This window comes from Lissotriton helveticus, chromosome 6 (assembly GCF_964261635.1).
Source record: "Lissotriton helveticus chromosome 6, aLisHel1.1, whole genome shotgun sequence".
Taxonomy (NCBI): Eukaryota; Metazoa; Chordata; class Amphibia; order Caudata; family Salamandridae; genus Lissotriton; species Lissotriton helveticus.
Window position 1 is genome coordinate 425,463,269 of NC_136067.1, and position 1,153,433 is coordinate 426,616,701.

The 1,153,433-nt window shown below is 48.9% G+C and overlaps 2 protein-coding genes and 1 pseudogene across 4 annotated transcripts; all 3 read right to left on the minus strand.

The window, feature by feature from the left end:
• Positions 1-12,938: 12,938 nt before the first annotated feature.
• Positions 12,939-103,225, minus strand: RPS7 (ribosomal protein S7). Its single transcript, XM_078647867.1, has 7 exons — positions 103,056-103,225; positions 99,709-99,790; positions 98,300-98,371; positions 96,854-96,997; positions 60,492-60,556; positions 59,280-59,430; positions 12,939-13,048 (listed from the first exon to the last, which is right to left on the minus strand). Exons 2-7 carry the CDS (start codon positions 99,781-99,783, stop codon positions 12,971-12,973), a joined length of 585 nt encoding a protein of 194 aa, XP_078503993.1. The 5' UTR covers positions 99,784-99,790; positions 103,056-103,225; the 3' UTR covers positions 12,939-12,970.
• A 288,745-nt stretch (positions 103,226-391,970) lies between these two features.
• Positions 391,971-967,250, minus strand: LOC144762635 (ribonuclease H1-like). 2 transcript variants are annotated; one of them, XM_078647869.1, is made up of 9 exons: positions 967,110-967,250; positions 965,145-965,225; positions 883,783-883,874; positions 864,220-864,321; positions 758,331-758,418; positions 610,039-610,093; positions 578,302-578,386; positions 451,708-451,832; positions 391,971-392,440 (listed from the first exon to the last, which is right to left on the minus strand). In XM_078647869.1, the coding sequence occupies exons 2-9, from the start codon at positions 965,195-965,197 to the stop codon at positions 392,348-392,350; spliced, it is 693 nt and encodes a 230-aa protein (XP_078503995.1). In that variant the 5' UTR covers positions 965,198-965,225; positions 967,110-967,250; the 3' UTR covers positions 391,971-392,347. The 2 variants fall into 2 exon arrangements, with proteins under 2 accessions (XP_078503995.1, XP_078503996.1); XM_078647870.1 differs by lacking the exon at positions 967,110-967,250 and adding an exon at positions 966,080-966,100.
• Positions 967,251-1,020,053: 52,803 nt separating this feature from the next.
• Positions 1,020,054-1,020,842, minus strand: LOC144762636 (prefoldin subunit 4 pseudogene; annotated as a pseudogene). The gene has a single exon (XR_013596116.1). The product of XR_013596116.1 is annotated as a prefoldin subunit 4 pseudogene (transcript).
• Between the last annotated feature and the right edge of the window lie 132,591 nt (positions 1,020,843-1,153,433).

The following is a 1,153,433-nucleotide window of genomic DNA, read 5'->3' on the forward strand; positions in this document are numbered from 1 at the left end:
TCTCTCCACCTTTCTCCCTGTGAAATCCATCCTCCTACTCCTTGGCTGGAGGTAGTCCTACATTTGTGGGAACATGTAGGCCAAATAAAGATCTACAGGGTACCCTAGAGAGGAGATGAACTCAAGCCAAGCACTGGTAACAAGCAAACTGCTCGAATGCACTACTGAATGTCCACATAGGTGTTGAAAGGGGAGCCTACAGTCATGTTCTGGAAAGAATGTGGTGATGGTCACTGTTGGCGTTGGGGGTGTTAAAGGCTTTCCCCTTGTTATGTTCTCCATGGTCCACCATGTCATCTCCTTCTGCACTGCGTGCGTCACAACCACTAGATCCTCCCAACTGCCTGTAGCTTGTGACCATTGCTCCTGTAGCCATTCTTGAATGGGTCTCATGTGGAGACGTACATTGGGTACCAGGTGGATGCATGATGCCATCATCCCCATGATCTTGCTCGCAGTCCTCACTGTCTGAGCGTGTCCCTTCCGGTAGAGGAGAGTTTCCTTCACCAGCGCCCTCGCCCTCTTCTCGCTGGCAAACACCTTGCCCTGTAAGGTGTTGATCTGTGCTCCCAGGAAGATCTTCACTTGTTCCGGCTCCATTGATGATTTCTTCCAATGGATGGAGAACCCCAGGCTTATGAGCGTGTTAGTCACTGTATGTGCGTGCTGCTTGCATTTCTGGTATGAATTTGCTTTCACCAGCCAGTCGTCCAGGTAAGGGTATACGTGTATTCCTTGCCTTCGTAGGTGCGCTGAGACTGCTGCGAGGCACTTTGTGAAGACCCTTGGCGCTGATTTTAGCCCGAAGGCTAGTGTCCTGAACTGGTAGTGGCTTTCTCCGATGGTGAACCTGAGCATATGCTTGTGCTTTCTGTTCATTGGGATGTGCAGGTAGGCGTCTTTGAGGTCTATTGTGACCATGAAGTCCCCGATCTGCAATTGCGGGAGCACCTCTTGCAGGGAGGTCATTTTGAATTTTTGCGTTCTTATGAATTTGCTCAGGAACCTTAGGTCCAGGATGGGTCTCATTGTCTCGTCTACCTTTGGCACCAGGAAGTACGTTGAGTATATTCCTGTGTTTCTTTCCTTGAAGGGTACCCGTTCTATGGCCTGCTTCCGCATGAGTTCCTTTGCCTCTTCCTGAAGACACTCTAGCTGTTTGCTTGCTAGTTGTTTTCTCTTTGGTTTTCTGCTTATTGGCCTCCCCTCCAACTCTATGCAGTAACCGAATTGGATGATGTTGAGGATCCATTTGTCTGATGTGATTTTTCTCCATTCCTGGAGGTAAAATCTTAACCTTCCTCCCACTGGTGTTATGTGGTCGTAGATGTCTAGCTTGTCTTGATCCCTCTGTACGTGCTGCCCCCTGGGATCTTTTCTGTGGGTGGGCGCACAGAGTTTTTTGAAGTCACTTAGAGGCGGGCTGCTGTCCCCCTCTTCTATTCTGGCCACGTCCATTTCCTCTCCCTCGAAAGGACTGGCCTCTTTGTTGGTATTGCCAGGACTGCTTCTGCTGACCCTGCGAGTCTGTCTGGTGCGTTTGTTGAAAAGCCTGTTGTGATGTACCTGGCTGGTTTCAACCTCTCCCGCCAGGCCTCCGTGACGGGGTGCCCCTTTTGTTGCCTCTGAACTGCAATGCTCCCATGGACCTTGCTGTTTCGTTATCCTTCAATTGGCTGAGCTTCTCATCAACTGTTCCGAAAAGCGTGTCGCCGTTGAACGGTGTGTTCAGAATGCTGTGTTGCACCTCTGCTTTGAAACCTGAGATCCTTAGCCATGCGTGTCTTCTTTCAGTGACACCCATCATCATGAGCCTGCTGGTGGTGTCTGCTCCATCCAGGGCTGTCTTAAGGCAAGAATTTGCCGCGTTCTTCCCTTCAACCAGTTTTTCGGCATTCTGCCTGGCATCCTGGGGCAGGTCCTTCACCAACTGCCCCAGCTCCTCCATGATCTGGTACATGTGTCTGTTTATCAGGGCGTTGGAGTTAGCCATGCGCCTGTGGGTCGCAGCATTCCGTTCGATCCTTTTGCCCACCAGATCCATCCTTTTGCTCTCCTTATCCGGTGGTGGTCCAGAGGTAGTGGGTACGTTAAACCTCTTCCTTGCTGTGGCCGTGATAATGGAGTCCGCGGAGACCATCCCCTGAATGTAGGGTGGGTCTTTTGAGGAATGTTTGTATTTCTTCTCAGTTCTGGGAGTTACTGCCTTGCATGTTGTGGGCTCCCTGAATGCTTCCTTCCCCTGGGCCAAGACGCTGTCGAGCATTGGCAGGTACTGGCTCTTTGTTTGTGTTGGGAGCAATGTCTCTAGAAGGAAGTCTGCTTTCTGCTTCTCTTCGTCGAGCTTGAGCTTGAGCGCCGCTGCGGCAGACCTTATCACCGAGTTGTAGGCCCCGATGTCGTCCGGCAGCGAGGGCCTCGAGGGATACGTGTCGACCGCCTCCTACGGGCTGTCGGTCTCGACAATCCAGGTAATCCACCTCCTGTAGGTCAGAGGGGGACGACTCTGCGTCCGTCCTGCTGTCCTCCTCCTCCCCATAGTTGTAACTGTCGTAGGGATTCTCGTACTCTTCCTGGTAGTCGACCACCTCGACGCCCGGGTCTTGTTCTTCGGTGACCTAGTCTTCCTCCTCGACCACCTCCACCACCGGTGGCTTGGTCTTGTGAGGGATCGTGAAAGCTTTCATCTTTGTGTCGAATTCTTTCTTCTGCTGCACGATGTTTTCCATTTCAGCTTCGAGGCGCCTTCTCTTTTTCTCCATCTCGGCCGCATGTTCCGCGTCGGATGGTTCGGCCGCTCTTTTTGGCGGTTGGCTCGGCGCCGTGCCTTTCGGTGCCGAAGTTGGACGTCTACGTCGAACAGGATTTTGGGTCTCTGGTCGGCAGTTTAGGGTCCTTGTCCCTCTGCGTCGATCGATCCTTTTCGGGTACGATTTTAGACGACTTCTGCTGTTCAACAGCTCTCGGCGCCGGGGACTCCTTCTCAGAGGATCCGCTGGGCCTGTGAGTGCTCGCGGACGCCTGGTGCTTCGGCGCTTTCGAGGCCTTGCCCTCGTTTTTTCGAGACTGTCTCTCGTGTTCTTGGGGGTCAGAGAGTCTCCTACCTTATCAGAAGTCTTCGTGTAATCGGTCTCTACAACCGTGTAGCTGTCTTCGGCGGCAGCGTTGTCCTCTTCCTCGGAAGACATCCCCAGATCGTAGAGGGGCGGAGTCGGGGCCTTCCCCTGCAGGGTGGCGTGCGCTACCCTCTGTCTCTCTCTCACACGAAGGGTCTTCGGGGTGAAGGCAGAGCAGGCGTTGCAGTCCTCGCTTTCGTGATTCACCGGTAGACAAAGGTTGCATACCGGGTGCTGGTGCTTCTGCGCGTACTTGTGGTGGCAGTTACGGCAGAACTTGAACGGCGTGTTGTCCATCATCGAGCGCTCAGGGCCTCCCTGGTCGCGTGTTCGTCGACGGTCGTAGAGGATCTCGATGAATTCGCCTTTTCCTTTGCTGACTCCTCGTCGATGAAGTCCCCTGGAGACTTCAGATGACTTTCCTTTGTGATTTCTGTATTTTCCTTTCTTCTTTCTCCAAAAATGTCTGGAGCCCACACGGGAACGATCCAGACCCGACCGCGGAAAAAAAGAATCTGAAGATGGCGCCCAAGAGTGGGAGCTTCCGCAGTAAGCATGCCGACGTCACCGGAAATGCACCCAAGGAGGTGCGACGCCGACGCCCACCTGGGCTACAAAAAAAAACACAAAGAAAAGACTACGAATCCGGACCCAACCACAAGACCGCGGAATAATGCACAGCATAGTGAATCCAGAATGATTCACGCTGCAAAAGCAGGGTCCTTTGAAGAATCTTTGTACTTCTCAGTGTCACAGCTTTGCATACTGCTGGCTCCAGAAAAGACTATTCCCTGGTCCAACACACTAGGGAGCATGGGCAGGAATTGGCTCCTGGTCTGTTGAGGCAGGAGAGTTCCCAGGAGGAAGCATGCCTTGGGCTTCTCCTCCATAAGTCTGTGCAGCCTTCTGCATGACCATATTGTAGATCCCTATGTCGTCTGGTGGCAAAGGCCTCGATGGGTAAGTATCTACACCCTCTTCCGGTGATTCTGCGTCTAGATCTTACATTCCACGTCTTGTGCCTCAGAGGAAGTAGAGTCTCGGTAGGATGCAGACCTTCGTTGCCTTCTCCCTCAAAGTAGCAGTCCTCTTCTCCCAGTTGCTAAACTGGTTCGGGCATTTGGCAGTTCCGCATCTTCGTCGTCCATTTCGACATCGACTTGCGGCATGATGGTGTATCCGCTCATCTTCTCGAAGTCCTTCTTCCGCTGTAGGATGCTTGCCATTTTGGCCTCCAGCCTCCTCCATCTCCATGGCATGTTCGGCGTAGAGGGTTGGAGCACTTCTCTTAGAGGACATCGGTCCTTCTTTCATAGGCACTGACGTGTCCCTCGAGGGCAACCTTCGAAGTTTGAGGGTCTTTGCTGTTTGGGAGTCCTTCTCGAAGGATCTGCTCGGCTGACTGTCCCTGGAGGCTGTTGCTTTCGTCGAATGTTTCATCGGCAGAACTCCCTTCGAGGACTTAGCTTCACTTCTAAGAGTGTCGCTCGAGGCTTTTGCTTCACTCTTTAGAGTGTCGCTTGGCTGTTTAGGGGTCGACGACTCCCTTACCTCCTTCAAAGTCTTATGTACCTAGACAACCGTGCAGTCTTCCTGTCCTTTGGCGAGGTTGTCCTCTACTCCCCTGTAGAGGCCCAAGTCACGGAGCAATGGAGGTGGCCTCTGCATGTTGTGGTTCGCCCTTCTCTGCCTCTCCCTTACTCTGAGGGTCTTGGGTGTAAACACTGAGCAAGCGTTGCAGTCCTCGCTTCTGTGGTCGAGCGGCAGGCAGAGGTTGCAGACTGGATGCTGGATCCTTCTGGGCGTACGTGGTGGCAATTGGTGCAAAACTTTAACAGTGTTTTGTTCATCCACGCGCTCAGGGAGCCCCCTGAGTGCGCACTCAGTCGAACGTCGAGGTTTCGTTCATTAAACTTCGACCTCATCGCTACGGGTCCCTGACCTCTAGTCCGGTGTAGTTTGAAAACGTGATTCTTCGTCAAATATCTTCTATTTTGCTTAAATTCCTCTTCCAAACTCTGGAACTCTTCAACAACGATCCAGACCCAACAGCGGAAAAAAGAATCTTAAGATGGCGACCAAATGTGGGAGCTTCCGCAGGAAGCGAGTCTACGTCACGTACGACACCAAATGGTGGGATGTAGACGCCCACCTGGGTCATGAGACAAAGAAAGACAATTCCGGACCCAACCGCCAGATGGCGGAATAATGCACAGCATAGTGAATCCAGAAAGATTCACGCTGCAAAACAGATCCTTCAAAAATGTCTGCATTGTATGTTTCTCCCATAGGATAACATACCCGCTGTCAAGGCTCAAACATCGAAATATGTTTTAGATTGGAATTTTTCTAATCCTCCAAAAATTGATAACTCAAAATACTCACCTGATTCCAATGATCCTGGTGTATAAAGTTAGAGATCAGTTGTATTTTTCCAAATTGGTCTCTAATTTCTTCACAAGTGTCTTTTGACTGTACAACAAATGCTCAACACTACCCTCCGATAAGCCAAACTGCTTGACCACACTACCACAAATAGAGCATTTGGGATTATTAATTCAAGCCCCGTAAACCAATAAAGGTAGTTTATTATTTTAATGTGTGCTTTACAGTGGGCCTACTACATGAAAAGCCAGCTTCCTCTAGCTCTGTAAAGCAACTGATCCAAGGAACCAACCCCATTATACATGGGAATGTAGTGCTGGAATGCCAACAGCGAAAAGGTGAGCAGATTCTTGTTCTACCCATAACCAGATGCCCTCCTTACCTGCACACAAAATGGCATTATACTGGTCAAAAAATTCCAGGGCTACAGCCTGCTTAATGGTACGACAAAGTTCAAGTTCAGGCATTTGTATAGCGCACTACTCACCCAGAGGGTCTCAAGGCGCTTGGGAAGGGGGTTATTTGTCGAATAGCCATGTTTTAAGTTCTTTTCTGAAGGCGATTTGGTTTTGAGTAAGGCGGAGGTGAGTGGGGAGTGAGTTCCAGGTCTTGGCAGCAAGGAATGAGAATGATCTGCCACCCATGGTGGATCTTCGGATGCGCGGGACAGCGGCGAGGGCTTGAATGGACGATCTTAGTTGGCGGGTGGGTTTGTAGAATGACAGTCGAGTGTTGAGGCATTCGGGTCCTAGATTGTAGAGGGCTTTGTGTGCGTGGGTGAGAAGGCGGAAAGTAATTCTTTTGTTGACGGGAAGCCAGTGAAGGTCTTTTAAGTGTCCTGAGATGTGATCTTGGCGAGGGACGTCTAATATGAGTCTCGCTGATGCGTTTTGGATGCGTTGGAGTTTTTTCTGTAATTTTGCTGTGATTCCGGCGTAGAGGGTGTTTCCATAGTCCAGTCTACTCGTGACCAGTGCGTGGGTGACAGTCTTTCTAGTCTCGAGGGGGATCCAGCGGAAGATCTTTTTGAGAATGCGAAGTACGTTGAAGCAGGAGGATGAGACTGCGTTGACTTGTCTGGACATCGAGAGAGAGGAGTCTAGGATGAAGCCAAGGTTACGTGCATGGTCTGTGGGTGCTGTGCCCAGAGCGGAAGGCCACCAAGAGTCGTCCCAGGCAGTGGGGGAAGATCCTAGGATGAGCACCTCTGTTTTGTCTGAGTTGAGCTTTAGGCGGCTATGATTCATCCATTCGGCTACATCTTTCATGCCTTCGTGAAGATTCGTTTTGGCGGTGTTGGAGTCTTTGGTGAGGGAAAGGATAAGCTGGGTGACGTCGGCATAAGAGATGATGTTAAGGTTGTGTTGGCGAGCGATAGAAGCGAGTGGACTCATGTAAACGTTGAAGAGGGTGGGACTGAGAGAAGATCCTTGTGGTACGCCACAGATGACTTCGGTGGCTTCAGAGTTGAAAGGGGGAAGTCGGACTCTTTGGGTTCTCCCAGCGAGGAATGAGGTGATCCAGTTCAAGGCTTTTCCTTGTATTCCAATGTTGCTGAGGCGTTGTATAAGGGTACTGTGGCAGACTGTCGAAAGCGGCGGAGAGGTCAAGTAGAATGAGGGCCACTGTTTCACCAGTAGATTTCGGATGTCGTCAGTAGCTGCAATTAGGGCAGTTTCGGTGCTGTGTTTGGCTCTAAATCCGGATTGGGATGGGTCTAGGGAGTTGTTGGATTCAAGGAAGGCGGCGAGCTGGCTGTTGACTGCTTTCTCGGTGACTTTGGCTGGGAATGGGAGGAGGGAGATGGGCCGGTAATTTTTAAGTTCAGAGGGGTCTGCTGTGGGTTTCTTCAGGAGGGCGCTGAGTTCGGCGTGTTTCCAGCTTTCTGGAAAGGTGGCTGAGTTGAATGAGCAGTTGATGACATCACGGAGATGGGGTGCGATGATGGGAGTCTGCTTTGTTGAAGATGTGGTGGGGGCAGGGATCAGTAGGCGATCCAGAGTGGATTGAGTTCATTAGGCGGATGGTTTCTTCAGTTGTGATTGGGTTCCAGGCGCTAAGGGTGTTAGATGGTGGGGTTGTATCTGAGGGGGGTGGGGAGGGATGAACGCTGTGAGTGTTCTTAAAGCTGTTGTGGATGTCGGCAATTTTGTTGTAGAAGGAGGATAACGCGTTGCAAAGGTCTTGGGAAGGAGTGAGGTCGTTGGATGCTGCAGTGGGGTTGGTGAATTCTTTAACGATGTTGAAGAGTTCCTTGCTGTTGTGGGAGTTGTAGTCGAGGCGATCCTTGAATGCTGATTTCTTGGCGGATCGGATCAGTTGGTGGTGTATTCGGGTGGATGCCTTAAGTGTGGCCATGTTGTCTATGGTCGGGATTTTTCTCCATGTTTTTTCCAAGGTGCGGCATAGCTTCTTGGATTTTTTAAGGTCATCGTTGAACCAGGGAGCCTTATTGTTGGTTGATTTGATCTGGTGTTTTTTCAGGGGTGCTAATTCGTCAGCACTGTGGGTGATCCATTGCTTGAGATTGGTGGCTGCTTGGCTTGGGTCCAATGAGAGGGTGGGAGGGTTTTGATTGAGTGATGAGAGGAGTTGGTCGGAGGTGATTTTATTCCAGTTTCTCTGAGGAACGGGTTGTGGGCGGTTGTGGTTTAGGGTGGATTTGTAGCTGAAGTTAACACAGCTGTGGTCAGTCCAGTGGATGGCTGTGGTATAATTGAAGGAGATGTGCTTGCTGGAGGTGAAGATAGGGTCGAGCGTGTGTCCGGCTGCGTGGGTGGGGGCGTCAACGAGTTGTTTGAGTCCGAGATTGGCCAAGTTGTCCAGAAGGGAGGTGGTGTTGCTGTCGTGTTTGTTTTCAAGGTGGTAGTTGAAGTCGCCTAAAAGAATGTAGTTATCGGAGGCGAGGGCATGTGGGCTGACGAAGTCCGTGATGACATCGTTGAATTGGGTGCGTGTGCCTGGGGGCCTGTAGATGAGGGTGCCTCTAAGTGTGGTCCTAGGGTCTGTGTGGATTTGAAAGTGGAGATGTTCTGCGGATGTAAGATTATCATCGGTGCTGGTCGTGACTTTGATGGTGTTCTTGTGGACGATGGCGATGCCTCCTCCTGTTTGGTTGATGCGATCTTTGCGGGTAATCTTGTATCCGTCCGGTATGGTTATGGCGATGTCGGGTGCTGATGTGTTCATCCATGTTTCTGTAAGGAAGGCGATGTCAGGTGAAGCAGTGTCGAGTTGGTCCCAGAGTTCCGTAGCGTGTCTGTGGACCGATCGGGTGTTGATTAGGATGCACTTCAGGTGGTTAGCGTCGGGGCGGTGTGTGGCGGAGGAGTTTTTGGTGATGGTCCTGGAGCAATTGAACTTGCAGGAGAGGCAGGTGAATGGACCATGGGTACGTCCTGGGGTGGCTAAGCAGCATTGTGGTGTGCGTCCGGCGTTGAGGGCGAGGAGGGACGCGGCATCATATGTGATTGTAGTGGACTGGGTACGGCGGGGGCCAGGGGGTCTGGCGCTGGGCGCGGTCCAGGCGCGGACGGGCGTAGACTGGCTTACCTTTGGCGCACCTTCGGCGCGACTGGGGCGCGTTCGCTGCGCGTGAACGCTGCGCGTAAGGTCATCTGTCATATGTGGATAGGGGGAGGGGCGAGGGAGGAGCAGCAGGGAGGCGGGGTGGAGAGTCGGGGAGGGAAGGCAGGACAACAACAATCTTCGCAAAATGGCAGTAAGCCAACAGCGATCTGGGTTGTGAATAGCAGGCACAGTTCAATTAATGCAGGCAGCAGCAATAGAGGAGCGTTGCAGCGCGTTAAGGGACACTAGCGCTATGCAAATTATATTAAAGCGCACGAGGGTGAAATACAAATAAATGTAGATAAATATATAAATAATGCTTCTTAGCTGCGGTGGTCTACAGGGAACATACTCCGTCTGGCGTGTAGTTAGGGAGCAGCGTGGAGAGGAGCGACCGCTTCTGAGGGTTCAGGACGGTCAGGATGTTACCTACCCAGTTCGCATCAGTTCTTGGCATGTAGAGCTGTAAATCCACGTGCTTTACATACTCCTGCCATCTAGTACTGGGTCCAGAGGTTTGCACTTTCTTTTTCTTCTAAGAAGTCTTTCCAGTCACAAGGTAGGAGACTCCTCCCTTCGGTGACTCCATTGTTAGATTGTTTTCTCGCAGAGGGGAAGAACGGAGTCAGAAAGATTAGAATAGAGATGTACATGTATATAAAGTAACTGCAAGAGGTAGTGGAACCCCAGTGGGTGCATGTGAATCTACAGCTCTACATGCCAAGAACAGATGCTTACGGGGCAAGTAACATTATCAGTTAGAGGCATGTGAGCTGTAGTTCATGCGCTTTGCATATACAGCAGTATTCTCCCAAAGCGGTGGCTAACCTGTAGATGTTGCAGTTGTTTGAAAGAGTGTCCCAAGTATTGCCTGGCCTACACTCGCTTGTTGTCTCGCCAACACATCTACACAATAGTGATTAGAGAATGTGTGTGGTGTAGACCATGTTGCAGCTTTCCAGATGTCAGCTATGGGGAGTTTTCCTATGAAAGCCATAGTAGCCCCTAGCTTGCCAGTGGAATGTGCTCTAGGGGATATAGGTAAAGTTCTCTTTGCTTATGCATAGCATGTCTGAATACATTTAACTATCCACAGAGCAATATCGTTTTTTTACGAAATGGTTCTTTCTATGTACTACAAAAATGCTCGTTTAACATCCAATGTGTGTAGAGCGAGTTCTGCCACTGATTTCGGTTGAGGAAAGAACACAGGCCACTCAACACATTGGTTGATGTGCAAGGCAGATCCCACCTTGGGGTTAGTGCGAAGGAACACTTTGTTTTGGTGGACTTGACAAAATGGTTCCTCTATGGTTAGTGCCTGAAGCTCACCCCCTCTCCTCAGTGATGTAATAGCGATGAGGAAAGCAACTTTTCAAGTGAGAAATTGCAGTTTACATTTGTGCAATGTCTCAAAGGGTGGAAGTCTTGGTGGAATAACTTTTGAGTCCTTTAATAAAAGCCTTGATAACGGTTACTCTGAAAAGGGACAGAGGCGGTCTATTTTGAAGGTATGCAGCCATTGCAGCGAGATTTAACCGTACGGATGTGTAAGCCAATCTTGACTGCTGTAAATTTAGTAAATAAATTATATATTTTAAATGGATTCATCTAGCGGGTTTATATGGTTGTTGTTACAATATCAAATAAACTGCTTCTATTTAGCTGCGTGGTAAGCTCCTGTAGTAGGCCTCCTGGACTCTAATGATAATCATAGTCTGGTGGAAAGTTCAGATAGCCAAACTGAGTTCAGGTGCCAGATCGCTAGGTTGAGATCTTTGGGATGTGGGTGTCATCTCACCATGGTTCTGTGTGAGGAGACTGGGTGTGAGATGTCGTTTTTGATGAGGAACTACCGAGAGCTCCAACAGGGTAGTGGAACAAGGACATACCCATGTGGGAGCAACTAAGAACAGTGAGAGGGAGGTTTGTTTGAGCTTCCGAACCACTAGTGGAATGAGTGGGAAAGGCAGAAAAGCTCAGGCAAATATCCCGGACCAGTTAATCCATAGTGAATTGCCTATGCACAATGGGTGTGGATACCTGGCGGCAAAGTTTGGGCATTTTGGTGTGTTTCGGACAGATCTATTTGTGGAAACTCCACATTTGAAAGAATGGGAAGAGAACTTGAGGGTGAAGTTCCCACTCGTGAATCTGTGGTCTCTGCCTGCTGAGAAGATCTGTGATCCGATTGTTTATTATAAGTGTCCTCAGCTTGTTGGTGTGAGTTTTAATGCCGGAATAGGTCCAGTTTTGGGATTGATGACGACAACTTTGTTTCGGGTCCGGGTTTGGAAGGTGGGATTTCGAAACGATGCTATTGGAGTAGGAGCTGTTTTGTCTTACGATGCCAATATCTTAGAAGCCGATGTTTGTCGCCAAAGCGTTCGAATCCAAAGATTATTTCGGAACATAGAGGATTGTCACCACAACGTGTTTTGGTATCGGTGGCGATTGTTTCTGCTCAGGGCCCAAACAGGGCTGACTTGAACCGGAAGGCTTTGATGTCTGTTGCAGGGCATTTGAAAATCTGTTATTGGTGCAGACCTTGGCCCGAAGGCAGAGGAGGGACCGGAGCCTTTTTCTTGGGCAGAGGTAAAGTTTGAGGCAGGGGAGCATCAGTACTCACAGTACGGTGACCCTGCGAAATGTCTTCATCCATTTCGGAGTCAGCCTCTGACACTGAAATGGTTTTTTTCCCTGGCTCCTTGCGCATCAAAGACATCTTCTCCAAATAGATCTGGAACAGAGCCACTGTGTTGCATTTTGTGATGTCAAGCCAGATGGTCGCGGAGTGTTGTCTTGGATCGGAAAGATTTGCATGCGACGCAGTTAGTGGTGCTCTGGGGTGAAGCACACTTCGTGCGAGACGGTGCGCGGGTACTTGGCGTGGCACAGAGGACAACATTTAAATGGAGTCCATTCCATCGACTGCAAAAGCGCTCTACGTGGCTAGGCCTGACATCCTTCCACAAGGTCCCGGGTAAGTGGATTGTGCACCGAGGGGAACCTGAGAAACTGTCAGAGCGCAGTAATTCACGTACAACCCCGATGGCGGAAAAAAGAAATCTAAATGGAGTCAAGGCCCATGTACATCATCACCGAAAGGTGGAGACACCTACCTCAGGACTGGAAAGACTTCTTCCAAGAAAAACAAAGTGCAGACATCCGGACCCAACACTAGATGGCAGGAGTATGCAAGGCATGTGATCTACAGCTCAAATGCCTCAGTTTTTTTTTAAAATAATGTCAGAAAGTTATAAGGTAAAAGCTTGTGAGATTCCTCTTCCAATGAAAGCACACTCAATTCACAATTAATTGGTGCATGTCCAATAGTGTTATCAGGCATTTTATCAAATACTTAACTTCGCATATTTACTATTCTCCTGCACATCAGCACACTTCAATCCTACAATCCTCCTCCATGATAGTTATCAAACCCTTTTCGGGTTTCCTTGTGCATAGCTGAATGTATTTTCTTATTTCTAAGATTATGGGTTATCCAGAATAATCACAAACATGACCAGATTTTGCTGCTTGGTCTTTTAAAGACGCCCCAGAAAATGAAATGTGAAAACATATTGAGCACCGCAAGGACTACAAAAATAGGCAGCTGGAATTGATAAGATGTAATCAGTTTTGAAGTAGGTAAGTATAAGAATGACAACCCTGCTTAAAAAATGCCCAACTTCCAGCAGCAAGTTTAGCAACCACACAGCAACCCATGGTTATAATCTAGCTCACTCCTTACCCAAGTGCGACGGAAACCCAAGACTTATTATTAAAGTACTTAATTTCCTTCAGGACTACAAATTAAAGACAAGTCAAAACATACGATTATACATATAAATTAAAAAAAGGCATATAGAAATTGATTTTTTTTTTATTTATGAATCATTTTACAACTGAAATTCTGGGAATTCAAATACAACATCTTTGCCAGTCAGCTTCTTATAGACGCCAGAAAAGGTTTCCACCTGCAAAGAAAGCAAGCATAATGAATACCATAAGCAAATGATCATTATAGCATTCAATAAATAAGCAAAGTGACACCATTTACAATAAGATAGAAGCTGCATGGTTTGCCTTCCCAGTGAACATCATAGACTAACATGAAGGCAACCTCACTAGCTCAAAGGCTATGACAAACTAGGTCAAACAGTCTAGCTATAAATTAGTGCACAACTCCACTGGGTCATCTCTTAAGTGCTACGCAAAAGCAACTTTAGAGAAAAGTTATTCTGTGCAGAGGGCTAATGTTGCAGTGCAAGACCAATCTAAATCCTCAACATAACTCAGATTTTAAACTCCACCAACATTAACCACAAAACGTTACTTGTTACAATTGAGTTTTTTTTTTTTTAACACAGGAAGCTGAGGGACTGGCATCTTCACAACTGACCCGCAGTGTGAAAGGGGGTCTTGGGACCTGCAGCAACCAGAGACGACATGTTTTATTGGGAAAGCGCTGTATTAAAAATTATTGAATAAGGCAGCATTTGTAAGCTAGTTGGTTAGGTCACGTCTAAACACTGGCATCACTAAATCACTGTTTCCATTGAATGCATAATTGTGCACAACTTGAATGTGACTATCAACCTTGCAGTTAGTAGCAACAGTTGAGCGGTGGGTTATGTAAAGAGTTGGGCAAAAAAAAAAAAAAAGTTTTCAAATAGAAAAGGAGTCATGTGCATGGGCTATCTTCCTTAATGGATTGTGGTTGGACACCAACTTATGGAGACGCTTAAATGGTAAAATAAAATCTCAGTTGTTACAGACCTAATATAATCTTAAAGTTGGCGGCGCTAGAGGGCGCACGAGCGAATGGCCGCACTTTAGTGAGGCTCTGGCTGCCTGGTCAGAACTATCCTGAACTTATTCTGTCCTGCAGATGCCCACCTGTAAATCTCAGCGAGTGAGTTGCTGTGCCCTGCAGATCCTGTCCAAGTTTGGAGGCGATCCGACGCCGGACACCGGACTTCGTCGTGTGGGAAGGCTGACCGGGGCGCGCTGCTGCGGAAAGGCGGCGCAATAGCCTGGAGGCGCGACTACGAGAGGCCGGGGCTCGCCACAAGGTAGACAGGCCCTGGACGCGGGGCGGCCCGTCTGGAGAGTGCGGAACCTGCTGATGTTCGGCGGACCTGCTGTGGCGGTGAGTCTTCCCCTTCCACTGGCCACTGCAAACAGCAGAGACACTGAGCGGTGACGCGAAGACTCGCTGGGACTACGCGAAGAGCGGAGGCCTGCCGCCTGCACCGGGAGGTGATTGAGCGGGGCCCCGGGCTTGTTGTGCTGCTTCCCGTTAGCGCCAACGCTCCATCCGAGGGCTCGCCGCTGCTGCTGGCGGTGGATTGAGAAGCGTCAGGAGTCTTCTGGGGGGCACTGTCTTGGGCCGGTCCCTTCACTGGTTGTCGCCCGCCGGCAGCACGGTTAACCTTCTCCCCTGAGCCTCTCCAGCATGGTTCTGAGAGCATACCTACGAGGCAGGGGGACTGCTCGAGCGCACTTTGAGCATACTACGGTCCACATCACCGGCAGACGATATACGACACCCACAGGCGTGTGGGTACTACGCGGTTGTGGAGGTGCCGAGTGTCTGGGGCCCACGGGAGTGCGCACTTATCATTCGCACTGCGGCGAGGCCACGGGCTGAGTGGGACCTCTGACCCCCTCATGAGTGAATGCAGGTAACCTCGATTGCTGGAGCGGAAGTCACTTTATATTGTGGTGCACTCTTGCGTGTTGCTGGACCGCTCCTCGCACAGAAGGGGCCGCCATTTGCGCAACCACTGTTCTGATAATACGGATGCAAAACAGATAGTCGGCGGGCAGTGAGGACCGCGCTAACCGTACCTTTCCGAGCGCCTCTAGCCCCTACAAGAGACGTACAATGGGGAAGAATGACAATAAACAGCCTAAACTCTTTTGAGCCCGCGGCCACTAGAAAACAGCTGCGAGACACGGCGGGCTCTGGTGGTGCCCGTGGACCGGCGGGCACTGAACCCCCCCTCCACGTCCATGACCCCTGAGATGCGCATGATGGAGGAGATGAGACAGGGCTTCGCCACAATAGTGGACAAAGTGGATCGGCTGTCCTCGAGGATGGACGGGGTCGCACAGAAACTGGAGGTCTATGAGGAACGCCTGACGAAGGCAGAGCGACGCATATCGGCCGCGGAGGATACGTCGACGTCCCACGATACCAGACTATCCAGAATGGACAACATACTGCGTGTGATAGCGGCGAAGAATGAGGAGTTAGAGGCGAGGAGTAGACGCAATAACATCCGCGTCATAGGAGTGCCGGAATCCACCAACACAGGACGTATGGAAGAATATGTCGAACGCATCCTCACGACTGCAGTGGGTAGGGAAGCCTTCTCCAGTCAATTTATTGTCGAAAGAGCACAACGTTCTCTAGGTCCACGGCCCGAACCGGGTAGACCGCAGCGGCCTATTATCGCTCGGTTACTCAACTACCGCGACGCGGCACTACGGGCGGCGCGGACGAACGAAAACCTGTCATGTGATGGTGTGAACTTCTCAGTATACCCGGACTTCACCCCTATGGTACAGGAACAGCGGAAGAAGTTCTTAGATGTGAAGAAAAAGCTTAGAGAAATGCAAGTGGACTATGCACTCCTGTACGCTGCGCGACTCAGAGTGACCCATCAGGCCAAACAATATTTTTTCACTAATCCGCAGCAGGTGGAGGACTTTATTAAAAACTCCGTGCTGCTAGAGGAGGCAGGCGAAACGAAGAGGATGGTGGTGTAGACTGAGAACCTTTGGAGAATGCCGGCGACTGACTGTGCCTCTCTGCTATACACTGATTGACCTCATATCATCGATCTGATACTTGATTTGTCCCCTTGAACTTGACCAAGCCCCTGATGGGCTACCTTGTAATGGGATTGAGTTGTAGGTCCAGTGCCACGCAAACGGGATGTGACTGAGTTGGTGAATTTCGTACTGTGGTCCGATAGTTGGGATATCGTTGGAGCGAACAGACTGATGGCACAACTGGTGGAGATGTGCGTTGCAGCTGATAAGGGGACACTCACTTGAATGCCCTGGAGTCTCCCCCACCTGGGGTGGCCGCCATGGAAGATGCTGGCATGTTGGACAGGTTCTAATCTGCAGGGGTAATGTATACCAGGCACCACCCCCCTATCTCTGACTGTTCTCGCATGGCACGAGCGGGGCGGGGCAGGAGGAGATTATCGGGGTGGATTGTTGCGTTCCTCTGATGCCCCCAGAAGGGGATTCCCCACACAGTTTTTTGATGGTTGTTGAACATGGGTTTCGGGGAGGGGGGTGGGGATGTGGTACTGTCAAGATTGGGTTGCTTCAGTGGGAGGGGGGGGGGACTGGGAGCGAGTGCGTTGGCTTGCTGCATACGGGGGGAGGGGGGAGGAAGTATGATTGTTGGGGATTGGGATGTAACTATAGGCACTGTTTTGGGAGATATCACTGACGTGCATACAGACGTTGAAGCTAGTGTGACTGACAGCGTTACGGAATGGGAGATGCGAATGTTTCATACGAAGAGAAGATCTGCACTTGGTACAGTACGACTGAGGGCTGCTAATTTGGACGTGATTCTTTATCATGAGCACGGTGGCTGCAATGGGTGATGATGCATTGGATAACATCTCAATTTTGTCCTGGAATGTACGAGGCCTTAATGATCCCAGGAAATGTAGAAATGTACTTACATACTTAGATAGACATCATGTGCAGATAGCGCTGCTCCAGGAAACTCACTTGGACCCGCGAAGGGACCCTAAATTTGCGTGTAGGTGGCCGCATGTGAGAGAATTCTCTTCATATTCCACGTATTCCAGAGGTACGACCATCTTGATTAACAAAGCACTGCCATTCCAAAAGTTGGGAGCGAGGGTGGACAAGGAGGGGAGGTATGTGCTTTTATGGGGCAGATGGGGCACGGATGTGGTCATGATTGTGAATTGTTATGCGCCCAATGTTGACACCTGATTTCTTCCTGACATTGTGGGGTCATGTACTGGAGGTTGAAGCCGCACACGTTGTCTGGGGGGGGAGGGAGACTTCAACCTATCGCTGATGCCTGTGGCGGATAGGTCAGAAGGGAGTGGCCAATACAACATCAAAGCTCGAGACACACTGCAAGGTATACTATCTGAGGCACGGCTCAGATAGCTGGAGGTTCACGCACCCAGTGGCTAGAGAGGGCACGCACTTCACGGCATACACACGTGCATGGGCGAGACTTGATTACTGCTTTATATCACGGGGTCTAGCCAATGGTGTCATTAAAGTTACCTCGGACCTACTCCGACCACTGCCCAGTCTTGGCTATAATTGTGATGCCTGGACTGCACAAATTGCGACCACCGTGGCGGCTATTCCCCTCTTCTCTTCTTGACCCTGTCTTTAAACATGAACTTGGTGAAGAGATAGAGGCTTTCTTCCCTAGAAATAAGGGGACAGTCGAAAGTGTAGAGACAATTTGGGAAACCTTCAAGGTGACTATCAGAGGTATCACGATTGCTAAGAGCTGCGGGATACTACGGGACTTAGTGCGCACGCTGACTAAACTTGAATCAGAACTTAAAGCCCTTGAGGCGGAGATGGTCCACAACCCTAGCCCTGAACTAGCGCAGGAATTCAGGTCTAAGCTTTCATCCTTTGAGGAAGAGGCTGCCAGGGAGGTGAAGTTCCGGGGCAAATACTGGACGGCTAGGAGATTCTGCGAGGGGGACCGACCGGGGAAGGTACTCGCTGCGCTCACGCGACACCAGCGCTATGCTACCCATATATTGGAAATCGCTGATGGCAAGGGTGGGACCTATCAGGACATGAAACGGATACAAGACACCTTCCTACAGCACTACAAACAATTGTACTCCACGCAGCAGGGAGGCGACGTGGAGTTGGGAGACTTCCTTGATGACATAGCGCTGTGTTGGCTTGGCGACAGTCACAGGGCCTTTCTTGGGTCTCCTTTTGAACTAGACGAGATTAGAGATGCTATCATGTCCCTTAGTAACGGCAAAGCTGCAGGGCTGGACGGCCTTCCAGCTGAATTTTACAAGTGCTACATTGACATCATGGCACCGGTACTGAGGGAAGTCTTTACAGAGTCGCTTGAGGTGGGGATACTACCGGGCTCAATGAGAGAGGTGGCGATTACCTCACTCCTGCAGCCAGGGAAAAATCCATTAGACACCGACTCTTATAGACCCCTTTCGCTTCTGAACTGTGACGCAAAAATTCTTGCCAAAGTGTTGGCGACTAGGCTGTCCCTCCTCATGACTACCCTGGTGCTACCGGATCAGTCTGGTTTTGTGCCAGGTCGAGCGACGTCGCATAACCTTCGCACGCTATTCTCCCTTATCCCCACCATCGCGCCTGAGCTGCCTGTTGCCGCTGTGTTTCTGGACGCCACTAAAGGGTTTGATTCTGTGGAATGGGGCTACCTCATGGCTATTTTGGATAGAATGGGTTTTCCTCAGATTTTAATCTCCTGGGTGAAGCTTCTTTACACTGCCCCGGTTGCCAGGGTCGTCATTAATGGTGTGCTTTCTGAACAAATGCCGATCACAAGAGGGACCAGGCAGGGCTGCCCCCTATCGCCCCTGCTTTTCGCCTTAGCAATCGAGCCACTGGCATGCAGGGTCCGGCAACTACATAAGGCCAGTGCCTTTAACTACCACCAACGGCAGATAGGGATTTCTCTATACGCGGACGACGTTACCCTGTACGTGCGGCACCCACAGCAGAACCTTAACCCAATCCTGAGGGAATTTATTGTTTTTGGAGGCATGTCCGGAGTGCACATTAACTGGAAGAAATCTCAATTCTTCCCCCTCACGGCCTCGGTTGACCATTTCCAATTGGACTACCCCCTGGAATGGTGCAGTTCGGAACTCAGGTACCTGGGCATTGAGATATCGCTCAATAAAGAGGATACTATTCGGCTGAACTATGGCGTGGCAATCTCGCAATTGACAGACAATATTACTCGCTGGTTGGCCCTGCCGCTTTCGATGGCAGGCAGAGCCTCACTGATCAAGATGATAATCCTCCCAAGGTTCCTGTACCTTTTTCAGAATATCCCCTACTACCCGGGCCCCTATTTCTTTAAGAGACTGCGGACTGAACTTCTTCGCTTATTTTGGGGAGGTAAACAACCACGGCTTAGCTGGGCGGTCTGGACACAACCGTACGAAAAGGGTGGGTTTGACGTGCCGGATTTTGCAGCGTACTATCTTAGTGCTCAGGCGCAATACGCCTACCACTGGGCCAGTCCCACTCCCTTTATGCCACAGACTGCGGTTGAAGAATGGATTGCGCATCCGCTTCCGCTTAACGGTATGCTGATGGGAGTGATTGGAGATATTGAGACGCCTGCCACCACAGTCACGTGTACTATCGATGCCTGGAGGAGAGTGACTACTATGCTCGACGCTCCCATGCTCTACTCACCTGCACTCCCCCTAACGTACCACTCGAGACTGTCATTGTTACTAGAAAATGGATTTCGATCTATGTGCAAGCGCATTCACATAAATACATGGGGTGATTTGTTCAAGGACGGGCTATTTCGTAAAAAAGATCAGATATTTCAGGCAGGCCCCCCGACCCCGATGGAGGTGTTTTACTATATTAGGCTTCGTCAGGGTATGCGTGACATACTCCCCAACTTTCCGGATGAACCAGGGGTGGTACTGCCCTTGCACGTACTACTGGTGTCAGATGGGAGGCACATGGTTTCTAAGTTATATAATAACATCCGAGCGCAGCGTCCGCCTGTACGGTCCAAAGCGAGAGACAATTGGAATTCCAAACTGGACGCTGAACTCACTGAAGAGCAATGGTACTATTGCTGCTCGGCCACGGCAAATGTCTCGTCCAGCTGTCGTCTGAAAATCATACACTACACATTTATTCAGAGATTCTATTACACGCCAGTCAGGAAATTGCGATTTCATCTCTCTGATGACAGGTGCGCGAGATGCCGCTCGGAGGGCGCGGGCTTACTTCATCTGGCCTGGGAGTGTGGCGTGATACAGGAGTATTGGACGCAGGTGCATGCGGCGCTCCAGGTTATGATTGCAGGCCCTCTTCCACTAGACCCGGTGCTGATGTTGGGGTATACCAAAGATATACCCAAAACGCACCGACGATTCGTAGATATTGCATTGCTCCTCGCTAAAAGGAGAGTAGCCTGCAGGTGGGGGAGGGGCAGGGCACCAAAATTCAAAGAATGGCTGGATGATCTTACATACTGCCAAGATCAACATGGCATCTATGCAGACTTAATGCCAGCACGTTGCAGGCCCAAAGATATTTGGTCCCCGCTGCAGCTCTACTGGCTGTCCCAGGTGGCTCACAGTGACACCTGCGCGGATGAGGGTCAGACGGCTGAGCAATGAGCAACTTACTGTCGTACGGCGCCCTGATACAACTATAACAGCCCTGGCTGGTGGGGACAGCCTCTCTCTGCTAGTGGAGTGGCGGGCTGCTCAACATTGAGAGTTAGAAGGCTGTGGGAAACCTGCAGTTTGGATACGGTTATCTGCGAGGCACGCGACACAGGCCCCCCCTGGTACACTTATGCGGTGGTCAAGTTGGGACTTTCCATGCACGCAGGGTTTAGGGACTAGGCACATGTAAGGGTACCCCCTAAGGGGGTGGGAACGAATAGTTTTCTTACCTGTCGGTGTAGTTTTGCAGCTTGAAGATCTTTCTGGATTCACTATGCTGTGCATTATTCCGCGGTCTTGTGGTTGGGTCCGGATTCGTAGTCTTTTCTTTGTTTTTTTTTTTTTTTTCTTTGCCCAGGTGGGCGTCGGCGTCACACCCCCTTTTGGGTGTATTTCCGGTGACGTCGGCATGCTTCCTGCGGAAGCTCCCACTCTTGGGCGCCATCTTCGGGTTCTTTTTTTCCGTGTTTCTTTCGTTTCCGAAGTAATGGCAATGTTCATCTTAGTTTGTATTTACCGCTTTGTACTTTCAAAGTCTATTCTTTAGTTAACCACCTCTTCTCTCTCCAGCCTCATCTTTCTGGCGGAGGTGGGTGGGTTCGCTAGTGAATCCAGAAAGATCTTCAAGCTGCAAAACTACACCGACAGGTAAGAAAACTATTCGTTTTGCAGCGTGAATCTTTCTGGATTCACTATGCTGTGCATAGATTTTGTAGCGGTTTCTCATCTCTGTGGCGGCTGGGTGGAAGATGAGCGTTGGGTGTTGAATATGTGCTGTAGCACCTTCTGTCCCACTTGAGCTTCCTTGTTAATTTGTATGTCCACACAGTAGTGCTTCGTGAACGTGTGCACCGAAGCCCATGTTGCCGCCAGGCATATGTCCTCTATGGGTGTGTTAGCCAGGAAGGCTATTGTAGCGCCCTTCTTCCTGGTGGAGTGGGCACGCGTCCCCTCAGCCAGTTCCTGTCCTGCCCGTTTGTGGCAGAGTTGGATTGTTTGTGCGATCCATCGTGCAATGGTCCTTTTGGTTACTGCTTTGCCCATGAAACTGTTTGCGAAGGACACAAAAAACTGTTTCGTTTTCCTGTGCCCCTTTGTCCTTTCAATGTAGTGCATGACTGCCCTTCTGGCGTCCAGGGTGTGCAGAGCTCTCTCTGCGCTGGTTGTGGGTTTTTGGAAAAAGCTCGGTATCTGTATCGACTGGTTCATGTGAAAATTGGATACTACCTTCGGCATGAAGTGTGGGTCAGTCCTCATCACAACTCTATCGTTGTGTATTTGTATGTATGGTTCTTGTAGCGTCAGCGCTTGAAGCTCGCTTACTCTGCGTAAGGACGTTATCGCAACCAGGAAGGCTGTTTTCATAGTTAGCATCTTTAGGGAGGCCTTGTGAAGTGGTTCAAAGGGCTCTTTCATGAGTTCCGTTAGGACTGTGTTCAAGTTCCATGCAGGTGGCGGCACCCGCTTGGGTGGTGCGATCCTTTTCGCTCCTTCTAGGAATCTCTTCACCACCTGTGATGTGAAGAAGCTCCTGCACGTTTCTTCCCTTGTGTAGGCTACTATCGCTGCCAAGTGAACTCTTAACGAGGATGAGCTAAGGTTCTTCTCCAGTAAGTGCGTCAGGTACCTTAGCACTGTGGAGTCCCTCTTCATCTTATTGTGGAGTCTTTCCTGTCTGCACCATATTGTGAATCTTTTCCATTTCGCAACGTAGCACTTTCGAGTGCTGGGCCTTCGTGCCTCCCGAAGTACCCTCAGGGTGCTTTCTGGTAGTCTCAAATGTGCGAACTCTATGTCCTCAGGAGCCACGCTACTAGGCTCATGCTCTCTGGCTCTGGATGCAGTACCTCTCCGTTCTGCATGGACAGTAGATCTTTCCTCCTGCTGAATCTGTGGGGTGCACACTGTGTCATCTCCATGATCTGCGAGTACCAGGTCTGTCTCGCCCACTGCGGTGCGACCAGTATCAGTGTCATGTTGCTCGCTCTGCACTTGCTCAGTACTCTGTGCATCAGTGGTATCGGGGGAAAGGCGTAGGCAAATGTCCTTGACCAATCTATCCATAGGGCATTCCCCAGTGTCCCCTCCTCGGGCTGCCTGGATGCGAAGTTTTGGCATTTTGCATTCTGGCGTGTGGCAAACAGGTCCACCGATGGTGTCCCCCACCTGTCGAACAGGTATCTTGTCTCCTGAGCATTGAGCTCCCACTCGTGGGATGCCGATGTCTGCCTGCTGAGCCAATCGGCTTGTATGTTGTCCTTCCCTGGTAGGTGTATGGCTAGCAGGTCTATCTTGAGAGGGATGGCCCATCTCCATATCTCCTGCGCCAGCGTTGAAAGCGGTGCGGACTGTGTGCCCCCCTGCTTGTTGATGTAGAACATCGCAGTGGTGTTGTCTGTTTGTATCAATACCTTGTGCTTGTACAGTCTTGTTTGAAAGGCCTTCAGTGCAAGGAAAATTGTCTTCAATTCTAAGTAATTGATGTGCTTTGTGGCATCCGTCGGTGTCCACAGTCCCCTCACCTTGAGCTCCTCCATGTGAGCGCCCCATCCCTTCAGGGATGCGTCTGTGGTGATGGTCACTGTTGGCGTTGGGGGCGTTAGAGGCTTTCCCCTTGCTATGTTCTCCATGGTCCACCATGTCATCTCCTTCTGCACTGCGTGCGTTACAACCACTAGATCCTCCCAACTGCCTGTAGCTTGTGACCATTGCTCCTGTAGCCATTCTTGAATGGGTCTCATGTGGAGTCGTACATTCGGTACCAGGTGGATGCATGATGCCATCATCCCCATGATCTTGCTCGCCGTCCTCACTGTCCGAGCTTGTCCCTTCCGGTAGAGGCGAGTTTCCTTCACCAGCGCCCTCGCCCTCTTCTCGCTGGGGAACACCTTGCCCTGTAAGGTGTTGATCTGTGCTCCCAGGAAGATCTTCACTTGTTCCGGCTCCATTGATGATTTCTTCCAATGGATGGAGAACCCCAGGTTTATGAGCGTGCTGGTCACTGTATGTGCGTGCAGCTTGCATTTCTGGTATGAGTTTGCTTTCACCAGCCAGTCGTCCAGGTAAGGGTATACATGTATCCCCTGCCTTCTTAGGTGCGCCGCGACTGCTGCGAGGCACTTTGTGAAAACTCTTGGTGCCGATTTTAGACCGAAGGCCAGTGTCGTGAACTGGTAGTGGCTTTCTCCCACGGTGAACCTGAGCATGTGCTTGTGCTTCCTGTTCATTGGGATGTGCAGGTATGCGTCTTTGAGGTCTATCGTGACCATGAAGTCCCCGGTCTGCAACTGTGGGAGCACCTCTTGCAGGGAGGTCATTTTGAATTTTTGCGTTCTTATGAATCGGTTCACGAACCGTAAATCGAGAATGGGCCTCATTGTCTCGTCTACTTTTGGTACCAGGAAGTATGTTGAGTATACTCCTGTGTTTCTTTCCTTGAATGGTACCCTTTCTATGGCCTGCTTCCGCAGGAGTTCTTTTGCTTCTTCCTGAAGGCACTGCAGCTGCTTGCTTGCTAGCGGCTTTCTTCTTGGTTTTCTGCTTGTTGGCCTCGCCTCCAACTCTATGCAGTATCCGAATTGGATAATGTTGAGGATCCATTTGTCTGATGTGATTCCTCTCCACTCCTGGAGGTGGAATCTTAATCTCCCTCCCACTGGTGTCCTGTGGTCGTGGGTGTCTAGTTTGTCTTGACCCATCTGTACGTGCTGCCCCCTGGGATCTTTTTTGTGGGTGGGCACACGGATTTTTTCGAAGTCACTTGGAGGTGGGCTGCTGGCCCCCTCTTCTATTTTGTCCTCGTCCATTTCTCCCTCGAAAGGACTGGCCTCTTTGTTGGTACTGCCAGGGCTGTTTCTGATGGCCCTGCTGACCCTGCGAGTCTGCCTGGTGCGTTTGCTGGAAAGCCTGGTGTGAAGTACCTGGCTGGTTTCCGCCTCTTCCGCCGGGCCTCCGTGACGGGGTGCCCCTCTTGTTCCCTCTGAACTGCAATGCTCCCATGGATCTTGCTGTTTCGTTATCCTTCTTAAGTTGGCTGAGTTGCTCATCAACTGTTTGTCCGAAAAGCGTACTGCCGTTGAACGGGGTGTTCAGGATGCTGTGTTGCACCTCCGGTTTGAAACCGGATATCCTGAGCCAGGCGTGTCTCCTTTCCGTGACGCCCATCATCATGAGCCTGCTGGCCGTGTCTGCCCCATCCAGAGCCGTCTTAAGGCAAGAATTTGCAGCATTCTTCCCCTCTTCAATTAGCTTTTCGGCTTTCTGCTTGGCATCCTGGGGCAAGTCCTTCACCAACTGTCCCAGTCCCTCCATGATTTGGTACATGTGTCTGTTCACCAGGGCGTTGGAATTAGCCATGCGCCAGTGGGTCGCGGCATTCCGTTCGATCCTTCTGCCCACCAGATCCATCCTTTTGCTCTCTTTATCCGGTGGCGGGCCCGAGGTAGTGGGTACGTTAGCCCTCCTCCTTGCTGTGGCCGTGATAATGGAGTCTGCGGAGACCGTGCCCTGAATGTAGGCCGGGTCCTTTGCGGCATGCTTGTACTTCTTCTCAGTTCTGGGAGTCACTGCCTTGCATGTTGCGGGCTCCCTGAAAGCTTCCTTCCCCTGAGCCAAGACGCTCTCGAGCATCGGGAGGAACTGGCTCCTCGTTTGTGTTGGGAGCAATGTTTCCAGAAGAAAGTCTGCTTTCTGCTTCTCTTCGTCGAGCTTGAGCTTGAAAGCTGCTGCGGCAGATTGTATCACCGCGTTGTAGGCCCCGATGTCGTCCGGCGGCGAGGGCCTCGAGGGGTAGGTGTCGACCACCTCCTCCGGGCTGTCGGTCTCGACATCGATGTAATCCACATCCTGAAGGTCATAGGGCGCCGACTGTGTCTGTCCTGCCCTCATCTTCCTCCCCATAGCCGTAGCTCTCGTGGGGATTCTCGTACTCCTCCTGGTCGTCGAACACCTCGACGTCCCGGTCTTGCTCGGTGACTTCGGCGACCTCCTCTTCTTCCTCCTCGACCGCCTCCAGCACTGGTGGCTTGGTCTTGTGAGGGATCGTGAAGGCCTTCATCCTAGCGTCGAAATCTTTTTTCCGCTGCATGAAGTTCTCCATCTCTGCCTCGAGGCGCCTTCTTTTCTTTTCCATCTCGGCCGCGTGTTCCGCGTCGGATGGTTCCGCCGGTCTCTTCGACGGATGGCTCGTCGCCGTGCCTCTCGGAGTCGAAGTTTTCGTCGTCGAACCGGATATCGGGTCTCTGGTCGTCGTCGACAGTTTCGGGTCTTTCTCCCTCGTCGATCGATCCTTTTCGGGGACGATTTTCGACGTCTTCTGCTGATCAGCAGCTCTCGGCGCCGGGGACTCCTTCTCTGAGGATCCGCTGGGCCTGGGAGTAGTCGCGGACGCCGCCTTTTTTGGCGTCGGCGCTTTCGGGGTCTTGCCCACGATTTTTCGAGACTCAGAGTCTCTCGGGTTCTTGGGGGCCGAAGAGTCTCCTACCTTGTCAGAAGTCTTCGTGTAATCGGTCTCTACGACCGTGTAGCAGTCGTCTTCGGCGGCAGCGTTGTCTTCTTCCTCGGAGGACATCCCCAGCTCGTAGAGCGACGGGGTCGGGGCCTTCCCCTGCAGGGTGGCGTGTGCTACCCTCTGCCTCTCTCTCACACGAAGGGTCTTCGGGGTGAAGGCGGAACAGGCGTTGCAGTCTCCGCTTTCGTGGTCCACCGGTAGGCAAAGGTTGCATACCGGGTGCTGGTCTTTCTGCGCGTACTTGTGGTGGCAGTTCCGGCAGAACTTGAACGGCGTGTTGTCCATCCTCGAGCGTCCAGGGGCTCTCTGGTCGCGTGTTCGTCGACGGTCGTCGAAGATCTGGATGGAAAACGCCTTATCTTTGCTTGTCTTTCGTCGGTGAAGTCCCCTGGAGTCTTCAGATGACTTCTCCTCGTCTTTTCTGTATTTTCTTTCTTCTTTCTCCAAAAATGTCTGGAGCCCAAACGGGAACGATCCAGACCCGACCGCGGAAAAAAAGAATCTGAAGATGGCGCCCAAGAGTGGGAGCTTCCGCAGGAAGCATGCCGACGTCACCGGAAATACACCCAAAAGGGGGTGTGACGCCGACGCCCACCTGGGCAAAGAAAAAAAACAAAAAAACAAAGAAAAGACTACGAATCCGGACCCAACCACAAGACCGCGGAATAATGCACAGCATAGTGAATCCAGAAAGATTCACGCTGCAAAACCATGCATCACCTCACGTCAAACACCAAATCAGTGCACCCACACTCCTTACGCTCATTGGGAAGAGGGGGGGGGGGGGGGGGGGGGGACACCATGGGTGCTGCGCGTAAGGTACACTGATACCAATAGGGCCACTGACTGACACCTGGTAGGGATTGTATCAGCAGCTTTCCACGTGTAGTCTGATACTCGTCCTCCCTAATGCATTGCTTGTACCTGGCTAGTTTGTTGCTGGATCGGTCTGCAAGAGTAGTGGATCTTCCCCGATACTTGCAATCCTCACTGTGATGTGCGTAATGCTCTGCTAACGATGAATCCACCCTACTGACTGTCGTTCATTAATGTACTGCTCAGATGTGATGAGGTGTTCTAGCCCATGTGACTGTACAATGCTCTATTGATGTACCGAAAGTGTAATGCTCTGTTTGGTTGGAAATGGTGCGACTGTCTTGTATCTCTGTTAACTGCAAAAAATAAAGGTTTCATAAAAATAAAAAAAAATAAAAAAATAATAATATAATCTTAAAGTTATAAGGAGTTACGTTTTCAAGATTAAGGCAAACGTGCATGTCGGTGTAGAGATAAATCAGAAATGCTTCTAGGCAAAGGTGATAAATAGAAAAGTGAAATGCAATTAAAAAAGGCAAGAAACTCAACAAAATGCATGAGGCCCTATTTTTTATCTAGATGTGCAAGACCGTGCTTTGCTTTCTTCAGATGAAAAATGTGTATCGATCATAGCCTTCACAGCATTCTACAATTCAATCAAAAATACTTTATTCAAATAAAAACAAAGTACAAATATAAATGAAATTTATAAACTAATTACCATGCTTTAGAAAAACATTGTAAAAATTCATATTATGACATGGTACCATTCATTTAAAAAAAAAATTCAGAACATGTTGAAAGGGTTTTTATTGTTTGAAGAAAGAAAAGGTGTAAGTCTACAAAATCTAAAGTTATGATCTTTCGGGTTAGGAAGAAGATAAACGCTGGCTTACTTTGCGTAAATACATTTTTTTTTTAGAGTATGAAAAGAAACACCACAAGGAAAAGCAGGTGAAGCACCACTCCCTAAACTGTTCCAATGGAAAGCAAAGCAGTCTACATATGCAACCTGTGCCAAACCTCAATAGTACACTCAGCTAGAGGTATGCAATAAAGGCTTGAGGCAGACAACTCGCAAAATAACATACTGCCTATTGGTACGCTTTATAGTTTCCCCACCTCTCCCAAGACACCAGTCTTCAAAATGGCATGCTTCAGCCAAGATGTGTCAAGTTTGGTCACAATATAAATATCAGTAATGAGCCTGCCTGATTGGGTGAAACAAAGTGTAACATAGGAAAGACATAAGACATTCATCCCCAGGTCACAGATTTCAATAATTACCTAATGGTTAAAAATTGCCTGGGGGTTGTTCCAAACACAACCAAAGCATTGGTGTGCCCGGGGAGGGTATTTTGTTTAAAGCATCAAAGGGCAATGTTTAATGGAATCTTCAGCATAAGTTAGCCGGAGTTCCTTATGGCAGACAAAATGCAGACAGCCAGGAGGTGGAGATAGGAATATAAAGCGAAAACAATGAGTTTCTGTTAGGGGCTATGGTAATGTAGCCCGTATTCATACTCCGGCACCGCAAGTTGCAGTGGGAAATATTCAGCTTACAAATAAATAATCCAGCGTATCAGGTTAAAAGGGGCACCGATAAGACTGAAAATGTACATTAGAAAGCTTCATTTGGTTGAAAATAAACAATAGAAGTACATTTGAAAAAAAGGTTAAAACATCTACAACATAAATAGCACTGCATACAAACCAACGTAACAGAGTACAATGCAATTACTGGTCAATAAAAATACTCAACAGTCCCCTATAATAACAGGGATGTATGGGCCATTAATACGATAAGCAAAGAAAGCATTGCACTAAAAGATACAAAAGATCAAATGGCAACCCATACGGAAAAATTATAAAGACAAGATTTATGAAAAAAGAAATCATTCACAGGCTATAACAATATTTTTGCCTGTACCGGAGGGCATATTTAAGAAAAGGGACAACACCTACACATACCACAGGTGTGAAAAGCACTTGCAGATATCAAAGTGCCAAGATATGAAGCAGACAAATACAATAAAACCTACATAAAAATGCAAAGTGTGCCTAGTGTTTGCAATGCGTGCTCATCTTAAGGGCAGAAGAGAATAGTTTTAGGGTAAAACGGGCAAATGAGTGGACTCAATCTGATGAAACCTAAATCTAGTCAGTAACACCCTATCTTGGCATTGTAAACACTCTCCAGATACAGTTCCATCCCTAGTGTGGTTTGAGTCATCAGGTACGATCTATTAGAGGCAACCTCAATTCGGACAGCTCTTTCCCCCACACCAGTGGTCTTCAAACTTCAATTGCTGCGCTCAGCACCCCCCCCCCCCACCCCCCTTATGAAAAAATTTAATTTATTGAGCCCCTCACTCAGAATTTCACAATTATTCTATTACGTTGCCAATGTTTAAATGCGACTTTACTTATTCAACTTAAACACAAGGCATATTTAAACATTGCAGTTAAGTTCTGCAATAGTTTTAAAAATGCTACCAAATGCACGACTGTCAAACTATGGTCAGGCAGGCCGCACCAACATGTAAAAGTATTCACAGATGTTGGTGATGGCCCATTACAGAGCTGCTTACTGCAGCTCATTTCATTCTTAAGACAATGACGTTATCAGCATAAAGCTTCTTTGGCCAGGTCCTGGCACCCACCCTGGGATCACTTGCTGACTCCCTGGGGCATGGAGGGGGGCCACACCAGTTTGTCCTATCCTGTGTTCTCTAAAGCTACATTTAACCCAACTTTTATTCCTTGTGGATAAATCAGCAAGCATAGAAAAAATATCAGTTCTTCTCAACTTGGCACAGTACACTTAATTCAGCCTTCCGTTTCATGAAGGGATCGTCCTAAGTCCCCCGGGTGTCAAATGAGAGTCCCAGGTATGAAAACTAATGAATTCATTCTATTGGAGTACTGCGAAGTTTTAGGGGCACACACACACACAATGGCAAATGTTTAACCAAGTTTGGAACCAGGCCTAGACCATTCATATAATGGATAGATATCTAAAAAAAATAACTGATGACGGTTAGCTGTTCTTTAAATTAGAATAGCATGATCTGCATATAAAAGGCCAGGGACATGCAGGCCATTAACTGTCTGCATGTCCATGCCCTTTCCTACTAGGGTACCATCGAGTGCAATGATATGAAAGAGAAATAAAATAGGCAACCGTACGCTATCCCTGCTGTATACCTTGACCCAGGCCAATACTCTCTGTATTCAACATTAGGTCAAATCTACTGGAGACTTTAAGGTCTAACAGGATAGTATGCAATAAAACATTTTTTAAAACAAATAAAGACACCATGCCACTGTCAATCCCTGTGGATTTGAACATATCCCATTATTTGAATCTAACCACGCTATCAAAAGTGCAGGCCAGATCAATTAAGGGTAAATACACTGACTAACTTTAGCTACTGTATATTTGCTAATTAGTAGATACAAATGGAGACCCTGTTCTTGTACACCTAGACCGGCTCTAAAGCAATGTTGGACAGTTAACTTGTTCATCAGTGACCCACGACATGATCCTATCAAGGATACCCTGACAATGATTCAATGATTAACTCAATAGGTAAATTTGCCTATATCAAAAAGGTAATGCCAAGTCCCCTTTTTTGAAAATGAGGACAATAATGGCCGAATGCCACGACTCCGGCAGGCCAGTCTTGCTGGAGAAATTATCATAATTTGAAAACATATGTGCACACTAATCCATCTACAGCTTGCATAAATCCATGGCTTTGTGCACAGGACTTTCATAAACTGCACCAGCCACTTCATCCAGAGAATTCAAAACCCAGAGGAAAGCACCCTTGTTTGAGATTACTTACAGACTACGTTGCGACGTGTGGTACACTTATCTAGAGTGATCCGCTCATGCCTCCGGACTCCTGCACATCAAATGTTGCCGGTTTCAAAATGTTTATTATCACTGACAAGTGTGCTGAAACAGGACGCTATTTCTGGTCTTGCTAGAGGTAACCGGGATGCTGCATATTTCCTCCCCAGGCATCTATTACCCTCTCCAAATGCCTCGCCAAACCTGGATTAGTCTGCAGGCTTATTGATTATTTTAGGCTCAACCCTCTTCGGTGCTCATGACAAGCCCAGTTCGCCATGAGTCACAATGGAGCTGGGCTCTTCATAACGGCTCTGCACCGCCCACGCGCAATTGATTTCCCCACCTGTGAGGGTGAATTAATCAGTAGGTGGGGTCGTGACGAGACCAGCTCTTCATGAGCACAGTTCCACAGTGACTCATGACGAGCTGACCCCTCCCCTCCCCCAAACACTGAGAGGGAATTACCCCAGCAGGGAAGGTGATAAGATTTAAGGGAAGGGTTAAGAGCTACCTGGGAACTGGATTAAAATCTAATGGCAGGTTTTCATTGGCTGGCAATACATCCGCTTAAGTTTAACGCTTAGAAGATAGATTTTTTCAGTGATATCCCACTAAACAGTTGGTAGGCCTTTTGGCCTGAAAAGGCTTCTCCCTTATGGCCTCTGGATGGTATTGTGAGGAACGAATAGTTTTCTTACCTGTCGGTGTAGTTTTGCAGCTTGAAGATCTTTCTGGATTCACTATGCTGTGCATTATTCCGCGGTCTTGTGGTTGGGTCCGGATTCGTAGTCTTTTCTTTGTTTTTTTTTTTTTTTTTTTTTTTCTTTGCCCAGGTGGGCGTCGGCGTCACACCCCCTTTGGGTGTATTTCCGGTGACGTCGGCATGCTTCCTGCGGAAGCTCCCACTCTTGGGCGCCATCTTCGGGTTCTTTTTTTCCGTGTTTCTTTCGTTTCCGAAGTAATGGCAATGTTCATCTTAGTTTGTATTTACCGCTTTGTACTTTCAAAGTCTATTCTTTAGTTAACCACCTCTTCTCTCTCCAGCCTCATCTTTCTGGCTGAGGTGGGTGGGTTCGCTAGTGAATCCAGAAAGATCTTCAAGCTGCAAAACTACACCGACAGGTAAGAAAACTATTCGTTTTGCAGCGTGAATCTTTCTGGATTCACTATGCTGTGCATAGATTTTGTAGCGGTTTCTCATCTCTGTGGCGGCTGGGTGGAAGATGAGCGTTGGGTGTTGAATATGTGCTGTAGCACCTTCTGTCCCACTTGAGCTTCCTTGTTCATTTGTATGTCCACACAGTAGTGCTTCGTGAACGTGTGCACCGAAGCCCATGTTGCCGCCAGGCATATGTCCTCTATGGGTGTGTTAGCCAGGAAGGCGATTGTAGCGCCCTTCTTCCTGGTGGAGTGGGCACGCGTCCCCTCAGCCAGTTCCTGTCCTGCCCGTTTGTGGCAGAGTTGGATTGTTTGTGCGATCCATCGTGCAATGGTCCTTTTGGTTACTGCTTTGCCCATGAAGCTGTTTGCGAAGGACACAAAAAACTGTTTCGTTTTCCTGTGCCCCTTTGTCCTTTCAATGTAGTGCATGACTGCCCTTCTGGCGTCCAGGGTGTGCAGAGCTCTCTCTGCGCTGGTTGTGGGTTTTTGGAAAAAACTCGGTATCTGTATCGACTGGTTCATGTGAAAATTGGATACCACCTTCGGCATGAAGTGTGGGTCAGTCCTCATCACAACTCTATCGTTGTGTATTTGTATGTATTGTTCTTGTAGCGTCAGCGCTTGAAGCTCGCTTACTCTGCGTAAGGACGTTATCGCAACCAGGAAGGCTGTTTTCATAGTTAGCATCTTTAGGGAGGCCTTGTGAAGTGGTTCAAAGGGCTCTTTCATGAGTTCCGTTAGGACTGTGTTCAAGTTCCATGCAGGTGGCGGCACCCGCTTGGGTGGTGCGATCCTTTTCGCTCCTTCTAGGAATCTCTTCACCACCTGTGATGTGAAGAAGCTCCTGCACGTTTCTCCCCTTGTGTAGGCTACTATCGCTGCCAAGTGAACTCTTAACGAGGATGAGCTAAGGTTCTTCTCCAGTAAGTGCGTCAGGTACCTTAGCACTGTGGAGTCCCTCTTCATCTTATTGTGGAGTCTTTCCTGTCTGCACCATATTGTGAATCTTTTCCATTTCGCAACGTAGCACTTTCGAGTGCTGGGCCTTCGTGCCTCCCGAAGTACCCTCAGGGTGCTTTCTGGTAGTCTCAAATGTGCGAACTCTATGTCCTCAGGAGCCACGCTACTAGGCTCATGCTCTCTGGCTCTGGATGCAGTACCTCTCCGTTCTGCATGGACAGTAGATCTTTCCTCCTGTTGAATCTGTGGGGTGCACACTGTGTCATCTCCATGATCTGCGAGTACCAGGTCTGCCTCGCCCACTGCGGTGCGACCAGTATCAGTGTCATGTTGCTCGCTCTGCATTTGCTCAGTACTCTGTGCATCAGTGGTATCGGGGGAAAGGCGTAGGCAAATGTCCTTGACCAATCTATCCATAGGGCATTCCCCAGTGTCCCCTCCTCGGGCTGCCTGGATGCGAAGTTTTGGCATTTTGCATTCTGGCGTGTGGCAAACAGGTCCACCGATGGTGTCCCCCACCTGTCGAACAGGTATCTGGTCTCCTGAGCATTGAGCTCCCACTCGTGGGATGCCGATGTCTGCCTGCTGAGCCAATCGGCTTGTATGTTGTCCTTCCCTGGTAGGTGTATGGCTAGCAGGTCTATCTTGAGAGGGATGGCCCATCTCCATATCTCCTGCGCCAGCGTTGAAAGCGGTGCGGACTGTGTGCCCCCCTGCTTGTTGATGTAGAACATGTAAATGTAAATGTAGTTGAGCTTATATAGCGCACAGCTACCCGCAAAGCAGGTGTCCCGGCGCTTGCTTAGGGAACCCTTCCTGATATTCCCCTGTGAGATAGCAGGGTATCCACAAGGTGAAAGTCAGGCATCCCGCCGCGAGGGGCCGTTGTGGAGATTAAGCAAGCTGTTGCCCAGAGTCGCAGAGTGTGAACCCGTGAGTCGAGGAGGCACCGGGGTGAGAATTATCGAGTCCGTGGAATTTTTAGCCCAAGACCCGCCGGGGCGGGGAATTGAACCCTGGTCCAGGACCGATCTCAGATTCCGGGTCTGCCGCCTCTAACCCCTGAGCCACACTTCTCCAGTCATCGCAGTGGTGTTGTCTGTTTGTATCAATACCTTGTGCTTGTACAGTCTTGTTTGAAAGGCCTTCAGTGCAAGGAAGATTGTCTTCAATTCTAAGTAATTGATGTGCTTTGTGGCATCCGTCGGTGTCCACAGTCCCCTCACCTTGAGCTCCTCCATGTGAGCGCCCCATCCCTTCAGGGATGCGTCTGTGGTGATGGTCACTGTTGGCGTTGGGGGCGTTAGAGGCTTTCCCCTTGCTATGTTCTCCATGGTCCACCATGTCATCTCCTTCTGCACTGCGTGCGTTACAACCACTAGATCCTCCCAACTGCCTGTAGCTTGTGACCATTGCTCCTGCAGCCATTCTTGAATGGGTCTCATGTGGAGTCGTACATTCGGTACCAGGTGGATGCATGATGCCATCATCCCCATGATCTTGCTCGCCGTCCTCACTGTCCGAGCTTGTCCCTTCCGGTAGAGGCGAGTTTCCTTCACCAGCGCCCTCGCCCTCTTCTCACTGGGGGACACCTTGCCCTGTAAGGTGTTGATCTGTGCTCCCAGGAAGATCTTCACTTGTTCCGGCTCCATTGATGATTTCTTCCAATGGATGGAGAACCCCAGGTTTATGAGCGTGCTGGTCACTGTATGTGCGTGCAGCTTGCATTTCTGGTATGAGTTTGCTTTCACCAGCCAGTCGTCCAGGTAAGGGTATACATGTATCCCCTGCCTTCTTAGGTGCGCCGCCACTGCTGCGAGGCACTTTGTGAAAACTCTTGGTGCCGATTTTAGACCGAAGGCCAGTGTCGTGAACTGGTAGTGGCTTTCTCCGACGGTGAACCTGAGCATGTGCTTGTGCTTCCTGTTCATTGGGATGTGCAGGTATGCGTCTTTGAGGTCTATAGTGACCATGAAGTCCCCGGTCTGCAACTGTGGGAGCACCTCTTGCAGGGAGGTCATTTTGAATTTTTGCGTTCTTATGAATCGGTTCACGAACCGTAAATCGAGAATGGGCCTCATTGTCTCGTCTACTTTTGGTACCAGGAAGTATATTGAGTATACTCCTGTGTTTCTTTCCTTGAAGGGTACCCTTTCTATGGCCTGCTTCCGCAGGAGTTCTTTTGCTTCTTCCTGAAGGCACTGCAGCTGCTTGCTTGCTAGCGGCTTTCTTCTTGGTTTTCTGCTTGTTGGCCTCGCCTCCAACTCTATGCAGTATCCGAATTGGATAATGTTGAGGATCCATTTGTCTGATGTGATTCCTCTCCACTCCTGGAGGTGGAATCTTAATCTCCCTCCCACTGGTGTCCTGTGGTCGTGGGTGTCTAGTTTGTCTTGACCCATCTGTACGTGCTGCCCCCTGGGATCTTTTTTGTGGGTGGGCACACGGATTTTTTCGAAGTCACTTGGAGGTGGGCTGCTGGCCCCCTCTTCTATTTTGTCCTCGTCCATTTCTCCCTCGAAAGGACTGGCCTCTTTGTTGGTACTGCCAGGGCTGTTTCTGATGGCCCTGCTGACCCTGCGAGTCTGCCTGGTGCGTTTGCTGGAAAGCCTGGTGTGAAGTACCTGGCTGGTTTCCGCCTCTTCCGCCGGGCCTCCGTGACGGGGTGCCCCTCTTGTTCCCTCTGAACTGCAATGCTCCCATGGATCTTGCTGTTTCGTTATCCTTCTTAAGTTGGCTGAGTTGCTCATCAACTGTTTGTCCGAAAAGCGTACTGCCGTTGAACGGGGTGTTCAGGATGCTGTGTTGCACCTCCGGTTTGAAACCGGATATCCTGAGCCAGGCGTGTCTCCTTTCCGTGACGCCCATCATCATGAGCCTGCTGGCCGTGTCTGCCCCATCCAGAGCCGTCTTTAGGCAAGAATTTGCAGCATTCTTCCCCTCTTCAATTAGCTTTTCGGCTTTCTGCTTGGCATCCTGGGGCAAGTCCTTCACCAACTGTCCCAGTCCCTCCATGATTTGGTACATGTGTCTGTTCACCAGGGCGTTGGAATTAGCCATGCGCCAGTGGGTCGCGGCATTCCGTTCGATCCTTCTGCCCACCAGATCCATCCTTTTGCTCTCCTTATCCGGTGGCGGGCCCGAGGTAGTGGGTACGTTAGCCCTCCTCCTTGCTGTGGCCGTGATAATGGAGTCTGCGGAGACCGTGCCCTGAATGTAGGCCGGGTCCTTTGCGGCATGCTTGTACTTCTTCTCAGTTCTGGGAGTCACTGCCTTGCATGTTGCGGGCTCCCTGAAAGCTTCCCTCCCCTGAGCCAAGACGCTCTCGAGCATCGGGAGGAACTGGCTCCTCGTTTGTGTTGGGAGCAATGTTTCCAGAAGAAAGTCTGCTTTCTGCTTCTCTTCGTCGAGCTTGAGCTTGAAAGCTGCTGCGGCAGATTGTATCACCGCGTTGTAGGCCCCGATGTCGTCCGGCGGCGAGGGCCTCGAGGGGTAGGTGTCGACCACCTCCTCCGGGCTGTCGGTCTCGACATCGATGTAATCCACATCCTGAAGGTCATAGGGCGCCGACTCTGTCTGTCCTGCCCTCATCTTCCTCCCCATAGCTGTAGCTCTCGTGGGGATTCTCGTACTCCTCCTGGTCGTCGAACACCTCGACGTCCCGGTCTTGCTCGGTGACTTCTGCGACCTCCTCTTCTTCCTCCTCGACCGCCTCCAGCACTGGTGGCTTGGTCTTGAGAGGGATCGTGAAGGCCTTCATCCTTGCGTCGAAATCTTTTTTCCGCTGCATGAAGTTCTCCATTTCTGCCTCGAGGCGCCTTCTTTTCTTTTCCATCTCGGCCGCGTGTTCCGCGTCGGATGGTTCCGCCGGTCTCTTCGACGGATGGCTCGTCGCCGTGCCTCTCGGAGTCGAAGTTTGACGTCGAACCGGATATCGGGTCTCTGGTCGTCGTCGACAGTTTCGGGTCTTTCTCCCTCGTCGATCGATCCTTTTCGGGGACGATTTTCGACGTCTTCTGCTGATCAGCAGCTCTCGGCGCCGGGGACTCCTTCTCTGAGGATCCGCTGGGCCTGGGAGTAGTCGCGGACGCCGCCTTTTTTGGCGTCGGCGCTTTCGGGGTCTTGCCCTCGATTTTTCGAGACTCAGAGTCTCTCGGGTTCTTGCGGGCCGAAGAGTCTCCTACCTTGTCAGAAGTCTTCGTGTAATCGGTCTCTACGACCGTGTAGCAGTCGTCTTCGGCGGCAGCGTTGTCTTCTTCCTCGGAGGACATCCCCAGCTCGTAGAGCGACGGGGTCGGGGCCTTCCCCTGCAGGGTGGCGTGTGCTACCCTCTGCCTCTCTCTCACACGAAGGGTCTTCGGGGTGAAGGCGGAACAGGCGTTGCAGTCTCCGCTCTCGTGGTCCACCGGTAGGCAAAGGTTGCATACCGGGTGCTGGTCTTTCTGCGCGTACTTGTGGTGGCAGTTCCGGCAGAACTTGAACGGCGTGTTGTCCATCCTCGAGCGTCCAGGGCCTCTCTGGTCGCGTGTTCGTCGAAGATCTGGATGGAAAACGCCTTATCTTTGCTTGTCTTTCGTCGGTGAAGTCCCCTGGAGTCTTCAGATGACTTCTCCTCGTCTTTTCTGTATTTTCTTTCTTCTTTCTCCAAAAATGTCTGGAGCCCAAACGGGAACGATCCAGACCCGACCGCGGAAAAAAAGAATCTGAAGATGGCGCCCAAGAGTGGGAGCTTCCGCAGGAAGCATGCCGACGTCACCGGAAATACACCCAAAGGGGGTGTGACGCCGACGCCCACCTGGGCAAAGAAAAAAAAAAAAAAAAACAAAGAAAAGACTACGAATCCGGACCCAACCACAAGACCGCGGAATAATGCACAGCATAGTGAATCCAGAAAGATTCACGCTGCAAAACTTGCGGGTAAAATTTGAGGTTAATCTGTCATTTAAGCAACAAATACAGTCAGTAAATGCTTCGGGGTTTTACGATAATAAAGTTTATACTCATTGTTTCCCTCTGCAAAGAAAACAGTCATGCAGGTGCTCAATATGTCAAAACTAGACTATAGTAAAACGCTTTACCTGGGCCAGTTGGAATATCTTGTACCAAGATTGTAGGTGGTGCAAAACATGGCAGCCCACCTCCTTTTGAAGATTCCTGTGAGAATAGAAGTCTCGCCACATAAATGAATTCTGCATTGGCTTCCGATTAGGAAAAGAATTGTGTTCAAATTGCTGGTGCTGACAAATGGGGCTCTTCACCAATAGGGGGCTGTGTACCTTAGAGCCAGGTTCAGCTTCCATTCTCCCACCCGAAACCTGAGATCTGCCAATAAACCATCTGCAGTAATTCCCAGGAGACTAGAACACGAGGTAGATCATTGGCCATTTTGGGGGCCACTGCTTGGAACAAACTCGATTAGATCTGGGGACGGTTTCTAATGGGTCAGCCTTAAAAAACGTTAGTTTTTAAAGGCTGAAAACTTGCCATTTTAATCAGGTTTGAACTAGTTACTATCCTCTGATCTTTGGCTACTGAGCCAGAGAGTGCATTACAAGCCTAATTTCATGATCACTTATGGTGTCGCCGGAGCAGAAAGGTGTCCACCCTACAGGATGAAACTAGGTTCTGATTAAAGCAGTCATAAGGCATACCCAGATTTACACAAAGCCTAAAGTGGACATCACTCAAGTTGGCAGCCCTCCATACTAGCCTTAGTACATCTCCACTCGGGTGAAGAGTCACACCCCCCTACTGCAATGTCCCTAGAGTGGTTCTCAAGGCATTCTAGGACGATGAAAAGTGGATCGAGGTAGCAGTAGCTACTTGGGAGAGTTCCGCCCCACCCACAAGAGGTTTAAGAAAATACCTGTGTGAAAAGGATCAATTATGGAGGTGCGCCCCTCAGTTGATGAAAATCGACAAACACCGGTAAAGTTCGTCCAAACAATTTAAGTACATAACCAACACTACATTCCCTAATGTCAGCAGGGACAGCCGAAGAGTCAGAATTAAATATATGCATTGCTTAACCTTCCACCTCGAACCCAAGCTTTGCATTTATGTAATTTCAAGGATGATATGCATGGCAGATTCTGAATAGCAAAGATTATGTTCAAAGTCACAAATAAAATCAAAAAAGTGATAAAGTTAGGATCATTACTGGAAAATGTGGTATAAAAATAAGGACACATTTTACTTTAGACCATTTGACTTGAAATGCCCGAATTAGCCAGTTATCGGAGGAAATGAGTAATACCTTACACTCAAGGGTGGTTTTAAACTAAACACCTAACTCAAGCATGCCCTTCCCCATCCCAGAAGATGAAGCATGGTAAAAAAAAAACCATAACAGAATATGTCCCTAGGGGCCCAGGTCTCCTGTAGAGTAACAGTCATGATGAGATAAACCCACCCAGTTCTTCACTGCAACTTTTAAAATCAAGCAGTTATGTTCCACCTCCGCAACTTTATCCTTTACTCAGGAAAGGATATGACCGAGTGGGGCCTTCGTATTGGTGCTGTGGTTTGCCTCCATAATTATATCATGGACAAGAGGCTTGGTTGGTTGACACGCTACCTATTACATTAGTTTGAGGTCCAATTTCAGCCTCGGGCAATGGGAGTGGCCCTTCATATTAATCATTGCTACACTCTCCAGAAAGGACAGAAAACAGTTGATAGTGAACACGGAATAGGAGACACGCTGCGATATCTCCGGAGCAGTTGTATCCCTCAGAACTCCAAATCTCTATAAAAGTAACCCAATGGCAATACCTTCACAGCACTTCGCCGGGCGAGGCAAGATAGTATGATCGTATCAATTCTCCTGCACCAAATGGGCTGGCAAAATTAAGGTACAATTTGCCCCTCATTCCTTTACAATGGCTACAAACCATTCCACTAGACAAGCAAACCATATACCAAAAAACAATCCAGTGGATAGTTTTGTTCATTAACTGTTCCGTACTCAGTCGCCAGGGGTTAGAGTCTAGAGACATGCATATCTGGCATATTTCGGTGGACAGCCAAAAGATGCAATTGGTGAAGAGGCCTGGCCTTCTCCAGTCACAATGGCGAATAGCTAGTAGGTGGAAAGCGCAGCAAGATGCTGGGGCTCCCTTCTTCCGCCCTCTAAGGTCCTAAAAAAATAAATTAAAGTCCTTGGATGTCAGATGAGGCAGCTTCCAGGAAGCAGTTTCCAGCCAAGAGGAGGAAAAATTAGAATGCAAAAACCCAGTGGAATCTAAATGAATTACCCTAACTAGGGAAAACTAGTCAATACTGACAGCTCAGAGTTTACATAAATTGGTCTTGAGTGCATCATTTAGGGGTCATAGTAGGTGATTGTGTAACTATCAATGTCTAGGATGTAATAAAACTGATCAAGTCCAATAATAGTTGCGCGGGGTTCTGGGCACGCGTGCCTAAAACACCAAATTAGCATAAATTAATGCTGGGACACATACCTTGCTGATCTGAGGTACATCATGCTCACACAAAATTTGGTAGTAACTAAAGTCATTAATGTAGAGGGTGAAGAAGATCGTTGCTAAGATGCAACCTTGTCGAACCCCTCTAGCTGAATGAGACTGTGCACTTGTAATTCGGAAATTTACCAAGACAGGGTTCAGCCCTTTGTCAAATGACACTGGACACAGCTTGGACCTGGTAACAAACTCAAGTGCTAGATAAGCCCATAAAGGCTGGGTACAGTGGGCAGAGGCTGATGACTGCATATTTGCTGTAAAGTTAGAGATTCAGACAATGCTCCACTGTACCACGTCGCTCCTCGAATCAATACTGAAACTCAATGTTATGGTCATTAGTACAAGACAGGGTCGAATGAAAATAACTGTCCCTAATATTTTGCTGCTGAGTCTATGAGAGAAATCTGCCAACAGTGGGGGTCTGAACAATTACCCTCCCTTAAAATAAATAAATGGCAACATGGGGAGGGGGGAGGGGGAAGGCGTAGGATGCCGGCATAGTATTATTGCCCTGAAGTCAATCAGAAGTTTGTCTGGTCAAGTAACGAATAGTTTTCTTACCTGTCGGTGTAGTTTTGCAGCTTGAAGATCTTTCTGGATTCACTATGCTGTGCATTATTCCACGGTCTTGTGGTTGGGTCCGGATTCGTAGTCTTTTCTTTGTTTTTTCTTTTTTCTTAACCCAAGTGGGCGTCGGCGTCACACCCCCTTGGGTGCATTTCCGGTGACGTCGGCATGCTTCCTGCGGAAGCTCCCACTCCTGGGCGCCATCTTCGGGTTCTTTTTTTCCGTGTTTCTTTCGTTTCCGAAGTAATGGCAATGTTCTATTTAGTTGGTATTTTACAGCTTTGTACTTTTAAAGTCCTTTCTTTAGTTAACCACCTCTTCTCTCCAGCCTCATCTTTCTGGCGGAGGTGGGTGGGTTCGCTAGTGAATCCAGAAAGATCTTCAAGCTGCAAAACTACACCTGTACTGCAACATTTGCTAGCGCATATATCTTTTGGTTGCTCGCTAATGTCACTTGCGATTCATGTGACTTACTGTTGCTGTTGTATTTTGCTCCAGTATACTGACAGCACCATACAGCTACCTGTATTCGGTACATTTAGGCAAACTGCACCCGTTTAACTTTCAATTCTTAACTTCCTGTAATGCACCGATGACTCAATTCACCGCCATCCCCTTCACCCCGGACTCCACTACCCTCACCCGCAACCACACCCCCTCCCCACGCACCAATCCTCAGAACTACACACATACCATTAACACTCCTCTCTCCCCTGACATCACAGCTCCCACCTACACTGCTCTCACCCACAACCCCACCCCTTCCCCTCCTACCAACTCTCAGACCTCCACACATACCATTAACACCCCTTTGTCCCCTGACACAACAGCTCTCACCCACTCTCCTCTCTCCCCTGACATCACCCTCAACACCACCCCTTCCCCTTCGACCAACCCTCGGACCTCCACACATACCATTAACACTCCTCTCTCCCCTGACATCACAGCTCCCACCCACACTCCTCTCTCCCCTGACAGCACCCTCAACTCTGCCTCTACCAACCCTCGGACCTCTACACACTCCATAAACACTCCTCACTCCCCTGACATCACAGCTCCCACCCACACTCCTCTCTCCCCTGACATCACAGCTCCCACCCACAACCTAGCTCAGCTCCGGAACGACACACACAACGACAATTCCCACCCTTTATCCCCTCCCATCCTCAGCCCCCACTATCCTCCGACTAAATACGCAGAACACACTTCCTCTCTCTACTTAACTCCCCCACCTCTCAACAGGTCCACCATCAATCCCACTTCCCCCCCCACTCAGTCCTCACTACCATTACTGCACCCCCACCACCACTAACTTACACCCAGCCTCCACCCTGCTCTCTCCGCCCTCCACCAACCCCCTCTCTACCTCATCCATACCGCCCTCGCCCAAACTCTCTCTCCTCCCTAACTCCGGCCCGTACATGGACACTGACACAATGGAGCCCTGCACGAACACCAGCCTACCCCCCCCTCCTGCTCGCTAATTCACGGGTCAGTCATGCACCTCTGATCCCCGCTCACACCGCCATCGCATACCCCACGCTGGACAAGATCATGGCCACCCTCATCCAGGTCAAAGAAGAACTGCACATCAAAGAACTTTTCTGCACAAACCCCATACAACTCTCACCCAACTCAACCCAACCCACCAAGTAGTTCAAGTGTACTAATTACACTTGAACCACTACTTCGGACTCTTAAAGAATATGCACAGACCTCACTCCCTGCTCGACCTCTTTGTTTATCTGTATTATCTGTATTTGTGATCTACATCGATTTGTGCTGTTAGCTTTACTGACTTAGCTGTTTGATTAGGATCTTGTACTCTCTCTATGTAAAGCGCTCTGATATCTGCAAAGATCTTGTTCGCGCTATATAAAACTTTCAAATAAATAAATAAATACACCGACAGGTAAGAAAATGAATATGCTACTTACCAGTATGCATCTGTTCTTGGCATGTAGGGCTGCTAACATTCATATCTTAGCATTAGATCGCCGCCTAGTGTTGGGCTCGGATGATTGCACATTGTTGTCCTGGAAGAGTCTTCGAAGTATCCTGAGATAGGTGGCTCCTCCCCTGGACTACAGTGCGCATGGGCATCGGCTCCATCCCCAGATTGTTTTTCGCCATTGTGGCAGAAGATGGAGTGAAAAGTGTAAAGGATGTCCATGCTAATGAATAAATACAATAGTATATCTGCAGCTGCGACAGGCACCGGGGAGGAGGGCGGGCGATATGAATGTTAGCAGCCCTACATGCCAAGAACAGATGCATACTGGTAAGTAGCATATTCAGTTCGAGGCATGTGGGCTGCTAAATTCATATCTTAGCATAGAATACATAGCAGTCCCTCCATCAGCGGCGGTTGCCCGTGCCAGCTGCAGAAACCTGAAAAAGTGTCTTGAGAACAGCCTGTCCTACAGCTGCTTGCTGCTTGGAATGCACATCAACACAGCAGTGTTTTGTGAAGGTATGTGGTGTGACCCACGTGGCTGCTCTGCAAATATCCTCTAAAGGAATGTTCCCTAGGAAAGCCATGGATGCCCCCAGTTTGCGTGTGGAGTGCGCTCTGGGGGGTATTGTTAAAGTGCGCTTGGCTTTTTGATAACATATCTGGATGCACTTAACAATCCACCTGGCTATCCCTGCTTTGGAAATTGGGTTGCCTTTGTGTTGTGGTGCGAAGGCAACAAAGAGTTGTTTTGTCTTTCTAAAGGGTTGTGTTCTGTCTATGTAGTACATCAACGCCCTCCGTACATCTAAGGTATGGAGCATTCTTTCCGCCACCGTTTGCGGGTTTTGAAAGAATGCTGGTAAGTCAATAGTTTGGTTTAGATGAAACTGTGACACCACCTTCGGAAGGAATTTGGGGTTAGTGCGTAGCACTACCCTATTTGGATGAATTTGAATGAATGGCTCTTGGATTGTGAGCGCCTGCAGCTCACTGACACGCCTCAGAGACGTAATAGCTATAAGGAAAGCTACTTTCCACGTAAGGAACTGGAGTTCACACAAGTGCAGTGGCTCAAATGGTGGTCCCATCAGTCTGGTGAGGACGACATTGAGGTTCCACACTGGAGCTGGCGGTGTCCTTGGGGGAATGACTCTTTTCAGACCTTCAAGGAAGGCTTTAATGGCGGGCACTCTGAAGACAGAGAGGTGCTGCCTGTTCTGAAGATAAGCCGCTATGGCGGATAGATGTATCCGAATGGAAGTGTACGCCAGATTGCACTTGTAAAGATGCAACAGATAGCAGATGATGTTGGGGATAGATGCATCAAGCGGGTTGATGTCATTGGCTGTACAGTAGATGACAAAACGCTTCCACTTTGCAGCATAGCATGCTCTAGTAGTTGGTTTCCTCGCCTCCTTGATGATGCTCATGCATTCTGGAGGCAGGTTAAGGTACCCAAACTCTAGGACCTCAGGAGCCAGATCGCCAGGTTGAGCTGTTGCGGATCTGGATGCTGAATTTCTCCATGGTTCTGCGTCAAAAGACTGGGCGTGAGACGCAGTCTTTGATGCGGCACCACTGAGAGTTCGAGGAACGTGGTGTACCATGCTTGGCGCGCCCACGTTGGAGCAACTAGGATGAGAGTCATCTCGTGCTGCCTTAGCTTTCTTGCGACCAGCGGTATTAGAGGGGCTGGCGGAAAAGCGTACGCAAATTTGCCCGACCAGTTCATCCATATCGCATTCCCCTGCGACTGTGGGTGAGGGAACCTGGCGGCAAAGTGTTGGCATTTTGCGTTCTCTTTTGTGGCAAACAGGTCTATCTCCGGATGACCCCACTGCTGGAAGTACGGGTGGAGGACAGATGGGTGTAACTCCCACTCGTGCATTTGATGGCTGTACCTGCTGAGCAGATCCGCCATCTGATTGTCCTTCCCTGGGAGGTGTTCTGCCATGAGGAAAATGTTCCTCTGAATGGCCCACTTCCACATGCTCTGAGCCAGATGAGACAGCTGTGGCGAGTGGGTGCCTCCCTGCTTTTGAATGTAGTACATCGCGGTCATGTTGTCCGTCCGGACTAGCACGACCTTGTTGCACAGATGTACAATGAAGGACTTGAGCGCCATGAAGATTGCCATCAGTTCCAGATAGTTGATGTGCATCTTCTGTTGCTGCGTTGACCATAGTCCCTGCGCTGTGTAAGTGAGCACATGAGCTCCCCATCCCTGGAGAGATGCGTCCGTTGTCAGGACAATCTGCGGCACAGGCTCTTGGAACAGTCGGCCCTTGCAAAGGTTGTGTGGAGTCCACCAATGCAGAGAGTCGTGTGCCCGACTGGTAACCAACACTAGGTCTGTCAATTGTCCACGAGCCTGTGTCCACTGATTCGCTAAGCACTCCTGGAGCGGGCGCATGTGTAGCCGTGCGTGAGGGACTATGAAGATGCAGGAGGCCATCATGCCTATCAACTGCATGAACACTCTCGCTGGAAGCGAGTGTTGTGGCCTGAACCTTTGGATCAGGGCCTGCATGCTGTCTATCCTGACTTGGTTTGGCTGAGCCATGGCCGTCAGGGTGTTGATCGTTGCACCTAGGAACTGCCGGACATGTGCCGGCTGAAGATGCGATTTTGGGTAGTTTAGGGAGAAACCCAGATCGTGAAGAAGGTGAATTGTAGTTGACATGTCCGCGGCGCACTGCTGCTCTGACTTGGCTTGTACGAGCCAGTCGTCTAGGTAGGGGTAGACATGGATGTTCTGCCTCCTGAGGTGCGCCGCTACTGTCGCCAGACACTTGGTGAACACCCTCGGGGCTGTTGTGACTCCGAAGGGTAGGACCTTGAACTGGTAGTGCCTGCCTTGAATAGTGAACCTGAGGTATTTCCTGTGTGACGGGTGTAGTGGAATGTGGAAATACGCATCCTTGAGATCTAAGGTTGCTAAGAAGTCTCCTTGGTTTAGCAAGGGAAGAATCTGTTGCAGTGTAAGCATGTGGAAATGTTCCGATAGTATGTACAGGTTGAGGGGGCGTAGATCTAGAATGGGTCTGAGAGATCCGTCCTTCTTTGGAATAAGGAAGTACAGGGAATATACCCCTGTGCCTTCCTCTCCCACCGGCACTTGCTCGATTGCTCCCTTTTGCAGCATCACCACTACCTCCTGCTGCAATAAGAGCAAGTGCTCTGCGGACATAGGCCTTTGCCTTGGCGGGATGTTGGGTGGAGTGGACTTCAATTCTAGGCAATAACCATACTGGACTAGTTGTCGCACCCACCTGTCTGTGGTGATGTTTTTCCAGACGGGCAGGAACTGCTGCAGTCTCCCCCCGACAGGTGTTAGGTGGTCGGGGGGCAGTGACAGAGAGTCACTGTTTGCTTGGAGTAGAGGAGCGGGGGTTGTTGTTTCCTCTGCCGCGACCTCTGTTGCTGTTATTCCTGTAACCTCCCTTGTTCTGTTTCGTGAACGAGGATTGTGCTCCACCTTTTGAGAACTGGGATTGTTGACCCATTTGTCCTCTGGTGACCCCACGTGCACCTGAGCGACGAAAATTGCTGCTACGAAACTGTCGAGACTGCAGGGCCCCCATGGATTTAGCAGTTTCCGTGTCCTTTTTTATTTTCTCTAGGGTGGTGTCAACATCTGGACCAAACAGACTATCAGGATTGACCGGTTGATTAAGAATTGTCTGAATATCCGGTTTAAAGCCTGAGATGCGTAGCCACGCCTGTCGTCTCAGCATAACGCTAGTGTTGACAGCCCTAGCAGCTGTATCTGCAGCGTCAAGCGCACACTTGATGGCTGCGTTTGAGATTAGCTTCCCTTCGGTAATGAGCAGTTGTGTAGCTTCTTGGAACTGTGGAGGCAGGTGTTGTACAACCTGTTCTAGGGTGTCGTAGTGTGCCCTATCGTAACGCGCCAAGAGCGCCTGTGTATTGGCGATGCGCCAAAAGTTTGATGCCTGTGCAGCTACTCTTTTGCCCCCTGCCTCTAGCACTTTGGATTCCTTATCCGGGGGAGGAGCTTCACCCGTTGTCTGGGAGTTGGCACGCTTCCTGGCATTGGCGACCACAAGAGAGTCCAGTGGCAATTGTCCCCGGATGTAGGCGGGGTCCGCAGGTGCAGGCCTGTACTTCTTTTCAATGCGAGGGTTGACCACTCTCGCTCTTGTAGGCTCCTTAAAAATGTCCCCAGCATGTTTGAGGACTCCTTTTAGCATAGGAAGTGTCTTTACTGTCCTTTCAGAGACTGAAAAGGTGTCGAAAAGGAAGTCTTCCTCAACCGGGTCGGCATGCATGTCCACATCATGATTGGCTGCCGCCCTTTCAAGTAGTGCATGAAAGCCTGCTGAGTCCTCAGTCGGGGATGCACGTGCATTAAAGAGCTGCGGGTCCTGCCCCACACCCTGGGTGTTCTGGTCACCAGTGTCATCGTATGAATCCGGTTGTGCATCAGGTTCATCGATAGGGAAATTGTACTGCTCGTCCTCATCATACCCCTCACCCGCAGAGTGTTCTGGGGAGGGAGTAGGGCTCCGTCTTGGAGGAGGCTGGATTGGCTCCGTGAGGCCTGAGGCGTCAAGGGGCACCCTCTTCTTTTTCAGTGGGATGACATAGGAGTCCACTGGCTCCGAAGTGATTTTCCTCTTATAGAGGGTCAGCTTGCCTGTGTCAGCGTCGATGAAATGCTCTGAATCGTCTTCTGATTCGAGTACCCGACGTGGAAGCGGGCCAGCCGGCGAAGAAACTTGTTTTGGAGCCGGTTTGGTTGAAAACGCTTTCGGCGCCTCCTTAGGTGGCAAAAGAAAGAGAAGTTTCCCAGAAGGCTTTGCTGGAGTGTCCTTTTGCGGCTGCGGCGATGGTATCGGAGCCGACGGGGCAAAGGCTTTCTCCCTGATTCTTTGCAGTGAGTCTGCGATGAGGGACGTCTCACTCACAGTGGGTTTCGTCGCTGACGAGGATGGTCTGATCGGTCCCTCGGATCCGACGTCCTTGTGGGCCTTGTGCGCTTTGGGCGCGGAACCAGTCTTCACCGCCTCCGATTCCTGAGTCCGGGGCGCAGACTTCTTGTGCGCAGCCTCCTTGGAGCCGACTTTGGCGGGCTTGGACGGCGTCGTAGCCGCTGACCCGTGCCGACCATCTTTCTTGGAGGACCCCTCCTCAGGCGTCGGTTTCGATTTTGCAGCATCGGAATCGACGGACTTCTTCGGCTTCTGCGGACCGGAGGTCGACGGAGCCGATGGGGTAGCGGGCACCGTCTTTTTCACCGGCACGGCAGCCATCTTAGGGACACTCGAGTCCTTAAGTTTCGGTTTCGTTTTCGGGTCGGCCATTTTAGGTGTCGTCGATCCCGATGGTTTCAGTTTCGTTTTCGAAACGGTCTGCTCAGCAAGTGAGTCCGTAGCCGGGCCCGAAGGCGGGGCTGTGGCTTGCGGCAACGGGTCTTGGGTAAGGCCGACAGGCGATCCCGTGTCCCGGTCGGTATCTTCGTAACCTTCGGGGCAGAGCTCGTCCCCCGAGCTGTCTGCCGCGGCCCCATAAATCTCATCGTCGTCTCCTACCTCTTCGACGTATTCAAGGCCTTGACCCGCAACTCAGTCGTCGTCTCCCGGATCCGCCTCGACCTCCGTCTCTGGTGGGGAGATTTGTAGATGGTGACCCTGGACCTCTTCGTCCTGGTCGCCGAAGATGTTCTCCGGATCCGGGGCCGCTTGCTTAGCTTCCAAGCGCACCGCGCGCCGAAGCTTGAGAGTTTTCTTTGAGCGGAACTGCGCACACAATTTGCACTTTCCGTCGTCGTGGTCAGGCGAAAGGCACTTGATACAGACGGGGTGTAGATCGATGTGTGGGTACTTGGACCCACAGAGCGGGCAGTACTTAAACGGGCTCCGCTCCATGTCCGAAAAGGCTTGCAGTCGTGTCGCGATGAGAAGGCCTCAAAGTTCAGAGAGCGAAGAAAACTCCGCTTATTCCGGCTCCAAGAGACGGAAGACTCGAGACCGTGCGCAGACAATACCGACGCAATGAAATCGAGGCCTTTTGGCCGCTAAAAGTTAGTTTTACTTGGTTCCGACAGTAAGACGTCGAGACCACATCCGAACCCAATGGCGGAAAAAAACAATCTGGGGATGGAGCCGATGCCCATGCGCACTGTAGTCCAGGGGAGGAGCCACCTATCTCAGGATACTTCGAAGACTCTTCCAGGACAACAATGTGCAATCATCCGAGCCCAACACTAGGCGGCGATCTAATGCTAAGATATGAATTTAGCAGCCCACATGCCTCGAACCTATTCGTTTTGCAGCGTGAATCTTTCTGGATTCACTATGCTGTGCATAGATTTTGTAGCGGTTTCTCATCTCTGTGGCGGCTGGGTGGAAGATGAGCGTTGGGTGTTGAATATGTGCTGTAGCACCTTCTGTCCAACTTGAGCTTCCTTGTTCATTTGTATGTCCACACAGTAGTGCTTCGTGAACGTGTGCACCGAAGCCCATGTTGCCGCCAGGCATATGTCCTCTATGGGTGTGTTAGCCAGGAAGGCTATTGTAGCGCCCTTCTTCCTGGTGGAGTGGGCACGTGTCCCCTCTGCCAGCTCTTGTCCTGCACGCTTGTGGCAGAGTTGAATTGTCTGTGCGATCCATCGTGCAATGGTCTTTTTGGTTACAGCTTTCCCCATGAAGCTGTTTGCGAATGACACAAAAAACTGCTTTGTTTTCCTGTGTCCCTTTGTCCTTTCAATGTAGTGCATGACTGCCCTTCTGGCGTCCAGGGTGTGCAGAGCTCGCTCTGCGCTGGTTGTTGGTTTTTGGAAAAAACTCGGTATCTGTATAGACTGGTTCATGTGAAATTTGGATACCACCTTCGGCATGAAGTGTGGTTCAGTCCTCATCACAACTCTATCTTTGTGTATTTGTATGTAGGGTTCTTGTAGCGTCAGCGCTTGAAGCTCGCTTACTCTGCGTAAGGACATTATTGCAACCAGGAAGGCTGTTTTCATAGTTAGCATCTTTAGGGAGGCCTTGTGAAGTGGTTCAAAGGGCTCTTTCATGAGTTCCGTTAGGACTGTGTTCAAGTTCCATGCAGGTGGCGGCACCCGCTTGGGTGGTGCGATCCTTTTCGCTCCTTCTAGGAATCTCTTCACCACCTGTGATGTGAAGAAGCTCCTGCACGATTCTCCCCTTGTGTAGGCGACTATCGCTACCAAGTGAACTCTTAAAGAGGATGAGCTTAGGTTCTTCTCCAGCAAGTGCGTCAGGTACCTTAGCACTGTGGAGTCCCTCTTCATCTTATTGTGGAGTCGTTCCTGTCTGCACCATATTGTGAATCTTTTCCATTTCGCAACATAGCACTTCGAGTGCTGGGCCTTTGTGCCTCCCGAAGTACCCTCAGGGTGCTTTCTGGTAGTCTCAAATGTGCGAACTCTATGTCCTCAGGAGCCACGCTACTAGTCTCATGCCCTCTGGCTCTGGATGTAGTACCTCTCCGTTCTGCATGGAGAGTAGGTCTTTCCTCCTGCTGAATCTGTGGGGTGGACACTGTCAGCTCCATGATCTGCGAGTACCAGGTCTGCCTCGCCCACTGTGGTGCGACCAGTATCAGTGTCATGTTGCTCGCTCTGCACTTGCTCAGCACTCTGTGCATCAGTGGTATCGGGGGAAAGGCGTAAGCAAATGTCCTTGACCAATCTATCCATAGGGCATTCCCCAGTGACCCCTCCTCGGGCTGCCTGGATGCGAAGTTTGGGCATTTTTCATTCTGGCGTGTGGCAAATAGGTCCACCAATGGCATTCCCCATCTGTCGAACAGGTACCTTGTCTCCTGAGCATTGAGCTCCCACTCGTGGGATGCCGATGTCTGCCTGCTGAGCCAATCGGCCTGTATGTTGTCCTTCCCTGGTAGGTGTATGGCTAGCAGGTCTATCCTGAGAGGGATGGCCCATCTCCATATCTGCTGCGCCAGCGTTGAAAGCGGGGCTGACTGTGTGCCCCCCTACTTGTTGATGTAGAACATCGCAGTGGTGTTGTCTGTTTGTAGCAACACCTTGTGTTTGTACAGTCTTGTTTGAAAGGCTTTCAGTGCAAGGAAGATTGTCTTCAGTTCTAGGTAATTGATGTGTTTTGCCGCATCTGTTGGCGTCCACAGTCCCCTCACCTTGAGCTCCTCCATGTGAGCGCCCCATCCCTTCAGGGATGCGTCTGTGGTGATGGTCACTGTTGGCGTTGGGGGCGTTAGAGGCTTTCCCCTTGTTATGTTCTCCATGGTCCACCATGCCATCTCCTTCTGCACTGCGTGCGTTACAACCACTAGATCCTCCCAACCGCCTGTAGCTTGTGACCATTGCTCCTGTAGCCATTCTTGAATGGGTCTCATGTGGAGTCGTACATTTGGTACCAGGTGGATGCATGATGCCATCATGCCCATGATCTTGCTCGCAGTCCTCACTGTCCGAGCTTGTCCCTTCCGGTAGAGGCGAGTTTCCTTCACCAGCGCCCTCGCCCTCTTCTCGCTGGGGAACACCTTGCCCTGTAAGGTGTTGATCTGTGCTCCCAGGAAGATCTTGACCTGTTCCGGTTCCATTGATTTCTTCCAATGGATGGAGAACCCCAGGCTTGTGAGCGTGCTTGTCACTGTATGTGCGTGCTGCTTGCATTTCTGGTATGAGTTTGCTTTCACCAGCCAGTCGTCCAGGTAAGGGTATACGTGTATTCCTTGCCTTCGTAGGTGCGCTGCGACTGCTGCGAGGCACTTTGTGAAAACTCTTGGTGCTGATTTTAGTCCGAAGGCCAGTGTCGTGAACTGGTAGTGGCTTTCTCCAATGGTGAACCTGAGCATGTGTTTGTGCTTTCTGTTCATTGGGATGTGCAGGTAGGCGTCTTTGAGGTCTATTGTGACCATGAAGTCCCCGGTCTGCAATTGTGGGAGCACCTCTTGCAGGGAGGTCATTTTGAATTTTTGCGTTCTTATGAATTTGTTCAGGAACCGTAAGTCCAGAATGGGTCTCATTGTCTCCTCTACCTTTGGTACCAGGAAGTACGTGGAGTATATTCCCGTGTTTCTTTCCTTGACGGGTACCCGTTCTATGGCCTGCTTCCGCAGGAGTTCCTTTGCCTCCTCCTGAAGACACTGCAGCTGCTTGCTTGCTAGTTTTTTTCTTTTTGGTTTTCTGCTTGTTGGCCTCCCCTCCAACTCTATGCAGTATCCGAATTGGATAATGTTGAGGATCCATTTGTCTGATGTGATTTCTCTCCACTCTCGGAGGTAAAATCTTAATCTTCCTCCCACTGGTGTCATGTGGTCGTAGGTGTCCAGTTTGTCTTGACCCCTCTGTACGTGCTGCCCCCTGGGATCTTTTTTGTGGGCGGGCACACGGAGTTTTTTGAAGTCACTTAGAGGTGGGCTGCTGTCCCCCTCTTCTATTTTGTCCCCGTCCATTTCTCCCTCGAAAGGACTGGCCTCTTTGTTGGTACTGCCAGGACTGCTTCTGCTGACCATGCTGAGCCTGCGAGTCTGCCTGGTGCGTTTGCTGGAAAGCCTGGTGTGATGTACCTGGCTGGTTTCCGCCTCTCCCGCCAGGCCTCCGTGACGGGGTGACCCTCTTGTTCCCTCTGAACTGCAATGCTCCCATGGATCTTGCTGTTTAGTTATCTTTTTTCAGTTGACTGAGCGTTTCATCAACTGTTGTTCCGAAAAGCGTGTTGCCGTTGAACGGTGTGTTCAGGATGCTGTGTTGCACCTCCGGTTTGAAACCTGAGATAGGCGTGCCTCCTTTCCGTGACGCCCATCATCATGAGCCTGCTGGCGGTGTCTGCCCCATCCAGGGCCGTCTTAATGCAAGAAGTCGCTGCGTTTTTTCCCTCTTCAACCAGTTTTTCGGCCTTCTGCCTGGCATCCTGGGGCAGGACCTTCACCAACTGCCCCAGCCCTTCCATGATCTGGTACATGTGCCTGTTTATCAGGGCGTTGGAATTAGCCATGCGCCAGTGGGTCGCGGCATTCCGTTCGATCCTTCTGCCCACCAGATCCATCCTTTTGCTCTCCTTATCCGGTGGCGGGCCCGAGGTAGTGGGTACGTTAGCCCTCCTCCTTGCTGTGGCCGTGATAATGGAGTCTGCGGAGACCGTGCCCTGAATGTAGGCCGGGTCCTTTGTGGAATGTTTGTACTTCTTCTCAGTTCTGGGAGTTACTGCCTTGCATGTTGCGGGCTCCCTGAATGCTTCCTTCCCCTGAGCCAAGACGCTTTCGAGCATTGGAAGGAACTGGCTCCTAGTTTGTGTTGGGAGCAATGTTTCTAGAAGGAAGTCTGCTTTCTGCTTCTCTTCGTCGAGCTTGAGCTTGAAAGCTGCTGCGGCAGATTGTATCACCGAGTTGTAGGCCCCGATGTCGTCGGCGGCGAGGGCCTCGAGGGGTAAGTGTCGACCACCTCCTCCGGGCTGTCTGTGTCGACATCTATGTAATCTACCTCCTGTAGGTCAGAGGGTGCCGACTGTGTCCGTCCTGCTTTCCTCTTCCTCCCCATAGTTGTAACTATCGTAGGGATTCTCGTACTCCTCCTGGTCGTCGATCACCTCGACGTCCTGGTCTTGTTCCTCGGCGACTTCGGCGATCTCATCCTCCTCCTCAACCGCCTCCACCACCGGTGGCTTGGTCTTGTGAGGGATCGTGAAGGCTTTCATCTTTGCGTCGAAATCTTTCTTCCGCTGCATGATGTTCTCCATTTCGGCCTCGAGGCGCCTTCTCTTCTTCTCCATCTCGGCCGCGTGTTCCGCGTCGGATGGGTTGGCCGTTCTTTTCGGCGGATGGCTCGTCGCCGTGCCCTTCGGTGTCGAAGTTTGACGTAGACGTCGAACCGGATTTTGGGTCTCTGGTAGTCGTCGTCAGTTTCGGGTCTTTCTCCCTCGGCGTCGATCGATCCTTTTCGGGGACGATTTTCAACGTTTTCTGCTGATCAGCAGCTCTCGGCGCCGGGGACTCCTTCTCAGAGGATCCGCTGGGCCTGGGAGTAGTCGCGGACGCCGCCTTTTTTGGCGTCGGCGCTTTCGGGGTCTTGCCCTCTATTTTTCTAGACTCAGAGTCTCTCGGGTTCTTGGGGGCCGACGAGTCTCCTACCTTGTCAGAAGTCTTCGTGTAATCGGTCTCTACGACCGTGTAGCTGTCGTCTTCGGCGGCAGCGTTGTCTTCTTCCTCGGAGGACATCCCCAGCTCGTAGAGGGACGGAGTCGGGGCCTTCCCCTGCAGGGTGGCGTGTGCTACCCTCTGCCTCTCTCTCACACGAAGGGTCTTCGGGGCGAAGGCGGAACAGGCGTTGCAGTCACCGCTTTTGTGGTTCACCGGTAGGCAAAGGTTGCATACCGGGTGCTGGTCCTTCTGCGCGTACTTGTGGTGGCAGTTACGGCAGAACTTGAACGGCGTGTTGTCCATCATCGAGCGTCCAGGGCCTCCCTGGTCGCGTGTTCGTCGACGGTCGTCGAGGACCTCTATGAAAAACGCCTTCTCCTTGCTGATTTTTCGTCGCTGAAGTCCCCTGGAGTCTTCAGATGACTTCTCGTCTTTTCTGTATTTTCTTTCTTCTTTCTCCCAAAAAGTCTGGAGCCCAAACGGGAACGATCCAGACCCGACCGCGGAAAAAAAGAATCTGAAGATGGCGCCCAGGAGTGGGAGCTTCCGCAGGAAGCATGCCGATGTCACCGGAAATGCACCCAAGGGGGTGTGACGCCGACGCCCACTTGGGCTAAGAAAAAAAAAACAAAGAAAAGACTACGAATCTGGACCCAACCACAAGACCGTGGAATAATGCACAGCATAGTGAATCCAGAAAGATTCACGCTGCAAAACTACACTATTCTATTCGTTACTCGTTAACTGCACTACTGCCGAAGCGCTACACTCCGCAGACATGTTAACTAAGTGGTGCCATTTCTCTACCTACTCCTCAGGCAGTTGACCATAAGCGAGAAGAATTTGGAGTTTTTCAATTTATTGGCCTCCAATATGGCTGTACGGTTGTTAGCACTAACGTTCTCTCTAATCAAAAGGGTATGTTAAAATAGGGCCCTAAACCTTAGTTCTGGCTTGGATGCTTAGTGGGTGTCTCAAATTTCGTACGTCAGAGAACACACTGAGTCGAACTGCAGGGGAGGGTGGGGGGGATTCATAGTGGGGTCACCAATATAATTATGCAAGGAACAGGCTACATGAGCAATTTTCTTGAAAGCTGTCATACCTCTATAAAAGAGATCTACCCAGAAATCTTGTGTGGTCACAGTAGAAGGCCAGCGTACGTTTAGGGCCAGATGGTGGGGTCTCTCCTCCTCCTTGGAAAAAGGTGGGCAAAGTGATAGTTTGTCCTATGTGAAATGGTGTAACCACTTTTGGAAGCAACAAAAACATCATCCTAAGCGTCACTTTGTGCTCAGAGAAGAAAGGGGGCTTAGAAGACGGAGCCTGAAAGTCACTCACCCTGCAGGGGAGGGGTTTAAAGTGCGGAGTCTTCTGACAGGGCTCGAAGGGAGCACACATAAGATATGTTAGAACAAGATTCAAGTCCCACTGGGGCATTATGAAAGGAGATGGAGGAAAGATTAATGCCTTTAAAGAATCTATTTACATTAGGGGACTTGAAGAAAGAGGACAGATCTGGCAGCCAAATGAAAGCAGAGACTGCTGCAAAGATAGCCTTTATGAGTGCCCAGAGCAGAGCCTGCTGGGCCAAAGAAATTATATACAAGAGAACCTCTGAAAGAGGGGCAGAAAGGGGATCCAGAGCCTTTGCTGTGCACCATGCCACAAACTTGATCCATCTACAAGCGTACACAGTTTTGGTAGAGGGAACCCTGGCTGCCAGGATGACATTACAGACTTCGGGTGGAAGGTCAAAAGATGCCAACTTTCGCCACTCAATCTCCACACAAGGAGGTGGAGGCTGGACAGGTTCAGGTGATGAACCGCCGCCTGTTGCTGCAACAGAATGAGGGAAGGAATGCTTTCAGTGCCAGGCGGATCATCTGGAGCTCCAACAGGTTGATATGGAGCCCGGACTCCGCCGGACACCTCTGATCTCTGCCTCTCCCAGATGGCTGCCCCCTTCCCAGAGTGCAGTTCCTTGCAAGATCTGATGTAGTCGGAAAGGTTCCCCCGGTGATGCACCCAGTGGAAATTTAGGTCCCACTGCAGAGCCCGCATGTGTCATCTGGCATGATCCACCAGCAGGATGCAGGAGGCCATGAGGCCCAGCAGCCTCCGGGTCATTCGCACCAAAATCCAGGACAGAGGCTGAAACAGTCTCATAGCCCAAATATCCCAGACTGGCTGCTCAAGAAGATGGGCCCAAAAATGCAAGGAGATTGTGAACTGTCCTGCCCGCTGGCTCCCAGACCTGCTAGATCGCTGGGTCCCACGTACACAGCCCCTCCGTAGCCACAAAAGGTGTGAAAAGCAGACTCGAGTGGTCGGGAACGAGCAGGGAGGCCCAAAGATCTGGCAGTAGCCCAATAATCTTCAAAGTGCTCCAGCACAGCCTTCTTTGTCGCCAGAAAGACAACGGCCATCTAAGGGCATGTCCAGCAAAGTTGACTGGACATCCCCCGAAAAGACTGATGTCTTCAACCAGACATAGAACCTAAGGGCTACCAACGTGGCAATCGTTCTGCCCAGTGAGTCTGTGGTATCCAGTCCTTATCAAATTGTGAATTTGGCTGTGTCTCTCCGAGGCAGGACCTGCGCAACCGTATCCCTGAAGGTGGGGGCATGTGGGCTCAAGAGGCATGCGATATTCACGCACCGAAGTGCCGAGGTAGAGAACATGTGCTTCACAAGGTGATCCAGCTTCTTGGACTCCCTATCTGGAGGAGCATAAGGGAATGCGCCCTTTGAAGGTGGTTTGGACCACCAAATTCTTGAGAGAAGGGTGTTAGGTGAGGAAAGCTGTGTTGCCTTGGGCTAGGCGGCAGACAATCGTCCTTTCCACAGGAGCCCCATAGCTGGGCTTGGACCAGCTGCCCAGGAGGACATCAGTAAGGGCTTTGTTGAAGGGGTTCAGAGGAGGCTGCTGCAGGCTCAAGCACCTCTGTCAGGTTAGTCCCGACTGCCACGGAACGTAGCTCACGGCCAAAGACCACGGCCGCCCTTCGCACCACCACAGCGTAAGATGCTCCCTCTTCCGTAGCCACTTTAGGGGGAGAAAGCATGCCAATGTCTGGAGAAGTGTCTAGACCACTGGCTTCACCCAGGTCCTCTCCTGCCCAGTTCTTCCAGTCGGTCTGTTAAAGGGTCCAGCGAACCCGCCTAGTCCTCATGAACACCTTCTGGGCGGTTGGGAACACCAGTGATAAACAGGGGAACAAAAGTACCCTCCGGCGTCGGCTCAGACATCGGTCCAGCTCCATCTCAGGGGGTAAGGCAGGGACGTAGTCACCGGGATCGGCACCAGGGGATGGTCCAGTGGGATAGACTGTCAATCCAAACCCAGGCCTGGGTCCGCAGTGGCCTTTCCAGGTCAGAGCTGTCAGTATTGAAGGCCCAGGGCCCCAAGCCGGCTCCACAGGGCCCGAACGCGCACCGGCAGAGTTGGGCTGCCCAAAAACAAGGTAGAGGGCCTCATAGAACTTGGGCAGGGGATGCTCTTTCTCCTGAAAACAGACCGCCTTAGAGCGGCGACGCTCCTAATCCTACATCACATCAGCCAACCGACGGTGAGAAGGCAAAGAGCGTAGGTGCTTCTTTGCCTTCTTCTTGGACTTACCCAAAAACCTCAAAGACTTGGGAGTGCAACGAGGTGCGAGGGCTCCATGAACATCAGAGTCCTTCCTCTCAAACAAGAACGGGAGCGACAGAGCAGACTGCTAGGCATCTAATAACTTTCGGGGTCGATCATGCTAAGACTTGAGATTTATGGCTCGGCAGTCAGAGCACCGATAAGTCAAACACATCAACTTGTGACAGGGGTTGCAAGGCTTGAACCCGGTCCTGCGTTGTGCCAGCCAAGATTATCTGGTTAAAATAAACACTATACTCCACTCTGTTATAAGATCAGGGAAGCCACACTAATTCACAGGGCTCCGTTAACAGAGTTCAAGAGAGCATCGGCTGCAAAAAAATTTTTTTAATTTGACAAAAGAATTTATTTACTTTAAAAGGGCCCTGGCTGATCCAAATTATCAATCAAGAGTGCCAGTGACCACATAACTATCGGGGGGAAAAAGTGATGGAATGCTGGAATTAACTTCAGCTACTGGAATAACTCTGGGGTGGGAGGGGGGTGCAACCTAGTCAAGAGAGAAGAATGGTTTGCATTTGGCTGGGCTCAAACTGAGGTGGCATGGTGGGCGAAACAGTTTGGGCCCTGAGCGATGGCCATAGAAGAGATTAATTCAAACAGTTCATTCATCACTGTTTTTGATGCCCTGTAACCAGTATGCTCAAACGTGGATCCCATGCTCACTATGATACTGGAACCAAGCTATACATGGGGGATGATCCCTAAAAAGGGTGAAACCTGTCCTGGGTTGTTTTCCAATTCAGAGAGGACCTGGCCTAGCAGTTAAGATTAGGCTGTTCCCATCGGAGCAGGGTCAAGACAGATTTGTATATGGCTGGGTCCAAACTGAGGTGGCATGGTGGACGAAAAAGGATAGATTGGGATTCGGCAATGAGCGACTGCCAGTGGCTGTGATCAATTCAAGAATTCCGTTCATAAACTTGTTTTTGGTGCTCACTTTGTCCACAAAATTGGTTTTTAAATATAGTGCTGCAGCTGAAACTACTAATTGGTTCCAGAATACTCAAACTTCGAAGCCTGTGCAAAGAATGCATTACATGAAAGAAGTGTTCAGTTCAGAAATAATTCTGTTTGAGTGCAGTCGGAAAAACTGTCATTAGCCAAACTACAGCCATTTTAAGCCAACACGGTTCAATGGAAGAGAAAAAATTAAGCATTACAAAGCAATTGGTCTCACATTTCCAAGTTTCATAAATGCGACACCAATTGCATTGCCAATACTTGTGCCCCTTTCCTTAGTCACTGCTCATTTAAGGTAAGGGGGGGCAGTAAAAAAAATGTGTTGCGAGAGGGCGTGTCTTGCCTGCAAAGAACCATTAAACAAATTAGTACTCAGAGGCTGCAATTAAAGCCTACTGAGCAGAGACCCCATGCATCCGCAGGACCAGAGCAGGCAGAAGAGCCTTCTCCTACGTCGCAGCAAAGTCCTGGAATGACACCTCCCCCTCCCCCCCTACTCTGCACACCTTCAGGAAGTGCTTTAAGCCCTGGAGCTGCACCCCACCCCTCCCAGCACCCTTGGGACCCCTCACGGTTTAATAGCGCGCTCTATAAATCCCCGATTGATCAACATTAAAAGGGCTATTCTGGCAATACATGCACATGAAGAAAAGCATTTAACATTAAGAACATACACATGGCTCAAACTTACCTTATGTTCAACATTGTTCTGCTGAGCTTTGTCCAAATGGACTTTAATTAGCCTGCTGCCGTCCAGTTTCACCCGGATTCTCTTGCCCACAATTTCACTTGGGAAGACCAGGTCTTCTAAAATGGCATCGTGCACTGCAGTTAAAGTACGACTGCAAGACAAGCATCAAAGTCAAACAACCAATCTTGTTGCATGAGGTGGAATGAGCAAAACTCCGGTATTCCGGGATAAACTGTACTTGGGCAACAACATGAGTGTTCATTAATCTAACGGAAGAGTGAATAGCCAATAGTCAACCTCTGGTTTACGTAACCACGGCCAAATCATGGCTCTAAATAGCAAGGCCAAAAAAAGGCACTTTGAGACACTCAAGTTGTACTGTGACCTTTTATGGTTTTGACTTCCCTAGTACTGGACATGTGGAATACAGAGTGCGCCGTCCTAGATGTCCTAAGAGCTAAAAACAGATGTACCAGGCCAGACACTGCATCACATCGGTTAAACACCAGGCCAGACACTGCATCACATCGGTTAAACACCAGGCCAGACAAGCCAAGGGTCTATCACTGTAGCTATCCTGTAACCAAGCTGCTCTTTTAAAGAACTACTGGTTCTTACAGGGCCTATGGGAAGGTCTGAAAGGAATGATGGCACTTAAGATAGGCGATGCATATTCCTTGTGGTTGGCAATAACATTTTTGTATCAAATTTAGCCTCAAATGACATGTGCACGAGGGCACTTTTGGGAGCCAATTTGAAAACCAATCTATACACTTTACACTGAGAAAGACAATTTATATACAAATACTAAACCCCGTTTGGCAGTACTCCAGTGTGCTATTTCAAAGTTCATTACTTCTCAATTACTGTTTAATTTAGAACTCTGCTCCGTTAATATTCTTAAAATTCTTAACAGCAATATTGTCGCCCTATATACAGAAATCAACTGTAGTTTATTATTAACAGAATTAGCTTTTATGGTAATGAAGTCAGATATAAAAAGCAGGACACTACTAGGTCCCAGTACACACAAGTTAACAAATCTAGGAAATCCACACCTCAAACATGCAAGAAGTGTAGAAAATTGGGTGTAATATCGTTAGACCTCATTTTAGTATACATCCTATTCTGTTGTAATAGGAAACCTAACGCATTTGATTTAACTATTAAGACGCTCCCATAATCTTCACAATTGAAACTGACACTGCTCACCTCCTGGGGCGCTTCTGCTTGTTCTTGGTGCGGCTTTTTCTTGTTGGTTTAGGCAGAATCCTTCTCTGTTGGGAAAGTCACAAGAGATGGAGGCTCAATCGATTTAAATGGAAGTAAAATATTTTACAATGTTTTAACTTTCGATGGAGTTTGACATTTAAACATTTCATGAATTTAACGGAATACTAAACACATTCAACTCCAACACTTATTTGCAAATGTGCAGCAGAAAGAAAACATTACTTGTATTAAAATGTAAAAGGAATTTTTAGTTGAGCATTTTCATCTCTGAAGCTCGAATAAGATACACAAAAGGATGCGACTGAGCTGGAAGACAAATAAAGTCAACGTCATATTACAAAACAAAAAGTTGTGGGATATTCCATTTGCATTCTTCCGAGTCCCACCTCTATAATGACCCGGACAACACGCTTCTCAATATCCCAACCGCTCAACCAGCATATCACCTGATCAGGCAATTAAACCAGCATTTGCAATGCAACAGGTCTCGCATTACTGAAAGTTTGAGCTATTGGCATTGCTAATAATGCAGCGCCAATAGCTTAAACTGTAGTAATCTGAGACCCTTTAGTTAGCAAAAGTTTTTAGGTTTCGCCAGCGCAGTGCACAAGCGCTGCTTAGGAGGGACCTCTTGGAATTGCTCCAGGCTTTAGTGTAAACTCGTGCATGTTTGGCACCGTTTCCTATTAGTACTCGTGCATGTATGGCGTTTACCTTGCGGGAGTGAGCAGCTGCGCCATCTGTTAATAATTATCGCGCCTGCCGCTGCTCGCTCCCGCAAGGTAAACGCTGTACTTCCGGCCGCACGCCACTGAAACCCCTTTGAGTGGTGCCCTCAGCGTCGCTTTAACTTTCGCGGCTGCAGGGCCACGCTGGTCTTTTAGCGCTTGTTTAAAGGATGCACTGACGCTGGAATGTTTGTTTCGCTTTAAAACATTATTTTGAATGCATGTGGTGGTATCGGTAGTTTTGTGTGGTGGTATCGGTAGTTTTGTAATGTCGTTGCAAGAGACTGGACATTTAGTTGTAAAAATGCTTCTCTAGGACAGTGGTATCTTGAGCGATGTGCACTCTTGGCACCATAGTATAGTGAAAGGAACGATCAGGTGTACACGAAATTGCTACTGCAATCAGTCGCTCGTCAGAGCATTTACGTATAATGCGATTTTCAAGAACACATTCAGATTTAAAAACTAGCTATATTTTTATTTCCAATATCTAGTGTAGTTGTTGCAGAGAAGCAGACTTACTTTTACCTATTTCTCTAAATACTTCTTAGTAACCAACCCTCTTCTACAAAGATAATGCGTCCAGTGTTTGGATGTCGGAACAGAACAGTCAGCTAACCGAGCAGAAGGACACCAAAGGGAAATTAATATTGCTTTGCCGAATGGCACTTCCAAAGTAATTGTGAAAATATCGCCTGTGCATATTATACCAACGTACTGCTCAGATTTTGTCATTAGGAGGGCGTCATCTCATTTGGACTCGTCATACTTTGTATAGCCAGATGCCTGCCAAATACTTTAATTGCCATGTGTGCAGATCTCTTCATTACCCTCTCCAAAATATTGTTCATCTACGTGGGCTCGCTGACAAAACTATTTGCCTTTGCCTTTTTGTGGGCTACTGGTTTGAAAGGCTTCAAGCAGCGGGGCAAACGTAACAAAACTTAATGAAGGAATGGAAGATGAGGCCTTCCGCAAACTGCTCAGTTAAGAAGACTGCCATAATTGGGTTGCAGTGAATCCCTCACAATCCTGATCCACGGTTCCTCTACACCTGCTGCCCAGTCAATAGCGCTGTCCCAGGAATTACGTGCTAAGATATTAATTCATTTTGTGCAAGAGAAATTATATCACATATGTATTGATCATATACTTGGTTTGTACACATCAAATACTCCAGACTTAAACCCTTTAACCTATACTACGAACATAAAGTTTCTTATTTTTTGAGAGGCAAGCTTCCTCCAATCCTTTTTGAAGTATATAGCTTGCTATCTGGACATATTCCACCTGAAGGCCTCCTACTAGTATGGCAAAAATTGCTTTAACCGCATGCGCGCTAGCAGGTGTTCCTGTGCGCTGAATTTTGAAAAACGCGCGGTTTGTGACAAAGCCAGCTCGTCATACGCGTAGCGCAGGTAACGCCCATGACGAGCTGGCTGTGTCATCCGCGTCGAATGGGTTAAATATAATGTCAGAACAGGAGACCCTTATCACCTGGAGCTTGATAAATGTATAATGTTTCCACATATTCCATCTTGTATATATCTACTGTAGGAAGGTAGATCCTGACTATGGTTGCCCCCAACTTTTTGCCTGGTGTTTTGCTGGTTTTCTGACTTAGTTGACCTGGGGCCCTGCTATTCAGGACCCCAGGCCCACTGCTCTCTCTGTAAAATGGATTCCATGTACCTTAGGTACATATCCAATTGGATACTGAGTCACCTTATCAGTCCCTGTACAGTGTACCTTAGGTACCCAGGGCATAGGTGTTCCCAGGGCCAACCAGGGGCTGCAGCATGTATTATGCCACCCCTGGCTGGCCATCCAAATCTGACACAACTGGCTGCTTGACAGCTGGGGCAAGGTGGTGTAATCACCCTTTGCTTTAGATATAGTATACCTATATCTAACCCTAAAAATGGACACACAGATCTCCTATCAGTCACTCCTATGGCAGGCCTTGACAATCCTGAAGGCAGAGTGCTTGGAATCGTGTGAGATAGTGCTCTGGCATGAGCTGAGCCTGTCTGCGGCTTTCGGGATCTATCCCTTAGCCGTTTCCATGATATCGCATACCATATACTCTTAAGTGCATTATAATCCTCGCGGTTATATGCCAACTCTGGTATCGCTTTATCAAAACATGTCGAGTAAGGTGTCATACGAATTGGAATACTAACCCCTCGCCAATTCTGGCGACGGGGTTAGCATTCCACCCTTCTAGAGGGACATGACATGTATGTAACCTGTAACCCCGGTTAAAGTCAAACAGAGCCTTAGCTCCACAAAATGGATGCTGCCACCGAGACACAAGTCTGCCCTCCTGCTGCTGGGAGTCCTCCCAGAGCAGGAGGCAAGGACAAAGGGTTTCCTGCCAGGGGCGGTGCCAGCACCGTCCCAGACAGGATTTTGTGTATCCTAGGTAGGCAGGGCTTCAGAGGAAGGTGACTGCAAGTGGCACCCCGGTGCTCACTGTGCATAGGCCGGCTGAAACCAGTTACAGGGGCACTCCAGCCCCTGGCCTGGGGAAAGCCCGCCAAAGGAGAGGGGTGTAACCACCCCCCTCCTAGTCCCACCCATAGGGCAGGACTTAGTCGAGTGCCAGCCCCTTTTTGCAGGATAAAGGTAGGAACTGGCCCCCTTCCAAATCAGATCATCTTTGAATCCTGAAACTACTTTCTTCAAGAAGGAACTCAAGACTCTTCCTAAGATTTCTCCCTTGTGACTAAGGAGTAGTCACCCTGCAGCAGCAGGCACCAACCAAGCATCGCGGTTTGTTGCCAGTCTCTCCTTCGGATCAAGACTGCTCCAGCACGACGAGAACCGGCTTCCCTGGCACCTCTGACCTCAACCTACATCATCAGCCCAGCTGTGATCCGTGGGTGTGACGAAACCTCGAGGGACCGGCCATCTTCAGAACTGCACGACGCTTGTCCAGCACGACGCCTGAGTGACCCTCGACTGAGTGCCTTGGGGTAAGAGAAGCCCCGACCCTGAGCAGCTCCAGCACCGAAGTTCAGCCCCCTGCATCCACGAGATCGGCGTGGGGCCCTTCTGCTTTTTGCTGCTCACCGCGTTGTCCAGGTCGCTTGCCCGTTGGCTAGTGGCCCCCTTACGACGCTCCACGACAACTAACACTGCTGGTCTGGTTGCTCCAGACTAGCCCGTGCTCCCCTCCAAAAGAGTAGCACCCTGGACCCTCCTGGTCCACTCAAGACGCCATTTTAGGTCCACCGCGTGGGCCTTGCATTTGCCAAGACTTGTTGCCCAATCCTGGGTCCAGCGACATCGACAGCAAGAACCTTCGTGGGACAGCTCGCACCTCCATCCTGGTCGCTGACAACACCTCCTGGTCCGAGAGACTGCAGAGCCCAGCAGCGCCCACTCACCTGACTGCGGTGACTTCGCCCGGTGCCATCCTGGTGCCCACTTAATCACTGGCTAGTGATTCAGAACTTGGTCCCCTCTGCTTTCAGGTCTTCTTCCCTGATCCACGCTTGGATCTCTTCAAACTTTTCTTCACTGGCCGCCTGCCAGCAACTTCTTCTTCAGGCTCCTGGTCCGTCAACGTGGGTTTCCGACGCAACTTGAACCCTATGCAGCCGCAGCCCCTGGGCTAGGTAAATCCAGCACTCCGGTGCCCCAGCATAGTCCAACACTCCCAAGTGTTCGGATCCACTCCCGTTTTCGTCCCAACTAGTCGGGTTCGCCCGAGAACAGTAACTTTGCAACTACTAGCCTCCATAGACTTTTTCCCGCCTTACGCGTGAGAGTTCCCACTCTGCACACGACGTCCACAGGCCTCCTGCATCTAATCCCAGTGTTTAGAATTGTAGGCCTAGCGATTCCTGAGTCTAGAAAAGTATTACTTACCTTCTAGCAAGTTCGCATTCCACTTACTGTGTATATGGTTTTTCGTGCCCCTAGGGCATTTGTGTAAATTGTGCGACTTAAAGTATTTTCGTAAGAGTTTTGTTGTGTGCTTAGCTCCCTGACTCAAAGAGTTCAGGGTAGACTTGTTATAAATAAATATACGTTTATTTTCATAACAACTTGTGTGGTGTCCTTTCACTTGGTGTTCAAGGGGTAATGTGATGGTAAAACAGCTGGCTTAACAAGCCCTCTAGAGTCTTAGCCTTAGACTGCTCGTATCCATGCTACTAGGATAGCTGGTCTGTACGGTTGACTTACAACCAATCAATAAGGGTTGTTTGGACTGATACATAGTGATCACTAGAATAGTGAGCACTGCATATCAGGCCAACTTCTCACATCTACTGTCCACTTCCCTGCTGAAAGTAGAAAACCATGGGGCTGACAAGAGACAGGATTGTTCAGGAACTGACGCGATCGCCATTCTTGTACGAACTGTAATAAATACTAAGCCAGATTTACCATTTGTTAAGAATACAGTTATCCCAATATTTTCAGAAGATTATCGCAAAAAGAAAGAAAGGGTTTGCCACTGTAGAAATGAAAAGCCTTTGTATGTGATATGCATGGAGTTTTAACTCAAACACATTTTATTTGGAAATCCCCTTGGTATAATGTAAAATATCACTTGCAGGGTGATTGTTCTTAACAGGGTACTAGCAAACGGTTTTGATTTTGGGAGCTGGAGTATGCCAAATGAGCCTCCAGCAAAGCTTGTTCTGGTGACACCGCTGATAAGCAGGTGAACTTGCTTCTGTGTGCACAGTCAAACGTTACTTGCAGCTCATCGTAACCAAACAAACTTATTTTGGCAAATATTTCTTTGATAGCAAAATGGTTATCAGTTTGTGAAAATGTATGTGTTTGAAATCAGATGTGTATAGTGAGGACAACCACCTTATCTTCAGAAAACTACTCAAGATTTGGCTCTTCCCCACATAAGCACCATACGGAAACAGAAATTTACAGCATATTCCTCTGTATACAAGCATTTGTTTTCACTATAAATACGTACCTATCTGTGTATTACTTTATAAAACATGTAAAATAATTATGTTAAGTGAAAAAATAAAAAAATAAATCTCTGGTCTACATGTACATACTTTCATTGTGCATCTATGTACTTGGATCTGTATGTGTAACTTTTCTCCTGAAAAAGCATACCCAATGCACTACCCTATTTCTCATCCTGTGCCTCTATCAATATATTTAATCTAAATATACTTACTTCCTTCATGTATCTATATACTTTCAATGTACTCATGGATCTATATATTTATCACTTTCTTCTAATTTCCAATGCACTAGCCCAGTGTTTCCCAAACTGGGGCTGCTTGCAAACTGCATGGTACCAGTTAGTAACTTATGTTTTTTTCCCAGTCATTCATTATCCTGATGCTGCTAAAAAATTATTTGGGTGGAAATACATTTTTTATGTTAAAGTCACTGCTAGCCACTGTGTTATGTTCTGAATCCTGAGTTTGTGCTTTTCCAGACCAAGCACTCTTTAAAAATACCTACCAGTATGAATGACATGTGAATACTACACCTTGTAGTCTCCTTTCCCTTATGTAACATTTTCTATACACTGATTTGCATGTATGATTCATTGTCTATGTGTGTGATGTAAAGTGCTGACATCCTACAATGGTATGAGAGATGCTGTAAAACAAATGAAATACATATGACAGAGGGGCTATTCCTTCAATATAAAATACTACGGGCCAGATGTACGACCCTTTTTTATTTGTGCAAACGGGTTCGCAAACCGTTTTGCGCATGCAAAAGTCTATTGGGCCATGTACATAGACTATTTCGCAAGTTGCAGTTTTTTATTGACTCGCTAAATAGGTTTTGCAACTTGCTATTTGGAAGAGGCATTCCCTTCCAAATAGCAAGTCTCAAAATCATGTACAAATGTTTTGCGACTGCAATTGCGGTCGCAAAACACTCAATTACCACCTACTTCAAGTAGATGGTAATGCATTCGCAAATGGGAAGGGGTACCCAGGGGACCAGTTCCCCCTTTGCAAATGCATGCAAAATTATTTTTTACGGGCAGGCAGTGGTCCCGGGGACCACTGCCTGCCCTTAGAAAATGATACAAAAAGGTTTCTTTTTTTTTTTTAAATGCATGGAAAATGGTCTGCATTTAAAAAAAAAAAATGCTTTCTTTAAAAGCAGTCCCAGACATGGTGGTCCGTTGAGCCTAGCAGGCCAACATCCCTGGGAGGGCTGGCATTCCCTATGGGCTCGCAAATGGCGAAAGGCTCATAATTATTAATGAGCCTCGCAATCTTAAACAGTGTTAAACACACTGTTACACATTTCATTTAACGACTTGGAATTTGCCACTCGCAATGTGTCACCAATGGCGTGGCGCTAAATGAAATGGTCTTACAGCTGGCCCCAAAATCCTTAGTACTGTGAGTATTTGTTGTGTGCACACCGTGTTTTTTTTCAAATTACTGTTTTAATATTTGAAATTTTAATCATACAACTTGCTTGGGGGTCCCCGGCTTCCAGCGGTGACTCAATGGGGGCCATCAGGAATCAAAAGTTTGGGAACCACTGCACTAGCCTATTTCTCAGACTATACTTCCCTCTATATTATCTTCTAGCCCAACCTTCTGACTCAACTTCTTTCTACTACTCCTTCCAATGTACTACCCTATCTCATCCTATACATCTATCAATGTATCCTCTACACCCACTCTTTTATCCCAAACCCCATACCACTACTATGATCGCCAAAATAACCATTTCTAGACTCTCTCCTGCTCTACCCCTCCTTGCATCATCTGACCTCTTTTTACTACACCGATCCCCTAAAACAAACCTTTCTAAACTCTGACTCCTCCCCTCCAAAACTCCTTTTTACTCACCCAAAAGCCTCTTCCTACTGCTAAGACCTCAAAAAAAAAATCCTTCACTTTTTATCCCTCCACTATCCTTTGCAATCAAAATTAACAGACTAACATGTTCACTTCTCAAATTCCATATTAAACTATACTAAAATACTGCCCAAATAACTGAACATATCTACTACTCAAATTTATTCATACATATACTATACTCATTTTCAACACTAATCCTTTATGGGTTCCGGAGTGGCATGTTACTCGCCAGAAATGCGCTTCAACACCCATCAGGGGTAACAAGTGCTATATGAATGCAAATCTTTCTTCCCCTTTTATCCCTCCGCTATCCTTCTCACTCCAAATAACAGACCAATATCCACCACTGAAATTACCTCATATTTCACCATATTAATTCACCACTAATCCTTTATAGGCTTCCTGAATAACGTGCGTCAACAAGCGATAAATACAAACCTTTGTCCTCCTCGATCTTTCTGCTATCATTCCAAAGCCAAATAACTGTCTAACCTATCCACCACTTAAAATGTACTTGCATGTTTCACTATACTAATTCAACACTAATCCTCTATGGGTCTCGGAGTAGCGTGCTACACGCCGAAAAAGCGCTTTGACACCTCGTCTGGGGTAGTAAGCGCTATATAAATGCAATTACAATACATACTCGTGATCATGCTAAGATATATATGCCCATGTTTTAATATACTGATACACCAATAATTTTGTACACTAGCAAGCAGAGAGACAGTGACACGCGTATTTACTAGTTAGCTCCACTCATCCACAGCATGTAAGAGCTCCAAGATGGCCGCCCGGTAGGAGCTCTCGTCCGGAGCTCCTAGTGCTCGGGATCCCTCGTTTGGATTTATCCCCGATAGCACTCTTCTTGCGAGAAAATTAAGTACGAGTAACTGGATTTTTAACCGAGTAACTGGATTGATCATAAAAGTAACTGGATTGGACAGCAATATCGATGAAAGACACCTACCTGTGACACCGGCGGCTGGGACCCCTGCGACTGTCACCGGAGCATCGGCAGAGCACGAGACAGCCGGGGAGAGCCACTGTGGATACTGCGGTGGCCGTGGAGGCTGGTGGCGGCTGGTGAGCGGGAGGCTGTGGGCGTCGGAGAGGCGCTGCTGTCTTGTGCCCAGACGCTGCCGTGGCTGCCTGCCGTGGCTGTTTGCTGTGGTCGCCGGTCACTGGCGGGCATAGGATCGGTCATCGGATCCGCTCCGGTTCCCCCTGTTGACGGTCTGGAGACTATCGGGACTGTCTGCCGGGGCGGCAATCACTGACGGGCACTGTGGAGGCGCTGTAGGCGAGGCGCTGTGGCTGTAGTCACTGCCGAGCAGTCTGTGGTGGTTGAGGAGGTGCCCCAGCACAGCAGTGCGGAGCGGGGCGACGGGGCCGATCCACCTGCGGAGAGAGCCGACGTGGAAGACGGCGAGCGCGGCGGAGGCTCTGGAGGATTGGTCCCTGCACTGGAGCACCGGGCCCCGGTCTGCACGGCTCACGACGGAGGTGCATCTGGCCTCTCTCGACTGCACACCGGGAGCTGTGGAGGTGAGGAGGTGAGGGGCAGCTGGCGTGAGAGCTGGGCGGGGGGGGGGGTCGGCTGAACCACACGAAGCCTGCACACAGAGAAGACCTAATAGCCGCCACCCCCCCCAGGAAATGCCCAGAAAATGCGTTGAACAATGGAAAAGAACTATGATAGCACTAACATCGGCTATTATTTACTAATAGAGTGCCCATCTCTACGTAACCCTCATCTGCACAAATCTACCTTTTGCATCTGACTTGAACAGCTTCAGTGCAGCTTGACAACCATGTTATTTGCACACATACTTTTAATTATTATTTCGAACATGCCGGCTTTGCATTCTTTGCCCTGAATCCTATGAAGTTAACTGCCTGCAAACTATCTTCGTGGCATGGCGGTCGATTCACTCTTCTCACTCTCCTTTACCTAAAATGGCTGGGGCCAGATACCGGAGCCATAAATCGCCTCCACTGCCCACCAGATGACCATGAAGCTACATACCAACGTGGTCACAGGTCATCAAAACAGAGATAAGTCTCCCTCCTCGCCTCCAAGCAGCATGGAAGCTAATCTCTCTCCTCCCCACCTAACACTGAAGGTGGACTAACTAGACCTGCCCCTGAGCAGAAAGAGAAACTATCTCTCTAAGGCACACCTACAATAGAGAAAGGACTACTACTATTGTCTTCCTCTATGCTATTCTGGCAGCCATCTTTGACGAGCCCTCCACTGGGGTGGCCATCTTAGACTAGTCATCCTACCAACTGCCCATACGTAAGTTTACTTGAGTTTACAGCCCTGCAATTTTACAAACTCACCCACTTACCCCCCCTCTCTATCTACGCTTCTTCCACTATGGAACGCATGGGCGAACACATACAAAATAAACTACCCACCCGAGCTCTCCATAAAAAACGCCAAACGCTACAAACACAACTTCATGAAGGCACACCCTGAAACTCAGTTCGTGGACACCTACTTCTCACAGATCAATGGAGCCACAAGCACCGATATCTTCTACACTCTGCGTAGAGCACAGTGCAGGAAAGCGCTCCTCTCCATTCTCACTAGCTCCACCTCTAGTAAATCGGCTCATGGTCTAACACGTCATCCCAAGTCTTCCCAGGCAAAGCCACCATCACCATCTACAACAACGGGACCATACTATTCCAAGCTACTGATAGGAACCTCGACCGACTCGACATTCTGTTCCCTACCTTCCTAGAACACATCACCAAACGGCGGACCTCCTCTCCGAACAAATCAAGCTACACAACACCCTCCAACTCCACAACACCCTCCAACTCCAATCCCCAATCTAACTTGCCTTACGCATCTCTACAGCGGATTGACACACACCTCTCCTATCCCCCCAGTGCTATAGTTAGTCACACACCCGATCTAACCCCCCCTCATCCCTCTTCTACTGGCGTAGATCGCTGCCCCCATACATCCTCCATACCCCCACTCTCCCTCCCCCCCACCTCTCACAAGTCTCGCTGAAACCACCACCGCCCGGAGTTTATCTCCCCCCCCCTCCCCGCGGTAGATCTATCTCCCCACCCTATCTCCCCCCACCCCCACTCTCACTCCCCACCCTCCCATCTAGACCCACAGAACATACCACCTCCCTTACATTAACATCCCCCCCTCTCTTCCCCCCCATTCTCAGCCCCCACCACCTCCCTGCCGCCCCCATTGCCTTCAGCCTTCACTCACTCCTCAACTCACCGGCGCCGCTTCCCGCCGACGTATCTACCTATGCCTCCTACCCTCCCCCTACCTCACCCACACCCCTTGCCCACAAATCCTCTCACACACCGAATACCATCCCACACACTATTACCGCAGAGCCCCCCAATAACGCTAGCATATCCCCCCCCCCCCCCCCTCGGTACCCAGCTCGCTTTCCAATTCACTACTCAACCATTCGCCACCAACACCATCCCCAATCCACCTCTGGACATGATTTTACCCACCCTCATACAAGTCAAAGAAGATCTCCTACAAGTCAAAGAAGATCTCCACACTATCAAAGTACTTCTCTATACACACCCCAGACAACACCCCACCACTACCCTACAAACGCCCCACCCTCCTCACCGACCCTCGCATCCAACTCTCCCCGCGCTGGCCCACTATCCCCGCTCGCAATGACACTCACCGCCCCCGTCGCGCCCTCAACTCTGTCGGACCGCGACCTGTGCTCCCTCCTTCGTTCTTTTGGCCCTGGTCCTGTAAAACACACAACGATCACACACCTCCCCATACCCACAATTCTCTCAAATCCCCTTAGGCCCCCAACTCTAAGCAACAGAGGCTCCGTCCCCAACAATCTCAGAAATGTCCCCCTCTCTAGAAGGCTCGACCACCCTTCTCACTCCCAGACTTAAATGCATCCTACTCAACTGCAGATCGGCTCAGAGACACTCCTCCGACATCGCGGATCTCGTCACAACAATGGATCTGGACCTAGCCATTCTGACTGAAACGTGGCTAACTGAAGCTTCTACACCGATATTGGACATACTAGTCCCCCCCAACTATCACATCATTAGACTTGACAGGCCTGGCAAGACGGGCGGGGGAATTGCGGCATCTTTAGGAGCAACCTCTCCGTTTCTAAAGCCACCTCCCCCTCCCTCACTTCCTGTGAACTCTTCTGCCTCGATATCTCCAGCGAGGGCAAACAAGTATGTGCTCTACATCTCAACTATCACCTTCCTGGGGACAACCTCACCTTCACCCAACAACTCATGGACACGATCACATCCAATGCCGGTCGGCAGATCACTCAAATCTACCTGGGCGACTTTAATCTCCACTGGAACGATCAGAAAGATGCAGTGGTGAATAGTCTCAAAACTTTCCTTAATGCGCTTGACCTCACCCAAATATGCAACAGCCCAACACACGACAAAGGCTCGATACTTGATCTCATTATCGCCAAAGAGGACTCTACCCAACTGGAGGCGATCCAACCCTGTGACTGGTCAGACCACCACATTATCACCTTCTTTATCAACGAAAAAGTTAAACCTAACCCGGCTCAACCTACCAAATCCAAGATCTGGAAAAGGGACATGAAGAATCTTAACCCCCAATTCCCTGCCTCCCCACACATGCAGTCTCCTCCTTCCCCCTTCGGGCGCTTCGGATGTTCAATCACTGACCGATCACTACCTCGACTCTATGAACTCAATAATCAACGTGGCTGCCCCATTGCAACTGAAGAGAATCTCCACCAAGAGCTCAAACCCTTGGTACGACGGTAGACTCAATGAAGACAGGCGTGCTTTGCGAATGGCAGAACGCACCTGGAGATCTGACCCCTCATCACTGCATCTCAAAACGCTTAAGATCAAGAGAAACGCCTACTTTAGGAAAATCAAGCGCGCAAAATCTGACTTCTTAAGCCTCCAACTGGATCAAGCAAAAAACAGGCCAAAAAAACTGTTCGAACTAATCAAAACTCAAAACAAGACAACCCATACAATCGAACAGCACAACAAGCGACACCCCACATTGTGAAGACTTCTCTGCTTTCTTTAAGCTAAAGACCGACAACATAAGGAGTGACCTCATCAATGATGTAAGCCGATACCCTAGTCTCACCAGAATGTCTGATACTCAACCTAAAAATAACGCATCATGGACGTCCTTCGACACCTACTCTGAAGAAGCAATCAATCAAGACATTTATAGAGCGCACTACTCACCCGTAGGGTCTCAAGGCGCTAGGTGGGGGGGGTGCCGTTACTGCTCGAACAGCCAGGTCTTGAGCTTCTTCCTGAAGGAGAGGTGGTCTTGGGTCAGGCGCAGGTCGGGAGGGAGGGAGTTCCAGGTCTTGGCGGCCAGGTAGGAGAAGGACCTTCCTCCTGTTGTCGCTCTCTGGATGCGGGGATACACAAACTGCTCGGCACCTTGAAGCCCTCTAATCACCTCATAGACCCCCTACCTGCTAATGCTGTAAAAGACTTCATCATCCCCCTGCTCCTCCCACTTTGGACCAAAATCATCAACAGCTCCCTTCAACAAGGTCTCATCCCGGACACCCTCAAGGTGGGGCAAGTCACGCCTATACTCAAGAAACCTACAGCTGACCCGTCTGACCTAAACAATTACCGCCCTATCACCAATATCCCCACCCTGGCCAAACTGCTGGAAAAATGTGTACAACTCCAACTAACAAAACACATTGACCAGTTTGACCTCCTCAACCCTCATCAATCAGGCTTCCGAGCGAAACATAGCCGTTTCCGTGCTATGACGCACATAATTGATGACGCCCTCCAAATCTTTGATCACAATGATTCCTGCCTCCTCATCCTGCTTGATCTCTCCTCAGCACTTGACACGGTCAAACACGAGAACCTACTGGAGTTGCTAAACACCAGAATGGGTTTATCCGGGACTGTTCTCAAATGGTTTACTTCCTTCCTACATAACCGGTCTCAGAAGTTCAAGATCAACAATGTGCTGTCTTCACCTGTGACAGTAGATCTAGGCGTCCCACAAGGATCTTCCCTTTCCCCCACACTGTTCAACCTCGTCATGGAACCTCTCGCTACCTTACTCCAAGCATCCAATGTACAATTCCATATGTACGCCGATGACACTCAACTTTACCTAAAGCTACAATCACCGGAAGATATCAAACTTCTTAACTACACTCTTAGAAACACTCAATCGTGGTTGGCCGACAACCACCTTAAACTAAATGCTCTGAAAACTGAGTTCCTTCTGATCTCACCTCCTGCGAAAATTACAACCACCCAAATTTCGCTCAATCACCTAACAGCACTCAATGTCCAACCCACCATCGTGGATTCTGCGAAATCCTTAGGCATCACACTCGACGCCAAGCTCAACATGCAACAGCACGTTAGCAAAGCAACGAAAGGAGCTAATTTCCAAATCAACACATTGAGAAATCTTAAACCCTTCTTACCAGCCAAGGACTTCCAAACTGCTGTACAAGCCCTAGTCATCCCCCGCATAGACTATGGAATTGTACCCCTCAGCGGACTCCCTTTATCAACAACCGCACCCCTTAGAGCCTCCCTGAACGCTGCCGCGAGACTCAATACTGGCTCAAGAAAACACTCGCATATATCCCCAGACTTAAAATCTCTGAAATGGCTACCTTTTGAAGCCAGAATACAGCTGAAAATTGCCGTTATGACACACTCAGCCGTACATCACAAGGCACCCAACTACCTCACTCAAAAGTTCTCTCAGGAGGTGCGAGATCCAACAGAAGTACAAAAAGTCTACTCCTGAAACCACGTAGATTCCGGAAGGAAAAAACATACAAACGCTCCTTCTCAGGAATGGCACCCAGGATCTGGAATGCACTCCCTCCTGAAACCAGGCTTATCTCCTCCACTGCACTCTTCAAGAAAGAGGTGAAAACCATCCTTATGGCTAAGTTCACCTGAACTTTAGTGTTGTTGGATCAGAGACCTTGCACCGCCTTTTATTATTGGCTACCTGATTGTATATTGGCATTATATTCTCACTTGATTGCATATTGGCACTATATTCTTACTTGATTGTGTTCCTACTATACTACTCACTTACTACCGACCACTTTATTCCATACATTAGTCTGTTGAATCACCCTCTTGATGCCCCTAACACTTGTTCCCTCTAATTCTAAGAAAATGATATAAGCCATCCATACAGCAAAAGTTTACCTGAACCCTACTGTAGTTGGATCAAGGACTTTGCGCCATTTTATATTACTGGTTACCTGATTGTTTATTGGTTTTTTATCTGTACGTGACTGCTGACCTATTATTCTATTGTCTATCACACTGTATCCAATAGTTTGTTTAGTCACATCCCTGTTGCCCCTACCCCTGTCTCTGTGAAGTGCTCTGATATCTTTAAAGATCTTGTTCGCGCTATATAAAACTTTGAATACATTTTTTTTTTTTTAAATGTACTAGTGGTAGCCTTTGAAAGCTATAAAGGGCACTGTTCGGTATGTTTATACAGTATTTTGTACCAAACAGTGCACACACTCTAGGGTGGAACTTTTCTGGCCGGCAGCCTTCTGGCTTGTCCTCGGGCAAGCAGAGTTCCCCCGGGCATGCATGACGGTGGAATTGCTGGTGTTCAAGCAGTGCTGCCCGCCTCTGGGGCCGGAGCCTTCCCGAGCTCCAGTCTCTGCAATTTTAATCCTACACGATATGTGGCCAGTCTCTTCCCACGTCTTTCCTTAACTCTCTGCTGTGCGAGGTAGAATTGGGGGAGCTACCTGCAGCTCTAAACTTCCATTTGTGGGCTACTCACGTCCCAAGCCATGTGGACCCAACCTGCTCAGAGCACGACCAGAGCAGCAGGCGAGGACTTTAAGGCAGGCCGCAGCAGTGGGGACTGTTGGTCCCCAGTCAAGGGGCGCCACACGGGCTGGTGCTGATCTCCATAAGCCCCGGATGCCTGTCTAACTTGAAGCGGATGCTGCTCACAGCCTGTGAGTAACAGCGAGAGGCTGGGGACAACGTTACGCACTGCTGTGGGGGTAAGAGTTGGGGGGCCCTGCTGCCGAGATCTGAGCTCGCCACAGATCCCTGGGGCTGGAGTGAGCCCTCAGCCCCGACAACCGTTTAACAATTGCACCTTGTGAGCCCCCCACAGTGCGGTCTGAAAGTGAGGCCTGTGGTGGTGCCAGAGCCTGAAGTGCCACGGAAGGCCTGGTTTTTAACGGCCCGCTGCCTCGACTTTCTTTGGGACCAACGAGGAGAGGGGCAGCTGGGTTTTGAAACTGCTCCCTTCTCCCTAAAGTGCAGAAGCCACAGCACGCTTCCCCTCAGTGGGACACATACATGCTCCAACACTGCACAAGAACCAGAGGAGGGGAGCCCCTGGGACACAGCGGAGGGCCTTAGTCCCTACCTTTGGTCACTTCCTGTGAATAGAGGGGCCATATATGAAGAGGGTGGCCCCGACAGTTGGTGATAAGTCTGCAGCATACAAACATTGACTGGCATAGTAGGAAGGGACTGCATGCTCCCAGATCATGCGCGCGGTCACTCGAGTCTGCTCCTGTAACAGCCATGGCTCCCAATGGAGGCTCCATGGGTCGGTGACTCCTGACGCCTATCGGGCTGCTGATCATACTTTTCATTATGAGGTGAGGAGCTGAGGTCCAGCAGTGCACCTGTCCAGTGTGCGAGTCTGTTGAGCTTGCATACGGTATGCACCCGATTTAGGGGAGAACTTACTGTAGGCGTCAGCAACGATATGATCCTGGAAAATAATAACGACTTCATGGTACTCCTTGTTAAATAAATTCCTTTATTGGAAGGACATCCGTGTACATGGTAAGTTAGCAAATTAATAATTTAAACCGCCTCCGTGTATATATATATATATATCCTCCCCACGCCAACATTCAAACTCCCACCCCCCCCACCCCCACGAGCAAAGCTTGTTCCTATCCATGAGTGCAACATATGGAAATAGACATGAGCAAGAATGCATTGTTGCTCATGCCTACTTTTTAACAGATACTGCACACAAATGTAAACATGTTGGGAGATGCACTCGCGAAGGGGCGAGATGCCACACCTCCAACATAAAAAAATACACTAGAGCATACTTAATAAAATATGATCCCCTAAAAATATAATCCTGTAACTTTATAGGTGGGACCCAACTTCTGGGAGTGTCCTGACATCGTTACTCACACTGAACCATAATATCTCACTCGTTACTCCACGTCTTGGAAAACATTGCCGCCCCCCACCCGCCAGTCTAAACACGCCTGCTCTTTAAACAAAGGCACTGTTAAAATTCCAAACTCCACCACTATCTATCCTCACAGCATTTTTAAACACCTAAATAATTTTGACAGGATCGGACCATACATCATAACCCTTCCCGTCAACTCTTGCATGACCTGACCAAATCACCCACTTGCTAAAAGAGCACTTACTCCTCAACTTTAATTTTATATTCCTCCACTCTACACCATATCCCTTTGAAATCTAACTCAGTTGCTTCGCCAACGTTACTACATTTGTTCCATAGCCACAAAGTGACCACCCAGATACTGCGTCTCGTCCACTCAACCCAAAAGGACTCAAATTGGTTACTGAATTAGGTGAAGTCTTATAAATTAAGTATAAACTAACATTTCTCCAATTAAGTCCCCCTTTTACAGTCAATTGGATCGCCTCCCTGACTACAGTTTAATCTCTCAACCACTGGCTTTAGGATGGAAAATAGCTAATCTATGCGTCACACCATACCTTTCCCCAAAAACAAAATCATTATCCTGCTGGTAAACTGGGGACTATTCCCAGTTAAAAGCTCCTGATGAATACCTTCCCTACAAAAAACGTCATCAAAACATTCTACAACAACTTGGAAGTGACCTCATTCACCATCTTAGCCGCTGGCCATATGGAATAGTCCATTCCATGCCAAAAGCTTGGTGCCTGGGCAATACCGTAAATGGGCCGATAATCTCAAAAACCCAATTTACGCCAAGGGGCAATTCCTCTGTCTGAGGTTCAATACAAATAGTCCTGGCTGACATCACTAGAAGCGCACTTGTTGCACAACCTTACCTGATGCTCAACAAATATATCCCCACCAGAAACTCTCCCTGACCCACCTTCCAGTAGGATTATATCCAATTGACCCACATAGGCTATGTCCACAATAAGTCTCCCTAGACTGAACGGAGGAATAAACATATCCCCACACACATTTTTCCACCGGCAAACGATGCAAGATTGATTGGTTAACCTTCTTAAGTTCATCATCATTGTACATCTCCTCGGCCGAACTAGATTCTAGTAAAGTGGGTTGCTCAGCATGTATAAAGTTTACATCCTGTAGGGTGAAGGCAATCTCGCAGTCTTCCAGATCTACTCCACAATCATCCACACTATTAAGAATGGGCTAACAGGACATGAAATCAGCATGAACATTTTTTCCATGCACAAATTCTGACACTGAACGTTTTGCAGCCTAGATGCTAATCTTGCTAACCTTGCAAACATGGAACGTCCCCCGCTGGTGCCATCATGCGAATTAATGGTTTGTGGTCCGTTTTGATAATTAACTTGGTATCCCCAAATAGGTTCTTAAAATGTTCTGCACCGCACACGCATGCCAATAATTCTTTCAATTACAGAGTAATTTTGTTTTGCTTCTCTCAATGCTCTAGAAGCATAGGAGACTATCCATTCACCATTTCGATCTCTGCAGAAGTACAAACCCTAATCCACAATTGCTGGCATCTAGCATCACAACTACAAAAGGTTTCAAACAAGGTGCATGAACGATAAACTCCTGCAATGTTTGAAAAGCAATAGACCCATCTCCAGTCCAGTTGAACTGTGCATTTTTCTTAATGAATCATCTAAAATGTTCCACTGCAGCAGCAGCAACATTAGGAATTAATTTAGAGTAAAACTCTGTTAACCTTAAAAATGCCACTAATTGCTCCTTTGAACTGGGAATAGGAGCCTTAGTGATGTTCTCCACATGGTTTAGGCCTAATACCCGAACCACTAATAGAATGTCCTAAATACTACACTTCAGTTTGCTTGTACTTGCATTCATCAGGACTCAATGTAAGACCCATGTCAGCTAAGGCCATATGAAAGAACCAAAATAACCCTTCTGGAGTTTTAAATACTGTTAAATTCCTTGATTATCCACCTAAAACGACCCTGTGATATGCGGTCGCAAGGCAAGACATGACCATCTCGTGTAAATAAGGTAAGCGATGGCCATCCACCTATATGGCATAGTTGAGGCTACGCACGCAAGTAAATGCAAAGTATAAATTCTTCAGAAGGTGACCAATATGAAAATGGGAGAAACCCACGGTGAAGATTCCACTGGCTCAATGATTTTCGTCTAACAAAGATCATGCAAAACGTTCTACAGTTTACCCCATAAGCACTCCATGGCGAATGGGTACTGCACCCTCACAATTTAATGTGGTGCTTGAAACTGCTGTATTTTCCTAATGTACCGCTAAAAACCCTAGGAAACTGATTTTAGATCCAATACAGTGCCATTCACATGCGTTGTAACTTTAGCAGCTACAATATACACAGGAAGGAACGCTGTAGGATCAAATTTGATCACCATTTTGTTCTTGATGTGGCCAACCCAACAAGGCCTGGCCCGGTCTAGCAACGTAAATCCTTCCAAACGTCTGCTGCCCAGAAAATTCTATTCTGGCCAACAAAAAACAAATATATCAATTTTATGACCATAATATACTCCAGGTGTGACACAGAATGAGTTCCATATTAGCCCAGGTTTAAGAACATGTGAAATAAGCACAAGAATCTTCTTTAATCTTTATTTCGACCAATAAGATCATTAAAGATACACACATCACAATCAGAAATAAAAGCAAACATTAAGGCAAAACAATGATTTTTTTCTCTTTTTTAAAATCAGTTTTTGCAATATGGATCAAGTTATCTAAAATGAATTATCTAAAATTTAAAAACATAATTAAAAATCCACGTCCAGTTTGAGGAAGCGTGAACGTGCGTGCCACATTGCCATTAAGTACTTAGCCATTGCAAATACTATCTGTGGGGAGAGATCAGTTTTTAGAATTCTGTACGCAGGTAAGAAGTTTCTGAATCCCAGGTTTTTGAGGGGGATTAGCCAGTATTTCCTAATTTTTTGATAAGGCTCGCAGAAAAGTACTGCATGTAAATAATTTTCTTGGGGGTGCGTGCGAATGCCGGGCAGCGCTCCGTGGACGAGGGCGAAGACCATGAACTTGTAAATGACCTTAACGGTAGGGTACCTTGCCTCCACTGCAAAAAGAGTTTCCTAGCGAGCACTGGGCTCATACCATCCAAGACACTTTCAAAACAATAATAGTCTTTGTTTTGGATGAATAAGTTTGTCAGAGCCCACCCGCGTCTGATTCACGGCAGTAGTTAGCTTTAAGTTGTAGTAAGCCTTTGATAGTTCTTTTCGTGAAATCTTAATGCTTGCTTTTGCCAGATCAGTCCAAAGTTCTGGTAAACCAAGGGTCTCAAATGATCTTTTTATATAGGTTAGCCATGGAATAGAACTAGCGTTTGGTATATTTAAAAACTCCTGAAGCTCAGTCTTGTATTTAATAAGATCAATGCTGCTCCAGAGTCGTCGCCAGAAGGTTAATGGCTTGAGTCCTAATTCATCTGCAATTGGCCTGATGTCCAGATCGAGTCTCAAAGGAAGCAGCGGGGTACTTGCGGGGAGAGCTACCATCTGCCTGATAAATTTTTCTGTGGTCATCAGTTTTTGAGCAGTGGTGTGACCCCACAATTTGGCCCCGTATGTAACTGCCCCCCGGGCCTGTGCTTTATAGATTTGGATGATAGGACCCAGTGGGCGGTATATAGAGTTCTTGACCATCCTTGAAATTCCACCCACTAACTGCACAAGCTTCATGTTGGCTTTAGTCTTGTGTGTTTCCCAGGTCATTTTCTCGTTTAGAGTTACCCCCAGGTACTCAAACGTGGAGACCCTCTCTAAGCGGACTGAGCCGAGCAAGGGGTTGGGGCGTTTTGATGGCGTGGGGTTTAAGATCATATATTTTGTTTTTTGGGCATTGATCTCAAGACCCCTTTCCATACATAATTCGAGAAATCCATCCAGTGCCCTTTGGATTCCCATGGGTGATTTTGATAGCAGCAGGGTATCATCCGCAAACATGATGGCAGGTACCCTGCTGCCATCCAATTTAGGGGCATCAATGTCTGCAATCCTAGACAGGTGGCGATTACCCAGTTCACAAAGAGGCAGAACAGGGTCGGTGCGAGCACACAACCCTGTCTCACCCCTCTGTCAACGGGGAATTTGTCTGTAAGCTCCCCGTTCCTGCCGCACCTGACACGCGCAAAATTATTCTGGTGTAACTTAATCAAAATGGATAGGATTTCTACTGGGACACCCATGTCCGCCAGGACTCTCCATAGTTTTGGTCTTGGGACCAAGTCGAAGGCGGCTCGCAAGTCCACAAACAGTGTACAAGCTGCCACCCTCGATTAAAGCAGTCCTCCAATAAATAAGATTCAGGCGGAATATTTGGTCGGTTGTCGATATCCCCCTTCTAAAACCTGCCTGATACGGACTCAGAATAGCATATTCCTCCAGCCAGGTCTGGAGCCGATCTAATATAAGTCTCCCAAAAAGCTTCTGGGAGACGTCTATGAGGCTGATGGGCCTGTAATTGGCTGGGAGCAGATGCGAACCCTTCTTAAATATAGGAACAACCTCTGCACCCAGCCAAGTGCAAGGCACATCCATGCCCTTCAGAACTGCATTAAATAGTACCAATAGGTAGGGGGGCCCATATATCGGGCTCCTGTTTAAACAGATCACCTGGAAGACCATCCAAGCCTGGCGCTTTCCCCAATGGCAGGCCCGCAATTACTGCTCTGACCTCCTTTTCTGTAAAAAGGTCCCCCTCTAAGTAATTTGTGACAAATGGGGAAGAATAACATTTGGCCCCCTTTTCCTCTGTGTAGAGGGACTGGAAATGTTCCCGCCATATGCTTGGTGCAATATTTGGTTCTATTGCTGGTGCTAGGTCTTCGGATCCCGTGTGAACGACACGCCAGAACTTCCTGGAGTCCCTAGTGGCCAATGAACTAGAAAGTTCCTCCCATTTATTCTGGTCCCATTCCATCTTAGCACTATTGACCATTTTCTTGTATGCCCGTCTTCTAGACTGTATCTCTAGTCTACTTTTACCCTCTTTAACCCCTTCGATGCGGATGACAAAGCCAGCTCGTCATGCGCGTTACCTGCGCTACGCGGATGACGTGCTGGCTTTGTCACAAACGCGGTTTTTTATTTCAGCGCACAGCGGGAAAACCCGATAGCGCGCATGCGGTTAATAGAAAAGAGAAGGTCCCCCTTTGCCCTGCGACATGTTGCATTATACCATGTAGAACGCTGGTAACCAGCGCCTCTAGTATAAACCTTGGAAAAGAGATCTATTGCCAATGTCCTAACAAGTGCCTCGTGTAACAGGCACAATGTTTTATGGGTTTCCCCTGAACCTGGTTCCCCACGGAGGATACCGACTTTTTCTAGTGTTGGGATTATTCTCATGTAGAGGCTGGATAGTTTTTCCCTACTGGCTGCCAATTTTTCCCCACTTTACTCTCTTTGTTGTCCGAGAAGTGGGCGAGGATTTGCATTTACCGCCACCAGAGCATGGTCCCTACCCTCCATGTCAGGGGTAGCATAGTCCAATTCCAGGGCGTTGTGGTCACTATCTGTTCTGACCAGTACGCTAAAATCAATAATATGCTGCCACGAAGAAATTTGAACTAGGATGTAATCTATTGTTGACTCCTTGCCCGCTCTGTTACAGGTATATTTACTAGGATCAGATTTAGTATGCCATTACACGCCCTAAGTCCATGTTTGAGGGTTAGGGCGGTAATCTGTAGAGCTAGTGGGGTCCATGCTCTAGGAGAAGCTACCGTTGGGGGAACTAGCCATCCAGCATCCTCTTCTAATGAAGACCCATCCCGGAGGCCGGCAAGAGGCTCAAAGTGTGAGTTAAAATCCCCTCCCACCACAATTGGGATCCCCGTGGGTAATTCATTGAGGAAAGCTGAAAGTTCCTCAATGGTGATCGATTCTCGTGCTATGTTTACTGGTCTAGAGTAAACATTTATCAAGACGAGTCTACGGGAATTTGTCCAATCCAGTTGCACAGCTAGAATATCTTCTGTGGTCAGCGGGAGTCTCGTGGCCTGGCATCCCAAGTGAGTTGCCACCCATAATGCAAGGCCATCCGAAGGACGTCCCCTACCCCCCCATTTCGCCGGAGTGTAAAATGTAGCAAAACCCAGGGGAGAGTACTCATCCCTCGCCCAGGTTTCTTGGAAAAGGCATATTTCTTTAGCATCAATAAATGATATCCAGTCCAATTGGTCCCACTTATTTCCCAGGCCCGCCACATTCCAAGAAAGAAATTTCAGGAAGGGCGGCCTGTGGTTTGCAGATGGTACTGGAGAGGGAGCGTGGTCTTCTGAATTTGTGGTCGGCATTGTTGCTGTTATCCTAACTCCTCTTAATTCTCCTACTTCCCTGTGAGTATTACAGTTGTTAGTAGTGGTCCTATTTTGTTCTCTTTTATGGTTCATTTCTCCATTCTGCCTGGGCGCTGTCTTAATTGCATTTATATAGCTACAGGGTGTAGTAGTTCCTTCGAGACCCTCTCTATGGCAATGGTGGTACTCCTTGCCGCAAGACCTCACCTGTCAATCCACCATTTCTAGTTCGCTATATCTGTTAAATGTGGGAAAATATGTTGGATGGTGGACTCTAGGACGATATTCTCTTCTATTTCTTCCACCCCAGCCACCTCTCCTACCATGATACATTTCCCACCCCTCCTCTTCCAAGAATGGTGTGAAGATCGGTTGCTGTTGGATTCTGGGGTGGTTGAAGTTTGTACTCCCATTGTGGTCCCACCCTACCCCCCTCTCAGGGAGACTGCCCCAACTCTCCGCATCTCCCTCATAATTCAATGGAGGGTAGAAGAAAGAAAGGGGTAGTGACTTGATGTTACTCTCCTGGTCATCCGGGTGCCATCCACAGATATAGGCGGCAGTCCTCGGATCTCTAAAATTTATTAGAACACAATCCCCATGGATAGTTTTCTTTAAGCTGCCTACCCATGGCACCCTTCTAACAATTAGAACCTCACTAATTATGCCTTGGGGTAAAGGTCTGTGGATGGATAGCCAACTAACCACCTTGTTCTTCAGGGAAGCTATTGTTTCTCTGTAGGTGGTTTTCAACTCCGGGACCCCCGCTAAAATTACTGTATAGGGGCTGGCCTCCAGAGGTAAATACACAGCTCTAGGCTTTTTAGTATTCCTAGGTGCCTCCACTGTTGGAGATGTTAGTTTGTGTGAGTCATTAGGGGCATGTACATTGTCCTTGATACGGTTTGGGTTGGTCTGGAGGGGGGGGGGTGTGGGGGGAGCGGTGGTTGTTGGTTTGCGGGAGTATTAGGATCGTCTGCCTTGGCCTTAGGTAGACTTGTCGTATTTGGGGGGAGGGATGGGTTTGGCCTTTTGTACCACAGGGAGTGGCCTTTTATCATTTCCAGCATATGTTTGGGGATCTCTTTTGTTCCTTATCTCAGTGCCCCCTCTGCCACCCCCACTATCTACTTTTAGAGTGTCAGCTAGTTGGACGGTCGATTTTTCTATAGATACTAGCCTAGCTTCCATCTTAATTAACCTTGCTTCTAAGGGACTTAGTAGAGATCTAATAAGAGCCCCTATATCTCCCAGCGTAATATCACTAGAGGTATCAAGGGGGGTCGTATGTTGCCTCTACAAGCAGAACATCAGAAGATGTTATCTCTGTTGCGTCAGTAGGCCTGGTTTTTGAGATAGTTAAGGCAGGTCTATTAGGTTCCGGGATAGGATTTAGTTTAGGCGTTTTTGTCTTCCTTTTCCCTTTATTTTGGGTATCTGTTTTCCTTTTGGGAATAGCCCTTTCCCTTGCCCCCTGGATAGTGTTATTGGCTATACCTTTGTCAGTGATTACCTCTGGAACGAGGACTGTAGCAGTTAGTGGGGTGTAGTTGAATCAAGGGCAGATTTAACACACTCGTGTCCGCGTATTCACTGAGGTCCTTTACAATGCTAAATAAAGTCGAGTTTGATAAATCAGGGTTCGCAGGCGAATTGGCAACAGGTCTCATAATTAGGGTCGATGTGGTCAATTGGTGTGTGGTTGTCTCTGTTGGCAGGGGATTTGGCATGTGCCATGGGGCTTATGGAGGATCTCCTTGCCCAATCTAATTCTTGAGAGATGCGCCTTTTTAAGACCGTAATATCGTCAATCAATTGTGAACCGGCCTTAGCAAAATAGTTTTCTAGCGTACCTTTAGCAGCTCCTGCTGCCACCAAGTTGCTTTTGCTCCGGGTTTCCCTTGTGGTCATCCTGCAGCGGTGTTTAATCAAAGCTTTGGAAGAAGGATGGCCAGGAGCACAGTTAGGCCAGTGCAAAAGGGAGGTGGCCCGGTCCCGGTCTCTCCCGTCCTCGAACGGCCTCAAACGGCCCGCCCTTTGCCCGGGTTTTGCCCGTGCTCTGTCGGGCGTCGCAGAGAGTGTGGACTACTTTTGCAGCCCTCAAGGCGAGGGGGCGTGGCCGCTGCGGGAAGAGGCTGCAGGTGTGTCGAATGCCTCGCAGTCCCGCAGCGGTGCTGGTTCAATCGGCGGCATGCCCGTGAAGCGGGTGCCACGCTTAGCAGACTCAGTGTGGTGCCCCAGCAGCAGCGACAGCAAAACTGCAGATACTCCGTAAGTTTCAGGCAATGAGTGGCACCCGCGAAGCGAAAGGTTATGCTCGCGTCAGGCGAGGGGGCGTGGCAGCTGCGGGAAGAGGCTGCAGGTATGTCGAATGTTTCGCAGTCCTGCAGCGGTGCTGGTTCAATCGGCGGCACGCTAGTGAAGCGGGTGCCGCGCTTAGCAGACTGTGTGGTGCCTCAGCAGCAGTGACAGCAAAACTGCAGATACTCCGTAAGTCTCAGGCAATGAGTGGCGCCCGCGAAGCGAAAGGTTATGCTCTCGTCAGGCGAGGGGGCGTGGCCGCTGCGGGAAGAGGCTGCAGATGTGTCGAATGCCTCGCAGTCCCACAGCGGTGCTGGTTCAAATCGGCGGCACGCCCGTGAAGCGGGTGCCGCGCTTAGCAGACTGTGGTGCCTCAGCAGCAGTAATTAATCAAAAAAGAAACAGACACTTGTTACACCTCTTGACCATTGGTAAGAAAGTGGATTTTTTGGAGTAACCTCAAAAAACTCAATGCTGTTGTATTTGTGCGGTATATATGTTTCATCCGCCCCGCATTGATGTTTGCGGCAGTTATCATTGGGTACTCCAAAGTAGTGGTTTTGCCCGCCTCAACCCGAGGCACCTCTGGTCTTAAGTGCAGTGTCCAGAGAAGTGAAAGTAGGAAAGTGTGAAAACAAATTCTCAAAAAAAAAGGAAGAAAATTTAAAAGTCTGCCAAATCACCCTTCAAATTTTTTTAATATTGCCGTGATTTCCAAATCAGCTTTAAAATGGTAGGTACTACTAAGTAGATCGAGTTACTGGATCTAACAGTATTATATATACACAACGTCGACATGTTTCAGCTCTCTGGGCCCTAGGGGTCTATAGAGCTTTCGTCAGGACTCACAAACACAAAATTTCGTACTCACACCATTTGTGCAGTATTGTTAGGGTTGATTCCTGATAGTATATCAAGAAAAATAGCTCCTCCGTATTCTGCAATGGAATGGGGAAAATACATAGAGAAATACACACTTAATTTATACAAACTGTGTCGGGTTGATGTACACATGGAATAAAATTATTATATAATTTAAGAGACATTGTCGAAGGAGAAAAATCGGAAGGTTTGAGTAACTAACATTATAAGCATATTATGTGTCTAGCGGCAGGTTGTTCCCATATCGTATGTGCGTAGGGGATTGAAACAGTCGCCTGCATTATTTAATCACCAAGTTACGCGCTAGTTTACTAGGACACGCGCGTGTGGGGACTAGAGTCGAGATTGGAGTATTCGCGACCCTGTGTAGTTAAAGGGAGTTAAAAAGAGTAATCCTTAATCTCGGGATAGGGGCTTTCAATTGTGTGTTCGAGTTCCATATTAGAGTGAGTCAGTCAAGCGCGTTTGGAGCAATACAGTGGACGATTTTAATAGGGAGGCGTGCAATTGAGCATAAAAGTAAATCGTCCTACCTTTAACCGGAGGTTCCCTTTCTTTCCCTCTGAGTAATGCAGCTATTAAGCCCAGAGCTGTTTGGAAGAGCGATTACCTCATTAATTATCTCGCCGTCAAAGCGTCTTACCAGGGTTGTGTTTGCCGGGTTAATTCCTCCACCATTACCCGCGTGTGGTTAGAATTCCGCCTTGTGCTGGCTCTGCCCCCGGAAGTGTCTGCTCCAAGGTACGATGTTATTTAAAGGGGCAGTATCCTATGGCAAGTTAGTTGTGTTTTTTTGTTCAAAAAAACGTTATGCGTTGGCGAATGGGAAGGCAAGGAGCTGGTTGTTGAAATATTATGGCTCACATTCTGAAGTGACGTTAAGAAACGTATTACCTTCTGAGTTGAACAATCTTATGGAGTAAAGAGAAGGCTTATCTGTATTCACAACGAAACTTAGGTTAGTTTAGGCGGCGAGATCAAATGCGGTGCTTGTGCTCTTTATGAATATTTTAGTTTACAAACTGATGCCAAGGTATAAAATCATTCAGCCCCTGTTCACAAGTCTTGAGGCGGTCTACCCACCTCTGCTCTTTTTCGAATAATATTTTTTCACATCTAGATGTTTTGTCCATGAGCATTTCGATGACTGTCCAACGCAGTTCATCACAGGAGTGGCCTGCTTCAGTGAAATGGGAGCATAGTTTAGTCGTGTTCTTTTTTAATTTGATATTGCTCTTGTGTTCACCAATTCTAACTTTCACTTTGCGTGTGTGGAATTACAATTGGTGTGCTGGCGTTGTGTCCACGTTAATGTCTCTGAAAGTTGCAGCGATTTTGATACTGTTGTTGTTTTACAGGCAACACAGGAACCACAAGGGTAATGCCCGGTTACTGGTGTCATCGTTGCATCTCTTGTTGTATCATGTAGCAATTTTTTCTTCACTGGGCGAGTATGTACGAGGACATCCTTGATGTTTTTTGTTCTCCGGTTGGCAAATCTTGGTTTTGGCCAGTTGAAAGATCCAGTGTTCAGGATGTGCCAGTTCTTGTTGATCAGTTTCTTGATGTCATATGACAAATGACAAAATGCGGTTACACATGTCAAATCTGGTATTGGTGCCTTTGGAAAGGTTTGTAGGAGGCATTCCCTAGGTTGGTTGCCCGCTCTTTTTTTTTTACAGTATCTGATTGTCTTTTCCGTATAGTCCCTTTTTCTCAGTTTGTCACTCAGTTCAATTGCCTGGGATTGATAATCTTCATTCCTGCTACAATTTCTTTTCAGGCGCAAGAATTGGCTGTAAGGGAGATTGTCCCTGAGGGGCTTGGGGTGATGACTCTTGTACGATAAGAGGCTGTTTTTGGCCGTTGATTTTGTATAGGTCTTTGTGTGTAGCGCATTGTTTTTCACAAATATTGTTAGGTCCAGGAAATCAAGGTTACTGCTATTAGCAGTGTATGTGAACTTTAGCCAGGGGTCCAACTGATTCAACCAGTTTATGAATATTGTTAGATCAAGTGTGGTGTCCCAAATCATTAAAATATCGTCAATATATCTCTTCCAGTATAATATACTGGAAGAGAAGGTGTTGGATTCATTGGCGATATATTGATCTTCAAAATGACCTACGTATAATCCTGCCACCGATGGGGCAAAGGCACTGCCCATAGAAGTTCCATGGGTTTGCAGATAAAGATTGTCTTCATAAGCAAAGAAATTCTCTTTTAGTGCTAGTTTGCAGCATTCGAGAATGAAGTGTCTCGGTGTGTTATATTGCCACTCGCTCATATATAGGACGTCTTCCAGAACTTGGAGGGTATCATCCTGTGGGAGACTGGTAAATAGGGCCTCCACATCTAGGCCCACCAGAAGCATGTTATTAGGATCAAATGCCATATCTTGAATCTGAACCAAAAGGTCACGTGTGTCTTTTAAATACGATGGTGTTTGTTGGACTAATGGTTTCAGATATTCGTCCGCAAACTTGGAGAGCGGCTCCAATACTGAGCCGATACCTGAAATTATCGGGCGTCCGGGCGGTGGAGTATTTAAAAGACACACGTGACCTTTTGGTTCAGAATCCAACACCTTCTCTTCCAGTATATTATACTGGAAGAGATATGTTGACGATATTTTAATGATTTGGGACACCACACTTGATCTAACAATATTCATAAACTGGTTGAATCAGTTGGACCCCTGGCTAAAGTTCACATACACTGCTAATAGCAGTAACCTTGATTTCCTGGACTTAACAATATTTGTGAAAAACAATGCGCTACACACAAAGACCTATACAAAATCAACGGCCAAAAACAGCCTCTTATCGTACAAGAGTCATCACCCCAAGCCCCTCAGGGACAATCTCCCTTACAGCCAATTCTTGCGCCTGAAAAGAAATTGTAGCAGGAATGAAGATTATCAATCCCAGGCAATGGAACTGAGTGACAAACTGAGAAAAAGGGACTATATGGAAAAGACAATCAGATACTGTAAAAAAAAAAAAAAAAGAGCGGGCAACCAACCTAGGGAATGCCTCCTACAAACCTTTCCAAAGGCACCAATACCAGATTTGACCACGTGTAACCGCATTTTGTCATTTGTCATATGACATCAAGAAACTGATCAACAAGAACTGGCACATCCTGAACACTGGATCTTTCAACCGGTCAAAACCAAGATTTGCCAACCGGAGAACAAAAAACATCAAGGATGTCCTCGTACATACTCGCCCAGTGAAGAAAAAATTGCTACATGATACAACAAGAGATGCAACGATGACACCAGTAACCGGGCATTACCCTTGTGGTTCCTGTGTTGCCTGTAAAACAACAACAGTATCAAAATCGCTGCAACTTTCAGAGACATTAACGTGGACACAACGCCAGCACACCAATTGTAATTCCACACACGTCATCTACATGGTAAGCTGCCCCTGTGGAAAGAAATATATTGGGATGACGTGCCGCAAAGTGAAAGTTAGAATTGGTGAACACAAGAGCAATATCAAATTAAAAAAAGAACACGACTAAACTATGCTCCCATTTCACTGAAGCAGGCCACTCCTGTGATGAACTGCGTTGGACAGTCATCGAAATGCTCATGGACAAAACATCTAGATGTGAAAAAATATTATTCGAAAAAGAGCAGAGGTGGGTAGACCGCCTCAAGACTTGTGAACAGGGGCTGAATGATTTTATACCTTGGCATCAGTTTGTAAACTAAAATATTCATAAAGAGCACAAGCACCGCATTTGATCTCACCGCCTAAACTAACCTAAGTTTCGTTGTGAATACAGATAAGCCTTCTCTTTACTCCATAAGATTGTTCAACTCAGAAGGTAATAAGTTTCTTAACGTCCCTTCAGAATGTGAGCCATAATATTTCAACAACCAGCTCCTTGCCTTCCCATTCGCCAACGCATAAAGTTTTTTTGAACAAAAAAACACAACTAACTTGCCATAGGATACTGCCCCTTTAAATAACTTGGAGCAGACACTTCCGGGGGCAGAGCCAGCACAAGGCGGAATTCTAACCACACGCGGGTAATGGCGGAGGAATTTACCCGGCAAACACAACCCTGGTAAGACGATTTGACGGCGAGATAATGAGGTAATCGCTCTTCCAAACAGCTCTGGGCTTAATAGCTGCATTACTCCGAGGAAAGAAAGGGAACCTCCGGTTAAAGGTAGGACGATTTACTTTTATGCTCAATTGCACGCCTCCCTATTAAAATCGTCCACTGTATTGCTCCAAACGCGCTTGACTGACTCACTCTAATATGGAACTCGAACACACAATTGAAAGCCCCTATCCCGAGATTAAGGATTACTCTTTTTAACTCCCTTTAACTACACAGGGTCGCGAATACTCCAATCTCGACTCTAGTTCCAACACAGGGTCGCGAATACTCCAATCTCGACTCTAGTCCCCACACGCGCGTGTCCTAGTAAACTAGAGCGTAACTTGGTGATTAAATAATGCGACTGTTTCAATCCCCTACGCACATACGATATGGGAACAACCTGCCGCTAGACACATAATATGCTTATGTTAGTTACTCAAACCTTCCGATTTTTCTCCTTCGACAATGTCTCTTAAATTGAATAATAATTTTATTCCATGTGTACATCAACCCGACACAGTTTGTATAAATTAAGTGTGTATTTCTCTATGTATTTTCCCCATTCCATTGCAGAATACGGAGGAGCTATTTTTCTTGATATACTATCAGGAATCAACCCTAACAATACTGCACAAATGGTGTGAGTACGAAATTTTGTGTTTGTGAGTCCTGACGAAAGCTCTATAGACCCCTAGGGCCCAGAGAGCTGAAACATGTCGACGTTGTATATATAATACTGTTAGATCCAGAAACTCGATCTACTTAGTAGTACCTACCATTTTAAAGCTGATTTGGAAATCACGCCAATATTAAAAAAATTTGAAAGGTGATTTGCCAGACTTAAATTTTCTTCCTTTTTTTTGAGAATTTTTTTCACACTTTCCTACTTTCACTTCTCTGGACACTGCACTTAAGACCAGAGGTGCCTCGGGTTGAGGCGGGCAAAACCACTACTTTGGAGTACCCAATGATAACTGCCGCAAACATCAATGCGGGGCGGATGAAACATATATACCGCACAAATACAACAGCATTGAGTTTTTTGAGGTTACTCCAAAAAATCCACTTTCTTACCAATGGTCAAGAGGTGTAACAAGTGTGTTTCTTTTTTGATTAATTATAAGCTTACCCAGGGGAACGAAACAGATGTCCCAATCCCTTATCCCTCCTTTTTGATTAATTACTGCCTCAGCAGCAGTGACAGCAAAACTGCAGATACTCCGTAAGTCTCATGCAATGAGTGGCGCCCGCGAAGCGGGTGCCGCGAAAGGTTATGCTCTCGTCAGGCGAGGGGGCGTGGCCGCTGCGGGAAGAGGCTGGTGTGTCGAATGCCTCGCAGTCCCGCAGCGGTGCTGGTTCAATCAGCGACACGCCCGTGAAGTGCTACTGGATCCTGCCTATTGCCAGCATGGTAGGCCTACAGGTAACTCCACATGCTGCCATGGTTAAATAAGTGATCCAAAACCTGGCGCATGCAAACAAAATCAACTATACCCATCTGTAGCAGTCTACATCTCAGGTGGATGTAGGGGACCGGGGTCTTGCAGTTCATGCTGGTGAAGCTGAGGAATCTGCCTCATCCGTGGCAGTGATTGAAAGTTCCAAGGCAGAGGTGGTCAACTAGATTGATGCAGTTGCTATGGACACCAACCTGCTTCGCATGGACCTGCGAAAAGTGTTGGGCAGGGTGGCCACCTACAATAAGAGGCCCGCTGCCTGCATACTTCGATCTCTGACCTACAGAACGTCACAGCTTGCCTGGATGAACACATTGAAGATTCCAAGGGACGTGAGCGAAGAAATCTCCTGTGGGTTTTCTGGAGAAAGTAGAGGGACCAGCCACTAAATTATTTTTGGGGGGAGTGGATTACTACAGCCCTTCTACCAAAACAACCCCCCTAATTATTTTCACTTGAAACAGCCCACACAAGAGGAGGCCCCTCTGCCAAAACTATCCCCTGCCCCAGAGAGCTTAAATGACCTGCTTCTTTAAGTTTTGCGACCGAGAAGCCATATTTCAATATGTCAGTACAGGGGACTCTATTGTACATGGGGAATCCATCTCCATGTTCCCCGCTTACACCCAAAGAGTGCAAGAATAGAGAAAGGAGAGTAACTGTCAAAAAACGGAGGAGACACAAACTTGAAATACAGCCTACTTTTCCAGACAAAGCTCAGAGTCCAACATGGAGGTTTGTTTGGCCCTATTATTTCAGCTCCACAGACTAACAGCTGGCTGGATACCCTCCCACACACCTCAGGTCAGATCATAGACCATCGGATATAGCTTCTAAACACTCAGCGGCACTCTGCCCATCTTTGGAGGCTAAGGAGTCAGGAGTCAACCGTATGCAGCCAGAAAACATGGTGGTCAAATGTTGGTTCATTTTGTTCCATTATATCAATGGGAGGCTACAGGAAAGTGCTGGGCGACACCGAGAAGGAGCTTGGGTGCGCTATGCGCGCACCCTTTACATAGCATAAAGGTTTAGCATTTTGCCTTTTTAGGTCTCGCGACCTATCGATGCGCATCGAGCGGAGCGAGAATTCAAGTGGCCAAAATCCTCGTGAAACCACCAGCTTTTTGCTGGCGGTTTTCATGAAGTTCACGTGAACCACGTGATCAAACACGAACGCGCATCAGCCTCCCTCCTAATTGCATTTGCCGCAGAGCACATCAAAGGGCTTCGCCCAGCGTGCGCTCTGCGGCTTCTCCTCCCCTAATTATCCTCTCCCTCCCCAGCCAGCTTCCCCCAGGCCGTTCTGCAACGCTGACGAGACATGGAAATCCCAAGCTTATTATACATGGTACAACTCTGCCAGAACCCTTTCAGATACCAGAATTTACTAACCAAACCAGCGTCAAAAGATCCGAGGACTGATAAGGAAGTGAGATGGCATTAAATAATCTTTACAGGGTACTCTTCACAAGCAAATCTAACCCTATAACTGCACAGTTTTTTGTGAATGGTTAAATGTATTTTCCTCTCCTAAGCGCGTCTTCCGTGTATTGTTTTTTTTTATAATTGCAGACGCGCTGCATTCATCGAGTCCAAGCGTCTCATGGGCACTAACGTCTTCTACCATCATTTTGAGCTGTATAATACTGTTAAACACTTGTGCTTTTCCGGACATCTTAGTCGTCGTTTATTTCCCTACTTCTACCGTCAATTGAACTGTTGTTGTCCACTTTACCTCATGTTACTCTAATTCCCTCCTGTGACTTCCAGGGACGTGCCATTGTTTTTGTTTTATTATTTTATGACACTTAGTCTGGCGTTTTCAGTTGCCGTCCAAGTAGTAAATGACTGGGTTTTTTCTTCCCATCTTTATGCTTTTATTCATTGCAGTCATGCCCCCTCACATTTGTTGTTGTTGCCTGCAAAAATCCGGCTGCCGCCGGTAGCAGCTCACTGTACACACACACGGCGCATGTCACTTCCTCAGCCGCCGGCCCTTCAGCGCTTTTTTTTTTAACCAATTTATGTGAGAAATTGCACAATTGTTCTAACAAAGTCTGTGCCCCTCCCCTCCAGTCCGTGTGTGGAAGGCGTGCCCCACAGCAACTGTATGTCCAGGAAGGCTTCCCCAGGTCTACTTTACTGAGAGCGTTGCATAGAGTGCTGCGAAGTCCTGGTGTGGTGATGTGTGCTTTTTAGCTCCACCCGAAACTGCCTCATTTGGGTGGTGTTTGCCGCTTCTGTGAATTCTCATCGACAAATCACAGCTTTGCTGCAAAGAAAACAAGCATTGGCATTGCCAATAGGTCTCGCTTGTGGGACCTTATAAGTATTTAGTTTTGCAGCACAATATCCTTGTTGCACCAAGGATATTGTGCTGCAAAACGAAATACTTATAAGGTCCCACAAGCGAGACCTATTGGCTATGCCAATGCTTGTTTCTCATTAGGTTGCTTTCTAATTTGTTTGAAGAATTGGGGTAACTGTTTGCAGCTCTTGCTCACCTAAGGCCTGGCCGCTGTTTGTCCCACACTACAGGAATGCTGGTGATGTATGCATCTCGGCTGAAGGAGAGGGTCGGATTATCAAGACGAATAAATAACAGAACACACAACTAAAATTATGACTGTTGTCTAGTCTCCAGTGACTAAGCGATACTGGTGTCCGGAATCTCTTATTTGCCTCGGTATCTGTCGGAACACTTCCCAGTCCTTTTGATTTATGGACGAGCAAATTACAGGCCACCAATCCAGATTAGTTTTTCTGTACAGAGGCATTAAGCGATAGACTTGTTGAAGCTACAGTCGCAGACACTACCGTCAAGAGAACTGTAGTACCTGAGGAAGTAGGACTATGGATTTGGGAAGTGGTTAAGACTGTCCTCCTCGGGGGCTACCTTAAAACAACATTTGAGGTCCAGTGTCTGCATGATACAGACGTTCAGAGGAACAAGCAGGAATTGGGGGACACAGAAGAAGACAGTCTCAAAACATTCCAATAAACTGGCAGAACTCCTACAAAGCCCTCCTAGGCGATTGGCACAGACTAGAAAAACATATCTACACAGCTTATAGCCAACATCTCCCTGCTGAAGGAGGTAAGACTGGAGCGGGGCTGGTGTGTCTGGTAAAACAAGATGAATTTCAATCCGCAATCCTGACCCGGAACGATAATTTAGGGCACCCGGTGTGTGCACAACAGGCCATTAATGAGGTCTTCAACTACGATCTTACACCATCTGCGCTGAGCAGACACAGACTCAAACGTGTGGCATTGTGGACTACTTCCAGAAGGTCTTGCTTCCATGCCTTACCTCCAACATGTACAGCCTAGAGAGGTTTGTTACACAACAAGAAATGGTGGTTGAAATAAGGGGTATTAGGACAGCGAAAACACAGTAAAGAGACAGCCTACCTGCTGAGATTTACTGCATGTATGCGGAAACTCTGGCTGAAACTCCTGGAGGGGGTCCACTGGAAGAGCAGTCTCCCACCCTCATTATGTGAGGCCTTGATAGTATTGATTTTAAAAGAAAATCTTGCAAAGAAACGGAATGTGAATGCTTACATGCACATGTGTCAAGACGTTGCAGAATAATCTACATTTAAAATGTAGACCATTAATTTGTTTCTTGGTATTCGCTCACAAACATGGCAAAGGAACAAATGTAAAATAGAATGGCAGCTTAAAGGTTCGGCCAAGCATTTCACTAGCAGTCCCTCCGCTAAATAATTTAACAAAGCAAGGATACCAGTTAGACTAGTGTATCAAACTCTGCTACAATCAAACCTCTAGCATAACAAAAGTTGCCAGCATATTCAAACTTCCGATAAAAAGCTGATGTCTGCTAATATTCAGTAAACAAGGGGGACAATGAGGGCTTGATAAACGTCCACCGTACTTGCACTGGGTAGAACTAGAAGACAAAAGGGGTAAGGTGTTCCTGGGTGGCAAGTAGGCCACCTGGTGAGTACTCAGAGGTGGGGAATACCTCCTTTCCGAACGAGGACCCTCACACACCCAGCAAGCTAGGTGTCATGCTTCATCATATGGGTCTGCTCATCGCCGAGCCGGCTGTGAAATTATACACTCTTTGTCCTAATGGTAGGTCACCATGCAGCCCAAAAAAGTATAACTTGTGCCTGCAATACTACAACATGAAAAACAAACCTAATGGATTTTAAAAGGTCTGTTGTAGCAACAGTGAGTCATTTATCACTGGTTCCCAATCTGCATCCTTCTTCATATATGTAGTACACTCTACCTCTATCAAATTCCTTCTTCCCATCTTCATGAGTAAACTATTCACAGGTGCCAGAAAGAAGGGAGCTACATGCTTTACAAGAACCCACGCAGTACTGCACAGAAGTGAAACGATAGTGAAATATTAAAAAGATAGTTTTACCAAACAAATAATACCCATTTACCTGAGCAATGAAGACCACATGTTTGCCGCTGAATTTCTTTTCCAGCTCACGTACTAATCGCACTTGGATCTTCTGAAAAGATTTTAACTGCGGGACTGGAACAAAGATGATGATAGCTTTCTTACCCCCACCAACTTCAATTTCCTAAAAACAAAATTACAATCATTAGACACCCTTCAGTCCAATGATAGTTACCTTTGCATTAGTTGCAAAAAAACACAAACACTGTGCTGCAGGTAAAGATTATTTAGCTTGCATACCAATTTCCATAGCCTTGAACAGAAACTTTAAAGATAAGAGCCTTTGAAAAGAGGTTTGAAAATCCACCAACTTGCTCGCCTACCAGCAACAGGTTTCCATAGCCTTGAACAGAAACTTTAAAGATAAGAGCCTTTGAAAAGGTTTGAAAATCCACCAACTTGCTCGCCTACCAGCAACAGGGTCGCACATTTTGCGAGTTTTCAGGCTCACCAAGTCAAAACGTACACACCACAACACATTTGAATACGGATAACGGGCAGAAAGGTGGTGGGGACTGAGGTCTTTAAAGTAATTTTCAGTGGAGCAATCTTATGTTTGGCAAAACGGAGTAGACAATAGATTAACTACCACCACAAGATAAATTAACTACCATCTTTACAATGTCGTCACCAAATCAATATTAAATAAAAGCTTTAGATGCATGGTTCATACTAAAGATCTGCATTCATCGTCAAATGTTGTCCTACACAGAAGAATTTACAAGTACACTGAAAACCTGAGAATGAAATGTTATGCCATAAGTTAACATTCTAAAATAACCAGTTATGCCATTTACGTATAACGTACATTCAGAATGGTTTGTTTCCCAGTAACAGTCCGAGGACTTCAGTAAGTTGTAGGAATGAGCAGCTGAGCCAAACTATGTGAACAGGACTGTACACCACAGCACCAAGTGGTGTTATGCTCCCTTATGCCACCTGGCAAGAGCAACATCACTGAATACCACACACACTCTCAATCTGCTGCTAGTAGTGGACCATTTGATTGTATCCATCATAACACTGCTAATTTTTATGTCCTCAAACTTCTTTTTTGCACAAATGCCATTGTTACAGTTGTTGTGTATATATTTGCCTATTTTAACACATGTTACTGAAGTCCGCGAATGCAATTTGGAAGTTTATGTATCCACTGTTTTTACGTTTTGCTATTTTTAATAGTTTGTACTGTCGCTGATATCTTCTGCCCTGTACTTTTACGGATATTTTATATCTAAATAAAGTTATACTACACCCACAGCGAGCGACACAGAACATTTAAGATATTGCTCACTATAAAAGTGAAAGAATGGTCATACAAGTTTACACCCAAATTAAACCACTGTTTCAGCAGTAAAGTGGTAAATTGCCTACCTTAATACATGCATTAAAGAAATTTCAAGTTTTACAAATGAAATATAACTACCTTAGCTGCAGTGATGTTCAGCTCTCTCAACTGTGCCTTCAAATCAGAGTTCATCTCCAACTCCAGGAGAGCCTAGAGAAAAGTTAAGATGTAACAAACCATCATTCACAATGAAGGAATGAAAAGAGCATAAAAGTGGTTACATTTAATAGGCATTTTGAAACTCCACACCGTGTGTTGGGGGTGTGGACTGGTCGGATGGGATGGTTTCAAAGCATTAAGCCAATGATACTAAGCCAATGATACTCAGCCAATGATACTCAGCCAATGATACTCAGCCAATGATACTCAAAGTGAGGCCCTCCAGACCTTCACTGGTCCATTGATGAACAGCTGCTGTCTACTTGACAGAGCACGAACAGTCAGAAAATAAAGCCAGAATTTATTTTAAAGGATAACAAAGGTGTACTACTGCATGACTAACTTTAGAACACCATGTTTGGACACATTGCAACAAACGTGTAATAGGACATATCTCCAATGTTCACTGTAGTACATCAGATGAAATAAGAGCTCTGAAGTATTTTTTAAAGTGATATATAGTTAAAAAAACATGTAGAAACATTCATGCCTCCTCCAACAATGACAATAGTGAACTAAGACAAGTCAGTTGTCATGTGGACTCTACTGGGTGACCTGGGTTATTTCACTTTGACAAAATCATAGATCAAATCAAACAATGTTCTGTACATCGCACATCCTCATTTATTTCAAGGTACTCGTGTGCGATAATTAAAAAATATTAGGAGGGAAGTGAAATAAAACAATGTGCTAGGATTACACGACTTGGTCAAGCAGTGAAGCAGATCCAAGGCTTCGGGTTTCACACTGCAATTCTATTTCATTTCAATAATAATGTTACTTCCTTGTACACTGGACTCTCACACTATAATAATAGCAAGCAGAGAATGCCTACCCCATGGTGCAATTGCGATTAAGATACAGCATAACATTGTATTGTCCGATGACTCTAGAGACATGGGGCTCAATTTAGACAGCACATCACCCTGTAGACAAACACCCTGCAACGCCCCACTCCCACTCTGCTGGAATCAATGCAGTTCTTGAGCAAACCGCAGACCATACTTTTTGGCTTCTGGGAACATTTTGAGTACCCATGTCTAACCCAAACAAGAAGGTGCAGAAATAGACCATGGTAATTACAACATATGTAGCTAAATTATACACATAAAATCGCCCACTTTTAAGGCTTTTGTAAACTTGCTCTGGCAACTGAAATATGAATGGCAATATCACGAATGGTTAACCGTTCAGGACCACATGCCACAAAGGAAAAAGTTATTACCCAACGACCAAAATATCGTTTTTATGGTGGGCAACCTACCGAAGTTATTCAGCGTTAACAACATTAAACAAGTCCGTTTCAATACTGGAACCAATGATCTTACCTGGGAAATGCCAGACTCGAACTCATCTGGCTTTTCGCCATTTGGCTTCACGATCTTTGCACTTGAGCTGAACATGGCCTGTCTGGATTAGAATGATGGTCCCATTAGAAAATAGCAATATAAATACAAACTATGGTAAAATACTTATTTAAGCGAAACTGTAATAAAAACGCACTGGAAAAGTCTTCTTGGTTTGTGGCGATGTTGGATTCAGGGACCACAGTGGTTACACTTAAAGATGTGATTAACTAGGTCCTTAGGCTAACAGTCCACTATTTAACAACATGTTAGTTGATAACAAGGATTCTGGACTACAAAGCAGAAGTTACCACTTTTTTCTTAAAGCAAAAATGCAAGAAAAGGGCGGGAAAAGCATACTCTAGTTTTACACGCAATAAGCGTACATTAGCAGTAAAATGGCCATATTTGCTCTTAAAACTTAATAGTTTAGAGTAACTGCTCTTACCGGCCGTCCACATGTAAAAGATCATGCTTTAAGCATCGTTCAATTAAAACACACAAGACAAGTGTTACGTAGACCTCGACTTTACTGCTAGTATTAAGCTGACCAACACTGCATTTTCAATGCTTGCCTTACAGGGTAAACTGCAGCCCCCTCGTCCGTTGAGTCCATGATATGAATACCCAGAGTCAATACGGTAGAGTCAAAGCAAGTGTCAAAATTGGCAGCGGGGCGACCACTGAGAATGGAGGATTAATGGGTCAAATGATGCTTCCTGAAATGATGACACTGCCACTGACCATTCTAAATGATGCTTCCTGAAATGATGGCACTGCCACTGACCATTCTATTGTTTTGTACTATTTTCTTTTCTATAAGAATACATATCTTTAAAGCAGTAAGATAAATTAAACTACTAAACTTCCAACACATTGTTTGTAAACCTTGCTAAAGGATACTCACTCTGCATAACAGTATGCGAAAGTAAGGTGGAATATGTGGACATGGGGTCTCCAACTTTTCTGGAATGAACTACTTAGGTAAAATGAAAATCCTCCGGAGCTACTACTAATATCAGATATGTAATAGTAACCACATAAGATAAGCACAAGATTACCAGCTGTAAACACCTCAGGCATGGATGCTAGCAGTATTGCAATAAATGCTTATTTAATGTGGAATGCCTCTACATGTATAACACCGAAAGGCCATTACTGCACTGCTCCTAATAGTAATAAAAACTATCCCAAGCACCTTTTGATTCTCATAACTCATTTTTAAAATGTAACCATTTTTTCCACAAACATCAACTTACAAGTACTGAAAATACACACGTTTACCTCGAAATGCACACCTTTTAAATTAGGTGTATATATGTGAATTTAACAAAGCAAACAGAATAGCTACTTAAAAGTAACAGAGCTACCAGTAGCTCACAAGCTACCTCGATGTGGACAGACTTGAAAATAAATTGAGAAAAAACATGCCGACAGTACATCGTTTCCTCCTGTTTGTATCTCGAAACTCACTACTAAATTGACAGAATATACGAAGATCACGTTTCATCTCAAAGAGCGCTCCAAGAAGAGTGATAGAGGATGGGTGTAATATAGATAATTTGCATCATCTAAAAGGAGTAAATCTACGGGGGGGGGGGGGCATATTCAGCCTGACCTGCAAAATATAGAAAGCAGTTATTTGAGGAGGTTGGCCCTGAAGCATCTTGTAAAGGCAGGGCCCAGCCTTTATAAAATGGAAATTGGCTAGGCAGGGGCATAAGGAGTAGTGCCCCTTTTGCCAATGCATAATTAACCTTTTTGATTTCACTTAGTTTGCATATGCTTTGACAATATTAGAATACAGCTTCTACCAATTTTTAGATTGTTACGGCTTCGCTGTACAAGTGATCTAGTGACAGTAATCTTAAGGTGCGATACATCTTTTTGCCATGCGGTAGGGACGTTATCTGTATCGTCAACAGAGCAGAGTTGCCTGTTGTGTTCGGTGTATAGAAAGGGAACATGGGGGCCTGTTCATGTTCCAGCCTGAATTGGAAGCTGGATAGATCATACATTAATTGCCTCACAGTTGTGGCTTGTATTAGTTGAACAGTAATTGTACTTTGATAACTGAAGTCTGTTGAAATATGTGATTCATCGCACTTTTTAAAGAACATGCAGGATGGTCAACACATTAACGATGTAAGTACATCCTAACGCTGCTATTACTTTGGACATCTATAAACACAGTACCACAATGAAGTACTTCACAAACAACCCAATAAATGTAGGTCGAAAAACAATGTAGCAGTTAGGATACTACGATACCAAATAAAAGATAGCTTATCAATACGTATCTGCTCTGGAGAATGACAACTAGGGATTGGAGACTACAAGGAAATACAAACCTATAGCGAAAGTAGTACTCGCAGGATAATCCTAAACATAAGAAAAAACGCGTCATGTTTATTGACAAGAAATGTGCGGGAACGCAAGTTCTATTCGGGATAGGTAACGAAGGTTAAACTTACATTACCATCAAATAAACAGCCTACACCATGCTACTAGTGGCTTTTTAGACGGCATAAATTAAATTCAGAGACTTGCAAATCCGGTTTAAATTAACAACAAGCTCCCAAAACCCCACCCGTTGAGCAGAAAGCCATAACTGGCTCATGCAATCGCTTAACTTTACATTTTTGGTATAACGCGACATAACCACGAGATGAAAGGTCAGTATGTCCCGTTTCTGGTCAGACTGGTAGTCTTACTTTTCAAAGTGATTTCGCTCATCATAACACACCTACCATTAGCACTGTGCATAGTTCGAACAAAAAACAACATCAAGGCCATATGTTTTAGCTGGGCCACAGTCGGATATGACTGGCGTTTCTGTACAGCGAGAGTCCGCTACCACAACGGGATAAACTAGTCTCCAGCCAGCAAGGCTTCTTCAACTTGCCTCCGCTACAGCACGGGATACTTCGGAACAGCATGGACTAGAAAGTGCAGTCTGCAAAAGGACAGTACATCGGACTCCAAACAAATTTACAAAAGATACTAGAAAACCTGATGTTTCCAAGAAGGGACGCCCAGTTACCAGAGACAGCCAGTAGTGACACGAGACCTCTGGCCGCGCATACAACCCTCTGGGCGAGGCCCTTAATAAAAGTAATAAGGCAGTACGGACACCATTCCCCAATGGTGGCTCCCTATCACCGGATGCAGCAGCACAATCCATCGTCATCCTAAACCAGCAGCTCACAGTTTAGCATCAGCAAGCCCTCAAATGTCTGTCGCTACCTAAAAGTGAATTTCCCTGCTCCAAAATATAGAATAATAGAAAACAAGCAAAACGTTGTGGGGCATTAGTCGCTGGCACCCACCTCGTTCAGCGACGGCCTAGGAAGAGGGAGAAACCTCGCGAGAGCGTGCTTGATCTCGCTGTCGCGCTAAGGGTAAAGGGAAGAAGGAGGGGCCCGGGCCGGCTTCTAAACCGGAAGTCTTGGTTTTGCTGCAGAACTGGTATCGTGGCGTTTAACTGCGGCATGCGTTTAACATCGTAGAAGCAGCAGTGCTTTTATATGATAATAGTTTTCATGCTGGAAAAAACGAAGTGCCCCACACCGAATGGCTAGGTAATCGCGGATCCCATTGCAACATGGCTGCCACTATCCACGTCCACTGAAAGAGCAAGCGATTTGAGAGGTGATCGGCACCTTAGAAAATATTTCCCTCTTGGTAAAGAGCCGTTAAAATAATACTATTCATTACAATAGGCGGGCGTCTGTTGCTATTTTGCATTTAACTTTGGGTGTATATTGTGTACGAATTTAAGCTGGTTGCACTTTATTGGTATTTGATAATTACCAGATTTTGAGTTTCAAAAAGCGGGACAGGCCAGACATAAAAGCAGGACTAAAGCCTTTCTATGCCTGGTATGTCATGATTTTTGCGTAGCCGTGTGTGTACACCACACCCCTTCGCGTTTTCCAGGTGTGATGAGCATATAATCTTTTTATTTTTCGATTATAAAACAGAACTACAAGTGTAAGAATTTAAATGTAAAAGCTTGGACTGGAGCGGAAAAACAAGGAATGTATTTAAAATCAAGAAAAACTTTGGGACGCCGGGTAAGTCTTCCGAGAACCAGGAATGTCCAGGAAAATATGGGACATAGTCACAGTAGATTTGATGCATTATCATATAATGTAGAGAAAAACATGCAAATGTCCTATCCTTCCCACTGCTGCTTCCTTCCACCTGTTACTGGGAGATCAATTCTGTGTTAGGAGTCAGGACCTGAGTCTCCGACTTTTTTTCTATTTATTTTCCAAAGATATGATAGCAGCCAATCGGATAATTTTTTTTCCTGATAAACTACATTTCCAGAAATCTTTGACCAATGTTACATTACACAGTGCACCAATCACCATTCTGTTCAGCCATCAAATATGGCAAACACCTTCACCATTCTTTGTTGCTCAAAAGAGATAAGCGTTGTCATAATTATCTTCAAACGAAGCATTGACCCTGCTCCTCATGGGAAGAGGCCTTGCCACTTAGGGGGGTACATCAAACACATAAGCAACCTGCCACCAGTTTCGCCATGTTAAGCGCTCATCAGCAAGTAGCTTGGTTCCAGTGTCACAGTGTGCGAGGAACCCATGTCTGGCCATACCTATCTGATGAGCCCATATCAGGGTAAACCCAATCTTAAATTGCTTGTGTTCCAATTCAGTGAGTAAGTAAAGCTTCATTGTTTGGTTAGTTAAAACCATAAAAATTTCACAATAAAACAGTTATTAAAAGGATAAAAGAAGCACCAATGTTAGCCATCGCAAGGATAAGGTTATACAGAGAATGAGGAAGTCCTATAAACAATCAGTGTTTGAGTATCTGAAAATTCAGCTACTTGCCCAATCTTCTTTAAACAGTGAGTAAAACAAAGAAAGTGGAAAGTGCTGGTGATGATACCCCCATGGGGTGCTGGGGGTAAAAATGCACGGAACTAGGCCAGTGCAAGATGCACGTTGGGCATTTTAGAGACATGAAAAAGGTTGGCAAGGGGAACCACTTTACTTTTAGTGTGTTATGCTTTGCCAGAGAGACTCTTGCTGCCCCGTGTCCTACTTCTGGATCATGCCATGAAATAGTCTGTTAGTAGTTTTGAGCACATTTGGCAGGTGGGGAGATGCAGGGCAGGGTCGAAGTAGGTCTTAAAGCTTCTTATGTCAGTGTGGGAGAAGCACAGTGACAATGAATCCAGGCAGGGGTGGGGAATTCCTATCTCCCGACGCACGAGACATCTAGATTTCTTAGGAGGGCAAGAGGTTTTAATTTGCATTTTGTCCAAAGGACAAGAAGACAGTTTTATAGTAATACGATACACAGCTGTTCAACTCTGTAGGTCACAGTCAGTAAATAAGTTGCTCTGAGCAGTGAAAGGGTCAATGCAAAAGCTGGGGCCTGCACTTTAATTTACCCAGAGCAGAACAACAAAAGGATAAAGCAGAGCTCAAAGTTGGAGCCAGCTCGATAAGCTCCTGTGGCTTCCAGGCCCTCCCCTGGTCCTTTTATTTTCCTCAAGCATGAGACACACATCAAGCTTCTGCAGCTACTGTACACTAGCAGCAACGGCATGTAAGAGGCTGCTTTTTGTGCCTCTTGGCCCCTTGCTCTGACTTGAACTGTATGACCCCTGCCTTGTATTCTCTGCTCCACTCCTGGGCCTCATAGGGCTCCAATATCCCTGCTCATCTTCAACTCAATTTGATTTCCCTTCTCATGCACCCCCTCCTTGGCACTTTGCGTTATTTATTTATTTATTTATTTTTAACACTTATAAAGCGCGCTAATACCAACCGGTGTCCTGGCGCTGAAGTGGTAACTCCGTGAAGTTAAGAATCCCCGGCAAAAGGGTGAAAAGCCATGTTTTAAGGTGTTTTCTAAACGCTAACAGATTGGTGATTGATTTAAGGGACAAGGGGAGGGAGTTCCAAGCCTTTGCTGCTCCTTGGACAAAACTCCTGCCCCCCCAGCGTGCCTTCCTGATCCGAGCTGTTTTTACCAGTCCCATACTGGCAGACCTCAGCTGTCTCTCAGGTCTGTACCATTGGAATTGATCTTGAAGAGACACTGGGCCCAATCCGTGCAGTGCCTTAAAGACAATGCAGAGGGCTTTAAACATAATCCTCTTTCGCATTGGGAGCCAGTGCAATTTCTCCAGTTCCTTGGTAGCTGAGGCAAATTTAGGCAGACCTCCAATAAGGCGGGCTGCCGCGTTTTGAAGGACTTGCAGCTTGTTCAACACTCCCTGTTGGGCCTCTAGAAAAAGACTATTACAATAGTCGAGGCGCGACAGAACAAGTGCCGTCACTACCGTCTTTTTGCTTCCCTCCGGTAAAAAGGGGAGTACTTTCCTGATAGTTTTCAAGAGCCAAAATATGGACGAGGTCAACGCCATAACTTGGGGTTTGAAAGAGAGTTGGCTATCTATGATGACTCCCAGATTTTTTGCCTTCTGAGCTGGAGCCGGCGGGTCACCCATATCTATTGGCCACCATCTTGGACTCCAGAGATTTGAGTTGGACCCAAAGACGATCACCTCAGTCTTGGAGGAGTTTAGTTTTAGACAACTTTTTGCCATCCAAGAACTGACTGCAGACATACATTCCTGAAACCTGGCTGCCACCCCTAGCTCTTTCTCCGGATGCACCGAGACCACAATCTGGGTATCGTCTGCATACGAGGTTAATTCGAACCCGAAGGCTCTAATCACCGGAGCAAGAGAGGATACATAGATATTAAACAAAGTGGGGCTAAGGGAGGATCCCTGGGGGACCCCCACGGGGAGTTCGAAAGGTCTTGATTCGATGTCCCCCATAGCCACCACTTGTACCCGGTCTTTCAGGAAGGCCTTCAAGATGTTAAGTGCTCGCCCCTGGATCCCGCAGCCCTCCAGCCGGTCCACCAGCAAAGCATGGTGAACCGTGTCGAAGGCCGCCGTCAAATCCAAATCCGCGTTACACCCGGTGCCTGAACCTGCTAACCCCACCACTCCACCCTCCGCTGCACTCTGACATCCCTGACCCGCTCTCCTTGGCCTCTCATATCTTACTTCATCAAGGGCTTACATTAAAGCTCATTAGTTTCCCCATGGGCTTTCATGCAGGCCTAAGGCCACCCCCCAATTCTGTCCTTGCACTAGGCCTCTCATCTCACTTTGTGCCTGCACCAGGGGCATTGTGAACACACCGCTGTAGCAATTACAGCGGCTGTAGAGTTTTTGATGGGCCTCTTCAGTCTGCAGGTCCACAGACAAAGGCCCATAATGGACTTGAAAGGGTGGGTGGGAGCGTGAGTGAATGGGTGGATGAATAGATGCATGGATGACTAGTGAAAGAGTGGATGGATGCATGTATGAATAAGTGAAATGGTGGATGTACAGATGCATGGATGAATACATGCAAGAGTGGATGGTAGATGCATACATTAATGAGTGAAAGGGTGAATGGATAGATGCATGTATGAATAAGTGAACGGGTGGATATATAAATGCCTGGATGAATACTTGCAAGAGTGGATGATAGATGCATAAATTAATGAGTGAAAGGGTGAATGGATAGATGCATGGATGAATAAGTGAAAGGCTGGATGGATAGTTGGATGAATGAGTGGAGTGAACGGGTGGATGTTTAGATGCATGAATGAGTGAAAGGGTGGATGGATAGGTGCATGGATGAAAGAGTGGATGGATAGATGCATGTCTGAATAAGTGAAAGGGTGGATGTATAGATGCATGGATGAATACGTGCAAGAGTGGATGATAGATGCATACATTAATGAGTGAAAGGGTGAATGGATAGATGCATGGATGAATGAGTGAGGCTGGATGGATAGATGGATGAATGAGTGGAGTGAAAGGGTAGAATAATGAATGAGTGGATGGATGTAAGGATGGATGTTTGAAAGAATGGTAGGATAAGTGCAAGGGTGAATGAAGGGATGGGTGAGTGGATGGATAGGTTGAAAGTGGATTGATGAGTGAAAGGATGGGCGGCTTATTGAAAGGGTGGATTAATGGGTGAGAGAGTAGATGAATAGATGGCTGAGTGGGTGGGGATAGATGGCTGAGTGGGCGGGGATGGATGGGTGGGTGGGTGGCTGGGTGGAAGGGTTGAAGGATGGATGGGTGGACAGTTGAGTGTAAAGAAGGATGGAGGGATTAGTGAAAGGGTGGATGGATATATGAGCAATACGGAAGATGGACGGGTGAAAGGGTGGCTGGACGAACGAAAGCATAAATCGAGGAAGTGAAAAGGTAGGTGGATAGATGAGTGAAAAGGAGGATGGATGGATGAGTGAAAGGATAGATGAATAGGAGTGAAGATTAGGATGTGTGGAGTGAAAGGATGGATGGATGAGCAAAAGGATGGATGAATGAAAGGAAGGCGGGATAGATCAGTTGGATCGATAGGTTTGGAGATGGCAGGATAGGTTTGAATAGGGGCTTCGTGAACGCCCGACTTTAGCAGCTACAGTAGTGGTGGAGCTCTTGATGGGCCTCTTCTGAGGCGCGGGCGGAACATGACAGGCTGATTGACAGGTTGAAACATGTTAATTACAAGGCCCACTCAGCCCGCACACATCACACTGGGGACAAGCCTGGTAAGCTGTTGGTTTGGCTGATACAACGCGATGAGCGCACAACACCAGTGACGGCGATACAACCAGTTGCTGGCCCGAAGGTGTACACCCAGGCGAAAATACACGAGGCCTTTGTGGCGCACTACAGCGCGCTATATGTGTCCCGTCTTCTAACAACGCAACACACCATAAATGCGTATCTAGTCGACGTCGCACTGCCTGCCCTAACGGATGACCAACGGGACGACCTGGGGTCGCCGTTGGTAGCAGATGAGCTACGTGAGGCCATCTTTGCCCTCTCGAATGGCAAAGCCCCCGGCCCAGATGGGCTGCCGGCGGAATATTATAAAGCCTGCTCCGATATCCTGATCCCGGAGCTCCTCAAGGTGTACGCAGCGGCACTGGAAGACTCGACTTTACCCCAGTCGATGAATGAGGCGACACTGGTGTCCCTTCTTAAACCAGGTCGAGATGGCACACTCCTCGGCTCGTATAGACCTCTAGCGCTGCTGAACACAGATTATAAGATACTGGCGTCGACCCTAGCCTGACGCCTGGCAGGCCTGGTGCCCGCCTTAATACACTGTGACCAGAACGGCTTTGTGCCCACTAGATGCACCTCCCACAACATACGGAGGCTGTTCCGAGTGCAAACATACGCAGTACAGGATTGGCCAAGATCAGGTTGCCTAGTTCTGGACCTAGAGAAGGCATTCGATTCGGTCGAGTAGCCCTACCTGCTGGCAGTGTTGCGCAAGTTCGAGCTAGGGGATGACTATATTGAACTGGTCGGACTGCTGTACAGACACCCTGTGGTGCGAGTCCGCACGGGTAGGCTAATGTCCGACGCCATTAGGGTGCGACGTGGCACCAGACAAGGCTGCCCACTGTCCCCACTACTCTTTTCACTGGCAATAGAACCCCTCGCTGAGGTATTGCGCAACAAGGGTACGCATTGGGGCATCCCACTGGCAGACGGCGTACACATAGTCTCGCTATATGCGGACGACCTACTCTTGTATGTCAGGGACCTCACCCAATTACCACCGGAACTCTCGGAGATCTTCCGGTCCTTCGAGACCATGTCAGGCCTCAAGGTAAACTGGGCCAAATCAGGGGCGTATTCGTTCAATCCCGACATCCCAGACCCTGAAATTAGGATTAATGGCGAACGCTTGCCGTGGCACCATACCACGTTCAGGTATCTGGGAATATATATTTACAGAACACCCCCGGGCATCCTGGACGGCAACCTAACACGCGCCATAACGTCCATAAGGTCCCAGATTGCCTTTTGGAAGACTCTACCGCTCAATGTCCCGAGCAGAGTGACGTTGACGAAAATGATTGTTCTTCCCAGACTCCTATACTACTTCGCCAACATCCCGGTATACGTACAGGTCCGCACCTTCAAAGACTTAGCAGCCATGATCAGAGACCTGATATGGAACACTGGGAGACCCAGAGTGGCCCTGCAAAAACTGTATACGCCAGTCAGTGAGGGTGGCCTCGCAGTACCGAACCTAGAACTTTATTATCTAGCTGCGCAACTACAGTGGGTAACTGCCTGGCTTGCTGGAAACCACCTGGAAGACACGGCCACGGCAACAGATGTGCTGTCCTCCACACAGATACATACCTTATTCCACCCCCTGGCACACCCGAGGAGAACGTCACAACCACATGTAGATGTGGTGGTACGATGCTACGCCAGGAGCTTACGACTCATGAACCACACCAAACCATATGCCCCAGCACTCCCGCTCCTAGGCACCCCCAAGACCACCTCCGTTGTCACAGAAACGGCACTGGAACACTGGACACGCACAGGAGTGGACACCATGGCGGACTTGTACGCCGATGGTACCCTGATACCTTTTGTGACACTGGCTACTGACACGGGTCTCCCAGCGGGACAGTTCTTACAACACGCCTCCATAGTTATGGCATACACACAACGGTGGGGTAACATCACTGAGGAACTACCTACACATCAATTGATACAGAGCCTACATGTCATGGGGAACGGTACACATGTGGTGCATTGGCTGACTCGAGCACTATTGTCACGCAACACACTTTACAGCCGCTACGTGACAAATGGGCAATTGACAGGGGAAGGGACTGGACGGATAAGGAGTGGACGATGGTGCTAATGGGCCCCAGGAACATTCCCCGCAACGCACGCTTCAAACTGATCCAGTTCTATATACTGCATAGGGCGTACCTCTCACCTGACAAAATTAACCAGTACTTCCCGGGCGCCGCAGCTAGCTGCCCGAGATGTGCACTGGAGGGAGCAGACTTGCTACATATGCTGTGGCACTGCCCACAGATTCAGACATACTGGCGAACTGTGATACCGATACTAGAACGATGCACAGCCATGCCGATACCACACACATGGGAGGCATGCCTACTAGGCTTATACAAGCGGACCAAATTTAATAGAGTCCCCTCTCGTTTCTGGGACCTTGGCCTCCTCACGGCCAAAAGACTGATCACAAAACACTGGAAGCGAGCTACCCCACCCCTGACGGAACACTGGCGCACCTCCCTAGACAACTGGGCGAGAGCAGAAAGCACCACCCTCCATAATGAGGAAACGGCAGGACTAAGACAGTTCCCAATCGCGGCATTATGGGATGAGACGCTAAGCTCCTTTCATAGGGAATGCCAACTAGTACGGAACCCCTCAAATGATTCCCCCTCTGGGAGAGACCAGGAGGTACTGGGCGGAGCAGAGGATATATAAGCCAAAACCCTGGCAACACCGACAGGGAAATACACGACCACCCGGGCAATGCCATCGATACGCCTATTGCCGGCATCCCACACTGACTGCCATGGTGATGCCCCACCCAACACTCTCCACACGCCAAATACCTACCACAGCCGACCCATTGTCCTCCCCAACGCTGAACTCACGCCCATAGTCACTATTCAATAGCACCCGCACCCACGCGCCCCCACTGCATCGATGCACCCTCAACTCAACACGCACACCACATTTCCAAATCAGATGACCATAACCCCCCTTTCCTTTTCCCCTTTTTTTTCCTTCATTGTTTATCTTGTAATGTCATCTCCTTTGTTGCGCCAACAAGGTTGGAACATTTGTGATGAACCATTGTCATGATGTATGAAGCGGAGAACTACTGTATTGTGTGACGCGCCCCGCGAACATGACAGACATCTCTGAGATGTGGTAATATGTACGATGTAACATTCATGTTTTCGTTTCTCCTGTGAATTCAATAAAGGATATTTAAATTGATGGGCCTCTTCTGTCTGCAGCTCAGCAGACAAAGATTCCTCATTAATGTGAAAGGATGAATGGATGTGTGGGTGAAAGGATGAGTGAGTGAAAGTGTGGCTGGCTAGATGGATGGATGGATGGATGAATGAGTGATGGGGATGGTGGATAGGTTACAGGGTGTAAGGATACAGGGTGTAAGGATTAGAGAGCGAAAGGATGGATGAGTGTAAAGGATAAGTGGATGGATGAGTGGAAGGATGGATTGATGGATGGGTCAAAGGGTGGGTAGAAGGATGAGTGAAAGGGAGGGTGGATAGATGAGTGAAAGGGAGGGTGTATGGATGAGCAAAAGGATGGATGGATGGTTGAAATGGATAGGTTTGGAGATGGATGGGTAGGTTTGGAAATGGATGAGCGGATGGACTGACGGACGAACAGATTGGTGAAAGGCTAATGGATAAAAGAATGAATGGGTGCCAATGTAAAGGTGAAATGCTAGATATCAGTGGGTGAAAGGATGAATGGATAGATGCTTAGATGGAAGTGAGAAGAGAGCTATTCTGGCGAGGATTCCAATGACTTTTTTCGCTTACTTGGTGTCATAAGAACTTTGGATCAACGTGGTGGGTATTTTAATTTTCTGGTTACTCACTTGGCCTACACTATGCTCCTTTCTCTACCTTGGGATTATCAGGTAGGCGTGGTGCTGTATGCCAGCGCGTTCTTTTTAGACCGCTAGTATTTGGTCTCATAAAGGCCATATTGTCATTGAAATTCCTGGCACTGAACAAAACTACTTTGTGAAAGTGCAGAATGCTGTGACACACAATGAAGCCAGCTTACAGATAGGAAGAGATAGCATTTTAATAAAAACACAAGGTCTTGGTTAACTCAGATTTAATTAGGGGCTCAAATGTTAAAGTCACAAAAGTGCACCCATGATATATGTCTTTGTATTAATGCAGATTTACGTTTTTCATGAATTCACATGAATTTCCTTAAGTAGGCCAGGAAACCGTAGTCCTAGAAAATATTTGTGAATTGCATCTTAGCATGAGCAAATAGGAATATGCCCCAGCGGAAATCTGTTGACTGTTTACAAGTTCACTTTTTCTCCAACCACATTTTTCCCAGCCATGGAAGAAACTTTACTTCTGCCATTGTCAGGGGTAAATTGCCGACCTTTCTCAGAATGGGAAAAGATTAGAGAAGAGCTGGTGAAAAACTCCAAAATGCAAATCCTTCTACAGTAATAGCCTGACATAACCAGAGAGCCTATTATCAGAGCTCTTCTATAATAAAGAGATTGCAGCCATTATTTGACGGCGCACTACATGGCACCAAAGCGACAAGTGAATTTTGTTACAGGACATGTAGATTTATGAAGCTACTTGTCCCATGGACAAGTACATATTTCATAAAATTCCACACCCCTGATCCAGGCATGAGTGGATTTCCTTCTTTAGAAAAATTGGTTTAAGGAGAGATCTCCTTTGGGCAGCAAGCATGGGACAGCAGCACAGAAGGTGAAACCATGATTCTTTCTTATAATTGCACAATCTGCAGGCCCCCTGCTTTCCCAATGTGGCCCATTGGTTGAAGTCAGCCATTGGTAGGCCTGAATAGGATTTCTCTGTGGACCAGTCTGTTTATACCTTCTGAGAAGTATGGCTGTGACTTCCCCAGTAGGTAGGAATCATTCAGGGGGAATTAGATAGTTGAGGACTTTAAGGAGCAAGTTTCCAGCAGATGTGAGGTTAAGTTCAGCTGCCTGTTGATGTCCCTTTTTCAGGCTGTGTTAGGGATCACGCCTGAGTTTATCACAGTGCTTTCGATTTGTAAAGACTATAGCTTTTTAAACTTGTCTGTGCTAGGGATTCCCAGGACTCTCAAATGTCACTTTTAGGCATACTCAGAGCTTTTAGGACCCTTATATAAAATGTCAGGGTGTCAGCCTTGCAGTTTAGGGATTGTCTTGGAAGTTCCAATTCCAATCGTAGACCGGTCCTTCGTATGTATCTGGGAAGTTGAAGTACTCCCTTAAAGGCCGTACATTGCGCGTGATCTAGGCTTGGGGCACTGGGCTCTGGGAAGGCCTGTTGACTGTAGTGTAGTGCCATTATAAGAGAGGCTTTCATGACCTTTAGTATGGGTAATGCGGAGCAACTTTTAAAGTTCTTATTAGGACAGGTCGGCCAATGTATGATCGCTCCAGCTTTCTTTTTCAGGGCGGCTAGGTGGGCCATTTGTCTGGTAGCCTCGTTGAACCATACACCCAGGTAGTTGCATTTCATGGTTGTTTTAATAGTCCCAGCTCCCATACACCATGTTAAAAGTTTCTTTTTTCTGCAGTGGCCAAAGATCAGGACTTTGGTCTTGTCCTGACTGATCATAAGAAAGTTGGCTTCATTTGATTCCTGGAGCTTATTCAGGACTCGTTTGGATTCCAACTTTGGTGTGATCCATTATGACGATGTCGTCAGCATATTGTAAAATATGTAGCTTTGAGTGGCCGAGTTGTGGTGGTAGCATGCAGCTACAATCCAAGAATTTCCTCAGGTCAGCTGTGAATCGATTGAAAAGGAGGGGAGCCATGACGCATCCTTCCTTCAGGCTGTCATTGGTTGTGATTTTAGAGGGTACAGTGGTGGGTCCCATTCTCACTGACTCATTTATTTGAGTGCAGAAAGATGATGGCCCCAAGCAGCTGCCAGGGTCACCCCAATGCATTTAGTTTCCTCCAAAGAGAGTTGCAGGCTACCCTATTGAATGCAGCACTGTAATCAATGAAACAGCTGTAAAGAGGAGGCTGGCTTTTTTGGGCTGCATGATGACTGAGAATTGCAAGTGCTGTGATGTTATCGATTGTTGATGCTGCAGCTCGACACCCGGTTTGGAAGTAAGGGAAAATGTTGTTTTCTGCAACCCATTCCTCTAGCTGGGCATAGGCTTTTGCTTCTCGGTCCAGGAGGGCTATACGTCAGTAATTAGATGGAATTGTCAGGTCTCCTATTTTGAAGATTGGGCATAGGATGGAGCCCCTTCGTGAGTCAGGGATCTGTTCAGCAACTCAGGTTTAGTTGAAGAGTAGGGGGGGTTAACACCTTAGCCTACTCCTCCCTGCTGTATTTGAATATACTGGCTTGGAGGCCATTGGGGTATGGAGCTCTGTCGATTTTCATGGCTTTTATATATTTACAGACTTGGGGCTCCGTGACCAGAACTTGAGTTTCCCCTGGAATATAATCCACAGTCCTCCAGCCTGGAGCGTCAATAGGGCCTAGATGCAGACTGTTGTATAGGGCTTTGATGTGTCACACCCAGGATTCTCCTGGAACCAATTTCTCCCTGAGCAGTTGGGAGATCTGAGTTTGTTGCTGTACTTCCAAAAGTGAGCCAGGCTTTTCTCTTGCAACATTTGGTTTATTTTTAGCCATTTATTTAGCTCAGAGTTTTTCTTTGCTTCCCGGGTTAGTTTTTTGTATGTTTTGCATAGATTGGCAGTGTTCTTTGCATAGTTTGCTGTGGGATTTAGTTTGTGAGCACGTGTTGCACTCCTTAATGCTCTTTGTGCACTTATAACAGCCCTGTTATGCGGCTTTCGGGTCTGGTCATTCACCAGGGTCTTGGGGTGTTCATGGGAGGCACCAGATCCCACCATGTGGACCCATAACCTGTTTATTAGGTCATCTCACCTGTAGTAAGAGTCTCCCAGTGAGTTGTTGTTGGATTCTAAGATTTTGTCTTCCAGCTACTTGCCTACCGTGGAGGTTTCTGACGGTCGCCATTTGATTCTTTTGACTAGTTTGTGTGCTTCGAACTGCGAATAAAGACCCACTTCTGAGACATTGGCGGCCGTTGTGGCATTTAGGTCAAGTATTACAGTAAGGGAGTTTTGGTTGCTTTCAGGGCAGTCAGGGATCTCCAGTTTGACCAGTTGAGTGGCTAAAGGGGCTGACAGTAAAATGTAGTCTATGGTTAAGATCCCTTTGAATGTGGCAGGGAACTGAACGTGAGGGTCTTATGCCTGAGAGATTTGTTTGGTAGAAATTAGATTGTGGTTAGATAAAAGAGTATTCATTTTGTCCTGTTCTTTGGATTTATGTACAAAGTTGTAGGTGCTCCCCAGTCCCCTAATATTAAAATCTCCCACTAACAAGGTTTCATGGGTGACAAACTCCAAGAGGAGATTCTCCAAAACTGCTTGGAAGGTTATTGCGCTGAAAGCCTGGGGAACCCGGGAAAAGGCTGAGAAAGTGAACCACAGACCCCCCAGGGCGGCAGAATTACATCTCGCGTTTCCCGCTTTGCGGGAAACGCTCGCTGCAGGGGTCACTGGGTGGAGCAGCTAAGAGGCGGACTACACATCCCAGGAGGTATCGGGGCAAGGTAGACACGCCCCCAACGTCCAGCACAGGTGCTTAAAATCGGCATAAACTCCGCGCATCGCGGTGAAACTGCTTGGAAGGTTATTGCGCTGAAAGCCTGGGGAAACCGGGAAAAGGCTGAGAAAGTGAACCACAGACCCCCCAGAGCGGCAGAATTACATCTCGCGTTTCCTGCTTCGCGGGAAACGCTCGCTGCAGGGGTCACTGGGTGGAGCAGATAAGAGGCGGATAACACATCCCAGGAGGTATCGGGGCAAGGTAGACACGCCCCCAACGTCCAGCACATGTGCTTAAAATCGGCATCAACTCCGCGCATCGCGGAACGCACGCGGGACGAGCCGGGCGAAGCCCGGGCCAAGGGCGGGCCCGTTTAAGCCCGTTCAAGACCGAGCAAGGATGGGACGGGACGGGCCAGACTACTAACATCTCCAGTAAAGGCACATGGTTAGTGTCAAGTTAGACCATCATTTGTGTGGTTCATGTGGTTGGGAGGATTAGTAATTTTACAACAGAGAGTATGGCGACTCCACCAGAAGCAGCCCTTAATGGTAGAAAGTCTACAGGAGGCTCTCTATTGGGAACACTGGATAATTTCTTGATTAGGGTATCGTCAGCCCTTGCCAAGGATATAGAACTTACGGAAAAAAGACTATCCTTGGACACCCTGTTTGATAAGCGTTCATCTTTGGGGAATTTGGCAACAGCTAGATCACCGTTACTACGGCAGGAAGATACCCAGGGAACATCCCCTCCCTCGGGGGTGGTGGGGATTATTTCTTCTCCCCACCTAGATCTAACGGACGAGCTAAGTATGTCTTCATCTATGTCTTTACTCCCCCATCCTGGTGCTCGAAGAGTCCCCTCACCTAACATCAAAACCCGCTCAGCCTGTAATTTAAAATCAGGCCTGGCACAGATAGAGGGGGGGATGTTAACAAAAAGAAAACGTCCCGGTCCACCGATACAAGCTGAGGGAAGGAAAGCAAAGTGTCCAAAGAAGACTGCTCCAAAGGAGGTCGTAGTAGTAACGTCATCTGGGCCAACCATTTTGGAAAAAACTGGAGGGAACCATTAAAAATGTATGCAACCCAATATATGATCGGTTGGAATCTATTGAAAACAGACTGGTGTGTCTGGAACTCTCTTTATCAACAGTCCAGAAGCAGGTTGGAACACGGCGTAGTGTCCCAAACCCGCAACGAAAATCACCAATAGCTCAAAACCCACCGGATTCTTCCATTTCTGGGGTAACCAGTGTGGGGGCCAGAGTCTCTGAGGCAGTTAACATGGTGACTTCTTTGGCACCTCCGCCATCTACACTGCCAGACACTGGGAACATAGTGGGGACGGAGCAAGGGCCTCATGTTGCAGAGAATAGACCAGCAGTACCTTTGCCAAATCCATCTTTGGGGCCTGTAACAAGTACCTTGGGGCCTGTAACAAGATCTGTGGCTACCCTACCGACTATTGATCTCCAACCTGAATCAGAACCATATGTGGTAATACTAGTGGGAGTACCTCCAGTAGCCCAGGGCAACCAAGAAACCTATGGGGAGCTGAAAAATAAGTGTGTCTTTTGGCTCAACAAGTATCGCCCATTACCACCGAACATTCTTACGGAAATTCTGTTTGCAAGGAGAGTGAACTGGTTGGGAAGGAGCCCTAAGTCTTCTGAAGGGGACTGTGTCATTATTAACTTCAAAGACTGGAAAAGTGTAAACTACATTTGTAGCTGGCCACGATCTGATTGGTCCCCCCAGATACAAACTTTCCCCCTATCATATTTCTATGGCCCTAGGGTACCCATTGGAAGGAATGTTTTCAGATCAGAAGAGCAAACTAATGCATGCCCTTTGGGTAATATAAGGCTGTTTAATAGGTTTGAGGCTTTGTCGGGGTTGGGTGAGTGTGATTGACGCTATGTGCCCCAAAATCTTCCATTAAGTGTTGTGTCTCCAGGTATAGGTGGGGATGGGTGTGATAAGTGGGTAGCTGAAGTGACCGCCGTTGATTGCAGACGCATAGAGAAAGGTGCCTGCAGCTCAGTCATGACAGGCACTGGAAACATAGATGAGGCATTAGGAGTGGGAGCAATGTCTATGCAGAATGAGGAATTCCAAGCACCCGTGAGTTCTCCAGAATCAGGAAATTTAGCTTGCGGTCATGCTGGGGTGGTATGTCAAACATCGTTCATTTCATGGAATGTGGCGGGTTTAGGGACCAAACTTAACTCACCCGCCTGGATGGAATTCATCGATAAATTTGACATATGTCTGCTCCAGGAGACTTGGGCGATTGATCCTGTGTTTAAAGAGGGTTATTTAAATTTTTATGTCCCTGCAGTTAAAAGCCACCCAGGTCGCCCTATGGGGGGCTTAGGTATTTGGGTTAGGCAGAGTCTTAACTGCCATAGCCACTTACTCCCCGGGTCAAACTGCGATATTCTTACTGTAAGGCTTTCCTTCCCTCCGAATTTGAAAATAGACGTTTTTAATGTTTATGCTAGGGGTCTCCCAGGAGGCAAGAAATCCGAGGTGGTAGTAGCCCTGGATACAATGCTTCAGGCAATCCCTGGAAATGTACTGCCAATAATAGCAGGTGATTTTAATACCACTTTCGAGCCATTGGGCCCCGATGATATGCACCTAACAGATGAAGAGGATAGTAGATGGGGAGTTCCCAAGCTAGATACTAACACTATAAGAAAGTGGACCGAGGCTGCAATGCAATTGAAGGGCCTCTGTATGGGACATCAGTTGAGGGCAGCTAATGGCCGTACACCTTCGGATAGAATGGGCAAAGTAACGTTTGATAACGGTAATAGAGCAAGTCACATAGACTATCTACTTGTTCCTCTCAAGTTGTGGTACACCCTTTTTTTTTTAAAGGTTTTTATTGAAGAAAAAACAAGAGAATATACAGAAATCGGGTGCCATATTTCGAAAACGATACATCAATAGGTGAGCGAGGACACAATGCGTAGAAAACAATTTTACCGACGGATGCACTTGTGGCAACGATATGTACGTAAAGGAAAATAATTAACAGCAATCCGACAAAACAGTATTCCACAAAGCCCGCCCACCCATGACACAGGATATTAGGAGCCAAAGCAGACACCCGACCAATAGGAAAATCGACCCAGGATGATCAACCCATCTCTTGTGAAGGAAGAAAGAAAGAAGAAAAAAGGCCATAGAACTAAACTGATATAAAACAATAAACCCCTCCCCAATCCCCCCACCCTACACCTCTGCACTGGCTACGGCCCATCCCCACTAGCAGCGTGCCTGTCGCCCCGGAACTTGTACCTAAAAGAAGGAAAGAAGAAAACGGAGGAGGGAATATCGTACATGCCCCCCCCCCCCCGGTCTCCCTTGCCCCCCGCCAGCCGCAACCCACCCCATAAGTCTCCAGGATAAGAAAACGTAACAAATAAAATCCAACAGGGGGGAAGCGTGTAAAAGACCCACCCACCCTCCCGTGCAATTATGAGGTGCAGTCCCGTGTCAAATGAAGTCTTTTTCCAAACCCATACGGTCAAAGTCAACCCTGGCCGCAACGATCCTTCATGCGAGCCCTGTCCATTCGAACCGCCATCACAGAAAGGATATCCAGAAGTAGAAAAGTTTCAAAGTCCACACGAAAGGAGTGATACCAGAATAGATGTTTACACAGTCCAAAAGTCAAACAAAGTTCACTGCCCACCAGCAATAAGTCAGCAAAGCGTTCTTGATCACTCTGAGAGAAAAGGGGCGAGGTAGGAATTCGACATTCAGTGGAAAACTCACACTGGAGTTCAGGAATAGTCGCATCAATCTCGGGCGATATCCATATAGGGCAAAACACACATCCGATAGTTTCGGGCTCGCTCGCTGCCATCTGGGGGTAGCAAACAATTTCAAAGTCCGACTTCCGCACAGGGTCCTCGGTGGCAATCGGAGCTTCCTCCGCGGGTAAGGCATCTTGGTTCACCACCAACAAAGGGTCGGAGTCCGGTCTCCGGCAGATGTTATCGACCGTTACAACCATCCTCTGGACGGTGGCGGTGACTCGTATGTGGAGATCCCGAATGGCGGCCATTATAGTGTGCAGCGACTGCGTACTTTCAGCCCGCTCCATCGCCCCTCCGTGAGCGACCTGTGGTAAATAAATAAATAATACCCTATTTTTGAATGCATAAATGAATAACAGATAGCTCAATAAATAAGAGTCAAGATTCGAGGTAGTAGGAGTTTTGCAGGTTTAATACAGCATAAGGACAGGAACAGGACGACCTGCACGGGAATAGGATGGCAGCTGCCGGGGGCAGGATCGGGACAAGGGAAGAGATAACTTTTTTAATAACAGTACATGAGCATATATACATAGCGCAAACACATAGCATTACATTGCAATAGGCGTAGCAGTGGGTGGAGCAATAGGCGTGACGCGTAGCAGTCGCGAAAGATAAGGGTGAAAGTAGGTGTAACAGGGCGTATACATAGACATGTGATGTAAACGTAACAGAATATGTCATGAATGGGGCGGAAACCATGGAGGGGGCTACCTGAGGAGCCAGGACCTCTAACCTGATGGTGCGCGCAAACTGGCAATGACGTGTTACTAGGAAAAGCTGGGGGCTATGAACTCTGTGCTAGGAGCAGAGACTGAAGTCTGGAGAGTCAGGGCGACATGTACCTAAGCAGTATCTAGTATCTGATGTTTAGAGAACATGTTGATATAAACTAGAAGTCAGAAGGGGAAAGGCTAACAGACTCTAAGACTGGAGCATGCATTATTCTACATGTAGTGCGTGATGAAGAATATTAAATGATCATTAAATGCAGTATTTCTCTTACATGGAGACGTAAAAGCTAGACAATGACGGAAACTATTGATGCGATTCAGTAGCTTAGGAATGCAGAGAAGGAGGGCTGTACTGATAACTCGAATCATAACATACTCTTGGCAGACTCAGAGGCAGAGCCAGGCTGAACCGGGCACTGTGAGGCAGGAAGTAAGTGAAGGGTCGAGGATACAGGTGGGGGCTGTATCGCTCTTCAGCGAGGCTTCAGGGGACAGGAGCTGAATCTGGTGTCCAGGCCCTTTTGAGGCCTAGAAACGGAGATTTTACAATGGAATAACGTGCACACTGAGAAACGTGGCAACGTAGCTTTACATAGGCCTGATATTCGTAGTATTCACGAGACTGGAAACTGACATACTAAAGGTGGACACAACTATAATTGCGTCTTTAATCGAACATGGGGAATAACATATGCATATTAATCATGCACAGATAACATATGATGGAGGACGCGTAGGGACACAGAACATAGCAAATTTTACTTTTCCACATTCCCTCCTTGTCACTACGTTTCCATCAGGAAACATCAATATTCATGATACCATCTATCATTTCATACAGTATCATTTGCTCGTCTCGAATTTTCTTGGAACGGGATTTAGAACGGGGCTTGGGACTAGGAATACAAGAGGTAGCACAAATGCCGCATATCGCAGGGCCACATTGTATACAGAGGCAGCAGCTGAATATGATCGTTACTGCAATACCTAGAAAGGACAAGACTTTCCATCCCCAGGCGGAAATTATATTCCAGAACCAACCGGACCATGTCCAGGTGCCTGGATTTTGGTGTAACAGATGGGCAATTTTATGAAGTCTGGTTATAGCTGAATAAACAGACGGCGCGTTATTTGGAATGAAAATGCAGCAACTAGATCCGATGACTCTACAGGCCCCGCCCCTATCGGCCAATATGACGTCAAGGACGAGACGATTCTGGAGCACGACAATTCTCATAAAGGATTGTTCTTCGGTTAAATTACTTAGAGCAGAAGTAGTCTCAATTACTACTGCTTCAAGAGTTCTGGTTAACCTACGTATCAGTTTACTATTCACAACTGTACCTAAATAAGGAAAGACACCTTTATTGATATCTATATATTGTTCTAGAGTAGTTTCAGTATAATCGACAATCGGGAGGTTTCTCTTGTGTCTAGTATGTACTAGGTGGGAATTCCTATGGTAGTCGGGTGGGGCTAGAAAAACAGGTGGCAGTAGGAAGGCAATGTAACAGGTTCCCTCCCAATCGAGGGGCAGACGAACATATGCGGTCTGACCACAAATAAAATAAGAATGACGTGAAGCTTTGAAAATAGATTTCCCACTGTCACTATACTTGACAATAGTAGTACAATCACTATGTCCTACATGTACGGAACCATTATTTCGGACACATAATTCGCCTTTGACCGGTAGTACTGAAATTGCAGGTAAGTCTGGAGTAGTATCAGACTGAACATTCAGGACCATGAAATTCGAAGAATAATTACCTAAATTATACACTTCATTTTCTAGATCTAACCCGGTTCTGTGGGGGAGACCTTGCTTGTCTGGAAAACACGTACTGTTAAGAAAAGACATATCTGTTGAGGATGACGTTAACGTGGACCATGCTCCACACGAACCATTATGTGAAAACGGATAAGGAAAGAGTGGCAGAACTCCCTTCGGTGTCTGGAAAGGGGGGAGTCGACCACACACCCAACAATTAGTGGCATTGCTGGTCTGGTGTGAATAATGTAACATGCGGATGAAAGAATTATTTCGCATAGCGAGGCGGTAAGAGAGTTCATGAGGAGGCAGATCACTAAACGTGTGCTCTACTGTAACATTAGAAGACGTATTTACATGAGAAACTGGAAAATACAGGTAAAATGCATAACTGGTGCAGGAAATCATAATGCTGAGAAATAATATGAAACATAGAAAAACGATACATCGGATTGAGTTTTGACTAACTCTCTCACTATGGGGGTCTATTTTATACATGTCAGAAACAGTCTAACCGTTTCACCTAGGGGAGGACTTAGACAATCAAACTGGCTGACTTATTTTACTAGACCGGAGTTTCAACTTATACTCCTGTTGCGGAGTTTTCTCTAGCGGGGGGGGTGCAGTATCATTGTTCTTTGCGGGACAGTCCTTAAGAATAGTACTTTGGTAATCCTTCGAATCCTGGGAAATGTTCTTTGAGACGGGTTTCAGTCCATAAAACTTCTTTACGTGCGAAAGGTGCACCCAGCCTTTGCGTCCCTCCAACTTCACGGCTGTACGGGTGGCGAGGAGGACCTGTCGGGGCTCCTTCCAGCGAGGCTCTAGCGGACTTGAGCGGTCAAAATTACGAACCAAGACCATGGATCCTGGAACGATTTCATGCGGTGCCACCTCGGTATTGTCTGGAAATGCGGCGGCAACCTGTGAACGACAAGAGTTGAGGGCAGACATCAAGGAAGCTAGGTAATCTGTCAGCATATTACTTGAAACTTCGGTAATACTTCGGGGTCTGGGTGTACCCCACATGTTAGGGGGGCGGCCGAAAACAACCTCATACGGGGACAGACCTGATCTGGAATGTGCGACCATGCGCATATAGAACAAAGCGACTGGCAGAGCTACTAGCCAGTCCACACCTTTCTCTTTACATACTTTGGTGATGCGGATTTTCAGAGTCTGGTTATGTCTCTCTACGAGACCTGCTGCTTCAGGATGGCGTACACAATGGAACTTCCACTGGTACCCTAACAAAAGGGAAACATGCTTCATTAACTCTGAGGAGAATGGCTGGCCGTTATCAGAATATACGACCCTAGGGAGTCCATAACGGGGGAAGAACTCACGAACCAACTGCTTGGCAGTGGGCGCGGCTGTGTAATCTGGGACTGGATATGCTTCTGTCCACCTGGACAAAGCGCATACAACTACAAGGACATACTTGAAACCTCGACATCGCTCCATCTGAATATAATCCATCTGGAGGACTTCAAAAGGGTGGTCAGGAGGTTGGAATCCACCTTGTTCCACCGGGACACTTTTACCTGGATTAAACTGACAACATATCATACAGGTACGGACTTTCTGCTTGGCTGCAGCTCGTAAATGCTTGTTAAACCAAATGTTCTGGATACTGTCTAACATAGCTTTTTCTCCTAAATGTGCTTGACTATGTGCGGTATTGATAATGACTTGAACCATAGAGTCGGGGAGAAACCATGTGGTTTTACCCTTCGTCACCCATCCTTGATCTGTCTGGACCCCTCCTTGTTCGGACCATTTCTTGATTTCCTCGGGAGTAGCATGTAACTGGATATCTATGACATCTTGAGTAGGGTCCTTAACTGTCATACATGTAGTCGGATCTGGAGTGTGTGTCATGTTAACTGGAATGTCTGGAGTCTGTGCTGTAAGCTTGGCTGTGCGATCTGCTAGATCATTACCTTGGGAAATAGTGTCAGTAACTTTCGTGTGTGCCTTGCATTTCATGATAGCAATGGATGTCGGTAAATGTATTGCATCTAACAGAGCTTGAATAAGGAGACCATGCTGAATCTTGGTTCCATGAGAAGTCATGAAACCTCTCTCCTGCCAGAGCACTCCAAAGTCGTGTACGACTCCAAATGCGTAACGTGAATCGGTGTAAACATTAACTTTCAGGTTCTTGGCGTGTATACAGGCTTGAGTCAGAGCAACTAGCTCTGCTGCTTGAGCAGACAGGGTGTCAATACGGTGTGTTTCAATAACTTCAGTATCAGTAGTCACTGCATACGCGGCGACTAGTTCTCCTGTACTTGTTCTCATACATGAACCATCCACATAAAGTGTCAGGTCGGGATCTGGTAACGGAATATCTGTCAGATCTTGTCTTGGCTTTGTCGTAATATTAACTACTTCCACACAGTCGTGTGTGTCCGGACTTAAAGTAACAGATGGTAACAGTGTAGCAGGGTTCAGGATGTTGCAGCGTCTGATTTCTATGTGTGGCTGGAACAGTGTCAATTCATAACCTGTTAAACGTGCGATTGTCAAGTGCTGAGTCTGTGTTCGGTTTAAAAGAACTTCCACGGAGTGTGGAACTTGTACTGTCAGGGAGTGTCCTAATACTATGGAATCACTTTGTCTGATAGCTAGTGCTGTGGCTGCAACTGACTTGAGGCACGCAGGGAGAGCCTGGGCTACAGGATCTAATGTGCTCGAAAAATAAGCACATGGCTTGTATTGTCCTGCTTGATCTTGTGTGAGAACAGATAATGCTGTACCTTCACGTTCAGTGACGAAAAGTGTAAAAGGCTTACTGTAGTTCGGTGTAGCTAGAACTGGAGCTTGACATAGGGCTTTCTTTAACTCATTAAAACTGAGTGTATGTTCAGATGTCCAAGGGAGGACAGTCGATACGGCTGTCTCCTGTGTCGTTAACTGTATCAGTGGCTTGGCTAGAAATGCATACTGAGGAATCCATTGTCGGCAGTAAGAAGTGAGGCCGATAAAAGCACGTACCTCCTTCTGGGTCTTGGGCTGAGGAAGACTCGCTATTAACTGGATACGGTCAGGTGTCAACTGCCTACCCCTCTTGGACAGTAAGTGTCCTAAGTAGACCACTTGCTGGACACAGAATTGAAGCTTCGAAGGGGACACCTTGTGCCCCATCTCGGCTAGGAAATACAGAACTGTGAGGGATGCTCGCTCGCAAGCACGTTCAGAACGGGCTGTGACCAGTAGGTCATCGACATACTGGAGCAGGGCAGTGTCAGTTGGCATGTGAATGTTGTCTAGTTGTCTCTTAAGTGCTTGACTGTAAATACTAGGACTTTCTGTGAAACCTTGAGGAGCTCGTGTGAACATATAGCTCCTTCCATTTAAACAAAATCCGAAAAGGAACTGGCTGTCTGGATGAATGGGAACACTGAAAAATGCATTCTTGAGGTCTATGACTGTAAAAAATGAGGCTTCTGAATCAATGGCTGTCAATAGGGAAGAGATATCTGGGACAACTGGGTACTGGGGAATAATACATTTATTAAGCTCTCGTAGGTCAATCACTAATCGATATACTGGGGGTGCATTTGGATCAGTACGTTTCATGACTGGAATGATCGGAGAATTGCATACATTGGAGTCAGTTTCTACAACCACTCCTTGAGCGATGAGCTCGTCAATAATTTTGGATAAGGCTGCTACAGCCTCAGGTGGCAATCTATACTGTCTGATTCGTGGCAGGACTACACCTGGCTTGAGAGTCACACGATGGGGTGTGATTTGCATATAACCAACATCAGTTGGACCTTGCGCCCATAGATGCTGCGGAACATTGGACAATCTGGGATCAAAATCTCGTAATACATAGTGACCCTTAAAGTCACGCAGGAACAATCGTATTCCCTCTGGGGAACAGCATATAACTGCACCTAACTCTTTCAGTGTTTTAATACCTAATAGATTCTCTGGACATGACTTAGTAAGTAGCAGATCAGTAGTACGGGACAATGGACCTACTTCTAGAGTAACTGGCTTTGATATTTCATTTACAATGGGTTTTCCTGAAAATCCAAGGGAAACATTTCTTGAGCCTGAGAGCGGAGCCCCTGGAACTTCGGCGTGGCTAATTGTGGTCCTACTTGCCCCTGTATCAATCAAAAACTTTCTGTCTTTCCCTAATACTTGACTGTGAACATAGGGACCTTCTTGATCTACAGGTATCTCGATGAGAGGCAAGCCTACCTCCCTCTCTAGGCTGTTTCATGAATATGGCTGATACTCTGGATACTCAGACTGTGCATACTGGTACATCTGCTGTGTAACATGCTGTGTTGCAGCAATGGGCTGCGGTGCTGTAACTGTCTGTGGTGCATTCTGTGGCTGAGGAATCTGTAAAACTTGTTCTTGTCTAGGCGGACGTGGTCTTTCTTTAGTCTTACCAGTAGCTATGTTGTGTTTCAGAACTGCACACTCGTTTATAAAATGACCTGGCTGTTTACAATAATTGCAGTTCCCTTTAACGGGAGCTGCGGGATGACTGGCTTGATTCGGACCCCTCTTCTGACTGTCTTGAGGAACAGATTGTGCAACTAGTACTTTCATTTTCGTGTCTTTCATACGTTTTCTCTCGTGTTCTTGCTCTTCCCTGATTCTATTCTGGTGGTATTGGAGCATCTGTAACATCTGGGACGGGGTATTAGCTTGCCAGGTACTTTCGACTTTCAAAACTCGATTCTTAATTTGTGGACTTGAATTCTCGACTAATTTAGTAACAAAAAGGTGAGGGTATGACTCACTACTTGTCTTGAGGCCACTGTTGATGCTAAAACATTTCTCAAATCTAGAATAAAAATCACTAATGTCTTCGTCTTGCTTCTGTTTACAGGCTGAAATTGCATCCCAGTCTTCCTTTTTCGTTGTTAACAATCTGGGTAAAACTTGAATCAATAATTCAGGTAATTCTTTACATTTCGCTCCAAGACCGGTACCTGGTACTCGTGCCTTATCTTCAGCTTCTAGAACTGCCCAATCGATCTTTTTCTCTCCCACCTCCCATTCTTTTTCCTTGAGCTTTTCATACACCCCTGCGGGCAGCAGAACCTTTAACATTTTAATTATATCTGGATACGTGTATTCTCCCATACGGAGCATGTCTTTTAATTCTCGATGGAACCCTGCTGGATCTTTATCGTGACAGGGGATTAATTTTTTCATCTCTAAGAGTTCCATCTTTGTGATCGGGGTGTAAACAAACACTCGTTCTAGTTCGCCACCCGTTCCTCTAACTGGGTGGACTTCTCGTAACGGATTCTGTCTCTCCATGTAAAATGGTTTACTTTCTGGGGGTGAGACATGAACAAAATGCGGGTTCAAAAACGTTCTATATTTGTGACGCTGTTCTAGAATGACACTAATTAAATCGGTACCTAAACCTTTCCATCTATACTGGAGTAACTCGTTCAGGATATCATGTAACGGGCCTGGATCAGAGTGCTGACCCTCATACAATGTAATGAGGTGCTGAATCATATACATACCCGCCAGTCGTTGCTCGGCTGGGGGCATTTTCAGAAACATTTGTGCCACTATTTCGTCTGGAAAAGTGGTAGAATCAGTAGTCCATCGGACTGCTGATCGGGCTAGTTCTTGTTCATGCATAGTACTTAACTCACTGTAACCGATTCGTGATTTCAGAATGTGATCGGTGGCTTGAAACACTTGTTCTAGAGAACCTTGTTCTGGTGCTGGATGATGGAAAGTTGACTTGTGTTCTAGGCGTAAATGGCGATCTGGAAATCTAGATTTTCCTACATACGCTATTCTGGCGGAATTCTCGTCGTCTACCTCTTCAGTATCAGAGTTACTTTCTTTCTCGCTTACTTGTGCTGCTTTACGCTGTTCGTGTAACTTTATTATTTCTTTACGGATTTTCTTGTACATACTCTCCATAGCACCGACGGTCTTGTTCTTACCCTCGGCTATATTATCACTCCACCTTGTCAGGATTTTCATTTCGGCCGGATCTTTAGACGGGTAATCTTGTTCTCTTATTAGACAGTTAATCAGAAACTTTAATATCATGAGCTGGATCTCGGCTTTCCTTTGAGACATGGCCTCGCTAATGCTTTCTGGATCATCCCCTGTGCGGATGAAACGATATATTCTGTCTAGGTCTTCTTTCATATTCGGTAGGGTGACTAGATACTCGGCCACCTTTCTTACGCGGAATGAATATAAAACCATATTATCCTCGCCTGGGACTGGATCATAGCCGCATTCATTAAGGGCTTTTCTTATTTCTGCTACAGTCTGATGTCTGGGCGTACGCTGTGACGCTTGTGCATGTAATTCGGCTGACGTTAAACGCTTATGTGGCGGCGGGGTCTGAGGAGGACCTCCTCCTGCGGCCCCTAAACTAGAATCGTCGACTGATCCTCTTCGTACTAGTGTGGCAGGAAATTGAAATGCGGGCTGAACTGGTATGGCGGGCTGGACCGGGGGGACCGTAACAGGTACTGCAAGGGGTACCCCGGTGTCTGGAGGAACGGGAAGTGCCTGATTTACAGGGACTGGCGGAGCGCGAACAGGATTTGCATATTCTGGGACTGTGTCGTCCAAATAGGACGAAATGAAAATATCAGCTGCGGTCTGTTTGTGACGCAGCTTGGTCGGAACTAATGGTGGCGGAAAGTTACTGGATGCCTCCGGGGTCGCTTTTGGCAAACCCTCGGCAAGAAGAGGATACATACCCTTAATAAGAGCATGCCTCTGTCTGTCTGACTGTTCGGTTTTAACTCGTTCACCAATCTCGATTAATTCCCTTTCTTGGGCTCGTTCCAAGGATTCTCTACTTAATTCTGACTTTCTGATTTCTTTTTCGGTTCTTTTATGAGATTCTTTGCGCCATAACTCGATGGCATCTTTCTGTGACTGTCTGGCTTTCTTTTTCCATAATGCTTCTTCTACTCTCATGATGCACTCGGCATCCCATGTGCCTGACACAGGCCATCTATACTTTTCCTCTAACTGTTTGGTATACTCGACCCATAAATCTAGATACAATATGGCACTTATGCCATGCTTCTGATACATAAAATGACCTGGACTGTCCCTAGGCGGAACTGGGACTGCTGCTTCTAGCAGACCTTTTCTAGTTCTCAACTGACGCAGTTTTGAAAAGAGCGGCATGACTGAACTATAATCTGGACACAATACGATACACAATAAACACGATAACTACTTCACACTCATTCCACGACATCAAGATACATGAAGAACATTCCGAATAACAGTTCGAACAGAATACTACCTGGAATACGGAAAACAGAATACATGAATTTTCTCGAGAACAGAACTGACTAGAACAGAAACTAGATGCACTGCTGAAACAGTACGAAACTTACCGGTCTCATACAGAGACACGTCAGGACCCGTATCCACCGGAGTGGACACTTCGTTTGTGGGCTTGTGTACCACCAACCCACGGACCAGAGTCAATTAAATTGACCCTGTCTAGATACTACCCCAGTAATGGTACTCACCGGGCAGCAAGAACGGAAGGCCTCGGACTGGACTGGACTGCTACGACGACGGACGACGAACTTCGGACTTCAGTTACGGGTGGACCTCCGGATACCTCGGACCTTGGACTCTCGGCTTGGGCTCTGGTCGGGACTCGCCGCGTTCCTCCACCGTCTCGTCTGGATGCTGGACCGCCTCCTCCGTCTCCTCCGTGGGCCTGAGGGATGCTTGAAGCAGAAATATCTGCCGGTGCGCAGAAGAGTTCCGTCACGACTGCAGAGGGTCAGGGGGTCGGCGTGGCTTCACCGACGCGTGGGGAAAGGGCAAGTACCTGTTCGGGCGCCATTATGTGGTAAATAAATAAATAATACCCTATTTTTGAATGCATAAATGAATAACAGATAGCTCAATAAATAAGAGTCAAGATTCGAGGTAGTAGGAGTTTTGCAGGTTTAATACAGCATAAGGACAGGAACAGGACGACCTGCACGGGAATAGGATGGCAGCTGCCGGGGGCAGGATCGGGACAAGGGAAGAGATAACTTTTTTAATAACAGTACATGAGCATATATACATAGCGCAAACACATAGCATTACATTGCAATAGGCGTAGCAGTGGGTGGAGCAATAGGCGTGACGCGTAGCAGTCGCGAAAGATAAGGGTGAAAGTAGGTGTAACAGGGCGTATACATAGACATGTGATGTAAACGTAACAGAATATGTCATGAATGGGGCGGAAACCATGGAGGGGGCTACCTGAGGAGCCGGGACCTCTAACCTGATGGTGCGCGCAAACTGGCAATGACGTGTTACTAGGAAAAGCTGGGGGCTATGAACTCTGTGCTAGGAGCAGAGACTGAAGTCTGGAGAGTCAGGGCGACATGTACCTAAGCAGTATCTAGTATCTGATGTTTAGAGAACATGTTGATATAAACTAGAAGTCAGAAGGGGAAAGGCTAACAGACTCTAAGACTGGAGCATGCATTATTCTACATGTAGTGCGTGATGAAGAATATTAAATGATCATTAAATGCAGTATTTCTCTTACATGGAGACGTAAAAGCTAGACAATGACGGAAACTATTGATGCGATTCAGTAGCTTAGGAATGCAGAGAAGGAGGGCTGTACTGATAACTCGAATCATAACATACTCTTGGCAGACTCAGAGGCAGAGCCAGGCTGAACCGGGCACTGTGAGGCAGGAAGTAAGTGAAGGGTCGAGGATACAGGTGGGGGCTGTATCGCTCTTCAGCGAGGCTTCAGGGGACAGGAGCTGAATCTGGTGTCCAGGCCCTTTTGAGGCCTAGAAACGGAGATTTTACAATGGAATAACGTGCACACTGAGAAACGTGGCAACGTAGCTTTACATAGGCCTGATATTCGTAGTATTCACGAGACTGGAAACTGACATACTAAAGGTGGACACAACTATAATTGCGTCTTTAATCGAACATGGGGAATAACATATGCATATTAATCATGCACAGATAACATATGATGGAGGACGCGTAGGGACACAGAACATAGCAAATTTTACTTTTCCACAGACCGGGCGGGTATCTGAACCCCGGAGGTCAACTTCTCCGGGGCACCAGGCAAAGGCAATGCAGATGACAACTGCGGGCACTTCAAAAGCACGATTCCAGCACCGTCGCCGCCAGCGAGGAACCAAGCCCATCAACCCCGGGAGCTCAACGGGGTCTCCGGGCAGCAGACCCCCGACCAAAGCAGTCGATATGTCAAGCCACCGCAGTTGCGGGATAAAGCTGCCACCGGATCACCGTCCAAAACGGAAAAGAAAGACGCGACTTCGGGAGACCGGAACCACCCACGTCCCGCGGCCGATGTTGTTCAACTCCAACCCGGCTGGGTTAGAACTCGAGGCCCCGGCTTCAACTCCGGGTTAGGCCGAGAATGACGCACAGCGTATTTTCATCATTTGAGCAGCTAGAAATTCCGGGATTGCACCTTTAGAGTCAGGCGCACTGCAGCTGCACGGGAGTCCGGTGGGAAATCAGGATAGAGGTCAGGATTTATAGGCAACCGGCGGAGGTTGGCGGAGCCGGGAGCTTATGCGGCCATCTTGGTTGCTAACGTAGCTCCTCCTGGTACACCCTTCTTGATATGGAGGTAGTGGACCGCATCGAGAGTGACCACAATCCCATCTCTGCGGTGTTTAATTTGGGCTTAAAGATGGTGGATGAGGGGGGCGTGGCCAAGATGGCGGGCTGAGAGGACGCACTGTCCGTGAGCTCCTGTGATCCCGGGGCCCTTGCACCGTTAAACATCGCTGATCTCCCCCCGATCGAGCGGAGTTTGAAGCCAGGAGCAGAGGAGCACATAGCGGCACCGATCGGAGCTCAGTGCAGCCCAGCGGCTCCTGCGGCGAAGCGCCGGAGTGTACCCGGAGCGAGAGGCGGCAGGGAAGCCGGCCGCGAGCCGGAGGAACTGAGGCCGCCGCCTGCCGGAGCTGCCGAGGGCGGAATCGACGACGCAACGGTGGCCTGGAGGAGGAGGACGACCCCTCGCACGAGCCCCATGCGAGGTCCGGCGGCAGAAGCGGCGAGCGGAGCACGCGGCGCTCAAGCCTGAGTGAGTCGGGGGAGGAGCCAGCGAGGGGCCGCTACGCCAGACCGGGGGCCGGACAGGCCGTAGGGCCTGCGACTGCACACCATCCCCCGGCCCCCCTTCAGCAGCCCCACGCGGGGAGGGAGAACGAGTGAGCAACCTCCCGGGTGCGCCTGCACGTACCGCAGCAAATAGAGGTACGGCGGCTGGCCATCACCCTGGACCCGGTCCTTGGTAGTCGTCTACACGGAGCCTGGGTGCTACGCTACAGCGCGGCGTAGGGTCGCTACGCGAGCCCGTGGCCTCAACCGGATGTGTATTTACAACAAGGGGTAGTGAGGGACAGAGTCTCTGAATTAAGCAGAATACTCTCACCCAGTCAAGAGATCTGGGCTAGATCCAACACCGTTTTTTAGCTCATTGCACCATCCCAGTTTCAGAACCTGGCTGTATGCAAATTAGTCTGTCCCTGGCCCAGTGCATCATGGGAACAGGGCAGACCAGACTACAAAAGCCAATTCTTACACTGGGAAGGAAACAAGCTTCCGGGGACCGGTTTCTGGCATTACAGCCGTCTTCGGCCCGGCTTGCTTGAATCCTGATGGTGCAATGAGCAAGGGACTCATGTCTGAGTATACCCTTCCACGCTTAGGGTGGACAAAAATATTTACAACAAGGGGTGGTGAGGGACAGAGTCTCTGAATTAAGCAGAATACTCTCACCCAGTCAAGAGATCTGGGCTAGATCCAACACCGTTTTTTAGCTCATTGCACCATCCCAGTTTCAGAACCTGGCTGTATGCAAATTAGTCTGTCCCTGGCCCAGTGCATCATGGGAACAGGGCAGACCAGACTACAAAAGCCAATTCTTACACTGGGAAGGAAACAAGCTTCCGGGGACCGGTTTCTGGCATTACAGCCGTCTTCGGCCCGGCTTGCTTGAATCCTGATGGTGCAATGAGCAAGGGACTCATGTCTGAGTATACCCTTCCACGCTTAGGGTGGACAAAAATATTTACAACAAGGGGTGGTGAGGGACAGAGTCTCTGAATTAAACAGAATACTCTCACCCAGTCAAGAGATCTGGGCTAGATCCAACACCGTTTTTTAGCTCATTGCACCATCCCAGTTTCAGAACCTGGCTGTATGCAAATTAGTCTGTCCCTGGCCCAGTGCATCATGGGAACAGGGCAGACCAGACTACAAAAGCCAATTCTTACACTGGGAAGGAAACAAGCTTCCGGGGACCGGTTTCTGGCATTACAGCCGTCTTCGGCCCGGCTTGCTTGAATCCTGATGGTGCAATGAGCAAGGGACTCATGTCTGAGTATACCCTTCCACGCTTAGGGTGGACAAAAATATTTACAACAAGGGGTGGTGAGGGACAGAGTCTCTGAATTGGCTTTTGTAGTTTGGTCTGCCCTGTTCCCATGATGCACTGGGCCAGGGACAGACTAATTTGCATACAGCCAGGTTCTGAAACTGGGATGGTGCAATGAGCTAAAAAACGGTGTTGGATCTAGCCCAGATCTCTTGACTGGGTGAGAGTACTCTGCTTAATTCAGAGACTCTGTCCATCACCACCCCTTGTTGTAAATAATTTTCTCCACCCTAAGCGTGGAAGGGTATACTCAGATGTGAGTCCCTTGCTCATTGCACCATCAGGATTCAAGTAAGCCGGGCCGAAGACGCCTGAAATGGCAGAAACCGGTCCCCGGAAGCTTGTTTCCTTCCCAGTGTAAGAATTGGCTTTTGTAGTTTGGTCTGCCCTGTTCCCATGATGCACTGGGCCAGGGACAGACTAATTTGCATACAGCCAGGTTCTGAAACTGGGATGGTGCAATGAGCTAAAAAACGGTGTTGGATCTAGCCCTGATCTCTTGACTGGGTGAGAGTACTCTGCTTAATTCAGAGACTCTGTCCATCACCACCCCTTGTTGTCAACCGGATGTGGGCCTTTGGCTGCTTACACCCCTCCCGCGGCGCCGCTGCCCAGCTACTGGGGCGGGGGTTCCCCTGGTGACCCCTTCAAGACCACGGGACGCCCCTGGGCCCCACACCACAAGGCACAGCGATTGTTCAGGTCGACAGTGTAAGGATTGCAGGCTGGTTCCACAGGAGCGTCAGGAATCCGAAGAGTAGTCCGCAGCCTTCCCCTGCGGTCTTCCGACTCTATCAAGCACTAGAGTACGAGAGACACGCCAGGGGAAAACAGGGAAACAAAACAAGGAAAGAGGGGGGAAGACAATGTTGGCTGATGGCAATCTCCAGTAGTGAATATGGGGTGCTTCAATGAAGATAACAGGAAAACAGGTAGGCTGAAATGACAAGAGTAAACAAAACACTCTAGCTCTACTCCAATAAATGAAATATTAAGTATGCATGTACATAAACATATCACGTACCCCAGGTTCTTAATATGTCGCTGATTTAGCAGATGAAGGTGGAAATAAGGTACAGCGTCTGGAGCTATGATAAGGATGACACAGTTATTGGAATGAGTACTATAGGCTAGATGTTGTATGATTGATAGTGCTCTAATCAATCCTTCTTACTTCGACTATCTTGGAACTGCCTTTGAAGACCCCTTCAATACTGTCTGGTACACAAAGAACCTTCCATTCATCTCTTCTGCAGATGTCTTTATGAATTACCACCATCTATGAGAACCAAACGAAATCTATACAGTCTATTCACATGTATCAATAATAAGGCACAAAAAGATTGGTAGCGCATGAACGCTCTTACCGTGATTCCCTGTAGTGAGGAATAGAGGCACCCACCCTGATCCACGCAAGAGTGCCACGAAATACCAAGGACGGGGTTTCCAGAATAACTGAAAGTATAGTGGAAGATCTTGGAAACAGGGACCTTGCAGGTAAGGAGGGGACAGAACGGGGACAGGAAAAAGTAGGGAGAAACCTAACTGGCTAACTATGTAAAGAAGAAATGGGGAATACACTACACCGGACAGCGGAGCACAAACCCGGCCGTCAGGTGTAGAAAAAGAAATACTGGGAAAATAAAGGAAAAACTAGTCCCACCGGATGGCGGAGCAAAGCCCGGCCGCCGGGTGGAACTAAGTGTCAGTGTAATTCGAAGGAGTTCACAATGAATCTGTGAACACGTTCTCCACGGAGCTGTGCCCGGCCGGATGGCGGAGCAAAGCCCGGCCGCCGGGCGAGGCACAAGGAGAAGGGGAGAGGTGAGCTGAGAACACGTTCTCCACGGAGCTGTGCCCGGCCGGATGGCGGAGCAAAGGCCCGGCCGCCGGGTGAGGCACAGGAGAAAGGGAGAAGTGATAAGGCACACAGCAAAGTACGCCTGAGGCAGCAAGACGCTGCATAAACAAAAGCGTAAGCGAGCCCACAAACTAGTTGGTGCAGGGGGGCGCAAAACGCTTAACAGCGGACAACAGCAAAACTCAACCAGGAACAACAAGTCAGGAAACAGGAATAGGACGGAACCGGAAACAAGGGAAGCTTGACGCAGGAACGTGAAGCGTCGTTCCCTGTTTCCTGGTTCCTTACATACCGGGTTTCTTAAAGGGACAGCGTAGGGGAATCCCAAAGCATGACAGACAGCGACTTGGAAGGGGACCGGCCCGTGGCGCCACTCAACCCCGGACTGAGGGGCGCGACCCCGTCTCCAGCAGGTGTGACGCTACCGGAGTGTTGGTCTAGGGGAGCATTTGGTGGCCTGAACGTGCTTTGATCGGCCAGCTTCAGAGGTGTGGATCGCCTTGCCGCTGGCACCGCGCGGCCTCTCCTCTCGATCCGCGGCACTGTTGCTGCGGCCCACACTGGAAGTGGTCCGCGATCACTCCCCTCGGATCGGCACTCCTGGTGGCCTGGGAGCCCGAAGATTGGGGTGAGAATAGGTGGCGATACCCGTTGGAGTGCCGTGGAGCCCAGACCTTGCAGGACGTTTCGCCCCCTGGCACTGCAACACGTCGCACGGCTCTGTACGGGTGTCGGGCCACCTGACGCATCTCCCCGCTCTCACGATGTCCGGCAACAGGGGAGGCAAGAAAGGAGATCGCACCTTGCCGGAAATGCTGGGCAGGGGTGCCCCGAGACAGGATAGAAGTCAGCCCGCCCCAAGCCCCTCGAACAGCTCCCGAGGAGCGGAGGGAGGGGAGCCTCCGGTAACCGGGTCTTTCTTGGAGTCGCTGTTCAGCTCCCTCAGAGAGGACTTCCAAACGCTAAAGCAAGAGGTGGCCGGAGAGGTCCGGGAGGTAAGAAGAGAGGTCGACTCCCTTGGCGAACGAGTGACTACTGTGGAGGACGCCAGCCACTCCCGAGATGAGGAGATCGCGCACCTACAGCAGGAGGTCTTGCGACTCAGGGATCAGCAGCTTGACCTCCAAGCCCACGCTGAAGATCTTGAGAATAGGTCCAGGCGCAATAACATTCGAGTCCGGGGAGTCCCATCAAAAGAGGAAGGAGACGACGTCGCCGCCTACCTGAGAGACCTGTTTCGAGAAATACTGGGCGAACCTGGAGACTTCCCTGTTAGAATTGACAGGGCGCACAGGGTGGGCCTGCCGTGCCGGGCCTCGGCGCCACCCCCAGATATCTTGGCCTTCCTACCGGACTTCCCTTTGAAGGAACGTATTCTTCGTGAAGCACGGCGGCAGCAATCCCTGCGTTTCCGAGGTCATCAGGTGGCCCTTTTTCAGGACTTATCGGCTATCACACTGCAAAAACGCAAAGCGTTCAAATCGCCACGGATTTCCTGCGAGAACATGACACGCAGTACTCCTGGGGCCATCCTTTTCGGCTCATTTTTCGTTGGAACGGGACTTTGCACCAACTCCGGTCCCTCCAGGATACCTGCGGAGTGCTGGGAATCACCGCAACAGATGAAGACGCACCCACACCTCGCCGCCGGCGCGGCACTAGGGACGGCTGGCAGACGCTTCAGGGGCGGCGATCCCCACCTACGCCCCTGCGACCAGACTCGCCCACTATCCGGGCGGAAATGGATAGTGCAGTACGTAAGGTGACCAGGGACACGTCGTCTGGTTATATGGCCCTAACGGCCTGAGCATACTCCGGGGGGAGATCGACATGGCTTCATCATCATTGCAGGTTTGAGGGTTCCAGGGATGGGGGGCGGCGGAGGGGTGTGTTGTGGCTGGACGTCCACCTAAATAACTTTCCATGGACTTGTCCGCCAGGGACCAGACTGGGACAACAATGGTGTTCTCTAAACAGTTGGTTGCGAGGAAGGAAGGGGGGGGGGATGGATGGGGAGGTTTCGGGATCGGAGGGATGCGAAGAAGAGTTGGGGGTGGAGGGCGGGGGGAGGGAAGGGAGAGAAGGGGAAAGGTGCGGTTGGTTGTTTGCATGGGGATTTTCTTTGAGGGGCAGGGTCTGAGGGGTAGGGGGTGGGACGGGTTGGGCTGTTGGTGGGAAGTTCAAGGGGAGTTGGGGGGGAGGGACAAGGACCGTACTGTATTGTTGCTGCACTTTCTCTGACTGTACACTACTTCTACACACTACTTGCACTGGCACCGCCCCTCCTGGACCATGTCTTGCTGACTGAGCTATGCTCTTACCCGCATCGATGACAGCCCTTAAGGTCGTCACACTTAATGTGAAGGGGCTGAATAACCCTGTCAAAAGGAGGGCAGTGTTGTCCCTGCTAGAAAACACACAGGCTGATATCTGTCTCTTGCAGGAGACGCACCTTTTGGCCAGGGATTGCCAGAGGATGCGGTCCCCGAAATTTCCGACGCAGTTTTTCTCCTCCAACACCACCAAGATGGCAGGGGTGGCGAGCCTGGTGTCCAGAACGTTTAGAGGGGAGGTCATACATAAAGTGGCAGAACAGAAAGGGAGGCTCCTTGCTTACAGGGTTAAACAGGGGGGGTCTGGTGTTTACCATCGGCTCGATATATAGCCCCAACGAACATCAGGAGAGGTTCCTTCACTCGGCCTTGATGGATATCGCGACCACCCCAGATAGACACATGATCATAGGAGGAGACCTGAATATGGTCTTCAATTCGTCCGTGGATAGATCGGCGCAGCGATATCCTCAGACGGGAGAGATCTTGCAGTCGGGCAAGGCCCAACTGGACGACCTCGATCTGCGCGATCTCTGGCGCCACCTCCATCCTACCGCCCGGGACTACTCCTATTACTCGCACGCACATAAGACCTACGCGAGACTGGACCACCTTCTGGTCACAGGACCGGTCTGTGACCTAGCCATAGCTTCAGACATAGGGGTTCTCTCGCTGTCAGATCATGCCCCCGTTACGGGCAGTTTCCGGCTGCCACCGACGTCCCCCTCGCGTGGGATGTGGCGCCTTAGAGACACTCTTTTGCATAAGAAGGTGGTTATGAAACACATACAGGAGGCGATTCGCGATTACCAGATGCACAATGATAACGCCGATACCGCCCGGGCGACACAGTGGGCTGCGCTGAAGGCGGTGCTTCGAGGTGAATTCATTGCCATCTCCTCGGCGGAGAACAGGGCCCGGCAGCAAAAGAGGGACGAACTCACCAGTAAGGTGCGCGAGTTAGAACAAGTACATCAAAGAACCGGGGCTCCCAGAGTCTGGAAGCAACTTAAAGCCGCAAGAAAACTGTCAGCGCTAGACATGGACAGGGCGGAATACGCTGCGTTACGCCTGAAACATGCGTACTACACGGGCGGAGATAGATGCGGCCGACTCCTGGCGAACAAGCTTCGAGTAGCGTATCAAAAACACTTGGTGAAGGAGCTATCGATCTCCGCTGGGGTGACAGCCACAGAGGATAACCAGATAGCAGAGGGCTTCTGCCGGTTCTATGCCGAACTGTATACGGGTGAGCCCCCTTTGGCACAGGCGGAAGCAGAGTATCTAGACTCGGTTGACCTTCCTTCCCTCGCCCCGGAACAGGCGGAACATCTGGAACGAGACATTCGAATTGAGGAGGTGATCACAGCCATCTCCAGGCTCAAACACGGGAAAGCTCCGGGCCCCGACGGTTACACGTCCCTTTTTTATAAAACGTTCTGCCCTGAGTTAGCGCCTCTCCTTACGCGCCTCTTTAACTCATTCTCCGCGCCAGGAGCTATCCCCCCGGATCTACTCCAGGCAACGGTGTCGGTTATCCCCAAGCCGGGGAAGGATCGGACTCAGTGCGGCTCCTACAGGCCGATTTCCCTTCTGAACGTCGACCTTAAATTGTACACCGGGATCCTGGCGGCCCGCCTGGCACCTCATCTGCCGGGACTGATAGACCCGGACCAATCGGGGTTTATCCCCGGGAGGCAAACGGTGGACAATACTAAGAGAGTGGTTCATATTCTGGAGAAGGCCTCCCGAATCCCCGGGAAGAGGATGCTATTAGCAATCGACGCGGAGAAGGCCTTCGACCGGGTGCATTGGCCCTACTTGGAGAAAGTTCTGTCGAAGGTGGGCATAGGGGAAAAATTTCGCAACCTAGTATTCAACTGCTACAGATTTCCGTCTGCGGTGGTACGGGTGAACGGCTGTAGCTCTCAGAAGTTTGCGATAGAGCGGGGCACCAGACAGGGGTGCCCATTATCACCAATGCTCTTTGCTCTCTATATGGAGCCCTTTGCCCAAAGGATACGCCAAAATCCGAATGCGACTGGCATACGGATGGGGGGATATACGCACACCATTAGCCTATATGCAGACGACATTATACTAACGCTGGCTGACCCCAAAAGGGCACTCCCTGCTTGTATCACTGAGCTGGAGGAATTCGCCGCTGTAGCTGGCTTCAGGATGAATATGGGGAAATCTGCAGCCCTTGATGTTTCGCTGACTGCCGCCACGAGAACCGAATTGCAGGGCCTCTTCCCCATGCACTGGTCCAGGGACCTAGTGCCATACCTGGGCATACTATTGGCACCCTCCCTACCTACTATGGTGACCACCAACTACGCGGCCTTAGGTAAGAAAATCAAAGAGGAGTTAGCCCGATGGAACAAGGGAACACTGTCTTGGCTGGGCAGAATAGCCACAGTGAAGATGACACTTCTGCCGCAGGTGCTATATCTATTCCGAGCTCTGCCGCTCCAACCCCCGAAAGGCTGGATCCGACAGACGCAAGCGGACCTTACGCGCTTCGTCTGGCAGGGCCGCAAGCCCCGACTCAAGAGAGCCTTATCCACCCTAGCCCCTGAGGTGGGAGGACTGGGCATACCGGATCTTCATAAGTATTTCCAAGCGGCACAACTACGATATCTCGTGGAGTGGAGCAGGTGGGAGTCAGACAAGCACTGGCTTTTTCAGGACCAGGCAGTTGCGGGCCGGACCTTGCAGGAGGTGCCCTTCCTGCACAGGTCTCACCGTCCCCCCAATCTGTATGCGTCCTTCGTCACACGGGTTCCAATGAGAGTGTGGGACGCCACTAATGCTGCGCATGATCTCACTACCTTCCCCTCGCCGTTCACGCCACTGATTGGGAACCCAGACTTCCATCCCGGGACGGAGCCCGGAGCCTTCGCACACTGGCGAGCCGCTAGATGCAGTGCGCTGTTCCACGTATATGGCCCGGACGGAGTCATCTCGTTTCAAGATCTCAGGCGAGAATACCACCTACCCGAGACCGAAAGGATGCGGTATATGCAGGTGCGTCATTGGGTGCTTCAGCCGCAGGTGCGCGACTCGGCAGACAGAAAGCTCAAGCCTTATGAGAAGTGGCTCGTGACGCGCACCTCGGACTCGAAACTCATCTCGGACCTATATAAGCTTCTGCAGCCTTCCTCCTTTCATATTTATAACCCGGGACGGGAACGCTGGGAACGTGAATTGGGGAGGGCTCTAAGTCATACAGAATGGGACCACATTTCCTACCGGGCACGACATTCCGCGTATCACACCAGACTCACCGAAACGTTCACTAAGATATCCACATACTGGTATTATACACCGGAGAGACTGCACGAAATGAATCATAACATTGTGAACACTTGTTGGCGGGAATGTGGGCAGATAGGCACACTTACCCATGTTCTATGGGACTGCCCCCTACTGTGCCCATATTGGAAAGCGGTCTTGGACGAGATTGATTCACGCTTTGACATTGAACTGCCTCGCTTCCCAGCGTATATCCTGTTGGGCTTGCCCAACGGGCTGATGTACCTTTTAAAATCTCGCAGGGGTAGGCAGATAGCGATTGCACTGGGCTCTGCTGTTCAGAACATACTCATTCACTGGCGCACCACCACGCTCCCCTCTACTGCCGGTTGGTTGCACAGGTTGTGGCATGTACTGGGGATGGAGAAGTTGTCGCTTATGGTGGCAGGAGAGATGGAGAAGTTTCATGACCTGTGGCAGCCATTCCACTCCTTACTAGTAACAGAATTTAGAGAACTCACATGCCCCGGATATCTCCGATTGTTAAGATTAACGTCACCGGCGACTCCAACTGATCAATGAGTCTGGGATTGTGGTCGGAAGTGAGGGAAGGGCGAACTGAGAAAGGTGACAAGGGAGGGTGACTTTGGCACAGTACGGGGGGAGGGCAGGGGGGAACTGGAGGGAGGGAGATGGGGGGAGTTCGGAAGGGGGTTGTTTGTTTTTAAGGTGTTGTTGCCGTATACGCTCCCAGCGCCCTGCTCTGATGGACATCACAATAGCAGAGCCTTGCACGCTGGTTGCGCTCCTGTATAGCGATACCATGGCACTGACCCTTTGAGACAACTGTTTTCATTTGTTTGTATTGTCTTCAAATAAAATACTTTAAACCTAAAGATGGTGGATGAAACGTCTAGGGGTCCCATTAAGTCACCTAGTTCTAGCTAACGATGAGCCATGCCTAAAGTGGTGCCAGGTGGTAGAACATCAGGACATCATTACAGAAATTGAGGAGGGCTTGGAAGGTGTCCTGGCGACTATGGAGGTCGAATCTATTGATGGGCTCCCATATAGAGCTTTTATGGATGCCCATGATATTTACTTTACTAGTCTGAAAAGCTACTTCTGTAAGTCTCGTCAAGGGAAAAGTGTGCAAATTCGTAGAGCAGAGAGTTGGTATGATGGCTCCTGTCATAAAGCTAGGGGGGAGCTATCCAAAGCATTAAAAGCAAAGGACCCAAGTGAAGTAAAGGCGGCTAGAGCCAACTATAGGCACAAACAGTTTATTGCTAAAAAAGCACGGGAAGAGTATAGTTGGCAGGACCTTAAAGAAGCTTGTAAAGCTAAAAACAAAAAAGCTTTTTGGGACTTTTTTAAATGGGGTAGGGATGGACAACATGAGACACCCCAAAATAATGTAGCCCAAAGTGCATGGGTTGAGTACTTTAAACCACTATACGCCGCTAATGAAGTAGGTTGTACAGAGGGAACGCGGGTCCACGTTTTCTATAATGAAGTAGTATTCACAGTAGGAGATGTGGACAGAGCGTTAGATCTGGTGACCGCGGGCCGTGCACCTGGAATGGATTGTGTCCCCGCCGATTTGTTTTTATACAATAAGGGAAGATGGCGGGTGTATATCATGCATTTGGCAAATGCCATCGCCCAGGGGATGGAAGTCCCACTTTCATGGAAATGCGCGGAAATAGTTCCGGTATTTAAAAAAGGGGACAAGTCGTTAGCAGGCAATTACAGGCTCATCAGCCTGATCGACTCTGTCCAAAAAATCATGGGACGGCTGGTTTTGGGAAAAATCCAGACGTGGATGGATGATAATAACATCTTGAGTCGCCTCCAGGCTGGGTTTCGACCCAAGACCAGCACCATAGACCAGGTCTTTCGATTTATTATTTTATTTTGGCGCACTGTGGTTTTGGACAAAGGTACCCTTTATGCCGTCTTTTTAGATTTAAGGGCGGCTTTTTTTTTTTTCAGAACAAATTAAGGGCGGCTTTTGACTTGGTGCCCCGCAACAAATTGTGGCATGTGCTGGAGGAATTAGGGATGCCCCCTGAGCTGTTGTGTTTGGTCATCCGGTTACATGAGGGTACATTTGCTCGGGTACGGTGGGGGGGCCAGGGAGATGTTACGGAACCCTTCCCTGTTGGACGAGGGGTGAGGCAGGGCTGCGTCTTGGCGCCTGCCCTGTTCTCTCTCTTTGTGAACGGGGTAGTGAGTTTTCTCTCCCTGGTCCCGACTGATGCCCCTGTGATGTGTGGTGAGCGAGTCCCGATCCTCATGTTCGCGGACGACACCTTATTAATTTAAAAAAACCCCAGTGGCCTACAGCGTGCTCTTAAGCGCTTTGAGGACTTTTGCCTAGAACGGGGTTTGGAAATAAATATAGCCAAAACCAAGTATATGGTCCTTACTGACCGTAAATTTACTAGGTGTACCAAACCCTACAGAGGGAGGATATACATGAACAATTCCCCGCTCGAACAGGTTGAAGCTTTTACCTACCTGGGGGTCACCCTTCAGAAAGATCTGGGATGGATTAGCCAACTAGAACTAGCAGTCCTTAAGCATCGCCAGCAGGCAGGTATCCTTCTTAAAAGGTTTAAATCTTCTGAATCAAAACCCATTAGCCCACTGCTAGAAATATATGGGATGAAGGTACTTAGTTCGGCTCTTTACGGAGCTGAACTATGGGGTTTTGAAAAATTGGGGAGTCTGACACTAGCAGAAAATGAATTCCTAAGAAAAGCGACTAGCGTCCCGATAAGTACCCCGCTGTTACCTCTAATGTGGGACCTTGGGAAAAAATCTGTCCAAGATCTTGCTTTCCTACGCCCGCTCTTGTACTGGCGTAGGATATGGACCACAGAAGAGCTTCAGCATTATGCAGAGGGCCTAAAAGAAATAATAGCTAAAGATTCCTCCCAAAAAATACATTGGCTAAAGGCCATAAAGTCTCTGCTAATTAGCCTGGGGATGAGGGAACTTTGGGATGACCCGATAAATGCTGTTTTTCCCTCTAAAAAAGTTCTGAAGATAAAATATTGGGAGATGGTTACATTAAATGCAAGAACGAAGGGCCTCTCCCTGCACCTTACAGGTCGCTTCCTGGAATTCAAGGGATACCCTAAGCTGGAATCGTACTGGGATGCCATCGAAAAGCAGCTGGACCGTAAACTCTACTTTCAAACTAGAGTAGGCTCCCTTCCAACAAGGTCATTCACAGCTAACTGGATAGGCGAAAACCATCATGACAAATGCCCTAGGTGTAGAGAAGAACAAGAGACGATAAGTCACCTCCTTTTTTTCTGTCGCCTCTATGTGGCCCCTAGAGAGGTGTGGATTAAACCAATATGTAAATTAATCGGTATCCGCAGACATGAGGAGGCGCTTAGAATCTTGTGTACAGACCCCAATCCCCCAATTGCCATAGCAGTGGCAACATTTCTAAAATGGGCATGGATAATCCGGGCAAGAGCTCTATGAAATTAGATTGAGAATATTATTTAAACCTGTTTATTTGCACTGTAAACGCTGGGATGTTGCTGGGACATGAGCCTCGCAATATAGCATCTGACCCACACAACTGATGAGTTTTATACATTTTAAGGATGTGTTTTTAACTGTGTGATATTCGGCAATTGTCCCTTGGTGTTTAATTCCTTTTTAAATATATTTATTGTATAATCTTTTTAATGATATCTTTTAATCATTGGAAAATGTGATTTTATGTCTCACTTTTATGACTTAATTGTCGGATAAAGTTTATTTGAATTGATTCTCCAGGCTGTTGGGTAGGTTTTTGGTAGCAGGCAGTTTGGATATTTGGTTACGTTGTGGTAGCAGTTTCTTAGAAGAAGGGGAGTATCTTTCTTGCTACTTGATATGCCAGAAACTAGGGTTACGGTCTTGATCGTGCAAGAGTGTTTAATAAAAATAGATAGGCCCCGTGATGCTCGCTCAAAAAGATTGGTGCATTTTGCTGGTTTGAAAAGTTGTTGGAGCGATAACACATGGAGTAAGAGCTCATGTCTCCTGTAGGCAGAGAATATAATTTCTGTTCAAATAGGTAAGCATGGGTTTGCTTGTGAGTATTGACCTATGCCCCGCCATATTCCAGGAAGTGATTGTGAGTTTGGGCCTTAGCTTGGAGGTCCAAGCATGAAAACGGCCTTGGGGGTTCAAACTAGGAGAAGTTATCTGTTATCTGTAATCCCTCCCCCCATTAGAGTTGAAGTTGGTATTTGAGCATCTTACCTGTCGCTGGTTGTTAGCGCATACAACTCTGATGATATTTTCAGCTTTTGAGAGCCAGTCATGGGTGGCTCCCCATGTCCCCCTCAGCACACTCTTAGGAGGTCTTGCAGTCTCTTGCTGAAGCAGCACATGTGGATATTTCTGCGGATGAGATTCTAGGAACTTAATGCCCCACCCCATGAAAGTTCTTGCTTTGCCCATGATAGGGTCCTTTCGGCTCGCTCCTGACTATGTGGTAATGGTGGCCTCGGAGGTTCCTTTATCGTACATTTGGGAAAACTTTAAGGATGTTAAATCGGAGGAGACTAGCCCCTTCCTGGTTGGTATATGTTTGAATTGGCCTAGGAGATGGTCCCTGTTGATTATGTTGATCAAGAACTTGAGGGTATAGTGCAGAATCAAAGCCAGTTCAAGCAGTTCTGAGTGCGTTGATTGACCCAGTGGTAAGTTTAGGAGCGTCCGCAGCCCTAAGTTCCTGGGTGGCTGCCTTTAATGTCTCTTGTGCAGGTTTGGTTGTTTTTTTTTTAGGGATGATTTGTGTCATTAATGACTTCCTTGTGCTCGGTAATCTGTTTTTGGTTTTAAATTCAAGTTAAAGGTGGGGAAGGGCATTTCAGACACCTGTTCCTGGTCCACCTTGTTGGTGTTGCCTATCCCCGAGATCAAGGATCTTCTTTTTTCGAGGTGTTGCTTTTTAGACAGTTTTTTAAGTTTCTTTTTTTCCTTTCCGGAGGGAATTGGTTTTATTGGAGGGGGAGCTAAAATTGAAGGGTCCCTTTGTAGAACAGGTTTGTCTTCCTTGGTCAGGCTCGGGGAGGGTGAGACCACAGTGCTATGATTGTGGGTGGCTATCACTGCACCCTTTGCCTCCAGGGAAGGTGTTTCTGCTATGAGAACGGCGGAGTGCGGTAACAGGGTCAAGCCCCTTTTTTGGGGGAGGGGATGTTAGTACAGATGTAGCGCTGTTGTTTTCGGTTTGTGTAGGAAAGGACGTTTTCCACTGTAAGTTTTTTATTGGTTTTCCGGCGCAGCAGACATTGTTATTGACGCTGTCTCCGACAGAGCATAGTATTACGGGAAGAGATCTTAGTTTATTTAGCCAATACGGAGCATGGACATGTTTTGTTGGCTTCCGGTAGCCCAATGACTTTTTCCATGGAGGTTGGCCTGGAGCCCAGGCCTGCTAAGGTTGATGAAGCCATTGATTGAATTGGGTCTATCTGAAGTTACATCTTCTGCGATTGCAATAGGAGTTTCTTGCAGTGTAAGAGGCCAGTGCGACTGAGGAGGGGCACAGAGGACCAGGGGGAGGGATGCTTTCTGCAGAGTCCCAACGTTTGAGCCAATGAGGCTTCGATGTGGGCTTCCAGTGTGGCTTTGGACAGGTTGCCTAGCTCCTGGTCTGATATGCTTCTCCTCCTCTTTATGGGCGTTTGGGTGTGATTTGACTATTGTGTGTTGCTATCCAGTTGAGAGGTGTTGGGTGTCTCCTCAGGTGTTGGCAGAGAAATGGAGTCAATTACGCATGTGTGCGTCTGGACAGTTGTTGATGTTAGCATGTGTATGCTTTAGATGCTTGGCAAAGCTTTGATATCCCAGGACCCTCCTGAGCTAGGAGGTTAGTTGTGTCCCTTTGTATCTGGGTTTACAGATGCGCTGGTCTGGGTCAATGGTAGTTTGTCTGGGGAGGGATGGAACAGTTGGAGAGGCTCAGAGTTGCCCGAGGCCACGCGTTATTGATTTGAGTGAGAGCTACGCGTGTCGAATGATGGCCTGGCTGGAGGTCCGTTTATGGTGTTAATGGATTTATCAAGTGCTGGTGAGTTCAGTTGTGCCGGTGGGGGGTGGAAACAGACACTCCTGAGGTGGAGCCTTGCAAAAGTATTCACTGATGAGCACATGTGACGATTGGGCCCCTTGATCTCCTAGTGTGGTAGAAGGAAGGGCTATAGGTTCTAGCCCCTGAGGCGTGGTGGCTAGTAGATCTGAAGAGATGTCCGCTCAGAGAGTGGTTCCTTTCCTTTTTGGCATGACCCCTAGGGCTTTACATGTATCCTAGCGTGCTTGGAGTAGGTCGGTGTTAGATTTGGGGGTCTCTAGTTGGCAAAGGTAGGTAACATTGACGAAATAGGGACCCTTGCGTCTAGTCAGAGTAAGGGGGTACACTCATAAAACAGCCCCTGCTCACCCCTTGGTAGCTTGGCACGAGCAGACATGCTTATCTCAGAGGCAGCGTGTAAAGCATTTGTGAACACATACAGTAATCCAGTGACAACAGTACAGATGGACACCACACAAGTTGTAGTATAAAAATAAGTATTTTTATATAGACTTAACACAAGACCACAAACGACAAAAATCCAAAATACTGTACTTCAAAAATGGTAGAAATAGCTTAGTTCTCTTTAGATGTAAAATGCGATACTTTAAGTTCAATGTACCTTTGGATGCGTAACGCTATACAACGAAAGTGTTGCAGAGAAGGTGATGCGTCGGTTCCTTACACGCAAGAACAGTGATGCGTCAGGACCCTACAGCTGCGTAGGGGATGCAACGGTTCTTCTCCGCGTGGGGAGGTTTTGCGTTGGTTTCATACTGCGCTTCCGTGGCGATGCGACCAGCAGCGCCGTGATGCAATGAAGATCCGGTGCAATGAAACAAAATGCCATTGTCTTCTTGATGCGACAAAGATGCGTGCACGCCCAAACGGCCGTGCGGTGACTCAACGATTCTTCTGAGCCACGGCAGGCCCTGCGACACGCTTCTCCAGCGATGCAATGGCGTCTGCTGTGACGGCGACACTGCTCCGGTGATGCGATGGCAGCAGCAGTGGCACGCTTCTCCGGTGATGCGACAGCGTCTGCTGCGACGGCGACACTCTTATCTGGTGATGCGAAAAACAACGGCTGCAGCGGCGACACGCTTCTTCATCTTGAGTCTCGCTTCCAGCTCTCAGTGACACACAGTCTCTCCGAAGGCCGAGCTCAACAGCAAGCACTTCAATTCCCAGCAAGTAAGGTTGGTGAAGTCTGTTGTCCCTGGGACTTCAGCAGGAGGCAAGCTCTATCTCAACCCCTGGAGAGCCTTTACACGTTGATTTGAAAGTAGCACAAAGTTCTTCCTCCTTTCTTTGGCAGTCAGACAACCACTGCAGGCCAATCCCCCAAACATTACTCAGCTTACGGATAGGATAGTCTCCTCCTCAGTTTCTGTTTCCTCTCCTCAGCAAAGGTTCTTGTTTCCCAAAAGTGATCTAAAGTTCTGGGTCCCCATATTTATACTAGCAAATCCTTTGTCCTCTGAAGGCAGAGGGTCCTGTGCCTAGTCAAAACCAGTTCTGTGCAGTCCTGGAGAACTTTGTTGACAAGACTTATTCTTTCCTCTGACAGTGTGGGCCAGGAACATCAGAGGTGGAGCCAGCATTGTGGAAGGCAGGCACATCCCTATTCAGGTCCCAGATGCAACTCATCCCACCCATCTACATGCAGATAGCTCTATTCAGCCCTGTGCTGACTCACCCTGTCTCCTGGAATCCCCCAGCCCCTGTCACTCAAACAACAGACAAGGAATACACAACCTAGCAGAGGCAGGCATGGATAGTTAGGCAACAAAATACTCACTTTCTAAAAGTGGTATTTTCAAACACAGAATGTCAAAACCAACTTCACTAAAATATGTATTTTATCATTCTGAGTTAAGGCATACTAAACTCAAATTTTTACCTAGTTCCCTGAGTCAGTTAGGATTATAAGGTGTTATAATGAACTCTTGGCTATTAACTCAGGGTCTACTCTTTGTAAGGCAGCTTCTCTTAACTTAGGGGTAGAATTTACCGGTTGCCCGGACTGTAGTTATGTTATACCTGCCCCGCCACGCCTACAGTGCACATTGGGTGGCCAGCCCCAGGCCTGGCTGAAAATAATGCAGCTAAATGTGAGGTCGCTGGCTAAACACTATTTGGAAATTTATGAACTTATCACAGAGGAAGTTCCGGATTTGTTCTTTCTGTGTGAGACGTGGCTAAGTGAGGACATGGTAGCGGAACCTAATTTAGCGTTATCCTCTGGATATTCCATATGCACGATCAATAGGGAATCCAGAGGGGGAGGTATTACAGTTATCTTCAAAACTTGTTACTCATGTCTGTTCACTAAGGAACTTATTGAAGACTGCGAATGTGCCTGTTTTAGAATCTCCGTGAGTCCTCACTTAACACTTTCAGGACTCTTGGTATATCAGCTTCCGGGACCGGCCGCCAAGTTTAAAGGCGCCCTTCTGGAAACAGTTAGCTCACTTGTCGTGGGTCCGGCTAATTGTAGTATTTTGGGGGATTTTAATTTGCATTTTGATTTAATTCATGACAGTGAAATTTGCAGTTTACTTGCAGACCTGGTTGCTTTTCAACTGGACCAATTAGTATCTGGCTCTACGCATAGAGCGGGGCATTTATTAGACCCTATTTTTTCTAATATCCAGCTTTCTAAGGTGGAAACGTCTATACCTATGGGCTAGACTGACCATGCTTTGGTTGTAATGTCTGTCCCGCTCACTGAGCCTTGTAACTCAGATATCCTAAAGCCGGTCTTTAAACCCCCGTGGCGTAAGTTGAACCTAGAGGAGTTTCATGATTTCCTAGCTGTCAACCCTCTGGGACCGCTACATGATTCTGAGTCCGATTATGGCTCATTCTGTGACTGGATAAAACATGGTCTTGACTCCTTGATCCCTGCTAAATGGGTCAAGGGGCGATCTTCCACTACTAGTCCTTGGTACAATGATTCCTTTACTGTGTTAAGGAAAGCATGTAAAAAAGCTGAACGGGAGTGGAGAAGCGATTATGATTCTGAGAAAAAGCTATGCTATCTTGCTAAAATCAAGCAGTATCTTAAAGCTATTTGCAAAGCTTGTGCTGCATACTATGCTAGCGAAATTAAGTTGAGTCCTAACCCTGGAAAATGTATTTTTAAGATCCTTAAAGACCTTAGGTCTAGGAAAGCTACGGTGTCTGCTATATTGTCGGCACAGCAGTGTGCCGATTTAGCCGCCTTCTTTATGGAAAAGGTCCGGGCCATCTATCAATCTTTCCCTTTAGTCTCTACTCATCCCACCTCTCTGCCCCTGGGCACTGGGTCTCAGCCGACCCTGGCAGCCATTCCTTGTATGTCTCAGGAGGAGTTCACTCAGCTCTGTGGTAACATTAAAACTGGCTCCCCTGCTGACCCTCTGAGGCCTACGCAGTTCAGAGAGTCACTCCCTATCTTTCGGGTTCCCCTCTGTTATATAGTTAATTCCTCCTTTTCAACTGCTATTGTTCCTGTTCTGTGGAAACAGGCCTGGGTGTCTCCCATTCTTAAAAAACCTACTTTAGATTCTTCCAAACCGGAAAACTTCCGACCCATCTCTCTTCTTCCTTGGGTGGCAAAGGTTAAAAAAAACTACTTTGGATTCTTCCAAACCGGAAAACTTCCGACCCATCTCTCTTCTTCCTTGGGTGGCAAAGGTTGCAGTGGCACACGTCAATAATGTGCTTACTCAGTTCCTGAAATCCAATAACATCTTGGATACATCAAAGAATGGGTTTCGACCGGGCCACAACACAGAGACTGCTCTCCTGGCCACTATTGAGCACCTGCGGTCCATTCTTGATGCTGGTCAAAGTGCGGCACTTATTTTTTTAGACCTAAGTGCCGCCTTTGACACGGTCTCGCACGACATCTTGCTACAGCGGCTAGAGGAAGCCGCAGTGATCGGGTTGGCTCTGAAATGGTTTAGATCCTTTCTGACCGAAAGATCGCTCAGAGTGTCCGCGCCTCCGTTTCTCTCTCAGGTTCATTCCATTGACCATGGGCTACCCCAGGGCTCGGCCTTGAGCCCGTCATTGTTCAATCTCAAACTTAACGCCAACAAAACTGAGGTGTTGTTGGTCGGGAAAAATGCCAGTGTTGTTGGTCGGGAAAAATGCCAGTCTGTGGAGTTAGCAGTGGTGGCCAACTGCTTTGGGCGATATCCCCATGCCAAAGACTGTGGTCAAAAATCTTGGGGTGTGGATGGACTCATCTCTTAGCTTTCAGGATCATACCAGGAAAGTGGTGGTCACATGCTTTGGCCTCTTGCGGGGTCTTAAGCCCCTTTTGAAGTTTTTCGACCCCGCCACACGTCAGCTGGTTGTACAGGCGACTATACTATCTCACCTGGACTATGCCAGCTCGCTTCTACTTGGGGCAAACAAGGCTGAAATACTCCGGATGCAACATGACCAAAATGCCGCAGCCAGAGCCCTGGTAGGTCTCCCGCGATTCTGTTCTGCTGCTGGTACCATCCGGAGGCTGCATTGGCTTCCTATGGAGAAGCGTATTCAATTTAAGGCATTGTGCCTATCTTTCAAGATAGTGAAACTTGCTAGCCCCAACTTGTTGAATAACTTGCTTACTCCTTATGTTCCCTCCTGCAGGCTGCGCTCGGCAGGGCAGCAGCTGGTTGTTGTCCTGCGGGTCAAGCGCTGCCGTGCTGGAGGTCGGTCCTTCCGTTACCTGGCAGCTAGGTTGTGGAATTCTTTGCCTGAACTGATCCGCGGTACAGACTGTCTACTCGCCTTTAGGAAAGCTGTTAAAACTTTTCTTTCTCCTTTAGTTTAGTTCACGGTGTTATGGCAGCTAAAAACAATTTCATGTTGTTGTGTGTGTTATACTTCGTAGCTGGAAGTGCTGGGACGCCCCTTTGCTGAGGCAGCTGTGCGCTATATAAGATACAATAACATAACAGAACATAACATAATCAAACTGCCCATTCTGGTCTGTGGGGAACGGGTAGACTTGCAATAGTGAAAAAACTAAAATGGCTGTAATTCACTATTAGCACATACCACACACATTCACCAGGGCATGTCCTACCTTTTACCTACAATGCACTCTGTCCTTGGGCCTACCATAGGGGTGATTAATGTGCAGAATAGGGAAGGTTTAGGGACTGGCAAGTGGGTGCGCTTACCCAGTCAACATGGCAGTACCAGACTGCACACAGGCTCTGCAATGGCAGACCTGGGACACACTTTTACAGGCTGCTTCTGAGGGTTGCACAACCAGTGCTGTAAGCCCACCAGCAGCATTTCATTTACAAGCCCTGGGCACACTCAGTGCACTGTACTAAGGTCTGACAAGTAAACCAAACCAGCCAATCATGGCGTCACTAATCCATACATCAATTTACCACAGGGAGCACTTGCACCGTGGCACTGAATAGCAGTGGCACAATGCCCAAAGCATCTATAACCAGCAAAAACATGAGGCAACAACAAAAAAATGGAAGGGAAACCCACACCAACAGTGCCAGATCTAACACATGTCCCCTCCAGCTGAAATATGGGGACAACTACCCTACCTCCTGGGAGTTCTCATCACTAAGGTGGAAAAATCTGCACAGACCATCAGCATTGGCATGTTCTGTACCAGGGCGGTGTTCCACCGTGAAATCCATTCCCTGTAGGGAAATGGACCACCTCAACAGCTTTGGATTCTCACCTCTCATCTGCATCAACCATCTGAGGGTCCTGTGGTCTGTCTGAACCTGGAAGTGAGTCCCAAACAAGTATGGTCCCAACTCCTTCAGTGCCCAGTCCACAGCAAATGCCTCATGCTTAATTGCACTCCACCTCTGTTCCTGTGGAAGTAACCTCCTACTGATGAAGGCTACGGGTTTGTGTGACAAAACAGCCACCACACCATGCTCTGAAGCATCTGTGAATGATAAACTCTTTTGAGAAGTTGGGAGCCAGGAGCACGGGCGCCGTGCACATGGCTGTTTTCAGGGCCTCAAAAGCTTTCTGACAGGTGTCAGTCCAAATCACTTTCTTGGGCTGCTTCCTGGAAGTCAGCTCTGTCAAGGGGGCAACAATGCTGCCATACCCCTTGACAAACCTCCTGTAATACCCAGTGAGTCCTAAAAAGGCTCTCACGTCTGTCTGGGTCTTAGGGGGCTCCCACGCCAGGATGGTCCCAATCTTGGACTGCAGGGGCACCACCTGCCCGCTCCCTACCTGGTGTTCCATGCTCACCACAGAACCCTGGGTGATCGTGAGGCCTGATCTCTGCAGCGCCATCAACACTTCCCAGAGGTGGAGCAGATGTTCTTCCCAACTGGCGCTGAACACTGCAATGTAATCCAGGTAGGCGGCACTGAGCTCTTCCAGTCCAGCCAACATCTGATTGACCAACCTCTGAAAGGTGGCTGGGGCATTCTTCATCCCAAAGGGTATAACCCGGATCTGGTAGTGCCCATCTGGTGTGGAGAATGCTGGCCTCTCTCTTGCCCCATCAGTCAAGGCGATCTGCCAGTACCCAGATGTTAGATAAAACGTACTGAGGTACCGGGCAGCCCCTAACCAATCAATGAGCTTATCAGCTCTGGGGTGCGCGTCAGTCCACGTGACTGAAGTGAGCCCTCGGTAGTCCTCATAGAACCGGAGTTCTGGCGTGGCACCCGGCACGGCAGCCTTTGGGACCAAGACCACTGGGCTGGCCCAAGGACTGTTAGAGGACTCAGTCACCCCTAACGCAAGCATCTTGGAGACCTCCTCCTTGATGCAAGCTCTCACCCGGTCAGTCACCTTGTAAGTTTTGTGCTTCACAGGAGGGTTGTCTCCAGTGTCCACATCATCAATGTACCAATCTGTGACATTGGGAATCAGGGAAAACAAATCAGAAAACTGTCCCAGCAACTGGTGACAGTCATTCTGTTGCTCAGGAGTCAGGGTGGAAGAGAGGTTCACACCATCCACTGACCCATCTTGCTCTGTTGCAGACAGGAGGCCAGGAAGGGGCTCAGTCTCCTCTTCCATTCCAGCATCTGATGCTAAGAGCATGCCCACTTCGGACCTCTCCAAGTGCAGCTTCAGGCGGTTGACATGCACTTTCGCGCTCCATCACCTCAAATGGTCCGGTCCACTTATCATGGAGCGCAAAGGCTCCACTGGGGCCAGGACCCACGTTTTCTGACCAGGCTGGAGCCCCAGCAGAGTAGCATTCTGGGCGTACCACCGCTTGATCTCCTCCTGGCTGGCTTCCAGATTCGCCTCACCGTGTTGTCTGAAACGCTTAGTCTAGTTCCTGAAGGCCAGCATGTAGATCTATACTTCTTGTGAGATTGCTCTGAGCCTACTTTGACCAGACTAAGAGGTCCTCTCACTGGGTGACCATAGAGAAGCTCAAAGGGGCTGAACCCTAGAGAATTCTGTGGCACCTCACTGTATGCAAAGAGCAGGCATGGTAAGAGGATGTCTCACTTATGCCTCATAGGTTCCTCAAGACCCATAATCATGCCTTTTAGGGTCCGGTTGAATCTCTCAACCAACCCATTTCCTTGGGGTGGTAAGGAGCGGTGAACTTATACGTCACCCCACACTCCTGCCACAGGGACTTCATGTACTTGGAAATGAAGCTTGTACTTCGGTCAGACACCACCTCTCTAGGGAACCTCACACGGGAGAAAATTCCCATCCCACCACGGGGACCGTCACTGTCCTGAGAGCGATGGCTTCCGGGTACCGGGTGGCATGGTCCACCAAGACCAGGATAAACCTGTTGCCCATGGCTGTCTTGGGGTCCAGTGGCCCCACAATGTCAATACCCACCCGTTCAAAGGGGTTGCTGACCACAGGGAATGGCTGGAGAGGAGCCTTCTGCTTCCTCCCACTCTTTCCACTTGCCTAGCAAGTCTGACTGGTCCTGCAATGAGTTTCTGAACTCTTGTGCATTTGGGGCCAATAAAAGTGGGTGACAAGCCTCTCAAAAGTCTTGTCCTGCCCCAAATGTCCTGCTAAAGGCACATCATGAGCCAGCCCCAGTAGGAAGGCTCTGAAGCGCTGGGGTACCACCAGCACACGGGCTGACCCAGGCTCAGCCACCATAGGCTCAGTATACAGGAAATCATTCTCCCAGTAGATCCAATGTGATCCAGATTGATTACCAGCTGCCACAAACCCACAAGGGAATGGCAATTTTTCTGCTTCGCGGAGAACTCTTCCCTGGAAAGTCCTCCCTTCCTGCTGCCAATGGGTCATCTCAGGCAGGTCCCCCAGTTCAGCTACCTGTTCCCCTGGAGGCTCCAGACCATCCCCCTCAAGGTCTGCCTCCTCCTGGACCGTGGTAACTTCTGGGGCCGGTTTCCCGTGCCCCCTACCTCTTCTCTTTAAGGCTGGCACCTGGGCCTCCCTCTCAGGCTCCAGGTCCTCTTTTTTTTTTATTATAAATCTTTTTTATTAACATTCATCGACAAGAAAACAATTATCACAATAACACAAAATCTATGTATAAGCATGACAATCAGCGGCGAAGCATCTCAGCATTATACACAGCAGGAGCTGATCAAGGAGGTGAAAAAACACTTGGCACGGTGCACTGTGTTGGAGCGGAGATGTCTTCACTTTCTGGGTTATGTGGTCTCCTTATGTGGGATCGCAATTCAGGACTGGTGTGGGTCGCAAATGTCGTCCCCCTCGGGACACTGTCAACACAAGCACCTCCGGGTGAATTGGAACGTTTAATACAATTCTCATTACCGCATGTATCCCTTCTCAGTACCTTTGTATGAGTGCACACTCCCATATAATGTGCATGAAGGTGCCGGTTTGTCCGCGTCTTCTGCGACAGTAACCTGTTTCCGCTCTTCCTATCTGCACAAGCTGCGGGCCAGTCATATATATCCTATGCAGGATTTTCATCTGTACCAACCGTAATCGGGCGGGATAGCCACCACTCGAGGAGAGGATACCGCCTCCTGCCACCCCTCATCATCTATTTCTATGCCATCCGCTACCCATTTCTGTCGCAATAGCGAGAGGGGACCCTCCATATTATTGATCAGTTTATTATAGATCAAGGAGATCGTCTTATCAGGCACGTGGCTGTTTAGTATTCTGTCCTCCAAGGGGGATGATTCAGGGAGGGAAGAGCCCTTTGGGAGGAGGGAATGTAATGCATGGCTAACCTGTCTGTATCGGAAGATCTCAGTGTCAGACAGCTCGTGATGAGCCTGGAGAGTGGCAAATGGTTTCACTTCCCTCCTGGCCCATATATCTTTTATTTGTGAAATACCGATCATGTCTCACTTATCAAATCCTTTCGACGCCCAGAGGTTGCCCAATTGTGCAGAGTCCCACAAGGGAGTAGCCAATGTCAGTTTACGTGTCCAGCCTAGGGATTTAGTAGCAGCGTGCCATATACCAACTGAGTGACCGGTAGGGCCCGTCAGCCAAGAGCGGCAAGGTGCTGAATAAAGTGATCTGTTATAGTTCCCTTCCGGGAGGAGCCACCTATCCATACGATAGCCTAGATCATCAGGGCCACAGTACGTGCCATGATTGATAGCCGCCAGGTGCGCCGCCCAATAGTACTTTTTAATGTCTGGAAGACTAATGCCTCCACCATACCATTTTAGTGTGAGTTTACCCAGGGCTATACGTAGCGCACCATTCTATAGTAAGTCCCTCTGAAGGTGTTCAATTTCTTTAAAATATTTCAGAGGGACAGGGTCAAGCGAGTTCTGCAGGGCATAGAGGAAGCGGGGAAGCGAGATCATTTTAAAAAGAGCTGCCTTACCCAGAAGGGAGAGAGGAAGAGACTTCCAGCTAGCTATGTCCCTCTTCAGGCGGATCATAGGGGGAAGGAGATTGTTTTGCTATTGAAGCGTGGGATCTAATGAGATGAAAATACCCAAGTACTTGAATCCCAAGGTGCTGACCTGAATTGGACAATTACGGGGCAGGTCAGGTAGGCCTCCCTGTAGAGAGTACAAGTGGGATTTAGACCAGTTTATAGTAAACCCTGAATATCTGCAGAACATTGCCAATATGTCCAATACTGCTATTAGGGTTTTTTTGGGGGAGGTTAGATAAAGTAAGAAATCGTCTGCATAGAGCAAAATACGGTCCTCCCATTCATGTGACCAATGCATACCTCGGATAACTGGATCCCGCCGGATCCAAGCTGTCAGAGGTTCCAGTGCTAGAGCGAAAAGGAGGGGGGGAGAGCAGGCATCCCTGTCGGGTACCCCGGCTCAAAACAAACATATCTGACTTTTTATTGTTAACCACAACTTGCGCCAGTGGTGTCGAATATAGGAGGCGAACCCACTGAATAAATTCCTGGCCGAACCCCATTTTCCAGAGGACAGCCATGAGGTAGGGCCATTCGATGGTGTTGAACGCCATAGTGGCGTCCAAGGAGACAAGGATAGCTGGTTCCAGGATCGTGTCCACTCTACCCAGGACCCCGTGTACTCGGTGTAAATTCAATGCAGTATTTCAGTGCGGTATGAAACCAGATTGATCTGGGTGTACTAGGTCAGTGATGATTTTAATCAGTCAGTTGGCTAACACTTAAGCGAGTATTTTAGGTCCTGCATTAAGGAGGGAGATCTGCCTATATGAGGCACAATCCGTTTTGGGCTTGCCTTCCTTATGTATGGTGACGATAGTGGCAATGCGTTGATCTATTGGTAATTCGCCCACGTCCCGGCTCTCCTCAAACATGCCCTTAAGATAGAAGGATAATTTATCTGGGTTGAGTTTATACAATTCGATTGGTATTCTGTTGTGACCCAGGGCTGCGCAATTTCATCCGTTCACAAAGGGCTTATCCAATAATCGTTGGTCTGCCGGGGAGAGGGAGGGGAGCGCAATGTCTCTTAGCAAGTCAGCTGAGTCATCCTCGGTGTAGGGTGCCACCGAGGAGGATATCACTTCAAAGTGTCTAGCAAAATGGTCTGCTATTCCTTGGGGGTGAGAAAGGTACTGTTCACGAGTCTGTCAACGCTTTAGCTAGCCCGTACTGACGCGGTCGTCTGGAACTGTTAGACTTTATTGTTTCAGCATTGTGTTCGCTCCGAATGGAGCTACCGACTCGGAAGAACTGTGTTTTTCAGCTATTTCTGCAATTTTAAGGTTGTCTTGTAAAGTAACAATTTTTTTACAGTATTGTATGTTAGAAAATTAACCGGTTCGGTATCCATTTGTAGCGTTTTCGCTGTATTACTGTATGGGTGCACAAATACTTTACACACTGCTTCTGAGATAAGCCTGTCTGCTCGTGCCAAGCTACCAAGGGGGTGAGCAGGGGTTATTTTAGAAGTGTATCCCCCTTACCCTGACTAAGAAGAAGGGTCCTTACTTGGACAAAGGTACCTACCTCTGCCAATTAGAGACCCCCATTTCTAACATTAGTGGTCAGTGGTGAGGATCTGGACTTGCATTTGAGCCTTACATACAGTGATTGGTGTACACTACTAGCATAGTACAGATCATTACGCAACCACATACTATTGGTGAACTTTTCTTTTTGGATTGTTTACAACTTGAGAACTGCCAATTTTTTATATCATGACCAAGCCAGCATCCATTGCATCTATTAATATTGAATTTGAAGAGGAAAGGGTGGAAACCGACACTGTGGCTCAACAAAAAAGCCATCTGCAAGAAATGTAAAATCTCTGTGAAAGACCTCACCAGGAAGATTGAATACCAAAAGGCGCTGAGAGCCTGGTTGGAATCCATAAATGCCAGTGGGCAGGATGAGGAGCCTCTGGTAGAAGCAGAGAATTTGGATTTGCAGCAGGAGGGGCTGTTGAATCTGCAGAGGAGGGGTATCTTCCAGAGATGACAGCAGTGTGTCTTCAAGAGGACTGTCTACAGAGGAGTTGGAGGACAGAGAAAGAAATAGGTTGTATGAGAGGGAGCTTGTTAAGCTTAGGCTGGGGAAGGAGAGTGACATGGAGAGTAAGAAATTGGATTTAGAGAATCAGAGATTGGCCATGAAGGAAAAGAAGATGCTTTTAGAGCATGGGAGAGGTTTAAGGGAGCTGGACATAAAAGCCAAGAGTGTGCAGTCCAGTCCTAATAGTGGCAGCTTGTTGCCAGTACTTTGAGAATGGAGGGTGTACAGCCCCAAGTAGGTCATTAAGAACTTTGGAAAAAGTGAGGAAGTCAGACTGTGGTTAAAGGCCTATGAGGTAGCAATGAGGTCCCATAGAATCCCTGAGAGAGACTGGGGAGCAGGGTTGTGGAGCCGCTTTGTCACAGAAGGGAGGGACACTTTGCTGGCCTTACCAGGTGAGATTCAAATGTCTTATGCCCCCATGAAAGAAGCCTTAATCGGGAGGTATGGTTTGACCTCAGAGTTACACAGGCAGACGTTGAGGGCCTGTAAGAAGCTTGAGTCAAGCACTTGGGTGGAGTATGTGTCCTATTTCTGCAGAGCACTGGATGGTTGAGTGCAGGGTAGCCAGGTAAATGATTTTCAGGGGATCTATGATTTTGTTGCATGGGAGCACTTGTCAGGTAGTTGTTTTCCAGAGCTTCGCCAGCATCTGATTCATAGTAGGCTGACTGACCCCAGGAAGCTTGCTGTGGAGTCGGACCGCTGGGTCAGTACTAGGGTCCACAAAGGTTATGTGGGGGACTCCGCTGAAGGTGGGCAGGGTCCCCAGAAGAATAGTGGGGGGACACAGGTAAACAGACGGAGTTCCAAAAAGGGCCCCAAATGAATTCCGTAGGAATCCAAGGGAAAGGTTCCCAGCCCCCACTGAGAAGAAGCCATAGGTCCCGGGAGGTAGACCTGCCCAGAAGGCCCCCAGGCAAGTTATGCTTGTGGTCAGGTGGGCCACTTCATTGGGGATCTTAGGTGTCCCAAGAAAGCCACTACTGTACCCACAGGTGCTGCGCTCTGTGAGTTGGCTGGTGTAGCCTTGGGGGAGGACTCGGGTTCCCAGGAGGGTTGGGGGTAAGTAAAGATGACCCTGGTCTCTTTAGGAGACAGAGAGATGGTCCCACGGGCTCAACTGCCTGATAACACTAAAAAATACAGGCAGTAGGTGACCATCAATGGCCATAGTGTTGAAGTTCTGAGAGACACTGGAGCTGGTGTGACAGCTGTCAGTTGTCGGCTTGTGTCTGAAGAGCAGGTGGCCCCCCAACACATTCTACCCAGTAGTTGCAGCTGACAACTCAGAGTGCCTCTGCAAAGTGGCACAGGTTACCTTTCAGTTGGGGGGGTTCTCAGGTACCTAGGAATTAGCCAGCCATGCCTGTTGACTGTCTGCTAGGCAATGATTTGGAGAGTTCCCCTTGGAAGAAGGTGGAGCGTAAGTCTCTTTTGGAGATATTGGGTCTGCCTGAGTGGGCGTGTGTGACCACTCAGTCTATGGCAGCAGGTAAGGGCAATTAAGAGGACCTGGAGCCTGAAAGAGTGACCCAGGTGCCTGCCAGAACCAGAAGAGGCAGGGTGCACGGGAAACCGGCCCCCGAAGTTCCCACAGTCCAAGAGGAGGCAAACCTTGAGGGTGATGCCCTGGAGCCTACAGGGGAGTTGTGGAAGTAGATTATTAATAAGTCACTGGTACAGGGTCACCCTTTAGTCCACAGGTTCTTAACAAGTAAGGTGGAATCGACACTGGAGTAAAGTACCATAGATCATTTATTTAGCATTCATGAATGGGGGCCCATCCTACAAGCACCATAGAGATACTCTGGGAGAAGCACACTGAACGATGGGTTACATGGGTTTTTTATAGTAAAAGATCACAAACAAGGGACGTCCAGAGGTAAATAGAGCTTTGGGAAGAACACACAAATTAGGTAATGGCAAGAATCGACAGCCTCAGTCTCTTGTGCAATTGCCGCGTCCTAAGGCTGAACAACAAGATATGCTATCTGAGTAAACTATACTTGAGGATTAACCATTGTCTGAAAAACCTTGAGCAGACACCAGCTGTTCTTCTGCGTTGACTCTACATGTTTACACAGCCTACAATGCCCCAATCTAGATTCTTTACTCATATTTATACACAGTGGTGGCTGGTGAAGTTTAGAAGTAGTGAGGCGTAAAAAGCACTGTTCAACCCTATCACCTAATAAACAAGTGAAGCAACAACATTGTGTAAGCACTAGGACCAGGCAGCTACAGAGATAATTAAACACACATGTGCTGTGACACACATGCTCTGACACAAACACACAGGCTCTGACACATTTGCTGTGATGGACATACTCTCACACAAACACCCACACTCTGACAGGACACACATGCTCTGACAAAAGGATACACACATAGATGCTCTGAAACAAGGACACACACATGCTCTGTGTTACTGTGTCTCTGACACATAGACTCTCACACAATTCATCGATTTGTGTATTGTGATGATACTGTCCTTTGCTTTTATATTACTACTGATCGCCTACGGAAAACCTTACAATCTAGATTTTTGGGCTTATTTAGCCATTGGTGGGATGTAATTGTTTCCATCTGGGCAGCAGATGTAAGTACTTTGCAGCCTGGTGGCACAGAACCTGCTGTATTTAAAGATCTTTGCCGTCCATGCCAAAGATCACTGTAACATCAGAAGAGCTGCTGGCACAGTGGCCCCTCTAAAGGCACTGAAGCACTGCTGCATAGGCGCTAAGACCCCACGTTGAGAGCCTAAAAAAAGTAAATAAATAAATAAATGCTCCTGAGACAATGGGAGCATTCTCCCCATGCATGGGAGCCATTTATTTGTTTTTCTATTTGTGACAGGCATGCTTGTTGTGGTTGGTCAAAATAAGTGTAAAAAGGTTGTCAGAATTTCTGTGCTACATACAAAAGATGGTCTAATGTACTGTGACTGGTGGTCTTTTGCCAGCGGGACATCAGTTAAGGGTTTCCACCAGCAGAGTATGTGGGAGTTACACCCGGGAAACATGGCAGTTTGCTGGACACAAAACAGAGCCGGTGAACTTGGGGTTTGATGCACAGGGTACTCTGCCACATTTGTGGTTATCTTCCTTCCTTTTTTTTAATCGTATTTAGGATCTTTTATATCTCCCTCTTGCTACTTAAACAAGATACGCCCAAAGTATCCATACTTTCACCATCAGTTCTTCGACCTGTGTAGGCGCCCGCGTGACCCAATAGTTCAATATAAATATATCACCATGCATCAATATGCAGACAACAATACTGTCAGGCTTCCCCAAAGGGAATGAGGCAAATTCCACAAAAGCGAAGACGAAAGTCCCCCACACTTCCAAACAGCAATGACAAGAGTGAGTAAGTAAGTAAGTAATGTTTTATTTGTACATGATTAATTAAAATCTTTACAAAATTGTAAACCTCCGATAAAATCATTGTTAAAAGAAGCCATTTGGAAGGAGGAGCCAAGATGGCGATCGAGACGGTAGCGTAGGCTCCCGGCTCTACAACCCTCCGAGCCCCGCACGGATATCCTGCTCATAATCCTGAGACTGCGCTATGGGTTTATGCTTATGAATGCGACCTGATACCGATCGTGCGTTCCCGAGGTCTCTACCAGCCCCACAGCCGGAGAAACGTGATTCGGAGAGTTGCGGCCCTAGTGACCCTGGAACCGGGACCTCGAGTGAGCTACGTGGCCGGGCGCTGAATTAACAACAGCGGCCATCCTTACCTGGGTGGAGTCGGTCTGCCGGAGCATAGTGGCTTTTGGCCTGACTTTCGTTGTACACGCTCTCTGGACTAAATGACGTGATCGGGGAGAGTCCCTGCTGTGATGGACCGAAGGCAAGCCTGAAAACAGTCGGCATATCGAGGGTGGACTACTCCGAAACGGGCTGCATACCCGCCCGGTTTTTGCGGACCGCTCCCGAACTTCCCGTTGACGCTGAGTCGGAGCGGGGATGGGCACATTCAGAGACCGCTTTTTGGATGACGGCTCCTACTGTTACCGCGCATCGGATGGTGGTCCGACCAGATTGCAATCGCCCATGGCTGACTCTCATCCTCCCCTCACGGTGGGAACGTCCGACGGCCGCCTGGATGGGATGGAATGTGCCGTCCCGACTATCATGGTACAGCGAGGTGGGGAGTGTGCGATATCAAGCGGTGTGATGACACAGGAGACGGGAGCTACGCTACCATATGGTGATATTCTTGCCGCTCTGGGGGACTTTCGGTCTGCCTGGGAGCATGGCTCCCTAGTATTGGGGAGGAAGCTCGACGAGGTTGTGCTCACGTTGGAGACATCACGATTGGATGGGTCCCGGTTGGCCGCAGTCCTGCCCCACACTATTTCCGCTGGTGGTGTTGTGGCCGCTAATGTGTACGGAGGGGGGCTGGTGCTCCCGGACTCTGTCGTCGCCCGTGGACAGACTTCCGTGTGTTTGGACTATTCTGGCGGATCCCTTTCTGGGCAACAGACGGCGGCTTGGTCTATTGTACCGTCTCGGACTCCTCAGAAAGTGTTTAACCAACGGCTGGCTCATGCACCTGCCCCCTCCTTTCTCACCCTTGCTTCCCTGTTGTGGAGTACGAGTCCCGGGACTGTTAGTGGAAAGATGGCTGCGAGTTGTGACGGCTCTGTTGGTGGCAGGCGACGTCCATTTTGTCTTTGTCTGCTGAACTCCGGTCTTACTTGGACACTTTGCGCTTCTACCTCTGTTGCTGAGCGAATAAATGGCCAATTTGGACCAGGGAGACCTGTAAAGACAGGCCAGGGATAGTATGTCTTCCTAAATGATATTAATATGGCTGGTGGAGGTGAGGGTTGCGCGTTCTTCTGCTATACCTCTTAGTGCGATACGTGGAAGATTCCCCCCGGTTCTTATTGTATTGACTGACTCCAATTGTGCATTGTATTTGGGGGAGGAATCTGGTTCTGTTGCGGGGGGGGGGTGGCCGGGAGCCGATACAGATGGCCCTCCTTCAGTTTTATAAATGGTTCTTTCTCTTTCTTTCTTTCTTTCTTTCTTTTTCTTCTCTGTGACTATATTTCGGGTACTCTTTTTGTGGGTGACAGGCACGCTGCTAGGGGGGGGTAAGCCATAGCCTCTGCAGGGGTGCAGGGTGGGGGGTAGGGGAGGGTTCCCTTTTCTTCCTTTTTTTTTGTTTATTTGTCCTTCCTTAGTTTCTATGGGTCCTTTTTTTCCCCTCGCTCATCTTTCTTTGTTTTCTTTTTTCATTTCCTTTTCTTGGGTCAGGATGGAGGCTAGGTATTATGTCTCTGGTCATCTTTGTGCTTTAAGATATTGCTAACTTAGTCCGGGTGGTCTTGTGTTCATGGGGTGGGCGGTGACTGGTGCGAAATGTGATTAGAAATTCCTCCGTCCTGATATATGTAATGTAGCACCGGCGCTCTGCTGATACTTATTAGCTCTGTGGTCATTCCGAGTGTGCCTTGCCCACTCTGTGCTCCTGGGTTATTTGTATGCCAACTGATCCTTTTTATTCTATATTTGAAAATGGACCTTATCTGATCCTTCACCTCAGTGTTACGACTATTCGAAGTGTTCCTAGCGATATCAGCAGCTTGTTGAAATGGTGGTCTACTGCGGTGCCTTCTGATTGACTAATGTGCTAAAAATTGATTTCGAGGCCGGCCAAGTTGGTTGTAGGCCCGTACCTGTATTCATGGGATGCACAATAAAGGTCTTATAAAAAAAAAAAAAGCCATTTGTACTCGAACTTGACAAATTGGAATACATAAAATTACAGATTTGTTGGAAACAGTTCATGATTATCCTCAAGGGATTTGAAAGTTCAGCCGGCGTTGTTGAGTCTCTTCCTTGTTAAGTCGAAGAACTTCACGACTTGGCAGTTCAATTTGGTGTCACTGGTGGAAAAGCACAGTTTGACTGCCTGCCTACAAGTCCGAACGGCATGTAGATTGAAAAATGGACGTAGGAGGTTGTACCTCAAGTCCTTTAGGCTAGGACAGATACAGATCACATGGACAATGTCCTCCTTGCCAGTGTTGCACATGCGACACTGTTGTGAGGGATTGTTTCTCTCCCAAGGGGGAAGGTGTAGGAGTATGGGAATGACGCCGAGGCGTAGTTTTAAATTTTTGTCGTAACTTTTATTTTCATGCCGATGTTGAGGTATGCTTGTGACTGCATTTTTCCGTAATCACCCAGAGTTAGCCATCCATGCGCTCTATTTGCTAGGTCCTTCTTGTCTACAATCGCTGAAATGATACGTGCTGATTTTTTAGCTACTTTTTTAAAAGACAAGAGGTCTGATGATGTTTCCCAGATATCGGTCAAGCCTAGAACTTTGAGTGATTCATATAAGTAGGTTCTCAGCGGGGAGTTGCGATGCCGGTGTAGCTCTTCCCATACATTTGCACATAAAGATCCAGCCTCTGCGTTGCGAATCTTATGCCAGCTTGTTGCATACGCACTCCGCCTTTCTACAGTTTGTTTCAGGATGCCGAATTCTAATCGAATCTGAGCAGGGGAGATATATTTGGGAAGATTAAAAATAGCCCTGTATGAGTTAGCTATGAGTGTGTCCAGCAATGCCGCATCCTTACCGTGGTGTGATTCGCTCCCATAGGTAAGAGTCGGTTGTAGTTTGGCACGCAAAATTTCAAGGAGAGGTTTGAGTGTAAGGTCAGGTAGTTTGGCCTTTAGTGATTTTAGTCCCAAATAGGTCATTGTTGCCTTCCCTCGCAGGGAGTTGAGCTGCGCCCTAGAGGTATTATTTGAGTCAAGGATTACTCCCAGGTACTTGTATGTCGTGACCCGGTCGAGTTTTTCGCCATCCAAGTGCCAGCGGTGGTTCTTTTTTTTCCTATAGTTCACAGCCATAACCTTTGACTTATTGAAGTTTATTTGTAGTGCATTCTTAGCTGAAAAAATATGAGTTGTGTTCAAGAGGTGTTGAAGGCCCGTTGGGGTCCAACTTATCAGCAACAGGTCATCCGCATATAAGAGGTTGGAAAGGGTAATTTTCCCTAATTTCGGTGCATGGTTGGAACATTTATCGAGTTGCCCAGGTAGATCGGCTAGCAAGAGTTTGAATAAAATGGTCACGAGTAGGCACCCCTGTTTTAATCCTTTTGTTGTCCTAATGGGCTTTGAGAGGTGTGTTCCAGCCCCAAGTTTGATTTTAATCCAGGTGTTTGAGTGGAGCAGTATTAGGACGTCTAATAGGCATTTAGGTATTCCCCAATTGTCCAGTTTTAGTCAAAGTTTGTTGCGGTCCACGTGGTCAAATGTAGCAGTGTAGTCGATAAACGAGAAGAATAAGGATGACTTAGTTTCTTTTGCTGCTTCCATCAGCAATGATAATGCCATGAGATTAGTTGTGGTCCCTTGGCCTTTACAGAAACCCGTTTAGTTGATTGGGATGATGGAGTTTTCAGTTGCCCATGATGTTAACTCCTCCAAGATAAGGCCAGCAAAGTATTTTGCCTCCACGTCTAATAGGGCAATGAGCCGATAACTGTTTGGATGCCTCTTGTTGCCATGTTTATAAATCGGGCTGATGACTGACCCTTGCCAGGACTCGGGAAGGGTCTGGGTAAGCCTTATACTATTAAACACTGGTGCTAGAGATGCGCTCCAAAATTCAACGTCTGATTTGTAGAGCATAGGTGGTATGCCATTCGGCCCCGGAGCTCCGGTTGGTCTCCCCCTTGTTATTTGCCGTTGGATGTCAGATGGAAAAATTGTCTTTGGCCCCAACTCATGAACCTTCGCAGGGCTTTTTTCCGTTTTTGATTTGTCAGGATTTGATATGTTCGTAGCCTCGTGCTCCCCTGTTTCGAGGGGATTTGTGCCGATGTAATGGTTAGAGTTTCCTTCTGTTTTATGCCTTGTGACTTTTAAGCGGAGTTTATTTGTAACGTCCGCGTCTATGGTCCCATCGTTGTTAAAATGCATAAATAGGTATTTTGACCATACCTCCTCTGTTATGTGGGAATAATATGGTTTTGTATCCGATGCACTTACACCATCTTGCACTTTCTAGGTAAATTACATACCTACTGACAAGGAGGAATGAGAATACATATCCTTTAAAGTTGTCACTGCGTTTTTGTTTTCACTATGATTGTGATTTTCACAAGCAGTAGCAATAGTTTATAAGAACAGAGGCCCTGACGAAAGCCTAGGGAGGGTTCCCCTGTATGGCTGAAACATGTTGGCCCCTAAGCAGTTATTTGTTGATACTGTGATTTTGCGCTGTTCTGGTTTTTAAATGGAAAGGAACTCACAGCTATTAAAGTTCTCTTACTGTGATTTTTCTATTCTCTTTTAACTTCACTTTTTACACTTTCACCTTTGCACTGCTTATTGTTCCATTTGGTGATCCTACGCATGGTCACATGAGCGATTGTGGGCTTGACCCCTGTCCTACCAGGCTGTTCTGGAAGTAGTCTCGCTAATCTGGAGACACACCAGCTCAGTCCTGTGGATGACCAGATGAGAAAAATCAGACCACCAACAAGATTTTGATGGTAATCCTACTCTGGATTTTGGATCTCACCTACTTTTGCAGGTGGTTACATGCGTCGGATTGTCAAAACCTTATTCAAACACTTTCTGTAATTGAGTTATGCATTTGGTAAGCTCAATACAGCATATATTTTCTAGAGACATAGTTGTCTCTTATGAGACACCCAGGTTTTTGTGTATTTACAGATTGTATACTAGGGGAGAGTAACCTGGGTATGTCTATAATTTTTTTTTTCCCGGACCCTCCAAACCCCGTTCTAGTTTTTCATGTGGGAATTTTGGCCTGGGAGATCAGGATTCTGTATTCTTTTAACCATTTGCCAGAATCTGGAGCTGTTTTTCTGCTTCCCTTCGTAAACTAGCTTCACCCATAGGTCTTCATTACTTCGCTTCTGATTTCCCCATTTTGTCCGTTTCAGCTGTTTTTTAGCTTCCCGTAGGGCAGCTTGCTGGCTATAATTTGTTGGTTCCTTTCTCAACCATCTCAATGTTTGATTTATTAATCGTTTTTGTGTTTTCAGTTCTGGGCATGAGTGTTTCCCATGGGAGGATGTCTGCCGTTGACCTGAGTTGCTGGGGGCGTTTTTTCCATTTTCTCCCTGATCATTTTGATGAAGATATCCCAGACATCCGGCACCTTTGTTGTGTAGCTGGCAACTTTGGAGAAAAGAATTTTCGCCGCGGAACTAATGGAGTCAATGTTTCCGGCGTTGCGACGAAGCCGTTTTAAATTTGAGCTGGTATCTGTATCCAAGCCTATAAAGGGTTCAGTTTCCAGATGGGAAGTAGTTCTTATTTCGGCCTCTTGAGGCAGGTGGTCGCTGAGGTCGCTCAGCCCTATTCTGAAGGAATTCACCCAGCAAAACATGTTTATAGATGTGAACATGTAGTCAAGATAGGAAGATTGTTTGTTGGAGTGGAAGGTGGCAACTGGTGGTTCATCGTCAGCGTAGCGACCGTTCAGGGCCCTTAAATTAAGTTGTTCCAGATGCCGGAGTACGTTTTTTGAATGCTTCGTTGGATTCTTATTTTTTGTTTGGCCTTGTGACGGCACGCCCCATGCTGTATTCAAATCTTGGGTGAGGTCGCTTATTTGCTCTTTATTGATGAGAAGCATATTAAAGTCGCCAGCCAAGATGAATGAACCTTTCTTCCATTATTTTTTTCACCAGTTTGGCCAAATCTTCCGCACCTTTTTGTTTGTGTTTGGGATGAATGTATATGTTAATTATAATTACTTCCTGGAGCCGCTTCTTTAACCGGAGTGAGATCTTTGCCACCTGAATGACACTTGGGGAACGAATGTTGAGATCCATTGCCTCAATTTCACCTATTGTCGATATCGATGCGAAGAGCATCAGACCTCCTGATCTTCGTCCAAAGGTTGAGTTTTTATTTGCCGGAATACAGCAATACGTGAACCCTTGGAGCTCAAATTCTTTTTCCTCCCAAGTTTCTTGGAGCAGGATAAGGTCAAATGTAGTCAGATATTGTAAAAATTCAGGATCATTTCTTTTGCTGGCAAGACCGTTGATGTTCCAGGAGCAAATTCTAATATCCCTGTACCCCTCTGAGGAGTTGGTAAGTTCTTTACCTTTTTGTCAATTGTTGACAATTGTGCTGACGATTGTGCGTTGAATTGACTTCCTATTGTGAACAGGTTTTGGTGAAAGATAACTACTGTGCTTTTGATATTGCCCAGGTTTGGGATTTTTTATGTCACAAGGGCTCAGCCCGGGCGAGCAGCTTCTCGCTCCTTTTAATATTGAGATGGTACTTTTTTGTGCCAAGGATCTGGCAGGAGGAAGGAAAGGAGCCGGATAACGGGGTAGCTCTTCAAGTCTCAGCTCTATTCCCCATTGCTGAAACGTCGCTACTTCTTTCATGATTTTGCGTGCTGTCTCAAGTGAGTGCCAAGTTGCTTTTGTAATGTCTGGGCGATGGGGTTCGGTGTTTGACTGAAACTCTATTTCAAAGAGGTCAGAGGAGCTGATGTTTGATAAAATTGTTAGTGAATGCATGAGACTTAATATGTTTCCCCTATTCAGTATATCATCCCTACCACGGGATGTATATTCTGGAATAAAAAGGATTGATGTTGGACTATTCGAGTGCTGCGGTGTAATTGGGTCGGTGGTGGTCTCTTGTCACCCTGTTGAGTGGGTTGAGGAAAATTACTTGGGCCTGCCGTGTCTGGGGCGTTTGTCTGCTCACATTGATTGGTGGCTGCCCACAGATTCCGGGTGATACTAGTCGGTATGCGTGTCAGATGTTGGAAGGACTCCGTATTGATGGCCATGACGGTGTCCTCTCTTCTTATTATTGGAACAAGTTCAGATGGAGTTTTTACTTAAGTTTTTTTGGTGCAGATTTCTTTGTAGCGATACTTGTCGGTTTTGGACATCGCGGTGGGGACACTGGTGGTGTGCTTTCAGAGGCCTTATGGAGGGGAGATAATTCTTCGTTGGCTGGTGGAGTCCCGGTGTCAGTCGCTGCTAGAGGAGGAAAGTTAGAATATATTTCTATATTCTTTCTTGAGCCTATTAATTCCCGATTCCTTCCTTTCCTTTTGTTCTTTCTCCGGATCTTAGTGGGTACCTGAGTTGTTGTTAGGGGAGGTTCGGCTGTGGACGAAGTCGTGATAGTTAGCTCAGTTGCCAATGTTCTGGACGATAAGGTTTGGGTTGAGGATGCGATGATGTCTGACCTCTGCCCGACCGGCTGCTCGATCAGTAGGTCCGTCGGTGACACTGGAACGTCTGAAGGTAGGTCAGAGGTTTGCGGAGTTAGGGTTTGTAGAACTGTTGATTTTAAGTCGCTTATCAGGACCCCCAACAGGGCTGGTAAAGATGATAACTTATCTAAATTTGGGTCACAAGATAGTGGTTGTAGTGGAGTTGGTTGGGCCGCAAAAACGGCATCTTGACCCCTCCTTACGAGGCCGTTTAATTCCGAGATTTTCCAGTCGATTCCTGAGATAGAATCAGCAATCATCTGCAAAACGCAAAGCTGCAGGTCCATTTTTTGAGATTGGAATTCCAGGGCTGTAGCTGAATGTTGCAGTGTGTTTAAGATTGTAACCCATATGGATTCGGGGGCTGTTTTTCCTGGGTTGTAACTCCTCTCAAGTCTTGTCAAAGCATCAATGAGGGGATTCCGTTCCGATGGATGGCGGTTATAGGTAGCAACTAGTTCTTCTCACTCCTGTGCTGCTATAGAGGACATATCGTTGTCGTTGTCTAAAGAATTGTTTATGGGCCGTGAATCGTTGTACGGTAAAAAAGTGCAGCCCTGGGGAGCCCCTTGCACTGCTGACTTATTATTCGCTGTTTTTTGTTCAGTGATACTACTCAAGTTTAGCTGATGAGTCTTGGTTAGAGTTGGTGGGGTGTTTGGCAGTAGCGGTGGTTTGATGCCTCTTCCTTGCTCTTCGATTGCCGGTGATGGTTTTGCTCAAGCGTCTCTCATTACCTTTGTTGAGTTTGGGGAACTGCTGACTAGTTGGGGAGGAGGTAGATCTTCTCTTTCCTCCTCTTTGTGAAACAGGACCTTAATTTCCATTGTAGCGCCTTGTTTACCAAGGTGTGGGGGGCTATGCTTACTAGGGTGAGTCTCATCCTGGTGCACTGAATGTGGGTCGATTGCTATCTCTGGTGACTTGACCTTCTTTGGTAAGCTCCAGTCTTTTTTGGAAGTTTTGCTGGTAGACGCCACTTCCGGAGTATTGAAATTGGTGGATTCGTGTTCTACCGGGAAAATGAATGTTGCGGCTCTTCTTGGTTCAGGCGATGTTGGTATTGAGATGACAGCCGCTGCTTCAGTGGTGGATGAATGGAGGACTTCCGCTGGTCTAGGTGAGCCTACTTGGCTACTATTCATGTGGCTCCGATTAGGCTCATTTTTTAAAAGCGGAGATTGAAGACCTCTAATATTCCCTGTCTTTGAGAAGATACCTGTTCCAGGGTCTTTAAGGAAGGAGAATTTTGTATAAATCTTAGGTTGGTGTGAACATGTCCCTTTCTTTGCTGGCATTCCATCGATGGTTACAAGGTTGTCTGTGTCATGCCCCGACGTCCCACTCGCACTGTAACCTTAAGAGCAGGACACTATTTAAGACGTACACGACATCAGAACACCACTTTGCGTTCTTGCGTCTATCCCTTACTACTGTGGGTTCCGTCCCGACCTATTTTGCCTGACGTCCGTTTTCACGTTTGACGTTTGTACTTCCTGTTGGTTCCTGCCTCCTTCGTGAGGGTGTTTTCGTTTGGCTTCTCCCTTGTTGCCGAATATCCAGTTACACCGTCTCTGACGTCCTCTTTCCTGGCGTCCGTTATTTTATGGTGTGGTCCGTGTTGGTTCTAATTCTATTTTCCCCTGATTCCTTGTGCTCCGCCCGGCGGCCGGGATTTTCCCCGCCATCCGGCCGGGCACAGCTTGCCAATCCTTTCCTTCTCCAGGTGCTTCGCCCGGCGGCCGGGTCTATTCCCCGCCATCCGGCTGGGCATCGCTAAGTTCAGTAAGAGAGCATTGTGTCTATTCTCCCTATCTCCTGGTGCTTCGCCCGGCGGCCGGGTCTATTCCCCGCCATCCGGCTGGGCACCGCTAAGTTCAGTAAGAGAGCATTGTGTCCTTTCTCCCTATCTCCTGGTGCTTCGCCCGGCGGCCGGGTCTATTACCCGCCATCCGGCTGGGCACTGCCAATATACGAAGCATTTGGTTTCCCTACGGATGCTGACTCACATTGTGCATATCCCCACTTCATCTTCCCCCCCTGACGTTATATACTTCATTTATTGGGGCTCTTGCATGGACCAGAGTGTGGTGAGATTTCGAAGTCCCTCTGCAAAGAATCACCGTAACAGCGCTTTGCGCTGCCTTTTTTTAACCATATGATTGGGGGGTTACAAGAGTGGATGGCTAATTTTGATTATTGTATGACAGATAACCTGGTGCAGGATACATGGTAGAGGCTCACAAACAAGAATCCAGACTTACAGAAGAGTTGGAAGATCTTCCATTTCTCTCCAGAGAATAGCAGAGTGAGAATTACATATCATGTCCTTGTACCTACTAGTATAGAGTGGAATAGAGTTTTATTATCTTTTTTGTCTTGTTTTGTACAGAAAACGAACACCTCATTCTACCCTTCCACTATGTCTTAAGGTCCAGATGTTTAGTTGTGGCAGGTGATGGTCAATTGTGTATAATAGACATTGTATACATATATAGGAGTGATTATCAAGCATAGTCATATTATATTTCTTTCCTTACAGCCTGTCTTTTATCCAGCGTCCATCCTGAAGTCCACTGCCAAGATCTGTTTTCTTCCCCAAACCTTTCCTTGTTTTGTTTCCCTGTTTTCCCCTGGCGAGCCATTTGTTACTCTAGTGTTTGATAGAGTCGAAAGGCCGTAGGGGAAGGCTGAGGATTATTCTCCGCATTCCTGACGCTCCTGCGGAACCTGCTTGGAAATCATTACAGTCTGGGTCCATTGGTGGAGACTTTATTGCTGGTGGTAGTAAAGGCTTTGTAAATCTTTGTGACTGCTGTGGTAGCTTGAAGGCAGTAATTAGGAGAGAGGATGCAGCAGGGACCTTAACTTGGTCATTTTTTTTTATCGATTGAGTTGAGAGTGAATTTTGATTTGCTACTGAAGTTGATGTTTCCATTACTGCAAAGGTTGAACCATCTATGTTATTTATATTTTTATTGCATGCGTTTGAACCGATTTCCTGGGGGTTATTTGAGTTTGTAGGAGATATTGGCTCCGGTTTCCCCAGTTTCCTTTTCCGCGATCTCGATGTTGAGTTGGGTTTCGGTTGTTGCCTAATCGTACCAGATCTCATTGCTCTCTTTTTTTTGATAGCCTTGATGTGTTGTTGTATTTTATGGGCTAGTAGTTCAGCGAGGTAGACAAGTGGTGGGTTGTTCCTCTCCCCCTATATCCAATCTCTAATGGTGCCTGGTGGGATATGTTGCTGTAGCTCTAAGTTTTCCGCAAGGTGTTGGTTTTGGTGATTTACCGTTTTTGTTTAAAGTTCCAATTGGTGGCGATGATGATCTGATGGTTGGAGCCCAATAAGAACATAGCTGAGAAATGACTGGGTGGTTGAATGGCTGGGTGGGTGGAAGGCTAGCTGGCTAGCTGGCTGGCTGGTTGCTGTCTACAAAATACCAATATTTGCTGGGTGAAGTCGGTCTGTGGGGGTTAGGGCTTTGGGGTGCACAGGAAGGGCACGGGAAGGACACAAAAAGGGCGCAATGGTAAAGGAGACGGCAAGCGGAGCTCACAGGGAGAACCTCGGGTCAGCAAGACCTAGTCAGGCTGCCTCCCAGTCACCCCCCGGGCTCTTACTCAGCCGCCGCCTCTATCGGCAGCCACGCTCGCACACACCCTGTGTGTCCCTGTGTGTCCCTGTTTGTCCCTGTGTTGCCCTGTGACCCTGCTCCTCTCCCTCCAACCCTAGGTTCAAGTGCCCCAACCTCACCTCCAGGTGTGTAAGTGGAGAGGTCGCTCTGGACTCCGCCCGCGTCAGTTGCTCAGGTGCGTCTGGGGGTCCACTCAAGCCAAACGATAATGCGGCAATAGCCGGACAATGAGGAATGCAATATGCGCCACAGCTGTGGTTTTCTTGGGACAAGCCCCGGCTGCATGCACTCTCGATGTGGCGTCGGCGGGTGGTAACGGAGGTGGCAGGGGTGGCTGGGGTGGCTGAAGGGCGTCTGCAGCAGTCCCGGCGTTTCTCGCTGCTCGTTGCTCGTTGTAGCAGGACGGCACTGCTCGTGAACGCCAGTCGTGGCAGCCTCCACCAGTGCCCCGCCTTACACCACACTGCACCATACCGCGCTTCTCCCTGCGGCTGGCGGCTAGAGGCTCGTTTCTCGGTGGCCTCTGCAGGTGCAGACTCCCCCCTTGCTTGCGGCGGTGTTGGCGGAAACAATTGCGGCTGGGAAGAGGCGGGTCGTGGAAGCGGGTCGTGGAAACGGGGGCGAGAGAGACGCTCTCGCTAGCTCGCTTGCTGCCTGCTGCACCTCTGCTCTGCTCCTCGATTCGCTCCTCCTCTCTCGTCAGTCCGCTCCGAATTGGACCTCCGCTCCGCCTGGGTTCCTCCTGTTCCTTCCAAACAGCAATGACAAGAGTGGTATATAAACACACTCAATGTCGACTGCTCCCAAAAAGTGTGGGGGGAATAATTCCAAGGAGTGTACCAACTCTCCCCCAGCTGGATGATGGTAGCTGTCGTCTTGAGAATAGGAGAAAGCTGCAAAAAATATACAATGCGTCTAAAACTTCACTTCAAAACCTCCAAGCATAATAAACATGTGTTCAACATAAAGTTCCACTTACCCCCACGATAGTGAGCGTCTAGTCTTGAAGGGAGATACACCAAAAGTAATCCAAAGAAGTAATATGCCAGGGAAAGGAGTAAAACCCGGCAAGGAGCAATAGAAGTGAGGAACACACTCACAACCAGGGGGCTTCGTACATGCTTAGTACAAACAAATAACACAGGAAGAACATAAACTCGCCACAAAGGCAGAACCCCGTCTGACTCAAACTAAATACAGAGCAGAACGGGATTACCGGACACACTAATGGAAAACTCCGCCCCACTCATAAGCTGAAGACAGAGGGGAACGGAATACCAGGCACACAGATGGAGAACTCCGCCCCACTCATAAGCTAAAGACAGAATGGGACGGGATACACAACCACTTCCGACTCAAAACTTAAGACAGAGTGAAAGGGTTACACAAAACACGGACACAAAACACAGGGACAAATGAGCAGCTCAGGCCAACCCCTAAGCTAAAGACAGGGTGGTACGAGGCTCTCAAATGCCCAGAACTGTCACGGAATCACAAAGACAAAGGGGAAGCGCTGTCCGACTCGTTAAAACAGGAGACGGAGCGGAACAAGCACTTCCCCCGACAGATAACAATCAATGACTAAACTCACAAATACAATGACTCGGTGTCAGGTGGAGTAAATGGAGAAAAGAAACTTCCGCAAAGACGGAACCCGGAAAGGCAGAACAGCGTGGGCAAGAAGCTCCGCCCCGCGAGAGAGGGAGAGGGATCCGAGGGGTAATCGGAGGTGGTCAGCCGGGAAACAAAGGCTTAATCCACACACAAAGGGTCCAATTCGATATCAGGAACTTGAGCAGAACAGGGAATCAGGAAACAAGGCTCCGATAGCTTCTATGAAGCACGAAGAGCAAACGCTAGGAAATGGGGGCGTGGTCACGTCAGAGTCAGTAACGCAAGTGTGGAGTAACGTGAGAGACGCCCTTTTCACTTCCTTAGGGAGCGTCTCTAAATTCCACGACAAGGCACAAGGAACACCAGAAACTTTATTAGCGAATGTTTAAAAACACATAAATCGCTTGAAGCGGGAACACAATGTTGAATTCATGTTACCTAGGGTCTGTGAATTCGACCACCCCTAACAAATACACAGCTGTGTCTTGAAATCTCAAATCCTGCAGACAAACTAGACCTACAAATTTCCCATTAAAATTAAAAAATGTGACGTCCTGTTCTTAAAGTGAAACCTACAGACACTTAATTCCTCCTCCTTCACTCCAATGACTCGGGTCTTCCTGCTCAAGAATGCGTTAAACTCTCAAAGAACTTGATACTGTTCCCGCCTTGGTCCCATTGTAAAAAATGTTTGATTCTTTTTTATTTATATGAAAATAAATTTGCCTCTCCATATTTCCAGCTGCCTCCGTCCAACTCCTTCTCCTAAGGAGGATATAACCGTTCATTCTGCCCTCAGTCTTCACAACAGTTGTTCAAGCAAATATTCTTTCCTTCTTGGTTGGACAACCTGGACAAACCGAATCATCCACAGCACCTCTTAATCCTTGTGCACTCCAGCGGCACTACTTGTTGCAGGCACCACAAAATATGTTCATATCTCACCAATGCTAATGCACTTACAGAGGTTAAACTTGTTATAAACACTTCTAATTGGTAGGTATAATTGTGAAAGTCTTACACCTAGGCCAGCACCACTGGAATTAGGTGGCAAAAGAGGACCAAAGTGTGCAGCACGGGTTACTAAATTATGCAGACAATTCTGCTGAAGTCTTATTTCGATAAAAAACAAACCTCTTAGTGCTAGCTAAGCATCTGAATACAGCAATGCAGTTGCGGCCGGCATTATTGGTGGAAATGGGGTTGTCGCGCCCAGAGGGAATGAGGGGGGAGGCGGGAGGGGTTTAAGGCAAAGAAAAGATATCAAATAAAGTAAACTTACCGTCCCGGAGACTCCCGACTCCCGCCGTCCTGGTTTTGAATCCTGCAGTCATCGGCATCGTCATCAGGAAGGCTGCAGGCAGCCTCCCTCCCCTCCACCACAGCGTTTTTTAGATTGGTGAGGCCGCTGCCCCACCCACGTCATTTTCTCTCTGTATGCTGCGGCATAGCTTAATCAAAAAATGAGAGAATCTGATTTTACCTTTTAACGGTCCTTCCTTTTCAGCCTATGCTGAATCCATTTTAAAATTACATGTATTAATCTCTGATGTCAATATTCATAAGTTCGTAAATTTTAGTTTGCATCATCATTTCTCGATTTGATTCATGAACATTAATCGGGGGAGGTTTAATCTTATTACAAGTAGCTATACAAACTGTACATATCGTAGGGGCACATTGAATGCAACAACAGCAGGTGAGAAAGATGATTCCTATGGTAGCTATTCCCATTATTAATTCCCAGCTCCATGTAGAAATGATTCCCCAGAACCACTCAGACCAAGTCCATGTTCCTTGGTCTTGATGTATTTCCGCAGCTATTTTATGTAATTTAGAAATGGAGTCATAAACTGATGGGGCGCGGTCAGGGATGAACACACAACAGCTACTTCTGATAATGCGATAAGCTCCACCACGATCAGCTAATACTATGTCTATGACCATTCTGTATTGTAACGTTGCAATTCTCGTAATTTGAAGCTCTTCTGTAATATTTCCAAGAGCCATTGCTGTTTGATTGGTTACTGCTTCTACCACCCAGGTCAGACATCTAATCTTTCTACTATTTAGGGCTGCCCCAACAAAGAAAAAGAATCCCACATTAAAATCAACGTACTGCTGTAATGATGTATCAGTTTTATCTACTTCATCATTATCTTTTAAGTCTATTGAAAGAAATGTCAATAAACAGTCTCTGGTCTTTGTGATAAGATGCAGGTGCTAAGAATACAGGAGAAAGCAAAAAGAACACGTAACAAGTTCAAGACCAACCGACTGGTGGATGATAACCTTTGTTTCCACAAATGAAATAAGTGTTATGTGAAGATAGGAAACTACTATTGTTCGTTCCAGTGATATTCAATATTGTAGTACAGTCACTTTTTCCCACAGGAATACCGTCAATGCTGTCGGGCTCTGGTTACAGCGATAACAGGAGGTCCATTACCTTTGGATGTTCGAGTGTTAGGAAAAACATATCTTGAGGAGGAATTTCCTCTGCAGTGCTCCTCCATTTCCCATACAGTTCCTTTGGCCTGTGGGAGGCCTTCATCATCGGGGTAACAGACCTTGTTTAACTGGGCATTGAGTTTTCCAACATCAGCTAGAGTAATGTTATTGATTGCAGAGGCCCGCAAAAGTGCGAACCAGGCTCCACAAGAGCCATTATGTGAGAATGGCACTGGAATTAGAGGCGTTCCTCCCTTTTTCTGATGGTCTGGCATCATTCCACATACCCAGCAATTGGGAGTATTCGTAGCATTATGAGTATGATGTAGCATTTGGATGAAAGTATTATTGAGGTAGGACATTCGGTGCTTTCGTTCGTGGTAGGGAAGGGTGAAATAATAATGTTCCATGGGGACAGGTGTAGTAGAGGGCAATACGTTTTGAGCTGGAATCACTTTCTCCATTGTCCAAAAAACTGCTGCCAATATTATCAACAATATGATCAGAGTCACCATACACAGAGTCTTGTCATTACTTCGCAGCTTGGATCCCAATCTCTGCATTTTCTCCTTCTCTGTATTAATACAACCACAGGTCGGAGAGAGACCCAGGCACCACTGAAGACGTATCAGAACCCACTCTGAATCTAGGTCAGCCGATTCTGTGACCCTACTGTGTCACAGCCGAACCGTTCCACTAATTGAAACTGGTCCTCCAGTATCTCTATCTGCTTCTTCCCTTCCTTGGTTGTAAATCGTACCTTGTTGCTGAAGGCGTAGTTTGATCAGGAAACAAAGTGTCTTCGCTCAGAGGAGCAACACTTTTCTAAGTCTGTAAGATGTCTTTCAGATCATCTCTGCCTTCTGGCTGGAGAACAGTTGCTGGCATTTGCTTGCAGTGTGCAGCATTTATCCAATTGCGTCTGTTGGTGACACGGACAGCAGTTCAAGTTTCCAGCAAGACTTGCTCGACGTTTTTCCAACGAGGCTCCAGATTCTTAGAGTGTTGAAAGTTCTTCACCAACACAAACTTGCCTGGTTGGAGACCGTGAGCCAGACCCTCTGATTTGTCTGGTATAGCTTCATGCACCTACTGGTAAATCAAAGACAATTTTTCAGTCAAGTTTCTCAGATAATTATTCAAAATAGGGTACTGTATTTCTTTTATCATGTTTGGCCTTGGGGGTCCCCATACATTTATAGGCCTGCCGAAGACTATTTCATAGGGATAAAGTCCAATTTTACTATGTGGGATGGAACGAACAGATAACAATGCTAGGGGCAAAGCATCTGGCCAATTAAGGCCCGTGGTTGCCTGTATCTTTGTAGTTTCAACTTCAATGTAGCATTGTACCTTTCTACTAGGCCCGCTGCCTGGGGGTAATTAGCAGCATGACACTTTTGTTTCACCCTTAAACCCTTCATTAGGTACTCTATTATTTGGACAGTAAAGTGGGGGCCATTGTCACTCCATAGGACTCTACAAACCCAAAAAGGGGAAGAACTCCTTTAACAGAATTTTAGCTGTTGTCAAAGCTGTGTTGTCTTTGGTTGGATAAGCTTCCACCCACATACTAAAAGAACAAACCACTACTAATACATACTTTAAATTATTGCAGCGCTCTAACTTAATATAATCCATTTGAAGTGCTTTGAAGGGGGCCTGGGGTGGAGAAAATCCACAAGTAGGAGTTGATACTCCCTTCCCAGGATTGTGCTGTGGACATACCATGCAATGGTTAACCAAATGCTCAGCTGTTTTCCAAATGTGCTGATTATCCCAAACCTGTTCTAGTTAGGAGATAGTGTTTGTGGCACTGCCGTGAGCAGGTCCATGAGCCATAGTCACAAAAGGTAATAAGTAGGCATAGGGCAACTTCCATTTCAACATATCTTTTTACCTCCAACATCCCTCATCATCTAACTCTCCTTCCTTTTTTCCATTCTGCTTTTCTTGTTCTGTATCAAACTGCTGTATTTCTTTGATCTCTGTATACATATTTTCCCATCTCTCAGCTTGGGATCTTAATAAATACATCTTACTCATGTGTATACTCGCCACGTTTCTCGCAACTACATCTGCAAAGGCATTTCCTTGTCCCACTTTGTAATTCTCTTGTGGGCACCACATTTGATAATAGCTACACTCTTTGGCAATGTCAAGGCAGTAAGAAGACTATTTACCAATTCACCATGCTGTATTTTAGAACCATGGGATGTTAGGAATCCCCTTTCCTTCCAAAGCTTGCCAAAATTGTGTGCACACCAAATGCATACTGACTTTGTAAATTTTCACTGATAACCCTCCACTAAGTTCACAGGCCCTTAAAAGCGCAATAAGTTCAGCTGTAGGTAATTTCAAGAAGGAACCATCCATCCATAATTACCCCTCAGGATCTAACAAAGGTGTATCTTTAGGATCTATTCTTCCCTTAGTTTGTTCTTCTGTCAGAAAAATACAGGCGAGAGGTAGGGAAAAGGGAGTGAAACATTATGCCTTATTGAGACTCACTAACCCTTTGTTTTTTTAACCTACCAGGGGTACCACACACATAAATAACCCCCTAGTGGAAACACCTAGGTAATTTTATCCACCTCCGCACGCACCTCACCACCACTTCTCACTGGATCTTCCCCCACACACCCACACTCACCAAACAGCTTTTCTCTTTAAAAGATCTCCGTAAAAGAGACCCTTCGGGCACCCGTCGGGCATTGCAGCGCCGGCCCGATGAGGAGCAACAAAAAGCCCGATGATGAAGCATAACATCCTTCAGGGTGTGTGAGGGCAACTAAGAGGCAAGACTTGGCCCTCCCCTTCGGGATTGGATCCTTGATACTGGGGATGAACATCTGCCTCTCTCCCTTTTTCACCCCCGTTTCTCTACCTCTCCCCTATTCTAGTCTTTACCTCCTCTTTCAGATTGGGTGACATACCGCACCCTACACCAGGAACAGTGTCCCTTATGATCTAGCTAACATTTGTGGAGCACGGACACTGGACTATAACGAGCTCCCGGTCCCCCCTTCCTTTTGTTGACTTAGAACAATGTATAGTAGCATGGAAATAATTCAAAAGATCAAGTCCCATTAAATTATTAGGAGCACGTGGGGGAAGTAAAAAGGGGGCTGAAGCAACAAAATTTTCAACCTGCAAAGGCAGTTTTTGGGACACGAGTCTAGGAGTTGGTGTTCCATGATACCCTATCGATGTGATCACTTGCGTGTCACCCCTGTATCCACTAGAATTTCTGATCCTGCCCAAGTATTGTGGCTGTTACATAGGGTCCTGACTGGTCTACAGGTATCTCAACTGGTCCACCTTCTTCTACGCTGTCCTAGGCAAAATGCGTTCCCATATTTTCTTCTGATTCCCAATCCTCCATAGAATATTGATTATTCCGTTGATCAAGATGTTTCTGACCTATTTTTCTCTGGAGCTTGAGCTTGTTGTAGCTGCTGTCGGGGAACTGGAGTCCTCCGGCTACCATTCACTTGTCTCCTTCCTCTCCCACGAGCAGCTAAAACAGGACATTCGGAACGCCAATGTCCTTTCTCCTTACAATAAGCACATTGATCCGGCCCTAGTGGAGTTTGTCTACGTGGTGGCCCTACTGGATATACTTGCCTAAAATTCTGACCATAGGTTTGACCTCGACCTTGGAGTCCATAGGACTGGACCATCATTACCTTAGTTTTCAATACTTTTAGTTTTCCTTCTTTCCGTTCCTGCTCAGTGGTCACTTGATTCTGATAATACTGAGCCATATCTAATATAGCTTTCGGGATTACTGAAGCTCATGTACTCTCAGAATTCTTTAAGCAAACAGATATCTCAGGAAGTAAATTTCCTACAAATCTATCTATAAACAAATGCACACCCATAGGTGTAGAAGTGTCTTGTCCACTAAAATTGTGGAACACTTCCTCAAAGCGAGTAAAGAAATCAGGGACAGCCTCTCCCTGTTTTTGTTTACAAGCAGTGAGAAGTCCCCAAACTATTTTCCTTGCCAGTACCATAGTTTTTATGTAAGTAAGTATGTTACCAGGCAGATCCGGTATGAACTGACTAGGTTTCTGATCAGGTTTCCTATTCCTGTTGGCTGCTATGATGGCAGCCCAGTCTCTACCTAAATCAGCAGCATGATTCTGTTTCCAAGTAGGTCGCCACACATCCGGTGGCAGGATCATACCAAAAAACATATCAATATCAGCTAAGTTCATGACACAGGAATCAATGGCTGCCAGTACACCATCATAAAGTCCTCTAGGATGTTTCCGTATGTCTGGTAGGAAGGCTTTTAAAGTGAGTACATCCATCCTTTTCCAGGGCGTATATATCCAATTATACAAAAACGGGCTCTAGCATTGGGATCATTAGGATCATCATTATCTGCATTCCCTCTTCAAGGAATGAACTGTGCCACGGCTTCCCTCATTTGTCTTATTCAAGGAGAGTAAGAAAGTTCATTACGATCTCCAATTATTGCTTCTATAGCATTATTACCTCCACTTACAGGGAAGGCTCCCGTCTGACACTGTCGATTAATAGCTCTAACTTCATCGGGACCGTTCTCCCACTGAACTATAAGTTGATGAGAAAGTTTATTTATCAGACAAAGAAGTTCACCCTCTGAAAAATCCTGTGTCTGATCTATCATTTCTTCTACTTCCATTCCTAAATCACTTAACCACTTCAGTACTATCTACCTTATTGCGTCCTGACGAAACTGAGGTACAGTAGAAGGAAGAATTCGAGGGGTGGAGACAGATATCGGAAGTACGAGATCAGTCATTTCAGGTGCAGTGGCCTGGGATGTGGGTGCAGTGGCCTGAGATGGAGGGGTAAGGGATGTACAGGTACTGGTTGATAAGTAGGGAGCTGAACAACCGCTGGTAAAGGTGGTGGTGCCGGAGGTAGAGGGGGGACGACATTTGGCAGTCCAGGGGGAAGGGGTGTCAAAGGTACATAAGGGGGTGGGGGTCGTTTAATCAATAATCCATCATTGTCTGAATCCACATCTTCTTGGTGGATTTGTGCTGTTACAGTCGGTCTGACGGGGGGCGTGGCTAGCAGGCCATGTGAGCAGAAGGGCACTGCTTGAGCTCTGGTGCTGACGGGGGCTTAATCCTGATTTAAAATACCCTGGGGGGTCCCAGGGCGCCGAATTTTGCAAGCAGTGTGAAGCGGAGTACCCCTGGTACCCTCTACGCTGATCGGCTGTCGGGCAGCGTGCATATTGCTGCGATCCTTAGAGTGCGGCCTGCTGCCGCTATGCGTGGTATGGAGCCGGGACCCACAGTGGAGTAAGCGGCCGGGGACCTTGCTGCCGGCGCCGCCGGAAGTCATCGGCGGGCCGGCTCGGACGTCGCCGGGGACACCGGAGGTGAGAGGCGACCTACGCGGCGGAAGCGGGAGGCTACTTGCTGCCGTCCCGGTCCCAGGAGGTGAGCTGTGGGGGCCGGAGGGGCCGCCGGAGCCGCGGAGCGGGAAGAGGATAAGCCCGGATCCGGAGAGGGAGCCCGGTGGAGCTACTGCAGAACCAGGGGCGGGGGCGGTCTAAGGCTCACGGAAGGTTGGCTTGGGCTCGGACTGCCTCCCCCCTCCGTTGCCCGTGGTCGGGTCTCCCCCCCACCCCCTCCGCATACACCAACTTGCGGCTCATAGGCGGCCGGGGGGTGCAGGGGACTAGGTGCGAGAGACGGTGAATCCACTGCATGAAGACACCCCCCCCCGCTTCAAGTTATCGGCGGTAGTGGAGGGAGACTCTGTGCACCACGAGGACGGCCGGGGCTGGAGCCGACGCCCGACGGCAGCGGGCCACCTATAAATCGGGAGCCACGCGGTGAGAACTCGAAGAGTAGCCCTGAGAGACTGGTCTCCCCATCCCCCCCCAACAAAACACGCGAGCGACTAGGTGTTTTTCCCCCCCCTCCCCCCCCCCCCCACAGCCATATCTGCACCGGAACATCATGAGGAGGGGGTGGGAGGTGGACCGACCCCCCCAGTGAGACACACGTCGTGCGGGTACAGCGCTACAACCCGCGTGGGCTGCAACCCCCACGCAGGCCGGGCCGCCCACTCCTATATCTGGCCTACTATATTGGTAACAGCAGTTCTCCCTCCCGAGTGGCCTGGGCACGGTGGACTGTGATTGCTGCGCACCATGGTCCGAAAGGGGGTCAAATCTGTGGACAATCCGGTGGGACCGACTGCAGTTCGTACCATGCCACTAACTGAGGGAGAGGGCGCCTCGTCGACACCTGCGATACAACCTCAAACAGAGGGTCAACCCATGGATAAACTGGACATTATCCTACAGGAAATAAGAGACTCTAGGGTAATATTGGAACAGCAGATGGGTACCCTGACGACAAACCTATCCCTGCTCAAGGCGGATCACGGCAAGTTGGCGGACAAGGTCAAAGACCATGGACTGACGTTGGAGGAGATCAAGCCAACTATAACGGACCATACTGTCTCCATCCAACAGCTCCAACAACAGGTCGCCTCTCTCATGGATCGAGTCGAGGATGCAGAAGGCCGGAACCGCCGCAACAACATTCGTGTCATAGGCCTTCCGGAACAATGTGAGGGGGCTCAAGCGGCAGACTTTATGGAGCGCTGGTTCCGGGATCACGTTGCTGAAGAGGGGCTATCACCGCACTTTTGTGTGGGGAGGGCGCATAGGATCCCGACGGGCAGACCCAAATCTGGCTACCCCCCCAACCCCTCATAGTGCACATTATGAACTACCGAGATCGAGATGTCCTTTTACAGAGGGCGCGTGAGAAATCCCTTATCCAATACGAAAACCAGAAGATCTCCCTCTACCCAGACTACACCAATGCAGTCCAAAAACTACGCTCTTCATATCTGGTGGTGAAAAAGATATTGCGTAAGGCCAACATCAAGTATGCATTGCTCTTCCCGGCCCGCCTGAAGATCATACATGATACAGAAAAGGGGGTGGTGATGAACAGAGTGTCTGAATTAAGCAGACCACTCTTACCCAGTCCAAAGATCAGGGCTTGATCCATCACCGTTATTTATCTCACTGCCCCATCCCAGCTCAGAACCTGGCTATATGCAAATTAGTCTGTCCCTGGCCCAGTGCATCATGGGAACAGGGCAGACCAAACTACCAAGCCAATTCTTCACCAGAAAGGAGACAAGCTACCGGGGACCGGTTTCTGGCATTTCAGCCTCTTCGGCCCGGCTTGCTTGAATCCTGATGGAGCAGTGAGAAAGGGACTCATGTCTGAGTATACCCTGCCACACCTATAGTGGCCAAAAACGATACAGAAAAGGGGGTGGTGATGAACAGAGTGTCTGAATTAAGCAGACCACTCTTACCCAGTCCAAAGATCAGGGCTTGATCCATCACCGTTATTTATCTCACTGCCCCATCCCAGCTCAGAACCTGGCTATATGCAAATTAGTCTGTCCCTGGCCCAGTGCATCATGGGAACAGGGCAGACCAAACTACCAAGCCAATTCTTCACCAGAAAGGAGACAAGCTACCGGGGACCGGTTTCTGGCATTTCAGCCTCTTCGGCCCGGCTTGCTTGAATCCTGATGGAGCAGTGAGAAAGGGACTCATGTCTGAGTATACCCTGCCACACCTATAGTGGCCAAAAACTATACAGAAAAGGGGGTGGTGATGAACAGAGTGTCTGAATTAAGCAGACCACTCTTACCCAGTCCAAAGATCAGGGCTTGATCCATCACCGTTATTTATCTCACTGCCCCATCCCAGCTCAGAACCTGGCTATATGCAAATTAGTCTGTCCCTGGCCCAGTGCATCATGGGAACAGGGCAGACCAAACTACCAAGCCAATTCTTCACCAGAAAGGAGACAAGCTACCGGGGACCGGTTTCTGGCATATCAGCCTCTTCGGCCCGGCTTGCTTGAATCCTGATGGAGCAGTGAGAAAGGGACTCATGTCTGAGTATACCCTGCCACACCTATAGTGGCCAAAAACGATACAGAAAAGGGGGTGTTGATGAACAGAGTGTCTGAATTAAGCAGACCACTCTTACCCAGTCCAAAGATCAGGGCTTGATCCATCACCGTTATTTATCTCACTGCCCCATCCCAGCTCAGAACCTGGCTATATGCAAATTAGTCTGTCCCTGGCCCAGTGCATCATGGGAACAGGGCAGACCAAACTACCAAGCCAATTCTTCACCAGAAAGGAGACAAGCTACCGGGGACCGGTTTCTGGCATTTCAGCCTCTTCGGCCCGGCTTGCTTGAATCCTGATGGAGCAGTGAGAAAGGGACTCATGTCTGAGTATACCCTGCCACACCTATAGTGGCCAAAAACGATACAGAAAAGGGGGGTGGTGATGAACAGAGTGTCTGAATTAAGCAGACCACTCTTACTCAGTCCAAAGATCAGGGCTTGATCCATCACCGTTATTTATCTCACTGCCCCATCCCAGCTCAGAACCTGGCTATATGCAAATTAGTCTGTCCCTGGCCCAGTGCATCATGGGAACAGGGCAGACCAAACTACCAAGCCAATTCTTCACCAGAAAGGAGACAAGCTACCGGGGACCAGTTTCTGGCATTTCAGCCTCTTCGGCCCGGCTTGCTTGAATCCTGATGGAGCAGTGAGAAAGGGACTCATGTCTGAGTATACCCTGCCACACCTATAGTGGCCAAAAACGATACAGAAAAGGGGGTGGTGATGAACAGAGTGTCTGAATTAAGCAGACCACTCTTACCCAGTCCAAAGATCAGGCCTTGATCCATCACCGTTATTTATCTCACTGCCCCATCCCAGCTCAGACCCTGGCTATATGCAAATTAGTCTGTCCCTGGCCCAGTGCATCATGGGAACAGGGCAGACCAAACTACCAAGCCAATTCTTCACCAGAAAGGAGACAAGCTACCGGGGACCGGTTTCTGGCATTTCAGCCTCTTCGGCCCGGCTTGCTTGAATCCTGATGGAGCAGTGAGAAAGGGACTCATGTCTGAGTATACCCTGCCACACCTATAGTGGCCAAAAACGATACAGAAAAGGGGGTGGTGATGAACAGAGTGTCTGAATTAAGCAGACCACTCTTACCCAGTCCAAAGATCAGGGCTTGATCCATCACCGTTATTTATCTCACTGCCCCATCCCAGCTCAGAACCTGGCTATATGCAAATTAGTCTGTCCCTGGCCCAGTGCATCATGGGAACAGGGCAGACCAAACTACCAAGCCAATTCTTCACCAGAAAGGAGACAAGCTACCGGGGACCGGTTTCTGGCATTTCAGCCTCTTCGGCCCGGCTTGCTTGAATCCTGATGGAGCAGTGAGAAAGGGACTCATGTCTGAGTATACCCTGCCACACCTATAGTGGCCAAAAACGATACAGAAAAGGGGGTGGTGATGAACAGAGTGTCTGAATTAAGCAGACCACTCTTACCCAGTCCAAAGATCAGGGCTTGATCCATCACCGTTATTTATCTCACTGCCCCATCCCAGCTCAGAACCTGGCTATATGCAAATTAGTCTGTCCCTGGCCCAGTGCATCATGGGAACAGGGCAGACCAAACTACCAAGCCAATTCTTCACCAGAAAGGAGACAAGCTACCGGGGACCGGTTTCTGGCATTTCAGCCTCTTCGGCCCGGCTTGCTTGAATCCTGATGGAGCAGTGAGAAAGGGACTCATGTCTGAGTATACCCTGCCACACCTATAGTGGCCAAAAACTATACAGAAAAGGGGGTGGTGATGAACAGAGTGTCTGAATTAAGCAGACCACTCTTACCCAGTCCAAAGATCAGGGCTTGATCCATCACCGTTATTTATCTCACTGCCCCATCCCAGCTCAGAACCTGGCTATATGCAAATTAGTCTGTCCCTGGCCCAGTGCATCATGGGAACAGGGCAGACCAAACTACCAAGCCAATTCTTCACCAGAAAGGAGACAAGCTACCGGGGACCGGTTTCTGGCATATCAGCCTCTTCGGCCCGGCTTGCTTGAATCCTGATGGAGCAGTGAGAAAGGGACTCATGTCTGAGTATACCCTGCCACACCTATAGTGGCCAAAAACGATACAGAAAAGGGGGTGTTGATGAACAGAGTGTCTGAATTAAGCAGACCACTCTTACCCAGTCCAAAGATCAGGGCTTGATCCATCACCGTTATTTATCTCACTGCCCCATCCCAGCTCAGAACCTGGCTATATGCAAATTAGTCTGTCCCTGGCCCAGTGCATCATGGGAACAGGGCAGACCAAACTACCAAGCCAATTCTTCACCAGAAAGGAGACAAGCTACCGGGGACCGGTTTCTGGCATTTCAGCCTCTTCGGCCCGGCTTGCTTGAATCCTGATGGAGCAGTGAGAAAGGGACTCATGTCTGAGTATACCCTGCCACACCTATAGTGGCCAAAAACGATACAGAAAAGGGGGGTGGTGATGAACAGAGTGTCTGAATTAAGCAGACCACTCTTACCCAGTCCAAAGATCAGGGCTTGATCCATCACCGTTATTTATCTCACTGCCCCATCCCAGCTCAGAACCTGGCTATATGCAAATTAGTCTGTCCCTGGCCCAGTGCATCATGGGAACAGGGCAGACCAAACTACCAAGCCAATTCTTCACCAGAAAGGAGACAAGCTACCGGGGACCGGTTTCTGGCATTTCAGCCTCTTCGGCCCGGCTTGCTTGAATCCTGATGGAGCAGTGAGAAAGGGACTCATATCTGAGTATACCCTGCCACACCTATAGTGGCCAAAAACGATACAGAAAAGGGGGTGGTGATGAACAGAGTGTCTGAATTAAGCAGACCACTCTTACCCAGTCCAAAGATCAGGGCTTGATCCATCACCGTTATTTATCTCACTGCCCCATCCCAGCTCAGAACCTGGCTATATGCAAATTAGTCTGTCCCTGGCCCAGTGCATCATGGGAACAGGGCAGACCAAACTACCAAGCCAATTCTTCACCAGAAAGGAGACAAGCTACCGGGGACCAGTTTCTGGCATTTCAGCCTCTTCGGCCCGGCTTGCTTGAATCCTGATGGAGCAGTGAGAAAGGGACTCATGTCTGAGTATACCCTGCCACACCTATAGTGGCCAAAAACGATACAGAAAAGGGGGTGGTGATGAACAGAGTGTCTGAATTAAGCAGACCACTCTTACCCAGTCCAAAGATCAGGGCTTGATCCATCACCGTTATTTATCTCACTGCCCCATCCCAGCTCAGACCCTGGCTATATGCAAATTAGTCTGTCCCTGGCCCAGTGCATCATGGGAACAGGGCAGACCAAACTACCAAGCCAATTCTTCACCAGAAAGGAGACAAGCTACCGGGGACCGGTTTCTGGCATTTCAGCCTCTTCGGCCCGGCTTGCTTGAATCCTGATGGAGCAGTGAGAAAGGGACTCATGTCTGAGTATACCCTGCCACACCTATAGTGGCCAAAAACGATACAGAAAAGGGGGTGGTGATGAACAGAGTGTCTGAATTAAGCAGACCACTCTTACCCAGTCCAAAGATCAGGGCTTGATCCATCACCGTTATTTATCTCACTGCCCCATCCCAGCTCAGAACCTGGCTATATGCAAATTAGTCTGTCCCTGGCCCAGTGCATCATGGGAACAGGGCAGACCAAACTACCAAGCCAATTCTTCACCAGAAAGGAGACAAGCTACCGGGGACCGGTTTCTGGCATTTCAGCCTCTTCGGCCCGGCTTGCTTGAATCCTGATGGAGCAGTGAGAAAGGGACTCATGTCTGAGTATACCCTGCCACACCTATAGTGGCCAAAAACGATACAGAAAAGGGGGTGGTGATGAACAGAGTGTCTGAATTAAGCAGACCACTCTTACCCAGTCCAAAGATCAGGGCTTGATCCATCACCGTTATTTATCTCACTGCCCCATCCCAGCTCAGAACCTGGCTATATGCAAATTAGTCTGTCCCTGGCCCAGTGCATCATGGGAACAGGGCAGACCAAACTACCAAGCCAATTCTTCACCAGAAAGGAGACAAGCTACCGGGGACCGGTTTCAGGCATTTCAGCCTCTTCGGCCCGGCTTGCTTGAATCCTGATGGAGCAGTGAGAAAGGGACTCATGTCTGAGTATACCCTGCCACACCTATAGTGGCCAAAAACGATACAGAAAAGGGGGTGGTGATGAACAGAGTGTCTGAATTAAGCAGACCACTCTTACCCAGTCCAAAGATCAGGGCTTGATCCATCACCGTTATTTATCTCACTGCCCCATCCCAGCTCAGAACCTGGCTATATGCAAATTAGTCTGTCCCTGGCCCAGTGCATCATGGGAACAGGGCAGACCAAACTACCAAGCCAATTCTTCACCAGAAAGGAGACAAGCTACCGGGGACCGGTTTCTGGCATTTCAGCCTCTTCGGCCCGGCTTGCTTGAATCCTGATGGAGCAGTGAGAAAGGGACTCATGTCTGAGTATACCGTGCCACACCTATAGTGGCCAAAAACGATACAGAAAAGGGGGTGGTGATGAACAGAGTGTCTGAATTAAGCAGACCACTCTTACCCAGTCCAAAGATCAGGGCTTGATCCATCACCGTTATTTATCTCACTGCCCCATCCCAGCTCAGAACCTGGCTATATGCAAATTAGTCTGTCCCTGGCCCAGTGCATCATGGGAACAGGGCAGACCAAACTACCAAGCCAATTCTTCACCAGAAAGGAGACAAGCTACCGGGGACCGGTTTCTGGCATTTCAGCCTCTTCGGCCCGGCTTGCTTGAATCCTGATGGAGCAGTGAGAAAGGGACTCATGTCTGAGTATACCCTGCCACACCTATAGTGGCCAAAAACGATACAGAAAAGGGGGTGGTGATGAACAGAGTGTCTGAATTAAGCAGACCACTCTTACCCAGTCCAAAGATCAGGGCTTGATCCATCACCGTTATTTATCTCACTGCCCCATCCCAGCTAAGAACCTGGCTATATGCAAATTAGTCTGTCCCTGGCCCAGTGCATCATGGGAACAGGGCAGACCAAACTACCAAGCCAATTCTTCACCAGAAAGGAGACAAGCTACCGGGGACCGGTTTCTGGCATTTCAGCCTCTTCGGCCCGGCTTGCTTGAATCCTGATGGAGCAGTGAGAAAGGGACTCATGTCTGAGTATACCCTGCCACACCTATAGTGGCCAAAAACGATACAGAAAGGGGGTGGTGATGAACAGAGTGTCTGAATTAAGCAGACCACTCTTACCCAGTCCAAAGATCAGGGCTTGATCCATCACCGTTATTTATCTCACTGCCCCATCCCAGCTCAGAACCTGGCTATATGCAAATTAGTCTGTCCCTGGCCCAGTGCATCATGGGAACAGGGCAGACCAAACTACCAAGCCAATTCTTCACCAGAAAGGAGACAAGCTACCGGGGACCGGTTTCTGGCATTTCAGCCTCTTCGGCCCGGCTTGCTTGAATCCTGATGGAGCAGTGAGAAAGGGACTCATGTCTGAGTATACCCTGCCACACCTATAGTGGCCAAAAACGATACAGAAAAGGGGGTGGTGATGAACAGAGTGTCTGAATTAAGCAGACCACTCTTACCCAGTCCAAAGATCAGGGCTTGATCCATCACCGTTATTTATCTCACTGCCCCATCCCAGCTCAGAACCTGGCTATATGCAAATTAGTCTGTCCCTGGCCCAGTGCATCATGGGAACAGGGCAGACCAAACTACCAAGCCAATTCTTCACCAGAAAGGAGACAAGCTACCGGGGACCGGTTTCTGGCATTTCAGCCTCTTCGGCCCGGCTTGCTTGAATCCTGATGGAGCAGTGAGAAAGGGACTCATGTCTGAGTATACCCTGCCACACCTATAGTGGCCAAAAACTATACAGAAAAGGGGGTGGTGATGAACAGAGTGTCTGAATTAAGCAGACCACTCTTACCCAGTCCAAAGATCAGGGCTTGATCCATCACCGTTATTTATCTCACTGCCCCATCCCAGCTCAGAACCTGGCTATATGCAAATTAGTCTGTCCCTGGCCCAGTGCATCATGGGAACAGGGCAGACCAAACTACCAAGCCAATTCTTCACCAGAAAGGAGACAAGCTACCGGGGACCGGTTTCTGGCATATCAGCCTCTTCGGCCCGGCTTGCTTGAATCCTGATGGAGCAGTGAGAAAGGGACTCATGTCTGAGTATACCCTGCCACACCTATAGTGGCCAAAAACGATACAGAAAAGGGGGTGTTGATGAACAGAGTGTCTGAATTAAGCAGACCACTCTTACCCAGTCCAAAGATCAGGGCTTGATCCATCACCGTTATTTATCTCACTGCCCCATCCCAGCTCAGAACCTGGCTATATGCAAATTAGTCTGTCCCTGGCCCAGTGCATCATGGGAACAGGGCAGACCAAACTACCAAGCCAATTCTTCACCAGAAAGGAGACAAGCTACCGGGGACCGGTTTCTGGCATTTCAGCCTCTTCGGCCCGGCTTGCTTGAATCCTGATGGAGCAGTGAGAAAGGGACTCATGTCTGAGTATACCCTGCCACACCTATAGTGGCCAAAAACGATACAGAAAAGGGGGGTGGTGATGAACAGAGTGTCTGAATTAAGCAGACCACTCTTACTCAGTCCAAAGATCAGGGCTTGATCCATCACCGTTATTTATCTCACTGCCCCATCCCAGCTCAGAACCTGGCTATATGCAAATTAGTCTGTCCCTGGCCCAGTGCATCATGGGAACAGGGCAGACCAAACTACCAAGCCAATTCTTCACCAGAAAGGAGACAAGCTACCGGGGACCAGTTTCTGGCATTTCAGCCTCTTCGGCCCGGCTTGCTTGAATCCTGATGGAGCAGTGAGAAAGGGACTCATGTCTGAGTATACCCTGCCACACCTATAGTGGCCAAAAACGATACAGAAAAGGGGGTGGTGATGAACAGAGTGTCTGAATTAAGCAGACCACTCTTACCCAGTCCAAAGATCAGGCCTTGATCCATCACCGTTATTTATCTCACTGCCCCATCCCAGCTCAGACCCTGGCTATATGCAAATTAGTCTGTCCCTGGCCCAGTGCATCATGGGAACAGGGCAGACCAAACTACCAAGCCAATTCTTCACCAGAAAGGAGACAAGCTACCGGGGACCGGTTTCTGGCATTTCAGCCTCTTCGGCCCGGCTTGCTTGAATCCTGATGGAGCAGTGAGAAAGGGACTCATGTCTGAGTATACCCTGCCACACCTATAGTGGCCAAAAACGATACAGAAAAGGGGGTGGTGATGAACAGAGTGTCTGAATTAAGCAGACCACTCTTACCCAGTCCAAAGATCAGGGCTTGATCCATCACCGTTATTTATCTCACTGCCCCATCCCAGCTCAGAACCTGGCTATATGCAAATTAGTCTGTCCCTGGCCCAGTGCATCATGGGAACAGGGCAGACCAAACTACCAAGCCAATTCTTCACCAGAAAGGAGACAAGCTACCGGGGACCGGTTTCTGGCATTTCAGCCTCTTCGGCCCGGCTTGCTTGAATCCTGATGGAGCAGTGAGAAAGGGACTCATGTCTGAGTATACCCTGCCACACCTATAGTGGCCAAAAACGATACAGAAAAGGGGGTGGTGATGAACAGAGTGTCTGAATTAAGCAGACCACTCTTACCCAGTCCAAAGATCAGGGCTTGATCCATCACCGTTATTTATCTCACTGCCCCATCCCAGCTCAGAACCTGGCTATATGCAAATTAGTCTGTCCCTGGCCCAGTGCATCATGGGAACAGGGCAGACCAAACTACCAAGCCAATTCTTCACCAGAAAGGAGACAAGCTACCGGGGACCGGTTTCTGGCATTTCAGCCTCTTCGGCCCGGCTTGCTTGAATCCTGATGGAGCAGTGAGAAAGGGACTCATGTCTGAGTATACCCTGCCACACCTATAGTGGCCAAAAACTATACAGAAAAGGGGGTGGTGATGAACAGAGTGTCTGAATTAAGCAGACCACTCTTACCCAGTCCAAAGATCAGGGCTTGATCCATCACCGTTATTTATCTCACTGCCCCATCCCAGCTCAGAACCTGGCTATATGCAAATTAGTCTGTCCCTGGCCCAGTGCATCATGGGAACAGGGCAGACCAAACTACCAAGCCAATTCTTCACCAGAAAGGAGACAAGCTACCGGGGACCGGTTTCTGGCATATCAGCCTCTTCGGCCCGGCTTGCTTGAATCCTGATGGAGCAGTGAGAAAGGGACTCATGTCTGAGTATACCCTGCCACACCTATAGTGGCCAAAAACGATACAGAAAAGGGGGTGTTGATGAACAGAGTGTCTGAATTAAGCAGACCACTCTTACCCAGTCCAAAGATCAGGGCTTGATCCATCACCGTTATTTATCTCACTGCCCCATCCCAGCTCAGAACCTGGCTATATGCAAATTAGTCTGTCCCTGGCCCAGTGCATCATGGGAACAGGGCAGACCAAACTACCAAGCCAATTCTTCACCAGAAAGGAGACAAGCTACCGGGGACCGGTTTCTGGCATTTCAGCCTCTTCGGCCCGGCTTGCTTGAATCCTGATGGAGCAGTGAGAAAGGGACTCATGTCTGAGTATACCCTGCCACACCTATAGTGGCCAAAAACGATACAGAAAAGGGGGGTGGTGATGAACAGAGTGTCTGAATTAAGCAGACCACTCTTACCCAGTCCAAAGATCAGGGCTTGATCCATCACCGTTATTTATCTCACTGCCCCATCCCAGCTCAGAACCTGGCTATATGCAAATTAGTCTGTCCCTGGCCCAGTGCATCATGGGAACAGGGCAGACCAAACTACCAAGCCAATTCTTCACCAGAAAGGAGACAAGCTACCGGGGACCGGTTTCTGGCATTTCAGCCTCTTCGGCCCGGCTTGCTTGAATCCTGATGGAGCAGTGAGAAAGGGACTCATATCTGAGTATACCCTGCCACACCTATAGTGGCCAAAAACGATACAGAAAAGGGGGTGGTGATGAACAGAGTGTCTGAATTAAGCAGACCACTCTTACCCAGTCCAAAGATCAGGGCTTGATCCATCACCGTTATTTATCTCACTGCCCCATCCCAGCTCAGAACCTGGCTATATGCAAATTAGTCTGTCCCTGGCCCAGTGCATCATGGGAACAGGGCAGACCAAACTACCAAGCCAATTCTTCACCAGAAAGGAGACAAGCTACCGGGGACCAGTTTCTGGCATTTCAGCCTCTTCGGCCCGGCTTGCTTGAATCCTGATGGAGCAGTGAGAAAGGGACTCATGTCTGAGTATACCCTGCCACACCTATAGTGGCCAAAAACGATACAGAAAAGGGGGTGGTGATGAACAGAGTGTCTGAATTAAGCAGACCACTCTTACCCAGTCCAAAGATCAGGGCTTGATCCATCACCGTTATTTATCTCACTGCCCCATCCCAGCTCAGACCCTGGCTATATGCAAATTAGTCTGTCCCTGGCCCAGTGCATCATGGGAACAGGGCAGACCAAACTACCAAGCCAATTCTTCACCAGAAAGGAGACAAGCTACCGGGGACCGGTTTCTGGCATTTCAGCCTCTTCGGCCCGGCTTGCTTGAATCCTGATGGAGCAGTGAGAAAGGGACTCATGTCTGAGTATACCCTGCCACACCTATAGTGGCCAAAAACGATACAGAAAAGGGGGTGGTGATGAACAGAGTGTCTGAATTAAGCAGACCACTCTTACCCAGTCCAAAGATCAGGGCTTGATCCATCACCGTTATTTATCTCACTGCCCCATCCCAGCTCAGAACCTGGCTATATGCAAATTAGTCTGTCCCTGGCCCAGTGCATCATGGGAACAGGGCAGACCAAACTACCAAGCCAATTCTTCACCAGAAAGGAGACAAGCTACCGGGGACCGGTTTCTGGCATTTCAGCCTCTTCGGCCCGGCTTGCTTGAATCCTGATGGAGCAGTGAGAAAGGGACTCATGTCTGAGTATACCCTGCCACACCTATAGTGGCCAAAAACGATACAGAAAAGGGGGTGGTGATGAACAGAGTGTCTGAATTAAGCAGACCACTCTTACCCAGTCCAAAGATCAGGGCTTGATCCATCACCGTTATTTATCTCACTGCCCCATCCCAGCTCAGAACCTGGCTATATGCAAATTAGTCTGTCCCTGGCCCAGTGCATCATGGGAACAGGGCAGACCAAACTACCAAGCCAATTCTTCACCAGAAAGGAGACAAGCTACCGGGGACCGGTTTCAGGCATTTCAGCCTCTTCGGCCCGGCTTGCTTGAATCCTGATGGAGCAGTGAGAAAGGGACTCATGTCTGAGTATACCCTGCCACACCTATAGTGGCCAAAAACGATACAGAAAAGGGGGTGGTGATGAACAGAGTGTCTGAATTAAGCAGACCACTCTTACCCAGTCCAAAGATCAGGGCTTGATCCATCACCGTTATTTATCTCACTGCCCCATCCCAGCTCAGAACCTGGCTATATGCAAATTAGTCTGTCCCTGGCCCAGTGCATCATGGGAACAGGGCAGACCAAACTACCAAGCCAATTCTTCACCAGAAAGGAGACAAGCTACCGGGGACCGGTTTCTGGCATTTCAGCCTCTTCGGCCCGGCTTGCTTGAATCCTGATGGAGCAGTGAGAAAGGGACTCATGTCTGAGTATACCGTGCCACACCTATAGTGGCCAAAAACGATACAGAAAAGGGGGTGGTGATGAACAGAGTGTCTGAATTAAGCAGACCACTCTTACCCAGTCCAAAGATCAGGGCTTGATCCATCACCGTTATTTATCTCACTGCCCCATCCCAGCTCAGAACCTGGCTATATGCAAATTAGTCTGTCCCTGGCCCAGTGCATCATGGGAACAGGGCAGACCAAACTACCAAGCCAATTCTTCACCAGAAAGGAGACAAGCTACCGGGGACCGGTTTCTGGCATTTCAGCCTCTTCGGCCCGGCTTGCTTGAATCCTGATGGAGCAGTGAGAAAGGGACTCATGTCTGAGTATACCCTGCCACACCTATAGTGGCCAAAAACGATACAGAAAAGGGGGTGGTGATGAACAGAGTGTCTGAATTAAGCAGACCACTCTTACCCAGTCCAAAGATCAGGGCTTGATCCATCACCGTTATTTATCTCACTGCCCCATCCCAGCTAAGAACCTGGCTATATGCAAATTAGTCTGTCCCTGGCCCAGTGCATCATGGGAAACAGGGCAGACCAAACTACCAAGCCAATTCTTCACCAGAAAGGAGACAAGCTACCGGGACCGGTTTCTGGCATTTCAGCCTCTTCGGCCCGGCTTGCTTGAATCCTGATGGAGCAGTGAGAAAGGGACTCATGTCTGAGTATACCCTGCCACACCTATAGTGGCCAAAAACGATACAGAAAGGGGGTGGTGATGAACAGAGTGTCTGAATTAAGCAGACCACTCTTACCCAGTCCAAAGATCAGGGCTTGATCCATCACCGTTATTTATCTCACTGCCCCATCCCAGCTCAGAACCTGGCTATATGCAAATTAGTCTGTCCCTGGCCCAGTGCATCATGGGAACAGGGCAGACCAAACTACCAAGCCAATTCTTCACCAGAAAGGAGACAAGCTACCGGGGACCGGTTTCTGGCATTTCAGCCTCTTCGGCCCGGCTTGCTTGAATCCTGATGGAGCAGTGAGAAAGGGACTCATGTCTGAGTATACCCTGCCACACCTATAGTGGCCAAAAACGATACAGAAAAGGGGGTGGTGATGAACAGAGTGTCTGAATTAAGCAGACCACTCTTACCCAGTCCAAAGATCAGGGCTTGATCCATCACCGTTATTTATCTCACTGCCCCATCCCAGCTCAGAACCTGGCTATATGCAAATTAGTCTGTCCCTGGCCCAGTGCATCATGGGAACAGGGCAGACCAAACTACCAAGCCAATTCTTCACCAGAAAGGAGACAAGCTACCGGGGGACCGGTTTCTGGCATTTCAGCCTCTTCGGCCCGGCTTGCTTGAATCCTGATGGAGCAGTGAGAAAGGGACTCATGTCTGAGTATACCCTGCCACACCTATAGTGGCCAAAAACGATACAGAAAAGGGGGTGGTGATGAACAGAGTGTCTGAATTAAGCAGACCACTCTTACCCAGTCCAAAGATCAGGGCTTGATCCATCACCGTTATTTATCTTACTGCCCCATCCCAGCTCAGAACCTGGCTATATGCAAATTAGTCTGTCCCTGGCCCAGTGCATCATGGGAACAGGGCAGACCAAACTACCAAGCCAATTCTTCACCAGAAAGGAGACAAGCTACCGGGGACCGGTTTCTGGCATTTCAGCCTCTTCGGCCCGGCTTGCTTGAATCCTGATGGAGCAGTGAGAAAGGGACTCATGTCTGAGTATACCGTGCCACACCTATAGTGGCCAAAAACGATACAGAAAAGGGGGTGGTGATGAACAGAGTGTCTGAATTAAGCAGACCACTCTTACCCAGTCCAAAGATCAGGGCTTGATCCATCACCGTTATTTATCTCACTGCCCCATCCCAGCTCAGAACCTGGCTATATGCAAATTAGTCTGTCCCTGGCCCAGTGCATCATGGGAACAGGGCAGACCAAACTACCAAGCCAATTCTTCACCAGAAAGGAGACAAGCTACCGGGACCGGTTTCTGGCATTTCAGCCTCTTCGGCCCGGCTTGCTTGAATCCTGATGGAGCAGTGAGAAAGGGACTCATGTCTGAGTATACCCTGCCACACCTATAGTGGCCAAAAAACGATACAGAAAAGGGGGTGGTGATGAACAGAGTGTCTGAATTAAGCAGACCACTCTTACCCAGTCCAAAGATCAGGGCTTGATCCATCACCGTTATTTATCTCACTGCCCCATCCCAGCTAAGAACCTGGCTATATGCAAATTAGTCTGTCCCTGGCCCAGTGCATCATGGGAACAGGGCAGACCAAACTACCAAGCCAATTCTTCACCAGAAAGGAGACAAGCTACCGGGGACCGGTTTCTGGCATTTCAGCCTCTTCGGCCCGGCTTGCTTGAATCCTGATGGAGCAGTGAGAAAGGGACTCATGTCTGAGTATACCCTGCCACACCTATAGTGGCCAAAAACGATACAGAAAAGGGGGTGGTGATGAACAGAGTGTCTGAATTAAGCAGACCACTCTTACCCAGTCCAAAGATCAGGGCTTGATCCATCACCGTTATTTATCTCACTGCCCCATCCCAGCTCAGAACCTGGCTATATGCAAATTAGTCTGTCCCTGGCCCAGTGCATCATGGGAACAGGGCAGACCAAACTACCAAGCCAATTCTTCACCAGAAAGGAGACAAGCTACCGGGGACCGGTTTCTGGCATTTCAGCCTCTTCGGCCCGGCTTGCTTGAATCCTGATGGAGCAGTGAGAAAGGGACTCATGTCTGAGTATACCCTGCCACACCTATAGTGGCCAAAAACGATACAGAAAAGGGGGTGGTGATGAACAGAGTGTCTGAATTAAGCAGACCACTCTTACCCAGTCCAAAGATCAGGGCTTGATCCATCACCGTTATTTATCTCACTGCCCCATCCCAGCTCAGAACCTGGCTATATGCAAATTAGTCTGTCCCTGGCCCAGTGCATCATGGGAACAGGGCAGACCAAACTACCAAGCCAATTCTTCACCAGAAAGGAGACAAGCTACCGGGGACCGGTTTCTGGCATTTCAGCCTCTTCGGCCCGGCTTGCTTGAATCCTGATGGAGCAGTGAGAAAGGGACTCATGTCTGAGTATACCCTGCCACACCTATAGTGGCCAAAAACGATACAGAAAAGGGGGTGGTGATGAACAGAGTGTCTGAATTAAGCAGACCACTCTTACCCAGTCCAAAGATCAGGGCTTGATCCATCACCGTTATTTATCTCACTGCCCCATCCCAGCTCAGAACCTGGCTATATGCAAATTAGTCTGTCCCTGGCCCAGTGCATCATGGGAACAGGGCAGACCAAACTACCAAGCCAATTCTTCACCAGAAAGGAGACAAGCTACCGGGGACCGGTTTCTGGCATTTCAGCCTCTTCGGCCCGGCTTGCTTGAATCCTGATGGAGCAGTGAGAAAGGGACTCATGTCTGAGTATACCGTGCCACACCTATAGTGGCCAAAAACGATACAGAAAAGGGGGTGGTGATGAACAGAGTGTCTGAATTAAGCAGACCACTCTTACCCAGTCCAAAGATCAGGGCTTGATCCATCACCGTTATTTATCTCACTGCCCCATCCCAGCTCAGAACCTGGCTATATGCAAATTAGTCTGTCCCTGGCCCAGTGCATCATGGGAACAGGGCAGACCAAACTACCAAGCCAATTCTTCACCAGAAAGGAGACAAGCTACCGGGGACCGGTTTCTGGCATTTCAGCCTCTTCGGCCCGGCTTGCTTGAATCCTGATGGAGCAGTGAGAAAGGGACTCATGTCTGAGTATACCCTGCCACACCTATAGTGGCCAAAAACGATACAGAAAAGGGGGTGGTGATGAACAGAGTGTCTGAATTAAGCAGACCACTCTTACCCAGTCCAAAGATCAGGGCTTGATCCATCACCGTTATTTATCTCACTGCCCCATCCCAGCTAAGAACCTGGCTATATGCAAATTAGTCTGTCCCTGGCCCAGTGCATCATGGGAACAGGGCAGACCAAACTACCAAGCCAATTCTTCACCAGAAAGGAGACAAGCTACCGGGGACCGGTTTCTGGCATTTCAGCCTCTTCGGCCCGGCTTGCTTGAATCCTGATGGAGCAGTGAGAAAGGGACTCATGTCTGAGTATACCCTGCCACACCTATAGTGGCCAAAAACGATACAGAAAAGGGGGTGGTGATGAACAGAGTGTCTGAATTAAGCAGACCACTCTTACCCAGTCCAAAGATCAGGGCTTGATCCATCACCGTTATTTATCTCACTGCCCCATCCCAGCTCAGAACCTGGCTATATGCAAATTAGTCTGTCCCTGGCCCAGTGCATCATGGGAACAGGGCAGACCAAACTACCAAGCCAATTCTTCACCAGAAAGGAGACAAGCTACCGGGGACCGGTTTCTTGCATTTCAGCCTCTTCGGCCCGGCTTGCTTGAATCCTGATGGAGCAGTGAGAAAGGGACTCATGTCTGAGTATACCCTGCCACACCTATAGTGGCCAAAAACGATACAGAAAAGGGGGTGGTGATGAACAGAGTGTCTGAATTAAGCAGACCACTCTTACCCAGTCCAAAGATCAGGGCTTGATCCATCACCGTTATTTATCTCACTGCCCCATCCCAGCTCAGAACCTGGCTATATGCAAATTAGTCTGTCCCTGGCCCAGTGCATCATGGGAACAGGGCAGACCAAACTACCAAGCCAATTCTTCACCAGAAAGGAGACAAGCTACCGGGGACCGGTTTCTGGCATTTCAGCCTCTTCGGCCCGGCTTGCTTGAATCCTGATGGAGCAGTGAGAAAGGGACTCATGTCTGAGTATACCGTGCCACACCTATAGTGGCCAAAAACGATACAGAAAAGGGGGTGGTGATGAACAGAGTGTCTGAATTAAGCAGACCACTCTTACCCAGTCCAAAGATCAGGGCTTGATCCATCACCGTTATTTATCTCACTGCCCCATCCCAGCTCAGAACCTGGCTATATGCAAATTAGTCTGTCCCTGGCCCAGTGCATCATGGGAACAGGGCAGACCAAACTACCAAGCCAATTCTTCACCAGAAAGGAGACAAGCTACCGGGGACCGGTTTCTGGCATTTCAGCCTCTTCGGCCCGGCTTGCTTGAATCCTGATGGAGCAGTGAGAAAGGGACTCATGTCTGAGTATACCCTGCCACACCTATAGTGGCCAAAAACGATACAGAAAAGGGGGTGGTGATGAACAGAGTGTCTGAATTAAGCAGACCACTCTTACCCAGTCCAAAGATCAGGGCTTGATCCATCACCGTTATTTATCTCACTGCCCCATCCCAGCTCATAACCTGGCTATATGCAAATTAGTCTGTCCCTGGCCCAGTGCATCATGGGAACAGGGCAGACCAAACTACCAAGCCAATTCTTCACCAGAAAGGAGACAAGCTACCGGGGACCGGTTTCTGGCATTTCAGCCTCTTCGGCCCGGCTTGCTTGAATCCCGATGGAGCAGTGAGAAAGGGACTCATGTCTGAGTATACCCTGCCACACCTATAGTGGCCAAAAACGATACAGAAAAGGGGGTGGTGATGAACAGAGTGTCTGAATTAAGCAGACCACTCTTACCCAGTCCAAAGATCAGGGCTTGATCCATCACCGTTATTTATCTCACTGCCCCATCCCAGCTCAGAACCTGGCTATATGCAAATTAGTCTGTCCCTGGCCCAGTGCATCATGGGAACAGGGCAGACCAAACTACCAAGCCAATTCTTCACCAGAAAGGAGACAAGCTACCGGGTACCGGTTTCTGGCATTTCAGCCTCTTCGGCCCGGCTTGCTTGAATCCTGATGGAGCAGTGAGAAAGGGACTCATGTCTGAGTATACCCTGCCACACCTATAGTGGCCAAAAACGATACAGAAAAGGGGGTGGTGATGAACAGAGTGTCTGAATTAAGCAGACCACTCTTACCCAGTCCAAAGATCAGGGCTTGATCCATCACCGTTATTTATCTCACTGCCCCATCCCAGCTAAGAACCTGGCTATATGCAAATTAGTCTGTCCCTGGCCCAGTGCATCATGGGAACAGGGCAGACCAAACTACCAAGCAAATTCTTCGCCAGAAAGGAGACAAGCTACCGGGGACCGGTTTCTGGCATTTCAGCCTCTTCGGCCCGGCTTGCTTGAATCCTGATGGAGCAGTGAGAAAGGGACTCATGTCTGAGTATACCCTGCCACACCTATAGTGGCCAAAAACGATACAGAAAAGGGGGTGGTGATGAACAGAGTGTCTGAATTAAGCAGACCACTCTTACCCAGTCCAAAGATCAGGGCTTGATCCATCACCGTTATTTATCTCACTGCCCCATCCCAGCTCAGAACCTGGCTATATGCAAATTAGTCTGTCCCTGGCCCAGTGCATCATGGGAACAGGGCAGACCAAACTACCAAGCCAATTCTTCACCAGAAAGGAGACAAGCTACCGGGGACCGGTTTCTGGCATTTCAGCCTCTTCGGCCCGGCTTGCTTGAATCCTGATGGAGCAGTGAGAAAGGGACTCATGTCTGAGTATACCCTGCCACACCTATAGTGGCCAAAAACGATACAGAAAAGGGGGTGGTGATGAACAGAGTGTCTGAATTAAGCAGACCACTCTTACCCAGTCCAAAGATCAGGGCTTGATCCATCACCGTTATTTATCTCACTGCCCCATCCCAGCTCAGAACCTGGCTATATGCAAATTAGTCTGTCCCTGGCCCAGTGCATCATGGGAACAGGGCAGACCAAACTACCAAGCCAATTCTTCACCAGAAAGGAGACAAGCTACCGGGGACCGGTTTCTGGCATTTCAGCCTCTTCGGCCCGGCTTGCTTGAATCCTGATGGAGCAGTGAGAAAGGGACTCATGTCTGAGTATACCGTGCCACACCTATAGTGGCCAAAAACGATACAGAAAAGGGGGTGGTGATGAACAGAGTGTCTGAATTAAGCAGACCACTCTTACCCAGTCCAAAGATCAGGGCTTGATCCATCACCGTTATTTATCTCACTGCCCCATCCCAGCTCAGAACCTGGCTATATGCAAATTAGTCTGTCCCTGGCCCAGTGCATCATGGGAACAGGGCAGACCAAACTACCAAGCCAATTCTTCACCAGAAAGGAGACAAGCTACCGGGGACCGGTTTCTGGCATTTCAGCCTCTTCGGCCCGGCTTGCTTGAATCCTGATGGAGCAGTGAGAAAGGGACTCATGTCTGAGTATACCCTGCCACACCTATAGTGGCCAAAAACGATACAGAAAAGGGGGTGGTGATGAACAGAGTGTCTGAATTAAGCAGACCACTCTTACCCAGTCCAAAGATCAGGGCTTGATCCATCACCGTTATTTATCTCACTGCCCCATCCCAGCTCAGAACCTGGCTATATGCAAATTAGTCTGTCCCTGGCCCAGTGCATCATGGGAACAGGGCAGACCAAACTACCAAGCCAATTCTTCACCAGAAAGGAGACAAGCTACCGGGGACCGGTTTCTGGCATTTCAGCCTCTTCGGCCCGGCTTGCTTGAATCCTGATGGAGCAGTGAGAAAGGGACTCATGTCTGAGTATACCCTGCCACACCTATAGTGGCCAAAAACGATGCAGAAAAGGGGGTGGTGATGAACAGAGTGTCTGAATTAAGCAGACCACTCTTACCCAGTCCAAAGATCAGGGCTTGATCCATCACCGTTATTTATCTCACTGCCCCATCCCAGCTCAGAACCTGGCTATATGCAAATTAGTCTGTCCCTGGCCCAGTGCATCATGGGAACAGGGCAGACCAAACTACCAAGCCAATTCTTCACCAGAAAGGAGACAAGCTACCGGGGACCGGTTTCTGGCATTTCAGCCTCTTCGGCCCGGCTTGCTTGAATCCTGATGGAGCAGTGAGAAAGGGACTCATGTCTGAGTATACCCTGCCACACCTATAGTGGCCAAAAACGATACAGAAAAGGGGGTGGTGATGAACAGAGTGTCTGAATTAAGCAGACCACTCTTACCCAGTCCAAAGATCAGGGCTTGATCCATCACCGTTATTTATCTCACTGCCCCATCCCAGCTCAGAACTTGGCTATATGCAAATTAGTCTGTCCCTGGCCCAGTGCATCATGGGAACAGGGCAGACCAAACTACCAAGCCAATTCTTCACCAGAAAGGAGACAAGCTACCGGGGACCGGTTTCTGGCATTTCAGCCTCTTCGGCCCGGCTTGCTTGAATCCTGATGGAGCAGTGAGAAAGGGACTCATGTCTGAGTATACCCTGCCACACCTATAGTGGCCAAAAACGATACAGAAAAGGGGGTGGTGATGAACAGAGTGTCTGAATTAAGCAGACCACTCTTATCCAGTCCAAAGATCAGGGCTTGATCCATCACCGTTATTTATCTCACTGCCCCATCCCAGCTCAGAACCTGGCTATATGCAAATTAGTCTGTCCCTGGCCCAGTGCATCATGGGAACAGGGCAGACCAAACTACCAAGCCAATTCTTCACCAGAAAGGAGACAAGCTACCGGGGACCGGTTTCTGGCATTTCAGCCTCTTCGGCCCGGCTTGCTTGAATCCTGATGGAGCGGTGTTGGATCTAGCCCTGATCTTTTGACTGGGTGAGAGTACTCTGCTTAATTCAGAGACTCTGTCCATCACCACCCCTTGTTGTAAATAATTTTGTCCACCCTAAGCGTGGAAGGGTATACTCAGATGTGAGTCCCTTGCTCATTGCACCATCAGGATTCAAGCAAGCCGGGCCGAAGACGCCTGAAATGGCAGAAACCGGTCCCCGGAAGCTTGTTTCCTTCCCAGTGTAAGAATTGGCTTTTGTAGTCTGGTCTGCCCTGTTCCCATGATGCACTGGGCCAGGGACAGACTAATTTGCATACAGCCAGGTTCTGAAACTGGGATGGTGCAATGAGCTAAAAAACGGTGTTGGATCTAGCCCTGATCTTTTGACTGGGTGAGAGTACTCTGCTTAATTCAGAGACTCTGTCCATCACCACCCCTTGTTGTAAATAATTTTGTCCACCCTAAGCGTGGAAGGGTATACTCAGATGTGAGTCCCTTGCTCATTGCACCATCAGGATTCAAGCAAGCCGGGCCGAAGACGCCTGAAATGGCAGAAACCGGTCCCCGGAAGCTTGTTTCCTTCCCAGTGTAAGAATTGGCTTTTGTAGTCTGGTCTGCCCTGTTCCCATGATGCACTGGGCCAGGGACAGACTAATTTGCATACAGCCAGGTTCTGAAACTGGGATGGTGCAATGAGCTAAAAAACGGTGTTGGATCTAGCCCTGATCTTTTGACTGGGTGAGAGTACTCTGCTTAATTCAGAGACTCTGTCCATCACCACCCCTTGTTGTAAATAATTTTGTCCACCCTAAGCGTGGAAGGGTATACTCAGATGTGAGTCCCTTGCTCATTGCACCATCAGGATTCAAGCAAGCCGGGCCGAAGACGCCTGAAATGGCAGAAACCGGTCCCCGGAAGCTTGTTTCCTTCCCAGTGTAAGAATTGGCTTTTGTAGTCTGGTCTGCCCTGTTCCCATGATGCACTGGGCCAGGGACAGACTAATTTGCATACAGCCAGGTTCTGAAACTGGGATGGTGCAATGAGCTAAAAAACGGTGTTGGATCTAGCCCTGATCTTTTGACTGGGTGAGAGTACTCTGCTTAATTCAGAGACTCTGTCCATCACCACCCCTTGTTGTAAATAATTTTGTCCACCCTAAGCGTGGAAGGGTATACTCAGATGTGAGTCCCTTGCTCATTGCACCATCAGGATTCAAGCAAGCCGGGCCGAAGACGCCTGAAATGGCAGAAACCGGTCCCCGGAAGCTTGTTTCCTTCCCAGTGTAAGAATTGGCTTTTGTAGTCTGGTCTGCCCTGTTCCCATGATGCACTGGGCCAGGGACAGACTAATTTGCATACAGCCAGGTTCTGAAACTGGGATGGTGCAATGAGCTAAAAAACGGTGTTGGATCTAGCCCTGATCTTTTGACTGGGTGAGAGTACTCTGCTTAATTCAGAGACTCTGTCCATCACCACCCCTTGTTGTAAATAATTTTGTCCACCCTAAGCGTGGAAGGGTATACTCAGATGTGAGTCCCTTGCTCATTGCACCATCAGGATTCAAGCAAGCCGGGCCGAAGACGCCTGAAATGGCAGAAACCGGTCCCCGGAAGCTTGTTTCCTTCCCAGTGTAAGAATTGGCTTTTGTAGTCTGGTCTGCCCTGTTCCCATGATGCACTGGGCCAGGGACAGACTAATTTGCATACAGCCAGGTTCTGAAACTGGGATGGTGCAATGAGCTAAAAAACGGTGTTGGATCTAGCCCTGATCTTTTGACTGGGTGAGAGTACTCTGCTTAATTCAGAGACTCTGTCCATCACCACCCCTTGTTGTAAATAATTTTGTCCACCCTAAGCGTGGAAGGGTATACTCAGATGTGAGTCCCTTGCTCATTGCACCATCAGGATTCAAGCAAGCCGGGCCGAAGACGCCTGAAATGGCAGAAACCGGTCCCCGGAAGCTTGTTTCCTTCCCAGTGTAAGAATTGGCTTTTGTAGTCTGGTCTGCCCTGTTCCCATGATGCACTGGGCCAGGGACAGACTAATTTGCATACAGCCAGGTTCTGAAACTGGGATGGTGCAATGAGCTAAAAAACGGTGTTGGATCTAGCCCTGATCTTTTGACTGGGTGAGAGTACTCTGCTTAATTCAGAGACTCTGTCCATCACCACCCCTTGTTGTAAATAATTTTGTCCACCCTAAGCGTGGAAGGGTATACTCAGATGTGAGTCCCTTGCTCATTGCACCATCAGGATTCAAGCAAGCCGGGCCGAAGACGCCTGAAATGGCAGAAACCGGTCCCCGGAAGCTTGTTTCCTTCCCAGTGTAAGAATTGGCTTTTGTAGTCTGGTCTGCCCTGTTCCCATGATGCACTGGGCCAGGGACAGACTAATTTGCATACAGCCAGGTTCTGAAACTGGGATGGTGCAATGAGCTAAAAAACGGTGTTGGATCTAGCCCTGATCTTTTGACTGGGTGAGAGTACTCTGCTTAATTCAGAGACTCTGTCCATCACCACCCCTTGTTGTAAATAATTTTGTCCACCCTAAGCGTGGAAGGGTATACTCAGATGTGAGTCCCTTGCTCATTGCACCATCAGGATTCAAGCAAGCCGGGCCGAAGACGCCTGAAATGGCAGAAACCGGTCCCCGGAAGCTTGTTTCCTTCCCAGTGTAAGAATTGGCTTTTGTAGTCTGGTCTGCCCTGTTCCCATGATGCACTGGGCCAGGGACAGACTAATTTGCATACAGCCAGGTTCTGAAACTGGGATGGTGCAATGAGCTAAAAAACGGTGTTGGATCTAGCCCTGATCTTTTGACTGGGTGAGAGTACTCTGCTTAATTCAGAGACTCTGTCCATCACCACCCCTTGTTGTAAATAATTTTGTCCACCCTAAGCGTGGAAGGGTATACTCAGATGTGAGTCCCTTGCTCATTGCACCATCAGGATTCAAGCAAGCCGGGCCGAAGACGCCTGAAATGGCAGAAACCGGTCCCCGGAAGCTTGTTTCCTTCCCAGTGTAAGAATTGGCTTTTGTAGTCTGGTCTGCCCTGTTCCCATGATGCACTGGGCCAGGGACAGACTAATTTGCATACAGCCAGGTTCTGAAACTGGGATGGTGCAATGAGCTAAAAAACGGTGTTGGATCTAGCCCTGATCTTTTGACTGGGTGAGAGTACTCTGCTTAATTCAGAGACTCTGTCCATCACCACCCCTTGTTGTAAATAATTTTGTCCACCCTAAGCGTGGAAGGGTATACTCAGATGTGAGTCCCTTGCTCATTGCACCATCAGGATTCAAGCAAGCCGGGCCGAAGACGCCTGAAATGGCAGAAACCGGTCCCCGGAAGCTTGTTTCCTTCCCAGTGTAAGAATTGGCTTTTGTAGTCTGGTCTGCCCTGTTCCCATGATGCACTGGGCCAGGGACAGACTAATTTGCATACAGCCAGGTTCTGAAACTGGGATGGTGCAATGAGCTAAAAAACGGTGTTGGATCTAGCCCTGATCTTTTGACTGGGTGAGAGTACTCTGCTTAATTCAGAGACTCTGTCCATCACCACCCCTTGTTGTAAATAATTTTGTCCACCCTAAGCGTGGAAGGGTATACTCAGATGTGAGTCCCTTGCTCATTGCACCATCAGGATTCAAGCAAGCCGGGCCGAAGACGCCTGAAATGGCAGAAACCGGTCCCCGGAAGCTTGTTTCCTTCCCAGTGTAAGAATTGGCTTTTGTAGTCTGGTCTGCCCTGTTCCCATGATGCACTGGGCCAGGGACAGACTAATTTGCATACAGCCAGGTTCTGAAACTGGGATGGTGCAATGAGCTAAAAAACGGTGTTGGATCTAGCCCTGATCTTTTGACTGGGTGAGAGTACTCTGCTTAATTCAGAGACTCTGTCCATCACCACCCCTTGTTGTAAATAATTTTGTCCACCCTAAGCGTGGAAGGGTATACTCAGATGTGAGTCCCTTGCTCATTGCACCATCAGGATTCAAGCAAGCCGGGCCGAAGACGCCTGAAATGGCAGAAACCGGTCCCCGGAAGCTTGTTTCCTTCCCAGTGTAAGAATTGGCTTTTGTAGTCTGGTCTGCCCTGTTCCCATGATGCACTGGGCCAGGGACAGACTAATTTGCATACAGCCAGGTTCTGAAACTGGGATGGTGCAATGAGCTAAAAAACGGTGTTGGATCTAGCCCTGATCTTTTGACTGGGTGAGAGTACTCTGCTTAATTCAGAGACTCTGTCCATCACCACCCCTTGTTGTAAATAATTTTGTCCACCCTAAGCGTGGAAGGGTATACTCAGATGTGAGTCCCTTGCTCATTGCACCATCAGGATTCAAGCAAGCCGGGCCGAAGACGCCTGAAATGGCAGAAACCGGTCCCCGGAAGCTTGTTTCCTTCCCAGTGTAAGAATTGGCTTTTGTAGTCTGGTCTGCCCTGTTCCCATGATGCACTGGGCCAGGGACAGACTAATTTGCATACAGCCAGGTTCTGAAACTGGGATGGTGCAATGAGCTAAAAAACGGTGTTGGATCTAGCCCTGATCTTTTGACTGGGTGAGAGTACTCTGCTTAATTCAGAGACTCTGTCCATCACCACCCCTTGTTGTAAATAGTGAAGATCATACATGACAGGAAAACACACTTTTTGAGGGCCCTTCGGATGTCTCAGAATGGCTAGAGGTGATGGGCATAGACGGCAGTCGGAGGACCACACAGGAGACGGTTGTCGACGGAGCAGGTACCTCGCAAGCACGTGGCCCGACGGGATCTCCCAAATCGCGGCGAGGACTGCCGAGATACAGACCCTCACGAAAGCAGCAGAAAGAGACCCAGCAGGACGCGGTTGCCATGACGACTGCTTTCAGGGAGGACTCTCAGAAAATTACAATTGACTCGGAAGACAGCACAGTCCACTCAGACTCGGACCACAGTCTGCTGCTGTTCCCTACCCTGACTCCACGCGCAGCTGATGACGTGATGGACAACTGCGGGAGAGAGGACCAGACTGGAAGCGGCTGACCTACCTACAAACTGTATTGTATCTTGCTGTTTGATCTTTATTTTACTATGCTTTGAGATGCTGTTCCGTGGTGGGCGAAGGGTGGCGGACACTCTGCACTAGTACTCGGCTGCTGCACAGGATTGCTGGTTCTGGGTTTTCACACTTTGCCTGTTGCAGATGTACATTGGTAACGATGCCCCTACGGTCAGACTGCCGTTGAGCCAGTAGAGCCCACCAGGTGGGAAAGTTGACTGAAATGGTGCTGGGCCGACCCCCCGAAGGCGAATGCACTGGACCTCTAAACTGGTTTAACATTGGTTTATTGTTGTGCACAGCTATGTTCCATCGCTGCGCCGTTGCTGTTTATTTTTGTGTAGGGGATTGGGGAGGGAACGTCTCCTGGTGGTTAGGGCGAAGGGATCAGGTGAATCGGCCGGTATGGCCACTGTACATGTACCCAGACGACTATGGCTGAAGTAGCTGGTAATTACAATATCACAACCTGGAATGTACGGGGCCTGGGGGCAGTGCAGAAAAGGCATAGAATACACTCGTTCCTGCTCAGACACCACACACAAATTGCCTTCATTCAGGAGTCCCACCTCACCGACTCCGAAGTCATTAAGATGCGGAAGAAGTGGAGGGGCACTATTTTTTCAACAACTTACTCCACCTTCTCTAGGGGGGCGACAATCTGGGTCAGGCATGGCACGCCGTTTATAGCGCTGGAGAAGCGGGTGGATGACCAGGGCAGATACATCTTCGTGAAGGGCACATTAGTCGGTACACTGATAGTCCTGGGCTGTGTTTATGCACCGAACTTTGACCAGGAGAAATTCCTGGAGAGAGTGGGCCTGGCATTGGCGGACTGGGCGGACATCTCTTGGATCATGGGAGGGGATTGGAACATGGTCTTAGATGTAGAATTGGACAGGTCACATCCCCCCCCTACAGGTGGCGGGAGTTTCCAGGTTGACAGATCTGTTCCGAACATGGACAGCGGGTTGGTGTTAAAAGTTAGGCTGAAAACCGTCAACATTATCGGCGCCCTCTTGCTCTCCTTAAACCTTTTGTGCGCGTAAAACAGCCGCCATTTTTTGGACACCATGGCTTCCCTGCTCTCGCCGAGAGCCAGCGCGTCTCTCTCTCTCTCTCCTAACTTCGCTGGCAACCCCCCCCTGCTTGCACCTGCCTTGAGTCATAAACCCCTCTTCGGCGCTGCTCTGCCCCAGGCCCTCATCCTGTTCCCAGCGCGACACCTCCCTGCTTCCCCGTCATGACCTCCGGCCCTTTTTGATGCAAACCCCTTTTCCCCGTGTGCCCGTTTGTCTTCCCCGTTCCCAGGCCGACCCCTAGCTCTGCCGATACCAATCTCTTGCCCCTCCCCCTACAATAGGAAGCTTCCCTCCTCAAAGGACCCCCGAGATGATCAAAGCCCCCCCCATCCCACGAGATCCGATCGAAACCCGCACACTCCGTGAATCGGCGGAATACCCAGCTGCGCAATGATCATCACCTGTTGTGAACGGGGCGGGGACTTCCACTGTAGCCTTGCATGGGAACGGGCTGGGAAGGGAGGATTCTGAGGATGTCTTTCCGTACATCAAAGTATCAACGAGAATGTGTTACATGTAATAAAGAGATCAACTTGTGTATAAGAGGCCAGGCCTCCGGGATGCAGTTAGAGCACCTCAGAACGATACCTTCTGTCCGTTTTCGTTGTGTTCTCCTCCGGAGCGAATAAAAACCTTGTTTCCTGCCTTCCAGTCTCCAGCGCCTGCCTCTTCAATAGTTTAACTTCTTTGTGGGTTCAAGAGGCGACATCGCCGGGCAATAATTAAGGATCTTATATTCTGGTTGGTAGTGCCCCCCAGTTTGTATTTTTCTACAATTGGCGTCCCAAGCGTGGGGCCCATCAGCGACCCATGGATCCAGTGGGAGAGGTCCTGACGACAAAGTGAACGACTGCAACGATCGGGAACGCGTCTGTCCGATAGACCCTCGTCTGACAGCCGATCATCCGAACTTCACTGGTTCCGAACAGACCTCTCTCGAGTGATCTACGGTCCTGACTGGGAACCATCAGGAGTGCCGCGAGGATAACGAAGAAGAGAGGACGATCGGGCGCTGGATTCGGAAGTCAGGAAACTGTCCATGCGGTCCGGGTAAGGTCGTGTTACCACGACAAATTGCGAAAAAAAATTGCTTGATTGTTAAATACTAGTATTGCTCTTTTTGTTTATTTGGAGATTCACTGTCTGCAAACGGAGAAACAACAGGCTCTCTCTTTGCAAGCAGTGGAGGATAGGTAGGGCAGACAACCGTGCTTATTTTTCTCCCCCACTCAATAGTCACCTGAAACTGAGCTGTTGTTCACAAACTATTGTTTCCTGGAGATTCCCTGTCTGCAAACAGGGAAGAGACCACCCTTTTTGCAGATAGTGAAAAGGGTAGGTAACGCAGATCTTTGCGGACCTACTCATTCTCCCCATTGTTATTTATCGGTCTTTTGTTATCTTGATCTATGAGGGATTCACTGTCTGCAAACGGAGAAACAAAGGTCTCTCTCTTTGCAAGCAGTGGAGGATAGGTAGGGTAGCAGCCGTGCTTATTTTTTTCTCCCTCACCCTATAATTGCTTGAAACTGAACTGTTGTTCGCAAAATTATTGTTTCCTGGAGATTCCCTGTCTGCAAACAGGGAAGAGACCACCCTTTTTGCAGATAGTGAAAAAGGTAGGTAACGCAGATCTTTGCGGACCTACTCATTCTCCCCATTGTTATTTGTTGGTCTTTGGTTATTGTGATCCATGAGGTATTCACTGCCTGCAAACAACGTAGAATAGAAATATTCTGTCTAGTCTTTGCACCTAGTGATAAGATAGGCAGTGCTGACTTTTTAGTCCCTCGTTACGAGCCGTCATGTCTGTCTTCTCCCCACTGATTGGTAGCCTGTTTAGCCCGGACCGCTTATTAGAGATGGACCATCCAGCCCCACTGGAAGGCACCCCTAATAAGGACATGTTCATGAAGCATGGATTGACCGCTATTGCCTATAGTAAACTATGGCATAAATATACAAAACAGGGTCAAGAAAGTCAATGGCCCCTGATAGGATCCTTCGATGATGATAAAATAAAAACACTAGAAACTGCCCTAGGTAAAAACAAGACAACACCTACTATGCTTGATAGCTTCGGCATGTGGCGAAAAGAAACTGAACAGCGTAAAAAGAAAACTGAGAGTAGGTTGGAAAAAGAGCTGCAAAAAGCAGCCCACCTAGCTGCTCAGAAACTAAAAAGGGAGATAGAGGAAAGAGAGAAAGCTAAACAGAAACTAGAAAGGGAAACGCCAAGCCAGTGTCCGGTTAGAACCCCCTCCATGCTCTACCCTGATTTACCCTCGAAACGACAAGCCAATGAGGACCTGCTGTTAGGTCCCCCTATCATCTACATGCCCCCTCCATATGCCCCTTCTCAACCCTTGGCACAGCACGCGCCACCCCCAGGTACAAACGAAGGTACCGCCACAGCGTCGGCCCCAATGGCCTCTGTGCCAGCCGAACCCCTTGTATTAAAACCCGCACCAACGACAACGTTAGACGAGCATGAGACTCGAGGGGCTGGCCTTGCAAGAACAAACAGGCTAGACAAAGATGAGCGAGCGGGGATCGACAAAATAGCAAGGACACTGGTAGAAAGGAAGGATGATGAAGAGTACATCACGGATATGTTCAGCTCGTATACAGGGAGTCACAGGCGACATTTTACCGTACGACTGTGTTATCATGTCTTGAATGCATACGAGGACCGATATCGAGACAAAGGTCCCGAGAGCCTAAGGACTCTGTACCGGAAGGTCGATATCGGGGATGAGGGCGAGTGTGATGTGTCGGACCTCCTTACGCGTACGCTTGAGGTTTTCCGCCACCTCACTGAACGAAAGCCGGGAGCAAAATCCGCGGCCCCCGTAGTGACCGAACCACCAACCGAGCAATCTAACACCATGATGCCGATACGTGAGGCTGCCCCTTACTGGGTTCCTCCTCGGGGTACAGGGACTCACGATGATGCAAACAACCAAGATGCGAAGGGAAGGGTAGTATACAACTGGGTCTACCAGCCATGGGACCGGCAAGAGATACTGACATTCCGGAAATCTCTACCCGACCTACGTAAAAACCCCACTGCCTTCTATACTGAATTGGGTACAGCCCTGGGTTCAACTATCATGACCCTGGCTGACATCGACTTGTTCTTCGGGTTATGTCTACCAGCTGATGTGTGGAAGCAAATCCGGAAAGTCGACCACCTTGAGCTGTTCGGACATACCTGGTCACAACTCGATGACTTGGACAAACAACGGGGACCAGGACAAAAGCCGTTGAAATCCATTCTAGACCTCCCAGATAAAATTGTAGAGAAATTAAAAACCCTAATCCCAGAAAAGAAAGTGGACTGGTCGATAGTAACAGCCTGTCGCCAAAAACCCCAGGAGGATGTATCGGAATACTTCTCCCGGTTTGAAACGGTGTTCTCCGATTACAGCGGCCAGGACATGACCACTGCAACCGGACACCATCTGTTTGTCCAGAATTATGTTAAGGGCCTATCATTGGACATCTCCCAGAAACTACAGGCCAGCGAGAGTAGTTGGGCAGCCTCCAAACCTACAGCGATTCTCCAAATGGCCCAATATTATGAGCATCAGAAAAATGAAAACGATAGGGCGACAGAGAAAAAGAAGAAAGACTTAAAAGAGAGGGTGATGATTGCTAAACTGCAAGGGGTGACTATAGGACGAGACCAATACCGGGGAAACTACCAGACCAACGTCCCTAAGACTGCATTTCCCCAGGACCGCACTCTGACTCCCTACAGTGGACGCACAGACCTTAGAGATGACCAGTGCGCTTTCTGCAAAGGGACTGGCCATTGGAAATCCCAGTGCCCAGTTCTCCTGGAAATGATCAGGAACAGAGACCCCAGGGATGTAGCAAACGGACCGAGACCTAAGGGACCACAACGAGGGCCCCCAAATGACGCGACTAATGACAGATCAAGCAGACCGAATACGTTCGATCGACCCAGACAGAACCAATATCAACAATCTGACTATGACGACACTCACACCTTTGCATAGGACAGCCAAGGGCGAGGGAGGGATCCAGTCGAGCTCTATGTTGACCAGCAGGGCCCTTATGTCACTGCTAAGGTCCTGGGTACCAAGTCTCCATTTCTGGTAGACACTGGCGCAACACGTAGTGCGTTATCTAAACGACTGATTCCAAGGGCACCCTTGTCTGGCTCACTCATAACATCGACAGGTTTCGATGGAACGCCCTCCACCAACCCTTTGTCTGCCCCGATTCTCTTTGACGTAGAAAACAACACCACCGACACCACGTTCTTGCTTTCCTCCAATAGCCCTGACGCCATTATGGGACTTGACTTACTGAAACACTTCCGAGCGACGATTAGGTGTTCTCAAGATGGAGTTCGAGTGTTTCTTTACGACAACCCCGTTCTGCTTAAACATTGTTCCCCCCGACACATGTTTTTCATCACCGACGTCGACGCGTCCCTGCTTGACACCCTACCTCCGTATCTGTGGGCCAAAGCGGATTCGGACGTAGGGCGTATGTTAATTGACCCAGTGCACATTACTGTCCGACCAGACGCAACACTCCCAAAACTCCCACAATATCGGATATCGCCAGAGGGCGAGAAGGCATTGGTAATGATTATCCAGTCACTGATAGACGCAGGAGTGGTAGAGGAAGTGGTTAGCAACGTTTGCAACAGCCCTATCTTGCCCATTATCAAGAAGCAGGGAGAGCATGGTTGGTTTCTTTAAGCGCTGGGATGCCCTAGGGTAACCGTGCGCGGTACAAAATTCAATAATAATAATAATAATAAGAGGGAGATGAGAAAGCATACCGTTTCATCATCGACCTCCGAGAGATCAACAAAGTGGTGGTACCCCAGTACCCTGTGGTCTCAGACATCACCACCATCCTGACCTTGATTCCATCCACTGCCACCACCTTTTCCGTCATCGACCTCAAGAACGCATTCTTCTCCATCCCCATCCACCCAGACAGCCGATATCTCTTCGGCTTTACCCTAAAATCCCGCTCATATAGGTTTTGCCGAGCCCCTCAAGGCTACACGGAGAGCCCTAGCATCTACAGCCAGGCCCTCAAAAGGCAACTAGACCAAGTCCGGTTACCCGACGGGGTGGTGTTGGTACAATATGTCGATGACATCCTTTTGGCAGCCGACACCACCCCTCTAGCGGTTACCGCCACCATTCAACTCTTGCACTTCCTTGCGGAAAATGGCCACAAGGTCTCCAAGAAGAAGTTGCAATTCTGCCTACCCCAGGTCACTTACCTAGGCCACCTTCTGTCCAAAGATGGAAGGAAACTCACCCCTGATCGAATCCAGACCATTCTAGACACCCCTGTCCCTAAAACCCAGAAGCAGGTTCGCTCCCTATTAGGCCTCACCTCCTTCTGCCGACAATGGTTGCCAAACTTCAGCCTCGTTGTAAAATCACTGCTCTCTCTCCTAAACAAAGACGTCCCTTTCCCACTCCCTTGGACTCCTGAGTGTCAAACCTCCTTCACAGAACTACGAGATGCCCTTTGCTCAGCCCCTGTCCTGGGTACCCCTGATTACAGAAAGCCCTTCTCCCTTTACACTCACGAAAGGGAGGGGTGCGCTTTATCTGTCCTGACCCAGGCCATCGGTCCTAAGCAACGACCGTGCGCTTACTTCTCTGCCACTCTTGACCCTGTCGCCAGAGCCTTGCCTGCCTGCCTTCGAGCTGTAGCTGCTGCTGCAGTCTCTATCCGACAGAGTGAGGGGATTGTACTCTCGAATTCCCTCACGGTACTGGTACCCCATGCAGTCGACACCCTCCTGAACCAAACCAAGACGCAACATCTGACGAGTGCACGACTGACTGGATACGAACTAACCTTGCTTGCCCCCCATATCACCCTGAAAAGATGCACCACACTGAACCCAGCAACTCTGTTACCCTTGCCAGAGAACGACCCCAATGTGCACCCCGTACATGACTGCGTGACTCTTACGGACGAACAGACCAGGAGTAGGGTCGATCTCAGAGACACAGCTTTCCCTGACCCCGACGGGGAGTTGTGGGTGGACGGTTCTTGCATCAAACTCTCCGATGGTACCACTTCCGCTGCCTATGCAGTCACCACGGCTCGAACTGTAGTAGAAACAGCCCGCATCACCCAGCGATCTGCCCAGGCAGCGGAACTGATTGCTTTGACGAGAGCCTGCATCCTGGCAACAGGAACCACGGCGAACATTTACACCGACAGCCAGTATGCCTTCGGGGTGGTTCACCATTTTGGGCTCCTCTGGAGGGAGAGAGGATACTTGACCTCACACGGCACGCCCATTTTGCACGGGGATTTAGTCTCCGCCTTAATCGAAGCTGTCCTCCTCCCCAACAAACTTGCCGTTATCAAATGCCAGGCACACAAGAAGGTGACAGACATTATTGGACAGGGAAATGCACTAGCCGACATCACCGCCCGAACGACCGCTGAAAATAGAACGACAACACGTATGTACGTGACCAGGCCACAAGCAGAAAACTGGACTAACGCCAAGGACACAATTAGAGACATACAAATGGCTAGCACACAACACGAATTGACTGAATGGGCACGGGTGGGATTGAAAGACGATGAAGGCTGCTGGCGGACAAAAGACACGAACAGATGGTTGCTACCTGATTCATACTTGATTCCCATATTATCCATGGCACACTCCCCAGCCCACATAGGATCAGCCCCCATGATCAAACTTGTCTCCAGGGTTTGGCACAATGACAAGATCCCAGATTCCGCCAAACGCCTGGTCCAACAATGCTTAATATGCCTGCAACACAACCCCGGGAAGGGAACTGTAGTACCCCGGGGGGGATTTGGGGTCCCAAACCACCCATTTGAAGTCCTGCAGATGGACTACATCCAGCTAGACAGATGCCAAGGCCTGAAATATGTACTTGTCGTGGTGTGCGCATTTAGCAAATGGGTGGAAGCATATCCAACCCGTGACAACACCGCTATGGCCACTGCAAAGGTCCTGTTAAAGGAGTTTTTCCCCCGTTATGGCCTCTGTCGTGTTTTATGGAGTGATAATGGCCCCCACTTCGTAGCCAACGTTATCCAGCTCATCCTAAATGGGCTGGGTATCAAACAGAAATTCCACGCAGTCTTCCACCCTCAATCTGCTGGGCTTGTCGAACGACACAACGCCACACTAAAGCTTAAACTGGCCAAAATAGTGGCTACGACGGGCCTGAAATGGCCAGACGCCCTCCCATTGGCATTGCTATCGATGCGCTCTACCCCCACCCGACATCACTTAACCCCTTATGAAGTTGTCTTCGGTCGACCCATGAGCGTCTGGTCTGCCCCGAAACCAACGTCCATTCATGACGTTCCGGATGTCCTAATGTCTGATTATCTGTACAAATTGACTGAAACTTTGTCTGTCCTTCATCAGCAGGTGCAGCAGGCCATCCCCGATGCTTCCAGGGGTCCGGGTCACGCCATCCAGCCGGGGGACTTCGTGCTGATCCGAAACTTTCAGCGATCAAAGAGTTTGGAACCCCGGTGGACGGGCCCCTGGCAAGTGCTGATCACCACTCGGACCGCACTTCGAGTGGAGGGGAAGAAACACTGGCTGCACGCTCATCACTGCAAAAAGGTCTCTCCAGCCCTGGCCACGACAGACACCGTCAACACCCAAGAAGAGCTCCTGAACCTGGACCGACCATCGTTGAACTGCTACCCTGATACAGAGACACTTGAACTTTCAAAACATCCTGACCCCACTGTGCCATCTCGAGAAGGGTATTTCCTGCGTCGAAAGGAGGGAGCTTCGGCTAAGTAGGCCACGGACTAGGTTAAAGAATCTCAGAACGGTGACCCAAACTACCAAGGGTTACCTGGAGAGAAGCTAAAACTAAGTCTGTGGTCCTGCCCACTACCGAGCACCTTGAAGACGAAGATGATGGAAGCGCCAGATAAGAAGATGATGGAAGCGCCAAACAAGAAGCCGACTGAGACAACAGGAAATACCCACTACAGAAATCCGAGAACAGACAGACTCCATAGCTCAAAGACAATTGCACTCTTCATCGTAATCCTCCTCTGTTTTCTCCTCATGACTACGCTCTGGATTATGGAAGAACACGCACCTGCTCACGAAACATTCCTAACCACTGCTCAGCCTACCACCATGAAGGAACATTATCTAATTTCGCTCTCTCCTCAACTAAGAGAGAGGCGAAAGGAGTTTTGGAACAACTCTTTCGTGCAGCTACTTCACCAGCACAATCTTGCCACCAACGCCACCAACTGCTGGATCTGTGGGTTGCTACCCCATGCCACTGGACATTCAATACCATTCATCCCTTCACCCTTCTCCGTCCACGGCTCCTGCCTTGCCTGGCTGATCCTCCTGCAAGAGAGCTATACGGGAAATGCCACCTCCAGCAGAGCTGCAGCACATTCTTCTCATGGGGCCGGGCGAAACAAGACAAAGACACACTTCTGCCCGCTGACCCCCAGCGACTCAATCCAAATGGACATTCCGGCCAAAGAACGAATCGAAATGCAGGTGTTCAACAATCCAACCAGACCCACCTTCTCCTATCTGCGGAAACGAACGGCTGCCACTCTGACTGTAGCCCTGACGGTCATCAACGTCACAGGCCACATGTGTGTAGAAGGACTTGGGACACAGCTGGTGGGTCACAGCACTTGCCGCTTTACCAGAACTTTGGACTCCACGGATCCACCTTCCTTTGTGTCATCCCCAAACATGTATTTCATCTGTGGCACGAAGGCCTACACCTGGCTCCCCAAAGGCTGGGGGGGCACTTGCTACATCTCCTTCGTCCTTCCTCCAACTTATGTGGCCCCAGCGAATCACCACAGACAAAAACGAGCCAAAGACGTTGAGCAAGCCGACTCAACAGGGGCACAGTTCCTCGATGCTATGAAAGGACTCGTCCCCCTCTGGGGCCCGATGGCAAACAGCCGTGCCATCCGACATTTGACTCAGGCAGTCGAGACAACCATGAACATCACAGCGGGCATCTTTGCCAACAACACTGCCGAGCTCCAAGCGGTCCGTTTGGTGGCTCTTCAGAACCACCTCGTTCTAGATGTGGTTCTGGCGGACCGTGGAGGAGCATGCCGCATTATTGGGGCCAGCTGTTGTACATACATACCGGACAACTCACCCTCAGTGTACAAAGCCATCGAACATCTTCACAGACTCTCTTCGGAAGTTCACCAAGAGCAAGAAGAATGGTCGCTTGGTGGTTGGTTCTGGGACACCGTCAAAAACTGGGGCTGGAGACTGCTCACCATTATCCTGATTCCCGTAGTTGTAATATGTGGCCTATGCTTGGGAATTCAATGTTTGCCACCTATGTGTTCTTTATGTGCGAGTTGTATTTTTCCCAAAACTGTGGACATTGGAAGCGAACATATGAGGGCATTATATGATACCGAAGTTAGGAATTTGATGAAAATTGACATTGAGTAAGCAAGTTGGCTAGATATGTTGAAAAGGGAGGACTGTTAAAAGTTAGGCTGAAAACCGTCAACATTATCGGCGCCCTCTTGCTCTCCTTAAACCTTTTGTGCGCGTAAAACAGCCGCCATTTTTTGGACACCATGGCTTCCCTGCTCTCGCCGAGAGCCAGCGCGTCTCTCTCTCTCTCTCCTAACTTCGCTGGCAACCCCCCCCTGCTTGCACCTGCCTTGAGTCATAAACCCCTCTTCGGCGCTGCTCTGCCCCAGGCCCTCATCCTGTTCCCAGCGCGACACCTCCCTGCTTCCCCGTCATGACCTCCGGCCCTTTTTGATGCAAACCCCTTTTCCCCGTGTGCCCGTTTGTCTTCCCCGTTCCCAGGCCGACCCCTAGCTCTGCCGATACCAATCTCTTGCCCCTCCCCCTACAATAGGAAGCTTCCCTCCTCAAAGGACCCCCGAGATGATCAAAGCCCCCCCCCATCCCACGAGATCCGATCGAAACCCGCACACTCCGTGAATCGGCGGAATACCCAGCTGCGCAATGATCATCACCTGTTGTGAACGGGGCGGGGACTTCCACTGTAGCCTTGCATGGGAACGGGCTGGGAAGGGAGGATTCTGAGGATGTCTTTCCGTACATCAAAGTATCAACGAGAATGTGTTACATGTAATAAAGAGATCAACTTGTGTATAAGAGGCCAGGCCTCCGGGATGCAGTTAGAGCACCTCAGAACGATACCTTCTGTCCGTTTTCGTTGTGTTCTCCTCCGGAGCGAATAAAAACCTTGTTTCCTGCCTTCCAGTCTCCAGCGCCTGCCTCTTCAATAGTTTAACTTCTTTGTGGGTTCAAGAGGCGACATCGCCGGGCAATAATTAAGGATCTTATATTCTGGTTGGTAGTGCCCCCCAGTTTGTATTTTTCTACATTGGGACCTGAGTGACATATGGCGCGCAATTTACCCAGAGGCCAGGGAATACTCCCATTATTCACATATACACAGGTTACACACTAGAATAGATAGGTTCCTATGTTCCGACTCCGTGGTTGCGAAGGTGGAGACCCCCGAATATCTGGCCAAGACTTTCTCCGACCACCGGCCTTTAACATTCCGCCTTTTATGGGGTAGGGTTCTCACTCCAGTCCCCACCTGGCGCCTTGACCCACTTCTGCTGGAGGATGGCCCCTTCCGGACTTCTTTATCTGAAACACTGGTTAGCTATTTTACGGACAACTGGGACTCTGCTTCTACCAACTTGGTGGTGTGGGATGCCATGAAGGTGGTGATCCGTGGCGCAGCGATTGGACAGTTAGTCGGTGCCCGACAGGATATACACCAGAAACTTTGCGATATAGAGTCTAGATTACAGCTGCTGGAGAGGGAAGTGGGAATTGACCCTACAAAGAAGGCAGACTTACAGAGAGAAAACGTAGAACACGCAGATACACTAGAAACGCTTCATGTTATCGATCACAAGGAATACCTTCGTCGACAACATAGAGAGGCGTACCGATTGGGGGCACTATTAGCCAGTCTGGTGAGGGATTGCCCGGACACTCCGGTGGTAACCCAAATTCAAACTCGAGACGGTGCCCTGGTAGGCACACAGACTGACATCAACCAGGCATTCTGTGCTCATCTGACTGCGCTGTATGCACGACCTGCGCAGGAGGATGTAGGCCAAATGTCTGATTTCCTGGCTGACCTCCCTTTCCCGGCACTGACTACGGACGCTAAGAAAGACCTTGAGGGACCTATCACACAACACGAGATACACGCCGCTATTAAATCCCTTAACCGTAATAAAACCCCAGGCACGGATGGACTCCCTGTGGAGTTTTACACAACCTACTCCTACACCCTGGTACCTGTCTTGGAAAAGGTGTACCGGACGGCGTTGGAGGAAGGCCATCTACCTGACTCCACTATGCAGGCATTAGTGGTTTCATTGCCAAAGCCGGGTAGGGATCAACTTGACATGTCCAACTATAGGCCCCTATCGATGCTCTCCACTGAGTACAAAATCCTTAGCAAAGCGATAACCCAGAGGCTTCAGGCACACCTCCCTACCTTAATTCATAGAGACCAGTGCGGTTTCCTTCCGGGTAGAAGTACCTCCATAAACACGAGAAGACTGAATGCTATCATGGCGACAACCCCACAGACCCTCCCTAGAGCAGGATGTATAGCCTTGGACCTTAGGCAGGCATTCGATTCTTTGTCCTGGGCCTTTATGTTTTTGACCTTGCAAAGGTTTGGGCTACCGGACTCCATCTTGGCATGGATCCGACTGCTCTACACGGGACTCACGGCTCGAGCACGCACGGGCCGACACATATCAGCCACGTATACAGTGCACAGTGGCACCAGACAAGGATGCCCCCTGTCCCCAATTCTGTTTGTCCTTACTCTAGAACCCCTGGCCATAGCTCTGCGCACGAAAGAAGGTCAAAGAGGTATCCCGAGCAACGGCACGTACGACCTAATATCGATCTATGCAGATGATATTCTGTTATACCTACGAGACCTGGGGGCGGATCACACGGCCATCCATGACATATTCGAACAATTTGCAAGGGTCTCGGGCCTAACCATTAACTCGGAAAAATCTAATGGTTTTTACTTTCGGGACATCCCAAACCCAGACCCCATTCCCTTCGGGCCCCATCTTATTCCAGTAGCCCCAATTACGTTCAAATACCTGGGAATCCAGGTGTACAGGACACCTGAAGACCATATAGACGGAAACATCAAAAGGGCCATCACACGGCTCCGCAGCTCGGTGGGGTTCTGGACTACGTTGCCATTATCGGTGGTAGGCCGGATCGCAGTTCCCAAAATGGTGATGCTTCCCAGGTTACTATACTTCTTTGTCAATCTCCCTGTCAGCTTGCCCCAGTCCATTTTTGACACTCTTAATACACTGCTAGTTACTCTAATATGGGGAAATGGGAGGCGCCGGATAGGTCTCCGGAAACTGCAGCTGGGGTCTAGGGACGGAGGGCTAGGGGCACCGGATTTCAAAAGTTATTACCTGGCCAGTCAGCTCCAATGGCTCTCCTATTGGACGGCAGGGCGGAACCTGCACGAAATAGGCTACACACCTGACAGGCTGGACCGAGGTGAACTACGCACATTATTACTCCCGCGGAGCCGCATCCCTGCGGATGGTCACCCACTCATCCGTACGGGTTGGCATGCTGGCGGAAGGCCCTAGCGTACACAGCCCCAACAATAGCGTACGCGGATAATATCCCCTTATTGGGAATCCCGACGCCACAAGGTAGACTCACTGGTAGAACAATGCGCCCCTGGCGGGAAGCTGGGGTAACTGAGGTGGGTGATTATTTCGGAGACGACAATTTATTAGACCATGACGCCTTCCAGCAGGCTACCGGTGCCCCTCCACAATTGTATTTGCTTCACGCCACTATTACACATTTCATACGCACCAGATGGGCACCGCAGCAACTCTGACCTCCACAACATGAACTGGTACACCTACTGTATTACATGGGTACAGGGGGTCACCTGGTACGTTGGCTGTACACTGGCATCAGGGCACATGCCGCGATTCCACTCACGACACTGAAACATACTTGGGAGCGGGACACGGACAGGATATTGACAGAGAAGGAGTGGCAGGCAGCACTGGAACATCCTAGGAGGGTTTCACGAAACGTTAGATTCAGATTCATACAAGTGATGATATTGCACAGGGCATACCTCACCCCTAAAAGACTACACCTAATGTTCCTGGACGCCCCACATAGATGCCCGCGTTGCGGGGAGGATGACGCTGGGTTTCTCCATATGATCTGGAGTTGCACGAGACTTCGAGAATACTGGTCGGAAGTATGCAGGGTGCTCCATACGATCACAAACCTACCGGTACCGGTCGAAGCGCTGCTCTGTCTCCTAGGGCTGCGCAGGCGGCCCAAACCGCAGAAAGCCAGACTGAAATTATTAGACTTTGCCATGTTACTAGCAATACGGGCATTGACAATGAGATGGAAATCTCCAAGAGCACCGGGAATACACACATGGCAATCAGAGGTATTGAAATGGGACAGAGCAGTGGGAATGGCTCTCAGGAAGGAGGAAATGCGGGGTCACAGAAAATATCCCATATCCCAGGATTGGGAGGTCATGCTCATAGCGCTTGAAGATATGGATCTAGCCCCGGCACCAGGGCTTGGTTCTCAGGGTTAGAGGGTGGGAGTCAAAGACTGCAAGGGTGAGGCCTGATGACCCCCGCAACCCGTAAGACTGTTTCAGGGCACACCACTTATCATGTTACGTGACGGCCAGTATAACCTGAGCTCAGACGAGGAGAGTACACAAAACACCAGGAGACGGGGAGGGAGGGGAATGTTTGGGGAGGGGGAGGGAGGGGAAGGGAAGACGAGTTAATCTCTTGTTGAAGTCCCACGACACTACGGACTATGAATACAGCTATGTATATGTGATATGTTACTCACCATGATTGGCTTACCTGTATTGTAGACGGCTCTCCGTTTAGGAACCAACAAGAGGAAGTGGGCTGTTGTGGTTAGAGGGGTAAAATAGAAAATACTAGCTGATGTACCGTAGAGATTTTATACTGTCATTGTTTTGATAACGCAGCTCTAAATAAAGAGTTTAATTTTTTTCTTTTTTTTAAACAGACAGTCTGCCAGCATATTCCTTAGATATTAGTAATTTATGCTCTCGATCTAAACATTCCGTCTTCTCCTGAACTTCCTTAACTTTCAATTCCTTATACTTTTGATACTCTGTCTTCCTTTCTTGTTTCCTTTGTACCTTCTCCGCCTTGAGCTGCCGCTCCTTTACTTCCTTCCTCCACATACGCAAACTGTCAAACATAGCTGGCCTCATTTTCTTTAAAAATAATCGTCTCTAAATACTTGAGTTTGTAAGGGTCCATTGTCCCCTCTAATGACCATTGTAACCGAGGATTCCCTTTTGTATATTTGTTCCACAATGCATTATACATGATGGGACAACTACCGTATTTAATGTATATCTCAAAATTCAGCGTACCTTCTGGTGGCGCCGGCTGACTTGCTTCCCAAATGCTCTGCTTTTCGCAGAAGCAGCAACAAAACTTCCAAAGTGTGCTAAATTCAAGCATGTTATATAAGATATAAAAAACTTATAAACAGAGAGAAATGAAAAAATCTCACATTACCTGTAAGAAAAAATGTTAATCAATACCAAATTGCAAGTTCCAAAGAAGGTTCAAAACAAATTCCAAACAAAATTCCAAACAAATTCCAAACATATACCAAATAACCCAAAAAAACGGGTCAATACAAATCTACCTTATTCGTAGTCTTCAACTCCCACATGTCGATCCTCCCTGATCCTAAAAAATGACCATCCGAGAGCCCCAGTCAAGGCTAGCAGCCGCCAGGAAGATCAGAGTCGGAGAGCTGAAAAATCACAAGATATGTTATCTGAGTAAACTTTACTTGAGGATTAACCATTGTCTGAAAAACCTTGAGCAGACGCCAGCTGTTCTTTTGTGCTGACTCTGCATGTATACACAGCCTACAATGCCCCAATCTAGATTCTTTACTCATGTGTATACAGATGCAGTGTCAAGGGTAGAGCCGGGCTGGAAGCATGGCAGGGGACTGAAACATGGATGAGGCATAGCTTAATCAAAAACAAGAGAATCAGATTTTACATTTTAACAGAGCAAGTGGCCGAACTGGGGGACCTGCCAGAGCTGACCCATTGGCAGGAGGATGGGCCCTCCCTGGAAGGTATTCTGCCAGGAGCAGCAGAAATGCCCTTCTCTTGTTGGTTTGCGGCAGCAGGCTGCAAAGTAGGCAGCAGGTGATCAGTCTGGATCACATTTGATTTACTGGGAGAATGGTCTCCTGTATAGTGAGCTTAAGGTTGCTGAGCCTTGGTCAGCCCGTGTACTGGTGGTACCCCCGCGCTTCAAAGCCTTCCTACTGGTTCTGGCTCATGATATGCAGTTGACAGGGCATTTGGGGCAAGACAAGATCTTTGAAAGGTTTGTCACCCACATTTATTTTGCCCCAAATGTGTAAGAACTCTGACAACTTTTGCAGGTCATGCCAGACTTGCCAGGCAAGTGGTAAGAGTGAGAAGAAGTGCAAGGCTCCTCTCCAACCTTTCCCTGTAGTTAGCACCACCTTTGAGAGGGTGGGTGTTGACATTGTGGGGCCTCTGGATCCCAAGACAGCCATGGGCAACAGGTTCATCCTGGTCTTGGTGGGAGCACATTCCCTTCTCTTCTTTTTAAAAAGCACACTTCAGTCACATACCAGGGTGCAAATCCTACATGTAAAGCAGTATATTTACTGCATGTTGTTGCGTTTTAGATTACTGTGGATGCCATTCTACCTGTGAAGAACATCACATTCATGGAATTGACTTCCCCTGATGAAGGGTTTCCTTAGTAAACCCGAAATGCATTGGGATTTTTGAAAAAGAATATTATTAACATGGAGTCACATGTTCATGTACAATGTTATGTTTTCGCACGATTATACAAAAGTAGATCGTTCTGTTTAAACCCATGATAAGTGGTATGCAAATGATGCTTACAATTATTTGTATATGAGTTATTGTTGAAACACTGACTAAACCTGATAATTCTAAATGAATCTTGTTGCCTTTGAGCATTTGTCATTATTATTTAAGTTCATACATGAAAAGCTTATTTTGAGACATTAAGTCCTTGGCTGTGCACTCCCTCAACTGTGGGTGATCCCACAGTCCACTTTGTTGTTTAAAAGTATGGGAAATTAGGGTCCTTTTCCATAGAAAAAGGGAATAGCACACAATTCCTTCACATACCTTTTAAAGTACCCCAAACATTTTGTTTAAATTCATAACAAAAAACGCCTTAGCTCAGGTGTGCACCTGCACAACCCCTCATTGCATTCATATTTGACCCCCCAGAAGCAGGATTGCACCCAAATAGTCCAAGATGTCTTGGAAAGACATAGCAGACCTTACTACCAATCAAGCTACTACAAAAGCATATACTTCAGATGAAGCTGAATCAATATACTCACTCATCAAAGAAGCACGTGACTTTGGTACATCCACAGGAAACATTTCACAACAATTACGACAATTGGAATATCTACTGAAGAAAGAAATAAACCAGCGCCTCCATGCCACCACCCTGATAGAGTATCATAAGGTCAAAAGAATTCCAAGAGGCCTGCGAATTGCCTTAAAGCCAATGCTGTTTAAGTTCAATAAAGATTTCATATCTCGCTGGTACGCGATACTTAACAAGTGTTCGCCGGATTTAATATTACTCATCATTGAAGAAATTTCCACTATACTTGCAGATTTATCAAATGACATCAACAAACTAAAGGATGAGATCTCACAAAAAAATTGAATCTGAGGATTGGGATAAAGTATTGGAGAACATTAACATTAATCTGGATAAACACGCCAAAGAGGTCCATGAACGTAAGATTAGGAAGTTCCGCAGGGACACTATTGACTATAAATTAGACGAAGTCTACTCTTGGGCGGAAACTTATGCACAGAAACGTTTCTTTAAAAAACCAAATACTAATTCCTCCGAAGAGAGTCTGGTACCTGATCAGGATCTGACAACACAACGTCCCAAACCTACCTCAGCAACCTCACAAGGTATCTCACTAACAGAAGGGGAAACAGCCACATCAAGTAAGCAACCGCCTTTTTTAGCGGCAGGTCCGTTGACCAAAGTACCCCCAGACAAGGCACCAACACAACCAGAACTCGCACCCGAAGGGGAAAGAACAACAAAAAAGGTTCCAGAGACAGGCAGACCACTGAGAAACCTGAAAAAATAGAATCACTAGTGATGAACATATCATACAAGACATTAAATCAAGCAGAACTGAGAGTGTTAAACAAGGGTATATCCTTTGTTCCAACTTATTCTTCTAATGAACTAGAAACAGAAACATCATTATTCAAGTTCATGCGAAAACTACGTGTGAAATGGTTCTTCTCTACACTGCCAAACTCAGAAGAATCCAACAATGAAACCAGGAAATTTCGTCCTAAAAGTAAGTTCATGTCTCCGATCACCCACAAATCACTAGACACATTTGAATTATTGGTAGAGAAAGACCTTGAGGCGATCAAGTACACCAAACCAACAAATTCGAACTTGACAGACAAAGAACGGAAAACTTTGAGGCATTTACAACAAGATAGATCAATAACTTTCCAGCCGGCTGACAAGGGCGGCGCCCTAGTGGTCTTGGATAGAGCATTTTACAATGCAAGTGTGGATACACATGTATCCGATGCAGACACTTACTTGCTACTTGACAAAGATCCTACTGAGGAATTCATCACCTTGTTAACAAATATAGTCACGAAAGCAGTTGACGATGGTATTATAGATACTAACACTGGAAAATTCTTGGTCAACCAAACGCCAAAAGCTCCACACATATATATGCTCCCCAAGATGCATAAAGACAATTTGAAACCACCCTTCAGGCCCATAGTGGCCGGTTGCAACTCAATACATGAAGCTATTGGATATTTTGTGGATCATCATCTTCAGCCACTGGTACACACTTGGGAAACATATATAAGAGACACTACAGATTGTCTCTTAAAATTGGATGCAATTGGTGAATTGGTGAACAATGACACTCTATTGTGTACAATAGACGTCGTGGCTCTATACACCTCTATAGCACACAACGAAGGCCTAGAGGCAGTGGAGTGGAGATTGCTGGCCTCCACCATACCACCTGAACTAGCGATTTTTCTCTTGAAATTATTACATTTTTCCTTGTACCACAGTTATTTTGTTTGGCAGAAGAAATTTTATTTACAGAAGACGGGAACATCTATGGGCTTTCCCGGAGCCCCTTCATATGCTAACACCTTCATGGCTTATTTCGAACATCAATACATGCTCACCTATTCCACATGGCAAAACAATGCAGTGTCAATTTTCCGATATATTGATGACATCCTAGTCATATGGCAAGGCCAAAGACATCTACTAGAAGATTCGATTAAATTGTTGAACTCACATAACCCGAGGATACAGTTCACATATAATATTCAGGAAGAAAAAATACACTTTTTGGACATAGAAATCCGAAAGACTGCGGCAGGCCTAAGTACATCAGTGTACACAAAATCCACAGATGTAAATAGTGCACTTCATTTCAAAAGTGCACCTCCATTCTCATTGAAAAAACATTTACCAATTTCCCAGTTCACGCGCATAAAAAGGATCACTTCTGATGAACAATCATGCAAAAGTAACATCGAAGATCAAAAACGCAAATATCAAGCCAGAGGTTACCCATTGAAGATACTCAACCAAGCAGAGGAGACAACAGCGAAAAAATCAAGGAAGGACTTATTGCAAGCCTCCACTAGAACACCATCACAAAAAGAGGTATTTGTGTTGAAAAACTCTACTCAGGCATCCCTCATCAAAACAATAATCAAAAAACGTTGGGAAATCATTGAGAATGAACCTGATTTCAAAAATATTTTCACTGAACCTCCACTGTTTGCTCACCAGAGATCCAAAAATTTACGCGAAATGTTAAAACCTCAGGAAGAAAAATCTATGGAAGCATTCAAGGGAATGACGAAATGCCACAACTGCGGCCAATGCAGTAATGTGATTCAGGGTAACACTTTTATGCACCCGCAAACGGGTCAAAAGCTTAAACTGAAACACACATCCAACTGTAACACTGAACAAGTAATTTACGAGATTAAATGCCCTTGCGGCCTTGTATACGTCGGCAGAACTTGCAGGAAAATCAAGACACGCATTATAGAGCACAAGAGTCGAATCAGGAACAAAAACACCACCTCTCCATTGGCAGTACACTGGGACACGGCGGGTCACACTATACCTCAATTACGCTACACAATTCTTGAAAGCCTCAGAAAGAATCCCGGTATAGACATTAACACTGCTTTAGCTCGCAGAGAAACCCACTGAATAAAAACACTATGTACCCCCCGAATGGGCTTAACGATCATTATGAAATGTTATATTTTTTGTAATAATATCACAAGTGAAAAAGTCAGCTATTCTTTGAAACTGTACAGGATTTGCACTCGTTCCCCTCTCTCTTGGTTTTTACACCACTTCTTGGTTACTTTCATGATTTACTTTTTTACAGACACTCCATGCCTCTTTCACCTCTTTATATTCATTTTTTGACACTTCCTATTAACACTCCCTTATGACATCTCTCAATTTGCTAGAGGTTGGCATAATAGATATATTTGTTTACCCTTGTTTTACGTTGTCTGCTAAGCACATTCTACAACACATATTAACACTTTTCTTTTACCGCGTTAAACACGACCTCATTATCGGGCTTTATTTATCGTTCTACATCAACTTCCGTGGTATTAATACTGCTGCTGCCCCTTTAAAATCGCTTAGCATTCTGGGACATTTTGAACACAACGCGTCTTTGGCGTTTGTAAGCTCCGGTGAGAATTGCAACCTCACAACTCCACACTTCGGGTACGTTTGAGATACATTTTATTTTTGTTATTTACCTTTCTGCTTTACTTTACAAGCACCAGTTTACTAACGGTGCGTCACTGATTCTTTTATAGATTCCACGAAGCTTTCGTCCCAAGTATTGACGGACGAGAACTCCCTCTGGTTTCGGGTAAGCCTCCCGCGTTAACAGCTTGCCTTTAACTCCATTCTTGTTGTGAAACCCCCATTTAAATATCGGTTACGTTATTTCCTGCAGATTGTCATACTCCTTGAGCATCGAGCTTTATTTTAAAGATTGTCTTACACGGCAGCTCATAGGAAGTTTACAGGCAAGCCCTCTCTCATTTATTTACTTCCCTTACTTTGGGCTATGGTACTCTTGTCACCTACTTTATTTATGGAGAAGTGTGGCTCAGTGGTTAGAGGCGGCAGACCCGGAAGCTGAGATCAGCCGTGGACCAGGGTTCGTTTCCCCGCCTCGGCGGGTCTCGGGCTCAAAAATTCCACGGACTCGACAATTCTCGCTCTGGTGCCTACTCGACTCACGGGGTCACACTCTGCGACTCTGGGCAATAGCTTGCTTAATCTCCACTACGGCCCCTCGCGGCGGGATGCCTGGCTTTCACCTTGTGAATACCCTGCCGGGGTATCTCTCACAGGGGAATACCAGGACGGGTTCCCTAAGCAAGCGCCTTGAGACCCCTGGGTGAATCGTGCGCTATATAAATCGAAATACATTTACATTTACATTTACATTTACATTTCATGTTACACATTATTTTATAAGTGTTCCTCTACAATCTATCAAACCATACACTATTGGTTCTGTTGCTACTACGCACTTGAGCACATTCCCTTCTCTTCTTTTTAAAAAGCACACTTCAGTCACATACCAGGGTGCAAATCCTACATGTAAAGCAGTATATTTACTGCATGTTGTTGCATTTTAGATTACTGTGGATGCCATTCTACCTGTGAAGATCATCACATTCATGGAATTGACTTCCCCTGACGAAGGGTTTCCTTAGTAAACCCGAAATGCATTGGGATTTTTGAAAAAGAATATTATTAACATGGAGTCACATGTTCATGTAAAATGTTATGTTTTCGCACGATTACACAAAAGTAGATCGTTCTGTTTAAACCCATGATAAGTGGTATGCAAATGATGCTTACAATTATTTGTATATGAGTTATTGTTGAAACACTGACTAAACCTGATAATTCTAAATGAATCTTGTTGCCTTTGAGCATTTGTCATTATTATTTAAGTTCATACATGAAAAGCTTATTTTGAGACATTAAGTCCTTGGCTGTGCACTCCCTCAACTGTGGGTGATCCCACAGTCCACTTTGTTATTTAAAAGTATGGGAAAATAGGGTCCTTTTCCATAGAAAAAGGGAATAGCACGCAATTCCTTCACATACCTTTTAAAGTACCCCAAACATTTTGTTTAAATTCATAACAAAAAACGCCTTAGCTCAGATGTGCACCTGCACAACCCCTCATTGCACCCAGTACCCCGAAGCCATGCCTCTGCGGACTGTGACAGCCCCCGTGGTGAGTCAGGAGTTGATGGGGATTTTCTCCCATGTGGGATTCCCCAGAGAGGTGGTGTCTGACCGGGGTACCAACTTCATATCCAAGTATATGAAGTCCCTGCGGCAGGAGTGCGGTGTTACCTACAAGTTCACTACTCCTTCCCACCCCCAAGGTAATGGGCTGGTTGAAAGATTCAGCCTGACCCTGATGGGCATGATTATGGGCCTTGGTGCACTCATTAGGCGTAAGTAGGATGTCCTCTTGCCATGCCTGTTTGCTTACAGGGGGGTACTGCAGAAGTCCTTAAGGTTCAGTCCCTTTGAACTCCTGTATGGGCATCCTGTAAGAGGACCTCTGAGTCAGGTCAAAGAAGGCTAGGAGAAATCTCCCAGTAAACCTCCCCAGGATGTATATAGCTACATGCTGGCCTTCAGGAACCAGACTAAGCGCTTCAGGCAACTCGCTCAGAGGAATCTGGAAGCCAAAATATCCACAAAACTGAAGGGAGGAGAGGACAACTCCCTACTCCAGCCTCTCCGTTCAGTCACTGAATAACACACAAAGGAGTAGGAAAGGGGAGGGGTATATAAAAAAGTGTGTACTAAGGAAATAAAGGCACGTATCCAATGTGGAAAAAATGCCATCACTCACAGAATTGTGACATGCTTCATCATAGGGCGTGCTACAAACACCCCTGCACAGACCAACACCTGACGTGGAGAAACAGGGAAGGGAAGACAATACAAACACACAGTATTAGGAGCACCGGGAAAAAGTGCAGCCAGTGAAAATTAAAACTAGCTCAGATGTGTACCCACTGCCAAATTTATTCCGGGGCCATCTAGCTAGATTAAAACACGTGAAGGATGGAGGTGAAAGGAGAAAGTTAAGATTCCTTCACCCCTTCTTTACTGCCAAAGTGTTGACATGTTTCTGCCATTGGAGGTGTGCCCAAAAGAAAGGGTCACTCAGCATTCATGAGGACCCCTCAGGACCCAAAACAGGAGGACCCCTCTGATCCTACCTCCGCTATCTGTGGAGAATGCTTCCAGTCAAGCATAGATACCTTGAACAGTACACTAATCGTGTTCGAGTTTCACAGTTAATTTCTCTAGAACTGGTGAGGTGTGGGGGTGACTGCCTGTAGCCACACTTACATCAAGGTTGGTACACCACCTTCGAATTTTCCAGGTCCTCGCTGCATAGGTGGTGAATCTGCAAGCCAGCCAGGAAGAGATGAAACGGGGTATGATCAGAATCGCACTCTGATAGAGTTTCAGCATGGTCAGAAAGTGTGGATCATGGCCCCAGTGGAGCCTTGTGCACTCCAAGATAAATAGACTAGGCCATTTGAGGTTGTCGAGTGCAAGAGTAAAGTCACCTATCTGGTGGACTTGCAGTCTCCAAGGAACCATTTGCAGATCCTGCATGTGAACCGCCTTAAGCCTCACTTGGAGAGGTCCGAAGTGGGCATGCTCCTGGCAATGGATGCTGGAATGGAAGAGGAGACTGATGCTCTGCCTGACCTCCTTTCTGCTAAGGAACATGATGGGTCAGTGGATGGTGTAACCCTCTCCCCTGCCTTGACACCTGAACAGTAGAGTGACTGCAGCCAACTGTTGGGACAGTTTGCTGCTCTGTTCTCCCTGACCCCTGGTGTCACTCAGTGGCGTGTCTATGATGTGGACACTGGGGACAGTCCACCTGTGAAGCACAAAATTACAGAGTGAATGACAGGGTTAAAGCTTGCATCAAGGTGGAGTTCTCCATGATGTAAGCGCTAGGGTGTAATAGGGCCCTCAAACAGTCCTTGGGCCAGCCCAGTAGTCCTGGTCTCAAAGGCTTCAGCACCCGGTGCCATGCCAGAACTTCGGTTCTGTGTGGACTACCGAAGGCTCAATTCAGTCACCAGGACTGATGACCCCCCTATCCCGAGAGCTGATGAGCTCATAGATCGCCTGGGAGCTACTCAGTACCTCAGTACGTTTGACATTAACGTCTGGATAGCAGCAGATTGCCTTCATTGATGGGGCCAAGGAGAGGTCTGCATTTTCAACCCCAGAGAGGCACTACCAATTCCGGGTGAAGCCCTTTGGGTTGAAGAATGCCCCTGCCACCTTTCAGAGGTTGGTCAACCAGGTGTTGGCTGGAGTGAAGGATTCCAGTGCTGCCTGCCTGGATGACATTGCAGTGTTCAGTGCCACTTGGGAGGAACATCTGCACCACCTCTGGGAAGTGTTGACGGCTCTGCACTGTGTAGGCCTCACGATCAAGGTAAGCAAGTGGCAGATCGGGCAGGGTTCAGTGGTGTACTTAGGACACCAGGTAGGAAGCGGCCAGGTGGCGTCCCTACAACGTAAGATTGACACCATTCTGGCTTGGGAACCCTCCAAGATCCAGACAGAGGTGAGAGCCTTTATAGGTCTCACCGGATATTACTGGAGATTTGTCTAGGGGTATGGCATCATTGTTGCCCCCTTGACAGGGCTGACTTCCAGGAAGCAGCCCAGGAAGGTGGATTGGACTGTCATTTGCCAAAAGGCTTTTGATGCCCTGAAATCTGCCATGTGCACGCACCCGTGCTCAGGGCACCCACCTTTCCACAGGAATTTGTGGTGCTGACAGATGCTTCAGAGCATGGTGTGGAGGCTATGCTCCCACACCAAAATGAGGAGGGCCTAAACCAACCCGAACCCTTTCATTAGTAAGAGGTTACTTCCACGGGAAGGTGGAGTGTGATTGAGCGTGAGGCTTTTGCTGTGGTCTGGGCACTGAAGAAGCTGAAGCCTTACTTGTTTGGGACTCACTTCTGACTTCAGACCAACAACAGGCCTCTAACATGGTTGATTCAGATGAGGGGTGAGAACCCAAAGTTGTTGAGGTGGTCCATTTCCCTACAGGGGATGGACTTCACTGTGGAACACCGCCCTGGTACAGAACACACCAAAGCTGATGGTCTGTCCAGATTTTTCCACCTTGGTGATGAAAACTCCCAAGAGGGTGGGTAGGTCTTCCCACATTTTAGCTGGAGGGGACACAGGTTAGACCTGGCATCATTGGCGTGGGTTTCCCCTGTATTTTTGCCTTTGCCTCCTGTTATTTTACTGTGTGTTGGACTTCGCATTTGCTGGTCTAGATGCTTTGTACACTTTGCCGCTGCTGTTCAGTGCCAAAGTGCAAGTGCTCCCTGTAAAATGTTGTTATGGATTAGTGATTCCATAATTGGTATATTTGATTTACTAGTCAGTCCCTAGTACAGTGCACTTTGTGTGCCCGGGGCCTGTAAATCAAATGCTGCTAGTGGGCCTGCAGCACTGATTGTGCCACCCATATAAGCAGCCTGTAAACGTAACTCAGACCTGCCTCTGTAGTGTCTGTGCGCAGTTTGGTATTACCCTGTCGACTTGGCAAGTGCACCCACTCGCCAGGCGCTAACCATCCCTTTTCTTACATGTTAGTCACCCCTACGGTAGGCTCAAGGTACTCCTGTGGACAGGGTGCAGTGCATGTGAAAGGTAGGACATGCCCTGATGGGCGTGGCAAGTCCTGATAATGAAATACTGCCAATTTTGTTTTTCACTATTGTAAGGCTATCTGCCCATAGGGTAGAATGGGGAGTTTGCTTATAACATCTTATAAGCATAACTGCCCAAGGAAACAAGATAGGAAAATAAAGTTTGATATGCCTGAACTAAGAATGTTAAGATGCATCTTTTAGTGAGGGTGATTTTTACATTCTGGGTTTAAAAATACCACTTTTAGAAAGTAGGTATTTTCTGGCCTAACCATCCAGTGTGTCTCTGCTAGGTTGTGTATTGACTGTCTGGATTTGGAGTGACAGGGGCTGGGGTTGTGCATTCTGTTCACACTGCCACTTGAAGGGGTTAGGTGTGTCCTGCCTTTCAAGGGTGAGTCAGGGCTGGAATGAATAGACATGGGCTGCATTCAGAATAGGGTGGAAGAGATTTCCTTCATACCTGAATGGGCCTTGTTTGCCTTGGACAATGCGGTCTCCAATTCCTGCCAGGAAGCTGCACCAGAGAGGACAACTGGTTTTAGCTGGGCAAACAGGTTCTCTGCCACAGAGAACAAAGGATTTTGTATTATAAAAAGAGTGGCCCAGACTTTTCGATCACTTTTGGTCTTCAAGAGGAACCTCTGGCAAGGAGGAGAGCTGGAAGAAACTGGAGAAGGTGGCTTTGCTGCGTGCTGTCTGGGGTGGGGCGGCCTGCAGTAGCTGTTTCTCCCAAGGAGAGGAACTGTGTGTGTATCCTGCTTGAGAAAGTATCTCCAAGGGCTTGGAAGTGGAGCTTGCCCCCTGTTCAAGAGGTCTCAGGATCAGCAAAGACCTCACCATCCTTATGGGCACCGTCACTGGAACCGCTGTTTCAGTTGCCGCAGAAGAAAAGGGCAATGAAACTCTGTCACCGAGTACGCTGCAGGATTCCGTGTCCTGAAGGCCCCACAGAAGGCACTACGCACTTCGCACCGCATCCTTGGTCTCTCCGACTCCGTCTGGCTGATCATCACAAGTCGTTGCTTGCACCGCGTCCTGTGGGCACCGCACTCCACACCGCCTCGTCTCACCTTGCCTGGACGTCACCAACACTGTCGCTGCCAAACCCGAACATTGACTGGCTACATCGCCTGCACTGCAACCTGCCAGCACCGCATCGAGCACCGCCTCACCATGCACTGTAAGTCTTGGGCTCACTGGCGCCGTCTGGACAACCGTCACCGAGCCTGCACCGCATCGTGAGGGCACCACACTCTGCACAGCTCCCAACTGTTTGCAACGCAACTGCCACAGTTGCTCTAACAAGCTCGCACCAACGTGATGGCCACAACAAGAAAGGTACTGTTCACAAGTCTGTCAACCCTGTAGCTGGCCTGCACCCACGTGGTCGGCTGGAACTGTTAGACTGTTAGCATCATGGTAGCCCCGGACGCAGCTACCAACTCAGAAGAACTGTGTTTTTCAGCCTTTTCTGCAATATAAAGGTTATCTTGCAAATTAACTATTTTTTACAGTATTGTATGTTGGAATTTTGTCATACTTGGTTTTGTTTGGTTTAGATAAAGATTACTTATTTTTCTAAACTGGTGTGGTATCCATTTGTAGTGTTTTCACTGTATTACTGTATGGGTGCACAAATGCTGTTCACACTGCCTCTGAGATAAGCTTGTCTGCTCGTGCCAAACTACCAAGGGGGTGAGCAGGGGTTATTTTAGAAGTGTATCCCCTTACCCTGAAAAGGAAGAAGGGCCCCTACTTTGACACTGGCACCTACTTCTGCCAATTAGAGACCCCCATTTCTAACAAGGAGTGATTATACAACACCCCAAGCCACAGGAGCATGTCCAGATGAAGAGCTTGCTCTGGCAAGATTAGCCAGGAGAGCAGCTATAGAAGTGCATCTCCTAGATAAAGAGAAAGAGAGAAAAGAGTTGGGCCTAGCACTCATCTATGGTGGCAGCACAATCATATATAGGGAGAAAAGTTAGTCTTTTGACCCTAAAACCTCCAAAGGAATAGTTTATTGGTTTTGAGAGGGCATGCCTTTGCAGACAGGTCAACAGGAAGCTGTTGAGTGCTATCCTGTAGGAAATGTTCTCAGGAAAGTGCAGGGATAGGCTCCTAACACTCAATAAGAAAGATCCTGAATCCTATGATCTTATGAAGGGTACCCTGATTTAGTCCTTTGGCTTCACCACTGAAGAGTATAGAATCCGGTCAGGAAGGCTCTATAAACCCAGAGCTAGACCTGGGTAGATTTTGTTGACTACTCAGTGAAATCACTAGGAGGTTGGTTAGCTGGTAATAATTTGCATGTCTTTGAAGGGCTTTACAATATGATAATGAAAGCACATCTTTTTAGTATGTGTTACCAAGAGAAGTTACATCAAATCCTAGGAGACCTTTGTCCACTTTCTCCTCAAGAGTTAAGGAAGAAGGCAGACCACCGGGTCAAGACAAGGGTGACCAAAGCTATCACTGGTGAGGGAGACCAAAAGAAAGAGGCCATAAAGCCCCCCTTCCCCAAAGAAACAGGGGAACTTTAAAATAATGTCTTCTCCAAGCCCCCCAAAAACTGTTCAGGAAAGAGGACTCAGAGACTCTTCACAGCCAAAGGATGGGTACCAGGGCAAGAATTTGGATCACAAGAAGACTTGGTGCCATGACTGTAGAACCACAGTAAACCAAACTGGAGACTCTGGCTGTAAAACAAGAAAAATGCCTCAAGTCCACCTGCAGAAAATGCAGGTGCCAATCCCCATATGGGATCTCAGGAGATCACTGGCCATGTCAGGGAGCTCATTGAGGTGACTCTAGCAGGGGATGTGGATGTAGCCATCTTAACTGCGTGGCCCACTAACATGCAAAATACAGACAGCATCCTGTTACTAATGGGTTTAGGGTGAAGGCATTGAGAGACACTGGTGCTTGTGTCTCCATGGTGACTAAGAAACTGGTGGCCTCTGAACAGTATCTGCCTGGAAGGAACTATCCAGTCACCAATGCTGACAATGTGATAACAAAACATCCCATGGCAATGGTGTCCTTTGGCTGGGGAGCGGTTGCTGACCCAAAGGCCCTCATAATTCCACTTCCCTTTGAGAAGGTCGGGATTTACATTGCAGGTCCCCTTGACCCTCCTACCGCATCAGGATATATTCTGGTGGTAGTGGATCATGCTACCAGGTATCCTGAGGCTATTCCCCTTAGGACTACTACTGCCCCTGCAATAACTAGGGCCCTCATTGGTATCTTTACCAGGTCATCCTGTCAGTGGACCATTATGCCATGTGAAGGAAGTGTGGGACAAACCTCTTGTTGAGCCTAAGCAAGATATAGTGGACTATGTTCTTGACCTCCACTCCACGATGGCTGAAGACATGTAGAAAGCAAATAAAAACCTTGAAGCCAGCCAGGAGTTCCAGAAGCAGTAGTATGACTGAAAGGCTGCTATGGTCGAGTTTCAACCAGGGCAGAAGGTGTGGGGTTTGGAGCTGGCCTGGGCGTAGATTGCAGAGTTTTGCTATGCGGAACTCCGCCAATTGACAAGACAACTCAGTGAAGTTCCGCAAGGTGTGGAGTGCAGTGCGAACTGCTGTTCGCGTTGGTCTTCCTGGGCTCGGGTAGAAATTTTACCCGAGCTGCAGCTTGCGCTCGTGAACTTGCCGTATGCAGGCGCGAGTTCACCATCCAGGTCTAGTATGGAGCCTGTGGCTCCTAGGGCTCTCCAAGATGAGTGGAGCCTATCCTAGAAAGAAAAGGGAAGGTCACCTATCTGGTAGGCCTTGGCGCTTGCTGGACCACCCAGATGGTCATCCATGTAAACTGCCTTAAACCCTACTATGACAGGGCAGATGTGACCATGCTCATGTTTACAGATGAGGATCAGGGAGCCGAGAGTGAACCGCTCCCAGACCTCCTGTCCAACAATCTAAAAGATGGGTCAGTGGAAGGAGTGGTCTTGTCCAACACCCTTACTGCCCAACAGCAGACTGATTGCAGGCAAGCCCTAAATAAGTTTGCTAAGCTCTTCTCTTTGACCCTAGCCAGATTAGCTGCTGTACCCATTATGTCAACACTGGTGAAAGCCTACCTGTCAAGAACAAAATATACAGGCAGTATGATCATGTGAAAGAGAGCATCAAAGCTGAAGGAAGCACACTGCTTGAATTGGGAGTCATAGAGCCATCTGAGAGCCCCTGGGTCAGCCCAGTTGTTTTAGTTCCCATGCCTCATACCCAGGGTGGTAAAAAAAAAGAGAGGAGGTTCTATGTGGACAAAAGGGGCCTCAATGATGTGACTAAAACCGATACACACCCAATTCCAAGGGCAGATGAAATGATTCACAATGTGGGAGCAGCCAAGTGTCTGAGTACCTTTGATTTCACATCAGGCTACTGGCAGAAAGGTCTGACCGTGTTTTTAATTCCAGATGGGCATTAATAGTCTACTGTGTTTTCTTTTGGTGTAAAGAATGCACCTGCCGATTTTCCAAAGTTAGTGAACAAAGTCATTGCTGGATTGAAATCCTATAGTGCAGCTTATCTAGATGATATTACTGTCTTTAACTCCACCAAGCAAGATCACCTGATCCACCTTGGGAAAGTACTAGAGGCTCTGAGAAGTACAGGCATATCAAATCAAGCAGGTGCCAGATAGGGCAGGGAAAAGGTTGTATAATTGGGCCACCTTGTTGGTGGAGGCCATGTTCAACACTTACAACCCAAGATCCAGACCATTCTGGACTGGGTGGCTCCAACAACGAAGACTCAAATCAGAGCTTCCTTGACTTGACTTAGTCATCATCATCAAAAACGTTATTGCGGCTATTACAACCATAAAAGCACATTTGAATTTGCAATAGAATGTAATCCATAGCAGTAACAAAAAATACAATCTCGTTATAAGAACTTGTATATACAAGTATGGTGATAATTGGGCCACGATAATTAGGGAAGCAAGATTAAAACCTACTTTTAAAAATATAATTTAAAGATAAGAACATATAAAAACAATAATAAAAAAATCCGAAAACTTTTAGACGTCCATTGACAGTAAGCCCACCAGCTGGGGGGCACTCTATCTCTCACACAGAGGTAAAGACACAAATAATTAGGTGCCGTTCTTTAAAAGATACCTTCGTTTTAGCCACATAGCAAGTAGAAATTTCGAAATAGCAACAACATAGACTGGGTTTGTATCAGATTTAAGGATCCTAAAAAATTCACGATGGTTCCTAATGCCCAGATTTCTACATAGTTGAATAATCCATTTAGACCTAGACTGTTTATATGCGGGGCAGAAGAGCAATGCGTGAATCACTGTTTCCTCCTCCACCAGGCATCCAGGACAGAGACAATGGGAAGAGCTCGCCCACTTATTGGTTACTGTAAAGAGCGGGAGCGTCCCATATCTAAATTGCAGAAACAACTTCCTGGCTAAAAGAGGCTGTATTGAATCTAGCACCCGCTCAAATTGATAATGTGACTTAAAATCCAAGAACCCATACGTTAGACTCGTGGTTTTGACTGCCTGGATTAGACTAGTCAATTTGTAATCTTTCACTGATTTAGGTAAGTATTTTTGGGAAATAGCTACACATGATTCTTCGGGAGTAGACCATAGGTCCTCCCTGCCCATAACACGGAAAGAATTTCTTACAAAAGACAGCCAAGGTATACTACCCACAGCCCCCAGTAGTAGCATTGACTTAGTACTACAGGAGGTTTGTGAAGAATTATGGTACCTTTGTGACACCTCTCACAGAACTGACCTCCAAAAGAATGCCCAAAAAGGTGAACTGAACAGTGACATGTCAAAAGGTTTTTGACAGTCTGAATGAAGCTATGTGCTCTGCACCCTTTCTGAAAGTCCAGATTATGCCAAGCAAGTCACTGTGCAGACAAATGCCTCTGAACATGGGATAGGAGCGGTCCTATCCCAAATAAATGACGATGGTTGTAGTAGCCGGGTGGTTAACAAAAGACACATCAGCAAATGTTGCTTTGAAAGATTTATTTCCTCAGTAAATTCAAAGATAGAGGACCCACAGGTACCTTGCCAGTTGCTCAGGAGAAAGCCCAGAAGGTTCTACCCTTTCTCCTGGAAACCAGAGATAGCTTCTAGAATGGAACGTCATAACACAAAAAGGAGCATTAAAGTTACGCGACACAGCAACAATGATATACAATACAAGGAATAAGAGATAAGGTACAATACAGGTAATAAGAAACAAGGCCACTACAAAGATCAAGACCAGCCAGTGGCTTTCACCAGTAGAAGGCTACTGTAGTATATCACTTTAATATCTGTGCAAGTATATCACTTTAAGATCTGTTTAAGATCTGTGTATTGTGTGGAACCTTGAGTAAGTTCCAGAATTGTTTATATGTGTTTGTACATTCTTAGAGAGCTGTTATTCGAGAAGCTCTGTATCCTGACAGCTGTACAACTTATTCCTCTGTGCTGGGGGTTTAAATAAAGAACCTAATTACAAGGATTTACTGGTGTACTTTTCATTACTACACCGATTTGGCGACAAGGACCAGGAACCCCCGTTGCAAGCTTCAAAAGGAATCTAAACGAACTTTTTATTTTTAACAAAAGAAGAAAGAACGAATTTCTGGGAAAATTCAAAGAATTGAACAATACTCGGATGAAGATTACTCCTGACATCTTCCTATTAGTGAGTTTTCTTTTACTTGCCCTTTAAGACTGCTATTTGTTGCGAGATCACTTAGTTTGAAAGCTACTAAAATTAAGGAGCGTTCAGTCTCTCAGCAAATTTAAATGCGGATGACAAGTGTGTGCCAGCGGCGTTTATTTTAAGCAATTTCTTCGATCTCAAATGTTGCCAGCATTTTGTGAACACGCGGTGTACCTTTGAAATCTTGGGCGAGAACTGTCCTGAACACGAAGCGCGTGTTAACTGAACTGTAAGTAATTTCTTTGATCTCTAATGTTGCCAGCATTTTGTGAGCGCGCTGTGTACCTTTGAAATCTTGGCCGAGAACTGTCCTGAACACGAAGCGCGTGTTAGCTGAATTGTCCTGAACACGAAGCGCGTGTTAGCTGCCATCGTTGCTTCTTGTTGTCGTTCAAACAATCGGAGCGTGTATAAGAGCTCCTACGCATTGCTGCTTTTGATGGAGCGAGATTTAGAAATGTTTTTATTTCAACTCGTGAAGTCTCACTTCCATAATAAAAATTAAACAGGCTAACAATTTGTGCTGTGTATGTGTATTAATTCAACCTAGTTTAAAGTTACACTCACGAATATACACGAGGGTTACTAACATGTGTGCTCATAAATGTGCTCTATGTTGCATTCTCATGTACGTGGAGAATAATGAATTAATCTTGTCTATTGTTATGTCATAACTAATAGCAGCTGTTTTAATAATGGCATGTGCTTATTTTGCTTCCTTGTCTATGTGGTGTCACTTTACTCTTTACAGGTGCATTAAGAATCCAGTTGGATTAAAAGAAGAATGGTAGATATAAATGCTGCTTTATTTGTGCGCTTCAGCTAGGTAATTTAGACTGATGGGTTAATCATTAGCTATGGTGGGTGGCAACAGAACAAATTTTATTTCTCACATTAATTATTTTCTTGTGTTTGTTTATATAATAGTTCACAAAAAGTGGTTCTGGGCCTAGTGCATTCGTGTTTGCTAAAATTCTGCTCGGAGCAAAAGAAAGTTCATGACAGTGAAATTCCTACGGCTGAAACAATTTGTCGTGAAAGCGATGAGCTGACTGATCCATAGTCAAGCAAGGCCAAGGCCAGGAAACGGCAAAGGAACGTGAGACAATTTCATATCCGAGGAAGCAAATGACATTACTTCAGTTAAATGTTGCAATCTGGAGGAAGCCTCGTTGTTCGAAAACTAGAGACAATGGACTCTAAGAAAGTGACGGAACTGATGTTCTAAAAAGTGGAATGACATGATGGTGTCACTTGTCAACCAATGGGACTCCGATTTCAGCAGAAAAATTATACTTTTGCTTAGATTAGCTTAGTGCAGTAAGGTATAAAAACTCTTCCCCATGGAAGAGGAGCGCTGCTTCTTGCTGAGCTTTGAAGAGGGTGTCATGCAGATGAACTTTCCTTGGAACACGTAAGAGCCCTCAAAGACTTTATTCTTTTATTCTTAAAATAGTTAGTATAGTTAGGGACTTAGGTTTTGAAAAATGCTAAACTGATATTTTCCATTTTGCAATAATATTTTGAATTTTATAAAATTGTCATAACCATTTACAATGATTCTAATAAAAATGCTTTAATAAAGATTTCTAATACGATTTTCAAAATAAATAGCTAATAGAAATCTTACTTTGGAAAACAAGCTGGCCTTGTTATTTCATGAGTTTAGGTTACCATTAGCAAGATCTTATCGCCATAGTGGCTTAATTAGTTTATGGGGTTTTGTGAAATATGATAAATTCTTTTACCGCGGTTGTATATAAATGTATATTATTTGTGAATAGGTTAATTAAGTCACATGATTCAGTTGGTCAATATATGTCATTTAGTTTATGGGCCTTATGACTGATTTATAATTGATTGTGTATATAGTGAAGTTGGGTAGTGTAGTTTATGACATATTTCCTATAGGCCGCTGGATCACTTTCACCGGAAATTCAGCGGAGTGACATCAATGGTCACGCAAGGTGTCGGCCATATTTGATTTTTTTTTCTCTTTCTTTATTCAGCACGAACAAGAAGAAATCAGAGCAGCTAACCTGTGTTTTCTCAAGCTGATAATTAATCGTTTTTACACGCTAACAGGAATTGTAAGGAATTAACCTGTGCTTTCCCTGGATTGTAATTCATCGTTCTTATAAAGTAAGATTACGGATTTTTATTATTTTATGTTGTTTTAAAAATGAATGGAGAGTCAGGAACAGCATCTTCTGCACAAAGCAACATAACAGCTTCTACTGCACATAGTAACATGAGTATTACTTTGAGTGATCCAAAAGAATTTTTGGTCAATCCAGGTGAACCAATTATCAAATGGCTGGATTGGAAAGAATATTTCCTAAATTATATTGCCACTCTAGAAGATAACGGCAACATTATGTCTCCAGAAAGGAAAAAAAGGGGTTTAATGCACTGTTTAGGACCTGAAGGTCTCAGAGTGTATTTACAGATGCAGAAAATTGAAAGGAGTGGAGATTTTGATGTATTTAAATGTGCTAATGCAGATCTTGATGATCATTCTTCCCCAATTGTATGTGTGGCAGTTTCCAGACGCACTTTCTACAAGCGTAAACAAAATACAAATGAAACCATTGAGGATTATGTCTCTGAGTTGAAGAATTTAGCCATCAAATGCAAGTTTGGACCTCTACATGATGACATGATTAGGGACCAAGTGGTTATGTGCAATAAGAATAAAAATGTTCAAGACAAATTGTGGATAGAAGGAGATTCATGTCTTAAAGATATAATTACATTGGTTAAGAAAGCAGAACTTTCAGATAGATGTGCTAAAGCAGTTTCTATTTCAAATGATCCAGTGACTGTTAATAAGATCAGTGATACTAGGAGAGACAAGAATCCTAATGTTAGACAGTCAAAACAATATCACAATTGGAAACCACACCAAAATTCAAATTTCAAGAAAGAAGATAAATCTGCTCAATTCTTTGCTTGTTACAGATGTGGCAGTACATCACACACTGTTAGATTTGATAAAAGTCCTGCTTTGTCATCAAAATGTGCAGCCTGTGGCCTAATTGGTCATTTGACTAAACAGTGTAGAAGGAAATCTCAAAAGAAAACAAGAGTAACTTGTGTAACAAATAACGACTCTGACTTATCTGATGATTATGAGAGTTATCGTGATGAGGATTTGGATACTTCAAGCAACAGAGCTAGACATGTAGTTGTGAAAATTACATGTGATGATAATAACAAACCATTATGTACGGTTTCTTTTGGTGGTATAGATTTACACGTTGCAGCTGATTCCGGATCTCCGTTTACTATTATCCCCAAATCTATTTGGGATAAGAAATTTGTATGTGAAATCGGTCCACAATTACAACCTACTGATGTGATTCCTGAAAGTTACACTGGACAGAAAATTGTCATGTTAGGCTTTAGATCTTTAGTGTTTGAGTTCAAGGGTAGAAGGGCTGTATGCAAACTCTATGTAGCTGAGGATGGACCACCTGTTTTGGGCTGGAGGGATCAGCGTTCGCTTGATATAATCCTAAACCCTAATAGCCCTGAACAAGTGTTGATTATGTGTGAATCTGAAACCACAAAGAATTGTGTTTTGAAAGAATTTCCCGAGGTTTTCAATGGAGGTATCGGAAATCTCCAAGGTTTTTCACACAAGATCAGAGTCAAACCTAATGCTGTTTCAAAAATTCATAAGGTGTGTCACATACCTCTAATTGCACGTGATGAAGTAAAATTAGAAATTGATAAATTGTTAAGTGCTGGAATAATCGAACCTGTGGAAGCGTCCGATTGGATTTCTCCGATCGTGATCGCTAGACGTTCCAATGGTAAGATCCAAATGTGCATAGATTTAAGGTATTTTAATGATAACATTATAATTGATCCATTTCCTCTCCCCAGGATCGATGAGATGCTTACTCTAACCAGGGGAGCCAATTGGTTCTCAACCATCGATTTATCTTGTGCATATCATCAGATTTCCCTGCATCCCAAGAGTAAACATCTCACTGCATTTTGTACCCCTTTTGGAAGTTTCCAATTTTGCTGCATGCCTTTCGGACTTGTGTTTGCGGCTGCAGTTTTCCAGAGGCTTATGCATGAGTTATTTGGCAATATGCAAGGGGTTATATTCTTTCAAGATGACATCCTGGTCATGGGGTCAAACAAAAGTATATATGATGAGCGTTTGAGAAAAGTAATGTGTATTCTACAGAGTAAAGGTGTTACAGCAGAACCATCAAAATGTATATTTGCAGAAAGAAGTGTCACTTACCTTGGACACGAGGTTAGCTCATCAGGAATAAGACCCAAGTCTAGTTTGGTAAGTGCCATCCGAGATGCTCCTGCGCCAAAATCCAAAGAAGATCCAAGATCATTCTTAGGTCTTGCAGAATTCTATGTAAAATTTGTGGACACATTTTCTGAAAAGACTCATATCATGAGGTCTCTTTTGAAAAACAAAACACAGTTTAATTGATGTAATCTTTGTCAAAAATCCTTTGAGGAGATAAAAAAAAAACATTGCTCAAGCACCTAGTTTACAAAGTTTTGATCCTGGAGCTAGTACCGTTGTTACAACTGATGCCAGCAGCAACGGTTTAGGCAGTATCCTTACCCAATGTAATGATAACAATGAAGAAGTTATCATCGCATTTGTTTCACGTTCCCTTAGCCCTACTGAAGAACGTTATTCAGTTGTTGAAAGGGAAACACTTGCTGTAGTTTGGGCCTTAGAACACTTCAGGATTTTTTTGTGGGGAAGGAAATTCACTGTTCGGTGTGACCACAAACATTTGACTAAATTACTAACAACAGATGGTCTCACCAAAGCCACAGCCAGAATAGCTAGATTATCTATGAGACTACAAGATTTTACGTATGACATTCGCTATGTTCCTGGCACAAGAAATTTCACTGCTGATTTTTTAAGTCGTATGTCCCTGCCTTTGATTGAACTAGACAAAAATCAGTGGAATGACTTTTCTGTTGCACACATCTCTTTTGACATTGCTCAGAGTAGTTTTAGCAAGGAAGACTGGCTGGATGCAGAAAACTCTGACCACATTTTGTGTGTTGTGAAACAATTGGTTATTAAAGGTTGGAAGGGAATGGACAAAATAATTGTTAATGACGACTTAAGAGGATTCTGGGAAGTTCGAGATTAACTTAGTATCTCAGATATGCTAGTTGTACGTGGTAATAGGATTGTCCCACCTAAGGATCTGAGAGGAAAAATTATTGATCTATGTCATGAAGGACATTCAGGGATTACTCGCACTAAGCTTTGTGTAAAAGAACTGTATTGGTGGCCAAAAATGGATGTTGAAGTTGAAAGGTGTGTTCGGTCTTGTGTAAAGTGTGAGGTTTCTGACAAAACTTTTAAAACCTTTAATCCACCATTGGCATCACCTGATTGTCCAAAACTTCCTTGGGAAGTTGTGGCTATTGATCTTATGGGCCCAGTCATTTGGCATAATAGTATACAAAGGTACATTTTAGTTTTGATTGACACATTTTCAAGGTGGTTGGAAATCAGTGTAGTCAGTATTATCAACACCAAAACTGTGATTAATTTTTTGGATGAAATTTTCTTCAGGGAAGGTTTTCCCAAGTATACTTTGTCAGATAATGGAGTACAGTTCAAATCCCAGGAAATGAAAAATTATTTGCTATCTTCTGGAATACAACAAAGATTTACTGCTCTTTATCATCCTAGTGGAAATGGTATTGTGGAAAGGGCCAACCGTAGTATTAAAGGGGTGTTACAGTTGGCAAATAAGGGTAATCTATCATGGGATGTTGAGTTAAAAACATTACTTTGGGCTTATAGAAGTACTTTTCATGGTTCTACAAATCATAGCCCCTTTTCATTAATGAGAGGTAGAATTCCACATTCTAAGATCAATCCGGGTTGGATGGATAAAAGTGGTATGACTAATTGTGATTTAGCTAAAGTTAGAAAGAGCATTATGGATTCACAGACAAAGAATACAATTTATTATGATTCCAAACATGAAACTAAAGAGGCCAGTTTATGCAAAGGCCAATGGGTTCGAGTTAAGAGTGCCAGGAAGACCACAAAAGGTGAGAGTAGGTACAGTGAACCTAGAATGGTTATTAAGGTTATGAACAATACTGCCTTATTACAAAATGGTGAAGTATGGCATTTTAGTCGTCTTGCACCCGTATCTCATGGTGATGTTCGAAGTAATAAAGATGAAGAGATGTGCAAGAATGCTACATCTTGGTGGTGGGATATTACAGTGGATGAGTCTCAGGATAGTGATGTCTCCAGTAATAATTCACCCTCTGGTTTTGACATTCATGAAAGTGATTCTATATCTGGGAATAGTTCTCAGGTTAAGGAAGGTTTACAAGTGTCACCTGATGTACCTAACTTGGTGCCTAATGAATCTGTTGTCAAGACTTCAAGCGGAAGAATTGTTAAAAAACCTAAAGGTTTGGACTTGTTTGATTGTACTTAATATTTTTTGTTGTTGTTTTTTGTTGTTGTTTTTAAGAAGGGGGATTGTGTAGTATATCACTTTAAGATCTGTGCAATTATATCACTTTAAGATCTGTTTAAGATCTGTGTATTGTGTGGAACCTTGAGTAAGTCCCAGAATTTTTATATGTGTTTGTACATTCTTAGAGAGCTGTTATTAGAGAAGCTCTGTATCCTGACAGCTGTACAACTTATTCATCTGTGCTGGGGGTTTAAATAAAGAACCTAATTACAAGGATTTACTGGTGTACTTTTCATTACTACAGCTACTCCCCAGGGAACAGCTTTGGAGTGCCATTAAGAGGGAAGCATTTGCTGTGGCTGGTCCCTGAAGAAGCTAAGACCATACCTGTTTGGCTCTCACTTCCTTGTTCAAACAGACCGCAGCCTCTCTGATGATTAACGAAAATCAAAGGTGAAAATCCCAAACTGCTAAGGTGGTCCATATCCTACAAAGAATGGACTTTGAAGTGGAACACAGACCTGGGACTGCCCACGACAATGCAGATGACCTTTCCAGGTTATTCCACTTAGACGATGAAGACTCTCTAGAGGAAGGTTAGTCTCATCCTCTTTCATTTTTTTTTTTTGGGTGGGTCATGTAGGAAAATGCATCTTTTGGACATGGTAAGCCCCCACTTTTTGCTTGGAGCATGATGTCATTTTGACTGGAAGTGCACAGGGTCCCTGCCAACCAGGCCCCTTGTTCCAAAAGCTCTTTCCCTAAACTGTACCTTTTGTTTCCCAATTGGCGCAACTTTAATACCCCATTGTAAGTACCGAATCAATGGTACCCTTGGTACCGAGGGCATTGAAACTGAATAGGGACCCCCCCCCCCAGATTAGCAGCACAAATTTTACCACCCTAGGGTACTCCACCAAGGCCATGCACACTGCCATTGTAGACTGCATACCTTCGTGTAGACAAGACTGAACAGTGGACATGGCACATATCCCTGTGTGCTATGCCCATAGACACTGCAGGGGATATAGGTAAGACAACCCTCTGGCAGGCCTTTCAGCCCTAAGGCAGGGTGCACTATATCTCGCGTGAGAACATATCTGCAGAGGCAGATATGCCCCTGCAACATCCATGTCAGTTCTTGGATTTTGTAAGAACAGGGAAGCCATAGAGAGTACATGGGCAGGACGCTTGTCACTACTCGTTCCCCAGCTCCATGTTGGATTCACTGAATTCTGGGATGTTTGGTACCAAACATCACATCTTAATAAACCTGCACTGATTCCAGTGTCAGATTTATTAAGAATTGCACACAGAGAACCCCTTAGAGGGGTCCCTAGAAAACCTATCAACCCTTAGTATGGCCACCAACTGGTCTAAGCCAGCCTGTCACCACCAGACAGAGTTTGGCCCCCATGAGGCGAGGGCCAGGACTCTCAGAGGTCGATAACAAAGCCTTTCCTGGGCGGTGTGGTTCACCCCTTCCCCCTGGTCAGGAAGAGCCATCTGTGGCAGGATGCTTCAAAGGCCTTGCCACCTTTCAAACGCGACATCAGCACCTCCTGATAGAAGGATCAAGCCCTCCCTCCTGTATTATCCCCTTTTGGCGGTAAGACAAGCGGGAAAACACAGAAAAAATAGGAGGTGTGCCCCCAACTGCCAACTCCACCCCTCAGGCGTTGGCGGCGAGGTGAAGCACATTTTTCAGTGCTAAACATGTTGAAGATGGAGGAACTTCTCCAATCAGGGCTATTTCCCCCTCCCACTGTGGGTGGGCATAAAAGAGGGTGTAGACAACCCATGTAAGGGGCCCATGGCCACTACCTGTCAATCCATTGTAAAAGCCCCTACATTTTGCATTTAGGTGGCATCCCCAGACCCTAAACTGAGATTCCAAGGACAAAAAAAGATGACGACCGAAGAAACAATGTTGGACCGAGAACTGCAGACCTTGTGATGGACTTTGGGCGCAAACTCCTGCCTGCCACCATAGAACTTGACAATTGCCATCCTCCAGCTTGTCTCATCACTGTGTGGCCCCCACAAATCCCAGAGGATCATCAGCACTTCGCAAATCACCAAAGAATTCCCTAGAAATAGAGGCCCTATCTCCTGCAGTCGGAGGCACCTAAAACAGTCGGGTCCAGCATCGCCCAGCTCTCCAGTCTGGCCGACGTCTCCGACTGCCATCCTAATGTATGCCTGCTCTTGAGGGTGAGCCTGGCCTCTGCACCAAGTCTTGAGGCCACAGGAGCTGCAAGGCATCAATACCCAGGGTACAGGATCCCCTGTTGCAAAAACCTACAAAAAACAAGTCCAGGCAGACTCCAACTGTACAGCAAGCCAGTACCTAACTAAGGACTTCAGGACTCTGGAGACCCACCTCACCAGTGGCCCAGCAGCTCCAGAATCGTCACTCCAGGATTCTGTAGGTTCTTCCTTAGATTGCACGTTGTAGATGGTAATGCAGAGGCCCATCTACCTGGATAGAGTCCTCTTTTGCACTGCCTGCCTTTCTTGATCCCACTGAACTCCACCATTAGCTGATCTACACAGTAGTCCCCATTTTAGTCAATGTAGGAACTGAAAGCTGTCTTAACGTAAAGCTAATGGAGCCTCCCTCCTCTTCCGAGGGATGTAGCGGAGCAAAAAATGTTGGCAAAGGATTGACTGACTGATATGGAATGGTGCTATCACCTTTGGTAGGAAGGCAGCCAGTCTGCATTACCAATTTGTCCTTGAAGAGTGAAGAAAGGTTGGACAGTGAGCACCTGTTGTGCTGGTGATAAGAAAGACTATCCTCAGAGGTTATACTGAGCAAATGTACATAGGCTCAAGTTGCATGCACCTAAGAAATGTTAGGACTAAATTTAGGTGCCACTGAGTGATGATAAATGGTTTTGGAGGAAACCTATGCCTTCAACCCTTCGGGAAAACTCATCACACCTGGTCATTTAAATGCCTGGTATTGATGAACTTTGTGGATAGGTGTCTGGTGCAAGAATGACATCTACCACCTCAGGGTGTAAGTCAAAAAAATTTAACTATTGCCAGATTTAGCCGGGGCATGCCATATTGATCAAAGATGCCTTGTGCCACCTCAGTATGTAGACACCACTCGTGGTTCACTAGCTGATGTCTGCTCAGAACATCTGTTCTGGTGCTCTGGGACCCCGGTAAGTAGCTTCTCCTGAGACTTAGAGCCTCCTGGCATAAGTTCAGCACCTATCCTATCCACTCATCGTTTGTTCCATTACTACATGGCTGCTGTGTTGTCTATTAGAACCTGTACCAGCTTGGTGGCCAGTAGGAGGACTTGCAAGTTTAAAGGGATCCCCAGCAGTTCCAAAAGGTTGATATGGAGCTGGCTGTTTGCTGGAGACCAGATGCCAATGATCTCCACCTTCCCCAGATAACCCCCCCCCAAACCAGAAGTGACGTGTGTAGCCACTAAGAAGTCCGCATGGGGAAAGAAGACTGGCCTGCTGCAGGTCAGGTGGGAACTTGTCTGCTTCCATCTGAGGTCCTGAGCTATTTCTTACACGATATGGCTGGTGTCGGAGAGACATCCTCAGTGCTGGGCCCATCAGAAACTTAAGTTCCAGGGGTCCACATGTATCTACTGGCATACAACATGAGGTAATTGAAAAGGCCAGAAGGTCAAGAAACTTTAGAACCATCCTCACCGACACTCGGGACTGAACCCAAAATGTCAGATTAATATCCTGAATGTGTGGGACTCGCTACGTTGCTAGAAAAACCTTTAACGCCACTGTATCCAGGATTGCTGCTATGAAGGGAATCCTCTGCAGAAGGCTCAGGTGGGACTGCAGCTTGTTGAAGGAAAACCTAGGGAGCTCTAGGGCCTGGTCATTATCAAGAGATGATTTGTAACTGACTGCATTGAGCCCGCCTTTAACAGACCGTTATTGAGGTACAGAATTACATGTACCATATGTGTCCAAAGATAAGCCACAAACACGCCATCACTCTCATGAATAACTGAGGGGCAGAGACCAGGTCGAAACTCCATCGTGAAGTGCAGATGTCTGTGGGACTACAAGATGAAGTAAGTAATGAAAATACACATCATGCACGTCCAAGGACACCATGCTGGCCCCAGCATCCAGAGCAGAAAGCCAGAGTGAGCATTATGAATCTGTTTTTCATAAAGGTATTCAATGGTTGGTATACGCTTGATGCCTACTTTCTTCCAGCCATGAGCCAAAGACAGGGATAGTTTTAACTTGTACATTCGTATTGTTGAACAAGTTACTTACTTTCGGTAACGCATTATCTGGCAAAGACAATATCTAGCTGCAGATTCCTTACCTTTGAATTTCCCAGGCGTCAGACTGGATCCGGCAACTTTTGGGTGAGCAGTACCCTTGCAAGGCGACGCTTGTCTCCGTTTGGCTCCACGGGACATCGCAAGCATTGGGTGTAATGTCAAGGTCACCTATATAGGCACCACCCAGGTGCGCAGATGTTAGTTCCTTTTCAATTTTTTCCACGCTAGAAGCATAGAGCCATGATGTGAAATGATGTGTGAGTGTCACAACTATGGCCCTGGTTCGGAAACAACCCGAGCCGTACAAAAAAAATAGTCTGCAGAGCGGGCAGGCATGGGAGGGTCTGTAAAGAATCTGCAGCTAGATACTGTCTCTATCAGATAGTGCTTTACAGAAGGTAATTAACTTGTTCAGCTGATAGACTTCTAGCTGCAGATTTCTTAGCTTTAAATAGATACTCAAGCCATACCATCCTGGCAGTGGGCGGCAGACAGATTTTCTAAACTAAAAAGTCCTGCAGGACCAAACGGTCGTAATGTTCATCCCTGCAGATCTGACTGTCCAAGCAGTAATGCTTGGCAAACGTGTGCAAAGATGCCCATGGTGCTGCCTGGCAGATATCCAGGACTGGGACACCACAAGCCAACGCTGTGGTCTCAGCTTTTTCCCTGGTAGAATAGACATATATGCCCTCAGGAGGTTGTTCCTAGTCAGGGCCTAGCAGATTTGAAAGCAGATGACAACCTGCAATGTTTCTGCACTGCCTGACCTTTTTTAGTTCCCACATAACCCACAAAGAGTGGGTCGTCCACCTGGAACTCTTTTGTGCGGTCACGATAGAACAATGCTTTTTTTGGGTCCAGACGGTTGTAAGAAAGTGGCTCTGTATATACTGGACCAAAGTAAGGTACAGTGTGCACAGAGTCCACAGTCCTCAGACGTTTGGCAGAGGCTAAAGTTAGATATAACCTTACTCTCTAAAGTGGTAACTTGGTCGAACTGTAAGGCAGTATCAGAGGACAGTGTAAAGCATTTGTTGTACACAATCAGTCAGCAAATGGTCTCACACACTCAAGAACTGAACTCTAGGCCATGTGTTTGTATACAAATATATATTTGTTTTATTTTAGAACCAACAAGGTATCAAAATATACTTTCTCAGAATGGGTTACTTTAGTTAAATACTTTTCGAATAGACTTTTTGATTACAATAGTCACAGTTGTTGCAATGGGCAACACAATTTCAAACACAATGCAACATTGAGCTCAATGGGAATTTCTAGTTAAATGCAATTAGTTACTTTATAGATTACTTTTCTAACCACAGGACTGGATCCTAGATTCAGACCTGGGACATTCCTGTAAACAGTTAAGTAAAAGCGTTTTGGTTACAGTAATGATTTTTAAGGAATATTATTTTATTTTAAAAGTTGTCACTTAGAAACTTTATCACATAGAATCACCAATGTTATCCTATTGGAGGAAATTCACTTAGCAGGTAAGTAATGTTATCGTTACTTTTTCTTACTCAGTGTTGGATCCTGGATCCAGCACTAGTGTATCTCCTGCAAACAGTTTAAAGAATGCATTTAAGTCATACAGGCGATTTTTAAGGAATATTTGTAGTTTTTGAAAATCGACACTTAGAAACTTTTCTGGTCAAAACCAGTCAATGGATTCCTATGGAAGGAAATTCAAGTTACTCTTTTTTTTTTTGTGAAAAAACCTTTATTTAACAAAGTATGGAAATACAGATTCTCGCCTACAACCCCTCGGGCCGGCCAAGAAAACAGCACAAGGTATAGCATAATACACAGCTCATCAGCCGACAACCAGGGTCAATAACGCAGCACAGGGTCAAGTGAAATATAAATCCCCAAATATTTAAAGCCATCAATGCAGACCGGGATCGGACATATTCGGGGCAGAGAAAGTGGGTCGCTAGTGAGCGGGAAGATACAGGATTTAGACCAATTGATAACCAACCCGAAGTTGCGACCAAAAGAGCGCAATACGTCAATAAGAACTCCCAGCGATTTGCGGGGGGACGTCAAATATAACAGGATGTCATCAGCATAGAGAGAGACTCGGTCTTCGAAATCCGGGGACCAGCGTATACCTTTCAGAGAGGGTTCCCACCGAAGCCAGGCAGCCAGCGGTGCAAGCGCAAACAACAACGGCGACAAAGGACAACCCTGCCTCGTGCCACGCCCAAGAGCGAAGGGCGCCGAGGCTCTGCCATTAACCACCACCTGCGCGAGTGGCTGTTCATACAGGAGTTTAACCCAAGTGATGAATTTAGGGCCAAAACCGAACTTGGCGAGGGCGGCCCACAGATACGGCCACTCAACCATGTCAAAGGCCATCGAAGCATCGAGAGAAACCAAGATGGCCGGCTCACGAAGAGATCCCGCCCTCGCAACGACGCCATGTAAACGGCGAAGATTGAGAGCAGTATTACGCTGAGGGATAAAACCGGACTGATCCGGGTGAACCAGTCCGCTGATCACCGTGACCAGTCGATTTGCCAGTATTTTTGCCAATATCTTCGGTTCAGCGTTCAAAAGGGAGATCGGACGATACGATGAGCAACGCTCGCGGGGCTTACCATCCTTATGAATGACCACAATGGAAGCCAACCTCTGGTCCCTGGGAAGAGAACCAAGATCTCGCGAGGCCGCAAACATACGCAACAAATACGGCGCCATTTTGTCCGGACACAATTTATACAACTCAACCGGTATACCATTAGGGCCCGAAGCCTTCCCCGAGCGAAGGGAGCGAATGGCAAGCGCAACCTCATCGACGGAAAAATCAGCCTCCATTAACACCTCGTCCGACTCCGAGAGACTGGGCAACACAAGGTCACGAAGTAACAAGCACGAGTCCTCCTCCGGGAGGCCGGACACCGGGGCATATACGACCCGAAAATGCTGAGCAAACACCTCAACTATCTCCACCGGGTCCACGACTCGCACTCCATCATCTCTCTAAATCACAGGCACCACACGATTCAATCTGTCTCTCCTGTCCAGCCACGCAAGCAATTTCCCGGCCTTATCACCCACATCATAAAGTCGCCCTTGCCGCATGCGATGCATCGCCTCAGCAGCGGCAGTCACAAGTGCCCTGTATTCATTTTGCTTAAGAGCCAAAACATGCAGAATCTCAGGCGTCACTCCAGCCTCCAACCGCCCCTCAAGCATTGCAATCTCAGATTCCAAACGCACCACCTCCTCTTGGTTACGCCGCTTCTCATCGGCCACAAGGGACAAGGTCTGACCTCGGATCACCGTCTTGTAGGCCTCCCACAATGAAACCGGGGAGGAGACAGAACCCTCATTTTCTGCAAAGTAATAGTCCACACATTTGACCACCTCGGATCTGAGTCTAGGGTTCTGGAAGTGCCACGGATTGATGGGGGCGATACGGCCCCCAGTCCCCAAACAAATGTCTAAGTGAAACCATATCGGGGAGTGGTCCGAGATCCCCCTAGCCAAGTGTCTGATTTCACGCACCGAGGCCAACTGCACCATAGGCACGACAATATAATCAAGTCTCGAGAGACTTCCGTGAGCCCCCGAATGAAAGGTATACTGAAGTTGGCCAGGGTGCAGCTGCCTCCAACAATCAGCCAACCCAAAGGCATCAAGGAATTTCCCCAACCACAACTGCGATGCAGGGAGGAGCCGGGGGGGCCTACGATCACTCTCACTATTCGCCACTGAATTGAAATCACCACCCAGCACAAGCAGGCCCTCGGGCAGGCCCAGAATGACCTTGCCCAAGTCAGCGAACGTGGTAGACTGCAGCCCAGGCGGAACATAAATAGACAGTATGGAGATCAATTTCCCTTCCCATCTCCCGGTAACGCCAGCATAGCGGCCCCTATCATCTAACAGTGTGGTATCCACCTCCAAGGGAAGGGAATTCCTGACCAGGATACCAGCCCCCCTCGATCCCGAGGTGAAGCCGGAGTGCGCCACCAGACGATAGCCTCTCCTGTTCAAAGCGTGGCACGTGTTGCCCACCAAATGGGTCTCCTGAAGCAGGACCACATCCGGGGAGCACCTCTTCAAGTATTGCAGCACAATCCCACGTTTTATCCTGTCCCCAAGACCATTAACATTCCAGCTCAAAACCCTAAGCCCCCTACCCCCCATCCCTGAAGCAAACCGACTGCACTCCCCACCTCGAAACAGTCATGTAAAAGCAAGTGATAAACAGAGCACAGCCTCGAACCAAACAAGAAGAGAAAAGCCCCCCCCACCCCCAAGGAACCCAACAGTGTCGAACCCCCCACCCTGCACCCCTGCGGTAGACCCAAAAGCCACCCCAACTTGCAGTGTGCCTGTCGCCCCATTAAACTAACCTACAGAAAGAGAGAAAGAAATCCCCAAAGGAGGAAGACCCCTCAGACCTCCTCACACCCCCGGGCAGTCACGTAATACTCAAAACACAGTCCGGCAGCCCATGCGATGTAATCCGGCTCGCCAACGTAGACTCACTGCTCCTGGTCCTCCACTCCTCCCTCGGCCCCTCCCGAGTCTTCCGGACCATCGGTACGCTTCGGTAAAGTGTCCAACCAGTCACTCACCACCTCAGGGCGGTCGAAGAAAAAGGCACGTTCAGCATATTCGATCCTCAGGCGGGCCGGGAAAAGCGTGGCATACTTCAGTCCCAGATCCCTGAGGCGCCTCTTCACGCCCGTAAAGCCCACCCTCTGTTTCTGGACGGCTTGCGTGAAATCTGGATAGAAACTTATGGAGGCGTTCTCAAATTTAATGGGCCCAGTGGTTCGCGATGCCTGCAGGATAGCGTCCCTATCGCGGAAGTTAAATAGTCTAGCTATAATAGGCCGTGGAGCGGCACCCAGCTTCGGCTTGCCTCCCGGAACACGATGGGCCCTTTCGACCGCAAAAAATTTACTTAGGCCCTGCGCCGCCAGATGCTTCAACACAAGGTCCTCCACCAGGATATCAACAGGCATATCGGCAGAAGTCTCCGGGACACCAACGATGCGGACGTTGTTGCGCCTGGCCCGGCCCTCAAAATCCTCCAACCGATTGGCAAATAGGTCACAAGTGGTCCGGAGATCACGGACCGTAGTCTGGAGGTCCGAGACTTCCGTGGTCAGACTAGCGGTCTTAAGATCAAGAGATTTGACACGCTCGTTAGTTTTCCCAAGGTCCGCTCTGATAAGGGAAACATCAACCGCCACTGTGTCTATTTTAGCAGCCAGGGTTTCATACTGCTGGCCCATGCTGGATTGAATACTCGCAATGGCGCCCATCACGTCTTTCAGGGTAGGCTCCTCGCCATCAGGAGCACCGTCCCCAGCTTCCTCCAGGGCACCACTCGATCCACCCGGGGAGCAAGAGCAGGTTCAAGGATCAACAGACCGGTAGGGCTGGGGCCAAGTCAGTTGGTGTTGTCCTCTTGTGAGCAGCTGCACGCCAGGTCTTCTGGTTTCTTGATATTCTTGCTTGTTTTCAAATCGGGATCTGAGGAAGGAAGGTTCAGGGTGCCCACAAATACTAAATTTAGGGGCAGTACAGGTAGGATGAGGACAGGGACCAATGACTCCCTGTCCTGGCGTGAGTACGCCCCCTATCCTGCTCCTCTCCTGTGGGAGGGGGGCAGGAGCCTATCTCTGAATGGGCAGGGCTCCCCATCCTCAAGATGGTGAGAGCCCAGAGATGTGCTTCACCTCGCCTCCCCCACCTGAGGGGTGGGGTTGGCAGAGGCTGGCACACCCCGTTCCTTCCTTGGGGTTTCCCACCAGTCTGGAGGTCAGAACTGGTGGGGGCCAGTTGCCGAGTACAGCAAGTGGCCTGGAGAAGCTCACTAAGGTGGCATGCCTTTGAAGCTTCCCCTGCCCATCCTGGGGGAGGAGACCTAGCACCTCACCCAGGACGTGCATTGTTGCAGGCACAGGAGAGTGGATGACTCTCCACCTAGGGGTCCAGCAACATGTCTGCTGTGTGGCAGCCTAGGCAGCATCTCAAACAAGACGTGGATTGTAGGTTAGATTCAGGGGCAACTCTAAGTTACCCTCTGTAGTGCATGTGGCATTAAATCCCACACTGGCATCAGTGTGGGTTTAATGTGCTGAGAAGTTTGATATCAAACTTCTCAGTCTTCAGTGTAGCCATCGTGGTGCTGTGGAGTTCGTAATGACAACCTCCCAGCACCATATACTCTTAATGGCATCACTGTACTTACAGTGCCCAGGAATGGTCCTGGGTACTGTAGGGGCACAGGGCTCATGCACCTGTACCCACACCACTGGCATAGTGCACCCAGCTAGACGGGTGACTGATGTATGCCAGGACAGTGTGTGTGTGGGCATGGCACACAGGGATGTGTGCCATTTCGACTCTTTGTTTAGTTCTGCACCGGGGCACTCAGCCTGCAAATGCAGTGTGTGGGTGTCAGGGTACAGAGCCCCTAAGGGTGGCACAATAAGTGCTGCAGCCCTTAGGGGTCTTCTCTGGTCACAATGCCCTGGGTACCTAGGGTACCATTTACCAGGGGCTGACATGTGGCCAGAGATGCCAATTGGGTTTAGGCTTTAGTACAGTTTTTAGGGAAGGAACACAGGCCCTGAGTACCTGATTGACAGGGACCCAGGGCACACCAAGGAAAAGTGGATCAGTTATCAGGCAAAAAGTGTGGGGGGGGGAGGGGGTTAGTGCAACAGAAACCCACTTCCTTACAATGGCGGAGATGCTCCTCTTCCATAGAGTGATGTGGAGGAGCAAAAAAGGGGGGACAGCATGACCGATTGACCCAGATGGAATGGGGTCACCACTTTAGTAGGACTAAGACATAGGTGCGAAGCACCACCTTATCCAAAAATGTCATCAGGTAGGGAAGGTTTGCATGACAAAGCGTGCAATTCACTTACCCTCTGGGCAGATGTTATCACCACTAGAAGGCTGTCTTGATGGTAAGAAGCCGGAGGGAACATTTATGCAAAGGCTCAAAGGGAGCACCAGGCATTGATGGTTGAGTTTGTCTGTCCTGGCTTTAAGAGAACCTGCCCAGTGTTGACCCACCAGGGCTATGACCTGCTATTACAGCCATGTCCAGAGACGCAGGGCCTCTTGAAAAAGAGTCCAGAACCCCACCCCACCCCACCCTGCTTGTTGCAGTACCAGATGGTGGTGGTGTTGTATGTGAACACTTGCACTAACTTCCCCTTGACAGAGGGAAGAAAAGCTTTTAATGCCAGGTGAATTGCTCCAAGCTCCAGCAAAGTGATGTGGAGCCTTGCCTCTGCTAGAGACCAGTGTCCCCTGATCTCTACATCTCCCAGATGGCCACTCCATCCCAGGAGTGACACATCTGTCACTACTGTGAGATCAGGTTGGGGAAGGGAGAGGGGTCTGCCTCTGATCTAATCACCGTTCTTTAGCCACCACTGCAGATCCTTTGCAGTTCTCTCCAAGATCTGTACCATGTTGGAGAGATTACCTTGAAGCTGTGTCCACTGGAACTTCAGGTCCCACTGCGGAGCCCACAAACACCATCAGGCATCACTTATCAATAGGATACAGGAAGCCATGAGTCCCAGCAGCCTCAGAATCATTCTCACCAAAATCCAGGATAGAGGCTGAAACATCAGTATCATAGCTTGAATCGCTGCATAGAATGAACTCGCTGCTCTGGAGGATAAACTCAAAACTGCACTGTGTCCAGAACAACTCAGATGAAAGAGAGCATCTGAGAAGGTGTCAGGTGTGACTTCGGCATGTTTATAGAGAATCCCAGTGAATGCAGGAAGTCCACCGTTGTCTGGTGGTGGGAGACAACAGCCTGGGGCGAAGACGCCTTCAACAGCCTATCGTCGGGACAGGGGAAGACTGACACCCCTAACCTGCGCAGATGAGCATCACCATCACCTTGGTGAACACCCGAGGGGCGCTGGTAAGAACCAAATAGAAGCAGAGTGAATTTAAAGTGCTCATGGCCTACCTTGAACCGCAGGTAACGCCTGTGGGCAGGCCGGATGGGGATGTTAAAATATGCATACTAGTAGTCATACGCTACCAGCCAGTATTCTTGGTCTAGGGCAGGCAACACCTGAACCAAAATGAGCATCTTGAATTTCTCCTTTTTGAGGAAAAGATTGACGGCCCGAAGGTCCAAAACGGGACGCAAACCTTTGTTCTTTTTCGGTATCAGAAAATAGCGGGAGTAGCACCCACTGCCTATTTCTGAAATCGGAACCTTTTCTATAGCTCCCTTGGCTAGGAGAGCTGTAACTTCCTCTTAGAGTAATAGTAGATGATCCTCCGCCAGCCATTCTTGAGTTGGCGGTAAGGGAGGAGGAAATGAACCAAAGGGAAGAGAATAGCCAACCTGAATGATCTGCAAGAGCCATTTATCCGATGTTATGGACCATCAGAGGAGAATATGGAGTTGAATTCCTCCTTTGACTGGAGTAACATGGCCTTGCAGAACCAAACTAGGAATGCTAGGAGACTACAGGTGACGGGGGCTCGGTGGCAGACGACTTCTGGCGACCATTCCCATGAGGTAGGAATGAACCACATCCACGCACAACTTGGGGTGTCGACACAGGACGGTGGCTGGCATATGGCTGATGTGGTTGAAAAGTCCTTCCATTGCCACGAAAGAGGTGGAAACTAGACTGGCCACGAGGTGTAACCAAGAGGCCCAAGTATCTGGCTGTAGCACGATATTTCTTGAAGCACTCGAAAGCAGAGTCTGCTTTCTCACCAAGCAGACGAGTCCTGTCCATGAGGTTAGTGTGGAAATCACCCGAGAAGCCTGATGTTCTCTGCCAGGTGTGACGCCGTAAGGCCACCGTAGAAAAAAAAAGCCCACCCAGTGAGTACATCATATCTAAGATGGTGAACTTTGCTGCATTGTTTTCCATCTTTCACTGCCAGGGAGAGCATGGCCCGGGTCTCCTCCAGGACCTGTGGCAGCACTTACGCAACAGCTTCCCAAAGGGTGTGCGAGAAACAGCCCAATAAGCATGCAGAGTTCACTGAACGCAATGCCAGGCTGGTAGAAGAAAACATCAGCGATTGTCCTGTTCTTAGGAGTCCCTGTGCTAGTTGCCATGTTCGAATGAAGAAGCCCCATGCTGAAGCATCTCAGTCAAGAGGTTCGTCCTGACCTGCACCGAGGGCAATCCAGTGCAAGGACCTCTGCTGCCCTCCTCACCACCATTGCATTAGATGCCCCCTCCTCTGTAGCCACACTAGGTGGAGAGAGCATACCAGTATCTGGCTTCTACAAGATCCTATAGCAGTCCAATTGTTCACAAGGAACGTTTAGCTGTTGTTCCTAAGGGTCCATGGACCCCTCCCAACCCTCACCCATGCCTGAAACTTTCTCAAAATGTACAGGCAACAACGTAGAACCTCTGGGCTCGGCCGGCGTCACACATCAACTGACGTCGATCCGACTTCAAGTCATTGGGTATCAGAATGAGGCTGTGAGCAGTGCCAGAGGCATCGACTTCGGAACTGACACCGGGGAAGGTCACATTGGAATGACAGACGTCGACCCGGATCCAGAATCGGATCCATGAGACCCCACCAATACTGGGGCCAGGAACGTCGGCGTGGAACCTGGTGGGGCCTCCACTGACCCCCGCAGGGCCCGAAGGCTCACTGGAGGGACGGCCCACTCAAGTACGTGGCACATGGTTTCATAAAAGTGTTTAATTTTAGCGTGGTCTCTCTGGTTCCTGGAAATGGAGGGAGGTGTGGAGTCGAACCTGGCTCTGACTCCACAGAACCCTGAGGAAGTAGCTCGTATTTTCCTTTGCCGACAAAACACGTGTTGGCTAGAGACCAGAATTTTAAGAACAAATGAAAGAATAAAAGAAAAACAAGACATTTTAGATTAGGTTATTTCATGTCAGTACATAGATACGTTTCTGCATGATCATATTAGCGTGTGCTTGAGGATAACAGAATTGACATTTCTGTTGACTTTGGTCACATAATTGGGGAGTGGGTGATCTTCCTAATTCAGAGCACCGCAAAAGAACTAGTGATAACTAGATTTATGTGTATAGAGCTTTAGAGCACCACACACCTTCATGAAACCTCAACCACCACAGTTTCCTTAGTCTCTGTAGAAGCCCGTAGAACACATCCAGGCATGTCATCTGAGTGCCACACTGGTGCCTTTTGCTCATCTTAGACATTCTAGTATCCAACACACTTCTAATGACAAATTTTGCCGTACTGCAGCATTCTTGGATGACATGTGTTGAGAGAAGGGTGTAAGTCATCAGGAAGAACAGTCAACACCTGGGCCACAGAGCCCCAAAGCGTGTGGGAGTGGCAGACAAGTGTGAGAAAGTGGCTTTATATATACTGGACTAGAATGAAGTACAGTGTGTATAGAGTCCACCAACCCCAGAGGTATAACAGAGGTTAAAGTCAGAACTGACCTTACTCTCCAAAGTGGTAGCTTGGTCAAGCAGTAAGGCAGTACCAGAGGACAGTGTAAAGCATTTGTTGTACACACTCAGTCAGCAAAAGGTTTCACACACTCAAGGACTGAACTCCAGGCCAATTGTTTTTATATCCACAGATATAGGTGTTTTATTTTTAGAACCGTTGTAGTTTAATCAGAAAGGGCCACCTCACATTGGGTGGATGTGTATCCAGATGTCATTGGAATACAACATCTTTGTTAAAATACCCCTCACACACCAAAAGGGCCCTTGGTGTCATGCTTCATCATCGGGGTCTTCCCGTCCCGCTGCGGGGCGGGGCAGTGCTGCGACAAGCGGATACGCTGGAGCACCTTTAGATGGAGGTGCTATGTGTTTGGAGTGAGTGTCAGTGGGGTCAGGAGTGATATAAGTGTGAGTTAAAAAACACCTGGCCTAGTGGAAAAAAACAATTGTATTAAACACTGGCTGGTATTATTAAAAGAAAAGTGAAGCGGAGAGATGGAGCAGGTTAATGGGCTCTCTCTCCTAAGTGGGTCAACATGTTTCGAGGCGCGAGGCCTCTTCGTCAGGACCTAGGGGAGATCCCCCTGTCACTCACTAGTGTTTCTCCACAAAGGTAGAAAAAAGTGTATGTACAAAAAAGTGAACAAAAAAGGACTATGTGAGTAACTACAAATTAATAATTACAACACATATGCTACCACACTAATAATGTAGTATGCCTGCAAGGTAAGAACAATAGATTAAAAATGCGCCGATCCCAAGGTGCGCTTATCTCTAATTCACCTGTAATGAAAAATGAGAAACACACACAAACATACAAGGTAGGGGATCATGCATAAACTGTGAAGATTATTAAGGATTTCCTTCAGAAAACACACAGTCAGTCACACACAGAATAAGTAACACATGGTGGTTGGGAAAAACCAGGGATTAGAGGTATTCAAATGCATACTTATCAATGGGGGGGTCAATGCCTCATGAGCCAGCTTTTGACAGAAGGGTATGGTGGGGTCTCAACTACAGAGAGGGAGAAGAGGGAGTATAATGTAATTCAATCCCAACAGTTGTATATTACAGCTCCATAAGGTAAAGATTGTATACAGGCTTCATCTCAGTGGAGACGGCTATGCCGTACTTACTGTGCCCCTAGCACGCTTGTGCTTCCTCCTTCGTCCGCGGCTTCCGTGGATATGAGGGAGGCGGAGGGCGGCGTGTTTATATACTGGATAGTAATTGGTTAATTGATCAATTAGGCACTGCGAAAGCCCGCCGAAATTATAAGGGGCAGAAAGGTAACTACCGCGGGCGGCCATGTTAAAGTGTTAGGTGGTTCCTATAGAAGTGGTAAAGATCTTCCCTACTCAGATCGGGTACCCGGTTGATATCCGGTACAGTCACGCATCTTAATTCTGAGGAAGATCTTAGCTCACTGGTATCCCGGGCTGGGAGGGGAGTCGCTGGTAGCGCACAGTGCAGACCGCATTGTATCTGCGCATGTGCCGGAGCAACCGCACTCAGCGCATGCGCGTCGGTCGTTCGCTGATGCCGGCGCGCATGCGCACACTGACTCCAAGTTAGTGTCTCGTGTTTGCATGCGCGACCCAGGAGGAATAACCAGTGTTATCGGGTTAAACACATTATGGCTAGTGCAAGGCTAATACAGATGAAACTACTCCATATTGATATACTGTCTATACCAAGAATGTGTGAAAGAAAATACAATGTCCATTATGAGAGGACTAGAGGGGTTACAATTTACAGGTGCTGGGATACTCCAGAGAGAGTGTGTCAGTTGTTATGATATGTTTATGTATATAATCACATTAAAGTTCCTAAGGGGAACTTATACTGTAGTGCTTATATGCTTCAGTGGCCATTCTCTTAAAAGCTAAATTTCTTTTTTGGAGACAGAGGTGTCTGCAGTAGTATAACAACCAGCGAGCCCTAGGTATTCAGTTGAGCCCACGGGATGTCATCATTAAGGCCTGTGCGATGTGTCCCCAAACGGAACACCCAACGTTGTTCTTTTGATAGAAGGTCTCTATCATTGGGGAAAGCCTCAATGACAGTCCACTTAAGGTCATGGACACTGTGTCCTACTGTGGCAAAATGTGCAGACATTTTCGTAGTTGACCTGTTGCAGCGTACATTGCTGCGGTGTTCACCCATTCGAATTTTCACGGGTCTACTGGTCATACCTACATACTCCTTGTTGCACGGACACGTGATTAAGTACACCACATTACGACTGTTGCAATTTGTGAAGGCTCGCTGCTCCCATGTAGACTGGTTAGAGAAAGTGATACTCTTGCTCTTCTTTGTGTATTGGCAAGAGACACATGTCCCGCAAGGATGGTGTCCGTTGACCCCTGTGACTCTAGACGGTTCGATTACCCCCGTTGCTTTCGGTCTGGTATGGACCAAGAGGTCCTTTAGGTTCGTTCCCCTCCTATGTGCAAACATTGGTTTGGGAAAACCCAGTTGGCCACATGATAACACCCTCCAGTGTTTGTTCACGATCTTCGTGATCTGATTGGAGTTGGTGTTGTAGGTGGTTACGCAGATGGGGCATAGATCAGGTTCTTTCGCTTCTGTGTCATCCAAGAGGGCTTCCCTGTTGTTATTGCGTGCACGCTTGAGGCCTTTACGAACAATGTTCGCCGGGTACTGTCTGCCCAGGAGTTTGCACTCCAGGTCTGCTGCTTGTGTCTTAAAATCCTCTATGTTGCTACAGTTACGCCGTAAGCGGAGAAATTGTCCGTACGGAAGGTTCTCACGCAAGTGGCGCGGGTGGAAACTACTGTACAAAAGCAGACTGTTCTTGGCTGTGGGCTTGAAGTGAGTGCTAGTTGCAAGTTTGCCTCCTTTGGGGAAGATGTTCAGATCTAGAAACACCAGATTCTCATTGGAAGCAGTGTGAGTAAATTTAAGGAACTGATCTTGTTGGTTCAGCCAGTTCATGAAGCAGGTGACAGAGTCTAGGTCGCCCCTCCAGATGACAAAAATGTCATCTATGTACCTCTTCCATGTAAGTACATGATGCCTATGGGGGTTGCTCTGATCCAAAATTTTGGTGGATTCCAGGTGGTGTACGTAAAGACCTGCCAGACTGGGAGCACAGGTGCTCCCCATACTGGTTCCGTGTCTTTGGAGGTAGTAAGTGTCCTCATATTGAAAAAAGTTCTTTGTGAGGGACAAAGAGATGCATTCGAGGACCACTTGTCTGGGGGTGTGGTAATCCCATGGTGTGGAGAATAGTACTTCCTCTATTATCTCCAAGGTTTCTCTATGTGGAAGACTCGTATAGAGGCTTTCCACGTCAAGTCCCACAAGAAGATCGTGTTCTGCGTCAAAGGGAACATCCTTGATTACTTGGAGGACTGCCTTAGTATCCCTTTGGTAGGTATCAGTGCTCTGCACAATTGGACGGAGGAATGCGTCTGCAAACTTAGATAATGGTTCCAAGATCGAGTTTATGCCAGACACTATCGGACGCCCAGGTGGATAAGGGGCGTCCTTGTGAATCTTGGGTATAGTGTAAAAGTACGGTACTTTGGGTTTGTCTTGGATTAGAAACTCACTCTCTTTTCTAGTCAGCCAATCGTGAGCTCTGGCTTCCTCAATCATTATCAGGATCGAGATCCTCACTTCCTCAGTTGGATCTTCTCGTAGTACCTGGTAGTTACGCCCATCGTTCAACAGTTTCCTGCATTCCCTGTCATAGTTACTATAGGTCTGTACAACCGTCGCCCCACCCTTATCGGCTGGTTTGATCACTATAGTTTGGTTATTTGCAAGTTCCTGTAGTGCAACCTGTTCCTGTCTAGACGTGTTCCGAAAGGAGATCTTGTCACCGTTGGGTAACTTCTCAAGATCTTCCATTACTGCTTTTTCGAAAGTCAGGAGTTCAACAGGCATGGTGGAGTCTAATGGGGTAAAAGTTGACTTTTTCTTTAGTCCCGTGTCAGACTCTTCGGTACCTACGTTGGTAGAGTCCTGGAAAAAAGCCAGAAGTTTGAGTTTCCTCATGAACTCTTTCATCTCTTGGCAGATTTTAAATTTATCCATTTTGTTCGTGGGGACATAGCCGAGCCCTTTTGACAGAACCTTCTCTTGGTCTTCTGTTAGCTCTTGGTCCGACAGGTTCACTACTAGGTTCCCCGGCTGGTGGAGGCTGTTTGGCTCCGGGTTGATACACCTGGTACAGTCTCCGGTGGTTGGTTCCAATGAACCTGATTTCCTTTTCGATTTCTTCCCCTTCTGGGGCCTCGGCGCTGGCCTAAAAAAGACTGCTGCCCATAGTAGTTAAACTGGGGAGCCTGTGGGTCCCAAGGTTGGAAGGGATGACCCATGAAGGGTGGAGCCGGTGGGTATTGCATATAACCTGGGGGTGCTTGGTATGGTATCCATCCTCTTCCACCCCTTGGGAATTGTCCTCTGAACGAGGGTTTTCCTCTGTTTGCACCCTGATTGCTATTCCTACTCGAGTTAGAGCTATTCGAGCTAGTATCAGAAAGGTTGGTGTCTTGATCACTGCTTTGACTTCTTGACACATAGTCTTTCTTAATGTATGGGTAAATCCGCTCATGTGTGAACTCCTCTGTGTCTTTTTTATGTTTTTTACTTTTACTTTTTTTCAGAGTGAGTTCGAACTCGGTCATTTCTTGGTTTAGTTCCTCGAGTCGTTTTTTCAGGGCAGTAGGGGATAGGTAACTCTTGATTTTGACTTCCAGTTTCGAAATTTCGATTTTGAGTTCTTGGGTCAGCTTCGTCGCTGTCTTTACGATGAGGACCAACCAGTCTCTGGTGCATCTCCAGCTAATTAAGGACCAGTCTCGTTTAAATTCGAGGTCGTGGGTAAAGATGAAAGGTTAATTTTTAACTATTAGCCCTGATGGGGCTGTCTTTGACTTCAGATACTCCGACATAAATAAACCGTGGAGGGCCGTCTTGATCTGTGTCCTTCTAAGCACAGCCAATTCGTCCCAATCACTGTCGTTCGTGCATGGTTCGTGTTACTTAGCCCTTCAAAAGGGCGGAGCGTGGCTAGAATTCTATCGACTTCCTCATCGTCAAATGTGAGGCCTCCTGCGTCCTCCATGATGGATGGCTACTTAGAATGAGTGTGTGGTGACTATGTGTAGGTGTTTAGCTGTGATGTGCGTGAAAAAATATACATATATAAACACAAGGCAGCCTACTAGGGTGCTATGTGTAGGTCCAGAACTACTGGTGTCTCGGTCAACTCGAGAGAAAAAAAGACTCCCACAGCTGCACGCTGTCTAAAGACTAAGAAAATCAAAAAAGGGGAGTGAAGAGGTGGTGCCAGTGGGCACTGAGGTGGGCACGTCCTCCTCTTATCAGGGTTGTAGTTTAATCAGAAAGGGCCACCTCACATTGGGTGGATGTGTATCCAGATGTCATTGGAATACAACATCTTTGTTAAAATACCCCTCACACACCAAAAGGGCCCTTGGTGTCATGCTTCATCATCGGGGTCTTCCCGTCCCGCTGCGGGGCGGGGCAGTGCTGCGACAAGCGGATACGCTGGAGCACCTTTAGATGGAGGTGCTATGTGTTTGGAGTGAGTGTCAGTGGGGTCAGGAGTGATATAAGTGTGAGTTAAAAAACACCTGGCCTAGTGGAAAAAAACAATTTTATTAAACACTGGCTGGTATTATTAAAAGAAAAGTGAAGCGGAGAGACGGAGCAGGTTAATGGGCTCTCTCTCCTAAGTGGGTCAACATGTTTCGAGGCGCGAGGCCTCTTCGTCAGGACCTAGGGGAGATCCCCCTGTCACTCACTAGTGTTTCTCCACAAAGGTAGAAAAAAGTGTATGTACAAAAAAGTGAACAAAAAAGGACTATGTGAGTAACTACAAATTAATAATTACAACACATATGCTACCACACTAATAATGTAGTATGCCTGCAAGGTAAGTACAATAGATTAAAAATGCGCCGATCCCAAAGTGCGCTTATCTCTAATTCACCTGTAATGAAAAATGAGAAACACACACAAACATACAAGGTAGGGGATCCTGCATAAACTGTGAAGATTATTAAGGATTTCCTTCAGAAAACACACGGTCAGTCACACACAGAATAAGTAACACATGGTGGTTGGGAAAAACCAGGGATTAGAGGTATTCAAATGCAAACTGGAAGTCAAAATCAAGAGTTACCTATCCCCTACTGCCCTGAAAAAACGACTCGAGGAACTAAACCAAGAAATGACCGAGTTCGAACTCACTCTGAAAAAAAGTAAAAGTAAAAAACATAAAAAAGACACAGAGGAGTTCACACATGAGCGGATTTACCCATACATTAAGAAAGACTATGTGTCAAGAAGTCAAAGCAGTGATCAAGACACCAACCTTTCTGATACTAGCTCGAATAGCTCTAACTCGAGTAGGAATAGCAATCAGGGTGCAAACAGAGGAAAACCCTCGTTCAGAGGACAATTCCCAAGGGGTGGAAGAGGATGGATACCATACCAAGCACCCCCAGGTTATATGCAATACCCACCGGCTCCACCCTTCATGGGTCATCCCTTCCAACCTTGGGACCCACAGGCTCCCCAGTTTAACTACTATGGGCAGCAGCCTTTTTTAGGCCAGCGCCGAGGCCCCAGAAGGGGAAGAAATCGAAAAGGAAATCAGGTTCATTGGAACCAACCACCGGAGACTGTACCAGGTGTATCAACCCGGAGCCAAACAGCCTCCACCAGCCGGGGAACCTAGTAGTGAACCTGTCGGGCCAAGAGCTAACAGAAGACCAAGAGAAGGTTCTGTCAAAAGGGCTCGGCTATGTCCCCACGAACAAAATGGATAAATTTAAAATCTGCCAAGAGATGAAAGAGTTCATGAGGAAACTCAAACTTCGGGCTTTTTTCCAGGACTCTACCAACGTAGGTACCGAAGAGTCTGACATGGGACTAAAGAAAAAGTCAACTTTTACCCCGTTAGACTCCACCATGCCTGTTGAACTCCTGACTTTCGAAAAAGCAGTAATGGAAGATCTTGAGAAGTTACCCAACGGTGACAAGATCTCCTTTCGGAACACGTCTAGACAGGAACAGGTTGCACTACAGGAACTTGCAAATAACCAAACTATAGTGATCAAACCAGCCGATAAGGGTGGGGCGACGGTTGTACAGACCTATAGTAACTATGACAGGGAATGCAGGAAACTGTTGAACGATGGGCGTAACTACCAGGTACTACGAGAAGATCCAACTGAGGAAGTGAGGATCTCGATCCTGATAATGATTGAGGAAGCCAGAGCTCACGATTGGCTGACTAGAAAAGAGAGTGAGTTTCTAATCCAAGACAAACCCAAAGTACCGTACTTTTACACTATACCCAAGATTCACAAGGACGCCCCTTATCCACCTGGGCGTCCGATAGTGTCTGGCATAAACTCGATCTTGGAACCATTATCTAAGTTTGCAGACGCATTCCTCCGTCCAATTGTGCAGAGCACTGATACCTACCTAAGGGATACTAAGGCAGTCCTCCAAGTAATCAAGGATGTTCCCTTTGACCCAGAACACGATCTTCTTGTGGGACTTGACGTGGAAAGCCTCTATACGAGTCTTCCACATAGAGAAACCTTGGAGATAATAGAGGAAGTACTATTCTCCACACCATGGGATTACCACACCCCCAGACAAGTGGTCCTCGAATGCATCTCTTTGTCCCTCACAAAGAACTTTTTTCAATATGAGGACACTTACTACCTCCAAAGACACGGAACCAATATGGGGAGCACCTGTGCTCCCAGTCTGGCAGGTCTTTACGTACACCACCTGGAATCCACCAAAATTTTGGATCAGAGCAACCCCCATAGGCATCATGTACTTACATGGAAGAGGTACATAGATGACATTTTTGTCATCTGGAGGGGCGACCTAGACTCTGTCACCTGCTTCATGAACTGGCTGAACCAACAAGATCAGTTCCTTAAATTTACTCACACTGCTTCCAATGAGAATCTGGTGTTTCTAGATCTGAACATCTTCCCCAAAGGAGGCAAACTTGCAACTAGCACTCACTTCAAGCCCACAGCCAAGAACAGTCTGCTTTTGTACAGTAGTTTCCACCCGCGCCACTTGCGTGAGAACCTTCCGTACGGACAATTTCTCCGCTTACGGCGTAACTGTAGCAACATAGAGGATTTTAAGACACAAGCAGCATACCTGGAGTGCAAACTCCTGGGCAGACAGTACCCGGCGAACATTGTTCGTAAAGGCCTCAAGCGTGCACGCAATAACAACAGGGAAGCCCTCTTGGATGACACAGAAGCGAAAGAACCTGATCTACGCCCCATCTGCGTAACCACCTACAACACCAACTCCAATCAGATCACGAAGATCGTGAACAAACACTGGAGGGTGTTATCATGTGGCCAACTGGGTTTTCCCAAACCAATGTTTGCACATAGGAGGGGAACGAACCTAAAGGACCTCTTGGTCCATACCAGACCGAAAGCAACGGGGGTAATCGAACCGTCTAGAGTCACAGGGGTCAGTGGACACCATCCTTGCGGGACATGTGTCTCTTGCCAATACACAAAGAAGAGCAAGAGTATCACTTTCTCTAACCAGTCTACATGGGAGCAGCGAGCCTTCACAAATTGCAACAGTCGTAATGTGGTGTACTTAATCACGTGTCCGTGCAACAAGGAGTATGTAGGTATGACCAGTAGACCCGTGAAAATTCGAATGGGTGAACACCGCAGCAATGTACGCTGCAACAGGTCAACTACGAAAATGTCTGCACATTTTGCCACAGTAGGACACAGTGTCCATGACCTTAAGTGGACTGTCATTGAGGCTTTCCCCAATGATAGAGACCTTCTATCAAAAGAACAACGTTGGGTGTTCCGTTTGGGGACACATCGCACAGGCCTTAATGATGACATCCCGTGGGCTCAACTGAATACCTAGGGCTCGCTGGTTGTTATACTACTGCAGACACCTCTGTCTCCAAAAAAGAAATTTAGCTTTTAAGAGAATGGCCACTGAAGCATATAAGCACTACAGTATAAGTTCCCCTTAGGAACTTTAATGTGATTATATACATAAACATATCATAACAACTGACACACTCTCTCTGGAGTATCCCAGCACCTGTAAATTGTAACCCCTCTAGTCCTCTCATAATGGACATTGTATTTTCTTTCACACATTCTTGGTATAGACAGTATATCAATATGGAGTAGTTTCATCTGTATTAGCCTTGCACTAGCCATAATGTGTTTAACCCGATAACACTGGTTATTCCTCCTGGGTCGCGCATGCAAACACGAGACACTAACTTGGAGTCAGTGTGCGCATGCGCGCCGGCATCAGCGAACGCCCGACGCGCATGCGCTGAGTGCGGTTGCTCCGGCACATGCGCAGATACAATGCGGTCTGCACTGTGCGCTACCAGCGACTCCCCTTCCCAGCCCGGGATACCAGTGAGCTAAGATCTTCCTCAGAATTAAGATGCGTGACTGTACCGGATATCAACCGGGTACCCGATCTGAGTAGGGAAGATCTTTACCACTTCTATAGGAACCACCTAACACTTTAACATGGCCGCCCGCGGTAGTTACCTTTCTGCCCCTTATAATTTCGGCGGGCTTTCGCAGTGCCTAATTGATCAATTAACCAATTACTATCCAGTATATAAACACGCCGCCCTCCGCCTCCCTCATATCCACGGAAGCCGCGGACGAAGGAGGAAGCACAAGCGTGCTAGGGGCACAGTAAGTACGGCATAGCCGTCTCCACTGAGATGAAGCCTGTATACAATCTTTACCTTATGGAGCTGTAATATACAACTGTTGGGATTGAATTACATTATACTCCCTCTTCTCCCTCTCTGTAGTTGAGACCCCACCATACCCTTCTGTCAAAAGCTGGCTCATGAGGCATTGACCCCCCCATTGATAAGTATGCATTTGAATACCTCTAATCCCTGGTTTTTCCCAACCACCATGTGTTACTTATTCTGTGTGTGACTGACCGTGTGTTTTCTGAAGGAAATCCTTAATAATCTTCACAGTTTATGCATGATCCCCTACCTTGTATGTTTGTGTGTGTTTCTCATTTTTCATTACAGGTGAATTAGAGATAAGCGCACCTTGGGATCGGCGCATTTTTAATCTATTGTTCTTACCTTGCAGGCATACTACATTATTAGTGTGGTAGCATATGTGTTGTAATTATTAATTTGTAGTTACTCACATAGTCCTTTTTTGTTCACTTTTTTGTACATACACTTTTTTCTACCTTTGTGGAGAAACACTAGTGAGTGACAGGGGGATCTCCCCTAGGTCCTGACGAAGAGGCCTCGCGCCTCGAAACATGTTGACCCACTTAGGAGAGAGAGCCCATTAACCTGCTCCATCTCTCCGCTTCACTTTTCTTTTAATAATACCAGCCAGTGTTTAATAAAATTGTTTTTTTCCACTAGGCCAGGTGTTTTTTAACTCACACTTATATCACTCCTGACCCCACTGACACTCACTCCAAACACATAGCACCTCCATCTAAAGGTGCTCCAGCGTATCCGCTTGTCGCAGCACTGCCCCGCCCCGCAGCGGGACGGGAAGACCCCGATGATGAAGCATGACACCAAGGGCCCTTTTGGTGTGTGAGGGGTATTTTAACAAAGATGTTGTATTCCAATGACATCTGGATACACATCCACCCAATGTGAGGTGGCCCTTTCTGATTAAACTACAACCCTGATAAGAGGAGGACGTGCCCACCTCGGTGGCCACTGGCACCACCTCTTCACTCCCCCTTTTTGATTTTCTTAGTCTTTAGACAGCGTGCAGCTGTGGGAGTCTTTTTTTCTCTCGAGTTGACCGAGACACCAGTAGTTCTGGACCTACACATAGCACCCCAGTAGGCTGCCTTGTGTTTATATATGTATATTTTTTCACGCACATCACAGCTAAACACCTACACATAGTCACCACACACTCATTCTAAGTAGCCATCCATCATGGAGGACGCAGGAGGCCTCACATTTGACGATGAGGAAGTCGATAGAATTCTAGCCACGCTCCGCCCTTTTGAAGGGCTAAGTAACACCGAACCATGCACGAACGACAGTGATTGGGACGAATTGGCTGTGCTTAGAAGGACACAGATCAAGACGGCCCTCCACGGTTTATTTATGTCGGAGTATCTGAAGTCAAAGACAGCCCCATCAGGGCTAATAGTTAAAAATGAACCTTTCATCTTTACCCACGACCTCGAATTTAAACGAGACTGGTCCTTAATTAGCTGGAGATGCACCAGAGACTGGTTGGTCCTCATCGTAAAGACAGCGACGAAGCTGACCCAAGAACTCAAAATCGAAATTTCAAAACTGGAAGTCAAAATCAAGAGTTACCTATCCCCTACTGCCCTGAAAAAACGACTCGAGGAACTAAACCAAGAAATGACCGAGTTCGAACTCACTCTGAAAAAAAGTAAAAGTAAAAAACATAAAAAAGACACAGAGGAGTTCACACATGAGCGGATTTACCCATACATTAAGAAAGACTATGTGTCAAGAAGTCAAAGCAGTGATCAAGACACCAACCTTTCTGATACTAGCTCGAATAGCTCTAACTCGAGTAGGAATAGCAATCAGGGTGCAAACAGAGGAAAACCCTCGTTCAGAGGACAATTCCCAAGGGGTGGAAGAGGATGGATACCATACCAAGCACCCCCAGGTTATATGCAATACCCACCGGCTCCACCCTTCATGGGTCATCCCTTCCAACCTTGGGACCCACAGGCTCCCCAGTTTAACTACTATGGGCAGCAGCCTTTTTTAGGCCAGCGCCGAGGCCCCAGAAGGGGAAGAAATCGAAAAGGAAATCAGGTTCATTGGAACCAACCACCGGAGACTGTACCAGGTGTATCAACCCGGAGCCAAACAGCCTCCACCAGCCGGGGAACCTAGTAGTGAACCTGTCGGACCAAGAGCTAACAGAAGACCAAGAGAAGGTTCTGTCAAAAGGGCTCGGCTATGTCCCCACGAACAAAATGGATAAATTTAAAATCTGCCAAGAGATGAAAGAGTTCATGAGGAAACTCAAACTTCGGGCTTTTTTCCAGGACTCTACCAACGTAGGTACCGAAGAGTCTGACACGGGACTAAAGAAAAAGTCAACTTTTACCCCGTTAGACTCCACCATGCCTGTTGAACTCCTGACTTTCGAAAAAGCAGTAATGGAAGATCTTGAGAAGTTACCCAACGGTGACAAGATCTCCTTTCGGAACACGTCTAGACAGGAACAGGTTGCACTACAGGAACTTGCAAATAACCAAACTATAGTGATCAAACCAGCCGATAAGGGTGGGGCGACGGTTGTACAGACCTATAGTAACTATGACAGGGAATGCAGGAAACTGTTGAACGATGGGCGTAACTACCAGGTACTACGAGAAGATCCAACTGAGGAAGTGAGGATCTCGATCCTGATAATGATTGAGGAAGCCAGAGCTCACGATTGGCTGACTAGAAAAGAGAGTGAGTTTCTAATCCAAGACAAACCCAAAGTACCGTACTTTTACACTATACCCAAGATTCACAAGGACGCCCCTTATCCACATGGGCGTCCGATAGTGTCTGGCATAAACTCGATCTTGGAACCATTATCTAAGTTTGCAGACGCATTCCTCCGTCCAATTGTGCAGAGCACTGATACCTACCTAAGGGATACTAAGGCAGTCCTCCAAGTAATCAAGGATGTTCCCTTTGACCCAGAACACGATCTTCTTGTGGGACTTGACGTGGAAAGCCTCTATACGAGTCTTCCACATAGAGAAACCTTGGAGATAATAGAGGAAGTACTATTCTCCACACCATGGGATTACCACACCCCCAGACAAGTGGTCCTCGAATGCATCTCTTTGTCCCTCACAAAGAACTTTTTTCAATATGAGGACACTTACTACCTCCAAAGACACGGAACCAGTATGGGGAGCACCTGTGCTCCCAGTCTGGCAGGTCTTTACGTACACCACCTGGAATCCACCAAAATTTTGGATCAGAGCAACCCCCATAGGCATCATGTACTTACATGGAAGAGGTACATAGATGACATTTTTGTCATCTGGAGGGGCGACCTAGACTCTGTCACCTGCTTCATGAACTGGCTGAACCAACAAGATCAGTTCCTTAAATTTACTCACACTGCTTCCAATGAGAATCTGGTGTTTCTAGATCTGAACATCTTCCCCAAAGGAGGCAAACTTGCAACTAGCACTCACTTCAAGCCCACAGCCAAGAACAGTCTGCTTTTGTACAGTAGTTTCCACCCGCGCCACTTGCGTGAGAACCTTCCGTACGGACAATTTCTCCGCTTACGGCGTAACTGTAGCAACATAGAGGATTTTAAGACACAAGCAGCAGACCTGGAGTGCAAACTCCTGGGCAGACAGTACCCGGCGAACATTGTTCGTAAAGGCCTCAAGCGTGCACGCAATAACAACAGGGAAGCCCTCTTGGATGACACAGAAGCGAAAGAACCTGATCTACGCCCCATCTGCGTAACCACCTACAACACCAACTCCAATCAGATCACGAAGATCGTGAACAAACACTGGAGGGTGTTATCATGTGGCCAACTGGGTTTTCCCAAACCAATGTTTGCACATAGGAGGGGAACGAACCTAAAGGACCTCTTGGTCCATACCAGACCGAAAGCAACGGGGGTAATCGAACCGTCTAGAGTCACAGGGGTCAGTGGACACCATCCTTGCGGGACATGTGTCTCTTGCCAATACACAAAGAAGAGCAAGAGTATCACATTCTCTAACCAGTCTACATGGGAGCAGCGAGCCTTCACAAATTGCAACAGTCGTAATGTGGTGTACTTAATCACGTGTCCGTGCAACAAGGAGTATGTAGGTATGACCAGTAGACCCGTGAAAATTCGAATGGGTGAACACCGCAGCAATGTACGCTGCAACAGGTCAACTACGAAAATGTCTGCACATTTTGCCACAGTAGGACACAGTGTCCATGACCTTAAGTGGACTGTCATTGAGGCTTTCCCCAATGATAGAGACCTTCTATCAAAAGAACAACGTTGGGTGTTCCGTTTGGGGACACATCGCACAGGCCTTAATGATGACATCCCGTGGGCTCAACTGAATACCTAGGGCTCGCTGGTTGTTATACTACTGCAGACACCTCTGTCTCCAAAAAAGAAATTTAGCTTTTAAGAGAATGGCCACTGAAGCATATAAGCACTACAGTATAAGTTCCCCTTAGGAACTTTAATGTGATTATATACATAAACATATCATAACAACTGACACACTCTCTCTGGAGTATCCCAGCACCTGTAAATTGTAACCCCTCTAGTCCTCTCCTAATGGACATTGTATTTTCTTTCACACATTCTTGGTATAGACAGTATATCAATATGGAGTAGTTTCATCTGTATTAGCCTTGCACTAGCCATAATGTGTTTAACCCGATAACACTGGTTATTCCTCCTGGGTCGCGCATGCAAACACGAGACACTAACTTGGAGTCAGTGTGCGCATGCGCGCCGGCATCAGCGAACGCCCGACGCGCATGCGCTGAGTGCGGTTGCTCCGGCACATGCGCAGATACAATGCGGTCTGCACTGTGCGCTACCAGCGACTCCCCTTCCCAGCCCGGTATACCAGTGAGCTAAGATCTTCCTCAGAATTAAGATGCGTGACTGTACCGGATATCAACCGGGTACCCGATCTGAGTAGGGAAGATCTTTACCACTTCTATAGGAACCACCTAACACTTTAACATGGCCGCCCGCGGTAGTTACCTTTCTGCCCCTTATAATTTCGGCGGGCTTTCGCAGTGCCTAATTGATCAATTAACCAATTACTATCCAGTATATAAACACGCCGCCCTCCGCCTCCCTCATATCCACGGAAGCCGCGGACGAAGGAGGAAGCACAAGCGTGCTAGGGGCACAGTAAGTACGGCATAGCCGTCTCCACTGAGATGAAGCCTGTATACAATCTTTACCTTATGGAGCTGTAATATACAACTGTTGGGATTGAATTACATTATACTCCCTCTTCTCCCTCTCTGTAGTTGAGACCCCACCATACCCTTCTGTCAAAAGCTGGCTCATGAGGCATTGACCCCCCCATTGATAAGTATGCATTTGAATACCTCTAATCCCTGGTTTTTCCCAACCACCATGTGTTACTTATTCTGTGTGTGACTGACCGTGTGTTTTCTGAAGGAAATCCTTAATAATCTTCACAGTTTATGCATGATCCCCTACCTTGTATGTTTGTGTGTGTTTCTCATTTTTCATTACAGGTGAATTAGAGATAAGCGCACCTTGGGATCGGCGCATTTTTAATCTATTGTTCTTACCTTGCAGGCATACTACATTATTAGTGTGGTAGCATATGTGTTGTAATTATTAATTTGTAGTTACTCACATAGTCCTTTTTTGTTCACTTTTTTGTACATACACTTTTTTCTACCTTTGTGGAGAAACACTAGTGAGTGACAGGGGGATCTCCCCTAGGTCCTGACGAAGAGGCCTCGCGCCTCGAAACATGTTGACCCACTTAGGAGAGAGAGCCCATTAACCTGCTCCATCTCTCCGCTTCACTTTTCTTTTAATAATACCAGCCAGTGTTTAATAAAATTGTTTTTTTCCACTAGGCCAGGTGTTTTTTAACTCACACTTATATCACTCCTGACCCCACTGACACTCACTCCAAACACATAGCACCTCCATCTAAAGGTGCTCCAGCGTATCCGCTTGTCGCAGCACTGCCCCGCCCCGCAGCGGGACGGGAAGACCCCGATGATGAAGCATGACACCAAGGGCCCTTTTGGTGTGTGAGGGGTATTTTAACAAAGATGTTGTATTCCAATGACATCTGGATACACATCCACCCAATGTGAGGTGGCCCTTTCTGATTAAACTACAACCCTGATAAGAGGAGGACGTGCCCACCTCGGTGCCCACTGGCACCACCTCTTCACTCCCCCTTTTTGATTTTCTTTATTTTTAGAACCAACAGTTATAAAAATATACTTTTCTTGTTAGGAGTTCTCTCATGTAATTACTTTGCAAAGGAGCAATAAAGTTTGTGCACACAATTAATACAATATTGACAGTAAGCAACACAATCCTAAAACACACTATAGCATTGAGCTCAATGGGTTTTCCACATGTAAGTACAGTTGATTACTATATAAATTACTTTAGTAGTCCCAGGACTAGATCTTAGATTCAGTCCTGGGGTCTAAGCTGAAACCAGATTAGCAAAAACGTTTTAGTTACTGTAGTGAATTTTCATGAATATAAAGCTGTTTTAAAAGTTCACATTGATAAACTTTTCAATGGAAATCTGACAATGTTATTCAATGGGAGAAAATTCAGGTTGTAGGTAAAGTACGATCGAGTTACTTCTGTAATCCAGTACTGTTCTCCTAGGGCCAGCACTGGGGTCTTAACTCAAAACAGGTAGGTAATTGCGTTTCAGTATTTCGTGTGATTTTTAAAGAATATTTCAAGTTTTCAAAAGTAGACAAGAAATTTCATAGAAAAGCAGACAATGGGTTCCTATGGAGAAAATACAGATTACTAGTAACCCCACAAGGGATTACTTCTGCGGTTCAGTACTGGGCTGAAAGGTACAGTACTGGCTTCTCCCCTGATCACAGGTGAGTACTTCGGAATTCGGACTTTGGCTGATTTTATGTGAATATTTTTAGATTTCAAAACTTCACACTTAGAAAATTTTCGAGTCAAAATGAGTCAATGTTATCCAACGGCAGGTAAGTAAATTACCAGTTTCCAGGTGAGTAGTGAAGTTAAGGTTCTGGGCATAGACTCAGGGGTCCCCCAGGGTCAGGTAAGTACAGTTAGTTCACTCCCAGCGGCACGGGCCGGCAGGGTGCAGAGGTTAGTAGGCCCAATGATATCCAATGAGGGAAGGGGGGCCTTAGGTTGGCCACGCTGCTGTGGGAGGTGGGCTCCTGGTCACTTGCTCGGGGCAAGGGGGGGAAGTAGGATAGGATACAGGGGTCACAGCCAGCGGCACTTGGACAGCTGGGTGCAGGGTTCTTTTGAGCCGTCGGGCGCTCAATGTTATCCAATGGGAAAGGTCAAAAAGGAATAAAGGCTGCAGGCTCGGGGACGGAGATTCTCAAGGGGCGACCAGCACTTCGAGAGGTAAGTTGGGATCTTGGAGCACAGGTAGGTACCCTAAAGGGAGGCACAGGGGGCTGTAGGGCACCGGGTGCAGGGGTGTCTTTGGGTGTCGGAAAAGCTTAATCTCGGCTGGTCGCGGTTGGGGTGGCCCATGGTTCTGAATCTGCAGGCGTCGGCTGGTTCGCAGAGGAGGGTCTTCGGGCACTGGACTTCGGGTCCCAGTCGCCGGGGGACGTCCTCGTGGTCTTGATTCGGTTGAGCCCGGCCCAGGCTCGGCGGGTGCAGAGTGGGCTGGTCCGAAGCTTCCTGGTTGGCACTAGGTGGGTTGTTGCAGCAGAGTCTCTACTGATGGGAGTCCCAGTCTTCAAGAGGGTCAAGGCAGGCAGGTCCTCCGGGTGTCCCAAGGTTGCTGTCCGCAGGAGTCGCCGGGATTGAGCAGGAGCAGGTTCCAGGATCGACAGGCCGGTAGGACTGGGGCCAAGTCAGTTGTTGTTGGCCTGTTGTTAGCAGCTGCACAGCGGGTCTTCTTCTTCTTGATCTTCTTTCTTCTTTTCGTACTGGGATCTGAGGAAGGAAGGTTCAGGGAGCCCCTAAATACTGAATTTAGGGGCGTTACAGGTAGGGCAAGGACAGGGACCAATGGGTCCCTGCCCTGGGGTGAGTACACCCCCTAGCCTGCTCCTCTCCTGTGGGAGGGGGGCAGGAGCCTAGGTGTGATTGGGCAGGCCTCCCCATCTTCAAGATGGCCGGAGCCCGGGGTCGTGCTTCACCTCGTCTCCCCCACCTGAGGGATGGGGTTGGCACAGGCTGACACCCCCCCACCCTTCCCGACGTAGTTTTTCCTGCCAGTCTTCCTGCCAGAGTGGGGGGCAGGACTGGTGGGGGTTGGTTGCTGGGTACAGCAAATGGTCTGGAGAAGCTCACAGAGGCGGCATGCCTTTAAAGCTTCCCCCTGCCCATCCTGGGGGAGGAGACCTAGCACCTCGCCCAGGATGTGCATTGTTGCAGACCCAGGAGAGCGGGGGCTCCCCTACCCAGGGGTCCAGCAACATGTCTGTTGTGTGGCAGCCTCTGCAGCAACTCAGCCAGACGAGGATTGTAAGTTAGGTTTTATGGGGGGCATCTCTAAGATGCCCTCTGGTGCATTTTACATTAAAGCTCACACTGGCATCAGTGCGGGTTTAATGTGCTGGGAAGTTTGGTACCAAACTTGTCAGTCTTGAGTGTAGCCATTATGGTACTGTGGAGTTCGTAATAACAACCTCCCAGCACCATATACTCTTAATGGCATCACTGCACTTACAGGGCCCAGGAATGGCCCTGGGTACTGTAGGGGCACAGGGCTCATGCACCTGGACCCACACCACTGGCATAGGGCACCCAGCTAGAGGGGTGACTGATGTATGCCAAGGCAGTGGGTTTGTGGGCATGGAATACAGGGATGTGTCCCATGTTGACTCTTTGTTTAGTTCTGTATCTAGGCACTCGCCCTGCCAAAGGCAGTGTGTGGGTACCCAGGTACAGGGCCCCTAAGGGTGGCACAATAAGTGCTGCAGCCCTTAAGGGTCTTCTCTGGTCACCATGCCATGGTTACCTAGGGTACCATTTCTAGGGGCTGATAGGTGGCCAGAGATGCCAATTGGGTTTCGTTTCAACACAGTTTTTAGGGAAGGAACACATGCCCTGGGTACCTGGTTGGCAGGAGCCCAGGGCACACTCAGTCAAAGCACATCAGCAATTCAGAAAAAAGTGGGGGCATACCAAGGCAAGAAAGATGGCACTTTCTCACACAACCCCCCCCCCCCCCCCCCACACACAAAAGGTGATGAGACTAACCTTGCCCTAGGGAGTCTTCATTGTCTAAGTGGAAGAACCTGGAAAGTCCATCTGCATTGGCATGGGCAGTCCCTGGTTGGTGTTCCACTTCAAAGTCTATACCCTGTAGGGAGATGGACCATCTCAGTAGTTTTGGATTTTCCCCTTTCATCTGCATTAGCCATCTGAGAGGTCTGTGGTCAGTTTGAACCAGGAAGTGAGTCCCAAACAGGTAGGGCCTCAACTTCTTCAGGGACCAAACCACAGCAAAGGCCTCCCTCTGAATGGCACTCCAACGCTGCTCTCTGGGGAGTAGCCTCCTACTTATAAAAGCAACAGGTTAGTCTTGGCCTTCCTCATTGATCTGGGAGAAGACCGCTCCTATCCCCAGCTCTGAGGCATCAGTCTGCACTATGAACTGCTTGGAGTAGTCTGGTGCTTTTAGAATGGGTGCTAAGCACATTGGTTCTTTCAGGGTGTCAAAGGCCTTTTGGAAGCTAACAGTCCAGTTCACTTTCTTGGGTATTTTATTGGATGTGAGTTATGTGAGGAGAGTCACAATAGACCCATATCCCTTCACACACTTTCTGTAGAACCCAGTCAAGCCAAGGAATGCCCTGACTTGGGCCTGGGTGGTTGGAGCATCCCAGGCCAGGATGCTCTGGATCTTGGGCTGTAAGGGTTGGACCTGGCCTCCACCAACAAGGTGGCCCAAGTACACCACAGTGCCCTGCCCTATCTGGCATTTGGATGCCTTGATAGACAGTCCTGCAGATTGCAGGGCTTGTAGAACCTTCCCAAGGTGGATCAGGTTATCTTGCCAGGTGGAGCTAAAGACAGCAATATCATCAAGATAGGCTGCACTGAAGGATTCCAACCCAGTCAGGACTTGGTTCACCAACCTCTGGAAGGTGATAGGGGCATTCTTTAACCCAAAAGGTATCACAGTAAACTGATAGTGCCCATCTGGGGTGGAGAATGCTATTTTCTCTTTGGCTCTTGGGGCCATGCCAATTTGCTAGTACCCTGCAGTTAAGTCAAAGGTGCTTAGGAATTTGTCTGCCCCTAGTTTATCTATCAACTCATCTGCTCTTGGAATGGGGTGAGCATCTGTCTTGGTGACAGAGTTGAGCCCTCGATGGTCCACACAGAACCTCATTTCTCTCTTTCCACCCTGTCGATGAGATTTGAGGACTAGAACCACTGGGCTAGCCCAGGGGCTCTCAGAAGGTTCAATCACCCCTAGCTCCAGCATCTTGTTGACTTCAGATTTGATGCTTTCCTTGACTTGGTCCGATTGTCGATAGATTTTGTTTTTGACAGGGTTACTGTCACCAGTGTCCACATCATGGGTACACCAGCTAGTCAGACCAGGGGTCATGGAAAATATGCTAGCAAACTGCTGCAAGACTTGCTTACAGTCAGCCTGCTGTTGGGGAGTGAGGGTGTCTGAAAAGACTACTCCATCCACTGACCCATCTTTTGGTCTGGAAGAGAGGAGATCAGGGAGAGGTTCACTCTCTGCTTCCTGTTCCTCATCAGTCACCATCAGCATGGTGAGGTCAGCCCTGTCATTGTAGAGCTTGAGGTGGTTCACATGGATAACCCTTTTGGGTGTCCTGCTGGTGCCCAGGTCCACTAAGTAAGTGACCTCACTCTTTTTCTCCAGGATAGGGTAAGGGCCACTCCATCTGTCTTGGAGAGCCCTTGGTGCCACTGGCTCCAAAACCCACACCTGTTGCCCAGGTTAAAATTCAACCATGGCAGCTTTTTGGTCATACCAGTGCTTCTGCAGCTCCTGGCTGGCCTCAAGATTTTTGGATGCCTTATCCATGTACTCCGCCATTCTGGACCTTAGGCCAAGCACATAATCCACAATGTCTTGTTTGGGTTTTTGGAGGGGCTTCTCCCAACCCTCCTTGACAAGACAAAGTGGTCCCCTTACAGGATGACCAAACAGAAGTTCAAAGGGAGAAAACCTCACTCCCTTCTGTGGCACTTCCCTATAAGCGAATAGCAGGCATGGCAACAGGACATCCCATCTCTTTTTGAGTTTTTCAGGGAGCCCCATGATCATACCTTTCAATGTCTTGTTGAACCTTTCTACACGACCATTGGTTTGTGGGTGGTATGGGGAAGTAAACGTGTACTGCACCCCACACTCCTTCCACATGTGTTTCAGGTAAGCAAACATGAAGTTGGTACCTCTGTCTGAAATCACCTCCTTAGGAAACCCTACCCTGGTGAAGACACCTAGGAGGGCCTTGGCTACTTCAGGAGCTGTAGTAACCCTAAGGGCAATTGCTTCAGGGTACCTAGTAGCATGATCCACTACTACTAGAATGAATTTGTTCCCCGAGGCTGTGGGAGGCTCAAGTGGACCCACAATGTCCACACCTACCCTTTCAAAGGGTACCCCACCACTGGCAGTGGTATCAGGGGGGCCTTGGGCTTGCCACCTGTCTTGCCACTGGCCAGACAGGTAACACAGGAACTCACAAACTCCTTCGCTTTTTGGTTCATCTGGGGCCAGTAAAAGTGGCTAACCAGCCTTTCCCAAGTTTTGGTTTTCCCCAGGTGTCCAGCTAGGGGTATGTCATGAGCTAAAGTTAGGAGGAACTCCCTGTACTTCTGTGGCACTACCATTCTCCTGGTAGCTCCAGGGTTCGGGTTTCTTGCCTCAGCATACAGTAATCCCTTGTCCCAATAAGCTATGTGGGTACCACTGACATCTCCCTTTGTTTCTGCAGCTGCTTGCTGCCTCAGGCTTTCAAGAGTGGGGCCGTTTTGCTGACACTGGCACAGCTGTTCCCTAGTGGGTCCCCCTGGGCCCAGGAGTCCAGCCAGGCAAGGCTCAAGCTCCATAGGCTCAGTTCCCTCTAGGGTTTCCAAGTCCCCCCCCCTGAAAAGCTGGCTGTATAGAAGCTGGTTCCCCAGTCTCCTTGCTTTTTCTCTTGGTTGGTTGGGCCATACTTTCAGGCTCCAACCTCACTTGTTCACCCTTTCTTTTGCTCTGTGCTCTGGTTTGGACACACACCAGTCTATGGATACCCAGCATGGCTGCATGGGTTACTTGCTCAACCTCAGCCCAGGCTGAGGTTTCCAGGTCATTTCCAAGCAGACAGTCAGCTGGCAATTGTGGAGAGACCACTACCAGTTTCAGGCCAGTAACCTGGGTATACAACCTTTACAACGAAACTTTTACAACGACCTACCATTACAACGCAACTTTTACAACGCAAACTATTACAACGCATTGCTCTGGGGGGCGCTCTAGGATAGGGAATAGGTTAATTTACTATCCAATAACCTTCCCTACTATCCACGGGGACTGGAGTTGGAATAGTAAATTAAACTATTCACTATCCAGCACCCCAAAGCGCTATGCGTTGTAATGGTATGCGTGGTAAAAACCGCGTTGTAAAGGTAGGCGTTGTAAAAGTATGCGTTGTAACGTCATACATCCGTAACCTCACACCATCCTAATGTCAACATAGCTAGAGGGCGTTGGGTGTTAATGCTGTCAGCATTGGTGACTGGGTAAGTTTTCCCAACCAGGTATTGCTCTGGGGAAACCAGCTTTTCCCTTACCATAGTGATGCTTGCACTTGTATCCTTCAGGGCTTCTACTTTATTCCATTAATGGAGGGGTGTTGTAGATACTTGTTACAGTTGGGTGGCCAACCAGCTACATTGGCAGCCTCCATTTCCCCCAAGGAAACCAGACTAGCTTGAGTGTAGTCCCAGATTTGCTCTGGGCACTCCTCTGATCCCATCTGTAGATTTAATGTCCCTGGAGTAGCTTTAGTGGGTGCCTTAGGGGCTTTATTGTAGGGGCAGTTTTTGTCTACAGTTAAATGTCCCAACTTCTTACAGTTGTTACAATAGGCCTTGTTAGGATCAAAGTTTCTTCCCCTATAGGGCTGAGGCAAATAGGGAGTAGTTTGGGACCCACCCACCTGTACAGGTTTTTGGAGCCCTTTGGAAGACTCAGACTTGTTATCTCGGGGATTCTCACCACCTTTCCCCTGGGGAGGTTTTGTGACCACTTTCTTTTGGTCACCCCAGTGGCTGTCCTTGTCAACCTAGTCTTGACCCAATGGTCTGCCTTCTTTCCCAATTCTTGGGGAGAAATTAGACCTAGGTCTACGAAATGCTGATGCAACTTTTCATTTGTGCAATTACTCAAAATGTGTTCCTTCATAAACAAATTATAAAGTCCAGTAAAATCATGCACATTGTGTCCAGTTAACCAACCATCCAGTGTCTTTACTGAGTAGTCTACAAAATCTATCCAGGATTGGGTCTGGGTTTTGTGAGCCCCCCTGAACCTAATTCTATGTTCCTCAGTAGTGAGTCCAAATCCCTCAATCAGAGTTTTCTTCATGAGGTCATAGGACCCTGCATCTGGCCTAGAGAGGGTCAGAAGCCTGTCCCTGCAGTTACCAGAGAAGTGCCCCCCAGAGAGGTTTCTTTAGTTTTCTGATATTACAAGCCCTCTGAAAGGCTGTGAACCACTTGGTGATGTCATCACCTTCCTCAAATTTAGGGACAATCCCTTTGGGGATTTTAGGATCATAAGATTGCTCTCTATCCTTGCTATTGGTATTGCTGCCACCAGAGATGGGGGCTAAGCCCATCTCTTTTCTTTCTTTTTCTAGAGCCAGGAGTCTGGTCTCTAGGTCTAATATCTTGGCCAACTTTGCTAAGAAGTTGTCCTCTCCATTGGGGTTCTCCCCAATGTATTCTCTGGGGCCCAGTCCACCTGTGTGGTTCTCAGGCTCCCAAAGGCTAACTCTTGGAGTCAAGGGTACAGTGACCCCTTCTTCCCTAGGAATGATGAGGGGATCATTATCATCCTCCTCATCCACTACTTCTTCCTCTGGTTGGGTGTCACCCTGCTCAGACGGGTGGTCTTTTGTATATTCAGCCAGGAGCTCCTGGAGCCCTTGTTTGGTTGGATGCAGACCTACAGCTATTTTTTTTTAACTTTGCATAGGGCCCTCAATTCCTTGAAGTCCAATTGCAAGTAAGGTGTGAGGTAGAGTTCCTTCACTAGGTTTACATTATCTTCACTAACAGCTGGGTTCTTTTGAGACATTCTAACCTAACAGTTCTAACCCTCTACCCTAGCTTGTAGTGACTTTTATTTTTCAAAAATTCTAATGGGACTTAAGCAAGGCCCTACCAGACTTTTAGTATTTTTGGAAAATACCAATTTCAGAATTCTAAAGGCAATTTATGAGTTCTGTTGTGTGATCAGATGGTAACCAAGTAGTCCAACAAATGCAAGTTTGTATCCCACCGCTGCCACCAATGTGAGAAAGTGGCTCTATATATACTGGACTAGAATGAAGTACAGTGTGTATAGAGTCCACCAACCCCAGAGGTATAACGGAGGTTAAAGTCAGAGCTGACCTTACTCTCCAAAGTGGTAGCTTGGTCGAGCAGTAAGGCAGTACCAGAGGACAGTGTAAAGCATTTGTTGTACACACTCAGTCAGTAAAAGGTTTCACACACTCAAGGACCGAACTCCAGGCCAATTGTTTTTATATCCACAGATATAGGTGTTTTATTTTTAGAACCAACAGTTATAAAAATATACTTTTCTTGTTAGGAGTTCTCTCATGTAATTACTTTGCAAAGGAGCAATACAGTTTGTGCACACAATTAATACAGTATTGACAGTAAGCAACCCAATCCTAAATCACACTATACCATTGATCTCAATGAGTTTTCCACATGTAAGTACAGTTGATTACTATATTGATTACTTTAGTAGTCCCAGGACTAGATCTTAGATTCAGTCCTGGGGTCTAAGCTAAAACCAGGTTAGCAAAACGTTTTAGTTACTGTAGTAAATTTTCATTAATATAAAGTTGTTTTAAAAGTTCACACTTAGAAACTTTTCTATGGAAATCTGACAATGTTATTCAATTGGAGAAAATTCAGGTTGCAGGTAAAGTACGATCGCGTTACTTTTGTAATCCAGTACTGGTCCCCTAAGGCCAGCACTGGGGTCTTAACTCAAAACAGGTAGGTATTTGCGTTTCAGTATGCATGTGATTTTTAAAGAATATTTCAAGAAAAGCAGACAATGGGTTCCTATGGAGAAAATACAGATTACTAGTAACCCGAATAGGGAGTACTTTTGCGGTTCAGTACTGGGCTGAAAGGTACAGTACTGGATTCTCCCCTGATCTCCCTGCTTCCGTTCCCAGCCAAGGTCATCGAGAAGATCATCAACACCCAACTTACCCGATACCTGGAAGACAACAGCATCCTCAACCACTCCCAGTCAGGCTTCCGCAGGAACCACAGCACCGAGACCGCCCTCATCTCCGCCACCTTCGACACCGTCTGCCATCACACACTACGCACACGCCTTCACGACGCAGGGATCCGCGACAATGCCCTGGACTGGATCACCTCCTTCCTCTCCGACAGAACCCAAAGGATCCGCCTACCCCGTACCACTCTGGAATCACCAAGACCATCTGCGGTGTCCCACAGGATCTTCACTCAGCCCGACGCTTTTCAACGTCTACATGGCACCACTCGCACGCATCGCCAGACTACATGACCTCAACATAATCTCCTACGCCGACGACACGCAGATGATCCTCTCCCTCACCAAGGATCCCCTCACCGCCAAAGCCAACCTCCACGGTGGTATGAAGGCCGTCGCCGAGTCGATGCAAGAAAGCCGGCTCAAACTGAACACGGACAAGACAGAGATCCTCATCCTCGGGCCCAACCCCTCAGCATGGGACGACTCCTGGTGGCCTGCATCACTGGGCACCCCCCCGCACCCACCAACCACGCACGCAACCTTGGAGTCATCCTCGACCCGAAGCTCAGCATGACCAACCAAGTCAACGCAGTATCCTCCACCTGCTTCCACCTACTCCGCATGCTCCGCAAGATCTACAGATGGATCCCGACAGACATACGTAAAACCGTCACTCACGCCCTCATCAGCAGCAGACTCGACTACGGCAACGCCCTCTACGCCGGAGCCCCGTCCAATCTCATCAACAGACTTCAAAGAATCCAGAACGCCTCTGCACGCCTGATCCTCGACGTACCGCGCCGAGACCACATCTCCCCCCACCTGAGAATCCTGCACTGGCTTCCCGTAGACAAGAGAATCAGCTTCAAACTCCTGACCCACACACACAAGGCACTTCACAACACGGGCCCTGCCTACCTCAACGACCGACTCTCATTCTACGTACCCAACAGGAAACTCCGCTCCGCTGACCTGTCTCTGGACGCCATCCCACGCATCCACAGAACCACTTCCGGGGCAGGTCCTTCTCCCACCGCACCGCCAAAACCTGGAACTCCCTCCCCCTCCTCCTACGACAAACTGAAGACCCACTGACCTTCAGGAGACTACTCAAGACCTGACTCTTCGACCACTAGCAGCAGCCTCCCCCCCCCCCCAGCGCCTTGAGACCCTCGCGGGTATATAGTGCGCTTTACAAATTCTCTGATTGATTGATTACAGGTGAGTACTTCGGAATTTGGACTTTGGCTGATTTTATGTGAATATTTTTATATTTCAAAACTTCACACTTAAAAAAGTTTCGAGTCAAAATTAGTCAATGTTATCCAATGGCAGGTAAGTAAATTACCGGTTTCCAGGTGAGTACTTGGTTGGTGAAGTTAGGGTTCTGGGCATAGGCTCAGGGGTCCCCCAGGGTCAGGTAAGTACGGTTAGTTCAATCCCAGCGGCACGAGGGCGGCCGGGTGCAGAGGTAGGTAGGCCCAATGATATCCAATGAGGGAAGGGGGGCCTTTGGTTGGTGGCTGCTGGCTAGCAGGCCACGCGGCTGTGGGAGCTGGGCTCCTGGTCACTTGCTCAGGGCAAGGGGGGAAGTAGGATAGGACACAGGGGTCACAGCCAGCGGCACTCGGGCGGCAGGGTGCAGGGTGCTTTTGAGCCGTCGGGCGCTCAATGTTATCCAATGGGAAAGGTCAAAAAGGAATAAAGGATGCAGGCTCGGGAACGGAGACTATCCAGGGGCGACCAGCACTTCGAGGGGTAAGTTGGGATCTTGGAGCACAAATAGGTACCCCAAAGGGAGGCACAGGGAGCTGTAGGGCGCCGGGTGCAGGGGTGTCTTTGGGTGTCGGAAAAGATTACCCTCGGCTGGTCACGGGTGGGGTGGCCCCTGATTCTGCAGGCGTCGGCTGGTTCGTCGAGGAGGTTCTTTGGGCACTGGACTTCGGGTCCCAGTCACCGGGGGGACGTCCTCGTGGTCTTGGTTCGGTTGGGCCCGGCCCGGGCTCGGCGGGTGCAGAGTGGGCTGGTCCGGAGCTTCCAGGTTGGCACGAGGTGGGTTGTTGCAGCAGAGCCTCTGCTGATGGGAGTCCCAGTCTTCAAGAGGGTCAAGGCAGGCAGTTCCTCCGGGTGTCCCAAGGTTGCTGTACGCAGGAGTTGCCGGGATTGAGCAGGAGCAGGTTCCAGGATCGACAGGCCGGTAGGGCTGGGACCAAGTCAGTTGTTGTCATCCTGTTGTTAGCAGCTGCACGGCGGGTCTTCTTTTTGATCTTCTTTCTTCTTTTCGTATCGGGATCTGAGGAAGGAAGGTTCAGGGAGCCCCTAAATACTGAATTTAGGGGCGGTACAGGTAGGGCAAGGACAGGGACCAATGGGTCCCTGCCCTGGGGTGAGTACACCCCCTTGCCTGCTCCTCTCCTGTAGGAGGGGGCAGGAGCCTAGCTGTGATTGGGCAGGGCTCCCCATCTTCAAGATGGCCGGAGCCCAGGGTCGTGCTTCACCTCGTCTCCCCCACCTGAGGGGTGGGGTTGGCACAGGCTGGCACACACCCCTTCCTGAAGTAGTTTTTCCCACCAGAGTGGGGGGCTGGACTGGTGGGGGCTGGATGCAAGGTACAGCAAATGGTCTGGAGAAGCTCACAGAGGCGGCATGCCTTTGAAGCTTCCCCCTGCCCATCCTGGCGGAGGAGATCTAGCACCTCGCCCAGGATGTGCATTGTTGCAGGCCCAGGAGAGCGGGGGCTCCCCTACCCAGGGGTCCAGCAACATGTCTGTTGTGTGGCAGCCTCTGCAGCAACTCAGCCAGACGAGGATTGCAAGTTAGGTTTTATGGGGGGCATCTCTAAGATGGTCTCTGGTGCATTTTACATTAAAACTCACACTGGTATCAGTGCGGGTTTAATGTGCTGGGAAGTTTGGTACCAAACTTGTCAGTCTTCAGTGTAGCCATTATGATACTGTGGAGTTCGTAATGACAACCTCCCAGCACCATATACTCTTAATGGCATCACTGCACTTACAGGGCCCAGGAATGGCCCTGGGTACTGTAGGGGCACAGGGCTCATGCACCTAGACCCACACCACTGGCATAGGGCACCCAGCTAGAGAGGTGACTGATGTATGCCAGGGCAGTGGGTTTGTGGGCATGGCATACAGGGATGTGTACCATGTCGACTCTTTATTTAGTTCTGTACCTAGGCACTCACCCTGCCAAAGGCAGTGTGTGGGTACCCTGGTACAGGGCCCCTAAGGGTGGCACAATAAGTGCTGCAGCCCTTACGGGTCTTCTCTGGTCACCATGCCCTGGGTACCTAGGGTACCATTTCTAGGGGCTGATTGGTGGCCAGAGATGACAATTGGGTTTTGTTTCAACACAGTTTTTAGGGAAGGAACACAGGCCCTGGGTACCTGGTTGGCAGGAGCCCAGGGCACACTCAGTCAAAGCACATCAGCAATTCAGAAAAAAGTGGGGGCATATCAAGGCAAGAAAGATGGCACTTTCTCACAACAAGGAAGTAGCTACCATTGACCAAGCACAGGTGAATGCTAGCAGATGAGAACATGCTCTTGCCACAGGTTTTGATGGGCTTGGACTCACAATATAGTGGAGTGGCGGGGAAAGAGTTCAGGTTTATCTTGATGGTGGGTGTCTGGACCATCAGATTTTTGGGCATTGGGTGTTGTGTCAAGAAGGTTGGGTCACCCAGAGCAGGAGATAGTGTGGAGGTATTTGCTGGTTTACTGGAGGCCTGGAACATGGCTTTGTCAATCCGTTTGGGCCTCATTAAAAGGCAGAAGAGACTCAGTGTCTGCCCATGTTATAGGTTCTCTGTGCGAACATTTGTTTCCACCTGCATGGTGGATAGTTGGAGGTCAAGGACACCTAACACCCTCTGCATCACCACAGCGAAGGGGACACTTTCGTCAGTGGTAGTCCCAGGGGTTGAGATCAGACCAGTATCTGGAGAGGTGTCCATACCACTGGCGTCTTGTAGTTCCTTGTACCAGTTAGTCAGTATATTGAGGTACTAGGTCATCCCAATCATATTGGTTGTAGTGTGAATCCATCCCAAAAAGGCTATTGAGAACCTGAGCTCTCCTTTGAGGCTAAGATGAGATGTTGGAGTCCAATGGCTTGCCAAAAAGATGCTGCTTGGAGGATCTGGGGCACCGTCTTAGTCGAGGAGACTTTGGCTCAGAGTTAAAGAGCACAATCAGTTGTGCCTCTTCCTCCGATGGCGATGTACAGAGGGCCAGCCCAGGAAACGAAGTGTGCACCAAAGCAGGTGCAGAACTCGTAAGGGTGCAGAGGCTCCAGAGGGCACAAAGGGTGGACCCACCTGTTGTACTCTAATTGGAGATCTAGACTCTTCCTTGGTACCTGAAGGCATGTAGGATGGAGCCAACAGTGTGCCAGAGACACAGCATGGCCTCACAAAAATCCTCTATCTATTGCTCAGCGATTGTCTAAGGAGGAGATAGACTTCTGGAGTGAAACAAAGAGGCACATTTGAGAGAATCGAGAAGGGGCAGAGCCCTGCTTGGACTTCTTGTGCTTCTTTTTGGACTTTCCCAATGACTTTAAACGGGACAAAGATTTGCCTGGGGAACTGGAGCTTTCTCTCGACCTTCACTGGTCACGGTGTATGTCGATGTAAAGCTTTGCCTCATTGTCCCATATGGATTTGGGTTCATCTGGGTGCAGTCATCGTAGGCCTTGGAGTCGTGCGCTGACCTCAAGCAGAATACTGGATGGTGATCTGTCGGACATTTGCTTGCGACAGTCCCTACAAAGCTTAAACTCTGTAGTTTTAGGAGTTGACATTTTTTTTACACATTGGTTTATAAATTTGGAGGATGGTATTTTTCAGGCAGGAGGGATGGCTTTAGATCTGGTGGCGCAGAAAGAAAAGAATTGTCAGAGTGCATGGGTGGCGCTTATATGCGGCCCAGCATATCACTTCCAGGGTGGAGCAGCGTGATGCAACCTATTGGTGCACAGGAGTAGTGCTAAAAAAGTTTCCAGACTCAGTTGAATCCCGGGGGATATACCAAGTGAGGAATCTACTGTTAGAAGTATCCTTCAGAAGTCCGCACACAGAGGTGCCGCCTATATGCAGTTCCGCCTAATCACTTCCATGGCAATATGGAGTCAGAGAGGAGCCATATGGTGCCACCTGCTGGTACACGGGAATCACTGGTATGGAACCTGGGTATATTGTAGAGGTGAGGAATCTGCAGTTACGTACCCTTCAGAAAAGGGCACTAATGTCTGCTTCTTGAAGAAATTTGCCAGAGTGGATTGAGACTAGGTCCAATTACTCCTCCTCCCAGGGAGGTAAGACTTATTTGATCCAGTGCACTGGGTTCGCAACAACACACCCAGGATAGAATAGTTTAATCCACAATGCAAGGACTGCGGGTGACCCACATGAGCATAAAAATGTCAAGCTTAGCTTGAAGGAATGGTGCCATGGAATTTCTGGTACTGAAGAGAGTTTGCACCAAGGATGTTCCTCTGTTTCCAGGTGCTTGATATCTCTTCAGGGGTCGTTGAAGATAGTTTTGCTACCCAGTGTTTTCACCTTTCTGGTGTTCCCAGCACCACTGCTTAGATACGCCAAGATTTTTCACCCAGGAAGAAGGTGGTCTTTGGCTACAGCACCATACTACTAACTGACCTGCAGAAATGTGCTTTGGACCAGAAGTCAGAGAAAATAAAACCCATCTATTACAGGACTGGCTCACCATTACTCTGGACACAAACAACTTGCTTTGAAGGAACCTCATTCCATTGGTAGCATACAAAGCACAGACACGTAATAAGTGGATGTCCCCCGAACTATATGGGTCAGCTTCTGCAAGTATTTGCTGCAACACACATGGGTAAAAACACACGAGCATTGACACATACGCTGCCAGACCTGAATAATAATAGGAGAGGGGAAAAATGGCAAACAAAACACAAAGTACCAAAAATGTATAGGGTACCCTATATAGGACATTGTCAAGAGCATGAGATTGGTTTCAATCCACTTCAATTACTGGTAAAACTATTTTGACATCTACACAGACAAGAGTGTCATGGAGCATATGGCACATGCATACGCAGTTACAGTACCATCAATCAAGATTTGATTTTACTGCTTTTGAAGCAGTTTCCATTTATTTTCGTTCTGCCCTAGTATATTTTCGACCCCGTTTTAATTTTATGTGAAATGCTCCCTAATTAGGCTTATTTATTTATTTCAGATTTGTAATGCGCATGGCTGCAGCGACGAGGCGTCCCAGCGCGACCAGAAAACCAAGAACGGGAGCCAGAATGTGTAACACAGCGATTAGACCTGTGACTTACATTCATCAATTTCGCTGTCCTGGGTAAATGCTTGGAGTCCAATGGGAGTATTACAGTTGGCTGGTCCTTAGGATGCAGTAGAGTGAGTCGGTGCTGCTGGGAATGTAGTATTTGATATAAAACAGTGGAATAAAAGAAATCCCATGGGGTAACTTTTCTATGCGTCAAATATGGAAAAATCTCTAATTGACGACTTATGCTATATCACATTCACTACTTTCTCTCACCATTTTTTGTTTTAGTTTTTATCATGACATGTTGAGCTGTTTGTTCAGTTATTTTAAATTGAGGAATTTTAACTTTATTTAATGAAATAAATGTGGTATAATTTTCATTTTGTATAGTTGTCCTTGAGTTATGTATGGTGTAATCTGCCCTTCAATTATATATGGCACAAAAACTTACTTTAGGGTGAATGGTGAGAGAAAGTAGTGAATGTGATATAGCATAAGTCGTCAATTAGAGATTTTTTCCATATTTGACGCATAGAAAAGTTACCCCAAGGGATTTCTTTTATTCTACTGTTGAAGTGCCCTATTCCCATTGGGTGTATAAGGGGCTCCTATTTATCTTAAAGAGAGTATTTGATATAAAATACAGTTATATGTTGCCACATTCAGCCATTAGTAAGCGGTGTTGGGTTATGTCCCGAGGGTGCTCTTAACTAAGGTGGGTTAATCTTACTAAAGTGCCATACAAATAGATAATGCATAAAAAGCACTGATTAGTTCGTATTTAGAACATGTAATGTATAGTACATTAATATCTCAAGCATGGTGTGTAGCAGGTTACTGATCCACATGGTGCAGTGCCGAGTTAGTGTTTTTGTCCAATGTAACTGGTTACTGTACATAGGTTGCTACAGCTTTTTAGTGTCCCTATGTCGCAGCACAGTAGATTACTCTCCTCATGACGCAATACAGCAGGTTACGGTTGTTTGGGCTAGTTGTATATCCAATTGGACATGACATTAACAAAACAATTACTCCCACAATCGATTTAAGGTAAAAATTGCATACATCGCCTTTTTGTGTGGATATACTAAGCAGGCAAGAAGAAAAGCTCATCAGTCAAACCGAAAACTGATTTCTGCATTCAGCCCTGCTTTTCCGCCAAACATTAAGTGATTGCAGTTTCTAATCGAGAATTTGCCTGAAAGGTAGAACACTTTACCTGTGGATTTCCAGAAATTAGCCCTTCCAGATAACTGCACATTGGGAGATGGGAAAAACAAGATGTTGGCTGTCAGAAGATACAAAGTATAGAATATGCTCATAGAAAGAGCTTTATTGGTTAATTTTTAAACTCCTGTGCAATGTTAAGACTTCTTGAAATGTAGCAATGGTCTCAGTGCTCCGGAGTCACTTACCTTCAGTAACTGTTTTGCTGGTGGATACTCTACCTAAAGAATCTGCACAATTTTGATCCTTCCAGGCAACCAACTAGATCTGAAAATTCTTCCATAGTTCCTGTGTGCCATTAGATAGCACCATCAGCTGCAGCCTTGTCCACCCCAGACATGACAATGCTGAATCATATATAGGCGCCATCACCACACATTAAACTCGTTTTTCCTTTATTTCTTGCCCTCAGACACTGAGACAACAGAAGAATAGACTGATAGAGTTGGAGAATTTAGCTTGAAATAAAAGCCATCATTTAAGTGTTAGAAATTGGGGCCTCCAGTTGGCAGAGTTAGGACCCTTCTTCCTAGTCAGGGTAAGGGGTACACACTCCTAAAATAACCCCTGCTCACCCTCTTTGTAGCTTGGCACAAGCAGACAGGTTTATCTCAGAGGCAGTGTGCAAAGCATTTGTGACCACATATTAATACAGTGAACACACTACAAATGGACACACACCAGTTTAGAAAAATAAGTAATCTTTATCTAAACAAAACAAGACCAAAACGACAAAAATCCACAATACAACAATAAAAATGACTTTCAAATGGTAGCAATAGTTCAGTTCAAAGCAAATTGCAGATGCAACACTTTTCATACTTTACGCACACATACAAAAAGGGAAGGTGATGTGTCGGTTCCTTACACTCAGGGAAGGGGATACGTTGGTTCCTTGCTTTGGGGGAGGCGATGAGTCTGTTCCTTACTGCTGTGCAGGGGAGGTGATGCATTGGTTTCTTACTGTGTCCCCCAGCAATACAACAGACTTGGTGCCTCGATGTGATGATCTGGGATGTTGCGTAGGTTCTTGCAGCCGCACAGCAGGGCTTGCTTCAGAATTGGTGTAGTGATCTTGGACTTCAGAGACTGGTGCACTCGATGCAGCGACTTCTCAAGCCACGGGTAGGTGCTGCGTCTGTTTCGTCTGCAATGCATCAGGAACAGGCACGGATGCGTTGCGCTTCTTGTCGTTGCATTGCTATTCCAGCTCCCAACAGCCAGAACAAACTCCAGAGTCCAAGAACAGCTACAGGCACCTCTTGGCAGGTCAGAACTCCCAGCAAGGGAGTTCAGGGGCGCTGAAGGTGAAGTCTTTGTGTAAATGAGAATTTATGAGCAGGAGACAAGCTCTTCTTCAAGTCCTTTGAGATCTTCCTCAAGCAGGGGACAAAGCGAACAGCAAAGTTCTTTTCCCTTTCCTTAGCAGAAAGTAGCCACTGCAGGCTAACCCCAGACAGCAAACAGCACATGAGTTACATAAAAGATACAAACAGAAAAAAATTGCAAATGTTCATGTTGTAAAGTCACTCACGGAAGAGATACAAATGGATAAATTCTAAGAATCACATAGGAATGGTAGTGAGTGCAAGGGTCTACTATATATATATATACAAGTGGTTAGAGTTATCTCTATATACATATATATATATACAAATAGTGGATTTGCTCACGATTACATTTTACCAGCGATTAGGCTTGGATAAGTATATATATCACATATTTACAGAGTTAACGGGGAAATAAAAAATGAAAAAATAAAAAGGGGTAGAGAGCGGTAGGTCGGGGAGCGGAGTCGGAGACTTAGATTGGTGAGAGGAGAGAGGGGGACCTGAGGGGGAGAAAGAGAAAAGGCAGTCCAGCAAAAGAGAAATGTCTGAAGTTCGGCAAGATGGAATCCAATGGACCAAAGGAAAGGACAAGAATCCACAAAATGGCGGACCCGGGTCGTGGGCATTGATGGAAACCATCTCAAAATGGCAAGATGCACCCAGGTCAGGACCCAAAAACCATGAGAGCAGAGTTTCATTAAGTGGGGTCAGAGGGGGGACGCAGTCACAGCACCGAGGAGCACTCCGCCATCTTGTGCTCATGAGAGCAGACTTCCATTAAGTGGGGTCGGCGGGGGGACGCAGTCACAGCACCGAGGAGCACTCCGCCATCTTGTACTCAGCAAGCGTGCATCTGACTCGGAGAGTTTAAAGCCGTGGGGGGACAGGTCATCAGAGCCCCCACCGTCAATACCAGAACATCTGGGGTAACCAGGGTGATTAGCAGTGCCCCCGCTCACCGTCTACCATCCCGCGGTGCGTGACAGCAGACAGTGGAGACCCATGCATCCAGTGCTGCGCTCACCCCTCAAGAAGCACATCCCCAGCCGCCAACTCCGCTCCGATTTCCCGCACCGCGATTGGCTGGGCGAGGCTTGCTTAAGTGCTGGGGGTCTCCGAGAGCGCCCACGCTCACCGTGTGTAGTGTGGGGAGGTGCCGCCAGCCGCGGGCAGTGGATCAGCCTCAGCAGCAGTGATGGCAGGTGGCGTAGCTCCTCCTATGCCATCTGTGGTTCCTCTTCCTGCCAGGTGGCACTGGGGAGATGCTCACAAACCCTCTCATTTATCTCCGACCAAGTGTGTTACCTGTGTAGCCAGCTGGGGCAGGGAACTGCACGGCAGCGGTATCCACTTTGCCTTAAGTTTTGGGTTAAGATGTCTTACCTACAACTCATGCAGTGTCTATTGGCATGGCACACAGGGATGTGTGCCATGTTGACTTCAGTTTTGTCTGCACAAGGAGACACAAGCTGCAGAGGCAGTGTGTATGCGCTTGATGAGGGGGGTCTCTTAGAGTAGCGCAATTTTTGCTGCAGCCCTTAGGGACCCTCTTTAACCACAAGGCGCTTGGTACCAGGAGTACCTTTTACTTATATGTGAGCTAAAGGGGCGCCATTTGTGGAAACAAAGGGTACAGTTTTAGGGAAGGAGATCTGGCGCAGGGACCCAGTACACTTCCAGTTTAAACAACATTTTCCAGAAAAAAGCAGGAGCTAACCATGTCCAAAAAAAGGCACTTGGGGGGAGGAGCCTAACGCGCGCCCAAGATGGCCGCGTAGGTTAACAGCTCCGCCGGGACGGAATCCTCGCCCCCATATCCTGACCATCTTCTGGGACACGGTGTCGCTTCATGTTTAGCGGAGACTCCGCGCAACCCCCTGAAGTAACTCCGGCCCCGCTGTGAGGTCGGGGGCCGGAGCGGCGAACTTGATCGTCTAGTCCCCTCTGGACGGCGGAGAGCGGGCCTCGCGTTGGGGATGTGGCCGGCAGCGAGTTGAACAACAGCCATGGCCGCAGACCTGAAGTGCCGGCTGCAACGGATGATCGCGGGGTACGGCCCGGGAGTGGGCGGCCTTTGACTATATATCCAACGTTGGCCATTCCCCTCGTCCCGGCCGCGCTCCCCGCTGGGAACGCCGGGTGGGGCTGTGAGTGCCCTTTGAAGTGCCGAGTGTGGTTAATTTGGCTCCGTGCCTGGAGCGGTGGGCAAGGGGGTCCTGCAGTCGGCGGAGATCCCGCACATCCACCCCTGAAAGGCCTCCCGTCCCGCTGTGGTGTCAGGGACCGGAGTGAAGTGTGTGCCCACCCGAAGCACTGTGGAGTCCTGAGCCTGGGGCTCGAGTGGGGGGCGTGGCTGACAGAGACCTGAAGGAGGCTGTATCTGATTCTGGTAGGGCCGGCCAGATCTTAGTGGCGCTTAATCTGGACCTGCAGCGGATAAATGACCCGTGTATTTGGTGCTAGAGAAGCCCCCCCCCCTTCCGGTTGTGCCCACCGTTGCGGCTGTCGGGGTGCCCCAGTGAACGGGCGAGGTGCCACTGTTTTATCGAGACTGGGTGAGAGAGAGCCATTGCGTGTGTTAGGTGTGCTGCGGCCTCGGCCTTGGCTCCAGTTCCGCGACGGAGTTGAGAGCGGGAGTGGCAGACTGTGCGACGCAGCCCCCGGAGGAGAAAGTGGTGAGAGGCTTCTGGAGACGCTCCCGGCGGTCGAACGTACTGCGGCTGGGGACTATTCCTACCAGCCCGGAGGGCGAAGGCAACGCGGGGCACTCCTCTATTGAACGTGTGTGCACTCTACTGCCTAGGTGGCTGTGCGGAAGATCGGCGTCCTGCCCCGCTTTGAGCCCCTTCCCCCCTTTCCCTGGCAGCCGGTAAGATCAGGGGGTGGTTTTGTGTGGGCACTGTGGAGATCTGGACCCCTTGGCCTGTCGGTGTTGTTGACGACTGTCTCCTGGGGGCAGCTGGTGCAGGACGAGCGATGTGGCTTGGGAACGATCTAACGCCCTGAGGTTTGGGTGGACACTGAGACTGTGTGAGGTGGGTTGTTGTGTAAAGGAAGTGGCCGTACTTGGTAATCACTACGAGTGCGCCACTGACATTTTTCTTCCTGTTGAGTCCCGCCTGGTGCTCCGGGATGGCGTCTAAATCTGATTCCGAGAAATCCCAGTCTCGGTCCTCTAGGGGTGCACGATGTGTTCAGTCCAATAAATTGGACCGATACACGACATCCAGGGGATCCCTGCAGGACCTTAAGAAGTCGCAGGATTTGGGGAAGGAGCTGCCTAGCCCTCTGACTGAACCCACGCTTCTCGATGTCATGGCAGCGATCGACGGGGTGAAAACATCATTGGGACAAAAAATTGAGTTGCTTGATACAGTAACCATTGAAGTTAATCTTATTCGTGCAGATCACTATAAAACTAGCGAGAAGGTCAAATCCTTGGATATTGAAACGGCGAGCTTGACAGACGATGTGGCAGTGTTACAGCAGGAGGTACGGGAGCTCAAGAGGGCCAGGGAACTCACGTGCCGGAAGCTTGATGATTATGAAGGGAAGGCCCGAAGAAACAACCTCAGGATAGTTGGTCTTCCCGAGAAAGCTGAGGGCCCGGCCCCGGACTTATTCATTGAAGACTTAGTCCTTACACACCTTTAACCCAAAGGTCTGAGTAATTTCTTTACTGTTGAAAGGGCGCATAGAGTCCCGGGGGGTAGGCCGAGGCCTGGGGCTCCTCCGCGCCCGCTGATTGCGAATTTTTTTTACTTTAGGGATTGAGACGCTATCCTGCAGGCCTCCAGGTCTGGAGGCCCCCTGAAATTCGAGAACGCTAGCCTTTCCTTTCTCCCAGATTTCACGCAAGAGGTGCAAAGGCAGCGTCAGGGGTTCCTTTGGGATGAAGAGGAGGCTTAGAAAAAAGGGTTTGAAGTATGCCATGATGTTCCCGGCCAGACTGCGTATTGAGCTTAATAGGAAAACGTGTTTTTTTGATAATCCTGACATTGCCTCGGACTGGTTGGACGCACAGCCTGGGCCGGAGACCGGGGTGCCCGAAACTGTAGAGGTCCTAGATGGGGTAGAGCAGGAATAGAGGGTGCCGCTTCTGGAAATTAATGTTGGGGTGTTCGGCAAGCGCGCTACTCAGAATGTCATGAGCGTCGCTGTTAATGTGGGCTTTGGGGCTGTGGGGGAGTCCTTAGGAGCTGTCTTCCTCCTCATTTCTATCTTTAGTTAGTCGGTTATTTAGAGAGTGGGGCGACAGGCACACTGCTAGTTGGGGTCAGACGTAAGCCAGGAGCAGGGGTGCAGGGTGGGGGGAGGAGGGTTGGGAATGTTTTTTTCTTTTGCGTTGTGTTATTTGTTGAGGTGTGATTGTGGGGTTTTTTGTTTTTATATTGTTTGAGCTCCGGTGGTACCATTGTAGAGCTTTGCCTGTTTCAAGGGTCTGGCGACGCAAAATAGCCGAGGGTCGGGGGTGCGAGTCTTGAGCTGGAATGTGAATGGCTTGGGTGATAAGATGAAGAGGGGGATGGTCAGTCAACTTGTTAGGCGGCATTCCCCAGATGTGATTTTATTGCAGGAGACGCATCTAGTCGGGAACAGGTGCATGGCCCTCCATAAGGGAGGGTATAAATTGGTGGTGCATGCTGGATTTACTACCGGATCTAGAGGGGTCGGTATCCTGGTCAAAAACTCGTTCCCGCTGGTGGTTCAGGCCACATGGATTGACCAAAGGGGCAGGTATGCCAGTGTTTCCGGACAGGTTGGGGGCCGGACAATCACCTTTCTCTCTATTTATGTACCGCCTGATCTTCAGACCGAGACCTTTTGGGAGTTGAGTACTATATTTCTTACGTTGCCTCTCGGAGGTTTGGTCCTAGGGGGGGACTTTAACTCGGTGGTTGACGGGGAGGTTGATCGGAGTCCGCCCCGGGCACTTAGACACAGAAATGGCTCTCGGAATTCCTTGACACGCTGGGGCTGGTAGACAGCTGGCGGGTACGTAATCCTACATTGCCGTACTACACCCATGTCTCGGCTGCTCATGGCAGCCTGTCTAGGCTGGACTACTTGTTGCTTCCTGCGGTGATGGCGTCCATGATCCAGGACGTGAGCTTTCTTGGTCGGGGTATTTCCGACCACTCCCCGTTATGGCTTTTCCTCGCTCTTGACCTGCCGACTGTCGGTAGAGTGGCTGCCATCAGTGCCTGGCAGTTGAAGGACCCTGCTATAAAGAGGGAGATTCTCCGTATGTCGGACCGTTATTTTATGGAAAACACTGGGTCGGTTGACTCTGCGCAGTCCCTCTGGGAAGCGTACAAGACGGTCGCTAGAGGAGAAGTATTGCCCTTGGTGTCGAGGAAGAGGAGGGCAGGCCATGCAGAAGTGGCGCAGAAGTGGCGCAGAAGGAGGCGGAGGTTATCCATCTGGAAGGGGAGGTGGCTAGGTCACACTCACAGGCAGGGCTCCATTTGTTGCGTCTCCGGGAGGAGGAGTACAACAACCTGGTTAGGAATAGGGCTGTGGCTCAGCATAATGCCGTCCAGAGCCGTATCTATGAACACGGCAACAAAGCTGGCAAGCTGATCGCTTGGCTCGAACACTGAGAACGTGCGTCTAGATTAGTACCGGAACTGGAGGGACCACAGTTGCGTAGGATCACAGACTATTACTGGCAGGTTTATACGGCCTGTGGAGATTATACAGAAACGGATAACGCTGAGATGATTAAGGATATAGTCATGCCACGTCTCTCGGAGGAAGATAGTAGTTATCTTGAGTCCATAATATCGGACGATGAGATAGCCCAAGCGATAAGGCAGATACGATCGGGTAAAGCTATGGGCCCCAATGGGATCCCTATTGAACTGTATAAATTAAACGCTACCAAGCTTGCCCCTTACATCCGTGCCATGTTTGTGGAATGTAAAGAGAGGGGGGAACTCCCCTACGACCAGAGGGTGGCCAATATAGTGGTCATACACAAAGCAGGTAAGCCTCCGACACAATGTTCCTCCTATAGGCCCATATCGCTTCTTAATGCGGAACCTAAGATACTTGCGAAACTCTTGGCCACTAGGTTGATCAAAGTGATTACCACCCTGATCAATCCGGGTTTATGCCACACCGTAACACGGCGCTCAATTTGCGACGGCTACATGGAGTCCCAAGAGGCTCCTCCAAAATCCACAAGCCGACGGTGCTGGTGTCCCTTGATGCCAAAATGGCCTTTGATAGGGTGGAGTGGGGATATCTGTTTGCGGTCTTGCTGTATGCGAATCCCCTTGCTAGAGTGATAGTCAACAACTGTAAGTCCAGTGGCTTCTCGTTGGGAAGGTTAACCAGGCAGGGGTGCCCATTGTCTCCGCTGCTCTTCGCTCTCGCTATGGAGCCATTGGCGGCCTGGATTAGATGGGATAGATCAATACGGGTTTACGATGGACGCCTGAATGGGAAGACAAAATCTCCCTCTACGCGGACGACGTTTTGCTTTATCTCACGAGCCCTAGGGATTCCTTCTGTAACTTCCAGGATGTGCTTGCTGTTTATGGTAGATATTCTGGGTTTGCCATTAACTGGACGAAGACAGTACTCCTTGTGTTGGTGGGAGACCCACCGGCGATCCCCGCGACGTGCCCTATCCATATTGAGACGGTAGGGTTTAAATATCTTGGTATATTTATCACGCTAGATCCGAAATTGCGGTACGACAATAATCTGACCTTCCCACTGAGTGGGTGCAGGAAAGATGTGGTGCGCTGGAAGGCTCTTCCTCTCTCCCTGCTCAGGAGGGCGGTCCTTTTTAAGATGATGGCTTTGCCTCGGTTCTTGTACGCCTTGCAAAACTCAATGGACCCGGTGCCGGAGGCGTACTTCAGAGAGATAGAGGCTCTTCAGAGACGACTCCTCTGGAACAGTGGGGCCCGAATCGCTTTTAACAAACTGACCCTTCCGTGGTATGACGGCGGAATTGGACTTCCGGATCTGGGGAAGTACTATTGGGCCTCACAGCTGGCCACGGTGAACCACATTGTTTATGGACTCCCCGGAGACCCGGGATATGCCATGGATCGAGGTCAGGCCCCGGGTGGGATGTTTGACCGGGCCCTGTACGCCAGGCCCGGGAAGTTTCCATTGACGGGCCCGACCGCGCACGCGGTACGAGTGTGGCACACAGCTAATAGGTGTCTAGGGTGGGAGGGCAGACTGACACGCGCCACCCCCCACCGCCCTTTTAAACTTTGAAGGGTTGGGTAGCTTATGGAAGACTAAGGGATTTGACAGATGGGTTCTCATCGGGATCACCCGGATCAAAGATGTGTGGGGGAACGACTCGGTACTCACGTTTGACTCCCTTGCGAAGCAGTAAAGTTTGCACAACAACGAGTATTTTCGCTATCTGCAGGTTCGGCATACCCTTACCACGCATGTTCCCAAAGACGCGGGGCTTCCGGAGGCCTCTTCTCTTGAAGACCGTGTGTTGGATGGTCATATTCCTGAGAAGACCATTTCTTTGATATATAGGAAGTTAGTTAACAGCTCAGGGGACCCGATGGCACAGCTTAGGGCTCAGTGGAGTGTGGACGGGCTAGAGCTTGATGATGAGGACTGGACAGAGGCAGTGTCGTCCCCTAAGGTAGTTGCTGTCCAGATGCGGCTCTGGTTGGTCCAATTAAAGATACTGCATAGATCCTACATAACAGGGCCTTGTCTGGTGCCAATGGGGAGAGCTGAGAGTGGAGTCTGTAGGAGAGGTTGCAGCGAAGTCGGTACATGGAAGCATATCCTTTGGTATTGTGATGCGATCCAGTTGTATTGGACCAAAATCCACAAGGAGTTGAAGGGCGTTCTGGGTGAGGAGATGCGGCCGGAGGCCCGGAGATGTCTCCTGAATGTGTGGGAGCCGACCGACTTGGGTGCGTACCAGAAGCAGTGGGTGACTCTGGCCTATATGGTGGCCAAACGGAACATCGCACAACTTTGGGGGGCCAGTCAACCGCCCCGTATTGGTAAATGGGCGGACGATCTTGATTGGTGCATGTTTCGAGAGAAATTGGTGTATGTGGCTAGGAGCTGCCCGCAGAAGTGGAGGAAAGTTTGGGGAGCGTGGAATAGCCATCGTGGGGGGTACTGTGAGCCGCCCGTGACGGGATCAGGTCTAGGAGAACAGGACTCCCCATTGACCCCATTACCGGTTGTTGTTATTTGATCCTGTATTGTGTCAATTCGTATCCATGCTTTCAAACTGACTGCTCTCACCTGAGACTCAAGTTCTTTTTTGTATTGTCTTTGTTTTTCTTTTTGCTCAATAAAAAGAGTTTTAAAAAAAGGCACTTAACTACATGATCCTCTCCCTCCCCCAAACGAAAGAGGATGAGACTAACACTGCCCTAGAATTTCTTCTTTTAAGTGGAAGAACCTGGAAAGGCCATCTGCATTGGCATGAGCAGTTCCAGGTCTGTAATCCACTCAATTCAATTCAATTCAATTCATGAAGCTTTATTCGGTACATATAAAAATGACCATAAAAGCACAAAAAGAAAATACATACATGATATAACAAATATAGCAGAATTACAGACAAGGGAAACCAACAGAATATATAGCTTACAGAATAATTTAAAAACACATACTTTTCCTGGCCCTAATTGATTGAGTTAAAAACATGGCCGTAAAAAAATAGATATCGACATATTGTAGATTAAAAACTAATCTCATAGCCTGATTTACTGTACGTGTGCCATATTTTACAAACAATGGTTTTAAAAATGCAATACGAAAATTTATGTACAGTTTACAGATTAAAAGAAAGTGCAAAGTGCTCTGTTTGGATACGCCATCACACATGCATGGCCCCTGCGGATGTTTCTTAAGAGTAGGCAGGGCCACTAAGTGTAATCCACTCCAAAGTCCACTCCCTGTAGGGATATGGACCACCTTAAAAGTTTGGGATTTTCCCTTTTCATTTGCATTAGCCATCCAAGAGGCCTGTGGTCAGTTTGCACAAGGAAGTGAGAGACAAACAGGTATTGCCTCGACTTCTTCATGGACCAAACCACAGCAAAGGCTTCACTCTCAATTGCTCTCAAACGCTGTTCCCTGGTGAGTAGCCTTCTACTAATGAAAGCCACTGGTTGGTCTTGACTATGGTCATTTATTTGGGATAGGACCGCTCGTATCCCATGTTCAGAGGCTTCAGTCTGTACAAAGAATTGCTTGGCATAATCTGGACCTTTTTGAACAGGTGCAGAGCAAATTGCTTCCTTCAGAGTGTCAGAAGCCTTGACAGTTCACTGCCCAGTTCACATTTTCTGGGCATTCCTATGGAGGCTAGTTTTGTCAGGGGTGCCACAATGGTGCCATACTCCCTCACAAACCTCCTACAGTACCCAGTCAATCCAAGGAAGGCCATGACTTGAGTCTGGGTAGTTGGAGCCATCAAGTCCAGAATGGTCTGCATCTTGAGTTGTAATGGTTAAATCACGCCTCCACCAACAAGGTGACCCAAGTATAAAACCTTTCTCTGCTCTATCTGGCACTTGCCTGCCTTGTGAGGTATGTACTTCTCAGATTCTCTAGTACTTTCCCAAGGTGGATCAGGTGATCCTCGCAGGTGGAGCTAAAGACAGCAATATCATTGAGATATGGTGCACTAAAGGACTCCAATCCAGCAAGGATTTTGTTCACCAACCTTTGGAAAGTGGCAGGTGCCTTGTTCAAACCAAAGGGTATCACAGTGAACTGATAATGCCAATCTGGGTTTTTATAAATATAGATCTTTCTTTTGCTCCTGGAGTCAGACCTATCTGCCCAAACCCTGATGTGAGATCAAAGGTACTCAGACATTTGGCTGCTCCCAACCTGTCAATTAAGTAATCTGCCCTTGGAATTGGGTGTGCATCAGTTTTCGTCACAACATTAAGACTGCTATAGTCCACAAAAAACCTCATTTCTTTCTTACCACCCTGAGTATGGGGCTTGGAGACTAAGACAACTGGGCTGACCAGGGGCTCTCAGATGGCTCTATGACTCCCATTTCTAGCATCTTGCTTATTTCAGTTTTGATGCTCTCTTTCACTTGATCAGACTGCCTGTAGATTTTATTCTCGACAGGTAGGCTTACACCAGTGTCCACACCATGGGTACACCAGCTAGTCTGACCAGGGGTCAAAGAGAATAGCTCAGCAAACTGATTTAGGACTTGCCTGCAGTCTGCTGGTGAGTAGTGAGGGTGACCCATCTTTTGGATTGAGGGACCCCATAGGTGCTGTGGGAATCACAGACTTCACCTCCTTCCTGAACAGCAGCTTGCTGTCGCTGGCTTTCAAGAGTGGGACAGGTTTTCTGCCTCTGGCACACCTCTTCCCTAAAGGGTCCCCTTGGGCCCAAAAGATCAGCTTGGTAATGCTCCAGCTCTCTCTCTGGAGCAGACTCTTCTTCCTCACAGAGGAGAAGGGTCTGGGTGCCCAATTGGAAGCTGGCTACCTATTTCTTGCCAGAAACCTCTCCTCAGCCAAAGGATATCATTGCCATGGGATGGGTTTTTGTCACATTGTTGACTGGATAGGTCCTTCCAGGGAGATACTGTTTTGAGTACACCAGTTGCTCAGTCAACATGGTGATGCTGGCACCAGTCTCTCTCAAGGCTTCCATCCTAACCCCATTAATAACAACAGGATGCTGTCTTTTTTTTGCATGTTAGCCACCTTAGCGGTCTGGCCCACTAAGTCCACATTCCATACTAGTCACCTTAGTGAGCTCTCTGGCATGGTCAGTACTCTCCTGAGATCCGATCTGGAGATTGGTCACTGCATTCAGTGCAGGTGGAGTGGAGTCATTGTTCTTGTTTTTACAGCCAGAGTCTCCAGTTTAATGCCCTGTGGTCCTACAGTTGTGGAACCAAGCCTTCTTGGGATCACAGTTCTACCCAGGGTACCCACCCTTTGGCTGTGAAGTCTCTCTGTGCCCACCCTCCTAAACACGTGACTTGGAGGCCGGAAGAAGACTTTGTTTTTAGGGTTAACCTCTTTCCCTTGGGGGGCTTTTTGACTGCTTTCCTTTGTTCTCCCCCACCAGTGGAAGTCTTGGTCACCGACTGGTTTGCCTTCTTCCCCAACTCTTAAGGAGAAAGTGGGCCTAGGTCTACCAGGAATTGATGTAGCTTCTCTAGTTCACAATTACTTAAATTATGGTCCTTCATTATCAAACTATAAAGCCCTTCAAAGTCCTGCACATTATTAACTTCTAACCAACCTCCTAGTGATTTCATGGAGTAGTCTACAAAATCTACCAAGGCCTGGCTCTGGGTTTTTAGAGCCTCCCTGAATCTGATCCTATACTCCTTAGTGATTAATCTAAAGCCCTCATTTAGAGTATGCTTCATGAGGTTACAGTATTCAGCCTCTTTCTTTTTTTGAGTGTTAAGAGCCTATCCCTGCACCTTCATGAAAACATATCCCACAGGATAGCACTCCACAGTTTCCTGTCTGCTAAGACATGCCCTCTCAAAAGCAATGAACCACTTGGTGATATCACCCTCAAAGAATTTTAGGATAATCCCTTTAGGGTCAAAATAATCTACTCTCTCCATTTAGGATTGTGCTGCCACCAGAGTTAGGTCCTAGGCCCATCTATTTTCTCTCTTTCTATAGCCAGGAGTTGGGCTCCTAGAGCTGCTCTCCTGGCTAGTCTTTCCAGAACAAGCTCTTCGTCTGAAGGGGCTTCTCTGTCTTGGGCTATCCCATTGTCAGTGTTTTGATCTTCTGTAAGATCAGAGCCATCCTCTAGATGCTCTTTGTCATACTCTGCCAAATGCTCCAGGAGCTGTGCTTAGGTAGGGTTTGACCCAGTTTTAAGGCCATAGGTTTTAAACAGGCCCCTAAGCTGTTTCATGTTTAGAGACAGGTAAAGCGTGAGGTAGAGTTCCTCAACCTGTACCAGCTCTGAGTTACTACTTCCAGTACTCATTTTTACTTTAAGTTTAAAACCTTTTTGGAGAGGAAAAAAACCTAACACTGGTTTCCAAACTACAGTAAGGTTTGGACTTTTAAAACAGATTAATGAAAAGGGACCTAACCAGGGCCCTAACAATTATTTGAAAATGTAGATAGTCAATTTGCAAAAATACAATTTAACTACAGTCAATTTTCAGATGTATTCCTGTGGTCACGTATTGTAGAGTGGTCCAGCAAACGCAAAGTCGTGTACACCACTGGGCCACTAATGTAGGACGCTGGCTCTCTATATGCTACACCACACTGAGGTATAGTGTTCAGAGTCGAGTGGATCTCCAGAAGCTTTACAGAGGCTAAAGTAGATAAAACTCGTTTGTAGTAGTGTGGGCGAGCAGTTAGGCTTAATAGAGGGTAGTGTAAAGCATTTGTTGTACACAGTGGCAATAAATGAGACATCATTAATGAATACATCCCAGACCAATTTATAAAAATAATACCGGGTTATATTTATTTTGTAGAACCACAGAAGTTAGTCATAGGCAAATACATTTATAAGTAGAAATACTTTTTCAGTTTCAAAAATAGACACTTAGTTCAATTTTCAGAATTCGCAATGTTAACCTATGGGAGGAAGAAAACATTCAGCATACAGGGATAACATTGGCTTACAAGACCAGTCTTCATAAGTCAATATTGTGCAAGGTTCAGTTCAGCACCAACAGTGAACCACTAGCGGCACAGGGGCGTCTGGATGCAGGGTATAAGTTTGACGAGAAGCTCAGTACAAATAAATAGAGATGGGGCAATTGGACAGAGGCTGCTAACAGCTAAGTAGCAGAGGCTTGGGTGGCCAGTCTCCAGGGGGTTGAAGCAAGCAATGGACGAAGCAGCACCAACACTACACCACCAGAGGCACAGGGGCAGCTGGGTGCAGGGTGCCAACAGAGCGTTGGGTACCCAATGCAAGGTAATGGAGAACATTCAAATCGGACAAGGGCTGCTAAGCAGGTAAGTTGTGATGCTCGGGGGATGTAAGGACACCCTTGGTGGATGAGTCTTCTTTTGCTGCAGGATGGTTGAGGGTTGCAGACAAGCCGGTAGGATTGGGGCCAAGTCAGTTGGTCTCTCTAGTCTTCTCTGCTAGTGCGGCTCTGAAGTGTCAGGCTCTTCTTAGATTGTCAGGAACTGAAGTCCAGGGTCAGACCACCTAAATTCCAGATTTAGGAGGTGTTACAAGGGAGTGACAGGTAGTGGCCAATGGGCCCCTTACCTGGGGTGTCTACACGCTCTATTATGACCACCTCCTGTGGGAGGGGGGCATAGACCTAGCCCTGATTGGTTAAGTCCCACCATCTTCAAGATGGTGGGCACTGAAAAGTGTACTTCACCTTGCCTTCAGCGCAGAATTGTGAATTTGGCAGTGGGGGCAGACCTATTCTTTCTAAGTTTTCCCACTTGTCCTCCTACCAAAAAGGGGGTGAGGACAGGAAGAGGGCCTGCTTCCCTCTGACAGGAGAGGCTGGTGTTGCATTACAAAGGCAGAAAGGCCTTGAAGCTTCCCGTTACGGATCACTCTCCCTGACCGGGGCGGGGGTAACGGGTAACCACCCAGGAAAGGCATTGTTTTCGCCCTTTGAGTATGCAGGCACGCTCCCCATGAGGTAAGAACAGTCTGGTGGTTGTAGGCTGGCTCAGGCCAGTTGGTGGCCACACTAAGGATTGGTAGGTTTCAGGGGACACCTCTAAGGGGTCCTCTATGTGCACTTTGCAATATATATGACATTGGAATCAATGCAGGTTTATTAAGCTGAGATGTTTGGTACCAAACATCTCATATTTCAGTGAAGCCATCATGGAGCTGGGGAACTTGTAATGAGTGTCCAGCCCACGTACTTACAATGGCTTCCCTGGTCACTCACAATATCAAGGAATCAACAAGGATATTGCAGGGGCATATCTGTTCATGGCGATATGCTGTCACAGGAGATATAGTGCACCGTGCCTTAGGGCCAAGGCCTGCTAGAGAGGTGTCTTACCTATATCTCATGTAGTGCCTATGGGCATGGCACACAGGGATGTGTGCCATGTTGACTTTTTTGCAAGCACCATGACACGCAGACTGCAGTGGCAGTGTGCATGTGCTTTGTGAGGGGTCCCTTAAGGTGGCACAGTTTGTGCTGCAGCCCTTAAGGACCCTCTTTAACCACAAGGCTGTTGTTACCAGGGATACCGTTTACCTGGGACTGAATGTGTGAGCAAAAAAGTTGCCAATTGTGGATACAAAAGTTTGTTTTAGGGAATGAGATCTGGCACAGATATATCAATGAAAGAAAGGTAGCAGCACGACATGGAAGGTCATGAACATATATAGCTGAGCAATTAGCTACATAGTACAAATAAATAGAGAGAAAGAGAGGGGGGCCTCTGAAAAAAAACAAAAAAAAACAGCAAAGCATTAAGAAATTATGCTAGCTGATTGGAAGCCTGAAAAAGGCTGGTAAGAGCCTCAATCTAAAAGAAAGCAACAGGAAAGGGAAACTTGCAATAAAGAATACAAGGGTGAACTGGGCCTAAAACAAGCCATGGTGAGTAAAGGCCAACTATTGGAAGGCTGAGACTGTCAGAAAGGTGAAGGCTATCGGACAAAGCAGGAACCGATGAAAAAGTAAAAAAAGAAAACAGCAAAGCATTAAGAAATGATGCTAGCTGATTGGAAGCCTGAAAAAGGCTGGTAAGAGCCTCAACCTAAAAGAAAGCAACAGTAAAGGGAACCTTGCAATCAAGAATACAAGGGTGAACTTGGCCTAAAACAAGCCACGGTGAGTAAAGGCCAACTATTGGAAGACTGAGACTGTCGGAAAGGTGAAGGCTATCGGACAAAGCAGGAGCCGATGAAAAAGTAAAAAAAACAGTCCCATAGTGAAAAGAAGCTGCATAAACTTTAAAGTCCAACATTTTTAACCAACAATGAAAAAAAAACAATAGAAAGGAGAGGCAAGTGAGATAGAAATAATATATATTAGAGGACAGAAGTTCCACAAAAATCAACATTAATCAAAATGAAGGAAAGAGAAGGGCAATCACTTGTAAGCCCAGAGTGAAAGGAAAAACAAGTGCCAGCACAGAGTCATGTGCATTTGCCAAACGCAGTGTGTTCAAAGAACTGAAGATACTGCAGTAAAAAGAAGAGATCACCACAAAGTGGGAACACAGAAATCATCTAATGAAGAAAGGAACTCCAAATGTGACACTTGAGGCAATGACAAATTCCAGAGGACAAGCTATAATACACTGTATAGCTGTACCAAACAACAGTTTGTGAAAGAACACCAACCTAGCAGGAAAGGAAGCCTAAAGACAGAACCATTGGTTAGAAACAAGTGGTAAGAACCAAAAATCCATATGCAGATGGATCATGCCATTAACCTACAGAAGGCACATGGTGAGAAAGAGATGTAAACACGTTGATGCAATGCAAAATCAAAGCAGCAAGGATAAATAAGTCACCTATATCTAACAATAGTACTTAGGACCCAAAAGTCAGAACAAAGACGCAATCCTGGTTGTAAAAAGAAAGCTAGAGAATTTGAGACTCTTGCACAGCTACACATATAACTAATGTGGAATAGACCGCAAACAAAGAAGATCAGAGAGTATGTAAAGTGCACCCTGCTAAAGAAAGGTGAGAAAGGACGCTGAAAGAAAATGAAGACACCAGAGGAAAAAATGTTCCATCGGAATCACTGACAAGGCTCAGAACATGGATTGCCAAGTAGAGACCATACCAGACGTTCCACTGCTCCAGAGAACATTCCTTTAACATAAATAGTGCTCCCTGAGAGAATCAGGAGAGTATAACCTATGAACCTCTAGTGGAAAATCAACAAACTGTACCCAACCTTCCCCAAGGGGAAAACACGCCACAGGATCCCTTAAGGGATAGCAAATTAGTAAAAAGACTGGCAATATGCCTACCGCAATTGCCCATAAGAGCAAGAAACACAGGCAATCCAAGTTGTTCGGGAAAGAAATACCACCCAAAAAAAGATTTATTTTGGGCGAGGAGCTCATCAGCAGAGATCACCGAAAAACCCTATTGTATAGGTAGTAGACCCACGTATGATCACAAAGAAAGACAATCTGTTGTTAATAGTGTAAATACAAAGAAAAAGACCTGCAGAAGCAGGAACACCATTCCGGGTGACGTGCTATATAGAGCAGACAACAAAAGGGGCACTCCAGAAAGAGTAACAGAACGCAGATGTGACCCAGTGACACAACCTAGAATACCATGCTGAATGTGAACAACGCAGCTATAGAATAACAATGAAGGTTGAGAGAAGGGAAACAGAGCTAATGGTCTGCACTACCCCGACTGCGTCAAAACCAGCGCAAAGCAGCGTCGGCATGGGCACCAAATACATGGAGGACATCAAAAGGCATGTAAAATATAGTGGATTGGACTGCCTCCGAAAACCCAGTGGTACGAATTTAAACCAGCAACGCAACAGAAGAAGCTATGTCACAGCCAACCAAATCGGTGGTGTCCACCCCACACCGAATGATTAATTTTGCAGTCTGCTGCCCATCCAAAATCAACAGCCAGTTTAGCATCTGGGAGGGATGGCAACAGCTGTGCCAATGAATTTCATGAGGCATGAGAAAAACGTCTGAGAACAATAGCTGTGTTGGGAACGTAACGCAGCACTGGGGGAGAGCTAATATGCTTTCCACAAGGGAGATTATGTGGTCTGACGGCTAGAACTGCCGACTTTAGTGCTGGAAACCAAGGTTCGAGCCTTGGGGTCGCATCCACATCCTGTGATTCATTGCAAATCACTTAATCTTCCTGTGCCTACCAATAAAAAATATGAAAATGTAAAAAACATGAATGTGTCCTTGTGTAACGTAACCAGTGCACATGCAAAGCGCTCCAATAGCTTCAGGTCTTGTTTGCGCTATATAAATCTGCAACAAAAAAAAGAGGGTCCTATCTCCGGGAATCTCTATCAACCTGAGTATGAGGAAGATAAACCAAATCATGGGACGCTGTGGTGCTTCAGTTGGCAGAGTAGACGAGCATTAAAGCAGTCCACAGGAGCACCAATATCAGGTCTAGGTCACGCCCCCAGCAAATTATCATGCAGAATCTCACATACAGTACTAACAAACAAGGGCTGGCTCTAATCAGTAAGGCTGAGCCTATCACCTAAACAAAGGAAAATGCCAATACTGATAAGATTAATCGACACGCTTAGTGGCATCCACAGAAGAAAAGGAATTCAAAGGTGGGAATGGCTATTTAATAGCTATTTATTTGAATCAATTTTGAAATAGCAAACATGAAACTTAATACACAATAGAAAAGTTGCAGACGCAAAATCAGAGGATAAGATACAATAAAATTACTATAGCCACAAAACTCATACATATCACAGTCATACCACTCACTTTCACATCCAGACGTGCAAAAGAAAGATACAAAAGTGATTGCCCACTACAGGTGAAGCTAAGTAACCGTAGGGGAAATCAAGAAAGGTCTGCTCTAATTGCAACAGAGATTACACTGATGTTTTTCAGTTACTAACCACTGAATTGTTTTGGTCACAGTCAGGGTTATTCAAACGACACATTTTAAGTGGAGGTAATATACCAAATATTCGAGTGCGAAACAAGTAGGCACAAGAACACAGAAGAGCAGACCAAAGGAAGAAAGGCCTACGCGTTTCGAATCCCTCTAGCTCAAAGGGGGATTCTCCTCAGGGCCAGGATACATTCTGAAAAGTAGAAAAAGACAGAAACTCAATACATATTCTTTGTCTGAAATCCAAGGACACTGACAAGCACTACTACACCACCAAAATATATCGCTTACCCTCATTAGTAGGTGCAAGGCTGAAGACACCTGAAAAAGTGGAAAAATAAAAAACAGAATAGACAAATGGCAAGTGTCAGTAGGAGATGGGGTGTATAACTCATGTGAAGCAACAAGAGCAGACTGGTTTCAACACAATATCTGCTAAGACTAATGGGCATTGATTTACCTTGAAATAAATGCAGTGTAACCAGCTGCGGGAAGGTAGAGATCGAATCAGATACACGGAATCTGTGTGAAACATAATGGGAATTGGTATAAATGACCAGTCCTTGGTGTGGAGCAGGGAGACACGCACACTACAACTAGGGAGCGCTCTTACCCGTGGCTGGGAAGCACGTTCCACGAACAGGAGCTGGAAAGGCGCTGTGGGAAATTGCAGCGTGTGCGGCTGAAAACGTATTGTGCCCACTCTGTAATTAAAATATAGATCGCTGTTAGGCATCGATGGGGCAAAAGAGGAGTGGTGCCGCAATCCAGTCGCACCAAAATTGCGGAGCTTACCGGGGCTGGTAAAGTCTGCCGAGTAGAACTGGTGGCGGTCTAAGGGCGCTGATCCTTCGCGCATGCGTAGTCGTTGTAAATCAGTACGGCGAAAGGGAAGCTGTTTATAGGCCACAGAGCTGGGTCAGGAGGTATTTCAGGGCACGAATCCCTCGCGCATGCCTGGTGAAGGTGAGTTCGTCAGACGGGCCGCAGAATAGAGTCTGGAGGTGTCTCATAGGGAGGGAACGTTAATTTCAATACATTAAAATAGAAGCCAGAAAAATCTTCATGCATTATTGGGACCTATAGACGCTTTATAGAAAATGGAATGGAGATGATTGGTTAGGAGACTTCGAAAAACTCCCTGCACAGCACCTAGGGAATAATCTCAAAACTGACTCGAAAGTGGTTTAAAAAGTGTTGAGTGATAAGGGTCCGCATAAATAGAATGACTTATAGTTTATAGATTTCGGATAATTCATTGAGACCTGTAGTAGCCGTATCAAATTTTACAATAAGGAGTGCCTCTCTTTTGGATAATTTGGAATCCCAATCCCCACCACGTGGGTCTTTTTCGACCTTGGAGATGATAGTCCATTTTAAGTCGCTGATTTGGTGGTTAAGTCTTGTCCAATGGTTGACCAATGGTGCAGTTTCCACTTTATTTTTGATCCTTGATTTGTGTTGGGAGATTCTTTGACGCGCCTCTTGGTTGGCTTTGCCAATGTATAGGAGTCCACATGGACATGTGATTCCATACACCACAAATTTGGATTTACAGTTGCTGAAGGTTTCGTGTTTCCACGAAATGCCATTGTGTTGGAATAAAAACCCTTCCGTGGTGGTATCGCAACATAGGCATGTGCCACATTTGTGGTGCCCCACAATGGGGTTTAGGCCCATCATTTGTCGTAGTGTGGGTTGTTTTTCTTGCATGGTTGCAGCTCTCACCACATAATTAGCAATACTGTTTTCCTTTTTAAATGCAAAAAGTGGTGGCTGGTTCATGCTTTCATCCAGATTTTTTACCAGGTGCCAATTTTGTCCGATCTTTTTAAGTTTGTTTGCATTTGGACAATAAGTTGTTACACAAACTTGGCGCTTTAGCTGGGGTTTATTTCGTCGCTCAAGTAAGGTTTCCCATGGGGTCCATCTCGCCCGTTTCATACAATTTCTCACCAGTTTTCTTGGGTATCCATGGTCGCACAGTTTAGATACTAGATTGTTGGCATGGAATTTGTAGTCAGCATTAGATGTACAATTTCTACGTACACGCAAAAATTGCCCATAAGGGAGAATTTCTTTAAGGCTCCTCGGATGATTGCTTGAGAACAGGAGAGCTTTATTACGGTCCGTTGGCTTGACAAACAATGATGTAACTAAATTGCCGGCAGCGGGGAAGACTTCTACGTCCAGAAATGGTATCTTTTGAGTCAAATAGGCTAAGCTAAACTGTATGTCCAATGTTCTAGCATTTAGCCAAATGTGGAATAGTTTTAAGTTTTCTTCTCCACCTGTCCACACCATGAAGATGTCGTCTATAAAACGCAGCCACGTTCTGATGTACTTTCCGAATGGGTTGTTATTGTGGACATACGTATCCTCATACAACGACATAAACAATACTGCCAATTCCGGGGCGAATGGGCACCCCATTGCTACTCCTTTCACTTGGAAGTAAAAGTCTTTCCCAAAGCAGAAGTAGTTTTTCTTTAAAGCAAAAGAAGCCAAATCAACCAGAAATTGGGTGGGTACTTGCACAGGTCTGGGACGTGAATCAAGGAAATATGAAAGCACTGCCACTGCTTCATCCTGGGGTATTTGGGTGTAAAGGGATGTCACATCAAGTGTGACCAATATGTATTTCCCTTGATCAAATTCAATCTTATCCAGTTTATTAATGAAGTCTGTCGTGTCCTGAAGGAATGACGTGACTCTCTCCATAAATTGTTTTAGGAAGCAGTCCACGTATTTTGCAATAGGCTCCAGGAGGGAGTCACATCCTGCCACGATGGGCCTCCCTGGGGGCTTGGTCTGGTCTTTATGGACCTTGGGTAAGATGTAGAACATTGGGACCTTAGGATATTTATTTTTGTAAATACTCAAATTCCTTTGGTCCTAAGAAGCCTTGTTCGAATCCTTCCTTTATTACGGAGAATAACTGGTTTTGAATCTCCGTTGTTGGGTCCTTATTGATCTTACGGTAACAGGCTGGATCATTAAGCTGTCGCATGACTTCGTTGGTATAGTCGATGGTGTCCCACACCACAATTGATCCGCCTTTATCAGCTTGTTTGATAGTTACTGTAGAGTCATTACGCAGGGTTGTCAAGGCAGTAGTCTGTTCTTTCGTGATATTAAATTTGATATATTTCTTTTGTTTCTCCATCTCTGTGATGGCTGAAAGTACAGTTTTTTCGAAAGTTATAATCTCCTTTGGTAGCTTATAATTAGGAGGACAAAATGTAGATTTTTTGCATAGGCCCGTGACTTCGGGTGACTTAGAAGAAGGGTTTTCAGGAAAGAACACAGAAAGTCGTAACTTGCGGCAGAACTCTATAAATTCGGTTTTCATTTTAACAAAATCGGTCCGTTTTGAGGGAACAAATGACAATCCCTTTGAGAGGACGCTTTCCTCAGCATTGGTTAGAATCTTTTTAGATAGGTTGAAAATGGGTGAGACTTTTAGTTCTTGTAGTGTTGACGACGAGTCGTCATTTCCCATGGTTGGGCGTATCTTACTTTGGCTCTCGGCCTTGTTTGGCCTCTCCCTAAAAAAAAAAGAGTTCGATGTTTGTCCTTGTGGGTGTTGATTTTGGTTCCATTTACGGTTCCTATTAGGTCTAGTGTCACTGTTGTCACTCTCGCCACCAGAGGAGGACGATGTGTCGGAAAAAGTAATAAACTGGTTGCGGGATCTACCTCAGTTGTCCTGAAGGTACCGTCTAGAGTCTGTTTTGGTATAAAAATCCGTCTGAAGAAAGGGGTATACGTTTTCCAAAGAAAAGTTTTTTTTTATCCTTTTCAAACTGATTTGTCTTCTGTGTGATGGTATAATCTTTAAATTCTTGAATTTCCTTTTCCACTTTGTCTAATAGTGCCTTGGCATCTGCGATTGTAGGATTATTTTTTATTTCGGATTCTAGCTGGGCAATTTCTTCTAGCTCTTTTTTAGATATCCTGACTGCTGTTTCAATGGTAAGGACCATAAGGTCCCTACTACACTTTGTCTCAATACAGCTAAAGCCCTTTTTGAACAGGGGGTCTTCGGTAAAAATTACCGGAATGTTCTTTATCTGTAATCCTCCAGGGATAGTGCCTTCGCGCAGATGTTGCAGCAGAAAATGGCCATGGAGGTCTGTTCTGATTTGTTTCTTTTTTAACCGAAGAATCTTATCTGATTCATTCTGTGAAGTCGCGGATACACTGAGGGAAACAGACGTAAATAGTGGTGGAGCGCTCAAAAGGTCCTTGATGTGAATCTCACAAACAAGCATTTGCAATGCAATAGGTCTCGCATTAGAAAGTGTGAGCTATTGGTATTGTAAATGACAATTTTTTTTAATATGTGTTGGCTTTGAAAATATATAAATTAATAGCATTGTTATTCACAAAGCCAATAGCTTACACTTTCCTAATGCGAGTCCTATTGGCTATGGCAATGCTTATTGGTAGCAAGCAAGGACAGTGCTGTTGTGGTGCTGAGTGATGTGGTTGAGCCGAGTGATGTGGTGGTGTATTAGAGTGATGTGGTTGTGTCCCAGAGTAATGTGGTGGTGTCCCAGAGTGATGTGGTGGTGTCCCCGAGTGATGTGGTGGTGTTCCCGAGTGTTGTGGTGGTGTTCCCGAGTGTTGTGGTGGTGTTCCCGAGTGTTGTGGTGGTGTCCCCGAGTGATGTGGTGGTGTCCCCGAGTGATGTGGTGGTGTCCCCGAGTGATGTGGTGGTGTCCCCGAGTGATGTGGTGGTGCCCCCGAGTGATGTGGTGGTGTCCCGAGTGTTGTAGTGGTGTCCCCGAGTGTTGTGGTGGTGTTCCCGAGTGTTCCCGAGTGTTGTGGTGGTGTTCCCGAGTGTTGTGGTGGTGTTCCCGAGTGTTGTGGTGGTGTTCCCGAGTGTTGTGGTGGTGTTCCCGAGTGTTGTGGTGGTGTTCCCGAGTGATGTGGTGGTGTCCCTGAGCGATGTGGTGGTGCCCCGGAGTGATGTTGTGGTGCTCCCTAGTAATGTGGTGTATTAGAGTGATGTGGTTGTGTCCCAGAGTAATGTGGTGGTGTCCCAGAGTGATGTGGTGGTGTCCCCGAGTGATGTGGTGGTGTCCCCGAGTGATGTGGTGGTGTTCCCGAGTGTTGTGGTGGTGTTCCCGAGTGTTGTGGTGGTGTTCCCGAGTGTTGTGGTGGTGTTCCCGAGTGTTGTGGTGGTGTCCCCGAGTGATGTGGTGGTGTCCCCGAGTGATGTGGTGGTGTCCCCGAGTGATGTGGTGGTGTCCCCGAGTGATGTGGTGGTGCCCCCGAGTGATGTGGTGGTGCCCCCGAGTGATGTGGTGGTGTCCCGAGTGTTGTGGTGGTGTCCCCGAGTGTTGTGGTGGTGTTCCCGAGTGTTGTGGTGGTGTTCCCGAGTGTTGTGGTGGTGTTCCCGAGTGTTGTGGTGGTGTTCCCGAGTGATGTGGTGGTGTCCCTGAGCGATGTGGTGGTGCCCCTGAGTGATGTTGTGGTGCGATGGTTTGAAAATAGAGGCGCGAGCTCTCGCGAGAGTCTGAGAGTCCCGTCGGCCATCTTAGAATCAGGCGGCTGGGCCAATCAGAGGCGAGATCTGGGGAAGCGGCCATTTTGGAGTCAGGCGCGCGAGATTTCGATCGCGAAATCTCACGAGAAGAGCGGCGGGCATTGTAAAAAGAGGACATCGAAAGGAATCACATAGGAAACAACAGGGCTGGCATATTAAGGCCAGGCAGGGAGAAAATACGAAGAGAATAAAGAGGAAAGAAGACTAAGAAAGCCCAGAAGAGGCTAAATAAAGTCAAACTGAGAAAAAGAAATAAGAAATAAAAGGGACAAAAGATCCAAAAAGGAAGGAATAAACAAAAGAGAAAAGAAAACAAGAAAACAAAGAAACAAAGTAGAAATAAAACACTCAACACAAGGAAAGAAACATGACTGAGACCAAACAAAGCGCACAATATCGCAGACCACTACCATTTAGTGTATCGGAGCCACAAGTGGGAATAAGGTGGGAGAAGTGGATCATTAAGTTTGAAAGGTACATTGACGCCACTGACGTGGTAGAAGCTAAAAAACTAGGACTGTTCCTAAACGTGGTAGGAGATGAGGTAGATGACCTGTTAGTAACTCTACCAACAAGTGAGATAAAGACGTACAAAGGACTGATCAAGTGTCTAACAAACAAATTTGACCCTCAGAGAAATATTGATTTTGAAAGATACAGTTTTAACATCGCATTTCAACAACCCGACGAGTCACTAGATGATTTCGCAACAAGACTAAGAAAACTATTGACCCACTGTGAGTTCGAGAAATATGACAATGAGCAGGCCATCCGCCTAAGAATAATAGAAGGGTGTCGAGACACTGACTTCCGCACGAGAATATTAAAGGAGCCAACCACCCTAGAAAAGATTTTGGAACTGGCAAGAGCAGAAGCAAGAGCGATGGCTCATTCGAGACAAATGGACAGACGGGTTGAACAAGCCCACAGAATGACAGACAATAATAGATCGAGCCACTGGAAGAAAGGGTCAGATGAACAACTGACAAAGAAACAACAAGGCTCACAGTGCTAAAGATGTGGTTTGGAGTTTCCACACCGAGGTGCGTGCCCAGCATTTGGTCAGACATGCCGAAAGTGCAATAGAAGTAATCATTTTGCCACCATGTGCCACGGCATGCAGTTCAAAAATGAAAGAGATAGACCAGGGAGACTACGAATGGCGACAAATCGGCATGTGCGACACATGGAAATGACAACAAGGAGCTCCTCGCTAGAGTCCGAAGAAGAAGAAGCAGAAGAAAAAGTAGAACGCCTATACCTCATGTCCACGGATGAAGGGCACAGTGAAGAAAGCATCAGACTGGTAGGCAAGCAGTCAATACAGACTACAGAATCGGTGACCATCGATGTAGGGCCTCGCCAAGCAGAATTTGTACTAGACAGTGGCGCCACGTGCAACATCATGTGCGCCACAGAATATGAGAAAATGAAGAGAAAACCGCACCTACAACTCTCAAGAGTACAGGTATTCACCTGGGGTGCAAAGAGACCCGTAATGAATCTGGGAAAGTTCACGGATACCTTGACATATAAAGACAAAACAGTCACAGAGGCGGTTCATGTACTAAGAGGAGACATTCCAGCACCGTGCTTATTAAGCAATGTCACGGCGCAAATAATGGGTCTGCTAAAAATGACGTATCACATGTCTGCCAAAGGAAGCATCCTAAGAGAGTATCCGAAGTTAAAACAAGAAACAATCAGACAAATATTAAGACCAATCAAGAACAGTCTCAACTATAGTGACGACATCCTAGTGTTCGGCAAGTCAGATGAGGAACATGACAGAGCACTGAGAGAAGTATGTTCACAACTAGAAGAAGTTGGTCTAACAGTAAATGAAAAGAAATGTGAACTAGGAAGAGAAGAACTGGTGTTTTTCGGGCACATCTTCTCAAAAAAAAGTCACTAGATGATTTCGCAACAAGACTAAGAAAACTATTGACCCACTGTGAGTTCGAGAAATATGACAATGAGCAGGCCATTCGCCTAAGAATAATAGAAGGGTGTCGAGACACTGACTTGCGCACGAGAATATTAAAGGAGCCAACCACCCTAGAAAAGATTTTGGAACTGGCAAGAGCAGAAGCAAGAGCGATGGCTCATTCGAGACAAATGGACAGACGGGTTGAACAAGCCCACAGAATGACAGACAATAATAGATCGAGCCACTGGAAGAAAGGGTCAGGTGAACAACTGACAAAGAAACAACAAGGCTCACAGTGCTAAAGATGTGGTTTGGAGTTTCCACACCGAGGTGCGTGCCCAGCATTTGGTCAGACATGCCGAAAGTGCAATAGAAGTAATCATTTTGCCACCATGTGCCAAGGCATGCAGTTCAAAAATGAAAGAGATAGACCAGGGAGACTACGAATGACGACAAATCGGCATGTGCGACACATGGAAATGACAACAAGGAGCTCCTCGCTAGAGTCCGAAGAAGAAGAAGCAGAAGAAAAAGTAGAACGCCTATACCTCATGTCCACGGATGAAGGGCACAGTGAAGAAAGCATCAGACTGGTAGAAACGCCGGATCGCAGCAAGGTAGACACCTTAGAGAAGGCATAACAACTAAGAGACATAGCTGATAGAAACGCCGGATCGCAGCAAGGTAGACACCTTAGAGAAGGCAAAACAACTAAGAGACATAGCTGAAGTACGATCATTCCTCGGTCTTGCCAGCTATTGTGCCCGTTACATCAAGGACTTAGCGACAGTGAGTACACCACAGCGAGAGCTAACGAAGCAGGGACAAACGTTTGAATGGACAACAGAATGCAGCAAGGCGTTCGAAGAGATAAGGGCGTCAGTGACGGCAGTAGACCACCTGGCGTACTTCGACCCGAACTTATGCACTGAACTCACTGTGGATGCCAGCCCAGTGGGCCTGGGCGCGATACTGGCACAGCACAAGCATGGAAAGGACTTGCCACGACGGGTTGTGGCTTATGGGAGCAAAAGCTTGTCAGACGTTGAGAGAGCGTACTCTCAACCAGAAAAAGAGAGTCTGGCTGTGGTGTGGGCATGTGAGCATTACCACATGTTCATTTACGGGAAGCCTTTCACGATTGTAACAGACCACCAGGCATTAGTAACCATCTATGGCAACCCAAGCACCAAGATACCACAAAGGATAGAGCTGTGGGGAATAAGGTTGATGGACTACAACTTCAAAATAGTTCACAAACCTGGAAAAGAACAAAATCCCACTGACTACATGTCACGACACCCGCTGCCCCACAGAGAAGATGACACTACCATGGCAGAAGAATACCTAAACTTCATCCTCAAACAAAACACTCCGACGTCAATAACGATTGCCGAGCTGGAGCAAGAAACAAGAAGAGATCCCACCATGCAGGCCATCGGGAAAATAGTGCGACAACAGAGATGAGACATATCAATAATAACAGTCCCACGGAAGAAGGGGTAATAAAAGAAGAAATGCTGGCCTTCAAGAAAATAAATGAAGTACTGTCAGAAACGGAAAACGGCATTCTAATGAGAGGATCACGAATAGTCATACCATACAGGCTGAGGAAGAGAACAATTGAACTGGCCCATGAGTCTCATCGAGGTATTGTCGCTACAAAGAAAAGGCTGAGGGAAAAGGTGTGGTTCCCAGGACTGGATGGCATGGTGGAAGAAGGAGTAACACGCTGCCATGTCTGTCAAGTGACGGGACCGCCATCAAAACCAGCACCGCTACAAATGTCAGAACTGCCAAAAGCAGTATGGACAGAGCTAGCGGCAGATTCTTATAGACCATTGGAGACTGGAAATTGCCGGTTCATGGATTACCTGGGGATAAAGCATCGGAAAATAACACTGCTGTGGCCGCAGGCCAATGGGATGGCAGAACGATTTATGGGGACTATAAAGAAAGCCATCCAGAGAGCAAAACTGACACAAATATCGACTGGACAGGCACTGTGCCAGGTGCTGAGGGACTACAGAAACACCCCTCACAGCTCCACAGGTCGATGCCCAGCTGAGCTAGTACTGGGACGATCGAGCAAGACGAGACTGCCACAAATGGAAGCAAAGATTGGCGCAGATCGGAGCGACATTGCGGAAAGGGATCAAGAAGCCAAAGGGAAAATGAAAGAGTATGCGGATCAGCGGAGACACGCATCGGAATCGAAATTAAATGAAGGAAACCTGGTGGTGGTGAGACAGAGACAACAACGGAAATCCGACAGCCCATTCTCAAAAGATCCACTGATGGTGACAAAAGTGAAAGGATCGATGATAACGGCAGCTTCCGACCAACAAAGAATAACGAGAAACAGCTCTCACTTCAAGGAGCTAAAGAAGGAAGAAGAAGAATCAGCAACAACAGAGCTGCAATGGAAGGCGGAAGACAGAGAACTAGGAGTTGACGGAGACGAAAGACCAAGAAGAACATGCAGAAAACCACAAAGACTAATTGAAGAGATGCAGAGCGACAAGATCTCTCTCTCTCTCTAACTATCAGTAAGTACTGTCAATGAGGGGGCGACAATAACTAGTGGAAATGTACCATGGACATTTATTTGCCACAAAGGAGGAGATGTAGTGACTCGACAGATAGGGCGACCTGACAGGGCACTAGGACCCTGTGGGTCATGAGGGCAGTGACCAGGTCACTGGACACCACATCTGGTTAGGGACAGGAAGCGACGACAGAAGGACCAAGACAGGAAGCAGGACGGACATACCTGTGACCAGCAGCAACAGATAACAATAAAGAAGTATTGCCGACTAACCTGTGTCTCGTGATTGATGTATCTCCTGGCTACCAGTGTAAACACTACACGCACAAACACCTCCTCCAGTACCACCCCAAGGTAGCATCGGTGTCTAAATCCCAGACATTCACCTCCACAGGCACTGCCATGGCGTGCAGCTAGAGTAGTGGGGAGGCCTCATATCCCTTATTCGTCGTGGAGACGCAGTGACATGCTCCCAGCATTACCCCAGTTACATCATGTGTCACGTCTTATTGGCTCCAGGAACGCCTTATGCACCCCATCCTTTACCCTTAATAAATACTCCAATGCAGACAGGTGGGTGGAATGTTCTGCTCTCTAATAACACGATTAAAGAGGGAGCTTGTTGTGCCCCTGCGAGGCTCTGCGGACATATTCAGGTGCACTGTTTTCAAATCACACTGGGGTATTTACAAGCCCCTTGCGCCACTTTTGAGTCACTTTTCCCATGTTAAAAGTGACTCAAAAGTGGCACACGGGCCTTGTAAATCTGCCCCACTATGCGCGACACTTCTCCCCGTGCACACGTCCTCTCTACCGGCAAGCATGGCACTGGAATGAAGCAGAGGAATGAAGCAGGGGAAGGGAGCAGCCTTCAGGCGGCACCAAAAACTACTGAGGGCGAGCCGGGCGCTCTAGGACCAAAATGCTTGCGAACATTCCTGCGCCGACCCTGCAAGCTCACAAAGCATTACACACAAGGCAGATCTGTTGAATTATAACAGAAACTCTGCCTTGACCAAACTCCTGCGTTTTAACAGGGCGACTGCCAACGAACGACAATTCAAATGCTTGCCTCCCGGAAGAGTTCAGTGTCCCAACATAGCCAAGGAAGCAGGATTGCACTTGGGGGAATGCCCCGAGGAGAGTTAAAGAGACCCACTCACGTTCAGCAACAGGGGTCGCAGTAGTGCAACAAGCCTGTGAGGAGGCCTTGACGGGACTAAAGAGGCAGCTTCTGTGCTGACAGATCTGCACCGGCTGTGGAACTAACTACTCTGCCACGTCACCGAGATCAAAACGTAAAGTCAAAGGCACTGACGGTAACTACCCGTGAAATGACACGGTCGAGCACTGATCACACTAGTGCTCATAAGGCAGGCTCAAGCCATCTATAGCCTGATTCTTAAGAAAGGGAATGGATTTCGGTTAACAATTGACATTTTCTTGATGTTTGCAAATCACAAAGTGTTAATTTAGTATTAGACAATCACCACAATAAACAGCATTTGCAATGTAATCGGGTCCAATTGCATTGCAAATGCTTAAGTTTAAAACGGAGCGCAGCGCTGCTTCACGGACACCGCGCTCGTTTTTTTTATATATTTCTTAACTTCAACACTGAGCGCAGTTTCCTTGAAGTGGGCGCTGTGCTCAGTGCTGAAGTTAAGAAATATATCAATAAACCGAGCGCGGTGCCCGTGAAGGAGCGCCCGGCTCAGTTTCAAAGTAAAAAAATAAAGTCTCGCAGAGCGTTTCCCTTGTGGGAACGAGCAGGGGCACCATATGTTTGCAAGTTAATTACAAACATATGGTGTCAAGCTCGCTCCCGCAAGGGAATCGCCAAACGTGCACACGTTGCCATTGAAAGCAATGCAACACGTGCACGATTTTAGGGCGAAAAGCGAGTTGATTCCAAGAGGTCTTTATCCTATGCATTGCATGCGCACTGCGTAGGCTCGACCTAAAAAGGCACATTGTTATAGACAAAAAACGTCATAGTGGGCAAACAATGGCCAGAGGAACTGCTTCTCTGGATCCGCTTCATGAAGTACTTATATGGACTCCATCAACATCACATCCAGTGGACAACATCTCTAGAGTCGCACAATGCCCTCAACCGAAGCACAGAGGTTATGCTGAAAAGATTTCCAGATCCAGTCTGGTGCCTGGGGAGAGTTCTAAAATAAGGAATCTGCGGCTAGATGGCTATAAGATAGGAACGCTTCCACCTTCAACATTAGGATCACAGCTTGAATATCTCAGAATTGGTGCACAAGTGGAAAGGTTTTCATAACGACCCAATTCACCAAGAAGAAGGAACATCGCTACTAGAGTTGGAGAGATAACTTAGACTAATTGGTTGAGAACCCTCGGGTTGAAAAGCAGCAACTCTGTTAAGCATGTGATCAGACACTACTGGGGTTGGCACAGCATACTTAATATGTAGGACTCACCTGTCCGAAGTGATGGAGCACCAGTGGTCTAAAAACTAGGAAAAGTATCCTCTACCCTGGATGCATGGTAGCTCTCAGTACAACTAAAGAGGCTTTGTTGTATTGTATGGGAGGGAGGAGGATAAAGACCGCACGATTAAGACCGCTCTCCTTAGCTTTCTGCACCACATTTGTGACGATTGAATTGGTTTTGACGGCTGGAAGATTGCTAGAGTAGCCCAGGAACTTCAACTTCTCCAGAGCAAAAGGGGCCCTGTTGCCAAAATGTTGTGTCACCACAGGACACATGCGTTAGCATAGTCTGGACATAACCTTGGGTGTGTACCACAGGATTTTGGGGAAATCTGTGTGTGTGTGTGTGTGTGTGTGTGTGTGTGGGTGTGTGTGTGTGTGTATATATATATATATCTATATCTATCAGCTCCAAAAAACTCCCCCAAACAAGAAGGAAGTGGCCGCACTCTCGTGGTAAGTTTCAGCAATTTTAGCATTTTATTTGCACACAAACAGGACGCGTTTCGGCATACGTGCCTTAATCCACTGTGTCAACGTAAACAAGAGCTCCCGCCATTTTATACATTCAAATCTAAGTTTTTTTACTCGGAAGCCTGCAATTCATAAACATAAAAGGTGGACAGAATATTTGTCGTCACGGTGGGGGCCATTTTGGAATTTGTATATGTACATTATTTACATCAATACATATGTATGTACGATATAATTAAATCAAATCTCTCCAAGTACATTCTTAGATATTCTCGAAACAATAACGCAAACTCTAGGTCCTACGTACATTAGCATAATTGTATGCCCCAAAAAATTATTTTTATGTACATAGTAGTGACTGTTCATACCACTTTACTTATTAAGCAAAGGACATAATTGAGCCCTGGATGGGCAGCCTGTAAAGTTAAAGACATATAAATATATTTACTTCCAATCCTGGCGGTGGCGAACAGTCAGGCACAGACTCCGTGAAGTAATGGCACAAAGGTTTAAAGATCCAACAAAAAAAGCTAGACGCGTTCCACTATATATATATATGTATATATATATATATATATATATATATATATATATATATATATGCTGATTTTTCCATTTTCGGGACTTCATTCACTTCGGACAATATATATATATATATATATATATATATATATATATATATATATAAAAATCTGTGGTTTGCATAGCACAAGCAACCAAATCTTTTCAGTTCAGACTAGAGCTTAAGATTAGCTTAGTAGCATCTTAATCATCTTGTACAGTCTGTGGAAACAAAACCTGTAGGTTCTCTGGAAGAGCAGGAACCACCTGTTACACCCTCATCAAAAGACTATGGCAGTAGTGGGCTAGATGGATAGCATTAAAAGAGCATAATGCCAAAATAAAAAGACTTTTTGCCAGTGGCACCAGTTTGCTTTGACTCCCTGTCCAGTGGAGTGGAGGTATTCGGAATGAGTTTATACAAAGAAACCTGGACCATCAGGTTTTCTGGCAATAGGTTGCGTTGAGAATTTATAGTCCCCTGCAGCTGATCTTGACCTCCCAGCTGCTCTGGGAGGTCAAGTAATCTAATGACTAACCATTATGGAAGAGAAACGTTTGGCTTAAGCCTCCGGAATAGGGTCTACAAGGGCATCATTAAAATTGGAGTGGCTCAGGAGGTGGTCCTGGATGCATAATGTTTGACCAAACTGCCTTTTGTCTGGAATGTGGCAAATGTAAGCCTTCTACAGCCCTAAGTATAACTACAGCAAAGGAAACACTCGTCTATATGCAGGTCATGGGGTAATTCTGGAGCAAAATAAGACTAGGTGTTTGAACCACCATCATTTGTAGGTAAAGATCAGCAGAAGTGGAAAAGGAGTAATAATCCACATCTTCGTTCAGAATAGGTACAATCCATAAGCACACTAGCTGTTAGTACCATATTCAAAGCCAGTATTTTGTAACTTCTGCAGGAAAGGAAACCAATGTAAATGAAAGATCCAAATTTGGGGAACAGCCCATAACCCATTACCCTACTTAGACAGTGGGCATAGTGTCCCTCCTCCCATTACAGGGGAAGCACTCTCTCAAACTGCACCTAGAAGTAGGAGCCTCTCCAGGACCTGTAGATGTTCATTGGATTTAAATTGGGGACGAGGCAGCTTGGATTGCAGTGGCAGCTGAAGGGTATAGTACTAAAAGGACATGCATCTTTGGCGATCTGATTTCAGACATGGAAAATTATTTTCTAACCAATAGCCCACTGGAGCATAATACTGTGGGTCATCTGAGATTTTCTGAAAAGACAGCTGCTCCAAGGTTTAGTTACTAAGACTTCTTGGCCTCTGCGAATGCCACAGAGCAGGCTTGTTCTTCCCCTGAAGAAACTCTTCTTTGAATGCTTGCTCGTAGCTGAAGAGACAGTACAAAAGAGGGTGGTGATGGACAGAGCATCTGAATCAATCAAACACTCACACCCAGTCAAAAGATCTGGGTTTAATCCATCACCGTTCTTTAGCCCACTCTGCCACCCCAGTTCAGACATGGCTATATGCAAATCAGTCTGACCCTGTGCCTCATGGGAACAGTCGAGCCCGAACTGCCAAGCCATGTCTTCCCTGGACCGGAAACAAGCTTCCGAGGACCGGTTTCTGGCATTCCAGCCGTCTTCAGCCCGGCTTGCTTGAATCCAGTGGCAAAGTGAGCTGAAGAGACAGCACAGGGGCCGTTGGATCCTGAAAATCTTACTATGACCCTCCAGGTAGGAGTCTCAGGAGACTTTATGGCAGCAAGGTCAGACGAGTTTGACCTGGCCGCCATGGTGTCCACAATACCCAAGGGATTAACACTCAGGGGAGAATCTGGATGGCTTTGTCCCAAGTAGACCACTGGTTGAAATGGGCTTGCTCCTGAGAGTTCAGTGACTGCCAGGGTCTCCCGTATTCCTTGCTGCACCTCTGGCATTTGGGTGGCCTCCCAACAGGACTGGAGAGGTTGGTTGTTCACAGAAACCAGCTCAGTAGTGACACATTAAGAGAAAATGCCCCTTTTAGGGTGGTCACCACCATTTTCTCTTGTATAACTGGCTGATTCTAGATTGACATATGCAACTCTCCTGTACGGCCATAGTATTGGTGTAGAAACTACACCCAAGCCATGGAAAGTTAAACATAACCTGTTACACAAGTTACTACTCGTGTAACGATATATCTGTAAGAGACGTTAGTTAGTGATAGATTCCTTACCTTAGAATATCCCCAGGCGTCAGACTGGATCCGGAAAGTTTTGCTTAGCAGTACCCCTGCGTGTCAGTAGGTGGCGTCCTGCGGCTCCACGTCCATCACTGGCGTCGTCAGCGCTGAGATGACGTCACAGAGGGTACTTAGGCGCCACCCATGTGCGATGACATCAGTTCTATACACGACTTTACGCGCCGAAATGCAGGACCATGCAAGAAACTGACCATTGTTGCATAAAACTAGGGCCCTAAAAGGGGATAACCTTAACCCTAGTAATCAGTTCGCAGAACGGGGAGGAAGGGTGGAGCGGTAAGGAATCTATCACTAACTAATGTCTCTTACAGATATATCGTTACACAAGTAGTAACTTGTGCATCTAAAAGAGAAGTTAGTGATAGATTCCTTACCTTAGAATAGATAACCCAGCAATACCAACCCCGGTGGTGGGTCTGCAAACAAGATTACACCAGAAAGTCAGGAAGCACAGAACGGCCAAATAAGCCGTCTCTCCGGACCGGACTGTCAAGGCAGTAATGCTTCGTAAACGTGTGCAGCGAGGCCCATGTAGCTGCCTGACAAATATCCTGCAAGGGAACGCTGCGCCCCAAGGCAGTAGTGGCTGCCGTTGCCCTGGTTGAATGGGCACGCAGCCCCGGTTGAATGGGCACGCAGCCCCACAGGAGGCTCCTTCTTGGCCAAGGAGTAACATGCTTTGATGCACAGAATGACCCACCAGGAGATGGTCAGTTTGTGCACAGCCCGACCTTTTTTGGCACCCACGTAACCAACAAAAAGCAGATCATCCACCCGGAACTTCTGTGTACGCTGCAGGTAGAATGCAAGCACTCGTTTTGGGTCCAGATGGTGGAGCCTCTCCTCTTCCCTGGAAGGATGCGGAGGCGGAAAGTTGGGCAAAGTGATGGTCTGCCCGATGTGGAAGGGTGTGGAGCTCACTCACTTTTCTGACAGAGGTGATAACTATCAGGAAAGCCATTTTCAATGTGAGAAAACGTAAAGGACAGTTATGAAGAGGCTCGAAGGGAGGGCACATCAGACAAGTCAAGATTCAAGTCCCACTGAGGCATTATGAAGGGCACAGGTGGGCACATATGCGTAATGCCTTTAGGGAAACGGTTACAACCGGGGACTTAAAAAGAGAAGGCTGATCTGGAAGCCATAGAAAGGCGTAGATGGCCGAAAGATAATCTTTGATAGTGCCCAGAGCAGAGCCCTGCTGTGCCAAAGAGAGAAGAACAGAAGAACCTCAGAAAGAGGGGCAGAAAGGGGATCCACAGGCTTAGCTGTGTACCATGCCACAAATCTGTTCCACCTGCAGGCGTATACCGGTTTGGGGGAGGGACGCCTGGCTGCCACAATGACATCACAGACTTTGGGAGGAAGATCGAAAGGTGTCAACTGTCACCGCTCAATCTCCCAAGCATGGAGGTGGAGGCTGGACAGGTTCGGGTGGAGGACCGTCCCCTGCTGCGATAGAAGATCCTCCCGAAGAGGCAGACGGATCGGGGGATTGACGCTATACTGAGTAGCTTGGGATACCATACTCTTCGAGCCCAGTCCGGAGCCACAAGAATGACTTGGGCCAGGTCGCGCCTGATCTTCAGCACTCTGGGTAGAAGCGGTATAAGTGGAAAGGCTTACAATAGACCGCAGCTCCACTCGTGACGAAAAGAGTCTCCGAGCGAGTGCCGCCTTGGAAATTTCAACACAGAACTGATGACATTGCGCGTTCTCTTCGGTGGCAAATAGATCTAACCAAGGCTCTCCCCACTGCAGAAAGAGACCTCGCGCCACTTCCGAGTTCAGACGCCATTCGTGATCCACCATGCCTCTGATCTCTGCCTCTCCCAAGTGGCCTCCCCATCCCAGGAGGGACGCGTCCGTCACCACTGTGTGCTCCGGTTGGGGAAGGGAGAGGGATCTGCCACTGACCCAATCACGATTTGTGAACTACCATTGCAGCGCCCTCCGAGATCTGGACGGGATCGGACAGGTTGCCCTGATGCTGTGCCCACTGGAACTTCAGGTCCCACTGCAGAGCCCGCATATGCCATCTGGCATGAGTCACCAGCAGGATGCAGGATGCTATCAGGCCCAGAAGCGAGAGGGTCATCCTTGTGGAAAAGTAAATTTTGCCATGTTCTGTGTCCCTACGCCTCATCCATCATATGTTATGTGTGCATGACCAATATGCATATGTTATTCCCCATGTCCGATTAATGACGCAATTACAGTTGTGTCCACCTCTGGTATGTCATTTTCCAGTCCTCGTGAATACTACGAATATCAGGCCTATGTAAAGTTATGTTGCCACGTTTCTTAGTGTGCACGTTATTTCATTATAAAGTCCCCGTTTCTAGGCCTCAACAGGGCCCGGACCACAGATTCAGCTCCTGTCTCCTGAAAGCCTCGCTGAGGAGCGATACAGCCCCCACCTGTATCCTCGACCCTTCACTTACTTCCTGCCTCGCAGTGCCCGGTGCAGCTTGGCTCTGCCTCTGAGTCTGCCAAAAGTATGTTATAGTTCCAGCTATCAGTTCAGTCCTCCTCTCTGCATTCCTAAGCTACTGAACTGCATCAATAGTTTCCGTCATTGTCTAGCCTTCTCGTCTCCATGTTAGAGAAATACTGTATTTAATGGTCATTTAGTATTCTTCATCACGCACTACATGTAGAATAATGCATGGTCCAGTCTTAGAATCAAGTTAGCTTTTCCCCTCATGACTTCTAGTTTATATCAACATGTTCCCTAAACATTAGATACCAGATAGGGTTTAGGTACATGTCGCTCCGACCCTCCAGACTCTAGTCTCTGCTCCTAGCACAGAGTTCATAGCCCCCAGCTTCTCCTAGTAACACGTCATTGCCAGTTTTCGCGCACCATTAGGTTAGAGGTCCCGGCTCCTTAGGTAGCCCCCTCCAAGGTTTCCGCCCATTCATGACATATTCTGTTATGTTTGCATCACATGTCTATGTATACTCCCAGTTACACCTACTTTTACTGTTATCTCTCGCGACTGCTACGCGTCACGCCTTCTGCTCCACCCACTGCTACGCCTACTGCAATGTAATGCTATGTGTTCGCGCTATGTATATATGCCTGTGTTTTGTTATTGAATGTTAGCGCGCTCATCCCAGACCTAGCCCCAGCAGCTGCTGGGCCTCTTTTCCCCTGCTGGGCCCCAGTTGTCCTGCTGGGCCCTGTCACCTCTGTTCTATGCAGGTTGTCCTGATCCTGTCCTTATGCTGTAATAAACCTGCAGAAACTCCTACTACCTCGAATCTTGACTCTTATTTTATTGAGCTATCTGTTATTCATTCATTCATCCAAAAATAGATCCGGTATTATTTATTTATATACCACATAATGGCGCCCGAATAGGGACTTGCCCTTTCCCCACGCGTCGGTGAAGCCACGCCGACCCCCTGACCCTCTGCAGTCGTGACGGAACTCTTCTGCGCAGTGGCAGATATTTCTGCTCAAGTATCCCTCAGGCCCATGGAGGAGACGGAGGAGGCGGTCCAGCATCCGAACGAGACGGTGGAGGAACGCGGCGAGTCCCGACCAGAGCCCAAGCCGAGAGTCCAAGGTCCGAGGTATCCGGAGGCCCACCTGTAACTGAAGTCCGAAGTCCGAAGTTCGTCGTCCGTCGTCCAGTCCAGTCCGAGGCCTTCCGTTCCGTGCTGCCCGGTGAGTACCATTGCTGGGGTAGTATCTAGACAGGACCAATCTAAATTGACTCCTGGTCCGTGGGTTGGTGGTGCCCAGACTCACAAACGAAGTGTTCACCTAGGTGGATACGGGTCTTGATGTGTCCCTTTATGGGACCGGTATGTTCCGCACTGTTACAGCAGTGCATCCAGTAACTCTAGTCTGTTCCGTTCTCGAGAAAATCTGTTCTCTTTCTGTTCTCAGTATTCCAGGTAATATTCTGTTCGAACTGTTATTTATAATGTTCTTCATGTAATTTACTGTTGTGGTATGAGTGCGATGTGATTTCGTGTTTTTATTGTGTATTGTATTTTGTCCAGATTACAGTTCAGTCATGCCTATATTTTCCAAGTTACGTCAGTTAAAAACTAGAAAGGGTCTGTTAGAGGAAGCAGTTCCTGTCCCGCCTAGGGACAGTCCAGGTCACTTTATGTATCAGAAACATGGCATAAGCGCCATATTGTATCTAGATTTATGGGTAGAGTATACCAAACAGTTAGAAGAAAAGTATAGATGGCCCGTATCGGGTACATGGGATGCCGAATGTATCATGCGAGTAGAAGAAGCATTATGGAAAAAGAAAGCCAGACAGTCACAGAAAGATGCCATCGAGTTATGGCGCAAGGAAGCTCATAGAAGAACGGAAAAGGAAGTCAGAAAGTCAGAGTTAAGTAGAGAATCCCAGGAACGAGCCCAAGAAAGAGAATTAATCGAGATAGGTGAACAAGTCAAAGCAGAACAGTCAGACAGACAGAGGCATGCCCTTATTAAGGGTATGTATCCTCTCCTTGCCGAGGGCTTGCCAAAAGCGACCCCAGAGGCATCTAGTAATTTCCCGCCACCATTAATTCCGACCAAGCTACGTCACAAACCGACCGCAGCTGATATTTTTATTTCGTCCTATCTGGACGACACAGTCCCAGAATATGCAAATCCTGTTCGCGCTCCGCTAGTCCCTGTAAATCAGGCACTTCCCGCTCTTCCAGACACCGGAGTACCTGTTACGGTACCCCCGGTCCAGCCTACAGTTCCATTTCCCACTCTGCCAGGACGTAGAGCCTCAGTAGACGACTCCAGTCTAGGGGCCGCAGGAGGAGCTACTCCTCAAACCCCGCCGCCACACAAGCGTTTATCGGCACTCGAATTACATGCTCAAGCATCACAGCGTACTCCTAAAAGTAATAAGTCTGTTACAGAAATCAGGCAAGCCCTTAACGAATGTGTTTATGATCCAGTTCCAGGCGAATATACTATGGTTTTATATTCCTTACGTGTAAGGAGAGTGACCGAGTATCTAGTCACCTTGCCGAACATGAAAGAAGATCTAGACAGAATATATCGTTTCATCCGTACAGGGGATGATCCAGAAAGTATTGGCGAGATTATGTCTCAAAGGAAAGCCGAGATTCAGCTCATGATATTAAAGTTCCTGATCAATTGTCTAATAAGAGAACAAGATTACCCGTCTAAAGATCCCGCCGAAATGAGAATCCTGACAAGGTGGAGTGATAATATAGCCGAGGGTAAGCACAAGACCGTCAGTGCCATGGAGAGTATGTACAAGAAAATTCGTAAAGAAATAATAAGGTTACACGACCAGCGTAAAGCAGCACAAGTAAGCGAGAAAGAAAGTATCTCTGATCCTGAAGAGGAAGAGAACGAGAATCCCGCCAGAATAGCGTATGTAGGAAAATCCAGATTTCCAGATCGCCATTTACGTCTAGAACCCAAGTCTATTTTTCATCTAGCACCAGAACAAGGTTCTCTAGAACAAGTATTTCAAGCTACCGATCACATTCTGAAATCACGAGTCGGTTACAGTGAATTAAGTACCATGCATGAACAAGAACTAGCCCGATCAGCAGTCCGATGGATTACTGATTCTACCACTTTTCCAGACGAAATAGTGGCACAAATGTTTCTGAAACTGCCCCCAGCCGAGCAACGACTGGTGGGTATGTATATGATCCAGTACCTCATCACTCTGTATGAGGGTCAACACTCTGATCCAGGCCCGTTACATGATATCCTGAACGAGTTACTCCAGTATAGATGGAGAGGTCTAGGTACCGATTTAATTAGTGTCATTCTAGAACAGCGCCACAAATATAGAACGTTTCTGAACCCGCATTTTGTTCATGTCTCACCCCCAGAAAGTAAGCCATTCTACATAGACAGACAGAATCCGTTACGAGAAGTCCACCCAGTCCAAGGGGCGGGTGGCGTAATGCAACGAGTGTTTGTATACACTCCAATTTCAAAGATGGAACTTCTTGAAATGAAGAAATTAATTCCCTGTCATGACAAAGATCCAGCAGGGTTCCATAGAGAATTAAAAGACATGCTCCGTATGGGAGAATACACTTACCCAGATATCATTAAAATGTTAAAGGTCCTGTTACCCGCAGGGGTGTATGAAAAGTTAAAGGAAAAAGAATGGGAGGTGGGAGAGAAAAAGATCGATTGGGCAGCTCTAGAAGCTGAAGACAAGGCACGAGTACCAGGTACCGGTCTTGGAGATAAATGTAAAGAATTACCAGAATTACTGATTCAAGTTTTACCCAGATTATTGACAACTAGGAAAGAAGACTGGGATGCAATCTCAGCCTGTAAACAGAAACAAGATGAAGATATTAGTGATTTTTATTCTAGATTCGAAAAATGTTTCAGTATCAACAGTGGTCTCAAGACAAGTAGTGAGTCATACCCTCACCTTTTTGTTACTAAATTAGTCGAGAATTCAAGCCCACAAATTAAAAATCGAGTTTTGAAAGTCGAAAGCACCTGGCAAGCAAATACTCCGTCCCAGATGCTCCAGATGCTCCAGTACCACCAGAATAGAATCAGGGAAGAGCAAGAACACGAGAGAAAACGTATGAAAGACACGAAAATGAAAGTGCTAGTTGCACAATCTGTTCCTCAAGACAGTCAGAAGAGGGGTCCGAATCAAGCCAGTCATCCTGCAGCTCCCGTTAGAGGGAACTGCAATTATTGTAAACAGCCAGGTCATTTTATAAACGAGTGTGCAGTTCTGAAACATAATATAGCTACTGGTAAGACTAAAGAAAGACCACGTCCGCCTAGACAAGAACAAGTTTCACAGATTCCTCAGCCACAGAATGCACAACAGACAGTTACAGTACCGCAGCCTATTGCTGCAACACAGCACGTTACATCACAGATGTACCAGTATGCACAGTCTGAGTATCCAGAGTATCAGTCATATTCATGAAACAGCCTAGAGAGGGAGGTAGGCTTGCCTCTCATCGAGATACCTGTAGATCAAGAAGGTCCCTATGTTCACAGTCAAGTATTAGGGAAAGACAGAAAGTTTTTGATCGATACAGGGGCAAGTAGGACCACAATTAGTCATGCCGAAGTTCCAGGGGCTCCGCTCTCAGGCTCAAGAAATGTTTCCCTTGGATTTTCAGGAAAACCAATAGTTAATGAGATATCTAAGCCAGTCACTCTAGAAGTAGGTCCATTGTCCCGTACTACTGATCTGTTACTTACTAAGTCATGTCCAGAAAATCTGTTAGGCATTAAGACACTGAAAGAATTAGGTGCAGTTATTTGCTGTTCCCCAGAGGGAATACGTCTGTTCCTACGTGACTTTAAGGGTCACTATGTATTACGAGATTTTGATTCAAGATTGTCTAATGTTCCGCAGCATTTATGGGCGCAAGGTCCAACTGATGTAGGTTACATGCAAATCACACCCCATCGTGTGACTCTCAAGCCAGGTGTAGTGTTACCACGAATCAGGCAGTACAGATTGCCACCTGAGGCTGTAGCAGCCTTATCCAAAATTATTGACGAGCTCATGGCTCAAGGAGTAGTTGTAGAAACTGACTCCAATGTATGTAATTCTCCGATCATTCCAGTCATGAAACGTACTGATCCAAATGCACCCCCAGTATATCGATTAGTGATTGATTTACGAGAGCTTAATAAATGTATTATTCCTCAGTACCCAGTTGTCCCAGATATTTCTTCCCTGTTAACAGCCATTGATTCCGAAGCCATGTTTTTCACTGTCATAGACCTCAAGAATGCATTTTTTAGTGTTCCAATTCATCCAGACAGTCAGTTTCTTTTCGGATTCTGTTTAAATGGAAGGAGCTATATGTTTACACGCGCTCCTCAAGGTTTCACAGAAAGCCCTAGTATTTACAGTCAAGCACTCAAGAGACAACTAGACAACATTCACATGCCAACTGACACTGCCCTGCTCCAGTATGTTGATGATCTACTGATCACAGCCCGTTCTGAACGTGCTTGCGAGCGAGCATCACTTACAGTTCTGTATTTTCTAGCCGAGATGGGGCACAAGGTGTCACCTTCGAAGCTTCAATTCTGTGTCCAGCAAGTGGTATACTTAGGACACTTGCTGTCCAAGAGGGGTAGGCAGTTGACACCAGACCGTATCCAGTTAATAGCGAGTCTTCCCCAGCCCAGAACCCAGAAGGAGGTACGTGCCTTTATCGGCCTTACTTCTTATTGTAGACAATGGATTCCCCAGTATGCATTTCTAGCCAAGCCACTGATACAGTTAACGACACAGGAGGCAGCCGTATCGACTGTCCTCCATTGGACATCTGACCATACACTTAGTTTCAACGAGTTAAAGAAAGCCTTATGTCAAGCTCCAGTTCTAGCTACACCGAACTACAGTAAGCCTTTTACACTTTTCGTTACTGAACGCGAAGGTACAGCATTGTCTGTTCTCACGCAAGATCAAGCAGGACAATACAAGCCCTGTGCTTATTTTTCTAGCACATTAGATCCAGTCGCCCAGGCGTTGCCTGCGTGCCTCAAGTCAGTTGCAGCCACAGCACTAGCTATCAGACAAAGTGATTCTATAGTTTTAGGACACTCCCTGACAGTACAAGTCCCACATTCAGTGGAAGTTCTTTTAAACCGAACACAAACTCAGCACTTGACAATTGCACGTTTAACAGGTTATGAATTAACACTGTTCCAGCCACACATAGAAATCAGACGCTGCAACGTTCTGAATCCCGCTACACTGTTACCATCAGTTAATTCAAATCCAGACCCACATGATTGTGTGGAAGTAGTTAACATTACGACAAAGCCAAGACAAGACCTGACAGATATTCCGTTACCAGATCCTGACCTGACACTTTATGTGGATGGTTCATGTATGAGAACTAGTACAGGAGAACTAGTCGCCGCGTATGCAGTGACTACTGACACTGAAGTTATTGAAACACACCGTATTGATACTCTGTCCGCTCAAGCAGCAGAGCTAGTCGCTCTGACACAAGCCTGTATACACGCCAAGAACCTGAAAGTTAATGTTTACACAGATTCACGTTACGCATTCGGAGTTGTACACGACTTCGGAGTGCTCTGGCAGGAGAGAGGTTTCATGACTTCTCATGGAACCAAGATTCAGCATGGTCTCCTTATTCAAGCCCTGTTAGATGCCATACATTTACCGACATCTATTGCTATCATGAAATGCAAAGCACATACGAAAGTTACTGACCTTATTTCCCAGGGTAATGATCTAGCAGACCGCACAGCCAAGCTTACAGCACAGACTCCAGACATTCCAGTTAACATGACACATACTCCAGATCCGATTACATGCATGACAGTTAAGGACCCTACACAAGATGTCATAGATATACAGTTACATGCTACTCCCGATGAAATCAAGAAGTGGTCTGAACAAGGAGGGGTCCAGACAGATCAAGGATGGTTAACGAAGGGTAGAGCCACATGGTTTCTCCCCGACTCTATGGTTCAAGTCATTATCAATACCGCACATAGTCCAGCACATTTAGGAGAAAAAGCTATGTTAGACAGTATCCAGAACATTTGGTTCAACAAGCATTTACGAGCTGCAGCCAAGCAGAAAGTCCGTACCTGTATGATATGTTGTCAGTTTAATCCAGGTAAAAGTGTCCCGGTGGAACAAGGTGGTTTCCAGCCCCCTGACCACCCTTTTGAGGTCCTCCAGATGGATTATATTCAGATGGAGCGATGTCGAGGTTTCAAGTATGTCCTTGTAGTTGTATGCGCTTTGTCCAGGTGGACAGAAGCATATCCAGTCCCAGATTACACAGCCGCGACCACTGCCAAGCAGTTGGTTCGTGAATTTTTCCCTAGATATGGACTCCCTAGAGTCGTATATTCTGATAACGGTCAGCCATTCTCATCCGAACTCATGAAACACGTTTCCCTTTTGTTAGGGTACCAGTGGAAGTTTCATTGTGTACGCCATCCTGAAGCAGCCGGTCTCGTAGAGAGACATAATCAGACTCTGAAAATCCGTATTGCAAAAGTCTGTAAGGACAAAGGTGTGGACTGGTTAATAGCTCTGCCAGTCGCTTTATTTTATATGCGCATGGTCGCACATTCCAGATCAGGTCTGTCCCCGTACGAGGTCGTATTCGGCCGCCCCCCTAACATGTGGGGTACTCCTAGACCCCGAAGTATTACCGATGTTTCATGTAATATGCTGACAGATTACCTAGCTTCCTTGATGTCTGCCCTCAACTCATGTCGTTCACAGGTTGCCGCCGCATTTCCAGACAATACCGAGGTGGCACCGCATGAGGTCGTTCCAGGCTCCCTTGTGATGGTCCGAAATTTCGACAGATCAAGTCCGCTGGAACCACGTTGGAAGGAGCCACGTCAGGTCCTCTTGACCACCCGAACTGCCGTCAAGTTGGAAGGCAGAAAGGGGTGGGTCCACCTTTCTCATGTAAAACTTTTCAATGGATTGAAATCAGTCTCCAAAAACATTTCCAAGGATTTCCAGGATTCGAAAGATTGCCAAGACATTGTTTTAAAGGACTGTCCCGCACAAGACATTATTACAACCCCTCCCTTGTTAGAGAAAACTCCGCAACAGGAGTATAAGCTCAAATTAAGGTCTAGTAAAATAAGTCAGTCAGTTTGATTGTATAAGTCCTCCCCTAGGTGAAACGGTTAGACTGTTTCTGACATGTATAAAATAGACCCCCATAGTGAGAGAGTCAGTCGAAGTTCACTTCAATGTATCGTTTTTCTAAGTTTCATATTGTTTCTCAGCATAATGATTTCCTGCACCAGCTACGCACTTTTCCTGTGTTTTCCAGTTCCTCATGTAAATATGTCTGCTAATGCTACAGTAGAGCACACGTTTAGTGATCTGCCTCCTCACGAATATTCTTACCGCCTCGCTATGCGCAACAACACATTTATCCGTATGTTACATTACTCACACCAGACCAGCAATGCCACAAATTGCTGGGTGTGTGGTCGACTCCCCCCTTTCCAGACACCGAAGGGAGTTCTGCCACTTTTTCCTTATCCATTCTCACATAATGGTTCGTGTGGAGCATGGTCCACGTTAACGTCATCCTCAACAGATATGTCTTTTCTTAACGGTACATGTTTTCCAGACAAGCAAGGTCTTCCCCACAGAACAGGTTTAGATCTAGAAAACGAAGTATATAATTTAGGTAATTATTCGTCGAATTTCATGGTCCTGAATGTTCAGTCTGATACTACTCCAGACTTACCTGCTATTTCAGTACTACCTGTCAAAGGCGAATTATGTGTCCGTAGTTATGGTTCTGTACACATAGGTCATAGTGAATGTACTACTGTTATCAAGTATAGTGACAGTGGGAAATCTATTTTCAAAGCTTCACGTCATTCTTATTTTATTTGTGGTCAAACTGCATATGTCCGTCTGCCCCTCGATTGGGAGGGAACCTGTTACATTGCCTTCCTACTGCCACCTGTTTTTCTAGCCCCATCTGATTATCACAGAAACACACATCTAGTACACATTAGACATAGAAGGGAGTCCCCAATTGTCGATTATACTGAAACTACTCTAGAACAGTATACAGATTTCAATAAAGGTTTCTTCTTCTTTGTAGGACCTGTCCAGAATAGTAAACTGATCCGTAGGTTAACAAGAACCCTTGAAGCTGTAGTAAATGAGACTGCCTCTGCTCTAGGTAACCTAACCGAAGAACAATCTGCTATGAGATTTGTCGTTTTGCAAAATCGTCTCGTCCTTGACGTCATACTGGCCGATAGGGGCGGGGCCTGTAGAGTCATCGGATCTAGTTGCTGCATTTTCATTCCAAATAACGCGCCGTCCGTTTATTCAGCTATAACCAGACTCCATAAAATTGCCCATCTGTTACACCAAGATCCAGGCACCTGGACATGGTCCGGTTGGTTCTGGAATATAATTTCCGCATGGGGATGGAAAGTCCTGTCCTTTCTAGGTATTGCAGTAGCGATCATATTCAGCTGCTGCCTCTGTATACAATGTGGCCCTGCGATTTGCAGCATGTGTGCTACCTCTTGTATTCCTAGTCCCAAGCCCCGTTCTAAATCCCGTTCCCAGACAATTCGAGACGAGCAAATGGTACTGTATGAAATGATAGATGGTATCATGAAAATTGATGTTTCCTGATGGAAACGTAGTGACAAGGAGGGAATGTGGAAAAGTAAATTTTGCCATGTTCTGTGTCCCTACGCCTCATCCATCATATGTTATGTGTGCATGACCAATATGCATATGTTATTCCCCATGTCCGATTAATGACGCAATTACAGTTGTGTCCACCTCTGGTATGTCATTTTCCAGTCCTCGTGAATACTACGAATATCAGGCCTATGTAAAGTTATGTTGCCACGTTTCTTAGTGTGCACGTTATTTCATTATAAAGTCCCCGTTTCTAGGCCTCAACAGGGCCCGGACCACAGATTCAGCTCCTGTCTCCTGAAAGCCTCGCTGAGGAGCGATACAGCCCCCACCTGTATCCTCGACCCTTCACTTACTTCCTGCCTCGCAGTGCCCGGTGCAGCTTGGCTCTGCCTCTGAGTCTGCCAAAAGTATGTTATAGTTCCAGCTATCAGTTCAGTCCTCCTCTCTGCATTCCTAAGCTACTGAACTGCATCAATAGTTTCCGTCATTGTCTAGCCTTCTCGTCTCCATGTTAGAGAAATACTGTATTTAATGGTCATTTAGTATTCTTCATCACGCACTACATGTAGAATAATGCATGGTCCAGTCTTAGAATCAAGTTAGCTTTTCCCCTCATGACTTCTAGTTTATATCAACATGTTCCCTAAACATTAGATACCAGATAGGGTTTAGGTACATGTCGCTCCGACCCTCCAGACTCTAGTCTCTGCTCCTAGCACAGAGTTCATAGCCCCCAGCTTCTCCTAGTAACACGTCATTGCCAGTTTTCGCGCACCATTAGGTTAGAGGTCCCGGCTCCTTAGGTAGCCCCCTCCAAGGTTTCCGCCCATTCATGACATATTCTGTTATGTTTGCATCACATGTCTATGTATACTCCCAGTTACACCTACTTTTACTGTTATCTCTCGCGACTGCTACGCGTCACGCCTTCTGCTCCACCCACTGCTACGCCTACTGCAATGTAATGCTATGTGTTCGCGCTATGTATATATGCCTGTGTTTTGTTATTGAATGTTAGCGCGCTCATCCCAGACCTAGCCCCAGCAGCTGCTGGGCCTCTTTTCCCCTGCTGGGCCCCAGTTGTCCTGCTGGGCCCTGTCACCTCTGTTCTATGCAGGTTGTCCTGATCCTGTCCTTATGCTGTAATAAACCTGCAGAAACTCCTACTACCTCGAATCTTGACTCTTATTTTATTGAGCTATCTGTTATTCATTCATTCATCCAAAAATAGATCCGGTATTATTTATTTATATACCACATCCTGACTGAAACCCGGGATAGAGGCTGAAAGAGCAGAATCATAGCCTGAATATCCTGGACTCGCTGCTCGGGAGGATAAACCCGAAACAGCGTTGAATCCAGAACCGCTCCGATGAAGGGGAGCTTCTGAGAGGGGCTCAGGTGCGTCTTCAGCACATTGACGGAGAACCACAGCAAATGCAGGAGGTCGGCCGTAGTCTGGAGGTGGGTGACGACTGCCTGGGGCGAGCCCGCCTTCAACAGCCAGTCGTCTAGGTAGGGGAAGACTGACACCCCTGACCTGCGCAGATGAGCTGCGACCACCACCATCATGAACACCCGAGGGGCACTGGTAAGGCCGAAGGGGAGCACGGCAAACTGAAAATGCTCCCGGCCCACTGTGAGCCACAGGTAGCGCAGATGGGCCGGCAGGACAGGAATGAGCGTCCTGAAAGTCCAACGCTACCATCCAGTATCCAGGGCAGCCAGGACCTGAGCCAGAGTCAGCATCTTGAACTTCTCCTTCCGAAGGAAGCGATTAACGTCCCGGAGGTCGAAGATGGGGCGCAGGCCCCCCTTGTCCTTCTTGGGGACCAGAAAGTAGTGGGAACCACTCCCTACTTCCTGACCTGGAACGCACTCAATGGCCCCCTTGGCTGGAGGGGAGTTCAGATAGGGGAGCGAGTAACCCTGGCAGATTATCTGCAGCACCCACTTGTCCGATGTAATTTCGCGCCAGTGGTGGGGGTGGTGACGGACCCTGCCACCCACCGTAATGGGGTGCTCCCTGAAGCTCGGATTAGGAAAGCTTAGAGGCGGAAGCAGCGGGGTGGACTGACCCACGTGATGGTTACCAGACCCACCCCCTGCGGAATCCACGGCCGTGCTGAGGCTGGTTCTGCACAGGCTTGTTGGAGGAGAGTGCTTGGGTGCCCTTGCCCTGGCCACGAGAGGAACGAAACCCAGGCGTGGCAGGGTTCTTTGTGGAAAGACCCAAAGACTTGGTCGTGGCCCAAGAGTCTTTAAAGCGCTCCAGGGCATTGTCAGACTTCTCGCCAAAGAGGCGGAAGCCATCAAAGGGCATGTCCATGAGCGAGCCCTGGACATTGGGCAAGAACCCAGTTGACCGCAACCAGGCATGGCGCCGCAGTTCCAGTCGTGGAAATTGCCCTGCCCAACGAATCAGCGGTGTCCAAACCACACCTGATGGCAAACTTCACCGCATCCTTGCCTTGCGCAATCGCTTGGGAAAGAACAGCCTGGACCTCCTTATAACACTGGAGGCAAGACCTCTGCTACCGAATCCCACACTGCGTGGGAGTAACGGCCAAATAAGCAGGCGGTGTTAACCAACCGCAACGCCAAGCTGGCTGAGATCAACCTCTTGCCAAATTGGTCCAGCCTCTTAGAGTCCTTATCCGGCGGAGCCGTGGGAAAGGCACTCTGCGACGTCGAAGCCTGAATGACCTGGCTCTCAGGCGTGGGGTGAGTGGTCAAGAAGGCAGGATCACCAGGCGCCGGGCGATGATGCCTTGCTCCATTTTTATCCTCCGGTGCCCCCAAAGCTGGCTGCAACCAAGCACCCAAGAGGACTTTGGTGAGAGCCTCATTGAAAGGGAGCAGCGGCTCAGACGACAAAGACACCGTCTGGAGCACCTCCCTAAGAAGGTTGGTCTTTAGGGCCACCGTAGGGGGGTCGAGATGGAGAGCCTCCGCAGCACCACTGTGTAGGAAGTGCCCTCCTCCATAGTAGGTGGAGGAGAGGCAAACCCCGAGTCAGAAGACACAAGCTCGCCGCATCTTGAAGGTCGTCCACCCAATCCTACTCGGGAGTCACACTGCTGTGCAAGGGGGTCCTCAGAGCCATCCCAGTCCTCGTCCGGCTCTGGAGTAGAGGGAGCCGGCTGCGGCGACAGGGCCGCAGCGGGGGCAAGCAGCGTCAGGACCGGTGCCGAAAACTGCGCCAGCCGGGGCAGAGCCGGAGCCTTATCCCAATGCGGATCCTAGGTCAGAACGAAATGGTCCGAGAACCGGGGCAGGGGTGGGATAAACGGCACCCAGTGCGGCACCTGTGGTGGAGCCAGGGGCGGGTCCAGAGCCAGCGGCGCTGGATCCTGTGGCGCCTGGGCTGGTGCCGGTGGCGGTGCCGCCGGGCCAACAGGATCTAGACACGGGACCGCAGGCAGGAGCCCGAGGCCTAAAAAGGCTGTCCATGGGAGCAAGAAACTCTTGCATCTATTCGGGAGTCGCCGATGGACCCAGGTATAGCGGGTAGGCCACTGGACTCCCCAACTCCAGAGGAACCGCAGGGGCGGAGCTCCTGTCCCCTTCGTCTGCCTCTGGGGAGCGACGGGGGCGGCACGACCCACAAGACTTAAAGCCGGGCATCCCTACGTGCACCAGGAGAAAAGAGAAGGAGACAAAAGTCTCAAAAAGTAGTCAAAAAATGACTGCAGTACATGCTCAATCCGGATCGTCGCTTTCGTGGCAGAAAAAGAAAGAACTGATGTCAGCGTGCATGGGTGGCGCCTTAGTACCCTCCGTGATGTCATCTCGGCGCTGACACCAGTGACGGACTCGGAGAAGCAGGACGCCACCTACTGACGCGCAGGGGTACTGCAAAGCAAAACTTTCCAGATCCAGTCTGACGCCTGGGGATATTTTAAGGTAAGGAATCTATCACGAACGTGTCACTTTCAGATGACTGCAGCACTTCCACTTATTGCGCCATCTACTAGTGAGACAAGCCTAATAGGACTTCAAACAAACCATGTGTAGCCGGACAGCAGAAGTTTGAATCCTGCTGCACAGACCTGTGAAAATCACCTTACTGACATTTAGGAAAATGTTACTTTAAATATTAAAGAAGTCCCCCCTAAACACACCTTGCTACCTACAAGGTAGGGTGCATAATATTGAAGAGTTGAAAAGGTGTGACAATAAAAGTGGCATGTACCTCAAGTGACCAGGCCCAAAACTATTGTCGCGTTCAAATAGGAGAGGTCAAAGTATGGATTATAAACTGATCTACAACTTCTAATCTGTAACAGGGACAGACTTCATTGAAAGACGTATTGTTATATTGAATAAAATCCTGTCTGATAGTAACATTGGGTTATTATTAAGTGTTTTGAAAAGTAACTTTTAGAAAGTTACCTCTACTCTATCCTTAGCTGCTGGAGGCTAATTTGCATTAGCTCTCATGCATGTGGCCTGAACGAGGCATGAATGAAGTGTGAAAACTAATCCAAGAGAACGGACAGTGAGTTGGGAGGTGTTTTTGTCCCCCAGCGGAAAGACGAGTTGGGATAGGCCCAGAATATTAATTAACTTCACAGGGCATGCCCTGTAACAAGTAAATGTTAGGTGACACCAGGAAAAGGCCACACTTTGCCCCATAGTAAGACTGCCACCAAACCCAGTGGGAGAAAAGTTATCTCCACCACAGAGGAGGTACTCATTACCCTATCCACACTTCTGAGTAAGCAAAAAGGAAGACTTGGTCCCATCTAGGATTTTGAGGGCAAGAGGCACTGTGGGACTGTTTGTAGTAGGCAAACTGGAACTGCTGAAAAAGCGGGTAGGGTTGCCCAAACATACTTTTACCCCGTTGGTTAGGGAGTCATCAGGCATCCCCCTACCCACTAGCTGGTATGAGGCTTAAATATAGCACTCCAAGACAACCTCCTTAAAACACTCTGGACCTGTGGAAGAACAGAAGGACTGACCCTAGAGTTTGAGCCCTGAAGGGATAGACCTACTCCTACTTGCACCCAATACAAAGCAGCAGCCTCAACGGGTCAGCCTGCTGATGACCTCCATGGGTACAGGGACACAAGAGGCCCCTTTCCTCAAGTGTCCAGCTGACCAATAGCACTGATATAGACCCTGCTGTTGGCCTCTACCAGACACCCTGAAAGCCTCTAAGTGTCTTCCCTCGAGTTCCTGGGAACCTTACAAGTGTAGTCTTGTGGTTGTGTGTATTAACAGTTTTGAAACTTATGAAAATTCTTCCTTCAGAGCTTAAGGAGACCAGCTAGAAAAAGTCTCAGACAGGCTGTTCCATGTCAAATCAGATTGCAGCTTTGTCCCTCTCAGAGGTCCTTGCACCTCTGAAAAGAAAATTACTAAGCCCCATTCTACATTAGAGCTTAGAAAGTTTTCAGCTACAAATCTCCTAAGCTCCAGAGGGGCCAGTGTGCTTAAGATATCTGGCCTTCACATTCTTGTCACAGCTACACTGTCAGCAGCAGCAACTGTGGGGAGGATATTTCTTCTTAAAATATGACAAAGTTCCTTTCCAAACTGGCACTTAGTAACTTTTTCAAACTTTTTGACTTCCAGACTTCACAGGGATCAACCAACTTGATGTATCCAACTGGGCTCCATCGCAGTTGGCCTCAAATCACGCAAAGGTCCTGGTTTACCGTTGCCATGGACTATCATTGGCACTTTGCTAATTTTTTTCTCTTTAATAAGTAAGAAGTGGATGTTTAACCCCTTCAGCGCAGCGCACATTTTCGCACTGTGCTGAAGGTTCTATGAGCAGGCGGGGCTGTGACGGAGCGGTTCCGTCATAAGCACAGCCCAACAAGCGCTCATGACGGAACCGTTCCGTCATGAGCACCGAAGAAGTAAAAAAAAAAAAAGTCTGAGTTTTTCAAGTTAACAGACGTTTGCGCACCATCCAAGAAGGGATAGAGAAAGACATAAGCACATCACAAACATGCTAGGTAGATAATATCACTTTATCAATTAATCATCCCAGGTATGAATGAGGTTCAAGACCATAACAGTGTTGCTCTAGGAGCAGGTCTGTGCATCTCATGGGGTATCGGACAGAGCAGCACATACACAGGGGGGGCTTTACTCAAGTGGCTGGTTCCGTGGGCCGTAGGTAGGCTTGAAAGTGTAGCCAAATATCCTTAGGGCGCAAGAAGAGGGGTTGGATATGTACATAATCTTTGCCTACCCTCTCGCAAGGGCTCATGCTCCCAAGCCAGTCTGAGGCAGCAGGCAGATGGGCGCTTCCGTAGTGCTATCTCTCGGTTACCCAGTAGTAATGTCAAGGATACCAGGCGGCGGTTAGAGTGTGGCCTATTTTGAGTGTATCCCAGCAGTGCCATTTGGGAGATCTGATGTTATCTCCAGATCTGTCATGGCAGAGATGTTTTAACATCAATACAACAAGAACCCTGTCTCGTGGGCAAACTTTATAGTGTAGAATCCCAGGAAATACCTCCCATCTATTTCCCTTACTGCAATAAACCCATCAAACTTTATCTTTCTAGAATGTGGTTATATGCACTGTTCTTTGCCCTATATTTAATATAAAACCCTTTTTCCAAAAGACAGTCAACAAGAAACACGATCGTGATACATTATTCACTTGTTCACAATGTCAGTGAAACCAATTTGGTGTGGAAAACAAAATGACTCCTCACGGGCGAACCATCAACGGTTAACTGGCAGGTACTCACCAGATTCAGCCCCTTTTCTCTTCATAGGCAGTCATTTTAAGTCCCAGAAAAGAAAAAATGGAAAGGAAAGTGTCCAAACAAAGAAAGAACTTGAAGTGCAGAGGAATGGTCAAAAGTCATCATCCACTAGTGACATAAAGTGATGTTAAAATTGACAGACACACCCCTCTCACAACTTTATTCTTACATTTTCGGTGTAGACTGTCAAATTAAAAAAGATTGGGAGCTAACCTCGCATACCAATACCCTCTGCCAACATGTTTCTCTGCCTTGTAAATTGCGGCAAATTCTTCAGGGCCAGACTCTGTCACAGCACCAATGTTGGACACTCAGTTCTTTTTGACTGTCAAATGAAAAAGGGGGAGAGAACACACACGTTCAAAACGCACCTCTTAAAATCTATTGAATATTCAAATTAAAATGTCATGATCAAATTAATTACCCTCAATCAGCTTATGTGTCTCCTGCCAGCCGAAAAGGATGAGTAGTCTATCGGACTCCGGCAGTGAGTCCTAACTGTAGTCAGCTAATCTATCGATCCATCAATCTGAAACATCACCCACAGACAGGATTATGGGGGCGTATCATGATACTTTACATTTCAATTCTTTGTAGATAATTGCCAAACATATTGGTTCAAAAAATATATATCAGTAGACAAGAAATCAATGCGTCCCGCCAAGTGTTCTTGTGCTGCATTATTATTGTTCTGCAGTAAATGATACATTCTCCCAATGTAAGTAACCATTTTCATACACGGTCCAGCGCTCACTCGAAACCACATCATTCCTGGCATCCACCATAGCGCTGCTGACACATGTAAACAAATTTGTCGTATTTTACCTCACCAAAACGACTGGAAAACCCAACTGCCATAATCTAATTACTATGCTATAGGCTATTCATGTTAGAAAATCTCTCAGCTAACCGCCCTTTGTGACTACTATCAGTCGGAAACACCCTTCTCACCATACAGAGCCCGACGGCATGCCTCGTCTCTTCCTACAGCTTCCTGGTCTCACTCACGCGGTGTATAACCCTCCCTCTGGCGGACACGTGACTACGTGGTTCGCGTCAGAAACGTGTCGGCCATCTTGGATAGGGGAGTCTATCCAAACCTACCAAATCACCGGGGTATATGTATCCGAATATCACTCGTTTTTTAAAAAACGTCAAAAAATAACAATTCCTTCCTATATACGAATGTTGAGCAATGGTTCGTATTCAAAATCATTCAGTTAACGAACCGCCCTAATCACATCTCAGCCTATACCAGCTTATGAAGATGTTCAAAAACGTTAGAGAACGGGGCAGACTTTGTCATTTTTGTTTCCTTATTTTATTGAATGCAAGGAACCAGTATATCAATCAGTCATATATTCTCAAATACCTGCTATTAACTCCCATTATTTAGATGGTTGTTTTGGAGTAACGCTCTAACCAGTGTGTTTTGTCTGGCTGGAACCATGTAACTTGTTATTCACATCGGGTAGCCTACTCCCATTAGTGACCAGATGTTTTACAAATGTTAATTGTGTGCTCTATCATCATAGCTTATATTTATCCTTATTCATGAGCCGGTACAGATAGCGCGGCCCAATCAAGGAACACTCTTCATTTGTAGAAAAATATAACTAGAGCCCTAGTTATAACACATAAGTCCATCACATTAATCGCATAGCGTTCTCAGCCATCAATATCATTTGCAGCAGAGAAGGGGGAGCAATGGTACTCAGGATGGACTTTACCCTATTCCACTCAATGACCTCGTTCAGGCCGACCTGGTCAATCTTCTCTTGGTAAATCCATCTCGCCTCTTTAGACAGAAGTACCTTGTCCATATTTTGTATGTTACCCATGACCCTCTCAAGGACCACCCACGTGAACCACTATCACAGTACGCCGACTTTTTACTCCGCAAATCAGTCTTCAACCAACAATTATTCATTAAAGATACTACTGAAGTTCTTAACATCCTTGACAACATGAAGTTTGATCCTAATAATGAATTTTTTGTCACTATCGACATCGAATCGCTTTACACCTGTATTCCCCAGGGCGCGACGCTGGTGGCAGCAGCTCGCGCACTGGGTAACAAGAGTGGTTTTATGACGCTCCGCAGTGTCTTGTGTTGCAATGCGTCGAACTGGCACTTACCAGAAATTACTTCAGCTACAAAGAACAGCTGCACCTCCAAATGTCAGGGACATCTATGGGGGCCACTATGGCCCCCAGTCTGGCATGTATTTATGTTGGACAGTTCGAAGAGCACATAGTCTATTGTTCGACCAATCCCTTCCAGGAGAATTTACGTCTCTGGAAGAGGTATATAGACGCCGTGCTCTTCATTTGGACAGGAAGGGAAGAGCTTCTGTTGGACTTCCTCAAGTGGCTTAATGTGCAGGACCCTAGCTTGAAATTCACCTGGTCATATCGCCACAATACTGCGGTCTATTTGGATCTGGTGATTGAAGCTAGGGATGATGTCATCAGCACTCGGGTTCATCAAAAACCGACAGATAGGAATTCTCTTCTTTTATATGATTCCTATCACCCAAGGGCGCTGGGGGATAATCTCCCTGTGGGGCAGTTCCTTTGGTTTAGAAGGAATTGCTCCACCACTGAGACGTATGTGAATCAATCTCAGGATTTGGAGGTTAAGCTACAACAAATAAATTACCCTAACAAAGTAATTAAACATTCTAAGAAACGGGCTCTCAATACTCCAAGGAGTGTCCTGTTACAGAAGACCGAGAGGGAAAGAGACGAGTGTGTCCCTGTTGTTATGACCTTCGATCCGGTATCTACAAAGATCAGACAATCTATTAGAAAACACTGGTCCCTGTTATCCACCAAAGACTTCCAGATGCCACCCCCTAGATTTGCGTTTAGGAGATCGAACAATCTAAAGGATAAACTTGTGCACACACGTGAACCTGTGGTAGTACAGAGGAATGAAACGACGGTACCCAATGGACATTTCCCCTGTGATTTATGCTCTGTTTGCCCTTTGACTAAAAAAAACAGCAAGGTTACCTCAACTTCAGGAAAAGAGTGGTTCCTAAATCACTTTAGCAACTGCAACACCACTAATGTTGTGTACAGATTGCTTTGTGAATGTGGACTCCAATATATTGGATCAACATCGCGCAAAATTAAGACCATGGTGCAAGAACATCTAAGCACCATAGGGGCTGGTAAATTGTCTGCAAAGCTAGTCCAACATTGCTTTGTGGAGAAGCATAGTTTCACGTGGGTGGTCCTTGAGAGGGTCATGGGTAACACACAAAATATGGACAAGGTACTTCTGTCTAAAGAGGCGAGATGGATTTACCAAGAGAAGAGTGACCAGGTCGGCCTGAACGAGGTCATTGAGTGGAATAGGGTAAAGTGAGTCCATCCGGAGTACCATTGCTACCCCATTCTCTGCTGCAAATGATATTGATGGCTGAGAACGCTATGCGATTATTAATGTGATGGACTTATGCGTTATAACTAGAGCTCTAGTTATATTTTTCTACAAATGAAGTGTTCCTTGATTGGGCTGCGCTATCTGTACCGGCTCATGAATAAGGATAAATATAAGCTATGATAAAGAGCACACAATTAACATTTGTAAAACATCTGGTCACTAATGGGAGTAGGCTACCCGATGTGAATAACAAGTTACATGGTTCCAGCCAGAAAAAACACACTGGTTAGAGCGTTACTCCAAAACAGCCATCTAAATAATGGGGGTTAATAGCAGGTGTTTGAGAATATATGACTGATTGATATACTGGTTCCTTGTATTCAATAAAATAAGGAAACAAAAATGACAAAGTCTGCCCAGTTCTTTAACGTTTTTGAACATCTTCATAAGCTGGTATAGGCTGAGATGTGATGAGGGCGGTTCATTAACTGAATGATTTTGAATACGAACCATTGCGCAACATTCGCATATAGGAAGGAATTGTTATTTTTAGACGTTTTTTAAAAAAACGAGTGATATTCGGATACACATACCCCGGTAATTTGGTAGGTTTGGATAGACTCCCCTATCCAAGATGTCCGACACGTTTCTGACGCGATCCACGTAGTCATGTGTTGGCCAGAGGAAGGGTTATACACTACGAGAGTGAGACCAGGAAGCTGTAGGAAGAGACGAGGCATGCCGTCGGGCTCTGTACGGTGAGAAGGGTGTTTCCGACTGATAGTAGTCACAAAGGGCGGTTAGCTGAGAGATGTTCTGACATGAATAGCCTATAGCATAGTAATTAGATTCTGGCAGTTGGGTTTTCCAGTCGTTTTGGTGAGGTAACATACAACAAATTAGTTTACATGTGTCAGCAGTGCTATGGTGGATGCCAGGAATGATGTGGTTTCAAGTGAGCGCTGGACCGTGCATGAGAATGGTTACTTACATTGGGAGAATGTATCATTTACTGCAGAACAATCATAATGCAGCACAAGAACACTTAGCGGGACGCATTGATTTCTTGTCTACGGATATATATTTTTTTGAACCAATATGTTTGGCAATTATCTACAAAGAATTGTAATGTATAGTATCATGATACGCCCCGATAATCCTGTCTGTGGGTGATGTTTCAGATTGATAGATCGATCGATTAGCCGACTACAGTTAGGACTCACTGCAGGAGTCCGATAGAATACTCATCCTCTTCGGCTGGTAGGAGACACATAAGCTGATTGAGGGTAATTATTTTGATCATGACTTTTTTTTTTAAATATATTTTTATTAATTATAACACAAGAATAGAAATACAGATATCGGGCATCATTTGGTGGAACATATCATAATAGTGAACGGGAAGATCAATCTGAGGATACACAACAGTGATAGGAATCTGAAAAACATCGATACAAATTGGAACTGAAATAAAGCAATACGGTACAGATAGCCTTGGGCAAACATAATCGGATCCCGGCCGTCCAAAATACAGAATATGAGACTCCAACCCTAGACACCCAGATATGAGGATTAAATGATCAGGAGAACATGCCACATTTCTTGTGAAGAAGGGAAAAGGGAAACAGAAAGGTCATAGAACAAAATAAAGAAAAATAAAAAACCCCACCTCAACCCCCCACCCTGCACCCCTGCGGATGGCTACGACCTAACCCCACTAGCAGCGTGCCTGTCGCCCTCTAAACTAACCTCAGGGAAGGGAAAAGATGGAGGAGGAGAAGAATCGTAAAAAGCAAATACACCCCCGGTCTCCCGTACCCCCGGCAGAAGCCATCACCCCGAGATACAATCAAACCGACATAAAGCAAATTTACAAACCAATCAGGGGGGTATAGCAAGGCACCACCCAACTCCCTTCACGTTATAGGTACAATCCCGGCAGTAAGTCAAGCTATTTTATCGAACCCAAGCCCTCAAGATCAACCCTGGCCAGTACGGTACTTCATAAAAGTCTTTTCCAGTCGAACCACCATCTCAATCGTAAATGCAGGACGATCGTCAAAGTTCACTTCGGTGTTGCAGGAACGGCAAATGGAGAGAAAGTCACGAGTTCCACAAAACGAGCGAAGGAAAGTGTCCAGAGATGTCACGTCCGTCCAACAGACACTGAGGAATTTGTAACAGCACAGAAGACTGTCCATAGTTGAATGAGGCGGCAGCAGGATCGAGCAGGGAACGCTATCAACAAACACGGGTTCGCTGACTGTGAATTGAGAATCGGAAAAGCACAGTAAATCCAAGTTATGTCCGGGGACCTCGAACTCATATGTACCTTGCATCGCTGGTATCGCAGGTATCGCAGGTGGATGAGAACTTAATGGAGAATCAGAGACCGGTCCCAGGATACCGTCCACTTGCACGCTCAGTGTCCGGAATACGATGGTGAACTGTGAATGGAGCGCCTCAATGGCGGCCATGACGGCCTGCAGCGATGGCGTACCTTCCGTCCGCCCCATCTCCTCTCGCGAAGAGGCAGAGCTGGATTCGTACCCCGGAGGCCGGCTTCTCCGGGGCAACAGGCCACGCAAATCCAGCGATCACAGTAGGCGCTCCCCGTCTTGTAAGATCGACACCGTCGCCGATAGTGAGGGCCCCGGCCCGTCAACCCCGTGGGGTCAGCAGGGTCTCCGGGCGTCGGACCCCCAGACACGGCAGCCGGCGCGATCCGCTGTTGTGTTCACGGTGTAGACCGGTCACGATGCCACCATCTGAAAACCAACAGGTTACGAGACACTTGGGGGGACCGGGCTCAGTCCAGGTCCAGCGGCCGTTGTTGATCAACTCCAACCCGGATAGTCTGGAAATCGAGGCCCCGGCTTCCACACGATATTAGGCCGAGAATGGGAACACGGCGTGTCTTCGGAGTCCGATGAGATAAAAACCTCGGGATTACACCTTTAGAAGCAGAAATACTTCATGAACCCGGGAGTCTGGTGCGAATTCAGGATTAAGAGCAGGATATACGAGCTGCTGGCGGAGGTCGGCGGAGGTCGGCGGAGCCGGGAGCTTATGCGGCCATCTTGGTTGCTGGCGTAGCTCCTCCTCCTGATCATGACATTTTAATTTGAATATTCATTAGATTTTAAGAGGTGCGTTTTGAACGTGTGTGTTCTCTCCCCCTTTTTCATTTGACAGTCAAAAAGAACTGAGTGTCCAACATTGGTGCTGTGACAGTGTATAGCCCTGAAGAATTTGCCGCAATTTACAAAGCAGAGAAACATGTTGGCAGAAGGTATAGTTATGAGAGGTTAGCTCCCAACCTTTTATAATTTGACAGTCTACACCAAAAATTTAAGAATAAAGTTGTGAGAGGGGTGTGTCTGTCAATTTTAACATCACTTTATGTCACTAGTGGATGGTGACTTTTGACCATTCCGCTGCACTTCACGTTCTTTCTTTGGACACTTTCCTTTCCGTTTTTTCTTTTCTGGGACTTAAAATGACTGCCTATGATGAGAAAAGGGGCTGAATCTGGTGAGTACCTGCCAGTTACCCCGTTGGTGGTTCGCCCGTGAGGAGTCATTTTGTCCTCCCCACATTTTTCCACACCGAATTGGTTTCACTGACATTGTGAACAAGTGAATAATGTATCACGATCGGGTTTCTTTTGGAAAAAGGGTTTTTATCTTAAATATAGGGCAAAGAACAGTGCCTATAACCACATTCTAGAAAGATAAAGTTTGATGGATTTATTGCAGTAAGGGAAATAGATGGGAGGTATTTCCCGGGATTCTACACTATAACGTTTGCCCACGAGACAGGATTCTTGTTGTATTGATGCTTGTTGAGTGGAGGGCAACCCTATGTCTCTGGATTCCTTCTCAGCTCCTTTGTTGGATTAGAGATGTTTTAACCCCTTCAGTGCTCATGACGGAGCGGTTCCGACATGAGCGCCGGTTGGGCTGTGCTTATGATGGAACTGCTCCGACATGGCCCCGCCTGCTCAATAGAACCTTCAGCACAGCGCAAAAATTTGCGCCGCGCTGAAGGGGTTAACACTGCTAGTCAATATGCGTGTACAACAGGACCCACCCAGGTGCAATGGGCAAAGTCTGCTCGAGTGCCCCGGCGCACGTTACTTACCTTCGGTAACAATATATATCTGTAAGAAACTGTAGTTCGTGTTAGATTCCTTACCTTAGAATATCCCCAGGCGTCAGCCTGGATCCGGAAAGTTTTTTCATCAGCAATACCCTTGCGCGTCGCTAGGCGTAGTCTGAGGCTCCGCGTCCGTTGTCGTGATCGCCAGGATGACGTTGTCAGAGTACTTAGACGCCGCCCTCGCGCGCGGACGTCAGTTCTGTACACAGCACCAGGAACGCAGAGTCATGCAAGAAACCGACACTGGTGCCATGAAACTAGGGCCCTCAAAGGGAGATACCTTAACCCTAGATATCAGTTCGCAGAACGGGGAGGATGGGTGGGGCGGTAAGGAATCTAACACTAATGTTTCTCACAGATATATCGTTACCGAAGGTAAGTAACTTGTGCATCTGGAAAAAACAGGTTAGTGTTAGTTTCCTTACCTTAGAATAGATACCCCAGAAATACCAACAGCGGTGGTGGGTCTGCGAACCAAGATCACACCAGAAAGTCCTGGAGAACGGAACATCTGAAAAAGTCATCTCTCCAGACTTGGCTGTCCAGGCAATAGTGCTTAGCAAACGTGTGCAGCGAGGCCCACGTAGTTGCCTGACAGATGTCCTGCAAGGGGACTCCCAGACCAAGGGCAGTAGAAGCCACCGTAGCCCGAGTGGAATGGGCGCGCAGCCCCACAGGAGGCTCCTTTTTCGTCAAGGAGTAACAGACCTTGATGCACAAAATGACCCACCGAGAGATGGTCCGCATGTGCACCGCCCATCCCTTCTTAGTGCCCACGTAACCAACAAAGAGCTGGTCGTCCATCCGGAACTGGCGTGTGCAGTCTAGATAAAAGGAGAGCGCACGTTTTGGGTCCAGGCGGTGGAGCCTCTCTTCCTCTTTCGAGGGATGCGGAGGCGGAAATAAGGTGGGCAAGGTGAGGGACAGCCCGATATGAAAGGCTGTAACCACCTTGGGCAGGAAAGAAGGACGAGTCCTCAGAATAACCTTGTCCGGATGGGCAGAGAGGAAAGGAGGTATTTTGGCACCCACGTAACCAACAAAAAGCTGATCATCCACCCGGAACTTCTGTGTACGCTGCAGGTAGAATGCAAGCGCTCGTTTTGGGTCCAGATGGTGGAGCCTCTCCTCTTCCCTTGAAGGATGCGGAGGCGGAAAGTTGGGCAAAGTGATGGTCTGCCCGATGTGGAAGGGTGTGGAGCTCACTCACTTTTCTGGCAGAGGTGATAACTATCAGGAAAGGCATTTTCAAGGTGAGAAAACGTAAAGGACAGTTATGAAGAGGCTCGAAGGGAGGGCACATCAGACAAGTCAAGATTCAAGTCCCACTGAGGCATTATGAAGGGCACAGGTGGGCACATATGCGTAATGCCTTTAGGGAAACGGTTACAACCGGGGACATAAAAAGAGAAAGCTGATCTGGAAGCCGTAGAAAGGCGGAGATGGCCGAAAGATAATCTTTGATAGTGCCCAGAGCAGAGCCCTGCTGTGCCAAAGAGAGAAGAACAGAAGAACCTCAGAAAGAGGGGCAGAAAGGGGATCCACAGGCTTAGCTGTGTACCATGCCACAAATCTGTTCCACCTGCAGGCGTATACCGGTTTGGGGGAGGGACGCCTGGCTGCCACAATGACATCACAGACTTTGGGAGGAAGATCGAAAGGTGTCAACTGTCACCGCTCAATCTCCCAAGCATGGAGGTGGAGACTGGACAGGTTCTGGTGGAGGACCGTCCCCTGCTGCTGCAACAGAAGATCCTCCTGAAGAGGCAGACGAATCGGGGGATCGACTAACATGCCGGGTAGCTCGGTATACCAGTATCTTTGTGCCCAGTCCGGAGCCACAAGGATGACTGGGGCCCGGTCTTGCCTGATCTTCAGCACTCTGGGCAGAAGTGGTATAGGCCGGAAAGGCGTACAACAGACCGCAGCTCCACTCTCGCTCGGAGACGCTTTTCGTCACGTGCCGCCTTGGAAATTCCAACGCGCAGAACAGGGGACATTGCGCGTTCTCTTCGGTGGCGAATAGATCTAACCAAGGCTCTCCCCACTGCTGAAAGAGACCTTGCGCCACGTCAGAGTTCAGACGCCATTCGTGATCCATCATGCACCGGCGGCTGAGTTCGTCCTACCTGGGTTAAGGGAACCTGCCAGGTGTTGAACCACCAGGGTGATGCCCTGGTGTTCCAGCCATGTCCTGAGGCCCACAGCCTCCTGACAAAGGGTCCACGACCCCACCCTGCCCTGTTTGTTGCAGTACCACATGGCGGTGGTGTTGTCCGTGAACACCTGCACTATACTTCCCCGGGCAGAGGGAAGGAATGCCTTCAGTGCAGCTCCAGAAGGTTGATATGGAGTCGGGACTCCGCCGCAGACCAGAGGCCTCTGATCTCCGCCTCTCCCATGTGGCCCCCCATCCCAGGAGGGACGCATCCGTCACTACTATGTGCTCCAGTTGGGGAAGGGAGAGTGATCTGCTGCTGACCCAATCGCGGTCCGTGAGCCACCCCTGCAACTGTCTCGCAGTGTCCTCTGAGATCAGGACGTGGTCAGACAGGTTGACCCGATGCTGTGCCCACTGAAACTTCAGGTCCCACTGCAGAGTCCGCATCCGCCACCTGGCGTGATGCACCAGCAGGATGCAGGAGGCCATCAGCCCCAGGAGCCGCAGCGTCAACCAGACCGAGACTCGGGATAAGGGCTGAAAGATCAGAATCAGAGCCTGAATCTACTGAACACGCTGCTCAAGAGGATAAACCCGAAACTGCGCCGAGTCCAGAACTGCTCCGATGAAAAGCAGCTTCTGAGAGGGGCACAGGTGTGACTTTGGCACGCTGATGGAGAACCCCAGCGAGTGCAGAAAATCAGCCGTAGTCTGGAGGAGGTGGGGGGGGGGGGGGGGGAGACGACTGTCTGGGGCAAGCCCGCCTTCAACAACCAGTCGTCGAGATAGGGGAAGACAAACCCCTGATCTGCGCAGATGAGCTGCAACCACCGCCAACACTTTCGTGAACACCCGAGGGGCACTGGTGAGGCCGAAAGGGAGCACGGTAAATGAAAGTGCCCGTGGCCTACCGTGAACTGCAGGTAACGCCGGTGAGCCGGCAGGACGGGGATGTGGAAATATGCATCCTGCAAGTCCAACGCTACAATCCAGTCTCCAGGGTCTATGGCAGCCAGGACATGACCTAAAATCAGCATCTTGAAGATCCAAGTTAAGGCGTAGGCCTCCTTTGCCCTTCTTTGGTACCAGAAAGTAGTGGGAGTAGCAACCACATTTTACTTCTGGCCCAGGAATGCGCTCGATGGCCCCCTTGGCCAAGAGGGCTGTAACTTTCTCCTGCAGAAGTTGCAAGTGATCCCCCGACATGCGGTGGTACTGCGGTGGCATGACTGGAGGGGTCGCCTCGAAGGGGAGGGAGTAGCCTCTTAGGACGATTTGCAACACCAACCTGACCGAAGTGATGGTACGCCAGTGAAGGAGGGGATGGCGGACACTGCCCCCCCCACTGGCGTCGAATGGGCCTGAAAGCTCGGACTAGGAAGGCTTTGAGGAAGAAGCTGCGGGAGTGGATGTGGATTGACCTTGCTGTTGTCCCCCTGCACCGCCACGGCGGTTACGTCTGCAACCGCATTGCGGTTGGTTCTGCAGCCTGTGGCTGAACGAACTTGTGGGGGCGTCCCTTCCTTGGCCACGAAAGGGGCGAAAAGCACAAGTATGCTGGCGCTGGCCCGACAGGCCCAAGGACTTGGCCGTAGCCCTAAAGTCCTTTAAACGCTCAAGCGCACGGTCTGCTTTGTCGCCAAAAGGGCAACGGCCATCGAAGGGCATGTCTATTAGCATGGACTGGACATCCCCCGAAAAATTTGCAGACCGTAGCCAGGCGTGACGGTGGATCGCCAGTCGTGGAAATCGCTCTGCCCAGCGAGTCCATGGTATCAAGTCCACATTTGATTGAATAACATGCTGCATCCTGCCCCATAGCAAGTACTTGGGCGAGCCGTGCCTGGGCCCTAAGCAGTGTTGATAGACCGCAACCCCAAACTTAATGAAAACAGTTTCTTTCCAAACTGGTCAAACCTTTTGGATTCCCGATCCGGGGGAGTGGTCGGGAATGCGGTCTGGGACGTAGAGGCCTGGATCACCAGGCTCTAGGGAGTGGGGTGTACGGACAGAAAGTTAGGGTCGCCTGGAGCCTGGCATCGGCCCACGTTCCGATCCACAGGGGGCACTCTGGAGGGCTTGGACCAAGTGCCCATCAGAACGTCCATGAGGGCTTCATTGAATAACAGCAGAGGCTCCAAATAGCTTACTGGCGGCTGAAGCACCTCGGTGAGGAGGTTAGTCCTCACAGCCGCGGCAGGGAGCTCAAGAGCCAAGGCCTTGGCTGCCCTACGCAACACCACATCATAGGTAGCACCCTCCTCTGTATCTACGGAGGGAGGAGAGATGAATCCAGTGTCAGGCGATGTATCCAGACCACTGGCCACCCCCAGCTCATCTGCCCAGTCCTGACTTAACTGGCACTATTTTGCCAGAGGGCCCTCCTACCCTTCATCCGTGTCCTGATAAACAGGCAGAAATGACGGAGCCGGGTCATAGATGAACTGCTCGCCCACCGACACCGACACAGGAGACGGCGCCGAACTCGGACTGAAACTGGGGACGGCGTTGTCCGAAGACAGCGCCGGGAGCGACACCATCAGGGGTCGGCGCCAGCGGAGGAGTTGTGAGGTCAACTGGCGTGGACTGGGATCCAGGCCTGGATCCCCCGGGGCCCTGCGACATCGGGACCAAAGTCGATGACGGCGCAAAAGCCCCCGAGAGCACCGAGGCCAAAGCCGCCCGCTCGCCAGGGCCCCTAGTCGGGTCTGCGGGGCCCTGGCGAAGGCATCTCCTCCAACGTCGCATGCAGCCCAGGGACCGGAGGGAATGTCGCCTCTTCGACTTCTTTTTAGAGGGCCTCGACTTACCTTAGTGCAAGGACTTGTAGCCCGAAGAACGGTGTGGGCTCAGGCTCCGCAACCGGCCCCTAGACTTCCTCCTCGACCGGGACCTCGAGCGGCACCGAGCCGACTGCCGGATCTCGAGGAGTTTACGGGACTGCTCCCGCCTAGCTTTCGAGGTCAAGGCCCGGCAGTCGGGGCACGACTTGTCGTCGTGGCCCGACCAGTAGAGACACCGGTGGTGGGGGTCGGTCACAGACATCAGGCGGTGACAGGCGTCGCACAGCTTGAATCCAGGCATCCCTACCAGCACCAGGAGTCAATATCAAGTTGAAGAGAATAGCCAAAATAGCTTAAAAGTTAGTCAAAAAATGACTAGGGTACTAGCCCTTCCCGGATCTGCAATTGCTGGTGTGGAAAAAAGAACGGACGTCAGCGCATGAGGGCAGTGTCTAAGTACTCAGATGACATCATCCCGACGATCACGACAGACGCGGAGCCACAGAAGACTCCTACCGACACGCAAGTGTACTGCCGACTAAAAACTTTCCGGATCCAGTCAGACGCCTGGGGATATTCTAAGGTAAGGAATCTAACAATAACCTGTTTCTTTCAGATACTTCATGCAGCTATGTTGTCTGGTGTGGTCAAATGCTGCAATATCAGATGGTGATAGGTAGTAGCAGTGCAGAAATGTAAAATACAATATTTTGTGCTGCTGGCTGATTGATATACACAGAGTTTGTGTGCAACTGATGTCTACATTTTGTCTGATCATCACTCCCAGTTCCGTGGCTCAAGTCTCCTGCACCCATGCAGTAGTGTTGGCCTTCAGAGTGATACATGCTCGGTACAGTCTGGAAATCATGCGGTCTCCCCCCGTATCCACTATGGTCAGTAGTAAAGGTGAGAAGTTTTCAGGAGTAGGGTGCAGGAGAGGACAAGTGATCTCAGCGTGTTCTGAAGTCTCCTGAAGATAAATTGGTACATATACAATACCTCTCCAACCCAAGGGACCCTCCACAAAAGATGTGGTTGGATAATCTGGGAATTGGTCCCCCAAGGTGCGTAGATTATGCAGTTGTTGCATATGTTGCATTAGTTTCTCCCAAGTTAGCGGAAGCCATTGGTGATCATGCGCCGGGATAGCATTAGAATGGAGGGGGTCACCACCCAGCATACGTCGTAGACGTAGTCATGCCCATCACGTGGTAAACACTATCCTTAATGTCGAGTAGTATGCCCTTGGGTAGTATCTGGGAGTGAAGGAGCCCCTCTTACAGGGCACGCTCCGGGCATAGGCAAGTAATACGGGCATCCGGATGATACCTGCAATATGTGTAATGGCACCGAGCTGCAAGTAGTAGAAGTATAAATCCAGGACCCGAAGACCTATGCGCTCACAGAGAAGTGTTGTCTGACCTAACGCGGTTGAAAGTCCCTGCCCAGATCAGTCACAAAAAGGTCTCTGAGGTGTGCAAAAAAGGGTGGTGGCGTGGGAATGTTGGGCAAAAAGAATAATTGAAGGACAGAATGCAAAAAGAATAATTGAAGGACAGAATGCAGAACAATGTCATACATTCATCCCAGTACAGAGATCTGGGTCTAAAGCCATCGTTTTTTTGCTCACCTTGCCATTCCAGTTTGGACCCAGCCATATGCAAATCAGTCTTGACCCTGTGCCCAAGGGGAACAGTCCAGCCTGAACTGCCAGGCCAGGTCCTCCCTGGACTGGAAACAAGCATCCTACTGTTCCCATGGGGCACAGGGTCAAAATTGATTTGCTTATGGCTGGGTTCATACTGGAATTTTGTCCATCAACTGCTTTTTTGCATTTGTCACCCCGAGTGGGACGGGTATGCTCAGACACAAGTCCCGTGCTCTCCATGCCACTGGAATCAAGCTATCCTGGCTGAAAGCCCGAAACCGGTCCTAGGATGCTTGTTTCCAGTACAGGGAGAACCTGGCTTGGCAGTTCGGGCTGGACTGCTCCCATGGGGCACAGGGTCAAGACTGATTTGCATATGGCTGGGTTCAAACTGGAATGGTAAGGTGAGCAAAAAAAGATGGATTTAGGCCCAGATTTCTGTACTGGGGTGAATGTATGACATTGTTCTGCATTCTGTCCATCAACTGTTTTTTTGCGTGGGGATGTTGGGCAGCAGCTGACAGGAACCAGTAGTGTAACCATGACCAAACTAAATGCAGTGCTGAATAGAATTTGAGGCTGGGATAGAGGGATGGGGGGGGGGGGGGCAGCCATGCATCATGTAGTGTATATGTATCAGTGATGTAGCTAAATACTTCCCTAGCATTAGGATTATCAGATGGTTGCACACTCGTGGAATAAGTTCGCAGGCAGTCTGGCATGGTAAGATCACAGCCTATTATTAGATGATCCACCTCGAAACTGTCCAATCGGGAGGAAAATCTCTGAAAAAACTGGGCTCGTATTAGTTTTGAGCATAAATGTTCACTAACAAAATGCTTTTGTCCAGAGTGTTCCGTGCATGAGCAGATACCGGCCCTCAGGGTCCGAACAATGGGAATGGCAGAAAAATACTGTTCTATGGATTAAAATACAGGTGCCACAGGTACATGAATTTAGCACGAGACAGAGGTGCTCACCCCAACTCCTAGCGAATCCATGCTCAGCGCAAGGGGGAGATGTGTCTCCTGGAGGACAGCAATCAGGATGGAGGGCCTATTAAGGTATAACTGGACCTGGCTCTGTTCGACTGCTTTAGCCATATTGTGGAACAAGGGTATGCAGAGGCAACATGGGGTTGAAGCATAGATAACGTGGCAGTGTGAGCTGGTTTGTGAAAGCATGACGTGCAAAATCAATAAACATTCCAACTACAATGAAAGAAAACCCCAACAATTCACCACCTCCCAACCACACTAGGTTGAAGGATATCCAGTGAATCCCATTTAACAATTTAAGAAAAAGAAAAAAAAAACTCAAATTGTGAGAGCAGGTGAACACCATGAGGGCTTGACGATAAATCGGGCACCGGCGGTCCCATAAAGAACAGTTATAATGGTAACTGCTCTACGCCAGCTTACATAAGGTACAGTAACATTGGTGGAGGGCAGTATCACGAGCGACATCTGGCATGAGTTAAAACTGTTTCACCAGCACAAGTCCCCCAACATTAGATCAAACATCCTCATGTGGCTTTGTCTCAGGAGGTCTATGGTGGTCGTACATGCCCCATCGTGGCCAGGGGCCGGTCAGCTAGGCACAGGGAATACTGCATGGATAGTTTTACAGAAGGCCTCTGCATCCGTGGGGGTATTCACAATCTTGACACGCCCCTTGTGGTCCACTCTCAAGCGGGCCAGATAGAGCATAGCATAACATACGCCTAACTTACGGAGTGGGTTTTTTCACGTCGCTGTATTTCCACCTGGCTTCTTGTACTGTTGGAGTGCAGTCAAGGAACATGGATAAGTTTGAACCTTGATATCGTAACAAACCCTTCGCACAGGTAATCTGGAGTGCAGTGTGTCTCTGTAATTGTGGAGACAGGCTATAAGATATTGTGGCGGTGCACCCTCCCGGGGGACCTGTCATAGGGAACCATTTGTCCGCTCCACTGCGAAAGTGACTGAAAAGCTGATGCATTGCTCCACGGGCGCGATACAAACTCACTCAGATCCTGAGACCGGTTTCTGGCTAATCAGCAGTCATCAACCAGGCTAGCATGAATCCAGTGGCAAAGTGCTCACTTTGCCACTGGATGACGGCTTATTAGCCAGAAACCGGTCCCAGGATGCTCGTTTCCTCTCCAGGGAAGACATGGCTTGGCAGTTTAGGCTGGACTGTTTCCATGAAACACAGGGTCAGACTGATTTGCATATGGCCATGACTGAACTGGGGTGGCGGAGTGAGCTAAAGAATGATGAGGATTAAACCCAGATCAGTTGACTGGGGGTGAGTGCTTGCAATGTCCAACACTCCGTCCATCGTCCCCTTTGGTTTTGCCTCACAATGAATTTAGCCAGTGTCTGAAGTGGACTGAACTCTGCAGTGAAGAAAACAAAAGTGAGGGGTGAATTGCTTTAATCTCTGCCACTGGCAATTTGTGGCCACAACACAGTACTTGTTTTTGCCCACAGTGCCACCTCTGACAGGAACCACCCATATACAAATCAGTTTTGATTTAGTGGGAAGAGAAAACCTGAAGGACAATAATAGCAACGCACTGTAGAGGGAGGAGGGGAGGTACGGGGAGCTATTAGGAAGCAACACGGTATACAGAGAAGAGAAAAAAAAAAAAAAGGAGTGCAACCTATACTGGTTTGAATAAAGTGCCGTTTGTCCATCGGGGTTGGACTTAATAATAGTCCATCTTAAACTTTCTGGGTTTTGGTATCTTTCACTGCAAGGGCACGCAATTGTGTAGATACAATTTTTAGCGTTATAATTAATTTTTTGGCTAGACCTTGGCATCAGACGAGAGACCAATTCTAACACAAAAAAGGATTAGTTACTTACCTGTAATCCTAGTTCTCATCCAGGGGTATACTCATCTAAGTCATACTCTATGAATAATCCCCGCCCATGTGCGGGATCCTGAAGTATATAGAAAATACATATATATGCCTATATATGCATAAGTTAAAACATATATATGCAGCCTAAAACATTTCCACAATTGCCAAAATGCTGAAATTACATAGGTTTGTATAGTAGCACCTATACTCTCCCTACCCCTAAGGAAGAAAGAGAGCAGTAAACATTTGTCATACAACAATGCTTTATTGCCATAGAGAAACCTGTAATTGCAGGCATTTGCCAGTAGGCTGCAGTAGAGTATAAAGAAACAAAGAAAAACTGGCACCTTGCCTTTAAAGCATTACAGTAGGGGTACCGTGCCTTTAAGACCTGCAGGAGACCCCTTGCTCCCATGATGCACCACAGGTGGAAATTAGGTCCGTTCTTTTTGATGTGCATAAGCACCTGAGAAAATCCGCAATCATCCTACAATAACCTTCCAGCAATGCTCGTCCAGGGAGGTGGGTGGGTCACTTAGGACTTTGATGAGTATACCCCTGGATGAGAACTAGAATTACAGGGGAGTAACTAATCCTTCTCATGCAGGGGATACTCATCAATAGTCAATCTATGAATAGAGTAGCAAGCCCATACCCAAAGTCTCGGGGACGAGCAACCAAGTACACAGAAAAAACATGAATCAATATCACATTTAGAATGTAGTCATGCAAACAAATTCCTCAAAGAGGCCTGTCCCACTTGGGCATCGGCCTGTGCATCAGAATCTAGGCAGTAATGGCGGGTAAAGGTATGTACTGAGCGCCATGCAAACCTCAGATATCGGAATGTTGAAAAGGAGAGCTGTTGTAGAAGCTTTCCCTCTAGTGGAATGTACACGTGGTTTGCCCTGTAAAGCTTTGTTAGCCAATTGCAGGAGACGATCCATCTAGAGATAGACCTTTTTGAAGCTGACAGAGCGGTATTAGTTGTACCATAATTAACAAAGAGCCGGTCAGACTTCCTAAGTGGAAAAGTGCGAGCCAGGTAAAATGTCAAAACCCCCTGGAGATCTAGGGAGTGTTAAGATCTCTCCGGGGGAGTGGTTGGTTGAGGGAATAAAGTAGGCAGTGTGATGGTGGGATTGATGTGGAAATCCGAGACCACCTTGGGCAGGAAGCTTGGATGTGTTCTCAGCACCACACTATTGGCATGAAAAACTGTGTAAGGCTCCTTGCAACACAGAGCCTGAATCTCACTCACCCTGCGGACTGAGGTGATGGCTACCAGGAAAGCAGCTTTCCAGGTAGAGATGCAAAGATGCCTTATGAATAGGCTCGAAAGGAGCACCCATCAACTTGTTAAGTACGTTGTTAAGCTCCCAGGGAGGAGGGGGACCTCACTGGAGGAAACACTTTCTTAAGCCCCTCTAAGAAATCTTCGACCACAGGCATCAGGAAGAATGAGGTCTGGGATGGAGACTTCCTATCCGCTGTGATCGCCACTAAGTGAACTCTGATGGAGGGGTACTTCAGGTCTGACCTTGCCAAGTGTAATAAGTATGGAAGAATCACCTGCTCCTGACCTTGAATCGGATCAAAAGCATTTTCCATACACCAAATGTAAAACCTCTTCCACTTGAAAGCATAAGACTTTCTGGTGGAGGGCCTCTTCGCTTCTCTAAGAATGTTCATACAGTCAGCAGACAGGTCTAGGTGGCCATATTGAATGACCTCAGGAGCCATGCAGTCAATCGAAGGGAAGGGAGATTGGGATGAAACACTCTACCCTCGTCCTTGGTCAGTAAGTCTGGGTGGCAGGGCAGCCTCCGATGAGGTACCTCTGACAATTGGAGGAGATCTGGGTACCACTACTGGCGTGGCCACTCCGGCGCTATCAGGATCATCCTGGTGTTGGTCCTGTAGAACTTCTGTATCACCGCTGAGATCAGAGGGAGTGGAGGAAAAGCGTACAGCAATGTCGGAGACCAGCTGATCAAAAGTGCATTCCGCCGCAATCCCTGCTGGGAGAATCTGGACGTGAAGACTGGGCATTTCTCTCGTTTGCCGTGTCTGCGAACAGATCGATGTCTGGCCCTCCCCATTGCCGAAACACCTCCTAAGCGACGTCTTCGTTGAGCACCCAGTCGTGTGCTTCTACGAAGTCTCTGCTTAGACCCTCTGCCTGAACATTTAGGGTCCCTGGAAGGTGGACTGCAACGATGGAGATACCTCTCGTCAGAAGCCACTGCCAAATGGATTGATCTTCCAGAGACCGAACTCGTGACCTGGTGCCTCCTTGTTTGTTCAGAAAAAACAATGTTGTTGTGTTGGCTGTCTGAACTTGAATGTGGCGGACTGAAGAGACGGGTACAGGGACTTGAGCGCCAGATAGACTGCCCGTAACTCCAAGAAGTTGATATGATAGCTTCTGTCTCGGACCAGAGACCTTGTACCTGAAGCTGGTCAACATGAGCTCCCCAGCCTTGCATTGAGGCAATCGTGACCACTGTCTGCGTTGGAGGCGACTGATGAAACGGAACCCCTTGCAGTAGGTGAGAGCGTTTCAACCACCATCTGATGGTCTCCGGCAACTTGGTGGAGAGACGATCTTCCCAGTGACCTGACCTCTGAGACCATTGATCCTCGAGTGCCTGCTGCAGAAGCCGCATGTGAAGGCGTGCATTGGGCACAATGTAAATGCATGAGACCATCGATCCCAGGAGTGACAACACTTGTCAGGCTGTAGGACTTTGGGTGTCGAGAAGGGTGCGGCACTTCAGAAGCACTGATGACAACCTCTCCTCCGAAGGACACACGCTTGCCTCTGCGGAGTCCAGGGAGGCACCCAGATAGTGTATTCGTTGGGTGGGGTTGAGGACCGACTTTTTGTAGTTGACTTGTTATGTTATGTTATGTTAAGGTGAGCTTATAAAGCGCTCTGTCACCGTGGGTTTCCTGGCGCTGATCTAGTGCTGGGGGCGGGCAAGGAAGGGTTTAGCCAGATTGTGGGAAGAGCCAAGTTTTCCAAGATCTGCGGAATTGGAGAAGTGAATTAGAAAATTTAAGTGAGGATGGGAGAGAATTCCAGAATTTAGGGGCCAAATGTGTGAATCTCCGACCTCCGATTCTGCAAAACTTGAAAGAGGGGACCACCAGGAGGCGAAGATGAGAAGATCTGAGATTGCGTGAGGGTCAGTAGGGACTGATAAGAGATTTCAGGAAGGCAGGGCAAGGACCAGTTAGAGATTTAAAGGTAAGGCAGCCGATCTTAAAGGCTACCCTCGGAATGACAGGGAGCCAATGCAAGTTGGTAAGAAGAGGTTTAGCAGATTGCCATTTCGGGATCCTGAAGGCCAATCTCGCCGCTTGGTTCTGGACGATCTGTAATCTAGAGAGAAGGACCTTGGGCAGACCGTGATAGTGGGAATTCGAGAAATCCAAGCGGGAGAGGACAAGAGCCATGATGACTTGAATCAAAACTTCGGGCGTCAGTAGATAGGCCACCTTCCTGATCCTGCGTAGCTGAAACATGCAGGAAGAGACCACCGCCCCTATCTGGGGCTTAAGGGATAGCTCTGAGTCAATAATGACCCCGAGACTCTTCACCGAAGCCACAGGGGTGGGAGGAGGGCCCAATTCTGCCGGCCAAAAGTGCGGACCCCAGTGAGTGGAGCTCTTACCGGGGAGAAGGAGCTCCGTCTTCCCGGGGTTCAGTTTGAGTTGATTCTGGCTCATCCACTGAAGAATATGGGACATAACCGCCTGAAAGTTAGTGATAGCAGAAGAAGAATTGAGAGGGAAGATGAGTTGCAGGTCGTCAGTGTAGTTAAAGACGGTGACGTCCCACTGCCTCAGAGAAGAGAGAAGGGTTCGGAGATACAGATTAAAGAGAAGGGGGGATAAAGAGGAGCCCTGGGGGACCCCGCAATGTGAACATTCCTTGGGTGCCCTGAAGGTACCCAGGCTGACTGTCTGAGACCTCCCAGTCAAGAAGGATTCGACCCATGCCAATGCCAGGCCCTGTATGCCGGCCTGCTCGACACGATGGAGAAGGATGTCATGGTCCACCTTGTCGAACGCGGCCGACAGATCTAAAAGAACCAGGGCCTGGGGGGTACCCTTGTCAGCGCCGTCTCTCAGAGCATCCAGCACGGCCAAGATCACTACCTCCGTAGAGTGGCCGGGTCTGAAACCAGCCTGGTTGGCTTCGAGAAAGTTGGAGCTCTCGATGAACTGTGAGAGGCAGGCGGTGACATGGGCTTCCAGAATTTTGGAGAAATAAGGCAAAAGAGAAATAGGCCGGTAGTTCGCCAAAACTATGGGGTCAGCTCCTGGCTTCTTCAATAGAGGCACCAGAATGGCCTCCTTGAAGGAGCTGGGCACCGTGCCTGAAGAAAGAGAAGAATTCAACAAAGGGAGAATACAGTCAGGTAAGGAAAGGCAGATGTCCCGTAGTATAGATGGTGGACAGCAGTCGTTAGGTGAGCCAGATTTGCCACGAGCGGCCAGTCTGGCCAAGGATTCTAAATCAAGGGGAGGGAAAAGTGTGAAGGAGAGTGCATTGTGAGGGGGACAGACAGTGTCAGTGCCAAGAGAGGTGACCGGGATAGTATCCTTAATCATAACAATTTTATGTGAGAAAAAAAGTACTAAGAGCATTGCATGATTCCTGAGTGGGAGCCTGGCTCAGAAGTGTCCTAGAGTCAGAGGTGAATTCATTGAGGACTTTAAAAATCTCCTTCGACTTACAAGGGGCTGACAAGATTCTCTTGGAGACATATGCTGTTTTAGCCGCAGTGATAGCTTTTTTATATTTATTACGGGCGGCTACGTAGGTGTCTGTCTGTGGTACAGTAATCTCTCCTCCACTTACGCTCCAATTAGCGTAGCTCCAGATGTAGAGTTTTTAGTTGGGAGTCAAACCACTTGTGGGAGTTACTGTGCCGAGAGCGAGGAAACTTGGTTAAAGGGGCAAAGATGTCGCTAGCTGACGTGAGCCAGTGAGAGATGTTACCGTCTAGCTCATTAATGCAAGTATCATTGAGGAGGGGGGGGACGAGTCTGACAGATGGCAAAGCAAGTCATGAGAGTCAACAGCCCTCCACTTGCGAGCGGCACCGCCTTCTAGTTGTGGAGCCCTGGTATGACCAACGACTGAGATCACAGTCTCAATCAGGGAGTGGTCAGACCACACACAGGGGGTGATCAGCGGGCAAGAGAACTTGACCCCGTGAGTCCAGATGTGATCGAGAATGTGACCTCCACTGTGGGTGGGGGACTTGACAAGTTGTATAAGATTTAAACAAGACAGGGCTTCAAATAGCTCAGTGGCATGGGGCCCGGCGTCCTTGTGTTGGAACCAATAATTAAAATCGCCAAAAATGGCGACACGAGAGGAGGATGTAGTGAGATTGGCAAGCTGCTCAGTGAAGGAAGAGGGAAATAAAGGCATAGGGTGGGGGGGCGGTAGAGTATTATGAGAGTGACTGCACCCACCTCGGTTCCCAGGCTGAGAACCAAGTTGTCAACTTCAGGAAGGGTCATAGAGGTGGTGGCTATGATTTTTAAGTCCTTACGTATTACCGCTGCCACCCCACCGCCAGGGCGTCCCCCGGGGCGATTAGCATTCAGCATATAATAGTTTGGAGGTAAAGCCACCAAGATATCAGGGAGGGAATCGTCAGTGAGCCATGTTTCCGATAATAAGAGAATATCCGGGCTCTCAGCCATAAGTAAGAAAAAGATGTCAGTTTGATGTTTTATAAGAGAGCGGGTATTTAGATATAATATTCGGATATGGGACTCAGGAGAAGTTGGTAGGATATATGACGCATCCTGCCCTGAATGAAGGGGAGTATTCCCCGCGATTCCAAGTGCAGAAATACGAGCCCTAGTGGCAGGGGATAGGGAACATGGGGAGGATTGTAGGCTCTTGAGAGCAGACGGAGTATAAGAGATAACAGGAACAGCATCCCTGGCCCCTGGACACGTCCGGCCGCGGACGGGCGCAGACGGGCTGGACTTCGGCGCAAAGACGACGCACCCGCTGCGCCCCCTAGAAGGGGGGACCATTTTATAGGGCCGAGGGCGGGATGGGCCGAGCGCTGGTCTGCTCCCTCACCCAAGATGGAGGCACACTAGGTCACGACCCAGGCAGAGCCTATCTCGTCTGCAATGGGCGGGCCAGGAGGTGGGGCAGAGAAATCCCGCACTGGAGTGCAGCGCGACCAGGAAGGGTCCCAGCGCGCACTCAGAGCGAGGTGGGGGCAGGCAGAGTAAATGAATGAAGTGATATCAACTGATATCGACTAACAGCAGCTCCGGGACCTGCACAACAAAAAAGTTAAAAGCGAACAGAGCACAAATACAGGCAGGTAAGCGTAACAATGCTGCCGGCTGTGTGAAAGCGAAACAAGTTTTAAAAATAACGTGCCCCAAACCAACTAGCGCCTGACACCACCCACTAGCACCTGATCACCCGTGGAATGACCGACTCGGGTTTTTGTAGGGCCGAGGGCGGGAGGGGCCGAGCGCTGGTCTGCTCGCCTGCTTCCTCACCCAAGATGGAGGCACACTAGGTCACAACCCAGGCAGAGCCTATCTCGTCTGCAATGGGCGGGCCAGGAGGTGGGGCAGAGAAATCCCGCACTGGAGTGCAGCGCGACCAGGAAGGGTCCCAGCGCGCACTCAGAGCGAGGTGGGGGCAGGCAGAGTAAATGAATGAAGTGATATCAACTGATATCCCTAACAGCAGCTCCGGGACCTGCACAACAAAAAAGTTAAAAGCGAACACAGAGCACAAATACAGGCAGGTAAGCGTAACAATGCTGCCGGCTGTGTGAAAGCGAAACAAGTTTTAAAAATAACGTGCCCCAATCCAACTAGCGCCTGACACCACCCACTAGCACTTGCAACCCCAAGGAATGCATCAGGTTGAGGCAGTAGGAGAGATGACTCTGAAGTAGAACAGGTGTGGAGCTTTTCAGGAGCCAGTCGTCTAGATATGGGTAGACTAATATCTTCCGTCTGCGGAGAAAGGTAGCCACCACCACCATGCACCTGGAGAATGTCCGCGGGGCGGATTTGAGGCCGAACGGAAGCACTCTAAACTGATAGTGGTGACGGGCTATCTGGAACCTGAGTCATTTGCGATGCTTTACTGAGACAGGTATATGAAAGTAGGCGTCCTGTAGGTCGATGGCACACATCCAATCTCCTTGGTGAAGGTGCAGGAAGATCTTATGCAGGGCTAGCATACGAAATTTCTCCTTCCTGATAAACCTGTTCAGCAGGCGCAGGTCGAGGATAGGTCTTTACTCTTTGGCTACTCCTCACTTTTGGACTACGAAGAAGCGGGAATGTACCCCTTGATTTCTTTGTAGGAGAGGGACCTCCTCTATGTCCTTCGCCAGAAGGATAGATACTTCGTCCTTTAACAGCTGACTTTGAATATGCAGAAGGCATTTGAACTGGGGAGGCACTTGCAGAGGAAGAGACTTGAACCTCAGCAAGTAACCATGCTGCACAATATTCAGCACCCATTTGTCTCTTGTTATGGCTTCCCACTCTTCCAGGTGAAAAGCTATACTCCCTCCCACCCAAGTGGCGAACGGTTGCGGAGGAAGCAACAACTCAAGGCTTGGGAGGCTGCTTAGAGGTGGACTGCTGCTAGTTATTGCCTCTTCCTCTTCCAGGGCACCTTTGTTGGAACTGGGTTCTTTGCTGGTTCTGGGAGGACCATTGAGGGGTTTAAACCCTCTGTTGAAAAGAACATTTGTCACCCTGACGGAAACGTTTCTTGAACTCTTTGCACTTTTCCAGACCAACAGCCTTAAATGTGTCCATCTCTGCCTTCATTTTGTTCATCTCGTAGTCAGCGTGAGCTCCAAAGACGAGCCATTAAAAAGGGAGGTTCAGAATTTTCTTCTGGGCATCAGGCCTGTGAGGCGCAGCCAGACTGAGCGTCGTGAAGTCTCAATCGGAGTAGCCATTATCGGCGAGATCTGAAGCATCCGCTGCAGCACTTATCACCTGATTGGCTACTAGCCCCTTTCTTGCAGAATTTCCGTGAAATCCTGCCGGTCTTCTTTGGGAAGCTTCTCGGTGAATCGTGTCAGGGAGTCCCAAAAAGATCTGTCATATCTCCCGAGAAGGGCAGAGGCACTCGCAACCTTCATTGATGAGGCTGAAGTATTGCACATCTTCCTCCCATATGAGTCCATCTGTTTAATATCCTTCTCAGGACAGAGGATGATGTAGAAGCGGAGTAGGACTTCATGGCTGCAGCCACAATGACCGAGTCCGCTGGAGGGTCAGCCCTGAGAAACAAGGGGCCTTCTGCTGGAGCCTTGTATTTTTTGGCAATTCTGGATGGAACGGAACCCACTGTCGCAGGGGTGAGGAAGGTGGCCATAGTAGGTTCCAAAAATTCTGGCACCAGTGGTAGCAGTGGTCTAGGAGCTGTACGGTGATGCAAGGTATCAAAGATGACAGACGTGGGAACCACTGGGGTATGCAAAGTGAGGTTGAGTTTCTTTGCACCCCTACCCAGAACATCTGTGAAGGTCGAGATGTCATCTATGTACAACACCCGTGATGGAGGCGTTGAGAAGGTCGGGGAGTAGTCCCGGACTGAAGATATTGTAGAGGAAGACCATGTGGTTGATCGTGTGTGCCTCCTCTCATGGGGTCTGTCGTGATGACTGCTGTGACGACCCCTGGACCTAGACCGACGTGTAGAGGCCATCTTGGTCTCCTAGGGGGTGACTTCGAGGGTCCAGCCGGAGTGTTTTTCCGAGGAGTGGTCCTGGATGGCAAATACGTGCGCGAATAGAGTCTGGACTACTGCGGCCACTTGACCCAGCACCTTGCGGACGGCGAGGCGACAGACCGTGGACCCTCCACTCTGCAGGTTTGGAGGATACTTCTGGTGAGATCTCCACAATATGCAGTCCTGGAGACGATGACCTGTCTCCAGATGACGATCTGGACCCTGGAACAGACTGCTGCAGGGACTTCGTAATTCCTGTAACCTTTTCTCTCGACGTCGAATGCTTCGACAGCGATGAGGTCGAGTCACCATCGGCTTTGAATGGGGTCTTGATGGTGGTTTTGATGTCGATCACCTACGGCGATGAGGTGACGTCTACCTTCGGCGTCGATTTGGAGACCTCGACATTCATCTGCCATGACGTCGTGTCGACGTTGATCTTCTTGACGTCGAGTGGTGGGACCTAGACGACCCTCTCGGCGACGGCACGCCCACTGGTGGCGGGATGTTAGCGGTCGCGACTCTCGACGCTGACCCCCTCGAGGGCGGCGGAGAGTGTCTTGACGTTAACGGAAGCCTCGACGTCGACTTGGGTCTCTCAGCACCTACAGCCTTCGAGTCCGAAGTGTGGTGCCTTGACGTCGACTTACTTGCATGCGGCGGAGACTCTCGACGTCGAGATTGTTTTCCTGAAGAGTATCTGGGGCTCTTCGACAGCGACTTAGACGTCGAATCTCTTGTCCCCTTCCTCTTTCTAGGGTCAGGAGAGGTGGAATGTCGCCGCTTTTGACATAGTTTGCTGGAAGATGATGTCCTGGGGCCTCCATGGCCACCACCCTGACGACTCTTGTCCTTTTCCAGCAGTGCATGGAGTTTTATGCGTTCCCTGTCGCGCAGGGTCTACCTGGAGAACTTCTGACAATGGTGGCACTGGTCAGGATTGTGTGAGGATGGAAGACACCCAATGCCAGTGCCATCTTGTCACAGGAAGGACATTTCCTGAATAAGGCTGGCATTCTGACTGGAAAAAATTTATGGAAGTCCACAAAACCAGCAGCAAAAGTCTACAGAAAACATAGAATTTTCTGAAAAAAATCTCTTCAAATTCAGTTTTAGTCACAAAACTGAAGAGCTCAAGCTCCAGGATCCTCTTACAAAGAGCCGGAAAAAAGAACTGACCTAACTGCCACCTGTGGTGCATCATGGGAGCAAGGGTTCTCCTGCAGGTCTTAAAGGCACAATACCCCTACTCTAAAACCTTAAAGGCAAGGTGTCAGTTATACTCTACTGCAGCCTACTGGCAAATGCCTGCATTTACAAGTTTCTCTATGGCAATAAAGCATTGTTGCATGACAAATGTTTACTGCTCTTTCTTCCTTAGGGGTTGGGAGAGTATAGGTGCTACTATACAAACCTATGTAATTTCTGCATTTTGGCTAATGTGGAAATGTTTTAGCCTGTGTGTGTGTATATATATTATATATATATTTTCTATATGCTCCAGGATCCCGCACATGGGCAGGGATTATTCATAGATTATGACTTGATGAGTATCCCCTGGATGAGAACTATCTACACAATTACGCGCCCTTGTGGTGAAAGATATGTGGGTATGACCACCAGTTAAGATCAGTATTGGGGAGCACAAGAGCACAATACGATGCAGAAAAACCAACACCAAATTACTGAGCCATTTCTCTGCAAAAAACCTAACACAGCAAGTTTAAGATTGACTATTATTGAGTCCAACCATGATGGACAAACAGTACTTTATTCAGACAGGAACAACGCTGTGTCCATAGATTGAAGACCAACACAAAGGGGCTAAATGATGAAATACCGTGGGTGGAACTAATGCCTTAGGACCGATGGACATTCCTAGACCCATTCCCTGTAATCACTTACGCTAACCACTTTCTTGGCATGCTTTCTTCCAATAACATGAATTAGCCGGTGGAGCGACTCAGTTTCCTGCTGAGATCCACACCGCTCTTAGTTCAGAGGTATACTCCTCCTCTCCAGTTCTGTACTTGACTGACCCCACCACCATAGATATCAGCATTGAGACCCTCATAACATGGTCATCTCGGATATACGTCCTTGGTACGTTACACAAGATATGTTAATCCCTATGACCTGACTCCTTAGTCGATTTTTATCAGCTTTAGATCTCCAAAATCCCACAGCTGCACTCCCACATCACCTCCATCTAGATGAACAGCATGCCACCTCAAATATGTCAACCTAGTTCTCATCATCATCCTTGGGCTGAACTACAACTGGGCATGGAAATCATCCTAGAAGTTAATATATTTATAAAACAATGTTTTCACCTTTTTCTTCTGTTTTAACACCCGTTTAATCCAAGGTGTTTTTCTGACACTCCAGAACCAACGTTGCACTTCTGATCCAACTGTCCCAATACTATATTTAGAACCAGTCTTGTGTTTCTTTGAAAAATATTTTTATTGATCTCAGCATCAGTGCAATTTAAAAACCTTGTACAAAGTATTTTAACGTCATACACTTTTTCAGTACAGTCAAGCACACTCAACACTTCACGATCACATCTCGGCATTACAACCCCATTATGATCAGAGCCCCACTTGAGGTTTATTTTCTCTTGTCATTCCGCTTCAGTCTTCATCTTCTTGTTCGGGCGGTGGATCGCATATGTCACACCCCTGTATTTATTTTAGACCCCCAGATTTGACTCCACTTTTGGGGGCACCCCCGGTTGCTGAACACCGTTCTTACGGCTATCATGGCCGCATCCATGTCCCTACTCCATGCAGCAAGAGATGGCATCTCCACCGCTCCCCATTTCTGGGCAATGTTCCGTTTAGCGACCATGATCCCCAGTGTGGCCCAGCTTTGAGCAGGACGAGTTGGGTCATTAGGTTCCCATATATTTAATTAACACCTTCTGGGCTCTGGTACTAGTGATACTCCCTCGGATTGTGACATTGTCCTCATCACCTGTGTCCAGTATTCCATAATTTTAGGACATTCCCATATGGTGTGGAAAAAGGTACCCTCATCCAGGCAGCCGCACAGACAGAAAGGGTGCGTTGTTCTACCTATCCTGTCTAGGGCGTGTCTGGTGTAATATGAACGGTGTAGAATTCTAAGCTGCACTAGCCTACGTCGTGAGGGTATGCCCACCTCCCGCGGGGAAGCCAACTCTTCCTGCCATTCAGAGTCGTCTAAATCGCCTAAATCATGGGACCATTTGTCTCGAAGGGGCCCCGTTAGGTCCGGAAGGTTATTTACCAATTTACGATATGCGAGTGAAGTAGCCTTTTTTTGCATATATTCTGTCCGTAACTTATCTTCCATAGGTGATGCCTCTGGGACTTCAGTACCGGGCGGCAATGCTGTCATTAAGGCAAGTCTGATCTGTGTGTATCTAAACAGCTCCGTAGCCGCCAGCTCATATTGTTGTTCGAGACGCTCAAATGGAACTATTTCAACATTATACCACATGTCGCCCACCGTGGATATGCCCATATCATCCCAGTTGTCAAAGCCCTTACTGTTTCGAAGTCTACCCAGTTGTTTTATGTCCCACAATGGAGTGAGTTAGGTCAGAACTCCACGCCATCCCAGTTTGGCCTGGGCGGCATGCTAGATGTCCACAGTGTGTCTCAGAGGTCCAATCATTGCTGGGGTCAGTTTTCTGTCGTAGAGGGGAGAGAGCATATCTTTCGTACCTAATATTGCCCGGTCTGCCTTAAAATGCTGGATCTGACTGCAGAGCATGCAGCCACTGGTTAATTACCTTCAGTTGCGCCACCCAGTAGTAAAGTTGTATGTTTGGGAGTACTATTCCTCCATCATACCAGCCGCGCACTAACTTGGATACCACCTCACTACAAAAGCTACACCACTGCCGGCTCCTGTAAATAAACTGCACGGGCAAGCACTCCGTGCAGTCGCCTCAGGATGAGGGCCCTGTTCCTGCCTGGCATAAAACCAGACTGGTCTGGGTGTATTATTGCCGGTAAATGGGGCGTCAGCCTAGTCGCTAATAGTTTTGCGAGGATTTTAGCCTCTGCATTGATCAATGATATAGGGCGGTAGGAGGTGCACTTATCGGCCGGTTTCCCTGGTTTCGGTATAGCCACTATGGTGGCCATGCGTTGATCCAGTGGGAGTTCGCTCACTTTCAAGCTGTCAGTAAACATGTTTAGCAAGTGAGGTGCAATGACCCCTGCCGTCTTTTTGTAGAGTTAGATAGGTATACTGTTTGGCCCTACCGCTTTACCAGACTGCAGTGCTCCGATCGCCGCCTGTCGCTCTTCTATCGTGAGATCTGCCTCAAGCTCACGTGCTGCCTCAGGAGTGAGTCTGGGCATATCAATATCCTTCACATAGGTCAGCACCTCCTCTTGTGCCATTTCAGAGGCTGACGAATTGACTGTCTGAAAATGTCACGCTAATGTGTGCACTATTGTCCGTGGATCATATATTGCCTGTCCCTCCTCCGAAACTAAGATGCGCTATCCATCTGGTTCCCTTGTCCCTTCTGTCTAGCCATGCCAGCAATTTCCGAGCTTTATCACCGGTGTCAAATATCTTGTGTTGTGTGGCCTCCGTTTGGTCAATTCCGTAAGGTGCTCTCTATGTTGTCGCTGTGGGATGTTTCAGGAGTTGGGTCATTAGAGTGTTGGGTCTCCGCGTTGTGCAACTCTAGCTCCAGATTTTGCAGTTCTAACTGCTTCTCCCGCTTATGCGGTGTAATGGATGCGATGGCTTGTCCCGAGAACTGTTTTATACGCCTTCCATAGTATGGTCGGGGAGTCAACTGATGCGGCATTTTCTCGGAAGTAATGGCCTGTCGCCTGTGCGCCTGCCTTCCTAATCTTGGTGACTTGTAAATAGCTGGGCAATATTGGGTAGATACGCCGCCTTGTCTGGTGGTAGTGAGTGTATTTCAGGATTAGTGGGGAATGGTCAGAGATGTCTCTAGGTGTGATCTCTATACTGTCTACATTCTTAAGGCTGCCCGCCGACCCCAGGAAATAATCTATTCTTGTTAGGCTATTGTGTACCCCAGAGTGGTATGTGAATTGGTGCGCTGTTGGGTGGTGCCGCCACCATATATCCGTGAGCCCAAGTGCTTCCATAAAACTCCCAAGGTGTGACACTCCCAAGTTACCTGCTCGCACAGGATGTCTATCAATGGTCTTGTCCATAATGTGTTATAGTCCCCACCAATGAGTAGTTCACCCTCCGATAGGTCAAGTAATAACTCACCGAGATCTGGGAGTGCCACAGCATGTAGTGCAGGGGGGAGATATGGACAGAAACTATATTAAGGGGCCGCCCCGTCCCATTGAGTGATTATGGCCGCAAACCGCCCCAATCCATCAGTTTTGGCTTTGTGTATTATTAATGGGAATTGTTTCCTTACCAGTATACCTACCCCCCTGGACCCTGAAGAAAACTGAGTGTGCCCCCATCTTGTGGCGCCAATAAGGTGTGTCTCTGGCAGCAAAACTACCGCTGGGGAGCACCTCTTGATACAGTGCAGGACCAGACCCCGTTTTATTTTGTCTCCCAGGCCTCGCTCATTCCACGTAAGCAAGGAAAAAGGTGGCACCGGTGTCACGGGGCTGGTGTCAGATGCAAGATGTGCTGTATCGTTCACCGCTATGTCCGGTGGGGCTTGTAAAGTGTGTTACGGATTCGGGGGTGTAAGTAGTGTGCTTTATAGTGTGCGCTTGTAATGCATAACCAGGTGCTGTAACCAAAATTAAAACATATGCCTAGAAAAGAACAGTTGAACAATCCCAACCCTCCTGCCTGCCTCCCTGCCTTGCGGACTCCGAACTGCCCACCACCCCAACTCAGCAGAGTGCTTAGAACCCAATCCCCTAAACATTACTTGCGTGTATGGGAGCGTGAAGTCCGAGGAAGGGGGTGCTTATACCCTGCCCCAAAGTCCAGAGTTACTGAGAAGTCCATCTCTATTTCTCAGCCAAGGCGAGTCCAATTAAGCGCCTGTACATACTTTCTACACGTGGTGCATGATTGCCCATAAAGTCTCACTCTACGGCCTCCTCCTGCAGCTGTCCATCTTCTTCCACCCTTCGCTCACGGTCATCAGGGTCTTCCTCCATCCCGGGACGTCGACGCCATCTGTCTGGTGCCTTCTACCCGCCGCCATCCCTCGAGCCAATCATTGGCGTCCTCCGGTGTCTCAAAGAACCATGTCTTCCCATCCGCTACCACCCGGAGCTTTGCTGGAAATAAAGTGGAATAGGGCAGGTCACGGGCTCTCAACTTCTTGACCTCCAGGAAACTCATGCGACGTGCTGAGACCGCCACTGTGTAGTCCGGGAAGAAGGATACCACAGAGTTCTGCACACGTATGGGCGGCGTCACCCGGGCAGTTTGTAAAATGGCATGTCTATCATGGAAATTAAAGATGCAAGCGAGTACTGGTCTGGAGGAGGGGGCCCCAGGCTTGGGCCTACCCCCCGGCACCCTGTGTGCGCGTTCTACAGAGAAGAAAGTGGAAAGACCTCTAGGCTGCAGTCTAGTTTTTTTATTAGTTCCTCAACGTAGAGGTCCATGGCGGGGCCCCCTTCACTTTGCAGAATTCCCATAATTTTAACATTGTTGCGACGGGAGCGCCCTTCCTGGTCGTCCAGCTTTGCCGCCATACGTTTGTTTTCAGCCTCTAACTGCAATACTTTTTTGATTAACGTGATAGTGCCCTTTGTCAGGGATGTAGTCACTTGTTCCACTTCCGTGACTCTAGCGGACATTTTTTGGAAGTCTGCCCCGAGGAAGGTCACATCTACAGAGATGGATCCTACCGTAGACTGCACATTGTTGAGGGCGGACATGATATCTTCCAATGTCACCTTGGGCGTCCCTGCCTCCTCTGAGGCTTTATCCCTGGGTCCTTTGCGCTCTGGCAGTGGGGGGGAAGTCCTTGCTGTATGCAAATGTATCCAGTTTTCCCTGCTGGGTTGTGCGTGTCCCTCTTCCACTCATCTTCGGCTGGGCAGTCACTCCCTTCCTCCACTGCTTATCGCTGTGGGCCGTATGCTTTACAGGGGGGCTACCGGAGGTAGGTCCCTGGCTTGTCACTCAGCTGGGCGACCTACGATCCCTTCCCAGTCACACACAGCAGCTGTCTGGGGGCCGACCGCAGCCAACCCGCGCAAACCACACCTGCAGTCACTTATCCTTGGAAGAGACCACGCCTGTAGTTCAACGTGCGCGCTTATAAGACTCTATATATCTGCTCCACGAATCTTGTATCCGGGTTTATGTGCAGTATTGGGCATTACTTGTCCCTGTGGCCCACAGCTGAATTCCGATGCCCCGTACCTGTGTGCTTTGTATCGTCACTTGGCGCAGCCAGTCGGGGCCTAGGCGGGCCCCCCGTTCATATGAGTCCCAGCCCCGGCTAGGCCAGCCGGCGCAGCCCCCAATAGAGGCTCCCCAGGTGCCGCACCCGGGGCACCACGCGTGTTTCAAGGCCCAGTCTCTGATAGCTTCGATCGAGCCTGTACAGCGATGCTGGGTCAGTCCCTCACCTTCCTCTACCGGTGCACGTCGGACCGCAAGGCTGGCCGCCGGTCTCAGTCTGCTCTCCCCCAGGGGCCGCTCCGCCGTGCCAGCTCCGGGACAGGGAAGAATCGCGGGCGTCAGCATGCCCAGCAGGTGTCCTCACTTGACTTCACTATCACCGGCGCCCTCTCAGTAGCGGTTTCAGGCTGCGTACTCAGCGCTCGGACCGTTCATCAAAATGTAGTCCCCGGCTTAATAATAATAATGAAGTTTATATAGCGCAACAGCTACCTCTCACGGAGGTGTCCCGGCGCTTAGTGAGCAAGAGGGGGCAGTGTACCAAGTGAAGACCGAGGTAGTGACAAGAATAAAGTTAGTGATTAAAAAGCCACGTTTTTAACTGTTTCCTGAAACACAGCTCTGAACTCGCATTGCGAAGCTCGAGTGGTAGGGCATTCCACAATTTGGCTGTTCTGGCTGAGAACGTTCTCCCCCCAAGCCGAGCTCTTGACACATGGGACCAGGAGCAAATTTTGCGCATTTGAGCGCAGGGAGCGTGCCTGTTTGTAGCAGGGGAGTCTTACTTTAAGATAGTGTGGACATTTGCCCTGCAGGGCCCAGTAGGCAAGTGTCAGGGCCTTAAACTAAATTCTGCTTGCCACTGGTAGCCAGTGCAGAGCGCATAGGTGTGGCGAGATATGCTGTTTAAACGGAATGTGATTAATCAGCCATGCAGCCGCATTTTGCACCAATTGCAATCGCTGGATTGCGTATTTCGGGAAGACCAAGTAGAGGCCATTGGCATAGTCCAGCCTCGATGTTACTGTGGCTTAGACTACTAGTTTGCAGCAGTCTGCGGGTAGTAAGTCCAGGAACTTTTGTAAGTTTCTTAGTTTGTTTAGGCAGCCAGCCGCTACTTGTTGAACGTGGGCAGAGAAAGAGGTTGTCATCCCACCTCACCCCTAGATTTTTGGCACTAATGCTAGGGGAGGGGGAGGCCCCATTTCAGTTGGCTACCAAAGATCCGGTGAGGGCACAGGGCCTTTACCAAAAAAGATCACCTCCGTTTGCCCTGCATTTAATTTTAGCTTGTTCGTGTTCATCCAGATCGCAACATCACAGAGACAGCCCTTAAAATTGCTGAATGCAAAAACAACAATTGATGGACAGAATGCAGAACAATGTCATACACTCACCCCAGTACAGAGATCTGGGCCTAAATCCATCGTTTTTTTTGCACTCCACACCACCCCAGGTCAGACATGGCCATATGTAAATCAGCCTTGACCCTGTTCCTCAAGAGAACAGTCCAGCCCGAACTGCCAAGCCATGTCTTTCCTGGACCGGAATCAAGCATCCAAGGACCGGTTTCTGGCTATCAGCCTTCATCAGCCTGGATAGCTTGACTCCAGTGGTGTGGAGAGCATGGGACTCACGTCTGAGCATACCCATCCCACTCGGGGTGACCAATGCAAAAACAACAATTGATGGACAGAATGCAGAACAATGTCATACACTCACCCCAGTACAGAGATCTGGGCCTAAATCCATCGTTTTTTTGCACTCCACACCACCCCAGGTCAGACATGGCCATATGCAAATCAGCATTGACCCTGTGCCTCATGGGAACAGTCCAGCCCGAACTGCCAAGCCATGTCTTTCCTGGACCGGAATCAAGCACCCAAGGACCGTGTGAGTGTTTGATTGATTCAGATGCTCCGTCCATCACCACCCCCTTTTGTACCGCTTAAAATTGCTGAAGGCCTCCTTTGTCTGCTCTTCGTAAGGGAGTAACAACTGAGTATCGTTGGCGTATGAGATCACTTTGACGCCCCAGTTGGCAATTAAGGTGGAGAGGGGCCCGATACACATTAAACAGCAATGGGCTCAGGGCTGACCCCTGGGGGACACTGCACCACAGAGGTTTGGGTGAGGATGAAAAGGGGCAAAGGGCGACTTTTAGACCGGGCACTCAAAAAAGACTGGAGCCAGGCCAGCGCCTTCCCACCCAGGCCGATGTTTTCAAGTCTCTCAAGCAGCCTAGCATGATCGACCGTGTCGAATGCTGCAGATAGATCCAGGAGCACCAGCATTGCTGATGCCCCTGAATCTAGTGACCATCTGACCGACTCCGCTACCTCTATGAGGGCCGTCTCGGTGCTAAAGGCAGACCGAAAACCTGACTGAGTTTCATGTAGTACATTTTCCCCTTCAATGAAGTTGTTCAGTTGGAGTTGGACCAACTTCTTCAACATTTTCCCGGGTGCAGGGAGTAGCGAAATTGGCCTAAGATTGCTAAAATCCCCCAAGGCTCCGGAGAGTTTTTTTTCCTTTCAAGGGAAGCAACGTATCGTGCTCCCAGCAGTCGGGGAATACTCCGGTAGCAAGGGATGCATTCCAAACATGGGTGAGTGTGGTAACTAGGGACTGAGATAACATCTTCCAGAGTTTGTGGGGGCAGGGATCATCAGGGGCGCCTGATTTACACTTTTTAATCTCTGCTAGCGCCTCCTGATGCCAAATTGGAGAGAAACATAGGAACAATGGAGGAGGCGCAATGGCTAGAGTAGAATCTAACCTCTGTCGCAACCGGGGCAGAGGTGTCACCTTTTGGATTTTGTAAAAAAAAAAGTTAGAAATGTCTTCACACATAGCTGGAGTTGAAGACACTTCAGTCTCAATGGCTCTTGGCTTGAAGAAGGATTGGACTACCTTAAAATGTTCTTTGCCCGAGTGGTCAGCTTTCTGAATGCAGGACGCAATAAATACTCTTCTAGCCTTTTTTTTTTTATAGATTTATGTAGCATTTTCAAGGCCTTTCTATAGCACGCCTTATCTGCGTCACTGTATTTTAGTCTCCATTGGCGTTCTAATTCCTTGCACCTGCTTTTTTCAGCTTTAAGTGTTTCTGAGAACCACGGGGCCGAGGGCAACGGTCTGCGTGATAGCGACATTTTTGCAGGTGCGACGGCCTCTACTGCCGTGGCAATCCAAAGATGCATTGCCGTAGGATCCCGGTTTGGATCTGAGGTAAGTGCAGGCGGGTCTGACGCTAGAATGGGACCCAGGGTTTCAACTGAGATTTTTCCACTTCCTCTTCATGGTGGATCGTTTTCCTTTTGCCTGGCCTGGGTTGCTCATATTTATTTTAAAAGAGATCAGATAATGGTCTGACCAGACCAGGGGTTGGGGTGTCTCTACTATAGCATGAAAATTAGAGAAGACTAGATCTAGGGGTCCCCAACCGGTCGATCGCAAGCTACCGGTAGCTCGCGCTCCGATGCCCACTTTAGTACCCCATCACTGTCATTATGTCTTTTTTAGGCCTTTTTGGCCTCGTCTGTTCCTGGTGTTTCTTCCGGTATCACACTGCTGCTATTGGCTAATAAGTTAGCAGGGGCGGGGAGAAGTGGGGGATGTTGCAGCTCTACGGGGACCTGCAATGCACAATTTGTACATCGCTGTGGAATTGGGGCTGGTTGCGTGATTCCAGCAATCAAATGGAGCAATCAAATGGAGACTCACTCAGCCCTGCTGCGGCCTCCTTAATACCACGTGGGCTGTCACAGCATGAGCATCATGGAGCAGTAACCCCCCATGAATCAGAGGGGCGGTGCTTTACCTTTTATTTCTGGCAAGGCGCGCCTGCCCAACCCCCATGACCACGCAGGGTGACTGGACAATGTCTATATTAGCTTAAAATTGCCATTCCTGGTGCCAGCCACTGCTAGGCTTAAGTAGCACCTTTTAACTATGTAGAAGGCAGAGGAGGTCATGCTCTTTGGTGCCGGATGTACTATGCATCGGAAAATGTGTGTTTTATTTCTGGGGCCAGCCCACCCCAAGCACTAGCAGACAATGATTGCCACCAGTAAAAACAGGAGGAGCACTGACCTGAGACTTCCTGCGGGGGTTGGAGGGTGCATAGGGCACACTGTCACCCCAGATTGCATAGAGAGTGCCCTCTCCTGACAGGCCTGCATGTTGGAGGCTGGGGCACACACCCGTTGTTAAATCACACTGTTCCCAGCCGCGCTGAGCTGTATTTAAAAAGACTGCTGCTGCCGTTAAAAAGACTCCTTTGCAGCCACGGTAGAACAGCATTGCAGGCAGCATGCAGTCCTTGCACTCTGCTGAGCCCCAGGGTCAGTCAAGAGAGAAATCTGCATTTTTGCCTAGCATGACGCCAGCAGCAGAGCACCAGCAATGACTGAGGCCACAGAGCGACGAGGGATGCCTGCAGCCAGCAGTGTCCTTGACATGATGCCTCTCCACCTGCAGGAGCATGCCCCCTTCAGAGAGAGCGCCTCTGCCCCTGTTGTATGTGTGATGCCAGCAGATTAGCACCGCAACCACCAGCAGTAAGACCAACTTATTGTAAGTCTACTCTACATTAAATAATCATCTGGATGCACTTCGTGGAGAGCCAAATAAGTAAGTCATATGCTTAGTTTATAACTAGTCTTAAGTAGTTTAAAAAACCTTGGTGCAGCTTACATGTGTAATCGTTTTTTATTTATGCTTGGCCTGAGGTTGCTGTGCAGTATTGCATAGAGGGGCATCTGTATAAATTAAACAACAAGAGAGTAAAGTATTCGCGAGTTTCTCGGCCTTTAGTAGCGCACGTCGTTTTTTACTGCTCAGAAGTAGCTCTCACTACAGAAAAGGTTTGAGACCCCTGATCTAGGGTATGGCCTGCCCTATGTGTGGGGCCCGAGACAAGTTGTACTAAGTTTGCCACTGCTAGTAATTAACTAAATTGGGTTGCTTGAGGGCAGTTGGGGTCATCAACATGAAAATTAAAATCCCCAAGTGCCATGAAGTTCGTATGGGCTAACGAATTTTGTACAATATAATTGCAGAGGTCATAGGTGATATTTGCTGCACAGTCCGGAGGTCTGTAAATAAGCAGACCTGCTAACGATACCCTAGCATTTATCTGGAAACAAAAGTGTAGCTCTTCAATACCTGAAGGTCGAGGGAGCACGAGGCAATCAGTTCTCATGATTCTTTAAAAATAATAGCCACTCCGCATCCTCTTTTTTCTCCCTCCCTATTTGCAAAGCACATTTTAAAGCCAGGTGGTATGGCTAGGGTGATAGATGCCATGGTATCTGAGTTTAGCCAGGTTTCAGTTAGGAACATGGCATCCCAAGATGATTCCATCAGGGTCAGCCACCAGAGTAGGCCTTCCCCTGCAGCACGGCCTGCATGGTGTTCTAATCGGCGAAACAAGACCAGTCAGCCCATTCAGTTCCGCTCACTCTCTGCTTCCTGTAAGTGTCCTCTGGGTATAATTCCGACTGCGGATTAGTATTCTGATTATAGGGGAGACAGCCTCACCCTCGGAGCTCCGTTAGATTGCGGTCATCTTGCTCAGCAGCAAGCCACGCCCACTCTTGTGTTTCTTAGACAGTGATTGGCCGTTCCTCCACCTTCCAATATGGCCGCCTAGAAATTTCTCACCCTGCAACACAAGCAGGGCAGCTGTTACCATTCCACCGTGCTCCATGCCGTTACGTAATCCTAGTCCAGCCCCCACCACATCTCTTCCACCCAGTCCGATCCGGACGCTATAACACGGCACCCGGGGCTCCCTTGTTCACACAGAGGATTCTCAGACGGACGGGCAGGTACTGGGCACCAGAGGGGACGAGCGACTAAGTTTCCTTCCAGTCGACACTCTTCCTGGATCTGAGTAAAGGGTTTGTAACAAGGGTAGGGTGGGAATTCCAGTACCCAACAGTTATTTTCCCTCTTTTTGTCCCCCTACTACCCCTGCAGATAACTCTCCCTCAATGCCGCTGTGAGCGCCAACGCGGCCCTTCACTTCCAATTCGGGGGTAGGTCTTCCATTCTTACTGCAGGACAACAAAATACGTAGCGTTTCCAAAATCATGCACTACAACTAACAGCGTTTCTACCTTATTTGCGAGACACGTGACGTCGCTGTAGTAGACCGTCGCGAATCAAACACTCCCTTCACCAATTTGGTGCCTCTAAACACCGACCTAGCAGCGACCGACCTGCATGTGAATTGTGCATTTAATTTGTTTGTACAGCATTACAGTCCCCGCTATAACTCCATATCAGTAGAGCCTGATGCATAGCTTTTGTCCATCACCAACACTGCATTGTCCAAGCCGCAAGATAGTTGTATCAGTGGTGTTCATGTTTGTACCCCGGCGCATTTGACAACGCAGCAAACTGATATTGACAACCCCCTGTATGACTCACCACACAGGTAGCTGCGCACTTTACACAAGGTTGTTTGCTCATTGGCAATAAGTCTACGTTGGCCAGCATTATAATGTGGAACACATTGGAATTTTATATGTTTGTATGTCTTTTTTCATATCACTAGATTGGGAAAAGGAACTTGAAGTACACGTTCCTACTAGCGCTGAAATGCATCAACACCTGATTATAGGTATTACAGGGGTCCTTTTTTGCCCCATATCACTTTCTTTTCTATAAAAATTCATTTCACCCTGTTTTGTTACTGACTAAGCTCCCTCCGATCCCTTATGGACCTTTACGATGCGCGAAACATGTTGACTCCATTCGTTTTCATACACCCTCACAGATACTGAGAGCAACTACATTGGTTTCCAAGAGGAGCTCACATCCATTGCATTTTCAACTATCATCCGGACCCCCGAATAAAACTAGGTTCTAGGTACCGGCTGGTAATTTTAACTCACTTATTCACTTACTGTCCTAGGCCCACACACCTGCATGCACAACTGCAGCGTCTCTTCAAAAGATCACCATTAAAAAGCCCCCTCGCGGGGCACAGCACCGCCACGAAGAGCAACGCCCGATTAAGCATGATACTCGCACGGGTGAGGGCACTATATTCAAAAAGAGGAATTCCCCCTCAATGTAGAACATCCCAACTTTACGGAGACAGACCACTCTAACACTTTTGTGCAAACCAGGATAGGTTGCCACACTTTCTTTAGGAACAGCTACCCCATAGTTTATACCAAGGACAATAATAGACCAAATGATCAAGCAAGATGGCTGAAAGCTCCAATAAATATAACCTACATTTAATTTTAGTAGATGCAAAAGGTCTTGGATAATGGCAGGCCTAAAAACAAAACATTATCCAATCCACAAGCTAAAACGAAGTTATTTTTCTTACCCATGGCTTAGTGCCTTAATCTCAACCATTTACACTTCTAGATTCGACAAAACCTCATCCAGTTTTTTTTAGCACATGTCCTAATTAAATCTAGACAAGTCGAAATAACCCTAGAGCAGCTCATCAGGAATTAGTCTTAGAAATTGGATGTTGACACATGTATGGAGTAATTGTAGAGCGTAAATCTATCCGAAAGGATGCAGAGCACTGTACGTGGTCAATGATAAAGTCGCAGTCAATGAGTGACTGGAGGAGTAGCAAAGGTTTCAAGAGGGTGGGGTTGAAATGTCTTATTTCTTCAGGCTCTACTTGTGTGCTACAAGATACAGGACTCCATTAAGATGGGGTCTAGGAGGCAGAGGAGCAGGGCGCTGCCACTATCAAAGATAAGATGGAGTACAAGAGTTAACCTGCCTTTTGAGGCAAGAAGTTGCACATGCTGGACATTACCAGGGGGCACTTCCAGCTGTGCTTGCACCAGAACCAGTAATTATTGGAGAGTCCCAAGGAACAAGAGAGTTGCTGAGTTAATACCTGTGCACATGGGTTAGGGGTTGAAAGACTGGAATATCTTACAGAAAGGTCCAATGTTGGGCAGGGAAAAAAACAGACCGGCTTTGAAAATGACTCGACCCTGTCACCAAGTGAGGACATTTGGCAAAATAAGTCAAAGAGGTGGGTTGCGTATACCAATAACATAGGTTCCAACTTGGCAATGGTCTTTTTGAGTAAAGTGCACCATTCAGTTTTGATTAGGAAGATCTAGAGCAACAGAGTAAACACCATTTGTTTATTTAATTGCACAATAGAAAAACTCAATAAGGATGCACAGTACAAGTTTCATTTATAAGCTAAACAGTTAAAAACACTCTTAAAGCGATTAAGTACCACAATGCCATACTGTTTACAAATGTGTACACACTGGGGATTTGTTTGGCGATTACATTACAATATACAAAAAGATTTGTTTTTATAAAGGCTAATGTTTACATTGCATAGACCTTTTGAACATTCAAAACAATCGAAATTGTAAACCTACAAAAAGGGACAGTTTATTATGCAAACCACCTTATTGTGAAAACAATGGTTTGATCATCAAACTAAAACCCAACAATACAACTGACATGCTGCACGACATGTACTACATTAGTATTTCTTTATTGGTTTCCTAGCTCCTTCTCTTGCTAGTTCATCAGCTGCTTCATTTCCGTTGTAACCAGCATGTCCAGGAACATGTTTCTGTTAAAACAAAGCCAGACACCTTTGAAAAGACAGTTTGATAAGTTTTCAATGCTCAGATACTACAAAAATCAAATGCAGTAGCTGTGTTTATCTTGTAGGATATTGTGCAATTGTGTTCATAACACCTCACCCATTAACAGCATCTACATTATTAACATTTCATATTGTAGAGGTGAACAGGCTTCAGAAAAGCCCTTTATTAGTTCTAGCTATAGCCAGCTCCATTAGTCCGCTAAATCTCATATCAGCACAACACAATATAACACAGGGCTTTTGGGTCACACCCTTCAGTTACTGACTTGCACCGATTGAAGCTCGCAAAGAAACCACACTTTTTGTTTTAAATAAAGGGGGGTTGGGGATGCTGGGGTGGTCTGATCGAGCCCCACCCAAGTGAAAAAACTAATGTTTTAAAAATAGATGCCCGGTGGGATCGGGTCTCTACCAGATAAAGCGCTACGTAACTCCTTCATCTGATAGCGACATTTGGCCACAGACTCCTTACTTTAGAATCAAATACCATAGTATACCAGTCCTGGAGGAGGGTCTGCGAGCTGAGACCGCTAAATGCCACCAACTACAAGAAAATCGGTCTAGAATCAGAAAAAAAGACCGGGCCTCCATAATGTAGGTGAACAATAACATACTTTATAAGTTAACAACCTGTGGAGGAACCTCAGATAAGTAAAGTCACATGACACAAAAGAAGCATGGGAATAAAAGTATCCATGTTCGCATAACTGTGGAGAAGTCAACCAACAAGATGAACAGAAAACTTCTCGCATTCTCATTGAGATCTGAACCCATGCATGCTTACCACAGTAACAAATGACAGACATAGAAGGCATGGGAAGAAAGATACCAATGATAGTAGGGCAACTTGCCACACAACTATAAAATAAAGCTATCGTAGCACAGATTTGAACGCATGTTCGATACATGAGACACGTAACAGCAGGTGAAATCACGGGGGAAAACCTGTGTGCCATATAGAGTCCTAACCAAGGCAGACATGCACTGAAACAGCAAGAGAGGTGCATCATCCATGGGTAAGGAGAACAAAAGCTCTATAAACAATAAAAAAAAAAGACTACATACATTAAACATGTGTAATCTTAGGCACACGTTCAGCGCAAGGCTTATCTTGGCGCTGAATAACAGATGTTTAAAGATTCCCAACTGAATGGTACTCAAGTTATGAACCTCAAAATTAAGAAAGGCTGAGTCGCTGAGATATGAACCTGTGAACATAAAGTTAAACACAGGCCTCTACAGTAGATGCATAGTCCACTAAGCCACCAGACCAGACAATAGCAACTATAGGCATGATCACAGAGGACCAGCTAACCGCCTCCCTCGCCCAGAGTCCACCCGCGGACCCAACCAAGCCCGCAGCCTCAGACAATGGATCGACTGCGCAAACACCCTCGCCCCGCTCACGCAGCCCCCCCAACACCCATAACAGCATGAGAGCCAGCTGGTTCACTGGAGACCTCCAGGCCTCCAAGCGAACCTGCCGAAAACTAGAAAAAACTGGCCCCGCGAAGGAACTCCAGAAAAATACAAAGCCCACGGGAACGCCACCCGCCGACACCACAAACTCATCAGATCCGCCAAAAGGACCGCCTTCAGAGATCACATAGATAACGCACACAACAGCAAAGAACTCTTCAGCATCATGAAGGAACTCTCCAACCCCAGCTCCAACACCAACGACATCCCACCGTCACAAGACCGGTGCGACTCACTAGCCACCTTCTTCCAGCGCAAAATAGCCGACATCCATGATAGCTTCGATGCCGCCACCACCCCAGCAACCGCCGACGCTCCCACGACCGCCGCCTGCTCGCCTGGACCAACATCAACGACACCATCAAGATCATGAACACCGTCCACTCCGGATCCCCGGAAGACCCTTGCCCACACCTCATCTTTAACAAAACCAGCAGCACCATCGCACCCCACCTCCGGAAAACCATCAACATCTCTTGAGACAGCGACCTTCCCGGAGAGCTGGAAGCTGGCAGAGATAAACGCCCTACTAAAGAAACCCAAGGCGGACCCCAAGGACCTCCAGAACTTCCGACCCATCACACTGCTCCCGTTCCCGGCGAAGGCCATCAAAAAGGCCATCAACAAACCATTGACCCGCTTCCTCGAAGAGAACATCCCAGTCTGGGTTTCGCAGCAACCACAGCACCGAAACTGCCCTTATCGCCACCATTAACATCAGGATCCTGCTCGACAATGGAGAAACCGCGGCCCTCATCCTCCCGGACCTGTCAGGCGCTTTTGACATGATCTGTCGCTGCACACTAAGAGCACGCCTCTAACACCAGAATCCAAGAGAAGGCCCTGGACTGGACCACCACCTTCCTCACCGGGAGAACCCAAAGCCTCCGCCTCCCCCCCTTCCGCTCCAAAGCCACAGAGATCTGCGGCGTGCCCCAAGGCTCATCCCAACGTTGTTCAATGTCTACACGTCGCCAGATAGCATGACCTAAACATCGCCTATGCCGACACCCAGCTGATCCTCTCGCTCAACAAGGACCCCCATAATCGCCAAAACAAAACCTCCACGAAGGATTGAAGGCCGTCGCCGACTGGATGAGGAACAGCCGACTGAAGCTGAACTCTGACAAGACTGAGGCACTCCTCTTCGGTTCCTCCCCCTCTGCCTGAGACGACTCCTGGTGGCTGACTGCACTAGGAGCACCCACCACACCCACCAACGAGACCTAGTCGTCCTCTACTCCACACTCTCCATGACAAAGCAGGTCAACGCAGTCTCCTCCTCCTGCTTCTACACCTTTTGCATGCTTTGCAGGATCTTCAAGTGGATCCCCACCGAACCTAGGCCCTCAACAGCAGTAGACTGGACTACGACAACGTTCTCTACACAGGAGCCCCGGCCAAACTCCTGAAACGACTCCAACAAAAAGTAGACGCGGAGGCATATGCCTAGTCCCTTCATGGCCACCTGTAGGAATACCTTCAGTAATAAGAAAATTTACATCAGTAGAGGAAATTACCTTTGGAAAGAAGAAATCTTAGTAATAACACAAAGCATTATAACTCCTCCAAGTATTAAGTACCTTTCAATAGGAGAAGGAGTCGAGTCGACAGACACGTCTCCCTCAAGACAAATAATAGCATGACAATCCCAAGAGAAGAAACAATCATGACCATGGGACATGTGCAAACCAACCATGTCAACAGGAAGGGGTGAAAGACACATTCAAACAGCAATTGCTATAGGACAAACCTGAGGAGCGAAACAGTGTTTTAAGGCTCACAAGATGATTCTTCAAAGAAGTGTTTGTAGTCACCAGGTAGGGGACTCCTTACGGTGAAAGTGTGCATGGGCATCGACTCCATCCCCAGATAGTTTTTGCCATAAAGGGTGATGATGGATTTAGTAAAGTAAAGTCCACATTTGTAAAGCGCACAATCACCCGTAAGGGTCTCTAGGCGCTGGGGGCCGTCGGAAAGATTAAGCGAGCTATTGTCCAGAGTCACATGGTGCTGGGCTAACCTGCCGCCGGAGCCGGGGATCGAACCGTGGTCGCCAGATTCCAGCGTCAGTCGCCCTGGCCGCGGCGCCACACCTTCTAGTAAGAAGCGAAAGATGTCCATGTGTGTTGTATCTAAGTAAGATAATACTGCAGCAGATAACGGTTCCGGGGAGGCGAATGGGTGCATAGGAATCTACAGCTCTACATGCCAAGAACAGATGCATACTGGGTAAGTGGCATTTTCCATTCGAGGCATATGAGCTTTAGATCATATGTGTTAGCATAGACTATATAGCAATTATCTTCCCAGCGGTGGTTGATCTGTATCTGTTGCAGTAGTTTGAAAAAGTGTTCTTAAGACAGCCTGGCCCACACTAGCTTGTTGTTTTGCATGCACATCTACAAAGTAGTGTTTTGTTGTGACTGTGTGAGGTGTAAACCAAGTTGCAGCCTTACAGATGTCATCTAAGGGTATATTCCCCAAGAATGCCATAGAAGCCCCTAGTTTGCGTGTGGAATGCGTTCTAGGGGGAATAGTGAAAGTGCGTTTGACTTTAATGCTTCATATTTGTATGCATTTAACTATCCATTGTGCAATACCAGTTTGTGAAATTGGATTGCCTTTATGCGGTGGTGAAAAACCAACAATGAGTTGTTTGGTTTTCCTGAAATATTTAATTCTTTCAATGTAATAAAGTACTGCTCTTTTGACATCTAGTATGTCAAGAGCACATTCTGCCACGGAGTCTTGTTGTGGGAAAACACTGGTAGTTTAGACTGATTAAGGTGGAAGGCAGAGAACTTTCAGTAAAAATGTGGGATTGGTCCTAAGAACCACTTTGTTGTGATGAATTTAAAAAAATGGTTCTAGTATGGTTAGTGCCTGGAGCTCACCAACTCTTCTAAGAGATGTGATGGCTGTAAGGAAGGCTACCTTCCAAGAGAGGAACTGTAGTTCACATTTGTGCATAGGCTCAAACGGTGGGCCCATAAATCTTGTAAGGACAATATTAAGGTTCCAAACTGGAGAGGGTGGAACTCTAGGGGGAATGATTCTTTTGAGTCCTTCCATAAATGCTTTGATAGTGTGCTCTCTAAACAAAGACTAGTGTTGTCTATTTTGAAGAAAAGCAGCTACTGCAGCGAGAAATAATCGTATAGATGTGTATGCTAAGTTACAGCGTTGTAGGTCTAAGAGATAGCAAATTATGTTTTGAATGGAAGCATCTAATGGATTGATTTGTTTGTACAGTAAATGACAAATAGATTCCACTTTGCTACGTACCATGCCCTTGTGGTAGGACGTCTAGCTTCTTTAATGATGTTCATGCAGTATGGTGGGAGATCAAGGTAGCCAAACTATGATTTCAGGTGCCAGATCGCAAGGTTGAGTGGGATCTGCAGGTCTTATCTCTCCATGGTTCCGAGTAAGAACCTTGAGTGAGAAGTGTAGTTTTTGATGCGGAACTACAGATGGCTGCAAAATGGTTGTGAACTAAGTTTGTCGAGCACATGTGGGAGCAACTAGGATCATTGAGAGTGAATGCTGCTGAAGCTTCCGAACCACTAATGGAATGAGCGGGAGAGGCCCAAAAGCGTAAGCAAATGCCCCTGACCAGTTTATCCATAGCGCATTGCCTTTGGACAATGGGTGTGGATACCTGGACACCTGGAAGTTTAGGCATTTTGCGTTGTGGTGTGTGGCAAACAGATCTATTTGTGGGTAGCCCCACATTTGAAGGAATGGGAGAACTTGAGGATGTAATTCCCATTCGTGGATCTGTTGTCCTTGACGACAGAGCAGATCTGCAATCTGATGGACTACTCCTGGAAGGTGTTCGGCAAGAAGATACGTTTGAAGGTATAGCACATCTCCATATGCTTTGAGCTAGTCGCGAGAGCAGTAGGGAATGTGTCACTCCCGGTTTTTGTATATAGTACACTGCTGTCATGTCGTTATAGATTAGGACAGCTTTGCGTACTGGGTGGACTTGAAAGGCTTTTAATGCTAGAAAAAGTGGCAGTAGTTCTAGATGGCTTATGTGGAACTGTTTTTGTTGTAGAGTCCACATATCCTGACTGGTATAATTTTGAAGATGAGCTCCCCAGCCGGCGAGTGATGGTCTGCTGTTTGCCCTATTTGTGGAACCAGGTCGAGTGACGGGCCACCTTCTGGAAAGGTTTTGTGTGTTCCACCAGTGCAGAGAGCGATTGGTGCGGTCGTCTAACACATCTGTTAACAGGCCTTGAGCCTGGTTCCACCGACATGCTAAACATTCTTGCAGAGGACGCATTTGGAGTTTTGCATAAGGGACGATTATAATGCAAGAGGCCATCATACCGATTAACTGCATGAACAGTCGAGCTGGTAGTGAGTGTGGAGGTTGAAATTGTGATATTAGTGCCAGCATGTTGTGTATCCCGACTGGGTTGGGGTACGCTAGAGCTTTGGAAGAGTCTATTGTAGCTCCTAGACATATTTGTGTGTTGGACGGTTGGAGGTGGGACTTGATGAGGTTTACAGTGAATCTCGAAGAAATTAAAACATTGTGTGTGTGTTGAACAAAGCTGTGTTGTGATTAAGCCTTCATGAGCCAATCGTCCAAATAAGAAATCATGTGAGTTTGTTGTCTTCTTAAGTGAGCTGCAACTACTGCTAGACACTTGGTGAAAACTCTGGGTGCTGTGGTTATCCCGAACAGAAGGACTTTGAACTGGTAGTGTTGGCCGTTCACCACAAACCTGAGATATTTCTGTGAACGGGAATGTGGAAGCAGGCATCCTTTAAATCCAAAGTGGAAAGAAAGTCACCTTGCTAAAGCAATAGGAGCACCTGTTGGAGGGTGACCATGTGGAAACGAACTGATTGAATGTAGAGGTTGAGTTGTCTGAGGTCCAATATTGGCCTGAGAGCCGTCCTTTTTTGGAATCAGAAGAGAGTAAACCCCTATCCCCTGTTTTTATAACTGCGAGAAGGAGTAGTTTCCGTCCGGTAACTCCAGTTCTGTAGTAGGGGTATCTCTGTTAGTCATAATCTAGTGAATAGTCCCTCCCATGTGCGTGGACCCGGGCAATCAAAAATAATCTCTTAAATTGTCAAAAAATGCAGAACTGCAAAGACACAAGAGAGAATTTTAAGACAAATAATGCAGCCTATATTCACAGGCTACACTGTCCAGTACTTCAACTAGAAATTCCACCGAAAGAACCACACAAACAGCACTGCCTGCCCAGTTTCTTCCACAGAAAAACTTGCCTCTACCAGTAAAAGCCTCTGGAATGATAGAGAAGAAGGCATGGACAGACATGCCCCATAGGCTGCCATTATGTGGCTTAAATAGGATACTGTGCCTTTAAGAGAACTTTTCAGAACTTCCAGTATCCCAGAATGCACAGCAGGTCCCACTTACTTTCAGTTCTTTTTAAAGGCGTAACACGCCAGACCTGTAGCATTCCTTACATGAATATCTCTCTCCCCACCGGGGAGGAGGGCGGGCGCTTATGACTATAACAGATACCCCTACAACAGAACTGGAGTTACAGGACAAACTACTCCTTCTGTAGTAGGGGATCTCTGTGTATAGTCATAATCTAGTGAATAGAATGGCAAGCCCATCCCCACACCAAAGCGGCGGTGGAGAACGAGAAATAACACCACTATTGTGCGAACAAATTTCGCAGCGAAGCGTGCCCAACCTTAGCGTCTGCCCTGGCATCAGTGTCCAGACAGTAATGCTTAGCAAAGCGGTCTTGGCAGCTTTGCCCCTGGTGGAATGAGCCTTAGGTTTACCCCCTACGGTCTTATTCGCTTTTTGGTAACACAGCTGTATGCAGGACACAATCCATCTAGAGATGGACTGCTTAGAGGTCGCAAGACTCGTCCTGACGATCCATAATTGATAAACAATTGGTCTGACCTACGAATATCTTTGGTTTTATCCAGATAAAATTTCAACACCCTCCGAACATCCAGGGAATGTAAAGACCTTTAAGCTGGAGATGAAGGATTCTGAAAAAACATAGGCAAAGGTATTGTCTGGTTGACGTGAAAATCAGAAATAACCTTGGGAAGAAATTTAGGGTGAGTACGCATCACAACCTTAGCAGCATGAAATACATAAGGTTCTTGACAACACAACGCCTGAATTTCACTCACCCTGCGGGCCGATGTAATGGCCACGAGGAACGTCGCCTTCCAGGACAGGTGCTGCAACGAAGCCTTATGAATAGGTTCAAAAGGCTCCTTCATCAACCTGGACAGCACCACATTCAATTCCCATGAAGGCGAAGCAAGCCTGACAGGAGGGAATACTTTCTTCAAGCCTTCTAGAAAATCTTTGATCACAGGGATCTGGAAGAAGGAAGTCTGTGAAGGGCATTTCCTGTAGGCAGTCAGTGCAGCGAGATGAACCTTAATGGAATGAACATTAAGGCCAGACTGCGCCAAATGTAGAAGGTAAGGAAGGATGACAACTTCCTTGCACGTCGTCGTGTCAGTTCTTGGACTTGCACCAGATACAGAACCTCTTCCACTTGTAAGCATAGGAAGTCTGAGTGGAAGGTCGCTTAGACTCCTTCAGTATGTCCATGCAATCTTCAGGCAGACTCAAATGGCCATATTGCACTCTCTCAGGAGCCATGCAGCCAAACTCAAAGACGAGGTTGGGGTGCAACATCTGTCCCCTGAACTTCGTGAGAAAGTCCAGCCTGCACGGCAGTCGTATGTGAGGAAGGAGAGACCGGTGAAGCAGGTCCGTGAACCACCACTGTCTGGGCCATTCCGGGGCAATAAGCATCATCCGCGCCCTGGACCGGGCCAGCTTGAGGAGTACTGCCGGAATCAGGGGAATGGGTGGAAAAGCGTACAGAAAGCTGTTCGACCAGTTGATCCATAGCGCATTCCCCAGCGTCCCCCGCTGGTAGTACCTGGAGGCTAAGTCTCGGCATTTGCTGGTTTCGGCAGTGGCGAACAGATCTACGTCTGGAGTCCCCCACCTTGCGAAGACTTCTCCAAGTACTTCGTCGTTTAAGACCCATTTGTGGTTTTCCCTGGAGCAGTCTGCTCAGTGCGTCCGCCTGAACAGTCTGCACACCTGGCAGATGGGTAGCCGTTATCGTCAGTCCTCGGGCCAGAAGCCAACGCCAGATCGCCTGCGCCAGAGTGCGTGATCTCGAACCCCCCTGCTTGTTGAGGTAATACATCGTGGTCGTATTGTCCGTCTGTACTAGCAGAGAGCTGGTCTGAAAGAACGGATGAAAGGCCTTCAGCGCCAAATGAACAGCTCTGAGTTCCAGGAAATTGATGTGATACGTGGCCTCCATCGGGGACCACGTTCCTTGAATCTGTAAGTCTCCGGAGTGTGCTCCCCAACCTTGGAGAGAAGCATCCATCACAGCTGGTTAAGGCAGTGGCGAACAGATCTACGTCTGGAGTCCCCCACCTTGCGAAGACTTCTCCTAGTACTTAGTCGTTTAAGACCCATTTGTGGTTTTCCTGGAGCAGTCTGCTCAGTGCGTCCGCCTGAACAGTCTGCACACCTGGCAGATGGGTAGCCGTTATCGTCAGTCCTCGGGCCAGAAGCCAACGCCAGATCGCCTGCGCCTCCTGCGACAGAGTGCGTGATCTCGAACCCCCCTGCTTGTTGAGGTAATACATCGTGGTCGTATTGTCCGTCTGTACAAGCAGAGAGCTGGTCTGAAAGAACGGATGAAAGGCCTTCAGCGCCAAATGAACAGCTCGGAGTCCCAGGAAATTGATGTGATACGTGGCCTCCATCGGGGACCACGTTCCTTGAATCTGTAAGTCTCCGGAGTGTGCTCCCCAACCTTGGAGAGAAGCATCCATCACAACAGTCTGAGTGGGAATGTCCTTGTGGAAGGGGACCCCTCTGAGGAGATTCTCCGCTGAACACCACCACTTCAGAGACTGAAGTGCATGCAGAGACAGTCGTATCTTGTCCTCCCAAGATCCTTTCCTCTGATCCCACTGGTCCTCCAAGCACTCTTGCAATGGTCTCATGTGCAGACGTGCCTGTGGCGTTAGGAAGATACAAGAGGCCATCGATCCCAGTAGAGAAGACACCGTCCTCACTGTTGTAAATGGAGAGGTCAAAAGAGCCTGAGCCTTCCGAAGGAGTGATAATCGTCGCTCCTCCAAAGGAGACACGCTTGCTCACAGCATATTGATGGAGGTTCCCAAGTACTATATGCACTGGACCGGAGTCGGAACAGACTTGGACATGTTGATGTGCAACCCCAGCTTGTTCAAGAGAACGCACGTCTTCTGGAAGTGTGCTTGAGCTTCAGAGAAGGAGGCCTTGATCAACCAATCGTCCAGGTACGGGTAGACGAACACCTTGTTCTTTCTCAGGTGTGCTGCTACCACCGCCATGCACTTCGAAAATGTTCTCGGCGCAGACTTCAGTCCGAATGGCAGTACTGTGTATTGATGAACAAGTTACTTACCTTCGGTAACGATATATCTGTAAGAAACAGTAGTTAGTATTAGATTCCTTACCTTAGAATATCCCCAGGCGTCAGTCTGGATCCGGAAACTTTTGCGTAGCAGTACCCCTGCGCGTCGGTAGGCATCGTCTGCAGGCGTCCCCTGCGGCTCCGCGTCGTCGGCGTCGTGCGCCGTGATGACGTCGCTGGAGTATATAGACGCCGCCTCCGCGCGCTGACGTCAGTTCTTTGCACACAGCTTTTCCGCGCCAGAACACGCAGAGCCATGTGAGAACCAACACTGGTGCCATGTGAAACTAGGGCCCTGAAAGGGATGTCCTTAACCCTAGGTATCAGTTCGCAGAACGGGGAGGATGGGTGGGGCGGTAAGGAATCTAATACTAACTACTGTTTCTTACAGATATATTGTTACCGAAGGTAAGTAACTTGTTCATCTGAAAGAAACAGGTTAGTATTAGATTCCTTACCTTAGAATAGATACCCCAGCAATACCAACCCCGGTGGTGGGTCTGCAAACCAATACAACCTACACCAGAAAATCCTGGAGGACCGAACGGCCAAAGAAGCCATCCCTCCGGACTTGACTGTCCAGGCAGTAGTGCCTCGCAAAGGTGTGCAGCGAGGCCCACGTAGCTGCCTGGCAAATGTCCTGCAAAGGGACTCCCCGGCCCAGAGCAGTAGTAGCCGCCGTGGCCCGAGTGGAATGGGCTCTCAGCCCGACAGGAGGTTCCTTCCGAGCCAAAGAGTAGCACGCTTTGAAGCACAGGACGACCCACCGGGAGATGGTTCGTTTCTGTACCGCCCGTCCCTTCTTCTCACCCACGTAGCCAACAAACAGTTGGTCATCCACCCGGAACTGGCGTGTGCGATCCATGTAAAATGAAAGCGCACGTTTTGGGTCCAGACGATGGAACCGCTCCTCATCTTTTGAAGGATGCGGAGGCGGGAAGAAGGAGGGTAAGGTGATGGACTGCCCGATGTGAAAAGCAGAAACTACTTTGGGCAGGAAAGAAGGTCTAGTTCTCAGAACCACCTTGTCTGGATGAATGGACATGAAAGGAGGTTTGACAGAAAGAGCCTGGAGCTCACTCACTCTCCTGGCAGAGGTGATGGCAACCAGGAAGGCCGTCTTTAAAGTGAGGAGACGGAGAGGACAGGAATGAAGCGGCTCAAAGGGAGCGCACATCAAGAAAGTCAGAACCAGGTTCAAGTCCCACTGAGGCATCACGAACGGAACAGGTGGATACATGTGCGTGATGCCCTTCAAGAATCTCGTTACAATAGGGGACTCGAACAAAGATGGCTGATCAGGTAGCCTTAAGAAGGCGGAAAGGGCAGAAAGGTAGCCCTTGATAGTGCCCAGAGCAGAGCCCTGCTGGGCAAGAGAGAGAAGGAAGAGGAGAACCTCGGAGAGAGGGGCAGAAAGGGGATCCACAGCCTTTGCTGTGCACCATGCCACAAATCTGTTCCACCGGCAGGCGTATACCGACTTCGTGGAGGGACGCCTGGCTGCCAGAATCACATCACAGACTTCAGGAGGCAAGTCAAATGGCCTCAACTGTCGCCGCTCAATCTCCAAGCATGGAAGTGGAGACTGGACAGGTTCGGGTGGAGGACCGTCCCCTGCTGCTGCGACAGAAGGTCCTCCTGAAGGGGCAGGCGGATCGAGGGACCGACTGACATGCTGAGTAGCTCGGGATACCAGTACCTTCGAGCCCAGTCCGGAGCCACAAGGATAACTTGGGCCCGGTCGCGCCTGATCTTCTTCAGCACTCTGGGCAGAAGTGGTATAGGCGGAAAGGCGTACAACAGACCGCAACTCCACTCGCGCCGAAAGGCGTCGCCGAGCGAGTGCAGTCTTGGAAACTCCAACGCGCAGAACTGATGACATTGCGCGTTCTCTTCTGTGGCGAATAGATCTAACCAAGGCTCTCCCCAATGCAGAAAGAGACCTTTCGCCACGTCCGAGTTCAGACGCCATTCGTGATCCACCGAGCACCGACGGCTGAGTTCGTCCGCCCTGGCGTTCAGAGAACCTGCCAGGTGTTGAACCGTCAGAGTCACGCCCTGACGTTCCAGCCATTGCCAGAGGCGCAGAGCCTCCTGGCAAAGGGTCCACGACCCCACTCCGCCCTGCTTGTTGCAGTACCACATGGCGGTGGTGTTGTCCGTGAACACCTGCACTACACTCCCGTTGACAAAGGGGAGGAATGCCTTCAGTGCTAGGCGAATCGCCCGCAGCTCCAACATGTTGATATGGAGCCGGGACTCCGCCGGAGACCAGATGCCTCTGATCTCCGCCTCTCCCAAGTGGCCTCCCCAGCCCTGGAGGGACGCGTCCGTCACAACTACGTGCTCCGGTTGGGGAAGGGAGAGGGATCTGCCTCTGACCCAATCGCGGTCCGTAAGCCACCACTGCAACTGTCTCGCAGTGCCCTCCGAGATCAGGACATGGTCGGATAGGTTGCCTTGATGCTGGGCCCACTGAAACTTCAGGTCCCACTGCAGAGCCCGCATCCGCCACCGGGCGTGATGCACCAGAAGGATGCAGGAAGCCATCAGCCCCAGCAGCCGCAGCGTCAACCTGACCGAAACCCGGGATAACGGCTGAAAGATGGGAATCAAAGCCTGTAGATCCTGGACCCGCCGTTCCGGAGGATAAACCCGAAACTGCGCCGAGTCAAGAACCGCTCCGATGAAAAGGAGCTTTTGAGAGGGACACAGGTGTGATTTCGGCACATTGATGGAAAACCCCAGCTCGTGCAGGAGGTCTGCCGTCATCTGAAGGTGGTTGTGAGAAGTTGGCCTGATATATAATGTTCACTATTCTAGTGAGCACTTTGTATCAGTCCAAACAACCCTTATTGATGATTGGTTGTAAGTCAACCTTATAGACCAGCTATCCTAGTAGCATGGATACGAGCAGTCTAAGGCTAAGACTCTAGAGGGCGTGTTAAGCCAGCTGTTTTACCATCACATTACCCCTTGAACACCCAGTAAAAGGACACCACACAAGTTGTTATGAAAATAAACAGTGTATTTATTTATAACAAGACTACCCTGGCTCTTTATGAGACAGGGAGCTAAGCACACAACAAAACTCTTATAAAAATACTTAAGTTAGCACAGTATATACAAATGCCCGAGGGGCACGGGAAACCATATACTCAAAAAGTGGAATGCGAAACTACTAGCAGGTAAGTACAGTACTAATAGGCTTTGGAATCGCTAGGACTTGACTATAGAATCGTTAGATTACTTCTAGGAGGCCCAGGGGACTCGGGTGCAGAGTGTGCACTCTCACGCGGGATGCGGGACAAAGTCTATGATAGCTAGTAAAGTTAAAGTTAGTGTTCACGGGCGAACCCGACCTGGTAGGAAGAAAACAACAGTGGATCCTGACCCTTGGATAGTGAGGCTATGCTGGGGCACCGAAATGCCGAAGTTACCTAGCCATGGGGCTGCAGCTGCATATGTCTCAAAAGACGTCGGGAATCCTCGTAGACGAACCAGGAGCCTGGAAGAAAGATGCTGGCAGGCGACCAGTGAAGAGAGTTCGAAGTGATCCAAGCCTGGATCTCGAAGATGGATGACACCTGAAAGCAGAGGGGACCAAGTTCGTGACTACTAGCCAGTAATCAGGGGCACCAGGAGGGCACCGGAGGGTAGTCACCTCGACTAGGTGAGTGGGCGACGCTGTGCTCTGCAGATCTCACGGACCAGGAGGCGTTGTCGGTGACCAGGATGGAGGGGCGAGCTGTCCCACGATGGATGAAGCTGTCGGCGTCGAAGGACCCAGGATTGGGCAACAAAGCCTTGGCTAATTCAAGCCCACGCGGTGGACTCAAAATGGCGTCTTGAGTGGACCAGGAGGGTCCGGGGTGCTCCTCTTCTGGAAGGGAGCAAGAACCAGTCTGGAGCAACCAGACCAGCAGCAGTGATGTCGTCGGGCGTCGTTCAGAAGGCCACAAGCCAGCGGGCTAGTAGCCAAACAACGCGGTGAGCAGCAAAAAGCAGAAGGGCCCCACGCCGATCGTGGAGATGCTGGGGGGCTGATCTTCGGTGCTGGAGCTGTTCAGGGTCGGGGCTTCTCGGACCCCAAAGCACTCGCCAGTAGATTACCCGGCGGGCTTGCTGTGAAGAAGTCGTGCAGTCTTGGCAATAGTCGGTCCCTTGAGGTCTCGTCGCACTCACGGTTCTCAGCTTGGCTGTAGAGGTGAGTAGAGGTCGGAGGTGCCAGGGAAGCCGGGTCTTGTCGAGCTGGACAGTCGGATTCCGGAGGAAGGACTTGCAGCAGACCGCAGTGTTCTTAAGGTGGTGCCTGCGGATGCAGGGTGACTACTCCTTAGTCACAAGGGAGAATCTTGAAGAAGAAATCTTGATGTCCTTTCGTAGAAAGTCGTGTCTTGATTCCAAAGATGATCTAATTTGGAAGGGGGCCAGTTCCTACCTTTATCTGGGAAAAGGGGGCTGGCATGCGACTAAGTCCTGCCCTATGGGTGGGACCAGGAGGGGGGTGGTTACACCCCTCTCCTTTGGCGGGCTTTCCCCAGGCCAGGGGCTGGAGTGCCCCTGGAACTGGTTTCAGCCGGCCTATGCACAGTGAGCACCGGGGTGCCACTTGCAGTCACCTTCCTCTGTAGCCCTGCCTACCTGGAATACACAAAACCCTGTCTGGGACGGTGCTGGCACCGCCCCTGGCAGGAAACCCTTTGTCCTTGCCTCCTGCTATGGGAGGACTCCCAGCAGCAGGAGGGCAGACTTGTGTCTCGGTGGCAGCATCCATTTTGTGGATGCTAAGGCTCTGTCTGACTTTAACCGGGGTTACAGGTTACATACATGTCGTGTCCCTCTAGAAGGGTGGAATGCTAACCCCGTCGCCAGAATTGGCGAGGGGTTAGTATTCCAATTCGTATGACACCTTACTCGACATGTTTTGATAAAGCGATACCAGAGTTGGCATATAACCGCGAGGATTATAATGCACTTAAGAGTATATGGTATGCGATATCATGGAAACGGCTAAGGGATGGATCCCGAAAGCCGCAGACATGCTCAGCTCATGCCAGAGCACCATCCCACACGATTCCAAGCACTCTGCCTTCAGGATTGTTAAGGCCTGCCATAGGAGTGACTGATAGGAGATCTGTGTGTCCATTTTAGGGTTAGATATAGGTATACTATATCTAAAGCAAAGGGTGATTACACCACCTTGCCCCAGCTGTCGTGCAGCCAGTTGTGTCAGTTTAGTTAGTCAGCCCAGGGGTGGCACAATACATGCTTCAGCCCCTGGGAGACTTCTGGGTGCACCTCAGCCCTGGGTACAGGGACTTAGAGAGGGCCCAGTGCCAATTCAGTACCTGAGTACAATTTGGATAGAGAGAACAGCTAGGCTGTGGGTCTGATTAGCAGGCCCACAGCCAGGGAAAGTCGTAAACCAGTGCAGCAAAAAGCAAAAATCTGGGTGATCATAGGATTGCAGACCCTACTCTCCTACAGTGGTGGACGACTGTTTGGGGCGAGCCCGCCTTCAACAACCAGTCGTCGAGGTAGGGGAAGACTGAAACCCCTAACCGGCGCAGATGAGCTGCGACCACCGCCATCACTTTCGTGAACACCCGTGGGGCGCTGGTAAGGCCGAAAGGGAGCACGATAAACTGAAAGTGCTCGTGGCCTACCGTGAACCGCAGGTAACGCCGGTGGGCCGGCAGGACGGGGATGTGAAAATACGCATCCTGCAAGTCCAACGCCACCATCCAGTCTTGCGGGTCTAGAGCAGCCAAGACCTGAGCCAAAGTCAACATTTTGAACTTCTCCTTCCGGAGGAAGCCGTTGACGTTCCGTAGATCCAAGATAGGACGCAGGCCCCCCTTGTCCTTCTTGGGTACCAGAAAGTAGTGGGAATAGCAACCACACCCTACTTCTGGCCCAGGAACGCGCTCGATGGCCCCCTTGGCCAAGAGGGCCGTAACTTCCTCCTGCAGAAGTGTCAAGTGGTCCCCCGACACACGGTGGTTCTGCGGTGGCATGGCTGGAGGAGTGGTCTCGAAGGGGAGGGAGTAGCCCCTTCGGACGAGCTGCAGCACCCACCTGTCCGATGTGATAGTGCGCCAGCGGGAGTGGTGATGGCGAACCCTGCCACCCACTGGCGTCACATGGGCCTGAAAGCTCGGACTAGGAGGATTTGGAGGCTGCTGCGGGGGGAGGTGTGGTCTGACCTCGCCGCTGTCCCCGACCGCCTCCACGGCGGAATCCACGGCCGCCACCGCGTTGAGAAGTGGTCTGGGGTGCGTGGCTGGCAGCACGTGTGGGACCGCCCCTTCCTTGGCCACGAAAGGAGCGAAACGAACCCGTTTGCTGGCGCTGGGTCGAGAGACCCAAGGACTTGGCCGTGACCCTGGAGTCCTTGAAGCGCTCAAGCGCGTTGTCCGCTTTGTCGCCAAACAGGCGACTGCCATCGAACGGCATGTCCATCAAAGCATTTTGGACATCCGGTGAGAAGTTGGCGGATCTCAGCCAGGCGTGGCGACGAATCGCCACCGTCGTGGACATCGCTCTGCCCAGCGAGTCGGTCGTATCAAGACCACACCTGATGGAATACCTCGCCGCGTCCCGGCCTTCAACCATAGCCTGGCCGAGCTTGTCCCGTACCTCCTGCGGGCATTGCGGCAGACACTCTGCGACCGTATCCCACAGAGAGTGGGTGTAGCGGCCCAAGAGGCATGCGGTATTGCAAGACCGCAGTCTCGCACTCAGGGACGAGAAGACCTTCTTGCCAAACTGGTCGTACCTCTTTGATTCCCGGTCGGGAGGGGCCGACGGGAATGCGGATTGGGATGTTGAGGCCTGGATCACCAGACTCTCAGGGGTGGGATGGGTGGACAGGAACTTAGGGTCGTCCGAACACGGACGGTGGCGCCTGGCAACGTTCTCAACAGGCGAACCTGAAGCGGGCCTGGACCACTGCCCAAAAGAACGTCCGTCAAGGCTTCATTGAACGACAGCAGAGGCTCCTGTGGGCATGACTGCGGTTTGAAGACCTCGGTGAGGATGTTAGGCTTCACTTTTGCAACGGGGAGCTCAAGGCGCAAGAATAAGCAGCCCCAGCCTCCGACGCCACAGTGGGAGGCGAGACAAAACCAGGGTTAGGAGAGTCGTCCAGACCACTGGCATCACCCAAGTCACCTGTCCAGTCCACGTCGTACTGACACTCGCGTGACAGAGGGTCCTTAGACCCCTCCCAACCCTCTCCATAATCTTCATCACCATATTCGGATTCAACGATGTAGACCGGCTCCTCGGGGTCAATGGGCCCCATCGGCGCCGGACTCGGCGTCGGACGACGCCGGTCCGACTCCGCGTCCGGAGTCGGAGAGGGAATGGGGGTGGCGCCGGCCGGAGCCGGCGTCGGAGGCACGGCGCCACGCGGAGGCGGCGCCACGGGTTGCCCCGATGGAATTGGCGCCGGAGAGGCCGGTTGACCAGCCGGCGTCGACCCTGAAGGGCCCAGCGGCGCCGGGGCCGGAGCACCCGACTGTGTCAGGGCAGGAGCACCCGAACCGCTCGGGCCCCCGGACGGGACCACCGGGCCCGCAGGCGCCGTAGGCCCCGTCGGAGGAGACAGCGCCCTCATGGCCATGAGGAGTTCCTCAATCTCCTCGCGCGACGCGCCTTGCCCAGGGACCGACGGGTATGGAGCAGGCAGCGTCGGCGACCCAAACCCCCGGCCGCATCGCGCGAGCGTCGGGGGGAGTCGGGGGTGCGATGACGACGCCCCGACTTCTTGTGTCGCTTACCTGATGAACCGGAGGAATGGTGACGACTCCCGGAGCGCTCGTGGCGGCTCCTCGACCGTTCTCTCGACCTCCGGCCGGACCGGGACCGCTTCCGGCGCGGGGCCGACAGCCGGAACTCGAGCAGCTTGCGGGACCGCTCCCGTCTAGCCTTACCCGTCAAGGCCCGGCAGTCGACGCAGGACTCCACGTCGTGGTCGGCGCCCAGGCACCGGAGGCAGAGTCGATGGTGGTCGGTGACCGACATCAGGCGGTCGCACCCGTCACAATTTTTAAAACCGGGCATCCTACCGGCACCTAAAGAGTTAGAGTAATCAAAAAACTTTGGTCAAAGACCGGAGTACTGCTCTTCGGATCTGCGCTAACTGGCGCGGAAAAAAGAAGAACTGACGTCAGCGCGCGGAGGCGGCGTCTATATACTCCAGCGACGTCATCACGGCGCACGACGACGCGGAGCCGCAGGGGACGCCTGCAGACGACGCCTACCGACGTGCAGGGGTACTGCTACGCAAAAGTTTCCGGATCCAGACTGACGCCTAGGGATATTCTAAGGTAAGGAATCTAATACTAACCAGTTTCTTTCAGATAATGATTGGCGCAGACTTGGAATCGCAGGAACTTCCTGTGTTTGTGTGCAATGGGCACATGGAAGTACGCATCTTGTAGGTCTATAGCACAAAGCCAGTCTCCCCGTTGCAACTGAGGATAAATCTGACGCAAAGACAGCATGCAAAACTTTTCTCTGCGAATCCACTTGTTTGCCTGTCGCAAGTCCAGAAATGGCCTGAACTCGTTCTTGTCCTTCTTGCGAACCAGGAAGAACCGGGAGTACAGACCTCTTCCTCTTTTGAGACCGAGGTACGTCTTCTATCGCCCTTTTCCTTAACAGGATATCGGCCTCCGCTTGGAGCTCGCGCAGCTGAAACTGCGAGCTGACCGGTGGAATTGCTGGAGGCGGACTGGTGAAGCAAAGACTAACCATTGCAAACAATATTCAGCACCTACTTGCCTAGAGTAATTTTTCTCCACTCTCCCAGAAAAAATTGAACGCGTCCCCTCACTGGAGTTGGTAACGGATGTAGGGGAAGTAAGCGCCCAGGACCTAGACCTGGCCAGGCCTTTAGTCGCTGTTGCAGACTGTTGGCCGCCTCTGCCTCTCTGGCGCTTCTGGAACGGTCTTCGGAACTGCTGCTGCTGCGGTCCCGAAGCCTGGCCACGCCCTCTGCCCTGTCCACCGAACCGTCTCTGGAACGGGCGGTACGATTTCTTGTTATCCTTGGGCTTTTCCAGACCCACAGCCGTGAGCGTTCCGGCCTCCGCCTTCATGCGGGCCATTTCGTCATCCGCATGTTTCCCAAACAGGGTTTCGCCAGAGAATGGTAGATTGGCAACCCTTTGTTGTGCGTCAGGTTTTAGCGACCTGAGGCGGAGCCAGGCGTGTCTTCGCTGGTTAATCCCATGGCAGAAGCCATGCGCCGCCAGTATGGAAGAATCGGCTGCAGCACTAATTCGCCACCAACATCCCCTCATTCAACACCTCCTGGAAATCTTCTCTTGTCACGAGGCAGGTGTTCCACAAACTGCTGGAGGGATTCCCAGAGGGCTCGGTCATACCGTCCCAACAAGGCCGTGGCACTCGCAGCCTTCATGGAAGTCACCGACGTCCCACAAACCTTCCTCCCAGCCGAATCCAGCCATCTAGATTCCTTATCTGGTGGGACTGTGGATGACGGAGTGGTGGCATGCTGTTTACGAGCCGCCGTCACTATCACAGAGTCTGGAGGGGGTTCCACCCTTAGAAAAGCAGTCGGGAGCGCGGTATTTTTTCTGCAGTCTCGAGGGGGCTGCCTTAGTCACCGCCGGGGTGAGGTAAAGGTCCATGGCCGGCTCCTCCAGGCCCGGTACCAGTGATAATAATGGCCGAGACCGATGTTTCTGGTGAAGCGTCTCGAATATCACAGATGTCTTGGGTGTGGGCACAGTCAACGAGATGCCCAATTTTGCTGCACCTCTTAAAAGGACATCATGAAAGGGCACCAGATTGTCAACCGGTGACACCCTTGTCTCCGGTGACTCCGACAAAGTTGGAGAATAGTCCCCGAGGACATCGTCTGGGAACGAGACCTGCGGCGTCGTCTCGACTGTGTGGACGACCTGTTGCGCGATCATTCCCTCCACCTGGAGCGAGAGCGCGATCTCCCAGTTCGTGGACGCTCCGCAGGCCTCTGTGGAGGCGTCTTCCTTGGCCTATCCTGGGGTAGTGGTTTTGGAGTCCCCTTAGGCTGTGTAGGGAGCGGAGGCAGTGACACCGACCTTGGTGGAGGAACAGGAGGTATCTCCGACCGAGGAGCAGGCCCACGTGGCAGAAGCGGTGGTTGCCCCGAGGGAGGAAGTGGTGGAAGAGGAGGATTGATGGGAGGATCCTCTCTAGGTAAAGGAGGCGGGGGCGTCTTAGGCCGAGGTGGTGTATAAACCACCGAGTACACAGAGTCCGGTGACTTCTTTGGGGGAGGAGACTGCGAATCAGCCCCTCCAGTAGGTGATCGCCATCTCCGGCGTCCTAACCCTAAAATGGACACATATATTCCTATCAGTCACTCCTATGGCATGCCTTATCAATCCTGAAGGCAGAGTGCTTGGAATTATGTGAGATGGTGCTCTGGCATGAGCTGAGCCCGTTTGCAGCTTGCGGAACCAAGTCCTTATAGCTGTTCCATGATAACGCTATACCATATACTCTTATGTGCATTATAATCCTCGCGGTTAAATGCTAACTCTGGTATAACATTATCAAAACATGTCGAGTAAGGTGTCATACGATTTGGAATACTATCCCCTCGCCAATTCTGGCAACGGGTGTAGCATTCCACCCTTCCAGAGGGACACGACATGTATGTAACTGAGAACCCCGGTTAAAGTTAACTCGAGCCTTGGCATCACAAAATGGATGCTGCCACCACAGACACAAGTCTGATCTCCTGCTGCTGGGAGTCCTTCCAGCGAGGGCGGCTTGGACAAAGGGTTTCCTGCCTTGGGAGGTGCTAGCACCACTCCAGACAGGGTTTTGTGTATTGGGTAGGGTAGGCTTGAAAGGAATGAGACATGGCTGGGGCACACAAGGTGCCCTGTGCATACACTGGTTCAAACCAGTTGCTGGGGCACTCCAGCCCCAGCTCTGGCGGGAAACCGGACAAAGGATAGGGGGTGTAGCCACCCCACTTCCTGGTCCCACCCAGGGGAGGGACCTAGTCAGTAGTGCGGCCCCCTTTAGGAGAATAAAGGTAGGAGCTGGTCCCATTCCAGATTAGATTATCCTGAACTATTCAAGAAGAAGAAACTCTGGCCTTCGACGTTCTGCTCCACAGAAGACTGAAGAATCTCCCTTGTGGACAAGGAGTGTCCACCCTGCACAAGCAGGCACCACCAAGCGTTCAGCGGCTTACCTTTGTCTTCTTCCCTCGAGGATCCAGACTTCAGAGCCCGACGAGACCCGGATTCCAGACCTCTCCGACCTCAACTCACATCTGCAGCAAAGCTGAGACCCGTGGGTGCGACGAGACACGTGGGACCGGCCATCTTGGAAGAAACTGCACTTCGCTTCCAGCACGACTACAGAGGTAAACACGACCAAGTGCTTTGGGGACTGAGAAGCCCCAACCCCGAGCAGCCCCTGCACCGAAGCTCAGCCCTCCAGCATCCACGAGATCTGCGTGGGGCCCTTCTGCTTTGTTGCTGCTAGACGCGTTGTCTGGTCACTTGCCGGCTGGCTAGCGACCTCCCAGACGACGATCCTGTGAATTTCCACTGCTGATCTGGTTGCTCCAGATTGGCCCTTGCTCCCTTCCAAAAGAGGGGCACCCCGGACTCTCCTAGTCCACACCAGACGCTTTTCCTCCTCACCGCGTGGGTTGCCTTTGCCAAGGCCTGTTGACGCCGATTCCGGATCCAACACCGCCGACAGCGAGAGCCTGCGTGGGACAGCTCGTGCCTCCATCCTGGTCGTCGAAGACACCTCCTGGTCCACGTGGCTGCAGAGTCAAGCGTCCACTCTTCACCTGAACACGACGACATCTGGTTCCTTCCTGGTTCCACTCCAGTCACTGGCAAGTGACTGAACATTGTCCCCTCTGCTTTCAGGTCTCCTTCAACAATCCACCCTTGGATTGCACCGGACATCTTCCTCCTTTTCTTTCAGGCTCCATTGACTTCAACGCGAGAACCCGACGCACTTTGAACCCTATGCACCCGCGGCCCGTGGGTGAGGTAACAAGAGCATTTCGGTGCTCAAGGGTAGTTTAACTGTCCTAGTGTCCAGTTCCACAGTCGTTTTAGTCCTATCTAGTCAGGATTGTCCGTATTCACCTTTTGCTTAAACTGTACTGTCCATAGACGTTGTTACGCATCTCGCGTGTGAGTTCACACTCTGCACACGCGTTCCGTGGGCCTTCTATTACTTACCTGAAGTTAGTGTAGCGTGGTCCCGCCGATCCTAAAGCCTCTGGACAGCTCCATTCGAACTATTGACTTTCACATTCCACTTACTTAGTATATGGTTTGTCGTGCCCCTAGGGCACCATTGTGATTTCGTGCAACTTATCGTATTTTTCAGAAGAGATTGTCATGTGCTTAGCCCTCTGACCTCATAAAGAGTTCAGAGGGGTTATTAATAAATATACTGTTTATTTTCATAACAACCTGTGTGGTGTCCTTTCATCTGGTATTCAAGGGGTTATATTGTGGTAAAACAGCTGGCTTCACATGCCAAAAGAGTTTAGCCTAAGACGGCTTTGTCCATGCTACCATTAGGATAGCTGGTCTATAAGGTTGACTTACAATCAATCACCATAAGGGTAGTTTGGACTGATACAAGGTGATCACTAGAACTAGTGAGCATCATATATCAGGCCAACTTCTCACACTCATCACTCTGCACCCGGCCGCCTTAGTGCCGCTGAAGGTGCAACCGTGCATCACTGACCCTGGGGGACCCCGGAGTTTAACCCCAGAACCTCAAGTCCCACAGTCGTTTACTTACCTGTGATCCATTAACCTGTTTTCCTCCCATAAGATAACATTGACACTTTTTGTCCAAAAAGTTATGGAGTTTTGAAATCTAAAAATATTCCTTAAAAATCGCACAAATAACCAAAACATGTTAACTCGCCTGTTTGCAGGAAATGTCCCAGTGCTGAATCTAGGTATCCAGCATGGAGATAGAAAAGTTAAGTGAAAAGTAACTTACCTGCAATTTACTGTAAAAGCCAATTCATTTCAATGTACTGCATTTGCCAAGTGTTGCATACTACAGCTCCTCTGTAAATCAAACAAAGTACAATTTCTATTGCACTTTCAAACTGTTCTATATCCAGTAACGTATTACTGAAAAATATTTAATGCTTACCTGTGCTAGGCTTGCTTAGTTCTAAAAAATAAACAGTATATTTTTTTATACAAAAACAATTGGTCTAGAGTTCAGTTCTTGTGTGTGATGAAAGTGTGTACATCAAATGCTTAACACTGTCCTCTGATACTGCCTTACTGCTCGAGCACTCTACCACAATTAGAGAGTAAGGTTCTATCTAACTTTAACCTCTGCCTACCTCTGGGGACACTTTGGCTCTATTTATACAACAACAAAATTTGGTATAGAGTCCGTTTCCTACACTGTCCAGGCGCTCTGTTTAAGTATTGCAGCTTGTCACTGTGGCAGGTTTCCTTAACAATGGCTTCTTTACTAGGCCTTCAAATCTAAAACGTGAAATTGAGTCCCTCCCTCATCGGACATCTGGCCATGAGTAGGGACATGGTCAGGGTTGGTTGGCCTCTCTTCAACACTAACAATGGTCAATAGTCAAATGACAATCTTCCCTGTTTTTGGTAAGTTTTTCCCATATTTGCCTATATGGCTCGATCTACAACTGCAGATAATGTTGAGGATTTCCAATCCTAATGTACAACTTCAAGATGTGGGGCAATTTCATAGGGTCACTTTACTACACTGAGGTAATCATTTCTTATGCCATTCCATTCCACGTTCATTGTACATGTAGATGCCACGCATGGTCTTTAACCAGTTTGTGGCTTGGCATACTATTAGCATTCCAAGTGGGCCAATAGCCCCAGCCATCAAGCAAGGCCCAGCCAAGGGCTTCCAGAGGTCTCCAGTCTGTCTTCGGTAAAGCTCTGTCTGGTCGATACTCTAACCGCAGATGACTCACCTTGTGAATCCCATGTACTTGACTGGATCTGGATTTTTTTTTCCTTCAACGATTCCCTTGCACATCAGTAGGTGAAGTCGTGCGACTCCGCTTCAGGTCCATCGTACCCCGGAAGTAGCCTCACGGCACCAATATAATGGTGACCTTCATGTTAGCTCATTTCTTATCACGCTTTTTAACTCTGATCCTTCCATTTGTCACGTGACACTTTAGAAAAAATTGTCAGTTTAAAAAACCCCTTATATGTCTCGGGTTTCTGGGATCTACGCATGCCTAAATTGTGCAACTGCTTGGATGAACCCATAGGCCATTTGTGACAGCGAGACCAAGCTCTACATCACCAAGCACTGCAGGAAGGCTAGGATAACCTGGTCTAAGTGGAGCATGAAATCGCCTAGTCCCAAAGACAGCTCGAAGTTTCTCATCAACAGCACCAAGGATCATGTGTTGAACAATCAATCAGCTCTTTGTAGGTTTTTCTGGGGCGAAGAAAGGAAGGAAGTGTGTGAGAAAGTGGCTCTATATATACTGGACTTGAATGAAGTACAGTGTGTATAGAGTCCACCAACCCCAGAGGTATAACCGATGTTAAAGTCAGAACTGACCGTACTCTCCAAAGTGGTAGCTTGGTCGAGCAGTAAGGCAGTACCAGAGGACAGTGTAAAGCATTTGTTGTACACACTCGGTCAGCAAAAGGTTTCACACACAAGAACTGAACTCAAGGCCAATTGTTATATCCTCAGATATAGTTATTTTATTTTTAGACCCAACAGTTTGAATATGCTACTTACCAGTATGCATCTGTTCTTGGCATGTAGGGCTGCTGACATTCATATCTATAGCATAGATCGCCGCCTAGTGTTGGGGCCGGATAATTGCACATTGTTGTCCTGGAAGAGTCTTCGAAGTATCACGAGATAGGTGGCTCCTCCCCTGGACTACAGTGCGCATGGGCATCGACTCCATCCTCAGATTGTTTTTAGCCATTGTGGCGAAGATGGAGTGTAACAGTGTAAGCGATGGCCATGCTAAGAGTAAGTGTAAAATTCTGCAGCCGCTACAGGCGCCGGGGAGGAGGGCGGGCGATATGAATGTCAGCAGCCCTACATGCCAAGAACAGATGCATACTGGTAAGTAGCATATTCAGTTCGAGGCATGTGGGCTGCTGAATTCATATCTATAGCATAGAATACATAGAAGTCCCTCCATTAACGGCGGCCGCCTGTGCCAGCTGCAGACGCCTGAAAGAGTGTTTTAAGAACAGCCTGCCCTACAGCTGCTTGCTGCTCAGAGTGCACATCTACACAGTAGTGTTTAGTAAATGTGTGTGGTGTAGACCATGGGGCTGCTCTACAAATATCTTCCAAAGGAATATTACCAAGGAAAGCCATGGAGGCCCCCAACTTGCGGGTGGAGTGGGCTCTGGGGGGGACCGTTAAAGTGCGCTTAGCCTTGTGATAGCAAATCTGAATACACTTAACGATCCACCTGGCTATACCTGCTTTGGAAATGGGGTGGCCTTTGTGCTGGGCTGAAAAGGCAACAAAGAGTTGTTGTGTCTTCCTAAATTCTTTGGTCCTATCGATGTAGTACATCAAAGCTCGTTTGACATCAAGAGTGTGGAGCATTCTTTCGGCAACCGTCTCTGGGTTCTGAAAGAACGCGGGCAGCTCAAGGGTCTGATTGACATGGAACTGCGAAACCACTTTTGGAAGAAATTTAGGGTTAGTGCGGAGCACCGCCCTGTTGGAGTGAATTTGAATTAATGGCTCTTGTACAGTGAGCGCCTGTAGCTCACTAACACGTCGCAGAGACGTAATGGCAATAAGAAACGCCACTTTCCATGTTAAGAACTGAATCTCACATGAACGTAGAGGCTCAAAGGGTGGGCCCATCAACCTGGTGAGGACCACATTGAGGTTCTATACAGGAGCTGACGGGGTCCTGGGAGGGATGACCCGTTTCAGTCCTTCTAGGAAGGCTTTAATGGCAGGCACTCTGAAAACGGAGAGATGCTGCCTGTTTTGGAGATAAGCCGTTTTCAGGTAAGCGCTAGTGTAGGCGAGGCATCACTCGATACTCTGCTGCTGCTGCGCTTGCTGTATAAATTTATTCCCAACTACTGCAATTGACCCCGTGGACACTTATTGAATCGGAAACCTATCTTAAACTGTGCTACATGTTCGGCGCTTGAAGCGCGGTCTTGTGCGCTTTTATTTGCGTATTTTAAAGGGTAAGCTTTTTGAATGTGCCTATGACTAGTGGGGCTTGTTAGGACACACTCGCATTTAATTTGTGGAAGTTGCACCGCTGTTTGGCGGCTCGTTAGTTGGACTGGGGGTTAGGCGCCATCTTGGGAGGGGAAGTGCCGGAAAGGGACGCCATCTTTGTTGGCGGTATAGCTCTTGCTAAGTGTAGGAAGGTAGATCCCTGACTATGGTTGCCTTCAACTTTTTGCCTGGTGTTTTGCTGGTTTTCTGACTTAGTTGACCTGGGACCCTGCTATTCAGGGCCCCAGGCCTACTGCTCTCTCTGTAAAATGGATTCCATGTACCTTAGGTACATATCTAAATTGGATACTGAGTCACCTTATCAGTCCCTGTACAGAGTACCTTAGGTACCCAGGGCATAGGTGTACCCAGGGCCTACCAGGGGCTGCAGCATGTATTATGCCACCCCTGGCTGGCCATCCAAATCTGACACAACTGGCTGCTTGACAGCTGGGGCAAGGTGGTGTAATCACCCTTTGCTTTAGATATAGTATACCTATATCTAACCCTAAAATGGACACACAGATCTCCTATCAGTCACTCCTATGGCAGGCCTTAACAATCCTGAAGGCAGAGTGCTTGGAATCGTGTGAGATGGTGCTCTGGCATGAGCTGAGCCTGTCTGCGGCTTTCGGGATCCATCCCTTAGCCGTTTCCATGATATCGCATACCATATACTCTTAAGTGCATTATAATCCTCGCGGTTAAATGCCAACTCTGGTATCGCTTTATCAAAACATGTCGAGTAAGGTGTCATACGAATTGGAATACTAACCCCTCGCCAATTCTGGCGACGGGGTTAGCATTCCACCCTTCTAGAGGGACACGACATGCATGTAACCTATAACCCGGTTAAAAGTCAGACAGAGCCTTAGCATCCACAAAATGGATGCTGCCACCGAGACACAAGTCTGCCCTCCTGCTGCTGGGAGTCCTCCCAGAGCAGGAGATAAGGACAAAGGGTTTCCTGCCAGGGGCGGTGCCAGCACCGTCCCAGACAGGGTTTTGTGTATTGTAGGTAGGCAGGGCTTTAGAGGAAGGTGACTGCACGTGGCACCCCGGTGCTCACTGTGCATAGGCTGGCTGGAACCAGTTCCAGGGTCACTCCAGACCCTGTGCTGGGGAAAAGCCCGCCAAGGAAGTGGGTGTAACCACCCCCCTCCTAGTCCCACCCCTAGGGCAGGACTTAGTCGCGTGCCAGCCCCTTTTTACAGGATAAAGGTAGGAACTGGCCCCCTTCCAAATCAGATCATCTTTGAATCCTGAAACTACTTTCCACGAAAGGAACTCAAGACTTCTTCCTAAGATTTCTCCCTTGTGACTAAGGAGTAGTCACCCTGCATCCGCAGGCACCATCTTAAGAACACTGCGGTCTGCTGCAAGTCTCTCCTCCGGATCAAGACTGCCCAGCTCGACGAGAACCGGCTTCCCTGGCACCTCTGACCTCTACCTGCATCATCAGTCACGCTGAGATTCGTGGGTGTGACGAGACCTCGAGGGACCGGCCATCTTCAAGACTGCACGACTTCTTTCCAGCAAGCCCGCCGAGTAATTTCCTGGTGAGTGCTTTGGGGTCCGAGAAGCCCCGACCCTGAGCAGCTCCAGCACCGAAGTGCAGCCTCCCAGCATCTCCACGATCTGCGTGGGGCCCTTCTGCTTTTTGCTGCTCACCGCGTTGTTTGGCTACTAGCCCGCTGGCTTGTGGCCTTCTGAACGACGCCCGACGACATTTCTGCTGCTGGTCTGGTTGCTCCAGGCTGGCCCTTGCTCCCTTCCAAAAGAGGAGCACCCCGGACCCTCCTGGTCCACTCAAGACGCCATTTTGAGTCCACCGCGTGGGCTTGAATTAGCCAAGGCTTGTTGCCCAATCCTGGGTAACTTCGACGCCGACAGCTTCATCCATCGTGGGACAGCTCGCCTCTCCATCCTGGTCGCCGACAACGCCTCCTGGTCCGTGAGATCTGCAGAGCCAGCGTCGCCCACTCACCTAGTCGAGGTGACTTCGCCCGGTGCCATCCTGGTGCCCACTTAATCACTGGCTAGTGATTCAAGAACTGGGTCCCCTCTGCTTTCAGGTTTCTTCTTCCTCGATCCAGGCTTGGATCCAACAAACTTTCCTTCACTGGTCGCCTGCCAGCAACTTCCTTCTTCCAGGCTCCTGGTCCGGCAACGAGATCCCCGACGTCTTTTCAGACCTATGCAGCTGCAGCCCCTGGGCTAGGTAACTTCGGCACTTCGGTGTCCCAGCATAGCCTCACTATCCTAGGGTCAGGATCCACTGTCGTTTTCTTCCTACCAGGTCGGGTTCGCCCGTGAACACTAACTTTGCCTTTACTAGCTCCCATAGACTTTGTCCCGCATCCCGCGTGAGAGTGCACACTCTGCACCCGAGTCCCCTAGGCCTCCTAGAAGTAATCTAACGATTCTATAGTCAAGTCCTAGCGAGTCCAAAGCCTATTAGTACTGTACTTACCTGCTAGTAATTTCGCATTCCACTTTTAAAGTATATGGTTTTTCGTGCCCCTCGGGCATTTGTGTATAACGTGCTAACTTAAGTATTTTCGTAAGAGTTTTGTGGTGTGCCTAGCACCCTGTCCTCAAAGAGTACAGGGTTGTTGTGATTCTAATAAATACACTGTTTATTTTCATAACACTTGTGTGGTGTCCTTTCACTGGGTGTTCAAGGGGTAATGTGATGGTAAAACAGCTGGCTTAACACGCCCTCTAGAGTCTTAGCCTTAGACTGCTCGTATCCATGCTACTAGGATAGCTGGTCTATAAGGTTGACTTACAACCAATCATCAATAAGGGTTGTTTGGACTGATATATAGTGATCACTAGAATAGTGAACACTGCACATCAGGCCAACTTCTCACATTGGTGAGCAGCGGTTGGGATTTGAGCTTGCTGTTTTACCACACATGCCCTAAGAATATCTTGTGAAAGATCACATAAGTACTAAAGGTACATATAACTTAGCTTAGAATACTCTGAGTTCTACTGAACAAGCTGTTGTAGCTCCTAGGGCCTAGCACACCCTAAACTACAACTCTAGCAAGGGATCAGTAGGCAAACACAGTGTAGGTAAGTGCACCACTTACACCTCACTAGAAAAGCATGTCTACCCAGGGAGAATCTACTGAGACTCCCCTGGTCAGTGTTGACCCTCCACAGGTCACTTCAAGATATGCAGCTCTCAGTTTTCAGGAGATGAGACAAGTCTGTACCTCCAGGAAACTGAAGCAGGGGTCTAACCCCACCATTCCCTTTCTGATAGGTCTCTTAGAGACATATGATGCCAGAAAGATTTCTCAGTTACATGAGAATATGCCAGCCTTAGAGGGAACCTCTGGGGATCCAGACCTCCCCAACACTGCTACTGCAGTTGAGGAGGAGGATCAAGAGGAACTCTCTGGGGATGAGGTAGACAAAGGTCTTGAGGTAGTCAGAAGGCTAACCAGGGCCAACTTAGACTTACTTGGGCTAGGATCTGGGGGCCCCCCAGTACTAACCCGAAGTGGGCCTAACCTTGGAGTTAGGAGAGATAGATCTCTTTCTAGGGACTCCATTAGATCTCTGCACTCTAATGCCTCTTCTCAGGGGAGAAGGAACTCTCCCCAGAGGAGATTGACTTCCCCTCAGAGAAGAGAGCATGAAGCAAGGATGAGACAAGCTAGACTGAGGATTGAAAGGGAAGAACTTGCCCTGGCCAAAGAAAAGCTTGCATTTGCTAGAGAGCAGAAGATGAGTGGGTTAGCTCCCACTGGTGGCAGCAATCTCCCAAGAGAAAAAGAGAAGGGTTTAGATACTAAACACCTGACTAAGATAGTGCCCCCCTTTAAACAAGGGGATGACATCCAGAAATGGATGGCTGCTTTGGAGAGGGCCTGCACTGTGCAGTGCATTCCCCAGAGTCAGTGGGCAGCTATACTGTGGCTCTCCTTTGATGGTAAAGGTAGAGATAAGCTCCTCACTACAAGAGTGGAGGATGCTAATGATTACCAGGTCCTGAAAAATGCACTGGTTGATGGGTTTGGCTTAACCACTGAGCAGTACAGGCTGCTGTTCAGAGACACCCAGAAAACTCAGTCTCAGGACTGGTCTGACTTTGTTGATTGTGCCACTAAGGCTTTGGAAGGCTGGCTACTGGGTAGCAAGGTTACTGACTTCACAGGATTGTATAATCTTATTATGAGAGAGCAAGTCTTAAATAATTGTCAGAACCAGTTATTACACCAGCACCTGGTAGACTCTGATCTGACCTCTCCACAAGAATTGGGTAAGAGGGCAGACAAATGGGTCAGAACCAGGATTAGGCCCAAGAACCAAGGTGGTGACCAGAAAAAGGAATCAACCAAGCCTCAAGAGAAGGGTGGGAATAAATCTACAGATCAAACCACATCAGGGCCCCAAAAATCCTCTGAGGGGGGTGGGTCCCAGACTCCTTCCAACAACCAGAAGAAACCTTATTGTTATCCCTGTAAACAGGTGGGTCATTTAAAAACTGACAGCAGTTGCCCAAAGAATAACAATAAGGAAAACATACCCCCAAGTAACATTCCCAAACTTCCTGTTACTACTAGTAGTAATCCCCCAGGTGGTGGGAGTGCCCCCAAGAATTTGGGTGCATTTACTTTGGGAGTTCCTGGGGACTCTGGCCTAACCAGGTCCCCTGACTTAGATACTCTTGTCTGTGAGACTGGCATGGGGTTTGCCAACTTCACAACTTGTCCCAACACTTTGGGCAAGTACAGACAGGAGCCCCTCATCAATGGTATAAAAGTTGAGGCCTATAGAGATACAGGGGCTAGCATCACTATGGTGACTGAGAGCCTAGTCCCCTCAAGGCAACTTTTACCTGGTGCCACATACCAGGTGACCAATATTGATGGAGTACAGAGAGATCATCCCATGGCAGTGGTCAATCTCAGCTGGGGAGGTGTCACTGGCCACAAGAGAGTGGCAGTGTCACCAAACTTGCCTGTAGATTGCCTACTGGGGAATGATTTAGAGCTCTCAGCCTGGGCTGAAGTTGAGCAAGAAACCCATTCTAAAATGGTAAATACCCATGGTAAGGTTAGTGGGGCAGTGATAGCCACAGCCCCAGTCCAAGATGTCCTCCCTGAACAGGTCAGGAGGGTTGTGCCAGTCACAACCCAATCTCAGACAACTTCCTTCCCAGAACAGGTTGTCAAGGCTGTCATGGTAACAGCCCACACCCAAACTGAGCCCCCTCCTGAAAAGGTTGGGAGAGTTGTGATGGCCACAGCTCAAACTCAGACAGATGATAGTATTGTGAAGCCTGAAACTATGGATCACTCCACTCAGACAGAGAGCATTGAGGAGGAAGAGAAATCTCCCTCCCACCAGACTTTAGGAAAAGATCAGCCTCCTCAGGGAACTGATCTGACCCCTTGTGAAGAAACTGCCACAGAGGTAGTCAGGCCTAGCCTGGCAGAACCCCTGATGTCAGTGGACCCTTCCAAGATGGGACCCAGTCTGGAGCAGGTAACCTGCCCCTCTCTACCCTGCCTCAGTCAGCCCAGGGCTGTAGAGGTCAGGGAGGCCAGTGTTGGACCCCAAAGGGCCCCCTGTCCAAAAGAATTCCCCAATCAGCAGATTAAGGGCACTGAAGCTAGTAATCCTAGCCAAGTGAAAATAAAACACACTCCTGAGGGATCCCCCTTAAATTTAGTTAGGGACCTCCCACAGATGGACACTGTTGGGCACAGCCAAACCTGGGACCTGAGGGCCCCAAACCGGACCTGTCCCTCCAGTAAGCCAAACAGAGGGACCCAACCTCCAGCTGTAGGTAGCCAGAGGTTGACCCTGAGAGCCCAAAACAACTCAGTCTTGGAAAGAAAGGCCTCCATGGTGGAAAATGATTGGAGGAAGCTGAGCCCAAAATTAGTGGAGCCTCACTTCAGTACTCCATTTCAGCACCAGCCTTTTACTTTGCCAAAACACACCACAGGTAGAGATTCCCTATGGTGGAGACCCTCAGACACCCTTAGGGTGAGGGATTGCTTAGTGGACCATGAGATAGGGGGTAACCATGCCAGTGCTGGTACTTCCTTATATGGCCACTCAGGCAATATAGGCTTACCTGGCAAGGCTAGCCTTATCTCCTTTCGTTTGGGGGGGGGGGGGGGGGGGGGGGTTATGTAGGAAGGTAGATCCCTGACTATGGTTGCCCCCAACTTTTTGCCTGGTGTTTTGCTGGTTTTCTGACTTAGTTGACCTGGGACCCTGCTATTCAGGGCCCCAGGCCTACTGCTCTCTGTAAAATGGATTCCATGTACCTTAGGTACATATCTAAATTGGATACTGAGTCACCTTATCAGTCCCTGTACAGAGTACCTTAGGTACCCAGGGCATAGGTGTACCCAGGGCCTACCAGGGGCTGCAGCATGTATTATGCCACCCCTGGCTGGCCATCCAAATCTGACACAACTGGCTGCTTGACAGCTGGGGCAAGGTGGTGTAATCACCCTTTGCTTTAGATATAGTATACCTATATCTAACCCTAAAATGGACACACAGATCTCCTATCAGTCACTCCTATGGCAGGCCTTAACAATCCTGAAGGCAAGTGCTTGGAATCGTGTGAGATGGTGCTCTGGCATGAGCTGAGCCTGTCTGCGGCTTTCGGGATCCATCCCTTAGCCGTTTCCATGATATCGCATACCATATACTCTTAAGTGCATTATAATCCTCGCGGTTATATGCCAACTCTGGTATCGCTTTATCAAAACATGTCGAGTAAGGTGTCATACGAATTGGAATACTAACCCCTCGCCAATTCTGGCGACGGGGTTAGCATTCCACCCTTCTAGAGGGACACGACATGTATGTAACCCCTAACCCCGGTTAAAGTCAAACAGAGCCTCAGCTCCACAAAATGGATGCTGCCACCGAGACACAAGTCTGCCCTCCTGCTGCTGGGAGTCCTCCCAGAGCAGGAGATAAGGACAAAGGGTTTCCTGCCAGGGGCGGTGCCAGCACCGTCCCAGACAGGGTTTTGTGTATTGTAGGTAGGCAGGGCTTTAGAGGAAGGTGACTGCACGTGGCACCCCGGTGCTCACTGTGCATAGGCTGGCTGGAACCAGTTCCAGGGTCACTCCAGACCCTGTGCTGGGGAAAAGCCTGCCAAGGAAGTGGGTGTAACCACCCCCCTCCTAGTCCCACCCCTAGGGCAGGACTTAGTCGCGTGCCAGCCCCTTTTTACAGGATAAAGGTAGGAACTGGCCCCCTTCCAAATCAGATCATCTTTGAATCCTGAAACTACTTTCCACGAAAGGAACTCAAGACTTCTTCCTAAGATTTCTCCCTTGTGACTAAGGAGTAGTCACCCTGCATCCGCAGGCACCATCTTAAGAACACTGCGGTCTGCTGCAAGTCTCTCCTCCGGATCAAGATTGCCCAGCTCGACGAGAACCGGCTTCCCTGGCACCTCTGACCTCTACCTGCATCATCAGTCACGCTGAGATTCGTGGGTGTGACGAGACCTCGAGGGACCGGCCATCTTCAAGACTGCACGACTTCTTTCCAGCAAGCCCGCCGAGTAATTTCCTGGTGAGTGCTTTGGGGTCCGAGAAGCCCCGACCCTGAGCAGCTCCAGCACCGAAGTGCAGCCTCCCAGCATCTCCACGATCTGCGTGGGGCCCTTCTGCTTTTTGCTGCTCACCGCGTTGTTTGGCTACTAGCCCGCTGGCTTGTGGCCTTCTGAACGACGCCCGACGACATTTCTGCTGCTGGTCTGGTTGCTCCAGGCTGGCCCTTGCTCCCTTCCAAAAGAGGAGCACCCCGGACCCTCCTGGTCCACTCAAGACGCCATTTTGAGTCCACCGCGTGGGCTTGAATTAGCCAAGGCTTGTTGCCCAATCCTGGGTAACTTCGACGCCGACAGCTTCATCCATCGTGGGACAGCTCGCCTCTCCATCCTGGTCGCCGACAACGCCTCCTGGTCCGTGAGATCTGCAGAGCCAGCGTCGCCCACTCACCTAGTCGAGGTGACTTCGCCCGGTGCCATCCTGGTGCCCACTTAATCACTGGCTAGTGATTCAAGAACTTGGTCCCCTCTGCTTTCAGGTTTCTTCTTCCTCGATCCAGGCTTGGATCCAACGAACTTTCCTTCACTGGTCGCCTGCCAGCAACTTCCTTCTTCCAGGCTCCTGGTCCGGCAACGAGATCCCCGACGTCTTTTCAGACCTATGCAGCTGCAGCCCCTGGGCTAGGTAACTTCGGCACTTCGGTGTCCCAGCATAGCCTCACTATCCTAGGGTCAGGATCCACTGTCGTTTTCTTCCTACCAGGTCGGGTTCGCCCGTGAACACTAACTTTGCCTTTACTAGCTCCCATAGACTTTGTCCCGCATCCCGCGTGAGAGTGCACACTCTGCACCCGAGTCCCCTAGGCCTCCTAGAAGTAATCTAACGATTCTATAGTCAAGTCCTAGCGAGTCCAAAGCCTATTAGTACTGTACTTACCTGCTAGTAATTTCGCATTCCACTTTTAAAGTATATGGTTTTTCGTGCCCCTCGGGCATTTGTGTATAACGTGCTAACTTAAGTATTTTCGTAAGAGTTTTGTGGTGTGCCTAGCACCCTGTCCTCATAAAGAGTACAGGGTTGTTGTGATTCTAATAAATACACTGTTTATTTTCATAACACTTGTGTGGTGTCCTTTCACTGGGTGTTCAAGGGGTAATGTGATGGTAAAACAGCTGGCTTAACACGCCCTCTAGAGTCTTAGCCTTAGACTGCTCGTATCCATGCTACTAGGATAGCTGGTCTATAAGGTTGACTTACAACCAATCATCAATAAGGGTTGTTTGGACTGATATATAGTGATCACTAGAATAGTGAACACTGCACATCAGGCCAACTTCTCACACTAAGCCATAGCACGATTGGGTGCTACTTAAACGTCCCCCGATGACGCGCAGCGGGCGCGCCATAGGCGAGCCCATCTTTGCCCATCAGTGACCATCCGGGACCCGGGGCCAGAACCCCTGGTCCAATTATGTCTTACTCCAGAGGTGAATTATTGGAGCTTAACTGGGGTAAGTTTCAACCTGATCAGGGCTGTATACACTTGTTAGCTCAGGAGGGCTTGCTGACGTCCCCTAAGAGCACCACAGCGCGGCTGCGCCACGCCAATGCTCATGTTTTAAATTTTGGTCTCCTGAATACGCGTTCCCTGCAGGGACATAAGTTGGAGGTCTTCTCATTATTGGAAGACGGGGAGCTGGATGCCCTTGCACTTACTGAAACGTGGCTGGAGGATTGTTCAGTGCCGGATTTAGTGGCGGCCTTACCAGACAACTATCTGGCACTCCACTTCAATAGGGAGGGAGCCAAAAAAGGAGGGGGAGTAGCTCTTCTTTATCAGGCACGTCTCCGCGCCGAAAGGTTCTTATCAGAAACCTTGGGGGGCGCAGAGATTTTGGGAATAAAACTCAGACAGGGGGCGGCGTGTGTGGTGTTCTTGGTGGTATACCGCCCGCCCGGGGCCCTGCCGGATTTCCCTGTGTTGTTTACCAGACTGCTTCAGGATTTGCGGTCTAGATACGATAAAATGATTGTCGTCGGAGACTTCAATTATCATTGGGAGAAATACCCTAAAGAAGGCCAAGCACTACAAATTGAGGAGGCAATTTCCTCCCTGGACTTTACTCAGCAGGTGAATGGACCGACACATGAGAAGGGACATACGCTTGACTTAATCTGGACCACTATGCCAGTCCAGGGCGCCACAGAGATTCTGCCATGCGTTTGGTCTGATCACTCTTTAATAAGATGTAAAATTATTCTTAACGGCCATTCGCCCAAGTCGGGGGAAGGCTGGAAAATGGCCCAGAAATGGAGAAACCTTGATGGAGAGAAAATGATGTCTTTCCTGAAACAGTCTCCGCCGATAAAGGAGCAGGACGCCAACGTTGATGCCCTTTGTGGACATCTCCACCACAAATTGGGGAGAGCCATTGAGTTGGTGGCACCCCTTCGTAGGGTGAAGGTGGATAGGGGAGCTGGGGCCCCTTGGTATAATGACTCCCTACGTGACATGAAACGTGGGGTGGGGAGGAAAGAACGTGCATGGCGGAAGGAGTATGACGCTACTGCCAAGAAAGACTATATGTCTTTGACGACTTACAAATTAGCCATCCAAACCAGGAAGGCGGTCTTCTTTGAGGAAAGAATAGTTGCAGCTAGGAATCCACAGAAGGAAATCTTTCGGGTTTTGTCAGAGCTCAGGATAAACAAAGAGCAAAGTACTGAGTTCACCCAGCAGGATTGCCAGAGGTTCCAGGACTTCTTTGTGAGTAAGATCTCCGATCTTCTGGGAGAAATCGCTGCAACTATACCCCTCGACTGTCCTAGCCTACCTGATTACATTGTTCCGCCGGATTTCACTCCGCTAGCCGAGTTCCCCTCAATTGAAAAACAGGAATTAGCCATGATTATGGACCGAGTCAAATCCGGTTCATTGGTGGATCCATGCCCGCCTGAAGTATTCAAGCTGGCACTACCGGGCATTGAGGAAGAAGTCTTGCATCTACTGAACTCTTCTCTCCACACAGGACAGGTCCCTCTAGCATTTAAAGAGGCTCGCCTGATTCCTTTATTAAAAAAACCTGGTTCAGACACAAAGCGTCTAAAGAACTTTCGTCCCATCTCCCAGTTGCCTTTTTTGGCTAAGGTGACTGAGCAGCATGTGTTGGTATCGCTCTCAAAACATCTAGAGAGCAACAACCTGCTGGAGGTCAATCAGGCAGGGTTCCGTGCTAATCATAGCACGGAACTAGTTATGCTATCAATTCTGGATGATTTGAGGAGTCGGGCGGATATAAAAACACCTAGCGCCCTGGTACTACTAGATCTCTCCGCGGCCTTTGATACCGTGTGTCATGAACAACTTTTGTCGCGGTTGAGGTCTTTTGGTATCAGGGGCACAGCTTTGGCATGGCTTGCATCATTCCTGCAGGGTAGGACACAGAGTACAGCTGGGGGACCTGCTTTCCACCTCCGCGCCTATCACTTGCGGGGTCCCACAGGGCTCTGCTTTGTCACCCCTACTCTTCAACATCTATCTGCAGCCATTGATTGCACTCCTGAATAGGATGGATTGCCTAGTTTATAACTACGCTGACGACACCCAGATTATTATTCGGCTGGATGAAGGTCCAGGAGCGTCCACCAGGCTACAGGATATACTTAAAGCCACGGTTAATTGGATGTCTAAAAACTCTCGGGCAACCCCTGGAATGAGGAATTCTGGCCTGTAGAGCTGGGTGTGCCACCGAAACCAGCGGCGGCAGTTAAAAGTCCGGGTCTGTACATGGATGGAAAACTCTCCATGGAAAAACAAGTCACGACTGTAGTGGGTACCTGTATTGGCTTACTGCGGCAATTGAGAAAAATATCGGCACTGCTTTCTTTTTCCACCCTGAAACATGTGGTTTCAGCTATAATCTTGGCCAGGCTGGATTATGGAAACTCTCTGTATATAGGGCTACCCCAGCGGTTGCTGGATAAGCTACAGGGGGTTATGAACGATGCAGCCAGGCTGATTTACAAGAAACCCAGGATGACCCACTCGTCCCCTCTGATGCAGGAGCTTCATTGGCTCCCAATTCGGCAGAGAGTAGTATTTAAAGGACTGTGTATAGTACACAAGGCGCTGTACGGGAATGCACCAAAATATCTGAAGTCCCGACTATCCCTTTATACGCCGTGCAGGACTTTACGTTCATCAGATGCTACTCTCCTATCCCAATCCCGGTTTAAATTGGCCACGGTGGGGGGACGTGCTTTTTCTAAAACACTCCCAGCTCTGTGGAACAAATTGGCCCCAGAACTAAGGAAGGAACGCAATTTGTTAGCCTTCAGAAAAAACTTAAAAACTGTTTTGTTTAAGCAAGCATTTAACAGCCACTAGGTGCTTTGTTAAGATCAAGCAAAATGCCAAGCCCCACTATGCAACCTGGACAATCAGCGCTTAGAGACCCCGGTGGTTATAACGCGCTATACAAATTAAATAAATAAATAAATAAAGCCGCTATGGCGGATAAGTGTATCCGAATGGAAGCATATGCTAGATTGCATTTGTAAAGATGTAACAAATAACATGATGTTGTGAATAGATGCATCTAGCGGGTTGATGTTGTGTTCAGTACAGTAAATGACAAACCGCTTCCATTTCCCTGCATAGCAGGCCCTGGTGGTGGGCTTTCTTGCCTCCCGTATGATATCCATGCATTCAGGAGGCAAGTCAAGGTAGCCAAACTCTAAGACTTCAGGAGCCAGATCGCCAGGTTGAGCTTTTGCGGATCTGGATGCTGAATGTCGCCATGGCTCTGCGTCAAAAGCTTGGGTGTGAGGTGCAGCCTTTGATGCGGTACCACGGAGAGTTCCAGAAACGTGGTGTACCATGGTTGGCGTGCCCACGTTGGAGCAACTAGGATGAGTCATCGAGTGTTGCTTTAGCTTTCGTGCCACCGGCGGTATGAGAGGTGCTGGGGGAAAGCTTACACAAATCTGCCTGACCAGTTTATCCATATCGCATTGCCCTGCGACTGTGGGTGAGGGAACCTGGCGGCAAAGCTTTGGCATTTTGCGTTTTCCCTTGTGGCGAACAGGTCTATCTCCGGATGACCCCACTGCTGGAAGTACGGGCGGAGTACTGATGGATGTATCTACCACTCGTGCATCTGGTGGCTGTACCTGCTGAGCAGATCGGCCATCTGATTGTCCTTGCCCGGGAGGTGTTCCGCCATGAGGAAGATGTTCCTCTGAATGGCCCACTTCCACATGCTCTGAGCCAGATGAGACAACTGTGGAGAGTGTGTACCTCCCTGCTTTTGGATGTAGTACATGGCCGTCATGTTGTCCGTCCGGATCAACACGACCTTGTTGCACAGATGTACTTTGAACGCTTTCATCGCCATGAAGATTGCCATCAGTTCTAGGTAGTTGATGTGCATCTTCTTCTGCTGCGTCGTCCATAGACCCTGCACCGTGTAGTGGAGTAGATGAGCTCCCCATTCCTGGAGAGATGCGTCTGTCAGGATAATCTGTGGCACTGGCTCCTGGAACAGTCGGCCCTTGCAAAGGTTGTGTGGAGTCCACCAATGCAGAGAGTTGTATGCCCGACCGGTCACCAACACTAGGTCGTTCAACTGTCCTTGAGCCTGAGTCCACTGATGAGCCAAGCATTCTTGGAGCGGACGCATATGTAGCCTCGCGTGCGGGACTATGAAGATGCAGGAGGCCATTGTAAGAAGTTGGCCTGATATATGATGCTCACTAGTTCTAGTGATCACCTTGTATCAGTCCAAACTACCCTTATGGTGTTTGGTTGTAAAGTCAACCGTATAGACCAGCTATCCTAGTAGCGTGGACAAAAGCAGTCTTTAGGCTAATCTCTTTTGGCATGTGAAGCCAGCTGTTTTACCACAATATAACCCCTTGAATACCAAATGAAAGGACACCACACAGGTTGTTATGAAAATAAACAGTCTATTAACAACAACACCTCTGAGCTCTTTATGAGATCAGAGGGCTAAGCACATGACAATACTAAAAAGGAAATAAGAGTTCGCACAATATTTACACGTGTGCCTTAGGGGCACGACAAACCATATACTCAAAACAATGGAATGCGAGAAAAGAAAGTACTGTAAGGAGATCCAGAGGCTGGAGGATCGCTGGGACTACGCTACGAACTAGGTAAGTACGGAGCAGGGGGCCCACGGGACTCACGTGCAGAGTGGAAACTCTCACGCGGGATGCGTACCAACGTCTATGGATGCAACAGTTTACAAAGTTACGGATTCCGGACGAACCCGACTGGATGGAGGGAAAACAACATTGGACCTGGACACTAGGATAGTGCACACAGACTTCAGTACCTAGAAGCTTTAGTTACCTAACCCACAGGCTGCGGGTGCATAGGGCTGAAGTAGTGTCGGGTTTGCTGCGTTGATCCCGGTGATGCCTGAAACAAGAAGTTGCTGGCAGGCAGCCAGATGGAGGAGTCCGGTGGTTCCAAGGATGGAACTAGGAAGAAGGAAGTCCTGAAAGGGAAGGGGACAGAGTCTTGGTCCCTAGCCAGTGACTGTGCTGGAACCAGGAGCTGTCGCCGCGTTCAGGTGAAGGAAGGGTCGCTTTTCTCTGTAGCTGCGCGGACCAGGGGCTGTTCTTCACGAGCAGGCTGGAGGCACGAGCTGTCCCACGTAGTCTGCTGCTGTTGGCGGTGTCGGATCGTCGATCTGGACAACAGGCCTTGGCTAATGCAAGCCACGCGGTGGAACAAAGATGGCATCTGGTGCGGACCAGGAGGGTCCGGGGGTGCTGCTCTTTTACAAGGAAGCAAGGGCCAGTCTGGGGGACCAGACTAGCAGTGTCTAAATCTTCGGGTCGTCGTCTCAGAGGTCACTAGCCAGCCGGCAAGGGACCAGACAACAGCAAAAGCAGCAACCAAGCAAAAGGGCCCCACGCAGATCACGGGGATGCTGGGGGGCTGGTCTTTGGTGCAGGAGCTGCGTCGGTGTGGGGCTTCTCAGTCCCCAATGCACTCACTTGAGGAACCCTCGGGGGTCGTGCTGGAAGCGCTGTGCAGGTTTCTTCAAGATGGCCGTCTCCACGTTGCTCGTCGCACCCACGGGTCCCAGCTGTGCTGTGGATGTGGGTAGAGGTCAGAGAGGTCTGGAGGTCCGGGTCTTGTCGAGCTGAATCGTCGGATTCCGGGATGGAAGGACTTTACAGCAAACGGCACAGGAGCTTGATGGTGCCTGCGAAGCAGGATGGTCACTCCCTGACCATAGGGGAGATTCTTCAGTCTTCTGATGTTCAGGAGGGCGAAGGTCAAGAGTTTCTTCGTGGAAGTTGTCAAGTTTAATCTAATTTGGAATGGGACCAGCTCCTACCTTTATTCCACTAAAGGGGGCTGCACTACGACTAGGTCCCTCCCCTGGGTGGGATCAGGAAGGGGGTGGTTACACCCCCTATCCTTTGTCCAGTTTCCCGCCAGAGCTGGGGCTGGAGTGCCCCAGCAACTGGTTGGAACCGGTGTATGCACAGGGCACCTTGTGTGCCTCAGGCATGTCTCATTCCTTTCAGCCTGGGCCTACCTAATGCACAAAATCCTGTCTGTGGTGGTGCTAGCACCTCCCAAGGCAGGAAACCCTTTGTCCAGGCCCCCCTCGCTGGAAGGACTCCCAGCAGCAGGAGGTCAGACTTGTGTCTGTGGTGGCAGCATCCATTTTGTGATGCTGAGGCTCGAGTTAACTTTAACCGGGGTTCACAGTTACAATTATGTCGTGTCCCTCTAGAAGGGTGGAATGCTACCCCCGTCGCCAGAATTGGCGAGGGGGTAGTATTCCAAATCGTATGACACCTTACTCGACATGTTTTGATAATGTTATACCAGAGTTAGCATTTAACCACGAGGATTATAATGCACAAGAGTATATGGTATAGCGTTATCATGGAACAGCTATTGGGACTTGGTTACGCAAGCTGCAAACGGGCTCAGCTCATGCCAGAGCACCATTTCACATAATTCCAAGCACTCTGCCTTCAGGATTGATAAGGCCTGCCATAGGAGTGACTGATAGGAATATATGTGTCCATTTTAGGGTTAGATATAGGTATACTATATCTATAGCAAAGGGTGTTTACACCACCTTGCCCCAGCTGTCGTGCAGCCAGTTGTGTCAGATTTAGATGGCCAGCCAGGGGTGGCATAATACATGCTTCAGCCCCTGGTAGGCCCTGGGTACACCTATGCCCTGGATACCTAAGGTATACTGTACAGGGACTGATAAGGTGGCCCAGTACCAATTGGTAAATGCACCTAAGGTACATGGTGGTAATTTAGAGAGAGGACAGCTAGGCTGTGGGTCTGATTAGCAGGCCCACAGCCAGGGAAAGTCGTAAACCAGTGAAGCAAAAAGCAAAAAGCAAAAATCTGGGGTGGCCATGGGATTGCAGACCCCACTCTCCTACAGCCATCATGCCTATCAACTGCATGAACACTCTTGCTGGAAGCGAGTGTTGCGGTCTGAACTTTTGGATCAGTGACTGAATGTTGTCGATCCTCACTGAATTTGGCTGAGCCGTGGCTGCCAGAGTATCTATTGTCGCGCCCAGATACTGCCGCACATGGGCTGGCTGAAGGTGCGACTTCGGATAGTTCAGTGAGAAGCCCAGACCGTGAAGAAGGTGAATGGTGTGGGACATGTCGGCGGCGCACTGCTGGGCTGACTTTGCCTGAACCAGCCAGTCGTCCAGATAAGGGTAGACATGAACGTTCTGTCTCCTGAGGTGCGCAGCTACTGTCGCCAGACATTTCGTGAACACTCTGGGGGCTGTGGTCACACCGAAAGGAAGGACCTTGAATTGATAATGCGATTCTGAATGGTGAATCTGAGGTATTTTCTGTGTGATGGATGGAGAGGAATGTGAAAGTAAGCATCCTTGAGATCCAAGGTTGCGAGGAAGTCTCCCTGATTGAGTAACGGAAGAACCTGCTGCAGTGTTAGCATGTGGAAGTGTTCGGAGAAAATATACAGGTTTAGGGGTCTGAGGTCCAGAATGGGTCTGAGGGACCCGTCCCTCTTTGGGATCAAGAGTACAGGGAGTACACTCCTGTACCTTCTTCCTCCACTGGCACAAGCTCTATTGTGCCTTTTTGCAGCATGACAAGAACCTCCTGCTGCAATAAGTGCAAATGCTCTGCTGACATAGGACGGTGTCTTGGTGGTATGTTGGGAGGAGTGGATGTTAGCTCCAGACAATAGCCTAATTGGATAAGCTTCCTGACCCACCTGTCTGTGGTGCTGGATTTCCAGACTGGCAGGAACTGCTGGAGTCTCCCCCCCGACAGGTGTGGAATGGTCAGGGGCAGTGACAGGGCGTCACTGTTTGTTGGTGGCGGAGGAACGGGAGTTGTTGTTGCCCCTGCCTCTACCCTTGGTGCTGTTGCCGCGGTATCCTCCTCTACTCTGCTTGGTGTACGAGGATCGTGTCCCACCTTTATTGAACTGTGTCTGCTGTGACATGTGGCCTCTGTGAACACCTCGATTGCCTGAGCGACGAAAAGTGTTCCCTCGCAACTGTTGGGACTGTAGAGCTCCCATGGACTTGGCAGTCTCAGTATCTTTCTTTATTTTTTTCCAGGGTGGAATCCACCTCTGGACCAAATAACCTGTCAGGGTTCACCGGCTGGTTGAGGATGGTAGTCTGTATCTCTGGCTTGAACCCGGAGATTCGGAGCCAAGCCCGACGCCTCAACATTACGCTAGTGTTGATTGCCCGTGCTGCCGTGTCTGCAACGTCTAGTGCACACTTTATAGCAGCGTTGGAGATGAGCTTCCCTTCCTGTATAAGCATTTCAGCTCCCTCTTTAAACTGATCTGGTAGGTGTTGCAACAGGGTCTCTAGGGTGTCATAGTGTGCCCTGTCGTATCTGGCCAAGAGTGCCTGCGTGTTTGAGATACGCCAGATGTTGGCCGCCTGAGCTGCTACTCTCTTCCCTGATGCCTCCAGCACTTTTGATTCTTTGTCTGGGGGAGGAGCTTCACCCGTGGTTTGCGAGTTCGCCCTTTTGCGGGCATTAGAGACTACCAAGGAGTCCAACGGCAACTGGCCCTTGATGTAGGTAGGATCGCCAGGTGCCGGTCTAGATTTCTTTTCAATCCTAGGGTTGACAACCCTCGACCTTGTAGGTTCCATAAAAATGTCCGCAGCATGCTTAAGGACCCTTTCAGCATTGGAAGAGTCTTAATAGTCTTTTCAGCAGTGGAGAAAGTGTCAAAAAGGAAGTCAACCTCCACAGGGTCAGCATGCATCTCAACATCGTGGTTTTTAGCTGCCCTCTCAATTAAGGCATTAAATGCCGCAGAATCTTCAGTGGGAGACGTTTTGACGGTGTACACCTGAGGGTCATGGACGGTGTGCTGATCCCCTTGATCACCTGCCTCCACCCACGAGTCCTGTTGCTCATCAGGCTCTGTATTGGTAGGAAAGTTGTATTCTTCATCCTGCTCCCCTTCATCCTCTCCATCAGAATAAGTGGGTGAGGGTGTTGCACTTTTTTGAGTCTGTGGAACTATTGGTTCTACCAAGACTGGTGTTTCTGGTGCAGGTCTTTTGGGCTTCAGAGGAATTGTAAATGACTCCAAAGGCTGCGATGCTGTAATTTTCCTTTTGTAAAGCGTAAGCTTTCCGGTGTCAGCATCGATGAAATGCTCCGACTGCTCTTCTAGCAAGGGTGGTCGATGCTTCAAGCTCCCAGCCGGGTGCATCGGCTTCGACACCACAGAGTCCTTGGGCAACGAGCGTGGTGCGAAGGCCTTAGGCGGTAACGTGAATAGGATTGGTGTCGAATTGTTTTGCGTCGTCACAGCTTGCTTCGGGGCGGAAGATGTCTTCGGTTCCGATGCCGAAGCCTTGTCCTTAAGTCGCTTGAGGGAGTCCGAGACCTGCTTCGTAAAGGAAGCGGATGGTTTCGTGGACGCGACAGATGACCTCGGTCCACCCCCAGGGGAAGACCAGAGTGTTGATGACTTTGGTTCGTCCGATCGAGGCGTAGGAACAACCTTCTGCGGGGCGCTACGATCTCTATCCACGGCAGCAGCCGTCGACGGCTTCGGGGCGGTGGCCTTGAGTACCGGCGCTGGGATCCCAGACTTCGGCTCGGCGCCCTTGCCTGACGTCGTCTCGACGGGCCATTTGGCTTTTGGCTCTACGGCCTTGTCAGACTTCGGCTCGACAGCCTTTTTGGATTTCGGCTCGACTGCCTTGCTCGACCCTGAGTCTACGGCCTTTCTAGTGCTTGGCTCGACGGCCTCAACCACTTTTGTCACTTTGACCGGGTCGACACCTTTTTTAGGCTTCGACCCTTCTGAAGACGATGGCGCCGATGGGGGAGCAGACTTCTTCGGTTTCGATGGCGCCTCGACCATCTTTGTTTTTGTCGACACTGATGGTTTCAGTTTCGACAATGGCGGCTCCGCTGAAGTGTCCGTAGCCGGGCGGCGGGGCCGTGGATCTTGGTGTAAGGTCTTGGGTAAGGCCATGTGGCGATCCCTCGACCTGAGCCTTTGTAAGTGTTCGAACGGGGCATAGCCCTTCCTCTGGGCTATCTTCCATGGCCCCATAGGCCTCATCGTCGTCTCCTACCTCGTCGACGACTTCCTCTATGTCTTGGCCTTCGACATCCGCGTCGTAGTCGCATTCGATGTCCACCGTTGGAGGTGAAATCTGCATCTGAACCTCTTGTTCGTCTGCTTCTTCGTCGTCAAAGATGTCCACCGGTGCCGGGGCTGATCGCCGGGCCTCGAGGCGCGCCACGCGCCGAAGCCGAATCGTCTTCTTCGAACGAAACCTGGAACAGGCCATACAGCTGGCTTCGTCGTGGTCCGGCGACAGGCACTTGTTGCAAACTGGATGGACGTCAATGTGAGGATACTTCGATCCACACACGGGACATTTCTTGAACGGACTCCGTTCCATGCCGTCGAAAGACTTGCTGCGTCGACAGGGCCTCGATCACCAAGAAGTCATCAGACTCCCTGGATATCCGACTCGAACTGAGTTGGAAGTGAACCGGGACCGAACGCAAACAATACAGACGGTTCGAATAAAAGGCCTTTTGGCCTTGAAAAAGTTTATACCGATTCCGAACTGGCGAGAACGAAATTACATCCGAACCCAATGGCGGAAAAAAACAATCTGAGGATGGAGTCGATGCCCATGCGCACTGTAGTCCAGGGGAGGAGCCACCTATCTCGTGATACTTCGAAGACTCTTCCAGGACAACAATGTGCAATCATCCGGACCCAACACTAGGCGGTGATCTATGCTATAGATATGAATTCAGCAGCCCACATGCCTCGAACGGACTTAGGATTACATGAGTTACAAAAAAGATACAAACAGAAAAAATTGCAAATGTACAAGTTGTAAGGTCACACAAGGAAGAGATACGAACAGAAAAATTGCAAATGTACAAGTTGTAAAGTCACTCAAGGAAGAGATACAAATGGATAAACTCTAACACATAGGAATGTTAGGGAGTACAAAGGTCTACTAGATATACTAGTGGTTAGAGTTCTCTATATACATATATATATACACAGATTTCTCAGGATTACATTTTACCAGCGGTTAGGCTTGGACAAGTATATATCACATTTACAGAGAAATAAAATAAACAGGAAAAAAGGGGTAGAGAGCGGTATGTGGGGGAGAAGAGTTGGAGGTTGAGATTGGTGAGAAGAGGGAGGGGGACCTGAGGGGTAGAAAGATACGGCAGTCCAGCATAAGTGAAATGTCTGAAGGTCGGCAGGATGGAATCCAAGGGACCAAAGGAAAGCACAAGAATCAACAAGATGGCGTACCCTCTGGCTCCTAATCAAATCCTGCTAATATCCTGTTCCTCCTTGCTTCTTCATACCTGTGCCAATGATCGAAAGGCGTGAGTAAGCTGTGGTGTGCCTGGTGGGAAGTCCAGAGGTGCTTTCCTTGCCGAGACTGTTCTTGTGCAGCGGTCGGCGTGTGGTCTCCGAAGATGGCGGCCGGGGCGGACTGATCAAAGCTGAGGGCCGGAGCTGCGGAACCTTTCTCTGGCCGGGTGGTGGGTCCGGGTAGGCAGACGCCGATGCTCTATCCGCCTTTCGGGTAGCCTTCTCCATAGCCCCTCTGCTCGAAGCTCACTGCCCTCTTGACGAAGGGCACCATAGCCCCAGACCCTCTCCCTGAGCCGCGCCAGCTCCTCAGCTGCGAGGGCAGCAGGATTCGGGCTCATGGCGCCTCAGAAGCGATTCTCGCTGCTCCTTGCCCCTGGTATAGCAGGAGAGTGTCCGTGTGGTTTTGTTAATGCTGACCCCCGCAATACCCTGTGGGGTAGACACGGCCCAGAGCGAGGAGCGGCAGCAGTGTAAATATTTTGACTGACAGCATTACCACTTGCTCATTCAAATTACTTTTACAACCCAGCACTGGTCTCCTAGGGCCAGCACTGGGGGCTTAACTCAAAACAGGTAAGTAATTGAGTTTCAGTATTTCGTACGATTTTTAAGGAATATTTGCAGTTTTCAAAAGTAGACACTTAAAAATTTCATAGAAAAGCAGGCAATGGGTTCCTATGGAGAAAATACAGTTTACTAATAAACCCGCTAGGGATTACTTTTGAGGTTCAGTACTGGGCTGAAAGGTACAGTACTGGCTTCTCCCCTAATCACAGGTGAGTACTTTGGAGTTCGAACTTTGGCTGATTTTATAGGAATATTTTCACTTTTCAAAACTTCACACTTAGAAAATTTTCGAGTCAAAAATGGGTCAATGTTATCCAATGGCAGGTAAGTGAGTTACCGGTTTCCAGGTGAGTACTTGGTTGGTGAAGTTAAGGTTCTGGGTATAGACTCAGGGGTCCCCCAGGGTCAGGTGAGTACAGTTAGTTCAGTCCCAGCGGCACAGGGGCGGCCGGGTGCAGAGGTAGGTAGGCCCAATGATATCCAACGAGGGAAAGGGGGCCTTCGGTTGGTGGCTGCTGGCTAGCAGGCCACGTGGCTCCTGGTCACTTGCTCCGGGCAATGGGGGGGGGGGGGGAGAAGTAGGACAGTACAAAGGAGTCACTGTCAGCAGCACTCGGGCGGCTGGGTGCTTTTGAGCCACCGGGCACTCAATGTTATCCAATGAGGATCTTGAAGAGGGAACAAAGGCTGCAGGCTCAGGGACGGAGACTCTCCCGGGGCGACCAGCACTTCGAGAGGAAAGTTTGGATCTTGGAGCACAGGTAGGTACCCCAAAAGGAGGCACAGGGGGCTGTAGGGCGCCGGGGTGTCTTTGGGAGTCGGAAAAGCTTACCCTCGGCTGGTCGCAGTAGAGGTGGCCCCTGGTTCTGAGTCTGCAGGCGTCGGCTGGTTCGTCGAGGAGGGTCTTTGAGCGCTTGACTTCAGGTCCCAGTCGTCGGGGGGACGTCCTCGTGGTCTTGGTGCGGGTTGGCCCGGGATCATCTGGTGCAGAGTGGGCTGGTCCGGAGCTTCCTGGTGGGCACCAGGTGGGTTGTTGCAGCAGAGCCTCTGCTGATGGGATTCCCAATCTTAAAGAGGGTCAAGGCAGGCAGGTCCTCTGGGGGTCCCAAGGTTGCTGTCTGCGGGGGTCTCAGAGTTTAGGTAGGAGCAGGTTCCAGGATCAACAGGCCGGTAGGGCTGGGGCCAAGTCAGTTGTTGTCCTGTTAGCAGCTGCACGGCGGGTCTTCTTTATCTTTCTTTTTTTGGTATCGGGATCTGAGAAAGGAAGGTTCAGGGTGCCCCTAAATACTGAATTTAGGGTTGTTACAAATAGGGCAAGGGCAGGGACCAATGGGTCCCTGCCCTGGGGTGGGTATACCCCCTAGCCTGCTCCTCTCCTGTGGGAGGGGGGCAGGAGCTTAGCTATGATAGGGCAGGGCTTCCCATCTTCAAGATGGCCGGAGCCTGGGGTCGTGCTTCACCTCATCTCCCCCACCCGAGGGGTGAGGTTGGCACAGGCCGTCACCCCCCCCCTTCCGGACGTAGTTTTTCCCCGCCAGAGTGAGGGGCAGGACTGGTTGCTGAGTACAGCAAATGGTCTGGAGAAGCTAACAGAGGCCCCTGCCCATCCTGGGGGAGGAGACATAGCACTTCGCACAAGAAGTGCATTGTTGCAGGCCCAGGAGAGCGGGGGCTCTCCTACCCAGGTGTCCAGCAACATATCTGTTGTGTGGCAGCCTCTGCAGCCACTCAGCCTGACGTGGATTGTAGGTTATGGTTTCAGAGGGCATCTGCATTTTACATTAAATCCCACGCTGGCATCAGTGCGGGTTTAATGTGCTGAGAAGTTTGATACCAAACTTGTCAGTCTTCAGTGTAGCCATATGGTGCTGTGGAGTTCGTAAGGACAACCTCCCAGCACCATATACTCTTAATGGCATCACTGCACTTACAGTGCCCAGGACTAGCCCTGGGTACTGTAGGGGCACAGGGCTCATGCACCTGTGCCCTCACCTCTGGCATAGGGCACCCAGCTTGAGGGATGGCTGAAGTATGCCAGGGCAGTAAGTTCTGGGGGCATGGCACACAGGGATGTGTGCGATGTCAACTCTTTTTTTTAGTTCTGTACTTAAGCACTCAGCATGTAAAGGCAGTGTGTGGGTGCCAGGGTACAGGGCTCCTCAGGGGTCTTCCCTGGTCACTATGCCCTGGGTACCTAGGGTACCATTTACTAGGGCCTGACAGGTGGCCAGAGATGCCAATTGGGTCTTTTGTTTCAGCATAGTTTTAGGGAAGGAACACAGGCCCTGGGTACCTGGTCGGCAGGAACCCAGGGCACACCCAGTCAAAGCACATCAGCAGTTCAGAAAAAAGATGGCACTTTCTCACAATGTGTAATGCAGAATTAGACTGCCTCCAAATTGTTTGGCTAAAGATCTGCTATGGTCTGGCCAAGAAACAGCTTCGAAAGGCCTGCTACCTCATCACGCCAAAGCCAATAAACATGTTATTCAGCGCACAGATACCCTTGGGTGAACGCGCGCTTTACAAATACACATGTTGTTAAAGCTGTTGGCACTATGCTGGTGCATGGACTGCCTCTTTTGGACATCTGCGATGTGGATGTCAGTCCATGTGTTCACAAAGTAATACTGCCTGGATAATCGTGTCTGGTGAGGATACTTTGCCCATTTGATCCTGCAGGACTTTTGGATCCAAGCCATTCCAGAGACCCACAACCTTGGAGGTAGTGCTGTGGTATGCATTCACAGGGTGACATCTGAGGTTAGAAGTATCCTAAAGTTATCTGCCTTCCGGAACGCCTTTTCTGGCTGATACTCCAACCAAACTACTCAATTTGTGAATATCCCCAGGGGCCAGACTAGATCCAGAGATTTCCTCAGCAATTCCTTTCTCTAGCTGTAGGTGGTGTCATGCGGCTGCAGGGCTAGTCAGCCTTACCCCAGAAGTGATGTAGGGGCCACAATAGAACCACCACCTCCACACTTCTATGTGAGTTTATTTCTGGTATCGGTCTACCCCAGATGCAGGGCCCTTAAGAATCGAATTGCCCCAGTGCACCGATCTCCAATTTTGATTTTTTTCTATTAAACAGGAGCAGTCTACTCCACAGAATGGTGAGACGGCAGTACAGTGAGAAATCTGCAGTTAAGAATATTCATCGAAAAGAGCATTTCCAAAGGTAAGTAACTTATTGAATATTAAACTTCAAACTACCCCAAGCAGTTAATATAGTGTTGGTTAGTTTTTGTTGGAGGGACACTTCGCTGCCAGAATTATAATTACTACCTTGGGAAGAAGGTCAAAAGAAGTAAACTGTTGCAGCTTAATCTCCAAGCATGGAGGTGTAAGATGTATAGGTTAGGATGCAGGACCCTTCTGTGCTGCTGCGACAGGAGATCTACCGGAAGAGGCAGCTGGACCGGAGGACCAATTCTCATGTCCAGAGGTTCTGGATTCCACACCATCCTGGCCCATCCAGAGGCACTAGGATGAGCTGGACCCGGTTGATAGTCAGAACTCTGGACGGCAGAGAGGGAGGAGTAATGGGGTACAGAAGGCCAGAGCACTTTAGTCCAAAGAAAAGGCATTTAGAAGAGAGAAGTGCCTTGGGAACTCCAACGTGCAAAATCTTGGGTTCTGTGCGTTCAGCAGTGGCAAAATAATTAAGACAGTTTCCCCCCCCATCGTTAGAGTACGCCCTGTGCCACCTCGGAGTGTAGCAGCCATTTGTGATACTTTAGACCATGCCACCTGAGCTTGTCTGCCCTGATTATTACAGATCCTGCCAGGTATTGTGTGTGCCCAAGCAGATGCCCTGGCAACTTAGTCTGTTCCAGAGGCCTTAAGGATCTTGACACTGGACCCTCAAACCCACCTAAGCATTTGCAGTACTACACTGCAGTGGTATTTGTAAGACTCTGTACCTGTTACCCCTTAATAAACAAGAGGATGGCCTTTGGTGACAAACGAATCACCCGCAATTCCAACAGGTGGATGTGGAGGCCAGCTTCCACTGGAGACCATTGATGCATCCATCATGACCATTCGTTAGCGGTTGGGTAGGGAGAGGGGTCTTCCGCCGGTCCAACTACTGTCCAGCAACCACCACTTTCTAGTCTCCTTCGACACCGGGATGAAATCTTTAAGGTTCCCTTGGTGCTGACCCCAATGAGACTTAATATTCCGCTCCAGAGCCCTACTCCACTGACAGAATGCAGGAGGTCAAATAGCCTCAGACCTGCCCTCAGAGACCCAGGTCAAAGGCTGAACCACTGGGATCATAACCCAAATACCTTGGACTTCTTGAGGCAGAGGGAAGGCTCAAAAAAGCACTGGGTTCAGGATGGCTCTAATGACAGGAAGTCCCTGTGGCTTGGTCACGTAGATGGTAAATGCCAGAGATGTCAATGGGTTGGCCCTTATCTGAAGAGGGCTCATGACTGATGCGTACCCACCTTTGGAAAACAGTCGTCGAGGTATGGAAGACTGGTATTCTCACCCTCAAATGGGCATCGACAACCATCACTTGTGGGAATACCCAAGAGGTTCTGTTGAGGCCAAAGGGAAGCACGGAGAACTGATTGTGCGTGTGGCCTACTTGAAACTGCAATTACTGTTGGTAGGATTGCAGGACAAGGATGAGGAACAAGGCATCCTAAAAATCCAATGTCACCACCCAGTTGCCTGGTTCCAGGGCAGAGGCAACTTAGGCCAATGTGATATTGGATTTGCCCTTCTTGAGGAAGTAGTTCAGGAGGCAGAGGTTTAGAACAGGACAAAGTCCTCAGTTCTTTTTGAAACCAGAATGTAGCGGGATTAGCAGCAAATCCTGATTTCTGATGCTGGTGCACAAGTTACTACTTGTGTAACGATGTATCTGTAAGAGACATTAGTTAGTATTAGATTCCTTACCTTAGAATATCCCCAGGCGTCAGACTGGATCCGGAAATTTTTGCGTAGCAGTACCCTTGCGCGTCGGTAGGCGTCGTCTGCGGCTCCGCGTCCGTCGTCGGCGCCGTGATGACGTCGGAGTACTTAGACGCCGCCTCCGCGTGCTGACGTCAGTTCTTAGACACAGCTTTTCCGCGCCAGAAACACAGAGCCATGTTAAAAACCAACGCTGTTGCCATTGAAACTAGGGCCCTGAAAGGGGACAACCCTAACCCTAGATATTGGTTCGCAGAACGGGGAGGATGGGTGGGTCGGTAAGGAATCTAATACTAACTAATATCTCTTACAGATATATCGTTACACAAGTAGTAACTTGTGCATCTGAAAGAGACACGTTAGTATTAGTTTCCTTACCTTAGAATAGATACCCCAGCAATACCAACCCCGGTGGTGGGTCTGCGAACCAATAATCACACCAGAAAGTCCTGGAGGACGGAACGGCCAAAGAAGCCATCCCTCCGGACTTGGCTGTCCAGGCAGTAGTGTCTTGCAAACGTGTGCAGCGATGCCCACGTAGCTGCCTGACAGATGTCTTGTAAGGGCACACCCCCCCTCCCAGGGCAGTGGTAGTTGCCGTGGCTCGGGTAGAATGAGCCCGCAATCCAGCCGGGGGCTCCTTCCTAGCCAAGGAGTAGCATGCCTGGATACACAAGATGATCCATCGTGAGATGGTCCTCTTGTGCACCGCTTTCCCCTTCTTAGCGCCCACGTAACCAACAAAGAGTTGGTCATCCACCCGGAACTGGCGTGTGCGGTCCAGATAAAATGAGAGCGCACGTTTTGGGTCCAGACGGTGGAGCCGCTCTTCCTCTTTAGAGGGATGCGGTGGCGGGAAGAAGGTTGGCAAGGTGATAGACTGCCCGATGTGAAAGGCCGTGACAACCTTGGGCAGGAAAGAAGGTTTGGTACGAAGCACCACTTTGTCCGGATGGACAGAAAGGAAAGGTGGAGTACAAGAAAGAGCCTGGAGCTCACTCACTCTCCTGGCAGAGGTGATGGCAACCAGGAAAGCAGTTTTTAAAGTCAGAAGGCGAAGAGGACAGTTGTGAAGTGGCTCAAAGGGAGCGCACATCAGGAATGTTAAAACCAGGTTCAAGTCCCACTGAGGCATCACAAACGGAACAGGAGGAAACGGGTATGTGTGATGCCCTTAAGAAATCTTTTTACAATAGGGGACTTGAACAAAGAAGGCTGATCAGGTAGCCTGAGAAAGGCTGAAAGGGCAGAAAGGTAGCCCTTGATAGTGCCCAGAGCAGAGCCCTGCTGGGCAAGAGAGAGAAGGAAGAGAAGAACCTCAGAAAGAGGGGCAGAAAGAGGATCCACAGCCTTTGCTGCGCACCATGCCACAAATCTGTTCCACCTGCAGGCGTATACCGACTTTGTGGAGGGACGCCTGGCTGCCAGAATGATGTTACAGACTTCAGGAGGCAAGTCAAATGGCCTCAACTGCCGCCGCTCAATCTCCACGCATGGAGGTGGAGACTGGACAGGTTCGGGTGGAGGACCGTCCCCTGCTGCTGCGACAGAAGGTCCTCCTGAAGGGGCAGGCGGATCGAGGGACCGACTGTCATGCTGAGTAGCTCGGGATACCAGTACCTTCGAGCCCAGTCCGGAGCCACAAGAATAACTTGGGCCCGGTCGCGCCCGATCTTCTTCAGCACTCTGGGCAGAAGTGGTATAGGCGGAAAGGCGTACAACAGACCGCAACTCCACTCGCGACGAAAAGCGTCTCCCAGCGAGTGCCGCCTTGGAAATTCCAACGCGCAGAACTGATGACATTTCGCGTTCTCTTCGGTGGCGAATAGATCTAACCAAGGCTCTCCCCATCGCTGAAAGAGGCCTTGCGCCACGTCCGAGTTCAGACGCCATTCGTGATCCATCATGCACTGACGGCTGAGCTCGTCCGCCCTGGCGTTCAGAGAACCTGCCAGGTGTTGAGCCACCAGGGTCACGCCCTGGCGTTCCAGCCATTGGCATAGGCGAAGAGTCTCTTGACAAAGGATCCACGACCCCACCCCGCCTTGTTTGTTGCAGTACCACATGGCGGTGGTGTTGTCCGTGAACACCTGCACTACACTCCCCCGGACAGAGGGGAGGAATGCCTTCAGTGCCAGACGAATCGCCCTGAGCTCCAACCGGTTGATGTGGAGCCGGGTCTCCGCCGGAGACCAGAGGCCTCTGATCTCCGCCTCTCCCAAGTGGCCTCCCCAGCCCTGGAGGGACGCGTCCGTCACAACTACGTGCTCCGGTTGGGGAAGGGAGAGGGATCTGCCGCTGACCCAATCGCGGTCCGTAAGCCACCACTGCAGCTGTCTCGCAGTGCCCTCCGAGATCAGGACGTGGTTGGATAGGTTGCCTTGATGCTGGGCCCACTGAAACTTCAGGTCCCACTGCAGAGCCCGCATCCGCCACCTGGCGTGATGCACCAGTAGGATGCAGGAGGCCATCAGCCCCAGAAGCCGCAGCGTCAACCTGACCGAAACCCGGGATAACGGCTGAAAGATGGGAATCAGAGCCTGAATATCCCGGACCCGCTGTTCGGGCGGATAAACCCGAAACCGCGCCGAGTCCAGAACCGCTCAGATGAAGAGGAGCTTCTGAGAGGGACACAGGTGTGACTTCGGCACATTGATGGAGAACCCCAGCTGGTGCAGGAGGTCTGCCGTCGTCTGGAGGTGGCTGACGACTGTCTGGGGTGAGCCCGCCTTCAACAACCAGTCGTCGAGGTAGGGGAAGACTGAAACCCCTAACCTGCGCAGATGAGCTGCGACCACCGCCATCACCTTCGTCAACACCCGTGGGGCGCTGGTAAGGCCGAAGGGGAGCACGGTAAACTGAAAGTGCTCGTGGCCCACCATGAACCGCAGGTAGCGCCGGTGGGCAGGCAGGACGGGGATATGAAAGTAAGCGTCCTGCAAGTCCAACGCTACCATCCAGTCTCCTGGGTCCAGGGCAGCCAGGACCTGAGCCAGTGTCAGCATCTTGAACTTCTCCTTCCGGAGGAAGCCGTTGACGCTCCGTAGGTCCAAGATAGGGCGTAGGCCCCCTTTGCCCTTCTTGGGTACCAGAAAGTAGTGGGAGTAGCAACCACACCCTACTTCTGGTCCAGGAACGCGCTCGATGGCCCCCTTGGCCAAGAGGGCCGTAACTTCCTCCTGCAGAAGTCGCAAGTGATCCCTCGATACACGGTGGTTCTGCGGTGGCATGGCTGGAGGAGTCGCCTCGAAGGGGAGGGAGTAGCCCCTTCGGACGATTTGCAGCACCCACATGTCCGACGTGACAGTGCACCAGTGGAGGAGATGATGGCGAACCCTGCCTCCCACTGGCGTCACATGGGCCTGAAAGCACGGACTAGGAGGGTTTTGAGGCGGATGCTGCGGGGGAAGGTGTGGACTGACCTCGCCGCTGCCCCCGACCGCCTGGACGGCGGTTCCCACGGCCACCACCGCGTTGGGTATTGCCCTGCGGTGCGTGGCTGGCGGCACGTGTGGGCGCACCCCTTTCGTGGCCACGAAAGGAGTGATAGGCAGCCGATTGCTGGCGCTGGCCCGAGAGGCCTAAGGACTTGGCCGTAGCCCTGGAGTCCTTAAAACGCTCAAGTGCATGGTCTGCCTTGTCGCCAAAGAGGCGACGGCCATCGAAAGGCATGTCCATAAGCGTGTTCTGGACATCGGCCGAGAAGTTGGCGGACCTCAGCCAGGCGTGGCGTCTGACCGCCACCGTCGTTGCCATCGCTCTACCCAGCGAGTCAGTGGTATCCAGTCCACACCGGATGGAATACTTGGCTGCATCCCGGCCCTCCACAAGGGCTTGGCCGAGTTTGGCCCGTACCTCCAACGGACACTCTGGCAGCACTTACGCGACCTTATCCCACACAGAGTGGGTGTAACGTCCCAAGAGGCAGGCGGTGTTGGAAGACCGCAGGCCGAGGCTAAGGGATGAGAAGATCTTCTTCCCATACTGGTCATACTTCTTGGATTCCCGGTCCGGGGGGGGGCGGACGGGAATGCGGTCTGGGAATTGGAGGCCTGGATGACCAGGCTCTCGGGGGTAGGGTGGGAGGACAGGAAACATGGGTCGCCCGGGGCTGGGCGGTGGCGCCTGGCCACGTTCCTATCTACGGGCAAACCCGTAGCGGGCCTGGATCAAGTGCCCAGCAGAACGTCGGTCAAGGCCTCATTAAAGGGCAGCAGAGGCTCAGCCGAGCTTGACTGCGGTTTAAGGACCTCAGTGAGGAGGTTAGTCCTCACGGCCGCGACGGGGAGCTCAAGGCCCAAGGCCTTGGCAGCCCTCATCAGCACCACACTATAAGTTGCCCCCTCCTCCGATGCCACAGAAGGAGGGGAGACAAAACCAGTGTCTGGAGAGGTGTCCAGGCCACTGGCCTCCCCAAGGTCTCCTGCCCAGTCCTCATGAGACTGACACTCCCTGGTCAGAGGGTCCTCAGACCCCTCCCAGTCCTCTTCATCACCCATCTCCTGAAATTCAGGGTTCTCATCTAATGGGGCCTGTTCGTAGAGATGGAACTCTCCAACCGGCGTCTGGAGCGGCGCCCATCGGGGCCGTCCCGACGCCGGAACAGGAACGAAGGTGGAACCGGGGACGGCGCCGCCTGAGGCCGGCGCCGGAGTGACACCTGAGGCCGGCGCCGGACCGACACCTGAGGGTCCGACGCCGGAGTGACACCTGAGGGTCCGACGCCGGGGAGGTCGTCCGACCCGCCGGCGACGAACCAGATCCCGAAGGAGGACCAGCGGCATCCTGCGGCGCCGGGCCCGGCGGCGGAACAACTGGACCCCTCGGCGCCAGGCCCGAAGGCACCGGCGGCGTCGGGATAACGGGGACCTGCGGCGCCGGGCCCGAAGGCGTCGGCGGAGCCGAAGCACCCGAAGGCGTCGGGGCCGGAGCTGCCGACCCGCTAGGGCTCCTAGACGGGTCCGCTGGGCCCGAAGGCGCCGCGGAGCCCGTCGGAGGAGAGAGTTTCCTCCTGGCCATGAGGAAGCGCTCGATCTCCGGCGACGCGTTCAGCCCAGGGACCGGAGGGTGTGGAGCTGCACGCGGCGCCCGCGACTCCGACGGAGCCGTGTGGGCGGTGTCGGAGCAGGCCTTGTCGTCGTGGTCGACGCCCAAACACGACAAACACACGCGGTGAGGATCCGTGACCGACATCAGCCGGTCGCAATCGTCACAATGCTTGAAGCCGGGCATCCCTAAAGGCACCGTTTCGGAGTCGAGAGACTCGAAATAGCAATCAAAAAGGATCAAAAAGTTAGTCAAAAAGTGACTAGGGTTACTGCTTTTTCCAGATCTGCGCTTGCTGGCGCGGAAAAAAGAAGAACTGACGTCAGCACGCGGAGGCGGTGTCTAAGTACTCCGACGACGTCATCACTGCCATCACGACGGACGCGGAGCCGCAGACGACGCCTACCAACGCGCAAGGGTACTGCTACGCAAAAATTTCCGGATCCTGTCTGACGCCTGGGGATATTCTAAGGTAAGGAATCTAATACTAACGTGTCTCTTTCAGATACCCTATATATGGCTCCCTTCTACAAGAGTGTGAAAGTCTTGCTGGAAAATTGACAAGTGGCCCTCCAGTAGCCGTTGTGGTATAGGCAGTATTTCTAGAGGGGTTGGAAAGGAAGGGCAGGAAACAAACATATTGGACAGTTTGTAAAATCCATCTGTCTAATATTTTCCTTTGCCACTAGTAGATGTAAAAAATAAAAGTATCAGGCTTCCAATTGGACGAATGTGCAACACTAATTATAAGCTAAAGGGGTCTGACCGCCGTGGGGTAGTTGATTGCTTAGGTCATTAGCCCTGGAGGCCTGGACACTGGCAGCAGGGTCCCCAAAAAGTTTATGCAAACCCTTGCCATTAGAAGGAAAATAACCCAGCCAACTAACCATGCAGATCACATTCCAAACATACTAGACCAAAAATACTATGATGGAGTGAATTAAAAGTTGGCAGATTGCTAAGTGCTAAACAAGTACAAAATAATAACTGAAGAGAAGATCAGTTGCTGCACAAGGAAAAAACACGCTGGAAATGTTGACCAAAAAAACACTCAACTGTCCCACAGGCCAGGTGCAACTATCTGAAGACAGCAATATTTTCTGAACTCTACATTGCCAAAAAGGCCTTTGAGAGCCCCATAACTAAGAAATACCATGCTTAAAAGGTTCAAAGTATCTTGACGAGCCAAGATCGAATCTCATGAAGGTTCTACAAGCAGGTGAGACCAAACCTATCCTATCAGGGGTCATGAAGAACTTTAGAGAAACAAAGGAGATCTTTAAGATTTGCCTTCTTATTAAATGTAGACACCTAACTCTTCAACATGGTCCTGGTCACCAATGTAGCCTTAGTGATGATCACATTAACCCATCCTGATTCAGTCCTGTCAGTAGCCTTTGTAGGCCCGGGCCAAAAACGTCATGTGGGCCACCTCTCTGCTTTTCATTCAAGGAACTTTGGCGAATGCTGGTGGGAAAGTCTATGTTCAAGTACATTAAGATTCTGAACGATGAAAAAACAGCATACGATTCAAAGACAACTTTAAAGAGGACTAGAGGGTTGTGAGGAACGTTTAGTTATACCGCACATCTTAACATACATTAAAATAGAAATTCTGGTCAACTCAAGACAGGATTAACAGAGGAAGGTCCTTATCTGACGATTCTTTTTTTTTAAATGAGTTGATAATGCAAATGTTAAAGTGCATGGATACAGGTTACAGCTGACTGGATTTTAACTGCCAGGTGGCAACAGTGCAGCTACAGAATTTGGTGGGGGGCGCGTAGGGGGAGTGATGTTTATGTGTTCAGCAGTGGATAAAGTATTACTGTGCCATTTCGATTTGGTAATAATGTCAGCCTTCAAAACTGTAGAACTTTGTATCTTAATCAAAACATGTAAGTTCGGACTAAACCAATTGAGAACATTATATTAAAGCTGCACAAGTTCCTTCAAGTATAGTCCTAAAAGTAGCAAATACATACCCATGTAATATCCATGCCCTTTGACAATTGGTGAAGCCTTTGAAAGTCGTCTTTGTTTTTCACTGGTTCACCTGTAGTCAATGTCCAGTCGTTCTTCTGCCAGGTAGGAACCCATTTTGTAATTCCTGTGTTGTACATTTGACAGTTCAAAAGAAAGTTGTAACACTTTGTTAAAATAATCCATAATGTAATCCTTCAACCACTATTTAAACCATCAACATTTAAAGCAAAAACAAAGTTGCATTATTAGTGGCAGGCAATATACAAATCACCAGTGACTAGCATCCAATATTGCTAGCAAAAGTATGGAATTTAACCTCACTGCTCACCCTTCCTACCACCAAAGAACCAATAATCGTATTAGTGTTGCAAGACCGCAGAGAAAACTTTAGAAATAAGGACTCAAGTCCAGGAATGCGGTACATTATGATTTAGTTTTAATTTTTGAAATGAAGTTCAGCACTGAAATTTTGTATCAGATAGTAAATATTAATTAAAATACAGAAAGCCCTTCATTTTCGAATAACGAAGGTGATTCACTACTTTCCCCAGCTGCACTTACACCACCTTCCACGGCACGTGTTAGATTCTGATCCCATTCACTTTTTTGTTGGGAGGGGGGGGGGGGGGGGGGGGGGAAGCTGCAGTTATTGTGAATAGATCTAACAACTTCAAGCTGGAAAACTTTACGGCGGGATATTTTCTTAAGAGTACTTGGAAAGCTAGTGAAAAAGTTTAATTTGACAGCTCGTACCTCTTGAGCGCCTGCCTGCATTTTCATCAAGATAAAGTGAGTCATGGCGACAACAGTGCTTAAGCTATTTCGCTGCGCCCTGAAAGCATACCTTAGATGGAAGCCAGTTGAACAGAAAAGCCGATGTCAGCATTTCCTGTTGGGAGTACACATTGACTCTGCGGTGGCAGTCTACTGCCTTTTCTGTTGGTAAAAACAGTGCTATCCTCTAAATGTAAATGTGTGTATACTTGTAAAGCGCACTGCCGCCCCATCTCGGGGCATCCTGGCGCTGTATACCGCTGTGGAACCCATCCTGGCTTTCCCTGTGAGATGCCCCCTCCTGGGCACCCCCAAGGTGAAGCCAGGCATCCCAGCGCTGTTGGGGCCGTTGTGGAGATTAAGCAAGCTATTGCCCAGAGTTGCAGAGTGGGACCCTTGATTAGAGTAGGCACCGAGGCGAGAATTATCGAGTCACTTGCTACGAACGCTCATTAAGCACCCCCTTTTTTTTTTGTCATATTCAAAATATCAAACTGATGCTGTGTAAGTGTCTTACCCCCCCCACCCAGTGTTTTATATAGACCAAACTAGACCGGAGACATCGAGTATCAGAGCGCTTTACATGAGCACCAGTTTAGTTACAAATGGACATTTTTTGTGAGGCACGGGGAGATTAAGTGATTTGCCCAGAATCACAGGATGTTGAGCGTCGTTGCCGAGACTCAAACCCGGTTCCATAGCTTCGAGGTCGACCACTAGCCATAACGCTATATCCTTTCCCTGTTATCTCCAATAACTGAAGGCTGTTCAAATACCCCGAGACTGCAGGCCTTTTCCTCCATATTGCACGGATCTTTGGATAATACTGGTAATTACAGTTAGAGTGGGGGAGCCACCACATTAATATGGAGAGCAGAGTCAAGCCAAGGGACTGGCTTGGCTTATAGACCGCGGAAGAGCCCAGGACTGCAAATATTTGGTATGTAAATCGTGGAAAGAAGCACATATAGGATGGTCTCCTCGGGGCGTGGCTTGCACGCCGAGGTAAAATGGCGAACCCGCTGTGAGCTCAGATGTGGACTCAGATGTATTTTTTTTAGCCTTATATCCCGGTTTCCCAAGTGGTGAGAGACGGTCCTGTCTTGCGGAAGATGCAGTGATTCTGGATACCCCTTTTGGGTCAGTTTCCTGCCATCTCTGAGCCATTTTCAGTCCGTGGTAATTTTTTCCTCTCAGACGCGAGCAGCCGCCATTTTAGGTCGCTGCACTCTCGTCTTTCTGCGCTGCCAAGTTCTGCCGCTTTTTAGTGATAGTGGTTTCATAATGTCACCTCTCATTGACTTTTACTGTTGTGGCAGCGATGGTGGATTCAAATTTTCCCCTCACATTACTCCTTTGCATTAAACCCCTCTGAGAACTGTATAGCTTGCTCTTATGCAGTTCTCTTCATGTACTTGCCAATATACTGTGGAAATGGAGCAGTTTTCTTGTCAAACAGTGCTATCCATTATAAGAGGAGCGCCACTTGCGGTACATCTGCTATTCTTGCTCACTGGAGGTCCTTTTAACTCTTTGTCTCATACTGAACGAACTGTCATTAAGACCTTGTTCTTTTTGGATTTTCTACGGCATTTGTTGGGAATACTTCACTTTTACTCCAGGTTTTTGGTGATTTCCTTTGCAAATTACCTTGGCTAACTATCTGCACACTGATCGATCTTCCTTATCTGGTACAAAACCAAAAAGACAAAAACGATCCGCCTTCTCCTATTCATTGCTCTCAGAATCCTGTTTTGGACTCTATATTAGATTAAGTCCATGGTCTTGAACCCTTTATGTCCACTACAAATGAAAAACTGAAACAGATTGAGGAGAAATGGATTATTATGGAAGGTAAGGTACTGGAACAAAGATTCCGTCACTTGAACAGGAAATTCCTAAGTTAAAAATCCATACTGAGGACCTTGAAAATCGCAGTCGCAGAAATAATTTACGCCATTATGGACTTCCGGAAAATATTGAAGGTCCTGACATGGTATCATTTCTACAGAAATTCCTTCCAGAGCTCCTAGATCTTTAGGCTTCGACAAGTGCCCTCAACATACAAAGAGCACATCGTCTAGGATGTCTAAACCCTACCGCTACCAAACCACGTGGAACCAATGCTCTTTCTAGAATTCACCGAGCTGATGCACGTTTTGAAGGCTGTAAGACTTGAATGTCGTCTTATTTGGTCGGGCCATAATATCTTAAGATATTTCCAATGCAACAAACGCCCGTTGCAAAGAATTTGCTTTACGTCCTCAGATGAGACATCTCAACATCAGATATGGAATCCTCCATCCATTTCTCTGCAAAATTACACATGGTCGGTCACGTTCATTTGATGATCGGGAAAAATTATCTTCATAATCTTTCATCTCATGGAATGGATACTAATGAATATGCTACTTACCAGTATGCATCTGTTCTTGGCATGTAGGGCTGCTGACATTCATATCTATACCATAGATCGCCGCCTAGTGTTGGGTCCGGATGATTGCACATTGTTGTCCTGGAAGAGTCTTTGAAGTATCACGAGATAGGTGGCTCCTCCCCTGGACTACAGTGCGCAGGGGCATCGACTCCATCCCCAGATTGTTTTTAGCCATTGTGGCGAAGATGGAGTGTAAAAGTGTGAGCGATGACCATGCTAAGAATAAGTGTGAATTCTGCAGCCGCTACAAGCGCGGGGGAGGAGGGTGGGCGATATGAATGTCAGCAGCCCTACATGCCAAGAACAGATGCATACTGGTAAGTAGCATATTCCGTTCGAGGCATGTGGGCTGCTGAATTCATATCTATAGCATAGAATAAATAGCAGTCCCTCCATTAACGGCGCCCGCCTGTGCCAGCTGCAGACGTTTGAAAAAGTGTCTTAAGAACAGCCTGCCCCACAGCTGCTTGGAGTGCACATCTACACAGTAGTGTTTAGTAAATGTGTGTGGTGTAGACCATGTGGCTGCTCTACAAATATCTTCCAAAGGAATATTACCAAGGAAAGCCATGGAGGCCCCCCATTTGCGGATGGAGTGGGCTCTGGGGGGGGACCGTTAAAGTGCGCTTAGCCTTGTGATAGCAAATCTGAATACACTTAACGATCCACCTGGCTATACCTGCTTTGGAAATGGGGTTGCCTTTGTTCTGGGCTGAAAAGGCAACAAAGAGTTGTTGTGTCTTACTAAAATCTTTGTGTCTATCGATGCAGTACATCAAAGCTCGTTTGAAATCAAGAGTGTGGAGCATTCTTTCGGCTACTTTCTCTGGGTTTTGAAAGAACGCGGGCAGCTCAATGGTCTGATTGACATGGAACTGCGAAACCACTTTAGGAAGAAATTTAGGGTTAGTGCGCAGCACCACCCTGTTGGAGTGAATTTGAATGAATGGCTCTTGTACAGTGAGCGCCTGTAGGTCACTAACACGTCGCAGAGACGTAATGGCAATAAGAAACACCACTTTCCATGTTAAGAACTGAATCTCACATGAATGTAGAGGCTCAAAAGGTGGTCCCATCAACCTGGTGAGGACCACATTGAGGTTCCATACAGGAGTTGGCAGGGTCCTGGGAGGGATGACCCGTTTCAGTCCTTCTAGGAAGGCTTTAATGGCAGGTACTCTGAAAACGGAGAGAAGCTGCCTGTTTTGGAGATAAGCCGCTATGGCGGATAAGTGTATCCGAATGGAAGCATATGCTAGATTGCATTTGTAAAGATGTAACAAATAACAGATGATGTTGGGAGTGGATGCATCTAGCGGGTTGATGTTGTGTTCAGTACAGTAAATGACAAACCGCTTCCATTTCGTGGCATAGCAGGCTCTGGTGGTGGGCTTTCTTGCCTCCCGTATGTTATCCATGCATTCAGGAGGCAAGTCAAGGTAGCCAAACTAAGACTTCAGGAGCCAGATCGCCAGGTTGAGCTGTTGCGGATCTGGATGCTGAATGTCGCCACGGCTCTGCGTCAAAAGCTTGGGTGTGAGGTGCAGCCTTTGATGCGGTACCATGGAGAGTTCTAGAAACGTGGTGTACCATGGTTGGCGTGCCCACGTTGGAGCAACTAGGATGAGTCATCGAGTGTTGCTTTAGCTTTCGTGCCACCAGCGGTATGAGAGGTGCTGGGGGAAAAGCGTATGCAAATCTGCCTGACCAGTTCATCCATATCGCATTGCCCTGCGACTGTGGGTGAGGGAACCTGGCGGCACAGCTTTGGCATTTTGCGTTTTCCCTTGTGGCAAACAGGTCTATCTCTGGATGACCCCACTGCTGGAAGTACGGGTGGAGTACTGATGGATGTATCTCCCACTCGTGCATTTGGTGGCTGTACCTGCTGAGCAGATCCGCCATCTAATTGTCCTTGCCCGGGAGGTGTTCCGCCATGAGGAAGATGTTCCTCTGAATGGCCCACTTCCACATGCTCGGAGCCAGATGAGACAACTGTGGAGAGTGTGTTCCTCCCTGCTTTTGAATGTAGTACATGGCCGTCATGTTGTCCGTCCGGAACACGACTTTGTTGCACAGATGTACTTTGAATGCCTTCAATGCCATGAAGATTGCCATCAGTTCTAGGTAGTTGATATGCATCTTGTTTTGCTGCGTTGTCCATAGTCCCTGCACCGTGTAGTGGAGTACATGAGCTCCCCATCCCTGGAGAGATGCGTCCGTTGTCCGGATAATCTGTGGCACAGGCTCTTGGAACGGTCGGCCCTTGCACAGGTTGTGTGGATTCCACCAATGCAGAGAGCTGTATGCCCGACCGGTCACCAACACTAGGTCGTTCAACTGTCCTTGAGCCTGAGCCCACTGATGAGCCAAGCATTCCTGGAGCGGACGCATATGTAGCCTCGCGTGCGGGACTATGAAGAAGCAGGAGGCCATCATGCCTATCAACTGCATGAACACTCTTGCTGGAAGCGAGTGTTGCGGTCTGAACTTCTGGATCAGTGACTGAATGCTGTCGATCCTCAATGAATTTGGCTGAGCTGTGGCTGCCAGAGTATCGATCGTCGCACCCAGATATTGCCGCACATGGGCTGGCTGAAGGTGCGACTTGGGATAATTCAGTGAGAATCCCAGATCATGAAGAAGGTGAATGGTGTGGGACATGTTGGCGGCGCACTGCTGGGCCGACTTTGCTTGGACAAGCCAGTCGTCCAGATAAGGGTAAACGTGAACATTCTGCCTCCTGAGGTGCGCAGCTACTGTCGCCAGACATTTTGTGAACACCCTGGGCGCCGTGGTCACCCCGAAAGGTAGGACCTTGAACTGATAATGCCGACCCTGAATAGTGAACCTGAGGTATTTTCTGTGTGATGGATGCAGTGGAATGTGGAAATAGGCATCCTTGAGATCCAAGGTTGCGAGGAAGTCTCCCCAATTGAGTAATGGAAGAACCTGCTGCAGTGTGAGCATATGAAAGTGTTCTGATAGAATGTACCGATTCAGGGGTCTGAGGTCCAGTATGGGTCTGAGGGACCAGTCCTTCTTTGGGATTAATAGGTACAGGGAGTACACTCCCGTGCCTTCTTCCTCCACCGGCACAAGCTCGATTGCCCCTTTTTGCAGCATGACGAGTACCTCCTGCTGCAATAAGTGCAAATGCTCTGTGGTCATAGGACGGTGTTATGGTGGCATATTGGGTGGAGTGGATGTTAACTCCAGACAATAACCGAACAGGATACGTTTCCTGACCCACCTGTCTGTGGTGATGGATTTCCAGACCGGCAGGAACTGCTAGAGCCCGCCGACAGGTGTAGTATGGTCTGGGGCAGTGACAGGGCGTCACCTTTTGTTGGTGGTGGAGGAGCGGGAGTTTTTGTTTCCGCGACCTCTGCCCTTGGTGCTGTTGCCCCGATAGCCGCCTCTACTCTGCTTGGTGTAAGAGGACTGCGCCCCACCTTTATTGTATTACGTTTGCTGGGACATCTGGCCTCTGGAAACACCTCTATTGCTTGAGCGACAAAAAGTACTGCCCCGAAACTGCAGAGACTGGAGAGCCCCCATGGACTTTGCAGTCTCGGTATCCTTGTTTATCTTTTCTAAGGTGGTATCCACCTCAGGGCCAAATAACCTATCTGGGTTTACTGGCTGATTGAGGATGGTGGTTTGTATCTCCGGCTTGAAACCGGAGATTCTGAGCCAGGCCGGACGCCTCAACATCACACTGGTGTTAATGGCCCTGGCCGCGGTGTCCGCCACGTCCAGTGCACATTTAATAGAAGCGTTGGAGATAAGCTTCCCTTCCTGAATAAGCATCTCAGCTGCCTCTTTATACTGATCTGGAAGATGTTGTAACAGGGTCTCTAGTGTGTCATAGTGCGCCCTGTCATATCTGGCCAGGAGTGCCTGAGTGTTAGAAATAAGTCAGATATTGGCTGCTTGAGCCGCCACCCTCTTCCCTGATGCCTCCAGCACTTTAGATTGCTTGTCAGGGGGAGGAGCATCACCAGTGGTCTGCGAGTTCGCCCTCTTCCGGGCATTAGAAACGACCAGAGAGTCCAATGGCAACTGGCCCTTGATGTAGGTAGGGTCGCCAGGTGCCTGCTTATATTTCTTTTCAATCCTAGGGTTGATCACCCTGGCCCGTGTGGGTTCCTTAAAAAGGTCTGCAGCATGTTTTAGAACCCCTTTCAGCATGGGGAGAGTTTTGACAGTCTTTTCTGCTGTGGAAAATGTATGAAAGAGGAAGTCCACTTCGATAGGGTCAGCATGCAGCTGGACGTCGTGGTTTTTAGCCGCCCTCTCAATTAGAGCATTAAATGCAGCCGAATCCTCAGTAGGAGAGGTCCTGACATTGTACACCCGAGGGTCCTGGGCAGTTTGCTGATCCCCTGGGTCACCTGCAGTCTTGGTGATCCTCAGGATCAGTGTTGACAGGAAAGTTATACTCCTCGTCATCACCTTCTTCACCCTCCACATCTGAATAAGTGGGTGAGGGTGTAGCCACTCTTTGAGTCCGTGGAGCAAGAGGCTCCACTAGAACTGGGGATTCCCGCAGCAGGCTTCTTGCGCTTCAAAGGAATCGTGTAGGACTCCAAAGGCTGGGTTGCCGTGATCTTCCTCTTGTAGAGGGTAAGTTTCCCGGTGTCGGCGTCGATAAAGTGTTCGACTGCTCCTCCACCGAGGGTTGTCGATGCTTTAAGCTCTCAAGCGGCTGAGAAGGCTTCGACGCCGTAGACACTTGCACGGGCGCTTCGGTGACCGACCGTGGTGCGAAGGCCTTTGGTGCTACCTTCGGCGGCAACGTAAACAGTAGCGGCGTCGAAGATTTTGGCGTTGTGGCAGCTGGCTTCGTGGTGGAAGCATCTTTTGGAGCGGCCGCGGAAGCCTTGCTCCTGATGCGTTGTAGAGAGTCCGATACCTGCTTCGTAAAGGAAGCGGACGGTTTCGTCGACCCGACAGACTTCTTCGGTCCACCAGCGAGGGAAGACTCTAGCGTCGATACCTTGGTTTTATCCGGCCAAGGTACAGGATCAGCCCTTTTCGGCGCGCTGTGCCCACCTTCCGTGCCGACGGCCTTTGGCGCCGACGTTTTCGTGTCGGGGGTCTTGACTACTGGGTGTGGGGCCCCAGTCTTCGGCTCGACGCCCTTTGCCGATTTTGGCTCGACGCCCTTGACCGACTTTGGCTCGGCGCCCTTGACCGACTTTGGCTCGGCGCCCTTGGTCGACAGCCTGCTTCGGCTGCCCCTACGTATCGGAAGACGAGGAGGCGGCCGGAGTGACAGACTACTTCTGTTTCGACGGCGTCTCTATCACTTTCGTTTTCGTCGACACCGAAGGTTTCTGTTTCGTTTTGACCAACGTCGGCTCCGCAGAAGTGTCCGTAGCTGGGCCCGTAGGCGAGGCCGTGGATTTGGGTGGAAGGTCTTGGGTAAGGCCGCGTGGCGATCCCTTGACCTGAGCCTTTGTGATTGTTCGTTCGGGGCTTAGCTCTTCACATGAGCTATCTTCCGTGGCCCCCTAGGCCTCATTGTCGTCTCCTACCTCGTCGACGACTTCTTCTGCCTCGACCACCTCGACGTCTGCGTTGTATTCGTAGTCGTATTCGTAGTAGTCGATCTCCTCCGCCGGAGGGGAAATCTGCATATGAACTTCTTGTTCGTCTGCTTCTTCTCTGCCGAAGATGTCCACCAGTGCCGGGGCCGACTGCCGGGCCTCCTGGCGCACCACGCGCCGAAGTCGAATCGTCTTCTTCGATCGAAACCTGTAAAAAGCCATACAGTTGGCTTCATCGTGGTCCGGCGACAGGCACTTGTTGCACACCGGGTGGACGTCAATGTGGGGGTACTTAGATCCGCACACGGGACATTTCTTGAACGGACTCCGTTCCGTGATGTGTCGTCGAAAGTCTTGCTGCGTCGACTGGGCCTCGAGTTCCGAAGAGCCACGCGACTCCTCTGGATGTCCGACTCGGGAACTGAGCCGGAACAGAGCTGGGCACCGAACGCAAAACAATACCGACGGTATAGGTAAAGGCCTTCAGGCCTTAAGAAAAGTCTATATCGATTCCGAACTGGAGATGTCGAATATACATCCGAAGCCAATAGCGGTAAAAAACAATCTGGGGAAGGAGTCGATTCCCATGCGCACTGTAGTCCAGGGGAGGAGCCACCTATCTCGTGATACTTCGAAGACTCTTCCAGGACAACAATGTGCAATCATCCGGACCCAACACTAGGCGGCGATCTATGCTATAGATATGAATTCAGCAGCCCACATGCCTCTAACTATTTTACTTCTCTATATTTTAGGATTGTTACCTTAAATCCAACATACATGCTTCCTCAATCTGTTCTGATTTGTTTTTCCATATATTCATGAGGTTCTCTTTTTCTTCTCTGTACCCAATACTGTGGTCAGTGTCCTCTAGCGTCACTATGCTCCTCTTTCGATTTCCTTTCTCTTTACAGATCTGGTTGTTATTCCTTGATCTGTTTGCTCGCTTCTTCCTTCCGTTTCTTCTCTTTTTTTTATACTCTTATCGCTCGGTCTCACTTTATCTTGTTTTTTGGTAAATGTTTTACTTTCAATAACAAGTCTTCCTAGTCACGTATTGAACAATGTCTTCCCATTTTTTTTCTTTGTTGATTATGCAGTTTTGTGTTCCTGTTTCATCATGTATCCCCAATCCAACATCATGGTTAATGTGGTCTTGTGGAATGTTCGTGGTCTAGGTCATCCTGTCAAAAGGTATGGTCTCATTTAGCTAAACTTGACACCCAGGTTGCTTTTTTACAGGAAACCCATTGTAATGATGTAGAATCTCAAACTCAAACGCCAATGGGTCAATCAAATTGGTTTTTCTCCTGCTATTGATAGTCATGGTGGTGTTGCTATATTGTTTCATAAATCTACGAATGCCCAAATAGTGTCATCAGATTGTGATCCTTATGGTCGTTGGGTGATGGTTGAGGTTATCATCAACATAAGACAAATTACCTTCTTCAATATTTACAGGCCTGTAAAACCAGATCCTGAATTACGGCAATCTATAAAATTGAAACTATTATCTATATCTAATTCTAACATAGTAGTTGGTTGTTTTTTTTTTTTTTTTAAAAAGACCTTTATTTTGTTAGTTTCTGCACATTCGCACAGCTTTTGGCCTACAACCTCAGGGGCCGGCCGCCATCATATCTCACGTATTTTTCATGTTTAGACCTAACACAGCCCAGAAGCCGCCAACCCGGAGGTGCGGCGGCGTTACCGTACACTTATGCAGACGTGTCATTATCAGAGTACACAATCAAATAGGTCTAGTTTTATATATAAAAACTATTAACATGAACATGGAGTCATTACACATGGTTGATGATATTACAAGCAACGGGTGTGATAGTCCTAGTCCGGTTTAGGGTACCTTATGTCTATTGTATGCCCTCAGCTACACTACCGCTTGGCTTGTTGCTTCTGCAGTCATATACAGTAGAGGAGTCCCTCACCGCGTTCAACTGGTACGGAGTCACCGCCCCTCTGCCACCCATCCCTCTATCTGTACCAAGGCGCAAGCTAGGGTCTCCACCACCTCCTCCCCTCTCTACCACGTTAGTCTTCCTCCCCCTCTTCATCGGATGTCAACTGTTCTTCCTCATCTAATGGTTCACATATGTCCCCCCTGAATCTATTCCATGGGGTCCATATTTTGTTCCATTTACGTGGGCAGGCTCTAACAGTGTATACTGTCCTTTCTATTACCATGATCTTGTCCATATTCGTGCACCATTGTGTTAGCGTCGAAATAGTCGGCGCTCCCCATTTCTGTGCTATGTCGCGTTTGGCTATTACCATTCCTATCACTGCCCACTGCAGTCCGTGTCCGGAAAGGTCGTTAGGCCCCCATACGTTAAGTAAGCATTGTCGTGGGTCAGGAACCAAGGACAATTCTAGTGTTTGTGACAGTACGCATGACCTGCCTCCAGAATTCCTGAATGCGTGGGCAGTCCCATATAGTGTGAAAGAGTCCCTACTTCTCCGCATCCCCTCAGACAATATGGGTGTTGTATCTTGTGTATTGTGTGAAGCATCTTTCTCGAATAATACACCCTATGCAGGATTTTTAATTGCACGAGCCGGAATTTTGCTGATATTCCCACCTCTTTAGGTGAGGCTAGAGCCTCGTTCCATTCAGAGTCGTCTAATTCCCCTACATCTTCCTCCCATTTGGCTTTCAGTTTTAGGGTGGGATCTATCAAATTATTTAAGAATTTGCGATACGTAAGCGATGTCGCTCTTTCCTGCATAAAGTCCGTGAGGAGGCGGTCTTCCATGGGCGACGCCTCCGGGACTTTCGTGCCGCTAGGGATGGCCGACAGCAGGGCGTGCCGCACTTGTATGTAGCTGTATAGCTCTGTGGGCCTAAGCTCGTATTGTTGTTGCAGCTGATCAAAGGGGATCACCGTATCTTTGTCCCACAGGTCTCCCACTGTGGACAGACCTATGGTGTCCCATGATGTGAACCCTTTGCTACACCTCAGGGTACCTAGGGCCTTTGTGTCCCACAGAGGGGTGAGTCGTGTGAGTTTCCCCTTCCACCCCAGTTTCGCCTGTGCCCTGTGCCACAACGACACGGTAAGTTTCGTGGGCCCCACGAGTGAGCGTATCTTCCCTTGATCGTACAAAGGCGCCAGTAAAGTAGTGGTGCTTAGTTGTTCCCTGTCCGCCCTATAGGCTGGGTCCTCCTGGTGCACATGTAGCCACTGATTGATGGTGTAAGCCAGATACCTCAGAATGTACTTTTTTTCTCCTGTACACCATACTAGGTCTCACATTGATTATATTTTAATTTCCAAATTACCTTGTCTCCACTCATCTGAAATTGGTTCTATTTTTATTTCTGCCCATGCTCCAGTTTCTACTTCTATTGATCTATCACCACATGTAAACAAGGCCGCTGGCGTTTTAACAATCACCTTTTATCAGATCTCACTTATTTCAGAAGCGACTTCTTATTTATGAGTTTTTTGTACTGAACTCTTTAGACACCTCCTTACACAATAATTGAGATGCATTTAAAGCATCCTTTAGAGCCTTTACTATTGCTTACTCTTCAAAGAAAAAAAGCTAATGAATGCTAAATATAAAGAAACCCTAACACTAATCAAAACCAATTACTATTTATCCAAATACTAATCACTACAAGAGTTAATTAAAGCTAAATCCACCCTGAATAAAACAGCTACTGTGGATACTTGTAACATCCTCCTTAAGGTTAAATCGAAATATCACAGAGGTAAAAAAGAAAGCAGGTAAAATGCTAACGAATTATTTAAAAATCAAATCGAACGTAAAATGATCATCCCTATTCACGCAGTAACGAATACACTCCTCTCATCCTGATATTAGTACATTTCAATCATATTACAATGTTTTATACACAAAAACTACTAAACTTCTGAAGACTTTTTCCCAAGATTTTCCCAAACCTAAAGCTCTCCTGGATATCTACACACCACTTGAGATATTTCTCTTCAAGAATTACCAGACGCTCTCAAATCCTTGAAAAAATGGAAGGCTCCTGTCCCCGATGGCTTTTTAGTGAATTTTTAGCCTTCTCTTCTATTTTTGCCCCTAAATTGTTAGAACTTTTTTATTCTTTTATATTGAATTTTAAGGCCTGTGGCTCGTTTTTAGAAGCCCTTATTATTGTCATCCCTAAACCTGATAAAGATCCCTCATTTTGCAAAATATTTTGTCCTATATCACTAATCAATTTTGATTGTAAAATGTTTGCAAAGATCTTAGCTTCCCGTTTGGAGAAAGTTATTCCTTTTATAATAACCGAGATCAAGCTGGCTTCGTCAAAGGACGTCTAGCTTCTGATAATGCCAGAACGTTTTCCAATATTCTCTTAGTAAAAAATATCCCTCTTAGCCGGATTATCTATGGATGCAGAAAAAGCCTATCTAATTAATTGGGATTTCATGATATGCACCTTACAATGGTTTGGCTCAAAGTTTATTTCATATGACAAATTATAATATACAACTCAAAAAGCATGTGTTTTTGTTTATGGTCCCCCCCCCATATTTTTCTCTTTAAAGAGGTACACGTCAGGGTTGCCCCCTTTCCCAATTACTTTTCTTGACCTTTTCTCGAACGCATTGGAATGAATGAATGAAAATGGGACTTCTAAAGCGCACGTACACCTACGGTTTCTTGGCGCTGAAGAAGCATTAGAAGCAACGAATAGTTTCCAACCTGTCTGTAGTTTTGCAGCTTGAAGATCTTTCTGGATTCACTATGCTGTGCATTATTCCCGGTTGGGTCCGGAATCGTAGTCTTTTTTTCTTTTTTTTTCTTTCGTAGCCCAGGTGGGCGTGGACGTCCCACTTTTTGGTGTACTTCCTGTGACGTCGGCACGCTTCCTGCAGAAGCTCCCACCTTTGGGCTCCATCTTCGGATTCTTTTTTCTTGTTTTTGTGTTCTGTTTGTGAATCCTTTGGCAATGTTTTCCAGTTCTTCCTCAAAGTAAATGATTTTTTCGCTTTCTCTTTTAAGGTGTCTGGTTGTATATTGTCCTTGTATTTCCATCTTCTCCTGCCTCATCTTTCTGGTGGAGGTGGGTGGGTTCGCCAGTGAATCCAGAAAGGTCTTCAAGCTGCAAAACTATACCGACAGGTATGAAACTATTCGTTTTGCAGCATGAATCTTTCTGGTTTCACTATGCGGTGCATAGACTTTGTAGCGGTTTGTTAGGTTTGTGGCGGCTGGGTGGAAGATGAGCATTGGTTGTTGAATATATGTTGAAGCACCTTCGGTCCTACTTGTGCTTCCTTGTTTATTTGTATATCCACACATTAGTGCTTAGCGAACGTGTGCACTGAAGCCCATGTAGCTGCCAGGCATATGTCTTGAATGGGTGTATTAGCCAGGAAGGCTATTGTTGCTCCCTTCTTCCTGGTAGAGTGGGCTTGTGCCCCCTCTGCTAGTTCTTGGCCTGCCTGTTAGTGGCAGAATTGTATAGTTTGTGCGATCCATCGTTCTATGGGTCCCTTTGTTACTCCCTTCGTTACTGGTCTACCCAGGAAACTGCTTGCGAAGGACACAAAGAACTGCTTTGCTTTCCAGTGCTCTTTAGTTCTTTCCATGTAATGAATTACTGCTCTAGCGTCCAGAGTGTGCAGTGCCCTCTCTGAGCTTGTGGATGGTTTCTGAAAGAAGCTTGGTATTTGTATTGTCTGGTTCATGTGAAACCTAGACGCCACCTTTGGCATTAAGTGTGGGTCAGTTCTCATTACCACCCTATCATTGTGTATTTGAATGTAGGGTTCTTGCTGTGTCAGCACTTGCAGTTTGCTAACCCTGCGCAGCGAGGCGATTGCCACAAGAAAGGCTGTCTTCATTGTTAGCATTTGTAGTGAGGCCTTATGGATGGGTTCAAAGGGCTCTTTCATAAGTTCTGTTAGGACTAAATTAAGGTTCCATGCCAGTGGCGGCATCCTCTTAGGTGGTGCTATCCCTTTTTCCCCTTCCAGGAATCTCTTCACTACTTTTGATGTAAATAAGGTCTTTCCTGTCTCTTCTTGTGTAGGCTACTATCGCTGCTAGGTGTACTCTTAGCGAAGATGACATTAGTTTTGCTTTCAGCAGGTGTGTGAGATCTTAGCACCGTTGATTCCCTGGTCATGTTGTGTAGTTTTTTCTTGCGGCACCATTGTGTGAACCTCTTCCATTTTCAATGTAATAAAAAAGGACCCCCTGAAACTAGATAACGTTCCTAAGACAGGGCAACAGTATTTTAAATATAATTCCTTGGCAACAACTTCCCTGTCGGAAATCAGGTTAAGCACACACAATGGATGTACAGCCTCGGTGAACCGACAAAAAGAATATTTATAAACAGAATTGTAAAAATATACATTTATTTTGTATTAAAGAAATTTTGTTTAAAACAATCAATATTTCAAAAACATTTAAAGTAACATACAAAATGACATTACATCCAAGAATCCTTTAAAATCACAATAAATTTTAATGGAAAATAAAATCCAACAAGGGTTTTCTGGAAAATAAGTAAATCATATGACTCTACGCGCGTTTCGGCGTAACCACGCCTTCTTCAGGAGAACCACTTGATACTCTGAATATAAACAAAATATAAACATACAGGATATTGGTTCGTACAGTACATTGAGGCCAAATAATAAAACTTATAACTATGGTGCAAGGCGAAAGTCACGGGCCGTACCGTAACAGACTATATGGAACAGTTGAGGTGAAGGGAAAGAAAAAAAGGAAGATAAAGGTAAAGAACTGAAATCGAGACGAACAAGGTGAAATAGCTGTGATGAAACAAAGGTAAAATGTAAAGTTTGAAGATACCAAATGTGCAGACACTTCGAGGAAAGACCTAAATAGTGCACCAAATCCATGGTAGAATAGAGATAGTGTAATAGCATATAGCCCAATACCTAAGATGTAACAAAGATGATCCATCCTTACCGAGAACAATTATGTATGTCTTAAACCGCCGGATGATGTGCTAAACGGCATGTACTGACTGATAAAAGCGCCTATCAATGTAAACAGAAGATAACAGTCTCACAAATTGTAATGCACAAGTTCGGACTAATACGACTAGAGGAGTTAAGGCATACCTAATATCTAGAAGCAATCACATACATAGAAGGCCGTAATATAAAACTAACCCTCGTGCGCTGATTGATGCAGGCAACTGTCAATAAAAATAAAACAGAACAATGTCACTTAGTGTGTTATACACGAGCTCTGAATAAAGTAATAGAAGGCCAAAGGCATACCAGGTCAGTGTATATATGCAACCACCTCAAGGAGAAATGGCAGGACCAGAGACGTTGTAGACAAATAATCGCAGATAATCTAGAGAAAAAGTAATCATAATAATGACCTGGACCAAGCGAGCGATAAAAAAGGGTGAGGAAACGACAGCTGGAGCCCCAACTAACGAAAATAAAAATACCTGATATGCTTCAATGAGTACCCGAATATGGTACTATTCAGTACAATGCTGGAGAATTTGAAAACCAGGTTAAAAGAGCTAGTTGAGCCTGTCGATGGAGGGAAAGACCAGGGGAAGGTGTAAGTTAATTGTGCTCGGATATTCAAAAAGATGGAATATGACTAACTAGAAATTTGGAATACCTTTTTAAAAACGCTGACCATTAATCACAGATAAAAGGGACGAAAACAGGATATTGTATAGTCCACAGCAGCATCAGCCGCACCTATATGATAATCTATATGAAAAAAAACAAAAGGGGATTTTCATTAATTATACGTGACAACGAGAGTGACATGAAATATGTAACGTATATAGAGAAGGAAATCCCAATGACTACCCTATGAAGGCAAATGATAAAACAAGGGCCACTGCTCCGATAGTTAAACTAATGGGTGATCGCGCTCAAATTATTCGTGCCCGCTTACTTACTAGATGTATATTCAGAGCGTGCTCGCCTGAAAATAGCAGCAGACGGCAGGAACGAGAGGATGATAAAGCCGCGGCATATTCTAAATTGTGCGCCAAGTTGTAAAATGGTGTTGCGCACCTCGATGAAGTGAAATGAGCCGCCCGAGGGGGGAAGTGTATGCCGAGGAGGAAAGGAGAACCTAGAATGCTAACTTACTCCTGAGATTAATCTATGCAGAGGGAACCCAGCGAGACAAGGGCGACTAAACAATGTGCGCACCGATCACACAAATACGTGGCTCCCTAGCAAAAAAAGCCAAAACCAGCTACACAGCACAAAGAGAAATAAAAAAATAAAATAGATAAAAACATCTTACAGATGCAGACAAACCTACAAAATAGCAATAAGGTCCTGAAATTAAGACTAACTGAAAAGAACACAGAGAAAGAAACTAATGAAAGTATTAGATGCTGAAGACAATCCTATACTATTATCTAGTATTGTATTTGATGGCATTCTCCCAAGGGATCTCATTATTGAGTCCCTTGGTATGTGTTGCCAAAGTGAAAATCCCAAAAAGTTTTTTCCGGAAGTCTGCTATGCAAACGCTGTCATTGTCGCAATTTTCAATGATGAACCAACAAATATCATGGGGTTTGTGTTGACGATCTAAATAATGCCTGACTAAGGGGGCACTAATTCTGGAGGTGTGGATCGCTGAACGATATTCAGTTAACCTAGTGCAGAATGATCTCGCTGTCTCACCGACATTACCTAGGCCACAAAGGCAGACAAGGAGATTAATTACTTTTTGTTTTTTCAGTGGGAAAACTTACGGGGGCAGATCTTATACCCTTGATATGTAAAATTTGTGCCAACAGCGGCCATATCACAGGCCTTACAGGTGTTACATTTATATGTACCTGTGATAGGTGAGGTTCCGTCAATGGATTTTTGAACAAAGGTAGGACCCTCACTTAATCTAGAACGGATGTTATATTTTAAGTTGTCATTCCTTTGATGAGCAAAAATGCGTTTTGGTATCTTGTCATTTTCTTCGATTGCTATTCAAGATGTGCCAATTAGAGTGGATAATTTGGCGCACCATATTATTCATAGAAGAATGTCTAGTGATGCATGCAAGTTGATGCTTGATCTCGGACTTTGGGTTGGAGAAGCGAGTCACGGTCATAGAACCGTGCTCGTTTAAATGACACCCGAACCAATCTATGAGGGTAACTGAGTGAGGAACTTGGCTTTAAGAATGCCAGCTTGAAGATCAAAGTCTTGGATGCTGGAACAATTCCGTCGAAGACTGAGGAATTGGCTGAATGGAATGCCTTCCTTTTGAGCTCTCGGATATTAACTGTCGAAATGAAGTAGAGTGTTCCGAGCTGTTGGTTTAGCAAACAGATCAACTTCAAGGACTCCTTCCTTGTGTCTCGATGTTTTTTTCGGTGCCGGTAAGTTGGTGCCAGCACCATGCGAAGGCTTAATTGGCTTCTTAGCCGGGCCCGAAGGTGGGGCAGTAGAAGCAGAGTGTCAGTGTGCACCCGAGGGCGAGGGTGTGACCAGGGCCTTCTTTAGGGGTGTCGAGGAAGGGTCGGGGTTGACGGTCTTACTTAGGACCCGCTGCGCTGGAGTGATGTCCTCGACATCCGAATCTTCTTCCTGTTCGGAACCGCTGTCGACGTCCTGTTCTGGGACGTTGACAAAGATGTCGTCCGGAATGGAAGTTGAAGATCGAGCCATTGTTCTTCTCGCTCTTCGGTCCCGGATAGTCTTTTTGGAGCGGAAAGAGGCACAAGCTGAACAGTCCTTTGCCTCGTGCTCTGGAGAAAGGCAGAAGTTACACACCTCGTGAAGGTCGGTGTGGGGAAACTTCGACCCACATTGAGGAAACTTCTTGAATGGTGTCCTTTCCATGAGCTGGAGTCGAGGCCTAGTTAGGCCCGAAGGCCGTCGACTATGACCGGAATCGAAGTATTCGGCGTTGAAGAATAGTGTCGGGTGGAAAAGCGTTCAAAACTTATTTTCTGAAAGTTGGTGAGGATTGCTCGCCGAAGGAATTCGGTTTCAACACAAAGCGCTGGAAACACATCAGAGCCCGGAGGCAGAAAAAAACAATCTGGGGATGGAGCAGATGACCATGCGCAGTATCATCCAAAGGAGGAGTCACCTATCCCGTGACTTTCAAAGACTTTTGCAAACATCCGGGCCCAACACTAGGTGGCAATCTATGCATAGTGTGCAATCTGCAGCTCATATGCCTCGAACATACTGCTAGCAACTCTAAGTGGTTTATATGCAGTGTATTTTGCTTGACTGTCCAGAGCCCTTGGACTGTGTATTGAAGTAGGTAGGCTCTCCAACCTGTCCAACCTAGAAGGGACGCGACGCGTCTCGATGCAAGTAGAAATTACAACCTTTTTTGACCGTTTGGCAGCAACAGGTTACATTAGTACTTAACGAGATCTGACATGTTTGCTTTCAGATATGTTTTTCACATCGGCATCACATTCCAGACCACTACTGTGGCATGTAAGTGTTCGCTTAACACGTTTTTTTTATGAGAGAGAACACAAGGATAATAGTTTCACAAGCACACGGGAAATGGTTCTCACGTTGGGTTAAGAATTCATGATTTGTGTTACTGGTACCACGCACATTGTTCACGAGTGATTCACTGCTAAATAGAGCACCTATTCATTGATTTATAGCGATGCTCCTTGATGAAGGGCTCTATGCCCGAAATGCATAGGATCTAAAGCTTTATGCCACATGTCATGTGAATTAATGAAATGATAAAATAATTTTATGAACAAGAATTTACAATGATAAACAAGAAATTGAATAATAAAAATTCAAATTGACAATAAGTGAATCACATTTATGTATGGAGTCCTTGGATCAACACCAAGAACAAGAAGGTGTGCATAAGGGGATGTGACTAATGGCCCATTAGGAACACATGCACTATTCGTGAAGAGACGTCCAGGACAAGAGGCGTTCCCCTCATAGCACCCATAACTTTCAATGAACCACATAAAAAATTTTGAAACAAAAGGCTGTGCACCAGTCTCCAAATCACACTCAGTTTGTTACATATCTGTCCAGAAGACTAGTAGCACGCCAAACTATATGGAGATTAAAAGATAAGGCATCAACATGCAGTACGAAGAGATTGCCAAAAGCACAGCAGCGAAAGCGGATACTTTTGCATTTGGGGAAGAGGAGGCATCCAGAATATATTCATTGATTCAGGAAGAAATAGCACAATCTTCTACCAACCGAACCAAGGAGCAGAACCTTAAGCAATTGCTATACTTATCCAGAAGAGAGGTCAACCAGAAGCTTCATGCAAGCACACTCAGATATCACAGAGCACAGCGGATTCCCCGGGGACTACGAATTGCCTTGAAAACTTCCTTGTGTAAAAATTCCTAAAGATTACAGGATAGATGTACGCCATCCTCAATAAATGTTCTTTAGATCTGATACTACTAATTATTGAATAACTATCTAGTATTTTAGGAGAACTCACCTAAGAAAATGCTGACCTCTGAGGAAATCTCACAAATGCCTGCTGAGGAGTGGACGAAAACGCTGGAAGAGATCAATGACCTAATCATGAAACACACTAGAAATGAATGAGAGAAAGATCAGAAAGTTCAAGAGGGATACCCTCGATAACAATAAGAGGTATACACGTGGGCAGACGTGTATGCCCAACGGAGAAAAAATCGTCCTTACTCACAACAAACAGATACTTCGTCATCAGGAAGTGATACTTCCAATAGACCTCAAATGAGCAGGATACAGACGCAACGAAAACAGCAAGACACACAACAGAGCGAGGATCCATGTACCTCAGTTGAAACAACAACAGTCAATGTGCCTTTTTTAGAACAAGGCAACCAGCAAAAAGGCGACCCAGGAGGGGAAAGAGAAAAAGTTACCCAAACACAAGGAGCGCAGCAGGGAAATTGAAAGAGAAGAAAACAGTGAAAAACAATTAGTGATCAATATTTCAGATTACACACTATCACTCAATGAACTTACATTATTACAAAAAGGGACATCTTTTGTCCCTACCACACACACCAACACATTGGAATTGGAAATTAGTCTGTTCAAACTAATGAGGAAACTGAGATTGAGACATTTTTTTGAAAATATCGTACCCAAACAAGACACCCAAGATCATGATCAACTCATGGGATAAAGACAAAACGTTCGATCTTTTTGAGAATTTGGTCAAGCAGGACCTAACAAAAATGAAGTGTAACAAAAAGATCAGGAAAAATGTTACGGGAAAAGATATGGGCACGCTCAGAAAACTGGCCAACAATGATCAAATTATCTGCGTAAAAGCAGACAAAGGAGGTGGTTTGGTTATAATGAATTCTAGGATGTATGAAGCTAAAATGTTGGAACACATATCTGATTCAAACACTTATTTGAAATTAGACAGGAATCCGACAAATGAGTACATGAAGACTCTGGAGGAGATCATCCATAGGGCCTCTGAGAACGCCGTAATCAAGGAAAGAACTAAAAGCTTTATATGATACCAAAGGTACATAAAAACCTAAGAGACCCGCCACTAAGACCGATTGTTTCCACGCGAGGGAGTCTACATGAGCCCATTGGGCAATTTCTAGACAAATACATGCAACCAACAGGTAAGGAGATGACCACATACATCAAGGATACCACAGATTTTCTAGTAAAGCTTCAAACAGTGGGAATCAGACAAGAAGAGAAATTGTTACTATGTACAGCAGACGTTAAGTCCGTATACACATCAATTCCACACGCTTCAGGGATAGAGGCCATGGCTCAAACGATACTAGCCACAAATCTGAACCCACCCATGCAGACCTTCTTGATATAACAGACGGTATTCACTTTATACCAAAGCTATTTCAAATATAAAGAAAACTGGAACCAGAAACTCGTGGGGACCTCGATGGGTGATTGCGCTGCACCTGCGTACGCGAACAGTTTTATGAAGGCATATTAAGCAAACATTATCAGTAAACCCAATTGGCAAGCTGATACCAAGATAATAGTAAGACATAGATGACATTCATAATTTGGAAAAACACGAGAGAAATTAGAGGAAGAATTGTCACTACTGAATATGACAGATGAAAGAATTCAATTGACATGGGAAATATCTGAGAAGAGAATCACGTTCCTAGACGTAGAAGTCACGCTATCAGAAAATGGGCTAGAAACACATTTACAGAAAGAGCACGGATAAGAATACCCTGCATTACAGTAGTTTTCACCAGATTGCACTGAAACAGCACCTCCCTACATCACAGATAAGTAAAAAAGGATTAAGTCTAATCTATCTAAAGCCATACAAAATACTGTAAGAAATGGGAGAGATGTCAAGAGGATACCCCCAAGCTACCATTACCACGGCAAAGAAACGGGTGGATCAAATGAAGCGAACTGATTAAAGGAGCACAATAAAACTGACGACGCCAGGATGGTAGTAGTATCGAACTTTTCCACATCAAGCTCGAACTTAAAAAGAATTAAAAGGCACTGGCCTACTTTGAATCTAGAAGCAGACTTCAATTTTATATTTGATAGTCCACCACTTTTTGCTCACACCAGAGTGAAAAACTTAGGAGAGATACTCAAGTCAAAAACTGAAAAACCCACAGTATACAAAGGAACTAGACCATGTATGCATTGCGGGAATTGTAACAAGATTATCAAAGGTACGGTAATATCATCAGATCTCGAGCACAGGAGTTTTGGCATACCACAGTGGGTCACTAACACATAGAACACACACAGGTTTTTTCTTTTCTCTGCACAGTTTATATCCCCGTTCTTTTACCAGTTGGCAGATGCTGATGAGAACGAGAGTGTACAGGCGAGTACCAGCCTGTTATACCCTCCCCTGGGTGTTGCTCCCGTGAGGCTCTGCCAACTTCCCTCCCCCTTTTTTCCTCAGAGAAAGGTTTAGTGAGGTGTGGGGTTGGCACAGTGGGTACACGCACATCGCTTGTTATAGAGTTTTTATCCTTTTATTTGTAAAATAGGTAGAAGGCTGTACCACACCCTCTGTCTAACTGATCAACATATAAACAAGTAGGGGTCTTTGACCCCATAGTGTGTAAGGACAGGCCACTGGTTGTTTAAGACTGTAATATCAAACCCGATGAAGGGACAGGAGATTCAAACTGAAAGTTAACGCAACGTGTGATACGTCGAACGTAATTTATCTACTGAAATGCCCATGTGGCAAAGTCTACATTGGAAAGACTGAAAGAAAGATTAAGACCTGCATCAATGAACATAAGTCAAATATTCGGACGCCTAATCAGAAGTCTTCAGTGGCCAAACATTTCTCAGAAGAACATCACAACGTTTCTCAACTGAAGTTTTTGATATTGGAAACTTATCAAAAGAGAAGGAATGGATTTCAGTAAGGAATATGCTACTTACCAGTATGCATCTGTTCTTGGCATAGAGGGCTGCAGAGTGGTACATTTATGAATAGATCGTCATCTGGTGTTGGGCTCTGATGATTGCACTTGTTTTTCTCTTGGAGAAGTCTTTTGTCGTCACGAGATCGATGACTCCTCCTTTGGGTGCTAGTGCGCATGGGCATCGGCTCCATCCTTAGATTGTTTTGCCATAGTAGGGTTAGATGGAGTAGTGTAATAGAATACAGAAAGAGATGCCCATGTAAGTGTATCTAAATAAGATAATGTTGGGACAGACAGGTTTCCGGGGAGGCAGGGAGGGCATGTACCACTCTGCAGCCCTCTATGCCAAGAACAGATGCATACTGGTAAGTAGCATATTCCGTTCGAGGCATATGGGCTGCAGATGGTACATTTATAAATAGATTATACAGCAGTTACCTCCCTAGCAGTGGTCACCCGTGTCTGTCGCAACCGTTTGAAATAAAGTTTTTAATACAGCTTGGCCCACTTTGGCTTGTTGTGTAGCCTGCACATCAACAGTAGTGTTTTGTGAAGGTGTGTGGTGTAGACCAAGTTGCTGCTCTGCATATGTCATCTAGGGGATTGTTTCCTAAGAATGCCATAGATGCTCCTAGTTTACGTGTAGAATGAGCTCTAGGAGGAACAGTTAATGTTCTCTTTGCTTTTATGTAACATATTTGTATACATCTTACAATCCATCTGGCAATGCCAGCTTTAGAGATAAGATTGCCCTTATGTGTTGGGGAAAACGCTACAAATCGTTTAGTTTTCCTGAAATTTTGTATTCTTTCTATGTAGTACAATATTGCCCTTTTGACATCTAATGTATGTAGGGCCCTTTCTGCTACCGTCTGTGGTTTTGGGAAAAAGACTGGTAGTTCCACTGGTTGATTGATGTGAAATGCTGAAATTACTTTAGGCAAGAACTTTAGGTTTGTTCTAAGAACCACTTTATTCTGGCGTAACTGTAGGAATGGTTCTTGTATTGTCAATGCCTGTAATTCGCTTACTCTCCTGAGGGAGGTAATGGCTATAAGGAAGGCCACCTTCCATGTAAGGAATTGTATTTCACACCTATGCATAGGTTCAAAAAGTGGTCCCATTAGTCTGGTGAGTACTATGTTGAGGTTCCAGACCGGGGAAGGTGGTAATCTTGGTGGAATGACTCTTTAAGGCCTTCCATGAAGGCTTTGATTGCTGGCACTCTAAACAGGGATAGGTGTTGCCTGTTTTGTAGGTACGCTGCTATAGCTGCTAGATGTACTCTGATAGATGTGTAAGCAAGATTACATTGCTGTAAGTGTAATAAGTAGCAAATAATCTCTTTTGTTGATACGTCCAGAGGGTTGATGTTATTACTGGTACAGTATACAGCAAACCTTTTCCACTTTGCTGCATAGCATGCTCTGGTGGTGGGACGTCTTGCCTGCTTAATGATCTCCATACAGTTTGGAGGTAGATCTAAGTATCCAACTAAGATTTCAGGAGCCAGATCACTAGGTTCAGTTGCTTGGGATCTGGGTGCATTATTTCTCCATGGTTCTGTGTAGGGTGCATGGGTAGAATTCTTAGCTTTTGGTGTGGCACCTGTGAGAGTTGCAGGAGCGTGGTGAACCACGGCTGTCGTGCCCACGTGGGTGCTACTAGTATCATGGTCATTGAATGTTGTTGCAGCTTTCGAACCACTAATGGGATTAGTGGGAGAGGGGGAGAAGCATATGCAAATTTGTTGGACCAATTTATCCATAACGCATTGCCCTGCGACAGGTGGTGTGGGTACCTGGATGCGAAGCTTTGGCATTTTGCGTTCTGATGAGTGGCAAAGAGATCCATCTCTGGTTGTCCCCATCTTTAGAAGAATGGCTGCAGTATTTGGTGGTGCAGTTCCCATTCGTGTATTTGTTCTGACTGTCTGCTTAAGATGTCTGCTATCTGATTTTGAACTCCTGGTAGGTGTTCAGCTAATAGATAGATGTTTTGAGGAATGGCCAATCTCTAGATTTCCTGCACTAGTCTGGAAAGTTGGAGAGAGTGCGTCCCCCCGTTTTTGAATATAATACATTGCTGTCATGTTGTCTGTTCTGATCAGGACTGCTTTGTTGATAACGTGCATTTGAAAGGCTTTCAATGCTAGAAACACTGCTAGTAGTTCTAGATGATTGATGTGCAGTCTTTTTTCTTGCACACTTCATCTTCCTTGTACTGTATATTTCTCCATATGCGCTCCCCATCCAGCGAGCGATGCATCCACTGTTATTATCACCTGTGGAATTGGTTCTAGGAACGACCGTCCCTTGGCAATGTTTGTTGTGTTCCACCACTTCAGAGAGCGGTGTGTGCGGTCGTCTACCAACACCAGATCTGTAATCTGTCCTTGAGCCTGATTCCACTGTGTCCCTAAGCATTCTTGCAGCGGACGCATTTGTAGTTTGGCATATGGTATTAGCAGTATGCAGGATGACATCATCCCTAATAGCTGCATGAACACTCGCGCTGTTAGTGAGTGTTGTGGTTGAAATATTTGAATGACTAAGCATTGTTTGGATCCTGACTGGATTGGGGTATACTTTGACTTTTTCTGTGTCTATAGTAGCCCCTAGATATTGTTGAACCTTGCTTGGTTGCAGGTGGGACTTTGTGTAGTTCACCGTAAACCCTAGCTGGTGCAGCAGCTGAATTGTCTTTTGTGTGTTCTGAAGACATTCTTCTTGTGACTTGGCCTTTATTAGCCAGTCGTCCAAGTAAGGGAAGACATGTATTTGTTGTCTTAGGTGAGCTGCAACCACTGCTAGGCATTTTGTGAACACCCTTGGTGCCGTTGTGACCCCAAACGGAAGGACTTTGAACTGATAATGTTGTCCTTCTACCACAAACCTGAGGTATTTCCTGTGGGCTTTGTGAATAGGGATATGAAAGTAAGCGTCTTTTAGATCCAGTGTAGAAAGAAAGTCCCCTTTCTTCAGTAAAGGAAGTACTTGTTGGAGCGTGACCATGTGGAAATGTTCCGAATTTATGTATGCATTGAGACGTCGGAGGTCTAGTATTGCCTTAGAGACCCGTCTTTTTTGGGGATTAGGCAGTATAGGGAGTATACTCCTGTTCCTTGTTGGTGTTGTGGAACCTTCTCTATGGCATGCTTTTCTAGCAGGGATAGTACTTCTTGTTTTAAGAGTGTTAGGTGATCTTGTCTCATTGGACGCTGTTTGGGGGGGATGTTTGGTGGGGTAGCTGTGAGTTCCAGGCAATAACCATGTTGGATAATTTGTCTCACCCACCTGTCTGATGTGATGACAGGTAGGAACTGTGATAGGCGTCCCCCGACCGGTGTTATATGGTCTGGGGGGAGCTGTATGAAGTCACTGCTTTGGGGTTGGAGAGTTGCGGTTGTTGCTGTTTCCGCGACCTCTACCCTTGTTGCTGTTACCTCTGTAACTGCCTCTAGAATTACCTCTGGGTGATGTTGGTGTAAAAGATTGGTTGCTGGCTTGTACCTGTATTTTTGGATCCTCCTCTATAGGTGGACCTACGAAAGGAACCTCTTTGAGTTGGCTGTTGCAATGCTCCCATTGATTTAGCCGTTTCCGTATCTTTTTTCATCTTTTCTAAGGCCTCATCTGTCCCTGAGCCGAAAAGTGTTTTCTCATCAAAAGGTTGGTTCAATAATGATGTTTGTACCTCTTGTTTGAACCCTGAACCTCTGAGCCATGCATGTCTTCTTAGCATGATGCTTGTGTTCATGGATCTTGCTGCAGTGTCTGCTGCGTCTAGGGCGCACTTAATGGAAGTATTAGTTATTATCTTTCCCTCTTGTATGAGTTGATCTGCCTTCTTTTGATGTTCTTTAGGGAGATGCACGATGAGTTTTTCTAATTCATCATAATGAGCTCTGTCATACCGTGCAAGTAGCGCTTGTGTATTAGCTATGCGCCAGCTGTTTGCCGCTTGGGATGCTACTCTCTTGCCGGAGGCATCTATTAGCTTAGACTCTTTGTCAGGAGGCGGAGCTTCTCCTGTAGTTAAAGAGTTTGCTCTCTTACGAGCGTTTGTGACCACTAGTGAGTCCAGAGGAATTTGTCCCTTGATAAATATTGGGTCCTTTGGGGCTGCCTTATATTTATCAATTCTTGGGTTTAATACCCTAGCCCTCACCGGGTCTTTGAATATTTCTGATATGTGATTGAGGAGACCCTCAAGCATTGGTAGTGTTCCTGATGTTCTTTGTGCAGCAGGTAGTGTTTCTAACAAGAAATCCTCTATTTGAGGTTCTGCATGCAGTTCTACCTTGTGGTATTTTGCTGCCCCATTAATTAGTTGTGCAAAACCTGTGTTATCATCAGGTGGTGAAGGTTTTGAGGGATAAAGTTCAGGGTCGTCATTATCTGACCCTACATTATAATCTTCCCATGGGTCTGCATCCTCTGGGACAGTGTCTTCATCATCCCTAGGATGTTCCCCCTCTATGTCACTTTCTACATCTGTTATAGGTGTAGATGGGCGTGGTGTGAAAGGAATAGCTGGCAAAGTGTGAGGTAGAGAAGAAGAGGGTGTGTCTCTAGGCTGTGGAGAAAGGGGAGGAATTGTATTCGTCCCCGTTCTCTTCTTAGGAGGAGGAGTTGTCGTCCAACTGTTCATTCTTCCTCTTTTTAGGTAGTTCTGTCACTACCTTGCCAGTTTGTGGATCAATAAACAAAGTCTTTTCTGCGTCGGTACCGAAGTTTTTGGCTCCGAAAGGTGCTTTTTCTTTTGACTGTCCATTTGTGTTTTCGGCACCGAGAGTTTATTCGAATCCGGTATTTTCGGTGTCGAGGAGGTCTTCGACGTCGAAGCATGTTTCGGTTTCGACATAGAATGTTTGGACTTCGAGGTTTCCTTTGTATGGAGCTTCGGTGGCGATGTCGAGGTGGGCCGCTTCTCGGATCCAACATGGTGGGAGACCGAGTGTTTCGGTTTCGTTGCCGGGCCCGAAGGCGGGGCGTCGGAAACTTTTTTCGGTTGTCTGACCGGGCTCGAAGGCGGGGTCGACACCGTGCAGGGTCGGTTCTTTGGTAAAGGGACGTCGTCACTCACGGTTTGATGAACGTCGATTTCCTCGACGTCGGACTCGTCCGCTTCCGACCCCGCCTCGTCCTCTTCTTCGGGGTGCTGGTCCTCGAACAGCTCCGGGATTGCCTGTGACTGCATTCTCGATACCTCGTGTCTTCGGGCTCGACGGTTTCTAATCGTCGACTTGGAGGAGAATGCCGCGCAGGCTTCACAGTCCCTGGATTCATGTTCAGGGGATAAGCAGAGGTTGCACACCTCGTGTGGAAACTTAGCACCACACGTTGGACATTTTTTGAATGGAGTCCTTTCCATGGACTCCGGGCTGAACTACGTCGAGATGGGCCTCCTGGTCTCGTCGACGTAGCAGTTGGAAATCTTGTTGACGTCGAAGCGCGTCGAAATGGAAATGTACTCGCGCTCGATAACAATACCGTCGAATTGGAAAGGGAATACGCGCCGAAATATAACTTTTTTGTCGAAGTCGATCCGGAGCGCTTCGATCCTCATCCGAACCCGATGGCGGAAAAAAACAATCTAAGGATGGAGCCGATGCCCATGCGCACTAGCACCCAAAGGAGGAGTCATCGATCTCGTGACGACAAAATACTTCTCCAAGAGAAAAACAAGTGCAATCATCCGAGCCCAACACCAGATGGCGATCTATTCATAAATGTACCATCTGCAGCCCATATGCCTCGAACATACCTATTACAGAGAGAAAATACTTGGATTTACAGGATGAACTCAAGCAAACCTAACGGTCTCAATGATCGCATTGAATTCGCATGTTACCTGTAAACATACTGTGTAATGTATTTATCAGAACGTTGACATTCGCCAACTCCTTGGCTCGGGGGTTTATTATTGTGATGTTCAAACACTGATCGGTTAATTTACACTACAGCGACGTTTGTCACGATTCTCAATGAGCTACATGCAGATCACCCTGTGTTCTCCCACGCAGCCTTTCATTTTGTTATTTCATACTTCGTTCTTTCACTCATTGTTTCTCTCGCTCTGACGTTTTTTGTGATTGTGTTCTTTATACGTTTTTTCCACACATACTGTTTCATACACTATAGCCTACATACTACGGTATACGCATAGGAGTATGTTTTCTTTGTCTGCCCACTACACTTCACCTAGTGTAGTCTATCGTCGAGCTTTAGCTATCACGTGATTGGTCAGAAACGTCCAATCAGGACGGCTCACAGGTCCAACACACGGAAGTTTAAACATACGCGTTAGTACAGCTTCACGAACACCGGCAACTGACACGGAGGCTTAGAAGAAGGGACGCGATGCGTTTTGAAGAATTAAAACCTTTTTTGACCGTTTGGCAGCAACAGGTTACATTAGTACCTAACGAGATCTGACATGTTTGCTTTCAGATAGGTTTTTCACATCGGCATCGCATTCCAGACCACTACTGTGGCATGCAGCTGTTCGCTTAACACGTTTTTTTCGATGAGAGAGAACACAAGGGTAATAGTTTCACAAGCACACGGGAAATGGTTCTCACGTTGGGTTAAGAATTCATGATTTGTGTTACTGGTACCACGCACATTGTTCACGAGTGATTCACTGCTAAGTAGAGCACCTATTCGTTGATGACATTGCATAAACATACCGCAAAGTAAATGTATTATCTGTTTTGGATTTATAGCGATGCTTCCTGATGAAGGGCTCTATGCCCGAAATGCATAGGATCTAAAGCTAGATGCCACATGTCATGTGAATTAATGAAATGATAAAAGAATTTACAATGATGAAAACAAGAAATTGAATAATAAAAATTCGAATTTTCAACTTGACAAAAAGTGAATTACATTTATGTATGGAGTCCTCTGATAAACACCAAGAACAAGGTGTGCATAAAGGGATGTGACTAATGGCCCATTAGGAACACATGCACTCTTCGGAAACTGAAGTGCGCCCATAGACTTAGAAGTATCAGTATCTTTTTTCATCTTTTCTAAGATGGTATCTACTGCAGGGCCAAACAAAAAATCTTGGTTAACTGTCTGGTTGAGGATGGTTGATTGCACTTCATTCTTAAATTCGGAAATGCGTAGCCAGGAATGCCTGCATAGTAATGCGCTAGTGTTTATGGATCTGGCTGCTGTGTCAGCTGCGTCAAGTGCACATTTAATGGAAGCATTTGTGATGAATTTGCCTTCTTGTACAAGGTCGTCAGCTTTAGCTTTAAAAGGTTCTGGCAGGTGCTGTAGTAAACCCTCCAGCTGGTCATAATGTGCTCTATCGTATCGTGCTATAGAGCCTGTGTGTTTGCAATTCTCGAAGTATTTGCGGCTTGGGATGCCACTCTTTTGCCTGATGCTTCCAATATCGGACTCCTTTTCAGGAGGGGGAGCATGTCCTGTTTGTGAATTAGCTCGCTTTCGAGCGTTTGCTACAACTAATGTGTAAAGGCAATTGTGACTTAATAGAAGCAGGGTCTGTAGGGGCTGCTTTATACTTTCTTAATTCTGGGATTGAGGACGCGCTCTGGCTGGGTCTTTAAATATGTCTGGTGCGTGTTTTAGTACCCCTTTTAACATAGGAAGTGTACGTACACTTTTCTCTGAAGTTGGAAAAGTGTCACATTAAATCCTCCTCTATTGGGTCAGTGTGCATGTCTACATTATGATATTTAGCTGCCCTGTCCACTAGTTGGTTAAAGACAATGGTGTCGTCAGTAGGCGACGGCTTTGTAGGATATGTAGAGGTGTCAGGGATGGGTCGTGGCTCGTATGTAGGCAACTTGAGTGCAACGAGGAAAAGTCGGAGGTGCTCCATGTAGGAGAGTGGGGTCTGCAATCCCATGGCCACCCCAGATTTTAGCTTTTTGCTTCACTGATTTACGACTTTCCCTGGCTGTGGGCCTGCTAATCAGACCCACAGCCTAGCTGTTCTCTCTCTAAATTACAACCATGTACCTTAGGTGCATTTTACCAATTGGTACTGGGCCACCTTATCAGTCCCTATACAGCATACCTTAGGTATCCAGGGCATAGGTGTACCCAGGGCCTACCAGGGGCTGAAGCATGTATTATGCCACCACTGGCTGGCCACTCAAACAGACACAACTGGCTGCACGACAGCTGGGGCAAGGTGGTGTAAACACCCTTTGCTTTAGATATAGTATGCCTATATCTAACCCTAAAATGGACACATATATTCCTATCAGTCACTCCTATGGCAGGCCTTATCGATCCTGAAGGCAGAGTGCTTGGAATTCTGTGAGATGGTGCTCTGGCATGAGCTGAGCCCGTTTGCAGCTTGCGGAACCAAGTCCAAATAGCTGTTCCATGATAACGCTATACCATATACTCTTGTGCATTATAATCCTCGCGGTTAAATGCTAACTTTGGTATAGCTTTATCAAAACATGTCGAGTAAGGTGTCATACGAATTGGAATACTAACCCCTCGCCAATTCTGGCGACAGGGTTAGCATTCCACCCTTCTAGAGGGACACGACATGTATGTAACTGCGAACCCCGGTTAAAGTCAGACACAGCCTCAGCTCCACAAAATAGATGCTGCCACCGAGACACCAGTCTGCCCTCCTGCTGCTGGGAGTCCTTCCAGCAACGGAGGCCTGGACAAAGAGTTTCCTGTTAGGGGCGGTGCTAGCACCATCCCAGACAGGATTTTGTGTATCCCAGGTAGGCAGGGCTGAAAGGAAGGTGACTGCAAAGTGGCACACCGGTGCTCACTGTGCATAGGCCGGCTCAAACCAGTTCCTGGGGCACCCCAGCCCCTGAGCTGGGGAGAGACCGGACAAAGGAGAGGGGTGTAACCACCCCCCTCCTAGTCCCACCCATAGGGCAGGACCTAGTCGCGTGCCAGCCCCTTTTCTTAGTATAAAGATAGGAGCAGGCCCCCTTCCCAAACTAGATAATTCTGAATCTTGACTACTTTCCACGAAAGGACTCTTGACTTTCTCTGAAGACTCTCCCTTGTGGCTAAGGAGTAGCCACCCTGCACCAGCAGGCACCATCGAAGCTCTTGCGGTTTGCTGTAGTCCATCCTCCGGATCAAGACTGCCCAGCTCGACGAGACCCGGTCTTCCCGCCATCTCTGACCTCTACCTACATCATCCAGCCCCGCTGAGATTCGTGGGTGTGACGAGACCCGTGGGACAGGCCATCTTCAAGACCTGCACGACGCTTCACCAGCACGACCCCCGAGTGACCATCGAGTAAGTGCACTGGGGTTTGAGAAGCCCTAACCCTGAGCAGCTCCAGCACCGAAGTCCAGCCCCCCAGCCTCCACGAGATCTGCGTGGGGCCCTTCTGCTCTTTGCTGCTCATCCGGCTACTTGCCTGCTGGCTTGTGGCCCTCCTGACGACGATCCACGACACTTTCTTCGCTGATCTGGTTGCTCCAGACTGGCCCTTTCTCCCCTCCAACAGAGGAGTACCCTGGACCCTCCTGGTCCACTCCAGACGCCATCTTGAGTCCACCGCGTGGGCTTGCCTTTGCCAAGGCTTGTTGCTCCAATCCTGGTTTCAGCAGCACCGACAGCAGACACCCTCGTGGGACAGCTCGCCCCTCCATCCTGGTCGCCGACAACGCCTCCTGGTCCGAGAGACTGCAGAGCCAAGCGTCGCCTACCCACCTGGTCGAGGTGATTTCATCCGGTGCCAACCTGGTGCCCATCTGATCACTGGCTAGTGATCAAGAACAGAGTCCCCTCTGCTTTCAGGTCATCTTCAACTCCGATCCAGGCTTGGATCCCATCGAACTTAATCACTGGTCGCCTGCCAGCAACAACTTCTTTCAGGCTCCATAGACTTCAACGAGGATTCCCGACGTCACTTGAACTCTATGCAGCCGCGGCCCCTGGGCTAGGTAACTTGAGTACCTCGGTACTCCAGCACAGGTTCACTATCAAAGTGTCCAGATCCTTTGTTGTTTTCAGTCTACCTAGTCTGATTCGTCCGTTAACACTAACTTTACGAAAGCTAGCATCCATAGACTACTTCCCGCATCCCGCGTGAGAGTGCACACTCTGCACCCGATCTCCCTAGGCCTCCTGCTCGTAATCTGAAGGTTCAGTAGTGTATCCCTAGCGATCCTGAAGCCTCTGATTCTTGTTACTTACCTGCTAGTATTTCGCATTCCACTTTTGTAGTATATGGTTTTTCGTGCCCTTCGGGCATTTGTGTAAATTGTGCAACTTGAAGTATTTTCCAAAGAGTTTTGTATTGTGCTTAGCTCCCTGACTCATGAAGAGTTCAGGGTAGAACTGTTATTAATAAATATCCTATATTTTTATAACAACTTGTGTGGTGTCCTTGGGGTATATGTGATGTTAAACAGCTGGCTTAACACGCCCTCTAGAGTTTAGTCTGAAGACTGCTCGTGTCCATGCTACTAGGATAGCTGGTCTAAAAGGTTGACTTACAACCAATCATCAATAAGGGTTGTTTGGTATGATACAAAGTGATCACTAGAATAGTGAGCACTATATATCAGGCCAACTTCTCACATTGCTCCTCTTTGGAGCGTTTCCTGCTGGTTTTAGAGCCAGACTATGGCCTTCGGACTTTCCACCCTCAATCAGACATGGGCCTTGCATAAAACTTGGGGGTCTGGTTTGAGGAAAATTTGAATTTTGCGACGCATGTCAAAAGAAATACAGGGACTTGTTTTGACATACTTAAAACCCTACGAAAATTCCTCCCCCTTCTGCCAGCGGAGGCCAAAGAAACAGTAGTCCGGGCATTGATCCTTTCTTGGCTGGATTACTCCAACGCGCTTTTAGTTGGATGTCCAGGCTATCTGATAAAAAAACTACAGGTAGTACAAAACGCGGCTGCTCGGCTCCTATTGGGTCTTCCTTCCAGGCAGCGCGTGCGGGTCCATCTCTGCCACCTTCATTGGCTCCCAGTTGAGGCCCGTTTGAAATTTAAAATGCTGGCCATTGTCCAATGGGCCTTGTATGGATTGGGCCCACTATCTGCAGAAGCGCTTTGCTTTTTATACCCCTTCCAGGATTCTGCGGTCTTCAGACCAACTCCTTATCCAGAACCCGCGCTTTTTGCGCCAGAGGTTAGGTGGCTGCTCTTTCACCCGTAAAGCTGGACTAGCCTGTAATGAGCTTCCTCTTGCTCTTAGGAGGGTTTCTGATCCAGCTAACACTTTTCTTCTGAGCCCATCTTTTTTCTGGAGGCTCTTCCTGCTTAGCTGGTTGGAGGGGGTTTCAGGGTAGCAGCGCCGGGACACTGAGTAGCCGTGCGCTTTAGAAATGCAGTATAACATGTATCCTAAGGATCATTCTGGTCATCCCATGTGTTATCTTGTATATCCTGATCCTCAGGTTCTACAACATTATATTGAGGATCTTCCTCTATGTTTTCTGTCTCATCATAACGTGATGCAGGCGAGTAAGGCACAAAAGGCATGTCAGGAAAGAAAGGAGGAGGAGTGAAAGGCCTTAAAGGGGATGTTGCAAAGTCTTTCTTCTTTGGAGGAACAGGGGAAGAAGTATCAGTGTCCAAAGGTCTCTTCTTCCTTTGGTAAACTGTTACCCGTACTGTTTCCGGGTCAATATACAGTTTAGGCTGTTCGTCACTTACTGGATCAGGATGGAAAAGTTCTTGCTCAACTGTTCGTGGTTTTGGCGCCGATGTTTTTGGCTTAGTGGCGGTGAGTCTTTGGCTCAATAGCCTTTGTCTGTGGAGCTTTTTTCGGCTCGATTACCTTTTTCGGGTCGGCGACTGTCTTTGGTTCGACGTCTTGTTGGCTGTACTGCCTTTTGGTTCGGCGACTACCTTTTTCGGATCGACTGGCGAGTCGAATCGACTGCTTTCTTCGGGTCGACAGGATTTTTAGTGTGACCGGTTTTTTGTCGGTCAACACCCTTTTTCGGGTAGACTATTCTCTTTGTTTCGCCGCTCTTTTTTGTATCAACCAGTTTCTTCGGCTCGAGAACCTTCTTCGGTTCGGCGGCCTTTTTGGGAAATGTGCATCTCGTTACTGGGGTATCTGAAGGCTTGGGTTTGTTCTTCGGAGCCGAGCCGGAAGGCGGGGCCTCTGAAGGAGTTTGTCGATCTCGGCTAAGGCTTTTAGGCGATGCTTCGACCGGAGCCTTGTCTTGAGATGGAAGCGGGGTTGGGGGCGTGGCACTCACAGGTTGCCCCGGTGTGATCTGGTCATCGGAGTCCGACTGGTCTTCTACGGTGACAATTTCTAGGTCGGAGTCCGCCGCTTCTGGGAGGTCATGTTAGTCTTCGAAGATGTTCTCCAGTTCCGGTGCCTGCCGCTGCATCTCTTGTCTAGCGGCCCTTCGGTTCCGGATAGTTTTCTTCGATCGGAACTGAGCACAAGCTGGACAGTTTTCATCGTTGTGCTCGGGAGAGAGGCACTTGTTGCATACTGTATGTTTATCAGTATGTGGGAATTTGGAGTGACATTCTGGGTACCTTTTAAACGGGGTCCTTTCCATCGGCAGCAGGCCCACGTGGTGTCGAAAAGGCCCAACGGCTCATGTTGACCGCCGGATCGGGATGGAAAGTTTTATCGAGTCAAGGTGTACCGAATGAGAATACCGTCGAGGTAGAAGGCCTTTTGGCCGTAGAAAGTCGAAGTTTTGGTTCCGAAGTTGGAGTTGAGGAATAGCATCCTAACCCAATGGCAGAAAAAAACAATCTGAGGATGGAGAAGATGCCCATGCGCACTGTAGTCCAGGGGAGGAGTCACCTACCTTGTGATTCTTCGAAGACTCTTCCAGGACAGCAAGGTGCAAATATCCGGACCCAACACTAGGCGGAGATCTGTGCCAAGATATGAATTCAGCAGCCCACATGCCTCGAACATGCTACTTACCAGTATGCATCTGTTCTTGGCATGTAGAGCTGCAGTCTCTCACACTAAGCATTAGATCGCAACCTGGTGTTGGGCTCGGATGATTGCATGTTGTCGTCTTGGAAGAAGTCTTTGTAGTCACGAGATAGGTGACTCCTCCCTTGGACAATAGTGCGCATGGGCATAGACTCCATCCGTAGATTGTTTTTCACCATGACGGGAAATGATGGAGTTAGTAGAAATAAAGGGATGTCCATGTGTGTATATCTAAGTAAGCTAGAACTGGAACAGATACAGGTTTCGGGGAGGCGGGTGAGACTCTGCAGCTCTGCATGCCAAGAACAGATGCATACTGGTAAGTAGCATTTTCCGTTCGAGGCATATGAGCTGCAGATCTCACACTAAGCATCGATTATACAGCAGTGTCTCCCCTAGCGGTGGTCACCTGTATCTGTTGCAGTAGTTTGAAAGAGTTTTGAGAACAGCTTTGACTACAGCAGCTTGCTGCTTGGCTTGCACATCAACACAATAGTGTTTAGTGAAGCTATGTGTTGTAGACCATGTTGCTGCCTTACAGATCTCTTCTATGGGAATGTGTCCTAAGAAAGCCATGGAGACTCCTAGTTTGCGTGTGGAGTGCGCTTTAAGAGGAACCGTTAATGTACGTTTTGCTTTGTGATAGTGTGAGAAGTTGGCCTGATATGCAGTGCTCACTATTCTAGTGATCACTATGTATCAGTCCAAACAACCCTTATTGATGATTGGTTGTAAGTCAACCTTATAGACCAGCTATCCTAGTAGCATGGATACGAGCAGTCTAAGGCTAAGACTCTAGAGGGCGTGTTAAGCCAGCTGTTTTACCATCACATTACCCCTTGAACACCCAGTGAAAGGACACCACACAAGTTGTTATGAAAATAAACAGATATTTATTTATAACAAGACTACCCTGAACCCTTTATGAGACAGGGAGCTAAGCACACAACAAAACTCTTAAGAAAATACTTTAAGTCGCACAATTTACACAAATGCCCGAGGGGCACGAAAAACCATATACTACAAAAGTGGAATGCGAATTACTAGCAGGTAAGTAACGATTCTCAGAGGCTTTAGGAACGCTAGGCCTACAATACTGAACACTCAGGTTAGGAGCAGGAGGCCTAGGGACGCCACGTGCAGAGTGGGAACTCACGCGTAAGGCGGGAAAAAGTCTATGGAAGCTAGAATTCACAATGTTACTGTTCTCGGGCGAACCCGACTAGCTGGGACGAAAACGGGAGTGGATCCGAACACTTGGAGTGTTGGACTATGCTGGGGCACCGGAGTGCTGGATTTGCCTAGCCCAGGGGCTGCGGCTGCATAGGGTTCAAGTTGCGTCGGAAACCCACGTTGACGGACCAGGAGCCTGAAGAAGAAGTTGCTGGCAGGCGGCCAGTGAAGAAAAGTTCGAAGAGATCCAAGCCTGGATCAGGGAAGAAGAAGACCTGAAAGCAGAGGGGACCAAGTTCTGAATCACTAGCCAGTGATTAAGTGGGCGCCAGGATGGCACCGGGCGAAGTCACCGCAGTCAGGTGAGTGGGCGCTGCAGTCTCTCGGACCAGGAGGCGTTGTCGGCGACCAGGATGGAGGTGCGAGCTGTCCCACGAAGGTTCTTGCTGTCGACGTCGCTGGACCCAGGATTGGGCAACAAGCCTTGGTAAATGCAAGGCCCACGCGGTGGACCTAAAATGGCGATTTGAGTGGACCAGGAGGGTCCAGGGTGCTCCTCTGTTGGAGGGGAGCAAGGGCTAGTCTGGAGCAACCAGACCAGCAGTAGTTGTCGTCGTGGAGCGTCGTGAAGGGGCCACTAGCCAACGGGCAAGCGACCTGGACAACGCGGTGAGCAGCAAAGAGCAGAAGGGCCCCACGCAGATCTCGTGGATGCAGGGGGGCTGAACTTCGGTGCTGGAGCTGCTCAGGGTCAGGGCTTCTCTTACCCCAAGGCACTCAGTCGAGGGTCACTCAGGCGTCGTGCTGGACAAGCGTCGTGCAGTTCTGAAGATGGCCGGTCCCTCGAGGTCTCGTCATACCCACGGATCACAGCTGGGCTGATGATGTAGGTTGAGGTCAGAGGTGCCAGGGAAGCCGGTTCTCGTCGTGCTGGAGCAGTCTTGATCCGAAGGAGAGACTGGCAACAAACCGCGATGCTTGGTTGGTGCCTGCTGCTGCAGGGTGACTACTCCTTAGTCACAAGGGAGAAATCTTAGGAAGAGTCTTGAGTTCCTTCGAGAAGAAAGTAGTTTCAGGATTCAAAGATGATCTGATTTGGAAGGGGGCCAGTTCCTACCTTTATCCTGCAAAAAGGGGCTGGCACGCGACTAAGTCCTGCCCTATGGGTGGGACTAGGAGGGGGGTGGTTACACCCCTCTCCTTTGGCGGGCTTTCCCCAGGCCAGGGGCTGGAGTGCCCCTGGAACTGGTTTCAGCCGGCCTATGCACAGTGAGCACCGGGGTGCCACTTGCAGTCACCTTCCTCTGAAGCCCTGCCTACCTAGGATACACAAAATCCTGTCTGGGACGGTGCTGGAAACCCTTTGTCCTTGCCTCCTGCTCTGGGAGGACTCCCAGCAGCAGGAGGGCAGACTTGTGTCTCGGTGGCAGCATCCATTTTGTGGAGCTACGGCTCTGTTTGACTTTAACCGGGGTTACAGGTTAAATACATGTCGTGGCCCTCTAGAAGGGTGGAATGCTAACCCCGTCGCCAGAATTGGCGAGGGGTTAGTATTCCAATTCGTATGACACCTTACTCGACATGTTTTGATAAAGCGATACCAGAGTTGGCACATAACCGCGAGGATTATAATGCACTTAAGAGTATATGGTATGCGATATCATGGAAACGGCTAAGGGATGGATCCCGAAAGCCGCAGACAGGCTCAGCTCATGCCAGAGCACTATCTCACACGATTCCAAGCACTCTGCCTTCAGGATTGTTAAGGCCTGCCATAGGAGTGACTGATAGGAGATCTGTGTGTCCATTTTTAGGGTTAGATATAGGTATACTATATCTAAAGCAAAGGGTGATTACACCACCTTGCCCCAGCTGGCAAGCAGCCAGTTGTGTCAGTTTTGGATGGCCAGCCAGGGGTGGCATAATACATGCTGCAGCCCCTGGTAGGCCCTGGGTACCTAAGGTACACTGTACAGGGACTGATAAGGTGACTCAGTATCCAATTAGATATGTACCTAAGGTACATGGAATCCATTTTACAGAGAGAGCAGTAGGCCTGGGGTCCTGAATAGCAGGGCCCCAGGTCAACTAAGTCAGAAAACCAGCAAAACACCAGGCAAAAAGTTGGGGGCAACCATAGTCAGGGATCTACCTTCCTACAGATAGCATATTTGTATACATTTTACAATCCACCTTGCAATTCCAGCTTTAGAGATGGGGTTGCCTTTATGTGTTGGAGAGAAAGCTACAAACAGTTGCTTTGTTTTACGAAAGGATTTGGTTCTATCAATGTAATAGAGATGGGCTCATTTTACGTCTTGTGTGTAGAGCTCTTTCTGCTACAGAGTCTGGGTTTTGAAAAAACACTGGTAACCGATTGATTTAGATGAAAAGGAGTAATTACTTTAGGAAAAAATTTGGGATTAGACCTTAGAACCACCTTGTTACAGTGAAATTGTGAAAATGGATCTTGTATAGTGAAAGCTTGAATCTCACTAACTCTCCCAAGAGGTAATAGCAATAAGGAAAGCGGTTTTCCATGTGAAGAATTGCAGTTCGCACTTATGTAAAGGTTCAAAAGGGGGCCTCATGAGCCTGGTAAGAACAATGTTTAGGTTCCACACTGGAGAGGGTAGTAACCTAGGAGGAATGATTCGTTTTTATCCTTCCATAAAAGCTTTGATTGCAGGTACTGTAAATAGCGACAGATGTTGTCTATTTTGTAGATCTACTGCAATGGCTGCAAGATGTAAACGTATAGATGAATATGCTAGATTACATCTTTGTAAGTGAAGAAGGTAGCAGATGTTCTGGATGGAAGCATCCAGGGGATCAATTTGATTATTGGTGCAGTAAATGGCAAATCTTTTCCATTTGGCAGCATAGCAACTTCTAGTAGTAGGTCTTCTGGCTTCTTTAATGATATTCATACAGTCTGGTTGCAGGTTAAGTTAACCAAACTCTAAGACTTCAGGAGCCAAATTGCCAGATTCAGTTGACTTGGATCTGGATGTCTGATGTCTCCATGGTTCTGTGTTAGCATGGATGGTGTCAGACATTCTTTGGTGTGGAACTAGAGAGAGTACCAACAGTGTGGTGAACCACGGTTGACGTGCCCATGTGAGCTACCAGGAACATTTTGCGAGACTGTTGTCACAGCTTGCGTACCAATAGTGGTATTAGTGGGATTGGTGGAAAAGCGTACGCAAATTTGCCTGACCAGTTCATCCATATTGAATTGCCCTTGAACAGCGGGGATGGAAAGCTGGCGGCGAAGGTTGGGCATTTTGCGTTTGTGTGTGGCAAACAGATCTATGTCTGGATGACACCATTTGTGAGAGAATGGTAGAAGAACTTGCAGATGTAGTTCCCATTTGTCAACCTGTAGTGTCTGTCGACTTAAACAGATCTGCTATATTTTTTGTGAAATGGCCCATCTCCAAATCTTCTGTGCGAGCAGGGACAGCTGCAGGGACGGTTAAGTTACTTACCTGTAATCCTAGGTCTCTTCCAGGGGTATACTCAAAGTCATAAGCACTGAATAGTCCCGAAGACGTGCAGGATACCGGAGCAATAGCCAATAATATGCATATATCTACATATATACACAGATATATATATATATATATATATATATATATATATATATATGTTATGTTATGGTGTGCTTATAAAGCGCTCTGTCACCGTGGGTTTCCTGGCGCTAATCTGATACTGAGGGAGGCGGAGGAGATTTAACCGGTTTGAGGGAAGAGCCATGTTTTTAAGGATAGATATATATATATATATATATATATATATATATAAATAAAATATGTATATACATATGCAGCCTGAAAAACATCATATTAGGCTCTTAAACTGCCATTATTGAATGTCAAACTTACATTTGACCAAATAAAGACATATAAATCACCATATATGTAAAGAAGAAAACTGCCTAGAGTTTCTTTGAAACACACAACCTTTATTTTCAAAGGTAAAAACAGGCAGGATCATAGAGGCAGGCTTAGCCTAGACAGGCTGCATAGAAAACCATTGGAAAATTGGCGCCGGTGCCTTTAAGACCTCCAGGAACCCCCAGGCTCCCATCATGCACCACAGGTGACAGGTCAGTTCTTTTAAATGGCGTATCACAGCACGGGTAACAGGTACATATATAGGTCTGGGATTCGTCCAGGGAGGAGGGAGGGTTGCTTATGACTGATGAGGATACCCCTGGAAGAGAACTAGGATTACAGGTAAGTAACTTATCCTTTTCTTCCAGGGGATACTCATCAATAGTCATAAGCACTGAATAGATTAGCAAGCCCAAGCCCATCCCCATACCCTGCGGGCGAATACCAGCCTACCAAAACATTTTACCAACAGGCATTACCCAAACAAATTTCTCAGGGATGCTTTTTTAAAAAAAATGTTTATTTGCATTTTATTATAACTCAACATCACAATCATGTCATTACCAGTATACACTCCCAGATCCTCCACCCCCTTCCCAGTGTTGTACATTTCTGACAAAAGGCCTTACAAACCAACTCAACCTCCATAACATCGTTATATAAATATCTCTTAGCATCCTCCGCAATGTCTTCCCGGATGTGATCATGCAGTTGTGCAATTTAGCACTCAAACCACCTCCCTCATATCCCCCCCATCCAATCCATGATAGTGTCTCCATATGGACCAGACCCTACGGAATTTCTTCGGGCACCCCCTAGCCTTGTAAGTCACTCTCTCGGCAGCCATGTACAGGTCCAGCCCTCTCCTCCATTACTCTAATCCCAGAGGTTCCGGCGACCCACAGTGTTTTGCTATGTCTCTTTTGGCTACCACAAGCGCCAATACAAGGAAGGTTAGTAGGGGTCTCGCTAGGTCCACGTCATTAGTCATACCCAGTAAGGCCAGCCTGGGTTCCAGCTGGAGAGGGATCCCTATGACCTCACCTAGTTCCATAAAGATGTGGGTCCAGTAGGTATGGATCAAAGGGCATGTCCACATAAGGTGATAAAAGACTCCGTCCTCTAGTTTACATCTAAGGCATCTCTTGTCATCCGTTTTCCCCATCCTATGGAGTCGCACCCTGTCATAGTAGGTTCTGTGGAGTACATTAAATTGGATAAGGCGCAGTCTGGACTTAATTGCTACCTCCCTGGGATGCATTAATGCCATGTCCCAGTCTAAATCGTCCATATCTCCCACCTCGGTTTCCCATGTCGTCTAAGCTTCGTCAGATCGCCTAACGTGTTATTTGTTAAGGTTTTATATGTGAGTGAGACTGCCTTCCCCTGAAACTGTTCTTGTAGAAGTCGTCCCTCTAATAGTGCGTACTCCGGGAGCTCAGTTAAATTGATGTTTTGGGCACGCCAAGCATGCCGCAGTTGTGCGTATTTGAAAAACTGTCAGCGGTGTAAACCGAATTCCGTCTCCAGTGCCACAAAAGACTTCAGTTTACCCTTGGCAATCACGTCCCCTATGGAGGAGATGCCTATGTCATCCCACCTTTGGAAACCTTTCAGTTTGTTTAGTTCAGTTAACCACTTGCAGTGCCAAAGCGGCGTCTGCCGTGTAGGTTTCTTCTCCCATCCCGTGCGTTTTGTGGCTTTATTCCATGCGAGTAAGGTGATGACCGTTGCCGGGAGAAGCGGCTCCCGTCTAACGCCCCCGTAGAGATAGTATAGTAAGTTTCGTGATGACAATTTATGTCTCTCAAGGGCTTAAGTGGAATGATCTGCTGGAGCGTGCAACCAGTCATTGATTGGGGCGATGTGTTCCACCAAATAGTAGGCTTCCAGATTCGGAAGTGAGATCCCCCCGCTGTACTGGTGTCTCTGGAGAGTAGTCAGTGCCACTCTAGGTTGTTTACCCAACCAGAGGAAAGCCCTCAGATCCGCGTGTATCCGGGATAGCACCTTGTCTGGGAGTGGGTAGTACTCGTTCTGTATGGCATATAAATACTTAGGTAGGATAATCATCTTATATATTGCCGCTCGGCCTAGAAGTGTGAGTGGAACCTGCCTCCAGCGGTCCATATCCGTGATGGAGTTCAAGATAATTCGTTCTAGGTTTCGTTGGAACGACAGTTTTCGATCAAGGGTTATATAGACTCTGAGGTATTGGAAACCCTCCACTGTTGTCAGCAGTCTCCCTGGAAGTGTCGCCCAGTCGCCCTTCCCACTTGGATCATAAAGAATCGATTTGTCCCAGTTAATTCGATATCCCACGTGTCGACCATATTGCTCTAGTTCTTGGAACAGTATCGAAATAGTTGTCTCCGGATTTGTAATATACAACAGGATATAATCCGCGTACAGGGATATTTTCTCTTGTGCAGAGTCCATCTCAGCCCTTCTGAAACCTCAAATGTCTATATTTTGTCGGATCCTAGCAGCCAGTGCCTCAATAGTGAGTGCAAAGAGGAGGGGTGACAAAAGGCATCCCTGTCGGGTTCCCCTCTGGATTCGGAATTCCTGTGACAATCTCCCATTCACTTTTACTCTGGCCCTAGGTTCAGTGTACAGGAGCTGTACCCATTTGATACTTTGGGCCAAATCCGAACTTTTGCATGATTCCCTCGAGAAACGGCCAATAAACAGCATCGAAGGCCTTCTCAGCGTCTAGGGAAAGAAACCAATGTGATTCCTCCCTTCCCTGCACTTCCTGTAGCCAGTTGTGGGTACGTCTGAGATTCAGTCTGGTAAAAAACCAGTCTGATCCAAGTGTATAAGATCCGGTATCACGGCCCGTAGTCGTAGCGCCAGTATAGTCGCTAGGAGTTTCACCTCTGTTTAGGAGGGAAATGGGGAGATGTGATGCGCAATCCTCCCGTGGTTTCCCCTCCTTGTATATTGGGATTACAGACGCCGTGGCGAGGTCCGGGAGAAGTCTCCCGTTCTGAAAGGCCTCTTCGAAGAGTCCTTTCAAATGGCGATCCAGGAGGTCCGCTGTACGTTTGAAAAACTCAGCCGGGAAGCCATTCGGTCCCGGTGTTTCGCCTGGTCGCAATCTGGTCAGGGCGCCAGATATGTCATCTAAGGTAATGTCAGACTCCAATGCCTTAAGGGCCTCAGGAGACAGGGTGGGCAAGTCCGCTTGCTCCAAGTAGTGTAGGGCATCCTCACTTGTCCCCAGATCCCTAGCTGTGTAGAAGAGTTCATAGTGTGTGGCAAATTCCTCAGCAATTTGAGAGTCAGACCGAACAATTGTCCCCTCTGGGTCTCTAATATGATCTACCCACCTAGCTTCTTGTCACCTTCTTACTCAGCCACGCCAGCAGTTTGCCCGACTTGTCCCCCACGTCATATAGGCGATGGAGGGTGGCCAGGGCCGGAGTTTTAGCCTCTCCGGTCACTAGTTCCCTATAATGTTTTTGGTGATCAATTAGTCTTCTGAGAGTCTCAGTATTCCTTGAGGTCTGGTAGTCCCTTTACAGTCCTAGGATAGTAGCTTCCAATTCAACCACCTCCGACTGGAGTTTTCTCCTTTCCTCCGCCAGCCTGTTTCGTATCATGTCCCACATTACTGGTTTAAACGCCTCCCAGAAGGTCACCCTAAGTCGACCGTTTCCTCATTTTCCGCAATATATACTGCCACATCAGCTCTCAGGCCTCAGCACATTAGCATTCTGCAGGTCCCACGCTGCCAATCGCCATGAAGCCCCCTCATTACCCCGTTCCAATCCCAGTTTTGCCAGCAATGGGGAGTGGCCTGAAATCCCCCTAGCGTCGTACTCCGCGGTGTCATCTACTGTCAAGTATTGTCGAGACATAAAGACATAATCCAATCTAGAGAACACCTTATGCGAACCAGAGTAATAGGAGTAGGCCATCTGATTGGGGTGCAACCATCTTCAAACATCTGTGAGCCCTATGTTGGCAATCAGTTGGGACAGGTGGGTCTGGGTCCCCTCCCTGGGCGCGGTTCCCGACCGGTCCTGCTCAATGTCCATGACTTCATTGAAATCTCTCCCCAATATTTGGATGGTGACAGCAGTATCTAGGAGTATGTCAGCTACTCTCTTGAGTGTGTTCGCCTGCAGCTTCGGTGGAGCGTATACGGAGATGATCGTGTATAAGTCTATTCCACGTCCCCTTGACCTCCACATAGGTCCCCAGAGGGTCTATCCAAGAGCGGGTAATACAGAACGGGGTGGCCTTCTTTATAATGATAGCTACCCCTCTCGAGTCCGTAGTGTATCCTGCATGAGCCAATACTTTATGGCGACCCCTGGCTAAAAAGGCGCAGTTAGTCCCTTTGAGATGGGTTTCCTGCAGAAGAATTATATCTGGGTGCTGTCTTTTAATGTATGAGTTGACCAGCCCTCTCTTAATCTTATGACCAAGCCCATTTACATTCCAAGTCAGGACACTGAATCCCTTGTGGTCTCTACGTCGCGTTTCGTTCTCACCCGCCATTCAGAGGCACACAGCGATCGGCGTGGTCGGTGTCTGGTGTAGAAGTGTAGCGTGGAGCACTGAAGTGCGTGAATGCGTGTACATGATTGCCTCCCTCTCCCCCCCAACCAACTCACTCCCAACTGAACTTTGCAAAAACTACCAACCCTGCCCTCCCCCTCCCCACCCTCTCACCCCGTCCATCCCATTTGTACAACCAGTTACGTATAGGACTTTCGGGCGGTAAAGGTCTGTCGCCCTCCCTAGAAATAAACCCCCCAACTAGTCTATCTTTAAATCTATGGCTGTACTGCCAAGAGTTCTCCGTACCCAGATTAGCAGGCTAGTGATGAAATATGGCTCTCTATACAGTACGATCAGATAGGATAGACAATAACAAAGAAAAAGGGACGTGTCAACTTGTGTGTCTCTCCGCTCTAAGCCGCCTCTCAATCGTCCATGATTGTATGCCCTCATGAGTGTGAGTCTTGTACATCTCCAGTCGATGCCCCTATCTCCGGCATCGGTTCTTGTTCCATCTCATTGATGGCTATCACCAGGGGGTGCATGGACTGTTCCTCGTTGTCCTCGCCGCCAGAGGACTCCTCCGCGGGTTCTTCCTCTCCCTCAGATCTGTCCTTCCCAGCCAAGCAGTGAAATCGGGATCCTGATAGCTGTCCAGTGTCTGTAGAAGTAGTTATTTCTCCGCCTCGTTGTTGCGTTTTTGGCTGGGTGAGGTGTTGTGTTCCCTCGCTTTATGCCCCTCGCATTTCTCGTTCGCTGTGACTTCGGTTGTTCCCATTTTGCAGCTGGGGCCGGCAGCTGTGTGCCACTCCCACGTCCTCTAGTTTCAGGTTTCCGAAACAAGGGACGCTCTTCCAGCCACTGCCATGCCTCCTCTGGGCACATGAATAAGTTGGTTTTCCCATTGTATATGACCTTAAACTTCGCCGGGAACAGCAGCATGTATTGAATTTGAAGGTCTCTTAATTTTGCCTTCACCGAGTCGAAGGAGCGCCTCAGTTTCTGTACCTCTTGACTGTAGTCCGGGAAGATTATAGGGGTGTTGTCCAGCCTTATCTCCCCTAGTTTCCTGGCTTCTCATAGGATCAGGTCTCGGTCTGCAAAATTCAAGAAGCGAGCGATGACAAGCCTCGGCCTCGCGCACACCGGAGGCTTCACCAGGAGCGCCCTATGAGCACTCTCAAATACAAAGCACGGCGAGAAGTGTGTCGTCGGGAAGGTCTCTTGCAGCCAAGTCCGTAGGAAGCCCTCCATGTTGGTCCCTTCAATACCCTCTCTGAAGCCCACAAAGCGAAGGTTGTTGCGGCGAGCCCTGTTTTCCGCGTCGTCCACCTTCCATTGCAGTTGCTTGTGTGAATCTCGGAGTTCAGATACATCAGTCTGCAATGCCCGTATGGTGTCCTCGTGTCAGTCTGTTCTCTGCTGTGGTGACTCAGTCAGGTTGCGAAAATCCTGGCGCAGCAGGGTGACCTCCGAGCCCACCTCTGCTATTTTGGTTTCCAGGGCGCTCCGGGAAGCTTGTATATCTTCTCTGGATGCCTGTATGGCCCCATGTGTCGGAGCGGGTGCCTGCTGTTTCCGCCGTGGGGGGTTGGGTCGTCAGTGCGTACCTCTCCATGGTGCCCTGCTTCGGAGTTTTGAGGATCGGGTCTTTCTGCCCCATCGCGGCTTGCGATGAAAATCGGGCGTTCCTCTCAGGCCGTAGGTCCAACCCTTATCGTATAGCAGGTGGCTTGACAATGTCCTTCTGGCAGCTGTTACCGGCGGTGCCCGTCCTCCTGTTATCCGAGGGTTCGGCCCTCACTAATCGTGTCGCCGAGTATCACGGTCTCACCCGGATTTCCAACCCCTGCTTCGCTATATTATATCGACGTGGGCCGCTATCCCCCGCCACACCGTGGAACGTGGCCTTCACCCGTGCCTTCAGCGGCGCTTCTCGGGTGCACAATCAGAGCACCGCCACCTTGTCCAAAATGGTCCTATGCGGCCAGTACGGGAGTGCTGCCGGGCCACTGTGACCAGATACGTTGCAGCATACAGTCTAGAAGGTTACTAAAGTGCAGATTGAGCCTGTGTGGCATTGGGTAAGTCTGGACCATCTATTGGAGGCCCTTGCGGCTCTTAACGCCTGGCCGTGTATGGGAGATTGTCGCCCTTGTAGTCCAAGGGGCTGCGACAGGCATTAGCGAGCAGGGTCTCTTGAAGTGCGACCCAGTCGTATGTTCAAGTATGACGCTGATTGCGGGAGGGGAGCCGATGGATGTGCGCGGCCGTGGGTGCCGCGAACACTGCAGAGTCAGGATTATGTCGTCTTTACCAGTCCCGGCGCCGCACCTTCCTCAGATCTCAAACTCTCTACGGCAGCCTCGGGCATTACATTCAGAACCCCCGCACTCCTCATGCCCTGCAGGGGTAGCTTGCCAGCAGAGTGTGTACCACCCCTGCCTCCGCGGCCCGGATAGACTTCGCCTTCAGTCACGTACACCACGGGGCGGTGCTGGCCGGGGTCCTCAGCTTAGACCAAGGGTAGTTACCCTGCCGACTCCCCCCAGTGTTCTTTGCTGCATGGGGCCGAGTGATCAGTGCAGAGCGCCCTATGGCCGTAGTAGGGAGGTTAGTATGTGCAGGATGAAGCCGCCATTTTATGCCCCAAATTCCACGGCGTCCTTAATCTCTAACCACTGTCCAGCAGCATCTGGCCGATTCGTAGTGTATCCCTGCAGCCGCCCTCCACAGTCACCGGTAACTTGGCAGTAGGGGAGTTATTTTGTCTGCGCTCGCCGCCAGCAGATTTCCGGCCACTCTCCCTGTGTGTCCAGGAGCAATTCCCTCCGGGTCAGCGGACTCGTCCGGCCGACGTCAAAATTTTGTTCCCGGCTGCCGTATCTGCAGTAGGCCTCCGGAGGCGCCGCCCCAATGCCGATTGGAGGTTCGAGGCCAGTGGTAGGATTGTTGCCTCAGGGCTCGGAGGATCGCCCGTTCATAAATGACCCGGTTCAGTGCCTTGTTTGGTCAGGATCAACATGTGGAGTGTCCGGGCAGGGGCCCACAGGTCGCGGAGCTCTGCTAAGGTGCCGTCATCTTTCCCCGGCCGGTAGCCACGCCCCCCCCCCCCCCCCGCCGCCATACTAGTCTTCTCTCCGGAGCGGGCCGTCTGAGGGATATTAAAGTTGGTTAAAGCACCCTTCCAAGCCTCCCGGAGCGGAAAAGTCAGCATCTGCTGAGGGACTTGTCCTTCACACACCTGTAGATACTAAAGTTCGGGCCGGACGTCCCATTTATGACGGATCAGGATCGGCTGTTAGAGCAGGTGAAAGTCACGTCTCACCCGGCCATGCTGCTGGCCACGCCCCCATTTCTCAGGGATGCTTGACTAAACTGAGCATCCGCCTGTGTGTCAGAATCAAGGCAGTAATGGCGTGCCAAGGTATGAACCGAACGCCATGCGGCTGCCTTACAAATTTTATGAATTGGTACATTCCTAAGTATTGCTATTGTAGCAGTTTTGCCTCTTGTAGAATGTGCTCTCGGCTTGCCCGGGAGCAGCTTTTGTGCCAAGAAAATGCCCGACACTATCCATCTGGAAATGGATCTTTTAGAGGCAGGAAAACCTGTATTCAACGGACCATAATATACAAACAATTGGTCACTTTCGTACACTCTGTTTTATCAAGGTAGAATTTCAACACTCTTTTTACATCCAAAGAGTGCAGAGCTCTCTCAGCCGGAGTGTCCGGATTGGCAAAAAAAGTGGGAAGAGTGATTGACTGCTTAATGTGAAAATCCGAGACCACCTTAGGGCGGAACCTCGGGTGAGTACGTAACACCACTCTATTCGCATGAAAAACGAGATAAGGCTCTGTAGAGGATATGGCCTGTATCTCGCAGAAGTGATTGCCACGAGAAAAGCAGTCTTACACGATAGGTGTTGTAAGAAAGCCTTATGAATGGGCTCGAACGGGGGGGGGGAGGTTGGGGGGCATTAGTTTAGATAGGACCACATTTAGCTCCCAGGGAGGGCAAGGGCCCTAACAGGAGGAAAGACTTTGAGGCCCTCCAGGAAATCCTTAACTGGCATTTGAAAGAAAGAAGCCTGAGTGGAAGACTTTTTATATGCTGTTTTCGCTGCCAGGTGAACTTTTGTGGAGGAATACTGTAAACCTGATTTGGCCAAAGACAGTAAGTATGGCAACAGTACCTGTTCTTTACCTCGAATAGGGTCATGACCCTCCGCAGTACACCACATGAAAAAGCGCTTCCACTTAAAAGCATAAGACTTCCTTGTAGAAGTTCTCCTGGCCTCTTTTAAAATCTGCATGCAGTCCTGTGAGAGGCCTAAATGTTATGTTATGTTATACAAAGCTCTTCTATAGCGCACGGCTACTCGGAGTGTCCCGGCGCTTTGGCAAAGAGAAGAATAGGAAAATTACACAACATAGCATCCATCCGAGGCCGGCACAGAATTACTGAGAGAAGAGCCAGGTCTTCAGTTCCTTTCTAAAGGCTAGCAGATTGGTAGCTGTTCTCAGAGAGAAAGGAAGATCGTTCCAGCAGCGAGGTGCTAGGTACCGGAAGGAGCGACCTCCGGTACGGGCGCGCCTGATAAAGGGAACCACGGCCTTGGCCTCAAAAGTAGACCTAAGAGTCCTTCTGGGGACGTAGAAGGCAATCCGCTTCCCAAGATAGCTTGACCCATCCGGTAGAGCGCCTTGAAGGTCACAGTCAAGATCTTAAAGGTGACTCTCTTGGCGACCGGGAGCCAGTGAAGTTTCTCTAGGAGCTCCGAAGCTCGGGCCCTTCTTGGTAGTCCAGAAAGGTCGACATCAAACAGGAAGCCCAGATTTTTTGCTTTTAGCGAAACGGTGTCAGGTGGAGACATGTCCCGAGGCCACCATGTCTTCCAGCCGGGATCCGGTGGGCATCCAAAGAAGAGCAACTCCGACTTGTCTGAGTTACACTTCAAACTGTGCCTCTGAAACCAGTTGAACACTGCTTCCAGACATTCCCGGATCCGACCGCTGTCGAAATCCTCACCCTTGTTACACGAAAAAAGAAGCTGGGTGTCATCAGCATAGGATATGATCTGGGCACCATAAGATTCCGCCACCGCCGCAAGAGAGGCCATATAGATATTGAAAAGGGTGGGGCTCAGAATGGACCCCTGAGGAACCCCCACCTCCAGCGGCGGCATTTCGGCGGAAAACGGAGGTGCCCAGACCACTTGCCGGCGGTTGGTCAGAAAAGACTCAAACCATTTCCACACCGTCCCACGAAAACCAATCTCCCAGAGTCTTGAAAGGAGACCGGCATGGGGTACGGTGTCGAAAGCCGCCAAGTCCAACATGACCAAGATGGCTTTACCCCCTCCGTCCAAAGTTTCTCGAATGGCATCGGTAATCTCGAGAAGAGCTGTTTCCGTGCTGAAATTGGCACGGAAGCCCGACAGTCATGCAGTATATTATTACTCTCTATGAAGCTGGAGATAGAGAGGTGCACATGCTTCTTAATCACCTTGGCCAGAGAAGAGCGGAGGGAGATTGGTCTGTAATTCGCGTGTACAAGGGGATCTAAGGATGGTTTTTTTCAACAGCGGAAGAATCAGGGCATGCTTCCAGGCCATGGGGACCTCTCCATAGGTCAGGGAGGCATTGAGCAGTGGATTGAGCAGACTATTGACTGCCGATGCCACTCTCCCCAGACACTTGGCCGGGCAAGGATCGAGCGGCGAGCAAGATTGAAGCCGCGACAAAAGATCGAGCGAGGAGGCAAGGGAGATAGGAGGAAAAGCCATAAGCAAAGGGCCTTTCTCCTTCCTAAATGTCCGTATTGGATGAACTCAGGAGCCATGCTGCTAACTTCAGGGACGGCAAGTTGGGGTGGAACACCTTGCCGGCCACCCTGGTCAGCAGATCAGGATGACATGGCAGCCTCCTGTGTGGTACTTTGGATAGGTGAAGAAGGTCCGAATACCACCACTGGAGAGGTTAATCTGGAGCAACCAGGATCAGGTCTGTCTTGGCCTCGTACAGCTTCCTCATCACCAAGGGAATGAGTGGAATCGGTGGAAAAGCCTAGAGTAATATCTCTGACCAGTCTATCCACAGAGCATTCCCCTTGGACCCTGGTTGCGAGTACCTGGAGGCAAAGACGCGGCATTTTGCGTTTTCTGCGTCTGCAAAAAGATCTATGTCTGGTGTTCCCCAGTTGTGGAAGATTTCTTGTACCACTTCTTGCTTTAATACCCAGTCGTGTGCTTCTGCGGAGTGCCTGCTTAGGTCGTCCGCTTGTACATGGAGGACGCCGGGCAAGTGGACTTCAGATATTCTCATATCTCGTGCCAGAAGTCATTTCCTGTGCTTCCAGAGACAGGCGTCTGAATCTGGTTCCGCCCTGCTTGTTCAGGTAGTACATCGTTGTTGTGTTGTCCGTCTGAACAAGCGGAGAGGTCGAACTTATTGACAGGAAGAACGCTTTGAGAGCTAGATGTACAGCCCTGAGCTCCAGCATGTTCATGTGGTATAGTTGCTCTCTCGGACCACATTCCTTGGATCTGCAATGATCCCAAATGAGCTCCCCATCCCTGAAGGGATGCATCCGTCACCAGAGTCTGTTGAGGCCTGTCCTCTTGAAAAGGGACTCCCACGATGAGATGAATCCGTCGCATTCACCATCTGATGGAGAGTCGGACTGACGGAGGCATAGACATCCTGTCCTCCCAGCGATTGAAGAACTGGGACCACTGATCCTTCAGAGTCTGCTGCAGATGTCTCATGTGAAGCCTGGCGTTTGGAACGAGAAATATGCTTGAGGCCATTGTAGGAGAGTGGGGTCTGCAATCCTATGGTCACCCCAGATTTTTGCTTTTTGCTTCACTGGTTTACGACTTTCCCTGGCTGTGGGCCTGCTAATCAGACCCACAGCCTAGCTGTTCTCTCTCTCTAAATTGACAACCATGTACCTTAGGTGCATTTACCAATTGGTACTGGGCCACCTTATCAGTCCCTGTACAGTATACCTTAGGTATCCAGGGCATAGGTGTACCCAGGGGCTGAAGCATGTATTATGCCACCCCTGGCTGGCCATCCAAAACTGACAACTGGCTGCACGACAGCTGGGGCAAGGTGGTGTAATCACCCTTTGCTATAGATATCGTATACCTATATCTAACACTAAAATGGACACATATTCCTATCAGTCACTCCTATGGCAGGCCTTATCAATCCTGAAGGCAGAGTGCTTGGAATTATGTGAAATGGTGCTCTGGCATGAGCTGAGCCCGTTTGCAGCTTGCGGAACCAAGTCCTAATAGCTGTTCCATGATAACGCTATATCATATACTCTTAAGTGCATTATAATCCTCGCGGTTAAATGCTAACTCTGGTATAACATTATCAAAACATGTCGAGTAAGGTGTCATACGATTTGGAATACTACCCCCTCGCCAATTCTGGCGACGGGGGTAGCATTCCACCCTTCTAGAGGGACACGACATGTATGTAACTGTGAACCCCGGTTAAAGTTAACTCGAGCCTCAGCATCACAAAATGGATGCTGCCATCACAGACACAAGTCTGACCTCCTGCTGCTGGGAGTCCTTCCAGCGAGGAAGGCTTGGACAAAGGGTTTCCTGCCTTGGGAGGTGCTAGCACCACCCCAGACAGGATTTTGTGTATTGAGGTAGGGAGGCCTGAAAGGAATGAGACATGCCTGGGGCACACAAGGTGCCCTGTGCATACACCGGTTCAAACCAGTTGCTGGGGCATTCCAGCCCCAGCTCTGGCGGGAAACCGGACAAAGGATAGGGGGTGTAACCACCACCCTTCCTGGTCCCACCCAGGTGAGGGACCTAGTCAGTAGTGCAGCCCCCTTCAGGAGAATAAAGGTAGGAGCTGGTCCCATTCCAAATTAGATTATCCTGAACTATTCATGAAGAAGAAACTCTGGCCTTCGACGTTCTGCTCCACAGAAGACTGAAGAATCCACCCTGCAACTGCAGGCACCATCAAGCGTCCAGCGGCTTCACTTTGTCGTCTTCCCTCGAGGATCCAGACTTCAGAGCCCGACGAGACCCGGATTCCCAGACCTCTCCGACCTCAACCTGCATCTACAGCAAAGCTGAGACCCGTGGGTGCGACGAGACACGTGGGACCGGCCATCTTGAACGAACCTGCACTTCGCTTCCAGCACGACTCCCGAGGTGAACTCAACCAAGTGCTTTGGGGACTGAGAAGCCCCAACCCCGAGCAGCCCCTGCACCGAAGCTCAGCCCTCCAGCATCCACGAGATCTGCGTGGGGCCCTTCTGCTTTGTTGCTGCTCGATGCGTTGTCTGGTCACTTGCCGGCTGGCTAGTGACCTTCCAGACGACGAACCTGTGAATTTCCACTGCTGATCTGGTTGCTCCAGATTGGACCTTGCTCCCTTCAAAAAGAGGGGCACCCCGGACTCTCCAAGTCCGCACCAGATGTTTTCCTCTTCACCGCGTGGGTTGCCTTTGCCAAGGCCTGTTGCCTCCAATCCCGGATCCAACACCGCCGACAGCGAGAGCCTGCGTGGGACATCTCGTGCCTCCATCCTGGTCGTCGAAGACACCTCCTGGTCCACGTGGCTGCAGAGTCAAGCGTCCACTCTTCACCTGATCGCGACGACGACATCTGGTTCCTTCCTGGTTCCACTCCAGTCACTGGCTAGTGACTGAACACTGTCCCCTCTGCTTTCAGGTCTCCTTCAACAATCCACCCTTGGATTGCACCGGACATCTTCCTCCTGGTCGCCAGCAGCATCTTTTCTTTCAGGCTCCATTGACTTCAACACGAGAACCCGACGCACTTTGAACCCTATGCACCCGCAGCCCGTGGGTGAGGTAACGAGAGCATTTCGGTGGTCAAGGGTAGTTTAACTGTCCTAGTGTCCAGTTCCACAGTCGTTGTTGTTCTAACTAGTCAGGATTGTCCGTACTCACCTTTTCTTTGAACTGTACTGTCCATAGACGTTGTTACGCATCTCGCGTGTGAGTTCACACTCTGCACACGCGTTCCGTGGGCCTCCTATTACTTACCTGAAGATAGTGTAGCGTGGTCCCATCGATCCTACAGCCTCTGGACAGCTCCATTCCTTCTATTGACTCTCACATTCCACTTACTTAGTATATGGTTTGTCGTGCCCTAGGGCACCATTGTGATTTTGTGCAACTTATCGTATTTTTCGTAAGATTGTCATGTGCTTAGCCCTCTGACCTCAAAGAGTTCAGAGGTGTTGTTATTAATATATAGACTGTTTATTTTCATAACCTGTGTGGTGTCCTTTCATCTGGTATTCAAGGGGTTATATTGTGGTAAAACAGCTGGCTTCACATGCCAAAAGAGTTTAGCTTAAGACTGCTTTGTCCATGCTACCATTAGGATAGCTGGTCTATAAGGTTGACTTACAACCAATCACCAAAAGGGTTGTTTGGACTGATACAAGGTGATCACTAGAACTAGTGAGCATCATATATCAGGCCAATTTCTCACAGCCATGGACCCCAGTAGGGATGAAATCTATCGTAGGCTGAGGTGTCTTCAAGAGAGTTCGAAACTTGAGGAGAATGGATGATAGTCTCTCCTCCGAAGAATACGCTCTTGTCAAGAGTTGCGTCTCGATAGTGTATCCCGCCCCCCCACCGTAGTGGGAAACGGAGAAACGGGAAGCTAGCGCTCACTTCTGTTGCTTGGCAGCAGGTGTGGGCTGTCTTGAATGGCCACCTCTTCCTCTACCAGGAAAACGCTGGGAGAATTGAGACCTTACTTGGTTTTGTTGCGAGGACCATTGAGGGGTTTGAACCCTCTTTTTGTTTGGTCTTTGGTCGTAAGGACGGTACTGTTACCTGTAGTCCTTCCTCTTTTTTAAGACCCACAGCTTTAACCGTAATAAGCTTGGTTTTCATTCGAGACATCTAATCATTGGCATGAGATCCGAAGAGTGATGACCCTTTGAACGGAAGGTTAAGAATCCGATGCTGCACTTCAGGTTTAAGTCCTGTGAGCCTTAGCCAGGCTGAGCATCGAGCACAGATCCCATGCGAGTAGCCATGTGAAGCTAGATTGGACGCATCTGCCGCTGCACTGATCACTTGATTGGCTACTAGGCCATCTTAATGCAGGATTTCAAGAAAAAATTGTTTGTCCTCTTTAGGGAGCTTCTCTGTGAAGCGTGACAGTGAGTCCCATAATGAACCATCATATCGACCCAGCAGGGCCGAGGCACTGGCTACTTTCATGTAGGAAGCAGAGGTAGTCCCTACAGACTCCATAGCCTTACTGTCTTTATCAGGGGGCACAGATGATGCTGCCCCTGTCTGATTCTTTCGTGCCGCTGACACAATAACACAGTCCGGTGGAGGGTCAGCCCTTCAGGAAGAAGGGGTCATTATCAGGAGCCTTATATTTCTTTGAGATCCTAGATGGTACAGCTCCCACCGCTGCTGGAGTAAGAAACTTTAGCAACACAGGCTCCAGCAATCCAGGAACTAGAGGAAGCAAAGATCTCAAGGAGGACTTTTGGCGCAGGGTTTCAAATATCACCGATGTCTTGGTGGTAGAAACCGGCATTTCAATGTGGAGTTTAGCAGCCCCACGGCAGAGAACCTCATCAAATTAGAACATCGATGGGCGATATTGTGCTTGGAGGAGATGAGGAAAGAGTCGAGACTAGTCTGCCTTGGAATCAGACGACCCCGTGGAAGACCTATAGCTTCGCCTTCTGAAAGATGGGTGGCGCGATGATCTACTCCTAGGAGAGCATGATCTCCTCACCGATGGGGACCTTCTCGGCGGGGCCCGCTCGCATCTCCCCGAAGAATGCGCAGACCGTATCAAAGGTGACCTTGACGAAAACCGTGGTAGGTTAATTCTGCAGATCTTCCCCTCTGATATCTCCTAGCCATCTTGGCGAGATATTGGTTGGTCGGGCTGGAGACTGCTGGTGAGTGTTCTGGAGATACTTGTACGATCTGAAGCCCTGGAGAGGAAGAAGCACACCCTGAAGACACCACCGGGGCATCACAAGTCGAACGGTCCTTAGACGGTGCCCTATGTCTCTTCGCTGGAGAAGCAGATTTAGATCTCCGACGACTAACTCCGAAGTCAACCTCTTTAACGTCAACCTGGATCTCGACCTAGACCCAGAAGGCATTTTTCTTGATCACGACAGATCTTTTCGGCGTCTACGGCATGTGCTTCGACGTCGAGTGACTGGTTCTCTTCGACGTCGAGGCCCTAAGTGTTTGGCTCAACGTCGATGCCAGTGGACCTCCCGCCATCGACAGAGATGGACGTCGGTCCAGAGCCTCTCGGCGGCGAACTTCTCTTGCCGTCGTAAGCGAGCCAGACTTGGACCGCCTATGCGTGGATGGAGACCTCATCCTCGGTTTCTTCTCATGAGAGAAGGGCTTTCTGGAATGATGCTCTCCTCGCCCACTCACGGTTTCTCCTCTCTCATGAAGGGAATGCAGCTTTATCTTCTCCCTCTCTCTAAAGGTCCTCATGAAAAAACTTGCTGCAGTGGTAACATTGGTCTGGCTTGTGGGATGAAGGCAAACAAGCAATACACAGCCCGAATGAGGGTCTGACTTGGCCATCTTTTTTACTACAGGCCGGGCATTTATACTGGAACAAAATAGGCAAGTCAGAAAAATTGCTGAATTAGAGAGACTACGTCGATTGAAGTAATAAAAAGTACAATGCTACTTACCAGTATGCATCTGTTCTTGGCATGTAGAGCTGCAGAGTTGCACACTATGCATAGACGTGTAGGCTTTTGAAGGTGCAATAAATATCCGATGAGATGTTGAATAGACACGTCTAAAGGATCAATTTGGTTCTGGTAGTATATGACAAACCTTTTCCACTTAGCAGCGTAACATGCTCTAGTGGTGGGGTGTCTAGCTTCTTTGATACCGTTCATACATTTTGGGGGGGGGGGGAAGGTTAAGGTAACCAAACTATGACCTCAGGAGCCAGATCGCTAGGTTGAGCTGAGCTGGGTCCGGGTGTCTGAACTCTCAATGGTTCTCAGTTAATAGGCGTGGAGATGGGGTGTACCACGGTTGTCTGGCCCAAGTTGGAGCCATTAGGATGCGTGTTAGGGAATGTTGCTGTTGTTTGCGTACCACTAATGGAAGTAGTGGTTGAGGAGGAAAAGCGTACGCAAATAGTTTTGACCAGTTCATCCATATTGCATTGCCTTTGGACAATGGGTGTGGGTATCTGGCGGCAAAGTTTGGGCATTTTGCGTTTTCGTGGGTGGCAAAGAGGTCTATTTGAGGTTGTCCCCACATTTGAAAGAACGGATGAAGAACTTGTGGATGAAGTTCCCATTCGTGGATTTGCTGAGTTTGTCGACTTAGCAGTTCTGCCATAGTGTTTAGTACTCCTGGGACGTGTTGGGCTAATAGGAAGATCTTTAGTGGTATAGCCCATCTCCATATCTGTTGTGCTAACAGAGCTGCAGAGAGTGTGCCCCTCCTTGTTTGTTTATGTAGTACATAGCTCTCATACGGTCTGCGCGGACTAAGACAGCTATGCCTGACACTTGAGTTTGAAAAGCTTTTAGGGCTAGAAACACAGCTAGTAACTCTAGGTGGTTGATGTGGAGTAGCGAATATGCTACTTACCAGTATGCATCTGTTCTTGGCATGTAGGGCTGCTGACATTCACATCTATGCATAGATCGCCGCCTAGTGCTGGGTCCAGATGATTGCACATTGCTGTCCTGGAAGAGTCTTCGAAGTATCACGAGATAGGTGGCTCCTCCCCTGGACTGCAGTGCGCATGGGCATCCTCTCCATCCTCAGATTGTTTTTCGCCATTGTGGCAGAGATGGAGTGTAGTACAGTAAGTGATGACCATGCTAAGAGTAATTCTGAGTGCTGCAGCCACTACAGGCGCCGGGGAGGAGGGCGGGCGATGTGAATGTAGCATATTCGGTTCGAGGCATGTGGGCTGCTGAATTCACATCTATGCATAGAATATATAGCAGTCCCTCCATTAGCGGCGGATGCCCGTGCCAGCTGCAGCAGTCTGAAAAAGTGTTTTTAAAACAGCCTGGCCTACAGCTGCTTGCTGTTTGGAGTGCACATCTATGCAGTAGTGTTTAGTAAATGTGTGTACAGTAGACCATGTGGCTGCTTTACATATTTCTTTGAAGGGAATGTTCCCCAGGAAAGCCATGGATGCCCCTAACTTCCGTGTGGAGTGGGCCATTGGGGGAATCGTTAAAGTGCGCTTAGCCTTTTGATAGCAAATTTGGATGCACTTAACGATCCATCTGGCTATACCTGCTTTAGAAATGGGGTTGCCTTTGTGTTGCGGTGAAAAGGCAACAAACAGTTGTTTGGTTTTCTGAAGTCTTTTGTTCTATCAATGTAGTACATGAGAGCTCTTTTTACACCTAGTGTGTGGAGCATTCTTTCTGCCACTGAATCTGCGTTTTGGAAGAACACTGGTAGTTCTATTGTTTGATTCATATGGAACTGTGAAACCACCTTAGGCAGAAACTTAGGGTTAGTGCGTAGTACTACCCTGTTGGAGTGAATTTGTATGAAAGGCTCCTGGATAGTTAGTGCTTGAAGTTCACTAACGAGTCTTAGCGATGTGATAGCTATAAGGAAAGCTACTTTCCACGTTAAGAATTGTATCTCGCATGAGTGAAGAGGCTCAAAAGGTGGACCCATCAGTCTGGTAAGGACCAAATGTAGGTTCCATACAGGTGCTGGTGGGTGCCTGGGCGGAATAACTCGTTTCAGTCCTTCCAGAAAAGCTTTGATGGCAGGCACTCTGAAAAGCGAGAGATGCCGCCTATTTGAGATAAGCTGCCATTGCGGGTAAATGTATACGAACGGAAGCGTAGGCCAGATTGCATTTGTATGGATGTAATAGATAACAGATGATTTTTGAGTAGATGCATCTAGCGGATTAATGTCATTATTGGAACAATAAATGACAAACCGCTTCCATTTCGTGGCATAGCAGGCTCTGGTGGTGGGCTTTCTTGCCTCCCGTATGTTATCCATGCATTCAGGAGGCAAGTCAAGGTAGCCAAACTAAGACTTCAGGAGCCAGATCGCCAGGTTGAGCTGTTGCGGATCTGGATGCTGAATGTCGCCACGGCTCTGCGTCAACAGCTTGGGTGTGAGGTGCAGCCTTTGATGCGGTACCATGGAGAGTTCTAGAAACGTGGTGTACCATGGTTGGCGTGCCCACGTTGGAGCAACTGGGATGAGTCATCGAGTGTTGCTTTAGCTTTCGTGCCACCAGCGGTATGAGAGGTGCTGGGGGAAAAGCGTATGCAAATCTGCCTGACTAGTTCATCCATATCGCATTGCCCTGCGACTGTGGGTGAGGGAACCTGGCGGCACAGCTTTGGCATTTTGCGTTTTCCCTTGTGGCGAACAGGTCTATCTCTGGATGACCCCACTGCTGGAAGTACGGGTGGAGTACTGATGGATGTATCTCCCACTCGTGCATTTGGTGGCTGTGCCTGCTGAGCAGGTCCGCCATCTGATTGTCTTTGCCTGGGAGGTGTTCTGCCATGAGGAAGATGTTTCTCTGAAACCCAATTCCACATGCTCTGAGCCAGATGAGACAACTGTGGAGAGTGTGTACCTCCCTGCTTCTGTATGTAGTGCATGGCCGTCATGTTGTCCGTTCGGATCAACACCACTTTGTTGCACAAGTGTACCTTGAAAGCTTTCATTGCCATGAAGATTGCCATCAGTTCCAGAAGGTTGATGTGCATCTTCCTTTGCTGTACCGTCCATAGTCCCTGCACTGTGTAGTGGAGTACATGAGCTCCCCATCCCTGGAGAGATGCGTCCGTTGTCAGAATAATCTGTGGCACAGGCTCTTGGAACGGTCGGCCCTTGCAAAGGTTTTGTGGATTCCACCAATGCAGAGAGTTGTATGCACGACCGGTCACCAACACTAGGTCTTTCAACTGTCCATGAGCCTAGTTCCACTGACGTGCTAAGCACTCTTGAAGCGGACACATATGTAGTCTCGCGTGCGGGGCTATGAAGATGCTGGAGGCCATCATGCCTATCAACTGCACGAACACTCGTGCTGGAAGTGAGTGTTGGGGTCTGAATTTTTGTATCAGCAATTGAATGCTGTTGATTCTCACTGAATTCGGCTGTGCTTTGGCTGCCAGAGTGTCGATTGTAGCACCCAAGTACTGCCGTACGTGTGCGGGCTGAAGGTGTGACTTTGGATAATTCAATGAAAATCCTAGGCTGTGAAGTAGGTGAATGATGTGGGACATGTGGGTGGCACATTGCTGGGCCGACTTCGCTTGGACAAGCCAGTCGTCCAGGTAAGGGTAGACGTGGACATTTTGTCTCTGCAGGTGTGCAGCCACTGTCGCTAGGCATTTGGTAAACACCCTGGTGTGAGAAGTTGGCCTGATATATGATGCTCACTAGTTCTAGTGATCACCTTGTATCAGTCCAAACAACCCTTATTGGTTGGTTGTAAAGTCAACCGTATAGACCAGCTATCCTAGTAGCGTGGACAAAAGCAGTCTTTTAGGCTAATCTCTTTTGGCATGTGAAGCCAGCTGTTTTACCATAGTATAACCCCTTGAATACTAAATGAAAGGACACCACACAGGTTGTTATGAAAATAAACAGTCTATTTATTAATAACACCTCTGAACTCTTTATGAGATCAGAGGGCTAAGCACATGACAATACTAAAAAGGAAATACGAGTTCGCACAATATTTACACAAGTGCCTTAGGGGCACGACAAACCATATACTCAAAACAATGGAATGCGAGGAAAGAAAGTACTGTTAGAAGATCCAGAGGCTGGAGGATCGGTGGGACTATGCTACAAACTAGGTAAGTACGGAGCAGGAGGCCCACGGGACTCACGCGCAGAGTGGAAACTCTCACGCGGGATGCGTACCAACGTCTATGGATGCAACAGTTTATCAAGTTAAAGATTCCGGACGAACCCGGCTGGATGGAGGGAAAACAGTGGACCTGGACACTAGGATAGTGGACACAGACTTCAGGACCTAGAAGCTTTAGTTACCCAACCCACAGGCTGCGGGTGCATAGGGCTGAAGTATTGTCGGGTTTGCTGCGTTGATCCCGGTGATGCCTGAAACAAGAAGTTGCTGGCAGGCAGCCAGATGGAGGAGTCCGGTGGTTCCAAGGATGGAACTAGGAAGAAGGAAGTCCTGAAAAGGAAGGGGACAGAGTCTTGGTCACTAGCCAGTGACGGTGCTGGAGCCAGGAGGGAACCAGGAGCTGTCACCGCGTTCAGGTGAAGGAGGGGTCGCTTCTCTCTGTAGCTGCGAGGACCAGGAACTGTTCTTCACGACCAGGCTGGAGGCACGAGCTGTCCCACGTAGTCTGCTGCTGTTGGCGGTGTCGGATCGTCGATCTGGACGACAGGCCTTGGCTAATGCAAGTCACGCGGTGGAACAAAGATGGCGTCTGGTGCGGACCAGGAGGGTCCGGGGTGCTTCTCTTTTACAAGGAAGCAAGGGCCAGTCTGGGGGACCAGACTAGCAGAGTCGAATTCTTCGGGTCGTCGTCTGAGGGCACAAGCCAGCCGGCAAGTGACCAGACAACAGGACAAGCAGCAACCAGGCAAAAGGGCCCCACGCAGAGCACATGGATGCTGGGGGGCTGGTCTTTGGTGCAGGGGCTGCGTCGGTGTAAAGCTTCTCAAACCCTGATGCACTTACACGAGGGTCACTCGGGGGTCGTGCTGGAAGCGCTATGCAGGTTTCTTCAAGATGGCCGTCTCCACGTTGCTCGTCGCACCCACGGGTCTCAGCTGTGCTGTGGATGTGGGTAGAGGTCAGAGAGGTCTGGAGGTCCGGGTCTTGTCGAGCTGGGTCGTCGGGTTCCTGGAAGGAAGGACTTTGCAGCAAACCGCACAGAAGCTTGATGGTGCCTGCGAAGCAGGATGGTCACTCCCTGACCATAGGGGAGATTCTTCAGTCTTCTGATGATCAGGAGGTCGAAGGTCAAGAGTTCTTCGTGGAAGTTGTCAAGAGTAATCTAATCTGGAATGGGACCAGCTCCTACCTTTATCCGGCTAAAGGGGGCTGCACTATGACTAGGTCCCTCCCCTGGGTGGGACCAGGAAGGGGGGTGGTTACACCCCCTATCCTTTGTCCAGTTTCCCGCCAGAGCTGGGGCTGGAGTGCCCCAGCAACTGGTTGAAACCGGTGTATGCACAGGGCACCTTGTGTGCCCCAGGCATGTCTCATTCCTTTCAGCCTGGCCCTACCTAATACACAAAATCCTGTCTGGGGTGGTGCTAGCACCGCCCAAGGCAGGAAACCCTTTGTCCAAGCCACCCTCGCTGGAAGGACTCCCAGCAGCAGGAGGTCAGACTTGTGTCTGTGGTGGCAGCATCCATTTTGTGATGCTGAGGCTCGAGTTAACTTTAACCGGGGTTCACAATTCCATTCATGTCGTGTCCCTCTAGAAGGGTGGAATGCTACCCCCGTCGCCAGAATTGGCGAGGGGGTAGTATTCCAAATCGTATGACACCTTACTCGACATGTTTTGATAATGTTATACCAGAGTTAGCATTTAACCGCGAGGATTATAATGCACATGAGTATATGGTATAGCGTTATCATGGAACAGCTATTAGGACTTGGTTCTGCAAGCTGCAAACGTGCTCAGCTCATGCCAGAGCACCATCGCACATAATTCCAAGCACTCTGCCTTCAGGATTGACAACGCCTGCCATAGGAGTGACTGATAGGAATATATGTGTCCATTTTAGGGTTAGATATAGGAATACTATATCTAAAGCAAAGGGTGTTTACACCACCTTGCCCCAGCTGTCGTGCAGCCAGTTGTGTCAGATTTAGATGGCCAGCCAGGGGTGGCATAATACATGCTGCAGCCCCTGGTAGGCCCTGGGTACACCTATGCCCTGGATACCTAAGATACTGTACAGGGACTGATAAGGTGGCCCAGTACCAACTGGTAAATGCACCTAAGGTACATGGAGTCCATTTTAACAGAGCAGGAAGCCTGGGGTCCTGAATAGCAGGATCCCAGGCCAACTAAGTCAAAAACCAGCAAAACACCAGGCAAAAAGTTGGGGGTAACCATAGTCAGATATCCACCTTCCTACACCTGGGTGCTGTCGTGACTCCGAAGGGGAGAACTTTGAACTGATAATGTTGATTTTGAATGGTAAATCGGAGGTATTTTCTGTGCGACTGGTGTACCGGTATATGGAAATATGCATCCTTGAGATCTAGTGTTGCGAGGAAATCTCCCTGACTGAGCAACGGTAGGACCTGCTGTAATGTGAGCATATGGAAGTGTTCCGAAAGGATGTACATGTTTAGGGGCCTGAGGTCTAATGTGGGCTTGAGGGACCAGTCCTTTTTTGGGATTAAGAAGTACAGCGAGTACACCCCTGTAACTATTTGTTCCACAGGCACGAGCTCTATGGCTCCTTTTTGCAGCATGCTGACAACCTCCTGCCGCAATAATTGCATATGCTCTGCGGACATAGGACGGTGTTTTGGGGGTATGTTGGGTGGAGTGGATGTTAACTCAAGTCCATAACCGTGCTGGATAAGCTCTCTTACCCACCTGTCTGTGGTGATGGATTTCCAGACTGGCAGGAACCGGTGTTATGTGGTCAGCGACAAGACGTCACTGTTTGTTGGTGGCGGAGGATCGGGAGTTGTTGTTTCCACGACCTCTGCCTTTGGCGCTGTTTCCACGATAGCCACCCCTATTGTCTTTGCCGTAGGTGGTTTGCGTGGCCCCTTTATTGTATTGTGCCTGCTGGGACACCTGTCCTCTGGAAGCTCCTCTATTGTTGGAGCGACGAAAATAATCACCTCTGAACTGCTGGGACTGAAGAGCTCCCATAGACTTTGCAGTCTGTGTCCTTTTTGATTTTCTCCAAGGTGGTGTCCACTTCTGGGCCAAATAAGTGATCAGGGTTAACTGGTTGATTGAGAATGGTGGTTTGTATTTCAGACTTAAAACCAGAGATTCTCAGCCAGGCGTGCCTACGTAACATAACGCTGGTGTTAATTGCCCTGGCCGCAGTGTCAGCTGCGTCCAGAGCACACTTAATGGACGCATTGGAAATAAGTTTTCCTTCCTGAATTAGCATTTCAGCTGCCTCTTTGTACTCATCTGGCAAGTGTTGTAACAGGGTTTCAAGTGCATCATAGTGAGCCCTGTCATATCTGGCTAGGAGCGCCTGTGTTGGAGATTCGCCAGACATTAACCGCTTGAGCTGCCACCCTTTTCCCTGAGGCTTCGAGCACTTTTGAGTCCTTGTCAGGGGGAGGAGCATCACCTGTGGCTTGTGAATTTGCTCGTTTACGAGCATTGGAAACAACTATAGAGTCCAGTGGTAACTGTCCCTTGGTATATGTAGGGTCGCCAGGTGCAGGTTTGTATTTCTTCTCAATCCTGGGGTTTATTACTCTGGCCCTCGTGGTGTCCTTAAAGATGTCTCCAGCGTGTCTCAGGACACCTTTTAGCATAGGCAGAATTTTGACAGTTCTCTCAGAAGTGGAGAAGGTGTTAAACAAGAAATCCTCCTCAATAGGGTCAGCATGGAGTTGGACATCGTGATTTTTTGCTGCCTTTTCAATAAGTGCGTTGAACGCAGCTGTGTCCTCTGTTGGTGATGTTTTAACCGATTTTGGGGGTGGAGCGGCCTTCGGTTCGACAACCAGAGCTTTATCCTTTATATGCTGCAGCGAGTCCGACACTTGCTTCGAAAAAGAGGCGGATGGCTGTATTGACTCGACGGGATCTTTAGAGCCACGGTGTTTTGTGCGCTCGATGTCCTTGCCGACTTTCGGATTGTCGAGTCGACGCTTAGGATCAATAGCGTCCTGCGCTTTGGCTCCTTTAGCGGCATCAACGGTGTTCGGCGCCGACGTCTTTGGGTCGATGTCCACGACCTTTTTCTTCGGCGCCCCGGATTTCGGCTCAACCCTTTTGAGCGGCTTATCCGGCCCGAATGCACCCTGTGGCGGAAGCCTTCGATACAAGCAAAGTTACTTGCACTTTCGGTTTGGTTTCCAGTGCTTTTGGTTTTGTGGACACCGATGTTGGTTTCGATTTTGGTCGATCGACAGACGGCTCTTTAGAAATGTCCATAGCCGGGCCCTGAAGAGAGGCTGTAGAACTACTTGTTTGATCTTGGGTAAGGCCTTGAGGCGATCCCTCGACCTGAGCCTTGGAGTGTTTCGTCACAGGCCCCCGAACCAGCAGTCGGGCCTAGCTCTTGGCTCGAGCTATCGTCTACGGCCCCATAGTGCTCATCGTCGTCTCCTACCTAGTCGACGACTTAGATATCCGACCAATTCTTCATTTACTGCGTCATAGCTGGAGTCAACCTCCGACGCAGGATCCGACTGGTTCTCCTTAACTTCATGCTCGACCCCGTCGTCGTTTTCAGCGTCGAAGATGTTCATCGGGTCAGGTGTGTGCTGGGCCTCCTTTCGCGCCGAAGGCGAAGTGCTTTCTTGGACCGGAACAGAGAACAGGCCATACAGCTGGCCTCATCGTGATCCGGAGACAGGCACTTGTTTCACACCGGATGGACGTCAATATGAGGGTACTTGGCGTTGCAGACTGGACATCTTTTGAATGGGCTCCGTTCCATTTTGAACGTCGACAAGGCCTACGGCGCGGACGTTTGGCTCGAAATTGAGCTGGAATGAGTACTCGGCACCGATCGCAAGACAATACCGACGATACCTATAGGCCTTTAGGCCAAAAGAAAGTTTTCTATCGATTCCGAACTTGAGTAAGCAAATATACATCCAAACCCAATGGCGGAAAAAAACAATGAGGATGGAGAGGATGCCCATGCGCACTGTAGTCCAGGGGAGGAGCCACCTATCTCATGATACTTCGAAGACTCTTCCAGGACAACAATGTGCAATCATCCGGACCCAACACTAGGCGGCTGTGAGAAGTTGGCCTGATGTGCAGTGCTCACTATTCTAGTGATCACTATATATCAGTCCAAACAACCCTTATTGATGATTGGTTGTAAGTCAACCTTATAGACCAGCTATCCTAGTAGCATGGATACGAGCAGTCTAAGGCTAAGACTCTAGAGGGCGTGTTAAGCCAGCTGTTTTACCATCACATTACCCCTTGAACACCCAGTGAAAGGACACCACACAAGTGTTATGAAAATAAACAGTGTATTTATTAGAATCACAACAACCCTGTACTCTTTATGAGGACAGGGTGCTAAGCACACAACAAAACTCTTATGAAAATACTTAAGTTAGCACGTTATACACAAATGCCCGAGGGGCACGAAAAACCATATACTTTAAAAGTGGAATGCGAAATTACTAGCAGGTAAGTACAGTACTAATAGGCTTTGGACTCGCTAGGACTTGACTATAGAATCGTTAGATTACTTCTAGGAGGCCTAGGGGACTCGGGTGCAGAGTGTGCACTCTCACGCGGGATGCGGGACAAAGTCTATGGGAGCTAGTAAAGGCAAAGTTAGTGTTCACGGGCGAACCCGACCTGGTAGGAAGAAAACGACAGTGGATCCTGACCCTAGGATAGTGAGGCTATGCTGGGACACCGAAGTGCCAAAGTTATCTAGCCCAGGGGCTGCAGCTGCATAGGTCTGAAAAGACGTCGGGGATCTCGTTGCCGGACCAGGAGCCTGGAAGAAGGAAGTTGCTGGCAGGCGACCAGTGAAGGAAAGTTCGTTGGATCCAAGCCTGGATCGAGGAAGAAGAAACCTGAAAGCAGAGGGGACCAAGTTCTTGAATCACTAGCCAGTGATTAAGTGGGCACCAGGATGGCACCGGGCGAAGTCACCTCGACTAGGTGAGTGGGCGACGCTGGCTCTGCAGATCTCACGGACCAGGAGGTGTTGTCGGCGACCAGGATGGAGAGGCGAGCTGTCCCACGATGGATGAAGCTGTCGGCGTCGAAGTTACCCAGGATTGGGCAACAAGCCTTGGCTAATTCAAGCCCACGCGGTGGACTCAAAATGGCGTCGAGTGGACCAGGAGGGTCCGGGGTGCTCCTCTTTTGGAAGGGAGCAAGGGCCAGCCTGGAGCAACCAGACCAGCAGCAGAAATGTCGTCGGGCGTCGTTCAGAAGGCCACAAGCCAGCGGGCTAGTAGCCAAACAACGCGGTGAGCAGCAAAAAGCAGAAGGGCCCCACGCAGATCGTGGAGATGCTGGGAGGCTGCACTTCGGTGCTGGAGCTGCTCAGGGTCGGGGCTTCTCGAACCCCAAAGCACTCACCAGGAAATTACTCGGCGGGCTTGCTGGAAAGAAGTCTTGCAGTCTTGAAGATGGCCGGTCCCTCGAGGTCTCGTCACACCCACGAATCTCAGCGTGACTGATGATGCAGGTAGAGGTCAGAGGTGCCAGGGAAGCCGGTTCTCGTCGAGCTGGGCAGTCTTGATCCGGAGGAGAGACTTGCAGCAGACCGCAGTGTTCTTAAGATGGTGCCTGCGGATGCAGGGTGACTACTCCTTAGTCACAAGGGAGAAATCTTAGGAAGAAGTCTTGAGTTCCTTTCGTGGAAAGTAGTTTCAGGATTCAAAGATGATCTGATTTGGAAGGGGGCCAGTTCCTACCTTTATCCTGTAAAAAGGGGCTGGCACGCGACTAAGTCCTGCCCTTGGGGTGGGACTAGGAGGGGGGTGGTTACACCCACTTCCTTGGCGGGCTTTTCCCCAGCACAGGGTCTGGAGTGACCCTGGAACTGGTTCCAGCCAGCCTATGCACAGTGAGCACCGGGGTGCCACGTGCAGTCACCTTCCTCTAAAGCCCTGCCTACCTACAATACACAAAACCCTGTCTGGGACGGTGCTGGCACCGCCCCTGGCAGGAAACCCTTTGTCCTTATCTCCTGCTCTGGGAGGACTCCCAGCAGCAGGAGGGCAGACTTGTGTCTCGGTGGCAGCATCCATTTTGTGGAGCTGAGGCTCTGTTTGACTTTAACCGGGGTTAGGGGTTACATACATGTCATGTCCCTCTAGAAGGGTGGAATGCTAACCCCGTCGCCAGAATTGGCGAGGGGTTAGTATTCCAATTCGTATGACACCTTACTCGACATGTTTTGATAAAGCGATACCAGAGTTGGCATATAACCGCGAGGATTATAATGCACTTAAGAGTATATGGTATGCGATATCATGGAAACGGCTAAGGGATGGATCCCGAAAGCCGCAGACAGGCTCAGCTCATGCCAGAGCACCATCTCACACGATTCCAAGCACTCTGCCTTCAGGATTGTTAAGGCCTGCCATAGGAGTGACTGATAGGAGATCTGTGTGTCCATTTTAGGGTTAGATATAGGTATACTATATCTAAAGCAAAGGGTGAGTACACCACCTTGCCCCAGCTGTCGTGCAGCCAGTTGTGTCAGTTTAGTTAGTCAGCCCAGGGGTGGCATAATACATGCTTCAGCCCCTGGGAGACTTCTGGGTACACCTCAGCCCTGGGTACAGGGACTTGGAGAGGGCCCAGTGCCAATTCAGTACCTGAGTACAATTTGGATAGAGAGAACAGCTAGGCTGTGGGTCTGATTAGCAGGCCCACAGCCAGGGAAAGTCGTAAACCAGTGCAGCAAAAAGCAAAAATCTGGGTGATCATAGGATTGCAGACCCTACTCTCCTACAGCGGCGATCTATGCATAGATGTGAATTCAGCAGCCCACATGCCTCGAACCATACATCACAGTACCACTTTCTCCACCGGGGAGGAGGGCGGGCGCTTATGACTAACAGAGATACCCCTACTACAGAACTAGAGTTACAGGTAAGAAACTACTCCTACTCAAACCATTTTAAACTTAACCCCAAGAAAACTGAAATAGTCTCCCCCATAAACAGACTCCCCCATCCAAACCTGGATCCCTGACCTCAATGCACTGAACTGCTCACTCTTTGTCCAGCTCAGTTAAGTCACTTGGTATAAGCGTTGACAAAAATCTAACCCTCAACAAACATAAACTCTGTTACAGGAGTTCTCTTAACTCTTTGCCACCTGGAAGAAAAAAAAAAAAAAAATCAAACCCTTCATCCGACCTGAAGACTTCAAATGGGTCGTCCAATCCCTGGTGCTCTAAAAACTTGACTGATAACGCCATCCTTACTAGAACCCCCAAAGTCCACCTAGCCCCACTCAGATCTGTGTTCCACCTAGCAGCCAGGTTTATCACCGACTATAAATGTTTTGACCACATCTCCCCAGCCCTGAAGGGTCTCAACTGGCTTTCGGTTGAAGGTAGATCCTCCTACAAGACAGCATGCATCAAACAAAGCCCTACACCAGAATAGTTCACAAACTTAAACAAGCATTTACAATGCAATGGTCTCGGCATTGTTAAAGTTAGAGCTATTGGCATTGCTCATGATATTATTTTTCTAGAAGCAGCAAGACACTGTACAGGGCAAATTTTATTGCAGCAGGAGTCAATCACCAGAAGTTAGACACAGAGCAGTGGGGGCCAGAAACCGGCTAAGACTGGATTACAGAACCAGGGGATGATGGGGGGAGCATGTGTCACTGGGGACTGGACCGACACTAAACAGCACTCTTCGGGGTTTGTTAGGACATTTTTACATGATACTGATTCGCAATTTGGGGATGGATGTACCCCTGGTGCAAAGAGGCGCAAAGCATGAGGGCAAATGATTTACTATTAAATTGTCTGCGGGAGCAACTGCACCGCACACGCACCCGGGCTGCGTGGAGCAAACCCACGCATTTGGACAGGCACAATATATCCAGGATTACACATGTCTGTAAAGTGCTGCGGCCAAAGTATGTGGTTCAAGCTGTCCCATATACGATCTGTGCTCAGAGGCACACCATGGGGCTTATTTACAAGAGGCCTGTGCCGCCAGAGCATCACTTTTTTACGCTGTGGTGGCGCTGGCCTCTCAATCATTCCTATGAGGTGAAGGCAGGCCACCCTGCGGTGCGTTGCCTTACTCTGTGTCAAGGAGGTGTTCTATCGGGCTTTGATGTGGAAGTTACAACACCCATGGATTTTCATGTTGCCTCAGATTTACAAAGTCACGTAAACCTAGTAGTGCAGTGCCAAAACCTAACGCCTCCCCAGAGCTGGCGTTAACGAGGAGAAATGTTTTCATTTCACCTTGTTTTCTCCTCTTTCCATGATTGCCTCATCCTCCATGGATTGTTTTTGTGCGGGAAGGTGACTGACTCTTCCTCGTGCCTGCGCTGGCTGAAAGGACAGGAGTCTGTCTATCTTGTAAATACAGTGCATTCCTGCCCTTTCAAATAGGCGTGGGGCAGGGCAGCAAGAAGACTTGTGGTGCTGCCCTCTGCCAATTTTTTGTGAATGAGGCCCCGTGAGTTTATACTAAATATAAATGTGTGGAAAGTAAACAAACGAAAAAAGAAATAGAAGAGTAAGCGTGTGTAGGAGAGTAGGGTCTGCAATCCTATGATCACCCAGATTTTTGCTTTTTGCTGCACTGGTTTACGACTTTCCCTGGCTGTGGGCCTGCTAATCAGACCCACAGCCTAGCTGTTCTCTCTATCCAAATTGTACTCAGGTACTGAATTGGCACTGGGCCCTTTCTAAGTCCCTGTACCCAGGGCTGAGGTGCACCCAGAAGTCTCCCAGGGGCTGAAGCATGTATTGTGCCACCCCTGGGCTGACTAACTAAACTGACACAACTGGCTGCACGACAGCTGGGGCAAGGTGGTGTAATCACCCTTTGCTTTAGATATAGTATACCTATATCTAACCCTAAAAATGGACACACAGATCTCCTATCAGTCACTCCTATGGCAGGCCTAAACAATCCTGAAGGCAGAGTGCTTGGAATCGTGTGAGATGGTGCTCTGGCATGAGCTGAGCCTGTCTGCGACTTTCGGGATCCATCCCTTAGCCGTTTCCATGATATCGCATACCATATACTCTTAAGTGCATTATAATCCTCGCGGTTATATGCCAACTCTGGTATCGCTTTATCAAAACATGTCGAGTAAGGTGTCATACGAATTGGAATACTAACCCCTCGCCAATTCTGGCGACGGGGTTAGCATTCCACCCTTCTAGAGGGACACGACATGTATGTAACCTGTAACCCCGGTTAAAGTCAGACATAGCCTCAGCTCCACAAAATGGATGCTGCCACCGAGACACAAGTCTGCCCTCCTGCTGCTGGGAGTCCTTCCAGAGCAGGAGGCAAGGACAAAGGGTTTGCTGCCAGGGGCGGTGCCAGCACCGTCCCAGACAGGGTTTTGTGTATTCCAGGTAGGCAGGGCTACAGAGGAAGGTGACTGCAAGTGGCACCCCGGTGCTCACTGTGCATAGGCCGGCTGAAACCAGTTCCAGGGGCACTCCAGTCCCTGGCCTGGGGAAAGCCCGCCAAAGGAGAGGGGTGTAACCACCCCCCTCCTGGTCCCACCCATAGGGCAGGACTTAGTCGCGTGCCAGACCCCTTTTCCCAGATAAAGGTAGGAGCAGGCCCCCTTCCAAATTAGATCATCTTTGGAATCAAGACACGACTTTCTACGAAAGGACATCAAGATTTCTTCTTCAAGATTCTCCCTTGTGGCTAAGGAGTAGTCACCCTGCATCCGCAGGCACCACCTTAAGAACACTGCGGTCTGCTGCAAGTCCTTCCTCCGGAATCCGACTGCCCAGCTCGACGAGAACCGGCTTCCCTGGCACCTCTGACCTCTACCCACCTCTACAGCCAAGCTGAGAACCGTGGGTGCGACGAGACCTCGAGGGACCGGCCATCTTCAAGACTGCACGACTTCTTTCCAGCACGACCGCCGAGGGATCCTCTGGTGAGTGCTTTGGGGACCGAGAAGCCCCGACCCTGAGCAGCTCCAGCACCGAAGTCCAGCCTCCCAGCATCTCCACGATCAGCGTGGGGCCCTTCTGCTTTTTGCTGCTCACCGCGTGGTTTGGCTACTAGCCCGCTGGCTTGTGGCCTTCCTGACGACGCCCGACATCACTGCTGCTGGTCTGGTTGCTCCAGACTGGCCCTTGCTCCCTTCCAAAAGAGGAGCACCCCGGACCCTCCTGGTCCACTCCAGACGCCATTTTAGGTCCACCGCGTGGGCTTGAATTTGCCAAGACTTGTTGCCCCAATCCTGGGTCCAGCGACGTCGAAAGCATCATCCATCGTGGGACAGCTCGTACCTCCATCCTGGTCGCCGACAACACCTCCTGGTCCGTGAGACTACAGAGCCCAGCAGCGCCCACTCACCTGACTGCGGTGACTTCGCCCGGTGCCATCCTGGTGCCCACTTAATCACTGGCTAGTGATTCAAGAACTTGGTCCCCTCTGCTTTCAGGTTTCTTCCCTGATCCAGGCTTGGATCTCTTCGAACTTTTCTTCACTGGCCGCCTGCCAGCAACTACTTCTTCAGGCTCCTGGTTCGTCAACGAGGAATCCCGACGTCTTTTCAGACCTATGCAGCCGCAGCCCCTGGGCTAGGTAACTTCGGCATTTCGGTGCCCCAGCATAGCCTCACTATCCAAGGGTCCAGATCCACTGTCGTTTTCGACCTACCTAGTCGGGTCGCCCGAGAACAGTAACTTTGTGAGTTCTAGCTTCCATAGGCTTTTTCCCGCCTTACGCGTGAGAGTTCCCACTCTGCACGTGGTGTCCCTAGGCCTCCTGCTCCTAACCTGAGTGTTTAGTATTGTAGGCCTAGCGTTTCTAAAGCCTCTGAGAATTGTTACTTACCTGCTAGTAATTCGCATTCCACTTTTAGAGTATATGGTTTTTCGTGCCCCTCGGGCATTTGTGTATACTGTGCGACTTAAAGTATTTTTATAAGAGTTTTGTTGTGTGCTTAGCTCCCTGTCTCATAAAGAGCCAGGGTAGTCTTGTTATAAATAAATACACTGTTTATTTTCATAACAACTTGTGTGGTGTCCTTTCACTGGGTGTTCAAGGGGTAATGTGATGGTAAAACAGCTGGCTTAACACGCCCTCTAGAGTCTTAGCCTTAGACTGCTCGTATCCATGCTACTAGGATAGCTGGTCTATAAGGTTGACTTACAACCAATCAATAAGGGTTGTTTGGACTGATATATAGTGATATATAGTGATCACTAGAATAGTGAGCACTGCACATCAGGCCAACTTCTCACAGCGTGATAATAAAGGCACAGAAAATAATGTAAAATAAGCAAAAAAGGGCAGGATAAATACAAGAGAAGAAAAGAGAAATTAAAATAAACAGAAGACAGGAGAAAATTAACAAAAGGCCACTAAATACAAGAAACAAAGCAGGAAAGAGTAAACAGGCAGTGGGAAGATAATTAAAAGTGAAGTAAAGAGAGAGGAGAAATAAGCAGTAGGGAAGAGTAAAGAAAACAGAAATGAGGCAGCGGAAACAAGAAATAAACAAAAAAGAGGAAATAAACCGCACATTGGCAAATGAAAGCGTGAACCTGTGAATTGCAACAGAACAAGCATTTACATTTTTTCAAAATATGCAGCTAAAAACGCATAATAACGTTGCCAAAGCGAAGCGCTCAGCGTTTTTAAACGAGTTGCCTCAACACTAACTGTGAATTTTAAGAATACTAGAACCAACGGGACTAAGGCACTAAACCTCAGAAGGATAAACGGCTGAGCTGGCCCGGCCAAGACGGGACGAAAAGGCTCGACAGGCAGTTTCTATGATAGTCACTGCAACCACTGCCTAGGTCACTGAGCTGTCTCGTTGGAATATATTTAAAATTAAGGTCAATTAACGAAAAATCCAATTCAAGGAAAATTCCACAAATGGCTTGCAGGGTGAGGAAATAACAGAATAAACTCAAGAAATAGAGAGAAAAAGAATAGAAAATGCTAACTGGGACAAACGTGTGCCCGGGGCTCCTGTGAGCGGTGGAGAGCCCCGGGGCCGCGCCAGCAGGAGGTTGCGCGCCGCGTGCTGAGAGCAGAGTCCCCCGAGATTGGCCAGGTAAGTTCAAAAGGGCTGGGGGGGCTTGGTGCACGTGTGTGTGTGTGTGTGTGTATGCTCGTGTGTGTATGTGTGCGACGGTGACTGTGGCGGGGAGGGGGGGCCTTAGTGCGCTTGTGTGTGTATGTGTGGGGGAGGTGTCTCTGTATGTATGTGGGTGCATGGGTGCTTGCGTGTGCCTGTATGCGCATGCGTGTGTGGTGTTTCGAGCTTCCCAGGAGACAGCGCCTGGCCACAGCGCGCGTGGCAGTTTCAAATCGCCATGCGCGTGGCCAGGATTGACTCCTGGGAAGCAGACACGGCAGCAATAGGTTCTCGGCGGAGACGCGCGGCTAGCCGAGACCTAAATAGCAGGTGGCTCCAGAACAAGAGGAGCACTAACTTTCCTCCTCATCCCCCATTATTTATCATCCACCTCATCCACCCCTTGTTTGTCATTAACTGCTATTTAAACCACTGTAGTAAGCTAGTACCCACTCTCCGGTCAACCACGGCTTGCACCAGTGCCGATTGAGTGGAGAGAGTGGGTTACTCCACTAAATAGCGGAGCAGAGAGTTCTGGCCGCCATTTTGCTACGGTCAGCGCTCTAGTCTGCCAAATAAGTCACGGTGACGAGTATTTAATCCCCACGGTTGCGGACGCGCAGCGGACGTGTGCAGCGGACGTGTGCAGCGGACGTGTGCAGCGGGCGCGCCGCAGGCGCACCAAAGGCAAGCATGTCTGCGTAGGGCAAGCGTTCAGCGCCAGCCGTGCTGCCAGTTTTGCGTCGGGAATGGGAGCATCGTGCTGCTATTCTAGAGGTGAGCTCCTTGAGGTAGGTCACCAGAGTAAGCCATGTCTAGGTCCACTGCTTAATGGCCCCCATAGAGTGGGGGTTCAGAGCTGCCCTTACTGTAACCTAGACATTACTGACTAAAAAGTCAATTGCCTCATGGATGAGGATGTGTCGCATACTCAGAATGGTACACAATTTGGGATTAACATGGTAACTACTAAACAAACATAGGTCAGGAAAGAATCCTCATACATTTTCCTGCGCATTATTAAACACACGGTCCCTGGTCAAGCATAAACATGATTTTAGCCTTTTTGTGAATTCTAACAATTTGGACCTCATCTTTGTGACAGAAACCTGGGCAGACTAAGCTTCAGGCAAAGACCTGGTAATAGCTATTCCATCGGGCTTCGCCATGGCCAGGAAAGACTGGGTTGGTAAAAAGGGAGGAGGGCTGGCGATAATCTATAGGGATTATCTGAAAGCATCTTTTGAAGCAATTTCCATAGATTCACATGCAGGTGCTTTCTTTTAAGATAGCAGCCAGTCAGGTCCTCTCCTTTAATGGGCTACTGGTCTACATGCCACCAGGACCCAGAAGCCATTTCCTGTCAACCTTCGGGGACCTGCTGGAACTTAAAAGTAAATCATCAGAACTTTACAATTCTAGGTGATTTTAACTATCATTTGGATCTGGCATCTGACAGACTCACAAGCACTGATGGACATGGTGTCAGACGCAGGTGTATCACAGTCAGTAACTGGACATACCTGTGAGAAGTTGGCCTGATATATGATGCTCACTAGTTCTAGTGATCACCTTGTATCAGTCCAAATGAATATGCTACTTACCAGTATGCATCTGTTCTTGGCATGTAGGGCTGCTGACATTCATATCTATAGCATTGATCGCCGCCTAGTGTTGGGTCCGGATGATTGCACCCTGTTGTCCTGGAAGAGTCTTCGAAGTATCACGAGATAGGTGGCTCCTCCCATGGACTACAGTGCGCATGGGCATCGACTCCATCCCTAGATTGTTTTTAGCCATTGTGGCAAAGATGGTGTAATAGTGTAAATGATGACAATGTGTAAGAGTATGCAAATAAGAAGAAGTCTGCAACCGCTACGGGCACCGGGGAGGAGGGCGGGCGATATGAATGTCAGCAGCCCTACATGCCAAGAACAGATGCATACTGGTAAGTAGCATATTCAGTTCGAGGCATGTGGGCTGCTGAATTCATATCTATAGCATAGAATACATAGCAGTCCCTCCATTAACGGCGGCTGCCCGTGCCAGTTGCAGAAGCTTGAAAAAGTGTTCTAAGAACAGCCTGCCCTACAGCTGCCTGCTGCTTGGAATGTACGTCTACACAGTAATGCTTAGTGAACGTATGTGGTGTAGACCATGTGGCTGCTCTACATATGTCTTCCAAAGGAATATTGCCTAGGAACGCCATGGAGGCCCCCAACTTGCGAGTGGAGTGGGCCCGGGGGGGGGGGGGGGGGGGGGGGGGACCGTTAAAGTGCGCTTAGCTTTGTGATAGCAAATCTGAATGCACTTAACGATCCATCTGGCAATTCCTGCTTTGGAAATGGGGTTGCCTTTGTGCTGGGCTGAGAAGGCAACAAAGAGCTGTTGTGTCTTTCTGAAATCTTTGGTTCTGTCGAACAAGTTACTTACCTTCGGTAACGATATATCTGTAAGAAACAGTAGTTAGTATTAGATTCCTTACCTTAGAATATCCCCAGGCGTCAGTCTGGATCCGGAAACTTTTGCGTAGCAGTACCCCTGCGCGTCGGTAGGCGTCGTCTGCAGGCGTCCCCTGCGGCTCCGCGTCGGCGTCGTGATGACGTCGCTGGAGTATATAGACGCCGCCTCCGCGCGCTGACGTCAGTTCTTTGGCACACAGCTTTTCCGCGCCAGAACACGCAGAGCCATGTGAGAACTAACACTGGTGCCATTTGAAACTAGGGCCCTGAAAGGGATGACCTTAACCCTAGGTATCAGTTCGCAGAACGGGGAGGACGGGTGGGGCGGTAAGGAATCTAATACTAACTACTGTTTTACAGATATATCGTTACCGAAGGTAAGTAACTTGTTCATCTGAAAGAAACAGGTTAGTATTAGATTCCTTACCTTAGAATAGATACCCCAGCAATACCAACCCCGGTGGTGGGTCTGCGAACCAATACAAACCTACACCAGAAAGTCCTGGAGGACCGAACGGCCAAAGAAGCCATCCCTCCGGACTTGACTGTCCAGGCAGTAGTGCCTCGCAAAGGTGTGCAGCGAGGCCCACGTAGCCGCCTGGCAAATGTCCTGCAAAGGGACTCCCCGGCCCAGGGCAGTAGTAGCTGCCGTAGCCCGAGTGGAATGGGCCCTCAGCCCAACAGGAGGCTCCTTCCGAGCCAAAGAGTAGCATGCTTTGATGCACAGGACGACCCACCGAGAGATGGTTCGTTTCTGTACCACCCTTCCCTTCTTCTCACCCACGTAGCCAACAAACAGTTGGTCATCCACCCGGAACTGGCGTGTGCGATCCATGTAAAATGAAAGCGCACGTTTTGGGTCCAGACGATGGAGCCGCTCTTCATCCTTTGAAGGATGCGGAGGCGGGAAGAAGGAGGGTAAGGTGATGGACTGCCCGATGTGAAAAGCAGAAACTACTTTGGGCAGGAAAGAAGGCCTAGTCCTAAGAACCACCTTGTCAGGATGGACGGACAAGAAAGGAGGTTTAACAGAAAGAGCCTGGAGCTCACTCACTCTCCTGGCAGAGGTGATGGCAACCAGGAAGGCCGTCTTTAAAGTAAGAAGACGGAGAGGACAGGAATGAAGCGGCTCAAAGGGAGCGCACATCAAGAATGCCAGAACCAGGTTCAAGTCCCACTGAGGCATCACGAACGGAACAGGAGGATACATGTGCGTGATGCCTTTCAAGAATCTCAGTACAATAGGGGACTTGAATAAAGATGGCTGATCAGGTAGCCTTAAGAAGGCGGAAAGGGCAGAAAGGTAGCCCTTGATAGTGCCCAGAGCAGAGCCCTGCTGGGCAAGAGAAAGAAGGAAGAGGAGAACCTCGGAAAGAGGGGCAGAAAGGGGATCCACAGCCTTTGCTGTGCACCATGCCACAAATCTTTTCCACCGGCAGGCGTATACCGACTTTGTGGAGGGACGCCTGGCTGCCAGAATCACATCACAGACTTCAGGAGGCAAGTCGAATGGCCTCAACTGTCGCCGCTCAATCTCCACGCATGGAGGTGGAGACTGGACAGGTTCGGGTGGAGGACCGTCCCCTGCTGCTGCGACAGAAGGTCCTCCCGAAGGGGCAGGCGGATCGAGGGACCGACTGACATGCTGAGTAGCTCAGGATACCAGTATCTTCGAGCCCAGTCCGGAGCCACAAGGATAACTTGGGCCCGGTCGCGCCTGATCTTCTTCAGCACTCTGGGCAGAAGTGGTATAGGCGGAAAGGCGTACAACAGACCGCAGCTCCACTCGCGCCGAAAGGCGTCGCCGAGCGAGTGCCGTCTTGGAAACTCCAACGCGCAGAACTGATGACATTGCGCGTTCTCTTCTGTGGCGAATAGATCTAACCAAGGCTCTCCCCATTGCTGAAAGAGGCCGTTCGCCACGTCCGAGTTCAGACGCCATTCGTGATCCACCGAGCACCGACGGCTGAGTTCGTCCGCCCTGGCGTTCAGAGAACCTGCCAGGTGTTGAACCGTCAGAGTCACGCCCTGACGTTCCAGCCACTGCCAGAGGCGCAGAGCCTCCTGGCAATGGGTCCACGACCCCACACCGCCCTGTTTGTTGCAGTACCACATGGCGGTGGTGTTGTCCGTGAACACCTGCACTACACTCACGGTGACAAAGGGGAGGAATGCCTTCAGTGCTAGGCGAATCGCCCGCAGCTCCAACATGTTGATATGGAGCCGGGACTCCGCCGGAGACCAGATGCCTCTGATCTTCGCCTCTCCCAAGTGGCCACCCCAGCCCTGGAGGGACGCGTCAGTCACAACCACGTGCTTCGGTTGGGGAAGGGAGAGGGATCTGCCTCTGACCCAATCGCGGTCCGTAAGCCACCACTGCAACTGTCTCGCAGTGCCCTCCGAGATCAGGACATGGTCGGACAGGTTGCCCTGATGCTGGGCCCACTGAAACTTCAGGTCCCACTGCAGAGCCCGCATCCGCCACCTGGCGTGATGCACCAGAAGGATGCAGGAGGCCATCAGCCCCAGAAGCCGCAGCGTCAACCTGACCGAAATCCGGGACAACGGCTGAAAGATGGGAATCAGAGCCTGAATATCCCGGACCCGCCGTTCCGGAGGATAAACCCGAAACTGCGCCGAGTCGAGAACCGCTCCGATGAAAAGGAGCTTTTGAGAGGGACACAGGTGTGATTTCGGCACATTGATGGAAAACCCCAGCTCGTGCAGGAGGTCTGCCGTCATCTGAAGGTGGTGGACGACTGCGTGGGGCGAGCCCGCCTTCAACAACCAGTCGTCGAGGTAGGGGAAGACCGGAACCCCTAACCGGCGCAGATGAGCTGCGACCACCGCCATCACTTTCGTGAACACCCGTGGGGCGCTGGCAAGGCCGAATGGGAGCACGATAAACTGAAAGTGCTCGCGGCCTACCGTGAACCGCAGGTAACGCCGGTGGGCCGGCAGGACGGGGATGTGAAAATACGCATCCTGCAAGTCCAACGCTACCATCCAGTCTTGTGGGTCTAGAGCAGCCAAGACCTGAGCCAAAGTCAACATCTTTGTAGGAAGGTTGATCCCCGACTATGGTTGCCCCCGACTTTTTGCCTGGTGTTTTGCTGGTTTTCTGACTTAGTTGACCTGAGGCCCTGCTATTCAGGACCTCAGGCCCACTGCTCTCTCTGTAAAATGGATTCCATGTACCTTAGGTGCATATCTAAATTGGATACTGAGCCACCTTATCAGTCCCTGTACAGTGTACCTTAGGTACCCAGAGCATAGGTGTACCCAGGGCCTACCAGGGGCTGCAGCATGTATTATGCCACCCCTGGCTGGCCATCCAAATCTGACACAACTGGCTGCTTGACAGCTGGGGCAAGGTGGTGTAATCACCCTTTGCTTTAGATATAGTATACCTATATCTAACCCTAAAATGGACACACAGATCTCCTATCAGTCACTCCTATGGCAGGCCTTAACAATCCTGAAGGCAGAGTGCTTGGAATCGTGTGAGATGGTGCTCTGGCACGAGCTGAGCCTGTCTGCGGCTTTCGGGATCCATCCCTTAGCCGTTTCCATGATATCGCATACCATATACTCTTAAGTGCATTATAATCCTCGCGGTTATGTGCCAACTCTGGTATCGCTTTATCAAAACATGTCGAGTAAGGTGTCATACGAATTGGAATACTAACCCCTCGCCAATTCTGGCGACGGGGTTAGCATTCCACCCTTCTAGAGGGACACGACATGCATGTAACCCCTAACCCCGGTTAAAGTCGAACAGAGCCTCAGCTCCACAAAATGGATGCTGCCACCGAGACACAAGTCTGCCCTCCTGCTGCTGGGAGTCCTCCCAGAGCAGGAGATAAGGACAAAGGGTTTCCTGCCAGGGGCGGTGCCAGCACCGTCCCAGACAGGGTTTTGTGTATTGTAGGTAGGCAGGGCTTTAGAGGAAGGTGACTGCAAGTGGCACCCCGGTGCTCACTGTGCATAGGCCGGCTTGAACCAGTTCCAGGGTCACTCCAGACCCTGTGCTGGGGAAAAGCCCGCCAAGGAAGTGGGGGTAACCACCCCCCTCCTAGTCCCACCCATAGGGCAGGACTTAGTCGCGTGCCAGCCCCTTTTTACAGGATAAAGGTAGAGACTGGCCCCCTTCCAAATCAGATCATCTTTGAATCCTGAAACTACTTTCTGCGAAAGGAACTCAAGACTTCTTCCTAAGATTTCTCCCTTGTGACTAAGGAGTAGTCACCCTGCATCCGCAGGCACCATCTAAGAACACTGCGGTCTGCTGTAAGTCCTTCCTCCGGAATCCGACTGCCCAGCTCGACGAGAACCGGCTTCCCTGGCACCTCTGACCTCTACCCACCTCTACAGCCCAGCTGAGAACCGTGGGTGCGACGAGACCTCAAGGGACCGGCCATCTGCAAGACTGCACGACTTCTTTCCAGCAAGCCCGCCGAGTAACCTACTGGTGAGTGCTTTGGGGTCCGAGAAGCCCCGACTCTGAGCAGCTCCAGCTCCGAAGTTCAGCCCCCCAGCATCTCCACGATCTGCGTGGGGCCCTTCTGCTTTCCGCTGCTCACCGCGTTGTTTGGCTACTAGCCCGTTGGCTTGTGGCCTTCCCGACGACGCCCGACGACATTTCTGCTGCTGGTCTGGTTGCTCCAGACTGGCCCTTGCTCCCTTCCAGAAGAGGAGCACCCCGGACCCTCCTGGTCCACTCAAGACGCCATTTTGAGTCCACCGCGTGGGCTTGAATTAGCCAAGGCTTGTTGCCCAATCCTGGGTAACTTCGACGCCAACGACTTCATCCTTCGTGGGACAGCTCGCACCTCCATCCTGGTCGCCGACAACGCCTCCTGGTCCGAGAGACTGCAGAGCCCAGCAGCGCCCACTCACCTGACTGCGGTGACTTCGCCCGGTGCCATCCTGGTGCCCACTTAATCACTGGCTAGTGATTCAAGAACTGGGTCCCCTCTGCTTTCAGGTTTCTTCTTCCTCGATCCAGGCTTGGATCCAACAAACTTTCCTTCACTGGTCGCCTGCCAGCAACTTCCTTCTTCCAGGCTCCTGGTCCGGCACGAGGATTCCCGACGTCTTTTCAGACCTATGCAGCTGCAGCCCCTGGGCTAGGTAACTTCGGCATTTCGGTGCCCCAGCATAGCCTCACTATCTAAGGGTCAGGATCCACTGTCGTTTTCTCCCTACCAGGTCGGGTTCGCCCGTGAACACTAACTTTGTGAATTCTAGCTTCCATAGACTTTGTCCCGCATCCCGCGTGAGAGTGCACACTCTGCACCCGAGTTCCCTAGGCCTCCTGCTAGTAATCTAAAGGTTCAGTAGTCCAGTCCTAGCGATTCCAAAGCCTATTAGTACTGTACTTACCTGCTAGTAATTTCGCATTTCACTTTTAGAGTATATGGTTTTTCGTGCCCCTCGGGCATTTGTGTATAACGTGCTAACTTAAGTATTTTCATAAGAGTTTTGTTGTGTGCCTAGCACCCTGTCCTCATAAAGAGTACAGGGTTGTTGTGATTCTAATAAATACATTGTTTATTTTCATAACACTTGTGTGGTGTCCTTTCACTGGGTGTTCAAGGGGTAATGTGATGGTAAAACAGCTGGCTTAACACGCCCTCTAGAGTCTTAGCCTTAGACTGCTCGTATCCATGCTACTAGGATAGCTGGTCTATAAGGTTGACTTACAACCAATCATCAATAAGGGTTGTTTGGACTGATATATAGTGATCACTAGAATAGTGAACACTGCACATCAGGCCAACTTCTCACAATCTTGAACTTCTCCTTCCGGAGGAAGCCGTTGACGTTCCGTAGGTCCAAGATAGGAGGAAGGCCCCCTTTGTCCTTCTTGGGCACCAGAAAGTAGTGGGAGTAGCAACCACACCCTACTTCTGGCCCAGGAACGCGCTCGATGGCCCCCTTGGCCAAGAGGGCCGTAACTTCCTCCTGCAGAAGTGTCAAGTGGTCCCCCGACACACGGTGGTTCTACGGTGGCATGGCTGGAGGAGTGGACTCGAAGGGGAGGGAGTAGCCCCTTCGGACGAGCTGCAGCACCCACCTGTCCGATGTAATCGTGCGCCAGTGGGAGTGGTGATGGCAAACCCTGCCACCCACTGGCGTCACATGGGCCCGAAAGCTCTGACTAGGAAGATTTGGTGGCTGCAGCGGGGGGAGGTGTGGACTGACCTCGCCGCTGCCCTCTACCGCCACCACGGCGGAATCCACGGCCGCCACCGCGCTGGGGAGCGTTCTGCGGCGCGTGGCTGGCAGCACGCGTGGGACCGCCCCTTCCTTGGCCACGAAAGGGGCGAAACGAACCCTGCTGCTGGCGCTGGGTTTAAAGACCCAGGGACTTGGCCGTGACCCTGGAGTCCTTGAAGCGGTCAAGCGCGTTGTCCGCCTTGTCACCGAACAGGCGACTGCCATCGAAAGGCATGTCCATGAGGGCAGTCTGGACATCCGGCGAGAAGTTGGCGGATCTCAGCCAAGCATGGCGACGAATCGCCACCGTCGTGGACATAGCCCGTCCCAGCGAGTCGGTCGTGTCAAGACCACACCTAATCGAATACCTCGCCACGTCCCGGCCTTCAACCAAGGCCTGGTTGAGCTTGTCCCGCACCTCCTGCGGGCACTGCGGCAGACACTCCGCGACCGTGTCCCACAGAGAGTGGGTGTAGCGGCCCAAGAGGCATGCGGTATTACAAGACCGCAGTCCAGCACTCAAAGACGAAAAGACCTTCTTGCCAAATTGGTCATATCGCTTCGATTCCCGATCGGGCGGAGCCGACGGGAATGCGGACTGGGAAGTGGAGGCCTGGATCACCAGACTCTCCGGGGAGGGATGGGTGGAAAGGAAGGCAGGGTCGTCCGAACACGGACGGTGACGCCTGGCAACGTTTCAGTCAACCGGTGCACCGGAAGCGGGCCTGGACCAGGTGCCCAAAAGGACATCCGTCAGGGCCTCATTAAATGGTAGCAGAGGCTCCTGTGGGCACGACTGCGGTTTAAATACTTCGGTGAGGATGTTAGGTTTCACCTTAGCGACGGGGAGCTCAAGGCGCAAAGCCTTGGCAGCCCTCATCAGGACCACCGAATAGGCAGCCCCCGCCTCCGACGCCACAGGGGAAGGCGAGACAAACCCAGGGTTGGGCGACTCGTCCAGACCACTGGCCTCACCTAAGTCACCTACCCAGTCCACGTCATACTGGCAGGCTCGTGACAAAGGGTCCTCAGACCCCTCCCAACCCTCTCCATATTCGTCCTCATCGCCATAGGACGAGTCGACGATATAAACCGGCTCCTCGGAGCCAATGGGCCCCAACGGCGCCGGACTCGGCGTCGGTCCGACTCCGCGTCAGGAGTCAGAGAGTGATCGGGGGTGGCGCCGTGCGGCGCCGGCGCCCCGACGGCGGAGTCACGGCGCCGCGCGGAGGCGGCACCACGGGTTGCCCCAATGGAATCGGCGCCGGGGAGGCCGGAGGACCAGCCGGCGACGACCCTGAAGGGCCCAGCGGCGCCGGGGCCGGAGCTGCCGGCGGCGCCGGGGCCGGAGCACTCGGCGGCGTCGGGGCAGGTGCACCCGAACCGCTCGGGCTCCCAGACGGGACCGACGGGCCCGCAGGCCCCGCCGGAGGAGACATCGCCCTCATAGCCATGAGGAACTCCTCAATCTCGACGCGCCTTCCCCAGGGACCGACGGGTATGGGGCAGACGGCGTCGGCGACCCACGCGGGGCTGGGGCCACCCGAACCCCCGGCCGCATCACTCGGGCGTCGGGGGGAGTCGGGGGTACGATGATGACGCCCCGACCTCTTGTGTCGCTTACCTGATGAACCGGAGGAATGGTGGCGACTCCCGGAGCGCTCATGGCGGCTCCGCGACCGCTCCCTCGACCTCCGACCGGACCGGGACCGCTCTCGACGCGGGGCCGACACTCGGAGTTCGAGCAGCTTGCGGGACCGCTCCCGTCTAGCTTTACCTGTCAAGGCCCGGCAGTCGACGCAAGACTCGACGTCGTGGTCCGCGCCCAGACACCGGAGGCAGAGTCGATGGCGGTCGGTGACCGACATCATTCGGTCGCACCCGTCGCAACTCTTAAACCCGGGCATCCTACCGGCACCTTGAAGAAAGAGTTAAAGTTAACAAAACTAGGTCAAAAGACCGGAGTACTGCTCTTCGGATCTGCGCTAACTGGTGCGGAAAAAAGAAGAACTGACGTCAGCGCGCGGAGGCGGCGTCTATATACTCCAGCGACGTCATCACGACGCCGACGACGCGGAGCCGCAGGGGACGCCTGCAGACGACGCCTACCGACGCGCAGGGGTACTGCTACGCAAAAGTTTCCGGATCCAGACTGACGCCTGGGGATATTCTAAGGTAAGGAATCTAATACTAACCTGTTTCTTTCAGATAATATAGTACATCAACGCCCTTTTGGCATCAAGAGTGTGGAGCATTCTTTCGGCTACTGTTTCAGGGTTTGGAAAGAATGCAGGCAGTTCTATGGTTTGATTGATATGAAACTGCGACACCACCTTTGGAAGAAACTTAGGGTTAGTGTGCAGCACAACCCTGTTGGAATGAATCTGAAGAAAAGGCTCTTGCACAGTGAGCGCCTGCAGCTCACTGACTCTCCGTCGAGAAGTAATGGCAATGACAAAAGCCACTTTCCATGTTAAGAATTGAATCTCACAGGAATGGAGAGGCTCAAAAGGTGGGCCCGTTCAACCTAGTGAGGACCACGTTGAGGTTCCACACCGGAGCTGGCGGGGTCCTGGGAGGGATGACGCGCTTCAGGCCTTCTAGGAAGGCTTTAATGGCAGGCACTCTGAAAACAGAGAGATGCTGCCTGTTTTGAAGATAAGCCGCTATGGCGGATAAGTGTATCCGAATGGAAGCATATGCTAGATTGCATTTGTAAAGATGTAACTGTGAGAAGTTGGCCTGATATATAATGTTCACTATTCTAGTGAACACTTTGTATCAGTCCAAACAACCCTTATTGATGTTTGGTTGTAAGTCAACCTGATAGACCAGCTATCCTAGTAGCATGGACACGTGCAGTCTTTAGGCTAAACTCTAGAGGGCGTGTTAAGCCAGCTGTTTTACCATCACATTTACCCCTTGAACACCAAGTGAAAGGACACCACACAAGTTATGAAAATAAACAGATATTTATTTATAACAAGACTACCCTGAACTCTTTATGAGTCAGGGAGCTAAGCACACAACAAAACTCTTACGAAAATACTTTAAGTCGCACAAATTACACAAATGCCCGAGGGGCACGAAAGACCATATACTATACAAGTGGAATGCGAAATTACTAGCAGGTAAGTACTACTCTCATGGACTTTAGAAACGCTAGGCCTACAATGCTGAACCCTTAGATTAGAAGCAGGAGGCCTAGGGACGTCGTGTGCAGAGTGGGAACTCTCACGCGTAATGCGGGACTAAGTCTATGGATCCTAGTAAATGCAAAAGTTAGTGTTCTCGGGCGAACCCGACTAGGTAGGTCAAAAACGAAAGTGGATCTAGACACTTAGGAGAGTTGGTCTACGCTGGAGCACCGGGGTACTCGATTTACCTAGCCCAGGGGCTGCGGCTGCATAGGGTTCAAGTGTCGTCGGATTTCTTCGTTGATGAACCAGGAGCCTGAAGTAAGAGTTGCTGGCAGGCGACCAGTGAAGATGTTCCGGGCTGATCTAAGGACATGATCAGTTGAAGAAGAGTACCTGTAAGCAGAGGGGACCAAGTTCTGAATCACTAGCCAGTGATTAGGTGGGCACCAGGGTGGCACCGGACGAGGTCACTTCAGCCAGGTGAAGAGGTGACACTGGATTCTGCTGCTGCACGGACCAGGGCGCTGATGTCGACCAGGCTGGAGGTCTGCGAGCTGTCCCACGTCGGATGTCTGCTGCTGGCGATGCTGGATCCGGTGAAGGAGGCAACAAGCCTTGGCTAAGGCAAGCCCACGCGGTGACACAAAATGGCGTCTTGGGTGGACCAGGAGGGTCCCAGGAAGCTCCCCTTCAAGAGGAGACAAGGGCCAGTCCAGAGGAGCTAGACCAGCGGTGAAACAAACGTAGGACGTCGTCTGGAGGGTCACTAGCCAACGGGCAAGTGACCTGGACAACGCGGTGAGCAGCAAAGAGCAGAAGGGCCCCACGCAGATCTCGTGGATGCAAAGGGGCTGAACTTCGGTGCTGGAGCTGCTCAGGGTCGGGGCTTCTCTTACCCCAAAGCACTCAGTCGAGGGTCACTCGGTGGTCGTGCTGGACAAGCGTCGTGCAGTCTTGAAGATGGCCGGTCCCTCGAGGTCTCGTCACACCCACGAATCTCAGCTGGGCTGATGATGCAGGTAGAGGTCAGAGGTGCCAGGGAAGCCGGTTCTCGTCGAGCTGGGCAGTCTTGATCCGGAGGAGAGACTTACAGCAGACCGCGATGCTTGGGTGGTGCCTGCTGCTGCAGGGTGACTCCTCCTTAGTCACAAGGGAGAAATCTTAGGAAGAAGTCTTGAGTTCCTTTCGTGGAAAGTAGTTTCAGGATTCAAAGATGATCTGATTTGGAAGGGGGCCTGCTCCTACCTTTATCCTGGGAAAGGGGGCTGGCACGCGACTAAGTCCTGCCCTATGGGTGGGACTAGGAGGGGGGTGGTTACACCCCTCTCCTTTGCCGGGCTTTTCCCCAGCTCAGGGGCTGGAGTGCCCCTAGAACTGGTTCAAGCCGGCCTATGCACAGTGAGCACCGGGGTGCCACTTGCAGTCACCTTCCTCTAAAGCCCTGCCTACCTGGGATACACAAAATCCTGTCTGGGATGGTGCTGGCACCGCCCCTGACAGGAAACCCTTTGTCCAGGCCTCCGTTGCTGGAAGGACTCCCAGCAGCAGGAGGGCAGACTTGTGTCTGTGGTGGCAGCATCCATTTTGTGGAGCTGAGGCTTGAGTTAACTTTAACGGGGGTTACAGCTACATACATGTCGTGTCCCTCTAGAAGGGTGGAATGCTAACCCCGTCGCCAGAATTGGCGAGGGGTTAGTATTCCAATTCGTATGACACCTTACTCGACATGTTTTGATAAAGCGATACCAGAGTTGGCATATAACCGCGAGGATTATAATGCACTTAAGAGTATATGGTATGCGTTATCATGGAACAGCTATTAGGACTTGGTTCCGCAAGCTGCAAACGGGCTCAGCTCATGCCAGAGCACCATCTCACATGATTCCAAGCACTCTGCCTTCAGGAGTGTTAAGGCCTGCCATAGGAGTGACTGATCGGAATACATGTGTCCATTTTAGGGTTAGATATAGGTATACTATATCTAAAGCAAAGGGTGATTAGACCACCTTGCCTCAGCTGTCGTGCAGCCAGTTGTGTCAGATTTGGATGGCCAGCCAGGGGTGGCATAATACATGCTGCAGCCCCTGGTAGGCCCTGGGTACACCAATGCCCTGGGTATCTAAGGTACACTGTACAGGGACTGATAAGGTGACTCAGTATCCAATTAGATATGTACCTAGGGTACATGGAATCCATTTTAACAGAGAGCAGTGGGCCTGGGGTCCTGAATAGCAGGGCCCCAGGTCAACTAAGTCAGAAAACCAGCAAAACACCAGGCAAAATGTTGGGGGCAACCATAGTCAGGGATCTACCTTCCTACAGTAGCAAATAGCAGATATCATCAGGAATGGACGCATCTAGCGGGTTGATATTGTGGTCAGTACAGTAAATGACAAACCGCTTCCATTTCGCTGCATAGCAAGCTCGGGTAGTGGGCTTTCTTGCCTCCCGGATGATGTCCATGCATTCAGGGGGCAGATTAAGGTAGCCAAACTTTAAGACTTCAGGAGCCAGATCGCCAGGTTGAGCTGTTGCGGGTCTGGATGCTGAATGTCGCCATGGTTCTGCGTCAAAAGCCTGGGTGTGAGGCGCAGCCTTTGATGCGGCACCACGGAAAGTTCTAGAAACGTGGTGTACCATGGTTGGCGTGCCCATGTTGGAGCAACCAGGATGAGTGTCATCGAGTGTTGCTTGAGCTTTCTTGCCACCAGCGGGATTATAGGTGCTGGGGGAAAAGCGTACGCAAATCTGCCTGACCAGTTCATCCATATCGCATTGCCCTGCGACTGTGGGTGAGGGAACCTGGCGGCAAAGTTTTGGCATTTTGCGTTTTCCTTTATGGCAAACAGGTCTATCTCTGGATGACCCCATCGCTGGAAGTACGGGCGGAGTACTGATGGGAGTACTGATGGATGTAACTCCCACTCGTGCATCTGGTGGCTGTACCTGCTGAGCAGATCCGCCATCTGATTGTCCTTGCCCGGGAGGTGTTCCGCCATGAGGAAGATGTTCCTCTGAATGGCACACTTCCACATGCTCTGAGCCAGATGAGAACTGTGGAGAGTGTGTACCTCCCTGCTTCTGGATGTAGTACATTGCTGTCATGTTGTCCGTCCGGATCAACACGACCTTGTTGCACAGATGTACTTTTAAGGACTTCAATGCCATGAAGATTGCCATCAGTTCTAGGTAGTTGATGTGCATCTTCTGTTGCTGCGTCGTCCATAGTCCCTGCACCGTGTAGTGGAGCACATGAGCTCCCCACCCTTGGAGAGATGCGTCCGTCGTCAGGATAATCTGTGGCACAAGGTCTTGAAACGGTCGGCCCTTGCAAAGGTTGTGTGGATTCCACCAATGCAGAGAGCTGGATGCCCGACCGGTCACCAACACTAGGTCTTTCAATTGCCCGTGAGCCTGATTCCACTGACGTGCCAAGCATTCTTGGAGCGGACGCATATGTAGCCTCGCGTGTGGGACTATGAAGATGCAGGAGGCCATCATGCCTATCAACTGCATGAACACTCTGGCAGGAAGTGAGTGTTGTGGTCTGAACTTTAGGATTAGCGACTGCATGTTGCTTATCCTCACTGGGTTTGGCCGAGCCGTAGCCGCCAAAGTGTATTGTCGCGCCCAAATATTGCCGCACATGTGCTGGCTGAAGGTGCGACTTTGGATAGTTGAGGGAAAATCCCAGACTGTGAAGAAGGTGAATGGTGTGGGACATGTCGGCCGCGCACTGCTGGGCCGACTTTGCTTGAACAAGCCAGTCGTCCAGGTAAGGGTAGACATGGACGTTCTGTCTCCTGAGGTGCGCCGCCACTGTCGCAAGACATTTCGTAAACACTCTGGGGGCTGTGGTCACCCCGAAAGGAAGGACTTTGAATTGGTAATGTTTGTTTTGAATGGTGAACCTGAGGTATTTTCTGTGGGAGGGGTGGAGTGGGATGTGAAAGTATGCATCCTTGAGATCTAAGGTTGCGAGAAAATCCCCCTGGTTCAGCAAAGGAAGAACCTGTTGCAGTGTCAACATGTGGAAATGCTCTGAGAGGATGTACCGGTTCAAGGGCCGTAGGTCTAGAATCGGTCTGAGCGTGCCGTCCTTTTTGGGGATCAAGAAGTACAGGGAATATACCCCTGTGCCTTCTTCCTCCACTGGCACGAGCTCTATTGCATCTTTTTGCAGCATTGCTAGAACTTCCTGCTGCAATAAGTGCAAATGCTCTTGTGACATAGGACGGTGTTTTGGGGGCATGTTGGGTGGAGTGTCTGTCAACTCTAAACAATAGCCGAACTGGATAAGTTGCTGGACCCACCTGTCTGTGGTGATGGACTTCCACACTGACAGGAACCGCTGGAGTCTCCCCCCGACCGGTGTTGGGTGGCCGGGGGGCAGTGACAGGGAGTCACTGCTTGTTGGTGGCAGAGGAACGGGAACTGTTGTTGCCTCTGCCCTTGGAGCGGTTGCCCCGGTATCCTCCTCTACTCTGTTTGGGGTAGGATGACTGCGCCCCGCCTTTGTTGAACTGCGTCTGCTGTGACATTTGGCCTCTGGTAACACCCCGATTGCCTGAGCGACGAAAAGTGTTCCCACGAAACTGCTGACTGTAGAGCCCCCATGGACTTGGCGGTCTCAGTATCCTTTTTTAATTTTCTCCAGTGTGGTGTCGACCTCAGGACCAAACAGCCTGTCTGGGTTGACCGGTTGGTTGAGGATGGTCGTCTGTATTTCGGGCTTGAACCCGGAGATTCGGAGCCAAGCCTGCCTCCTCAACATCACGCTAGTATTAATCGCTCTTGCCGCTGTATCCGCAACGTCAAGGGCGCACTTGATAGCAGCGTTGGAAATAAGTTTGCCCTCTTGTACCAGCATCTCAGCCCCCTCCTTGTACTGCTCTGGCAGGTGTTGCAACAGGGTCTCTAGGGTGTCATAATGTGCCCTGTCGTATCTGGCCAACAGCGCCTGAGTGTTTGAAATGCGCCAGATGTTGGCCGCCTGTGCTGCTGCCCTCTTCCCTGACGCCTCCAGCACTTTTGACTTTGTCCGGGGGAGGAGCTTCACCCGTGGTTTGAGAGTTAGCTCGTTTGCGAGCATTAGAGACCACCAAAGAGTCCAGCGGCAATTGGCCCCTTATGTATGTTGGATCGCCAGGTGCCGGTCTGTATTTCTTCTCAATCCGAGGGTTAACAACCCTTGATCTTGTGGGCTCCTTAAAAATGGCCGCAGCATGTCTCAGGACCCCCTTTAACATGGGAAGAGTCTTTACAGTTTTTTCTGCTGTGGAGAAAGTGTCAAAAAGGAAGTCTGCTTCCACAGGGTCAGCATGCATATCAACATCATGGTTTTTAGCTGCCCTCTATCAAAGCATGAAACGCCGTTGAATCCTCGGTGGGAGATGTTTTGACGTTAAACACCTGTGGGTCCAGGGTCGCCTGTTGATCCCCCTGATCACCAGTGTCCACCCATGAGTCCTGGTGCTCATCAGGCTCAGTGTGGGCCGGGAAATTATACTCCTCATCCTGCTCATCCCCATCTTCTCCATCCGAATAGGTGGGTGATGGTGTTGCCCCCCTTGCAGGGCGCTGAATCCTGGGCTCAACCAGTACAGGAGTGTCCTCCGCAGGCCTTTTGCGTTTCAGGGGAATCCGAAAGGACTCCAAGGGCTGTGACGCAGTTATCTTCCTCTTCAGAAGCGTTAGCTTCCCGGCGTCGATGTACTGCTCCGACAGTGTTGTGGCCGCGTTAAACCCCCAGCCGGGGGAGTCGACTTCGACCTCTCCTGGTCCTTGGGCACCGAACGCGGTGCAAAGGCTTTTGGCGCCACCTTAGGTGGTAGCGTGTAAAGGATTTGCGTGGAAGCCTGTGGCGTTGGGATAGCCTTCGCTACGGAAGGGATGTTCGGTTCCGACGCGAAAGCTCTGTCCTTAATACGCTTTAGTGAGTCCGAGACCTGCTTCGTGAAAGAAGCGGACGGCTTCGTCGATCCGACCGACGTCCTCTGGGCACCCCCAGAGGAAGACTCGGGCGTCGACCCCTTCTGCGTTTCCGATCGAGGTGCCGGAGCATCCTTCTGCGGGGCACTGCGATCCCCGACCACAGTAGCGGACGTGGACGCCGACGACTTCTCTTCGGCAACCTTGCCCCTTGGCGTCGTCGTGCCAGACTTCGGCTCCGCGCCCTTGGCAGCCGTTGTGTCGACAGGCCTTTTGCTCTTCGGCCCGACGGCCTTGGCGTGAACGGCCTCACCCGTTTTCTTTGGCTTCGGGTCGACCGCTGTGCCTGTCTTCTTGGGCTTTGGGTCGACCGCCGTGCTCGACGCCAAATCGACAGTCTTTTGTGAGGTGGGCTCCTTGACCACTTTCGCCGCCGTTGAGGGTGCGACACTTTTCTTCGGCTTCGAGGCCTCCGAAGACGACGGCGTCGATGGGGGAGCAGACGTCTTTGGTTTCGATTGTGCGTCGGCCATTTTAGTTGTAGTCGACACCGAAGGCTTCGGTTTCGGTTTAGTTAATGGCGGCTCCACCGAAGCGTCCGTGGCCGGGCCGGAAGGCGGGGCCGTGGACATTGGTGTAGGGTCTAGGGTAAGGCCATGTGGCGATCCTTCGACCCGAGCCTTAGTAAAAGTACGAACGGGGTATAGCTCTTCCTCCGAGCTATCTTCCATGGCCCCGTAGGCCTCCTCGTCGTCCCCTACCTCCTCGACTAGTTCCTCCACGTCCTGGCCCTCAGCGTCTGCTTCGTAGTCGGACTCGACGACCACCGAAGGAGGCGAAACTTGAAGATGGACCTGCTACTCGTCCGCTTCTTCATTGACGAAGATGTCCACTGGTGCCGGAGCCGATCGCCGGGCCTCGAGGCGCGCCGAAGCTTGATGGTTTTCTTCGACCTAAACCTGGAACAGGCCATGCAGTTGGCCTCGTTGTGGTCCGGCGACAGGCATTTGTTGCAGACCGGGTGGACGTCGATGTGTGGGTATTTGGTTCCACACACGGGACAGTGTTTGAACGGACTTCGTTCCATGCCGTCGAAGTCTTGCTGCGTCGACTGGGCCTCGATCCTCGAAGTTTCCCGACTCACGGGATATCCGACTAGAAGAGTTGGATGAAGTGAGGCACCGAACGCGAACAATACCGACGGGTCACAGAAGGCCTTTTGGCCTTGAAAAACTACGTTTTGATCGATTCCGAACCGGAGTTCACGAAATCACATCCGAACCCAATGGCGGAAAAAAACAATCTAGGGATGGAGTCGATGCCCATGCGCACTGTAGTCCAGGGGAGGAGCCACCTATCTCGTGATACTTCGAAGACTCTTCCAGGACAACAAGGTGCAATCATCCGGACCCAACACTAGGCGGCGATCTATGCTATAGATATGAATTCAGCAGCCCACATGCCTCAAACCAACCCTTATGGTGATTGGTTGTAAAGTCAACCGTATAGACCAGCTATCCTAGTAGCATGGACAAAAGCAGTCTTTTAGGCTAATCTCTTCTGGCATGTGAAGCCAGCTGTTTTACCATAGTATAACCCCTTGAATACCAAATGAAAGGACACCACACAGGTTGTTATGAAAATAAACAGTCTATTTATTAACAACACCACCTCTGAGCTCTTTATGGGATCAGAGGGCTAAGCACATGACAATACTAAAAAGGAAATACGAGTTCGCACAATATTTACACAAGTGCCTTAGGGGCACGACAAACCATATACTCAAAACAATGGAATGTGAGGAAAGAAAGTATTGTAAGAAGATCCAGAGGCTAGAGGATCGCTGGGACTATGCTACGAACTAGGTGTGTACGGAGCAGGAGGCCCACGGGACTCACGGGCAGAGTGGAAACTCTCACGCGGGATGCGTACCAACGTCAATGGATGCAACAGTTTACAAAGTTACGGATTCCGGACGAACCCGGCTGGATGGAGGGAAAACAGTGGACCTGGACACTAGGATAGTGGACACAGACTTCAGGACCTAGAAGCTTTAGTTACCTAACCCACAGGCTGTGGGTGCATAGGGCCGAAGTAGTGTCGGGTTTGCTGCGTTGATCCCGGTGATGCCTGAAACAAGAAGTTGCTGGCAGGCAGCCAGATGGAGGAGTCCGGTGGTTCCAAGGATGGAACTAGGAAGAAGGAAGTCCTGAAAAGGAAGGGGGCAGAGTCTTGGTCACTAGCCAGTGACTGTGCTGGAACCAGGAGGGAACCAGATGCTGTCGCCGCGTTCAGGTGAAGGGTCGCTTCTCTCTGTAGCTGCGCGGACCAGGAGCTGTTCTTCACGACCAGGCTGGAGGCACGAGCTGTCCCACGTAGTCTGCTGCTGTTGGCGGTGTCGGATCGTCTATATGGACAACAGGCCTTGGCTAATGCAAGTCACGCGGTGGAACAAAGATGGCGTCTGGTGCGGACCAGGAGGGTTCGGGGTGCTCCTCTTTTACAAGGGAGCAAGGGCCAGTCTGGGGGACCAGACTAGCAGAGTCGAATTCTTCGGGTCGTCGTCTGAGGGCACAAGCCAGCCGGCAAGTGACCAGACAACAGGACAAGCAGCAACCAGGCAAAAGGGCCCCACGCAGAGCACATGGATGCTGGGGGGCTGGTCTTTGGTGCAGGGGCTGCGTCGGTGTAGGGCTTCTCAAACCCTGATGCACTTACACGAGGGTCACTCGGGGGTCGTGCTGGAAGCGCTATGCAGGTTTCTTCAAGATGGCCGTCTCCACGTTGCTCGTCGCACCCACGGGTCCCAGCTGTGCTGTGGAGGTGGGTAGAGGTCAGAGGTCTGGAGGTCAGGGTCTTGTCGAGCTGGGTCGTCGGATTCCGGGATGGAAGGACGTTACAGCAAACCGCACAGGAGCTTGATGGTGCCTGTGAAGCAGGATGGTCACTCCCTGACCATAGGGGAGATTCTTCAGTCTTCTGATGGAACAGGAGGTCGAAGGTCAAGAGTTTCTTCGTGGAAGGTTGTCAAGATTAATCTAACTTGGAATGGGACCAGCTCCTACCTTTATCCGGCTAAAGGGGGCTGCACTACGACTAGGTCCCTCCCCTGGGTGGGACCAGGAAGGGGGTTGTTACACCCCCTATCCTTTGTCCAGTTTCCCGCCAGAGCTGGGGCTGGAGTGCCCCAGCAACTGGTTGGAACCGGTGTATGCACAGGGCACCTTGTGTGCCCCAGGCATGTCTCATTCCTTTCAGCCTGGCCCTACCTAATACACAAAATCCTGTCTGGGGTGGTGCTAGCACCTCCCAAGGCAGGAAACCCTTTGTCCAAGCCACCCTCGCTGGAAGGACTCCCAGCAGCAGGAGGTCAGACTTGTGTCTGTGGTGGCAGCATCCATTTTGTGATGCTGAGGCTCGAGTTAACTTTAACCGGGGTTCACAGTTACAATTATGTCGTGTCCCTCTAGAAGGGTGGAATGCTACCCCCGTCGCCAGAATTGGCAAGGGGGTAGTATTCCAATTCGTATGACACCTTACTCGACATGTTTTGATAATGTTATACCAGAGTTAGCATTTAACCGCGAGGATTATAATGCACTTAAGAGTATATGGTATAGCGTTATCATGGAACAGCTATTAGGACTTGGTTCCGCAAGCTGCAAACGGGCTCAGCTCATGCCAGAGCACCATTTCACATAATTCCAAGCACTCTGCCTTCAGGATTGATAAGGCCTGCCATAGGAGTGACTGATAGGAATAAATGTGTCCATTTTAGGGTTAGATATAGGAATACTATATCTAAAGCAAAGGGTGTTTACACCACCTTGCCCCAGCTGTCGTGCATCCAGTTGTGTCAGATTTGGGTGGCCAGCCAGGGGTGGCATAATAGATGCTGCAGCCCCTGGGTATACCTATGCCCTGGATACCTAAGGTATACTGTACAGGGACTGATAAGGTGGCCCAGTACCAATTGGTAAATGCACCTAAGGTACATGCTTGTCAATTTAGAGAGGGAACAGCTAGGCTGTGGGTCTGATTAGCAGGCCCACAGCCAGGGAAAGTCGTAAACCAGTGAAGCAAAAAGCAAAAATCTGGGGTGGCCATGGGATTGCAGACCCCACTCTCCTACAATACCCATTCTGCTGGTCATCTCTTGGATGCTGTTTTTTCTGATTGTCCGTGGCTCATAGTCAATCACATTTTACAACTGCCATGGACAGATCATTCAGCAGTTATGTTAACCCTAGATCTATCGCAGGAAACACATTCCAGACATAGGCGAGCGAACAGGGGGAAAAACTACTCTTGGCAGCTCTGTGACAAAAATACCTTTACTCAGGAATTAATCCTCAGGAAACAAGGATTTTCTTCAGACTTAGACTGCATCGCTTCAATATCATGACTGGCTCTCTAAAGCTATTAATTTAACCATACCACAAACCGGCAAAGCCAGTAGGACTGCACCCACAGAACCTTGGTTTTCTGAGGAAATAAGAGCAAGAAGACTCTGCCGTGGCCAGGAAAGGTGCTGGCGGTAATGTTATGATGTTGAGGAAAAGGAAAAATACAAGTTAAGATTAGTTCAATACAAAGAACTGATAAAAAAACACCAAAATTAGATACTACTCAGAAAAAATAGTACATGCACAAAATTCAAAGAACTATTTTCCACAGTCTTGAAACCTAGTCGGGTTCAGGAGACTAGTCCAGTCACGGCGGATCAAGTGTTCTGTGATAACTTGGCCTCTCACTTCTGTGACAGTCTCCAGGCCTCCCCAAACAAGACAAAGCTTTGTCTCAATACATTCACCGTGGCGCATGGTCATACTGCACCTGGCCTCCTCAATTTTACGCGGAGGTCTCAGGAACTAACTGTCAAACATCTGTTAGATATTAGGTCAGGGTCCCCATTAGACCCCTGCCCCCCTAACATTTGTCACAGGTTAGCTGAGACTTTGGCTCACCCTCTTACGGAAGTTTTGAACACAGTCATTAAAACTGCAACCTTCCACTCCTCATGTAAAAGAACATCTATCCTACCCCTTTTAAAAAAGTCAGACTTAGACAAACTGGATGTAGGTAATGAATATGCTACTTACCAGTATGCATCTGTTCTTGGCATGTAGGGCTGCTGACATTCATATCCATAGCATAGATCGCCGCCTAGTGTTGGGTCCGGATGATTGCACATTGTTGTCCTGGAAGAGTCTTCGAAGTATCACGAGATAGGAGGCTCCTCCCCTGGACTACAGTGCGCATGGGCATCGACTCCATCCTCAGATTGTTTTTAGCCATTGTGGCGAAGATGGAGTGTAACAGTGTAAGCGATGGCCATGCTAAGAGTAAGTGTAAAATTCTGCAGCCGCTACAGGCGCTGGGGAGAAGGGCGGGCGATATGAAAGTCAGCAGCCCTACATGCCAAGAACAGATGCATACTGGTAAGTAGCATATTCAGTTCGAGGCATGTGGGCTGCTGAATTCATATTCATATTCATATCTGACAGTGGTTTTGTTTGTGCCTGTTTGTCAAAAAATTGCTGATAAATGTATAAAAAAGAAAAATAAATTCGTTTGGAAAATTAAATCCAGTGGTCACATGGTACAAATTGACTGTGTCTGGGGGATTGTTTCACGAATAATCCTGTCCAGCCACCTTGTTCTGTTTTTCCTATTGTTGAGATCCGGGTTGGTCAGATGTAGGATCCGATACCTTTACTGTTTCACAGAATTCATATCTATAGCATAGAATACATAGCAGTCCCTCCATCAACGGCGGTAGCCTGTGCCAGCTGCAGACGTCTGAAAAAGTGTTTTAAGAACAGCCTGCCCTACAGCTGCTTGGAGTGCACATCTACACAGTAGTGTTTAGTAAATGTATGTGGTGTAGACCATGTGGCTGCTCTACAAATATCTTCCAAAGGGATATTACCAAGGAAAGCCATGGAGGCCCCCAACTTGCGTGTGGAGTGTTCCCTGGGGGGGGGGACCGTTAAAGTGCGCTTAGCCTTGTGATAGAAAATCTGAATACACTTAACGATCCACCTGGCTATACCTGCTTTGGAAATGGGGTTGCCTTTGTGCTGGGCTGAAAAGGCAACAAAGAGTTGTTGTGTCTTCCTAAATTCTTTGGTCCTATCGATGTAGTACATCAAAGCTCGTTTGACATCAAGAGTGTGGAGCATTCTTTCGGCCACTGTCTCTGGGTTTTGAAAGAACGCGGGCAGCTCAATGGTCTGATTGACATGGAACTGCGAAACCACTTTAGGAAGAAATTTAGGGTTAGTGCGGAGCACCACCCTGTTGGAGTGAATTTGAATGAATGGCTCTTGTACAGTGAGCGCCTGTAGCTCACTAACATGTCGTAGAGACGTAATGGCAATGAGAAAAGCCACTTTCCACGTTAAGAACTGAATCTCACATGAATGTAGAGGCTCAAAAGGTGGGCCCATCAACCTGGTGAGAACCACATTGAGGTTCCATACAGGAGCTGGCGGGGTCCTGGGAGGGATGACCCGTTTCAGTCCTTCTAGGAAGGCTTTAATGGCAGGCACCCTGAAAACGGAGAGATACTGCCTGTTTTGGAGATAAGCCGCTATGGCGGATAAGTGTATCCGAATGGAAGCATATGCTAGATTGCATTTGTAAAGATGTAACAAATAACATATGATGTTGGGAATAGATGCATCTAGCGGGTTGATGTTGTGTTCAGTACAGTAAATGACAAACCGCTTCCATTTTTCTGCATAGCAGGTCCTGGTGGTGGGCTTTCTTGCCTCCCGTATGATATCCATGCATTCAGGAGGCAAGTCAAGGTAGCCAAACTAAGACCTCAGGAGCCAGATCGCCAGGTTGAGCTGTTGCAGATCTGTATGCTGAAAGTCGCCACGGGTCTGCGTCAAACGCCTGGGTGTGAGGTGCAGCCTTTGATGCGGTACCACGGAGAGTTCAGGAAACGTGGTGTACCATGGTTGGTGTGCCCACGTTGGAGCAACCTGGATGAGCGTCATCGAGTGTTGCTTTAGCTTTCGTGCCACCAGCGGTATGAGAGGTGCAGGGGGAAAAGCATACGCAAATCTGCCTGACCAGTTCATCCATATCGCATTGCCCTGCAACTGTGGGTGAGGGAACCTGGCGGCAAAGCTTTGGCATTTTGCGTTTTCCCTTGTGGCGAACAGGTCTATTTCTGGATGACCCCACTGCTGGAAGTACAGGCGGAGTACTGATGGATGTATCTCCCACTCGTGCATTTGGTGGCTGTACCTGCTGAGCAGATCCGCCATCTGATTGTCTTTGCCCGGGAGGTGTTCCGCCATGAGGAAGATGTTCCTCTGAATGGCCCACTTCCACATACTCTGAGCCAGATGAGACAACTGTGGAGTGTGCGTACCTCCCTGCTTTTGGATGTAGTACATGGCTGTCATGTTGTCAGTCCGGATCAACACGACCTTGTTGCACAGATGTACTTTGAATGCCTTCATCGCCATGAAGATTGCCATCAGTTCTAGGTAGTTGATGTGCATCTTCTTTTGCTGAGTCGTCCATAGTCCCTGCACCGTGTAGTGGAGTACATCAGCTCCCCATCCCTGGAGAGATGCGTCTGTTGTCAGGATAATCTGTGGCACAGGCTCCTGGAACGGTCGGCCCTTGCAAAGGTTGTGTGGAGTCCACCAATGCAGAGAGTTGTATGCCCGACCGGTCACCAACACTAGGTCGTTCAACTGTCCTTGAGCCTGAGTCCACTGATGAGCCAAGCATTCTTGGAGCGGACGCATATGTAGCCTCGCGTGCGGGACTATGAAGATGCAGGAGTCCATCATGCCTATCAACTGCATGAACACTCTTGCTGGAAGCGAGTGTTGCGGTCTGAACTTTTGGATCAGTGACTGTATGTTGTCGATCCTCACTGATTTTGGCTTAGCCGTGGCGCCAGAGTATCTATTGTCGCGCCCAGATACTGCCGCACATGGGCTGGCTGAAGGTGCGACTTCGGATAGTTCAGTGAGAAGCCCAGACCGTGAAGAAGGTGAATGGTGTGGGACATGTCGGTGGCGCACTGCTGGGCTGACTTTGCCTGAACCAGCCATTCGTCCAGATAAGGGTAGACATGCACGTTTTGTCTCCTGAGGTGCGCAGCTACCGTCGCCAGACATTTCGTGAACACTCTGGGGGCTGTGGTCACTCCGAAAGGAAGGACCTTGAATTGATAATGCCGATTCTGAATGGTGAATCTGAGGTATTTCCTGTGTGATGGATGGAGTGGAATGTGAAAGTAAGCATCCTTGAGATCCAAGGTTGCGAGGAAGTCTCCCTGATTGAGCAACGGAAGAACCTGCTGCAGCGTTAGCATGTGGAAGTGTTTGGAGAGAATATACTGGTTTAGGGGTCTGAGGTCCAGAATGGGTCTGAGGGACCCGTCCTTTGGGATCAAGAAGTACAGGGAGTACACTCCTGTGCCTTCTTCCTCCACTGGCACGAGCTCTATTGCGCCTTTTTGCAGCATGACAAGAACCTCCTGCTGCAAAAAGTGCAAATGCTCTGTGGACATAGGACGGTGTTTTGGTGGTATGTTGGGTGGAGTGGATGTTGGCTCCAAACAATAACCGAATTGGATAAGCTTTCTGACCCACCTGTCTGTGGTGATGGATTTCCAGACTGGCAGGAACTGCTGGAGCCTCCCCCCGACAGGTGTGGAATGGTCGGGGGGCAGTGACAGGGCGTCACTGTTTGTTGGTGGCGGAGGAACGGGAGTTGTTGTTACCCCTGCCTCTGCCCTTGGTGCTGTTGCCCCGATATCCTCCTCTACTTTGTGTAAGAGGATTGCGCCCCACCATTATTGAATTGCGTTTGCTGGGACATCTGGCCTCTGGAAACACCTCTATTGCCTGAGGGACGAAAAGTGCTCCCCCTAAACTGTTAGGACAGGAGAGCTCCCATGGACTTAGCAGTCTCGGTATCCTTTATTTTTTCCAGGGTGGTATCCACCTCAGGACCAAATAATCTGTCAGGGTTTACCGGCTGGTTGAGGATGGTAGTTTGTATCTCCGGTTTGAACCCGGAGATTCTGAGCCATGCCTGACGTCTCAACATCACACTGGTGTTAATTGCCCTGGCTGCAGTGTCCGCAACGTCTAGTGCACACTTAATAGAAGCGTTGGAGAGGAGTTTCCCTTCCTGAATAAGCATCTCCGCTGCCTCTTTATATTGATCTGGTAGATGTTGCAACAGGGTCTCTAGTGTGTCGTAGTGTGCCCTGTCGTATCTGGCCAAGAGGGACTGAGTGTTTGAGATACGCCAGATATTGGCTGCCTGAGCTGCTACTCTTTTCCCCGATGCTTCCAGCACTTTGGATTCTTTGTCTGGGCGAGGAGCTTCACCAGTGGTTTGCAAGTTCGCCCTTTTGCAGCATTAGAAACGACCAGAGAGTCCAATGGCAGCTAGCCCTTGATGTAGGTAGGATCGCCAGGTGCCGGTCTATTTCTTTTCAATTCTAGGGTTGACCACCCTTGCCCGTGTGGGTTCCTTAAAAATGTCTGCAGCATGTTTTAGGAACCCTTTCAGCAAAGGCAGAGTCTTCAGAGTTTTTTCAGCTGTTGAAAAAGTGTCAAAGAGGAAGTCCACCTCAACAGGGTCAGCATGCAGCTGAACGTCATGGTTCTTATTTATTTATTTTGTGTATTTATTGAGAGCAGACCTGTCACCCAGAGGGCATCCTGGCGCTTGAACTAGAGCAGTGGCACTAATCACTTACACAGCAGCTTTAGGGAACAAGTGCGTTTTTAGCGCTTTCCTGAACGTGAAATAGTCACTATGGCCTCTCAAGGAGAGTGGCAGAGAATTCCAACATTTGGCCGGCGCCCTCTCAATTAGGGCATCAAATGCCGCAGAATCCTCAGTGGGAGAGGTCTTGACATTGTACACCTGAGGGTCCTGGGCAGTTTGCTGATCCCCTGGGTCTCCTGCATCTGCCCAGGAGTCCTGTTCATCAGGATCTGTGTTGGCAGGAAAGTTATATTCCTCGTCCTCAGCCCCTGCATCCTCCACATCCGAATAAGTGGGTGAGAGTGTGGCAAGTCTTGGAGTCTGAGGAACCAATGGTTCGACCAAAACCGGGGAATCCGAAGCAAGCTTCTTGCGCTTTAAAGGAATCGTGTTTGACTCCAAAGGCTGTGTCGCCGTGATCTCTCTTTTGTAAAGGGTAAGTTTCCCGGTGTCGATGAATGAATATGCTACTTACCAGTATGCATCTGTTCTTGGCATGTAGGGCTGCTAACATTCATATCTTTTGCATAGATCGCCGCCTAGTGTTGGGTCCGGATGATCGCACATTGTTGTCCTGGAAGAGTCTTCGAAGTATCCTGAGATAGGTGGCTCCTCCCCTGGACTACAGTGCGCATGGGCATCGGCTCCATCCCTAGATTGTTTTTAGCCATTGTGGCAGAGATGGAGTGAAAAGTGTAAAGGATGTCCATGCTAATGTTTGAATGCAAGAGTATATCTGCAGCTGCGACGGGCACCGGGGAGGAGGGTGGGCGATATGAATGTTAGCAGCCCTACATGCCAAGAACAGATGCATACTAGTAAGTAGCATCTTCAGTTCGAGGCATGTGGGCTGCTAAATTCATATCTTTTGCATAGAATGTATAGCAGTCCCTCCATTAGCGGCGGTTGCCCGTGCCAGCTGCAGAAACCTGAAAAAGTGTCTTGAGAACAGCCTGTCCTACAGCTGCTTGCTGCTTGGAATGCACATCAACACAGTAGTGTTTTGTAAAGGTATGCGGTGGAAATAAGGTTGCCTTTGTGCTGTGGCGAGAAGGCAACAAAAAGTTGTTTTGTTTTCTTAAAGTGTTGTGTCCTGTCAATATAGTACATCAACGCCCTCCTAACGTCCAAAGTATGGAGCATTCTTTCCGCCACCGTTTGTGGGTTTTGGAAGAATGCGGGCAGGTCAATAGTTTGGTTGAGATGAAACTGACACCACCTTCGGAAGGAATTTGGGGTTAGTGCGTAGTACCACCCTATTTGGATGAATTTGTATGAACGGCTCTTGGATTGTGAGCGCTTGCAGCTCACTGACACGTCTTAGTGACGTAATAGCAATAAGGAAAGCCACTTTCCATGTTAGGAACTGGAGTTCACACGAGTGCAGTGGCTCAAAAGGTGGTCCCATCAGCCTGGTGAGGAGCACATTGAGGTTCCACACCGGAGCTGGCGGTGTTCTTGGTGGAATGACTCGTTTCAGACCTTCAAGGAAGGCTTTAATGGCAGGCACTCTGAAGACAGAGAGATGTTGCCTGTTCTGAAGATAAGCTGCTATGGCGGATAGATGGATCCGAATGGAAGTGTACGCTAGATTGCACTTGTAAAGATGTAACAGATAGCAAATGATGTTAGGGATAGATGCATCTAGGGGGTTTATGTTATTGGCTGTACAGTGAAGGACGAAACGCTTCCATTTTGCAGCATAGCATGCTCTGGTAGTGGGCTTCCTTGCCTCCTTGATGATGTCCATGCATTCTGGAGGTAGGTGAAGGTAGCCAAACTCTAGGACTTCAGGAGCCAGATCGCCAGGTTGAGCTGTTGCGGATCTGGATGCTGAATGTCTCCATGGTTCTGCGTCAAGAGCCTGGGTGTTAGGCGCAGCCTTTGATGCGGCACCACTGAGCGTTCCAGAAACGTGGTGTACCATGGTTGGCGTGCCCACGTTGGAGCAACTAGGATGAGTGTCATCGAGTGCTGCCTGAGCTTTCTCGCCACCAGCGGTATTAGAGGTGCTGGTGGAAAAGCGTACGCAAATTTGCCTGACCAGTTCATCCATATCGCATTCCCCTGCGACTGTCGGTGAGGGAACCTGGCGGCAAAGTGTTGGCATTTTGCGTTTTCGCTTGTGGCAAACAGGTCTATCTCTGGATGACCCCACTGCTGGAAGTACGGGCGGAGTACTGATGGATGTAACTCCCACTCGTGCATTTGATGGCTGTATCTGCTGAGCAGATCCGCCATCTGATTGTCCTTGCCTGGGAGGTGTTCTGCCAAGAGGAAAATGTTCCTTTGAATGGCCCACTTCCACATGCTCTGAGCCAGATGAGACAGCTGTGGCGAGTGGGTGCCTCCCTGTTTTTGAATGTAGTACATCGCTGTCATGTTGTCCGTCCGGACTAACACCACCTTGTTGCACAGATGTACATTGAAGGACTTGAGCGCCATGAAGATTGCCATCAGTTCTAAATAGTTGATGTGCATCTTCTGTTGCTGCGTCGTCCATAGTCCCTGCACTGTGTAAGCGAGCACATGAGCTCCCCATCCCTGGAGAGATGCGTCCGTCGTCAGGATTATCTGTGGCCCTGGCTCCTGGAACGGTCGGCCCTTGCAAAGGTTGCGTGGATTCCACCAATGCAGAGAGTTGTACGCCCGACCGGTAACCAACACTAGGGTCTGTCAATTGTCCCCGAGCCTGTGTCCACTGATTTGCTAAGCACTCCTGGAGCGGACGCATATGTAACCTTGCGTGAGGGACTATGAAGATGCAGGAGGCCATCATGCCTATCAACTGCATGAACACTCGCGCTGGAAGCGAGTGTTGCGGTCTGAACCTTTGGATTAGAGACTGTATGCTGTCCATTCTGACCTTGTTTGGCTGAGCCATAGCAGTCAGGGTATTTATTGTCGCACCTAGAAACTGCCGCACCTGTGCTGGTTGAAGGTGCGACTTTGGGTAGTTCAACGAGAAGCCCAGATTGTGAAGGAGGTGAATGGTGGTCGACATGTCCGCGGCGCACTGTTGTTCTGACTTGGGTTGAATGAGCCAGTCGTCTAGGTAGGGGTAGACATGTATGTTCTGCCTCCTGAGGTGCGCCGCTACCGTCGCCAGACACTTGGTAAACACTCTGGGGGCGGTGGTCACTCCGAAGGGTAGGACTTTCAACTGATAATGCCTGCCTTGGATAGTGAACCTGAGATACTTTCTGTGGGACGGGTGTAGTGGTATGTGGAAATAAGCATCCTTGAGGTCTAAGGTTGCTAGGAAGTCCCCTTGGTTCAGCAAGGGAAGAATCTGTTGCAGTGTAAGCATATGGAAATGTTCTGACAGTATATACAGGTTGAGGGGGCGCAGATCTAGAATGGGTCTGAGGGATCCGTCTTTCTTTGGAATGAGGAAGTACAGGGAATTGACCCCTGTGCCTTCCTCCTCCACTGGCACGAGCTCAATTGAGCCTTATTGCAGCATCACCACTACTTCTTGCTGCAATAAGTGCAAGTGCTCTGCGGACATAGGTCGTTGACTTGGTGGAATGTTGGGTGGAGTGGACGTTAACTCTAGACAATAACCGTACTGGACAAGTTGTCTTACCCACCTGTCTGTGGTGATGTTTGTCCAGACTGGCAGGAACTGCTGGAGTCTCCCCCCGACAGGTGTTAAATGGTCAGGGGGCAGTGACAGAGAGTCACTGTTTGTTTGTGGCAGAGGAACGGGAGTTGTTGTTTCCTTTGCCACGTCCCCTGGTGCGGTTTCCTCGATAACCCCCTTTATTCTGCTTGGGGTACGAGGACTGTGCTCCACCTCTAGTGAACTGTGATTGTTGACCCATCTGTCCTCGGGTAACCCCACGTGCACCTGAGCGACGAAAAGTGTTGCCCCGGAATTGTTGTGACTGAAGGGCCCCCATAGATTTAGCCGTTTCGTTGTCTTTCTTAATCTTTGAGGGTGGTGTCAACATCAGGACCAAACAGTCTATCAGGATTGACGGGCTGGTTGAGTATGGTTGTTTGAATGTCTGGTTTAAACCCTGATATGCGTAGCCACGCTTGTCGTCTTAGCATGACGCTAGTGTTAATAGCCCTAGCTGCTGTGTCTGCGGCATCAAGTGCACACTTTATTGCTGCGTTGGAGAGGAGTTTTCCCTCCTCTATGAGCAGTTTGGTACCCTCTTGAAACTGCGTAGGCAGGTGTTGTAAAAGTTGCTCTAGGGTGTCGTAATGCGCCCTATCATAACGTGCCAATAGCGCCTGTGTGTTTGCTATACGCCAGAAATTGGCAGCCTGCGCAGCTATTCTTTTGCCCCCTGCCTCAAGCACTTTAGACTCCTTGTCTGGGGGAGGAGCTTCACCAGTTGTTTGGGAGTTCGCCCGTTTGCGGGCATTTGCGACCACAAGAGAGTCAAGAGGCAACTGTCCCCGAATATATGCTGGGTCTGCAGGTGCCGGCCTGTATTTCTTCTCGATGCGTGGGTTGACCACTCTCGCTCTGGTAGGCTCCTTAAAGATTTCTGCAGCATGTTTAAGGACCCCTTTTAGCATAGGAAGTGTCTTGACTGTTCTTTCAGAGACAGAAAAAGTGTCAAATAGAAAATCTTACTCCACTGGGTCAGCATGCATGTCCACGTCATGATTAGCAGGTGCCCGTTCGATTAGTGCATGAAATCCTGCAGAATCCTCTGTTGGGGATGCCCGTGCACTGAAAAGCTGTGGGTCTTGCCCCACAGGTTGGTTTCCCTGGTCACCGGTGTCATCATAGGAATCCTGTTGTGCATCAGGCTCATTGATGGGGAAACTGTACTGGTCATCTAGTCCCTCCTCCTCTCCCCCAGAGTGGTCAGGGGAAGGTGTTGGACTTCTCCTAGGCGGAGGCTGGATAGGTTCAACCAGGGCAGGAATGTCCTGTGTAGCCCTTTTCTTTTTTAGTGGAACAACATAGGATTCCACTGGCTGGGAAGTGATTTTCCGCTTATAAAGGGTCAACTTGCCAGTGTCCTCGTCGATATAACGCTCAGATTCGTCTCCTGAGTCGTGTTGTCGACCCGATAGTCCGCCAGACGTGGAAGATTCTGATGTCTTTGGCACCGTCTTTGGTGCAAAGGCTTTCGGGGCCTCTTTCGGCGGCAGAATGTATAAAAGCTTGGCAGTAGGCTTTGCAGGCACGTCTAGCGTCTTCTGGTGCGACGGCGCGGAAGCCGACGTCGCAGTAGCCTTCTAACAGATCCGTTGCAATGAACTAGCGATTTGCGATGCGCCACTCGCCGAGGCACCTGGCGCCGACGAGGAGGCCGCCAACGGGTCGCCGCCCCCGACTTTCTGGGGCTCTTTTGGAGGCTTAGACGTCGATGCCGCAGCTTTAGACACGGAGTCCTTGGACTTATGAGTCGAGCCTCCGCTCTTGGATCCGAGGGATTTTGTAGACTCCGCCTCGACCATGCGTCCGTCTAACGGTGCCCCTGTAGGCACCGAGTGTTTGTCGACGACTTTTGCAGACTTCGCCTGCGCCGCTCCGGCCGACCCTTGACGGACGACCTTCTTTGAGGACGCATCCCCTGCCGATAACTTCGGCACTGTTGAGTCGACAGTCTTCTTCGACTTCGGTGGCCCGGAGGTCGACGGAGCCGATGATGTAGCAGGCTTCGGTGTTTTAGATGGAACGTCCGCCATCTTAGGTGCACTCGAATCCGGTAGTTTCGGTTTCGTATTGGCGTCGGTCTTTTTAGGTGCAGTCGATACCGTTGGTTTCAGTTTCGATACGGGCTGCGTAGCCCCCGCAGGTATGTCAGTGGCCGGGCCTGAAGGCGGGGCCGTGGCTTGCGGTGCAGGGTCTTGGGTAAGGCCGAGTGGCGATCCCGTGACCTGAGCCTGATCCGTATAACTGTCGGGGCATAGCTCATCCCCTGAGCTATCTTCCGCGGCCCCATAAACTTCTTCGTCGTCCCCTACCTCGTCGACGTATTCAAGGTCTTGTTCCATGACCCCGTCGTCTTCTTCGGGATCGGCCTCGACCTCCGTCGCAGGTGGTGAGATTTGAAGATGATGGCTTAGGCTCTCTTCTTCTGGGCCGAAGATGTTACCGGGTGCCGGTGCCGCCCGCTGGGCCTCGAGGCGCACCGCGCGCCGAAGCTTGAGCGTTTTCTTTGACCTGAACTTGGAGCAGGCCATGCAGTTCTCCTCGTTATGGTCCGGCGAGAGGCATTTATTGCAGACCGGGTGCACGTCGATATGTGGGTATTTGGACCCACAGACGGGACAGTATTTAAACGGGCTCCGGTCCATGTTGAAAAAGTCGTGGTCTTGCTGCGATGAGAAGGCCTCGATGTCCGAAGAGTAACTCGACTCCGCAGATTCCGCCTCAAAGAGACGGGAGAAACTCGAGACCGTACGCAAACAATACCGACGTAGGTAACGAAGGCCTTTTGGCCTTAAAGAAGTAAGTTTTCTCGGTTCCGACAGAGAGACATCTAGACCGCATCCGAACCCAATGGCGGAAAAAAACAATCTAGGGATGGAGCCGATGCCCATGCGCACTGTAGTCCAGGGGAGGAGCCACCTATCTCAGGATACTTCGAAGACTCTTCCAGGACAATGTGCGATCATCCGGACCCAACACTAGGCGGCGATCTATGCAAAAGATATGAATTTAGCAGCCCACATGCCTCGAACATAATGTTCACTATTCTAGTGAGCACTTTGTATCAGTCCAAACAACCCTTATTGATGATTGGTTGTAAGTCAACCTTATAGACCAGCTATCCTAGTAGCATGGATACGAGCAGTCTAAGGCTAAACTCTAGAGGGCGTGTTAAGCCAGCTGTTTTACCATCACATTTACCCCTTGAACACCAAGTGAAAGGACACCACACAAGTTGTTATGAAAATAAACAGATATTTATTTATAACAAGTCTACCCTGAACTCTTTATGAGTCAGGGAGCTAAGCACACAACAAAACTCTTACGAAAATACTTTAAGTCGCACAATTTACACAAATGCCTGAGGGGCACGAAAAACCATATATTACAAAAGTGGAATGCGAACTACTAGCAGGTAAGTAACTATTCTCATAGACTTTAGAAACGCTAGTCCTACAATGCTAAACACTTAGATTAGTTGCAGGAGGCCTGCTGGCAGGTAAATAATACTTTTCTAGACTCAGGAATCGCTAGGCCTACAATTCTAAACACTGGGATTAGATGCAGGAGGCCTGTGGACGTCGTGTGCAGAGTGGGAACTCTCACGCGTAAGGCGGGAAAAAGTCTATGGAGGCTAGCAGTTGCAAAGTTACTGTTATCGGGCGAACCCGACTAGGTGGGTCAAAAACAAGAGTGGATCCGAACACTAGGAGTGTTGGACTATGCTGGAGCACCGGAGTACTCGGTTTACCTAGCCCAGGGGCTGCGGCTGCATAGGGTTGAAGTCACGTCGGAAACCCTCGTTGATGAACCAGGAGCCTGAAGAGGAAGTTGCTGGCAGGCGGCCAGTTAAGAAAAGTTAGTGGTGATCCAAGCCTGGATCAGGGAAGAGGAAGACCTGAAAGCAGAGGGGACAAAGTTCTGAATCACTAGCCAGTGATTAGATGGGCACCAGGGTGGCACCGGACGAAGTCACCTCGACCAGGTGAGTGGGCGCTGCTGGTCTCTGCAGTCTCTCGGACCAGGAGGCGTTGTCGGCGACCAGGATGGAGGTGCGAGCTGTCCCACGATGGTCTCTGCTGTCGACGTCGCTGGACCCAGGATTGGGGCAACAAGTCTTGGCAAATGCAAGGCCCACGCAAATGCAAGGGGTCACTAGCCAACGGGCAAGTGACCTGGACAACGCGGTGAGCAGCAAAGAGCAGAAGGGCCCCACGCAGATCTCGTGGATGCAAGGGGGCTGAACTTCGGTGCTGGAGCTGCTCAGGGTCGGGGCTTCTCTTACCCCAAAGCACTCGGTCGAGGGTCACTCGGGAGTCGTGCTGGACAAGCGTCGTGCAGTTCTGAAGATGGCCGGTCCCTCGATGTCTCGTCGCACCCACGGGTCACAGCTGGGCTGATGATGTGGGTTGAGGTCAGAGGTGCCAGGGAAGCCGGTTCTCGTCGTGCTGGAGCAGTCTTGATCCGAAGGAGAGACTGGCAACAAACCGCGATACTTGGTTGGCGCCTGCTGCTGCAGGGTGACTACTCCTTAGTCACAAGGGAGAAATCTTGAGAAGAGTCTTGAGTTCCTTCTTGCAGAAAGTAGTTTCAGGATTCAAAGATGATCTGATTTGGAAGGGGGCCAGTTCCTACCTTTATCCTGAAAAAGGGGGCTGGCACGCGACTAAGTCCTGCCCTATGGGTGGGACCAGGAGGGGGGTGGTTACACCCCTCTCCTTTGGCGGGCTTTCCCCAGGCCAGGGGCTGGAGTGCCCCTGGAACTGGTTCCAGCCGGCCTATGCACAGTGAGCACCGGGGTGCCACTTGCAGTCACCTTCCTCTAAAGCCCTGCCTACCTAGGATACACAAAATCCTGTCTGGGACGGTGCTGGCACCGCCCCTGACAGGAAACCCTTTGTCCTTGCCTCCTGCTCTGGGAGGACTCCCAGCAGGAGGAGGGCAGACTTGTGTCTCAGTGGCAGCATCCATTTTGTGGAGCTAAGGCTATGTCTGACTTTAACCGGGGTTACAGGTTACATACATGTCGGATCCCTCTAGAAGGGTGGAATGCTAACCCCGTCGCCAGAATTGGCGAGGGGTTAGTATTCCAATTCGTATGACACCTTACTCGACATGTTTTGATAAAGCGATACCAGAGTTGGCATATAACCGCGAGGATTATAATGCACTTAAGAGTATATGGTATGCGATATCATGGAAACGGCTAAGGGATGGATCCCGAAAGCCGCAGACAGGCTCAGCTCATGCCAGAGCACTATCTCACCCGATTCCAAGCACTCTGCCTTCAGGATTGTTAAGGCCTGCCATAGGAGTGACTGATAGGAGATCTGTGTGTCCATTTAGGTTTAGATATAGGGATACTATATCTAAAGCAAAGGGTGAGTACACCACCTTGCCCCCAGCTGTCAAGCAGCCAGTTGTGTCTGTTTGGTTAGTCAGCCCAGGGGTGGCATAATACATGCTGCAGCCCCTGGGAGACTTCTGGGTACACCTCAGCCCTGGGTACAGGGACTTGGAAAGGGCCCAGTGCCAATTCAGTACCTGGGTACAATTTGGAATAGAGAGAACAGCTAGGCTGTGGGTCTGATTAGCAGGCACACAGCCAGGGAAAGTCGTAAACCAGTGAAGCAAAAAGCAAAAATCTGGGTGATCATAGGATTGCAGACCCTACTCTCCTACACCGGCCATCTTGAACGTACCTGCACTTCGCTTCCAGCACGACTCCCAAGGTAAACTCGACCAAGTGCTTTGGGGACTGAGAAGCCCCAACCCCGAGCAGCCCCTGCACCGAAGCTCAGCCCTCCAGCATCCACGAGATCTGCGTGGGGCCCTTCTGCTTGGTTCCTGCTCGACGCGTTGTCTGGTCACTTGCTTCCTGGCTAGTGGCCTCCTAGACGACGAACTTTGAAATCTTTGCTGCTGGTCTGGTTGCTCCAGACTGGCCCTTGCTCCCTTCCACCGTGGGTGAGGTAACGAGAGCATTTCGGTGCTCAAGGGTAGTTTAACTGTCCTAGTGTCCAGTTCCACTGTCGTTGTTCTAACTAGTCAGGATTGTCCGTACTCCCCTTTTCTTTGAACTGTACTGTCCATAGACGTTGTTACGCATCTCGCGTGAGTTCACACTCTGCACACGCGTTCCGTGGGCCTCCTATTACTTACCTGAAGTTAGTGTAGCGTGGTCCCATCGATCCTACAGCCTCTGGACAGCTCCATTCCTCTTATTGACTTTCACATTCCACTTACTTAGTATATGGTTTGTCGTGCCCCTAGGGCACCATTGTGATTTCGTGCAGCTTATCGTATTTTTCCTAAGAGATAGTCATGTGCTTAGCCCTCTGACCTCAAAGAGTTCAGAGGTGTGGTTATTAATAAATATACTGTTTATTTTCATAACAACCTGTGTGGTGTCCTTTCATCTGATATTAAAGGGGTTATATTGTGGTAAAACAGCTGGCTTCACATGCCAAAAGAGTTTAGCCTAAAGACTGCTTTGTCCATGCTACCATTAGGATAGCTGGTCTATAAGGTTGACTTACAACCAATCACCATAAGGGTTGTTTGGACTGATACAAGGTGATCACTAGAACTAGTGAGCATCATATATCAGGCCAACTTCTCACATAGCATCCCTGGCCCCTTTCCTGCTCTGGAACCACTTTTATCGCACACTTTCTCAACAATGTCAGCACTTCCTCCTGTAGAAGTAATGAATATGCTACTTACCAGTATGCATCTGTTCTTGGCATGTAGGGCTGCTAACATTCATATCTAGTGCATAGATCGCCGCCTAGTGTTGGGTCCGGATGATTGCACATTGTTGTCCTGGAAGAGTCTTCGAAGTATCACGAGATAGGTGGCTCCTCCCCTGGACTACAGTGCGCATGGGCATCGACTCCATCCCTAGATTGTTTTTAGCCATTGAGGCAGAGATGGAGTGAAAGCGTGTAAAGGATGTCCATGCAAATGATGAATGCAAGAGAGTGTCTGCAGCCGCTACGGGCACCGGGGAGGAGGGCCCCCTTCCAAATTAGATCATCTTTGAATCCTGAAACTACTTTCTACAAGAAGGAACTCAAGACTCTTCTCAAGATTTCTCCCTTGTGACTAAGGAGTAGTCACGCTGCAGCAGCAGGCACCAACCAAGCATCGCGGTTTGTTGCCAGTCTCTCCTCCGGATCAAGACTGCTCCAGCACGACGAGAACCGGCTTCCCTGGCACCTCTGACCTCTACCTGCATCATCAGCCCAGCTGTGATCCGTGGGTGCGACGAGACCTCGAGGGACCGGCCATCTTCAGAACTGCACGACGCTTGTCCAGCACGACCACCGAGTGACCCTCGACTGAGTGCTTTGGGGTAAGAGAAGCCCCGACCCTGAGCAGCTTCAGCACCGAAGTTCAGCCCCCCTGCATCCACGAGATCTGCGTGGGGCCCTTCTGCTCTTTGCTGCCCACCGCGTTGTCCAGGTCGCTTGCCCGTTGGCTAGTGGCCCTTTCACGACGACAACTACTGCTTGTCTGGTTGCTCCAGACTAGCTCTTGCTCCCCTCCAACAGAGGAGCACCCTGGACCCTCCTGGTCCACTCAAGACGCCATTTTAGGTCCACCGCGTGGACCTTGCATTTGCCAAGACTTGTTGCCCAATCCTGGGTCCAGCGACGTCAGCAGCAGATACCTTCGTGGGACAGCTCGCACCTCCATCCTGGTCGCCGACAACGCCTCCTGGTCCGAGAGACTGCAGAGCCCAGCAGCGCCCACTCACCTGGTCGAGGTGACTTCGTCCGGTGCCACTCTGGTGCCCACCTAAATCACTGGCTAGTGATTCAGAACTTGGTCCCCTCTGCTTTCAGGTCTTCTTCCTTGATCCAGGCTTGGATCGCCACGAACTCTCTTCACTGGCCGCCTGCCAGCAACTTTCTCTTCAGGCTCCTGGTTCTTCAACGAGGGTTTCCGACGTAACTTCAACCCTATGCAGCCACAGCCCCTGGGCTAGGTAAACCAAGTACTCCGGTGCTTCAGCATAGTCCAACACCCTAAGTGTTCGGATCCACCCTTGTTTTCGACCCACCTAGTCGGGTTCGCCCGAGAACAGTAACTTTGTGACTACTAGCCTCCATAGACTTTCTCCCGCCTTACGCGTGAGAGTTCCCACTCTGCACACGACGTCCACAGGCCTCCTGCAACTTATCTAAGTGTTTAGCATTGTAGGACTAGCGTTTCTAAAGTCTATAAGAATAGTTACTTCCCTGCTAGTAGTTCGCATTCCACTTTTGTAATATATGGATTTTCGTGCCCCTAGGGCATTTGTGTAAATTGTGCGACTTAAAGTATTTTCTTAAGAGTTTTGTTGTGTGCTTAGCTCCCTGACTCATAAAGAGTTCAGGGTAGTCTTGTTATAAATAAATATGTTTATTTTCATAACAACTTGTGTGGTGTCCTTTCACTTGGTGTTTAAGGGGTAATGTGATGGTAAAACAGCTGGCTTAACACGCCCTCTAGAGTCTTAGCCTTAGACTGCTCGTATCCATGCTACTAGGATAGCTGGTCTATAAGGTTGACTTACAACCAATCAATAAGGGTTGTTTGGACTGATACAAAGTGCTCACTAGAATAGTGAACATTATATATCAGGCCAACTTCTCACACTGCCATTATAAATAAAAGCCATAAGTTCAACAAGTTGAGCTCCTTGATGCTCCCTGAGGTTGAGAATATGGTCATCAACTTTGATACAAATTCTGTATCTCTGGCGCTGGTACTCATGTATCGCCCTCCCCAGTCTATGCCCTCATTTCCCCTTTCCCTTAGTGAACAGATAGCCAACCTCGCAATGAACCACGCTAGAGTCATGCTCATTGGAGATTTGAATTACTGGTTTAACGATGAAGGGGGAGGGACTCAGTCGGCAGAACGGACCGAAACGCTTTCCAATCTAAACATGGTCCAACATATCCTGGTTCCCACGCACATAAAAGGCCATATCTTGGATCAAATATGGTCGTATAATATCGAACTGTCACCTCCGTTCATTTCCCCATGTATTTGGTCGGATCACCATGTAATTGAATTCACAGCTACTTTTAATGGAAGGGTTACACCAGCGAAGGTCGTGGGAGGCATGACTAGGAAATGTAAAACACTTGCTACCCAGGAATTTATGGCTACCTTGGCTAGCTCCCTCCCTTCTGTTGACACTAATTCTAATGTGGACTGTATGGAAAAGGCTATTTCTAACTGGTTACTAGCGGCTAGTGATTTCCATGCCCCTCATTAAATTTTCCCGGGCGAGACAGGCCGAAGCACATAAATGGTTCACTTCTGACCTGAAATCACAAAAACTATTAATGCCTCAGTCAGAAAGGAAGTGGAGGCATAGTTACGCCAGTGATGAAAGACAACTTTATCTCACTGCCCGCAGGGACTACAAGAAAGCCCTACTGGCTGCGAAGACTATACTTTTCCACAAAGGTGCTCGCTGCCCCCAATAAATCTAAAAAAATCTTCAGGATTGTTAATGACCTCAGTAGCGAAGATAGAATTGCCCCTTGTTTGGTCCCTACTCAAGAGCGGTGTAATGCACTAAACAGCTTCTTTGTGGAAAAAATGGAAAGCATCAGGGCGAGTATCCCCTTGGTAGCGCTTGAGGAACTACCAGGGGTCAATCCTGATAACCCATTTATCACAGATCAACTCATGGAGATTGGTCCCGATACCCTACTTGAACTAATGTCTCGAGTCAAGTCGGGCTCTCCCAAAGACTGCTGTCCTCCCGCTATTTTGAGGGAAGTATTCTCGGCCTTACCGCACAGCCTCCTTCCCCTCCTTAATGAATCTCTGAGTAAAGAGGAAGTACCTACTGCTCTTAAAAAGGCCGTTTTAGTCCCCCTGATCAAGAAACCAGGAGCAAATCCCTCTGTGTCTGCAAACTACCGCCCGATCTCGCTTCTTCCCCATCTCAAAAATATTGGAGGCCCATGTGGCCAGATGCCTTTTTAAGTTTATCGAAAACTCCAACTACTATCTAGAACCGAATCAAGCCGGCTTTCGGCCTGCCCACTCTAAAGAATCGGTAATCCTGGCGGTAATGGATACACTAAGAGCGAACGCTGACAAGGGGACCCCGCAGGCACTCGTGCTGTTGGATCTGTAGGCCGCGTTCGACACGGTTGATCATAACATCTCAATGCACCGTGTCGAACAAGCGGGGATCCGGGGAACAGCACATGGGTGGATAAAATCTTTAACAGGGAGAACCCAGGCGGTACGCCTTGGGAGTTATACGGCTGCTAACCGGACTACCTCATGTGGAGTTCCTCAGGGTTCATCCTTGTCCCCATTGCTATTCAATTTGTATATCCGTCCCTTGATTCTTTCAGTCAAGGCCAAGAATGCTACAGTATTTAATTATGCTGATGAGCTCCAGTTGGTCTTCAAGCTGGATTCCCAAAATGCAGCCGCTGAATTTCAAGCTACATTGCTGCATATTCAAGGTTGGATGGATCAGAACCAACTGAAGTTTAACCCCGGGAAAACCGAATTGGTGCTGCCTGGGAAGAGTCTTATTAGTTGGGGACCTCAATTCTGGCCGGGAGAATTAGGCCCCCCTCCTGTTCCATCTCCATCAGTGCAAAGTCTTGGAGTGACCATAGATTCTGATCTCTCCCTGAGGGGTCATGTCGGCACTGTGGTCTCTTCTTCTCTGTTCCAACTGTGAGAAGTTGGCCTGATAAATGATGCTCACTAGTTCTAGTGATCACCTTGTATCAGTCCAAACAACCCTTATGGTGATTGGTTGTAAGTCAACCTTATAGACCAGCTAGCCTAATGGTAGCATGGACAAAGCAGTCTTAGGCTAAACTCTTTTGGCATGTGAAGCCAGCTGTTTTACCACAATATAACCCCTTGAATACCAGATGAAAGGACACCACACAGGTTGTTATGAAAATAAACGATATATTTATTAACAAACACCTCTGAACTCATTATGAGGTCAGAGAGCTAAGCACATGACAATCTCTTCTGAAAAATACGATAAGTAGCAAGAAATCACAATGGTGCCCTAGGGGCACGACAAACCATATACTAAGTAAGTGGAATGTAAAAGTCAATAGAAGGAATGGAGCTGTCCAGAGGCTGTAGGATCGTTGGGACCACGCTACCCTAACTCTAGGTATGTAATAGGAGGCAGATGTGTGCAGAGTGTGAACTCACACGCGAGATGCGTAAACGTCTATGGACAGTATAGTTCAGGTTAAAGGTGAGTACGGACAATCCTGACTAGGTAGGAAAAAAACGACTGTGGAACTGGACACTAGGACAGTTATACTACCCTTGAGCACCGAAATGCTCTTGTTACCTCACCCACGGGTTGCGCGTGCATAGGTGCGAAGTCGTGTCGGGTTCTCGCGTTGAAGTCTACGCAGCCTGAAAGAAAAGATGCTGCAGGCGACCAGGAGGATGATGTCAGGTGCAATCCAAGGGTGGATTTGGTGAAGGAGACCTGAAAGCAGAGGGGACAATGTTCAGTCACTAGCCAGTGACTGGAGTGGAAACAGGAAGGAACCAGATGTCGTCGTGGCGATCAGGTGAAGAGTGGACGCTTGACTCTGCAGCCACGTGGACCAGGAGGTGTCTTCGACGACCAGGATGGAGGCACGAGCTTTCCCACGCAGGCTCTCGCTGTCGGCGGTGTTGGATCCGGAATCGGCGTCAACAGGCATTGGAAAAGGCAACCCACGCGGTGAGTGAAGAAAGCGTCTGGTGCGGAATAGGAGAGTCCGGGGTGCCCCTCTTTTGGAAGGGAGCAAGGGCCAGTCTGGAGCAACCAGACCAGCAGCAAAGATTTCAAAGTTTGTCGTCTAAGAGGCCACTAGCCAGCCAAGTGACCAGACAACGCGTCGAGCAGGAACCAAGCAGAAGGGCCCCACGCAGATCTCGTGGATGCTGGAGGGCTGATCTTCGGTGCAGGGGCTGCTCGGGGCTGGGGCTTCTCAGTCCCCAAAGCACTTGGTCGAGTTTACCTCTGGAGTCGTGCTGGAAGCGAAGTGCAGTTTCTTCCAAGATGGCCGGTCCCACGTGTCTCATTGCACCCATGGGTCTCCGCTTTGCTGCAGATGTGAGTTGAGGTCGGAGAGGTTTGGGAATCCGAGTCTCGTCGGGCTCTGAAGTCTGGATCCTCGAGGGAAGACGACAAAGGGAAGCCGCTGGACGCTTGATGGTGCCTGCTTGTGCAGGGTGGACACTTCTTGCCCACAAGGGAGATTCTTCAGTCTTCTGTGGAGCAGAACGTTAAAGTCCAGAGTTTCTTCTTGTAAAGTTCAGGATAATCTGATTTGGAATGGGACCAGCTCCTACCTTCATCCTGCTAAAGGGGACTGCACTACTGACTAGGTCCCACTAGGTCCCTTCCCTGGCTGGGACCAGGAAGGGGGTGGCTACACCCCCAATCCTTTGTCCGGCTTCCCGCCAGAGCTGGGGCAGGGATGCCCCAGCAACTGTTTGGAACTGGTGTATGCACAGGACACCTTGTGTGCCCCGGGCATGTCTCATTCCTTTCAAGCCTACCCTACCCAATACACAAAATCCTATCTGGGGTGGTGCTAGCACCTCCCAAGGCAGGAAACCCTATGTCCAAGCCGCCCTCGCTGGAAGGACTCCCAGCAGCAGGAGGTCAGACTTGTGTCTGTGGTGGCAGCATCCATTTTGTGATGCCAAGGCTCGAGTTAACTTTAACCGGGTTTCTCAGTTACATACATGTTGTGTCCCTCTAGAAGGGTGGAATGCTATCCCCGTCGCCAGAATTGGCGAGGGGGTAGTATTTCAAATCGTATGACACCTTACTCGACATGTTTTAATAATGTTATACCAGAGTTGGCATTTAACTGCGAGGATTATAATGCCCTTAAGAGTATATGGTATAGCGTTATCATGGAACAGCTATAAGGGCTTGTTTCCGCAAGCTGCAAACGGGCTCAGCTCATGCCAGAGGACCATCTCGCATAATTCCAAGCACTCTGCCTTCAGGATTGATAAGGCCTTCCATAGGAAAGACTGATAGGAATATATGTGTCCATTTTAGGGTTAGATATAGGTAACTATATCTAAAGCAAAGGGTGATTACACCACCTTGCCCCAGCTGTCGTGCAGCCAGTTGTGTCTATTGAATGTGCATCTGTTCTTGGCATGTAGGGCTGCTAACATTCATATCTTTTGCATTAGATCGCCGCCTAGTGTTGGGTCCGGATGATCGCACATTGTTGTCCTGGAAGAGTCTTCGAAGTATCCTGAGATAGGTGGCTCCTCCCCTGGACTACAGTGCGCATGGGCATCGGCTCCATCCCCAGATTGTTTTTAGCCATTGTGGCAGAGATGGAGTGTAAAGTGTAAAGGATGTCCATGCTAATGATTGAATACAAGAGTATGTCTGCAGCTGCGACAGGCACCGGGGAGGAGGGTGGGCGATATGAATGTTAGCAGCCCTACATGCCAAGAACAGATGCATACTGGTAAGTAGCATATTCAGTTCGAGGCATGTGGGCTGCTAAATTCATATCTTTTGCATAGAATATATAGCAGTCCCTCCATTAGCGGCGGTTGCCCGTGCCAGCTGCAGAAACCTGAAAAAGTGTTTTGAGAACAGCCTGTCCTACAGCTGCTTGCTGCTTGGAATGTACATCAACACAGTAGTGTTTTGTAAAGGTATGTGGAGTAACCCACGTGGCTGCTCTGCAAATGTCTTCTAAAGGAATGTTCCCCAGGAAAGCCATGGATGCCCCCAATTTGCGTGTGGAGTGCGCCCTTGGGGGTATTGTCAAGGTACGTTTTGCCTTTTGATAACATATTTGGATGCACTTAACAATCCACCTGGCTATTCCTGCTTTGGAAATAGGGTTGCCCTTGTGCTGTGGCGAGAAGGCAACAAAAAGCTGCTTCGTTTTCCTAAAGTGTTGTGTCCTGTCAATGTAGTACATCAACGCCCTCCTGACATCCAAAGTATGAAGCATTCTTTCCGCCACCGTTTGTGGGTTTTGGAAGAATGCCGGCAAGTCAATAGTTTGGTTGAGATGAAACTGACACCACCTTGGGAAGGAATTTGGGGTTAGTACGTAGTACCACCCTATTTGGATGAATCTGAATGAATGGCTCTTGGATTGTGAGCGCTTGTAGCTCACTAACACGCCTCAGTGACGTAATAGCTATTAGGAAAGCTACTTTCCACGTTAGGAACTGGAGTTCACACGAGTGTAGTGGCTCAAAAGGTGGTCCCATCAGTCTGGTGAGGACCACATTGAGGTTCCACACCGGAGCTGGCGGTGTTCTTGGGGGAATGACTCGTTTCAGGCCTTCAAGAAAAGCTTTAATGGCAGGCACCCTGAAGACAGAGATGCTGCCTATTTTGAAGATAAGCTGCTATGGCGGATAGATGTATCCGAATGGAGGTGTACGCTAGATTGCATTTGTAAAGATGTAACAGATAGCAAATGATGTTAGGGATAGATGCATCTAGCGGGTTGATGTTATTGGCTGTACAGTAAATGACAAAACGCTTCCATTTTGCAGCATAGCATGCTCTGGTAGTTGGCTTTCTTGCCTCCTTGATGATGTCCATGCATTCTGGAGGTAGGTGAAGGTATCCAAACTCTAGGACTTCAGGAGCCAGATCGCCAGGTTGAGCTGTTGCGGATCTGGATGCTGAATGTCTCCATGGTTCTGCGTCAAAAGTCTGGGCGTGAGGCGCAGCCTTTGATGCGGCACCACCGAGAGTTCGAGGAACGTGGTGTACCATGCTTGGCGCGCCCACGTTGGAGCAACCAGGATGAGAGTCATCGAGTGCTGCCTTAGCTTTCTTGCCACCAGCGGTATCAGAGGGGCTGGCGGAAAAGCGTACGCAAATCTGCCTGACCAGTTCATCCATATCGCATTCCCTTGCGACTGTGGGTGAGGGAACCTGGCGGCAAAGTGTTGGCATTTTGCGTTTTCGTTTGTGGCAAACAGGTCTATCTCCGGATGACCCCACTGCTGGAAGTACGGGTGGAGTACAGATGGGTGTAACTCCCACTCGTGCATTTGATGGCTGTATCTGCTGAGCAGATCCGCCATCTGATTGTCCTTGCCCGGGAGGTGTTCTGCCATGAGGAAAATGTTCCTCTGAATGGCGCACTTCCACATGTCCTGAGACAGATGAGACAGCTGTGGCGAGTGGGTGCCCCCCTGCTTTTGAATGTAGTACATCGCGGTCATGTTGTCCGTCCGGACTAACACTACCTTGTTGCACAGATGTACATTGAAGGACTTGAGCGCCATGAAGATTGCCATCAGTTCTAAATAGTTGATGTGCATCTTCTGTTGCTGCGTCGTCCATAGTCCCTGCACCGTGTAAGTGAGCAGATGAGCTCCCCATCCCTGGAGAGATGCGTCCGTTGTCAGGATAATCTGTGGCACAGGCTCCTGGAACAGTCGGCCCTTGCAAAGGTTGTGTGGAGTCCACCAATGCAGAGAGTCGTATGCCCGACTGGTAACCAACACTAGGTCTGTCAATTGTCCCTGAGCCTGTGTCCACTGATTTGCTAAGCACTCCTGGAGCGGACGCATATGTAGACGTGCGTGAGGGACTATGAAGATGCAGGAGGCCATCATGCCAATCAACTGCATGAACACTCTCGCTGGAAGCGAGTGTTGTGGTCTGAACTTTTGGATTAGCGACTGCATGCAGTCTATCCTGACTTGGTTTGGCTGGGCCATGGCAGTCAGGGTATTTATTGTCGCACCTAGAAACTGCCGGACATGCGCCGGCTGAAGATGCGACTTTGGGTAGTTCAACGAGAAGCCCAGATCATGAAGGAGGTGAATGGTAGTCTACATGTCCGCGGCGCACTGTTCCGACTTGGCTTGAACGAGCCAGTCGTCTAGGTAGGGGTAGACATGGATGTTCTGCCTCCTGAGGTGCGCCGCCACTGTCGCCAGACACTTGGTAAACACTCTTGGGGCTGTGGTCACTCCGAAGGGTAGGACCTTGAACTGATAATGTTTGCCTTGGATAGTGAATCTGAGGTATTTTCTGTGGGACGGGTGTAGTGGAATGTGGAAATAAGCATCCTTGAGGTCTAAGGTTGCTAAGAAGTCCCCTTGTTTTAACAAGGGAAGAATCTGTTGCAGTGTAAGCATATGGAAATGTTCTGATAGTATATACAGGTTGAGGGGACGCAGATCTAGAATGGGTCTGAGAGATCCGTCCTTCTTTGGAATAAGGAAGTACAGGGAATATACCCCTGTGCCCTCCTCCTCCACCGGCACAAGCTAGATTGCGCCTTTTTGCAGCATCACCACTACTTCCTGCTGCAATAAGTGCAAATGCTCTGCGGACATAGGCCGTTGCCTTGGTGGAATGTTGGGTGGAGTGGACTTTAACTCTAGACAATAACCGTACTGGACAAGTTGTCGCACCCACCTGTCTGTGGTGATGTTTCTCCAGACGGGCAGGAACTGCTGTAGTCTCCCCCCGACAGGTGTTAAGTGGTCGGGGGGCAGTGACAGAGTCACTGTTTGTTTGGGGCAGAGGAGCGGGAGTTGTTGTTTCCTTTGCCACGTCCTCTGGTACTGTTTCCTCGGTAACCCCCTTTGTTTTGCTTGGGGTACGAGGATTGTGCTCCACCTCTGGAGAATTGTGACTGTTGACCCATCTGTCCTCTGGTGACTCCACGTGCACCTGAGCGACGAAAATTGTTGCCACGGAACTGTTGTGATTGTAGGGCCCCCATAGACTTAGCAGTTTCATTGTCTTTCTTAATCTTTGAGGGTGGTGTCAACATCAGGACCAAACAGTCTATCAGGATTGACGGGCTGATTGAGTAAGGTTGTTTGAATGTCCGGTTTAAACCCCGATATGCGGAGCCACGCCTGGCGTCTGAGCATGACGCTAGTGTTAATAGCCCTAGCTGCTGTGTCTGCTGCATCAAGTGCACACTTTATGGCCGCGTTGGAGATTAGTTTTCCCTCCTCTATAAGCAGTTTGGTAGCCTCTTGAAACTGCGGAGGCAGGTGTTGTAAAACTTGCTCTAGGGTGTCTTAATGCGCCCTATCATAACGTGCCAATAGTGCTTGTGTATTTGCAATACGCCAGAAATTGGCAGCCTGCGCAGCTACCCTTTTGCCCCCTGCCTCCAGCACTTTTGACTCCTTGTCTGGGGGAGGAGCTTCACCCGTTGTTTGGGAGTTAGCCCGTTTGCGGGCATTTGCGACCACAAGGGAGTCAAGTGGCAACTGTCCCCGAATGTATGCCAGGTCTGCAGGCGCTGGTCTGTACTTCTTCTCGATGCGAGGATTGACCACCCTCGCCCTGGTTGGTTCTTTAAAGATGTCCGCAGCATGTTTAAGGACCCCATTGAGCATAGGCAGTGTCTTTACTGTCCTTTCAGAGACTGAAAAAGTGTCAAATAGAAAGTCTTCTTCAACTGGGTCAGCATGCATGTCCACATCATGATTAGCAGCTGCCCGTTCAATGAGTGCGTGAAAACCTGCAGAATCTTCTGTTGGGGATGCACGTGCAATGAGAGGCTGTGGGTCCTGCCCCACATTCTGGGTGTCTTGGTCACCTATGTCGTCATAGGAATCCTGCTGTGCGCATCAGGGTCATTGATGGGGAAAGTGTATTGGTCATCTTCTCCATATCCTTCACCCTCAGAGTGTTCTGGGGAAGGTGTTGGGTTCCTTCTAGGAGGAGGCTGTATAGGTTCCATCAGGGCTGAAGCGTCCTGAGCAAGCCGTTTCTTCTTTAGTGGGATGACATAAGAGTCCACTGGCTGTGAAGTGATCTTTCGTTTGTAAAGGGTCAATTTGCCCGTGTCTGCGTCGATAAAACGCTCAGAATCTTCTTCTGAGTCGAGTAGTCGACCTGAAAGTGCTCCAGACGTTGATGATTCCGACGTCTTTGGCGCCGATTTTGTAGTAAAGGCCTTCGGAGCCTCCTTTGGCGGCAGAAGGAAGAGAAGTTTGCCTGCAGGCTCCATCGGCTTCTGGTGCGACGGCGTCGGAGCCGGCGTTGCAGAGGCCATCTCCCGAATCCTCTGTAGTGAAGAGGCGATGGGGGACGCGTCACTCACAGCGACACTTGGCGCCGACGAGGAGGCCTTCACCCTGCCCTCGGATCCGACGTCTTGTAGGCCCTTGTGAGTCTTAGACGTGGATACTGCAGCCGTGGACACAGAGTCTTTGGACCGATGTGTTGAGCTTCCAGCTTTCGATCCGTGTAATTTTGCAGGCTCCGTTTCCACCCCGCGTCCGACTAACGATGTCCCAGTCGGCACCGGAGTTTTGTCGCTGGCTTTGGCGGGCTTAGACGGTGTCGCACTTGTCGACCCGTGCCGAACTCCCTTCTTAGAGGAAACCTCCTCCGCCGACGATTTCGACACCGTCGAATCGACAGTTTTCTTCGACTTCTGTGGACCGGAGGTCGACGGAGTCGATGAGGCAGCAGGTTTTGGTGTTTTTGGTGGAGCGGCCGCCATCTTAGGAACGCTCGAATCCGTAAGTTTTGGTTTCGGGTCGGCCATTTTAGGTGTAGTCGATATCGCTTGTTTCAGTTTCGGTTTCGATACGGGCTTCGCAGCAAGTATGTCCGTGGCCGGGCCTGAGGGCGGGGCCGTGGCTTGCGGTGCGGGGTCTTGGGTAAGGCCGACTGGCGATCCCGTGACCCGAGCCTGATCCGTGTAACCTTCGGGGCATAGCTCATCCCCTGAGCTATCTTCCGCGGCCCCATAAACTTCTTCGACGTCCCCTACCTCGTCGACGTATTCAAGGCCTTGACCCACGACTCCGTCGTCGTCTTCCGGATCCGCCTCGATGTCCGTCGCGGGCGGTGAGATTTGAAGATGATGGCTTTGGCCCTCCTCTTCTTGGTCGCCGAAGATGTTTTCTGGATCCGGGGCCGCTTGTCTGGCCTCAAGGCGCACCGCGCGCCGAAGTTTTAGTGTCTTTTTTTACCTGAATCTGGAGCAGGCCATGCAGTTGTCCTCGTTGTGGTCCGGCGAGAGGCACTTGTTACAGACCGGGTGCACATCGATATGTGGGTATTTCGACCCACAGACGGGACAGTATTTAAACGGGCTCCGCTCCATGCTGAAAAGTTGCGGTCGTGTTGCGATGAGAAGGCCTCGATGTCCGAAGAGTGATACGACTCCGCAGATTCCGACTCAAAGAGACAGAAGAACTCGAGACCGTGCGCAAACAATACCGACGCAAAGAATATAAGGCCTTTTGGCCGTAAAAAGCTAGTTTTTCTCGGTTCCGACAGACGTCGAGACCGCATCCGAACCCAATGGCGGAAAAAAACAACCTGGGGATGGAGCCGATGCCCATGCGCACTGTAGTCCAGGGGAGGAGCCACCTATCTCAGGATACTTCGAAGACTCTTCCAGGACAACAATGTGCGATCATCCGGACCCAACACTAGGCGGCGATCTAATGCAAAAGATATGAATTTAGCAGCCCACATGCCTCGAACAGATATGAATTCAGCAGCCCACATGCCTCGAACCCTACGTTCCGTCTTCAAAGATGGGGTGGTAAAAGCTTTTTTAGTATTTCCACTAGATGGTGGAACAAGCTACCCTTCGATCTGATAAAAGCCCCCGACTTGCTGTCCTTCAGGAAGGCCCTAAAGACTTGGCTCTTCTGCTTGTAACTTGGAGTTGGTCTGAGCAGTTGTTCAGTTATTCGGTCACCTGGTGTAGTTCCCTCAAGTGCCTTGACGCCTTCGGGGATATGTTGCGCTATATAAATATTTGAATAAAATCAATAAAATTCAAAAAGAAAACCACACAATCTCGCTCCTTCTCTGGAAACGTGCAGATCTGGAATGCCCTCCCAAAAGAATTGTGCTGCAACCCTCCAACATTGGCTTCAAGATAGACCTTAATTGGCACCTCCTTGGCAAATACTGGGGTCCTTAATTGGACCTCTGACGCCTCCATCTTTACCCTTCTCTACTTCACTCCATCTCTCCCTCACCTCATACTCTTCCCCCTTCTATCCCCCTTACCCCCACCTTCCTTTCCTCCTTCCTCTTGAAACCCTTCCAGGCTGAACATCCCCCCCCTCTCCCCCATCCTGGTTCCCCCCTGCCTACCCCTTTTCCAATTTCTACCTCACCCGCAGCTCAGCCCTGAATCATTCTCCCCTCTGCCCACTATATATGTAAATTTATCTGCTTTTGCTGCGTTTATTAGACCTCAGTTGTGCGGTTAATTATTTATTTTTATACTGTGCTCTTGAACAATTTCCTGTAATCTTATTTTTGCAAATGTAAAGCACTGTTACCCCCGGGTCTAGCCAGCGCTATATAAAACATTTCAAATGAATAAATTGCTTGAGGAAATCAGTTCTAGTCTGGTGTAGAATCCAGTGATGGGCAGGGTTGAGTACTAGCTGTGGAAACATAAAATGTATGCTTGTGGTTCTCATTGAAAGGACACTTAACTTGCATCAAAATAACAAAAGGGACAAAAGCTAAAATGGTGTATGCATGCCATGCAACCAGGGCTTGTGCATGGCATGGTCACTTGATATTTTGCAGAATGAGGCATTTCACTTAAGGCCTAAAAGTTGTGCAACATCCCGGGAGTATGTAAAGGTTTATCACACAGTTGACAATAAGCGATGGTAAAGTAGGGTTGGTCATTAAAAGCGGATCTGGGAACCTGATTTCAAATAAAATATCAATTTTATAATCTTACGGGGCGACTTGAGCAAGAAATATTTGCAATAAAATAAAACAAGTTAAGCAATTCTGTTACCTATCTGAAATAGTAATTGCGATCGTAAATGCATACCAAACTTACCATCGATGGTGAACTTGCTGTCAGTACAAACATCAAGCTTCTTGATATTTTTACTTTTCGCCTGAGCTACTGCTGTGCATGCTGCCTGGAGTTAACCAAATCACAAAGTGGTAGATTCAAAAAGTATTTTGTCAAAATAAAAGATAAGAGCAATCAACCCCACACACCATCACTAGTCTTCTCCTTCACTACTATGCAATAGTAAAATATTAGTGTTTAACTATTTATGTGGCATCAAATTGTTTTATTCTTACAGTAAGAGCTCAAAGGAAATTCTTTGGAATATTGAAGCAGTAGTATTGCTTAATAGGGTTTAACAATTACAGCTGAACGTATTCTCTAAAGAAAATTGCAAGGCTTCTGGCAATGATAATGTCAACTTAGAGAGCATTAATAATTTAGTACACAGCAACAGTAAAGTACAATCTAGCCACACACTTGTAGCTTACGGATCAGTTATATAATTAGTACTAAACATTTATTGGCATATTTCAGATAGTTGAGGTGGCATACCATTCAAAGGTGTTTTAAAGCATTACAAGCCACATCCCATAGATCCAGTCCAGGTTTAACATTTAATGTAGCACGGCCTTTCAATCTTCTCACCCACATTCAACTGCTTAACATCAGAGTATATCCGAACTGAAGGTTGGTAAAAATTAACCCTGGGCGTAGTACTTCGCTAAGCCCACGGAGTGGGCGTAGTGTTGCCTACTTCGTTATTTGCGAAGTAGGCGTAGCAGGCAACACTACGCCCACTCCGTGGGCATAGCGAAGTTGACTGCCACCCGCCTCCCTCCCTCCCTAAATACTTAAATGTTTTTAAAAAGAACAAACACCACTTACCTTGTCGGCTGAGTCTCCGGGGCTCCTTCTGGTAACCGCGCCGCCATCTCGGACACTAAAGCGCATGCGCAGCCACCCGTGCATGCGCATTTCTCACAAGAAATGTGCATGCACGGGCGGCCGCGCATGCGCATTAGTATCCAAGATGGCGGCGCGGTTACCAGAGGGAGCCCCGGAGACGCAGCCGACAAGCTAAGTGGTGTTTATTCTTTTTAAAAATATTTTTTAAGTATTTAGGGAGGGCGGTGGATAGTATTTAGCGAGGGGGGAGGGAGGCGAGTGGCGCGTAGTGGGGCTACGCTTAGTGAGTAGGTGGACGTAGTTTCTGGCCCACTTCGCGTAGCCCCACTACGCCTACTAAGCCCAGGGTAAAAATCACCCTGTCTGTATCCACCTCATAACTAGGTATTTTTGTTTACAGTGCACTCAGTGCTATCAATTTAGCCAGAAATGCAATATACGGTTTTAAAACCAACATAAGACAAATAGATGCTACCGTATCTTGGATAACAGTAACTTGCAACTTGGAAGGGGGGGGGGGGACGTTTTTATGGTTGGGTTTAAGCTCATCACAATAAGTCTATTGCTTAGGTTAGACTTCCTTTAAACACCAGAAGACAAGAGGCGTTTAGCAAAACGGGAACAGTTGGATTAAACATTACGGTCGGGAGAACATACAAAGGGACACGGTCTGAGGACTAACTCAATTTACAATTGTCCTTTTATACAAAGGAATATGCTACTTACCAGTATGCATCTGTTCTTGGCATGTAGGGCTGCTGACATTCATATCTGTGCATAGATTGCCGCCTAGTGTTGGGTCTTCGAAGTATCACGAGATAGGTGACTCCTCCCCTGGACTACAGTGCGCATGGGCATCTTCTCCATCCTCAGATTGTTTTTCGCCATTGTGGCAGAGATGGAGATAGTAAAGTAAGAGATAGCCATGCCAGAGATAATGCTGCAGCTGCGACAGGCACCGGGGAGGAGGGCGGGCGATATGAATGTCAGCAGCCCTACATGCCAAGAACAGATGCATACTGGTAAGTAGCATATTTCGTTCGAGGCATGTGGGCTGCTGAATTCATATCTGTGCATAGACTGTATAGCAGTATCTCCTCTAGCGGTGGTTACCTGTGCCACCTGCAGCAGTTTGAAAAAGAGTTTTGAGGACAGCCTGGCCTACAGAAGCTTGCTGTTTTGCATGCACTTCTACACAGTAGTGTTTTGTGAAAGTGTGTATGGTGGTCCATGTGGCTGCCTTACAGATGTCTTAAAGAGGAATATTTCCTAGGAAAGCCATGGATGCCCCCATTTTTTTGTACAGTGTGCTCTTGGGGGGACGGTTAAAGTGAGTTTTGCCTTTTGATAACATATTTGAATGCATTTAACTATCCATCTGGCTATTCCAGACTTTGAAATAAAATGACATTTGTGTTGTGGTGCAAAAGCAACAAATAGTTGTTTTGTCTTTCTATATGATTTAGTTCTGTCCACATAATAGACTAGAGCTCTTTTTACATCTAATGTGTGTAGGGCTCTGAGATACTGACTGTGGATTTTGAAAGAACACTAGCAGTTCTATTGATTGATAAAATGGAAATATGGAAATTGGATACGACCTTAGGCATGAACTTAGGGTTTGTTTTAAGGACCACCCTGTTGGCATGTACTTGCATGAAAGGTTCTTGAATTGTTAGTGCTTGTAATTCGATCACTCTTCTGAGTGAGGTAATGGCAACCAAGAATGATACCTCTTCCACGTTAAGAATTGTAGTTCGCATGAGTGTAGAGGTTCGAAAGGAGGTCCCATAAGTCTGGTAAGCACTATATTTAGATTTCAGACTGGGGAAGGGGGGGGGTGCCTTGGAGGGATCACCCTTTTCAGACCTTCCATGAAGGTTTTGATTGCTGGTACTCTAAACAGTTAAAGGTGTTGCCTGTTTTGAAGGTATGCAGCTAAAGCAGCGAGGTGTAGTCGTATCAATATGTATGTTAAGTTACATCTTTGTAGATGCAGCAGGTAACATATAATGTTTTGTATGGAAGCATCTAATGGGTTGATTTGGTTATTGTTGCAGTAAATAACAAATCTCTTCCATTTAGCTGCATAGCACGCTCGTGTAGTTGGTCGTCTTGCCTCCCTAATGATGTTCATGCAGTCTGGGGGCAAGTTAAGGTATCCAAACTCTAAGACCTTAGGAGCCAGATCGCTAGGTTCATCTGATTGGGATCTGGATGTCTGATTTCTCCATGGTTCTGAGTTAGAAGATGGGGTGCAAGGATGAGTCTTTGATGAGGAACTACTGAGAGTTCCAGGAAAGTTGTGTACCAAGGTTGTCTTGCCAATGTGGGAGCATGAATATGCTGCTTACCAGTATGCATCTGTTCTTGGCATGTAGGGCTGCTGACATTCATATCTATAGCATAGATCGCCGCCTAGTGTTGGGTCCGGATGATTGCACCTTGTTGTCCTGGAAGAGTCTTCGAAGTTTCACGAGATAAATGGCTCCTCCCCTGGACTACAGTGCGCATGGGCATCGACTCCATCCTTAGATTGTTTTTAGCCATTGTGGCAAAGATGGAGGAGTGCAATAGTGTAAACAATGACCATGTCTAAGTGTATGTGTAAGAAGAAGTCTGCAACCGCTACGGGCGCCGGGGAGGAGGGCGGGCGATATGAATGTCAGCAGCCCTACATGCCAAGAACAGATGCATACTGGTAAGTAGCATATTCAGTTTGAGGCATGTGGGCTGCTGAATTCATATCTATAGCATAGAATACATAGCAGTCCCTCCATTAACGGCGGCTGCCCGTGCCAGGTGCAGAAGCTTGAAAAAGTGTCCTAAGAACAGCCTGCCCTACAGCTGCCTGCTGCTTGGAATGTACGTCTACACAGTAATGCTTAGTGAACGTATGTGGTGTAGACCATGTGGCTGCTCTACATATGTCTTCCAAAGGAATATTGCCTAGGAACGCCATGGAGGCCCCCAACTTGCGAGTGGAGTGGGCCCTGGGGGGAATCGTTAAAGTGCGCTTTGCTTTGTGATAGCAAATCTGAATGCACTTAACTATCCATCTGGCAATTCCTGCTTTGGAAATGGGGTTGCCTTTGTGCTGGGCGGAGAAGGCAACAAAGAGCTGTTGTGTCTTTCTGAAATCTTTTGTTCTGTCAATATAGTACATTAACACCCTTTTGACATCAAGAGTGTGGAGCATTCGTTCGGCAACTGTTTCAGGGTTTGGAAAGAATGCGGGCAGTTCTACGCCACCTTTGGGAGAAACTTAGGGTTAGTGCGCAGCACAACCCTGTTGGAATGAATCTGAATAAACGGCTCTTGTACAGTGAGCGCCTGCAGCTCACTGACTCTCCGTAGAGAAGTAATGGCAATTAGAAAAGCTACTTTCCATGTTAAGAATTGAATCTCACAGGAATGTAGAGGCTCAAAAGGTGGGCCATCAGCCTGGTGAGGACCACGTTGATGTTCCACACCGGAGCTGGCGGGGTCCTGGGAGGGATGACGCGCTTCAGGCCTTCCAGGAAGGCTTTAATGGCAGGCACTCTGAAAACCGAGAGATGCTGCCTGTTTTGGAGATAAGCCGCTATGGCGGATAAGTGTATCCGAATGGAAGCATATGCTAGATTGCATTTGTAGAGATGTAACAAATAGATGATATCAGGAATGGATGCATCTAGCGGGTTGATATTGTGACCAGTACAGTAAATGACAAACCGCTTCCATTTCGCTGCATAGCAAGCTCGGGTAGTGGGCTTACGTGCCTCCCGGATGATGTCCATGCATTCAGGGGGCAAGTTAAGGTAGCCAAACTCTAAGACCTCAGGAGCCAGATCGCCAGGTTGAGCTGTTGCGGGTCTGGATGCTGAATGTCGCCATGGTTCTGCGTCAAAAGCCTGGGTGTGAGGCGCAGCCTTTGATGCGGCATCACGGAAAGTTCTAGAAACGTGGTGTACCATGGTTGGCGTGCCCACGTTGGAGCAACCAGGATGAGAGTTGTAGGAAGGTAGATCCCTGACTATGGTTGCCCCCAACTTTTTGCCTGGTGTTTTGCTGGTTTTCTGACTTAGTTGACCTGAGGCCCTGCTATTCAGGACCTCAGGCCCACTGCTCTCTCTGTAAAATGGATTCCATGTACCTTAGGTACATATCTAAATTGGATACTGAGCCACCTTATCAGTCCCTGTACAGTGTACCTTAGGTACCCAGGGCATAGGTGTAACCAGGGCCTACCAGGGGCTGCAGCATGTATTATGCCACCCCTGGCTGGCCATCCAAATCTGACACAACTGGCTGCACGACAGCTGGGGCAAGGTGGTGTAATCACCCTTTGCTTTAGATATAGTATACCTATATCTAACCCTAAAATGGACACACAGATCTCCTATCAGTCACTCCTATGGCAGGCCTTAACAATCCTGAAGGCAGAGTGCTTGGAATCGTGTGAGATGGTGCTCTGGCATGAGCTGAGCCTGTCTGCGGCTTTCGGGATCCATCCCTTAGCCGTTTCCATGATATCGCATACCATATACTCTTAAGTGCATTATAATCCTCGCGGTTATATGCCAACTCTGGTATCGCTTTATCAAAACATGTCGAGTAAGGTGTCATACGAATTGGAATACTAACCCCTCGCCAATTCTGGCGACGGGGTTAGCATTCCACCCTTCTAGAGGGACACGGCATGCATGTAACCTATAACCCGGTTAAAAGTCAGACAGAGCCTTAGCATCCACAAAATGGATGCTGCCACCGAGACACAAGTCTGCCCTCCTGCTGCTGGGAGTCCTCCCAGAGCAGGAGATAAGGACAAAGGGTTTCCTGCCAGGGGCGGTGCCAGCACCGTCCCAGACAGGGTTTTGTGTATTGTAGGTAGGCAGGGCTTTAGAGGAAGGTGACTGCCAGTGGCACCCCGGTGCTCACTGTGCATAGGCCGGCTGAAACCAGTTCCAGGGGCACTCCAGCCCCTGGCCTGGGGAAAGCCCGCCAAGGAAGTGGGTGTAACCACCCCCCTCCTGGTCCCACCCATAGGGCAGGACCTAGTCGCGTGCCAGCCCCCTTTTCCCAGATAAAGGTAGAGACTGGCCCCCTTCCAAATCAGATCATCTTTGAATCCTGAAACTACTTTCCACGAAAGGAACTCAAGACTTCTTCCTAAGATTTCTCCCTTGTGACTAAGGAGTAGTCACCCTGCATCCGCAGGCACCATCTAAGAACACTGCGGTCGGCTGCACGTCCTTCCTCCGGAATCCGACTGCCCAGCTCGACGAGAACCGGCTTCCCTGGCACCTCTGACCTCTACCTACATCATCAGTCACGCTGAGATTCGTGGGTGTGACGAGACCTCGAGGGACCGGCCATCTTCAAGACTGCACGACTTCTTTCCAGCAAGCCCGCCGAGTGAATTCCTGGTGAGTGCTTTGGGGTCCGAGAAGCCCCGACCCTGAGCAGCTCCAGCACCGAAGAGCAGCCCCCCAGCATCTCCACGATCTGCGTGGGGCCCTTCTGCTTTTGGCTGCTCACCGCGTTGTTTGGCTACTAGCCCGCTGGCTTGTGGCCTTCCCGACGACGCCCGACGACATTTCTGCGGCTGGTCTGGTTGCTCCAGACTGGCCCTTGCTTCCCTCCATCGGAGAAGTACCCTGGACCCTCCTGGTCCACCCAAGACGCCATTTTAGGTCCACCGCGTGGGCCTTGCATTTGCCAAGACTTGTTGCCCAATCCTGGGTCCAGCGACGTCGACAGCAAGAACCTTCGTGGGACAGCTCGCACCTCCATCCTGGTCGCCGACAACGCCTCCTGGTCCGAGAGACTGCAGAGCCCAGCAGCGCCCACTCACCTGACTGCGGTGACTTCGCCCGGTGCCATCCTGGTGCCCACTTAATCACTGGCTAGTGATTCAAGAACTTGGTCCCCTCTGCTTTCAGGTTTTCTTCTTCCTTGATCCAGGCTTGGATCCATCGAACTTTCCTTCACTGGTCGCCTGCCAGCAACTTCTTCCTTCCAGGCTCCTGGTCCGGCAACGAGATCCCGGACGTCTTTTCAGACCTATGCAGCTGCAGCCCCTGGGCTAGGTAACTTCGGCACTTCGGTGTCCCAGCATAGCCTCACTATCCTAGGGTCAGGATCCACTGTCGTTTTCTTCCCACCAGGTCGGGTTCGCCCGTGAACACTAACTTTGCCTTTACTAGCCTCCATAGACTTTGTCCCGCATCCCGCGTGAGAGTGCACACTCTGCACCCGAGTCCCCTAGATCTCCTAGAAGTAATCTAACGATTCCCTAGTTAAGTCCTAGCGATTCCAAAGCCTATTAGAACTGTTACTTACCTGCTAGTAATTCGCATTCCACTTTTAAAGTATATGGTTTTTCGTGCCCCTCGGGCATTTGTGTATAACGTGCTAACTTAAGTATTTTCGTAAGAGTTTTGTTGTGTGCCTAGCACCCTGTCCTCATAAAGAGTACAGGGTTGTTGTGATTCTAATAAATACACTGTTTATTTTCATAACACTTGTGTGGTGTCCTTTCACTGGGTGTTCAAGGGGTAATGTGATGGTAAAACAGCTGGCTTAACACGCCCTCTAGAGTCTTAGCCTTAGACTGCTCGTATCCATGCTACTAGGATAGCTGGTCTATAAGGTTGACTTACAACCAATCATCAATAAGGGTTGTTTGGACTGATATATAGTGATCACTAGAATAGTGAGCACTGCACATCAGGCCAACTTCTCACAAGAGTCATCGAGTGTTGCTTGAGCTTTCTTGCCACCAGCGGGATTAGAGGTGCTGGGGGAAAAGCGTACGCAAATCTGCCTGACCAGTTCATCCATATCGCATTGCCCTGCGACTGTGGGTGAGGGAACCTGGCGGCAAAGTTTTGGCATTTTGCGTTTTCCTTTGTGGCAAACAGGTCTATCTCTGGATGACCCCACTGCTGGAAGTACGGGCGGAGTACTGATGGATGTAACTCCCACTCGTGCATTTGATGGCTGTACCTGCTGAGCAGATCCGCCATCTGATTGTCCTTGCCCGGGAGGTGTTCCGCCATGAGGAAGATGTTCCTCTGAATAGCCCACTTCCACATGCTCTGAGCAGGATGAGACAACTGTGGAGAGTGTGTACCTCCCTGCTTTTGGATGTAGTACATGGCGGTCATGTTGTCTGTCCGGATCAACACGACCTTGTTGCACAGATGCACTTTGAAGGACTTCAATGCCATGAAGATCGCCATCAGTTCTAAGTAGTTGATGTGAATCTTCTGTTGCTGCGTTGTCCATAGTCCCTGCACGGTGTAGTGGAGCACATGAGCTCCCCACCCTCGGAGAGATGCGTCCGTCGTCAGGATGATCTGTGGCACAGGCTCTTGAAACGGTCAGCCCTTGCAAAGGTTGTGTGGATTCCACCAATGCAGAGAGCTGTATGCCCGACCGGTCACCAACACTAGGTCTTTTAACTGTCCGTGAGCCTGATTCCACTGACGTGCCAAGCACTCTTGTAGTGGACGCATATGTAGCCTCGCGTGCGGGACTATGAATATGCAGGAGGCCATCATGCCTATTAACTGCATGAACACTCTCGCAGGCAGTGAGTGTTGTGGTCTGAACTTTAGGATTAGCGACTGCATGTTGCTTATCCTCGCTGGGTTTGGCTGGGCCAAAGTGTCTATTGTCGCGCCTAAATACTGCCACACATGTGCTGGCTGAAGGTGCGACTTTGGATAGTTGAGCGAAAACCCCAGACTGTGAAGAAGGTGAATGGTGTGGGACATGTCGGCCGCGCACTGCTGGGCCGACTTTGCTTGAACAAGCCAGTCGTCCAGGTAAGGGTAGACATGGACGTTCTGTCTCCTGAGGTGCGCCGCCACCGTCGCCAGACATTTGGTAAACACTCTGGGGGCTGTGGTCACCCCGAAAGGAAGGACTTTGAATTGGTAATGCTTGTTCTGAATGGTGAACCTGAGGTATTTCCTGTGGGAGGGGTGGAGTGGGATGTGAAAGTATGCATCCTTGAGGTCTAAGGTTGCGAGAAAGTCTCCCTTGTTCAGCAATGGAAGAACCTGTTGCAGTGTTAGCATGTGGAAATGTTCTGAGAGGATGTACCGGTTCAGGGGCCTTAGGTCTAGAATCGGTCGGAGTGTGCCGTCCTTTTTCGGGATTAAGAAGTACAGGGAATATACCCCTGTGCCTTCTTCCTCCACTGGCACGAGCTCTATTGTGCCCTTTTGCAGCATGGCCAGAACCTCCTGCTGCAATAAGTGCAAATGCTCTTGTGACATAGGACGGTGTTTTGGGGGCATGTTGGGTGGAGTGTCTGTCAGCTCTAAACAATAGCCGAACTGGATATGTTGCTTGACCCACCTGTCTGTGGTGATGGACTGCCACACTGACAGGAACCGCTGGAGTCTCCCCCCGACAGGTGTTGGGTGGTCGGGGGGCAGTGACAGGGAGTCACTGCTTGTTGGTGGCAGAGGAACGGGAACTGTTGTTGCCTCTGCCTCTGCCCTTGGAGCGGTTGCCCCGGTATCCTCCTCTACTCTGTTTGGGGTAGGATGACTGCGCCCCACTTTTGTTGAACTGCGTCTGCTGTGACATTTGGCCTCTGGTAACACCCCGATTGCCTGAGCGACGAAAAGTGTTCCCACGAAACTGCTGTGACTGGAGAGCCCCCATGGACTTGGCAGTCTCAGTATCTTTTTTAATTTTCTCCAGTGTGGTGTCGACCTCAGGACCAAACAGCCTGTCTGGGTTGACTGGTTGGTTGAGGATGGTTGTCTGAATCTCGGGCTTGAACCCGGAAATTCGGAGCCAAGCCTGTCTCCTCAACATCACGCTAGTATTGATCGCTCTAGCCGCTGTATCAGCAACGTCAAGGGCACACTTGATAGCAGCATTGGAAATGAGTTTGCCCTCTTGTATAAGCATCTCAGCCCCCTCCTTGTATTGGTCTGGCAGGTGTTGCAACAGGGTCTCTAGGGTGTCATAATGTGCCCTGTCGTATCTGGTCAACAGCGCCTGTGTGTTTGAAATGCGCCAGATGTTGGCCGCCTGTGCTGCTACCCTCTTCCCTGACGCCTCCAGCACTTTTGACTCTTTGTCCGGGGGAGGAGCTTCACCCGTGGTTTGAGAGTTAGCTCGTTTGCGAGCATTATAGACCACAAAAGAGTCCAACGGCAATTGGACCCTTATGTATGTTGGATCGCCAGGTGCCGGTCTGTATTTCTTCTCAATCCGAGGGTTAACAACCCTTGATCTTGTGGGCTCCTTAAAAATGTCTGCAGCATGCCTTAGGACCCCCTTCAGCATGGGAAGAGTTTTCACAGTTTTTTCTGCAGTTGAGAAAGTGTCAAAAAGGAAGTCAGCTTCCACAGGGTCAGCATGCATATCCACATCATGGTTCTTAGCTGCCCTTTCTATCAAAGCATGAATGCGGAATCCTCGGTGGGAGACGTCTTGATGTTGAACACCTGAGGGTCAAGGGTTGCCTGCTGATCCCCACCCACGAGTCCTGTTGCTCATCAGGCTCAGTGTGGGCTGGGAAATTATACTCCTCATCCTGCTCCTCCCCATCTTCTCCATCTGAGTAGGTGGGCAATGGCGTTGCCCCCCTCGCAGGGTGCTGAATTCTGGGTTCAACAGTACAGGAGTATCCTTTTCAGGCCTTTTGCGTTTCAGGGGAATCCTAAAGGACTCCAAAGGCTGTGACGCCGTACGTCGATGTACTGCTCCGACAGTGTTGTGGCCGCGTTAAACCCCCAGCCGGGGGAGTCGACTTCGACCTCTCCGGGTCCTTGGGCACCGGTCGCGGTGCAAAGGCCTTCGGCGCCACCTTAGGTGGTAGCGTGAAAAGGATCTGCTTTGAAGCCTGTGGCGTTGGGACAGCCTTCTCTGCGGCGGAAGGGATCTTCGGTTCCGATGCGGACGCTCTGTCCTTAATACGTTTCAGGGAGTCCGAGACCTGCTTGGTGAAGGAAGCGGACGGCTTCGTCGACCCGACCGATGTCCTCGGTCCACCTCCAGAGGAAGACTCGGGCGTCGACACCTTCTGCGTATCTGATCGAGGTGCACTGCGATCCCCGACCACAGCAGTGGACGTGGACGCCGATGACTTCGCCTCGGCAACTTTGACCCTTGGCGTCGTGCCAGACTTCTGCTCCGCGCCCTTGGCAGCCGTTGTGTCGACAGGCCTCTTGGATTTCGGCTCGACGGCCTTGGTGTGAACGGCCTCACCCGTCTTCTTGGGCTTCGGGTCGGCCGTTGCGCTCGACACCGAATAGACGGCCTTTCGTGAGCTGAGGTCCTCGACCACTTTCGCCGCCGTTGAGGCCACCGAAGACGACGGCGTCGATGGGGTAGCAGACGTCTTCGGTTTCGATGGTGCGTCGGCCATCTTAGTTGATGTCGACACCGAAAGTTTCGGTTTAGGTAATGGTGGCTCCGCCGAAGTGTCCGTGGCCGGGCCGGAAGGCGGGCCGTGGATATTGGTGTAGGGTCTAGGGTAAGGCCATGTGGCGATCCTTCAACCCGAGCCGTAGTAAAAGTACGAACGGGGTATAGCTCTTTCTCCGAGCTATCTTCCATGGCCCCGTAGGCCTCCTCGTCGTCCCCTACCTCCTCGACGATTTCCTCCACGTCTTGGCTCTCTGCGTCCGCTTCGTAGTCGGACTCGACGACCACCGAAGGAGGCGAAACTTGAAGATGGACCTGTTGCTCGTCCGCTTCTTCATTGACGAAGATGTCCACCGGTGCCGGAGCCGATCGCCGGGCCTCGAGGCACGCGGCGCGCCGAAGCTTAATGGTTTTCTTCGACCTAAACCTGGAACAGGCCATGCAGTTGGCCTCGTTGTGGTCCGGCGACAGGCATTTGTTGCAGACCGGGTGGACGTCGATGTGTGGGTATTTGGATCCACACACGGGACAGTGTTTGAATGGACTTCGTTCCATGCCGTCGAAGTCTTGCTGCGTCGACTGGGCCTCGATCCTCGAAGTTGCACGACTCACGGGATATCAGACTGGAAAAGTTGGATTTAAGGGAGGCACCGAACGCGAACAATACCGACTGGTCAAAGAAGGCGTTTTGGCCTTGAAAAACTAAGTTTTTGTCGATTCCGAACCGGAGTTAACAAAACCACATCCGAACCCAATGGCGGAAAAAAACAATCTAAGGATGGAGTCGATGAACAAGTTACTTACCTTCGGTAACGATATATCTGTAAGAAACAGTAGTTAGTATTAGATTCCTTACCTTAGAATATCCCCAGGCGTCAGTCTGGATCCGGAAACTTTTGCGTAGCAGTACCCCTGCGCGTCGGTAGGCGTCGTCTGCAGGCGTCCCCTGCGGCTCCGCGTCGGCGTCGTGCGCCGTGATGACGTCGCTGGAGTATATAGACGCCGCCTCCGCGCGCTGACGTCAGTTCTTTGCACACAGCTTTTCCGCGCCAGAACACGCAGAGCCATGTGAGAACCAACACTGGTGCCATGTGAAACTAGGGCCCTGAAAGGGATGTCCTTAACCCTATGTATCAGTTCGCAGAACGGGGAGGATGGGTGGGGCGGTAAGGAATCTAATACTAACTACTGTTTCTTACAGATATATCGTTACCGAAGGTAAGTAACTTGTTCATCTGAAAGAAACAGGTTAGTATTAGATTCCTTACCTTAGAATAGATACCCCAGCAATACCAACCCCGGTGGTTGGTCTGCGAACCAATACAACCTACACCAGAAAATCCTGGAGGACCGAACGGCCAAAGAAGCCATCCCTCCGGACTTGACTGTCCAGGCAGTAGTGCCTCGCAAAGGTGTGCAGCGAGGCCCACGTAGCCGCCTGGCAAATGTCCTGCAAAGGGACTCCCCGGCCCAGAGCAGTAGTAGCCGCCGTGGCCCGAGTGGAATGGGCTCTCAGCCCGACAGGAGGCTCCTTCCGAGCCAAAGAGTAGCACGCTTTGATGCACAGGACGACCCACCGGGAGATGGTTCGTTTCTGTACCGCCCGTCCCTTCTTCTCACCCACGTAGCCAACAAACAGTTGGTCATCCACCCGGAACTGGCGTGTGCGATCCATGTAAAATGAAAGCGCACGTTTTGGGTCCAGACGATGGAGCCGCTCCTCATCTTTTGAAGGATGCGGAGGCGGGAAGAAGGAGGGTAAGGTGATGGACTGCCCGATGTGAAAAGCAGAAACTACTTTGGGCAGGAAAGAAGGTCTAGTTCTCAGAACCACCTTGTCTGGATGAATGGACATGAAAGGAGGTTCGACAGAAAGAGCCTGGAGCTCACTCACTCTCCTGGCAGAGGTGATGGCAACCAGGAAGGCCGTCTTTAAAGTGAGGAGACGGAGAGGACAGGAATGAAGCGGCTCAAAGGGAGCGCACATCAAGAAAGTCAGAACCAGGTTCAAGTCCCACTGAGGCATCACGAACGGAACAGGTGGATACATGTGCGTGATGCCCTTCAAGAATCTCGTTACAATAGGGGACTTGAACAAAGATGGCTGATCAGGTAGCCTTAAGAAGGCGGAAAGGGCAGAAAGGTAGCCCTTGATAGTGCCCAGAGCAGAGCCCTGCTGGGCAAGAGAGAGAAGAAAGAGGAGAACCTCGGAGAGAGGGGCAGAAAGGGGATCCACAGCCTTTGCTGTGCACCATGCCACAAATCTGTTCCACCGGCAGGCGTATACCGACTTTGTGGAGGGACGCCTGGCTGCCAGAATCACATCACAGACTTCAGGAGGCAAGTCAAATGGCCTCAACTGTCGCCGCTCAATCTCCAAGCATGGAGGTGGAGACTGGACAGGTTCGGGTGGAGGACCGTCCCCTGCTGCTGCGACAGAAGGTCCTCCTGAAGGGGCAGGCGGATCGAGGGACCGACTGACATGCTGAGTAGCTCGGGATACCAGTACCTTCGAGCCCAGTCCGGAGCCACAAGGATAACTTGGGCCCGGTCGCGCCTGATCTTCAGCACTCTGGGCAGTAGTGGTATAGGCGAAAAGGCGTACAACAGACCGCAACTCCACTCGCGCCGAAAGGCGTCGCCGAGCGAGTGCCGTCTTGGAAACTCCAACGCGCAGAACTGATGACATTGCGCGTTCTCTTCTGTGGCGAATAGATCTAACCAAAGCTCTCCCCATTGCAGAAAGAGACCTTTCGCCACGTCCGAGTTCAGACGCCATTCGTGATCCACCGAGCACCGACGGCTGAGTTCGTCCGCCCTGGCGTTCAGAGAACCTGCCAGGTGTTGAACCGTCAGAGTCACGCCCTGACGTTCCAGCCATTGCCAGAGGCGCAGAGCCTCCTGGCAAAGGGTCCACGACCCCACTCCGCCCTGCTTGTTGCAGTACCACATGGCGGTGGTGTCCGTGAACACCTGCACTACACTCCCGTTGACAAAGGGGAGGAATGCCTTCAGTGCTAGGCGAATCGCCCGCAGCTCCAACATGTTGATATGGAGCCGGGACTCCGCCGGAGACCAGATGCCTCTGATCTCCGCCTCTCCCAAGTGGCCTCCCCAGCCCTGGAGGGACGCGTCCGTCACAACTACGTGCTCCGGTTGGGGAAGGGAGAGGGATCTGCCTCTGACCCAATCGCGGTCCGTAAGCCACCACTGCAACTGTCTCGCAGTGCCCTCCGAGATCAGGACATGGTCGGATAGGTTGCCTTGATGCTGGGCCCACTGAAACTTCAGGTCCCACTGCAGAGCCCGCATCCGCCACCGGGCGTGATGCACCAGAAGGATGCAGGAAGCCATCAGACCCAGCAGCGTCAACCTGACCGAAACCCGGGATAACGGCTGAAAGATGGGAATCAAAGCCTGTATATACCGGACCCGCCGTTCCGGAGGATAAACCCGAAACTGCGCCGAGTCGAGAACCGCTCCGATGAAAAGGAGCTTTTGAGAGGGACACAGGTGTGATTTTGGCACATTGATGGAAAACCCCAGCTCGTGCAGGAGGTCCGCCGTCATCTGAAGGTGGTGGACGACTGTTTGGGGCGAGCCCGCCTTCAAAAACCAGTCGTCGAGGTAGGGGAAGACTGAAACCCCCAACCGGCGCAGATGAGCTGCGACCACCGCCATCACTTTCGTGAACACCCGTGGGGCGCTGGTAAGGCCGAAAGGGAGCACGATAAACTGAAAGTGCTCGTGGCCTACCGTGAACCGCAGGTAACGCCGGTGGGCCGGCAGGACGGGGATGTGAAAATACACATCCTGCAAGTCCAACGCCACCATCCAGTCTTGCGGGTCTAGAGCAGCCAAGACCTGAGCCAAAGTCAACATCTTGAACTTCTCCTTCCGGAGGAAGCCGTTGACGTTCCGTAGATCCAAGATAGGACGCAGGCCCCCCTTGTCCTTCTTGGGTACCAGAAAGTAGTGGGAATAGCAACCACACCCTACTTCTGGCCCAGGAACGCGCTCGATGGCCCCCTTGGCCAAGAGGGCCGTAACTTCCTCCTGCAGAAGTGTCAAGTGGTCCCCCGACACACGGTGGTTCTGCGGTGGCATGGCTGGAGGAGTGGTCTCGAAGGGGAGGGAGTAGCCCCTTCGGACGAGCTGCAGCACCCACCTGTTCGATGTGATAGTGCGCCAGCGGGAGTGGTGATGGCGAACCCTGCCACCCACTGGCGTCACATGGGCCTGAAAGCTCGGACTAGGAGGATTTGGAGGCTGCTGCGGGGGGAGGTGTGGCCTGACCTCGCCGCTGTCCCCGACCGCCTCCACGGCGGAATCCACGGCCGCCACCGCGTTGAGAAGTGTTCTGCGGTGCATGGCTGGCAGCACGTGTGGGACCGCCCCTTCCTTGGCCACGAAAGGAGCGAAACGAACCCGTTTGCTGGCGCTGGGTCGAGAGACCCAAGGACTTGGCCGTGACCCTGGAGTCCTTGAAGCGCTCAAGCGCGTTGTCCGCTTTGTCGCCAAACAGGCGACTGCTATCGAACGGCATGTCCATCAAGGCATTTTGGACATCTGCCGAAAAATTGGCAGATCTCAGCCAGGCGTGGCGACGAATCGCCACCGTCGTGGACATCGCTCTGCCCAGCGAGTCGGTCGTATCAAGACCACACCTGATGGAATACCTTGCCGCGTCTCGGCCTTCAACCATAGCCTGGCCGAGCTTGTCCCGTACCTCCTGCGGGCATTGCGGCAGACACTCCGCGACCGTATCCCACAGAGAGTGGGTGTAGCGGCCCAAGAGGCATGCGGTGTTGCAAGACCGCAGTCCCAGACTCAGGGACGAGAAGACCTTTTTGCCATACTGGTCGTACCTCTTAGATTCCCGGTCGGGCGGGGCCGACGGGAATGCGGATTGGGATGTTGAGGCCTGGATCACCAGACTCTCAGGGGTGGGATGGGTGGACAGAAAGGAATATGCTACTTACCAGTATGCATCTGTTCTTGGCATAGAGGGCTGCAGAGTGGTACATTTATGAATAGATCGCCATCTGGTGTTGGGCTCGGATGATTGCACTTTGTTTTTCTTCTGGAGAAGTCTTTGTCGTCATAGGTGACTCCTCCTCTCGGTGTTAGTGCGCATGGGCATCGGCTCCATCCTTAGATTGTTTTGCCATAGTAGGGTTAGATGGAGTAGTGTAGTATAGTACATAAAGATAAGCCCATGTAAATGTATCTAAATAAGATAATGTTGGGACAGACACAGGTTTCCGGGGAGGCAGGGAGGGCATGTACCACTCTGCAGCCCTCTATGCCAAGAACAGATGCATACTGGTAAGTAGCATATTCCGTTCGAGGCATATGGGCTGCAGATGGTACATTTATGAATAGATTGTACAGCAGTTACCTCCCTAGCGGTGGTCACCAGTGTCTGTCGCAACTGTCTGAAATAGAGTTTTTAATACAGCTTGGCCCACTCTGGCTTGTTGTGCAGCCTGTACATCAACACAGTAGTGCTTTGTGAATGTATGTGGTGTAGACCAAGTTGCTGCTCTACATATGTCATCTAGGGGAATGTTCCCTAAGAATGCCATAGATGCTCCTAGTTTTCTTGTGGAATGAGCTCTAGGAGGAACAGTTAATGTTCTCTTTGCTTTAATGTAACATTTGTATACATCTTACAATCCATCTTGCGATGCCTGCTTTAGAGATAGGATTGCCCTTATGTGTTGGGGAAAATGCTACAAATAGTTGTTTAGTTTTCCTGAAGTCTTGTGTTCTTTCTATGTAGTACAAAATGGCTCTTTTAACATCTAGTGTATGTAGAGCCCTTTCTGCCACCGTCTGTGGCTTTGGAAAGAAGACTGGTAATTCCACTGGCTGATTGATGTGGAATGCTGAAATTACTTTAGGCAAGAACTTTGGGTTTGTTCTAAGAACCACTTTATTCTGGTGTAACTGTAGGAATGGTTCTTGTATTGTTAATGCCTGTAATTCGCTTACTCTTCTTAGTGAGGTAATAGCTATAAGGAATGCCACCTTCCATGTAAGGAATTGTATTTCGCACCTATGCATAGGTTCGAAGGGTGGCCCCATTAGTCTGGTGAGTACTACGTTGAGGTTCCAGACTGGGGAAGGTGGTAATCTTGGTGGAATGACTCTTTTAAGACCTTCCATGAATGCTTTTATCGCTGGTACTCTGAACAGTGATATGCGCTGCCTGTTTTGTAGGTATGCTGCTATAGCTGCTAGATGTACTCTGATAGATGTGTACGCTAGATTACATTGCTGTAAGTGTAATAAGTAGCAAATAATCTCCCTTGTTGACACGTCTAGAGGGTTGATATTGTTATTAGTACAGTGTATAGCAAACCTCTTCCACTTAGCTGCATAGCATGCTCTGGTGGTTGGACGTCTCGCTTGTTTAATTATTTCCATGCAATTTGGGGGGAGATCCAAGTACCCAAATTCTAGGATTTCAGGAGCCAGATCGCTAAGTTCAATTGAGTTGGATCTGGGTGCATTATTTCTCCATGGTTCTGTGTAAGGTGCATGGGTAGAATTCGTAGCTTTTGATGTGGCACTTGTGAGAGTTGCAAGAGCGTGGTGAACCACGGCTGTCTTGCCCACGTGGGTGCTACTAGTATCATGGTCATTGAATGTTGTTGCAGTTTCCTGACCACTAATGGGATTAGTGGGAGAGGGGGAAAAGCGCATGCAAATTTGTTGGACCAATTTATCCATAACGCATTGCCCTGCGACAGGTGATGTGGGTACCTGGACGCGAAGCTTTGGCATTTTGCGTTCTGATGAGTGGCAAATAGGTCTATCTCTGGTTGTCCCCATCTTTGGAAGAATGGCTGCAGTATTTGTTGGTGCAGTTCCCATTCGTGTATTTGTTCCGACTGTCTGCTTAAGATGTCTGCTATCTGGTTTTGAACTCCTGGTAGGTGTTCGGCTAACAGATAGATGTTTTGAGGAATGGCCCATCTCCAAATTTCCTGTGCTAGTCTGGATAATTGGAGAGAGTGCGTCCCCCCCCTGTTTTTGAATATAATACATTGCTGTCATGTTGTCTGTTCTGATCAGGACTGCTTTGTGGATAACATGTATCTGAAAGGCTTTCAATGCTAGAAACACTGCCAGTAGTTCTAGATAGTTGATGTGTAGTGTTCTTTCCTGCACACTCCACCTTCCTTGTACTGTGTACTTGTCCATATGTGCTCCCCATCCGGTGAGCGATGCGTCTGCTGTTATTGTCACCTGTGGAATTGGCTCTAGGAACGACCGCCCCTTGGTAATGTTTGTTCTGTTCCACCACTTCAGAGAGCGGTGTGTGCGGTCGTCTACCAACACCAGATCCGTAATCTGCCCTTGAGCCCGATTCCACTGTGTCGCTAAGCATTCTTGTAGCGGACGCATTTGTAGTTTTGCATTTGGTATTAGCAGTATGCAGGATGACATCATGCCTAATAGCTGCATGAACACTCTTGCTGTTAGTGAGTGTTGTGGCTGAAATCTCTGAATGATTGTAAGCATTGCTTGGACCCTGACTGGGTTGGGGTACACTTTGGCTTTTTCTGTGTCTATAGTAGCCCCCAGATATTGTTGAACCTTGTTTGGTTGTAGGTGTGACTTTGTGTAGTTCACCGTGAACCCTAGCTGGTGTAGTAGCTGAATTGTCTTGTGTGTGTTGCAGACACTCCTCTTGCGACCTGGCTTTTATTAGCCAGTCGTCCAAGTATGGGAAGACATGAATTTGTTGTCTTCTTAGGTGAGCTGCTACCACTGCCAGGCATTTTGTGAACACCCTTGGTGCCGTCGTGACACCAAATGGAAGGACTTTGAACTGATAATGTTGTCCTTCTACCACAAACCTGAGGTATTTCCTGTGGGCTTTGTGAATAGGGATATGAAAGTAAGCGTCTTTTAGATCCAGTGTAGAAAGAAAGTCCCCTTTCTTCAGTAAAGGAAGTACTTGTTGGAGCGTGACCATGTGGAAATGTTCCGAATTTATGTATGCGTTGAGAGGTCTTAGGTCCAGTATTGGCCTTCGAGACCCGTCCTTTTTGGGGATTAGGAAGTATAGGGAGTATACTCCTGTTCCCTGTTGGTGCTGTGGAACCTTCTCTATGGCATGCTTTTCTAGCAGTGATATTACTTCCTGTTTTAATAGTGTCAGGTGATCTTGTTTCATTGGACGCTGTTTGGGGGGAATGTTTGGTGGGGTAGCTGTGAGTTCTAGGCAATAACCATGTTGGATAATTTGTCTTACCCACTTGTCTGATGTGATGTTTTCCCAGACAGGTAGGAACTGTGATAGGCGTCCCCCTACCGGTGTTATATGGTCTGGGGGAAGCTCTATGAAGTCACTGTTTTGGGGTTGGAGAGTTGCGGTTGTTGTTGTTTCCGCGACCTCTACCCTTGTTGTTGTTACCCCTGTATCCACCTCTAGAATTACCTCTGGGTGATGTAGGTGTAAAAGAGGTTTGCTGTTGGTTTGTACCTGTACTTTTGGATCCTCCTCTATAGGTGGATCTACGAAAGGAACCTCTTTGTGTCGGCTGTTGCAATGCTCCCATTGATTTAGCCGTTTCTGTATCCTTTTTCATCTTTTCTAGGGCCTCATCTGTCCCTGTGCCAAAAAGTGTTTTCCCATCAAAAGGTTGGTTCAGTAACGATGTTTGTACCTCTTGTTTGAACCCTGACACTCTGAGCCATGCATGTCTCCTTAACATGATGCTTGTATTTGTCGACCTTGCCGCAGTTTCTGCCGCGTCTAGGGCGCACTTTATTGAAGTGTTAGTAATTAACTTCCCTTCTTGTATAAGTTGATCTGCTTTCTTTTGATGTTCTTTAGGGAGATGTTTGATGAGTGTTTCTAACTCATCATAATGCGCTCTGTCATACCTTGCAAGTAGTGCTTGCGTATTAGCTATGCGCCAACTGTTTGCCGCTTGAGATGCTACTCTCTTGCCAGAGGCATCTATTAGTTTAGACTCTTTGTCAGGAGGTGGAGCTTCTCCTGTAGATAAAGAGTTTGCTCTCTTGCGAGCGTTTGTGACCACTAGTGAGTCTAGAGGAATTTGTCCCTTAATGTATATTGGGTCTTTTGGAGCTGCCCTATATTTTTTATCAATTCTTGGGTTCAATACCCTAGCCCTCACTGGGTCTTTGAATATCTCTGATGTATGACTGAGAAGGCCCTTTAGCATTGGTAGTGTTCCTGATGTTCTTTGTGCAGTAGGTAGTGTTTCTAATAAGTCCTGTACTAGAGGTTCTGTATGTAGGTCTACCTTATGAAATGTTGCTGCTCTAGTAATGAGTTGTGCAAACCCAGTATTGTCATCAGGAGGTGAAGGTTTTGAGGGATATGACTCAAGGTCGGTATCATTACCTGACCCCACATTATACTCCTCCCATGGGTCTGCCTCCTCTGGGATTGTGTCCTCATCATCCCCAGGGTGTCCCCCCTCCCCTGTGTCACTCTCCATCTGTTGTAGGTGTAGATGGACGTGTGGGAGGAATATCTGGCCTATTGTGAGGAAGAGGCGAAGATGGTGTGTGAGGTTTGGGAGAAGGGGGAGGAGTTGTATTCGTCCCCATTGTTCTCTTCTTTGGATGAGCCTTGTCGTCCAAATGTTCATGTTTCCTCTTTTTAGGTAGTTCTGTGGCTACCTTGCCAGTCTTTGGGTCAATAAACAAAGTCTTTTGTTTAGGATCCGTTCCGTGTTCCTGTGTCGGTACCGCAGTTTTCGGTTCCGAAAGGTGTTTTTTCTTTGAAATGTCCATTTGTATTTTCGGTGCCGAAGTTTTGTTCGGATCCGACTTCTTCGGTATCGAAGATGTCCCCGGTGTCGAGGGTGTTTTCGGCGCCGAAGCGTGCTTCGGTGTCGACATGGACTGCTTCGACTTCGAGCTTTCCTTGACCTGGTGCTTCGGTGTCGATGTGGTCGGTTTATCGGAACCGGAACCACTATGATGGAGGACCGAGTGTTTCGGTTTCTGTTTCGTTGCCGGGCTCGAAGGCGGGGCGTTGGAAACTTTTTTCGGTTGTCTGACCGGGCTCGAGGGCGGGGTCGACACCGTGCGGGGTCTGTTTTTCGGTAAAGGGACGTCGTCACTCACGGTTTGTTGGACGTCGATTTCCTCGACGTCGGACTCGTCCGCTTCTGACCCCGCCTCGTCGGCCTCTTCTGGGTGCTGGTCCTCGAACAGCTCCGGGATTGCTTGTGACTGCATTCTTGATACCTCGTGTCTTCGGGCTCGACGGTTTCTAATCGTCGATTTTGACGAGAACGCTGCACAGGCCTCACAGTCCCTGGATTCGTGTTCAGGGGACAAGCAGAGGTTGCACACCTCGTGTAGGTCCTTGTGTGGGAACTTAGCACCACACGTTGGACATTTTTTGAATGGAGTCCTTTCCATGGACCCCGGGCTGGACTACGTCGAGTTTCTCGTAGTCGTCGTCCTTCGAACCGCGTCGATATGGAGTGAAGTCGCGTTCGATAACGATACCGTCGATTTGGAAAGGAATACGCGCCGGTTATAACCTTTGTTGAAGTCGGTCCGGAGCGCTTCGATCCTCATCCGAACCCGATGGCGGAAAAAAACAATCTAAGGATAGAGCCGATGCCCATGCGCACTAACACCGAGAGGAGGAGTCACCTATGACGACAAAGACTTCTCCAGAAGAAAAACAAAGTGCAATCATCCGAGCCCAACACCAGATGGCGATCTATTCATAAATGTACCATCTGCAGCCCATATGCCTCGAACCTTAGGGTCGTCCGAACACGGACGGTGGCGCCTGGCAACGTTCCTATCAACAGGCGAACCTGAAGCGGGCCTGGACCACGTGCCCAAAAGAACGTCCGTCAAGGCTTCATTGAACGGCAGCAGAGGCTCCTGCGGGCATGACTGCGGTTTGAAGACCTCGGTGAGGATGTTAGGCTTCACTTTTGCGACGGGGAGCTCAAGGCGCAAGGCCTTGGCAGCCCTCATCAGCACCACAGAATAAGCAGCCCCAGCCTCCGACGCCACAGTGGGAGGCGAGACAAAACCAGAGTTAGGAGAGTCGTCCAGACCACTGGCATCACCCAAGTCACCTGTCCAGTCCACGTCGTACTGACACTCGCGTGACAGAGGGTCCTCAGACCCCTCCCAACCCTCTCCATAATCTTCATCATCACCATATAGTGATTCAACGATGTAGACCGGCTCCTCTGGGTCAATGGGCCCCATCGGCGCCGGACTCGGCGTCGGACGACGCCGGTCCGACTCCGCGGCCGGAATAGGAGAGGGAATGGGGGTGGCGCCGCCCGGAGCCGGAGCCCCGACGCCGGCCGGACCCGGCGTCTGAGTCACGGCGCCGCGCGGAGGCGGCACCACGGGTTGCCCCGATGGAATCGGTGCCGGAGAGGCCGGTCGACCAGCCGGCGACGACCCAGAAGGGCCCAGCGGCGCCGTCGGGGCCAGAGCACCCGACGGCGTCGGTGCAGGAGCACCCGAACCGCTCGGGCCCCCGGACGGGACCACCGGGCCCGCAGGCGCCGTAGGCCCAGTCGGAGGAGACAGCGCCCTCATGGCCATGAGGAACTCCTCTATCTCTTCGCGCGACGCGCCTTGCCCAGGGACCGACTGGTATGGAGCAGGCAGCGTCGGCGATCCGCGGGGGTAGGGCTACCCGAACCCCGCGACCCACGCGGGGCCGCTACCCGAACCCCCGGCCGCATCGCGCGAGCGTTGGGGGGAATTTAATATGAACCTGTTTCTTTCAGATGCCCATGCGCACTGTAGTCCAGGTGAGGAGCCACCTATCTCGTGATACTTCGAAGACTCTTCCAGGACAACAAGGTGCAATCATCCGGACCCAACACTAGGCGGCGATCTATGCTATAGATATGAATTCAGCAGCCCACATGCCTCGAACACTAGGATTAGTGTGAGTGAGTGTTGCCGCAGTTTGCGTGCCACCAGCGGAATCAGTGGTGCTGGGGGGAAAAAGCGTACGCAAATCTGCCTGACCAGTTCATCCATATCGCATTGCCCTGTGACAACGGATGTAGGAACCTGGCGGCAAAGTACTGGCATTTGGAGTTTTGTTTTGTGGCAAAGAGGTCTATCTCTGGGTGACACTACTGTTCGAAGAATGGCTGGAGAACTTGGGGGTGAATCTCCCATTCGTGTAGTTGTTGGCTGTGCCTGCTGAGCAGGTCCGCTATCGGATTGTCCTTCCCTGGAAGGTGTTCTGCTATTTTATTTATTTAAACTTATAAAGCGCACAGCTACCCGCAGTGGGTTTCCCGGGTTTCTGCTAGGAGAAAAATGTTTTTGGGAATCGCCAACTTCCATATGCTCTGTGCCAGGTGGTACAGCTGTGGAGAATGCGTTCCTCCCTGTTTCTTGACATAGTACATTGCGGTCATGTTGTCCGTCCGGATCAACAGTCTTGCTGTACAAGTATTTCTGGAATGCTTTCAGGGCAATGAATATCGCTAGCAACTCTAGTTGGTTGATATGCAATTTTTTTATTTGGTTGTCCAGAGCTCTTGTACTGTGTTTTGAAGGAGATGGGCTGCCCAGCCAGTCAGTGATGCGTCCGCTGTTAGTAATATTTGTGGAACAGGCTCTTGGAACAGTCGCCCCTTGGAAAGGTTTTGGGGTTTCCACCACTGCAGAGAGTTGTGAGCGCGACTGTCTACCAACACTAGGTCTTTTAGTTGTCCTAGAGCCTGGTTCCATTGCCGTGCTAGGCATTCTTGTAATCATGTAGGAGAGTAGGGTCTGCAATCCTATGATCACCCAGATTTTTGCTTTTTGCTTCACTGGTTTACGACTTTCCCTGGCTGTGGGCCTGCTAATCAGACCCACAGCCTAGCTGTTCTCTCTAAATTACAACCATGTACCTTAGGTGCATTTTACCAATTGGTACTGGGCCACCTTATCAGTCCCTGTACAGCATACCTTAGGTATCCAGGGCATAGGTGTACCCAGGGCCTACCAGGGGCAGAAGCATGTATTATGCCACCACTGGCTGGCCACCCAAACAGACAACTGTCTGCACGACAGCTGGGGCAAGGTGGTGTAATCACCCTTTGCTTTAGATATAGTATACCTATATCTAACCCTAAAATGGACACACAGATCTCCTATCAGTCACTCCTATGGCAGGCCTTAACAATCCTGAAGGCAGAGTGCTTGGAATCGTGTGAGATGGTGCTCTGGCATGAGCTGAGCCTGTCTGCGGCTTTCGGGATCCATCCCTTAGCCGTTTCCATGATATCGCATACCATATACTCTTAAGTGCATTATAATCCTCGCGGTTATATGCCAACTCTGGTATCGCTTTATCAAAACATGTCGAGTAAGGTGTCATACGAATTGGAATACTAACCCCTCGCCAATTCTGGCGACGGGGTTAGCATTCCACCCTTCTAGAGGGACACGACATGTATGTAACCTGTAACCCCGGTTAAAGTCAGACATAGCCTCAGCTCCACAAAATGGATGCTGCCACCGAGACACAAGTCTGCCCTCCTGCTGCTGGGAGTCCTCCCAGAGCAGGAGGCAAGGACAAAGGGTTTCCTGCCAGGGGCAGTGCCAGCACCGTCCCAGACAGGGTTTTGTGTATTCCAGGTAGGCAGGGCTACAGAGGAAGGTGACTGCAAGTGGCACCCCGGTGCTCACTGTGCATAGGCCAGCTGAAACCAGTTCCAGGGGCACTCCAGCCCCTGGCCTGGGGAAAGCCCGCCAAAGGAGAGGGGTGTAACCACCCCCCTCCTGGTCCCACCCATAGGGCAGGACTTAGTCGCGTGCCAGCCCCCTTTTCCCAGATAAAGGTAGGAGCAGGCCCCCTTCCAAATTAGATCTTTGGAATCAAGACACGACTTTCTACGAAAGGACATCAAGATTTCTTCTTCAAGATTCTCCCTTATGGCTAAGGAGTAGTCACCCTGCATCCGCAGGCACCACCTTAAGAACACTGCGGTCTGCTGCAAGTCCTTCCTCCGGAATCCGACTGCCCAGCTCGACAAGACCCGGCTTCCCTGGCACCTCCGACCTCTACTCACCTCTACAGCCAAGCTGAGAACCGTGAGTGCGACGAGACCTCAAGGGACCGACTATTGCCAAGACTGCACGACTTCTTCACAGCAAGCCCGCCGAGTAATCTCCTGGCGAGGGCTTTGGGGTCCGAGAAGCCCCCACCCTGAGCAGCTCCAGCACCGAAGAGCAGCCCCCCAGCATCTCCACGATCGGCGTGGGGCCCTTCTGCTTTTTGCTGCTCACCGCGTTGTTTGGCTACTAGCCCGCTGGCTTGTGGCCTTCTGAACGACACCCGACGACATCACTGCTGCTGGTCTGGTTGCTCCAGACTGGCTTTTGCTCCCTTCCAGAAGAGCAGCACCCCGGACCCTCCTGGTCCACTCAAGACGCCATTTTGAGTCCACCGCGTGGGCTTGAATTAGCCAAGGCTTTGTTGCCCAATCCTGGGCTCTTCGACGCCGACAGCTTCATCCATCGTGGGACAGCTCGCCCCTCCATCCTGGTCGCCGACAACGCCTCCTGGTCCGTGAGATCTGCAGAGCCCAGCGTCGCCCACTCACCTAGTCGAGGTGACTACCATCCGGTGCCCTCCTGGTGCCCACTGACTACTGGCTAGTAGTCACGAACTTGGTCCCCTCTGCTTTCAGGTGTCATCCATCTTCCAGATCCAGGCTTGGATCAACTCGAACTCTCTTCACTGGTCGCCTGCCAGCATCTTTCTTCCAGGCTCCTGGTTCGTCTACGAGGATTCCCGACGTCTTTTGAGACCTATGCAGCTGCAGCCCCTGGGCTAGGTAACTTCGGCATTTCGGTGCCCCAGCATAGCCTCACTATCCAAGGGTCAGGATCCACTGTCGTTTTCTCCCTACCAGGTCGGGTTCGCCCGTGAACACTAACTTTAACTTTACTAGCTATCATAGACTTTGTCCCGCATCCCGCATGAGAGTGCACACTCTGCACCCGAGTCCCCTGGGCCTCCTAGAAGTAATCTAACGATTCTATAGTCAAGTCCTAGCGATTCCAAAGCCTATTAGTACTGTACTTACCTGCTAGTAATTTCGCATTCCACTTACAGAGTATATGGTTTTTCGTGCCCCTCGGGCATTTGTGTATACTGTGCGACTTAAAGTATTTTTATAAGAGTTTTGTTGTGTGCTTAGCTCCCTGTCTCATAAAGAGCCAGGGTAGTCTTGTTATAAATAAATACACTGTTTATTTTCATAACAACTTGTGTGGTGTCCTTTCACTGGGTGTTCAAGGGGTAATGTGATGGTAAAACAGCTGGCTTAACACGCCCTCTAGAGTCTTAGCCTTAGACTGCTCGTATCCATGCTACTAGGATAGCTGGTCTATAAGGTTGACTTACAACCAATCATCAATAAGGGTTGTTTGGACTGATACATAGTGATCACTAGAATAGTGAGCACTGCATATCAGGCCAACTTCTCACACCTGTGTATTGGGATATGGTAATATGAGTCTTGTAGGTCTAAAGACGTCATAAAGTCCCCTTCCTCTAGAGATCCCAAGATTTCCTGAATGTCACCATCCGAAACGATTGGCTCTTCAAGAAAGTATTGAGTGCCCGGAGATCCAGTATGGGCCTCCATTTCTTCCTTTTCTGTTGTATGAGAAAGAAGCGGGAATAAAATCCCTTCCCTTTTTGAGCTGATGGGACTCGCTCTATTGCTCCTTTGTTTAACATTGATGAGATTTCTTGAAGGAGTAATCGCAAGTGCCTGTGTTGAATCTTGCGAGGAGGAGTTAACGGGGGATTGAACTGAATTCCAATGAGTGTCCGTATTGGATACATTTGAGCAAATAGCGATCCGTTATTGATCTCCAATTGTGGAGGAAGTGTGCTATTTTTCCTCCAATTTTGAAAGAACAAAATGGTGGAGGGACTGGCTGTTGGAAATGGTCATTGGCGTCCGCCGGCTGGTTTCCTCTGGTTTTTCCCCCTGAAGTTTTATCTCTAGGAGGTCTGGCGACCTTGCTGCTGTTGCCGTTGCTGGTATTGTGAACGGCCTTGATTATAGGAATAAGAGGATTTTCCTTGATATGAACCTCTGTAAGAGGGCTGACCCCTGCCCCTGTTCTCTCGAAAGGACTGGTTTTTGAACTATAATGTGCCGAGGGCTCGTGCTGTGTCTGTTTTTTTTGATTGTCTGTAAGGCCTCATCTATTTTTTCGCCAAATAGGTGTTGTCCGTCATAGGGCATGCTTAAGACCTTGGTTTGGACCTCCTGGCGGAAGGATGTTGCTTTGAGCCACCCTTGTCTGCGCAAAAGTGCTGCACCTGCCAGCTGTCTGAAGCCTGTCATTGCGACATCTACAGCACAATCGATGATTTCTGATGCTGACATTTGTCCCTCCTTAAGGAGTGATTGAACTTCATCCTTTAAGTCTTCAGGTATATCTGCTAGGTACGGGACAATGTCTTCCCACAATTGTCTGTTGTAGCGGCCTAGTAGCGCAATGGCGTTGGTTACCTTGATAGTCATGGATGACTTTGTAGAAAAATGTTTGCCGATGCCGTCCAATTTCCTGCCCTCCTTGTCTGGTGGTGCTGACAGTGGAGAGGACGGATTCCTAGAGTTCTTTTGAGCCGCTTGGGTGAATACAGAATCCGGCTTGGGATGTGCATTAAGGCAGGTAGGTGCTGTTGTTGGTGCCTTATACTTCTTATCCAGTCTGAGTACCACTATTGAAACCGATGCAGGTGTTTGCATTAGTTGCTGACCTTGTTCCCATATGTGATCAATTATGGGAATTGATCTAGCAGACTTTTTGATCGGATCCTTAAAATCGTATAGGAAACAGTCTGTTTCATGTGATTCCATAGTCATGTGGAAACTAGTGGCTGCTCTCTCTACCAAATTGTGGAATCCGCCAATATCCACTGGCGGATATTCTGAAGTATTGGGCTCAGGTGTGGCGGGAGAATGAGCGATATAACCTTCGTCTCTGTTATTGGATAGGTCGTCCCGAACCTCTCCTTCTGGTTCATTGCCCTCTTCATCAGAAGATTGAATGTGATGTACCGTTTACCTCTCTTGAGGGATATCCAAAGGTGGTGGTCTTGTCTTCGGAGATGGGTGCGGTCTGGATGATGCTGGAGATTTCTCTGTAGAAGGGGCCGCTGGTGATTCAGGGAATCGTTTTTTATAGTCTTGGATCAAGAATTGTAGATCTGTGACTATAGCTGCTGGAAGGCAGATAATAGGAGTGGCAACCCTTGGCCTCTTCAAGGATAGTTTTGATGAAACTGAAGCCATTTCACTGCCCTCTGAAGACCGGACATCTTCTCTGGTTTTAAGTCTGTTCAACCAGAGGAGCAGTCTCCCTTCCCTGTCTTTAAGTGTCTTAGTAGAGAATGTTCTACAAATTCTACATTCTTTAGGAGAATGATCAGGATAAAGACAGTAGAGGCAAGTTTCATGCTGGTCATCGACGTGCAGTCTTTTCTTACCACAAGATGAACAGGTTCTGAAAAGACCCTTCTGCTGATCAGCCATTGTTGTTTGGTGAAGAAAATATCCAAGTTTTGTGAAGAAAAGAGATAAATCCAAGAAACCTGAGGAGAACTCAGGTGGAGACTCCCTAGCACAACATGCGGTAGAAAATCTTAGAGACTGAAGCTCCTGGCAGGAAGGTTCTAGAGGGAGGTGGTAGCTGATTGGCTACCCTCAGGAGTTTGGTCCTTTTTACAAAAGGACATAGATCGGCTACTAAGGCAAGGCCCTTAGGCCTACTTTTCTCTATGTATGTCTATAGGACATTACTTTTATATTACCGAGGCTCCCATCTCGACGACGGGGAATGATTCAGGCATGTGAATCTATGAAAGACACCCATAATACTGGATAAGGGTGGAATGCTACCCCCGTCGCCAGAATTGGCGAGGGGGTAGTATTCCAATTCGTATGACACCTTACTCGACATGTTTTGATAATGTTATACCAAAGTTAGCATTTAACCGCGAGGATTATAATGCACTTAAGAGTATATGGTATAGCGTGATCATGGAACAGCTATTAGGACTTGGTTCCGCAAGCTGCAAACTGGCTCAGCTCATGCCAGAGCACCATCTCACGTAATTCCAAGCACTGCCTTCAGGATCGATAAGGCCTGCCATAGGAGTGACTGATAGGAATATATGTGTCCATTTTAATGTTAGATATAGGTATACTATATCTACAGCAAAGGGTGCTTACACCACCTTGCCCCACCTGTCGTGCAGCCAGTTGTGTCTGTTTAGAAGGCCAGCCAGGGGTGGCATAATACATGCTTCAGCCCCTGGTAGGCCCTGGGTACACGTAGGCCCTGGGTACACCTATGCCCTGGGTACAGGGACTGATAAGGTGGCCCAGTACCAATTGGTAAATGCACCTAAGGTACATGGATGTCAATTTAGAGAGAGAACAGCTAGGCTGTGGGTCTGATTAGCAGGCCTACAGCCAGGGAAAGTCGTAAACCAGTGAAGCATAAGCAAAAATCTGGGGTGACCATATGATTGCAGACCCCACTCAACTACAGGCTCTTGGTATAAAACGTCCTCTTCTAGAGGATGACTCCTTTTTCCCATTGACACGGTCTTGGGTGTCTCGACCCCTGTTTTCGGATCGAGTGCCTTAGGGCATGCAGTCAGGGGCAGTCCGAATTTTATCGGTGGCATAGAGTCTTTAGACAGACTGACCTTTTTCGGGGCCGGCGTCGATAGAGGTCCGACCGACTTTGCCCTTTCGTCAATATGCTTTTGGCCCTGTGTTGACTTCGGTGCTTGTTGCGTCGAAGGCGCGCTCTTTTGCCTCGGTTCGACATGCTCCTTCGGGTTTCGGCTCGAGGGCTTAGACGAGCTGTGGCCTGTCGACTTGTTGCTTCGGATCGAGAACCCTCCGAGACTCGAGTCCCTTGTTTGTGTCGCTGTCCGTCGACATCGTCGGTTCGACCTGCTTGACTTTTGTGATGGACTTTAGCGCACCAATCTTTGGCTCGACGCCCTTCATTTTTTACCTCGCAGGGTCGTCGACACTTCGTCGAATCCGATGTGTTCGAACTCTTCGATCCGAAGACTGTCTTCAGCAGTTTCGGTTTGGACTCGATGGCTTTCGGTTTCGCTTTCAGTAGTGCGACCGATATCTCGTGTGATATGTTCTTAGCCGCGCCGAGACGCGGGGCTATAGAACGTTCGTCATGATCTTGGCTAAGGCCTTCCAGCGATGCCTCGACCTGAGCCCTTGGAAGCCTTTCAGTGTCTGTTCCGAGCTCCGTACCCACTGTTGGGCCTGGTTCATCGCTTGAGTCGTCATCGACGGCTCCGATGGGGGATACATCGTCCCTTAACTCGACGACGTTTTTGTTATCGACGTCTTCTTTGTCGTCTTCATAATAGTTGGAGTCATGCTCCGAACCGGGATCCGATTGCTGTTCTGGATCCGGAGTCTCAACGACCTCATCGTCTTCTTCATCGAAGATATTCACCGGGTCGGGCGCTGGCTTATTCATCGTTTGCCTCGCTGCACGTCGGAGCCTAAGCGTCTTCTTTGACCTGAATCGAGCACAAGCTAGACAGTTGTCCTCATTGTGGTCTGGTGATAAGCACTTGTTGCACACCGGGTGTACATCGATGTGCGGGTACTTGGGTTACAAAGTGGGCATCGTTTGAACGGGCTCCGTTCCATCGACGATCGGGCCTCTGGTGTCGAAAAGGCCACGCGGCTCTTAGACGTCCTGCTCGAAAAGAACTGGAACAAAAACTCGGCACCGATCGAAATAATACAGACGACCCCGAAGGCCTTTTGGCCTTTAGAAAAGTTTCCGAACTTGAGTAAAGAAAAGTACATCCGAACCCAATGGCGGAAAAAAAAACAATCTGAGGATGGAGAGGATGCCCATGCGCACTGTAGTCCGAGGGAGGAGCCACCTATCTCGTGATACTTCGAAGACTCTTCCAGGACAACAATGTGCAATCATCCGGACCCAACACTAGGCGGCGATCTATGCACAAGATATGAATTCAGCAGCCCACATGCCTCGAACAGTATATTTTTATAACTGTGGGTTCTAAAAATAAAACGCCTATATCTGTGGATATAAAAACAATTGGCCTGGAGTTCAGTCCTTGAGTGTGTGAAACCTTTTGCTGACAGTGTGTACAACAAATGCTTTACACTGTCCTCTGGTACTGCCTTACTGCTCGACCAAGCTACCACTTTGGAGAGTAAGGTCAGTTCTGACTTTAACCTCTGTTATACCTCTGGTGTTGGTGGACTCTATACACACTGTACTTCATTCTAGTCCAGTATATATAGAGCCACTTTCTCACACTGAACATTAAACCTTCAAGCATCAGGGCTCTTTAGTTGCAAATTTATTTTGTAACGGTAAGGAATATGGAATATACAGGTCACATCTAGCTTTTAATGACACATTGTTTACAACACTCACTTGAATTTCAGCTCTTTGGTTGGTCTGTCTTCCAGGAAGTCTCTCGCCAACATTTCTTAAATGACAGGAAAAAAAAAAAGAGAAAGTTGACAAGATACTTTAAAATGCAGTTTTTGGGCACTTGTTTACTGTTCTAATTTAAACACCATAAAATGAGTGGAAGCAAGAACCTATGTTAATGAACGAATGTTACATTCACATAGATAACTAATATAAATAATGGAGTAATATGGTCCTATATTAGCAGTTCTAAAATATTTACAGATTTACAGATCAAATTAAGAAATGTTAAAATTGACTGTAGATTAGACCAGGTTACAAATGAGCAGAGCTTTACAAGCAAAGAATAGAGGCACACCACTACACACACACACACGTTCCTCCCCCCCCCCCCGGTGTGTGCTGCACATTATAAGTTTCGGCCACTTTCTGCAGCGTTGATCACAATTGATATATATAAAAATACAGATGCTTCTTACATGGATTTTAACAAGGAGCGACTTATGTGGTTAAATCAACGATCATATGTTTTACCACTTTAATGTTTACAAATCAACATCACACACATTGAATGGGTGTGTTTGTGGGCGTGTGGGGGTGTGTGTGCACATGTGTACACACATGGCTGAAAACAACACTAAAGAACAAGCTACTTACCTTCAGTAAAGTCCTTTGTTAGAAACTAACTGCAGATTGCTCAACTTTTGAATACTGCCTAGGTGTCATACTTAATCTGGAGACTTTTGAGCAGCACATCTGTATACTAGCAGGTGGTGAACTGTGAATCCGCACTGGCACTGTTCTGCTCCGCAGAGGACGTGTGTGAACTATTTAGGCACCACTCCCGCTTGCTGACATTTGTTGCATTCGGGGTGGTTTGCGGCACAGACGCAGAGCCCAAATAGCAAATTGGCCTTTATTAGTGTGGCGATTCCTGGACTTGGGATCTCAATAGGTACAGCACAAATCAAAGAACTGAGAGGATGAGAGGGTCAGTGAGCAATGTGGGGTTAAATAGAGTTTCTACCAGAAAGATGACAAAGGCAAGTAATTTGTTCTTCTGATAGATCTCTAATCCCAGATTGCTCACCTTTTGAATAGATATTAGAGCAGTACCTATTAGTAGGTTGGTCGGTTAATTGGCTCAAACAAAGACATCTTGTAGGACCGAGCAGGAGAAATGTCCCACTTTGTCACCCTGGCTGTCCAGACAGTAATGCTGCATGAACGTAAGGAGCCATATCCACATAGTTGCCTGGCCGATGTCCAGCCCCAGAACTATGAATGTGAATACCGTGGTAGCAGCTTTGGCCCTTGAGGAATGAGCTTGTAGCCTTTCGGAGGCTGCTTTTTGGCCAGTGCATAGCAGACCCTAATGCAGAGTACGATGTAGCATGAGATGGGCCTTTTTGCACATTCTTGCTTTATTTCGCTTCACCAAACAGCATGAAGAGTTGATCCCCCACAAACAGTGGATCATCCACCTGGTGTGCTTTGGTACGATCAATGCAAAACGTCAACGCTCTTTTGGGGTCCAAGCAACTGTCTCTGCTCCTAAGAGGGGTGACGTGGAGCATAGAACACCAGCAGAGTGATGGTTTGGTTTTTGTGGAATGACGTCACAACTTTACGCAGGAAGGAAGCTGACGTCTACAGAACCAATTTGCCTGGGAAGAAGGTTGTACATGGTGATTAACAAAGCTTGCAGCTTGGGGCGTGACTTGGTCGCTGAGCGGAATGGCTGCCTGAGACCGCAGCTCCGCCAGCCGAGCACTAACATCCGCCATTAATCCGACAAACTAGTTTCTGACCCGGTCCATCTCTATAGAAGTGCTGGAACACTCCGGTTCCAATCGACGGGACTTCTGAAGCTGTGTGGCAGCGCCTGCGAAAGTAGAGGCCGGGACTGCCTGAGCGCTGAGGAGCGGCCTGTGCTTATTGCTGAAGCCGGGGACCTGCGTAGGGACACCCGGGGACCGGAAGAGAGGTGAGGAGCCGGGGCGGGATCAGACAGGTGCCCGCCGCGGAGATATTACACAGCGGATACCACACTGCTGCACCAAACTGCCACTGTGCGAGTCCTGAGGCATGGGAGTCCTGAGGCATGGCTGTTCCAATCGGGTCGTAGATCATCCCCCCCCCGGTGCAAACAAGGTGAGGAGCCGACAACTGCGGGGGAGCGGCGCACTAGCAGTGGGGGCTCCAAGATAGCTAAAAGATACGGGACTAAAGCATGAAGGTGCAGCTACATGGAAACTGAGGAGTAGGTGTGCTCAAGCCCATAAAGAACAGTGAGCAGGGAAAATTGAGAAATAAAGGCACAGTGACGCTGTAACTAATATCAACGGCCACCATTTTGTGGTGAAAGGTGGAGACTGCACTGGTACTTTCTGGCGGATCTGTGGAAGCAGCGGGAAGACGAGAGATAGTGGATGCGCTACTGGTGATGTGCAAGCAGTAAGGCAGCAGTGTGGCAGATAGTGGAGCTGGAGGCGCCTGGCGAAGATAAAGGTCCCTAATGAAAGAGGGACCCAATGACCCAAAGAGCAGGGTACCAAATAACAATTGTCAAACAAAGAAATGCCCCTCTGGCAATTTCAATCCTAGGCACACTCAGCTCAAAAAGACATCCATACAGATAGCGAACAGTTGTAGAAAACAGCCGATATCGGAAAATGCAGAATTGTTCAAAATGCGAAAAAACTAGTATGTGTGGTAAAACCGTACAATTTATTAAAAAGAAAAATAACCAGCTCTGGCTAGTAAACAATAATCCATGCACAAAATTGAATATGCTACTTACCAGTATGCATCTGTTCTTGGCATGTAGGGCTGCTAACATTCACATCTTAGCATTAGATCGCCGCCTAGTGTTGGGTCCGGATGATCGCACATTGTTGTCCTGGAAGAGTCTTCGAAGTATCCTGAGATAGGTGGCTCCTCCCCTGGACTACAGTGCGCATGGGCATCGGCTCCATCCCCAGATTGTTTTTTTCCGCCATTGGGTTCGGATGTGGTCTCGACGTTTCTGTCGAAACCGAGAAAAACTAACTTTTAGCGGCCAAAAGGCCTCGCTTTTTTTTTTGCGCCGGTATTGTCTGCGCACGGTCTCGAGTCTTCCGTCTCTTGGAGCCGGAATAAGCGGAGTTTTCTTTCGCTCTTCGGACTTTGAGGCCTTCTGAAAATATGGCGAAATGAAAGTGCCAATTGTGCGAATTGGTCCCCTGTCGCATTGCTGGCTACAGTAACTGTTGTGCATACGGGTTTATGTTGTCCAGCAGAGGACCCTGATACCACGCTTGAAATGATAGGGAAGCTCCCTGCCTGGGAGCGCATTGGTGTCATCGGGGGGGAGCTACTGGTTATCACTACTTTGTTACCTCTTGGAGATGGAAGAGTAACACGTGAGGGCGAAAGGTTGAAGATCCTTGTTGACGGCTTGCCGCGGAGTGTCCTTGTGCTAGAGGTGGCGGAGCTCTGTACAGTGGGAACAGCAAAGAGATTGCCTGTATGAGGGCGCAAAACGAGCGCTGCGGGGCTGCTGCTGGCGCTGCTACTCAGCTGATATTGGATAGCCAGACCATGGCCGGTGTTTCGGCGCCGCGGGGGGTGTGAAGCAATACAGAGCACACTGGAGGGTAACCACTGCAGGCATTGTTTAGTTTACAGATCGTCAGAGGTGTAGGAGAGTAGGGTCTGCAATCCTATGATCACCCAGATTTTTGCTTTTTGCTTCACTGGTTTACGACTTTCCCTGGCTGTGGGCCTGCTAATCAGACCCACAGCCTAGCTGTTCTCTCTATTCCAAATTGTACCCAGGTACTGAATTGGCACTGGGCCCTTTCCAAGTCCCTGTACCCAGGGCTGAGGTGTACTCAGAAGTCTCCCAGGGGCTGCAGCATGTATTATGCCACCCCTGGACTGACTAACCAAACACACAACTGGCTGCTTGACAGCTGGGGGCAAGGTGGTGTACTCACCCTTTGCTTTAGATATAGTATCCCTATATCTAAACCTAAATGGACACACAGATCTCCTATCAGTCACTCCTATGGCAGGCCTTAACAATCCTGAAGGCAGAGTGCTTGGAATCGTGTGAGATGGTGCTCTGGCATGAGCTGAGCCTGTCTGCGGCTTTCGGGATCCATCCCTTAGCCGTTTCCATGATATCGCATACCATATACTCTTAAGTGCATTATAATCCTCGCGGTTATATGCCAACTCTGGTATCGCTTTATCAAAACATGTCGAGTAAGGTGTCATACGAATTGGAATACTAACCCCTCGCCAATTCTGGCGACGGGGTTAGCATTCCACCCTTCTAGAGGGACACGACATGCATGTAACCTGTAACCCTGGTTAAAGTCAGACATAGCCTTAGCTCCACAAAATGGATGCTGCCACCGAGACACAAGTCTGCCCTCCTGCTGCTGGGAGTCCTCCCAGAGCAGGAGGCAAGGACAAAGGGTTTCCTGTCAGGGGCGGTGCCAGCACCGTCCCAGACAGGATTTTGTGTATCCTAGGTAGGCAGGGCTTTAGAGGAAGGTGACTGCAAGTGGCACCCCGGTGCTCACTGTGCATAGGCCGGCTGGAACCAGTTCCAGGGGCACTCCAGCCCCTGGCCTGGGGAAAGCCTGCCAAAGGAGAGGGGTGTAACCACCCCCCTCCTGGTCCCACCCATAGGGCAGGACTTAGTCGCGTGCCAGCCCCCTTTTTCAGGATAAATCCTGAAACTACTTTCTGCAAGAAGGAACTCAAGACTCTTCTCAAGATTTCTCCCTTGTGACTAAGGAGTAGTCACCCTGCAGCAGCAGGCACCAACCAAGTATCGCGGTTTGTTGCCAGTCTCTCCTTCGGATCAAGACTGCTCCAGCACGACGAGAACCGGCTTCCCTGGCACCTCTGACCTCAACCCACATCATCAGTCCAGCTGTGACCCGTGGGTGCGACGAGACCGAGGGACCGGCCATCTTCAGAACTGCACGACGCTTGTCCAGCACGAGTCCCGAGTGACCCTCGACTGAGTGCTTTGGGGTAAGAGAAGCCCCGACCCTGAGCAGCTCCAGCACCGTAGTTCAGCCCCCCTGCATCCACGAGATCTGCGTGGGGCACTTCTGCTCTTTGCTGCTCACCGCGTTTTCCAGGTCACTTGTCCGTTGGCTAGTGACCCCTTCACGACGCTCCACGACGACAACTACTGCTGGTCTGGTTGCTCCAGACTAGCCCTTGCTCCCCTCCAACAGAGGAGGGCCCTGGACCCTCCTGGTCCACTCAAGACGCCATTTTAGGTCCACCGCGTGGGCCTTGCTTTTGCCAAGACTTGTTGCCCCAATCCTGGGTCCAGCGACGTCGACAGCAGAGACCTTCGTGGAACAGCTCGCACCTCCATCCTGGTCGCCGACAACGCCTCCTGGTCCGAGAGACTGCAGAGCCCAGCAGCGCCCACTCACCTGGTCGAGGTGACTTCGTCCGGTGCCACCCTGGTGCCCATCTAATCACTGGCTAGTGATTCAGAACTTGGTCCCCTCTGCTTTCAGGTCTTCCTCTTCCCTGATCCAGGCTTGGATCACCACTAACTTTTCTTTACTGGCCGCCTGCCAGCAACTTCCTCTTCAGGCTCCTGGTTCATCAACGAGGGTTTCCGACGTGACTTCAACCCTATGCAGCCGCAGCCCCTGGGCTAGGTAAACCGAGTACTCCGGTGCTCCAGCATAGTCCAACACCCTAAGTGTTCGGATCCACCCCCGTTTGACCCACCTAGTCGGGTTCGCCCGAGAACAGTAACTTTGCAACTGCTAGCCGCCATAGACTTTTTCCCGCCTTACGCGTGAGAGTTCCCACTCTGCACACGACGTCCACAGGCCTCCTGCATCTAATCCCAGTGTTTAGAATTGTAGGCCTAGCGATTCCTGAGTCTAGAAAAGTATTACTTACCTGCTAGCAAGTTCGCATTCCACTTACTGTGTATATGGTTTTTCGTGCCCCTAGGGCATTTGTGTAAATTGTGCGACTTAAAGTATTTTCGTAAGAGTTTTGTTGTGTGCTTAGCTCCCTGACTCAAAGAGTTCAGGGTAGTCTTGTTATGAATAAATATCTGTTTATTTTCATAACAACTTGTGTGGTGTCCTTTCACTTGGTGTTCAAGGGGTAATGTGATGGTAAAACAGCTGGCTTAACACGCCCTCTAGAGTCTTAGCCTTAGACTGCTCGTATCCATGCTACTAGGATAGCTGGTCTATAAGGTTGACTTACAACCAATCATCAATAAGGGTTGTTTGGACTGATACAAAGTGCTCACTAGAATAGTGAACATTATATATCAGGCCAACTTCTCACAAGAGGAAGCTGTGACTGCGGAGACTGGAGGTGATTGGCGTATTTGTGGCACATAGCGCGTGAGCATAGACAATCGAGCTGGGTGGTCGGTGAAGAAAAGACCCACGGTGGTGGCTTCGAGAGCGACAATGGCGGACGCGGCTCTGTAGAGCTCCTGCCGGCCCGATCCCTATCCGCTGATTTATCCTGGCCCAACACCCTCTTCCCTCGTCTCTACTGGTGCTGGAGTTATCGGGAGTCCGGTGGAACACGGCGGTGTGGTCGTTGCTGCTGGGGACTGCCGCCGGCGCGGCCGTGGAAGAGCGTGCCTGCTGGGCCTGCTTGCCGCGCGGTAAGCCGGGACCTCAATTTTTGTCCTGCCCACCGGAGGACCCTAGCCGCGGGCCGGGCGTTGTGCGTCTTGGCCCGCAGGGCCGGAGTGGAGTCACCGGGGCTGTGGACCGGAGGGCCCGCTGGCCGTCTCCTGCGGTGTGGTAGCTCGGCGGTGCGGACCTGAGGATCATCCTGATCGGCCCCCCGGACAGACTCGGAGAGTCGGATGCGCTGGCTGAGGCGGACGGCCTAGAGGCGCCATTCCGGCGGTTCCTGCTTGGACCCCTGCCTTGCAATATCCGCACCCTGGTGGTGCGCCTCTCCCGTGGTTCTGGCCTGTATCCTGGCGGGCTGGGGGTGGACGGATCCCGAGGGATTGGTGTACTGAGGACGCCCTGCAACTTGCTCGCCGGCCATTCCCCCGTAGCAGGTACATCTCACTGAGCTGCCATGACGAGAGGCAGAGGTGGTCATGCTGCCACCACGACGGGGCCCATAGACAAGTTCACCGGCCCCGGGGGGAGTGCTGGTGCGGCCGGTGGAGGTCAAGCTGCTGGCCCGGACAATGCGAAGCTGCTGACGGCCATCACACAATCTCGAGATATGTTAGACGCGAAGATTGGTGCGGTGGGCGCCGATGTAATGCTGTTGCGCCAGGACCTCCGCCAGGCGGTCGCCCGCATCACAGAAGCGGAAACCAGGGTCACGACGGTGGAGGGCGACGTCGGGGCCCTGAAGAAGAGAGTCGCTGACCTGGAGCAGACGCAGCGGGGCCTGGCACTCCGTGTGGAGGATGCGGAAGGGCGGGCAAGGCGGAACAACCTGCGCTTTGTCGGCTTCCCGGAGGACTGCGAGAAAGGGCCTATGGATGCCTTCCTATCCCGGTGGCTGGAGAGCTGGCTACCCCCGGACGCCCTGTCAAGCTGCTTCGTGGTGGAACGCGCCCACCGCGCCCTAACGCAAAAACCGCCGGCAGGGGAGCGGCCCCGCCCGGTCATAGCTCGGATCCTTAATTATCATGATAGAGACGTCATCCTCCGAGAGGCCCGGCTCAAGGACACCCTGCTGTTTGATAACTGTAAAATTATGATCTTCCCGGACTATACTAAACTGGTCCAGCAGCAGAGACACTCCTTTCTGGCGTCCAAGGCCAAGCTGCGGGCCCTGAAGATCCAGTACTCGCTACTCTATCCGGCCCGCCTTCGCGTGATCTTCAACTCGAAGACCCACTTCTTCGATTCCCCGGAGGCCGTCTTCGCCTGGACTGACGAGACGGTCAGGCTTCGACCGCATGTCCAGCCAGGGCTGCACTCTGGGTCCTCACGCAGTTCTTCTCAGGAACGGAGCGACCAACCGAACAAGGGGAAGCGGCATCGCAAATCTCGCTCGAGGCGGAGGTCCCTGTCCCGAGACCCCCTTTTGGGGGACACGCAGCCGGAGACGGATTGCTCTGGCGGGGGGCCCCGATTGCTGTCTACCGACATTTTGCTCCATGCTTTGCATCTGTGGCCATCCGCCGCGGTGACCGCCTGCCGGTCGGCAGTACAGACATAATTTGGTGCAGTATTATCTAATTATTTTTTTTATTTTATTTTTGTAATTTTTTTTTTTTTTTTTTTACCTCTCTTTGGGACTCATGTGAACTGATGCTCTTTATCATGCACCGCTTTTGATTGTGCCTTATGTTGGGGGGGAGGGGGTTGGGGCATGCTTTACGGGCTGCCTCCTCCTGTTGGGTTTGGGGGGTGGTGTTGGGAGTGTACTTGGTTGGTGGTAGGGGGGTTGTTTGGGATCCTTTGGCATGTCTGACTTTTGGAGCTATGTTCTGGGCCTGGAGTACCATATGCCGCGACAGATGCTTCATTGTTCTTTGAGGTATTGGGGTGGGGGAGGGGGGTCTTGGGATGTTGGGTGGTTAGATGGGGGGGGGTCTGCTTTTCGGGGTTTGTGGGGTTTGGGGTCCTGTTTTCTGGGGGGCACGTGGTCTTTGTGAATTTTGCAACTGTGGGGTCTGGGGCGCGGGCCGGGAGTCGGGAAGTGTGGGGTTGGGTACATTGTGATAATGGCTGATATTCCTCGCTCAGCGCCCTCTGGCGCTTCCATGCGTGTTCTTAGCTGGAATGTACGGGGTCTATTGGACAAGATTAAACGGGGGGCGGTGCTTCGCTGGGCTAAGAGGGACATGGCGGATGTGCTCCTTCTTCAAGAGACACACATGCTAGGTACAAAGGCCCTGAGTCTGCAGCGCTTTGGCTTTCATCAGGTGTTCCATGCCGGATTTACTAGGGGCTCCAGGGGAGCGGCCGTTCTTATTCATAGACGGCTGGCATACGTTCATGAGCGTCAATGGCTTGACCCCCAGGGACGATTTGTATTTGTACAAGGGAAGGTTGGTGCGGAGCCTGTTGTGTTTGGCTGTGTATATGCCCCCCCCCCCTGCAGTGGGCCTTAGCTGAACGATTGTTTGCCTTGTGGACTGAACTCCCCCACTCCATGGCCGTGATTGGTGGTGACTGGAATGATGTGCTGGACGTGGCTTTGGACCGGCAGAGGAGACCTGGAGTGGCACTTGTGTCCTCCCCTACACGGCTGGGGGCTATGGTTGATGGTCTGGGTTGGGTGGATGTGTGGAGACATTTGCATGCGGAGCGGCGAGAATACACCTATGTTTCGGCTGTCCATGGCTCCCTTTCGCGCTTGGATTGTGTGTTTGTTCCGAGGGCTTTCCTTGACAGAGTGAAGGGGGCAGCGATTCGGCCTCGCGGGCTCTCTGATCATTCCCCGGTGGCAGTTCAAATTGACTTGTGCAAAGCACGCCCCCCTTTCAGATGGCGAATGTCCGCGTGGCATCTGCAGCGCCCTGATTACTCCCAACATCTACGTAGCGCGATCGCCCACTATTGGCAGGACAACCTTACTGGGGGGATGGATGCAGTGACCGTCTGGGAGGCTATGAAGCCCACCCTGCGGGGAATAGATATTGCTTGGTGTGCGTCTGCTCGCCGGACTCGGCTGGAAAGCATTGTTGCAGCTGCAGAGCGGGTGGAGGAGCTTGAGGCTCGACACAGCGAGGCACCCGATGATATGGCGCTGCGACTACTCCTGCAGGCACAGCAGTCTTACTCCTCGGTCTTATTAGACGAGGCTTGTCAGGCGTGGTTGGCCACCCGTAGCCGGGTGTACCAGTGGGGTGACAAATCTTGCACTATGCTCCATAGGCTTTGCCAACAGACCCTGCAGCCTCTTACACTGCCGGGCCTTGTTGATGGTGCGGGAGTGGCGATCACAGACCCGGCAACTCTTGCAACGAGTTTTGCGCGCTATTATGGGCATCAATATGCCACCCGGGAGACCCTCCCCCCCGCCGCTATTGCTGATTATATTGCGTCGGTTCCCCCATCTGCTGTGCCCGATGAGGTGCGCGATGCCCTGGACCTTCCCCTGACGGCTGAGGAGCTGGGTGACGCGCTGGGTCAACTGAATGTGGGCAAGGCGCCGGGGCCGAGCGGATTCCCCAGCGAATTCTATAAGAAGTTCCATCTGCAGCTCGGGCCGCATTACATGCGGGCCCTGGAACAGGCGCGAGAACATGGCCGCCTCCCACCGGATTGGCGCCATGCCGAAATCGTGGTGTTCCTGAAGCCGGGTAGGCCCCCTGATCGCCTTGAATCTTATCGCCCCATATCCCTGATTAATTTCGAGGCCAAGCTCCTGGCCAAGGCGCTGGCGAACCGCTTGCTTCCCCACATCTCAGCCCTTGTCCACCCAGATCAGGCAGGCTTTATGCCGCGCCGGGCAACGAGACAATATACGCCGGGCACAGGCCGCGACACAAGCGATTGAGTCTTCGGAGGATCCGGCGGCGCTACTGCTGGCTGATATCGATAGTGCCTTTGATTCGGTCAGCTGGACCTTTCTTTTTACCCTGCTGCCACTGCTGAACCTCGGCCCGGTCTTCCTCTCCTATGTCAGGTTGCTTTACACCGAGTTCACAGCCTCGGTGCGTATCTCAGGGGCGGCATCAGCTCGTTTCCCAGTGTCCAGGGGCACGCGTCAAGGCTGTCCGCTCTCCCCTTACCTCTTCGCGCTGGCCATGGAGCCGCTGGCCGCCAGGGTGCGCCGCGATGAGCTCTACCATGGCTTCGTCTGGGGTGCGGATCACTCGGACCGCATAGCTTTATATGCGGATGATGTGTTATTTTTCATGACCAACCTGCAGCGTACGGGTCCTCGTGTCCTGGAACTGATGCAGGAGTTTGGTCAGGCGTCGGGGCTTTTCCTTAACCCGCGCAAGTCAACCTTGTGGGTGCTGGGGGGTGACACAGTGGCCTGCCCTTGGGCTGCATCCCTTCAGATGGCTGTGGAGGGGGTGAAATACCTGGGTGTCTTCCTCTCTGCTTCGCCCGCAGTGGCGTGGGACCGGAACATCCAGCCAGTGTGGGATCGGGTCCAACTGGACGTCAAGACATGGACGCGCATGCCTCTTAATATCTACGGCCGATCGGCCATCTTTAAGATGGTGGCCTTGCCCCGTCTCCTTTACCAACTGCAGAATCATCCCTTCCAGGTTGACCCACAGTGGTTCCGTACGGTTGACTCTGTGCTGGGCCGGTTTCTGTGGGCTGGAGGTGCCTCCAGAGTAGCGCTGCGCACATGCTTCCTCTCTACGTACTGCGGCGGCTTGGCGTCCACGGATATCTTGTCTTACTATCAGGCCTCCCATCTCCTTGTGCTTAACGAGTGGTGGTATGGGGACCGTAGTGATCCGGCCTATGCACTGGAGCATTCTCTGATGGATGGCGCCTCCCTTCACACCTTGTTGTATTCGGCCGGGCGGAGGCGACTACTTCCGCAGGTCACCCAGGTGGTCTTCGCGGTCTGGCGGCGGGCCCTGCACCGTATGGGCTGGTGGGGTCGACTGACGGCTGAAACCCCGTTGTGGCGTAATGGCCTATTGCCGGCGCTGGCGTCTCTGTCCGGGTTTGCCGGCTGGGATGCGATCGGGATCTCGTCCCTCGGCCAGGTCCTCTCTGGTACTACCCTAAAATCCTTTCAGGACCTCAGTTCTGAATTTAGCATGCCCAGGACCCAGTTCTTCCGCTACCTTCAATTTCGTCACGCTCTTACTCCTAGCCTGGTGGGCCTGGAGCAGCTCCCTGACTTTAGTCCCATCGAGGCAAAACTTTTTATGGGAGACCTGGGTGACAAGAAGGTCTCTCAGATATACAGTTCTCTGGTCACTCACTGTTCCCCTTCGCTCTCGGCGCTGAGGGCCTCTTGGGAGGGTGATGTTGGTCCCCTGGATGACGACGACTGGCGCGAGGCCCTTGAATCTCCCCGTGGTGCTGCTATAGCTATCCGCCTCCGCTTCATCCAGTTCAAATACCTCCACCGGGCTTACTATACTAGACACCGTCTATGGCGGGCGGGCCTTATCGCGACTCCGGAGTGCCTGAGGTGTGGTTCTGAAGAGGGCACCCTTTTTCATACTGTGTGGTCCTGTGAGAGACGGACTCGATTCTGGGCTGGGGTTTGGGACTGCCTGTCCGAGGTGTTGGGATGGGACCTGCCCCGTACCCCTAGGCTGGGCCTTCTTCATGTTCTGGAAAACGTTGGGGCAATATTTACAAACGCCATTTATTGTTGCTGGGGCTAGTGGTTGCGAAGAGAGATTTGGCGCAGGCCTGGAAGAGCGAGCGCGCCCCCCCACTCGGGGCCTGGAAGGCAGGCCTGGACTTCCTCATGGGTCTGGAGCAGCCTGTTTTCGAAGCCCGGGGGTGTCCCCGCAAACATTACAAAATCTGGAAACAGTGGGCGGATTACAGGGGCCTGCTTCTTGACCCCCCCCGTGGATATTGATGATGCATTACCGCTGGATGTGGACCCCGCACTCTTGGCTGCTGGCCGGCTCCACCTTGTAGGTCATCTCCTGTTGCTGGACTGTGATCACGTGCACTGGGTTAGGGTGGGATAAGGGGTGGGTAGCTGCGGGCGGGGTGGGTTGGCGTTTTTGGGGTTGGGTGGGTGAGGTAGTTCGTTATCTTTCAGTCTATAACGCTGGGTTCAATGCTGTACTAATGCTGTGTCTCTTTCTATCTGTCGTTGACAGTCTCCTCCTGACTGTGGAGGGCTGTACTGAAACTTGCTTGAACTCATAATAAAATTGGTTTTGAAGAAAAGACCCACGGTGCAATTAGCAGGACAAAGGTGGCGGTGGTATAAGCGAGTATCGGCACAATGGGTAAACCGGAAACGAGACAGCCCAAAATTACTTTCGATAAGAAGACTAACAAGACACCAGACACAGAATCAGCAGAACGAGAGGGTAATGCGGATGGCGCCCAGGGACAACTGCCGGCAGAAGACTTTCGATCCATGTTTTGGGAGCTGAAAACAAGCCTGCAGGTGATCGATACCAAAATGGACACACTGGCGGACCGGACCCCGCATGGACCGGATCACGCAAAGGATGGACAAGAAGGAAGGACGGGTAGGCGTGTTGGAAACCAGAGTGGCTGAAATTGAAGAAAGCCAGACTGATGTTGAGAAGAAAAATCAGAGGAATGGACAAGGTGTTGGCATTGATACAGCAGAAGAATGAGGATTTGGAGGCGAGGTCGAGGCGCAATAATATACGCATCACGGGAATTGCGGAAACAACGGACATTCAGAAAGTGGAAAAGTACATCGCAACTATGTTGACTGAGCTGTTTGGCCCGGACCTTTCTCCCACGTTCCTCATAGAAAGGGCTCACAGAACGTTAGGTCGTAGACCCAAACCAGGTGCACCACCTCGACCGATTTTAGCCAGAGTTCTCAACTACAGAGACGGAGTAGTTTCTTACCTGTAACTCCAGTTCTGTAGTAGAGGTATCTCTGTTATAGTCATAATCTAGTGAATAGTCCCGCTCAAGTGCGGGGACCCCAGAGCAATCAGAAATAATCTCTTAAGCTGTCTTCTGTGCAGTCCTTCATAGACAATTAAGAGAGAATTAAAGACAAATAATGCAGCCTATACGTGCAAGGCTACACTGTCCAGTACTTCAACTAGAAAAACAAAGGATATTCCACCAATATCACATTTAACCAGTCTGCCAAGTTTCACCATGGAAAAAACTTCCCCTCTACACCAAATCCTTGGAATGATAGAGAGGAAGGGATGGACAGACAAGCCCCCATAGGCTGCCATTGTGTGGCTTAAAAAAAGGATACCGTGCCTTTAGGAAAACTTTCCAGAACTCTCTAGGTATCCTAGAATGCACAGCAACTCCCTCCACTTTCAGTTCTTTTTGGAGGTGTACGATGCTAGACCTGTAGCATTCACTATTTCATCCTTTTCTCCCCCGGGGAGGGCGGGCGCTTATGACTATAACAGAGATACCCCTACTACAGAACTGGAGTTACAGGTAAGAAACTACTCCTTCTGTAGTAGGGGATCTCTGTGTATAGTCATAATCTAGTGAATAGAATGGCAAGCCCATCCAAAAAACCACCCGGCGGTGGAGAAAAAAGGCAACACCACTACTGCGCAAACAAATTTCTCAATGAAGCCTGCCCAACCTGAGCATCTGCTCTGGCATCAGAGTCCAGACAGTAATGCTTAGCAAAGGTATGGACAGACTTCCACGTGGCTGCCCTGCAGATCTCTGCAATGGGAACATTACGAAGCAAAGCTGTTGTAGCCGCTTTGCCCATGGTGGAATGAGCCTTAGGCTTACCCCCCCAAGGTCTTATTTGCTTTCTGGTAACACAGCTGGATACAAGACACAATCCACCTAGAGATAGATTGCTTCGAAGTAGCCAGACCAGTCCTAACCGACCCATAGTTGACAAATAATTGGTCAGATCTACGAATGTCTTTGGTGTTATCCAGATAGAATTTCAACACCCTTCTGACATCCAGGGAATGAAGTGATCTTTCCGCTGGAGTGGAAGGATTCTGGAAAAAAGTCGGTAAAGTTATAGTCCGATTAACATGAAAATCAGAAATCACCTTGGGAAGGAACTTAGGGCGAGTACGAATCACAACCTTAGCAGCATAAAAAACAGTGTAAGGTTCCTGGCAACACAACGCCTGAATTTCACTCACCCTGCGGGCCGATGTGATGGCCACGAGGAACGCCGCCTTTCATGACAGGTGCTGCAGCGAGGCCTTATGAATGGGCTCGAAAGGTTCCTTCATCAGCCTGGACAGCACCGCATTCAGTTCCCATGAAGGCGAAGGCAGCCGAACAGGAGGACACACGTTCAAGCCTTCCAAAAAATCCTTCATCACAGGGATCTGGAAGAAGGTCTGTGAAGGGCATTTCCGGTAGGCAGTCAGCACAGCTAGATGAACCTTAATCGAATGGAAATTAAAACCAGATTGCGCCAAATGTAAAAAGGTATGGAAGGATAACATCTTCCTTACATGTCGTCGGATCATAGTTCTTGGACGTGCACCAGATGCAGAACCTCTTCCACTTGTACGCATAGGAAGTCCTAGTGGAAGGTCGCTTCGCCTCCTTCAGTATGTCCATACAATCTGCCGGAAGATTCAAATGGCCATATTGCACTATCTCAGGAGCCATGCCGCCAAACTCAAAGACGAGAGGTTGGGGTGCACCATATGCGCCCGAACTTTGTGAGAAGATCTGGCCTGCACAGCAGCCGCATGTGAGGAAGGAGAGACCGGTGCAGCAGGTCTGTGAACCACCACTGTCTGGGCCATTCCGGAGCAATGAGGATCATCCGAGCCCTGGACTGGGACAGCTTGATGAGCACCGCCGGAATCAGGAGAATGGGTGGAAAAGCGTACAGAAAGCTGTTCGACCAGTTGATCCATAACGCATTCCCCAGAGTCCCCTGTTGATAATACCTGGATGCGAAGTCTCGGCATTTCCTGTTTTCGGCGGTGGCGAACAGATCTACGTCTGGAGTGCCCCACCTGGCGAAGACGCCTTCGAGTACTTCGTCGTGTATGACCCACTTGTGGTTTTCCTGAATCAGTCTGCTGAGTGCGTCCGCCTGAGCATTCTGCACACCTGGGAGATGGGTGGCTGTTATTGTCAATCCTCTGGCTAGCAACCAGTGCCAGATCGCCTCTGCTTCCTGCGACAGTGTGCGCGATCTTCATCCCCCTTGCTTGTTCAGATAATATATTGTGGTCGTATTATCCGTCTGTACAAGCAGAGAGTTGGTCTGGAAGGACGGATGAAAGGCCTTTAGTGCCAAGTGAACAGCTCTGAGTTCCAGGAAATTGATGTGGTACGTTGACTCCGTATGGGACCACAATCCTTGGATCTGTAGTTGTCTGGAATGCGCTCTTCATCCGTGGAGAGAAGCATCCGTCACAATAGTTTGAGAGGGAATGTCCTTGTGGAACGGAGCCCCCTTGAGAAGGTTCACCGCCTAACCATCTCGGGGACTGCTGAGCATGTAGAGACAACCGTATCCTGTCGTCCCAGGTCCCTCTTCTCTGGTCCCACTGATCCTCCAGACATTCCTGCAGAGGCATCATGTGCAGGTGTGCATGTGGAGTCAGGAAGATACAAGAGGCTATCGACGCCAGTAGAGAAGACCCCGTCCTCACTGTTGTAGATGGAGCAGTCGTGAGAGCCTGAGCAGTCGTGAGAGCCTGAGCAGTCGTGAGAGCCTGAGCCTTCCGAAGGATCGATAAGAGTCTTTCCTCCGAAGGAGACACGCTTGCTGACAACGTATCGATCGATGCCCCCAGGTATTGTAGGCGCTGAACAGGAGTCGGGACCGACATGTTGATGTGCAAACCCAGGTGGCTCAACAGAGCGGCCGTCCTGTTGAAGTGCAGTTGTGCTACCTGGAAAGTCGAGGCTTGGATCAGTTAATCGTCCAGGTACGGGTAGACAAACACCTTGTTCTTTCTCAGGTGTGCCGCCACCACTGCCATGCACTTTGAAAAAGTCCTTGGAGCAGACTTCAGTCCAAACGGCAGTACGGTGTACTGATAGTGATTGGTGCCGACCACGAATCGCAGGAACTTCCGGTGTTTCCGTGAGATGGGCACATGGAAGTACGCATCCTGCAGGTCAATCGCGCAGAGCCAATCTCCCCTTTGCAGCTGAGGGTAAATCTGGTGCAAAGATTGCATGCGGAACTTCTCCCTGAGAATCCATTTGTTTGCTTGTTGCAAATCCAGAATCGGCCTGAACTTGTTCTGGTCTTTCTTGCGCACCAGTAAGAAGCGTGAGTAAAGACCCCTTCCCCTTTGAGAAATAGGGACGTCTTTTATCGCCCTTTTCCGCCTGGAGCTCGTGTAGTTGGAACTGCGAGCAAACTGGTGGAATCGCTGGAGGCGGGCTGATGAAACTAAGACTGTATCCATTGCAAACAATATTCAGCACCCACTTGTCCGGAGTAATTTTTCTCCACTCTGCCAAGTAATGTCGACAGCTTCCCCCCCCCCCCCCCCACCGGAGCGGGTAACGGACTAGGGGGAAGTAGCACCTCCGGGCTTAGACCCGGCCGGGCCATTATTCGCGTACGAGGACTGTTGTCCACCTCTGCCCCTCTGGCGCTTCTGGAACAGTCGCCGCTGGTATTGCTGCTGCTGCTGTCCAGCCTGCCGACTTTCTCCTCTTCCCTGTACACCGTACCGCCGTTGTAAAGGGCGGTAGGTCCTTTGTTTCTTCGGCTTCTCTAACCAGACAGTCGTCAGGGTCTCAGCCTCCGCCTTCATGCGGGCCATCTCATTCGCATGTCTGTTGAACAGTATCGCTCCAGAAAAGGGCAGATTGGAGACCCTTTGCTGAGCTTCGGGCTTCAGCGACGTTCGACGCAGCCAGACGTGTCGGTGCAGGTTAATACCGTGGCAGTACCCGTGGGCTGCCAACAGCGAGAAATCCGCCGCAGAGCCGATTATCTGGTTAGAGACCATCATCCCCTCCGTGATTATCTCCTGAAGTCCTCTCTGTGTTTCCTGGGAAGATGTTCTGCGAACTGCTGCAGGGACTCCCACAATGCTCTATCGTAACGCCCCAACAACGCCGAGGCACTAGCGGCCTTCATGGACGTGGAGGCCGTACCACATACTCGCCTGCCCGGGGAGTCCATCAATCGACTCTCCTTGTCAGGAAGCACTGTTAGTGACGGCAGCCAGGAAACAACATTCCACCGCGCCATCATCACGGAGTCCGGTACAGGATCCAAACGCAGAAAGGCAGGGTCCGGCTCAGTGGCCTTGAACTTCTTTAGTAGCCTTAACGGTGCAGACTTCGTAGAAGCAGGCGTAAGGAAGAGGTCCATGGCTGGTTCTTCTAGCCCTGGCACCAAAGGTAGTAGAGGACGAGACAGCTGTTTTTTATGTAGGGTCTCGAATATAACTGAGGTTGAGGGCGTAGGAACAGTCAGCGTGATGCCTAGTTTCGCCGCTCCTCGCAACAAGAACTCCTGAAAGGAGGCAATGTCGTCCACTGGAGACACCCTCGTCAGAAGGGAATCCGAAAGAGTCGGGGAATAGTCCCTGACACTAGATGACTCCGTGAGGCGGGACCTGGACCTGTCTCTCCTGTGACATAGTCTGGATCTAGTAGACTACCGACAATCTCTGGACGTGCTCCGTCCGAGCAGGACCTCAGTGTAGGAGAGTAGGGTCTGCAATCCTATGATCACCCAGATTTTTGCTTTTTGCTGCACTGGTTTACGACTTTCCCTGGCTGTGGGCCTGCTAATCAGACCCACAGCCTAGCTGTTCTCTCTATCCAAATTGTACTCAGGTACTGAATTGGCACTGGGCCCTCTCCAAGTCCCTGTACCCAGGGCTGAGGTGTACCCAGAAGTCTCCCAGGGGCTGAAGCATGTATTATGCCACCCCTGGGCTGACTAACTAAACTGACAACTGGCTGCACGACAGCTGGGGCAAGGTGGTGTACTCACCCTTTGCTTTAGATATAGTATACCTATATCTAACCCTAAAATGGACACACAGATCTCCTATCAGTCACTCCTATGGCAGGCCTTAACAATCCTGAAGGCAGAGTGCTTGGAATCGTGTGAGATGGTGCTCTGGCATGAGCTGAGCCTGTCTGCGGCTTTCGGGATCCATCCCTTAGCCGTTTCCATGATATCGCATACCATATACTCTTAAGTGCATTATAATCCTCGCGGTTATATGCCAATTCTGGTATCGCTTTATCAAAACATGTTGAGTAAGGTGTTATACGAATTGGAATACTAACCCCTCGCCAATTCTGGCGACGGGGTTAGCATTCCACCCTTCTAGAGGGACACGACATGTATGTAACCCCTAACCCCGGTTAAAGTCAGACAGAGCCTTAGCATCCACAAAATGGATGCTGCCACCGAGACACAAGTCTGCCCTCCTGCTGCTGGGAGTCCTCCCAGAGCAGGAGATAAGGACAAAGGGTTTCCTGCCAGGGGCGGTGCCAGCACCGTCCCAGACAGGGTTTTGTGTATTGTAGGTAGGCAGGGCTTTAGAGGAAGGTGACTGCACGTGGCACCCCGGTGCTCACTGTGCATAGGCTGGCTGGAACCAGTTCCAGGGTCACTCCAGACCCTGTGCTGGGGAAAAGCCCGCCAAGGAAGTGGGTGTAACCACCCCCCTCCTAGTCCCACCCCTAGGGCAGGACTTAGTCGCGTGCCAGCCCCTTTTTACAGGATAAAGGTAGGAACTGGCCCCCTTCCAAATCAGATCATCTTTGAATCCTGAAACTACTTTCCACGAAAGGAACTCAAGACTTCTTCCTAAGATTTCTCCCTTGTGACTAAGGAGTAGTCACCCTGCATCCGCAGGCACCATCTTAAGAACACTGCGGTCTGCTGCAAGTCTCTCCTCCGGATCAAGACTGCCCAGCTCGACGAGAACCGGCTTCCCTGGCACCTCTGACCTCTACCTGCATCATCAGTCACGCTGAGATTCGTGGGTGTGACGAGACCTCGAGGGACCGGCCATCTTCAAGACTGCACGACTTCTTTCCAGCAAGCCCGCCGAGTAATTTCCTGGTGAGTGCTTTGGGGTCCGAGAAGCCCCGACCCTGAGCAGCTCCAGCACCGAAGTGCAGCCTCCCAGCATCTCCACGATCTGCGTGGGGCCCTTCTGCTTTTTGCTGCTCACCGCGTTGTTTGGCTACTAGCCCGCTGGCTTGTGGCCTTCTGAACGACGCCCGACGACATTTCTGCTGCTGGTCTGGTTGCTCCAGGCTGGCCCTTGCTCCCTTCCAAAAGAGGAGCACCCCGGACCCTCCTGGTCCACTCAAGACGCCATTTTGAGTCCACCGCGTGGGCTTGAATTAGCCAAGGCTTGTTGCCCAATCCTGGGTAACTTCGACGCCGACAGCTTCATCCATCGTGGGACAGCTCGCCTCTCCATCCTGGTCGCCGACAACGCCTCCTGGTCCGTGAGATCTGCAGAGCCAGCGTCGCCCACTCACCTAGTCGAGGTGACTTCGCCCGGTGCCATCCTGGTGCCCACTTAATAACTGGCTAGTGATTCAAGAACTTGGTCCCCTCTGCTTTCAGGTTTCTTCTTCCTCGATCCAGGCTTGGATCCAACGAACTTTCCTTCACTGGTCGCCTGCCAGCAACTTCCTTCTTCCAGGCTCCTGGTCCGGCAACGAGATCCCCGACGTCTTTTCAGACCTATGCAGCTGCAGCCCCTGGGCTAGGTAACTTCGGCACTTCGGTGTCCCAGCATAGCCTCACTATCCTAGGGTCAGGATCCACTGTCGTTTTCTTCCTACCAGGTCGGGTTCGCCCGTGAACACTAACTTTGCCTTTACTAGCTCCCATAGACTTTGTCCCGCATCCCGCGTGAGAGTGCACACTCTGCACCCGAGTCCCCTAGGCCTCCTAGAAGTAATCTAACGATTCTATAGTCAAGTCCTAGCGAGTCCAAAGCCTATTAGTACTGTACTTACCTGCTAGTAATTTCGCATTCCACTTTTAAAGTATATGGTTTTTCGTGCCCCTCGGGCATTTGTGTATAACGTGCTAACTTAAGTATTTTCGTAAGAGTTTTGTGGTGTGCCTAGCACCCTGTCCTCATAAAGAGTACAGGGTTGTTGTGATTCTAATAAATACACTGTTTATTTTCATAACACTTGTGTGGTGTACTTTCACTGGGTGTTCAAGGGGTAATGTGATGGTAAAACAGCTGGCTTAACACGCCCTCTAGAGTCTTAGCCTTAGACTGCTCGTATCCATGCTACTAGGATAGCTGGTCTATAAGGTTGACTTACAACCAATCATCAATAAGGGTTGTTTGGACTGATATATATTGATCACTAGAATAGTGAACACTGCACATCAGGCCAACTTCTCACAGTGTTCACTATTCTAGTGATCACTTTGTATCATACCAAACAACCCTTATTGATGATTGGTTGTAAGTCAACCTGATAGACCAGCTACCCTAGTAGCGTGGACACGTGCAGTCTTTAGGCTAAACTCTAGAGGGCGTGTTAAGCCAGCTGTTTTACCATCACATTTACCCTTTGAACACCAAGTGAAAGGACACCACACAAGTTGTTATGAAAATAAAAGTATATTTATTTACAACAGTACTACCCTGAACTCTTTATGAGTCAGGGAGCTAAGCACAATACAAAACTCTTAAAGAAATACTGAAAGTCGCACAATTTACACAAATGCCCGAGGGGCACGAAAAACCATATCCTACAAAAGTGGAATGCGAATTACTAGCAGGTAAGTAACTATTCTCAGAGGCTTTGGGATGGCTAGGACTAGACTACTGAACCTTTAGATTACGAGCAGGATGCCTAGGGAGATTGGGTGCAGAGTGTGCACTCTCACGCGGGATGCGGAACAAAGTCTATGGAGGCTAGTAAATGCAAAGTTAGTGTTATCGGACGAATCCGACTAGGTAGAGCTGAAACGAAAAAGGATCTGGACACTTAGATAGTTAAGCTATGCTGGAGCACCGAAATGCTCAGGGGCTGCGGCTGCATAGGTCTGAAAAGACGTCGGGAATCCTCGTTGCAGTCTATGGAGCCTGAAAGAAGAAGTTGCTGGCAGGCGACCAGTGATGAAGTTTGATGGGATCCAAGCCTGGATCGAGGAAGATGGAGACCTGTAAGCAGAGGGGACCAAGTCCTGAATCACTAGCCAGTGATTAGGTGGGCACCAGGATGGCACCGGGCGAAGTCACCTCGACCAGGTGAGTGGGCGACGCTGGGCTCTGCAGTCTCTCGGACCAGGAGGCGTTGTCGGCGACCAGGATGGAGGTGCGAGCTGTCCCACGGTGGTGTCTGCTGTCGACGTCGCTGGACCCAGGATTGGGGCAACAACTCTTGGCAAATGCAAGCCCACGCGGTGGACTCAAAATGGCGTCTGGAGTGGACCAGGAGGGTCCGGGGTGCTCCTCTGTTGGAGGGGAGCAAGGGCCAGTCTGGAGCAACCAGACCAGCGGTGTTGTCGTCGTGGTTCGTCGTCAGGAGGGCCACTAGCCAACGGGCAAGAGACCTGGACAACGCGGTGAGCAGCAAAGAGCAGAAGGGCCCCACGCAGATCTCGTGGATGCTGGAGGGCTGGACTTCGGTGCTGGAGCTGCTCAGGGTTGGGGCTTCTCAAACCCCAAAGCACTCCCTCGAGGATCCCTCGGCGGTCGTGCTGGGCAAGCGTCGTGCAGTCTTGAAGATGGCCGGTCCCTCGAGGTCTCGTCACACCCACGAATCTCAGCTGGGCTGATGATGCAGGTAGAGGTCAGAGGTGCCAGGGAAGCCGGTTCTCGTCGAGCTGGGCAGTCTTGATCCGGAGGAGAGACTTACAGCAGACCGCGATGCTTGGATGGTGCCTGCGGGTGCAGGGTGGCTACTCCTTAGCCACAAGGGAGAGTCTTCAGAAGTAGTTCAAGAGTCCTTTCGTGGAAAGTAGTCCAGATTCAGAATTATCTAATTTGGAAGGGGGCCTGCTCCTACCTTTATTCTCAAAAAGGGGGCTGGCACGCGACTAGGTCCTGCCCATGGGTGGGACCAGGAAGGGGGGTGGTTACACACCTCTCCCCTGCCGGACTTTCCCCAGCTCAGGGGCTGGTGTGCCCCTGGAACTGGTTCAAACCGGCCTATGCACAGTGAGCACCGGGGTGCCACTTGCAGTCACCTTCCTCTATAGCCCTGCCTACCTAGGATACACATAACCCTGTCTGGGATGGTGCTAGCACCGCCCCTGACAGGAAACCCATAGTCCAAGCCTCCCGCGCTGGAAGGACTCCCAGCAGCAGGAGGGCAGACTTGTGTCTCGGTGGCAGCATCCATTTTGTGGAGCTGAGGCTATGTTCAACTTTAACCGGGGTTACAGGCTACCAACATGTCTTCTCCCTCTAGAGGGGTGGGATGCTACCCCCGTAGCCAGAATTGGCGAGGGGGTAGTATTCCAAAGCGTATGACACCTTACACGACATGTTTAGATAATGTCAGACCAAAGTTACCATAACCGCGAGGATTATAAGGCACTTAAGAGTATATGGTCTGACGCTATCATGGAAAAGGCTAAGGGATAGATCCCGAAAGCCGCAGACAGGCTCAGCTCATGCCAGAGCACCATCTCACACTATTCCAAGCACTCTGCCTTCGGGATTGTTAAGGCCTGCCATAGGAGTGATTGATAGGAGATCTGTGTGTCCATTTTTAGGGTTAGATATAGGTATACTATATCTAAAGCAAAGGGTGATTACACCACCTTGCCCCAGCTGTCAAGCAGCCAGTTGTGTCAGTTTTGGATGGCCAGCCAGGGGTGGCATAATACATGCTTCAGCCCCTGGTAGGCCCTGGGTACACCTGTGCCCTGGATACCTAAGGTATACTGTACAGGGACTAATAAGGTGACTCAGTATCCAATCAGATGTGTACCTAGGGTACATGGAATCCATTTTAACAGAGCAGTGGGCCTGGGGTCCTGAATAGCAGGGTCCCAGGTCAACTAAGTCAGAAAACCAGCAAAACACCAGGCAAAAAGTTGGGGGCAACCATAGTCAGGGATCTACCTTCCTACACAGAGCCACACACTATTGCATAGATCGCCATCTGGTGGTGGGCCCGGATGATTACACATCGTTGTTGTCTTGGAAGAGTCTTTGGGCCAGATGTAGGTCGCCGAATACCGGTCGGTAACGGCCGAATTCGGCAGTTACCGACCGGTATTTGGCTTTTGAGATGTAGGTGGGTCTGAATTTACAGAATCTGTATATTTACAGATTCGGTAAATTTACCACATCGGTATTTTACTGAATCAGTAAATATACCGATTCTGTAAATCCATATGTAGGTGGCACTCTTAAGTGTGCCACAGGCCCTTAAGAGTCGGTATTTTACCACCCAATTCTATTGGGTGGTAAAATACCGAATTCAGGTGTGCATGCACACCTGTGCCATGTGACACAGACATGCCCTTAGGGCATGTATGTGTGCCACATGGCACACATGCCTGTACTTGGGGTGCTGGAGGGTGTCAAAGTGACACCCCCTGCACCCTTGCAGGATTCGGTATTTACCGAATCTGTAAATACCGATTTGGTATTTCACATTGATTCCTATGGGCTTCAAGGCCCATAGGAATCAATGTGAACTACCAAATCGGTATTTACAGATTCGGTAAATACCGAATCTGAGAGAATCGGTAATATTTTACCTACATCTGCCTCCTTCCTATTTACCGACTCTTAAATACCGATTCGGTATGAGTCGGTATTTATGAGTCGGTAAATAGGAATTACCTACATCTGGCCCTTTGTCTGTTGGCCTCCTCCTGTAGATCGTAGTGCGCATGGGCTTCAACTCCATCCTCAGATTGTTTTTCGCCATTGGGGAAATGGACTTGTATGAGTACAGAAAAAGAGGTCCATGTGTTGTGTATCTAATTAAGATATCACTGGAACAGATATAGGTAGCCGGGTGGGTGTGTGTGGCTCTGCAGCCCTACATGCCAAGAACAGATGCATACTGGGGGCGCTAGAGGGCGCACTGCGGAATGGCTGGCTAGTGTGTCAGCTCCGCCGGACGGGCGCGAATCTAGCGGCCTTTGACCCCTTCAATCCCCTACTACTGCCGAGACAAACCGAGATCTCGGCGTCGGAACTCGGGACCCACATCACCATGGCATGGAGGTGTCACCACAAGGGCTGTGTGGAGAGATTCTGATCCAAAAGGTGAAATGCCGACGGAGACGCTCCAAAATGGCCGCTCGTGAGGATCGAAGGACCTGCACCTAAGGGACGAACAAGTGAATTGTGACCAATTACCTGCCTGGCGCCGCATAGATTGGAGGCATTGAACGCCATGTGAGGCTGTGGGGAGATCGGAGACCGCAGCTGAATGCAGAGGCGCTGTACTTCGCCATGCGTTCCAGCAAAGACAAGATGGCGGCGCCTTTGGAACGCATATGACCGGCAGCGGCGGACGAGCGGAGCGGACACTGTGGCGCCTCTCTTCGCTACCTGGCGGATGTGAGGGGTTCTGGAGGTGTATCTGAGCGGCGGGCACTCTGTCCTTGTTGCTGGATGGGCTACACAGCGGTCCACTGGATAGCGTACCTGTGACGGTGAACACATGATTAGCGGAGAGAACTGCAGCTCACACAGGGTGTGAGGGGTACATGCGGTGAGCGACGCCCGGGGCTGTACCACTGACCTACGCGATCTGGCCCCATCAGCGTACCACTCGACCGGGGCCAGGGAGAGCCTCCTCTCTTCTGCGGGGGGTGAGAAGGTGAGGCGCCTCATTCCTCAGGTCCCTCATGAGGTCCCCGGAAAGCGGCGACCATTAACACTATAAGGCGCAATAGCATCACGGGCTCAGCAGTACCCGCACACGAATAATTCGGCCGATGACCAAGCGCACAGCGAGGTGGGGGGCCGCGACATCAGCACATCGCGCCAACTCTACTACAAGTGCGACACCGGCTGGCAGCCCAAAAACGACCGGGCACAACTCGCCAAAGCTACACAACGACATGGGGAAACCGGACAGGCAACAAACCAAGCTCCAGTTTGAAACTCGGAAACAGGTCAAAAATACCGCGACAGACCCTGAAGCGGAAGGCGGCCAGGAGCTGACAGAGGGAACGGGCATGGAATCAGTACTACGAGCGATCCAGCAGAGCCTGCAGGAGATGAACGGCAAGCTGGATAATGTGATGCAGAGGGTGGACAGTATGGCGGCGAAAATCGAAAAACATGACGCACGCATTGTGGAGGCAGAACAGCGGATTTCAAGGGTGGAAGACGACCACAAAACCACATCGAAGACCTGCGGTGGCCTGGAAAAAACAGTGGAGAGCCTACGAGCCAGGGTGGAGGACCAGGAAGCGAAATAACGTCCGGATTTCGGGTCTGCCGGAATCCACAAACACGGGGAAAACGGAGACCTACATCGAGACGCTCATGAGAGAGATCTTTGGCCCCGAAAAACTATCCTCAGTGTTCCTGGTGGAGCGTGTGCATCGTTCACTGGCACCTGTGCCGAAACCTGGCGCTGCCCCGCGCATGATCATAGCCCGCATGCTCAATTACAGGGATAGAGACACGATCCTACGGCTGGCAAGAGAAATGGGTAAGATCACTCATCAGGGGAACACTCTGGAGTTCTATCCTGATCACACCATGGCGGTACAACTGGCTCGGAAAGAATTCGCTCCGGTGAAAAAGAAGTTGAGAGAACTGGGTTTGGAGTACGCCATGCTATACCCGGCGAAACTCAAAATCACCAATGGCGGGAAACCGGTTATACTACAAACAGTGCAGGCGGCTCAGGTGTATATCAAGCAACAAGGGAAGCGACGGAAACCTCAAGATCGGAATGAACCGACAAGCAACGTGGAATGATTGATTCAGTTTGAGGCAATGCTAGACTGAGCTACGGATCTCACGAAAAAGACACCAGCCAGCAGCGACTACAGCAGACTGTGGGGACTGCTACGAGACACGGCGGCTGCGAATACAATGGACAGTGACATGGCGGTGATCATACGAACATACTGTGAGTACAGACTTTGATAATAGTATGCCGCTGGAGGAACAGCTCTGCAGTGAGTATCTGGGGAGCGGTCAACGGTGGGAGGGCGCGGCACAGGCCACTTGACAGGGGACATAGACCGGATACCTTTGGCAGGCACTTTGTCTGCGCCAGTCGTCGGTCTGCTTGTCTGGATTAAAAAGCTGAGTATGTCGCACGGTTCCGAATATCTGATAATTTACGACAAAGTATTGTGATGAGTCTGAAGGACTATGTTTGTACCATATAACACCGTTGTTTTCATTAGATGGATTGGGGGATAGAGAAGGACTTACATGTGTACTAAATTGATGCTCACGCAAGCGTCCGTCCACGTCCACTATGTGGATGGAGATGTGTGAACCTGGTGACACCCCGAGGGTGCGCCCCGAGACATGTTATCTACTGAAGTTAAAAGTTGTTCAGGGATGGCTTTGGCAAAGTTTGGGTGCTAAAGTGGGAGGGGGGGAGGGCAGGGAATCCGGGATCTATTCAGCTACAACCTCTGTGTGAGAAGCATGGCGAACTCCTTAGTCATGAAATACCATGCAGATAATGTTTTAATTCAGCATATACCATTGTTGCTTTCGATTTCTATGTTATGTGGCACTGCGGACCTACACCATCAGATGCGGAATCGACGTCTGACGTGTATGGATGCCATCCACACACATGCTCATGGCACGTAATAGTGCGCTGAAATTCCTCACATGGAATGTACGGGGTCTAGGCAATCCGAAAAAGATATGGCAGATGTTTGCTTATTTTGACCGATTAAATGTTAACATCGTTTTCTTACAGGAAACGCACTTAGCACGAGACGGCACGTCCACATTAGGCACTAAATGGGCAGAATCTGTAACCAACTCGAACTACTCATCTTACTCTAGGGGAGTAAGCATTTTAATACGGAAGGGGACTAACTTAGAGATTACAAACGTACACAGGGATACAGAGGGGAGGAGCGTTGTTGTGGCAGGCACGGTTAGACGACGGAGGATACTGTTGGTGAACACATATGGCCCCAACATAGATGACCCGGGGTTTTTCAGTAGTGTATGGCACACCATCACTGACCTACAAACTCAACACATAATATGGGGGGGCGATTTTAATGTGACACTGCAGGACTCTCTAGACAGGGCAACACACACATTGGAACAACATGGAAATGCCAGGACAATGCTGCAGGATGCCATGGAGGACCTGCAGATGGTAGATCTGTGGAGGGTTGGTAACCAAGGGGTGACAGCAGCGACACACATCAACGCGGCGAACAACAGTTGGTCCAGACTGGACTACTGGCTTGGTACGCAAGAAGTACTTACTTGGGTTGTAGCTATCAAACACTTACCGCGAACACTGTCCGATCACAACCCGGTGATGCTGGAAATTGTTATCCCACAGTATGAGCCACCACCCTTCACTTGGCGCTTCAATGCAGCTGCGTTGCGAGACCCCATATATGTTACCACAATACATAAGGCAATAGTTGATTACTTTGACCTGAACTGCCCGACAACTGAGGATCCGGGTCTGCTGTGGGAAGCCTTTAAGGCCACGATTAGGGGAGTCTGTATTAGTACGACCTCAGGCATCCTCAAAGATATCCGACAACAACTGCACACACGAGAAAAGGCCATTCAAGTACTGGAACAGACATACACCCGGTCAGGAGACACTAAAGTATTGGGGGACATTCAGGCGCTGCTGGCGGAATATAACAAATTTGCATCAGACGAGCTTCAGTATGTATCTAAGCGGGCGACTGCTCGGCGCTATGGAGAGGGGGGCAGGCCGGGCAGGGCACTGGCTGCAAAAATCTGCTCCGGTAAAACACCTCAACACATAGCGTCCATTTGTACTCCAATCGGAGAGGTAATTACAGATGTTAAGGGGATACTGGAAGAATTTATGACCACATATGGCACGCTTTACAAGGCGCGCCCGTCACCCTCGCAGGCTGATTTACTGGCATATATGGAGGATGTAGAGATAGCATGGCTAGCTGATGGGCATAGGAAATACTTAGAGCGCCCTGTAACAGTGGAAGAAGTCACAGACACCATTAAGCGTTTACCTAATAGCAAGGCGCCGGGGCCCGATGGCTTCGTAACGGAGTTTTATAAAATGTATGCCGACTTGCTCGCCCCGCACTTGGTGCGGCTATATGGGGCGGCACATGAAGCCCAGACGCTACCGGCATCTTTGAGGGAAGCCTTGCTCATTACGCTGTTAAAGCCGGGCAAGGAGGCAGACAAATGCGATTCGTATCGCCCCCTTTCGCTATTGAATGTAGACACAAAAATCATAGCTAGTCTGCTGGCAGATAGGCTGAAACCGCTTATGCCCCTATTAATAAGACCCGACCAATCCGGATTCATCCCTGATAGGGCCACCACGCATAACACCCGCACATTGTTTGCATTGGCGCATTATCTGGCTCCTGAGACGAAGGCAGTGGCAGTGTTACTTGACGCTGCTAAGGCGTTCGATACTATTGGCTGGTCCTTTATACAGGCAGTACTGGTGCGTATGGGATTTCCCCACATCTTTCTGGGATGGATATCGATGTTGTACACAAACTTAACTGCACGCATCAGAGTGAACAGGTACATTTCGGAACCCATTCAGATATGCCGGGGAACTAGGCAGGGTTGCCCACTCTCGCCGATGCTGTTTGCGTTAATCTTGGAGCCCCTGGCGTGTAAAATCCGGCAACACCATCACTACTCTGCACTTCAAATGCCTTCACGTCCCATACACATCTCGCTCTATGCGGATGACATGGTGTTGTATGTTAAAAATCCTGAACAGCACTTGAATCCGCTTTTAAGAAAAAACATAAAATTTGGTCAACAATCCGGATTGCAGATAAATTGGGATAAATCCCTTATCTTGTCACTGACGGACAGCACGCGCCAAACGCACTTGGACTACCCACTAGAATGGCAGGGGGAACCCACGAAATATTTAGGAATATGGTTCCATAGGGACCCTGAATTGGTCATCCGGACTAATTACGGACGTGCCATAACGTCCCTAGAAGACAAAATTAAAAGATGGAATAGACTTCCCCTATCCCTGGCGGACAGGGCCGCGATCGTCAAAATGGTACTTCTACCGAAATTCCTATATTTATTCAACAATATCCCGATAAAACCTCCATCTGCAGTATTCCGAAGTATCAATACGTTGGTACTTAATTTGCTTTGGGCAGGGAAACAGGCGAGGATGGAACTGCGCACCATGACACTGCCATATGCTAGGGGGGGTTTCAAGGTGCCGGACTTCTACCTTTACTACTTATGCGCACAGGCGCAATTCGCCCACTTCTGGCACCACGACATACCCTTTTTGACACATGTGGCTGTAGAAGCGGGAGATGCCAACCCGATCCCACTAACTAGCATAATGACACAAACGCCATAGGTTACACGACCGAGATATCAATCCGGTTAACACTACCATGGAGGCGTGGAGATTGATGGGAAAGGCAGCAGACAGTCTACCACTCTATGCACCCACACTCCCACTAGCGCACCACCCGGCCCTTTCGGTTACACAGGAGCAGGTTGGCATGGATCTGTTGAAGCGGGCTGGCATAGACACACTGGGTGACATGTATGTGAATGGTGAATTCCAGACCCTGGACAAGTTACGATACATCAGCAACCCGTCCCCACTTTTCAGGTTTAACTACTACAGGCTGCAGAGGGCACTTTGGGAACACTACCCTACACACCCAGAAGAGCCAAAAACACTTGAACCCTTACGACTGCTCCTCACTACACCCAGGGCGTCTCACCTAGTATCCAAACTATATGCAAGCATTCAAGGTGCGGTGGGGGGAAACACGAACAAGGCTAAGGACAAATGGAGTGCTGGGCTGGTGGAACCTCTAACTGACGAAGAGTGGGCTGCCTCTTGCATGCTTACTAGCATGCTGACACCAAACGGTAACTTGAAAATCATACATTATAAGTATTTACATCAGGTATACCATACACCTCAGCGACTGTATAAATACGGCATGAGGGAAGATTCACAATGTTGCAGGTGTAAACAGGAAGATGCAGACTTCATGCATCTAGCGTGGCACTGTCGCAAAGTGGCGGGATACTGGGAACAGGTCATGCAAGTTCTGAATGGGATGCTCGGAGTCTCCATGCTGTGTGAGGCGAAAGTCTGTCTGTTGGGTATTGTTCCACAACTAAGAGCCTTGAAGCGCAAATTGTGCTGTTGCGCTTTTGCTAGCCAAAAGAAGGGTATCCATCCACTGGAACAGCAGGAGAGCCCCGGAGGTAAAGCACTGGCTTGAGGATATGGTTTACTGTCAGGACACGCTCCACACATACGAAGAGGAGTTGCCAGTCAGAGCTAGGCCCAAAGACTATTGGGGGTTCCTGCGTGCCTATCTACTAGAACATGGCACGACAGAATCGGAAGCGGACACTGAGTAAAGTATACATCTGAGGACAATAATCATAGAGCGGACAACTGTATGGTAATGGTACTGAGGAGGGAGGATGCTGTGATGCAGAGTGCTTGTAGCGAGAGGAGAATTACAAGTTGGGTTGTATATTGTTATGTTTAGTTCCTTTAAGCAAAAATGTGACAATGTAAGAATACTGGCAAGCATGTAATAGCACTGACCGACAGATCTGAGGTTTACCAGATAACACGCCGCCGGTCCGCTGGATGTCGGCTGATGGGCTGTGTACACCTAACGCCATCGCTCTCTGTTGGGAGTGTATGTAGCCGGCCCGCTGCGGTTGTAGGCGAATTGAATGTATTTTTTTTTACTATGGAAAGTGCAATCAACATCTTACACCAAAAAAAAAAAAAAAAAAAAAAGAACAGATGAATACTGGTAAGTAGCATTTTCCGTTAGGGGCATATGGGCTGCAGACCACACACTATTGCATGGATTGCATAACAGCTTTCTCCCTTAGCGGCGAGCACCCATATCTGTTGCAGTAGTTTGAAATAATGTCTGGAGTACAGCCTGGCACACACTAGCTTGTTGTTTTGCTTTCACATTTACGCAGTAGTGTTTTGTAAATGTGTACGGTGTAGACCTTGTAGCTGGTTAACAGATATCATCTAGGGGTATATTTCCTAGCAATGACATAAATGCCCCTAATTTACAGGTGGAATGAGCCCTAGGAGAAATGGATAGTGTGTTTCGCTTTTTGGTAACAAATTTCTATGCATTCAACAATCCACCTTGCAATCCCAGATTTTGCAATGGGATTACCTTTATGTGGAGGAGAAAAGGATACATTGTTTTGTTTTACGAAATGGTGTTGTCCTATCAACGTAGTAGAGGAGCGCTCTTTTTACATCTAATGTATGTACAGCTCTTTCCGCAACTGTTTGTGGCTGAGAAAAGAAAACTGGCAACTCAATAGATTGGTTGAGGTAGAACGGTGAAATGACTTTTGTAAGGAATTTCGGGTTTGTTTTAAGAACCACTGTTATGATGGAGTTGTATGAATGGTTCTTGAATTGTTAATGGCTGGATCTCACTTACGCTGAGTGCGGTAATATCAACTAAAAAAGCAAATTTCCATGTAAGGAAGTGTATTTCACACTTATGCAAGGGTTCAAATGGAGGACCCATAAGTCTAGTGAGAACAATATTTAAATTCCATACCGGGGAGGGTGGTATCCTGGGAGGAATTATTCTTTCGAGTCCTTCCATAAACGCTTTGATGGCAGGTACTCTAAATAATGACAAGTGTTATCTGTTTTAAAGGTAGGCTTCTATAGAAGCAAGATGTAACCTGATTGAGGAGTACGCTAAACTACATCTTTGTAGATGGAGCAGGTAGCATATGTTTTGGATAGAAACATCTAATGGGTTAATGTTATTTGTGCAATACACAACAAATCTTTTCCACTTGGCTGCATAGCATGCTCTAGTGGTGGGGCATCTCGCTTATTTTATGACATTCATGCAATCTGGTGGAAGATTGAGGTATCCAAATTCAAAGACCTGAGGAGCCAAATCGCTGTGTTGAGCTGCATTGGGTCTGGATGCATGATCTCTCCATGGTTCTGTGTCAGTAGATGTGGAGAGAGTTTTAATTTTTGATGTGGTACTACTGGGAGCTCTAGTAGTGTGGTGTACCACGGTTGTCTTTCCCACATTGGTGCTTTGATAATCAATGTGAGGGACTGTTGCTGTAGCTTGCGTACCACTAACTGAATTAGTGGGAGAGGTGGAAAAGCGTACGCAAATTTGTTAGACCAACTCATCCATACCGCATTGCCTTTGGATAATGGGTGTGGATATCTGGCGGTGAAACTTGGGCATTTGGAGTTGCGGTGTGTGGCGTACAGGTCTATCTCTGGTTGGCCCCACTTGTGAAAGAAAGGTTGAAAAACTGGAGGATGAAATTCCCACTCTGTATCTGTGGTCTTTGACGACTTAACAGATCCACAACTTGATTGTGAACTCCTGGTAGATGTTCTGCTAAAGATTGAGGAAAGGCCCACCTCCATATGCTCTGCGCCAGCCGGGAGAGCTGTAAGGAGTGTGTTCCTTCCTTGTTTTTGGATGTAATACATGGCTGTCATGGTCAGTACTGACTAGTACAGCCTTGCGTGATAGGTAATGTTGAAACCATTTTAGAGCTAGAAAAATTGCTAGCAACTCCAGATGCTTTATGTGGAGTACCTTTTGTTGTGTCCATGTGCCCTGTACTGCGTGTTCTTCCAAATACACTCCCCATCCTGTGAGAGATGAGTCTGTGGTTAGCACCACTTGTTGAACAGGCTCTATGAACGGCCGGCTCTTGGAAAGGTTTTTGGTGTTCCACCACTGCCAAGAGTGATGTATCCGGTCGTCCACCACCACCAGATTGAATATGCTACTCACCAGGATGCATCTGTTCTTGGCATGTAGGGCTGCTAACATTCATATCTAATGCATAGATCGCCGCCTAGTGTTGGGTCCGGATGATTGCACATTGTTGTCCTGGAAGAGTCTTCGAAGTATCACGAGATAGGTGGCTCCTCCCCTGGACTACAGTGCGCATGGGCATCGGCTCCATCCCCAGATTGTTTTTAGCCATTGTGGCAGAGATGGAGTGAAACATCGAAAGGGTGTCCATGCTAATGATGAATGCAAGATAGTGTCTGCAGCCGCTACGGGCACCGGGGAGGATGGAGGGCGATATGAATGTTAGCAGCCCTACATGCCAAGAACAGGTGCATACTGGTAAGTAGCATATTCAGTTCGAGGCATGTGGGCTGCTAAATTCATATCTAATGCATAGAATACATAGCAGTCCCCCCATTAAGGGCGGTTGCCCGTGCCAGCTGCAGAAGCTTGAAAAAGTGTCTTGAGAACAGCCTGCCCTACAGCTGCTTGCTGCTTGGAATGCACGTCCACACAGTAATGTTTGGTAAACGTGTGCGGTGTGACCCATGTGGCTGCTCTGCAAATGTCCTCTAAAGGAATGTTCCCCAGGAAAGCCATGGACGCCCCCAACTTGCGTGTGGAGTGCGCCCTTGGGGGTATTGTTAAAGTGCGCTTAGCTTTTTGATAACAGATTTGGATGCACTTAACAATCCATCTGGCTATTCCCGCTTTGGAAATGGGGTTGCCTTTGTGCTGTGCTGAGAAGGCAACAAAAAGTTGTTGTGTTTTCCTGAAGTGTTGTGTTCTGTCAATGTAGTACATCAACGCCCTCCTAACGTCCAGTGTATCGAGCATTCGCTCAGCTACCGTTTGCGGGTTTTGGAAGAATGCGGGTAGGTCAATAGTTTGATTGATATGAAACGGTGACACCACCTTAGGAAGGAATTTGGGGTTAGTGCGTAGCACCACCCTGTTTGAATGTATTTGGATGAAAGGCTCTTGGATTGTGAGCGCCTGCAGCTCACTAACGCGCCTAAGCGATGTAATAGCAATGAGGAAAGCCACTTTCCATGTCAGAAATTGAATTTCGCAGGAGTGCAGTGGCTCGAAGGGTGGACCCATCAGCCTCGTGAGGACCACATTGAGGTTCCACACCGGAGCTGGTGGTGTTCTCGGAGGAATGACTCGCTTCAGTCCCTCCAGGAAGGCTTTAATGGCGGGCACCCTGAAAACGGAGAGGTGCTGCCTATTTTGGAGATAAGCCGCTATGGCGGATAAATGTATCCGAATGGAAGCGTAAGCCAGATTGCATTTGTAAAGATGTAACAAATAGCAGATGATGTTAGGAATGGATGCATCTAGCGGGTTGATATTGTTGCCAGTACAGTAGATGACAATCCGCTTCCATTTTGCCGCATAGCAAGCCCGGGTCGTGGGCTTTCTTGCCTCCCGAATGATGTCCATGTATTCTGGAGGCAGGTTGAGGTAGCCAAATTCTAAGACCTCAGGAGCCAGATCGCCAGATTGAGCTGTTGCGGATCTGGATGCTGAATGTCGCCATGGTTCTGCGTCAAGAGCCGGGATGTGAGATGTAGCCTTGGATGCGGTACCACGGAAAGTTCTAGAAACGTGGTGTACCATGGTTGGCGTGCCCATGTTGGAGCAACCAGGATGAGAGTCATCGAGTGTTGCTTTAGCTTTTTTGCCACCAGCGGAATGAGAGGCGCTGGGGGAAAGCGTACGCAAATTTGCCTGACCAGTTCATCCATATCGCATTCCCTTGCGATTCCGGGTGAGGGAACCTGGCGGCAAAGCTTCGGCATTTTGCGTTTTCCTTTGTGGCAAATAGGTCTATCTCTGGATGCCCCCACTGCCGGAAGTACGGGTGGAGCACCGCTGGATGTATCTCCCACTCGTGCATTTGATGGCTGTACCTGCTGAGCAGATCCGCCATCTGATTGTCCTTGCCTGGGAGGTGTTCTGCCAAGAGGAAGATGTTCCTCTGAATGGCCCACTTCCACATGCTCTGAGCCAGATGAGACAGCTGTGGCGAGTGAGTACCTCCCTGCTTTTGGATGTAGTACATGGCTGTCATGTTGTCCGTCCGGATCAACACGACCTTGTTGCACAAATGTACTTTGAAGGACTTGAGCGCCATGAAGATTGCCATCAGTTCTAGGTAGTTGATGTGCAATCGTTGTTGCTGGGTTGACCACAGTCCCTGCACCGTGTAGTGGAGCACATGCGCTCCCCACCCCTGGAGAGATGCGTCCGTTGTTAGGACAATCTGTGGCACAGGCTCTTGGAACGGTCGTCCCTTGCAAAGGTTGTGTGGATTCCACCAATGCAGAGAGTTGTATGCTCGACCGGTCACCAACACTAGGTCCGTCAGTTGTCCCTGAGCCTGTGTCCATTGATTCGCTAGGCATTCTTGGAGGGGGCGCATGTGCAACCTTGCGTGCGGGACTATGAAGATGCAGGAGGCCATCATGCCTATCAACTGCATGAACACTCTCGCTGGCAGGGAGTGTTGCGGTCTGAATCTTTGGATCAGTGACTGAATGCTGTTGATTCTGACTGCGTTTGGCTGAGCCATAGCCGTCAGGGTGTTTGTCGCGCCCAGATACTGCCGCACATGGGCTGGTTGAAGGTGCGACTTTGGGTAATTCAGCGAGAACCCCAGACTGTGAAGGAGTTGAATAGTGCGGGACATGTGTGAGGTGCACTGTGTTTCCGACTTTGCTTGTACGAGCCAGTCGTCGAGGTACGGGTATACATGTATGTTCTGTCTCCTGAGGTGCGGCGCCGCCACCGCCGCCAGACACTTCATAAACACTCTGGGGGCAGTAGTCACTCCGAAGGGTAGCACTTTGAACTGATAGTGCTTGTTGTGAATGGTAAACCTGAGGTATTTTCTGTGGGATGGGTGGAGTGGGATGTGGAAGTAAGCATCCTTGAGGTCTAAGGTTGCGAGGAAGTCCCCCTGGTTGAGATGGGGAAGTATCTGTTGCAGTGTCAGCATGTGGAAATGTTCTGACAGTATATACATGTTGAGAGGGCGTAGATCCAGAATGGGTCTGAGGGATCCGTCCTTTTTTGGGATGAGGAAGTACAGGGAATAGACCCCTGTTCCTTCCTCCTCCACTGGCACGAGTTCGATTGCTCCTTTTTGCAGCATTACTAGCACTTCCTGCTGCAATAAGTGCAAGTGCTCTGCCGACATAGGACGGTGTCTTGGGGGAATGTTGGGAGGAGTGGATTTAACTCCAAACAATACCCGTACTGGATTAGTTTTCTCACCCACCTGTCCGTGGTGATGGACGACCAAACCGGCAGGAACTGCTGGAGTCTTCCCCCGACAGGTGTTGGATGGTCGGGTGGCAGTGACAGGGAGTCACTGTTTGTTTGCGGCAGAGGAACGGGAGTTGGTGTTCCCTCTCCCTTTGGCACGGTTACCTCGGTAACCCCCTCTACCTTGCTTGGGGTACGAGGATTGCGCACCACCTTTGGTGAATTGTGTTTGTTGCCCCATGTGTCCTCTGGTAACACTAGGCGCACCTGAGCGACGAAAAGTGTTGCCCCTGAACTGTTGCGATTGAAGTGCCCCCATGGACTTCGCAGTCTCGTTGTCCTTTTAATCTTTTCAAGTGTGGTGTCTACATCTGGACCAAACAGTCTGTCAGGATTGACGGGCTGGTTGAGGATTGTAGTCTGGATGTCAGGCTTAAATATAGATATACGAAGCCAGGCTTGGCGCCGTAATATGACGCTAGTGTTAATTCCTCTAGCCGCTGTGTCCGCTACATCAAGTGCGCATTTTATTGCAGCGTTTGATATAAGCTTTCCCTCTTGTATGAGCATTTCTCCAGCTTCTTTATACTCATCAGGCAGATGTTGAAGGAGCTGTTCTAGGGTGTCGTAATGCGCCCTATCGTAACGCGCTAACAGTGCCTGTGTGTTTGCGATACGCCATACATTAGCAGCCTGCGCAGCCACCCTCTTGCCAGATGCCTCAAGCACTTTTGACTCCTTGTCTGGGGGAGGAGCTTCACCAGTCGTTTGGGAGTTTGCCCTCTTGCGGGCATTTGCGACCACCAGCGAATCCAGAGGCAACTGTCCCCGAATATAGGCAGGGTCCCCAGGCGCAGGCCTGTATTTCTTTTCAATACGTGGGTTTACCACTCTCGCTCTTGTAGGTTCTTTAAAGATCTCTGGCGCATGTTTAAGGACACCTTTCAACATAGGAAGTGTTTTGACTGTTCTTTCGGAGACAGAGAAAGTGTCAAACAGGAAATCCTCTTCCACTGGGTCAGCATGCATATCTACATTATGATTTGCAGCTGCCCTCTCAATTAAAGAATTAAAAGCTGCTGAATCCTCAGTTGGTGATGTACGTGCCCCAAAACCTTGTGGGTCCTGCACCACCTGATGACTTCCCTGGTCCCCAGCGTCGTCATATGAGTCCTGATTCACATCAGGGTCATTGCCAGTAGGGAAGTTGTATTGTTCATCTTGGTCATCATCCTCACCCCCTGATTGGTTGGGGGAAGGTGTTGGACTCCTCCTTGGGGGAGGTTGCAGAGGTTCAACAAGGGCAGGTATGTCCTGTGTTTGCCTTTTCTTTCAGTGGAATTACAAACTACTCCAGTGGCTGGGAACTGATCTTTCTCTTATAAAGTGTCATTATCCCTGTGTGGGCATCGATATAATGCTCCCGTTCGTCATCAGATGCTGATTGTTGAGGCAAAATAGCACTGGACGTGGAATGTTCCGAAGTCCCCGAGGTCTTCGGCACCGTTTGGGGTGCAAATGCCTTTGGTGGCACCTTTGGCGGTAGTGTGTAGATAAGTTTCGTCGACTTTTTGGCAGGTGGCTCCATCGGTTTTGGATCCGATGGCGCAGTCTTCGTCGACGGCAGGGCTTTCACCTGAATCCTCTTGAGCGACTCGGTGACCTGTTTAGTAAATGAAGCCGAGGGTTTGACGACTGATGCTTCATGTCTGTCCGCTTTGGAGGCCTTTGGCGTGGCAGAAGAAGGCACCGATGAATCCTCGACTCCAACGGTTCGCTGCCCTGCAGCTTTTTTAGGCGCCGACGCCGTCGATGCAGAGCCGGTGTCTTTGTGCCGAGGAGTAATGGCTCCGGCGGTCGGATCTTGGCCTTTAGTGGTCTTCGCTTCGACCGTCTGTTTGGAGGTTGACGCTCCAGCCGTCGAGACGTGATGGACCACCTTCTTCGAGGACGTGTCCTTGGCCACCGCGTGTGGCGCCGGTGACTCGGCGGCCTTCTTCGGCTTCGTAGGTCCTAAGGGCGACGGAGTCTTAGACGGAGCCGGCTTCGTAATTTTGGACGGGACGTCGGCCATTTTAGATGTCGTCGAAGCCGTTTGTTTCGGTTTCGTTTTCGACGTGTCTTCGGCCATCTTAGCCGTTGTCGAAACCGTAGGTTTCGGTTTCGGTTTAGGCGTGACGTCGGCCATCTTAGATGTCGTCGACTGTACTGGTTGCGGTTTCAGTTTCGATACGCGCAACAACGGCTCCTCCGGTGTATCCGTGGCCGGGTCTGAAGGCGGGGCTGGGCTGGGGATATCGGTGCAGGGTCGTGGGTAAGGCCGAGTGGCGATCCCGTGACCTGAGCCTGAGTCGAGTAACTTTCGGGGCATAGCTCTTCCTCTGAGCTATCTTCCGCGGCCCCATAGACTTCTTCGTCGTCCCCTACCTCATCGACGTATTCAAGGTCTTGGCTCTGTCCTTCGATGTATTCGTCTGGATCGGCCTCGACCTCCGTTGATGGCGGTGAAATTTGAAGATGATGGCTTAGGCCTTCTTCTGCGGGGTCGTCGAATATGTCGTCTGGTGCCGGTGCTGCGTGCAAGGCCTCGAGGCGCGCCGCGCGCCGATGCTTGAGTGTCTTCTTTGACCTGAATTTGGAGCAGGCCATGCAGTTGTCCTCGTCGTGATCCGGCGAGAGACATTACAAACTGGATGCACGTCGATGTGTGGGTACTTGGACCCACACACGGGGCAGCGCTTGAACGGACTCCGTTCCATGATGATGTCGTCGGTGTCTCGCTGCGAGTACAGGGCCTCGACGTCCGAAGAGTAGCAACTCCCCAGAAGTCCGACACGAAGAGTCGGACGATGCTCGGGACCGTTCGCAACAATACCGACGCGAGTATCGAAGGCCTTTTGGCCTTAAGGAAGTAAGTGTTCGATTCCGACAAGGAGGCGTCGAAATCACATCCGAACCCAATGGCGGAAAAAAAACAATCTGGGGATGGAGCCGATGCCCATGCGCACTGTAGTCCAGGGGAGGAGCCACCTATCTCGTGATACTTCGAAGACTCTTCCAGGACAACAATGTGCAATCATCCGGACCCAACACTAGGCGGCGATCTATGCATTAGATATGAATTTAGCAGCCCACATGCCTCGAACCTGTTTTTTCTTGTTGAGCCTGATTCCACTGACTTGCTAAGCACTCCTGTATGGGGCGCATTTGGAGTCTTGTGTGGCACTATGAAAATGCAGGAGGCCATCAGCCCGATAAATTGCATGAATACTCGAGCTGGTAGTGAGTGTTGCGGCTGGAATTTTTGTATAAGAGCTTGCATACTTTGTATCATTGTTGGATTGGGGGATGCAATTGCTTTGGAAGTATCTATTGTGGCACCCAGATACGGTCGAGACAGGGGTGGTTGAAGATGTGACTTTTTGATTTACTGTGAATCCTAGCTTGTGTAACAGGCAGATGGTCTGATGTGTGTGCTGTACACATTGGTGGTATGACTTGGATTTTATTAACCAGTCGTCTAGGTATGGTAAGACATGAATACTTGTCCCTTCTTAAGTGTGCTACTACTACTACTGCTCGACACTGTAAACTCTAGGTGCTGTAGTTACTCCAAAAGGGAGTACTTTGAACTGGTAATGTTGACCATCTAGTACGAATCGAAGGTACTTTGTGAGCTTGATGGATAGGAATGTGGAACTAGGCTCCTTGAGATCTAATGTGGCAAGGAAGTCGCCTAAGGCAGAACCTGCTGTAATGTGACCATATGGAGGTGGTCGGACTGTATGTAAGGTTTTGAGGCCTTAGATCTAATATAGCTCTGAGGGGACCATCCTTTTTGGGTATGAGAAAGTATAAGGAGTAAACTCCTATGTTTTGATTATGTTTTGGGACTGGTTCTATTGCATTCTTTTGCAGTAGAGATGCAACCTCTTGTTTTAGGAGTTCGAGATGCTCCTTTGACATGGGACGTTGTCTGGGTGGTATTGTTGGAGGAGTGGAAGTGAGCTCCAGGCAATAACCTGACTGAACTATTTGTCTTACCCATCTGTCTGTGGTGATGGAGTTCCAGACAGGTAGGAACTGTTGTAATCTCCCCCCAACAGGAGTGGAATGGTCTGGGGGGATGGGAGGGAAGTCACTGTTTGGGAATAGAGGCATTGCGGTTGTTGTTGCCTCTACCCTTATTGTTGTTACCTCTATATCCTCCTCTGTAATAACCTCTACTGGGCGAGGTTTGGGTGGGCGCTTTATAAGAGGAGGTATTGTCAGTTTGAAAACCTTTAGAGGTGCCCCTGTAAGAAAAGCGATGAAAGGACGCTCTATGGGTCTGAGTTTGTAAGGCTCCCATGGATTTTGCCGTATCAGTATCTTTTTTTATTTTCTCTAGTGCATTATCAAATGTTGGACCGAAGATGTTGCTGGTCAAAGGGTTTGTGAGAAGTTGGCCTGATATGCAGTGCTCACTATTCTAGTAATCACTATGTATCAGTCCAAACAACCCTTATTGATGATTGGTTGTAAGTCAACCTTATAGACCAGCTATCCTAGTAGCATGGATACGAGCAGTCTAAGGCTAAGACTCTAGAGGGCGTGTTAAGCCAGCTGTTTTACCATCACATTACCCCTTGAACACCAAGTGAAAGGACACCACACAAGTTGTTATGAAAATAAACAGATATTTATTTATAACAAGACTACCCTGAACTCTTTAGGAGTCAGGGAGCTAAGCACATAACAAAACTCTTACAAAAATACTTTAAGTCGCACAATTTACACAAATGCCCTAGGGGCACGAAAAACCATATACACAGTAAGTGGAATGCGAACTTGCTAGCAGGTAAGTAATACTTTTCTAGACTCAGGAATCGCTAGGCCTACAATTCTAAACGCTGGGATTAGATGCAGGAGGCCTGTGGACGTCGTGTGCAGAGTGGGAACTCTCACGCGTAAGGCGGGAAAAAGTCTATGGAGGCTAGCAGTTGCAAAGTTACTGTTCTCGGGCGAACCAGACTAGTTGGGACGAAAACGGGAGTGGATCCGAACACTTGGAGTGTTGGACTATGCTGGGTCACCGGAGTGCTGGATTTACCTAGCCCAGGGGCTGCGGCTGCATAGGGTTCAAGTTGCGTCGGAAACCCACGTTGACGGACCAGGAGCCTGAAGAAGAAGTTGCTGGCAGGCGGCCAGTGAAGAAAAGTTTGAAGAGATCCAAGCCTGGATCAGGGAAGAAGCAAGCCTGGATCAGGGAAGAAGAAAACCTGAAAGCAGAGGGGACCAAGTTCTGAATCACTAGCCAGTGATTAAGTGGGCACCAGGATGGCACCGGGCGAAGTCACCGCAGTCAGGTGAGTGGGCGCTGCTGGGCTCTGCAGTCTCTCGGACCAGGAGGCGTTGTCGGCGACCAGGATGGAGGTGCGAGCTGTCCCACGAAGGTTCTTGCGGTCGACGTCGCTGGACCCAGGATTGGGCAACAAGTCTTGGCAAATGCAAGGCCCACGCGGTGGACCTAAAATGGCGTCTTGAGTGGACCAGGAGGGTCCAGGGTGCTCCTATGATGGAGGGAAGCAAGGGCCAGTCTGGAGCAACCAGACCAGCAGTGTTTGTCGTCGTGGAGCGTCGTGAAGGGGCCACTAGCCAACGGGCAAGCGACCTGGACAACGCGGTGAGCAGCAAAGAGCAGAAGGGCCCCACGCAGATCTCGTGGATGCAGGGGGGCTGAACTTCGGTGCTGGAGCTGCTCAGGGTCGGGGCTTCTCTTACCCCAAAGCACTCAGTCGAGGGTCACTCGGGAGTCGTGCTGGACAAGCGTCGTGCAGTTCTGAAGATGGCCGGTCCCTCGAGGTCTCGTCACACCCACGGATCACAGCTGGGCTGATGATGTAGGTTGAGGTCAGAGGTGCCAGGGAAGCCGGTTCTCGTCGTGCTGGAGCAGTCTTGATCCGAAGGAGAGACTGGCAACAAACCGCGATGCTTGGTTGGTGCCTGCTGCTGCAGGGTGACTACTCCTTAGTCACAAGGGAGAAATCTTAAGAGTCTTGAGTTCCTTCTTGTAGAAAGTTGGTTCAGGATTCAAAGATGATCTGATTTGGAAGGGGGCCAGTTCCTACCTTTATCCTGCAAAAAGGGGCTGGCACGCGACTAAGTCCTGCCCTATGGGTGGGACTAGGAGGGGGGTGGTTACACCCCTCTCCTTTGGCGGGCTTTCCCCAGGCCAGGGGCTGGAGTGCCCCTGGAACTGGTTTCCGCCGGCCTATGCACAGTGAGCACCGGGGTGCCACTTGCAGTCACCTTCCTCTAAAGCCCTGCCTACCTAGAATACACAAAACCCTGTCTGGGACGGTGCTGGCACCGCCCCTGGCAGGAAACCCTTTGTCCTTGTCTCCTGTGCTGGGAGGACTCCCAGCGGCAGGAGGGCAGACTTGTGTCTCGGTGGCAACATCCATCTTGTGGAGCTGAGGCTATGTCTGACTTTACCCGGGGTTACAGGTTACATACATGTCGTGTCCCTCTAGAAGGGTGGAATGCTAACCCCGTCGCCAGAATTGGCGAGGGGTTAGTATTCCAATTCGTATGACACCTTACTCGACATGTTTTGATAAAGCGATACCAGAGTTGGCATATAACCGCGAGGATTATAATGCATTTAAGAGTATATGGTATGCGATATCATGGAGACGGCTAAGGGATGGATCCCGAAAGCCGCAGACAGGCTCAGCTCATGCCAGAGCACTATCTCACACGATTCCAAGCACTCTGCCTTCAGGATTGTTAATGCCTACAACGTGAGTGGTCGCTCCCTTCGCCTCCTCCCTCAGCCTCCAACTGTGGTACCGTAGCGCTGACCTCCGCATCTGGCTCCCAGCTAGCACGCTCGTTTGATTATTATTCTCATAGCGCTTTGGCTGAGTATAGCGCTGACTTCTGCATCTGCCTTTCTGCTAGCGCGCACGTTTGGCTAAACATTATCCTAGCGCTTTGGCAGACTGTAAACTATTTTATACTTGCTGTGCATACCCTTGTGTTTATATTGGCTGCTCTTTGTCTGTGATCGCATTGGCTGTGTGTAACCCTGTCTCCGCGCTGTTGTTATTGCTGCGGCCATTTCCCTGGTTGACCCGAGCCCTCCCTCGACCTCGCTCACGCCTCCCAGCGGCCCCTCCCACCCACGAGAGCTACGGGCCGTCCTCACCCTCACAGAGAGCTGTGACCATCTTGCCTACAACGTGAGTGGTCGCTCCCTTCGCCTCCTCCCTCAGCCTCCAACTGTGGTATCGTAGCGCTGACCTCCGCATCTGGCTCCCAGCTAGCACGCTCGTTTGATTATTATTCTCATAGCGCTTTGGCTGAGTATAGCGCTGACTTCTGCATCTGCCTTTCTGCTAGCGCGCACGTTTGGCTAAACATTATCCTAGCGCTTTGGCAGACTGTAAACTATTTTATACTTGCTGTGCATACCCTTGTGTTTATATTGGCTGCTCTTTGTCTGTGATCGCATTGGCTGTGTGTAACCCTGTCTCCGCGCTGTTGTTATTGCTGCGGCCATTTCCCTGGTTGACCCGAGCCCTCCCTCGACCTCGCTCACGCCTCCCAGCGACCCCTCCCACCCACGAGAGCTACGGGCCGTCCTCACCCTCACAGAGAGCTGTGACCATCTTACCTACAACGTGAGTGGTCGCTCCCTTCGCCTCCTCCCTCAGCCTCCAACTGTGGTATCGTAGCGCTGACCTCCGCATCTGGCTCCCTGCTAGCACGCTCGTTTGATTATTATTCTCATAGCGCTTTGGCTGAGTATAGCGCTGACTTCTGCATCTGCCTTTCTGCTAGCGCGCACGTTTGGCTAAACATTATCCTAGCGCTTTGGCAGACTGTAAACTATTTTATACTTGCTGTGCATACCCTTGTGTTTATATTGGCTGCTCTTTGTCTGTGATCGCATTGGCTGTGTGTAACCCTGTCTCCGCGCTGTTGTTATTGCTGCGGCCATTTCCCTGGTTGACCCGAGCCCTCCCTCGACCTCGCTCACGCCTCCCAGCGGCCCCTCCCACGCTCCGCCCCCTCCACCACCCATTTATGGACAATGCCCCCACGCGCAGCGTCCACGCGCTACGGACACGCCGAAGGTGCGCCAAAGGCAAGCCCGTCTACGCCCGTCCGCGCCTGGACCGCGCCCAGCGCCAGACCCCCTGCCCTTCTCGCTCCCCAGCCCTCCCGCATTACCTATGATGCCACCACCCTCCTCGCCCTTGACCCCGGTCGCGCCCCCAACTGCGTCCAAGCCGCTCCTGGACACACCCATGGACCTTTCTCCTGCTACTCCTGCAAATTCAGCGGCACCGACAACATCTCCGCTACGACCACACCACAGATTCCCGACCCCAACCACCTACAATGCATCCTTCTCAACACCCGATCGGTGCACAGGCACGCCATTGACCTATGGAACCTACTAGACACCATCTCTCCAGACGTCGCCTTCCTTACGGAAACATGGATGAATGCTTCCTCCGCACCAGACATCACCATTGCCATCCCTGAAGACTATAAGATCACTCGCAAAGACCGTACCAGCCACACAGGAGGAGGAATCGCTATCGTCCATAAGAAATCTATCCGCATCTCAACCAGCTCTGACGCCAACCTCGCCAACTCCGAACACCTTCACTTCCAGATCCACATCGACCCCAAAACAACACTCAGAGGCACCCTCCTCTACAGACCACCAGGACCCCGCGCAAAATTCAGTGAAGACATCACAGACTTCATCTCTCCACACGCGCTCCCCTCCAAAGACTATATTCTTCTGGGAGACCTCAACTTTCACCTTGAAAAGATAAACGACCACAACACCGCCACCCTCGTGGACAACCTCGCCAACCTCGGACTTAAACAACTAGTCACTTCCCCCACCCACATCGCAGGTCACACACTCGACCCTATCTTCACCTCCAGCAAACATGTCTCCTTCAGCCACACTACGGAGCTCCTATGGACCGACCACAGCTGCGTTCACTTCACCTACAACAAGCCGAAACCCATCAACCACTCCCAACCTACCCTGCAAAGAAACTGGAACAAAATCACCACGGACCAAATCTCCGCATCGCTCCTTCGAAACTCCCCAGCCCTCTCTTCTAACGCCAACGAAGCCGCCGCCAACCTCACCCTATGGTTATCCAACACCGCCGACACCTTAGCTCCACTGAAAAAACGTCAAAGTAAACCTGGCAGCAAGAAAGCCTCATGGTTCAACGATGATCTCAAGAAGTCCAAGAAACTCTGCCGCTCCCTTGAAAAGGCCTGGAAAAAAGACCCAACCACCAGCACCAAGGACGCCTTCAAAAGCGCCACCCGCACTCACCACCAACTGATCCGTAAAGCCAAGAAAACTGCATTCAAGGATCGACTTGACAACAACGCCCACAACAGCAAGGAACTTTTCAACATCGTCAAGGAATTTTCCAATCCCTCGGCCAACTCCAACGACATCACCCCCTCTCAAACCCTCTGCGACTCCCTTGCCTCTTTTTTCCACAACAAGATTGCAGACATCCACAACAGCTTCGACAACCAACCCGGAAACCAACCCACCCTACCATCTGCTGACCATCTTCCCCCCGTGAACACACTTAACGCCTGGAACCCAATCTCCACTGAGGACACCATCCGCCTGATGAATTCCATCCACTCAGGATCCCCCACAGACCCATGCCCTCACCACATCTTCAACAAAGCAGACTCCGTCATAGCACCGCACCTCCGTGACGTCATCAACTGCTCCTTCAACTCCGCTACCTTCCCAGAAGACTGGAAACACGCTGAACTCACCGCCCTTCTGAAAAAACCAACAGCGGACCCCACCGAACTCAAAAATTACCGCCCCATCTCGCTTCTTCCATTCCCGGCCAAAGTCATTGAGAAAACCGTCAACAACCAGCTCGCCGCCTTCCTCGAAGCCAACAAATCCCTCGACCCCTCACAATCTGGCTTCCGAGCAAAACACAGCACTGAGACCGCCCTCATCGCAGCAACAGACGACATTCGAACTCTACTGGACAATGGAGACACAGTCGCCCTCATCCTCCTCGACCTCTCTGCAGCATTCGATACAGTCTGCCACAGCACCCTTCTACAACGCCTCAATAACATCGGAATCCAAGGAAAAGCACTTGAATGGATCACATCGTTCCTCACCGGTAGAACCCAGAGAGTCCGCCTTCCTCCATTCAAGTCCGAGGCCTCTGAAGTCATCTGCGGCGTACCACAAGGATCCTCACTCAGTCCCACCCTCTTCAACGTATACATGAGCCCCCTCGCGGCCATCGCACGCCAACACAACCTCAACATCATCTCTTACGCGGACGACACTCAACTGATCCTTTCTCTCACCAATGACCCCAACACCGCCAAAACTAACCTACACGAAGGAATGAAAGAAGTTGCCGAATGGATGAAACAAAGCCGTCTGAAACTGAACTCAGACAAAACAGAAGTCCTCATCTTAGGCACATCCCCCTCTGCTTGGGACGACTCCTGGTGGCCGGAAGCCCTCGGAAAAGCACCCATCCCGACAGACCACGCACGGAACCTTGGCGTCATCCTGGATTCTTCACTCTCAATGAGCAAACAAGTCAGCGCCGTATCCTCTTCCTGCTTCAACATTCTTCGCATGCTCAGAAAAACATTTCGCTGGATCCCCTCCGAAACAAGGAAAACAGTCACCCACGCCCTGGTCACGAGCCGACTGGACTACGGAAACACCCTCTACGCAGGTACCACCGCTAAACTCCAGAAGAAACTCCAACAAATCCAAAACGCCTCAGCCAGGCTCATATTAGACATCCCACGCAACGAACACATCTCTGGTCACCTTAAAGCCCTCCACTGGCTACCCGTCAATAAGAGGATCACTTTCCGACTGCTCACCCACGCACACAAATCACTCTACGACATCGGACCAGATTGCCTCAACTCTCGACTGTCCTTCTACACCCCCTCCCGCCAACTACGTTCTTCCAACCAAGCCCTCGCCACTGTACCTCGCATCAACAAGACCACCATGGGAGGCAGATCCTTTTCATACCTGGCTGGTAAAACCTGGAACTCACTCCCCGCTTACCTTCGCCTCACCCAGAACCACCTAGCGTTCAGAAAGCAGCTTAAAACGTGGATATTTGACAAATAATCCTCCTCCCCTTCCTAAGCGCCTTGAAACCCTCTGGGTATGTAGTGCGCTATACAAATGTTATGACTTGACTTGACATAGGAGATCTGTGTGTCCATTTTTAGGGTTAGATATAGGTATACTATATCTAAAGCAAAGGGTGATTACACCACCTTGCCCCAGCTGTCAAGCAGCCAGTTGTGTCAGATTTGGATGGCCAGCCAGGGGTGGCATAATACATGCTGCAGCCCCTGGTAGGTCCTGGGTACACCTATGCCCTGGGTACCTAAGGTACTCTGTACAGGGACTGATAAGGTGACTCAGTATCCAATTTAGATATGTACCTAAGGTACATGGAATCCATTTTACAGAGAGAGCAGTAGGCCTGGGGTCCTGAATAGCAGGGCCCCAGGTCAACTAAGTCAGAAAACCAGCAAAACACCAGGCAAAAAGTTGGGGGCAACCATAGTCGGGGATCTACCTTCCTACAGGGTTGATTTAGGATACTGGCCTGTACTTCTGGCTTGAACCCAGAGATGCGTAACCAGGCATGTCTAGGTAACAGTACTCCAGTATTTATTGCTCTAGAGGCCGTAGCAACATCTAATGCACAGTGGGTTGAGGTATTGGTAATAACCTTGCCTTCTTGTATTAAGTCAGAAGCCCTGGCTTTATATTGTTCTGGTACATTTTGCTTAAGTGTATCTAGCTCCTCATAATGAGCTCGATCATATCTTGCTAACAAGAGTGTTAGCGATTCTCCAGACATTGGCTGGTTGTGAGATGGTGCGTTTTCCTTAAGCATCTAAAAGCTTGGACTCCTTACCAGGAGGTGGAGCATCCCCTGTCCTCTGAGAGTTAGCTCTTTTTCTCGCATTTGAGACTACTGAGTCTAATGGCAGCCGACCTTTGATGTACGCTGGTCAGCTGGAGCCGCTTTATACTTTTTTTCTAGTCTGGGGTTAATTACCCTGGTTCTGACGCGGTCTTTGAATACCTCTGGTGCATGTTTAACCATTCCATTAAGTATTGGTAATGTGGTTGTAGTTTTATGTGACCGTAATGTATCCATAAGGAAGTCCTCTTCCACTGGATCTGTATTTAAGTCCACTCCGTGAAAAGTAGCTGCTCTATGAAAGAGCTGTGTAAACCCAATAGTGTCATCTGGAGAAGATGGTCTAGAAGTGTATGCATCATCTTGTGGCAGATCTGGTGCATCTGGCGCATTATAATCTTCCCAGGGATCATCTGATGGCCCAGGAATAGTCTGGGTCATCTGTGTCATGTTTGTGTTGCTCACTTTCTACCCTATGTGAATAATTGTCCTCCTAATCATCATCCTGTGGTGTAGGGCTATGTGTAATGGCTGGTGAGTGCGCAGTAGAAATATATTTTGGTATCTCTAGCAATGGTGAAGGAATTCTTATGGGGGAAGTTTGAGCATGTCTAAGTGGAACTGGGGGTGGTTTGGGAGAGGCGATTTTCCTCTTTTCAGGCACTGTAATTACAGGTCCAGTCTTTGGATTAATACTAAGAGTCTTGTTTTGTTTCTGGCTAGAAAAGCTCTTCTGCGGATCGGTCTTGCTTGGGACCGAATTGCTTAGCATGTTTTACAGTGTCTATTGTCTATGGAGCGGATCTTGGCTTCGGTTCCGAAGACTTGGTGTCATTTTTCTTTTCGGATCAGAGCTTTTTGGATCCGGAATTACTAGTCCCGAAGCACATTTGGATCATAACCCTAAGGAGCTGAAGAGTGTTTCGGTGCCAAGGTGGGCGTCAGGTCTACTTTTTTCGGAACCGGAGTGGCCTTCGGTTCGACAGACTTGGGAACCACTTTCAGTGCTGTGCTTGTTTTCGGCTCGACCGGTTTCGGTACAGAGGGCTGCATCGGTGCTGGAGTTAGTTTCGGTTTGAGGACCTTCTGCTTGTCGGGACCAACAGACTGACTTGAGCAGAGTCGACTGGAGGCTTTTTTGGATTCTTCGTTGTGAGAAGTTGGCCTGATATATGATGCTCACTAGTTCTAGTGATCACCTTGTATCAGTCCAAACAACCGTTATGGTGATTGGTTGTAAGTCAACCTTATAGACCAGCTATCCTAATGGTAGCATGGACAAAGCAGTCTTAGGCTAAACTCTTTTGGCATGTGAAGCCAGCTGTTTTACCACAATATAACCCCTTGAATACCAGATGAAAGGACACCACACAGGTTGTTATGAAAATAAACAGCATATTTATTAATAACAACACCTCTGAACTCTTTATGAGGTCAGAGGGCTAAGCACATGACAATCTCTTCTGAAAAATACGATAAGTTGCATGTAATTACAATGGTGCCCTAGGGGCACGACAAACCATATACTAAGTAAGTGGAATGTGAAAGTCAATAGAAGGAATGGAGCTGTCCAGAGGCTGTAGGATCGTTGGGACCAAGCTACACTAACACTAGGTAAGTAATAGGAGGCCCACGGAACGCGTGTGCAGAGTGTGAACTCACACGCGAGATGCGTAACAACGTCTATGGACAGTACTGTTCAAGTAAAAGGTGAGTACGGACAATCCTGACTAGGTAGGACAAAAACGACTGTGGAACTGGACACTTGGACAGTTAAACTACCCTTGAGCACCGAAATGCTCTCGTTACCTCACCCAAGGGCTGCGGGTGCATAGGTGCGAAGTCGTGTTGGGTTCTCGCGTTGAAGTCTATGGAGCCTGAAAGAAAAGATGCTGCAGGCGGCCAGGAGGAAGATGTCCGGTGCAATCCAAGGGTGGATTGGTGAAGGAGACCTGAAAGCAGAGGGGACAATGTTCACAGTCACTAGCCAGTGACTGGAGTGGAACCAGGAAGGAACCAGATGTCGTCGTGTTCAGGTGAAGAGTGGACGCTTGACTCTGCAGCCACGTGGACCAGGAGGTGTCTTCGACGTTCAGGATGGAGGCACGAGTTGTCCCACGCAGGCTCTCGCTGTCGGCGGTGTTGAATCCGGAATCGGCATCAACAGGCCTTGGCAAACGCAACCCACACGGTGAGTGAAGAAAGCGTCTGGTGCGGACTAGGAGAGTCCGGGGTGCCCCTCTTTTGGAAGGAAGCAAGGGCCAGTCTGGAGCAACCAGACCAGCAGCAAAGAGTTCAAAGTTCGTCGTCTAGGAGGCCACTAGCCAGCCGGCAAGTGACCAGACAACGCGTCGAGCAGCAACAAAGCAGAAATGCCCCACGCAGATCTCGTGGATGCTGGAGGGCTGAACTTCGGTGCAGGGGCTGCTCGGGGATGGGGCTTCTCAGTCCCCAAAGCACTTGGTCGAGTTTACCTCAGGAGTCGTGCTGTAAGCGAAGTGCAGTTTCTTCCAAGATGGCCGGTCCCACGTGTCTCGTCGCACCCACGGGTCTCAGCTTTGCTGCAGATGTGGGTTGAGGTCGGAGAGGTCTGGGAATCCGGGTCTCGTCGGGCTCTGAAGTCTGGATCCTCGAAGGAAGACAAAGGGAAGCCGCTGGACGCTTGGTGGTGCCTGCTTGTGCAGGGTGGACACTCCTTGTCCACAAGGGAGATTCTTCAGTCTTCTGTGGAGCAGAACGTCGAAGGCCAGAGTTTCTTCTTCTTGAATAGTTCAGGATAATCTGATTTGGAATGGGACCAGCTCCTACCTTTATCCTGCTAAAGGGGGCTGCACTACTGACTAGGTCCCTCCCCTGGGTGGGACCAGGAAGGGGGTGGCTACACCCCCTATCCTTTGTCCGGCTTCCCGCCAGAGCTGGGGCAGGGATGCCCCCGCAACTGGTTGGAACCGGTGTATGTACAGGACACCTTGTGTGCCCCGGGCATGTCTCATTCCTTTCAAGCCTACCCAATACACAAAATCCTGTCTGGGGTGGTGCTAGCACCTCCCAAGGCAGGAAACCCTTTGTCCAAGCCGCCCTCGCTGGAAGGTCTCCCAGCAGTAGGAGGTCAGATTTGTGTCTGTGGTGGCAGCATCCATTTTGTGATGCCAAGGCTCGAGTTAACTTTAACCGGGGTTCTCAGTTACATACATGTCGTGTCCCTCTAGAAGGGTGGAATGCGACCCCCGTCGCCAGAATTGGCTAGGGGGTAGTATTTCAAATCGTATGACACCTTACTCGACATGTTTTGATAATGTTATACCAGAGTTGGCATTTAACCGCGAGGATTATAATGCACAAGAGTATATGGTATAGCGTTATCATGGAACAGCTATTAGGACTTGGTTCCGCAAGCTGCAAACGGGCTCAGCTCATGCCAGAGCACCATCTCACATAATTCCAAGCACTCTGCCTTCAGGATTGATAAGGCCTTCCATAGGAGTGACTGATAGGAATATATGTGTCCATTTTAGGTTTAGATATAGGGAACTATATCTAAAGCAAAGGGTGATTACACCACCTTGCCCCAGCTGTCGTGCAGCCAGTTGTGTCTGTTTAGGTGGCCAGCCAGGGGTGGCAGAATACAGGCTTCAGCCCCTGGTAGGCCCTGGGTACACCTATGCCCTGGATACCTAAGGTATACTTGTACAGGGACTGATAAGGTGGCCCAGTACCAATTGGTAAATGCACCTAAGGTACATGGTTGTCAATTTAGAGAGAGAACAGCTAGGCTGTGGGTCTGATTAGCAGGCCCACAGCCAGGGAAAGTCGTAAACCAGTGAAGCAAAAAGCAAAAATCTGGGGTGACCATAGGATTGCAGACCCCACTCTCCTACATTCGTTGCCGAGCCAGAAGGCAGGGCGTCGGATGGTGTGCACCTGGACCCGGAGGTGGAACAAAAACCGGTCCTGGTATGGGGGTAAACCGGGTCGACGCTTACTCACGACCCGCTGATCAGCTGAAAGAGGATAATCGTCTTCCGATTGTTCCTCGGCTCCGGAAGCTGAATCCCTGCTTCGGAAACGATGTGGCAGTTCTTCGGACTCTAACTCGATCGGAGCCTATTCTATGAAGAGGTCTGGTGTCGACGATGACTGCCCTATAACTTAGAGCTCAACGGTCTCTAATGGTTTTCTTGGACTGGAAAGAAGCGCAGGCCTGGCAATCTCGACTCGAGACAAGCACAGATTGCAAACCTCATCAAGATCAGTGTGGGGAAATTTGTGTCCACACTGAGGGCACTTCTTGAAGGGTGTCCTTTCCATGAGCCAAAGGCCCAATGGCGCAGTTGGGCCAGACAGCCCCGACAAACGCTGGAATCAAGAAGCGCAAACCTTTCTTCGACGCGGTTAACTGGAATTACCATCAGATGATACCAATGGTATGATGTAGGACTGGAAGTCGAAAGGAGATCAGTAAGGGGACCGAACGATAATCGAGTTGATGCCCATGCGCACTACGATCTACAGGAGTCATCATCTAAATAGACAAAAAATCTTCCAAGACAAGTAATCATCCGGGCCCACCACCAGATGTCGATCTATGCAACAGTGTGTGGTCTGCAGCCCATATGCCTCGAACAAAGCGTTACTGAAGGCAAGTAACTGGTTCTTCTGATGGATACATCTGCCAGTGGATTACTCATCTTGTGAATACAGTCCCACAGCAATCCCCACTCCCGGAGGAGGGTGTCCACCCTTCTATACCAAAAAATTCCTGTGAGACGGAACGCGCAAACCGTCTCTCCTAACCTCGGAATCTAAGCAGTAATGCTTCGAAGGTGTCGGGAGGCCCAAGTTGCCGCTCTACAAATGTCTTCTACAGTAACACCCCTAGACAAGGCAGATTTTGAAGATTTTGCTCTAGTAGAATGAGCACTTATAGCCTCTGGAGGATCCTTACCAGCCAAATAGTAAAAGATCTTAATGCACAAGATATTCCATCTGTAAAGGGTGCGCTTGTGCACCGCTCTGCCTTTCCTGGAGTCGGCAAAGCCCACGAAGAGCTGGTCATTCGCAAGATAGTCTTTAGTCCTATTGAGCTAAAAACTCACCGCCCTTTTAGGGTCCAAGCGGTGAAGCCTCTCCTCCTCCTTGGAAGGGTGAGGGGGAGGATAGAAGGTAGGAAGGGTAACGGACTGCCCCAGATGGAAGGGAGTTACTACCTTAGGCAGAAAAGCAGCCCTGGTCCAGAGTACCATTCTATCAGCATGAATGGTCAAGGAGACTGCTTTCGAACTCAGAGCTTGAAGCTCACTTACCCTCCTTGCCGAGGTAATGGCCACAAGAAAAACAGTCTTAAAGGACAAAAGTCTCAAGGGACACTTGTGCAAGGGCTCAAAGGGAGAACCCATCAAGTAGGTTAAGACTAGATTTAAGTACCATTGAGGCACAATAAACGGAGTGGGTGGAAACCTGTTAGTAAGGGCCTTAATGAATCTTAACACAATGGGCGACGTGAACAAAGACAGCTGATCCGGCAAAAAACGAACGCTGACAAAGCCGATAAATAGCCCTACACAGTACCCACAGCAAAGCCCTGCTGGGCTAGAGAAAGCAAATTGAAGGATGTTGGATAAGCGAGCCCTCAAAGGGTCGATAGACTTCCCCCCCCCACACCAATGAACAAATTTGTACCACCTATAGGAATAGATAGACTTGGAAGAGACGTCTGGCTGACAAAATGTCCACCATGTCAGGCGGAAGAGAAAAAAAATTCATATTGCCCCGTTCAATCTCCAGGCATGAAGGTGTAAGCTCTGGAGGTGGGGGTGTAGAACCTGCCCCTGCGACAGGAGGTCTGCCCTGAGAGGGAGGCGGAGTGGAGGGCACGAGGAGAGGTGGAGAAGATCATGTACCACACCCTTCTTGGCCAATCCGGGGCGATCAATATGACTTGGGCCCGGTCTTGGCAAATCTTCCTCAGAACCCTAGTAATCAAGGGGAGGGGAGGAAATTCAAAGGAGTTGTGAGCCCCAACTCAACTGAAACTTATCCCCCAAAGCTCTCTGCATCGGATACTGGAGACTGCAGAATGACGGGCAGTGAGCATTCACGTGAGTGGCAAACAGGTCCACCCGAGGAGTCCCCCAGGTCCGAAAGAAGGGACGAACCACCTCTGGATGAAGCCTCCACCTCATGGTCGGCAGAGAACTGTCTACTGCACGCACGTTCAGAACTCCGGCCAAATGATCTGCCATCAGACAAATCTGATAGTCCTGAACCCAGGACCAGAGACGCAGGGCCTCCCTGCTTGTTGACATACCACATCGCGGTAGTGTTGTCTGTCAGGACTTGAACCAACTGACCGCGAAGGGAAGGGAGGAAGGCCTGGAGCACCAAACGTATCGCCCGCAATTCCAGAAGGTTGATATGAAACAACATTTCCTCTGGAGACCAAAGACCCTTTATCTCCAGGTCCCCCAGATGAGCACCCCACCCTAGAGTGGATGCATCCGTTATGACTGGCCACCGATGGAGGAAGATGAAAGGGCTTTCCCGGAGATAGATTGCATGCCACGCTCCACCAAGACAGATCCGCTGCAGCTTCTCTGCAGATCCTCACAGACTCCCTGTGCTCTCCGTTGTGCTGAAATCACTGCCTGCTGAGACACCACTGGAGCGCCCTCATGTGCCAGCGAGCATGGTTGACCAACAGAATACAGGAAGCAAACAGACCAAGCAGGCGAAGGACCTTCAGGACTGGAACGACTGCTCCATTGTAAAACAAGGGAATCATTTCCTGAATGTCGCGAATCCCTTGTGGAGATGGGAATGCTCGACACAAAGTAGTGTCCAGTACCGCCCCTATAAACAGGTTGCGCTGAGAAGGCACCAGGTGAGATTTGGGCACGTTTATCGAAAAGTTCAAACGGGAGAACCGCAAACTGATAATGTTGCGACCCTACCGTAAAACGGAGATACTTTGTGCGACTTTAGGATCGGGATATTAAAATACGTGTCCTGCAAGTCGATCAACACCATCCAATCCTCCTATTGCAGCGCTTGAAGAACCTGCGCAAGGGTGAGCATCTTGAACTTCTCCTGCTTCAGGAAAAAGTTCAATATCCTGAGAACCAGGATTGGACTTAATCTGCCATCCCTCTTGGGAATCCGGAAATACCAGGAGTAGTATCCCTAACCCCTTTCCCGTTCTGGGACCACCTCTATCGCACCTTTTTTCAGTAAATTTAGGACTTCCTTCTGCAGGAGAAGCTGGTCCTCCACACAAACACCTTGGCAAGGAGGGTAATTTGGAGGGAATTCCCGAAAGGGAAGAGCATACCCCTTCTCTACAAGTTTGAGCACCTAAAGGTCTGTAGTGACCAATTCCCAATCTTGCAGAAAATGAGTAAGCCGACCCCCCCACAGGACCAACATGATTCAGAATGGTGGATCTAGGGCTGCTTTGCTGTGGTAAGAGGGGGGGTTGAGGAGGAGGAGGGCTAAGGACCTCGTGGACGACCTCTGTTCTTGCCCCAGTAAGACTTGTACAAGGTGTTTTGCTGCTGCTGAGGCTCTGGAGAAGAAAGGACTGTAGGAAAGTGGATATCCGACTATGGTTGCCCCCAACTTCTTGCCTAGTGTTTTGCTGGTTTTTGACTTAGTTGGCTTGGGATCCTGCTATTCAGGACCCCAGGCTTCCTGCTCTCTCTGTAAAATGGACTCCATGTACCCTAGGTACATATCCAATTGGATACTGAGTCACCTTATCAGTCCCTGTACAGTGCACCTTAGGTGCCCAGGACATAGGTGTACCCAGGGCCTACCAGGGGCTGCAGCATGTATTATGCCACCCCTGGCTGGCCACCTAAATCTGACACAACTGGCTGCACGACAGCTGGGGCAAGGTGGTGTAGGCACCCTTTGCTTTAGATATAGTATTCCTATATCTAACCCTAAAATGGACACATATATTCCTATCAGACACTCCTATGGCAGGCCTTATCAATCCTGAAGGCAGAGTGCTTGGAATTATGTGAGATGGTGCTCTGGCATGAGCTGAGCCCGTTTGCAGCTTGCGGAACCAAGTCCTAATAGCTGTTCCATGATAACGCTATACCATATACTCTTAAGGGCATTATAATCCTCGCGGTTAAATGCTAACTCTGGTATAGCATTATCAAAACATGTCGAGTAAGGTGTCATACGAATTGAAATACTACCCCCCTCGCCAATTCTGGCGACGGGGTTAGCATTCCACCCTTCTAGAGGGACACGACATGTATGTAACTGAAAACCCCGGTTAAAGTTAACTCGAGCCTCAGCATCACAAAATGGATGCTGCCACCACAGACACAAGTCTGACCTCCTGCTGCTGGGAGTCCTTCCAGCGAGGGTGGCTTGGACAAAGGGTTTCCTGCCTTGGGAGGTGCTAGCACCACCCCAGACAGGATTTTGTGTATTAGGTAGGCCCAGGCTGAAAGGAATGAGACATGCCTGGGGCACACAAGGTGCCCTGTGCATACACCGGTTCCAACCAGTTGCTGGGGCACTCTAGCCCCAGCTCTGGCGGGAAACTGGACAAAGGATACGGGGTGTAGCCACCCCCCTTCCTGGTCCCACCCAAGGGAGGGACCTAGTCAGTAGTGCAGCCCCCTTTAGGAGAATAAAGGTAGGAGCTGGTCCCATTCCAAGTTAGATTAATCTTGACAACCTTCCACGAAGAAACTCTTGACCTTCGACCTCCTGATCCATCAGAAGACTGAAGAATCTCCCCTATGGTCAGGGAGTGACCATCCTGCTCCGCAGGCACCATCAAGCTTCTGTGCGGTTTGCTGCAAAGTCCTTCCAGCCCGGAATTCCGACGACCCAGCTCGACAAGACTCGGACCTACAGACCTCTCTGACCTCTACCCACATCCACTGCACAGCTGGGACCCGTGGGTGCGACGAGCAACGTGGAGACTGCCATCTTGAAGAAACCTGCACAGCGCTTCCAGCACGACTCCCGAGGGTTCCTCGAGTGAGTGCATTGGGGACTGAGGAGCCCCACACCGACGCAGCTCCTGCACCAAAGACCAGCCCCCCAGCATCCCCGTGATCTGCATGGGGCCCTTTTGCCTGGTTGCTGCACTTCCTGTTGTCTGGTCACTTGCCGGCTGGCTTGTGCCCTCTGAGACGACGACCCGAAGAATTCGACTCTGCTAGTCTGGTCCCCCAGACTGGCCCTTGCTTCCTTGTAAAAGAGGAGCACCCCGGACCCTCCTGGTCCGCACCAGACGCCATCTTTGTTCCACCGCGTGGCTTGCATTAGCCAAGGCCTGTTGTCCAGATCGACGATCCGACACCGCCAACAGCAGCAGACTACCTGGGACAGCTCGTGCCTCCAGCCTGGTCGTGAAGAACAGCTCCTGGTCCGCGCAGCTACAGAGAGAAGCGACCCTTCCTTCACTTGAACGCGGCGACAGCCCCATGTTCCCTCCTGGTTCCAGCACCGTCACTGGCTAGTGACCAAGACTCTGTCCCCTTCCTTTTCAGGACTTCCTTCTTCCTAGTTACATCCTTGGAACCACCGGACTCCTCCATCTGGCTGCCTGCCAGCAACTTCTTGTTTCAGGCATCCCCGTGATAAACGCAGAAAACCAGACACTACTTCAGCCCTATGCACCCGCAGCCTGTGGGTTAGGTAACTAAAGCTTCTAGGTCCTGAAGTCTGTGTCCACTATCCTAGTGTCCAGGTCCACTGTTTTCCCTACATCCAGCCGGGTTCGTCCGGAATCCGTAACTTTGTAAACAGTTGCATCCATAGACGTTGGTACGCATCCCGCGTGAGAGTTCCCACTCTGCACGTGAGTCCCGTGGGCCTCCTGCTCCTTACTTACCTAGTTCGTAGCGTAGTCCCAGCGATCCTCCAGCCTCTGGATCTCCTTACAGTACTTTCTTTTCTTGCATGCCATTGTATTGAGTATATGGTTTGTCGTGCCCCTAAGGCACACGTGTAAATATTGTGCGAACTCGTATTTCCTTTTTAGTATTGTCATGTGCTTAGCCCTCTGATCTCAAAGAGTTCAGAGGTGTTGTTATTAATAAATAGATTGTTTATTTTCATAACAACCTGTGTGGTGTCCTTTCATTTGGTATTCAAGGGGTTATACTATGGTAAAACAGCTGGCTTCACATGCCAAAAGAGATTAGCCTAAAAGACTGCTTTTGTCCACGCTACTAGGATAGCTGGTCTATACGGTTGACTTTACAACCAATCACCATAAGGGTTGTTTGGACTGATACAAGGTGATCACTAGAACTAGTGAGCATCATATATCAGGCCAACTTCTCACAAGGACGACCTCCCAAAAACTCTGTACTTCCTGTACAAGGAATCTCTAGGTTGAGCCTGAAGGCCCAGAGACTTGGCTGTGACTTTACTGTCCTCAAACCTTTCCAAGGCTGCATCCGCTTTCTTTCCAAACAGCCCAGAACCATCAACATCAACAGAACATCTGGTGAGAACTCAGATGATTTAAGCCAGGCACCTCTTCTTGTGGCAACAGAAGATCCCATGATCCTGTCAACAGAGTCTGCAGTGTCTAGACCACTTTGAATCACTTGACAAGCTTCCGCTTTTGTCTGACAAGACCTCATTGAAATTCTGTCTGTCGTCCTCAGACAATTTAGGGGCAAGTTGTTTCACACAGTATATTAGGGCATGGACGCAACTACCCAAAAGACAGGTGGCTTTTGTGGACTTAAAGGCCATACTTGTAGAGGAAAACACTTTTTTTGTAGACTAGTCAAGCTTTTTCGACTCCCTATCACCAGGAACTTGAGGAAAAGCCCCAGAAAATCTCTTGGAACAGGCAGCATGAACCACCAGGCTCTCAGGAGAAGGATGGGAAGTTAAAAAGTCAGATTCCCCTGGAGCTGCCCTGTTTCTCCTGGCAACAGATTTATGAACTGCCGGAGCCGAAAAGGGTTTACGCCAAACCTCCATTACAGGCTCAGTGATGGCATCATTGAAAGGCAGCAAAGGCTCTTCCACAGTTGAAGGTGAATGAAGTACTTCCGTCAAGATATGGGACTTTAATTCAGCCGTGGGTAGCTGGAGGTCTAAAAGCTCCGCTGCCTTCCTTATTACAGAGTGGTAAGGAGCCACATCATTTGAAGGAGCAACAGATGGAGGTAAAGCTCACATTGTGGAGACACATCAAGGCCACTTTCCTCCCTCAAATCTTCAAAATAGTCATCCGACTCTTTAATCTCACCTTCCATTTCTTCCAAACGATACATCTGCTTCTAAAACCCTCTGAGCCTCTCTCCTAGATCTCATTCTCGGTACTGGCGTCTGTGGAGCCAGACACGGATCCGGAGGCACAGCCTGCGAATGAGGTCGAGCTGACGGCGGCGATGAAGGGAACGGAGTCGACGTCCTTGGCGACGGGAAATGCCAGGACAGAGCTGCTGGTATAAATGGCGTAAAGGGAGCCTGAGCATAGGACTGAGGAACCCCCAGATTAAACACCATAGGACCCATGGGACCCGAAGGTGCTCCAGAGGGGTACATAGCCCTTTGAAAGACTCCATACATTGCATTAATATAATGCGATGGATCTTGCCTCGGACCTGGAAAAACTCGGGCCAATCAGCACCGACAGTGGAGCCAATGGAGTCAACGACTCATCTGGCACTGGAACTTCTTCCACTGGAGCATGTGCGAAGTCTGAGATGGTCAGAAAAATGCTGGGATGCACACCCATTTTTCTTGCTGCGTCCATGTTTGTCCTTAATCCAAAAGCGCGTGCTAACTGGTTTTATGCCTTGCCCTGGTGGCACAATGATCAACAATACTGTGTGCGCCGCAAGACCAGTAGCACAGCTAAAAAGGAATATGCTACTTACCAGTATGCATTTGTTCTTGGCATGTAGAGCTGCAGAGTCTTACACTATGCAATAGATCGCCACCTGGTGTTCGGCTCGGATGATTGCAGGTTGTCGTCTTCTTGGAAGAAGTCTTTGTAGTCACGAGATAGGTGACTCCTCCCTTGGACAATACTGCGCATGGTCATCGACTCCATCCTCAGATTGTTTTTCGCCATGATGGGAAACGATGAAGTTAGTAGAAGTAAAGGTAAAGAAAAGGATGTATATGCGTGTGCATCTAATTAAGATAACTGGAACGGATACAAGCCCCGGGGAGGCGGGAGGGTGTTTACGACTATGCAGCTCTACATGCCAAGAACAGATGCATACTGGTAAGTAGCATATTCCGTTCGAGGCATACGAGCTGCAGAACGTATACTATGCAAAGATTGTGCAGCAGTGTCTCCCCTAGCGGTGGTCGCTTGTATCCGTTGCAGCATACTGAAATAGTGTTTTAAGGACAGCTTGGCATACTGCAGCTTGCTGCTTTAGTGAAGGTGTGTATTGTAGACCATGTTGCTGCCTTGGATATGTCCTCTAATGGTATGTTTCCTAAGAAAGCCATAGAGGCTCCTAGTTTGCGAGTGGAGTGCGCTTTAGGAGAAACTGTTAGTGTACGTTTAGCTTTTTGATAGCATATTTGAATACACTTACAATCCATCTGGCAATTCCTCCTTTAGAGATGGGATTACCTTTGTGTGGGGGAGAGAAAGACAAATAGTTGTTTTGTCTTTCTGAAGGATTTAGTCCTGTCCGTGTAGTATAGTAGAGCTCTTCCAACATCTAAGGTGTGTAGAGCCCTTTCTGCAACAGAGTCCAGTTTTGGAAAAAACACTGGTAACTCTACCGATTGGTTAAGGTGAAAAGGAGTAATGACTTTTGGCAGGAATTTTGGATTGGGTCTAAGAACCACTTTGTTGGGTGTATTTGAAAAAATGGTTCTTCTATTGTGAATGCTTGTATTTCACTCACTCTTCTGAGAGAGGCAATGGCAACAAGGAAGGCAGTTTTCCATGTTAGGAATTGCAGTTCACACTTGTGTAAAGGCTCAAAAGGGGGACCCATAAGTCTTGTAAGGACCACGTTTAGGTTCCATACTGGTACAGGTGGTAACCTAGGTGGGATTATTAGTTTTAATCCTTCCATAAAAGTTTTTATTGCAGGTACTCTAAAGAGAGATAGATGCTGTCTATTTTGTAAACAGGCTGCAATTGCTGCTAGATGCAGGCGTATGGAAGAATAAGCCAAATTGGGCCTTTGTAGGTGTAGAAGGTAGCAAATAATATTCTGGATGGAAACATCCAGTGGATCAATGTTATTGTTACAGTATATTGCAAATGTTTTCCACTTAGCAGCATAACATGCTCTGGTAGTGGGTCTTCTAGCTTCTTTAATTACATTCATACAGTCTTGTGGTAGGTTTAAGTAGTCAAACTCTAAGACCTCAGGAGCCAGATCACCAAATTTAGTTGGCTTGGTTCTGTGTGCCTTATCTCTCCATGGTTCTGTGTTAACAGGGATGGCGTGAGCCATAATTTTTGATGTGGGAACAGTGAGAGATCTAGTAGCGTGGTGAACCACGGCTGGCGTGCCCATGTGGGGGCCACTAGTATTAGGTTGAGAGACTGTTGTCTGAGCTTGCGCACTACTAGTGGAATGAGTGGGAGAGGCCGTACGCAAATCTGCCTGACCAGTTCATCCATATCGCATTTCCCTCCGATCGTGGGTGTGGAAACCTGGCGGCAAAGGTTGGGCATTTTGCGTTTGTGGGTGGCAAACAGATCTATCTGTGGATGCCCCCACCTTTGGAAGAATGGTTGGAGAAATTGTGGGTGCAGCTCCCATTCGTGAATTTATTGTGACTGACGACTCAACAGATATGCTATCTGATTATGAATTCCTGGAAGGTGTTCTACAGTCAGGTGTATGTTTTGAGTGATGGCCCATCTCCAAATGTTCTGTGCAAGCTGGGACAGTTGCAGAGAGTGTGTCCCCCCTGTTTCTGTACATAATACATGGCTGTCATGTTGTCCGTCCGGATTAGAACAGCTTTGTTTTGTACTTGTACTTGAAATGTTTTGAGTGCTAGGAAAATCACTAGCAACTCTAAATGGTTGATGTGGAACCGTTTGTTGGTTGTTCCATTTCCCCTGTGTGGTATAATGCAAGAGATGGAGTAGTTTCTGTCCTGTAACTCCAGTTCTGTAGTAGGGGTATCTCTGTTATAGTCATAATCTAGTGAATAGTCCCGCCCATGTGCGTGGACCCCGTAGCAATCAAAAATAATCTTAGAGTGTCGAAAAATGCAGAATTGCACAGACACTTGAGAGAATTTAAAGACAGATAATGCAGCCTATAAAAGGCTACACTGTCCAGTACTTCAACTAGAAATTCCACCAAAAAAATCCACAAAACAGCAAAGCCTGTACAGATTTCCCTTGCTTAACAGCAAAAACCCTCTGGAATGATAGAGAGGAGGACCTGGACAGACAAGCCCCATAGGCTGCCATTATGTGGCTCAGAACAGGATACTGTGCCTTTAAGAGAACCTTCCAGAATCTTCACAGTATCCCAGAATGCACTGCAGGTCTCATTTACTTTCAGTTCTTTTTGAAGGAGTAACACGCCAGACCTGTAGCATTCCGTACATGAATATCTCTCTCCACCGGGGAGGAGGGCAGGCACTTATGACTATAACAGAGATACCCCTACAACAGAACTGGAGTTACAGGACAAACTACTCCTTCTGTAGTAGGGGATCTCTGTGTATAGTCATAATCTAGTGAATAGAATGGCAAGCCCATCCCCGCACCAAAGCGGCGGTGAACGAGAAATAACACCACTATTGTGCGAACAAATTTCGCAGCGAAGCCTGCCCAACCTGAGCGTCTGCCCCGGCATCAGTGTCCAGGCAGTAGTACTTAGCAAAGGTATGGACCGTCTTCCAAGTGGCCGCCTTGCATATTTCAGCAATAGGCACGTTACGAAGCAAAGCAATCGTGGCAGCCTTGCCCCTGGTGGAATGAGCCATAGGTTTACCCCCTAAGGTCTTGTTAGCTTTTTGGTAACAATTGTATGCAGGACACAATCCACCTCGAGATGGACTGTTTAGAGGTAGCAAGACCCGTCCTGACTGAACCATAATTGATAAACAATTGGTCGACCTACGAATATCTTTGGTTTTATCCAAATAAAATTTCAACACCCTCCTAACATCCAGGGAACGTAAAGACCTTTCCGCTGGAGACGAAGGATTCTGAAAAAACGTAGGCAAAGTTATAGTCTGGTTGACATGAAAATCAGAAATAACCTTGGGAAGAAATTTAGGGTGAGTACGCATAACAACCTTAGCAGCATGAAATACAGTATGAGGTTCTTGGCAACAACGCCTGAAATTCACTCAACCTGCGGGCCGATGTAATGGCCACGAGGAACGCCACCTTCCAGGACAGGTGTTGCAACGAAGCCTTATGAATAGGTTCAAAAGGCTCCTTCATCAGTCTGGAAAGCACCACATTCAATTCCCACTAAGGCGAAGGAAGCCTGACAGGAGGGAACACTTTCTTCAAGCCTTCCAAAAAATCCTTGATCACAGGGATCTGGAAGAAGGAAGTCTGTGAAGGGCATTTCCTGTAGGCAGTCAAAGCAGCAAGATGAACCTTAATAGAATGGACATTAAGGCCAGACTGCGCCAACTGTAGAAGATAAGGAAGGATGACATCTTCCTTACAAGTCGTCGGATCATAGTTCTTAGACTTGCACCAGATACAAAATCTCTTCCACTTGTAAGCATAGGAAGTCCTAGTGGAAGGTCTCTTAGACTCCTTCAGTATGTCCATGCAATCTGCAGGGAGATTCAGATGTCCATATTGCACTAACTCAGGAGCCATGCTGCCAAACTCAAAGACGAGAGGTTGGGGTGCAACATCAGCCCCCCGAACTTCGTTAGAAGGTCCGGCCTGCACGGCAGCCGAATGTGAGGAAGTAGAGACCGGTGAAGCAGGTCCGTGAACCACCACTGTCTGGGCCATTCCGGGGCAATCAGTATCATCCGCGCCCTGGACTGGGACAGCTTGATGAGAACCGTCGGAATCAGGGGAATGGGTGGAAAAGCGTACAGAAAGCTGTTCGACCAGTTGATCCATAACGCATTCCCCAGCGTCCCCGGCTGGTAGTACCTGGAGGCGAAGTCTCGGCATTTGCTGTTTTCTGCGGTGGCGAACAGATCCACGTCTGGAGTTCCCCACCTTGCGAAGACTTCTCCTAGTGCTTCGTCGTTTATGACCCACTCGTGGTTTTCCTGAATCAGTCTGCTCAGTTCGTCTGCCTGAACATTCTGCACACCTGGCAGATGGGTGGCCGTTATAGTCCGTCCTTGGACCAGAAGCCAGTGCCAGATCGCCTGCGCCTCCTGCGACAGAGTGCGCTATCTCGAGCCTCCCTGCTTGTTGAGGTAATACATCGTGGTCGTATTGTCCGTCAGTACAAGTAGAGAGTTGGTCTGGAAGGATGGGTGAAAAGCCTTCAATGCCAAGTGAACAGCTCTGAGTTCCAGGAAATTGATGTGGTACGTGGACTCCGTCGGGGACCACGTCCCTTGAATCTGTAAGTCTCTGGAGTGCGCTCCCCATCCCTGGAGAGAAGCATCCGTCACGATAGTCTAAGTGGGAATGTCCTTGTGGAAGGGAACCCCTCTGAGGAGATTCTCCGCTGAACACCACCACTTCAGAGACTGAAGAGCATGCAGAGACAGTCGTACCTTGTCGTCCCAAGATCCACTCCTCTCGTCCCACTGATACTCCAAGCACTCCTGCAGCGGTCTCATGAGCAGCCGCGCATGTGGCGTCAGGAAGATGCAAGAGGCCATCGAACCCAGCAGCGAAGACACCGTCCTCACTGTCGTGGATGGAGTCTCCATGAGAGCCTGAGCCTTCCGAAGGAGTGATAATCGTCGCTTTTCCGAAGGAAACACGCTTGCTGACAGCGTATTGATGGAGGCTCCCAAGTACTGAATGCACTGGACTGGAGTCGGGACAGACTTGGACATGTTGATGTGCAACCCCAGCTTTTTCAAGAGAACGCACGTCTTCCAGAAGTGCGCTTGTGCTTCCGAGAAGGAGGCCTTGATCAACCAATCGTCCAGGTACGGGTAGACAAACACCTTGTTCTTCCTTAGGTGTGCCGCTACCACTGCCATGCACTTCGAGAAAGTCCTGGGCGCAGACTTCAGCCCGAATGGAAGTACCGTGTACTGATAGTGATTGGTGCCGACTTGAAATCGCAGGAACTTCCTGTGTGTGCGCAATGGGCACATGGAAGTACGCATCCTATAGGTCTATTGCACATAGCCAGTCTCCCTGTTGCAACTGAGGATAAATCTGATGCAACAACAGCATGCGAAACTTCACTGCGAATCCACTTGTTTGCCTGTCGCAAGTCCAGAATGGGCCTGAACTCGTTCTTGTCCTTTTTGCGGACCAGAAAGAAACGGGAGTACAGACCTCTTCCTCTTTCAGACAGAGGTACGTCTTCTATCGCCCTTTTCCTTAACAGGATATCGGCCTCGGCTTGGAGCTAGCGCAGTTGATACTGCGAGCTGATCGGAGGAGGGCTGGTGAACCGAAGACTGTATCCATTGCAATGAAAATGCTACTTACCAGTATGCATCTGTTCTTGGCATGTAGGGCTGCTGACATTCATATCTATAGCATAGATCGCCGCCTAGTGTTAGAGTAAATACAAGAAAAGTCTGCAGCCGCTACAGGCACCGGGGAGGAGGGCGGGCGATATGAATGTCAGCAGCCCTACATGCCAAGAACAGATGCATACTGGTAAGTAGCATATTCAGTTCGAGGCATGTGGGCTGCTGAATTCATATCTATAGCATAGAATACATAGCAGTCCCTCCATTAACGGCGGCCGCCTGTGCCAGCTGCAGAAGTCTGAAATAGTGTTCTAAGAACAGCCTGCCCTATAGCTGCATGGAGTGCACGTCTACACAGTAATGTTTAGTAAAGGTATCCGGTGTAGACCATGTGGCTGCTCTACAAATATCTTCCAAAGGGATATTATCAAGGAAAGCCATAGAGGCCCCCAACTTTCGGGTGGAGTGGGCTCTGGGGGGGGGGGGGGGGGGACCGTTAAAGTGCGCTTAGCCTTGTGATAGCAAATCTGAATACACTTAACGATCCACCTGGCTATACCTGCTTTGGAAATGGGGTTGCCTTTGTGCTGGGCTGAGAAGGCAACAAAGAGCTGTTGTGTCTTTCTAAAGTCTTTGGTTCTGTCAATGTAGTACATTAATGCTCTTTTGACATCTAGCGTGTGGAGCATTCTTTCTGCTACTGTTTCAGGGTTCTGAAAGAATGCGGGCAGTTCGATGGTTTGATTAACATGAAACTGCGACACCACCTTAGGAAGAAACTTAGGGTTAGTGCGCAGCACCACCCTGTTAGAATGAATTTGGATAAATGGCTCTTGTACTGTGAGAGCCTGTAGCTCACTAACACGTCGGAGAGACGTGATGGCAATGAGAAAAGCCACTTTCCACGTTAAGAACTGAATCTCACAGCGAGATCCTGGAAGGCACCTCGTGCCCCCACCGTCACAGCCTGGCAGAATGGTATGGATTACTGTATGGGTCTGGAGCAGCCGGTCTATGTCGCACGGGGGTGCCCCCTCAAGCACTATAAAATTTGGAAGAGGTGGGCGGACTACCGGGGCCTAGACTTGGACCCACCCGCAGAGGAGGAGGCCCTATAGTACGATTGATGGCCCTACAGCCTTTGTTCTGGCTTGCAACTTGCAGCGTTCGGCACGACATGGACGGAGTAGGCAGCAGCACGGTTGGGAGGGGTGGGGACTTGGGGGGGGGGGGGGGGGTGGACAGGGGCAGAGGGGGGGTTTTATAGGACATTTTTTTGTACACTATTTACTTCTGACGTATTGCCTAAGAAAATGTTTGCATGATGTGCTATTGATCATTTGCCCTAGTGATTGTCTCTGGTGTTCAGAGCATTACGTGCTATATTTTTGTCATGCTTCCAATAAAACCTGTTTTCAAAAAAAAAAAAAAAAGAAAAAAATGAATCTCCCATGAATGTAGTGGCTCAAAAGGTGGGCCCATCAATCTGGTGAGGACCACATTGAGGTTCCACACAGGAGCCGGTGGGGTCCTGGGAGGGATGACCCGCTTCAGTCCTTCTAGAAAAGCTTTAATGGCAGGCACCCTGAAAACAGAGATGCTGCCTGTTTTGAAGATCAGCCGCTATGGCGGATAAGTGTATCCGAATGGAAGCATATGCTAGATTGCATTTGTAAAGATGTAACAAATAGCAGATATTAGGAATGGATGCATCTAGCGGGTTGATATGGTGTTCGGTACAGTAAATGACAAACCGCTTCCATTTTGCTGCATAGCAAGCTCTGGTAGTGGGCTTTCTTGCCTCCCGGATGATGTCCATGCATTCAGGAGGCAGATTAAGGTAATCAAACTCTAAGACCTCAGGAGCCAGATCGCCAGATTGAGCAGTTGCGGATCCGGATGCTCAATGTCGCCATGGTTCTGCATCAAGAGCCGGGGCGTGAGGTGCAGCCTTTGATGCGGTACCACGGAGAGTTCTAGAAACGTGGTGTACCATGGTTGGCGTGCCCACATTGGAGCAACCAGGATGAGAGTCATAGAGTGCTGCTTTAGCTTTCGTGCCACCAGCGGGATGAGAGGTTCTGGGGGAAAAGCGTACGCAAATTTGCCTGACCAGTTCATCCATAGCGCATTGCCCTGCGACTTCGGGTGAGGGAACCTGGCGGCAAAGCTTTGGCATTTTGCGTTTTCCCTTGTGGCAAACAGGTCTATCTCTGGATGACTCTACTGCTGGAAGTACGGGCGGAGTACTGATGGATGTAACTCCCACTCGTGCATCTGATGGCTGTACCTGCTGAGCAGATCCGCCATCTGATTGTCCTTGCCCGGGAGGTGTTCCGCCATGAGGAAGATGTTCCTCTGAATGGCCCACTTCCACATACTCTGAGCCAGATGAGACAACTGTGGAGAGTGTGTACCTCCCTGCTTCTGAATGTAGTATATGGCCGTCATGTTGTCCGTCCGGATCAACACGACCTGGTTGCACAGATGTACTTTGAAGGACTTCAATGCCATGAAGATTACCATCAGTTCTAGGTAGTTGATGTGAATCTTTTGCTGAGTCGTCCATAGTCCCTGCACAGTGTAGTGGAGCACATGAGCTCCCCATCCCTGGAGAGATGCGTCCGTCAGGATAATCTGTGGCACAGGCTCTTGGAACGGTCGGCCCTTGCAAAGGTTGTGTGGATTCCACCAATGCAGAGAATTGTATGCCCGACCGGTAACCAACACTAGGTCGTTCAACTGTCCTTGAGCCTGAGTCCACTGATGTGCCAAGCATTCTTGGAGCGGACGCATATGCAGCCTGGCGTGCGGGACTATGAAGATTCAGGAGGCCTAAAGAACAAAAGTACCTGTCAGTCGGGTGTCGCCGAGGTGCTCAGAAATCGCGCTGGAAACAAGAGTGCACAGGAAAATACACACAACAACCAGATAAGTCAACAGATACATTGACTATCAACAATTGCTGGTTTGAGTCCTATCAGACCACCCAACTGGCGGAGCCTCATCATGTAGGACACTCAGGCCATGGTTAGTCTGCAAACGCCCAGGTGTATATTGGCAATGCATGACTGAGTCATGGTCTGAACACCGCAAAAGTTAATACAAAGGTGGTACTGATAAGTGCAGTGCAAAAAAATATATGAATATAGTGCAGTGGCTAAAATGGCTGTCAAGGCAAACGAAGACCTTTATTAGTGCTTGCCTGGACGTCAGATTAAAAATAGTGTAATGACAGCGTAAAATAATCACTGTCCAACTTGCTTGGTGGAAAACAAAAATAAGGCCAACATGTTTCTGCCGTACTGTGTAAGTTCACTGGCATTCATCAGGGCCAAGCTCTCATATGCTACTGCAGATTACACTACCAGATGTGTAGAAATAAGAAATAAGATCAAATAACCAAATTATAGGTAAACTAAGAGTGGTCGAACACGACCATCCTACCGCATCTTCTCGAGTAGCTCAGTGGATGCGATTGGTCTTCCCCATCAATCTGTGGGAAGTAAACCTCACCTCACCCGGCAACTGCTCGGAAAGATAAGGCCCCGCTCTGTCCGTCGGTACCTCACGGCGGGTTCACGATCCCTCGGACCCTCCTTCACGAATTTGTTGTATTGATTCAGGAGGCCATCATGCCCATCAACTGCATGAACACTCTCGCTGGAAGTGAATGTTGCGGTCTGAACTTTTGGATGAGCGACTGGATGTTGTCGATCCTCACTGAATTCGGCTGAGCCATGGCTGCTAGAGTATCGTCGCACCTAGATACTGCCGCACATGTGCTGGCTGAAGGTGTGACTTCGGATAGTTTAGCGAGAAGCCCAGACCGTGAAGGAGATGAATGGTGTGGGACATGTAGGCGACGCACTGCTGGGCTGACTTTGCTTGAACCAGCCAGTTGTCCAGATAAGGATAGACGTGGACGTTTTGCCTCCTGAGGTGCGCCGCCACAGTTGCCAGACATTTCGTGAACACTCTGGGGGCTGTGGTCACCCCGAAAGGAAGGACCTTGAATTGGTAATGCCGATTGTGAATGGTGAACCCGAGGTATTTCCTGTGTGATGGATGAGTGGGATGTGAAAATAGGCATCCTTGAGATCCAAGGTTGCGAGGAAGTCTCCCCGATTGAGTAATGGAAGAACCTGCTGCAGTGTTAGCATGTGGAAGTGTTCTGAGAGAATGTATTGGTTTAGGGGCCTCAGGTCCAGAATAGGTCTGAGGGACCCGTCCTTTGGGATTAAGAAGTACAGGGAGTACACCCCTGTGCCTTCTTCCTCCACTGGCACGAGCTCTATTGCGCCTTTTTGCAGCATGACAAGAACCTCCGGCTGCAATAAGTGCAAATGCTCTGCTGACATAGGACGGTGCTTTGGTGGTATGTTGGGTGGAGTGGATGTTAGCTCCAAACAATAGCCGAACTGGATAAGTTTCCTGACCCACCTGTCTGTGGTGATGGATTTCCAGACTGGCAGGAACTGCTGGAGTCTCCCCCCGACAGGTGTTGGATGGTCGGGGGGCAGTGACAGGGAGTCACTGTTTGTTGGTGGCAGAGGAACAGGAGTTGTTGTTGCCTCTGCCTCTGCCCTTGGTGCTGTTGCCCCGATATCCTCCTCTACTCTGCTTGGTGTACGAGGATTGCGCCCCACCTTTATTGAACGGTCTGCTGTGACATCTGGCCTCTGTTAACACCTCGATTGCCTGAGCGACGAAAAGTGTTCCCTCGAAACTGTTGGGACTGGAGAGCGCCCATGGACTTGGCAGTCTCAGTATCTTTCTTTATTTTCTCCAGGGTGGTATCCACCTCTGGACCAAATAACCTGTCAGGGTTTACTGGCTGGTTAAGGATGGTAGTTTGGATTTCTGGTTTAAAACCTGAGATTCTGAGCCATGCTTGCCGTCTAAGCATTACACTGGTATTAATTGCTCTTGTCGCAGTGTCTGCAACGTCTAGTGCGCACTTAATGGAAGTGATGAGCTTCCCTTCTTGGATAAGCATATCCCCTGCCTCTTTATATTTGTCAGGAAGATGTTGTAATAGGGTCTCTAGTGTGTCGTAGTGTGCCCTGTCGTAACGTGCCAAGAGTGCCTGCGTGTTTGATATACGCCAGATATTGGCAGCTTGAGCCGCTACTCTCTTTGCAGATGCCTCCAGCACTTTTGACTCCTTGTCCGGGGGAGGAGCATCACCAGTGGTCTGCGAATTCGCCCTTTTGCGGGCATTAGAAACCACCAAAGAGTCGAATGGCAACTGGCCCTTGATATAGGTAGGATCGCCAGGTGCCGCTCTGTATTTCTTCTCAATTCTAGGGTTGACCACCCTGGACCGTGTAGGTTCCTTTAAAGATGTCCGCAGCATGCTTAAGGACCCCCTTTAGCATAGGAAGAGTCTTGACAGTCTTTTCAGCAGTCGAAAAAGTGTCAAATAGGAAGTCCACATCCACAGGGTCAGCATGTAGTTCCACATCGTGGTTCTTGGCTGCTCTTTCAATTAAGGCATTGAATGCCGCAGAATCCTCTGTGGGAGAAGTCTTAACATTGTAAACCTGAGGGTCATGGACGGTGTGCTGATCCCCTTGGTCACCTGCCCCTATCCAGGAGTCCTGTTGCTCATCAGGCTCTGTGGTGGCTGGGAAGTTATATTCCTCATCCTGCTCTCCTGCATCCTCTCCCTCAGAATAAGTCGGTGAGGGTGTCGCAATTCTTTGAGACTGTGGAACAAGTGGTTCGACCAAGACCATGGAATCTGGAGCAGGCCTTTTGCGCTTTAGAGGAATGGTATACGACTCCAAAGGCTGCGTTGCCGTGACTTTCCTCTTGTAAAGCGTGAGCTTTCTGGTGTCGGCATCAATAAAATGCTCTGTCTGCTCCTCTTGCAAGTGTTGTTGAGGCAGCAAACTCCCAGCCGGGTGAGCTGGCGTCAATACCCCAGAGTCCTTGTGCACCAAACAGGGTGCGAAGGCCTTCGGCGCCACCTTCGACGGCAACGTGAAGAGGATCGGCGTCGAAGTCTTCGGCGCCGAGACAACAGGCTTCGTGGCGGAAGGTGTCTTCGGATCAGACGAAGCTTTGTCTCTAATGCGCTTGAGGGAGTCCGAGACCTGCTTCATAAAGGAAGCGGACGGCTTTACACCCCCAGGGGAAGACCCGAGCGTCGATGACTTCTGCTTCTTGGGCGAGGCGTCGGAGCATCCTCCTGAGGCGCGCCACGACCCCTGTCTGTGGCTGTAGACGCGGCTGGCGACTGCTTCGGATCGGCGGCCTTGACCACTGGCGTCGAGGTTCCGGTCTTCGGCCCGACGGCCTTGCCTGATGTCGGCTCGATGGCCTGTGGCTTCGGCTCGACGGTCTCTCGGCTCGATGTCGGCCCCCTTTAGCTTCGGCTCGACGACCTTGACCACTTTCGGCACCTTAACCGAGTCGACAACTTTCTTCGACGCCGACCGCTTCGACACCTCGGAAGAAGACTGCGTCGATGGGGGAGCAGACGTCTTCGGTTTCGATGGCGCCTCCGCCATCTTTGTTGTCGTCGACACCGATGGTATCAGTTTCGGTTTCGGTTTTGACAATGGCGGCTCTGCCGAAGTGTCCGTGGCCGGGCCAGAAGGCGGGGCCGTGGATGCTGGTATAGGGTCTTGGGTAAGGCCGAATGGCGATCCCTCGACCTGAGCCTTGGTTAATGTTCGAACGGGACATAGCTCTTCCTCTGAGCTATCTTCCATGGCCCCATAGGCCTCATCGTCGTCTCCTACCTCTTGGACGACTTCAACATCGAGGCCTTCGACATCTGCGTCGTATCCGCATTCGACGTCTACCGTTGGAGGTGAAATCTGCATTCGAACCTCTCGGTCGTCTGCTTCTTCATTGTCGAAGATGTCCACTGGTGCCGGGGCCCACTGATGGGCCGCCATGCGCGCCACGCGCCGAAGCCGAAGAGTCTTCGTCGAACGAAACTTTGAACAAGCCATGCAGCTTGCTTCATTGTGGTCCGGCGACAGGCACTTGTTGCACACCGGGTGGACGTCGATGTGTGGGTACTTAGATCCACACATGGGACACTTCTTGAACGGGCTCCGTTCCATGTCGCGTCGTCGGGGGTCTTGCTGCTTTGACTGGGCCTCGATCACTTACGAGTCACGGGACTCCCTGGAAATCCAACTCTGCTGAGTTGGAACCGAACCGGGGCGCCGAACGCAAACAATACCGACGTATAGAAAAAAAGGGCCTTAGGGCCTCGAAAAGTTCAAGTTGATTCCGACTGGATATAATGAAAAAACATCCGAACCCAATGGCGGAAAAAAACAATCTGAGGATGGAGTCGATGCCCATGCGCACTGTAGTCCAGGGGAGGAGCCACCTATCTCGTGATACTTGGAAGACTCTTCCAGGACAACAATGTGCAATCATCCGGACCCAACACTAGGCGGCGATCTATGCTATAGATATGAATTCAGCAGCCCACATGCCTCGAACACAATATTCAGCACCCAGTTGTCCCGAGTAATTTTTCTCCACTCTGCCAGAAAAAATTGAACGCTTCCCCCCACCGGAGCGGGTAACGGATGAAGGGGAAGTAACCGCTCAGGGCCGAGACCCGGCCTGGCCTTTGTTCATGGTAAAGGACTGCTGTCCACCTCTACCCCTCTGGCGCTTTTGGAACGACCTTCGGAACTGCTGCTGTTGTTGCTGCTGTTATCCCGAAGACATTCCTCGCCCTTTACCCCGAGAACCGAACCGTCTCTGGAACGGGCGATAAGGCTTCTTTTCTTTGGGCTTTTCCAAGCCCACTGCTGTCAGGGTCTCCGCCTCAGCCTTCATGCGGGCCATCTCGTCATTGGCGTGTTTTCCGAACAGTGTCTCTCCGGAAAAAGGCAGATTGGCCACCCGCTGCTGGGCCTCCGGCTTGAGCGACGTGAGCCTGAGCCAAGCATGGCGGCGCTGGTTGATCCCGTGACAATAACCATGGGCAGCCAACAGCGATATATCCGCAGCCGCGCTGATTACCTGGTTAGAAACCAGCATCCCATCCCTTCCTTGACTATTTCCTGTAAGTCCTCCCTCTTGTCCTTTGGCAGAAGGTCCATGAACTGTTCCAGGGAATCCCACAGTGCACGGCTGTACCGCCCCAGCAACGCCGAGTCACTGGAGGCCTTCATGGTTGTGGAAGAAGTCTCACAAGCCTTACTTCCAGACGAATCAATCCAACGGCTCTTTATCCGGTGGCACGGTGGAGGACGGGGAGGTAGAATGTAACTTCCTGGCCGCCGTCACAATAACAGAATCGGGCACTGGGTCCATCCGCAGGAAGGCCGGGTCCGAATCTGGCGCCCTGTACTTCTTCAGAAGTCTGGATGGAGCGGCCTTCACCACCGCAGGCGTAAGGAACAGCTCCTCCGCAGGTTCAACCAACCCTGGCACCAAGGGTAGGAGAGGGCGAGACAGGTGCTTCTTGTGAAGTCTCAAAAATCACGGACGTCGTCGTTGTAGGAGCCGTCACCGTGATACCCAATTTTGCAGACCCCCTCAGGAGAACCTCCTGGAATGTGCTTATGTCGTCCACCGGAGACACCCTCGTCTCCGGGGAATCTGATAGCGTCGGCGAACATGAGCGAGTCCTGGACGAGCCCGTCCGGGATCTGGATCCTCGCCGCTTATGGCGATGCCTCGATCTGGTGGAGGACCTACGTCAACTCCTCGATCTTTCTCTCCGGCCGGAGCGCGACCGCAATTTCCTAGGCCTGGGTTGCTCCGCCGGTTTCCCCGGGGCTGGAGTCCTGGGCTTGGTAGGAGCCTGAGGCTTGGGAGTCCCCTTGGGGGGGGGGAGGGGGTCGGAAGCCTGGGCAACAAGACCGACCTCTGAGGTACTGGGAGGTCTATCAGGTCCCTGAGGCCGAGGAGGCAGAGGCAGAGGAGGCAATGGAGGAGGGGTCGGAGCCCTCGGAGGAAGACCCCTTGGCAATGGAGGCGGAGGTGTAACGTGCTTCTGTGATGAGTATTCACCTCGGAGTACACCGAGCCCGGTGAACCGCCCTCCTTTCCAGACCTGGACGTAGGCGAGCCTCCCACAGCGTCAGGCCTCTCACCATGCTTCCTCGAAGAACGGGGACCAGAAGGTGAGTGCAGGTCCCTCGACGTCGAACGCCCTTTCCTCGGCGTCGACTGTTTACCATGCCTCGACGGCGACCTCTTCCGTCTCGACGACGATCTCTTGCGCCTCGACGGCGATCGACGACGCCGGGCCAGTCGACCACTCGACGAGGACGACGACGAAATCGTCTCAGGAGACTTCGACGGCGGTCTGTGCAGGTCCCTCGATGCCGAGCCTCGACGTCGCTTTGCCCCAGAGCCCTGGGGGGACGGGGAACAGACCGTGGTCACCCCTCTCGACGTCGTAGTAGGAGAGTGGGGTCTGCAATCCCATGGCCACCCCAGATTTTTTTGCTTTTTGCTTCACTGGTTTACGACTTTCCCTGGCTGTGGGCCTGATAATCAGACCCACAGCCTAGCTGTTCTCTCTAAAATTACAACCATGTACCCTAGGTGCATTTACCAATTGGATACGGAGTCACCTTATCAGCCCCTGTACAGTGTACCTTAGGTACCCAGGGCATAGGTGCACACAGGGCCTACCAGGGGCTGCAGCATGTATTATGCCACCCCTGGATGGCCATCCAAATCTGACACAACTGGCTGCTTGACAGCTGGGGCAAGGTGGTGTAATCACCCTTGCTTTAGATAAAGTATGCCTATATCTAAACCTAAAATGGGCACACAGATCTATCAGTCACTCCTATGGCAGGCCTTAACAATCCTGAAGGCAGAGTGCTTGGAATCGTGTGAGATGGTGCTCTGGCATGAGCTGAGCCTGTCTGTGGCCTTCGGGATCTATCCCTTAGCCGTTTCCATGATGGCGTCAGACCATATACTTTTAAGTGCCTTATAATCCTCGCAGTTATGGTAACTTCGGTCTGACATTATCTAAACAGGTCATGTAAGGTGTGAGAAGTTGGCCTGATGTGCAGTGTTCACTATTCTAGTGATCACTATATATCAGTCCAAACAACCCTTATTGATGATTGGTTGTAAGTCAACCTTATAGACCAGCTATCCTAGTAGCATGGATACGAGCAGTCTAAGGCTAAGACTCTAGAGGGCGTGTTAAGCCAGCTGTTTTACCATCACATTACCCCTTGAACACCAAGTGAAAGGACACCACACAAGTGTTATGAAAATAAACAATGTATTTATTAGAATCACAACAACCCTGTACTCTTTATGAGGACAGGGTGCTAAGCACACAACAAAACTCTTATGAAAATACTTAAGTTAGCACGTTATACACAAATGCCCGAGGGGCACGAAAAACCACATACTCTAAAAGTGGAATGCGAAATTACTAGCAGGTAAGTACAGTACTATTAGGCTTTGGAATCGCTAGGACTTGACTATAGAATCGTTAGATTACTTCTAGGAGACCTAGGGGACTCGGGTGCAGAGTGTGCACTCTCACGCGGGATGCGGGACAAAGTCTATGGAAGCTAGTAAAGGCAAAGTTAGTGTTCACGGGCGAACCCGACCTGGTAGGGAGAAAACGACAGTGGATCCTGACCCTTGGATAGTGAGGCTATGCTGGGACACCGAAGTGCCGAAGTTACCTAGCCCAGGGGCTGCAGTCATAGGTCTGAAAAGACGTCGGGAATCTCGTTGCCGGACCAGGAGCCTGGAAGCAGGAAGTTGCTGGCAGGCGACCAGTGAAGGAAAGTTCGATGGATCCAAGCCTGGATCAAGGAAGAAGGAAACCTGAAAGCAAAGGGGACCAAGTTCTTGAATCACTAGCCAGTGATTAAGTGGGCACCAGGATGGCACCGGGCGAAGTCACCGCAGTCAGGTGAGTGGGCGCTGCTGGGCTCTGCAGTCTCTCGGACCAGGAGGCATTGTCGGCGACCATGATGGAGGTGCGAGCTGTCCCACGAAGGTTCTTGCTGTCGACGTCGCTGGACCCAGGATTGGGCAACAAGTCTTGGCAAATGCAAGGCCCACGCGGTGGACCTAAAATGGCGTCTTAGTTGGACCAGGAGGGTCCAGGGTACTTCTCCGATGGAGGGAAGCAAGGGCCAGTCTGGAGCAACCAGACTAGCAGCAGTATTGTCGTCGGGCGTCGTTCGGAAGGCCACAAGCCAGCGGGCTAGTAGCCAAACAACGCGGTGAGCAGCAAAAAGCAGAAGGGCCCCAGGCCGATCGTTGCTGGGGGGCTGCTCTTCGGTGCTGGAGCTGCTCAGGGTCGGGGCTTCTCTTACCCCAAAGCACTCAGTCGAGACTCCCTCGGGAGTCGTGCTGGGCAAGCGTCGTGCAGTCTTGAAGATGGCCGGTCCCTCGAGGTCTCGTCACACCCACGAATCTCAGCGTGACTGATGATGTAGGTAGAGGTCAGAGGTGCCAGGGAAGCCGGTTCTCGTCGAGCTGGGCAGTCTTGATCCGGAGGAGAGACGTGCAGCAGACCGCAGTGTTCTTAAGATGGTGCCTGCGGATGCAGGGTGACTACTCCTTAGTCACAAGGGAGAAATCTTAGGAAGAAGTCTTGAGTTCCTTTCGTGGAAAGTAGTTTCAGGATTCAAAGATGATCTGATTTGGAAGGGGGCCAGTTCCTACCTTTATCCTGTAAAAAGGGGCTGGCACGCGACTAAGTCCTGCCCTATGGGTGGGACTAGGAGGGGGTGGTTACACCCACTTCCTTGGCGGGCTTTTCCCCAGCACAGGGTCTGGAGTGACCCTGGAACTGGTTCCAGCCAGCCTATGCACAGTGAGCACCGGGGTGCCACGTGCAGTCACCTTCCTCTAAAGCCCTGCCTACCTACAATACACAAAACCCTGTCTGGGACGGTGCTGGCACCGCCCCTGGCAGGAAACCCTTTGTCCTTATCTCCTGCTCTGGGAGGACTCCCAGCAGCAGGAGGGCAGACTTGTGTCTCGGTGGCAGCATCCATTTTGTGGAGCTGAGGCTCTGTTTGACTTTAACCGGGGTTAGGGGTTACATACATGTCGTGTCCCTCTAGAAGGGTGGAATGCTAACCCCGTCGCCAGAATTGGCGAGGGGTTAGTATTCCAATTCGTATGACACCTTACTCGACATGTTTTGATAAAGCGATACCAGAGTTGGCATATAACCGCGAGGATTATAATGCACTTAAGAGTATATGGTATGCGATATCATGGAAACGGCTAAGGGATGGATCCCGAAAGCCGCAGACAGGCTCAGCTCATGCCAGAGCACCATCTCACACGATTCCAAGCACTCTGCCTTCAGGATTGTTAAGGCCTGCCATAGGAGTGACTGATAGGAGATCTGTGTGCCCATTTTAGGGTTAGATATAGGTATACTATATCTAAAGCAAAGGGTGAGTACACCACTTTGCCCCAGCTGTCGTGCAGCCAGTTGTGTCAGTTTAGTTAGTCAGCCCAGGGGTGGCATAATACATGCTTCAGCCCCTGGGAGACTTCTGGGTACACCTCAGCCCTGGGTACAGGGACTTGGAGAGGGCCCAGTGCCAATTCAGTACCTGAGTACAATTTGGATAGAGAGAACAGCTAGGCTGTGGGTCTGATTAGCAGGCCCACAGCCAGGGAAAGTCGTAAACCAGTGCAGCAAAAAGCAAAAATCTGGGTGATCATAGGATTGCAGACCCTACTCTCCTACATAAGGTGTCATACGCTTTGGAATACTAACCCCTCGCCAGTTCTGGCGACGGGGGTAGCCTTCCACCCCTCTAGAGGGACACGACATGTATGTAACTGTGAACCCAGGTTAAAAGTCAGACATAGCCTCAGCTCCACAAAATGGATGCTGCCATTGAGACACGAGTTTGACCTGCTGCTGGGAGTCCTTCCAGCGAGGGAGGCCTGGACAAAGGGTTTCCTGTCAGGGGCGGTGTCAGCACCATCCCAGACAGGATTTTGTGTATCCCAGGTAGGTAGGGCTGAGGGGAAGGTGACTACAAGTGGCACCCCGGTGCTCACTGTGCATATGCCGGCTCAAACCAGTTCCAGGGGCACACCAGCCCCTGAGCTGGGGAGAGACCGGACAAAGGAGAGGGGTGTAACCACCCCCCTCCTGGTCCCACCCATGGGCAGGACCTAGTCGCGTGCCAGCTCCTTTTCTTAAAATAAAGGTAGGAGCGGGCACCCTTCCCAAATTAGATCATTCTGAATCTTGAAACTACTTTCCACGAAAGGAACTCTTGTCATTCTCTGAAGACTCTCCCTTGTGGCTAAGGAGTAGCCACCCTGCACCAGCAGGCACCATCTAAGCGCTTGCAGTTTGCTGCACGTCCATCCTCCGGGTCAAGACTGACCAGCTCGACGAGACCCGGATTCCCTGTCATCTCTGACCTCTACCTGCATCAGCCCAGCTGAGATAAGTGGGTGCGACGAGACCCGTGGGACCGGCTATCTTCAAGACCTGCACGACGCTTAACCAGCACGACCGCTGAGGGATCCTCGAGTGGGTGCACTGGGATTTGAGAAGCCGAACCCTGAGCAGCTCCAGCACCGAAGTCCAGCCCCCCCAGCCTCTACGAGATCTGCGTGGGGCCCTTCTGCTGCCTTGCTGTTTGCCACGTTGTCCGGTCACTTGCCCGTAGGCTAGTGGCCCTCCTGACGACGTACCACGACATTTTTACCGCTGGTCTAGGTCCTCTAGACTGGCCCTTGCTCCTTGTTCAACAAGTGCCCTGGACCCTCCTGGTCCACTCCAGACGCCAATTTGATTCAACCGCGTGGACTTGCCTTTGCCAAGGCTTGTTGCTAAAATCCAGGATCCAGCATCGCCGACAGCAGACACCATCGTGGGACAGCTCGCACCTCCAGCCTGGACGCCGACAACGCCTCCTGGCCCCTGTGGCTGCAGAGTCCAGCGTCACCCACTCACCTGATCGCGGCGACTTCATCCTGTGCCATCCTGGTGCCCACACAATCACTGGCTAGTGATTGAGAACTGAGTCCCCTCTGCTTTCAGGTCGTCTTCTTCACTGATCCAGCCTTGGATCACAACATCTTCACTGGTCGCCTGCCAGCAACATCTTCTTTCAGGCTCCATAGACTACAACGAGGATTCCCGACGTCATTTAAACCCTATGCAGCCGCAGCCCCTGGGCTAGGTAACCCGAGCATTTCGGTGCTCCAGCACAGGTTCACTATCCTAGTGTCCAGATCCTTTGTCGTTTTTAGTCTACCTAGTCGGATTCGTCCGGAAACAGTAACTTTAGAATTACTAGCATCCATAGACTTTGTCCCGCATCCCGCGTAAGAGTTCCCACTCTGCACCTGGGTTCCCTAGGCCTCCTGCTTCTAACCTGAGGGTTCAGTAAGGTAGTCCTAGCGGTCCTGAAGCCTCTGGATCGTGTTACTTACCTGTTAGTATTTCGCATTCCACTTGTAGAGTATATGGTTTTTCGTGCCCCTCCGGCATTTGTGTTATTTGTGCAACTTGCAGTATTTTCTTAAGAGTTTTGTATTGTGCTTAGCTCCCTGACTCATAACGAGTTCAGGGTAGACTTGTTATTAATAAATATCCTTTATTTTTTATAACGACTTGTGTGGTGTCCTTTCACTTGGTGTTCAAGGGGTATATGTGATGGTAAAACAGCTGGCTTAACAAGCCCTCTAGAGTTTAGCCTAAAGACTGCTCTTGTCCACGCTACTAGGATAGCTGGTCTATAAGGTTGACTTACAACCAATCATCAATAAAGGTTGTTTGGTATGATACAAAGTGATCACTAGAATAGTGAACACTATATATCAGGCCAACTTCTCACAGTCGTGGTCAGAGCAACCGACCCCGACGGAGAATGGGAGCGTTTGCTGGACTTCCTGCCCCTGGGGAGCCCCCCAGAGGCCTCAGCATGGGCAGAAGAAGCCCCTCCAGACCCACCTTGCACCTTCAGTCTTCTCTCCTCGAGGCCCTGAAGCCTGATCTTCTGTGAAGGCAGAGGATACACACCTCATGGGAGTCTGATTTTGCCTTCTTCCTGGAGCACTCCGGGCACTTGTCAAATAAGGCAGGCATATTGGACTTCCAAAGGAGCAAAACACCAAGAAGAACAGCACCAAAGTACTAAAAGCACTTAAACTTTAACAATAAAGTGAAAAAATCACCAAGAAACCCTTACAAAGGGAGAGCTCAATGCTCCAGGGTCCTGCTTGCAGGAGCCGGAAAAAAGAACTGAAAGTAAATGGGACCTGCAGTGCATTCTGGGATACTGTGAAGATTCTGGAAGGTTCTCTTAAAGGCACAGTATCCTGTTCTGAGCCACATAATGGCAGCCTATGGGGCTTGTCTGTCCAGGTCCTCCTCTCTATCATTCGAGGGTTTTTGCTGTTCAGCAAGGGAAATCTGTACAGGCTTTGCTGTTTTGTGGATTTTTTTGGGTGGAATTTCTAGTTGAAGTACTGGACAGTGTAGCCTTTTATAGGCTGCATTATAGGTCTTTAAATTCTCTCAAGTGTCTGTGCAATTCTGCATTTTTCGATACTCTAAGATTATTTTTCATTGCTCCGGGGTCCACGCATATGGGCGGGACTATTCACTAGATTATGACTATACACAGATCCCCTACTACAGAATCAAGATCGCGAACTCGACGCTCGAAGTCAAGGTCTCGATCGAGGTCGCGATCGGATTCGTCCTCAGTCCATGCTTCAAGATCTTCTATAAAGAAACATAAAAAGAGAACCCATGAATCCCAACATCGATCGAGGAAGGAGTCTGGTTCCAATCCGAAGTCGCAGGTGAAACTGGTCGAGAAGTTAGTTTCTTCGGCTTCAGAGGAACAGGATGCCGAAGTTGAGGCGTCGCATGCGAACTCGCCGAGTTCGCCGAAGCAGAAGGCTGTTCCATCTCCGGGCCCATCCCATCCTTCAGGTCGGGAGGATGAAGGGGAGGAGGAGGAGGTTGGTGAGGGAAGGGGCTCAGATGCCCGAAGGTCGTACGACTCCGGTGCACCAGCCCGAATAAGAGCTCGACGTCGTTTCGACTCCACGCCCTCAAGAGCAACCTGGGGGTTCATACCCAGCCTTCCTGGCTCCAGGTCAGGACCCTACGCATTTCCTGAATGCGATGTTCGGAATCTATTCAAGGGCTATGTATCCCTCTGGGGCTCCTACTGGTCCCATGGGTCCGATGGCATATCGTCTGGGTGTTTCTCAATCCTATGCACCTGCCCCCTTTATGCCGGCTCCGACGCCGCATTGGCATTATCCGACTCCGGCGAGGCCTTCGACTCCGAAGCCATCGACGCCGAGATCGATGACTCAGATTCCTTCGACACCAGTTCCATCAACTTTGATGCCGAACCCTGAGAGACGTCGTGAATCTCTCCCTCGTCCGACGTAGAGTTCGACGCCGGCTCCGGCGGAGTCGATTGCGGATCCGACGGCTTTGAATGTGAAGCTAAGATCCCAGTGTGAAGCCCAAAGATTGATGGAAGAGGAAAGATATAGAGGGGAAAATCTGGAGGAGGGCGAACTACAGGATTCTGAGGACCCTTTTGAGGACCTGTCTGTAGCTAGTGGCCTAGAACTGTCACCTGAATGGGACCTTGTTTCAGTTTCTAATGAACCCTCAAAGGATGTGACGCCTTATGTGGTGATAAAGAAAGCCGCAAGTTTATGGAGCATTGCTCTACCAACTTCAGAATTTAAATCTAATCTCCTCACAGAGGTCCTTCACTCTCCTTCAGTGACTGAACCTTTGCTACCTTTTAATGATGCCTTAAAGGATCCAATTTTAGAGATTTGGAAAAATCCTGTATCAGCTCCTGCTGTATCTAGAGCTGTAGGTAGGAGGTATAGAGCAGCTCCCTGAAGACCCGGAATTTTTAACCTCTCATCCTCTGCCGGAGAGTTTGGTGGTGCAGAGTGCTTGTTCCAAAAGATCTACGGGTGCATTTCCGCAGGTCCCAGCGGAAAAGGAGTAGAGAAAGCAGGATCAGGCTGCTAAAAAGGTCTTTTCCTCGGCCAGTATGGCTTTAAAGTCCACAAACGCAACCTGCTTGATGGGGCGTTATATCCACGCTCTTATGGACACTGTGAAACAGTTGGTGCCCAAAATATCTGAGGAGGATAGAAAAGACTTTCAGGAGGTAATCTCTGATACTCAAGCTGCAGCAAGGCAGGTTATTCAAAGTGGGTTGGACACGGCTGACTGTGGCAAGGGTCATGGGTTCTTCAGTAGCGACAAGAGCCGCATGGCTGAAGTCTAGTGAGTTTTCCACGGATGTCCAGGCTGCATTAATGGATCTTCCTTTTGACGGGTCTGGATTGTTTGGAAAAATGGAAGACACTGCTTTGGAACACTTTAAAGATAGCAAAGCAACAGCAAAGTCGTTGGGCCTTCAGACCAGGGGCACTTTTGGAAGACGTTCAAGAGGATTTGGCAGATCTTTTCGAACCTATAAGTCAAACCAGCAGCAGCCACAGCAGCAGCAAAACACATTATACAGAGCTTATAGAGGCAAACAAAGGGCCCGAGCTCGGGCCGTAAAGCTTCCTCCTCTTCCTCCTCTTCCCCATCCCAGCCCCCAGCCACCGCAGCAAAGCAGCCCTATATCCACCATTCCGAATCATGTGGGCCCAGTGGGGGGCCGGCGTAACCATTTTCTACAAGATTGGGAATTGAGAACATCGGATCTTTAAGTTCTCAATCTTTTAGAGAATAGTTATGCTCTTCCCTTTCGGGAGTTTCCCCCAAATTACCCTCCTTGTCAGGGTTATTGTTCGGCGGACCACCTGCTTCTCCTGCAGGAAGAAGTCCTGGCACTGGTGCGATAAAGGTGGTTCAAGAGCAGGAGAGGGGTCAGGGATGCTACTCCCGGTATTTCCTGATCCCCAAAAAGGATGGCAGACATCGGCCAATTCTGGATCTCAGGATCTTGAACCTTTACCTAAAACAGGAAAGTTCAAGATGCTCAGTCGTGCACAGGTTCTTCAAGCGCTGCTGGAAGAAGACTGGATGGTGTCGGTCGACTTGCAGGATGTGTATTTTCATATTCCCATCTTGAAGTCGCACAGAAAGTATCTCCGTTTTACAGTTGGGTCGCAACACTACCAGTTTGCGGTCCTTCCGTTTGGTCTTACTACTGCGCCTCGAGTCTTCACCAAGGTGATGGCAGTGGTGGCGGCACATCTCAGGAGGTCGGGGATACATGTAGTCCCGTATCTAGATGACTGGTTGATCAAAGCGGAGTCGCCGGAGAAGGTGCTCCATCATCTGCAAGAGACAACTCAGTTGTTACACAAGTTGGGTTTTTCGATAAATGTACCCAAATCTCACCTGGTGCCCTCGAGCACAACCTGTTCATAGGTGCGGTACTGGACACTACTGTTTGTCGTGCATTCCCTCCACCTCAAAGGATTCGCGACATTCAGGAAATGATTCCTTTGTTCGACAATGGAGCGGTCGTTCCAGTCCTGAAGGTTCTTCGCCTGCTCGGTCTGATGGCTTCTCGCATTCTATTGGTCAACCATGCACGCTGGCACATGAGGGCACTCCAGTGGTGCCTCCGCAGGCAGTGGTATTAGCACAACGGAGATCTCAGGGAGTCACAGTGAAGATCTCCAGAGAAGCTGCACCGGATCTGTCTTGGTGGAGCGTGTAAGGCAATCTGTCGCAAGGAAAGCCTTTTCAACTTCCTCCATCAGTGGCCACGATAGTAACGGATGCATCCACTCTCGGGTGGGGTGCTCATCTGGGGGAACTGGATATCCAGGGTCTTTGGTCTCCAGAGGAAAGGTTGCTTCACATCAAACTTCTGGAATTGAGGGCGATACGTCTAGCGCTCAAGGCCTTCCTCGCTTCCCTTCGCGGTCTGTCTGTGCAGGTCATGACGGACAACACCACCGCGATGTGGTATATCAACAAGCAGGGAGGAGTGGGGTCGCAGTGTCTCTGCAGAGAGGCTCTGCGTCTCTGGTCCTGGGTTCAGGACCATCAGATTTGTCTGATGGCAAATCATCTGGCCGGAGTTCAGAACGTTCGTGCAGACAGTCTGTCGGCAGTTCTCTGCCGACCACGAGTGGAGGCTTCACCCGGAGGTTGTTCACGACATCTTTCAGATGTGGGGGGACTCCTCGGGTGGACCTGTTCGCCACTCACGAGAATGCTCACTGCCTGTCATTCTGCAGTCTCCAGTATCCGATGCAAGGAGCCTTGGGGGACGCATTTCAGTTGCGTTGGAACTCGCAACTCCTTTACGAGTTTCCTCCCATACCTTTGATTCCTCGGGTTCATGAGCAGAGGCGGCACCCCTCGGCTCGAAGGTGAGCCTGTCGATCTGGACGCCACTGCAATCCGTGATATGCAAACGCTGGCAAAAAAAGGTCGTATATGCCCCTGAGGCTGGGTTTGCAGACCGCATGCTAAAGTGAAGGCTGATTAAGGTATTTACTGTGCCCCAATCCTGTTGCTGGTTTAGTTACTTATTTTGCCCACTCGTTTTTCTTATGGATTCATTTTGAAAAAAAAAACAAAAAACTTTTGTTCAAAATGGCCGGGGCCATAAACTGAGCACTCAATCCCCGCCTTTACCGCCTGAACACACGAGGCCCCTCAGCAGCCCCACTCTAGATAACAAATCTGAGATAAGACTCCCCATGGTATGCAGGACCCTGAGCCAGCCGGAATAGAATGTGAAACTGCTCTGCCCTGCTATGAAAACAGCAAAAACTAAAAGAGGACTAATGACTCCATCCTCCCTACTTGGTGGCCATTTTTAAACTACTCTTGCTCTCTTTGGCGGCCATCATGGTCTAGTCTCTGACTATTATTTACTATCGGTACCACAGACTCTACATAGCGCTGTATTTAAATCTTTGTGTGCCTAAGTGTCTGCCTTTTACTGCAGTATTTTATTACTATTGTATTTTACACTTTATGTAACCTGGTGTTCTTGATATGCTTAAGTGTCTGCCTTTTACTGCAGTATTATATTATTTTATTAATATTGGTATTCTACACCTATGTAACCTACACCCATTTTCACTTTTACTCACCGACAGTGTACTGATTGCTCCCTCATATTCTACCGGCTGCCCACTAGGGTCATACTTGTTATTGCAGTAATTTGTTCGCACATACATTGGATTCAGTAATGCATTAGTAGTTTAGCCCTATTTGTATACTGTATGTTGTAAGCTGCACCTATCTCACCTTCATCCCTATCATTCACTGTTCGCTACCTCATTTATTTGGTTCTTTGATGTAAGCTACTTCGTCCTCACTATCACTATGTTGCGCTGATTATTACTACCTCATTTACTTCGCTTAGTCATGTAAGCTGCACCCAGCCACTTTCTACACCTAGATTACACCGCTGCTACCTCCTACATTCTGATGTGTAAATTTGATTTCACCTAACCGATTCTACCGCTCATATTTTTTACATGGTGTATGTTGATTGCTACCTCACATATAGTATACATTATGTAAGCTCCACATACGCACTGTTTGTTCCTGGATTGCACCGACTCCTACCTCTTATACGTTTGGCCACTCACTAGTGTCACTCCCTTGCCCTGTAACCAACGGCTGACAGTGTTTATTGTCGTCCTATCTCCTACACCCAACATTACAGCCACGCTATAATGGAGCTCATCGGTAAGCACACTTTTAGAATCAACTACCCTTCCACTCTCACCAAAAAAGCCGCTAAACGTTTTAAACATAACTTCCTGAGGTCGCACCCTGAAGAACAAGTTACTTACCTTCGGTAACGATATATCTGTAAGAAACAGTAGTTAGTATTAGATTCCTTACCTTAGAATATCCCCAGGCGTCAGTCTGGATCCGGAAACTTTTGCGTAGCAGTACCCCTGCGCGTCGGTAGGCGTCGTCTGCAGGCGTCCCCTGCGTCGTCGGCGTCGTGCGCCGTGATGACGTCGCTGGAGTATATAGACGCCGCCTCCGCGCGCTGACGTCAGTTCTTTGCACACAGCTTTTCCGCGCCAGAACACGCAGAGCCATGTGAGAACCAACACTGGTGCCATGTGAAACTAGGGCCCTGAAAGGTATGTCCTTAACCCTAGGTATCAGTTCGCAGAACGGGGAGGATGGGTGGGGCGGTAAGGAATCTAATACTAACTACTGTTTCTTACAGATATATCGTTACCGAAGGTAAGTAACTTGTTCATCTGAAAGAAACAGGTTAGTATTAGATTCCTTACCTTAGAATAGATACCCCAGCAATACCAACCCCGGTGGTGGGTCTGCGAACTAATACAACCTACACCAGAAAATCCTGGAGGACCGAACGGCCAAAGAAGCCATCCCTCCGGACTTGACTGTCCAGGCAGTAGTGCCTCGCAAAGGTGTGCAGCGAGGCCCACGTAGCTGCCTGGCAAATGTCCTGCAAAGGGACTCCCCGGCCCAGAGCAGTAGTAGCCGCCGTGGCCCGAGTGGAATGGGCTCTCAGCCCGACAGGAGGCTCCTTCCGAGCCAAAGAGTAGCACGCTTTGATGCACAGGACGACCCACCGGGAGATGGTTCGTTTCTGTACCGCCCGTCCCTTCTCACCCACGTAGCCAACAAACAGTTGGTCATCCACCCGGAACTGGCGTGTGCGATCCATGTAAAATGAAAGCGCACGTTTTGGGTCCAGACGATGGAGCCGCTCCTCATCTTTTGAAGGATGCGGAGGCGGGAAGAAGGAGGGTAAGGTGATGGACTGCCCGATGTGAAAAGCAGAAACTACTTTGGGCAGGAAAGAAGGTCTAGTTCTCAGAACCACCTTGTCTGGATGAATGGACATGAAAGGAGGTTTGACAGAAAGAGCCTGGAGCTCACTCACTCTCCTGGCAGAGGTGATGGCAACCAGGAAGGCCGTCTTCAAAGTGAGGAGACGGAGAGGACAGGAATGAAGCGGCTCAAAGGGAGCGAACATCAAGAAAGTCAGAACCAGGTTCAAGTCCCACTGAGGCATCACGAACGGAACAGGTGGATACATGTGCGTGATGCCCTTCAAGAATCTCGTTACAATAGGGGACTTGAACAAAGATGGCTGATCAGGTAGCCTTAAGAAGGCGGAAAGGGCAGAAAGGTAGCCCTTGATAGTGCCCAGAGCAGAGCCCTGCTGGGCAAGAGAGAGAAGGAAGAGGAGAACCTCGGAGAGAGGGGCAGAAAGGGGATCCACAGCCTTTGCTGTGCACCACGCCACAAATCTGTTCCACCGGCAGGCGTATACCGACTTTGTGGAGGGACGCCTGGCTGCCAGAATGATGTTACAGACTTCAGGAGGCAAGTCAAATGGCCTCAACTGTCGCCGCTCAATCTCCACGCATGGAGGTGGAGACTGGACAGGTTCGGGTGGAGGACCGTCCCCTGCTGCTGCGACAGAAGGTCCTCCTGAAGGGGCAGGCGGATCGAGGGACCGACTGACATGCTGAGTAGCTCGGGATACCAGTACCTTCGAGCCCAGTCCGGAGCCACAAGGATAACTTGGACCCTGTCGCGCCTGATCTTCTTCAGCACTCTGGGCAGAAGTGGTATAGGCGGAAAGGCGTACAACAGACCGTAACTCCACTCGCGCCGAAAGGCGTCGCCGAGCGAGTGCCGTCTTGGAAACTCCAACGCGCAGAACTGATGACATTGCGCGTTCTCTTCTGTGGCGAATAGATCTAACCAAGGCTCTCCCCAATGCAGAAAGAGACCTTTCGCCATGTCCGAGTTCAGACGCCATTCGTGATCCACCGAGCACCGACGGCTGAGTTCGTCCGCCCTGGCGTTCAGAGAACCTGCCAGGTGTTGAACCGTCAGAGTCACGCCCTGACGTTCCAGCCATTGCCAGAGGCGCAGAGCCTCCTGGCAAAGGGTCCACGACCCCACTCCGCCCTGCTTGTTGCAGTACCACATGGCGGTGGTGTTGTCCGTGAACACCTGCACTACACTCCCGTTGACAATGGGGAGGAATGCCTTCAGTGCTAGGCGAATCGCCCGCAGCTCCAACATGTTGATATGGAGCCGGGACTCCGCCGGAGACCAGATGCCTCTGATCTCCGCCTCTCCCAAGTGGCCTCCCCAGCCCTGGAGGGACGCGTCCGTCACAACTACGTGCTCCGGTTGGGGAAGGGAGAGGGATCTGCCTCTGACCCAATCGCGGTCCGTAAGCCACCACTGCAACTGTCTCGCAGTGCCCTCCGAGATCAGGACATGGTCGGATAGGTTGCCTTGATGCTGGGCCCACTGAAACTTCAGGTCCCACTGCAGAGCCCGCATCCGCCACCGGGCGTGATGCACCAGAAGGATGCAGGAAGCCATCAGCCCCAGCAGCCGCAGCGTCAACCTGACCGAAACCCGGGATAACGGCTGAAAGATGGGAATCAAAGCCTGTAGATCCCGGACCCGCCGTTCCGGAGGATAAACCCGAAACTGCGCCGAGTCGAGAACCGCTCCGATGAAAAGGAGCTTTTGAGAGGGACACAGGTGTGATTTCGGCACATTGATGGAGTACCCCAGCTGGTGCAGGAGGTCTGCCGTCGTCTGGAGGTGGCTGACGACTGTCTGGGGTGAGCCCGCCTTCAACAACCAGTCGTCGAGGTAGGGGAAGACTGAAACCCCTAACCGGCGCAGATGAGCTGCGACCACCGCCATCACTTTCGTGAACACCCGTGGGGCGCTGGTAAGGCCGAAAGGGAGCACGATAAACTGAAAGTGCTCGTGGCCTACCGTGAACCGCAGGTAACGCCGGTGGCCCGGCAGGACGGGGATGTGAAAATACGCATCCTGCAAGTCCAACGCTACCATCCAGTCTTGTGGGTCTAGAGCAGCCAAGACCTGAGCCAAAGTCAACATCTTGAACTTCTCCTTCCGGAGGAAGCCGTTGACGTTCCGTAGATCCAAGATAGGACGCAGGCCCCCCTTGTCCTTCTTGGGTACCAGAAAGTAGTGGGAATAGCAACCACACCCTACTTCTGGCCCAGGAACGCGCTCGATGGCCCCCTTGGCCAAGAGGGCCGTAACTTCCTCCTGCAGAAGTGTCAAGTGGTCCCCCGACACACGGTGGTTCTGCGGTGGCATGGCTGGAGGAGTGGTCTCGAAGGGGAGGGAGTAGCCCCTTCAGACGAGCTGCAGCACCCACCTGTCCGATGTGATAGTGCGCCAGCGGTAGTGGTGATGGCGAACCCTGCCACCCACTGGCGTCACATGGGCCTGAAAGCTCGGACTAGGAGGATTTGGAGGCTGCTGCGGGGGGAGGTGTGGTCTGACCTCGCCGCTGTCCCCGACCGCCTCCACGGCGGAATCCACGGCCGCCACCGCGTTGAGAAGTGGTCTGCGGTGCGTGGCTGGCAGCACGTGTGGGACCGCCCCTTCCTTGGCCACGAAAGGAGCGAAACGAACCCGTTTGCTGGCGCTGAGTCGAGAGACCCAAGGACTTGGCCGTGACCCTGGAGTCCTTGAAGCGCTCAAGCGCGTTGTCCGCTTTGTCGCCAAACAGGCGACTGCCATCGAACGGCATGTCCATCAAAGCATTTTGGACATCCGGTGAGAAGTTGGCGGATCTCAGCCAGGCGTGGTGACGAATCGCCACCGTCGTGGACATCGCTCTGCCCAGCGAGTCGGTCGTATCAAGACCACACCTGATGGAATACCTCGGCGCGTCTCGGCCTTCAACCATAGCCTGGCCGAGCTTGTCCCGTACCTCCTGCGGGCATTGCGGCAGACACTCCGCGACCGTATCCCACAGAGAGTGGGTGTAGCGGCCCTAGAGGCATGCGGTATTGCAAGACCGCAGTCCCGCACTCAGGGACGAGAAGACCTTTTTGCCAAACTGGTCGTACCTCTTTGATTCCCGGTCGGGCGGGGCCGACGGGAATGCGGATTGGGATGTTGAGGCCTGGATCACCAGACTCTCAGGGGTGGGATGGGTGGACAGGAAGGAGTAGTTTCTGTCCTGTAACTCCAGTTCTGTAGTAGGGGTATCTCTGTTATAGTCATAATCTAGTGAATAGTCCCGCCCATGTGCGTGGACCCCGTAAATCAAAAATAATCTCTTAAGCTGTCAGAAAATTGCAGAACTGCAAAGACACGAGAGAATTTAAAGACCAATAATGCAGCCTATATCCACAGGCTACACTGTCCAGTACTTCAACTAGAAATTCCACCAAAAATCCACAAACAGCAAAGCCTGTCCAGATTTCCCTTGCTTTTACTGCAAAACCCCTCAGGAATGATAGAGAGGCAGACCTGGACAGACAAGCCCCATAGGCTGCCATTATGTGGCTTAAATAGGATACTGTGCCTTTAAGAGAACCTTCCAGAACCTTCTCTCAGTATCCCAGAATGCATAGCAGGTCCAACTTACTTTCAGTTCTTTTTTGAAGGCGTAAAACGCCAGACCTGTCGCATTCCTAAAGGAACATTTCTCCCCACCGGGGAGGCGGGAGGGCGCTTATGACTATAACAGAGATACCCCTACTACAGAACTGGAGTTACAGGACAGAAACTACTCCTTCTGTAGTAGGGGGATCTCTGTGTATAGTCATAATCTAGTGAATAGAATGGCAAGCCCATCCCCACACCAAAGCGGCGGTGGAGAAAAGAGAATTAACGCCACTATTGTGCGAACAGATTTCGCAGCGAAGCCTGCCCAACCTGAGCGTCTGCCCTGGCATCAGTGTCCAGACAGTAATGCTTAACAAAGGTATGAACAGACTTCCAAGTGGCCGCCTTGCAGATTTCTGCAATCGGAACATTACGGAGCAAAGCAGTCGTGGCAGCTTTGCCCCTGGTGGAATGAGCCTTAGGCTTACCTCCTAAGGTCTTATTAGCTTTTTGGTAACATAGCTGTATGCAGGACACAATCCACCCAGAGATAGACTGCTTAGAGGTCGCAAGACCCGTCCTGACAGATCCATAATTGATAAACAATTGGTCAGACCTACGAATATCTTTGGTCTTATCCAGATAAAACTTCAATACCCTCCTAACATCCAGGGAATGTAACGACATTTCCGCTGGAGATGAAGGATTCTGAAAAAACGTAGGCAAAGTTATGGTCTGGTTGACATGAAAATCAGAAATAACCTTGGGAAGAAATTTAGGGTGAGTACGCATAACAACCTTAGCAGCATGAAATACAGTATAAGGTTCTTGGCAACACAACGCCTGAATTTCACTCACCCTGCGGGCCGATGTAATGGCCACGAGGAACGCCGCCTTCCAGGACAGGTGCTGCAACGAAGCCTTATGAATAGGTTCAAAGGGCTCCTTCATCAATCTGGACAGCACCACATTCAATTCCCATGAAGGCGAAGAAAGCATGACAGGAGGGAACACTTTCTTCAAGCCTTCCAAAAAATCCTTGATCACAGGGATCTGGAAGAAGGAAGTCTGTGAAGGGCATTTCCTGTAGGCAGTCAATGCAGCAAGATGAACCTTAATAGAATGGACATTAAGGCCAGACTGCGCCAACTGTAGAAGATAAGGAAGGATGACATCTTCCTTACAAGTCGTCGGATCATAGTTCTTAGACTTGCACCAGATACAAAATCTCTTCCACTTGTAAGCATAGGAAGTCCTAGTGGAAGGTCTCTTAGACTCCTTCAGTATGTCCATGCAATCTGCAGGGAGATTCAGATGTCCATATTGCACTAACTCAGGAGCCATGCTGCCAAACTCAAAGACGAGAGGTTGGGGTGCAACATCAGCCCCCCGAACTTCGTTAGAAGGTCCGGCCTGCACGGCAGCCGAATGTGAGGAAGGAGAGACCGGTGAAGCAGGTCCGTGAACCACCACTGTCTGGGCCATTCCGGGGCAATCAGTATCATCCGCGCCCTGGACTGGGACAGCTTGATGAGAACCGTCGGAATCAGGGGAATGGGTGGAAAAGCGTACAGAAAGCTGTTCGACCAGTTGATCCATAACGCATTCCCCAGCGTCCTCGGCTGGTAGTACCTGGAGGCGAAGTCTCGGCATTTGCTGTTTTCTGCGGTGGCGAACAGATCTACGTCTGGAGTCCCCCACCTTGCGAAGACTTCTCCTAGTACTTCGTCGTTTATGACCCATTCGTGGTTTTCCTGAATCAGTCTGCTCAGCGCGTCCGCCTGAACATTCTGCACACCTGGCAGATGGGTAGCCGTTATAGTCAGTCCTCGAGCCAGAAGCCAGCGCCAGATCGCCTGCGCCTCCTGCGACAGGGTGCGTGACCTCGATCCTCCCTGCTTGTTGAGGTAATACATTGTGGTTGTATTGTCCGTCTGCACAAGGAGAGAGTCGGTCTGGAAGGACGGGTGAAAGGCCTTCAGTGCCAAGTGAACAGCTCTGAGTTCCAGGAAATTGATGTGGTACGTGGACTCCGCCGGAGACAACGTCCCTTGAATCTGTAGGTCTCCAGAATGCGCTCCCCAGCCCTGGAGAGAAGCATCCGTCACGACAACCTGATCGGGAATGTCCTTGTGGAAGGGAACCCCCCTGAAGAGATTCTCCGCCGAACACCACCACTTCAGAGAATGAAGAGCATGCAGAGATAGGCGTATCTTGTCGTCCCAAGATCCTCTCCTCTGATCCCACTGATCCTCCAAGCACTCTTGCAACGGTCTCATGTGCAGCCGAGCATGTGGAGTCAGGAAGATACAGGAGGCCATCGATCCCAGCAGCGAAGACACCGTCCTCACTGTCGTGGATGGAGCGGACATGAGAGCCCGAGCCTTCCGAAGTAGTGATAATCGTCGCTCCTCCGAAGGAGACACGCTTGCTGACAGCGTATCGATGGAGGCTCCCAAGTACTGAATACACTGGACTGGAGTCGGAACCGACTTGGACATGTTGATGTGCAACCCCAGTTTGTTCAAGAGAACGCACGTCTTCTGGAAGTGTGCTTGCGCTTCCGCGAAGGAGGAGGCCTTGATCAACCAGTCGTCCAGATAAGGGTAGACAAACACCTTGTTCTTCCTTAGGTGTGCTGCTACCACCGCCATGCACTTTGAGAATGTTCTCGGCGCAGACTTCAGTCCGAATGGCAGTACTGTGTATTGATAGTGATTGGCGCCAACTTGGAACCGCAGGAACTTCCTGTGTTTGTGTGCAATGGGCACATGGAAGTAAGCATCCTGGAGGTCGATGGCACACAGCCAGTCTCCCCGTTGCAGCTGAGGATAAATCTGATGCAACGACAGCATGCGAAACTTTTCTCTGCGAATCCATTTGTTTGCCTGTCGCAAATCCAGAATGGGCCTGAACTCGTTCTTGTCCTTTTTGCGAACCAGAAAGAAGCGAGAGTACAGACCCCGTCCCCTTTGAGACAGAGGTACGACTTCGATCGCCCTTTTCCTTAACAGGATATCGGCCTCCGCCTGGAGCTCGCGCAGCTGATACTGTGAGCTGACCGGAGGGATCGATGGAGGAGGGCTGGTGAACCGAAGACTGTATCCATTGCAAACAATATTCAGCACCCACTTGTCCTGAGTAATTTTTCTCCACTCTGCCAGAAAAGATTGAATGCTTCCCCCCACCGGAGCGGGTAACAGTTGACGGGGAAGTAAGTGCTCAGGGCCTAGACCCGGCCTGGCCCTTAGTCGCTGGTGCCGACTGATGGCCGCCTCTGCCCCTCTGGCGTTTCTGGAACGGTCTCCTGAACTGCTGCTGTTGTCCAGAAGACTGGCCACGCCCTCTACCTTGACCACCGAACCGGCGTTGGAACGGACGGTACGTCTTCTTGGTCTCCTTGGGCTTCTCCAAACCCACCGCTGTGAGCGTCTCAGCCTCCGCCTTCATGCGGGCCATCTCGTCGTCAGCGTGCTTCCCGAACAGGGTTTCGCCAGAGAATGGTAGATTGGCAACCCTCTGCTGAGCGTCCGGTTTCAGAGACGTAAGGCGGAGCCAGGCATGTCGTTGCTGGTTTATTCCGTGGCAGAAACCATGCGCCGCCAGAAGAGAGGAGTCGGCTGCCGCGCTGATGACCTGATTCGCCACCAACATCCCCTCGTTAAGCACCTCCTGGAAGTCCTCCCGCTTGTCCCGCGGAAGAAGTTCCACAAATTGTTGAAGAGATTCCCAGAGTGCTCTGTCATACCGACCCAGCAAGGCCGTGGCACTAGCCGCCTTCATTGAGGTTGCCGAAGTCCCACAAACTCGTCTCCCAGAGGAATCCAACCACCTAGATTCCTTGTCTGGCGGAACAGTGGAGGAAGGCGTGGTGGCATGTTGTTTGCGCGCCGCCGTCACAATCACCGAGTCTGGAGGGGGCTCCAGCCGCAGAAAGGCCGGGTCCGAGTCGGGAGCCCGGTACTTCTTCTGTAGCCTGGAAGGCGCCGCCTTAGTCACCGCAGGAGTAAGGAAAAGATCCAGGGCCGGTTCTTCCAGGCCGGGCACCAGTGGCAGTAACAGCCGAGACAAGTGCTTCTGATGGAGCGTCTCAAAAATGACCGAGGTCTTCGGAGTGGGCACTGTCAAAGTAATGCCCAGTTTCGCTGCACCCCGTAACAGCACGTCCTGGAAGGACACCAGATCGTCGACCGGTGAGACCCGCGTGTCCGGCGAATCTGACAAGGTCGGGGAATAGTCCCTGGTCCCAGACGACCTGGTCCGTGAACGAGACCTGTGTCTCCGGTGGCGCCGTCTAGATCGCGTCGAAGATCTATGACGCGAACGTTCCCTCCGCCCGGAGCGGGAGCGCGACCTCCCCGCACGTGGGCGCTCCACCGGTTTCCGTGGAGGCGTCATCCGTTGTTTGTCCCGGGGCTTCGGGGTAGGCGTACCCTTAGGAGGCGTCGGAAGCAGAGGCAGGGACACTGACCTCGGAGGCCTATGAGGAGGAACAGGCGGCAGAGGCCGCCCCTCAGTTGACGGTGGAGGCAGGGAGGGGAGAGGCGGCTTAGCCGGAGGAGCCTCCTTCGGTAGAAGAGGAGGGGTCACAGGCTTCGGAGGTGTATATACCACCGAGTACACCGTGCCCGATGACTTCTTCGAGGAAGGGGCCTTTGATCCAGACCCCCCAGAGCGGGAACGACGCCTCTTACGACCTCCACCAGATCCAGCGTGGCTTTTGGCGCCAGAATCCCTCCTGCGCCTCTTAGAGGAAGTCGAGAACCTAGGGGACGCTGATCTCTTCCTGCTCGACGCCGAGCGTCGTGTTTCAGGCGTGGAACGGCGATCCCTTGACTCTGGCGTCGAACGCCGTCTCCTCGACGTCGAGTGCTTCCTCCTCGACGCCGATCGCCGCCCTCTCGACGACGAGCGGTCAGACCTCGACGGCGAGCGTCGACTCTTCTTCGATGACCATCTCCTCGCGGTCCTCGATGCCGAGGAGCCCCTCGACGTCGAACTAGTCGACGGCGACCGGCGGTGTCGCCTCGACGGCGAGCGCCGGTGTCTGCGTCGACGGCGATGCCTCGACGTCATCGGCGGTGACTTAGACGGCGGCCTGGCCAGGCCTCTCGACGTCGATCTTCCACGCTGTCTCGACCCGGAGCCCCGGGGAGAAGGGAACACACCGTCGTCATCCCTCTTGACGTCGTCGTCGATGCTATCGACGTCGACGGAGACCGGGACCTTTTGCTGGTCTTCCTGCCTCTGGGGAGCCCCCAAGAGGCCTCAGCAGGGACAGAGGGAGCCTTCCCAGCCTGCCCAGACCCACCTGCAGCCTGCAGACGCCTCTCTTCTAGGCCTTGGAGCCTAATCTTCAGCCTTTCCCTCAGGGTCCTTGTAGAAAAGGCCTGGCAGATGTCACAATCTTCAGGGACATGTTCCTCAGGCAGGCAAATAATGCAGACGTCGTGTGGGTCAGTCTTGGCCTTCTTCCTTCCACATGCTGGGCACTTGTCGAATAAAGAAGGCATTTTAGATCCCTAAAAGCCTGAACAAACACACACAGAAGTGAAAGGCAACACCAAGAATCAATTGAGAACACTTAAATTCAAAAAGTGCCAAAAGAATCCAATAAACCCTTGAAAAAGGGGGAGCTCAATGCACAGGGTCCTGTAAGCAGGAGCCGGAAAAAAAGAACTGAAAGTAAGTTGGACCTGCTATGCATTCTGGGATACTGAGAGAAGGTTCTCTTAAAGGCACAGTATCCTATTTAAGCCACATAATGGCAGCCTATGGGGCTTGTCTGTCCAGGTCTGCCTCTCTATCATTCCTGAGGGGTTTTGCAATAAAAGCAAGGGAAATCTGGACAGGCTTTGCTGTTTGTGGATTTTTGGTGGAATTTCTAGTTGAAGTACTGGACAGTGTAGCCTGTGGATATAGGCTGCATTATTTGTCTTTAAATTTTCTCTTAAGTGTCTTTGCAGTTCTGCAATTTTCTGACAGCTTAAGAGATTATTTTTGATTGCCGGGGTCCACGCACATGGGCGGGACTATTCACTAGATTATGACTATACACAGAGATCCCCTACTACAGAACTTAGGGTCGTCCGAACACGGACGGTGGCGCCTGGCAACGTTTCTATCAACAGGCGAACCTGAAGCGGGCCTGGACCACGTGCCCAAAAGAACGTCCGTCAAGGCTTCATTGAACGGCAGCAGAGGCTCCTGTGGGCATGACTGCGGTTTGAAGACCTCGGTGAGGATGTTAGGCTTCACTTTAGCGACGGGGAGCTCAAGGCGCAAGGCCTTGGCAGCCCTCATCAGCACCACAGAATAAGCAGCCCCAGCCTCCGACGCCACAGTGGGAGGCGAGACAAAACCAGGGTTAGGAGAGTCGTCCAGACCACTGGCATCACCCAAGTCACCTGTCCAGTCCACGTCGTACTGACACTCGCGTGACAGAGGGTCCTCAGACCCCTCCCAACCCTCTCCATAATCTTCATCACCATATTCGGATTCAACGATGTAGACCGGCTCCTCGGGGTCAACGGGCCCCATCGGCGCCGGACTTGGCGTCGGACGACGCCGGTCCGACTCCGCGTCCGGAGTTGGAGAGGGAATGGGGGTGGCGCCGCCCGGAGCCGGCGCCGGAGCCCCGACGCCGGCCGGAGCCGGCGTCGGAGGCACGGCGCCGCGCGGAGGCGGCGCCACGGGTTGCCCCGATGCAATCGGCGCCGGAGAGGCCGGTTGACCAGCCGGCGTCGACCCTGAAGGGCCCAGCGGCGCCGGGGCCGGAGCCGCCGGCGGTGTCGGAGCACCAGACGGCGTCGGGGCAGGAGCACCCGAACCGCTCGGGCCCCCGGACGGGACCACCGGGCCCGCAGGCGCCGTAGGCCCCGTCGGAGGAGACAGCGCCCTCATGGCCATGAGGAACTCCTCCATCTCTTCGCGCGACGCACCTTGCCCAGGGACCGACGGGTATGGAGCAGGCAGCGTCGGCGACCCACGTGGGGCCACCCGAACCCCCGGCCGCATCGCGCGAGCGTCGGGGGTGCGATGACGACGCCCCGACTTCTTGTGTCGCTTACCTGAGGAACCGGAGGAATGGTGACGACTCCCGGAGCGCTCGTGGCGGCTCTGCGACCGTTCTCTCGACCGCTCCCTCGACCTACGGCCGGACCGGGACCGCTCCCGGCGCGGGGCCGACAGCCGGAACTCTAGCAGCTTGCGGGACCGCTCCCGTCTAGCCTTACCCGTCAAGGCCCGGCAGTCGACGCAGGACTCCACGTCGTGGTCGGCGCCTAGGCACCGGAGGCAGAGTCGATGGTGGTCGGTGACCGACATCAGGCGCTCGCACCCGTCACAATTTGTAAAACCGGGCATCCTACCGGCACCGAAAGAGTTAGAGTAATCAAAAAACTTTGGTCAAAGACCGGAGTACTGCTCTTCGGATCTGCGCTAACTGGCGCGGAAAAAAGAACTGACGTCAGCGCGCGCAGGCGGCGTCTATATACTCCAGCGACGTCATCACGGCGCACGACGCCGACGACGCGGAGCCGCAGGGGACGCCTGCAGACGACGCCTACCGACGCGCAGGGGTACTGCTACGCAAAAGTTTCCGGATCCAGACTGACGCCTGGGGATATTCTAAGGTAAGGAATCTAATACTAACCGGTTTCTTTCAGATACACCCTTTGCCGACACCTACTTCTCATCGGGCAATGGAGCCCTGAATACTGATATCATCTTCCACACCTCACGCAGAGCCCAATGGAGAATAGCGTTCCTAACCCTACTCACCGTCTCCACCACCAGGAAAACAATTCATGGCCTAACTCTCTCTATCACACCTTCCCAACTCTTCCCTGGCAGGACTACCATTACTATCTACAATAACGGGATTGTCCTAATTCAATCCACGGACAAGAACCTGGAGTTACTAGACAACCTGTTCCCCAAGTTCAAAGAACACCTTTCCAAGCTGCGGACCCCCACCCAGAACTCCACCAGCACTATCACCCCTGACGTCGCAGCCCCCACCCACAACACTTCTAACATAGCTCAGCGTCGGATCCACACGCACCTCACCTCTACCCCCAGCACCCTAGTCAATCGCCCACCTGCTGTTAACGCCCCACACTCCCCAAGCGCAGTCACACATCTATCCACCTCATATACTAGCCGCCCTTCTATCACTACCCCTTTGACCCCCACTCGTACCCCCCCATCCCTCTCCCCCCTGACATAACTCCCACCCACAACACGCCACCACCTGAACACACCATCGTTCGGAGTCTATCCACCCCCCCCTTCCCATCCCCCCACGGCAGATGCCTCTCCCTCCCCAGCTCCCTCCCCACTCTCACCCACGACACTCACCCCCCCAACCAATCCTACAGAACATACCGCCTCCCCTACATTAGCATCCCCCGCTCTCCCCCCTCCTATTCTCAGCCCCCACTACCCTCCTGTCTCCCCCACTGTCTTCAGCCTTCACTCACTCTTCAACTCACCGGCACCGTCTCCCACTGACGCCACCACCTATGCCTCCCACCCACCACCTAATTCACCCACACCCCTCACCCACAAACCCGCCCACATTTTGAATGCTATCCCACTTAGTATCACCGCAGAACCTTCCAACAACGCTAGCATATCACCCCCCCTCGATACCCTACCCGCTTTCTAGCTCACTACTCAACAATTCTCTAATGGCTCTCACCCCCAACGTCACCTCCAATCCACCTCTTGACATGACTTTAGCCATCCTCCAACAAGTCAAAGAGGATCTTCTACAAGTCAAAAAAGATGTCCACGCAATCAAAGACCTTCTCTTCTCACAGCCCAGTCTACCTCCCACCATCCCACCACCCTACAAACGACGCACCCTCCCTACACACCCCCGCCTCCAACGACACCCGCGCTGGCCGACTATCCCCGTTCGCAATAACTCCCACCGCCCCCGTCGTGTCCTCAACCCACTGTCGGACCGCGACCTAGGCTCTCTCCTACGCTCTTATGGCCCAGGTCCGATATAACACATATCCAACACACATCCCCATACCCACAATCCTTACAAATCCTTTGAGGCTCCCATCATTCAACAACAGAGGTTCCGTCCCTAACAACCTAAGAAAAGTTCCCCTCACACTAGAAGGCTCGACCACCCTTCTCTCTCATAAACTCAAATGCATCCTACTCAATTGCAGATCGGCCCAGAGACACTCCTCCGACATCGCTTATCTCGTCTCAGCAATGGATCTGGACCTAGCCATTCTGACTGAAACGTGGCTTACTGAAGCCTCTACCCCGATTATGGACATACTAGTCCCCCCCAATTATCACATCACTAGACTGGACAGGCCTCCAGGCAAGACGGGCGGGGGAATTGCATGCATTTTTAGGAGCAACCTCTCCGTTACTAAAGCCACCTCCCCCTCCCATTCCTCCTGTGAACTCCTCTGCCTCGACATCACCAGCGAGGGCAAACAAGTCTGTGCTTTACATCTCATCTATCACCCGCCTGGTGACAACCTCATATTCACCCAACAGCTCATGGACATGATCATTTCCAATGCCGGTCGACAGACCACCCAAGTCTACCTGGGTGACTTCAATCTCCACTGGAACGATCAGAAAGACAGTGGTGAATAGTCTCAAAACTTTCCTTAACGTGCTTGACCTCACCCAAATATGCGATAGACCAACACACGACAAAGGCTCGATACTCGATCTCATCATCGCCAAAGAGAACTCTACCCAACTGGAGGCGATTCAACCCTGTGACTGGTCAGATCACCATATTATCACCTTCTTTATCAACGAAAAAGTTAAACCTAACCCGGCCCAACCAAATCCAAAACCTGGAAAAGGGACATGAAGATTCTTTACCCCTCTACCCTGCCTCCCCACATCGGCAATCTCCTCCTTCCCCTTTCAGGTGCCTCGGATGTTCAATCACTGACCGACCACTACCTTATCTCTATGAATACAATAGTCAATGAAGTCGCCCCATTGCAACTGAAGAGTCTCCACCAAAATTTCCAACCCTTGGTATGACGACAGACTCAATGACGACAGGCGTACTATGCGAATGGCAGAGCGCACCTGGAGATCTGACCCCTCATCACTGCATCTCAAAAGGCTTAAGAACAAGAGAAATGCCTACTTCAGGAAAATAAAGCGCACAAAGTCGGACTTCTTTAGCCGCCAGTTGGACCTAGCAAAAAACAGGCCAAGAAAGCTGTTCGAACTAATCAAGACTCAAACAAAGACACAACCCTTACAATCAAACAGCACAACAAGCGACACCCCACACTGTGAAGCCTTCTCTGCTTTCTTTAAGCTAAAGACTGACAACATAAGAAATTATCTCATCATGGATGTAAGCAGATTCCCCAACCACACCAGGATGTCTAACACTCAACCTAAAAACAATGCATCTTGGCTCTACTTCGATACTTATTCGGAAGAAGCAATACACAAACTGCTCGGCACCTTGAAGCCCTCTAATCACCTCACTGACCCCCTACCTGCTAATGCTGTAAAAGACTTCATCCCCTTGCTCCTCCCTCTCTGGACCAAAATCATCAACAGCTCCCTTCAACAAGGTCTCATTCCAGACTCCCTCAAGGTGGGGCAAGTCACGCCTATACTCAAGAAACCTAAAGCTGATCCGTCTGACCTAAACAATTACCGTCCCATCACCAATATCCCCACCCTGGCCAAACTGCTGGAGAAATGTGTCCAACTCCAACTAACAAAACACATTGATCAATTTGACCTCCTCAACCCTCATCAATCAGGCTTCCGAGCGAAACATAGCACGGAAACAGCTATGACACACATAATTGATGACGCCCTCCAAATCCTTGATCGCAATGAGTCCTGCCTCCTCATCCTTCTTGACCTCTCTTCAGCATTTGACACGGTCAAACATGAGAACTTGCTGGAGCTGCTAAGCACTAGAATGGGTCTATCGGGAACTGTTCTCAAATGGTTCTCGTCCTTCCTTCATAACCGGACTCAGAAGTTCAAGATCGACAATGTGCTATCTACACCTGTGCCTGCAGATCTAGGTGTTCCACAAGGATCCTCCCTCTCCCCCACACTGTTCAACCTCGTCATGGATCCGCTCGCCACCTTGCTCCAAGCTTCCAATGTCCAATTCCATATGTACGCCGACGACACAACTTTACCTAAAGCTACAATCCCCGGAAGATATCAAACATCTGAATTCCACACTTATTAACTCTCAATCTTGGTTGGCCGATAATCACCTCAAACTAAATGCTCTGAAAACTGAGTTCCTACTCATCTCACCCCCGGCGAAAATTTCCACCACCCAAACCTGGCTCAATAACCTAACAGCACTCAATGTCCAACCTACCATCGTGGATTCGGCGAAATCCCTAGGCATCACACTCGACGCCAAGCTCAACATGCAGCAGCACACGTTAGCAAAGCCACAAAAGGAGCTAACTTCCAAATCAACACACTGAGGAAAATTAAACCCTTCCTCCCTGCCGAAGACTTTCAAACTGCTGTACAAGCTTTAGTCATCCCTCGAATAGACTACGGAATTGTGGCCCTCAGCGGACTCCCGCTATCCACAACGGCACCCCTAAGAGCCTCCCTGAACGCTGCCGCGAGACTCATTACTGGCTCAAGAAAACACTCGCATATATCCCCAGACTTAAAGTCTCTAAAATGGCTGCCTTTTGAAGCCAGAATACAGCTAAAAATTGCAGTTATGACACGCGGCCGTGCACCACAATGCACCCAACTACCTCGCTCAAAAGTGGTCTATATCAGGAGGTTCGAGATCCAATAGAAGTACAAAAAATCTACTCCTGAAACCTCGTAGATTTCGGAAAGAGAAAACATACAAGCGCTCCTTCTCAGGAATGGCACCCAGGATCTGGAATGCGCTCCCTCCTGAAACCAGGCTTATCTCCTCCACAGCACTCTTCAAGAAAGAGGTGAAAACCATCCTTCTGGCCAAGATCTCCTGAACTTTATAGGTACTGGATCAGAGAGACTGCATTGCTTTGTATCACTGTTCACCTTGTCCATTGGCCCTATACTTATACTTGGTGACACTACTACGCTACTGTGAGAAGTTGGCCTGATGTGCAGTGCTCACTATTCTAGTGATCACTATATATCAGTCCAAACAACCCTTATTGATGATTGGTTGTAAGTCAACCTTATAGACCAGCTATCCTAGTAGCATGGATACGAGCAGTCTAAGGCTAAGACTCTAGAGGGCGTGTTAAGCCAGCTGTTTTACCATCACATTACCCCTTGAACACCCAGTGAAAGGACACCACACAAGTGTTATGAAAATAAACAGTGTATTTATTAGAATCACAACAACCCTGTACTCTTTATGAGTACAGGGTGCTAGGCACACAACAAAACTCTTACGAAAATACTTAAGTTAGCACGTTATACACAAATGCCCGAGGGGCACGAAAAACCATATACTTTAAAAGTGGAATGCGAAATTACTAGCAGGTAAGTACAGTACTAATAGGCTTTGGACTCGCTAGGACTTGACTATAGAATCGTTAGATTACTTCTAGGAGACCTAGGGGACTAGGGTGCAGAGTGTGCACTCTCACGCGGGATGCGGGACAAAGTCTATGGGAGCTAGTAAAGGCAAAGTTAGTGTTCACGGGCGAACCCGACCTGGTAGGGAGAAAACGACAGTGGATCCTGACCCTAGGATAGTGAGGCTATGCTGGGACACCGAAGTGCCGAAGTTACCTAGCCCAGGGGCTGCAGCTGCATAGGTCTGAAAAGACGTCGGGGATCTCGTTGCCGGACCAGGAGCCTGGAAGAAGGAAGTTGCTGGCAGGCGACCAGTGAAGGAAAGTTCGTTGGATCCAAGCCTGGATCGGGGAAGAAGAAACCTGAAAGCAGAGGGGACCAAGTTCTTGAATCACTAGCCAGTGATTAAGTGGGCACCAGGATGGCACCGGGCGAAGTCACCTCGACTAGGTGAGTGGGCGACGCTGGCTCTGCAGATCTCACGGACCAGGAGGCGTTGTCGGCGACCAGGATGGAGAGGCGAGCTGTCCCACGATGGATGAAGCTGTCGGCGTCGAAGTTACCCAGGATTGGGCAACAAGCCGTGGCTAATTCAAGCCCACGCGGTGGACTCAAAATGGCGTCTTGAGTGGACCAGGAGGGTCCGGGGTGCTCCTCTTTTGGAAGGGAGCAAGGGCCAGCCTGGAGCAACCAGACCAGCAGCAGAAATGTCGTCGGGCGTCGTTCAGAAGGCCACAAGCCAGCGGGCTAGTAGCCAAACAACGCGGTGAGCAGCAAAAAGCAGAAGGGCCCCACGCAGATCGTGGAGATGCTGGGAGGCTGCACTTCGGTGCTGGAGCTGCTCAGGGTCGGGGCTTCTCGGACCCCAAAGCACTCACCAGGAAATTACTCGGCGGGCTTGCTGGAAAGAAGTCGTGCAGTCTTGAAGATGGCCGGTCCCTCGAGGTCTCGTCACACCCACGAATCTCAGCGTGACTGATGATGCAGGTAGAGGTCAGAGGTGCCAGGGAAGCCGGTTCTCGTCGAGCTGGGCAGTCTTGATCCGGAGGAGAGACTTGCAGCAGACCGCAGTGTTCTTAAGATGGTGCCTGCGGATGCAGGGTGACTACTCCTTAGTCACAAGGGAGAAATCTTAGGAAGAAGTCTTGAGTTCCTTTCGTGGAAAGTAGTTTCAGGATTCAAAGATGATCTGATTTGGAAGGGGGCCAGTTCCTACCTTTATCCTGTAAAAAGGGGCTGGCACGCGACTAAGTCCTGCCCTAGGGGTGGGACTAGGAGGGGGGTGGTTACACCCACTTCCTTGGCGGGCTTTTCCCCAGCACAGGGTCTGGAGTGACCCTGGAACTGGTTCCATCCAGCCTATGCACAGTGAGCACCGGGGTGCCACGTGCAGTCACCTTCCTCTAAAGCCCTGCCTACCTACAATACACAAAACCCTGTCTGGGACGGTGCTGGCACCGCCCCTGGCAGGAAACCCTTTGTCCTTATCTCCTGCTCTGGGAGGACTCCCAGCAGCAGGAGGGCAGACTTGTGTCTCGGTGGCAGCATCCATTTTGTGGAGCTGAGGCTCTGTTTGACTTTAACCGGGGTTAGGGGTTACATACATGTCGTGTCCCTCTAGAAGGGTGGAATGCTAACCCCGTCGCCAGAATTGGCGAGGGGTTAGTATTCCAATTCGTATGACACCTTACTCGACATGTTTTGATAAAGCGATACCAGAGTTGGCATATAACCGCGAGGATTATAATGCACCTAAGAGTATATGGTATGCGATATCATGGAAACGGCTAAGGGATGGATCCCGAAAGCCGCAGACAGGCTCAGCTCATGCCAGAGCACCATCTCACACGATTCCAAGCACTCTGCCTTCAGGATTGTTAAGGCCTGCCATAGGAGTGACTGATAGGAGATCTGTGTGTCCATTTTAGGGTTAGATATAGGTATACTATATCTACAGCAAAGGGTGAGTACACCACCTTGCCCCAGCTGTCGTGCAGCCAGTTGTGTCAGTTTAGTTAGTCAGCCCAGGGGTGGCATAATACATGCTTCAGCCCCTGGGAGACTTCTGGGTACACCTCAGCCCTGGGTACAGGGACTTGGAGAGGGCCCAGTGCCAATTCAGTACCTGAGTACAATTTGGATAGAGAGAACAGCTAGGCTGTGGGTCTGATTAGCAGGCCCACAGCCAGGGAAAGTCGTAAACCAGTGCAGCAAAAAGCAAAAATCTGGGTGATCATAGGATTGCAGACCCTACTCTCCTACAGCTACCCTCTTACTACCGACCAATATATGATACTCTTTGGTTCACTGAATCACCCTCCCGATGCCCCACTCAGTGTTCTCTCTAGCCTAAGAATTTGGTATAAGCCACCCACACATCCAGGGTTTACCTGAACACTTCTGTAGTGAGATTAATGACTTGTGCCGTCTTATATTACTTGTCTACCTGATTGTATATTGATATATTACTTGTCTACCTGATTGTATATTGATATGTTCTCTTTACGTTATTATCCTACTATGTTAGTGACTAGTATACTGCTCCCATTATTCCTGTTCTTTCCTGCTGCCCCTACCCCTGTCTCTGTGAAGCGCTCTGATATCTGTAAGGATCTTGTTCGCGCTATACAAAACTTTGAATAAATAAATAAGACCGGGCCCAAGTTATATTGATCGCCCCGGATTGGCCAAGATGGGTGTGGTACTCAGACCTTCTCCACCTCTCCTCTCACCCGCTGCTCCGTCTCCCTCACAGGGCAGATCTCCTCTCCCAGATGGAGGGGCAGGTTCTACACCCCCACCTCCAGACCTTACACCTTCATGCCTGGAGATTGAACGGGGCAACCCGAGTTCTTTTTCTCTCCCACCTGACGTGATGGATGTCATCTTGTCCGCCAGGCGTGACTCCACTAAGTCCATCTATTCTTATAGGTGGTCAAAATTTGTCACTTGGTGTGGGGAGAAATCTGTAGACCCTCTGAGAGCCCATTTGTCTGATGTTCTCCAGTTTGCCCTTTCTCTGGCGCAACAGGGGCTTGCCGTTGCCACAGTGAAGGGCTATCTTTCAGCGCTGTCGGCATTTCTCCGTTTGCCTGACCAGACTTAAATCTTGTTTTGACTTTTCTGATGGGTGCTCCTTTTGAGCCTCTTCACAAATGTCCTATGAGGCTTTTGACTCTTAAGACAGTTTTCCTCGTTGCAATAACCTCGGCAAGGAGGGTAAGTGAGCTTCAAGCTCTTCGTTCCAAGCCCCCTTTCTTGTCCATTCATGCTGATCGAATGGTTCTTAGGACCAGGACTGCTTTTCTGCCGAAGGTGGTGACTCCTTTCCACCTTGGTCAATCCATTACCCTTCCTACCTTTTATCCTCCCCCACACCCTTCCAAGGAGGAGGAGAGGTTGCACCGTCTGGACCCCAAGAGGACGGTGTCTTTATCTGGACAGATCTAAAGACTGTCGGTTGGATGACCAGCTCTTGATTGGCTTTGCTGGCTGCAAGAGAGGAAGAGCGGTCCATAAAAGAACTTTATCAAGATGGATCATCCTCTGTATAAAGATCTGCTACTCTTTGGCCGGTAAGGAACCACCAGAGGGTATAAGGGCTCATTCTACAAGAGCTAAGTCGTCAACCTCTGCATTGGCTAGAGGTGTTTCTGTAGAGGATATTTGTAGGGCGGCAACTTGGTCTTCCCTCCACACTTTTGCGAAGCATTACTGCTTGGATTCCGAGGTGAGGAGGGACGGTCACTTTGCACGCTCTGTCCTCCAGGATTTCCTGGTTTAGAAGAGTGGACACCCTCCTCCAGGAGTGGGGACTGCTGTGGGACTCTATTCACAAGGTGAGGAATCCACACAGCAGATGTATCTATCAGAAGAACAAGTTACTTACCTTCGGTAACGCTTTTTCTGGTAGATCCAATATCTGCCTGTGGATTCCTCACTGACCCACCCGCCTCCCCGTTGTCCACTCTTCTATGCCAGTGTTTCTATTATGTATTTATCTTAATGTCAAATGTTTTATTGCATTTACTTCACACTGTGTGTTACCTTGATATTGGTACTGCTTATACTGTGTATGTGTCTGTCATTGGTCCGTCCGCCTCGAAGGCACGGAAAAAAGGGCGGAACTGATGTCATCACGCCGGCGTGGGCCTATTATAGGCGTCGGTGACGTCAGCGGAGTCGCGAGCGATGCCGTGCCTCTGTGACGTCCGGATCCACGCCGGCACGAAGCTACAAAAAGAATTTCCGAATGTTGCTGACGCAGGGGGATATTCACAAGGTGAGGAATCCACAGGCAGATATTGTATCTACCAGAAAAAGCGTTACCGAAGGTAAGTAACTTGTTCGTTCTTGGCATGTAGGGCTGCTGACATTCATATCTGTGCATAGATTGCCGCCTAGTGCTGGGTCCGGATGATTGCACATTGTTGTCCTGGAAGAGTCTTCGAAGTATGACGAGATAGGTGGCTCCTCCCCCGGACTACAGTGCGCATGGGCATCCTCTCCATCCCCAGATTGTTTTTCGCCATTGTGGCAGAGATGGAGTATAGTACAGTAAGAGATGTCCATGCAAAGAGTGAATGCTACAGCTGCGACAGGCACCAGGGAGGTGGGTGGGTGATCTAAATGTCAGCAGCCCTACATGCCAAGAACAGATGCATACTTGTAAGTAGCATATTCCGTTCGAGGCATGTGGGCTGCTGAATTCATATCTGTGCATAGAATGTATAGCAGTATCTCCCCTAGCAGTGGCTACCTGTGTCAGCTGGAGCTGTCTGGAAAAGAGTTTCAGAACAGCCTGTCCTACAGCAGCTTGCTGTTTGGAATGCACGTCTACACAATAGTGTTTGGTAAATGTATGTGTGGTTGACCATGTGGCTGCTCTACAAATTTCGTGTAAAGGAATATTTCCTAGGAAAGCCATGGATGCCCCTAGTTTGCGTGTGGAATGCGCCCTAGGGGGAACTGTTAAGGTGCGTTTTGCTTTTAAATCACATATCTGGATGCACTTAACGATCCATCTGGCTATGCCTGATTTTGAAATAGGGTTGCCTTTGTGTTGTGGCGAGTGCAAGGCCCTTTCGGCTACTGTCTGTGGGTTTTGAAAGAACACTGGCAGTTCTATAGTTTGATTTATATGGAAATGGGATACCACCGTTGGCATGAATTTAGGGTTGGTTCTGAGAACTACTCTATTTGCATGTACTTGAATGAATGGCTCTTGAATAGTTAGGGCTTGCAGCTCGCTAACTCTTCGAAGCGAAGTAATGGCAATAAGGAAAGCCACCTTCCAAGTAAGAAATTGTAGTTCGCATGAGTGTAGTGGTTCAAAAGGTGGTCCCATAAGTCTGGTTAAAACAACGTTTAGATTCCAGACTGGTGAAGGAGGGTGTCTTGGAGGAATTGTGCGTTTAAGTCCTTCCATAAACGCTTTAATTGCTGGCACCCTAAATAGTGAAAGGTGTTGCCTGTTTTGCAGATATGCTGCAAACGCAGCTAAATGTATCCTGATGGATGAATAGGCTAAATTGCAACGTTGTAGGTGCAAGAGATAGCAAATGATGTTTTGAGTAGAAGCATCAAGTGGGTTAATGTCATTGTTATTACAGTAAATGACAAAACGTTTCCACTTTGCTGCATAACATGCTCTGGTAGTGGGTTTTCTTGCCTCTGATAATATTCATAAGGGGGTGGTGATGGACAGAGCATCTGAGTTAATCAGAACACTCCTACCCAGTCAACAGATCAGGGCATGATCCATCACCGTTTTTTAGCTCACTGCACCATCCCAGTTCAGAACCTGGCTATATGCAAATTAGTCTGTCCCTGGCCCAGTGCATCATGGGAACAGGGCAGACCAAACTACCAAGCCAATTCTTCACTGGAAAGGAAACAAGCTTCCGGGGACCGGTTTCTGGCATTACAGCAGTCTTCGGCCCGGCTTGCTTGAATCCTGATGGTGCAGTGAGCAAGGGACTCACGTCTGAGCATACCCTTCCACACTTGTGGTGGCCAAAATAATTTCATAAGGGGGTGGTGATGGAAGAAACCGGTCCCCGGAAGCTTGTTTCCTTCCCAATGTAAGAATTGGCTTTTGTAGTTTGGTTTGCCCTGTTCCCATCATGCACTGGGACAGGAACAGACTAATTTGCATACAGCCAGGTTCTGAAACTGGGATGGTGCAATGAGGTAAAAAACGGTGTTGGATCTAGCCCTGATCTCTTGACTGGGTGAGAGTATTCTGCTTAATTCAGAGACTCTGTCCCTCACCACCCCTTGTTGTAAATAATTTTGTCCACCCTAAGCGTGGAAGGGTATACTCAGACGTGAGTCCCTTGCTCATTGCACCATCAGGATTCAAGCAAGCCGGGTTGAAGACGGCTGTAATGCCAGAAACCGGTCCCCGGAAGCTTGTTTCCTTCCCAATGTAAGAATTGGCTTTTGTAGTTTGGTTTGCCCTGTTCCCATCATGCACTGGGACAGGAACAGACTAATTTGCATACAGCCAGGTTCTGAAACTGGGATGGTGCAATGAGGTAAAAAACTGTGTTGGATCTAGCCCTGATCTCTTGACTGGGTGAGAGTATTCTGCTTAATTCAGAGACTCTGTCCCTCACCACCCCTTGTTGTAAATAATTTTATCCACCCTAAGCGTGGAAGGGTATACTCAGACGTGAGTCCCTTGCTCATTGCACCATCAGGATTCAAGCAAGCCGGGCTGAAGACGGCTGTAATGCCAGAAACCGGTCCCCGGAAGCTTGTTTCCTTCCCAATGTAAGAATTGGCTTTTGTAGTTTGGTTTGCCCTGTTCCCATCATGCACTGGGACAGGAACAGACTAATTTGCATACAGCCAGGTTCTGAAACTGGGATGGTGCAATGAGGTAAAAAACGGTGTTGGATCTAGCCCTGATCTCTTGACTGGGTGAGAGTATTCTGCTTAATTCAGAGACTCTGTCCCTCCCCACCCCTTGTTGTAAATAATTTTGTCCACCCTAAGCGTGGAAGGGTATACTCAGACGTGAGTCCCTTGCTCATTGCACCATCAGGATTCAAGCAAGCCGGGCTGAAGACGGCTGTAATGCCAGAAACCGGTCCCCGGAAGCTTGTTTCCTTCCCAATGTAAGAATTGGCTTTTGTAGTTTGGTTTGCCCTGTTCCCATCATGCACTGGGACAGGAACAGACTAATTTGCATACAGCCAGGTTCTGAAACTGGGATGGTGCAATGAGGTAAAAAACGGTGTTGGATCTAGCCCTGATCTCTTGACTGGGTGAGAGTATTCTGCTTAATTCAGAGACTCTGTCCCTCACCACCCCTTGTTGTAAATAATTTTGTCCACCCTAAGCATGGAAGGGTATACTCAGACGTGAGTCCCTTGCTCATTGCACCATCAGGATTCAAGCAAGCCGGGCTGAAGACGGCTGTAATGCCAGAAACCGGTCCCCGGAAGCTTGTTTCCTTCCCAATGTAAGAATTGGCTTTTGTAGTTTGGTTTGCCCTGTTCCCATCATGCACTGGGACAGGAACAGACTAATTTGCATACAGCCAGGTTCTGAAACTGGGATGGTGCAATGAGGTAAAAAACGGTGTTGGATCTAGCCCTGATCTCTTGACTGGGTGAGAGTATTCTGCTTAATTCAGAGACTCTGTCCCTCACCACCCCTTGTTGTAAATAATTTTGTCCACCCTAAGCGTGGAAGGGTATACTCAAGTCCCTTGCTCATTGCACCATCAGGATTCAAGCAAGCCGGGCTGAAGACGGCTGTAATGCCAGAAACCGGTCCCCGGAAGCTTGTTTCCTTCCCAATGTAAGAATTGGCTTTTGTAGTTTGGTTTGCCCTGTTCCCATCATGCACTGGGACAGGAACAGACTAATTTGCATACAGCCAGGTTCTGAAACTGGGATGGTGCAATGAGGTAAAAAACGGTGTTGGATCTAGCCCTGATCTCTTGACTGGGTGAGAGTATTCTGCTTAATTCAGAGACTCTGTCCCTCACCACCCCTTGTTGTCTGATAATATTCATGCAGTCTGGAGGCAAGTTCAGGTATCCAAACTCTAGGATTTCAGGAGCCAGATCGCCAGGTTCAGCTGTTGCGGGTCTGGGTGTTGGATTTCGCCATGGTTCTGAGTTAGAAGATTATGTGCGAGTCGCAGTCTTTGATAAGCACTACTGACAGTTCTAGGAACGTTGTGTACCATGGTTGCCTCGCCTATGTGGGAGTAACTAGGATTAGCGTCAGAGAATGTTTGCGCATTTTGCGTGCCACTAGCGGTATTAATGGAGCTGGGGGAAAAGCGTACGCAAATTTGCCTGACCAGTTCATCCATATCGCATTGCCCTGCGACTGCGGATGTGGGAACCTGGCGGCAAAGTACTGGCATTTTGCGTTTTCGCTTGAGGCAAACAGATCTATCTCCGGGTGTCCCCACTTCCGGAAGAATGGTTGGAGCACTTTGGGGGGAATTTCCCCATTCGTGCATCTGTTGGCTGTGCCTGCTGAGCAGGTCGGCTACTTGATTGTCCTTGCCTGGGAGGTGTTCTGCCATGAGAAACATGTTCCTCTGAATGGCCCATTTCCACATTGCTTGAGCTAGGTGCGACAGCTGTGGTGACTGTGTTCCTCCCTGTTTTTGAATGTAATACATAGCTGTCATGTTGTCCGTCCGGATCAACACAGCCTTGTTGCATAAGTGTGTCTTGAAAGCTTTTAGGGCTAGAAAGATCGCCATCAACTCTAGAAGGTTGATATGCATTTTCTTTTGCTGTACAGTCCAGAATCCCTGTACTGTGTAGTGTAGGACATGGGCTCCCCATCCTATCAGGGATACGTCCGCGGTTAACACTATTTGTGGGACAGGCTCTTGGAAGTCGTCCCTTGCAAAGGTTTTGTGGATTCCACCAATGCAGACAGTTGTATGCCCGACTGGTCACCAACACTAGGTACTTTAATTGCCCCTGAGCCTGGTTCCACTGCGTTGCTAGGCATTCTTGGAGCAGACGCATATGTAGCCTGGCATGAGGGACTATGAATATGCGCAAGGCCATCATGCCTATTAGTTGCATAAACACTCGAGCTGGTAGTGAGTGTTGGGGTTTGAATTTTTGTATCAATGTTTTCATTCCCTTGATTCGTGCTGCGTTGGGATATGCTTTTGCCGCCAGTGTATCTATTGTTGCTCCCAAGTACTGTTGGACGTGGGAGGGTTGTAGATGTGATTTTGGGTAGTTTAGTGAGAATCCTAAACTGTGCAGAAGATGTATGGTCTATGACATGTGGTTGGCACATTGCTGGGTTGATGGCGCGTGTATTAGCCAATCGTCCAGATAAGGGTACACATGGATGTGTTGCCTTCTGAGATCTGCTGCCACTGTAGCTAGACATTTGGTGAACACTCTTGGAGCTGTTACACCAAATGGTAGGACTTTGAACTGGTAGTGCTGTCCCTGAATGGTGAACCTTAAATACTTTGTGAGCAGGGTGTATTGGAATATGAAAGTATGCATCTTTGAGGTCTAAGGTTGCTAGGAAGTCTCCCTGGCAAAGCAATGATCAGACTTGCTGGAGAGTGAGCATGTGGAAATGCTCCGACAGAATGTACAGATTGAGGGGCCTGAGGTCCAATATTGGTCTGAGAGACCCGTCCTTTGGAATTAGGAAGTATAGGGAGTATACTCCTGTTCCCTGATCTTGCAGTGGGACTGGTTCTATGGCCCCCTTTTGCAGCATACTGATGACCTCTTGCTGAAGTAGCGTTATATGTTCCTGTGACATGGGACAGTGCACGGGTGGAGGTGAGTTCGAGGCAATAGCCATGTTGGATAATTTGCCTGACCCACCTGTCTGTGGTGATATTTAACCAGACTGGCAGAAACTGTTGTATTCTTCCCCCAACTGGTGTTATGTGGTCTGGGAGTAGTGCCAAGAAGTCACTGCTTTGTGTTAGTGGAGGATCTATTTGCATTGTCTCCACAACCTCTTCCCTTAGTATGGTTTCCTCTATAACCACCCCTGCTGGTGTTTGTTATATGTGGATTGTGTGTTAAGTCTTGTAGTTGGAGGATTGCTGTAATGTTCCTCGTGCTCCTCCTCTATAATTGGAGAGACGAAAGGAGCCCCGGTGTTGGGACTGAAGAGCTCCCATAGACTTTGCCGTTTCTGCATCTTTTTTACTTTTGTCCAGAATTGAATCAACTGCTGGACCAAATGAAAAGTCTGGGTTGATTGGCTGATTAAGAATTGTAGATTGGACTTCATTCTTAAAGCCTGATATACGAAGCCATGCGTGGCGCCTTAGCAGCACGCTTGTATTGATGGATCTGGCAGCTGTGTCTGCCGCGTCTAGGGCACATTTAATAGATGCATTAGTGATGAGCTTTCCTTCTTGTATAAGTTCATCTGCCTGCTGTTTGTATGGATCAGGTAAGTGTTGGAGAATTTCTTCCAAACTGTCGTAGTGCGCTCCATCATATCTGGCTAGCAAGGCCTGTGTATTGGCTATTCTCCAGGAGTTTGCTGCCTGAGTCGCCACTCTTGCCTGATGCCTCAAAAATTTTAGACTCCTTGTCTGGTGGTGCGGCCTCACCCATAGTTTGTGAGTTTGCACGCTTACGTGCGTTGGATACCACTAAGGAATCTAGGGGTAGCTGCCCTTTGATGTATGTAGGATCTGTAGGTGCAGCCCTGTATTTTTTCTCAATTCTAGGGTTTATGACCCGTGCCCTAGCAGTGTCTTTAAAAATGTCACTTGCCTGTTTTAATACCCCTTTTAACATTGGGAGTGTCTTAACGTGTCTCAGATGTCGTCAGTGTATCAAAGAGGAAGTCTTCCTCAACAGCATCAGAGTGCATCTCTACATTGTGGTAGGTTGCTGCTCTATCCAGTAGTGAATTAAATGCTACTGTATCCTCTGTGGGTGATGGCTTAGTAGGGTATACGTTTAAATCAAATGTGGATAGGACACTTGTAACCACTTTGCCAGAAGATATACATTGAAAAACCCTCATAAACGCCGTGTATTCCGAATAGCGGTTTATCTTATTCTCCGCTCCACACTGGCGTTGTGGCAATAGTCATATGGTTTGACAATTTATACTGTGCCAGCCTCGCCCGAGGCGATCTCTGGTGTATCGTGGCAGTATCCAGAGAAAAGATTTTACCCCACTGGTAAGTATTCAAAAAAAGTAAAAATGGTCTCCAATCAACAAACTGAACTTTATTCTCGTCGTTGGGCAACTATATTAAAATTGATAGGTGGGTATGCTCTTAGGACTGGGTAAAGGGTCCTTCGCATATCACTTTAATGGAGTACGTCGACATGTTTCAGCTCAACTGGCCCGTAGGTCTATGGAGCTTTCGTCAGGACAGAAAAACATATCGAAAAAAGGGGATAAAAATACTCTCACTATTTGTGAAGTAGTTTGGTTATTAAAAACTTAGTAGTCTTACCCACTATGGTTCAAGATATTCCACCTAAGGAAGAGAAAAGAGGCAGTGTCTGGCTTGTCATTTTTAGTGGTCAAGGCATATTTAATTTATATGCTAACAATGTAATCTACTTTTACACAGAAATTTAATTATGGTACATTTTTAAGAAACACTCTGTATGAAAACGCTCGTGACGAATTAAACAAAGAGGTAATATAGTGGGAACTGATGCGGGCACAATATGTCAATTATTCAGACAACTAGTCCGGTCTTACAAAAAACTTTCGTTGTAATCAAGTCATGTACGAAATTAGAGTCATCGCCCTTCTACATGATGTAAGCAGAGTAAGGGTACTTATATCAGAGCTCTCAGATAACAAACAAATTATTCAGAAAACTAGTAGATCTTACAAAGAACTTTCGTTGTAGTCAGGTCATGTACGAAATTAGAGTCATTGCCCTTCTACATAATGTAAACAGAGTAAGGGTACTTACAACAGAGAGCAAACAAATTCATACCTTTATTGTGGGTAGATATGTCGTGAACCTGGGAAAAGAAATACCAGCAATAATCTCTAAATTGACAACTGGGGAGATATAAAGGTAAAATTGGAAATACCTCGTGTGAGGTCTTACCTTGAGATTAAATCATCATACTCCCTCAGAGGGTATGGACAGTTAGTCCCAGGCTGAAAAAGGTATCCAAAGTCAACAAGATTACATATTCTAACCCGTATTTGTGGCGGGCTTCAGTGAAATTCGAGTCCTCACCCGCGTTGGAAACTGATTCCGCGTCTTGTGCTGGCGTGCCCTCCGGACGACAGAGCCACGTTTCCGGCGGGGTTTTAGTGATGAAATCATCGTTATAGAAACAGGACAAGCTGAAATACGGAAAGCTCGTAATGTCGAGCTATGTACAATTACTCTGGTCATAATCAATATTTCTTAAAAAACGGCACTATTGTTTCAACATTTGTACAATACATTTGAGAAATACATCATTGAAATAGCTCGATAAAATTACGATGTAAATGACACCTATCCATCTTTTCATAGTACATGTGGTGATTTAAGATTCATGTATATCTAGCAAAGGAATCTTCGGGTAAATTATCGAGCAAAATGGTGCCATGAAATTTCATCATTAAGACCATGTTTATAAGACGATCTACCCAACGTTGTTCCTTCTCGTAAAGTACTTTCTCTACATTGGGGGTGTTTTCCAGCAATCTTTCAATGACAGTCCATTTTAGTTCTTCAATGTTATGTTTCAGCTCAACAAAATGTGAACAGAGCTTCGTTGTGTTTTTTGAAGGCGGATATTGCTCTTATGTTCTCCTATCCTTAGTTTAACCTTTCTGCACGTCATCCCAATGTACTTTTTTTCACAGGGGCAGGTTACCATGTAAATCACATGGGATGAGTTGCAGTTGCGGTGTTGTTTTTGAATCCAGTTCAATGTGGGTGTCAGTTGTAAAGTTTTTGTTTTGGATGTGGATTTACAGGCCAAGCATGATCCACAGGGATAATGTCCTGTCACTGGCGCCATGTGAACGTCTCTCATTGACTTTTCCAATGTCAGTTGTCTTGGGCGAGTGTGGACCAAGAAATCACTAAGGTTATTGGTTCGTCTATTGGCAAAGCGTGGTTTTGGCCAATCATATTTTCCCGTATTTAGGATATGCCAGTTCTTATTGATTAACTTATTTATTTGATATGTCACAGGGCTGAAAGTTGTAACGAGGCGACTCCTCCCTGCCCGGGAGGCTGAAATTGAGGCCCCGGCGCCACCGAGGCCTGCTACCCCCGATGTGAGCGGGCGCACCTGCCCGGCGCGGAGACCCGTGATTGCTGCGCCCCCCGGGGTGGGTGCTTTTCCCCGCGCCGGAGCCTCGAGGCCGCTTACCACCCGCCCGCAGAGTGTGCCCGGAGGCGGCTCCGAGAGACCCAGGAAGAAGAAGACTCTGCCTCCATCCCTGAGACCGGTCTGGGGCGCCCCGCCATACGCGGAGGACTGCTGAGGGTGCCTGGCGGCGGGAACGGACCTGGGGGGCTGTCGCCCGGGGGGGCGCCGCTGAGAGGAGTGGGGTGCTGACCTGGGGGGCTGGAGCGATCGGGGATGCTCTTGCGACCCCCCCCCCCCTATCCCTAAGACAGCACTCGCCGACCTGGCTGGCCCTCGATCGGGGGCGGAGATCTCGTGGCGGAGACCCGGACTACCCTGAGGGAGACCTTGAAGGGCGCCCAGCCGACGGCGGACCCGAGAAACTGTGCAGGGCCTTGCGCCCTCGACCTCCCTGGGGGAGACTGCTGTCCACGGATCCCGGCTTGGTGGGATACTTGGAGGGACCCCCAGATCTGGTAGGGGGGCCCCCCCGAGCGAACCGGAGACCCCCCACTGAAGCGGGAGACTGATCCGCCTGAGGCCGCACGACCGGACTTAGGGGCGTTGTGGACAGCCACGATCACCGGACGGCTGACGACCGAACGGAGGTGGAACCCTAGGGAGCGAGGTGAATCGCCCTCCCAGGCGAGCAGTGCGACGGCAGAGCAGCGCCCCGAGACAGGCCCGGTTGTAGCGGCGAACACTCCATTTCGGCGGCCCCCGCGCCGCTAAGAGACCGCCGGACTTCCCCTTTCGCTCGCCACTGCCCTGCTCTCCTGCTGACACGATACAATGGGGAAAACGAAAGGACCGAAAGGGGATGGCAGCCCCTCTACAGACCATCCGGAGGAATCTCCTCCGCCGCCCACGGACCTACAGCGCATGCAGGACACAATCCTCCAGGCGATCACAGACACGAAGGATGCCCTACACCGCGATATTGCGCAGGTGTCAACGGGCCTTGGTCTCCTTCGTGCAGACCATGCAAAACTGGCAGATAGGGTCAAGGAGACAGAGGACTCCATTGCGACCTTGGCACCAGCGCAGAAATCGACGGAGGGACGACTCACCGAGGCGCTGGACTGCATCCAGGCCCTAGAGAGGCGGGCTGAGGATGCTGAAAACCGAAGCCGCAGAAACAACGTGCGCCTAGTAGGCCTTCCAGAGAAAAAAGAAGGTACAGACATGGTGGGCTACCTAGATGACTGGCTGCGGACTGTGGTGGCCCCCGAGGGTCTCTCCCCCTTTTTCACGTTGGAAAGAGCGCACCGTGTCCCTTCCAGACCCCCGAAACCAGGCCTGCCTCCTCGCCCAGTGGTCATCAAGCTGTTGCACTACAAAGACAGAGACTGGCTATTGCAACGGGCCAGGGAAACAGGCCCCTTCCAAGTAGACAACAGCAAAGTAACCCTGTTTCCGGACTATACCTTTGAAACGCAAAAGCAGCGCGCCTCTTTCCTCTCCATCAAAAAAGAGCTACGCACGGAAGGCATCCGATACTCTCTGCTGTTCCCAGCCAGGCTCAGAATAGAGATTGATGGGAAAGCTCAGTTCTTTGCAACTGCGGAGGAGGCTTGGACCTGGTGGGACGCCTACAAAACGGGCACGGATGGGGCGCTTTTTAGAGCTGAGGCGCGCTGAAATCAACCAGTGAGGAAATCGAGGAGACTCCGGCGGCTGAGGCAGCGCACCGGGAAACCGACGCAGTCCCAAACGGAAGGTGAGCGACAGGCAGCGCTCCAAGCGGTGAAGGATGTTTCGGGTTCCACCCTGCTCCGGTCGGAGAAAGAATCGGGCTCCGATGAACGGAACTCGAGATCGGAATCCGAATTGTCGGAAATGAGCAAAACTGGTGGTCCGAGACTCACACCGCAGACTTCGGAAGTGATAATCGGCAGCTAACCTCCAGAACACAGCCGATGGTCGCCTAGCGACGGCATGCCGAATGGCCTCTACGCACACCTGGGCAGGTTGCTGTTAGACTGAAGTATCGTAAGTTATGCAGCTTATGGCGGGAGGGATCTGTGGAGACGACACTGGACACTACCAGTCACTAGCTCACGCTCCCTAGAGCCAAAAAGGCTTCCGTGATACTAATCACGGGCACGTAGAAGCTTAGAGCAAGATTGCTCATCTGTTTGGATGGGAACTACTCGATTGCAGTTAGGTCCTGTTCTGGGGGGGGGGGGGGGGGAGCCTGGAGTAGTTGGGGACACTCGGGGCACAGTTTAAGGGGGGGGGGGGGGTTTTAGGGGTTGTTGGAAGGGTGGGAAAAGTTGTCGTACCTATTGTCTGGTTGCTGACCAAGCTTGAATTGACTTGTACCCAATGGGACTATGGCTAATATGGGATCATTGAACTGTGTGTCCTGGAATGTGCGGGGATTAAACATGATGACGAGGAGACACAAGATCCACTCCTATTTGGTCCGTAGAGGGGTGCACATAGCGTTCCTGCAAGAAACCCATCTGACACGAACGGAGGGGGTGGCGCTACAGCGTAGATGGAGGGGCCACCTTTATTACACTACATATTCTGCCTTCGCTAGGGGGGTATTAATTTGGATCAGAGCGGGTACCACTTTCCAGGCCACTAGACACACTGTGGACCCAGATGGACGATTTGTAGCAGTCGAGGGCCTGCTTAGAGGCAGACACATAACCCTCACTAGTGTGTATGCTCCGAATCTAGATCAAGCAGCATTCTTCACGAAACTCTCTAGAACTCTGGCTAGCTACTTCACTAATCCTTTACTGATAGGGGGGGGACTTCAACTCCATAGCGGACATCTCTCTGGACAGATCACACCCACCATTACAGACATCCCCAGTACACAGACTAGCAAAGCACCGAGCGGACTGGCAGGAAAAATGGGACTTCTCAGATGCCTGGCGGGTACAGCACCCGGGGATCGAGACTATTCGTTTTACTCCAGCATTCATGATCTACACGTCCGCCTAGACGCCTTTTTATGCTCGCGAACGGTACTCCCATCAGTGGCCCGAACTGAATATTTAGCACGCACAATATCCGATCATAACCCCCTACTCCTCACGCTAAACTGGATGAATGTACCCACACTTATTCCGACGTGGCGGTTACGACCGGACACTCTCGATGACCCACCTTTCCGTGAGGCGTTGGGAGAGAGGATCGTGCAGTACTTCGTGGAGAACGAGGACACTGCCTCTTCTAGAGCTGTAGAATGGGATGCATTTAAGATAGTAATAAGAGGACATTGTATAGGGAAATTCGCGGGGGCGCGCAGGACGCTGGTAGAGGATTTGGATAGGGCAGAAGCACAACTGCGCAATGCGGAGCGGGATCGCCCCAACCACCCTGAACTTCAGGACATGGTCAGCGATGCGCGGGAGGCGGTAGCAGTAGAGGTAGAGCGCCTGCGCAGCTTTGACTTTAAAACGTACTTGACGAGGACCCTCGCTGAAGGGGATAAACCCGGCACGCTCCTAGCCTGGCTGGCGAACCCTAGCCGGAACAGTCAGCCCATTATATCTCTTAAGGGAAACGGAGGTGACATGCTCCAAACACAGCCTGATATACTGAATTGCTTCCGCTCCTATTACGAACGGTTATATCAGAGCAGGCTGGTGGACCGGGGCGCGGCAACTGACACCTTCCTGGCCGACTTACATCTGCCCCAATTGACTCGGGAAGACGCTGAAGCCCTGGGCGGCCCGATAGACTTGACGGAAATAAGGGGTGCAGTAAAACATATGGCGCATAACAAAACGCCGGGACTGGACGGGCTGCCCGTTGAATTCTATGTAAAATACCTTGACCAACTGCCCCCCCGCCTCCGAATAATCTATAATGAAGCCAGGGAGACTGGCAGGCTCCCTTGCTCAATGCGCGAGGCCATAATGATTCCCCTCTTAAAACCTCGAAGAGACAGCACAGACCCAGCGTCCTACCGGCCGCTGTCTATGTTGACGACGGATTACAAAATCCTCAGTACCATCTTGGCCACCAGATTGCTGTCCCACATGCAAAGACTGATCCACAGAGATCAATCGGGATTCATACCCACGAGAAGCACGACGCACAACATACGCAGGCTCCTCAGATTGATAGATAATCCTCCTCCCGAGACACGGACCCCCCTAGTACTCGCGGTCGACATAGAGAAGGCATTCGACAGCCTAGAGTGGGATTACCTTTATAGAGTGATGAGGATCTTTGGACTGGGTGAGGGATACACAGCGTGGACGAAAGTCCTATACGCGTCGGCAAAAGCCAGAGTGAGAGTCGGAGCCTTGATATCTGAAAGGTATGAGGTGAATCGGGGAACCAGACAGGGGTGTGCACTTTCTCCCCTACTATTCGCACTTGCTGTGGAACCCCTAGCGGCGACTGCCAGACGAGGCGACCACTATTGTGGTTTGGACTCCGGGGGCACCCGCCATTTTATCTCCCTATATGCTGATGACCTGCTCCTCTTGGAGAATGCTGAGGAGGCGGTAGCTGGAGCCGAGAGGCTGCTGGAATGCTTTGGTGATATCTCTGGTTTACGGGTGAACTGGGCGAACACCTGTCTCTTCCCCCTGCGAAGGAAGGGGGCGCGTCCCCCTTCCAACTCGATGGTGAGATGGGAGCCCGACTGCCTGAGCTATCTAGGGGTACATATATACCATGACCCAGCGGACCTATTGGACGGCAACGTCGGCCGCTGCATCAGAGCTTTGCAGGGCAGTATCTCCTTTTGGGCAACCCTGCCCTTGTCGAGGTCGGGTCGAGTGTCACTGCTGAAAATGATAGCCCTTCCAAGACTACTTTATTTTTTCCGGACCCTCCCGATATGGATTCCCGGAACGATCTTTAAACGGCTTAGGTCGTTAGTAATCTCCTTTTTGTGGGGAGCAGGCAGGCGTAGAATTGCTTTGGCGACGCTGACCCGCTCGAAAGACGAGGGTGGCCTAGCAGTCCCGGACTTTGAGTTATACTACCTAGCGGCCCAATTACAATTCTTTACGCAAGAGGTTGCGAGAGCCTATCTAGGTCCGGACCATGAGAGGGACACTGGAATACCCCGCCATGTCCTAGCATACATTACTATGCAACAGAAATTGGTACTTAGGGGACTATCTCTGGAGGAACGAACGCTTCGGCTATGCTGGAACAGATCGCAGAAGCGAGTGGAGCAAACACACCCGTACGCGCCCGAAATCCCACTGGGCATGGTGACGGCACTCCCACGGGGGGGGGGGGGGGGGATGGGGGGGGACTGGTCAGGTCTACAGAGCTGGGAGGAAGCAGGCCTACAAATGTTAGGGGACCTCTACGATGGAGTTCTGGCACCATTTCAGATTCTTCAGGAGCGCTACGGCCTTCCGAGAGGCGACTATCTAATACACGCAGCGGTGGTGAGGGCCATACAAACACACTGGGGTGAGGGGCTGATCGAGCCACAGACAACACTAGTGTGCCAATACACAATGATGGCGGCGGGGACATTCAAAGCAGTAACGTGCCTATATTCTAGATTATCTTCAGAAAACATCCAACCCCTCACTCCACTCAAACTGAAATGGGAGGCTGACCTGCAGAAAGAAATCCCCGACGCAACGTGGTCCCAAATAGTACGCAGAGCTAGGAAAAGTACTAGGAGTGCGCGCTTCCAACGTATCCACCTATACATCCTTCACAGAGCCTACTTAACCCTGAGCAAAGTGGCAACATATTTTGGAGTACCAGACGCAGCATGCCCCAGATGCGGCCACATAGAGGCAGATCTCCTCCACATGCTCCGGAGTTGTCCTCAAGTTCAGGAGTACTGGAATGAGATAGGCGACACACTGAACGCAGTAACGGACAGGGGACTGCATTATGACACTGCGGTCACACTTCTCCACTGGTTCCCACACACACGCAAAAACAAGCTCACAAGCAAATTCATAGACATGGGACTGCTCCTAGCCAAACTGTAGCTGACATGGGGATGGAAATCAAAGACGGGCCCGACACACAAGAGATGGCTAAACGAATTCTTGAAATGGGCAGCAGCCGAGAGCACGATTAGATACCAACTAGCCCGCCGATGCTCAGACGAGAAAGCGCAGGATGCGGCGAGGGCGTGGGAGGCTTTGGTCCAAGATCTGAAGGACAATACATTGGAGGGACTAGACAGGGAGGAGAAGGAGGGACCACCAACCCCATTGGCACCCATCGCCCACCCAGCACTGTCACCAGACACACACACACAGAACAGCACATAAAACTTCTTTAACATTTGCCATAACTAGGGTTACCAGCACCAGACATAGGCGAAGACACAGAGGGGGGGGGAGGAGGGGGGACAGAGACCAACATAAGCGTTACCAGAGTTCAACGGTTAAACCTAGAAGCGGAGCAGCAGGAAGGGAATAAAAACATAAAGCAGACAGCGGTTGACCTATCCTCCACATGTACGGCTTAACGCACCTATGCGCAAACTGGAACCACATGACTCGCCGCACGGCCTCCGGGTTGAGGGCTAAATGGCTGTGTATTACATTGTGATGGGGACTATGCTTCTAACTTTGCTGTGCAAACTGTTACTACATCCGATGCGTAACTGCAATAAAAATTGTTTTACAAAAAAAGGTGTCATTTACATCGTAATTTTATCGAGCTATTTCAATGATGTATTTCTCAAATGTATTGTACAAATGTTGAAACAATAGTGCCGTTTTTTAAGAAATATTGATTACGACCTGAGTAATTGTACATAGCCCGACATTACGAGCTTTCCGTATTTCAGCTTGTCCTGTTTCTATAACGATTTCATCACTAAAACCCCGCCGGAAAAGTGGCTCCGTCGTCCGGAGGGCAGCGCCAGCACAAGACGCGGAATCAGTTTCCAACGCGGGTAAGGACTCGAATTTCACTGAAGCCCGCCACAAATACGGGTTAGAATATGTAATCTTGTTGACTTTTGATACCTTTTTCAGCCTGGGACTAACTGTCCATACCCTCTGAGGGAGTTGAATATGCTACTTACCAGTATGCATCTGTTCTTGGCATGTAGGGCTGCTAACATTCATATCTTAGCATTAGATCGCCGCCTAGTGTTGGGCTCGGATGATCGCACATTGTTGTCCTGGAAGAGTCTTCGAAGTATCCTGAGATAGGTGGCTCCTCCCCTGGACTACAGTGCGCATGGGCATCGGCTCCATCCCCAGATTGTTTTTCGCCATTGTGGCAGAAGATGGAGTGAAAAGTGTACAGGATGTCCATGCTAATGATTGAATACAATAGTATATCTGCAGCTGCGACAGGCACCGGGGAGGAGGGCGGGCGATATGAATGTTAGCAGCCCTACATGCCAAGAACAGATGCATACTGGTAAGTAGCATATTCAGTTCGAGGCATGTGGGCTGCTAAATTCATATCTTAGCATAGAATACATAGCAGTCCCTCCATCAGCGGCGGTTGCCCGTGCCAGCTGCAGAAACCTGAAAAAGTGTCTTCAGAACAGCCTGTCCTACAGCAGCTTGCTGCTTGGAATGCACATCAACACAGTAGTGTTTTGTAAAGGTATGTGGTGTAACCCACGTGGCTGCTCTGCAAATATCCTCTAAAGGAATGTTCCCTAGGAAAGCCATGGATGCCCCCAGTTTGCGTGTGGAGTGCGCTCTGGGGGGTATTGTTAAAGTGCGCTTGGCTTTTTGATAACATATCTGGATGCACTTAACAATCCATCTGGCTATCCCTGCCTTGGAAATCGGGTTGCCTTTGTGTTGTGGTGCGAAGGCAACAAAGTTGTTTTGTTTTTCTAAAGGGTTGTGTTCTGTCTATGTAGTACATCAACGCCCTCCGTACATCTAAGGTATGGAGCATTCTTTCCGCCACCGTTTGCGGGTTTTGAAAGAATGCTGGTAAGTCAATAGTTTGGTTTAGATGAAACTGTGACACCACCTTCGGAAGGAATTTGGGGTTAGTGCGTAGCACTACCCTATTTGGATGAATTTGAATGAATGGCTCTTGGATTGTGAGCGCCTGCAGCTCACTGACACGCCTCAGAGACGTAATAGCTACAAGGAAAGCTACTTTCCACGTAAGGAACTGGAGTTCACACGAGTGCAGTGGCTCAAATGGTGGTCCCATCAGTCTGGTGAGAACGACATTGAGGTTCCACACCGGAGCTGGCGGTGTTCTTGGGGGAATGACTCGTTTCAGACCTTCAAGGAAGGCTTTAATGGCGGGCACTCTGAAGACAGAGAGGTGCTGCCTGTTCTGGAGATAAGCCGCTATGGCGGATAGATGTATCCGAATGGAAGTGTACGCTAGATTGCACTTGTAAAGATGCAACAGATAGCAGATGATGTTGGGGATAGATGCATCTAGCGGGTTGATGTCATTGGCTGTACAGTAAATGACAAAACGCTTCCACTTTGCAGCATAGCATGCTTTAGTAGTGGGTTTCCTCGCCTCCTTGATGATGTTCATGCATTCCGGAGGTAGGTTAAGGTATCCAAACTCTAGGACTTCAGGAGCCAGATCGCCAGGTTGAGCTGTTGCGGATCTGGATGCTGAATTTCTCCATGGTTCTGCGTCAAAAGACTGGGCGTGAGGCGCAGTCTTTGATGCGGCACCACAGAGTTCGAGGAACGTGGTGTACCAAGCCTGGCGCGCCCGCGTTGGAGCAACTAGGATGAGAGTCATCTCGTGCTGCCTTAGCTTTCTTGCGACCAGTGGTATTAGAGGGGCTGGCGGAAAAGCGTACGCAAATTTGCCTGACCAGTTCATCCATATCGCATTCCCCTGCGACTGTGGGTGAGGGAACCTGGCGGCAAAGTGTTGGCATTTTGCGTTCTCTTTTGTGGCAAACAGGTCTATCTCCGGATGACCCCACTGCTGGAAGTAAGGGTGGAGGACAGATGGGTGTAACTCCCACTCGTGCATTTGATGGCTGTACCTGCTGAGCAGATCCGCCATCTGATTGTCCTTTCCTGGGAGGTGTTCTGCCATGAGGAAAATGTTCCTCTGAATGGCCCACTTCCACATGCTCTGAGCCAGATGAGACAGCTGTGGCGAGTGGGTGCCTCCCTGCTTTTGAATGTAGTACATCGCGGTCATGTTGTCCGTCCGGACTAGCACGACTTTGTTGCACAGATGTACAATGAAGGACTTGAGCGCCATGAAGATTGCCATCAGTTCCAGATAGTTGATGTGCATCTTCTGTTGCTGCGTCGTCCATAGTCCCTGCACTGTGTAAGTGAGCACATGAGCTCCCCATCCCTGGAGAGATGCGTCCGTTGTCAGGACAATCTGCGGCACAGGCTCTTGGAACAGTCGGCCCTTGCAAAGGTTGTGTGGAGTCCACCAATGCAGAGAGTCGTATGCCCGACTGGTAACCAACACTAGGTCTGTCAATTGCCCACGAGCCTGTGTCCACTGATTCGCTAAGCACTCCTGGAGCGGGCGCATATGTAGCCGTGCGTGAGGGACTATGAAGATGCAGGAGGCCATCATGCCTATCAATTGCATGAACACTCTCGCTGGAAGCGACTGTTGTGGCCTGAACCTTTGGATCAGAGCCTGCATGCTGTCTATCCTGACTTGGTTTGGCTGAGCCATGGCCGTCAGGGTGTTGATCGTCGCACCTAGGAACTGCCGGACATGTGTCGGCTGAAGATGCGATTTTGGGTAATTTAGGGAGAAACCCAGATCGTGAAGAAGGTGAATTGTAGTCGACATGTCTGCGGCGCACTGTTGCTCTGACTTGGCTTGTACGAGCCAGTCGTCTAGGTAGGGGTAGACATGGATATTCTGCCTCCTGAGGTGCGCCGCCACTGTCGCTAGACACTTGGTGAACACCCTCGGGGCTGTTGTGACTCCGAAGGGTAGGACTTTGAACTGGTAGTGCCTGCCTTGAATAGTGAACCTGAGGTATTTCCTGTGTGACGGGTGTAGTGGAATGTGGAAATAAGCATCCTTGAGATCTAAGGTTGCTAAGAAGTCTCCCTGGTTTAGCAAGGGAAGAATCTGCTGCAGTGTAAGCATATGGAAATGCTCTGACAGTATGTACAGGTTGAGGGGACGTAGATCGAGAATGGGCCTGAGAGAACCGTCCTTCTTTGGAATAAGGAAGTACAGGGAATATACCCCTGTGCCTTCCTCCCCCACCGGCACGAGCTCGATTGCGCCTTTTTGCAGCATCGCCACCACTTCCTGCTGCAATAAGTGCAAGTGCTCTGCGGACATAGGCCTTTGCCTCGGTGGGATGTTGGGTGGAGTGGATTTCAGCTCTAGGCAATAACCATACTGGACTAGTTGTCGCACCCACCTGTCTGTGGTGATGTTTCTCCAGACGGGCAGGAACTGCTGCAGTCTCCCCCCGACAGGTGTTAGGTGGTCGGGGGGCAGTGACAGAAAGTCACTGTTTGCTTGGAGTAGAGGTGCGGGAGCTGTTTCCTCTGCCGCGACCTCTGTTGCTGTTATTCCTGTAACCTCCCTTGTTCTGTTTAGTGAACGAGGATTGCGCCCCACCTTTGGAGAACTGGGATTGTTGGCCCATCTGTCCTCTGGTGACTCCACGTGCACCTGAGCGACGAAAATTGCTGCCACGAAACTGTTGGGACTGCAGGGCCCCCATAGACTTAGCAGTTTCCGTGTCCTTCTTTATTTTCTCTAGGGTGGTGTCAACATCCGGACCAAACAGACTATCAGGATTGACTGGCTGATTCAGAATTGTTGTCTGAATATCCTGCTTAAACCCTGAGATGCGGAGCCAGGCTTGTCTTCTCAGCATAACGCTAGTGTTGATAGCCCTAGCAGCTGTGTCCGCAGCGTCAAGTGCACACTTGATGGCTGCGTTTGATATTAGCTTTCCTTCCTCAATAAGCATTTTGGTGCCTTCTTGGAACTGTGGGGGCAGGTGTTGTATAACCTGTTCTAGGGTGTCGTAGTGCGCCCTATCATAACGCGCCAGGAGCGCCTGTGTATTTGCGATGCGCCAAAAGTTTGCCGCCTGTGCAGCCACTCTTTTGCCTCCTGCCTCAAGCACTTTGGACTCCTTATCCGGGGGAGGAGCTTCACCCGTTGTCTGGGAGTTGGCACGTTTCCTGGCATTGGCAACCACAAGAGAGTCCAGTGGCAATTGTCCCCGGATGTAGACGGGGTCCGCAGGTGCAGGCCTGTACTTCTTTTCAATGCGAGGGTTGACCACTCTCGCCCTCGTAGGCTCCTTAAAAATGTCCCCAGCATGTTTGAGAACACCTTTCAGCATAGGAAGTGTCTTTACTGTCCTTTCAGATATGGCAAAGGTGTCGAAAAGGAAGTCTTCCTCAACCGGGTCGGCATGCATGTCCACATCATGATTGGCCGCCGCCCTTTCAATTAGTGCATGAAATCCTGCTGAGTCCTCAGTCGGGGATGCACGTGCATTAAAGGTCTGCGGGTCTTGGCCCACACCTTGGGTGTTCTGGTCACCAGTGTCGTCGTATGAATCTGGTTGTACATCAGGTTCATCGATAGGGAAATTGTACTGCTCATCCTCATCATATTCCTCACCCACAGAGTGTTCTGGGGAGGGAGTAGGGCTCCGTCTTGGAGGAGGCTGAATCGGTTCCGTGAGGCCTGAGGCGTCAAGGGGCACCCTCTTCTTTTTCAGTGGGATGATGTAGGGGTCCACCGGCTCAGAAGTGATCTTCCGTTTATAGAGAGTCAGCTTGCCGGTGGCAGCATCGATGAAATGCTCTGAATCGTCTTCCGATTCGAGTACACGACGTGGAAGAGGGTCAGGCAGCGAGGAACCCTGTTTCGGAGCCGATTTCGTCGAAAACGCTTTCGGCGCCTCCTTAGGTGGCAAGAGAAAGAGGAGTTTCCCAGAAGGCTTAGCCGGAGCGTCCTTTTGCGGCTGCGGTGATGGCATCGGAGCCGATGGAGCAAAGGCTTTCTCCCTGATTCTCTGCAGTGACTCCGCAATGGGGGACGGTACACTGCCAGTGGGTTTCGTCGCCGACAAGGATGCTTTGAGCGGTCCCTCGGATCCGACGTCCTCGCGGGCCTTGTGCGTTTTGGGCGCGGAAACCGTCTTCGGCACCTCCGAATCTTGAGGCCGGGGCGCAGACTTCTTGTGCGTAGCCTCTTTGGAGCCGACCTTGGCGGGCTTGGACGGCGCCGTAGCCGCTGATCCGTGCCGACCATCTTTCTTGGGGGCCCCTTCCTCGGGCGTCGGTTTCGACTTCGGAGCATCGGAATCGACAGACTTCCTCGGCTTCTGCGGACCGGAGGTCGACGGAGCCGATGGGGTGACGGGCACCGACGTCTTCACAGGCACGGCAGCCATCTTAGGGACACTCGAGTCCTTAGGTTTCAGTTTCGATTTCGGGTCGGCCATTTTAGGTGTTGACGACCCCGATGGTTTCAGTTTCGGTTTCGAAACAGCGTGCCCAGCAAGTGAGTCCGTAGCCGGGCCCGAAGGCGGGGCTGTGGCTTGCGGCAACGGGTCCTGGGTAAGGCCGACAGGCGATCCCGTGTCCCGGTCGGTATCCTCGTAACCTTCGGGGCAGAGCTCGTCCGCTGAGCTATCCGCCGCGGCCCCATAAATCTCATCGTCGTCTCCTACCTCTTCGACGTATTCGAGGACTTGACCCGCGACTCCGTCGTCGTCTCCCGGATCCGCCTCGACCTCCGTCTGTGATGGGGAGATTTGTAGATGGTGACCCTGGACCTCTTCTTCCTGGTCGCCGAAGATGTTCTCCGGATCCGGGGCCGCTTGCCTAGCTTCCAAGCGCACCGCGCGCCGAAGCTTGAGAGTTTTCTTGGAGCGGAACTGTGCACAGGCCTTGCACTTGCCGTCGTCGTGGTCCGGTGAAAGGCACTTGTTACACACGGGGTGTAGATCGATGTGTGGGTACTTGGACCCACAGAGCGGGCAGTACTTAAACGGGCTCCGCTCCATGTCCGTAAAGGCTTGCAGTCGTGTCGCGATGAGAAGGCCTCAAAGTTTAGAAAGCGAAGAAAACTCCGCTTGTTCCGGCTCCAAGAGACGGAAGACTCGAGACCGTGCGCAGACAATACCGACGCAAGAAAATCGAGGCCTTTTGGACGCTAAAAGTTAGTTTTACTTGGTTCCGACAGTAAGACGTCGAGACCACATCCGAACCCAATGGCGGAAAAAAACAATCTGGGGATGGAGCCGATGCCCATGCGCACTGTAGTCTAGGGGAGGAGCCACCTATCTCAGGATACTTCGAAGACTCTTCCAGGACAACAATGTGCAATCATCCGAGCCCAACACTAGGCGGCGATCTAATGCTAAGATATGAATTTAGCAGCCCACATGCCTCGAACCTGCTGTAGTCTCCCCCCGACAGGTGTTAGGTGGTCGGGGGGCAGTGACAGAGAGTCACTGTTTGCTTGGAGCAGAGGAGCGGGAGCTGTCGTTTCCTCTGCCGCGACCTCTGTTGCTGTTATTTCTGTAACCTCCCTTGTTCTGTTTTGTGAACGAGGATTGTGCCCCACCTTTAGAGAACTGGGATTGTTGACCCATTTGTCCTCTGGTGACTCCACGTGCACCTGAGCGACGAAAATTGCTGCCACGAAACTGTTGTGACTGCAGGGCCCCCATGGACTTAGCAGTTTGTGTCCTTCTTTATTTTCTCTAGGGTGGTGTCAACATCTGGACCAAACAGACTTTCAGGATTGACTGGCTGATTAAGGATTGTTGTCTGAATATCCGGTTTAAACCCTGAGATGCGGAGCCACGCTTGTCGTCTCAGCATAACGCTAGTGTTGATAGCTCTAGCAGCTGTGTCCGCAGCGTCAAGTGCACACTTGATGGCTGCGTTTGAGATTAGCTTTCCTTCCTCAATGAGCAGTTGGGTGGCTTCTTGGAACTGTGGAGGCAGGTGTTGTACAATCTGTTCTAGGGTGTCGTAGTGCGCCCTATCGTAACGCGCCAAGAGTGCCTGTGTATTGGCGATGCGCCAAAAGTTTGATGCCTGTGCAGCTACTCTTTTGCCCCCTGCCTCTAGCACTTTGGACTCCTTATCCGGGGGAGGAGCTTCACCCGTTGTCTGGGAGTTGGCACGTTTCCTGGCATTGGCGACCACAAGAGAGTCCAGTGGCAATTGTCCCCGGATGTATGCGGGATCCGCAGGCGCAGGTCTGTACTTTTTTTCAATGCGAGGGTTGACCACTCTCGCTCTTGTAGGCTCCTTAAATATGTCCCCAGCATGCTTGAGGACTCCTTTAAGCATAGGCAGTGTCTTTACTGTCCTTTCAGAGACTGAAAAAGTGTCGAAAAGGAAGTCTTCCTCAACCGGGTCGGCATGCATGTCCACATCATGATTGGCTGCCGCCCTTTCGAGTAGTGCATGAAAACCTGCTGAATCCTCAGTCGGGGATGCACGTGCATTAAAAAGCTGCGGGTCCTGCCCCACACCCTGGGTGTTCTGGTCACCAGTGTCATCATATGAATCCGGTTGTGCATCAGGTTCATTGATAGGGAAATTGTACTGCTCGTCTTCATCATACACCTCACCCGCAGAGTGTTCTGGGGAGGGAGTAGGGCTCCGTCTCGGAGGAGGCTGGATTGGTTGCGTGAGGCCTGAGGCGTCAAGGGGCACCCTCTTCTTCTTTAGTGGGATGACATAGGAGTCCACTGGCTCCGAAGTGATTTTCCTCTTATAGAGGGTCAGTTTGCCTGTGTCAGCGTCGATGAAATGCTCTGAATCGTCCTCTGATTCGAGCACCCGACGTGGAAGCGGGCCAGTCGGTGAAGAAATCACCTGTTTCGGTGCCGATTTGGTTGAAAATGCTTTCGGCGCCTCCTTCGGCGGCAAAATAAAGAGAAGTTTCCCAGAAGGCTTCGCTGGAGTGTCCTTTTGCGGCTGCGGCGATGGTATCGGAGCCGACGGGTCAAAGGCTTTCTCCCTGATTCTTTGTAGTGATTCGGCTATGAGGGACGGCTCACTCACAGTTTGTTTCGGCGCTGACGAGGATGGTCTGATCTTTCCCTCGGATCCGACGTCCTTGTGGGCCTTGTGCGCTTTGGGCGCGGATCCTGTCTTAACCGCCTCCGATTCCTGTGTTCGGGGCGCAGACTTCTTTCCGTGTGCCTGCGTAGCCTCCTTGGAGCCGACTTTGGCGGGCTTGGACGGCGTCGTAGCCGCTGACCCGTGCCGACCATCTTTTTTGGAGGACCCCTCCTCTGGCGTCGGTTTCGATTTTGCAGCATCGGAATCGACGGACTTCTTCGACTTCTGCGGACCGGAGGTCGACGGAGTCGATGGGGTAGCGGGCACCGTCGTTTTCACCGGCACGGCAGCCATCTTAGGGACACTCGAGTCCTTAAGTTTCGGTTTCGTTTTCGGGTCGGCCATTTTAGGTGTTGTCGATCCCAATGGTTTCGGTTTCGGTTTCGAAACAGTCTGCTCAGCAAGTAAGTCCGTGGCCGGGCCCGAAGGCGGGGCTGTGGCTTGCGGCAACGGGTCTTGGGTAAGGCAGACAGGCGATCCCGTGTCCCGGTCGGTATCCTCGTAACCTTCGGGGCAGAGCTCGTCCCCCGAGCTGTCTGCCGCGGCCCCATAAATCTCATCGTCGTCTCCTACCTCGTCGACGTATTCAAGGCCTTGACCCGCGACTCAGTCGTCGTCTCCCGGATCCGCCTCGACCTCCGTCTCGGGTGGGGAGATTTGGAGATGATGACCCTGGTCCTCTTCGTCCTGGTCGCCGAAGATGTTCTCCGGATCCGGGGCCGCTTGTTTAGCTTCCATGCGCACCGCGCGCCGAAGCTTGAGAGTCTTCTTCGAGCGGAACTGTGCACACAACTTGCACTTGCCGTCGTCGTGGTCAGGCGAAAGGCATTTGTTACACACGGGGTGTAGATCGATGTGTGGGTACTTGGACCCACAGAGCGGGCAGTACTTAAACGGGCTCCGCTCCATGTCTGAAAAGTTTTGCAGTCGTGTCGCGATGAGAAGGCCTCAAAGTTCCGAGAGCGAAGAAAACTCCGCTTATTCCGGCTCCAAGAGACGGAAGACTCGAGACCGTGCGCAGACAATACCGACGCAAGAAAATCTAGGCCTTTTGGCCGCTAAAAGTTAGTTTTTCTTGGTTCCGACAGTAAGACGTCGAGACCACATCCGAACCCAATGGCGGAAAAAAACAATCTGGGGATGGAGCCGATGCCCATGCGCACTGTAGTCCAGGGGAGGAGCCACCTATCTCAGGATACTTCGAAGACTCTTCCAGGACAACAATGTGCGATCATCCGAGCCCAACACTAGGCGGCGATCTAATGCTAAGATATGAATTTAGCAGCCCACATGCCTCGAACATAATGATTTAATCTCAAGGTAAGACCTCACACGAGGTATTTCCAATTTTACCTTTATATCTCCCCAGTCGTCAATTTAGAGATTGCTGTTATTTCTTTTCCCAGGTTCACGACATATCTACCCACAATAAAGGTATGAATTTGTTTGCTCTCTGTTGTAAGTACCCTTACTCTGTTTACATTATGTAGAAGGGCAATGACTAATTTCGTACATGACCTGACTACAACGAAAGTTCTTTGTAAGATCTACTAGTTTTCTGAATAATTGACATATTGTGCCCGCATCAGTTCCCACTATATTACCTCTTTGTTTAATTCGTCACGAGCGTTTTCATACAGAGTGTTTCTTAAAAATGTACCATAATTAAATTTGTGTAAAAGGAGATCACATTGTTAGCATATAAATTAAATATGCCTTGCCCACTAAAAATGACAAGCCAGACACTGCCTCTTTTGTCTTCCTTAGGTGGAATATCTTGAACCATAGTGGGTAGGACTACTAAGTTTTTAATCACCAAACTACTTCACAAATAGTGAGAGTATTTTTATCCCCTTTTTTCTATATGTGTTTTTCTGTCCTGACGAAAGCTCCATAGACCTACGGGCCAGTTGAGCTGAAACATGTCGACGTACTCCATTAAAGTGATATGCGAAGGACCCTTTACCCAGTCCTAAGAGCATACCCACCTATCAATTTTACTATAGTTGCCCAACGACGAGAATAAAGTTCAGTTTGTTGATTGGAGACTATTTTTACTTTTTTTGAATACTTACCAGTGGGGTAAAACCTTTTCTCTGGATACTGCCACGATACACCAGAGATCGCCTCGGGCGAGGCTGGCACAGTATAAATTGTCAAACCCTATGACTATTGCCACAACGCCAGTGTGGGGCGGAGAATAAGATAAACCGCTATTCGGAATACACGGCGTTTATGAGGGTTTTTCAATGTATATCTTCTGGCAAAGTGGTTACAAGTGTCCTATCCACATTTGATTTAAACTGATAAGTCCTGGGGAACTGATAGGACAACTATGCCTCTTCCCTCCTCTGTGATAAATACATTAGTAGGGTATACTGCAGGGTCTGTAATGGGCAGAATCCCTTCAGTGTCCGGTTCCCTTCCTCCACCCCATGGCTGTGTGTTTCAATCAATCAATCAGGTCATTTGTAGAGCGCGCTACTCACCCGTAGGGTCTCAAGGCGCTGGGAGGGGGTTTTGTGGATAACCAAAACCTACATCTGCGTCCTGATCTTCGTCAGGGGTGTAGTCAGAGCGTGCAGGTGAGGTTGGGGCATAAGGAGTAGGAGGCATTGCAGGAGTGATAGGTTTAAAGAAAATAGGAGAGGTAGCACAGTCTTTTTCTTTAGGGGGATCCTAGAAAGCTCTTCAGTTGGTAGAGGTCTTTTCTTTTTGGTATAGACAGTCACTATCAGTTTTTGGGTCAATGTAGATTTTTGACTGGTCCTCTGTGGAGGGATCTGGGTGAATAATTCCTCTTCCACAGTCTTTGTTTTTGGTGCTGTAGCCTTTGGTTTTTGTGTCTTTGGGTCGAGGCTTTTTGTGGCTTCGACAGTTTTAGGTGGTTGGATTGGTTTTGGACGTTTTTCAACCGGTTTTGTTGGTTTAACGTCTTTGGCTGGCTTGACAACCTATTTCGGTCCGAGTGGTTTTGTCGGTTCGGCAGTGTTTTTATGTTGTTTTGAAGCCTGATGTTTTGGCTTGATGCCCTTTCGGTTCGATAGGCTTCGGCTCGACAGTTTTCCTTCCGTCCACCTTCGGTTTCGGGTCGACTGTAGTTTTGGGCGTAGGCCTTGTTCTGTCGTCGACCGGTTTCTTCCCCTTGTCGATACCAGAGGCTGATTTGCTCGATTCGACGTGCTTTTTGGGGGCTTATTTGACGTGCTTTTGTTTTTGTGTCGAATCGACGTGTTTTGGCTTCGAGGTTGACTAGACTGCTTTGTTCTTAGATGTCGACTCGACGACCTTTGTTTTCGAAGGTTGTAGTGGTACTGCAGCCTTCGGTTCGACGGCCTTCGGCTTGGATACCTTCGGTTTGACGTAATTCGGTCCGAAGACTGTATTGTCGATCAGTTTCAGTTTCGATGGAACAGATGTAATGATGCGTCTCAGAGGGCTCTTTTGATATGTTCTTAGCCAGGCAGTATAGCGGGGCTGTAGAACGAGGAGGTTGATCTCGGCTAAGGCGTGCTGGCGAAGCCTCGACCTGAGTCTCCGATAGAGGCGTAGTGTCTATATGGGGCGGTGTACTCACGGTTCGCCCGTCATCATCGGAGTTGTCTTCAACTGCTACGATGTCCTTATCATAGACCGAGATCGACGATCAGTTCTCCCTCTTCGGGGTAATATTCGGAGTCGAGCTCCGAGTATTGTCTGTCGCCTTGATCAGAGTCTTCGGCGCTCGCTAGATCTTCTTCATCGAAGATGTTATCGGGCTCTGGCGCTGATCGTTGCATTTCTTGCCTCGCCGCCCTTCGATTCCGAATAGTCTTTCGATCGGAACTGGGCACAGGCTAGGCAACTATCTTCATTGTGATCTGGAGATAGGCATTTGTTGCACACTGGATGCTTGTCTGTGTGCGGGAACTTCGAGTTGCACTGAGGGCAGTACTTAAACGGACTTCGGGCTAACAAAGAAAAACCAAAGGTGGTGATGAGCTAAAGAACAGCGATGGATTAAACCCAGATCAGTTGACTGGGGGTGTTTGTATTGTCAACGCTCCGTCCATCATCACCTTTGGTGTTTCTTTGTTCGCCCTAAGTTGGCAGGGTATGCTCAGGCGTGAGTCCCTTGCTCACTTTGCCACAGGAGTCGAGCAAGCCCGGCTGAAGACCGCTGTAATGCCAGAAACCAGTCCTGGGAAGCTTGATTCCGGTCCAGGGAAGACATGGCTTGGCAGTTCGGGATGGACTGTTCCCATGAGGCACAGGGTCAGACTGATTTGCATATAGCCATGTCTGAACTGGGGTGGCGGAGTGAGCTAAAGAACAGTGATGGATTAAACCCAGATCAGTTGACGGGGGGGTGAGTGTTTGTATTGTCAAAGCTCTGTCCATCACCACCTTTGGTTTTTCAATAGTTCAAACACGCCATAGTGGTGGCAGCATTAAATACGCTCATGGATAAGGTTTATTCTGCATTTCATCAGTTTCCCATGTTCATGGTAGAGTTATTGGTTTGGGCATCCAATCGGAATAAGCAAACCCATAAAAGTACGCATTGGTTTGTTATGTATCATGAATATGGCCTTGTCTAATATAGTCATAGGGGCAGATTTACAAGCATCTTGTGCCTCTTTTACGGCGCTGTTGCGTCACTTTTGTGCTGCAGCGGCGGTGCAAAAGATGCGCCATGGTGCAGGGTATTTACAACGTGACGCATCTGGGAGATGTGTCATGTTGTATAGCCCTGTGCCAGAAGTAGGCTGTCCTGCACGCAGGAATGCCTCCTAAAAGTAGCTGAGTGAAATCTAAAAGATTTCACTCAGTCACTTTTGAGCCCAGGCTGTGTCAAAACCCTGCGCCTGCTTGAAGCAGGCGTAAGGATTGGCGCAGCATTGTACAGATAGGGCCCCAAAGAGCATTGCTGGAGCTGCGTTGCGCTTGCGACGCAACTCTAGCAATGTGCCGCCTTTACTGCAGCAGAGGAGTCCCACATCTGTGCCGCTTTTGCCCCATGGTGCACCACATTGTAAATGCGGCGCATCCATGGTGGCGGAGCCGCGGCGCACAATAACCGGCGCATCCCTGCTGATATGCAGGGAAGAGCCAGTTATTGTAAATCTGCCGCTTAATGTGCCTCAAGTCCACCTCCCAACAGTGCCTGCCCCTTCTCTTATGGCAGCAAATCACACAAGATGGACGGAATGTTGCACAATGGCAAAACATTCACCCCCAGTCACAGATCTAGGTTTAATCCATCGTTATTTTGCTCACCAAGCCACCCCAATTCAGACATGGCCATATGCAAAACAGTCTTGAACCTGTGCCTCATGGGAGCAGTGCAGCCCGAACTGCCAAGCCTTCTCTAATGGTAAGCAACTACTCTTGCTCCTCTAGTCTTGCCGGGATCCAATATGCAGGGGGGTGAGGGGGGTGTGGGGTGTGTGGGGTGGTCCTGCATAGCTCCTTAGAGAAATAACCAGTCCCACAATGCATGCACTCAACAAAAGAGGTTTAGTCACTTACACATGTCCCCAAAACTAAAGCCTTCCAGGCAACATCAGCAGCAGATCCAGTATCTAACACCCTGGACCGGGGCTTTAACATTCCGGTCTAGTTGTTCCCTACAAAGGTAAGCCTTTCGCATCAAATGATAATGAATAGGTGTGAGACACAGATTTTTGTTATATAGATTAAACAGATAGATGTGATAGATTGTTGAGAAACGAAGACTCGGATGATAAAATCTACAGTGTATATACAATAAAAGATATCGAAATGGAGGTCAAGTATATTATGACTTAAAGCTAAAAAACATTACATATGTAGGGCCTAATTTTTGTTCAGTTTGGTGGGAGAGATTCTCCATCACCACTAACATGGAGAACGCCCTATAAGCAGTTTTATAAGTGCATTATACCCTATGGCACTTGTAATATGCAAGGCGTCCGTAACATTATCACAGCAAACTCTAAATAAGGCCCTTAGTTATTGTATACAAATTAGGTAGAAAAATCATAAAGATGTAGTATGAAGCCGATATGATTATTACAATGTAGATCTGGTCAATAACAATCAATATATTGTTTAAGACATTGTTCTCTCCTGTTGCCTCAGGCACCTTCTGAAGAAACCGATCCAACATGACCTGCGTCCAATGTATGCCAGCAAAAACACCCACATATAGGAAATATACCTCCTTAACACAAAACGAGGCAAACAAGCTAACCTTATCCTTCTCCCATCCACTACATCCTCAAGCACTGCAAAAAGTATTACTCCCTACGGAAGAGTACGATTTGTCTGCGCCGCTATCCATGGACTGCATTGCCTGCTTGCTGCTTTTCAGGTGAAATTTAGGGAACAAACAATGGTTTTTAAAATCACTCAGTCATGGTGTGTCAAACTGAAAGATGAGGGTGGAAAAATATAAGCTGTGGCGTTTAAGGTTTGTGGATTAAGAATTACTTGAGATTCTGATGCTCAAATTAAGCACAACGGGAAACAAATTTCTATTTTACGCGCCTGGATTTGATAAACCGCTGAGTGGGGGAGCGAGCCCTCTTCCTCCTCCTGACAGTTGAGGAACTCACTACCGCAGCCCGGCTCGGACAGGAAGCCAGGCAACGTGTTGGGATGATGCCGCAAAAAGACAGGAAGCAGACGGGAGCCTACCCCGCGCTCCTGTGCCCGTGAAGCCAGCCGGAAGAGAGCATGTGAGCGAACAGGGCTCCCGTGCTCGTGGAGAGCCCCGCCTGCTGCAGAGACTCACCCGCTGACTAGGGAGAGAGCCCGGTGAGCAGCATAGAGTCCCCCCCGGTGAGTGCGGTTGAACCTAGGACGGAAGGGGAACAAGAGATGGGCACATCGCATGACTGGACGTGGTTAAAGCACGCGTTCACATTTCCAGTCAGTCTCTTGCTCATGTCCATCTCTTGCCTCGCATGAGGCAACTCCGCAACAATGGTTCTCGCTGGCGACAGCGCTTCGCGCTGCGTTCGCCAGGCAAGACCTAATAAAGGAACACAATGGGGTACAGTGTGTACACTCATTCAAACATGCTTCACGGTGGCACAGGAAGTTTATTTCCAGACTGCATGAGCTTGTCATTTTTGTGAATTTTGCTTTTTGTTGCCTTTGCAGCCTCCCCCCCGCCCGCCCCACCTCCCACCCTGTCCCCCGTGGCTTTGACATTTCAATCGATCTCCGCTACTGCTTCGAACATGCTCCACCACAGTGGAGAAAATGTATATCCGAAATGCACATAACATTGTAATTCTCACTTTAGATTTTTTAATTGTTTTGCAGACATGCTAGTCCTTTGTACTGACCTCTCCCTTTCCATGAGCCTTCCTCCCCCCCCCCCCATCCTCTTTCCTCAGGGCTTTTAACTCCTCGCTCCATATTGCCTTCTGTTACCGTTTCAAACACGCTACACCATAGTTGAGAAGGAATATGCTACTTACCAATATGCATCTGTTCTTGGCATAGAGGGCTGCAGAGTGGTACATTTATGAATAGATCGCCATCTGGTGTTGGGCTCGGATGATTGCACTTGTTTTTCTTCTGGAGAAGTCTTTGTCGTCATAGATGACTCCTCCTCTTGGTGTTAGTGCGCATGGGCATCGGCTCCATCCTTAGATTGTTTTGCCATAGTAGGGTTAGATGGAGTAGTGTAGTATAATACATAAAGATATGCCCATGTAAGTGTATCTAAATAAGATAATGTTGGGACAGACACAGGTTTCCGGGGAGGCAGGGAGGGCATGTACCACTCTGCAGCCCTCTATGCCAAGAACAGATGCATACTGGTAAGTAGCATATTCCGTTCGAGGCATATGGGCTGCAGATGGTACATTTATGAATAGATTGTACAGCAGTTACCTCCCTAGCGGTGGTCACCAGTGTCTGTCGCAACTGTTTGAAATAGAGTTTTTAATACAGCTTGGCCCACTCTGGCTTGTTGTGCAGCCTGTACATCAACACAGTAGTGCTTTGCGAATGTATGTGGTGTAGACCAAGTTGCTGCTCTACATATGTCATCTAGGGGGATGTACCCTAAGAATGCCATAGATGCTCCTAGTTTTCGCGTAGAATGAGCTCTAGGAGGAACAGTTAATGTACTTTGCTTTAATGTAACATATTTGTATATATCTTACAATCCATCGAGCGATGCCTGCTTTAGAGATAGGATTGCCCTTATGTGTTGGGGAAAATGCTACAAATAGTTGTTTAGTTTTCCTGAAGTTTTGTGTTCTTTCTATGTAGTACAAAATGGCTCTTTTGACATCTAGTGTATGTAGAGCCCTTTCTGCTACTGTCTGTGGCTTTGGAAAGAAGACTGGTAGTTCCACTGGCTGATTGATGTGAAATGCTGAAATTACTTTAGGCAAGAACTTTGGGTTTGTTCTAAGAACCACTTTATTCTGGTGTAACTGTAGGAATGGTTCTTGTATTGTCAATGCCTGTAATTCACTTACTCTCCTGAGTGAGGTAATGGCTATAAGGAAAGCCACCTTCCATGTAAGGAATTGTATTTCGCACCTATGCATAGGTTCGAAAGGTGGCCCCATTAGTCTGGTGAGTACTACGTTGAGGTTCCAGACTGGGGAAGGTGGTAATCTTGGTGGAATGACTCTTTAAGGCCTTCCATGAAGGCTTTTATCGCTGGTACTCTGAACAGTGATATGTGCTGCCTGTTTTGTAAGTACGCTTCTATAGCTGCTAGATGTACCCTGATAGATGTGTACGCTAGATTACATTGCTGTAAGTATAATAAGTAGCAAATCTCCTTTGTTGATACGTCCAGAGGGTTGATATTATTATTAGTACAGTGTATAGCAAACCTCTTCCACTTAGCTGCATAGCATGCTCTGGTGGTGGGACGTCTCGCTTGTGTAATTATCTCCATGCAATTTGGGGTTAGATCTAAGTACCCAAATTCTAGGATTTCAGGAGCCAGATCGCTAGGTTCAATTGTGTGGGATCTGGGTGCATTATTTCTCCATGGTTCTGTGTAAGGTGCATGGGTAGAATTCGTAGCTTTTGATGTGGCACTTGTGAGAGTTGCAGGAGCGTGGTGAACCACGGTTGTCTTGCCCACGTGGGTGCTACTAGTATCATGGTCATTGAGTGTTGTTGTAGTTTTCTGACCACTAATGGGATTAGTGGGAGAGGGGGAAAAGCGTATGCAAATTTGTTGGACCAATTTATCAATAACGCATTGCCCTGCGACAGGTGGTGCGGGTACCTGGACGCGAAGCTTTGGCATTTTGCGTTCTGATGAGTGGCAAAGAGGTCTATCTCTGGCTGTCCCCATCTTTGGAAGAATGGCTGCAGTATTTGTTGGTGCAGTTCCCATTCGTGTATTTGTTCCGACTGTCTGCTTAAGATGTCTGCTATCTGGTTTTGGACTCCTGGTAGGTGTTCGGCTAACAGATAGATGTTTTGAGGAATGGCCCATCTCCAGATTTCCTGTGCTAGTCTGGATAGTTGGAGAGAGTGCGTCCCCCCCTGTTTTTGAATATAATACATTGCTGTCATGTTGTCTGTTCTTTTTTTTTTTTTTTTTTTTTTTTTAAAACCTTTATTGTTCCACAATACAGTTACAGGCATTGGCCTACAGACCATCACGGTCGGCCATCAAAGTAGGGGCGGTCAATAAAGTCAATTAAGTCCAAAAAATACGAAAACCCGCCTCCCCAAAGATACCCCACAGCTCAAGGATGCAGTTGGTGCACAATAATTACAGGATTAGAGAAAGTTTCTTTTTTTTTCGAAAATAAAGAATAAGCAGGATCCAACGCCGCACAATTAAGCCCAAACAAAACAAGGGATAATCATAATATCGAACATGCACAGACAGGACTATGGTAAATAGGAGTTTAGCACGAGAACATCTGATCAGGATAAACAATAAACAACACAGCTAGCCCGTCAATCACCATATGCCCACTGCACCAAGAAATACTGGAAAAACCTCGATCCTTAGTATCTAAATGAGCAGAGCACAACGAGAGTACAGCAATTCGGATCCCAGAAAAGAGAGGAAAAGAAAAAGGTACAGAGAAACTAAAAACGACAGAAACAAAAGGCCATAGAAACAAAAAGGGGACACAAACAATAACACTACCCCCCCCCACCCTGCACCTCTGCTGACGGCTACGGCCCACCCCCCTAGCAGTGTGCCTGTCGCCCAATGTCAAAAACCCGATATATAGAAAGAAAAAGATGAAAGGAAGGACAATAATCCACATAGATACAAAAGAAAAGGGGTAAAGAAGAAAAAACATTGGAGGGTCCCCAGAACGGGCTCTCGGCCCCCTCCCCCCCCCCCGCCGCATAGCAATGCAAATACGCCAGTAACATTGACAAAGTCTCAGGATGGTCACAAAAACAGGATAAAAGTCACTGCTCGGCCGCTCAACAGACACAACCGTAATGAAAATCCCCCTGTGTAACACCAATAAAGAACAGAGTATCATCCTTCACGAAACCCATACAGCCCGTACCATCAGCCCATCCCAATCCATGCGGTGTAGGGCCCCGCAAGCAAAGCACCGGAGGAAACCAACATGTCAATTCAAAGGTAGCCGAGAATCTCACAGTATACCAGTGTACGTCACACTCGAAGATCATCCACGCCACTCAATCGGTCACGTTTCTAAGAGCAAAGGTAAGTTCAAGCAGAATAGTCAAGGCTCGGTTTCAAGGTCTCAGGATGAAGCCAGCCATCGGAAGAGGAGCTGGAAAGGAAAAGCCAGGAACACATGTCCGATGGTATCACCAAAGAAACCAAGCATCCACGGGAGTAGGCGCTTCAGCGTCGCACCATTTGGAATTAACTGGGAACCCTCCGGGTACAAGTCCAGCCTATCCACCATCAAGAAAGTCGTTTCCGTACCGCACAGCAAAGTCAACGCGGGAAATTGTAGAAGGGCCCATACACACAAAGGAGCACCAGGATAGTATCAGCATCGGGCATTCGTTTCCAGTCCACATAATCCGGGGCGTTCCAGAACAGTCCAGGTCAGATGTCGTCCTTCGAACACACAGGGGGCAGACGGTCCCAACCCCTCGATCGTCAATGTAGATTGCCACCGCCATTATCAGGCGTGTCCCCTCGATGCGCCACCTCCAAGAGGGACACACAGCATGGACGCCGTCCAAACCAGCACCAGTACCGCCAGTCCATGACACAGAGAGGTGCATAATAACCTCTCGCCCTCTGCGTTTACCAAAGTATGGTCGCCATGTCCACTTCCCCGCGGACGGCCACAGTTGAGCTCCTCCCCAAAACCAGAAAACACCACAGCCGCTTTGTGCATCAAGCGGCTACGACGGCTGGAAATACAGGACAAAATCGATTCGCCTGGGCAAATCTGGGTCCCATCCGGGAACAAAGAACAACGTCCAGGCCGCCATAGCGTCAATCAGCCGCCTGAGGGGGGTGGGGGGAGCATAATCGGCAGAAGGGGGCAGCGGGGAGTGTGTTCACCAGGTTCCACGAGGCCAGCGCTGGAGGCACACTCACAGAGATGGGCAGACCTCCGTAGCGGTAGACCGGCACCTCCTGGGTCATCGAGGCCGTTGTTATTGCACTCGCGGGCGGCAGCAGCATCACGCGGGGTCCCGGCTTCCGGCCCCGGGAAGGCCGCAAAATACAAGGGGTCGCATCTTCGTAATCAGGGCTCAGAAAAACCCCGGAGTCGGACGCAGCAGCTCAGCCCGCCGTCCGACATCCGGGAACACCGTCACAGCGGAGGATAGTCGACAGGAGCAGGCGGCGGGGGATGAAGGCCGACAGAGCCGGGAGCCCGGGCGACCATCTTGGCCGCCGGTCTGGCTCCGCCCCCCATGTTGTCTGTTCTGATCAGGACTGCTTTGTTGGTAACATGTATTTGGAAGGCTTTCAATGCTAGAAACACCGCTAGTAGTTCTAGGTAATTGATGTGCAGTCTTTTTTTCTGCACACTCCATCTTCCTTGTACTGTGTATTTCTCCATATGTGCTCCCCATCCTGTGAGCGATGCGTCCGCTGTTATTGTCACCTGTGGAATTGGTTCTAGGAACGACCGCCCCTTGGCAATGTTTGTTGTGTTCCACCACTTCAGAGAGCGGTGTGTGCGGTCGTCTACCAACACCAGATCTGTAATCTGTCCTTGAGCCTGATTCCACTGTGTCGCTAAGCATTCTTGTAGCGGACGCATTTGCAGTTTGGCATATGGTATTAGCAGTATGCAGGATGACATCATCCCTAATAGCTGCATGAACACTCCTGCTGGTAGTGAGTGTTGTGGCTGGAATCTTTGAATGCTTGTAAGCATTGTTTGGATTCTGACTGGATTGGGGTATACTTTGGCTTTTTCTGTGTTTATAGTAGCCCCTAGATATTGTTGAACCTTGCTTGGTTGTAGGTGTGACTTTGTGTAGTTCACCGTGAACCCTAGCTGGTGTAGTAGCTGAATTGTCTTTTGTGTGTTTTGAAGACATTCCTCTTGTGACTTGGCCTTTATTAGCCAGTCGTCCAAGTATGGGAAGACATGTATTTGTTGTCTTCTTAGGTGAGCTGCCACCACAGCCAGGCATTTTGTGAACACCCTTGGTGCCGTTGTGACACCAAACGGAAGGACTTTGAACTGATAATGTTGTCCTTCTACCACAAACCTGAGGTATTTCCTGTGGGCTTTGTGAATCGGGATATGAAAGTAAGCGTCTTTTAGATCCAGTGTAGAAAGAAAGTCCCCTTTCTTCAGTAAAGGAAGTACCTGTTGGAGCGTGACCATGTGGAAATGTTCCGAATTTATGTATGCGTTGAGAGGTCTTAGGTCCAGTATTGGCCTTAGAGACCCATCCTTTTTGGGAATTAGGAAGTATAGGGAGTATACTCATGTTCCTTGTTGGTGCTGTGGAACCTTCTCTATGGCATGCTTTCCTAGCAGGGATAGTACTTCCTGCTTTAACAGTGTCAGGTGATCTTGTTTCATTGGACGCTGTTTGGGGGGGATGTTTGGTGGGGTAGATGTGAGTTCCAGGCAATAACCATGTTGGATAATTTGTCTCACCCACCTGTCTGATGTGATGTTTTCCCAGACAGGTAGGAACTGTGATAGGCGTCCCCCGACCGGTGTTATATGGTCTGGGGGGAGCTGTATGAAGTCACTGCTTTGGGGTTAGAGAGTTGCGGTTGTTGTTGTTTCCGCGACCTCTACCCTTGTTGTTGCTACCTCTGTAGCCACCTCTAGAATTACCTTTGGGTGATGTAGGTGTAAAAGAGGTTTGTTGCTGGCTTGTACTTGTATTTTTGGATCCTCCTCTATAGGCGGACCTACGAAAGGAACCTCTTTGTGTCGGCTGTTGCAATGCTCCCATTGATTTAGCCGTTTCGGTATCTTTTTTCATCTTTTCTAAGGCCTCATCTGTCCCTGTGCCGAAAAGTGTTTTCCCATCAAAAGGTTGGTTCAGTAACGATGTTTGTACCTCTTGTTTGAACCCTGATACCCTGAGCCATGCATGTCTCCTTAACATGATGCTTGTGTTTGTAGATCTTGCTGCAGTGTCTGCCGCGTCTAGGGCGCACTTTATTGAAGTGTTAGTAATTAACTTCCCTTCTTGTATGAGTTGATCTGCCCTCTTTTGATGTTCTTTAGGGAGATGTGTGATGAGTTTTTCTAATTCATCATAATGCGCTCTGTCATACCTTGCAAGTAGTGCTTGCGTATTAGCTATGCGCCAGCTGTTTGCCGCTTGAGATGCTACTCTCTTGCCGGAGGCATCTATTAGCTTAGACTCTTTGTCAGGAGGCGGAGCTTCTCCTGTAGTTAAAGAGTTTGCTCTCTTACGAGCGTTTGTGACCACTAGTGAGTCTAGAGGAATTTGCCCTTTAATGTATATTGGGTCTTTTGGAGCTGCCCTATATTTCTTATCGATTCTTGGGTTCAGTACCCTAGCCCTCACTGGGTCTTTGAATATCTCTGATGTATGACTGAGAAGGCCCTTAAGCATTGGTAGTGTTCCTGATGTTCTTTGTGCAGTAGGTAGTGTTTCTAATAAGAAATCCTCTATTTGAGGTTCTGCATGTAGTTCTACCTTGTGATATGTTGCTGCTCTATTAATTAGTTGCGCAAAACCAGTATTATCATCAGGAGGTGAAGGTTTTGAAGGATACAATTCAGGGTCGTTATCTGACCCTACATTGTACTCTTCCCATGGGTCTGCCTCCTCTGGGATTGTGTCTTCATCATCCCCAGGATGTTCCCCCTCCCCTGTGTCACTCTCTACATCTGTTGTAGGTGTAGATGGTCGTGTGGGAGGAATATTTGGTCTATTGTGAGGAAGAGGAGAAGATGGTGTGTGTCTAGGTTTTGGAGAAGGGGGAGGAGTTGTATTTGTCCCCATTGTTCTCTTCTTCGGATGAGTTTTGTCGTCCGAATGTTCACTCTTCCTCTTTTTAGGTAGTTCTGTGACTACCTTGCCAGTTTTTGGATCAATAAACAGAGTCTTTTGTTTAGGATCGGTCTTGTATTCCTGTGTCGGTACCGCAGTTTTCGGGTCCGAAAGGTGTTTTTTCTTCTGACTGTCCATTTGTATTTTCGGCACCGAGATTTTATTCGGATCCGATGTCTTCGGTATCGAAGATGTCCCCGGTGTCGAGGGTGTTTGACGTCGAAACGTGTTTCGGTGTCGACATGGACTGCTTCGACTTCGAGCTTTCTTTGACTTGGAGCTTCGGTGTCGATGTGGTCCGTTTATCGGAACCACCATGATGGGAGACCGAGTGTTTCGGTTTCGGTTTCGTTGCCGGGCTCGAAGGCGGGGCGTCGGAAACTTTTTTCGGTTGTCTGACCGGGCTCGAGGGCGGGGTCGACACCGTGCGGGGTCTGTTCTTTGGTAAAGGGACGTCGTCACTCACGGTTTGTTGGACGTCGATTTCCTCGACGTCGGACTCGTCCACTTCAGACCCCGCCTCGCCGGTCTCTTCTTCCTCCTCTTCTGGTTGCTGGTCCTCGAACAGCTCCGGGATTGCTTGTGACTGCATTCTCGATACCTCGTGTCTTCGGGCTCGACGGTTTCTAATCGTCGATTTTGAAGAGAACGCTGCACAGGCCTCACAGTCCCTGGATTCGTGTTCAGGGGACAAGCAGAGGTTGCACACCTCGTGTAGGTCCTTGTGTGGGAACTTAGCACCACACGTTGGACATTTTTTGAATGGAGTCCTTTCCATGGACCCCGGGCTGGACTACTAGAGTTTCTCGTAGTCGTCCTTCGAAACGCGTCGGTATGGAAGTGAAGTCGTGTTCGATAACAATACCGTCGAATTAGAAAGGGTTACGCGCCGAATATAACCTTCTTTATCGAAGTCGGTCCGGAGCGCTTCAATCCTCATCCGAACCCGATGGCGGAAAAAAACAATCTAAGGATGGAGCCGATGCCCATGCGCACTAACACCAAGAGGAGGAGTCATCTGACGACAAAGACTTCTCCAGAAGAAAAACAAGTGCAATCATCCGAGCCCAACACCAGATGGCGATCTATTCATAAATGTACCATCTGCAGCCCATATGCCTCGAACTGTTTATTATGGAAGTGCGCAAATCACACTATTTAGTTCTACTGCAGACATAATATTCCTACGTGTTGCCCTCTGTCCCTTGGTGTTGCCCTTACCCACTCCGTCAATCCTATCCAGGGTCCACATGCGTTTGCGACCCTCCCTCCAACCCTCCCCGGTCTCTTGACACCTCTCAGTTAGCATATCATACAAAGACATGTCATACCATATCATGACATTGACCACACCAATAGATCCTCCCTTTGCCAATGCGTGTACTTACAGAGGATGGTTTTCTCCCCAGTATACACCAATTCCAGCACGAGCACCAGACCTGCCATTATTGGCGCAGCAACCATCTGTGTACACCACTGTAGAATTTAAAGCAGAAAAAAGAGACTCCTTTATTTTTTCAATCCAGAATTGCAGGAAACCATCACCAACAGTTTAAGACAGAATGCTAAGTATAAGATATACTGTACAAGAACATACTGAAACCATATTTTTGAAATTATACTTTTGGTGATGAAACTTCTATAGCCAAATAGCACACTTTATAGAGATTACCGAAATTGTATCTATATAAACAATTGTGACCGTATGGGGAGAGAAGAGGTGGCTGATCAACAATATATTTAAAGTTATGTCTAGGATGTGCTATGGGCTGCTAAACGTGGGGCTGTTTACTATATCACAACAGGATTTCTTTTTAAAGGTGATCATTGCAGACGTCTCAATAAATATGGGTTCCTTACACTATCACAGGCTATGTCTGATAGTAGCTCCAGAAGTGCACGGATACTGGTAAACAAATACACCCCCACCCCCAGAACTAAAATTAAGAACTGTGGAAAGATTTTTTTTGGGGGGGCGGGTATGGGGGGGTGTGGAGTTAATGGTCAGAGGCATATTGTACAGCAAACAGATTACACTATGCGTAATTTATGCATTGTCCAAGTTGTCTAAGAGTTTTCTTGCCACTGTGGGCTCTGCCAAACTGGATGTGCCGCCAGGCTGTGTTAAGCACACTATGGGCTTCTCAAATCTATAGGGTCGGCACCTTGACCATTATAATAGATTTGTGGGGGTAAGGGGTTGCAGGTGCTCTCTAGGATAGTGCAGTGGACTCTTAGACCATTAGTTCTTCCCTAGGTTAGCTGTAGTTTAACAATGTGTTTCTATAACTGCTAGAGGTATGGTACAGACTTGCTGACCTAATCTAATGTTTATGATTATCAATCAAGAGCCTATGGTGCAGCAGGAAAAATTAAAATTAATTACTTTAAGCTATAAACCTTCCCAGTCTTCTTCCTAGGGTTGGTAAAACTTTGTGGTAGAAAGATCCAATGAAGCTTGTTGAAAAAAACAGGCAGTGAATCAACCGACACTGCAAGGAATGATCGCACAGAATGTGCTCATTTGAATGAGTAGTGTCTAGATCTCCCTCGGCTTTATAGGGCAGACCATTTAGCGGCCTATTTGTTCATTTCACTAGGTTTGGGTTCCCCATTTCACTTTAGCAGGTTTAAGGTTCATGCTGCAATGTGGTTTTACAAATTTAATTTCTGAGGAACAGACGGGAAATTTTAGGAAAATTCATACTTCGAGATAGTAATACATTCATATATTGGGCATTCGGATTTTTAGCTTTGCACTGTTCGGTATGGCTTCCGGTTCTGTGGACTGATCACTTTTTAATAAACTTTGTTGTGCTGTCTGAGTGTCAGACTAGCCATAGAGCTTCTAGGGATGGGACTCGCCTATCAAGAGCGTTCCACCTGGTGACAGCTGATATGCTCGCTGACGCTCTCTGTTTACATCCTTGTACCTTGACAGGGAACTTAGAAGTTGACCTGTCGGTAGTCCAAGACTGGCTTCAGGGAAGATTCGAGGAGCTTGCCCCTCGGAAGCCAGCCAGGATAGCTCCCTGCCAGGACTCTGCTCCTTGGTTTACCTCCATTTTGCGGAAAATGCGCCAAGACTGCAAAAAGGCGGAAAGACTCTGGCGGCGCAAGTACGACCCTGAGGAGAAAGTGAGATACAAGGGTGTTACAAAATTATATCATAAACAGATCGCCGAAGCTAAAAAGATCTACTATGAGCGTAGAATTGATCAAGCTGATAATACGAGCAGGGAACGGTTTCGTATTGTGAAGGAATTCGTGGATCCTGCTGCTGGCGCCCGTGTACACTCATTCTGAGGAGTGGATCAGGCAGCTTGCTGACTTTTTTGCTGCTAAGATCTTAAAGATCAAGGATTCCTTCGGCAGGGTAGGGCCTCCGAAAGCTGTCGTGGTCTCGGGGAGCGATCAAAAGCTCTTGTCATCTGCTGAAGCAGAGGCCGGGCCCACTTTAGCGGTGTTCCCTCCCCTGTCTTGTGAAACCTCACTTGAGCTGCTTTCCCATTTGAAATCTGGATCCCCCTTGGATGCTTGTCCGGCTAAATACCTGAGCAATGTGGCTTCAGCTGTAAACATCTTGCTGAACCCCTTGCTTAACTTGTCGCTGAGCTCTGGAGTGGTCCCTAGAGAGTGGAAGCATGCTCTTATTCTTCCGTTGATCAAAAAACCTCTCCTTGACCCCCTGCAGCCGGCCAACTATAGACCGATCTCTCTCCTCCCTGCTCTGGCAAAGGTCGCGGAGAAGCATGTTCAGCATACTCTTACCACCTTCATTGAGAATAACAATCTGCTGCATGACTCCCAATCTGGATTCCGTGCTAATTATAGCACGGAGACAGCTCTCGTGGAGGTGACCGACGCCATCAGGGAGGTGCTTGATCTTGGGGGAAAGGCTATGTTGGTCTTACTGGATTTGTCGGCAGCTTTCGACACCGTCCCACACGCAGGCCTCCTTTTAAGACTCAGGGAGATAGGACTGCGGGGGGCTGTGTTGGACTGGTTTCAATCCTTCTTAACCGACCGTCGACAGGTGATCTGGGCTCCTCCGTTTTCCGCGGAAATGCCTTCGCTAGAGGTGGGGGTGCCTCAAGGATCGATCTTGAGCCCCACCATCTTCAACATTTACATGGCCCCTCTGGCGAAGGTCGCGGAGGCTTTCGGAGCCCGGGTTATCTCATACGCTGACGACACCCAGCTCCTGTTTACCTGCAGTAAGGGAGAGGATTTTGACGGCGGCAGAATCAAAGACTGTCTTAGTGCAGTCTTTGCATGGTTTCAGCATCAGAGCTTGAAATGCAACTCGGACAAGTCCGAGCTGCTCTTTTTTGGCTGTGCCCCGGACCCTGGTTGGAAGTCGTGGTGGCCCCCGGACATGTTCCCCCTGAGAAACCTTCCTCCCAGGCAAAAAATCTGGGAGTCGTGTTAGACGATGATCTTTCTTTTCGCCCACATATCACGAGTTTAGCAGGGAAATGCTTCGGCATCCTCAGGATGGTGAGGAAATTTCTCCCATTGCTCTCCCTACAGTACCGCAAGAACATTGTTCAAGCACTTGTGGGATCGCGCTTAGACTATGCTAACGCACTTTTTGCTGGACTGCCTAAATACCTCGTGTCCAGATTGCAGATGGTCCAAAATTCAGCGGCCAGGGCAATCTTTGGCCTTCCGCGGAGAGTCAGCGCCTCTCTGTTGCGTGGCAGGTTGCACTGCCTACCACTGCTGTGCAGAATTAGGTTTAAAATCCTTACGTTGGCGTTTAAAGCCCTCCATCTTACGGGCCCAGCCTACCTCAGGAAGCGCATTGCTTTCTATGTTCCTCGGAGGAAGCTGAGATCTGCGGATTTGGCTAAGGTGGAGGTGCCAGCGATCAAACGAGTGCGGATGGGTGGTCGATCTTTTCAGTTCATGGCAGCTCGTTTTTGGAATGAGCTCCCTCTTTCACTTCGCAAGGCCAATAACCTTCTGGCCTTTAGGAAGGAACTGAAGACCGTCCTTTTCTCTGCACAATCGGTGCGTCTATAGTGCTCCACTTCTGGGTTTTCTTGGTTATGTTCAGGCCTCTTTGCTAAAGCGCCGGGACACCCTTTCTGGGTAGCCGTGCGCTCAAAAAGTGTGGTTTTAACATAACATAACTTGGTAAAATTCAAAGCAAGATTTTGTCTACTGTGAATTTACGGGGTGGGGGGGGGGGGGGGGGGAGTATGACGATTCTTGGACTAACCAGGTGATAAGTAAAGATCAAATTATTGGTTACGTTTATATTAGGTCATGGGGATAGATTTGTTTCTTGTATATGCCATGAGAATGTTGGTTTTCTGATGTGAATATGGGTTTAATTTAGCCAATTGCGTACATAAGTTGAAGGGCTCGTTTTCACAGTTTAGCGCTCTGAGACATTTTCAGTTTCACATGTATTGAGGGGATGGGGGTTGAGAAGGATAACATTGAGACAAGTTATGGGGTGATATTAGCACTGACAGTTATATAATGTTTTAGTCTATGTATGGCTGGTTTAGCCGTTTTATCTAATTTATTCACAGTGACCCCTGACGAAGTACTGTTGGGTTCGAAACGCATTGGGTTTTTAATGAGGCTGTTAAAAAATTGATTGACTGCACGTGCCAATGTTAAAGCTTGGATGGGCAAAAGAAGGCACTTGAAAATGAGAATAAAGTATTTTGATCTAAAGTAGATGTCTCCAGAGTGATTCTAGAAGCTACAAAGATCTGGATTACAAAAGGATGATAAATGAATGGTACACCATGGATGAATTGGGTCAACTTGGATTATGAGGTTAATTTTTCAGGATCGTTTTCCTTACTGTCGTAGTGCAGCAGGTTGGTACACAAGTTGCAGCGCCCTTTTTTTTTTTAAATTCAAAGTCGAGGCACTAGACAATTATTTAGGATTATCACTGAAGAGCCTACGATGCAGAACCTTGCTACCTTTCCCAGTAACTGTAGGTCTGACCAGTCATATAGAAGTCTAGCAAGGAGGACATTGTTTCCATATTAAAACAAGGATTAAGGCAGCATCTACGTTCTATTAGGAGACCTAGGAGGGTACAGAGGAGGTGGACCAATAATTATCTTCGACTCAAACATGCTTTGAAGGTTTCCAAATTTGTCTAATATATCTCAGTGGCTTCAGAGGAAACCTTACTGAAAGAGTTACTTACCTTCGGTAACTATGTATCTGGTAGAGACAGTCTAGCAGCAGATTCCTCAACTTAAAATATCCCTAGGCGTCAGACTGGATCCGGAAAACTTTCTGCAGCAGCACCTCTGCGCGCCGGGGAACAGCACTGCATGGCTCCACCCGGACGTCGTCCACAACAATGGAAATAACACATTTGAATCCTGTATCAGCCAAACACGTAGGACAATATTGGTAGGATGCAGACCCATGAACATAAAGTGCCAGTAGTAGCAGAAACAGAAGACTGTCACTCCGTCATGAGGCATGTGAAAGGGCTGACAGCAACCATCAGAAGCACCCAAAATAGGACTACAGCAAGAATGATAGTCCTGTTGAAGACTGGACGAAACAAGCATACCGTGGGCACGGTAGAACCACAAGTAGTCGAACAAGAACCCTCATGTAGGGTTGCATGAGTAGCCCAGATGCGAGACACGCAATCACAAGAAGGCAACCGACAAAAAAGGGCACCAAGCAAGCTGGACATCCATATAAAAGCACTTAAGCTAGCAAACCGGGTAAATGACCACGGACACCGAATGAAGGAACGTTGACAGCACGATTTTGCTGTCAAACAGCACAGTAGATAGAGGCAAAGAAATGCAGCATAACACAGAGGATGCAAAAAGTACCAACAGTTATGATGAAGCTAAAGTGGACAGATTAATGTCCAGACTAGTAAACCAGATCAGCTCTTCATCCGGGAGGAGCAATGGTTCCCCGCAAGCTAGAGGAGGGGACTGAGCTACACATGACAGTTGGAAACAGTCAGGACCAATGGAATGGTCCAAGGACTCAAGAAGAGAGTATCCTAAAGAGAACACTCCCCTCGAGAGTGGTACAGGAGAAATCCAAGCAGAAGTGTGTAAAACACCTGTGCGAAAAGCCGCAGGTAAATGTGTAAAAACTCCTAGTAGAAAAGTGTCTCGAAAACCAGGGCAGCAGGCAAGGTACAGTAGAAAGGGACAAGGCGAAACCGCCACCTGGAAAGACAAGCCCAGTCAAGGCTGCAGTACGATATTTTGTTTACCCACGCCCTTAAAGGGGAGGAGGAGAGAACCAGCATCACAGAAGTGGAAGAATCAACGCAAACACCCTATGAGAGCAATCATACCAGGGTGCATTTCCAGGTGTATCAACACTAAGAAGCGTACCACAACCGTTGAATCGTGGAGCAAATAGAGGATAGGGCGTCAGCGGTGAGAACTGCGCCTAAACTAAACAGAACAAGGCCCTAAGATAGTGACTGGAAAAAGAAGAGCTACCACCAAGGGCAAGAGGAGTACAGCAAAGCTGAAAAATGCCCCACGTTAATTCAGGCGAGGCAGAAGCCATACGGTAAGGAATCCATACCGAGGCAGTGAAGGATTACCAGAACCAACTGCACCGAAGGTGCAATGGCGCGACGATAACGTCAGGATCGCAGAATGGAATAAAAAATTGCCCACAGCAAGATTGTGGCGAAAAACTCCTTGAGAGCGTACTAAGGCTAAGGAAGTCACTGAGTAGCCTATAAATACCCCACATGAGGTAAGGGTCAACCCCTGCGAGGGGGTGTCGTCTTGGCAAAGCACACATTCAGAGGACAGAAAGGAAAGATGGAACTAGCCGTCCAGCTGCACGTAAAGAAAACGGAGATGGCGGAACCACTGCCTGCACACATCCAGGTGCTACGCAGAGTACCGTGACATGTACAAAATCAGACCAACAAGGCAACATCACCTACGCAAAATAAAAATACTGATAAGGCAAAAAGGGCTTGCCGCAAGAGTCACGGTAGCCCCGACATGAGGCAGAAGACCGCTGAATCTGCGTGGCTATCAAAAAGGTCCACACCATTGAAAGGCAAATCCCTAAGAGCACCCCGCACATTGTCCAGGAAAAGACGGTTGCACAGCCAAGCATGGAAGCTGGGGATTGAAACGGCGGCGGAGCAAGTCCAGATTCTTGCAAAACAAATTTCGGATTTGAAAGCTGAAATTACATCGGATACTACCCTCACAAACTCCAAAGAAGCATTGACCAAACTTGTGGCAACACTTCTGGATTTTGAAACTACCACCATAAAGAAAAAACTCGAGAAACTTGCACGCGAACTACGTTTCTACGACAAAAAGAAAACGTATCCCTACCTCCAAGAGGATTACTATCGACAAGATCAGCAAGGGCGTTTTACCAATCGTGGAAACAGAGGCCCCAGAGGTAGACGGCCATACAACACCTTCTCTGATTCTTCTTACAGTTCGGGGGAAGAGTCCGAACAAGCAGGATCCAGTACATCTCACGGATATCACGACTCCTATCATCCAGCATATCAACAGATTCCTTTTTTAGGCCAGGGCGCATGGAGACCACCACGTGTCCGTGGGAACAACTGGAACAGAGGTGTCAGCAGGGGTCAACAGGGCCCGCCAGTAGGATGGGAAAGTGACAATGGGAGAGGAAGAGGTGTCAAACAAGTACGTTTTCCCCCCAGAGGAACACTGAGAGAGGTCTACCCGCCGCAAGAATTATCGATGGTGAGGCCTTTAACTACTCCCGTGATCAACCTTTCATCATACACCTTGACAGATGAGGAAATGAGCATGCTGAGCAAAGGTCTGTCATATGTCCCTACTACAGTACCCAATGAATTAAACACCTTGGCCGAACTGGCCAGATTTTTTAGAAAAATAAGGTTGCGGTATTTCTTTAAAAACCGGCCATCACAAATGAGGACATCAGCAACCGGCCTGAGGATACCTTCGACCTTTGTCCCTCCTACGCATACTATGACACAACGGATCCTGGCATACGAAAGCATAGTAACCAGCGATGTTCAGAAAGTTTTGAATGAAAGAGCATATGTAAGATATAATATAAAGACCGAGAGAATGGCCTTGTCATCCCTGAAAGAGAACCGTGATGTCATCGTGAAACCAGCGGACAAGGGAGGAGCCATCATCATCCAGGATGTGACGAAATATACAGATGAGATTTTGAGACAACTCAATGATGGGATAAGCTACAGGAAATTGTCAGGTGATCCATCCAAAGAACTTGCGAAAGAGATACAACAGGTGACCCAAGCAGGTTTGGACCAAGGGTTTATATCTGAACAAGAATATCAATACCTAAATCGGAAGAATCCCCGACTACCTACTATATATACGCTCCCCAAGGTGCATAAGGATATGCAGAAACCACCAGGTCGGCCGATTGTTTCTGGCTGCGGGTCGATTTTAGAACCCTTGTGCCGCTACATTGATGTTTTTTTGAAGCTTTTGGCGGAACAGACTGAAACGTACATACGCAATACCACTCATACCATAAATATCATGGACGGGCGTCCATTCAGATCCAAAGATCAACTCTTGGCAACATGCGATATCGTGTCTCTATACACGAGCATTCCTCAAGACGAAGCGCTTTGAGGTGGTGGCCATGGCCCTGGAACGCCGCGTAGCACCAGTACGCGTCCCCACTTCATTTATTATCCTACTTTTGAAAATTGCTATGATGCGGAATTTTTTCATTTTTCAGAGTTGCTTTTATTTACAGACGAAGGGAGTCGCCATGGGGCAGCCTTCGCTCCTGATCTAGCTATAATATTTATGTCAACATTTGGGAACACCTTCATCCTGTGACACGAATCCTTACCGATCTAACATCCAATTATGGATGCGATATATTGATGACATCCTTCTAGTATGGACAGGAACTAAGATTGAGATTTTGGCTTTCCATTCATGGCTTAATTTGATATCCCGGGATATCCAGTTCACCATACAATCTGATGAAAGAAAGATTGATTTTTCGGATTTGACTATAGTAGCTGAAAATGATGTACTTTACACTACTCTATTCAGGAAACCTGCAGAACGCAATTCACTGCTACAATATTCCAGCCATCATCCCCGTGGCCTCCGGGACAACCTGCCTTTCGGACAGTTCTTGAGGATCCGGAGAAACTGTAGCAAGAAGGAACATTATATGGATGAGTCTGCCAAATTGTTGGAACGGTTACTTGAACGTGGGTACCCTAGGCGATTGACCAAAAAGGCGAGGAAGAGCATGGTTCAACCATCGTGAATCACTCCTAGAACCTGCCGAACGATCAAATAACGAAGAACAGCGTATGATGTGTGACTACCTATTCCACCAAGAGTAATGCCATCAAAAAAATAATCAACAAACACTGGACGCTGATATCGGATGACTTGGGCAGCAGTACCCTACCGATGCATTCTTTCAAAAAAGCCAGAAGCATCAGGGATTATGTGGTATGTGCATATTTGGAAGCTCCGCCAATACCCACCCTAACGTCGATGTGGAATTTGCCACTTATTTCGGGACATTACAAATGTGGCAAATGTAAAGCCTGTCCACAAACTATCCAGACTAAGGAATTTGTTTTCAAACAACATCAGATCAAACTCAAGGCACACACCAATTGCAACTCCATGAATGTCGTGTACTGCATCATCTGCCCGTGTGACTTAATCTATGTGGGGCAGACTCAACAACGGGTTAAATCACGTTTACTGCAACACTGCAGTCGTATTAGATGCAGAGTCTCTGGGGCACCTATGGTGGAACACAGAGTAAGGACCATGCACCAGAAAGTCTAAAGTGGACTGTCCTGGGACCCAGGGGTGGTAGCATCACCTCCATTCTCAATGTGCGTGAGCTGAAGTGGATTAAACTTTTTAAATCAGTACAGAACGGGCTGTATGAGTCAGAAAACAGTTTTGCACAACTAGCCAACCTGTAATCTAATGCTCTTATCTCGTCTCCTAACATGCATTTTCTACCTTTTCTATTTATTTCCTAACTGGGGCCCATTGAGTCCTATTCCATAATGCTTATAACATCGCTTGCAACCGATCTAGTCTGCATCACCTACTAAGTATGTAGTTTACACCACCCTGCGATGGTAGGTGCACTATATTGAACATGATCATATGTTACTGGCAATGAGCATATATACGTAACAGCTTTCACTGCCCTGCGAGGTAAGTGCGCTGTTAATTTCCTTTTTTAATCAGCCAAGAAGAACTAATTATGAAACAAATTGCAAATTCTCTTTGTAACCATTTTACGCGATATACGTATTGAATTTTGCATAACCTTGATCAAAAGCAACTTGAGGGCGAGCTCTTTCCTTCCAAGAGACCCGTAGCGTGTAGTCTTTCTACGGTGTCAATCCCCTCTGGAATGACACGCCCCTCAACTACACTTGCTGGTTACTGGCCAGTAATGCAGGTATCTGCACGAGCAGTGACGCCGTGAGGTGAAACTTTGAGTGATCTGCCGAGTTCGCCTTTTTTTGTCTAGCCTTTTTGCTAATCTTAGGTGAGTGCCGTTTGGTTTCTGCCTCATTAGTTTACCTCGCATAACATTGGGGTAGTGTAACTACCAGCCCAGTTCCCATATTGACGCATGGTTTCTACATTACAGCACCGGTATTTCCAGCGCCAACCCAATTACGTTTCAAGGAGGAATACCTTCTGAAAGCACAGGTACCATTTCTGAATAGCATGTAGGAGTTTATTCTGGTAGTGTCACTTGGTATCTTTTTGGAGGAGGTGCTCCAATCATTGTCTAACATGCCCCCCCCCCTGTTTTTTGATTTCTAGACTATTTAAAGTACAAGACACACAGAGTTTCCCGGGTTTACCCGTGGTTGGGCTCCTGGACGTGAGACAACGTGTAACACATTTTTATGAGGTTTTTATGAGATTTTCTGCTTTAGGGTATATATACCCGAGAAATCACGAGGATTTCTAAGCTCAAGTTAAATCTGGCATCTATCTTATTGGAGTTGATGTGTATAGATTGCCCATTGGTGTATAGCACTCTGGTTTGTGCGTATGGATTTCTCTAAATTCCCCCCAGTGGGTGTCGGCCCACTAAGGGCTACATAAGGATCTTTCACATAGACCCCAGTGTAATTTCATTTTTTAATTGCTCTTTCTTAGGAAGTCCGCCCACTTCACCACCTGTCCTGATGAAGACCCGCATTGTAAGGGCAACTTTCCCTACCTACTATAGGGTCGAAACGTAGACCGCTTACCCCACTGGTACCAGCTTCTACCCCAAAGCAAGATTGATACTGCCACAATAGAAGTCTGGTTTTGGATAACAAAAATTTCGATTGAAGCTGTTAATTGTGGCCCCTTGATGGGTGACCACTCTGAATAATGTTTTTAACAAACATATGAATTGAATGTATTTGTTACAAAATTGAAAAATCTTTTGCACTTTTTCACTGAACACCCTTCACAGTACCTCACTCCCCTTCCCCTCGCGTTGTGCATGTGGGCACATAATGTTATAAGAAAATTTAAAAATTTAAAAATTGATGTGTACAACCCATTTTCATGGTGGTTTGGTACCTTGTGAATTAAAACATCGTACTGTATTTTTGATTATCTTTGATTATCTTTGATTATTTACGTAGTGTTTACCTTTGAAATCTACTTTCCTCTTCCCTGTCTGGGACCCCTTCTTTCCGTAAAGCATGGAAGCACAGCGCCACCGACCAAGCAAGAACTCGTCCCACCAAGTCAGTGGCATCAAGAGACTAGAGGGCAATTCCCCTGCCATCATGCAAAAGGCGTATTAATTCAACCCGCAGGCCCACTGGAATTGAAGGTAGAAGAGCCTCGACCAAATCCCAAAGGGAAGAGGATGCGCGTGCGAACACGCAAAACGTATTCAAGGTGCGGATGCCAGCACTGGCAGAGGCGAAAAGCTTGCGACCACATGCATCTAACCACCTATACTCACTGGTGGGAGGCAACAGAGGCAGGACGGAGGAAGACTAAGTCGCAGGCTGCCTGAACGAGGCCCTGAGCCCTTGGATGAAGGGACAGAGAGAGCGGATCATTAGGGGCAGGATGATGTCGGCGAGCTATGGCACGATCAACAGGGTCACCTGAGGAAGGCCTAGCCCATGTGCCCAGCATGAAGTCAAACAAGTAAGCCCCACGGGGCAACAAGGGCTCCACTTGGAGAAGTGTGGCTCAATGGTTAGAGCGGCAGACCCTGATGCAGAGGTCTAGCCCGGGACCAGGGTTCAATTCCCCGCCTCGGCGGGTCTTGGGCTCAAAATTCCACGGACCTGATCATTTTCGCTTCGGTGCCTATTCCAATCATAGAGTCCCACTCTGCAACTCTGGGCAATAGCTTGCTTAATCTCCACAACGGCCCCCACAACGCTAAGGATGCCTGGCCTCCACCCTTGGGGGTGCCCAGGAGTGGACAGCTCACAGGGAAAGCGAGGATGGGTTCCACAGCGGTATTCGTACAAGCGCCTTGAGACCCTTGCGGGTGAGTAGCACACTATACAAGTATCAATTTACAATTTACATTTACTTCCACCGGCTGTATATGGAGAATGTGAGAAGTTGGCCTGATACAAAGTGTTCACTAGAATAGTGAACATTATATATCAGTCCAAACAACCCTTATTGATGTCTGGTTGTAAGTCAACCTGATAGACCAGCTATCCTAGTAGCATGGACACGTGCAGTCTTTAGGCTAAACTCTAGACGCGTGTTAAGCCAGCTGTTTTACCATCACATTTACCCCTTGAACACCAAGTGAAAGGACACCACACAAGTTGTTATGAAAATAAACAGATATTTATTTATAACAAGTCTACCCTGAACTCTTTATGAGTCAGGGAGCTAAGCACACAACAAAACTTACGAAAATACTTTAAGTCGCACAATTTACACAAATGCCAGAGGGGCACGAAAAACCATATACTAAACAAGTGGAATGCGAAATTACTAGCAGGTAAGTACTATTCTCATAGGCTTTAGAATCGCTAGGACTGGACTACTGAACCTTTAGATTACGAGCAGGAGGCCTAGGGACGTCGTGTGCAGAGTGGGAACTCTCACGAGTAAGGCGGGAAAAAGTCTATGGAGGCTAGTAAAAGCAAAGTTAGTGTTTTCGGGCGAACCCGACTAGGTAGGTCAAAAACGAAAGTGGATCTAGACACTTAGAAAGTTGGTCTACGCTGGAGCACCGGAGTACTCGGTTTACCTAGCCCAGGGGCTGCATAGGGTTCAAATGTCGTCGGGTTTCTTCGTTGATGAACCAGGAGCCTGAAGAAAGAAGTTGCTGGCAGGCGACCAGTGAAGAAGTTCTTGGGGATCCAAGCCTGGATCGGGAAGAGGAAGACCTGTAAGCAGAGGGGACCAAGTTCTGAATCACTAGCCAGTGATTTAGGTGGGCACCAGAGTGGCACTGGGTAAAGTCACCTCAACCAGGTGAGTGGGCGCTGCTGGGCTCTGCAGTCTCTCGGACCAGGAGGCGTTGTCGGCGACCAGGATGGAGGTGCGAGCTGTCCCACGAAGATATCTGCTGTAGACGTCGCTGGACCCAGGATTGGGGCAACAAGTCTTGGCAAATGCAAGCCCACGCGGTGGACTTAAAATGGCGTCTGGAGTGGACCAGGAGGGTCCAGGGTGCTCCTCTGTTGTAGGGGAGCAAGGGCCAGTCTGGACCAACCAGACCAGCGGTGTTTGTCGTTGAAATTCGTCGTCAGAGGGCCACTAGCCAACGGGCAAGCGACCTGGACAACGCGGTGAGCAGCAAAGAGCAGAAGTGCCCCACGCAGATCTCGTGGATGCAGGGGAGCTGAACTTCGGTGCTGGAGCTGCTCAGGGTTGGGGCTTCTATTACCTCAAAGCACTCGGTCGAGGGTCACTCAGGAGTCGTGCTGGTCAAGCGTCGTGCAGTCTTGGAAGATGGCCGGTCCCTCGACGTCTCATCACACCCATGAATCACAGCTGGGCTGATGATGCAGGTAGAGGTCAGAGGTGCCAGGGAAGACGGTTCTCGTCGAGCTGGGCAGTCTTGATCCGGTGAGGAGACTTACAGCAGACCGCGATGCTTGGTTGGTGCCTGCTGCTGCAGGGTGACTACTCCTTAGTCACAAGGGAGAAATCTTAGGAAGAAGTCTTGAGTTCCTTTCGTGGAAAGTAGTTTCAGGATTCAAAGATGATCTCATTTGGAAGGGGGCCTGCTCCTAACTTCATCCTGCAAAAGGGGGCTGGCACGCGACTGAGTCCTGCCCTATGGGTGGGACTAGGAGGGGGGTGGTTACACCCCTCTCCTTTGGCGGGCTTTCCCCAGATCAGGGGCTGGAGTGCCCCTGGAACTGGTTCAAGCCGGCCTATGCACAGTGAGCACCGGGGTGCCACTTGCAGTCACCTTCCTCTAAAGCCCTGCCTACCTAGGATACACAAAATCCTGTCTGGGACGGTGCTGGCACCGCCCCTGGCAGGAAACCCTTTGTCCTTGCCTCCTGTGCTGGGAGGACTCCCAGCAGCAGGAGGGCAGACTTGTGTCTCGGTGGCAGCATCCATCTTGTGGAGCTGAGGCTATGTCTGACTTTAACCGGGGTTACAGGTTACATACATATCGTGTCCCTCTAGAAGGGTGGAATGCTAACCCCGTCGCCAGAATTGGCGAGGGGTTAGTATTCCAATTCGTATGCCACCTTACTCGACATGTTTTGATAAAGCGATACCAGAGTTGGCATATAACCGCGAGGATTATAATGCACTTAAGAGTATATGGTATGCGTTATCATGGAACAGCTATTAGGACTTGGTTCCGCAAGCTGCAAACAGGCTCAGCTCATGCCAGAGCACCATTTCACATTATTCCAAGCACTCTGCCTTCAGGATTGTTAAGGCCTGCCATAGGAGTGACTGATAGGAATATAGGTGTTCATTTTAGGTTTAGATATAGGAATACTATATCTAAAGCAAAGGGTGATTACACCACCTTGCCCCAGCTGTCAAGCAGCCAGTTGTGTCTGGTTTAGTTAGTCAACCCAGGGGTGGCATAATACATGCTGCAGCCCCTGGGAGACTTCTGGGTGCACCTCAGCCCTGGGTACAGGGACTTGGAGGGCCCAGTGCCAATTCAGTACCTGGGTACAATTTGGAATAGAGAGACCAGCTAGGCTGTGGGTCTGATTAGCAGGCCCACAGTCAGGGAAAGTCGTAAACCAGTGAAGCAAAAAGCAAAAAATCTGGGTGATCATAGGATTGCAGACCCTACTCTCCTACAGAGAAGATCCAACAAAGGATCAGAAAGCAGAAGAACCACAGGGGGCTGAAAACATAGAATAGCAGCCGCCCAGTGAATAGGCTGTGCGTAGGCAGCACTAGCTTCAGGTGCCATCCGGGAAGGTGACAATACCCATCTGTAGGGGTGGGGTGGATACTAACCCGTCCACTAGCTGCCCCAGACGTCGACGCAGGGAGCCTCTCAGGGCTATGTGGAGACTGACGGGGTGGGCTAGACGGAGGACTGGAGGACCCACTGGGCCGAGTCATGTCTGCGTCGAGTCAGCTCCAGAATCAGAGTCGATGCACACAGCCAGAACAGAGGACAAATCCTCCAGCAAAGACCAGACATAAGTGCATTCCACGTCTATGGAACCCGAAGGCACACCAAGGAGAGGGGGTGAGCCAAAATATGAGCGAAGTGCTTCAGAATTAGTCTCCATTTGGGCTTGTGGGGCTCCGGCACCTGAAAAGGGGGGTACGGAGGAGACGACTGCAGGACGCTGGTCCCCGGCAGGGAGCGAGACGACCAGGCGCCAGCAACATGGGTAGGGGAGGAAGATCTCCGGGACTTACATTTGTGTTTACCCTCCAAAATACTTATGCGGCAACGAACTTGTGAGTGGGCTCGATCCAGAGAAGGAGAGCGGAGACGCGAAGGAGTAGGAGTAGGACCGGACAACCATGCGGCCAACAATTTCCTTTGATGCTCCCGTAAAGACTTTGGTTGCATTCGCTGACAATCCTCACACTCTCTGGAGTTGTGGTGCACCCAGAGGCACAATATACAGATGGCATGCGGGTCCGTCACAGACATCTGACATGCACAAGTCTCACACGCCTTGAAGCCTGAAGGCATCGCACACTGTTCCGGGACGCCAAAGGTGTCAAAACAACCAAAAAAAGGTCAAGGAACCACTGGTTTTCCAGGATCCACGTTGGGACTTGGAAAATAAGAAAATTGACGTCAGTGCGCCGGGGTCGAGGGGACTGGCGGGCAATGGCCCGCTGGCATATATAGCTCCGCTGACGTCACATCCGTGGTTGACGTTAGGGCAGAGCCGTGCAGTGCCGCCCCCGCCACACAGAGGTGCTGCTGCAGAAAGTTTACCAGATCTAGTCAGACGCCTGGGGATATTCTAAGGTGAGGAATCTGCGGCTAGGCGTCTCCATCAGATATTATAAATCTCCTAGTAAAGATTAACATTAGTACGGTCAGGTCAAATGTTTAAGTGAGCAAAACAATCTGAAGTTTTACCTGTCAAAATAAATATACAGTCATTTCTGTGTGCCTTTATTCTTAGGCTACGAAAATGTACGGCTTGAAAGGTTTATAAAAAGAGGTAGCTCATAGGTTTAAATTTAATAGGACACTTAAAATAGTGCACCATCAGGTTCAAAGGATCATCAAGAGTAAACCTAGTGCTTAACCCTCATTGGTATCACTAATCCTGAGGCAGGCCTTCATGAACAAGGGGAAGCAATTCGGTACGCTTACCTGAAAAGGCTTGCACTCATAAGGGCGAGCATGAATTTGTCTTTATCAAAAGCAGAGGGCACTGAGAATTGGTGTGTATCGGCTTTTAAAGATGGGCTAAAGCAGCAGCCTTAGGTTTTAAGAAAGACATTCATGAAACCTAATGCAAGGACAGTGGTTGCTAGCCAATTGCAGTACTAAAAATCACAATCAATGAATACAATTTTTTAAATGGTAGACACTATTTTAGGTTTTGGAACAAACCAAAGCTGTTAATGCCCTTTTAAAGAGTATACAAGTGCAGACTATTTTCAGTGGAATTCCACTAACCTAGTTTGCTTCATCGCCAAAGTGCAGTGTAGAAGCTGAAAAGAGGTGCAAGAAATCCAACTGCTTCAAACAACTCTTGATTGAGGCAAGCAGGCTTGGCCTTGTTACAGTCACCTTTCACCACAGCCCAAGTGTTCTGCTTGCAGGAACATAGGCGAAAAGTTGAGCTGTCACCTTACTTGATAAAAGATTACTATTCACATAATTAAATACTACCTTATAGCCCACAAAGTAATTAAATAGGGCTTCTTTAGCCATACCCTTAATCTTTTAAATGAGGAAGGACAGGGACAAGATTAACACCCAACATTTAAGCTGAAATGCAGTCAAATATATCACAAGAGGATTAAGGAAGCAGCAAACTTATTATCCATCCACTAGGAGTCTTGAATTTTATTTTGCCATAAGTTCTCATAAATCTATAAAGTGAGAATTAAATGGAGGCTGAAAACTTACACCTTTAAATGGGAAGTACACTTTACTCATTTAAAAACTGTAAATTGAGTGAGATTAGCCATAAAGACCAAAAATCTGTGGTTTTGTTCATACCTAGTATTATTTCAAGTCTCTTGACCCCAGCTGTGAATCCCTCAGGTTGGAGTGTGCCTGGACGAAGTTTGCACCAGGTAAAGTGTTTGATTTTTGCCATTGTGCTGTGTGCCATTTGTGTGCACCTTCAATTTCCAGTGGCTATCATCATCTGAGGTGTTTTCTTGGAGTATTGATTTTGTGATGAGAGTGTGCACATCCAAGGTAACCATTTGGCGTATTTAGTGTATATATCTTTGATTTCAGACAGACAGACATATATCTTTGCTAATCTAATAAAGTGAGAACCCAAACCTTTGAGGCGGGTAATCTCAGGAACCACAGCGCCAATCGAAACACCCAATACAGCATTGGAAATGTCAGGGTAAGCAGATGGACATAGGCTATATACCAGCAGAACATCTACTTTAGAAGGGCAAAGTACATTCTTTGCCAAAGTAGTCCCTTGGAAGTAGCACCATCTCTGAGGTGGGCGTGTGCGTTCTGCGAGGGTGGGCGTGTGGGTGGGGTGTGCGTTCAGCGAAGCATGCAGCCTGACAACGTTGAATGCACTAGGTGTGGTGACATCACATAAGAGTGACGGGGTCGGCCATTTTGTAAAACTAACCCGCCAAGAAACCGGTCAGGAGCGTAATGTGCGCTTGGGCGGCCACGAGCGCAGAACAGTCTGCGTGGTTGTTCTGCTGCGATTGGCTGCACGTCACGTGCACTGTTCGAATTTGTGAGGTGTTGGATTCGCTTCCCATGTAGCTGGTGCTGTGCCCGTTTCCCGAAGGTGCCTCCTCCGTCCTCCTTGAAAAGCTTTACTCCCTGCGGAGTCCGCCATGGCCAACAAACGCCTGACGCGCAACGGATACTACTTCTTCGTGCTGGAAAAGTTACCGGAGCTTAGGCGGTGCGGAGAGCCCGTGTCCGGGGTACGCGATGCTGTTCCGCACTGCTCTGCCGATTGGGCGGCTGGCGTTAACGTTTTTTGGGTCTTCACATTTCCGCTTCTTGATGACACGGTTATGGGGGTGTTATGGCTAGCACATTGATTCCTATATTTCTCTCACTTTTACCTTGCTGCTTGGACTACCAGTTCATTCCCATCCCCTCGTTTAACACTGGTTTCCAGGGACTTAGAGACTCTCCCCACATTATATGTTGACGATTTCCAACGTTCTCACCAATTTCCATTCCCTACTTACCATGACTTAGGTCCGAGCAGCTCGATACCTCTTCTAAGCGAAGTAATTGCTACGAGAAAAGCCACCTTCCATGTTAAAAATTGTATTTCACATGAGTGTAATGGTTCGAAAGGTGGTCCCATTAGTCTGGTTAAAACAACGTTTAGGTTCCAGACAGGTGAAGGTGGGTGTCTTGGGGGAATCACTCGTTTGAGCCCCTCCATGAATGCTTTAATTGCAGGCACTCGGAATAGCGAAAGGTGTTGCCGGTTCTGTAGGTAAGCTGCTATGGCAGCTAAGTGTATCCTAATGGATGTATAGGCTAGATTACAGCGGTGTAGGTGCTAAAGATAGCATATGATATTTTGAGTTGATGCGTCTAGTGGGTTTATGTCATTGTTGTTACAGTAAATGACAAAACGTTACCACTTAGACGCATAGCATGCTCTTGTGGTAGGTCTTCTTGTCTCTTTGATAATGTTCATGCAGTCAGGAGGTAAGTTTAGGTAGCCAAACTAGGACTTCAGGAGCCAGATTGAAAGGTTCAGCTGCTTGGGATCTGGGTGCTGAATGTCTCCATGGCTCTGAGTTGAGACTGGGCGTTAGTTTTAGTCTTTGATGAGGCACCACGAAAAGTTCTAGGAACATGGTGTACCACGGTTGCCTCGCCCATGTTGGAGCAACTAGGATTAGGGTCATGGAGTGCTGGCGCAGTTTGCGTGCCACTAGCGGTATCAACGGTGCTGGTGGAAAAGCGTAGGCAAATTTGCCTTACCAGTCATCCATATCGCATTGCCCTGAGACTGGGTGTGGGAACCTTGCGGCGAAGTACTGGCATTTTGCGTTCTCTCTCTGATTGTCCCAACTGTTGGAAGTATGGTTGGAGCACTGTGGGATGAATCTCCCACTCGTGCATCTGTTGGCTGTGTCTGCTGAGCAGATCCGCTATTTGATTGTCCTTGTCCGAGAGGTGTTCCGCCATGAGAAAAATGTTTGTCTGAATGGCCCACGTCCACATGCTTTGAGCCAGATGTGATAGCTGTTGAGAGTGTGTTCCTCCCTGTTTCTGTATGTAGTACATTGCAGTCATGTTGTCCGTCCGGATCAACACAGTCTTGTTGCAGAGATGTACTTTGAAAGCTTTTAGTGCCATGAAAATTGCCATCAACTCCAGTAGGTTGATGTGCATTTTCTTTTGCTGCGTGGTCCATAAGCCCTGCACTGTGTGGTGGAGGACATGGGTTCCCCACCCTATCAGGATGCGTCCGTTGTTAAGACTATTTGTGGTACCGGCTCTTGGAACAGTCGTCCCCTGCAAAGGTTTTGCGGATTCCACCAATGCAGAGAGTTGTATGCACGACTGGTCACCAACACTAGGTCGCCTAATTCTCCTTGAGCCTGGTTCCACTGACGTGCTAGGCACTCTTGCAGCGGACGCATGTGTAGTCTTGCGTGAGGGACTATGAAAATGCATGAGGCCATCATGCCTATTAGTTGCATAAACACTCGGGCTGGGAGCGAGTGTTGGGGCCTGAACCTTTGGATTAGCGTCTGAATACTGTTCATTCTGACAGAATTTGGTTGTGCCTTCCCTGCTAGAGTGTCTATAGTCGCACCCAGGTATTGTTGTACATGGGCCGGCTGAAGATGGGACTTTGGATAGTTCAGCGAGAAACCTAAACTGTGCAGGAGGTGAATAGTGCGTGACATGTGGCTGGCACATTGCTGGGCTGACTGTGCTTGTATCAGCCAGTCGTCCAGATCCGGATAGACATGAATATGCTGTCTTCTGAGATGTGCCGCTAGGCACTTGGTAAATACTCTTGGGGCTGTGGTCACCCCAAAAGGAAGGACTTTGAATTAGTAGTGCTGATTTTGTATTGTAAACCTGAGCTATTTCCTGTGTGCTCTGGTATATGGAAATATGTGTCTTTCAGGTCTAGTGTTTGCGAAGAAGTCTCCTTGACGCAACAGTGGTAGCACCTGCTGTAGAGTGAGCATGTGGCAATGCTCTGATAAAATGTATTGGTTTAGGGGCCTGAGGTCGAAAATTGGTCTGAGAGACCCATCCTTTTTGGGGATTAGGAAGTAGAGTGAGTAAACCCCTGTACCCTGGTGTTCCAAGGGTACTAGTTCTATGGCCCATTTTTGTAGCATGCTGATGACTTCTTGCTGCAATAAGTGAAGGTGTTCTGCGGACATAGGACGGTGTTTTGGGGGAATGTTGGGTGGTGTGGAGGTTAATTCTAGGCAACAGCCATGCTGGATAATTTGCCTCACCCACCTGTCTGTGGTTATGTTTTCCCAGACTTGTAGGAACTGCTGTAATCTTCCCCCGACCGGTGTTACATGGTCTGGGGGTAGTGACAAGAAGTCACTGCTTGGTATTGGTAGAGGATCTGGTGGAGTTATTCCCTCGTCCTCTACCTTTGCTGTTATTGCCACGGTATCCACCTCTGTTTTTGTTGTAGGTGTTTTGCGTTTTCCCCTTGTTGTAGGAGGTTTGCTGCGCTGAGCCTCCTCTTGCAGCTCTTCTGTTGCCAGAGCGACGAAAGGAGCAGCCTCTGTATTGTTGGGACTGTAAGGCTCCCATAGACTTGGCTGTCTCGGTATCCTTCATTTTGTCTAATATTGTGTCCACATTAGGGCCAAACAAATAATCAGGGTTCACTGGCTGATTAAGTAAAGTGCTCTGAACCTCATTTTTAAACCCAGAGATGCGGAGCCACGCAGGTCTTCTGAGCATGACACTGGTATAGGTATCCCTGGCTGCTGTGTCTGCTGCGTCTAGCGCACACTTGATGGAGGCGTTAGATATTAACTTTCCCTCCTGTATTAGGAATTCTGCCTGTTCCGTATAAAGGTCAGGTAGATGCTGGAGAAGGTGCTCAAGTGTGTCGTAGTGCGCCCTGTCATACCTAGCTAACAGGGCTTGTGTGTTTGAAATTCTCCATATGTTAGCTGCTTGAGCAGCTACCCTATTGCCCGAAGCCTCGAAAATTTTAGACTTTGTTTGGAGGTGGAGCCTCGCCAGTAGTTTGAGAATTAGCACGTTTGTGTGCATTGGATACTACCAAAGAGGCCAAGGGCAGCTGTCCCTTAATGTATGTAGGGTCCACTGGTGCTGGCCTATATTTCTTTTCTATCCTGGGCTTAAGGACTCGTGCTCTGGTTGTTTCCTTAAATATGTCGCCTGCGTGTTTGAGAACTCCCTTTAACATTGGCAATGTTTTCACTGATCTTTCAGAGGTGTTGAAAGTATCAAAAAGGAAGTCTTCCTCAATGGGGTCTGCATGCATTTCCACGTGGTGGTTGTATGCTGCTCTTTCCAGTAAGGCATTGAAAGCAGCTGTGTCTTCTGTAGGCAAAGTTTTAACAGGGTATGCAGTATTGTCTTTCATGGGCTGAGAGTCTACAGGATCAACTGGGTCAGACCATTGTTGAGTTTGGTTGTCCTGGTCATTGTCCCCTGGATAATTATAACGTTCATTATCCTCATATTCCACCTCCTCATCTATGAGTGTGGGAGAATATGTATAAGTTTCTAGCACATGTGTTCTGATGGGCTCAAAGAGAGTTGGAGATGTAGAAGAGTCTTTCTTTCTTTAGTGGTATTTTGTAGGTTTCACTGGAAGGGTCTGGTCTGATTTTCCTTTTTAATAGGGTAACTTTGCCAGTGTCGGGGTCGACATATAGTTTTGATTGTTCTTCTGTCGAGTGCTCTTGCTCTTCATGTGCTTGAGCTCGGTTTCCAGTTTTTGCTTTCTTTGCAGGCGACGGCTCTATGTCCATTGTTGGTTCGACCGTTTTTTGCCTCATGTGCGTTGGAAGTCCAAATGTTATCGGTCTGAGGGCCTTTTGTGCAGCCACAGTCTTTTTTGGCTGGATGAACGTCTTCGGTGCCGAAATTGCTATTGATCCGATAGTTTTCTTTGGTTCGATAACCACTTTTTGTGTCTTCTTCGAAGCCTGCTGCTTCGGTGCGATGATTTGCCTTGCCATGACGGACCTTTCGGCCTCGATCCTTGACTTCGGGTCGAGTGTTTTGGTTTGCACAGTCTTCGGCTTGTCGACTTTTTGCTTCGGTTCGACAGCCATCCTTTGTCATGTATTCCTATAGGTTCTGAATCGATCCCCCTATTCCTGACCCTATTCTGGTTAAACTAACTATCAAGTAACTAACAATCAGCCCATGAGGCAAGAAAAGCCCCCATGATGCAGATACCGTTATCTGACGCAGTCACACTACGGCACAGGACATGTTATCTGATTAGGTCATAACGCTTGAGATCTAATTAGACAAGCGACATTCCTCCAGCCCCTGATAAGGCATACGACGTTCTCATAACAAATCAAACCTATGACAACCTGGAAAATCCGTGCGGCCATTGTTTTGATTTCACAGAGAACTTCAGTAAAAGAATGTGCTAACGAGCAAGTCGTATGACATCTTTATTGACGCATCTATGTCCATCCTTACGTCAATCTCGGCACCTTTAAGGTATAAATATTGCCGATCTTGCCCTATGCAAACACACGCGTGGTGACGAGACTGAGCAGCCATACTTGCCGAAGCCCAGAAGCAGAGCAGACCCCGCTGGCAGCAGCCCCGCCTTCCTGACGCGCTGAGAGACGCGCTGCTATCTCCTACCGAGAGACCCAGCACCGGCGCTTTCGGGCAGCCCTCACAGGCAGCCTGGAATATCGAGACCAGAGAAAGATACCATTCCTCATTCATCCTAACTTCCAGGTACAGAACTGAATAACCCCTCACAGAGAATTCTTTAGTTATTCACTTGGCAAAAACAAACTTAACTTAAACTGTAACTTTCTATTCCCGCCCACGCATTAGACTTAGGTCAGGTACACGGGGTAGGCGTATTTAGAAACACCAGTTGAGTACGTTTAGTCAAATGTATATGTGTATGTAAATATATTTTAATCATTTTAAACATCATATGGCTCAGAAACCATATCAATGTTTTTACAGTATTACTTTATACTATTGCTTTTAATGTATGCACTTTACTTAACTATAAGTATTGCAATAATATCGATCCATTTCTCTTGTACGAGAAAAGAGACTGATCAATAAATAACACCTTTTTATTGAACACGCCCGTCTCTTCCTTTTCTCTACAATCTGATGAGACTAAGAATGCACGTACTGACTGAGTAAAATAATTGCCTTGTGCTCACACGACTCTGGAGATACACTCTTGATTAGGGGAGAGCAAAGTTGTCATGTTCTATGGTTGTCAGAAACTAAATCTCTTCTTGTCTAATCAGGGAAGTTAATTCCTCCTTGAACATTCGAGAAAGTTTCTAGCGAACTCTGAGCTACGCTGGCAAACCCAAAACTTAAGTCTAGTATCGACAGTAGTAGACCTAGTTAACGTCTGGCCTAGGCCTTTACTGCTGTAGGTATTATTCCAATGCACAGAGCCTATTGGGAAGATAGGAACTACACTACATGGCGCCCAACGCGTTTGGAAAGGGCGATAAAACTAACGTAAGACATTTAGAGTAACTCAGTCGTGCTTTCTCACTCAGACCCCTTTTCCCAAATACTCCAAAGACGTCTGGAGTGGGTGAAAGGTAATATCCTCCAAAACCCCGCAGGAGGGAACTCCTATGTAAGGTTCTTGGTTTAGTCAACGTTGAAGGATACACTGTTCCAAAGTATTGTGCATCTAATCTTTGTTCCATAAGAAACCTGATCTGCAAACAAACATAATACCATCCTGTCGGTAAAATGGGAGACAGTGATGAAGAAAGAGAGGCAGTTAGATTAGCAGCTGAAATAGCAGCAGCAGATACTGCACTAAAGGATGCAGACGCGGATATAATACTCATTCCGGTCAGCAAAAGGAAATCTATAACCTTAAAACTTATAGAAAATGGACTGACACCTAGAGGTGGCACAGTCATATTCGTAATTGAGGCACACGAATATCGGCAGACAGAGGTATACTATACATGGATACATTTTCCAGCAGCAAATGCTGTAACAAAGTACTTCCACTATTACAAAATAGAGGTTCCACCCGACATTTACACTCCTTTCGAGGAGGTGGAAGTACCACTCAAATTCCAAGAGCATTTGCTCTTATTTGATGGCGCCCTAATACATAATCACATTACAAGGCTCGGTCCTTTAGGTAGACCAGGAGCAACGTGGCCGGTCTTGGCCGGATACACACCACACCCAGACATCGAAGGAATGTCTACTGGAGAGCTGTTAATACAGCTAAAACAATTACTAAAAATTCATAGACAATTAGTCCAGTATGTAATGCGGACTTCAAAAATTCAGCCAGCGATTAAACTTCCACAGCTGACCCCTCACCAGGGGAACACAAATAAAATCACACCACAGAACATCCAATCCTGCCTAGGTAAAGTTCCGGCTAAACGGGAACAGATACCATTCTGGTTGGCACAGAAAATAACCCAAATAGAGGCGGTGTTTCCTGACACCACCCCGCTAGAAAAACACAGGATTCTGACTATGTCTCCCAATGGGAATCGCACCACACAGAGGACTGACACTTGGGGTACAGTCTTTGCTTCAATCTACACAAAAACGCACAGTGTTCCATCCATTTCGGTAATACCAGATGTGCTAAAACAAATTCAAGATGAATACGGTCCAGAACCAGCTTTAACTCTTGGTATGAAATTACTGAAAGACTTCAAGCAGGTCTCGGCTATATTATTAGCCAATATAAAAGGTGAAGCAGCAAATGTGGCGATCCGCCAGAGGTTAAAAGAAACAGATATAGCAGACCAACCAGCTGAAATTGCCAGAATCATAGAAAAATCTTATGAAGAACTAGGTAGAGATAGTTTAGGTGGAATACCAGTAAAACCGCAACTGACTGAAAGTCCAGAAAAAATATTTTTTAATAATAATTCACCAAAAAAGAACTGGGATGGAAACAAACAATCCAATCCAAAAGAAAAGAAATTCCAGTCCCGAGGAAGGTCTCCTAGGCGAAGGGAGAAATCTCCGAACCAGAGACACAGGTCACCCCAGAGTGACCCCTCTGGGAAAAGATATAACCTTAGAAATAGGGATAATATTAAAAACCTGATAGATCAAGACATTGATACACGTCCCTCTCAATCTTTTCAGAATTCCTCGCAGAAATCGGAAAGAAGAGGACGATCAGAACAAAGAAGAGCACGCCAAGTCCAAAGACAACGAACCTGCTCAACAAAAAAAGAAATTACAATTTCCAAAAAAGAAGGTAGCCAGTATCAAGGTAGTTAACAATGCCGAGAATACTGAGGACACAACTGAAAAACGGAGAGTGGGCTCAGACAATGCTAGACAGCGCAGCAGAAGTGAGCATAGCTCGCAAAGTCCTTATGAATCATCTGGAGACAGTGGACACGAATGAATATCTTCAAGTGGAAACTGCGGATACCAGAGTTAGCAAACCCCACAAGATATACGAGATAACATTACGTATAGAGGGAGATAAGACTAGGAAAATAAGGGGACTATTTTGGGATAACCTCTCCAAGGGCTATGATATCCTTCTAGCTGAAAAAGACTGGCCACCAGAGTTTGTCAGGGAGTGCCCTCATGGCGAAGAAGTAATTATGCCTGCCTTCTCGAATCAAATCCCGATTCATAAAAAATACACACTTGCTAGAAAGTGGGCAGTGGCCTTAGCACCTGCTTTATATAAAAATCATGTAGGATGGGATGAGGATTCTCCTCCTCACAAAATCCAGTTAAAAACACAACCTACTGCACAAAGGCAGTACCCAATTAAGCAAGAAGCTAAAAAACAGGTAAATGAAATACTAGATCAGCTAGAATACCAGGGGGTGATTGAAACTTGCACCTCACAAATTAACAATCCTTTGTTTCCGGTCTCCAAACCAGACAATTCATATCGTCTAGTTTTGGATTACCGACACCTTAACACATGTTGCAAAACCTTTGCAGTGCAAAACTCACACAGTGCTGCACTAATGAATAACATAGTGCGCAAAAAATACAAAACAACCTTGGACATCTCCAATGGATTCTTTTGTCAAAACATAGCACCAGAGAGCAGATATTTAACTGCATTCTCAGTAAATGGCACTCAAAAGCAATTCTGTCGGTTAGCCCAGGGGTACAAGAACAGCCCGGGGGTATTCTCAGCGAGAGTAACAGAATTACTACAACTATATGATAATGAAGCGTTATCTTATGTCGATGACATTTACTTAACAGATGATGACTTGGATACTCACTTGAAAAGAGTGAACACCATAATACTTGGGTTCGCAGCAGAGGGTTACAAATTCAACTTTAAAAAGTCCAGAATTGCCCATCTGACAGTCCTGTTCTTAGGATATGAGTTATCAAGTGAAGGTAAAAGCCTGGCAGACAATTTCCTAGAGAAATGTGCCGTAATCCAAGCTCCTAAAACACTAAAAAACCTACAGTCAATTCTAGGCTTCCTAAATTTCGGAAGAACATACATTGCAAATTACGCAGAAAGGGTCAAACCCCTTTATGATCTAATTAAACCAGACTTTAAAAGATCCAATTGGACTCAAACACACACAGAAATTTTGAGATCCTTACAAACAGACATGCTAATTAAAACAAAATTAGAAACACGTGATAACACACGCAATCTTGTGATTCGAGTCATCCCAGGGAGATGCGGATTCACATACCTGACCTCTAATGAGGGAGAAAAGGTACCAATTGCATTCAAATCACTTGTACACAGAAGCTGAACAGAAATTCAGTAATACAGAAAAAATCATTCGTGCAGTTCAAACCGCAATAGCTAGAGAAAAAGACATAGCTGACGGTAGACATATCACAGTCAGAACAGCAGAATCAGCCTTTGAGGCACTAACAACACCGTGTAATTTACCAACAACAACATTGAATCCGGAATGGATACAATGGGTGAATTCAATCACAACGGACAAAGTATACTACTACTTTGATCCAGAACTAGAAGAATTAAAAAATCTAAAATATGAAAAGACGTATCTTCTGCCAATCGACATTCTGCCTCTAAGACATTACGCCTGTGTAATTTATACAGACGGACATGCTCAACTCTCCGTTTGGGGAGAACATGCATACAACCCCACATGTGAGATTACAAAAGAAGTGTGGCGCGGAGGTAAACTAAGACCTCTATTAACAAAAACACACTCAGTTGAAACTAATTCAGAACTACAAACTGAAATAATAGCATTAAAAATGGCGCTGGATAATGCGGATCGCGAATTCCCGACACTTATAGTGTCAGATTCATATTACTGCGTCAAAGCATATAACAAGGATTTGCAGACATGGATTCAGAACGGTTACAAAGATGACACAGATGCACCAATAAAGCAGAAATTGCTCTGGGAACAAATAGCTCTTTTACAAAAAGAACTACCAAAGACTCACGTGACACACTCACTGAGTCATCAGCGTGATGGCGTTCACGTTGTAGGGAATTCATTGGCTGAAACAGCCGCAGCGGCAGCCACTATACCGGCTCCCGTAGATCGAAAAAAGCATACATTAAAAAACATTGACGGTGAAACAGTGCTGGCGGTGAAAACGTCATCAAAAGGCGACTGCTCAGCGTTACCGATCAACTATCCACTCAATTATACATAATCGATGCAAACTCCGTCCCTTTTGCTCGAATCCCTGGAGTGGGGGATAGAGTGATTCCAAACATGGACAGGAGAAGCTTGTTAATCGCAGACGCACACATGGGCGAGGGTCTCAGACACCTTAAATTAAAAGATTCTCTGGAAGAATTACAATCACGGTACTGGTGGCCAGGCATGAGCCTGCATTACACCATGTTTGTAAAAAACTGCCCAAACTGCAACAGAGATCGCAGTGGGGAGGGAAACAGTTTAATACCTCGTCGTATCAAGGCAGATAATATCACCAGTAAAAAGCAGGGCTTGCGATTAACATATACAGGCTAGTTTCCACTTATAATGTAGATCACCAGCACTCGGCTGACGTCCGGACTGTTATACAAAGATTTGCGAGTCTAAATGGCATATACGCTAAGAGCATGCTACGTTCGACCATTGTTTTCACTCAAGCCCACCAGCCTGGGGGGAAATATGGCCGAATGAGCACAGTCCAGCGGGAATCTTCTCACTTCCTTCCTGAGGGTACGGGATGGTGTAAAGAAAAAACCAAGGCAGAAAGCAATCTATAATGGAAAGGATATTAGGTTCGGGAGCTGGGTGGGTCAAACATCTAATAAGTGTCCAACGTAGTCTAAATAACTTGCCAAGAAATTCTCTGAAGGGATTCAGTCCGTACGAATTATTATTTGGAACTAGAATGATTATCTCTGACCTCGACAGTCAGACTTCAGTGGTTAAAGAAAAAAGCTTTGATGTCAAAGACCGTTTGGCTATTTTGCAGGACTTAAACAAAACAAGAAAAGACCTGAGCAACATACAGTTGAAACAACAGCCAACAACCACTGAAGAATCACCACCTGTCCCAGCAAGACCTGTCTGGATTCCAAAAGTCGGGGATCTAGTCAGGGAGAAGATCGCGGTAAAGAAGGAATTTGGGCCTTCTTACAGAAAAGCAGTTCCTGTCTTGTCTGTCAACGGGACAAGATCAGTTGTACTACCGCCACTTGCTGGTAAAAAGGAGAACCGAGTTGTATCCATCGACCTGGTAAAACCACAACATGTGGCCGATAAACAGTAGGCCAAGTGGACTCCCAATAAGTAGCAGAACACCAAGGTTTGCTACCAGTACAGAGGTCCTAACAAAGAGGCTCATCACATTCGAAACGCCTACAGAAGAACAACAAGGACTATGCAACGATGCAATAGAACTCAGACCTCTGAAAACCCAAATAAAAACATTTAGCAGAGACACACCAATCTACAATGAAGTACCAAATGACAATGCAAGAAACAAAAATCCTGAAGCAATTGGAACAATTGACAGAACTGCATCCGGCTACTTCATCAACTTCGATGATTCCTCTGAAAGCCTCAGTGAATCAAAGACACAGCCATCATCAAAATCCTTTAAAGACAAAGCTAAGGAACTTTTGAACCAACTGAAAGAAACATATCTGATTTCTCCATGGATTGAATTTTGGGTGGGTTTTGGTGCATTTATCCTCATACTTTGGCTCATCATGGTATTTACTTTGGGACGCTTCATTGAGGGAAAATATGCTAAAATGGACACAGCAAGCCAGAACATCAACTTGGTCCTCAAACCACACACATCTTCACACGTCGAGAAAAGAGAACTTTCTTCAGCCAACTTCACAGCCAATCCTATACCTGGTGGGGTAGCATGGGACAACACTGACTATGAAATTTATGGTCCGGTCGAGATCCTGAAATACCCACACCAAATCAAGATCTCCTTGAGTCACTTTGCAAAACCAAACTCATTTGCTGATGATTGGGACTTCGAAAGCATTAATAACATGATGTCTGACTTAGTAATGTCTGCTAAATTTACAAAACATGATTATTTGCAAGGTTCTACAAATTATGATAGTATGTATTGCTATAACCACTATGGTAACCATTTTTTACATAAATCTGCACAACCTAGAAATGTTTTAAATTATAATCAATGGGAACATTGTGCAACACCTCCAAAAGGGAGCTCAAGAACTGTTTACGACAAATATTCATATTTTTCCGGTTTTAACACAAGTAATGCTGAAACATTTTATTATAAATTGTCAAACAAGACAGGGATGAAAACCATGATAACCAACACAAAGTTGATATATTCAGATTCATTCTTCGAGGAAATGAATACTTTAGGATTTGATTATTGGGACAAAAATGTTGATTTGAAAAGGGTTTGGGGTACAAAAGATTGGCAAGTACAGGGTTTAGAAGCTTTGTTTAGAGCTTGCATGATCCCAGAACAAATGATATTTTTAAATGACACGGTTCAACAAACCACCTGTCTTGGCCTAGCCAAAATCAAAGATTTAAATAAACCGTCTATTCCAAAGCCAACAATGTTTAGCAATAACTCTGATACGGATGAAGAGATAGACGTAAACCATATATTAAACCAAAACAGAACACATCCTAATTGGAAACAATGGTTGATCTGGCCCACAGATACAAATAACTGTCAAGACAGATTCCTGAATAAAACACAGGGGTTCAAAATGACCAGGCCAGACCCTAGATATCCCCAAAGACATCACCCAGGGATAATAACAACCTACAGTGTGGGCAAATTATGCCTTCAATGGCTACAAACTTCCACACTGCCTGAAATTAAGCAACACCTAACTTTACTTACTGATGGTGCTGACTTGCGTGATTTCATAATGGGACCACGCAAACAGCGTCAAAAGCGTTTCATAGCAGCCTCTGTATATGCAGCATACAATGAGGCCTGGAAGGTTAATCAAATTGAAACAGCAGAAAGAATACGGGAAATTGACCGTATTAATTTGGAAAAATCACTTTCTGTAGTGGACAATGGGTTAATGACTGTCCTCCAGAATTTTTTCATTGGACAGCATTGTGTCTTCAGCAATCGATGTATTATCGCAAGACTTACTGTTATTACAACATGGTCAGTCACAATTGCGTTCTATTGTACAGTTTGGCTGGACGTTACAAAATCTGCATTCAGGCTATGTGCCTTGGCGTTTAATCAACACAACGTCACTATTCCAAATCTTTAACCTTACTGATAGACAAATCGGTATGGCGCAAAAGGGTGCTGATTATACAATCTTGAGCATTGAAAAACTAGAAAGATTACCAATGACAATGTCAGAATGACCTGTCAGTGAATGGATAATACACGGAATCATAAATATTCCAATCTCAACCTTCAGGTTTCAATACTGCCAAAAATATATACAGGCTGGCATGTACGAGAGATTGGGAAAGGGGTATCTTAAAACAACTTGGAACCTGCCCTATTCACATGCATGTGTCAGTAATAAAGGACAGAAAGTGTTTCTTAGTGGCAACAATTGTGCTATGTCACTAAGCGGCACGCTTCTGTGTAACAGAATTAGTTTGCATGGAGCCTGTGAAGGGAATTCATACAACCTTTCATGTCACCAGCAAGGCGCACCTGCAACCGAAATAGAACCATTCTTTCAAAGACTCTATAATGGGAGTTACATTCTTATTGTAGACCGCAAATGTTGTAGTCTTATGCCCGGGACTCCTTATCTAGTCACTACGACTGCGAAGGTCATGTGCTGTGGACGTTCTTTGTTCCCCAGCTCCTTTCCAGACAGGGAGGCAAGGGCATGGCCCAGTTTGAAAATTACTTCTATTCGAATAGATACTTTAAGCAGAATGAAAACAGTGCTTCTACAGACGCCTACCAGGCTCACGACATCAAAAGAAACGTATGATCTACAAGTCGCAAGGACGACTGCAGAGATACATACATTATTATCGACTAATTCCCCCGTACATTTCGCGGAAATCCTGAGCGAAATCTTAAATATTTCTGATACCACTGGGGTCTCAAAAGTATTTAAGACAGTATTTTCGATGGCATTAACACCATTCAAAGCCATACTGGGTATTTTTCCAGATTTCGTCCATTCGATTTTTGGCGGACTTCCCCTGATCCTGGGACTAATTGCAGGAATCCTATTCTTAGTCCTTATTTTTCGTTATGGCAACCCATGTCACAGATCAAACTCTCGCGACAATGGAAGATACAATCCTAGCCATTGGATACCGGGACCGGATATCAAAAATCCTGGGACTCTCCCGGCTTAGAGACCTGAACATGACTTGGTTTCTATCATTTCGACCAATGTGGCAAAGATGTGTTTTACCTGTATTGAGATGTCTGCTATGCGGAGAAGAATGCGTGTTAGACCCCTGTCTGACGCTACAATCGGATGCGCCAGTGGATGCAGATACATTGTTGGTTCCTACCAAGGTTCACGCTTTGTGCTGCCCTCAAAGGCTGCCAATCCTGATGACGGCATTCGTGGAGTCTTCACCACGACGATTGAAGAGTAGTGAAGTTCAAGATGAAAGCAGCATCGATCAGGTACGACCTTCTGTCAGCAATGCGAATCAGAATGTCAATGGAGGCAATCATGCGCACGAATGCATGGTTACACCCATTTCCGACTTAGTGGAACTTTCCCATGAAGCTGTTGACAGTTTTTTCGAAAGCCTTAATGATATGATGTTCTCTCCAGAACAGAAATAGAGACTTTTGAGCAAGCTCGCACACGGCGTTCCCTGAATTCGGCCTTCAACTTTAAAAATAAAGTCACATGAACAATTTTTCCCACCAGTTCACGGACAGCAATTTTTTAGCAGCCCCAAATTATTTTTACAAAATTTTCGGGACACTTATCTTCTGCTTAAAGTAAGAAACTATTCCTAGAGAACTAAGATTTCTATTTTTAGATACTTTATAAACTTTAGTTGCCCGCTGGTATGTTCACAAATATTTTATTATGTGATGAAATGGTCTCGAACTTTCTTTCTGTATAGCCATATTAAGAGCCATTTCATGTGTATTTCTCATATACCAATTAAGCAATAATGTCTACAAATGCGTGTTTACTTTAGCGTTTAATTCATAGCTTAAGTGCATACAATATATATGACTGCAATTTTTCAGTATATTTGAAAATTTCAAAATGCATTTATGTATTTTGGGGTGGTGAGGTATACACTATACTCTATAGTATGTTGTACTATGTTATACTATGCATAGATTAGTAAATATGACGATAGTTAGCGTGGAGTGGGTGTCATGTATTCCTATAGGTTCTGAATCGATCCCCCTATTCCTGACCCTATTCTGGTTAAACTAACTATCAAGTAACTAACAATCAGCCCATGAGGCAAGAAAAGCCCCCATGATGCAGATACCGTTATCTGACGCAGTCACACTACGGCACAGGAACGTGTTATCTGATTAGGTCATAACGCTTGAGATCTAATTAGACAAGCGACATTCCTCCAGCCCCTGATAAGGCATACGACGTTCTCATAACAAATCAAACCTATGACAACCTGGAAAATCCGTGCGGCCATTGTTTTGATTTCACAGAGAACTTCAGTAAAAGAATGTGCTAACGAGCAAGTCGTATGACATCTTTATTGACGCATCTATGTCCATCCTTACGTCAATCTCGGCACCTTTAAGGTATAAATATTGCCGATCTTGCCCTATGCAAACACACGCGTGGTGACGAGACGGAGCAGCCATACTTGCCGAAGCCCAGAAGCAGAGCAGACCCCGCTGGCAGCAGCCCCGCCTTCCTGACGCGCTGAGAGACGCGCTGCTATCTCCTACCGAGAGACCCAGCACCGGCGCTTTCGGGCAGCCCTTGCAGGCAGCCTGGAATATCGAGACCAGAGAAAGAGATACCATTCCTCATTCATCCTAACTTCCAGGTACAGAACTGAATAACCCCTCACAGAGAATTCTTTAGTTATTCACTTGGCAAAAACAAACTTAACTTAAACTGTAACTTTCTATTCCCGCCCACGCATTAGACTTAGGTCAGGTACACGGGGTAGGCGTATTTAGAAACACCAGTTGAGTACGTTTAGTCAAATGTATATGTGTATGTAAATATATTTTAATCATTTTAAACATCATATGGCTCAGAAACCATATCAATGTTTTTACAGTATTACTTTATACTATTGCTTTTAATGTATGCACTTTACTTAACTATAAGTATTGCAATAATATCGATCCATTTCTCTTGTACGAGAAAAGAGACTGATCAATAAATAACACCTTTTTATTGAACACGCCCGTCTCTTCCTTTTCTCTACAATCTGATGAGACTAAGAATGCACGTACTGACTGAGTAAAATAATTGCCTTGTGCTCACACAACTCTGGAGATACACTCTTGATTAGGGGAGAGCAAAGTTGTCATGTTCTATGGTTGTCAGAAACTAAATCCCTTCTTGTCTAATCAGGGAAGTTAATTCCTCCTTGAACATTCGAGAAAGTTTCTAGCGAACTCTGAGCTACGCTGGCAAACCCAAAACTTAAGTCTAGTATCGACAGTAGTAGACCTAGTTAACGTCTGGCCTAGGCCTTTACTGCTGTAGGTATTATTCCAATGCGCAGAGCCTATTGGGAAGATAGGAACTACACTACACCTTTGCAGGAGTCCTTTGTTTATGTTGCTTGGCGTCGACATCGATCTTGTCGGTTCGACGGCCTTCAGCTTCGGCATGTCTTTGGGTGTACAGGATCTCGGCTCAACAACCCGTATATGCGACCCAGCCGGGTCGACGGCCATTTTGTTTTTGCTCGGCGCCGATGGTTCCGCACCTCTCGGTCCAAAGACTGTAATGATGGTTCCGCACCTCTCGGTCCAAAGACTGTAAAGTCTATCAGTTTCGGTTTCTGTTTTGCTTCCTTCACTTTTGGTTTCGAGATTACCAAGGAATGGTAATGTTGCAGTGATGGCTCGTGTTATATTCTTAGCCGGGCCGAATTGCGGGGCTATAGAATCGATATTAGGATCTTGGCTAAGGCCTTCCGGCGATGCCTCGACCTGAGCCTCTGGAAGCGTTATCAGTAACAGTACTGGGCTCCGTACTCAAGGTTGGCCCAGTGTCCTCGCCAGAGTCTTCCTAGACTGCTCCTATGCCTGGATCGTCGTTGTGAGAAGTTGGCCTGATGTGCAGTGCTCACTATTCTAGTGATCACTATATATCAGTCCAAACAACCCTTATTGATGATTGGTTGTAAGTCAACCTTATAGACCAGCTATCCTAGTAGCATGGATACGAGCAGTCTAAGGCTAAGACTCTAGAGGGCGTGTTAAGCCAGCTGTTTTACCATCACATTACCCCTTGAACACCCAGTGAAAGGACACCACACAAGTTGTTATGAAAATAAACAGTGTATTTATTTATAACAAGACTACCCTGGCTCTTTATGAGACAGGGAGCTAAGCACACAACAAAACTCTTACGAAAATACTTAAGTTAGCACGTTATACACAAATGCCCGAGGGGCACGAAAAACCATATACTCTAAAAGTGGAATGCGAATTACTAGCAGGTAAGTAACAGTTCTAATAGGCTTTGGAATCGCTAGGACTGGACTAGGGAATCGTTAGATTACTACTAGGAGGCCCAGGGGACTCGGGTGCAGAGTGTGCACTCTCACGCGGGATGCGGGACAAAGTCTATGGAAGCTAGAATTCACAAAGTTAGTGTTCACGGGCGAACCCGACCTGGTAGGGAGAAAACGACAGTGGATCCTGACCCTTGGATAGTGAGGCTATGCTGGGACACCGGAGTGCCGAAGTTACCTAGCCCAGGGGCTGCAGCTGCATAGGTCTGAAAAGACGTCGGGGATCTCGTTGCCGGACCAGGAGCCTGGAAGGAAGAAGTTGCTGGCAGGCGACCAGTGAAGAAAAGTTCGATGGATCCAAGCCTGGATCAAGGAAGAAGAAAACCTGAAAGCAGAGGGGACCAAGTTCGTGAATCACTAGCCAGTGATTAAGTGGGCACCAGGATGGCACCGGGCGAAGTCACCGCAGTCAGGTGAGTGGGCGCTGCTGGGCTCTGCAGTCTCTCGGACCAGGAGGCGTTGTCGGCAACCAGGATGGAGGTGCGAGCTGTCCCACGAAGGTTCTTGCTGTCGACGTCGCTGGACCCAGGATTGGGCAACAAGTCTTGGCAAATGCAAGGCCCACGCGGTGGACCTAAAATGGCGTCTTGGGCGGACCAGGAGGGTCCAGGGTACTTCTCCGATGGAGGGAAGCAAGGGCCAGTCTGGAGCAACCAGACCAGCAGCAGAAATGTCGTCGGGCGTCGTCAGGAAGGCCACAAGCCAGCGGGCTAGTAGCCAAACAACGCGGTGAGCAGCAAAAAGCAGAAGGGCCCCGCGCAGATCGTGGAGATGCTGGGGGGCTGCACTTCGGTGCTGGAGCTGCTCAGGGTCGGGGCTTCTCGGACCCCAAAGCACTCACCAGGAATTCACTCGGCGGGCTTGCTGGAAAGAAGTCGTGCAGTCTTGCAGATGGCCGGTCCCTTGAGGTCTCGTCGCACCCACGGTTCTCAGCTGGGCTGTAGAGGCGGGTAGAGGTCAGAGGTGCCAGGGAAGCCGGTTCTCGTCGAGCTGGGCAGTCGGATTCCGGAGGAAGGACTTGCAGCAGACCGCAGTGTTCTTTAGGTGGTGCCTGCGGATGCAGGGTGACTACTCCTTAGTCACAAGGGAGAAATCTTAGGAAGAAGTCTTGAGTTCCTTTCGTGGAAAGTAGTTTCAGGATTCAAAGATGATCTGATCTGGAAGGGGGCCAGTTCCTACCTTTATCCTGTAAAAAGGGGCTGGCACGCGACTAAGTCCTGCCCTATGGGTGGGACTAGGAGGGGGGTGGTTACACCCACTTCCTTGGCGGGCTTTTCCCCAGCACAGGGTCTGGAGTGACCCTGGAACTGGTTCCAGCCAGCCTATGCACAGTGAGCACCGGGGTGCCACTTGCAGTCACCTTCCTCTAAAGCCCTGCCTACCTACAATACACAAAACCCTGTCTGGGACGGTGCTGGCACCGCCCCTGGCAGGAAACCCTTTGTCCTTATCTCCTGCTCTGGGAGGACTCCCAGCAGCAGGAGGGCAGACTTGTGTCTCGGTGGCAGCATCCATTTTGTGGATGCTAAGGCTCTGTCTGACTTTAACCGGGGTTAGGGGTTACATACATGTCGTGTCCCTCTAGAAGGGTGGAATGCTAACCCTGTCGCCAGAATTGGCGAGGGGTTAGTATTCCAATTCGTATGACACCTTACTCGACATGTTTTGATAAAGCGATACCAGAGTTGGCACATAACCGCGAGGATTATAATGCACTTAAGAGTATATGGTATGCGATATCATGGAAACGGCTAAGGGATGGATCCCGAAAGCCGCAGACAGGCTCAGCTCATGCCAGAGCACCATCTCACACGATTCCAAGCACTCTGCCTTCAGGATTGTTAAGGCCTGCCATAGGAGTGACTGATAGGAGATCTGTGTGTCCATTTTAGGGTTAGATATAGGTATACTATATCTAAAGCAAAGGGTGATTACACCACCTTGCCCCAGCTGTCAAGCAGCCAGTTGTGTCAGATTTGGATGGCCAGCCAGGGGTGGCATAATACATGCTGCAGCCCCTGGTAGGCCCTGGGTACACCTATGCCCTGGGTACCTAAGGTACACTGTACAGGGACTGATAAGGTGACTCAGTATCCAATTTAGATATGTACCTAAGGTACATGGAATCCATTTTACAGAGAGAGCAGTAGGCCTGAGGTCCTGAATAGCAGGGCCTCAGGTCAACTAAGTCAGAAAACCAGCAAAACACCAGGCAAAAAGTTGGGGGCAACCATAGTCAGGGCTCTACCTTCCTACAGTCGTCCCCTACCTCGACGATGTCGTCTTTGTCGTTGACGTAGTCATGTTCCGACCCTTGCTCCGACTGTTTGTCGGAGTCCTCAGCTTCGACGATTTCTTCGTCGTCGTCTTCAAAGATGTTCTCCGGATCAGGCACTGGCTTCTGCATCGTCTGCCTTGCTGCTCTTCGAACTCGAAGTGTCTTTCGATCGAAACTGCGCACAAGCTAAGCAGTCGGCCTCATTGTGTTCCAGAGATAAACACTTGTTACACACAGGATGTTTATCTATGTGTGGAAATTTTGCGTTACAGTTGGGGCATCGTTTGAATGGACTTCGTTCCATGGACAATCGGTCCTTTGGTGTTGAAAAGGAAACGCGGCCCGATTCGACGTTCTGATTAGAAACTACAGAAAAAGAGTTGTTGATACCGATCGCAATAACAATACCAACGCCCCCGAAGGCCTTTTGGAAAAGTTTATAGATTCCGAACTCAGAGTTGGAAATCACATCCGAACCCAATGGCGGAAAAAAACAATCTAAGGATGGAGAGGATGCCCATGCGCACTGTAGTTCAAGGGAGGAGCCACCTATCTCGTGATACTTCGAAGACTCTTCCAGGACAACAATGTGCAATCATCCGGACCAAACACTAGGCGGCGATCTATGCACAGATGTGAATTCAGCAGCCCACATGCCTCGAACTTACACTTACAAAGTCCTGCATCATGTCCCAAATTCTTATAAATGATAATGTAACTCCTCATCCTGATTTAATCCATACGGGGTCAATATCCGAAAATTTAGAATATGTTTCCACTCTTTCTGCCCGAGGATCTGGTCACGATCCCCCCCCCCTCTGGGCTGCAACCCTGACTCCACAGCATAGAACTTCAGCTCCTTCCAATTACTTCCATGCTCCTTTTCCATGTGCTTGGCTACAGCGTTGCCTCGGTCTGTGTTTGTTGTAGCTCTGACAGGTTCCAAAATGCGTTTCTTCAACTCCCATTTTGTACTTCCCACATATTTCAGTGAGCCAGGGCATTCAATAATGTAAATCACGAATTGACTTCTGCAATTGATCAATTGCTGAATTTTTCACATCTGTTTATTGGCCATCAATACCTCTTTTCGGTTTTGGGCAATCGTGCACACCTTGCAACTCGTACATTTATAAAAAACCTTTAGGTTTCAGCCACGTTTCCTGTTTTTTGGGAGTTTGAAAGTGGCTGTGGACTAGTTTGTCCCTCAAATTCCTTGCCCTCCGGTAAGTAATGTTTGGATGGTCTCCTACTATTTTTGCCGTTGTTGTATCCATGTGTAGAATATGCCAGTTCTTACGCATTATTCTCATGAGTTGTTGATTGGCTGTGGAGTAAGTGGTTATCAATCGTATCTAATTTTCCTCTTGTTTAGGTTTTTCTTTTATCAGATCAGTTCTATTCAATGTCGAAGTTCTTTGCAAAGATTTTTCAATTGCCCCAGAGTTATACTTCCGTTTCTTGAAGCGTTCGGATGCTTGATTTTGATGTTGAAGCATCAGAACGCTTCAAGAAACGGGGCTACAAAACATTGAGGAGAGCTCTGAGGCACCCCCAGCCCCGGGGACCGCCACCACCCGGAGCTTTTTGAATGTTTGGGGGGGGGGGGCGCAGCCCCCCTCTTGGGAGCTATTTATGGCCCTGGGGACTGCCAACCCCCCCATCCCCCTCCCCCCAGGGCTGGCTCCTGCAGTGTCCTGGGGTGCCACACTGCTGTTTGTAATGTAATACTACATTTCTATAGCGCGCTATCACTCCAGGGAGCATCTTGGCGCTTTGGATCCGAGATTGATGTTAGGGTGATCCGCAACTGTACTGTCCCAAAGAGCGTTTAGCATTCATATCAGTGCTTTGCACACTGTATCCGTGAGGGTATATATCCAGGTCTTAAGAGATTTCCTGAAACACTGTTCTGATGAAATCTGACGAAGATGAAAGGGGAGTTTATTCCAAGCCTTGGAGCTAATCACTGCCAGAGATTTCCCTCCCTTTGTAGCAAGCCTAAATTTAGGAATAGTAAGCAGGTTAGCAGTGGAGGATCTGAGGTTACGTTAAGGACAGTAACGTGTAAAGCCTTTCTGGAGATATTTCGGGCCCTGCGAATGAAATGCCCTAAAAGGGATAGTTAGGACTTTAAACAAAATACGTTTTTGGATGGGAAGCCAATGAAGTGCATCTAGCGCAGCAGAGGCAGAAGACTTCCTCGGCCATCTAAGCACCAGGCGGGTGGCCGCGTGCTGGACAGCTTTACTCGACCCTGCATACAAGCTGTTACAATAGTCCAGTCTTGATATTCATGCCACCACCACTATACGTCTGACTGCCAGGGGAAGAAGATCGAAGAATTTCCTCAGGCCCTTTATGATATTAAAACAGGTGCCTGCCACCGACAGCGCCTGTTTGAATGATAAGGTCTCATCAAATTTGATTCCGTACCACCGTAATAGTGTTCGGGCGGCTTCCGCATCCTCAGGCCACCATTGCTTGGGAGAGAATAGATTATAAAGTCCAAATGGCAGGATTTCTGTTTTACATGATTTACATTTCAGGTGATTATTTCTCATCCACGTGAAGGTGGCTGATAGACAGTTTTTGAGGTTTTGTTCTGCGTTTTCCATGTCCTTATCAAGGACTAAGATCAGCTGCGTATCATCAGCATACGCAATAGTGCTGATCTTAAAGGACGAGATTAGTTTTATCAGGGGGACCATATATAGATTAAAGAGCGTTGGGCTCAGACTGGAGCCCTGTGGTACCCCAGTCAACGCTTTTTCCTCTGAACAGTATTGTCCTAGTGGTCACTTGTCTGTGGGTCAGGAAATTCCTAAGCCACTCCAATACAGTTCCTGCTATGCCAGATGTTGCCAGGCGATCTAAAAGGATAGCATGAGAGACCGTATCAAAGGCTGCAGATAAATCTAAAAGGATCAGGACAGCCTTCTTGCCCTGATCCATAGCAGCCCTTAGTTTCAGTCGTAAACAAAAGGGCGGACTCAGTAGAATGCTGGGCTCTAAAACCCGCTTGATTGGTGTGTAATATATTGTGTTCCAAAAATGCAGCGAGTTGCCTATTCACAAATGTTTCTGCTAATTTACAAAGTACTGGGAGGAGTGATATGGGCCGCAGATTGGACAGGGTCGTAGGATCTGACAATTGTTACTTCTGAAGAGGTTTTACCGCTGAGAGTTTCCATTCTAATGGAATCTCCGCAGAAAGGAGAGAAGAGTTGATGATACTGTTTATGATAGGATTTGCAGTGTCTACCGTGGCCTGCAATAGAAACGGAGGACAAGGATCAAAAGGAGACCCTGATTTAATTGAGGATATAGCTAGATGGGATTCCTCCAGACTGATCGGAAGAAAAGTCGTCATAATGGCCATGTTTGTGTCAGCCATGGTAGCTTCATCAGAGGCAAATGGCTCAATGTGGGGGGAAATCTTTAGTACTATCCTGTACCTTATGCTCAAAGTAATTAGCTATGGAGTTACACAGCGTCTGAGATTGCAGAATTTCCTGTGTCAGTGTTTTGAGATTCCTAAAGATGTTAATTCTAAAAATCTCCTTCTGCTTGTTTTGAGTAGCTTCAATGGCAGCTGTGTAGAAGAAATGCGTTACTTACCTGTAACAGCAGTTATCCAGTATTGGTGTCTTTCATAGATTCACATGCCTGAATCATTCCCAGTCGTCGAGATGGGAGCCCCGGTATATAGAAAAGTAATGTCATATAGACATACATAGAGAAAAGTAGGCCTAAGGGCCTTGCCTTAGTAGCCTATCAATGTCCTTTTGTAAAAAGGACCAAATTCCTGAGGGTAGCCAATCAGCTACCACCTCCCTCTAGAACCTTCCTGCCAGGAGCCTCAGTCTCTCAGATTTTCGTACACACCAAGCTAGGTAGACGCAACATATGTTATGGAGTGAGAGATGAGTCCTTCCTGGGGAGGCGGGAGGGTTGCATGTGAATCTATGAAAGACACCAATACTGGATAACTGCTGTTACAGGTAACGCATTTCTTATCCAGTATTATGGGTGTCTTTCATAGATTCACATGCCTGAATCAGAATAGCAAGCAATACATTATGCACATTTGCGATGGAACATAACGAATAGTCTGAGATAATACATATCATGCGACTAGTAACCATCAGCAATACAAATAATAAAGTAAATAAATGTGCATACCATCGCAGGACGGTGGGAAGGAGGAAGGCTCATCTTACTGGAATAGATGGCGAAGTACAGCCTGGCCCACAGCTGCATCCTGCATCAGTTCCGTATCCAGGCAGTAGTGCCTGGTAAATGTATGTGGCGATTTCCAGGTCGCTGCCCTGCAGATGTCCAGAATCGGTACTCCAGCGAATAGTGCCGCCGATGTGGACACAGCTCTTGTGGAATGTGCTCGGACTTTGGAATGTAATGGACGTCCGGCTTTGTCATGGCAAAAAGCAATTGCCGCTGATATCCATCGTGAAATGCTTTGTTTGGAGAGTGGCATGCCTTTCCTATGTCTGCAGAAGGCGATGAAAAGCCGATTTGTTTTTCTGAAATGTTTTGTTTTGTCTAGGTAAAATTTTAGACATCTCTTTAGGTCCAAAGAGTGAAGAGATCTTTCAGCCACAGTACTGGGGTTCGGGAAGAATGAGCGAAGTACAAGTGGTTCATTGAGATGGAAGTCTAAGGGGACTTTAGGAATGAAGCGAGGATTGGTTCTTAAAATCACTCTGTCCTCTCTGAACTGCATGAAAGGATTTTGTATTGAAAGAGCTTGTAACTCACTGACCCTTCTCGCTGAGGTTAAAGCCAAAAGAAGTGCAGTTTTCCACAAGATGTATTTGATATCAGCCCTATGGATGGGCTCAAATGGGTGCTTCATCAATTGGTGGAGTACCACATTAAGATGCCACGTTGGTGGAACTCGTCTTGGCCTTGGAAATGATCTATAGAGCCCTTTAAGGAATTGCTTTATTAATCTGGTGGACCATAAGGAAGGTCCTTTTGAGGTCCTCGTAAAGCAGGATATTGCTGCCAGATGCACTTTAATAGAGGCATGTGCAAGCCCCGATTGTGCCAGATGTAGTAGATATGGCAGTAACTGCTCTGGAGTGATCTTGAAAGGATGGATATTGTTGTCTTTACACCAAACACAAGCGTTTCCATTTCAAGGAATAAGTTTTGTTCGTGCTGACTGCTCTTGCCTCGGCTAAGACTTCCCTGCACTGCTGCGGAATGTTTAGGTGACAGAACTCTCGGTACTCAGGAGCCATGCCGATAATCTGAGAGATTTCAGATTCGGGTGGAGTACTTGGCCTTTGCACATCGAGAGTAGAGTAGGATGTTGATGCAGATGGATTGATGGTTGGACTGAGAGGCGACGGAGGTCCGTGAACCAATGCTGTCTCGGCCAGTATGGGGCAATGAGAATCAAGGTGCAGTGTTCCATTTTCATTTTCCGAAGGACTCTGGTTATCAGGGGAAATGGCGGAAATGCGTACGCAAACACGTTGCGCCATGCGATGGAAAATGCATTTCCTAGTGACCTCGGTTGGGGATGCCAGCTTGCGATGCTGTGGCATTTGGCGTTCTCCCTGGTGGCAAAGAGGTCTATTTGCGGTCTCCCCCATTCCGAGAAGATGTCGTTAAGAACTTGTTGGTCCAGTTCCCATTCGTGGGACAGTGATCTCTGCCTGCTTAGAGCGTCCGCTATGACGTTGTCTTTTCCTGGGACATACTCTGCTGATAATTTGTTGTGTAGTAGCCAGTTCCAAATTTTTTGAGATTCGCGAGACAGTGTCAGTGATTGTGTCCCTCCCTGCTTGTTCAGGTAGTGCATTGTGGTCGTGTTGTCCGTCCTCACAAGCACTGCTGAGTCTTTGATGCGAGGGAGGAATGCTTGTAGAGAGTGTAGAACTGCTCGTAGTTCTAGGAGGTTGATATGTAGAGTCCTCTCTTGTTCCGTCCACTTGCCACTGATTTGCAATTCTTGAAGGACTGCACCCTATCCTTCTAGAGAAGCGTCCGTCGTTATTACATGTGGAGTTGCTGGTATCAAGAACGTTAGACCTTTCAATAAGTTCTTGTTCGTTGTCCACCAAAGTAAAGCCTTGGTTATCTGTCGAGTGATGACTATGTGATCCTCGAAAGAACCTGTACTTTGGGTCCACTGTTTGGTCAAGGCCTCCTGAAGGGGGCGCATTCTGAGCAGACAGTGAGGGATGAGTAGTATGCAAGAAGACATCATCCCTAGAAGGGACTTGAAAGTTCTGACTTTGATGGTGTGTTTTGAAGATATTGCGGTAGCCAGAGCCATCAGTTTGTGTTTTCTTTCTTGAGATGGGAAGTGTAGGAGAGTAGGGTCTGCAATCCTATGATCACCCAGATTTTTGCTTTTTGCTTCACTGGTTTACGACTTTCCCTGGCTGTGGGCCTGCTAATCAGACCCACAGCCTAGCTGTTCTCTCTAATCCAAATTGTACCCAGGTACTGAATTGGCACTGAGCCCTCTCAAGTCCATGTAACCAGGGCTGAGGTGCACCCAGGAGTCTCCCAGGGGCTGCAGCATGTATTACGCCACCCCTGGGCTGACTAACTAAATCCGACACAACTGGCTGCTTGACAGCTGGGGCAGAGTGGTGTACTCACCCTCTGCTGTAGATATAGTATTCCTATATCTAAACCTAAATGGACACACAGATATCCTATCAGTCACTCCTATGGCAGGCCTTAACAATCCTGAAGGCAGAGTGCTTGGAATCGTGTGAGATGGTGCTCTGGCATGAGCTGAGCCTGTCTACGGCTTTCGGGATCCATCCCTTAGCCGTTTCCATGATATCGCATACCATATACTCTTAAGTGCATTATAATCCTCGCGGTTATATGCCAACTCTGGTATCGCTTTATCAAAACATGTCGAGTAAGGTGTCATACGAATTGGAATACTAACCCCTCGCCAATTCTGGCGACGGGGTTAGCATTCCACCCTTCTAGAGGGACACGACATGTATGTAACCTGTAACCCCGGTTAAAGTCAAACAGAGCCTTAGCTCCACAAAATGGAGGCTGCCACCGAGACACAAGTCTGCCCTCCTGCTGCTGGGAGTCCTCCCAGAGCAGGAGGCAAGGACAAAGGGTTTCCTGCCAGGGGCGGTGCCAGCACCGTCCCAGACAGGATTTTGTGTATCCTAGGTAGGCAGGGCTTCAGAGGAAGGTGACTGCAAGTGGCACCCCGGTGCTCACTGTGCATAGGCCGGCTGAAACCAGTTCCAGGGGCACTCCAGCCCCTGGCCTGGGGAAAGCCCGCCAAAGGAGAGGGGTGTAACCACCCCCCTCCTAGTCCCACCCATAGGGCAGGACTTAGTCGCGTGCCAGCCCCTTTTTGCAGGATAAAGGTAGGACCTGGCCCCCTTCCAAATCAGATCATCTTTGAATCCTGAAACTACTTTCTTCAAGAAGGAACTCAAGACTCTTCCTAAGATTTCTCCCTTGTGACTAAGGAGTAGTCACCCTGCAGCAGCAGGCACCAACCAAGCATCGCGGTTTGTTGCCAGTCTCTCCTTCGGATCAAGACTGCTCCAGCACGACGAGAACCGGCTTCCCTGGCACCTCTGACCTCAACCTACATCATCAGCCCAGCTGTGATCCGTGGGTGTGACGAGACCTCGAGGGACCGGCCATCTTCAGAACTGCACGACGCTTGTCCAGCACGACGCCTGAGTGACCCTCGACTGAGTGCCTTGGGGTAAGAGAAGCCCCGACCCTGAGCAGCTCCAGCACCGAAGTCCAGCCCCCCTGCATCCACGAGATCGGCGTGGGGCCCTTCTGCTTTTTGCTGCTCACCGCGTTGTCCAGGTCACTTGCCCGTTCGCTAGTGGCCCCCTCACGACGCTCCACGACAACTAACACTGCTGGTCTGGTTGCTCCAGACTAGCCCGTGCTCCCCTCCAAAAGAGGAGCACCCTGGACCCTCCTGGTCCACTCAAGACACCATTTTAGGTCCACCGCGTGGGCCTTGCATTTGCCAAGACTTGTTGCCCAATCCTGGGTCCAGCGACGTCGACAGCAAGAACCTTTGTGGGACAGCTCGCACCTCCATCCTGGTCGCCGACAACGCCTCCTGGTCCGAGAGACTGCAGAGCCCAGCAGCGCCCACTCACCTGACTGCGGTGACTTCGCCCGGTGCCATCCTGGTGCCCACTTAATCACTGGCTAGTGATTCAGAACTTGGTCCCCTCTGCTTTCAGGTCTTCTTCCCTGATCCAGGCTTGGATCACTCCGAACTTTCTTCACTGGCCGCCTGCCAGCAACTCTTTCTTCAGGCTCCTGGATCTTCAACGTGGCTTTCCGACGCAACTTCAACCCTATGCAGCCGCAGCCCCTGGGCTAGGTAACCTGAGTACTCCGGTGCTCCAGCATAGTCCAACACCCTAAGTGTTCGGATCCACTCCCGTTTTTGATCCACCTAGTCGGGTTCGCCCGAGAACAGTAACTTTGCAACTGCTAGCCTCTATAGACTTTTTCCCGCCTTACGCGTGAGAGTTCCCACTCTGCACACGACGTCCACAGGCCTCCTGCATCTAATCCCAGTGTTTAGAATTGTAGGCCTAGCGATTCCTAAGTCTAGAAAAGTATTACTTACCTGCTAGCAAGTTCGCATTCCACTTACTGTGTATATGGTTTTTCGTGCCCCTCGGGCATTTGTGTAAATTGTGCGACTTAAAGTATTTTCTTAAGAGTTTTGTATTGTGCTTAGCTCCCTGTCTCATAAAGAGCCAGGGTAGTCTTGTTATAAATAAATATCTGTTTATTTTCATAACAACTTGTGTGGTGTCCTTTCACTTGGTGTTCAAGGGGTAATGTGATGGTAAAACAGCTGGCTTAACACGCCCTCTAGAGTCTTAGCCTTAGACTGCTCGTATCCATGCTACTAGGATAGCTGGTCTATAAGGTTGACTTACAACCAATCAATAAGGGTTGTTTGGACTGATACATAGTGATCACTAGAATAGTGAGCACTGCATATCAGGCCAACTTCTCACAGGAAGGCTTTGGAAGAAATCTTATTTAGAGTTGCTCCCAGGAATGAAATAATTTTGGTGGGTTGTAAGGTTGATTTCTCGTAGTTGAGAGTCAGACCTAAGTGCCGGAAAACATCGAGACAGGCGTTGGAAGACATCTGAGCGTCTGGGAGAGATGGTGCTTTTACCAGCCAGTCGTCCAGGTAGGGGAAGACCTGGTGATTCTGCGGTCTCAGGAAAGCTGCCACAGGAGCCAGGCACTTTGTAAAAATGCGTGGCGCTGATTTGAGACCGAATGGGAGGACACAGAATTGGTAGTGTTGACCTGCTACTTCGAATCGTAGAATTTTTTTGTGGCGTTTGTGTATAGGGATATGGTAATATGAGTCTTGCAGGTCCAAAGACGTCTTAAAGTCTACTTCCTCTAGGGATCCTAAGATTTCCTGTATAGTCACCATTCGAAACGATTGGCTCTTCAGGAAGGCACTGAGTGCCCTTAGATGTAGAATGGGCCTCCATTTCTTCTTTTTCTGTTGAATTAAAAAGAAGCGGGAATAAAATCCCTTGCCTTTTTGAGCTGATGGGACTCGCTCTATTGCTCCTTTCTTCAACATTGAAGAGATTTCTTGCAGGAGTAAACAAAGGTGTCTGTGTGGAAGTTTCATGGAGGAGTTAACGGTGGGATTGAGTTGAATTCCAATGTGTGACCGTGCTGGATTAATACCCACCGATCTGTCGTTATCGATCTCCAATTGTGGAGGAAGTGTGTCAATTTTCCTCCAATTTTGAGTGGACAAGACGGTGGGAGGATTGGCTGCGGGAAATGGTCATGGTCTTCCGCCTGCCGTTTTCTTCTGGGATTTACCCCTGAAGTTCGCTCTCCCGTAGGAGGTCCGACGACCTTGTTGCTGCGGTCTCTGCTGATATTGTGAGCGATTTTGATTGTAGGAATAAGAGGATTTTCCTTGATATGATCCTCTGTATGAGGGTTGACCCCTTCCTCTGTGCCCTCGAAAGGACTGGTTCTTAAATTGTAAAGTTCCGATAGCTTTTGCAGTGTCAGTGTCTTTCTTGATCGTCTGCAAGGCTTCATCTATTTTTTCCCCAAATAGGTGTTGTCCGTCATAGGGCATGTCCAAAACTTTGGTTTGGACCTCTTGTCGGAAGGATGTTGCTTTGAGCCATCCTTGTCTGCGCAAAACTGCTGCGCCTGCCAGCTGTCTGAAGCCCGTCATGGCGATATCGACAGCGGAATCAATGATCTCCGACGCTGACATTTGTCCTTCTTTAAGGAGTGACTGGACCTCATCCTTAAGTCTTCGGGTACATCCGCTAGATATGGAACGATATCTTCCCATAATTGTCTATTGTATCTGCCTAGCAGAGCAATAGCATTGGCCACTTTTACAGTCATAGCTGATGTTGTGGAGAAACGCTTGCATTGCCATCCAATTTCCTGCCCTCCTTGTCTGGTGGTGCTGACAGTGGCGAGGATGGATTTCTGGAATTCTTTTGCGCGGCTTTGGGTGACTACTGAATACGGCTTGGGATGTGCATTAAGGCATGTAGGTGCAGTTGATGGAGCCTTGTACTTTTTATCTAGTCTAGGTAGAACTATTGAAACTGACGCAGGTGTTTGCATGAGTTGTTGACCTTGTTCCCAGATGTGATCTATTATGGGAATCGATCTAGCAGTTTTTTATAGGATCTTTAAAGTCATAAGAAACAATCTGTTTCCTTTGATTCCATGGTCATGTGGAATCTAGTGGCCGCTCTCTCTATCAGATTGTGGAATCCGCTGATATCCACCGGTGGAGATTCCGAAGTTTTGGGTTCCGGAGTGGCTGGAGAATGAGCGACAGTCCTCATCGTCTGTTATGGGATAGGTCGTCTCGAACCTCTCCTTCTTCGGGTACATCTTCTTCCTCCTCAGAAGATTGGATGTTATGAACTGTTTCCCTTTCTTGAGGAATGTCCAAAGGAGGTGGTCTTGACTTTGGAGATTGTTGCGGTCTGGATGACGCTTGAGATTTCTCCTTAGAAGGGGCCGCTGGCGATTCTGGGAATCGTTTTTTTATAGTCTTCGATCAAGAATTGTAGATCAGTGACTATTGTAGCCGGGAGGCAGACCATTGGAGTAACTTGAGTATGTACTTGAGCCTGAACATTTTCTTCTGTGAAAATAACCTCTCCATCATAGTCTGTACTTTGGTATTTGACATTGAGATCAGAGGGGCTAGTAGCCTGATCGAAGTGGTCGTCCTCTGATTCATCATCTTGTAACAGACAAGATGGGGCAGTTTTTTAACCCTACTGGGGGAGGTCAAATCTGGCGTAATAGGGAGTTTGGTGACCTTTTTTGATGGAATTAACTCCGCTTTTTTCCATTGTGTCGACGATGTCGTCGTCGACGATGAGGTAGTAGACTGTCGATCGTTTCTCAGTAGTCAACGATAAGGTCGTCTACGGTTCCTTCGTCGACGGTATCTTCGTCGTCGACTATGTGGTCGTCGACAGCGCTCTCGTCGTCGTGGTGCTCTCGTCGACGACGATGTTTTGGTCATCGACGGTGCTTTCGTCGTCGACGGTGACTTTGGCGTCGACGGTGCTCCTACCGTCGATGGTATCTTCGTCGACGGCGTCGCTGTTTTCTGTTTCGTCGTCGTCTGCTTCGTCGTAGACGGTGACGTCGACGGAGCCTTGATAAACGGCGACTGCTTTTTAATTAGCACAATAGACAACAGTGGCTTACCCATCGTCGACGATTGGGTGGTCGTCGTTGATTAAGATGCCGACGACGCCATAGTCGTCGAAACTGTCGACGACGTGGTGACATAGGTGGTTTTTCTCGAAGAAAACGTCAACGAACGTCGACGATGACTGCGTTGGCTTTCTGAAGGTGGTAGCATCCTTCACAGACGTGTCAGATCTTACGGCAGAAGACTTTGTGGTAGTCTTTTTGTGAGGGACGTCTGAATGGCTAGGGGAAGCATCCCTTCGCCTCTTCAAGGACAGTTTCGAAGAAACTGAAGCCATTTCACTGCCCTCCTAGGACAGTATGTCATCTTCTCAGGTTTTGAGTCCGTTTAACCAGAGGAGCAGTCTTCCTTCTCGGTCTTTAAGAGTCTTAGTAGAGAATGTTCTACAAACCCTACATTCCTTGGGAGAATGATCAGGGTAAAGACAGTAGAGGCAAGTTTCATCCTGGTCATCGACATGCAGTCTCTTCTTACCACAGGATGAACAGGCTCTAAACAGTCCTTTCTTCTGTTGTTCAGCCATAGTTGAAGCAAATAATCCAAATTTTTTGTATAAAAGATAAATCCAAGAAACCCGAGGAGAGCTCAGGTGGGGACTCCCTAGCACAACGTGCGGTAGAAAATCTGAGAGACTGAGGCTCCTGGCAGGAAGGTTCTAGAGGGAGGTGGTAGCTGATTAACTACCCTCAGGAATTTGGTCCTTTTTACAAAAGGACATAGATAGGCTACTAAGGCAAGGCCCTTAGGCCTACTTTTCTCTATGTATGTCTATAGGACATTACTTTCCTATATACCGGGGCCATCTCGACGACTGGGAATGATTCAGGTATGTGAATCTATGAAAGACACCCATAATACTGGATAAGTCAACCTTCGTGCGTTTGATAAGGGCATGATAGTGTCTCCTCTCCGCTTTATACAGACTGAGTTCCCTGCTATCATAGTTACGATGCCATCTCCGTTCGAGTATTCTTACTTCTGTGATGTATTCCTATAGGTTCGGAATCGATCCCCCTATTCCTGACCCTATTCTGGTTAAACAAACCAACAAGTTAACTAGAAGTCAGCCCATGAGGCAGAAAACCCCCATGATGCAGATACCGTTATCTGACGCAGTCACACTACGGCACAGGAACGTGTTATCTGATTAGGTCATAACGCTTGCGATCTAATTAGACAAGCGATATTCCTCCAGCCCCTGATAAGGCATACGGAGTTCTCATAACAAATCAAACCTATGACAACCTGGGCAAAACCCTGCGGACATTGTTTTGATTTCACCGAGAACTTCAGCAAAAGAATGTGCTAACGAGCAAGTCGTATGACATCCTTATTGACGTATCTATGTCCATCCTTACGTCAATCTCAGCACCTTAAAGGTATAAATATTACCGATATTGCCCTATGCAAAAACACGCGTGGTGACGAGACGGAGCAGCCATACTTGCCGAAGCGAAGAGCAGAACAGACCCCGCTGGCGCAGCCCCGCCTTCCTGACGCGCTGAGAGAAGCTGCTTTCTCCTGCCGAGAAATCCAGCACCGGCGTTTCTGGGTAGCGCTCGCAGGCAGCCTGGAATATCGAGACCAGAGACGAGAGATACCATCCCTCATTCAACCTAGATTCCAGGTACAGAACTGAATAACCCCTCACAGAGAATTCTTTAGTTATTCACTTGGCAAAAACAAACTTAACTTAAACTGTAGCTTTCTATTCCCGCCCACGTATTAGGCTTAGGTCAGGTACACGGGGTAGGCGTATCTAGAAACACCAGTTGAGTACGTTTAGTCAAATGTATATGTGTATGTAAATATATTTTATTCATTTTAAACATCATATGGCTTAGAAACCATATCAATGTTTTTACAGTATTATTTTATACTATTGCTTTTAATGTATGCACTTTACTTAACTATAAGTATTGCAATAATATCGATCCATTTCTCTTGTATGAGAAAAGAGACTGATCAATAAATAACACCTTTTTATTGAACACGCCCGTCTCTTCCTTTTCTCTACAATCTGATGAGACTAAGAATGCACGTACTGACTGAGTAAAATAAATTGCCTTTTGTTCACACGACTCTCGAGATATACTCTTGATTAGGGGAGAGCAAAGTTGTCATGTTCTATGGTTGTCAGAAACTAAATCCCTTCTTGTCTAATCAGGGAAGTTAAGTCCTCCTTGAACATTCGAGAAAGTTTCTAGTGAACTCTGAGCTAAGCTGGCAAACCCAAAACTTTAAGTCTAGTATCGACAGTAGTAGACCTAGTTAACGTCTGGTCTAGGCCTTTACTGCTGTAGGTATTATTCCAATGCGCAGAGCCTATTGGGATGATAGGAACTACACTACACTTCAACTTGTTTTTCTTTTAAGGTCCTAGTGAACCAGGGTGCAGATTGTTTTACAGTGGGGTCTTGTGCCTGAGCCTAATGGCTCCATCCGTTTACCGATTTCCCCAATCCATTCCCCAAATCACTGATTGTCTATTATAGTATTCCCCGTCAAGGTGGGTTTATGCTCATTGGTCCATTTTAAAAAATCAGGGTGCTCTATAATTCTTTTCCAGCAGGGTTTATTCACTCGGCTGGTTTTCACAGTGCTTTTTCCTACAATACTGCTTTCTACTAAAAAGTTGAAAGCAATGAATTTGTGGTCTGACCAGGTTTGCGTCAGAGGCGGCTCTACTTTGATTGTGTCTAAATTAGAACCAATGCAGTCCAGTATGTGTCCCGCTTTGTGGGTAGAATCTAGGGTGAGAAGGGTTAGCCCTAGGACATTCAAAATGTCTCTAAAACCAATTACCCCTGGATCAGTAACATCATCCAGGTGGAGGAAGGTTAATCTGCTCTCTCTTCCAAATAGATTAGCAGATTGCTTTTCCTCAGGGGGGGCAGCATGTTAGCTGCTCTCCCTGAGGAAAAGCAATGCCGGCTCCCGAAGGACGCGGAGAGCCGGATGGGACCGTGGGGGCATTGGGGCTCCGCTCATGGTCCCCAACGTATTTTATAAGCCCCAGGGGATGGGGTCCCCGGGGATAATATAAATTAGTGTTAGGGGCTTCTTTTTATGGTAAACTTAGGAGTCGCGCACCCATTGCGCCACTCAATGAGGCCCCTGGTGTGCACGCGTTCGAAGCACGGCTTCTAACCCGTAGGATGCGCGACTCCAACGCGTGTGGTGCACGACTTGCACGCGTGGGCTGCACGACTGACAAGTTGGGTGTAGCCAAAAAACAAATATTTTTCAAATATACATCAAGCTTATGTGTTTAGTCGTTAGGTGGCTCTAAAAAGCTGTTGTGTTTGAGAGATTTTAGTACCTATAAGTAAGTACCGATGCAGAGTCTAAAGTTCAAGAGGAAGACTATTCCCTCATCTGTAAAATGTACACCATCTCTCCTATAGATGCCATCCATATTGAAACGCAGATTGTTGTGGTAAATGGACACCATTCTATAGTCTGAGAAAAACAAACATATTATTAACATGTTTCCTAGCTATCTCAATCTGTGGACAAAATTGATTGGACCAGTCCCATTTCTGCCTTTGACATATGTTAGAATAGACAAAGGCAGTTTGGGGGAAAAGCGACATCAGTTCTCCAAAGGTGTCCTTCATAAGCATTTCCAGACCTATCCCAGTCAAAGTGCCTAGGTCATTGCCACCACAGTGCACAATTATGAGGTGAGGGTGTAGGAGATGCAAAAAGGATTTAAGCAATGGCAACAATTGGTCACACTTTAACCCTGTCTGTTTAATCAATGTAATGTCTACATTTGGTAAACCTAGGTCTTTGTGAATTCCTTTGTGTTCTGCGTACCTTAGGCTCCAGAAAATATAGCCTGTCCCACAAGGCACACTAAGCATCTTTAAGGGAAATCTGGATGCACTCAGATGGTCTCTGTAAATGAAGTGGCAGTTTGAAAACTAAGATTTTTCTAAAATGGTGGATAACATGTAGTGTTGAAAAAAAGAAAAGAAATCATGGGTTGTTTGAAAACATTCTACACTGAAAACTAGGGTGCATGTCTGTTTTTTAAAAGCATGATTATTGGTTAACAAAAAGTGATTGAAAAGAACATTACATAGGATAAGCTGGTATATCGAGAAGTGAAGCACACTTGCTGTTTTGATTACCAACATTGTGTAATGAACTTTTGACCTGTGTGCTCAGTGAAGTATTCCATGAAGGGTTTCTATGGTAACAGGCAGAATGAGGGTAGGGTTGAAATTGATGTAATTTGGAAAGGATTGAAATGTGTAACCAATAGAATGAATATGCTACTTACCAGTATGCATCTGTTCTTGGCATGTAGGGCTGCTGACATTCATATCTATAGCATAGATCGCCGCCTAGTGTTGGGTCCGGATGATTGCACATTGTTGTCCTGGAAGAGTCTTCGAAGTATCACGAGATAGGTGGCTCCTCCCCTGGACTACAGTGCGCATGGGCATCGACTCCATCCCCAGATTGTTTTTAGCCATTGTGGCAAAGATGGAGTGTAACAGTGTAAGCGATGGCCATGCTAAGAGTAAGTGTAAAATGTCTGCAGCCGCTACAGGCGCCGGGGAGGAGGGCGGGCGATATGAATGTCAGCAGCCCTACATGCCAAGAACAGATGCATACTGGTAAGTAGCATATTCAGTTCGAGGCATGTGGGCTGCTGAATTCATATCTATAGCATAGAATACATAGCAGTCCCTCCATTAACGGCGGCCGCCTGTGCCAGCTGCAGAAGTCTGAAATAGTGTCTTAAGAACAGCCTGCCCTAAAGCTGCCTGCTGCTTGGAGTGCACGTCTACACAGTAATGTTTAGTAAAGGTATGTGGTATAGACCATGTGGCTGCTCTACAAATATCTTCCAAAGGGATATTACCAAGGAAAGCCATGGAGGCCCCCAACTTGCGGGTGGAGTGGGCTCTGGGGGGGTGGGGGGGGGGGACCGTTAAAGTGCGCTTAGCCTTGTGATAGCAAATCTGAATACACAACGATCCACCTGGCTATACCTGCTTTGGAGATGGGGTTGCCTTTATGGTGGGCTGAGAAGGTAACAAAAAGCTGTTGTGTATTTCTAAAGTCTTTTGTTCTGTCAATGTAGTACATTAACGCTCTCTTGACATCAAGCATGTGGAGCATTCTTTCCGCAACTGTCTCAGGGTTTTGAAAGAATGCGGGCAGTTCGATGGTTTGATTAACATGAAACTGCGACACCACTTTAGGAAGAAACTTAGGGTTAGTGCGCAGCACCACCCTGTTTGAATGAATTTGGATAAATGGCTCTTGTACTGTGAGCGCCTGTAGCTCACTAACACGCCGTAGAGACGTGATGGCAATGAGAAAAGCCACCTTCCATGTTAAGAACTGAATCTCACATGAATGGAGAGGCTCAAAAGGTGGGCTCATCAATCTGGTGAGGACCACATTGAGGTTCCACACAGGAGCTGGCGGGGTCCTGGGAGGGATGACCCGCTTCAGCCCTTCTAGAAAAGCTTTAATGGCAGGCACCCTGAAAACAGAGAGATGCTGCCGATTTTGTAGATAAGCCGCTATGGCGGATAAGTGTATCCGAATGGAAGCGTATGCTAGATTGCATTTGTAAAGATGTAACAAATAGCAGATATTAGGAATGGATGCATCTAGCGGGTTGATGTTGTGTTCAATACAGTAAATGACACACCGCTTCCATTTTGCTGCATAGCAAGCTCTGGTAGTGGGCTTTCTTGCCTCCCGGATGATGTCCATGCATTCAGGGGGCAGATTAAGGTAGCCAAACTCTAAGACCTCAGGAGCCAGATCGCCAGATTGAGCTGTTGCGGATCTGGATGCTGAATGTCGCCATGGTTCTGCGTCAAGAGCCTGGGTGTGAGGTGCAGCCTTTGATGCGGTACCATGGAGAGTTCTAGAAACGTGGTGTACCATGGTTGGCGTGCCCACGTTGGAGCAACCAGGATGAGCGTCATTGAGTGTTGCTTTAGCTTTGCCACCAGCGGAATGAGAGGCGCTGGGGGAAAAGCGTACGCAAATTTGCCTGACCAGTTCATCCATATCGCATTGCCCTGCGACTGTGGGTGAGGGAACCTGGCGGCAAAGCTTTGGCATTTTGCGTTTTCCCTTGTGGCAAACAGGTCTATCTCTGGATGACCCCACTGCTGGAAGTACGGGCGGAGTACTGATGGATGCAACTCCCACTCGTGCATCTGGTGGCTGTACCTGCTGAGCAGATCCGCCATCTGATTGTCCTTGCCCGGGAGGTGTTCCGCCATGAGGAAGATGTTCCTCTGAATGGCCCACTTCCACATGCTCTGAGCCAGATGAGACAACTGTGAAGAGTGCGTTCCTCCCTGCTTTTGAATGTAGTACATGGCGGTCATGTTGTCCGTCCGGATCAACATGACTTTGTTGCACAGATGTACTTTGAAGGACTTGAGTGCCATGAAGATTGCCATCAGTTCTAGGTAGTTGATGTGCATCTTTTGTTGCGTCGTCCATAGTCCATGCACAGTGTAGTGGAGCACATGAGCACCCCATCCCTGGAGAGATGCGTCCGTCGTTCGGATAATCTGTGGCACAGGCTCCTGGAACGGTCGGCCCTTGCAAAGGTTGTGTGGATTCCACCAATGCAGAGAGCTCTATGCCCGACCGGTCACCAACACTAGGTCGTTCAACTGTCCTTGAGCCTGAGTCCACTGATGTGCCAAGCATTCTTGGAGCGGACGCATATGCAACCTGGCGTGCGGGACTATGAAGATGCAGGAGGCCATCACGCCTATCAACTGCATGAACACTCTCGCTGGAAGTGAGTGTTGCGGTTGTAGGAAGGTGGATATCTGACTATGGTTACCCCAACTTTTTTCCTGGTGTTTTGCTGGTTTTTGACTTAGTTGGCCTGGGATCCTGCAATTCAGGACCACAGGCTTCCTGCTCTCTCTGTTAAAATGGACTCCATGTACCTTAGGTACATATCCATTTGGATACTGGGTCACCTTATCAGTCCCTGTACAGTGTACCTTAGGTACCCAGGGCATAGGTGCACTCAGGGCCTACCAGGGGCTTAAGCATGTATTATGCCACCCCTGGCTGGCCATCTAAATCTGACACAACTGGCTGCACGACAGCTGGGGCAAGGTGGTGTAATCACCCTTTGCTTTAGATATAGTTCCCTATATCTAAACCTAAAATGGACTCATATATTCCTATCAGTCACTCCTATGGCAGGCCTTATCGATCCTGAAGGCAGAGTGCTTGGAATTAAGTGAGATGGTGCTCTGGCATGAGCTGAGCCCGTTTGCAGCTTGCGGAACCAAGTCCTAATAGCTGTTCCATGATAACGCTATACCATATACTCTTGTGCATTATAATCCTCGCGGTTAAATGCTAACTCTGGTATAACATTATCAAAACATGTCGAGTAAGGTGTCATACGATTTGGAATACTACCCCCTCGCCAATTCTGGCGACGGGGGTAGCATTCCACCCTTCTAGAGGGACACGACATGTATGTAACTGTAAACCCCGGTTAAAGTTAACTCGAGCCTCAGCATCACAAAATGGATGCTGCCACCACAGACACAAGTCTGACCTCCTGCTGCTGGGAGTCCTTCCAGCGAGGGTGGCTTGGACAAAGGGTTTCCTGCCTTGGGAGGTGCTAGCACCACCCCAGACAGGATTTTGTGTATTAGGTAGGGCCAGGCTGAAAGGAATGAGACATGCCTGGGGCAGACAAGGTGCCCTGTGCATACACCGGTTCCAACCAGTTGCTGGGGCACTCCAGCCCGAGCTCTGGCGGGAAACTGGACAAAGGAAAGGGGGTGTAGCCACGCCCTTCCTGGTCCCACCCAGGGGAGGGACCTAGTCGTAGTGCAGCCCCCTTTAGCCGGATAAAGGTAGGAGCTGGTCCCATTCCAAGTTAGATTAATCTTGACAACCTTCCACAAAGAAACTCTTGACCTTCGACCTCCTGATCCATCAGAAGACTGAAGAATCTCCCCTATAGTCAGGGAGTGACCATCCTGCTCCGCAGGCACCATCAAGCTTCTGTGCGGTTTGCTGCAAAGTCCTTCCAGCCCGGAATCAGACGACCCAGCTAGACAAGACCCGGCCCTCCAGACCTCTACCCACATCCACAGCGCAGCTGGGACCCGTGGGTGCGACGAGCAACGTGGAGACGGCCATCTTGAAGAAACCTGCACAGCGCTTCCAGCACGACCCCCGAGGGTTCCTCGAGTGAGTGCATCAGGGCCTGAGAAGCCCTACACCGACGCAGCTCCTGCACCAAAGACCAGCCCCCCAGCATCCTCGTGATCTGTGTGGGGCCCTTTTGCTTGGTTGCTGCCCTTCCTGTTGTCTGGTCACCTGCCGGCTGGCTAGTGACCTCTGAGACGACGACCCGAAGATTGACACTCCTAGTCTGGTCCCCCAGACTGGCCCTTGCTTCCTTGTAAAAGAGGAGCACCCCGGACCCTCCTGGTCCACACCAGACGCCATCTTTGTTCTACCGCGTGGCTTGCATTAGCCAAGGCCTATTGTCCAGATCGACGATCCGACACTGCCAACAGCAGCAGACTACGTGGGACAGCTCGTGCCTCCAGCCTGGTCGTGAAGAACAGTTCCTGGTCCTCGCAGCTACAGAGAGAAGCGACCCCTCCTTCACCTGAACGCGGCGACAGCTCCTGGTTCCCTCCTGGCTCCAGCACCGTCACTGGCTAGTGACCAAGACTCTGTCCCCTTCCTTTTCAGGACTTCCTTCTTCCTAGTTCCATCCTTGGAACCACCGGACTCATCAATCTGGCAGCCTGCCAGCAACTTCTTGTTTCCGGCATCACCGGGATCAACGCAGCAAACCAGACACTACTTCAGCCCTAAGCACCCGCAGCCTGTGGGTTAGGTAATGAATATGCTACTTACCAGTATGCATCTGTTCTTGGCATGTAGGGCTGCTAACATTCATATCTTTTGCATAGATCGCCGCCTAGTGTTGGGTCCGGATGATCGCACATTGTTGTCCTGGAAGAGTCTTCGAAGTATCCTGAGATAGGTGGCTCCTCCCCTGGACTACAGTGCGCATGGGCATCGGCTCCATCCCCAGATTGTTTTTAGCTATTGTGGCAGAGATGGAGTGAAAAGTGTAAAGGATGTCCATGCTAATGATTGAATGCAAGAGTATGTCTGCAGCTGCGACAGGCACCGGGGAGGAGGGTGGGCGATATGAATGTTAGCAGCCCTACATGCCAAGAACAGATGCATACTGGTAAGTAGCATATTCAGTTCGAGGCATGTGGGCTGCTAAATTCATATCTTTTGCATAGAATATATAGCAGTCCCTCCATTAGCGGCGGTTGCCAGTGCCAGCTGCAGAAACCTGAAAAAGTGTCTTGAGAACAGCCTGTCCAACAGCTGCTTGCTGCTTGGAATGCACATCAACACAGTAGTGCTTTGTAAAGGTATGCGGTGTAACCCATGTGGCTGCTCTGCAAATGTCTTCTAAAGGAATGTTCCCCAGGAAAGCCATGGATGCCCCCAATTTGCGTGTGGAGTGCGCCCTTGGGGGTATTGTTAAGGTACGTTTAGCTTTTTGATAGCAGATCTGGATACACTTAACAATCCACCTGGCTATTCCTGCTTTGGAAATAGGGTTGCCCTTGTGCTGTGGCGAGAAGGCAACAAAAAGTTGTTTTGTTTTCCTAAAGTGTTGTGTCCTGTCAATATAGTACATCAACGCCCTCCTAACGTCCAAAGTATGGAGCATTCTTTCCGCCACCGTTTGTGGGTTTTGGAAGAATGCGGGCAGGTCAATAGTTTGGTTGAGATGAAACTGACACCACCTTCGGAAGGAATTTGGGGTTAGTGCGTAGTACCACCCTATTTGGATGAATTTGTATGAATGGCTCTTGGATTGTGAGCGCTTGCAGCTCACTGACACGTCTTAGTGACGTAATAGCAATAAGGAAAGCCACCTTCCATGTTAGGAACTGGAGTTCACACGAGTGAAGTGGCTCAAAAGGTGGTCCCATCAGCCTGGTGAGGACCACATTGAGGTTCCACACCGGAGCTGGCGGTGTTCTTGGGGGAATGACTCGTTTCAGACCTTCAAGGAAGGCTTTAATGGCAGGCACTCTGAAGACAGAGAGATGTTGCCTGTTTTGAAGATAAGCTGCTATGGCGGATAGATGTATCCTGTTGGACTTTGGCCCTTAGGGCAGGTTCACCCCTCGACTTTTTGCTTGAAATGGTGACCTGGAGGTGGTGATTTTTGGATTCTGCGCACTTTCACTGTGTCCCAGTGGAAAGTGCGTGTGCACTCTGAGTGCATGTGCTAAGCTAGGCCTGCCCGCCCATAGGAATGCATGGGGAATGTACGTGTCCCTGGTAGTTCCTGATGCGTGGGGTGTACAGGCTTGAGTCTGGTATGTGTGAACTCGTGTGAGTGAATGCTGCGCAACGGTGTATGCAGCATGTATGTGTCTAGTAGCGAAGCGCCATTTCTAGACATGACTGTACGTGTGCTGTGAGGGTGCTGGCGTGTGATTGGCTGGAGCTGGCTGGCATGCCAGGCTCCAGGAAGTCTGGATGGGTCTGCCCGGTGGTGAGTGGGAGATCTGCATGAGTAATGTGTGGGAGGAGTGTACCTGTGTCCTGGATGGGCTGGGTTTTCCCCACACAATGCTGGCTCCGCCCCCCTGTGGTGTGTCTAATGACCCAAGCCCTGCCAGTGAATAGAGAGGGTGGTTGAGGTAAACAGAGTACTCAAGAACCAGCTGCGACTGGTTCCGCCCCCACTCTGCACCCTTGAACAAAGGATTTCTCTGTATAAAAATGGGGCTGTGTCCCCACAGAAATGGTTCTACTTGTGGATCCTTGCCAGAGGGGGCTGCTGCTGCTGGGGCCAGGAGGACCGCCACTTGGACTGTCTCCCTGCCTGGAGACCCAGTGTGCTGGCTCTGGCCCTGCCCTGCCCCTCTGCCTGCCTCCAGTCCCTGCTGGAGCTTTTGCGGTGCCTGGGAGTGCTTTTATTGGATTTATAGCGCTAGGAGCGCTTTCCTGGTGCCCCAGCGCTCATTAGCGCTTTGCTTGTCTTTCTAGCGCTGAGCGCGCTGATCCTGTGCTCCCAGAGCGCCTGGGAGCGCTTTGTCGATATTGCCGGTGCCTACCCGGCATTGGCGCCGATTTGCCGATTTTTGGAGCGAGCGAGTGCCCACCTCGCTTTATTTTTAATTTGAAGGCCGGTGCCACCCGGCATTGCCCCGTTGTGCGGATTTTATTTCAAGCCGGTGCCCACCCGGCATTGCCCCGTGTTCACCGCCGCAGCCCGGGAGCCCTGAAAGCTGTTGCCGGGCCGCTGCCTAGAGCGACCCGGAAGTCCCGCCTCCTGACCCCCAGGGCCGCGCTGCCATTGGCGGCCCCGGCGGAAGTCAGGCAGAAGGACGGTGCGACGAGGCCAGGCAGGAGACCAAGGAAGCCTGCTCCCGTGTCCACGAGGCTCCCGAGGAAGAGGAGCCGTCCCGCCAGCAGACAGCCGGTGAGTGAAGGAAGGGAGGAGGGCGTCGGGGCACGCTGTCGGTGCCGCCCCTCCCCTTCCGTTTGCGGACCAAGCGAGGTCCTCGGTGTGATCGAGCCCAGAGGCTCGTGGGGCATTGTCCATTCCTCCTTGTTTCCCGAGCGGCCCCGATTGGCAGAGGGCCGCTCCAACGTGTGTGGCATTTCTTTGTTGGAGCCAAGAGGCTCCGGGGGCATTATTGATTCCTGAGTCCCCCGTGAGGGACTCCCACGTGGCCGCATTTTTGGTGCTTGGAGCCCCGAGGCTCCTGGGGGCCATTTGTTTATTTAGAGCCCGAGAGGCTCCCGCCCTACTTCTATGTTACGAGCCCCGAGGCTCGAGGGGGCATTTCCCTTATTTCAGAGCGCTGAGCTCTTAAGGGCATATTTGTTCATTTAGAGTCCTGAGAGACTCGCTGGGGGCATGTTCCTTGTTTAGAGCGCTGAAGCTCTAAATTGCAGATTTGCTTGGCGAGCCCCTGAGAGGCTCCTTCCCCACCTTGTTCTTGGGCCCTCCTGGCTCCAACGTTGCTCAGTCATATTTACAACTGTCCAGCACTTAGTGGACAGTTGCCACGTTTAGGCTTTGTGTCTGTTCTGCCTGCGCAGACCTCCCTGACACTGAGACTCAGGGCATTCCGCCCCTTTCGAGGCCAGTTGGCCTAGGGACAGTCACAGGTGGTGACTTACGTGAGTTTGGCGCAATTGTACTTTCTATGCACCTCTGAATGTATTGTTGATGCATCATGTGTTTTCCTCCCTTACACCTCTGAATGAATGTTATGCATTGCATCATGTGTTATGTTCTTACACCCCTACAGGTATTGTGATACAGAGGTGGTTGTTTTCTCCCTAGTACAGGTGGTGCTAGTGAGGTCCTGTTACCAGTAGTTACTGGTTGTGTGCTATTTTGTGCTAAAGTACATTTATATTTTACCTTCTAAGTGCTATTTCTGAAAGTGCTACTTCTGATTCCTGACAGTGGTCCAGGTGGCCCTGTCTTGTAAATATCCCCTTGTAAATTCTGCCCGTGCCTCTGGCACATTGTAAAGTGTGTGTTTTATCTAATGTGTTTTGGTGTAATACAAAGGCTATTTTTATATAACCTTGTGTGGAGTTTCCTTTGTGGTGGGCCTTTGGTTGTTGTTGCTGGGGTGCGTGCGCAAATACTTAGCCTACATCGCCTCCAAGTTTAGCCTTGCTGCTCGCGCCACGTTACCTAGAGGGTGAGTAGGGGTTATCTTGGCGTGTAACTCCCTTGCCCTGACTTGGGAGTGGTGGTCTCTGACTGACGTTGGCGAAAGCCCTGGCCAGCCAGGGATCCCATTTCCAACATATCCGAATGGAAGTGTACGCTAGATTGCACTTGTAAAGATGTAACAGATAGCAAATGATGTTAGGGATAGATGCATCTAGCGGGTTTATGTTATTGGCTGTACAGTGAAGGACGAAACGCTTCCATTTTGCGGCATAGCATGCTCTGGTAGTGGGCTTCCTTGCCTCCTTGATGATGTCCATGCATTCTGGAGGTAGGTGAAGGTAGCCAAACTCTAGGACTTCAGGAGCCAGATCGCCAGGTTGAGCTGTTGCGGATCTGGATGCTGAATGTCTCCATGGTTCTGCGTCAAGAGCCTGGGTGTTAGGCGCAGCCTTTGATGCGGCACCACTGAGAGTTCCAGAAACGTGGTGAACCATGGTTGGCGTGCCCACGTTGGAGCAACTAGGATGAGTGTCATCGAGTGCTGCCTTAGCTTTCTTGCTACCAGCGGTATTAGAGGTGCTGGTGGAAAAGCATACGCAAATTTGCCTGACCAGTTCATCCATATCGCATTCCCCTGCGACTGTGGGTGAGGGAACCTGGCGGCAAAGTGTTGGCATTTTGCGTTTTCGCTTATAACAGGTCTATTTCTGGATGACCCCACTGCTGGAAGTACGGGCGGAGTACTGATGGATGTAACTCCCACTCGTGCATTTGATGGCTGTATCTGCTGAGCAGATCCGCCATCTGATTGTCCTTGCCCGGGAGGTGTTCTGCCATGAGGAAAATGTTCCTCTGAATGGCCCACTTCCACATGCTCTGAGCCAGATGAGACAGCTGTGGCGAGTGGGTGCCTCCCTGCTTTTGAATGTAGTACATCGCTGTCATGTTGTCCGTCCAGACTAACACTACCTTGTTGCACAGATGTACATTGAAGGACTTGAGCGCCATGGAGATTGCCATCCGTACCAGATAGTTGATGTGCATCTTCTGTTGCTGCGTCGTCCATAGTCCCTGCACTGTGTAAGTGAGCAGATGAGCTCCCCATCCCTGGAGAGATGCGTCTGTTGTCAGGACAATCTGTGGCACTGGCTCCTGGAACGGTCGGCCCTTGCAAAGGTTGTGTGGATTCCACCAATGCAGAGAGTTGAACGCCCGACCGGTAACCAACACTAGGTCTGTCATTTGTCCCCGAGCCTGTGTCCACTGATTTGCTAAGCATTCCTGGAGCGGACGCATATGTAACCTTGCGTGAGGGACTATGAAGATGCAGGAGGCCATCATGCCTATCAACTGCATGAACACTCTCGCTGGAAGCGAGTGTTGTGGTCTGAACCTTTGGATTAGAGACTGTATGCTGTCTATCCTGACCTTGTTTGGCTGAGCCATAGCCGTCAGGGTATTTATTGTCGCACCCAGAAACTGCCGCACATGTGCTGGTTGAAGGTGAGACTGTGTAGTTCAGCGAGAAGCCCAGATTGTGAAGGAGGTGAATGGTTGTCGACATGTCCGCGGCGCACTGTTGTTCCGACTTGGCTTGAACGAGCCAGTCGTCTACGTAGGGGTAGACATGGATGTTCTGCCTCCTGAGGTGCGCTGCTACCGTCGCCAGACACTTGGTAAACACTCTGGGGGCGGTGGTCACTCCGAAGGGTAGGACTTTGAACTGATAATGCCTGCCTTGGATAGTGAACCTGAGATACTTTCTGTGTGACGGGTGTAGTGGTATGTGGAAATAAGCATCTTTGAGGTCTAAGGTTGCTAGGAAGTCCCCTTGGTTCAGCAAGGGAAGAATCTGTTGCAGTGTCAGCATATGGAAATGTTCTGACAGTATATACAGGTTGAGGGGGTGCAGATCTAGAATGGGTCTGAGAGATCCGTCCTTTGGAATAAGGAAGTACAGGGAATAGACCCCTGTGCCTTCCTCCTCCACTGGCACGAGCTCGATTGCGCCTTTTTGCAGCATCACCACTACTTCTTGCTGCAATAAGTGCAAGTGCTCTGCGGACATAGGCCGTTGCCTTGGTGGAATGTTGGGTGGAGTGGACGTTAACTCTAGACAATAACCGTACTGGACAAGTTGTCGTACCCACCTGTCTGTGGTGATGTTTGTCCAGACTGGCAGGAACTGCTGGAGTCTCCCCCCCGACAGGTTTTAAATGGTCGGGGGGCAGTTAGAGTCACTGTTTGTTTGGGGCGGAGGAACGGGAGTTGTTGTTTCCTCTGCCACGTCCCCGGGTGCTGTTTCCTCGATAACCCCCTTTATTCTGCTTGGGGGTACGAGGACTGTGCTCCACCTCTAGTGAACTGTGATTGTTGACCCATCTGTCCTCGGGTGACCCCACGTGCACCTGAGCGACGAAAAGTGTTGCCCCGGAATTGTTGTGACTGAAGGGCCCCCATAGACTTAGCTGTTTCGTTGTCTTTCTTAATCTTTTCGAGGGTGGTGTCAACATCATCAGGATTGACTGGCTGATTGAGTATAGTTGTTTGAATGTCTGGTTTAAACCCTGATATGCGTAGCCACGCTTGTCGTCTTAGCATGACGCTAGTGTTAATAGCCCTAGCTGCTGTGTCTGCGGCATCAAGTGCACACTTTATTGCTGCGTTGGAGATGAGTTTTCCCTCCTCTATGAGCAGTTTGGTACCCTCCTGATACTGCGTAGGCAGGTGTTGTAAAAGTTGCTCTAGGGTGTCGTAATGCGCCCTGTGAGAAGTTGGCCTGATGTGCAGTGCTCACTATTCTAGTGATCACTATATATCAGTCCAAACAACCCTTATTGATGATTGGTTGTAAGTCAACCTTATAGACCAGCTATCCTAGTAGCATGGATACGAGCAGTCTAAGGCTAAGACTCTAGAGGGCGTGTTAAGCCAGCTGTTTTACCATCACATTACCCCTTGAACACCCAGTGAAAGGACACCACACAAGTGTTATGAAAATAAACAATGTATTTATTAGAATCACAACAACCCTGTACTCTTTATGAGGACAGGGTGCTAAGCACACAACAAAACTCTTATGAAAATACTTAAGTTAGCACGTTATACACAAATGCCCGAGGGGCACGAAAAACCATATACTTTAAAAGTGGAATGCGAAATTACTAGCAGGTAAGTACAGTACTAATAGGCTTTGGACTCGCTAGGACTTGACTATAGAATCGTTAGATTACTTCTAGGAGGCCTAGGGGACTCGGGTGCAGAGTGTGCACTTTCACGCGGGATGCGGGACAAAGTCTATGGGAGCTAGTAAAGGCAAAGTTAGTGTTCACGGGCGAACCCGACCTGGTAGGAAGAAAACGACAGTGGATCCTGACCCTAGGATAGTGAGGCTATGCTGGGACACCGAAGTGCCGAAGTTACCTAGCCCAGGGGCTGCAGCTGCATAGGTCTGAAAAGACGCCGGGGATCTCGTTGCCGGACCAGGAGCCTGGAAGAAGGAAGTTGCTGGCAGGCGACCAGTGAAGGAAAGTTCGTTGGATCCAAGCCTGGATCGAGGAAGAAGAAACCTGAAAGCAGAGGGGACCAAGTTCTTGAATCACTAGCCAGTGATTAAGTGGGCACCAGGATGGCACCGGGCGAAGTCACCTCGACTAGGTGAGTGGGCGACGCTGGCTCTGCAGATCTCACGGACCAGGAGGCGTTGTCGGCGACCAGGATGGAGAGGCGAGCTGTCCCACGATGGATGAAGCTGTCGGCGTCGAAGTTACCCAGGATTGGGCAACAAGCCTTGGCTAATTCAAGCCCACGCAGTGGACTCAAAATGGCGTCTTGAGTGGACCAGGAGGGTCCGGGGTGCTCCTCTTTTGGAAGGGAGCAAGGGCCAGCCTGGAGCAACCAGACCAGCAGCAGAAATGTCGTCGGGCGTCGTTCAGAAGGCCACAAGCCAGCGGGCTAGTAGCCAAACAACGCGGTGAGCAGCAAAAAGCAGAAGGGCCCCACGCAGATCGTGGAGATGCTGGGAGGCTGCACTTCGGTGCTGGAGCTGCTCAGGGTCGGGGCTTCTCGGACCCCAAAGCACTCACCAGGAAATTACTCGGCGGGCTTGCTGGAAAGAAGTCGTGCAGTCTTGGCAATAGTCGGTCCCTTGAGGTCTCGTCGCACTCACGGTTCTCAGACTGGCTGTAGAGGTCGGAGGTGCCAGGGAAGCCTGGTCTTGTCGAGCTGGGCAGTCGGATTCCGGAGGAAGGACTTGCAGCAGACCGCAGTGTTCTTAAGGTGGTGCCTGCGGATGCAGGGTGACTACTCCTTAGCCACAAGGGAGAATCTTGAAGAAGAAATCTTGATGTCCTTTCGTAGAAAGTCGTGTCTTGATTCCAAAGATGATCTAATTTGGAAGGGGGCCTGCTCCTACCTTTATCCTGCAAAAAGGGGCTGGCACGCGACTAAGTCCTGCCCTATGGGTGGGACCAGGAGGGGGGTGGTTACACCCCTCTCCTTTGGCGGGCTTTCCCCAGGCCAGGGGCTGGAGTGCCCCTGGAACTGGTTTCAGCCGGCCTATGCACAGTGAGCACCGGGGTGCCACTTGCAGTCACCTTCCTCTGTAGCCCTGCCTACCTGGAATACACAAAACCCTGTCTGGGACGGTGCTGGCACCGCCCCTGGCAGCAAACCCTTTGTCCTTGCCTCCTGCTCTGGGAGGACTCCCAGCAGCAGGAGGGCAGACTTGTGTCTCGGTGGCAGCATCCATTTTGTGGATGCTAAGGCTCAGTCTGACTTTAACCGGGGTTACAGGTTACATACATGTCGTGTCCCTCTAGAAGGGTGGAATGCTAACCCCGTCGCCAGAATTGGCGAGGGGTTAGTATTCCAATTCGTATGACACCTTACTCGACATGTTTTGATAAAGCGATACCAGAGTTGGCATATAACCGCGAGGATTATAATGCACTTAAGAGTATATGGTATGCGATCTCATGGAAACGGCTAAGGGATGGATCCCGAAAGCCGCAGACAGGCTCAGCTCATGCCAGAGCACCATCTCACACGATTCCAAGCACTCTGCCTTCAGGATTGTAAAGGCCTGCCATAGGAGTGACTGATAGGAGATCTGTGTGTCCATTTTTAGGGTTAGATATAGGTATACTATATCTAAAGCAAAGGGTGATTACACCACCTTGCCCCAGCTGTCAAGCAGCCAGTTGTGTCAGATTTGGATGGCCAGCCAGGGGTGGCATAATACATGCTGCAGCCCCTGGTAGGCCCTGGGTACACCTATGCCCTGGGTACCTAAGGTACACTGTACAGGGACTGATAAGGTGACTCAGTATCCAATTTAGATATGTACCTAAGGTACATGGAATCCATTTTACAGAGAGAGCAGTAGGCCTGGGGTCCCGATTAGCAGGGCCCCAGGTCCACTAAGTCAGAAAACCAGCAAAACACCAGGCAAAAAGTTGGGGGCAACCATAGTCAGGGATCTACCTCCCCCCCGACAGGTGTTGGATGGTCGGGGGGCAGTGACAGTCACTGTTTGTTGGTGGCAGAGGAACGGGAGTTGTTGTTGCCTCTGCCCTTGGTGCTGTTGCCCCGATATCCACCTCTACTTTGCTTAGTGTACGAGGATTGCGCCCCACCTTTACTGAACTGTGTCTGCTGTGACATCTGTCCTCTGTTAACACCTCGATTGCCTGAGCGTCGAAAAGTGTTTCCTCGAAACTGTTGGGATTGGAGAGCTCCCATGGACTTGGCAGTCTCCGTATCTTTCTTGATCTTTTCCAGGGTGGTATCCACCTCTGGACCAAATAACCTGTCAAAGTTCACCGGCTGGTTAAGGATGGTAGTTTGGATTTCTGGTTTAAAACCCGATATTCTGAGCCATGCTTGCCGTCTAAGCATTACACCAGTATTTATTGCTCTGGTGGCAGTGTACACAACGTCTAGGGCGCACTTAAAGGAAGCGTTAGTGATGAGCTTCCCTTCTTGGATAAGCATCTCCCCAGCCTCTTTATACTGGTCTGGTAGATGTTGTAATAGGGTCTCTAGTGTGTCGTAGTGTGCCCTGTCGTAACGTGCCAAGAGCGCTTGCGTGTTTGATATGCGCCAGATATTGGCCGCTTGAGCTGCCACCCTCTTTCCAGATGCCTCCAGCACTTTTAACTTTGTCCGGGGGAGGAGCATCACCAGTGGTCTGCGAATTTGCCCTCTTGCGGGCATTGGAAACCACCAAAGAGTCCAATGGCAACTGGCCCTTGATATAGGTAGGATCGCCAGGTGCCGCTCTGTATTTCTTCTCGATCCTAGGGTTGACCACCCTGGACCGTGTAGGTTCCTTAAAGATGTCCGCAGCATGTTTAAGGACCCCCTTCAGCATAGGAAGAGTCTTGACAGTCTTCAGCTGTAGAAAAAGTGTCAAATAGGAAGTCCACATCCACAGGGTCAGCATGTAGGTACACATCGTTGTTCTTGGCTGCTCTTTCAATCAAGGCATTAAATGCCGCAGAATCCTCTGTGGGAGAAGTCTTAACATTGTACACCTGAGGGTCATGGACTGTGCTGATCCCCTTGATCACCAGCTCCTATCCAGGAGTCCTGTTGCTCATCAGGCTCTGTGTTGGCTGGGAAGTTATATTCATCATCCTGCTCTCCTGCATCCTCTCCCTCAGAATAAGTGGGTGAGGGTGTCGCAACTCTGTAGGACTGTGGAACAAGTGGTTCGACCAAGACCATGGAATCTTGAGCAGGCCGTTTGCGCTTTAGAGGAATGGTATATGACTCCAAAGGCTGCGTTGCCATGACTTTCCTTTTGTAAAGCGTTAGCTTTCCGGTGTCGGCATCGATAAAATGTTCGGTCTGCTCCTCTAGCAAGTGTTGTTGAGGAAGCATACTCCCAGCCGGGTGAGTTGGCTTCGATACCCCAGAGTCTTCGGGCACCGAACGGGGTGCGAAGGCCTTCGGCGCCACCTTCGGTGGCAACGTGAAGAGGATCGGCGTCGAAGTTTGCGGCGTCGAGCCAACGGTCTTCGAGGCGGAAGGCGACTTCGGATCCGACGAAGAAGCTTGGTCTCTAATTCGATTGAGGGAGTCCGAGACCTGCTTCGTAAAGGAAGCGGACGGCTTCGTCAACCCGACAATCGACTTCTGTCCACCCCCAGGGGAAGACCAGAGCGCCGTTGACTTTTGCTTCTCGGAGCGAGGCGCCGGAGCATCCTGCTTAGGTGCGCCACGATCCTTGGCTGTAGACGCGGCCGGCGACGGCTTTGGATAGACTGCCTTGACCACTGGTGTCGGGGTCCCGGTTTTCGGTTCTACGCCCTTGCTTGATGTCGGCTCGATGGCCTGCTTTGGCTTCGGCTCGACGGTCTTTCTGGGCTCAGAGTCGGCGGCCTTCTTTAGCTTCGGCTCGACGACCTTGACCCCTTTCGTCACCTTGACCATGTCGACCGCTTTCGTCGGCGCCGACCGCTTCGACACATCGCAAGAAGACTGCGTCGATGGCGCCTCTGCCATTTTTGTTGTTGTCGACACCGATGGTTTCAGTTTCGACAATGGCGGCTCCGCCGAAGTGTCCTTAACCGGGCCTGAAGGCGGGGCCGGGGACGCTGGTATAGGGTCTTGGGTAAGGCAGAGTGGCGATCCCTCGACCTGAGCCTTGGTTTATGTTCGAACGGGGCATAGCTCTTCCTCTGAGCTATCGTCCATGGCCCCATAGGCCTCATCGTCGTCTCCTACCTCTTAAAACTTCTTCAACATCGAGGCCTTCGACATCCGCGTCGTATCCGCATTCGACGTCTACCGTTGGAGGTGAAATCTGCATTCGAACCTCTTGTTCACCTGCTTCTTCATCTTCGAAGATGTCCACCGGTGCCGGGGCTTCATTGTGGTCCGGCGACAGGCACTGGTTGCAAACTGGGTGGACGTCGATGTGTGGGTACTTAGAGCAACACACGGGACACTTCTTGAACGGGCTCCGTTCCATGTCCAGTCCATGTCGCGTCGTCGATGGTCTTGCTGCGTCGACTGGGCCTCGATCACTCAAATCACGCGACTCCCTGGAAATCCGACTCGGCTGAGTCGGAACCGAACCGGTGCACCGAACGCAAACAATACCGACGTATAGGAAAAGGCCTTAGGGCCTCGAAAAGTTTTTAAGTTGATTCCGACTGGAGATAACGAAAGGACATCCGAACCCAATGGCGGAAAAAAACAATCTGAGGATGGAGTCGATGCCCATGCGCACTGTAGTCCAGGGGAGGAGCCACCTATCTCGTGATACTTCGAAGACTCTTCCAGGACAACAATGTGCAATCATCCGTAGCAGACACTAGGCGGCGATCTATGCTATAGATATGAATTCAGCAGCCCACATGCCTCGAACATGTGTGTTTGCTTTTGAATTGAGGGAAGCAATGTGATTTGATGTGAAGGTGTATGTGTGTTGAAAATGAGAGGGAAACTGCCATTCTTTGGTTCTGGCGAGAGGTATTGAAAACAGATTCTGTATAAGAAAATCTGCTGTGTGACTGATCTACTTCTACAAAACAACTTGAAAGGTACATTTCTGTACTGATAACCGAGAACAAGATACATTTACAAATACTTATGTTTTAGGGAACTGATAGGACATGTTTATATATTACTGAAGGGAAGGGATCCGACCTAATATGACTTGCAAAAACACTGAGTGATGTGGTTTAAGTTAAAGAGTTTTATTTCTTTTAATTCTGAAATTACCAAAACCTGCAAAACAACCATATCAGTCTATTCTGTACTATACCATGTATCTTGCAGACAGGTGTTATGTATGTACTGCTGTTACCAACTTTACAGATGTGATTCAGGCCTAAAATTTCTTAGTTAGAATTTATATGGAATGTGTTTGTATAGTAATAAAAAAGTATCATTTTAAAGTTAATTATTTTTGATTATTTTTTCCAGATAGTGTTGATTAAAAGAAAGTTAACATGCCAGACAAAAAAGAAAAGCTCAGGATATTTACTTGAAAAAATGTCAACCACAAATATTGGAAGACCAAATATATAAATACATGTACTCTTGCAGTGACACCATCCCTAGAATGAATCCCTACACTACACAAAGACGAGTGCACTACTGTAAACCCTTAATCTACCTCCAGCAGGATCACCTACACTACCCATTCACTACTGAAGTACCCTAAACCCTAAAACACTTCTCCAGCACGACGGCCTACACTACCCAAACAGTGTTGCACTACCCTAAACCTTAAATCTACCCCAGCACAACGTCCTACACTACCCAAACACCACTGCACTACTGTAAACCCTTAATCTACCTCCAGCACGACTACCCACACTACCCATTCACGACTTTTAATTAACTTTCTTATTTACAAGGTGAGGAAAAGGAATTTTGTATACCTTTTCTTTTCCATGTAAATAGAATCTCATCATACACAGCACTATGCGTTGGAAAGGTGTTCTATGAGTGTTAATGTGCTAACACTCACAGCAAAACCTATAGAACAAGACATCTCCAGATTTATCAGAAATCATTAATCTGGACATGTTTGTGAATGCTGCAACATCCTCCTATTGGTGTAGCAAAGTACAACGAGAAAAATTGCTTTCACTTTATTTTTTTACTTTCAATATATGCTACAATGCACAGCATATATTGAAAGAGAAAAATGCCTTTACTGATTGTTTTTGTGCAGGAAGGTGTCCCTTCAAGCACAAAAACAATCTCCGCATGACACCGACATCCTTGCACCATGGTGCAAGGATGTCTGTCACCACATGGCTGCAGTTTAAGCAGCTGTACAAAGTGAAGCACAGACCTGCAACATATTTATATACATATGTTGCATCTCTGCGCTTCACATGGCTGCAGTTTAAGCAGCTGTACAAAGTGAAGCACAGACCTGCAACATATTTATATACATATGTTGCATCCCTGTGCTTCGGAAGTAACAGCATGCTGCAGTTAAACAGTTTATAGTGTCATGCTGCAGCACTTCCTTATAATTTTGCCCTTCTGCATTCACCACACATCACTAATGTATTTTTACAGTCAATTATGCACTACACATACATTCATCTAAACTTTCACACACTAGCATACTAGTTTAGCTCTTTCTTTAAACGGAGTGGTTAGTTCTGAAAGGGAGGGGGGGTTGGGTTAAAGATTGTTTTGTTAACGGGAAAAAATGTGAACTGGGAAAAGAACTAAAAACTGGGAGGATTAACAATGGTGATGGTAAATGGCTCGACACCAGATCCACCGACTGCTCCCCATATGCAATCAGCGGTCAGCATTTAATGCATGTCATGTGAACTTTCCCTAATTGGGGACGGATGTCAGGATTCGATGAAGAGCTTGCTGGTGTTGCTCCACTGGTACTAGGGACTGCTGATGGTTCAGGAGGAGTCTCCCTTAATCTTCTTAACTCCTTTCTGGAATAGTTCACTGGATGCTTGGTTTGCAAGTGCTTCCACATGCTTGCAGTACCACAAGAGTATTTTTTGTGGGGTCTCCCCTTGAAAGCACTGCCTTGCAAATTCGGCAAGTGACTTTAGTTGCATTCACCTTTTTGAAACCTGGAGGTATTGTAAAAAATTTCCAGACAATACTGGTATATCTTTCTTTTGGTGGAGAATCTGGAATAAATTCCTGCTCGGATGAATTCTCTGAGTCAGAGGAAGGTGGTGGATTTGCAGCAATGGTATACTCAGATGAATCTCTACTCCAATATTGAAGGCGCAGCAGATCTTCTCAGGTCTTTACCCAAGAAAAAGTTTAAGAAGAGTGATTGAAATTGAATATGCTACTTACCAGTATGCATCTGTTCTTGGCATGTAGGGCTGCTGACATTCATATCTATAGCATAGATAGCCGCCTAGTGTTGGGTCCGGATGATTGCACATTGTTGTCCTGGAAAAGTCTGCGAAGTATCACGAGATAGGTGGCTCCTCCCCTGGACTACAGTGCGCATGGGCATCGGCTCCATCCCCAGATTGTTTTTAGCCATTGTGGCAGAGATGGAGTGAAATAGTGTAAAGGATGTCCATGCTAATGATGAATGCAAGATAGTGTCTGCAGCCGCTACGGGCACCGGGGAGGAGGGAGGGCGATATGAATGTTAGCAGCCCTACATGCCAAGAACAGATGCATACTGGTAAGTAGCATATTCAGTTCGAGGCATGTGGGCTGCTAAATTCATATCTAATGCATAGAATACATAGCAGTCCCCCCATTAAGGGCGGTTGCCCGTGCCAGCTGCAGAAGCTTGAAAAAGTGTCTTGAGAACAGCCTGCCCTACAGCTGCTTGCTGCTTGGAATGCACGTCCACACAGTAATGTTTGGTAAACGTGTGCGGTGTGACCCATGTGGCTGCTCTGCAAATGTCCTCTAAAGGAATGTTCCCCAGGAAAGCCAGGGACGCCCCCAACTTGCGTGTGGAGTGCGCCCTTGGGGGTATTGTTAAAGTGCGCTTAGCTTTTTGATAACAGATTTGGATGCACTTAACGATCCATCTGGCTATTCCCGCTTTGGAATGGGGTTGCCTTTGTGCTGTGCTGAGAAGGCAACAAAAAGTTGTTGTGTTTTCCTGAAGTGTTGTGTTCTGTCAATGTAGTACATCAACGCCCTCCTAACGTCCAGTGTATGGAGCATTCGCTCAGCTACCGTTTGCGGGTTTTGGAAGAATGCGGGTAGGTCAATAGTTTGATTGAAATGAAACGGTGACACCACCTTAGGAAGGAATTTGGGGTTAGTGCGTAGCACCACCCTGTTTGAATGTATTTGGATGAAAGGCTCTTGGATTGTGAGCGCCTGCAGCTCACTAACGCGCCTAAGCGATGTAATAGCAATGAGGAAAGCCACTTTCCATGTCAGAAATTGAATTTCGCAGGAGTGCAGTGGCTCGAAGGGTGGACCCATCAGCCTCGTGAGGACCACATTGAGGTTCCACACCGGAGCTGGTGGTGTTCTCGGAGGAATGACTCGCTTCAGTCCCTCCAGGAAGGCTTTAATGGCGGGCACCCTGAAAACGGAGAGGTGCTGCCTATTTTGGAGATAAGCCGCTATGGCGGATAAATGTATCCGAATGGAAGCGTAAGCCAGATTGCATTTGTAAAGATGTAACAAATAGCAGATGATAGGAATGGATGCATCTAGCGGGTTGATATTGTTGTCAGTACAGTAGATGACAAACCGCTTCCATTTTGCCGCATAGCAAGCCCGGGTCGTGGGCTTTCTTGCCTCCCGAATGATGTCCATGCATTCTGGAGGCAGGTTGAGGTAGCCAAATTCTAAGACCTCAGGAGCCAGATCGCCAGATTGAGCTGTTGCGGATCTGGATGCTGAATGTCGCCATGGTTCTGCGTCAAGAGCCGGGATGTGAGATGTAGCCTTTGATGCGGTACCACGGAAAGTTCTAGAAACGTGGTGTACCATGGTTGGCGTGCCCATGTTGGAGCAACCAGGATGAGAGTCATCGAGTGTTGCTTTAGCTTTTTTGCCACCAGCGGAATGAGAGGCGCTGGGGGAAAAGCGTACGCAAATTTGCCTGACCAGTTCATCCATATCGCATTCCCTTGCGATTCCGGGTGAGGGAACCTGGCGGCAAAGCTTCGGCATTTTGCGTTTTCCTTTGTGGCAAATAGGTCTATCTCTGGATGCCCCCACTGCCGGAAGTACGGGTGGAGCACCGCTGGATGTATCTCCCACTCGTGCATTTGATGGCTGTACCTGCTGAGCAGATCCCCCATCTGATTGTCCTTGCCTGGGAGGTGTTCTGCCAAGAGGAAGATGTTCCTCTGAATGGCCCACTTCCACATGCTCTGAGCCAGATGAGACAGCTGTGGCGAGTGAGTACCTCCCTGCTTTTGGATGTAGTACATGGCTGTCATGTTGTCCGTCCGGATCAACACGACCTTGTTGCACAAATGTACTTTGAAGGACTTGAGCGCCATGAAGATTGCCATCAGTTCTAGGTAGTTGATGTGCAATCGTTGTTGCTGGGTTGACCACAGTCCCTGCACCGTGTAGTGGAGCACATGCTCCCCCCACCCCTGGAGATATGCGTCCGTTGTTAGGACAATCTGTGGCACAGGCTCTTGGAACGGTCGTCCCTTGCAAAGGTTGTGTGGATTCCACCAATGCAGAGAGTTGTATGCTCGACCGGTCACCAACACTAGGTCCGTCAGTTGTCCCTGAGCCTGTGTCCATTGATTCGCTAGGCATTCTTGGAGGGGGCGCATGTGCAACCTTGCGTGCGGGACTATGAAGATGCAGGAGGCCATCATGCCTATCAACTGCATGAACACTCTCGCTGGCAGGGAGTGTTGCGGTCTGAATCTTTGGATCAGTGACTGAATGCTGTTGATTCTGACTGCGTTTGGCTGAGCCATAGCCGTCAGGGTGTTTATTGTCGCGCCCAGATACTGCCGCACATGGGCTGGTTGAAGGTGCGACTTTGGGTAATTCAGCGAGAACCCCAGACTGTGAAGGAGTTGAATAGTGTGGGACATGTGTGAGGCGCACTGTGTTTCCGACTTGTACGAGCCAGTCCTCGAGGTACGGGTATACATGTATGTTCTGTCTCCTGAGGTGCGCCGCCACCGCCGCCAGACACTTCGTAAACACTCTGGGGGCAGTAGTCACTCCGAAGGGTAGCACTTTGAACTGATAGTGCTTGTTGTGAATGGTAAACCTGAGGTATTTTCTGTGGGATGGGTGGAGTGGGATGTGGAAGTAAGCATCCTTGAGGTCTAAGGTTGCGAGGAAGTCCCCCTGGTTGAGAAGGGGAAGTATCTGTTGCAGTGTCAGCATGTGGAAATGTTCTGACAGTATATACATGTTGAGAGGGCGTAGATCCAGAATGGGTCTGAGGGATCCGTCCTTTTTTGGGATGAGGAAGTACAGGGAATAGACCCCTGTTCCTTCCTCCTCCACTGGCACGAGTTCGATTGCTCCTTTTTGCAGCATTACTAGCACTTCCTGCTGCAATAAGTGCAAGTGCTCTGCCGACATAGGACGGTGTCTTGGGGGAATGTTGGGAGGAGTGGATGTTAACTCCAAACAATACCCGTACTGGATTAGTTTTCTCACCCACCTGTCCGTGGTGATGGACGACCAAACCGGCAGGAACTGCTGGAGTCTTCCCCCGACAGGTGTTGGATGGTCGGGTGGCAGTGACAGGGAGTCACTGTTTGTTTGCGGCAGAGGAACGGGAGTTGGTGTTCCCTCTCCCTTTGGCACGGTTACCTCGGTAACCCCCTCTACCTTGCTTGGGGTACGAGGATTGCGCACCACCTTTGGTGAATTGTGTTTGTTGCCCCATGTGTCCTCTGGTAACACTACACGCACCTGAGCGACGAAAAGTGTTGCCCCTGAACTGTTGCGATTGAAGTGCCCCCATGGACTTAGCAGTCTCGTTGTCCTTTTTAATCTTTTCAAGTGTGGTGTCTACATCTGGACCAAACAGTCTGTCAGGATTGACGGGCTGGTTGAGGATTGTAGTCTGGATGTCAGGCTTAAATCCAGATATACGAAGCCAGGCTTGGCGCCGTAGCATGACGCTAGTGTTAATTCCTCTAGCCGCTGTGTCCGCTACATCAAGTGCGCATTTTATTGCAGCGTTTGATATAAGCTTTCCCTCTTGTATGAGCATTTCTCAAGCCTCTTTATACTCATCAGGCAGATGTTGAAGGAGCTGTTCTAGGGTGTCGTAATGCGCCCTATCGTAACGCGCTAACAGTGCCTGTGTGTTTGCGATACGCCATAAATTAGCAGCCTGCGCAGCCACCCTCTTGCCAGATGCCTCAAGCACTTTTGACTCCTTGTCTGGGGGAGGAGCTTCACCAGTCGTTTGGGAGTTTGCCCTCTTGCGGGCATTTGCGACCACCAGCGAATCCAGAGGCAACTGTCCCCGAATATAGGCAGGGTCCCCAGGCGCAGGCCTGTATTTCTTTTCAATACGTGAGTTTACCACTCTCGCTCTTGTAGGTTCTTTAAAGATCTCTGGCGCATGTTTAAGGACACCTTTCAACATAGGAAGTGTTTTGACTGTTCTTTCGGAGACAGAGAAAGTGTCAAACAGGAAATCCTCTTCCACTGGGTCAGCATGCATATCTACATTATGATTTGCAGCTGCCCTCTCAATTAAAGCATTGAAAGCTGCTGAATCCTCAGTTGGTGATGTACGTGCCCCAAAACCTTGTGGGTCCTGCACCACCTGATGACTTCCCTGGTCCCCAGCGTCGTCATATGAGTCCTGATTCACATCAGGGTCATTGCCAGTAGGGAAGTTGTATTGTTCATCTTGGTCATCCTCACCCCCTGATTGGTTGGGGGAAGGTGTTGGACTCCTCCTTGGGGGAGGTTGCAGAGGTTCAACAAGGGCAGGTATGTCCTGTGTTTGCCTTTTCTTTTTCAGTAGAATTACAAACGACTCCAGTGGCTGGGAACTGATCTTTCTCTTATAAAGTGTCATTATCCCTGTGTGGGCATCGATATAATGCTCCCGTTCGTCATCAGATGCTGATTGTTGAGGCAAAACAGCACTGGACGTGGAATATTCCGAAGTCCCCGAGGTCTTCGGCACCGTTTGGGGTGCAAACGCCCTTGGTGGCACCTTTGGCGGTAGTGTGTAGATAAGTTTCGTCGACTTTTTGGCAGGTGGCTCCATCGGTTTCGGATCCGATGGCGCAGTCTTCGTAGACGGCAGGGCTTTCTCCTGAATCCTCTTGAGCGACTCGGTGACCTGTTTAGTAAATGAAGCCGAGGGTTTGACGACTGATGCTTCATGTCTGTCCGCTTTGGAGGCCTTTGGCGTGGCAGAAGAAGGCACCGATGAATCCTCGACTCCAACGGTTCGCTGCCCTGCACCTTTTTTAGGCGCCGACGCCGTCGATGCAGAGCCGGTGTCTTTGTGCCGAGGAGTAATGGCTCCGGCGGTCGGATCTTGGCCTTTAGTGGTCTTCGCTTCGACCGTCTGTTTGGAGGTTGACGCTCCAGCCGTCGAGACGTGATGGACCACCTTCTTCGAGGACGTGTCCTTGGCCACCGCGTGTGGCGCCGGTGACTCGGCGGCCTTCTTCGGCTTCGTAGGTCCTAAGGGCGACGGAGTCTTAGACGGAGCCGGCTTTGTAATTTTGGACGGGACGTCGGCCATTTTAGATGTCGTCGAAGCCGTTTGTTTCGGTTTCGTTTTCGACGTGTCTTCGGCCATCTTAGCCGTTGTCGAGACCGTAGGTTTCGGTTTAGGCGTGACGTCGGCCATCTTAGATGTCGTCGACTGTACTGGTTGCGGTTTCAGTTTCGATACGCGCAACAACGGCTCCTCCGGTGTATCCGTGGCCGGGTCCGAAGGCGGGGCTGGGGATATCGGTGCAGGGTCGTGGGTAAGGCCGAGTGGCGATCCCGTGACCTGAGCCTGAGTCGAGTAACTTTCGGGGCATAGCTCTTCCTCTGAGCTATCTTCCGCGGCCCCATAGACTTCGTCGTCCCCTACCTCATCGACGTATTCAAGGTCTTGGCTCTGTCCTCCGATGTATTCGTCTGGATCGGCCTCGACCTCCGTTGATGGCGGTGAAATTTGAAGATGATGGCTTAGGCCTTCTTCTGCGGGGTCGTCGAATATGTCGTCGGGTGCCGGTGCTGCGTGCAAGGCCTCGAGGCGCGCCGCGCGCCGATGCTAGAGTGTCTTCTTTGACCTGAATTTGGAGCAGGCCATGCAGTTATCCTCGTCGTGATCCGGCGAGAGACATTTATTACAAACTGGATGCACGTCGATGTGTGGGTACTTGGACCCACACACGGGGCAGCGCTTGAACGGACTCCGTTCCATGATGATGTTGTCGGTGTCTCGCTGCGAGTACAGGGCCTCGATGTCCGAAGAGTAGCAACTCCCCAGAAGTCCGACACGAAGAGTCGGACGATGCTCGGGACCGTTCGCAACAATACCGACGCGAGTATCAAAGGCCTTTTGGCCTTAAGGAAGTAAGTGTTCGATTCCGACAAGGAGGCGTCGAAATCACATCCGAACCCAATGGCGGAAAAAAACAATCTGGGGATGGAGCCGATGCCCATGCGCACTGTAGTCCAGGGGAGGAGCCACCTATCTCGTGATACTTCGAAGACTCTTCCAGGACAACAATGTGCAATCATCCGGACCCAACACTAGGCGGCGATCTATGCATTAGATATGAATTTAGCAGCCCACATGCCTCGAACCAAAAAGCCATTGCAAATTGCTACTCAGTTTTTGACTCTGGGTAGACGCATCGTACAGCCGCTGGGAGACCGCTGTAGGACCACAGAGCCCAGGAGACATCGGGCCACGGAGCACACCCCCGCAGCCCCTCCCTTGCCTGCCCGGAGGTATTTGAGCATGCCCTACCTCCCGCCACGCGGGACGCGCACGAAGCCCGGGAAAGGGCGGGCCGTCTGTGGCCGTCGGAGGCCGAAGGAGGTCAGGCCGGTCTACACCTTTAATTTCTACAAATGGGTAAGTGGAAACAGCAGAGCAATGGGGAGCAGGGGGGCAAAAAGGCAAAGGTGCCGAGGAAGTCAGAATCGATCATCTCGTATGTGACATGATCTGTGGGGGTCTTAAGTAAAGAGATTGCCAATGCAGAGACGGAATTGGGATTGGACCTCCCTCCACCAGTATGTGAAGTGACAGATATTATGCCTGTGCCTAATATACCATTAGAGCCGGTTGTGGTGATAACAAACCCCACGAGTGTGACTGAGATACAAAGTGCTATAGCAGAAGCGGTGGGTGAGGTTTTTCTTGATGGGGAAGAGCCATCTGGACTCACAGCTCAACGTAACCAGGGGAAACTAAAAGGAATCAAGAAGTGTATAAAGCGGCCAAAACAAGTAGCTGCTTAACAGACGGATTGTAATATCCCAAAAAAACTGGGTGAGCTGGTGGAGGAGCTGTTCAACTCACGTCTGGAGCCAGCTTTAGTTGGCATTGCCAAGGACATTGTGGATACTCTGGGGATAAGGAGGGTCATTCTGGTATTACTAACTCAACTTTAACACAGGATCATCCTATTATAACATCTACAAATGGGTGTCTGGGTGTCATTGGTAACATTTCTCAGCAAGCCATTGGGAGTTCTATTCCCTGTAACTCCCAAAGGGTAGGCAGTAACACAGTTGGAAAGAAAATTGTGAGGAATACCAGTACTAGCGAAAGGCTTGTAAATCTGTGTAGTATTAAGCTTTATCTTCCCACAGAAGCTGCTCCTTTGGTGGCTGTTTTTACAGGGATTCCCTCTCTAGATGATGAAGTGGTTGAATCTACTCAAGAACTCGTAATGCTGTCCAGAAGGAATATGCTACTTACCAGTATGCAGCTGTTCTTGGCATGTAGGGCTGCTGACATTCATATCTGTGCATAGATCGCCGCCTAGTATTGGGTCCGGATGATTGCACATTGTTGTCCGGGAAGAGTCTTCGAAGTATCACGAGATAGGTGGCTCCTCCCCTGGACTACAGTGCGCATGGGCATCGGCTCCATCCCCAGATTGTTTTTAGCCATTGTGGCAGAGAATGAGATCGTAAAGTAAGAGATGGCCATGCCAGAGATAATGCTGCAGTTGCAACAGGCACCGGGGAGGAGGGCAGGCGATATGAATGTCAGCAGCCCTACATGCCAAGAACAGATGCATACTGGTAAGTAGCATATTCCGTTCGAGGCATGTGGGCTGCTGAATTCACATCTGTGCATAGACTGTATAGCAGTATCTCCTCTAGCGGTGGTTACCTGTGCCAGCTGCAGCAGTTTGAAAAAGAGTTTTGAGGACAGCCTGGCCTACAGCAGCTTGCTGTTTTGCTTGCACGTCTACACAGTAGTGTTTTGTGAAAGTGTGTATGGTGGTCCATGTGGCTTCCTTACAGATGTCTTAAAGAGGAATATTCCCTAGGAAAGCCATGGATGCCCCCATTTTTCTTGGAGTGTGCTCTTGTGGGGACGGTTAAAGTGAGTTTTGCCTTTTGATAACATATTTGAATGCATTTAACTATCCATCGGGCTATTCCTGACTTTGATATGGGATTTCCTTTGTATTGTGGTGCAAAAGCAACAAATAGTTTTTTTGTCTTCCTAAATGATTTAGTTCTGTCCACATAATAGAGTAGAGCTCTTTTTACATCTAATGTGTGTAGGGCTCTCAGCTACTGACTGGATTTTGAAAGAACACTGGCAGTTCTATTGATCGATTAATATGGAAATTGGATACGACCTTAGGCATGAACTTAGGGTTTGTTTTAAGGACCACCCTGTTGGCATGTACTTGCATGAAAGGTTCTTGAATTGTTAGTGCTTGTAATTCGCTCACTCTTCTGAGTGAGGTAATGGCAACCAAGAATGATACCTCTTCCACGTTAAGAAGAATAGTTACTTACCTGTAATCTGTGGTTCTCCAGTATTGGTGTCTTTCATAGATTCACATGCCTGAATCATTCCCCGTCGTCGGAGTAGGAGTCCCACGGTATATAAAAAAGCAGTAATAAGCCATTTGTACATAGCAAATAACAGTTATAATAAACCAGGAAGTGAAGTAGCCTCAGCTACCAATGAAAAAACTTCCACATTAGTGACCATCCAAGTCATTATGTTAGACCAAACTGCAGCCAATCAGGCCACAGCTCCCACCTAGGTATTCTCCCCAGAGACCCAGGCTGTCAGATTTTTGTAGCACTGGAGTGTACCAGAGTATATACAGCTATATCATAACAGTCTGGGTGAGACTCTGAGGGGAGGTGGGTGGGTGCATGTGAATCTATGAAAGACACCAATACTGGAGAACCACAGATTACAGGTAAGTAACTATTGTTCTTCTCCAGTATTTGGGGTGTCTTTCATAGATTCACATGCCTGAATCAGAGTAGTTAGCAGTAATACAATATCTCGCTCTTATACGCCAAAAACATAGTTATCACGCATAAAAAGAAAGCAATGCAACATCATAAGAAAGCGTAAAGAGTGCAAAGGAGGTGGGAGAGATCATCAGAGGCTCACCTTACTGAAACAGATTTCGCAGGACTGCTCTCCCCACCGAGGCATCGGTGTCGCTTGAAGAATCCAGACAGTAATGCCTCGTGAATGTGTGTCTGCTGGACCATGTTGCTGCTCTGCAAATATGCGGGAGAGGCACACCAGCAAACAACGCAGTTGAAGAGGAGACTGCTCTTGTAGAATGGGCTCTAGGTAAGGTCTGTAAGGGTTTACCTGCTTGTTGATGGCAGAGCCCTATCGTGGATGAGACCCACCTGGCGATTGTCTGTTTGGTAACAGCACAGCCTTGTCTTGGTCTGCCATATGCCACAAATAGCTGATCCGTCTTCCTGATGGCAGCTGTTCTTGAAAGATAAAATTTAAGGCATCTCTTAATGTCTAATGTGTGTAAAGTCCGCTCAGCTGGTGACTGCGGATTGGGAAAAAATGACTTAAGTATCACAGGCTCATCGAGATGAAAATCCGATGGCACTTTGGGCATGTACTTCGGGTTGGTGCGTAGTATCACAGAGTCAGGTGTGAATTGCAAGAATGGTGGCTTAATGGTGAATGCTTGCATGTCACTCACTCGTCTGGCTGATGTTAGTGCCAGCAGTAATGCAACCTTTCAAGTGATGAACTTGAGATCGACCTTATGGATAGGTCGAAAGGGATGGCGAAGAAGCTGTGCTAGGACTATATTCAAATGCCAAGATGGAGGTGGCCGGCGTACAGGTGGAAACATACGAAATAAACCTTTAAAGAATTGTTGTATTATACTTGAGGAGTATAGAGAAGTCTTACCGTCCTGACGGTATCGTGATATGGCGGCTAAGAACACTTTAAGTGTTGAGTGCGCCAAACCTGATTTAGCGAGCTGCAAAAAGAAGGGCAATATCGCTTCTGGCTCCGCAGTCATTGGATGCAAATTCATAGTTTGGCACCAAACACAGAAACGTTTCCACTTTAGTTTGTAAGTTTTGTTTGTGGAAGGCGCCCTAGCATTGGCCAGGACTTCCTGACAGTCTTGTGGAATGTTCAAGTGCGCAAACTCATGGTGTTGAGGAGCCAAGCCGATAATTTCAGAGATTGAGGGTCTGGATGAAACACCTTGCCTTCTTGGATTGTTAGAAGGTGTGGAATTCGGGGCAGTTGAATTGGCTCGCACTCTGATAGAAGGAGAAGCTGCGTGAACCAATATTGTCGTGGCCACCGTGGAGCAATCAGGATAAGTCGACACGGTTGCTTTCTCATTTTCTTGATGACTTTGGGTATTAACGGAATTGGCGGGAAGGCGTAGGCAAAGATCCGTTCCCAATTGAGCGATAGAGCGTCCCCACAAGAGTCCCTGTGGGGAATCCAGCTCGCAAAGTGAGTACATTTCTTGTTCTGATAGGTTGCAAACAGGTCCAGATCGGGGAGACCCCACCTCTGGAAGATCCGATCCAGCGCTGGCTGATGCAGTTCCCATTCGTGAGTGCTGTTCTTGGATCTGCTCAGCGAATCTGCCAGTACATTGGCTACTCCCGGAACATGCACTGCTGACAAGTTGATGTCGTGATCCAGAGCCCAAGTCCAGATCTCTTGAGCCTGTTGAGACAACCGGGCTGATCTTGTGCCCCCCTGTTTGTTCAGGTAATGCATGCTCGTTGTGTTGTCTGTTCGAATCAACACTGTGGAGCCTTGTAGGATTCCCAGAAAGGATTTTAGGGCGAGGCAAATGGCTCGTAACTCCAGCAGATTGATGTGCCATTTCTTCTGTTGAGCGTCCCATTTGCCGCTGATCGTCATCCCTTGAAGGTGAGCGCCCCAACCTTCTAGGGAGGCATCCGTGGTTAATATGAATCTTGGGACTTCTGCGAGGAAGGCACAGCCGATTTGCAGGTGGCGTGTCTGACTCCACCACAGGATTGTGTCCTTCATTCGAGTCAGTGAAATGATATCCTCGAAGGACCCCGATATCTGCACCCATTGGTGACTGAGTTCCTCTTGTAATGGTCTCATCCTCAGACGACAGTTTGGAGTGAGAGGGATGCACGAAGAGATCATCCCTAGGAAAGATTTGAATCTCCGAACAGAAACGTACTCTTTTCTGAGGAGTGTGGATGCCATCGTTCTGATCTTTTTCTGCCTTTCGTTTGAAATGAAGACCTGGGCGAGCTTGGAATCCAGCGTTGCCCCTAAAAAGGACTTTCTTTGAGATGGAATTAGATCTGATTTCTCGAAGTTCACTGAAAACCCCAGGCTTTGAAACAGGCAAAGGCATTTTTGGACATGGTCGTTTGCTGCGGCGTAGGAATTGGCCTTGATAAGGCAATCGTCCAGATAAGGGTATATTTGAATTCCCTGCAATCGTAGGTGCGCCGCTACGGGTGCTAGCATTTTCGTGAATACCCTCGGGGCTGAACGTAGTCCAAAGGGAAGCACCTTGAATTGGAAATCCCTGCCAGCCACTCTGAACCTTAGGAACTTCCTGTGTCTGGGGAAGATAGGGACGTGGAAGTAGGCATCCTGAAGGTCGAGTGTTGCCAAGTGGTCCCCTTCTGCCAAAAACTGTAGGATCTCCTGGAGTGTTAACATTCTGAACGTCAATTTTTTGATGAATTTGTTCAGGGCACGCAAATCGAGGATTGGGCGCCATTCCCCTGATTTTTTGCGTATCAAGAAAAAACGAGAGTAAAAACCTGTCCCTCTCTGGTGTCGAGGTACTTTCTCGATTGCCCCTTTTCGAATCATGGAATTGATTTGGATGAAGAGCTCCTTGAGATGTGCTGGGGGCGGCCCTTTTGGAGGAGAATTTGGAGGGGTTTTTACAAATTCTAAAATGTGTCCCTTGGATACCACATCCAGCACCCATTTGTCTGTAGTAATCTTGGACCATTTTGAGTAATGTAGGGATATTCTTCCTCCAATTCGTTTTTGGCGGGGACACTTTGGCGGCAGGAAGTGAACCTCACTTCTTGTTGGTGTTATCTCTCCCGCGATATGTTGCTTTTCCTCGGGGCTGTGTGTAAGAGTTACGTCTTTGGCCATAAGGCTGTTGCTTATATGGCTGGTACCTCTGTGTGTTTTGAGAAGTGGTGTAGTTGCGCTGTTGGTAATATCCTCCCCTATTGGAGAAATTTCCCCTTCCTCTTGCGCCACGAAAGGAAGATTTTCGAAACTGCAGAGTGCCCAAAGATCGTGCAGTTTCAGTATCCTTTTTTATGGCCTGCAAAGCCTCATCCACGTGCGAGCCGAATAGGAACTCGCCATCATAAGCCATATTTAAGACCTTGGACTGTACTTCATGTCTAAAGGATGTAGATTTCAACCATCCTTCTCTCCGAAGGACTGCGGCTCCTGCCAATTGTCTGAAGCCTGTAGCTGCTACATCCACTGCAGCGTCAATGATCTGACGACGCACACTACCCTTCTTGTAGAATTTTGGTAGCCTCAGACCGGTCCGGTTCAGGCAGTTTCTTAATATAAGGCGAAATGTCAGACCACATTTGCCTATCGTATCGGCCAAGAATCGCCATAGAATTAGCAACCCTTACTGTGGTTGCTGCAATCGTGGAAACTTTTTTGCCAATGGTATCGAGTCGTCTTCCGTCTGTCTGTAGGCGTGGAGATTTGAGATGATGGGTTTTTCGATCTTTTTTGAGCTGCTTGTGCAATGACCGAGTCTGTCTTGGCCTGTCCAATCAGGCAAGCCGGTGAAGAAGCAGGCGCTCTGTACTTTTTATCCACTCGTGGCAAAACTGGAGGTAAAGAGTTTGGAGTGGCCATGATCTTTAGACCTTCTTTCCAAATAAACTCTATGATCGGTATTGACCAACTCTGTCTTTGGGACAGATTTTTGAAATCATACAGGAAACAATCATCCTGTTTTGTCTCCATGGTAATGAGAAAACGTTTGGTAGCGTTATCCATAATCCTATGGAAATTTGCAATATCCACCGGTGGTGATTCAGCCTTCGGCTGTTCATCTGGAGCAGGGGAGTCAGCCTGATAATCCTCATACTCCGACGAATCCGAGTCATCCAATTCTCCTTCTTCCTGAGCCTCCTCTTCAGAATTTTCATCCACCGGTTGATTAGATGGTACCGGCATGGATGGGGCATGTACCGATTCTTCCATGTTAGGAGGGACTGAATGCGGAGTTCCTCTAGGCGGGGGGGAAGTGATGTGTGATTCGCCCGATTCCGAGGGCGGAAAACGTTGATAGTAATCATCCAACATGGACATTAAATTTCTAAATAATTCCATGGGCATTTGTGTCCGATGGTGGTGCAGGATCCAACCCTGTCTGTTGCGTCACCTGCTCCTCTTCCTCCTGTTCCTTAACGTGTATGAGCAAGTCAGATGGACTCGTAGCTGCCGGAAATAAGTCTCCACCAGAGTCCTCGTCTGAATCCAAGAGCCTGTCTGGCATCGTGAGTGGTGACATACATGCAGACTGTGATGGGCGTTGTAGAAGCGCCGCAGTGGTGGCTGGAGAAGGCAACGATATGGGGTTGCTCTTTGCAGACCATACTTGAAGATCTGTGCAAGTTGACAGTTTCGGTGTCATTGGATTCCCTTGGGCCACCGGGAAGTCCTGTGGCATTGATTTTGCTGTGAGGGACGAACTCGCCGTCGACGACTGTGGCTGGAGAGGTCTCGTCGACGATCCGTTTTTCGATGACGACGTCGTCGTCGACGGTACAACTTTCGTCGTCGACGGAACATTTTTCTTCGTAGACGGGGCCGTCGACGGTGTCTTCTTCGTCGACGGTAGGATCGTCGACGGAGTCTTCCTCGTCGACGATGAGTCCGTCGACGGGTGCTTCGTCGACGGTGAAGCAGTCGACGGCAAGACTTTCTTCGTCGACGGGAAGGGATTTTTCGACGCTGAGGAGGGCTTCGTCGACGGAGGCTCGTCGACGGTAGGTGAAACTTTCTTCGTCGACGAGATGGGACGAATTTGAACATGCACATAAGTAGGTGAGGACACTGAGGACACCACCAAAGAGGGTTTTGGTGAGGAATAGGTCACAGTAGAAGTCACTGTAGTGGCAGTCTGACAGGAAACCGGCAGAGAAGCTGCTGCCTTGGTTGTAGGCCTCTGAGGTGACAATAAAGGGACAGTCTTTTTAATGACAGGCGGCTTCACAGATTTTTGACAGGCTTTCTTCACTTTAGAAGTCGAAGGTTCCTCAGCAGCGAGCGTGTGCTGGGCCTGTTTCGCCACCTTAGCCTTAGGGGTAGTTACTGTACCCTCAGCCATTCTCTTCCTAGATCCCATAGAAGACATAGAGGCCAAACTTCCTACCTCAGAGAGTGGCAAGTCCTTGTCCTTATTCCGCTGTATCCATAGTAGGAGGCGACCCTCTCTGTCCCTGAGGGTTTTTGTTGGAAAAGTGCGACAAATCTTGCACTCCTTAGCCTGATGGTCTGGATACAAGCAGTATATGCAGAGAGAATGAGGGTCTTCCTTGAAGAGCCTTGCCACAAGAGTCACAAGCCCTGAAAAGGGACTTAGATGTGGACATGTTGGAAAGAAAGAAACTTTCAAACTTTCAAAGTGAAGAATAAACTGAGCAGAGCTCAGAGAGACTCCCTATCACACGACGTGCGGTAAAAAATCTGACAGCCTGGGTCTCTGGGGAGAATACCTAGGTGGGAGCTGTGGCCTGATTGGCTGCAGTTTGGTCTAACATAATGACTTGGATGGTCACTAATGTGGAAGTTTTTTCATTGGTAGCTGAGGCTACTTCACTTCCTGGTTTATTATAACTGTTATTTGCTATGTACAAATGGCTTATTACTGCTTTTTTATATACCGTGGGACTCCTACTCCGACGACGGGGAATGATTCAGGCATGTGAATCTATGAAAGACACCCCAAATACTGGAGAATTGTAGTTCGCATGAGTGTAGAGGTTCGAAAGGAGGTCCCATAAGTCTGGTAAGCACTATATTTAGATTCCAGACAGGGGAATGGGGTGCCTTGGAGGGATCACCCTTTTCAGACCTTCCATGAAGGTTTTGATTGCTGGTACTCTAAACAGTGAAAGGTGTTGCCTGTTTTGAAGGTATGCTGCTATAGCAGCGAGGTGTAGTCGTATCGACGAGTATGCGAAGTTGCATCTTTGTAGATGCAGCAGGTAACATATGTTTTGTATGGAAGAGTCGAATGGGTTGATTTGGTTATTGTTGCAGTAAATAACAAATCTCTTCCATTTAGCTGCATAGCACGCTCGTGTAGTTGGTCGTCTTGCCTCCCTAATGATGTTCATGCAGTCTGGGGGCAAGTTAAGGTATCCAAACGAAGACCTTAGGAGCCAGATCGCTAGGTTCATCTGATTGGGATCTGGGTGTCTGATTTCTCCATGGTTCTGAGTTAGACGATGGGGTGCAAGGATGAGTCTTTGATGAGGAACTACTGAGATTTCCAGGAAAGTTGTGTACCAAGGTTGTCTTGCCAATGTGGGAGCAACTAGGATCAGTGTGAGTGAGTGTTGACGCAGTTTGCGTGCCACCAGCGGATTCAGTGGTGCTGGGGGAAAAGTGTAGGCAAATCTGCCTGACCAGTTCATCCATATCGCATTGCCCTGTGACAACGGATGTGGAATCCTGGCGGCAAAGTACTGGCATTTGGAGTTTCCTTTTGTGGCAGAGGTCTATCTCTGGGTGACCCCACTGTTCGAAGAATGGATGGAGAACTTGGGGGTGAATCTCCCATTCGTGTAGTTGTTGGCTGTGCCTGCTGAGCAGGTCTGCTATCTGATCGTCCTTCCCTGGAAGGTGTTCTGCTAGGAGAAAAATGTTTTTGGGAATCGCCCACTTCCATATGCTCTGTGCCAGGTGGGACAGCTGTGGAGTGTGTGTTTGTAGGAGAGTAGGGTCTGCAATCCTATGATCACCCAGATTTTTGCTTTTTGCTGCACTGGTTTACGACTTTCCCTGGCTGTGGGCCTGCTAATCAGACCCACAGCCTAGCTGTTCTCTCTATCCAAATTGTACTCAGGTACTGAATTGGCACTGGGCCCTCTCCAAGCCCCTGTACCCAGGGCTGAGGTGTACCCAGAAGTCTCCCAGGGGCTGAAGCATGTATTATGCCACCCCTGGGCTGACTAACTAAACTGACACAACTGGCTGCACGACAGCTGGGGCAAGGTGGTGTACTCACCCTTTGCTTTAGATATAGTATACCTATATCTAACCCTAAAATGGACACACAGATCTCCTATCAGTCACTCCTATGGCAGGCCTTAACAATCCTGAAGGCAGAGTGCTTGGAATCGTGTGAGATGGTGCTCTGGCATGAGCTGAGCCTGTCTGCGGCTTTCGGGATCCATCCCTTAGCCGTTTCCATGATATCGCATACCATATACTCTTAAGTGTCAGTCAGTCAGAATAACTTTATTCGGCTTACTCAAAAGCCATACAAAGCAAAGAGAAAAAAAGAAAGATACAATACATTTCATATAAGACTATCCTAGTTACATAAGAGAAAAAAAAAAGAAAAAAAAAAACATTACATAAATAACAATTTGATCTACGCCAAAAACATATCATTTGTACATAAAGATAAAAAGGTAAAACAGACTTTTCTATAAACTAGTCGTAACAGGCGACTTTCGCCCTTGAAGCAGCTACCAGAAAACTGGCAATGCAAAAAGTAACATACGGGTTGGGTAATAGTTGCAAGTAAAGCATGGCTGGTCTCACTTGAGTAAAGCCGGCCTTTTTAAGTATAGGCAACAAATATTATTTTCGTGGTTCTAAAAACAACCCGCAAAACATAGTAAAATGCATTGTGTCCTGCACTGAGAACTGATCACAACTACAGGGGGGAGCCAATTCTGGTTTCTGCCAGTTTTTAAAAGAACCCAAATAAAAATGTAGCAAATTAAGTCTAAATTTAATTAAAAGAAACCTATGAAAGGGAATTAAGTGCATTATAATCCTCGCGGTTATATGCCAACTCTGGTATCGCTTTATCAAAACATGTCGAGTAAGGTGTCATACGAATTGGAATACTAACCCCTCGCCAATTCTGGCGACGGGGTTAGCATTCCACCCTTCTAGAGGGACACGACATGCCTGTAACCTATAACCCGGTTAAAATTCAGAGAGAGCCTTAGCATCCACAAATGGATGCTGCCACCGAGACACAAGTCTGCCCTCCTGCTGCTGGGAGTCCTCCCAGAACAGGAGATAAGGACAAAGGGTTTCCTGCCAGGGGCGGTGCCAGCACCGTCCCAGACAGGGTTTTGTGTATTGTAGGTAGGCAGGGCTTCAGAGGAAGGTGACTGCACGTGGCACCCCGGTGCTCACTGTGCATAGGCTGGCTTAAACCAGTTCCAGGGACACTCCAGACCCTGTGCTGGGGAAAAGCCCGCCAAGGAAGTGGGTGTAACCACCCCCCTCCTGGTCCCACCCCTAGGGCAGGACTTAGTCGCGTGCCAGCCCCCTTTTCCAAGATAAAGGTAGAGACTGGCCCCCTTCCAAATCAGATCATCTTTGGAATCAAGATACCACTTTCCACGAAAGGACTTCACGATTTCTTCCTCAAGATTCTCCCTTGTGGCTAAGGAGTAGTCACCCTGCATCCGCAGGCACCATCCAAGAACACTGCGGTCTGCTGCACGTCCTTCCTCCGGAATCCGACTGCCCAGCTCGACGAGACCCGGCTTCCCTGGCACCTCTGACCTCTACCCACCTCTACAGCACAGCTGAGAACCGTGGGTGCGACGAGACCTCGAGGGACCGGCCATCGCCAAGACTGCACGACTTCTGCACAGCAAGCCCACCGAGTAATTTCCTGGTGAGTGCTTTGGGGTCCGAGAAGCCCCCGCCCTGAGCAGCTCCAGCACCGAAGAGCAGCCCCCCAGCATCTCCACGATCGGCGTGGGGCCCTTCTGCTTTTTGCTGCTCACCGCGTTGTTTGGCTACTAGCCCGCTGGCTTGTGGCCTTCCGAACGACGCCCGACGACAACACTGCTGCTGGTCTGGTTGCTCCAGACTGGCCCTTGCTTCCCTCCATCGGAGAAGTACCCTGGACCCTCCTGGTCCGGCTAAGACGCCATTTTAGGTCCACCGCGTGGGCCTTGCATTTGCCAAGACTTGTTGCCCAATCTTGGGTCCAGCGACGTCGACAGCAAGAACCTTCGTGGGACAGCTCGCACCTCCATCCTGGTCGCCGACAACGCCTCCTGGTCCGAGAGACTGCAGAGCCCCGCAGCGCCCACTCACCTGACTGCGGTGACTTCGCCGGTGCCATCCTGGTGCCCACTTAATCACTGGCTAGTGATTCAAGAACTTGGTCCCCTCTGCTTTCAGGTTTCCTTCTTCCTTGATCCAGGCTTGGATCCATCGAACTTTCCTTCACTGGTCGCCTGCCAGCAACTTCCTTCTTCCAGGCTCCTGGTCCGGCAACGAGATTCCCGACGTCTTTTCAGACCTATGCAGCTGCAGCCCCTGGGCTAGGTAACTTCGGCATTTCGGTGCCCCAGCATAGCCTCACTATCTAAGGGTCAGGATCCACTGTCGTTTTCTCCCTACCAGGTCGGGTTCGCCCGTGAACACTAACTTTGTGAATTCTAGCTACCATAGACTTTGTCCCGCATCCCGCGTGAGAGTGCACACTCTGCACCCGAGTTCCCTAGGCCCCCTGCTAGTAATCTAAAGGTTCAGTAGTCCAGTCCTAGCGATCCCAAAGCCTCTGAGAATCGTTACTTACCTGCTAGTAATTCGCATTCCACTTTTAGAGTATATGGTTTTTCGTGCCCCTCGGGCATTTGTGTATAACGTGCTAACTTAAGTATTTTCATAAGAGTTTTGTTGTGTGCTTAGCACCCTGTCCTCATAAAGAGTACAGGGTTGTTGTGATTCTAATAAATACATTGTTTATTTTCATAACACTTGTGTGGTGTCCTTTCACTGGGTGTTCAAGGGGTAATGTGATGGTAAAACAGCTGGCTTAACACGCCCTCTAGAGTCTTAGCCTTAGACTGCTCGTATCCATGCTACTAGGATAGCTGGTCTATAAGGTTGACTTACAACCAATCAATAAGGGTTGTTTGGACTGATATATAGTGATCACTAGAATAGTGAACACTGCACATCAGGCCAACTTCTCAGTGTTCCTCCCTGTTTCTAGATATAGTACATTGCGGTCATTTTGTCCGTCCGGATCAACACAGTCTTGCTGTACAAGTATTTCTGGAATGCTTTCAGGGCTAGAAATATCGCTAGCAACTCTAGTTGGTTGATATGCAATTTCTTTTGTTTGGTTGTCCAGAGCCCTTGTACTGTGTATTGAAGGAGATGGGCTCCCCAGCCTGTCAGTGATGCGTCCGCTGTTAGTACTAGTTGTGGAACAGGCTCTTGGAACAGTCGACCCTTGGAAAAGTTTTGTGGGTTCCACCACTGCAGAGAGTTGTGAGCGCGACTGTCTACCAACACTAGGTCTTTTAGTTGTCCTAGAGCCTGGTTCCATTGCCGTGCTAGGCATTCTTGTAATGGACGCATTTGAAGTCTGGCATGGGGGACAATGAATATGCAGGAGGCCATCATGCCTATGAGCTGCATAAAGACTAGAGCTGGCAGAGTGTTGTGGCAGAAATTTGCGAATGAGTATCTGCATGCTGGCTATCCTCGCTGAGTTTGGGTATGCCTTTGCCACGGAGGTGTTTATAGTGGCTCCCAGGTATTGTTGTTTGTGGGGTGTGGGATGGTTGCAGATGCGATTTTGGGTAGTTTATCGAAAACCCTAGGCTGTGTAGCAACTGAAGTGTTTGAGACGTTTGTGTCGCACACTGTTGGATTGATTTTGCTCGTATTAGCCAATCTTCTAGATAAGGGTACACATGGATGTGTTGCCTTCTGAGATGTGCTGCCACTGTTGCGAAGCATTTTGTAAACACTCTTGGAGCCGTGGTAACCCCGAAGGGCAAAACCTTGAATTGGTAGTGTTGACCTTCTATTGTGAACCTGAGATTTTCTGTGGGCTGGATGGAAAGGTATGTGAAAATACGCATCCTTGAGGTCCCGTGTTGCTAGGAAGTCTCCTTGTTGTAGCAACGGGAGCACTTGCTGTAGTGTGATCATATGGAAGTGCTCCGACAGTATGTATTGATTTAGGGGTCTGAGGTCCAATATTGGTCTGAGGGAACCGTCCTTTTTGGGATTAAGGAAGTACAGGGAGTATACTCCTGTCCCTTGCTAGTGGAAAGGGACTGGCTCTATGGCCCCCTTTTCCAGCATGCACTTCACCTCTTGTTGGAGCAGGGTGATGTGTTCTGTGGACATAAAACGGTGTCTGGGTGGTATGTTTGGTGGTGTGGAAGTGAGTTCTAGGCAATAACCATACCGGATAATTTCTCTCACCCACCTGTCCGTGGTAATTGCGTGCCAGACAGGTAGGAACTGTGGTAGTTTGCCTCCGACTGGTGTTAAGTGGTCTGGAGGTAGCGTGATGAAGTCACTGTTTTGTGGCAGTGGAGGCTCTGGTGTTATTGCCACCACGTCGTCTTCCCTCATTATTGTTGCCCCTATAACCTCCTCTGTTTGAGGTTTTGTTGAAGGAACCTTGTGTGTTGCTTTTGTATGAAGATGCCTGCGAGGTATTTCCTCGCGTAGTTGCCCTGTATGAGGAGAGTCGAAAGAAAACAAGTTACTTACCTGTAACTTTGGTTCCCCAGTATTGGTAACTTTCATAGATTCCCATGCTTTGTATCATTCCCCGTCGTCGGAATGGGAGCCTCGGTAGTATAAAAACAATAGAAACAAAAGAGAAACCTAGGCCTAGGCCTCATCTCATTTTGTATTCTATCCACCTCCTTTTGTAAAAAGAGACCAAACTTTTGCCAGGACCAATCAGAGCAGCCTCACCCTCTAGAACCTTCCTGAGAGAGCTCAGAGCCTCAGATTCTCGTAGCTGTTGTGCAAACCGCCACAAACTCTGTAAAAAGACTGAGCTTTCCCAGGGGAGGCGGGCGGGCGCATGGGAATCTATGAAAGTTACCAATACTGGGGAACCAAAGTTACAGGTAAGTAACTTGTTTTCTTGCCCCAGTATTGGAACTTTCATAGATTCCCATGCTTTGTATCAGAATAGCTAGCAGTACAGCACCATGAACACATTTTGTAAATACATGGCATCACATAACCATAGAAAAATACATAAAGTACAGTAAAAACAAACAAAATGTGCTCACCAGGATGGAGGGATCGTAGGGAAAGCTCACCTCTCAATGAAACAGATTACGCAGGACTGCCTGACCAACAGCCGCATCAATCTCGTCCTGCAGATTCCAGGCAGTAGTGTTTCGTGAAGGTATGAGTACTGCTCCACGTTGCTGCCCTGCAGATGTCCTTAATGGCAACTCCCGAAAAGAGAGCCACAGAGGAAGCCACCGACCTCGTGGAATGTGCACGGACTCTGCCGTCCAGCGGCTTGCCCGCTTCCTGATGACAGAATTGAATCGCACTGGAGATCCAGCGGGAAATGCCAGTCTTTGCCAAAGGCAACCCCTTACGAGGTGCACTGTAGGACACAAACAACTGAGTAGACTTCCGAAAGGGACGTGTGCGCTCCAAGTAAAACTTTAAGCACCGTTGAATGTCCAAAGAATGGAGCGTACGCTCCGCAGGTGTAGAAGGATGTGGAAAGAAGGTTTTCAGAATCACCGGTTCATTCAAGTGGAACTCAGATGGCACTTTCGGGATGAATTTGGGATTAGTCCGAAGAACCAGACCTTGTTTTGTAAATTGCAGGAATGGATGCACTATGGAGAGTGCCTGAAGCTCACTCACTCGTCTAGCCGATGTTAGAGCTAAGAGGAGTGCTAGTTTCCAGGAGAGGAACTTTAAGTCTGCCTTGTGAACCGGCTCGAACGGAGCTTTCATGAGTTGAGCCAAGACAAGGTTGAGCTGCCACACTGGTGGAGGAGGACGAACTGGCGGATACATCCGGAATAGGCCCTTCAAGAATTGTTTAACCACCCTAGAGGACCATAAGGAAGGACCTGCCGAACTGCGTCGAAACCTTGATATGGCCGCTAGATGCACCTTTACTGATGAATGTGCCAAACCAGACTTAGCCAGAGATAGCAAATACGGCAGCAACTGATGAGGTTGGGAAGTGTAAGGATGGAGACCTTCCCGTTGACACCACAAGCAGAATCTCTTCCATTTTGCCGTGTACGTCTTGTTGGTACTCTGGCATGAGCCAAGACCTCTCTGCATTCTTGAGACAAAGCTAGATGACTGAATTCTCTGTGTTCAGGAGCCACGCCGTCAAGTGGAGGGATCTCGGATCCGGGTGGAAAACCTGTCCCTGACTCCTGGACAAGAGGGACGGAATGGGCCTCAAGTGAATTGGAGGAGCTTGGGAGAGCCGCAGCAGTTCTGTGTACCAGAATTGTCTGGGCCACGCTGGAGCAATTAGAATCATCCTGCAGGATTCCGCCTTCATTTTCTTGAGAACTCGAGGAATGAGGGGAATGGGAGGAAAAGCGTAAAAGAACGCGCTGTACCAGGCCATCGAAAGAGCGTTCCCTAGGGACCCCCGATGGTGAACCTTGCTTGCGTAGAACCGGCATTTGGCGTTCTCCGGCGAAGCAAAGAGGTCGATGGTCGGCGTCCCCCAAACTGAGAACACTCCGTCGAGAATGGATTGATTCAACTCCCACTCGTGAGTCACTTCCGTCTGGCGACTCAAGGCGTCCGCCTTGACATTGAGAGTTCCCGCCAAGTGCTCGGCTCTCAGAGTGATGTTGTTGTGAATCGCGAAATCCCAAATCCGTTGAGCTTCTGCGGACAGAGTCTGCGATTTGGTGCCTCCTTGTTTGTTTACATAGTGCATGGCCGTCGTATTGTCCGTCCGGACCAGCACTGAGCGATTGCCCACTCTGGGCAGAAAAGCTTGCAAGGCCAACCGAATGGCTGTCAGCTCCAGGAAATTGATATGGCACTGCCGCTGTCCTGGACTCCAATGGCCACTGACTTGAAGCTCTCGGAGCACTGTACCCCAGCCTTCCAACGAGGCGTCCGTGGTCATCACCATGGGTGAATGAGAAATCCTGAACGTGAGGCCTTGGGTGAGATTGCTTTTCTGAAGCCACCATTCGCTCGCTGTTCTCATTGCTGATGTTACGACAACCCTGTCGTTGAACGACCCCTCTGCTTGGCGCCATTGCTTGTCCAGCTCCTCCTGTAGAGGACGCATCCTTAGCCTGCAATGCGGTACTAATGGTATGCAGGAGGACATCGATCCGAGAAGGGATTTGTATTGGCGGACCGATAGGACCTTGCTGCGGCAGAGTAGTTGAGCCGAAACCATCAATTTTTGTTGTCGCTCTTCCGAGGGACGAGCCATACAATGCGTGGTGTCCAGCACGGACCCCAGGAATCTGGCAGTTTTGGAAGGCAGGAGGACTGACTTGTGTTCGTTCAACTGAAGGCCCAGGCAGCGGAACAAATGGAGGCAAGTAGACACGGCTTGCGAAGCGTCCTGGAAAGATGGTGCCTTGACGAGCCAGTCGTCCAAGTAAGGGAAAACTTCGAGAGATTGTCGTCGAAGGAAAGCTGCCACCGGTGCCAATACTTTGGTGAACACTCTCGGTGCCGATCGAAGGCCGAATGGAAGCACTTTGAACTGGAAATGGCTCTTTCCCACTGTAAAGCGAAGGTATTGTCTGTGAGCTGGGTGTATTGGAATATGGAAATATGCGTCTTCTAAATCCAGCGACGCCAAGTAGTCGCCTGGATTTAAGAGAGGAAGAATTTCCTGGAGAGTGACCATCCTGAAGGAGAGCTTTACGAGATAGGTGTTGAGCTCCCGAAGATCGAGGATGGGACACCAAGTGTCTTTCGTCTTCCGCACTAGGAAGAATCTTGAATAGAACCCCCGGCCCCTCTGAGAGAGCGGGACCGGTTCTATTGCTCCTTTGAGGAACAACTGGTGGGCTTCTAGATGTAGTAATCCTAGATGTCCTGAGCGGATGGCACCCGGAGCTCGTGTTGGAGGAAAGTTGTGAAACTCCAACGTATGGCCACTCTTCACGATGTTGAGGACCCATTGGTCCGATGTTATTGACATCCAACTGTCCAGACAAAGGGATATCCTGCCCCCCACTGATGTGATCGGGAGGGGAGGAACAGCAGGTAGAGCCGGGAGGCCGCTATTGTCGTTTGGTGTTGTCACGGCCTTGTCGCTGTTGACGGCCTCGCGGAGGGTTGCGAGAGAAAGATGCTGATTGCCCTTGTCGCTGATTCGAGTAATGGGGTTTATGACTGGGAAGACTGCGAGGAAAAACGTTGTTGGTTTCCTCTGTAAGATGTAAATCCTCTCCCTCGTGCGCCCCTAAAGGGGACCTTGCGATAGGTGAGAGAGCCCAAGGACTTTGCTGTGTCTGTGTCCTTCTTGATATTCTGTAGGGTATCATCCACATGCTTCCCGAACAGCATCTCCCCATCAAAAGGGAGGTCTAGGACTCTGTTCTGGACCTCCTGACGAAACCAGGTGGCCTTCAGCCAACCCTGACGCCGTAAGACGGCGGAGCCGGCCAAGGCCCGGAAGGCCGTGGAAGCAATGTCCATTGCGCAGTCAATCACTTCTGCTGACGATTTCTCTCCTTCCGCCAGCACCTTCTTGGCGTCCTCCTTAGTGGGCTCAGGTAATAGGTCCACGAAGGGTTCCATGTCGCACCACATCTGGCGGTCGTAACGGCCTAAGATGGCAAGGGCATTCGCCGCTCGAACCAGTAAGCTGGCCATAGAGGAAAACCGTTTTCCAACATTATCCAGACGTCTGCCGTCTTTGTCCGGACGAGTGGTCAACGGTGTGGACGGATTCTTTGACTTGCTTTGTGCCGCCTGAGAAATCACCGAGTCAGGCTTTGGCTGACCAATAAGGCAAGCTGGACTGCCTTCAGGAGCTTTATATTTCTTCTCCAGCCTGGGGAGGACTGGAATCACCGTGGCAGGACTCTGCATGATCTTCATGCCCTCCTCCCATACATGCTCTATAATGGGAATAGATTTGACAGAGCGTTGGTGTTGTTCCTTAAAGTCATACAGGAAACATTCCGATTCCTCTCTTGAAATAGGTAGGCCAAACCTCTTAGCAGCCCGTTCCATCAGATGATGAAAACCCCCTATATCCACCGGAGGGGAGATGGAAGTGTCACGACCAGCAGCATTTGGGTCTTGCGGGTCATTGTCCCCCTGATCCGGGTCAGGGTCCTGTAAAGGATCCATCAAGGGATCCACTGGAACAACCTCCTCATCCGAAGAGGTATCCTGATGGGCATCGGGCAGTGGTACGGGATCTGGTGTGGGAACCCGGGCCAAAGGTGTCACTGGCGGTGGTGTGGAGGGTACCACCGGAACACTAGTAGCCGGCTGCACTTGCGGCTGTGGTGGAAGTGGAAAAAACGTAGTCTGTCCAGAAGGGTCTGACGGAAACCTTTTACGATAATCCTGAAGCATGTCCTGAAGATCCGAAATGAGAGAGGAGGGCATGGCTACCATGCCTTGTCCCAAACTCGGCGGATGTCGGTCTTCCACAACATAAGGATGCAGTTGTTGGCCACCTGCCTGGTCGAAATACTCCTCCGTGTCCGTCTCCTGCAACTTTACGTTCAAGTCCGAGGGACTATAGGCAGGTCCATAAGTGTCCTGAAACTCATCCTCGTCAGACTCATCATCTAACAGCATTGTCGGTAGATGGGAAGAGACTCGTCGCGGAGACGTCATCTCCGGCGTGATTTTCATTCTCCGAACTGGAAAATGCACTTTATGGACCGTCGACGGTCTTGTCGACGACGCCGTCGTCGGAGCATCAGTTAATGTAACCGTCGACGGCTCCACAGCCTTCGTCGACACAATCTTCGTCGTCGATGGGACCACCGTCGACGGTCTCGTCGACGAACTCGTCGTCATTATCATCGTCGTCGACGTGGTCGACGTAGTCTTCGTCGTTGCGGCCGTCGACAGCGGCCTGCTAGTCGTCGTCGACGTGGAAGCCATCATCGTCGACGAGCTCGGAACCTTGAACGTCGACGAAGTCGCCGTCGTGGACACTGCTACCGTCGACGAGCCCGTCGACGGAGCCACAGAAACAGCGGGAACTTTAGCCAAAGTCACAGTCGTCGACGTACCTGGTGTTCTCGTCGTCGACGGACGCTGTTTTTTCTCCGGCCCAGATCCTGAAGTGCCAGTAGAGTGTTTATCACTGGGCTTGATCTTTTTGGAAGGAGGAGAAAGGATCACCACCTCCTTTTTGTCCTTTAAGGCTGGCACCACTGCTGTAGCCTGTCCCTGCCTCTCCTTTACACTTTCGTGAGGAGATTGAAGGGGACCAGCCCTCTCAGACCTGTCAGAGATCTTGTGAGGGGCTTTAAGAGGGGGCTCAGATGTCGAAGAACCAGGGGGAGACCTACCCCTCTTTGATCTTTGCGAGGAAGCAGCAGACACGGAATCCTCCTCATCCGAAGAGAGCACCTCCTTGCGTGTCTTCATCTTCTGAAGCCAGGTAAGTAGCCGGCTGTGACGGTGTCCCGGTGTCCTCCCCCCCAGGATACTGTCCCCCTGCGCCTTTACCTCTTCCCGGGGTCGTCCACACGGACTCAGGCCGGTCAAATCCTCGGGTCCGCCCCCGAACCGGAACAATAACAGTGACCCACAGTCCCCCGCCTCTCTCTCCAATACAGGAGCCAATCACGGACCTGCAAGCACCGGAAGCACTACGCCGTGAACCCGGAAGTCCCGCCTCGGAGGTAGCGTCGGAACTAGTGAAAAGCCATTCGACCAGTGGAATCAGGGTCGGAGAATCGTGGCAGGATACTCAGGCTGGAGCGGGAGACGGAGGAGACGAGTCAACCGAAGTAGACGAGTGGTCGGAGGAGTGGTGGAACCCTTAAGGAGGAAGCTGAAGAGCGGCCGTAGCTCACCTGGAGAGCTACGGCAGACCGCGTGAGTACCTTTAACCGCCCCTGGAGCGCGCTAGGTGCTCTCTGTATATATTGTACATAGTCTCCGCACTTATAGGCACTAATCACTGTGAATAAGCGTTTTTGTACAGCATCTTCACCGTGCACTGTCCCGGTCCTCGTCACGTCCTGAACACCCTTTCTCATTCACTATCTTTGTCCTTGCCTGCCGTCCTTCTTCCCCGTTCCCTCCTTCCCTCACCACCATCCGCTCCGCCCTTTCACCTCCCGGTGTTGGTAGTGGCGTACTTGCCGAGTCCCTGTTCGGACTAACGGTCTCTCTCTCTCTTCTTGCCCTCCGAGGTCCCTCCACCAGCAGCAACGACCAGGAGCCCGGCAAGGACCATCTGAAGAGAGCTACGCCCCACAGACGCCCAATCCGAAGATCAGAAGACCGCTGTATTCACGTCTTGCGTGACTGTTGTACTACAAATAAAAACCCTAAATATAGCACACTATCTTCGGCCTCCTTGCCTGCTTTACCGGCCCGCGGACACCCCACGACCACACCGGCCTTCTCTGTCCCGAAGAGTCTTGTTCGAGAAAGTCCTGCAGATCTTGCAGTCTGTGGCCTTGTGGTCAGGATATAAGCAATAAATGCAATTATCATGCTTATCCTCCACAAAAAGACGTTTTTTGCCACAAGAGGCACAGGACCTGAATAAGGCCTTCTTCTCCTTGTCAGACATGACGAATTGAAGCAGAAACTTGAAGAAATAAGTAGAAAAACAGTGAAAACTGAGCAGAGCTCAGTGGAGACTCCCTAGCACAACGTGCGGTAGAAAAATCTGAGGCTCTGAGCTCTCTCAGGAAGGTTCTAGAGGGTGAGGCTGCTCTGATTGGTCCTGGCAAAAGTTTGGTCTCTTTTTACAAAAGGAGGTGGATAGAATACAAAATGAGATGAGGCCTAGGCCTAGGTTTCTCTTTTGTGTCTATGGTTTTTATACTACCGAGGCTCCCATTCCGACGACGGGGAATGATACAAAGCATGGGAATCTATGAAAGTTCCAATACTGGGGCAAGCAAAAATCTGGGGTGGCCATGGGATTGCAGACCCCACTCTCCTACAAACGCTTTCAGGAAGAAAAGTAAAACAATGCACACTTGATTCTATCTCCCACAGTCGAAGGTGTGTTAAAAAGTAGATGGGTATGCAGAAGCCGCCCATACTAGCATGCTAAGCTTAACGCATGATATGCAGGGGTAAAGGTTAATGTACGACATGATTCGACACACAAACAGTCCATACCAGTCAAGTCGGGGCAGGGTTGCAGGATGGCGCAGAGACTAGATGGGAGTTTATCAACAGGCTGCAGCAGTATCATAGACAGTACAGCCTGCGGGCACAGTGTGATTAAAGACAAGATATCAGTCAATGGTAAGAAAGATAAACCGGATGCATTCCGAGCACGCCAGGACGGGGTTGCAAGTCAGAGGCATACACTACAGCGTGCTTAGCACGTCATCGCTGTGAGAAGTTGGCCTGATATGCAGTGCTTACTATTCTAGTGATCACTAAGCATCAGTCCAAACAACCCTTATTGATGATTGGTTGTAAGTCAACCTTATAGACCAGCTATCCTAGTAGCATGGATACGAGCAGTCTAAGGCTAAGACTCTAGAGGGCGTGTTAAGCCAGCTGTTTTACCATCACATTACCCCTTGAACACCAAGTGAAAGGACACCACACAAGTTGTTATGAAAATAAACAGATATTTATTCATAACAAGACTACCCTGAACTCTTTGAGTCAGGGAGCTAAGCACATAACAAAACTCTTACGAAAATACTTTAAGTCGCACAATTTACACAAATGCCCTAGGGGCACGAAAAACCATATACACAAGAAGTGGAATGCGAACTTGCTAGCAGGTAAGTAGTACTTTTCTAGACTCAGGAATCGCTAGGCCTACAATTCTAAACACTGGGATTAGATGCAGGAGACCAGTGGACGTCGTGTGCAGAGTGGGAACTCACGCGTAAGGCGGGAAAAAGTCTATGGAGGCTAGCAGTTGCAAAGTTACTGTTCTCGGGCGAACCCGACTAGGTGGATCAAAAACGGGAGTGGATCCGAACACTTAGGGTGTTGGACTATGCTGGAGCACCGGAGTACTCAGGTTACCTAGCCCAGGGGCTGCGGCTGCATAGGGTTGAAGTTGCGTCGGAAACCCTCGTTGAAGATCCAGGAGCCTGAAGAAAGAGTTGCTGGCAGGCGACCAGTGAAGAAAGTTCGGAGTGATCCAAGCCTGGATCAGGGAAGAAGAAACCTGTAAGCAGAGGGGACCAAGTTCTGAATCACTAGCCAGTGATTTGAGTGGGCACCAGGATGGCACCGGACGAAGTCACCTCAGCCAGGTGAGTGGGCGCTGCTGGGCTCTGCAGTCTCTCGGACCAGGAGGCGTTGTTGGCGACCAGGATGGAGGTGCGAGCTGTCCCACGAAGGTTCTTGCTGTCGACGTCGCTGGACCCAGGATTGGGCAACAAGTCTTGGCAAATGCAAGGCCCACGCGGTGGACCTAAAATGGCTTCTTGAGGGGACCAGGAGGGTCCAGGGTGCTGCTCTTTTGGAGGGGAGCAAGGGCTAGTCTGGAGCAACCAGACCAGCAGTGTTTGTCGTCGTGGAGCGTCGTGAAGGGGTCACTAGCCAAACGGGCAAGCGACCTGGACAACGCGGTTGGCAGCAAAGAGCAGAAGGGCCCCACGCAGATCTCGTGGATGCAGGGGGGCTGAACTTCGGTGCTGGAGCTGCTCAGGGTCGGGGCTTCTCTTACCCCAAAGCACTCAGTCGAGGGTCACTCGGGAGTCGTGCTGGACAAGCGTCGTGCAGTTCTGAAGATGGCTGGTCCCTCGAGGTCTCGTCACACCCACGGATCACAGCTGTGCTGATGATATAGGTTGAGGTCAGAGGTGCCAGGGAAGCCGGTTCTCGTCGTGCTGGAGCAGTCTTGATCCGAAGGAGACTGGCAACAAACCGCGATGCTTGTTTGGTGCCTGCTGCTGCAGGGTGACTACTCTTTAGTCACAAGGGAGAATCTTGGGAAGAAGTCTTGAGCTCCTTTCGTGGAAAGTAGTTTCAGGATTCAAAGATGATCTGATTTTGGAAGGGGGCCAGTTCCTACCTTTATCCTGCAAAAAGGGGCTGGCACGCGACTAAGTCCTGCCCTATGGGTGGGACCAGGAGGGGGGTGGTTACACCCCTCTCCTTTGGCGGGCTTTCCCCAGGCCAGGGGCTGGAGTGCCCCTGGAACTGGTTTCAGCCGGCCTATGCACAGTGAGCACCGGGGTGCCACTTGCAGTCACCTTCCTCTGAAGCCCTGCCTACCTAGGATACACAAAATCCTGTCTGGGACGGTGCTGGCACCGCCCCTGACAGGAAACCCTTTGTCCTTGCCTCCTGCTCTGGGAGGACTCCCAGCAGCAGGAGGGCAGACTTGTGTCTCGGTGGCAGCATCCATTTTGTGGAGCTAAGGCTATGTCTAACTTTAACCGGGGTTACAGGTTACATACATGTCGTGTCCCTCTAGAAGGGTGGAATGCTAACCCCGTCGCCAGAATTGGCGAGGGGTTAGTATTCCAATTCGTATGACACCTTACTCGACATGTTCTGATAAAGAGTTGGCATATAACCGCGAGGATTATAATGCACTTAAGAATATATGGTATGCGATATCATGGAAACGGCTAAGGGATGGATCCCGAAAGCCGCAGACAGGCTCAGCTCATGCCAGAGCACTATCTCACACGATTCCAAGGACTCTGCCTTCAGGATTGTTAAGGCCTGCCATAGGAGTGACTGATAGGAGATCTGGGTGTCCATTTAGGTTTAGATATAGGGATACTATATCTAAAGCAAAGGGTGAGTACACCACCTTGCCCCCAGCTGTCAAGCAGCCAGTTGTGTCTGTTTGGTTAGTCAGTCCAGGGGTGGCATAATACATGCTGCAGCCCCTGGGAGACTTCTGGGTACACCTCAGCCCTGGGTACAGGGACTTGGAAAGGGCCCAGTGCCAATTCAGTACCTGGGTACAATTTGGAATAGAGAGAACAGCTAGGCTGTGGGTCTGATTAGCAGGCCCACAGCCAGGGAAAGTCGTAAACCAGTGAAGCAAAAAAGCAAAAATCTGGGTGATCATAGGATTGCAGACCCTACTCCTACAATCGCGACAAAAGCAATCGCATATTTCAAAAAATGAGATAGACCCCTTTGTAGCCAGGGGAATAGGGTACTTAAAACAGTAAAAAGAAATCTTCCCTTGGCTAACTAATTCACAGGGCACAACCAGTAAGGTTGTTAGAACCAAGTAAAAACTATGAACACTAGATCCTTTAGCTATCTAGTTCACTCACACAACAGTAATATAGCTCATTGTTTATTATCATAAAAACATTGTCTACAAATACAATTTTTGTTAAAAACAACTCATTGCGCGCCTACATTAAAACCAAATAGACAATGTCAAAATACAATTTTGATACACATTAAAAAGAATGTTTTTCATCAAATTATATTAACATTCATTGACTGACTAAAAGAATTACACAGAGGAAGGGGAAAGAGACATACGTTATTTGTCATTGAGTTATGCACGTTGAGACCTAACACACACAACCATGACCTGGACTCGTCTGTTTTTTAGCTACAGGCTAGGTTTGGTCCCTTGATCGTGCGAGGAAGGCGTCGACGCGTTTCGATGGTCTCTATTGATATTCTACATCTTTTTCAAGACTAAGTAATGAGTCTCTCCTGTTCGGCACTGGTTGGTTGCCACTGACTCAAGACTCCTGATCACATAGCACAAGGAAAACAGGAACAGCAACAAGATGCATGAACAGAACAAAATGAAGGTCTGAACACTCTATACTTAGAAAACCTACAACATTAAGATCTTGTGCTATGTGTTCAGGAGTCTTGAGTCAGTGGCAACCAACCAGTGCCTAACAGGAGAGACTCATTACTTAGTCTTGAAAAAGATGGTAGAATATCAATAGAGGCCATCGAAACGCGTAGACGCCTTCCTCGCACGATCAAGGGACCAAACCTAGCCTGTAGCTAAAAAAATCAGACAAGTCCAGGTCATGGTTGTGTTTAAGTTAGGTCTCAAAACGTGCATAACTCAATGACAAATAACGTATGTCTCTTTCACCTTCCTCTGTGTAATTCTTTTAGTCACAGTCAATGAATGTTAATATAATTTGATGAAAAACATTCTTTTTAATGTGTATCAAAATTGTATTTTATGACAATCCATTTGGTTTTAATGAAGGCGCGCAATGAGTATTTTTTAACAAAAATTGTATTTGTAGACAATATGTTTTTATGATAATAAACAATGAGCTATATTACTGTTGTGTGAGTACTAGATAGCTAAAGGATCTAGTGTTCATAGTTTGGGTGGTTCTAACAACCTTACTGGTTGTGCCCTGTGGATTAGTTCGCCAAGGGAAGATTTCTTTTTACTTGCACTAATGCATACACTGACCGGATACACTTTTTTCTTGCCTTACATTGCTGCTTTGAAGTGGTGGATAAAAAGTTAAAGAGTGATGAAGTCTCTGAACAGTACAGGTGGAAGAGGAAAAATAGATGCGGCTTCCTTACCAGCTGGTTCGGTGTTGTAGCCTCTGCTGTACTGTGCTGGTTCCGAATAGTATTCTTCTGAGGAGTATGAATCATATGATGGTTTATACCCAGAACTTGACCCTTTAATGAAATAAAAAGAAAGCAAAAACAAAATCACCATAAAAGAACTTCAACTAAGAGGAAATAAAAACCTTACATTTAGACACTTTATTCAGTTTGCCATATAGTAAAACATGCAAACATCAAGTGCCAATTTTTAAAGAGAACACCTTCTCCCATACCCCCTAAATTGGCTCAGTCCCTTCTCCACAGTGAAAACCTCAAACGCATCCACCACAGAAGATAATCACCCTTGTTCAAGCCTTAATCAATGAGAAGTTTGCTGTTTCTTACTCTGGCTAGCATATCTAATAGATTGGCTAGAAAAAGAGGGGGGAAAAAAGGACTGCTTTAATAAGCTTTACATTTCTAGCCCTACCACAATTCTTCATTCACGAAATTAAGGCATTCTCCTCACTGAAGTGTGTCTAAACTGGAACCCTTTTGCACAAACAATTTTCAAACTTGGAATCAGCGGTACATGTGGATCCCCGTGTAGGAAGCTGGCTCGGTACATACACTATACCAAAATGAGGTTGAGAATGCACGTAGTCCAATGGAACCCCAAAGGGAGGTAAAGGTAGATCGCACCTTACTCCATTTGTGGTAGTGTGGGTGAGCATTAAGGCTTTCAGAGGGTAGTGTTAAACATTTGTTGTACACACTCAGGCAAGAAATTATGTCACACACTCAAAGACTCAAGTCAGACCGATTTGTCTAAAGAAAAAAAAACTTTAATTTCTTATAACTAAGCCAAGCCTGGTGCAGGTAAGTGAAATAAATGCTTTGCAAAATCTTATGTAATGTTTTTACAAATGAATGGAGGTCCAAATGCAGTTGAAATATTTACAAGTAAGTCACTGTTTCGAAATTACTTTTTAGTTACTTTCGGATTATTATGCATGTTACTTCTTAGATTACTTTTCAGATTGCTTTTGCTAATCAGTGTGATAAGCCTGTTTATCACACTGAAACATCTCCTAGACAAAAGGTAAGAAATTCACTTTTATTACAGACAGTTTAATGTTCCGTACAAAACAACTCCACGAAAAACAGTCAATGTATTCCTATGGAGAAAAATGAAGCTAACGGTTTGCATGAAAGAAAGTACAAGTTTGTGGGCGTTAATATTGTGGAGTTAGAACCGGGGTTACCCCAGGGTCAGAGATGCACTCTCAAAGCACCCGTAGCGGCACTAGGGCGGCGGGTGCAGAGGGCTGAGGCCCAAAGTGGGGGGAGAGGATGTGGTCCGATGGCTCATTGTTTTGGTTGGGGCCAGAGTCTGTTGGTGGGCAAATCCAGTGCTCACGGGAGACAAAGTCTTTGGTTTGGAAGTCAAGGCAGGTCCTCTGGGTTCTCGAAGTTGCTGCCTGAAGGGCACACCTAGATTTTGCAGAAGCAAGTTCGAGGTGGGGAAAGGTTGGAAGGGCTGGGGCCAAGTCAGTGGGCGTCCTCCTCTTAGTTCAGCACAGGTTCTTTGGTCCTTTTCTTGTCGATTGTGGTCTGTGGAGGCAAGGTTCAGAGTTACCCCTAAATAGTAGATTTCGACGTGTTACAGGTAGGTAAAAGGTTGGGACCAATGGGTCCCTTCCTTGGGGTCGGTCCCCACTTATGCCACCCTTCAGTGGGAGGAGGGCATATGCCTCACTCTGGTTGGCTGTGTCAGCCATCTGCAAGATAACAGGGATAGAGTTGTGATTCACCTCACCTCCCCCACCGGTGGGGTTGGCAAAGGTGGGCACACCTCCCTTCCTTACTTGGTTTTCCCGCATATTCTCCCGCCTAAAGAGGGGGTCAGAACCGGTGGGAGCCAGTTGTTGTAAGCAGTAAAGGGCTGGGGTAGCTCACAAAGGCGGCAAACCTTTGAAGCTTCCCCTTCGTGAACCCTGCCCATCCTGGGGAGGAGGCTTGGCACCTCGTTCCAGGATGTGCATTGATTCAGACCCCTGAGAGCAGCAGGATCTCGACCCAGGGGTCCAGAAACATGCCTGGGTGTGGCAGGTGGCGAGCAGCTACTCAGCCTGGACACTAGTGTTCGGTTATTTTCAGGGGGCACCTCCGACGACCTCTGAGCGCATTTTTTATTAAATGCCACACTGGCATCCGTGGGGGTTAAATGTGCTGATAACTTTGATAGCAAACTTCCCAGTTTTCAGTAAAGGCACCGTGGTGCTGTGGAGTTAGTAACTACAAACTGTAGGAAAGTGACAATATATACTGGACCAAAGTAAGGTACAGTGGGTGTATAGAGTCCCCAATCTCCAGAGGTATAACAGAGATTAAAGTCAGATCTGACCTTAATCTCCAAAGTGGTAGCTTGGTCGAGCAGTAAGGCAGTACCAGAGGACAGTGTAAACCATTTGTTGTACACAGTCAGCAAAAGGTTTCACACACTCAAGAACTGAACTCTAGGCCAATTGTTTTTATATCAAAAGATAGTTTTATTTAAGAACCAACAGGTATCAAAATATACTTTATCAATATGAGTGACTTCAGGTAGTTACTTTGCAGAAAGGCAATAAACTTTGTAAACACAATAGTTACAGTGGTTGCAATAGGCAACACAATTCTAAACACAATTTAACATTGAGCTCAATGGGTTTTTCTACATAAATACAGTTTATTACTTTAAGGATTACTTTTCTAACCACAGGACTGGATCCTGGATTCAGTCCCGGGACATAAGCTGTAAACAGTTAAGTAAAAGCGTTTTGGTTACAGCTGTGATTTTTAAAGAATATAAATGTATTTTCAAAGTTGACACTTACAAACTTTTCAGAGAAAAACTAGCAATATTATCCTATGGAAAGAAATTCAAGTCACAGGTAGGTTCTCGTTACTTTTGTAATCCAGCATTGGACTCAAAGGTTCAGCACTGGGATCTCTACCTAAGACAGGTCAGTAATTATGTTTTAGCAGTTGGTACGATTAAGGAATATTTGTAGTTTGCAAAAATCAACTCAAAAGAAATTCACAGAAAAGCAATCAATGGTTTCCTATAGAAGAAAATTCAGGTTACTGGCATGTACGGTTATAATTACTTTTGCGGTTCAGTACTGGGCTGAAAGGTACGGCTTCTCCCCTGATCACAGGTGAATACTTTGGAATTCGAACTTTGGCTGATTTTATAGGAATATTTTCAGTTTTCAAAACTTCACTCTTCGTGACGTCCATGTTATCCAATGGCAGGTAAGTGAATTATTGGTTTCCAGGTGAGTACTTGGTTGGTGAAGTTAGGGTTGTGGGCATAAACTGAGGGGTCCCCCATGGTCAGGTTAGTACAGTTAGTTCGTTCCCAGCGGCACAGGGGCGGCTGGGTGCAGAAGTAGGTAGGCCCAATGTTATCCAACGAGGGAAAGGGCTAGCAGGCCATGCAGCACTGGGAGCTGGGCTCCTGGTCACTTGCTCAGGGCAAGGAGGGGGGGGGGGGGGGGTAGGATAGGGCCAAGGGGTCACAGCCAGCGGCACTCGGGCAGCTGGGTGCAAGTTCTTTTTAAATGCCGGGCGCTCAATGTTATCCAATGAGGATCTTGAAAAAGGAACAAAGGCTGCAGGCTCGGGGACGGTGACTCTCCAGTGGCGATCAGCACTTCGAGAGGTAAGTTGGGATGATTGAGCACAGGTAGGTACCCCAAAGGGAGGCACAGGGGGCCGGGTGCAAGGTTGTCTTTGGGGGTCGGAAAAGCTTACCCTCGGCTGGTCGCAGTTGGGGTGGCCCCTGGTTCCGAGTCTGCAGGCGTCCGCTGGTTCGTCGAGGAGGGTCTTTGGGCACTGGACTTTGGGCCCCACTCACCAAGGGGACGTCCTCGTGGTCTTTGTTCGGGTTGGCCCGGACTGGGCTCGGCTGGTGCAGAGTGGGCTGGTCCAGAGCTTCCTGGTGAGCACCAGGTGGGTTGTTGCAGCAGAGCCTCTGCTGATGGGAGTCCCAATCTTCAAGAGGGTCAAGGCAGGCAGGTCCTCTGGGTGTCCCAAGGTTGCTGTCCGCGGGGGTCGCCGGGCTTAGGCAGGAGCAGGTTCCAGGATCAACACAGGCCGGTAGGGCTGGGGCCAAGTCAGTTGTTGTTGTTGTCGTCCTGTTAGCAGCTGCGCTGCAGGTCTTCTTGATCTTCTTTCTTCTTTTGCTATCGGGATCTGAGGGAGGAAGGTTCAGGGAGACCCTAAATACAAAATTTAGGGGTGTTACAGGTAGGGCAAGGGCAGGAACCGATAGATCCCTGTCCTGGGGTGAGGACACCCCCTAGTCTGCGCCTCTCCTGTGGGAGGTGGGCAGGAGCCTAGCTGGGATTGGGCAGTGCTCCCCATCTACAAGATGGCCGGAGCCCGGGAGCGTGCTTCACCTCGCCTCCTCTACCCGAGGGGTGGAGTTGGCAAAGGTTGGTGCACACCCCTCTTCCTGACGTAGTTTTTCCCGCCAGTCTTCCTGCCAGAGTGGGGGCAGAACTGGTGGGGGCCAGTTGCTGGGTACAGCAAATGGTCTGGAGAAGCTCTCAGAGGCGGCTTGCCTTTGAATCTTCCCATTGTCCATCCTGGGGGAGGAGACATAGCACCTTGCCCAGGATGTGCATTGCTGCAGGCCCAGGAGAGCGGGGACCTCTCCACCCAGGGGTCCAGCAACATGTCTGCTGTGAGGCAGCCTCTGCAGCCACTCAGCCCAGACGTGGATTGTAGGTTCGGGTTTTGGAGGGCATCTCTAAGATTCCCTCTGGTGCATCGTACATCAAATGCCACACTGGCATCAGTGCAGGTTTAATGTGCTGAGAAGTTTGGTACCTAACTGGTCAGTCTTCAGTGTAGCCATCATGATGCTGTGGAGTTCGTGATGACAACCTCCCAGCAACATATACTCTTAATGGCATCACTGCACACAGTGCCCAGGAATGGCCCTGGGTACTGTAGGGGCACAGGGCTCATGCACCTGTGCCCTTACCTCTGGCATAGGGCACCCAGCTAGAGGGGTGACTGAAGTATGCCAGGGCAGTGGGGTCTGTGGGCATGGCACACAGGGATGTGTGCCATGTCGACTTTTGGTTTAGTTCTGTACTTAGGCACTCAGCCTGCAAAGGCAGTGTGTGGGTGCCAGGGTACAGGGCCCCTGAGGGTGGCACAATAAGTGCTGCAGCCCTCAGGGGTTTTCCCTGGTCACCATGCCCTGGGTACCTAGGGTACCATTTACTAGTGACCGGTGGCCAGAGATGCCAATTGGATCTTTTGTTTCAGCATAGTTTTAGGGAAGGAACACAGGCCCTGGGTACCTGGTTGGCAGGAACCCAGAGCACACTCAGTCAAAGCAGATGAGCAGATCAGAAAAAAGAGGGGGCATACCAATGCAAGAAAGATGGCACTTTTTCACATTTGGGTTTATGATTCTAGCTCTTACAGGATCTTTAAACACTTCTGGTGCATGTTCAATGACTCCTTTAATCATTGGCAGTATCTGAAAAGATTTTGGGATTGTTCAAAAGTGTCTAGTAAAATAGCTTCCTCTGCCTCATCTGAATGCATGGTGACATTGTGATAGATGGCAGCCCTATTAATTAAGTGTTCAACCCCAATATTGTCTTCTGGAGAAGGTTCAGATGGATATATATGTGGGTCAGGAATATCTGGTACATCCTGTGGGTTTGGATACTCCAAGTCTGGTGAACCTGTTGGGTAGGGAAAAGGTTACTCATCATTAGCATCCTGTGGAAGTGTATGTTGTGGAGAATGAGGAGAATTTAGAGGTGAAATGTTTAAAGGAAGAGCAGGAGAAGGAGATACAGGAGAAGAAGGGTGCATAGGAGATGTGGCAGAGTCCTATATGAAAGGCACTGGAGGTGTAGGTGCTGTATCTGACTTACTCTTCCTGTGTGGTGGAAACCTGTCCTGTTTCTGGATCAATGTAGATCCTTTTTTGTAAAGGATCTGGTTGGAAAAGCTCCTCTTATTGAGGCACAGCCTTCGGCGCCGATTTTTTCGGTTCCGAACCGGTTTGTTGCTAGTCTTTAGCCTTAAGAGTAGATGTTGAGCCCTTTGGCATAGATTTCGGCACCGAAGAGATCGTCTTTGGAGCCGAAGCATGTTTTGTGGACTTGGAAGGATCGGAAGCAGGCTTTGTCTGTTTCGGCATCGAGGGTATAGGCTTCAGAGTGGAAGCTGTTTTCGGTGTATCGAAAACAGGCTTCGTTGTTTTCGGAGCCACTCTGTCTCTCGGAGTCGACGGTTTCGGAGTGTCATTCGGAACAGGGACCTTTTTGTTTCGGTGCAGAGGGAGCAGGTGGTATCAGCATATGCTGTTTGCTCGGTATGGAACTACCGGAAGGCTTCATTATCTTCTTTGGAGCCGGGCTCGATGGCGTGGCTTTTGAAGTGTTTTTTCGGTCTCGACTGGGCCCCACAGGTGGAGTGTTGATTTTTGCCTTCGATTTTGGTGTTTGGGCTGGAGTAGGGGCAGTGGTACTCCAGCGTTGACCCGAAGGTATGGAGTCATCTGCCTCGGTAACGATCTGGAGATCGGAATCTTCCTCCGGGACACATGGACCGTCGAAGATATCCACTGGTTCCAGCGCTGATCTCTGCATGTCGCGTTGGCGGGCCCTCCGATCCCGAATCGTCTTTTTTGATCGAAAGTATGCACAGGCCGTGCAGCTGGATTCGTCGTAGTCTGACGATATGCACAGGTTACAGACCTTGTGATTGTCACTGTGTGGAAATATTGTTCCCTTCGTAGGGCATCTTTTGAATGGCGTCCTTTCCATGAGGTGTAGGCCTCACGGCGTGGGTAGGCCCACCAGCCCACGTTGACGACCGTAATCGAACTGATGAAGTCTATTCGATGTTTGTTGGTATCGAAAGTTGTTTGGTGAAGTTTGAATACGTTTTTACGCATCGAAGTACTTGAAAAGTAAATGTCAAACCGGAGCGGAAAAGTTTCATTCGAACCCAGTGGCGGAAAAAAACAATCTAAGGATGGAGCTGATGCCCATGCGCACCATCGTCCAAGGGAGGAGTCACCCATCTCGTGACTACAAAGACTTCTTCCAAGACGACGACAACATGCAATCATCCGAGCCCAACACCAGGTGGCGATCTAATGCAAAGCATAGAATCTGCAGCTCATATCCCACGAACAAGTATTTACTCACCGGTTTACAGGAAATGTCCCAGTGCTGAATCCGGGCATCCAGCACAGAGTAAGAAAAGTAACATGCAAAGTAACAACTGCAATTTACTGAAAAAGCCTTTTCATTTCAATGCACTGTATTTGCCAAGTGTTGCAACCTACTGCATTCCCAGTAAATCAAACAAAGTACAATTTCCATTGCAATTTCAAACTGTTCTACAATCAGCAACTTATTCCTTTAAAGCAGAGATCTTCAGACTTTTGTTTGTTGAGCCCCCTGTAGGAAGGTAGATCCCCGACTATGGTTGCCCCCAACTTTTTGCCTGGTGTTTTGCTGGTTTTCTGACTTAGTTGACCTGGGGCCCTGCTATTCAGGACCCCAGGCCCACTGCTCTCTCTGTAAAATGGCTTCCATGTACCTTAGGTACATATCTAATTGGATACTGAGTCACCTTATCAGTCCCTGTCCAGTGTACCTTAGGTACCCAGGGCATAGGTGTACCCAGGGCCTACCAGGGGCTGCAGCATGTATTATGCCACCCCTGGCTGGCCATCCAAATCTGACAACTGGCTGCACGACAGCTGGGGCAAGGTGGTGTAAACACCCTTTGCTTTAGATATAGTATTCCTATATCTAACCCTAAAAATGGACACATATATTCCTATCAGTCACTCCTATGGCAGGCCTTATCAATCCTGAAGGCAGAGTGCTTGGAATCATGTGAGATAGTGCTCTGGCATGAGCTGAGCCTGTCTGCGGCTTTCGGGATCCATCCCTTAGCCGTTTCCATGATAACGCATACCATATACTCTTAAGTGCATTATAATCCTCGCGGTTATATGCCAACTCTGGTATCGCTTTATCAAAACATGTCGAGTAAGGTGTCATACGAATTGAAATACTAACCCCTCGCCAATTCTGGCGACGGGGTTAGCATTCCACCCTTCTAGAGGGACACGACATGTATGTAACCCCGGTTAAAGTCAGACATAGCCTTAGCTCCACAAAATGGATGCTGCCACCGAGACACAAGTCTGCCCTCCTGCTGCTGGGAGTCCTCCCAGAGCAGGAGGCAAGGACAAAGGGTTTCCCGTCAGGGGCGGTCCGTCCCAGACAGGATTTTGTGTATCCTAGGTAGGCAGGGCTTTAGAGGAAGGTGACTGCAAGTGGCACCCCGGTGCTCACTGTGCATAGGCCGGCTGAAACCAGTTCCAGGGGCACTCCAGCCCCTGGCCTGGGGAAGGCCCGCCAAAGGAGAGGGGTGTAACCACCCCCCTCCTGGTCCCACCCCTAGGGCAGGACTTAGTTGCGTGCCAGCCCCCTTTTTGCAGGATAAAGGTAGGAACTGGCCCCCTTCCAAATCAGATCTTTGAATCCTGAAACTACTTTCCACGAAAGGAACTCAAGACTTCTTCCTAAGATTTCTCCCTTGTGACTAAGGAGTAGTCACCCTGCATCCGCAGGCACCAACCAAGCATCGCGGTTTGTTGCCAGTCTCTCCTTCGGATCAAGACTGCTCCAGCACGACGAGAACCGACTTCCCTGGCACCGCTGACCTCAACCTACATCATCAGCCCAGCTGTGACCCGTGGGTGCGACGAAACCGAGGGACCGGCCATCTTCAGAACTGCACGACACTTGTCCAGCACGACTCCCGAGTGACCCTCGACTGAGTGCTTTGGGGTAAGAGAAGCCCCGACCCTGAGCAGCTCCAGCACCGAAGTTCAGCCCCGCTGCATCCACGAGATCTGCGTGGGGCCCTTCTGCTCTTTGCTGCCCACCGCGTTGTCCAGGTCGCTTGCCCGTTGGCTAGTGGCCCCTTCACGACGCTCCACGACGACAACTACTGCTGGTCTGGTTGCTCCAGACTAGCCCTTGCTCCCCTCCAACAGAGGAGCACCCTGGACCCTCCTGGTCCCCTCAAGACGCCATTTTAGGTCCACCGCGTGGGCCTTGCATTTGCCAAGACTTGTTGCCCCAATCCTGGGTCCAGCGACGTGGACAGCAGAAACCTTCGTGGGACAGCTCGCACCTCCATCCTGGTCGCCGACAACGCCTCCTGGTCCGAGACTGCAGAGCCCAGCAGCGCCCACTCACCTGGTCGAGGTGACTTCGCCCGGTGCCACTCTGGTGCCCATCTAATCACTGGCTAGTGATTCAGAACTTGGTCCCCTCTGCTTTCAGGTCTTCTTCCCTGATCCAGGCTTGGATCACCACTAACTTTTCTTCACTGGCCGCCTGCCAGCAACTTCTTCTTCAGGCTCCTGGTTCGTCAACGTGGGTTTCCGACGCAACTTCAACCCTATGCAGCCGCAGCCCCATGGCTAAGTAAACCAAGTACTCCGGTGCTTCAGCATAGTCCAACACTCCTAGTGTTCGGATCCACTCTTGTTTTCGACCCACCTAGTCGGGTTCGCCCGAGAACAGTAACTTTGCAACTGCTAGCCTCCATAGACTTTTTCCCGCCTTACGCGTGAGAGTTCCCACTCTGCACACGACGTCCACAGGCCTCCTGCATCTAATCCCAGTGTTTAGAATTGTAGGCCTAGCGATTCCTGAGTCTAGAAAAGTATTACTTACCTGCTAGCAAGTTCGCATTCCACTTACTGTGTATATGGTTTTTCGTGCCCCTAGGGCATTTGTGTAAATTGTGCGACTTAAAGTATTTTCGTAAGAGTTTTGTTATGTGCTTAGCTCCCTGACTCAAAGAGTTCAGGGTAGTCTTGTTATAAATAAATATCCGTTTATTTTCATAACAACTTGTGTGGTGTCCTTTCACTTGGTGTTCAAGGGGTAATGTGATGGTAAAACAGCTGGCTTAACACGCCCTCTAGAGTCTTAGCCTTAGACTGCTCGTATCCATGCTACTAGGATAGCTGGTCTATAAGGTTGACTTACAACCAATCATCAATAAGGGTTGTTTGGACTGATACAAAGTGCTCACTAGAATAGTGAACATTATATATCAGGCCAACTTCTCACACCCCCCCCCAGCTGAATTATCCAAGATAAAATGTGCGCAAGTTGTTTTTACTAGGATGCTTCGTTTTACACAGGACATAGATTGATTATAACACCACCAACATTAATGTGACGGGTGTGCCTGTTTTTAGCCAGAGACTGTCAATCTGTGGGTGGATTTTCGCTACAGCCATCCTCAGGTTGTGCTCCACATCCTGTATTGAACGGTACTTAGTCTTTAATACCACAAGTGCTGAGAACCCACTCACATAAATAGGACGACCTGAAAGGCAAGAGTTTTGATAGCAGTTGTGCTGTGTGTACAGATTCCGTGAGGATGAAGCACTCTTGCTTTACTTCCTGAAAATTAAAAATGTATTTGCTCTTGTGGTGTTTAGTCTGGTAACAAGTGGCTGCCTAAGAGTGAATGAATATGCTACTTACCAGTATGCATCTGTTCTTGGCATGTAGGGCTGCTAACATTCATATCTATAGCATAGATCGCCGCCTAGTGTTGGGTCCGGATGATTGCACATTGTTGTCCTGGAAGAGTCTTCGAAGTATCACGAGATAGGTGGCTCCTCCCCTGGACTACAGTGCGCATGGGCATCGACTCCATCCCCAGATTGTTTTTAGCCATTGTGGCAAAGATGGTGTAATCGTGTAAGTGATGGCCATGCTAGAGATTGAATGCAAGAAAAGTCTGCAGCCGCTACGGGCGCCGGGGAGGAGGGCGGGCGATATGAATGTTAGCAGCCCTACATGCCAAGAACAGATGCATACTGGTAAGTGGCATATTCAGTTCGAGGCATGTGGGCTGCTAAATTCATATCTATAGCATAGAACACATAGCAGTCCCTCCATTAACTGCGGCCGCCCGTGCCAGCTGCAGAAGTCTGAAAAAGTGTTTTAAGAACAGCCTGTCCTACAGCTGCCTGCTGCTTGGAATGCACATCCACAGTAATGTTTGGTAAACGTATGTGGTGTAGACCATGTGGCTGCCCTACAAATGTCTTCCAAAGGAATGTTACCTAGGAATGCCATGGAGGCCCCCAACTTGCGTGTGGAGTGTGCCCTGGGGGGACCGGTAAAGTGCGCTTAGCCTTCCGATAGCAAATCTGAATACACTTAACGATCCACCTGGCTATTCCTGCTTTGGAAATGGGGTTGCCTTTATGCTGGGCTGAGAAGGCAACAAAGAGTTGCTGTGTCTTTCTAAAATGTTGTGTTCTGTCAATATAGTACATTAGCGCTCTTTTGACATCAAGCGTATGGAGCATTCTTTCTGCTACTGTTTCGGGGTTTGGAAAGAATGCGGGCAGTTCGATGGTTTGATTGACATGAAACTGCGACACCACCTTCGGAAGAAACTTGGGGTTAGTGCGCAGCACCACCCTGTTTGAATGTATTTGGATGAACGGCTCTTGGATAGTGAGCGCTTGCAGCTCACTAACACGTCTGAGCGACGTGATAGCAACGAGAAAAGCCACTTTCCACGTTAGAAACTGAAGTTCGCATGAGTGCAGTGGCTCGAAAGGTGGGCCCATCAGCCTAGTGAGGACCACATTGAGGTTCCACACAGGAGCTGGTGGAGTTCTAGGAGGAATGACTCGTTTCAGCCCCTCTAGGAAGGCTTTAATGGCAGGCACCCTGAAAACAGAGAGGTGCTGTCTATTCTGGAGATAAGCCGCTATGGCGGATAAATGTATCCGAATGGAAGCGTACGCTAGATTGCATTTGTAAAGATGTAACAAATAGCAGATGATGTTAGGAATGGATGCATCTAGCAGGTTGATATTGTTGTCAGTACAGTAAATGGCAAACCGCTTCCACTTTGCTGCATAGCAAGCTCTGGTAGTGGGCTTCCTTGCCTCTCTGATGTCCATGCATTCAGGAGGCAGGTTGAGGTAGCCAAACTCTAGGACCTCAGGAGCCAGATCGCCAGATTGAGCTGTTGCGGATCTGGATGCTGAATGTCGCCATGGTTCTGCGTCAAGAGGCTGGGTGTGAGATGCAGCCTTTGATGCGGTACCACGGAAAGTTCTAGAAACGTGGTGTACCATGGTTGGCGTGCCCATGTTGGAGCAACCAGGAAGAGAGTCATCGAGTGTTGCTTTAGCTTTTTTGCCACCAGCGGAATGAGAGGCGCTGGGGGAAAAGCGTACGCAAATTTGCCTGACCAGTTCATCCATATCGCATTCCCCTGCGACTGTCGGTGAGGGAACCTGGCGGCAAAGCTTTGGCATTTTGCGTCTTCCCTTGTGGCAAACAGGTCTATTTGTGGATGACCCCACTGCCGGAAGTACGGGTGGAGTACTGATGGATGTATCTCCCACTCGTGCATTTGATGGCTGTACCTGCTGAGCAGATCCGCCATCTGATTGTCCTTGCCCGGGAGGTGTTCCGCCATGAGGAAGATGTTCCTCTGAATGGCCCACTTCCACATGCTCTGAGCCAGATGAGACAGCTGTGGGGAGTGAGTACCTCCCTGCTTCTGGATGTAGTACATGGCTGTCATGTTGTCCGTCCGGATCAACACGACCTTGTTGCACAGATGTACTTTGAAGGACTGGAGCGCCATGAAGATTGCCATCAATTCCAGGTAGTTGATATGCAATCGTTGTTGCTGGGTTGACCACAGTCCCTGCACCGTGTAGTGGAGCACATGTGCTCCCCACCCTTGGAGAGATGCGTCCGTCGTTAGGACAATCTGTGGCACAGGCTCTTGGAACGGTCGTCCCTTGCAAAGGTTGTGTGGATTCCACCAATGCAGAGAGTTGTATGCCCGACCGGTCACCAACACTAGGTCTGTCAGTTGTCCTCGAGCCTGTGTCCATTGATTTGCCAAGCATTCCTGGAGGGGGCGCATGTGCAACCTTGCGTGCGGGACTATGAAGATGCAGGAGGCCATCATGCCTATCAACTGCATGAACACTCTCGCTGGCAGGGAGAGTTGCGGTCTGAATCGTTGGATCAGCGACTGAATGCTGTTGATTCTGACTGTGTTTGGCTGAGCCATAGCAGTCAGGGTGTTTGTCGCGCCCAGATACTGCCGTACATGGGCTGGTTGAAGGTGCGACTTTGGGTAGTTTAGCGAGAACCCCAGGCTGTGAAGGAGTTGAATAGTGTGGGACATGTGTGAGGCGCATTGTCTTTCCGACTTTGCTTGAACGAGCCAGTCGTCGAGGTACGGGTAGACATGTATGTTTTGTCTCCTGAGGTGCGCCGCCACTGCCGCCAGACACTTTGTAAACACTCAGGGGGCAGTAGTCACACCGAAGGGTAGCACTTTGAACTGATAGTGCTTGTTGTGAATGGTGAACCTGAGGTATTTTCTGTGGGACGGGTGGAGTGGGATGTGGAAGTAAGCATCCTTGAGGTCTAAGGTTGCCAGGAAGTCCCCCTGGTTGAGAAGGGGAAGTATCTGTTGCAGTGTCAGCATGTGGAAATGTTCCGACAGTATATACATGTTGAGAGGGCGGAGATCCAGAATGGGTCTGAGGGATCCGTCCTTTTTTGGGATGAGGAAGTACAGGGAATAGACCCCTGTTCCTTCCTCCTCTACTGGCACGAGTTCGATTGCTCCTTTTTGAAGCATTACTAGCACTTCCTGCTGCAATAAGTGCAAGTGCTCTGCCGACATAGGACGGTGTCTTGGGGGAATGTTTGGAGGAGTGGATGTTAACTCCAAACAATAACCGTACTGGATTAGTTTTCTCACCCACCTGTCCGTGGTGATGGACGACCAGACTGGCAGGAACTGCTGGAGTCTTCCCCCGACAGGTGTTGGATGGTCGGGGGGCAGTGACAGGGAGTCACTGTTTGTTTGCGGCAGAGGAACGGGAGTTGGTGTTCCCTCTGCCTCTGCCTTTGGCACTGTTACCTCGGTAACCCCCTCTACCTTGCTTGGGATACGAGGACTGCGCACCACCTTTTGTGAATTGTGACTGTTGTCCCATGTGTCCTCTGGTAACACCACGCGCTCCTGAGCGACGAAAAGTGTTGCCCCTGAACTGTTGTGATTGAAGTGCCCCCATGGACTTAGCAGTTTCGTTGTCCTTTTTAATTTTTTCAAGTGTGGTGTCTACATCTGGACCAAACAGTCTGTCAGGATTGACGGGCTGGTTGAGGATTGTAGTTTGGATGTCAGGCTTAAATCCAGATATACGAAGTCAGGCTTGGCGCCGTAGCATGACGCTAGTGTTAATTCCTCTAGCCTCTGTGTCCGCTACATCAAGTGCGCATTTTATGGCAGCGTTTGATATAAGCTTTCCCTCTTGTATGAGCATTTCGCCAGCTTCTTTATACTCATCAGGCAGATGTTGAAGGAGCTGTTCTAGGGTGTCGTAATGCGCCCTATCGTAACGCGCTAACAATGCCTGTGTGTTTGCGATACGCCATACATTAGCAGCCTGCGCAGCCACCCTCTTGCCAGATGCCTCAAGCACTTTCGACTCCTTGTCTGGGGGAGGAGCTTCACCAGTTGTTTGGGAGTTTGCCCTCTTGCGGGCATTCGCGACCACCAACGAATCCAGAGGCAACTGTCCTCGAATATAGGCAGGGTCCCCAGGTGCTGGTCTGTATTTTTTCTCTATTCGTGGGTTTACCACTCTCGCCCTTGTAGGTTCTTTAAAGATCTCTGGCGCATGTTTAAGGACACCTTTCAACATAGGAAGTGTTTTGACTGTTCTTTCTGAGACAGAGAAAGTGTCAAACAGGAAATCCTCTTCCACTGGGTCAGCATGCATATCTACATCGTGATTTGCAGCTGCCCTCAATTAAAGCATTGAAAGCTGCTGAATCCTCAGTTGGTGAAGTACGTGCCCCAAAACCTTGTGGGTCCTGCACCACCTGATGACTTCCCAGGTCCCCAGCGTCGTCATAGGAGTCCTGATGCACATCAGGGTCATTGCCAGTAGGGAAGTTGTATTGTTCATCTTGGTCTTCATCCTCACCCCCTGATTGGGTGGGGGAAGGGGTTGGACTCCTCCTTGGGGGAGGTTTCAGAGGTTCAACAAGGGCAGGTAAGTCCTGTTCTTGCCTTTTCTTTTTCAGTGGAATTACAAAAGTCTCCAGTGGCTGGGAACTGATCTTTCTCTTATAAAGCGTCATCTTCCCTGTGTGGGCATCGATGTAATGCTCACAGTCGTCCTCAGATGCTGTGTGTCGAGGCAAAACAGCAGTGGACGTGGAATCCGAAGTCCCCGAGGTCTTCGGCACCGTTTGGGGTGCAAACGCCTTTGGTGGCACCTTTGGTGGTAGTGTATAGATAAGTTTCGTCGACTTCTTGGCAGGTGGCTCCATCGGTTTCGATGGCGCAGACTTTGTCGACAGCAGGGCTTTCTCCCGAATCCTCTTGAGCGACTCGGTGACCTGTTTTGTAAATGAAGCCGAGGGTTTGACGACCGATGCTTCATGTTTGTCCGCTTTGGAGGCTTTCGGCGTGGCAGAAGAAGGCACCGACGAATCCTCGACTCCAACGGTTCGCTGCCCTGCAGCTGTCTATGACGCCGATGGAGTCACTGCAGATCCGGTGTCTTGCTGCCGAGGAGTAGCGGCTCTGGCCTTTGGATCTGGGCTCTTAGTGGCCTTTGCTTCGACCGACTTTTTGGAGGTTGACGCCCCAGACGTCGAGACGTGATGGACCACCTTTTTTGTGGACGTGTCCTTGGCCACCGCGTGTGGCGCCGGTGACTCGACGGCCTTCTTCGCCGGCTTCGTAAGTTTGGACGGGACGTCGGCAGTCTTAGATGTCGACGAAGCCGTTTGTTTCGGTTTCGTTTTCGACGTGTCTTCGGCCATCTTAGATGTGGTCGAGGCCGTAGGTTTCGGTTTAGGCGTGACGTCGGCCATCTTAGATGTTGTCGACTGTACTGGTTGCGGTTTCAGTTTCGATACGCACAACAACGGCTCCTCCGGTGTATCCGTGGCCGGGCCCGAAGGCGGGGCTGGGGATATCGGTGCAGGGTCGTGGGTAAGGCCGAGTGGCGATCCCATGACCTGAGCCGAGTAACTTTCGGGGCATAGCTCTTCCTATGAGCTATCTTCCGCGGCCCCATAGACTTCTTCGTCGTCCCCTACCTCATCGACGTATTCAAGGTCTTGGCTCTGTCCTTCGATGTATTCTTCAGGATCGGCCTCGACCTCCGTTGATGGTGGTGAAATCTGAAGATGACGGCTTTGGCCGTCTTCTGCGGGGTCGTCGAATATGTCGGGTGCCGGTGCAAGGCCTCGAGGCGCGCCGCGCGCCGATGCTGGAGTGTCTTCTTCGACCTGAATTTGGCGCAGGCCATGCAGTTGCCCTCGTCGTGATCCGGCGAGAGACATTTGTTACAAACTGGATGTACGTCGATGTGTGGGTACTTGGACCCACACACGGGGCAGCGCTTGAACGGACTCCGTTCCATGATGATTTCGTCGGTGTCTCGCTGCGAGTACAGGGCCTCGATGTCCGAAGAGTAGCAACTCCCCAGAAGTCCGACACGAAGAGTCGGACGATGCTCGGGACCGTTCGCAACAATACCGACGCGAGTATCGAAGGCCTTTTGGCCTTAAAGAAGTAATTTTTCGATTCCGACAAGGAGGCGTCGAAATCACATCCGAACCCAATGGCGGAAAAAAACAATCTGGGGATGGAGCCGATGCCCATGCGCACTGTAGTCCAGGGGAGGAGCCACCTATCTCGTGATACTTCGAAGACTCTTCCAGGACAACAATGTGCAATCATCCGGACCCAACACTAGGCGGCGATCTATGCACTAGATATGAATTTAGCAGCCCACATGCCTCGAACATATTGGATAGGTCTTTTTAAATGTAACATTGTGTGTTGCGTGTTTTTGTTATCACGGAGTGGTATACGGCCATGTAACAAGATAATAATTTGAAGTGAGCATTTGTGTATTTTGCTGTAATATAGTAATAATAAGACATTAGATGCTAGTTTTTACAGTTGCAATTTTGCATAATGCAGTGTGTGGCTTATATACATTGGTGTTGAAACGCAAAAGTAATTGTGTTCAGTGTTTAGCTTTAAGGCTACGAATGAAAATAAATTGAAGTACATTTGTATTGTAATAATGTTTTATATGGTATGTTAATATTGAAAGTGCAATATTTTATTTTAAAACGTAATGTTAGTGGTAAAATGCTAAAGTAGCTGTGTATATAGTATTTTACTTTAAGGTATATATCAAAATAATGGTAATGTGCTGTTAGATTTGTTTTGTATTGCTTTAGTTAGTTGGCCGTTTTAAAGTATTTTAAGTACATAATAAATGTGTATTTATAAAATAGTTGTGCTGCAGAGCGCAGCGCTCCACTCTACAGCGCAGCGCTCCACTCTGCAGCGCTCCACTCTACAGCGCAGCGCTCCACTCTACAGCGCAGCGCTCCACTCTACAGCGCTCCACTCTACAGCGCAGCGCTCCACTCTACAGCGCAGCGCTCCACTCTACAGCGCAGCGCTCCACTCTACAGCGCAGCGCTCCACTCTACAGCGCAGCGCTCCACTCTACAGCGCAGCGCAGTAATCAAAAAGCCAGCTGCCCCATAACCAGTAAAGCAAAAACGAAACTTTTAAACTGCAACAAAGTAACAATGTAGAACTCCTCATGGAAAACTGAAACTGACATGCTGTTCACGTGACCTAATCCAAGTTGAAGATCTGCGCGTTCACATCTCTTGTCTCTTGTCTGCTGTCTGCTCCCCTTGAGTCCTTAAAAGATGAAATGATTGCAATAAGTCGCGCAGCGACGGATCGCTTTCGCGATCCGGTTCGCAGGTGCGAGACCTAAAAAGGGGGATAAGGGTAAAGGAGCATTGAAGGTAAAACATTTGAAAATATACACGCAAGGGGTATACAAATCAAATAAAAAAAAATTGACACATGGGAAATACATATGAAGCATACGTAGGAGAGTTGCATCCAGTCACTGACATGAAGGTAAGTGTACAGAGTCGTATCTTAACACTATTAACACAGCTATATGTTAATTCGCTTTATCGTACCAATGATAGTTTTGAGTGGGGTTGGGTGGGTGTACAGGAGGGTCGCAATTCCATCGTATAGTCATGGTGGTTTGTGTAAGTCGAAGTAGAAATCTAGTGAGCACTGTTTTTAACCTTAACACTAAGAATCAGCCAATTACTTTTTTTCGCTCTTAGTAGTTAGTTTAGCATCCCAAACTCACACTTTGAAATTCTTCTCTCTGCACAAAGCCTGTTACTCAACCAGTTTAATGCATCACATCTTGAGGATTTTAGTATATCCTTTGTAGAGTAGGAATCTTAAAACATCCCTAAGCTCCTCTCTCACAGTGAGCCCTTGGCAGGGCTAGGAGTCTCTAAGAGGGGAACCCTAGATGATGAAGCATGCCACCTCGGTGGATGATGGGATTTCGTCCTAATTAAAGGACTCGCCCACTAGCAACAAGATCTCTGCTGTAGTCCCTTTTGGTTCTTTTCTAGCACTTTAGACCCGAGGACTTTGTGTGTTATGCCTCCTACATGTCCCAGGCATGATTCTGGCAAAGTTTCACAGGTACAGGGAACTCAACAGAATTTATCAAAGGCGCAGCGCAGCCACTAACCACCACTACGCTTGTATAACCTTGAAAGAGGGGTGTGCTATTTGTGCCCTCCTGACATAAGAACCCAATCCCAATGCAGGCCTCAGTGGGGGAGAACTGAGAATTCCCAGTGGGGAAGCTCACTGGGAGAACAATACATAGCTAATCAAAACGTTCAAAATCTGGGGGCCACAGTTTCAAAAGGCAAGCAGACAATTTGGTCACAACAATGGAGTCCACACACTAGTAATTCAGAATTTGAACAAAATAGTCTTAGCAGTTTGCAAAATCGCACATTTGCATACTTGGGTTCTATTTATTCGAAACTGAAGAGATAGCAAGATTTAATAGTGCAAATGTGACTATAGCAGTTTCTCCACCTGATTGAGGGGGGACTCATTCAGGCAGAGATGTAACTGACGACAATGAGGGGGTGAGCACGTCTTCCTATAGAAGATAAACCACAGACACAAAAGTAAGTACAAGTCAGAGGTTTTAAGAATACTACAACTTTTGTGAGTCATTGGAAATTGCATTTTAGGAAATGACAGGAATTTGTATAGTAGGGTTTATCTGGTTATGCAGGTAACACATCACTTAAAATAGGCAATTATCCCCGCTTGGTTATGTACAGTATACAAGATAGCAACTACATAGGCACATAAAAGGGTAGGATGAAAATAGATACCATAAATGTTTATGTAAATTCAATGTTAGCTTAGAAAGGCCATGTACTAGTCAACTGACAACATTTATTGATGTTTAAGTACTAAACATTATTAAGTCTCCCTTCAAATAATAAAAAATGTTACTAAAAATATCTGCTCAAGCACAGCAGAGCCACTTACCCTGATTCACAAAATCCCATGCACCTTCTGAAGAGTCAAACTTCTTATACTTTGCATTAGAATACTGGTTCACTTGCTCTGAACATTCATCCCTGAAATGCAAGAGGAGCGATTACTATTTATATATCCAATGGCTTACAGACATTAAAACCATCGCAAAATATTCTTTCCACTTACATTTTACAGAAATAGAATTGCTGCTCTAAATTGGCGTTCAGAAAAGGAATATGTTAATTACCTGTGTCTAGTGGTCCACTGCTAAGAAGACTTCTGCTATCTAGTTGTGGGCCTAGAAAGGATCAAGTTCATATTCTTTGCAGCTCCTAAATGACCCATTCAGTAGGCTCCATAAAGTCCACAATACATTAGAAGACACGCCTCACAGATTCTTGCCCACCTTTTCCTCAGTTATGTTAAGTTTATTTGTATAGCGCATGGCTACCCCAGCGACGGGGCGTCCCAGCGCTTACGGACATAACAGGAGATGCAACAGCGCGGCCGGTGAGAGTAAGCTAAATAGAGGAGAACAACCAGGTTTTGATCTGTTTTCTGAAGAGCATGTGATTAGTGGTGGCCCGAGCCTTTAGGGGGATCGAATTCCATAGCTTCGGGGCCAGGTACCTGAAGGAGCGGCGACCAGCTCTACTTCTCCGGATCTTGATAGTGCCAGCAAGGGATAGATCCGCTGAGCGGAGGGTACGCGTGGGGACACAGAGGGTACAGAGTCCCTGCAGAATACGTGGACCGAAACCATACAGAATTCTATGGGTTATGCATAAAGTTTTAAATTGGATGCGTTGTTTAATTGGCAGCCAATGCAGGCGTCTAAGAATCGGGGAGGTGTGGCAAGTTTTTGCTAGGGCAAACAAAGTACGGGCAGCCGCATTCTGCGCTCTTTGTAGCCTATTGATCACTGTCGGGTTAGAGCCCAGCATGAGAGCATTACAGTAGTCTAGATGGGATAAGACTACAGCCTAGACTATAACCTGGCAAGTGGGAGGCTCAAAGAAGCCAAGAATGGGTTTGAGGGCACGTAAGCGACCATAGCAGGTGCCCGCCACTTTTTTGGCATGTGACTCTAAAGAGTAAGTTGTCCAACATCACACCTAGATTTTTTACTACCTCCTTAGGAATAGGTGGAGGTCCTAGCGTGGAGGGCCACCAATGATTATTCCATCTCTGAATTTCATTGCCTATGACAAGTCCCTTTGTTTTGGAGGAGTTTAACTGAAGACAGTTCTGGGACAGCCAATTAGAGATGGCCAATATGTCTTCCTGGAACTTAATTTGGTCCAACTCAATGTTTTTGGAGAGAGTGAAAACAAGTTGAGTATAGTCAGCATACGATACTAGCCTAATCCCACGATCTCGTGCCAACATGGCCAGGGGACGGACGTACACATTGAACAATGTGGGGCTAAGCGCAGAACCCTGCGGGACCCCACACTCCACCGAGTGCCTGCTGGATGAGTACGGCGGGGCATGCACCTGAAAGAAACGGTCAGATAGAAAAGACACGAACCAATCCAGGGCTATCTCTCGGACTCCGATCTCCCACAGTCGCTCTAGCAAGATCCTGTGGGAGACCGTGTCAAAGGCCACACTCCAATCCAGCAGAATCACAAACGAGGTCTCGCCCTGGTCCTGCACCTCCTTTAGATGTTCCGTAACCGCCAGTAAGGCAGATTCCGGGCTATGTTTGGCACGGAAGCCATTTTGAGACTCGTCCAGAATTGCATTGGATTCCAAATGAGTGGTCAGAATGGAATTCACATGGGCTTCAGCTATCTTGACGAGATATGGGAGTAGGGAAATAGGTCGGTAGCTATCGGGCCTAGCAGGGTCTAGCGTAGGCTTTTTGAGGAGAGGGACTACCTTAGCATGTTTCCAGGATTTAGGGACGGCTGCTAACTGAATAGAGTAGTTAATCAGCGTTAGCCCCTCCCGCAGGATGGACTCCTGGAAAACTCTAAACAAGTCAGGTTTCACGGGGTCTTCCGGGGAGCCAGACTTGACCCTGGAGGCCAGAGATTCCATCTCTGTCAGCTCGATAGGTGGCAGAAATTGAAGCGGGCATGAGAAGGCAGTAGGACCTATAATGGGACCAGGGGTCATAGTATGTCAGTGCTCAGTCCATCATCTCCTTGCGTCTGCTTAGTTCACCCTAAGTTGGCAGAGTATGCCCAGATGTGAGTCCCTTGCTCACTGTGCCACTGGATTAAAGCTAGCCTGGCTGATGAAGGGTGTTACCCAGAAACCGGTCCCAGGATGCTTTTTTCCAGTTCAGGGAAGACCTGGCTTAGAGGTTCGCGCTGGACTGTTCCCATGAGGCACAGGGTCAAGACTGATTTGCATATAGGTGGGTCTGATCTGAGGTGGCGAAGTGAGCTAAAGAAGGAGGATTGACTCAACCCAGATCTGCGACGGGGGCGAGTGTCTGAAAAGTTTCAGCGCTCCGTCCATCATCTCCTTATGGGCTCCTTTTCCCAGGCTTCATTTCATGTGTGCATACCCATGAAAAAGGGAAGGTCAGATGTTACAGATTATTTAACGTTTCAGACACCAAACTAAAACAGAGTACACTACATATTGCAAAATACAAATTGAATAAAAAATAAATTAAAGTAACAATTCTACAGATGCTTTGTTCTTCATTACTTTAAGTACTAACTATTCCACCGGCTAACACAGAGTTACCCGATGACAATTATTAAGTGCTATCTTTGGACTTGGAACAGGTAGAGCTATCTTGTTCAGACTCCAATTCAAAATTAATTGTAATTTAATGGTAAAGTCGGATTTTAAGTCACAATTCTGAAAATGCAGTTTAGAAAGTTGGCATTGTCCTAACCATGTGCACCTCTCGGACAGGGTCCTGTATCACATGGCTGAATAGCCCTGCTGATACGCTATGTGTAGTCCTCCCCAACAGTGAGACAAAAGGAGAATAGGTATTATTAGAATGTCATTCTGACAGGATGACTGGGATGCAGTGGTTTCATTTCCCACTTACACTTCAAAGGGTTTGTCTCCAGCACAAAGGAAACTTACACTAGGCTTTGGTCACCACAGACTTCTTGACAGACAGGGGAAGGGAAGAACTTTCTAGAACCAGATGTGGGGGTAGCGTAAGGAATCACCCCACTTCACAAGGGTGGCACCAGGTATTAATATGAGACCCTTAGAACACCTCTTTGTAACAATCCTGGACCTGTAGACATTCCAGAAGGACTGCCCTGCTCTCTGAGAAGGAAGGCTGGTCCTGCTCCCTTCATCCCAAGCTAACCAGAGTGACTCAAAGGGTCAGTTGACTGACCTGTTTGGTCAAAAAATGAAATTGAATTTAAGGATAGGGGAAAGCTTAGCGGCTAGCTGAATAAAAAGTAGCGTCTTCAGCTTTTTCCTAAAACTAAAATGGCTAGGTATAATTCTGATGGCTAAGATGCTATCATTCAAAAACACTGTATACATAAACAAAAGGCTTGTTGCCTAGTATTTCTTCTCCTTTCTGGCACTTCCTTTCCAGTCTGAGGGGGTTCTGGTTGCAAGCATATCAAAGCCTCCAGAGAGGAGCCCGTCAGCCAGATAGGAAGGTGTTCAGTCTTATCAGCTTTGTAGAGGATAGAGCCGGCACTGAAGGAATGCAAGTAGAGATCAGAGTGGGGGTGGTGTGGTAATATTCCTTAAGGCCCTGGAGACTTTTTTGCAGTGCTTAAATTCCGTTTTAGGGCAGACCAGTTTGGAGACAGAAAAAGCAGAGCAGAGAGATCTCACCATAGAGATGCAGAAGTAAGAACCTGAACAGCAGTTTTATTTCTAGAGGGTTTTCTCAAGAGCGAATCCAGGTTTAGGTAACACATATGTATAGCAACCAAATAAGATGGTCAACGACTACAGAGCATCTGTGCTCGGCCAGCAAGAAATCGGTTTATCTGCAAATATCCAATATTGATCCCTCTTCCCTTACCAGTGATGTGAAGCTGTGCAAGAGCAAGGAGGTAAAGAAGACTCCTGCCTTTCCCCAGCGAGGTCTGAAACCCATGCAGTCACTTAATCCTCAGTCCGCAAAAACTGAGCCCAGTGACAAACAGAATTTGTCCAAGCGAGAGAGGAAGCAAGACAATGGGCTGTGCCTGCAGACTGACAGGAGACCAAGGAGGAGGCAGTGCTTGATTTGAGCCTGTGGTTTCCGGTGCTCAAGAACGGCTACAGCGAAAGTCCACCACTGTATTTAATTTTGAGATGTACAACAACGGTATTTATTAAGACAATATACATTGAAAATGAATAATACTAGCCCTCTCACGCCATTATAGCTTTGCATGACCTAAAATAGTCTGAATTGTCACACTTGTAGAAGCGAGATGGTAAGGTGTTATGTTGGTAACGTCATTGACAGTGCTAGCAAGGGCAATGGGTGGTGCAAGCTGCAGGTAGGAACCTTCCGAGAAGGGCTCTAGTACTTAATTTTTTACAAATTAAGCAAGGAGCAGCAGTGGGGAAAATCTTAGCCCCCGCTGTGAACAGAAACTGAGAGCAGGGAGGAACATGCCAGCACTCTTATGATGGAGAGGCAGCAACAGACCTGTGAAGAAAAGTAAGCTGGAATCCAGAAAGGTAATTCCCCCTGGTTCCAAGCCATCCCTGGAAGGCCTGCCATCAGTGATGAAGGAATGGGGAAAGCAGACGGCTACTGTGGGAACTAAGCACGGACATTGCCAGAGGAAGGAGAATGCACTCATCGCAAGGCAACAAGGAGTACTAGCCAAGCCCTCTATAACCACAGCAACACAAATCTCCATCAGTAAAGCTGGCAGACCATGGATACCACATATCCAGGAGATTGGGAGCCATCTGCTGGGATGGCCTCTGGTGCCAAGTTTATTCAAACCCCAAATAACTCTGAATTTCAAGTACTGAAAGAGAGACTGGTGGAGTTATGGATGGACAATTTCACGATAGAATGTACGAAGGCAGACTACGGAAATATTATTTGTTAAAATTTACTACTAGATATATGTAATGGATTGAACAAAACAATGTAATGAAAAGTATTTTTGTTATTGTAGAGCCAACAGAGTGGGACAAGAGATAGGAATGCCATACACCCACAATAGAACAATGTGATAAATATGAATGTGTGTAAAAAGTAAAAGATGAGACTAACTGATAGAAACCGGTCAGCATATTTTAGGTAGACCAGCGACTGTTCGAGAGGTGGGCCTGACTAGCCCGGGTTAAGCACCTGCGTGCCACGAGCGGTACTGGACCTGAGAATATTTTTTGGCAGCCTACGCAGCACCCCTACATATATGCCTATTCCCTGCTGACGAGAGGTAACAACCTCGAAACACGTGTCCAGGGATGGCCAACGCGACCGTGATTTTTGCTCAAGACTCTGGCAGAGGCGCACCCGCTGATGCATACTTCATGGACCACAATGCTTTGGGGCAACACGCTGGTAGGACAAGCAGTGTGCGACCAATTGGACTTACTGGTGCAAAAAGACTTGAGAATATAAAACAAAAACAAAAAACATACAGAAAGGTGAATCTGCTGAAGGAAGATTTCATAACGTGGACTGACATGGTGAAACGCACAGCACACCGATTGTAACCACAGAGGTTTAATTCCAAAAAACAATGGTTGATAAACTGCAACCCGCAACTTCTGCAAGCTTACCTGGAAGATGCAGATGGGAGGTTGGGACCAATAACTGGTTGGTTTCCTGGAAAAGCAGATGGACCGAGTGTTGCCATGTCCATATAAGATAAGAATGGATAATCATTGCCCTTAAGCCAAAAGGTTACTCAATTCTTTTCAAGAGAAATCGCATACAAAGAGCATTGTCAATTGCCAAAACCAGGTACCCTTCAACTGCAATTATAGCAAGGCTTTTTACACAATCGAAATAGGTAGGCAGCCAGCAAACCTATTCCACTGGAAACAATTTTTTTTTTCCGGATTTCACCTTGCCAGTAACAAAAGCAAAGATGGGGGCGCTAGAGGGCGCACTGCGCAATGGCTGTCTCCTGAGACCGTTCCGCCGACCAGGTCCGTAATGTGTACAAAAACAGTCATCTAGCAGACTAAAAATGACCAAATACTGACTGATATGGGCATCGGAAGGATTCGGCATTAAAATGTGCGACATTTGAAGTAGGAACATAGGCGGCCCTATACTGCACGCTGAGGGCAGAGCGCTGGTCGGATCACGTCGCAAACAAAATGGCGGGGCACTGATATGGACTTTTGCTGTGTGAAGACGAGGCACGGGAATGCAAGTTGGTGTGTTGCGAGACGCGAGACACGTGTGAGTCACATCGCTGGACGGCTAGAACAGGTAGCGCTGCACCATATGGGCGCCCAGATAGAATCAGAGGCACCGTGTACTACTGGGCACAAACTAATAATGCGGCAAATGGCATTGGTGCAAATTCAGGACGGCGAGTGTAAAAATTCAGGATAAAGGGTCAAAATTCAGGACAAAACTTTAGGACAATAGGTACGTTTTAAAGACACATAAGAGGTCGCGCAATAGTATATAAGTAAGCCCAGCCATTTCCAAACATATTCAACCATTTGCAAACCTATCCATCATGTATCCTTCCATCTATCATTTCACTCATCCTCCATTATCCATCCATCCACCCACCCTTTCACCCTATCCATCTGTACACTTATCCATCCACTCTTCATCCCATCCATCCATTCAGCCATTTACCCTTTCACCAATCCAGCCATCCTTTCACCTTTCACTTACTAATCCTTCCACCCATCCACTCTTAGTCATCCATCCATCCTCCATTTCTCTCCATCGACCCTTTCACTTAGCCATCCTTCCTTCTTTCCATCCATCCATCCACCCACCCACCCATCCATCTACTCATCCACTCATGAATCCATCCATTGACCCCATCACTCATCCATCTATCAATTCACTCCTTCACACATCTATTCATCCTTTTGTCCATCTACCCTCCCTTTCACTCACTCATCCATCCTTACATCCACCCTCTCACTCATACGTCCATTCATTCACCGTTGCACTTATCAATCCATCAATCATTTCACTCATCCACCTACCCACCCACCAACCAACCACCCACCCACCCTTTCATCCACCCACCCTTTCACTCACCCACCATCCACCCACCCATTATCCATCCTTTCACCCACCCAATCATCCATCCATCCGTCCTTCCCCTCATCATCCATCCGTCCTTCCCCTCATCATCCATCCGTCCTTCCCCTCATCATCCATCCATCCTTCCCCTCATCATCCATCCATCCTTCCCCTCATCATCCATCCATCCTTCCCCTCATCATCCATCCATCCTTCCCCTCATCATCCATCCCCTCATCATCCATCCCCTCATCATCCATCCATCCCCTCATCATCCATCCCCTCATCATCCATCCATCCATCCCCTCATCATTCATCCATCCATCCCCTCATCATCCATCCATCCTTCCCATCCATCCATCCATCCATCCATCCATCCATCCATCCATCCATCCATCCCTCCTCCATCGATCCCTCATCCATCCATCCATCCACCCTTCCCCTCATCCATCCATCCTTCCTTCCCCTCATCCATCCATCCTTCCTCCCCTCATCCATCCATCCTCCCCTCATCCATCCATCCTTCCCCTCCATCCATCCATCCATCCATCCTTCCCATCCATCCATCCATCCATCCTTCCCCCCCATCCATCCTTCCCCTATCCATCCATCCTTCCCCTATCCATCCATCCATCCTTCCCCTATCCATCCTTCCCCTATCCATCCTTCCTTCCCCCCATCCATCCATCCATCCATCCATCCTTCCCCCCCATCCATCCATCCATCCTTCCCCCCCATCCATCCATCCATCCTTCCCCCATCCATCCTTCCTTCACCCCATCCATCCATCCTTCCTTCCCCCCCATCCATCCATCCATCCTTCCTCCCCCCATCCATCCATCCATCCTTCCCCCCATCCATCCATCCATCCATCCATCCCCCCATCCATCCTTCCTTCACCCCATCCATCCTTCCTTCCCCCATCCATCCATCCTTCCTTCCCCCCCATCCATCCTCCTTCCCCCCCATCCATCCATCCTTCCTTCCCCTCATCCATCCATCCTTCCCCTCATCCATCCATCCTTCCCCTCATCCATCCATCCATCCATCCTTCCCCTCATCCCCTCATCCATCCTTCCCCCTCATCCATCCATCCATCCTTCCCCTCATCCATCCATCCTTCCTTCCCTCATCCATCCATCCTTCCTTCCCCTCATCCATCCATCCATCCATCCTTCCTTCCCCTCATTCATCCTTCCTTCCGCTCATCCATCCATCCATCCTTCCTTCCTTCCCCCTCATTCATCCTTCCTTCCTTCCCCTCATTCATCCATCCTTCCTTCCCCTCATCCATCCATCCTTCCTTCCCCTCATCCATCCATCCTTTCTTCCCCTCATCCATCCACCCTTTCCTCCCCTCATCCATCCACCCTTTCCTCCCCCTCATCCATCCACCCTTCCCCTCATCCATCCACCCTTCCCCTCATCCATCATCCACCCTTCCCCTCATCCATCATCCACCCTTCCCCTCATCCATCATCCACCCTTCCCCTCATCCATCATCCACCCTTCCCCTCATCCATCATCCACCCTTCCCCTCATCCATCATCCACCCTTCCCCTCATCCATCATCCACCCTTCCCCTCATCCATCATCCACCCTTCCCCTCATCCATCATCCACCCTTCCCCTCATCCATCATCCACCCTTCCCCTCATCCATCATCCATCCTTCCCCTCCATTTATCCTCCCCATCCATTTATCCTCCCCATCCATTTATCCTCCCCATCCATTTATCCTCCCCATCCATTTATCCTCCCCATCCATTTATCCTCCCCATCCATTTATCCTCCCCATCCATTTATCCTCCCCATCCATTTATCCTCCCCATCCATTTATCCTCCCCATCCATTTATCCTCCCCATCCATTTATCCTCCCCATCCATTTATCCTCCCCATCCATTTATCCTTCCCATCCATTTATCCTTCCCATCCATTTATCCTTCCCATCCATTTATCCTTCCCATCCATCTTCCCCCTCCTCCATCTTCCCCCTCCTCCATCTTCCCCCTCATCCATCTTTCCCCTCATCCATCTTTCCCCTCATCCATCATACAGCTACCCTTCCACCCATACATCCAGCTATTTACATTTTCTCTCCATCCTTCCCCTCACTCAATCCATCCATCCTCTCATTCATCCAATCTCTCATTCATCCATTCAACCTTTCACTAATTCATCCAGCCATTCACCCATCCCTTCACTTACTCGCCCACCTTTCCATATTAATTTTGAGCTGAGCCCTTTTGAGTAGAGGCCCATCAAGAACTTCACCCTCGCTGCAGAGGCCGTTCCAGGACTGGGACAGAAGCCACCCAGGGCGGAGACAGGATCCACCACGGGGGGGGGGGGCTGGAGCCACAACATGGGGGGACAGGAGCCATCACAGGCGGGGGGTGGACTGGAGCCACCACATGGGGGACAGGAGCCATCACTAAGGGGGAGGGCAGGAGCCATCACAGGAGAGGGAACAGGATCCACCAGGGTGGGCACAGGGGTGGGCATGCAGTATTCTAGTATCATCTTTGGCTCCTCGCCCCCTCCTGCACAAGACAACGAGAAGACAGGCTCTGTCCAAAATGCCATCCCCCCACTTCCCCCACTGTGATGTATAGTGCTTACAGGAGATACTCTAAGAGAACTGATTGTCCTCCATACTTTGTTAATCAGTGTGGGTGCGATTGTGCCATTTCTTTATTTTATTACATTATAGACTGCATGTTCAAAAAACCGAGGTTTGCTTACAATTTAGTGACCGTAATTAAGCTCCGTGAAGAGAAGCACGTGCTGCCTCGGTGTAATCAGGGGTGTAATCTGGTCGAGTCTAGGATGTTTTGGGCCCTGGGTAGAAATGGAATGTGTGAGCCCCCCTGTAAATAGCAGAGACATGATGCATTCAGGGCTGTTTGCATGTGAATAGATGTCGCTGCTCCTGAACCTGCATCCCCTCCCTGTCAGTCACCTTCGAGCACCTCTTAACAGCTCATCAAGGGCTGGAGGTGTCAGGGCTGCCATCCCGCTGTGCCTCTCCAATGCTGATGGGTGTTTGAGCTTTGCTACTGCATGGGAGTCAAGAAGGGAGGCGGGGGCAAGCTGTGGGGACAAGCTGTGCCGGCTGTGGGGCGACCAGGGCCCGGCTAAAATGACGGACAAAAGGCGTCCGTTAAAGAATCCTTCACGGACCACGGACAGACTGTAAAGAACAGATATTTTAGGAAGCCGAGGTTGTATGTTGAAAGTTGCTATTTATTTAAAGTTAAGTAATTAAACCCCACCAGGAGCAGTATGATCTCTGCTCAGCCCGTACTCAATTCCTACTGTAACTGACATTCATCTAACATTCTAACATTCTACATTCTATACTCGCATGTACAGGCTGAGCAGTACTCTACAACTTCTCCCTTCTTAACAATGAAAAGAAGGCTTCACAAAATCATAACGATAAGTTACAATACAAAGTATTATGCTAAATATATAAATATAATTAAGAACATTTAAATAATAATTGTATTGCAAAAACATGTGAAGAGGTGGAGTGAAGTTGATAAAACTATATTCTGAAAATACAAAGAAGGGTGTAGAAGCGTGAAAGCAAAGTATGAGCTGAGAAAGAGAAACACTGGAGTAACACAATGAAACGAAAAGGCAACACAGACCCCTCTTCCTCCTTTTACGGAGACAATAGTTGAGCTAAGTGAGTAAGATGCAGAAGCTAAGTAAAGAAGTGGAGGAGACAAGGATCAGAAAAAACAAAAACCACCAGGGCACACTGATTGGCCAGATCAGAGTGAAGGTAGGTTGAATATTGAAAAAGAAAGACAAGTGCAGAATAGAGATGACAAATACCACATAAAAGTAGTAATATATGCACGCAAAATGTGGACATACCACATAAAAGAAGCAAGAAATGCATGCACGCAAAATGTACATACCACATAAAGGAAGTAAGGGATGCATGCACGCAAAAAGTGGACAACACATTAAAGAAGATAGATATGCGTGCAAGATGTGGAGGTGCCACATGAAACTTTGTCATTCTCCCGTAAAGTAAGATGGAGAGAAAGGCGTGGGAGGTACCCACACAGCACATATAAATTACATCGTTTTATAACTAGGTGTGACTATATAATCATTTGATGATTAAACATTTTAGAGACAACCAATTTTAAGTTAAACCTTCCTCCTTCAAATGTCTTTTAAAATTTTAAATAAACTCCTAGATTTTAAAACACACGGTAACTATAAAATTCTAAACATTCTCCCTCAAAGCACGTTGTAGAGAAAGGTGTGGGAGGTACCCACACGGCACATGAAATTTAAAACAATTGATATGCCTTTATATATATATATCATGAAACGCTTATATAAAAATGACTGTCAATACATCACATTCTTACTTTAGATATGTCTGTATGTATACCATGAAGCGTTTATTCTAAAATGACTATTGTTGCATATTTAACTTTTGAAACTTACTCTAAAATCATTGTAAAAGTAAAATCATTAAGTACTTATTATTAATGTAATATAATAATCAAAATATGCAGCTTAAGTAAAGGTGATAGAATCTGTATAATAGAAAATATATGCTGATCATGTATCCTGTATAATATCCTGTACGGAGACGACACATTATCGGACAATCGGAAACGGAACACCTCGCTTGTACTCACCATTTGGCCCAGAGGTTTCGACGTGCAGCGGCTCCGAAGTTGTGCCCTCCGCAAGACCGGGACCTCCGTGGAACCTAGACCGGGACCTAGCCTGTGGGGTCCGACGACTGTCGGCCCTGGTCGAGAGAGTGAACCAATGATGAGAGCCGTTGTGCGAAAATCCCGGCGATCCTGATCCGGGCCTGCCCTGGTGACCGCGCAGCTGATGTGGGTGAGATGCACCGGGGACTGATTCTGTGACGGGGTCCTCCCCCCGCCGCTGCTTTGACCGGCGGCCCTGGACCTCTGCGCCCGGACTCTGCTTGTTGGGGGCGCCGGTGCTGGTGTAGGCGGAGACCCGCATTGGGCGGACATCCTTTCGGCACCAAGGCTGCCATTGCTGGGAACCCCCCGGAGCTCTGTGAAGTCCTACATTTTTTAACTGTTTTTTGGGGGTTGCGGAGGGCGGCGACTGTGCTGACTTCGCGAAATGGCGGCCGACCCTCTGAAACATGAATCGCCTTGTGGCGGCGGGCTTGGGTTGCCTAATTGCGCGGGGGTCCGGTCTGGTGAGCGTGAGCTTACGGTCAGAGATAACCTGGAAGCTCTGAGATCCCTGCGCGCATCCCTGGCCCCCGAAGTCCCTGTGAGTCCGCCACGATCTGCCGCCATTTTGAGCAGCCGTTTCTTCTTGCCGCCCTCTTGTTTCAGTGACTCCATTGCCTCGCCCCCCTCGATAGCTGCAAGTGTTGCTGCCGCTGATCGAAACTCATTTTGTGTGCCGGTGACTTTGGAGCTCCCTGTTTTTCGAGGTTCTGACCCCGGGGACTTGGACATTGTGCTGCGGCCCTGTTTGGCTCGGATGCCTAGAAATATTGGTGGACTGCCGCCTGCACCTGCTCCGATGGCTTCGCCTTGGTTTACTACAGAGACCCCCTCGCCCTCCCAAGCGGCGAAACTGAACTCCTGTTCTTCATCACCCGCGTTGCGATTGCTGATGCATTTAAACTCTTTGCTCGGACTTTTGCTCACTTGCGGACTGATTTACCCCCCATGTCTACATGGTAGTCGACATTTTTTTCGATTGTGTGCTGGTCTTGTATTGAATATCTCATTTTACATTGTCATGTGGTGGGTGGGATTTGTGGTTCGGAAGGGATGGGGGTGATATGCACGACTCCTGGTTGATTATTGGTATACGACTTAGTGGCGCAGTTGTTTGTACCCATAGAGCGGTGGGTGGTCCTCTCCTCTAAGTTTTATGGCGCTTGAGGGGGTGTCGTCCTGGTCTGTTTTTGCTGCGATTGTCTGGTTGGGCGGAGGGCAGCGGCCGACCATATTGATTTCTGCTCTTACGCTCCTCCCTCCTGTTTTCTTTATTTCTGTTTGTTTCTTTTTGTCTCGTTCTTCTCTTTCTTTCTTGCTATATTTCGGGTTCTGGTTTAGGGCGACAGGCACGCTGTCTGAAGGGTAGGCCATAGCCTTCTACATGGGTGCAGGGTGGGATGGGTGGGTTCTATTTGTTGTTTGTTTTATGGTTCTATGGCCCTTTTGTATCTCTTTATAGTAATGCCGCGTCTGTCCCTGCCTCCCGTGGTGTGTTCGGGGTTGGGTGTGTGGCGTCATTAACCCTCCTTTTATGGTTCGGTTGCATTTCTTCTCGATTGCTGTACCCCCACTGGTGCTGATACTCCTGTTTTCTCCTGTACTCCCACCACGGGACGCCTGTGTCGGCGTGTCTTTCGTTTTTGTATTTCATTTCCTTTTCTCATTGTTCCGTCTTGTCCTCCTCCCCTCCCCCTCTTTCCCCCCTCTTCCCCCTCTTTTCCTCGCCCCCGTCCCCCTCCCTCCATTTTCCTAGAGGTTATTATGACGGGTTGGTTGTGATGTAATGTTTCTCCGATCCCTCTGTTCTGGCTTAGCTGTGGTTTGGGTGGTGGGCATGTAACGATGATAATGTTCAAGTGTCGATTATGTCTAAATTATCCTGATCTTCCTGTGTGAATTGTGTTGCCTCTCCTGTATTGCGGCCCCATACCCCCTTATTGTCGCTGAGGCTGGTTCTGGGACTTCGGACGTTTCTATATTGAAAGTGAGCCTGTCATACGCCTTATCCCCATAATTATAAATTTAACCTTTTTTGCTCCTGTGTCTTGGCCCTCTGGTTCCTAGGTATCTTCTCCCTTTTTACGATTGTATTGCCTCTGCTTCTTGCTGTTTGACTCTGTAATGTTTGCCTTGGAACTTCTGATTGCTTTACATATTGATGCCGGCCGATTTGGTTGTAGGCCTAGACTTGTATATCCTTTTGACGCTAATAAAGGTTTTAACCCCTTCGACGCTGATGACGAGCTGGGCTCGTCATGAGGTAGCCTCCTCGCACGCTCATGACGAGCCCAGCTCGTCACGTAAAGTGCGATTTTAAAAAACCCAGCGTACGGGCGGAATTCCGCACGCATGCGGTTAAAAAAAAAAAAAAGTTCCAAGGAGACAGATTAAGATGAGCCTTAAGTGAGGATTCATCCAAATTCGAAACGCAAAGGAAATAAGTAAAACAGAACTTGCGAAAAACCCAATAAATTTATGCGAGGTTCTAGAGTAAAATGAAAATATAGGCACAGCGAAGAACAGCAAGGTCCTTGGGTTAAAATCAAAATGTAGGTACAATAAAGAATAGTGGAAAATGTTCTTATCCTTGTAAAGAGAAAACATTGAACTGTGATAGGCAAATATAAGGTAAAGCGCGCCCATCGTTGTTAGAGAACTGTAATGAAATAAACAGCTGAAATATAAAGCGTGTCTATCGCTTTGATGAAATTGTCGAAGTCCATTTTCAAACCAAAACAAAGCGTACTAATCGCTCTCATGAAAATGCTGAAATGTATTTTAAAAGATAAAACAAAGCGTGCCTATCGCTTTGATGATAATACTGACATGCAATAGGCAAATTAACAACAAAGCGTGCCTATCGCTGTGGAAATTATGTTGGAATTGGTAGCTGAAATGCAGGAGACCGCCCATGAGACGATAAGTTGATGAAATTGATGAAGAGTGTCAATTAAAATGGCAGCACGTCGACGTGTGAAGTGCCGGGTGGCTCTCAGTGCCAGCGTGCCTCAAGGAACTCCGGCGGTGGCAGAAGGCTGACTCACGTCACAGAAGAAAATGGTGACACAGGAAGTAGGTAAGGGTGCATGCGCTTGCTGTAAAGCTCGAGCGAAATTTAAATGTGGTAAAGCAGTTAAACAGTCAAGTGGCAGGCCATTAGGAAAGCTTATAAAATGATTTAAATAAAAAGAAGTGTCACTGCAATGTCATGGCTACGTTGGTGCGAAAACACACAAAACAGTCTGAAAACAGCCAGAGTTAAATGGGCTCACCTGCGGTGCAGTTTAAATCAAAAACTGTGCTCTACCTCCAAGTCCGATGTAAGCGCGGCGGACTCCAGGCTGTCTCTAAAGAACAAAATGTTCGCAGGCTGCCAGCACTTTGAAAATGAAAGGTTGTTTATTTTGGTGAGCAGGAAAAGCAGCTGTTATACGATGCAGCTGACGGATCTGCAGTGCAGAGTGACGAACAATGACAGGTCACATAGTTTTGGTATTTATTTAAAGTTAAGTAATTAAATAGAGAACCCCACCAGGAGCAGTATGATCTCTGCTCAGCCCGTACTCCAATTCCTACTGTAACTGACATTCATCTAACATTCTACATTCTATACTCACATGTACAGGCTGAGCAGTACTCTACACAGACGGTCGAAATTACGGACTGTCCGTGAAATTTACGGACGGTTGGTCACCCTAGATGAGAATGACCGGCGCAAAATGGCGGCTTGCAATAGCAGAGGTTTCAGTTCATGATGAAGGACGGTTTATTATGCCTCGGATATTAAGCGTTGAAGCATTCTGCATGCTGCCCCAAACTTTGGAATTGTTTAACTCAGCTGTGAGGATGCAAAGCTGTCGACAGCATTAGACCAGTACACCAAGCTGTGACTCTAATCGACGCTGTGAGCAGCCCAAATGCGGGGCGCAAACAGGGGTGTGAAGTGGTGCGACAACACAACGCAAACAATTGTCACTTTGTGTTATGGTGGGCGTGCATTGCCTGCCACCCCTGCAGCAGTGTGTCAGAAGGAATCACCTCCTGTTGCACATCATGACTACTTTACTCTGAATGTAAATGATGTGCAGCACACGATATGCACCATGCTCTCTGGGTGGCATATAAATAAATATTCATGTATGCGTCTTCACATGGTGATTCAGTGATTCAGAGATCCCCTTCACTCACGGTGTGGACCTGCGAAAGTGCCCTCCTTTGAGAGACCCACCTGGTGCTAGAGACTGCTCATGTGCCTTACTGCTGCGATACTGCCAGCTCCCCCCGCTGACAACTGCAAGTTTTGATTACCCATTTCCGTTGAGCAGCAATTGTGGTACTTAAGGCAGCCAGTTCATACTTAGGAACTTTTTAAAATACCACGAAGCGGCTCATCCACTTTGAAGGGTTACTCGCTGCTCTTTAGCTGGGCTGGTGGTGCAACTCTGCGTCACAATGGGAAAGCCAGAAAAATAACAATCCAAGCTGCAGTTTGAGGTGAGAAAGAACGCCAGAGGTGCGACGGCACATTCGGACACAGAACAGGACAATGAAACGATGGCTACCAATGGAATGGAGCACGTGCTAAAGGCCATACAGCAGAGCTTGCAAACATCAATGTGAAGCTAGACACCATCACACGAGTTGACAACATGGAGGCCATGGAGGCCAAGCATGGTGAACGCCTGGTTGAGGCTGAAACCAGGGTCGCAGCAGTGGAAGATGGCCGACTACATTGTTTCCCTACACGCGGCCAGTGCTGTCACTTTCTACTGTCCAGAGTATGCTACATTGAGCTGCATCGAATGTTATGACTCCGGTATAGCGCCTATCACTAAAAGTTGCAAGTGTTAATGTCTACTACACGTGATAAGGGATGCTTTGCATCAGACTTGAGGGTGTTGCGCTAACAGATTAATATAATGCACGGACTGTTCTTCGTACAAGCTGTGTTAGGTACAGCTAATTGCGTAGACGTGAATTTATCCTACAAGACACCATAATTTGTATATTATATGTGTATAGTGCAGGGGGTTGAATATGGTTGTCTGGCCTCAACTTACAATTGCTAGTGGCTAATTGCTAATTCTTTTATGAGGGGGATATATGTGCTAGTGTACTAGTCTGTATTATGTATGCAAAATATGACATTTTACTGCTCCTGTTGTCAGTCAGTGAAGCTGAACCATGATGTCTGCATAAATGTCTACCTGGACACATCCACTATGTTGGATGCGAATGTGTGTACCGGGCGGACCACCCCCCCCAGCAGGTGCACCCCGTCCAAAAGATTGGTTCTATCGTTGGATTATGTAGGGATATGTCTTTGGCATAATTGGGATGCTGAGGCGGGAGGGGGGGGCATTTGGTTTTATGTTATAGACTATTGCACTTGAGAAGCATCGCTGAAATCCAATGTAATATTGCTATATGTACTGCTTACGTTTTTTCAGGAAATTACACAAGCCATGAAGATCGAAACGAACACACTGTTCTATGATAGTTGATGCATACTATTGTCGATCACTGACAAGTTACAACCTAAGCATATCAACTTCTTAACCTGGAACCTGGGGGTTAAACAATCCAAAAAAGATCCGACACATTTTTGCGTATTTCGAAAGGCTAAGGGTAGACGTTGCACTCCTACAGGAAATGCACATTGCCCCGCATGCAACACATACTATTGGGCGTAGATGGGCAGAATCAGTGCATTGCTCCGCCTACTCGTCAAACTCCGGGGGGGGTGCTTATTTTGATCAGGAAAGGGCTGCAATTCAGTATAAACAACGTCATCACGGATGCAGAGGGGCGTTATGTACTGATAACAAGTGTCCTCAGGGGGCAGAAACTTGCATTGCTAAATACATACGGCCCAAATATAGATGACCCCGATTTCTATCACAAACTATGGCGCAAACTATTTACAGGACAACCCACTAATTTGGGGCGTGGGTTTTAATATAGCACTAAAAGACTTCCGGACAGATCAGTTTCATCAATCGAACCACAAACAGGCCCTAGGTAAATTAAAGGATATTATGCAGACATACAACTTACTGATGAGAACCAGATATCCAGAGCGCATGGAGGCCACACACGCTTCAACAGCACACAATAGCTGGTCACGTATAGATTGGCTGGGCACTGATGATATAGCGCTATGGACAGAATCCGTTAAGCACCTCCCTCGTACACTATCCGATCATAATCCAGTGATACTTACACTCACTATACCACAATATGTGCCGCCACCTTATGCCTGGAGGTTTAATGCAAAGGCGCTATTGGACACCCTAAACAATGACGCCATTAGCCAAGCTATCACTGAATATTTTTAATTAAACACTCCCACCACTGAGGATCAGGGCCTGCTATGGGAGGCATTCAAAGCCACAATTAGGGGAGTCTGCATAAGCACTAACACTGGCATTGTCAAAGATATAAGAACACAACTCACCATACGAGAAGATAGAATGCGTGCACTAGAGCAGGATTATGAGCGTACGCTGGACACAAAAATATTAGGGGAAATTAGAACTGTCCTGACGAAATACAAAACATATGCGGATGATGAACTAAAATACGTGGCAAAACGGCAGGTGGAGCGCTCTTATGGGGAAGCAAGCAGACCTGGGCGTAACATGGCAGCAAAAATATGTGAAGGGCATGCACCACAATCAATCCGGGCGATCAGGGATGTCAGAGGGGTCCTGCAACATGATATGCAGGTTATATTGAGAGAATTCATGAACACGTATGGTGACATACTGCGCAACCGACTGCCACCCCAGAAGAAATCATGGAACATCTAGCGGATGTATCAATTGCGTGGTTATCGGATGCACAGAGAGAATACCTTTCATTACCTACCACTGTTGAGGAAGTCACCCAAGTCATTAAATCATTGCCAAATGGTAAAGATCCAGGCCTAGATGGCTTCACGTGCAAATTCTATAAGACGTTTGTAGATCAGATAGCACCCTACCTGGTAGTGATGTACGGGGATGCCCATGAAAAAACTGCTGCCACGAACGCTGAGGAAAGCCATGATAATTGCCCTTTTTAAACCACACAAAGATCTTTAATATTGCGATTCCTATAGACCCCTAACCTTAATAAGGAATATGCTACTTACCAGTATGCATCTGTTCTTGGCATGTAGGGCTGCTGATCTTATGCATAGATCGCTGCCTAGTGTTGGGTCCGGATTATTGCACATTGTTGTCCTGGAAGAGTCTTCGAAGTATCACGAGATAGGTGGCTCCTCCCCTGGACTACAGTGCGCATGGGCATCCTCTCCATCCTCAGATTGTTTTTCGCCATTGTGGCAGGGATGGAGTATGATACAGTAAGTGATGTCCATGCTAGAGATTAATTCTGAGTGCTACAGCTGCGACAGGCACCGGGGAGGAGGGAGGGTGATGTGAATGTCAGCTGCCCTACATGCCAAGAACAGATGCATACTGGTAAGTAGCATATTCCGTTCGAGGCATATGGGCTGCTGAATTGACATCTTATACATAGAATGTATAGCAGTTTCCTCCTAGCGGCGGTTGCCAGTGCCAGCTGCAGCAGTATGAAAAAGAGTCTTGAGTACAGCCTGTCCTACAGCTGTTTGCTGTTTGGAGCGTACATCTACGCAGTAGTGTTTGGTAAATGTATGTATGGTAGTCCATGTGGCTGCCTTACATATGTCTTCTAGAGGAATGTTTCCTAGGAAAGCCATGGATGCACCTAACTTGCGTGTTGAATGCGCTCTTGGGGGAACAGTTAATGTGAGTTTAGCTTTTTGATAACAGATTTGTATGCACTTAACAATCCATCTGGCTATACCAGATTTGGAAATGGGGTTGCCTTTGTGCTGTGGTGAAAAGGCAACCAACAGTTGCTTAGTCTTTCTGAAAAGTTTTGTCCTGTCTATATAGTACAGGAGAGCTCTCTTAACGTCTTGGGTATGTAGAGCTCTTTCTGCCATGGAATCTGGATTAGCGAAGAATACTGGCAGTTCTATAGCTTGATTGTTGTGAAACTGGGACACCACCTTTGGCATAAATTTAGGGTTTGTTTGTAGCACTACCCTATTAGCGTGAATTTGTATGAATGGCTCTTGAATAGTTAGGGCTTGCAACTCACCAACTCGGAGTGATGTAATAGCCACTAGAAAAGCCACCTTCCAGGTTAGGAATTGTATCTCACAGGAATGTAGAGGTTCAAAAGGTGGTCCCATTAGTCTGGTTAGAACCACGTTGAGGTTCCAGACAGGTGAAGGTGGGTGTCTTGGAGGAATGATTGGTTTGAGTCCCTCTAGGAAAGCTTTAATAGCAGGCACTCCGAAGAGTGAAAGGTGCTGCCTGTTCTGAAGATAAGCTGCCACTGCAGCTAAATGTATCCGTATGGAACTGTAAGCCAGATTGCATCTGTGTAAATGTAAGAGGTAACATGATGTTTTGAGTAGATGCATCTAGCGGATTTATGTCATTATTGTTACAATAGATGACAAATTGTTTCCACTTCGCCGCATAGCATGCTCTGGTTGTAGGTCTTCTTGCCTCTTTCATAATATTCATACAGTCAGGAGGCAAGTTCAGGTAACCAAACTATGACTTCAGGAGCCAGATGGCAAGGTTCAACTGTTGCAGATCTGGGTGCTGAATGTCGCCATGGCTCTGCGTTAAGACTGGGTGTTAATCTCAGCCTTTGATGAGGCACCACGGAAAGTTCTAGGAACGTGGTGTACCATGGTTGCCTTGCCCACGTTGGAGCAACTAGGATGAGTGTCATTGAGTGTTGTCGCAGCTTGCGTGCCACTAGTGGTATGAGCGGGGCTGGGGGAAAAGCGTACGCAAACTTGCCTGTCCAGTTCATCCAAATCGCATTGCCCTGAGACGGCGGATGTGGAAACCTGGCGGCGAAGCTTTGGCATTTTGCGTTTACCGTTGTGGCGAACAGGTCTATCTCTGGGTGACCCCACTGCTGGAAGTACGGTTGCAGCACTGAGGAATTGATCTCCCACTCGTGCATCTGGTGGCTGTGTCTGCTGAGCAGGTCTGCCATCTGGTTGTCCTTGCCTGGGAGGTGTTCCGCCATGAGGAAGAGGTTACTCTGAATGGCCCACTTCCACATGCTTTGCACTAAATGGGACAACTGTGGCGAGTGTCCCCCCCCCCCGGTTCTGTATGTAGTACATGGCAGTCATGTTGTCCGTCCGGATTAACACGACTTTGTTGCACAAATGTACCTTGAACGCCTTCATTGCCATAAAGATTGCCCTCAGTTCCAGCAGGTTGATGTGCATCCTCTTTTGCTGTGTCGTCCATAGTCCCTGCACTGTAATGTAGGACATGCGCTCCCCATCCCAGGAGAGATGCGTCCGTCAGCACTATTTGTGGTACAGGCTCTTGGTACGGTCGTCCCCTGCAAAGGTTTTGTGGGTTCCACCAATGCAGAGTTGTATGCACGACCGGTCACCAACACTAGGTCTTTCAATTGTCCCTGAGCCTGGTTCCACTGCCGTGCTAAGCACTCCTGAAACGGACGCATGTGTAGTTTTGTGTGAGGGACTATGAAGATGCAGGAGGCCATCATGCCTATCAACTGCATAAACACTCTTGCTGGGAGCGAGTGTTGGGGTCTGAATTTCTGAATGAGTAACAGAATGCTGTTGATTCTTGCTGAGTTTGGCTGCGCCTTTGCCGCCAGATTGTCTATTGTTGCTCCCAGGTACTGTTGTACATGGGCGGGCTGAAGATGAGACTTTGGGTAGTTTAATGAGAATCCAAGGCTGTGTAGGAGGTGAATAGTGCCGGACACGTGGCTGGCACATTGCTGTGCTGACCTTGCTTGGATGATCCAGTCGTCTAGATAGGGGTAGACTTGAATATGGTTTCTCCGTAGGTGCGCAGCCACTGTCGCTAGGCACTTGGTAAACACCCTGGGGGCGGTTGTCACCCCGAAAGGCAGTACCTTGAACTGGTAGTGCGGATTTTGGATGGTAAACCGGAGATACTTCCTGTGTGCTGGATGTATTGGTATGTGGCAATACGCATCCTTTAGGTCTAGTGTTGCGAGGAAGTCTCCCTGACTGAGTAATGGTAGGACTTGCTGTAAAGTGAGCATGTGAAAGTGTTCTGACAAGATGTATTGGTTTAGGGGCCTGAGGTCTAGTATTGGCCTGAGAGACCCGTCCTTTTTGGGGATTAAGAAGTACAGAGTACACACCCCTGTACCCTGTTCCTGTATAGGGACGAGTTCTATGGCCCATTTTTGCAGGATGGTGATAACTTCTTGCTGCAATATGTGTATGTGCTGTGCGGACATAGGACGGTGTCTAGGGGGTATGTTGGGTTGAGTTGAGGTTAGCTCTAGACCAAGGGTACTCCTAGTACGGCCCGCGGGCCGCCAGCGGCCCGGCAAGCCTTCCCTGGCGGCCCGCGGACGTTGCAGACATCGTACCCGTGATTCAAAAAAGCATTTTTAAAGAGTGTGTGTAACCGGAGCGAGACTCAAAGGGGGACCGAGGTGGTCGAGGTGAAAAGGGAGGACGTGGCAGCAAAGGTTCAAAGGGGGAAAAAGGTTGCAGGGGCATTGATGGACTGAAGGTGAGTTGTGTAACCAAAGCTTAAAATTAAAAGCGAATATTATAAAAAACAATGTTTGTTTACTTTGCCACAGGGCGCCCCGTGAATGCTGTAAAACCCTTCTGTGCATGGTTTCGTTCGCGTAGTCAAGGCGGCGAGGGAGAGGGAGCTTGAGGGATTGATTATTAAGTGGGGTTTGGGCGTGCAGGTGAATGGCAGTGGGAGGGGTGTTTGTGAGGGAGAGCGCGAAGCCGAGCAAGGGAAAGAGAGCGGGTTTGAGGGTGGAACATGCATAGGTGTGCTTGAGAGTGCGAGGGTGTCTGTGGTGGAAGTGAGCGGTGGGTGTGAGGCTTGGAGAGTGAAAGAGTGAGGGTAAGCTTGAGGGATGAGGGGGTTGGGTGTGAGGGGAGAGCAGGTGGAGATGTATGATGTGGGGGAGGGTGTGGCACACGTAGATTGGTGGTTGTGTGCGAGGGTGTGTATATGGTGAAAGTGAAAGGTGAATGGATGTGAAACTGGCTGAAGGAGAGAGGAAGGGTGAGCTTGAGGGGCGAGGTGGGGTTTGAGTGTCAGGGTTGAGCACACATAAATTGGTGAGTGGGTGTGTGATGCATGTGGTGGAAGCAAGAGGTGGATGAGGTAGTTTCTGCGCGTTTTTTAGGTTCGTGTTAGGGCCGAGGATGGAGGTAGGTTGTTTATGAGAGAACACGGCACGTGAACCTGGGGGACACAGCAATTGGCAGTACTTAATTTGAGCCGGTGGGGGCCTGCTGCACTCATTTTGGGGAATATGTAGTGCTTGCTATCAGGTCACCATGTGACCCAATGTAACTGTACTCAATTTCTCAGCCTGGGAAGGCTGAATACCTGAGTCGCCTTGCCAAAAAATGCATGTGTGACCTGTAACACACTACCTAATGTGTAGCCCTATCTATATAGCATGGGTGATCATCACAAATCGTTTGCTCGGCATCCACTCCTGCAATAAATTCTATGTTCACATCCATACCTGCCGTTTCTTGGCCGCAGCTTCCCCCTGCGCATAAGAAGAAAGAGTGATTCACTCGGAAGTCAGCAGTGGAGACCGCGAGTGTCAGCGCCTACCCTATACTCCCCGGTGCTCCCCTCCTTCCATTACCTCACAGTCCACGCAGGCCCTGCCAAAATAGCATCTCAGAAGTAATGTGGGCACTGGGCAGACATTAAATGTCGCTTACAACAGTATCCACATTACAGTTTGACAAGAAATCCGTCACAAACTGTTGGAGAGATCTGATAATGGTTTACTATACGAAATATGATCTCAAACAAAAACAAAACGAGTGAAAGGGGCGTTTCGTTCATTTTGCAGACGCAAAAATGAGTTCCCTCATCCTGCAGAATGAGCAGAGGGGAGTGAGGGTGAGGGAAGGGGAGTGAGGGTGAGGGAAGGGGAGTGAGGGTGAGGGAAGGGGAGTGAGGGGGAGGGAGAGTGAGGGAAGGGGAGTGAGTGAGGGAGTGAGGGAAGAGAAGTGAGGGAAGGGGAGGGAGGAAGTGAGGCAAGGGGAGGGAGGGAAGGGGAGGGAGGGAAGGGGCGTGAGGGATGGGGAGTGAGGGAGTGAGGGAGTGAGGGAAGAGAAGTGAGGGAAGGGGAGGGAGGGAAGGGGAGTGAGGGAAGGGGCGTGAGGGAAGGGGCGTGAGGGAAGGGGAGTGAGGGAAGGGGAGTGAGGGAAGGGGAGTGAGGGTGAGGGAGTGAGGGAAGAGAAGTGAGGGAAGGGGAGTGAGGGAGTGAGGGAAGGGGAGTGAGGGAAGAGGAGGGAGGGAAGGGAGGGAGGGGAGGGAGGGAGGGAAGGTGAGTGAGGGAAGGTGAGTGAGGGAGGGAGTGAGGGGAGAGGAGTGAGGGGGAGTGAGGGAAGGGGAGTGAGGGAAGGGGAGTGAGGGAAGGGGAGTGAGGGAAGGGGAGTGAGGGAAGGGGGGGTGAGGGAAGGGAAGGGGAGTGAGGGAGAGGGGAGGAGAGAGGGAAGGAGAGGGAGGGAAGGAGAGGAGAGGGAAGGAGAGAGGGAGTGAGACAGTCAGAGTGAGGGAGAGAGGGAGGAGGGAGTGAGATAGAGTGAGACGGAGAGAGGAGGATGGAGGGAGACGGACAGAGAGAGATAGAGGGAGGGAGGGAGACAGAGAGAAAGAGAAATGTGTGTATGCCGGGTTTGGTGGCTCAGTGGACGAAGGCGTCCGCTGCAGGGTCCTGTGTTGAACCTCATGGTCACAGTTTTTTTTGTTACTCTAACCCCGCCCCCTCCTCCACTGACCCCGCCCCCACTGGTGCGGCCCTCGGACACAAACCACATTGTAACGTTGGCCCCCGAGAGAAAGTTTGTGAGTACCCATGCTCTAGACCATAACCGTACTGAATAAGTTGTCTCACCCACCTGTCTGTGGTAATACTTTCCCAGACTGGCAGGAACTGTTGTAATCTGCCCCCGACCGGTGTTACATGGTCCGGGGGCAGCGACAAGGCGTCACTGTTTAGTATTGGCGGAGGATCTGGTGTTATTCCCTCGTCCTCTGCCTTTACTGCTGTTGCCACGGTATCCACCTCTGCTTGTTTTATTATAGGTGGTTTGCGTGTTCCCTATATCTGTTGGAATGCCTGGCCTCTTGTAGCTCCTCTGTTATTGGAGCGACGAAAGGAACCTCCTCTGAATTGTTGCGACTGCAAGGCCCCCATAGATTTGGCTGTCTCCGTGTCTTTTTTAATCTTTTCTAAGATTGTGTCCACGTCAGGACCAAATTAAAAAAAAAAATCAGGGTTTACAGGCTGATTTAATAATGTGGTTTGAATTTCTTGTTTGAACCCTGATATGCGCAACCAAGCATGCCTTCTGAGCAGGACACTTGTGTTGATGGCCCTGGCTGCAGTGTCTGCTACATCTAGCGCACATTTAATGGATGCGTTGGATATCAGTTTCCCTTCTTGTATTAGTGTTTCTGCTCCTTCCTTGTAGGCATCAGGCAAATGTAGCAGTTGCTCTAATGTGTCATAATGTGCCCTACCGTATCTGGCTAATAGGGCCTGTGTGTTGGAAATTCTCCACGTTAGCTGCTTGAGCAGCCACCCTTTTTCCAGAAGCTTCTAATACTTTAGACTCTTTGTCTGGAGGAGGAGCATCACCAGTAGTTTGGGAGTTGGCATGTTTACGAGCATTGGATACCACTAAAGAGTCCAACGGCAGCTGTCCCCGAATGTATGTAGGGTCCACAGGCGCCTGTCTATTTTCTCTCAATTCTGGGGTTAACAACCCTTGCTCTTGTGGTTTCTTTGAAAAGGTCGCCTGCGTGTTTAAGAACACCTTTTAACATTGGCAATGTTTTAACTGATTTCTCTGAAGTGGAGAAAGTGTCTAACAAGAAATCCTCCTCAATTGGGTCAGCATGCATGTCCACATCATGATTATGTGCTGCCCTCTCTATTAATGCGTTAAACGCCGCTGTATCCTCTGTTGGCGAAGGTTTTACAGGATAAGGAGTATCAGGGATAGTTTGTGACTCCCCCTGGTCAATAGGGTCTGTCCAGGCTTGAGTGTGGTCATCTTGATCATGGCCTGCAGGGTAACTATATTGTTCATTATAGTCTTACCCCATATCCTCATTAGAGCGTGTGGATGAGCCTGCAGAAGTGTCCTGGCCATGGTACCTTACAGCTTCAAAATGGACAGGCGATGTTGAAGAATTCCTTTTCTAGTGGGATTTTATATGATTCCAGAGGATTTTCTGACCTGATCTTTCTTTGATAAACTGCAAGATTGCCTGTGTCTGCGTCGATATGGAGCTTTGACTGATCATCATAGGAGGGCTCCTGGTACATAACGTCCTCTTCTAGAGGATGACTCCTTTTCCCCAAGTGACACAGTTTTGGGTGGTTCGATCCTTGTTTTCGGATCGATCGCCTTAGGCCGTGCTGTCGGGGGCAGTCCGAATTTTATCAGCGGCTTTGGGGCCGGCGTCGATATTGGACCGACTGATTTCACCCGGTCGTCGTGCTTTTGGCCTTGCGTCGACTTCGGTGCTTGTTGCGTCAGAGGCGCGCTACTCTTAGATTCGACTTGCTCCTTCGAGGCGCCTTTGGGTTTTGGCTCGAGGGCTTTGACGAACTGTTGTTTTTCGACTCGGCGCCTCGGTTCGAGGGCCTTCCGAGACTAGAGTCCTTGGTTTGTGTCGCTGTCAGTCGACGCAGACCTTGTCGGTTCGACGTACTTGGCTTTAGCGATTGACTTCAGCGCAGTAATCTTCAGCTCGACACCCTCTGTGGTTGATCCCGCAGGGTCGTCGACACTTTTCCTCGAAGTCTAATCCGATGTGGTCGCACTCTTCGATCCGAGGACTGTCGTCAGCAGTTTCGGTTTAGTTTTTGTCTCGATAGCTTTCGGTTTTGCTTTCTGTAGGGCGACCCATGGCTCGTGTGATATATTCTTAGCCGGGCCGAGACGCGGGGCTATAGAATGTTTGTCAAGATCTTGGCTAAGGCCTTTTGGCGATGCCTCGACCTGAGCCTTTTGAAAGTTTGAGTGTCTTTTTGGGGCCCAGGACCCACTGTTGGGCCTGGTTCATCACTCGAGTCGTCATCGACGGCTCAGATGGGGGACACATCGTCCCTTAACTCTTCGACGTTTTCCTCTTCGACGCGTTCGTGGTCGTCATAGTAGTTGGAGTCGTGCTCCGACCCTGGATCCGACGCCTATTCCAGATCCTCAGTCTCGACGACCTCATAGTCGTCTTCATCGAAGATATTCACCAGGTCGGGCGCTGGCTTAGTCATTGTTTGTCTTGCTGCACGTCGAAGTCGAAGCGTCTTCTTCGACCGGAATCTAGCACAAGCTAGACCGTTTTCCTCGTTGTGGTCTGGTGATGAGCACTTGTTGCACACCGGGTGTACATCGATGTGCGGGTATTTTGAGTTACAAAGGGGGCATCGTTTGAACGGGCTCCGTTCCATCGACGATCGGGCCTCTGGTGTCGAAAAGGCCACGCGGCTCTCTGACGTACTGCTTCAAAAAGAACTGGAACAAGAACTCGGCACCGATCGAGAAACAATACCGATGACCCCGAAGGCCTTTGGCTTCGTACAAAAGTTCCCGAACTGGAGTAAAGAAAAGTACATCCGAACCCAATGGCGAAAAAAAACAATCTGAGGATGGAGAGGATGCCCATGCGCACTGTAGTCCAGGGGAGGAGCCCACCTATCTCGTGATACTTCAAAGACTCTTCCAGGACAACAATGTGCAATCATCCGGACCCAACACTAGGCGGCGATCTATGCATAAGATGTGAATTCAGCAGCCCACATGCCTCGAACATGTAGATGCAAAAATACTAGCTAAACGTTTTCAACCGCTGATTTCCAACCTAGTATTACCGGAACAATCAGGGTTCATCCCATCAAGATCTACAGCGCACAATACTAGAACTCTTTGGATTGTCACATTATTTAATCCCCAATACTAAAGGTGCTGCGATATTATTAGATGTGGCTAAAGCATTTGACTCCATAGAATGGTCATACCTACACACGGTGCTACGCCGCATGGGATTCCCCCCTATGTTTTTGCAATGGATACAAACACTAGACACTGCTGACAGCACGGGTAAAAATTAATATCTGAACCACTGCACATTGCTAGAGGGACACAACAAGGATGTCCACAGTCCCCTCTACTATTTGCCACAATACTTGAGCCACTGGCCTGTAAAATAAGACAAAGACACCACTACTTGTGGAGAAGCGTGGCTCAGTGGTTAGAGGCGGCAAACCCGGAAGCTGAGATCAGCCGTGGACCAGGGTTCGATTCCCCGCCTCGGCGGGTCTCGGGCACAAAAATTCCACGGACTCGACAATTCTCGCTCCGGTGCCTACGACTCACAGGGTCACACTCTGCGACTCTGGGCAATAGCTTGCTTAATCTCCACTACGGCCCCTCGCGGCGGGATGCCTGGCTTTCACCTTGTGAATACCCTGCCGGGGTATTTCACAAGGGAATACCAGGACGGGTTCCCTAAGCAAGCGCCTTGAGACCCCTGGGTGATTAGTGCGCTATATAAATCGAAACACATTTACATTTACTCGGCGCTTCAATTCCCACAGAGGCCGCTACATATATTATATGCATACGAGATGTTATAAGTCCGTGATCCCGCGCAAAACTTAAATACTCTACTAAGGGAGTATATTAAATTTGGACAGCAGGCGGGACTTAAAATGAATTGGTCCAAGTCCTTAATTATACCACTAACAGATTCTACACTTCCACACTCTATAGATTATCCATTGGATTGGCAAACGGAGCCAGTGAAATATTTAGGAGTCTGGTATCATCGTGACCCGGAAATAGTTATCCGCATCAATTACGGTAGAGCGATTTGTGCGTTGGAAGATAAAATAAATGAGATGGATTTGTTTGCCATTGTCGTTGGCATTTAGTTTGTCCATTGTGAAAATGGTCATCCTACCTAAATTGCTGTATCTTTTTAATAATATTCCAATCAAGCCCCCAATGAAAGTGTTTTGTCGGATTAATGCCATGGATCTGAAATTGGTATGGGCGGGTAAGCAGGCTTGGATTGAAATGCGCACACTGACATTACCTTATTCACAGGGCTCTACTACCTATGTGCGCAAGCGCAATACGCACACTTTTGGTACCACGAGGTAACTTTCCTTACACATGTTGCAATCGAAGGAGATACTCTACCAATACCGCTAACAATGATCACTACGCACGAACGACCCCCCTTAAACGAACGAGACAAACACCATAGACACAACGAACAAAGCTTGGCGAACGATAGGGCGAGAAGCAAACAAATTTCCACTATATGCTCCTGCGCTGCCACTACATTACCACCCAGAAATATCAGTCACCCAAGAAAAGGTGGGTATGAATTTACTCAAGCAAGTTGGTATAGATACCATGGGAGATCTTCACCATAATGTCCAATTCAAGTCACTTGACGATCTCTTATATGACCAAGCAAACGCTACTATTTAAATTCACATACCACCGACTACAGAGGGTGATAAAGAAATTATATACATCTTACCCTGCAGAACCACAGCAACTATCCTCATTACAAGAGGGGCGCTAGAGAGGGCGCGAGCAGTATGCCGTACTTCTGGGAGGCTCCTGCTTCCTGGGAGCATTATCGTCATTTATCCTGTGTGAATGAAACTTAAAATAAGCTACAACCTCGGAAATCGTTGGGTGTTATTTCCCTAACAACCCGGTAAGAAGAGAGGAGTGATCGGAAGCCTGCTGAAAGCGCATCAGCAGCTGAGACCGCACTGGGCTCAGGAGCGGAAGGGCGCTGCGGGCCGGCTGCCGAGGTAAGGAAACACAGAGGCCTCCCACGCGGCCACCAGTCTTGTGCTCATTGCCGGAGTCGGGGCTTTGTTACCGGAGAGCGGCGCCTGTGCACGTCTTTGCAAGTGAGCGGCGGGGGACTAGTGATGTCAAGGGAGGTCCTCCGGGGGCGCAGAGTGCAGCGGTATACCGGCAGGAGAGAGAGGCCGGGAAACAGAAGCAGTGGATGCTCTGAGGGGCCCCTCCTGAAGAATGCACGCACGTGCAGTATAGACAGCAAGCGGAGCTGCAAGCTTGGAGACTACGGCCTATGGGTAGAAGGTATCTAGGATTAACAGCACTGTGCCGAGTTATTTGTAGCCTGAGAGGCTACCGCTACGTGGATTATCACACCCGGGGAGGTCCAGCAGAAGTACCCCCCTCACCATTCACGTGGCATTGCCTGGGGACCTGGATGCGCGATTTGAGGTGCGAAGTACCCTGAGGGTGACACAGCGGGCCACACAAGTAGTGGGACCATAGCAAGCTCCTCAGGGGAAATTTTTCTGGACTTTAGTGTTGGGGAGTGCGGCGAAGAGTGCTCTCTCCCCCGCTCTCCCCATGCTCTCCCCGTGCTCTCCCCGCTCTCCGTGCTCTCCCCGCTCTCCCCGCTCTCCCCGCTCTGCTGGAGACCTTTGCCTGTGGTGGTGGACCTAAAGGACCTGGGGCCTGCTGATGTGAGTTAAGGCTCCCCCACTATTGCGAGCGGTTAGTCTCTGCTAGTGAGTGGAGCACTGTGCAGTGGTAGTGGTCACAGAGGGTCGGAGAAAAGAGATTGTGCCTGCCACGTTGGGGAATGATATAGGAAGTGAGCTACGTCACCGCAACAGAGCCACGAGTTAACACAGCAGAGGTAGTGTTGTGTTGCAGAAGCGAGTCAGGGTACTACGGCCCCCCTGCTGGGAAGCTTCGTGTTTGGAAGGTACACATGATCGTCATACTGTCTAACTATTCATACTTCACAGGTAGTTACAGATTTGCTATGTGGTGGGATCGGGCGACACGTTGCATGATCACAGGCATCTGTTGGAGTGAGTCTCGGAGCTAGGCACCACCAGGGAGCGGAAAGTGACAGGGATGGTAACCTCACAAGCCCATGCCGTCTGCAGCTGTAAATGAGCTGAATGTAATTACGTGAAATGTGAGGGGGCTAGGGGATCCGCGCAAAAAGCGCCAAGTGCTATCGTATCTGAACAGGCATCAGGCCCATGTGGCACCGCTGCAGGAAACGTACTTTATCCTGCAACACGTTAACACCTTTGCTAGTAGATGGGCGGAACACAGGGTCTTCTCCTATTCCTCATATGCCAGAGGCACAGCTATTCTGATAAAAAAGCATACGCCATTCACGTTGGCAGGGGTGAGGTGATACACAAGGGAGATATTGCGTGGTCCGGGGGAGATTGGGACCCGACTCACTCAGGCCTGTTGATATGGACCGAATGTAGATGACCCACAGTTCTTCACAGAGTTATGGGCCCAAGTCATAGACATAGGGTCCAACCCGTTATGGGGTGGCGACTTTAATGTTACACACAACCCAGATATTGATAGGTCACACACGGCCCCTCATTATACCAAGGCACGTACAGTATTACACATAACACTCAGAGTATAATTTAATAAATGCCTGGAGACATTTACATCCCCATGACCGGGAGGGTACCCATTTTACTGAACATGCAGCATCATGGGCGCGACTAGATTATATAATCCTCTCTGAGGGACTGTGCCCTACGGTCTCAAAGGTGCAACACCTGGCCAGGACTTATTTGGATCATGCGCCTGTGAGGCTTACCGTGTCCTCGGCGGATTTTGGCCCACCGCGGAATAGTTGGATGTTGCAACCTACCATGCTACTTGTCACTGTGTTCCAGGAGGAACTTCGGGAGGAGGTGCAGGATTTCTTTGCGCAAAACAAGGATTCTGTTGACAATGTTGAGACTATATGGGAGGCGTTTAAGGTCACATTGAGGGGTTTTTGCATAGCTAAAGGGGCTGGTGTGCTTAAGGACATTATGAACACATTGCATACACTTGAGACTGAGCTCAAAGCGCTTGAGGCGTCACTGGCTCGCACACCAGATAGCACAATCCAAGCGAAGATAAACTTTCAGAATATACAGATGCGACTCGCAGAGAGTCAAAGTTTCGGGGACGGTTTTGGACAGCCCGTAGATATGGTGAAGGAGAAAGGCCGGGTAAGACACTGGCGGAAACAATTAGAAGAACTCCGAGCTCTAATATAGTGCTTGAGCTGAAAGGGTTGGATGGGCAGATATATAGGAACACCACTAATATACTGAATGCCTTCACGGCACATTATACACTACTACACGAACGGACAAGCTAGATCTGGAAGAGTATCTGGGGGATGTTTCCCTGGGGTGGTTGAGTGACACGCAGAGGCAATTTTTAAATACCCCGTTTGAGTTAGACAAGGGGAGGGAGGCAATTATGCATATGCAGTCCGGGAAGGCCACGGGGACAGACTGCAGCCCAGTAGAGTTTTACAAAATTTACATGGATATGATGGTCCCCATATTACGGGAGGTATATAAGGATGCGCTCAGGGGTGTGCAAATTCTTAAAACCTACTTGGCCAAGGGACTAAATGTTGCAGAAATCTACTTGCCCTCTGTAAATATCGGATTGCCCCACCTACTCCATAAATCACTCAGCTAGGTCTGCACACAGATCCTGCAATCAGTGCAACATACGTGCCATTCATATTTTAAATGCCAGTACAATTGTGCAGTGAACGGGGATGCACACTTACATGCATATGTTGAACTGGCTACTTATACAGCATGTGTGAAGAGGTCATTGTGCACTGCACCCATCAGCAAGTTTGTGACAGATTTTCATATGTAAAGAAATTGTACCTAAAGGCAGAGTGCAGACTGGTAATGGACTACATTTCTTGCTGTCTTTGGGGCAGAGTGTGTCGAAATATGAACCTGTAGGACAGAAGGGATTTCTCCTTGGTAGGGCCAACTCGTCGCTCTCCAGCTTCAGAAATATGCAAGAGATGTTCTGATAAACGTGTGTATTAAAATAACTACTTCTAGCCAAGATTATCAATTCTTCATGGGGCAGCAAAATCATGTAGCAGAGGTACTGTGGTTACTGAGAACTGTAGGAAGGTAGATCCCTGACTATGGTTGCCCCCAACTTTTTGCCTGGTGTTTTGCTGGTTTTCTGACTTAGTTGACCTGGGGCCCTGCTATTCAGGACCCCAGGCCTACTCTCTCTGTAAAATGGATTCCATGTACCTTAGGTACATATCTAATTGGATACTGAGTCACCTTATCAGTCCCTGTACAGTGTACCTTAGGTACCCAGGGCATAGGTGTACCCAGGGCCTACCAGGGGCTGCAGCATGTATTATGCCACCCCTGGCTGGCCATCCAAATCTGACACAACTGGCTGCACGACAGCTGGGGCAAGGTGGTGTAATCACCCTTTGCTTTAGATATAGTATACCTATATCTAACCCTAAAATGGACACATGTATTCCTATCAGTCACTCCTATGGCAGGCCTTAACAATCCTGAAGGCAGAGTGCTTGGAATAATGTGAAATGGTGCTCTGGCATGAGCCGAGCCCGTTTGCAGCTTGCGGAACCAAGTCCTAATAGCTGTTCCATGATAACGCTATACCATATACTCTTAAGGGCATTATAATCCTCGCGGTTAAATGCTAACTCTGGTATAACATTATCAAAACATGTCGAGTAAGGTGTCATACGAATTGGAATACTAACCCCTCGCCAATTCTGGCGACGGGGTTAGCATTCCACCCTTCTAGAGGGACACGACATGTATGTAACTGTGAACCCCGGTTAAAGTTAACTCGAGTCTTGGCATCACAAAATGGATGCTGCCACCACAGACACAAGTCTGACCTCCTGCTGCTGGGAGTCCTTCCAGCGAGGGTGGCTTGGACAAAGGGTTTCCTGTCAGGGGCGGTGCCAGCACCATCCCAGACAGGATTTTGTGTATCCCAGGTAGGCAGGGTTTTAGAGGAAGGTGACTGCAAGTGGCACCCCGGTGCTCACTATGCATAGGCCGGCTTGAACCAGTTCCAGGGGCACACCAGCCCCTGAGCTGGGGAAAGTCCGGCATGGGAGAGGGGTGTAACCACCCCCCTTCCTGGTCCCACCCATGGGCAGGACTCAGTCGCGTGCCAGCCCCCTTTTGCAGGATAAAGGTAGGAGCAGGCCCCCTTCCAAATCAGATCTTTGAATCCTGAAACTACTTTCTACAAGAAGGAACTCAAGACTCTTCAAGATTTCTCCCTTGTGACTAAGGAGTAGTCACCCTGCAGCAGCAGGCACCATCCAAGCATCGCGGTCTGCTGCAAGTCTCTCCTCCGGATCAAGACTGCCCAGCTCGACGAGAACCGGCTTACCTGGCACCTCTGACCTCTACCTGCATCATCAGCCCAGCTGAGATTCGTGGGTGTGCGAGACCTCGAGGGACCAGCGATCTTCAAGACTGCACGACGCTTGCCCAGCACGACCACCGAGTGACCCTCGCCTAAGTGCTTTGGGGTCCGAGAAGCCCCAACCCTGAGCAGCTCCAGCACCGAAGTACAGCCCCCTTGCATCCACGAGATCTGCGTGGGGCCCTTCTGCTCTTTGCTGCTCACCGCGTTGTCCAGGTCACTTGCCCGTTGGCTAGTGGCCCTTCTGACAACGAACTACGACGACAACACCGCTGGTCTGGTTGCTCCAGACTGGCCCTTGCTCCCCTCCAACAGAGGAGCACTCCGGACCCTCCTGGTCCACTCCAGACGCCATTTTGAGTCCACCGCGTGGGCTTGCATTTGCCAAGAGTTGTTGCCCCAATCCTGGGTCCAGCGACGTCGACAGCAGATACCACCGTGGGACAGCTCGCCCCTCCATCCTGGTCGCCGACAACGCCTCCTGGTCCGAGAGACTGCAGAGTCCAGCGTCGCCCACTCACCTGGTCGAGGTGACTTCATCCGGTGCCACTCTGGTGCCCACCTAATCACTGGCTAGTGATTCAGAACTTGGTCCCCTCTGCTTACAGGTCTCCTTCATCGATCCAGGCTTGGATCACCACGAACTTCTTCACTGGTCGCCTGCCAGCAACTTCTTCTTTCAGGCTCCATAGACTGCAACGAGGATTCCTGACGTCTTTTCAGACCTATGCAGCCGCAGCCCCTGGGCTAGGGAACCTAAGCATTTCGGTGCTCCAGCATAGCTTAACTATCTAAGTGTCAGGATCATTTGTCGTTTCAGCTCTACCTAGTCGGGTTCGCCCGAGAACACTAACTTTGCTTTTACTAGCCTCCATAGACTTTTTCCCGCCTTACGCGTGAGAGTTCCCACTCTGCACACGACGTCCCTAGGCCTCCTGCTTGTAATCTAAAGGTTCAGTAGTCCAGTCCTAGCGATCCCAAAGCCTATGAGAATAGTTACTTACCTGCTAGTAATTCGCATTCCACTTTTGTAGTATATGGTTTTTCGTGCCCCTCGGGCATTTGTGTAAATTGTGCGACTTAAAGTATTTTTATAAGAGTTTTGTTGTGTGCTTAGCTCCCTGTCTCATAAAGAGCCAGGGTAGTCTTGTTATAAATAAATACACTGTTTATTTTCATAACAACTTGTGTGGTGTCCTTTCACTTGGTGTTCAAGGGGTAAATGTGATGGTAAAACAGCTGGCTTAACACGCCCTCTAGAGTTTAGCCTAAAGACTGCACGTGTCCATGCTACTAGGATAGCTGGTCTATCAGGTTGACTTACAACCAAACATCAATAAGGGTTGTTTGGACTGATATATAATGTTCACTATTCTAGTGAACACGTTGTATCAGGCCAACTTCTCACAAGAACATTTCCACAATTCTTGTCAGGGTTTCTATACTTTTAATGGGGAAGTTAATCAATTTCTTCTTTTACACTCCTGTGGAGGTGTAATGTGGTTATATTATGGTGTATGCAAGGCAACATCTACACATTCTTCTCCCACACAAGGATCATATACAAAACTGGCAGTATCAGTACAAGGTTCTCGTGCACAGTACTGGTGTAGTAATGGCGGAAGCAGCAACGCAAGCTTCACTGACAGGAACAGATGCAACTCTCGAGTAGATGTACAACTTTTGTCTAACTCAGAATAAACGTTGTGTAAAACATAACACACATGCTTATATAGCAGCAAATTAAACTTCATTCCCTCCTCACAGCAAAGGGAAGGACAGCTAAATTAAAGAAACAGTCAATCTAGAAGTAGAGGGATCAGGATCATTGAGATGGAGGGGTAGTGAGTCACTGGAAAGACTCAGCATTCCATGTCACACCTAGCAAGGACACCTGTGCTCAATCACAGTAGAGTTGAAACCTCTTTCTTGGGCTGATGGATATTCGAGGTAAATTTGAAGGTTTAGGATTATGCTTCAGCTACAAGGATGTCTAAATCCAATATTAACTGTTCAGCTGAACAAACATCCAAAGTGCCACTACTCGTTTTCATTGTCTCTGTCATTGTGGTCTGTGACCATCATCTAAACACTTTTGCAGACTGATTCACATCTAGCATTTCACTGAAGGACCACAAAATGTAGGAGGAAGGGAGCAGGGGTACACCAAAACCCTGTTTAGAGCACGGACCAACACACTGCACAAATGCCAACATGTCACACGCCCATCTCTCCCTGCTTCCTAGCCCTAACCATAAGAGGTGTAAAGGTCTTCAAATACACACGACCCCATCATGTATAGTGCATTTGATACTTTAGCAATTAAGGAAAATCTACAACTCCCCTTAACATGGAGTAGTTTGTCCTGTATCTCCAGTTCTGTAGTAGGGGTATCTCGGCTATAGTCATAATCTAGTGAATAGTCCCGCTCATGAGCGTGGAACCCAGAGCAATCAAAAATAATCTCTTAAGCAGTCTAAAAATGCAGTCCTGCACAGACACAAGAGAGAATTTTAAGACATAATGCAGCCTATATCCACAGGCTACACTGTCCAGTACTTCAACTAGACATTCCACCAAAACCACACAGCACAGCCTGCCAAGTTTTCCTCAGAGAAAAACTTACCCTTTAACCAACAAAGCCTCTGGAATGATAGAGGATGGGGAGGACAGACAAGCCCCATAGGCTGCCATTATGTGGCTCAAAAAGGGATACCGTGCCTTTAAGAAAACTTTCTAGAACTTGCTCAGTATCCCAGAATGCCCAGCAGGTCCAATTTACTTTCAGTTCTTTTTGAAGGCGTATAACGCCAGACCTGTAGCATTCCGAAGATAAACATCAGTCTCCACCGGGGAGGAGGGTGGGCGCTTATGACTATAGCAGAGATACCCCTACTACAGAAGAACAATAGTTACTTACCTGTAAACAGGTGGTTCTCCAGTATTGGTGTCTTTCATAGATTCACATGCCTGAATCATTCCCCGTCGTCGGAGTAGGAGTCCCACGGTATATAAAAAAGCAATAATATGCCATAAAATATATAGCAAATATCAGAAATACCAAACCAGGAAGTAAGTAGCACCAGCTACAGTAGAAAAAACTTCCTCACTCGTGACTATCTTAGTCATTATGTGTTAGTCCAAACTGCAGCCAATCAGTCGACAGCACCCACCAGAATGTTCTCCCCAGAGGCTCAGGCTCTCAGATTTTCTCGCACAGGAGTGAAACCCCATAATGTCCAAGTGAGTCTCTGGGGGGAGGTGGGCAGGTTGCATGTGAATCTATGAAAGACACCAATACTGGAGAACCACCCGTTTACAGGTAAGTAACTATTGTTCTTCTCCAGTATTAGGGGTGTCTTTCATAGATTCACATGCCTGAATCAGAATAGTAAGCAATACTCCCAGCATAATGCTCGTAGACGTCAGAGTGGCATATTATATATACATACATATACATACATACAGTATACATGTAAAACTGTAATCATCAACATCTGACAAAACGTCTAAAGAGCATAAAAGAGGAGGTGGAAACAGAGGCTCACCTTATTTGAAAAGATTACGCAGCACTGCTCTTCCAACCGAAGCATCTGCATCGTCTGCTGAATCTAGACAGTAATGTCTAGTAAAAGTGTGCCTGCTAGACCACGTAGCAGCTCTGCAGATCGGTCAAAGCGGCACACCAGCAAAAAGGGCAGTGGAAGAGCTAACCGCCCTTGTAGAATGTGCTCTTGGCAAGGCCTGTAAGGGCCTACCGGCTTGTTGATGACAAAGTCCAATTGTAGAGGAGACCCATCTAGCAATGGTCTGTTTTGAAACTGCACAGCCCTGGCGCTGCCGTCCATAAGCCACGAACAGCTGGTCCGTCTTGCGGATGGTAGATGTTCTTGAAAGGTAAAATTTGAGGCATCTCCTAATATCCAGCGAATTCAGTGCTCGTTCAGCTGGAGACTGCGGGGCTGGAAAGAAAGTCTTGAGGACAACCGGCTCATTTAAATGAAAATCCAAAGGCACTTTTGGCATGTAGAACAAGTTACTTACCTTCGGTAACGATATATCTGTAAGAAACAGTAGTTAGTATTAGATTCCTTACCTTAGAATATCCCCAGGCGTCAGTCTGGATCCGGAAACTTTTGCGTAGCAGTACCCCTGCGCGTCGGTAGGCGTCGTCTGCAGGCGTCCCCTGCGGCTCCGCGTCGTCGGCGTCGTGCGCCGTGATGACGTCGCTGGAGTATATAGACGCCGCCTCCGCGCGCTGACGTCAGTTCTTTGCACACAGCTTTTCCGCGCCAGAACACGCAGAGCCATGTGAGAACCAACACTGGTGCCATTTGAAAACTAGGGCCCTGAAAGGGATGTCCTTAACCCTAGGTATCAGTTCGCAGAACGGGGAGGATGGGAGGGGCGGTAAGGAATCTAATACTAACTACTGTTTCTTACAGATATATCGTTACCGAAGGTAAGTAACTTGTTCATCTGAAAGAAACAGGTTAGTATTAGATTCCTTACCTTAGAATAGATACCCCAGCAATACCAACCCCGGTGGTGGGTCTGCGAACCAATACAACCTACACCAGAAAGTCCTGGAGGACCGAACGGCCAAAGAAGCCATCCCTCCGGACTTGACTGTCCAGGCAGTAGTGCCTCGCAAAGGTGTGCAGCGAGGCCCACGTGGCCGCCTGGCAAATGTCCTGCAAAGGGACTCCCCGGCCCAGGGCAGTAGTAGCCGCCGTGGCCCGAGTGGAATGGGCCCTCAGCCCAACAGGAGGCTCCTTCCGAGCCAAAGAGTAGCATGCTTTGATGCACAGGACGACCCACCGAGAGATGGTCCGTTTCTGTACCGCCCTTCCCTTCTTCTCACCCACGTAGCCAACAAACAGTTGGTCATCCACCCGGAACTGGCGTGTGCGATCCATATAGAATGAAAGCGCACGTTTTGGGTCCAGACGATGGAGCCGCTCTTCATCCTTTGAAGGATGCGGAGGCGGGAAGAAGGAGGGCAAGGTGATGGACTGCCCAATGTGAAAAGCAGAGACTACCTTGGGCAGGAAAGAAGGTCTAGTCCGAAGAACCACCTTATCAGGATGAACAGACAAGAAAGGAGGTTGAATAGAAAGAGCCTGGAGCTCACTCACTCTCCTGGCAGAGGTGATGGCTACCAGGAAGGCCGTCTTTAAGGTGAGAAGACGGAGAGGACAGGAATGAAGGGGCTCAAAGGGAGCGCACATCAGGAAAGTCAAAACCAGGTTCAAGTCCCACTGAGGCATCACGAACGGAGTTGGAGGATACATGTGCGTGATGCCCTTCAAGAATCTTAACACAATAGGGGACTTGAACAAAGATGGCTGATCAGGTAGCCTCAAGAAGGCGGAAAGGGCAGAAAGATAGCCCTTGATAGTGCCCAGAGCAGAGCCCTGCTGGGCAAGGGAAAGGAGGAAGAGGAGAACCTCAGACAGAGGGGCAGAAAGGGGATCCACAGCCTTTGCTGTGCACCATGCCACAAATCTGTTCCACCGGCAGGCGTATACCGACTTTGTGGAGGGACGCCTGGCTGCCAGAATGACATCACAGACTTCAGGAGGCAAGTCAAATGGCCTCAACTGTCGCCGCTCAATCTCCACGCATGGAGGTGGAGACAGGACAGGTTCGGGTGGAGGACCGTCCCCTGCTGCTGCGACAGAAGGTCCTCCTGAAGGGGCAGGCGGATCGAGGGACCGACTGTCATGCTGAGTAGCTCGGGATACCAGTACCTTCGAGCCCAGTCCGGAGCCACAAGGATAACTTGGGCCCGGTCGCGCCTGATCTTCTTCAGCACTCTGGGCAGAAGTGGTATAGGCGGAAAGGCGTACAACAGACCGCAACTCCACTCGCGCCGAAAGGCGTCGCCGAGCGAGTGCCGTCTTGGAAACTCCAACGCGCAGAACTGATGACATTGCGCGTTCTCTTCTGTGGCGAATAGATCTAACCAAGGCTCTCCCCATTGCTGAAAGAGGCCTCTCGCCACATCCGAGTTCAGACGCCATTCGTGATCCACCGAGCACCGACGGCTGAGTTCGTCCGCCCTGGCGTTCAGAGAACCTGCCAGGTGTTGAACCGTCAGAGTCACGCCCTGACGTTCCAGCCATTGCCAGAGGCGCAGAGCCTCCTGGCAAAGGGTCCACGACCCCACACCGCCCTGTTTGTTGCAGTACCACATGGCGGTGGCGTTGTCCGTGAACACCTGCACCACACTCCCGTTGACAAAGGGGAGGAATGCCTTCAGTGCTAGGCGAATCGCCCGCAGCTCCAACATGTTGATATGGAGCCGGGATTCCGCCGGAGACCAGAGGCCTCTGATCTCCGCCTCTCCCAAGTGGCCACCCCAGCCTTGGAGGGACGCGTCCGTCACAACCACGTGCTCCGGTTGGGGAAGGGAGAGGGATCTGCCCCTGACCCAATCGCGGTCCGTAAGCCACCACTGCAACTGTCTCGCAGTGCCCTCCGAGATCAGGACATGGTCGGACAGGTTGCCCTGATGCTGGGCCCACTGAAACTTCAGGTCCCACTGCAGAGCCCGCATCCGCCACCTGGCGTGATGCACCAGAAGGATGCAGGAGGCCATCAGCCCCAGAAGCCGCAGCGTCAACCTGACCGAAACCCGGGATAACGGCTGAAAGATGGGAATCAGAGCCTGAATATCCCGGACCCGCCGTTCCGGAGGATAAACCCGAAACTGCGCCGAGTCGAGAACCGCTCCGATGAAAAGGAGCTTTTGAGAGGGACACAGGTGTGATTTCGGCACATTGATGGAAAACCCCAGCTCGTGCAGGAGGTCTGCCGTCATCTGAAGGTGGTGGACGACTGTCTGGGGCAAGCACGCCTTCAACAGCCAGTCGTCGAGGTAGGGGGAAGACTGAAACCCCTAACCGGCGCAGATGAGCTGCGACCACCGCCATCACTTTCGTGAACACCCGTGGGGCGCTGGTAAGGCCGAATGGGAGCACGATAAACTGAAAGTGCTCGTGGCCTACCGTGAACCGCAGGTAACGCCGGTGGGCCGGCAGGACGGGGATGTGAAAATACGCATCCTGCAAGTCCAACGCTACCATCCAGTCTTGTGGGTCTAGAGCAGCCAAGACCTGAGCCAAAGTCAACATCTTGAACTTCTCCTTCCGGAGGAAGCCGTTGACGTTCCGTAGATCCAAGATAGGACGCAGGCCTCCCTTGTCCTTCTTGGGTACCAGAAAGTAGTGGGAGTAGCAACCACACCCTACTTCTGGCCCAGGAACGCGCTCGATGGCCCCCTTGGCCAAGAGGGCCGTAACTTCCTCCTGCAGAAGTGTCAAGTGGTCCCCCGACACACGGTGGTTCTGCGGTGGCATGGCTGGAGGAGTGGACTCGAAGGGGAGGGCATAGCCCCTTCGGACAAGCTGCAGCACCCACCTGTCCGTTGTTATCGCGCGCCAGCGGGAGTGGTGATGGCGAACCCTGCCACCCACTGGCGTCACGTGAGCCCGAAAGCTCGGACTAGGAAGGCTTGGATGCAGCAGCGGAGGGAGGCGTGGACTGACCACGCCGCTGGCCTCTACCGCCACCACGGCGGAAACCACGGCCGCCACCGCGCTGGGGAGCGTTCTGCGTCGCGTGGCGTGGCGTGGCTGGCAGCACGTGTGGGACCTCCCCTCCCTTGGCCACGAAAGGGCCGAAACGAACCCGTCTGCTGGCGCTGGGTCGAAAGACCCAAGGACTTGGCCGTGACCCTGGAGTCCTTGAAGCGCTCCAGCGCGTGGTCCGCTTTGTCACCAAACAGGCGACTGCCATCAAATGGCATGTCCATGAGTGAATTTTGGACGTCTGGCGAGAAGTTGGCAGATCTCAGCCAAGCATGGCGACGAATCGCCACCGTTGTGGACATCGCCCGTCCCAACGAGTCGGTCGTGTCGAGACCACAACGGATCGAGTACCGCGCCGCATCCCGGCCTTCAACTAAGGCCCGTGTGAGCTTGTCCCGCACCTCCTGGGGACATTGCGGCAGACACTCCTCGACCGTATCCCACAGGGAGTGGGTGTAGCGGCCCAAGAGGCACGCGGTATTACAAGACCGCAGTCCAGCGCTCAAAGAGGAAAAGACCTTTTTACCAAATTGGTCATACCGCTTTGATTCCCTATCGGGCGGAGCCGACGGAAATGCGGACTGCGAAGTGGAGGCCTGGATCACCAGACTCTCCGGGGAGGGATGGGTGGATAAAAAGGCAGGGTCGTCCGAGCATGGACGGTGACGCCTCGCGACATTCCGGTCAACCGGCGCACCAGAAGCGGGCCTGGACCAGGTGCCCAAAAGGACATCCGACAGGGCCTCATTAAACGGCAGCAGAGGCTCCTGGGGGCATGACTGCGGTTTAAACACTTCGGTCAGAATGTTCGGCTTGACCTTCGCGACGGGGAGCTCAAGGTGCAAGGCCTTGGCAGCCCTCATCAGGACCACCGAATAGGCAGCACCTGCCTCAGACGCCACAGGGGACGGAGAGACAAACCCAGGGTTGGGCGACTCGTCCAGGCCACTGGCATCACCCAGATCACCTACCCAGTCCACATCATACTGGCAGGCACGGGATAGAGGGTCCTCAGACCCCTCCCAACCCTCTCCATACTCGTCATCATACCCATATTCTGGGTCGACGATATAGACGTCGGGGTCAACGGGCCCCATCGGCGTCGGATCCGGCGTCGGCCGACGCCGGTCCGACTCCGCGTCCGGAGTCGGGGAGGAAAGGGGGGTGGCGCCGCGCGGCGTCGGTGCCGGGGACCCGACGCCGGCCGGAGCCGACGGCGGAGTCGCTGCACCACGCGGGGGCGGTACCACGGGTTGGCCCACAGGAACCGACGCCGGAGAGGCCGGGAGACCAGCCGGCGACGAACCAGAGGGAACCAGCGGCGCCGGGGCCGGAGCCGCCGGCGGCGCCGGGGCAGGAGCACCCGAACCGCTCGGGCCCCCAGACGGGACCGACGGGCCCGCAGGCGCCGAAGGCCCCGCCGGAGAAGACCTCGCCCTCATAGCAATGAGGAAGGCCTCGATCTCCTCACACGACGCGCCTTCCCCAGGGACCGACGGGTATGGGGTAGACGGCGTCGGCGACCCACGCGGGGCCGCGGGGGTGGGGTCACCCGAGCCCCCGGCCGCATTACGCGGGCGTCGGGGGGAGTCGGGGGTGCGATGGCGACGCCCCGACTTCTTGTGCTTACCTGACGAGCCGGAGGAATGGTGGCGACTCCCGGAGCGCCCATGGCGGCTCCGCGATCGTTCCCTCGACCGCTCCCTCGACCTCCGACCGGACCGGGACCGCTCTCGACGCGGGGCCGACACCCGGAGCTCGAGAAGCTTGCGGGACCGCTCCCGCCTAGCTTTTCCAGTCAAGGCCCGACAGTAGACGCAGGACTCCACGTCGTGGTCCGCGCCCAGACACCGGAGGCAGAGTCGATGGTGGTCGGTGACCGACATCATGCGGTCGCACTCGTCGCCCAGGCATCCTACCGGCACCGTAGAAAGATTAAATTTTACAAACACTTGGTCAAAAGACCGGAGTACTGCTCTTCGGATCTGCGCTAACTGGCGCGGAAAAAAGAAGAACTGACGTCAGCGCGCGGAGGCGGCGTCTATATACTCCAGCGACGTCATCACGGCGCACGACGCGGAGCCGCAGGGGACGCCTGCAGACGACGCCTACCGACGCGCAGGGGTACTGCTACGCAAAAGTTTCCGGATCCAGACTGACGCCTGGGGATATTCTAAGGTAAGGAATCTAATATTAACCTGTTTCTTTCAGATCGTTGGATTAGTACGTAGTACTACCGAGTCAGTGGTAAATTGGATGAAAGGCGATCTAGAGGTGAAAGCCTGAATATCGCTAACCCTTCTAGCAGATGTTAAAGCTAGTAACAGCGACACTTTCCATGTCACAAATTTCAGGTCCACCTTATGGATCGGCTCGAAAGGGTGACGCATGAGCTGAGTTAGTACGACATTCAGATGCCATGTAGGAGGAGGTTTCCGCACAGGCGGAAACATACGAAACAATCCTTTGAAAAATTGTTGTATAATCCGTACAGAATACAAAGATTTCGATCCATCTTGACGATATCTAGAAATGGCAGCCAGGAGGACCTTAAGAGTAGAATGTGCCAAACCCAATCTGGCCAAGCGCAAAAAGAAGGGTAGAATTTGCTCTGGCTTGGCATGAATGGGATGAAGACCATTAGACTGGCACCATGCACAGAAACGCCTCCACTTAAGTCTGTAGGTTTTGATCGTAGATGGAGCTCTGGCTTTCGCCAGCACCTCCTGGCAATCCTGCGGAACGTTTAAGTGTGCAAATTCCATGTGCTGAGGAGCCAAGCCGACAATTTCAGCGAGTTCGGGTCCGGATGATACACCTTGCCCTTGTGGGTAGAGAGAAGATTCAGAATGCGAGGAAGTTGGATCGGATTGCATTCCGAGAGAAGGAGCAGCTCGGTGAACCAGTATTGTCTGGGCCATCGTGGAGCAATCAGGATCAACCGGCATGGTTGCTTCTTCATCTTCTTGAGGACTTTCGGGATCAGTGGTATCGGTGGAAAAGCGTAAGCGAATATTTGATACCAACTCATCGAAAGGGCATCCCCGCATGAGTCCTTGTGGGGAACCCAGCTTGCAAAGTATGGGCATTTCCAGTTCTGATGCGTCGCAAACAAGTCCAGATCCGGATGCCCCCATGTCTGAAAGATGCGGTCTAGAGATGGTTGATGTAGTTCCCACTCATGGGTGCAACCTGCGGATCTGCTGAGAGAGTCCACTAACACATTCGCAATTCCCGGGACATGGACAGCTGACAGATGGATAATGTGAGTCAGGGCCCAATTCCAAATCTCTTGTGCCTGGTGCGACAGCCGGGCTGATCTCGTGCCCCCCTGCTTGTTTAGATAATGCATGCAGAGTGGTGTTGTCTGTCCGGATCAAGACTGTGGCACCTTCTAGAGTCGCCTGAAAGGATTTCAGGGCTAGAAAGATGGCGTGCAATTCGAGCCTGTTTATGTGCCATTTCATTTGGATTTTGTCCCATTTGCCGCTGACCGTCATGCCCTGGAGGTGTGCACCCCATCCTGTCATTGACGCGTCTGTTGTTACTATGAACCTGGGCACTTCCGTGAGGAAAGAGCATCCCATTTGTATGTTGCAACCTTGGCCCCACCATTGAATCGCTTCTCGCATTCGTGGTGTCGTTTATGATGTCCTCGAAGGACCCGGACACCTGAATCCACTGGTGACTGAGCTCCTCCTGCAGGGGCCTCGTCCGAAGACGACAATTGGGGGTGAGAAGAATGCAGGAAGAAATCATCCCTATGAAGGACTTGAACATGCGCACTGAAACGCAGCTTTTTAACAACAGTGCAGCAGCCAGCCGTTGTATCTTTTCCTGTCTCTTCTTTGAGATAAATACTTGGGCGAGCTTGGTGTCTAGTGTCGCTCCCAAGAAAGTCTTTCTCCTTGCTGGCGTTAGGCGTGATTTCTGGAAGTTCACTGTGAAACCCAGGTCTTGCATCAGTGACAGTCTTTTGAATGTGAGTTTTTGCCATGTTGAAAGAACTGGCCTTGATAAGGCAATCGTCTAGATATGGATATATCTGTATTGACTGCAATCGAAGGTGGGCTGCCACCGGGGCCAGCATCTTTGTGAACACTGGGGGCTGAGCGTAGTCCAAAAGGAAGAACCTTGAACTGGAAGTCCCTGCCAGCCACTCTGAACCTTAGAAACTTCCGGTGCCTGGGAAAAATTGGAACATGGAAGTATGCATCTTTAAGGTCGAGTGTTGCCATAAACTCTCCCACCGAAAGAAAATGGAGGATTTCTTGCAGTGTTAACATCCTGAATGACAGTTTTTTGAGAAATTTGTTGAGGGCACGCAGGTCGAGGATGGGTCGCCATTCCCGACTTCTTGCGAATAAGGAAAAATCTTGAGTAAAAACCTTTCCCTTTTTGATGATGAGGAACCCTCTCTATTGCTCCTTTTCGAATCATAATATTGATCTGGGCAAACAGCTCCTTGAGATGTGTTGGAGGAGGTCCTCTTGGGGGAAAATTTGGAGGAGTTTACGAATTCCAAAATGTGACCTCTGGCCACCACATCTAAAACCCATTTGTCCGTGGTAATCTTGGACCAATTTAAGTAATTTTGGGATATTTTTCCTCCAATTTGGTTCGGGTTGGGGCAAAGTGGCGGAAGGATGCGTCTCTCACTTTTTACTGTCTCTTCCACGATAATTGGATTTTCCTCTAGACTGAGAAAAATTTCCCCTTCTTTGTCCGCAAGTCTGTTGACGATATGGCTGGTATCTTTGGTTTCCCTGGGTGGAAGTATAGGAGCGCTGTTGGTTATAGTTTCCTCTATTAGAGAAATTCCCTCTTCCTCTTGCTCCACGAAAGTAAGACTTCCTGTATTGTAGTGTGCCCAGTGAACGTGCTGTATCCGTATCCTTCTTGATGGCTTCCAGCGCATCGTCTACATGTTTTCCAAATAAATGCTCTCCATCATAAGCCATATCTATAATCCTTGTTTGGACCTCCTGTCTAAAAGATGTTGCCCTCAACCATCCTTGTCTCCTGAGAACAGCTGCACCTGCTAGCTGACGAAAACCTGTGGCAGCAACGTCCACTGCAGCATCAATCATCTCAGATGAGACGCACTCTCCTTCTTGAAGGATTTTCTTTGCTTCCGCTCGATCTGGCTCAGGAAGTTTGTCCACATACGGCAAGATGTCCGACCACATCTGCCTCTCGTATCTCCCTAATATGGCCAGAGAGTTTGCGACTTTAATAGTCGTAGCTGCAATTGTAGAAACTTTTTTCCCAATTGAATCAAGAAGTTTCCCGTCTTTGTCTGGCGGAACAGAAACCTGAGCTGATGGATTAGAAGATCTCTTTTGCGCTGCCTGTGCTACCACAGAGTCTGCTTTCGCTTGCTCAATGAGGCATGCTGGAGCTGAATTAGGTGCCCTATATTTTTTATCCACTCTCGGGAGCACTGCTGGTAAAGAGTTAGGTTTGGACATGATCTTCAGTCCTTCCTTCCATATGAACTCAATGATTGGAATGGTCCAACTCTGTTTCTGTTGCGAAGACTTGAAGTCATATAAGAAGCATTCATCTTGTTTCGACTCCATAGGCATCAAGAACCTCTTTGCTGCCCTATCCATGATCATGTGGAATGAGGCAATGTCCACAGGAGGTGACTCAGATGTTGTAGGTTCTGCCGGAGAGGGTGTGTTTGCATTGTAATCCTCATACTCCGACGATTCCGACTTATTATCCAATTCTCCTTCTTCCTGCTCCTCATTATCAGAGTACTCATCATCCCCTGTTTGAGGAGCTATGACTTCAGACACAGGCAATGCTGTACGTCCTTGTTCCAGTGGCTCAGATCCAACTGGCTGTGTCTGCTTTGAAAGCGGCGTCACTGTTTTAGGCCTTGGCGTAGATACCCGAGAATCACCTGACTCTGAAGGCGGAAAACGCCTATAGTAGTCGCTGAGCATGAATTGCAAATTGCGAAATAATTCCTCAGGCATTGGCATGCCAGAAGCAGGCCTGTTCTCCTGTGACAAAGGCTCTGTTTCTTGTATATCTTCTTCCGTATCACAGTCCTGAATCTTAATCCGGAGGTCAGACGGACTTCTGGCCACTCCAAAATTCTCATCCTCGTAAGATCCCTCTTCATCAGAATCCAAAAGTTTCTCTGGCACTACTAGCATAGAAGGGATGACCTCATTAGTAGCCCGTTTCTTTAACAACGTAGCTGTAGTTGCAGGTGAGGGCAATGGTATTCCAGATGGCTGTGCTGACCAGACTTTTAAAGCAGTGCAGCTTGACAATGGTGGCGTCGACGGATGCACCTCAGTCGCCGACGAATCTGTCTCTTGATGCTGAACCTTTCTTCGTCGACTGAACCATCGTCAACGGTTGATCTATCTTCGTCGACGACTGTCTGGATGATATCTTCGTCGACATGTCTGGATGATATCTTCGTCGACGATGTCGTCGACGGGGTCGTCAACGGTAGCTTCGTCGACGGGGTCGTCGACGGTAGCTTCGTCGACGTGGATTAGCAGTTGACAATTTCGTCGACACTAGGATTCAACGACGGTAACGCCGTCGACGAGAGCTTCGTCGACGAGAGCATAGTCGACGGCACCATTTTCATCGTCGACGGGGAACCGCCCGTCGACACTAGGATATTAGATGAGGAACTAGTCGACGGTACCTTAGCCATTGTCGACGGGACTATCTTCGACGACGAGATAGACCTTATCTGAACATGAACCAGCGTAGGAGAAGAAGCTGAAGACATCACTAGAGCTGGTTTAGGAGATGAGAAAGTCATAGTGCAGGTGGTAGACGTAGCCACATGAGAGGAAACACTCCTTTGACGTTGACATTGTCAAAGGTGGCAACTGAGGAGGCATAGACTGAAGATTTCTTGGGAACTGTAGATTTCCCAGACTTCTTCGCGGACGCACTATCCATCCTAACAGGTGGAAGAAGCTTCTTTGAAACACTAGGTCCAGAAGAATCCAGAGAAGGTTGGGCCTCTTACCAATTTCGCCCTGGGAGATGAAACTTCAGTTTCAGCCTTCCTCTTACTGGAAATACGAGAAGAACTAGAGGCAATGCTTCCTACCTCAGACAAAGGGTCGTCCTTGTCTTTTAGTCTGTTAAGCCACAACAGCAGTCGTCCTTCTCTGTCCCTGATGGTCTTAAGGGGAAAGGTCCGGCAGATCTTGCACTCCTTTGCCTTATGGTCAGGATAAAGGCAATATAAACATTTCTTGTGGGGATCTTCTTTGAATAACCTAAGTTTTCCACAAGAATCACAGGACCTGAACAGTGATTTTGAAGTAGACATTTTAAAAGTCTTAAAGAAACTACTAATCTTGAAGAAAAACTGAGCAGAGCTCAGGGAGACTCCCTTCACACGACGTGCGGTAGAAAATCTGAGAGCCTGAGCCTCTGGGGAGAACATTCTGGTGGGTGCGGTCGCCTGATTGGCTGCAGTTTGGACTAACACATAATGACTAAGATAGTCACGAGTGGGGAAGTTTTTTCTACTGTAGCTGGTGCTACTTACTTCCTGGTTTGGTATTTCTGATATTTGCTATATATTTTATGGCATATTATTGCATTTTTATATACCGTGGGACTCCTACTCAGACGACGGGGAATGATTCAGGCATGTGAATCTATGAAAGACACCCCTAATACTGGAGAACTGGAGTTACAGGACAGAAACTACTCCTTCTGTAGTAGGGGATCTCGGTGTATAGTCATAATCTAGTGAATAGAATGGCAAGCCCATCCCCACACCAAAGCAGTGGTAGAGAGAATGTAAGTACAACACCACTACTGTGCGAACAGATTTTGCAGCAAAGCCTGCCCAACCTGAGCGTCTGCCCTGGAATCAGTGTCCAGACAGTAGCGCTTAGCAAAGGTATGGACCGACTTCCCAGTGGCCGCCCTGCATATTTCTGCAATGGGAACATTACGTAACAAAGCAGTCGTGGCAGCTTTGCCCCTGGTGGAATGAGCCTTAGGTTTACCCCCGAAGGTCTCATTAGCCTTTTGATAACACAACTGTATGCAGGACACAATCCACCTGGAAATGGACTGTTTTGCGGTAGCAAGACCTGTCCTGACTGATCCATAATTGATAAACAATTGGTCTGACCTACGAATATCCTTGGTTTTATCCAGATAAAATTTCAACACCCTCCTGACATCCAGGGAATGTAGAGCCCTTTCCGCTGGAGAGGAAGGATTCTGAAAAAACATAGGCAAAGTTATGGTCTGGTTAACATGGAAATCAGAAATAACCGTAGGAAGAAATTTAGGGTGAGTACGCATAACCTTAGCAGCATGAAATACAGTATAAGGTTCTTGGCAACACAACGCCTGAATTTCACTCACCCTGCAGGCCGATGTAATGGCCAAGAGGAACGACGCCTTCCAGGACAGGTGCTGCAACAAAGCCTTATGAATAGGTTCAAAAGGTTCCTTCATCAATCTGGACAGCACCACATTCAATTCCCATGAAGGCAAAGGAAGCCGGACCGGAGGAAACACTTTCTTCAAGCCCTCCAAAAAATCTTTGATCACAGGGATCTGGAAGAAGGTCTGTGAAGGGCATTTCCTGTAGGCAGTTAGTGCAGCGAGATGAACCTTAATGAAATGAAAATTAAGGCCAGACTGCGCCAAATGTAAAAGGTACAGAAGGACGCCATCTTCCTTACATGTCGTTGGATCATAGTTCTTGGACTTGCACCAGATGCAAAATCTCTTCCACTTGTACGTGTAGGAGAGTGGGGTCTGCAATCCTATGGTCACCCCAGATTTTTGCTTTTTGGTTTACGACTTTCCCTGGCTGTGGGCCTGCTTATCAGACCCATGCTGTCACCACAGACACCAGTCTGACTTCCTGCTGCTGGGAGTCCTTCCAGCGAGCGCGGCTTGGACAAAGGGTTTCCTGCCTTGGGAGGTGCTAGCTCCACCCCAGACAGGATTTTGTGTATTGGGTAGGGTAGGCTTGAAAGGAATGAGACATGCCTGGGGCACACAAGGTGCCCTGTGCATACACCGGTTCAAACCAGTTGCTGGGGCACTCCAGCCCCAGCTCTGGCGGGAAACCGGACAAAGGATAGGGGGTGTAACCACCCCCCTTCCTGGTCCCACCCATGGGAGGGACCTAGTCAGTAGTGCAGCCCCCTTTAGGAGAATAAAGGTAGGAGCTGGTCCCATTCCAAATTAGATTATCCTGAACTATTCAAGAAGAAGAAACTCTGGCCTTAGACGTTCTGCTCCACAGAAGATTGAAGAATCTCCCTTGTGGACAAGGAGTGTCCACCCTGCACAAGCAGGCACCACCAAGCGTCCAGCGGCTTCCCTTTGTAGTCTTCCCTCGAGGATCCAGACTTCAGAGCCCGACGAGACCCAGATTCCCAGACCTCTCCGACCTCAACTCACATCTGCAGCAAAGCTGAGACCCGTGGGTGCGACGAGACACGTGGGACCGGCCATCTTGGAAGAAACTGCACTTTGCTTCCAGCACGACTCCCGAGGTACACTCGACCAAGTGCTTTGGGGACTGAGAAGCCCCAACCCCGAGCAGCCCCTGCACCGAAGCTCAGCCCTCCAGCATCCACGAGATCTGTGTGGGGCCCTTCTGCTTTGTTGCTGCTCGACGCGTTGTCTGGTCACTTGCCGGCTGGCTAGTGACCTCCCAGACGACGAACCTGTGAATTTCCACTGCTGATCTGGTTGCTCCAGATTGGCCCTTGCTCCCTTCCAAAAGAGGGGCACCCCGGACTCTCCTAGTCCGCACCAGACGCTTTTCCTCCTCACCGCGTGGGTTGCCTTTGCCAAGGCCTGTTGCCTCCAATCCCGGATCCAACACCGCCGACAGCGAGAGCCTGCGTGGGACAGCTCGTGCCTCCATCCTGGTCGAAGACACCTCCTGGTCCACGTGACTGCGGAGTCAAGCTTCCACTCTTCACCTGAACACGACGACGACATCTGGTTCCTTCCTGGGTCCACTCCAGTCACTGGCTAGTGACTGAACATTGTCCCCTCTGCTTTCAGGTCTCCTTCAACAATCCACCCTTGGATTGCACCGGACATCTTCCTCCTGGTTGCCTGCAGCATCTTTTCTTTCAGGCTCCATTGACTTCAACGCGAGAACCCGACGCACTTTGAACGCTATGCACCCGCGGCCCGTGGGTGAGGTAACAAGAGCATTTCGGTGCTCAAGGGTAGTTTAACTGTCCTAGTGTCCAGTTCCACAGTCGTTGTTGTTCTAACTAGTCAGGATTGTCCGTACTCACCTTTTCTTTAAACTGTACTGTCCATAGACGTTACGCATCTCGCGTGTGAGTTCACACTCTGCACACGCGTTCCGTGGGCCTCCTATTACTTACCTGAAGTTAGTGTAGCGTGGTCCCACCGATCCTACAGCCTCTGGACAGCTCCATTCGAACTATTGACTTTCACATTCCACTTACTTAGTATATGGTTTGTCGTGCCCCTAGGGCACCATTGTGATTTCGTGCAACTTATCATATTTTTCGTAAGAGATTGTCATGTGCTTAGCCCTCTGACCTCAAAGAGTTCAGGTGTTTGTTAATAAATATATCGTTTATTTTCCTACCAACCTGTGTGGTGTCCTTTCATCTGGTATTCAAGGGATTATATTGTGGTAAAACAGCTGGCTTCACATGCCAAAAGAGTTTAGCCTAAGACTGCTTTGTCCATGCTACCATTAGGATAGCTGGTGTATAAGGTTGACTTACAACCAATCACCATAAGGGTTGTTTGGACTGATACAAGGTGATCACTAGAACTAGTGAGCATCATATATCAGGCCAACTTCTCACAGTACGCATAAGAAGTCCTAGTGGAAGGTCTCTTGGCTTCCTTCAGTATGTCCATACAATCTGCAGGGAGATTCAAATGGCCATATTGCACTCTCTCAGGAGCCATGCCGCCAAAGACGAGAGATTGGGCTGCACCATCTGCCCCCGAACTTCGTGAGAAGGTCCTGCCGGCCCAGCAGCCGAATGTGAGGAAGGAGAGACCGGTGAAGCAGGTCCGTGAACCACCACTGCCTGGGCCATTCCGGGGCAATCCGGATCATCCGCGCCCTGGACTGGGCCAGCTTGATGAGCACCGCCGGAATCAGGGGAATGGGTGGAAAAGCGTACAGAAAGCTGTTCGACCAGTTGATCCATAACTCATTCCCCAGCGTTCCCTGCTGGTAGTACCTGGATGCGAAGTTTCGGCATTTGCTGTTTTCGGCGGTGGCGAACAGATCCACATCTGGAGTGCCCCACCCGAAGACGTCTCCGAGCACTTCGTCGTTTATGACCCATTCGTGGTTTTCCTGGATCAGTCTGCTCAGTGAGTCTGCCTGAACATTCTGCACACCTGGTAGATGAGTAGCAGTTATCGTTAGTCCTCTGGCAAGAAGCCAGTGCCAGATCGCCTGCACCTCATGCGACAGGGTGCGCGATCGAGGCCCCCTGCTTGTTGAGTTAATACATCGTGGTCCTATTGTCTGTCTGTACAAGCAGAGAGTTGGTCTGGAAGGACGGATGAAAGGCCTTCAGTGCCAAGTGAACAGCTCTGAGTTCCAGGAAATTGATGTGATAGGTGGACTCCGTCTGAGACCACGTTCCCTGGATCTGTAACTCCCCGGAATGCGCTCCCCAGCCGTGGAGAGAAGCATCCGTCACGATAGTTTGAGTGGGAATGTCCTTGTGGAAGGGAACCCCTTTGAGGAGACTCCACTGAACACCACCATTTCAGAGACTGTAGAGCATGCAGAGACAATCGTATCTTGTCTTTCCAGTTGCCTCTCCTCTGGTCACACTGGTCCTCCAGACACTCCTGCAGCGGTCTCATATGAAGCGGGGCGTGAGGAAGATACAGGTCCCAGTAGAGCAGACACCGTCCTCACTGTCGTAGATGGAGCGGTCATAAGAGCCTGAGCCTTCCGAAGGAGTGATAAACGTCTTTCCTCCGAAGGAAGCACGCTTGCAGACAGCGTATTGATGGTGGCTCCCAAGTACTGTAGGCATTGGACCGGAGTCGGGACAGACTTGGACATGTTGATGTGCAACCCCAGCTTGGATGAGTGACAGTCTGTGAGTGTCTGTTTACACTGAGTGTATCCAAGTTTTTATTAGAGTCTGAAGAGATTCATCGTATTATCACATGAATAATGTAATCAGTGATATCAGATATATTTGTGTGAGTAAAATAAGGTTTTGTAAATGCTAATTCCTAACTATATATGGTCTATAACCTATGCTTTTTTCAGTGAATATATATATATATATATATATAACTGTGAGAAGTTGGCCTGATGTGCAGTGCTCACTATTCTAGTGATCACTATATATCAGTCCAAACAACCCTTATTGATGATTGGTTGTAAGTCAACCTTATAGACCAGCTATCCTAGTAGCATGGATACGAGCAGTCTAAGGCTAAGACTCTAGAGGGCGTGTTAAGCCAGCTGTTTTACCATCACATTACCCCTTGAACACCCAGTGAAAGGACACCACACAAGTGTTATGAAAATAAACAATGTATTTATTAGAATCACAACAACCCTGTACTCTTTATGAGGACAGGGTGCTAGGCACACAACAAAACTCTTACGAAAATACTTAAGTTAGCACGTTATACACAAATGCCCGAGGGGCACGAAAAACCATATACTTTAAAAGTGGAATGCGAATTACTAGCAGGTAAGTAACAGTTCTAATAGGCTTTGGAATCGCTAGGACTGGACTAGGGAATCGTTAGATTACTACCAGGAGACCTAGGGGACTCGGGTGCAGAGTGTGCACTCTCACGCGGGATGCGGGACAAAGTCTATGGAGGCTAGTAAAGGCAAAGTTAGTGTTCACGGGCGAACCCGACCTGGTAGGAAGAAAACGACAGTGGATCCTGACCCTAGGATAGTGAGGCTATGCTGGGACACCGAAGTGCCGAAGTTACCTAGCCCAGGGGCTGCAGCTGCATAGGTCTGAAAAGACGTCGGGGATCTCGTTGCCGGACCAGGAGCCTGGAAGGAAGAAGTTGCTGGCAGGCGACCAGTGAAGAAAAGTTCGATGGATCCAAGCCTGGATCAAGGAAGAAGGAAACCTGAAAGCAGAGGGGACCAAGTTCTTGAATCACTAGCCAGTGATTAAGTGGGCACCAGGATGGCACCGGGCGAAGTCACCGCAGTCAGGTGAGTGGGCGCTGCTGGGCTCTGCAGTCTCTCGGACCAGGAGGCGTTGTCGGCGACCAGGATGGAGGTGCGAGCTGTCCCACGAAGGTTCTTGCTGTCGACGTCGCTGGACCCAGGATTGGGCAACAAGTCTTGGCAAATGCAAGGCCCACGCGGTGGACCTAAAATGGCGTCTTGAGTGGACCAGGAGGGTCCAGGGTACTTCTCCGATGGAGGGAAGCAAGGGCCAGTCTGGAGCAACCAGACCAGCAGCAGAAATGTCGTCGGGCGTCGTCAGGAAGGCCACAAGCCAGCGGGCTAGTAGCCAAACAACGCGGTGAGCAGTAAAAAGCAGAAGGGCCCCACGCAGATCGTGGAGATGCTGGGGGGCTGCTCTTCGGTGCTGGAGCTGCTCAGGGTGGGGGCTTCTCGGACCCCAAAGCACTCACCAGGAATTCACTCGGCGGGCTTGCTGGAAAGAAGTCGTGCAGTCTTGAAGATGGCCAGTCCCTCGAGGTCTCGTCACACCCACGAATCTCAGCGTGACTGATGATGCAGGTAGAGGTCAGAGGTGCCAGGGAAGCCGGTTCTCGTCGAGCTGGGCAGTCGGATTCCGGAGGAAGGACTTGCAGCAGACCGCAGTGTTCTTAGATGGTGCCTGCGGATGCAGGGTGACTACTCCTTAGTCACAAGGGAGAAATCTTAGGAAGAAGTCTTGAGTTCCTTTCGCAGAAAGTAGTTTCAGGATTCAAAGATGATCTGATTTGGAAGGGGGCCAGTTCCTACCTTTATCCTGTAAAAGGGGGCTGGCACGCGACTAGGTCCTGCCCTATGGGTGGGACCAGGAGGGGGGTGGTTACACCCACTTCCTTGGCGGGCTTTCCCCAGGCCAGGGGCTGGAGTGCCCCTGGAACTGGTTTCAGCCGGCCTATGCACAGTGAGCACCGGGGTGCCACTTGCAGTCACCTTCCTCTAAAGCCGTGCCTACCTACAATACACAAAACCCTGTCTGGGACGGTGCTGGCACCGCCCCTGGCAGGAAACCCTTTGTCCTTATCTCCTGCTCTGGGAGGACTCCCAGCAGCAGGAGGGCAGACTTGTGTCTCGGTGGCAGCATCCATTTTGTGGATGCTAAGGCTCTGTCTGACTTTAACCGGGGTTAGGGGTTACATACATGTCGTGTCCCTCTAGAAGGGTGGAATGCTAACCCCGTCGCCAGAATTGGCGAGGGGTTAGTATTCCAATTCGTATGACACCTTACTCGACATGTTTTGATAAAGCGATACCAGAGTTGGCACATAACCGTGAGGATTATAATGCACTTACGAGTATATGGTATGCGATATCATGGAAACGGCTAAGGGATAGATCCCGAAAGCCGCAGACAGGCTCAGCTCATGCCAGAGCACCATCTCACACGATTCCAAGCACTCTGCCTTCAGGATTGTTAAGGCCTGCCATAGGAGTGACTGATAGGAGATCTGTGTGTCCATTTTAGGGTTAGATATAGGTATACTATATCTAAAGCAAAGGGTGAGTACACCACCTTGCCCCAGCTGTCGTGCAGCCAGTTGTGTCAGTTTTAGTTAGTCAATCCAGGGGTGGCACAATACATGCTTCAGCCCCTGGGAGACTTCTGGGTGCACCTCAGCCCTGGGTACAGGGACTTGGAGAGGGCCCAGGGCCAATTCAGTACCTGAGTACAATTTGGATAGAGAGAACAGCTAGGCTGTGGGTCTGATTAGCAGGCCCACAGCCAGGGAAAGTCGTAAACCAGTGCAGCAAAAAGCAAAAAATCTGGGTGATCATAGGATTGCAGACCCTACTCTCCTACAATAACCACTAACCAATGCTGGTTTTATCCATATGTATCGGTCAAAAGGACACTCACAATTCGACATTAAGAATTATACCAATACAAAAAGAACATTTGCGATGTATTTACAAACATGCGAATTTCTAGGTTTTATGGGAACATATACTTGGTAAATCTAACAATATAAATTAGGTTCTAGCACTATTGTTATGAATGCATAATTAGATGAGCATTACTATATTGAGATCTTTTAGCGTGTACTGTTCCAACATGGCGGCACCCTTACATTTCGATAGGGCGGCACCCGTAAAGGCAGTCTGCTTTTGATTAGGACGATCATGTAAATATAAAATGTGTAATGGCTACAGCAACTTGTGTGATCAAGCGCTCTGTGGAGCGCGAAACGCGTCACGTTGATTTATGGAGCAATAAATTCAACTTTGTTGGACCTGTACGTGGATTGTGTTTTGTACCATCAACGCCCGAGTTGTCATGGTTCGCGACTCTGGCCGCTCCCTGCCATCCCCGCTTGCACACACAGAAGCACCGAAACACTCACTTCCGGGCGAGGGTCCGACCCGGTCTAGTCGTGGACAGCCGGCCTGAAGATCCCGAAGCACTTCCAGGGGAAACGCTTAACCATCCCGTTACCCGCCAGTTCAGGGCTTCGAATTCTACCCTGAGGAGTTTCCTGTGTCACGGCTTGGATTGAAGCGCCGTTTTGCCGGCTGTTGTCACCGTGCTGCGCTGTCTACCTCAGCTGGTAAACGCGGCGCTGGACTTTGTTCTTGGTTTGTTTCTTTAGCGCAGGAGCGCTTTATTACTTTCCGTGTGCACCACCGCGCTGGAGCGCGAGATAGACATCTGTGTCTACCATCAGTACCCTAGTCATGCAGGAGTTCTGTGTGACAAAGGGTAAGAGCTCAGGAGAGCTTTCATTTTGTGTTTTTCTTTTCGTTTGAACATTGAACACTACACTCGAACTTTGAACATTGCACTTTGAACATTGGCTTCTCCATCGCGCAGGAGCGCTGCTAGGAGAATAGCTCGGCTGGACTGAGCCTTGTAAATAGTATAGTTGTTTGCTAAGGATGCAAACAAACTAGAGACGGAGACTTGCTTTATGTTCACGCGCAGGAGCGCTTTCCTTTTAGTTTTTTCTTGGTTATATCGCGCTGGAGCGCCTCCACCTGGTTATCCTTGTCAGAAGCTGATTGATGCCAGAACACCACAAGCAACAATCACTGGTGAGTTCACGGCAGGTTGCTTCTGTGTGTGCTTGGGGGGTCTACGCAGGAAGTTGGAAAGGTGGTTCCTTCTGACCTGGTTCTTTTCTGCTTTCCCAGCTGACCCTGAGATCACCGCAAGCTTCACCCCTTTACAAGCCTCTGCATCCTGGCTCCCTTCCCTGCGTCCATCTCATCCCTGCTGGGTCTTTCACTCCACGAGGGTCAGGTGGGTACAGGGGCGGGCGCTCTGGTCTCTGCGGAATAGCTTCACAAGCAAAGGTAAGTCTTGTGAGGCACTTGACACAAGTGCTCGTTAAGGAACGCCGTTGTGATAAGGATATTGCTGCCGGTTGCTCCGCCGGATCGAGCCACCCCAGCTAAAGACGAGGGGTTGCCAGCAGAAGCGTTTTGCTGTAGAGAGAACACACACACACACACACACACACACACACACGGGGGACCCAAGGAGCCTTGATGTTTTAAACGGGCACTGCAGGACATTGGTGATGAGTTACACGACTCCCCGCTGCTTGCGCCAATACGCGGCAGCCCTCTCCCGGCAATTCAATGCATGCTGGGAATTGCAGTCCAGTGACCATCTAGGAACGGCTGCAGGTGACAGATCACATTGGGCGGAGCAAACCACAGATGCTTAAGTGGGGCTGGACTATGGATTCTGTGGCAACTTACTCACCTCCTGTTTTACTCCTGGGCGCCGACGAGGCTACACAGCCGAAATGCTGCATTCGCCCCTTTGTCCCTTAACTTGAGAATAAAAGACTCCGAAGTAATCCCCTGTTGTGGCCTCCGCCTTTCTTGAGGGGATTACCGTTACATATATATACACATACATACATACATACATTATATATATATATATATTAGTCTCAATTGATCTAAGACAATAGGCTATCATGCAAGTAATAATGGTAATTGCTCATACACTCATACATTCAGGAAACTCAATGGACACTAGTCATTCTATCCATATATCTAGACAACACAAATGTGTGTCTCGAGAATACAGGATATAGATATATAGATATATACTCACGATCCAGACCGCAAAGACGTGACGTCAGACGCCAGAACAGACGGAGCAGGGAGGCCGAATTAATACACCCGGATCGGTCTTAATTGACAAGAGACATCTAGGGGCCTCCTAGATGTCTCTTGTCAATTAAGACCTCGAGACTTCTCTGTAGAAGCAGGACTGACTGCGACAGAGGATTATCTAGATACCAACTACCCTTATAGGCTTTTTAGTATCAAAGCCAAACATTTGCATTTAATAACCGTGGCTCCGCTGTATCCTCTGGTGCGGTTTTGTCGATCAAGAATAAAGGTAACAAATCAAAAGAGTAATGAACAGGACCATTAATGAAAATCTGGTACCGTTAATAAACTTGAATTAAATGGTGGCCCTGCTGTATTACTAATGCGGTTTTTGTCCACCTAAAGCAAAGGTAACTCAAATAGAGTACTGAACAGGACCAATATTGAAAACTTGGTACTGATAAGAGTGGAACATTCGCACATGATATAATCAACGTCCCGCTTTCTGATGCTAAATTAAAGAAACTGTCCTGAAGGTTTTTTTAATTTCGAACAAACAGAAACGCTGCGTCGACAAACTGCTTCTTTTTTTAGCCTACCCTACAGTACTGTGATACTGTTTTTAATGTGCTTTTTATTTTAAATGTATAGACATAATATGTCAAATTGTTAACATTGTATTGCATAAATATGTTTGAAATTCTCTTAATACAACTTGTGACAGTCTTGTTGATGGTACCATACATACAGCAAATCTGTTCTCGAGACACATTTATGTTGTCTAGATATATGGATAGAATGACTAGTGTCCATTGAGTTTCCTGAATGTATAAGTGTATGAGCAATTACCATTAATACTTGCATGATAGCCTATTGTCTTAGATCAATTGGGACTTCTTATCTTTTGACACTAAATTCCCCTTGTCCCGTATCGGATAAGTAAGGGACCTCTCCGTTTATATTTCATTATATATATATATATATATATATATATATATATATACACATATATATATATATATATATATATATATATATATATATATATATACACACACACACACACACACACACACACACACACACACACACACACACACACACATATATATATATATATATATACACACATACATACACACACACACATACGTACATATACATACACACATTGCTAGAGCAAGAAATTCTTCACTAAAGACGCCGCACACCACTTTGAATTACGCTGGTTTCTTTATCCTCCTATAGGTTTTCCCCACCATTTGCTCGTGCTCGTACACGTACACGTGTACACACACACACACACACACACACACACACACACTGGAATGCCTGTACAACGCAGTGGAGTGTTACAAAACCACTGTGGACATTACTCTCTTTACGTCTAACTGGCTGTGTCCAGCATCAACTTAATTCCTTAGACCTGCACAGAGGGAACACATTATGTTTGCATTGTGGCTCTTCGTTCTACATTTTGGCCGCCCCCATTAACTCTCCCGAGCACCTAAGATGTCTATTCCCATTAAAATAGCCCTGATTAACTGTCGGTCGTTAGTTAAACACTCTCGACACCCAGCAATCCCTATCGGACAACGACTGGGACTTGCTGTTTTTGACCGAGACATGGCTCAACGAAGACACCAACCCCGCCATCTCCTTGGCTGTTCCAGAAGGTTTTGGCATTATTTGCGCCAACCGACAAGGTGGTAAGAAGGGGGGCGGGTTGGCCATTATTTACAAATCTAAATGGTCCATCTCATCTAACCCATTTGACCCAATTGACAGTATTGAAGGGCTTCCATTTTGTGTTAAATGCTCGGCAGCTGTATCCTTCACGGGTCTCTTACTATATCGACACCCCCCCCCCCCCCCCAACTCTAGTCCCTCTCACCTTCCAGCCCTCTTGGACTATATTACTCAGTCCTGTGCTCATTATGCCAATTTTTCAGTTCTAGGAGACTAATTTACATACTGACGACCCCTCGTGTCTGGTCAGCTCTAATTTTCCATCCATTCTGGCTGCCTATAATCTACGGCAGCTAGTTGTTCACCCCACCCATAGGGCGGCCCACATACTGGACCTAATCTGCTCTAATCTCCCGGATATAACAATCGAAGCTCCCCTTCCAGTTATTTGGTCGGACCATTTTCTCATCCCATTTTCTAGCCTTCTGACCCGCCTAGACAGACCCATTTCTACTCCACGAGTACTAGGAGTAAACTGGAGTAAAATCTCCCAGGCCTCTATGGAGGAGTATCTCAAAGACAATAGCCCGCTCCCCGCTGCCAATCTAGATTCTCGTATCACTAATCTGAACACCTGGATCGTCAAGGCTATTGATACATTAGCCCCTCTTAGGCCAATAAAGACTTTCAGAGCCTCACCTGCAGCCCCCTGGTACTCTGACGAAATAAGTCAACAAAAATCCCTCTGTAAAATACTGGAAAGACGTTGGAGATCTGGATACACTGCAGAAGGCAAACTAGAGTACCGTAATGCCCTTAAAGAGTATCGAAAACAGATCAAGCATAAAAGAGGTTTTCTAGCAGAGAAGATCAACAAAGCTATTAATGCTCCGCGAGACATCTTCTCTATAGTCCGATCTTTCACCGATCCTCAGCCCTGGATTCGGCAACAGCCCGCCTCCTAAGAACTCTGTTCTCACCTATCTGAATACTTTGAGGATAAGATCACCCAGATCCAGGCCTCATTCCCTACCAACGTGAATACAAATCCAACGGTGAATTTAACTGATATTACTCTGCCTGGTCCCATCCTCGCTGATTTTGCAGCGATATCTGAAGAGGCCTCCTTAGAGGAATTACTCAGATGCAGGTCAGGATCCTCAGGGGATCCTGGCCAGTAAAATATAATGCCTTGGCTCCTTTGCTTAACCCTTATCGCAACCCAGTATGGAATGCATCCCTAAGTATGGGTTACTATCTGGAAGTATGGAAACAGGCTTTCCTTGATCCCGGGCGGTGTTGGTGCTGCTGGATTTGTCAGCATATAACAAGGGGGAATGATTCAGTTAAGGAGGTCAGAGGCTGGAATCTGTAACGCAATATTTTAATCAATAACAATGCCTCTGACAGCATAGATAACACTCTTTTTGCCACAATAGTCCCTTTTATTGACTTTGGGCTTTTTTATGTTTTCATTATATAGCAGTGTGATACCATGGGTGCATTGGGTGTTTTACACCCAATCCTTGAGCGGTGTTGCGAAATGCGTGTTTATACAGGTTGGCTAGTTTTCCCAATATATGCCAACGAGCAGGGGCATATAATGCAGTATATAACATTGTGTGTGTTGCAGTTGGTGAAATCTTCATGTCGTATATACTTGTTCCCATATGTAAACTTAGTGCCTTCTACGGTGCTAGCGCATGATATGCAATTGCCGCATTTCTTATGGCCCTTGATTGGAGATAAGACTCAGCATTGACCTGAGGGAAAAGTCTGGTCTTTGTATGGACGTGTCGGCTCTCACCAGCTTGTTATTTACACTTCCGTTCTTTTTAAATGCAAATATTGGAGTATTTTCAAATGGTTTCAGGCCTTTTACTGTGTTCCAGTTTTTTCTAACAATCTTTTGTATATCACTTGTTGCACCTGAGAATGTGGTGACACCAGGGGCATGTCTTCTTTCTTTTGGAGTTAGGAGAGATTCACGGGGGTGAACCAGGCTCTTTTCATAGCCCCTTTTAGTAGCTTTTTTGGGTAATTCCTCTCCAGTAGTTTTCTTGAGAGTTCCTTTGCGTTAGTAAAGTCATCTTTCTTCGAGCAATTTCTTCTCAATCTGAAAAACTGACTTAGAGGTAGATTTTCCTTAAGATTACGTTGGTGGGAGACATCGCTCACTGGATGGATCTTAACTCCTTGAGATTAAACGCAACTAAAACAGAAGGGCTTTTCTTCAATCAGCCCTCCCCTCTTGACCCTAACATTTGGTGGCCGGCAGACCTGAGCCAAGCTCCCTCCCCTAAAGATTGTTAGGAATCCTGGAGTACGCTGGGACCAACAGCTGTCACTGAACTGTCAAGTTCAATCAGTCTCAGCCGCTTGTTTCTCCAAGATCAAAATCCTAAAAAAACTCAATTACCTACCGTGTGACAATCGAAAGAATAGTCCACGCGCTGATCCTCTCCCACTTGGACTACGCGAATGGACTCTATTTAGGATTACCCATTGGCCTCCGTGTCAAACTCCAAACGGTTCAAAATGCTGCAGCTCGCTTGATAGGTGGCCTTTCACGTAGACCGCATACATCTCCATACCTCCGCGAACTGCATTGGCTACCCATAAGCAAAAGCATGGAGTTTAAAGCTATGACACTAGCCTACCGCTATACCCAGGGTAACGGATCTGCTCATCTCAGATCAATTCTCCGCCCTTACTGCAATTCTCGCTCACTTCGCTCCAACTCTAAAGGTCTACTGGTCACGCCAAGATTTAAAAAATCTCGCTCTGGAGGAAGAACCTTTGAACTAGGCGCCGCCCAGCGATGGAACAAGCTGCCTCAATTTACGCATGAGTAAGACAATCAGAATTCCGTCGCGCTCTGAAAACTTTTCTTTTCTGTCGGTAACCGCCCATCTCTGGTTCCTCCCTGAGATCCCTAATCAATCAGCGCCGGGACACCCCGTTGGGGTAGCTGAGCGCTTTACAAAGGACACAAAATAAAATAAATAATTGAATGCCAGCGTGAAACCCATTACAGGTATTCAACTAAGGCAAAACAAACTACAATTCCCAGTAGACACTAGAAGTCACGTGCTACCATAGCGCCTTCCAAGCGGATCTACTAAAGCCAGCAGGAACTGGTAATTGTACAAGCCACTCAAATCTCACTGTCATTCAGCCCCAGAGGAAAGTGCAGGATAGCACTGAAACGCGTCGGGCTAACAAGATTAAAGGACGGAAGCTGGGACATCCTCACGCAATAAATGAAGTTTTTACCGACTTCTCTGCTGCCGTGTGCTTTCTTTGCTGCAGAGCCATTGGACGAAAACACACAACACTCATTTTTTTTGCACAAAAGACGCCGCACTCAGCAACTTGAATGTTCAAGATTTAATTAGTGCCCAGTCTAACACACCCCAGGTTTGGTGTAAGTAGGTACTTGGTATCTCCAGGCATCTCTAGACACAAGCATCGACTCGTGTTTCTGGATCAATATCCTTCATCAGTAAAGATAAGTAATGAGGCCGCTGAGTCGGCTGCCCAACGAGAGTCGCAGGCCTGGAGACAACAAGTACCTACTTACACCAAACCTGGTGAAATAATTACAAACCCTTTCTTTTCCATGAGCTAAGATAAACGAACTGCATGACCCAGTATGCACAGGGGCAATCCAGCTGAGAGGTGGAGCAGAGTGCGCCCAATCCGGTTTGCTGTTTAAGGGCCCTCGCGAGCCTCCCTAGCTGACGAGCTAGTGGTGCTGCACCAGCGCGCCCGTTTGGCATCAAAGCCTGTGACTGTTGTGCAGCCTGCTCAGCGGCCTCATTACTTATCTCTACTGATGAAGGATATTGATCCAGAAACACGAGTCTATGCTTGTGTCTAGAGATGCCTGGAGACAACAAGTACCTACTTACATCAAACCTGGTGAAATACTTACAAACCCTTTCTTTTCCATGTGCGAAGATAAACGAACTGCATGACCCAGTATGCACAGGGGCAATCCAGCTGAGAGGTGGAGCGGAGTGCGCCCAATCCCGTTTACCATCTCTGGCCACCTACCAGCCCATAGTAACTGGTACATTAGGTACTCTGGGCATGGGGACCAGAGAAGACCCCCAAGGGCTGCAGCACTTATTGTGCCACCATTAGGGGCCCTGTACCCAGACACCCACACACTGCCTTTGCAGGCTGAGTGTCTAAGTATAGAACTAAACAGAGTCGACATGGCACACATCCCTGGGTGCCATGCCCACAACCCCACTGCCCTGGCATACATCAGTTACCCCTCTAGCTGGGTGCCCTATGCCAGTGGTGTGGGCACAGGTGCATGAGCCCTGTGCCCCTACAGTACCCAGGGTCATTCCTGGGCACTAAGTGAAGTGCTGCCATTTGACAGTGTATATGGGGCTGGTAGGTCGTCATTACAAACTCCACAGCACCATGATGGCTTCGCTAAAGGCTGATAAGTTTTGTATCAAACTGCTCAGCACATTAAACCCGCAGTGATGCCAGTGTGAGGTTGACTGTAAAATGCACCAGAGGGCATCTTGGAGATGACCCCTGAAGCCTAACCTACAATCCACGCCTGGACTGAGAGGCTGCCACACAGCAGACATGTTGCTGGACCCCTGGGTGGAGCGCCCCCGCTCTCCTCGGCCTGCAACAATGCACGTCCTGGGCAAGGTGCTAGGTCTCCTCCCCCAGGATGGGCAGGGGGAAGCTTCAAAGGCATGCCGCCTCGGAGCTTCTCCAGACCACTTGCTGTACCCAGCAACCGGCCTCCACCAGTTCTGACCGCCACTCTGGCGGGAACCCTACGTCAGGAAGTGGGGTGGGCCAGCCTGTGCCAACCCCACCCCTCAGGTTGGAGAGGCGAGGTATAGCACGACCCCGGGCTCCGGCCATCTTGAAGATGGGGAGCCCTGCCCAATCACAGCTAGGTTTCTGCCCCCGACAAACTGGAGAGGAGCATGTAGGGGGCGTACCCACCCCAGGACAGGGACATATCGGTCCCTGCCCTACCTGTAATGCCCCTAAATTCAGTATTTAGGGACACCCTGAACCTTCCTTCCACAGATCCTGTTTTGAAAAACAAGAAGGACGACCTGCCGTGCAGCTGCCAACAAAAGGACGATGACAACTGACCTGGCCCCAGCCCTACCGGCTTGTTGACCCTTTAACCTGATCCTGCTTAACCCCGGCGTCTCCTGCGGGCAGCATCCTCGAGAACCCCAGAGGACCTGCCTGCCTTGACCCTCTTAAAGACTGGGACTCCCATGAGCAGAGGCTCTGCTCCAACAACAACACCCCTGATGCCAGCCAGGAACAGCGAATCCAGCCCACTCTGCACCCGCCCACCCCAGCCCAGCCCGTGCCGGAGTTAACCAAGATCACGAGGACGTACCCCCGGCGACTGGGACCACAAGTCCAGTGCCCAGTGACCGTCCTCGACGAACCAGACACCTGCAGCCTCAGAACCAGAGACCCCCCCCCCCCCCCCAACGGCGTCCAGCTGAGGGTAAGATTGCCGACACCAAAAGAGACACCCATGCAACCTGCTCCCTGCAGCCCCCTGTGCCTTCCTTGGGGGTATCTACCTCTTCTCCAAGATCCCAACTTACCTCTCGAAGTGGTGGTCGCACCTGAAGAATTACCGTCCCGGAGTCTGCAGCCTTTGTTCCATTTTTACCTTTTCCATTTAATAAACTTGGGCGCCCGACGTCTCAAAAGCACCCTGCACCCAGCCGCCCGAGTGCCGCTGGAAGTGCAACTACTACGCTACTCTGCTTCCCCACTTGCCCTAAGTGACCAGGAGCTCAGCTGCCACAGCCGCGTGGCGTGGCCTGCCCTCAACCGAAGACCCCCTCCCCTCCATTGGATAAAATTGGGCCTACCTACCTCTGCACCTGGCTACCAACTGTACCTACCTGACCCTGGGGGACCCCCTAAGTCTATGCCCAGAACCTCACAATGGGGGTGGGGTCGCACACTACTCACACACCAGCAGGATCGCCCCTAAGAACTGTGGTAAGTGTAGTTTGTGTTCCGCGATGCATCTTCATTCGATTCTCTGCTATCTTCGCCATCCCTGGACACGTGTTTCGGGGTATTTACCCCTCATCCGCAGGGATCAGGCCATGTTCTGGGGTTGCCGGTGGCTGCCAAATTTTGCCAGGTTTAGTACCACGCAGGTGCGGGGTCCCAAGCTTGTCAGCCAACTGCTCGAGGGAGCTTCAACATCACAATGGGGGTGGGGTCGCACACTACTCACACAGCAGCGGGATCGCCCCTAAGGACTGTGGTAAGTGTAGTTTGTGTTCCGCGATGCATCTTCTTTCGATTCTCTGCTCTTTGCTATCTTCGCCATCCCTGGACACGTGTTTCGTGTCCAGGGATGTGTGGTACTATACCTGGTAATATTTGGCAGCACACAGCAACCCCAGAAGATGGCCTAATCCCTGCTGACGAGGGGTAAATACCCCGAAACACGTGTACAGGGATGGCGAAGACTTGAAGATATTTGAGAATTCGAAAGAAGATGCATCGCAGAAAACGGTACTACAATTACCATGGTCCTTAGGGGCGATCCCGCTGGTGTATAAGCAGTGTGCGACCCCATTTTGTGTATGCCCAGAACCTCAACTTCACTGGTCGAGTCCTCACCTTGAAACCGATAACTTACCTTCCTGCCATAGGATAACTTTGACTGGTTTGACTCGAAAAATCTTTTAAGTGTGAAGTTTTGAAACTCTAAAATATTCCTATAAAATCAGCCGAGTAACGAATTCCGAAGTACTCACTGATCAGGAGAGAAGCCAGTACTGTACTACTTTGTAGCCCAGTATTGAACCACAAAAGTAATCTGATCCGGGTTTACCATTAACCTGTGTTTTCACCATAAGAATCTATAGTCTGCTTTTCTATGAAATTTCTTCTGTCTACTTTTGAAAACTTGAAATATTCTTTAAAATTCGCTCATATTACTGAAAGGTAATTAGTAAAATCGAGATACCAGTGCTGGACCTAGGAGCCCAGTACTGGATTACAAAAGTAACGAGAACGTACTTTACCTGCAACCTGATTTTTCTCCCATTGGATAACATTGTTGGATTATCACTGAAAAGTTTTAGTGTGAACTTTTAGAATACCTTTTTATTCCTTAAAAATCACCATAATAACCAAATCGTTGTTACTAAAGTGTTTTCAGCTTAGACCCCAGGCCTGAATCTAGGATCCAGGCCTGGGATTACCAAAGTAATCAACTGCATTTTTTGTAGAACAACCCATTGAGCTCAATGTTACATTGTGTATAGAACTGTGTTGCCTACTGCAACCCCTGTACCTGTTGTGTTCACAAAGTTATTTCCGTCCTGCAAAACCTTTACCCGAGATCACTCGTCACTGAGAAAGGTATATTTTGAAACGACTAGACCTTTTGATATAAAACAATTGGCCTGGGGTTCAGTCCTTGAGTGTGTGAAACCTTTTGCTGACAGTGTGTGCAACTAATGCTTTACACTGTCCTCTGTTACTGCCTTACTGCTCGACCAAGCTACCAAATTTGAGAGCCCAGACTTTAACCTCTGTTATACCTCTGGGTTTGGTGGCCTCTATACACACTGTACCTTACTTTGGTCTAGTACATATACATCCACTTTCTCACACCCTTCAGTTGTGTTCATCTCCTTCCTCTATGACGGCAGGGATGGCTATACTTGTCTCAGCTAGGTTCCAAGGCAATATTAAAGGCAGACTCTTAAGAGTATACTTTCACACTGGGACATACACCTTTACAATAGCTTCATTCTATGTTCCAACGACGGTCAGGAAATGTTCCTCAATTATGCAATTTAGGAGCTGACGCTCCCCAGAACAATACTCAGCGCTCAAGGCAGAATGGGGCCCTTACGGGGAAGCACCTACTGACTGAGGCAGGGCTCAATGATGCCTGGTGACTACACCACCCGCTTTCCAGGGGTATACTTTCTACTCGCACTCCCACAAAATGTATGCCAGAATAGACCATATATTGACATCGGACATACTGACAACTGGCACAAAAGGTGGAGATTCTCCCATGCACCCTGTCCGATCACTTAGCGGTTTGTAAATCCTTGCCTCTATACCACCACAGACCCCCCCCCCTGCATCTCAGGGAGGAGATGTTGCAGCACCCCTCTGTAGTGGAGCAAATCTCCAAAACCATAACGGATTACCTGGCCACTAATGACACTCTAGATATGATAATAGCGATTCTATGGGATGGCCTGAAGGCGATGGTCAGGGGAGAGCTCCTAGCTATATCCGCAGCTGACAATAAGATTAGGAGAGAGAAAAGGGAACACCTCTGACGCAGTAGCCAAACTAGAGCGCATTCACCAAAGAACTGGCACGCCTAATGTCTGGAAACAACTCAAGACAGCGAGAGCCCAGTTGGTGGGCCTGGACAAAGATAGGACCGAGTTTGCTGCTTTGCGGCTTAGGTATGCCTTTTATGTGAAGGGAGATAGAAGGGGGAAGCTTTCAGCTAACAGACTACGTGCACAACTACAGTTATCTCATATCCCCAATGTGACAGACCAGCTCGGACTGGAGCAGACTACTTTTCAAGGCATAGCTGAAACTTTCAGGTAGTTCTATGCATCCCTATACGGAGCCCAGATACTACACGAAGACAGCCCAGCTTAATATTTACAGGGGACGACCACTGCAAAGTTGGTGCAGAGTCAAGTAGAGGACCTCGTAGCCCCTATGAGGCTGGATGACGTAATGTCCGCTATATCCAAATTAAAACTGCAAAAATCACCAGGTCCCGATGTATTCTACCCTTTTTACAAAACCTTCTGCACACTCTTGACCCCGAGGCTGGTGAGGGCGTACAACTCGATTGGTGCGGATAACACCCTCCCGCCAGTGTTGGAGGCACTGGTTACGGTGATTCCTAAAAGCAGGTAAGGACAAATGACAGTGTGCATCCTTTCGTCCCATTTCTCTTCTGAAAGTTAACTTAAATCTTTACTGGGATCCTGCACAGAGACTCCCCCCTCATCTGCCTGGTCTGATAGACCCAGACCAGTCGGGGTTTGTCCCAGGGCGTCAGGGCTTCGACAACACGAAGGGCCTCTTGCACTTGTGGACAAATCCAACCGTTTCCCTGACGAGGGCATGATATTCTCTGTTGACGCTGAGAAAGCGTTCAACAGGGTACATTGGAAACATCTCAGGGACACCCTAGCTCACTCGGCCTTCCTAAGGGTTTTATTGATGGTTGCTTAGTAGCTGTACCAATCCTCTTGCCCCTGCTTGAATAGGCTTACCTCAAACACTTTCCCCATCCAACAAGGAACGAGACAGGAGTGCCCATTATCACCACTTTTGTTCGCTTTGTATATGGAGCCAATGGCTCAGCTGGTTCGACACAACCCCTTAATCTCAGGGGTGCATTCGGGGGCAAAGAGCACAAAATCAATCTCCAAGCTGACATCTGGTGGCCAACCAAGAGAAGCCTAGGGAGTCCCTCCCAGCACTACTGGCCGAACTTTTAATTTTCGCACAAGCGTCAGGATCAATGTGCATTAAGTCACAGGCTCTCAATCTTCCTCTCAGCCCAGATACCCTGGGAGCACTTCAGCGATCTTACCTTATACATTGGGCACAAGAGGCAATTCCCTATCTGGGCTTGCACCTCATGGCCAGTATTCAAGAAACCAACTCGCGGAATTACACAGTGCTGTTACGACACGTGAGAGATGCCTTCGTAAGTGGAGGCCTCACTCGCTGTCGTGGCTGGGCCGGATAATGACCACAAAAATGACCATTCTTCCTAAAATAATCTATTTATTCCAGACACTCGTGCTGGTCCCCCTTCGGGTGCTCTACTCTCACATGGACTTAGAGCGCTTTATACGGCATGACCAGAAGCTGCGGCTGCGTAGGGAGTTAAGCTATAGGGACCCTGCTGAGAGGAGGGCTGGGAGTCCCCATCTTGCAGGCTTACTGGTGGGCAGTTCAGATGAGGCCACTTGTTGAGTGGTCTCGTCCGGAATCTGAGAAACGCTGGCTGTTCATGGATAGGTCCCTTGCCAGACAGCCCCTATGGGGGGTCCATTCCTTCCGAAAACTTCCAGACCTCAGACTCTATACTTCTCTTAGGTGACTCACCCCACTATCCTAGCTTGGAATAGGGTAGCTGGCCTCCAGGGATTCATGATCTTCCAATCAATCACACCCATTGCGAACAACCCAGATTTTGGGCCAGGGCTGGACATGTTGGTAGTTCACACATTGGACTAAAGAAGGCCATCGCTCCATTGGACACCTCTTCGACACGACAGGCCACTGACATTTGCTGACTTCCGTAGGGATCACGATCTACCAGAGACGGAGCGCTACCACTACTTACAGACCCGGCACTGGGTGATGCACCAGGGGTGCAGGAAGGTGCAGAAAGAAGACTTACGTTTTTTGAAAAATGGCTACTCACAAGGCACAAATATGCTCCTTACCTCGGATTTGTATAACTTCATCAAGAGCGTCCCCGGTACTGGGAAATCTCCTGGCCAGTTGCACTGGGAAGCAGAACTAGGCAGGTCATAGACACAGAAAAAGGTCGGACATACTACAGAGCTCTGCCAAAAGCATAAAACATGGCAAGTATTGAAAGGGCAACAAAATGTGCCACCTATTGGTACTTAACACCGCCCTAAACTCCTTAAGGGCAATCCTTCACGAAGCCCTCAATGTTGGGAGGGCATGTGGTTCCCTGGGTACTCTCACTCAGGAAGCAGATAATGGACTACATGGATTCTCATTTTGATACCCAAATTCCCCGTTTCCATGGTTATATTCTTTTGGTTTTCCCTAATCCGATCACCTTTCCACTCAAGGTGCGCAGAGGCAGATAAATGACATTAGCACTGGGGGCAGCTCTACAAATTATCCTCTTATTGGGGCACCACAACAATCCCAACTCAGGGCTGGCCACACAGACTCTGGGGGTATACTTGGGATTAAGAAAATTTCACTATCAGTCATGAATTTAGGTGCCTCCTTTCACGACGTGTGGGAGCCGTTCCTAAAACGGTTGATCTTAGAATTTACAGAATTTACCTGCCACAAATACTGGAGACCACTACGATTGGCGGATCCACCCCTCGAGGCAAAGGGGGACTAGCTTGCACAATACTAAGTCTATCCCGCTAGAGAGGAGTGATCACTGAAGAGGCTGGTAGAATATTGAACTGGTTTAAGTCTTAGACAGGCGGAGAGGGATGGGGTGGGAGGGAGGTTACTTTCTTGTTCTTCGCTTTTATTCCTAATTAATTGCAGCCCATCTGGTGGGCTATATAATATATGTACAGCACAATTGTTCTGGTTTGTCATTTCTTTGATTTGAAATCAATAGAAGAAATCTAAACATAAAAACAAGATGTGGCGAAAAAAGTGACTTGGGCACTGGTCGAAATTTTGGGTTGAACTGATACACATCCATGTTGTCAAGCTAGCTTAGACTAGCTGGTGGTTGTTTTAGGCAAACTGGTAGAATTTAGTTCCAGTAGTAATGGAGCATGGACTTGTAGAAAAGAGACTTGATCGGAAGCAATCCTCTCATTTAACTCCCCAACATGTTATTAAGCATTGTGTAAAACTAATACACACCCCATAAAAAGAGGGTGAGTGAAGCTTGCGTATGTTTGCTAACATGAATAACTAGAGTGGCATTTTTTAATTATTGCAAACGAGAAATCTTTATTGCGCATGCGTCAACTACATCTACGCAGTATGACGAGCTGTCGCTTGGAGGGAAATTCTTGCGCATGAGCAGAAGGTACTAATATGGCTTCTTGAAAATTCACGTGCTTTGCATCTGCTTACTTGAAACAAAAATGGAGCTATTTTACTAATGCGGGGAAAGTATTAACCCCTTCCGTGCGGCCGCGATTCCCCCCCGTGTGCGGCCGCCGAACGAACAGGGCGGGGCCGTGAGGAACCCCAGCCGTCATCAGCACACGAGCACCGTGGAGCGTGACGGCTGGGGGTCGTCACCAGCATGGAAGGGGTTAATGAGTAAAGGGAATTAAGAGTAGAGATGGGTGGTAAACAGTGAAACCATTTATTCTTCAAAACAACATCTGTCTTTCTGACTTCATTACTAGTGAGCATTTGGGCCTCTTGGGTACGTCTGAGTGAACCGTGTCACATGACTTTTTGAGCATGGCAAGTGGAAGTCAGCCCGGAAGAATGAAGTGTGGTTCAAGAAGAATGCAAAGCCACAGCCTGCCTGAAGCCGGAGAACCACCAATACAAGACCTGAATGAATAAGACCACCTATTAAAGTTAAACATTTGTATCGGATGTAATGTGAATGCGTGTGGGAAAATAAAGTATGAATACAAATTAAGGGGATGGGTTTATTAACAAAGGGCTAACTGAAAAGAGTGACATGCAAGTATGGTGTGATCTCCCCCCCCCCCCCCTTGCCTGACCAATCAGAGTTAGTATTTTACGATATTGAAACATAAATGGGTGGTACAGGATGAAGGAAAAGGTATCATTGAGGTCGTTTTTAGTTAGAGAGACATTGGTGCTGAATGCTTCAGAGCTCGCGATGCTGTCGGAGTAGGGAGCGATGCTGCTAAAGAACAATGCAGAGCTGAATATCCTAAATTATTAGGAGTAGAAAGATCGCTGAAGAATCTCAAGGAGGAAGAGCGTGTCAGAGAGGGGTGCGGTGTGACCGTCAGAGCTAGAGAGGTCATCTATCCTAAAGTCTTTGTCTCCTGAACTACCCAGGGTACCCCTACAAGACCTTTGGCCGGGGGATGGTGTTCACATCATCCTAGGTAACTATCAATTTCGCGAGTATGCAGAGGTTTTCTCTCGGTCCTCTCCTTTCGGAGCACAAGTCATTGCAAGTTTGAAGTAGGTGTTGATAATTTGATTAATTGAATTTTATCGCCTATGAGTGATGGTGAATGTACTGTACTTTGAAGTGGTTCACATTCAAATAATTGAGATAAAGATTCAAAACTCTCGAGTTTGTGATTTAATCTAAAGTATAAAGGTTAGAATGTAGTTAATTTTCACCATCAACTAGTTCAACTAATGGTCCATCGACCAGAGGAAAGAACTTTTTGATCAGTGAAAGATTGATTATATTTTTACTCCTAACCAATCTTGAATTATGGAAAATTAATAAACTGACTCCAGCGGTTTACTCAAATTGTGTGTGTGTTTATGGGCCCATGTGAATATATGGTATTGGAGTATCAGTTGCTGGTACGGCGCTGGATCAGTAGTGTTACGTTTCGAAGTAAGTGCTGGATATTTGTATCTCTGGGAGAAGCAAAATGTGCTTTAAGTGGTCACGGTCTGCAGTGGAGAAGACTTTCATGGAGAGCTGGGTGTCAAAGGCTTATCAAGTATGTTTTTTTCTTCAACCAGTGAGTAGTTCCATAGGACCCATGCAGAGCACAAGGTGGATCCTTGAGACTTCTAAGGTGATGAGCAGCTTCTTGGATTTTAAGGAACCCATGTGAATTAACTGGTTTTAGTTGGAAAGGTAGGTGAACATTGCCAGTAAAGCATGCTTGATGTTATGTGCTGTAGGATCGATCTGTATTGTTTTTCACTGGAGAAGTTATCTGAATTACTTAAGAACCCTTGCATAGATTCAAGTAAAAGTAGCCAGACACCCCAAAAAGTGTGAGAGATCTACAGTTTTAAAGGTTACTGGTAAAGCTAGCATAATCTGTATTAAAAGGTCAAGCTTAACATCAAACAGAAATTCTATCAGGCTACTTTGAATAGCACCCCCGCTCCTATTCCTTTAAATGGTTTAACCATTTTTAAGTCTCGCCTGGCGCTGCTGCTCACTCTGCGAGGGCCTTTTGGAATCAATAGTTACGGAAGGGGACTTGGAGCCCCGGCCCTCTTTTCCATTGGCTGCGTCATAGTTTATGTTAAACGATAGCGCATGATTGGCAATCTGTGTTTCGGATTACCACCTTGTCCAATTTTAGGATGGCCCTTTTCGACATGCAGACTCCATCTTTGTTCCCGTGACGTAGGAGGGTGTGCTGGTTTAGTTACGAATATTTTCGTGCAGCTGTTAGGAACATTAGCATTGTGTAGGGATTGGCACGAAAGGTACAAAGGTGACAACTTGACAGTCATGGATGGCATTGTTGTACATAGCATGTCTTCAGTGTGCTCGTCAACTGCATTGATGTTGGCGCAGATGAAACGATTTAAAACTGATTTTGGAGGTGTTTTAGAAGCTGCAATACTTCTGAAATCACAGTTCAACGGGGACTTTAATTTGGTTGTGTTTTCCAAACGGATCAAATGCTAAAGCTCGCCTTTTAAATGGTGTAAGAAAGTGGCTATGTATATAATGCACCAAAGTAAGATACAGTGTGCACAGAGTCCACAGTCCCCAGAGGTATGGCAGAGGATAAAGTTAGATATAACCATACTCTGTAAAGTGGCAGCTTGGTCGAGCAGTAAGGCAGTATCAGAGGACAGTGTAAAGCATTTTTTGTACACACTCAGTCAGCAAATGGTCCGACACACAAGAACTGAACTCTAGGCCAATTGTTTCGTATATAAAAATATATAGTTAATTTTAGAACCACAAGTAGGTATCACAAATACTTTCTCAGAATGAGATTTTGCAATTGAATACTTTCAAATAATAGACTTTTAAATGCAATCGATATAGTTGTTGCAATATGCAACACAAGTTTAAACACAATATAACATTGACCTCAATGGGAAGTTTTAACCCGTTGGCTGCTGCCGTCAGCCAACGGTCGTCGCGAGCACTACCTTGATAGTGCTGCACATGTCTGTTGGCCGACGCTGCCTCACCTGTTTTTCAAACGTTCAGCACTGGAGCTAAACGTTCGACGCAGCCAACAGGTTAAGGAAATGCAATAAAATCACTTTACTAATGTTTTTCTTACTCAGGGCTGGATCCTGGATTCAGCCCTGGTGTATTTCCTATACACAGTTGAAAAATCGTTTTTTGTAACACAGGCGATTTTTAAGGAATATTTGTAGGTTTTGAAATTCGACACTTAAAAGAAATTCTGGCAAAATCTAGGCAATGTTATCCTACGGGAGGAAGTCAGGTTATCGGAAAATCACAGTTGTAATTACTTTTGAGGGTCAGTGCTGGGAACAAAGATCCAGCACTAGGGTCTCTTCTGATAGAAGGTGAGTTATTTAGTTTATCGGACGATTTTTAAGGAATATTTCAAAGTGGCAAAACTCGACACGTAGAAATTCTGAATGAAACCCAGCCAATTTTACCCTATGGAGAAAATCAAGTTATCGGTCTTTGGGTAAGTACTCGGCTGGCAGAGTTAAGGTTCTGGGAGTAGACTCAGGGGTCTCTCAGGATCAGGTAAGTACAGTTACACCCTCAGCAGCACAGGGGCAGCTGGGTGCAGAGTGAGTAGGCCCAATGGTATCCTATAGAGGCTAGGGGGCCTTTGGTTGTTGGCTGCTAGCAGGCAGGCCAGGAGGCTTTGGGAGCTGGGCTCCTCGTCACTTACACAGGGCAAATGGGGAAGTAAGATAGGACAGATGCTGCACTTCCAGTGGCACTCGGGCACCTGGGTGCAGGGTGCTTTTGGGCCATCTGTCGCCCAATGTATTTCAATGGGAAAGCTGGAAGTTGAATAAAGGATGCAGGCTTGGGGACAGAGATTCTTCAGGTGCGACCACTACTTCAAGAGGTAAGTTGGGAAGCTGTAGATTCGGTAGCCAACCAGGAGTTGGGCACAGGGGGCCGTGGGGCCAGGAAATCTTACCCTCAGCTGGTCATGGTTGGAGGGGTCCCTTGTTGTGAGACTGTAGGAGTCATCAGGAGCGTCAAGGAGGGTCCTTGGGTGCTGGATTCAGGGTCACAACCGCGGGTGGAGGGCGGGGGAGGGGGGTGACCTCCTCGTGGTCTTTGTCCAATCAGGCACAGGCTGGGCTTAGGGGGGTGCAGAGTGTGCTGGATTCACGGATCCTGGCTGGCACCAGGGGTTGTTTCTTTTTGAGCAGAACCACTGCTCGTGGGAGTGAGTCCCAGTCTTTAGATGAGCAAGGCAGTCAGGTCCTCTGGGGTTTTCGAGGTTGCCGACCACTGGAGACGCCGGGATTTTAGCAGGAGCAGGTTCAAGGATCGACAGGCCTGTAGGGCTGGGGCCAAGTCAGTTGGTGTTGTCCTCTTGTTAGCAGGCAGGTGTTCTTTCTTCTTCTTCCAAAATCGGGATCTGGGGAAAGAAGGTTCAGGGTGCCCCTAAATACTACTTTTAGGGGTGTTACAGGTACGGGAAGGTCAGGGACCAATGGGTCCCTTCCCTGGGGTGAGTACACCCCTATCTTGCCACTCTCCTGTGGGAGGGGGGCAGGAGCTAGTCTCTGATGGGGCAGGGCTCCCCATCCTCAAGATGGCGAGAGCCCGGAGTTGCGCTTCACCTCTCCTCCCCCACCTGAGGGGTGGAGTTGGCAGAAGCTGGCACACCCCCTTTCCTCACTTAGGTTTTACCGCCTATCTTCCCGCCAGAGTGGGGGTCAGAACCGGTGGGGGCCAGTTGCTGAGTACAGCAAGTGGCCTGGAGAAGCTCACAAAGGCGGCATGCCTTTGAAGCTTCCCCCTACCCATCCTGGGGGAGGAGGCCTAGCACCTCGCCCAGGATGTGCATTGTTGCAAGCCCAGGAGAGCAGGGGGCTCTCCACTCAGGGGTCCAGCTACAGGTCTGTTGTGTGGCAGCCTAGGCAGCTTCTCAGTCAGAACACAGGTTGTAGGTTAGTTTCAGGGGGCAACTCCAAGTTGCCCTCTGTTGTGCATTGTACATTAAATCCCACACTAGCATCAGTGTGGGTTTAATGTGCTGAGAAGTCTGATACCAAACTTCTCAGTCTTCAGTGTAGCCATCATGGTGTTGTGGAGCTCTTGATGACGACCTCCCAGCACCATATACTCTTAATGGTATTACTGCACTTACAGTGCCCAGGAATGGCCCTGGGTACTGGAGGGGCACAGGGCTCATGCACCTGTGCCCACACCACTGTCATAGTGCACCCAGCTAGAGGGGTGACTGAAGTATGCCAGGGCAGTGGGTTTGTGGGCATGGCATACAGGGATGTGTGCCATGTCATCTCTCTGTTCCGTTCCGCACCAAGACACTCAACCTGCAAAGGAAGTCTGTGTGTGTCAGGGTACAGGCCCTCTAAGGGTGGCACAATAAGTGCTGCAGTCCTTAGGGGCCTTCTCTGGTCACAGTGCCCTGGGTACCATTTACCAGGGGCTGACATGTGGCCAGAAATGCCAATTGGATTTTAGCTTCAATGCAGATTTTAGGGAAGGAACACAGGCCCTGGGTACCTGATTGGCAGGAACCCAGGGCACACTCAGTCAAAGTACATCAGCAATTCAGCAAAAAGTGGGGGCATATCATGCGAGAAAGATGGCACTCTCTCACAAATAGTTCATCCCAAAAGATAACTAACTACGCGCTTTCAGATAAATGAATGAGTTACACCTGTGGCACAGACCACGGTGGACTGTGGTGGAGCGAGCTTCTGCGCGCCATCTCCTGAACTGCTTGAATTTTCTGTGCGTCCCCACACTCCTCCCCGGCCAGGCAGGTTCTACTTCTTGTCCTCAGAGGGGCCCCTGCACCCTCCACCCCAAGAGAGGGGGAGGCAGCCCGGTATCTGAGCCGGGCTCCGGAGACTAAGGTCTTCTGCTCAGCACCCATGGCCTTTCCTTTCATCCTACCAGGGGACTTCACACCTCAGTCTGGGGCATTGTCCGAGGGAGAGCAGGAACTGACAGCGGCCGAGACAAAGCGCCCGCCATAAAATGCTAAATGCAGCTCTTCCTGCGTCTTTCTTCCTATCTGTCGCCCTCCCGTTCTTTTTTTCTATCTTTCCTTTTCCTTAGTTTGCTTTTCAATCTTTTTCTCGTCCTTTCTTTTACATGCACTTTATCTTTATGTTTTTGTGGTTCTCTTTCCAATATTGTCATCCGTAATGAGACTTGCTTGAATTCAGTTCTCGACAGAACGTTAATACACTAATCATCATGTTTGTCCTATTAATATTGCATGACATCTAAGAGAAGCTTGCATATGTGCTTTTACGAACGATAATCCGCTTGCATTAATATGGCCGCTGCTACGGGGGATTTCTTACTGCGCATGCGTCTGTCACACTCATGTGACATGACGTACTCTCTGCTTTTGGAGGGAATCTTGCTTCTGCACACTAGAACTAAGATGGCTGCTCTATGTCCTCACATGCAAGAAGCTTTGACTGCTGCTTTTGCTAAGCTGTTCGTTCTACTTAACTCGAACGCAAATAGTTAAAAATAAAGTAATGGGAATAAAGTAGAGATAAGTGGTATACAGTGCATTCATTTAGTCTGGTTCTAAAATGGTTTCTTTTCTATTCTTTTATGTAATCTCGCTTCTGAGCCTTAAATGTACCATATACTCCATTTTTAAATCCACTGCACTCCATATTGAAACCTTTGAGCCTGCGCACCAGAGTCTGAAAACCATTGAGTCAAGGCATTGAATGAGTGCCAGGGACAGTCTTGACCAAGATGCGCCTGGGAACTTCAACTCCTGACCCCTGAGAAGGAAGCGGATCTAAAATATGAACGAAAATGTAACCAATATTGGAACATTCATTGCTGGGTGGAATAAAACATACATGGGAAAATCAATTGATGGGCGGGAACGCAATCATTAATATTCATTCTAAAGTTTCATTTTGGTATGGTGTGATGACCTCTCCTCATTCTTTTGTCCAATCAAAATTGGGGATCCTCACACTTGCAACATTGGGGGGGGGGGTGGTACACTGACCTGGAAAATAGTATAACTAGGGTAGGCTTAGCTAGTTAATTTGTCAGACTGCTCCGAATAGCTGACCGGTCACTACTGACCCAACGCACTCAATAGGTGATCGGGAGCAGAGGTGCTGGCGGAGCACTCTGTCAGAAGGTTCGAAACCCAGATAGGGGTTTGAAAGCTGAAGTCCTGGCAAAGCACTTTGTCAGAGAAAATCGATAATCTCTTACCGGGTTTTGGCTGTAAGCTGCAGAGAGGGAGCAACGCAGGCGTTGCAACTTTAACTGCGGGTGCTGGTCTTAGCCCTTGGTGGTCCTGTCCTGATCCAATTTGGCTTTACCTGTCCTGATCTGCACCTGCTTGCCTTTATGGTGCCTGCACTTTCGGGGTTCTGTCCTTTAAACTGACCCGTGGCCAGGGTTAGTTCTTTACACCATTCTAGGTAAATATTCAATGTGGGTATGTCATTGTATTGTTTCCTTCTCTCTTCCCACCCTCTTGTCAAATGCGTTAAGACTGTTTTATAAAAAACTCTGCATATTTTCATTCTAATCGTTCTTTTCCTAATTGAGAATTTTCTATTCAATGCTTGGATTATGACATTTTAAAGATTTCAGATAAAGAATTTAAACCTTTCCCGAGTTGTGGTTATTTTATGAGTGCAAATGTTCTTATTTTACCTATTATTCTAACACCTTTGATCCCTTAGGACTCTAGGTACCGATGACGAAGATTGGCAAGTCAATGGTATAGGTCCTAAATGAAAATTATAAATCACTGATTGGAGTAAGTGCACAGGTTACCCGATTAAAATCTCAAAATATGTTGTTTACGGGCCCAGGTGAGTATGGTAATCTTGAGTCGGGTGACCTGCGCGCTCTATCACCTGCATTTGCAATGCAATAGGTCTCGCATTTAAGCCAGTCTGAACTAATGGCATTGTAAATGACAATGCCTTTTATTTATGTCTTGGCTTTTAAAACATACATAAAATGCACTGTCATATCCAATGCCAATAGCTTAAACTTGTGTAAAGGCGAGACCTATTGCAATGCAAATGCTTGTTAAAGGTTTTCAAGTACACAACTGTGACCCTACGCCCCAAAGGGCTGCTGATACCAACTTTCCGTCATTTACAACTCATCAGGGCCCTTCCTACTTTCCAACCGAGTAATCTGATGGAAGAAAGTTAATACTTCATTGCAAGGTCTCTTCAGTTGCTGCAAGATTTCCATGGCTCTTTATTGTCTGTTTCAACCTTAGATTGAAATAATATCCCCGTTACCTTCCTCCTACATTTATGGTACTTAAACATCACAAGAACTCTGTTCAATATTGTAGTCCTCCTTTTGTAATGCATCGCCAATGTTTGCGGGGCTTCGGTCCCTAGAACACAATAGTAACTTAAGCCACTATTAACAGCAGCAGAGACAAAAAGTTGGGGATGACTGATAGTTACAGTAAAGAGCCTAGCTTTAACGGCTGCACTTAATTGGCTTAAGCAATTTCTTGAAGTAATTTGAGCCAACATGAATTAGTGGCTCAGGAACGAGAATATTTGGTTCATGCTTAAAACTCAAGTGGCAAATATGTGGTGTTGCGAAACAAAAATGAAAGCAGCACCATTACTGGAGACAGATTTAAAACCTAACTCACCAACTATGATAGACACCAGGATTCCTGCCATTTCTCACAGCATAGTACGACATATTTTCTTCAGAGGAAAAAGCAGGTTAACTAGAAAAAAAAATTAAGAGGAAATCAAAAAGTGATTCTCCACGATAAACCTACAAGAAAAGCGTACATGATCAGCATTAATTTAAAGAATAAAAAGGACAACGTCAACATTTTAAATGCATTGTTTGTACTTGTTAATGCGTGAAAGTAATGCTAATGTGAAGTACAGAAAGCATACAACGTTGGGAGTGTTAAAGAGAAAGTATTGATATTTTAAATCTTGGTACGTGATCCCATGGGAAAAAGCAAAACAAAAATTGGCCAATAACCTTAGCCAGTTGATGGTACCCAAAATACCAACGCCAAAACCATTAGGCGAACGAAAAGTAGGCCAACCAACTAAACTCAGGAATTACAAAAAGGTGACTGACCCAAGACACGAAGGAATAGTGGCCGTACTCACCGATCTGGAAGGCTACAATGGCACACCTTAAACTACAAGACCCCCCCAAAATAGCAGGATATCCTAGACTGTAAACTTTACATTTAACTAAGTTCTGACTGGGGGACACGTTTTTCGGTCAAAAGACCCAAGTAGTGATAAAATCCGGAGATAAGCGGGCAAGTTATGCTGCATGACTGGGACAGGGCGGTATATAACCGAAGCAATAAACTATGGTAAATGGCCTTGGCCTATCATTTCATTCAACATATATTTTTTGAGGAAGAAAAATTAGCACGACCGAGATTGCAGGACGAATCTCTCCGCCTAGTCCTTCATCTATTTACTTAACACAATGTGGTCAAGATTTCGATCGAATAGTTGCAAAAGTTACATTAATTGACCTGCAGCAGACTAACAAAGAACAAGACGAGCAACGTTGAGGTAGGTAGGAACATAATAGATAGCTTACGTCTGTTCTTTTAACTGCAAGCGGGCGGGGGGAGAGGGCTCTACGACAGAGCCACTAAAACTACCCAACGCACCTGCAACGTGCGCTTCTAACGCGTATTCAAAATGGCAGCTCCAAAATATCCAGTTCTGCAAGACTACAACAAACACGTGCCGGGTGAAGATACCGTTAGGAATTAAGTGTATCTGCAACCGTACCTATTCATGAACGATAGAATACATTTCACCGAAAATAATAGTATTCCAAATTATCTTTCGTCCAAAATGTTCTCCACTCAAATGCAAATCAGCGAAGAACTACGACCCCCAGCAAAATCGCCCCTTTACCGTTGACAAGCCAAGATTACCTATTCTGCTGCAATTGCTACTGCAGTCCATATTCACGTGCAATTTGCTTAAAAAAAATCATCCTTAATTCTTAGGAGGCAGCATGCACATATGCTCCTTTGATTTGGCTTTTCACAAGTAATATTGCAAACCGTTGCCTGTAAAACGATATATTTAAATAAAAATATAATTTCTTTATTTTTTTTTACCACAAAAGCTAGGCACGGACAGTGACATCGATAACACGGAGCCACTTAACTACCCATTATTTGGGCACTACCATTCTACAAAACGCCAAGGGCGGCATTCTAGTTCACAAAAATATATTCATCGCTAGCAGAAACGCCTCAACTACAAATCCCAATAAAGGTCTATAAGTGCAACTACATAACTGAAACAGATAATCACCAAACAGGTTAACACAACTACTAGAAAAGAAGGGAAGGGGGGAGTCGTTCTACGAACCCCCTGTTTTTAAAAAAAAAATTATTTTTTCAGCATGTTATATTTGCCGTTTACATTTTTTTTACACTCGTAAAAGCAATGGAATTATATCGCATAACAAGCCACCTGTACCCGTTGTCCGCGCACTGAAATACCGCAATCTTTTCATTTAAAAAACAAACGGGCGTTTAACATTCGGTACTAAAACGACTTTAACAGTTAAATACTCTATTCCCTCCGAACTAGGAGTGTTAACCAACCCCAAGTACGCCGGTGTGATACTACTCCAACTCTCCGTCCTGCAACCTCAGAGTCAACATTATCATAACTAACTAAAAGGGCGTGGACAAACAAGTTGTCCCTCCTTCCGTCTCAAGGAATGCGAATCCCGCCAGCCCCGCCCTGTGCCTGTGAACGTGCCAATGAAACGAAACTTGGCTCGTGTTGGTAGCGTACGTCCTCGCACTTTTCGTGATGTACGTGCATTCTTTTTTTTTATATTCAAGTAATTTTTATTGAAATTAAAAATATATGCAAAGAAGTACACACAAGACATAGCAGATACATGAAAGAGAGAATACACGAAGAAGTGAATAAAGAAAAATATATAATACAAAACAATATAATACAGTATAATACAAAGTAATACAAAATAAAATAAAGGGGTCCGACTCAGTAAAAGACATACAAATTGATTGATATACAAATTTCCATGCGCAAGCACCTATTGGTAGCACTCAGTTTCAACATTTGAAACGGCCATTGTGGGTATGGCAGTGTATGGACCCATGTGTTGCCAATTATTTAGGCCCAGATCTCTGTACTGGGGTGAATGTATGACATTGTTCTGCATTCTGTCCATCAGTTGTTGTTTTTGCATATCTAAGAAGAGGCCATGCCCCACCATATCAATGCATATTATTTTCTATATACATTATCTATTCACTATGGTCTTTATGTGATTGCCTCTAGTTATGCTACATTAAGGTAGCACATTATGTCCATGTTCAATAGTAAATAATGCCCTTGGGCATGGTGTAAAGGGCATTTGTTCTACCACAGTTACCCAAACCTTTCTTGGAGAGAAAGCAACAACATTTTGATTATGTTTATTAAAAATTCAAAACCTGTAGCAAACAGTTTGGGATACATTAAGATAAATGACCTACTGCTAGTTTAGACAGTTGAACAGATATTCCTGGCTCACCGAGGCCTCGAAACATCATACAAATGTTACTAAACATACAGGTCTAGAAACTTGGATAATCTACTCGACCTAACTGAACTGTACATGACCCATAAACTGGTCTTATTATGTCATCAGAGCCAAATACTTTATTTTGCAGAGCCACATTTTTCTTCATTATCGCATATCAGACCACCTTCCAATATGTGAGTTCAGCATTCCAGCTGTACAAAAAAAGTATTTGGTTTGATTTGATAAACTAAACGTTTGCTCCATGCATACTTAAAACATGACCCCTGACTTGCCTCTTAGTTCACTAATAGCATTGCCAACATGGCAGGCACAGGAATGTTTCTCAGTTGGTGTATAACACTCACTTTTCATAAATATATTACTAAAGCATGAACTGGTAGTTCACTATCATTCACAGACAGCACATTTTTTATTGAAATTGCCAAAAATGACCCCACTAACATGCAGTTTTACTTGTAAAGCTATATAGTGTACGAACAATATTCTGTGAACATTGGGTTTCAACAAACATATTTATCATTCACACATCAAGTAACATGTTCTGATTGGTTTTCATCCCATTAACATAGTTGTATTATCACACAGAATTACAAAGCAAGGGCTTTCATAGCTACTGACATTTTAATTGAAAGGTTTGTACTGTTCACTTTTTTAGCTATTTAAATGTATGTTAGACTAAAACATGACATCCCGCAGCCTTTTATGTCACAGTTTTTGTACATCTTGTTTGTTGTACAGTTCACTTTATAAAATCCTCGAACTTTGCAGTTTCAGAGAAAGAAAATTAATTATAGATGTATACTGACTTTTGACCTCTGTCTCTTGTAATGTTGTGATGCATTCTAGTAGTTGGGAGTGGGCGGAGCTAGGGGGGCCAGAGGAAGAGGAGGAGCGGATACAGGAAAGGGGCAGTTAGAGTAGGGACAGGACCAAGTAAGGAAGCATACAATAAAGCTCCTTTAAAGATCTCATTTGTGTGTAGTTATTCTTGTCACGACATGACAACTGGCGACGAGGATGGGATTTGCAACCTGGCATCCCTGAACCCTGTAAAGAAGCGTCCTGTCCCTGGGCACCAAGAAAAAGAAAGTCGCCGTCGCGACACGTGTGCCCCATTGAAGCCGCCGCCAAGAACCTGAGGCCAGCGGTAATTGCCCCAGCTCCGCGAGTGCCAGTTGCGTAGAGCTCTGCAGGATCAGCGTGGTCGAGCGCTGAAGAGGATTTGAAAAGGAGCGCTGTGTGGCGCCAAAACCGGGAGTTTACCCCGGGTCTATGTGATCAGCGGTGCGCTGCGGAGACAGCGATCGGAAGCCTACCCCGATCCTACCCTGCTGCTCCGGTTGTTGAGGAGCGTGTGAGGCATTGCGGAAGCCTCGAAGAAGTGCTGGGGAAAGAGCGCCGGTGTGCGCTGAAGCCAGAAACTTACCCCCGATGCGTGAGACACGGCACACGTGGAAAGAAACGAAATCGGGAGCCTACCCCGACCTCACCAGTGTGTGCTGACGGCCCAGAAGCGTGTGAGGCATCGACAAAGCCCTGCTGCCTCCAAGGATCGGCTGACAGTAAGTGCCGAGGGCATCTGCGTCTGAATCTCTGGGCTGGAAGTGTGAATCGTCTCAAATCTCGTGGAGACTGAGACTACAAGACTGGCGGCCATATTGGAGTCAGGCAGCCTGTAGAGACACCCCTGTCCAAATGCCCAAGCGGCCATCTTTAAGTCAGGCAAGCAGAGTTTGGAAATGAGCATTGACAAACATAGGAAACAAGCATTGGCGCACATAATAAACAAGCACTGATAAATGCAAGTAACCAACAATGAACAAGCACTGGCAATAGCAAGGGACAGAATAAGAAAATAAGCACGAGCAAAAGAAACAATAAAGACAAACAAACACGAGTACGAACAACAGTAAAGTAAACAAACACGAGTGACTGCAAGAGAGCGAAATCAACAAACCCGAGTAAATGCAAAAGGGAAAGAAGAAAACAAGCACAAGCTAAGGCAATAGATGAAACGAGTACACAAGCACAAGCAAATGCAAGAAATGCAATAGAACAAGCATAAGCACATGCTTCAAGTATAGACAAGCCCGAGCAAATGCAAGCCTTGACGTAAACAAGCACAAGCCCACACAAATCTCGAATGAAGTTAACACAAGCAAATACAGATCCTGAACGTAACAAACACGAGCAAAGGCAAGTACCGAAGTAAACTTCCAGCACCACGCAAAGATAAATGATCAACAGTAGGAAGAACTAAGAAATCAAATGACCCAGAAGCATGAGTTAACGAACATCAAGGAAGCCTTCTGTAATCATTGAAACCACTGGATAACCTGTGCTAGGCCGAAAAAAAACGCAAGAACGAGATGTCAATGGCGTCGCATATCATCGCGGAAGAGCCCCAAAGTACCTGCAGCTAGCAGGCCACCCTAACGAAAGTGGGAAGTTGCTGAGCCACGCATCACGTATGGAGCAGCTGATTGGGGGCCATTTCGAAAGCAGGAAATCCAACCCTAACTCATTGAAGCCTACCGAGACAGTCGTGCTAAGGGCGGACAGAATACAGTAGTCACCCAGAAGTGGTGAACCTTCCCAAAATCAAAGGAGACGACTAGACACAGGATCTCGGCCGAAGGTGGTCAGCAAATAAGACGGGAAGCAAAGTGAACAATCCTGCGACGGTAGCAGACGAAAACTTTCCTCCCTCATGGCGGTGGTAAAAGCAACCCATCGGTCCAATCCCTGTATTGAAGTACCACCCCCAGTGACACAGACTGACAGTCAGAGTTTGGGTCCCAAGTGGAACCGGTGGCTGGAATCACTGGACGATTTTCTTGACGCAATCGGTGAACGAAGAGATAGAAAATGTCTGATACTACTCCTCCAGCTAGTAGGTCATGACGGCCGACGCTTAATCAGAACATTTCCCGAAAAGGACACAGAGACCTATGAAAGACTCCAAGAGAAGCTACGTGCCCATTTCCATGCACTCGTAGACGTGGATCATGCTCGCATCGCCTTCACCACAGCACGGCAGGAACCAGGAGAACCATTGCCAACATTTAGCACCGGGTTGCAAAGTTTGGTACCATGCTGCTACTTCGATACATTTACAAATGAAGAAGCAGTTCAGCTCCGTATAATCGAAGGCTGTTCAAATGCAGACACGAAGCGCAAGATTCTTCAGGGGCAGTGGTCGCTAAAGAGAATCATTAGAGGGGCCGAGGTTGGAGTGCGGGTCAAAGCAAGAGACATATCAAAACACGTGCACTCGAATGCAAGACACAAAGATGTCTGGAAAGAGACATCCCTCATGTCTGGGGGCAAGGCCCAGGAAACAAACAAAACCAGAAAGAGGGAGGGTGAAGGCAGATCAGAGCCAAGACAAAAGAAGAGACAAAGTGTCATGAAATACTCCGAGTCAACAACACATAAGACCAGGATGAGTCAGGATTGCGATAGCTGCACTGATACAACCTTAAGATCAGAGCCAAGACAAAACAAGAGACAAAGTGTCATGAAATACTCCAAGTCAACAACACAAAAGACCAGGATGAGTCAGGATTGCGATAGCGGCACTGATACAACCTTAAGGAGTTATTCAACCTCAAGGAGTCAGTCGACAGATGGTGCAAACGGTTCTGAAGCAGATGAAGTGTCAAGTGGGACAGATCGCACCAATGGACCAGATGACAGTCTGCCCAACAAACGCGCAAGAAAGGCAAAATATAGAAGACTGGACCAGTCAAGTCAACACTGGAAATCGGTACACGACCACACACAAGCACCTCACTGTTCGAGAGACGAGTCCGAGGAGACGTCAAACAGGAGAACACACCACACCGGTAACACAGATGTCAGTACACCAAACAAGTGTGAAGAGGAAGTGAACTGCATAAGATGGACTGATTCACCCAGACAACGAAAGTGGGAAGACAAACGCGTCCATGACATCCAAAATAATGAAGAAACGGAGAGGAGGTCATTACCATCATGCGAGAGAGGCAGAAATGAAATACCTTGGGATCAAACTCAAGACACAAGTACGTGGTTATCGAACAACCTCTCCAGTGAATTGACAACGAAGACACCTTGAGAAAGATACCCGGAGAAACACCTCAAAGACAACTCTCACGTGAAAAGCAGCTCGTCACGGACTACCCATTTCAGAAGTCCACCCCCTAAGACATTCTCAAAGGAACGTTCTCAAAGGAAATTGACAGAGAACTCCTCTGATTCAGAAAGCATGTCGGTCCGATCCTTCGAGTCAACAGAGTCGTGGTCCCGACAACGGCCATGGCGTCAATCACCCAAACACACCAGAGAACCAAGGGACATTCTTCCCGTCAAGAGCAACACGTCTCACACCAATGTCCATGAACACTCAATCACTCCACCAGACAACCTGTCATGTCAGTCACAGGTGTATCAAGACATAAATACTACACCGTCACCCCGGATGGGGGCAGCGAGGCTGACTCAAAGGTCCTACAAAAGGAAAACAGATATAGTGGCCATTATCAACCAGATGGAAACGGACCAGCCAGTCGATCTGCAAGGGAAGCCAGACGCGTCAATAGAGACAGGTCATCATCCGATGAGAAAGAAACATACAAATACCCAGCCGGTCCCAGGGTTCACCAGTCCCAAACGCGAGCGGGAGTGGATGAGACAACCAGAGACAGCAAATCAGTCCCCAAGCCATACCAAGATGATCTCTTCAGATATTACCCTACCGTCAGGTATCCAGGACTCGGAACAGGAAGACAGTGTTGTTTTTGACCGAACAAGACAAAAAGAAGTAAAAAATACATGCGAGCGCTCGGAAGAGAACCAGAACAACATCCCCTCAGACAAGAGGTCGAGCGTCACTTGAACAAGTGTCACAAAGGAGGACAGACTGCCGATATCAAACTGAGCCCTTCACAGACACCTCAGAAACTGAAAGTGAGTGGATCACCCAGAAGTTGAGTGAAAACCACCATGAATCTGAGCATACGCACATCACACGAGAATTCGTGCAAGTGCAAAGATGCACTCTTGCAATAAAGGATGCTCTCGTCAAGGCGACAGAAAGCCACACAACGCAAGCTGAGATGCGTCTCCTTAGCTCAAACGAACAGCCCGCGGACTCGTATGGCTGATCTAGGAACTCTAAATATGTTGGACGCTAATTTCATTTCGTTAACAAGGGGGGAGATGTAATGTTGTGATGCATTCTAGTAGTTGGGAGTGGGCGGAGCTAGGGGGGCCAGAGGAAGAGGAGGAGCGGATACAGGAAAGGGGCAGTTAGAGTAGGGACAGGACCAAGTAAGGAAGCATAAAATAAAGCTCCTTTAAAGATCTCATTTGTGTGTAGTTATTCTTGTCACGACATGACATCTCTGAACACAGAATAAATATGAAAAGATATAAATAAGATTTAAAGGCATCTTTAATGCTCCTTTACTTTGTGAGCGATCAGAACACCTGTTGTTTTTCAGCTTGCCATAAGGAATGAGTCAGCCGTAAATATAGGGTGCCCTGATAACATCTGACTCGCCATAGCAAATGTGCGAGTAGATTTGTTGAGACCCGTTACCACAACCGCCAATTGACTTTAAACCTGAAAAATGTAACGAGGCAGAGCAGATGCTGTGGGCAACAGACTCACACCTAATGTCAGGATGTGAGGTACCCACTGTGAGAAGTTGGCCTGATATATGATGGTCACTAGTTCTAGTGATCACCTTGTATCAGTCCAAACAACCCTTATGGTGATTGGTTGTAAGTCAACCTTATAGACCAGCTATCCTAATGGTAGCATGGACAAAGCAGTCTTAGGCTAAACTCTTTTGACATGTGAAGCCAGCTGTTTTACCACAATGTACCCCCTTGAATACCAGATGAAAGGACACCACACAGGTTGTTATGAAAATAAACAGTATATTTATTAATAACAACACCTCTGAACTCTTTATGAGGTCAGAGGGCTAAGCACATGACAATCTCTTACGAAAAATACGATAAGTTGCACGAAATCCCAATGGTGCCCTAGGGCACGACAAACCATATACTAAGTAAGTGGAATGTGAAAGTCAATAGTTCGAATGGAGCTGTCCAGAGGCTGTAGGATCGGTGGGACCACGCTACACTAATTTCAGGTAAGTAATAGGAGGCCCACGGAACGCGTGTGCAGAGTGTGAACTCACACGCGAGATGCGTAACAACGTCTATGGACAGTACAGTTTAAAGAAAAGGTGAGTACGGACAACCCTGACTAGTTAGAACAACAACGACTGTGGAACTGGACACTAGGACAGTTAAACTACCCTTGAGCACCGAAATGCTCTTGTTACCTCACCCACGGGCCGTGGGTGCATAGGGTTCAAAGTGCGTCGGGTTCTCGCGTTGAAGTCAATGGAGCCTGCAAGAAAAGATGCTGCAGGCGACCAGGAGGAAGATGTCCGGTGCAATCCAAGGGTGGATTGTTGAAGAAGGAGACCTGAAAGCAGAGGGGACAATGTTCACAGTCACTAGCCAGTGACTGGAGTGGAACCAGGAAGGAACCAGATGTCGTCGTCGTGTTCAGGTGAAGAGTGGACGCTTGACTCTGCAGCCACGTGGACCAGGAGGTGTCTTCGACGACCAGGATGGAGGCACGAGCTGTCCCACGCAGGCTCTCGCTGTCGGCGGTGTTGTATCCGGAATCGGCGTCAACAGGCCTTGGCAAAGGCAACCCACGCGGTGAGGAGGAAAAGCATCTGGTGCGGACTAGGAGAGTCCGGGGTGCCCCTCTTTTGGAAGGGAGCAAGGGCCAATCTGGAGCAACCAGATCAGCAGTGGAAATTCACAGGTTCGTCGTCTGGGAGGTCACTAGCCAGCCGGCAAGTGACCAGACAACGCGTCGAGCAGCAACAAAGCAGAAGGGCCCCACGCAAATCTCGTGGATGCTGGAGGGCTGAGCTTCGGTGCAAGGGCTGCTCGGGGTTGGGGCTTCTCAGTCCCCAAAGCACTTGGTCGAGTTTACCTCGGGAGTCGTGCTGGAAGCGAAGTGCAGTTTCTTCCAAGATGGCCGGTCCCACATGTCTCGTCGCACCCACGGGTCTCAGCTTTGCTGCAGATGTGAGTTGAGGTCGGAGAGGTCTGGGAATCCGGGTCTCGTCGGGCTCTGAAGTCTGGATCCTCGAGGGAAGACGACAAAGGGAAGCCGCTGGACGCTTGGTGGTGCCTGCTTGTGCAGGGTGGACACTCCTTGTCCACAAGGGAGATTCTTCAGTCTTCTGTGGAGCAGAACGTCGAAGGCCAGAGTTTCTTCTTCTTGAATAGTTCAGAATAATCTAATTTGGAATGGGACCAGCTCCTACCTTTATTCTCCTAAAGGGGGCTGCACTACTGACTAGGTCCCTCCCCTGGGTGGGACCAGGAAGGGGGGTGGTTACACCCCCTATCCTTTGTCCGGTTTCCCGCCAGAGCTGGGGCTGGAGTGCCCCAGCAACTGGTTTGAACCGGTGTATGCACAGGGCACCTTGTGTGCCCCAGGCATGTCTCATTCCTTTCAAGCCTACCCTACCCAATACACAAAATCCTGTCTGGGGTGGTGCTAGCACCTCCCAAGGCAGGAAACCCTTTGTCCAAGCCGCCCTCGCTCCTCAAGGACTCCCAGCAGCAGGAGGTCAGACTTGTGTCTGTGGTGGCAGCATCCATTTTGTGATGCCAAGGCTCGAGTTAACTTTAACCGGGGTTCACAGTTACATACATGTCGTGTCCCTCTAGAAGGGTGGAATGCTACCCCCGTCGCCAGAATTGGCGAGGGGGTAGTATTCCAAATCGTATGACACCTTACTCGACATGTTTTGATAATGTTATACCAGAGTTGGCATTTAACCGCGAGGATTATAATGCACTTAAGAGTATATGGTATAGCGTTATCATGGAACAGCTATTAGGACTTGGTTCCGCAAGCTGCAAACGGGCTCAGCTCATGCCAGAGCACCATCTCACATAATTCCAAGCACTCTGCCTTCAGGATTGATAAGGCCTGCCATAGGAGTGACTGATAGGAATATATGTGACCATTTTAGGGTTAGATATAGGTATACTATATCTATAGCAAAGGGTGTTTACACCACCTTGCCCCAGCTGTCGTGCAGCCAGTTGTGTCAGATTTAGATGGCCAGCCAGGGTGGCATAATACATGCTTCAGCCCCTGGTAGGCCCTGGGTACACCTATGCCCTGGATACCTAAGGTATGCTATACAGGGACTGATAAGGTGGCCCAGTACCAATTGGTAAATGCACCTAAGGTACATGGTTGTCAATTTAGAGAGAGAACAGCTAGGCTGTGGGTCTGATTAGCAGGCCCACAGCCAGGGAAAGTCGTAAACCAGTGAAGCAAAAAGCAAAAATCTGGGGTGACCATAGGATTGCAGACCCCACTCTCCTACATAACCCCCCCTTAAACTTAGGGACATTAAAATTAAACTAACCTTGACCAGGTGAGTCTTCCTGTTCTAAGTGGAAATACCTGGAGAGACCATCTGCATTGCCATGGCCAGTCCCTGGTCTGTGCTCCACTGTAAAGTCCATCCCCTGTAGGGAAATGGACCACCTAAGAAGTTTGGGGTTTTCACCCTTCATCTGATTTAGCCATAAGAGGGGCTTATGGTCGGTCTGAATTCTGAAGTGAGTTCCAAACAAGTAGGGCCTCAACTTCTTCAGGGCCCAAACCACAGCAAAGGCCTCCCTCTCAATAGCTGACCAACGTTTCTCTCTAGGGGTCAGCCTTCTGCTTATAAAAGCAATGGGCTGGTCATGACCATCAATATTCAGTTGAGAAAGAACAGCTCCCACACCCAACTCAGATGCATCTGTTTGGACAATGAAGGTTTTGGAGTAGTCAGGACTCTTGAGAATAGGTGCAGTACACATGGCCTGCTTTAGGTCATCGAATGCCTTCTGACAGCTAACTGTCCACTGAACTTTCTTTGGCATTTTCTTGCTTGTCAGGTCATTAAGTGGTGTCACAATGGACCCATAATTCTTGACAAACTTCCTATAGTAACCAGACAGGCCCAAGAAAGCTCTGACCTGTGTCTGGGTGGTTGGAGGAGCCCAGTCCTTTATGGCCTGTATCTTGCTCTCCAATGGTTGAACAAGGTGGCCCAGGTACACAACCTGACTCTGCCCTATCTGGCACTTAGTAGCCTTGATAGTGAGGCCTGCCTTTTGCAGGGCCTCTAAAACTTTCCTCAGGTGGATCAGGTGATCCTCCCAGGTGGAGCTAAAGACAGCAATATCATCTAGATATGCTGCACAGTCATCCAACCCAGTGAGAACTTGGTTCACCAACCTTTAAAAAGTGGCAGGTGGGCGTGGCTAGCCAACAGCCAAGATGGCCGCACTCTGAGAGAGCTCTGTAACTAACGAGCCTTCCTCTCAATATCCGACCTGTTATCCGCTTCTGCAGCAGTAGCCTCATAGCGCGACCCTGTGCAGCTGGTTCCCCGGTCCACTCGGTTGTTCTCCGGATCTCCCGACGACCTTCCCTTGTGGAGCAGCACCGAGGGGAAAGTTGCGGCCTGGTTTGGCGCCAAAGACCGGGGGCTCGAGTGCGAGACGTTCCTGATAGCGTCCCGGCACCTCGGCGACTGACAGCCCGGTTCCAAGAACGGTGCCCCCGGGACATCAATTAAACGTCTGCTGCTCTGTGAACCTGCTGGGGGCCCTATCCTGCTATAAACCACTCACAGAGCCTGGCGGGCGCCTTGAGGTACCAGCGCACCCCCGACAAGGTACAACGCACTCCGCTAGCCTACCGTGCACACTCCTTCTATACCCGTGATACGGCGTGGTGATCGGCCGACCTCGCAGCCCATCGCGGGGACCCTCCGCAGCGGTGACGCACGGCCTGAAGCCTTCCCTCCCGCTCTCTCCCAGGATTACCAGCCGCCGGCGCCAGGATCGCGCAACCCTCCGATACCCCCCCCTGAGGCGCCGCACCAGCAGGAGAGCTGCATCCCGCTCCTGCGCTACATGCCGAGACTTGATTGATTGCTGGGTAGGCAGACCCAGCAGCGAGTGCACTGCACCCAGGGTAAGAGGAGAGAGGCACCTCACATCGGACGGCCAGCCGTGAGCCCCAACCAGACAGTGGCCACACTCCAACAGCGGGAGCAGCGGGATAGAACAGTTAACGCTGCCTACTCACGAGGTTCTCAGTGCCACAGTCCTACCTGCCAGCTACGGTAAACGCAGCGCTGTTGATGTCCATTCCCAGCTACTGTGGCCCCCTGCGCGCTAATTCCACTCTACGTGCAGGGGGAGGCTGCGACGGTGGGTAGGGCGGGAGGGCGCCGCAACGCTACCGGGGAGCACTCTAACTGGCTCCCTCCGCTGCGCGCCGGTCGCCAGAGGGGCAGCGCCACGAGACCCGAGCTGAAGACCCACGACTGCCACGTACTGCCAGCCATTGCGGCCACCTGCACCGGTAAACGACCAGCTTGTCGCTACTAGGTGGCCGCGGAGGACACAACCCACGCAGAAGGTGGCAAGAAACGCGGTTAAGCCGACCGCCACACCACACCAATCGAGATGAATGGCAGGGGGACCAGAGGCCAGCAGACTTCAAAACTCGACAAATTCGCCTACCACAAGGACCCACCGGACACGGCGAAAGGGGACCAGGCCAAAACGCCGCCACACCCGGCTGGGGACGCGACTGCAGCGGACAGAGTCACTCTACACGACGTCATGGGGGCCCTGAAGACGATGCAGGCATCTATGGGTTCGATCTCCACGGAGGTATCGCTGATTAGAGCGGACTTCGCCAAAATGTCTGGCCGCGTGCTGGAGGTCGAAAAAACGACTACCGACCTTGTGGGGGACACGACTGATCTGCAGCGGAGAGTCCAAAAGCTGGATGACCAAGAAGGCCGCTCAAGACGCAATAATATCCGCCTGGTTGGTGTGCCAGAATCTATACGCGGGCCGGCCCTGGACCTCTACGTGGAGGACCTCATCTACAAACAGCTGCAACCCAAAGGTCTGTCGAACTATTTTTCAGTAGAACGCGCTCATCGCGTCCCTGGGGGCCAGCCGAAACCTGGGGCCCCACCTCGCCCTATACTCGCTCGCATCTTCAATTTTAGGGACCGCGACGCGTTATTACAAGCAGCTCGCACGAAACCACCGATCAAAATTGAGAATACAGAGATCCACCTCTATCCAGACTACACGGCGGCTGTAGCCCAACAAAGACTTGGCTTTACAGAGGTGAAGAAAGAACTGCGCGCCCGAGACCTCAAGTACTCGATGATGTTTCCTGCGAAACTACGTGTAGAGGCAGGAGATAAAGTATGGTTTTTTGACACGCCGCAGGCAACCCAGGAATGGCTGGATGGATGGAGACCGGCAAAGGGACCTAAGCACCGCGACAGGCAGCGACATCGCGAGAACGGAAGCCCACGAATGCGGGAGGAAGCGGACCATGGCCAGGATCATGACCTATAGGCAAGGCGGTTTGGACACATTGCTTGAGCTGCTGCTCCTAACCATTTCCCCACTCCTCCCTACTGAAGATGAGACTTCCTAGACAAATGAGGGGGAGCTGGGACAGCGTGACAGCAACTGCGGCTGGCGGTTGATGGTAAGAGGCTGGTCGCATGCGGTTGACTCCATACAGGTATGACATCTAATTAAACGAGGCTCTGCATGTTCGCTACCTGAGGGGGGGGCTTTCTAACGGACACAAAAGTCTCACCCCCAGGAACAATGTTCAACAGTTGGGACTCTAAGCACTCTGCTCAGTTGGGGAGGTGGAAGGTTCAATGTCCGCCGGGCAGGGAGGCAGGGTGGGGGGCCGGGGTTTACAGCGTTCTGAGTTTCCTTTGTTTTAGTTTTAGTTCTTTGTTACGGCAAGGTTTAGCTATTCCTGAACACACACCATATTCACCGGGATTCCGTGTTACGCACACGGGCACACGCCCCGGGCGAAGGCTACTGAACGAGTGCGAATGTCCATGGTGGGGTCGTTCTAGATTGTATCAGATCTGTCCGTTGCGGCAGGCCTTGGGAGGTCTTTCCGCAATAGCCAACGACCTGGTCTCGGACCTGATCATTGCCCAGTCGGAGCAGATATGCCCTTTTGATGGAGAGTATGGCTGATCCGCACACTTTGTCCACAGACTCACCATTACAAACTTTGACATCCCCCCCCCTGACGATTATCTCGTGGAATGTGAACGGACTGGGAAATAAAATTAAAAGGGGGCTGGTTTTACAATATTTAAAGAGGAAGGCGCCCACTCTGGTTCTGTTACAGGAAACGCATTTAGTAGGGACTGCCTGCAAAGCACTTAATCGATGGGGCTTCAAAATGGTCGCCCATGCAGAATTCTCCTCCGGCTCACGCGGAGTGGGCATTCTAGTTCAAAAAAGCGCCCCTTTTCTTATTAAACACACTTGGACTGATGATAGGGGACGCTTCACAGCAGTTAATGGTCAATGGGAGGGCAAACCCTACAATATTCTGTCGATCTTTGTCCCCCCAACGCTACACCAGGACACTCTCCAGGACCTTGGCAAACTACTGCTCGAACTCCCCGAAGGGGAACTAATCATGGGGGGCGATTTCAATACAGTCTTAGACACGGCGGTTGACCGAAACCCCCCGCGTGAGCCCACTAGACCCCATCACCTACTTAAAGATTTCCTGGAGGCCCTGGGACTGGTGGATATGTGGAGACTAAAACATCCCTATGACCGCCAATACACCTTCCACTCGGGAGCACACAATAGTCTCTCTAGGATTGACTATATACTGACTCAGACAGTCCCCCTGGAGAAAGTGATGGCCATAGAGCACCTCCCCCGAGGGATCTCGGATCATTCCCCCATACAATTCAGTTACACGGTGCAGCCCTCTAGACGGCAGAGAATATTCCCGATCTATCCGGGATATTTGAAAAATAGGCCAATTCTGAAGACCATTAAGGCCTCCACCACTCACTTTTTTGACGAAAACACTGACTCAGTGGACTCCCCCTCCACCCTTTGGGAGGCATACAAATCGGTGATTAGAGGGCAGGCCATCTCCTCGATCACTAACCACAAGAGAGAACAGAGAGCAACCATAGAGTCCCTAGAAACAGTTTTACACACTGCTGAAAGGACGCACGCCTTAGACACCACAGACGACACGACCCACACCCTTGAGCTAGCGAAGCACGAATACAGGGCATACGCAGAAGCGATGACCAGAACGAGACTAACTGACACGATGCATAGGGTATATGAACTGGGGGACAAAACTGGGAGAATGCTCGCTTGGCTTGAATGAAAGGACAGGGCGAGTTGATGGATTGCAACGATGGAACTCCCAGACGGCACGCACACGACCTCTCCCGCAAACATAGTGGAAGTACTGGCTACCCACTATGAAACTGTATACACTGCGCGTGATGAGGTAACAGAGGAGGCCGGCATGACATTCCTCCAAGACATTCCCTTGACCACATTAGCTCCAGAGGACACGCAGGCACTAGAGAAGGACCTAACGGGGGAGGAAGTGGGGAAGGCACTAGCAGCACTGCACACCGGTAAAGCCATGGGTCCGAACGGACTGCCAGTTGAACTCTATAAGGCACTGTCTCAACAGCTCACTCCACACATGCTTAACATGTATAATGAATGTATGGCAAAGGGTACACTCACACCGGACCAGAGACTAGCTACCATCATCTCGGTGCACAAACCGGGCAAACCCCCTGACCGACCGTCCTCCTATAGACCTATCTCCCTGATGAATGTTGATGCGAAAGTCCTCGCAAAGATCCTAGCCCTCCGCCTACAGCCCCACCTCACGACTTTAGTTCACCCGGATCAATCCGGCTTCTTGCCAGGAAGAAACACATCCCTTAACCTGAGGCGTATTCACGGGGTCATGCACCATATACCTCTACTGCGGGAGGATGCGGCCGTTCTTTCCCTTGACGCGACAATGGCATTTGACCTTGTAGAGTGGCCATTCCTCTTTGCTGTCTTAGGGAAACTGGGGTTTGGTCCAAGGTTCTGTGGATGGGTCAGACTTCTTTACACTGCCCCCCAGGCACAGGTAGTTGCAAACGGCCATACGTCGCGTATAATCACACTGGGGCGGGGAACGAGGCAGGGATGCCCGCTCTCCCCACTCCTATTTGCGTTACTTCTGGAACCACTGGCAGTGAAAATCCGGCTGGACACTCACATCAGGGGGATAGCCTGGGAGGTGGGTTGGGAGGACCGCATTTCCTTGTATGCGGACGATGTATTAATCTACCTGACATCCCCTTCCGCGTCCCTGGCCGTCCTGCTGGACATACTCAACGTCTATGGTGAGGTATCGGGCTACACCATTAATTGGACAAAATCACTGCTCTACGTCCTACGGGGTGACCCACCCATACTGCCCCCAGATTGCGCTCTACAAATAGTCACCAGAGGGTTTAAATACCTAGGAATCTACATAACATCTCAAGAATCGATTTTTAGGGGGGAGGAGCCAAGATGGCGACCGGGACGGCCGCCTAGTCCCCCGGCTCCGAAGACCATCACCTCCCGAGCTCACATCCTGCCTGTAATCCTGTACTGAAACGGCGCACTTGTGGTGACGAACACCTCCGACTACCTACGGCGAAATCCTGAGGCTTGCGCCTGCTTTAACTTGGGAGTAACATGCAGCTACAGTTCGCGGCCCGCAGCAGCCCCGAGGCCGGAGCCTCGAGTAGATAGTGAGGCTGGTCACCAAATGAATAACAACGGGCGCCAGCGACCGAGAGGTGCCGGTCGGCTCATGTGTGACGAGGAACGGCCGATTTCCTACCTGCATATCCTGTCGACTACGGGTGCGACTCCAAGGCGTGCCTGACCATGTGCTTGGTGTGACTTGCACGATCGTAGGAGCCTTGATTGTTCACCGCTGGGAAACTGCTTGCGCATTGTCCCGCTATCGGCGGGAGGCTCCCGGATTTTTGCTCACTTACTACCGAGCAGGGCTTGCTTTCATCGGCAGTTATTTCTTGCAATATATTGGTCCTGGCAGCCACTAGGGCGGTACAAGGATGCCTGATGCCCCTCTGCCTGCAAATTGGCCCCGAATCAGGGTGGCTCTGCCCGTGCACATAACGGACAAGATGGAGTGCAGCCTCGAGGAGACTGAGCCACACAGTGATCGTGGATGTATGGAGAAGGGAGCCTCGCTCGAGGGGGGGATTAGAAGTGACCTGCACTATGGCGATCTTATGGCTGCTATTGCTGCCCTGCGTCACGACTTGGTACAATCTGCCCAAATCCTGTGTAGTAAGGTGGATGAGATCGTGTTTGTACTGGGGCACTCGAGTACTGCTGGTCAACGGGTATACAGTGATATGCCTCGTTCACGGCCCGGCTGTACCACAATGGCAGCACTAAGCGACGCTGGCGGGCTCGAAAACCCTATACCCGGGACTTCTCTTGTTGAGGATCTTGAATGCCTGGGACGACGTGCAGACCTTGGTTTGGAATCGCGACGGGTGTCTTCGCCCCAAGCCGTACCTCCCATGACCCGGAGGCCGCTCCAGCTGTGGTTGGACATTGAGACTTTTCTCCCCGGCCCTGCGCTGCTGAATATCAGGTGGAAGGTGTGCTTTCGGGCCGGGCCGGGGTCACTAGAACGACGTGGGAGGGTTCTGGCCGCTGTCCGGTTACATCAAATTGACGCTCCTGTGCTGCTGCTTACGCCCGCCTGGGCACTTCGACTCCCCGTACAGATTGACTTGGGCGCTGATACTTTGGTGCGCATTGGTAGCACAGTTAAGACGGGACAGGGATGACCGATGCCTACTGTAGACTGGTGGTCCCTAGCCGATGACCGATACGGATATGTGACGTGCTGATTTACCTGATAGCGCAATATGCCAAATGTGTGCCTTGGAAATTGTTTGGTAGTAATTGTTCTTGTTATTGGACTCTACACCCTGTGCTGTTCTAGAACTTGCGGGAGGGTGATGCCGAGGGACTGGTGGAGGGCTCCTCTTCGCTTCTCATTGCTTTGATTGTAGTTATCGACTCCGCCATTTTGGGTGTTTTTCTCCTCCTCCCTTTCTTTCACCTTTTCCATTCTGTGGGGCAGTTCCGGGGCGATAGGCACACTGTTAGTGGGTTGGGCCGTAGCCATTACAGGGGTGCAGGGTGGCGGGTACGGGGGGGGGTTTGTTATTTTAGTTTGTTTTGTTCTATGGTCCCTATTGAACTCCTCTCTTTCTTTCTTTTTAAAAAAAAATATATTTTTTTCCTTCTTTAGGGTAATTCTGGGGCGATAGGCACGCCGTTAGTGGGGTAGGCCATAGCCATTACGGTGATGTAGGGTGGTGGGTGTTGGGGAGGGTTTGTTATTTTAGTTTGTTTTGTTCTATGGTCCCTTTCTCTCTTCCTTCTAAGTAGGATTGGCTGTATCTCCTTCTTTCATACTTTTCTCTGTCGGGCATCTGCACTTGCCTCTATTTTATTGTCTCGGAAGGGTGGGCTTTTCGAATGATGTATTCGCTAAATTGCTTGCCATTGTTTGACCTTTACTCCTGGCCTGCCTTCGGCGGGCGTAGTGTGTTTTAGGCCGTATTGCTCGTCACCGATTCCCGATTGCGTGGAGGGATACACCCCTCCCGTCTCTTCTTGCTTATCGTGTAGTGTGATGCCTTCGATGATATAGCCACAGCTACTTCTTCAATTATAAAAAATGAAACCTCTTCCATCCTAGCGTTTCGTGACGCCCACACCCTATATATTAGGGTTCCACCGTGATTACTCCTTGAGCCGTAAACATGTGCAATGCTTCTGCTTATATTTCCTGAGTTTGCGGCCGGCCCCTGTGGTTGTGGGCCTGCGCTTGTAATGCTTTGGTCGAATCAATAAAGGTTTTCAACAAAAAAAAAGAATCGATTTTTATGGACGAAAATCTGCAGAAGCCTCTGTTGAGGCTGAAAGCTGATGTTTCCCATTGGAGAGCTCTCCGCTGACACTACTGGGGAGGGCCGCGCTCTTTAAGATGCTGGCACTCCCCAGGTTCCTATACGTTCTACAGAACACGCCATTCCCTGTCCCATTGCAATATTTCAAATCAATAGACGCAGAGGTCTCTTCGCTCCTGTGGGACGGAAAACCGCCTCGCATTTCCCACGCTAAACTATCCCGTTCTTGGTACGATGGGGGTATCGCTCTGCCCAACACGAAACTATACTACTGGGCGGCACAGTTGATGATAGTTAATCGATGGATACATGCCCCACAACAGGACCCAGCCTTCCGTCTTGACAGAGCGATCCTGCCCACGGATCAACTACTGAAGGCGCTATATTCTAACAAAAGACGTCACACACTGACAGGCCCAACAGCCCACACGGTCAAAATTTGGCATGCAGCGCAAAGGGCGCTGGGATGGGACGGAGTGCTCACACTAGCCACACCCCTTTGGGACACACGCCGTCTCGGCACCCTAGCGAACACTAAGGGCTTCCGCCAATGGGACCTTATTGGCATTTCTAAGATAGGTGACCTGTGGAAAAGGGGGGTAGTTGTCTCTTTCCCAGCCCTTCAGGAGCAATACGGAATGGCGGACACAGAGAAATATAGATACATGCAAATCACGCATGTACTTCAGAGCGCCATACCGACAGGTTCTACACTTGCGGAATCATCTCTACTAGAAGACAGACTCCTTACGGACCAAATAGATAAGAAAGCTATATCGCTTACATACCAGAAACTGGTCAACAATCTCCCGGACCCTACAGTAGTGCTCCGTAGCAGATGGGAGGTTGAACTAGGAGACATAGAGGACGAAGACTGGTTACATGCCCTGGCATCGGCCAGAGAGGCCTCCATACCGTCACGACTCAAACTGATTCAACTCAAAATAGTACACAGAGTTTACTATTCCCGTACACTCCTACACAAACTGGGCCGTACCCTAGACCCTCATTGCATGCGCGGTTGTGGCTCCCCTGGCACATTCTATCATATCCTGTGGGACTGTCCAAAGATAGAGAGATACTGGGACCACATACTATCAGAAATATCCGATGCTACCGGGTGGAACTGCTAAGGGAACCCAGATGTTGTTTGTTGAATATATGGTCACCAACTGATATGAACCGGGGATTGCAAATGTGGGCTACACTGGGTCTCGCATTGGCGAAACGAAACATCGCAAAAAAGTGGGGATCTGGAGTGGTACCGTCCCGTGCGCAATGGGAAAAGGACATGGACACAGCTATGGTTGCTGAAAGGGCTGTTTATGTGCATAGGGGATGCCCCAAGAAATGGTCCAGGATCTGGGGAAAGTGGAACGAACACAGAGGACAGATATGTGATCCCCCACCGGAATTGTCGGAAACAGAACCTAGTCCATAAGGGGGTGGAGGGAGAAGCAGCATATTACGAATGTGTAGGATTTGTGTGGCTGTAGAAGGGAGGGAAGGGATGTGATCCATCACTGCTGGGGTCTAGTACTGAGAAATGTTTAACGTGAGACCTGACGGAGGGTTGAGAACGACCATGCAAGACTGACCACTTCCCGTAGGACATCACGGGATCCCAAACAATGTACATATACAGGATACTAGTCATGATTGATGTACCTATAATGTCTTGAGAAGTTTGAAAGCGACCTAACGTATAAAATGTATAATTGATCACTTGATTCTGAATGTATTTGGTGCTGTGTAATTTGATGAAAAGCTAAATAAAAGTTTAATTAAAAAAAATTAAAAAAAAGTGACAGGTGCATTTTTCAAACCAAAGGGCATCACCACAAATTGGTAATGACCTCCTGGGGTAGAAAATGCTGTCTTGGCCTTGGCATCCTCAGCTAACCTGATTTGCCAATAACCAGCTGTGAGGTCAAATGTACTTAAGAAAGTTGCAGAAGCCAACTTGTCTATCAGTTCATCTGCCCTAGGTATTGGGTGGGCATCTGTCTTAGTGACAGCATTGAGACCCCTGTAGTCTACGCAAAACCTCATCTCTCTCTTACCATCTTGGGTGGGAGGTTTTGGCACTAGAACTACAGGACTAGCCCAAGGGCTCTCTGAGGGTTCAATGACTCCCAATTCCAGCATATTTTGTACTTTTGTTTTTATGCAGTCCCTGACGTGGTTAGGTTGCCTGTAGATTTTACTCTTTATAGGCAGACTGTCTCCAGTGTCCACCTCATGTGTGCACCAGTTTGTCTGACTGGGGGTCAGAGAAAACATTTGCCTGAAGGATTGAAGAACCTGTCTACAATCCTGTTGCTGATGAGCAGAGAGGCTGTCAGAAAAGACTACACCATCCACTGACCCATCATCAGGGTTCTGAGTGAGCAGGTCTGGGAGAGGGTCACTCTCTTCCTCCTGCCCCTCATCTGTGGCCATGAGCAAGCCCATGTCCTCCCTGTTGACAAATGCTTTGAGCCTATTCACATGAAGTACTCTGTGAGGGCTCCTGGGAGTTCCCATGTCCACCAAGTAGGTGACTTCTCCCTTTTGCTCAATGGTGGTATCGGGTCCAGACCATTTGTCCTGGAGAGCTGCTGGGGCCACTGGCTCCAACACCCACACCTTCTGTCCTGCATGGTATACAGTTAGGACAGCCTTTTGGTCATGCCAAGCTTTTTGAAGTTTTTGGCTGGCCTCAAGGTTTTTAGATGCCTTCTCCATGTACTCTGCCATCCTGGAGCGGAGACCAAGTACATAGTCCACTATGTCAAGTTTAGGCTTTTTGAGAGGTAACTCCCATCCTTCCTTCACAAGACATAGGAGTCCTCTTACAGGATGTCCAAACAAAAGCTCAAAAGGGCTGTAACCAACCCCCTTCTGTGGGACCTCTCTGTAAGCAAACAGAAGGCAGGGTAAAAGGATGTCCCATCTTCGCCTAAGCTTTTCAGGTAACCCTTTTATCATCCCTTTGAGGGTCTTGTTAAATCTTTCAACAAGCCCATTGCACTTTGGGTGATAGGGTGTGGTAAATTTGTAATTTACACCACACTCCTTCCACATTGCAGTCAAGTATCCTGACATGAAGTTTGCACCTCTATCAGAGACAACCTCCTTAGGAAACCCCACTCTGGAGAAATCTCCAAGCAGGGCCCTGGCCACAACAGGAGCTGTAGTGGTCCCAAGGGGAATAGCTTCTGGATACCTGGTGGCATGATCCACTACCACCAGTATAAATCTGTGCCCAGATGCTGTGGGGGGATCCATTGGTCCAACAATGTCAATCCCTACCCTTTCAAAGGGAACCCCCACCACAGGTAGTGGTATGAGGGGGGCCTTTGTGGTGCCACCTGATTTGCCACTGGCTTGGCAGGTGACACATGAGCGACAAAACTCTTTGGTGGCCTCAGACATATGAGGCCGGTGAAAGTGTGTGGCAAGCCTGTCCCAAGTCTTGTTCTGGCCTAAGTGACCTGCAAGGGGAATCTCATGGGCTAAGGTGAGAAGGAAACCTCTAAGAGACAAGGGTATGACCAGCCTCCTGGTAGCACCAGGCTTGGGGTCTCTTGCCTCAGAGTATAGGAGTCCATCGTCCCAATATAACTTATGGGCACCTGTAGCATTCCCTGCAGCCTCAGCAGCAGCCTGCTGTCTGAGGGGTTCAAGAGAGGAACAGTCTAACTGTGCCTGCCTCAAGTCTGCCCTGGAAGGTCCCCCTGTCCCAAGAAACTCAACCTGTTCAGGCTCAAGCTCTTCTAGGACAGTTCCTTCTGGGGTCTTGGGGTCAGTCTCCTGTGAGAGCTGATCCTCAACCTGAGGTAGGGGGGAAGGGTCAACCTTACCCCTACTGCTCTTTCTCTTGGGTAGTGTCTGGTCCATTCTTCCAGGATCCAGGACTAGTTCAGCTGGGCATTTCGTGGCCTGTGACCTAGTCACAGCAAGCACATGTGAGGAGAGACCTAGCATTTCTACATGAGTCCTGTACTCCACATCTGACCACAGCGAGGATTCCAAATCATTGCCCAAAAGACAATCTACTGGGAGGTCTGAACTAACTACAACCCTTTTGAGGCCAGTTACCCCTCCCCAGGAGAAATTAACAACTGCCATACTGTGATTGGTAGTGACATTGCTAGTATTGGTCACTAGGTAGTCTGAACCTAGCATGATCTGGTCAGGGTCCACAAATGTTGGTGTCATCATGGTGACACTGGCACATGTGTCCCTGTAGGCCTGAGCCATCTTTCCATTGATTAAAGGCGTTTGTCTGTATTTGCCCAGAGTACTAGGACTTACAGTAGGGGTCATATCCATGCCCCCAATACAAACAAGAACTGCCTGAGTAGGAATTCTAACTAAGTCAGAACCCACCTCAGTTCCCAGGGTTAACCCAACTATAGCCTTGGGAGGTACACTACCACTACTAACTGTACTAGGGGGTGCAGGTATCTTAGGGACAGTAGTGGTAGGAGTTTGGTCTTTCTTGGTGCACTCACTAAACCAGTGAGTCTTACTTTTACAGTATTGGCACCATGGTTTCTTAGGACCATTATCCTTCTTCTTTTGGGAAGTTTGGGACCCACCCTCCTTAGGTTGTTGGGGCCCTGTTGAAGACTTCTGGGCATTTTGCTTATTCTCATTACCCTTCTGGTCTGCTTTCTTTTGGCCACCACCCTGGTTCTGGTTCTCCTGCTTGACCCTTGTCCTGACCCATCTGTCTGCCTTCTTTCCCAATTCTTGGGGAGAGGTCAGATCTGAGTCAATCAAGTGCTGATGCAACAACTGGTTCTGACAATTATTTAAGATTTGCTCTCTCATAATTAGATTATACAATCCTGTGTAATCAGTAACTTTACTTCCCAGTAACCAGCCCTCCAGAGCCTTAGTGGCACAATCAACAAAGTCAGTCCAATCTTGAGCCTGAGTTTTCTGGGTATCCCTGAACATCAACCTGTACTGTTCAGTGGTTAAGCCAAACCCATCAATCAGAGCAAGTTTCAAGACTTGGTAATCATTAGCATCCTCATCTCTAACAGTGAGGAGCTTGTCTCTTCCTTTACCTTCAAAGGAGAGCCACAATATAGCTGCCCACTGACTCTGGGGTACCTGCTGTACTTTGCAGGCTCTCTCCAAAGCAGTCATCCACTTGTGGATATCATCCCCTGTCTTATAGGGGGGCACTATTTTGCTCAGGTGTCTATTATCAAAACTCCTGTCTTTATCCTTAGGGATATTGCTGCCACCAGTGGGGACTACCCCACTCAACTGTTGCTCTCTAGCAAAGGCAAGCTTCTCCTTGGCAAGGGCAAGTTCTTCCCTCTGGATCCTCAGATTAGCCTGCTTCATCCTTGCTTCATGCTCTCTCCTCTGAGGGGAAGTCATTCTCCTCTGAGCAGATGCATGAGAGTGCACAGATCTATTGGAGTCCCTAGAATGAGATCTATCTCTCCTAGCTCCAAAGTTAGGCCTGCTTAGGGTCAGTATTGGGGGTCCCCCAAATCCTTCCCTATGTAGGTCTAAGTTGGCCCTTGTAAGTCTGCTGACTAGCTCAGGACCTTTGTCTGCCTCATCCCCAGAGACTTCCTCTTCTTCCTCCTCCTCTTCTACATCTACTGTTTCAGGGAGGTCTGGATCACCAAGGGTACCCTCTAAGGCTGGCATGCTCCCATCTGTATGAGAAGCCTTTCTAGCATCATATGTCTCTAAGAGACCTAACAGAAAGGGAGTGGTAGGGTTAGAGCCCTGTTTCAATTTCCTGGAGGTACACAATTGTCTCATCTCCTGGAAACTGAGAGCTGCATATCTGGAAAGGACCTGTGGAGGGTCACTAACCACTAGGGGAGTCTCTGTGGACTCTCCGTGGGTAGACATGCTTTCTAGTGAGGTGTAAGTGATGCACCTACCTACAGTATGGGTTTTCCTACTGATCCCTTGCTAAGAGTTGTAGTCAGGGTGTGCTAGGCCCTTTCTACTACAACAGCTGGTTCAGTAGAACTCAGAGTATTTCTAAGCTTGTTATATGTACCTAGGTACCTTATGTGATCTTTCAAATGATATTTCAAGATTATATTTGGTAAAAACAACAGCAAGCTCAAATCCCAACCGCTGCACACCAATGTGAGAAGTTGGCCTGATATATGATGCTCACTAGTTCTAGTGATCACCTTGTATCAGTCCAAACAACCCTTATGGTGATTGGTTGTAAGTCAACCTTATTGACCAGCTATCCTAATGGTAGCATGGACAAAGCAGTCTTAGGCTAAACTCTTTTGGCATGTGAAGCCAGCTGTTTTACCACAATATACCCCCTTGAATACCAGATGAAAGGACACCACACAGGTTGTTATGAAAATAAACAGCATATTTATTAATAACAACACCTCTGAACTCTTTATGAGGTCAGAGGGCTAAGCACATGACAATCTCTTACGAAAAATACGATAAGTTGCACGAAATCACAATGGTGCCCCAGGGCATGACAAACCATATACTAAGTAAGTGGAATGTGAAAGTCAATAGTTCGAATGGAGCTGTCCAGAGGCTGTAGGATCGGTGGGACCACGCTACACTAATTTCAGGTAAGTAATAGGAGGCCCACGGAACGCGTGTGCAGAGTGTGAACTCACACGCGAGATGCGTAACAACGTCTATGGACAGTACAGTTTAAAGAAAAGGTGAGTACGGACAATCCTGACTAGTTAGAACAACAACGACTGTGGAACTGGACACTAGGACAGTTAAACTACCCTTGAGCACCGAAATGCTCTTGTTACCTCACCCACGGGCCGCGGGTGCATAGGGTTCAAAGTGCGTCGGGTTCTCGCGTTGAAGTCAATGGAGCCTGCAAGAAAAGATGCTGCAGGCGACCAGGAGGAAGATGTCCGGTGCAATCCAAGGGTGGATTGTTGAAGAAGGAGACCTGAAAGCCGAGGGGACAATGTTCACAGTCACTAGCCAGTGACTGGAGTGGAACCAGGAAGGACCCAGATGTCGTCGTCGTGTTCAGGTGAAGAGTGGACGCTTGACTCTGCAGCCACGTGGACCAGGAGGTGTCTTCGACAACCAGGATGGAGGCACGAGCTGTCCCACGCAGGCTCTCGCTGTCGGCGGTGTTGGATCCGGAATCGGCGTCAACAGGCCTTGGCAAAGGCAACCCACGCGGTGAGGAGGAAAAGCGTCTGGTGCGGACTAGGAGAGTCCGGGGTGCCCCTCTTTTGGAAGGGAGCAAGGGCAAATCCGGAGCAACCAGATCAGCAGTGGAAATTCACAGGTTCGTCGTCTGGGAGGTCACTAGCCAGCCGGCAAGTGACCAGACAATGCGTTGAGCAGCAACAAAGCAGAAGGGCCCCACGCAGATCTTGTGGATGCTGGAGGGCTGAGCTTCGGTGCAGGGGCTGCTCGGGGTTGGGGCTTCTTAGTCCCTAAAGCACTTGGTCGAGTTTACCTCGGGAGTCGTGCTGGAAGCGAAGTGCAGTTTCTTCCAAGATGGCCGGTCCCACGTGTCTCGTCGCACCCACGGGTTTCAGCTTTACTGCAGATGTGAGTTGAGGTCGGAGAGGTCTGGGAATCTGGGTCTCGTTGGGCTCTGAAGTCTGGATCCTCGAGGGAAGACGACAAAGGGAAGACGCTGGACGCTTGGTGGTGCCTGCTTGTGCAGGGTGGACACTCCTTGTCCACAAGGGAGATTCTTCAGTCTTCTGTGGAGCAGAACGTCGAAGGCCAGAGTTTCTTCTTCTTGAATAGTTCAGGATAATCTAATTTGGAATGGGACCAGCTCCTACCTTTATTCTCCTAAAGGGGGCTGCACTACTGACTAGGTCCCTCCACTGGGTGGGACCAGGAAGGGGGGTGGTTACACCCCCTATCCTTTGTCCGGTTTCCCGCCAGAGCTGGGGCTGGAGTGCCCCAGCAACTGGTTTGAACCGGTGTATGCACAGGGCACCTTGTGTGCCCCAGGCATGTCTCATTCCTTTCAAGCCTACCCAATACACAAAATCCTGTCTGGGGTGGTGCTAGCACCTCCCAAGGCAGGAAACCCTTTGTCCAAGCCGCCCTCACTGGAAGGACTCCCAGCAGCAGGAGGTCAGACTTGTGTCTGTGGTGGCAGCATCCATTTTGTGATGCCAAGGCTCGAGTTAACTTTAACCGGGGTTCACAGTTACATACATGTCGTGTCCCTCTAGAAGGGTGGAATGCTACCCCCGTCGCCAGAATTGGCGAGGGGGTAATATTCCAAATCGTATGACACCTTACTCGACATGTTTTGATAATGTTATATCAGAGATGGCATTTAACCGCGAGGATTATAATGCACTTAAGAGTATATGGTATAGCGTTATCATGGAACAGCTATTAGGACTTGGTTCCGCAAGCTGCAAACGGGCTCAGCTCATGCCAGAGCACCATCTCACATAATTCCAAGCAAGGATTGATAAGGCCTGCCATAGGAGTGACTGATAGGAATATATGTGTCCATTTTAGGGTTAGATATAGGTATACTATATCTATAGCAAAGGGTGTTTACACCACCTTGCCCCAGCTGTCGTGCAGCCAGTTCTGTCAGATTTAGATGGCCAGCCAGGGTGGCATAATACATGCTTCAGCCCCTGGTAGGCCCTGGGTACACCTATGCCCTGGATACCTAAGGTATGCTATACAGGGACTGATAAGGTGGCCCAGTACCAATTGGTAAATGCACCTAAGGTACATGGTTGTCAATTTAGAGAGAGAACAGCTAGGCTGTGGGTCTGATTAGCAGGCCCACAGCCAGGGAAAGTCGTAAACCAGTGAAGCAAAAAACAAAAATCTGGGGTGACCATACTATTGCAGACCCCTCTCTCCTACACCCACAACTTGTCTTAAGTTTTACAGCACTAGAGTGTGTATCCGGGACTCTACATTTATTTCAGAATTGGAAGTCCGATCTACCAATCAAAAAGAATTAAGGAGCACAGCAGCAGTTTCTGGGCGTTGGCGGAGGGGATACGTCCATCCAATTAAATGTTAAATTGATGGCGGTAGACTTGTCATCTTTGGCATGTTTTTCCCCTGTCTTTTTTGCCTCTGACCTCTGATAGAGCGCGGGCTCACCTGCCCAAGTTTTTACCATACTCACCTGGGCCCATAAATCAACATATACACTTTGAACAGGTAAACCTACCCTTAATACATTTCGTTTAACCATTCAGGACCTATACCATTTGACTTACCAATCCAAGTCACCGGTACCTAAAGTCATAAGAGATCAAGGGTGTTAGCATAATAGGCAGTAAATAAACATTTGCACTAATATAATAACCACAAACTCGGGGAAGGTTTAAATTCTTTTATCTAATGTAAATTATTAAATGTCAGTGTCCATACTACATTAACTGAAACTTGATCAATCAACAAAATATGATTAAGGTAAGATAGAATGAGAAACTTTCATTAAGCATTGAAACATAGGGAGGGTGGAAAAAGGAAAAACAGTACAATGACAAACCCACATTTATTATAATTACCTAGAATGGTGTGAAGACCAACCCTGGCCACGGGCTGGGTCAAAGGACAGAACCCCAAAGTGCAGGTGACTGGGTTGCCGATGCAACCCAGTCAGTCAGGAAATTGGTAGTTTATCTACTCAATCTGAGTGGTTTTAAGGCCTTCCCACTCGCCGATTTGCACCTGAGAAATCTTGTACCTTATACTTTTGTGCGCATAAACAGGCAGTGCACCCAGTGCTATAACTGACAAAAAGCCTTACAGAATCTCCCCAAAGTGCAGGTGCCAGGAAGAAAGAATAGATGCAAACCAGATTCAGGGCAGGTACGGACCAAATTGGATCAGGACAGGACCACCTCAGGCTAAGACCGGCACCCACAGCTAATGTGCTACGCCTGCATTGCACCTTCTCTGCAGCCAACAGCCAAACCCCGATTAGGTCTTCAGATCTCCCTTCCCAGTAACCTCGATTGGGTTATCGATTCTTCTGACAGAGTGCTCCGCCATCACCTCTGCTCCCGATCACCTATTGAGTGCGTTGGATCAGTGACAGGTCAGCTATTCAGACAAGTCGGGCAAACTAACTAACTAAGCCTACTCTAGTTATACTATTTTCCAGGGCAGTGTACCACCCCCCAATGTTGCAAGTGTAAGGATCCCCAATTTTGATTGGACAAAAGGATGTGGAGAGGTCATCACACCATACCAAATTGAAACAATTTTTCTGAATATTTAATTTAACGTTCCCGCCCATCAATTTATTTTCCCATGCGTTTTTATTCCACCCAACAATTGAATGTTCTTATAGAAATACAATGTTAACAGTTTGTCTTCCGCTTGGGGTCATCAAGTCAGGTTCTCAGGCGCATCTTCTAGTGTGATGATAGCTTGGCTTTGATTCAATGTCGAATGACTTAAGCTCCTTCTGGAGTTTTGACATGGGCAGTATGGGTTTTCAAGATGGAGTAATAGCACCTCCCAGGCCAAAGATTACGATACATGAAAAAATAGAAAAGAAACAGTTTTAGAATACAGAATAAATGAATGCACTGTATACCACTTATCTCTACTCTATTCCCATTGATTTATTTTAGCTATTGCGTTTAGTGTTTAGGCAAACCAAACAGCGTAGCAAAAGCAACAGTGCAAGCTTCATGCATGCTATAACACAAAGCAGCCATCTTAATTATAGTGCGCAGAAGCGAAAGTTTCCCTCCAAGCAAAGATAGTACGTCATGTCACGTGGGTATGACATAGTGGAGAAGTGTGGCTCAATGGTTAGAGTGGCAGACCCTGATGCAGAGGTCTGGCCCGGGACCAGGGTTCAATTCCCGCCTCGGCGGATCTTGGGCTCAATTTCCCCGGACCTGATATTTCTCACCTCGGTGCCTATTCTAATCATGGGTCCCACTCTGCAACTCTGGGCAATAGCTTGCTTAATCTCCACAACAGCCCCAACAGTGCTGGGAGGCCTGGCTTCACCCTGGGGGTGCCCAGGAGTGGACATTTCACAGGGAAAAGCCAGGAAGGGTTCCATAGCGGTATGAGTACAGCGCCAGGACGCCCCGTTGCTGGGGCAGCAGTGCGCTGTACAATTCATTTCATTTCATGCGCAGTAGGAAATCCCGCGTAGCAGTAGCCATTTTAATGCAAGCGGATTATAGTTAGGAAAAGCACATTGAAAAGCTTCCCCATGTCAGACCCTCCAGGATTTCGCGATTTCTCGGTTTGCCGCGAAATCGGCACTTTTGTAAAAATGCCACGATTTTTACAAAAGTGCCCGCGAAATCGGCACTTTTGTAAAAATGCCGCAATTTTTACAAAAGTGCCCGCGAAATCGGCACTTTTGTAAAAATGGCGCGATTTTTACAAAAGTGCCCGCGAAATCGGCACTTTTGTAAAAATGCCGCAATTTTTACAAAAGTGCCCGCGAAATCGGCACTTTTGTAAAAATGGCGCGATTTTTACAAAAGTGCCCGCGAAATCGGCACTTTTGTAAAAATGCCGCAATTTTTACAAAAGTGCCTGCAAAATCACTTCTGTGAATGCAGTTCGGTTTTCTGCTACAGGACACTGCCACCACAGTTTTACGTGATGTACTCAAGGCCCACTGCCTACAATGAGAACATGTTTGGTGCAGAAACAACACGCACATATTAAGGCAGTAATTTTTGACGTAATCATGCACACCTGCAAGCGCCTGGAGGGATGGGCTGAGCGGAGGTCAGAATGCAGAAATGAGATGAGCTAATGACGTCCACTTTTGACCTGCTTGGCTCCCACCTGCTTCAGAACTAACTTGCCGTTGGCAGTCTCCAGCTCAAGCCAGGTGCTTTCTTTGACGACAGCCATGCCGCTTCTGCCTCCCATGCGCTATCCCTCCCGCTACAGTGGCCTTTGGCCGGATGCCACCGAGTGACTGAACCCGTTCCAGGCTGTGGCCTGGAGGGCACTCTGGGCTCGCACCGTATCTACAGAGACATCCAGGGCGAAGGGGGTGCTTAACGACACATTGAGCTCTACAGATTGCCAGAGGAGCAAGGAGTGAGTCGGTGACCTTCTGAGCTCTGCTGGGGCAAACATTTGTCCAGGCACCAAAATTAATGAAACAAATAGCTAAAAGAAAATGGCCCACAATTGCAAATCAGGCCCGTCTTGAACCTTTAAAGACACTCTCTATGGGAATTTGCAAGGGATGGGAGACTGCATGCATTTGTGTTTGCAGCAGGGACTGTTTTTGGCAATATCAGGGAAATCAACAATAAAAACACAGGCCACCTAGCCACAAAACAGGCCCACAAACGGCTCCATAAACCTGCCCATACACTGATCTGTCAGATTAGCCCACAAGGCACTGCACGATTGACCTATCATTGGCGAGTCCGACCCTGGATCTCTGAAGAGACTCAGAGCAGGAGGAAAGACTCGGAAATGGTCTGTGCTCCGCATGAGACCCCAAGCAAAGGTAATGTTGCAATCGTAATATGAAGAAAACTGAAAGAGGTAGAACAGAGTAGTTAGTGGCAGGGAGAAAAGAATGGAGATGTTCGAGAAAGGAGTGGGGGGTTGCGCACAAAGATCAGTTAGGAAAAAAGTTTAAACGAGAAGAGATGCGAAATACATTTACAGGTGAAACAAAAAGAATTTATATCGAAAAGAAGAGGGAGGTGCTACAAAGAAAATTGAATAGTTCAAAGCGGATGGAGAGGTGAGAGACAGAGGAAAATGGTGTCCAGGGTGGAGGAAATAGAGAGGAGAAGTGGGACAGTACTGTGGAAAATCGTTTCTCAAATGTGAAAAGAGAGAAAACTGTACTTAGGAGAAGTTGAGAGAGATACTAAAAAGCAGGGGAGAAAATGAGGACCAGATATAGGCAGAAAGTGAAAAGAGAGATGGAGAAGAGACGAGAGAAAAGACCACCTTCTAGTTTAGAGTGCTGTGGTTGTGCTAAAACAGTCGTTTATTCATATTTCTACACATTTTAGTATGCCACATGCCCAGTTAATACCACCTTCATTCATGGAATTACCATACATAATTTTGGGGAGCAAAAAAGTGATGAAAACCAAAAAGCAAGAAATGTGGTGCAGTGTCCTATTATATTGTACGGCATGCTATTTCCTATTTATTTGTGCAAAACACTAAGGCCATCGTAGGTCAGAAATTGGAAACTCTCCCAAACTAGGTGGGTTTCCTGCTGCCTGACTCAAGTTTCCCGCAACTCATTCACCCCCTAGTTTCAGACAGCAGAGCCTCAATTAACTACACCATCGCAAACCTCTATTGGCAACCGGTCCACCAAAAGACAACTGGTTAAAAAGGTTCAGGAAATCTGACTTTCATTTTAACTGCTCAACACCGTCCCGAGTAAGAATATAGCGGCAATATCACTCATAACCTAAAAACGTGCTAGGGACATTCCCTTTTTTTTTTTTCAGCAAGAGATTCCTGATTTGGCTTCCTCTGTTCCATATCCCAGGTTACCTATTCAAAGTGGAATACTCTGCTAAAAAAGTTTCCATTGATTTAAGGCCGAAAATGAATGATTATGAGTAAAATAAAGGGCCGCAGAAATGCCGCTAAATTTCCATATTTGTGCCGCTAAATTTCCATATTTGTGGCACTAACCTTGCTAATCCATGCCGCTATATCCTGGGGGGTCTGCCTAGTTGCTACCTATGTCGTGTAATGCAATATTAATTAGACAAAACATGTTAATTAGTATGTTAGTTATTTGAGAGGGTTGAGTACAAGCAAGTCGCTTTACGTGTGAATCCTTGCTCCATCAATCCCCTCTTTGATGATATTTTATATCATCACCAATTATTGAAACAGATGCCAACTGTCACAACTCTCCCAATTCAATCTCTTCGAACTTTCTATTTTGTTTCTTTTCATTGTTTGTGTGAAATTTTTTCACTTTCTTGTATACATTTCCATTCAACTCTTCTAACTCAATTTCATCAATATTTCTCTTTTTCCCTTTCTTATTTACTGTATATGTCGTCTTGTGCTTATGACATTTACAACAGATTGTTATCCCTAATATCAGTAGGCCTATTCCCACCATTGGCATCAGTATTCTACCTACAAAGCTCTTTCCTACATTATAAAACCAACTATAGAGGAGAGACCATCTGTAAGTTTCTTTCATGCACTATCAACCTCCAGTGGTTTGAGTTATTTTTCCAAATGTGTAATATTCCTTACATACCCCTTCATTTCAACACTTTTGTCAGGTATGTAAGTGCAACAATGTTGCGCTTTCAACATTCTGCAGACTCCGCCCTCTTTTGCTAATAATGTATCAAGAGCAAGTCGATTTTGTAAAACCATTGATCTGATCGCAACCAATTCGGTATTGATCATCAAGAATCCTCCACCAGTGTCAGACGATAAGCGATCCACCACTGTAGACAGTTTGCAAATTCTCTGCGTATTTAGAACCACTCCCACTGTAGGTATCAATGCACTAAATATATCACCTACTATTTCCACAAAACTAGCTCTTTTACTACGTATTAATCCATTAGTTTCTTCATTGCTTCCAGTGATTTTGTTTACATGGTATATCTTTGGGAATACTATTCCAAAATACCAGCTCCCATAGCAATGATCTGGCAGTTTGTAATATGCTTTGTTTCTGCATATAAAATAAATTCCAGGAAATACTGGTTCTGTTCCATCTTTGAAACCCCAACCCCCAATTACCTTATAATTGTGTTCACACTCACTGGAACCAATGAATATATTGTTATAATAACTAGTTCTTTCTCTATGGAGACAGAATTTCCCTTTCTTTTCAAAATCCAACAACATAGTCTGCCATTTGAGGTGAATCCTACATTTTCAGCCCATTTAGGGATTTTATGGTTCTTGTCTGTTGCTTTTCTTTGGAAATTCTCTCTCCTTTTCTCAACCATATTAAAAAAAATATTTTCTCTTTTTCATGTTTGCATTTTGCATGTTTAATTATTCTTGTGTGCTTCAGCTATATGTATTGTACATATGGTTAGAAAATATTCACCCATATAACGTGTTACATCACTCTTAGTATGTACAGGATTCAGGTTACTACCTATAGGAAGTTCAGAAAATATCACGTCTGAGTTAGAATAATAATACTGTAAGGGTCCTTTCTTATAAAATAAACTAGCTAAAATACTACATGAAATGCCATATGTTAGAGGTAAATGGTGGTAAGTCACACCTTCGGCTACCGAAATAGGTAACTTCATACAGACATAACAATTTTCTATTTCCATAGCTTCTACATAGTGTACTAATAGGTTTGCAAATACATTTAAGTGAGTTCTATTCTTAATTCTAGTATAATGTAATCCTTCCTCATCTGATGCTTCTAAATCTTCCTTCTGTTGTCTAATGCTAAGTGCCTTTTCTTGTATATCTATTTTTCTAGGTGTATCTATTGTTTCAAGTACGTTATTCTTTATGTCTCTACTCATTATATAAGGAATAGCTACTGTCAGTCCTAACCATACTATGAGTACTATCACTATACTACATGTGCATATTCTACAGCATGTTTTCAAACAGTTTCTTTTCAGTCTTCCATTAACAGTATGATCAGCCATTGCTGACTAGGGAGACTTAACCCCTCTATGTAACTTTTACACAGTCTTTTAACCCGTGTACTTTTTTTCAAGTTGGTCTCACTTCTTCATCAGTCTGATCAGCAATTAATTTGTCAACACTTTCGTTACTTATTTCTACGTGTTCGAAATCTTCAAGGATGACGTAAGTCCATTCAGGGCCTCTGAATTTATTATTTAGTCTGTTCAATCATGGATCTCTCCTTCTTGGTTGCTCTGTGGAAGGCCCAGCTTGACTTGATATTTAATTTACTTGCTCTGGTTCTTCATTTATTGTTTTGAGGCGAAACTTCAATCTTTTGACAAAGCCAGGCCATCTATCTCCTTTTCTGAGTCTTTTAACTGGCACTGTGCTTTGATTTCCTTCAATATTTTTTTTATTCTCATTCAGTTATGGCACAATTTGTACATCTTCATCTTCTGTAGCCTACTCTATCTGATTTTTCCCAGGACTTGTTTCTGTTTCTTCTGCCTGAACACTCATCTGGCCTTGTTCAGGAGTGTGCTGAATTTGATTTTGACTTTGTTCGCCTTCTTCTTCTTGAACACCTTTTTCTACACCTATCTGGTCCTGCTCAGGTAACTCGATCTCTTGTCCTTCTTCTTCCTAAGCCTTCGCCCTTGTACCTATCTGTCCCTCCTCAGACTCTGGAGCTGTGAAAGGTATCTGAAATGTCTGAGTACATTGATTTTCCCTTATCTGATCCTCCTCAGGATTACCATTGGCTTGGATTTCTGTAATCTGAGTACGTTCTTCTAAACCTATCTCGTCCTCACTATCACTCTGTCTATCTAAATAGGTTTGACTCCTTGTTCTTATGATCCTGGTAGGTATGTTGACTACTGGAATCCACTCATCCTGACTGGTGCTTGGTCTTTCATCAGCTATTTCAGGATTGATTTCTTGAGACCCTTCAGCTGTACAACCTTCAGCTTCAGTTTCGTCAGGTTCAATCACCCTTTTTGTGTGACTGGCATGTATCCAATTCGGAATTCTCCTACGCTTTACTGCTGTAGTGGTGACCAATATCACTTGTTTTGGCCTTCCCCACCTTGGAGCTAGGCAAGATTCTCGTGTATGTTCCTTTATCACAACCCAGTCACCTGGAATCAGATCATGTGCTGGAATTTATTGACTGGCAACAGCGTCTTCCCCAACCTGGTGAGAGAAAGAATGCACTTGGTCAGCCAGTTCTTTGCAGTACTCTAGCACTAAGTCATCAGATATAGTTATCAACTTATATCCTGGCACCCATGCCTACCTCGTTGCTTTTCCCATGAGAATTTCATGAGGACTCAAGCCTGTTTTTCTGTCTGGAATACTTCTGAGTCCCATCAGAACAAGAGGTAAAGCATCAGGCCATTCTAATTTTGTAGATGCATATATCTTTCCTAGTCTTGATTTTATTGTTCCATTCAGTTGTTTAACCACTCCAGAAGCCTCTGGACGGTATGCACAGTGCAACTTTTGCTCAATTTTTAATGCTTCACAGATTAGACCAATTATTTAATTATTAAAGTGAGAGCCTCTGTCTGATTCAATCGTTACTGGAAAACCAGAACGTGGTATCAACTCTCTGAGTAAAAGTCTAGGTACAGTGATGCTATCATTTCGTTTTGTAGGGTATGCTTCTACCCATTTTGAAAATAGGCAGACAATGACAAGAACATATTTCATTCCTCGACAGGGTGGTAACTGGATACAATCAATTTGTAGTCTAATGAATGGGCCTTCTGCTTTCCCAATCTTCCCAGGGCAAACTACAGTTCTCTTACCAGGATTCATTTGTTGACAAATCAAGCATCTTTGGCAAAGAGCTTCTGTTATGTTCCTGAATTTTGCATTAAACCATGATTGTCTGAATAGTCGCAACATAGCATCCCGCCCTAGGAGTGTATCTCCATGATACATCCTAGCCATAGGAGCAAGCATACAGTCTGGTAACACAGGTCTGCCAACAAGGTAAACAATAACACCATCTTCAGGACTTTTCTGACAACCTATCTTTCTCCATTCTTCCTTTTCTGAAATTTCTGCCTCATTCTGCAAATCTCTCACTTCTTCTCACTTTTTCACACCTTGCAGCAACATAAGTTGGCAGCTGTTTCCACATGCATCGATTTTCTTATTTATTGCCATCTTATGTTTGGCACACTGTTGTGCTAATTGGTCAGCATATCGGTTACCTGCTGTCACTTTATCATTTCCAGATTGGTGAGCAGCACACTTGACCACAGCCACTGTTTCTGGTAATTGGATTGCTTTTAGCAAATCATTCACATAATTTCCATTTTTAATAGGAGTACCTGATTAAGTCAGAAACTCTCTCTGCATCCAGAGTTGGCCAAAATCATGCACCACCCCGTAGCCGTATTGGCTGTCTGGGTAAATGGTTACTTTCAAATTTTCACAATTTTGCAAGCCCTTGCCAATGCAATTAATTCAGCTACTTGTGCAGACTTGACTCCAGGTAAATAGGATACTTCATCTGGGACCCATAATGTACGAACGGCATATGCAGCGCTCAAACCTCCTTCCTCATGTCGCATGCATGAGCCGTCTACAAATAGCTCATATTCTGAATCTATTAATGGTTCTTCTCTTATGTCTGGACGAGGTTTGGTACAGTATTCTGTCAGGTCGATAAAATTATGTTCGACTTCATTTTTTACTTCTGCCAAATGTGATTCAGGCAACAGTGTTGCTGGATTCAAAATGTTACACCTAGCAATAGTCACATTTTCTACACCTAAAAGAATTTGTTCATATTTAGTTAGCCGACTACGAGTCAGATATTGGGTTTTGGTCCTTGTCAACAAAATCACAACTGCATGTGGGACGTATACAGTCACTGCATGGCCCATAATAATGGACTCACTTTGCCCAAGACTCATGCATGTTGCAGCTACTGCTTTCAGACATCCTGGCAATGCAGATGCCACTGGATCCAGTGTGCAAGAAAAATATGCCACAGGACTTCTCATCAAACCATGGGTCTGGGTCAAGACTGAGAGTGCGCAGTTGTCTGGTGTATCACAAAACAATGCAAAGTCTTTTGAATAATCAGGCATTCCTAATGCTGGAACTGTACACAGACAATCACGTAATTTTAAGAAAGTTAACATGCTTTCATCGTCCCATTCTACTGGGTCTTTTGCTCTTTTCTTTGTCATTTGTATCAATGGCTTTGCCAGAACTGCAAATCCCACAATCCACTGCCTGCAGTAACCTACGACTCCAAGAAACATTCTGATTTCTTTCTGAGTTCGAGGTAGATTCATGTTTTTAATTATTTTGATCCTTTCTGTGGTAACTCTTCTGACACCCCTTTCTATCTGGTATCCCAGATATTTCACTGATGTGGTGCAAAACTGTAATTTTTCAGGTGACACCTTATGTCCTCCTTCACCCAAATGATTTAACAAGGCTATGGCATCCACTACACAGTCATTTCGGGTTTGAGACGCCACCAATAGGTCGTCTATGTACTGCACTAGGACAGATTTTCCAGGCAGCACCAAAGATTCAAGGCACTTTTTCAAAATCTGATTAAAGATTGATGGACTTTCTGTGTACCCCTGAGGGACACGGTTCCAGATGTAGACATGGCTGTCGAATTCAAATAAAAAAAGATACCTGCTATCTGGGTGTAAAGGTATCGAGAAAAATGCGTGGCACAAATCAATTACAGTGAACCAACCTGCTGCCCACGGTATCTGATATAAAATCACAGCAGGGTTTGGCACTACAGGACAACATGGGACAACAATTTTATTAATTTTGCGGAGGTCTTGTACAACCCTATACTTCCCACTCGGTTTCTTTATGCTAATTATGGGCGAATTACATGGACTGCTCGTTATTTCCTGCAAAATGCCTGTTTCAACCAAACGTTTTATTTCTGCTGCAACTCCTGCTTTTATTTCTGGATTCATTTTATACTGTTGAGTATTTGGGTAAACTGCACCTTCTCTCACAGTCACTTTTATTGGATCAACATTTGCCATTAATCCTACATCTTTCCCTGTAAAATCCCACACTTCAGGATTCACAGTATCTTGTAAGTCTTCTGGTAAGTCTTTTATGATCAATGTTTTATTTTCCGTTTCCTGTTTTGCCAAAATTAATTTATAAATTTCATCTTCGTCTGGGGTATGAATTTCAACACCACTTGGAGTGCAAAAGATGGTGCAATTAATTTTGCACAACAAGTCCCTGCCTAATAGATTTACTGGACTGGAATCGCACACAACGAATTTGTGCATTTCTTTAAAATTTCCTATTCTAACTTCCATTGGTTTTGTAACTGGGGTACTAATTTGTTTATTAGAAATGCCTACTACTTGGATCGATTCTCCCGAGAGGGGTAGGTTTGGAACATCTGCTGTTCTCACAGTAGAACCGGTAGCGCCAGTGTCCAATGAAAAAGTGACATCATTTCCCTCAACTTTTCCCTCAATATATGGACCTGACTGATCTACCGGCAAGAATGCGCCAAGTACGCACTCCTCGTCCTCCCCTCTCGGGCACCGTCAGTAGGTGTCCTCTTCAAAAAATGTGTCACTCAAAAGAAACTGTGGAGTCACTGAATCTCTCCTACCACTTCCCACCCAATTTGTGGTAGCCACACTATAGCCTGCTTTGCTCCCAGGATCTGGAATAGGTGCAAGGGGTAATTGGCTCTATAATACCTGCGGCAACTGTTTCTTTGACACTTCATTCTGTGTCTGTGAATTCAAAGAGTTATTTTGCACGTTGTTATTACTCAATATGGCTTTACACTCGTTTTTCCAATGCCCCAACTTTCCGCACCGTGACATGGAAATTTCTTTTTAGCCTCATCTCTGTTATAATTTCCCTTTGGCTTTCCTCTATTTCCATCTCCTTGTGCTTGATTATTCTTCAACTGGTTCAATTGGAGTTCCTGTTGCTCTGCTAGTTTTACTTGGGACCACATGACTTTTTCTTCCAAATTCCTACGCTTGTTATCTAATTCATCTTCACAATATTTTGCATATTTGAGTATTCCATCAATAGGTTTGGCCTGCCAAAGATCTTATGATCTTTAATCCATTGTGAAATTTCTGGCCTCAATCTAGACACAAACCAATAGATGAAATATGTCATATCTTTGGTATCAATGTTCTCTAGACCACTATATTGTTTAAAGACTTGCAAGAGGTGTTCATAATATGCATGTACAGATTCAGCTTTATTCTGTGTAGTTCTATCTTTTCTAGTCCAGTCAGTCTCTTTTGGAGGTACCTTCCCTTTCAAGAACAGCATTACCTGATTGTACTTCTTCATAACCTCATCTGATGGAGCTCCTGTCTTTGGGTCTCTATGATACTCAACACTTGGCAAATCAACTGTTATTTTGCACTCTGTCCATAAATCTACAGGGACACCAATATCAAATAATCCATCTAGATCTTTTAACAGTACCTTTGAAACCTTTACAAATCTTTCGACTTGTCTGTACCATTCTACAGGTTTCTCTCGTAATTTTGGAAAATCATTTGTAAATGACAAAATATCTTGACGGGACCATGGGACATGTACATAACCTCCACCTGGCACTTCTCTCATTGGACACAAACTTTCCACTTTTTCTGTTTCTTTCAACATATACTCTGACACTGTGCTTTTCGCCTGGGCCTCCTCCTTTTTCTTTGCCCTCCTGGCTTTCCATCTTTCTAGATCACCCCATTTTTGCAATATTGATAATAACTCTTTAATTTGCACTTTCCTTCCTGACACATTCATATTTTCCAAATCTTTATCAGTGAATTCAGCTCGGTAAGGTTTCTGTAATATTTTTGATTTACCAATATCGATTCCCATTTCAAGTGCCATATTCATTAATGTCTCATGAAATACCCTGGTGTTTCGTGTGATACTTCGACATATAAGCAACAATTCATCTTCGCTAAATGTGTTCAATCTTTCTAAACCCACATTTCCTGCCATCATTTCTTCTAATTCGACCCTTAATTTGAATATATCCAATGCTTTTGGTTGCGATTCTGGCTTATCAATTTCTCGGGATCCATTTTTTTAATTCTTCTGGGCTAACTACTGTTGTATTTACTGTACCTGTTGGTGTTTCCATTCGCACTTCTCTAGAGCTTCCGGGAGTACTTTTCCTAACTGAGCACCTTTCAGGTTCTCTTATAGGTAAATCCATAAGGGAAATTACAGACTCACATTCACTTGCTTGATCATCCACAATTAATGTTTCTTTTCTTGTCTGTACTACAGGTGTAGTTAGAACAGGAGGTTTAGGACTAGACTGCTTATCTCCATGCAAAGGAACAACAGGACCAATAGTCACCGGAATTGTTAGGGCTTCAGGAATCGTATTTAATTGGGAAATTTTCTGAATTAATTCACTTCTTTGTTTATTTAATGATTCTCGTTCCCTGTCCTGCAACACTTTTTCTACTGAAGTCTCATGTACTACTTGTGGAACAAAAGGTGGTTTCAAGAACGGTGCACTAGGATTAACTGTAATTGGCTCCTCATTATAAGGTGGTGGATTTTTCATTAACAAATCCTCCAAATAATCATCTTCTGGATTATCGCTAATCATTAGATTTCTTGTTTTCTCAGTACTTTTACTTCCCATTTGTTCTTCTAAAGTTTGGACAGGATATAATCCTTCCACTAACATTGATTTTCTCCATCGTTTCATTTGCTTATCTCTTGTCTCTTTAGGAAATCTAGGATAGAATTTACTCCAATTTCTGTCACTTCTGGGTCTATCTCGTTCAAAGCCTCAGTTTCCCATTCTTCTAATGCTTCCTACTGGGTCAATCTAGGTCTAGGATCTAATTCATTCATGGGTGTCCTCAAATTATATAAAACTCTACCATTAAAGGTACCATTTTCTGAAAATGCTAAAACACCATCATCTTTTGTGTACTCCATCCAGTTTTCTAACCACACACAAGTGTGATAGCCCCTTTCAACCATCATGTATGATGCGGGCGTATTTGGTGGCGGAATAATAATCCCTTCTCTAGTTTAAATTGGTTTATCTTTCTTAAAGAAATTTTTGACTTTTTTAATGAACGACATTTTTCTTTTGTCTCCGTACATGATGTGAGGTCTTCCTCTTATACGTTGTTCTTGTGTAAAACCTAAGTACCTCCTATCGGGTCTATTTCCTATTATTTCTGGGTCTAAATGCCACATGTAATTTTATGCTGCTTTTAATTTGCAAAGATCCTCGATTTGTTTACTGATAGACTTCCAATACCAACACGTTTCTTATTTTTCAATGACCAATTAAACTTTGAATTCAAATAAATTCAACCAATGGTTGCGCAGCTTTTCTCGTGAGACGAGTTTCTCAAGCTCCTGCACTCACCCCTCCTTTACAATATTACCTCAGCTACACACCCGCTGTCTCAACCAATACCATCGTGGCTCTAAGTGACGTCAGCGCAGCTCCGCAACTGACTCCCTCCTTTGCAAGCTAATACGAAATGTATTTCTTTTCACTTTTCGATGTAGAATTTCATTAATTTACAAACATAAAAACATTTGCCACTGTGTCTGAGTGACTAAATTCAAAGGAAAGATAATTTTCAACCACTGCGAGTAAATCCCTTCTGTTTACTCTTCAAACAGTACGAGTAGATCTCTTCCGCCTACCCTTCACACAATCATTAGAGAACTTGTTACTCGCTCGGGCTTACCCTTTCTAAGTGATATAAGGCCAAGGTTTTACTAGCGAACCCCTTTGCTGTCAATCAACCTCAGAAGAACCTGCTACTTCTTCAGTGTGACCCTTTCTAGGTGATATCGCACCAAAGTTTTGCCAGCGAACTCTTTACTATCAATTATTCACACATTTATTCAGAAAATCCCTAAACAGTGCTTCACGTTGTACCTAACCATGCACTTACTTCCTCCAACAAATTACCTCAACTACAGAGTGGCTTCTATTTACCACCTGTTATTCTGCCCCCGGGGTTACCAAACAAACATAAAACATGTACGAACAGGTTTGGTTAATACATAAAATCAATACAATCAATAATCAATGTGATTTTAAATTCGCAAAAATATTTCAATAAAGCAACTAACTATAACTAACTACCTATCTTAACTAAATCCTAACCTTACCTCTGCTACCAAAATAAACTGATAGCGCGCGGGCTCACCTTCCCGAGATTTTACCATACTCACCTGGGCTCATAAATCTACATATACACTTTGAACAGGTAAACCTACGCTTAATAAATGTCGTTTAACCATTCAGGACCTATACCATTTGACTTATCATTCCAATTCACCTGTACCTAAAGTCCTAAGGGATCAAGGGTGTTAGCATAATAGGCAGTAAATAAACATTTGCACTCATATAATAACCACAAACTCGGAGATGGTTTAAATTCTTTTATCAAATGTAAATTATTAAATGTCAGTGTCCATACTACATTAACTGAAACTTGAGCAATCAACAAAATATTATTAAGGTAAGATAGAATGAGAAACTTTCATACGCATTGAAACATAGGGAGGGTGGAAAAAGGAAAAACAGTACAATGACGAACCCACATTTATTATAATTACCTAGAATGGCGTGAAGACCAACCCTGTCCACGGGCTGGGTCAAAGGACAGAACCCCAAAGCGCAGGTGCCAGCAGGAAAGAATAGATGCAAACCAGAATCAGGAAAGGTACGGACCAAATTGTATCAGGACAGGACCACCTCAGGCTAAGACCGGCTCCCACAGCTAATGTGCTAAGCCCGCGGTACACCTTCTCTGTAGCAAACAGCCAAACCCCGATTAGGTCTTCAAATCTCCCTTCCCAGTAACCCCGATTGGGTTATCGATTCTTCTGATACAGTGCTCCGCCAGCACCTCTGCTCTCGATCACCTATTGAGTGCGTTGGGTCAGTGACAGGTCAGCTATTCGGACAAGTCGGACAAACTAACTAACTAAGCCTACTCTAGTTATACTATTTTCCAGGGCAGTGTACCACCCCTCAATGTTGCAAGTGTAAGGATCCCCAATTTTGATTGGACAAAAGAATGTGGAGAGGTCATCACACCATACCAAATTGAAACTATTTTTCTGAATATTTAATTTAACGTTCCCGCCCATCAATTTATTTTCCCCTGCGTTTTTATTCCTCCCAACAATTGAATGTTCTTATTGAAATACAATGTTAACAATTTGTCTTCCGCTTGGGGTCATCAAGTCAGGTTCCCGGGCACATCTTCTAGTGTGATGATAGCTTGGCTTTGATTCAATGTCGAATGACTTAAGCTCCTTCTGGAGTTTTGACATGCACAGTGTGGGTTTTCAAGATGGAGTAATAGCACCTCCCAGGCCAAAGATTATGATACATAAAAAAATGGAAAAGAAACAGTTTTAGAATACAGAATAAATGAATGTACTGTATACCACTTATCTCTACTCTATTCCCATTGATTTATTTTAACTATTGCGTTTAGAGTTTAGGCAAACCAAACAGCATAGCAAAAGCAGCAGTGCAAGCTTCATGCATGCTGTAATACAAAGCAGCCAGCTTAATTCTAGTGTGCAGAAGCAAAAGTTTCTCTCCAAGCAAAGATAGTACGTCATGTCACGTGAGTATGACAGACGCATGTGCAGTAGGAAATCCCGCGTAACAGCAGACATTTTAATGCAAGCGGATTATAGTTAGTAAAAGCACATTGAAAAGCTTCCCCTAGATGCTAGATATGTCGTATAATGCAATATTAATTAGACAAAACATGTTAATTAGTACGTTATGAGTTATTTGAGAGGGTTGAGTACAAGCAAGTCGCTTTACGTGTGAATCCTTGCTCCATCACCTCCTGTTTTTCACTGTGTGCTGAATCTCCTATTTGCTGGTTTTAGGACTTTGGGCACTTTACCCCGGCTGTCCATTGTTAAAGTGCAAGTGCTCCCAGTGTAAATTATATCTGTAATTGGTTATCCATGGTTGGCATATTTTATTAACTGATAAGTCCCTAGTAACGTACCCAGAATCACAGGATATTTACGCTGAGAATTAAACCTGGTTCCCCAGTTCCTAAGTCTCCAGCTCTGGCCATAATACCACATCCTGCGTAGCGGGAGGGTGGCAGGCTAAAGCTAGTATAAGAACTCTATATTGTTGTTCACTTATCACAGAAATATTGCTGAAAAGTGCACCTAAATACACCAATTTTCAAACCTTTCCTCAGGGAGAGAACCACCCCAAACCCTCCCCCAACAAACACAGGCCTCGCTCGCGCTATATTCAGTCACTGGCTTTACACCACACCACTTTCAAATTCCACCAGCCGTTCCCATGTCTGGCCTGGGAGAAATTGTCAACGTTTTAGCTTATAGTGTGAGAACGGAAAGGACAATGGAGCCCCTGATGATGCGAACAGAGGGTTGTTACTATGGAGATTCTGGTCTGTCTTAGGTTAGGCCACTTCTCCTTTTGACTTTGAAAGGTTTAGACATCTATTCTTCCCCGTTAACCCTTGTTGAGTGTGGATCAGGCTAACACTAATTTCCCTGAACCAAGAAGACTCTTAACCGAGCTACTGAAATGCCGACACCTCTCTGTATACAGATAGAGCGCGTAGGTCACCCGACTAGTTTTATCAATATTCACCTGGGCCCATACTCAAATCAAATCTCACAAATTATTGCAGGTAACCTTCGCTCTACTATCGGTATATTTTATTCATTTAGGACTTTGACCTATCTATAACTTGACTTACCAATCCACGTCACCGGTACCTAAAGTCCTAAGGGATCAAGGTTGTTAGCATAATAGGAATAATAACATTTGCACTCATATAATAACCACAAATTCAGGAAGTTTTAAATTCTTTATCTAAGTTTCTTAAATGGTCATGATACAAAGATTAAACACCAAAGGACTTTCAATTATGAAAATCAGAATCACATTGTAGCTATGCAGAAAATGTATTAAATTAATTTTGATCATTTAGCAATAGGGAAGGTAAAGAAAGGGAATATAAAATACAATCAAAACGTCTAAGCATTTATCAAAAGGGAGGGGAAAAAAGGAACATATGTCAGCTTTATCAATAGGAAGGGTAAAGAGAAAAGGAACATCGATATGCAAGCACTATTGTTAACATGTAACATTTAGGGAGGGGAAGAGAAGGAAACAAGTTAATGACGAACCCACATATATTTATATTTACCTAGGAATGGTGTGAAGAACTAACCCTGGCCACAGGTTAGTTTGAAGGACAGAACCCTGAAAGTTGCAGTCGCCAGTAGGCTAGCAGGTGCAGATCAGAATCAGGACAGGTAAAACCAAATTGGATCAGGACAGGACCACCAAAGGTTAAGACTGGCACTCGCAGTTAAGTTGCAACGCCTGCGCTACTCCCTCTCTGCAGCTAACAGCCAGAACCCCGATAGGGTTATCGATTTCCCCGACAAAGTGCTTCGCCAGCACTTCGGCTTCCCAGAACCCCGATTGGGTTATCGAATCTTCTGACAGAGTGCTCTGCAGCCCTCTGCTCTTGGTCACCTATTGAGTGCTTTGGGTCAGTGACAGGTCAGTTATTCGGACAAGTCGGACAATTTCTCTAGCTAAACCTACGCTAGTTATACTGTTTTTAAGGTCAGTGTACCACCCCCCAATGTTGCAAGTGTAAGGATCCCCAAATTTGATTGGACAAGGAATGAGGAGAGGTCGTCACACCATACCAAAATTAAACTTTCTCTTGAATATTCTGATTAACGTTCCCGCCCATCAATTTTATTTTTCTCACGTATGTTTTATTCCACCCAACAATGAATGTTCTATCATTTGTTACATTTTAGTTCATATTAGAATTCTGTTTCCCCTGTAGAGTTCAGGAGGTGAGGTTCTCAGGCGCATCTTGGTCAAGACTGTCCCTGGCACTCATTCAATGCCATGACTCGATGAATTTTCAGTCTCTTGTGCGCAGGCTCAAAAGTTTCAATATGGAGTTCAGCGACAAGCGTCAGGCCCAAATTTCATTCATATGTAAAAATAGAAAAGAAACAGTTTGAGAACACAGAATATATGAATGTACTGAATGCACTTATCTCTACTGTATTCCCATTTATTTATTTTTACCGATTGCGTTAAGGTTAAGCAGAACGAACAGCTTAGCAGCAGTGCAAGCTTCATGCTTGCTGTAACACATAGCAGCCATTTTAATTCTAGTGCGCAGAAGCGAAAAGATTCCCTCCAAAGCAAAGAGTACGTCATGTCACGTGAATATGACAGACGCATGCACAGTAGAAAATCCCGCGTAGCAGCGGCCAAATTAATGCAAGCAGATTGCGGTTAGTAAAAGCACATATGCAAGCTTCATCTAGATACCCAAAATGTAGTGTAATGCAATATTAGTAATACGAACATGTTGATTAATTTATTAACGTTATGTTGAGAGGGTTGAGTACAAGCAAGTCGCGTTACATGCGAATCCTTGCTCCATCAATCCCCTCTTTGATGATATTTTATATCATCACCAATTAATAAAACAGATGCCAACTTTTCACAATTCACCCATCTCAATTGCTTCAATCTTTCATCTAGGATTTTTCTCATTATTTAGATGAAAGGTTTTAATTTTCTTGTAAATTTTACCATTTAATTCTTCAAATTGTATTTCATTGCAATTTCTTTTCTTCCCTCTTTCATTTACTGTGTACCTCTTTCTTTTTTTTTTTTTTTTTTAAATATATTTTTATTGCAGAGTTATAAACAGCAGGTAAAGGAAACAGCCAGTGCACTTGCGGGCCCCCCCGTCCAATAACAGTTCACGGTTGTACACAGCCATTCAGCCCGCATCCCGGAGGCCGGGCGGCACATCAGTTCGCTCTGGAGGAGCACAGCATAGTGTACGTCCCATTGGGACCCCGGCAGAAGGTCGATTTACGTATCTGCGTTTACCCCCCCACCCGCAACAACATTCCCGTCAGCCATCCCCATGGTATCAACGTAGTTGCCCCCATCGGGGCCTGCCCAAGGCTATATGGGCCTTCATACCAGGCCGTCCCACCCAATCAGGCCTCCCGCCACTCAATACCCCCTGTCCCAGTAGTTCCAGGCCCCCACCAGCAACCCTTCAATGGCTTCCGGCCCCCCCCAAACCCCTCTACAACTAATCCCCCCAACGCCCCCCCCCCCTTGGCAACTGCAAAGGTGTGCGCATCGCTCCACCGAATTGGATGGTTCCACTACAGTGCTGAATGACATACTGCTGTGTTCGCCCTGCGGTGTCCAGCGGCTTAGTTCTCGCCGTCCACATCCACAACCAAAGTATCACGCAGAGCCTGTACCACTAACTCCCACGCCCGGGCCGCATCCAGAGCCTTCTCATTCCCCAACTTCACCGCTTGCTTCATCCGGAGCACGCTCTCGCAGTCAGACCATCTCAGCAACTCATTCTTCCATCTACGCAGTGAGGGACCCCCCCTGGCCTTCCAGTGCCACGATATTTCCCTTTGAGCCAATATCAGACCCAGATCTATGAATTTACTGGTCACCTTGGTGTGCTTAGTATGCGGGAACCAGAGCAAGAGACACATCGCCATGTCGAAGTCTACCTCCCTGTCAGTCACTTCATTCAGGAGTTCCCCTACCTCAGCCCAATAAGTTCCCAGTTGTGGACACCCCCAAAACAAGTGGTCCATGTCCGCCCCAAGGGACGAGCACCGGGGGCAACAGGCATCCGGCACCCGAAAGTGCCGCTTTAGTTTCTCCGGAGTTAGATAGGCCCTATGGAGCACATAAAAATGAACCTGCTGAAAGCGCGCGTTCCTGGTGCCCTTCCACGTGCGTCGCAGGATATGGCCCCATGCCGTATCCGGTATGGGCCGGCCAATGCTCCCCTCCCATTTAGCTTTGAGCCCATGGAGTGGTTCCAGCCCGTCGTGCAGCATCCTATTATGGAGGCACGTCACAGCTTTGAAGGTACCAGCCGCCATCACCACATATTGGCACGCCATAGTCGTCGCAGGTTCCAGGAGCCCCTCCTTCCAGTGCTTTTGCATGGCAGACACTACAGCCGCGTGTAGCAGGAAGCCCCCTTCAGGCAGTCCGAACTGGTCCCGGAGCACGTCGAACGGTGCCAACGCCCCATCTATATACAAGTCACCCACCACCTGTAGCCCCGCGGCCTCCCACTCCATCAACGGGGACCAATCCCCTCCGTGCGGCAGAGCTGTCAACATCCCAATCGGGATCTCCGGGGCATAAGGCCGCGAGGCCCTCGCCCTCCGGAGGCTCCTCTGCCAGCACAGCCGAAGCGTTCGCTCCTCCATGGTGAGGGCCCGTAATTCGAGCCGTTGCTGCATAATAATGTACGACAGCACATGGCGCCGTATCCCCCGACCCCGGTCCTCCTCCGGCCCCCGGAACACCCTGGCCACGTTCTGCGTAAGGACCTGCAACTGCGCCGCTAAATAATACAGCTCAAGGTCGGGTACGGCCATGCCCCCCTCCAGCTTGGGGCGAAGTAGCGTGCTCAAGGCTATCCTGCGTCGGCCATGCCCCCATAGAAAGCCAATAATCATTGACCGCAGTTCCCTAAACACCCCCTGGGGAATCCAGACAGGTAGCGTTCGGAAATAATAAAGGAAGCGGGGGAGCGCCACCATTTTCAACAATGCTATCCTGCCCAGGACTGTCAGCGGGAGGGTCGACCAGAAAGACAAGCTGCCCCGTAGTGACCGGACACAACGGCCAATGTTACCCTCCAACAGGTCAGCAGCCGAGTGGTAAATGCGGACACCCAAGTAGGTGATGCAAGAGGGTTCCCACGCCACACCCAGGTCGCTACTAGGGGCCGGAGATCCCGCTCTCAGTGGAAACACGCAGGTCTTTGCCCAATTGACCTTAAGGCCTGACAATCGGCCGAACTCGGACAGCAGATCCATCGCTCCAACCAGTGCCCCCGAAGTGTCAGCTAGGTACAGGAGCGGGTCATCCGCATAGAGCGATATGTGATGCCACCGCCCGTCACTCACTATTCCCGCATATCGATCGCCTGACCTCGCATGGACCGCTAAGGGTTCCATCGCCAGGGCAAACAACAGAGGGGAGAGAGAGCACCCCTGTCGTGTTCCCCTGCCAACCGGATACGCGGCAGACACCAAGCCGCCCAATCGAACTCTCGCCGTCGCCGAATTATACAAGACTCTCGTCCACCTCCGAAAGCCATCGCCCATGCCAAACCGCTCCAGCACTCCATCCAAGAAAGGCCATTCCAGACTATCGAAGGCCTTCTCAATATCCACGGACAGAACCGCCGGCGATCCCTCCCCATCCAAGATGGCGTCCATTATTCCCACCAGGCGGCGGATATTCATCGCCGTGCTCCTTGTGGGTATAAACCCGGCCTGATCCCCGTGCACCAGGCCCGTCATGTGCGGGGCCAGTCTAGTAGCTAGGATGCGACTCAGGATCTTATAGTCCACCGTCAGCATGGACAGCGGGCGATAAGACCTCACGTCCGTGGCATCCCGGCCAGGCTTGAGGAGTGGCACTATCAAGGCCTCCCGCATGGAGGCAGGCAATGCCCCCTTCTCGAAGGCCTCCGCATACACCACCAGCAGCCTGGGCGCCAGAGCGTCTACATATTGCTGGTAGAACTCGATTGGGAGTCCGTCCACCCCGGGCGTCTTGTTACGGGCCATATGTTTGATAGCCACTCGAATTTCCGTTAGCGTGATCGGGCTACCCAGGTCCCCCGCGTCGTCGTCGTCCAAGACCGGGAGCGGCCTCTCCCCCAGGTATTCCACGATGTCCTGAACCCCCACTCCCAGCTGACTCCGGTACAATTCCTCATAGTAACCCCGAAAGCGGTCCAATACAGCTGCCTGGGAGTACACCATCCCTCCCTGCGCGTCAATAATGCTGAGGACCGGGCAACCCCTAAGTTCCGGGTTAGCTAATCTGGCCAAGAGGGTACCCACCTTGTCCCTCTCTGCGTGTGCCCTGACAATGTACTGCCTATAATCATAGCAGCGCAAACGTTCCGTCTCCGCGGCTACCGCTTCCTTCGCTTCCAATAACTGGGCCCGTATACCCGGCCTAGTTGGCCTGCGGCGCTCCAGGTCCCTCAAAGTGTCTTCCGCTTTCATTAAATCATTCAGCACAGACATTCGAGCATTCGAGAACCTGCCCAAGCACACCCCTCTCACCACCACTTTCAGTGCATCCCATTCAACAGACCTGCTCGTCGCTGTGCCTTCATTCACACCGAAATAACTATCAATGCCCTGCCGGACCGCATCGGCGAACACAGAATCCTCTAGCGTCTCCGGCCGAAGCCGCCATGTTGGTATTACGGAGCGCTCCCTCTGCCATTGAAAATGTACCAACAGGGGGTTATGATCGGATATCGTCCTAGCAAGGTACTCAGCATGGGTAATCAATGGGGCAAGGGAGCTCCCGCAAAGCACCGAATCAATCCTGACATGTAAATCATGTAGAGCGGAATAAAAGGAGTAATCCCTGGTTCCCCTGTGCCTCTCCCTCCAGACATCTAGCAACCCCCACCGGTCTTGCCAGTCCTTCCTGTGCGCGGCCAGCCTGCGCACAGGAGAGTCTACTAAGGGGGGATGGGACCTATCCAGAGCCACATCCGTAATCGAATTGAAGTCCCCCCCTAGCACTATCGGACCCGCCAGGAAAGAGGCCAAGGACCCCGAGAGGTTATCAAAGTATCGGCCTTGGTCCGTGTTCGGTGCATAAACACAACATAAAACCACATCCTGTCCGTATAATCTCCCCTCCACCGCTACAAACCTGCCATCCGGATCCATTACCTGATTCAACACCTGAAAGGGTATCCCCGCCCTCACCCAGATCAAGACCCCCCTGGCATACGCTGAATAAGTGGTGCCAAAAACCTGGCCCCGCCATCGTTTCTGCAAGGCAGCGCACTCTTTTTTGGTGAGGTGAGTCTCCTGGAGCATAGCTATCTGAACCCCCCTGCGTACCAGGTATGCATGTACTTTGTGACGTTTCACCATAGTCCGCAGCCCCCGGACATTCCACGTTAGGCATTTCAAATTAGGTAATGTCCCCATACCAAGTCCGTACAATCCGAATTAAACTCCAACGGTCCATGACCCCCCCAATGCAGTTGCCCCCCCCCAAACAACCCCAAAACTGAAACACACCCCAAACCCCACTCCCCAGGACAGAGCACACGAACCCAATGGCCGCCCCCATCCAAACCTTGATCCAACTTCTCGCACACTTATCCTGTGGTCTCCACCACAGTCGACCTTAAGGGCCTAGGGGGGGTGAGTCGCCGCCGACCCCAGCTAGCGGAGCCCGCGTCCCGCCCTTCATCCCCTCCAACACACTCAGCTCCCCCACCCGGCGACCCGCCCTCCAGCAACAGGATATCACCCTACCATGAAGTCCCGATCTAGGCCAAAGTCTATCTTAGCCGCAGAAAATTTCATCCGAGGTCTGTGGGGTCACTGTCGGCCCCTTCTGGCTCTCTGCTTCCGAAAGATCCTCTCCTGTTCTGCTGCCTTCTCCTCCCGAGTCCGTTCCGGCCCTTTCACTGTTCTGTTGTGACCCTGTAATGGCCGCCGTCGCCGCGAGTGCATCCCTCTTCTCCGCCGCCATTTGAGCCTCCCGCTTCTCCCGCTGGCGCCTGTTACGGGACCTGATTCGTTGTGACTGCCGCACCCGGGTCTGCTTGGGTTGGTCTCGCCTACTTTGGTGCGGTCTGTCCGTCCCTGCTCTGTACGACTCAAGCCATTGCCAAGCTTCATCCGGAGTCTGGAAAAAGTGTGTGGTGCCATCCATGATAATCCGCAGCTTGGCCGGGTAAAGCAAGGAGTACTGAATGCCTTCCTCCCTGAGCTCCTTCTTCACAGCAAGGAACGATGCCCTGGCCTTCTGGACCGCCTGCGTATAGTCCGGAAAGATCGTCACTTTGCTGTTCTCCACCCCATAAGGGCCCGACAACCTGGCCCGCTGGATGAGGAGGTCCCGGTCTTTGTAGTGGAGGAGCCGCACCACCATTGGTCGGGGGGGCGGCCAAGTCCCAGCGGGCGAGCGGGCACCCGGTGAGCTCGCTCCAGAGTGAAAAATGGAGTAAGCCCCTCCGGCGCCACCACAGTGCGGAACCAGTTCTCCATGTAGGCCACCGCATCTTCCCCCTCAATCCGTTCCGGCAGGCCCACGACCCGCACGTTGTTCCGCCTATTGCGGCCTTCGGCATCCTCCGCCCTCCGCTCTAGAGTGTCCAGTCGGGCCAAAATGTCTGTAATCCTGCGCTCCGCGGTCACCACCGAGGGCTTCAGGTCCAGCAACAGTTGGTCATGCTCCTTGACCCGATCCGCCAGCTTTGCGTGGTCCGCGCGTAGCAGCCCCAGGCCCGTGGCCACCTGGGCAATGTCGTTGTGCAACGCCTCCTTGGTGGAGGTGATCGCCTCAAGGATGGCATCCAAGCGCCGGTTCAGCCGCTGTTCCTGGTCAAGCTCCGGGGAGGGACTCTCACTCAGCCGGGCCGATGTCGCCGAGTCCCCCTCATGGCTCCCGGGCATCGGCCCTCCGGTCGCCGCCATGTTAGGGTGCTGCGTCACAAGTCCGGCCACCCGTACTGCGGGCGCTCTCGTGGGTCCGCGCTGATTACCGGGCACCGGGCAATGCAATGCCACCGCCAATGGTCTCAAAAACAATGACCAGTCGGGTGAGCCCCAGTCCGTCACCCCCACTGGACCCGTGGGGGGAGGATGAGTCGTGGGACGGCGGTCGACGAGAACCCCCGATCTCCTGGGTGAGTCGGGCAGCGTCCCCCGGTCTCAGGACGTCGCGCCGCCAATCCCAGTGCTGCGAGCAGCCGGGTGCAGGGTCCTTCTCTGCTTGGCGACAGCCGGACTCAGGGCCGAAGCCCGGGACCGTCCGACCACCTCGCCGCCATTTTCTTCACACCCCGGGCTACACCTCGGCCGCCTCTTCCTCGATCTCCTCGGGGCCAGCAGTCCCCCAGCGATTCACCGATTACGGCCAGCAGTCCCCTCACCCTTCAGAGGGCAGGAACGTCGTCTCCGGGTCGCCTAGGGTCCCGAAAAACAGGAGAATTAGCGGGATTCCGCGCGGAGCAGCGAGCTCACGCCGCCATCCCGATCGGCGTCCAAGCCACGCCCCTACTGTGTACCTCTTTCTATATTTTTTTTTTTCACTTTTTTGCCAATTTTATTTTTGTTTTGCTCCATGAGCAGGATATACACAATGTGTTTATTTTCGCAGCTATTTTTTCAGCTTTCCCAACGAAAACAGTGGACATTCTGCCAAAAATAAATAAGATTGTAACGTAAACTGGCATGAAATAAAGAAGTCATTAACTATTTGAAATATTGGTCTGAACTGTTTGTCCAAACGAATGCACTGGGAAAGAAACCTTACACTTACATGGAGGGCAAGATTCAAATTTTAATTGTGAGTTTAATCACTATGCAGTAGCAAGAAACTTCCACACCGTGTTAGTGATAATCGTGATGATGGTGTCAAAAAGTAATCATGTGAGCTGAGAAGAATGATTGACAATATTTATCTTTTTTACAAAGGTCAGCTAGGAATTACTCGTTTGAAAAGAAGCCTAAGACTATTAACACTGCCAAGGTTTGAAAATACAGCATTGTGGTGGACGCCTTTTATTTTTTTGTTGTGCCAAATCAGAAACTCGTCCAGCCTTGTTGTTGGCTCAGAAGTCCAGCAGTGCATTGTTTTTCAGTATGTAACTCAATTAGGAAGATTCAACATATCGCTAAGCAGGAAATTTAGGGAAAATAAATGTTCAACTATCGTCTGCTTCCAGGTTTATGTTGTTTCCAAACTTTGCATAAAGTTGTACTTTCAGATCCGACAGCACGACGTGGATAGACTCCACTCTAGATTCTAAAGCATCAATTTCTTCTTGCAAGTTTTTCTTAGCTGCCTCCAACATTTCCTGTGTCTCGTCCTCGCCATGGCTAATGAAGACGTCGCCGATTTGATACGGAATCACTGAACAGTCATCCCCTAGCATCATGAGGTCATCACAAGCATCCTCCAGATTCTGAAGTTGTTTCTTGATGACATCTATTTCTTCCTTTAACTCGGTCAGTCTGCTTGTGTTCCTTGCAAATTTGTTTATCTTCTGTTGATCTTCAAATGTAACATTCACATCTTCAGCAACTTTCTTGATGGTGGCCGCCATTTTGCAAGAAGCACCTCTTTCTATATTTACGACATTTGCAACAAATTCTTAATCCTAAAATCAGTAGGCCTATTCCCACCATTGGCATCAGTATTCTACCTACAAAACTTTTCCCTACGTTAGACATCCAGCTACCTATTGAGGAGAGATCATCAGTCAGTCTCTTCCATGCACTATCAACCTCCAGTAGTTTGAGCTCTTTTCCCAAATGTGTAATATTTCTTACACACCCTTTAATTTCAACACTCTTGTCAGGTATGTAAGTTCAATAATGTTGCGCTTTCAACATTCTACAGACTCCACCCTCTTTTGCTAGTAATGTATCAAGAACAAGTCGATTTTGTAAAACCATTGATCTGATCACAACCAATTCGGTATTGACCATCAAAAACCCTCCAGCAGTGTCAGTTGACAACCGATCCACTACTGTTGACAATTTGCAAATTCAATGCGTATTCAGAGCCACTCCCACTGTAGGTATCAATGCACTAAATATATCACCTACTATTTCTCCAAAACTAGCTCTATTGCTACGTATTAATCTATTAGTTTCTTCATTGCTTCCAGTGATTTTATTTACATGATATATCTTTGGGAAAACTATTCCAAAATAACAGCTCCCATACCAATGATCTGGCAATTTGTAATAAGCCTTGTTTCCGCATATAAAATAAATTCCAGGAAACACAGGTTCAGTCCCATCTTTGAATTCCCAACCCCCAATAATTGTGTTAGCATTCACTGGAACCAATGAATATATTATTATAGTAACTAGTTCTTTCCCTATGGAGATAGAGTTTCCCTTTCTTTTCGAAATCCAGCAACATAGCAGCATGAGTTTTGCCATTTGGGGTGAACCCTATATTTTCATCCCATTTAAGAATTTTATGATTCTTGTCATTTGCTTTTCTTTGGAAACTCTCTCTCCTTTTCTCAACCATATTCAAAAATATTTTCTCTTTTTCATGTAATAAGCATGTTAAATTATTCTTGTGTGCTTCAGATATATCTATTGTACCTATAAGAAATTATTCACCCATATAACGTGTTACATCACTTTTAGTATGCACAGGATTCAGGTTACTACGTTTAGGAAGTTCAGAAAATATCACATCTGAATTAGAATAGTAATACTGCAAAGGCCCTCTCTTATAGAATAAACTAGCTAAAACACTACATGAAATCCCATATGTTAGTTGTCAGGATTGGATCATTTGGATCGCTGACCGGCATCGGAGCGATCCACTTGCAGTGGAAACTACAATTCCCGGCATGCCCGGGGAGGACGATGCGTGCTCGACGCATGGCACGCAATACCGGATGTAAATACCTACTCATCGGCAGTGGCGGTGCCGATAATTCTTCTCAAGTTGGAGACCGGTTTGTCCACCTTTCTGGTAAGCGTTGCCTCATTTTCTGAACGAGCGTATTTCGGAGGCAGCGTTACCAGAGGTACGGATTAAGGTATTTTGGAGACGAGTCGTATCTCGTCGAGAAACAAGGGACACTTTCAGGTACTGTTTGAGTATTGCCGAGTATTGACATTCAGTTGCACAGAAAAGATGGGGAGCAGATTGGAACACTCTTTTTCCCTGTGATATTGCCTGACTGGAGTCAACCTTAGTTTGCTGATTTTGATTGAGGTGTTCCTTCGAACAGAGTACGGATTGGTTGAGGCTTCAACCATATTCGGTATTTTCCCTTGGAATTCCTAGGAGGAGGTGTTGTGTATGGGAACTATTAGAGACACCAGACCTTCAAAGCACCAAGTACATTGTACCAGGTTAAGAATAATTAACCTAAGCACTTTATCATTTTCTTTTCATGGTTTCACGATTGTTGTTCTCCTTATGTTCTAAATACAGGGGAGCTGATTGAGGGGAGAATCAGAGGGATTGATTTATCTGCAAAGACGTGTATTCTTATACATATAGTAGATGAATCACTGCTTCTACCTCATTCCTCATCCCTGATTTACGCCTTCACTTTTTCTTTACAGGTAGGGATAGAGCTACACAGGGGTTACTCATAGGGGTTGAGAGTAGACATTGAACACAGGGTTGATTGTAAGACAATACTTATTATATGTTATTGTTATTTCAGGTCTCCTTCCCTGCTGCCCGCTACCTTTCCTTCCCTCAGTTGACTATCCTAGTAGTCTGTGACTATAATCCGGACTCTTGGGAACGTCACGTGGGGGATGGTATAGGCTGTTCAGCGCAATCCTGAAGAAGAGCGACAGTGGAGCCTGACATTAGTGGTAAATGGTGATAGGTAACACTTTCGGCTACTGAAGTAGGTAACTTCATACAAACATAGCAATCTTCTATTTCCATAGCTTCTACATAGTGTACTAATAAGTTTGCAAATACATTTAAGTGTTTTCTGTTGCTAATTCCAGTATAATGTAGTCCTTCCTCATCTGGGGCCCGATGTAGGTAGGCAAATACCGGTCGGAAACGGCCGAAAATACCGATTTTCGGCCGTTTTCTGACCGGTATTTGGATATTGAGATGTAGGGGCATGTTAAATTACAGAATCGGTAATTTTACCGAATCTGTAATTTTTCCGATTCTGTCAAATACCGAATCGGTAAAATTACCGATTCTGTAATTTAACATGTAGGTAGCACTGTAATCAGTGCTACAAGGGTTTAAGAATTCGTTATTTACCACCAATTAGAAGGTGGTGGTAAATAATGAAAACCCTTCAAAAAGCATTTTTTTAGCTTTAAAAAATGTGCCATGTTGCAGACATACATGCCATAAGGGCATGTATGTCAGCAACATGTGCACCCATGCACAATTGAGGGGTGCAACAGGGTGTCAAAGTGACACCCTGTCCCCCTTGCAAATTCTGTAATTTTACCGAATCGGTAGTTACCGATTCGGTAATTGGCATTGATTCCTATGGGCCTCAAGGCCCATTGGAATCAATGGCAATTACCGAATCGGTAAATACCGATTCGGTAATTACCGAATCATTCCGATTTGGTAATTTCAAAAGTGAAATTACCTACATCCCATTTACCTACTCTTAAATACCGAATCGGTATGATTCGGTATTTAAGAGTAGGTAAATCGAGATTACCTACATCTGGACCCTGATGCTTCTAAATCTAACTTCTGTTTAATGCTAAGTGCCTTCTCTTGTGTATCTATCCTTCTAGGCGTATCTATCGTTTGTAGCTCATTAGTATCATTCTTTACGTCTATACTCATTATGTAAGGAATAGCTATTGTCAATCCTAACCATACTATTGCTATACTACATGCGCATATTCTACAGCATGTTTTTAGACATTTTCTTTTCGGTCTTCCATTAACATTACGATCAGCCATTTCTGACCAAGGAGATTTAACCCCTCTTTGTAGCTTTTACACAGTCTTTTACCCTGTGAAATTTCAGGTGGGTCTCACTTCTCCGCCAGTCTGATCAGCAATCAATTCATCATCACTTTCATCACTTATTTCTAGATTTTCAAAATCTTCAAGAACAATGTAAGTCCATTCAGGGCCTCTGAATTTATTATTCAATCTTTTCAATCGTGGACTTCTCCTTCTTGGTTGTATTACAGACTGTTCAGTTTGACTTTTTATCTCATTTACTTGCTCAGGTTCTTCATTTATGGTCTTTAAACTGAATTTCAGTCTTTTGACAAACCTAGGCCATTTGTCTCCTTTTCTGAGCCATTTTAGCTGGAACTGTGCTCTGGCCTTCTTCTAATGCTCTTTTATTTTCATTCAGTTGTGGCACATCTATTTCAATGCTGTCTTCTGTGTCCCTCTCTATCTGACTAGGTCCAGGTCTTATTACCGTTTCTTCTGCCTGGTTACTAATCTGGTCTTGTTCAGGTATTTGCTGAATTTGATTTTGACTTTGTTTTGATTCACCTTCTTCTCCCTGAACACCTTTTTCTACACCTGTCTGGTCCTGCTCGGGCTCTTCGACCTCTTGATTTTCTTCTGCCTGAGCTTTTGCCCTAGTACCTTTCTTTCCCTCTTCAGACTCTGGAGTTCTTGGTGGGGTGTCAATTATCTGAATATTCTGATCTATCCCTATCTGATCCTCCTCAGAATCCCTTTTTACTTGTATTTCTATGATCTGACTACCTTCTTCTATTCCTCTCTCGTCCTCACTATAACTCTGGCTGTCTGAATAAGTTTGACTTCTGGTTCTCACATATTCTGCAGGTATCTCAACTACTGGAATCCAATCATCTTGACTGGTGCTTAGTTGTTCTTCTTCAGCTACTTCAGGATCGACATCTTGAGACCCCTCAGCTGCACAACCTTCAGCTTCAGTTTCATCAGGTTCAGTCACTCTTTTTGTGTGACTGGCATGGATCCAGTGTGGATTCCTTCGCACTTTACAGCTGTTGTGGTAACTAAAATTACTTGACGTGGTTTTCCCCACCTCGGTGCAAGGCAAGATTTTCGAGTGTGTTTCTTTAGCACCACCCAATCACCTGGGATCAGGTCATGTGCTGGAGTGGCTTGTCTGGCGACAGCGTCTTCCCCAACCTGGTGAGAGATAGAACGCACTTGGTCAGCCAGTTCTTTGCAATACTCCAGTACCAAATCATCAGATATATTTATCAACTTGTGTCCTGGCACCCATGCTTGCCTCATTGCTCTTCCCATTAGTATTTCACGAGGACTCAAGCCTGTGTTCCGATCTGGAATACTTCTGAGTCCCATCAGCACAAGAGGCAAAGCATCTGGCCACTCTAATCGGGTAGACTCATACATCTTTCCCAATCTTGACTTGATTGTGCCATTCAGTTGTTCTACCACTCCAGAAGCCTCTCGGCGATATGCACAGAGCAGTTTTTGTTTAAAAAATTGAATGCTTCACAGATTAAGCCAATTATTTAATTATTAAAATGGCAGCATCGGTCTGATTCAATTGTTACTGGAAAAACGAAACGTGGTATCAGTTATCTGAGTAAGAGTTTGGCTACAGTGATGCTATCATTCCTACATGTAGGGTAAGCTTCTATCCATTTTGAAAACAGGCAGACAATGACAAGAATGTATTTTAGTCCTCGACAATGGGGTAACTGAATGAAATCAATCTATAATCGTATGAAGTGACCCTCTGCCTTTCCAATCTTTCCTGGTAGCATTACAGTTTTCTTTCCAGGATCCATCTGTTGGCAAATTAAACATCTTTGGCAAAGTGCTTCTGCTATGTTCCTGAATCTCGCATTGAACCAACTCTGTCTGAACAACCTAATCATAGCATCTCTTCCCAAGTGGGAATCTCTGTGGAACATCCTAGCCATAGGAGCAAGCATACAGTCTGGTATCACAGGCCTACCATCAAGGTAAACAATGACACCATCTTCAACCCTTCTCTGACAATCTATCTTTCTCCACTCTTCCTTTTCCTTTGGTTCTGCCTCATTTTGCAAGTCTCTCACTTCTTCCCACGTTCTCACACCTTCAAGCAACATAAGTTGGCAGCTGTTTTCACCTGCTTCAATTTTCTTGTTTACAGCCATTTTAAATTTGGCACAATGTTGGGCTAACTGGTCAGCGTATCGGTTACCAGCTGTCACTTTGTCATTACCAGATTTGTGAGCAGCACACTTGACCACAGCCACTTCTTTTGGCAGTTGGATTGCTTGGAGTAAATCTTTTACATAATGACCATTTTTAATTGGAGTACCTGAAGAAGTCAGAAACTCTCTTTGCATCCATAATTGGCCATAGTCATGCACAACCCCGTAACCATACTGGCTATCAGTGTATATGGTTACTTTGCAATTTTTCCCAAATTTGCAAGCTTTTGTCAATGCAATCAATTTGGCTATTTGTGCAGATTTGACTCCAGGCAAATAGGATGCATCAATTGGACCCCCCAACGTACACACCGCATAGGCAGCACTTAAACCTCCTTCCTCATGTCTCATGCATTAACCATCTACAAATAGCTCATATTCAGAATCAATTTGTGGCTCTTCTCTTATGTCAGGACGTGGTTTTGTACTGTATTCAGTCAAGTCGATACAATCGTGTTCGACTTCTTCCTTCACTTCTGCAAAATGTGAATTAGGTAGCAATGTTGCTGGGTTAAAAATATTACACCTGGTAATGGTTACATTTCCTGCACCTTCAAGAATACTCTCATACTTAGTCAGCCGACCAGGAGTGAGGTACTGGGTTTTTGTTCTAGTCAGTAAAATAACGACTGCGTGTGGAACATACACTGTTACAGGATGTCCCATAATGGTTGACTCACTTTGCTCAAGACTCATGCAAGTAGCAGCTACTGCTTTCAGGCAACCTGGTAATGCAGATGCTACTGGGTCTAATGTGGAAGAAAAATATGCCACAGGACTTCTCTACAGACCATGAGTTTGGGTCAGAACTGAAAGTGCACAATTATCCCGTGTGAATAATGCAAAATCTTTCGAATAGTCAGGCATCCCTAATGCTGGAGCTGTACAGAGACATTCTCGTAATTTCAGAAAAGCAGTCATACTTTCATCATCCCATTCTACCGGGTCCTTTGCTCTCTTCTTTGTCATTTGTATCAATGGTTTTGCTAGGACTGCAAATCCCACCATCCATTGCCTGCAGTAACCTACTACTCCAAGGAACATTCTGATCTCTTTCTGAGTTTGGGGTAAATTCATGCTTCTGATTATTCTGATTCTCTCTGAGGTAACCCTTCTGACTCCTCTTTCTATCTGGTGCCCTAGATATTTTACTGATGTGGTACAAAACTGTAGTTTCTCAGGTGATACTTTATGCCCCCCTTCACCTAAGTGGTTCAGTAAAGCAATGGTATCAACAACATAGTCATTTCGAGTTCTAGACGCCACCAATAGGTCGTCTATATACTGAACTAGGACTGATTGCCCTGGCAGTACCAAAGACTCAAGGCACTTTTTCAAAAGCTGATTAAAAATCGATGGACTCTCTGTGTACACCTGAGGAACGCGATTCCAGACGTACACATGACCGTCAAATTCAAAAGAAAAAAGAAATTTGCTATCTGGGTGCAATGGAATCGAGAAAAATGCGTGACACAAGTCAATTACAGTGAACCATCCAGCCTCCCACGGTATCTGATACAGAATCACTGCAGGATTTGGCACAACGGGACAGCATGGAACAACAATCTTATTAATCTTTCGGAGGTCTTGTACGACCCTGTATTTGCCACTCGGTTTCTTTATTCCAATTATGGGCGAATTACATGGACTGCTCATTATTTCTTGTAAAATGCCTGTTTCAACCAAACGTTTTATTTCTGCTGCAACACCTGCTTTTATTTCTGGGCTCATTTTGTACTGTCTAGTATTTGGGTAAACTGCACCTTCTTTCACTGTCACTTTTATTGGATCGACATTTGCCATTAATTCTACATCTTTTCCAGTAAAATCCCACACTTTAGGATCTACAGTCTGTCGTAATTCTTCTAGTAAGTCTTCTATAGTTAACTTTTTATTTTCAGTTTCCTGTTTCGCTGACATTAGTTTATAAACTCCATCTTCGTCTGGGGTTTGAATTTCAACACCACTTGGTGAGCAAAAGATAGTGCAATTCATTTTGCACAACAAGTCTCGGCCTAACAGATTTACTGGACTTGAATCACATACAACAAATCTATGCATTTCTTTAAAATTCCCTATTATAACTTCCATTGGTCCTGTAACTGGGGTACTAATTTGTTTATTAGAGACGCCCACTACTTGGATCTCTTCTCCCGAGAGGGGTAGGTTTGGAACGTCTGCTGTTCTCACAGTAGAGTGGGTAACACCAGTGTCCAACAAAAAGGTGACATAATTTCCTTCAACCTTTCCTTCAATGTATGGACCTGACTGATCTACCGGCAAGGAGGCGACTAGTACGCACTCCTCGTCCTCCCCTCTCAGGCACCGTCAATAGGTGTCCTCACTGAAAAACGTGTCACTCAAGAGAAATTGTGATGTCGCTATGTCTCTCTTTTCACTTCCCTCCCAATTTGTGGTGTCTACACTCTGTTGTGCTTTGCTCCTATAATTTGGCATAGGTGCTAGGGGTAACTGGTTTTGTATTACCTGCTGCTGTGGCTTCCGTGGCACCTCATTCTGCGTCTGTGGATTCAAATCATCAGTTTGCATATTACCATTTTGCACAGCCTTACACTCGTTCTTCTAGTGCCCCAACTTGCCACACCCATGACAAGGAAACTTCTTTTTTGCTTCCTCTCTATTGAATTTTCCCCTGGGCTTACCCCCACTTCCATCACTTTGATTCTGATTATTGTTTATTTGACTCAATTGAAGCTCTTGTTGCTCTGCTAATTTCACTTGTGCCCCCATTACTTTTTCTTTTAGCTCTTTTCGTTTATTGTCAAGTTCGTCCTCACAATACTTTGCGTATTTAAGGATTTCATCGATCGGTTTGGCCTGCCAGCAAATCTTATGGTCCTTTATCCATTGTGAGATTTCTGGCCTTAATCCCGTCACAAACCAATAGATAAAATGCATCATATCCTTCATATCAATGCTGTCCAATCCACTGTACTGTTTAAAAACCTGTAATAAACATTCATAATACGCATGTATGGATTCATCTTTATTCTGAGTAGTTCTATCTATTCTAGTCCAGTCAGTTTCCTTAGCAGGCACCTTCCCTTTGAGGTAGAGTATAACTTGGTTATACTTCTTCATAACCTCATCAGATGGTGCCCCTGTCTTTGGGTCTCTAGGGTATTCATCACTAGGCCAATCAATAGCTATTTTGCATTCTGTTCACAGATTTACGGGTACTACAATGTCAAATAACCCATCTAAATCCTTCAATATACATTTTGAATCCTTCACAAATCTCTCGACTTGTCTGTAACATTCTACAAGTTTTTCTCTAAGTTTTGGAAAATCATTGGTAAATTACAAAATATCCTGTCGGGACCATGGGACATGTATATAGCCTCCACCTGGTACTTCTCTCATGGGACACAACCTCTCCACTTTTTCTGTTTCTTTTAAAACATATTCAGATGCAATTTTTGATCGAGCCTCTTCCTTTTTCTTTGCCCATCTAGTTCTCCATTTTTCTATATCACCCCATTTTTGTAATAATGACAAAAGCTCCCTAATTTGTACTTTTCTTCCTGACACATTCATGTTTTCCAAATCTTTATCAGAAAATTCAGCTCAATATGGTTTCTGTAACACTTTAGACTTGCCACTGTCAATTCCCATACTTGCAGCCATATCTGTTAGTTTTTCATGCACCACTCTGGTATTTCTAGTAATGCTTTTACAAATAAATAATAATTCATCTTCACTGAGTGTATTTAACTGGTCCACTCCCACATTCCCAGCCATCAATTCTTCTAATTCAATCCTTAGTTTATATATATCCAATAGTTTTGGCTGTGACTTGGGTTTCTCCATTCCTCGTGACCATCTCTCTATTTCTTCTGGAGTTACTACTGTGGCACTTCTTGTACCTGAGGATGTCTCAATCTGTACCGCTCTAGAATTTATAGGGGTAGTTTTCTTAGCCGATTCACTCACTGGTTCCCTTATTGGTAAGTCCATTAGGGAACTCACTGACTCATATTCACTTCCTGATCATCGACTATTAAAGGTTCTTTTCTTGGCTGAACTACAGGTGTAGTCATAACAGGAGTTTTAGGACTAGCTTGCTTATCTGCGTACAAAGGAACAACTGGGCCAATAGTCACCAGAATTGTTAGTGCTTCAGGACTTGTGTTTAATTGGGAAATTTTCTGAATCAACTCACTTCTTTGTTTATTTAATGCTTCTCTTTCCCTGTCTTGCAGAACTTTTTCTAACGAAGTCTCATGTACCACTTGCGGAATCAGAGGTGGTTTTCAGAAACGGAGCACTAGGATTACTCGTGCTTGGCTCATCATTATACAGTGGTGGATTTTTCATTAATAAATCCTCCAAATAATCATCTTCTGGGTTATCATTAATCATTAGGTTTCCTGTCTTGTCTGTATTTTTACTTCCTGATGGGTTTTCTTGTGTAAATACAGGATAAAATCCTTCCATCATCATGGACTGTCTCCATTGTGTCATTGTTTCATTTGCTTGTCTCTATTTTATCGTGGAAACTTCTGTGTCTATCTCTTTCAAAAGCTTCAATCTCCCACTCTTCTAGTGCCTCATACTGCGTAAATCAAGGTCTGGGATTTAAGTCATTCATACGTGTCCTTAAATTAAATAGAACTCTGCCATTGAAGGTGCCATATTCGGGAAATGCCAAAACTCTGTCATCTTTAGTATATTCCACACAATTTTCTAACCATACACAAGTGTGGTAGCCCCTGTCAAACATCATGTATGATGCGGGCGTATTTGGTGGTGGAATAATAATTCCTTCTCTGGTTTTAATTGGTTTATCTTTTTTAAAGAAATTTTTAACTCTCTTAACGAATGACATTTTTCTTTCACCTCCATACATAATGTAAGGTCTGCCCCATTATCTTCTATCAGGTCGGTTTTCTGTAATTCCACATATATTTTGGAAATTTAAACCTGTACGATAACACTCGATTTTGTTTACAACAAAAATGCTTCCAATACCAGTGCGTCTTTTATTTTCCAGTGACCAATCACATTTTTTAATTCAAATAAATCCAACCAATAGTTGCACGGCTTCTCTCGTGAGACTAGTTCTCACGCTCTTGTACTCACCCCTCCTTTACAATTATTACCTCAGCTACACACCCGCTGTTTCAACCAATACCAAAGTGCACATTTTATTAATTAACAACGTAAAAACATTCGCCACTGTACCTGAGTGACTAAAAAGGAAAGATATATTTCACTGCAAGTAAATCCCTTCCGCTTACTCTTCATATACTACGAGTAGATCCCTTCCGTCTACCCTTCACACAAGCATTGGAGAACCTGCTACTTCTTTAGACTTATCCCTTACTGGAATATACTAAGACCAAAGTTTCACCAGTGAACCCCTTTGCTATCACTTAAGCTCAGACGAACCTGCTACTCCTTCTGTGTGACCCTTTCTAGGTGATATCACACCAAAAGTTTTGCCAGCGTACTCTTTGCTATCATTTATTCATACATTCATAGAAAAAACCCTAAATAGTGCTTCCGGTTCTTCCTAACCATGCACTAATTTCCTACAGGTAAGTGACCTCATTGCATTGTGGCTTCCATTTACCACCCGCTATTCTGCCCCCGGGGGTTCCAGACAAAACATATAACAGGTACGAACAATTTTGGTTAATACATAAATTCAATACAATCAATAATACATTTTGAATATGCAAAAATATTTTTCTTAATCAACTAACTAACTACCTACCTATCTTAACTAAACCCTAACCATACTGCTGCTACCAAAAGAATATACAGATAGAGCACGCAGGTCACCCAACTAGTCTTTTTTTTTTTTTTTTTTTTAAAGACGTTTATTAAAGATTCAGTAATACACAGCGTCTAGCACAGCGTCTAGCACACAACCCGGAGGCTGGCCGCTATTTATCATACGTAAAGCATATAAAACATCAAATCTGTGGTAACGGCCATCCTTGCCAAGTCATAAATCGTGTAAATAACATCTGAATACTTTCGGACAGTAGTGTTCACTGACCTATGTTGTCTCATTTTATAATAAACAACCATAACTTGTCTCTATGAGAATTAGGATCGTACCAGTCATTATCAACATCCTACAGGGTTACATTATACAATCATTTTCGATCGGGTCCTAAGCACATCATCATATCATGGAGACAGTCCCCTTCACGAGCCATATCACTAGCCTCGCCTGGCACTCCCTGCGCCTCCCCCCGCCTAGTACGGTACATCTCGTAATTGCAACCATGACCCCCCTTCAGATGTACTCCAAGTTACACTGTACACATCGTAGGGACCCATATCGGTCCCCAGCACACTCACTCCAAAGACATCCCCGCCATACCCCCCAAAAAAACAGATAGAAGGCATCGTATAGCAAAGACACTGTAGCACCCCCTCTATTGGTCAACATCAGGTTCAAGCAGTTCCTCCGGAGGCTCACACAGGTTCCCTCGATATTCGTTCCAATTATTCCATATCCTCGACCATTTCTTAGGGCATCCTCTATGCACATATACTGCCCTTTCTGCTACCATTGCCGAGTCCATATCATTACACCACTGAGTACAGGAGGGTTTCACACCAGATCCCCACCTCCGAGCAATGTTACGCTTTGCAATGGCCATACCCAGTGTCGCCCAGAGCTGCAATCCCTTGTTCATATCGGTAGGAGACCAAATGTTTAGTATACAACACTTAGGGTCCTTCTGTAGCACAACCCCCGCCGCCTCCGATATCTCACACAACACTTCCTCCCAATAAGACTGTATTTTGGGGCAATCCCATAAAATATGATAAAAAGTCCCTGGGGATCCACAACCTCTGAGGCAGGTAGGTTCCGGGGTACGCCCTAGTTTATGTAGTAGAGTACGGGAATAGTACACCCTATGTAGTATTTTTAATTGTACCAGTTTCAGTCGTGAAGGTATGGTGGTCTCTCTAGGCGAGGCCAGTGCATGTAACCAGTCCTCATCAGCTATGTCTCCCAGATCCACCTCCCATCTGCTACGGAGGATCACCGTGGGGTCAGGGAGATTATTGACAAGTTTCCGATATGTAAGGGAAATCGCCTTCCTATCTAAGTGGTCAGTGAGGAGTCTATCCTCCAGGGGGGATGATGCGGCAAGGATTGAGTCAGAAGGGATGGCTCCCTGCAAGGCGTGTTTAATTTGTGCATATCTATAGTGTTCAGTCTCCCCCATTCCATACTTCTCTCGCAGGGCTGGGAATGAAATAACCTCCCCCCGGATCCAGAGGTCTCCGATTGTCGATATGCCAATTAGATCCCATTGCTTGAAACCTTTCGAGTTTGACAGCGTGCCAAGTTTGGGGTTATCCCAGAGCGGTGTGGCCAGCGTAAGGACTCCCTCCCATCCTAGAGCTCTCTGTGCGGTATGCCAAATCCTGATCGTGTGTGCCGTGGGGCCCATGAGTGTGTGCCGGCGTTTGTTTGAGTATAGTGCCTTCATAAGTTTGTCTGGGGGGAGAACGGTCCTGTCAAGGGCGTAGGCCGGATCCTGTTGCGGGGCATGCAGCCATTGGTTCACCACCATAAGTTGAGCTGCCCAGTAGTATAGCTTGACGTTCGGCAAGGCAATGCCTCCGTCGTACCAACTGCGTGATAATTTAGCCTGCGCTATACGGGCCGGTTTTCCGTCCCATAAGAGGGCGGCGATCTCAGCATCGATCGACTCGAAATATGTGAGAGGGACCGGAAACGGGGTGTTTTGTAATGCATAGAGGAGTCTTGGGAGTGAGAGCATTTTAAAGAGGGCCGCCCTGCCCAGTAGAGTCAAAGGAAGGGAACGTCAGTGCTTCACATCCGACTTTAGCCTCTGCAGAGGTTTCAGTAGGTTTTCTTCCATAAAGACTGCCTCCTCTGGGGTGATGTATATCCCGAGATACTTAAACCCCCTGGATACCGTCTGCAAGGTGCAGCCATATGGCAGCATGGGCGTCGGACCACGTAATACATACAGGAGCGACTTGGCCCAGTTAATGGTATACCCCGAGGCGTCACCATAGGTCTTAAGTACTGCCATTAGCGTCGCTAGGGACGAGGTCGGAGACGTCAAATACAGCAGTACGTCATCCGCATAGAGGGAGATGCGGTCTTCCCACCCCTCTCCCCACGAGATACCTCGGATCTGTGGATCCATACGGATTCTCACCGCTAGCGGCTCCAGTATGAGGGCGAATAATAGTGGGGACAGTGGGCAGCCCTGGCGGGTGCCGCGACCCAATGTGATCACGCGTGATGTGTGCCCATTCGCAATGACCTGTGCCAAGGGTGCAGTATAAAGGAGTCTAACCCAGCCACAGAAGTTAGGGCCAAAGCCCATCTTCTTGAGCACCGCAAAAAGGAACGGCCACTCCACAAGATCGAACGCCATGGTAGCGTCTAGTGAGAGAATTGCGGCATCCTCCCGGAGGAAGGGAATGCGGTGTAGTATTCCGTTAAGTCTCCTCAAGTTAAGGGAGGTATTACGCCCAGGCATAAAGCCTGATTGGTCTGGGTGTACCAGAGTTGTGAGGTGAGGTTGTAGACGCAGGGCCAGGAGTTTCGCTAGCACTTTTGCATCCGCGTTCATCAGTGAGATCGGCCGGTACGAGGAAGTCAGGTCCGGCGGCTTACCAGGCTTGTGTATAGTGACAATAGTGGCCAACCTCTGATCCGGCGAGAGGGAGCCCCGCTCCAAGCAGTCAGTGTACATGGGGAGCATATGTTGGGTAAGGGTCGCTGACAGTGTCTTATAGAGTTCGATCGGTAGACCGTTGGGTCCCAACGCCTTTCCAGTGTTTAGGGCTGCGAGGGCCACCCCCAGTTCCTCCCCCGTCAGATCATCCTCTAGGGATTGCGCATCCTCCTGTGAGAGTGTGGTGAGAGGAATGTCATGTAGGAATTGTGTGCAGTCATCTTCTGACACTTCCGCACGAGCTGTATACACAGATTCATAGTAGGAAGCCAGTTCCTCCACTATGTCAGGGGGAGAGGTCGTGCAAGTGCCGTCTGAGAGTGTCAATGCGGCTATCCACCTACTCGCCCTTTCCTTTCGTTCAATCCATGCGAGCATCTTCCCAGTCTTATCTCCTAATTCATAGACCCTGTGTAACGTGTCAGTTAACCTTTTCTTTGTCATGTCTTCTGCGTACGATCTGAATTCCTGGGAAGCTAACGTCAGCGTGTGTGCTGTGTCCTCCGTGGGGTCAGAGGCGTGTGCCAACTCCGCGGTCTGGACCGCTGTCTCGAGCGATTCTATGGTTGCCTTCTGTGCCCTTTTATGCCTAGTGATAGTGGAGATGGCTTGTCCCCGGACCACTGTTTTGTATGCCTCCCACAGTACCGATGGTGATTCGGCCGAGCCCACATTGTCCTCGAAGTAATTCGTGGTAGCTGTTTTGAGTGCTTTAGCAATGGTATGATTTTTAAGATACCCAGGATAGATCGGATAAATTCGTTGTCGTCTGGTGGGGTGCACTGTGTAGGTGAGTAGCACCGGGGAATGGTCAGAAATCCCCCGCGGCAGATGGTCTATGGATGCAATCTTTTCTGGGGGAACGGCCAGTGTCAGTAAGTAGTCGAGCCGGGAAAGACTACCATGTACCCCTGAAAGAAATGTGTAGTGTCGATCCCGGGGGTGTTTGAGCCTCCATACATCTACCAGCCCCAGGGCATCTAAGAATTCCCGGAACAGGTGGTCTGCTCAGGTAGCCTCACGAGGAGGCTGTCGGTCCACAGCAGCGTCCTGCACCGCATTGAAGTCGCCACCAATAATTAGTTCCCCCTCTGGGAGTCCAAGCAGTAAATTGCCCAGGTCTTGGAAGGCTCCTTGATGTAACGCTGGGGGGATGTATACCGTCAGTATATTATATGGCCGTCCCTCCCATTGGCAACTGATCGCTGCAAAGCGTCCCTGGTCGTCAGCCCATGTGCGCTTGATAAGTAGGGGTGCAGTTTTGGAAACCAGGATACCAACCCCACGTGAACCCGAGGAGAATTCTGCGTGCGTGACCATTTTAAATCCCCAGCGGTTAAGGGCCTGACAGGTTGTTCCCACCAGATGTGTCTCCTGGAGCAAGACTATGGTCGGGGCCTTTCTCTTAAGGAATTGGAGGACCAAGCCCCGTTTAATTTTGTGGCCCAGCCCATTGACATTCCAAGAGATGATAGTAAGCGGGGCAGTCACCAGTGGTCGTGAGTGTGGGGGAGGCGTTAAAAGGTCTTGGTTAGCCATGACCGCAAGTGCTCTCGTGTGTCAGGAACTTCGGATATGGTATTCGGACCAGGGTCCCGCAACATTGAGTATGGGAAGCCTCGACTGCCATGATGAAGAGTGCCCAGCCCTGTGTAGAAACAACATAGAGAGTGTCCGGCGCCAGTGTGCTGAGCCAGCCCATACAGGAATCTGCGACTATTGAAGCCTCGGGACCTAACTGACGTACAAATACTGTTTACTAAGTGCCGGGGCAGCAGTGTCCCTGAATTAGAAACCCGACCAGGGGTCCAATACCAACTATTGTACCGAGCAGTGCCCAGAGCGGTGACAAAACCCTCTCCCTGTCGGGCTAGGTGGCCTATAGAGAACACCAGGTGCACCAGGCCGGCCCGCCCCTGTCGGTGTGGAGGACCCAGCAGTGTGCACTGGTTCCAGAGTAAATGACTTGAGGTCGTGTGTACATACAACCCTAGGAAAAACATGAGACTTATAAGAGAACAATAAAACTTGGTAAACAACCCCCCCCGCCCGTCCCCCCTCCCTGCCTCCCTGCTATACGGACACAAAACCGCCAGCTCCCCCAACTTAGCAGAGTGCCTGCTCCCATTTCCCCCCAATGTACTTGCTTGCGGGGTAAGTGTTCCGTGGTACTAGTGACCCCATCAGTCACATTCTGCTCTTCTTGTTCATAGTTCAGCGGCAGCCTCGTCACCTCAGTTGGTCACCTGCGGAGAAGACTGTGCTAATAAGGAACTTAGATATCAGGACCTAGTTCGTCGGCTTCCGGTCCCTCCTCCAGCTCCTTGTCGTGATTTTCTCCGGCCGTCGCTGGTGAAGTTCCTGCACTCTCAAAGCGTTGATTACGCTGGCCTCTGCCCGCGCGTCCATTCCCTGCCACCCGATGCCAACCATCCAGCCAGTCCCACGCCGCCTCCGGGGTATCAAAAAACCAGGCTTTATGATTATCCACGACCCTAAGTTTCGCCGGGAACAGCATCGAGTAGGGCAATTCCTTTGCACGCAAGGCCTTTTTCACCTCAAGGAAAGTTTTGCGGCGCCGGGCCACCTCGGCCGTGTAGTCAGGAAAGAAGGCCAACGCAGAGTTTTGTATTGTGATGGGCGGGGCATTGCGGGCCGCTTGGAGTATGACATCCCTGTCCCGAAAATTAAACAGCCTGGCCAAGACAGGTCTCGGTGCTGCTCCCGGTTTCGGTGTTCCACCTGGGACCCTGTGCGCTCTCTCCACTGAGAAGAAGTTCGACAGAGCTTTTGGTTTCAGTTCGTTCTTGATAAGGTCTTCTATATAGAGGTCCATTGCCCGTTTGCCCTCCGACTCCGGAATTCCCAGGATCCGGACATTGTTACGCCTAGCTCGCCTCTCCTGATCGTCCAGCTTGTCCTGCAATTTCTTTGTGACCGCTTCCATCCGTTCCATGGCCTGCTGCAGTTCGGAGGTGTCCTCAACCAGGGACTTCGCGACCACTTCAACCTGCGCCACCCTCTCGGTCATTTTGTGGAGGTCTGCCCTCAGTAGGCCGACATCCGAGGAGATGGCCCCCACCGTAGTCTGGACATTAGTGAGCGTCTTCATCAAATCCTCGAGCGTCACCTTTTTCCCTTCATCACCTTCGGGGCTTTTGCCCACGGACGCGCGCCCATCAGGGTGTTGCGAGGAGTTCTTCTCGAACGCGAATTTTTCAAGTCGTGACTGGGCAGCGCTGTGTCGCGTTCCCTTCCCCGCCATTCCGCCGTCTCTTCGTGGGCCGTCAGGTGTGTAAGCTACGGCTGGAGTCCCAATGCGTCGCGATCCCTTCGGGTGTGGTCGCCCAAGGACCACAGACCGTCGAGGAGGCCGTGCCAATCAGGCGTCAGGGGCAGGCTCCGAGAATGGCTCCGTGGGTGGGACCTCCAATGCCCAGGCCGGCCAACGCTGCGAATGGAGACAGACCGGGGCGAGATGAGGCTCCGGCAGAGGGGAGTCCTAATGCCGGCTGTCTGGTGGTTTTCAGGCCACTACGCCACAGTGGCCCCACTGTCACTTTGGGCGATCTAAGACCCGGGGGGGAGGGATGAGGGTGCACACAGTAGGCAGTACTAGGTATGCTCGCTGGTACAATGCCCCCCCTCCCTGCCAGAACGAGTCCGCAGTATATGTAGGTCACCGTGCCACCGGGCCCATACGTCGTTGGCCCCCTTCTGGGGCGCACCGGCACTTGCTCGATCCCAGGTGTATGCCCGGGAAGTCGCCTCCTCACTGGCGCGGTCCCGTGGGCAGCAGCAGCGCAGGCGGGGTCGGAGCCTCAGGAGGGAGGACTCGCCTGGCAGTAAAAGGGCAGGGCCGCTCCGACTCCGCAGCAATTGAGTGTCTCTCCCCCTCCGGCGGCACAGGCGATGGCAGGTGTGGCGAGAGGTGGGTCGGGTGCCGGCCTGAAGCCACAGTGGCGGTCACACCCGCCGACAAAGACGTCTGAGGGACCCCGTCCTCCGGGAGCTCTCTACCGGCCCCCTCGTTCCCAACCAAGCTAGAGGAGGAGGGGGGGGTTCTGGGGGTGATGCCGTCCGTCGTCCGATGCTGGAGAACTCCTCCGGGCGACGGTCAGAGCTGCGACGCGGGGACTTCCGGTCTGGACACCCGGCAGTCTTCCACTTCCGGCCGGACAGTTCTCCAGGCCAGGCCGGTGCAGCCTCGATGGTAGCAGGCCGCAGGCAGGCACTCCAGCCCGGGCCGATTCCGACGTCGGAGAAACACCGGAGTTGCGGCAGGGGTTACCGCTTGGAGACGCCTCACAGAAGCAATCGGTAAATCAGCAGAGATTACGGATGAATGGACGGATTAAGGGATGGGGTCTCGTTCACCATGGAGCTCCTCTGCTAGGCAGCCATTCCAGTCGGCTGCTAGCCACGCCCCCCCAACTAGTCTTTTATCAATATTTGCCTGGGCCCATAATCAAATAAAATCTCACAAATTATTGCAGGTAACCTTCGCTCTACTATCGGTATATTTTATTCATTTAGGACTTTGACCTATCTGTACCTTGACTTACCAATCCACGTCACCAGTACCTAAAGTCCTAAGGATCAAGGGTGTTAGCATAATAGGAATAATAACATTTGCACTCATATAATAACCACAAACTCGGGAAGTTTTAAATTCTTTATCTAAGTTTCTTAAATGGTCATGATCCAAAGATTAAACACCAAAAGACTTTCAATTATGAAAATCAAAATCACAATGTAACTATGCAGAAAATGTATTAAACTAATTTCGATCATTTAGCAATAGGGAAGGTAAAGAAAGGGAATATAAAATACAATCAAAACGTCTAAGCATTTATCAAAAGGGAGGGGAAAAAAGGAACATATGTCAAACTTGATCAATAGGAAGGGTAAAGAAAAAAGGAACCTCGATATGCAAGCACTATTGTTAATATGTAACATTTAGGGAGGGGAAGAGAAGGAAACAAGCTAATGACAAACCCACATAAATGTATATTTACCTATGAATGGTGTGAAGAACTAACCTTGGCCACAGGTTAGTTTGAAGGACAGAACCCTGAAAGTTGCAGTCGCCAGTAGGCTAGCAGGTGCAGATCAGAATCAGGACAGGTAAAACCAAATTGGATCAGGACAGGACCACCAAAGGTTAAGACTGGCACCCGCAGTTAAGTTGCAATGCCTGCGCTACTCCCTCTCTGCAGCTAACAGCCAGAACCCCGATAGGCTTATCGATTTCCCCGACAAAGTGCTTCGCCAGCACTTCAGCTTCCCAGAACCCCGTTTGGGTTATCGAATCTTCTGACAGAGTGCTCCGCAGCCCTCTGCTCTTGGTCACCTATTGAGTGCGTTGGGTCAGTGACAGGTCAGCTATTCGGACAAGTCGGACAATTTCTCTAGCTAAACCTACGCTAGTTATACTGTTTTTCAGGTCAGTGTACCACCCCCCAATGTTGCAAGTGTAAGGATCCCCAAATTTTATTGGACAAGGAATGAGGAGAGGTTGTCACACCATACCAAAATGAAACTGTCTCTTGAATATTCTGTTTAACGTTCCCGCCCATCAATTTTATTTTTCTTACGTATGTTTTATTCCACCCAACAATGAATGTTCTATCATTTGCTACATTTTAGTTCATATTAGAATTCTGTTTCCCCTGTAGAGTTCAGGAGGTGAGGTTCACAGGCGCATCTTGGTCAAGACTGTCCCTGGCACTCATTCAATGCCATGACTCGATGAATTTTTAGTCTCTTGTGAGCAGGCTCAAAAGTTTCAATATGGAGTTCAGCGACAAGCGTCAGGCCCAAATTTCATTCATATGTAAAAATAGAAAAGAAACTGTTTGAGAACACAGAATATATGGATGCACTGTATACCACTTATCTCTACCCTATTCCCATTTATTTATTTTTACCTATTGCGTTAAGGTTAAGCAGAACGAACAGCTTAGCAAAAGCAGCAGTGCAAGCTTCATGCATGCTGTAACACATAGCGGCCATTTTAATTCTAGTGCGCAGAAGCGAAAAGATTCCCTCCAAAGCAAAGAGTACGCCATGTCACATCAATATGACAGACACGTGCGCAGGAGAAAATCCCGCGTAGCAGCGGCCATATTAATGCAAGCGGATTACGGTTAGTAAAAGCACATATGCTAGCTTCATCTTGATATCCAAAATGTAGTGTAATGCACTATTAGTAATACGAACATGTTGATTAATTTATTAACGTTATGTTGAGAGGGTTGAGTACAAGCAAGCCGCGTTACATGCGAATCCTTGCTCCATCACTCCTTCCCGCATTTTTACTAATTTTATGGCATGATACAGAGGCTAACATTATGCAAATCTCCTTTATTGCCACAGCTCAGCAACAACAATTAAAGAATACAGAACTTCAATGAATATTCCAATATGGTATAAAGTCCCCCCACAAGCAGCCACCTTCCTTCTTTGATGCTGCTGCTCACAAAGATAAGTATCATCCTTTAAGAGCTTTGACCCCTTATATACTCTCTCTATTACTGCATGCTGTTTACTTGTACAGTATTTAGAAGGTTTATTTGAAGGTAGTTTTATCATTAGGTGCTATTTAGAGTGCAAGATTTTCTTCTTTCAACACTTTGTGTATTTTACATGTTCGTATGACGTTACAACGCATACATTTACAATGCATGCCTTTACAACACAGTTTTTACATCGCAACATCCTTTACAACGCATTCTTTTACATAGCATGCCATTACATCGCATTTTCAGAAACTACCTTTACAACGCATTTGTTGTAAATGATTTCTCTTACATCATTCACTCTATGGTTACACATATATTTCTCTATGTTTCTCCCTCCCACCTTCCAGAATACCTGCGCGTATTCTGTGTTCTATGCTCATGTTCTATAATGTTCAGTTGGGAGTTTGGTCAGCAGGCGTTGGGTTGCTGGCTCCTGTGCTCTACAATAAACTACTCCCATTTACTTACAAGAAGTGTCTGGAGTATTCTTCAACAATTTGGCGACTATCCCGGGATACCAGCTGACCAGACTGAAGACAGCACTGGCTTCAGAGAAGGCTGATTGCTTTCTACTTCGCTCCCAGCCACGGCATTCACAGCAAGCAGAACCCTTTGCCAAACGAATCCACACGTCGAGGCTCATCTCCCTCCTGCAATCCGCGGAAGAGTACGATTTCGGAAATTTGAAGGATTGACCTACGGTGGAGGATTCCTGACGTCATTAACTGTGAGTTAAGCTGCAGTGCGCATAACCTCGTACGTGTTACCGTCTCCATGCAACACGTTTCCATGGTTACTGTAGCGTCATTAAGCAATGCTCATTAGCTTCCAGCTGCAGCGTCACCTCACGTTGTCTAGCTATCACACAATCCTCCTGTGCACCATTGTTCTCCACAGCCAGCGACAGTCTGCCTTTGATCAACGCTGCGTTCCAAGCCTCACGCATGAACACAGGCAGCCATTTAAAAAAAATATATATATCCCTAATGTTATAAGAAGCCCGCGTTCATAAACAACTTTGCTTGCGTTGCATTATACAGCGCGAATGCGGTGATGCGCTTACCTCTGGCATAAATGTGGAAATTTCAAAGCGAACCAACGGTGATACGCACACCTGCTTATTGAACTGGACAATTTAATCGAACTGCAGGTATTTTGGGGAACTACAGGTATTCATTGTTAGTACTTATCCTACAGTGATACGCACATCTTTCTCAATGATGTGACATTTATGTTCATTTGTTAGTCATCATTTATTGCGCTTTAATTTCACTTTGTGCTCCACAATTTCAGTTTTTAATAGCATATTAGTGCTTAATCTTATCTACTGTTTAATAGTGCCTAATCTTACCTGCTGCATAAGCTGCAATCTACACTCATGACACAACAAGTGACCGTCACTCTTCCCTCACCATTCTTAAATGTACCAGGTACTCCCCCAATACAATGGGAAGACTACGTAGAGGCTCTGGACGGACAAGAATTTTCAGGGAAACGTAAAAAAGCAATATTACTTAGCACTTTAGGTAAGGAAGGTCAGCGAGTGTTTAGATTTCTTCCTCAAGCATTACAAGCCAATGGGCAGCCAATGCCTGATGAATACAAGAAAGCCATTTGCAGATTGGAGGTGCAATTTTCAAAAGAAGAAAATCTAGTAATGAATCGATACAAATTCTATACTCGCCGTCAAAAGAGTGATAAATCTATAGATGATTTTGTAGCTCACCTTATAGAACTGTCGGTCAAGTGTAAATTTGGAGCCATGAATGACAAACTCAGAGATCAACTAATAGTACATAGTAACAACAAAAAGATTCAGGAAAGGTTATGGGCTGCAAAAAATCCTTCCTTGAAAGTGGCAATTGATCTGGCAAAAGTAATAGAGGAATCTGAAAGCTGTATGAAAGTGATAGAGACACAGAAGAAAAACAATTCTCAGCACGAGTTGTCTGAAGTCTCTGAAAAATGTTGTGGTGGCAAAAGTGAGCTACCTTATGAGGAATCGGTCGCTTTTGTAAAGAGTAAATTCAGACCAATTAACAAAAAGAATTCTCTTCCTAACAAGTTTTGCTCACGGTGTGGTAGTAGTGGTCACACATCAGAAGGCAAATTCTGTTTTGCTTCTTACAAAGAGTGTCTCAAATGTGGTTGACTAGGACATTTCTCTAAAATGTGCAAAACTAAAAATCGACAAAAAAATAGCAGTGGTTCATGATTCTATGGAAGAAACTAAACAAGGAAGAGACAGACTACTATCAATTGACGACATTGATGTGGTTGGACAAGATGACAAAAGACAAAATAGACCAAAAGCTCTTTTCACAATTGATGTCCGTGAAGTGTCTCTCATGGTTGACACAGGTTCGAGATATACCATCATCCCTCAATCCTTCATGGACGGTGAATGGAGTAGTAAAGTCTTGTGCAAAAGTGACATCTCTCCAAAAGGTTTTCAGGGAGAAACCATTGACATTTTGGGATACTTTGAATCAAATAATCTTTTTCAAAACAGGTCTACTTTCGGTAAAGTATATGTTTCTGTTGATGGACCTCCTATATTAGGTTGGGTTCATCAATATGATCTGCATATCCAAGAGCACCCACTCAGGTCATGGTTATTGACGATCACTCTGTAGATGACATTTTACGTGAATCTATTCAAAGATGAATTATGTGAACTGAGAGGTTATTCACATTTTATTCAGTTAAAAAAAATAGCCTACCTATTCAACACAAATTAAGAAGGATTCCTCTCTCAATTAGACATGATGTAAAATCTTTGCTAAATGAAATGTTACAGAGTGGGGTAATAGAGCCAATTGAGGCATCCTCCTGGGTGTCTCCGGTTGTCATCACAAAAGAATCGGATGGAAAATTGAGATTCTGTGTTGATTTAAGATCACTCAACAAATGTGTAGTTGCTGATACTTTTCCTTTGCCAAACATTGGGGAATTGGTATCCACTCTACAGGGCACCAAGTTCTTTTCTAAGTTAGATCTAAAGAGTGCATACCATCAAATAAGACTACATAATGACTCTAAACACCTCACTGCATTCATAACCACAGAGGGTATTTTTCAATTCACATGCCTTCCTTTTGGCTTAATTTCAGCAGCCAGCGTAATTCAACATATGGTCACAGAAATTTTTAAAGGTTTACGGAAAGTAGTGTTCTTCCAGGACGACATTCTTGTGTTTGGCAACGCTAAAAGCTGATCATAATCTGATGCTCAAAGATGTTTTGCACAGAATTATGGATGCCGGCCTTTCCCTAAGGAGAAGTGTTCTTTTCTTGTGCAGCAAATAGAATATCTTGGTTATGAAATATCGGCATTAGGAGTCAAGCCCAAGAAAAATCTCTTGGAAGCTATTCGTTCTGCCCCATGGTCTACCGACAAAGATCAACTAAGGTAATTTATGGGTCTGACAGAATACTACTCAAAATTTGTAAAAAAAATTCTGACAAAACTGTACAGCTAAGGCTTTTACTCAAAAAAAGAGTAAAGGGGGCGTGGCCGGGCAAGATGGCCGAGTGGACGTAGCTCGTCTGAGTTCCCGGTGCACGAGCTGCTCCGGCCCGGCTCTAGGAGGCTACAGAGCTTCCTTTTGGTCGATAATGCTCCCTTCCTGAAGCAGGGAGTCTGGGGCACCAGCGGAGCGACTTTGCCCGTTCCAAGGACCTCGGACGCGGTTGATATCCTTAGCGAAGGAGAGAAGCAGCGACACACAAAATGGCGGCCGGCGCCTTGCCTGGGACGCCGTCAACTAAGGCTGCACCCAGGAGGTAGGATTGCTGCCTAGGCGCTGCTGCCCCGCGGAGACTCCCGCTGACTCCTCTGGGCCGGGGGGCACAATAATAAGCTTCAGTCTGGCGGCAGCCCCCCTCCGAGACATTCCACCTGACACTTGCCTTGCCCTAAGATGGCGGCCGTCGGCAACCTTCGAACAGTGATTGGTGCCTCACCGGGCTCATCCTAACCTTGCACCAGCTCCCTGCAAAATCTGCGGTCTCCCCCCGAATTTCCAGCCTGCTACCCGGTCAACCAATGGTCTGGGGATACTGCAATTGCTGGACTGCTCCGAGGCTCTCCAGAGCAACCTTGGTCTGCCTCCAGGCCTGACCTGTCCCCGACAAACCCGATTCTCCGATAGCGATCGCGCTTTGGGTGTCCTTGGTCTCCTCACACCACGACGCCAGTGGCTACTAACGCCTGAAGGCCAGACCCAGCCCACGTCAACGACTCTTGGCGTGCTTACAGTGCACTCCTGCGCGACCGGACGGGCCACAGACTATACCACATCTCATTAGTCCTTACTTGCTGGTCACACTCCTACATGGCATTGCTGGTGCCCACTAGCCATGACTCGCTCCCCGTGAGGCATTTCTAACTAGGAGACCGCATACCCCTTTGCAGTATCCGCGCCTGGGAGCCCGACAGTCCTCTCTCTGCCTTAATCCCCCCACTCATTCGATTGCAACCAGGAGCACAGCAGCTTCATCTTCTCAGACAGCTACTCGGTGCCAGCCTGGTCTGCACCTTATGCCGCCAAAGAAGACAACGAGCAAGCAGACGGGTAAAGTCTCAAACTTTTTCATTCCTTCAGACAAACGCCCGACGCTACGAGGTGACACAGGAGCCACTGCAATGGCGATCACGAAAGCGGATTTGGCGGCTATGTTTAAAGATTTCAAAACGGAACTCCGCAATGACCTGAGCCAGGACATTAACACCTCAATAGATCAACTACGGACAGATCTAACAGACCGCTTGACCACTCTCCAGCAAGATATAGACTCCGTGGGCACTAGAGTCCTCGACCTTGAGACGCACTCTCAGGAGCAAGAGCGACTAACCACAGAGCTGCGGGAAGATGTCCGCCAACTTCAGGAACAGCTCCACCAATCTCTACCCAAGACAGAGGACCTTGAAATTCGGTCACGGAGAGAGAACGTACGTATTAAAGACCTTGAAGAGGGCGCAGAGGGCCTGACGGCCTTCGTTGAGGGCCTGTTTGCGGAGATTATGGACCCCCCAACCCCTTAAAATCAAACTGGATAGGGTACACCGCGTGGGCATTGCACAACCTGGTGAGAAAAAAAGACTGCGCAATATCCTAGCAAAGTTCCATTCTTTCAAAGTGAAAGAGGTGGTCCTCCAAGGGGCCAGGGCAAAGAGCTCCATCTCATTCCAAAATCATCAGTACTCCATCTACCAAGATTTAGCACCGGCAACTCTGGCATGGAGACAACTGTTTAGAAGCATCACTACCAAACTCCGTGAGGACCACATCCGGTACAGGTGGACATATCCATTTGGATTAAGGTTTGATTTTAAGAACAAACGCGACCACATCAGCGATCTGAAGGAGGGCTTGGAGCTCTTGGGTCTCACGACGGATGACTCGGACACCACCTCAGACAAACATGGAGACCTCTCACGAGGAACACCAACGACCTCTGGGTGGTCATAAGCACGCGCAGGGGCCGACGATGACTGGTAGAGGCTACCCTCTGGGTCGATGGTCTACCGTTCCCCTGAGCCTAATAGGGGATCTGGTCCTCTGGGATCTTAACTGTTTACTTGCTCTTCCCCATGGCGATGGCCGAAGGCTGGGGCGGATCACAGCCTTCAATGAAGCTCTCTGGACACACCCCTGGGTCGTCCTCACCTTGATCTGCCTGGGCCCGGACTCTTGGGGAGCCCGGCTACCTGGGGAAGGACTCGAACGATTACAGACTGTCCCCTTCTCAAAGTAAGAACTGTACAGCCAGATGCATCAACCAAAATAGCGATCGCAATAGGTGCGAATTAGCTATTGCGATCGCAAAATAATGAAAAGCCATGCATGAACCGAAAATATTAAAAAATGCAAATTCACAAAATCAAAATTGCAAATTCGCAAAATAAATCGCAGAATCAAGATAGAACCCCCTTAGCAATTCGTAATTAGCGAGAATCCCAGGATACTGCGAACAAATTTGCGATGTCGCAAAATCAATATTGCGATTTCGCAAAAAACTCGCTAACCCGATGCATGAAAAATCGCTAATTGCAATTATATCAAAAATCGCTATTAATTCTCTCACCTGCTATACATCAGAGATCTATTTAAACAGACCCATGAGGCCATAGTGGCCTCCCACAATGGCAGGACTCTAGATTTTTGCGAGGAGGAGGAGGATACTTGCAGCAGGCCAGGCCAGAAGGAGAATCCAGGAGAGAATCTTCCGCCTGCGCATCACTTTGTTGGGACAGACTCGTGAGTAAATTTATGACAAGTACAGGATGAATGCAGCAATGATACTATACTTAATAGATCAATTGGACCCACTATTGCAGCGCCAAACACGTAGGACCCAGGCAATCCCAACTCATGTCCAGGTGCTATGTAGCCTGCACCTGCTTGCGTCTAGTAGCTTCCAGGATATAGTGGCAGAAGCCGGAGGGGTTTCACAGAGCTCCCTCTCGCGGTTCTTTAAATCCTTCCTGGCCGCCATGATGTCTTTCATCAACAACCACATCACCTTCCCCACAACCCAACAGGAATTGAGCCAAACAAAACAGGACTTCTACCAAGTTGCCCAGTTTCCACACATGATCGGATGCATAGATTGCACCCACATAGCCATATGTCCCCCTGCCATAAATGAGTATATCTTCCGCAACCGGAAAGCATATCACTCAATAAATGTCCAAGCAGTGTGCAATGCTAAAAACATCATCACCGACCTCGATGCACAATACCCTGGGAGCACTCACGATTCCTACATCTTCCGCCATAGTGGCTTGCACACACGTCTGCTCAGGGGTGATTTTGGCGATGGACACCTGCTAGGTAAGTTGAATACAATACTCATCACTGAATTATGTAATGGCAATGCATACCTGACACTAACATATTGTGTGTAACTCTGTAGGTGACAGTGCATACGCGGTGAGGCATTACATCTTGACTCCATACCTGAACCCAGCCAGCCCACAACAACAGAGGTACAATGCAGCCCACATCAGGACACGTAATGTAACAGAACGGACATTTGGATTGCTCAAGAGTCGCTTCCGCATCCTGCATAAAACTGGAGGAGCAATGTTGTACCAACCGGAAATATGCTGCAGGATAATTGCGGCATGTGCAATGTTGCACAACATAGCAACAAGGAGAGGTATCCCCATTGAAGAATCTGACACAGAGGGCAACCAGCCCCCAGCACACCCATGCCGGGCACATCTTGGGAGTTCAGCGGAGGGGCAAAGAAAACGGACAGACATCACCCAGCATTATTTTTAAGGTATGTAATAATGACACACAACACTCAATTGCATTTGAAGGTGAACTATTTATTACCACGTCAGGCATAGGGGTGTAAAATTGAACAGAGCTGGTGGCCATTAGCACATTAACTGTATGCACTGAAGGACACAAGAGACACACAAAGGACTTGAAATGCAGTCACTAAGAATGTCTTGGACATGGTTACGTCACCATGCTGAGTTACACCCTTCAGATTATGTTTAGCGTCTTCTCCCTCTCACACCCAAATGTCTTTCTCCTGCATCTGCATCTGCATTCCCGGATGCAGCGGGAGGTGTTTGTCTACAGCTACTGCTCCTCCTGACAGTGGTGAGTGGCGCAGTGATGCTGCTTAGGCTGGATGACTCACTACCCACTTCCCCTGTAATATTGCCCTGACCACCAGTGCTAGACTGCATCAGTTCAACGGCAGTGGTAATTTGGCAAAGTGCCTTGGACACATCCCCACAACAATGGCCCATATCTATCTGCATTTCCACCGACCAACGCGACAGCTGTGCCATGCTGGCGCAAATCTTGTTGTTGGACCTAGTATAGCCACCCATGCAGGTCACAAACTGGTGATGCCTCCTCCTCTGTGTGGTGTGTCCCTCCTGCATTACACGCGCCACCTCCAGCAGGGTGTTGTTTGTTTCTCTGTTTGCTTCCACTAGTGCAGTAGTGAGCTCCTTCACACTCTCAGCCATTACAGATATGTTTTTGTTCATTTTCGTCATCTGCAGGTTGATGGCTCCCATATGCCTCGCTTGCACGCGCTGCACCCGCACCATCTGTCACTCCACGCCACCCCACTCATTGGGAGTTCCTGCCTCCTGTGCCCAGGAAAGGGTCCTTGGCCTGCGTCTTGTTCGTGGACGGACATGTGCCTGCGGTATAGTTATGTGGCTCGCACTTGGACGGCTTGTGCTAGGAGCAGTAACTGGTTCCTGTTGTGACTCCATTGGCTGCAGTGGTGTAAATGTGGCCCTACGTTTTGCTGGTGCCTTGGATTTGGGTGGTGGTGTCACAGGTTTTGACACAGCAGCCTCTTGGATGACCTGTGTGCTGTCTCCAATATCACTGTCATCAGTGTTTACTTCTGCTGCGTCTGTGATGTGAAACAGTGCAATGTTATTTTGTGTTGTTGCATTAGTTGAGCAACATTAATAAATCTATACATTTATGCTCCCACTGTCTCTCATCAATGACTGTACTGCATTTTGGTAGCATATGTCGTATTCTGACAGGCAATTGGGTTCTACAGACTACAAGTCCCATGATGCATTAGTGTCCCTATGTAAAATGTGGGCAGGACTATTTCTACTGTGATTTTGCAGGTTAATTTAAATATGGGCACTATCAGTATGTACATTGATCTGTTGATTGTCATGCATCTTACCTTGTGTGCTACTGGCCGCCCCGGATGTGTCCAGCTGCGTTACTCCCACCACTGCTTCAGACTCAATTGTGCCCTCAACCATGTCCTCCTGGGCTGTGTTGTCTGGGACTGTTGGCATGCGCAGGTCGTACCAGCGTTTCTTTAAGTCATCTATGCTGCGATGTGTGACCCCCACAGCATTCACCTTGTTTTTAATCCGGGTCCATATCCTTCTTTTTTCTGCCTCTGGTACTTTAAGGGAGAGCTTCCCAAATAGCTTCTCATGGTTGTTTGCAACCTCCTCAATGAGGAGCACAAGTTCACTCTCACTGAACTTGATTTTTCGCTTCCTGGCCACTGCACCCTCCTCTGTAGCTGTTTGGGACATTTTGGCTGTCTCCACCTGTGAGCAAACTACAGTTTGTGTTCTTCTACTCTCTCTCCCTGCACTCTGCTTCTGCCTCTCTGTTCCTCTGTGCACAGGTGGCAGCATGGGCTGAATGACTTCCTGGTTGTGATGTCATCAGCCTGCTCCCAATGCAACTCTGTAGTTTTCACAATCTCGCAATTTACGATTTCGCTATTTGCGATATCGCAATTTGCGATATCGCAAATAGCGGGATCGCAAAATGCGAGATTTGAGTTTTTTAACGATAGCGATTCCTTAACATGGAATCGCTATTGTATTTTGCGATTTATAACGATTCTTTATTTTTTCGCTATCCTCATCATACATACCTAACAGCGAGTCCTTATTTGCGATTCCTTAATAATCGCAAATAAGGAATCGCTATTTCTTTGCATGATGCATCTGGCCCCAAGCCTTTAGAGTGGTTTTTTTTTTACACCTGCTCAGAGCGATGTGTTGGCACTACCTATGTGCGTTTTCCTTTGCATGTATCAGGGTTGACACCATCATGGATGGCGGCATGCCTTAATGTGCCTTATCCTCCTTTGCTGACGACCTATACGAACTTTCACTATGGAAGGGACCTATGCCTGTCACTGTTTTTCATCCGTATCTAGACAATGCTAAGTTTTCTTTCTGGAATCTGTAGCCGGGGTGGGCGTGGACGGGGACCTCGGACCAGTTGTCCCCCCTGGTCTCCTCGGGGGCTTTACGCTCACGGTGGAGCTCTGTTAACATATTCCGGAATCGTATTCTTTTCTATGTTTGTTGCCTTTTGTTGGGGGTTTGGGTGGGTTGGGGAGGGGACATGGTGGCGGCTTTTTATCAGTTAGCTCTGGTGAGCCCTTGGGTACTTGTTCGTTCACCTTCGGTTGAGGTGAACGAGCAACACACCCTTCTCGGAGGGCTGGCGGCGTCGCAGTACACACTTGAGATAACGGGGCTTCCACAGAGTCTGTCCATCTACCACTGATACTATACAATTGGAACCTGGAATGTCAAAAGTCTTAATTCCCCTAAAAAATGACAGAAAGTTTGGAAGTATATCATTGATCATCATTTAGATGTGGTGGCGCTCCAGGAGACACACCTCGCCAGAGCTGAAGACACGCATTTTAGACACAAACAATACCCCTTAATCTATATATCTTCGGTACTTACCAAACATAGGGGAGTGGCACTGCTGTTCTGCTCTACCATACAATTCCAACCCCAAGATGTTCTTAGCGACAGGGAGGGACAATGGGTCATGGTCAAGGGCCATCTAAGAGGGAAGACTTGCACCTTTGTAGCAATATACGCGCCCAATTCTGGTCAGACATTGTTCCTACAGACACTGCTGGGGAAAATGCTGGATTTTGCGGAAGGACAGATAATCCTCATGGGGGACTTCAATTTGACTTCTCATAAAGAAATGGACAGCACACACTCACAGCGCTCTGATCTAGGATCTTTCTCCGCTGATTCCCAACAACGAATCCAAGATCTAGGCTTACTAGACTGATGGCGTACTCTTTACCCACAAGCACGGGACTATACCTTTTACTCACATGTGCACCACATGTACTCCAGGCGTGATTATATTTTTGTTAGTCCCTATTGGGTTCCCTTCAGGACGCCAAAATCTTCCCTCTCTCTGTGTCCGATCATAGCCTGTTTTCAATCTGTCTGTCCTGGCGCGGGGACGCACCGACTACACCCAGGTAGCACCTTCCGGCGTCGTTAACGCGAGATAAAGAATCTTGTCCTAAATCAGAGACACTATTAAATACTTTTTTGAGGTTAACAGGTCAGAGGATACATCGGAGTTTATCACCTGGGACGCATTCAAAGAAGTCTTCCGAGGGAAATGTTTTGCACATAACTCAGCATTAAACGCGCAGTGTGCTAGAGAAAGAGAGCAACTAGAGCAGGAACTGACCTCTGTCGAAAATGCCCACAAACTAAACCCCACACTGCAGACCCTCGGCCATTTGACAGAACTCTGCGGCAAGCTTCGTGCCATTTATAACAACAGAGCTGAGTTCACATTCCTTAAACTCCGCCACTTATCTTACTCCCAAACCAATAAATTTGGTAAACACTTAGCCAGGTAATTACGTGATAAACGGGAGAAAGAATACATAGGTGGCATTGTAGGTCCCGCTGGGGGGGGGTTACGCACAAGGATGAAGACAAAGCCGAAATCTTTGGCTCATTTAATGACACTCTATACTCTAGTGATGACCTAGATACTGACACCCAACAGGAATATCTCTGTGCGTTGCCCCTATCTCAGGTCTCCAACGCATGGAACGAGTTGCTCTCCTCTCCCTTCACCTATGACGAAGTCATTTTAGCGATTAAAGCCCTTAAGCCTCACAAAGCCCCAGGCCCAGATGGGTATACCGCCCTTTTCTACAAGACATTTGCCCTGGATATCTACCCCTACCTTACGCGGCTTTTCAATAAGATGGCCGAAACCGGGGAACCTACTACATCTATGACTGAAGCCATGATTTCAGTGAAACTAAAACCCGGAAAATATCCCCAACACTGTGCCTCCTATCATCCTATTGGCCTTCTCAACCTAGATGCCAAATTATATTCCTCCATCATAGCCAAACGACTGAATGACTTCATGCCTGACCTCATACATCCGGACCAGTCCGGATTGATTAAGGGCCGCCAAAGTCACGACAACACCCGTAGAATTATCCATCTCATTGAAAAGGCTAACAGACGTCAGATCCCTGCTGTCCTAGTGGGTCTTGACACTGAGAAAGCTTTTGATCGGGTTAATTGGGCGTTTTTGTTCCACACCCTCAAGGCATTCGGATTTTCAGCTAAATTTCTAACCATGATCCGAGCTAATTATCGGCAACCTCGCTCCAGAGTGGTAGTCAACGGGCTTAGTTCGCCTCCTTCTGCCACTCTAGAGGCACTAGACAGGGGTGTCCCCTCTCACCTCTACTCTTCGCCCTTAGCATTGAGCCCCTAGCCATGGCAATTAGAGATAATCTCAGTATTCAAGGTATCCCATTCACTAGGGAACCGCATAAAATCTCCTTATTCGCAAACGATATTCTCCTGTCCCTTTCCGAACCAGCCACCTCTCTCCCAGCTCTACAGACAGAACTTGAACGATACGAACTATTTTTTTTTTTTTTTAAACCTTTATTGTACAGAAAGTGCTCACAAATACGGGCCTACAACCCAGCGGGCTGGCCACCACAAATCAGAAGCATAATTAGCAGTACGAAAGTACCCACAGGATATGACATCACGAACACAGGAGACATTGGCCGAAAGCCATAGAGCAACTAGCATGGACAGGATACGGGAAGGTTGCTTTTCTATTATGGGAACGGGAAGTACAGGATCATGACGGGCAATGAATCAAGCAAAAAAGGGGGGGGGCCGTGGTGAGCCGCGAACAGGCGAACTTAGAAGGTACAGGATAAATCCGACAAGGACTAAACACATTGGTAAAAACAATTCCAACGGAAGCACCACTAAGAAAGACAATTGCGCCCGCCGTCCAGCGCCCACCCACCACAGCTACAACACGACTTTAACAAACAGACGTAAAGAGCCCATCGTATAAATCAATACGTTACACACCCCAATAAAAGGAAAGAAATCCCACACGAAAGAGGGAGGGGAAGGAAAAAGAAAAAGGTAGGGACTCCTTCTCAAACACGTGCCCCCTGGCGAACGAAGCAGGGAAACCTCAACCGGCACACCGCAACCATTAGAAATCAGTGACAGGAACACGTAGTGAGCCGTAATCAAAATGAGACCGGAAGGCCAGTGCATGCGAAACACCCCAGGGGAGCACACGACAAGATGGAGTCCTGAAAAAGAGAATACTTAAGAGCCATAGAACAAAAAAAAGGGGAAAAAAAAGACCCCCCAAAGTGACAGACCCCCCCACCCACCCCGCAAGCCCACCCTGCACCCCTGCAGAAGGCTATGGCCTACCCCCCAGCAGCGTGCCTGTCGCCCTAATTAGAACCCGAAATATAGAAGAGCAAAGTCGAGACGGAAACATAAGACAAAAAGGAGGGGGGGAAAGGGAAAAAGGGGAAAGAAAACGCACGGGAGAGGGCCATAGAACAGGATCAACAGCGCCCACCCACCCGCCTGAAAAAGGACAGAGCCCTTGGGAAGTCAAAGAAATATAAGGATACACTCCAGGAGCATCACAAATTCACACATAGTCATACCGTTACATGCCGATCATCCAACCATTACAAGACTACCGTACACAGAGGCAAGTTCGTCTCATCCCTGTCCTTGTTTGTCCAAAGTTGTAGTCGTCCGATTCACTAAGAACCAGACCGCAAGGAACAGAAGGCAAAGAACAGGGAGATAAAACGGCAGTCCAGACAAGATACGTGGAGTAGAACCCGGATGATCCGGAAAAGTCAGAGAACCTCGTAAGCAGTGCAGGCACAGTTTCAGGGACAGTTCGAAGAAAGCCGACCTGGCGGGGCCGGCACAGGAGCCAGGGGCGGTCACTCGAGGCGAAGAAATGCAGAAAGAATCATCGAGTCCAGTCCGGACGGGACCCAGCCCCCGGACCAGTGGCGCAGGAGGTGGAACAGGACGATGAAGGGCCTCGGAACTCCGCACACCCATTGAAACAGCAGTCGCCGGGCCCATGCTTCCCAGGATAGTTCCAGCCGCACCCAGCAACGGCGAAGCCGCACCCAGCTTAGGGGGCCCGAACGGCCCGAAGAGAGGATCCACCTCCAGAGCGACAGCGGGTGCGGCCACAGAAGCTCGCCAGGAGTGTAGGGCGGCAAGGATGCACGTAAGTGTAGGAAAACCTTTACAGTATCCGGCACCCGGGCCATGCGGCGGGCCTCCAGCGCTCGTCCAGGCCCGGTTGAGACATTCAGGGTCGGCCGCCATCTTGGAAGCCCGGCGGGGCCGCGGCGTCCGTCAACCCCCGACCAGGCAGCAGCGAGGCAAATGAAGACCAGCCGACCGGCAGCAGGACACCTCCAGAGCAGGAAGGGGGGCCACCAGAAGAAGGGGGATCGCCGGCTCCCCCGTGCCGCCGGCCCCGTTCTCCGAGTCCGGGCGGAGGGGATCAAAATGGCCGGACCGGAGAACAAAGGGGGAGCAAGCCGAATGTACGGTCAGCCCCGTCAATGGAAGGCAGCGCCTCCACCCAAGGCCACCGGTCCGCCGGAGTCGGCCAGCCAGTCACAGCCGGCCTAGACGTACAACGGCCTCTACGACCGCGTCCACCGCGCCATCAAGGGCCGATCATCGCGCTCCGCCCCGTCCGGGCGCCGCCAAGAAGAATCAGGCCAGCCCGCTCCGGAGACCCCGAAGCGAGCGGGAGCGCCGTTCAGGATCCACGGCACCCAAGGACAACCAGAGCCAAAGGTGAGTGCCTGCAAGGTATCCGAACGCTACAGCATAGCAAAGAGGACTTCCCGGGGCAGGATAACAGCAGGATATACGATAAAAACAGGCAGGCGAACGGAGCCGAGCTAAAACGCGGCCATCTCGGACGCGAGCTTGGCTCCCCGATACGAACTATTTGCAGGCTTTAAAATACATTTTAGCAAATCCTATATCCTTAACCTCACATTGCCACCAACAGAGGTCCACAGACTCCAACCCCTTACCCCCCTTGCATGGGCTTCCTCTTCCATACAATACCCAGGGGTTCAACTGACACAGAAGATTGAAAGGCTATATACGGCCAATTTTCCACCTGTTCTCAATCGCATCCAAGCGGAACTTATAAAGTGGAGGCCCCTCTTCCTGTCCTGGCTGGGCCGGATACACGCAGTAAAAATGACACTCCTCCCCAAGCTTCTTTATTTATTCCAGGCCCTACCCATAGAGCTTGAAAGAGACTTCTTCCGCAGAGTTAAGACTATGATCTTACCAGTGGCGGCTGGTGACTGCAAAAAGTGGTGAGGCTGAAGTCCATAGACAGGATTGCACTATGCAATTTAGCATAGTGAGCAACCCGATGCCTGATTGTCTCAGGGAAACTGTGTTCGGGAAGAGAGGGTGAACACACTTTCACACAACTCAATAGTTTTCTTTTATCAACCTAGAGGGGTGAAAGGTTGAGTAGAGATCATCAGCCATGTCAGAAGGCTTAGTGGATGCATCAGTCCAATGAGCCTTCAGACCCAGCTAAGAGTCAAGAGGCCAGACACTGACCAGATTTTATTCAAACCTTCACCAGTTTTACCAACGTATGTTCATCCCAATTTCTCATCAACTCACATTCATCCATCTACCCATACACTCTCATTCCCCCTCTGAGTCATATACTACACACACCCATTCTGCTGTTCACCCACTCACACTTGTTCACTCACTCAATCATACATTCTCATCTAACTACCCTTCCACTCATTCACCTAATTCACATTGCCATTCCCACTCACTGTTATATTTTCAGTTACTTAAATAGGTTATTGAAGACAGCAGGTTGAATTTCAGTCAGCTCATGGTGTTTTAACAAGCTTTCGTCTATCCACCTTATCATTCTCACAGTCATCCACCCAGTTACTCACTCAACTACTCACTTAAGATCATTCCCCTACCTACTTACCCACATCCAACAATTATTTCACTTTCTACCACCTTACATCATTCACTCACTCACTCATATTCACCCATCCATATCAATCTTCCTATGGTCATTCAACCAATTCCCACATTCAATTACTCACCCATTCACACTCTGATACACCAAACATCACTCATTGAGTCACTAGCAATTTCATTAATAAAAAGCTACACTAAGTGGCGTTGTTAGTGCTTGTTTTATTCTCCCTGCACGTTACATCTAGTAATGTCTACTGCCACAACATTAAGCACATTTGATCTGCAAATGAGATAAAAGAACCATCTGAAGTTGTAACAGTAGGTAGCTTTGTACTGACCCCATTTGTGCTTCAGAGAAGACTCGGTCTCGTGGTAGCTGAGTCCTCGGAGCGATCTTGCAGACGCATCCAGTTGTCTATTCTAGTAATTAGAAGCCTGCACTTCCATTCAGTCACAGTCGATTGGTGAATTAATAATAGTGTATCTGAGAAGCATTTCGGAGATATATACATGTGAAACTACATCGTCCTGATGATGGTCCTATGGATCTTGTAGACCAACGGCGGACCGAAACGTCGACATTGTATCACCATTTTGCTAATATGTTGTAATTGAAGTGCACACAAATACACGTATGATTGTGATTTTCTCACATATTATGGTATTTTTAAGTCCATAATTGTAGCAAAAGGTGATTTCACACTACTGTAAATAATTGTAATTTTCAGTTATGTGTGTGTTGCCTATTATGAAGATAATATATTGAAGAAAGTAAATACAAGAATAAAACTTGTTTTTTGATACAGTCAGCTATTGGTATTGGTTGATTGTTTCCTGCATAGAGCTAATTGATGATCACGAAGGTGACATTTTTCTGAATAAGTAAATTGAATCAAATGATTCCTTTGGGGGCAACTGTGCTTTGTTATTGATCATACCCAGTCCCTGGGGATAATTGGGTGACTCTCTGTTATCTAGAGAGAAGACAGCACAGCAGTTAGAAAATAAAAGATTTTGGCTTTTTTCCAGCTTATTTGTGCAGTTTTTTAGGTCTCGCCCTGCGATTGCAGGCCAAAGGCCTGCTGTCGCAGAGCGAGACTATTGTTATCATTCCGGCTTTCAAGGACTGAAAGGGAGCCGGAGAGGACAACAGACTGTCACGCGCACGCAGCAGCAGCAGCAGCAGCCTGCCGGGATCAGGTCGCGCGCATCAACAGGCTCTTCACAACACATGCACAACACACATACAGCCCCCCCCGCATACACACACACATACATACATACAGAACCCCCCCCATACACACACACACACACACGCACACACACACACACACATACACAGAGAACCCCAGGCGCTTACACGCACATCCCCTACCTCGTCTCGGCGTCTTCGCGCTCCCTTGCCCCCGCTCCTCTGGTGCGCGCGCACCACAGGTTTCGATTCCCGCGTCGGCTCCTCTACAGCCAATCAGGATTCCCGCGTCGGCTCCTCTACAGCCAATCAGGAGGCAGAACTCCTTTTAGAGATGCTCCCTCTCTGGTCCGCTACCATTTTTTTCTTTAGGTCGAGCTCTCTCTCTCGGGCTCTTTCCACGTGTCCTCGCAGCAGGTCCGTCTCGGCAGCAGGCAGACTCGGAGGTCGGCTGTCTTCGGCGATCTTCAGCTTGTGCCGATGCACGGCCCCTCCCTCTCTGCACGGTGGATCCGCAGGGGAACTTGCAGGTTGTTGCTCCCTCCGCAGGGCGGGGTGTACAGGGACAGCGCTCAGGCTGTTGCTCCCGTGCCGCTCGGCCCCTGTGGCGCTGCAGCTCCCCCCACCATGTGAGAGCGCCCTCCTGCCATGGGCAAGGCCCAGCGCAAGAGGAGCCCTGGGGCCCGAACCTCTGGTTCTTCGGGAGGAGAAAGCCAGGTAAGGAGGGGGTGGGGTTGTGAAAGGCTGGTCTCTCCTCTTCGTGCACGTCCTTAAATCCTCGAACAGCACGGCCCATCGCCCCCCACCCCACGGAGAAACTAGCTGCCCCAGACTGCATTCCCACACCTTCAGCATTGAGCCCTACCCTTGTTCTCCAATACACCTGCACCCCTTGGAGATGCGAAGACCCCGGAGCGTAAATAATAGTTAACTTGGAGCAGATCGGTCGGAACTCTCTCCTGCTCTGTGAAGGGTGGGGTTGAGTTTACCCGGCCGACATACAGCACAGGTGGGTGCTCTCTTGCCCTTCTCCATCCTCCCCTCCCCTCCCCCATCCTCCCTTCCCCCCTTGCAGCCGGGGTTGTGGGGTAGTCATTCACCGCTCAAATGCGCAGTAAAGAGTTAATAAGTGATCTTGGAGCTGTGTGACCTTCAGGGAGTCCTGAAACTCCTACAGAAACAGAGCGCTAGGCCCTGTGGAGAGGACGGAGTCTAATAGAGGGGCAGCCAGCGGTCTAAAGCTGACACCTGTACAGGGCAGGGGGCGCCTCGCGCTCTCGGAGATATTGTCCTTGCTGGTGACTGGCTGGCAAAATGTTCATTCTCTCCCAAGGATGTGCTTGGCCCAACATTGGAGCCCCCTCTCATGCGATCTCTGCTATTATCCATGCTATCAAGGCTGCGGGGGCTGACTGGCAGGATTGTGGGTGGCATAAGTAGCGGGCATTTACTCCTCTCATGGAGGCAGGTGCGCAGGCTAACGTTGTCCTTTCTTACACAGAGGAGGGTTGAAGGTGCATTTTGCGTGCACTTTCTAACGGGGCACACATTACAGAAGAATGTGAGGAGAAGAGGAGGGTATCTTTTAATGCAGTACAGATTGCAAAGGTGGCTGCAGAAAGTAGCTTTAGACGTGTAGTGCTAACAGGCTATCTTGCGGTAATGGCACTCACATAGTGTTGACAAACGCATATATGGGGAGGCACTAGTAGTCGCTACGAGGTATAGACAGGGATACATGACTTCAGTATTTAAGGTGTGTAGTGCCTTTTAGTACGATGCAAGAGGCAGCGTCTGTCGGCTCTGCTCGTTCAGGCAGCTGTCTTTGAGTGTCCTGAACTCCACATAGTTTTTTTGGGTCCTTAGGCTGTGGTGCGGCAGTTGTTTAGCCAAGGGCGTCTTACCTGTTATGATCTGTCGGGTACCGTCCTATTTTGATTGGCTGGCTCCTACCGACTTGCCTGACCTGTGAGTGGGGTTCTATGGCTGTGCAGAGCCAGGGAGGGAGGGGCCTTTTACCAGGAGTGACCCAGCTATGTCTTGTCCTGTTGGATGTTTTTTGACGGACTGCTGATTTGACATCCAGATTCCAAGTTTGGTTGCAGCATGGCACAGACTTTTTTGGGGTTGTTTTGGTTTAAGGTTATTTGGCTCCTCTGTGGAAATGCTTTCTGCATATTGTGGATGGTTTTGAACTCGAGGTTTCCCTGCTGGGGGCCAAAGAAGCTAATTCCAGGCTGTTTCCATGTGTTATTGAGGCGAAAGCACTGTCTTGCAGCTCTGATCTGTTCCAAGTATCGTTTATTTATTTGTTCTTGGGATCATTGTTGAGGAGTGGTCCGGCCCTACCTACACTGTGTTGTGTGCACACAGCGCTAAAAAGACAGCTCTTACCTTTTTGGAGCATATCCAGTTGATTGTTCGTTCCCTTTGTTGCTGTATTATGTTGGATTACAAAGAAAAGTGAAATCAAAGATTACCTAGATGTTTCCCACTCTGCAGACAGGTGTTGGTGTTGCCCTTATCCTACAGATTGAGGGTCTAGGTAGGTTCCTTTTGAGATACCTGGCTGTAATTAAAAGGTTTTTGTGCTCCTTGGCGCAGACAAGCTATTTCTTCATGCACTACTTACTGTACGTGGTTTACAGCAGCCTGTGATCTTTGTTTTTGCTCCCGTTGTTTTCTCCATTTGAATTTTGATGTTTGTCATCAGCATGCTATTTGAAATGGACAATGTTGTTGGACTGCAATACACGTAAATATTGAACAGTGGGTGTCAAGGATGTTCTCTTAGTCACTACATTATTCTGGAAAGTGGCTTATATTTTATTTTGACTTCAGAGCTAGCATACTTTTGTTTCAGTGAGACATTTAGTTAGGAAGTTGTAGCAGAAACATGCTGTTATCCGCTAATTCAACAGCTGCCAGAAGTTTTAAATAATGCTGCCAATTTTTTTTCAAGACTTGCATCAATGTGATTTCTTTTATGCCCACCCATAGGCCTTTCTGTCTGTTACTGGAGCAGCAGAGTTTTTCACTTGTGATTTCATTTATATAGTGCTTACTATTCTTTACGAGGTGTTAAAGTGCTTTACACTGGTCAACACACTAGTCCAGACCCAAAATGTAATGATGAATGCAGTGTTTATTATTTGGATTTGTCTTGTGCTCTGAAGGAGACAATTCTGTGTGTTTATTTCAGTGTCTCTGCAGTGGATTAAATTAGTAGCGATTAGGTGTGATCATTAGTGGGGGGGGGGTATGTGAGGTAATGCAAATGGTTGGTGGGATTAGTAGGTCAGTTAGAAGAAAGTGGGTATTGCTCGATTGCAAGGTTTAACCTTCAAAGAAAGACAGGTTATGATCTTTGAAATGAGATGTTAGAAATTTGCTGAAAATACAATAGCAGAGATTCAGACAGACATGGCCCTAAAGTAGGCTGTTCTCATAGAGAGGAGGCATGCAGAATGAAAAGAAAGCAGAAAAGGCAACAATCAGAAGTTTTGAGTCGTGGTCAAAATTTTCATGCAGAATTTTAGAAACTTAGAGTTGAGATTGCCTCCACTCCTCAGGATGCAAAAATGTAGAAAGAAACTCCATTATTTGCATGAGTGGTACTGCTATATTAATCACCTTTGGTAGGCCCTAAAATCAGACGAACAGCCTGTTCATGGGCCAGGCTATTGCTAGGTCCCTCCTTCAACAAGGGCTGCTGATCAACTCTAAGCTTAAAGTAAGTAATAACGGGCACATATACAGGAAAATATGAAAAGCTTTAGGCTGCGCTTGTACAAAGCAGTGACCTCATGATCAAAGCAAATTGGGAGAATATACTGGGTAAGTAATGCAAACATCATAATGGGTTTTTTTGCAAATGCTGTTGCGTATATCTTTTGATGGTAAAGGTCTTAAAGAACCTTAAAGTATGCCTTTCAGCATTAACGGCAAAGCAAAGTGGGATCCTTTTTTAGGTCGAGCTGAATTGCGTCCAGCTCGACAACTAATGTTGCCCGCCTCCTGGGAATCTGAGACAGGGGTCGGACAAGCGCGGGGATTGGTATCTGTGGACGCGCACGTCCAGGCCAGCGCCGTGCACATCTCCTGCCTCAGATTCCCTGAAGCGCGCAAACACACGCCGGCAGGCACACACACAGGCACACACATGCAGGCACATACAAGCGCACACACACATCCCCCCCCCCCCCCACGGGCTCACGCGCGTGCACACACACAGCCACGCACGCACCCCCCACCACTCATGGGCTCACGCGCGCACACACACACACACGCACATACATGTGCACACACACACACACACCTATCCCCCCCCTCCACTCACCGTGTTCTTTTGTCGCGTCGCCTCGCTGCGCTCTACAGGCTCCGCACTCCCCTGGTGTTTTCTCCGCCGCATCACCACATGCGGGGCTTCCCTCATGCTTGGGAGCCCCGCGCCACCGCTGCTCTCCGTGGGCCGGGCTTTCCGCAAAAAGCGGACGTCCCGCCCCACGACGTGACGCTCCGGAACTTCCGTTATTTATACTTTGCCTGATGACGTGCCAGGAGTCCAGCCAGAGACGGCAGGAGGAGCCCTGCCGAAGGGGCCGGCGGGCGCTGGACATTGGATGGGGCCCCGCACTGCTGGCCACCCTCCTGGGGGGTCAATCCAGGTCAGGTGGCCTGTGGCGGCCGCTGAAGCTGCTGGCCTGCGCCGAGCTGCACCCTCTGCTGCGTAAACCCAGCCGCTCGGAGGAGCAAAATGAGTGTGCGATGAGCCACAAGGCGCATCATTTTCAGGTAGGCGCTTTGCACGTTGTCCCAAACCGTCCCGATGGACCATTGATTGCGTGGCACCTCCACTAGACTTGTTGCAAAGGCTTTTGAAAGGGGACTTGGCCAGCGTTGCGCGATGGCTTGCGGGGAGGTGTCCAAAACTGTGTTTTATGTCCTGAAAGAACCATTGCAGCCACATCATGAAGGACACGCTGTACATTCGTAGACTGTGATTGTGTCATGTCACAACATAAAACGGACATCTTCTTCCCCTTGCTAAACCTTAAAGGCTCATAACATTTTACGGGTTCTGTTCTTAAGCACAGGCAGAATTGAGTCACAATACAGAATGTCCGGTTCTGGTACACTCCTAAAGCGCCTTAACCGTTTGGTATTGAGCGTTTGAGGTTCTCATGTGGCGTCCCCACTGTGAAATATGTTTTCATTTTTTTGGGTGATGTTCTTGCACAATATTGTACTAGTCGCAGTTAATTTTTGTATCATCGTATTTCATAATGGTGTTGGGACTTGTCAGTGAATGGCACATGTTTAAAGCCCTGGAAACTGAACAGTACATATATTTAAAAAAAAACCTGCTTTTGTATAACTCTTCTACATGGGTATTGAAAGACGTCAAGTACATGTACTTCCGATCACTGTGATGGGGTGCTTCTGGTGATGTTCTTGCACAATATATCCAGTTGTCTCTCAGCCAAAGTAACCAAAATGGTTGTATGTCTCATGCGTACACATTTAAATGCCATTTGTATATTACACGATGATTAAGCTGTGTGACTTGCTTAATGTGGAGATTTTTTAATTTTGAGGTGAATGGCGTTCTTGGCAGTGTTCGTGTCTATTAGTTTATTTTGTGGGTTTACGTGAAGGGAGCTAAAATATCCACAGACTTGGGTGAGATGTCTTTAGTGAGTACCATTAAGTAGCAGCAGCTGCGTAATGTGGGTGTAGTTCCTCACCCACCTGCAATGCTGGGAACTGGAGCGGTGCATAAACACGCACTTTGTACGTATAAGCCTTGCTTACGATACGCAAGGCTGTCAGTAACAGAGACTGCCAGCTTTGCTTCTCATAAGAAAGGGCTATAAGTACAAAGTGCTTGTTTACGCACACCTTGTTTGAAGTGCCACAGAACCGGTTTCTAAACCCAAACAACCCTTGACAACAACTGGCAGAGCAACCAGCAGCTCTGTTGTGTAAACACAACTATTGCTGGGTGAAGGGGCCAGTCCCCTCTGAAAATTGGGCACCACCGCATCCACCACCACTGCGTCCACTATGTCCACCACCACCACGTCCACCACCACATCCTCCACCACCACTGCATCCACCACATCCACCACCACGTCCACAAACACCGGATCCACCCCATCCACCACCACCATGTCCACCACCACCATGTCCACCACCACCATGTCCACCACCACCACCACGCCCACCTCCACCACACCCACCTCCACCCCCCCCCAACCTCCACCACCCCTACCTCCACCACCCCTACCTCCACCACCCCTACCTCCACCACCCCTACCTCCACCACCCCTACCTCCACCACCCCTACCTCCACCACCACGTCCACCACCACGTCCACCACCACGTCCTCCACCACGTCCTCCACCAACACATCCACCACCACGTCCTCCACCACTACCATGTTCACCACCACCACGTCCACCACGAGGCCACCTCACTCTATCTATCGCCCTCACTCTATCTATCGCCTTCACACTCTCTGTCTATCTATCGCCCTCACTCTATCTATCGCCATCATTCTATCTATCGATCGCCCTCACTCTGTCTATCTTTCTATCGCCGTCACTCTATCGATCGCACCACCACAGCATCACTCAGGGGCACCACAGCATCACTCAGGGGCCATTCAGGGGCACCACAGCATCACTCAGGGGCACCACAACATCACTATGCGCTACCACAGTATCACTGAACGCCACAGCATCACTTGTCGCCACCACATCAATCCGCGCCACCACAGCATCAATCTGTGCAACCATTCAACAAAAACTGGTTCAAATATGTTCTCTCAATGTTTCAAGCTTTATTACAAATGTCACAAAAAGATGTTAATATTTCACTTCTGTTCTTGGATTTTCGTCACTATAAAATACACTGAACATAATCTTCGCAAAAGTTATTTACAAAAGTTTAAGCTATTGCCATTATTAAATTACAATAACTTTTATTTAAGTATTAATTATAAAAAAATTAACAGCCATTCTTGTTTGTAATATCAATACATCTAAGTCACGTAAATACAAAACATGTTGCATTACAAATGCTATAGGTGTCACATTTGCAAAAGTTAAAAGTATTGACATTGTAAATGACAAAGCTATTAATTTCGCTATTTTCAAAACCAACACATAAATAAAGATGGTGTCATTTACAAGACCAATAGCTCAAACTTTCCAAATGCGAGACCTATTGCATTGCAAATGCTTGTTTGAAGGAGCTGCTGATCCGGTCATTTTACCTGAAAACTTAATGTTACCTCACACTCATCAGGATTTCTTTTTTACAGCTTTTAACTTTTATTTAGTAGTAGCTTGACCCAAAGGGGTTTTATGGCTCTTTACATGAGCGCCAGTTATGTTACACGAGCACATTTGTGTTCTTTTTTTAGGCAGGGTTGACTAAGTGATTATCCCAGAATCACATGTTATTTAAGCTGACCTCAAGACCCTAACTAGGTTCTCCAGTTCCACAGTCTTTACATCACACCTTTAATAATATTTCCAAAATGTACAGCTTTTTGTGTGGCGCGGTATAAAGTTGAAAAACTGTTTCAAGCCTGATAAACTTCACTAAACCAAGACGTCTAGAATGCAGGTTTGGACATTTCTCACCTCAGACAAACCGGTTCTACTTAGTGAGGCGCATTCCTACCTGAATGATAATGTTTCCAGGGCCTTTCCTGCTTCATACGTGAAACTGAACTCTCCTCAACGTGCTGTGATTCTTGCACTGTCTGTCTGGCTGTACCAGTGGCGTAACGAACCTTGAGGGGGCCCCCCTGCAAGGTACGTGAAGGGGCCCCCTCCGGACTCAATCTAGAGCTCCCCAGCAGAAGTGTGGTGCTGACGGGGCCCCCTGGAGGGTGAGGCCCCCACCGTACCGCAGGGGCTGCAGGGGCCTGTGTTACGCCCCTGGGCTGTACGTTCCGTTTCTTATGTGATGCAGCTCCCACATTTATTTGCCTACGTTATATATGGTGTTCAGGCAGCTCGCAGTGCAGTCTCGGATAAAATCTCAAATATGCAGCGCTGTCACTGAGTATGAAAGAGCACGTCCTGGGATGGCCGTAAACACAATAACTCAAGCCTAAGTTGACGCCACAGACTGACGAAATAGCTTTGTCTGTGGAGCCTTTCGCATGCTTCCTAAACCCACCCTTTCACCTCTCGTCACGGGGTGAGGTGTGGTCTGTGAACCTTGCTGGCTCCACCTCACTCAGTGGCAAGATACTGAAGGGTGGGGTAGCTGGTATCGAGTGGCATTCAAACTCGTACAGCCCGGGCTTGAAAGCTAAACACCCCAGGCTGTTTTAAACGGACGCTCCAGAAGAAGGTGGAGAAACTACGGTAACGTCAAAGCGCTTTGAGGAAATACACGGGCTGTGCGTGGGTAAGCCCTCCTAGTGCTGAATCGAGCACATTCTCACGGAGTGGCATCTGGGCATGCCTCGCAATTTCGCAAAACTACCTATCAATATGACATTCGCTACTTTGAATTTTTATTGTATTTATTTACTTAACCTTGTTTACAAGGAGTTATGAAAGGAAAGGGGGTGCAGTCCCTACGCCCTTATTCAGGAGCCGCCCCTGGATCCTACATTTTATTTGGCAAGGGGGACGTGCCTGTTTCTCCTTCTCCCTGCTGCATCGCCCCCGCTCGGAGGGGGAGTGGACTTCCCTGACATCCAGTTATGTTACAAGGCAGCACAGCTAAGAATCCTGGTCGAGTGGTCGAAAGGGGAATCCGACAAACATTGGCTGCACATGGACCGTAGCGTGACTGGGAGAATCATTTGGGACTTGGTGTGGCGTCCTAAAAAAGAAAGACCCCAAAACACATACATCGCTACGCCCACGCGCACCACACTGACAGTATGGGACACAGTAGCGGGAGACGAAAGGTGGACCTCTTTCCCTCCCCTGTTTACACCGCTCCACTTTAATCCAGAATTCCCGCCGGGTACTCAAGAGGGGCCTTTTGATGCCTGGAGGGAGGGGGGCTGTCTTGCTCTGACCCACCTCTTTCATAATTATGGCCCTCTCACCTTCAACAATTGCCAGCGGGACTATAACTTGGGAAGCACAGAACGATACCACTACTCCCAATTGATGCACTGGGCCCTCACACCGCCAATATGCGACGCAGCTACCCGGCCCCTCACACAATTCGAATCCTTCCTTACTAAGACCACAACCATGAAGGGAGCGATCTCCTTCATATACAAATTTCTTCTCACCATTTCAGTTTCCTCGAGGCCGCGATACATGTCCATGTGGGAGGACAATATACAACGTCCCATCTCGGAATTTGAATGGGGACACCTATGGACAGACATTACACGATTCAATCACTCTTCTGATCTATGGGAAGCCCACCTAAAGATCATGATGGACTGGTACCTCCACCCCTCTAGGTACAAGCAGATTTTTCCTAAAGCTTTTGATAGATGCTGGAGAGGGTGTGGGTTACTTGGAGATTTTAAACATATCTGGTGGGATTGCCCGACTATTCGCCCCTTCTGGGAGGAAATACTCACGAACATTAAGGATATGTTGGGGTACCCTATTCCAACCACCATGGCGGGGGTCCTTCTGGGTCTTGGGATCCTGCACTAGAACACCAGACTGGAGCAGACAAAACAATCATGTGGCTATGTATAGGCGCATCGAAAGTTACCCTAGCAGCCGCCTGGAAAAGGAGGGAAGCACCAGCGATCTCCCTGTGGCATTCTAGATTGTGGAAACTTCTCAGTCTGGAACGAATGTCTGGTGTCTTTCGAGATGACTTTAAGAACTTCAAATTCAAATAAGGACCTTCCTTTCACGAGGCCTACCGTCTGCGGTATGCCCTTCGTCTATTAGATCGCTTTATCTTTTTCAACTATAATCTGCCTTACACGGCTATAGGCAAACTGGGTGTTTGTACGCCGCCGCCGCCACCACTGTCGGGGAGGGAGGATTTGCTTTTATTCTTTTCCTTTTTTCATTTGTTGTTCCCGGTTTCCCCCTGGTTGGGGATTGTTACTGCACAAATGTGAGCTGTTCAAGTGCCTCACTCTGAAGAGGGATGTTCTTACCATCGCAAAAGAAAGATGGGACGCATGCTGATACACTGACTATCATTAAAAGTTGTTAAAGGCTTCGCCCACACCCCGTCAATACAAGGAACTGTAACCCTTTTTAGCAATCCAGTGATAACGGGGTTGGACTGTGTCAGGAGTCCCCTCCTCCAGACCTTCGGGGTTCCGGGGATATCCCACCCTCGATAAACCCCTCTGCTTGTTTACAGCTACCAGAAAAGGAAACGGACGGTTTGGAGGTCCCGGGCTTCTGGCCCTTTAACACTGAAGACGACTCACAGAGCGGTCACGCCCCCAACAGCAGCGGCCGGAGGGATTCGTCGGCCTATAAGGGGGCGGACTTCCACCAGGAAGGGGAGAACATCGAGGCGGACGCCTGGGAAGCGAAAACGGGAGACGAAGCCGGAAGACCCGAGGACCGGACGAGCCGGACAGGAGCAGAGTCGGAAGCCGTGTCGAGGGGTCCGGAGCCAGGAGGCCAACATCACGCTGCGCCCAGCCACGAACACCGGAGTTCGTGGCTAGAACAGGTGCGTGGTAATCAAAAGGTGCGTGGTAATCAAAAAGGTCCACCTCCGAGAAGGTTAGTGTGTATCCTGTTGTTGTTGAAATACACTAGATGTGTTAAAATACCCCTCACACACCAAAAGGGCCCTTGGTGTCATGCTTCATCATCGGGGTCTTCCCGCTCGGCTGCCGGACGGGGCAGTGCTGCAACAAGCGACTACGCCGGAGCACCTTTTTAATGTGGGTGCTATGTGAGTGAGTGGGAGTGAGTGTCAGTAGGGTCAGGGGTGATAGAGTGATGTTTAAAAAAATACCTGGCCTAGTGAAAAGAAAAAATTATTTAATAGGCACTGGCTGGTATTGTTAAAAAAGGTGATGTCGGAAAGACCTCAGTAGGTGGACCTACCACTATAGCGCCAAGGAACCGTATGGTGAACGCTGCGCTCTACAAATGTTTTAAATTCCAAATTCCAAATTCCAAATTCCATTAAGCTAGTTAGTGGGCTCACTTTCCTGTGTGGGTCAACATGTTTCGGGGCGCCATGCCCCTTCGTCAGGACCGGGGTCAGATCCCCCTGTCACTCACTAAATGCTGTTCCACAGTGCGTTTGTGTACCCTACAATGTAAAGTACTTATTTTTATCAATGTGTATTTGACATATATTTTATATAAATACACTGCCCTTGCTAATGCTAGTATACTTGGTTGTATGCCTGAAAAACAAGAGCCAGGAATTACAAGTGTGCGGATCCCAAAGCGCTTCGCTCTAAGGTACCTGTGAGAAAAAGTGGAAAAGGACTAACACATATAACACATACAGATGTTGCTGGATGTCCTGTGAGAGGTACGAAATTCATCATTGACTCATTAGCCAAATATTGCTATATACGTAATCTCAACTGAAGACATCACACAATCAATCACACACTACAACGGCACATCTAAGGAAAGTTTGTACAATATAACTAACAGAAGGACCCTTTTCCCTCCTGAGGCGGAAAGCCGGGAGGTCTCTCTCTCTCACTCTTTTTGGCACCCTAGAAATCGTGATTTTACTTTGCCTGTGTCTGTGCTTGACTAATAAGCACTTTTAAATTGTTTATTTTGTTAATATTGTTCGTGCTTGATTCAAAAGCACTTTTAAACTGTGTATTTCCTAGCGTGCCTGACAGCGCTTGATTAATAAGCGCTCCAGACTAGAGACCCCTTTAGCGCTCCTAAGCACTCTGTGACCTCCCCCACCCCGGACCGCCCTCGGCTGAGCATCGACGCCGAGGGCTGGGATTCGATCTTGGCGGCCATATTGGGTGTGGGCCAGGCGAATCGCGCGCTCTAGCAGCGCTATAAAAAGAACGGGCATGACTCCGCGCAGCGGACGCGTACTGCGGACGCGCCGGACCTGCGCCGGAGTCGTGCCAGAGTCTTGCCCGTTTGCACCCGTTCGCGACCAGTCGGGTCCTCGGGCCAGGACCCCTGATATGTCACCCCCATGCCCTCTATCATATTCCCGCTCGACACTCCTTTCGCTTAAAGGGGAACTTCCATCTCACTGTAGTCACGCGGTCAATATTGGACTGGGCTGCCCCTCCTGAAAACATTGCTCCTTCAGGGCAACTGAGGCTACCATCAATACCTCACAAAGTATTAAAAACAGTAAAGTAGAGTCTATTCTGAAGATGGCATTGGTTAATTGCCGTTCTTTACCAAAGCATGCCACGGAAATCGCGCTATTGATTGAAAATTCGAATTTGGACATTCTCTTTCTAACAGAAACGTGGCTCGGATTGTCATCCGGCCCGATATTGTCCGAGCCCTACCATCTGGATATTTGATCCAACATAGGGATCGAGGACCTAAGGTTGGTGGAGGGATTGCCACTCTATATAGGGAACATTTAGTCTGTCGCTTGATCGACAGTACTATCCCAGATTGCGAGAGTATACAATTTTCCATTGCACAATCTTCAGAAGTATCACTCTCTGGTCTCTTAATCTACCGTCCACCTGGCCAGATTGGTCAATTTGCAGAAGGGTTAATTGAAACCTCCCTGGAATTGGCCAGTAAGGTCTCTAATTTTATAGTGCTAGGAGATATGAACCTCCACTTTAATAACCCTTTGGATACCATCGCACAGGAACTAACCAAAGACCTAGCCACATGCCAACTTAATCTGATTGTTCGCCTCCCCACTCACTTCAAAGGGAATCTCTTAGACCCTATTTTTTCCAACGTAGCAGAACTGTCCACAGATGAACCATACCCAATCCTCTGGTCAGACCATATGGTCATTCCCTTCTCATGGAAAATAATCAGACCCAGCTCTATGAAATCCTCTCATAAAATCTTAAATAGGCGCTGGACAAAATTAGAACCTACTGAATGGATAGAATCATTGAAGCAAAACGAACCTCTGGCCAATCAGAATATCGAGAAGGCTAATACAGACTTCAATCGTTGGATCGAGCAATCATTGGACAACGTGCTCCCAAAAAAAAGTATTATAAATAAAAAAAGCCCCAATAAACAGCCCTGGTTTAACTCAGATCTAAGGTCACTTAAGCAGGAATGTAAACGAGACGAAAGGCTATGGCGAAAACACTTCGACGAGGAGAAGAAAATTAAGTACAGATCTTCCATAAAAAAATATAAATCTGCCCTCAATACAGCCAAATCCACCTTCTATGCTGAAAAATTTGGAAAATCTGCCAATGCCCCTAGAGAGATGTTTAGAATCGTAAAAACTTTGATAAAAGCCCCTGATCCACCCCCCTCTGAACTATCACCAGAGGAATCTGGCGCTCGCTGCAACGAACTTGCAAGTTTCTTTGCCACAAAAATTGAAAAAATTCTTCTCTCCCTTCCCCCCCTTCCCGCAACCGAATTGAATCTGCCGCTGATGGATGTTACCAACCCTATCCCACCCTGTCTCGCATTTTTTCACCCACTCAACGCTGAACTTTTCCCTTCTCTCTTCAATTCCATAAAAAGCGGCTCCCCACTTGACCCTGCACCTATGACCGTTTTGAAACTGGCTCTACCCTATGCCAGCAAACACATCATTAATCTTGTTAACACCTCACTGGATTCTGGTATAGTACCACAAGACTGGAAGCTAGCCATGGTAAAGGCCCTGTTGAAAAAACCAAACCTCAATCCTGACGATTTCTCAAACTATCGCCCAATATCTCTCCTTCCTGGCATCAGTAAGCTTACTGAAAAGTGGGTGAATAAACAGCTAGCATCGTATTTGGAGACCCATGATTTGCTACATCCCACCCAAACAGGATTCCGGAGGGGACAGGGGACCGAGACAGCCTTGCTGAGAGTGGTCGAGGCTTCCAGGAGGATTTTGGACACAGGTGGCAGCGCGGCCATCATCCTCCTGGACCTCAGCGCCGCATTTGACACGGTTAATCACCGTGTCCTTCTAGCTCGCCTCGAGAGGATCGGAGTCACAGGCAAGGCCCTTGAGTGGCTCCGGTCCTTCCTTAGTGACAGAGTCTTCAAGGTCTTCTCGGAAACCAATTGCTCCCTCCCTGTGCCATTGCAGTGTGGGGTACCACAGGGTTCCTCCCTTAGCCCCACACTGTTTAATGTGTACATGGCACCTTTAGCAGAGGTTGTAGCCCCCTTTGGAATCCAACTGATAAGCTATGCTGACGACACCCAGCTAGTAGTCTCCCTAAACCGGGTGGAGCCCTCTCCGACTAATCTCTGCAGCTGCCTGGAGGCGGTTGCGGAATGGATGGATGCGTCCCACCTGAAGCTGAACAGGGGGAAAACTGAGCTGATGCTGCTGGGAAGGAAAGCCACCTTTAATAATACCATCATGTGGCCCCCTTGTATGGGTTCTGGGCCCATCCCAAAATCCGAGATAAAAAGCCTCGGCTTTTGGCTTGACACGGAATTGTCTTTTAAAATCCAGGCAAGAAAGACAGTGGCCACCTGCTTCGGTCTAACCAAAACAATTCGAAAAATTCTTCCCCAGTTACCCGAAACCGCTAAGAAAACCATAGTCCAGTCTCTTATTCTATCAAGACTGGACTATGGGAACGCACTCTACCTAGGCGCCCCCATCTCAGTCATCCGACAACTGCAGATCGCCCAGAACTCCGCAGCAAGGCTACTCACTGGAACTAGCCATCGTACATCAGCTGCACCATCACTTAGGATCCTGCATTGGCTCCCTATAAAGGAGCGGGTAGACTTTAAAACTCTCTGCCTGGTCCATAAAACTCTTCATGGGAATGGTCCGCCCATCTTAAATGATATGGTCAGACCATATATTCCATCTAGGGACCTTCGTTTAAAACAGCAAAACCTTCTCATAATCCCTAGGACCTACAGAGCCCGAACAGGGGATCGCCTCTTTTCGCGAAATGCGGCCAGACTGTGGAATACTCTTCCTCTCTCACTCCGTCAAGAGCCCAGCTTGCTCGCCTTTCGAAAAAAGTTAAAAACTGCTCTGTTCCCCAAGATATAGATAAGCTGGTTTCAGGTCTTTTTAGATTCTCACTCCCTTTTCATTTCTATCCACTCTGTTTAATTATCAAGCGCTGGGATGCTTCCGAGTAGCCATGCGCTATAGAAGAATCTTTTCAATTCAATTCAATTCAAGGTAGTAGATACATACTTGGCAAGGAGGGGTGCAATGCCCCATGAGCCAAAACTGAACAGACGGGTAATTGAGGGTCCAGCTGTAAATTGGGAGTAAATGGGGAGAAGACAAAAAGACAAAAGGGGAAGAAAATGTCTGTTGGTTTTCAATAGCTGTTTGGTGATGGGGGAGAAAAGGTATAAAAAGCACAAAAATCTGATGCTTGTCCTTAACCGGCTATGCCGTACTTACTAAACCCACAGCCTCGTGGTGCTTCCTCCTCTGTCCGTGGCTTCCGTGATTGTGAGGAAGGAAGCTGGGGCGGAGGCTTATATAGTGAGATTAATTGCTCTGTTTAATTGGTTAATGACTCTCTGGTAGGGACACGTGTGTTCGCAAACACGGGTCGCCCAGGAGGGTGAGCGCGGTGGCCATTGCTAACTAGTCAAGTATGGTGTGGGCTGGCTGAGGTATTTAGTTTTGGCGAATGCCTGCGTCCATTAGCCCCGCTCGTTCATACACATAAATGATAGCGGGACCGGTAGGAGAGGGGACAGCTGCGGCTCCGGTGAAGCCGTTTGCTATCGGGTAATACGCATGTGCAGTATACCAAACGCTGATCGCGCAGGTGGAAGTGTTCCGTGGTCGCGCATGCGCAATAGGCGTATTGGCAATCTGTGAGGTGGATGGGGACCCTGACTATTGCGAAAGGGACAAACAGATAAGCCCTGGTGGGCAGGATGTGTTATGAGACAAAAAGACTCCCCAATCATGATAATTTTTTTTTGTGGTTTTTTTTGGGGGATGTGATTAGAGGTGTTGGGTTTTGGGCAAATTGAAGGTATTGCTGGGGCTTTTAACAAGTGGTACAGGAGGTTTTGCTGGATGTGGTATCAGGAGATGGTCCACTTACTGCTCATTAAGTTCAACTACTAGTTTAGTTGGGACCAGGGTATGTCATCATTCAGGCCTGTGTGATGAGTGCCCAGCCGGTGCACCCAGCGTTGTTCCTTTATTAGAAGGTTTTTATCATTGTTGAAGGCCTCAATGATTGTCCATTTTAGGTCTTGGACACTGTGTCCCATGGTCAGGTAATGTGTAGACATTTCCGTGGTGGTTTTTTTGCAGCGTATATTGCTGCGGTGTTCCCCCATTCGAATTTTTACTGGTCTGCTGGTCATTCCTACATACTCTTTCCCACATGGGCAAGTGATTAAATAGACAACGTTGCGACTATTACAATTAGTGAACGAGCGTTGTTCCCACGTGGTCTGATTAGAGAATGTGATGGCATGGCTTTTACGCGTGTACTGGCAGGATATATAAGAGCCACACGGATGGTGGCCTCCAACTGACGTAAGTCTGGTAGGTGCAGCAAGTCCTACACTTTTAGGTCTAGTGTGGACCAACAAATCTTTGAGATTTTTACCTCTCCTATGTGAAAACATTGGTTTTGGGAGGTCAAGTTTTCCACAGTTTAGAATGCTCCAATGTTTATTTACAATTTTAGTAATGCGGTTGGAGTTAATGTTATATGTTGTTACACAGATCGGTCTTTTGTCCGGTTCTTTTTTCTCTGTGTCTTCGAGTAGGGCCTCGCGGTTGTTATTGCGGGCTCTCTTTTTGCCTTTCATTACAACTGTTCTCGGGTAGTTCCTATTTAGTAGTTTTTGTTCCAAATCCCCTGCCTGGGATTTAAAGTCATCAATGTTACTGCAATTGCGTCGCAGCCTCAAGAATTGCCCGTAGGGTAAATTCTCCCGGAGGTGGCGCGGGTGGAAGCTGTCGAACAGTAACAGACTCCGATGATGAAGCATGACACCAAGGGCCCTTTTGGTGTGTGAGGGGTATTTTAACACATCTAGTGTATTCCAACAACAACAGGATACACACTAACCTTCTCGGAGGTGGACCTTTTTGATTACCAGTACCTTGACAAGAGGAGGACGTGCCCACCTCGGTGCCAACCAGCACCACCTCTTCCTTCCCTCTTTTTGATTTCCTTAATAGAACAGGTGCGTGCCAGATTCCGTGGGTCGGGATCTAGGGCGGGAAATGTCTCTTCGGGTGGCCTTTAAGGACTACGGATCAACCCTGATTCCCTGGTGTTGGTGTTATTCCCGTTTCACGGCCAGTATGAGATGGTGCTCCCTCACTCCCTATCCTAAACCTGAGGGTCAGAGCCTGACAGTAAGGCTGTTCTTTATTTTTTGTTTCCTCTTTATGCATCCCCTCCGGTGAGTCCGTGACAGCAGCAACGCGACCCGACGTGAGGAGAAGAGCTGATTCCCCTACCCGACTCCAGCGAGAGTGCCTTTACTTTTGTTGTACATATTCCAAATAAACCTCATAAACCCTATCTTGCTGTGGTGTCCTCTTGCTCCGCTAGAGACTGATATGGAACGTCAAGTGTTATTGACCACTTACAGTCTCATTGCATCTAGAGACCCCTTGTGAGGGGCGACTTGATAGTTCTGTCGTATGATGTACACTGCATAAAAAACTAATAAAATATGTTTGACAAAAAAAGGAGTAAAAGTTGTTTGGGGTAATGATCAAAATGCATGTTTTAGTCAAATCAAGAAAGAAATATACGAAGCCAACGTCCTAGCTCCATTTGACACAAAATGTACCTCTATTATAATGGTCGATGCCAGTGCCACTGGACTAGGTGCTGTTCTTCTGCAGAAATACACTGATGGGGAGGGGACAATTGCATTTGCTTCTCGCACCCTCACGTCTTCTGAACAGAACTATTCTGTTATCGAAAAGGAAGCACTGGCAGCTGCTTGGGGCATTCAGTATTTCCGCACATATTTGTGGGGCACCAAATTTGTCTTCAAAACAGACCACAAACCCTTAGTTCGCATTTTGTCCCCAGGTGGTGCGGGTAAGGGTTCCCCAAGGTTAGCTAAGGCTAGCAGCCAAACTTCGAGTATCGATATGAAATTTCCCATGTTCAAGGTTGGCACAACTTTCAAGCAGATTGTCTATCTAGACTTTCAATCAAAGGGGAAAACCATAATGATGTTCCTCTCCATTTAGAAAATGAGGATGAAGCCATTGCTTGGGTCCATGATGTCTTAGCAGTTTGTGAAGGTACTTTCACACATGATGAGTGGTGTAAAGCTATCGTCAATGATCATATACTTCAAGAAGTTATCCATCTGGTTAAAATGGGTTCCAGATGTGAAAGTTGTGTACATGTCTCTGCTCGTCCATTTCTTAAGGTGCTTGATGATTTATCAACATGTGGTGATAATATTCTCATGCGTGGTGACAAGTTCATTCCCCCTTCTGAGTTGAGAACAAAATTACTCAACATTGCCCATGAAGGACAAACTTTGTCTCAGCACAGACTAAAAGCAAATTTTTGGTGGCCTGGTGTAGACTCACAGGTGTCTTCATGGATTGACAAAGTGTCCAACATGTAAGGAGGGGGAGAAAAGACTTAAAGTTGCAGTTGGTTGATCCATGGGTCATTTGTCTACTGCCAATAGTCCTTGGCACAGTATTTGCCTTGATTTCATTGGACCAATGGAGAAACTACCCTTATGTCAACGGTTTGCCATTGTTTCCATTGATGTCTTCTCTAAATGGCTCACTGTTGTTTTTGTAAAAGATATCACCACTGAAAGCACCATAACATTTTTAAAAACACTTTTTCAAGAAAGAAGGCTATCCTAATGTTCTTATCGTGGACAATGGCACACAACTTGTTTCCCATGACATGTGTTCTTTTCTATCCAGTTGTGGCATTACACATCATGGTACATCTCTATACAACCCACAGGGTAATGGCTTATGTGAAAGAGTCAACAGACTTGTTAAAGGTACAATTCAGATGGCTTGCTCGAAAGGTGTCTTGCCTCATGGTTCTAATGATAAGTCACCTTTTGAACTTATGCGTGGTAGACTTCCAGGCACAAAACTCACTCCTTCGTGGAGCAAAGAACTGGTCTCTAAAGGAGGTCAATTAGACTCTCTACCTGTTACTGGCACAAAAATTATTTCTGGATCGCACATTTCAAATGGTGACTACGTTAAAGTAAAACCTGGTAGGATTTCTAAAGGTCCTTTTTGTGTCAGTGAGGTATTTTCTCATTATATTGTTTTGACAAATGGTGAAAAATGGAACCTGCGAAGAGTTGCCTTATACCAAAAGAAATCTTCAGTTTACAAGGATGGTGTTTCACATGAACCTCTTCATCCTTCTTGCAACAGTGGGAATAGTGGTTACATGTTATCTACCATGGAAGACTCTACGTTACTTTCTTTTCCAGTTGGTAGGAGATGTGATGGTGGAGGTGATGCCTCTGATTTAAGCAGCGCTTGTCATTCAAACAATAGTACTACTGATTCTTGCAATTCTCAGAATGCATCTTTGCCTGCCAATACCAGAATTGCAAGGTACCATAGACCACCAGCTTACCTTAATGATTATTGTTGTGATTAGTATGTTAAACACATTTTTATTTCCATTTCAAAATTTAAACTTTTTTTATGCTTCTTTCCCTAAAGAAGGAGGATGTGTTGTAATGATTTCTCTTACATCATTCACTCGATGGTTACACATACCTTTCTCTATGTTTCCCCCTCCCATCTTCCAGAATACATGCGTGTATTCTGTGTTCTATGCTCATGTTCTATAATGTTCAGTTGGGAGTTGGATCAGCGGGCGTTGGGTTGCTGGCTCCTGTGCTCTATAATAAACTACTCCCATTTACTTACAAGAAGTGTCTGGAGTATTCTTCAACAGCATTCCATTGCATTGCATTATACCTTTGCAACGCATACCATTACAATGCATACCATCACATTGCATTTAAGGTAAGTGTTGGATAGTATAGGGATAATAATTACTATTCTAACTCCAGTGAGTGCAACAGTAGGGTAAGTGTTGGATAGTGTGGAGGTAAAAAATTACTATTCTAACCCTAGTAAGGGCAACAGTAGGGTAAGTGTCAGATAGTGTAAGGGTACTATGCATTGTAATGGTATGCGTTTGTTCTGAATCTGCTTTTCACAAAAAGAACAGATCCTAACTGCAACACTGTAACGGGGTCGGGGTGCAGGGCCTGAAGAACTGGTGGACCCCTGTCCCTAACTCCCCTCCTTACCCACAGACGGATGCGCCGAGAGCAGAATGGGACAGCCTGTCAGAACGGGACGGTGCAATAGACCCCGGCGCCTTTAATTGGGAATGTGACGATCAGGATGAGACCCCGCCCCCTGTTGACGTCAGAGAATCCAGACTGGTCAAAGGGCAGGAAGTCCTGTACGGGAGGTGTGTCATCACCCCGGAGGTCGGAAGCAGAGGAGCGGAGCCGAAAGCGAGGAGAGAAGAAAACGGAGAAGAAGAGAGGAGCGAGAGCGGAGGAGAGCCAGGAGGCCAACGACCCCGTGCTCCGCCGTGCCACACTCCCGAGGGAGGAGTGTGGCTTGCTCAGGTACGGCGGCGTTGGGCAACCTGGGTGGGGAGAAAGAGCGCCCCTGTGTAGATAGTGTAAATAACCCAGTGCGTGTCTCTCCCGTGTGTGCTCCCTTACCCGTCCTCCCTCCTTACCCCTTCCTCACAGCCTTCCCCCCTGACCACGAACACAAGCACGTTAGGTCTATATACAGCACTGGTGTTCCCTCACTATCACTCGGTCCCAAGTCGGGTACGTCAGTAACAGACCATTTACTAACGGCTTCCCTCTGTTGGTCTCTTTTCCCTGGTGGTCCGGAGACGGCGTACCGGAAGTGTACCCAGCAGACGTCCGCCAGAAGACCCCCAAGACCCCGCCACCACGAACAACCTGGAGTTCGCAAGAGAAAGACTAACCTTTCGGACCAGGCGTACCATAAAAATAAAACCCAGTTTGAAGGGAATTCCTGTCTCCCAGCCTCTTACTGTCACTGAGACGACCTCCACTTCCCCTCCCACGCCCACATTGGTGTCAGAAGTGGGATTCGCCCCTTCCCTGCCAGACCCAGCAATGGAGCAAGTGGTACAGCAGCTTATTGAGGGGCAACAGAAGCTGGAGTGGGCTGTAAGCCAGCAAATCTCGACCGCAGATGCGGACAGGGACATGTTCAAGAACACCATAGCCGCCCAGTTGGAGAGTCTACAGAAAGTGGTGCAGAGCCCAGGTGGGCCTATCCCCATGGAGAGAAGAAATTATGGGCCCAATCCATCTGGAGTACAGTTGCAGAAATATATCCCTGGTGAGGACCCCGACGCCTTCCTCACCAACTTTGAGAGGGCGGCCAGAGCATATGGGTGGCCAGAAGACAAGTGGCCCTTCTTTTTAGCCCCTCTCCTGTCCGGCGAAGCCCAAGCGGCATATCAAGTAGCCAACCATGCGGGAGTGACCACCTACCCGACGATCAAGGCAGTGATACTAGACCACTTGGGGCTGGATGCCGAAGCCTATAGACTCAGGTTCAGGAAGGAAAAAGGGGTTGCTGGGGAGCATCCTAAGACTCTTTACCTTAGACTCAAAATGGCAGCAGACAAGTGGTTGAGGCCAGAGAGTCGTACTAAAGAGGAAGTCATGTCGGCCATTTACCTGGAACAATTCATGGAGGCCCTACCCTACGGCACATAACGGTGGCTGAGACAACATTCTGGCATAACAGCAGAACAAGCCATTGAGATGGCCTCCAATTATAACAGAGCGATGCCACGATCCTTCCCCTGGGAAGCCGACAAGGGAAACAAAACCACCCCAGGGATCATGAAACAGGAAAAAAAAAGCAACAAACCGGCCCCGGAAAACATGAGGAGTCGGCCACCGAGATATGAGATCCCCGCCACCAGGGGTCCACAATGCTTCGAGTGCGGAGAGTGGGGCCACATCGCCAGAATGTGTCCCCGAAAACGAACAACGGAAGAACCTATGGAGGTCGGCTATATTCCAAAGGCTGTGATGTATACAGCGGAGATGGGACCTTCATTTTATGTAAGGATTTATGTCAATAGCAAATGTGTGAAAGCCCTTTTAGACTCGGGATGTAGGCAATCGGTGATAAAGACAAAACTAGTCCTTCCCTCCCAATTCGGTCCCAATGCTCTGGTATACATCAGATGTGTACATGGGGATGTAAAACCCTACCCAGTAGCCCACATCACCCTCCGACCTATTGGTAGGGATCCTTGTGCAGTGAAAGTGGGAGTGGTGGACACCCTACCAGAGGACCTGATAATAGGGATAGACAACCCTGATTTTCTTGCCCTCTTCAGGAGAGAGATGGAAGGACAGCCCCGGGGTGCCTATATTACAGCGGAACCATGGGAGTTGGATAGGGGATTCAAGTTTGCGCAGGCCAATGACCCAACCCTTATGAATGCATGGGAGGCAGCCCATAGAGAACAGACAACACCAACCCCAGGGTATCCCAAGTTCAAGATTGAGAACGACCTCTTATATAGGGAAGGGAAGGCAGGTGAACCCCTACAACTAGTCGTCCCAAAGGACTTTAGGGACCAGATACTGTTCTACGCCCACACTTACCTGACAGCAGGACATAGCGGCGCCGAGAAGACCCTTCAAAGCATTGTGCGTTTGTTCTTTTGGCCTGGCATATACAAGACAGCAGAGACCTACTGTAGACAATATGAGGTCTGCTAAAAAAAGAATATGAGTAGGCCACCCGCAGCGCCCCTACAGCCTTTGCCAATCATAGGCAACCCCTTTGAGAGAGTGGGAATGGACCTGATAGGTCCCCTTCCCCGTACAACCCGGGGACATACGTACGCATTAGTCATTATAGACTACAACACCCGATTCCCTGAAGCCTTTGCCCTCAGTCCCCCGACCACAAAGAACGTGGCGGAAAAACTGATCGAGCTATTTTCCAGGGTAGGATTTCCTAGGGAGATCCTCACGGATCAGGGGACTCCCTTTGTCTCCAGAATGATGACAGAAGTATGCAAACTGCTGGATCTAAGGCACATCCGTACCTCGGCCTACCACCCGCAGACGGACGGTTTAGTCGAGAGGTACAATCGCACTCTTAAAACCACTCTCAAGAAGATGTTAACCGCAGAAAACAAAGACTGGGACAAATTGTTGCCCTTGGCCCTTTATGTTCTACGGGCGCAAGTACAAAACAGCTTAGGGTTCTCTCCTTTTGAACTTCTCTATGGGAGACAGCCCAGATCACTCCTAGAGATCACCAAGAAAGCATGGGAAAGAGAAGAAGCGGCGGATCAAAGATCGCTGTTGGAGTATACCACTCAATTAAAAACCAGGTTAGGCAAACTAAGAGACCTGGCCTACTCCAACCTGGAGAAATCCCAGGATAAACAGAAACAATGTTACGACAAGGGAAAGAAGTGGAGGGTTCTGAACAAGGGTGACTGGGCCTTGGTACTTTTACCCTCTTCCACCCAGAAGTTCAGAAGCGAGTGGAAGGGGCCTTATAGGATCACAGAGACCATAGGCAAGACGACTTACCGAGTACAGATTACTCCACACCGACAGCAGTCCTTCCACATCAATCTCCTAAAAAAATGGATAGGTCCCCTTCCTAAAACGAACCAGTTAGTGTTGCCGGTACGAGACGACAACTCGACTGTGGGACACCTCCCGATTAATCCCGAGTTGACGGCGTCCGAACGACATGAGCTCATACAACGGTTGCAGAGGTTCACATCTATGTTCTCGGACACTCCAGGGCGCACCCACCTAGCAGAACATTGCATAGAGTCAGAAGCAGGAAAGGTGGTCAAACAGAGAGCCTATCGTATCCCAGCAGCCAGGAGAGACGATGTGAAAAGAGAAGTCAGGGACATTGTAGGAGAGTAGGGTCTGCAATCCTATGATCACCCAGATTTTTGCTTTTTGCTGCACTGGTTTACGACTTTCCCTGGCTGTGGGCCTGCTAATCAGACCCACAGCCTAGCTGTTCTCTCTATCCAAATTGTACTCAGGTACTAAATTGGCACTGGGCCCTCTCCAAGTCCCTGTACCCAGGGCTGAGGTGTACCCAGAAGTCTCCCAGGGGCTGAAGCATGTATTATGCCACCCCTGGGCTGACTAACTAAACTGACACAACTGGCTGCACGACAGCTGGGGCAAGGTGGTGTACTCACCCTTTGCTTTAGATATAGTATATTAGGAAGAGGTGTGGCCCCGCGGCCAGGGCGACTGACGGTGGAATCTGGGGACCACGGTTCGATCCCCGGCTCCGGCGGCAGGTTAGCCCAGCACCATGTGACTCTGGGCAATAGCTCGCTTAATCTTCCTGACGGCCCCCAGCGCCTAGAGACCCTTACGGGTGATTGTGCGCTTTACAAATGTGGACTTTACTTTACTTTTATCTAACCCTAAAATGGACACACAGATCTCCTATCAGTCACTCCTATGGCAGGCCTTAACAATTCTGAAGGCAGAGTGCTTGGAATCGTGTGAGATGGTGCTCTGGCATGAGCTGAGCCTGTCTGCGGCTTTCGGGATCCATCCCTTAGCCGTTTCCATGATATCGCATACCATATACTCTTAAGTGCATTATAATCCTCGCGGTCATATGCCAACTCTGGTATCGCTTTATCAAAACATGTCGAGTAAGGTGTCATACGAATTGGAATACTAACCCCTCGCCAATTCTGGCGACGGGGTTAGCATTCCACCCTTCTAGAGGGACACGACATGTATGTAACCCCTAACCCCGGTTAAAGTCAAACAGAGCCTCAGCTCCACAAAATGGATGCTGCCACCGAGACACAAGTCTGCCCTCCTGCTGCTGGGAGTCCTCCCAGAGCAGGAGATAAGGACAAAGGGTTTCCTGCCAGGGGCGGTGCCAGCACCGTCCCAGACAGGGTTTTGTGTATTGTAGGTAGGCAGGGCTTTAGAGGAAGGTGACTGCACGTGGCACCCCGGTGCTCACTGTGCATAGGCTGGCTGGAACCAGTTCCAGGGGGTACTCCAGACCCTGTGCTGGGGAAAAGCCCGCCAAGGAAGTGGGTGTAACCACCCCCCTCCTAGTCCCACCCCTAGGGCAGGACTTAGTCGCGTGCCAGCCCCTTTTTACAGGATAAAGGTAGGAACTGGCCCCCTTCCAAATCAGATCATCTTTGAATCCTGAAACTACTTTCCACGAAAGGAACTCAAGACTTCTTCCTAAGATTTCTCCCTTGTGACTAAGGAGTAGTCACCCTGCATCCGCAGGCACCATCTAAAGAACACTGCGGTCTGCTGCAAGTCCTTCCTCCGGAATCCGACTGCCCAGCTCGACGAGAACCGGCTTCCCTGGCACCTCTGACCTCTACCCACCTCTACAGCCCAGCTGAGAACCGTGGGTGCGACGAGACCTCGAGGGACCGGCCATCTGCAAGACTGCACGACTTCTGCACAGCAAGCCCGCCGAGTAATTTCCTGGTGAGTGCTTTGGGGTCCGAGAAGCCCCGACCCTGAGCAGCTCCAGCACCGAAGTGCAGCCTCCCAGCATCTCCACGATCTGCGTGGGGCCCTTCTGCTTTTTGCTGCTCACCGCGTTGTTTGGCTACTAGCCCGCTGGCTTGTGGCCTTCTGAACGACGCCCGACGACATCACTGCTGCTAGTCTGGTTGCTCCAGACTGGCCCTTGCTTCCCTCCATCGGAGAAGTACCCTGGACCCTCCTGGTCCGGCTGAGACGCCATTTTAGGTCCACCGCGTGGGCCTTGCATTTGCCAAGACTTGTTGCCCAATCCTGGGTCCAGCGACGTCGACAGCAAGAACCTTCGTGGGACAGCTCGCACCTCCATCCTGGTCGCCGACAACGCCTCCTGGTCCGAGAGACTGCAGAGCCCAGCAGCGCCCACTCACCTGACTGCGGTGACTTCGCCCGGTGCCATCCTGGTGCCCACTTAATCACTGGCTAGTGATTCAAGAACTTGGTCCCCTCTGCTTTCAGGTTTTCTTCTTCCTTGATCCAGGCTTGGATCCATCGAACTTTCCTTCACTGGTCGCCTGCCAGCAACTTCCTTCTTCCAGGCTCCTGGTCCGGCAACGAGATTCCCAACGTCTTTTCAGACCTATGCAGCTGCAGCCCCTGGGCTAGGTAACTTCGGCACTTCGGTGTCCCAGCATAGCCTCACTATCCTAGGGTCAGGATCCACTGTCGCTTCCTCCCTACCAGGTCGGGTTCGCCCGTGAACACTAACTTTGCCTTTACTAGCTTCCATAGACTTTGTCCCGCATCCCGCGTGAGAGTGCACACTCTGCACCCGAGTCCCCTAGGCCTCCTAGAAGTAATCTAACGATTCTATAGTCAAGTCCTAGCGATTCCAAAGCCTATTAGTACTGTACTTACCTGCTAGTAATTTCGCATTCCACTTTTAGAATATATGGTTTTTCGTGCCCCTCGGGCATTTGTGTATAACGTGCTAACTTAAGTATTTTCGTAAGAGTTTTGTTGTGTGCTTAGCACCCTGTCCTCATAAAGAGTACAGGGTTGTTGTGATTCTAATAAATACATTGTTTATTTTCATAACACTTGTGTGGTGTCCTTTCACTGGGTGTTCAAGGGGTAATGTGATGGTAAAACAGCTGGCTTAACACGCCCTCTAGAGTCTTAGCCTTAGACTGCTCGTATCCATGCTACTAGGATAGCTGGTCTATAAGGTTGACTTACAACCAATCATCAATAAGGGTTGTTTGGACTGATATATAGTGATCACTAGAATAGTGAACACTGCACATCAGGCCAACTTCTCACATTGGTGAGCAGCGGTTGGGATTTGAGCTTGCTGTTGTTTTACCACACATGCCCTAAGAATATCTTGTGAAAGATCACATAAGTACTAAAGGTACATATAACTTAGCTTAGAATACTCTGAGTTCTACTGAACCAGCTGTTGTAGCTCCTAGGGCCTAGCACACCCTAAACTACAACTCTAGCAAGGGATCAGTAGGCAAACATATAGTGTAGGTAAGTGCACCACTTACACCTCACTAGAAAAGCATGTCTACCCAGGGAGATTCTACTGAGACTCCCCTGGTCAGTGTTGACCCTCCACAGGTCACTTCAAGATATGCAGCTCTCAGTTTCCAGGAGATGAGACAAATCTGTGTCTCCAGAAAACTGAAGCAGGGGTCTAACCCCACCATTCCCTTTTTAATAGGTCTCTTAGAGACTTATGATGCGAGAAAGCTTTCTCAGTTAGATGGGAATATGCCAGCCTTAGAGGGTACCTCTGGGGATCCAGACCTCCCCAACATTGCCAATGCAGTTGAGGAGGAGGAGGATCAGGAGGAACTCTCTGGGGATGAGGTAGACAAAGGTCTTGAGGTAGTCAGAAGGCTAACCAGGACCAACTTAGACTTACTTGGGCTAGGAACTGGGGGACCCCCAGTACTAACCCGAAGGGGGCCTAACCTTGGAGTTAGGAGAGATAGATCTCTTTCTAGGGACTCCAATAGATCTCTGCACTCTAATGCCTCTTCTCAGGGGAGAAGGAATCCTCCACAGAGGAGATTTACTTCCCCTCAGAGAAGGGAGCATGAAGCTAGGATGAGACAAGCTGAACTGAGGATTGAAAGGGAAGAAATTGCCCTGGCCAAAGAGAAGCTTGCCCTGGCAAGAGAGCAGCAGATGAGTGGGTTAGCTCCCACTGGTGGCAGCAATCTCCCAAGAGATAGAGAGAAGGGTTTAGATACTAAACACCTGACTAAAATAGTGCCCCCCTTTAAGCAAGGGGATGATATCCAGAAATGGATGGCTGCTCTGGAGAGGGCCTGCACTGTGCAGTGCATTCCCCAGAGTCAGTGGGCAGCTATACTGTGGCTCTCCTTTGATGGTAAAGGTAGAGATAAGCTCCTCACTACAAGAGTAGAGGATGCTAACAATTACCAGGTCCTGAAGAATACACTGGTTGATGGGTTTGGTTTAACCACTGAGCAGTACAGGTTGCTGTTCAGAGACACCCAGAAAACTCAGTCTCAGGACTGGTCTGACTTTGTGGATTGTGCCACTAAGGCTTTGGAGGGCTGGTTGCTGGGTAGCAAGGTTACAGATTACACAGGATTGTATAATCTTATGATGAGAGAACAAATTTTAAACAATTGTCAGAACCAGTTGTTGCACCAGCACCTTGTTGATTCAGATCTGACCTCTCCCCAAGAATTGGGAAAGAAGGCAGACAAATGGGTCAGGACAAGGATCAAGCAGAACCAGAACCAGAACCAGGGTGGTCAGAAGAAAGCAGACCAGAAGGGTAATGCAAAGAGTGAACAAAATGACCAGAAGTCTTCACCAGGTCCCCAACAAACCAAAGAGGGTGGGGGTCAGGCTTCCCAGAAGAAGAAGACTCAAGAAGGCCAGTCAAAAAGGTGGTGCCAGTACTGCAAAAGTAAATCTCACTGGTTTAGTGAGTGCACCAAAAGAGGAGGACAAACTCCTGCCACTACAGCCCCTAAGGCAACTGCACCCCCTAGTACAGTCAGTAGTGGTAGTGTACCTCCCAAGGCATTAGTTGGGTTAACCTTGGGAACTGAGGGGTCTGACAACTTAGTTGGCACACTCACTCAGGCTGTCCTTGTCTGTACAGGGGATATGGATATAACCCCTGAGATAAGTCCCAATACTTTGGGCAAATACAGGCAGACGCCTTTGATTAATGGCAAAATGGCTCAGGCCTATAGGGACACTTGTGCCAGTGTCACCATGGTGACACCTAACTTTGTGGACCCTGGACAGATCATGCCAGGTACTGATTTCCTGGTGACCAATGCCAGCAATGTCACTACTAGTCATAGTGTGGCAATTGTGGCTTTCTCCTGGGGTGGAGTGAAGGGACAAAAGAAAGTTGTAGTCAGTTCAGACCTCCCAGTTGATTGTTTGTTGGGCAATGATTTGGAGTCATCACAATGGTCAGAAGTGGAGCAGAGGACTCACATGGAGATGTTAGGCTTGCCAGCACATGTGCTTGCTGTGACTAGGTCACAGGCCAGAAGATGCCCCACTGAACAGGTGCTGGATCCTGAAATTATGGACCAGACACCTTCCGAGAAGAAGAGCAGTAAGGGTAAGGCTTTGCCTTCCCCCTTACCCCAGGTTGAGGATCAAGTCTCTGAGGAGGCTGATCTGAGAGAACTGAGGGAAACTGAGCCTAAAGAGCTTGAACTTGATCAAGTTGAGTTTCTGGGCTCAGGGGGACCCTCCAGAGCAGACCTGGGGAAGGAACAGTTGAGCTGCCCTTCCCTTGAACCCCTCAGACAGCAGGCTGCTGCTGAGGCTGCAGGGAATGCCACAGGTGCCCACAGGGTATACTGGGAAGATGGACTCCTGTACTCTGAGTCAAGAGACCCCAAGCCTGGTGCAACCAGGAGGCTGGTCATCCCCTTGTCTCTGAGAGGTTTCCTTCTCACCTTGGCCCATGAGATTCCCCTTGCAGGTCACTTAGGTCAGACAAAGACTTGGGACAGGCTTGTCTCACACTTTCACTGGCCCCATATGAATGAGAATACCAAGGAGTTTTGTCGCTCCTGTGTCACTTGCCAAGCCAGTGGTAAGTCAGGTGGCACAACAAAGGCCCCCCTCATACCACTACCTGTGGTGGGGGTTCCCTTTGAAAGAGTGGGGATTGACATTGTTGGTCCAATGGAACCCCAGACAGCATCAGGGCACAAGTTTATACTGGTGGTGGTGGATCATGCCACCAGGTATCCTGAAGCTATTCCCCTTAGGACCACTACAGCACCTGTAGTGGCAAGAGCCCTAGTTGGAGTGTTCTCCAGAGTGGGTTTCCCTAAGGAGGTCGTTTCTGACAGAGGTACAAACTTCATGTCAGGATATCTGACTGCAATGTGGAAGGAGTGTGGTGTGAACTACAAGTTCACCACACCCTACCACCCACAATGCAATGGGCTTGTTGAGAGATTCAACAGGACCCTGAAAGGGATGATTCATGGACTACCTGAAACTCTTAGGAGAAGATGGGATGTCCTGATCCCCTGCCTCTTGTTTGCTTACAGAGAGGTCCCACAGAAGGGGGTTGGCTACAGCCCTTTTGAGCTTCTGTATGGGTATCCTGTAAGAGGACCCCTGTGTTTGGTGAAGGAAGGATGGGAGAGACCTCTCAAAAAGCCTGCAACCAACATAGTGGACTATGTACTTGGTCTCCGCTCCAGGATGGCTGAGTACATGGAAAAGGCATCTAAAAACCTTGAGGCCAGCCAGGAACTTCAAAAAGCTTGGCATGACCAAAAGGCTGTTCTGACTGTGTACCAGCCAGGACAGAAGGTGTGGGTGCTGGAGCCAGTGGCCCCAGCAGCTCTGAAAGACAAATGGTCTGGGCCCCACACCATCATTGAGCAAAAGGGAGAGGTTACCTACTTGGTGGACCTTGGAACTCCCAGGAGCCCTCTCAGAGTGCTCCATGTTAACAGGCTCAAGGCATATGTTGACAGGAAGGACATGAGCTTGCTCATGGCCACAGATGAGGGACAGGAGGAAGAGAGTGACCCTCTCCCAGACCTGCTCACTCAGAATCCTGATGATGGATCAGTTGATGGTGTTGTCTTTTGTGGCAGCCTCACTGAACATCAGCAACAGGATTGCAGGCAAGTCCTGCAATCCTTCAGACATATGTTCTCTCTGACACCCAGCCAAACTGATTGGTGTACCCATGATGTTGACACTGGGGACAGTCTGCCTGTCAAGAGTAAAATCTACAGGCAGCCTGATCATGTTAGAGACTGCATCAAAACTGAAGTGCAGAAAATGTTGGAGCTGGGAGTCATTGAGCCCTCAGATAGCCCTTGGGCTAGCCCAGTAGTTCTAGTGCCAAAGCCTCACACCCAGGGTGGTAAGAAAGAGATGAGGTTTTGCGTAGACTACAGAGGCCTCAATGCAGTCACTAAGACTGATGCCCACCCAATACCAAGAGCAGATGAACTTATAGATAAATTGGCTTCTGCCAACTTCTTAAGTACATTTGATTTGACAGCTGGGTATTGGCAAATCAGGTTAGCTGAGGAAGCCAAACCCAAGACAGCATTTTCTACCCCTGGAGGGCATTATCAATTTGTGGTAATGCCCTTTGGACTGAAAAATGCACCTGCCACCTTCCAAAGGTTGGTGAATCAAGTCCTCACTGGGCTGGATGACTTCTGTGCAGCATATCTAGACGATATTGCTGTCTTTAGCTCCACCTGGGAGGATCACCTGGTCCACCTGAGGAAAGTGTTAGAGGCCCTGCAAAAGGCAGGCCTCACTATCAAGGCCACAAAGTGCCAGATAGGGCAGACACAGGTTGTATACCTGGGCCACCTTGTAGGTGGAGGCCAGGTTCAGCCACTGGAGAGTAAGATACAGGCCATCAAGGACTGGACTCCTCCAATCACCCAGACTCAGGTTCGAGCTTTCTTGGGCCTGACTGGGTACTATAGGAAGTTTGTCAGAAATTATGGGTCCATAGTGACCCCTCTTAATGACCTGACAAGCAAAAAGATGCCAAATAAAGTTCAGTGGACAGCAAGCTGTCAGAAAGCATTCAATGACCTAAAGCAGGCCATGTGCACAGCACCTATCCTAAAGAGTCCAGATTACTCCAAGCCATTCATTGTCCAAACAGATGCTTCTGAGTTGGGTGTGGGGGCTGTTCTGTCTCAACTGAATTTTGATGGTAATGATCAGCCTATTGCTTTCATTAGTAGGAGGTTGACACCCAGAGAGAAAAATTGGTCAGCTATTGAGAGGGAGGCCTTTGCTGTGGTCTGGGCCCTGAAGAAGCTGAGGGCCTACTTGTTTGGCACTCACTTCACCATTCAGACAGACCATAAGCCCCTCTTGTGGCTAAATCAGATGAAGGGTGAAAACCCCAAACTGCTTAGGTGGTCCATTTCCCTACAGGGGATGGATTTTACAGTGGAGCATAGACCTGGTACTGATCACAGCAATGCTGATGGGCTCTCCAGGTATTTCCACTTAGAGCAAGAAGACTCACCTGGTCAAGGTTAGTTTATTGTCCCAAAGTTTGGGGGGGGGGTCATGTAGGAGAGTAGGGTCTGCAATCCTATGATCACCCAGATTTTTGCTTTTTGCTGCACTGGTTTACGACTTTCCCTGGCTGTGGGCCTGCTAATCAGACCCACAGCCTAGCTGTTCTCTCTATCCAAATTGTACTCAGGTACTGAATTGGCACTGGGCCCTCTCCAAGTCCCTGTACCCAGGGCTGAGGTGTACCCAGAAGTCTCCCAGGGGCTGAAGCATGTATTATGCCACCCCTGGGCTGACTAACTAAACTGACACAACTGGCTGCACGACAGCTGGGGCAAGGTGGTGTACTCACCCTTTGCTTTAGATATAGTATACCTATATCTAACCCTAAAATGGACACACAGATCTCCTATCAGTCACTCCTATGGCAGGCCTTAACAATCCTGAAGGCAGAGTGCTTGGAATCGTGTGAGATGGTGCTCTGGCATGAGCTGAGCCTGTCTGCGGCTTTCGGGATCCATCCCTTAGCCGTTTCCATGATATCGCATACCATATACTCTTAAGTGCATTATAATCCTCGCGGTCATATGCCAACTCTGGTATCGCTTTATCAAAACATGTCGAGTAAGGTGTCATACGAATTGGAATACTAACCCCTCGCCAATTCTGGCGACGGGGTTAGCATTCCACCCTTCTAGAGGGACACGACATGTATGTAACCCCTAACCCCGGTTAAAGTCAAACAGAGCCTCAGCTCCACAAAATGGATGCTGCCACCGAGACACAAGTCTGCCCTCCTGCTGCTGGGAGTCCTCCCAGAGCAGGAGATAAGGACAAAGGGTTTCCTGCCAGGGGCGGTGCCAGCACCGTCCCAGACAGGGTTTTGTGTATTGTAGGTAGGCAGGGCTTTAGAGGAAGGTGACTGCACGTGGCACCCCGGTGCTCACTGTGCATAGGCTGGCTGGAACCAGTTCCAGGGTCACTCCAGACCCTGTGCTGGGGAAAAGCCCGCCAAGGAAGTGGGTGTAACCACCCCCCTCCTAGTCCCACCCCTAGGGCAGGACTTAGTCGCGTGCCAGCCCCTTTTTACAGGATAAAGGTAGGAACTGGCCCCCTTCCAAATCAGATCATCTTTGAATCCTGAAACTACTTTCCACGAAAGGAACTCAAGACTTCTTCCTAAGATTTCTCCCTTGTGACTAAGGAGTAGTCACCCTGCATCCGCAGGCACCATCTAAAGAACACTGCGGTCTGCTGCAAGTCCTTCCTCCGGAATCCGACTGCCCAGCTCGACGAGAACCGGCTTCCCTGGCACCTCTGACCTCTACCCACCTCTACAGCCCAGCTGAGAACCGTGGGTGCGACGAGACCTCGAGGGACCGGCCATCTGCAAGACTGCACGACTTCTGCACAGCAAGCCCGCCGAGTAATTTCCTGGTGAGTGCTTTGGGGTCCGAGAAGCCCCGACCCTGAGCAGCTCCAGCACCGAAGTGCAGCCTCCCAGCATCTCCACGATCTGCGTGGGGCCCTTCTGCTTTTTGCTGCTCACCGCGTTGTTTGGCTACTAGCCCGCTGGCTTGTGGCCTTCTGAACGACGCCCGACGACATCACTGCTGCTAGTCTGGTTGCTCCAGACTGGCCCTTGCTTCCCTCCATCGGAGAAGTACCCTGGACCCTCCTGGTCCGGCTGAGACGCCATTTTAGGTCCACCGCGTGGGCCTTGCATTTGCCAAGACTTGTTGCCCAATCCTGGGTCCAGCGACGTCGACAGCAAGAACCTTCGTGGGACAGCTCGCACCTCCATCCTGGTCGCCGACAACGCCTCCTGGTCCGAGAGACTGCAGAGCCCAGCAGCGCCCACTCACCTGACTGCGGTGACTTCGCCCGGTGCCATCCTGGTGCCCACTTAATCACTGGCTAGTGATTCAAGAACTTGGTCCCCTCTGCTTTCAGGTTTTCTTCTTCCTTGATCCAGGCTTGGATCCATCGAACTTTCCTTCACTGGTCGCCTGCCAGCAACTTCCTTCTTCCAGGCTCCTGGTCCGGCAACGAGATTCCCGACGTCTTTTCAGACCTATGCAGCTGCAGCCCCTGGGCTAGGTAACTTCGGCACTTCGGTGTCCCAGCATAGCCTCACTATCCTAGGGTCAGGATCCACTGTCGCTTTCTCCCTACCAGGTCGGGTTCGCCCGTGAACACTAACTTTGCCTTTACTAGCTTCCATAGACTTTGTCCCGCATCCCGCGTGAGAGTGCACACTCTGCACCCGAGTCCCCTAGGCCTCCTAGAAGTAATCTAACGATTCTATAGTCAAGTCCTAGCGATTCCAAAGCCTATTAGTACTGTACTTACCTGCTAGTAATTTCGCATTCCACTTTTAGAATATATGGTTTTTCGTGCCCCTCGGGCATTTGTGTATAACGTGCTAACTTAAGTATTTTCGTAAGAGTTTTGTTGTGTGCTTAGCACCCTGTCCCCATAAAGAGTACAGGGTTGTTGTGATTCTAATAAATACATTGTTTATTTTCATAACACTTGTGTGGTGTCCTTTCACTGGGTGTTCAAGGGGTAATGTGATGGTAAAACAGCTGGCTTAACACGCCCTCTAGAGTCTTAGCCTTAGACTGCTCGTATCCATGCTACTAGGATAGCTGGTCTATAAGGTTGACTTACAACCAATCATCAATAAGGGTTGTTTGGACTGATATATAGTGATCACTAGAATAGTGAACACTGCACATCAGGCCAACTTCTCACAGACATGCTACAAATGGGAGTCATACGACCATCACGAAGTAGCTGGGCTTTGCCCATTGTGATGGTTCCAAAACTGGATGGGTCCACCCGGTTTTGTATGGACTTCCGGGCTTTAAACGCTATATCATCCTTCGATGCTTTCCCTATACCCTGAGTGGATGAGCTGATAGAAAGGATAGGGGAAGCCAGGTACATCACGACCCTGGACCTGACCAAGGGGTACTGGCAGGTGCCACTGCGTGAAAGCGACAGACATAAAACTGCCTTTGCCACGGACGATGGCCTATTTGAGTTTAACGTATTGCCGTTCGGGCTACATGGAGCCCCGGCAACATTCCAACGTTTGATGAACCAAGTGTTAGCTACCCACACCGCGTACAGTTCGGTATACCTCGATGACATTGTCATCTTCAGTCTGACATGGGAGGAACACCTAGAGCACATAGAGAGAATCCTCACAGCCTTACAAAAGGCCGGCCTCCATATCAACTCAAAGAAATCGAGGGCCGCTTTCCCCAAAGTTAAGTACCTGGGATTCATGTTAGGGGAGGGGGTGATAGCACCACAGGAGGATAAAATATGCGCCATCACGAGCTCCCCCTTTCCCTCTACCACGAGAGAACTACGTGCCTTTTTAGGTCTTATAGGCTATTATAGGAGGTTCATTAAAGACTTTGCCAACATAGCCACTCCCTTGACGGACCTCCTCAAAAAGAATACGAAACTCAACCGAGGAAAACCCCCACCCGAAAACGCCAGGATAGCGTTTGACACCCTAAAGAGAGCCATCACATCCAGTCCAGTACTTATTTCCCCGAACTATGAGAAACAATTCACTCTGGCAACAGACGCCTCTGATACTGGGGTGGGGGCGGTGCTGTCTCAAGAGGGGGAGGACGGGTTGGAACACACCATCCTCTTCATAAGTCGGAAACTCCACCCGAGGGAGCGCAAATACCCAACTGTAGAAAAGGAGTGCCTTGCGATTCGCTGGGCGGTGGACAAATTGCGGTACTACCTGGAGGGGAGAACCTTCACACTATACTCGGATCATGCACCCCTGCAGTGGATGCAGAAGAACATGACCCAGAACTCCTGTGTACTTAGATGGTTTTCTTTATCTCCAACCCTTTTCCTTTAGAATAGTGCACAGAAAGGGAATCGACAATGGCAACGCAGACTACTTATCAAGGGTGCCCATTCTCCCCGATCGGGAGAATCCAGGGGGGGAGGTGTGTAACGGGGTCGGGGTGCAGGGCCTGAAGAACTGGTGGACCCCTGTCCCTAACTCCCCTCCTTACCCACAGACGGATGCGCCGAGAGCAGAATGGGACAGCCTGTCAGAACGGGACGGTGCAATAGACCCCGGCGCCTTTAATTGGGAATGTGACGATCAGGACGAGACCCCGCCCCCTGTTGACGTCAGAGAATCCAGACTGGTCAAAGGGCAGGAAGTCCTGTACGGGAGGTGTGTCATCACCCCGGAGGTCGGAAGCAGAGGAGCGGAGCCGAAAGCGAGGAGAGAAGAAAACGGAGAAGACGAGAGGAGCGAGAGCGGAGGAGAGCCAGGAGGCCAACGACCCCGTGCTCCGCCATGCCACACTCCCGAGGGAGGAATGTGGCTTGCTCAGGTACGGCGGCGTTGGGCAACCTGGGTGGGGAGAAAGAGCGCCCCTGTGTAGATAGTGTAAATAACCCAGTGCGTGTCTCTCCCGTGTGTGCTCCCTTACCCGTCCTCCCGCCTTACCCCTTCCTCACAGCCTTCCCCCCTGACCACGAACACGAGCACGTTAGGTCTATATACAGCACTGGTGTTCCCTCACTATCACTCGGTCCCAAGTCGGGTACGTCAGTAACAGACCATTTACTAACGGCTTCCCTCTGTTGGTCTCTTTTCCCTGGTGGTCCGGAGACGGCGTACCAGAAGTGTACCCAGCAGACGTCCGCCAGAAGACCCCCAAGACCCCGCCACCACGAACAACCTGGAGTTCGCAAGAGAAAGACTAACCTTTCGGACCAGGCGTACCATAAAAATAAAACCCAGTTTGAAGGGAATTCCTGTCTCCCAGCCTCTTACTGTCACTGAGACGACCTCCACTTCCCCTCCCACGCCCACAAACACCCCACTTGGGCTCAGGCAAGACCCATCACTCACCCAAGGCTGAAGATGTATGTAAAAGCTGTTTGGTTAGTCAGTTGAACAATCAAGGGAAAAAGACTATCATGAACCGCATTGGCAAATCAGAAGGTCTATTTACGAGTTTACAAGTAGACTTTATTGAGATAGCCATAAATAAATCTTGGTAATAGTCTGTTTTTTTCTCAAAATAGGTTGAAGCGTTACCCACAAGGAGAACAGATATCCTTACAGTAGCTAAATTTTTGTTGAGGGAATTCATTTAAAAATTCAGCCTCCGAACTTCTATTGAGACTGATTGTGGCATTCATTTTAAGAATGATGTGCTCCAGATAATTTGTACAACATTTGCGATAAAGCAAAGGTTTCATTGCAGTTATTGACCATAAACCTCTGATACTGTTAAGGGGACACATGGCACCCTCAAAAATAAGGTGAGAAACGTTTGTGCCGCAACAGTTTAAAGTGGCCGGAAGCACTTCCTTGGTATTGATGAATATAAGAAATACTCCAAACCGAAGGACAAGATTATCACCCAATGAGATTGTCATAGACAGCACAATGAGACATGCACATGTCCCTTCATCTGCATTCATTTTAATACTGATGATATTGTCCTGGACTACTGTACAGGTCTACCTGATGTGGTAAATTCTGTCTCTAAATCATGTGAATGCATCCACAGAAGATCACAGAAACACTCCTTGTCACAGCTTGAATGCCGGGGGGGGCGGGAGGGGGTGAAGAAAAGATTGAAAATTATTTTGTAACTGGTGGAAGGTCGAGTCAGAAACTCAAAAATAGAACTTAAGGTACAATTGGAAGTGTGTGAGAGTTTGAGATTGCAGAAGCCCAGTAACAAAATGATCAGGGTGAAGGGCTGTTGCTGTGCTAAAGAGAAAAGCATAGGTGGCAGCAAGAAGGAAACTCAGATCAAAATAATGAAACTAACAAGTTGTAACTGAAAATCAGAGTTGAAAAAATCCCCACTGGACAAAGGAAATTCATTGTGAAAAGAATTGACAAGCAAAAGCCTGAACAAAATTCAAGATTATGTGAGAGCCAAAGTTCTCAGACTTGCCAAGAACAAGTGACTGACATTAAAGATGGAAAGGCTGTAGAAATCCCCAGACAGAGAACCTGTAAGCTGAAGCATTGTGATCCAGAATTAAAGACAAAGAGGCAGAACGTTTGGGAATCAGAAGAAAGTAAAATATCGAATAGTGAAAGATCAAGTAGAAAGTATATATAACTGTATGACAAGGCAGAGTTTTATAAAAAAAAAAGGGGATAGGATGGGATTGTTGGTGAGAGTACGTGTGATAAGATATATGAAGTCAGTGGGGAATGTTTGACTGGAGGAGGAGAATCTGTGTTAAAGGGAATCTATTATATTTGTGGGAAGACTACCTATTTTAATTTGTTGAAGAATCAGGTGGGCTCATGTTACTTTTTTAGTTTTTCCTAGAATGTATCATTAGGAAGGATTGAATGAGGATAATGGTTTGAAAAGAGTAAAGAGGAGTTTTAAGCAAATAGTTAGGGATATTTTAGGGGCATAGCTGAGAATGATATGAAGATCAGACATCTATCTGGAATAGTAGATGAGGCTTTCCATAGATATAGCGAGGTCTCTTAAGCTAATGAATGGGTAGATGTTGGAAATGAGGACAATGGTGTTGCGGAATCCTCTCAAGTTCAATTCTATCTTGGCAAAGAAGGGCGGAGTCTGTAAGGTAATTGGGGCAAAGAAGGGTTGCTTATGTCCCACACTATAGTATAGAGATGTATTCATATATTACTAACATATCTAATTTGAGACATTAGAAGAATCAGGTGTCTGGGAAATAGTAGGGTCCTGGATAAAGGATTTAGGGAATTGTTTTAGAAAGGTTAGGTAGTACTGGAAATTGAATTTTGCAAGCTGTTTTAACACCAGTGAGAATACTGCTGATTTTTGCAATTTATTTATTAATTTTATTAAAACTAATAAACCGTACTTTGGAAAGATATAGTGATAAGAAAAAGAAGCAATCAAATGATTTCAAATCTTCGAAAAGAAAGAGATCACAGGACTATATTGAGAAAGAGGATTAGTGGGACCTGACTTACCAACAGTTAAAACGATTGGAGGAGGATTCCTTTAGAACAAAATAGCAGAAGACTTCGAAAGCTGATGTTTAGATTAATAAGTAAAGTTATTAATTGGGGTTTTAATGATCATTTAGAATAACCAGAGGGAAATATTTCAAAGCGTTTTTAAAAATATATAAAATGTGCAAAAATGTGTTTGCTTTCGTTTTAATGATGTATAGAGTTGGAACTAAAGAATAGATGAGATTGCACCTGAAACGAGCTGTTTAGTCATATAGAATTCTAGATTATGCTATAAATAATTAGTGCATATTGTCGTGTTATACACCATTAATGTTAAACTGGATGCTGTCTTTTTGTGTTCTATTCAGCTTGCTCCTGCTCATTCCCCCTCCCAATCAGTGTCCTGCTGCAAAGTCATCTTTATTCTTGTTCCATGGAGATTCAAGCAAATGACGTAAATAAATCAGTATTGTACAATATCATGTTAGAGAGTGTCTACTGCAAATGAGGCTTCCATGATGTACCCAGAGTATAATTTTCAAGGATTTCCGCTGGAAGAGCAACAGAAGACGTGTGAGTTATAAGAACTATTGTTCTCGAAAATGTTTCATTTGTGCTATACATCTCCGGAGTAGTTGATGAGGAAGCAATGCAGGATTTCTCTTTACCTTAAGAAATGGGTTAGTGTTTAAATAATTGCATAGTTTTAATTATTACATTGTTGTTTCTGATTTGCTGAATACAACCCTAACCACGATCATGGTATGCTGAATTAGCAGAATATATTAGTAGAATGTGTGGGTTTGCTATAAAACGTTCTGAGTTCTTGTATTTTGGGGAGATTGTCATTATTTTGGCCCACGTGCTTTCTGCGAGCTCCATTAAAATTTTTGTCGTAGATGGAGATACTTTACCAAGTTCAGGCGTAATATTGAGTAGGTGATAAGTATCAAGCGAGAGAGAGAGGAAAAAGCATGTGCTAGTTCACTTCCCCTGTTGAGTATGCAAAGATCAACGGGAACTAGCTACAGAGTAGAAGCTCCATGTGTATGTTTGTAAATGGAAAAACATTTGTTTCCTAAGCAAAAAACAAATGTTTTTCCATTCACAAACATACATATGGAGCTTCTACTCTGTAGCGTTGTATTGAGTAGGCAATACTATTCATGAGTCAGACACTTAGAATTTTGTTTAGAATAATGCCTAAGTTTTATGATTTCCTGTACTTCTGCTCTAAACATTTAATGGCTTATTCTCTATTGTATTGCTTTTAATTTTTCTGGAATAAAAACCTATTTGCTTATTTTTTAAATAGAACTCAGTCCTTTATGTATTAAATATTATATTCTGTTTAACTCTGCTAAAATATTATTTTCCCTAAGGTGCAGTGCAATTTCTAACCCCTAGATCAATCGAGGATTTATGGAGCCGAAATAATTTGGTACATATCAGGGTGATACATTTTTGGGGTTCAGATCAATATCGGGGTTCGACTCCCACAGTGGATAAGACCTTTAAGTAGACGTGGGTGCCGGCTGCATACTGCTGATCATAGGGTTTCTTAGTAGGACTCCCAGATGCTCGATATGGAGGTCATCGCTGTGAGCTTCGTATTTGTTTTTCCTGCAGCATTGAGCTCTTGGCATGGTTCCCTAACAAGATGCGTGCCAGGGCAGTCGTGCATATTGTCATTAACCTCCATGAAAGGGGGGCGTGGCTAGCAGCCAAGCATGGCGGTCGTCTTCTAGACGAGCTCCGGACTTGGGCCGCTAAATACTGTAATATCCTAATGTAGACTGCAGTATGGGGTCTGTAAGTGAGCGGGCGGCTGGCCGGGAGTGACACGAAGACTCGGAGCTGCGTGGTTGTCGAGGAACGCAGATACGGGCGGCAGGGCCGGCTCTAGGCTCATTGTGGCCCTGTGCAGGGAGCGTAGGTGGGGGCCCCGGAAGAGGGGGTCCGGACGGGGCGGAGCTCAGGAAGGTGTTTTAATAATACGTCCAGAAAAGTCGTTAGATGATTGACCAGTACCTGCGGCTGCTCCTACCCTTCCGAATTCGTCTCAGAACGATACAATTTTGGAGGAGGAGGGCATTGTGACACACGACATGAGGGACTGGGCGCACAGATAGCTGCAGTGCCAGGGCCATGACAGGGGCACCGGACCCCCACAACCCCCACAGAGAAATAATCGGTGGCTCTTTGCCCAGAAACAGTAATATCGATGCCATATCGAATATGGTGTCTTACGCTTGGCGGATGGCCACGTCCGTTGCAGACACTGCATAGCCACCTCGTGACACAACAAGCGTTTAACTTTTGTCGAAATTTGCTGCTGCGTTTTGCCAGCTTTCACTGTTTCCACCAGGCACCACGTGGAGGTAGCAGCAATACCCAGCTTTTTTTAAATTTATTTTTTTATGTTATGTTTTTTAACTTTTTCTTTTACTTTTTTACTTTTTGTGTTTTACTGTTTGCTATCTCTTCTATATTGTTTCCACTTTTCCATTTTCCTTCTTTCGTTATCTTACGACCTGTTTTTTTCATTTCTGCATACTTGCTGAATAGCAACATAGCGAGTCTGATTAAAACCATGGAAAACATCTTGCGTACTTCTTTATGAAAGGAAGTCAACTTTACGAGCCTTCTGTGCTGCAAATTCCCTGATAAGCTGTCCGTAATCCAGAGATCTAGTAATGTCATGTTCAATTGATAACAGGGCCAAATGATTCAGTCTCTCTTGAGTCATTGATGTCCTCAAACAATTTTTTATCAATTTCAGTTTTGAAAAAGTTCTTTCCCCTGAAGCCACTGTAACTGGGATTGTCAACGCAATGCGTAATGCCACTGCAAGATTTGGAACTGCAGTGTGCAGTTTGTTTTCATAAATGAATTGTAATGTTTCCAAAGCTGTTGCATTATTTGCCACCAAGGAGGAGAACATTGGAAGCTCGGTATGTAAATCTCTGGGATCAACATCTGAGTCAGAACTGTCGGTTAACACGATGCTTAAATCTGCACATCTTTTCATCAATTCATTATCGTTCATGCTAGCAATTTTCCCCCAGTTGTGAAGGAATCCAAAGAAATCATAGTGATGTTTCATCTGAGTGAACCTTTCAGTCATGGACATAATTGCTTGATCCATCAAGACGTTGAAGAACTCAATGCGATATTTCTCTTTTGGTTCTAAGATTCCCTCATCACGACTCTCGTATTGAAATTGTCTCCTAATCGTTCTTCTTCGCAAACTTGTAGATGCAGGAAAACTTATCTCATCTGAGCTCATCTCCAGTTCTTCCGCCAACTCCTTAGCTGAAACTTGTGCAGATGTCAAACCACTCTCCTTATAAGTTTCCAGAAACTGGACTGTCTTTTCAAGGCATTTCAATGCAATGTCAAGTTGCATATCCTTACTTTGCATGATTTTGCTAACAAGATTTATTTGCTGCAAAAGGTCATACCAAATCACCAGCGATACTAGAAATGCATAACTCCTTAATTGCTTAGCCAACCCGGCTGCCTCAGTTCTGGCCTTTGGGTCATTCGCTTCCTCTGATACTTCAACCACGGCATCATAAATGGCGGCCACTTGGAAACGGACAGCCTTGACGCTATCAATACGGCATTCCCATCGAGTTTCGGATATGGGCTTTACTGTCAGATCTTTAACCGCATGCGTGCGGGCGGAATTCCGCCCGTACGCTGGGTTTTGCGGAAACGCATGTTACGTGACGAGCTGGGCTCGTTATGAGCGTGCGAGGAGGCTACGCCATGACGAGCCCAGCTCGTCATGAGCGTCGAAGGGGTTAACGTGCTTAATTAGTATTTGCCATCTCTGTGTTGAGGCAGAAAACAGTATATAAATTTGATGCAAGATTCCAAAAAGAGTCACAGCGTGAGTGGAGGATTTCGCCATATCACTAAGTACTAAATTCAAGCTATGGCAACCGCATGGAACATAGAACGCTCTTGGATTCATGTCAAGTAAACGTTTCTGAACACCACTCTTGCAGCCTCTCATATTTGCCCCATTATCATACCCTTGACCTCTGCAATTTTGAAACGGCAATTGCAATTCCTGCAGTTTTTGCAAACATACTTCTGTGAGACCAGCACCTGTGCTGCTTTCAACAGGGAAGTATCCAACGAAAAATTCACTTATTTCGACTGGCATTGTTTCCACGTTCACAATTCGAAGGACCATCGTCATTTGCTCCTGATGACTTGCATCAGGTGTGCAATCCAAAATGACAGAAAAATATTTACTCTTGTGTATTTTTGCAATAATGTTGTCCAAAACTGAAGCTCCCATAAGATTAATGATTTCATTTTGAATATTCTTGCCCAAGTAATGGGCATGGATTTCAGCGCATTTAATTCTACGCACATGCTCTTGCATATATGGGTCATACTTGGATAGCAGCTCAACAAGACCTAGAAAATTGCCATTGTTCTGTTTGAACAAAGTATCAGTTGTACCACGAAAAGCCAAACTTCGTTCTGCTAGAAAATGAACAATGGATATGATCCTTTCCAAGACCTTGCCCCAACGATCACTTTCCACTTGCAGTAACTTCTGCTGTTCTTTATCTATTGTCTGTCCTTGTTTTAACCTTCTTTCTAATTCAACCCAGGCACTGACGGCGCGCATATGTTTTGAAGAGGATTCATGATCAGACAGACAACTGTGCATGTGTGCCCAGTCGTCATTTCCATTATTAGTAAATTTGATCCCTGCGTCAGAAAACAATTTACAGCAAAAACAGAATACTGCATTATTTTTTTTTTTAATAGACAAGCCAGCGCCTATCTATAATTTCACCATTCCTTAATTTCCGTGAGAACATGGTAACAGAAAAACGACGTTTACTTTTTGAGTGCTCATCACTTGGATACTTTGTTTTAGAATCTGGGTCTCTGGAGGGACCCCTTTAAACAAGAAGAACACGTTGAGCGTCAGTAAGGGAGTTCGGCCATGAAGCAGGATCACTCCAATCACATAAATCATATTCAGAACACAGGTCTGTAACATGGTCTTGCTCTTTGGCTTCCTTTTCACTACCAGCATCATCCGCCTGTAAACTCTGAACCTCCTCCAGAATGCCAGATGTTGATGGACCGATGAATGATGTTTCAGTTTCTCTGTCTGAGGGTCTATTGTCAGGATCCTCATCCTGAGTTGGTAATTGCTGCATGTTTGTATCAATGTCAGAGTCACCTTGCTCATTTTCATTCGTCTGCTCATGAGTATCCTGCTCATGGATATTATCATCATTTTTTTGTTCTTCTTTATGGTCGTCAGCGCCTGTTTTACCTAGTGCATCAGCAGTACTCTGGCCAGAGGATTCTCCATCTTTAGGTTTCCCTTGGGTGACAAAGTTCAGGATTGCTCCTTCCTGTGACGCTACGAAAGCCTGCTAAACCACCTTTCTCTTTCGTTTCGAAGAACCAGATTCGTGTACTCGAATTCTCTTCATCTTGCTTGCAATACAACGGGCCGGGCTGACAGTGGGTAGGGAAAAAAAGAAGGCAATCAGGAGTGGCGGCTGGTGAAAGATTTTGATATGTCATTTTCATTTAAACCACAAATTACCAAATCAAAGGATATTTCCTAAAGAAATTAGGACTCTGACAGGTCACGTTGTTGTGTAGTTCCTATATTCCCAATAGGCTCTGCGCATTGGAATAGCATATACTATAGAATTGACGTAGGACTTAAGTTGACTAGGTGTCTATCGAATATACTAGACTTAATTGTGTGTGCCAGCTAGCAGGGTCGGCTCCTTCTGCACTTACTGTAGCGAGCTCGGAGCTGCGTCGAGCAAGTAGATAGTCGAACTGCTCCAAAGCACTGTGTGTTTGCTAGGGCAAGTGTGGGCATATTTATACCTTGAAGGTGCAGAGTTTGACGTAACGTTGGACATAATAACGTCATTAAAGACTCACAGTTCTTTGAAAACTCCATGAGTTCTTGGATAAATCAATATTCAAGCAAGGGGAAGTCCCTCCTGACTGCTGAAGACTAGTTTTTCCAAGAAATCGTTACGGATTTTTGGAACTAGTGGAAGTAGCCATGCCGTATTTGGACTGCATGGGCCAAGTCTAAATATGGTTATGATTTCTATGCCTATATACAGTGGCGTCGTCACTAGGGTTGGTGTCACCCGGTGCGGGTAACTCATGGTGTCACCGACCCCCTCACGACTTACCGCATGCACCAAGGATACCAGTAAAAACCCTGGGGCTTTTTTTATTTACAAGCCCCTTGCGCCGCCGGTGCACCACCTTTTTCCCATATTAAAAGTGACGCACTGGTCGCGCAAGGGGCTTGTAAATACAAAATGACAAGAACCTTAAAGAAAACCAAGACAACATCCGAATAAATGGCATTGAAAAGACTAGGTGCGCCAAGCTTTCCACATGCATGTATCTACGTGTGTACTATAGATCATATACAATACAATCAGACATGATTACTGTTGTTTCGTTGTCATTTAACCCATGCATGACCACTGTCCACCTACCATGGATGCAATGCCTAGCTTACTGTCCTGTAATGCCGTTTACTACTCTGTAATGACGAACATTGGTAACAGGGGAATTATCACTACATCCTACACATTTGGTATTAGTGAGAATAATCATTACTCCCATGATAAAGCCTCTCTGAACGTGGCTATGGTCTGGAATTAAAAAGCGGAGCCTGAATTCATCGCCATCTTTCATGTCACTACGTGAGCCTTTCTGAAATTAACCCTATGAGTCTTAAAAAACATAAATACCATACCACACATTGAGCAGAATCAAGACGTTTCTTATTTGGCCCTGGCTCGTAGGTCCCTCAGCCCCATTTTCAGCCATTACTGGGCAGGCTTTCAAGTTTCATTGTAAGAGTGACTCAGTCACTGTTCGAGGCCTAATCCAGGCAGAATACGTGATTCAGAAAGCTATGGAAGTCTACACAGTGACAGACAGTAGAGAGAGGACCTTTATGCCCCAGAAGAAAGGACCAGGCCAGCGAGCAGAGGACCAGAGGGGAGGAACGCTAAATCGACTTTTTGCACAGTGCTGATCTTACAAACAGTAACACAACATTTTCACGACTACTGCTTTTAAGGCACCAGCAACATTTAATGTGTACACCGTCCCATGATGATTGCACACAACAGTGCCTGTAATATTCAGATTGATTCATTGAAATTATTGTGGTCTAATATGTGATGAGGTTATAGGTCACCAATGCTCCTTTGCGCTGCCCGTAGCTTCTCGCTACCGGTGCTCTGCTTCACGAGGCAAGTAAAGACCACTATCCTCTTCAACTCTATATGCCAAGGGAATGCCCCGGCTTGTCCAGCACCGAGATGCTGCTGGGGAGGCCACCGGCCGAGGACTCCTGGGGCAACGTGGAGGCCCTATCGTCAGCAGCAGGCACTCAGTCCTCGGGGCACGAAAATAACCTAATCCCTAAATAAATGTTACATTATTTAATGTGCTTTTGTAATATGAAATGAAACATTTGTTTTGCTTCAAACTAGTTTTGTTTTTAAAAGACTATTTTACTGTCATTTAAATATATATCCAAGTCATTACTCTCTCAACCATCTGTAACATATTTGGCTTGCAAAATGTTATTGTAATGAACAGGTCTTACAATTCCCATAACGATTTCCATTTCTTGCAAGTAATTAACATGGAATTCAATTTAATTTACGTATTGTAGAGTCATTTTGAAGGGGAGGTTTGATTCTAATGCACGCCTATATTTACTGTGCGTTTTACGCTTTCTCGGTTGAGCTGCTATCATGGTGTTCTGGTACATTACTGTTCATAAATGCAACACACGAGCCCACGTTCAATTATTCCATTACGTTTTTAAGATATCAACAAATAGCAATGAAAAGTAAAGGTCGGGATTGTGCTGTGTTCATTGTGACAAGGTGGGGCATTATTATTATTATTATTTTGTGATTTATAAAGCGCCTGGTGACCCGAGGGCATCCCCGCGCTGTAAGGTTGTGAAATCCAGGAAAGGGAGACCAGGGCCTATTTGGGGAAGAGGAAGGTTTTAAGTTTTTTACGGAAGAGGGTGTGACATGGTTCAAGACGCAACATGCGAGGAAGTGCGTTCCATTTTGAAGAGGCATTTACCGAGAAGCGACGGCCACCGGTGCGCGACTTCTTAAATCTTGGGACTATGGCCAGATGTTCGTTGTCAGAGCGAAGGTTTCTGGGGGCTTTGTAGGGGATGACCATGTCTTTGAGGGCGGCAGGTCCGGCCCCATTGATGAGTTTGTGCGTGGTGCACAGGGCCTTGAACTCTATTCGCTGGCGCACAGGGAGCCAGTGCAGAGATTTAAGAGCCGGTTTGGTCGAGGCTCTGGGAGGGAGGTTCAAAATGAGTCTCGCCGCAGCGTTTTGTGCACGTTGGAGTTTGGCCAAGGTGGTTTCAGGAGCGCCGAGGTACGCGGCGTTACCATAGTCAAGCCGCGCTAGTATAAGCCCTTGAACCAAAAGTTTCCTGGAGAGGGGGGGAAGGAGAGGGAGAATCTTGCGAATTGATCGAAGGAGGCCAAAGCAGGTACCAGCGGTCTTGGCTGCCTGGGTCTTCATGGAAAGGTCCTGCTCCAGCCAGAAACCTAGTGTTTTGATTTCTGTCTTGGCATTGGACATATTACACGAGTGATTATGTGTGAAGTGCATGGCACACCATGAAGTATGCAACGAGAGCATAGGTCAAATGTCTTGGGAAAGGTCCAATATCAATTTATGTGACACTGACTATTAATAATTATTGTCGCCACACGCCCAACACTTTTTATCCAACTAAACAACAGCAGGATGTGATGCATAAAACAACAGGCACGTGCCCAGTTCAATAGCCTATTTTAAAACCTCTGTTTCTTTTTATGTAGACTCAGTAACAACAGAGCAGTGTGAATTGGTCTCTGTTTTGCCCCGGTGCAAAAATAATCATGTGGAATGTACTGGAGCAAACTTTATTTCCTCTTCCCCTGTTACAGAAGCAACGAACACGACGCAAAAAGGCTTTGCCCCGGTGCAATGTGTCAGTCTATATACCTGCAGTGTGCAGTGGTGCAAGTCCGCTGTCGTCCGCTCGCTGAGACCTGCTCAGTTCCAAATAGGGTCCGGGAACGAACCGGAGTAGTCGGACACAGAGGTGTTCTCTGTGAGATCGTCGGTGGTGGCGCGTTATAATGAACACTTCTTCTTTCTTTATTCTCGATCCTGTGACGACGCACGCATGCACGCACTCTCTCGTCTTGTGACCTGACCAGTCCAGACCACCACTCGTGACCGGGCGTGACGCCGCGTAACGTTAGCAGCAGGTGCACGTGCAGTGAGTTGCTTGCGCACTGCGCACAGGCAGCGCGCGCTGCAGGGGCTGTCCCAGGGCCGTCACGTCATTGGTAGTGCGAGATTGACGGCCCTGGGACCCAAACTGCTGGCTGCCTGACTCTGGGAAACTGGAAAGTGAAACTACTACCAGCAGGTAAACAACAACGGCGCTGGCTGCCCGCCGCTGCCATTGCTAGCCGGGGTCGGAGCCGGAGGCCGCCAAATCCTGCCAGGGGGCCGCCAGTGCCACGAACGGATCCTCGTCGTGGCGGCCCCTGGGGTTTGGCGGCCCTGTGCAGGTGCACAGTTTGCACATGCCTTGGGCCGGCCCTGCGGGCGGTATTATAGGCCCAGGTGCCTGACTGCGTGGACTGTGGAGGAGAGACACTTGGGGCCCCGTGCGGGCAGGCTTGGACACCTCTGGCAAGCGAGATTGCTGCCTGCTCCCCTGCGGTCCGGAGTTGTGCGCGGCGAGTGCTGGGGCTGGACTGAGAACACGGAGGGGGCGCTGCCGCAAGATCCGTATGTGACGCCATTGTGGAGCGGGCGAGCCTGCGACTGGGGGAAGACAGATATATTGAGCCCGGGGATAAGTTGCGGCCTACCCCCCTCCTAGGTCTGATTGCCGGAGGTGGGGAAGCTGAGCGACGGCAACCGACCCTCAACAGTGCCTGAAGCAGGGGGCAGTGACGTGCCGTAGTGAATTTGTCTGCACGGCGGAGGTGGAGGTGGTGGATATGAGACACGTAGCAGTTGTGGTGCACCTTGGGACGACCGGCGGATGGGTGGGCCCTGCTAGCCACCGGTTTCCTTTCCTTTCCTGATTGACTTTGAGTGTCGCTGCAGAGCCCTCACAAGGGCAATGAGGAGTGGGGCTTGGCTCATCTTGTTCTGCAGATGTAAAAGTTAGAGCCCCCCGAATTGAAGGTGTGGATTGCCTGCTGTCCCCTGTCCCCCCACCCCCTTGCTGCTGTACCGCCTTGCTGCAACTAGAACCTGACCCGGAGGTGCAGTGGTGGTGCCATAGACTGTGCTGTAACAAACAACGACTGGGCTGCTGTGTGGCGCTGCTGGAGGAGGACGTAGGTGTCTGCTGGACCACACGCCTTGCGAACCACTCCCGAAGTGTCTGGTAATTGTTACTGCTGCCAGGTGTATTGGCTATCTCTATCCTGACTCGCATGATGGGGCGAAACAGAGCGAAGCAACAAAATCAGGGAGGCCCAGACTCTGTCCCAGACACCGCGGAGAACGTAGATGCCTCGCTCACGTCTGGGTGTGTCCCGCCTACTGTTGTACCCGCACCTATGGACAAGCTAGAGCTGATCTTACAGGAGGTGAGGGACTCCAGGAGGGTGATAGAGCTGCAAACTGGGACCCTGACCACTGACCTTACTTTGCTACGGGCAGACCACATGAAACTTGCAGATAAGGTGAAGGATTCAGCTACGTCGCTGGAAGGCTTAGCTCCATGCCAGGCACAGAGCGAGACCCACAATAAACAACTACAGGACCAGGTTGTCACCCACCTAGAACGTGTGGAGGATGCGGAAGGCAGAGTTAGGCAGAACAACATTTGCGTCATTGGCCTGCCAGAAAGAAGGGAAGGGAATGTTGCAACAAGCTATATGAAACAATTGTTCAAAGACCACGTCACGACGGAGGGACTTTCCACGCAATACTGTATTGAACGAGCGCACCGACCAGGCGACCAAAACCGGGGGCTCCCTCATGACCTCTTATAGTGAAATTGTTAATCTTTCGCGATAGAGACTGCAAAAGGCTCGCGAACTGCCTCAGATACAATTTGAGAATGCTAGAATATCAATGTATCCCAGCTACACTGTACTGGTGCAAAGACAGCGCTCTTCCTTCCTAGCGGTTAAGAAAAGACTTAGAGACTTAAACCTGAAATATGCGCTTCTCTTTCCGGCCCGATTAAAAATTTTGCACTACCAAAAGGCTTACTTTTTTTAGCGTCCCAGAGACGTGGATGACTGGTTGGAGGTGATGGAATTGACCAATGCTGCAACATCTGCCTCTCAATCCACTGCAAAGACTCGGAACAGTCCTTTTGTACCCACTGGTCACTGGCCTGCTCCCGTTCCCGGCGAAGGTCATCGAGAAAATCGTCAACATGCAACGGGCCCGCCACCTGGAAGACAACAACATCTTGGACCCGTCCCAGTCTGGGTTCAGACGAAACCACAGCACCGAGACAGCCCTCATCGCCGCCACAGACGACATCAGGCGGCAACTAGACAACGGCAAAACATCAGTCCTCATCCTCCTGGACCTGCCAGCCGCCTTCGACACGGTCTGCCATTTCACTCTAAGGACATGCCTCCTAGAAGCCGGAATCCAAGAGAAGGCCCTTGACTGGACCACGTCCTTCCTCTCTGGCAGAACCCAGAGCGTCCGCCTCCCGCCTTTCCGATCCGAGGCCACCAACATCATCTGCGGCATCCCCCAAGGCTCATCCCTCAGCCTGATGCTGTTCAACGTCTACATGGCCCCCCTCGCACAAGTGGCCCACCAACACGACCTCAATATCATCTCCTACGCTGACGACACCCAGCTCATCCTCTCCCTCGCCAAGGACCCGCACACCGCCAAAACCAACCTCCACGAGGGAATGAAGGCCGTCGCCGACTGGATGAGGAACAGCCGTCTGAAGCTGAACTCGGACAAGACGGAGGTACTCATCCTCGGACCCACCCCCTCAGCCTGGGACGACTCCTGGTGGCCGACCACACTGGGTACAGCACCGACACCCACCGACCATGCACGCAACCTAGGATTCATCCTCGACTCCTCCCTCTCCATGTCTAAACAGGTCAACGCAGTCTCCTCCTCCTGCTACAACATCCTCCGCATGCTCCGCAGGATCTACAAGTGGATTCCGACCGAAACAAGAAGAACGGTGACACAGGCCCTCGTCAGCAGCAGACTGGACTACGGCAACGCACTCTATGCAGGAATCCCAGCCAAACACCTACGACGACTACAACGCATCCAAAACGCCTCCGCCCGACTGATCATCAACGTTCCCCACCACAGCCACATCACCCCCCACCTGAGAGACCTACACTGGCTCCCCGTCGACAAGAGGATCACCTTCAAGCTCCTCACCCACGCACACAAAGCACTCCATAACGCCGGACCAGCCTACCTGAACAGCAGACTCAGCTTCTACACCCCCACCTGCCAGCTCCGCTCCGCCAGCCTCGCCCTCGCCGCTGTTCCCCGCATCCAACGAATAACCTCTGGCGGCAGATCCTTCTCCTACCTCGCCGCCAAGACCTGGAACACCCTCCTTACCCACTTACGGCAGACCCAAGACCTACTCGCCTTCAGAAGACTCCTCAAGACCTGGCTCTTCGAGCAGTAGCGGCACCCCCTCCTCTCAGCGCCTTGAGACCCTCACAGGTAAGTAGGACGCTTTACAAGTACTCTGATTGATTGATTGATTGATTGATTTCGTGGGACCCCTGCGCGGACATATCTCACTTCGCAGCAGATACAAAGAAACAAATCGCAGGCGATTGTCGCAGCAGCAACCTTTACATATGCCACGAGACCAGAGGCCAAGACCTCCTCCGAAGAGGAAGAAACACACGACACGGACTCGGAGGACAGTGTGGCCCTTTTTCCTTCTGCAACCCCACAGTTAATTAATGATTTATACTGCTAAAGTAGCCGCTACTCGCACTGTGCCTCCGACTGCAGGATGACTCTGTAATTGGTGATGGAAATATGTGTATGAATATTTGAGTAGTAACATGTTTGTATGGCCCAGGTTCTGTGGTAGCTTACGTGTACTGTTGATGCGAAGGTCGTGCTACATGGAGAGAGCTAGCGATGTCCCCCACATGGCAAATGCGCTTTACGTAACCATTATGTTCTTAATCGTTCAGTTGGGTTACATGGTCCGGTATTGTTTTTTGTCCAGACCGAGTATTGGGCTTCTTGGGGAGGGTTGGTCCCACGATAGCTATAGTTCTGGTTAGGTTATGCAGCTTGAGCACTATGCTAGTTTTTAAGCGAGTACTACCTACACCACGATGCATACCCTGGGTAATACATCATACTAACATGGAATATTCAGGGCATGGGTTTGGTGCAAAAACGCCATAGAGTGCATGCGCAACTGCAACGCTGCAAGGCACAGATCGTATATCTACAAGAGTCTCATATGGTGGACAGTGAGATGGTGAAACTCCGTATGAAATGAAGAGGGCAAATGTTTTCTACTATGTACTCCAGCTATGCGAGGGGAACTACAATTTGGGTGAGGCATGGAGTGCCATTCTTAGCTTTGGAACAGAGGATAGACAAACAAGGGAGGTATTTGTGAGAGGAATGTTGGATGGTCAACCTGTGGTACTTGGCAATGTATATGCCCCAAATATTTATCAAGATAAATATTGGGCTATGTTACATATTGCATTGGCTGGGCGGGAATCGCATGCATGGATTGTAGGGGGTGATTGTAATGCACCCGCCCCTGCATGGAGCGGGAGTTTTTAAACAGGCTGAGGCGCTGGGCAGATGGGTGGATGGGTGGGAACTGTGTGATGTCTGGAGGATGCTTTACCCAACACACATGGAATATTCCTTCTATTCCCCCGTCCACGTACTCCACGCGAGGATAGATAGAATATATTGTTCCACCAGGATTGCTATGCAGGTGCCCCAAGCTACATATTTACCAAAGACGTTTTCCGATCATAACCCGCTGGAGATTGTTCTCACCTGGGGTAGGGTACCCACTCCGGTTCCCACGTGGCATATGTGGCTGTAGCTTTTGGTAGACTTTCTTCCGCACTGATCTGCTAGATACCATTGAGAATTATTTTGCAGAAAATAGTAATACAGCGTCGACTAGACTGATTGAATGGGACGCTTTCAAGGTCGTGGTTCGGGGGCGAGCAATTAGCACGACTGTGGGAGCCAGGCAGAAACATCACAAGTCCCTACTAGAGGTGGAACATGCTATGGGTAGGTTGGAACAAGACGCAGTGACTGATGAGACCAAACGGGCCCCACTTCAGGAGGCTAGAATTAAACACACAGAGTTGGGGGCGTGGCCAAGATGGCGACGGAGTAGGACGTGTTGTGTGTCCCCTCCGGCGCCCGGCCTTGCATAGCCTTGTTCCAGTTCTATGCCGGTAAATTGCTCCTGAGCTCCTCCGGAGTAGGAATCGGCGCTGGGACGACTCCTGAGCCCCCCGGACCCGAGGGACACGAACCCGTGACGGTGACGCTACCTGGTGTCTGGGGTCTGCACGGCGCTCCGGGCTGGGACCCCGCCTGCAGCGGGAGACAACTCAGAGCGGCTCAGCGACCGGAGTGGGGGGTGCGAGCCCGAGCTACCCGGTGGGCGCCTTCGAACACCCCTGAACGTGGACGGCCGCCTGCCTGGCTCCGGCCTGGAGCCTCAGGAGGAGGCGGGGCCTGAGGCCGCGGTGGCTTGAGTGGAGGCGCGACCGGCGGATCAATCGAGGCCGGGGATCGCGGCCTAGTCCGGGAAGCGGGCAGCGCTGCTCCTGAGGCCCGGCTTTTGATCGGTGGCCGGTCCGCTGCTCCAGCAGGGGCGGACTTGCCCCCCCAGGTGTGGAGGTGCTGCGGACAAGCGGCGGAGCGGGAAACAGCCTTCTTTGGTGCCGGGGGACTACGTGACCCGGTGGTGGCAGACAGGAGGAGGGTACGCTTGTGCTTGACGCCCCTAAGGAGGATTACTGTTAGGCTACTTGCCCAGCATCCGCAGCATTGCAACAGGGGTCGCTTGGAGAAGCGGTGCGTCTGCCTGGAGGAGAGTCTGCCTGGCGGCCGGGGCCTGGAGGCGGTGCAGATCCGGTGAGCGATTTGTGCAGGGAGGCCGAGACTGGAGCCGGAACAAGGTGGCGTGGGGGGATAACGCTGACTGATCTACGCGGCTGTGGGTATAGCGGAACAGCACTGCGGGGCAGCCGGCTCCCTTGGCGCTGCCACGCATTCCCCCCCCTGCGGTCTCCTTTGGGGCACTGGACTGAGGGGTGGCATTAACAAAGCTTTCTTGAATATTGGAGCGTTGGAAAGCGGCTGGTGGCCCTGTGAGTTTCCCTGGCCTGCCCTCCCCTCCAGTCCATTGCGGAGCGCTCTTCCGCCTCCTGGGGGCGAGGAACAGGGGCAGTGATGGCCGCTAATTCTCGCAAAGGGAAAGTTGGGAAAGAAGGGACTGCTAAGGGCTCTCAGGCCCCGGCCTCCCCGGGCCAGAGTTCGTCGTCGGGAAGATCTGATGATGAGGCCCCAGCAACTAAGGCCTTCATGAAGGAACTCTTTACCTCCATCAAAGACGATATCTCGGAGCTCCGCGCCCAGCTCACGTCGGATCTCCGCGAGGTACGGAGGGATGTCGATGGTATTGGGGAAAGAGTGGCCACCCTCGAAGATCACGACCTCAGTATGGCCAATGATGTCCACCTGCTGCAGCAGGACGTGCTCCGCCTCATGGAGCAGAATATTGATTTGAAGGCCCATGCTGAAGACCTTGAGAACCGTTCCCGCCGAAACAACATTCGCATTCGGGCGGTCCCCTGGGATGGTGAGGCGGGGGATCTCCGAGAATATGTGCAGGCTCTCTTCCTCCAGATCCTGGACGAGTAAGACTTGCGGGAGATCAGAATGGATCGGGTTCATAGAGTGGGCTTGCCCAGGCGGAACGGAGGTCCTCCCCCAGATATCCTGGTGTGTGTCCATGACTTCCAAGTCAAGGAAAGAATCCTGAGGAAGGCTCGTGATGTCCCCTCTCTGCAATTTCGAGATCATCGACCTCAGCTTTACCAGGACTTGGCCGCGACGACACTCCAGAAGAGACGCGAGTTCCGTCCTGTCACTACCTATCTCCGGGAGCACAATATCTCCTACTCCTGGGGCCACCCTTTCAGAATCATCTTCCGATGGCAGAACAGGTTGGCACAGATTCGTTCTCTCAGCGAAGGATCTACTGGGGATTGGAGATGAGACCCCGACATCCGAACGTCGGAGTCCTTCGCCGCGGAGAAGGCGCCGTTCCTCGTCCTGGCACAGAGTAGGCTCGGAGAATCGTAGGAGGCCCAACCGCACGACTAGCCTTCAGGAGCGGGGGGAACGCGGTGGCCTCTGTGGCCTCCGCCACATCGGTGGCCTCCGTCCCGTTGGCTGATTCTCAGCAAAGCTCGGGAGCAGCGTGATCCTGGATCTATGGCGGATTGGCGCCGGAGGGGACCTGGCCCTAAGGTCCCGGGGGTGCGATTGTACTTTTGGAGAAGACACCCCGGACCGTGGCCCTGGGGGTCACCGAGTTGGTTCATTGTTCAGGTTCAGTGCCTTCCGTTATTTTCTATTGTTGTTCTGTTTGCGGTGTGGGGTGGGGGGCGGAGGGTTCAGGGGGCAAGGGGGCAAGGGTTGCGGGGGGGGGTGGGAACTTGGGGTGGGGGGGGTTGGGATGGTGGTGGCGTCCGGAAGCTGTGTGTGCGAGGTGCTGTTTGCGTTCGAGGTGTTTTCCTTTAGCGTCTGGTGCAGGGGACTCTTCTCAGGAGCACTCTCTGCTTCATGCATGACTGCGAGTTATTTCATTGTACTGGCTGCTTGGTGATGAGTGACCTGGAGTTCTTATTTGAGCGTTGTGCTGCTTCCCGGGGAGGGACATTGGCCTGGTCGCTGGTAGGGGTGTTTCTATCCAGTTGTCATCGGTGTGGGCTGCCTTGCGGGACGCTATGTGTGCCTGGCGCTGGGAGACCTGGGGGTGGTGCGGATCTGGCGACGACTGAGGGGTGGAGGGGGGATTGGCGGGAGAGGCTTGGAGTTGGGCCTAGCCCGGGTGCATGTGGAGTAGTGGTAACACTGGTCAGGGAGTGGGAGAGGATCATGCTGGTAGGCTTCCAGAGCAGAGATTCCCAATGTCACTATGCCTATTAGTGTAGGAACCTGGAATGTGAAGGGTCTCAACTCCCCGCAAAAGCGCCAAAAACTCTGCAAGTACCTGTCGGATCACCATCTTGATGTGGTGGCCCTACAGGAAACCCATCTAGCCAGGAAAGATGAACTTAGACTTCGGCACCGACAATTTCCCCTCATCTACAGGGCGTCAGCATCCACCAAACATAGGGGGGTGGCCCTCATGTTCAAGGCGTCTCTTCACTTTCAACCTCTGGGGGTGAGCGGTGATAAGGAAGGTCGATGGCTAATGGTGAAGGGGTCCTTGTATGGCCGGCAATGTACTTTTGTGGTTGTGTATGCCCCTAATGCTGGACAGAATGGGTTTATACAGGAGTTGCTGGACAGGGTGGGACGCTTCGTGGAAGGGCACTTGTTCCTCTTGGGGGACTTTAACATGGTGTGGGACAGAGACATGGACAGCTCAGGAACGCGCCGGGCAGACTCGGGTTTTTTTTCGGTTGAAACGCAACGACAAATAGAGGCTTTAGGATTGGTGGACAGCTGGCGATTCTTACACCCAAATACTAGGGACTATACCTTTTTTTCCTCTGTACATCGTTCTTACTCCCGTATAGATCATGTTTTTATTAGTCAGGCCCTCAGGGGAGATACCCAACTCTCCAGTGTCTTTCCGCTTTCGGTCTCTGATCATAGCTTGGTGGTTCTTGGCCTGCAGTGGCATGTTGGGGGGGACGGCTGGCGAAGGTGGTACTTCCCGGCTGCGTTGACACGAGATGAGGTGTCGTGTAAAGAGCTGCGGAGGGCTATAGGAGACTTCCTGGCACTTAACCCGCCCTCTGATACCTCAGTGTATGTCACTTGGGATGCGTGCAAGGCCTCCCTGCGGGGCACATGCCTCGTCCTTAATGCCCACCTCAATAAGCTTAGGAGAAAGGAGAGGGAGGACCTAGAAGCGGAACTTGCTCTTTTGGAGCAAGCACACAAATCCAACCCGTCTAGGGTGACCCTCCGTCCGTTGACGGCGGTGAGAGGGAAATTGAGGGCCCACTATAATAACCGGGCTGAGTTCACCCTCCTCCGCCTCCGCCGCATCTCCTACTCTCAAGGGAATAAGGTGGGGCGGCACTTGGCCCGGCAACTTCGCGATAAACGCGAGAAGGACTACATTGGGGGAATAAGGGACCACGCGGGCTCTGTACAGCACGGTGATGCAGACAAAGCGGATCTTTTTGGCCGCTTTTACGCTGATCTCTATTCGGGTGACGCCCTTGACCCAGAGGCTAAATCTGCGTTTTTGGATAATCTCCCGATACCGCAGGTCTCCAGAGAATGGAACGACTTGCTGGATTCCCCCATCGCTAGAGAAGAGGTACTTGGCGCCATCAAGGCTTTAAAGCTTCACAAGGCACCGGGCCCGGACGGCTACACTGCCCTGTTTTACAAGACGTTTGCGTCGGACCTCTGCGATTACCTGGTCTCCCTCTTTAATGCCATGGCATCGGAGGGCAGAACCTCTGAGACTATGGCCGAAGCCTTGATCACCGTCCTCCCCAAACCGGGGAAAGATCATACCGAGTGCGCTTCTTATCGGCCGATAGCGCTCCTCAACCTGGACGCTAAGTTGTACTCGTCTATAATCGCGGGGAGGTTACAGGACTTGATGCCGATTCTGGTGCAGCCGGACCAATCCGGGTTTATAAAAGGACGGCAAACTCATGACAATTTGAGACGCGTGGTCCACCTGATCGAGAAGGCTAATAGACTTCATATCCCGGCGGTATTAGTGGGGCTCGACGCGGAGAAAGCCTTTGACCGCGTCGACTGGGGCTTTTTACATCGTACCCTGGAGGCCTTTGGGTTTTCACCCCGCTTCATAAGAATGATTGAGGCTAATTACAGCGACACTATGTCTAGAGTGATGGGTAATGGCCATAGATCCGGGCGCTTCCGTCACTCGCGTGGAACGCGTCAGGGATGTCCTCTTTCCCCACTCCTCTTCGCTTTAAGTATTGAGCCATTGGCGCTTGCAGTTCGGGAGGACGACAATATCTTGGGCCTCCCCTTCTCCGGCGAACAGCATAAGATTTCGTTGTTTGCGGATGACGTGCTGCTCTCACTTAGGGATCTGGCGCTATCGTTGCCGCATGTTCACGCGGTGCTCTCTGACTTTGAGACGGCGGCGGGTTTCAGAGTCAACCTCACCAAATCGTATATTCTGAACTTGACTCTTCCCCCCGAGGAGGTGCTCCGACTGCGAGCACTTACCCCCTTGTCGTGGTCGACTTCCTCTTTGCTGTATCTGGGAGTCCGTCTGACACCTACTCTAGGCGCCTTATTTTCGGCCAACTTTACACCAATGTTGACGATGATACGCGCTGAGCTTGAGCGATGGAAGCCGCGGTACATTTCTTGGTTGGGTAGGATTCACGCACTCAAGATGATCCTCCTCCCGAAACTTTTATATCTCTTCCAAGCGTTGCCCATACCGGTGGAGTTAGACTTTTTCCGTCGGCTTAAAACTCTGATGTTGAAGTATGTGTGGCAAGGTGGCCGGGCAAGACTTTCATATGCAGTGCTTCGCCGTCCGCGAACGGAGGGGGGGGGTGGGGTTCCCGGACATGAACCTGTATTATAAAGCGGCGCAATTGAGAATACTAGTTGAATGGTCACAACAGCTTTCGGAAAAGCATTGGCTCCATATGGATCGGTGTGTGGCCGGAAGATCCATTTGGGATCTGGCGTGGAAGCCCAAGGCTGACCGGCCCAGGAATGCATATATTTGCACCCCAACCAGCACGGTATTGAAGGTCTGGGACACTCTCAGTGGTGACGATCGCTGGACTACCTTCCCGTCTCCATTTACCCCTATTCATTTTAACCCGGCTTTTCCTCCGGCATTGACTGACGGACCCTTTGGTGTTTGGAGGGAGGGTGGTTGCCGAGCTCTTACTCACCTGTTCCATGGGGCGACACCCCTCACCTTTCAAAACTGTATGCGAGACTATGGGGTTCCACCCACTGAACGCTTTCGACACCTCCAACTCCTACACTGGGCGACATCGACTGCTGTGGGGGACGCCGCCACTAGACCGCTACAGGGTTGAAGACACCCCGTGTCGTTTCGTTCTCTCACCGCCCAACCGTCCTCTGCACGAATGCCGGTCCCGGCATTCACCAACAGAGAGCACCGTGCTAAGTAGTGGCCGACAATGCCACTCGAGTGCTCTTGGAGGGCGTCCTCATTTCTCCCTTGCTCGTCCTCCGCATTAGTGTCGGTCCCGACACTTTCCAACGGAGGGCAAATACGCTTAATCAATGGCAGGCTTTTTTGTCCTTCTAGATGGACCCTCGAGCGGTGCTGTAGCAACCAATGCTCATATTATAGCGTTCAACGCGCTCGATAACCCTCGAGCGGGGACTGAGGCTAACTGAGCCGTAAACTGTGCCGTAAAGTACGGTGTCCAGCACGCTCGATAACCCTCGAGCGAGGACTGCAGCATCTCGGAGGCAAGTAATGAGTTTCTCGCTCAATTACCCTCGAGCGGGGACTGCGTCTCTGAACCGCTGGGTCTCAACAACGGGTATCAGGACCCGCAACCAGCAGAGCACAGTCGCTTCGCCTGCTTTGCTCACCGCGGGTAACAAGAAGGAAGTCCAGGAATCAAGGTCTCACCTTGTCTGTAGCTCTGTCGCTGTGTACTGGAAACGCGCACACGGAATATCCGACACCGTCCTCTGCCTCCATGGTCCGTTTTATGTCGGCGTGTACTGCGCATGCTCCGTGCGTTGCCCTCTGGGTAATGCAGTTCTTGGCGAGATTGTTCTGGGGGTTGTAGTCCGACGAACGGAACGATCCTGAAAGCGTTTCGTGAACGATCCGGTTTGTGTCCTAACAGTACATTCCCCCTCCCTCAGGGGCTCCCAGCTGGGCCGGGTTTACCCGGATGCTTCCTGTGAAACGCGGACACCAAGCGAGGCGCACTGATCCCGGAAACAGGCTCCCACGACTGTTCCTCCGGCCCGAAGCCCTTCCACGCAACAAGGTACCAGAGCTTGCCCCTGCTCCACTTGGAATCCCTGATGCCCTCAACCTCGTAGTCGTGTTCGGCGTTCACTAACACCGGCGAAGGGACCGAAGGTTTCGCCAAGTGAGAGGGCTTGAGCAGAGACACATGAAACACCGGGTGGATTCGCATACTGGCCGGTAACTCCAGCCTCATGTTCACCGGGCTGATGCACTCCTTGATGCGAAAAGGTCAGATGAATCGCGGGTGGAAAACACTGTGTTTACGGAACCTCAGGTTTTTTGAGGACACCCACACGTAATCCCCTGCCTTGTATAGGAGACCCGGCCGCCACCGCTTGTCCGCATAAGCCTTGTAGACCTTCTTGGCTGCCTCCAAACACCTCCTCGAGCGCACAACCGTTTCCTTGATGTGGGCCACCCGTCTGCTGGTTTCAGGTATGCCCGTCATCGTCGAGGGGTGCTCCAGAGGGAGAAACCTGGGATGCTGCCCGTAGTTGCTGTAAAACGGTGATACCTTCGTGGAGCTGTGCGTGGCGTTGTTGTACGCGATCTCTGCAAGCCAAAACTTGCCAACCCATTCCTCCTTGCCCTGTTCGACGAAACAGCGGAGATATTGCTTCAGTGTTTGGTTGAGGCACTCTGTTTGGCCGTCCGTTTGGGGGTGATAGCTGGTGGACAAAGCGGAGGTAACATGCAGGGCCCAACACCAGGTTTTCCAGAAACGCGCCGTGAACTGCGACCCACGGTCCGATACGATCACCCTGGGTAGGCCATGGACGCGCACCACCTCCTTAAGGAGTGTGATAGCCAGTTGCCCTGCCGATGGTACTCCTTTACAGGCGATGAAACGACCCATCTTAGTCAAATAGTCGATTACCATGAGTATGGCGGTACACCCCTGGTCTATGGGCAGTCCCACAACGAAATCCAAGGAGATGTTATCCCATGGTCTCGTGGGTGTCGGAAGCGGCTGCAGGAGCCCCTGAGGGCAGCTGGGATCCGATTTCATGGCGGCGCATACAGCACACGAGGCTATCCATCCTCGAACGTCCGCCCACACCGATGGCCACCAGAACTGACGCAAGACGCAGTCGACCGTCTTCTCCTGACCCAAATGCCCCGCACAGGGCGACTCGTGACACCATCTAAAGGCTTGCTTCCTCAGCGGTGGGCACCAGGATGCGACGGCCGTTTACCGGAATCCCGTCTTTAACCTGCCATTCGTCGTGCCTACGTAGCCATGTCGTCCATTCGAAGGTGTGGATGCCTCTTTGTATCCCTCGGAGGAAGTCCCCTGGCTGTATCGCCCCAACCACTGCACTGGGACGGATGATGGACCTGACGGTCGGCGAAGGACGCTCCGAATCCGTTGACTGTCTTGAGAGAGCATCCGCCTTCCTGTTCTCAGCACCCGGTCTGTACGTGATGGTGAAGTGGAACCCGGAGAAGAACAGCATCCATCTCAGCTGACGGGGAGACAGCTGCCTGGCCGCCGTCATGAACTGGAGGTTCCTGTGATCGGTGAACACCGTTACCACGTGCCTGGCCCCCATCAGCAGATGTCTCCATTCGGCGAAGGCGTCCTTTATGGCCAGCAGCTCTTTTTCGGCGACATGGTAATTCCTTTCTGCCTCGTTCAGCTTCCTAGACATGAAGGCCACAGGATGTAGCAACCCCGACACTGGGTTCCTTTGCGACAGGATGGCCCCCACCGCCAAATCCGAGGCGTCCGCCTCCACGATGTACTGTTGTTCCGGGTCGGGATGAGCAAGAACAGGAGCCGAAACAAAGGCGTGTTTCAGAGCATTGAACGCCCTCTGTGCCTCGGGGGTCCACAGAAAAGAAGACGATTTCCTCAGAAGGTGTGTGATGGGTGCTACCAGTCCAGAAAACCCCTCAATGAACCTCGGGTAAAAGTTCGGCAAAGCCAAGAAAGCTCTGCACCTCCTTTATGCTCTTAGGGGCCGGCCAGTCCACCACAGCTTTCACTTTCCTTTCAGCCATCGTTTGTCCTTCGGGACTCAGCATGACCCCCAGGAATTCCACTGTTGTGACATGGAAGTCGCATTTGCTGAGCTTGCAGTATAGTGAATTCTCCCGTAGGATCTGTAGGACCGAAGACACATGTCGCACGTGTTCCTCCACGCTGTCCGAGTACACAAGTATATCGTCGATATTGTTAGCAGATTCGCCAGTTTACACGGGAACGAAGAAGAATCCCACTACCTCCAGGACACAGAAACAAGAATGTGATAGGGAACACACTCCTGTCCACTGTCCTCTAAAAGTATGAGGGAAAAAACCCAAGGAGTGTCCACCACTCTCCTCATACGAGGGGGTCAGCATACAGGAAGAAGTACTTCAGGTGGTGATCCAGGCTAGGAAAAAGAACAGGAGGCACTATATACAATACACTCTAGACATACAGGTAAATACTCAGAACATTGACATGCGTGGTTGTCGCAAGGAAATCCTTACCCCAAATGAAGTTTGTGATCGCCGTGAAGGTGAGTTCAAATGCTCAAGGAGATATCCAGCAGAACCGAATATCAGGCTAGGAAGGGCTGAACTCACAAAGGACTCACACACACACATATATAAAAGAAAAAGGGGAAGGAGTGAGGTGTACCGACCGGCTTTGCAGGGGCAGGGATAGCGGAGCAGTGACACACTCAGGAGGAGAGACACCCGGCCCGAGGGGGAACCAGGGCGGAGCGCTCACTCTCAGAAGGAAGGATAACAATGAAAAGAAAAGAGGCACTTCCGTTTGCTGCGGGTTTAAGGACTAAAAACACGGGCTGAGCAGAACTCCCGCTAAATGCGTGGGAAAAGGTAGGGTGTAATGCCAGCGCCCGACGGGGAGCTGCGAAGGAAAATGCCGCCACACAGCTATATGAAACTCCAGCCGTGCACGACGAAAGTAGGGCTAAGAGGAAGGTGCAGGAAACAGGAATCAGGATAGTATTGCTAGGAAACGCCAAAGAGGGAGCAGCGAAACGCTGCGGCAACGCGTTCCAGAATCAAGAAGTAGGACGGGGGCGTGGTACCGGAACAGTAAGCCAAGCAACGGCTACGTTCCGACGCGCCTCTTTACGTGCGTCAGGGGGAGTCTGAAAATTCCTATCTGCTATGTTGTCAAAAGTGGTTAGGGATTAGTGGACAATGACGGGACGGGGATCCCAGGACAACACGCATGTCGAGGTCTTCAATCCAGCCTCAGTCACCGTTTCCTAACAGTACGCCTCCCCAAAGGCCTATTTACAGGACCAGGCTTAGAGGGATGCAGTCTGTGGAATTGTCTGACTAATCTGGCTGCATGAATGTTCTCTGCGGGCTCCCAAGACCTTTCTTCCGGGGGGTATCCTACCCAGTCTATGAGGTATTGGAGGATGCCTCGACGTCTCCTGGAATCTAGGATTTTACGCACTTCATATTCTTCATCTCCATTGATTTGTAAGGGTGGGGGTGGAACTTCAGGAACAACTGAGGGTAGGTACTTTTTAACCAATGAACTGTGGAATACAGGATGTATTTTCATGTGCGGGGGTAACTGCAGTTTCAGAGTGACAGGAGTTATGATTTTCTCAATAGGAAAGGGTCCTATGAATCTGGGCAGGAATTTTCTAGATCCTTCCATTCTAAGGTTTCTGGTGGATAGCCATACCTTCTCTCCTACGGTGTACATGGGTTCTGTTCTTCTGTGTTTGTCAGCCTGTTTCTTCATGGCTATCTTGGCCTTGCCTAGCTCTGTCTTAGCTGTTTCCCATACTGCTTGTATGTGTGCATTGTGTTCTTCTAGCGCCGGCATTACTATATCTTTCTGCTCCAACACAATAGGTATCATTCTAGGGTGTTGTGCATGCAAAAAGAAGAAAGGGGAAATGCCTGTAGCTGAGTGACTAGAATTGTTGTAAGCGAATTCTGCTAAGGGAAGAGCTTGAACCCAAGTAGAGGGAATGGAAGTCAATAAACAACTAGGAAACTGCTCTAGGGTCTGATTGGTCCTTTCTGTTTGACCATCCGTTTGAGGGTGGTAAGAGGTGGAAAGTCTGTGATCGATACCCAGAATGGAACACAACCCTCGCCAAAATTTGGAAACAAACTGGGGACCTCTATCTGATATGATGACTGAGGGTAACCCATGTAGTTTTACTATATGGTCCAAAAAGACAAATGCTAGGTCTTTAGAGGAAGGTAGCTTTTTCAATGGGATGAAATGGGCCATTTTTGACAGAAGATCCACTACTACGTAAATAGTGTTGTACCCTTGGCAGGAGGGAAGGTCAGTTCTGCTTCTTCAGACCATACAAACGGCACCCCTTTTTTCAATAGTTTTGTAATCGGAGAGACAGATTCAGAAAAATGATCGATAAATCGCCGATAAAAATTGGCGAAGACTAAAAAAGACTGGATTTCTTTGATTGAGGTAGGGCTAGACCACTGAACCAAAGCTTTCACCTTCTTAGGATCTATCTGAATGCCGTCCGGCTTGATAATAAAACCTAAGAAGTCAACTTCAGTGGCGTGGAAGACACTTTTATCCAACGTTTGTCTTTTGACCTCAGAGGGGCTAAGGGGCGAATGAGCTGCTTCTTGGCAGCTCCCTGACCGCAGCATTACTGGTGACCATACCTGGGGTAACTCTGCCGCAGCCGGACATCGCGCGGCCACAGGAACCACATTCCCCAGCTTGCTTTGCGGCGGATGCCGCCCACGTGACTTCCGCGCCCGGAGGCGCTTGAAATTGGAGGCCAGACACGGTGGAGCGGGGACGTTTGTCTTTTGACCTCAGAGGGGCTAAGGGGCGAGTGAGCTGCTTCTTGGCAGCTCCCTGACCGCAGCATTACTGGTGACCATACCTGGGGTAACTCTGCCACAGCCGGACATCGCGCGGCCACAGGGACCACATTCCCCAGCTTGCTTTGCGGCGGATGCCGCCCACGTGACTTCCGCGCCCGGAGTCGCTTGAAATTGGAGCCCAGACACCGCGTCGCGGGATCGCGCGCGGGACGCGCCGGGAGAAGCCCGGGACAAGGGCGGGCCCTCTGTGGCCCTCAGAGGACTGAGGAGGACGGGACGGGGCTGCCCCCTTTGGCGCTTGGTTATGAGGAGGTAAAGAAAGACTATTGCTTCCTTTCGGTCCTCCGCTTCTTGACTTTGCTTTTCTCCAAGGACATATTCCCTTTTTCTTTTTTTTTCCATTCTGTTACATTCAAAATCACACCATGACTCGCAAGGGGGATAATATAACCAGCTCAAATTTGTCCATTGCTAGAGAAGTCGATAAAGGTGTATCTCCCCAGCCCACACAAACAGTAGCCGCAGATCACGCTCCTGCATGGTTAGTTGATTTAAACATCATGTGTAAAACCAAACATGCTTTAGTGGAATCGCCGCTTCCTGCTGATAGCCCCTGTGTGTCACATGATATTGTTAGCCCCCTGCCACCCTTCCCATCAACCAAAACACCCAACAATGAAAACACTCAAAGGATTGTTTCCCCCCAATTTCCTTCTGTTAAGAGGAAACGTAGTGGGATTAATCACATTGGGAATCAATCAAAATTCCAAAAATTGTGCTCAAGCCCCACTGTCCCAGTCAGCAATTCTCCCACAACTCCTGAGGCTGCCGAGACATTATTCATTCCAGCTTCTCCTCCACAGCGGGATTTATTATCCATTATTGAACAACTGGTCAGCTCTATTATATCTCCACTAATAGAAAAAATAAACATACTAGGGGACAGGCTGACTGAAATGGAGGAAACCATAAAATCGAACTTTCTAGCCAATAAATGCAAAAAATGCTTTATAACACCTAACTGTTACGACCCACTTACTACTCCCAATGACCCCAAGCTAGTCACGCAAGACAAAAGGGCTCCAATTCAATCAAAAGTCCCTAACGCACCAGCCCCAATAGCCCATAAAACTTTGTTTAAAACTCTTTTGCCACAGATTACTGCTCCCAGAGCACAGTATAAAAAAGCTACCCATATCCAACTCCCTCCGGAGGCAGCTCCCTTTGTATCTGTCCTCGCGGGAGTACCATTTCTTACACCTGGGAAAACCGAGAGACATCATGATTTGCTGAATAAGGTCAAATTTTGGTTGACAAAAAATAGACCCTTGCCACCTAACCTTGAGGGTACAATAGTGAGTGTCAGAAGGGTGTGCTGGCTGGGTTCCCTCCCAAAAGACATTGATGGTGACCTAGTACTGGTTAGATTTAGGCAGAGAAATATCGTCCCATACCTGCGTACCTGTGCACCCCAAGTGGGCAACGGCCCAATCTCCGTCTGGGATCTGCATGATTTTTACCCTAGAATGCCATGCATCCCCACATCTAGCCTAAAGGCAGGCTGCAACATGATAATGCGCAGAGGACTCCATGTACCGAGCGGCCGTAGCTTTCCCTCCTATACCAGACAGGAATCACCGTTTTACAGTCCCAAGTATTGGAACCCCTATTAATTACTGTTTGATCTAAGCTCAACCTGTGAAAAGATCGCTATAATTAAGATATTTATCCCCACGGGTTGGGGAAAAGTTTTTTAACCTCAAATATTATGTGTCATTGTATGTATGTTTTTATCTGTAACTGATTTTATTTGTATGCTTTTATGATTTTAAACCAAATCGAATAAAGCTATACTGACTGACTGACTGACTTTTATCCAACTTGGCAAACAAGTGGTTTTCTTGTAGTCTGTTCAAGATTTTCCGGACATGCTCCACATGATCTTGTTCATTCTGAGAGAATATGAGGATGTCGTCGATATAGACTATGACGAATATATCGATATATTCCCTTAATATGTCATTGATAAAATATTGAAATGCCGCAGGCGCATTACACAGACCGAAGGGCATGACACAATATTCGTAAAGACCAAACTTGGTTCGAAAAGCTGTCTTCCATTCGTCGCCTTGTTTGATACGTATTAGATGGTAAGCACCCCTTAGATCTATTTTGGTGAAGATTTTTGCCCCTTTAATTTGATCAAGGAGGACAGGTATGAGAGGAAGCGGGTATTTGTTTTTGATGGTGATCTTATTCAATGCCCTGTAGTCCAGGCATGCCCTGAGCCCACCTTCCTTCTTATCGATAAAAAATAAAGGGGAGGACACAGGAGAGGTAGAGGGCCGAATAAAACCCTTGTTAAGCATGTTGTCCAAATAATCCTTTAGATAAAGTCTCTGAGGGTGTCAATGCATAAATGCGACTGCAAGGCAGTTCAGCACCGGGTATTAAGTCAATGCGACAGTCGTAGCTTCTGTGAAGAGGTAACTTAGTGGCTTCTTTTTCACTAAAAACTCCCTGGAACTCGATGTATTTGTCAGGTACTCCCATTTCAACCCCAGTCCATAGAGAGTGTTCTTGTTCTCTGCCCTCCTGGTAACAGTGGGACCGGCAATACGGGGATATCAAAGTGACCGTCCTCTTGATCCAATCTATTAATGGGTTGTGTACCTGTAACCACGGGCCCCCAGATAAGCGCCAAAATTCGGGGCATCTATTAAATCGAAAGAAATGCTCTCAGAATGTCCATTGCTAAAGACTATGATGATAGGAGGGGTTTGATAGGTTATCAACGCAGAGGATAACTCAGAACCATCCACAGCCCAAATAGATTCCGGCTGTTCCTTAGTGACAAAGGATAGTCCAAGTTTCTTAGCTAGCTGTAGGTCAAAAAGTTTACTGTAGCTCCGGAATCTAATAGAAAAGATGTGCTGGGTTATCCGGTTCCGAATTCAATAGAATATGTGCTACTGGGACTTAGGGACCCTATGTTGGAACATCAAACTAGAGCTGATAAGCGCATGGTATGGCTGTGTTTAGGGGCGGCCAAGTTGACATTAGCGACCGCCTGGAAAAACCCATCTGCACCGGCCATCTCGCTATGGCATGCGCGGCTGTGGCGACTGTTGAGTATGGAAAGAATGTCCGATATATTTTTGGGGAATTTTAAAAACTTCATGTTTACCTGGGGGCCCTTGGTTAGATTCTTATCCCGAGGTCTACCCTCTGCGGTCTGCCCCTCAGCGCTACGTGCATTACACCTCTTCCAAATTTAACCGTCTACGTATGTGACGTTGTGCTGCATGGTTGTTGGTCGCCACCACCGGGGGAAGGGTTGGGGGTGGGGGGATGGGGGGCTTGAGGGGTGTTGGGGTGGGGTTGTGGTTTACTCTTCGTTGCGACATACTTTGCATGTGGAAGTGGCCTGCGTGGCATTCCTGTATAAATAGGCGCCTGACTGAAGACACCTTCTCTTGTACCCTTTGGACATTTGCTACGGACTTGCCGCACCCTTCAAATCGGTGCTAGTTGGCGAACACGAACATTGCCATGGGAGTCGAACAGCAAAATGTACCATATATGACTTGGGGTTCTACAGCAATATTTTCAGCACCCCCTGTGTGGGGATATGTGGCGGTTTGTCGCCTGTTCCTTTATTTTCTCCTCTTCCTCTTCTTCTCTTCTTGCTCTTCCTCGCTTTTCTACTTCAATCTTGAAATAAATAACAAATAAAAAAAAACAAAAAAAAAAAACACACAGAGTTCCTAGAGTCTCTGCGTGTCATTGATTATCAGACTGTAATCCCCTGGTAACCCAGGGTCGGGTAAGTACGAACACCACACTAACGATATTATCAGTGCAAAGACACAGGACACACGTGTTGGGTTGCATAAACCAGATTTACTAAAGCGAAGCACTGCCAGTGGGAGACAATACAGCGAGGATCCGTTACAGGGTTGAAGACACCCCGTGTCGTTTCGTTCTCTCACCGCCCAACCGTCCTCTGCACGAATGCCGGTCCCGGCATTCACCAACAGAGGGCACCGTGCTAAGTAGTGGCCGACAATGCCACTCGAGTGCTCTTGGAGGGCGTCCTCATTTCTCCCTTGCTCGTCCTCCGCATTAGTGTCGGTCCCGACACTTTCCAACGGAGGGCAAATACGCTTAATCAATGGCAGGCTTTTTTGTCCTTCTCGATGGACCCTCGAGCGGTGCTGTAGCAACCAATGCTCATATTATAGCGTTCAACGCGCTCGATAACCCTCGAGCGGGGACTGAGGCTAACTGTGCCGTAAAGTACGGTGTCCAGCACGCTCGATAACCCTCGAGCGGGGACTGCGGCAAACTGTGAAGGGTAGCGCTATGCCCAGCACGCTCGATAACCCTCGAGCGGGGACTGCAGCATCTCGGAGGCAAGTAATGAGTTTCTCGCTCGATTACCCTCGAGCGGGGACTGCGTCTCTGAACCGCTGGGTCTCAACAACGGGTATCAGGACCCGCAACCAGCAGAGCACAGTCGCTTCGCCTGCTTTGCTCACTGCGGGTAACAAGAAGGAAGTCCAGGAATCAAGGTCTCACCTTGTCTGTAGCTCTGTCGCTGTGTACTGGAAACGCGCACACGGAATATCCGACACCGTCCTCTGCCTCCATGGTCCGTTTTATGTCGGCGTGTACTGCGCATGCTCCGTGCGTTGCCCTCTGGGTAATGCAGTTCTTGGCGAGATTGTTCTGGGGGTTGTAGTCCGACGAACGGAACGATCCTGAAAGCGTGTCGTGAACGATCCGGTTTGTGTCCTAACAGTACATTCCCCCTCCCTCAGGGGCTCTCCGCTGGGCCGGGTTTACCCGGATGCTTCCTGTGAAACACGGACACCAAGCGAGGCGCACTGATCCCGGAAACAGGCTCCCACGACTGTTCCTCCGGCCCGAAGCCCTTCCACGCAACAAGGTACCAGAGCTTGCCCCTGCTCCACTTGGAATCCCTGATGCCCTCAACCTCGTAGTCGTGTTCGGCGTTCACTAACACCGGCGAAGGGACCGAAGGTTTCGCCAAGTGAGAGGGCTTGAGCAGAGACACATGAAACACCGGGTGGATTCGCATACTGGCCGGTAACTCCAGCCTCATGTTCACCGGGCTGATGCACTCCTTGATGCGATAAGGTCCGATGAATCGCGGGTGGAAAACACTGTGTTTACGGAACCTCAGGTTTTTTGAGGACACCCACACGTAATCCCCTGCCTTGTATAGCGGACCCGGCCGCCGTCGCTTGTCCGCATAAGCCTTGTAGACCTTCTTGGCTGCCTCCAAACACCTCCTCGAGCGCACAACCGTTTCCTTGATGTGGGCCACCCGTCTGCTGGTTTCAGGTATGCCCGTCATCGTCGAGGGGTGCTCCAGAGGGAGAAACCTGGGATGCTGCCCGTAGTTGCTGTAAAACGGTGATACCTTCGTGGAGCTGTGCGTGGCGTTGTTGTACGCAATCTCTGCAAGCCAAAACTTGCCAACCCATTCCTCCTTGCCCTGTTCGACGAAACAGTGGAGATATTGCTTCAGCGTTTGGTTGAGGCACTCTGTTTGGCCGTCCGTTTGGGGGTGATAGCTGGTGGACAAAGCGGAGGTAATATGCAGGGCCGAACACCAGGTTTTCCAGAAACGCGCCGTGAACTGCGCCCCACGGTCCGATACGATCACCCTGGGTAGGCCATGGACGCGCACCACCTCCTTAAGGAGTGTGATAGCCAGTTGCCCTGCCGATGGTACTCCTTTACAGGCGATGAAACAACCCATCTTAGTCAAATAGTCGATTACCATGAGTATGGCGGTACACCCCTGGTCTATGGGCAGTCCCACAACGAAATCCAAGGAGATGTTATCCCATGGTCTCGTGGGTGTCGGAAGCGGCTGCAGGAGCCCCTGAGGGCAGCTGGGATCCGATTTCATGGCGGCGCATACAGCACACGAGGCTATCCATCCTCGAACGTCCGCCCACACCGATGGCCACCAGAACTGACGCAAGACGCAGTCGAACGTCTTCTCCTGACCCAAATGCCCCGCACAGGGCGACTCGTGACACCATCTAAAGGCTTGCTTCCTCAGCGGTGGGCACCAGGATGCGACGGCCGTTTACCGGAATCCCGTCTTTAACCTGCCATTCGTCGTGCCTACGTAGCCATGTCTTCCATTCGAAGGTGTGGATGCCTCTTTGTATCCCTCGGAGGAAGTCCCCTGGCTGTATCGCCCCCACCACTGCACTGGGACGGATGATGGACCTGACGGTCGGCGAAGGACGCTCCGAATCCGTTGACTGTCTTGAGAGAGCATCCGCCTTCCTGTTCTCAGCACCCGGTCTGTACGTGATGGTGAAGTGGAACCCGGAGAAGAACAGCATCCATCTCAGCTGACGGGGAGACAGCTGCCTGGCCGCCGTCATGAACTGGAGGTTCCTGTGATCGGTAAACACCGTTACCACGTGCCTGGCCCCCATCAGCAGATGTCTCCATTCGACGAAGGCGTCCTTTATGGCCAGCAGCTCTTTTTCGGCGACATGGTAATTCCTTTCTGCCTCGTTCAGCTTCCTAGACATGAAGGCCACAGGATGTAGCAACCCCGACACTGGGTTCCTTTGCGACAGGATGGCCCCCACCGCCAAATCCGAGGCGTCCGCCTCCACGATGTACTGTTGTTCCGGGTCGGGATGAGCAAGAACAGGAGCCGAAACGAAGGCGTGTTTCAGAGCATTGAACGCCCTCTGTGCCTCGGGGGTCCACAGAAAAGAAGACGATTTCCTCAGAAGGTGTGTGATGGGCGCTACCAGTCCAGAAAACCCCTCAATGAACCTCGGGTAAAAGTTCGGCAAAGCCAAGAAAGCTCTGCACCTCCTTTATGCTCTTAGGGGCCGGCCAGTCCACCACAGCTTTCACTTTCCTTTCAGCCATCGTTTGTCCTTCGGGACTCAGCATGACCCCCCGGAATTCCACTGTTGTGACATGGAAGTCGCATTTGCTGAGCTTGCAGTATAGTGAATTCTCCCGTAGGATCTGTAGGACCGAAGACACATGTCGCACGTGTTCCTCCACGCTGTCTGAGTACACAAGTATATCGTTGATATTGTTAGCAGATTCGCCAGTTTACACGGGAACGAAGAAGAATCCCACTACCTCCAGGACACAGAAACAAGAATGTGATAGGGAACACACTCCTGTCCACTGTCCTCTAAAAGTATGAGGGAAAAAACCCAAGGAGTGTCCACCACTCTCCTCATAAGAGGGGGTCAGCATACAGGAAGAAGTACTTCAGGTGGTGGTCCAGGCTAGGAAAAAGAACAGGAGGCACTATATACAATACACTCTAGACATACAGGTAAATACTCAGAACATTGACATGCGTGGTTGTCGCAAGGAAATCCTTACCCCAAATGAAGTTTGTGATCGCCGTGAAGGTGAGTTCAAATGCTCAAGGAGATATCCAGCAGAACCGAATATCAGGCTAGGAAGGGCTGAACTCACAAAGGACTCACACACACACATATATAAAAGAAAAAGGGGAAGGAGTGAGGTGTACCGACCGGCTTTGCAGGGGCAGGGATAGCGGAGCAGTGGCACACTCAGGAGGAGAGACACCCGGCCCGAGGGGGAACCAGGGCGGAGCGCTCACTCTCAGAAGGAAGGATAACAATGAAAAGAAAAGAGGCACTTCCGTTTGCTGCGGGTTTAAGGACTAAAAACACGGGCTGAGCAGAACTCCCGCTAAATGCGTGGGAAAAGGTAGGGTGTAATGCCAGCGCCCGACGGGGAGCTGCGAAGGAAAATGCCGCCACACAGCTATATGAAACTCCAGCCATGCACGACGAAAGTAGGGCTAAGAGGAAGGTGCAGGAAACAGGAATCAGGATAGTATTGCTAGGAAACGCCAAAGAGGGAGCAGCGAAACGCTGCGGCAACGCGTTCCAGAATCAAGAAGTAGGACGGGGGCGTGGTACCAGAACAGTAAGCCAAGCAACGGCTACGTTCCGACGCGCCTCTTTACGTGCGTCAGGGGGAGTCTGAAAATTCCTATCTGCTATGTTGTCAAAAGTGGTTAGGGATTAGTGGACAATGACGGGACGGGGATCCCAGGACAACACGCATGTCGAGGTCTTCAATCCAGCCTCAGTCACCGTTTCCTAACAGTACGCCTCCCCAAAGGCCTATTTACAGGACCAGGCTTAGAGGGATGCAGTCTGTGGAATTGTCTGACTAATCTGGCTGCATGAATGTTCTCTGCGGGCTCCCAAGACCTTTCTTCTGGGGGGTATCCTACCCAGTCTATGAGGTATTGGAGGATGCCTCGACGTCTCCTGGAATCTAGGATTTTACGCACTTCATATTCTTCATCTCCATTGATTTGTAAGGGTGGGGGTGGAACTTCAGGAACAACTGAGGGTAGGTACTTTTTAACCAATGAACTGTGGAATACAGGATGTATTTTCATGTGCGGGGGTAACTGCAGTTTCAGAGTGACAGGAGTTATGATTTTCTCAATAGGAAAGGGTCCTATGAATCTGGGCAGGAATTTTCTAGATCCTTCCATTCTAAGGTTTCTGGTGGATAGCCATACCTTCTCTCCTACGGTGTACATGGGTTCTGTTCTTCTGTGTTTGTCAGCCTGTTTCTTCATGGCTATCTTGGCCTTGCCTAGCTCTGTCTTAGCTGTTTCCCATACTGCTTGTATGTGTGCATTGTGTTCTTCTAGCGCCGGCATTACTATATCTTTCTGCTCCAACACAATAGGTATCATTCTAGGGTGTTGTGCATGCAAAAAGAAGAAAGGGGAAATGCCTGTAGCTGAGTGACTAGAATTGTTGTAAGCGAATTCTGCTAAGGGAAGAGCTTGAACCCAAGTAGAGGGAATGGAAGTCAATAAACAACTAAGAAACTGCTCTAGGGTCTGATTGGTCCTTTCTGTTTGACCATCCGTTTGAGGGTGGTAAGAGGTGGAAAGTCTGTGATCGATACCCAGAATGGAACACAACCCTCGCCAAAATTTGGAAACAAACTGGGGACCTCTATCTGATATGATGACTGAGGGTAACCCATGTAGTTTTACTATATGGTCCAAAAAGACAAATGCTAGGTCTTTAGAGGAAGGTAGCTTTTTCAATGGGATGAAATGGGCCATTTTTGACAGAAGATCCACTACTACGTAAATAGTGTTGTACCCTTGGCAGGAGGGAAGGTCAGTTCTGCTTCTTCAGACCATACAAACGGCACCCCTTTTTTCAATAGTTTTGTAATCGGAGAGACAGATTCAGAAAAATGATCGATAAATCGCCGATAAAAATTGGCGAAGACTAAAAAAGACTGGATTTCTTTGATTGAGGTAGGGCTAGACCACTGAACCAAGGCTTTCACCTTCTTAGGATCTATCTGAATGCGGTCCGGCTTGATAATAAAACCTAAGAAGTCAACTTCAGTGGCGTGGAAGACACTTTTATCCAACGTTTGTCTTTTGACCTCAGAGGGGCTAAGGGGCGAATGAGCTGCTTCTTGGCAGCTCCCTGACCGCAGCATTACTGGTGACCATACCTGGGGTAACTCTGCCGCAGCCGGACATCGCTCGGCCACAGGGACCACATTCCCCAGCTTGCTTTGCGGCGGATGCCGCCCACGTGACTTCCGCGCCCGGAGGCGCTTGAAATTGGAGGCCAGACACGGTGGAGCGGGGACGTTTGTCTTTTGACCTCAGAGGGGCTAAGGGGCGAGTGAGCTGCTTCTTGGCAGCTTCCTGACCGCAGCATTACTGGTGACCATACCTGGGGTAACTCTGCCACAGCCGGACATCGCGCGGCCACAAGGACCACATTCCCCAGCTTGCTTTGCGGCGGATGCCGCCCACGTGACTTCCGCGCCCGGAGTCGCTTGAAATTGGAGCCCAGACACCGCGTCGCGGGATCGCGCGCGGGAGAAGCCGGGAGAAGCCCGGGACAAGGGCGGGCACTCTGTGGCCCTCAGAGGACTGAGGAGGACGGGACGGGGCTACCCCCTTTGGCGCTTGGTTATGAGGAGGTAAAGAAAGACTATTGCTTCCTTTTGGTCCTCCGCTTCTTGACTTTGCTTTTCTCCAAGGACATATTCCCTTTTTCTTTTTTTTCCATTCTGTTACATTCAAAATCACACCATGACTCGCAAGGGGGATAATATAACCAGCTCAAATTTGTCCATTGCTAGAGAAGTCGATAAAGGTGTATCTCCCCAGCCCACACAAACAGTAGCCGCAGATCACGCTCCTGCATGGTTAGTTGATTTAAACATCATGTGTAAAACCAAACATGCTTTAGTGGAATCGCCGCTTCCTGCTGATAGCCCCTGTGTGTCACATGATATTGTTAGCCCCCTGCCACCCTTCCCATCAACCAAAACACCCAACAATGAAAACACTCAAAGGATTGTTTCCCCCCAATTTCCTTCTGTTAAGAGGAAACGTAGTGGGATTAATCACATTGGGAATCAATCAAAATTCCAAAAATTGTGCTCAAGCCCCACTGTCCCAATCAGCAATTCTCCCACAACTCCTGAGGCTGCCGAGACATTATTCATTCCAGCTTCTCCTCCACAGCGGGATTTATTATCCATTATTGAACAACTGGTCAGCTCTATTATATCTCCACTAATAGAAAAAATAAACATACTAGGGGACAGGCTGACTGAAATGGAGGAAACCATAAAATCGAACTTTCTAGCCAATAAATGCAAAAAATGCTTTATAACACCTAACTGTTACGACCCACTTACTACTCCCAATGACCCCAAGCTAGTCACGCAAGACAAAAGGGCTCCAATTCAATCAAAAGTCCCTAACGCACCAGCCCCAATAGCCCATAAAACTTTGTTTAAAACTCTTTTGCCACAGATTACTGCTCCCAGAGCACAGTATAAAAAAGCTACCCCTATCCAACTCCCTCCGGAGGCAGCTCCCTTTGTATCTGTCCTCGCGGGAGTACCATTTCTTACACCTGGGAAAACCGAGAGACATCATGATTTGCTGAATAAGGTCAAATTTTGGTTGACAAAAAATAGACCCTTGCCACCTAACCTTGAGGGTACAATAGTGAGTGTCAGAAGGGTGTGCTGGCTGGGTTCCCTCCCAAAAGACATTGATGGTGACCTAGTACTGGTTAGATTTAGGCAGAGAAATATCGTCCCATACCTGCGTACCTGTGCACCCCAAGTGGGCAACGGACCAATCTCCGTCTGGGATCTGCATGATTTTTACCCTAGAATGCCATGCATCCCCACATCTAGCCTAAAGGCAGGCTGCAACATGATAATGCGCAGAGGACTCCATGTACCGAGCGGCCGTAGCTTTCCCTCCTATACCAGACAGGAATCACCGTTTTACAGTCCCAAGTATTGGAACCCCTATTAATTACTGTTTGATCTAAGCTCAACCTGTGAAAAGATCGCTATAATTAAGATATTTATCCCCACGGGTTGGGGAAAAGTTTTTTAACCTCAAATATTATGTGTCATTGTATGTATGTTTTTATCTGTAACTGATTTTATTTGTATGCTTTTATGATTTTAAACCAAATCGAATAAAGCTATACTGACTGACTGACTGAATTTTATCCAACTTGGCAAACAAGTGGTTTTCTTGTAGTCTGTTCAAGATTTTCCGGACATGCTCCACATGATCTTGTTCATTCTGAGAGAATATGAGGATGTCGTCGATATAGACTATGACGAATATATCGATATATTCCCCTAATATGTCATTGATAAAATATTGAAATGCCGCAGGCGCATTACACAGACCGAAGGGCATGACACAATATTCGTAAAGACCAAACTTGGTTCGAAAAGCTGTCTTCCATTCGTCGCCTTGTTTGATACGTATTAGATGGTAAGCACCCCTTAGATCTATTTTGGTGAAGATTTTTGCCCCTTTAATTTGATCAAGGAGGACAGGTATGAGAGGAAGCGGGTATTTGTTTTTGATGGTGATCTTATTCAATGCCCTGTAGTCCAGGCATGCCCTGAGCCCACCTTCCTTCTTATCGATAAAAAATAAAGGGGAGGACACAGGAGAGGTAGAGGGCCGAATAAAACCCTTGTTAAGCATGTTGTCCAAATAATCCTTTAGATAAAGTCTCTGAGGGTGTCAATGCATAAATGCGACTGCAAGGCAGTTCAGCACCGGGTATTAAGTCAATGCGACAGTCGTAGCTTCTGTGAAGAGGTAACTTAGTGGCTTCTTGTTCACTAAAAACTCCCTGGAACTCGATGTATTTGTCAGGTACTCCCATTTCAACCCCAGTCCATAGAGAGTGTTCTTGTTCTCTGCCCTCCTGGTAACAGTGGGACCGGCAATACGGGGATATCAAAGTGACCGTCCTCTTGATCCAATCTATTAATGGGTTGTGTACCTGTAACCACGGGCCCCCAGATAAGCGCCAAAATTCGGGGCATCTATTAAATCGAGAGAAATGCTCTCAGAATGTCCATTGCTAAAGACTATGATCGTAGGAGGGGTTTGATAGGTTATCAACGCAGAGGATAACTCAGAACCATCCACAGCCCAAATAGATTCCGGCTGTTCCTTAGTGACAAAGGATAGTCCAAGTTTCTTAGCTAGCTGTAGGTCAAAAAGTTTACTGTAGCTCCGGAATCTAATAGAATAGACATGTTATACTGCTCTTGACCCATATAGGTTAATGTAATGGGTAGAGTGAAATGTTTTACTGGTTTGTGCGAGATTAGTTTGTTTGAAGAGATCTGCTGGGGTTTTTCTGCTTGAAGAATCGATCGCTCTGTTCTCCAAGCTTTCTAGTTTTCCGAACTGGAAATGCTACTAGCTGATACTTTCGGATTTTTGGGACGAACCGGACATTCCTTAGCATAATGTCCCCCTTTTCCACAATACAAGCATAAGTTGAGCTTTCTTCTCTTGTCCTTTTCTTCAGTGGACAAAGGATCTCTTATTCCCCCTATTTGCATGGGTTCTGAGGTGTCTTTTATTATTGGTTTCTCCGGACGTGTCAAGAGGTATCTAGGTGCACTGGTTCGACTCTTTTCCCCTTTTCTCTCATGCAGTCGATGATCCAACTTTACTGCTAAATCAATAAAAGAGGAACAGTCTTCAGGGGGGTTTACAATTTGGGAGAGCAAATCTTTTAATTCGTCGCACAAACCGCGGTAAAACAAGGACGTTCTTTTGTCTTCCGGCCAATGTGTTTCTGAAACCAGACGATTAAAACTGGTTATATAAGTAATGAGGTCTTTGGATCCCTGTTTAAGGTTTAGCAGGGCATTATCGCTGGCTTGCATGTAGGTGTGTTTGGCGAACAAACTTCTAATTTTCTCTTGAAACAGGGAGAGGTCATATAACAAAGGGTCGTTGTTTTGCACCAAGGGTACAGCCCATTCAGCTGCATTCCCTGCAAGGTATGATATAATGAAGGCCACTTTTGCTGAATCATCGGGAAATGCCGCGGCTTTACATAAGAACTGTAGCTGGCATTGATTCATGAATACGTTGTATTTGGTACTATCACCTGAGAATCTTTCGGGCATTGCTAGGGGAACCGGACTAGGAGTATGAACTGTGACTTGTACGGGAGGTATAGTCTCTCCGCTAGCCCCTTTGTCAGCATCTGAGGAACCCATAGTAAATCTGGCAGGGTGTATGTCATTCTTGCGTGATTTAGGGATAGTCCCTGTTTCTCTATGTGTCATGTTTTCAGCTGTCCTTAACTGAAGAACCTCTGTTTGCAACCTCTGATTTTCTGCACCTAATCTCCCTACCTCTGACTGAAGGGTTACTAAGGCTGCTGCCAGTTCCTCCATGGTATGGGCCTGGAGGTTAAGCTCAGGAGTACCATAAGTCTGGTCGGGATTCATCTTCACTCAGGGGAAAGATATATTCGTGGGCTTGGCTTTCTGTTAGCAGATTTGCCAGTTTCCACGGGAACGAAGAAGAATCCCACTACCTCCAGGACACAGAAACAAGAATGTGATAGGGAACACACTCCTGTCCACTGTCCCCTAAAAGTATGAGGGAAAAAACCCAAGGAGTGTCCACCACTCTCCTCATACGAGGGGGTCAGCATACAGGAAGAAGTACTTCAGGTGGTGGTCCAGGCTAGGAAAAAGAACAGGAGGCACTATATACAATACACTCTAGACATACAGGTAAATACTCAGAAAATTGACATGCGTGGTTGTCGCAAGGAAATCCTTACCCCAAATGAAGTTCGTGATTGCCGTGAAGGTGAGTTCAAATGCTCAAGGAGATATCCAGCAGAACCGAATATCAGGCTAGGAAGGGCTGAACTCACAAAGGACTCACACACACACATATACAAAAGAAAAAGGGGAAGGAGTGAGGTGTACCGACCGGCTTTGCAGGGGCAGGGATAGCGGAGCAGTGACACACTCAGGAGGAGAGACACCCGGCCCGAGGGGGAACCAGGGCGGAGCGCTCACTCTCAGAAGGAAGGATAACAATGAAAAGAAAAGAGGCACTTTGCAGGGGCAGGGATAGCGGAGCAGTGACACACTCAAGAGGAGAGACACCCGGCCCCGAGTGGGAACCAGGGCGGAGCGCTCACTCTCAGAAGGAAGGATAACAATGAAAAGAAAAGAGGCACTTCCGTTTGCTGCGGGTTTAAGGACTAAAAACACGGGCTGAGCAGAACGCCCGCTAAATGCGTGGGAAAAGGTAGGGTGTAATGCCAGCGCCCGACGGGGAGCTGCGAAGGAAAATGCCGCCACACAGCTATATGAAACTCCAGCCGTGCACGACGAAAGTAGGGCTAAGAGGAAGGTGCAGGAAACAGGAATCAGGATAGTATTGCTAGGAAACGCCAAAGAGGGAGCAGCGAAACGCTGCAGCAACGCGTTCCAGAATCAGGAAGAAGGACGGGGCGTGGTACCGGAACAGTAAGCCAAGCAACGGCTACGTTCCGACGCGCCTCTTTACGTGCGTCAGGGGGAGTCTGAAAATTCCTATCTGCTATGTTGTCAAAAGTGGTTAGGGATTAGTGGACAATGACGGGACGGGGATTCCAGGACAACACGCATGTCAAGGACTTCAATCCAGCCTCAGTCACCGTTTCCTAACAGATATAGACGACAACGTATACGTCCAGGATGTCACGGAGCACGTCGTTCAGGAAGAACTGAAACGCCGCAGGGGCGTTACAGAGCCCGAATGGCATCACTCTGTACTCGAACAAGCCGAACCACGTTTTAAAGGCCGTTTTCCACTCGTCCCCGCATCGCATGCGGACGAGGTGGTATGCTCCCTTTAAATCAAGCTTGGTATACACTGAGCCCTCTTGACTTGTTCCAGAAGCACGTTGATGAGAGGCAAGGGGTACCAGTTCTTGATGGTGATGGTGTTGAGCGCCCTAAAGTCCACGCAAGCGCGAAGTTCTCCGTTGGCTTTTGGGATGAAAAACAGAGGCGAGGCCGCCGGTGATCTGGATGGCCGTATGAACCCCAGACTCAGCATTTTGTCCAAATAGGAACGGAGGTGGGCGTTCTCGGGCTCGGACAAGGCTTACAGCCTCCCGCCAGGTATGATAGCCCCAGGGACCAGGTCGATTTGACAGTCATAGATCCTATGGGGAGGAAGAGTCTCTGTGTGTTTGTCGTCAAACACGTCCTCGTATTCTTGGTAAGCTCTGGGAAGGATCACCTCCTTCTCTGCAGCTGTGGCTACCTCATAACCCGGGCTATCCTGCAACCCCGGATACCCCGAGGACCACCCACAGACTCGGGAACAATAAGGGGAGTCCATTCGTATAACCTGGGATTCCCAGTCAATAGAAGGGTTGTGTTTCTTCAGCCACGGCAACCCCAGTATGACTCCGGACTGTGGAGCACAGATGATGTTGAAGTCCAGGACTTCCTTGTGTTGTTTTCCGTAACCCACCTCTATATCACCTGTATGTTGACTGATGGGCCCTGAAACCAACCTGCGCCCATCAACCGCATAGACTTCCTCCGGGACCGCACAAGGCAGGAGCTCAACCCCGATGCGGCAACCCTCCTTCTCATCCATAAACAGCCCTGTGGCTCCTGAGTCTATCATTGCTGAGACCGAAACCCACTCATTCCGCACCTTTAACTGTAGGGGTATGAACATATGTCTGGGACTAGTCGAAGCATGCCGCTGTACTGAAGGGATGTATCCATGACTCCAGGAATCCCCTTCTTTGTTCCGGGTGCCCTTTAGTTTTCCGCCCCCTTTTCCACAGTTGCTGTTGACAAGCGGCTGGGGCGAGAACGACCTGTTCTTGGTTTCGAAGGACACTCGCTGACGTGATGTCCCTTCTTTCCGCAGTACAAACAGAGGCCTTGTTTCCGGCGGGACTCCTTCTCTGTAGCCGTAAGGCTGGCCCTGACTGCCCCTATGTCCATAGGTTCATTCCGTGGAGCAAGTTGTGATTCAGTGGTCACCAGATGGCCAGAAGCGGGCTGTGCTTTGTCCTTCTTTGAACCGCCACCACGGCCTTCGCTTAATCGATGTTCCAGGCGAAGGGCCAGGCTGATCAAGTCCTCGCAATGCACTGGTTGTGGGTCGATTTGTGGTATTACGTCCTTCAGCTCTTCGCTCAATCCCTGGTGGAAGAGCGCTGTTTGTTTTTCCGGCGGCCATTTGGTTTCCGCGACGAGACGCCGGAACGTGTTCAGATATTGGACAAGACCTGAGGTGCCCTGTTTCAGCTCAAGGAGTTCTCTGTCTGCGGTATAGGAGTCTGCTCTCCGGTCAAACACTTTTACGAATTCCTCCTGAAAGGCTTCCCAATCATACAATAGCGGGTCGTCCCTGCTCACCAAAGGAACAGCCCATTGTGCTGCGTTCCCCGCCAGATACGATATCATGAAGGCGACTCTCGCCTGGTTGGTAGGAAAGGATTTCGGCTTGTAGGAGAAATGGAGGGCCACCTGCATTATGAATACCTGGACTGTGGAGGGGTCCCCACTGTATCTTTCCAGGTTGGCAAGCGGTATTGCTACTGGCATTTCCACCACAACCGCAGCAGGCTGTCCTGCATTAGGAGCCCCAGTATTAAACGGATTCCTCTGTAGGGTGTCCATCCTAGCCCTTAAGTCCGCTGTTTCTTGACGTAACGTAGCTAGCTCGTTCTGGACATCAAGCAAGGCAGCCAACACGTCTTCCATAGCGCCCATGGTTCTGTACCCAACCGGGAGGATGATTAAGGTTTGTTTTAAGGTCGGATATTATGTAATCCCCTGGTTCCTCAGGATCGGGTAAGCACGAACACCACACTAACGATATTATCAGTGCAAAGACACAGAACACACGTGTTGGGTTGCATAAACCAGATTTACTAAAGCGAAGCACTGCCAGTGGGAGACTATACAGCGAGGATCCGTTACAGGGTTTAAGACACCCCGTGTCGTTTCGTTCTCTCACCGCCCAACCGTCCTCTGCACGAATGCCGGTCCCGGCATTCACCAACAGAGGGCACCGTGCTAAGTAGTGGCCGACAATGCCACTCGAGTGCTCTTGGAGGGCGTCCTCATTTCTCCCTTGCTCGTCCTCCGCATTAGTGTCGGTCCCGACACTTTCCAACGGAGGGCAAATACGCTTAATCAATGGCAGGCTTTTTTGTCCTTCTCGATGGACCCTCGAGCGGGGCTGTAGCAACCAATGCTCATATTATAGCGTCCAACGCGCTCGATAACCCTCGAGCGGGGACTGAGGCTAACTGTGCCGTAAAGTACGGTGTCCAGCACGCTCAATAACCCTCGAGCGGGGACTGCGGCAAACTGTGCAGGGTAGCGCTATGCCCAGCACGCTCGATAACCCTCGAGCAGGGACTGCAGCGTCTCAGAGGCAAGTAATGAGTTTCTCGCTCGATTACCCTCGAGCGGGGACTGCGGCTCTGAACCGCTGGGTCTCAACAATGGGTATCAGGACCCGTAACCAGCAGAGTGCGGTCGCTTCGCCTGCTTTGCTCACCGCGGGTAACAAGAAGGAAGTCCAGGAATCAAGGTTTCACCTTGTCTGTAGCTCTGTCGCTGTGTACTGGAAACGCGCACACGGAATATCCGACACCGTCCTCTGCCTCCATGGTCCATTTTATGTCGGCGCGTACTGCGCATGCTCCGCGCGTTGCCCTCTGGGTAATGCAGTTCTTGGCGAGATTGTTCTGGGGGTTGTAGTCCGACGAACGGAACGATCCTGGAAGCGTGTCGTGAACGATCCTGTTTGTGTCCTAACACAGACATACTCGTGGCGAACTCACACTGAAACGGATACGTCTGGAACTCTACTTGCCAGGTTGATCCGCGATACCGCTCCAGCAGTGGTTATAAATGAGATACATACTTTAGAAAGGGGTTAGCGCCATTACTCAAGGAGATATCAATGCCGCCTCCAGTCAATACTATGCCACACTATACGGTTCATCGGAAAACAACGCGATGACCCACTCGGAGACCGTCTTGTCCAACCTCACATACCTGCAACTCACGGCAGCAGCTGAGAAAGGATGGACAGGGCCCATTACCACGTCTGAGATTAGCGTTGCCATGAAAGGACTGCCGCGTAACAAAACCCCAGGGCTGGACGGTCTTCCAATTGAATTTTATGCTGCGTATGCAGATTCACTAGTGCCTCATTTTTTTTAAAATATATTTTTATTAATTTTTGTGGCAGAGGTAAATTACATATACAAATACAATTGCAACAATAAATAAAAAAGTGAAGAAAAGAAAAGGAGAAAAAAAAAATAATAATAATAAAAAAAAAGAAAAACAATTAATAACGCCTAATAAAACACTAGGGCACACACAAATTCATTAGAATACTTCTACTGAAGGGAGACCCCTCCCCCCATATCACATAATCAAATAACTAACACTTAATACATCAAGAGCTTTTTCAAATCCAAGTTTCAATCGGGGACCATAATTTTTGAGCAAAAATCTTTCTTTTCCGCCCCTTAAATTTATAAACAGCCTTTTCCATCCTGTATATATTTAACAATTTAGATTGCCAATAACTAAAAGTTGGGGGGTCCTTATCTAGCCACCGTGAGGTTATACAAGATCGAAATATTGCCATAGTTATAAATAAAAAACCTTCTTCAGCTGCTGACAGCATTTCAGATTCAGTTTGAATTCCAAAAATTATAAGTGCAGATGATAAGATCACATTAGTTTTCATCACAATATTTAGAAATTCTTGAACTTTAGATACAAATTGCATCAATTTCGGGCAACGAAAAAACATATGGTTTAGATCAGCAGCAAAAAACCCACAACTGCAATTTGTACCCTTTAGTGCTTACCACTTTGCAAGTTTTGAAGGTGTATAATACAAGTCTAAAGCAGACATAAAATGCTGACTTCTAAGAGTGCCGTCAACTAAGACCCTATTACATATCTCAAAAGCCCTAGAGACATCTATTCCCTTAATTCCCAAGCTTTTTTGCCACTTCTCCGCATGAAAGACTAAATCATCTTGCATCCTGTCTAGCAACAATTGGTATACGACACCGATTCGATTTTTCTTTCTGCAACTCTCTAAGACATCTTTTGTCTGCATTAAGTCAGTATGTAATAAATTATTGGTTTCCAGAAAGCTACGAATCTGCAAAAATTTTAAAAAATCACCCCTTATAAGTCCAAATTTTTCCTGTAGTTCTGCAAATGAAACAAGAGATCCATTTTGATATAATTGCCCCAGCAGATAAACCTGCGAGGTTTGCCACCGATACATAGCGGGATCCGCGAAGATCCCAGAAAGAAGACTATTCCCATAAAGCGGCGTGTAATAATTGAACTTTGGTAAAAGGTGAAACTTCTTATTTATTTGTTTCCATATCTGAAATACTGATATCATTATCTTAAACTTTGTTTTTTTATAATAGCTCCGTTCTAAAAATTTCACCAAACATTGTCGCGCCTCCTCCCCCAGCAGCATTTCATATATAGATGGTGTCATAAATGTTTCTAGACTGTAATCATGAAATAATAGAATCCCCATAAGTTTAAGTATAACTGCCCAATAATAAAGTCGGAAGCTCGGTATTCCCAGACCACCGCGCAGTTTCGGCAAAATACACCACTTTAAAGATCTTCTGGTACGATGGTAGCCCCATAAAAACCTAGATACCATTCGATCTGTTTTGTTAAAAACGGAAGAAGGAAAAAAAAGTGGTATAGTGCGAAAAAAATAAAGACATTTTGGAAAAATCAACATTTTTACCACATTTGTACGGCCATAGAGTGACAAGTGCAAATTATTTAGCCTTTCTAATGTCCTATTTGTAGAAATTAACAAAGGGTCCAGATTTATCCCAACTATGTCCTCCACCTTGGCCGAAATAGTTACTCCAAGGTATGTGCCTGTGGGAGCTAGAGCTATACCTGTCGGTTGACCGACAGATGAGTGTAAGATTTGAGTTTTAGAGATGTTAAGCTTATATCCTGATAGTGCACCAAACTCCTGTGCCATTTCTATAATTTTAGGTATAGCTGAAGCAGCATCTGAGGTCACAATGGCAACATCGTCTGCATAGGCTAAAACCTTGTGATCAGCATTATGCACTTTTACTGGTGGAATCCCTGTCTCTTTAATAAGTTTATTCAAATATGGTTCTATATAGAGTGCAAATAGTAAAGGGGAACAGGGACAGCCCTGCCTTGTCCCCCTGGTGATCGAAAGAGAATCAGAGATTTCTGTACCTATACGAATCGCTCCTTTAGGGCTAAAATGGAGAGCCTGTATGGCCATAATAAATTCTAGCGGAAGACCCTTCCAGGCCAGAACAGACCACAGGAATCTCCAGTCAACCCTGTCAAAGCAGGATAACCCCGACTGGAGATTCCGTGGCCTGTGCCCAGTCTAACAATGTAATGACACGCCTTATATGATCTGTCGTGTCTCTATTCTTGATAAAGCCGTGCTGAATCTTAGATACTAAATCAGGCATCATATTATTTAATCTGTTGGCCAAAATTTTTGAAAAAATCTTACTGTCTGATGTAATAAGGGATATTGGTCGGTATGAACCTAGTTCTTTGGGATCCTTACCTTTCTTACTAAAAACTACGATTGTGGCCGTGGACCATGAGCTAGGTGGGTTCCCTTGGAAAGCTTGATGGAATATCTTAAGTAGCTCTGGTTTAAGCATATTCCTATAGGTACGATAAAATTCAAGAGGGATTTGGTCTGGCCCCATTGCTTTCCCAGCGTCAAGACTAAGAATTGCATTCTCAATCTCCTCCCATATAATAGGAGCTGATAAAAGAGCTCTGTCATCTTCGATCAGCGGTGTATTTTCGATATACCTCAAATAGTCCATTGGATCACTAGCTTTATTAATTTCGTTATTGGTATCATTATATAATACCTTATAAAAACAACTGAATGCCTTTAGTATCCCTGCTTTAGTCTCCTGAAATACTCCATCTAAGTCCTTAATTCCCACTATTTCATTAAGCATTGCTTTCTGTCTGAGTCGTTGAGCTAAGATCCTCCCTGTCTGCTCACTGTATTCATAACACTCAGCTCTATGTTGTTTATATTTAACCGCTACCTGGTCTGCTACATATGAATACAAAATGGAACGCTCAATAACTAGAAGTCGCTGGGCCTCATCAGAGCCTTGCCTGTCTCTAAGGGCAGAAACGAGATTAACTTCAGCCTCCCGGACTTTATCTAATCTATCTTTAAAATCGGCTTGGCTCTTCTTACGTTTGAAATTGGAATAACTGATTGTTTCCCCCCGCACAATAGACTTAAAAGTATCCCAGACAACTTGTATTGAGGCCGTCCCATTGTTCCGCTCAAAAAAATCCCTAATTATTCCAGCCATAAATTGAAGATATTCTTCATCAAGTAGTAGATTTCTCTGAAATGACCACTGTATATTAGGTCTTCCACATTTAGAAGGTAAAAATAATTCAATTATAACTGGATTATGGTCGGAGACCAATTGTGGTAACACCTCAATCTTCACGTTCTCCATCAACGAAGAGGAAACAAAAAAATAATCTAAGCGGACAAACTTTTGATGAGGGATCGAAAAAAAGTATAGCCTGGGTCATTAGCTTGCAATTTATACCATGCATCCACTAGCCCGTTTCCTAGTACTAGTTCTCTTAGAGCTCTATAAGTCCTCCTTTTACGACCAAAATATTTCCTCTCAGACCTAATATTCCAATTCGCTTCGATGTGAATATTCAAATCCCCACATAGGATTATAGGCTTAGGCCAAGTTGAAATTTCTGCATTAACAATGTTAAAAACTTCGTTGTCGTCCAAATTGGGACCATAGATACAGCAAACAGTAAATGTATGCCCTTCCACAATTAATTCGACAAGGCCCCATCTTCCCCATTTGTCCGCTAGAGTTCTAAGGCATTTCCCCACCCTTTTCTTCATACCCTTTTCTTCATACAGATTGCAATACCTCTTTTAACACCCATTTGTTTAGAGGTGACTAAAAGTTCAAGCCCCAGATTTTTTAAAAGGGCTCGTTTATCCCAGGGAACGTGGGTTTCTTGTATGCACAAGAAATCAACACCTAAGAACTGTATTATTCTACGAAGAACCCCAACTTTTTTCGGGTCATTAAGGCCATTAATATTCAAGGTACAACATTTTATTTTCTTATCCATCCTGTGGCAATAACCAAAAAAGGACCAAGGAAATCAACAAAACATAATATGTGTCTTAATGTCTGCACATTAGTAACTACCTCTGCCTTACACCCCCACCACCAACCCCATCCCCAACCCCACCACCCCCCTCCCACCCAGAACCCCCCCCACCCTCCCCAACATATGAGGCTCAGGAACTACCAGTTCCTGGAACAGATGGAGTACCGCGTCGATTCACTAGTGCCTCAATTGGACATACTGTATAACACGGCATTTCTAAAGGGGCTCTCTACCACTCACCATGGCGCAAGCATTGGTAATATCCCTCCCAAAAGCAGGAAGGGATCCCACAGATATGGCCAGCTATTGTCCTTTGTCCTTATTAAACACAGGGTATAAAATACTGAGTAAGGTGTTGGCCAATAGAATACTGCCCTCTCTGTCCCAGCTCATCCATGTTCACCAAACCGTTTTTTTACCTGCACGCACATCACTGAACACTATAAAGCTCCATTATCTCATGCGCCGAAACGGTATCCTCATGCGGGTTGGATTTTCCTGGATCTGCGGCAAGCATTTGACTCCATTAGATGGAACTATATGTTTCAGGCGCGGGGGAAATTTGGGATTCCGGAAAGCTATATTTCCTGTTTGCACCTCTTATATGATGCCCCCACAGCGTGTGCCTATACTGGCAGCCACATCTCAGCGGAGTACTCTATACAAAGGGGTGCAAGAGAGGGCTGCCCTCTATCGCCTCTTGTCTTTATACTGGCATTGGAACCACTGGCCATAAGGATGCGCCAAGATCTCCTTGACAAGGGTATATCGCTGGGAAATACGACGTATCTGTTCTCGGCGTATGCTGATGATATTATTCTCTACTTGCATGATCTCCGTCTACCCTTGAATCCGATCCACAAGGTATTTCACCATTTCGAAATGATTTCAGGCTTGGCCATTAATGTTGCAAAGCCACGCGCTTTTTTCTTCAAAGACCATTCAGAGATCACGGACGTAGAATTTGGAGATACCGGGTTCCAGGTGGCACCGCACACATTCATATACCTAAGTATTCAGGTCTACCGGACTCATACTGACATTTTGGACGGTAACCTACACCGTGCACTTAGAGCCTTGCGGTCCAGCATCACTTTCTGGACCTCATTGCCGCTGTCTGTCATGGGTAGGGCGGCTTTGGCAAAAATGGTGGTTCTACCGAGACTGATATACTATTTCACTAACTTACCACTGATGGTGCCACATTCTACATTTGGGTTGATGAACACTTTGCCTATTGATCTTATCTGGGGCGCTGGCAGAAGACGTATTAGTCTGAAGAAATTGCAGTTGGATACAAGTAGAGGGGGCCTGGGTGTTCCGGACTTGCGTGCTTATTACTACGCATGCCAATTACAATGGCTGTCTGTGACAGGGTAGGACAGGATACGAGCGGGACATCAAGCACAGAGAGCGAAGTTCTGGAACACATCAAAATCTCACCTTTTCTTTTTAAAACACAGGATGAGTGGACTGACCCTGGATTCATACATTCTCCCGTGAACAACGAAAAGGAACACTGTTTCTTTAACTGGGGAGAGCTCGATCCGAACCCCGCCTTGAATGATGACGTAGAAGGGTCCGACCCGTCAAAATCAGGAAGCCGAGAGAGACCGGTGTGTGTGTACACCGGAGAAGGAGTCAGAAGAGAAGTCCGGAGCAGGCGGAACATGAAGGAGGAGGAGAGGAGCGTGAAGACGCGGCAGAGCCAGGAGGCCAACGTCCCCGTGGGTCGTCCAGCCACGTTCCAGGAGGAGGAGCGTGGCTAGCGCAGGTAGGCGATCGTTTCACGGGCTGGGTGGGCAAAAGGGGAAGTCCGCCACGTTAGACATCCCGGTCCTGCTATCCCGGTAACCCCGCCCCGAGCACACCTCACTTGTTAATACGGATCGCGCACTGAGTGTTTCCTCACCTACCCTCCCTCACTATTATTTGTGTTGTCGAGCAAACCACTCAAGCAGAATCCTTTGTTGTTTTATGATTACACGCCTTCCCCATGACGGATCCTCGACCTGACGGCCCTGCACAGAGTGCAGAAGGAGAGGACGGACTTCACCGAGGGGCAGGGAGTCACCCGAGAAGACAACAGAGCCCACACTATCGTACTACAGAGCTGTACCATACTGGAGAAGGGTGTTTAAACCAATAAAAAACACTTGTTAAATCCAAGTACCGTCTCTGTGCTTCATCCTGAGTCCCCACAACTGGTGGAGAATGCAGGCACACTAAACCCCATCTGTGATATCAAGATGGACATCCTAATGCAAAATCTCGTGAAGGGCCAGGAACAGCTCGGATGGGTAGTAGAGCAACAACTTACCTCTGCCCAGGCAGACAGAGACACATTTAAAGCAACTATCTCAGCCCAGATCGAGGGCTTACATAAGATGATGATAGATCCCTCACAACCTGTACCTCAGGGACAACGAAGCCCCCACTCAGGACCCTCGGGGATTTCGCTACAGAAGTATACGTCAGGGGAAGACCCTGACGCTTTTTTGTTAAATTTCGAACCAGCCGCTCGGGCCTATTCTAGAAATTAAAAATTTCATTCTCTGGGAATACTTTGTAATATAACAAGAACTTGGCACAGACTCTGAAAATATGAAAAGACATCTTTATTAAATTTCATAAGTGAGGCCACGTCACCCAGAAGCCGTAGCAAGTGAATGAGGTAGTCTGAGGAACACAGAGGACAGAGGCCTTTTATATATCTTTTTAGAGGTACATGACTCAGTACAAAAAGAAAGGGGCAGTTCTACCTTTTGCAAACATGCAAAAACCCAACATTCCTTCTTACACAAGCTGCAGAAACTCATAATAAAAACCCAGCACATCCCCATCGTAAACAGGCCATAAAGAAGGGAGCAGAGACAGGTGTGAGTAAGATAAGACATAGTTGTGTGCAATAAAGGTTTACGATCTCCTGTGCCTTCATGCTTAATCTTGATCAGCTACTGGGAAAGGAACTGGTCGAACAGGTTTGGCTTCGGGCAGTGGAGTCAGCTTGCCCAGGTCACACAGAAGTCAAAGAAGGTGTACGTGTCCTCAAGACTCGCTTGGCCTAGGTCATCTGCCTATGTGAGGGCAATCACAAAATGGCTGCCGTTCACAAAATGGAACCCGAGGGTTCAGCACGAAAACTCTGATTTCAGGGTGATTCTGTAATTTGAATATGACAAAAATGCTTGTGTATAGTGTACTAGCCATTCTCGGTCTGCTGATATCAAAATCGTCATGATACGACGATGTTTATGACACAGGTCCAAACTTTTCAGTACCACAGACGCTCCTTTTGCCCTTACATAGGCAATAACCTATAGTCACGCTAGACTGAGTCCAGGTCTATATTTATCAAATCATCAAGATGTTGCTGAAGCATAATCCTATTACTTAGCGACTGTCTCGGGACAGGTCTCCTTACACACGCAGTAGCACAAAGGCCATATATGGCAGGACCAAATAGGGAATGCCTCTATCTGTAGTATGTGGTATAAGACCACACACCCAACAATTAGTGATGTTCACTACTAACTGGTGTCGATGCAGACACTGTACAAAATGAATTATCAGTAAACTCTGACCTCCTAACTAGTCCATGTTCAGGTAAAATCTGGAAAGAATGCAAAGAAGTAGAAGTAGGAAGAGACATAGGTTGGGAGGTGGGTACAGATGTGAATTGGGCAGCAAAAACAATCCCACCCATAAAAGACAATGCCATGTTTAAAAAACACTAGAAAACACGTCATTAAGAACATATAGACAAAGTAGTGACCGCTATTACAAATGAAATCATAATTTTTCACAACCCTAAGCAAAAGGTAAATCCTAAAATTTTCTAGTAACATTGTAGGTCTTCCTATGCATTTTCTGTCATTTATTATATGTTCAAGTGAAACAGTGGTGACCCTCATTAATGCTCTGAGGTGAAAAGGGGATACTCTTCCACAGGAAATGGACTTTATTCTGCTTTTACTAAACAGAATACTACTTAAAAATAATGCCAGTTGAACAATAAAATCATTCTCCTAACACTTAGTCTATACAATCACACGGAAACCTCTTGTGAAACCAACTATGCCCAGAGTCTGTTCAAAAAGCCTCTCTGGCAGGCTTCTATTGTCCAATCAAGTCTGCTCCCGTTGTTGTATGGGCCTTTGGATTCAGGCCTCCCATGCTCTGATGCTCAGTATCTGTTGGAGTGCCCTCCTGGCAAACACTCATAGCTCATTCACAAAGTCTCAATGTCTCAAGGCAGTGCACCGTATCTCTCCTCTGCGGCAGACACTACAGATATTGTGCTCTTCATTGGTCAATGGATACAGATCATCTCGTGCAGACCCGGGACCATTCTCAGACTCCAACACTCATCATTCAGTGTCAGAGGACGCTCAGGCCGCTCTTTCATGGGCACCAGAATGGAGTGCCTTTTGCCACTCTTGGAACCTCCGGTGCACAGCCCTTCCGTTGAAGCAAGGGAAAAAGGGGTGCGTGGCCAAAACTCAGGCCAAGGGGCTCAAGGGACTGCACACTGTCAGAGGTTAACCAGCACATGACAGGCGCTCTTTTGCACTGAAATCTCAAGGGACTGCACACTGTCAGAGGTTAACCAGCACATGACTGGCGCTCTTTTGCACTGAAATCTCAAGGGACTGTGGCAAAACCAGCTCCTTCTTCTTTTCTGATGTTGAACGCCTTCTGATGAAGCAAGTGCGATACTTTAAACAGTTCATTGTACAACAAGGGGACTGCAAACAGGTGGCCTGCGATCTTCAAAGGAGTGGCCACACGCCATGGGACAATTCTGCGTTGAAATACACTGTCATCTCAAAGGCAATACAAAAACAAAGGCAATAGGCAAAACAGTGCCTCTAGGCTCTTCAATTGGGTTTCCGTGTGAGAGCATATCTTTCATCATCATAGCGACATGGGAATTCTATCTGAATGGTTGTCCTCACACATAGTGGCATCGTCTAATTGGGTAAACACATTTTATCTCAATGATTTCATATAGGTGTTCCTAAATTCCTCATCTAGCACATCTCAAAAGAGAGATCACATACATATTATCAGGGACATGTAGATACTTTCTTTTACTAATTGTGCATCAGGTGGACTATGCAATACAAAAGCTAAATTATCAAGATGTGGAAACAAAAGACAAAAACTAGAGAGTCCTGGTATTTCCATTATTTATAATACATCTGGACCAATCAAAAATTAAAGCAGTAAAAAGGAACTAAAAACCAATTATAGAATAGGCATTGAATTTGTCATATTAAAAAAACGTAATGTGTCTCCTATTGAGGTGGAAAGCTTATCTTACTATAGTATTGAGTCAGTTAATCAGTCCTAACAGTCCTAACAGTCAGACTGGAAAAACATCAGAATAGGCCTAAAGAAAATTCTTAGAAACCAGTCTAGTTATGCAACAGGGAATTATACATAAAATGGGGGTCCATGGTACATTACTGCAATCTGAAAGTGCGAACCTGAACAATACACTGATAATAATAAAAGCTGACTGGTGAAAGGAATACGGAAAAGAGGAATGGGACACAGCTAAAATCCCCAATAACTAGGCCTGATGTGCTTGGGTGATAGTCAGGCATGTGACACAATGCCAAGAGTATGGTGATACAAAAAAAAAATCACAATAGTTTACAAATTTAACTCTACTGCTGGCCCTCTGCACCAGATACGGTAATCTCAGCTAATGTTCCAGTTCCTTCTTCAGGAAAAAATTAAACCTGGTTTCTTTTACGGTCCAGAGCCATAGGAAGGCCACTTAGGAAGCAGAATAAAACTGACTAATGTGATATAGAAATTAGGTCACCATGTACAAGAGTCACAAATCTATAATTTATCCTTACGTCCAATCAGGATAAATAATTTTAGGGCTGCCTGTTCCTTACAGGAAAGGGCGGTATCGTGACTACAAATGACACAATTTGCTGTTTATTTTTCTTCAATACTTATAGCCAAATTTGACATACACTGGTGAAGTGTTGTCTGTCTGGTTCACAATATGCGAAAATTTTACCCAACTGTTGACAGCGACACGTATTGTCATACATGTCCCCTCACAACGACACGGGTGAATTTGTAATAATTTCTAAGCAGCAACATAAAACATGCAAAAACGCACAAAACGGACGTCAAGCCATCAGATATACTCGCTGTAAAACGATAGCATATATAAATGAGCGGTGACACATAATACCGTGTAAGGATACCCTCCTGTTTGACAGTAGATCACCAATAGTGGGTATCTGCTGTCAAATACAACTTTCGGACACACAGAACCAGCAAGAACAATTAATGATAGAACAAAATACACAAACATGAAAAACGCATGGACATTTCTTTCCAAAGGAGTTGCGGAAAAAGAAAAACATCTAATTTCAACCAACCAAACTCACGTGTCTTGTGAGTCTTAAAATCCCCCAGAGCAATCCAAGAATGATCTGTGAGCAGAAGCGTAAAGGAAAAAAAAAATACACAGCACACAAAAGAGAGACATTTCTGATAATAAACAGACATCAATTGTAACTTTTAAGCACAAGACAAAACATGATACACATTAACAAACACAAAAATAAATTTCCATTACTTAACTGTTACCATCTTGTCAGTCACCTTGTAACATGAAGCCCTTTTAACTTTTAGAGGTAAAATCCTTTCCCTGACACCTAAAATTAGCCTTGTGCCACAATCTCCACGATAAAAAAACAAACTTCTCAATTGGCAAATCGTTCTTACTTATTCATGTAGGCTTCAACATTTTAGTGAAAGGCTGCATCTTAATTTTTTGTCTAAGACGTAATGCAACACTTCGTTTTCTGTACTAGCAGACATTATTTTTTTAGAGCAGAAATACAAATGTCATGATGTTGGGACTTTTAAAGAAACCTTTCAAGAAACCTTTTTTATATTTCCCTTTGGAATTAAGTCTTTAACTTTAAACCCGAAATTCCACCTTTCGGAGACCTGTTTAGCAAGGTTGTTCTGCATTTCACAGAGAC

Excerpts from the sequence above, each read along its gene's own strand:
- RPS7 (XM_078647867.1), bottom strand. The coding sequence starts at position 99,783 with ATGTTCAGCTCAAGTGCAAAGATCGTGAAGCCAAATGGCGAAAAGCCA. Across the intron at positions 59,431-60,491 it reads AAGCAGAAGCGCCCCAGGAG|TCGTACTTTAACTGCAGTGC; the intron begins GTGAGCAGTGTC and ends CTTGTCTTGCAG. Across the intron at positions 13,049-59,279 it reads AGAACAATGTTGAACATAAG|GTGGAAACCTTTTCTGGCGT; the intron begins GTAAGTTTGAGC and ends CTTTCTTTGCAG.
- LOC144762635 (XM_078647869.1), bottom strand. The coding sequence starts at position 965,197 with ATGTCGTACTATGCTGTGAGAAATGGCAGGAATCCTGGTGTCTATCAT. Across the intron at positions 883,875-965,144 it reads CCTGGTGTCTATCATAGTTG|GGATGAATGTTCAGAGCAAG; the intron begins GTGAGTTAGGTT and ends CTTGCATTTCAG. Across the intron at positions 578,387-610,038 it reads ACCAAAGAGCTGAAATTCAA|GCAGCATGCACAGCAGTAGC; the intron begins GTGAGTGTTGTA and ends GGTTAACTCCAG.